Below are 1153433 nucleotides of genomic sequence, written 5' to 3'. Positions count from 1 at the left end.
TCTGCCATGGCGCGCGCTCTCTCTCTCTCGCACTCTCTCGCTCTCTCTCTCGCGCTCTCGCTTGCTTTCTCTCTCGCGATCTTTCTCTCACTCGCGTGCTCTCGCTTGCTTTCTCTCTCGCGCTCTCGCTCTCTCTTGCGCGCGCGCTCTCTCGTGGTCACTCTCGCGCTCTCTCTTGCTTTCTCTTGCTCGCTCACTCTCAAAAAAATTGATTTCTGTGATATTGTATATAATTTGCGGGCATCAGGGAGCCACTATTCATATGCAGGAGACTCCCGGAACTTCCGGGAGAGATGGGATGTCTGCATTATATAGTGACTCAAAATTTGGGGTTGTAATTATAAAATTGACAGTGTTTGCTGTAATAATGCTGTAAGATTGACTGCAACCTCTGACCTCTGCACACTCAGTTAGGAGTGAAAATCCAGATATCTTATCAGTGACATTTTGCTCTTTACACAGGACACAATGTTCTAATGATCACAATTGCAATCATCTTGGATCAATGATATACCACAAGTTCTTACTTATTATAGTCATCACAGAAACTATTGCAAATGTTACAAATTCTTGAAATGAGATGCAGCTGCATAATGGCATATTAAATCATGAAAACATTTATTCACAAACATTTGCACAGTTTGTTGTCTTCTGCACTCTGGCTGATCTTTCATTGATCCTGTTATAGTTACTATTCTATAGATTTGCTGAGTATGTCCACAGAAAAACTAAATCACGGGGTTGTATATGGGGACATGCTGTATATATACTTTGATAACAAAACTTACCTTGAACTTATTAACATGAACTAGATTTAACTCTGTGTAAAATGCCCTTCAATATATAAAAAACATTTACAGATTTTGCCAATAACAAGGTAAGTATTTGTTAAATGTCCATATTTGCTCGCAAACTTTATTTGAATTTCAGTAAAATGTAGAAATAAATAAAGTTTAACTAATTTATTTACTGGTGCATTGGTAAGAATTCAGTGTGATTGCCTGCTCAAAGATCTCACTTATATTAGATCCTGGCTATGTCTCAAAGAAGATGCCTGATATCTAATCAGATTTTAAAAGCAGACCTCAGTGCCTGTTAAAATTTTATAGCTATATCTCTTCAAGTTGAATCAGGAGGGCAACCCCATTGTAGCTGCTGAGTCCACTCTTGTGTTCACTTTCCTGTGTGTTCTGCACGTGCACACAGACGCCAAGAAAAGATGACTGCTTGTTTAATCTGGTGCCTAGAGACTTCAAATCTGAAACTTAGTGAGTCGAAATCCTAATACCAGTTTTCTGAGTAGATGTCTCACTGCAAGCTGAAGGCTTTCCAGACAAAAAAGGCAAGAAATTTTTATGGAACCCTGGAGGATTATAAGAAAGTTACCATGACTACTAAAGCTTGCTAGAGAAAGAAAAAGAATGCATTCCAATATGCATCCTGGCTGTTTTACATATGTAATGTTTAAAACCTGATCACTTACTGCATGCAGAATCACATTCTCTACACATGTTGACTTTAGGATCTTGAATGCATTATGGTGCTATTATCTATTTATATTAATGCTTAAGATGCCACTTGACCATCCAAAGGAACAGAAGAATTGGGACAGTATCTGCAACCAGTCATAATTTAGGATGTTTTCACTGATATCATTCCTGATACAGCAGCTGAGCCTATAACAAACTAGAATTTTGGCTCCATTTTGTGTTCAGACAATTTCTTGATTGTTTCCTCTCACTACCCGACAATCTGCTCATCCAACATCTGACACATGAAACATGTGATCAGAGACCTATGTATCTGCTTTCTTGGCTTTCAGTCTCAGCTACACCTGAGATGTTCTTATTCATCTGGAACTACCTATAATTCTAAAAGAACTTAAAAAAAAAAGATAAGAGGCCATTTGACAGCATGGTAGCAGCACACTAATCCCACCTTCTGTACACAACGGAATGCACAGACTTCTGCTTGCAACATTATTGTTGAGTGTACATTCGCTGCTATGACTCAATGCTCAGAACTATCCGTAGGTAACAGAATAGGTAACATATAGTAATCACCCTGTAGGGTTTGGCACTGAATGAAAATGCAATAAATCCAGGTACCGAGAATCTTCAATAAAGAGTGAAACTCAGCTTGTCAGGCAGCATCTCTGGAAAGAGAAACAGACTTTAGGCCCTTTGACAAAACCAAAACTTTAAATCTGTCGCTCTTTTCTGATACGTTGCCTGACACACTGAGTGTACCTAGCATTTTCTGATTTACAGTAGAGCTTGACGCTCCTTTGATGAAACCATTTAAAATGACCTATTAGATACTCAGTTATACTTAGGCTAATGACAGGACTTGTTCTATCTTCACTTTGCTTTTGCCTGTGACTTACAGAAGGATGTCATTAACCAGGGTGATAGAAATATGCCTTGGGTTCTGAGGAACTATTCTCCCAATCTTCCAAAAGAACTAAGACAGGTAAAAGTGGCGTGTATTTTGGCTATGATGTGGATGTACATTTCAATGTGATCGCCTTGCACAAAATGTTGGCCCTTTCAAACTGAAGCAGTATAACCTTTTTATGTTCAAATACGCCATTGTATTGTGTTTGAAGGTCTTGTCAGCAGTCAGGATATCACCAGTCCACTTCTGTATTTTCAGAAAGGGAGCAGTTCAGTCGATGTTGGCAGTCTTGTAATGCTGTAGTGGTTGATGAATAGGAAAGCAGATTAATGTGTTGACCTTCATAAATAAAGCAGCAGTCACCTGTCTGATGCACCTCTAAGTTAAAAGAAACAGACTAATATTCTGAGTGGACCAGAGGCAAAAACAACTGAGGACCTTGATCATATTAACATACACTGACACATCTATCCCAAGACACAAGGTTATTGGAAGGTTGTTTTGAAGCAAAGTGGCTTTGTTCTTTCACTAACCACCTGGTAAAACTACACTCATAGAGAAACTACCACTATCCCACATTTTACTGTATCTACAGTACATCAAGCCCTCACATGTGGCGTTAAAGATCCGAATGAAATTACATGCTTTTGACAGCAAATCAAATCACTTCAGCGGCTTTAAGGTTACAAAGATAAAAATTCAATAATTAAGGACATTTGAAATTAATAAATAAAAAAGTAGTATTGGTAATTCAATTCCTTGTACATGTTCTATTGTTCAATAAGATTATAACTGGTCTTCAGCTCAGCACCATTTTCTGGTACTGAATGCATAACCTTTGAATTCCATGATATATAAATATCTATCATTATATACTTCAATTTTCAAAGTAACTGATCCTCCATAACACTCCTGGCTACAGAACACCAAAGATTCACTATCCTCTGGTGAAAAGAAAATTCTACTCACCTCAGTACTGACCCCTTACTTTGGAACAATGTCCTTTGGTTCTAGACATCCTAGCCAGGGAAAACAGCATCCTTGATTCTCCCCATGAGAATGCTGTACGTTTCAATGAGCTCACCTCTCATTCTTCTAAACTCAGTGGTGTACAGACGCTTGTTTAATTGCTCCTTAGAGAACATACCCAGCATCTCTGCAATCAATTTGCTGAAACTTTGCAGCATTTCCTCTGTCACAATTATAGTCCTCCTCACTTAGGGAGACAGCCCTGTACTCAACAGTCCAAATGAGACTTCATCAGGGCTCCATTTAATTGGAGCAAGATATTTCTACTATTATACTTAAAACTTCTTGTAATAAAGGACAACATGCCACTTGCCTTCCTAATTGTTTGCTTTCTTTTTTAAATTAACTTTCAATGATTTGTCTCTCAGGAAACATGGGTCACTGAATATTATACCTTTCAATCTCTCACATTCAAGAAATTCTCTGCACTTTTCATTTTTTTTACCATAGATGGTGACCTCAATATTTTTATGTAATATATATCAATTGATATGTCCTTGCTGATTTAATTAACTAGTCTAGCACTGCACACAGCCATATGTGATCAATAAACTTGGAAATGTTACACAATCCTTTCATCCAAATCATCAATACCACTCCAATCAAATCCCTTCTCTGGCCCTTTAGCTCTTGTACTCACGTGGCTTCACCTATCACCTTCTAACTTGTCCTTCTTTCCCTCCTGCCATCATTTTATTCTAGCGTCTTCCACCTTGTTTTCCAGTCCTGATAAAGGGACTTCACTCGAAGCATTGACTGATTACTCATTTTTATAGATGCTGCCTAACTTGCTGAGTCCCTCCAGCATTTTGTGTGTGTTGCTCCAGGTCAGGGATTCCTAACCTGGGGCCCACGGACCCCTTGCTTAATGCCATTGGTCTATTGCATAAAAAAGGACGGGCCCCCCGCTAGATGGTAAACAGATGGGAAACCAGTAAAATTTCTAAGGCACCCTACTAGTCACAGTCCTCTCATACAAAAATGACCCATTTTTTCTGCCTTTTTTTTATCAATTAATCAGTCCATGTCAGCACATTACACCTAATACAGTACATTCTAATATTTTTAAGACCCCTTGCAGTGTCTTATCAAAGGCCTTCCGCAAGTCCAACTCACTACATCAAATTACTTACACTTACATATGTTGTTTAGTAGAAACTCAAAACAAAACTTAACAGATTGGTCAAACATGTTCTCCCTTATATTTAAGATTTAAGTACATTTATTATCAAAGAATGTATTAATTATACAACCTTGAGATTTGCTTGCTCAAGGTTATATAAAAGCTTATTTACCCTGAACAATGCTACTATTATTTTCCAAGTGTTCTTTTATCAGTTCCTTAACAATAGATACCAATAATTTCCCCAATTTTCTTCAGTAGCCTGAAAAAGAGGCAGAAACATGGAAGTGGAACAGAAAGAGTCAGAGATAAGATTTGAAAAGTTCATAAAGTAAAAGGATTTTCAAAAGTGAAAGAGTAAATATCAGTGTAAGACAAAGATGAATGGAGTGAGAGAAAGCAAAGAGAAGAGAGAAAAGGAGAACAAAGATAGAAATTTATTTTCCAAATGAGCAGTCTTCGTATTTAAGTTGGAGATAAGGGGGACTACCTCTTCTCAGAGGGTTGTGACTGATTTGGAATTCTCTATCCCCGGAGCGTCTGAAGGCTTTCAAGGCAAGGACCGATAGACAAATGAACTAACAGGAGATAAGTTGTGAGATTGCTGTGGAGGCTGAGACAGATCAGTAATGATCTTATTGAATAACAGGCCAGGCAGAAGTGGCTGGCTGGCCTTTCCTGCTCCTGTTTCTTATGTCTTTATGTTCTAAGATTTGTATGTTACTTTCCTATTCAACAAATATTGGCTCCAGGAACTTCAATGATTGGCCTTGGTCCAACTGATTTGTAAAACATTGGATGAATGTCTGGAGGGTGAAATGACAATTTAAGTGTTTCTGAATTCTTAGCCAATAGGGCCTGAATGTCCGTTAGTGAGTAATATTTGCATAGTGTCTGTAGTGTGAACATGATGGGTCTAAATGTCTGTTGGTCACTTTGAGAGCTAGGTTGATGGATTCTTTCTTAGCGTCTGCAGTTGAGTTTATTGTTTATATGTGTAGACATTAATGCCCTCTTGTTGTGTATTACGAGATAATGGAGAGTGACCATGAAACTGTCTAATTTATTTATGAGAGTCTGCTAAACATTGTGTGAATGAACACGTGTTATTTGAGTGAAAGAAACCAAGTTGAGTAAATGTAATGGCAAAACATTTGTCTGTTTCTGGGTCCCTCTGCCTTGTGAAACTTGTATTTATTGGGATGTTTTTCCCAGTTTCATTGGACTTCCAAGTGGGGCCAGATCACAACCAGTGCCTGTGACCAAGGGGTGGTGTCAAGAGTTAGAAGGAATTTGGAGCTCCCCCAACAACAGCAATAATCAATTGATAACTAAGAACCATGAGCTCTGAAATCTTTATGGAAGTCTTTGTGACTTGCTACATAGAACGTAGTTTATTTGTGCTTTATATTTTATGATAATAAATTAGATTCAAGTTACTTTGTTGTGCTTGTATGCTTAAAACCACATCTTCTGGACTCTCAGATAGTTTGGGTCTGATTAAACCAGCACTGTGTGCTGTAAGCAGGGTCCAGAAAAATGTGAAGGTGGACAAACAAGTTCTGTGCCACCATAACCAAATTTATCAGGTCCCTGTATAGATGGATAACTGAGGGGTTTGGATCACTGACAAATGCTCTAAGTAAATGGGTTCATTCTAGCTGTTGGGAGAAAGCAGTTGCTGAATTGTCTGATGTTAAGCTTCTGTGTACAGGATCACAATGATTTAAGCCTATGGCTTTTCCCTCTAAGAGAGATTCTCTGCCTCAAGTAGAGTGGATTTTTATGACTGCGTTTTGGAAGTTGAACACTAAAAAGGCTGAGCTTTCTGAAGAAACTATATGACCACAGCATAAACTGGAATCTTTGAGATCTCAGAACACTATTTTAAATGAAACTGCACGTGCATTGTGACAACCTGCTGCGTGTTTGAAATTTTAAAAGTTGCTGTGGCACATAGATTGGCTACTGTGGGTATGTACTTTACTTGTAGTAACAAATAGGCTTTTTTGTCTGTAGCAAAATTGAACCTGTATAGTACTAGAGTGCTTTGCCAATTGTGTTCGTGCAACATTACGTTGAAGGTCTTTGAATATATGACAAACTGCAGAAAGAGAAGCAGATGAGATACTGGAAAAAGGCCAAGTGCACTGATTAAGCCGGTGACCACCACACACCCTTTCCTCGAATTGATGTGCAGTAGCTAACACATGTGTATAAGGAATGACAATGTTGTCTGTTTTTTCAAAGCTATCCACCTGCTCTGGCATAGTGCTGGTCTTGCTTTGCAGCAAGTAAAATAAATGTGTTTATGATTGATATAGTCTGAAATATTGTTGCTTGTTATAAGATGTAGTGAAAATGTGTTTGGCTGAACTTGGAGGTTCCATCAAGATTGCATGTTTAGGTGCGAGAGTGCACCAAGGGGTATTCTGGTGACTGCCTACTCCTAAGTAAACCCTGATAGACAAGTGATGACCAAAAAATAAGCATACATTTTGCTCTGTGTGCCCTTTCTAGGGGAGTAGCAAATACTAGGTTCTGCCCTTCTCCTGTTCGATACACTGTGATCTGTGCTACTGTCTATTAAGTGGATCATTTTTCTCTCCATGGTTCCAATACTTCCTGTACAGCATCCAGAAACATATGGATATTAACGATTAGATTTGACTGGTAAGTGTGTCAGGGCCCCACCAAATTTGAATGGTAGGAGTGTCAGCAACAGCTAAGCTCTGGCTTCTGGGACACCACAAATCTGGAGTCAGGGACGCACTGATAAAAAGAATAAGTAAGAGTGGGATTTATGGAAACTGAGTTCATAAGTTTAATTCCTACAGGATGCTGTAGTAAAGAAAAGAATGAGAAAATATGGTAGGTACGGTGAGGCAGAGAGACTAGAAATTGGTAATAATCGGACAAGTGGAGTCATTCCCTGTACCAAATAAGGGGACACCTTATATGTATAGTATATATTTAATACTTAGACAAAGAGATCAGTGGAAGAATTATGGATGGGGAACCAAGGGGTGTATATAAACTTTGGACAGCAGGAGAATTAGGAACCATGGTAGAAGAACTGCTGGACCTGGAGACAGGTTTGGAAAAACCTATTCAGAAACTTAAAACTATTGCTTTGTGTCACAAACCTAGGATTCAGAAGCTATACTGAGGGCATGGTTAGATGCCACCCAGATTCTAATTTTGTGAGGTTAAATTTCAAGGCTTTCAGAAACACCATAACAGTGCCGCACCAGGACCTGCCACCATGCCAAATGAAGATTTTTATAAAAATGTGTATGATTCATCACATGCTGTCTTTCCTAAAAATTGGTCTAAGATTATGGAGTCACAACAAGGTAGAGGTGAGTCTGTAGAATATATACAGAAGATAGTCCACAAAATGGAACAATCTTCAGGGCTGCCAAAGGAGCCGGCTATGGGATCTACAATTAGTACTGTAGCAAATGGTCTTCAGCCCAAATTGCATTCTGTACTTCCCAAACACCGGACAGTCCACTAACGTCGCAAAATCAGACCCGGCAGAGGTTAGCATAGGAGGCCAGGATCCTCTCCTGTAAACTTCTGTAAAAGAAATTTATTGTGTAAAATGCAAGCTACTATTACCTGCGCTCCTGAGGAATTTAATGTGTTTATAGCAGGAAGCTATTGTGGACTATACTATTTCAGTAATAGTCAATCCATTTTGAGTAAGTGTTAGTTACTCACTACCCACTTGTCTAGGAGTTTAGAACATTTTTATAAGAGTATCTTGAATGCCTCCAGAGATTTTTCTAGATTCTGTTTAGACCTACAACTCGGTAAGTGGCATTGTTATCTTCACTGTAAGGCTTATTATGACTCGGTTGACCATTTTATGCAGCAGGAATTGGACCCTTATACTGGTAAGGAAATTGTTCTCTACACTTCTGAAATATACTTGGGTGATTCCAGTACTGCAGTGGCACCGCAACTCCTCCATGAGATTCAGTCGATGATACAAGATCAGGAGTACAGGGAACCACACCTTACTGTACCACAGCATTCTACAAGTATGTGAAGAGTAAGAGGATAAGACGTGAGAGAATAGGATCGATCAAGTGTGACAGTCGAAAAGTGTGTATGGAACCAGAGGAGATGGTAGAGGTACTTAATGAGTACTTTGCTTCAGCATTCACTACAGAAAAGGATCTTGGTGATTATAGGGATGACTTACAGTGGACTGAAGAGCTTGAGTATGTAGATATTAAGAAAGAGGATGTGCTGGAGCTTCTGGAAAGCATCAAGTTGGATGAGTCACTGGGACCATACAAGATGTACTCCAGGCTACTGTGGGAGGTGAGGGAGGAGATTGCAAAGCCTCTGGTGATGATCTTTGCATCATCAATGGGGACAGGAGAGATTCCAGAGGATTGGAGGGCCACGGATGTTGTTCCATTACTCAAGAAAGGGAGTAGAGATTGCCCAGAAAATTATGGGCCTGTGAGTCTTACTTCAGTGGTTGGTAAGTTGATGGAGAAGATCCTGAGAGGCAAGATTTATGAACGCTTGGAAAGGCATAATATGATGAGGAATAGTCAACATGACTTTGTGAAAGGCAGGTCATGCGCTTACGAGCCTGAATGAACTTTATGAGGATTTGACTAAACACATTGATGAAGGTAGAACAGTAGTTGTAGCGTATATGGATTTCAGCAAGGCATTTGACATGGTACCCCATGCAATGCTTATTGAGAAAGTAAGGAGGCATGGAATCCAAGGGGACATTGATTTGTGGATCCAGAAATGTCTTGCCCACAGAAGGCAAAGAGTGGTTGTGGACATGTCATATTCTTCATGCAGGTCAGTGACCAGTGGTGTGCCTCAGATATCAGTTCTGGGACCCCTACTGTTTGTGATTTTTATAAATGACCTGAATGAGGAAGTGGAGGGATGGGTTAGTAAATTTACTGATGACATAAATGTTGGGGGTGTTGTGGATAGTGTGGAGGACTGTCAGAGGTTACAGCGGGATATTGATAAAATGCAAAACTGGGCTAAGAAGTGGCAGATGGAGTTCAACCCAGATAAATATGAAATGGTTCATTTTGGTAGGTCAAATATGATGGCAGAATATAGTATTAATGGTAAGACTGTTGGTAGTTTGGAGGATCAGAGGGATCTTGGGGTCCAAGTCCATAGGATACTCAAAGCTGCTGCACAGGTTGACTCTGTGGTTAAGAAAGCGTACGGTGAATTGGCCTTCATCAATTGTGGGATTCAGTTTTGGAGCCGAGAGGTAATGTTGCAGCCCTGGTCAACCCCACCTGGAGTACTGTGCTCAGTTCTGGTCCCCTCACTACAGGAAGGATGTGGAAACTATAGAAAGGGTGCAAAGGAGATTTACAAGGTTGTTGCCTGGATTGGGGAGCATGCCTTATGAGAATAGGTTGAGTGAACTCGGCTTTTTTTCCTTGGAGCGACAGAGGATGAGAGGTGACCTGATAGAGGTGTATAAGATGATGAGAGGCATTGATCGTGTGGATAGTTAGAGGCCTTTTCCCAGGGCTGAAATGGCTAGCACGAGAGGGCACAGTTTTAAGGTGCCTGGAAGAAGGTACAGAGAAGATGTCAGGGGTAAGTTTTTGACGCAGAGAGTGGTGAGTATGTGGAATGGGCTGCCGGCAACAGTGGTGGAAGCGGATATGATAGGGTCTTTTAAGAAACTCCTGGACAGGTACGTGGAGCTCAGAAAAATAGAGGGCTATGGGTAACCTTGGGTAATTTCTAAGGTAAGGACATGTTCGGCACAGCATTGTGGGCCAAAGGGCCTGCATTGTGCTGTGGGTTTTCTATGTTTCTATGTTTCTACTTTACAGAGGTAAGGTGGCAGAGGATCTTGAACCAGTGATCAAGGGTCTGTGAGTACTACCACTACAGAATGACCTGAAAATGATGCAGTCTTTAGCAATTGGAAGGAAGTAAGGGCTTTCTTGATGAGCTCCCAACTGCAGTAGGAGCAGAAGCAACTGTTGAACCTAACAGAACCCAGTAGTGAGGGTTGTTCTTCGGTGCTGATGTGGAACCATTACTCTCCAAATACACTGCAATGATGGGCCCTCCAGCCAATTGAAATGGGTAAGATGCTCACAGCTGAGCTGCATAGAGTGATCATCAACCCAAGGCACAGTACCATCTTTCCCCGCAGCAGAAGAAGGAATGATAGATCATGTAAATCAAACATGGTACATACTGGTTTTATCACAGGCTGAAAATCAAGTTTGCAAACAATTTATGATATGTACTTTAGAAAATCCAGGGAAACTAGTGAAGTTGTAAGGATCTCAAACATCACACTCTGATGGACCATCCGTGCATTTACAGATGGATTTTATAGATTTTATAGAATTACCTTCATGCGAAGGATATAGTTATGTATTGGTTATAAGTGATGTTTTTTCAAGATGGGTTTAAAAACAAGCTCAGTAAAGTGTGTGAGTGTTTCAAACATCAACCATGCAAAAAAACTACAAAAACAGTATGATAGAGATAGTGAAAAATCTAAATCTTTGCATTAGCCGAATGAGCAAAAACAAACATTGTACTTCAATCAATGCATTGCATTGTATGAAGTTTCAAAGCGAACTAAAACAAAATGGAAAAGCGCCACCATGACTTCAAGTGGGTGGTTCGGCTGGTGACGCCACCGCTAATGCTCTGCTCTGGGAAGCACCACCCAAAGAATTACAGCTCACGGTAAACAGTCTCCCTATACCAGGGGTCCCCAACCTTTCTCGCATCGCGGACCGGTTTAATACTGACAATATTCTTGTGGACCGGCCGACTGGGTGGGGGGTGTTCAAGTAGGGTTAAACTCACCTCAACGTGTCTTTTACAGTTAGGGTTGCCAACTTTCTCACTCCCAAATAAGGGACAAAAGTAGCAGTCAAATCCCGGGACACTTTACCCCAAGAAAGACTACCATGACCATGAAGCCTTGCGCGGGCACCTGTGTGCGCATGTGTGACTTGCGCATGTGATGTACGCATGCGCATATGTGCCGATTATTTTCCCCACAAATCGGTTTTCCCTTCACTTTCCCGACCATACTGTACATACATTATTTCAACTTTATATAGGCTGTGCATTTATCATATCATTCCTGCTTTTACTATATGTTAGTGTTATTTATTTTCAGTTTTATGTGTTATTTGGTATGATTTGTCAAGTTATTTTTTGGGTCTGGGAATGCTGGAAACTTTTTCCCATATAAATTAATGGTAATTGCTTCTGTGCTTCACGCCATTTCGGCACGAAAGGTTTCATAGGAACGCTTTACCTTAGCAGGGGAAATACGGGACAAGGGCGGTCCCGTATGGGACAAACCAATTTAGCCCAATATACGGGATGTCCCGGCAAATACGGGACAGTTGGCAACCCTATGTTCAAGTTCAACAGTGCGGGACAGGGAATGAGGAAAGGTGCAGCTGACTCATATTGTTTCCTCGCAGGCCGGTAGTGCATGTTTTGCGGCCCGGTGGTTGGGGATTGCTGCCCTATACAGTGCCACCATCTGAATTTAGGAGAATTCCAGCACTCTGGGAACAATGACACCATCTAAACTTCAAGGAATTGCAGGATGAACATGACATGGACTCTACAGTGTCCCCTAGTGACTCATGTAAGAATGACTGTGACGAAACAGAAAGATTGACAGCTACGTTAAGTGAAACTGTTGTGAGTTAATGTATTGACAAGGTAATGGCAGATCAATCAACTATTGCTCAACTGCTGAAGGACAAGAAGAGCTTAGATGACACTCTGGATCTTAGTGAAGAACAACTGAAACATTTTAAACTTTAAAGGTGATATTGTGTACTGCACCTGCATTAAGGATCCCTGAAACAGCTAACAATTCACCCTGAATGTCAACAGGAAACACATGATAGCCATCTTCATTCAAGAACCTGGAGACTGACAGCATCCTGATGGTCTTTACAAAGGTTTGATTCTATACACTGATGGCTCTTCAATAATTGAGAGGGGGATTCAAATAGTGTTTCTGGAACCAAAATTTTGGCATCAGGTCACGGCAACTGGAAGAGCAATGGCATCTATCTGGGGAGCAGTACAGAAATGACAAATCTCAGTCTTTCCCATATGCTGAGCAGTACTTATTGGGTATGTGGTTACCAGGCTACCCCTGGCTGCCTGGCATGTCCCCATGGTACAAAGGGAAGTGGAGAGAGCCATGGCCCTGGTAGGGCTGCTGTTATCTTGCCCCACATGCCACACTTGGCATCACTACCTCTCAACCCTCTGGTCATGTGGAAGCAGAGGTCCATATTAGAGGCCGAGAGATTCTGGATGATTGCCTTTCTGGGATATGAGACAGCTAGATTTTGCCAGGAACTGATTAATATGACATTGGCTCTAGAGAAAATAGCAAATGAAGCTGCATATGTGTTCAATCAAATACAACAAGCATTAACTAAGTTTTCCGCAGAACTGATGGCTGTTCATTCAATAGCATTGCAGAACAGAATGGCTTTGGATTTTATTCTATCAGGAAAAGAGGGAATATGTTTGCCCTGATAGAGCACGAATGCTGAAATTACATACCCGGTGAATCAGAAAATATGACTATTTTGGCAAACCATTTCCGAGAAGCTACCAAAGAGATTGAGAAAGCAGGAGATCAGTAACAAAACTATTACATTCCAGGAGTTGGACGGTGACCATTCAGGATGCTGGAAGGATGATTCTGTATTACTGGTAAAACTATTGGCATTATAATAATGGGTGTTATTCTTTTACAATTTTTGCATGAAATAACAGGACTAAGGAGAGGATATTAAGGAAAGGTATTAAGGTGTAATATACTTGTTGAAGTGGACAGATGAAACGGGAATTTTAGATAGGGCTTGATACTGCATCAATGCTCTATATACATATATATGCATATTTCATTTACTGCATTTAGTGAAATGTAGAGTTGTCATGAATTAACTAAAAGGAAGGAATATGGAAATGTATTTTATTCATAGTAATAAAATGGAACCTGTTATTGTACCAGAGTGTTTTGCTAATAGTGTTTGTGCAACATTATGCTGATGGACCATGAGTATATGACAAACTGCAGAAAGGCAGTCAGATGCACTACTGGAAGAATGACAAGTACACGGTTAAGCAGGCAATCGACGTGCACCCTGATCTTGAACTGGCGCACAATAGCTAACACCTGTGTATAAAGGAGAGGGTAAGCCGTCTGTTTTTTAAAGCTATTACCAGTTCTTGTGCGGCATTAGTCTTCCTTGCAGCAAGTAAAATAAATGCACTTATGATTGATCCAGTCAGAGCTAATTGTGATTTAGAAACCTATGTAGCCCCCTGGTCAGCCTCAGGCTTGCTCAGCTTGCTTTTGTCTAGGGGGAGCAGCCTTCAGCCCCGCCAAACTGGGTAATCAGTTTGTGTAGATGCTGTGTGATGTACCCCACCCCGCCAAATAACAGACAGTACACCATATGCAATTAAATGATTACACTTTATAAATCTTACTGGACCTATGTAAGTTAATAGAGATACAATATAAAAGGCGCCATACTTATCAGAGTTCAACCACTTCCTGCACAACAGTTGGAGCTCAATTAGTGGGCTCTTCTTTCCACCATTCGATCCCCTCCGACCTCCTCGACCCACCACCTGGGACCAACCACGGTGGTCAACCAGACGCTCCACACGAGTCTGTCCTCGTCTCCTCTCCTCACTGAAGACCCTGGGCCTCGGACTCCCGCTTGGGGTCCATTGCATCGCCCAGCTTACAGCATTGCATCTCCTCTCTCTGTCCCCATTGCACCTTCTCCCCCAAAGCCCGCGAAAACAATAGCTTACAGACACACAAGAAAGAATAACATCTATCCCAATTGGTTAGCAAATAAATACAATTCTCTTTATCAGTAATTACAACCCAAACAAGCTGCTAGAGAGAGAACCACTGTTGCAGCAGTTAACATCACAGGGAAGCCATTTTATTTTTAGCATAACAAAGAAGCCATTTTCTTAGCCTTAGCAGTAACATAAAAGAAGAAACCACTTACACATAGAAACATAGAAAACCTACAGCACTATACAGGCCCTTCAGCCCACAAAGTTGTGCCAAACATGTCCCTACCTTAGAAACAACTAGACTTCTCCATAGTCCTCTATTTTTCTAAACTCCATGTACCTATGCAAAAGTCTCTTAAAAGACCCTATCATATCCACCTCCATCACCGTTGCCGGCAGCCCATTCCACGCACTCTCCACTCCCTGAGCAAAAAACTTACCCCTGACATCTCCTCTGTACCTGCTCCCCAGCACCTTAAACCTGTGTCCTCTTGTGGCAACCATTTCAGCCCTGGGAAAAAAGCCTCTGACTATCCACACAATCAATGCCTCTCATCATCTTCTACATCTCTATCAGGTCACCTCTCATCCTCTGTCACCCCAAGGAGAAAAGGCCGAGTTCACTCAACCTGTTTTCATAAGGCATTCTCCCTAATCCAGGCATCATCCTTGTAAATCTCCTCTGCACCCTTTCTATGGCATCCACATCCTTCCTGTAGTCAGTTGACCAGAACTGAGCACAGTACTCCAAGTGGGGTCTGACCAGGGTCCTATATAGTTGCAACATTACCTCTTGGCTTCTAAATTCAATTCCATGATTAATGAAGGCCAATACACCACATGCCTTCTTAACCACAGCATCAACCTGCGCAGCTGCGTTGAGTGTCCTATGAACTCAGACCACAAGATCCCTCTGATCCTCCACTCTGCCAGGACTCTTACCATTAATATTATATTCTGCCGTTATATTTGACCTACCAAAATGACCCACCTCACACTTATTTGTATTGAACTCTATCTGCCACTTCTCAGCCCAGTTTTGCATCCTATCAATGTCTGCTGTAACCTCTGACAACCCTTCTCACTATCCACAACACCCTCAACCTTTCTGTCATCAACAAACTTACAATCCCTCCACTTCCTCATCCAGGTCATTTATAAAAATCACGAAGAGTAAGGGTCCCAGAACAGATCCCTGAGGTACACCGTTGGTTACCGGCGTCCATGCAGAATATGACCCATCTACAACCACTCTTTGCTTTCTGTGGGCAAGCCAGTTCTGGATCCACAAAGCAATGTCCCCTTGGATCCCATGCCTCCTTACTTTCTCAATAAGCCTTACATGGGGTACCTTATCAAATTCTTGCTGAAATCTATATACACTACATCTACTGCTCTTCCTTCATTAATGTGTTTAGTCAAATCCTCAAAAAATTCAATCAGGCTCGTAAGGTACAGCCTGCCCTTGACAAAGCCATGCTGACTACTCCTAATCATATTATGACCCTCCAAATGTTCATAAATCCTGCCTCTCAGAATCTTCTCAGTCAACTTATTATTACTGAAGTAAGACTCACTGGTCTATAATTTCCTGGGCTATCTCTATTCCCTTTCTTGAATAAAGGAACAACATCCGCAACCCTCCAATCCTCCAGAACCTCTCCCATCCCCATTGATGATTCAAAGATCCTCACCAGAGGCTCAGCAATCTCCTCCCTCACCTCCCACAGTAGCCTGGGGTACACCTCTTCCGGTCCCAGTGACTTATCCAACTTGATGCTTTCCAAAATCTCCAGCACATCTTCTTTCTTAATACCTACATGCTCAAGCTTTTCAGTTTGCTGCAAGTGAGCACTACAATCACCAAGATCCTTTTCCATAGTGAATACTGATGTACAGTATTCATTAAGTACCCCTGCTACATCCTCCAGTTCCATACACACTTCTCCACTGTAACGCTTGATAGGTCCTGTTCTTTCACGCACTATCCTCGTGCTCTTCAGATACTTCTAGAATGCCTTGGGGTTTTCCTTAATCCTGCCCGCCAAGGTCTTCTCATGGCCCCTTCTGGATCTCCTAATTTCCTTCTTAAGCTCCTTCCTGTTAACCTTATAATTTTCTAGATCCCTAACATTACCTAACTCCCTGAACATTTTGTAAGCTTTTCTTTTCTTCTTGACTAGATTTATTACAGCCTTTGTACACCATGGTTCCTGTACTCTACCATAACTTCTCTGTCTCATTGGAACGTACCTATGCAGAACTCCACACAAATATCCCCTGAACATTTGCCACATTTTTTCCGTACTTTTCCTTGAGAACATCTGTTCCCAGTTTAAGCTTCCAATTTCCTGCCTGATAGCCTCATAATTCCCCTTACTCCAATTAAACACTTTTCTAACTTGTCTGTTCCTATCTCTCTTCAATTCTATTGTAAAGGAGATAGAATTATGATCACTATCTCCAAAATGCTCTCCCACTGTGAGATCTAACACCTGACCAGGTTCATTTCCCAATACTAAATCAAGTACAGTCTCTCCTCTTGTAAGCTTATCTACATATTGTGTCAAGAAACCCTCCAGAGCACACCTAACAAACTCTACCCCATCTAAACCCCTTGCTCTAGGGACATGTCAATCGATATATGGGAAATTAAAATCTCCCATCACGACAACTCTGTTATTATTACGCCTTTCCAGGCTCTGTTTCCCTATCAGCTCCTCGATATCCCTGTTACTATTGGGCGGCCTACAAAAAACACCCAGTAGAGTTATTGACCCCTTCCTGTTCCTAACCTCCACCCACAGAGACTCTGTAGACAATCCCTCCATGACGTCCACCTTTTCTGCAGCTGTGACACTATATCTGATCAACAGTGCCATGCCCCCACCTCTTTTGCCTCCCTCCCTGTCCTTTCTGAAATGTCTAAAACCCGGCACATGAAGTAACCATTCCTGTCCCTGCGCCATCCAAGTCTCTGTAATGGCGACCACTTCATAGCTCCAAGTATTGATCCACATTCTAAGCTTATCCACCTTGTTCACAATACTCCTTGCATTAAAATAGACACATCTCAAACCATCCGTCTGAGTGTGTCCCTTCTCTATCACCTGCCTATCCTCCCTCACACACTGTCTCCAAGCTTTCTCTATTTATGAGCCAACGGCCTCTTCCCCGGTCTCTTCAATTCGGTTCCCATCCCCCAACAATTCTAGTTTAAAATCTCCCCAATAGCCTTAGCAATCCTCCCCACCAGGATATTGGTCCCCCTGGGATTCAAGTGCAACCCGTCCTTTTTGTACAGATCACACCTGCCCCAAAAGAGGTCCCAGTGATCCAGAAATCTGAATCCCTGCCCCCTGCTCCAATCCCTCAGCCAAATATTTATCCTCCAGCTTATTCTATTCCTATACTCACTGTCGCGTGGCACAGGCAGTAACCCCGGATCGCTATCTTTGCAGTCCTGCTTCTCAACTTCCTTCCTAACTCCCTGTAGTTTTGTAAGACATAGTGTAAAGGAGCTAAACATTACTGGAATTCAGAAGTGCTGCATGCAGCTCTTCTGCACGATGGTCCATCATGTAAAAGTCTGATCTATGGTCCTGCAGGAGGATTGGGACCCAGATATTTGGGATGGGGATACTTGGCATCGTGATAAATCAGATGGAAGTGAAAATAATGTAATCACATCGCATCCCCGCAGACATGCAGGAGTTATGATAAACAAAACCAAGCTGCAGTGATTATCCCTACCACAACTGAGACTACAATCTGTAACTACACTACCATTCAGTTACAAGATTTAGCCCAAACATTGAGTCAGTGGTCAGGGGAAGCCTTGCCCAGCTGGCTCATCTGCCAATGGTATTTAGGAGCCTCCCAACTATTTTTTAATGTGCATGAATTGATTCATTTTGAGTCAATAATGATGGACCCATCAGTCCTCGACGATCTGCAGGCTGGTCAAGCTAACAGAACTGAATGCTCCCTGTGGGCAATGGTCATACAAGTTGAACATGCTCACTACTCTGACCCTATGGATGGGGATGCATCTCCTCATCCCTAGAAACCGCCCGGAGACTATTTCATGCCTCCACGAGATGGCAACACAATCTGCCATTTATAATAATAATGCCTTTAATGGCCATGGGGCTGTCCTCTTTTCTCTTGGAATGTGCACCTGAGTGGTGGAATGGGGACCATCATGGTGGAGAGGCATCTTGCTGGCTCTGTTGGGGCCAGCTAAGGGTCAGACTGTTGCAGAGACTGGCAGGCTATTGGCTCAACTTGAAGGGTCAGATGTAGATTGGGAATGTGTGTAGGTTAAGGCTGCTTTTAAATTGTGACACCAGTGGGGCAATCGGAGCACATGATGAATGGAACTAGGAATTCTGCAAAGCAGCAGATGCCTGTGCCAAACAGTCAGTATTATTTCTTCCCACTGATATACTTCGTATAGTGGTAGGAAATTGTGGACTATGTTTAGAAGTTAAGAACCGACAGCTTTTAAAATTACCCCTGGCTGTCATTCACCATAGGTGTGCCCCTGCTCAAATTTGGCAGTCCCCTTTCTTTACAGAAGCGATTTCAGGACCACCTCACCGTGGTGAACACTTATTCTGGTCTTTTAACAGCAATCCCTACTGCTGAAGCTAATCAAGATGGTACACTTCATGGATCAGAACATTTTGCTACTGCATACGCTGATCCCCCCTGAAATTCAATCTGATAATGATTCATATTTTTCAGGTTACAGGGTACAAGAGTGGACCATCTCTAATGGTGTACAGTGAGCTTTTCATATCCCGAATTATCCTCAGGCTAGTGGTCTCATTGAACGAATAAATGACCTATTAAAAAAGCAAATTCATTTACTTACTCCTGCCCATACCTTATCTGGATGGTTACCTGTCCTTCCTCATGCTTTGTATAATTTGAACAACTGCCCCTTGAAAGGAGCTACTTCTTTTTTGTTAACAATAGGGCAATCTACTGTATTTTTTTCCTGATTGCACAACTGAAAGTGCTGATAAAAAGCCAATTCAGTTTTGCAATGGGGGTAAAGTGTTTGTGACATACTCGTCTTCCCCTCCAGTGAAGGGTGAGATTATAGCCGACAGACAAAGAAATATATATTGGGTGATGGTACAAGGACAGATGCATCCTTTGTGTGTGCATAAGGGCTAAATTCACTAAAGGTAAATTGCAAAAATGCTGCTTTATTCTGTTTTAATGCTTGTTTTGTGTTTTGTTTGATGTCAGACTTTTGCTGAGACCTAATAAACTACTGATAAACTTGTAATTTATGAAAATAATATTATTGTTTTGGGAAAAGATGTATATTATGTGATATGTGCTAATTGGGGCCTATAAGTGTGAGAGAATGTTGTAAACCTAGAGTGACTGTCCTCATACAATTTTTTTTCTGTGAAACAAGTGCCAACTTGATTGTAATTTGACTCTTGGATCCCTGATCACAATGTAGTGTTTGTAAATCTTACTCACTCTGTTTGCATTGTTAGCAAGATGTTATTACCTCCCCCTAGGGATGAGGACACAATTTTTTTTTGTGGATGTTGAGGTTAATCATTGTATCTGTATAATTTTTCGTATTTAATAATCATGATAACATTGGTTTTATTCATCCAAAGGATATTAATGCTTCTTTCTTTTAAGCAGAAGAAAGAGTTCTATGTGTCTTTAACCTACCAGATATTCAATGTGTGAAATGTGTCATGTTAAATTTTGTAAAACATTGGATGAATGTCTGGAGAGTGAAATGACAATTTAACTCTTTCTGAACTTTTTGCATGTGGAGTCTGTATGCCTGTTAGTGAGTAATGTTTTCAGAGTGTCTATAGGGAGCAACCACTGTAGGTCTGTTAATGTCTGTTAGTGTCTAAATCTCTGTTGGTCACATTGAGAGCTAGGTTGATAGATTCTTTCTTAAGAGTCTACAGTCAAGCTTATTATTTGTGTGTGTAGACATTAATGACCTTTTGTATGTCCAAGGAATGTTGTGTGCTACAAGAAAATGGGGAGTTATCATTAAAGTGTCAAATTGATTTATGTGGGTATGCTGAACACTATGTTAACGAACGCATGTTACATGAATGAGGAAACCAAGCTGAGGAAATGTAAGAATAAAGTTTGTCAATTTCTGGGTTTCTCTGTCTTGTGAAACTGGGTGCCTTACCCAGTTTCTCTGGATTTCAAGTGTGCCAGATCACATTCAGTACCTGTGACCCAGAGATGGTTTCACAATCAAGTCGAAATTTGGAATTCCCCCGACAACACCAACAATCAAGTAGTGACTAAGAATGGCGAGTTGTGAAATCTTTGTAACTTACTACATGATATCTTGTGTTGTTTATTTGTGCTTTTGATTTTATGATAATAAATTAGGTTTGGTATACTTTGTTGTGCTTGTACACTTATTACCACATCTTCTGGACATTAGAATAGTTTGGGTTTGATGAATCTGAGTTGCTGGTTGACCTGTTCCTGCTCCTGTTTCTTACTGTATGTTCTTATGTTGTCAGATTTGTATATCACTTTCCTATTCAACAATTATTGGCTCCATTAACTTCAATAATTATCCAGGGATCAATAGATCTGTATCCAAGTCATCGTCACTATGTTAATCAAGTTAATCAAGCCCAGGCCTGCTCTCTATTTATCCAGGAAAATACTTGGTAATGCCTGACTTGCTGGTTAAGGAAACAGATGATGCAAATTAATTCAAAAAATGTTCTGTGCATTTAAAAAATAATTGGCTAATGTATTTAGCAACTGCAGCTGAAATGTATTTATTTTTTCTAAAGTGCCTGAAGAAATCAAGAGATTCTTGAACAAAGTACACTAAACACTGGTACTGTACAATTTAAAGTCTCAATTGCAATATTCAATTTTGCGTACATTTAAATCAGTTTATTCTGAATAATCAGTGATAACCACTATAATGGACAATTTCAGAACTGATCTTAAAATTGAATGAATTCTAAATGCATTCATGCCCTTATTGACCCGTGGTCATGGGATTTATCCCTACATTGCGAACTTCACATGCAAGACTTGTATTTGATCTGAATGAACTGGGACCACTAATCCAGTGTCTTTTAAAACTGGGCTTACTGATGATCTATGTTATGCCAGAGTGTTCGGCAGAATACAAGGTGCAAACTGTCTGTATTTAAAAATAGATTAGTTTTCCCTTTATAAATGCATTTCATAAAATAGAAGTATGAACTATAAAGAACTTTGAATATTTTTATCACTGTCAAGGCAAATCTGAGGACTTGAGTCATTCTCAACCCAAAGCTACAACCTTGATTGGCTTTAATCTATTTTTGGGCTTGAAATGGTTTCAACTTAATTAAAGTTCACATGATTTCAAGCAATGTCTTAACCTACATGAGCTCTAGACTGGCCTTTGTTCTCCTTATTTCAGATTCTTGATATTTGCATTTCCATGGGGTATATCAAGAAATAAGAGTAACCCTGGTGTCCTATCTCTATTGCTTCACATACAATAGATGCTTGGATATCAGGTTTAAATTAACTATGTTAAAGGGGCATAATTGAAACTTAAGCTCATTTATGTCACAACAATAAAGGAACCTGGCAGAAGTTGCATCATTTATTTAATTTCATCTTGGAACATGGATGACAGTAGAGAGGCTGAATTTACTGCCCTGCTTGTTTATCCCCGGTGGGATAAAGCGTAAAGGGCATTATGGCTCTATATCCAAAGATGTGGGAGCCTGGGCAGGTGAAGGGTTCCAGACTTTTAAACAGGGAATACAGAACTTTGCTTTAACTTGCATACAGTGATTTTAATGCCACAATACTAGACTGTGCATGACAACTGATTCATTTCCTGAAAGTCAATGCACCGATGATATAGAATAAAGAGATCTGGAAATACAGGTCCAGAATTCATTGAAAATTGTGTCACAGGTAGATATGGTTGTAAAGAAAGCTTTTGACGCATTGGCCTTCATAAATCAAAATACTGAGTACAAGAGATGGGATGTTATGTTGAAGTTGTATGAGATGGTGATGAGGCATAATTTGGAGTATTGTGCACAGTTTTGGTCATGTACCTACAGGAAAGATGTAAATAAGGTTGAAAGAGTTCAGAGAAAACTTACAAGGATGTTTCTGGGACTAGAGGACCTGAGTTATAGAGAAAAATTGAATAGGTCAGGACTCTCACTTGAAATGTAGAAGTTTGAGGGGAGATTTGATAGAGGTATACAGAATTATGAGGGCTACAGATAGCATAAATGCAAGCAGGCTCTTTCCACTGAGGTTGGGTGGAACTATTACTAGAGGTCATATGTTAAGGGTCAAAGGTGAAAACTTTAAGGGGAAAGTAAGTGGAAATTTCTTCACTCAGAGGGTCATGAAAATGTGCAACAAGCTGCCTTCACAAATGATTGCATGCGAGCTCGATTTCAACATTTATGCTAAGTTTGAATAGGTGCATGGATAGTAGGAGTATGGAGGGCTATGGTCCTGGTGCAGATCAAAGGGAGTAGGCAGTTTAAATGGTCTGGCACGGACTGGATGTGTTGAAGGGTCTGTTTCTGTGCTGTATTTATCTTTAACTCTATGACTCTAACAAGTTTAGGTTCCATTTGGATGAGGAGAATATCATAGCAACACCAATCTGCTGCTGATGGGAGTGGGGACACTGATACCCAGCTGTAGCTGTCTGTTCATAGAAGTCGTGGTTATGTAACAGAGGTGATGAGAATATTGGTGGTTTGAACATGTGGCCTTGAAGAGCAAATTAATAATTCTAGAGCATGGGTCACGCCTGGCAGCACTGCATTAGATTTGGAGCTTTAACTGATCCAGGAAAATTACTGGGAACTCTAGACTGACATCCAGATCAAAACAGGCCAAAAGCATCCAACTGCTAGGTGACACTGATCCCTTGATCTTGGCACTTCTAAGTGAAGATTAGAATGGTGCAAGCACATTCAATACTGAATAATGAATCATGAGTGATCAAAGACAATCAGGACACCCAGACATGGAACCTAGGAGATCCTGACGAGACCTACTCACTGTTTGGAACCTGCTCTACTTTGTGGCTTTTAGATGTGAAAGTCAGATCACACATCCAGGAAAGAACATTAGGGCTCTGTGAGCAATGATTCCAGGAAAAGGACTAAGGCCAGCAAGGCCTAGCATGTGACATTTTGCAACTCCAAAAACTAATTGAAAGAAAAAACACCAGTGGAGGGAAACGTGCCTACTTAGCTTTTTACTTCATTTTACTTTAGCGAGGCACACATGTACTGTATAACGGGGTGATGTACTGATGTATGACATTCACATACTTTGTACATATAACCTGGAATGAATTATGTAAACAAGGGCTGCTTAATCAAACAATGTGTTAACAATATTATTCAAATATTGAAATATTAAATAACCTGCTCAGCCGTAAACTCCAACTCAATATAGAATGCATCTCAACTCAACTATGTAACATATTGCTTTACTGTTATATATATACACACACATTATACTATATAATACAACTACTACAGCCATCCACAGCACAGTAAGTTTTAAATTGCCATATTCAGACCTAAAGATTTAATCACAGTGGAGAAATTCTTACTCTTATAGGATACTGTCTTTCCTGACAAGGAGTTCTCTCTGCTTGGCAGTTTACACTTGTAGCTGTGAAACAATCTCAGGTTCTGGAGCCTCCTCTGTGGTAGTTGTAGGAGTTGACTCTGGGACTACGGCAAGTGGTTCCAGCAGCTCTGGACACCTTTTTTCTCTAACAATTGACTCAGCCATTCTCAACTAATCACCGTGTTGTCTCCAGACAGCATCTTGGGATCAAGATGGTGCCAGCGAACAACGATTCCCCAGCCAACATCTTCCAGATAGTCAATCATTTTAGTTTTTCCATATCTTCTACTTATTCTTTTTATCTTAACTGTTGGAGCCTGTGCCTTACACTCTGTCATTTGATTGAGTGAGCTCGCACTCTGCTGACCTGAATAAACCCCAAGAGAGAAATGCAAGCATGAGCTACCACAAGGAGAAGCTTAAAGATGAGACAAGGAGCCATGGTCGACTCCATTTCTTGCCGATTAAAGCGTCAAGGAAGATTGAACCATCAAGGTAAATGCGGAGGAGAGTCAATGGTTCTTGGAGAGGCTGCTGGTCAAGTCACTGCGAGGAGCGGCCACTAGTTTGTGTCACTGCCTCGGAGAGGCCGTTGGTTCGAGTCACTTTGTGTCGCTTCCCCCGGAATGGCCGCTGATAATTTCACTGCCTTAGCCGCTGGGTCCCAATGCTCTTGAAAGGGCTGCTGGGTCTCCATGTTCTCAGAAATATTATTGAAATTCTGGGATTTATGGATTAGACTGCAGTTCATATTGGCCTCTTTACGTTCTATTTTTTTTCATGTTCTCGCCTATTCTTTCTTGTTGCCAATTTGCGGACTGGGGGTTTGGGTGATCCATTAATTTTTTTGTACAAGGGAGAGGTTGGGGGGGTTGGGGTTTGCAAGTTTTTGTTTCCTTTTCTTTTTGTGTTTGTGCGGGGGATTGATGTTTTGCTTTCAACCACTTCTAAGGTTTTCTGTATTTCCATCTCTAGCTGGATTCTAGATCCTGTCTAAGGAGAAGGCTCCAATATGGAGACCCTTGCAACCTAGTCGCAGGAGAACAAGGACCATTTGTCGTACCTCTCTGCCAATGTCTGAGGGTATGAACAAGGATTTGGATGGTAATTTGGCCTCTGTTTTCACTAAAGACTCTTTTGAACCTATGGAGGAGACTCTAGGATCTGCCAAATCAGCCCCGTTACCTAAGGAGCCTCAGTAGTCATCCTCAGAGGAAGATTCTGGGGTAATTGCAGCACCCAAGCTGATAGAAATCCGTTCCATCTCCAAGGATTTGGAATAGGTCTTCAGTAAGGGAAAGGCCTCAACTCTTCCACTGCACTGACCCTACGCCTGGCACTTAGTCACAGTCATAGTCATACTTTATTGATCCCGGGGGAAATTGGTTTTTGTTACAGTTGCACCATAATTAAATAGTAATAAAACCATAAATAATTCAATAGTAATATGTAAATTATGCCAGGAAATAAGTCCAGGACCAGCCTATTGGCTCAGGGTGTCTGACCCGTCAAGGGAGGAGTTGTAAAGTTTGATGGCCACAGGCAGAAATGACTTCCTATGATGCTCTGTGTAACACCTCGGTGGAATGAGTCTCTGGCTGAATGTACTCCTGTCCCCACCCAGTACATTATGTAGTGGATGGGAGACATTGACCAAGATGGCATGCAACTTGGACAGCATCCTCTTTTCAGACACCACCGTCAGAGAGTCCAGTTCCATCCCTACAACATCACTGGCCTTAGGAATGAGTTTATTGATTCTGTTGGTGTCTGCTACCCTCAGCCTGCTGCCCCAGCATGCAATAGCAAACATGATAACACTGGCCACCACAGACTCATAGAACATCCTCAGCATCGTCCGACAGACGTTAAAAGACCTCAGTCTCCTCAGGAAATAGAGACGGCTCTGACCCTTCTTGTAGACAGCCTTAGTGTTCTTTGACCAGTCCAGTTTATTGTCAATTCGTATCCCCAGGTATTTGTAATCCTCCACTATGTCCACACTGACCCCCTGGATGGAAACAGGAGTCACCTGTGCCTTAATTCTCCTCAGGTCTACCACCAGCTCCTTAGTCTTTTTCACATTAAGCTGCAGATAATTCTGCTCACACCATGTGACGAAGTTTCCTACCGTAGCCTTGTACTCAGCCTCATCCTCCGTGGTGTCGATTATACACACTCTCAGGCCCAGGGGGAAAAGGCGCTACAACAAAGTACATAAAGGAGGCTCTTTCCCTGGGATTCCTTCGGCTTTCCACCTCTCCAGCCAATGCTGGCTTCTTCTTCATACAGGAAAAGGACAAGAGCCTGTGGCCATATATTGATTATAGAGCACTGAATCGCATAACCGCCAAAAATCATCACCCTCTTCCAGACATGAATACTGCCTTTGAGATTCCTCAAGGGACAAGAGTATTCTCAAAACTAGACTTGTGGAGTGTGTACAGTCTGGTCTGCATAAAGGATGAGGACAAGTGGAAGAAGGCATTCAACTCACCGACAGAGCACTATGAGGACCTGGTCATGCCCTTCAGCCTCGTGAATGCACCAGCAGTTTTCCAGGCCTTTATAAATAACATGCTCCAGGAGGCTTTCCATGCATACGCCTCCGTCTACTTGGATGATATCCTGATTTTCTCAAAGTCCATAGAGGAGCATATCACTCACGTCAGAGATATTTTAAAGAGACTTCTTGATCATGGTCTTTACATCAAACGTGAGAAGCCTGAATTTCACATGACCACCATTTCATTTTTTTGCGTTTCATCATCTCTAATGGCAATCTCAGGATGGACCCTAGTAAGACTCAGGCATTCGGAGATTGGGCACAACCATCCAGTGTGAAACAAATCCAATGATTCCTGGGATGTGACAACTTTTATAGAAAATTTTCATCAGAAACTTCAGCTCAGTGGCAGCTCTGCTGACAGCACTAACCAACAGATCCTTGGATGTCAGAGTGGGCGGAGTGCTGTCTCATTGGACACCTTCAGACAATAAACTGCATCCGTATGCATTCTCTTCCAGGTGGCTATCCCTGACAGAGTTGAACAACGACATTGGAAATAGAGAGCTGCTCACAGTCAATTTAGCTCTGAGGAATGGCATCGCTGGCTTGAGGGGGCCAAGAACTCTTTTATTGTGTGGACAGACAACAGTAACCTGACTTATATTCAGGAGGCCAAGAGACTGAATTCTAAGTAGGCCAGGTGGTGTCACCCACTGCCTGTTCCGGAAAGACCGTGGGCCCACACCTCCATGGACTTTGTCACGTGTCTTCCTCCTTCCAAGGGGGAGACCATTATCATAGTGATTGTGGATTATTTTTCAAATGCCTGCAAATTCATTGGCTTGGACAGACTACCATCTGCAGGGGAGATGGCCGAAATTGTCCAGCACCAGGTCTTCAGGATCCGTGGTTCTCCAGTGGACTTTGTGTCAGATCGTGGTCTGCAATTTGCGTCATGTTTTTGGAGGGTGTTCTGTAAGCTGATTGGGGCAATAGCGAGTCATTCTTCTGGGTTTCACCCACGGTCTAATGGCCAGACAGAGAGGTAAACCAAGATTAGGAACGAGCCCTAGGGTGCATGGCCTGTAAAAGATTGGATGAGTGGTGCAACCATTTGATGGGGGCAGAGGTCACCCACAACACCTTATAGCATTCGGCGCATGGGATATCCTCTTTTGAAAGTCAACTTGGGCATTCTCTGCCACTCTTTCCTAAGCAGAAAGCTGAGTTTGGGGTCCCTGTGGCCAAGGATTTAGTCCAATGTTACAAGGTGAAATGTACTAGGGAAAGGCAGGTTTTGTTAGCTTCTACCTGGAAGGCTGAAAGTGAAGAAGACAGGGATCAGTTTTGCAGCCTGGGCAACAGGTTTGGCTGTCGACACCTTGCAGCAACCCAAGACCTTCAAGATCTATCCCACCTTCCACGTTTCCAAATTAAAATCTGTGAATACCAGCCCTTCAGCCCCACCACCATCAGATCAGTTTTGTCGCCACCCAGGTTTGTCGATGGGGAACAGGTCTTCACCATGATAAGAATTTTGGATTCACCAACTGTCCGGGCGCTTGGCAGTTCCTTGTGGACTCGGAAGGATTCAGATCTGAGGAACGGTGCTGGGTTCCTGAAAGGGACATCTTGGATCCGGCTCTCATCCTTATCAAGGACTTTCATCACAGGATTGCGAGGTCATTTTCCTGGGTTCATAGGTTGTTTCAAAATCCAATGGCAGACGGGAAGAAGCTGTTCCTAAAATATTGAGTGTGGGTCTTCAAGCTCTTATATATCCTCCCTAATGGTAGTAATGAGAAGCAGCATGCCCCAGACATTGAGTATCCTTAATGATGGGTGCTGCCTTCTTGAGACACCCACTTATGAAGGTTGGGAGGGTTGGGCTCATGATGGAGCCCACAACCTTCTAAAGCCTCTTTCGATCCCGCGCATTGGAGAGTCCTTACCAGGAAGTGATGCAACCAGTTAGAATGCTGTCCATGCTACACATGTAGAAAATGCCGAAGTGTTTGATGATATACCATTATAATGAAGTATAACCTCTAGCCAGCCTTCTTCGTGATTGCATTGACGTGTAGGACCCAGGATAGACCTCCTGAGATATCGACACGCAGGAACTTGAAGCTGTTCACCATTTCCATTGCGGACACCACGAAAGAGATGCATGCAATTTCATTTGCATCTCTTGCAATGATGCCACCTACCACATCAGTGCTTTTCAAGTTTCCTTCTTTCGCACAATCTGTGGGCTCCTCCTTCACCATACTAAAGCCAAAGGGCACCTGACAATATCCTTTTTCCTTCCTTGCAGTGCTGCTCCTCTCTTGTTCAGCATGAGGATGGGGTTCCTCTTGTCCTCCTTCCCACCCACCAACCTCCATTCCTCTTTCACCTTGCTCTACCCAAACTTTTATCATTTAATTTCCCCTGCTCTCCACTCTAACACAGATCTTCCTTCCACCTAAAGATCTGCAGAAATTATATATGCCTTCACAACTCCCACACTGGTAACAAGTTGACAGAATTCACTCTGACAGAATCACATATACATATATTGATTTCACACTTTACAATGTTTTTGTCCATCATGTGAAAGAATTTTATAATTTATAATTATAATCCAAAAGCAATTTCAACAAATTGCTTATGTATCCTCAGTGTTTATGAGACAAGTACATACGGAGGCACGATACACAAACTTGATGCCTGTCAGTGTAAAATGAACAGGAATAAGTTTTGTTAAGTTCATTCGTGGTCAGAGAGTGGTGCAGACAGTTCACAAGGCATGTGAGGTATGCTTCAGTATGATCTGAAAATAGACCCATCTGATCAGATCTTAAATCATGGAGTTTTGGATGAAACACAAAGATTCCACCGATGCTGAAAACCCAGAGTAACAAATACAAAATGCTGGAAGAACTCAGCAGATCAGGCAACATCTATGGAAAGGAATAAACAGTTGAAGTTTCGGGCTGAGACACTTCGTCAGGATTGGAAAGGGAGAAGAAGCCAAAATAAGAGAGTGAGGGAGTGGAAGGAGTTCAAAGTAGTAGATGATTGGTGAAGCCATTGGGTGAAGGAGGGGCTTACAGGTGAAAAAGATAAAGGCCTGAAGAAGAAGGAACCTAATAGGAGAGGAGATTGGACCATAGGAGAAAGGGAAGGAGGAGGGACACCTTGGGGAGGCAGTGGGCAGGTGATCAAAAGAGAAATGTTAAGAGTTTCATGATTCAACCTTCAATATTCCAACATGTTCACAACCAAAGCTCTAACTTACCACCTTTCTTTGGTTCTCAGACCTCTCTCTGAGTTAATGAAGTAAAGGCCTATGTAAAATTAAATTGTATGAGAATGATTCTATTCCGTAAAGTGCCAGCGGCCACACACTCAGTAGAATTTTGTAGATGGGGGACCAATGCAGAAAACATATACAGGCATAACACAGATTACCAGTTTAATGTGCCTTTACCAGCTTGAGACAATTTCCAGTCCATTACTTTTCACAGAGATCATCTTCATTTAACCACAAGGACTGGAATTAAACAAAAAATGCAATTACAAATGTGCTGAAGTTTTCAGATGCCCATTTGCTTCTTAGAGACCGAAGTTTTGACAATCAATTTCAATTAGTCTAGGACATAAGGACAGAAGAAGCAAAAAAAGATTAGGCCATTAGTTTCAGGCCTCTTGCACCTATCAGGTTCAATAGACTCTGATTTTTTTAACCTCATCACAATTCTCATCACTTCCATTAATGTCCAAAAACCCATTGATCTATGTCTTGAATAGGGATTCACCATCCCTGCATCTATCCTATCAATCCCTGTCTACAGAATGTAATTTGACAATGAATTTAATTTCAACTTTGAACTTTTAAACTTAGGAGACTCCAGTTCCTGTCTGCTTAATCCCTCCATATAGGATAATCCTCCTCATTCCACCAATCAATATCATTGATTGTCATTAGATTTAAACATTCAAGTATAACGTTCTGTAGGTACTGATGCCAAACCTGTACTCCCTGTACTCAATATTTCAGAATCATCTATAGTTTAGTCCTGCCAAACTCCCAGTGGCAAAAGCAAACACTACCATTCACCTGTAGAAGTGGCAGGGAATTTTAGATGTCTAGGACAACAGCTATTCTCCATCGTGGGTTTACTAAGGTTGAATTCCCCACTTATTTTAGCCCTTTGGTTTTGAAAGGGCATCACTGCACCCAACTTATATCATTTTAAACTTGACACAAGGAGATGGAGTCAATGTGCACAGACTTTTTCCCAGTGTAGGTAATTGAGAACTAAATGGCATAGGTTTAATGTAACAGGAGAGAGATTGAGTAGGGAACCTGAAGGGGCAACCTTTTCATTCAGAGGGTGAAGAGCAAAATGGAATGAGCAGACAGAGAAGGTGATTGATGCAGCTATATTAACAATATTTAAAAGGTAGTTGGTCAGGTACATGGGAAGGAAAGGTTTAGAGGGATAGAGGCCAAGATTTCAATAGACATTGTGTCCTTCAGAAGACTTCAGTTTTGCCATACACTTAACAATTGGTCCTTTAAGTCGTGCCTGTTTCCATAATTTTTCATGATTAGCACAAAATTCAAGCAATCACCTCATTACATATATTACTCTTTGGAGCTTAATGAGATTCTTCTTTCAAGATAGTGCTGGCTCATCCTTCATCTTACGTAGCAACAAATTATATATCCATGGCCATCAGCTAGCCCTACAGCAAACCTTGCCCTAGGCCTTGCTCCTGTTCAGACTATGGCTCTAGAGAGAATGGCCACCAAGTAAGCACTCACTGAGCAAGATAGAATACAGGAATAAACTGATCCCAGACGTTGAGATCAGTATTGCCGACAGGTGGATCAAATACACTGTAGTATACTATGCTAAACATGACTGGTGTAAGTATATTTGTAATTTTGTTGTCTTTAAATTGATTTTGATTTTTTAAATTAATTAAATCAGCTGAAATTGATTCTAAATATCTCAAACTCTTGCGCTGGCCTGGGTAGCCTGAGGTGCAGTTGACCCTTGTGGACTGGAGCATTTCATGGAGGCTATGGTTCCAGATTGATGAAACCTTTAAGGCCGTAGAAGGTTAATTGTGCGGCACCGGAGGATGAACAGGAGATGCCAACAACCTCAGGCACAATTCGGCCTTACCTTTGGTAATTTCTTGTTTTACAGCTTATGTCACGCTGCTTTCAGATTCAAAGTATTCATAATATTTTAATTGGTATTAATGTTTATTGTATTAGACATGTTTAAAACTGAATCATCCTTCATCTTCCCACTTGTATCTATTATCTCAAACTCAGACTCAGGTTTATTTCCACTGACACACAGTATGTTGTGAAATTTACCGACACAAGAGAATCTACAAACGCTGGAAATCTTGAGCAACCCACACAAAATACTGGAGGAACACAGATGATCAAGCAGTATCTATTGGGTGGGGGGAATAAATAGACAGCACTTTGTGTCAAGGCCCTTCCTCAGGACTAGAAAGGAAGGGAACAGAAGCCGGAATATGAAGGACGTGGGAGGGGCAGTACGAGCCAGCAGGTGAAAAGTAAGACCAGGTGAGGGAGAAGAAGGGTGGGTAGGGTAGGAGGATGACATGAGAAGCTTGGTGATGATGGGTGGAAAGAGGCGGGGAAAGAGACGGAGGTGATGGGTGGAAGGAGGTGGGGAAACAGAGGGAGGTGATGGGAAAGTTAGGTGAAGAGAAGAGTGAAAAGGCCACCAGTGCTTCTGAATCCAGCACATAATTCTCTGCAATGTCTACCAACTACTGGGTGCCACTGGGTCCAAGACATCAGAAATGTCCTCCATCTCAGAAGAGTGGGATTTCCTTTCCTCCACTATTGACACTGCCCTCACACGCATCTCCTCAATTTCCTGAATGTCCGCGTTCACCCCATCTTCCCGCCACCTTAACATTGATAGAGTTCCTCTTGTCCTTACCTGCCACCCCATGAGCTTTCACATCCAACATATCATTCTTTGCAACTTCCAACATCAACAAAAGGATCCTAACACTAAATATATCTTTACCTCCACCCATTCTTTCCACTTTCCACTGGGATCACTTTCTCCATGATTTCACTGTCCATTTGTCACTCCCCACTAACCTCCCTCCCGGCACTTATCCTTGTATACCTGCCGATTCACCTCCATTCCAGGTCCCTGGCAGTCCTTCCAGGTGAGGCAACACTTCACCTGCAAACCTGCTGGGATCACCTATTGTGTCCAGTGCTCCTGATGAGGCCTCCAATACATTGGAGAGCCCCATTGTAAACTGGGAAATCATTTCGTCAAGCACCTCCACTCCATCTGCTGAAAGCGGAACTTCCCAGTCCCATTCTGAAATATCTATCCACTGCATCCTTTTGTGCCATGATGAGGTCATCTTCAAGTTGGAGGAGCAACACATTATATTCTGTCTGGGCATCCTCCAACTTCATGGCATGAGCATCAATTTCTCCTTCTGGTAAAAAAAATTTCTTTCGCCAACCTCCACTTCCCTTTCTTCCTCTCCCCAATCTGGTCCCTTACTTCTTTTCAGCTGCCCTTCGGTCCCCTCCTCCTTCCCTTTCTCCAATGGTCAACTCTCCTCTCCTATTAGATCCTTTACTCTCCCACCCTTCATCTCTCCCACCCACATGGTTTCAACTTCTAGCTATCCTCCTTCCCTTCCCTACCTTCTTATTCAGCCATCTTCCCCTCCCTTTCCAGTCCTGAAGAAGGTTCTCGGCCCAAAACGTCAACTGTTTATTCATTTCTATAGATGCTGCCTGACCTGCTGAGTTCCTCCAGCATTTTGTGTGTTACTAAGTATATGTTCCCCCCATCCTCCCCCCTCCCCTCACATTCCACAAAAGATAAATAACTAAGTAGTGTTCATAAGTGCATGAACTTTTAAAAAACCTGATGGTAGAGTAGAAAACTCTGCTCCTAAATCAATGAGTGTGAGTCTTCAGGCTCCTGTACCTCATCCCTGATGAGAGCAACATGAAGACAGCATGTCCAAGACAGTGGAATCTGTAATGATTGAAGGCACCTTTTTGATGAATTAACTCTTGAAGCTGTTCTCAGTGGTAGGGGGTGTTGTGCCTATGACAGATCTGGCTAAGTCTGCAACCATCCACACCCTCTTGGGATCCTGTGCACTGGAGGCTCCTTCCAAATCTGTGATGAAACAGCTAGAAAGTCTAACTGTAGAATTATGCAAAAGCCCTTGGTGACAATCCAAACTGCATCTTACTCCTAATTAAACAATCCCTCTGGTGTGCCTTCTTTGTAATTGCGTTACAGGTTTCCCCCGCCATCCGAAGGTAGAGCGTTCCTATGCAACGGTTCGTAAGCCGAAATGTCGTAAAGCGAAGAAGGAATTACCATTTATTTATATGGGAAAATTTTGTGAGCGTTCGCAGACCCAAAAATAACCTACCAAATCATGCCAAATAACACATAAACCCTAAAATAACAGTAACATATAGTAAAAGCAGGAATGATATGATAAATACACAGCCTATATAAAGTAGAAATACTTTTCCAGAATCATTGCCGGCACAGATCTCCGTAGCGAAAATCTCACGCAAGCGCTGTTGGCAAAAACACAGCGCAAGCGCTCTCCAGTAATCTTTAAACTATGAAGCTGCCAAATCATACCAAATAACATGTAAAAATACACAGCCGATATAAAGTAGAAATAATGTATGTACAGAGTAGTATCACTTACCGGAATTGGTTCAGCACTGAGCACACTGATGATGGTGTGTTAGGCTGAGTCGGAGTTTGGGTGGTGCAGTGGCCCCCACCTCTGGGCCACCAACCGATACATTGCCACGAAGCACACAGGGGTCCAGCGGTAGCTGGGACGCATCCAGCACATCTTTAAGAAAAAAGCCGAAATAAACATGCTAATTAATTACGTGCTGCCCGACGCGTAATTGTTGGCCCAGATCAGTGCTGATTGCCAATTGCATTGCCTCTGATCTGGGCCAACAATTACGTGTGGGGCGGCACCTAATTAATTAGCATGTTTATTTCGGCTTTTTTTTTAAAGATGTACTGTGTGCCTCCCGGCTACTGCTGCATTCTCCACGAATCGGTACAGTATCTGTCCGGGGCCCGGGTGTTGGTGTGGTGGGACACTGGGGTGTCATCTCATTGTCGATCAGGGCAGGCAGCTCATCTCCTCCTATGACTGCCCGCCTCGATGTCGAAGGTCGAGGTTCGTCGTCTGCTGTGGCTGATGTGGAAGGCCTGCTTGACTGCTGAGCTTCGCGCATTTTTCTATCACACAGTTCTTTGTAAGGACTCAAAGAGTCTTGGAAATATCCCCTAAACCTATGTACCCTTTCAAAATTAAAGTTGTACTTTATCATTACTCATTCGGTTTTGATTGTTATCCTTTCTTCTTCCAATTGCATCAGCTCTTCATCTATCAGTTCTTGGTCATGGATGCCAAAATCTCTTCAACATCATCTTCGTCAGCTTCCACAAGCCAAACTCATTTTGTCCTTGCTTTGTTCATCACGATCGAAACGCTTAATTATGTCTAGTTTTACGCTAAGTGTAACATCCTTACGAGCTCTTTCAGGCTTTTCCAACACCATAGAACTCATCTTGCAAACGGCTGCTCACAGGCTCGTGTTTAAGCAACGCTGGCGAGAGTGCCGTTCCGAATCCGCGTGCTGCTTTTTGTCACGCGCTGATTTTTTTATCGCGCGTTGATTTTTTTCGCGCGCTGAATTTTTTAACGCGCTGTGGCGACCCACTTCCTAGCACATACGAACTGGCTCGGGAAACAGCGCATGCAGGCAGAGGGCCGGCCCCAAAAAGGGCGCCAGGCCATCTTCACCAGCAGGGGCAAAATCCCACGTACAGAAAGGGCCTGGGAATATGCATTCCCCACAGCAGTCCCGCCCCAGGGAGGGCGGGAACGGGAAGGCTTCAAAGCAGGCCGCGAGGTTTGAATAAATCTCTTTATCGCAACTCCAACTCACCGACTCCGTGTGGTTATTCTAGCGCTGTGTGTAGCACACTGCTACATTTGGTGACCCCGACGGCCCAAACGATATTTGGGCCAGAGATGACTGACGCCACATCTGTTCATGCAGTTTCATTACAACTGCCAAGCTTTTGGCCACTGAGACCTAGTCTGTGGTTGGAACAGGCAGAAGCACAATTCCACATTCGGCAGATAACCTCGGAGTCCACTCGCTACTACTACGTGCTGAGCTCCCTCGACCAGGAGACTGCTGCTCAAGTTGAGGAGCTTATACAGTCGCCCCCGGAGAACGGCAAATACATAACATTCAAAGCCCTGCTCATAAGGACTTTCGGACTCTCACGGCGCGAACAAACACGCCACTTAATGCACCTGGATGATTTGAGAGACAGGCCGCCGTCGGCACTAATGAATGAAATGCTGGCCCTGGCTGAAGGACACAAACCCTGCCTCATGTTTGAGCAGACATTCCTAGAGCAACTGCCCGAGGACATACGCCTGCTGCTGTTCGACACAAATTTCTGCAACCCCCAGGAGGTGGTGGCCCGAGCAGTGTGTTGTGGAATGCCAAGAAGGAGAGAGGGGCATCTGTCGCACAGATCACCAAGCCGCGTGCCCAACGACTGACCAGACCGGGCCCGGCAGCAGAGCCCAACAAACAATGGTGCTTCTACCACCAGCGGTGGGGCATAGAGGCCCGCCGCTGTAAACCACCCTGCAAATTCCCGGGAAACGCCAAGGCCCAGCCGCCGCCGATTGCTACGGCAGCTGGCCATCAGGACAGCCTCCTGTACATCTGGGACAAGCAGTCGGGACTCCGATTTTTGGTCGACACCGGAGTGGAGATCAGCGTTTTACCTCCAACGAGTTACGACACCCACAACAGAGAACCCGGACCCACCCTGAGGGCTGCAAATGGCAGCACAATACGAACCTACGGCACCCGCACGGTGCGGCTACAGTTCAGCTCCAGCCGGTTCACGTGGGACTTCACACTGGCTGCCGTGGCCCAACCATTCCTGGGAGCGGATTTTCTGCGAGCGCACAGCCTGCTGGTCGACCTGCAAGAGAAGCGAGTAGTCCACGCCAAGACTTTTCAAATGTTCTCCCTGGGTAAAGCAAAGTTGCCAGCCCCACACCTGGACTCCATCACGCTGTCCGACGATGAATTCACCAGGGTCCTGGCGGATTTCCCATCAGTACTGACACCGCAGTTCATGGCAGCCATGCCCAGACATGGAGTACAGCACCACATCCCGACCCAGGGACCACCCCTCCACGCCCGTGCTTGAAGGCTTCCCCCGGACAAGCGCCGACTGGCGAAGGAGGAGTTCAAGAAGATGGAGAAATTGGGGATCATACGACGATCCAACAGCCCATGGGCCTCCCCGCTGCACATGGTGCCCAAGGCAACGGGGGGCTGGAGACCATGCGGTGACTACCGCAGACTGAACGAGGCTACAATGCCAGACCGCTACCCTGTGCCACACATTCAAGACTTTGCAGCAAACCTACACGGCGCAAGGATCTTTTCCAAGGTAGACCTCGTCCGGGGATACCATCAAATCCCAGTACTTCTGGATGACATCCCCAAAACAGCACTTATCACCCCGTTCGGACTTTTCGAATTCCTCCGAATGCCGTTCGGACTAAAGAACGCTGCATAGACGTTCCAGCGGCTAATGGACGCGGTGGGACACGACCTGGACTTTGCATTCATCTATTTGGACAACATCCTCATAGCCAGCAGTGGTCGTCAAGAGCATCTGTCCCACCTCCACCAGCTCTACTCCCGCCTGAGCGAATTCAGCCTTACAATCACCCCAGCCAAATGCCAGTTCAGACTCGACACCATTGACTTGCTGGGCCACAGGATTACTAAAGACGGGGCAACCCCACTGCCCACCAAGGTAGACGCGGTCTGCAACTTCCCCCGACCCAACACAATCAAAAGCCTCCAGGAATTCATGGGTATGGTGAATTTCTACCACCGTTTCCTCCCCTCAGCAGCCCGAACCATGCGCTCCCTGTTCATTCTGATGTCGAGTAAGGGCAAGGACATTACCTGGGACGAAGAGGCCGCAGCCGCTTTTGTTAAAACCAAAGAAGCCTTGGCAAATGCCGCAATGCTAGTGCACCCCAGAACGGACGTTCCTACTGCCCTCACGGTGGACGCATCCAACACAGCATTCGGTGGAGTGCTGGAACAACTCATCGAGGGTCGCTGGCAACCCCTGGTGTTCTTCAGCAAACACCTACGACCACCTGAACTCAAATACAGTGCTTTCGACCGGGAGCTATTGGCACTATACCTGGCAATCCGACATTTCAGATACTTCTTAGAAGGTAGGCCCTTCACCGCGTTCACAGACCACAAATCGCTTACCTTTGCGTTCACGAAGGTGTCCGACCCTGGTCGTCCCGCCAGCAGCGACATCTGTCCTACATCTCCGAGTACACGACGGACATCCGGCATGTCTCGGGAAAGGACAACGTCGTGGCGGACGCACTATCCAGACCTACCATACAGGCCCTGTCCCAGGGGGTGGACTATGCAGCGCTGGCAGAGACACAGCAGGTAGACGCTGAGATCCCCAGTTACAGGACTGCAGTCTCTGGTTTGCAGCTCCAAGACCTCCCCGTAGGCCCAGGTGAGAGGACCCTACTATGTGACATAGCTACCGGCCAACTCCGCCCCGTCGTCCCAGCAGCCTGGCGCCGGCGGGTGTTCAAATCCATTCACAACTTAGCGCACCCCTCCATCAGGACAACCGTCCGGCTGGTCTCCAACAGGTTCGTGTGGCATGGACTTCGTAAACAGGTCAGTGAATGGGCCAAAACGTGCATGCAGTGTCAAACGGCCAAGGTGCAGCAGCACACCAAGGCTCCGTCGCAGCAGTTCGAACCCACCCGCTGGAGGTTCGACCACATTCATGTGGATATCGTGGGGCCCCTGCCAGTGTCACGAGGAGCGCGGTACCTCCTAACTATGATAGACCGGTTCACCAGATGGCCAGAGGCAGTCCTGCTCACCGACACCACCTCCAAATCCTGCGCCCGAGCACTGATCGCAACCTGGGTAGCCCGCTTCGGGGTACCAGCCCACATTACCTGCGACAGGGGCGCCCAGTTCACCTCCAGCCTGTGGTCGGCTATGGCCAACCTTTTAGGATCGCAGCTACACCACACAACTGCCTACCACCCACAGTCGAACGGACTAGTGGAGCGTTTCCACCGTCACCTGAAGTCGGCTGTCATGGCCCGCCTGGAAGGGCCTAACTGGGTGGACGAGCTTCCCTGGGTCCTGCTCGGAATCTGCACGGCGCCCAAGGAGGATCTGCACACCTCTTCGGCCGAGCTGGTGTACGGCGCACCCCTAGTCGTCCCAGGAGAGTTCATACCAGCCCCAAGGGGGCAGGAGGAAGAACCCACAGCAGTCCTGGACAGACTACGGGAGAGGCTCGGTAACCTGGCCCCCATACCCACTTCACAGCATGGAAGGAGCCCGACCTGCATACCCAAAGACCTGCAGAACTATAAGTTTCTTTTTGTACGACGGAGCGGACACCAGGCACTGCTACAGCGACCCTACGAGGGGCCGTTTAAGGTGATCAGGAACAACGGGTCCACGTTCGTGCTGGACATTGCGGGGAGAGAGGAGGTTTTCACGGTGGACTGACTCAAACCGGCCCATGTGGACTTGGCGCAGCCGGTCCAGGCTCAGGCGCCGCAGCGCAGGGGCAGACCTCCCAAACAGAGGCCGATCCAGACTGTGGACACTGGGGGAGGTATCACTGGTTCTGGGGGTGGGTGGGGGGGGGGTTATGTGGCAACCCACTTTCTAGCACACACGAACCAGCTCACGAAACAGCGTGCACAGGCAGAGGGCCGGCCCCAAAAAGGGCGCCAGGCCACCTTCACCAGCAGGGGGAAAATCCCACACGCAGAAATGGTCTGGGAATATGCATTTCCCCACAGCAGTCCGGGAGGGCGGGAATGGGAAGGCTTTAAAGCAGGCAGCGAAGTTTGAATAAATCTCTTTATCACAACCCCAACTCACTGACTCCGTGTGGTTATTCTAGCGCTGTGCTACACACAGCGCTACAACGCGCTGAATTTTTGTCGTAACAGTGAAAACGCCTTCTGAAAGCAAAAACAGGGTACTAATGTAGGTCTTTCGCAGCAGTGAGGTTTTGTAAAGCGAATGTTCGAAAAGTGGGGGACACCTGTATTGTGATGAGCTCAGTCAGATTAGCTTATGAGGACACGCAGTCCTCTTTCATTGTCATTAAGAAATGATACAATATTTTTCCAGAATGATATCACAGAAACACATGACAAACCGACTTAAAAACTAACAAAAACCACATAATTATAACATATAGTTACAACAGTGCAAAGCAATACTGTAATTTGATAAGAACAGACGATGGCATGGTAAACATCTCAAAGTCTCTCGAAAGTCTCACGCAGACGGTGAACCTCCAGCACCGCCAACTTGCCAATGCAGCATACTGGAAGCATCCAACCACGGTCCGACTCCGAGTCCGTCCGAGAACTCTGAGCCTCCGACCAGCTCTCCAACACTGAGCGCCATCTCTGCCGAGCGCTTCGACCCCGGCCCCGGCAACAGGCAATGGGCAAAGCCGAGGATTTGGGGCCTTCCCCTCTGGAGATCCTTGATCGCACAGTAGTAGCGGCAGCGAAGCAGGCATTTCAGAAGTTACTCCAGGTGTTCCTCCGTGCTTCTCATGGCTGTCTCCATCAAATCCGGATTGTACACAGCCCCCTAGTTAACATATATCGATATTCATTCAGAACGGCCGCGCACAATGTGTCGCACCGCCATCTTCTCCTCCCTGCTAGAGATCCATACAGATGTTTACACCCTAGAACATAAACCTGCTCACTCTTTCCAACACTGACCCCTCAATGAAGACTGGTGTGTGTTGTCTCAGCTTCTCCTTCCTGAAGCCCACAATCAGTTAGTTAGTCCTGTTGACATTGAGTGCAAGGTTGTTGTTGTGACACCCTCAACCATCCAATTCATCTCACTCCTGTACACCTCCCGATCACCAACAAAGATTCTTCCAACCACAGCTGCAAAATTTATAGATGGCATTGGAGCAGTTCCTAGCCAAACAACCATGAGTGTAGAAAGAGTGGAGCAGTGGGCTAAGGAATTTTGAGGATTCGGTTGCAGAAGGGGCTCAGTTTTGAAGGTTATTGATTAATAGTGATAGTGTTGAACTGTGAGCTGTGATCTCCTTGATAACTTCCTAATTCTAACATATGTGGATCTTATTACAAGAAGTCAGCTCAAGTCTAAAGGGAGTGCAAGGATGAACTGTGTGTTTTTCTTTTCATCTAGAGGGAGGATGCAATACTTAAGGGTGAACCAGCATGTCTCTTTTAAAATAGGAGCCTATGTTGGATTTCCAAGAATAGAGTCCACTTGGCTATACTGTAAGACCTGCACTCATCATGGGCCACACATGTGAGCACAAACATTCTTGACGTGGACACCAGGGATGTCCTGCATACCATTGGTTTGCAGTTCAAGCATACAGACTCTTTCATGTACCAGAGTGTGAGGCATTGAAAACCCAAAAGGAAAATAACAGATTAATTGGATCCAGATAATCTGTCCCATTGTCTTTGACATTTGGTCCTAATTCAAATTGAATCATGCAATGAACAAAAACCCAGTGCCACTCAATCCAATTTCCAGGTTGGCAAACCCACATAATTGTTAGCATTTTCTTATGTTATCATCAAGTAATGCAAGATATCTGCACAGATGCATTTGTTTCAAACTTCTTGAGAGGGCCTAGATGGTGATAAGCTGATATTTCCTTTTTCTTTTTTTTCTTTAGAAAATTAGTACATATTGGTGCCATGTGACAGTGAATATAGGAACAGAATGATGTGGAGGATAAATGCATGGCTGAAGGATTGGAGCAGGGGGCAAGGATTCAGATTTTTGGATCAATGGGACCACTTCTGGGGCAGGTGTGACCTGTACAAAAAGGATAGGTTGCACTTGAATCCCGAGGGGGACCAATATCCTAGTGGGGAGGTTTACTACTGGGGAGGGTTTAAATGAGATTTGCAGGAGAGTGGAAACTGAAGTGAAGAGGCAGAGGATGAGGAGGCTGGAGCATAAGTAAAGAGAGCTTGTAGGGAGTTTGGGAGGAAGGATAGGCAGATGTTAGAGCAAAGATGCACTTAGCCTGATGGTTTGAAACGTGTCTACTTTAATGCAAAGAATATCATAAACAAGGCGGATGAACTTAGATCATGGATCAATACATGGAACTGTGATGTTGTGGCCATTACAGAATTGGATGTCTCAGGAGCTGGAGTGGCTGCCGAGTGTGCCAGGCACTAGATGTTTCAAAAAGAACAGAGAGGGAGGCAAAAGAGATGGGAGCATGGAATTGCCGATTAGGGATAATGTCATGGCTGCAGAAAAGGAGGAAGTCATGGAGAGATTGTCTACTGAGTCAGTGTGGGTGGAAGTCAGAAACAAGAAATGGGCAATAACTCTACTGTGTGTTCTTATAGACCCCCCATTAGTAACAGGGATATCGAGAAGCAGATAGGGAGGCAAATTCTGAAACAGTGCAATAGTAATAGGGTTGTTGTGATGGGAGTTTTTAAACTTTCCTAGTATTGATTGGAAACTGCTTAGTGGAAGGGGTTTAGATGGGATAGAGTTTGCTGGATGTGTTCAGGAAGGTTTCCTGACACAATATGTAGGTAAGCGAACTACTTGACCTAGTACTGGGAAATGAACCTGGTCAGGTGTCAGATCTGTCAGTGGGAGAGCATTTTGGAGGTAGTGACCACTACTCTATCTCCTTCACCATAACATTGGAGAGGGATAGGAGCAGACAATTTGTGAAAATATTTAATTGGGGTGGGGGAAATATGATGCTAATAGGCAGGAACTTGGGAGCATCAATTGGGTGCAGATGTTCTTAGGGAAGTGCATGGCAGAAATGTGGCAAAACATTTGCATGGAGTTCTGCATAGGTATATTCCATTGAAGCAGGGAAAAGATGGTAGAGCTAAAGCACTATTGTGTACAAAGTACTAGAAAATCTAGTTAAGAATAAAAGCTTATGAAAGGTTTAGAATCTAGGTACTGTTAGAGCTCTAGGAAGGAGCTTAAGAATGGAATTAGGAGAGACAGAAGGGGCTATGAGAAGGCCTTGGTGAGCAGGATTAAGGCAAACCCCAAAGCATTCTACAAGTCTACAAGTCAGCGAAGAACAAGAGGATGAGCTGTGTGAGAATAGGAGCAATCAGCTGCAATAGTGGAAATGTGAGCATGGAGTCGGAGGAGGTAGCGGAGGTACTTAGTGAATACTTTGCTTCAGTATTCACCAGGGAAAAAGACCTTGGCAATTGTGGGGATGACTTACAGCGGACTGGAACACGAGCAAATAGATATTAAGAAAGAGGATGTGCTGGAGCTTTTGAAATGCATTAAGTTAGATAAGTCACTAGGACTGGATGAGATATACTCCAGGCTACTGTGGGAAGTGAGGGAGGATATTGTTGAGCCTCTCGTGATGATCTTTACATCATCAATAGGGATGGGAGAAGTAACGGAGTACTTCTCTTAATCAAGAAAGAGAGTAGAGATAACCCAGGAAATTATAGACCAGTGAGTCTGACTTCAGTGATGGACAAGTTGTTTTAGAAGATCCAGAGAGGCAGGATTAATGAGCATTTGGAGAGACATAATCTGGTTAGGGATAGTCAGCATGGCTTTGTCAAGGGAAGGTTGTGCCTTACACAGCCTGATTGAATTCTTTGAGGATGTAACAAAACACATTGATGAAGGTAGAGCAGTGGATATAGTGTATATGGATTTCAGTAAGGCATTTGATAAAGTCCCCCATGCAAGACTCCTTCAGAAAGTAAGGAGGCATGGGATCCAAAGAGACCTTGCTTTGTGGATCCAGAATTGGCTTGCCCATAGAAGGCAAAGGGTGGTCACAGATGGTTCGTATTCTGCATGAAGGTTGGTGAGCAGTGGTGTTCCACACAGATCTGTTCTGGGACCCCTCCTCTTTGTGATTTTTATTAAATGACCTGGATTTTAAAAAAAGTAGAAGGGTGGGTTAGTATGTTTGCTGAGATATCTCTATCTCATCTCCATCTCCATATCTATCTATCTATCTCTCTCTCTCTCTCTCTCTCTGGACTGTGAAGTTGGTGTCACAATAGATCAGACATTGTCTTATTGAATGGCGGAGAAGGCTTAAGAAGAGGAATAGCAAACTCCTTCTCCTAAATCAAATGTTCATATTGCTCAATTGTTTCTAATTGATTTGCAGATTTAATTTCCTTGTTTCTCTTTATTCTTAATTACCTTCTGTCATTCAGTTTTATGTTGAGTTACCATTTTATTTCATTCAAAAGGCGTTAAGAAACTTTTATTTTCCTTTGTAAGGTAAAGACGGAAAACAGTGTTTAAATGATCCACCTTGATTCCAGCTATTAACACCTGTTGTATATATAATTTAGAATATTTTGATTCCCCAGAAATGTATTGCTTCAGTCTATTTTATTATTTTTGAAGGGTAGTGTTGGATTAATAATTTTTGTAAATGTTCAGTTTTATTTCTTCCAAGGAAACTTCCTACTTTAATGAACCATAACCACAGACATTGTACTTGTCTGGCAGCTTTCGAAAATCTGCACATTATTAGCCATCAAACCCCTTCACCTCCACCTCTACACCCTCTCCTATAGCCTCTGATGTCCTTGATCATCTCCTGGTTAATGCCCCCACAGAGAGATTCATTCCACCACAAACCTCTTACCACATCCTGATGTTTATATTTGTCTAGTGCCATTTATAGTATTTGCTGTGGCCATTAAAGAGGCCGGATGACATTTTGATGATCCTTTTGAGCTAAATGGCCTCTGTTAACAACAACCAGCTGTTTAGGAGTAAGCATGGCACTGATGTCAATTCAAGCTCTACTTGAAAGGAGAGTCATTGTTTCATGTTCATTGCCTTTGGAATTTCAAACAAATACTTCTTAAAAGTACTAGGAATCATTCCGGCATCCGTCGTCAAGTTCCGATGAACACCCGGAAAATATTTATTCCAAGTATTCTCTGAGTACTTCACCTTAAGTGAGAAAAAAAGGAGCTAGGAAGCACTTTCCTATTTCAATTTTGCTTGGGATCACTTGATTTGTACAGGGACACATGACCAGGGCAGTTGCAGTCAAGGGGCATAGGATCAAAGGGAAGATCATAATTACTGTAGATGTTTCAGATGAAGGGAAAGCAACAGTTGTATCTGCTGCTAAAGCCTACTGCCAAAAGGACAAGTGATGTTTGACAACATGTGGCTCAGTGACACATATTCCAAATCTTGCACATACAGTTGCAGTCAGATTGATATATTGATGAGACTGTTACCTTGTGCACAGCCAGGTCTTCTCAAGTTATGAGAAGCAGGCAGAACTCAATGTGGTTAAGAGTTTATTGCAAAAAATTACCAACAATCCCTCCTTGTCCTCCTTATAAATGAATTTATAAGCAGCCTTCCCAAAACATCTGAATGAAGAAAAAAGATCAGCAATATCATGAAGAATCAACCTTCATCATGGACTGTTTGTGCACTCTCATCATGGAAGAGGCAACGCAGCATCCACACCAGGACCACTAGACAGTTTCTTCCCCCGAGCTGTCAGACTGATCAACACCCCCACCCATTAACCCATCCACATTCCCCACCACCACTACATACACAACTAATCCTCTCTACAGCCCCTTAGCTGTTCACAGCTGTTTCGCATTTGCAAACTGCACGTCAATCCTACACTAACACAGTCATCACCTGTTACTTTGTCATTTCCTGTCAGGTTCACATTTTTGAACTCCTGCACCTAGCGTCACTTTATGTACATACAATCAGTGTAGGTATATACAGCCACATTCAAGCAGTTACTTGTACGTTATGCTTTATCAAATTGCTTTATATTTATATTTATTGTGCTTTTATTGTCTTTTTTATTCATGTGTTGTTTTTTATGCTGCATTGGATCCAGAGTAACAATAATTTTGTTCTCTTTTACTCTCATGAATTGAACAATACCAATAAACCATCTTGAATCTTGAATCTTGGTGTTCCTCTTTTGCTGAATAGCCTGCCGATGATAGAACTTGAATAGGGTCCACTGCTTGAAAATTCAATAACATCTCAGGTTTAAGTATTATTGGATCTACTTTCACACAGGAAGAAGATTTGTCAGCACACACATACAAATCCAAGGTCTCGTGCAGAAGAGTGGATCATGGTGGTGAAAGACTAGGGGTCAGAATGCTTGAAATGAACATTGGTCAGATGTGATCTCTGTCCTTGGACTTGGATCCATTCATTAGAGGTCATAGTCAATAGCTTGGGGCATAGTGCCTGAGGGAGGAAACCGGTGTCTGGGCTTGAAGTTAATGAGTTGGAAAGGACATACTTGTGTTTGTGAGTGGTAAGTGGGTGGCAGAGTAATGACACAAATCTGGTCCTGAGATTTAAGGGCCAGACTCACTGAGGGAGAAGACTGGTAAATGGGTGGAGTACCATGGGCTAAAACCTGTATTGTAAAGGGGGCAATCAGTAAGATGGTTGTGAAAGTGGGTGGTGTGTCACTATGGTTGAGTTATTTGCTGTAAGTGTAAGATATTTAGGAGAACCCAGCTAAATTAGGTACCCACTGGTGAATCAGGACCTTTCCAAGAAGCAGCTCTTCAATACTTTATTGAGCTGAGGAGAGCCATGGACTAGAATACCACTTTCTGTTCTCTCACAAAAATACTAATTAATTTCTCCATTGGAAAATGATATCACTGTGAATGCATCTTTTGTGGAAAATATGTCATCCATAAAACTGTGATTTATAACCACGAGTACTCAGTCAACTTTCTGAAATAGTGTAATTTTATCTAGTAATCAATGCAATCCTGTTTCATTTTGGAGAAAAAAAATCATTCACGTCACACTGAGAAAGGCAGCACTGGATGACTGTGTTTCAGACCATGGGTTGGTGTAAGAGAAATGTCTAAAAAGTGGAAAATTGTAATAATTAGATTCAAAGAATCTGCATGCTGAACTCAGAATGCAGTGCCTTTCAGTCCCAAGCTATTCATGACCTGGTGAGGATGTAAGATGTATTTCTGTATTATGTGCTTATTAATCTATAAACTATGGTCTTACAGTCTCAGAATCCCTGTCAAGTGAGAAGCAGATAAAGCAGATGATCATAAATAAAAACCCAAAAGCCAAGGAAAACCTACATTAAAGTGTTCAGGATCTGCCAATTTAAAAAACACATCTTTTAAAAATTATGTGAGATTTGGATTGTAGGAGCAACTCATTTCCATTTCCAAAAAGATAAATATTCTTTGAAACTGTTGAATATATATGAGCAATAAACTCATGATACTAATATTAAATTTAGATCAAAAGTTTATCTAATCTAAATTCTTCTCAAAGTAAATTCTGTGTTAACATTTATAAGTTTATCTATTGCAAATGCAGTCTGGATAAAGGAAAGAGAGTCCCAAGGTCACCGACTGGAGTGGTTGAAACTTAAGGGATTTAACATGCCATTTTTTTGTAATATTAAAAAAAAACAGAATATTGCTATATTTTTACTTTGTGACACAAAAAATGTGAAATGAAAGAGTTCTGTTTCTTTTAGAAGCAAGATAGCTTGATATTTTTTGAGTACTTAAGATAACTAAACAGGACATTGAATAGGAGATTTAAAAAATTGATCACACCTAACCAAGTGTGTCAGGGTGTGCCATTATGATGGGGAGCAGAAATACAGCATACTCATTGTTAGCTTCATTACCTCTGTATTTAAAAAGTAAAAAATTGCATCACATATTTTTATCATGGACCTAGGATGCAGCAGCCAAGCATAACTTCATGTTACATAATTATGGAAATTTAGATGCATTAGGTTAAAATTAGAGCTCTAGAGGATATTGTTTCTCTAATATCAAAGTTGTAAACCATTGGCTATTAGCTTTAAAAAAAGCATGTGCTGCTTTGTATCTGACTTAGTCACTAATATTGAAAGGATATATGCATTGCATGGTTTCAATACAAATTCCATTCAGCTTCATATTCATACTTGAATAATTACATTGTCCTATCACCCGATCATTTCTCAGCAATTTTTGCACCAATTACGTATTGTTTTATATTACTGAAAGACTGTCTTGCTGCTTTGTCTTTCCACGTTGGCCATCTGATAACTGGTATTTCACCACACATTGACCACCAACGCATGAACCCAACTAATGAGCTTCAGCAAGCTTGTTGACTGGTGGAGTATTATAGCTTGCTCGGTCCTACCCTCTCAAACATCCTCACACATGCAGAATGCCCCATTAAAATCATGCATTGGGTATGCGACACTGAAGCCCTGAAAACAATTATTGTGAATCTGACTCAACCTCCCTCATTGACATGGATTTAAGGTAATTACTTGCAAATCTGATCTCTCCGAAGAGCATGTTTGTTTTATTATGTCTGTCAAGAACATCTGCTTACTGATTGTAGTACTTACTTCACTAATGGTCATAATTAAATAAACTTTGAACTTATTATGTTTTACACAAAGTCACCAATGTATCACCAGTTCAACCACTATATATTTATCATACCTGAAATAATGTAGCCATTGCAACATCACACATCTCTGCTTTGGTTGGATTGCCAAGGTTGACAATTAGCATCTATAGGAAATGTCTTCAAGCAAGATATATATACTGTGATAATGCACTTCGTTTTCCTTGATAATTCCTATTATGAATACATTTATAAACATGTAAATATAATGCAATGCTTGGATCTATCATGTAAGACAATATTATTTTCAGTTAAAAAATCTTTACATGATAATGAGTTGTTTTCAGTGCAAATCTTAGAAACAGAAAGGTTTGAGCCCTTACACTTGACCTTCATCTTGCAGTTAACCCTCAGTTCTAATGTAAATAATGGCATTGAAAGAGGGTTATGTTGTCTGCAAGAGCTTTTCTAACAAGCTCAAACCAAAAGCAGCTTGGCTCACAAAGGTGGTATTTTGTACTCTGGGGACCCACTCACAATTATCTTTGCAATGCCACTTTCTAACCAGCAGTTAGAACCACAGTTACTTAAGAAATATTTTTAAACATTCCCTAAATATACATTTGGTAATAAATGATGTCACCTATCACACCTTACTTACAAATGCAAACATGACAGTAGTTTAAAATAAAGTTGTTGTCAAGATTCACATCTAATGCTTGGATTAATTGTTTCCTTGTTAATACACATAGAGGTACAAACCTGGATGCTTCTGATAGTGAAAAGTTAAGTACACCCTGATCTTGCAAACGCTAATATCTAGAGACATTGAGTTTGCATAATAGAGAGACGAAATAAAATGTGCTATTACTGTGTGTAGTATGTATTCCTGGATTTTTTAATAGTATTCTCTTACCCCAGTCAACATCCTCATAGCCAATAAGGTTAAATAATTACATTTTGAACCCTTTGAACAGCTGCATAAATGCTGCTGTGCTTATTTTAAATTGGTCAGTTGGTAACAACCGAAAGGTATGTTCTCTATTGTTCAGCCTTATTACCTAACATTGTGGAGCTGTTCAAAATGTAAACAATTGCGGATCAGAGAGGTGGGTCAAGGACCTTCTTATTGAATAATAAAAGCATAGAAGGAGTCCATTTGACTTATGCTCTTTGAAAGTGGTATCCAATTAATCCTACTGCCCCCCCTCACCAAATAGCCATGCAATTTTCTCCCATTTATGTATTATTCCACTTCCCTTTTGAAATTATTGTTAAATTTTCATCCATCACCCTTAACAGAGAGAGCACTTTGGCTTGCAGCTTTAAAAATATTCACCTTGCTCACCTCTGACTCTTTGGCAAATTAATTTAAATCTCCTGATGTTTTTAAATCTGGTCCCATATCACCAGGTTCAAGAACAACTATTTCCCATCAACCATTCAGTTTTTGAGCCAACTGATCACAACATTTTAGCAACACTTAAGCAGCTTAATCACTTTGCACTAAAAAGACTTGCTTTTCCAATTGTGTTTTCTTGTATAAAATATTGTGTATAATTTATGTTTCTTTCTCGTGTATACTACTTATATGATGCTTTATGCTTATGGTGCTGCTGCACGTAAATCTTTCATTACATTTGTGCAAACATATATTTATGCATATGACAGTAAACTGAGCTTTGAAACTCAACTTTACATAGGTAAGGGTTTCAGACAAAGAAGTACATCAGCAAGGAAAAGATTAGCATGCTACCACTGATCTAGCACCAATATTCCACTCAAAATCTGGTTATTAATGAAGCTGCGAACCATTACTTCTGCTCTCAATTCTTGTTAATTCCTGAATGTTTCAGAGAACATTACAAAGCCCCTATCACTTAGCACACATGCTAGAACAGCACAGTGCTGATCCTATACATCAACATGTATCTGTCATTCTGTCTGCATGGCCAGCACCCTTCTTTGTGACTGTGCAATCTGGACCATATTCTTCAAGACTGAAAGGAGACTGAAGAGCTTCTTTACCTCACTGCTTCAGAAAAGCCTGGGCATCATTACAACTCACTTGATCACCAACAAGATTGCTGAGAGGTGTTATAAAGCTTCAAGGATTCAAAGGTTCAACTTAATGTCAGAGAAATGTATACAATATACATCCTGAAATGCTTTTTTCCTCGCAGACATCCACGAAAACAGAGAAGTGCCCCAAAGAATGAACGACAGATAATCCTAAGAACCCCAAACTCCCCCCCAGCTCCTCTCCCTCCTGCGCGTAAGCAGCAGCGAGCAGCAATCTCCCTTCCCCCCACCGGCAAAAAAATAGCAAAGCATCAGCACCATCACCGAGCACTCAAGCATGAGCAAAGCAATAGCAAAGACACAGACTTGCACTTACCCCAAAGACTTTGCGTTACACCCGACAATCGACATACCGCAGATTCTCTCTCTCCCTAACAAGGAAGAAAAAGATGTCTCTGTTTTTTTCCCCAGCGAGTGGGGAGGCATAACAAACAACACACTGGTTTATGATGTTACAAGTCCATTATGTCACTTTGTTCGAGCTCTGTGCCTGAAGATCACAAAGTCCCAGGTCTTCGGGCCCACAGCAGATATCCCAACTCCCCCGACAACACACGGGTCCCCTGCCATGACAGCGACCCTCAATCTGCCTGTTTGCAGAGCCCTGTGATCTTAGGCTACCGAATCTGAGCCGGGCTCTCAGGCTGAACCCTCGAACAACAGCCAGTCCTGAACCCCGAGAACCGAAGACAACGTGTAACTCCAGGTCCAGGTCTTCAAAAGAACCCTGAAAGGGAAAAATAAAGATATTAAAGATGGAAATAAAGCTGTTTCCAAAGATGCAAGCAAAGGCGTTGCCGTTTAGCGGCATCTTGACTTGTACACACAAAATGCTGGAGGAACTCAGCAGGTCAGGCAGCATCTATAGAGAGGAATATATATTCGACATTTCTTGCTGAGACCTTTAATCAGGAATGGAAAGGAAGAAGGAAGAAGCCAGCATAAGAAAGTGAGGGAGGGGAAGGAGTACAGGCTGGAAAGTGAAAGGTGAGACCAGGTAAGCGGGAAGGTGAGTAGTTGGGAGAGGAGAGATGTGAGAAGCTGAAAGGTGAAAGGTTGAAGAGATTAAGGGCCAAAGAAGAAGGAATCCGACTGGAGAGGAGGGTGGACCACGGGAGAAAGGGAAGGAGAACGAGCACCAGAGGACGGTAATAGGCAGGTGAGGAGAACAGAAGAGGAGAGCCAGAATGGGGATGGAAAAGGATAGAACCGGGGGGGGGGGGGGGGAGAAATTATCAGAAATTGTTGAAATCGATGTTCATGACATCAGGTTGGAGGCTACGCAGGCAGAATATCCCACACCCCACACCAGACAGTGATGCAGCCTGTCAGAATGCTCTCCATGATATATCTATAGAAGTTTTTGAGTGTATTTGTTGACATACCAAATCTCTTCAAACTCCGAATGAAGTACAGCCGTTGTCTTGTCTTCTTTATAACTGCGTCAGTATGTTGGGACCATGTTAGATCCTCAGATCTTGACACCCAAGAACTTGAAACTACTCACTCTCTCCATTTCTGATCTTTCTATGACAGGGGTCCCCAACCTTTTTTGCATTGCGGACCGGTTTAATATTGACAATATTCTTGCGGACTGGCTGACCAAGGGGGTGGGGGTAGGGTTGCCAACGGACAAGAGTAGCAGTCAATTGCGTTGTTTACCCAGAAAGACTACAATGGCCATGAAGCCTTGCGCGTGCACCAGTGCGCATGCGCGTCGTGACCTGCCGATTCCCGCCCCGCCCGCCCGCCACCCCCCCCCCAAGCAAATCCTTTTTGGCGATTCTGTTCGTGGGGTTGGGTGTTAATCACTACTGGAATATAGGCGATAAGTGGGTAATACACTCAATTTTGTTTCTAAATAGGTTTATCTAACAAATTTAATATTAAACACACAGCGCATATTTTCCTTGCATGAATACAGTGATAAGTCAACTATCAGGGGAGGACAGGGGAGCTTGAAATAAGTGTTGAACGAACTTCCAGTAGAAGTGGTAGAGGCAAGTTCAATATTATCATTTAAAGAAAAATTGGATAGGTATACGGACAGGAAAGGAATGGAAGGTTATGGGCTGTGTGCAGGTCGGCAGGACTAGGTGAGAGTAGCGTTCGGCACGGACTAGAAGGGCCGAGAAGGCCTGTTTCCATGCTGTAGTTGTTATAGGGTCACTTATAAGTCAATAGCATCATAACATTTTAAGTAACATTTGGATATTAAACACACAGCACATATTTCCTCCATATGAACATATAAAATCATTGCAACACACCAATATCGTTGAATCAGTAGGAGCCCTGGGCTTGTTTCCCTGCAACAACACGGTCCTATTGAGGGGTGATGGGAGACAGCAATACTCGAAGGGGGTTCCTTATGTTCAGTCTATTCCGCAGTTTAGTTTTCGTTGCATTCATTGCAGAAAACTCCGCTTCGCAGAAAAATGTTGGAAATGAAAGCAACGCTTTCAGTGCTTTCGTTGCTATCTCAGGATATTTAGCCTTGACTTGATCCAAAATGCCAACAGAGATGTTATGTCAAACATACTTTTCAGCCTGTCGTTATTTGCAAGCTCGAGGAGTTGATCTCCTTCCCACCCTGACACGGATGATGCGCAGGTCACGACCTCGCATGCATAATGGCTGATCAGTGGCCATGACAGGGAATGAGGAAAGGTGCAGCTGACTCACATCTCCAAATCATATCGCTTCCTTGCAGCCAGGTAGCACATGCTCTGCGACCCAGTGCCGGTCCACGGCCCGGTGGTTGGGGACCGCTGCTCTATGAGGATTTGTATGTGTTCCTTCATCTTACCCTTCCTGAAGTCCACAATCAGCTCTTTCATCTTACTGACGTTGAGTGCCAGGTTGTTGCTGCAGCACCACTCCACTAGTTAGCACATCTCACTCCTGTACACCCTCTCGTCACCACGTGAGATTCTACCAAGAATGGTTGTATTGTCAGCAGATTTATAGATGGTATTTGAGCTATGTCCAGCCACACAGTTGTGGGTATAGAGAGAGTAGAGCAGTGGGCTAAGCATACACCTCTAAGGTGCACCAGTATTGATCGTCAGTGAGGAGGAGATGTTATTGCCAATCTGCACAGATTGTGGTCTTCCAGTTAGGGAGTCAAGGATCCAATTGCAGAGGGAGGTACAGAGGCCCAGGTTCTGCAACTTCTCAATCAGGACTGTGGGAATGATGGTATTAAATGCTGAGTTATAGTCCATGGACAGCATACTGACATAGGTATTTGTGTTGTCCAGGTGGTCTAAAGCCATGTGAAGCGTATTCTGAGATTGCATTTGCCATTGACCTATTGTGGCAATAAGCAAACTGCAATGGGTCCAGGTCCTTGCTGAGGCAGGAGTTCAGTCTAGTCATGACCACCCTCACAAAGCATTTCATCATTGTAGATGTGAGTGCTACCAGGCGATGGTCATTAAGGCAGCTCACTTCATTCTTCTTCGGCACTGGTATAATTGTTGCCTTTTTGAAGCAAGTGGGAACTTCTGTCCGTAGCAGTGAGAGATTGAGAATGTCTTTGAATACTTCCGCCAGTTGGTTGGCACATGTTTTCAGAGCCTTACCAGGTACTCCATTGGGGCCTTCCACCTTGCGAGGGTTCACCCTCTTTAAAGACACTCCAACATTGGCCTCTGAGACAGAGATCACAAGGTCATCAGGTGCAGCAGGGATCTTCACAGCTGTACTTGTATTCTCCCTTTCAAATCCAGCATAGAAGGCATTGAGTTCATCTGGTAGCGAAGCATTGCTGTCATTCATGCTATTAGGCTTTGCTTTATAGGAAGAAAAATCTTGCAAACCTTGCCAGAGTTGCTGTGCATCCAATGTCGCCTTCAACCTCATTCAAAGTTATCTCTTCCCCCTTGAAATAACCCTCTTCAAATCATTCCTGGATTTCTGGTACAGGCCTGGGTCGCCAAATTTGAATGCCACTGGTCTGGCGGCCTTCAGCAGACAACATACCTCCTTGTTCATCCATGGCTTTTGGTTTGGGAATGTACAGTAAGTCTTTGTAGGCACACTCTCATCCACACAGGTTTTAATGAAGTCAGTAACAACTGCATCCAGGTTCGAAGATGAATCCTTGAATACAGTCCAGTCCACCAATTCAAAGCTGTCCTGTAGGTGTTCCTGTGCTTCTCTTGTCCACACTTTCTTGGTCCTCACTACTGGTGCTGCAGTCTTCAATCTCTACTGAGACCCAGGGATTAGAAGTACAGCCAGGTGATCAGACTTACTGAAGTGAGGGCATGGAATAGCACGGTAGGCATTCTTGATGGTGGTGTAGCAATGGTCCAGTGTGTTGTTTGTGATCTGGTATTGCGAGTTGATGGAAATGGCTTACTGATTTTTTAAGACTAGCCTGGTGGTTAAAATCTCCCAAAGTGTTGGTGAAGGCACTAGGATGTATTGTTTCGTGCATGTTGATCCCATTGTTCAGATCATTTAGTCTGATTGACATTGGCCTGAGATGGATTGTATACTGCTACCAAAATCACCCCGGAGATCTCTTGTGGAGGTAAAAAGGATGACACTTCCAGGTCTGGTGAGCAGAACTGGGACAGCACTGATATATTTGTGCACCAAGAAGAGTTGATCATGAGGCATACTCCTCCACCTATGCTTTTGAGAGACTTTACAGATCTATCCTGACGTTGTATAGTAAACCCATCAATCTGAATCGCTGCATCCAGTACAGAAGGGGTTAACCAGGATTCTGTGAAACAAAGGACACATGTGGTCCTAATATCCCTCTGATACAGCACCCCAGCTCTGAGATAATCCATTTTATTCGCAAGATAGTCGGTATTGGGTCTTTAAAACCCCATTTCCTTAAATGCACTTGTATCCCTGACCGGCAACCACGTTTCCTACATGGACCCTTCCGTCCACAATCAGTGTTGTTTCCATCAGTTTTGAGTAGCGATAGCTCATTTAAATGCATTAAGACATTTTTGTTAACTGTACTGACCTTGCAAGTGGTTATGCTTTTTAGCTGTATCAGGCTGAAATGAGAATATTTGATTGTATCCATTGAGAGTACTGCTGCTATGAGTCACCCCTAGGCACCCCGGAAGTAGAAAACATTATTCAAATTATTAACAAACAATGTGAGAGTAGTGGTCCCAATACTGACCCCTGAGGAACACCACTAGTCACAGGCATCCAACCAAAAAAGGTCCCTTTTATTCCCACTCGCTGCCTCCTGTCTATCCACTATTCCCCTATGCATGCCAGTATCTCTCCTGTAAAACTATAGGATTTTATCTTATTAAGCATCCTCATGTGTGGCACCTTATCAAATGCCTTCTGAAAATCCAAGTAAATGACATCCACTGTCTCTTCTTTGTCCAGCCTGCTTGTTACTTCCTCAAAGAACTCTAACAGATTTTGTCAGGTAAGATTTCCCTCTGCAGAAAACATGCTGACTTTGATTTATTTTATCATTAGTCTCCAAGAACCCCAAAACCTCATCCTTAATAATAGACTTCAACACTTTCCCAACCACTGAGGTTAGGCCAACTGGCATATAATTTCCTTTATTTTGCCTTCCTCCTTTTTTAAAAGAGTGGAGTGACATTTGCAATCTTCCAGTCCTCTGGGACCATATCAGAAACAAGTGATTCTTGAAAAATTATGGCCAATACATCTGTTATCTATTCAGCAACCTTTCTCATGACTCTAGGATATAGTCCATCTAGTCCATTTGACTTATGCACCTGAAGACATTTGAGTTTGCCAGGCACTTTCTCTTTTGTGATAAGAATGGCACTCACTCCTCCTCCCTGACACTCACAGATCTCTGGCATACTGTTAGTGTCTTCTACAGTGAAGACAGATGCAAAGTGTCCATTAAGTTCATCTGCCATTTTTTTGTCCCCCATTACTACCACGTCTACATCAGTTTTCAGTGGTCCTATATCAATGCTCACCTCTACTTTGCTGTTTATATAACTGAAAAAAAAAACTTTTAGTACCCTGCTTTATATTAATGGCTAGTCTGCCCTCATATTTCAACTTTTCCCTTCTTAAAGCTCATTTAGTTGCCTTTTATTGGATTTTTAGAGCTTCCCAATCATGCAACATCCCACTCACTTTTGCGTAACAGCTCTTTCCTTGGCTTTTATGCAGTTCTTAACTTCGCTTATCAGCCATGGTTCCCTACCCCTGCCATTTGAGAACTACTTCTTCTGTGGGACATATCTTTCTTGTGCATAGTGAACTAGTCCCAGAATCTTCAGCCATCTCTGCTCTGCCATCATCCCAACCAGCATCCTTCTCCAATTCACCTGGGCAAACTCCTCTCTCATGCCTAAAGGGAGGAGAGAGGATGAATATAGGGCCATGGTGGAGGACTTTTTCAAATGGTGCAAACTGAATCATCTGCAGCTCAACTTCAGTAAGACCAACAAGATGGTGATGGACTTTAGGAAGACTAAGCCTGCACTGCTCTCTGTTACTATTGATGGTGAGAACGTGCATGTGGTGAGGAGCTACATATACCTGCAGGGTACACCTGGATGAGAGACTAGAGTGCAGCACCAACACAGAGGCTGTGTACAAGAAGGGCCAGAATTGTTTCTACTTCCTAAGGATACTGAGGTCCTTTGGAATATGCAGGCCTCTCCTTCAGATGCCCCACCAGTCTGATGTCACCAGTACAACCTTCTATGCAGTGGTGTGCTGGGGTAATGACATCAACACAGGTGATGCCAACAGGCTCAATAAACTGATTAGAAAGGTTAGCTCTGTTATAGGAGACAAACTGGACACACTGGATGCTGTGGTAGAACGAAGGTCCCTGCAGAAAATCCTGGAAATTCTGGACAATGTTTCTCACCATCGGCATGCCACCTTGGCTGAACAGAGAAGCACTTGTAGTGATAGACTAAGATAACTGCGCTGCTCCAAAGAGCACTATATGAGGTTTTTCTTACCCTCAGCCTTTAGACTCGCTAATGAGTCAACCTATAGTCGGGGAAGTAATGACCCCCTCCTTTTAGTCTGTTTGAGGTAACGTATATTTTTACTCTTTCAATCTTCTCTTCTAATATTTGTATATTTGTATATCTGTGCACTTGTAATGCTACTGTGACACTGTAATTACCTTCTGGATCAATAAAATATCTAGCTATCTATCTACTGTATCTAGAAATCGTCAGTTAGTGTCCTTTATGAAAGAAAATCTGTCATCCTTGTCCTTCTGGCACATAATTGACTCCAGAATTTCAGCAAATGTAGTTGACTCATCTTTTCTCTGAATAGACCTGACAAGCCAATTGGCTCAAAAGAAGTAAGGAAAGGACGATAAATGCTGACTTTTTCCAGAGCCACCAACGTTTACCTTGGACATAAAGTATTCAAGGTATTCAAGTTCTACATCCTCTTCAATAGTCTGAGTTCCTTCCAAAAGGCTTGAATTGGACTGAATACTACTGTCGAAAAAGCAGTTCAAGAATTAACACTGATTACTTTTCCATTGTCCTGAGAATCTCATGATTCTTACACTAGTTCTAGGTAAAATGATCTATCTGTGTTACTGGAACTTTTTATACATTGGAGTACTTAGTTTACATTGCCTCTTCTCTTTCTTAAAACAATATTATTATATTTTGTATTTACATATTTTAGGTCTATTTCCTACTTCGGTGAGTTCCGTGCAGTCTACAAACTTCAAAATTCTGCCCTTTATGCACTAGCACAGGTTATTAATAAATATCCAGATAATGTTCCGAACAATAATCTGTAGCAGTCTTCTCTGTGCTCTTCATTTCAATCTGTAAAAACTTTCACAACTACACTTTACCTTCCGTCTATCATCCTATTTGTATTCCATGCAGTCCTTGTCTCAATGTTTCCATGGACTTCAGTTTTATGAATGCTTATTTTATTGTTCTATATCATACTTCTTTTGAAGGTCTATTTAAACAGTTTTATTTACACAGCCTTCATCAAACATTATTACGTTCATCAAAGAACTCCACTGAATTAGTCGAATATGATTTACCTTTAATAAATCTATGATGGTCGTCATTAATTATTTTCTCTATATAAATAAACAGGAGGCCATGCAGCTCATCTCTTGGAAACATCCCAACATTCCCATTCCCCTGTTTATTCCTCTGCAACATTTCAGTTTGAAGAACCTTCACTGGAATTGGGAAAGGAAGAAAAGTAAGCATGCTCGGCTGCAAAGAGCATAGGGAAAGGGGTTGTCTATGACAGAGCAAAACCTGTGTGACTGTAGAGTCACCTGTACATGGAGTAAACAGAAGGCAAAATAATGGAGGAGTTGTGAAATGCAGAGCCGGAAGACAGGCCCAGCAGGTCAGTCTAGGTGCATTCTCCACTCTTGGAGAGAAAAATGAGAAAGCAAAATAAAGAAAAAATATGTTAAAGCAATGTAACAGAAAGATGATTGATACAGAGATGTTAAGTTACCCTTTAGTTATAGAATTCGGTATTGAATCCAGAAGGCTGAACCCTGAGCAAGGTAAAGGTATTGTTCCTCAAGCTTGCATTGGGCCTCACTGTGACAGTACAGGAGGCTGAAGACCAATGGGATGGGGAAATAAATCCAACAGGTAGCCCAGGGTTGCACCAGTGGTCTGAACACAGGTAATCTGCAAAATGGACACCCAAACATGTGTTGTCTAATATAGAAGATACTATACTGTGAACATTGATTGTTGTGTACTAGATTTGGTTGTGTTGACATGTCTTTTCAACAACAGGGAAAATTTGTGTTATATTATTATACCTGAATAAACTAAGCTCAGTTGTAATACAACACATGGCAAATTAGCAAATGTGAAGCATAGCGTTAAAGTTATTGATACCAACCCACAGCTGTGCTATTTTCCTCACTGGATAAATTTACCAGTTTCCTCTTCCCTATGTTTTTCAGATCTCTGATATCACTGCTGTGGAGCTTGAGTGCTTGGCTTTTCAAGACTACCAAGGAAATTTAACACTGGATTGAGAAATGATGGATTGGGCCTGAAAATTGATACCTAAAGCTCCCAAAAGAAATAAGTGCTAAATTTAACACTGTGCCCTATGTCAGCTGTAAGACTACACAACAAAGTGTCAATAAATTAAACTTGTACAGTACTTCAAGTGTGTTTTTCTGTTAGAACATTGAGAGTAATACACCCCTCTGCTGTAAGTATTGCTGTCTTCAGTATTCAGTTCACTGATAACAGTTGTTATTTTGGAGAAAATAAGATGCTTTTTAGGAAATTATGATGGATCATTTACTACATGTTCCACCTCATTAGAGGCTCATATGAAATGTAAATAACGTTAGGTTTCAAGGTGGTTTTATTGATCCCTGTTCTTCATATCTTTTCTCATTATGTAATGATTTGATTACTTCTGAATCTTAATTGACCTTCTTTCCCAAATATATTCAAGGTAGTGTGGAGTGATTTTCCAAGTTTGTCATTGTGTACTTTCTAGGCTAGTATTCCAGAAGAAACCAAATGTCCATGAGCCAGTCCATATTGAGGGATCAGAGGTGGATAGGGTCTGCAACTTTAAATTCCTCAGAGTTATTATTTCAGAGGATCGGTTTGGGGTTCAGCACAGAGCCATTACGAAGAAAACACAGCAGCACCTCTAGTTTCTTCGAAGTTAGCAAAGGTTCAGCATGTTATCCAATACTCTTCATTGACTAGCTTGGCATTCAATATTATCATCCCCTCAAAATAAATCAATAAGCTTCAAGATCTAGGCCTCAATACCTCCCTGTGCAACTGGATCCTCGATTTTCTCACTTGAAACCCCAGTTAGTTCAGATGGGCAGCAAAATCTCCTCAACAATCTATATCAGCACAGGCACACCACAAGGCAGTTTTCTTAGCCCCCTTCTCTGTCTCTTTGCACTTATGACTGTGAGGCTAAGTACAGCTCCAATACCATATTTAACTTGACTGACAACACCACTGTCATTGGCCAAACCAAAGGCGGTGATGAGTGGTGCCATGACAATCTCTCACACAATGTCATAAGACCAGGGAGTAAATTATTGACCTCAGAAGCAGAAACCCAGAGGGTCATGTGCCTGTCTTTATCAAGGGATCAGAGGTGGTGAGGACCAGTAACTTCAAATTCCTCAGTGTTATTATTCCAGAGGATCTGTCTGGGGTCCGACACGTGTGCCATTATGAAGAAGGCATGGCATTGTTTTTACTTTCTTGGAAGTCTGAGAGATTCAATGTGTCATCATTGACAAACTTCTATAGATATGCAGTGGAGAGTTTATTGACTGGAAACATCATATCCTGGTATGGAAATACAATTGCCCTTGAACACATCTGGCATTAAAGACCTTGCCACCCACGTCATGCTCTCTTCTCATTGCTGCCATCAGGAAGGAGGTACAGGAGCCTCAGGACCCACACCAGCAGATTCAGGAACTGTTATTATCCATCGACCATCAGGCTCTTGAACCTGAGGGGAAAACTTCACTCGTTCCATCACTGAACTGTTTCTACAACCTATAGACTCACTTTCAAGGACTCTTCATCTCATGTTCTCAATATTTAAGGCTTATTTATTTATTATTACTTTGATTTTTTTTTCTTTGTAATTGCTGTGGATACCCGCAAGAAAATGGTGTTAGGGTTATATATGGTTAGAAGTATGAACTTTGATAATAAATTTACTTTGAATCAGAATGAGGTTTATTATCACTGACATATGTTGTGAAATTCGTAGATTTGCTGCAGCAGTGCAATGCAGTACATTAAAAATTACTAAGTTACAATAAGAAATATATTTTAAAAAATGTGAAAAGAGAGAGAGCAAAAATTACATGGTAGTGTCAATGGACATTTTAGAAACCCGGTGGCAGAGGGGAGGATGCTTTTCCTAAAATGCCAAGTGTATTCTTCAAGGCTCCTATACCTCCTCCATGATGGTAGTAATGAGAAAAGGGTACGTGCTGGATGGTGAGGATCCGTAATGATGGAAGCCACCTTCTTGAGGCATTGCCTTTTGAAGATGTCCTCAATTAACTCTGATCTTTGACTCCTTCGGCAGCTTGTCGGTTATTTTATTCTTAGAGAAACATAATTATTACAGGATAAGCATATTTTTCATTACTGTTTCTTAGTGGTGCAGATTGTGCAACTCTTACTATTCCAGTAATCCAATTTGATCCTGACGTCTGTTTGTGTGTCTCCCTGTAATTTTTCCTCAGGTGCTCCATTTTCCTCCCCCATTCCAAATGTGTGCAGGTTGGGAGGTTAAATGCCCAAGCTAAATTAGTCCTCATGTAAGAGAGAGGGAAGACTATTAATGGAGAACTGATAGGCATGTGGGAGAGACGAGGTAACTGGAGACTGAAGGGGAAATGTGATTACTGGGATTATTTTGAGTTCCAGCATAAACTTGATGTGTTCAATGGTTTGAATCTATCTCATTAGAAAATAGGATATAGTAAATATGGCCCAGACATCATCTCTTCTTTCCTCTCCCATTGGGCAGAAGATAGAAAAGCCTGTATCACCAGGCTTAAGGATAACCTCTCCCCCACTGTTACAAAACTATTATGTGGTTCCCTGGTATGACAAGATGGACTCTTGACCTCACAATCTACCTAGTGTTATTGCACCTTATTGATCACCTGTACTGCACTTGCTCAATAGCCATTACACTTTATTCTGCATTATTACTGTTCTGTTTTGTTCAATCTGTGCAATATTTGATCTGTATGAACATCTTGCAGAACAAGCTTTTCAGTGTATCAGTTCATGTGACTATAATAAACAAACTCCAATATGATCTGCTCTGTTAGTCTACATAAACTTCCATTTTTCAGTTTTGAATACCCCTCTGTTTAAGTCATACTCTGCTCATACTGTCTGCCACATTTTTTGAAACTTCAATTATTTTTATTCAAAATTGATCTGTGAAGATGTTGAAGCATAATAATTGAATTCTTTCAAAACAGCTTCAAGCAATTTACGATAATTTCCTGTAATTATTTTTACAAAAATATACAAAAGAGTGGTTAAGATTTTTATTTCTTAAAATATTTTCAGTTAAAGACCTTGATGAGCAAATCTTTATTGATATCTTTCGTGCACTGGGCATGCTTTTAAACACATCACAGCGTAGAGTGACATGACTGTTGATATGGAACTTACTTGATATTTCTCTTTGATGATGAGAGGCTTGGCATCACTTTAACATTATGGTTGCAGGAGACCCACATTAAACCAATTTCATTCTTCAACAATATATGAAGAGCAGCAATTAAGTCTTGAGCCATTGGAGAAAACTGAATCTAAAAATTCTGTGGACACAGTCATGGGAGGAACACGAGAGGGAGGTGATGGGCAGGCAAGGAGATAAAGTGAGAGAGGGAAAAAGGAATGGGAAATAGCATTACCAAAAGTTTGAGAAATTGATGTTCATGCTATCAGGTTGGAGCCTACCCAGACAAAAAAGAAGGTGTTGCTCCTCCAGCCTGAGTGTGGCCTCATCGTAACAGTAGAGAATGGGAATGGGAGATCCCACTTCTTTTGACAGACAGACCATAGGTTTTTGGTGAAGAGGTCTCCCAATCTACGTTAGGTCTCATCAATATACAGGAGGCTACACATGCAACATCAGATACAGTAGATGGCCCAGACAGATTCACAAGTGAAGTTTCGCCTCACCTGGAAGGACTGCTTGTGGCCCTGAATGGTGGTGAGGGAGGATGTGCAGGGGCAGGTGTAGCACTTGTTCCGCTTGCAAGGTCAAATGACAGGAGGGTGTCACTTAGGGAGCAATCTCCATGGAAAGCAGAAAGTTGTGGGGAGGGGAAGGAAAGACTGACAGGTTCCTGTTGGAGATCGTGGAAGTTCCAAAGGATTATGTGCAGTATGCAGAGGCTAGTAGGGTGGTATGTGAGGACAAGAGGAACCTTATCCCTGGTGGGTTGCTGGGAGGATGCAGTGAGGCAGACATGCACGAAAAGGGAAGAGATGCAGTTGAGGGCAGTGTTGATGGTGAAGGAAGGGAAGCTCCTTTCTTTAAGAAAAGTGGACATCTTCTTCATACTGGAATGAAAACCCTCATCCTGAGATCTGATGCAGCAGGGATGAAGGACTTGAGAGAAGGAGATTGCATTTTTACAAGTAACAGGGTGGGAAGAGGTATAGTTCAGATAGCTGTGAGAGTCAGTGTGTTTATAATAGACATCAGTAGATAAGCTGTCTCCAGAATTAAGGACAGAGTGATTGAGAAGGGGGAAGGAGGTTTCAGAAATTTTGACTGTACTCTTTTCTATAGATGCTGCCTGGCCTGCTGAGTTCCTCCAGCATTTTGTGTATGTTACTAAATACCTTTGAAAATGTTTTCTGATTTTCCATGGTATTTGAAAGTAGGAGAAATAGAATTCAAGGCATTTTTCATTCTACCAGTCAAATTGTTTAACTCTTACCTTTCTGCCCATGTTCTCTCTCCTTTTATTCACTTTTTCCAACCCTCTTTACCTAGGCTTGCTACCCTCCCCTACCTGGTTCCATCTGCCCTTCACCACATGCCTTGCCTCATGAATGTCTTCTCCAGTGGTTTATCTTTTCCATCTGCTCCCTTCCCCCATCTGGTACCTATTCCCATTATTCCATTTCCATCATCAACTACCAGCCTTGCGTTCAAATCTTTCCCTTCCCCAGTTGACTCCATCTGCACATCACTCATCAGCTGGTTCCACTTTTCATCTGCCAGCCTCTGCCATCCTTTCACTTCTCTCTGTTGGCTATGTTCCCCTCTAATCTTTTAGCCCCGATACAACTTGAAATATTAACCCTTCACTGCTTGACCCACTGAGTACTTCCAGCCACGTACTTGTTGCATAATATGATCGTCATTGGAAAGAATAAATAGAGAGATTATTACAATTTTAAATCAAGTTTTACTGTCGTCAGGGAAAGAGCAATAGTATTAATGAAAAGTGCTAAGAGCAGAATTTAGGCCACAAAGATGGAATTTCCAAGGTGAATAAATAGTAAACAAGTATCAAAGTAATCAGAATTAACAAATAAGCAATTTATTAAGTTAATTGATGGAGAAAGACAGCATCAGATCTTGACAGTCGTGTATGGTCTTAGTTAATAATTGGTTAATTATAAGTTATAGGAACAATTGAGAAAACTTCACGTACTTTGGGTGCAGTCTTCCAAATCTTGGTCCATTGATAACTTTAAGCCCAAGAACATTGGATTGTAAAGATAACTCATTACTTAGGAAGCTGAGAAGGAAAGAAACTAGATTACAGAAACCGAATCAGAATTGGTTTAATTTTGTTGTGTGACTAAGGTACAGGAAAAATATTTTGCATGACATCTATGCGGAGTTTTTTTTATAAATTACAATCACGCATTGAGGTATAGGTGGCACCCTTTTTCCGAACGTTCGCTTTACGACACCTCGCTGTTACAAAAGACCTACATTAGTTACCTGTTTTCGCAGAAGGTGTTTTCACTGTTACGAGAAAAGGCAGCGTGCCCCGAGCAGCCAAGCTCCGCCCCCAGAACTGCATTCTAGCAGCCATTGCTTAAACACGTGCTTTATCTCGATTTATTTTGTGCATCTGTTAGCAAGATGAGTTCTAAGGTATCGGAAAAGCCTGAAAGAGCTCATAAGGGTGCTACACTTAGCATAAAACTAGACATTATTAAGCATTTCGATCGTGGTGAACGAAGTAAGGACATTGTCCGCACGTCGCACTTGCCTGCGTCCACCATTCGCACTATTTATACGCAGAGATAAAGAATTTTGAAAGCTGCCAATTTTACTGTTGGTTCTGCTCGTAGCAAAGTGATCTCTCTTAGTTGGCATCCAATAATGGATAAAACGGAAAGTCTATTGCTTGAGTGGGTTGATGGGTGTACAAAGCCTGGTGTTCCATTAAGTTTTCTTATACTTAAGGAAAAGTCAGTCAGTCATTTTAATAAGCTGAAACAGAAAGTACTGGATGATGGTGATGAAAATGTTGCGAAAGGGGAATTTGAAAGTAGCCATGGGTGGTTTGATCGGTTTCTGAGGCGAGGGCAGCTTCATAGTTTAAGCAGTGGTCCCCAACCTCCGGGCCGCAGACCGATACATTGCCACGCAGAATGCAGTGGTGCAGCAGTAGCCAGGAGGCACCCAGCACATCTTTAAGAAAAAAGCCGAAATAAACAAGCTAATTAATTAGGTGCCACCCGGCATATAAATGTCGGCCCAGATCAGAGTCGATTGCTGATTGCATCAGGTGGTTATTCGTATAAGTGTTTAACTGACGAAACTGCAACTTATTGGAGTCTTCCCGATTCCGGTAAGTGAAACTACACTGTACATACATTATTTCTACTTTTATAGGCTGCATATTTTTGTGTTATTTGGTATCATTTGGCAGCCTCATAGCTTAAAGGTTACTGGAGAGAGTGTTTAGGCCATGAGCGCTTCCGCGAGATTTTCGCTGCGCTAGACAGCGCTGCAGAAAATTATTTCTACTTTATATAGGCTGTGTATTTATCATATCATTCCTGCTTTTACTATATGTTACTGTTATTTTAGGTTTTATGTGTTATTTGGCATGATTTCATTGTTTTTTTACATCTGGGAACGCTCAAAAATTTTTCCCATATTAATAAATGCTAATTGCTTATTCACTTTACAACATTCCGGCTTACGAACTGTTTCATAGGAATGCTCTACCAATGTAAAACAATGACAGAATACAGAATAAAATGTTATAGTTCTAAAGAAAATGCAGTGCATGCAAACAAGGTGCAGGGTCATAACAAGGTCGATTATGAATCCTTCTTATCGTACAAGAGGTCCAAGGTGCACAACACAGTACGTACAACTGATACACATAACGCAAAGTAATATTACTACAAACAAATTAACAAATAAGGAGCATATACGATAAAAGTTAAAAAGCAAACAGTATAACGCTGTTGGTGTTTCATACATAATGAGACCAAATGCTGAAATTCATACATAGTGGCAAGTGGTTCAGTAGTCGTACAACCTAAAGGAAGAAGTTCTTGTCCTAATGCTGTGGTACCTCCTGCCTGATGATAGGGTAGACATTGATGAACAGATGGGAGCAATCATGGACAATGCAAAGGGCCCTGCATACAGAGCACTCCTCATAAATATCTCTAATGGCTGAAAGATAGACCCCATGATCCTTTCAGCAGTCCTTGCAATACTTTGTAGGCAATTGCAGTCAGATGCCTTTCAATTCCCATACCAGACGGAGATGCAGCTGGTTAGACCATTTTCAATGGTGCTTCTGTAAAAATTGGTTAAAATGGACAGATGGGATCCTCACTCAGAATCATAGAAAAAAAAACCATAGAAACCCTACAGCAAATACAGGCCCTTCAGCCCACAAAGTTGTGCTGAACATGTCCTTACCTTAGAAAATACTAGGCTTACCTATAACCCTCTATTTTTCTAAGTTCCATGTACCTATCCAAAAGTCTCTTAAAAGACTTAGTGTGGAGGAGCAGACGGATCTGGGGTTACATGTCCACAGATCCCTGAAAGTTGTCTCACAGGTGGATAGGGTAGTTAAGAAAGCTTATGGGGTGTTAACTTTCATAAGTCGAGGGATAGAGTTTAAGAGTCGTGAGGTAATGATGCAGCTCTATAAAACTCTGGTTAGGCCACACTTGGAGTACTGTGTCCATTTCCGGTCACCTCACTAAAGGAAGGATGCGGAAGCATTGGAAAGGGTACAGAGGGGATTTACCAGGATGCTGCCTAGTTTAGAGAGTATGGATTACGGTCAGAGATTAAGGGAGCTAGGGCTTTACTCTTTGGAGAGAAGGAAGATGAGAGGAGACATGATAGAGGTGTACAAGATATTAAGAGGAATAGATAGAGTGGATAGCCAACGCCTCTTCACCAGGGCACCTCAATACAAGAGGACATGGCTTTAAGGTAAGGGTGGGAAGTTCAGGGGGGATATTAGAGGAAGGTTTTTTACTCAGAGAGTGGTTGGTGCGTGGAATGCACTGCCTGAGTCAGTGGTGGAGGTAGATACACTATTGAAATTTAAGAGACGACTAGACAGGTATATGGAGGAATTTAAGGTGGGGGGGGTTATATTGAATTGAATTGAATGATCTTTATTGTCATTATACATAGGTACAATGAAACTCTGTTTGGCCTCCTTTCAGGCAATTAAATAAAGCGGTAGATAAAAACAAGCAACACACATCAAAGTTGCTGGTGAACGCAGCAGGCCAAGCAGCATCTATAGGAACAGGCGCAGTCGACGTTTCAGGCCGAGACCCTTCGTCAGGACTAACTGAAGGAAGAATAGAAAAACAGTACTAAATAGATAAGTAGCAGAAAATAAGTTACAGCAGCACCAGAATATCACAGTAATGCACAAAGTGCTGTTAGTGCAAGTATTTGAGTCCGTGTGTGTCATGTGTGCATGGGAGGCGGGGTTTGAGGGACGGCACAACATTGTGGGCCGAAGGGCCTGTACTGTGCAGTACTTTTCTATGTTCTATGTAAGACCCTATCGTATCCGCCTCCACCACTGTTTCTGGCAGCCCATTCCACGCACTCACCAATGCAGGCAACATCCTTGTAAACAACACACATCAAAGTTGCTGGTGAACACAGCAGGCCAGGCAGCATCTCTAGGAAGAGGTCAGTCGACGTTTTGGGCCAAGACCCTTCATCAGAACTAACTGAAAGAAGAGCTGGTAAGAGAGTTGAAAGTGGGAGGGGGAGGGGGAGATCCAAAATGATAGGAGAAGACAGGAGGGGGAGGAATGGAGCCAAGAGCTGGACAGTTGATTGGCAAAAGGGATATGAGAGGATCATGGGACAGGAGGCCCAGGGAGAAAGAAAAGGGGGAGGGGGGAAAACTCCAGAGGATGGGCAAGGGGTATAGTGAGAGGGAAAGAGGGAGAAAAAGGAGAGAGAGAGAGAAAGAATGTGTGTATATAAATAAATAATGGATGGGGTACGAGGGGGAGGTGGGGCATTAGCGGAAGTTTGAGAAGTCAATGTTCATGCCATCAAGTTGGAGGCTACCCAGACGGAATATAAGGTGTTGTTCCTTCAACCTGAGTGTGGCTTCATCTTTACAGTAGAGGATGCTCTGTCCACCAGAGAAAGCAGGATCTCCCAATGGCCACACATTTTAATTCCACGTCTCATTCACATTCTGATATATCTATCCACTTGATATTTTCCAAAAACTCTTGCACATCTCTTTCTTAATATCTACATGCTCAAGCTTTTCAGTCTGCTGCAAGTCTGCACTACAATCACCAAGATCCTTTTCCACAGTGAATACTGAAGTACTCATTAAGTACCTCTGCTATTTCCTTCGGTTCCATACACACTTTCCCACTGTCACACTTGGTAGGTCCTATTCTTTCACATCTTATCCTCTTGGTCTTTACATACTTGTAGAATGCCTTGGGATTGTCTTTAATCCTGCCCACCAAGGCCTTCTCATGGCCCCTTCTGGCTCTCCTAATTTCCCACTTAAGCTTCTTCCGATTAGATTTATAATCTTCTAGATCTCTAACATTACCTAGCTCTTTAAACCTTTTTTCAGCTTTTCTTTTCTTTTTCTTCTTGACTAGATTTATTACAGCCTTTGTACATCTCAATCCCCTCAGCAAGTAGAGATGCTGCTGTGCTTTCTTGTCCAAAGTGGTGAAGCTGAGAGACCAGCTGAGGTTGTCCTTTATGAGCACTCCCAAAAACTCTTTAGGAGGAACCTTGTATGTGCAGGAAGGAGTGGTCAGCCTGCAGCTTTCTAAAGTCCACAATCACCTCTTTGGTCTTGTCCATGCTGAGACTCAATTTGCTGTGCTCACACCATTCTACTAGCGGTTCTACCTCCTCTCTGTATGCCATCTTATCGTCATTATTGATCAGGTCAGCCACTCTTGTGACATCAGCAAATTTAATAATTCTGTTTGAATAGGATCTAGCAATGCAGTCATACATCAGCAGCAGGCTGAGCACACTGCCCTGGGAAGAACAAGTGCTCAGTGTGAAGAAGCTAGCGATGTTTCTGCCAACGAGGACTGCCTGTGGCTTTTCTGTCAAGAAGTCCCAGATCCAGTTACAGAGAGTTGTTGAGACCCAATGAGGGCAGTTCACTCTCCTTCTTCTGAGGTGGGATAATATCAAGCACTCACTATCATTTTGTTTACCTCCTGAATGCAGTGTCCTTCTCTTTAGACTGATGCATCTTTTTAAATTTCAAAAATATGGAGCCATAAAAATATACGCAGCAAACAAATTAACCAGTACGTATCTTTTTTACATTCATTGGGCCATCAAATCAATAATCAGATAACACAGTCACCGGTTCACTGAACCCAATACATACTCTTGCCTAACTCACATCTCCCCAAACAGATCCTTTACTCCCAGTTGATGGAAGTTCAGTGAACCCCTGGTGGGCAAAGAAAACATTTCAAAGATAACATCAAAATCAGCCTGAGGAAATACAATGTTACATCTAAAAACTGGGAGAACTGTGCTACATGAGAACCACCTACGCTGCACTGCAGAGAACAAGTGGCAGCTGGGGTGAAAAAAAGAGACGCAACCAAAAGACCCAACCACAACCATGTACTCTTGGCCACAGTTCACGAGAACGTGTGTATCCCAGATTGGCCTTTGCAGCCGCTTTAATAAACAATCCTGTAGGAGTTCAAACTCAAGTGATCACCACTACTCTAATACTATACAATCTTATGTAGGGTTCTCAGTAATATTAGCTGGACTGTTACGGTTAATTGTCTATTACAAAATGGCTTCGCTGACGTTTTAAACAAAAATGGTCTCTTGCACTGTTAACTGCTGAGTAAGGAGTTCTCTGTGGCAGCATGTTTGGGTTATAATTAGTGATAAGGGAAATTGTATTTGTTTGCTAGCCAATAGAAGTCATGTTATACTATCTTCTATGTGTGTGCTGAGCTAAAGATTGCAGCCTTTTTCGGGAGGCGAGCAAAGAGGATGGACGTGCGGAGAATAGACAGTAGTTCCAGGGCGGCAGATACTGGGCCTCGGGGGTTTGGATGGTGGTCGGAGTCTTGGAAGGACATTGTGGATGGACTCGGAGGCGTGAGCTCCAACGTATTAAAATATTATGTGCACAAGACTGATAAGTTACTTATGTGTTTCTACTAACCTATCACCAATAATTACTATAAAGTGTATTTCTGTACTCGCACCTTGTATGTTGTTTGATATTTGTGTCATGGCTGATATTTGGGTGCCTCGCAGCAAAGCATTTGCACTGTTTGGCGGGGTCAGCAGCTATTCACACTAGGCAATGGGAGTCAGTTGGGTTCTCAGACGTTACACTTACAAAGTACCAATGCTACTCAAGTTGTCTCTTTAACTGAATGACTTAGAGTGAATGACCTGAATTGCAATGGTCTCATATGTTACACGAATTCATGCTCTCCCGATCTACCTTGCTGTGGACATTTCACCTTACTTATCTACCTGCACCTATCCTCTCCATAGTTTTAACATTATACTCTGAATCCTGCTTTCTTTTTACTAATTTGTCCTGCTGAAACACATCCAACATGATCCATAACAGATAAGCTTAACTGAAACTTTTAAGCATGTTTCCACACTAGTAGGCAGGCATAACCAAGAATCTTTACCTCTAGGTTTTTCAAGAACAGTTTCTGTCTACAGCAATAACAGCAAAAGCTTGGAATCTGCAAGAGTCCCTTCGGCTTTAGTTAAAATTGGGATGATTCACAGGTGTGTATCACGCTTTGAGGAGGACCTGTATGCATTATATGTATTTTTTTTAAACATTAAGCCGTCATTATCTTTGTAGTGAAGTTGCTGACCTCTTTAATGCTGGAATGAGTAGAAACGAAAAGAGAGAAATTAATCTTTGGCCACCTGGGCTAACAATATGTATAGAAATACTCCGTCAACTGTACTCGACTCATCGTGCACATTTGCTTCTATTCAAGCCAACATAGTTTTGATCTTAACTATATTTAAAGTACAAGTGTAAGACAATGTAATTACAGTGGATTCCAGTTAATTAAGCCATCTGTTAATCGGGACAGCCACTTATTTGGGAAAACTCAAAGAACAAATACTAATCAAGAAAATAGCCAGGATTCCTTTCGTTTATTTGGGACACCAGTCTGCCCAATTGGGCAGGACAGTTTTAGTCACAAGCACTTGTGTGGTCATTAGACACTTCACCATGCTTAGAGCAAAGTTTTAAAAAAGCATCAGTTGCATATGCTTGTGTTATACATTTGGGCTGATGAACGCCAATTCAAAAAGCAGTGATTTTTGCTCATTTTGATTTCTTTTTTGACTTCAGACCATTCCAAAGATGCCACAGAAAGATTTCACACTAGCTGATAAAATTACCCAACTAGATCAAATTAAAAGCTATCTGCCTTTCACCATGAGGCAGATGGCAAGGATAACTGAAGTGCCAAAATCTACAATTGCACACTTGATACCTCAGCAAAATAAACTTCGAGAGGAATGGGCATTATGGAAGGGACAACAGGAAACATCCCAAAAATGTTAGCATGAAGGTAAAGATCCAGATGTGAAAGAGGACCTTGATCAATGGTTTTCGATTGTAATTAGACAAGTAGTGCATGTCAGTGCACCAAAGTTTCTTTTTAAAAAAAACAAGTCAGAGGAGCTGGCTAAGAAACTGGTCATGAAGATTTTAAAGCAACAGATGGCTGTTGGTCTCAATGCAAATGTTGGCACCGTGTTAAATTTAAGGAAGCACATGGTGAGAAATATAGTACTGATACTGTAAGTGCAGAAACATGGAAATCTATGAAACTCTCCAATGTGCTTCAAAAATTTTGTACAATGCCAATGAAAAATTCCTTTATTTTTACCATGCCAATCCCAATGGTTCTATTGGTTGCAGACATGCAACACTATCAGGTTCAAAAAAGGCAAAGGATCACAATGGATTGATTACCTGCACTAGGTGTCTGCACTGACTTTATTCATTCACAATCAACTGAACATGGCAGCATACTTCGGCTGAATTCATTCATCAATAGATTTTAGGAACTAATAGCCCAATTTTATAGTATTGTAGTAGTACTGCTAGTATTGTTCTATTTCTTCATTTTATATGCATAATTTGTTACTCAGTTAAGTGGTAGCTTCCATTTTTTATAAGATTAAGATATAGGTGCAGAATTAGCCCATATGGCCCATCAAGTCTGCTCCACCATTTCATCATGGCTGATCCAATTTTCCCCTCAACCCCAATCTCCAGCCTTCTCCCCATATCTCATCATGCCCTGACCAATCAAGAATCTATCAACCTCTGCCTTAAATATACAGACTCGACCTCCACAGCTCCATGTGGCAACAAATTCCACAGGTCCACCACTCTCTGGCTAAAAAAATTTCTCATCATCTCCATTCTAAAAGGTGACTCTCCATTCTGAGGCTGCGTCCTCTGGTCTTAGATCATCCCACCATAAGAAACATCCTCTCCATATCCACTCTATCAGAGCCTTTCACCATTCTTCTGAATTACAATGAATACAAGCCCAGAGTCATCAAATACACTTCCTATGACAAGCCATTCAATCCTGGAATCATTTTCGTGAGCCTCCTTTGAACCCTCTCCAGTTTCACCACATCCTTTCTAAGGAAAGGGGCCCAAAACTTCCCACAATACTCCAAGTGAGGCAGACAGACAGAAAAGGCTACCTTCATTCCCATGTTTTGCTTCCTGACAATCAGCCACTGCTTTAGCCATGCTAGAATCTTGCCTGTAATACCATGGCCTCTTAACTTGTTAAGCAGCCTCATGTGTGGCACTTATCAAAGGCCTTCTGAAAATCCAAGTACGCAACATCAATTCCCCTTTGTCTTTCCAACTTGTTTTTTCTTCGAAGAATTCCAGCAGATACATCAAGCAAAATTTTCCCTTGAGGAAACCATGCTGACTATGGCCTATTCTATCATGAGCTTTCAAGTACCCAGAGACCTCATCCTTGATAATCGATTTCAACATCTTCCCAACCACTGAGTTCAGACTAGCTGGCTTATAGTTTCCTCCCTCCCTTTTTGAAGAGTGAAGAGACATCTGCCAATTTCCAGTCCTCTGCAACCATTCCAGAATCCAGTGATTCTTGAAAAATCATTACTACTGCCTCCATAGTCTCTTCAGCCACCTCTTTCAGAGCTCTGTTGTATACCCGCTGGTCAAGGTGACTTATTCAACTTCAGACTTCAGTTTCCCAAGAACCTTCTCTTTAGTAATGGTAACTTCACATACATAATGCTCCCAACACCCAGAACATCCTCCCGACTAATAGTGTCTTCCACAGTGAAAACTTGATGCAAAATACTTATTCAGTTCATCTTCTATTTCATTATCCCCCTTTACAACCTCTCCAGCATCATTTTCTAGCTTTCCAATAACCACTCTCTCCTCTTTTACACTATGCATCTGAAGAAACTTTCGGTATTGTGACAACAGACCAAATTATCAGAAGATTGATGCCGAGAAGAGGACAATGGGGGAACATTCAGAAAGGTTAATGGGGGATGAGAGAGATTAACGAAAAGGAGACACAGTTCCGAGTATTGTCAAGACCGGTTGCTTTGAACCTGAACTGTTTGAAGTTTGATGGACAGACGATACCCCAGCAGGGGGATAAAAGGGACAGGTTCGCTAAGACAACAGACACACCACGACACCACGAGGTAACGAGACCCTGGAAGCAGTGTGCCCCCACAAGTTGGTGGAGTTTTGGAGGTCTGGTTGCGGGACCAGCCATAGACGCACAGGGTGGAAAGGTACGGTCAGCGGGAACCCGGTGTGTGTGTCCGCCCTTGCCTGGGTGCCGGGTTCACCACAGAAGAACAATCATATCTGGAATGGAGGGGTCACAGTCGGTGACCTCAGAAGACATTACAAAGGGCTCGCCCGAAAGCTAACTGCAAGGAATATGGAAGGTCTGTCTGGAATCCGATTTGCATATTCATTCGCTCTCTCTCCCTCCCCAACGGCACAACAGCGATTACTGCGAACTGAACTAAATTGAACTGAACTCTGTGTCACTTGAGACTTATCATTTTACCCCTAGACTGCGAGAGAGCTTGATTGATCCTACTATCCTAGTTCTGTGTACATGTGTGTTTTATCATTGCTAACCTGTTGCGTTTATGTCCTTATGATTAGAGTACTGTGTTGCTTATTTCTTTAATAAAACTTTCTTAGTTCCAGTAATCCAGACTCCAACTAAGTGGTCCATTTCTGCTGGTTTAGCAACCCAGTTACGGGGTACGTAACAGTATCCTCTAATATCATTGACTAGCTTACTTTCATATTCCATCTCTACCTTAATGACTTTCTGAGTTGCTTTCTGCTGGTTTTTAAAAGCTTCCCAATCCTCTAACTTCCCACTAATTTTTGCTCCATAGTATGCCCCTTTTTTGGCTTTTATGTTGACTTTAACTTCTCTTGTTAGCCATGACTGTGTCACCTTTCCTTTAGAATACTTCTTCTTTGAACATAGAACATAGAATAGTACAGCACAGTACGGGCCCTTCGGCCCACAATGTTGTGCCAACCCTCAAACCCTGCCTCCCATATAAGCTCCCACCTTAGATTCCTCCATATACCTGTCTAGTAATCTCTTAAACTTCACTAGTGTATCTGCCTCCACCACTGACTCAGGCAGTGCATTCCACGCACCAACCACTCTGAGTAAAAAAACCTTCCTCTAATATCCCCCTTGAACTTCCCACCCCTTACCTTAAAGCCATGTCCTCTTGTATTGAGCAGTGGTGCCCTGGAAGAGGCGTTGGCTATCCACTCTATCGATTCCTCTTATTATCTTGCATAACTCTATCATGTCTCCTCTCATCTTCCTTCTCTCCAAAGAGTAAAGCCCCAGCTCCCTTAATCTCTGATCATAATGCATACTCTCTAAACCAGGCAGCATCCTGGTAAATCTCCTCTGTACACTTTCCAACGCTTCCACATCCTTCCTATAGTGAACGACCAGAACTGGACACAGTACTCCAAGTGTGGCCTAACCAGAGTTTTATAGAGCTGCATCATTACATCTCGACTCTTAAACTCTATCCCTCGACTTATGAAAGCTAACACCCCATTAGCTTTCTTAACTACCCTATCCACCTGTGAGGCAACTTTCAGGGATCTGTGGACATGTACCCCGAGATCCCTCTGCTCCTCCACACTACCAAGTATCCTGCCATTTACTTTGTACTCTGCCTTGGAGTTTGTCCTTCCAAAGTGTACCACCTCACATTTCTCCGGGTTGAACTCCATCTGCCACTTCTCAGCCCACTTCTGCATCCTATCAATGTCTCTCCACAATCTTTGACAATCCTCTACACTATCTACAACACCATCAACCTTTGTGTCATCTACAAACTTGCCAACCCACCCTTCTACCCCCACATCCAAGGCATTAATAAAAATCACGAAAAGTAGAGGTCCCAGAACAGATCCTTGTGGGACACCACTAGTCACAATCCTCCAATCTGAATGTACTCCCTCCACCACCACCCTCTGCCTTCTGCAGGCAAGCCAATTCTGAATCCACCTGGCCAAACTTCCCTGGATCTCATGCCTTCTAACTTTCTGAATCAGCCTACCGTGTGGAACCTTGTCAAATGCCTTACTGAAATCCATATAGATCACATCCACTGCACTACCCTCATCTATATGCCTGGTCACCTCCTCAAAGAACTCTATCAGGCTTGTTAGACATGATCTGCCCTTCACAAAGCCATGCTGACTGTCCCTGATCAGACCATGATTCTCTAAATGCTTATAGATCCTATCTCTAAGAATCTTTTCCAACAGCTTTCCCACCACAGACGTAAGGCTCACTGGTCCATAATTACCCGGACTATCCCTACTACCTTTTTTGAACAAGGGAATAACATTCGCCTCCCTCTAATCCTCCGGTACCATTCCCGTGGACAACGAGGACATAAAGATCCTAGCCAGAGGCTTAGCAATCTCTTCTCTCACCTCATGGAGCAGCCTGGGGAATATTCCGTCAGGCCCCGGGGACTTATCTGTCCTAATATATTTTAACAACTCCAACACCTCCTCTCCCTTAATATCAACATGCTCCAGAACATCAACCTCACTCATATTGTCCTCACCATCATCAAATTCCCTCTCATTGGTGAATACCAAAGAGAAGTATTCATTGAGGACCTCGCTCACTTCCACAGCCTCCAGGCACATCTTCCCACCTTTATCTCTAATCGGTCCTACCTTCACTCCTGTAATCCTTTTTTCCTTCACATAACTGAAGAATGCCTTGGGGTTTTCCTTTACTCTACTCGCCAACGCCTTCTCATGCCCCCTTCTTGCTCTTCTCAGCCCCTTCTTAAGCTCCTTTCTTGCTTCCCTATATTCCTCAATAGACCCATCTGATCCTTGCTTCCTAAACCTCATGTATGCTGCCTTCTTCCACTTGACAAGATTTTCCGCCTCACTTGTCACCCATGGTTCCTTCACCCTACCATTCTTTATCTTCCTCACCAGGACAAATTTATCCCTTACATCCCGCAAGAGATCTCTAAACATCGACCACATGTCCATAGTACATTTCCCTGCAAAAACATCATCCCAATTCACACCCGCAAGTTCTAGCCTTATAGCCTCATAATTTGTCTTTCCCCAATTAAAAATTTTCCTGTCCTCTTTGATTCTATCCTTTTCATGATAATTATAAAGGCCAGGGAGCGGTGGTCACTGTCCCCCAGATGCTCACCCACAGAGATGTGAGACCTGACCCGGTTCATTACCTAGTACTAGTTCTAGTATGGCATTCCCCCGGTCGGCCTGTCCACATACTGTGACAGGAATCCATCCTGGACACACTTAACAAACTCTGCCCCATCTAAACCCTTGGAACTAATCAGGTGCCAATCAATATTAGGGAAGTTAAAGTCACCCATGATAACAACCCTGTTATTTTTGCACCTTTCCAAAATCTGCCTCCCAATCTGCTCCTCTGTATCTCTGCTGCTACCAGGGGGTCTATAGAATACCCCCAGTAGAATAACTGCTCCCTTCCTGTTCCTGACTTCCACCCATATTGACTCAAAAGAGGATCCTGCTACATTACCCACCCTTTCTGTAGCTGTAATAGTATCCCTGACCAGTAATGCCACCCCTCCTCCCCTTTTTCCACCCTCTCTATCCTTTTTAAAGCACTGAAATCCAGGAATATTGAGAATCCATTCCTGCCCTGGTGCCAGCCAAGTCTCTGTAATGGCCACTACATCATAATTCCATGTATGTATCCAAGCTCTCAGTTCATCACCTTTGTTCCTGATGCTTCTTGCACTGAGGTACACACATTTCAGCCCCTCTACCTTACTGTCTTTACACTGTTTATTCTGCTCCTCTTTCCTCAAAGCCTCTCTGTATGTTAGATCTGGCTTTACTCCGTGCACTTCTTTCACTGCTCTATCGCTCTATGTCCCATCCCCCTCGCAAATTAGTTTAAACCCTCCCGAACCATGCCAGCAAACCTACCTGCAAGGATATTGCTCCCCCTCGAGTTCAGGTGCAACCCATCCAATCTGTACAGGTCTCACCTTCCCTAGAAGAGATCCCAATGATCCAAAAATCTAAAACCCTGCTCCCTGCACCAACTCCTCAGCCACGCATTCAACTGCCATCTCCTCCAATTCTTACCATCTCTGTCACGTAGCATTGGCAGCAATCCTGAGAATGTCACCCTTGGGCTGTATATATCCTGTGCCTTCCAAATTGCTTCCAGAAATTCCAGCCGTTACTGCTCTGCCATCATCCCTGCCAGTGTTCTCTTCCAATCAATTCTTGCCAACTCCTCTCTTGTGCCTCTGTAATTCCCTTTACTCCACTGTAATACTGATACATCTGACTTTAACTTCTTCTCTTATTATACCTTTTTAACTATTTCCATGAAACTTCAACTAATTGGGGTGAGCCACTTAATTGGGCTAAAATGTATTGGTTCCAATGTGTTTCAAATAACCAGAATTCACTGCATTATATGTTGTATAATTATTGTCTATCTGTGTTTGACTGTTTAAGTTTAAATTAAGACGTGCAAGAATGATGCAGGAAGATTTAAACCAGTAGCATATGGGAAAACTCCTGCCTAACTGCTTAAAGCATCTTATACAAAGCAGGCAGCTTTCTCAGAGGGAAATACAACAGTCACATGGTATTTCTAGTTGTGTGTGTGTGGGATGGGTTGTGGAATGCATGTAAATAGAAGGGAGGGAAATTAATGTCTGTGTGGGAGAGGTAATACAAGTCACAGGAAACCCAAGACACACCAATCCCTTGAATACCAAGTGATTCCTATGGACTTTGAACCATTGTTGGTCATTAACTTTCCATGTAAGTGAAATTTAACTAAAACTTAAATTTATAAATTGAAAGCAGATTATTTATCTAGTTATGAGATTAGTTAGCAAGTGAAAGAATATAGAGATGATGGTCTGCACTCACACTGAAAGACCATGCATAATGCTATCCCATAAATTGTGAACTGAAGCCTCAAACATTCAGTCTAGTTATGAATAATATGGGTGTCATGTTAATGTGACCTGCCTGCAAACTTGCATTCTGTGAAGATTGGAGTTTAGAAGAATGCTGAACTTGCTGAAAAATTAAAAAATTGACTATGGCTTGACCAAGTACATAAGGAAGCAGACCTTCTCACTCAGTGGGATATGGAAACTTGGTGGCAAAGTTTTGGAATAAGGAGGTTACTTAATTAGATAATAAGGAGAAATTTCTTCCCAGATATGGTTGTACATCTTTGGAATTTTCTAGCACAGAAGCTGTGGAGATTATTTTCAATATTCAGATAATGTTATAAGGAGATGTTGGGTGCAAACCCAAATACAAGACACAGACACTGAAATACTAGGAACAGGACAAGGTTTATCAAGAAAGCAAGGGGAGTCAGGATGAAACAACGCTGGACATGGACACAGGCCCTGGATGAGACAAGGACACCGGGCTAGGACTAAGACTAGGAAAGTGGAACCAGGACAAGGAACTTGGAACTAGAAGCCTGGGCTAGGACTCCAAGCCAGCGACTGGACAGGAACCTGGAACCTGGGTCTTGACTCAGGCTCAGACATCAGATCTAGGCAAGAACAAGATGTGGCTGCAGGACTGAAAGTGGAACTCCTGCACAGGATGAGGAACATGGACAGAATGGGAACACAAAGCCTCAGCTTGGACAGGATGAGGTTCTAGGACTTGGCTTGGACGAGAGACTCCCGGGCTGGGACGTGGAACTCCCAGGCCGGGACATGGCTCTTGGACTAGGCTAGGCTCGGCTCTTGGACTCAGCTGGGTTAGGCCCTGGAGTGCAGGGCAGGGATGCTTGCCAAGGGAACTGCGAGGATTCGGATGGGGACAATCCAGTACAGGACGAGGGATCTCCAGCACTAGGCTAGATGAGGAACTCCTGGGCTGGGCAAGGAAACAGAACTTGATGAAGACACAAAGCTCAGTCTTGGACAGAGCTGGAACACGGCACCTGGACTTGGTCTTGGAACACACAGCCTGGGACTTGAGCACAGGAACACAGAACACAGAGCCAGGACCCCTCCTTGGGAACAGGGCTTAGGGCCAGGTCCCTACACAGAGTCAGGACCCCTCCTTGGGAACAGGATCTAGCACCAGGACTTTTCTTTGACACAGTCACTAAACACAGGGACACAAGGAGACAGTTCCAAACTCAACAATAGATAGTTCCTTATCTTGGCATGGCAAGGCTCCGGTCTCACTCCGGCAGTTGAACTTGACAGGGATGCATGCAAGACTTCAGAAGGAATTTGAAGGGAACAGTCCAGCAGGGAATCCCGTCTGTCTGTATCTTGTTTTACGGCGGTTGGCATCCAGCTTAATGGTGCATTACCGCCACCCTCTGCTCCAGAATGTGCACTAGACATACATTCTAAATCCCTTCACCCAATCACACACACAAACCTACACTTCACCCTCCCATCTTTGACCATCCTAGTATCCTATTCCTGTTTATCCTTCATATTCTATAAAAAAACCCCTGTACCCCTTAAAAACACTAAAAATACCCAGACTTGTGCTCTCTCACCCATGCCCAGCAACCCTCTTAATGTGAATTCCTGCATCCCCAACTCCCTTAATTTATTTCTCATCATCTCTCTCTGCAACACAAAACTACATGTTCTACTGACTCCTCTTCCTGACATTCTTCACACAATCCTGTCTGGTGTTTCCCTATCATTTTCAATGTTTTGTTTAATGCACAATGCCCCAGCCTTAACCTAGTCCACACATTCCTCTCTTCTGTTTCCATTACCTACCCTAGTAACTGCAACACTCTTTTGTATTTGATATAAATGCCTCCCTTTCCCCTCCCTGTCCCACCTTTCTTGCCACATTCGGTTGACTTTTTCCCAGATTACACACTTAACCTCTGCTTTACTGATACTAATGTGCATTTCCACATTTTCTTTCTTTAACGCCCTCTTTGCCAACTCATCCACCCTCTCATTCCCCTTCACCCCTACATGTGCTGGAACCCATAGAAATTTTACCTGACCTCCCTGATTTGCAATCCTTGTAACTAACTGAAGGACTTCATAAAGTACATTTTGCCGGCTGTTTGTGTGAAAAGACCTTAAACTTGCTAGAACTGAGGATGAATCTGAACATATCAATGCTTTGACTTGTCTGGCTTTCTGCACCCATTGCAACACAACCAACACCGCCAGCATCTCCACTGTAAACACTCCTAACTTATTAGATGTTCTTCTGCTGATTCCAATTTCTTTTGCTGGTGTGACCACCCCAAACCCTGTCACTCCTGTTTCAGGTTCCTTCGCACCATCTGTATAAATGTGAGTATAATCACTATACTTTTCCATCACATGACAGTTAAATGCATTTACCAAATCTGTTTTATATCTTTCTTTCCTTTTTACCTCTAACAAATGCCAGTCTATGTCAGGCCATACAAGCTTCCATGGAGCTACAACCGGATAAACTACTGAAGGACTTATCCTCAGATCAAATACTCCACATTCTTTCGCGATATCATTCCCTACCCAACTAAAGGTATCCCTCTGAAACCTCCCATTTTCCCAGCACTCCTGCAACACTCCTTTAGTAGGGTGAGAATCATTGTGCCCCTGCAAGTTAGCCCAATAGTTTGCCATCAGTTGCATCCTTCTTAGTTCCAAAGGCATTATTCCCATTTCTACCCGTAGGGCTGACACTGGTGACATTTTGAAAGCCCCACTACACACTCTCAAGGCCTGAACCTGAATCACATCCAGTAGACCTAGCTGCTGATCCATATCCATAATCCAATACAGATCTTACTAAAGCCACATACATTCTCTTCAAAGCTGAACAACTTACTCCCCATTCCCTACCAGTCAAACATCTCATCACATTTATTACTTTTTTACATTTCTCCTCAACTTTCCTGATATGGTCTTCCCATGTTAATCGTGAATCAAATATAACTCCCAGAAATTTAAATGATGCAACCCTTTCTAATTCAACCCCATACATCCTTAACTTCTTCCCTACCTCAACCCTTTTCCTGGTAAAAAAAAAAAAAATACAGATTGAGTTTTGTCTACTGAAAATCTACATCCCCAATCATTTGCAGAGGTATTTATGTGCCAACCCAAAACGAGAATCAGGTGTCTCAATTAAAGCATCCAATGAAACAAGGGAAAACAGGAAAACCCGGAATAAGGATCGATAAACCAGATCGTGAACCGGAATACAGATTTCACGGACCGGACCATGATAGATAACTACAGATTTTGGGTCTACGGTGACTTCAAAGTTTATGAGGAATAGGCAAACAAGACACACATTTTCTAGAGATGATAGATTAAAAGGTGCACTTTGGTGCGCATAACAAAAAAGCAGTGTATTTCTTAGGATGTGCAATATGGTTGTGTTCATGTTCAAAGGAACATAGATAAACTTGTATGTAAGTAATTGAATGCTACCATGATGGTGTAGCAAACAATTAGGAGAGCAAGAGCTACATTAGCCATTATTATGAGAAACTTTAATTACAGGACTAAAGAAGTTTGATTGCATTCTTGATCAATGGCAGGGCTGGCTCAAAGGGCAAATGGCTTTCTCCTCCTCCTATCTCTTCACCTTTGTTTTCACTATCATGTCCTTAGAGCCATATATTCAAATTATCTATGGATACAAAAATAGCAGATAATGAGCATGTGACATTAAAATACATAAAGTAATGTTCACAGAATATATGAATGGAATTACCTTGGCCAATAGATTTCAACATAGCTAATTGTTTGGTTAACAACAGGAATTCTGCAGATGCTGGAAATTCGAGCAACACACATCAAAGTTGCTGGTGAACGCAGCAGGCAGCAGTCTTGGCCTGAAACGTCGACTGTACCTCTTCCTAGAGACACTGCCTGGCCTGCTGCGTTCACCAGCAACTTTAATTGTTTGGTTGTCAGTTTTATAACATACAAGGTGAGAAGTTCTTGTTTTAAAACAATAAACTACTGAGAATAGTGAAATTTCAAAGGGTCTATGAAAATAAATCAGTACACTCTAATGGCTAGACACACAATGAACCAAAATGATTAGTCTAATGTTATCCTCCATGCTAAAAGGGACAAGGTATAAAATTTCACAGCAAATATACGAAGTTAAATGACAACTTTGCATGCAAAAACATATTGAGTTTTGAAGGTTTGTAGGTTATGGCAGCCAATATGTTACATAAACTGCTGCTAACATTAGCTCAGTTTGGTAGCACTGCTAACTGTGAAAGTTTTTAGGAGCATGTTCCATTCCAGAACTGAGCAAAATAAAATCTTGGCTGACAGTTCAGAATGACCTGTGGGAGTGTATTTTTGCATACTTTAGATGAAATGTTAATATCAAGACCTAGCTTGCTCTGTTAGCTGCAAATAAATGATCCAATGGCACCATTTCAAAGAACAGCAGATGAGATATCCTTGGTGCTCATCCAATATTTTTTCCCAATGAACATCACTAAAAATCGAGTTTGTTGCTTGTTGATTTATTACTGTTTTGGGGGACCTTGCTATGGGCAAATTGGTTGCCACATTACAGCATTGACTCCATTTTAGATGGCAACAAGGTGGTGTATAGGAGTGAGGTATGTTGCCTGGTTGAGTGGTTTTGTAATAACAACCTCACAATCAATGTCAGCAAGACAAAAGTGATCGCGGGCTTCAGTATGGGGAACATGGACCAGTTTAGCACAATATAGGCCCCGCAAATCACCATATTGTGGAACCTACTCCACAATAAATCTAATTCTTCCCTCCTGCACAGTCCATAACCTGCCATTTTTCTTACATCCATGTGCTTCTCTAAGAGACTTGTAAATGTCCCCTTGTATCAGCCTCTACCACCTCTAGTCAGGAAAACACCAGCCTCTTGGTAAGACAACATGATCTAGTCCTCATTGAGAGGTCAGCAGTGGAAAGGATGAGCAGTTTTACGCTTCTGGATATCAGCTCACTAAGGATCCATCTTGGGCCCAGCACATTGGTGTAATCACAGAGAAGAACAAGGCACACCTACAACTCTGCTCCATTAGGAGTTTGAGGAGATTTGGCATGTCACCAAATTCTTTTGCAAGTTTCTCTGTATGTACAGTGGAAAGCATTCTGAGTGGGTTGCATCACTTCCTGCATGGAGGCTCCAAACCACAGGACCACAAGAGGCAGCAGGGGTGTTTAGGCTTGGATAGCTCCATCATGTTCATAATACTCTCCACTAGTAAGGTCACCTTCTAGTGGCAGTGTCTCAAGAACATGACATCCATCATTAAGGACCCTCACCATCCAGAACTTGCCCTCCTTTTCATGACCAGCACCTGGGAGGAGGTAGAGGAGCCTGAATGCCCACATTCAGAGATTCAAATACAGCTTCCTGCCCTCTGCTATCAATGTCCGAATGGTCCATTTTGTAATTTATCATCATTTTTGCCTGTGCACAGTATCTCTGCTGCAAAACAACAAATTTCATGACAGTACAGGGAAATTTTTCCAGATTTTCAGAGACAAAAAACCTGGATGTGTAGTGGACTGTGTGAAGGACAGTAATGGACTTCTACAAGATATGATCAGTTTGGTCAAATGGAAAAATTGAAAGCAGGAATGTGCAGTGTCTTATTTCAGTCAAAAGAATGAGAAGAGGCAACATAAACTAAACGGCGAATTCTAAGTGGAAAGTAAGATCTGGACATTTATATGCTCATATCATTGAAAGCTGTAGGCCAAGTTAAAATGTTGGTTAATAAAAACTATACTTCACAAAGTAGTATGATTACAAAAGAAAGGACGTTATGCTGAATCTTAACTTTTAAAGAAATTGGTTTTGCCATTTTTGGGATATTGTTTACAATTCTGGACAGCACATTTTAGGGATATCTGACTGTTTTTGTTTTATGAAAATTCTATTAGAATGACTCCAGAGAAGTTAGATATATGTATAGGATGGGAAAATAAAATGGAGTTGCTCTCCTTGGAATAGTGGCGATTAAGAAGTTATAGAAGCATTTATAGAAGTTTTGAAATCATGTAAGGTCCATGCAGAGAGAATAGAGAAGTTCCCATTATCACAAATGAGAGACCTTATGAAGATAATTAACATGAGAACTATAAGAAAAGTGAAAAGCATAATTACTCATTAAGTGATTAAGATCTAGAAAATCTGTCATGGGTAATACTGAAGGCAGATTCAATCATTGTGTCCAAATGGAAACTGGATAAGTAGATGAACAGAGAAGTAAACTGCAGGGCTATTAAGGGAGGGTGGGGGAATGGGGGTTGGTTGGACTTTTTTTTATGTACAATTGTCAGGGGTTCAGTAAACTGAATAGCTTGCTTCCATGCTACAAGCCCTTATAAGAATCACCCCTTGTAATAATGATCAGAGAGGCACAGAGAGATCTGTGTTTACTGGCAAGTACCTTTATTGCTTAAGTTAGCAATTAACTACCTTGTGTGCACACCCACTAAGTTTCCCTACTAAATGTCACTGTTTTGTATATATAGCACCGAATTTGTAATAAAGATATTTTGTAAAAAAAAACTAAGTTTCCCAACTCTCCTGAATAGAGAAAGAATTGCAAGGGTATTATCTGGGCAAAGGAGTCTACGCTGGCCAGGCAGTCATCGTAGTCCCAAATCACTCACCACGTGTTCCACGCAGAGTCGCTCACACTTGTATCTGCGATGGTTATTCTTCAAAATTACCACTGCCAGCACACACAAGGCATACACTTTTATATCCATTCCTTATCAATTCAAATATTGCATTCCAGCGTCATTAGCCACAGGCCATGCGTCTGACCTTTAACACCTTGTTATTGGCCCTGCTCCAAACCAGCATCCACTTAGTGCCCTCTTGTCAGCAAGTGACAGTTGATAATTTATGGCTCCTCATTTTCGATCAACAACCAACTCAAATCATTCCAGGCAGGCACCAACCTCAACATTCACAAACATGCATATTATATCCAACCAAAGAATATCTGACAAATAACTTCTTATTTTGAAATTATCTCTAGTCCAGCAGATTACCTGGAGCATCATCTACTTTAAAACATTGCTCAAGTCAAGCAATTCAAACTCACAAAATGGAGAACACAGTGTCTTCAAAAAAATGGCAGTCTTCATATTGCAAGAACAAAGACAATTAGACTATCTGCTTCCACTGTCCTCGTTTCATTCAAATTCACTGATTTGTACACTGTCGTTCTTTCTGGCCAACAAAATTTTCTAAAATTATGAATCTACAATTTGAAGGATGGGTGTTAGAGTTTGACAGGAATTCTTAGAAGGATCAAATAGAACATTTTCCTATGATGAATGGGTTGAAAATGAAGGAATGGTGTCTTAAGCAACACACATAAAAGTTGCTGGTGAACGCAGCAGGCCAGGCAGCATCTCTAGGAAGAGGTACAGTCAACGTTTCGGGCCGAGACCCTTCGTCAGGACTAACTGAAAGAAGAGCTAGTAAGAGATTTAAAAGTGGGAGGGGGAGGGGGAGATCCAAAATGATAGGAGAAGACAGGAGGGGGAGGGATGGAACCAAGAGCTGGACAGTTGATTGGCAAAAGGGAAATGAGGGCATCATGGGACAGGAGACATAGGGAGAAAGAAAGGTGGAGGGGGGAAGCCCAGAGGATGGGCAAGGAGTATAGTGAGAGGGACAGAAGGAGAAAAAGGAGAGACAGAGAGAGAGAAGGAATATATATATATATATATAAATAACGGATGGGGTACGAGGGGGAGGTGGGGCATTAACAGAAGTTAGAGAAGTCAATGTTCATACCATCAGGTTGGAGGCTACCCGGACGGAATATAAGGTGTTGTTCCTCCAAATTGAGTGTGGCTTCATCTTGACAGTAGAGGAGGCCGTAGATAGACATATCAGAATGGGAATGGGACGTGGAATTAAAACGTGTGGCCACTGAGAGATCCTGCTTTCTTAAAATCATGTCTTAAAATGGTGTCTTAAAATCAGCACCAGGGGAGAATGGAAAAAATGATAGAAATTTAAAATATGATCAAATTCCAGAAGGGGAAAATGCTCAGCAGATTTGGCAACTGTAAAAAAGAGGATTATTTTATGTCAAAAACCTTAATTCATCATTCATCATTCTTGTACTTCATGCTTTTTCTCACTTAATTCGTCATTCCCTCCTCCCTACCACTGACATCTATCCCAGTGTTCTTCCCAAACCCACACCCGATTTTTCTCTGCATCCTAAAATATTCTTATCTCTAAAACTCACAGACTAAAACATTAACTTTGTTTCTCATTTCACACATTTACTCTGATTTGCTGATAATTCCTTGCATTTTCTATCGGCCATTATGGTTAGATGTCCTGTTGATGCATTATGTTTAAACATTCTGTTAAGCTGTTTCAGTTCAACGAAGAAGTTCACATTCCTTTTATCATTCCCATCAATGAGAAGATTCAGACTGTCAATATCTTCACTGGTAGTTGCATTTTAAAATCAACAAATATTAATGTGCTTTTTCAAAAGTTCTTTGAGTTTTCTGCTTGTCAACTTTGTAGCATAAGATTAACTTTCTTCCTCCTGTGAAGTTGCTTGGCTACTTGCTTCTGAAGGTTTTTACAAGACATTCATCACATAAGATGCTCACAATCACAAGCTGTATGGGTTGAATAACCACAGTGGTTCTGCAAGGACTTAAGGATGTTTGAAATTGAACGTGGCATGTCTGGGTTTTTTTAATGCATCTTTTTATCAGTGAAGTATTAGAATCCTATTTTCTCTACTAAATTAACCAATATAATAATTATCCGCCAAACTACTGATTCAAATCCCACTTTCTAGCTGAAGATATATTATTGTGTACAGATACCTTGGCATGCAAAAGTAAATATTCTGCTTTCAGCCAAAAATCGTTAAATTGAGAGCAGACAAATTTAGTGCACGTAATCCCAACAGAAATAGTTTCTGTGAATTCCTTCAGAGACCAATAATTTCATAGAGTAGAAGGTGGGTGTGCCCAAATGGGCATTGCTTTACCCTCAGTATGTAATAACTGCTTAGGTTCATTAAGTTTAGACAATTGCTTGAAAAATTACCTTGTTCCCTCAGTCTGCAGAGGTCAGCTTTTCTTTTCTCCAATGGCCTTTTGCACTCCGCATTCACTCCGGAGAACATTCAAAACTTAGTACATTCAATTCAGTAAACACATTTCTACATATACCTTCAGTAAGTACTCCACCTCCTTTTTCTTTCTGTTCTTTCTCTCTGTCAATTTCCCGGCTTTACATACGTAGATTGTCAATTCCAGTTCTTGTCTAGCTCTTTTCCTTGCATCGTTGCTTGTATTCAATGACCAATTTGCCTCTGATTAAATTTCTCCTGTTCATTCTAAACATACTACACTCCAGCTGGAGCATATATGCTCACTACAAATGTACTTCCTCCTATCCACAATTCCAATTGTTAAAAATATGACATTCAAGTCTTCATGTGTTTCTGTAAGATGACATTGTTTCACCTTGAAAAGAACCCTCAAAATGAATCATGTACAAGACCGAGCTGAAAAGCAAGCAGAATTTCAGGAAGCTGCTTTCTCCTTGCTTCATTCCTTGCTTACTTCTATTAACATAATCTTCTGAAGCCTTCTGGCAGACTTCTCCCAGGCGGTGCTTGCACAGTTAATTGGTGACAATATATTTCAGATGTTCCTTTTACTTTCACTCATGTTACCCAAGTCATGGAAGCTGTCAAAGCATACAAGTAACCTCCAACCTAGAGGGAGGAGTAATGTGTTGCTTTTAACATAAGATTTCTAAGGAGGTGTGTTATCAAACAAACTAGGAACTGATTTACGTGACCACTAAAAGGTTGGGCAAAGAGATTTTATGAATTATTTTGTGTTTGTAGATGTTACTAAATATATCACAATGAAGATGCATTTAGGCTGAGGCAGGGTGCGACCAAAATATCAAGTACTGAAGGCATCAACCAACAATTCATAACCACTGTATGGCACAATAATGTGTCGAAGTTAAACCACATGGAAAATGTCCTGATGAAGGGTCTCAGACCAAAACATTGATCCTTTAGTTCCTCCATAGATACTGCCTACTGGGCTGAATTCCTGCAGCATTTAACATGTGTTGCTCAAGATTTTCAGCATCTGCAGAATCCCTTATGTCTATACAATATTCCAATTTTAAAGGCTTTTTCATCCCAGTTCTCTACATTTCTCTCTTTAAAATGAAGCAAATACCAATATTAATTTCAAATATATAGTTCTGCTTAGTTTAGTGAAGAAATAAGATGAATTTTCCAACTGCTCATTTCAAGTGAATCAAGATAGTTTATTATCATTTTTCAGTATATGGGTGTAAAGAACATTGTTTACTCCAGGTTATTACTCCAAATCTGATGCAGCATAAACACAAACTTAAAAAACACAAAATAACAAAAAATATACACAATAAATATAAAAGCACAAAAGCAGTCCTAAATTTAATTTTTAATACAGGTTAACTCAAAGTAGTTTAATGTCTGCACACTCATTGATATTACATAGATACAAAATTCAACATTCATAATCTTAAAACAGAATCCAGTAACCTTTACTAAAAACAGTAGAACCTAACACTTTTGCATTTTATTCAATATGTTACCACAACCTCTGTATATTCAGCATGTCCTATCATTAGACACAAGAGAACTTTTAGTACATTGCTTTCAAAGAAAGCGTCAATACATTCTCTATATATCTGAATCCATGTTCCTGGTCCCTGTTTTCCAAATTTTATATGAACCAACACTTAGTCTTAGGCTTCCATTTCTCCCATGTTGATTCATCACGTTTCTTGATCCAACAGATTTATCTTCTGACAAAGAACACATGCAAATCTCCATCAAACTACAGTCCAACATTCTCTCAGGAAGATCTCAACTGACTTGCTTAGTCCAAGTTTCACTGTTCCCTTCTGAATAATATTGGATTCCTTCTGTCTTGATGCCAGTGCAATATCACAAGTTTATAGACATTACTGGAACTACATGATCAATAGAGAATAAAATATAAAAGGAAAATAAAAGGTGCCACACTTATCAAAGTTCAATCTCTTCGCGCACAAACAGTTGGAGCTCAGGACCCTCCTTCTTCACCCTGCATCTCCCCTCGGACCGCCTCGACCTGCCACCTGGGACCAACAACGGTGGTCGAACAGACACTCTACACGAGTCCGTCACTGTCTCCTCTCCTCACCAAACACCCTGGACCTCGGACTCCTGCTCGGGGTCCGACCCTGTTAGCAGACTCACAGCACCTGGTCCATCCTCTGTCTCTCTCTCCCGCCTTCTGCCAAAAACTCGCACATCAGAATAACTTACAGAGACACAGAAAGAATAACATTTATCCCAATTGGTTTGGTCACCCTCTTATCTGTAACATAATCCAAACAAACTGCTAGCGGGAGGACTTGCTCAGCAGTTAACATAACAAAGAAGCCATTTCAATTACAACATAACAAAGAAGCCATTTTAATTAGACTATGCAGTAACATAAAAGAAGAAACCCCTTACACTGGTCTATGTTGTGCTCTGTACATCTCATATTCCAGTGTTCTACATCAAGAAACTTCTCAGAGCTTCTCAGACTCAGCTGCCATAGCTCTGTTCAGATGTGGTTTGTGTTCCCCTGAACTGTGATTGACTTCCCCAACTCCATCCCACATGGAGTTTGATTCCTTCAGAGATATGGTTCTGAGTTCAAGAAATTCTATCCAATCATAGATCCAGAGCCATCCATCTCTATCAGAAACCCATTAATTCATTTCACCCGTGACTCAGAGGCTGTCCTGCGTAAATGCAGAGCTCCACCTTAATCTGTATCAGGAGCCGGTAGTGAAAGCATTTCAAATAAAAATCATAATCTGTAATGGAATGACTTATAAAGACATCATTACAGATGTTTGTCTTTTAAGATGCTAGCCCTTAATGAGTTGGAACTTATTATTTTCAAATGCGCGTACAGAATTTTTGGGAATACCAGTTACAGCCTACACCTTTCAACTCCACTATACATACAATACCCCAGCAGTCTATTCCATTAACCTTCTGCCTTTGAATTGTGTTGGATGTACCACTTCCATTGGACAATGCAAGTTGCAGTGACCCAGCGAGACATTCCAGCAAGATATTTCAGCTTTTTTTCCCAAATTATGTGACCAGTTGTATTCCCACCATTGAGCTCTTCAGATTTTTTTGGCTGAACCCAATTACAGGATCGTGGAAACACACAGAAATGTTTATGACACAGAAAAGACCATCCAGCCTGTTGTGCCTATGCCAGTGAAAAAGGAATTCTGTGGTCTAACCAGACCTTCTTGTACCATGTCTGCTTTATAACACACATTCACATATTAGCTAAATGGAATGAGATACCCTTATTGCCATCTGGGTAAAAAGTCTTTCCTCATCTCCCTCTTTTCCTTTGACTCATTCTATTCATTAAACCGTTTGGTAAGGGCTTTGTCCTTCTTTCTCAATTCTTCGTAACTTTATTTTTACACTTTATTTAGGTCTCACTATGGCCTGCTCTAGTCCGAAGAAAGTAATATTAGTGTATCCAGTCTTTCTTCAATACTGCAATTTTCCATTCCTGGCAATATCGTCACTAACCTCCTCTGCATTTTCTCTTGCTCAGCCAAGCTGGAGAACAGAATGATCTGCAGTGCTCAAGATGTGGCCTAACTAGAGTATGCATTTCCAGCAAGACTTCCCTGCTCCTGTATCGTATGCTTCAGATAGTAAAGGAACACATGCCTTTTTTAAAAAGTCACCTTACTGACTTGTCTTGCTACTGGTAAGAATCTGATGTAAATACTACCTTATCACTTAATAAAATTCATTTTTTAATTTTACTTGCAACTGATCAAGATCTAAATATTCCCGTAGTATAAAGCTATCATTTTCATTGTCAACTACATGGTAATGTTTGTGTCACCTGAAAATGACTTCCTTTGTACACCATGCATTTGGTTTACAAAAAGAAAGAGACTGCTTACTAAACCCTGAGGGAACACTCCAGGAACAGTCATTTGAATACAAATGACTGCCAATCCTTACTATTGGCATTCTTCCACTAAACTAATTTTGTAGCCAACTTTCATAGCTCCTTGGATCCATTGGACTTCTGAATTTTGACCAGTTTCCTTTTGTGGAATATTATCGATGTCTTTACTAAAATCCATGAATATTATCCCCGTCTTCATCATTCCTTCCTCTTACCTCTACAAGGCTGTGAGCTGAGCCCCCTGCTCTACAGATTTTACACTTACGACCGTGTGGCTAAGCACAGCCATATTCTAATCTACTGATAACACCACTGTCATAGGGTGAATCAAGGGTAGTGACAAATCAGCATAAGGGGAGAAATTCAAAATCTGTCTGAGTGGTGTCATAACAACAACCTCTTACTCAATGGCAACAAGGCCAAGGAGTGGGTCATTAACTTCAGGAGAGGAAACCAGAGGTCCATGAGAAAGTCCTTATTGAGGAATCAGGAGAGTGAGGGTCAGCAACTTTAAATTCCTCAGTGTTGTTATTTCAGACGAACTGTCCTGGGCCCAGCAAATAAGAACAACTACGAAGAAAACACAGCAGCACCTCTACTTCCTTGAGAGTTTGTAAATATTTGGCATGACACCTAGAACTTTGACGAAGTTCTATAGATGTGTGATGGAGAGTACATTGACTGGCTGCATCTCAGCCTGGGATGGAAACACCAAAGCTCTTGAACAGAAAATTCACAGGTAAAGTCCTCCCCACCATTGAGCACATTTATATGGAGTGTTGCTGCAGGAAAGCACTGTCCATCATCAGGGACCCCAGCATCAGGTCATGCTTTCCTCTTGCAGCTACCATCAGGAAGAATGTACAAGAGCATCAGGAATCACACCACCAGGATCAGGAACAGTTATTACCCCTCAACCATCAGGCTCTTGAACCAGAGAGGATAACATCACTCATCTTCACTTGTCCCATCACTGAAACAGTCCCACAACCTATGAATTCATTTTCAAGGACTCTTTATCTCATGTTCTCCATATTTATCATTTATTTAATTATTTATTATTCTCTTGCTTTTTGTAGTTGTTCATTGTCTTTTGCACATAGGTTCTCCACCCTATTGGTGCGGTCTTTTATTGGATTTATTGAGTATGTCTGCAAGACATTCAATCTCAGAGTTGTGTATGATGACACATATGTGCCTTGATAATAAATTTACTTTGAACTTTGAAAAAATTCCATCAAGTTAGTCAGACAGAGTTTTGTCTAAACAAATCTAAGATAATCATCATGGATTAGTATGTAACATTCTAAACAAAGATTTGTAATGTCCTACTGAATAGACTTAATTAATTTTGTCATAAATAAATTAAACCAATTATTTCCAATCACTTTATTACTCACTTCTTTAAAAACAACAAATCAAGACCATAAGACATAGGAGAAGAACTAGGCCATTCAGCCCATCGAAGCTGCTCTGCCATTCCATTATGGCTGATCCTTTATTCCACTCAACCCTATACACCAACCTTCTTGCCATATCCTTAGATGCCTTGACCAACTAGGAAACTAACAACTTCTACTTTAAATATACCCATCGACTTGGCCTACTACACAGTCTGTGGCTGAGCATTCCACAGATTCACTACCCTCTGGCTAAAAAAAAATCCTTCTCTGTTATAAAAGGTCACCCCTCAATTTTGAGGCCATGCCCTCTAGCTTTGGATACCCCCACCAAAGGAAACATCCTCTCCACATCCACCCTATCTAGTCCTTTCAACATTCGATAGGTTTCATTGAGACCCACCCCATACTCCAGTGAGTACAGGCCCAAAATTGACAAACGCTCTTCATATGTTAATTCCCAGAGTCACCCTTGTGAAGCTCCTCTGGATTCTCTCCAATTGCAACATACTCTTTGAGATATGGGGCCCAAAACTTGACAATACTCCAAATGTGATCTGACTGGTGTCTTATAAAGCCTCAGCATTATCTCATTGCTTTTATTATCTATTCTCCTTAAAATAAATGCCAACATTACATTTGCCTTTTTTACCACAGGCTCAACCTGTAAATTAACCCTCTGAGAATCCTGCACGAGGACTCTCGAGTCCTTATGCATCTCTGATGTTTGAGTTTTCTCCCCATTTAGATAATAGTCTACACTATTGTTCCTTTTAACAAAATGCATTATCATACATTTCCCAAAACCGTATGCCATCTGCCACTTTTTTGCCCATTCTTCCAATTTGTCTACGTCCTGCTGCAATCGTATTGCTTCCTCAGCACTACCTGCCCCTCCACCCATCTTTCAATCATCTCCAAACATTGCCAGAAAACCATCAATTCCACAAAGCAAGTTATTGACAAACAATATGAAAAATAGCAGTCCCAATACTGACCGCCGAGGAACTAGTGAATGCAACCAACCAGAAAAGTTCTCCCTTATTCCCACTTGCTGCCTTCTGCCTGTCAGCTATTCCTCTATTAATGCCAGTATCTTTCCTGTAATACCATAGTATTTTATCTTGTTAAGCAGTCCCATGTGAGGCACCTTATCTAATGCATTCTGAAAAACAAGGAAATGACATCCACAATGCCTCTCTTTTGTCAACCCTGCTTGTTATTTCCTCAAAGAATTCTAACAGAATCGCTTTACAGAAACCATGCCGACTTTGACTTGTTTTATCATTAGTTTCCAAGTACTCCGAAACCTCATCCTTAATAACACTTTCCCAATCACTGAGGTTAGGTTAACTGGCCTCTAATTTCCTTTCTTTTGCCTTCCTCCCTTCTTAAAGAGTGGAGCGACATTTTCAATCTTCCAGTCTTCGGGGACCCAGCCAGGATCAAGTGATTCTTTAAATATCATGACCAATACATGCATTATCTCTTCAGCAACCTCTCTCAGGACCCCAGAATATCATCTATCTGCTCCAGTTGACTTATCCACCTTCTGACTTTTGAGTTTGTATAGAACATTTTCCCCTGTGATAGCAATAACACTCTCTCCAGCTCCTTGACACTCATGGAGATCTGGCACACGACCAGTGTCTTCCATGGTGAAGACTGACACAAAATACCCATTAAGTTCATCTGCCATTCTTTGCCCTATTACTACCTCACCAGCATTATTTTTCTGGTGGTCCATTATCGACTCTTGCTTCCCTTCTGCTCTTTATACAACTGAAAAAAAGCTTCTAGTATCCTGCTTTATATTATCAGCTAATCTGCCATCATCTTTTCCCTTCTTATAGCTTTTTCAGTTGCCTTTTGTTGGATTCTAAAATCTTCCCAATGATCCAACTTCCCACTCACTTTTGCTACTTTATATGCTCTTTCCTTGTCTTTTATACAGTCCTTAACTTCTCTTGTCAGCCACGGTTGCCTACCCCTGCCATTTGACAACATCTTCTATGGGACACATCTATGCTGAGGCATGTGAACTATTCCCAGAAACTTCAGTCTCCTCTGCTTTGCTGTCATCCCCGCCTCTAACCCCCACCAATCCACCTGAGCAAGCTCCTCTCTCATGCCTCTGTAATTCCCTTGTTTCCATTGCGATACTGATACGTGTGACTTACGCTTCTCCCTCTCAAAAAGCAGTCCAAATTCAAATATATTATGATCACTGCTTCCTAAGGATTGCTTTATGTTAAGCTCCCTAATAATATTTGGGTTATTACAGAACACCTGAGATGGCCTTACCCAGGTAGGTTCAAGCTAAAGTCGTCCTGGAAGGCCATCGCATAGGTATTCAACAAATTCCCTCCCTTGCAATCTGACACATACCTTATTACATGTCTCTTTCAGCTCCCTCTGCAATCTCAACCCCACATCTTGGCTATTTGGAGGCCTACATTTGATTCCCATAATGCTTTTTGTACCCTTGCAGTTTCTTAACCCCACCCACAAATGTTCAACATTCTCTGACCCTATATCACCTCTTTCTAAAGATGTAATTCGATCTCTTACCAACAGAGCCACACCACCGTCTATGCCTCCCTGCCTGTCTTTTCCATTCAAAGTATATCCTTTGATGTTAAGCTCTGAACTATGGTTTTCTTTCAGCCACAACTCAGTGGTGCCTACAACGACATACCAACCATTCTCTAATTGCGCCACAAGTTCCTGCACCTTATTCTGAATACTTCATGCATTTAAATACAGCAGCTTCAGTTCTACATTCTTCACCCTTCTGAATTTTTCCTCTGTGGTATAATTTAATTTTGCACTGTCTGCATTTGTACCCAATCACTGGCTTGTCCTTCCTTACATTTATGTTACATCCATCATCTACTTTTAAACCTGCTGGTTCATCCTCAGCTCTATCATACTGGTTCCCATCCTCCTGCCATATTAGTTTAAACAACTCCCAACAGCTTCAGCAAACCTGCCTGCATGAATATTGGTTCCCCCTTGGATTCAAGTGCAACGCGTTCCTTTTGTGGAGGTCACACAAGTTAGTTGGACTTGTGATATTAGTGATGCTCCTGTCCTCTAGGGAGGATTGAGAAATTGTACTCAAACCCTCTGCAATTTCTCCTTGGCTTCCTTTATCAGATATTTTGTTGGGTGCAGTGTTTTATTCATTTTCAAAGAAGATGAACACTTCAGTACCCTTGGCCTCAGAATAGCAACAGAAAATTTTGGTGATGCTCAGCAGGTTAAGTTACAACAGTGGACAGAGAAATAGAATTAGTATTTCAGGTCAACAATCTTTTACTTGACTTAGAATTTAGCTTTCTGCAATCATATCAGTGATCATTGAAACTATTTATTATCACCCAACTATAGAACACAGAACAGTACAGCACAGTACAGGCCCTTTGGCCCACAATGTTGTGCCAACCCTTAAACCCTGCCTCCCTTATAACCCCCCACCTTAAATTCCTCCATATACCTGTCTAGTAGTCTCTTAAATTTCACTAGTGTATCTGCCTCCACCACTGACTCAGGCAGTGCATTCCACACACCAACCACTCTCTGAGTAAAAAACCTTTCTCTGATATCCCCCTTGAACTTCCCACCCCTTACCTTAAAGCCATTTCCTCTTGTATTGAGCAGTGGTGCCCTGGAAGAGGCGTTGGCTATCCACTCTATCGATTCCTCTTATTATCTTATATACCTCTATCATGTCTCCTCTCATCTTCCTTCTCTCCAGAGAGTAAAGTCCTAGCTCCCTTAATCTCTGATCATAATGCATACTCTCTAAACCAGGCAGCATCCTGGTAAATCTCCTCTGTACCCTTTCCAATGCTTCCACATCCTTCCTATAGTGAGGCAACCAGAACCTGGACACAGTACTCCAAGTGTGGCCTAACCAGAGTTTTATAGAGCTGCATCATTACATTGCGACTCTTAAGCTCTATCCCTCAACTTATGAAAGATAACACTCCATAAGCTTTCTTAACTACCCTATCTACCTGTGAGGCAACTTTTAGGGATCTGTGGACATGTACGCCCAGATCTCTTGGTTCCTAAACACTTCCAAGTATCCTGCCATTTACTTTGTACTCTGCCTTGAACTTTGTCCTTCCAAAGTCTACTACCTCACACTTAGAAACATAGAAACATAGAAAATAGGTGCAGGAGTAGGCCATTCGGCCCTTCGAGCCTGCATCGCCATTTATTATGATCATGGCTGATCATCCAACTCAGAACCCAGCCTTCCCTCCATACCCCCTGACCCCTGTAGCCACAAGGGCCATATCTAACTTCCTTTTAAACATAGCTAATGAACTGGCCTCAACAGTTTGCTGTGGCAGAGAATTCCACAGATTCACCACTCTCTGTGTGAAGAAGTTTTTCCTAACCTCGGTCCTAAAAGGCTTCCCCTCTATCCTCAAACTGTGACCCCTCGTTCTAGACCTCCCCAACATCGGGAACAATCTTCCCGCATCTAGCCTGTCCAATCCCTTTAGGATCTTATACGTTTCAATCAGATCACTTCTCCAGGTTGAACTCCATCTGCCACTTCTCAGCCCACTTCTGCATTTTATCAATGTCTCTCTGCCATCTTCAACAATGCTCTACACTATCCACAACACCACCAATCTTTGTGTCGTCTGCAAATTTGCCAATTCACTCTCCTACTCCCCACGTCCAGGTCATTAATAAAAATCACGAAAAGTAGAGGTCCCAGAACCGATCCTTGTGGGACACCACTAGTCACAACCCTCCAATCCGAATGTACTCCCTCCACCATGACCCTCTGCTTTCTGCAGGCAAGATAATTCTGAATCCACCTGACCAAACTTCCCTGGATCCCATGCATTCTGACTTTCTGAATAAGCCTACTGTGTGGAACCTTGTCAAATGCTTTACTAAGATCCATGTAGATCACATCCACTGCTCTACCCTCATCTATATGCCTGGTCACCTCCTCAAAGAACTCTATCAGACTTGTTAGACACGATCTGCCCTTCACAAAGCCATGCTGACTGTCCCTGATCAGACATGATTCTCTAAATGCCTATAGATCCTATCTCTAAAGAATCTTTTCCAACAGCTTTCCCACCACAAATGTAAGGCTCACTGGTCTATAATTACCTGGACTCCCCCTACTATCTTTTCTGAACAAGGGGCCAACATTCGCCTCCCTCCAATCCTCTGGTACCATTCTCATGGACAACGAAGACATAAAGATCCTAGCCAGAGGCTCAGCAATCTCTTCCCTCGCCTTGTGGAGCAGCCAGGAGAATATTCCATCAGGCCCCGGGGACTTATCCATCCTAATGTATTTTAACAACTCCAACACCAGGATTATAGAATCCTCAATAACTAGCACCCACAAATTGCTCAGCGTAAAGGGGTTAGATTATTTTTAAATAGAGCTGGATGCTTACAGAATCTGATACAGCGCTCCATACAAAACACAATGCCAAAAAGGACACCAAACTTTCTTGTTTTCTATAGATTTTCCAAAATACTGCAGCCCAAGCTCCTCCAGCAGACAACACTTCCTATTGTGATAGATATTTACTTTCCAGGGTCCAAGAGGCTTATTGATAACTCAGCTTTCTAGAACATCACAATGACCTTTCAAAAGGGTCTGTCACAAGGGGTGGTTGCCAGGTTGGGTTTGATCTGGGGTTGTTATGCTGAAATTCTGTAACTTCAATCAGTGGACTACCAGGGAAGGCTTAGACCAGGTGGACCCTAGCAGAGAGAAGACCAGAGATGAGGATGGAATTGAATGAAGGATCTTTACTTGTGGATTGGTTTGCTGAGAACACAGGCTAGGACTCAAGAATCACTGCACACGGTAAGCAAACACAATACTGAGTTAAGACAAATAAAACAGAAGGAACAAAAAAAAGGCACAGATGCACTAATATCTAAAACTAGACACAAGTGCAAATAACCAACTAAAGATCGGGGAGGAGGTGTGTCGGTACTCAGAGAACTCTAGTGCCCACAGTTGATTGGACTGAAACATGACAGGAACCGCACACAACTGCCGACCCCCCCCCCCCCCAACATCTGGCACCTGTTGATCCAGGTGGTGACAGTGGAAGTCTCTGATTGGGTCCGGGTCCAGAATGTCACGGCAGGGAGCCCTCAACTGTTCCTCAGAGCCACAACCTTCCTAATCTACCAAGAATTAGAGCCAACCAGATGAGAATCCAGTAGCCAATGGATGATGTATGCTAGCTGACCATTGATGATGCAAAGAGCTGAGGGCACTCTCGGGACTGGCGCCAGAAGACTGCACAGAAGGGGCTATAGATGGGAGACACGGAAGGTAAGGTTGATATGCGTGGCTTATAGCAACCAGAGACAGTGAACGTCTGGGTTTATCCATCAGAAAACTTTGAATGGTCCATTGTAGTATGGTTCCAATTTCCAATACTCAACCTCCAGAGGAAGGTCTTTGGTGGAGAGCTAAACCTTTTGACCAGCCCTTGTGGACGTGATCTGGGCTCCAGGTATGACAGGCTGCCAGGGACCATTCATCCACACCCAGTCACCAGAACTGCCCCTTGATGATCCCCGCTGTTTGAGCAATCCCGAGAAGTTCTACGATACGTGATGCATGCTCCCACTGTAACACATCTGAACAGATAGAGTTAAGGGTGAACAGGTGACTTATTGGGCCATTCCCTGGGTCTTCACAACCCCAGACAAAATTGGCTAGGTTACTTGCATCATTGTGACTGAGTTCAAGGAAGCTTATAGACTAGACTGATTTTGTCACTTAGCACACTAAACATTGTGATCAATCCATAGCTGAAATATTTATGTACTTTCATCTTGAATGTGATTCTAGAACTGTTGCAGCCTGTGATTTGCAGTTTGGATATTTCAGCGTTCTGCAGTTTCCGAAGAGATTCCAGAAGGCAGAGGCAACATGCAGGAACCTCGTGGTGAGTCGGCTGCGAGCTAATGTTGGTCTCGATCTGGCTGATTGAAGTGACGGGGGAGACAAATGCTGGCTGCCTGCCTGCCTTTTTAAATCACGGGGGGAGATCACTCTGCTGCTGGAGAGGGGAAATGTTGCCCAGGTTTTCTGTGTTTTGGATGTTGACTTAGACTGCGGACTTTTATTCCCAGATTTTTTTGTATTCTGTATTTTTTCACTTGCTCTTTCTAGTTTTGTGTACAGGGGAGGGGGATTTGGGGTTAATGTATCTGCTTCATTTTTGCTCATTCTTTTCTGGGAGAGGAGGGATTTGGGGACTGATGATCGTGCTGCTGCTCTTTTCTCTCTTGGATTTTGTGACTATCTGGAGAAGAATTTGAGAGTTGTATACTTTGACTCAGAGTCAGCCCTTACAACATTGACTTTGGGTGTTGGAGATCTCTTTCCCCAGAAGCTTTTAGACCTTCTGTGTGAAATACTTTGTTACAGCAAAGGTATTTAAAAACACATCACATGCAAATAGTATCAACTAGTAGCAAAATAGTGTAAATGTTAGAAAGCATTGGGGATTGTTAGGAATTAAAAGGAGAATGACAGAAAGAACTAGAATTAATTCCTCAACCTTCAGTTTCTGACTTCTTCGTCTGAAACTCATTGGCATGTTCTTCTAGTTCCTGTGTTTGGAAATCCTTTGTAGTTTATAAATTTTTTGTAATTCCAAAACCTTTTTGTAATTCAGAAATCTTCAGTGAGTGTTTATTGAACTTTTTGTTGTTGGACCTCGGCCATATTCCACCGAGATACAACACTGGGCGTCACGGGAGGTCGTTCCTGCCTGCGGCCATCGAACTTGCAGCTCCTCCCATGGAGGGTCAGACACCCTGAGCCAATAGACTGGTCCTGGACTTATTTTCCATCTGGCCTAGTTTGCATTTTGTTGTTTGATTGTTTGTGGTTTTTCTATTGCTATATTTATGCTCTATTCTTGGTTGGTGCGGCTGTAACAAAACCCAATTTCCCTCGGGATCAATAAAGTATATCTATCTATCTATCTATTTATCTTAAAAGTGTGTTAGAAGCCATATGTCTAAATTTTAACATGCATCATTTAAAATAAAATAATTTTAAACTGCTTTGTTAGCTGTAAATATCTCTTTCTTGGTAGGGAGGAGGAACCATCACTCAAGCAGTGGGTATTGGCAGTTAGATTTCACCACAAAGACAAGACAAGGAAGAAAGATAGTCTTTGAAGAGTAGATAGAGTATAACCTCCCTATACAGAGGGTAGCCCTAGCTACCAATATCAGATAGGGCTTTAAAATTTTGAGTTGTGACTTTATGGAGAGTGAACGCAATAACATCACACTACACCTGTGTCTATCCAGGGATAGTGCTCTGAAGTTCTCACAATGCACAAGATGTTCCTCACACAGGAAAAGATACCTGTCATGCCTTTATTTATTAGATGGGCTTACAAAGCAAACATGGGGACACCAGCTTTTCCCTTTACTGCGCTATAAACCTTCACTCACCAAAAACTAAACAGTACAATGTGCAACTTGATTTCTAGCCACTAACTTGGAGCTTGAATGCCCAAGCCTTAATGATGAAATCATTCTACAATTACCATCTCTGTAGGGTTGTGCACATTCACTCCTTAGGACTGTGCCTTGAAGGAACCCGTCTTCTCTTCCTTGCTGCTCGTGACAATCCTCCTAATTCTTTTGAATGGCAGGTCTAAAGTGTTAATCAACTTTGTCACAATCCTCTCACACACAGCAGCTGATCTCATAACTCCCACTCTAATAAAATTTGAAAATTACAATTCTTTGCCCATTTCTTAACCTCACCACAGGATGTGTTGCCTGATTGCATGTTCCAAATTGATAATTTTTAAAGATTTTGAATGACAGTAGGTTATTTTTTAAAGTCATATTTTAACCACTACAAAATTCATTGAGTAATTCTTTCTGACAGTAAACTCAGAATTATTTTCTGTTTTCTAAACCTACTGCCAGGAGCAGTATTACTTTCCTCTTGTCACAAATCAGCATGTTGCTTTGTTCCTGTGATTTTAATGATCTAATTAACCCCAAAGGATATTTCTGCTTTTCTAGAAAAGTGGCTATCAGCTGACTCTACTTATATTTCTGAAGCTTCTGAAGCCACTCACGCTGGAATAATGCCCTTATGCACTCTCATATTGCCTCATCTTCATCACCAATTGTTATGTCTGTGGGATCCTTCAATGCCATTACAATGAAGTTGCTTTCAAGCCAAGTTCCAGCTTAACAAATGCACTCGTTATTAAGGTATCTCTAACAACTATCTACCACTGGGATCTGGGCACAAACAAGGATCATTTAGCATTACACACAAAATGCCGGTGGCCTGTACCTATTCCTATAGATGCTGCCTGGCCTGCTGCGTTCCACCAGCATTTTGTTTGTGTTGCTTGAATTTCCAGCATCTGCAGATTTCCTCCTGTTTGCACCATTTAGCATTCATCCACATGATGCACTCAAGTTCCAAATGGCTTTTCACACACTAATATTCTGCAGACCTTCTTGAAGGAGGAGAAAGTATCAAGAGATGCAGGGATCTCTGGAACAGACAATCCTTTGGTGATGGGGAAATGAAAGCTGGGGATACCTTACAGGGCAGAAATGCAGATGTCTCACAGATTTATAGGACTAAAGGACTACATCCTTTAGTCCAGGGGTTCCCTACCTGAGGTCCACAGATCCATTGATTAATGGTAGGTGTCCATGGCATAAAAAAGACTGGGATCCCCGTGTCTATTCCTATAAACCATGTGGTTTTGATTAATCATGTAGAAATCTCACAGACATACTTTGACATATTCCTGCACCTATATTAAATAACAAGGAGAAAATCACATCCTGCTCCTGGACTGTCATTTCACCAGATATTAAAATATAAATTTCAGCCAAGCCTTCAAAAATGGCAGTTGACATAGAAAGATGTGTAAATTGAGAATATCAAAGTTGAGGCATAGACATGGCTAGTCCAGTCCTGATCAATGGTCTTTGCTCAAAACATGGACTGTGAATTTCCCTTTGAAAATACAGCCCATCTTGCTGAGCTCCTCCACCATTCTGTATGTTTTGCTCAATATTTTCAGCATTTGCAAAATCCCTTGTCTCTGCACATAGAAAGCCTAGGGATGAGTTTGCTTAGGAGCTGAAATATTTTGAATGAGCTCAGGTTAATGGAGTGAATTACAGGGAGGGTTTGAATAGGACTCACGAGTTGCTGGAGGAAATCAGCAGGTCAAGCAGCATCTATGGAAATGATGAACAATGGATGTTTCCAGCTGAAACCCTTCTTCAGGACTGGAAAGAAAGAGGGAAATCACCATAATAAAAAGTGAGGAGAGAGGAAGGAGGACTACTCAGGTGATAGGTGAAGCTAGGTGTGTGAGAAAGGTGAGAGGAAAGGATTGATGGGAGGGGAGAATGGACCATGGAGAAAGGGAAGGAGAGGCACATGGGGAGGTGATAGGCTGGTGAGGAGAAGGGGCAAGAGGCCAGAATGAGAAATACAAGAAAGGGGGAGGGGAAGAAATTATGAGAAGGAGAACTCTATGTTCATACCCTCAAATTGATGTGCTCTAAATGGAATACGAGATGTATTCCTTCATCCCGAGTGTGGCCTCATCGTGCCAAAAGAGGGTGCCATGTATTGACATGTCAGAAGAGGAATGGGAGTAGGAATTAAACTGGTTGGCCACCAGGGGTGATGTCACTTTTGGCGAATGGAGTGGAGGTACTCAACAAAGTGGTCCCCCAATTTAGTTTGAGTCTCTTCAATGTAGAGAAGGCCACATCAAGCGAACCACATACAATAGCTGACCCCAATAAATTTACAGGTAAAGTGTTGCCTCACCTGGAAGGACTGTTTGGGTCCCTGAATGGAGGTAAGGTAGAAGATGAATGGGTAGGTACAGCACTTTTTTCACTTGCAGGGATATGTGCCAGGAGGGAGTTTAGTCAGGAGGGATGAATGGACAAGGGAACTTGGAGGGAGCAATACTTTTTTAATGTAGCAAGTAGGGGGAGAGGAAAGGTCATGTTTGGTGGTAGATTCTCACTGAAGATGGTGGAAGTTGTGGAGAATGATGTGTTGGATGTGGAGGCTCAAGGATTGATAAACGAGTACAAGAGGAACATATCCTTGTTAAGGCAGGGGAAAGACAGGGTGACGCACAGCTAACTTGTCTATACCCCTTCTCGCCCTGTTTCCTGTAAAAATGCTATTCCTTTTTCTCAGTCCCTTCATCTTCACTGCATCTGCTTCCAGGATGAGGCTTACCTTTCCAGGATATTAGAGATGTCCTCCTTCCTCAAAATATGAGGTTTCCCTTCTTCCACCAGTGACGCTGCCCTCCACCTGCATCTCCTCCATTTCCCAGATATCCATGATTACCCCATCTTTCCATCACCTTAACAGTGATAGTTTCTCTTGTCTTTATCCACCACCCCATGTGCCTCTACATCCAACATATTATACTCCCTATCTTACGCAATCTTCAATGGGATCCTATAACCAAGCACTTCATCTCCACCACCCCCCCAACTCTACACTATCTGCAGGGATTGCTTCCTCTGTGATTCCCTTGTCCACATGTCCTTCCCAACTAAACTCCCTCCTGGCACATATCCCTGAAGGTGACAGAAATGCTAAACCTGTCCATTCACCTCTTGGCTTATCTCCATTCAGAGCCTGAAACAGTCCTTCCAGGTGAAGAAGCAATTCACCTGCAAATCTGCTGGGACCATCTATTGTATCTGATGCTTCTAATATGGCCTGCTTTATGTTGATGAGACCCGACATAATTTGGGAGACTCCTTTATCAAGCACCTCCTCTTCATCCATCAAAAGTGGAATTCCCAATGGCCAACCATTTTAATTCCTATTCTCATTCTTCTCCCGACATGGCTGTCCACGACGACTCTTATGCCATGATGAGGCCACTCCAAGGGTGAGGAAACAACATCTCACATTCTAGGTAGCCTCCAACCTGATGGCAGGAACATCAATTTCTCCTTCTAGTAATTATTTTCCCTCTCCTTCTCTTTTGCATTCCCCACTCTAGCCTCTTACCTCTTCTCCTCACCTGCCTATTTCCTCCTCCTGGTGCCTCTCCTTCGTCCCTTTCCCTTTGGTTTACTCTCCTCTCCCATCAGATTCCTTCTTCTCCAGCCACCTGGCTACAGCTATTACCTTTCCCACCCACCTGGCTTCAACTATCACCTTCCAGTTAGTCTTCCTTCCCCTCCCCTCCTCCTTTCACTCTGGAGTCTTCCCCACTCCTCTCCCCTCCTGAAGTCTTGGACTGAAACTCAGGAGAGCATTTCTTTGTTCATGAACGGTGAGCATTACTGGCCAGGCTTGCACTGGCTGCCTAATCCCAGTTATTTCTGACCCGAGTAGTTTTCTCGGGCATATTGCAGCACAGTTAAAGGTCAATATCATTGTTGGATTTGGAATCAGGAATGGGTCAGATGGGGTAAACATCCTGAAAGTCTTCGGTTTTATTCACAATCTGGTATGTTCATGGTTACCTTTACTGATTTTGTCCTTTCATTCCGCATACTTAATTGCTTGAATTGAAGATCCGGACAGCTCTACTGGGATTCAACTTCACATTGCCGAATAAATACTAGTCAGTTTTCAAATATACGAATTCAGAAGCATGACTGCTATACTGAGTACACTCATTACTTTAATACCATTGAACAATGCCCACAGCCCACCAATGTAGACGAAGCTAACTGAGGACAGATATAGCCATATCAACTGTACACCTTTCAAAAATTAAACATATTTGGAAGAATAAATACTATGGGGTTAGTCTCAGTGCTAGGAAATCACTTTGATATTTAGTATCAGTAGAAAATAATATTATGCTCATCCACTAAAATCCATTGATGTCAATAACCAGCTAATGAGCCTCCAAGCATGACATACTAGACACTGGACAAATTTTACTTATTTTTATTTTCTTTACTTGCCATTTTAACACTAAGGAGACAAAAGAATCAGATTTAAAGCAATGAAAATGTGATATGGAAATCAACGTTGGGAGAGGTTCGTAAATTTTTTTTATGATTCTATTGTTATCAGCTCCCTCTAGTGGTGGGATGATGACAAGTAAAATTGAAACTCTGCACGGGGAAAAGTGCACATTGAGAGTTGAACCATGAGTGTTGCTTTTACTTTCTGTTTATGTACCCCAAACAGTGCTGTTACAACAGAAACTAAAGTAGAAAGTGATGGCAGAACAAATTCTAAATCCGAAATTAGTCAGAGTTGTGCCAAGTTCCAATCAAACTTGCATCTTGAAATGAATGGCTAGTAGTTAAGTGATGCAAGTTAAATTGTCTATGCGGATTATTTAACACTTTCCTGTATCCCATCATTACTTTTCTGCAGTTCATATGTCTCAGCAGATTGTCATTGTAGGTGTGGTAATAGATGGAGGTTGCCTTTTAATTTTAGAAGAAGCCTTTTCTTTGATAATTTCTACAGCAATCTAATGAAGTTATAAAACCTCGTGTAATAATTAATGGGTTTTTGTAAAACAAAAATACAACACGCTGAAAATGAACCAAAAGGTAATTAAATGGCATTATTACCGAGTGCAGTAGATTTTGTATTTTTATTTGTTATTTCATAGCTCAAAACCCAAACCTTTTGATTCATATAGACATTTTACATTTTTATCATTGGATACAACAGTGTGAAAATGCTGAACCTATGCTCAAAGAGCAAGGAGGAAACCTGTCATGGTAGACATTAAGATATAAATTTCGGTCAGGTTTGTAAACTAGAAATCAACGTAACTGCCAAAAACATACAACGGTATATCAACATTTTAATATGGAACCAGCTCTGATCTAAAGGCCAGATGCCATCTTGTTTGCTGTTTAGTTATGTCTTTGCAATCTGCTTCTGCCAATAGACTCATTGAAACGATATGAAAGTCTGGGTTTAAAATTCCGCGGTTACTGGGGCAGAAGGATGAAAAGCTGCAGAAGAGGAAAGGTACACTGTAGGGAGGGCAGGCAGCTAGAAGTGCTCAAACCCAACACATAATAACCTGAGGCTCTCAGAGATCTAGAACATTCAGAACATCCGTACCTCTTCAGGGGTGTGTCAATATTGTGTGCCGCCCGCAGCAGGGTCGACAACATCGTCATTGTCAGTGATACACTTAAGTGTACTCCAAAGATCGCTTTTTAGGCTGTTGAAGTTCTATTCCTTCAGTTTTTCAGCCTAACAGTAGAGATCTCACTACACTATGTGTCAGTTGAAGGATCCCTGGAGGTTTGCTTTGAAATAAGCATGACCTACTTGGAAATAGGTGACAATTCAAAGCCACGTGCTACACAGCACACCAGATGATAATTGTTATTGCCACATTTGTCTGAGATGATGTAGAATCTTCCCAGAATGCAGTGCAGTACAACCAGTATTTAGTTCCACTCCTTAATTAGAGTCCTCAAGCTCTCATACAAGTCCTCTGCTGCCATGGATAGATTAGCAGATAGTGAATGAGTGAGCCGCATTTAATAGAAGAATGCAGAATCAGTGTGCGAGAAAGTGGAATAATTATTTTATTTATTCATTTGCAGGATGTGGATGTTGCCAGCAAAGTCAGCATTCATTGCCCATCCCTAGTTGCCCTTGAGAAGGTGGGGATGAGCTGCCTTCTTGAACCGCTGCAGTGTCATAAGGGGGGCGTTGATGGTGAACCCAAATGCATGACTCAGACTCTGAAGTACTAGGAACAGGACTCGGTATGTCAAGAAAGCAAAAGAAGTGGGGAAGAAAGGACACTGGACATTGACACAGGCCCTGGATGAGACTAGGATGCAGGGCCTGTGCTAGGACATGGACAAGAAACACAGAACCCGGATAAGGAATTAGGAACAAGGAGCCTGGACTAGGATCATGGGACTCTGGAACTAGAGCCTGGACAAGGACCCGGAACCTGGGTTTTGGTTGGGACTAGGTACCTGGGTCTTGACTTGGAACCAGAATCTAGGTTTAGGCTGGGACAAGATGTGGCTACAGGTCATGGCATGGCTACAGGACTGGATGTGAGACTCCAGGACAGGACGAGGGAACTCCAGGACAGGGCTGGGCGAGGCACATTGACAGAACGAGACACATGGACCGGACGAGCCATGGATAGAAAATTGGTTGGTAGACAGGAAACAAAGAGTAGGGATTAACGGGTCTCTTTCAGAATGGCAGGCTGTGACTAGTGGGGTACCGCAAGGCTCGGTGCTGGGACCGCAGCTGTTTACAATCTATATTAATGATTTAGATGAACGTATTAAAAATAACATTAGCAAATTTGCAGATGACAAAGCTGGATGCCAGTGTGAAATGTGAGGAGGATATTATGAGAATGCAGGATGACTTGGACAGGCTGGGTGAGTGGGCAGATGCATGGCAGATGCAGTTTAATGTGGATAAATGTGAGGCTATCCACTTTGGTGGGAAGAACAGGAAGGCAGATTACTATCTGAATGGTGTCAAGTTAGGAAAAGGTGAAGTACAACGAGATCTAGGTGTCCTTGTTCATCAGTCACCGAAAGTAAGCATGCAGGTACAGCAGGCAGTGAAGAAAGCTAATGGCATATTGGCCTTCATAACAAGGGAAGTTGAGTATTGGAGCATAGAGGTCCTTCTGCGGTTGTACAGGGCCCTGGTGAGACCACACCTGGAGTATTGTGTGCAGTTTTGTCTCCAAATTTGAGGAAGGATATTGTTGCTATCGAGGGAGTGCAGCGTAGGTTCATGAGATTAATTCCTGGCTTGGCGGGACTGTCATATGTTGAAAGATTTGAGCGACTGGGCTTATATACACTGGAATTTAGAAAGATGAGAGGGGATCTGATTGAAACATATAAGATTATTAAGGGATTGGACATGTTAGAGGCAGGAAACATGTTTCCGATGTTGGGGGAGTCCAGAAACAGAGGCCGCAGTTTGAGAATAAAGGGTAGGCCATTTAGAACGGAGCTGAGGAAAAACTTTTCAACCAGGGAGCTGTGCATCTGTGGAATGCTCTGCCTCAGAAGGCAGTGGAGGCCAATTCTCTGGATGCTTTCAAGAAAGAGTTAGATAGAGCTCTTAAAGATAGCGGAGTCAAGGGATATGGGGAGAAGGCAGGAACAGGGTACTGATTGTGGATGATCAACCATGATCACAGTGAATGGTGGTGCTGGCTCAAAGGGCCAAATGGCCTACTGCTGCACGTATTGTCTATTGTCTATTGAGACACATGGACAGGATGAGAACATGAAGCCTTGACTTGGTCTTGGGAGACAGGAGCCTTGGACTTGGGAGACAGGAACCTGGAACACAGAGCTGGGACCCCTCCTTGGGAGCAAGATGTAGGGCAGGGACTTGTACACAGCACACAGATCCAGGACCCCCTCTTTGGGAACAGAACCAAGGGCCGGGGCTCTTTCTATACACAGAACACTGAACACAAAGAGGCAGGTCTCCACTCAGGGTAGTGGCAAATGGCCAGACCTACCCAGCGGAGGCAAGGACACAAAGAGACAATTCCAAACAGCAACAGACTGTTCCTTATCTTGACACAGCAAGGCTTCAGTCGTGCTCTAGCGGTTGAACCTGACGGCGTTACATGCAAGGACATAGGTGAGGCTTCAGAAGGAAAAGGAAAGGAGGGAAACAGTACAGCAAACAATCCCTGGTTTGCAGAGGTATTTATGTGCCAGACCGAAATGACAATCAGGTGCCTCAATTAAAGCACCCAACAGAACAAGGGAGAAAACAGGAAAACTCGGAACAAGGATCGATGGACTGGACTGTGAACCGGAATGCAGACTTCACGGACTGGACCATGACATGCAGTCCCTGAGGTATAGGTACACCCCCAACAAGAGGGAAGGAGGATCAATGGGAACAGATCAAATTTGGGCAGCCCTTTCACTTCTGCATCTGCCATGTATGTCCCTTTCTCCATATCCTGTTTCCTTCACTGGCTGTGCACTTGCTCTGTCATCATCCTCCCTCCAGTTCCTGTCATATCTCACACTTTGTCTGCAATAAAGCCTGGGTGTGAATTCGTGCACATCCTGCAGGAGGCTTATGGGTTGTGTAAGAGCTTGGCACAGTCTACCCACTGATGGCAAAGTACACCAGATATGAAGCAGGGGTGGAAATTGCTGCAAGGGCCAGAAGTAGGTTTTGAGCATGCAAGTGGTACAACACAGATGTGTAGTGAAATATGCTGCTTTCATTACAGCTGTTGTCAATTTGTCTAGCCTCCTGGCGAGTCTCTTCTTCCTACTGCTGATATCCTTGCACCAGCAGAGAACAGTCTCAAAATTAAGGATGCTGCCCACTTCTGTACAAAAGAAAACAGTCTGTCTATCAACAAAGTGCACCTCTCCCCTTTAAGAGGTGTTAGTAAGTGGTGAATGCTAAAAAGCCAACCAAAGCCATTCGAAAGGTTACAAAGTGATGCAGACTATTTCAGACAGAAGCAGAGTACACTGTCCCCATCTAAAATTTTACAGCATTCAAAGCAAAGCTCATCTTCAAGGAGTCATATTATGGAGAGGTGACTTTTTGAGAATGACTTGTAAAAGGGAAGGGATACATTGACCGAGAAATTCTTCAACACAGGAAAGGCATGCAGTACCCAAAGGGCTTTGCTCTAGTTTTGGGCTGAGAACCACTTCTCCCACAGTGATATACATTGCCCATGAGAGGCGAAAGGTTGTGCATTAAAGGCAGCACATTCGGATACAAATGTGTGCAATGGCCACTCCAACATTACAGAGGGTGCACATTGAAGTTACTTTTCACAGAGTGAGGGACTTAAAATGGCACCAGGTAGATGTGGAGGGGAATGAATGATGACAATGATTTTTGTAAAAGGTTTCACACATTTCAAAGAGGCCATTGGGGCACATAGACACAATCAAGCATTTGGAAAAGTCATTGCTCTTACTGTCGCTGGTTCCCACTAGTCGTCTTATTCCTCCACTTCCCTCTATCCTCCCCGCGACTCCCAACCTTCTCTCTACCCCTCATCCCCCCTCCATTCCTCTGATCCCTCATCCTCCCCTAACCCCGGTCTCCCTGAACATCCCAACCCCCCCTCTCCCTCCTGAGACCTCCCACTCTTTACCCTCTTCTGACCCCAGCCCCAACCCTTGCCGTGTCTTCACCATCCCCTCTGACATTCTCCTCTCTGAGGCAGAACGTTCTGTCCTCAGCAAGGGCCTCACTTTTGTCCCCCTCCGTCCACACCTCAGTGAGTTCCATGCCCACCATGACGCTGAACACTTCTTCCGTCGCCTACTTCTCCGAGCCTACTTCTTTGGCAAGGATTTCCCTCCCCCTACTGATGACCCCTTCTCCAGACTTCAACCCTCCTCCTCTTCATGGACACCCCTCCCAGGCCTTCTCCCTGCACTCGATCTTTCCATCTCCAACTGTCATTGAGACATCAACCATCTCAACTTCACCACTCCTCTCTGCTGTTCCAACCTCACTCCACTCTCTCTGCACTAATCCCAACCTCACCATCAAACCAGCAGACAAAAGTGGTGCCGTAGTAATCTAGTGGATGGACCTCTACCTCACTGAGGCCAAACGGCAGCTCTCTGACGCCTCCTCTTATTTATCCTTGGAACAGGACCCCGCCAAAAAGCATTAAACCCATTGTCTCCCGTACCATCACCGTCCTTATCAACTCCAGAGACCATCCATCCTCAGCTACAAAACTCATAATTCCCACGCCCCACACTGCTCAGTTTTACCTCCTCCCCAAGATCCACAAGCCTGACTGTCCTGGTAGACACATAGTTTCTTCCTGCTCCTGCCCCACCGAGCTTGATCTGCCGACCTGGACTCCATTTTGTCACCCACAGTTCAGTCCCTCCCCACCTACATCCAGAATACATCCCATGCCCTCCACCTCTTCAATAACTTCCAGTTCCCCGGTCCCGACCGCTTCATTTTCACTATGCAGTCATCTCACCTCTCCCGGGAGTTCTGGGAGTCTCCTGCATATTGTTAGCGGCTCCCTGATGCCCGGAAATTATATACAATATCCTGGAAATCTATTTTTTTGAGAGCGAGTGAGAGAGAGAGCAAGAGAGAGCGCGACAGCAAGCAAGAGAGCGAAAGAGAGCGTGAGAGCGCCATGGCAGAGTGTTCCAAAAAATATATAAAACGTACGTCACCCCAGACTACACCAAAGTGTACCCTTGGCTAATAGGGGTCAAAAATAATGACAGTGTTGCTCGCTGCACTGTTTGCAACAGTGACTTTTCTATTGCCCATGGTGAGTTAAGACTGTAAAAGACATGTTGAGGTGAGTTTCACAGGTGTCATTCATTCATAAGCATAGCTAACATTATTTAAACTAGCTGGCTAGCTGCTAAGGAGCTACTCTATTGCAGACATCCCACCTCTCCCAGAAGTTCCTGGAGTCTCCTGCAAATTGATGGTGCTACCTCCCTGAAATGTCTGACAATGGATCTCCAATGCTTACATACTTCCATTCCCCATCAAGAAGGCCTCAAAGCTCTCCACTACTTTCTGGACAATAGATCTCACCAGTTCCCCACCACCACCTCCCTCCTCTGGTTGGCGAAACTGATACTCACACTCAATAACTTCTCTTTTCATTCTTCCACATTCTTCAGACCAAGGGTGTAGCTATGGGCACTTGCCTGGGCCACAGCAATGCCTGCCTCTTCATTGGTTATGTGGAACAGTCTATGCTCCAAACCTATACTGGTACTGCTCCACAAATTTTCCTTCACTACATTGACGACTACATTGGTACTGCTTCCTGCACCCATGCTGAGCTCGTCAATTTCATCGACTTTACTTCTAACTTCCACCCAGCCCTCAAACTCACTTGGTCTATCTCGGACACGTCTCTCCCCTTTCTTGATCTCTCGGTCTCTATCTCTGGAGACAGACTGTCCACTGACATCTTCTATAAGCCCACTGACTCTCATAACTACCTCTTACCACCCCGCCACATGCAAAAATGCCATTCCCTATTCCCAGTTCCTTCGTCTCCGCTGCATCTGCTCCCAGGATAAGACTTTCTGTTCCAGGACATCTCAAATGTCCTCTTTCTTTAAGGATTGTGGTTTCCCTTCTGCCACCATCAATGATGCCCTCACCCGCATCTCCTCCATTTCCCACACTCACCCCATCCTCCCGTCACCACAACATGGACAGAGTTCCACTTCTCCTCACTTACCACCGCACCAGCCTCTGGAACAAGCACTTTATCCTCTGCAACTTCCGCCACCTTCAACAGGACCCCACCAATAAGCACATCTTTCCCTCTCTACCCCTCTCCGCTTTTCGCAGGGATCGTTCCCTCCACAACTCCCTGGTCCACATGTCCCTCCCCATGGATCTCCCACCTGGCACTTATCCCTGCAAGTGTAACTGCTACACCTGTCCCTACACCTCCTCTCTCACCACCACTCAGGGCCCCAAACAGTCCTTCCAGGTGAGGCAACACTTCACTTGTGAGTCTGTTGGGGTCATCTATTGCTTCCACTGCTCCCGGTGTAGTCTCCTCTACATCAGTGAGATCTGACGCAGATTGGGGGACCACTTTTTCAAGCACCTCCACTCCATCCGCCACAACAGACAGGATCTCCCGGTTGCCACCCACTTCAACTCTGCTTCACATACCCATTCGGATATGCCCATACGTGGCCTCCTCTACTGCCATGATGAGGCCAAACTCAGGTTGGAGGAGCAACACTTCATATACCGTCTGGGTAGTCCCCAGCCCCTTGGCATGAACATTGAATTCTCCAACTTCCAGTAATTCCTTCCCCCTCCCTTCCCTCATCCCAGTTTCACTCTGTCCCCTCCTCCAGCTGCTTATCACCTCCCTCATGGTTCCACTTCCTTCTACTACCTGTTGTGCTTTCCCCTATTCCTTCTTCACCTTTTCTGCCTATCCCCTCCCTGCTTCCCCTCCCCCACCCTTTGATCTTTTCCCCTTACTGGTTTTTCACCCAGCACCTACCAGCCTTCTCCTTCCCACCCTCCCCCACCTTCTTTATAGGGACCCTGCCCCCTCCCTCTTCAGTCCTGACGAAGGGTCTCGGCCCAAAACGTTGGCTGTTGCCCGACCTGCTAAGTTCCTCCAGCATGTTATGCGTGTTGCTTTGACCCCAACATCTGCAGAGTATTTTGTGTTTTGGAAAAGTCATCTGCTGGAATCTATTGCTGAAGAAGAGTTTGGAGGAGCTATCAGGATCCCGGTGGATATTTGCAATAGGAGATCCAGGATATAGGGATAAAAGCAAAAATCCTTAAATCAGTGCCCACCTGAGTGACACCTTGGATTCTACTCCAAAAGTCAAGTAAGATTGACCCTATTTTAACAAACATAGAACCAGGCCTCAACATTACTAACAAGGCCTGCTTCTGTGGCCCACGTTCATAGACCTTGGATGCTTCAATGAAAAGTATATATGACAGCAAGGCATTAACATCTCATATGCATGGAGTTTCCAGAACAAATTATGAGAACTGGGCAAACAGCATATCAAGAACCAGACTGAATTTAGAGATTGGATTTTAAATTAAATTTCTTCGCATAAAACACAAATATATTAAATTAATCCAAAAAATCCTGGCCACTTGCTATTTATTTTTGGATGCCGTTTTCCTGCCTCTCCATAAATAATTAAGAAAGCCAAAACCAACTTTAGCCTCTCCAGTGTCCAGACGATCTTTCTGATGGGTTTCATCTCAAAATCTCCAGTGTGCTCCTTATACTGATTAAACTCCCATACTGTACACCTGATATATTTCAGAAACATCTCCCATGGTTTCTTATGGTCCAGTACTTTATGAGTAATTGATGCTATTGCAATAAAAATCCATATACAGTAACTAAATCATTCTGTTAATAGAGGCTATATTGAATAGTTTGTACTATATTAGATCAAAATCCTGTAAATGGGATTTATTTTTCACTTTTAAATTTTCAAATGATCTTGCCCAGCAGCAAGACTACTTCCCATGTCATGTTTCAAATTATTTGCTACTACTGTAAAGAGCAGAATATTAAAAAAGTTCAAGAATCTAATTCTGTATGTTTAGCTACAAAAGTGATAAAGGTTTATTTAATTCAAAAAGATGTGCCTTTCAACAGCGAAGTAAATTCAAAAAATCCATATGGAAATTCTGTTGTAACAACAGATGATTTTACAGATTTTGTTTTTGATTGATTAAAGGTGTTTTAAATAGGCCATTCACAAAAAGATTGCAGCTGTAAAACTAGGCCAGTATTCATCAGTGCCATTAACTCTGCAGAGTCAGTAATATCAGAGATTAAACTATGCAAAAACAAAAATCCCTCAAGGATAACTAAAGTTAACCCCCTGTAGACTTGAAAACCTGTTAATTTTTTATATAAGTGGGAAATGAATCTATTTGATAAATTAGAGAGTGTGCAGAGAAAAATTATTGGATGGTACTAGGAAAGTAATTTTTCATTTTCATAGAGTCACAAGAAAAATTGGTATTGTTATTCTTCCAGCAGGCAAGGTTAAGAGTAGAGTTGACAGAGGAGTTCAAAGTCAAGGACTTTGATCAAGTACTTGTTTCCAGTTGTAGATAATTTCTGAGCAAAACAGGCAGATACAAGTGGTAACTGAGAACAGAACCACAGACAACTTAAATGAATTAATTCATTGCTCCAATCTGGAATCTACGTTATTAAAGGAAAGAGAAGGCAGATTTGATGCTTCAGAATTGAATTGGATAAATACTTGGAGTAGAAACATTTTTAACATCATGGGAAGGAGAGTCCTCCAAGAGGACCACAAACGTATAGGGTTTGGAGGCTTGCTTGCTTCAATGAGCTGGGGGAACTATGATGGCTGGAGTTAGGGCCTTATGCTTTGGCTCTTGGTAGGGTCATCTATGCCAAACATATCAAAGGGTAGAGGGCAGACTAAGAGTGGTCCACTGGTCCTCCTGGTTCGGGGGTTCAGCTCAGAGGTAACAACCCTGATTGGTAAAAAAAATTGTTATGGAAACAGCAATGAAGAATCCTTCTATATCTGTGTGCAACTGTATGGACAGACAGAGATGGAGGACCTTCATTGCTGTCCTAATCACCAGCAGAGTAAAGGGCAGTATGCTGGTGGAGGGTAGAATGGTACTACTCAGATAACTCTTTCAAAGAGTAGGCACAGGCCCAGTGAACCAGTCAGACCTGCACAATAACATGGCTCAAGGATTCTCCTCTTTCTGAGAATAGCAGAAAATATACACATTTCATTTTCATGTTTTTTTCTTACAAAATAAAAGTCATTCAACTCATAAAGTTTATGGCAGCTCTTAGACCATAACCTTAAATCCCCACTTAGTTTGCAGTAACTTATTCTCTATCACATTCAATGTGTTACTACTAATCATTAATATTTTATAAAGAACCTTTTAGAATATTTAACAGTTTTTTTTAGCAGTCCTCTGAGTGACTTACATACCTTGAAACAGCTTAAACACAGGTCCAAAAGATTAGTCTTTTTCATAAATAAACCCATTATTTCTGCTCTGACTGGTGGCTCTCTTAATGGTTTTTCTCGAAGTGTACCAACTTGTCTTTGGAATAATTTAGTAGGAGAGTATCAATTAACGTTTCCCAGCCCTATAACCTTTTAAGGAGAAGATTTGCCTAAAGCTTACGTTACTCAAATGCGCATCATTTTAACTTGTGCTCCCTGCACTAAAACCCTAACCCCCGGTTATGATTTTTGTCTTGAGTTGTTTTGTTATTGAGACCTTTATAACAAAAAAAATAGAAACTTTAGAAATTCCCAAACCCCACCCCCATTGTTTCCTACTGAGGTGTTATCTGAAGAATCATATTTGTTTACCATTTAAGCTCCCATGTGCAAACATGGCAGCATGTTAATGTATTTTGATGTTAACGGTCCACAGGCTTCTGGAATCAAGCCATCTAATTTATTATTATACCATGAAGTCTGACTTACTTGTTTGCCAATCAGATTCTTCTTGACTATGCAATTGGTTTCTCAAACGTCTCTTCTGAACCTCTTTTGCAAGTGGTTAAACTTTGTTCTGGATTAGGAGTCAGCTCAGTCTGAATACCTAATATAGCAAACTAATCGCCGCAGCCACGGTTAATCATGGTGCCTGTGGTTAAATTGCTCAAATATCCATTGTCTTCATGTTCAGGTGCAAATGATAATGAAGACATGTAGGTTGACTGGCACACCCTCACTGAAGACCTGAGGGAGAGCTATCAAATGAGAATTGCAAGTCAGTCCAATATTATTTAAATCCCTGAATCATAAATCTGAAGTACATCATTTTGTAAATTCATAGGGTAGCAGGAACCTTAATTTATGCCCTAGACTGTGAAATGTAGGAGATGACATCAATAATCTATCCAGCATCTACTTGTTTACTTTTACAACCTGCAAGTATATTGAATTAACAACATTTTTATTATGTGTACCTTGCCAGAAATAACAGGCCATCGACCAAGTCCACTGGTATACACTGACAGTGTGCCCTATAAAGATAGACATGTCTGCACATATAGAAAGCTGGTAAACTATTTTCAGTGTTATGTGCTCTCTCCTTAATCCTTCTACAAATAGTTTTCTTGCTTTCAGTATCATGCACAACTTGGCTCTTTGATAATCTCTATATAAACCATACTGCTTCTACTCTCGATTCAAATATATTGTGGAAGGACCGTCCATGAGCATTTCCTTCAGCAGGCCTTAGAATCGGGCATCCTGGAATGATTCCAGTCCTATCTGTGGGCTCACTTCAGATATCTTCCCTTCTCAGTAGCAGAATAATCTTAGAGCGAGCAACAGTTCTTTAAATTTTTTGATCTCAGTATGCTTCCTTACATAACACCAATGTGAATAAGTTGACCTGTTTTTTTTCTAATATGCTGTTAACTAAGAATTTGGCAATTGCATGAAGCACAAGAGGCCAACAGCATGTAATCTACTCCTGAAACACAAAGATCCTGGACAGATTTTCCTTTGTCAAATGCAGGACATCCTTTACCGGCATAGGGCAATTTTGTGTATTTATTTTATTCAAGTTTACTTTTATACATCTGAAAAATATCACACAAATCAACCTTACATGACATTATGTGAAGGATAACAAGAAAAGCACCTGTCAGATTTGAAATGGTATGTTTAAAGCAAGCATTGTACAGAATACAGAGAGGCATTGTTTTCTTTGTTCATTTCTGCAAGATCGTTTGACCACGCTTCAAAATTTTGGCTTACCAAGCACTCAACACATCTGCTGGTAAGATAATCGACAGGAAAAAAAATAACAGGTGCAACCCTTTCCGGCATGGCCATGGTGCAATTATTAATCTACCTCTTCTTCTTAAAATAAACCCCAGATGGACAGTTATAATGTGAAACTATTTCACATAAATTCATGTAACAAATTCCCATGGTCCCTTTGAATTACTGATTTCTTTGACCAAATGATACCTCGTAAGAACACAAGACAGAGAAGCAGGAGTGGGCTATTCTGCTCTACTGTTCAAAAAGATTTTGGATGGTCTTTTGCCTCAGCACCACTTTCCGGTAAAATCTATCTGAAAGCCATCAATCTCTATTGATAAAGAATGGGTTGAGAAAGATAATAAATCCGCCATGATGAAATGATGGAGCAGACTCAAAGGACTGAGTGGCCTAATTCTGCTCCTATCTTTTATGGTCTGACTTGTATAGCTTCTCCAGCCTTTGTGGGTAGAGAATTCCATCATAACAATATTTTCTGGATGGGGAAATTTTATCTCATCTGTCTTAATGGTTCCAGCATCATAGGCAAGGAAATCATCAACACATCTAACCTATCAAGTCCTTAAGAATCTTGTACATTCAAAGACATCTCCTCTCATCTGTCCAAGCTCAAAGAGTGTATGCCTCTCCTCAAATAACAATGCTGCAATCTGAGGGACCAAACTTCTGCTGCACTTCTTCTTTTGCAGATAACCCGTTCCTCGGGTAGGAAGACCAGATCTTTATACAATATTCTAGTAAGAATCTGCATTTAGTCAAGAGATCGAGGTCCTGATGAAGGATTTAAAATGTTAAAAATTGATTCTGTTCTTCTTTTCACTGATGCGAACTGACCTGTTGAGAGTTTTCTGCATTTGCTCTTTTATGCAGTATTCCAGCAATGATGTCACCAGGTCTCTGCATAATTAGAGCAAAGCATCTCTGTGCTTGTAGTCAAAACCTCATTGCAATGAAGTTCAACCTCCCTAATTGCTCAGTGAGCCTGCATGGTGATTTTCAGTGATTCATGAACAAGGACACCCAGGTCTTTGGAAAGGCAAAAGGTTTCAGTATTTAAAAAAGGCTGACTCTCTATTTGTTAATCGTTTTTCTTGAAATAAATTCTTCCACAGCTACTCCAAGAAAGAAGTCCTGTGATATTGACTCATACTTTGCAGGAACTGTTATACAATTCCAAGATGTGATATTGAGAGACTAGTGACCAGGGGGAGTGGCTGGTGGTATTCTTGTTCTTTTACACTGAAGGGATGGCAACTTTGATGTAATGTTGAAGATTTGGCAAGTTATTCACTGATTTTTCAATTGATTCTCTTGACAAAACTCACAATGTACAAACTTTGGCATTCACCCATAATTAACTGGTTCAATCACAGCTTGTGAACTACTATTAAAGTATCATCTTTGTAGTTAGTTCATTGTTACACTTCAGTGTTTTAATACAATAATGAGTCACTGTTGTCCATGATAACCAAGACACCAGACAATGTATTACTTCTTTTCAAGTAGGTTTACCACCCCTATTACAGTTGAAATAATTTAATGACCTCAGACTGAGAGATCTGCTGACATATACACATTAGTGAGAAAATGATGCAAGAAAGTGATACATCAGCTACAAAAGGATAGTTTAATTTTTTTCTTGAGGAAGTTGGGAATGAGTACAAAAAATTGCTTTACTGCCTACTCTGAAATTAACTGTTGCCTTTAAAATAAGCAATGTAATTTGTACCAGGCCACATCACAGAAGTGGTTCAGTCCTCAGGTGGAAGTAAAATTAAGGAATTAGAAGAGCTAAGGGCACACATGAAGGAAAGCTCATAGTTTGTACAAAAGGGATTGGATCTCTGATAACTATTAGAGCATAATCAGATACTTGCCAGTAAAGACACACAGCTGAAAATAATATGGTTGGAATACTTGTCAAGATCAGCACCAGTACACCCAAGAGAATAGCCCAGGTAATCTCAGAATTTGTAATGATCATTATTGGAATATTTATTGTACATCTAATGAACTTCCATGCACTAAAAGCACACTTATAAAAATTTCAGAAATATCCCTTTGTTTCAGTGGAAAAAAATGTATAGTCTCGCTCCCCATCATGTTCACTTCAATCAATCGTGGTTGATACAACATGCGAAGCAGAGGTCTATCGATTACTCCTCAGAAAATTACAATATTAATTGTAAATGAAATACAATATAAATGTTTCCTGGTAAAATGGATGAAGTGTGTTGACCTTGACAATTTCTATTTAATAGTGTTCAATAATGTACATAAACCTTTCATACGTGAAAGAGAATGCCAACCTCAATTAATCTTTAAGGCAGTGTTTATGCACTTGAGACACTGTGTCATGGTGTAGGAAACATGATGCAGGTGCACTGTATAAAAAGAGTGTTGTGAATATTCCATATATACTTTCACACCCAGGGAGCAATAAGGAAGAAATAATACACACTATAAAAAGGGAGTGAACATTTATTTTATGTATTTAGGTGTGTGGGTTGGAAAAACAGTCAACCGAATTATATGTTAACAGATACATAGCACAGCATATTAATGCAATGGCTATACATTACAGAACTGGTTTGAACCATCACTACCCCACAAGAAAGTTTTGAACTTGCTTTCACTACCAGAAAGGCTTTTTACTTTGAGGAATTGTAAACTTTTTGGTATACACAAAAGTAGGATAAACAAAATATAGTTAATTTGTACTGTGAAGTAATCATTTATTGTAACTTTAGTATTGGCATAAACATGGAAACCCTACATATTGAATCAGTTGGAAAAGGGCAACAAAGGAAAATTAGGCTGGGAAGAATGCTTAATAAGAAGGGAGCCAGTTTGATTTTTATCTCATAGGAATTGCAATTGACTATTCAGAACGTCAGGTCCGTTTTTCCATTCAACCAAATCATTTCTGATCTGTACCTTGTTGATATTGACTCCATAACCTTTAATTGCCACCATGTGTGTCTCTCCTCACAGTTATTACCTTTTCAGGTGTTTGTCTGGTCTGTACTGATGTCTGTTAATCGATTATGTCTGGTTTCAAAGCCCAAGACATACAACCTGCCCCTGATCAATTAATTTTCTTTTAATCAAAATTAAAATTGGAATAGTTGGCATTAAGCAGGAATGCTAACAATGAATGTTAGCATTTGCTGACATCTTTCCATCTATGCAAAAGGACAATCCTCCAACTGTCAAACTCTGATGAGGCCAGGTCATTCACTACTTGATCACAAAATAAGCCAATTATGAAAAGGCAGAGTAAAATCAACCTTGAACCAAAAAGCAATAAACCAGAGCCAACATTTGGACTTCAGTTATTCCATACATCTGTAATATACATCTGTGTACAAACTGTTCTCAAGTTTCTCACTTGCAAGGGCACTAAGAGATGCCATAATAGTCATACAACTAAATCGGGCCATTTAAAACAACTGGCCGATCCCAGCCAAGATGCCCCTTCCAAGCTAGTCCTATGTGTCAACATTTGGCCTATAACCTTCTAAACTTTTCTTATTTACCTGTCAAACTGTATTTTAAGTTATTATTGTACCCACTTCACCACTTCTTCTGGCAGCTGATCCAATTTCAATACTACCCTATGCGTAAAAAATAGTTGTCCTTTAAGTGCCTCTAAAAATCTCTCAACTTAAACTATGTCTTCTAAATCTTCATTCCTCAGACTGGAAAAAAAACTGAATGCACTCACTCTTTCTATACCTCTCATGATTTTATACAGCTCTTAAAAAAAAACCTCTCTGTCTATGCTCCATGAAACAATGTCCTAAACTTCCAACCTCCCTCTATAATTTATTGTTTTAATTTCTGGAAGTATCCTTGTAGATCTTTCCTGCATTCTATCCAGTCCAATAACATCTTTCCTCTAGCAAGGCAAACAAAATTGAACACCAGCCTCATGAACATTCAATACAATCACATCATGACCTACCAGGAGAGAATACTCCTTACACTAAACATTGCAAATGAGCGTCCTGTAGTATATTGACCCACCATACAACACAGCTTCAAAATGTAAAGCTCCTCAATGTGGAACTCGTTCTATTGCTCAGAAGCTACGTCTCAGTGAAGGCAAACATTGATGATGCAATTTTCCATTGCCTTTGATGAATCAGGACAGCCTTTAGCTGTCAGAGGACAAGAGTGTATTAGGGATCAGACCTCAAACGCAGCATGAACCTCACTCCACTGGGCAGAAAAGATCCATGCCTTTTTGTATACTTAAGAGACAAGGCTCATTTACAACAGGCACCTCAAAATACCAGAAAGTTATCACCAGAGCTATCTCTACAAATTCCTCCAGATCCATTTGCAATATAAGCAAACTAATGTGTCTGCTCCAGAACAAATTTCCTGCCATCAAGCTTCTAATTGCACTCAGCTGCCTGCAATGTGTAGGCAATATTCACGTTGCCAATAGCGAGATACCTGAAATAGACACTAGTCCAAGCTCCATCATGGCATGTGATTATGTCTCTTTGAAAAGAGCAACATTCTCCCAAGTGTTGTTATGAAGCGCCGGTGATATTTACTAATATGTGTTTGACACAGTTTAAGAGGTGATCCTCTAGAATTGATAGGTAATTTCCTGGTTCTGCATGTCCCACGTGTTGCAGTTTGCGTACTATGACAGTGCGGAGCATCATCTTATAATGTCATTGTAGAAACATCAGTAGTCTTTCAAATTCTTTAAAGAGTTGCATTTTGAATTTCCTTATGGAAGTTCCTGCCTCTTTCAAGATAGAGCAGGAACATTAGGAATGGCAATGAGAACCTCAAGATTATTTGTTAGGGGTACTTAAAGGACTTGAGGATACAGTGGAGTTAGTGAACTGTCTGCCAGATTGTCTAAAATAACACTGTCTCCTGCCATACCTATGGCAAAGCTTTCGGATATCACGTTCACTTCATCAACCACTGCAGAACCACAATTCTAAAAAGGAGTGACCTATAACGCTGAGGGACTGCCTAAAAATAAGGAAATGCAACTCTTTAAAGAATTTGAAAAACTACTGATGTTTCTGCAATGACATTACAAAGTGATGCTCAGCACTGTCATAGCAAGTAAGCTGCAACATGTGGGGTATGCAGAATCAGAAGGTAACGGAGCTCAGTTCTGGGGCACCATCACTTTTGAGGGGTGATTGATAAGTTTGTGGCCTAAGGTAGGAGGAGTCAATTTTAGAAAATCTAGCACATTTATTTTTCAACATAGTCCCCTCCTACATGTACACACTTAGTCCAGCGGTCGTGGAGCATACGGATACCTTCTTTGTAGAAGTGGTCCACAGCTGGGGTGATTGATAAGTTCATGGCCTAAGGTAGATGGAGATGTGTTATACAGATCTTGTTACATGCACATGCTGTTCAACACTTTGAGTGAAAATGCAGGAAGTTTGAAGTTAATAACTCATCTCCTTCCACCTTAGGCCACAAACTTATCAATCACCCCTGCTGTGGACCATTTCTGGAGGTCCCAGACATTGACTTCTACAAAGAAAGGATCTGTATGATCCACGACCGCTGGACTAAGTGTGTAAATACAGGAAAAATAAATGTGGTAGGTTTTCTAAAATTGACTCCGTCTACCTTAGGCCATGAACTTATCAATCACCCCTCGTAAATTGTGTCAGACTCATATTGGTAAAAATCCACCAGTGACTCATAACAACATAATCTGTTGGAAGTGGTACTATCTAGACTTCCATTCCATTCATCATAATTTCATCCACGTAAATTGGACTTCCTGGGTTGCTAGGCTGCACTTTGTAGCAGAAAGCTATTTAAAATAACAGCCAGCAATTTGCTAGTGTTTTAGAAGAGGGTTTATGGACATTTGCCCTTTTTCTTTCTTTTTGTGCTCTAATGGTAGAGAGGTTTGGGATGCCCATTTCTCAAAGGAACTAATCCATAGGAAGATTGGATTTTTATCTGTAAATTCTTCTTCACTCAAATGGAAAAAGAAAGATGAAGAATGCCTAACAACATTTCATAGTAAATAAGAGAAATGCAGGTTTCTGCTACTACCTTCCAAATCATAACAATAGCTAATAGCATTTATAGGATAGTATCTGAGGAGCAACATCTGTACAAACTAGTTCATCAGAGCATCAAGTGACAGGAATTGATTATTTTGTGCAAGTTGACGAAAACTCTGAAACAAAGTAGTGAAGGGCACGGAAGCTTTGAGACTCACTATCTATCTATACTGTCCTTTGGCCCTAACAGTCACATTGTTACAGATATTAATTATAACACTTCAGCAGTAAACTCAACCATCTTCCTCAGGCACAAGTTAGTGAAATGACAAAATCCCTTCCAACACCTCCTTATATAGCCTCTTGAGTGAGCAGGGCATGGATGGGACTTAATTCTCAATCCTGATTGGCTGTGTCTGAATTGGCTATTCCTGATTGGTTAGTCTGAATTGGCATTGTTTTGATTGGTCCATTTTTTAGGCTAAACCCTCTTTAGGAAAGTGTGGTCACAGATTGGAGCTGTCTCTACATTCTTAGAACCTATATTTAGATCCCACACATGCTCCACGTCTAGTGATCCCCTAGCCTTTCTCTTATAGGTATTCTCTTCCTCACCAAGGATGTTGGCCTCATCGAGCCATCGTCTTCATGAGTATGATAGGCAGTGTTAAGCGATCCCACTTCATTCTGCTCTCAAGTTTGATGATTTGGGTATAAGCCCCACCCATGCCCTGCTCACTCAAGAGGGTATACAAGGAGGTGTCTTTAGGGGAATTTGTCATTTGACTAACTCATGCCTGAGAAAGATGATTGAGCTTACCATTGAAATGTTGGAGGCAGTATCTATAAGTGTGTGACTGTTAAGGCCAAAGGATAGTATGGATAACAGTGCTTGAAGAAAGATAAATTGAAAGCTAATCTCTGGTAGCAATATTTCTGTGAATGGAAGAAATTCCTTAGGTAAATAAGATTGATTCATTACATATAAGTATTTTGAAAAGTAAGAATACATGAATAGTTTGTCTGAAGTATAGTTGAGTGTCAGTTGTTTAAGAAATAAAAAGCAACTTTGGGAATTATGCCTTCGAAAGATTCCAACATTGAATTTTCCTCACACCATTTCAGGATTGATGGGGTTTGACTGATATGATTTTCCAAAGCTTCATTATCACTGCACTAAGATACGAGAGTTAAATTACTTAGAACACAATTTGTCGTTTTTCTTGAACTTCTAGTTCTTCTCTAGCTCCTTTAAACATGCTGCAGTACAGCAATTTCCTCCAACTAATGTCCATCATACCTGGTGTTTACTGGTAATATGATGATTCGAAAGAATTTTTAATTATCACGTCATCTGTCTTAGGCAACTGAGACAGTAAGCCTCCCTGACTTACAGAAATAATTCTGGAGATTGACAAGACACAGATCGTTGATGTATCATTGGCCAGGTCAGTTCTATTATGCTATTCTTGCATATTATTTATATACTTAAAAATGTACAAAGTAACATTTAAAAGTGATCAAATAATCTTGATAATTCCGTTGTCAATTAAAACAGCCATTTTTGATAAAAAATTGTTGTATGATGATTTAAGCAAGTTTTCAATGAATTTACAGTACTAATTAAACCAATTCATAGTGGGACAAGAAATCCACTCAAGCATCCCATAATCTTTAGATTTTTATCTTAATAAAGGCATTCTATTGTTATCCCAGATACAACTTACTGTAGGCTGTGACTTCCTCCAGCCGTACAACAGTGAAATGGACGATGAAAAACTAGTTTTCAAGCTGTGGTTTCTTTGAACTTGTGGATTTCAAACTCAATTTCTAAAACATTCAGATTTTTTTCTGAGCCACCTCTTCAACTATTTTCCATTGTGTTCTTCTATGCTATCAGTACATTTATTCAACAATGACTTCTCTAAACAGAACATTAAAAAAACTATTCCTTTGAAATATAGCATTAGATTCTGCAGAATCCACATCCCATTCACTTTTTTTTTATCTGTGAACGATTACTGTATCCCATGATATTATCAACCTAACTCGAATTATTGCAATAGTTCTATTATTTCATTTACATTTTGAGAGATTCAAAACATGTGCAGCTGCTCTATGTCTGTATATGTACGACAAGAACTTAGTGCATCCTCAAAAAACATTTTGTGACATTCAACATTATATTAATGTGGTGTGATGCCATTTTTTGCATGTTATTGTGAGTCTTGGTGCCTGTCGTCTGCGTTGTTGGTTCATCTACGAGGAGGGATTTTCTCCTTTGCCAATTCTGTATTTCTAGAATCAATCCTGCTCAAATTATGTCAAAAATTGCTCAATCCCTGAAATTTGCCCTTCCAGATTTCAACTGTATGTGTCTGAATGACAAAGTATCACTACATATTTGAAGAGCAACCTGCTTTCATTAGAAGTGAAGCCGCAGAAATATCATTTATGGAGCCAGTCAGAGTGAACCTGCAGCCACACCATTCAATTCAGTATACAAACTGAAAACTAATTCTTTCTTCCACTTTGCTACAACCAAACCTGACCTCCATTGTCCATTCTTCTTGATCACACACTCACCTGCATGAATAAAATGGATAGACACTAATTTTGTGGCATTGGAATGTCATTGCTTGTCTCCCTGATATTGTTTTAAAATTGTATAAACAAATCACAAAATTTGACAGTGATTTAGCACTGTTGATCTTTTTCAAATAACGCTGCATTGTCATCACAACACCAACAGGAATGATATCATATGTCTAAATGTTGTGGAGATGGATCAAAGTTCAATAAGACACTATTAGAAATGTGGGAAAAGAATCAGAAAAATTGGTAAGTTGGTGAATTGGTTTATTATTGTCACATGTAGCAAGGTACAGTGAAGAATTTTATTTTGCTTTCCATCCATACAGACCATTTCATTAACACAGTGCATTAAGGTAGTACAAAAATATTAGCAAAATTATGTATTGCAGTTACATAAAGTGCAGTGCAGGCAGACGATATGGTGCAAGATCAAACAAGGTAACTTGTGAGCACTGATCGTACTGTCTTATCATACTACTAGAGATCGTTCAACAGCCTTCGAAATGGAAGTGTGTGTGTAAGTTACAATGCTTTTTTCAATTATATTTGAATCAGAAAATAATTGTATACAATGCCACATAGGTATTAAGTTAAAATTACCTAAATGATCTTCATTAAGTATAATCTAAAGGATATGCTGCAGAAGTTGGAAAACTGCAATAAAAACAATGTTAAAAGTACTCTGCAGGGCAGGCAGCATCTGTGGAGATAGAAACAGATAACATGTCAGAATGATGATTTCAGCAAGGCAGTTTTGATAAAAGACCATTAATGTGAAACATTAGCTCTGTTTCTCCATCTGGCCAGCTAGCCAACCTTATTAATGGATTTAAGAGCAGTCAGGGACAAAGTTCTCCAGTGTTTTCTTCTTTTGTCTTTGCCAACATGATAAGATCTCTGGAGACACAAGAAAATGCAGAGGCCGGAATGTGGAGCAAAGAAGCTGCTGGAGGAACTCAGTGGGTCAGGCAGCATCTGCAGATAGAAATGGACAGTCAGCGTATCAGACTAAGACTGCAACTAGACTGAAAGGCTACAGAGGAGGTACCCAGTGAGAAGAGCTACAAGGAGAGTGTGAGGTAACTGATGGAAAGCAATAGTTGGAACTAGGTGAAAAGGGATTGATTGGCAGATGGAGACAGGTAAATTCTCTTGTGATTTAAAGGCGGTGTTAACCTCAAGAATAAAGGGATAATTTCCAATTGCAATGAGCCATCTTAGAGAATTATGAAGATTTGTAAGCACTCATGCTGTTTTGGGGCTTTGTGTTAGTTTCTATGAAGAATAAAGAGAAAACTTAGGTTTTGTTTGAAAGAACCACAGTATTTCATTCTTCTCATTGTTTTCCCAGAAGACTGAGATGCTAGGTAGTGGATTAGTCCAATATGTGAATGCATCATTGTCAGAATTAAATGGTTTCTTGGTCGTGATGTCCTTTCACTTACCGTTATGTATAATAGATCCTGTTAACATCAATTGGAAAAAGCTCAGTAAGGAGCATTACCCACTTATTAGAGCAAATGCAGCAGACAATGTGATAAAGTGAATGCTTCTTGAATTGGCTTCTTGTAGATTTGTTAAAACTGTAGGACTGAATAGGAGAATTATCAAATGCTTTTTTTTTCAATAGGATAGACTCCATTAACTAAAGGAAAGAACTAAAAGGAGAACAAATAAATCTGCAACAAGCCGTACTTTTTGAAAGCTTTAAAAGTTTTCTTCATACTGTACTCCGTTTCTGATTTATGGCAACCACCTCCAAATCACAAATTATTTCTTCCTTACCTTGAACATGAAAACATTTAGGACATTTCAAACTCATTGGTTGAGGTAATGACTCTGCAGAAAACATCAGTATTCCCATTTGTACAATAAACACTAATTTACTGTAACTAAGCCATTATCCAAATCAAGTTCTGAAAGTTCGCAGCAGGTTGTATGCGATTTAAAATACACATTACCAGTCCAGAGCTAAAAATAAGACATAAGCTGGTCTAAGCACGGTGCTTTGTTGAAACTGTTTTATTATGGGAGTGCTCAGTGGGACACAATTTTCATAGACTGTATTTGTCTCTTGTTCTCCTTTTTAAATCCATCATTTTCCCCTCACTTTATTTCACTTTCTGTATAGTATCTTGCATGAAATGAACAATCAATTTTATTTCAAAAATGCTGAAAAAGTACTTCAAAGTGATTTGGTACATCCTGAAACAGAAAAAAGGCGCATGTCTGTTTTGTTCACTCTATGATTCCATATAATGCCTCCCCACGGTTCAGAAAAGATTCTTCAATTTAATTTGTAGAAGATATGCTTATTTGCTTTGACTGTTCACACGGCAGTGAATCCCATATAGAAGCTACTGGTTGTAAGTAAGTAGCTGAAAATGACATGGAAAGAGGCCAGTAGAGTCAAGGTGTAGAACAATCCATTAACTCCATTCTCTCCAACGTGCATAATTCCTTTTAACATTTTCTTACACTTGGGAGTAATTTGGTCATCAATTAACCTACCAGCAAATCTTTGGAAGTTGTCAAGAAACTAGAGTACCCAAGAAAAACTCATGATATGAGAGGAAGAAAAGGCCAGGTTCACACAGATAGCACTAGAGTCCAATGTCAAACTCAGGTCTTTGGAGCTGTTCATCAGCAGGTTTATCTTTTATGCCATGGTGTATCCTAAATATCTTAACTTGCCTATCATGAGATAACCTAGGAGAAGTGTCATAGCAGGCCTCTCAAGGAGCCAATCTCTGTCAATGCAGGTTCCAAGCTGTTATTGGAGACAATTTGACAAGTAAAGAATGAAGCAATACAGAAAATACTGGAGGAACTCGGGGCTCAGAGTGTAAGACGGCATCAATGGAAGGAAATGGCCAGTAAAAGTTTCATGTTAAGGCCCTTCTTCAGGACTGAAAATAAATATAAGACTGCCAGTATAAAACAATAGGAGGGGGTGGAATCAAGAGTTGGTGGGTGATAGGTGAATCCAAATGACAGGTTGAAGATAGGCAGTTAAGGGAAGGGGACATGGGATTGATGTAAGAAGCTGAGAGGTGATGGTTCGAAGAAGAAGGAATCTGATAGGAGAGGAGAGCAAACCATTGAATAAAAAGAAGGAGGTGAGTAGGAGAACTGGAGGGAAGAATGTGTGGGTGATAGGAAGATTATGAGGCCGGGGAGGAGAAAGAGAAGGAGTATAGAGGCAATGGGATAAGGGAAAGCAAAAGTGGGGGCAGACGGGTGTGGTTACCAAAAGTTAGAAAATAGATATTCATGCTGTCAGGTTAGAAAGGTGGAATATGAGATGGTGTACATCTAATCTGCATCTGGCCTCAACATGACAGGAGGGGAGGCCACGGACTGACATGTTGGTGCAGGAATGGGAAATGGAATTAAAATAGCTGCCTTCTAGAAGATCCTGTCTGTTACCGCACACTCCCAATGAAAACTTCGAAGGCTTTTTCCCAGGGCTGAAATGGCTAGCACGAGAGGGCACGGTTTTAAGGTGCTTGGAAGCAGGTACCGAGGAAATGTCAGGGATAAGTTTTTTGCACAGAGAGTGGTGAGTGCATGGAATGGGCTGCTGGCGACGGTTGTGGATATGATAGGGTCCTTTAAGAGACTCCTGGGCAAGTATGTGGAGCTTAGAAAAACAGACAGCTATGGGTAATCCGAGGTAATTTCTAAAGTAAGTACATGTTCGGTACAGCATTGTGGGCCGAAGGGCCTGTATTACGCTGTAGGTTTTTTCTACCTTTCTAAAAGGGTCCCCCAATCTATAGATTGGTGAAGTTTTCATTGAGAGTCTAACACTGATGTATCAAAATCAGAATCAGGTGTATTATCAGTGACGTGCATTGTGAATTTTTTTGTGGTGGCGGTACAGCGCAAAACATAAAAATGACTATAGTTGCAATAGAAATAAACAAATTGCAAAAGAAGAACTGTGAGGTGGTGCTTATGATGAAGTAGATCTGTTGGTGCTGTCGAAGTGGGCGGAGGCCACGTATAGTTGATTACGGTGTTGGGTGATGGGATATGAACTTGGCCCTGCTGGTATTCACTTCATTTGTAGATTCTTAAGAAATAAAAATTTGCTGTTATGATTTAGTTTGTAGAATGTGTATTCACTGACTGCATTTCATGGGATGTGTTATATTATTACCAATTTGCAACATACACACTAATTTTCTGGTGAGAGAGAATAACCTTGTATAATGATAGAAGAGGTCACCAAACACATTTGACCTTAGGACCACTGTGTTTTTCCAACTGAAAAGAGCACTTCATCCTTATTCAGTAATCTTTTGATTTCAGGTTACTTTCGACAGAAGTAGATTGCATTACTGAAGCAGCTGCTGGAATGCTAGGAGAGGGTGTTAAATGAATTACTCCATTAAAGCATTATCTCTACCAGGAAGCTCTTATTACAATACTAAGTTGTGGTGGTTATCAAATATTTAAACTATTATTGATTCTTAAAGGAAAACTAAACCCCAGTGGTGAAGCTTTTCTTTTCATTACATTACTCTTTTTCATTTTCACTTAATTAGCTGTGAATGTTGCTCAATATATTTTTTTCTTGGTCAGAATAGTCAGAATAGTTCATATTCATTAATTTGGCCACCTGCATTGCTATGACAAGTGTTTCTTGCTAAGAATTATAGGTGAGTAATGCAATTTAGAAACCACAGCTCTTGCATTAAGACTAACTCCTTCTCCAGCAGACACCCCTGATGGTAGCAGTTTAATTACTGAAATATGAACTATTACATTGGGAGCATTTGTTAAAAAGGAACTGTGAATCCAACACAGCATTATCTACCCAAATTCTTCACTGAAAAAAATGGTTATTGTAACCATAGGAATATATTAGATAGACTATATAGGTAAATAAATTTGTAGTGATAATTAAATCATTTATTAGCTTTATTAAATATTAAAGTAACAATCACTGTAGGAACAGAAGTGTAAAACTAAAGTGACCACTTAATGACTCGAAGCTGCATGAATAGCTCTCTGGGTAGCCTTGTGTAATTCTGATTCTTATTAACCCAAGGATCCAGGGTTCTATCTGTGAGCCTGTACTGAGATATGTCAGTTAACTTGACAATAAATGTGGACAGAGTGGGGTCGGGTAGTGTGGAGGTTGCTGACTGTTGGTGATGGTGGAGCAAAAACAATTTTGTTTTTTATGTCTCGACTTCACCGCATCTTGTTCCCATTCCAACCTCACTCCTTCCGAACGCTCTGCTCTCCACTCCCTCTGCACAAATCCTAACCTTACTATTAAACCCGCCGATAAGGAGGGTGCTGTTGTACTTTGGCGTACTGACTTCTACCTTGCTGAGGCACAGGGACAACTCGCAGATACCTCCTCTTATTTACCACTCGATCATGACCCCACTAAGGAGCACCAGGCCATTGTCTCCCACACCATCACCAACTAAATCCGCTCAGGGGATCTCCCATCCACTGCTACCAACCTTATAGTTCCCACACCTCGCACTTCCCATTTCTACCTCCTACCCAAGATCCTGCCTGTCCAGGTAAACCCATTGTCTCAGCTTGCTCCTGCCCCACCGAACTCATTTCTGCATACCTCGACACTGTTTTATCCCCCCTTGTTCAATCCCTTCCTACCTATGTTCGTGACACTTCTCACGCTCTTAAACTTTTCGATGATTTTAAGTTCCCTGGCCCCCACCGCTTTATTTTCACCATGGATGTCCAGTCCCTATATACTTCCATCCCCCATCAGGAAGATCTCAAAGCTCTCCGCTTCTTTTTGGATTCCAGACCTAATCAGTTCCCCTCTACCACCACTCTGCTCCGTCTAGCGGAATTAGTCCTTACTCTTAATAATTTCTCCTTTGGCTCCTCCCACTTCCTCCAAACTAAAGGTGTAGCTATGGGCACCCATATAGGTCCTAGCTATGCCTGCCTTTTTGTTGGCTTTGTGGAATAATCTATGTTCCGTACCTATTCTGGTATCTGTCCCCCACTTTTCCTTCGCTACATCAACGACTGCATTGGCGCTGCTTCCTGCACGCATGCTGAGCTCATTGACTTTATTAACTTTGCCTCCAACTTTCACCCTGCCCTCAAGTTTACCTGGTCCATTTCTGACACCTCCCTTCCCTTTCTAGATCTTTCTGTCTCTATCTCTGGAGACAGCTTATCCACTGATGTCTACTATAAGCCTACTGACTCTCTCAGCTATCTGGACTATTCCTCTTCTCACCCTGTCTCTTGCAAAAATCCCATCCCCTTCTCGCAATTCCTCCTTCTCCGCCACATCTGCTCTCAGGATGAGGCTTTTCATTCCAGGACGAGGGAGATGTCCTCCTTTTTTAAAGAAAGGGGCTTCCCTTCCTCCACCATCAACTCTGCTCTCAAACGCATCTCCCCCACTTCACGCACATCTGCTCTCATTCCATCCTCCCGCCACCCCACTAGGAATAGGGTTCCCCCGGTCCTCACCTACCACCCCACCAGCCTCCGGGTCCAACATATTATTCTCCATAACTTCCGCCACCTCCAACGGGATCCCACCACTAAGCACATCTTTCCCTCCCTACCTCTCTCTGCTTTCCACAGGGATCGCTCCCTATGCGACTCCCTTGTCCATTCGTCCCCCTCATCCCTCCCCACTGATCTCCCTCCTGGAACTTATAAGCAGAACAAGTGCTACACATGCCCTTACACTTCCTCCCTTACCACCATTCAGAGCCCCAGACAGTCCTTCCAGGTGAGGCGACACTTCACCTGTGAGTCGGGTGGGGTGATATACTGCATCCAGTGCTCCCGATGTGGCCTTCTATATATTGGCCAGACCCGATGCAGACTGGGAGACCACTTTGCTGAACACCTACGCTCTGTCCGCCAGAGAAAGCAGGATCTCCCAGTGGCCACACATTTTAATTCCACATCCCATTCCCATTCTGACATGTCTATCCATGGCCTCCTCTACTGTAAAATTGAAGCCACACTCACGTTGGAGGAAAAACACCTTATATTCCGTCTGGGTAGCCTCCAACCTGATGGCATGAACATTGACTTCTCTAACTTCCGCTAATGCCCCACCTCCCCCTCGTACCCCATCCTTTATTTATTTTTATACACACATTCTTTCTCTCACTCTCCTTTCTCTCCCTCTGTCCCTCTGACTATACTCCTTGCCCATCCTCTGGTTCACCTCCCCCTTGTCTTTCTCCCCGGACCTCCTGTCCCATGATCCTCTCGTATCCCCTTTTGCCAATCACCTGTCCAGCTCTTGGCTTCATCCCTCCCCTCCTGTCTTCCCCTATCATTTTGGATCTCCCCCTCCCCCTCCCACTTTCAAATCTCTTGCTAACTCTTCCTTCAGTTAGTCCTGACGAAGGGTCTCGGCCTGAAACGTCGACTGTACCTCTTCCTAGAGATGCTGCCTGGCCTGCTGCGTTCACCAGCAACTTTGATGTTTGTTCTTTATTACTGTCTATTGACAGCAATGTGCAAGTCTTTGGATATTAAGACACTCCAGTATATCTTTCTATGATAAAACTGTCTGCTGGCACTCCCTTTCTCCTTCCTTCCTTCCCTCCACATTTTCTAACCTGCCTTTCCTCCATCCTCCTTCCTTTTTTTCTCTCCCCTCCCCATCTGATCAAATTGTGCATCTTAAATGTTGCAACAATGACAGTACATAGTGACATTAATCATGTACTATTATCTCTTTAAATGTTGGTGTATTTTAGTTATGGAAGTTGAAATACACTTTTACACCTAATCCCATGAATTGTGCCTTTTTCCACGATTTTACATCAATATAGTATAAAAATTAAATGCATGACAAGTAAATAATATTAACAGAAGTACTATCTGTAAAAAGAATAATTTTACCATTTCACAGTCACTCATGGTCTAAGTAGACAACTGAATATTAGGATAAATCCTGTGGTTTAAACAGAGAGCTGTGCTCAACATTCCATGATTTGGAGCATTGGGCACATGATCAGTGAATGTGACCTAGGGTTAATTAGATGCCGAACATAATTGTCTATTACAGTTATTTTTTTTCCTCACTGTATGCATTCTTTTGACTCATGGGATCTTCCTGCACTTTGGAGTGTGAATGTGCAATGTGTAGCATGGCAACATGTGAAATGGAACTCAGTTATTTTATACTCATTCCTTCAGACTAAAGAAAATCAGGAGTAGGGGCATTATTATTCTCAGGAAATGGAAGAGAAAAAACTAATCCAGGTTCCTGTTTTTTGTTTGCTTCTATTTCATGTGATTGTGTTAGTGCTGCACCTCCCCCCTCCACTATCTGAACCCCTAAAGTAAACAACCCACAATTACTCACTGTCTCCCTGTCCAGCTTCAGATCTGAAAATTGATCATGTTCACAGAGCATCAAAGGGCTACCGGAATCATACACCAGAACAACTCATTAGTTCCCGGAAGATACAGTTGAGAACAGATAGTTGAAGAATGAGAAAAACCTTTGGTTACTGAAACATCTAGTCAGCAATAGAAGACCAGTTTAAATACATCGTGTACCTAAAAATAGCTTATAATTTTTGTTTCCATGTTTCCAATTAGTCATTTTCTATTAATGTTTTTACCTTGATTCAGGAGTAATTTAAGTTTTATAAATGTTTCTATTTTTATAATACACAAAAGAAAAATCCAACAAAATCAACCCATGTGTGCGCATTTCAATGAGGTGCTCAATTATTATGTTCACTGTAATTTTCTTCAGAATCTGAAACAAGTTCAGCAACAAAGAGAGATAAAGCTGTTGAAACAGTATGTCTAGCTCCAAAATGTTAGTTTATTTTAAGGTTAAATGTGAGTATCAAAAGATACTGTTATGAAAACTATTACACGCCAAAGAAAACTATTACAGATAAAGGCAAACAAGCTCATCAAGTCTTCACCTTATCATTGTAATCTAATTTAACCCATCATCTTCCCCCTTGACTCGTGAACAAGAACTCCAAGATTAATGTAAGTGAAAAATAGGATTTTTTTTCATCAGTATTAACTTTCAATCCGAAGATGTGCAAAGATGACCATCGCTTGAATATCAACATCCAATATTTTACCTCCTTTTACTTTGCTACTTTGTCAACTATTGTTGGAAATCATTCAGCTCCATTTCAAACGTTTGTAGCAAAGGCTCCAAACAGGCAACTAATTGACAATAAACTGGACTGGTCAAAGAACACCGAGGCTGTCTACAAGAAGGGTCAGAGCCATCTCTATTTCCTGAGGAGACTGAGGTCCTTTAACATCTGCTGGACGATGCTGAGGATGTTCTACGAGTCTGTGGTGGCCAGTGCTATCATGTTTGCTGTTGTGTGCTGGGACAGCAGGCTGAGGGTAGCAGACACGAACAGAATCAACAAACTCATTCGTAAGGCCAGTGGGGATGGAACTGGACTCTCTCACAGTGGTGTCTGAAAAGAGAATGTTGTCTAAGTTGCATGCCATCTTGGTCAATGTCTCCCATCCACTACATAATGTACTGGGTGGGCACAGGAACAGAGACTCATTCCACTGAGATGCAACACAGAGCGTCATAGGAAGTCATTCCTGCCTGTGGCCATCAAACTTTACAACTCCTCCCTTGGAGGGTCAGACACCCTGAGCCAATAGGCTGGTCCTGGACTTATTTCATAATTTACTGGCATAATTTACATATTACTATTTAACTATTTATGGTTCTATTACTATTTATTATTTATGGTGCAACTGTAACGAAAACCAGTTTCCCCCGGGATCAATAAAGTATGACTATGACTATGAATTCCAAAGGTTGATGACACAGTCATCCTAACATCTAACCCCTCCATTCCAAGATCATATAGATTACCTTCAGTCCCCTTAATTTATAAAGCTCAGTCTATCCACATGAAGTTAGAAGGTTATCGCTATAAGGATCTGAGTTAAAATTTCTTCAAGCCTACACTTCCTTGGAGTTAAATAACTCCTGGACACAGTGAGGATGAAATCTGCTTTGATTACAAATCTCTAGCTCATCTTCCAAATCTATTAACAATATTTACAATATTATCCTCACGTCTACTCTATTTGCTTTAATATGTTTGCTTTACAGTACAGCCTTTGCATTATTTACAAGTTCATGTTAAGCAAAATGCATGATATTTTGAATACTGAATGAGAAATTCTGATAGAAATTGATCCAAGTATTTGGAAGTTCGTTAATGAGTGTCTTGTGGTTATGAGTGGATACAGATGTATTCTGAAAATTCTGTTTCTTTTCTTGCAACAGCTCAATGAATCATCTATTTGCATGAAAGGAATTTCTAACAAACTTGTTTCTCATTTGAATCCAGAAGAAACAAGATTTGCTGTAAAAATGGTGGCATCTTGACTTTAATAAAATACAGTATGTTAAATAAGCAAACCAAACTAAAAATTCGTCAGCTCCGTCATGGGTACTGCCTTCCATAGCATCCAAGACATCTTCAAGGTGCAGTGCCTTACGAAGGCAGTGCCCATCGTTAAGGATCCCTTACCGCCCAGGACATGCTCTCTTTTCACTGTTACTGTTGGGAAGGAGGTACAGAAGCCTGACGGCACACTCTCAGTGATTCAGGAACACCTTCTTCCCCTCTGCCACCCGATTCCAAAATGGACCTTGAACCCACGAACACTACCTCACCTCATTTTTATATCTCTTTTTTTATACTAGGTATTTTGACTTAAGTATTTAATAGACATATATATACTTACCGTAACCCAGTTTTTTCCTCTAAATTTATTTATCATGTATTTCATTGTACTGCTGCAATAAAGTTAACAAATTTCACGACATATGGCAGTGATATTAGATCTAATTCTGATTCTGAAACTGTTCTATTGCTCACAAGCACTACATTGTTGCATGTGATAATAAAGGCTTTGTCACAACCACGTATTCAGCGGTGCAGTAGATACACCAATTGCACTTCTGAATTTGCACGTGTTTGCTAATTTTTTTTAAATCATGATAGTATTTAACTCCATACTTGTCGTCGTAGTGCTTGTTGAGACTTGGACAGAGCACAGCAACGCTTCGCTGCCTGTTTGCTTTCGGCCTTCCCCGAGAAAATTAGACTTTCGAGTCAACTGACTCTGAAGACTAGTAGTATTCGTTTAATGTTTAGATTTTTGTTTCGGCCGCAGTGTAGGCTTTGTTTGACGTTTGAGAGTTTTAGTTAATAGCCCTATTTGGCCTAGTGATTATTGTTTTATTTTCCCTTTAACACTGCTCACGTTAAAGTTTGTGAACCATCGACCTGCTTCAGTGTCTCTCACTCCGCACTTGGATCATATCCAAACCCGTTAACAGGCTTAGCATACTATATTAAAAAAAACAGGCTTTTCTTCTGCTGCCTTCATTACATCAGAGCTGGCCAGAAAAAAACAACAGTAGACCATAACTCCCAGTGAGAGTGTAGCCAAGGGAGGATTAGGCAAGTTGAAAAAGCTGTTCCTCAATAGCTGGGAACTCAGGAAGGGAAGGTGGCAAATGATACTGAGAGGCTAGGTAAATTGGTGTATTATTGTCACATATACTGAGGCACAGTGAAAATCTTGTCAGTATAATGATGTATTGAGTTAGTATAAGATAAAACAATAACAGAGTACAGAATAAAGTGTTAAAGTAAAAAGAAAGTGCAGTTCAGGTGGACAATAAGGAGCAGGATCACAACGAGGTAGATTGTGAGGTCAAGAGTCCATCTTAGTCTACTAGGGGAAATTTTCAATAGTCTTATAACAGCATGACAGATGCTGTCTTTGAGCCTGGTAGTATAGGGTTTTGCATCTTCTGCTCGAGGAGAGAAGAGAGAATGTCCAGTGTATTTAGGATTTTTGATGGTGCTGGCTGTTGAATGAGAAGAGTTAACAGATAACACATTAACACATGGAGGTTGGTTTCTGTCATATGCTGAGGGAAATTGGGAATCAGCAGATCAGGAAAGGGGACCAAGAATCAGCTCTTTATGTGTTACAACATAATCCTCTGGACTTCAATGGTAATAAGGGGGTTAGACATGCAAACAAGCCGCTGCTCATGGTGAACACTGACCATGTGATTAGATGAACGAGGACATCAGCAGCTAGAGTAGAAGACGAGAAAGAACATGAGAAGAAAGAAACAATGGCCAGAGGTCTGAACCTTCAGATGCTGGAACAGCAAAATGATAATTAGTAATGCCACGTCAGTTATCTCCACTTAAAACTTGCTTCTTATGTTTAAAGACTGCCTACATCCATATATAAATACAATCCATAGATAGATATATATACACTAGAACCATAGCCCTCCAAATGCCAACAATCCATGTACCCAGCCACACTCCTCTTAAAAATTGAAACTAAGCTCACACAGACCACTTGTGCTGGCAGATCATTCCACACTCTCACAGCCCTCTGAACGAAGAAGCTTCCCCTCATGTTTCCCTTAAACTTCACACCTTACTCCCTTAAGCCATAACCTCTGGTTCTAGTCCCAGCCGAATTCAGATGGAAAAAGCGTGCTTGCACTGACCCTATCTTTACCCCTCATAACTTTGTATACCTCCATCAAATCACCTCTCAGTCTTCTACATTCTACAGAATACAGTCCTAAGCTATTCAATCTTTCCTTTCCTTGCCCATATCAGAGACACTTGCGCCAGCTTGACCAACTGCAGCAGCATCACGTACGTTCTCTGATGAAGATCACCCGGCGAGACAAGGTCTCCAATACCAAGGTCTTCTCTCAAGCCGGAATGCCAGCAGTTTCAACCTTGGTGATGTCAGCCCCGCTGGGCAGGACATGTTGTCAGAATGCCTGACGGAAGACTGCCCAAGGACATCTTGTACAGCCAACTGTCCAGTGGTACCCGAAAAAGAGGAGGTCAGCGACCACGGTACAAGGATGTTCTGCACAGGGGCCTCAAGAAAGTTGACATTGCCCCACCAACATGGGAGGATCTGGCTCAAGATCGCTCACAGTGGAGGGACGCCATCAGAAAAGGTGTGGACGCTGCTGAGAACAAGCTCAACGAGGCAACAGAGGAAAGGCACAGGAAGCGCCACAATAGAGCTTGTGCCCTTGCTGCCCCTCCAGGCCTCACCTGCCAAGTACGTGGCAAGCAGTGCCCGTCAAGGATCGGCCTGTACAGCCACTCCAGGACGCACATATCAAATTCCACTAACTGACTGAAAGGAACCATCATCATCCTATGGCTTGTATAGCCAGAGAGATTACTCAGGTTCTCCAGACCAGGCAACATTCTTGTAAGTATGTTAATTGCTTCACTCTATTGCTTTTGTATTCTTAAAATTAGCAATAATTGCAACATTGATTGACTGTTCAGAAATAAAAGAAAATAAAGCATACAGTAAAGATATTCATGATAAGACTGTGTGTACTAGAATGAAACTTTAATGTTTACATTGATTTGGCATCAGACAATAAAACATACCATTGGAGCTCCAGTTATGTGAGCTCAGGTGCTCTGACAAAGGATGTAACATGAGCCAGTCATTTTTTTCTTCTACTTGAATGCAAATGTTACTGCAGTGCATTTCCAGCATTTTCTGTTGTACCAATATAATCCAGATTCAGCATAAACACATCACAGCAGTAGGGAGGAGCGTTTATTCCTTATGAAGGGCAAAACTTTTCAAGGATTTCAACCAAATTGAACAAAATCAGCTGACCATTTTTTTAAAGACAGATGTGAAAATATAGGTTTGTTCCACAACAAATAGTAGCCATAACTTTATCTCTTAATTTTGTATACATTTCTCCAAGCAATAAAATGTTATGACTTGTTTTTATGCATTGTCTAAGTCTTTTTCTAAAAATAATCATGTATAGCAATATGAAATATCTGGAACACTTGGAAAGCTGAATAGCAGGAGGCAATTACCTTCACATAATGCCATTTTGTTTTGCCATTGATTCTGTTTTGCAAGTTACACAGTCTCACAGTCATTTTTCTCTGTTTTAGAATTTTTACATTGCAACAATGAGAATGAAATATGAACATGAGAGGATATTTATCAGAAACTCATCTTCCTTTTGGGGAATCAAGTATATCCATTTGCTCTAATCCATTTATCTGGAAGGACAAATGTGCTTTGACATGAAGGGAAAGTAGCAAAATTGCAATAAACTGTGAAATATTTCAGGAATTTTCAACAGCAGTAGATTGATGACTTCTCAATGATATGTGAATATTATAGGATGGATTCGACATGGGGTAAAAGAGTAAATAGTAAAAGAACATGATTATTATAATAGGAAAATCTCTTCCAGAAACTAACTGCAGTACTTTTATTATTCATGGCTCAATAATGAACTCAAAATGACCTTTAACTTTGAAGTACCTTAATCATTTACTTTACCTTCGCTTCAGGCATTTCTTTGGCAGGTATTGTAATGGTACCACGACCCATAAACTGACTCAGACTGTGTCGTTTATCAGTTTATCAATACTTTCACTGTTAATTCTTGGCAATGCTTGTGCTTAATCTTCACCATGGGATCCGCTGGCTTGTTGGAGACATTAAATACCAAATATGTTCATTCCTGTGATTTATTCAGATTTGGACACATGAAGTATTACTTAAGGGCATATTCATTAACCTTTTGACAGAAAATTAAACTGTCTTTCCTTTCAAGGGGATGATAAAGATCCTGTGGCACTACTTAAAGTGGAGGAATGTCCTCACCGTATCCTGGCCATAATGTATCTATCAGAACCATCAGCAAAATGGGTTAACCTCAAGATTGTTCGGATAGAGGTTTATTTTTTCATGTCTATGTGCATGAAAATGATATTTTTTTTTCCTGGAACAGAACATGATTTTGATAGTTTGAATCCAACTACATCAGTCCTGAAAGTGAACTGAGCACTTTAGTTATGAATTATGTTTGGATCAACACCGTTTTCCCTTTCTCGGGTACCTACAAAATTATGTCATTCTCAATTGATGTCTGATTAGGGCAGTAGCAGAAAAAATTAAACCATGTAGCTCTAAGTGCCCTATCATTGTAGTTCTGAGTGACCCAAACTAGCCTTTAAAAATTTTGTGTGCTCTGCCATTGTAAGATGTAAAAATGTCCTTCCTGAATAAGTGCACATTTGTGCTTGGAACCCAGTTCAGACCTTTTATAGTATTCACTACCACATCACACTACTATCCCAGTCACAGTTCCAGAAGTCGCAACACATGCTAACTCACCCACTCAACATATCCTTCAAACCCCGATCTCAATCTCCATCTCCAGACCCAGACCACTAATGCCTCCTTCCCCACTTCACTCACAAACGGACAAGGCAATCAGACTCTGTAACATCTCCTCTTCTGCAACTCACCCTTCACCACTAATCATAAGCCACATCTTCACTCATTGTGAGCAGCCATACCTCATCCTGATGCTTTTTTATCCCCAGCCTTCATGCCCTGCCCGTAGCCTCTCTTTTCTTCAACCCCTGGACGTGGAGCCAACCTTAGACTTTGCTGTTTGTGTCACACTATCTGCCTCTATGCAGTATGTGAAGTATGTGAAGAAATGTCCTTGTCCTCATATCAAGCTGATTCAGTGGTGTACAAAACATTTTGCCTGAGAGCTATTGATATTTCTAAATAGCAGTCCCAAAACCTAGAAGGTGTTGCACATTCATGGATTAATGTATGGCTCTGCGTAATGGTAAATTCAAGGTCACTGACCTCCTTTGGTTATCCAGGACCCTTTCTCCAAAGTATATTTATCTAGCTCTCACCTGAAAGCCACAGGGGAACTCACCTCCACCAGATCTGCAGGCTGTGCCTTCCAGATTCCAGCTTCCTGCTTCAACCTAAAATGTCAGCCATCCCATCACCCCACTACTTATACTGTTTGGCCCATTGATTTCCTCTAGCTGTTTGTTTCTCATTCTTAATTCTCTGCTCCTTCATATTCTTACCTGTGATCACAAGCCCTCCAGCAAAGGGACATCATTTCATTCTCCACTCTGCCTGTACCCTTCCCTAAATTCTTATAAATTCTTCTATCAAATCTCCCCTCGACTTTATGCTATTTAAAAATCCCCAGACTGCCTGCTCTATCCTTGTAACTATAGTCTTGAATTACAGGAACTTTCCTTGTATAACATAGAACATAGAATAGTACAGCACAGTACAGGCCCTTCGGCCCACAATGTTGTGCCGACTGTCAAACCCTGCCTACCACACAAGCCCCCACCTTAAATTCCTCCATATACCTGTCTAGTAGTCTCTTAAACTTCGCTAGTGTATCTGCCTCCACCACTGACTCAGGCAGTGCATTCCACGAACCAACCACTGTCTGAGTAAAAAACCTTCCTCTAATATCCCCCTTGAACTTCCCACCCCTTACCTTAAAGCCATGTCCTCTTGTATTGAGCAGTGGTGCCCTGGGGAAGAGGCACTGGCTATCCACTCTATCTATTCCTCTTATTATCTTGTATACCTCTATCATGTCTCCTCTCATCCTCCTTCTCTCCAAAGAGTAAAGCCCTAGCTCCCTTAATCTCTGGTCATAATGCATACTCTCTAAACCAGGCAGCATCCTGGTAAATCTCCTCTGTACCCTTTCTAATGCTTCCACATCCTTCCTATAGTGAGGTGATCAGAACTGGACACAGTACTCCAAGTGTGGCCTAACCAGAGTTTTATAGAGCTGCATCATTACATCACGACTCTTAAACTCTGTTCCTCGACTTATGAAAGCTAACACTCCATAAGCTTTCTTAACTACCCTATCCAACTGTGAGGCAACTTTCAGAGATCTGTGGACATGTACCCCCAGATCCCTCTGCTCCTCCACGCTACCAAGTATCCTGCCATTTACTTTGTACTCTGCCTTGGAGTTTGTCCTTCCAAAGTGTACCACCTCACACTTCTCCAGGTTGAATTCCATCTGCCACTTCTCAGCCCACTTCTGCATCCTATCAATGTCTTTCTACAATCTTCGACAATCCCCTACATGATCCACAACACCACCAACCTCTGTGTTGTCTGCAAACTTGCCATCCCACCCTTCTACCCCCACACCCAGGTCATTAATAAAAATCACAAAAACTAGAGGTCCCAGAACCGATCCTTGTGGGACACCACTAGTCACAATCCTCCAATCTGAATGTACTCCCTCCACCACCACCCTCTGCCTTCTGCAGGCAAGCCAATTCTGAATCCACCTGGCCAAACTTCCCTGGATCCCATGCCTTCTGACTTTCTGAATAAGCCTACCGTGTGGAACCTTGTCAAATGCCTTACTAAAATCCATATAGATCACATCCACTGCACTACCCTCATCTATATGCCTGGTCACCTCCTCAAAGAACTCTATCAGGCTTGTTAGACACGATCTGCCCTTCACAAAGCCATGCAGACTGTCCCTGATCTGACCATGATTCTCTAAATACCCATAGATCCTATCTCTAAGAAGCTTTTCCAACATCTTTCCCACCACAGACGGAATAACCTTACTGCTCTCTAATTCCTTTCTTCTTATAATATAACTAAAACAGAATACTGCTCTCCTCCTTTTATGAACATGGAAGGGTTATTTGTCACTCTCCAGTCCTCTTACTTCCATCAAAATTCTAGGCGAGTTCCATCCAGCTCAGGTAGTTGCATGAATTTTTAGATTACTTTTGTAGTTACACTTTATAAAAGCACTTCAATAGCTATAGAGAATACTGGACCAATGAAATTGTAGATTGGGAGACTGCTTCGCCGAGCATCTACGTTCCATCTGCCAGGACAAGCAGGATCTCCCAGTGGACATCCATTGTAATTACACTTCCTATTTCTATCCCAATACATCCATCCGTGGCCTCCTCCACTGTCATGATGAGGCCACATTTAGGCTGGAGGAACAACACCTTATATTCCATTTGGGTAGCCTCCAACCTGATGACAGGAATATCAATTTCTCAAACTTTCTCAAAGTCCTCTGCTACTTCCTGGATAATAGACCTCACCAGTTCCCCACCACCACTACCCTCCTCCGGTTGGCGGAACTGGTTCTCATACTTAATAACTTCTCTTTTGCTCTTCCCACTTTCTTCAGACTAAGGGTGTAGCTGTGGGAACTTGCATGGGACCCAGCTACGCCTGCCTCTTCGTTGGTTATGTGGAACAATCTGTGCTCCAAACCTATTCTGGTACTGCTCCCAAACTTTTCCTTTGATACATTGACGACTACATTGGTGCTGCTTCCTGCACCCATGCTGAGCTCGTCAATTTCATCGGCTTTACTTCAAACTTCCGCCCAGCCCTCAAATTCACTTGGTCTATCTTTGACACTTCTCTCCCCTTTCTCGATGTCTCGGTCTCCATCTCTGGAGACAGACTGTCCTCTGACATCTTCTACAAGCCCACTGACTCTCATAACTAGCTCAACTGTACCTCTTCCCACCCCGCCACATGCAAAAATGCCATTCCCTATTCCCAGTTCCTCCGTCTCCGCCGCATCTGCCCCCAGGATGAGGCTTTCCGTTCCACGACATCTCAAATGTCCTCTTTCTTTCAGGATCGTGGTTTCCCTTCTACGGTGATCAATGATGCCCTCACCCGCATCTCCTCCATTTCCCGCACTTCGGCCCTCACCCCATCTTCCCGCCACCACAACGGGGACAGAGTTCTCCTTGTCCTCACCTACCACCCCACCAGCCTCTGGATCCAGCACATTATCCTCCGCAACTTCCACCACCTTCAACAGGACCCCACTACTAAGCACATCTTTCCCTCTCCACCCCTCTCCGCTTTCCGCAGGGATCGATCCCTCCGCGACTCACTTATCCACACGTCCATCCCCACTGATCTCCCACCCGGCACTTATCCCTGCAAGTCTAAGTGCTACACCTGTCCCTACACCTCCTCTCTTGCCACCATTCAGGGCCCCAAACAGTCCTTCCAGGTGAGGCAACACTTCACTTGCGAATCTGTTGGGGTTATCTATTGCATCCAGTGCTCCCGGTGCGGCCTCCTCTACATCGGTGAAACCCGACGCAGATTGGGGAACCGCTTCGTCGAGCACCTCCACTCCATCTGCCACAACAGACAGGATCTCCCGGTAGCCACCCACTTCAACTCTGCTTCCCATTCCCATTCAGATATGTCCATACATGGCCTCCTCTACTGCCATGATGAGGCTAAACTCAGGTTGGAGGAGCAACACATCATATACCATCTAGGTAGTCTCCAGCCCCTTGGTATGAACATAGAATTCTCCAACTTCTGGTAATTCCCTCCCCCTCCCTTCCTTTATCCTTATTTCACATCACCTTCCTCATAGTTCCGCCTCCTTCTACTACTGCACATTGTTCTCCTGCCAATCACCTCCCTGCTTCCCCTCCCCCACCCCTTTGTCTTTGAAATTACTGTTTTTTTCAGCCACCAGCATTCTTCAAACCCTCCCCAAAGTTCTTCCTTCAGTCCTGACAAAGGGTTTCCGCCCAAAATGTCGACTAATCTTTTCATCTGATGCTGACTGACTTTCTGAGTTCCTCCAGCGCATTGTGAGTGTTCCTTTGACAACAGCATCTGCAGATTATTTTGTGTTCTCAAACTTCCTGTAATGCCCCCCAAACTGCACTGCACCCCTTCTCCATTTCCCATCCCCTTTTCCCTCTCTCACCTTATCTTACCAATCATCTTCCCAGCTCTTAAGTTCATCCCTCCCCTTCTGGGTTTCACCTATCACCTGGTGCTTCTCTCTCCCTTCCCACCACCTTTTAAATCTACTCCTCAGCTTTTTATCTCCAGTCCTGCTGAAGGGTTTCAGCCCAAAACATCAACTGTACTTTTTTCCATAGATGCTGCCTGGCCTGCTGAGTTCCTCCAGTATTTTGTACTGTATGTGTTGCTCAGAGTTCCAGCATCTACCAATTTTCTCTTGTTTCTGGACCCATGAAAAATAGCAAATATAGTTAATACAAGTTCTTCTGCTGACATCATCTCCCTGGCCTTAAACTTATCTCTTAGGGCACCTGAACAGTAAAGTTAGACTCGTTAGACTAAGCTCTGCTTTCAATACTATAATTCCAAGCAAACTCATCTCCAGATTCCTAAACCTAGTACTCAAAACCTTCCTTGGTAAATGGATCCTGGATTTCCTGACCAACAGACCACAATTAATAAGCGTGGGCAGCAATAGCTCCACCACAGTTATCCTCAGCGCTGGTGCCCATAAAGCTGTGTTCTCTGTCCCCTGCTCCACTCCCTGTATGCTCACAACTGCATGGTCAGATTCTGCTCTAACTCTATCGACATGTTTGCAGACGACGCCACCATACTGAGTCATATCTCATTAATACGAGTCAGAGTGCAACTTTTCTTTCAATGTCAACAAAACTGGTCATTGACTTCAGGAACAGCATCAGTGCATGTGCTTCTGTTAACATCAGCATTGTTGAGGTCGAGAGGGTTCAGAGTTTCAAGAACCTAGGAGTGAACATTACCAATAATCTGCCTTGGGCCAAGCATGTAGATGCCACAGACAAGAAAGTTCACAAAGGCCTCTACTTCCTCAGGAGGCTAAATACATTTGGTATTGTCCACTTTGACCCTTATTTTTATCAATACACAATAGAAAGCATCTTATCTGGATGCATCATGGATTGGTATGGTAACTACCCTGTCCATGGTTGCAAGACACAGCAGTGAGATGTAGATACAGTTCAGTACATCAGGGAAACTTGCCTCTCCTCCATGGACTCTGTCTGCACTTTTTACTGCCTCAAGTAAAGCAGTCAGCGTGATCAAAGAGCCCAGCCATCCCGAATGTTCTCTCATCATCCTTCTCCCATTGGGCAGAAGTGCAAAAGCTTGAAAGCGTATACCACCAGATTCAAAGACAGAGTCCATCTTGCTATTTTAAGGATTGAATTCTTCCCTAGTATGTTAAGATGGATTTTTGACCTTACAATCTACCTTGGTGTACCCTTGCACTTTATTGTCTACCTGTACTGCACTTACTCTGAATAGTAATACTTTGTTCGACATTGTTGTTGTTTTAGCTTGTAACGCACAGTTGTTATGAATTGATCTGTGTGGGTTGTATGTCTTTCATTGTACCTCGGTACATGTGAGGAAAACATACCAATTTCCCAATTTACACTCACTGTAGATTCTAATCATAACTGAATAATGTTAAGTAGTATCTGTTCACTCCTCAGGAGGTGTCAGATTTGCATGCATGTTTAACCAACCACAGAAGTACAAGATGTCTTGAAGATCAGATGTGGCACATCTAACTGTTTGCTCCATTACTGGAGTAAGTATTGGGTCCAACGGAGCAGCAGTGACTCATTGAAAACTGGGGTCATTAGCACTTTGTATACAAACTCAGCTTTATGCCACAAAACGCTGGCATAAGAAATGTGATCCTATTCATTAAAATGGGGCCTTGACCCTAATAAAGATCATAAGTACTTTGCATCATTTTAACATTCCATTTGTGGTTTACTATATCAACATATTTTCAATCTAAAATTATTTAAGTCTATTTTAATATTTATTAAATATCCCATCAGAAACACTTTAAATTGTTGATAGTTGTTTGCAATTCAACAGCTCAAGAGAATCTATGGAAATGTTCTAAGGTAGGGAGGGGAAGGAGAGTTACTCAGGATATACCGAAGTACCCAGGACATCTTCAGGGAGCAGTGTCTCAGAAAGGCAGCATCCATTAATAAGGACCTCCAGCACCCAGGGCATGCCCTTTTCTCACGGTTACCATCAGGTAGGAGATACAGAAGCCTGAAGGCACACACTCAGCGAGTCAGGAACAGCTTCTTCCCCTCTGCCATCCAATTCCTAAATGGACATTGAACCCTTAGACGCTACCTCACTTTTTAAAAACTACAGTATTTCTGTTTTTGCACATTTTTTAAGCTATTCAATATAAGTATACTGTAATTTATTTAAAAACGCAAACTCGAGGAAATTTGCAGATGCTGGAAATTCAAGCATCACACATCAAAGTTGCTGGTGAACGCAGCAGGCCAGGCAGCATCTATAGGAAGAGGTACAGTTGACGTTTCAGGCTGAGACTCTTCATCAGGACTAACTGAAAGAAGAGATAGTAAGAGATTTGAAAGTGGAAGGGGGAGAGGGAGATCCTAAATGATAGGAGAAGGCAGGAGGGGGAGGGATAGAGCTAAGAGCTGGAAAGTTGATTTGCTAAAGGGATACGAGGCTGGAGAAGGGAGAGGATCATAGGATGGGAGGCCGAGGGAGAAAGGGGGGGGACAAAAACCCAGAGGATGGGCAAGGAGTTATAGTGAGAGGGACAGAGGGAGAAAAAAGAGGGGGGGGAGAAAATTAATAATAAATAAATAAATAAATAAATAAATAAGGGGTGTGGTACGAAGGGGAGTTGGGGCGTTAACAGAAGCTAGAGAAGTCAATGTTCATACCATCAGGTTGGAGGCTACCCAGATGGAATATAAGGTGTTGTTCCTCCAACCTGAGAGTGGCTTCATCTTGACAGTAGAGGAGGGCATGGATAGACATATCAGAATGGGAATGGGACGTGGAATTAAAATGTGTGGCCACTGGGAGATCCTGCTTTCTCTGGCGGACAGAGCATAGGTGTTCAGCGAAATGGTCTCTCAGCCTGCGTCGGGTCTCGCCAATATATAGAAGGCCGCATCAGGAGCACCGGACGCAGTATATCACCCCAGCCGACTCACAGGTGAAGTGTCGCCTCACCTGGAAGGACTGTCTGGGCCCTAAATGGTGATGAGGGAGGAAGTGTAAGGGCATGTGTAGCACTTGTTCCGCTTACAAGGATAAGTGCCGGGAGGGAGATCGGTGGGGAGGGATGGGGGGGACAAATAGATAAGGGGGTCGCGTAGGGAGCAATCCCTGCAGAAAGCAGAGAGAGGGTGGTAGGGAAAGATGTGCTTAGTGGTGGGATCCTGTTGGAGGTGGCAGATGTTATGGAGAATGACACGTTGGACCTGGAGTCTGGTGGGGTGGTAGGTGAGGACAAGGGGAGCCCTATTCCTAGTGGGGTGGTGGGAGGATGGGGTGAGAGCAAATGTGCATGAAATGGGAGAGATGTGTTTGTGAGCAGAGTTGATGGTGGAGGAAGGGAAGCCCCTTTCTTTAAAAAAAGAAGGCATCTCCTTCGTCCTGGAATGAAAAGCCTCATCCTGAGAGCAGATGCAGCAGAGACGGAGGAATTGTGAGAAGGAGATGGCATTTTTGCAAGAGACAGGGTGAGAAGAGGAATAGTCCAGGTAGCTGTGAGAGTCCGTAGGCTTATAGCAGACATCAGTAGATAAGCTGTCTCCAGAGATAGAGACAGAAAGATCAAGAAAGGGGAGGGAGGTGTCGGAAATGGACCTGGTAAACTTAAGGGCAGGGTGAAAGTTGGAGGCAAAGTTAATAAAGTCAACGAGCTCAGCATGCATGCAGGAAACAGCACCAATGCAGTCGTCGATGTAGCAAAGGAAAAGTAGGGGACAGATACCAGTATAGGCTTGGAACATAGATTGTTCCAAAAAGGCAGGCACAGCTGGGACCCATACGGGTGCCCATGGCTACACCTTTAGTTTGGAGGAAGTGGGAGGAGCCAAAGGAGAAATTATTGAGAGTACCACACCCACGCTCTGTCCTCCAGAGAAAGCAGGATCTCCCAGTGGCCACACATTTTAATTCCACAACCCATTCCCATTTTGATATGTCTATCCACGGCCTGCTCTACTATCAAGATGAAGCCACACTCAGGTTGAAGGAACAACACCTTATATTCTGTCTGGGTAGCCGCCAACCTGATGGCATGAAAATTGACTTCTCTAACTTCCATTAATGCCCCACCTCCCCCTCGTACCCCATCCCTTATTTATTTATTTATTTATTTGTTTGTTTATTTATTCCCGCCCCGCCCCCCTTTTTTCTCTCTTTTTTCTCCTTCTGTCCCTCTCACTGTAATTCCTTGTCCATTCTCTGGGTTTTCCCCCCCTCCCCCTTTCTTCCTCCCTAGGCTTCCCATCCCATGATCCTCTCCCTTCTCCAGCCTCGTATCCCTTTTGCTCAACTTTCTAGATCTTAGCTCCATCCCTCCCCCTCCTGTCTTCTCAGAGAACATAGAACATAGTACATAAAATAGTACAGCACAGTACAGGTCCTTCGGCCCACAATGTTGTGCCAACCCTTAAACCCTGCCTCCCAAATAATCACTGACCTTAAACTCCTCCATATACCTGTCTAGTAGTCTCTTAAATTTCACTAGTATATCTACTTCCACCACTGACTCAGGCAGTGCATTCCACGCACCAACCACTCTCTGAGTAAAAAAATCCTTCCTCTAATATCCCCCTTGAACTTCCCACCCCTTACCTTAAAACCATGTCCTCTTGTATTGAGCAGCAGTGCCCTAGGGAAGAGGCGCTGGCTATCCACTCTATCTATTCCTCTTAATATATTGTATACCTCTATCATGTCTCCTCTCATCTTCCTTCTCTCCAAAGAGTAAAACACTAGGTCCCTTAATCTCTGATCATAATGCATACTCTCTAAACCAGGCAGCATCCTGGTAAATCTCCTCTGTACCCTTTCCAATGCTTCCACATCCTTCCTATAGTGAGGTGACCAGAACTGGACACAGTACTCCAAGTGTGGCCTAACCAGAGTTTTATAGAGCTGCATCATTACCTTGTGACTCTTAAACTCTATCCCTCGACTTATGAAAGCTAACACCCCATAAACTTTCTTAACTACCCTATCTACCTGTGAGGCAACTTTCAGGGGTCTGTGGACATGTAACCCAGATATCTCTTTTCCTCCACACTTCCAGGTATCTTGCCATTTACTTTGTACTCTGCCATGGAGTTTGTCCTTCCAAACTGTACCACCTCACACTTCTCCAGGTTGAACTCCATCTGCCACTTCTCAGCCCAGTTCTGCATCCTATCAATGTCTCTCTGCAACCTTCGACAATCCTCTACACTTTCCACAACACCACCAACCTTTGCATCATCTGCAAACTTGCCAACTCACCCTTCTATCCCCACATCCAGGTCATTAATAAAAGTCACAAAAACTAGAGGTCCCAGAACCGATCCTTGTGGGACACCACTAGTCACAGCCCTCCAATCCAAAGGTACTCTCTCCACCATGACCCTCTGCTTTCTGCAGGCAAGCCAATTCTGAATCCACCTGGCCAAACTTCCCTGGATCCCACACCTTCTGACTTTCTGAATAAGCCTACCATGTGGAACCTTGTCAAATGCCTTACTAAAATCTATGTAGATCACATCCACTGCACTATTTTCATCTATATGCCTGGTCACCTCCTCAAAGAACTCTATCAGGCTTGTTAGACACGATCTGCCCTTCACAAAGCCATGCTGACTGTCACTGATCAGACCATGATTCTCTAAGTGCCCATAGATCCCATCTCTAAGAATCTTTTCCAACTGCTTTCCCACTACAGACATAACACTCACTGGTCTATAATTACCCGGACTATTCCTACTACCTTTTTTGACCAAGGGGACAACATTCGCCTCCCTCCAATCCTCCGGTACCATTCCTGTGGACAAAGAGGACGTAAAGATCCCAGCCTGAGGCTCAGCAATCTCTTCCCTCGCCTCGTGGAGCAGCCTGGGGAATATTCCATCAGGCCCAGGGACTTATCCATCCTAACGTATTTTAAAACCTCCAACACCTCCTCTCCGTTAGTATCAACATGTTCTAGAACATCAACCTCACTCATATTGTGTCCTCACCATCATCAAGTTTCCCCCTCATGGTGAATACCAAAGCAAAGTATTTATTGAGGACCTCGCTCACTTCCACAGCCTCCAGGCACATCTTCCCACCTTTATCTCTAATCGGTCCTACCTTCACTCCTGTCATCCTTTTGTACTTCTATCATTTCGGATCTCCCCCTCCCCTTCCCACTTTCAAATCTCTTACTAGCTCTTCTTTCAGTTAGTCCTGACGAAGGGTCTCGGCCCAAAACGTCGACTGTACCTCTTCCTAGAGATGCTGCCTGGCCTGCTGCGTTCACCAGCATTTTTGTGTGTAATTTATTTACTTACTTATGTATTTCTTCTCTTCTATATTATGTATTGCATTGAACTGCTGCTGCTAAGTTAACAAATTTCACGACACATGCCAGTGATAATAAACCTGATACTGCCTAAGACCCAGTTGCCTTTTGGAGCCAGCACCATGTTGCTGGATACAAAGTGTCTGCTTGTTCAAACCTCCATATACAGAAAACAAAAATGCAGATTGGTAGGCGGAAGTAACTATTCTGCGCAATGAGTTGTTTTCAGGACAATGCAACCACTGCTTCACACTCAGGATATGTAACCCCATTGACTCTACCAGAGTCTGGACTGCACTTCAGCCTTTTGTCATCCTCATTCATCTAATTCTATCTCCACTTCTTGACCCTTTCTTTCCCTCACTTCCATAGAATCCATACAATTAACTTAAATGACTCAATTTTCTGCATTCTTTCAGATGAGTATATTTTTTTCCTGAATTCTTAGTATCTGTTTATATTGTTGCACTAGTTCAACACACTTTATATTTTTACCTTCCATAACTCTTTAGATCTAGCCTATCAGCCCCAACCACCATTTTGAAGGACATCCATTGACTCAATGTCCATAATGTTCTTCAAGAGAAAAGAGGATAAGCCTGGTTATCTTTTACTGACGGTATTTTTGGCTTAAAATTCAAGCCTGCCGGTGTGTTCTGCTCTACCTCTGAAGTTCAGTGCATCACCAATAGATTGAAATTTGGAGGCCAAGCACAGTGCTCTTGTGTAATTCTCTGCCTTGGTGAATACAACCCATCAGGGTAGAATCAATCCTTCTTGATCAACACACATATACTGACAATCTACAACAAAAGGCAAGAGTTTCTTGTTTTTTTCATCCATCTTAACTTTGGCTGTTTTGTATCTTTTAGTTTCCATTTGACAAAACTAATGAGCTGTTTCATCAAAGGCAAAAAATGGTATCAGAGAGGTTTTTTGTCTTGTGAAAAGAAACACATATTGATGCCAAGTTCTAAGTTTTGTTTTACTCACAAGAACACCAGCCAGCATATCAATGCTATATTTGTCATTGGTTTATGTTGAAATAGATGAATTAACCATTCTCTGGAATTTATTTTTACTCTATTTCTGAGGATGATGTTATTTGCTTTCATCAGGAAGTGCCTGCACAATGCATTTGCCAATATTACTGAACTCCTTTATATTCTGCAGTAGTGATAATAACTGAAAAAATGTAAGGGGGTTATACATTTATCATTAAATTATATTCATGCAGCTATTTACAAAAGTGATATCTATGTTAATTCTGGGTTATAATAATGTTTTTCGGGTTAGACCTTTTGACATTCTCCGGACCAATTCTCCATTCCAATTCTCCATTCCAGACTTTATGAACAAAAGGTCTGTCAACAATGCAATAATTAACATTCACCTGGTCCAGTTAAGTTTTCCGCAAAGATTTAGTTAACATAAACATGGACCACCTTCATGTTCAATTTGTCATATGCAAATTTACTGCAGGACTGAACATGTTATATATGTACGTTTATATATTTTTTAAGATGGTGCTGGTGAAACTCAGCGACTTCTGGCTGGTGGCCAGTGAAACAAGGAAAGCAACTAAATACTTTGTTAATCACTCTTTTTGTGGTAAATGATCATGAAAACAGTAGTCTGTAACTTCGCTTTGGACTTGGAGACAATTCCAGATGGCAGAACCAAGACAAGACAAGAGCAAGGATGACAAGGGGTTCGATTGATTTAAGCTCTGGATCAAATCGGAAAGGTCGAATACAGGCCAATTCTAGGCAGCGAGGTCCAGACCCCAGACGAAGTGAAGCGAACAAAGCCAATGTTTGGACTACGATTTAGGCGCCAGGCCAGATTGAAAAGGTCAGAGTGTTGGGGCCCAAGGCGAGGACCAGGTCAGTTCAGCTCGCTGCTCTCTTGAGGTTTAATCAGCTCTGCACTGAACTAAAGGTATGTGGACAGACACTGTGGACTTCGGTTCAGAATGTGATTTGCTTGCATTTATTGTTTGCATGATTTGTTTTTATTTCTTTTCACATTGAGTGTTCAAAGGTTTCAAAGGTTTCAAGGGTATATTTAATGTCAGAGAAATGTATACAATATACATCCTGAAATTCTTTTTCTTCGCAACCATCCATGAAAACAGAGGAGTGACCCAAAGAATGTTAGAACCCCAAAGCCCCCCCTCAACTCCCCCCTCCCACACGTAAGCAGCAGCAAGCAACGATCCTCCCTCCCCCATCAGCAAAAAGGTAGTGTCGGTGCCCTGCACCGAGCACTCAAGCATGTAGCAAAGCAACAGCAAAGACACAGACTTGCAGTACCCCAAAGACTACTCGTTCACCCGGTAATTCTACATACCATAGGCACTCTCTCTCTCCCTAATAAGGGAAAAAGAGGTGTCTCTGTTTCATAGCAAGAGGGGGGAGACATAACAAACAACTCGCTGATTTGCGATGTTAAAAGTCTGTTACATTGCTTTTTCCAAGCTCTCTGCCCAAAGAACTTGGGTCTCTGGGCACACAGCCAGAGATCTTCCATCTTCCACGACACACTGATTTCCCGCAGAAGCACGTACCTCGAGTCCGCCTGCCTCCAGAGCCATGAAATCCCGAATCTACGAAGGCGAGCTAATCTTCTAGACCACATCCTAGGTATATCGAATAACTGCAGTCATGAGACCCCGAGAGCAGGTCCCATTCCCAGAAGGAACCGAACTCAGCATGTAACTCCAGGTCAGGGTCTTCAAAACAATCCTGAAAGGGAAAAATAGAGATATTAGAGATAGAAAAAGAGCTGTTTTTGAAGATGCAAGCAAAGGAGCAACTGCTAGGTTTATGGGCTCTTTTGGGTTTCTTTGTTTGGTGGCCATCTGTAAGGAGATCTATCTCAAGGTTGTATAATGTATACATACTTCTATAATGTACTTTGAACTTTGAACTGTATCTGAAGAAGGTCATAGGACTCTTATACTTGTAGATATTTTGATCATTGCATATGATACAAATACAGTAGGTTCATTTCTCTCTGAGACTCCACTGATGACATAGAATCCAGATACCTTTGTATTTAGACATCCGTAATAGAAAGAACTAACATGGTGATCAGGTGGACAATGGAAAACTGGCATTTTCCTGCGTGTTGGAAAATGCTACAGATATTGAATATCTGAAATGTGAACAGAAAATACAGTTCAGGTGGTTACTATTCTGAATAATGAGGTTTAGCATAGTTTCTCATTTTTGTGGAAATAAATCTCTTATCTTCCATTTACCACAATTTCTACATGATCCATTATGTCAAGGTAAAATTCTTCAGGCTAAGAACATTGTTAGAACAACTAGTGCCACAGATAGGGTAGCAATCAGAATCTTGTAGTGGAAATAAATACTTCTATATTGGAAGTCGTATTTCCTTTTCAATTGATTGTTTATGAGAACTAGGAAGCTGGTATGTTCACTGAAATCTTTTATTCAGGGCTCCAATACCTGTGTTATCTATATCTGTTTTATTTTCAGATGTAATTGGGAAGATAAAAACATATTCATTGTGTCTATTTCATTGGCTATTGAGAGGAAAATTAGAAACATAGAAACATAGAAAACCTACAGCACAATACAGGCCCTTCGGTCCACAAAGTTGTGCCCAACATGTCCCTACCTTAGAAATTACTAGGCTTACCTATAGCCCTCTATTTTTCTAAGCTCCATGCATCTATCCAAAAGTCTCTTAAAAGACCCTATCGTATCCGCCTCCACTACCGTTGCCGGCAGCCCATTCCACGCACTCACCACTCTCTGAGTAGAAAACTTACCCCTGACATCTCTGTACCTACTCCCCAGCACCTTAAACCTGCGTCCACTTGTGACAACCATTTCAGCCCTGGTAAAAAACCTCTGACTATCCAAGTGATCGATGCCTCTCATCATCTTACACACCTCTATCAGGTCCCCTCTCATCCTCCGTCGCTCCAAGGAGAAAAGGCCGAGTTCACCCAACCTATTCTCATAAGGCATGCTCCCCAATCCAGGTAACATTCTTGTAAATCTCCTCTGCACCCTTTCTATGGTTTCCACATCCTTCCTGTAGTGAGGTGACCAGAACTGAGCACAGTACTCCAAGTGGGGTCTGACCAGAGTTCTCCTTTAACATGCTATAGGAATTATGCTGTTTCACCAGCATCAAATCTCTTGGATTCACTTTAAAAACAGTGGCTAAAGACTCGTGGTATCTTTCCCACAGATTACATACACCCATGTTTAATGTCGTCTCAAGATTTGTCCACACAGTTGTCAGGCATTTAATGTCATGGGCTTGATTGTACTGACTATTGACAATAGTTTTGACTGGAATTATTGTTATTCGTCAATTGAAACTGCAACAAACAAGCCCTGTGCTTGCATCCTTGGATCATAGACCAGATCTTGGCCTCAGCTTAGCTAACTGTTAAAGGCTACTTACACTCTTCTGTATTGCAATTCACCAGGACTACTATAAAAGAATGATGCCATCAACAAGATATTTATTATTGAAAATAGTCAACATTCATCAAACGGCAGTGCCTGAAACAACAGTGGAACAAAATTTAAACCAAATAGTATACTCAGTTCTTAAAAGTACATTCATATTTGTATGTATCATATGGCTTCTTCTCCTCAAGACATATCCATGCAAACCATCAGCTATAACTTAGCTATGTATTATATACATTAGATTATTCTGTTGATTGACTGCAGTAAATTTCCAATGACCAACTATATGACATTTCAGATATCCAGTGATTCGGCATATAGCTTACCAGGTAATATTTACATTCCTTTTCATTCACCATAGCCACAGTTATGCACACCTTTCCCACTCATCTAAGCCCCAATTCCTACACTCATTTCTATTTACTGAGGGTCTAGTCTATGTACACTCTCCAGGACCCTGGTTCCCACAGTCCATTTCCATTCACCAAGGTCCTAGTTCTCAAGCTCTGATTCAAATTACCTGCTTCACTGGGAAATCTGTTGTAATACTTTGTAACATCTAAAAAAAGTCAATTTCAAAGCATCCAGTAATGCAAAAAATCTACTCACACCAAACCATCACTGAGGTATTGCATTTACACCCCTTAGGGGTGCAGCGAATATGATTTCAATAAAATAATGGCATGTTTGGCACCTTGCAGCTGAACCAAATGGGGACTACCATCTTCATCCATAATTGCCTTCTTCAGTGACTTGTGCTACCATACAATATGCTCTATTAAGTGGCAATTAAAATATCAGAATATTTTGAAAGAGCTAGCTCCCATATTGTCTATGCCTTGGACTCCCTAATGATTTGTAGACATTATGTCTTAAGATCCTTTGGTTTCCTGCCAAACTCACCTGTGGCAGCCATGTGACAAAGACCACACTATCATTAGTGTTTCTAGAGGCATTACCACCTGTGCCTCGAATCTTGACCTGGGCTAAACTCTTTCACATTTTTCAATGCTATCTCCCACACCAGACGTTGTTCTGCATCCCCTTCAAATGTCAAGTCCAGCTTGTCAAGCAGCTTTGCTTGAGTTTTCTTTTTAAGCCAGCCAGCACACTAAATGATCCCATTGTACCTGTCAGAAAGTTGCACCTTTTTCTAGTGTCCTTAACCTGCTAACACATTCACTAATCATTTATTTTCATCTTTAGTTAGATATGCCAAATTTGTAAGCCTCAAGTTTTTGAAGGCTCTGGATTAGATAACTTTTATAACTCTCTCGTGATAGCTCTTGTCCCTGGGTGTTGATGGTATAAACTCATTAGTGTCTCAGACTGTATATCTCTGACCCCATTTCTGGGAACAGTGTCATGTCTGATTCTCTTTGAATTTAGCCCTGTTTCTCTGCTCTGTGCCCTTTCCCAGAATTCCAGTGAAATTCTTTCCTCTCAGGAAATCTACACCCATTCCATGTACAGAGCAAGTGGCCAGATACTCATGTACTTTTAAAATTTGCCAACATACGTATCATATCCTGTCTACCTGTTTCACTGCTTTACGTAGAGAATCGGTTCAGTAGCACTTTCCCATTACTTTGCAATATTGTGTTCATATATTCTTTTGTGCTGTTTATTAACAGTGATAGGCCTGCCAAATGAACATTCTTTTTTGAGACAATCAAGTCCCAAATAACAGCTGTGGCTGCTGCTAAAATATACCAAACATCATAGTACGTTCTCCTTTATATTACTGCTATTGACTGTGGGGAGGAGATGGGTGCCTCTTGACTACTCCGCTCAATGTCCTGTTTCCACACAGGCCACTTTGATCTTATTCCATGGCCAATGAAAAAGATCTTGCATCTGTGGACAGGTGCATGTGGGCATAGTGGATTTATGCAGCAAATCTGAGCAAGGGGACTAAGCCTGTATAATCCAACAGAGCATCAAGACATGTAATAAATGAAACTACCTGAGGAACAATGGAGTGCCACGGGTGATTCTAGTAAAATATTAGAAAATGTATTTACAGATCTTTAGGAGCCTTCAATAAAATTTGCCTTCCTACTTGCACCAATACTATGTTAAAATTTTTCAAAAGAATTAATACTGTGTTAAACATACTAACAGTTCCTTCCCTGCAAATGCAATTTTAGTTCTGTTTGATAAATATGAACTTATATGATGTTATCATCTCCTACAGTTTGATGGAGTTTCCTGCACCCCTGAACTTGTTTACAATATAAGCTTATTTTCTATATAAGTAAAAATGCTATTTAAAAGGCATAAAACATTTGTTTTTATTTACAGTATGTCACTGAACGCAAATGGATTCTAAAGGAACGCACAAAACACAAAAAAGAATGCAGATACCTGAGCTCTTAATATTAAACAGAAAGTACCTAGCAGGTCAGGCAGCATAGGCAGCGAGGAAAATAGAGAAAAGGAAGGGGCAGACACAACAAAGGGTGATTGTCAAAGGCCTTCTGAAAATCCAAGTAAACAACATCCACTGACTCTCCTTTGTCTATCTTGGCTGTTATTTCCTCAAAAATTCCAACAGGTTTGTAAGGCAAATTAAGTCCTTAAGAAAATCAAATTGATTTTGGCCTATTTTATCATGTGCCTCCTAGTACCCTGAAACCTCATCCATAAATAATGGATCCAACATCTTCCCAACCACTGAAGTCAGCTAACTTGTTATAAAGTCCTTCCTACTGCCTTCCTCCCTTCTTAAAGAGTGAAGTGACATTTGCAATGTTTCAGTCCTCCAGAACCATTCCAGAATCTAGTGGTAACTAATGTCTCCACAATCACTGCAGGTACATTTTTTAGAATCCTGGGGTGTAGTCCAAGTGATTTATCTACTTTCAGAACTTCCATCTTCCCAAGCACCACCTTCTTAGTAATAGCGACCACATTCTCTTCTGCCCTCTGACACTCTCAAATTTCTGGCATACAGCTAGTGACTTCCATAGTGAGCACTGACACAAAATACTTTTTAAGTACCTCTGCCATTTCTTTGTCTCTCATCACTACCTCTCCAGCATCATTTTCCAGAGGTCTAATATCCACTCTCACCTCTTTTTTACTTACATATTTGAGAAAACTTTTGGTATCCTCTTTTATATTATTGGCTAGCTTCTCTTCATATGTCATCTTTTCTCTCCTCATGACTTTTTAGTTGCCTTCTGTTGGTTTTTAAAAGCTTCGCAATTCTCTATCTTACCACAACTTTTACTATATTGAATGCCCTCTCTTTTTTTTAATGCTGTGTTTGATTTCCCTTGATTGGCACAGTTGCCTCATCCTTCCTTTAGAATACTTCTTCATCTTTGGGATGTATTTATCCTGTGCCTTCTGAATTACCCGCAGAAACTCCAGCCATTGCTGTTCTGCCGTCATCTCTGCTAGTGTGCCCTTGCAATCAACTTTGGCCAGCTTCTCTCTCATGCCTCTGTAATTTCCTTTACTCAATTGTAATACTGATACATCTGACTTTACCATTACCTTCTCAAAATACAGTGTGAATTCTATCATATTATGATCACTAAGGGCTCCTTTACCTTAAGCTCACTAATCAAATTTGGTTTATTATGCAACACCCACTCTAGAATAGCTGATCCCCTAGGGGGTTCAACCTCAAGCTGCTCTGAAAAGGCATTCTACAAACTCTCTCTCTTGGGATCTAGCACCAACTCTAATTTTGCCAATCTACCTACATATTGAAATCCCACATTACTATTGTAATATTGCCGCTTTGACATGCCCTTTCTATATCCCAATGTAATTTGTATCCCATGTCTTAGCTACTATTTGGAGGCCCATATATACATCTCTCATCATCTTTTTATCCTTGCAGCTTCTTAACTCTACCAACAAGGAGTCTGCATCTTCCAATCCTCTGTCACCTCTTTCCAAGGATTTGGTTTCATTGTGTTTCCAATCGAGCCACCCCACCCCCTCTGCCTACCTGCCTGTTCTTTCTATACAAGGTGTATCCTTGGATATTAAGCTCCCAACTATGATCTTCTTTCAGCCAAAACTCAGTGATGCCCACAACGTCATACCTGCCAATCTCTAATTACATGTGATTCAATGATTGCCGTAGTATTGTGGAAAATTACTTGGAAGCAAGGCCTTATGACACCTCTTAGGAAACTTCGCTGGCAGCAAAATAGAGTTTAGTAGGTCAGTATAGGAAAGCTTCAAACCTCTGACTGCATCCCAATCACACTAAAGCTCTCTCAGATTACGTTTCATTCTCCTCCAGTCTTTGTTGTCTTGATTTCTGTCTTTTGAGTGACCTGACCTTTTCATATCGGATACAATCACAGTAGGACATGTTCATCAAAACTGCTGTTTCCACTGAAGAATACTACCTGTTTTTGCAGAAGCATGTCAAGTTATGGCAAGTGACTCAAGTTACCACTTGTAGTATTATAAAAATAAATTCCTGTGCAAACGAATAGATTAAACTAGAAGATTTGACCAGTATTTTTAAGAACAAGCATGCAAAGAAAATTAAGTGTAGATTAGAAATTGTGTCCTGAATAAAAATGATGCCTCACTGCATAAGATGAACAATCAGAATGTAACATGGGCTGGAACACATTCAATCTGAGCCGACCCTGACTTGTAGCACAAGGTCACACTGACTTCAGCCCTTCTAAAAGCTCTGCCACCAGAAGCATTTAGTAATGCATTGAAGTAGTGAAATTACTTGAAAATATTTAAAATTAAATAATTAACCATAGTTTGACACCTATGGTTAATTAATTCAAAGCATACTGTAGATAGTAAGATATAAAAGAATAAGCAAAAACTTCCCTTTTTAATGAAGATTGGCAACGTTAAGTGGAGGGACTGGATATGAAATGAATTCAGTCCCTGTTTTAGTGCATTTTTGAGATGCTATAGAACTTCTTAATGAGAACAGTACATGTAGGTTGTGGGACTGATTAAGATTATAGAGAAAATCAACAGGATTAAGAGATATTTTGCAAAGGATAAACATTTTAAAGTTGTGGTAACTGTGTGACTGGGAAAAAATCCAAGTTACCAAGGACACAGGTGATAAGAACTCCATATGGTCCAAGAAACAGATCTTTAGATAAATTTATACCTCACAAGCTTTGAAATAGCTGGATATGATAAATGAAGCAGCAACAAGATAAAACAAGGGTATATGTTATCAATGGTCAAGAGAAGGATTTTGATCTTCAGTACGTTCATGTGGCAGTGCGCAGACACAAAAGTTGAAAGCTCACTGAAAACAGTGGGTGGATGGGTGGTAGTTCACTCGGAAGCAGTCACCCATACCGAGCCACAATACAGAGCAATCTTTCTTTTAGGCCATAGTTTGTATTTAGGCATAGATTGAAAGAGGTGTCATACCAGTTCTGGATGGCAGAAAGTTCTGCTTCAGTTTTTGAATTTTAAGAATCCTAATTCAAATCAAGACACTCACCGTTTTTCAGAGAAAGATAGGTGAATATGACTCAATTGATTTTCACATCCAAACCCTTATTTTGGGCTATAAGTATCTCACAAAAATAAAAGCACTTTATTTTATGTTCACAGAGGTACTTGTCCATTCCTAGTATCTGCAGAATGCAGTAGCTACCCTACTTTGTAAACCATCTGTGCTAAATGGTAACCCCATTATAATATTAGGAGTGGAATATTACAAATGGGCTTATTGCATGTGGATACAACTTTCATATTAAACTTGGAATAAAAATATGAAATGCTGGAAATACTCAGCAGGTCAGGCAGCATCACTGATCAGAGAGGTTAACCTTTATATAAATGACTTTTCACCACAACTGAGAAAGTCAGAAATGAGTTTCAAAGCAGGAAGAAGGGTACAGAGAACAGATGTCTGTGATGGGGCAAAGACCAGCACAATTGGATTGACATAAGTGGTGGTAGTCCCTTGAGAGAGGCTGGTAAAGGCTTCTTGTTCGTAAGTGATCTGTTTTGAGAAGACTAGTGGAAACTGAGAGGAATAGGGAAAACAAATTGTCCTACAACTGTTACAAACAAATTGGATTGGTGTGTGTCTGCGAAATACTTTCTATGAACATTTTACCAAAAACATAAGATGCACAAATAAATTAGGTTGGGCAAGGTGGTCCCCTCAAGAGGAGTAGAACATATTCTGAATGGTAAGTTCCAGAAGAAAAGAGACAGTGAATTGATCAATGAAGAAAACATGTCTAAAATCTGTAGGTATAGCCTTTACATGTTTCATTTTGGGCACTGGTCTACCCAGCATCGAGGACACTTCCAAAGGGGCAGCATCCATCATTACAGGTATTCACCACCTAGGGCAAGCCCTCTTCTCATTATTACCATCAGGGAGGATCTACAGGAGCCTGAAGATACACACTCAGCATTTTAGGAGCAGCTTCTTCCGCTCTGCCATCAGATTTCTGAACAGTCCAACATCACCATTTTCGCTCTCAATTTTGCTCTACTTACTATTTTCTACATACTCAGTGGTCACTTTATTGAGTTCTTCCAGTACCTAATACAGTAGGCACTGAGTGTATGCCTGTGGTCTTCTGCTGCTGTAGCTCATCCATTTCTAGGCTCAACGTGTTGTGCATTCAGTGATGCTCTTCTGCACCCCTCTGTTGTAATGTGAGATTATTTAAGTTACAGTCGCCTTCCTGTCAACTTAAACCAGTCTGGCCATTCTCCTTTGAACTCTCTCATTAACAACTTCCACTGACTTGATTTTTTTTGTTCTTTGAACCAATCTATGTAACCTCTAGAGATGATTATATGTGAAAATCCTAGGAGAACAGCAGTTTCTGAGACGCTCAAACCATCCCATCTGGCTACAACAATCATCCCACAGTCAAAGTCACTTGCATCACATTTCTTCCCAATTCTGATGTTTGGTATGAACAACAATTGAACCTTTTCACCATGTCTGTATGCATTTACGCATTGAGTTACTGCAACATCTTACGGTATATTTAATGTATTGTACTGAACTGATACTACTAAACAACAAATTTCATGATGGTAATAAACCTGATTCTTATTCTGATTCTGTTGTTCTTGGCAGGAGAGGTTTCATGACTGGGAGATGTTGACAAATCTAAATCCCTTCACTATATACCTGGAAAGTGCTTATTTATGTCATAATAATCAGTGCGAGAGTAATGATTCTTACTTATCATGACTCAGGAGGGCATCATTAGTCCATCAAGTCAATGCCAGTTCCCAGCAGAGAAATTCTATCAGACCCAGTCCCTTCTTTTTATTTCGTTATAGCTCTACAAATTCTCTCACCAGTCCATCAACTACACCTCAACTGTTTTGCCATTTATCTACTGTAAGAGCCAATTATCAGCATGTCTTTGAGAAAACCAGAGTGGCCAACAGAAGCATGCACAACAGCTGAGATCAGGACTGAACATGGGCGATTAGATCAGTGAGTCAGCAGATCCAACTGGTGCATCACTGTCACCAGGTTACTTAATTATGGCTGTGCTTGCCCATTCTGTGAACATTGAGCCCATCCAACTTGCTGTTGCATAACAGCATTTATCCAGACATGCAAGGGTAAAAATATTGCTTGTTGATTACCCTGGCATGAAAACTTGATGTGCAATATGCTAATACTGGGCTACCTTTGATCCCTATCTAAAAATTAATTTGGACCTTCATTACCTTTCCTCATCTTTTACATTCCACTCTGTGTTGCTTGAAAATTATGTCTGCAACGAAATCTGATGGAAGGATAAAGCATCTGGAAGGTATAAATAGATACACTGCAGAATACCTACAACAGGAACACAAGTGAGCATCATTTCTTTGAGGAGATGTTGAGGAAAAAATTATGAAATATTATCAGGTGAATGTTTGGTGTTTAGATTCAATTTATTTAATTTGTAATTATATGAAGATATTCATCCATAACTTGGCAAAAGAATACTAAAATATATACTCTGGAGCATTATTTGATTTTTGCATGAATCATTTTTGTCTTATTTTTCTCATTGTTAAACTCCTTGGGACAATAAACAATGGAAGAAGTTAATTCTGAAAAACAAACCTACTGCTTCTCAAATTTGAAAAAAGCTGTTTGGTTAAGTGGGATATTTTCAGAATTATAACCAGCATCGCTGCACAGGATGTAGCTACTTACGTGCTTTCTTAAGACATTGAGCAGATCAAGTAACCTAGTGCATCTAATGCAGTGTTTTTAATGACTATCACTCTGCGTTCATACAGTCTGAGATTTGTCATTGAAAGCAGTCTTCCCCCTTCCTTCTCCAGTCCTAAAGCAGGGTCTCAGTCTGAAATGTCGACTGTTTATTCATTTACATTGACGCTGCCTGATCTGCTGAGTTCCACCAGCATTTTGTGTGTGTTGCTCTGGAAATACAGTATCTATAGAATCTCTTATGTTTATATTTAGTAGAGTGTGGTTTCATTGCAGTCACCCTAATTCTTTCAAAGCAATGAAACAGATTGCAATTGACTGGACATTGGCATCTGAGACCTCATCTCAGAATCGGAATCAGAATTGGACTTATTATCACCGGCATGTGTCGTAAAATTTATTAACTTAGCAGCAGCAGTTCGATGCAATACATGATAATATAGAATAAAAAAATAGTCACTCCTCTGAGCGACATTCAGCATGATGTTGAGAAGCTGATATAACTGCACCATCTCATTGAAAAGTGAAAAAGCAATGTAATGAACAATTAGACTACTAATGTACGCTCTCAAGTTGTTGATCAGAATTGTTCTTATTTTAATTAAATGAAGAAATAATTTTATTTGTAGCTCTTTTTCAGGGATTTGGCAGTTAATGTTATTTTTTTACTTATTTCTCTTTGCACGATTTGTTCTTTTTTCATACATTGTGTATTCGATGGTCTTGTTTGTGAGGTGTTTTTCTTTAAATGGGTTCTATTGTGTTCCATTGTTTTGTGGCTGCCTGCAGGAAGACAAAGTGCAATGTTGTATACTGTGTACATACTTTGATAATAAATGTACGTTGAACTTCGAATTTTTAAAAAAATTTAAAAAAAAGAAAATTGGACATACAGTAAGCATTATTAATATGCTATTTATTGAAGAAATTTCTTAGTGTAACCTTGCAGGGGAGAGTAGAAATCTTGTGTGTGTGGATACTAGTTAAACAAGGTGCCAGTTATCCAAATATTAAAGTTATGCCAGCTCCCAGGAAATTTTGGCTTTTAGTTTGCAAGTTAGTAGCAACCAGTAGATGACATCTACATCAGAGAATAATTGTCATGTTATCCTCTTCTTGCCATTTCACTCTTGGCCATTGATCTTCAAACAGCAACATTATTTTCACAAGGTAATTTCAATTTTACTTACTTCTGAACAGTGCACCTTGCAGACAAGAGGCATACAATTTGCCCTGGACAGCACCCACAGAACAGGAAACAGTGCTTTTGAGGGGACATGCAAAATATGTCAAGTACATAGATATTTAATTGCATTTGTTACCTCATAGGGGATTTATTAATAAGACTTAATTGCACTGTATTATATTTTGGTGTTATTTTATTATACTGGGACTTATTTCCAAAGAGACAGAATGGTGTCAATATAATATGCAGTTCATGAGATAATGAAAACTGTATTTGTATACAAGTAATCATTTGGTACCTTCTTTGCCAGTGTAACAGAGACCTAAACTTCAGTTAATGGCCCCAGGCTTTTTCTGGTTGAGTTTATGAATCATGATAGATCCATGCACAGATCCTGATGCAAGAAAACTAATGATGGCTGGCATGAAATCAGGCAGAATTTTAAATGTCTTAGCAGTTTCCTAGTCTGAAAACAAAATTAACAGAGCAAGTAGAATGCATTCCTGTCCCATCAGCTTGAATCTAATTTAGGGACATTCTATATTGCTTTAGAAGGTGTGTCTTTATTTACCAGGAGTCTCTTTGTTAATTTACTTCAGCACCCCAGGTATGGTAAGCACTTTGGTGTGGGGTGCTTGCGGGGGGGAGGGGAGGTGGTCAATGCTGAAGAAAACAGATATCAGGCAGTAAAACTCAAATTAAATTTATTATCAAAGTACATATGCCTTCATACACAACCCTAAGATTTGTTATTTTTTAGGCATACACCATTAATCCAAGAAACACAATAGAATCAGTGAACTACCGCACAGAAAAAGACAAACAGCTAATGTGCAAAAGGCAACACTGGGCAAATACAGAAGGAAAAAAAAGCAATAAATATCAAGAACGCATGATGAAGTATCTTTGAAAGTGAGTCCATATCTCCTCTGGTCCAAGAGCCTGAAGGTTGAGTGGGTCCTGAGACTCCTGTACATCCTTCCTGATGGCAGCAGCAAGAAGAGAGCCTGAGTGGTGGGAGTTCTTGATGATGGATGCTGCTTTCCTATCACAGTGCTCCATGCAGGTCTGCTCAATAGTGAGGAGGTCTTCACCGGTGAGAACTGGGCCATATTAGTATGATCTGAGTGAGAGTAGACACATTATATTGAAAAAAATGAGTTGCAGGTATTAGAAATGATGTATATAAAGGCCAGAACCTGACTGATGTGTGAGGAAATGTAAGGGAACAGATCTGTAGTTAAAAATAGGGAGAAAGTGTTGGAAAGAAGAACTTGACATATTTACTACAAGGGCAAGAAAACGCAAAGACAGTACACATAAAAAAATGAATAAAATAAATTTACATTATTGGTACCTCACATTTTCAGTGGCATGCCCTTTGCTTCATTCATCCTCCTCTCCCACCACTCTTAAACAACTTCAAAGGAACACATTTTCTCTCTTTCCCAAGTTCTGATTGAGGGTCTCTGACCTGAAACTTTAACTCTGTTGCTCTTTCCCATTTATGTTCTAACCTGCTGACTATTTCCAACATTTTCCATTTTCCTTCCAGTTATTTAGTACCTTTCATAGCTGCAGGGTGCCCCAAACACTTTCTGATCAAAGAGCGTGAAGAATCAAGAGGGAGAAATGAAAGGGGGAATCAAGGAAGAACAGAGTCCAGAAACTAGCAAGCAAAGTGAAGAGAGGTGTGCAGCAGTGAGACGATGAAAAGGTGGCAACCAGGAAGAAAGAAATCATAAAGAGTGGCATTTGAGGGGGAAGAATGGTATGCATCAAGGGAGATGAAAGGAAGAAATAAGCCCAAGGAAACTAAGCTGAGAAAATACACCTGGTAGAGGATGAAAGGAGTTCAAGAGAAATAGCACCAAAGAATAGAAGAAAATCATGAAGGTAAATGCATGTGCTGACAAAAAAAAAAGATACAGAAAGAGGACTGTAATGTTTTCTTTAGATGAGGGTTTGAGCAAAACTAAAATCTGGTCCCCAAAAGCCTGCAGGTCTTTTGCCAGCTGGAATTATCAAAGTAAATTTGGTGGATTTTAATTAAGTCATGGCAACAAAAGATATGAGGAAAAAGTGAGTGAAATAAACATGAATACAGAGATGTTCAGTCATCATCTAACTTACTAATAGTGCTGGCTTAAGTAGATGGTCATGCTGGAATGGGGGACAGTTTGCAAGCAAAGACTGATGGAGCACCACTCCCCCCAAGTTAACTTTTGTTGTTGCCCATGGTTGAATTTGCAAAAGAATAAACAAAGGCAGAGGGAAGCATCAAGGGTCATTTCCAGAACTTTATGAATGGAAAAGTCAAGAGGATTTGTTAATTCAGTTTAAAATCTTGTTTAAAGCAAGTTATGTTTAGGTCTTCATGTTACAAAAAACAACTGAGCATTTATTTGTGGCCATGAGGAATGATTGAATAGGCTGGAATTTTATATTAGAACAAAGGAAAATGAAGAATATTAACTTAAGGTTAACTGAAACATAAAAACTTATGAGTTGCCTTGATAACACAAGTAGGAAGAACATATAGTAAAACTTCAATAATGCATTAATTCACCGTTTAGAAATTCTGTGGTTCAACATCTGGCTTATCAGGTGATACTTGCTTCACTCCCGATCCACTCACTGGGGCCCTTGCTCTCAGTTACCTGGGACATACCAGGGTCCCAATTCCCAATTCCCAACCTCCTTTGTACTCACCTGGGCTCCTTTGCACTCTCCAGGTGCACTTACCTGGGTTCAGTTTTCACACTCATTGGCGGATGCAATGAACTATACCCCAGTGCCTTCTGACCACCCTGGCATAGTTGCTTCATCCTGTCTGTTTGCAGAAATTTAAATTTGCTGGCCTTTTGCCTTGACATCGCAAAGCAAGTTTTGGACATGCATCCATATCAGAATATCATGCATGTTATATTTTGGTGACTTGTAAAGATTATGGCCTTGTTTACCACATCCCATTTCAACCTCATCACCTTGCTGATACATTGCTATTCATCTGCTTGTATGAAATACAATACTTAACATCTGTAAGATATTCACTCAGTGGCCACTTCATTAGGTACTCCTGCACCTAATAAAGTAGCTACTGACTGTATGTTAACGGTCTTCTGCTGCTGTAGCCCATAAACGTCAAGGTTCAACATGTTGTGCATTGTGATGTTTTTCTGCACACCGCTGTAGTAACGCATTATCTGAGTTACTGACTTCTTCCTGTCAGCTTGAACCAATCTGGCCATTCTCCTTTGACCTCTCATCATTAACAAGACACTTTAAACCACAAAACTGCCACTAACCTCACCAGATTTTTTTTTGTTTCTCACACCATTCTCTGTAAATCCTAGCAACTATTATGCGTACAAATTTCAGAAGATCGGCAGTTTCTGTGACACTCAAACTACCCCATCAGGCACCAGCAATCATTCTACTGTCAAAGTCACATGGATCATACGTCTTCCCAATTCTGATGCCTGGTCTGAACAGCTGAACTTCTTGACCATGTCTGCATGCTTTTATGCATTGTGTTGCTGCCACATGATTAGCTGATTAGATATTTGCATTGATGAGCATGTTTGCAGTGGCCACTGAGTGTATACTATATCTGATTTTAATTACTTGTGTAAATACTGAACACATCGTCAAGATATTCCTGTATTGAATTCTATGAAGGTTTCTATCCCATAATGATAGAGGTTATGCTGTGAAAACTACTGATAAACATCAAGTTTATATTCAATCAACATGAGATAAAATCTCAAAAGTATTCACCACTGTAGCCAATCTATTTGCTCTGGATCTTGCTGAATTAGTCCAAAGTAAGTGAACGGGAAGAATAGGCATGAGCAAGGTAACAAACACAATGCAATGGGCAGGTTGGACTGTGTGCATTTTAATGCCAACAGCATTATAGGCAAGGTTGACGAACTTAGAGCATAGATCAGTACATGGACTTATGATGTTGAGACCATAACAGAAACATGATGGAAAGAGATATGCACATGGATGCTTAATGTTCCGTAGTTTCAATGATTTAGCAAACATCCAGGAGGTAAAAGCGCAGGGGATGCTGGAGACATACTACTAATTAAAGATACTCAATGAGGACATAATGAGGGGCTCATCCACTGGATCTACATGGGTAAAACTCTAAAATAAGGAAGATGCAATCACTCTGAGATTATACTACCGGCTCACAACAGCCACTGGGACACTGAGGCACAGATATGCAAGCAGATTAGGGAGAGAGGTAGGAAAACAAGGTTGCTGTAGTTGTTATAAACTAAGACCTCCTTAGTGCAAGGGGCTTAGCTGGGGAGCTAGTTAGGTGCATCCAGGAGGGATTCTAAAATCAATATGTCGAAAGGGAAGATACTGGACTTGGTGTTAAACAATGGCCCTGGCCAGGTGACTGACCTTTCAGTGAGAGAACAGTTAGGGAACAACAATCATAGCTTAAATTTTAAGATATCTATAGATAATAAGTATGGACCGAGCAGGAGAGTATTTAATTGAGTAGGGGCAAAGTACAATAATATTAGGCAGCAACTAGGGAGAGTTAAATGGAAACAGCTGTTTTTGAGAAAATCCACATCTGACATATGGAGGATGTTTAAAAACCAGCTGCATAGAGTACAGGTTGGGTATTTTCAAGTAAGAGAAGAAGGATGGGAATGGCAAGGTCATGGGACTTTGGATGTTGAGAGAGGTAGTGATTTTAGTTCAGAAGGAAAAGGAAACATATGTAAAGTTTAGGAAGCTAAAATCAAACAGAACCCTTAAAGATTATAAAGAAGCCAAAAGAAACTCAAGGTAATTAGAAAAGTTAGTAGCGGCCTTGACGAGTCCTTGGAAATTAGGATTAAAGAGAATCCCAAGGCAAGGAAGATTAAAGAGAAACCCAAGACATTCTATACATAGATCAAGAGCAAAAGAAAAACAAGGTAGAGTGTAAGACTACTTTAGGATGGCGGGGGGGGGGGTGTGCATGGCTGGAGGCAGAGGATATGAATGAGGTCCTAAATGGTAAATCAGAATTTACCAAGGAGAAGGACATGAAGGATAAGGAGATCAGTATGGAGCTTGCTAAAATTTTAGGGCATTTCAAAATAAAAAAGGAGGTAGTGTTGGGTTCCTTAAAGAACACTAAGGAGGATAAGTACCCAGGATCTGATGGGATATACCCAGGTTATGGAGAGAGGCAAGAGGATATTTCCGGTGTCTTGACCAATAACTTTGTATCCTCTCTAGCACAGGCAAAATCCTGGAGGACTGGCAAGTAGCTGATGTTTTCCCATTATTCAAGAGAAGTGGAGATAATACTGGGATCTATAGATTGGTGAGTGTCACATCAGTGGCGGGGAAGTTACTGGAGAAGATTTATGTTGAGTTGGACAACCATGGAATTGTGTGGGGCAAGTTGAGTATTACTAATTTGATTGAGTTTTTTGAGGAGGTGAAGAAGATGACTAATAAAGATAGAGCTGTGGATGTTGTCTAAATAGATTTTAGTAAGGTGTTTGACAAGGTTCATCATGGGAGGAGCGTTTAGAAGATCAAGATGCATGGGATCCATGCTAAATTGGCAATTTGGATTCAGAACAGGGTTACCTATAGAAGACTAAGTATAATGGTCAATGTGACTTATTCAGGGTGGAGGTCTGTGATTAGTAGTGTTTCATTGGGATCTATGCTGGGATCACAGCTTCTTGTAATACAATACAAGTCCACAATCACTTATCTGAAATCCTTGGGGCCAGTTGCATTTCGGAATTCAGAATTTTTCAGATTTCAGCCCCCCCCCGCCCCCCGATACTAATAAACATATATGCTCAAGTCCCTTATTTACCCTGTCATAGTACAGTGGACTTTAGGACCCAGCGGCGCACCAAACCTACGCACATCCTCCTGTATACATTAAATCATCTCTAGATTACTTATAATACCTAATACAATGTAAATGCTATGTAAGTAGTTGTTATACTGTATTGTTTAGGGAATAATGACAAGAAAAAATTTATTTCCAACAAAAACATTCAAAAAAACATAAAAATATACAGCTTCAAACAAACCGAATCAAACACATGGTAAATGACTTATTGGAATAAATGTAGAATGTCACTGTCACTATAAAACTTCAGTAACTTGTCTTTCTGTTTATTTAAATCATATACAGCGGTAGTTCCAACACTATTTTCTGAAGTAAGATGCTGCACAGACACACCACGAACAAGCTTCTGCAACAACTCCACTTTCTGCATTATTGATAATAATAGATGCTTCCTTCTCTTTTTCTCATTGTTACCTATCGGGGTATCTGCAGCTCTTTTTGACATTTTCGCAGTGAAATTAAACACAAAGTCAACAGTGAACACAAAATATCAGCGAACAGCAAATGCACGTGTAACCAATACGAGCGCTGAGCCACAACTGACGTCTGGCGGCCTTTGCTAGTGCTGCCACGTCACACCTGCGTGATGTCAGCTGTTGGTGAAAAAGACTTCGGTTTTCAGAACTTTTTGGATTTCAGAATTTCGGATAAAGGAATGTGCACCTGTACTATGCAAAAGTCTTTGGCAATTCTTTAAAAAAACTCTGTAAAGCATAGATGCTTTCAAAAATAATGAAATGAAACATTAAATATCAAAAATTATGATGAAGAGCAGTAAACAGTAAAATACTATATCAAATCAATACTTGATGTGACCACCCTTTGCCTTTAAAACTCCATCAATTCTCCTACGTACTCTGTCATGCAGTTTCATTAAACAAAAAATCAGCTGGTAGGTTGTTCTAACCATGATATGCAGACAATGCTGTCTCACTTGCTCCTGTCTGTCTAGGTAATTACATACCGCCTCAGTGATGTTGAGATTAGGACTCTGTAGAGACAATACCATCTGCTGCAGAACTCCTTGTTCTTCTTTTCACTGAAGATAGCCCTTATAATCGTATGTTTGGACTCATTGTCTTACTGCAGAATGAAGTTGGGACTAATCAGACACCTCCCTGATGGTATTGTGTGATGGATGATAATCTGCTTGCACTTAGCATTGAGAATTCCATTAATTCTGACCAAATAATCAACTCCGTTTGCAGCAATGCAGGAAACCTCCACCATGCTCACTGTTGGCTGCAGACCATGCTCACTGTTGGCTGCAGACATTCATCCATGTAGCACTCTCCAGCTCTTTTTATATTTCTTGTTTGAGCCAAAAATTTCAAATTTTGATTCGTCAGTCCAGATCACCTGCTGCCATTGTTTAGTATTTTTGTGTAGGTGAGTGTCCTGACTTTTTTTTTCTTCTTCAGAGGAATGGTTTTTTGGCAGTAACTCTTCAATGAAGACCACTTCTGACAAGACTTCGCCAGACTGTAGAGGGGTGTTCTTGGACTCCAGTGGTTTTTGCTAGTTCAGAGCTGATCACAGCGTGAACTTCCTCCAATTTGGAAGGGACATCTGTGTGATATATCCCTCAGCTGCTGCACTCAGTTTCCATGGCTAACCATTATGTTTCTGGTCCTCATCATTGCCCATTTCTTTGTGCTTCTTCAGGAAAGCTTGGACAGCACATCTTAAAACTCCTCTCTCCTGCAAATTTTCTGCTTGATAACACAGGATGACACGTTGTGTCTTGTTGCTATGCTCAGTCTTGCCATGGTGTAGGAACTGATAATTTGTAGACTAAACATCACATTTATCACACTCTTACCTTTTAGGAATGTTCGGAAATCTAAAATTGGCTCTTTTCTACTGATATACTAATGCATAAGACAAAACATAAATATTTAAAACAAAATTTATCTAAAAAATCTAAGGGGTCTAAGACTTTCCCACAGTATTGTATATATAAATGGCCAGATTGAAAATTGGATTCTTCCAGCATTTCTGTATGTTAGATGAAAACGTAGATGGGTGGGTCAGTAAGTTTGTAGACAGTACAAAGATCTGGAATATAAATAGAGTAGAGGACTGGCAAAGGATACAGTGGCATAGGTATAGGCAAGGGAGTGGTCGATGGAGTTTTACCTGGCCAAAGGTGAAGCGTTGTACCTTTGGGAGATCAAATGAAAAGAGAGTACTGTTAACAGCAGAGAGATCTTGGGGTCCAAATCCATAGCTCCACAGATTGATAGGATGGTAAGGAAGCCATATGGCATGCTTGTCTTTATTAATCAAGGAAATGAGTTCAAGACACAGGAAACTATGTTGCAGCTTTGTAGAACTCTAGTTAGGAAATATTTGTAGTATTGCATTCATTTCTACTTACCCCATTATATGAAGGATGGCAAGGCTTTGGATACAGTACAGAAGAGGTTTATCAGGATGCTGCCTGGATTAGAGAGTATGTGCTACAAGGAAAGGCTGAACAAACCTGTTTTTTCACTCTGGTGGAGGCTAAGGGGAGATCCGATAGAGGTTTATAAGATTATGAGAGGTATAGCTAGAGTAGACATAAAATAATTTTCCAGAGTTGAAATGTCTAATACAAGGGGAAACACATTTAAGGTAAGGGACGGTAAGTTCAGAAGAGAATGGTGGTTGCCTGGATAGCACTGCCTAGGGTAGAAGTGGAGGCAAATATGAAAATGTTATTTAAGAGGCATTTAGATAGGCCCAAGAATGTTCAGGAAATGGAAGGATATGGTCATTGTATAGACAGAAGATGTTAGCGTGGCTGGGCATTTAATTACCAAGTTAATTGGTTCAGCACAACACTATAGACTGAAGAGCCTGTTCCTTCCTGTGCTATGATCTATTTTCTAATTGCAAATGCCCTATTCTCCTCTATCTTCCTCTGTTTGAATTTGGTCTTTGGTTAAATCATACTCTGTGCCTTCATTTTCCATGCATCAGCAATCAGCATTTCTCATGGCAATTTTACATACACCTACATCATTGAATGAGTATTCTTCCTCCTTCCATTTTATGAAAACTTTTCATAATATAAGTAACACTTTCCTAGCCCCACTTCAGTGGATATAGTGGCATTGGAAATGCCTTGACATTACAATATTCCCTGTCATTGACATCATCCATTGAAGTCACTGCATGTCTTCCAGACTTCTAGTGTGCTGCCCATTGCTGCATACTGTCTCCTAAGTATGGTCATGCTTTGAACAAATTTAACATTGCTTCAGCACATTGTCAATGTTCTTGCTGCTGACGTTATCTCATGTTTACCTGGAGCTACACATATGACACTGAAATCCAAGGTCTGATTCACTGAGCTGCGAGCAGTTGGCAGGGAAGCCCATAATTTTGATGCTTGTGGAAGCATTTCAGTGGCATTTTTCATCTGCAGCCCGGAGCCATTTTGGGTGCTCACACTAGGATTCTTACATACTGATTTTGACAGAAACTTCCAGCGGGTCTTGATCTGAGCCAGTTCTGTGAGTTCTTTGGAAATGGAATTGTAACAGACTAATCAGTAACTGTCCTTCAGTGTTGAACTGTTGAAAAGTGGCTTTTCTATCTTCTGTCTTACTTTTGGGAAACAGAACTCATTCTGATGATACATTTGGTAAACTTTCATCATGCTGTTGGGCTCACAAAGACTTTTAATTTGATTTGCTCTTTCCGGCCAGGAAATGCACATTTTCAGTGGAGGGAGCTCACTAAAGTTAGTCATAGTCATACTTCATTGATCCCGAGGGAGATTGGGTTTCATCACGGTTGCACCAACCAAGAATAGAGTATAAATATAGCAATATAAAACCATAAATAATTAAATAATAATATGTAAATTATGCCAGATGGAAATAAGTCCAGGACCAGCCTATTGGCTCAGGGTGTCTGACCCTCCAAGGGAGGAGTTGTAAAGTTTGATGGCCACAGGCAGGAATGACTTCCTATGACACTCTGTGCTGCATCTCTGTGGAATGAGTCTCTGGCTGAATGTACTCCTGTGCCCACCCAGTACATTATGTAGTGGATGGGAGACATTGTCCAAGATGGCATGCAACTTGGACAGCATCCTCTTTTCAGACACCACCGTCAGAGAGTCCAGTTCCATCCCCACAACATCACTGGCCTTACGAATGAGTTTGTTGATTACTTTAAGGCCCTCCGTTAGTCAGGGTTGACTATTAATATTACGTCCCAGCTGTCTACATGATATGCAAGCCAAGGCAGTATGATATGGAGAGCAAGCTGATGCCCATGTAACATATTCCCACTCTCCATGCAGCTGATGAATCGAAAGGAATGGCAGAGACCGATACAGTTTGGTTTCAGCAGTATCACTGGGGTTGCCAGCCAGCATTGAATTCAATGTAGGACTGCCTTAGAGAATCCAGTTCTGGATTTTTCCTCGGGATTTACTCTCGAAGCCTTACCCATGAGTAAGCCGCAAGGCAGCTGAGGTTTGAAATCAGAGTATTCCTTCCCCTAGATGAGCTGCCAACCATGGTACATGAGCCCCAACTGTCCAAAGCAACTGGTTTTAAAATGCCAGTAACCTGTCTTTGCCCCTTCTTCTGTTATTAGAAACAGTTCTTCCAGGCTTAGTAGCTAAATCATACATGAAGGCAAGGAGCTGGACTTGGTTGTCAGAGGCTATTGGAGATGCACACCAATGGGAACGTTTAATAGGTAATGGGAGCTTTTCCCCACTGTCAATCCCTCATCCCTCTTATACATCCTTAAGGAACCACTAAAATTACCAAAGACATTGACTATGCCATCATTAGAGAACTTTAGAGAAGAGATTTTATTGAGCAACATCCACAAAATGCTGGAGGAACTCAGCAGGCCAGGCAGCACCTATGGAAAAAAGTACAGTCAACGTTTCAGGCCGAGAGATTCCTGCCGAATCCTGCCGAGTCCTACCGAGGGGTTTCAACCCGAAACGTCCACCGTGCCGAGGGGTTTCGACCCGAAACCAACGTCCACCGTGCCGAGGGGTTTCGACCCGAAACCAACGTCCACCGTGCCGAGGGGTTTCGACCCGAAACGTCCACCGTGCCGAGGGGTTTCGACCTGAAACCAACGTCCACCGTGCCGAGGGGTTTCGACCCGAAACGTCCACCGTGCCGAGGGGTTTCGACCCGAAACCAACGTCCACCGTGCCGAGGGGTTTCGACCCGAAACCAACGTCCACCGTGCCGAGGGGTTTCGACCCGAAACCAACGTCCACCGTGCCGAGGAGTTTCGACCCGAAACGTCCACCGTACCGAGGGGTTTCGACCCAAAACCAACGTCCACCGTACCGAGGGGTTTCAACCCGAAACGTCCACTGTACTTTTTTCCATAGGTGCTGCCTGACCTGCTGAGTTCCTCCAGCATTTTGTGTGTTGCTTGGATTTCCAGCAACTGCAGATTTTCTCTTGTTTGATATTTTTATTGAATTGGTTTTCTGTTAGGATAGATGTGGTGTTAGTTAGGGAACTTGGTTTTGGAGTTCCCATAGACCTGGAAAGCTTTTCTTCTTTTGTAGATGTAGATGTTTGTTTTTCCAAGATAATCATTTTTGGGTTGGTGCTAATAATATTTCAGGTTATCACCATTCCCTGTTTGCCTTAACTCCTGGGAAAGGAAGATTAAACTGAGGGATATTTTGGAACAAAATCCCTTGGGATTAATGGTGGCACCATAAAGATACTTCAGAAAATCTGGCAACAATAACTTTAAGGTTGCTTGTCTATGAAGTTTAAGGTTCCTGTCTTCTGGAAAAATTGTGTTGATGAAATGTCTTGCCAGTGAGTTTTATCATTGTGCCAGCAGCAAATGTCCATCACCTGGTCCGAGATCCTTGTGGTAGGTCATTGAGAACAAGGTTGATAAGCAAAGGCTTAAGTGTGCATACCTGCTTCACTTCACTTGGGATTTCATGAGTCAAAAATTTGGAGTTTATTTGTGCGCTATCACCTATCACCAAAATAATATAAGCCTTTTGTTAGGACTTTCCCTACCCTAACCATTCATTGTCATTCACAACCTTACAAAGTCTTTCCCTCTTTCTGTGCCTTTCCATTTGCCCCAAAATCCTTTTCTTTATGCTGATCCATATTCTGTCACATCACCCACAGGGAAACCGAGCACATATTGTCTATTCTATTCCTGATGGTTGATGGTGATGCTTTGCTTGATTATCAAAATTGTTTCAGATTACTGAATTTGCATTTTCACCATGCCCCCCCTTTAGTTTGACTACATGAAAACATAGAGAGAGCAGAATCGTGTGATTTAGCCTCTTGTGCCTGCTCTGCCCTTCATTAAGATGATCTTCAAATCAAGTTAGCCTATCTGTCAGTCTCCATACACTCTGATTAACTTAAAGGCGAATCCTTAGAAATGTATCCCTAGTTAGCACAATAAATGCATTATATAGCAGCCACTGGGTCTTTTATGTTAGCTTCATTGAAATTAAGAGTACCAAGCTTTGGATCTGAAACATGTAATATGGTCAGATCAGCATTGAATGAAATCACTGATATTTAGACACTTAAATGGCAGCGTTTCTAAGATTCCCATTCACAGGTAAGAATATGGATGTCACAGACTTAGTGTATAGCATAAATACTGTATCACTGTGTGAAACTTTTAAAGTTTGGAATTGTCTGTTATGTCATGTGCCAGTTACAAAGACAGTGGGGAGAGTTAGTCACGTAATTTTCAATTTAGTTCGATTCATTTTAACTAACTTTGTAATGTTGGCAGTAGTGTGTAAGTGTGAAAACATACATACTCTTTAAAAGTTAAACCCTTCTAATTATTTAAATTACAAGAGTTTTAGGCATGAACTAAGGAAAGTTAAATGGGCATACATTAGCTGTTTTGGGCAAATCTGTAACTGACGTATGGAGATGTTTAAAGTACAGGATAGGTATGTTCCAGTAGGAAAGACTATTCAATATCTGCTTTAAAATAAATTCTCTTTCAACGTTTTACAAACACATTGTTGGATATTGAGCTTTTCCAGCTGCCAAAACCTTCAGTGGTGTTTCAGTGTGTGTGCTCAATGCACCAGCGGAAGCTCTGCTGTCACTCAGGTCCTGATGCTGAAGTTTAGAAAGCTCCAGGCAAGTGCAGTTGGCTGTCTGTAACTAAAGTCCAGGAGAGATGATTATGGGTGGGGGCAATGGTCAGGAGGATCTGTAAATTATTTAATGGTTCAAATAATATTTACATGAGGCTGCCGACAGCAATAGCGGGCAATCAATCACTTGCTGAGCCTGAATATTTGACTGCCCCAAAATATTTTGGATTTCAGCCGAATGACCCAGCAGGAAGGGCACACTGGAAAAGGTTCACCCTCAGTTCTCCCCTGACAGATTTTATAGCTGGCAATACCCAGCTTTGCTAACTCAAATTTGTTGTTATATTTGAATGTTTACCGGTTTTTTCTTACATTCAGATTTAATATGTTTTTTAAATAAAGATATTAAAAAAAACAAATTGATTACCTTTATATATTTTTTTAAATTGACAACACAAAAACACAATTACTAAACAAAACAAAGCTCATTTTTAAAGTAAAAATACTTGCTACTTACTTTCTACTTCCCTTCCACAATAATAGAATCACTGATTCCCATTGAAATCAATAGGCTCTTCTGAGAATTGAGTTCCATGAACTCAGGGGGGAGTCTGATGGTTGCAAGTATCAAAGTTCCTCCACCAACAAATGACAGAAGAAGTCAGAAATGTTGCGTACAATAACACATCTACAGATACCCTGAAGTTTTGGGCATCTGTAGGTGCTTGTGTTTCATTCAGAAGAGCAATAAAGCATTAATAAATTTCCAAGCCATTATTCACTCCTTCTCCCTTACCAAAAAAATCATAGTGAGTTTATGAATCTGATTTACAAATGCAGTGGTATGCAAAAGTTTGGGCACCCCTGGTCAAAATTTCTGTTACTGTGAATAGCTAAGCAAGTAAAAGGTGAACTGATTTCCAAAAAGGCATAAAGTTAAAAATGACACATTTCTTTAATATTTTAAGCAAGAAAACTTTTTTATTTCCATCTTTTACAGTTTCAAAATAACAAAAAAAGGAAAAGGGCCTGAAGCAAAAGTTTGGGCACCCTGCATGGCAGTACTTAGCAACACACCCTTTGGCAAGTATCACAGCTTGTAAACACTTTTAGTAGCCAGCTAAGAGTCTTTTAATGCTTGTTTGGGAGATTTTCGCCCATTCTTCCTTGAAAAGGCTTCTAGTTCTGTGAGATTCTCGGGCTGTCTTGCATGCACTGCTCCTTTGAGGTCTATCCACAGATTCTCGATGATGTTTAGGTCGGGGGGCTGTGAGGGCCATGGCAAAACCTTTAGCTTACGCCTCTTGAGGTAGTCCATTGTGGATTTTGAGGTGTGTTTAGGATCATTATCCTGTTGTAGAAGCCATCCTCTTTTCATCTTTGGCTTTTTTACAGACGGTGTGTTGTTTGCTTCCAGAATTTTCTGGTATTTACTTGACTTCATTCTTCCCTCTACCAGTAAATATTCCCTGTGCCACTGGCTGCAACACAAGCCCAAAGCATGATCGATCCACTCCCCACCGTGCTTAACAGTTGGAGAGGTGTTCTTTTCATGAAATTCTGCACCCTTTTTTCTCCAAACATTCCTTTGCTCATTGCGGCCACAAAGTTCTATTTTAACTTCATCAGTCCACAGGACATGTTTCCAAAATGCACCAGGCTTGTTTAGATGTTCCCTTGAACCTTTTGAATAGAACTTTTTTGCCGCAATGATCAGGTATGCTTAGAGGAAAAAGAGTGCAGAATTTCATGAAAAGAACACCTCTCCAACTGCTAAACACGGGGGTGGATCGATCACGCTTTGGGCTTGTGTTGCAGCCAGTGGCACGGGGAACATTTACTGGTAGAGGGAAGATTTAATTCAATTAAATACCAGAAAATTCTGGAAGCAAACATCACACTGTCTGTAAAAAAGCCGAAGATGAAAAGAGGATGGTTTCTACAACAGGATAATGAACCGAAACACACCTCAAAATCCACAGTGGACTACCTCAAGCGGCACAAGCTGAAGGCTTCACCATGGCCCTCACAGTCCCCCGACCTAAATATCATTGAAAATCTGTGGATAGACCTCAAAAGAGCAGTGCATGCAAGACAGCCCAAGAATCTCATAGAACTAGAAGCCTTTTGCAAGGAAGAATGGGTGAAAATCCCCCGAACAAGAATTGAAAGACTTTTAGCTGGCTACAAAAAATATTTACAAGCTGTGATACTTGCCAAAGGGCGTGTTACTAAGTACTGCCATGCAGGGTGCCCAAACTTTTGCTTCAGGCCCTTTTCCTTTTTTGTTATTTTGAAAGTGTAAAGAATGGAAATAAAAACGTTTTCTTGCTTAAAATATTAAAGAAATGTGTCATTTTTAACTTTATGCCTTTTGAAAATCAGTTCATCTTTTACTCGCTTAGCTATTCACTGTAACAGAAATTTTGACCAGGGGTACCCAAACTTTTGCATGCCACTGTATATCAATAAAGAATTCTGAAACTTTGTTCAGCTCAGCTATATATATGTACCAATAGGTTTACGGCTGTTTAAACTGTCAGTTATTCTACTAAGCAAGTATAATTTACCATGTTTAAGTTACTATTTTTTAAAAATACTTTCACTGAATTTCACATCACCTTCTTCATATTTGCTTGACTGCTAAAACTATCATCACCTTAACATTGAATTTGAATAGCAGAATCTGAACAAGTAGCTGAGAAAGATTATTCTAGGGATTATGCTTCCATATAATTCTAATTTACAAATGCAAAATAATTAAGCGGTTATACCTGCTGTACCTCAGGTGAAATTATTATTCTACAGTGTTAGTAATATTGTCATTCAATATAGTTAAGTTCTATATGTAGATGTCTTTAGCATTATTTCTATTTTACCATGTACTACACATCACAAAAGAACTGGTTACATTTCTAAGAAGTAAGTGATAATTGTTCAGTCTTATGATTTGTATAGAATTCAAAATAAACTGGAACAACATGAAGTATAAACTCTGAATAAATGTTTTGTGTTGTAGTTCATCCTTATTTCTTCAGAACACTTTGTGAAAGTTGAACAATGCATAAATCTGTTCCAGCATGTGTTCTGTGCAAATGGAATCAGGAGATTGACTTGAATATTAAAGACCCTTTATGACTTTCGTTCCTGGATACATATCTGACAAAGCCGGCTAAATTGTTGCTAAATGTAGCCGTGATGTACCTGTGGTAAAGGATTCAGGGAGCCATATATCTGCTTCAACCAGAAACTTCCGAACCAGTGCTGTTATTTTAAGAGTACCAATACAGTCATATTGGTGATTGTTTAATGATTCTGTATTTTATTTAGTTTTACTATTAGCCTGAGTTGGACAAAATATAACAACACAAAGGTTTTAGAAAAAGAAGCAGGAGTGGACTACACTGACTCTAAAGTATCCTCCGTCATTTATTATGATCTTGATGGCTCCCATCCTTGTTTCCTGACTATTTCCAGAATTCAACTATTCCCTTGGCATCAAAAGACACATTAAACCCACATTGAAAATTCAGAACAATCCACTATTCAAATCTTCAGCAAATAAAGAATTCCTAAGATTTGAAACATTCTGAGTGAGGAAATTTCTCATTACCTTGGTTCTGAGAGGCTAACCCTCTGGCTAAGATTATTTCCTTGTTCTTGACTCTTTAAAATACATATAACCATATAACCATATAACCATATAACAATTACAGCACGAAACAGGCCATCTCAGCCTTTCTAGTTCAGGCCGAACTCTTACCCTCACCTAGTCCCACTGATCCGCACTCAGCCCATAACCCTCCATTTCTTTCCTGTCCATATATCTATCCAATTTAACTTTAATAACAATATCGAACCTGCCTCAACCACCTCTGCTGGAAGCTCGTTCCACACAGCTACCACTCTCTGAGTAAAGAAATTCCCCCTCATGTTACCCCTAAACTTTTGCCCTTTAACTCTCAACTCATATCCTCTTGTTTGAATCTCCCCCACTCTCAATGGGAAAAGCCTATCCACTTCAACTCTATCTATCCCCCTCATAATTTTAAAAACCTCTATCAAGTCCCCCTCAACCTTCTACGCTCCAAAGAATAAAGACCTAACTTGTTCAACCTTTCTCTGTAACTTAGGAGATGAAACCCAGGCAACATTTTAGTAAATCTCCTCTGTACTCCCTCTATTTTGTTGACATCTTTCCTATAATTCGGTGACCAGAACTGTAAATAATACTCCAAATTTGGCCTCACCAATGCCTTATACAATTTCAACATTACATCCCAACTCCTGTACTCAATGCTCTGATTAATAAAGGCCAGCATACTAAAAGCTTTCTTCACCATCCTATCCACATGAGATTCCACCTTCAGGGAACTATGCACCATTATTCCTAGATCCCTCTGTTCTACAGCATTCTTCAATGTCCTACCATTTACTAGGTATGTCCTATTTTGATTAGTCCTACCAAAATGTAGCACCTCACATTTTTCAGCATTAAACTCCATCTGCCATCTTTCAGCCCACTCTTCTAACTGGCCTAAATCTCTCTGCAAGCTTTGAAAACCTACTTCATTATCCACAATGCCATCTATCTTAGTAACACCTGCATACTTACTAATCCAATTTACCACCCCATCATCCAGATCATAAATAATATGGCAAACAACATTGGACCCAGTACAGATCCCTGAGGCACACCACTAGTCACCAGCCTCCAATCTGACAAACAGTTATCCACTATTACTCTCTGGCGTCTCTCATCCAGTCACTGCTGAATCCATTTTACTACTTCCATATTAATACATAACGATTGAACCTTCCTAACAAACCTTCCATGTGGAACCTTGTCAAAGGCCTTACCAAAGTCCATATAGACAACATCCACCACTTTTCCCTCGTCAGCTTTCCTAGTAACCTCATCAAAAAATTCAGTAGGTTTTGTCAAACATGATCTTCCACGCACAAATCCATGTTGACTGTTCCTAATCAGACCCTGTCTATCCAGAAAATTATATATACCGTCTCTAAGAATACTTTCCATCAATTTACCCACCACTGATGTCAAACTCACAGGCCAATAATTGTTAGGTTTACTCTTAGAACCCTTTTTAAACAATGAAACCACATGAGCAAAGAAATTGTTCAAAATCTCCCCCATCTCTTTTGGCTCCGCACATAGCCATCCACTCTGATTCTCTAAGGGACCAATTTTATCCCTCACTATCCTTTTGTTATTAATATAACTGTAGAAACCCTTTGGATTTATTTTCACCTTAATTGCCAAAGCAGCCTCGTATCTTCTTTTAGCTTTTCTAATTTCTTACTTAAGATTCTTTTTACATTCTTTATATTCCTCGAGCACCTCATTAACTCCAAGTTGCCTATATTTATTGTAGATCCCTCTCTTTTTCCAAACCAAGTTTCCAATATCCCTTGAAAACCATGGCTCTCTCAAACTTTTAACCTTTCCTTTCAACCTAACAGGAACATAAAGATCCTGTACCTTCAAAATTTCACTTTTAAATGACCTCCATTTCTCTGTTACATCCTTCCCATTAAAACAAATTGTCCCAATCCACTCCTTCTAAATCCTTTCGTATCTCCTCAAAGTTAGCCTTTCTCCAATCAAAAATCTCAACTCTGTGTCCAGACCTATCCTTCTCCATAAGTATATTGAAACTAATGTTATTGTGTTCACTGGACCCGAAGTCCTCCCCAACACATACCTCTGTCACTTGCCCTATCTCATTCCCGAACAGGAGATCCAACACTGCCCCTTCTCTAGTTGGTATCTCTATGTATTGTGCAAGAAAACTATCCTGCACATATTTTACAAACTCCAAACCATCTAACCCTTTTACAGAATGGGCTTCCCAGTCTACGTGTGAAAAATTAAAATCTCCCACAAGCACAACCTTGTGCTTACTACAAATATCTGCTATCTCCTAGCTTCTCCCCTGCCCATCCCTTTCAGAGTGCAATGTTTCACCATGATCTCTTACTTTTCCTCCTAACTGCAGCGAGTAAAGAAATCTACTCATTTCTCCTCCAAGGGCGAGTGAGCCCAGAAAAACAAATTAGTGAAACTACATTGTGCTACATCCACTGCATATGTTTTTTTTTCCTTATGGAAACTTGTACCATGCACTGTACTCCAGATACGGTTTCATTATAGCTCTGTACAATTGCAGAAAGATTTTCTTACTCTTGTATGCCTGTCTCCTGTATAATAAAGGACCTAACATAATGTTAATCTTCCTAATTACATCTTGTTCCTGCCTATTAATTTTCTACATACTGTAATTCAACAAACTTCAGAAAAATGCATACTAGTTTTTTTACATTAAAAAATGTTCTGAACTATAATTTGACAGGGGGATAGAAATGAGAGTGATGCGTCAGAGGATGGAGTACTTGGTGTAAAGGTAGAACCAGCGTATAGAGACTATGAAGAAGGAGGGACAACAGATAGTGCATAATTTCAATATGTTGGGTTTGTAGAGAGGAGGCTATTTTAATACAAAGAATATTAGGGATAAGGGTGATGAATTTAGAGCATCTAAACTGAACTACAGCATGACGCCCATTGGTTGTTACAAGGGCATGAATGACTGCTGGAGTGTAGAAGTTTTAAAGGGGACTGGGAAGGAGGTAAATGAGGTGAGGATAGTTTGCATTGGTAATCAGGAATAGTACCACAGATGCAGATAGGGAGGATGTCATGGAGGGATTGTCTACTATGTCAGTGTGAATGGAAGTCAGAAACAGAAAGGAAACAATCACACTATTGGGATATTCTATAGACCATTCAATATCAAGAGGACACAAAGGAGCAAATAAGAAGGCAGAAGTTGAAAAGGTGCATTTCAGCCTTCCTAGAATTGATTGGCACCTCCTCAGTGCAAAAGGTTTATATGGAACGGAATTTGTTCGGTGTGTCCAGGAAACATTCCTGACTTAATACGTAGACATGCTGACTGGAGGAGAAGTCCATACTGGATCTGGTACTCGGCAATGAACCTGGTAGGATGACAGATCTTTTGGTGGGTGAACATTTCGGAGACAATTACCACAACTCCCTGACCGTTAACATAGCCACAGGCATGGATGGGAGCAGATGATATTGGAAAGTATTTAATTGGAGAGGGCAAGTTCTATTAGGCAGGTACTTAGGAGAGTAAATGGATGAACATGTGGACAGTGTAAAATAGTCCAAAGCTTGAATATGTCGCCATTAAGAAAGGGATGTGCTAGAACTTTTGAAAAACAGTAGGATAGGTAAGTTCTCAATGCACGATGGAATATGCTCTGGTTCTCTACTGGAAGCGAGAGCTGTGTCTTTGGATTCTCACTGGTCACAGGAGTAGAACCAGAAGGCTGGAGAGTGGTAAGCTTTATTTATTTGTTCAAGAAAAGAAATACCTATAATTCTGGGAATGATAGAACAGTGAATCCTACATTAATGGTGAGAAAACTATTGAAGAGCATTCTTAGGCACGGGATTTAGGAGCATTGGGGAAGCCTATTCTTATTAAGGATAATCAGCATAGCTTTGTTTATACTGTTTAAGCCTGACTGAATTCTTTGAGGAGTGACAAAACAAACTGATAGAGGTAGAGCTGTGGGTGAGGTGCATTTAGATTTTAGTAAGGCATTTGACAAGGTTACCCTCACTTAGGAAGTCAGGATACGTGGGGTCCAGGCCTAAGGTAGCAGGAGTCAATTTTAGAAAACCGAGCAGATTTATTTTTCAACATAGTCCTCTCGTACATTTACACAGTTAGTCCAGCGGATGTGGAGCATACGGAACTTGGACCTCCAGAAAATGTACACAGCAGGGGTGATTGATAAGTTTGTGTCTTACGGTGGAGATGAGTTAATAACTTCAAACTTTCTGCATAATCACTCAAAGAGTTGAACTGCATGTACATGTAACGAGAGCTGTGTAACTCATCTCCGAATTCCAGACACCTCCAAGCTCTGAAGTTCAGCATCAACTTTAGACCGTAGTGCATAAAGCATAGTGCTTTCATAGTACTACTTCATAATGCTTTATGGAATTTTGGTGTTGCTGTTTCATCCAATTGAATTCTGGCTTTCATGCCTTTAAGCTTACCAATAAACTTTTCAAACACCTTCTCATTAGTATTAAGCAGCTGTGACAGTCTCTGTTTAGTGTTACTCTTTGGGCTGCAGTTGCCTGATGATGACACATTGTGAGCTTTGATTGTGTGTCACTCTAGTTGGATCTTTCTCAACCATTCATGATCAATAAGTGCTGGCCCTCCACCATTCAATACATAAATCTCTAACTGCTGTGTTTGGCCTCCATATATAACATTCACTTTCAGTTTGCCTTTGGGAGATTTTTTTTGCCTGCTTAGGTCTTTAGCATCACTGAGATTTTCTCTAATCGTATCTTAGAAAACAGTCTGGTATAGTCAGCCTCTGAAATTATAGACAAAGTTGATCCTGTGTCCAGTTCCATTTGCAGTTTTACACCAGACACATCTATTGTGATCCATTTGATGTGATCTGCTTCAGTAATACTGTGCAATTCTAAGCATTACAGCTCACCTTTGTTGGACTTTGCATTGTTTGATTCTGTTTCACATTCAGTCACTTTATGCATTTGCTTCATTTTATGTTTGAAACTTTTCATTCAGTTGAGCGTTTTGTCTGCCTTGCAACACTCTCTATGTGACCTTGTCTGTGATTCTTTCTGCAAATATTTTCTTTGAACCAGCAGTCATTTGCATGGAAGAATTTGCCACATCGATAATGTTTTAGGCTTCTTGCACCATTCAGGGACATTTTGTGCATTTCACATTCTAACCTCCTCTTCTGACGTTTTGCTGCAGTTTCTAATGATACCGCAATGGTCAATGCTTATTCTAAGGTTAGATCTCTTTCTACCAGTAGCTTCTTCTGAGTGCTTTGACAATGCATGCCACATACAAGCCTGTCCCTTCATTCATCAGAAGGTCCATCTGTAAAGTGACAGTACTGTACTGAAACAGTTTACAGAGTTCTACAATGTTTTCATCCTTTAACTGGTTCCTTTTGTAAAATGTAAATCTCTCAGCTGTTACCAGTGGTTTAGGGCTCAAGAAATTTTGTTAAATTGTACAATTTTGTTGAACATCTTGCTTGCTGGCTTCTCAGGGGTTATTAATTTGCATAAGAGACTGCACATTCTAGCACCCATTAAGCTAAGAAGTGTGGAGTCTTTCTTTTGCTCAACCACATCATTCTTTTTGCAATGCAGTTCAATCTTCTCTATATACTACTCCCAGCCTTCATTAGTGCTATCAAATTTGTCACCTATTGGACTGTTGCCATGTACTTTTCACTTTAAATCTGCTAGTTCAGTACTTTTCACTGTGTACTATACAGCTACTTACACATCCTTTGTTAGCGTCCGTGACGGCCTACTCCATACTGTTTAATTCTTTCAACTGGCTGTTTCATCCCGTATTGTCCCGTAACTGCCGGTGCAGTTGGTGATATTCTTTGATATTTAAGTTTGTACTCGTCACCCATTTGTTGTGTCTTTGCAACTGCATATCAATTAAGTAAAAGCACACACGTGGGAGATGGTTTTAACTAGTGCATTCACCTTGCAGCGAGACACAGAGAGAGAAAGAAAGAGAGCAGAATCAGAATTAGAATCAAGTTTATTATCACCAGCATATCTCGTGAAATTTGCTAACTTAGCAGCAGCAGTTCAATGCAATACATAATGTAGAAGAAGAAGGTGAAGAAACATACATACATACATACGTACATACATAAATAAATAAATGTCAGTATACGTATAATAAACAGATTAAAAATCATGCAAGGACAGAAATAATATATATTTAAAAAGTGAGGTAGTGTTCACGGGATCAATGTCCATTTAGGAATCGGATGACAGAGGAGAAGAAGCTGTTCCTGAATCGCAGAGTGTGTGCCTTCAGGCTTCTGTACCTCTGACCTTATGGTAACAGTGAGAAAAGGGCATGCCCTGGGTGCTGGGGGTCCTTAATAATGGACGCTGCCTTTCTGAGACACGACTCCTTGAAGACGTACTGAGTACTTTGTAGGCTACTATCCAAAATGGAGCCGACGATACATCTATAGAAGAGTTTGAGTATTTTTGTTGACATACCAAATCTCTTCAAAACCTTAATGAAGTAAAGATGCCGTTTTGCCTTCTTTGTAGCTGCATCGATATGTTGGGACCAGATTTGGTCCCCAGAGATCTTGACACCCAGGAACTTGAAACTGCTCATTCTCTCCACTTCTGATCCCTCTATGAGGATTGGTATGTGTTCCTTCATCTTACCCTTCCTGAAGTCCACAATCAGCTCTTTCATCTTACTGACATTGAGTACATGGAGTGTTGCTGCAACACCACTCCACCAGTTGGCATATCTCGTTCCTGTATGCTCTCTCATCTCCATCTGAGATTCTACCAACAATGGTTGTATCGTCAGCAAATTTATAGATGGTATTTAAGCAATGCCTAGCCATACAGTCAAGTATATAGAGAGAGTAGAACAGTGGGCTAAGCACGCACCCCTGAGGTGCACCAGTGTTCATTGTCAGTGAGGAGGAGATATTATGACCAATCCACACAGATTGTGGTCTTCTGGTTAGGAAATTGAGGATCCAATTGCAGAGGGAGGTACAGGGGCCCAGGTTTTGTAACTTCTCAATCAGAATTGTGGGAATGATGGTGTTAAATGCTGAGCTATAGTCGATGAACGACATCCTGACATAGGTGTTTGTATTGTCTAGGTGGTCTAAGGCTGTGTGAAGAGCCATTGAGATTGCATCTGCTATTGACCTATTGCTGTGATAACCAAATTGTAGTGGGTCCAGGTCCTTGCTGAGGCAGGAGTTCAGTCTAGTCATGACCAGCATCTCAAAGCATTTCATCACTGTAACCGTGAGTGCTACTGGGCAATAAAGGATGAGAGAAGATTTGATAGAATAGTATAAGCTGAAAAGAGTGAAAGATAAAATGGACAGCTAGAGACATTTTCCCAGGAAAGAAACACCTAATATGAGGGAGCATGATTTTAAGGTGATTGGAAAGAAGTACTGGGGGAAGTCAGAGATAGTATTTTTACACCGTTAGTTGTGGGTGCATGGAACACACTATCGGGGTGGTGGTCGAGGTAGATTCTTCAGGATCATTTAAAAGACTCTTAGGAAGAAATGGAGGGCTATGCAGGAACAAATGGTAAAATTGATCTTGGAGTAGGTTAAAATTTGGCACAACATTTTAACATTGTGGATCACAGTCTATGCTGCGCTGTACTGTTCTATGTTCTATATTCTCTGTCCTATGTTTTATTTTCTATAAATGTAGATGTATGTTCTATTTTTAAGAATTCTGAATCAGAGAATAGCTTTTTAGCCAAGATAAAATTTGCATGATTGTGTGTGTTTCCTAATGGGATCATGGAATTCTGAAACTTCAACTGGGTATCTCAGTGTGAAATATCATTGTTGATCTGATTCAATTCCTGTGTCAGTTGTGCACGTGATGATATTATTTATCAATTCTTTGGATTGTTGATCAGAACGTTTGCCAACATAAATCACATCATTCCAAAAAACTTGTGTCATTTGTTCTTTTTCCCAGAACAAAGATTTGTTCATGGTGCTGTTGACTCTAGTGCAAGGCTGGGACTCTGACCCAAGGAAGTCCCTTACGTCATTATTTAATTTATCTATTTTCTTGCTGCTCTCTCCCTGCAGACTGCATTGACTCATTCTCATTTTTACCACCAGTGATCCAGTCGGATCTGATTATACTCCCTAGCTCAACATCCTGAACCCTGGATCTTTAGGTATCACGCTTGATCTGCTCACCTTTCACTCTCCCAATAGGCTCCCTAAGCAACCTCCTTATCCCCTGAATCCACGGGCTAAAATTCACCACATTATCATTTGCATGCATTCTAGTAGAACTCACAACTGAAAAGCAGTTGTGTACATTGACTCACGCTTCAGGCGCATTGCAGCAGCAGGCCCAAAACCATTGGCAAGGTCAATAACGTTCCATTCCAGTCCTATTAGAGATCTAGATGAAACTCTAGGTCCCTACTTTTATCTTTTGTTTCTCCTGTCAAAGTAAATAATTACAGAACATGGGTTATGAATATCTAAGAACCTTTCATCAATCCCTATGGCACCAATAAGAAAGCAACCTGTTTACCTTTCCTTCTCTGTCAGTTAACCAATACCCTATGCAACTTAATATATTACTTCCTCTGAGCCTATATTTTAGACCATAAGACCATAAGACAAAGGAGCAGACGTAGGCCATTCGGCCCATCGAGTCTGCTCCACCATTTTATCATGAGCTGATCCATTTTATCCTATTTAGTCCCACTGCCCCACCTTCTCACCATAACCTTTGATGCCCTGGCTACTCAGATACCTATCAATCTCTGCCTTAAGTACACCCAATGACTTGGCCTCCACTGCTGCCCGTGGCAACAAATTCCATAGATTCACCACCCTCTGACTAAAAAAATTTCTTCGCATTTCTGTTCTGAAAGGGCGCCCTTCAATTCTGAAGTCATGCCCTCTCGTACTAGACTCCCCCATCATGGGAAACAACTTTGCCACATCCACTCTGTCCATGCCTTTTAACATTCGAAATGTTTCTATGAGGTCTCCCCTCATTCTTCTAAACGCCAAGGAATACAGTCCAAGAGCGGACAAATGTTCCTCATATGTTAACCCTCTCATTCCCGGAATCATTCTAGTGAATCTTCTCTGTACCCTCTCCAACGTCAGCACATCCTTTCTTAAATAAGGAGACCAAAACTGCCCACAGTACTCCAAGTGAGGTCTCACCAGCGCCTTATAGAGCCTCAACATCACAACCCTGCTCCTATACTCTATTCCTCTAGAAATGAATGCCAACATTGCATTCGCCTTCTTCACTACTGACTCAACCTGGAGGTTAACTTAAAGGGAATCCTGAGGACTCCCAAGTCCCGTTGCATCTCAGAACTTTGAATTCTTTCCCCATTTAAATAATAGTCTGCCGTTTATTTTTTCTGCCAAAGTGCATAACCATACACTTTCCAACATTGTACTTCATTTGCCACTTCTCTGCCCATTCTTCCAATCTATCCAAGTCTCTCTGCAGACTCTCCGTTTCCTCAGCACTACCGGCCCCTCCACCTATCTTCGTATCGTCAGCAAACTTAGCCACAAAGCCATCTATTCCATAATCCAAATCGTTGATGTACAATGTAAAAAGAAACTGCCCCAACACTGATCCCTGTGGAACACCACTGGTAACCGGCAGCCAACCAGAATAGGATCCCTTTATTCCCACTCTCTGTTTCCTGCCAATCAGCCAACGCTCTATCCATGTATGTAACTTTCCTGTAATTCCATGGGCTCTTATCTTGTTAAGTAGCCTCATGTGTGGCACCTTGTCAAAGGCCTTTGAAAATCCAAATATACAACATCCACTGTATCTCCCTTGTCTAGCCTACTGGTAATTTCCTCAAAAAATTGTAATAGGTTTGTCAGGCAGGATTTTCCTTTAAGGAATCCATGCTGAGTTCTGCCTATCTTGTCATATGCCTCCAGGTACTCTGTAACCTCATCCTTGACAATCGACTCCAACAACTTCCCAACCACCAACGTCAAGCTAACAGGTCTATAATTTCCTTTTTGCTTCCTTGCCCCCTTCTTAAATAGCGGAGTGACATTTACAATCTTCCAGTCTTCCGGAACCATGCCAGAATCTATCGACTTTTGAAAGATCATTGCTAATGCCTCCGCAATCTCCACAGCTACTTCCTTCAGAACACGAGGGTGCATTCCATCTGGTCCAGGAGATTTATTGACCTTTAGCCTATTCAGCTTCCTGAGTACTTTCTCTGTCGTAATTGTGACTGCGCACACTTCTCTTCCCTGCCACCCTTGAGTGTCCGGAATCCTGCTGTCTTCCTCAGTGAAGACTGATGCAAAATACTTGTTCAGTTCCTCTGCCATCTCCTCATCTCCCATTACAATTTCTCCAGTATCATTTTCTATTGGTCCTATATCTACTCTCACCTGTCTTTTACTCTTTATATACTTGAAAAAGCTTTTGGTATCCTCTTTGATATTATTTGCTAGTTTCCTTTCATAGTTAATCTTTTCTCTCTTAATGACCTTCTTGGTTTCCTTTTGTAAGGTTTTAAAAATTTCCCAATCCTCTGTCTTCCAACTAATTTTTGCTTCCTTGTATGCCCTCTCCTTTGCTTTAACTTTGGCTTTGACTTCTCTTGTCAACCACGGTTGCATCCTTTTTCCACTCAAAAATTTCTTCTTTTTTGGAATATACCTGTCTTGCACATTCCTCATGTCTCGCATAAACTCCAGCCACTGCTGCTCTGCCGTCTTTCCCGCTAGTGTCTCTTTCCAGTCAACTTTGGCCAGTTCCTCTCTCATGCCACTGTAATTTCCTTTACTCCACTGAAACACCGACACATCAGATTTCAGCTTCTCTTTTTCTAATTTCACAGTGAACTCAATCATGTTATGATCACTGTCTCCTAAGGGTTCCTTCACCTCAATCTCTCCAATCACCTCCGGTTCATTACACAATACCCAATCCAGTATAGCCAATCCCCTAGTGGGCTCAACAACAAGCTGTTCTAAAAAGCTTGCAGACATTCTACAAATTCTCTCTCTTGAGATCCAGTGCCGACCTGATTTTTCCAATCGACACGCATGTTAAAATCCCCCACAATTATCATAACACTGCCCTTCTGACAAGCCTTTTCTATTTCCAGTTGTAATTTGTAGTCCACATCCCTGCAGCTGTTTGGAGGCCTATAAATAACTGCCATCAGGGTCCTTTTACCCCTGCTATTCCTTAGCTCAACCCATAAAGATTCTGCACTTTCCGATCCTATATCAACTCTTTCTAATGATTTAATATCATTTCTTACCTATAAAGCCACACCTCCCCCTCTGCCTACCTTCCTATCCTTCCGATACACCGTGTATCCTTGGATGTTCAGCTTCCAGAGACATGCATCCTTTAGCCAGGTCTCAGTGATGGCCACAATATCATACCTGCCAATCTGTAGCTGTACGACAAGATCATCCACCTTATTCCTTATGCTGCGTGCATTTAAGTACAACACCTTAAGACTAGTATTTGATACATTTTGCTTTGATTTCACTGCAACTTTATTGCACTGCTACTCATCCCAATGGCTACACATTTGCCCCATCACCTGCCTGTCTTTCCTGACATCTTTACTGCTCACTATCTTAGATTTATTTCTGTTTTCCCCTTCCTCCGCTCTATCATTCCAGTTCCCATCCCCCTGCCAAATTAGTTTAAACCCTCCCTAACAGCTCTATTAAACTTTCCCACCAGGATATTCGTCCCCTTCGGGTTCAGGTATAACCTGTCCATTTTGAACAGGTCATATTTCCCCCAGAAGAGATCCCAATTATCCAAGAATCTGAAGCCCTGCCCCCTACACCAGTCTCTCAGCCAGGCATTCATCTGCATGATCCGACTACTCTTGCCCTCGCTAGCACGTGGCACAGGTAGCAATCCCGAGATTACTACCCTGGAGGTCCTGCTTCTCAGTTTCCTTCCTAACTCCTGGAAATCTCTCTTCAGGACCTCCTCCTTTGTCCTATCTATGTCATTGGAACCAACATGTACCAAGACAACTGGCTGCTCACCCTCCCTCTTTAGAATATTCCGGACCCGATCCGAGACGTTGGATGTGATGTGGAATCCTTTTGTTGAGCTCCAGCAATGCAGGTTCAGACCTCTGATACAGTTTGTGTGGAGTTTGCCTTTTCTCCCATGTGATCGCATGGATTTTCATACAGCTGCATAAGTTTCCTCCAACATCCCAAAGACATGGGAGATAATTGGTTACTCTGAATTTCTCATGAGAGTGTATTTGAGCCCTGACAATGGGGTGAATATGATGGGATTGCTGTAGGATCAGTTAAAATGTTGCTTAGTGGTTAGTATGGATTCTAGTCTGACAGCCTATTCTGAGCTATCTAATTCTCTCCCTATCATTTTTACCACAAAAATCCGTATTTACTCTGTAATTGTGGGATTTTATAAGTTCTTCATTATTACACCTTGACGAGTTTCCCTAATTAAATGTTAAGATAAGCATTATATAAGTCCCTCTTTTCTCAAATAGCAATGTTACATTGCTAATTTCCAACTTGCAGTTACTGCTCCAGGTTCTAGGAAGTTTAAAATTATTATCAATTCATTCACCCCTTCTGCAGCCACTTTTTAAAACCATCAGAGTATCAGATTATAGCCCCATTAAGTTCTCCAATAAATTCTCTTCACTAATATTAATCACTTAAAGTTCTTCACAGTTGCTTGGTTCTACAGTAAGCCTGCTATGTTTATTGTGTTTTCCACAGTGAAAACAGATTTAAAAAAAACTAAATTTAGCACCTTACCCTTTCTTTATTCTAAGCATGACAGTTAGATTTTCACAGCAATTTTGAGCAGAAGGTTTGATGACAGTTTTCATTAGCTATGTGCAGCAACTCCAATGGCTAGTCCAGTTAATATGCTAAATTTCAGGCATAATACAAAATTTAGCAAGGCTTATAATATTTACAACTCTGTTTAATGAATCTTTTTTTTTCGGATATCACTGGCAATTTCAGCTTTTATTGTCCTTCCCTAATCACCTTTGAGATGGTGAAGGTGAAATGCTTTCCTGAAGCATTACAGTTGTCTACTCTGGATACTCCCACAGTGCTTTTATGTTTTACTTAGATATACAACAGGGCCTTTGGGCCCAATCGCCCATGCTCCCACACCCACATTTACACGCATGTGACAAATTAACCCGCTAACCCTTCGGAATGTGGGAGGAATCCGAAACACCCAGAGGAAACCCACAAGGTCACAGGGAGAATGTAAAAATTTCTTATAGCCAGTGGCAGAATTGAACTTGGGATGCTGACACAGACATAGTGTTATGCTAACTGTTATGCTACCATGCCACCCAGAGTGAGTTCTGGGATTAGTTGTCGCAGTGAATGTCCAAATTAGGATGGTGTATAAATAGGAGGGGAACACAAAGTTATTGGTTTTCCCATGTGTTTTCCCTTTTTTGGAGACATTGTGGGTGTAGGAGCTGTCATAGTGACTTAGGCGTGTAACTTCAGTGAACTTTGGTGAAAGTACATATTGAAACCACGTTGTGTCTGTGGTTTAGGTCAATAATGTCTAGAAAGTAGACGGACAGTCAATCAAGTGGATGGTGTTAAATTTCTTAACTGTTCTTGGAACAACACTGAACCAGAAAGGTGGAGAGCATTATGTTTTGTAGACAATGGAATTGTTTTGTGTTTCAGGAAGTGAGTTATGTGTTGATTCTGATTTGCTTTTGTGGCCATTGAATTAGTGTAGTTGTTCCAACTGAGTGACAGGGAAGCCAGATGGTTGATAGTGGGATACTTGATAATGGTAATGACATTAAGTGTCAAGAATTGGTAGTCAGGTAGCCAGTTCCTTCCAGCTGGAATTGGTCATTACCTGGTACTTTCATCGCATAAACTTTATTTGCCACTTACCAACCTATGACTGAATGGTGGACTGCTTGATTTGCTGAGGGACTACAAATGGAGTTGAGCACTATGTAATCATCAACCGACATCACCAACCCCATCCTTCTGTTGGAAGGGTGGTAGCTGATGAAAGAGCTGAAATGGTTAGGCCTTGCTCACTCCCTTGAGGAACACCTCCAGTTACATTCTCAGACTGGAATGATTGACTCCGACAAACAATACAGTTTTCTCTCTGTGTGATGTGACTCCAACCATTTGAGAGCTTCTCCTTGAAGTATTGACTTCAGTTTCACCAAGGCTCCTTGATACCACACTCAATGCTGCATTCATGTCAAATACCTCACCTCTGCTGTTCAGCATTTTGGTTCACTGCTACGTACAAAGTTGTATTGAGGTCTGACATAGAGTAGGACTGGTGAAACCCAAACTGGATTTTGGTGAGCAGTTTATTGACGAATAAATGCCACTTGGGAGAGTTAGCAATGGTAAATGGTAATTGGTTATTATTGTCACAGGTACTGAGGTACAGCGAAAAGCTTTGTTTTGCATGACATCCAGACAGGTTATTCCAAATATAGGTATATCAAACGACTACAAAAAAAAACAGAATGTAGCATATACAACTACAGAGAAAGTGCAGAGTAGGTAGACAAATAAAATGCAAGAGCCATTGTGAAGCAGACGAAGAGATCAAGAGTGCATGTTATTGCACAAGAGATCTGCTCATGCGTGTTACAACAGCAGGCTAGAAATTGTCCTTGATTATGGTGGTATGTGTTGTCAAACTTTTCTATCTTCCCTCCGATAGAAGGGAGAAGGAAAAAGAATGACCAGGGTGGGAGGGGTCTTTTCATTATTTTGATTGATTTCCCAAGATGGTAGGAAGTGAGTCATTCAATGGTTTCTGAAATAGGCCAGGGAGTGTTCACAATTCTCAAATTTCTTGTGCTGTGGGTGCAGCAGTCACCACACCAAATTGTGATGCATTTGGATAGCTTGCTTTCTATAGTGCATCTGTACATATAGATGAGGGTCATCTGGGGATATGCCAACTATCCTTAGCCTTCTTGTGCAGTAAAGACACTGTTATGCTTTCTTGGCAATATCGGTAAGCATGTGAACCGAGACAAATTTTTGGTAATATTTGCACTTGGGCACTTAAAGTTCTCAATCTCAGCCCTATGGGTAGTACTCAGCCCTGCTTCCTGAAGTCAATGGCCAGTGCTTTTGTATTGCATACTTTAAGGGAAATGTTGAATTGGCATCATGTCACTTGGCTTTCACCATCCAGTGCTCTGTCTCATCATTATTTGAGGTGACTGGTACCACCTGTGATCTTGCAGACAGAGTTAAAGCAGAATCTGGACAGACCTTTGTGATTTCATAGGGAATGAAATAAGGGACTGAGGGTGCAGCCTTGTGGGGCACCATTGTTTAGCACAATCATGATGGTAATTTTTCTGCCTATCCTTAGTGACTGGGGTCTTTTGATCAGGAAGACATGGATCCAATTATAAATGGAGATTTAGGGGTTCGGAATGAACTTGTTTGGAATTATGGCATTGAAGGTGGAGATGTAGTCATGAAACAGGAGTCTGCCACAGATGTGTTTGTTACCCAGGTCTTTCATTACTTTGCTGATGATTGAGAGTACATTGTATGTCTGGGTATTCATTAGTTAGACTGGATTTGTCCTGCTATTTGTGAGCAGCACATCCCCAGCCAAATTTCCATTGGACTCGATAGATACCTATGTTGTAATGTAACGAGCATTTAAACCCCAATTCAAGTTGGAGCTCATCAAGGTCGTAACTTTGGGCAATCTTTCATATAATCCCTGAAAAATAATACATTTTACAAACCACAGTTGGTGTCTCGAATCTAAGTGGAAGGAAAATGGTTAGATGTTTGAAGGAAAAAAAATGAAAAGGGTCTGTTGAGCAACAGTAAGAGCATAATCATTGAAGTAGATTGAATGACTCATATGGGGAAGAGCAAGGGCAATGAATTGAAACATGTTACAGTTGTATGCTGGACTGTCTATTTATTTTATAAATACACTTCAAAAATGAAGAACGTGGAAACAGAAAATCCCCTAAATCCTATTCAGTAAGTGTTGTACAAGTGTTTATAAAGTACTAGCTCTGTTGACTATTTAAACAAACATGCATATTTACATACTCTGGTTCAGCTTTGTACAGGCATTGAAAATATAAAATGAACTCCACCGTTATTAAAAGTGCTCAGAGGGTTGACATCTAAAGATTCTGAATTGTCAAAGGTAAGATCCCAGGAGGACTAATTACTGAAAGATTAAAAAGCTGGCAGGAGAAAGGGAATTGCCTGGGTAGGATAGATCATACATGAGGGACAGATAATGCCTCTCATCAGCCTCCTAACAAATCCCATTGCTCCCAGCACAACTTTCAAACATAGTTCCAGGTCTAGAACCCTGTAAACTGTCATAAGCTCATTTCCTTCCACAGATACGTTCACAGTTTGTTCTCTTCACTTTACTCTGTCTGAATGCATCAGAGAGACACTATCGAAACATGATCGCCATCAATTCGGTTAAGATAACAGAGATTTACCCTGAATAGAAGTTCACACAGGAACTTAATCAACTCTAGTCCACAATCACCTGCTTGGGATTTTATCCAAGATTCCCGATTGAATTTATATTCCTTCAGCTGGACCTCACTACCCTTCAAAATGTAATGTATTCTTTTACTCTGAGCATCCAAGCCTGAAAAATATAATCCCACATTGCTCCCTCCATAAACTGCTCAGATTTATAAACCCTGATTGTCATCTGGGATTGAAAATGAGCAACAAAGTTGAACACGAGTCATCAACACGAGGTTAATGGAATGTAAACTCTTAGCGCTTATTTGTACTGATTAGTGTCCTCAGTAAAAGTTTGTGGGCCAAAGGGCCTGTACTGTGGTGAAGTGTCCTATGTTTTATGTGAAACATGTGCTGGCAAATGAGATGACTAGAGGTTTTTGAGAAGCATCACCGAGGTTATTGCCTGTCTCAAAAGCTGCATTCTTGGAATATAAGATGATCAATTATCTCTTCCTTGAAAGAGAATGGTTAGATAATTTCCCCAATGGCAACGTGATTGAGTGCATTGTGTGAGGCGAGGAAGCAATGATCACTTGAAACAATAAATTTTACATAGAAGTTCACACTGTAAAAATCACTGAAGACGTATCTTATGTCTAACTGAGAGCTTTTTCTGTGGAGATGTGTTCATGTGATTTTATTTAACAATACCTTAGATGTAGCTTCTGGCATAACAAGATACAAAGAAAGCACTATAATTTTCAGATCATGATATAGCAAACCTGATAAGTTCTGCAAATGCCATCCTTCTATACTACACAACTGTTAGATAAATTGTAGTGAAAAGATAATCATATCTCATTCTTAGCATCAGGTATTCAATTGAAGTTGGCATCAAGAAGCTAATATACCAGTAACATCTATAGGAATTATCTAGAAGCTGAAGCCACACCCATGAACGGTGATAACAGTGGTTGCCATTACATGTTCAGAGAAGATCGTAGGAGAAATTTTTCTCAGCCTGACTACCCCTAACTCTCTCTGTGTGTGCATCAGTGGGAGGGATGAAAAGGGCTTGTTTTGCTGAGTCCTGATGAAGGGTCTCAGCCCGAAATGTAAACTGTAACTCTTCCTAGAGATGCTGCCTGGCCTGCTGCGTTCACCAGCAACTTTGATGTGTGTTGCTTGAAATTCCAGCATCTGCAGATTTCCTCGTGTTTGCGTTGTTTTGCTGTTGTTGTTTTGTTGCTTGTTGTGTTCTGTGCTCTTCTGCCAAGCATTGTGAGCATGCTATGTTGGCACCTGAATGTGTGGTGACACTTACGGGCTGCCCCCAACACATCCCTACGTGTGTAGATCATTAACGCAAATGAGACATTTCACTCAATATGTCCATGTACAGTACATGTGATAAATAAATCTGAACTTCTCCATTTATATTTCTGTTTTCATCCAATAAGGAGCATATGCTGATGATTGCACAATGTTCTGTTCCATTTGCAAGTCCTCAGTTAATGAATCACCAACAGGGTTTGAAGGACTTTCAGGCTTGGTCTGAAAAATAGTAAGTGATATTTATAGCGTGTAATTGTCTGGAAACAAATCCCCTAAAAAGGGAAAACAGAACCACTTAGATTCAATCTTGAATGAGGATCAAAGAGAAAATCATAGAATCGTATAGGAAGGAGCCATAGGGTCCACACTAAATGTACCTTACACTAATCCTGTACTACTCCCATTATTTCTCCACACATTCCCATTGGATCCCACAGATCTTACCACTCATCTAACACAATACAGGCAACTGACAGCAGCAGAGAAACCTCAGAACACACACGTCTTCAGGACCGATGCAAAATTCATTCCATAGCACACTATGGATGATATCAAAACAGCCCTTTGTGGATGTTACTGGTGGGGTAAATGTTCACATCTGGATCCAGCTCCAGCGGCAGGTATGGAACGGGTATCTCCAGTTTGCTTTCCCCCCTGAAATGGCAAACTAATCTTCTGTTTTTGGATATGATTCGGGTTTTATAAAGGAATTTATGTCGGCTCACTGTTTTGCAATGGTATGGCTACAAGAGGAGTTAGCTAGCCATTCCTCTTCAAAAGTGGCACCATACCATGTCTACAGACCACCTAGGTCTTCCTCAAGCACTTTATTCAATGCATTGGCAACAGTTGAAGGCTTAGGAAAAACAGGAGTGCTCTGCTTCCACGTAAATCGTTGTTCTAAAATCAGTTCTCTCTCCAAAGATTCCTTAAAGGTCCAAGCATATCACCTCTGAAAAAATCTTGTGAAACATTCATTTTGATTTTAAACTGAAGATATTTACCCAGTTCAATTTGATCTGCTCCAGCCAGTTCCATGCCAATAGTGTTGGGATGTCTGCCGCTAACCCCCTTCCCGCCCCCCTGCCCCCAGCAACCCTTCACCACCACCAGGAGCAGGAATTAATTACAGCCTCTGTACTTCCCTGAACTGGACTCTCTGTCTCTCTCACAACAGGAATTCAGTCTCGTGGATATGACAAGAAGTGAATGTGTGATGGCTGCCAGTGCCACGTCAGAAGCGTCCTTTTGGTGATGTGGTCTGTCACAAGGTACACAGGGGCCAGAGTCTCCAGTTGCATATTGACTGACTTTCCTGCCAGATCTAACTGGAGGTAGGGTCTGTCTCCACTTTCTTGAGTAGGTAGTTAATATTCCAAATTGTTTTTCCTCTGGTTCAGTATCCTCTTTGGTGCCAATCACAGTCTGTGCGTGAGCAGTGTGCTTTGTAAATTTGCATACTCTCTGCAAGCAACTTAGTTTTCCAACATTCCTGACAAAAAGTCTACAGGAACTTTGTTGACAGTTTCCATAACAACAGACACACATCTGTGTCATATGGCAATTGTAGGGAAATATCCTTTTGAGGTTTCAAGGTTTGATGATGTATAATGGAGGTCCACTTCATGTTTTGGCACTTGTTTTGCTTTTGAGTGCTGTGTAGACTCTTCAAAAGCACCTCTTTTTGGGCCAGAATGGCATACTAACTCCTTCCTATTATTACAGAAAAGTTACAAAGCCAGTGCAATAACACAGGCTGAAATAAAAATGAAATTCTTTATTAACAACAACCATACCTTCTTCAAAAGCCTTAGATAAACTAGTGTGACTAAGCACATTGATGAAGGTAGAGCCGTAGATGTAGTATATACGGATTTTAGCGAGGTATTTGATAAGGTACCCCATGCAAGACTTATTGAGAAAGTAAGGAGGCATGGGATCCAAGGGGACATTGCTTTGTGAATCCAGAACTAGCTTTCTCACAGAAGGCGAAGAGTGGTTGTAGACAGGTCATATTCTGCATGGAGATCAGTGACCAGTGGTGTGCCTCAGGGATCTATTCTGGGACCCCTTCACTTCGTGATTTTTATAAATGACCTGGATGAGGAAGTGGAGGGTTGGGTGAGTAAATTTGCTGATGACACAAAGGTTAGGTGTGTTGTGGATAGTGTGGATGGCTGTCAGAGGTTACAGCAGGACATTGATAGGATGCAAAACTGGGCTGAGGAGTGGCAGATGCAGTTCAACCCAGACAAGTGTGGAGTGGTTCATTTTGGTAGGTCAAATATGATACCAGAATATAGTATTAATGATAAGACTCTAGGCAGTGTGGCAGATCAGTGGAATCTTGGGGTCTGAGTCCATAGGACACTCAAAGCTGCTACACAGGTTGACTCGGTGGTTAAGAAAGCATATGGTGCATTGGCCTTCATCAATCGTGGGATTGAGTTTAAGAGCCGAGAGGTAATGTTGCAGCTATATAGGACACTGGTCAGACCCCACTTGCAGAACTGTGCTCATTTCTGGTCACCTCACTACAGGAAGGATGTGGAAACCATAGAAAGGGTGCAGAGAAGATTTACAAGGATGTTGACAGGATTGGGGAGCATGAATTATGAGAATAGGTTGAGTGAACTTGGACTTCCCTCCTTGAAGTGACGGAGGATGAGAGGTGACTTGATAGAGGTGTACAAGATAATGAGAGGCATTGATCGTGTGGATAGTCAGAGACTTTTCTCCAGTGCTGAATTGACTAGAACGAGACGGCATAGAAGTAGGTACAGAGGAGATGTCAGGGGTAAGTTTTTTATGCAGAGAGTGGTGAGTGCTTGGAATGGGCTGCAGGTGACGGTGGTGGAGGCGGAAACGATAGGGTCTTTTAAGAGACTCCTGGATGGCTACATGGAGCTTAGAAAAATAGAGGGCTATGGGTAAACCCTATGTAGTTCTCAGGTAGGGACATGTTCGGCACAGCTTTGTGGGCCAAAGGGTCTGTATTGTGCTGTATGTTTTCTATGTTTCTATGTTAGTCTCAGAGGATATCATCTAAGAATGCCAATTGATTTAATGCAATGATTTCATCAGCAAGAAATTCTCCTTCCACCCAATGCTGAAAGTGAAATATGAATGGTTAGGAAGTGAAATTTGTCTTGAAATACTCTGATATTGGTTCAGTAAATTCTGAGTAAGACAATTCCGCTAATTTCTTTGGTGCAACTAGACATTAGATAGTCTAAAATTTGTAGGGCCCAGAATGGAAATGAATACATTAGCTTGTCTCATCCTCAAAAACATTTGGGACTAACCACCATCCAAAACATTCCAAATAATGATCAGACTTTCCTGTTGATCCCTCAAAGTATTGTCCAATCCTTTGTTCTGCTGTTTTTTTTAAATTATCTGTGGAGTTTAATTGTAATGAGAAAATATTTTTCACCTCACACTTCCCAAAACAATGTCCAGAACGTTTGAAATAACCAATTCTACTTTTGAATTTCAATTTTACTTCATTGCATTTGCTGAGGCCTTTATCAAAAATAATTCAGAGATGGAATTCAGCTGTGTTCAGCTGGATGCAGCTACCACTATTATTTTCTTCCTGCCTACCCTGCTGGTTAACTGCTGGTAAATCAACAGCATAGCAACCACAACTCAGCACAATGCAATGAATTTTAGTTTTGTTTCCATGCAAGGTCATTCATTACTAATGGTGCACACTCAAGTTAAAAGAAAATGAAAGTATATGTCATGGGTTGATGCATCTATTTGTCATTTCCATCACGAACAAGTCATTGATCAGCCGGATATGTAAAAATGGATGGACTAAGATTTGTTCTTTGACGTGTTTTCATATCATTTGTTCAATATCTTGTCCAGAATTTTCTAAACTTGAAACAAGACAGATTACTCACTTATTATCATTAAGACTGCAAGTACCAATTTTCACAGTATTATGTCAGATTGAAATGATAGCTGTCATAAAAACAGAGTTTGAAGAACTATCTTACCTATTGAAGATGCTTTAAGAAATCATTTTGCCTACTTTTAAAGTATCAAATGTCTATCAGATTAAAATATGCTTTCATATTTGAAGTTAATTGCATACTTCCGCCATTCTAGTATGATTATGCTGAGTTATATTCAGAATTCACTGAAGATCTTTTAGTTCCATATAGTGAGTGGCATTGAATATGAATATATGAAGAACCAAAACAAAGCAATAATAGATTATGGCTCTTACTTTTAAGGGATTTAAAGCTTTTGGAAGACTCAAATTGCTCCTTTTTTTCCCTCTTTTCTTCTCAGCTAAATAGCAAGGTATGTTTTCAATGAGTCATCCAAAGGTCATTTGAAGCAGGTTCCCTGGTAGCTTTTCAAATGTATTTGGATATGTACTTCAAAAGAAAGGAAAATACAGAGAAATGGGGAAAAAGATGGGGTCAAATTTTATACATCTTATGGAGAGTAGGGCCAAGTGGCCTTCTATGCAATATAAGAAGTTACACTGACAAGTATCTCCACTTGGACTGGCCAAAATTTATTGTTTAGATATCCATGTCAGCCCTTTCAATTGAACCCTCATGTTAATGTTTATTGGATCTACATCTCACTTGGAATATCAGCCTTCTGTTCTACATCAGCTTTTGAATGATCTACAGACACTGAGAATGCCAGATTGAGAGGTCACCATATACTCCATCGTCTCATACTCTTTTGCAAGCCCAAGCATTTATGCAGAACTTGGCAAATAGTGGCTGATGATTGTATTGCTTTCCAGTGCGAATGGCAGTTGCGAGTAGAAAAAATTCTGCAAATGAAGCAATTGAAATAACATTAGCAGCCAGATGATTAACCCTCATGATTTATTCTGCAGTAAAACCCATCAAAAATTGAATATTTCTGATAGAAACTTTCAAAAAGTGGTTAAAAATAAATTAAACATTTTTTTAAAATTATTAAAACATTCGAATACTTATAAACACTTGAATTCAAAAGAAATTTAAATAATTTTTATCTCGGGTACTCCCAACCAGTTTTCTCCATTCATTTGGTTATACTATTATCAAGACCACTTGCTATTGCATCCCACACCCACACTTTAGAAAGTCTGATCCACTGGCTGTACTTCTAGTAACACCATACAGGCAGAGAATAAAGACTGCAGCACCAATGGTGAGGACCAGGTGCTTGCTTAGGTAGGAGTTGATTCTATCCATGACCAACCTAGCAAAATACTTCATCACTGTAGCTTTGGCGAGGTTTGCAGGCCATTACTTCCGATAAGGTGAAACCTAACATCATGAATGGCTGTGATTCTTCACTCCCAGGTGAGCTCAATGTCTTCTATGCTCAGTTTGAAAGGGAGAATAAAACCACATCTTTGCAAATTCCTGCAGCATCTGTTTACCCTATCTCAGAGGCCGACATCAGAACATGATGATAGACTCCAATGGTGTAGCTGGTAGGGCACTAAAAAACAGTTCCAGCTAACTAGTGGAAGTGTCCAAGGACATTTTCATTCTCCCACTGTTGCAGTCAGAGGTTCTCACCTGCTTCAAAAGGGCAACAATCATACCAGTGCCCAAGAAGAATAGGATGAGCTGCCCCAATAGCTATCACCCAGTGGCACACACATCTACTGTGATGAAGTACTTTGGTCTTGGCCAGAATCAACTCTTGCCTAAGCAAGCACCTGGGCTCACTGCAATTTGCCTATCTTACACAATAGGTCTACAGCAGATGCAATCTCACTGGCTCTCTATTCAGCCTTGGATCACCTGAACAATAGCAATGCCTATGTCAGGCTGCTGTTTGTTTATTACAGCTCAGCTTTCAACACCATCATACCCTCAGTGCTAATCAACAAGCTCCAAACCTGGGACTCTGTACCTCCCCCTGCAAATGGATCCTTGACTTCCTCATCGGGAGACCACAGTCACTGTGGATCAGAAATATCCTCTCCTCCTCGCAGACAATCAACACCGGTGCACTTCAAGCAATTGAGCTTAGCCCAGTGCTCTACTCCCTCACTACCTATGAGCTTGTGGCTAGGCACAACTCAAACACCATCTTTAAATTTGCTGTTGACACAACTATTGTTGCCATAATTTTAGACAGTGACAAGGAGGCTCACAGGAGTGAGATAGATCAGTTGGTTGTGTAGTGTTACAACAACAACCTTTCACTTAACATTAGTAAGACCAAGGAATTGATTGTGGACTTCAGGAAAGGGAAGTTGAGGGAATACACACCAGTCATTATTGAAGGATCAGCAGTGGAAAAGGTGAGAAGTTTCACGTTCCTGTTTATCAACATCTCTAAAGATCAAGCTTGGGCCCAACATATTGATGCAGTTACACAGAAGGCATAGCACTGGCTAAATTTCATTAGGAGTTTGAGGACAAATGGTATGTCACCTAAGACTCCAGCAAATTTCTACACATGTACCATGGAGAGTGTTCTAGACAGGCCACTGCAGAAGATTAGAACAAGCTTCACAAATTTGCAAACTCAGCTCCATCATGGGCACTAGCCTCCCCAGCATTGAGGACATCTTCAAAATGCAATTCCTCAAAAAGGCTGCGTCCATCATTAAGGATCCGCATTACCTCTTTTCATTGCTACCATCAATGAGGAAGTACAGGAGTCTGATTCTGAATGAACAATGAATCCATGTATACTAGCTATTATTTTTTTTTTCTATTTTGCTCTCTTTTTGCAGTACTTAATTAATTCAATTATATATATATATATACACGCTTTGATACTGAACTGACTCCAAAGAGTCCTGTCAGTGGAGAGCTACCCAACGATCTGAGACTTCTGTACTTTCCAAGAAATCCTGGAGTTGGTGACAATTTACATAAAGAACTGCTAACACTTCTGAGTGGAACTGATAGCATTTCCCAACAAATTCCAGCCTGTTTCTATATGCTATTGAGAAAACACCACTAAACTTGTTGCTTTATAGTTATTCAAAACTTAATTTTACTGAAGATAAATACTGTCGTAATATGTCGTCATCAGATACAAGATTTGTTGCATTAATGCCTTTCAACCTTTATTGTCATGTCATATGCTCCTAATAAGGTGATTAAAGACTGAAAAACAAAACATTATCTAGATAATTAGGTACATATGGCTACAGCAGCTCCATAAATGTAAACATTGTATATAAATTATATCTAATTTGACTGGTGATTGAAATAATTGTTTTCAAAGTATATCTAATTTAGCAGACAACTAAAAATGCAGAATGAGGAATCTAATAGCTTACAGTACATTACCTTTTTTGTTGTGAAATATTACACAACTGGTTTGTCTCCAGTAACTGGTTAGAATGGTCTACAGCTGGCGAATCAAGATTATATCATTGCATCTCCAACCGGACAAATTAGAGCACTCTCTATAGGCATGAGCACACTCAGCTTGAATTCTTCTCAATCTATGGAATCTGATTAGAATTTTAACTGTCAAATATCTGATAAAACTGCCTGAAATTTTTATTAAAAACAGCATTAAATTCATGAAATTTAAGTTTAAAAGAAGAACTTCCTGTAAACTTTTTACAATCTTTAAACTGCATTCACTATAATATTATTTTCTTGAAATAATGTCTCTCTGTCTGATTCTCTTGCAGTTTATTCTGTATTATGCTCCAATACAAAATAAAATTCGGTTTGCAACAGTGCAAAATGTGTACTGCAACTGGCCCATTAGATTCACCATTTTCTGACCCGCAAGCCTCACATAAACAAGTAAATACTGCCTTATATTTTTTTTAATATTATACTTTCAGCACGAAGAGATAATTTACTATTTCAACATCACTTTTTAAAGTAAAATTCAACGCCTAACATTATTACTTGCTGAATTTCTTTCGACTATTTATTCATTCTAGATTGTACACAATGCCTAAAATGGCAAGTCCACTTCAATCACTACTGCAGACGCATCAGAATATCGTTATCATTAGAATGAGTTGATATTGATATCTAATTGAGCACAGCTGTTAGGCTGCTTTACTTGGAGTTTGAACTCAACATGTGCAGATGGAGAAAATGCTTTGTACTTTGTGTTCAATTACAGACTTTGCATTGTGCTTACTGGAAGAAGAAACACATTATTTTGTCTTGAATTTCATTTGAGGTTATGCTTACAAGTAAAATAAGCAAGAAAAGTTCCCTTTCTCAAAAATACATGTGGCTTGCTGGGCACCTCTGAAGATGAATAACATAAGAAAGTGAATGAATTGTCTGCTTTTTCTGATACTACCAGTTTCCTCCCATTTGCAGTGAAACATAACATCAGTAATAAGAGTAGGTAATATTTCATCTGATCCACAAATGTAATTAGGACGAATTTGTCCTGTTGAATAAATTGAAACACAATGGGTATAAATTGGATGTTACCCTATTTTGTAAAATCATTTGGAGACTGGACTGTAACATTTACAGAAAGACTTTGACTGATGGCTGTTACAAATCTTATGAGTTAATATACCACAATGTGGTTAAAAGTTGACATCTTTCTCTCATGTGGTATTTTGAGATCTATTTATGCTGTAAAGTCAGTTCTGTAAAGATGTGTAATAATTCAAGGAAGCAATACTTCTGCAATAGCATAGAATCCAATTTTTATGGCACACAAAAACAAAGGAGTGTGGATACTGAAAATAAAATGTCACTGATTTTAACTTTGGTTCTCCACAAATGCTGTCTCATCTAAAAACAAGATGAAAATTTTAAAAAAAGGAAAAGCGAAGTTCGAACATATGGCTCATTGATCTTACATTGTGGCAGACTCCATGTCTTCATGACCACTTCCCATCCAATCCTTTTCCTTTATGCCAAAAATCTATCAATTTCTGCCTTTAATGTGCACAATGACTGAATATCCACAACCTGCTGAGGGGGAGAATTCCAAAGATTTATAACTCTGCATTAAAAAAAAATTGTGTTTAGCTTCTGAATGAAAGAAACTTTATCCCAAAAACATGTCCTCTCATGATGCAAGACGTAGCAGCCTGTTGGTTTCTGACACTTGTCAATCTCTCACAGAACCTTAAATCAAATCAGGAAATGCAGGAAATACACAACAGAATTAGTCCTATCTAGTAAAAAGTCATCAGTCTAAAGTGTCAGATCTGTTTCTCTCCCATCAGATGCTGCCTGACCTGCTGAGTGTTGCCAGCATCTTCTATTTTTTTTTAATTTTTGATGCCCTGTATCTTCAGTACTTTTCTCCTCTCTGACTTTACAATGAGGTTTATCCAGGTGCTCTGGTTTCCTCTCACATCCCAAAGGCCTGTGAGTTTGTAGACCAAATAACTGCTGTATATTGCCCCTGGTGTGTAGGTTCAAAGTTCAAAGTAAATTTATTATCAAATTACATATATGGCACTATATGCAACCCTGAGATTCATTTTCTTGTGGGCATACTGAAAATATTCAACAACCATAACTGAATAGGTGATTGGTAAAATCCAGGAGGAGTCGATGATTTTAATGCAGGAAGAATAAAACATACACAGATTAATGTAGGATTAGAGTAAGGGGGTGGCAGATGGCCAGTGTGGACTTGATGGGCTGAAGAGCCTAATTCTTTGCTGTATGTCTCTCTGATTCTATGAGATTACATCCAATGTTCAGTGTATATAGCTCTACTTTAATCAATTTCTGTTTGTAAGGCAGCCCCTCACTCCAAGAATCTATCTAGTGAATTGATGTTGCCCCAACTTCAAAACCAATATATTCTTCTGTGGGTGGAAAAAACAAAACTGTACGCAGACTTCAAATGAAGTCTCATCAAAGTACACAAAAGAACAGGAGTAGGCCATACTCCTCTGCCATTCAGTATTGTTGCTGCTGATCTAATCCTCTCAGCTCCACATCCATATTTCCTATAAAACTTGACGCGAGCATAATTCTCATCCATATGTGTCTCAAATATATTTAATGATTTTGTTTTCTGGGATAGAAATTTCCAAAATCTCACTTTCTTTCAGAGAGAAGTTCAATCCGAACTCCTCTTTCTAGCACAAACTCTCACACACACACACATACATGCACACACATATATGCACACACTTCCCTTTCTACGTGACCCACTTCTGTCATAATCCTGACCGTTGATTCCTCATATTCTCCTAATTCCCTTTACCCCCTGTTCTCCCGGGCTCCTTGATTATGGTACCTGATTCTCATTTAAACCTGCAGCATAAATACCCCAGCTTTGCATCCACTCATCGCCAGATTGTCGTTTCAGCCAGTGTGGTAATTCACGTTCCTGGCCGCTTCGGATTGTGTACTCTAAGTTTTGTTTCAGTACTGTGGTTTGCCTGTGTTAACTCTGTCTCTTTGTGTCAAGATAAGTATTGCCTACAGCCTGCCTTTCCGTTCATCCTCCTGTTTGCTGTTCAGCTCTAGCATGCTCCGAGTCAAGATAAGTATTGCCTGCAGCCTGCCTTTCTGTTCATCCCCCATTTGCTGTTCAACACCAGCCTTGCTCATGCCCTTGTCTGCATCCCAACTCTATCTCCATGCCAGTGTCCTGCGTTTGGGCTCACTGCAACAACTTCCTTGTTTTACAATGACAGTATATCCCCTATTTTGAGATTTCCTCATGAGGAGAAAATTCTTTCAGCATTTACCCATTCAATCTCCTCAGTATCTTAAATATTTCATTAAGACTACCACTCATTCTTCTAAACTCATCCATATCAGACCAACTTCTTCACTCTTAGAGTAACTGACATCCTAAAACCTCATGGACTTTCTCTAAACTGCTCAGATGCAACACACCCCTCACCAAACCCTAAACAAAACTGCTCTAATTAACTAAAAAAATAACAAGGTAGTATCCATGGATTCATGAAATGTTCAGAAGTCTGATGGCAGAGGAGAAAAGCTGTTTCTGAATAGTTGAGTGTGGGTCTTCAGGCTCCTATACATCCTCCTTGATTTATTTTGTAATTTGGATGATGCATGTTCTGAATATTTCCTGCACCACCATCTCTTGAAGATGTCCTCACTGGTGGGGAGGGTTGAGCCCGTGATGGAGCTGGCTGAGCCTACAACTCATCAACTCTACCAGATTCTGTCATGCACGTACAGGCAATGGGCAATCTACAGTGATTAATTAACTTAGCAATATGCACATTTTAGGATCTAGGAGGAAAGCAAAGCACCCCTGGGAATCTGATGCAGTTACTAGGAAAATGTGCAAACTCCATACAGATAACATGGAAGTTAAAACTGAACCAGTTTTGCTGGAGGCATTAGGCAGCAGATCTACTGTGATACCTTTAACATTGTTTATTTTCCAATACTTTTCTTGAAATTAATATGCTTATGTTGTCTCTTATCCACTTAAATAGGATGCAGCATTCAGAATATCAGACTTGGAGAACATTAGAAAATCAAACTTAATTTAACGAAGGATTTTTGTTGTTGCAGCCATTCCTACAGTATTCCAATAAACTTAAAGCTATTTTATTCAAGTATAAAATGGTTTATTTTGAAAGTATTTCATATATTGTATATTTGGTAGAGTTATCATTTTAAAATCCAAACCAATGAAGGTGTATAATTAGTATCTACTGTGAGAAGGCTGAATTTCTTGCACAGCATCTTAAGGGAGCAATGATTTAACTGTGGCATCCACAAGCATTTCAGTTCAGAGTTAACTTGTCTCCAACACTTAATTTATTATGAAAATGGCAGGCAATCTAGAACTGTTTAATTTGATCAGGATTAACTTTTTTTTAACTCATGTGAAAGTTATACAGGAAATGTCAAATGAAACTTGTAAATAGACCAGAATGCATTTTTTATGGCTTCTTGGGAATGCTTTGAAATACACAATGACATGCTTTCTCCTGGATCATTTGACATTTATTCCCCTGTGATTCTGTTCTGAGCACACACTCAGTCTTTCAAAACTACTGTATTAGTCAAAGTGTAAGCAATAATTATGCTGTTGCTTTTTGGTTTTGTTTTTAATTAACGTTAATTTCCTCCCTTATGTTTCACCTAATTGATGCAAATATAGTTGAATGTTGTAAATGTCGTGTTGTCACCTCCATCCCATTTTACCACATATTTAATACATGTAGTACTGGATTAAACTTTATATCTAACCCTTACACAACAATTTGTTGGCTCTCTGGAGTATTTATTTTGCATTTAGTTTATCCTCCTTGGATACAAATTCAGTGGCCACTTTATTAGGTACACCTATACATCTGCTTGCTAATGTAAGTGTCTAACCAAGCTATCACGTGGTAGCAACTCAATGCATAAAATTATGCTGACGTGGTCAAGGGATACAGTTGTCTTTTAGACCAAGCATCAGACTATGGGAGAAAAGTGATCTAAGTGACTTTGACTACAGAATGAATGATGGCGCCAGATAGGGTAGTTTGAGTATCTCAGAAACTGCTGATCTCTTGGGATTTTAGAGTCAGAGTCATAGAAAACTACCAAGAATCAGGCCTCTCAGCCCAGCTAGTCTGTGCCAAACCATTTAAACTGCTTAGTCCCATTGACCTGCAGCTGGACCATAGCCCTCCATACCACTGTCTCCTATGTACCTGTACAAACTTCTTTTAAATGTTGAAATTAACAACACATTGACTACTTGTGCTGACAGCACATTCCATGTTCCCAGCTTCTGAGTGAAAAAGTTTCCCCTCATGTTCAACGTGAAACTTTTCACCTGTCACCCTTAACCCATGATTTCTTGTTGTAGTCCCACCCAACGAAGTGGAAAAGGCCTGCTTGCATTTATCTTATCTATAGCCCTAATATTTTTGTATACCTCTATCAAATCTCCCTTCAATCTTCTACGTTCTAGGAAATCTTTCCTTATAATTCAGGCCCTTGAGTCATGGCAACAAACTTTCCCTGTGCTTGTTTAACCTTGTTGACATCTTTCCTGCAGTTAGGTGACCAAAACTGCACACATTTTATACCAACATTTTAAATAACTTCAACATAACATCCCATCTCCTGTACTGAATACTTTGATCTATGAAGGCCAATGTGCCAAAAGCTTTCTTAACAACCATATCTACCTGTGCCGCCACTTTCAATGAATTAAGCTCCTATATTCCAGGTCCCTTTTGTTCTACTGCACCCTTCAGTGTCCTTCCACTCACTGTGTAAGACCTACCCTGGCTGGCACTCCCAAAATACAACATCTCACACTTAACTGCATTAGATTCCATCTGCCATTTTTCTGCCCATTTTTCCAGCTGGTCCAGATCCCGCTGCAAGCCGTGATAGCCTTCCTTGTCGTCCACTATACCCCAATCTTAGTGTCATCCACAGATTTGCTGATCCAATTAATCACATTGTCACCCAAATCTTTGATATACATGACAACCACAACAGACACAGCACCGATTTCGGCGACACTCCACTAGTCACAGGCCTCCAGTCAGAGAGCCTGTGACTACAACCACTTTGTGGCTTCTCCAGCAGAACCAATGTCTAATCCAATTTACTATCTCATCTTGAATGCCAAACGACTGAAACTTCTTGAAGAATCTCCCATGCATCACCTTGTCAAGTGCCTTGCTGAAGTCCATGCAGACAACATCCACTGTCTTGCCTGCATCAACTTTTCTGGTGACTTCCTTGAAAAACTCTATAAGATTGGTTATACGGAACCTACCATGCATGAAACTACACTGACTATCCCTGGTCAATCCCTATCTGTTCAAATACTCATATATCCAATCTCTTAGAATACCTTCCAAAAACTTTCCCACTTCTGACGTAAGGCTCATCAGCCTATAATTTCCTGGTTTATTTTTAGAGCCTTTCTTAAATAGCAGAACATCATTAGCTATCCACCAATCCTCCAGTATCTCACCTGTCACGAAGAATGACTTAAATATCTCTGCTACAGCCCCTGCTGTCTCTGCACATGCCTCCTCCAGTGTCTGAGGGAACACCTTGTCAGGCTCGAGGGATTTGTCCACTCTGATTTACCTCAAGACCCAGACACCTCGTCCTCTGTGAACTGTATAGAATCTATGTCCTCACTGCTGCTTTGTCTGACTTCTATAGTCACTATGTCTGTCTCCCACGTAAATACAGTTGCAAAAATATCCATCTAAGATCTCCTCCATCTCTTTTGGCACCATGCATAGGTGACCATTCTGATCTTCCAAAGGACCAGTTTTGTTCCTTATAATCCATTTGCTGCTAACATATCTGCCTACGGCTCCTCCTTCATTTGCTCTGCTAGAGCAACCTCATGCCTTCTTTTAGTCCTCCTGATTTATTTTTTATAAGTGTTGCCTTGCATTTCCTATACTCCATACACACACCATTTGTTCCTACCTGCCATTACCTGCTATGCAGCTCCTTTTTTTTCTTAACCAGCCAGAATTTCTCTTGAAAATCATGGTTCCCTAAACCTGTTATCCTTGCCTTTTATTCTGATGGGCCAATACAAGCTTTGTACTCTCAGAAATTACACTTCTGAAGGCCTTCCACTTTCTAAGTACAGATTTGCCAGAAAGCAATTTGTCCCAATCCACCTTTGCCAGTTTCTTTCTGATACCATCAAAATTGGCCTTTTTCCAATTTAGAATCACAACTGAGGCCAGACCTATCCTTTTCCATTATTACTTTGAACTTCATGATCTTTAGATGCACAGTCTTCTCCTACACAAACTTCTGTCACCTGCCCTGTGTTCACTCCCCACACACTCTCTCATTGGGACTTCCATGTACTGATTAAGGAAACTTTCCTGAACACATTTGACAAACTCTATCCCATCTAGTCCTTTTACAGTTTGAGAGTCCAGTCAATATGTGGAATGTTAAAGTTACCTACTATAATAAACTTATGTTTCTTGCAACAGTCTGTGATCCACCTATAAATTTGTTCCTCTAAATCCCACTGACTATAGGGTGTTAGCCCCATTAACATGATCGTACATTTCTTATTCCTCAGTTCCACTCATGAAACCTCAGTAGATGAGTTCTCCAGTCTGCTCTGACTGAGCACCATCAGGAATTTTCCCTGACTAGTTCTACCACCCCTTTAATCCCTCCCGTTCTATCATGTATAAAACAACAGGACCCCAGAATATTGAACTGACAGTCCTGCTCTTCTTGCAATCAAGTTTCACTGATGGCTACAATATCATAATCCCATGTGTTGATCCATGCCCTGAGCTCATCTGCTTTTCCTACAATACTTCTTGCATTGAAATATACTGTATTCAACCAGAACGTTAGTCCTACTATGCTCAACCTTTTGCTTCATGACTTTGTCTGAGATCTTAACACTATCTATCTCCACAAAAACTCCACTATCTGTTCTGGAATTCTGGTTCCCATCCCTCTCCAACCATAGTTTAAACACCCTCCCCTCCCCCACCATGTGCAATATTGCAAAATTTCTTGCTAGGATATTAGTCCCCCCACCTCCAGCCTAGGTACAAACCCTCTTTACCTTGCAGGTCCCTCCTTCCCTGGAAGAGAGCCCAACAATCCAAAAACATGAGGCCCTCCCTGGACACTGGCACCCAATAGGCAACAAATCATCCAGGAATCTCGTTCTCATCCACAGAACCTCCTTTCTGTTCCCCTAACTAGTGAATTCCCTATTACCACAGCTCGCCTCTTCTCCTCCATTCCCTTCTGAACTACAGAGCCTGACTCAGTGCCAGAGACCTTTATTCTGCGAGTTAACCCCCACCCCTCCAACAATATCCAAAGTGGTACAACTGTTGTTGACATTTATATCCACAAGGATACTCTGCATTGGCTGTTTAACACCCTCCTGACTGTCACCCATTTTCCCGTGTCCTGCACCTTGGGTGTCTCTTCCTTTTTATATCTCCTGTCTATCAACTGAGATGTCCTCCTTCTTCAAAGAAAGGGGCTTCCCTTCTTTCCCCATCAACACAGCCTTCTTCTCCCTTACTTTACAATACTGACGTAGGGTCTCGGCCTTAATAATCCAGAGTTCATCTGGAATTCATTAGAGTTCATACAATGCAACTCTTAATGTGGAGTGTTAGAAGCTGCAGCTGGATGTCCTTCTCACAGGTGAAGTTGTCAGGGACACTGAATGTCTTTCTGTCTGAACTCAGCAGGCCAGGATGCATCTATGGAAAAATGTGAGCAGTCGATGTTTCAGGCCAAGGCCCTCAGCAGGACTGGAAAGTAAGGAGAAACAGGACAATGTTGATGCTGGAGAAAGGGAAGCCATTTACTTTGAAGGAGGCTATCTCAGTAGTTCTGGAATGAAAAGCCACATCCCGAGAGCCCCACCATCAACGCTGCCCTCACCCACATCTCTTCTTTTTTGCACACATCTGCCCTCACCCATCCTTCCGCCGCCACACCAGGGATCGGATTCTTCTTGTCTTCACCTACCACCCCACAAGCCTCTGCATCCAGCACATAATTCTTCATACCTTCCACCATCTCCAACGTAAACCCACCACCAAGCACATCTTTCCCTCCCTCCTACTTTCCAATTTCCACAGGGATCGTTCCCTACATGACTCCCTTGTCCACTCACCCCTCCCCGCTGATCTTCCTCCTGGCACTTATCCTTGCATACGGAACAAGTGCCGCACCTGACCCTACACCTTCTCCCACAACACACATAAAAAATGCTGGTGAACGCAGCAGGCCAGGCAGCATCTATAGGAAGAGGTACAGTCGACGTTTCGGGCAGAGACCCTTCATCAGGACTAACTGAAAGAAGAGATAGAAAGAGATTTGAAAGTGGGAGGGGGAGGGGGAGATCCAAAATGATAGGAGAAGACAGGAGGGGGAGGGATGGAGCCAAGAGCTGGAAAGTTGATTGGCAAAAGGGATACGAGGCTTGAGAAGGGAGAGGATCATGGGATGGAAGGCCTAGGGTGAAAGTAAGGGGAGGGGAGCCCAGAGGATGGGCAAGGAGTTATAGTGAGAGGAACAGAGGGATAAAAAAGAGAGAAAGAGAGAAAGAAAGAAAGAAAGAAAGAAAGAAATAAGGGATGGAGTACGAAGGGGAGGTGGGGCATTAACAGAAGTTAGAGAAGTCAATGTTCATGCCTTCAGGTTGGAGGCTACACAGACGCAATATAAGGTGTTGTTCCTCCAACCTGAGTGTGGCTTCATCTTGAAAGTAGAGTCAAGATGAAGCCACACCGGGTTGGAGGAACAACACCTTATATTCTGTCTGGGTAGCCTCCAACCTGATGGCATGAACATAGACTTCTCTAACTTCCATTAATGCCCCACCTCCCCTTCGTACCCTATCCCTTATTTATTTATTTATTTATTTATTTATTTCTCTCTCTTTTTTTTTATCCCTCTGTTCCTCTCACTATAACTCCTTGCCCATCCTCTGGAATCCCCTCCCCTTTCTTTCACTGTTGGCCTCCTGTCCCACAATCCTCTCCCTTCTCCAGCCTCATATCCCTTTTGCCAATCAACTTTTCAGCTCTTAGCTCCATCCCATCCCCTCCTGTCTTCTCCTGTCATTTCAGATCTCCCCCTCCCCCTCCCACTTTCAAATCTTTTTCTATCTCTTCTTTCAGTTAGTCCTGATGAAGGGTCTCGGCCCAAAACATCAACTGTACCTCTTCCTATAGATGCTGCCTGGCCTGCTGCATTCACCAGCAGTTTTTATGTGTGTTGCTTGAATTTCCAGCATCTGCAGATTTCATCGTGTTTACCTTCTCCTGCACTACCATTCAGGGCCCCAAACATTCCTTCCAGGTGAGGTGGCTTTTCAGCTGTGAGTCTGTTGAGGTCTTCTACTGTATTTGGTGTTCCCAGTGTAGCCTCATTTATGTCAGTGAGAACTGACTTAGATTAGGAGACCATGTCATTGAGCATCTTTGCTCCATCCACAACAAAAAGCAAGATTTCCCAGTAGCCACCCATTTCCATTCTACTTCTTAATCTGATTTAGTCCATTACCTCCTCTACTGCCACAATGAGGTCATAGTCAGGTTGGAGAAACAACACCTTATATTCCATCTGGGTAGGCTCCAACCTGTTAGCATGAACATCAATTTCATAAATTTCCAGTAATTGCACCTCCCTCCTCTCCTTCATCATTCCCCATTCTTCTTTCTGTCTCACACTTCCTCTTCTTACCTGTCCATCACCTCCCCTTTGGATCTCATCTCTCCTTCCCTTTCTTCCATGCTCTTCAGTCCTCTCCTATTAGATTTCCCCTTCTGCAGCCTTTTATCCCTTTCACCAATCAATTTCCCAGCTCTTAACTTCACCCCCTTCCCTTCTCCCAGTTTCACTTCTAATCTGTCACCATTTACCTCTTCCTCCCCTCACCCACCTTCTTATTCTGACTTCTTCCCCCTTCCTTTCCAGTCCAGGTGCTGGGTCTCAGCCTGATACGTTAACTGTTTACACTTTTCCATAGATGCTGCCTGGCCTGCTGAGTTCCTCCAGAATTTTGTGTGTGTGTTGCTTTGGATTTCTAGCTTCTGCAAATTTTCTCATGTCTGAGGTCTTCCTTCATTTCCACATCCCACAAGAGGAGCTTTCAACTGTTCTGCCTGGCATCCCTGCTGCTCTAACTGTGTAATTATCAGGAAGGAAACAACGAATTGAAAAACAAAAATCTACCTGCAGGTTTTCAACTTCTCTCAATCAAGCTGCTCCTTACTGAAGCTTCAAAATCCCCACTTTAACACTGTCCACCCCAACCATGGCCACTCCACTTGCTCCTGCCTTATTTTTTATTTTTCACTTGTTACTGGATCCCTATCTCTGATTGGCCACTGTTTTCTCACACAACAGTCCTAGAGGTTACATAGAATGATATAAAAACCAAAAAACATCCAGTGTGAGAGCTACAGTTCTGTGCGTAAAAATACTTTGTTAATGAGTGAAGTCAGAAGAGAATGGCTAAGTTGGTTCAAGCTAACTCAAATAACCACATGTTACAACAGCGGTGTGAAGTAAAGCATCTCTGAATGCACAACACACAAAGCTTGATGTGGATGGGCTACAGCAGCAGACGACCATGAACGTATACTCAGGAGGTACCGAATAAAGTGGCCACTGAACCTATACTATCTGTATGAATAAGGAAGAGTCCCATACTGATTTCTGCAACAATAACAATAAGGCTTAAAATGTCTTGCATACATGTCTGTTTGTGCGTGCTTGTTTGGGGAGGCAGGATACTTGAATGGGCAGAGAGAAAGAGTAGAAGCGCTAGTAGAGTGAAAATGTTATCACTGAAGATGATGCAATTATATTTTCCATAGAATCACAGCTGCTGCTTATCAGATTTAGAATGGAGTATTCTTTTTTTTATTCAGTTTATACTGCTTGGATGCACACACTGTGGCCACTTTATTAGGTATACCTGTGCACCTGTTTGCTAATGCAAATATCTAATCAGATATTAGGATTGAGGTAGATATTAGAGAGATAGTAAAGTGATGTTGAAGACATCAGGAGTGTGGCAGAAGGGGGATAGGTTACCATGTGGAAGAAAGTTTGTCTTTGAAGAGTATCAAGGTGCTGTTTCAGATCAATGGATGACTAATGGAGTTTCAGATCAATGGAGGGAAATTAATTAGCTATCTAAGAATGCCTGCAGGTTTTGTTTATCTACTTGGCTAAAGGGATATTAGGTAAAGGGAATTTCAAACAAGGGAGGTTATTGAGATCGCAAAAGTGCCCCAGTTTAGCCAATATAGGGGAGGGAAGCAGGTCATCATTTTAGAGGGCTGGGATCTGAATGCAATAGTACTTCCGAATGCATGAATGATGGAAAAGAACTTACCTATACAATCCCAATACTCCCCATTATATCTCTGCAACTGCTATGTTTCCCAATCATGGGAAATCCTGCTTCCTGGTGTTAAGGATAGCATAAATTAGAGGGAGAAAGTATTTTATTGAGAGCCTTTCTTCTGCTCCTGAATGTCTGCTTCCTAGTTTTAATTGTATTAAAATTAAAAGGCAGTGTGGAGTGGATTTTATGGACATCTGCCATCCATACTCATGCTTAGTGTGTTGTTGCTGTACTTATAATTTTGGATATGAGTGAAGGTGCCACCATATATATATATATATATATAGTCTTAAAATCATAGATGCAAGCATTTGTGAATTGACAATGAAAAGAACGAATTCAAACTTCATATCTCACATGTCATTCCTCTGCCAAATAAACAATGCATTTGTGCAGAGAAACAGGCTTGTTAAATTTCATAGCAAAGTGTGATGTTACAATTTAAAGCGACTATAAACAACAAATGCACTGATATTTTCACTCTTTCCATTTCAAAGAATAACTTCGGGTGAATAAAATTTACATGTATATCATACATTGGATTTTTAACATATTTCCATTTGTTAATAATTTATCTTTTATGGTTATAAGTGGTCTCAGCTGATTGCACAACCCAGTCAAAATAGTAGAAAATTTGGTCATTTCTTGGATGGATAAGCTAAAATTTAGCTTATCCCTACTAAGGAGTTATGACGGGTTGGATAGAATTTAACTCAAGAAGTAACACAGATCTACAATAGCCATTTCTCTGCATGATATAAAAGGATATGAATATTGGGTGATGCATGAACTGTTCTTGGGCTTCCAGCCAGGTACAGGTATTGATTTTAACTGACATTTCAATAACAAATTCTGACAGGATTCATGGTTGGAAACCTGCATCAAAAAACACAGGAGGTGTATACATTTGGGTTACCAGGAGAAATCGGCAGCAGCAAAACATTGTATTCACCATGGCCAGAGGATTGACATTGATGGCACAAAACTACCGTGCCATGCTAATGTTTTTTTTGGGACAACCTGGTGAAGGAAAAGAATTTTAACAAAGACGAAGGTCTCACTCTAAATAAGAACTGGAATTAGTTTGTAAACAAGGTGGGAAAGCGGAAATCTGATTGGATGGGGACTGACCAATCAGGAGGGATGGATGACGGGGTTATAAATACCACAAGACTAGACATGCTGAGGCATTAGCCCTGATGAAGTTGGCAGGGTTTGTCATCAAAACGTCGGTTAAAATTGACACGGTTACCCGGCAGGAAGCCAGTGAAGAGTTTATTTGTCATATACGCGAGAGAAGCTTCAAGATCCTTTTTCATTGGGTGATGTGTTTAACAAACAGCCAAGCCAGTAACATTCATTTTGGGCTATCATCTTCAATCTCAAAACAAAACTGCTAAAAACTATGAAGTCTCCTTGTGTCAGAAACTGAATAAAAAGATTAAATATTTACATTAAGATAGGATTTGACCTTCAAAAAATTGAAAATATATGAAACAACCCAGCTAGATTTTATTTAGCTGCATTTAGCATGATACAGTATACATTCAGTGGCTACTAAATTAGGTAGAGCTGTACAGCCGCTTGTCAATGCAAATATCTAATCAGTCAATTATGTGGCAACAACTCAATGCATAAAGACATGCAGAGATGACCAAGAAGTTTAGTTGTTGTTCAGGCCAAACATCAAAGTGGGGGGAGAAATGTGACTGAAGTGATTTTGATCATGGAATGATTGTTGGTGCCAGACAGGGTGATAGATGTGAATTGATATTAATTACAAAGCTGTTCCCTTGATGGATAGTTGAACATGTCCTCAAGATGTTACACCAATCTACCAACTGGATAAGACTATCTTCAGACTAAACCTTCCAATTATAAGAATATTTGACAGCAGTATTCACAATTCTGCAACTTTAAAGTGAATTAAGTGGTTGTTATGAGTAGCATCTTTTAAGAGCAATTAATGACTCAGCTGACATCCCACAAATGTAATTATTTGTTATTGTGCTGCTGAATAATTGCAACATTCCCATTGATTCTATTATCTCCTCTGCATTTTCAATTATTTTCATCTTCTTTCATGTCTCTTAATGATCTCTTTTACATTTGACAGTACTGTAGCTGTCTGCATGAGTACAGGGACATCTGCAGTGATGTCACTGACAATCATGTGTGCAAAGTTTGAATTCCCACGCCTGCTGTCATAAAGCTTGAAGAACAATTGTATGAAGAACACAAGAAAGCAGTGCAGACAGATGAAGATAAGTAACTTTGATTCAAATTTAAGGTATACATTTCTAGATAATGTAATGATGTAGCTTAGTAGAAGTCTGCAATTGCTATGGGTAGACAGAAATATGTGTCATGTTAACATTAATTAGTACAGAGTGAATATTTTTTGAACCATACTAATTTTAAATTGGAAATTTAAATGCTAATTCATTCATAATTAATCAGTTTTTGGCTGTGAAGTATTTAACTGAAATATATTTCAATCTCTTGAACTTCCAAATTTTTTATCAAACTATTTTTTGTCTGACCATTTAATTTATCATCCCAGGTAAGTAGACAGCAGTGTACTTCATGCCCGTAAGCGTGCAGCCATCTGGGCAAACCAGTTATATACTTACTGGTGCCTCTGGTGTGCATAAGGGACATCAGGGACCATCAGACAATAAATAGATTCTGCTTGCCTGTGCAGTGGTGAATATTGCTTTGCTGACAGTGACAATGTTGTTGATCTCATGGGTTCCCAAGATGTTGTTGGAGTATTGCCCAACTTATCGTAGTTTTCACCTGCAATATCAAAAGTCAAGTCTTCTCGACTAATTGCAGATTTGCACCTAAGCATCTTAGATCCCATGCTTTCAGGGTAATTAGTCAATGCTGACCTTGCAGAAACTGTTGCTAATTTTCATTTGATAAAAGTCCTAATTTCTCAACTGACTAATCACTGTACTCTTGATATGCCTGGAGGTCCCTGTACATTTTATGAAAGGAAAGTTTGAGCATTTAACAACTAAGGTTCGTTAAGGAGAACCAATAGACACGATGCATTTGGATTTCCACACTGCATTTTTATAAGGTATAAACACAAGACATTTTGCAGATGCTGGAAATCCAAAGCAAGACAGGAAATGCTGGAGGAACTCCATAGGTTAGGCAGCGTCTATGGAGGGGATTATCAGTCGACGTTTCAGGCTGATACCCTTCATCAGATCTTATGTAAGGCTTTGGCATAAGATGTAGATGCATGGGCAGTACAGCTAACATTTGGTATAGCTAGGGTATTGGGTAACTAACAGAAAACAGAGACTCAGGTAAAACAGGTCATGTTCAGACTGACAATCAGTAATACATGGATTGTGATAGGGGTTAGTCCTGTGGTCTTAGCTATTTGCAATTTACACTCAGTGTCCACTTTATTAGTTACCTCCTGTACTTAATAAAATGACCACTGTATGACCACTGAGTGTATACCTGTGGTCTTCTGCTGTTGTGTGTTTAGAGATGCTGTTCTGCACACTACTGTTGTAAAATGTTTTATTGTGTTACTGTGGCTCTCCTGTCAGTTTGAGCCAGTCTGGCCATTCTCCTTTGACCTCTGTCATTAACAAGGCATTTTTGCCGACAGAACTGCCACCCCTGTGGATGAATTTTGTATTTCACACCATTCTCTGTCAACACTAGAGATTGATTTGCATGAAAATCCCAGGTGATCAGCAATTTCTGAGATATTCAAACCACCCCATCTGGTACCAACAATCATTCCATGGTCAAAGTCACTTAGATCACATTTTTTCCCCATTCTAATGTTTGATCTGAGTAACAAGTGAACCTCTATAGACCATGTTTGCATAGTTTTATGCATTGAGTTGCTGTCGCATGATTAGATATTTGTATTAATGAACAGGTGGTCTGATGTACCTCATGAAGTAGCTACTGAGTGTATATTAATGATTTGGTTGAAAAAACTCATCCACAGCCAGATTTGTTGATGATACAAAAGTAAGTAGCTTGCCATTTGTGGAAAGGATGAAAAGAACCCAGTTAAATGAATAGGTAAGCAATTGGCAGATGGAGTACAAGATGAGAACCTCGTATTTCTGAAGGATGATGAAGCAAATTATGATTTAAATGGAGTGAGACTACAAAATGTTTTAGTACAAAGAGATCTGAGGATTCTGGTTAAAGAAGCACAACAACATAGCATGCAGGTTTTATTGCAAAAGATTTGGATTCTAAAACTAGGAAGTTTTGCTCTTCTTTTACGGGAAAGTGAGAAATCTACATTTGGAGTCCAACATACCATGTTACTCTCCTTATTTAACAAAGGATATACTTGCAGAGTAGTTTCATTTTATTGATTCTTTAGGACAGCTTGAATAATATCCGATGTAGTGAATGTGTAGAATTCATTGCCACAGAGATTTGTGGGGGGCAAGTCTTTGTTGTACTTCAAGCAGAAGTTGATAGGTTCCTGATAGGTAAGGGGATTAAGGATTATGGGTAGAAGGTGGAACAAAGGGGTTGAAAAATAATCAGCCATGATTGAATAGCAGAACAGAGTCAATGGGCCGACTGGTCTAATTCTACTTCTATATCTTAGGGTCTTATAGCCTTAATGTGTTAGAACATAGAGCATAGAACAGTACAGTACAGGTACAGGGGCTTCGGCCCACAATGTTGTGATGAACCAAATAAATTAGTGATCAAGTGGCCAATTAAACTAATCCCTTATGCCTATACAAGGTCCATATCATTAAATTTTCCTCACATTCATGTGCTTATCTAAATGTCTGGTAAAAGTCCTTAACGTAACTGCCTCTACCATCACCCCAGATATTGCATTCCAAGCACCCACAGATCTGTGTAATAAAAAAAAACTTTCTCCATCTCCTTTGAAATTATCTCCCTCCCCTTAAATGCATGCCCTTTGGTGTCAGACACTTCAACCCTAGCAAAAAGGTATTGCCTACCTACTCCATCCATGCCACTCATAATCTTATAAACCTCCATCAGAACTCCTCTTAGCCTCTGCCATTCCACAGAAAACAACCCAAGTTTCTCCAACTTCTCATAGTACATGCCTTCTAATCCAGGCAACATCCTAGTAAACCTCTTCTGCACCCTCTCCAAAGCCTTGAATTCCTTCCTATAATGGGGCAACCAGAACTGCATGCAATACTCCAGAAGTGACCTAACTAGAGATTTATAAAGCTGCAACATAACTTCCTGATCTTTGAACTCAATGCCTTGACTAATAAAAGCAAGCAAGCCATATTCCTTCTTAACCATCCTAGTGTAGCAACTTTCAAGGAGCTGTGAACTTGGACCCCAAGATCTCTCTGCTCAGCAACACTGTTAAGGGTTGCAACACTTCACACTTGGCAGGGTTATACTCCATCTGCCATTTCCCTGCCCATATCAACAATTGTTCTATATCCTGTTGTATTCTTCACCAGTCATCAATGCTATTTATAAACACCACCAATCTTTGTATCATCTGCAAACCTACTAACCCATCCATCTCCATTTTAATTGAGGTCATTTATATATTTATTTATTTGGGACTGAGTGCAGAACAGGCTCTTCCAGCCCAGCGACACACCGATTCAACCCTACCCTAATCACTAGACAATTTACAATGACCAATTAAATACAAACCAGCACATCTTTGGACTGTGGGAGGAAAGCGCAGCGCCCGGAGGAAACCCACACGCACATGGTAAAAATAGTTAAAATTTCTTACAGAGCACATCACAATTAAACTCCAAACTCCAATGCCCCAAGCTGTAATAACATTGTGCTAACCACTATGCAACTATAGTACCCACTGTATACATCACAGATAGCAGAGGGCCCAGTACATATTGCTGTGGAACACCACTAATCTCAGACCTCTGATAGCGTAAGTCCCTTCAACCACTTCTATGGGCAAGCCAGTTCTGAATCCAAATGGCCAATTCACCATTGACCCTATACATCTTAATCTTCAGGGTGAGCCTCCAATGAGGAACCTTGTGAAACCCCTTACTAAACTCTAAGTAGACAACATCCACAGCATTACCCTAATCAATCACCCTTGTCACTTCGTCAAAAAACTCAATCACATTAGTAAGGCACAACTTGGCCCACATAATGCTATGCTGGCTCTCCCCAATTAGGCCATGCTTTTTCCAATGCTCATCAATCAATCCCTAAGAATTCTCTTCAATAACTTCCCTACCACTGACACAAGACACACTTGTCTTTAGTTTCCAGGATTATCCCTAGTTCCTTTCTTGAACAATGGAACAAATTTAACTACTTGCCAGTCCTCTGAGACTCACATATGGCTATAGAGGACACAGATATTGATCTCTTCACTTGTCTCTCTCAGTAACCTGGGGTATATCCTATTAGGTCCTGGGGACTTATCCACCTTAATGCTCTTTAAGAGACACAACACTACTTCCTCCTTTACTTCAAAATGCCCTCTAGTAATAATACTCTCAGCTCAGATCTCCCTGTCCTCCACATTCTTCTCTTTAGTAAATATTGATTTAAAGTATTCATTAAGGATCTCACCCACATCCTTCACATCCAAGCAAATGTTGACCCCTTTATCCTTGAGTGGTCCCGCCCTCTCCCTAGTCATCCCTTTGTATGTATAGAATGCCTTGGGATTCTCTTTAATCCTTCTTTTCATGCCCCCTCCTGGCTTTCCTAATTTCCTTTTGCTTACTTTTCTGGCTTCATTGTAATTCTTAAGTACTGTGTTTGATTCTAGCCTCCTAAACTTTACATACATTTCCTTTTTCTTCTTGACTAAATTCATCACCTCCCTCATCATCCAAGTTTCCCTTACCTTGCCAACCTTATCCTTCCTTCTGACTGGAACATACCTGTCCTGTACTCTGTGTAATTGGACTTTAGACACCCTCTACATGTTGGATGTGGACTTACTCAAAAGCACCTGTTCCCGATTAACTCTCCCTATTTCTTGCCTAATGCTGCCATAATTTCCCATTTTGATTTGTTGTATAAAATACACATCAGAGGGCTAAATGTATGGGTGCCAGAGAGCCATTGTGGCTATATTATTAGTTTTCATCAAGAAAGCCTCTGCTGTATAAATGGCAAATAACAGCTACTTATTTATCCCATGGTTTACAATATTTTTATAAAGCAGCATTTGCAATTGCAGGGGAGTTGCTACAATATTGTTCTGATACCTGTTTAAATAAATGGCACTATAAGATGCACTGCACAGCATGTTCCAACTCGGACAAGAGTAACCAGCAAATAGGGAGGAAACTGAGTCCCTTTGTAGGTAAGGAAGTAAATACCTCCAAGATTTATGATGCAGATTCAGGAGTAGCATCAGAAACACTACTACCACTTGAGGACTAATGGATGGTCCAGGATCAAGACCATCGAGTACCCCACCTTACTGTGCTGGTTATCAAAAGAAAGGCGACAGAAGGTCTGAAATCAATAGTCAATGAAATTTGGAACATGTCAAGAAGGAGGAGCTTAGGAGGAGACAATGCCACCTAACAGCAACTCCTTTGCTTGCATCTTCGGAAACAGCTCTATTTCCATCTTTAATATCTCTATTTTTCCCTTTCAGGGCTCTTTTGAAGACCCTGACCTGGAGTTACACATTCACTTTGATTCTTTGCAGGAATGGGACCTGCTTTCAGGGTTTCACGACTAGCTGTGGTTCGATATGCCAAGGATGCGGCCTAAGAGATTAGCTCGTCATCGGAGATCTGGGATCTCGTGGCTCTGGAGATGAGCGGACCGAAGGTCAGTATCTCTAGATGAATCCGGTGTGTTGTGGGAGATGAAAGATGGAAAGCAGCGAGCTGGCTGCTAGCTCTGTGCCCAGAGACCCAAGTTCTTTGGGCACAGAGCTCAGAAAAAAACGATGCAATGGACTCTTAACATTGTAAATCAGAGAGTTGTTTATTAGGTCTCCCCTCTCGCTGTGAAACGGAAACATCGCTTTCTCCCTTATTAGGGAGAGCGAGAACCCGTGGTATGTCGAATACTGGGTGAACGAGTAGTCTTTGGGGTACTGCAAGTCTGTGTCTTTGCTGATGCTTTGCTGCACACTTGAGTGCTCGTTGGTGGGTGCTGACGCTTTGGTTTTGATGGTGGTGGAGTGAGGATTTGCTGCTGCTTACGCATGGGAGGGAGGAGCTGAGGGGGATTTGGGGTTCTAACATTTAACTGTCATTCATTCTTTGTGGCACTCCTCTGTTTTCATGGATGATTGCAAAGAAAAAGTATTTCAGGATGTATATTGTATACATTTCTCCGACATTAAATGTACCTTTGAAACCTTTGAAAAAGAATACTAGAAAAACCTGGAGTAGAGTCTGTGGAGGGTGGAAGAAGCTACTATTCTCAGTCAGTGGGACTAGTGGAAAGAATAAACGCAACAATTAAGAAATAACTTAGCAAAATATGTGAGAAAACTGGACTGAAGTTGAAACAGGTGCTGCCTTTGGTTCTGATGACTATCTGAGCTACTGCTAATAGAATCACTGGCCCAACCCCACATGAACTCATAATAGGATGGCCCTTGTGTTTGCCATCTGATGTGCCACTGGGAGTTAAGCAGAAGGATGTACGTAATCTGAACGGGGGTATGGTGAACTATTGTATTGCCCTAACAAAAAGCATTAGAAATACCATCAACAGGTAAAGGAAGCCCAGCAACCAGCAGAAGACGCTAAGTGCCATGACATCTAGCCTGGAGATTATGTGTTCGTACAGACATTTAAAAGAAAGAACTGTTTGGAACCTCGATTTGAAGGACCATTTCAGGTATTATTATTGCTGTCAATCATATAGCCATCAAGGTTGGAGAAAAGCCATCATGGGTTCAGACCTCTCAGTGTAAGAGGGTGCCTAATGGTGTAGAAAAATAAAACCACTGTGAGTCCCAGTGATGGCGGTTGGATTAACCTTTGTCCTTTCTCTGACAGATGTACCTGCCGTGAACACTTTCTTGTGAATGACTTACAAAGATACAAACAGGACCAATGTCTCCAGCTGCTCAGTTTGTATGACTGTCCTGGCAAATGTAGAAATGGGTGTGTCCCCAGGATGGGAAAGAGTAAATGCAAGACCAATCAAGATCAAATGCAGGGAAATGCTCAGGTCCATAATACATCAGATGGGCACTATTGGATCTGTGGTGACCAGGCATACCCTTGGCTCCCAGTTGGATGATTGGGATATTGTTTCTTAGGATACGTGCATCATGCTTCATGTGTATGATTTGAAGCATGAGAAATATTGGATAGGAAAGAAGAAACAAGGTATTACAGAAGCAGATAGATTCTGGATGATAGCATTCCCCGCCTATAGAACTGGTAAGTGGCATGGGACTGATTAAACATGGCATCAGCATTGGAAAAGTTAGCAAAAAAACCTCATATGCTCCTGATCAAACCCAATAAGCAATATCTAAATTGTCAACAGAATTGATTGCAGTCTGTACAGTGACATTGCAAACTGAGTGGCTTTGGACTTTGTTTTATCCAAGAAAGGAGGTGCGTGTGCCCTGATTGGACAAGAATGTGGCGCTTACATACCAGATGAATCAAAAGGCATAACTCATTTGGAGGATCGTACCCAAGAAGCCACTGAAAAGGTTAGGAAAGTGGGAGATCAGTTTCATAATTATAACACTCCAAGAAGAGGATGGTGGCCATTTGGGATGCTGAGAGAGTGGTGGGTGACTATCCTACATTACAGAATAACCACGGGTATCATAGTTATGGCTGTTATACTTTTGCTATTTTTGTGTAGTGTAGTAAGACGAAGAAATAAATTATATTGAAAATGGGTACCTGGTGGTGCAGACTAGGAAAAGAGGATTTTGCTTGACAAAAGTTCTGAGTCTATATCACTATATGAATGTCTGAAATAACTTTGATTACTGTATTCTTACCTTAACAATTGTGTTTTTTTAAGTTTATGGTGTTGTCATGAAATGACAAAAAGGAGAGAATGTAGAAATCAATTTCTAACCCTGAAGTCTATATGAATTTATAACTTTTGAAAATGTAATGTGACAAAATGGAACCTGTGTGATTCCAGAGTGCTTTGCTGGTTTGCTGATATGATTTGATGTGAAGCTTGAAAAGATATGTGATTTCTATCAGGGAATGTTTTGCTATTATATGATTGAAAGCTGAGAAAAACAGGACACAGATGTCGGGGGAGCCTCAAATACAAATGTAGCTTATTCAAGATGGATGCAAGATAAGACAGGAATGCAATAAAGGGATGGAGTGACCTCAAAGACATGACATTGATGAATTACTAGACTCTGTAAATGTATAAAAGTGATCTGTTTTGATCTGTAAGATTGAAGCTATTTACTGATGACTTTCCGTACAGAGGTAGTCTTCCCTTGCAGGTAATAAACATGCATATAATTTGATCCACTCCAAGTTGGTTGTTTTTTTGTTTCTTCTAGTTAGAAGACCTAACAACCCTATTTTTTCACACTTTTCCTTAATCTGCCTGCTTATCTGTCCCTTAATATCCTGGTGGTTATTGGGGTGGGGGTGGGTGTTCTGTAGTACAATCCCATCAGAATGACTGAACCCTTCATATTTTTGATTTCTATTCATATAAACTCATTAGATGAGCCCTCCATCATGTCTCTCTGAGTGGAGCTGTGATATTGTCCCTGATTAGCATTGTAATCCCACCGCCCCCCCCCCACACACACACACACACACACACTTTTACCTCCCTCTCTATCATATCTGAAACGTTGAAAAACTGGAACTTTGAGCTCCCATTCCTGTCCCTATCTCAGCCTCTCTGTAATGGCCACAATATCTTATATGCTTATACTCAATGGAATTTTAAAGAATGAAAAGTGATCTTGAGTGGAATTGACAGGATTGTGCTGAGAACTTGGATCTAGAGGCATAGTTTTAAGACATCTCAGCCTTAAGATGTAGATGAGAGGGACATTCTATGCTCAATGTCCTCAACTCCATATATCCTAAGAGATTGAATTATTGAATATATTTACGGCAGTACACATTTGAACTAGAAAGGAGTCAAGGACTATGGGGAGAGAATGCAAAAATAGAGTGGAGGTCAAGAATAGTGTAGCCTTGATCTTATTGAATGGCAGAGCAGAATTAAGGGGCTCTTTGTTCTAGTTCTGCTCCTGTTCCACATGTCTTTATGTATGTGAGTTCTAGTACAGATTTTCTTTGCAACTTAATTTACTCTTTCCATTTCCTGGTCTCCAGTTCTGCTCTAAATTAGAGTAACAAGATTCAATGTTGTTTTGATTATCCTGTTCATTAAAATTTCAGCAGGAGGATATCCTGCAGTTGAGTGAATGTGGTTCTAGAGCTCTGAAGGAATGTCATATATTGATGTTTTCATTATTATATTTGATTGACTGTCCATAATCAGTTCCTTCTGCACTTCCTTAGATGTGCACACTGACCTCTCCACATCCACTCTGGAAGTTAGGTAGCAAAGAGAAATTAATCTAATTAATCTCATCGAAATATGGCTTGAAATGATAGGCTGAACTGCAAGCAATTATCTCAGCTGAAATCAAACTGTGTATGGCAAAGGTGGACCTTCATCCCTGAATTGTAAAATTTAAGAGCATAAGACCATAAGATATAGGAGCAGAAGTAGGCCATTTGGCCCATCAAATCTGCTCCACCATTCAATCATGGGCTGATCCAATTCTTCCAGTCATCCCCACTTCTCTGCCTTCACCCCATACCCTTTGATGCCCTGGCTAATCAAGAACCTATCTATCTCTGCCTTAAATACACTCAGTTACTTGGCCTCCACAGCTGCACGTGGCAACAAATTCCACAGATTTACCACCCTCTAACTAAAGTAATTTCTCCGCATCTCGGTTCTAAATGGACGTCCTTCAATCCTGAAGTTGTATCCTCTTCTCCTAGAATCCCCTACCATGAGAAATAATTTTGCCATATCTAATCTGTTCAGGCCTTTTAACGTTTGGAATGTTTCTATGAGATCCTCCTTCATTCTGCTGAACTCCAGGGAATACAATTTATAGAAGCTAATGCAACTACACATTTTACTTTGAGCCTCTTCAAATGATGTGAAATTCATGCCAAAAAATGGTCTATTCCTTTTACAATGGTTGATTGAACAACAAGCCAGTTTTGTTGGAATGGCTTTGCTGGCCACTTTATTACCAATGTAATGTTCCAAGAGATTGTGTCCACATTTACTTTATATATACTGGCTTGATCTTTTATACCTTTATCATAAACATTTTGGTCATTTAGCCACTACCTTCATATTTATTATATCCAAATGTTGTCTGAGGTGTTTTTACATTACCCTAGTCACAATATTTGAGCACTACAATGTGCCCCCATTTTATTTAGTAGAAGTAATTCATTCAAACATTTTATGATAAAACATCTTTATGCTTTCAGGAAGAACTATACAGTAGGTCCATTCATCACATTGCTTTCATACATTTACTTCAAATTTGGGAAAATTTGTGTAGGTCTGGGCCATGGGGGTGACAGAAAGGATATATAGAGGTATAGTTGCATCCAAGGTTCAGGACACAGGAAACTGGGTGACAGTCAAGAAGGGGAAATAGGTTAAGGAGCCAGTGCATAGTACCAGTGTGGCCATCCCCCTCAACAACAGGTATATCACTTTGGATACTACTGGGGGATGGGGGGTGGGGGGGAAATGATCAAACAGAGGAAAGTCACAGTGGTCAGGTCTCTGGCACTAAGTCTGCCTCTGACCCACAAGAGGCATACTGTGGTGGGAGGGGATTTGTTATTTAGAGGGATGGACAGGAGGTCCTGTAGGCAAGAATGAGATTTCTAGATGGGTATGTTGCCTCCCAGGTGCCAGAGTCCAGGCTATCTCGGATCAAGTCCTCTGCATTCTTAAGTGGGAGAGTGAACAGCCAAAGGTTGTGTTCCATGTAGGTACCAATGACATGGGCAGAATGAATGACAACATTTTGCATAGGGAGTTGGTGGAGTTAGGTGCTAAGTTAAAGGGAAGGACCTCCAGAGTTATGATCTCTGTATTGCTACCCGTGCCACATGCCAGTAAAGTCAGAACTACGAAGATTATACAATTTAATGTGTGGCTAAGGAGTTGGTGTAGGAGGGAGGGCATAAGATTTTTAGATCATTTGGCTGTCTTCCACAGAAGATGGAACCTGAACTAGAAAGGGACTAATACCCTAGTAGGAAGGTTTGTTAATGCTGCGCGGTAATGTTAAAACTAGAGTTGCATGGGGATGAGAGCCAGAGTGCTAGAAAAGTTAGTGGGGGGTTGTGGAGGCAGATGTTGGTAAAACCTCAGACAACATTAGGAATTGAACGGCTGAGCTTGGTGCAACTAGTGTCCTGAGCTACGTACATTTCAATGCAAGAAGTACCATCAGAAAAGCAGTTGATCATGCTGAAGATGAGGTAACTGGTTTACAAACAGAGGCAATGTGTAGTGAGGAGAGGCTGTTGATCAGGTAAAATTGCATTCAAGAGGATAAGTTGCAATGTAAAACGTGGACAAAATTGAAAAGGGTGAATCTAGGACTGGAGATGATCTATTTGAATGCGTACAGTATACAGAATAAGGTAGATGAACTTGCAGCACAGTTGCAGAAAGACTGGTGCGATATTGTAGGCATCATTGAATCATGGCTATGATAAGAGTATAGCTGGGAGCTTAAAATTCATTGATATGCATTGTATCAAAAGGACAGGCAGGAAGGTAGAGGGAGTGGTGTTGCTCTGTTAGTAAAAATGAAATCAAATCATTAGAAAGGAATGATGTAAGGTCGAAAGGTGTTGCATCATTGTGGATAGAGCTAAGGAGCTGCAGGGGTAAAAGGACCCTAATGGGACGAACACACTCTTCTTGGGCTTCCAGACAGTTATAGGTATAGATTATAACTGATGTTTCGATAACAAACTCGGCCATCTTTATCAGGGATGATGCATGGGCATGTCTCGTCCAGTGGTATTTAGTTCTTCATAGTACGTTCCTCCTGATTGGTTAGTCTTCATCCTATCAGGTTTCTGCTCTCCCATCTTGTTAACAATCAAATTCCAGTTCTTAATTACAGGAAGATCTTCATCTCTGTTAAAAATCTTTTCCTCTAGTTTTATTTAATTGTATAATTTATTATATTGAGCCCTTAGGGGCAAGTGAACATAATATGATCAGATTCACCCTGAAATTTGAAAAGCAGAAGCTAAAGTCATATGTATCAGTATTACAGTGGAGTAAAGAGAATTAAAGAGGCATGAGAGAGGAATTGTCCACAATTGATTGGAAAAGAACATTGGCAGGGATGACGGCAGAGCAGCAATGGGTGGAATTTCTGGAAACAACTCGGAAGGCATGGGATATATACATTCCAAAAAAGGAAGAAGTATTCTAAAGGAAAGATGACACAACCATGGCTAACAAGGGAAATCAAAGCCAACATAAAAGCCAAGGAGAGGGTATATAATAGAGCAAAAATTAGTGGGAAGTTAGAGGATTAGGAAGCTTTTAAAAACCAACAGAAGGCTAGTAAAAAAAGTCATTAAGAAGGTAAAGATGGAATGCAAAAATAAACTAACCAAGAGGATACCAGAAGTTTCTTCAGATACATAAAGTGTAAAGGAAAAACAAGAGTGGATATTGGACTGCTGGAAAACAATGCTGGAGAGGTAGTATGAAGTCAAGCAAATGGCGGATGAATTGAATAAGTATTTTGCATCAGTCTTCACTGTGGAAGACCCTGGCAGTATGGTGAAAGTTCCAGGTGTCGGGGTCATGAAGTGAGTGAAGTTACCATAACTAGAGAAAAGGTATTGATCCTGTGGATTGTCAGAGGCTTTTTCCCAGAGCCGAGATGGCCAGCACAAGAGGGCACAGTTTTTAAGGTGCTTGGAAGTAGGTACAAAAGAGATGTTAGGGGTAAATTTTTTGTGCAGAGAGTGGTGAGTGTGTGGAATGGGCTGCTGGCGACGGTGGTGGAGGCAGATATGATAAGCTCTTTTAAGAGACTCCTGGATAGGTACATGGAGCTTAGAAAAATAGAGGGCTATGGGTAACCCTAGGTAATCTCTAAGGTAAGTACATGCTTGGCACAGCATTGTGGGCCAAAGGGCCTGTATTGTGCTGTAGGTTTTCTATGTTTCTATGTTTCTAAAAGGTTCGTGTCCAAACTGAATGGTCTGCAGGTAGATCAGTCACCAGGAACAGATGGTGTACACCCCAGGGTTTTGAAAAAGGTGGCTGAAGAAATTGTGGAGACATTGGTAATGATCTTTCAAGAATCACTAGATTCTGAAATGGTTCGAGAAGACTGGAAAATAACAAATGTCACTGAAGTCTTCAAGAAGGAGAGAGGCAGAAGAAAGGAAACTGTAGGCCTGTTAGTCTGACCTCAGTGGTGGGGAAGATATTTGAGTTGATCATTAAGGATGAGGCCTCAGCGTACTTGAGGCACATGATAAAACAAGGTATAGTCAGCATGGTTTCTTCAAGGGAAAATCTTGCCTGACAAATCTTTTGGAATTCTTTGAAGAAATAATAATCAGGATAGACAAAAGAATCAGTGGATGTTGCGTACTTGGGTTTTCAGAAGGCCTTAGGCAAGGTGCCATACATGAGCCTGCTTAACAAGCTATGAGATCATGGTATTACTGTAAAGATTCTAGCATAGATAAGACAGTGGTTGATAGGCAGGAGGCATAGTCTGGGAATAAAGTGTGCCTTTTCTTGTTGTTGCTGGTGACTAATGGTGCTCCACATAGTCTGTGTTTGGACTGATTCATTTTACATTATATGTCAATGATTTGGATGATGGAATAGATGGCTTTGTTGCAATGTTTGCAGATGATAGAAACATAGGTGGAGGGACAGGCAGTTTTGAGCGAGTAGTGAGGCTAAAGAAGGACTTAGACAGATTAGGAGAATGGGCAACGAAGTGGCAAATGGAATATAGTGTTGGGAAGTGTTTGGCCATGCACTTTGGTCAAAGAAATAGAAGAGTATTTTCTAAATGGAGAGAAAACACAAAAAAATACGATGCATAAAGGGACTTGGTTGTCCTTGTGAAGGATTCCTAAAGGTTAATTTGCAAGCTGGGTCTGTGGTAAGGAAGGCAAATGCAAAGTTAGCATTCATTTCTAGAGGACTAATATATCAAAGCAAGTATTTAACAGTGAGAGTTTATAAAGCACTGCTGGAGGCCTCACTTGGAGTATTATGAGCAGTCTTGGGTCCCTTTTCTAAGAAAGTATGTGCTGAAACTGGAGAGGGTTCAAAGAATGTCCACAAAATGATTCCAGGATTGAACAGTTTATCATATGAAGACTGTTAGATGGCTCTGAGTCTGTATTCACAGGAATTCAGAAAAATGAGGGGTAACCTCATTGAAACCTATCAAATGGTGAAGGCTTTGATGGAGTGGATGTGGAAAGGATGATTCCTGTGGTAGAGAGTCTAAGACCAGAGGACACAGCCTCAGAATAGAAAGGCATACTTGTAGAACGGAGACAAGGAGGAATTTATTTAGACAGAGTGGGAAGTCTATGGAATTCTTTGCCACAGGCACCTGTCAAGGCCAAGCCTTCATGTATATTTAAGGCAAAGGTTGATAGATTCTTGACTGGTCAGGGTATGAAAGGATACAGGGAAAAGGTTGGAGACTCAGGCTGAGAGAAAAAATGGATTATCAACAATGAAATGATGGAGCAGACTCAATGGGCCAAATGGCCAAATTTGGCTCCTATATCTTGCAGTCTTATGATTAGAAAGCATTCTGGATATCATATGAATCAGGATCAGAATCAGATTTATTAACATAGACATATATAATGAAATAGTCTTATTCTCTTATGGTCTTATGAACTACCACTCCTTTAGTAGTTGGTGAAGTGATGTCAACACTGTAGCTATACTGGATAAGAAACTGGTAAAGTATCTAAAGACTTACTTTACACCGCACGCTGTCAGAGCAGTGCTGCCAGGATAATCAAGGACACAACCCACCCAGCCAACAGACTTTCCATCCCTCTTCCCTCCGGGAGAAGGTTCAGGAGCTTGAAGACTCACACGGCCAGATTTGGGAACAGTTTCTTTCCAACTGTGAAAAGACTGCTGAACGGATCCTGACCCAGATCTGGGCCGTACCCTCCAAATATCTGGACCTGCCTCTCGGTTTTTTTGCACTACATTACTTCCCATTTTTCTATTTTCTATTTATGATTTCTAATTTAACTCTTTAATATTTACTAATTTTAACTATTTTTAATATCTTTAATATTTAATATATGTAATCCAGGGAGTGTGAAGGGCAGAATCAAATATCACTGTGATGATTGTACATTCTAGTACCAATTGTTTGGTGACAATAAGGTATAAAGTATAAAATATAAAGTAATATTTTCCAATTTCCAGTCTATGTTGAAAATCTCAATGTTTTCTTTCACTGGTTGCAGCCCCTTTCTTCTGTTCACAGGCTAAAGCAAATTTCCTTCAACTGAATGGAAGTATAATTGCTTTGTTTCAACTTGACATTATACTTCTAAGTACCTCATGGATTGTTTGAATGTTTGTGTCCTCTTCAGCTGATACAAAAAAAATTACATTGGTTGCATAAATATTACTGGACACCTATGAGCAGGATTATATTGACAGTCACGGAATAATTTTGGTGCTCAGCCATGGGATTGTAGTTGTTATCGTGAAGCTATTGCAACTCGCAGTGTTCCGAAGTTTGGAGTTCAATTCTGCTGTTGTCTGTAAGGAGTTTGTGTATTCTCCCCACGACCATATTGGTTTCCTCCAGGTGCTCCATTTCCTCCCATGTTCCAAAGTCTTACCGCTTAGTAGGTTAATTGGTCATTGTAAATTGAACTGTGATTAGGCTAGTGACTAATAAGTGGGCTGCTGGATGGTGCGTCTCATTGGGCTGCAAGGGCCTGTTTCACACTGTATCTCCGAATAAATAAAAAGTTACCCTAGAGGTTAATTTTAAATGAGAAATACAATCACTTCTCAGTATTAATGGTCAAGAAGTGCTTGATCTTTCTCATCTCATTCAGCTGAACTGAGGTAAAGTTGTATGCAGGTCTTTGCTCCATCCAACTTGATGGATAAATCTAGGGGCATAGACAAAGATTATTGTTTGTCACATTCAGCTCTGCAGAGATGTGTGGTAAAGCAACATCTGTGTTTGGAATATTAGAATGAGCATTGTCCACTTACTCTGTGTCTCTTTCACCAAAATATTCCATACCTTCCTGTATTTTCAGTGCCCAGGACAAAGATTGGGGTTTATTATAAATTGGCCTGACATCTGGGTTTATTGGATATGAACTTTATATCCCTCAATGCCCATGTCTGAATACTTAAATACATTTTTATTTTTTCACTGTTGCCTGCCCACAAGTGGTTATTATGTACTTACACTGAATGTTTTCCCCATCTACTGTTGACTCTTCTAGCAATCTCTATCTAGCAAGTTTAACATAATCAGGCATGATAATCAAAAATCAAAAATCTTGCATTCTGCCCTTTATTAAACAATGCTCATTCCATCTGTCCTAATCTTGTCAGGGTCTAATGTTGTTAATTTTAAAGAGCTTCCTGAATTTATCTTCTGATTATAGCTTCTCACTTCTGATTTGCTATAAATAACCCTTTCCGTAATATTGCAGTCTACCTGTGTCAATATTCATGATTAATAATTATTACTTTAATTTTCAAGCTATTACTGCTATTTTCATTATCACTGCCATCAATATAGATTACATTCAAACTGTATCCTTTATATTGCTCATTAATGTTATGTAAACCTCCTTATTTTTTCTTCTTATTGTTGTTATCTTCACTGTATTCTTCCCAGCCTTTCACACAGAGGCTGAGTACCCTTGGATCTGACAATTAAAGTATTTTTTAGCTCACAAACCAACAGGCTTGAACTGAATGGTTCCCATAGCAACTCCAGAAGATTTCCCATAAGAGCTGTATTTTCTTTTGTCATTTGTGTTCACAAGACTCAGACAATGTTGAAGCCTCCCATTTTTGTTCCTGCCATTGGTCCATGTCTTTGGGTGGAGGGGTAGAGCTACGTCTCTTTCCCTCCACTAGCCTGCAGGTCACCCTTGGACAAGGTGTAGCACCTGCTTAGCCCTCGATCATGAAGCCATGGAAGGAGGTAGTAGACAGCAGTATGAACAGCTGGTGCATGTCACAAGTTCTGGTTATGTGACAACTAGTGCCAAGCAGACAATCTCTGAAGAGTATTGATAATGGTTGAGGTCACTAGTCTTGTAAAGACACTGCCCAGAAGAAGGCAATGGCAAACCACTTCTGTCAAAACATTTGCCAAGAGTAACGATCGCTCACTTCATATGACACAGCACATAATGAATGAATGCTCCAAACTACCTGCACTGGCCAAAGCTCCTTTGCATTTTAAATGATATTCTGCATTCCTATTTAAAGGATGGGTATTGCAACTTTAGTAATCAAGACTTAGTTTTTATATCTTGAAGTCTATGCACAAACCTATCTCTCAGTATATAATCCAGAAATGCAGTGTTACAATGCCCCAACAGGCATTTCAGAATTTCTATGTGATCACATTAATAATGTGACAATTACCTTTATAACTTCAGACTGTGGACCGTCAACTCATCGCTCTCCTATCGTATTGGTCAAAGTGGCCTTGAACGTTGTTATCACTTTGTGAAATGGGATAGTAATTGTTCAAGGATATTTCCCAATATCACTGAAATATAAAGATTAACCCCATTGTGTTCTCTTATAGACTTTATCACATGTTTGCCCTTGCCCTGTGTTTTAATAACATTATTCACTTGAGAAAGCATCTCAATCCTTTCAATGGATGATTGGAAGGCTTCTACACTTTGTTGTAGCTCTGAGATTTCCAATGAACCCGGTTAAAATCTGGTTGGCACTTTTGCACTCTGCTGCTCCCACAATTAAGAATATGATCTTTCCCATGATCATTTTCAATGGACTATATTTCACCTTCATTCTTTGGTCTACATCTCAACTCATTAGAATCAACTGCGAGTTTCCTCGACTGATACTACTGAGAGAAAGGGATCTTGTCTTTTCTGATTACTGTGACTTTTTTTGCCATACTACCTTCATTACCAGTAAGGAATATATGGTATGCTTTCTGAGGATTCAGTGGCTTTTCCCTGGAACTTTTATAAACATTATTTCACTCCTAGACAACATTATTCACATAGAAGAATCCTTAAGGACATAGCAACCTTAAAACTTCAGTTATTGTTCATGAACAATATTACAGCAACTGCACTTGCTTTAGGTTTTATTGTGGATTTTTTTTTCACTGCAGACAGTGGAGTAATTAAGGACATACCTAGGGACACTGTCAATTTAATGTTGTGCTATATGCTCTGCAGATGTATGCTGATAAGTTGGTGGAGTCTTGTTATTTGACATCAGGTATATGAGGTCAGTTTAGGAAACACCAAGATGGAGAAGTTGCGTGGCATTGGAAAATTCCCACTGAAACAGCAAGGCATGATTGTCTTGAGTTCTTTAGATCTGTTGTAGTTGCACATAAATATCATGTTGCTACCTAGTCTACTGCACTGCTTCTTGCATTAGCACTTGTGCATGACATGCAATTTTGTGGGTTGTAAATGTCTGGTGCATATCTCTTCCTCATTTTCTAGGGTTCACTGTAAACCTTTGGGAAGACTTGTCTGGACAGAAGCAAGACAGATACACTATGTACCATGTACAAAAGGCACTGCAGGTGTATTGTTTGGGTTACGCTGACAACACCCTAAAACTTATAAATGCTACCACCTACAGAGGCAAGAGCAGTATGTGCATGGGTAAGCCTACAGCTCTGGTTTCCTGACCAAATTAAAAATATCCTCATGTGGAAGAATGACACTGTCCCTTTATTGTTATTGGCTTGCGGGGTTTTACTCCTGCCATGAAGGAAAGGGGATATATACTGTATATTTCTGTGATACTGGTCAAAGTTGTAGGAGATAGAATCAGAGAGGACAGGAAAATTTTTTATTGGAGAAGGGCAAATTATGAGGTTACAAGGCTAGAACTTGCGGGTGTGAATTTGGATGATATTTTTGCAGGGAAATGTACTATGGACATGTGGTTGATGTTTAGAGATCTCTTGCAGGATGTTAGGAATAAATTTGTCCCGGTGAGGAAGATAAAGAATGGTAAGGAGAAGGAACCATGGGTGACAAGTGAGGTGGAAAATCTAGTCAGCTGGAAGAAGGCAGCATACATGAGGATTAGGAAACAGGGATCAGATGAGCCTATTGAGGAATATAGGGAAGCAAGAAAGGAGCTTAAGAAGGGGCTGAGAAGAGCAAGAAGGGGGCATGAGAAGGCCTTGGCGAGTAGGGTAAAGGAAAACCCCAAGGCATTCTTCAATTATGTGAAGAAAAAAAGGATGACAGGAGTGAAGGTAGGACCGATTAGAGATAAAGGCCGGAAGATGTGCCTAGAGGCTGTGGAAGTGAGCAAGGTCCTCAATGAAACTTCTCTTCGGTATTCACCAATGAGAGGGAACTTGATGATGGTGAGGACAACATGAGTGAGGTTGATGTTCTGGAGCATGTTGATACCAAGGGAGAGGAGGTGTTGGAGTTGTTAAAATACATTCGGACAGATAAGTCCCCAGGGCCTAACGGAATATTCCCCAGCCTGCTCCACGAGGCGAGGGAAGAGATTGCTGAGCCTCTGGCTAGGATCTTTATGTCCTCATTGTCCACAGAAATGGTACCGGAGAATTGGAGAGAGGCAAATGTTCAAAAAAGGTAGTAGGGATGGTCCGGGTAATTATAGACCAGTGAGCCTTATGTCTGTGGTGGGAAAGCTGTTGGAAAAGATTCTTAGAGATAGGATCTATGGGCATTTAGAGAATCATGGTCTGATCAGGGACAGTCAGCATGGCTTTATATAGAGTTCTTTGAGGATGTGACCAGGCACATAGATGAGGGTAGTGCCGTGGATGTGATCTATATGGATTTTAGTAAGGTATTTGACAAGGTTCCACACGGTAGGCTTATTCAGAAAGTCAGAAGGCATGGGATCCAGGGAAGTTTGGCCAGGTCGATTCAGAATTGGCTTGCCTCCAGAAGGCAGAGGGTCATGGTGGAGGGAGTACATTCAGACTGGAGGATTGTAACTAGTGGTGTCCCACAAGGACCTGTTCTGGGACCTCTACTTTTCGTGATTCTGATTAACGACCTGGATGTGGGGGTAGGAGGGTGGGTTGGCAAGTTTGCAGATGACACAAAGGTTGGTGGTGTTGTAGATAGAGTAGAAGTGTCATGGTCCGGATTGGGGTCCCTTTAAATTTACTTTGTTTATGTTACGATCCGGACTATTAATTCCCTGTTTTCCCGTGTCCCTCGACTTTGGTGATTAGAGGCAATTAACGCTCAGTTGAACCGGTAGTTTATAGTCTCCGGCTTTCAGCCGTTCGGCGCGGGAGCGTCTGCAAAGTCTGCAAAGTCACAGCGTGCCAATGTCCTCTGGCCAGGGCAAGCCTAGTCTCTGCCAAAGCAAGTGCTGGTAATTCGCCCTTCCTCACCGGAGCAACCCAGTCCAGTTACCTTGCCAAAGTGAGCCTGCAAAGTTTCCTCATCAAGGTGGGTCCGTCAGTTAACCCGCCGGAGGGAATCAAGAACCAATGTCTTCTGTTCCCGGGCCAAGTCGAGAGCTCACCACTACCCAGAGGCTCCAAGTCAAGTCTTGGCTCTGGCGGCATTCTAGCACCAAGTCAAGCCCTGGCCCTGGCGGCATTCAAGCACCAAGTCAAGTCCTGTCCCTGGCGGCATTCAAGCACCAAGTCAAGTCCTGTCCCTGGCGGAAGTCAGGCACCAAGTCAAGTCCTGGCCCTGGTGGCATTCCAGCACCAAGTCAAGTCCTGGCCCTGGCGGAAGTCAAGCACCAAGTCAAGTCCTGGCCCTGGCGGCATTCCAGCACCAAGTCAAGTCCTGGCCCTGGCGGCATTCCAGCACCAAGTCAAGTCCTGGCCCTGGCGACATTCAAGCACCAAATCAAGTCCTGGCCCTGGCAGCATTCAAGCACCAAGTCAAGTCCTGGCCCTGGCGGCATTCCAGCACCAAGTCAAGTCCTGGCCCTGGCGGAAGTCAAGCACCAAGTCAAGTCCTAGCCCTGGCGGAAGTCAAGCACCAAGTCAAGTCCTGGCCCTGGCGGCATTCCAGCACCAAGTCAAGTCCTGGCCCTGGCGACATTCAAGCACCAAGTCAAGTCCTGGCCCTGGCGGAAGTCAAGCACCAAGTCAAGTCCTGGCCCTGGCAGCATTCCAGCACCAAGTCAAGTCCTGGCCCTGGCGACATTCAAGCACCAAATCAAGTCCTGGCCCTGGCAGCATTCCAGCACCAAGTCAAGTCCTGGCCCTGGCGGAAGTCAAGCACCAAGTCAAGTCCTAGCCCTGGCGGAAGTCAAGCACCAAGTCAAGTCCTGGCCCTGGCGGCATTCCAGCACCAAGTCAAGTCCTGGCCCTGGCGACATTCAAGCACCAAGTCAAGTCCTGGCCCTGGCGGAAGTCAAGCACCAAGTCAAGTCCTGGCCCTGGCGGCATTCCAGCACCAAGTCAAGTCCTGGCCCTGGCGACATTCAAGCACCAAATCAAGTCCTGGCCCTGGCAGCATTCAAGCACCAAGTCAAGTCCTGGCCCTGGCGGCATTCCAGCACCAAGTCAAGTCCTGGCCTTGGCGGCTTCCCAGATCTGAGTCAAGTCCTGGCCCTGGCGGTCTGTGATTCCTGTCCTACCCCCTTGTCTGAATCCCTTCTCTGCCCTCTCGCCTCTAGCCCTCGTCTGCACCCACCACCTGCATTTCAGTCTAGTTCCATCACCAGAGCTAGATAGGTACTGTCTGGTGTTCATTTGCATTGGTCTTTTCTTGTCTTTTCCTCGCCTCCGTGGGGTAAGTCAGGCTGTCTTGCCGTTTCTCCGCAGGGGGTCATGTCTTGTCATGTCTTGTCCTCGCCTCTGTGGGGTAGGTCAGGCCGTCTTGCCGTTGCCCCGCGGGGGGTCATGTCTTTTCTTGTCTTGTCCTCGCCTCCGTGGGGTAAGTCAGGCCATCTTGCCATTGTCACGCGGAGTGTCATGAGTCCCGGCCCTATGTCCTGTACCCAAGGAGGGGTCCCGGGTCTCTGTTCTGTGTGTGAGTCCCAGCCCTATGTCCTGTACCTAAGGAGGGGTCCCGACTCTCAGTTCTGTGTATGTGTCCATGGTACCATGTACCTACTCTCCTGAGACCGAGGCTCTGTGTTCCCATGTTCCTCCTCTCCCTAGCCCATGTCCTGTCCTTGCCTGGTTCTGGGGTCCGAGCCCGAGGCAAGACACAGATACTGGGTCCTTGCCCAGTCTCTGGCTCGGAGTCCATACCCTAGCCTCTTCATGTCTCCTCTCGTTCTGGGAGCCGATTCCGAGCCTTGGTCCCAGCCTAGTCGTAGTCCTGAGTCCTTGTCCAGTTCGCTATTCCTGCTCCTGCCTTGCTCTCCTGGTATCAAACAATAAACTAAATCTAAGTAACCTCACAAGATGTGTCTTGCATTTGGGTCCACCCTTGCTCCAAATGCCCCCACCATTGTGACAGAATGCTCTCACCAAACATGGACCCAGCAGACACAAACTGTTTTTCCAAACTCTTGTAAGCCTGAAAGTCAAGGTGTTGTTGTTCTGTTTTCCCCGCTGGCCAAATCCCCCCCATCCACCCGGGTCATCGATAATACAGGCAAATCTGTTGGTCACCTGGAGGCTCCCATTGGAAGGGGGGTACTGTCATGGTCCGGATCGGGGTCCCTTTAAATTTACCTTGTTTATGTTACAATCCAGACCGTTGATTCCCTGTTCTCCTGTGTCCCTCGACTTTGATGATTAGAGGCAATTAACACTCGGCTGAACTGGTAGTTTATAGTCTCCAGCTTTCAGCCATTCGGCGCGGGATCGTCTGCAAAGTCTGCAAAGTCACGACGTGCCAATGTCATCTGGCCAGAGCAAGCCTAGTCTCTGCCGAAGCGAGTGCCAGTAATTCGCCTCTCCTCACCAGAGCAACCCAGTCCAGTTACCTCGCCAAAGTAAGCCTGTAAAGTTTCCTCATCAAGGTGGGTCTGTCAGTTAACCCGCCGGAGGGAATCAACAACCACTGTCTTCTGTTCCCAAGCCGAGTCGAGAGCTCGCCACTACCCAGAGGCTCCAAGTCAAGTCCTACCTCCGGCGGCATTCCAGCACCAAGTCAAGTCCTGGCCCTGGCGGCTTCCCAGTTCTGAGTCAAGTCCTGGCCCTGGCGGTCTGTGATTCCTGTCCTACCCCCTTGCCTGAATCCTTTCTCTGCCCCTCTCGCCTCTAACCCTCGTTTGCAGCCCCCGCCTGCACTTCGGTCTAGTTCCATCACCGGAGCTAGATAGGTACTGTCTGGTGTTCATTCGTGTTGGTCTTGTCTTGTCTTGTCCTGGCCTCCGTGGGGTAAGTCAGGCTGTCCTGCCGTTGCTCTGCAGGGGGTCATGTCTTGTCTTGTCTGGTCCTCGTCTCCATGGGGGTAAGTCTGACCATCTTGCCATTGCCTCACGGGGAGTTATGTCTTGTCTTGTCTTGCCCTCGCCTCCGTGGGGTAGGTCAGGCCGTCTTGTTGTTGCCCCGCGGATGGTCATGAGTCCCGGCCCTATGTCCTGTACCAAGGAGGGGTCCCGGCTCTCTGTTCTGTGTGTGAGTCCCGGCCCTATGTCCTGCACCCAAGGATGGGTCCAGACTCTCAGTTCTGTGTATGTGTCCATGGTTCCATGTACCTACTCTCCCGAGACCGAGGCTCTGTGTTCCCATGTTCCTCCTCTCCCTAGCCCATGTCATGTCCTTGCCTGGTTCTGGGGTCCAAGCCCGAGGCAAGACGCAGGTACTGGGGCCTTGCCCAGTCTCTGGCTTGGAGTCCATACCCTAGCCTCTTCATGTCTCCTCTAGTTCTGGGAGCCGTTTCCGAGTCCAAGCCCAGATCCTTGGTCCCAGCCTAGTCGTGCTCCTGAGCCCTTGTCCAGTTCGCTATTTCCTGCTCCTGCCTTGCTCTCCTGGTATCGAACAATAAAATAAATCTAAATAACCTCACAAGATGTGTCTTGCATTTGGGTCCACCCTTGCTCCCAAATACCCGCCAGTGTGACAAGAGGATTGTCAAAGATTGCAGAGAGACATTGATAGGATGCAGAAGTGGGCTGAGAAGTGGCAGATGGAGTTCAACCCGGAGAAGTGTGAGGTTATACACTTTGGAAGGACAAACTCCAAGGCAGAGTACAAAGTAAATGGCAGAATACTTGGTAGTGTGGAGGAGCAGAGGGATCTGGGGGTACATGTCCACAGATCCCTGAAAGTTGCCTCACAGGTGGATAGGGTAGTTAAGAAAGCTTATGGGGTGTTAGCTTTCATAAGTCAAGGGTTAGAATTTAAGAGTCGCGATGTTATGATGCAGCTCTATAAAACTCTGGTTAGGCCACACTTGGAGTACTGTGTCCAGTTCTGGTCGCCTCTGGAGGTGCAACACCTCATATACCGTCTAGGTAGTCTCCAGCTCCTTGGAATGAACATAGAATTCTCCAACTTCCGGTAATTCCCTCCACCTCCCTTCCCCTATCCCTATGTCACTCTGCCCCCTCCCCCAGCTGCCTACCACCTCCCTCATGGTTCCACCTCCTTCTACTACCCATTGTGTTTTCCCGTATTCTTTCTTAACCTTTCCTGCCCATCACCTCCCTGCTTCCCCTCCCCCACCCCTTTATCTTTCCCGTTACTGGTTTTTCACCTGGAACTGACCAGCCTTCTCCTTCCCACCCTCCCCCCACCTTCTTTATAGGGCCACTGCCCCTTCCCCCTACAGTCCTGACGCAGGGTTCCAGCCCGGAACGTCAACCGATCTTTTCCACGGATGCTGCCTGACCTGCTGAGTTCCTCTAGCGTATTGTGAGTGTTGCTTTGACCCCAGCATCTGCAGATTATTTTGTGCTCACTATAGGAAGGATGTGGAAGCATTGGAAAGGGTACAGAGGAGATTTACCAGGATGCTGCCTGGTTTAGAAAGTATGCATTATGATCAGAGATTAAGGGAGCTAGAGCTTTACTCTTTGGAGAAAAGGAGGATGAGAGGAGACATGATAGAGGAGTACAAGATAATAAGAGGAATAGATAGAGTGGATAGCCAGCGCCTCTTCCCCAGGGCACCACTGCTCAATACAAGAGGGCATGGCTTTAAGGTAAGGAGTGGGAAGTTCAAGGGGGATATTAGAGGAAGGTTTTTTACTCAGAGAGTGGTTGGTGCGTGGAATGCACTGCCTGAGTCAGTGGTGGAGGCAGATACACTAGTGAGGTTTAAGAGACTACTAGACAAGTATATGGAGGAAGTTAAGGTGGGGGCTTATATGGGAGGCAGGGTTTGAGGGTCGGCACAACATTGTGGGCTGAGGGGCCTGTACTGTGCTGTACTATTCTATGTTCTATGTTCTAGATGTCAGATTGTCCCAAGCATTTGTTTTTCTTATCATCCAAAGTGGTCAATCACCTGAGTTTTCAAAGTGCAGTCAAAAAAAAAACACCTTGGTAAATTTCTGTAGGATGTTTTGCAGATGGTACAAGCCACATCCATAATCACCAATAGTAAAGTGTGAGGATCAACTGGCAGAGGGTGTGCCCAGGGTGACAAATGAGAATACAATCAAATTGCCTGCGTTATCCCACGTAACAGAAAGCTTCTTAAGCACTATCAGAACTGCACTCATTGGGGCAAATGGGAAATCTTCCAATATACTGCTATCATGTAGATGGGAGTCTTCAGTTTCATTCCCTGTCACTGCATGCCAGATCTCTCACCTGGTTTGTAGCCATGGTGACTGTAAGTTATTTCAGGTAAGGATATGAATAATGCACATGCCATAGGGGATTTGGCAAAGCAAACATGAAGACGAAATGTTTACAGTCTTTCTTATTGGAGGTGGTCAATGCCTGGATTTGTATAGACTCATTGGTCTATTCCTCATCAGAATCAAAATAAGGTTTATTATCACTGACATGTGATGTGAAATTTGTAATCAACCTACAAATGGAATTTGTCCCAGTCTTGCTGTCTTAATATATTGAGTTTGTTCTTTATTACATGGCCCTCCATATCACCTCTTTCCATTTCTCCTCCTTTTTCTCCATAACCTCTCTCCCCTTCATATTCCTCCTTAAGTGCTAACAAGTCCTGAACCTACATAAACACTAGTTAGTAGATGATACAGCAGTTGACTCCAGATTTGACACTAAATCTTTATTCTTCTTTGAACCCCTTCAAACCTGTTTTGCTTCAGGATTTGAGTGATCACCTTCACTCTGAATGGGAGTGCTCGTGAATCCTTATATTGCTATTAGGTTAATACTGTCACATATACCATAATACAGTGAAAAGTATTTTTTTTATTTTATGTGCCATCCAGACAGACCATGGAACATTTAATTATATTGAGTTTATGAAGAGAAAACAGAATGCAGAATATAGTGTTGCACTCAGAGAGAAAAACATAGAACAGGTTGTCAGATACAGTGCAAAGGCCACGGCAGAATGGATGATCAAGAGATCAAACGTTCATTTCCATTCACCACTCTGCTGATGATAGTGTGGCATCTTTATGTTGTCTCCCTTTTGTCTAAAGCTTTCAATGTCTATGAGACCCCGAGTATTAAGTGGAGAGCCATTGTCCCCAAACAGCCACACTTTGGTCAGGCAAGGTGGCTGGAATGCAGTGAGCTGAGCCAATGATTATTTCATTATGGCAAATCCCCCCTCCCCCATTTGCTGGGTATTGGCAGCAGTACATTTTCACCAAGGTGGAGATGTGATATTACTTGCTGTACTAGAACATCTCCAAATGTTGCTTTGGGGCTCTCAGTGCAATAAGGGTGAGGACATTGATATTTTGGGCCACAGAAAATCCAGTCGTCCTGGAGAATCCCTGTAGTCATCTTATTTGTTACCCATTTTCCATTGATAAGGATATGATTTCTGCACTCCCTCAGTAGAAAGCCACTAAAATCTCCCATTAGTCGCATTGTCTTATAATATGGAGTGCATGGGGCACGGAAGTTCAGTGGCACCATTCCTTTGACCACCTTTGCCCCATCTGTGTGACAAATAACCCTGAAGACCTCTTTGGAAAACTGAAAACTCCACTGCTATTACTGCCCTAAAATGTAGAAGTTTTCCTTGAATAAGATGACAGGATTGACTCTCCTTGTCAGAGACACTCATTCCTCCACCCCCTCCCCCAGCTGAATATCCTGTCGTTCCTGACATATCTAGATCATCTTCTTCTCTTTCTCCTTTCCCTGATAAAGAACTGGAAGAATGACCTCCAAATCCCCTACATCTCTGCTGAAATGGGCTCCAATGATGAGAAGACTAAGGAAGTCATCTTGCAGCTGTCTAAAACCTTTGTTAGACTGTATTTGGAGTATTGTCTGCTTAGCCCATTACAGAAGGATCTGGAAGCTTTAGAAAGGGGCAGAAATGTTTTACCAGGTGCTCCTTGGATTAGAAGCCACGAGCTCTTAGAAGCTGGACTAACTCAATTTGTTTTCTCTGGGGTGCTGGAGGCGAAGGGGAGATCTAATTGAAGTTCATAAGATTCTGGAAGTCTTAGGTGGGAGAGACAGTTAAAATCATTTTAAGACCATAGGACATAGGAGCAGAATTAGGCCATTTAGCCCATTGAGTCTGCTCCACCATTTCATCATGGCTGATCCATTTTTCCTCTCAGCCCCAAACTCCTGTCTTCTCCCTGTATCCCTTCATGCCCTGGCCAATCAAGAATCTATCAACCTCTGCCTTAAATATGCTGTACCTAAAGAGCTGGATTCCTCAACTGTCTGTGGCAAAAAAATTCCATAGATTCACCACTCTCTGGCTAAAGATGATCCTCCTCATCTCCATTTAAAAGGACACCTCTCTATTCTCAGGCTGTGTACTCAGGTCGTAGACTCTCCCACCACAGGAAACATCCTCTCCACATCCACTCTGTCAAGGTCTTTCACCATTCCATAGGTTTCAATGAGGTCAACCCTTATTCTTCTGAATTCCAGGGAAAAAGTGTCAAGTACTAGAGGACATGCATTTAAGGAAAAGGTGAAAGTTTAAGGGACATATGCCAGGCATGTATTTTTACACAGGCAGTGGTAGATTCCTGCAGCACACTGCCAGGAGTAGTTGTGGAAGCAGGTGCAGTTGTGGTGTTTCACATGCTTTTGGCTAGACATGCAAATATGCAGAGAATTGACAGGTAATGATCATGTACAGGCTGGAGAAATTTAGCTTAATTTGGCATTGTGTTCAGCGCAGAAATCCTGGGTAGGAAGACCTATTCCAATGCTGGATGGTTTTATATTCTATGATTCTCCCGCTTAATTCTCAACCTTTCCTCTTTATTTCTTTATAAGTGTTGTAATGCGTGGTTATTTGAGTTACTGTCGCCTTCCTGTTACCTTGAAACAGTCGTCCATTTTCCTCTGACTTCTCTCATTAACAATGTGTTTTAACTACAGAACTGCTGGTCATTTAATGTTTCTTTCATTTTCACTCCATTATCTGTAAACTCTAGAGACAGTTGTGTGTGAATGTCCCAGGAGGTCAGCAGTTTCTAAGATACTCAAACCACCCCAACTGGCACCAACAGTCAAAGTCACTGAGAGCACATTTCTTCCCCAATCTGAGGTTTGGTCTGAACAGCAACTGAACCTCTTGGCCATGTCCGCATGCTTTTTTATGCACTGATTTGCTACCACATGATTGGCTAATTAGATATTTGTATTAACAAAGAAGTGTGCAGGTGTAACTAATAAAGATAAATTCATCCACTGAGCTTATTTCACCATGCTAGCGACTTTGTCAAGTGGAACCTGCCATCATCAGTAAGTTGTACAACATGGAATTAGACACTTAAGCCCCCATGACAGTGCCAAACATCATATCCAGCTGCTCTAATCTCACCTGCCTGCATTTTTTTTTGTTGTTTAATTTTATTTTTATTTGGATAAGGAATTCACAAATATCATGTACTTTTTTCACACATATAACCTTTTCCATTTTTTTATATGTATAAAACTACAATTATTTATACATTCTTAAGTACACATTGAGATGATATAAAAGGAAAATAAACATTTAAATAGATAATTATGTACTGTGGTAAATCTAACCTATTAGGCTAAGTAATGGAATTAGTTGTTAAGAAAAATGGTAATAATAGTTTCCATATAACCCTTCTGGACCATTTCCACTGGTCCAAAATGTTGTATATAAGCCTATGTACCAACCATTGTAGGTGTTTATATCCTAATTTGTTCATGCTTGCTCCTGCCCGCAGACATAATTATCCAATCCCTATGTACTTATTTACTTAATTTTTTCATTTTTTTATCCCTTTCCCAAATCTTTCCCTTTCTTGTGTTAATTCTCTATTTTCCAAAAGAAAACAAAAAAAAACAGACATTTAGACTCGGGGTGCTTACGTTAGCAATATTACTGTGTTGATGAGAAGAGCAGTATAAATCATTAGGAGAGTCATCTAAAGTCTGCTCGCATTTGGGTTATATATTCAATCCATTTATTCCAGATTTGATAAAATTTTTCTTTTTGAGTTCTCAGGGAGTAAGTCAACTTTTCCATTTTAAATATTTCCAAGATAATTTCGTACCAATCTTCTAATGTAGGTGGTATTGGATTTAGCCATTTTCTAGTGATTGATTTCTTACTTGCCGCTAACAGGCCCTGCAGCAACTTTATATCTTCCTTCTGTTCAAGAAACAATACATGCCCCAAATAGAGCATCTCAAAGTTCAGAGGTATCTGGGACCTAGGTACCTTAACTAATGTTCTATGAATACCTTCCCAAAATAGACTTAATTTAGGGCAATCCCAGAAAATATGAAAATGATTTGCCTCCTTGGAGCTGCACCTTCTCCAACACATCACATTTGTATCTTTATATTTTTCCTGATATGGGGTCTTGAAGTATCTTATAATGTTTTTCCAACAATGTTCTCTCCATCCAAGTCAAAGAATTAGTCGAGGACCATTGAAAGCTGCAGATTTTCCCCCAAGCCTCCTCTGAAAGTACCAACCCCGCTTCTTTCTCCCACTTCTCTTTAATATACAGTGTATTTACATTTTTAGCATGGGAGAGTGCATTATATAATCGAGAAACTGATTTACTAGGTATTGAACTGCAAGCCGAATTCAGAATCTTGAAAAATTCTAATTCTACTGTTGATAGGTCTGTATATCTACAACTCTGGTTAACATAGTTTCGTACTTGAAGGTACCTAAAAAAGTCATTATGTTCTAGGCCATGTTTGTCTTGCAGGATTTGGAAACTTTGTAATACTCTTTTATCTATAAATGAGAGGTAGGTTGTAAGACCTTTCTTTATCCATAGCTCAAATCTTTTATCTCCTCTGTTGGGAAGGAATTCGGTATCATATGCACACCATCTAAAGAGTTTTAACATGTTATTAATTCCACATGAATTAACCACCTTCTGCCATACTTTTAATGTAAGATTTATCCAACCATTTTTAAATTTTTTCAACTGGGCCATCAATCCTTTGTCAGCTATTGAGGCCTGTAGAGGAAAACTGTCAACTAATCCAAATTCTATTTCCTTCCATCTAGCCTTATATTCCCTATTACACCAATATAATAGAGGGGTTATCTGTGAGGCATAAAAATAATTTCTCAGGCAAGGAAGAACCATACGTCCTCCTTCCTTCCCTAACTGTAAGGTGTTATATCGAATTCTAGGTTTCTTTCCTTGCCAAATGAAGCGGGAAATCCATTTGTCCCATTCCCTGAATTGATTATCATCCACCTCCACCGGTAAAGTACGGAAAAGATACAATAACCGAGGAAGATTATTCATTTTTATAGTATTTATCCTTGAATTTAAACTTAAAAAGGGGATAAGATTCCATCTATGCATATCTGCTTTTATCTCTGAGATTAATGGCCCATAATTTACCTGTGACAGTGTTGAAAGATCCTTCGGCAAGGTTATTCCTAAATATTTCTATGCCCTGCTCATTTATATACTTTTCTGGATGCCTCTTAAAGGTTGTCACCTTATCTGGCAACTCATTTAAGATACCGTCTATTTTTCTTCTGGAAATTTTACCCCTCAGATCCTCTTTAAACCTTTTCCCTTTCACCATAAACCTATGCCTTCTAGTTTTAGGCACCCCTACCACTGGAAACAAATGCTGCTCATCTTTCCTATCTGTCATTCTCATAACGTTACATACTCCTGTCACATCACCTCTCAGTCTCCAGCTATCCAGGCAAATAAACCAGGCCTATCCAACATCTCCTGATAACTCAAGTCCTCCATTCCAGGCAACATCCATGTGAATCCTTTCTACACTCAGTGTAATTGTCTTTCCTACTGTATGTTGCTAAAAATATGTTTGCAGTTAGCTAATGAAATTGCAGGCAATTACGTTGCTGCTGTAAGTGTGAAACCAATGCTACTTCGTCCAATTTCAGGGTCCATCTTCTGAGTGCAATTTTGATTAAAAAGATCTCAGCCCAAAATGTTGATTGTCAGTTTTTTTCCATGGATACTGCCTATCCTAATGAGTTCTTCCAGCATTTTGTGTGTCACTTTGAATAAAACACAATGAGAAAATGAGAACATATTTGTTCTCATAAATATTTTAAATGGAAGAGGTCAAGTCTGCTCCACACATACATTACAGAGCAGAATAACAATTATTATCATAGGAAATAAATGATTTAGTTTTTCTTGGTGCTTCCATGTTTAGTGAATGATTGTTACCAAACTGCTCTTGGTTTTAAGTTTGGGCTCAAGATATGGGACATGTCAGGAACTGCAGAGGAGGCTTGATCCAAACACAGAGAAGGGAGCAATAACTCCAAAGTAACAAACCACAAGGGGCCACAAAGCAAGAGAGAACTGTACCGAACACAACAAGGCAACAAGGTAGCAGAAGTCTTGGAGCAACTGGTTGAGTTCATATGAGTGAACAGGATTGGGGATTGGGTTTAAATAGGCTGCAGGTGATGAGTTGGAAATGTGTGGCATGTAATTCCTATGAACTGAGTAGATACTGGGAGATGTCTGCATGTACAGGCCTGACAGGATGTGCTGCTCTTCACTTGTGGTCCTGTGAATGTACTGCAATAATGCAGTGTAAATTTCTGCCATGTAGGGGCTTGCTGCTGCATCACTGTATTCTGAACCTCACTATTGTAACTTGGGTTAATATGCTTAAGAACATGTTAGGTTAAATAATTGCAGTTAACAGAAAATGGTAAGTGTGGTAAAATGTTAAAATTCAGAAATAAAAATTGTATAATGTTACTACGCTTGAATTTGCGCTTAATACTTTATATCTCAATGACTAACTCTGAAGTTTAAGAATTGGTCAATCACAACTAATTCTTTATGAAATGCAAGTTTTCTATGAATTGATTAGTAAAGAACCTGAAGCAAATGTTCCTGTTGTGCACAAGTGTCTGCAGAAAACTCCATGGGGAATGACAGAACATGGAATTTATTCAGCAATTTAGGAAGAGTGCCTGACAAAATTGTAAATAAGTCATTAAGATGTTTGTGATTACTGGAATAAATTTTGCATTCAGATGTTTCCCCAGTGAGTATTCTGTTAATTCCACTTTAGCCTAATTATTTGTTTTTTTTAAATGTTGTAATTCAGAATCCCGAGTAGCTCACTCAGTAGCTGACTCATAACAATAATAAGATTGGATCAGGAGTTAAATGAATTCAGTTACTCCAGTTGTTCTGAGTGTCCTAATATCTGAATATCATTATCAGGACCTTTTTGAGTTCATGAGTATTATCCAATGATCCCTGCTGAAAGTTAGCCAAAAATATACACCTCTGTAATAGTTCTGCAGAGGAATATCATGTGTGCTATTCTCTGTCAAAAGCAACACACTTTGAGCAGTGGAAGAAGCTAAGAGATTAAAAGAAGTAATTAAGCAAAGAAAATTGTGTATTTTTAGAGTAAGTTTACTGATAATACAAATCATTTCTCAGGGTGACACATTATTGACTTTCAGAAGACCGTGGAAGCTTTCATTTGATAGTGATACTAAATGGAAAGGCTGCCCGAGTTGAAAGTGTGCAAACTGAAACCACAGAGAGAGCAAAGCAAAACATGAGAATGGACAGGACAACAGTAGGTGGACTGCATTATTTAGATTCAAAATATTGTACAGGGGTGTTGATTTTAGAATCGGCGCTCCAGTTTAAATAGGGTAGTTGCAGTCTGAAACTGGCATAAGGTCATCCAGCACCATATTCACTCTAGTGTTGGTATGAATTAGTGAGATGGGTGCCACTCAGTAAATGGCACCAAATTATAGCCAGTTTGGTGCACTTGTGTGGGACCCACATGTGAGGCTTGACAATCACTGTGGCATCTTGGAGGCGGAGGCAATCAACCTGCAAATACCTATTTTAGGCTTTAAGCAGGAAAATTTGGAATAAGGGAAACAGCTGGAGGAAGATAATTTAAAATGGGAGTAATATTCTGAATAGATGGATGAATAGCCTTGGGCACCTCATTTCAGAGCTACAGGTCATCCGCCTGCCAATTTCAGTAGCTGGCCAGAGGAGGAGAAAGATACAGAATGGCAAGCTCTCAGGCAATCTGTTGCCATCAAGTGGAGGTAGCTAGGGCAAGGTAAGTCTGCATGAAGAATGAGAAATCTGTGGATATGAAGAGAGCAGAGCTTGTGGTGGGAAGTGATTGGGGATTGGTAAGAACTTTGCCGAACAGAGGTTCAAATCTTCCAACTTTTTTTTAAGCGTCCTGCAACAACTTCACCTGATATCATGACTAGGCAAAACTGAAGAACTGCTAGGGTCCCAGGGGACAAAGATTATGGCTGATCTGATGCCAGTGCTGCCAATTTAAAACATAGTCACTGGCTAATTTTCTCCCTTAATCATGTACAGATGAACAAAGGTAAACGGTTAGAAGGAAACCCCACCAGCACTTTTCAAAAGGATCAATAACTAATTATATTTCCGTTGCTTGTTGATTCCTTATTGATGTCTCTGCAGTTTTACAAATATTTGGTGCTTTCATTGTGGGTTCAAGTTGGAGACACCCTCAGGTAATGATGTTCAGATAGAAACATAGAAAACCTACAGCACAATACAGGCCCTTCAGCCCACAATGCAGTGCTGAATATGTACTTACTTTAGAAATTACCTAGGGTTTCCCATAGCCTTCTATTTTTCTAAGCTCTATGTATCCATCCAGGAGTCACTTAAAAGACCCTATTGCATCTGTTTCCACCACCATACTGACTCTTGCAATAGCCCTGTCGAGTAGAATAAAGAGTGGCACACAGATCGAGGCAAACTGATGGGAGAAGGGATCATGGAGGGAGAAGATAATAGTGACAGAAAAAGTTCAAGAAAATCTCCATTACCAGTATCCTCTGATACTGGCTGCCACGGTGCCTTCTTCCCCAAAATAAACACAAAATACTGAAAAAAACATGTTGAAGAATTTCTATGATCTTGTCTCATGTCAGAAGTACAACATAGATGGTTTCTTTTGCAGTTGCTGAGTAAAAGTAATAGTCAAATGAATAAAGAAAGTCCTGTAAGAATATGTAAGCATGTTAGAAGTGGTGAAGCAAATCTCTTGTGTGAGCTCATCTTTCATTCAGTCTATTAATGGTGAAGTTTTTTAATCAAAGGTCCCAAAAATGATCTGCTCTGACACCCACTGAATTCCTTAATATTTACAAATGACTGAAAACACTGACTGAGAGCACATTAGCCAACGAATAACAGAAGGCGGTTTACACTTGGCTAGTAAACTAAATTCAGATCATGGCATCACACTGGGAGAGTTTTCCCTCAGATTAATAAAATGAGGTGCATTTAAAACATATGTCACTACCAGCAGGTTTCTGAGGTGTTTGGTTCTGGTCTGTGGACCAGAACAAATGACCTCACAAGTTCTGTTGGACATGGGAACATTGTTTTGCATAAGCGTCAAACACTATCTTCAGTCTTAGTACAGGAAGTTGTTACTAAGATAAATTGCGAACTTGCCTGCCTAATTGATTTGTCACTAAGCATGTTAAGGAGTTGGTGCAGTACAGTTGGTAATGATGTAACCAGACTATCTTGGAGTTTTTGGTAAGGATAGGATTAGATTCCCATTTTTTAAAGATATGTAATCTCCAGCTGACAAACAAAACAGGTAAAATGCCAATTATTACAAAAAAAAACATCTATGTCAACCAATAGCACACTGAGTTTATCCTACCCCTTTCTTTCACATTTTTCCTTCCCCTCCCACTTTCCAATTTTCACAGGCATTGCTCCCTGAGTGACTCCCTTGACAAATTGTCCCTCCCCACTCCTTACCCTCCTGACACTGATCCTTGCAAGCAGAACAAGTGTGACACCTGCCCCTAAACCTCCACCCTCACTACCATTTAGGGCCCCAAACAGTCCTTCCAAGTGAGGCAACACTTCACCTGTGAGTCAGTTGGGGTCATCTACTGTATCCAGTATTCCCGGTGTGGCCTCCTGTATATAGGAGAGACACTTCATCAAGCACTTACGCTCCATCTGTCAGAGAAACCAGGATCTCCCAGTGGCCACCCTTTCTAATTCCATTTCCCATTTCCATTCCGACATATCAATCCATGGCTCTTTTACTGTCGCAAAGAGGCCGCACTGAGGTTAGAGGAGCAACACCTTATATTCTATCTGGGTCCTTCAACTTGATGGCACGAACAGTGATTTCTCGAACTTTTGGTTCACCATTCACCATTCCACATTCCCTTTTCTCTCTCTCACCTTATTTCCTTACCTGCCCATCACTTCCCTCTGGTGCTCCTCCCCATTTTCTTTCTTCCATGGTCATCTGTCCTCTCCTATCAGATTTCCCCTTCTCCAACCCTGTACCTCTTTCACCAATCAACTTCGCATCTCTTTACTTCACTCCCCCTCCCCTTCTGGTTTTACCTATCACCTTGAGGTTCTTCCACCTTCCCTTCTCCAACCTTCTAAATCTGACTCCTCACCTTTTTTTCTCCAGTCCTGAAGAAGGGTCTCAGCCCAAAACTTTGACGGTACTCTTTTCCATAGATGCTGCCTGGCCTACTGAGTTCCTCCAGCATTGTGTGTGTGTTGCTTGGATTTCCAGCATATGCAGATTTTTTCTTGTTTCTAAGGTTATTCAATGACTTTGTGTAGTCTAACATGGTTTAGCATTCAATCTCCAGACTCTGTCAATCTACCTCAGTGAACAAACAACTTGATTTCATAGTTTTTATGACACCACGCACATTTTTTATATAGGCAATAAGGTGCTTTTTAAGCAAAGTAGTCACCTTTAAATTTTCTGAAGGGAAAGTTGCTGGTATATGTCATAATTTACTTGAGTTTTGCAAAGTAATGAATGAAAATATGGCACTTTACATGTGCTATTACATTCTGGCTGGTGATAGTGTTTCAGTTGCAACATATTAATGTTTGCAAAGTTTACAAAATGGAAACATTAAATTCAAAAGCAGCTGTAGTTCACAGAGGCAAAATTGATATAGAAAGAAAACACAATGGTACAATTCTTGCATAGGAAATCTAAACAAATAAAGTAAGAAAATGCACAGCTGATTGGTCATCAAAAGAGTTAGCTAATCCTTCATCCTGTCTGTTTTTGACTGATGCTGCAAAGCAGGAAACTGCAGTTGCAACCTGATCCACTGAGCATTTTTAGCATTCGATTTCAGATTTCCAGGAATGCCTGTACATTTCAGTTTTCTAACTTTCTCAATGCCCTCATTCATCTTCCTCTGCCTGCGTGCATTTGGACAGATCAGTGATGATTAACAAGCATTCATTTCCCTTACTCAGGTGACTCCAAATACAATTGTGTCAGCTGGACACCCTGTCACGGGTTCTATCACTGACTTTCTCTTCAAATCTTCCCCTCTCCGAAACTTATAACATGCTTGCTTTTTCACTTTTCCACTTCTGAGAAAGAGTCTTTGAGCTGAAGCCTCTTGTCTGCTTCTTTGTCCATGGTGCTGCCTATTTTGTAACGTATCTTCAGTATTTCCTCTTCACGTACTCAAATGGTCAGCGACTATCTTGGGAGAGAAAGGCAAAATTAATGGTTGTAATAGTAAAAATAGGTTGATTTGTTTAACTATTGTTAATGGTGTGGGAAGAATAAGGTTTCTGATAGGGGAACAAGGGTGTCCCACATTCTGAGCATTGGTTCATAGATATAGATATATATATGTATTTATTATCACCCCTTATGGGTGGTGTGCATGTATATTTTTCCCTCAATCTCGGATCCTCTACCAGAGGCTTTGGAGCTTGGAGCTTGAGGGTTCATTGTAGTGTCCTTGGTGTTCCTAGCAGTGTGATCTTCCCGACCAAGATCTCAGATGTTGTTCCCGGGATTTGTTGGAGCCACTCTCCTAGTCCAGATGTCACAGGTCCAAGTACTTTGATCACCACCGGGATTACTCTGGTTTTAACCTTCCACATCTATTTTATTTGCTCTTTCAAACCCAGGTATTTCTCCAGCTTCTCAGATTCTTTCTTCCTGATGTTACTGTCATTTGAGTTTGCCACATCTTTTATTATTGCTTTCTTCTGTTGCTTGTCCAGTATTACTATGTCTAGTTGGTTGGCCAGTACCTGCTTATCAGTTGGCCTTTGGAAGTTTCCATAGGATCTTAGCTCTGTCATTCTCCACTATCTTCTTGGGTGCTTCCCATTTGGATTTGGGAGTGTCCAATCCATACTCAGCATAAGTGTTCCTGTACACAATTCCTGCAACTTGGACGTGCTGTTCAGTGTATGCTGTTCCTGCTTGCAGCTTGCACCCTGCTACTACATCTGGAAGCCAGCCTAACAGGCAGGCTTGGCTCATTGTTAGGAAGGTGTATTCTTTACACTTGCTCAGGATATTAGAAGTTATAGATCAGTTAGCCTAATATCTGTGGTAGCTGATTTTTTGGTGAGATTCTAAGAGAAAAGATATACATTCATTTGGAAAGACAAGGGTTGATTAGGGATAGTCAGCTTGCCATTATGTGTAAGAGATCATGGTTTATGTACTTGAATGAGCTTTTTGAGAAGTAATATGGACTTCATTTGATCAGGTTCTGTATGGTAGGCTGCTATAGGAAGTTAGATATTATGGGATGCAGGGAAAGCTGACAATTGGATTGGCTTGATGCTAGTAAGCAGAGGGTAATAGCGGAAGATTATTTCTCGTACTGGAGTCCTGTGACTGAACTACTAAGTTCCTCCAGCATTTTGTGTGTGTTACTGGGTACAGATGTTGGAATGTTATGTTGCAATTGTATGAACAAAGCATTGGTGAAGCTGCATTTGGAATATTGTGTTCAGCATCGGTTATACATAGGATAAGTGTCACTAAACTAGAAAGAGTATAGAGGAAATTTATGAGGATGTTGTTGCCAGGACTGGAGAGACTGAGGTATGGGGAGATGTTGAGAAAGTCGGGGCTTTATTCATTGATGTATAAGAGAATTAGTGATGACTTTGTAGAAGCATACAAATTAGAATTAGAATTTATTTAAATCTTACATCCATCCCACAAATGTGAGGGATTAAAAATCTTTGCATTATGACTCCATCACAACGTACAGACATGTGAATTTAAAAGCCTAGTGGCTCATAGCAAGAAACTGTCCCATAGCCTGTTGGTCCTGGCTTTAATGCTGCAGTACCGTTTGCCAGACAGAAGCAGCTGAAATAGTTTATGGTTAGGGTGACTGGTGTCCCCAATTATCTTCCAGGCCTTTTTTCTGCATCTGCTGCTGTAAATGTCCTCAATGGAGGAACGTTCACATCCACAGGTGCACTGGGCTGTCCATACCACTCTCTGCAGTGCCCAGTGATCAAGGTTGGTGCAGTTCCCGTACCAGGCAGTGATACAGCCAGTCAGTATGCTCTCAACGGTGCCTCTATAGAAAGTCTTAAGGATCTGGTGGCCCATGATGAACTTCCTCAGTCGCCTGAGGTGGAAGAGATGCTGCTGTGCTATTTTTGCCATAAAGCCGGTGTGTACAGTGCTGGTGAGATCATCAGTGATGTGTATATGGAGGAACTGAAAACTACTCACCCTCTCAACTGCAGACCTATTGATTTTGATTGGGGCGAGCCTGTCTCCATTCCTCCTGTAATCTACAATCAGCTCTTTTGTTTTCTGGATATCGAGGGAGAGGTAAGGTCATTGCAGGGCATGGATAGGGCGAATACACATGGCCTTTTAACCAAATTTGGTAAATCAAGAACTGGAGGGAACAGTTTAAGGTGAGGGAGAGATTTAATAGGAACCACTTGGGCAACTTTTTCACTCAGAAGGTAGTCTATATATGGAATGAGCTACCAGATGAAGTAATTGAGGTAGATACATAAACAATATTTGAAGACATTAGGGCAAGTACAAGGATAGGAAAGGTTTAGAAGAATATTGGCCAAATAAGGGCAAATGGATGAGTTTAGTCAGCATGGATGCTTACTAAGTCCTGCTTCTGTGCTGTCTGATTCTACAACACTATGACACAGCCACAGGAACAACAGTTATAATCATTGCCAAGAGCATAATATTGTGGTTCAATGACCAATTGTTGAAGGATTTTTGTCTCTGATGAAGACTCTGATCGCAACTCCAAAAATGTGGTAAAAGATATCTTCAATTCTTTCTTGAAAAGGAGGCAAGTTTGAGAATATCTAAAGAAACACTGGAACTCCTTGAGGCCCAGAGGCAACTTCAGAAAGTGACACCCATGTCTGTAATCACCTATGAACATCCAGCTTTCCTGTGCCTTGCCCACTTGTGGTTAGATACCTCATGAGAGACATTTTATCACCTCTCATCCACCTCATTGAGTTCCTAGGTTGGAAGTGGATAAGGATACAGTTTGAGATTATCAGAAATTCCACATGCAGTCTATTCATATTTGAGGACAAAAATTTGGTTCATCTCTCCTCAGGTCCTGCCTTGGTGTCTCCTGCATCTTGATGTTTTTATTTTAGGCTTCCAGCATCCAAACTACAGTGCCTGCATATCCTCAGTGCTTTATGATATTAAGATTTTCTTCTGATCCACCAGCATCTTCTAAATAAACGGACTACATTGAAGACGGAAACTGATTCCGAACCATCATGAATAGCTTCATGAAATAGATGAATCATTTCAAAAAGCTGGCAATGCTGTATTTAATATGGAGAGCTATGAGTCATAAGCTTCAATGCATTGAGTAAGATCACTATGGCATTTTTCAACATATTTACGATGCAAGCTAACTTCGAAGATTTCATGTCCCATGCACGGAAGTAGTTGCTTCAGTTGATGATCCAGGCAACTGGCCATCTCTTGCTTGTGTGAGAACTGTCTGCTTCAGTAGCTCCCTGTGTGCTGAGCCTGGCTGCTAAGGTATTACACATGATGATCCATTCCATGCATCAATATCTCTGTGTCCAACTGAATAGATTTTAAGAATCCTGTTCTTTCTGATAAGAATGCACCATTGATTCCAGATTCCAGTCTTGCACAGTCATGAAACGTGAGCCACCTACTGTAGATTTCAAAAACAGACTTTATTCATAGCAAACAAGAGAAAATCTACAGATGCTGGAAATCGAGTGGAACAAATGCCACGCCTACCCCTACAACTCCTCCCTCAATACCATTCAGGGCCCCAAACAGTCCTCCCAGGTGAGGCAACACTTTACCTATGAGTCTGTTGAGGTGATCTACTGTACCTGGTGCTCTTGGTGTTGCCTCTTATATATTGGTGAGACCCAGTGTAGATTAGGAGACCGCTCCCCCGAGCACCTACGTTCCGCCTGCCAGAAAAAGTGGGATATCCGGGTGGCCACCCATTTTTTCACCCATTACTTACCACCTTGTACTTCCTCCTTCCCTCTTACTCTGACTTCTCATCTCTTTTTTCCAGTCCTGAAGACAGTTCTCGGCCTGAAATGTCGACTGTTTACTCATTTCCATCGATTCTGCCTGGCCTGATGAGTTCCTCCAGCATTTTGTATGTGTTACTTTATTCAAATAATATTCAATACAAACAAAGAACGGAATAGTGCAAAAACTTATACATTCGTGGTTGATACATTCCATGTTAAGGAAAAATAAATCAAACAAACATAACACCGTGCCAGTCACGTGGCTTCCTGGGGCTGATACACACTTTACATTGTTCTAGGGGCTTCTGCACCCAACTCTGACCCTCCACGTGAGGTTAGACTGTGCCCCTTCCCCGCAGAGACCTATCATCGGTGCATCAGTGCATCCCTCAATGTGTACTCCTGCAGACCTGAACATGCCGTTACCTTACAGACATTTTGCTGTGCTGGAAGACCAATGAGTTTCAGGCTGACCAAAGTTTGTCATTCACTGAGCTGATGAACTTCCAGCAACATCTGATGTCTGTCTCAGTGCGTGCCCCTGGGAACAGGCTGTCAATTAGAGAGTCCTCTGTTACACGGATGCTAGGGATAACACTGAGGGAGGGATCGTGTCATTGCCAGCGAAGCAAAGTGCTGTTGTCGGTGCGTTCTGGTGATGAGGCATTCACTAGATGGTTTGGATAATCTGCTTAGGGACCCGGCCCCCGTATCCAGGGTGTTCCATGCTGAAGTACTCTTCCACAAAGGACAAGTGATGCAGCATCATCTACCTGAGAGGGATATTGTGTGGTAATGGGGATAGGTCTATCTTCAGCATCACCAGGGACAGGTAAAACCTTGACAATTGGTGCCCATAGATTTTGGGTCCACACAGCACCTGACAGCCATACACAAAGGTGGTCATCAGGATGAGGGCAATATAGGATATATTTTTCACCCATTCTCTGAGGACTTGTTCGGCATAACCCATTGGACTCTCTTCATCTTGGATCCCTTTATAAACTGAAAGTGGCCCGGGTTGATTAACAAGGCAGCGGAGTGGGAAAGAGGCCATGCCTGTGCCAAGTTCAGTAGACCAGAGAGCATACTGCACCTGATAACCAAGTTCATCAGTTCATCCCAGTTATTAACAGAGTATGCTATTCTCACTGATCCATTTTTCGTTTTACCTTCCCAATCCATTCCAGCCAATTCCTGTTATACACCTCAGACTCTCCAAACCCGATCCCAGCACCTTCAGGTTGTCAGACCTGATGGTGAAGGGTCCTGCAGTCAGACAGCATGGCCTTATTTTTCCTGTGGTTTACTCTGGCCTCCAATGACAACCTAAACTGGTTGGAGATGACAATCAAATGCAAACTGACCATTGACCCAAGTGAAGATAGTACAAACATCCATGTACAGGGAGGTTTTGACTTGAATGCCAGCATCAACTCTCTTATACATCTTTCCTTCCTGATGAATTTCTATGCAGCATACATACATAACAGTAGAGAATGGGCAACCTTGCCTGACCGCAGATGATGAGAAATCTATCTGTCTCCCATTCAGAATGTGAGTCATCTATAACCACAATTATCTTTCTATCATGGCCACTTGAATTTCTGGTGCCTGGATTGCATCCATCTAATGTGGTTGACATGACCACTTCACAGTGATGACAAGAGATAAAATAATTAATCAAAACAAAGAATATTGAACTTATGTTGCAAATGATTACTTTTCATTCTAAGTTGTCATTAGTTCAGCCTGAATGTCAAAATCCGTGTTGGTACTTAAAATATTGAATTCTTTCATCAAGTAACTGGGAGGTTCCATTTTCCCATCTTCAATATCCAAACATCTGCTCAGTCAGTATTCAATCCTCTGCAGATATCAATTAAAAGAAAGTTGGGTAGTCTCTTGTGTATTGTGCTCACTTTTGGATGAATGTAAAAGAGACAACTTTGCATATGAGTAGATAGATAGATAAATAGATAGATACTTTATTGATTCCAAAGGAAATACTTTATACTTTATTGTCGCCAAACAATTGATACTAGAACATACAATCATCAGAGCGATATTTGATTCTGCGCTTCCCGCTCCCTGGATTACAAATCAATAGTAAATATTAAAAATTTAAATTATAAATCATAAATAGAAAATAGAAAAATGGAAAGTAAGGTAGTGCAAAAAAACCGAGAAGCAGGTCCGGATATTTGGAGAGTACGGCCCAGATCCGGGTCAGGATCCGTTCAGCAGTCTTATCACAGTTGGAAAGAAGCTGTTCCCAAATCTGGCCATACGAGTCTTCAAGCTCCTGAGCCTTCTCCTGGAGGGAAGAAGGACAAAAAGTGAGTTGGCTGGGTGGGTTGTGTCCTTGATTATCCTGGCAGCACTGCTCCGACAGCGTGCGGTGTAAAGTGAGTCCAAGGATGGAAGATTAGTTTGTGTGATGTGCTGCACCGTGTTCACGATCTTCTGCAGCTTCTTCCGATCTTGGACAGGACAACTTCCATACCAGGTTGTGATGCACCCTAGAAGAATGCTTTCTACAGTGCATCTATAAAAATTAGTGAGGGTTTTAGGGGACAGGCCAAATTTCTTTAGTTTTCTCAGGAAGTAAAGGCGCTGGTGGGCCTTCTTGGCAGTGGACTCTGCTTGGTTGGACCAAGTCAGGTCATTTGTAATATTGACCCCGAGGAAATTAAAGCTTTTGACCTGTTCCACTTGCGCACCACCGATGTAAATTGGGTCGTGCAGTCCACTAGTCCTTCTGAAGTCAACAACCAATTCCTTTGTCTTGCTGACGTTGAGGGATAGGTTATTGTCTTCGCACCATGCCACCAGGTTCTTAATTTCCTCTCTGTACTCAAACTCATCATTACCCGAGATATGGCATACAACTGTTGTGTCATCAGCAAACTTATATATTGAGTTCAATGGAAACTTGGCTACACAATCATGGGTGTGCAGTGAGTACAGCAGGGGGCTGAGTACACAGCCTTGTGGGGCGTCGGTTCTCAGAGTGATTGTGCAGGAGAGCTCATCCCCTATTTTTACAGCCTGGGTCACAGCAAATTAGAGTGTCGCAGCAGCATTACAAGTGCACAGATACAGTATTTGCACTGAGTTCACACATATTCACACGTGTTCACAGATAGAGCGTACTTCTTGAAGGTTCAAGCAAAAGAAGCTTCCTGCAACCCAAGGAAACTGGTCTTACTTTACGAATCATGGGGCAATTGTTTACAAGCAAGAGCACAACAGGGTATTTGAAAGAAACTACAGGTGTCCCCCGCTTTTCCAACGTTCGCTTTACGAAACCTCACTGTTACAAAAGACCTATATTAGTTCCCTGTTTTCGCTAACAGAAGGTGTTTTCACTGTTATGAAAAAAGGCAGCGTGCGGGGAAAAGCAGCGCACGCCCCGAGCAGCCACTCTTCCGTGGATTTGGAATGACAGTCTCACCGGCATTGCTTAAACACGTGTCTGTGAGCAGCCGTTAGCAAGATGAGTTCTAAGGTAGAGGAAAAGCCTAAAAGAGCTTGTGAGGGTGTTACACTTAGCGTAAAACTAGACATAATTAAGCGTTTCGATCATGGTGAACGAAGTAAGGACAAAGTGAGTCTGACTTGTGGAAGTTAACGAAGATGATGTTGAAGAGGTTTTGGCATCCCATGACCAAGAACTGATAGATGAAGAGCTGATGCAATTGGAAGAGGAAAGAATAACAATCAAAACTGAATGCAGTAACGAAAGTGAAGTTGTCCGGGAACTGAACCTGAAGCAACTTTGTGAGATTTTCGCTGCAATGATAAAGTACGACTTTAATTTTGAAAGGGTGCGTCGGTTTAGGGCATATTTGCAGGATGGTTTGAGTGCTTACAATTGCGTCGCCTCTGATCTGGGCCAACATTTACGTGACGGGTGGCACCTAATTAATTAGCATGTTTATTTCGGTTTTTTTCTTAAAGATGTGCTGGGTGCCTCCCAACTACCACTGGACCCCTGCATGCTTCGCGGATCGGTATCGGTCGGCAGCCCGGAGGGTGGAGGCCACTGCACCACCCCAACCTCTGACGACTCAGCCTAACACACCATCATCAGTGTGCTCGGCACTGTCCCAATTCCAGTAAGTGATACTACATTGTACATACATTATTTCTACTTTATATCGGCTGTGTATTTTTACATGTTATTTGGTATGATTTGGCAGCTTCATAGCTTAAAGGTTACCGGAGAGCGCTTGTGCCGTGTTTCTGCTGAGAGCGCTTGCGTGAGATTTTCGCTACAGAGAACAGTTCAGGCAATGATTGTGGAAAAGTATTTCTACTTTATATAGGCTGTGTATTTATCATATCACTCCTGCTTTTACTGTATGTTACTGTTATTTTAGGTTTTATGTGTTATTTGGCATGATTTGGTAGGTTATTTTTGGGTCTGCGAAAGCTCACAAAATTTTCCCAAATAAATAAATGGTAATTGCTTCTTCGCTTTACGACATTCTGGCTTACAAACTGTTTCATAGGAACGCTATACCTTTGGATGGCGGGGGAAACCTGTAAATGAATTTTAAATAAAAGCATCAGAGAATGATATCAAAATTTGGAGGTGATTGATAACTTGGAAGTGCAATAAGAATGACTAGATGGTTAGTAAGTGAACTGGAGGGGGCAATGGTGAAACATGGGGAGCCGTTTCTACACCGTGGTACAAAAGGGAAATACTACAGATGCTGCAAATGTGAAGTAAAGGAGGAAAATTCTGGTAATGTTCTGTACTGTATCTCTAAATAAATAAGATAAAAAAATACAAATCTATGGACAAAGCACAGCAGAGTTGAATTAATAGATAGCCCTTTCAAAAAGAAGTGAAATTCTTTCTATGCTGTTTCACTCTGTAGCTGTTAGTGACCAAAAACAAAAATTCAAGTCCATATTGCCATATCAGTGCCTGCCACAGGAAGTCATGCATCTTTCTCAGACCTCTGATAAAACCTTACAATTTGAAAATGTCCACCTTTACATCTAATGCAATCAAAGACCCCTTCCACTCCAGACATTTTTTCTCTCCCTCCCATCAGCCAGAATCAGAATCAGAATCAGGTTTATTATCACCGGCATGTGACCTGAAATTTGTTAACTTAGCAGCAGCAGTTCAATGTAATACATAATTTAGCAGAAAAAATATAATAATAGTAATAATAAAAATAAATAAAATTTTAAAAATAATAAATAAACAAGTAAATTAATTGTGTATATTGAATAGACTTTAAAAACGTGCAAAAACAGAAATACTGTATATTAAAAAAAAAGTGAGGTAGTGTCCAAAGATTCAATGTCCATTGAGGAATCAGATGGCAGAGGGGAAGAAGCTGTTCCTGAATCACTGAGTGTGTGCCTTCAGGCTTTCGTACCTCCTACCTGATGGTAACAGTGAGAAAAGGGCATGCCCTATGTGCTGGAGGTCCTTAATAATGGACGCTGCCTTTCTGAGACACCCCTCCTTAAAGATGTCCTGAGTACTTTGTAAGCTAGTACCCAAGATGGAGCTGACTAGATTTACAACCTTCTGCAGCTTCTCTCAGTCCTGTGCAGTGGCCCCTCCATACCAGACAGTGATGCAGCCTGTCAGAATGCTCTCCACAGTACAACTATAGAAGTTTTTGAGTGTATTTGTTGACATGCCAAATCTCTTCAAACTCCGAATAAAGTATAGCCACTGTCGTCCCTTCTTTATAACTACATTGACATGTTGGGACCAGGTTAGATCCTCAGCGATCTTGACACCCAGGAACTTGAAGCTGCTTAATCTTTCCACTTCTGATCCCTCTATGAGGATTGGTATGTGTTCCTTCATCTTACCCTTCCTGAAGTCCATAATCAGCTTTTTTGTCTTACTGACATTGAAAGCTAGGTTGTTGCTACGGCACCACTCCACTAGTTGTCATATCTCACTCCTGTACGCCCTCTCATCACCACCTGAGATTCTACCAACAATGGTTGTATCATCAGTAAATTTATAGATGGTACTTGAGCTGTGCCTAGCCACACAGTCATGTGTATATAGACAGTAGAGCAGTGGGCTAAACCCACACCCCTGAGGTGAACAGTGTTCAAGGACAGCTTCTGCCTTGCTGTTATAAGGCTACTGAATGGAACCATAAGATGAATTCTTGACCTCACGATTTACCTCATTGTAACCATGCACTGGTCTCCCTGCACTGCACTTTCCCTATAACTGTAACACTATGTTCTGCACTATATTTCAGCTTTTTACTTCTACTACCTTGATGTACTGCTGCTGACAAATAATCTCTGCGGATGGCTCAAAAACAGTTCCTCACTATACTGAGGTACATATGACAATAATAATCTGATTTACCATTATGCAATTCGTTTGCAGAGCATACTGCATTTCTAGACAGTCTTTTTGCTGGACCCATGCAATAGCAACTATTTCCATGCTGTTTAATCATTCAAAAACTCTCTAAACACTCTCTTGAAGGCATTATATAAGAGATCTTCCCCCCCCCCAGTCCAGAGTACCATCATATAAAGAGCCTTTTCAGATCCTCTCAAAGCTCAGCAGCATGTACATTCTAGTCTGGGAACAAAACAACATGACACCAAGTTAAGAACTAACTGCTGTTAAATAATATGAGCATTAATCAAACACTCTTTTCACTCTTTATCTTTCAACCTTTTAATGCAGCCACATTATTGCAGTAGTTGGCTATAATAACAAAGATGGATTTATCAACATATTCTCTAATCTTTCAGTTTCATTGTAGTAAATTAATTTTACAATGCAGCCAAAATCCACTTTAACTGATCATTCCTCACAACTGAAAATAAGAAATGGAAGGAGAAGAAGGCCGCATAGCCATTTATGCCTGCTCCACTACTCTGCAAAATGTGATCTGATTTGGTCAGCTCCATTTTCTTCTCTGCTCCCCCTAAATTTTGACTTTTCCGCAGATTCCAAATTTGCCTACTTCAGCCTTGAATGTATTCAATGGCTCAATAAAGACTGTAGAATTGTTCTGCCAGGATCAGAGGCAGCATATAAAAAACTTAAGGGGCAGCAACATAATGAAGTGGCAACACTGGACTACAGGCGTGAGAAGGAAGAGCATACAATGGACCAAGCTAGACATTCTCATAACCAATGAATCAGTCCAAAGCTCAAAGCTCTGAAATTCTGCACACCCTGTTATGAAAGGTAGTAGACATGCAAAAAAAGCTAACAGGAGGAGGTGACATCTGGCCAGGACAGTTCCAGTGCAGTTATAACACAGATCTACCCAACTATGTGGAAAATTGCCCAGATATCTTATCTTCTTAAAAAGCAGAACAAATCATGTCAGTGCCTATGATGAGCAGAGCAAACTACCACAACAACTGTCACCCTTTGGCACTCACATCTACTGTGATAAAGTGATTTGAGAGTTTGGTCATGGCTAGAATCAATTTCTGCCTCAGCAAGGACCTGGACACACTACAGTTTGCCTCTAACCACAATAGGTCTGCAGCGGATCAATCTCACTGGCACTCCACTCAGCCTTGGGTCATCTGAACAATAGTAATACTTACGTATGTCAGGCTGCTGTTTATTGATTACAGCTCAGCATTCAACACAATCATACGCACAGTTTTCATCAAAAACCTGAGCCTCTGTTCCTCACTCTGCAACTGGATCCTGACTTCCTCACTGGGAGACCATAGTCTGTGCTGATTGGAAATAACATCTTCTCCTTGCTGACATCCAGCACTGGCACACCTCAGTGAAGCATAGTTAGCCCACTGCTGTACTCTCCCTACAACCACAGTTATGTGGCTAAGCACTGCTCAAATGCCATCTATAAATTTGCCGACAACGCTACTATAGTTGGTATAATTTCAGATGGTGTCGAGGAGATGTAAGGAGCAAGATAGATTAGCTGGCTGAGTGATATCACAACAATAATCTTGCACTCAAAGTCATTATGACCAAGGAATTGATTGTGGGCTTTTGGAAGAGGAAGTCGAGGAAACACACACCAGACCTCCGAGAGGGATCAGCAGTGGAAAGGGTGAAAAGTTTCAAGTTCCTGGGTGTCAACATCTCTGACGATCTATCCTGAGCCCAACATACTGATGAAATTGCAAAGAAGGTATGTCAGCGGCTATAATTCATTAGGAGTTTGAGGAGAATTGGTATATCAACAAAGACACTCACAAACCACTAACTGGTTGTCACTGTCTGGTATGGAGGGACAACTGCACAGAATCAGAAACATCCGTAGCAAGTTGTAAACTCAGCCAGCTCCATCATGGACACTAGCCTCCCAGCATAGAGGACACTTCTAAAAGGCAATGCCTCCATATGATTGCATCCATCATTAAGAACCACCATCATCCAGGAAGTATCCTCTCCTCATTGTTACCGTCAACGAGGAAGTAGAGGAGCCTGAAAACACACATTTAACTTTTCAGGAACAGCTTCTTTCCCTCCATCATCAGATTTCTGAATGGACAATAAACCCATGAGCACTACATCACTATTGTTCCTCTCTTTTTGCATTATATATTTAATTTGATTTAATTTTTCATACATACATCGTGTGATTTATAGTTTTTTAAATTACGTATTGTAATGTACTTCTGATGCAAAACAACGAATTTCATAACATACTGTATGCCAGTGATGTTAAACCTGATTCTGTTGCTCTGGATGTTATGGTATCATTTGACCAAGCATGACATCATGGTACTCTAAAGCTGTAACCAAACAGAGATGACTTGAATCAAGGTCCCCTCCTTTTGTTAGTTGAACTGTCCATTACCATTCAAAACTTGGGAGGATGGGGGTGCTGGTACAATCGCACTTTGATATCATGAGACAGTTTAGCTGTTTTTCTTGTTTAGTACACAGCTTCATTAGGCTGGCACCTCAGTTTTAGATATACCCGTTAATGCTCCTGGCATGTTCTTCTGTACTTGTCATTGAGCTACGACTGAACGTCAGAATTGATAGTCATTGGAACAGCTGACAAGAATGCAGCCTATGCAACACGAGAGACATGGTTGATGTGATTGTCTTACTCTTCAATGTGATTTTTTAAGCTCTCAAGAGCATCAAGAACTTAAACCGGAGTAAAGTGTGATTAGAGATCCCTCTCGTGCATGCCATGTGCTCTCAGAAGTTATAAGGTTGAAGAAAAATAGTCCTGCAATTAATCTGAAAATTTGCATACATGCAAGTTCAGGCAGAAAACAAGTTCCCAAAACTCTATTTTTAGCATCTTCTGCATGAAGCTGGAGTCACCTTTCAGAAACTACTCCCAATTACATTGATTATACCACTTCTCAATTATTATCAGCAAAGCAGGGCAAATCTGTTACCATTTATCTCTTTTCTCAGAATACTGAAAGGTTAACGGGTCACAAGAAAGCATTACCATCAATTATTTCATTTGGTTTGTTCCATATAATCAGCAACACTACAGTAATATACAGTTTACAATATAGATTTCAAAATTTCAACAATGTACACTAAATGGATTCAGCTACATATACATGGAATGTCTATTGCACTAGCGGAGGATACTTTGCCTGTTAATTATACCAGATCTTTAGTAAAAAAATCATAAAATAATTCCATGGGGAATACCTGTGGCTATGTTGAATACTTAGCCCCTTTCATTTAAAAGATGTGCTGACCACTGTCTCAACCCTTTTTCTCTTACTCTCACAGTTCTCTGTTTGAAGAGACCAACTTCCCAAGTAAACAAACTATTAAAAGAAGGGGCCTTTACTTGAAAGGACTTGGACCAAAATGTTGACTGTTTATTCCTCTCCATAGAAGCTGTCTCACTTGAGTTCCTCCAGCATTTCGTGTGTGTTGTTCAAGATTTCCAGCATCCACAGAATCTCCTGTGTTAAAGAATTATTCTTATTTTACATCTGATCAACTCCTTCATGATTTTAAAATTCTCAGTTAATTTTTCCATAGCCTTCAGCCTTCCAGCAGAAAACCTCTTGAATGTTCTGAGTCTTTCTTCATGTGCCCGGTTGTGTATTATAAGAACATAAGAACATAATAAACAGAGGCATTATACATAACAGCAGGTAGAGTATAGAGAACATAATAACAGGTCTTCTGTTCAAGTGTCTGAAGTGTATTTTCCTCTACCACTAAGCTTCCTGTACTCCAAATGTGTTAATTATCTGTTGATCTTAACCTTCAGTACTTAAACACTTAGCATCTCTTGTCTTGCCTTGAGAAAGTTAAAGTGGACATTGTGTGATTTTTTATGTCCTTTCTTTCTTGGGCCCAACATATTCATGAAATTACAAAGAAGGCACACCAGTGGCTATATTTCATTAGGAGTTTGCAGAAATTCGGTATGTCACCAAAGACTCTAGCAAATTTCTACAGATGTACTGTGGAAAGCATTCTAGCCTTCGTCTTCTGGTATGGAGGTGCAAGTGCACAGAATTGGAAAACCTGCAGAGACTTGTAAATACAGACAACTCCATTGTGGGCTCTAGCCTCTCCATAATCAAGGGCATCTTCAAAAAGTGATGTCCTAAAAAGGCGGCATTCCACCATGAAGAACTCCCAGCATCCAGGACGTTCCTTCTGCTCATTACTACAATCAGGGAGGAGATAGAGGAACCTGAAGGTGCTCACTCGGAAGTGTTTTAGGAACAGTTTCTTATCTCTGAATGATCCATGAACCAGTTTTCTCACTATTTAGCTCTCTTTTTACACTATTTATTATTGTATTTTTATTTTTCTCAGCTCAAGCTGCTAAAACCTGAGATACGGGCTTAGCCAAGCACACTCATTTCTCAATTGCCAAGAACTTTTGGACTATTCCAGTGGTGTTTAGTATTGTGGCTTTCCAAAGATTTACATAAATATTGCTGTGTAGGCCTAATTGTTTAAAGCTATTGTGCAGTACCTTTGGGATGAAACCAGTTGTATATATTACAACTGGGACAATGTATACCCTGTTCCTGTTCCTGTTCCCTAGACGTTTAATTTCCGATATTAATTCAGCATATTTGTAGTGTTTTCCAGTTATTGATTTCTGTATGTTAAGTGTGTTTGGAAGGGCTATATCTATTAAGTAAGCTCATCGTGTATTATTATATCCGAATGGTTATTATGCATTATCCTATCTGTAATAACAGATCGGTTGTTATATAGTTTGTGGGACTCTGACTCTAAAGCTGGATCAGGCTTGTACTTATGGTAAGCTATTGTTGTTGTTGTTGTTGTTATTATTATTATTATTATTATTAAAACACAAATTTTCTCAGCTCAAGCTGGTAAAACCTGAGGTGCAGGCATAGTCAAGCACACTCACTTGTCAATTGCTGGAACCTTCGGAATATTCTAGTGACGTTTAGTATTTGGTTTTCTGAAGATTTACATAGATATTGCTGTGTAGGCCTAGATTGTTTAATGCTATTGTGTAGTGCCTTTAGGTTTTATGCCAGTTGTAGATAATACTATTGGGACAATGTATACCCAATTCATCTTCCATAGTCTTTCAATTTCCCCTTTTAATTCAGCATATTTCAGGTGTTTTTTTTACGTATATATCTCTGTATGTTTTGTGTGTTTGAAATTGCTATATATATTAAGTAAATTGTTCTTGCTTGTTTATCCTGTAATATTATATCTGGAAGATTATTATAGATTATCCCAACAGTGATAATGGATTGGTTGTGATATAATTTGCGCAATTCTGACTCAAAAACTGGATCAGGTTTGTACTTATAGTAAGGTGTGCTTTCTTTTATAAGTTTATATTTTTAAGCAAGATTTTGGTGAAGGATGTTTACCACTTGATTGTGTTTGTGCAAGTAATTAGATTGTGTTAACTGCTACAGGAACCTGTAATGTGTTGAATTGTTTCTGGTTTTCCTTGGCATTTTCTACATTTATTATCTTGAATTTGATGGTCATTTATTTTGTATTTTTGATCATTTTTTGTGTTAGCCACCTGGTCCTGTATTGCCACAAGGAGCCCTTCTATTTCTAGGAAGAGGTCTCCAACTCTGAACCAGGCATTTGGTGCTACTTTGACAACATCTAGTCTGCTCAGATCATGGGGATGTCTTTCATGGAGGGTCATACTCTTCCATTGATTAATTTTTTTCTTCAGTAGTGACCATTTCTTCATTTTACTGGGTTGTGCTCTCTTTTAAGTTTAGTGCTGTGTACTTCTTATGAGACTTGCATATGCTTGTGTGCAGTGCTTAATACTGTTTACATTGATGAAAGTATATCCTCACAGAAGTTCTATCTGACTGCTGTGTAGATGTTTAATGTCTGTTATTCCTCTTTCTCATTTTGTCCTTGGTACTGTTAATCTTACCATACATAATGTACATAATGTTTTCTGAAATTTGTCATTTAATTTCCTATTTTCCTTTGTAAATTTCCAGATTGGTTTCGGACCAAGATATTATGCCAAAAGAATACTTTAGTAGAGGTACACTGAAAATGTTAATTGCTTTCGTTATATTTTTACTGCTGAGCTCTGTTTGGCAGATTTTCTTAAACCTTGAAGTAAATTCTGTCAAATGTTTTTCCTTTATCTATTTTCCTATGATCTATTTTCTTTGCTTGTTGATAGTCCAGATACTTGTATGTTTTGTATTCATCCATTGTCGTATTGTTTCCTACTGCTCTGTTTTGTATTCTATTAGCTCTTGCACCTCTCTTTATGTTAAATGTTCTGCATTTATCCAGTCTAAAGTTCATGTTCATATCTTTGAAAATACAGTAGTTCTACTTTTTGAATTAATTGCTTTAGCTTTACTGATGAAGGAGCATATAATTTCAAATCATCCATGTACGGAAGGTATGTTAAGGTATAACTAATTTTGTTGTTTCTGATTTGATACCCAATTTTCGTCTGATTCATTAAATTAGAGAATGGGTTTAAAGCTAGACGGAACCATCATGGACATAAAGAGTTGCCTTGGAAAATGTCTTGGTTTATTTAAATAACAGTGGTTCCTCTTTTTTGGTTTTTAATAGATAAGGTGATTATAGTATGCCAGTGCTGCATCAGATGTTGAAGGAATTTCACAAGTATTGGGTATAGTTTATATATATTGAAAACTTCTATTAACCATGAGCATGGGACAGAGTCAAATGCCTTTTTATAGTCAACATAGCAACATTAAAGATTTATACTTTTCCACCGTGCTTGATATAGAATTACAAAAATTTATTATCAGCTGTTCTTTACATCCTTTCATACCCTTAGGGCATCCTTTCTATTCTTCTGAAAGTATATTGTGGCTATCTAATTGAGTGGTGATTAGTTTGGGGATACATGATATTACAATTGTATATATCATTTGTAAACAAGCAATAGGATGATATTTTGATGGATGTTTTGTGATTTTCCCCTTTAGGTAAAAGATATGTTCTACCTTCTGTCAGAAATTCAGTCACTTTTTCAGGATTTTTAAGAAAATTGCACAGATGAATGCGAGTATTTTGATACCAATAATTATAAATGTTATCACTGCTGGTACTTCTCCAGTTTTGGGTATTTTTATAACCTCTTTCAGCATATCCATTGTAACTTCAGGTATTTGCATCCCTTCAATTGTATGTGTTTGCGTTCTTTTTCCACCTTAATCCAGCTTGCTTCTTGATTGTGCATTACCATATTTGACCAGATATCAGACCAAATAATAATTATTATTATTATTTATAGTATTTTTATGTATTGCACTCTATTGTGCCATCAAACAACAAATTCCATGATGTACGTCAGTGATAGTAATTCTGATCCTCCATATGATATCCAGAATGCTTTTGAATCATGGTTTGATAACCGGAAAATATCCTGATCATTGGAACCTTTATCATCTTGCACACGGTGGCTTTAGGTTTGGAAAAAAAATGTTGCTGGCTTATTTTATTTAGGTTTTATCTATCAATGCTAAAGACTTCAAGAAATGCATCACAAAGAACTCAGCAGGTCAAGCAGTATTTAGAGAGGAAAAAGGTGCAAACCAACATTTCCGGTTGTGACTCTGGATCAGGACCAAGGGAGAATGGAAAAAATTGCCAGTACATAGTAGTATGAAAGGCTGGGAATAGCATGGGAGATAGGCTGGTAGGTGATAGGTGGAACAAGATGAGGAGAGGATGAGGATCACTTGGAGCTGAGAGCATGTGTGGCGGGGGGGGAATAATGATGGTGGATAAAAGAAAACAAGTATTAGGTGGATAGAAGAGTGTGTGTGAGAAGAGAGCATAAGAGGAATAAATTGCCTAAAATTGCAAATTTCAGTGTTGTAAGCTACCCAAGCTGAATATATGATGTTGTTTTTCCTTTTTGCCTTTTTCTCTCTGTAGGAATGGAAAAAGTTAAGGAAAGACAAGTCAGTGTGGGATTGGAAAGGAGAATTAAAATGACATGTAGCCAAAAGCTCTCGAAGATGAGTCCTGCAACAGTATGGTAGTGTTACTCATGTTGCTGTCACCAGGAATTCTTTGCCCAAGGCCTGACTCTGGTGACCTATAGCTACAAACACAATTAGAACTCAGCTGGGAAGAATTGGACCCTGCAACTTGCTGGGAAGGGAAAATCAAGAACAGGACGCATGTAGTAGGTACTAGGGCAGATCAAGATCGGCAATGGGAGCACATCAGAGAATGGAAGTGATAGATCTAGTTCTTTCAATTAGGAGGGAGGTTTGCCACTTGCAGGCAGAAGGAAGGATGGGGAAGTATTAGCCTTATTGATCCGAAATGCAGACTTTATATGACTCTCCAATTTATACTCCCAACAACCAGAAAACAGCACTGGGAGTAGTACCGCTTTAAGATTCAGTTGCACAAGAAACCTCAGCTAATATTTTTTTTTAACTTGCAGCCTAAATCTGGGAAAATACGCACTAAGGTGGGATCAAATATTTCAGGATCTTTATCTTTAAGTGTGTGTCTAAATAATAGATCATTATGAAATGTTAGACCCTACCGAATAATCTGCAGTAATTTACAAACGTACTTCTTGCAAAGATCTGACCTATGATTTTGTCCTTTATCCATCTTGTGAAAATCATTTTATTAATTTCAACAATAAGCTTAAGACAAATAAATTCCCCTGCCAGTTGTTAACAAAATGCATACTATCTGTCTTAACATTATCAGTAACAAGTTGTGTATGAAATTGTGACAGATTCATTCATATAACCCCAAAATATCAATCACAACTCTTGATAGTTAACTATAACATGACTCGATCAATTTTGATTTGATGAGCACACACAGGCACTTGACAGAGAAGGTTGCCAGTTTCTTACACTTATGAATGAAGTGTTTTTATTAGATAAATAAATGACAAGGCCACAGTTCAGGCATCAATAATAATTACACTGCATGAAAATTAGCATGCTGTAAAATTTGATTGATATTGTATTTTTAAGGTGTATTTTAAAGCTAACAGCTTAGCAACATTGGTCCATCATTTATCAGCAATGTGCATACTCACTGAAGTACATTGTAAATTATAGGCTTTCTGATGCTGTGGGTGTACATTTGGGCTGCCATGATAATTGCACTCTCCACTGCACCTGATACACTTCATATTTAGAGGCTGTCATGTCTACTTGCCAGGTTGATGCTGTCTGAGAACACTATGGTTGGGTGGTCAAATTTAACAGGATGGTGGGGTAGGCTCGGATTACTAATGGTAACTGTATTGCTCCTTCCATCTATATACCCCACTACCTAATACCAATAGTATGTTGGCAATATCTTCCAAATCATTTGCAATCAATCTCACTATATTTGGTTTAATTGTTTTGTATTTTGATATATCTTTATCAAACTTATGGTATGATTAAACAAGCCTTTTATATGCAATTTCTTGAACGGCTGACCATCCATAGTATCCTTAGTAAATTCCATGTTTATTCATGAATATGGTTAATTTAATAGGGGTAAGTCAGTTATTACTTCTGTTACCCCTTACAAACCAGAGAAAATGTACAGCTGTGCTCTGGGGTTCAGAAAAGAACAGAAAAAAGCATGCTCGAATCTCTATTACTACACAAGAATGCACATTATTTTCAGAAGATCACAACATGATTCCAGCTGGAAAAGCCACTCAGTCCATGTTACTTCATGCATCAGAAAGCAACTATCTCAGAAATGTGAAATCCAATTGCCTTTTAAGTTTCCAGAATATTTTGCCTCCTCTGTTCACATATTGTTGGCTTTATTTGCTAGAGAAATCTGCAGACATCAGTGTTAAAATAACTATTTACTGGTTCATACCTCAAATTCATCAAATTTTAATGCTGTCCACTGAAATAATGTTTGGTAGCTTACTTTCATAAATTTGTTTACACATTTAGGAGTTTACTTCAGGAGGCACAAAGTTCAAGGTCAATTTTATTATCAAAGTACATACTGCATATAGCACCATATACAACCCTGACATTTATTTTCCTGCGGGTATAATCAATAAATCTATAGAATAATAACCATAACAGAATCAATGAAAGACTGCCCAACTAGCTTGCGGAAGACAACAAACTGTGCAAGTGCAAAAGAAGAAATAATAGTAAATAAATAAACAATAGGTATCGAGAACATGAAATGAAGAGTCCTTGAAAGTGAGTCTATTGGTTGCAGGAACATTTCAGTGATGGAGCAAGTGAAGCTGAATGAAGTTATCCCCTTTAGTTCAGAGCCTGATGGTTGAGGGGTAGTAACTGTTCCTGAACCTAGCGGCGCAAGTCCTGAGCCTCTTGTACCTTCTTCCTGATGGCAGCAGTAAGAAGTGAGCATGTTGTGGGTGATGGGGGTCCCTGATGATGGATGCTGCTTTCCTGCAACAGCGATCATATAGGTGTACTCAATGGTTGGGAGGGCTTTACCCTTGATAGACTGGGCTGTATCCACCAGTTTTTGTAGGATTTTCTGTTCAAGGGCATTGGTGTTTCTGTAGCAGGCTTGATGAAACCATCAATATAGTCTTCACATTACATCTAAAGCACTTTGTCAAATTTTTACATCAAGTCAAGTCAAGTTGATTGTCATTTCGACCATAAGCTGCTGGTACAGTACACAGTAAAAATGAAACAACGTTCCTCCAGGATCCTGGTTCTACATGAAACAGCACAAAACTACACTGGACTATGTGAGACAGCACAAGGCTACGTAAAACAACATAAAAACTGCAGACCTGCACAGGACTACATAAAGTGCACAAAACAGTGCAGGGCAGTACAATAATTAATAAACAAGACAATAGGCACAGTAGAGGACAAATTACAATATAATAATAAGTTATGTAGATGTCAGTTTAGACTCTGGGTATTGAGGAGTCTGATGGCTTGGGGGAAGAAACTGTTGCACAGTCTGGTCGTGAGAGCCCGAATGCTCGGTGCCTTTTGCTGGACGGCAGGAGGGAGAAGAGTTTGTGTGAGGGGTGCGTGGGGTCCTCCAAAATACTGTTAGCTTTGCAGGTGCAGCGTGTGGTGTAAGTGTCTGTAATAGCGGGAAGAGCATGTCGTGCCAAATCTCTTCAAACTCCACAGGAAGTAGAGGTCCTGTCATACTTTTCCAGAATTACACTTATGTGCTGGGCCCAGGACAGGTCCTCCAAAATAGTGATACCTAGGGATTTAAATCTGTTAATCTTCTCCACATCTGATCCACCAATGTGACTGCAGACACTAGAATCTGGAGCAACAATGTGCTGGAGTAACTTAGCAGTTTGAGTTACATCTGTGAAAAGAGGGCATAAGGTCAAAAAATTCCTCTCCCCCCACAGATGCTGCTCAGCCTGCTGAATTCCTCCAACAGGTTGTTTGTTGTTCAGGATTAAACTTCAATTGCCTATCCACTGGTGATCTTGTGAGTCCTTTCTGCATTGTTCCACATCTCTGTGCATCTCTTGTTGGTCAGCGGACAGGGGTGGACGCTATAATTGAAAACCCAAACATTAAGCAGATACTGCAATTCTGAGATAAAGACAGGAACTTAGAAATACTCAGCACAGCAGGCAACAACTATGATGGAAAATGGAGTTGATATTTAAGGTCAGTAGCCTTTCCTGAAATCAAGAGATGGTTAGAAATCAAACATACTTTAGGTTGCAGAGAAAGTAGCAGGGTAGAGAGAGCAAAGGGAATTTTTGGAGTAGGGTGTAGTCCGAGAAAGTCTGAATGACAGAAGAGGTGGAAATGGTGCTGTTGAGAGATGTGGTGCTATCTTACTAATTGCAGCTGATTTGGCTGGAAAAGATATAAATAGTAAGAGATGAATGAGAGCAGAGCATGCTGTAATCATGGAGCAGCCCAACCAGACAGCAATGAGGTTTGATCATTACCTTCAGTACAGCTATTCAACAAACACCCAGGCTGACAGTCTGGTCTCGCCTTCAGAGAGTGCTTTCTACATGAGGTGTTAAACTGACAAGACATCCACAATCTCATGTAGAAAGGTAAGATCACAGGGAGTTCTTTTGAAGTAGACTGCAGCTATTTCTGCTGTCCTAGCTGCTACTCAGTACTTCATTGGTATTACACAAAAGAATGTATTTTCCTGATATATAGGTCTACTGTTTAGGGGAAGGTCATGTTTACAAATTTGCTGCTGCATTTGCTAGACTACACTAATCAAAATAAATCATCCGTAAGACATTTTGGGATGCCCTGATGGAAGTTTTTCTTTCAAACTGTTTTGACTGTGTAACTCAACCTCCCATTGAGCTTATTGTTTGTTACTCTGCATTACTTTGACATGTTTTGCATCAGATCTACTAGCGCCCCTATATCTCTTTCAGCTTGATCCTTAGGTATTTAAACACCAGTATTTTCAAACTGGTTCTTTCACTACTATTCCTGCTTCCAATCCCAAATTATTGATTGCAGCTTTTTTTCTTCTTCTTTATGGCCCTAAGCCCAAGTTCTTCCTTTAAATTAGAAATGAGTGAAGATCCCAATGAAATGTCTCAGCAAGAATCTATCTGTCTATCCATCTATAAAGCTATTTATTTATTTATTTATTTATTTATTTATTATGTATGTGCCTGTCTATTATTTATTTACCACTTTTTGTCTAGATATTTATTATCTATCTATTCATCTATGTATCTGTTTATTTGTTTATTTATTTATCTAGTTTATTTATTTATCTATCTATCTAGATACAATGCAGAATAGGCCCTTCCAGCCCATTGAGCCATGCTGCCCAGCATTGCCACGATTTAATCCCAGTTTAATCATGGGACAAGTTACAATGAACAATTAACCTTCCAACTGGTACATCTTTGGACTATGGGATGAAACTTGAGCACAAATTACATGTTTTTATTAAAATAAATAAAGTGAAAAGCTATCTGTTTAATAAGGTAGTCAAACTGTGTAGTGAAAATGTGACCTGAAAATAGTAGCAGTACTGGTCATTCATAATCCAATAAAATATTGGAAAAAGTTTGAGAAACTGCAAAGCAACTCTTAGACTTATAGTCCTTAAATTCCTTCCCCTCTTAATCATCTTTAAGCAGACTAAATAACACTCTCAGTCTGTATTGACTTTCTACTTACTTGGGAGCATTCGCATTCACTTTGCTCAACCTTTCCCATGGCCACAATTAAGTAGTACCTTTAACTTAGAAAAAAATATTGAGGCACTTCACAGAAGAATAATTGAATAAGAATAGATTGTAAACCAAAGGAGATATCATAAAGGAAGACTTCAATCCGTTAAAGAGATTGTTTCAATCGCTGAATTTGAAAGGTTGAAAGGGTCAGGCAAGGAATTCCAGAAACTGGAATCTACACAGCTCAAGGCGTTGTTGCAAACAATGGACTGAGGAGAAACACAATAGAATTAGAAGAATACAATGTCCTTTGAAGTCAAAGTCATGTCATTGTTGAAATTTCAGATCAAAACCCTGCATCAGGAGGGTTCAAGGTTTCAATCTGCAACATGGAAATTTCCTTTCCTCCTGCAGAGATGCTTCCAGCATATTCCCTTTCTTCTCACATACTTATAAAATGTCTTGGGAAAGGTTACAGACATAAGGAGGGTTAGATCTATTAACATTTTGTTGGTTTGGACACAAATATTCATACTGTAAATTGAATCACTGGGATTGATAATATGTATATATCAAGCACAATGGTGGTAGGAGAATGAAACTTAGTAATGGGCAGAATATAGTAGTGGATTTAACTGCTATGATTTAAAACTATTCCACAAAATGTTAAGTTTGGAATGATGTAAAGTGGTTTCATCACATGGCTGGATTTTGAATGTTAACCTGGATGAATTCTTGGGCATTATTCTGACTAGTATTGCATGAATCTGCTGCTTGATTTAAAATGAGCCTCTGGCAGAAAAAATGAGTGGGGCCATCAAATTCACACCCACAAGCACTGCTACAGATATACAGATCTTCAAGTAGTAATGGTAAAGCCCCACTGTTCACTCTAACACAGAAATCTTCACTGGCATCATTGAATTTGTATGGGGTTGAGAATAATTTATTGAGGGCACAGGCTCCTTCTTTGGTGTATCACTTTCCTCTGCTCCATACTGCACTAGTCTACATCCTTCTCCATTAAGGTTACATACAAGGAAACCCTTACTGTGAATCACATTCCCAGCAGTCCAAATCACCTTCTGTGAGTAGAGGGAAAATAATTCCAGTTGTATCAGAAGCCCTCAGGCTGTCAAATGCAAGCCCAGCTTAATGCACGCAAAACCAAAAGAAAAAAATGCTTCAAAAACTCTCCTGGATCTCCAGCAATATCTCTTGAAAGCTTCTTCAGTCTGTACATTCCAATATAAGGAAATTCTTTGAGTAGTGGCTGCTAATGAAAGCGGGAGAGCCAATTTTATTTGTTTCTAAGTTACTCTTGTAATGGAAGTGCAAATCATGTGATCTGGGGACTTAAACATAGCCCCTCCTTTTTTTGTTCTTGGAGATAAGATCATGCACAAGCAAATAGGTCACAGATTGTACACAAGCTGCAAAACTATAATTACAGGGCAGGAAGTCTGTAGGAAACCTTGAAAAGTGACTCGAATTTGCCAAATTAATTTAGAAGTGTGCAGATTTTCATCAGAATAGTCAAAATAGTGAAAAAGCACTGATGATTAAATAATTATGGGCATAATATATATAGGGGTCCATCATCAAAAGGAGAACTGGTACTGGGCTTGAAGGTTTTGTAATGAGGTCAGACCTAATAAATCAACTTCAGTACCATTGCTTCACTTACAATATTCTAGCTTCTTGAACTGAGAAGAAGAGTACAACAGCAAAGTGTAGGAAAAACTGAAAACAGCCCCAAACAATAAAGCTATTACAGAAGATTTTAATTTCCTTCACAGACATTATACCATGACATTTTATATTTAATTTACATTCAGTTGTTCCCCCTCAATAAACCATTAACATTCATTCATTTACCCTCCCCCTTTTTTTGAGACACTGTCATCAGCAGGAACATTGATAGCTTAATATTTTATTCCTTTTGTAATCTGTCCTCTTATTTTAGAACCCCTTTATGTAGGATTTTTTTTTAAATCACGTGTCATCCTTACCAACATAAAATTTAGCTAATTAAGAATTCTGTGACCTAGTGTAGTTTTCATGCTAAGTTCCCCAGTTCAGCCCCAGCGATATCCTGTGCCAAGCACAATTGGTTTTAAAATACTCATTAGTGCTGTTGAAGGGCCATTAATTCTATTTATTTATTTAGCGTCACAGTGTGGAGAAGGCCCATGTGGCCCAACAAGCCACACCACATCAAGCCACCTATTTAACCCTAGCCCTAGGACAATCTACAGTGGCCAATTAACCTACTGATTGTACGTCTCTGGAATGTGTAGGAAACTGGAGCACTCAAAGGAAACCCATATGGTCATGGGCAGAATGAACAAACTCCTTACAGACCGTGCGGGAATTGAACTCCAAACTCTGATGCCCTGAGCTGTAATAGTGTTGCGCTGCTTTCTACGCTACCGGTGTGCATATCTCCTTTCCTTGTTCTCTCCATAAATGCCGCCTCACTTAGTGAGAGTTTCCCAGTACTTTCTAGCTTTAATTCTGTTTTTCAGCATCTGCAATTCATTAATTTCCAAGATATTCTTATTTCCAAATTCATCCTAAATTCAATTTTGTGAAATTTACTTATCAACGGCTGAACTTCCAGATGTTTCAATATTGTTCTCTGGATTTCCTTTGGAAAATCACAAACTATTTCCAACTCTCTTTCTCTTCCATGTTGCTTCCCAAGTTTTTACTTATAGCTTGGTGTTATATTTCCCATTGTAAGATGCACTGATGTACAATTTTACAATGGCACTGCTGCAGATGATATGTTACCATAGCTAAAATATATATCACTCTTCTACTGGAGTTTCTCTTTAATTTTGGTGTTGGGATGTGAGTCTCTTTTGGAAGAGAAGCCTGATGACCCGTATTAGATTTATTTCAAGTGATGTTGGGAAGTATTGATCTAGTTGCATGGGTATAAATCCAAAGAACAAAACTGACTACAGTTGCCAAAAATTTGTCATAAAAATTTTCAGCCGTTCTCAGAAATGTTATGAAGATGGATAGCATGGAAAATGAGAAAATTCACATTGTTTTGTAAGGGCTATGCGTTCAAGGGTGAATAGTTAAGGTTGATTGTTTGTGCAGAGCAGCCAGAGATTTACCCTGCCTCTATTCCATGCCTTTGCTGGAAAGAGTGATTGATGCTCTCCTGTTTCCAATGCAGACTTAAACTCTATATTAGGAAACTAGAATATGAAAGTTGTGAAATGAATAAGGAGATTGAAAACAGCAATATTTGTAGTGAATTTAAAAATGCAAACACGAGGAAATCTGCAGATGCTGGAATTTCAAGCAACACACATAAAAATTGTTGGGGAACACAGCAGGCCAGGCAGCATCTATAGGAAGAGGTACAGTCGATGTTTCGGGCCGAGACCCTCTAGTCCTGACGAAGGGTCCGGCCCAAAACGTCGACTGTACCTCTTCCTATAGATGCTGCCTGACCTGCTGCACTCCCCAGCAATTTTTATATTTGTAGTGAAATGCATTTATTATATTTGGGGATTACACTTACTTAAAGTTCTTATTAGTGAATTTTCTTTGCTAACATTGCCAATATAAACTATTTGCACTGATTCCACCAGTTTACTTTGTACTGATATCCTGCACTGGCCTGTACCAGTCCTGTCACATCTGATTATATTTAACCTACTTATTTAAATCAATTTCAGTGTTTTCATGATAAAATTCATTGGATTCCAAAGTCAATGCCCTTAAGGTATAACAATATTAAGAAATCCTTTGAAGGATGTTCTGTAAGTATTGTTAACATGGATGATAGATTATCTTAGATTGGCAACCTGATCAATCCAAGATGCAGCTATAAAGAAAGCAAGACATTGGCTATATTTCATTAGGTGTTTGAGGGGATTTGGAATGTCATCTAAAACACTCGAAAATTTCTACAAATGTACAGTGGAGAGCATTCTGACTGGCTGCATCACTGTCTGGTATGGTGGGGTGGCGGGGGGAGTCGGTGGTGCTACTGCACAGGATTGTAGTAAGCTGCAGAGAGCTGTAAAATTAGTCAGATCCATCGTGGGCGTTAGCCTCTGTAGTATCTAAGACATCTTCAAGGAGCAGTGCCTCAAAACGGTGATGTCAATCATTAAGCACCCCCACCATCTAGGACAGACCCACTTCTCATGTTACCATCAGGAAGGAAGCACACAATCAGTGATTCAGGAACAGCTTCTTTCCCTCTGCCATCCAATTTCTGAATGGACATTGAAACCATGAACACTACCTCACTACATTTTCATTTCTGTTTTTGCACTACCTATTTAATTTAGCTATTTGATATACATATATTTGATATATATATCAGCTCACAGTGGCCACTCTGGTGGTGATGTCTGTTATTTGTCAAGTAGGGTGCCATGCAAAATCCTGATTTGATGGAGACGGATGTGAGAGCACGGAGGAACATCTGGAGAAACTTCTGAAATGTCTGCTTCACTGCTGCTGCTACTGTGTGGTCCAGAATCTCCGGAGGGGAAGGCCCCGAGTCCTCGGCTTTGCTTGTTGCTCGGCGGCCGGGGTGGGGTCGAAGCGCTCGGCAGAGGATGGTGCTCGGAGAGGCTGTGTCAGAGGGACTGGTCGGAGGCTCAAAGTTTTTGGATGGACTCAGAGTCGGCTGTGGTCGGGTTCTTCCAATGGTGCTGCATCAGCAAGTTTGCGGCGTTTGGATGTTCATGGCAGGGAGAGTTCCTCCCTTCTGCCGCCTGCGTGAGATGATGAGGCTATCGGGACTTTGAGGCTTTTTTTTACAGTGCCCATGGTCTGCTCTTTATCAAATTATGGTATTGCTTTGCACTGTTCTAACTATATGTTATAATTATGTGGTTTTGTTAGTTGTAGTCTTGCTTTGTCCTGTGTTTTCTTGTGATATCATTCTGGGGGAACATTGTATCATTTTTTAATGCATGCATTTCTAAATGACAATAAACGAGGACTGAGTGTCCTCATAATCTACTACACCTACTGTAATTCACAGTTTTTTCTATCATATATTGCATTGTACTGCTGCCGCAAAATTAACAAATTTCATGACAGATGCCCGTGATATTAAACCTGATTCTGATTCTGATGTCTGTACTTACCATGATGCCAGTCCAATCGGATCCCATCTGCCTGCACATGAACTATATCCCTCGGTTTCCTGCCCGCTCATGTGCTTGTCAAAGTGCCTCTTAAACATTGTTATTGTACCTACTTCCATCATGTCTGGCAGGATGTTGCAGGCACCCTATCACTCTCAGTGTAAAAAAAACACCTCATACATCCCTAAACTTTCCACCTCCCATCTTAAAGCTATGCACGCTAGCATTTAACATCTTTGACCCTGGGGGAAGTAATTCCAACTATCTAACCTATCTACGCCTCCCATAATTTTATATACTTCTATCAGATCCCCTCAGCCTTCTATGCTCCAGAAGAAACTATCCAAGTTTGCCAGACCTCTCCTTACAACTAATATTCTCCAATACAGGCTACCTTCTGATGAATCTTTTCTGTACCCTGTCCAAAACCTCCACATTTTGCCTGTAATGTGACAACCAGATCTGTATACAACACTGCAAATGTGGCTTCATGGAAGTTTTCTATTTCTACAACATTAATTCCTCTCTATTATGTTCAACATCCTGGCCAGTGAAGGCAGGTGTTCCATGAACTTTCTTTATCGTCCTATCATCTTGTACATCCACTTTCAGAGAGAAGTTGAACCCAATGGTTCCTCTCTATAGCAATGCTTGTGATGGTCCTACCAATTACTGTATACTTTCCTTTCGAACTTGACCTTCCAAAGTGAAACACTTCACATGTGTCCAGGTTAAACTCCACCTCTTATTTTCTGCACACATTTGCAGCTGGTCTATATCCTGCTGGATCTGTCCTCACTATCCACATCTCTGAAAATAGTTGTGTCATTTGCAAACATATCGATCAGTCTTGCTACATTATCATCCAAATCATTTACTGTATATATTACACAGGCAACAGAAGTCCCAAAACTGAGCCAAAGGAACATCATTGTCAATGCCACATACTTAACTGCAGTTGAATGATCACATATCTTCGTGATTTTTTTTCAATTTTCCTGTAGATCTTCAAGATTCTCTATATTGCTATCATATCATTAAAAAATCATGACCCCCCCCATCCATTTATTTTTTCAAAGAACTGAATATATACAAAGTCATCTTGAAATTCATGCCTAAAGACCAAAAAAATGCAAATGTTGGATTCAGCAGTAAAGACATAAAGAGCCGGAAATAATCAATAAATCACAGAGCAGCTACGTAGGGAGAAACAAAGCTAATGTTTCAAATGGATGACCATTCATCAGGATGAGGAAAATTTTGAAATCAAACGCGTTTAAAGTTGCAGAGAAGAGTAAAGTCTGGACGGGATGTTTGTGACAGGGCAGAGACCAAGATGGAGTTTCCCCTGGATGGTGCTCTTTTCTTATTTAATTTAAATAGAGTTGTTGGTGAGTACAAACATAGAAACTCCTTACAGACAGCAGTGGGAATGAATCTTGATTGCTAATTGCTGGCACTATGCAGCATTACATTAACTGCTATGCTGCCATGCCACCGGGTATTACAACCTATCATAACCTAGCAGCATTTTTAGAAGATGCCTTCAGACACTTAGAAAGTTTGAAAGTTTGTGAACCCTGAAGAATTTTTCGCTATTTCTGCATAAATATAACATAAAATGTGATCAGATCTTCATGTAAGTCCTGAAACTAGATAAAGAGTACCCAAATAACACAAACAGCATTTTACTTGTTCCTATTTTTATTAAGAGAAATGATCCGTTATTACATGTACGTGTTGGAAAAAGTATATGAACCTCTGGGGTAATGCCTTCCTTAAAAGCTATTTGGAGTCAGGAGTTCCAATCAATGCAATGAATTTGGGGGTGTGGGTAGTAGAGATGCCCTACCCTATAAAAAGACACTCAATGTCAGATTACTGGCAGAGCCTGCTCTTCTCAAGAAAGATCTGTTTATGTGCACCCTGCACCATGCATCCTTCAAAACAACTTTCAGAGAACCTTTAAAGAAGAATTGAGGAGATGCATGAAACTAGAAAAGGCTACAAAAGTATTTCTAAAGACCTTAGTGTTCATCATTCCACAATAAGAGAAATTTTCTACAAATGGAGGAAACTCATTACTGTTGCTACTCTCCCTAGGAGTGGGCGTCCTGCAAAGATCACACCAAGCGCACAATATGCCATGCTGAAGCAGTTGAAAAAGAACCCAAGGGTAACAGCAAAAAACCTGCAGAAATCTCTAGAACTTGCTGAAGTCTCTGTTCATGTGTCCACTATAAGAAAAACAATAACAAGAATAGTGTTCATGGAAGGACTCCATGGAGGAAACCACTGCTCTCCAATAAAAACATTGCTGCTAATCTCAAGTTTGCAAAAGGCTGCCTGGATAGTCTACAAATTTTCTGCAACAATGTTCTATGGACAGATGAGACCAAAGCTAAACTTCCTGACTGAAATGTACATTGTTATATTTGGAGGAAAAAGGGCACACCAGCACCAAAACCTAATACCAATTGTGAAGCATGGTCGAAGGAGCATCATGGTTTAGGGCTTCTCTGCTGCCTTAGGACCTGGACAGCTTGCAGTCATTGAGGGAACAATGAATTCAAAATTGTTGCCAGTGAACGCAGCAGGCCAGGCAGCATCTCTAGGAAGCGGTACAATCGACGTTTCAGGCCGAGATGCTGCCTGGCCTGCTGCGTTCACCAGCAACTTTGATGTGTGTTGCTTGAATTTCCAGCATCTGCAGAATTCCTGTTGTTTGCGAATTCAAAATTGTATTAAGACATTTCACAGGAGAATGTCAGAGTAGTAGTCCATCAGCTGAAGCTTAATAGAAGTTGGATAATGCAACAAGACCATGATCTGAAAGACAAGAGTAAATCAACAGCAGAATGGTTTAAAAAGAAGAAAATTTGTGTTTTGGAATGGCTGAGTCAAAGTCCTGACCTTAATTGTATAGAAATGTTGTGGAAGGACCTGAAGCAAGCAGTTCATATAAGGAAGCCCAGCAACATTCCAGAGTTGAGGCAGTTTTGTCAGGAGGAATTGGCTAAAATTCCTCCAAGCTGATGCGCAGCACTGATTAACAGTTACCGGAAAAACTTAGTTGAAGTTATTGCTGTACAAGGGGGTCGCACAAGTTATCGAAAGCAAAGATTCACAAACTTTTTCCAACACATACATGTAATATTGGATACTTCTTCTCAAAAAATAAATGAACAAGTATAATGTTTTTGTGTTATTTATTTAATTGAGTTCTCTTTATCTAGTTTTAGGACTTAAATGAAGATCTGATCACATTTTTGATCATACTTATGCAGAAACAGGGAAAATTCTACAGGGTTCACAAACTTTCTAGCATCACTGTAGCTATTAATTGAGCTGAGGAACTGAAACTAAAACTACTTTCATTCTGAGAGCAACTGCTCTTCTTTGAACTCTAAGCTCATGATTCTCATTTTGCAACAACTGATTTTGAGTTATTGCCGTTTATGTCTCTGATTCTCTGTTTTATATATAACATATATATGTTTCTTTGTGTCTTGGAAAATAACTGTTGAATGCTCCTTCTGATATTCACATGGTTCTGAGATCATCCATCCACGAGTGCAAATAGGATGTATCTGCCTAATTGTTGCTTTTGTAATCTGTGCATTTAGTGACCTTGCAACTGCAAAGGTTTAGGTGACCTTCAGCTGTCAACATTGGTTGAATCAGCAGTCTGATTTTAGTTCAATTCATCCAACAGGCTGGTTCTTGCAGAAGAATTTGCAATGGAAATAGAAGTAGGTGTGCTGTCTGTAACACCCAGGTCTGTCTGTTCTTTAAGTCTAGGAAAGACAGTCTCTGGCCCCACCAAATGTATGAGATTGAGATGCAGAACTTCCTGTTTGTGTAGATGTTGCATGATGTGTTACCCTGTTACAAATCAGTACAACAAAATAACAGATAGTACACCATATGCAATTAAATGATTCAGCTTTATAATTCTTAATTTGACTAAATGTTTAGTAAAGTAAAACAAACAGAAAAGGGTCCATTTTAATGAAGCAGTCTAATGTGCATATTTGGAGCTCACGGTTTCTCTTCCGCTGGTCCTCCATCAAGTTCCCCGGGCTTCATTGACTGCTAGCCCCACTCCAAATCCACTCCTTTCTGGTGTCTATGACCTCTCCTTTCCGGCATCTTCTCTCTTCATCTTCCGCCGAATAACGGACCCAGATCACCTTGTTCTCAGGCACACAACATGAAAAAAGCACTCCCTTCATTGGAAGGAGCACATTCCAAAGCCCTCGTTATCTCTAGCCATAACCCAAACACGGCTTCTACAGAAAAACCATTGCATTAGCAGTGAAACCTTTCCCAGGGTGTAACATGTCTCAACAACCATTGCCCAGTAGCATGAACAACTATCATTCTGAAGTGCTTTGAGAGTTTGTATATGGCTAGAATTGAACTGAAATGCAGGCTTGGGCCTACTCCAGCTATTCTGGGGAATGGATCTAGGGACTCAGTCTAGTTTGGAATGTTGTTGTTTATTCTATTGTTTGCATAATGTATGCGTGTGTGCTTTTTTTCCTCTTTCTCTGTGCAGTGATTATGGTTTTTCTTTTTTTTAAATTGGGTTCTTTGGGTTCCTTGCTTTGTGACTGCCTCTAAGCAAACAAGTCTCAAGGTGTGTCCTTTGATAATAAATGTACTTTAAATATTTGGAATCTTTGAATTAACTACTACCTAAGCAATGATCTCGAACTGCAGTAATTCACCTACTGCCAAAAGAGGTGGATGCATCTTAACTAGATTTCACTCTGCTTTGAAGCACCTAAACAACAGCAAAATCTGTCAATCTGTTGTTTATTAATTATAGCTTGGCATTCAAAACCATTATACCCTTAGTATGAATCACTGTATTTCTAAACTTGGGCCTCTGCATCTCCCTCTGCAACTGGATCCTTGACTGGACCCTCAATGGGAGATCACAGTCAGAACAGATCGTTGATCTCATCTCCTCCTCACTGATAATCCAACACAGGCTCACCTCAAGGATGCATGCTTAGCTCACTGCTCTACTCGCTCTGCACTTATGACTGCATCGCTGAGCATAACTTTGGTGTCATCGATAAGTTCGCAGCTGACACCACCGTGGTTGGTAGAGTCTCAGATGGTGATGACGAATCATGCAAAAGTGAGATTGCAACAACAACCTTGCACTCAATGTCTGCAAGACCAAAGGATTGATTGTGGGCTTCAGGAGAGGGAAGTCAAGAAAACACACAAGTCCTTATTGAGGAGTCAGCAGTGGAAAGGGTGAGCGGCTTCAAGATCCTGGGTGTTGACATCTCAAAGGATCTGTTCTGAGCCCAGCACATTGATGCAATCATCAATCATGAAGAAGGCATGCCAGAGATTCTATTTTATTATGAATGTGAGGAGATTTGATATGTCTCCAAACACGCTTGTAAACTTCTATAGAGGTACAGTGGGGAGCAATCCTACTAGTTGCATCATTGTCTGGTAAGGAGGCTCCAATGAATGGGATCAAAACAAGCTGCAGAGTGTTGTAGACTCAAACAAATCCATCACAGTCACAGCAACACTCACAACACGCTGGAGGAACACTGCAGGTCGGGCAGCATCCGTGGAAACGATGAGTTGACGTTTCGGGCCGGAACCCTTCATCAGGACTGAAGAGGGATGGGGCAGAGGCCCTATATAGAAGGTGGGGGAGTGTGGGAAGGAGAAGGCTGGTAGGGTCCAGGTGAAAAGCCAGTAAAGGGAAAGATAAAGGGGTGGGGGAGGGGAGGCAGGGAGGTGATAGGCAGGAAAGGTGAGGAAGGAATAGGGGAAAGCACAATGGGTAGTAGAAGGAGCAGAACCATGAGGGAGGTGATAGGCAGCTGGGGGAGGGGGCAGAGTGAAATAAGGATAGAGGAAGGGAGGGGGAGGGAATTACCGGAAGTTGGAGAATTCTATGTACTTTAAATGTCCCCACCTTCTTTATAGGGAACATAGAATTCTCCAACTTCAGGTAATTCCCTCCCCCTCTCTTCCCCTATCCCTTTGTGTTTTCCCCTATTCCTTCCTCACCTTTCCTGCCTATCACCTCCCTGCTTCCCCTCCCCCACCCCTTTATCTTTCCCCTTACTGGTTTTTCAACTGGCACCCACCAGCCTTCTCCTTCCCACCCTCCCCCCACCTTCTTTATAGGGCCTCTGCCCCTTCCCTCTTCAGTCCTGACAAAGGGTTCCAGCTCAAAACGTTGACTGATCGTTTCCACGGATGTTGCCCAACCTGCTGAGTTCCTCCAGTGTGTTGTGAGTGTTGCTTTGACGCCAGCATCTGCAGAGTATTTTGTGTTTACCATCACAGTCACAGTCCTGCCCCTCCCCACCATCCAGAACATTTTCAAAAAGTGGTGCCCGAAGTAGGTGGTATCATTAAGCGCCCTCACCTCTTCATCTCCTACTATCATGGAAGAAGTGCCTGATAACCCTTGCTCAATGATTCAAAAACAGCTTCCTCCATCACCAGATTTCTAAATGGCCCATGAACACTGCCTCATTTTTTTTGGACTATTTAATTTTATAATTCATAGTAATCTTACTGTATGTCTTTGCGTTATACTGGTAGTGCAAACAAAACAGATATAATAAACCTGATTCTGATGCTTATGACCCATCCCGGACACAGCAATGGATGTAACCCCAAGAAAAATGCCCCTGCGTCTTTACTTTCTTAGAAGGTTAAGGAGGTTCAGCATGTCATTAAATAGCTACGAACTTATACAGGTGTACTAGTGAAAGTATTCTGGCCAGCTACATCATGGCCCCGTGCAGCAAAGTGAATACACTGGGAAGTAGGAAGCTATAAGGAATAATCTACACAGCCCAATAGATCACAGGCACATCCCTCCTCAGCATCAAATTTACCTACAGGAGGTGCATATCAAAGATCCTCACCATCTGGGCTCTGCCATCACCATGGGGCAGAAGGAACAGAAGCATGAAGGTACACATCATCAGGTTCAAAAATAGCGTTGGTTATTGAACCAATCTGCACAACCTTAATCACTACCTCAGTATAGCAACACAATGACCATTTCAACTACTTTGCACTTTATTTTTTTTCATTCTTGTGTAATTTGTATAATTTACATTATTTAAACCTACTCCTCTTGGCTGGGCTCACCTGTCACACACCAACTCGTGTCCCTACCCCCACCCCCACCCACATCCCGCACTTCCCTTTTGGTTTCTGCCCTCTTGATTTAAAGTGCTGATGAAGGGTCTGGGTCCAAAACATCAGCTGTTCATTTCTCTCCATAAATACTGCCTGACCTGCTGAGTTCCTCCAGCAATTTTTATTTGATTGTTACTTCAGATTTCCAGCATCTGTAGTCTTTCTAGTGTCTATCTAAGCTCATTTGCCTCTCTTTGTCCATATCTCAAACGTTTCCTACCTCTGCACATCAATGAGTTTTAAACCATCTCTACTATTTCCTCCGGCAGTTCATTCCACACACTCACCACTTCTGTGTGAATGAGTTGCCCCTAGGGCTCCTTTTAAATCTTTCCACTCTCACCTTAAAACATTTGCCCTTCAGAATAGAACGTATCGATATATGTAGTTCATATCATATTATAAATCACACAAACGTGTTTTAGACATTCTGTAGCAATATGCAGTACTGTAGAAATGATTCCATATTAAAGAGTGGTAGTGCTAGCGAGAGGCTTCTGATGTGGGATCACTTCTGTGGTACGAATACTGGGGAATGCAGTGATTTCAAACGACAGTATTGTGGGTGGCTGATAGCTGCATTGTCCTGTAAATCCTTCGGGGGGCTAATCTTCGCTTTGTCATAACCCCAACACTGCCGCTTCCCCCCCCCCCATCCTCGATGGGCGGGACTGCTGACGCGCCGACGGCCGGGAGGAGGAGGTGGTGGTGGAGCGCCGCGCACCTGCAGCGTGAAATTGACACAGACACAAGAGAAGAGCCCAGTGCAGAGAGACAGGGAGAGGGAGCCAGCGGCGCCGACACAGCTCACAACGCTGCTGGATGAGGAGCTGACACTAGCACCAAAGAGGGCTTTTATTTTAATTTAAACTTTGCCCGAGTTTTTTTTAATGTAGGGGGAGGGGGTTTGCACTGAACAAAATGCTAGTCTCCGCTGCCATCCTTCCGATCGCGCTGCTTTTTTGCTCTGATCGGGTGAGGAAATAATTCTTGTTAATTGCTTGTGATAAATGTATTTGATTGTATAGAGCTCGCGAACCGCAGTTATCGTTAAAGCACTGCTTCATCGGATGTATTTCTTTTTCTGCATGTTAGTTTACATTGCATTCTCCTCGATTTTTTTACATTATGTTCTATGCTCATTTTCTCCCCTTTCATTTTTTTAAAAAACCTGCCCTTGGTCCGAATAGTTTTAACCAGCAATAAGTTTGAATGGGGTATTTTCTGCTTGATTATCTCAGGCAACGGCGGTGGATGCTGAACGAGGAATATCCTCCTGTAAAACTGGATTTTCCGAAGATGTATATGCAGCGATTATTTCCAGGAGTATTTCTGAAGGCCAGAGTTTCCTTAAAGGTAAGAACAGTGAGATGCTCCAACGGGATCCCCTATCTCCAGGCAAGCTGCGCCCTGCACCGTGGGGGTTGGGGGACATTCATCCCTCCTGACTTTGGTGGGGAGATTGGAGGAACCGCAATTATCCTGATCATTGGGAGCATGTAACCCCTCGCCATCATCCCGTGCGACTCATTAGCTGGAATAAAACTTTCATTGTCTACTTTTAGTTTCTGGGGAGATGGTGTAGGTTTGTGTTCGGACCGATCTAATGTGCTGGAAATAAGGTCTATCTACCCCTAGCAGTCCGGTACTGGCCGGAGATCTGCGCAACCGACGCCTGCCTTGTACGACCGCTGGTTATTTCTTCGTGGTCGTGGATGAATTTTATGGTTCTGGTATAGTTCGGTTTACATCCTCCGCCCCTTCCCCCGGACTGTGGTTGTAAGTGAGTTTGAAAGCTGTCCAATGAAATTGAATGGAAGAATTTATTGTTTAAAGAAATTTCACTTCGTCCTCAGTCTGTTTCCTTATGTGAATGTGCTATCACAGTTTGCACTCTTCAAACTTTGAAACCTGACAAGTATTTGTGCAGTGATGTGGGAGAGAGATGGCTGTTGTGAAGGGATGTGTTAAGAGCTGGGTTGGTACCATTATACCGCATGCGTCCAAATTAATTGCTTGCCCACTACCTTATATCGCTGGAATTCCTCCCGATATTTTGTTTGGTGCTGGGAGGATGTGTAATTACAACGGGGAAGCCATTGCGGATTGAAACGGTGGATAAGGGTTGAAATTTTTATTACACGTGCCTGCATTTCTGAGTAATGAAACGATAGAACGCGCTTATTACATTTTGTGACTTTAGTTTAACTTTGATCTTTTTTTGGTCATCAATTAGAGCTACGTGTAAGGAAATACGAAATTTCTGATAATGGTTTAGGAGATGGATCGGAAGTAAGCTAGCCAGGTCTCGCCTGGCTAACTCTGCCCATTGCAGTTTCGTAGTCCAACGGGGGTAGACTTGGTTCCAGGAGGAGAATTATTGAAGGAGTTATTGATGGTTTTTAATTATGGCTGCAGTGTGAATGACTCGAACAGACATTTTCTCTACGTAGATGATAGTATCCTTTCAGAAAAGGCGGATACTTTGAAAGAATACTGTTTTGATGAATCCCGGACGTACAAGTTACAGTATTCTAGAAAAAAAATCCTCTTGGAATGGTACTGTTACGTTGATAAAAAATAAACCGGCGTTTTTCTTTACTATGGATGGAGTGATAGAGGGATAGTGGGGAAAATACGTTTGAAAACACACCAGTGGAGTAACATTTTAAGCAATTTTGTATGGAATGCAGTGTAGGCTGTTAAAAGTTCTCTACCAATAGATACGTTGAAAAATTTGTCTAAAATCTAAGATGTTTCAGAAGAAGGTACAAATTTTGTGAGATGTGAATTAATGTTATTTCAAAATATTTGTATGGGGTGATACTATTAGAGTCAATTGCATGGTATCACAGTGATAAACTAATCAATTAATTCTGCAGCCCGTTTCAGTGCTAGAGATTTAGATTGTCAGACTGAAACCGAACATGCCCCTTTTGCTTTCCAATGTAGTTGACATTAAATTTTTAATGAATAATTTTTTTCAGGTAGCTGAATGCATATTTTAAATTGATATGCTATAACTTGGACTATACATTGCTGTAATATACAGCAAATAATCATACCAGATGTTCTTAAAGCTTCAGCAGTGTGAAACTACATATACTGTATTTACCTGAAGGAATAAAACAAAAATAAGTTATTTCGTTTTATATCGAACAAGAAACATATTCAAGTATCAGATGAATATGCTAGGCAATAAACTAGAATTCTATATTTTACATAGATGTTGCAATGCAGAGTTGGCCTTTGTTTAGTGATCAGTGGTTGTTGGGTGTGACTAAAGTATGTAACTTGTTTGTTGGCATCCAATATAATTGCTTAACATCTGAATTGCAATGATCTGACGGATTAGGAGTAGGTTTGCACTGCTGCTATGGCTGTTCTTGTATTATCGATTTCAACATTACCAAATAATTGAAGTTCCTTGAAAATGAACAAATCCACATTTTGACCTTAAGAATTTCAACTGAATTTCTAGAACTAGTCAATATTGTAGTTAACAATTTTGTAGCCCCTAATACTAAAGTACTCACTAATTACAGACTCATTCCTGTGACAAGTTACAGTAGCACAATTTTCTAACTAAAACTTATTTAATTATAATCTTTAGGATAAATTTAAATTTAAAAAAGCTTGCCCCCTTTGACCTTATTTCTTTGTGTTCTCTTATCTTGTTTGTGCAGTTTGAAATTCTTAACTTGGTGTGATTAAATCCAATGAGGTCTAACTTTTAACTTCTTAACTAAATAGACTTAATTTTAAACCTCTCCTTTATTCGGCTGCTATCACCTATGTTGAAGATGAACGAAGTTAAGAAAAATAACGCTTATTGAGTGGAAACCAATTTGAATTGATAATTTTAGCAGATGGTTTCATCATTGTGCGGCAGCAATGTACTGCCGCACAACAACAAACATCGTGACATATGCTGGTGGATATTAATTCTGATTCTGATCATTGATCCACTTAATCCCTAGCATGTTTTTCAGCATCGCCTGAGTGAGGTGTGCCCAGTGAAGAGTATATGACATTGCTGGTACACAGTAGCTAGCAGTATCTTGACTTTACTGGAGTATTGCATAGGTGTGAAATGTCAAGGGAAGTGAGAAGTTGCCATCAACTAATAGAGACCAGTAATTGATATATTGATAAATGGGATTTGTGGAATTGAGGTAAAAAAAGAGTCTTTGCATGAAAGAATTGGAATATTAACAAAAATAAATACTCATTGCTGTTCCTGAAACGTATTGACACCTATGTGGATGCTTTTGGATTGCTTTTCATTTTTTTTATCACTCTATTCAAAGATGAGGTCCTTTTTAATCCTTGTTTCTTCAAAGATGAGGTCCTTTTTAATCCTTGTTTCATGAACCATGCATTTGATTTGTTACTGAAATATATTGGTCACAGATGGTCTATGTATGTGCAAATACAGCTTTAATATTAGTCATGCATGCAGACTAGATAATTTAAAACAACAATTGTTTTTTGTGACTTAAATCATTGCAAGGATTTTAATTAAAGGAAACCTATGTTTAAAATGCCTCACTATTTCTGTGATGAGATCATCAATATTCAGGTTTGCTACTCTGAACTCATGAATTTCCATTTGTTATCTCTGAATGTAGCTTTGTAATACTTTATCAATAATTGAAATTATTTTGCTTAAAATGTATTATGTAAGATATCTGTTAGATTATCAAGTTTAACAACAAGTAATAAACCAAAACACCTGCATATATTTTCTAATCTCACTTAAACTGCAGGAGGGGCCAGAAATTTAGTTTGTCAGCATCAAATTGCACCCTCAGCCAGCCCAATTCCTTTGTCTAAATTTGAATTTCCACTTATTTCTCATTGGTTGAGGAAAGATCTTCAAGTTGCATTCATTTTTCTGATGTCAGAATCAGATTTAATATCACTGGGCATTTGTTGTGAAATTTGTAGCTTTGCAGCAGTAGTACATGCAATTCATTATAAAAAAAATATAAATTCCAATAAGTATATATAAAAAAGAAAGTTATAATATAGTGGTAGTTATAAAAAGAGAGGAAAAGATAGTGAGGTAGTGTTCTTCCCCTCTGATGGCGGAGGGGAAGAAGCTGTTCCTGAAACATTGAGTGTATGTCTTCAGGCTCCTGTACCTTAATGAAGGTAGCAATGAGAATAGGGCATGTCCTGGGTGATGGAGGTTCTTAATGATGGATGCCCCCTTTTTTTTTGAAGATGTCCTGGATGCTGGAGAGGCCTGTGCCCAAGCTGGATCTGGAAAAGTTTATAACTTTCTGCAGTTTTTTTCCCCCAAATCCTGTGCAGTGGCCCCTCCATACCAGATGTGATGCAACCAGTTAGAATGCTCTCCGCGGTACATGTGTAGAACTTTGTGACTGTCTTTGGTGACATGCCTGTTCTCCTCAAACTCCTAACGATATACAGCCACTGTAATTGCATGAGTGTGTTGGGCCCAGGATAGATCCTCAGAGATGATGACACCCAGGAACTTGAAACTGCTCAGCCTTTTCACCTCCAATTGCTTGATGAGGACTGGTGTATGTTCTCTCAACTTTCCCTTCCTGAAGTCCACAATCAATTCCTCATCCCTGTCTGAAATACTGCCAAAATTGTTGTGTTGCCATCAAATTTATAGATGGCATTTGAGCTGTGCCTAGCTACACCAACATGGGTAGAGAGAGAGTAGAGCAATGGGCTAAGAACACATCCGCGATGTGCACCAATGTTGATTATCAGCGAGGAGGAGATTGTGGAGACTGTACAGATTGTGGTCTCCTGATGAGTAAATGAAGGATCCAGTTGCAGATGGAGGTACAGAGGCCAAGGGTTTGGAACGTGGAGGTTTTGGATGTGTTTACTAGTGCTTCTGCACCTATCATCTTAGAAGTTTTTTCATATTAAATATTTAATTCCCTAAAGCTGTTTACCAATGGAAATAATTGGCTCAGCAGTTTAAAGACCTTGGCATATCTAGTTCCTTGTAGATGGAGAACAGGACATCCTCGCTGAAAATGTATTTTGATAATAAATCTGCTTTCAACATCATTCCAGAATCTTTACCATGTTGCCATTCTTAAATACTGCAGAGGAATGGAATGATATAAAGGCACTGTTTGTTCCTCAGGAAATGTCAAATCTACAGTTGCGCACAGTAACATGCACAAGTCTGATACTTTTGAAAGATGAAATGACAGCACATCTGATGACTTACACCATAGTTGGGTTTGCCATTTAGCTGAATCACAGAATACATAGGGACTTACTGAGTGCAGGGGCAAGATGTGCTTTGCATCGATTCCTTAGCTTTTCTGCATGGAGGACTATTCCATTAACAGTTGTCCTATTCTTTTGAATAGAGTCACTAGAATCTGGGAAAATATTTACATTTTTTCTTCAGTTTCCATATGTTTTAATTGGTACTTCAATGTGGTCATTTTGAGAATATTTACATTTTCAAATACTGTTGGCTAGATGAGATATTTTAAAATTGCTGGCCATCAATTCATTTACAAAACTTTTTTAAGGTGGAGGGGCAGTGTGAGACTAGCTTGCTATGGGTAAAGTCAGTATAAATGGGTGTGGACAATGGGTATTAACTCTAGACAGTGCAGAGTGCTCCAGCCCAATATTTCTAACGTGAACAAAATAATTACATGCAATTATTCCTATTTTGCTGGCACATGGAAGAGTTTTTAATTATGTAAATTATTTTTAGCAGAAACTTGAACTGTAACCTCATCTGCACAATTACCTGATTACACTGTAGTATGCAACAAAAAAAGAAGTGGTGAGGAAATTTCGTCAATAGTTCGCACTGTGTTTGAAAATTTTATGTTCTTTCATCTCAGTGGCAATAGTTAATCTGTTAATTAGGCAACATTTTTCTTCATTTTATCAAACAGAGCAGTTCACAACATATAGCCACTTAAGAGCGAGTTATATGATTTCTAAGGTTCTTGACGTAATTGATGCCTTGGGATTTTGCTCATACTAATTTTTCCTTTTAAGTTATGCTATGGGTACTACAGAGGTAAGAATAACAGAATCAGCGTGGTTCACATTTTAAATAAATCCATTCGTTTTGTCTCATTTAAGCCTGTGTTTGAATGTTAGTCTACACACATTCTGTTGAATTGGAGTAATAAATTCAATAGAATATGATTTGTAATTCTTGCTGGTTGCAGAATGTGATCATCAGTGGTAGGATCTCCCCAGTGGGTTTCATTGCTTTATATAGGCTAGAGTTTTACATTTAATGAAGAAGTAAGTCTCTGCAAAGTTGGGGGTTTAAATCTGCATCTCACAGCTTTAAGAAAATGTCCTATTCAGCCCCTAACAATCTATACTTAATGCTTTCATATATGGAAGGCTTAAAAACCTTCTGAGGGCTGAAGTTCCCTTTTTTGTACAGTTTTACTTGCTCTTTGTGCGCATATCAGCTAGAAGAAGAAATCTTGAGCCTGCTGAGGATGGATTTGAAAGCTAAAGCCCGAGGTGGTGGTTGTATTTCCAGCTGTCAGGCATGTACTTGCCTGAATTGAACTGTAACATCTTTTATTTGGCAATTCTGGGTGCTGTGCTGTATGTGGCAATTTTAATGACCTGATTCTTTCCACTTTTCACCCCAAAATTTGTTCTTAATAACTTGCTATTTCTCATCAATGGCCAGGTGTCAGTGAAACCTGGGAATTTCATTTTAATGTATATGTTGGTGGTACAGTACTTGTTTTCAACTTGTACCATCATTCTTGCTTGCATCTGCTTAAGGCTGTCTTTGTTACATTTAAATATATGCCTAAAGTGCCTGATCCTAGAAATTTTGAAACATAAACCCTGACCTCATTCCATTCAAAGATCTACACTTTGTTACAACATTCTTTGAGGCACCGAGAACTTTAATTGAAACATGCACATCTTGCTGTTAAGGGGAAAAAAGTGCCGAGGAGACTTGAAGTTGGGCCTGAGCTATGGTGAAAGGTTAGGCAGTTTGGAACATTACTCATTGGAGTGTAGAAGAATGAGGGGTGATATTACAAAGATGTATAAAATCATGAGCGCCATAGATGGTGTGAATGCACATTGTTTTTATCCCAGGGTTATGAAATCAAGAACTACATGACATAGGATTAGGCGGATATTGGAGAGATTTAATCGGGCCCTAAAGGACATTTTTTTCACCCAGAAGATGGTCCATGTATGGAATGAGTTTCCAGGGAGCTATGTATAGTAATAATTTTAATAAGACTTGACTGGTGCATGGACATGAACATTTTGGAGTGATGTTGTCCAAGCACAAGCAATAGTGTATCTTAGATTGAAATTTAAGTTGGGCCAAAAGGCCTGGTTCATGACCCTTGTGATCTTATCTTCATCACTACCTTATCTATCACCCCTAATGTCTCTTGTTAGTCTTGCGAAGTTATGGCCTTCACACTAGTATTCTCTGGGAATAGCTTCAGATTTGTTGCATCAAACATCAGAAATATTGAACCTGTCCACTTTCAAAAACATCCTTGAAGGACTCTAGGTAAAATTTGAGAATAAGGATGATCCCATTTTAAATTGAAATGAGGAAATACTTTGCACAGAGAGTGGTCAACCCTTGAAATTCTTGTCCCTGAGAAGAAATGGAGGATCATTCATTGAATTCATTCAAAATGGCGACAGATGGATTTCTGAGCATTATGGGAATAAAAGGATGGGATGACTGTGGTGGAAAATAATGCTGAAGTAAATGACCAGCTAGGATCTTAACGAATGGTAAAGCAGGTTTGAAGGCTGGGTGGCCTACATTTGCTCCCATTTCCATGTTTTTTTGGATCATGCTTCTTTTTCTAACTCCTGGTGAAATGTTTCAGGACCGTGCTTAATTTAAATAAAAAGGAAATAGGCCCTAATATTCAAATGGTGCCACCTATATATTTACAAATTATACATCTGTAAATATTCCTCTGACAGTTAATTATATATCTAAGTATAATGATGAACCTGCTATGTAAGATTGATTTTTACAGTTTTAATAAATTTTTATAAATATGATTTTAAATAGCTAAGCATTAGATTTTTTGACTTAATGGTAAATTTATCATTTAATGGTAAAATTGCAGTTGGAAAATATTTATTTGAGTCTTAAAAATTAGTTGCAGCATTTCAGTCTTGCTTCCTATTGGATGACAGTCATGGCATAGAACTGTCACATCTGCTGCTAATTAATGCAGCAACCTATTTGAGGAGCCAAAAAGACTTTTTTTTTGCTGGGAACTGGAAGCTTGTTCTTTTGCAGTGGGAAACATTATCAAAGTGAGCAGTGTACTGTATGTGAAAATTCACCAAGCATGGTCTGAGAGTGCTTTAGGGGCGTGTATAAATTTTAAAAAAATCCATCAGACGCTTCCATTCAATTCACATTGCAGAGTGCCTATGTTTTCTAAATGAATTTATAGGATGCACTACAGTAACTCACCAAATCCCTGTTACCGGCATCTCCCCAAACCTAAAACCTCTCCTGTGCAGCAGGCACAGGGGAACATTGCCACATGCAAATTCCTCTCCTTTAACTCCTTGGAAATGTATCAGTGTATCCTAGAACTCCCCATCAACACACTCTTTACTGCGTAACTACTGCAGTTCAAAAAAGCACTTGCCCAAACTTTTGGCTTTGCCACTTCCCGGCTGCAGTTTGTGTTGGCCCAGCCGATGACAACCAAAAACCTTGTATGGATTTTTCTTTTAACTTTTATTACTGATGTAGGCCTACAAATGTATGAACATAGCTTGATGGGAGAGATTTAGTGGTTTATCCAGCTGGCTCCAGATGGTTGTGGGCAATTTTTATGACTCGATGAAGAGTATGAAATATTTATGATTTTAAGGAAAGCATTTTATGAATGCTTAAAATATATTCATGGTTATAAAGATCTGTAGGTCAAATGATTTCAGTTTTATTTCAATGGACTGACTGGAAAGTAAAGTGATCAATCAATTTGTTTGTGAAATGAAGCCTAATGTATCTCAAATTGTTCTTTGTTATACTCCTCGCAAAGCTCGCAAGGATGATATGAATGATGGATCTGTTGACATAGAACTTTACAGCAGTGTAGAGGCCCTTCGGCCCAGAATGTTTTGCTAACCTTTTAACCTACAGTACTCTGAAATCAGTCTAACCCTCCTCTCCCACGTAGGTCTGCATTTTCCTGTGGCCCATGTGTTTATCATTGTGTAACAATGTGACACATTGTTTTGTGGTGCATTTCCATTGGGATCGTGCTAGTTTCAGCAAAACTGAACTTCGAATAGGTGGAAATACAATTGGACAAATCTCAACAGGATTCTTTAATTTTTGTTGCTCTTCCAGGGCACTTAATGCTCTGTGTATCTGAATACACTTGCTGCAGAAGTCCACCCTAAATCCAATTTAAAAGTCCATGAGCATATATTACTATCTTTATGTTTTGAGTCAGTGAAATGTATTACCTGATGGATCAAACTGTTAAAAAAATACAGATATCCAAGCATTTATTTCTTGTATAGTTAATAATGTAACATAATAACTAATGGGAATATTTAATCTTTTTATTTCTCCCCTCCTTGGGTAGGAGCCACTTGCAGAGCAAGTTCAAATTTACATGGGTCACTGCCTGATTCCCTTCTGACTTTTTTTTAAAATCTTTTCTGTGTTCTCTAACTGGCCTGAAATGTGCTCTCTGTAAGACACAAGAGGTTTTATTGAAATGAGACTAAGCCTTGTCATTGCAAATGTACTTTAGTTATAATGTTGACTTTTGAAGGTGCAGTCTTTCCCAGTGGGAAACCCAGAAGGCAGCAGAATGACCAAAAAGAAAGCCATGGTAAGCTTTAAATCATTATGCTATGGGGATGAGTGACTGGAGAGAGGATACAGGAGGATAGCTGCTGGAAGGAGTTTGACCATGCATCCAGGAGTGTTTTTAGAAAGTTGATAGGAGAATAATGTACATTTATGTGATGTATATAACCCAATAAACAGCCAAAGGCTATTTAAAGATGCTTAACAACTTAAATTTCCGGATGCACCACACAAGAATGTCTTTGTTAAATAAGTAAGTTTTTTTTTCAGTCATGCATTAGAGGACACTGTGGTGAAGAGGTGTGGAGGACAATGCTGTTTTACATCCATGAGCATATGATGGTGGATTATAATTAGAACTGTACTAGACACTTGATTTAGAGAAACACATACCTTGGAGAATTTTGAGAATTTGTAATGACTCTAGTTACATTTTTTTTGATCTTTGGAATCTTTATATGAGAGATGGTCACAAAGCTCCCTATTTCATCCTCTGTGCTGTAGCCGAATTTTTCACTTGCTGCTATTAAGTAAATTCTTGCACTACTTCAATGACGTTGGAACCTGAGCCACTGAATACCTGCTAGATGTGAATCCTGAAACTTGTATTCAAGTACGGAGTATATTCATTGCAATCTCCACTCTCCCTCTGATTTATTTAAAGAAAGAGTGAAATGTTTCCAAACAATTGTTTTGAGCTTCACCATACAATGTAATTGTTGATTTTCTTCTTTTGGTGAAGTAAGCCTTTGCCATCCCTTATATTTTTGGGTTACTTTAAGTTATGTAGGTTGTCAGATACAATAGGAAGGGTCACCAAGCTTTTTAGCTATGTTGAACATAATTTCTATATGAACCACTTTACTTAAAGTTTGGTAATGATTCAGAGATACGAAAGAGGATCTTTACTCAAATGTGTATCTAGGTTGTTAGCTTTATGATTAATTGAAGTTTCATACTAACATTTTTCACCCTCCCTGGAATTTAAAGGGAAATGTAAAAGTTCAGGTCAGTGCTGCTTTAAGTATCTAGAAATCCTAAGACATCTCCAATGTCACAAAGGTAAATGTAACAGAACAAATGAAGACATTTTTACGTCATTGTTACATAATTTCAAATTGCAAAGGATATTTGCTGACTTCTTGCGTATAAAGCCATGAGACACCAGCAAACCATGCTGGTATTATAGTATCTAATGATTTTGGCATCTAACTTGTCAACTCCACATAAGTGGTGTGAAATTGTAAAGTCACTAAGTGTGATGGGTTTATAGTGGCAACTTTGTCTTTAAGGCAGCAGATGGGAACTTTTCATATGTTTGTTCAAAGCTATGGAAGAAAGATGTTATTTTTCTCTTTGTATGGGGTGTTGAAGGTGAGCTTTTACAACCGCAGATTTGTGAAGTGCTAACAATGATACGAAGAAAATCTTAAAGAGAAGATTTATGACAAACTTGGGCTGGTATTGTAACAAAATCTTTAATTTACCAATATTGCGGGCACACTTATTCTCTCATAACTGTGGGATTGGAACTAATTCTAACTAATATGTGAAATAACTGTGAATTTGACATTCTGCGTAATTACATTGAAATGCAGTGTGTTCGATAGATTTCATTTTATCAAGCTAAATATAAATGACTGGATAACTATTATTATGTGACATTTTATGGTGCTGGAGCTCACCTTCATCCTTGTTGATCTTCTGTTTTGTGATGTTTTGGTTTATATTGCAGCTGGCCATTGTTAGAAACCAAATGCAGAGATCATGCAAACTGATAGTTTATCTGTGAATAATACAAACTATAGATAATTTCCTTTTCCAATTACTTTGGGATTTTTGCTGATGAAGAATTTGGCTTCCACAATTCAAAGGATTTCAATTCCCTTGGGAACTAACCAAAAAAAACAACAACATGTTGATTTTGGTTCTCTGGTTGTCGTTGAGTAATATTGTGAATACTGATTAACTGAAGCATAACACTTAATATTTTGCATCTTTCTTCAGTTGATCCCAAAGTAAAAGGAGGAAAAAAACTTGGAGGGCACTTGTAAAATAGTGATTGTGTAGAAGGAATCATCCAGAGGTAAATGCTTTATTGAGAATGATTCAACAGTTGAACTTGTAAACCCGCTGAAACAAGGGACTCTTCAGATGATGCTGACTAAGAGCAAACAACGGCTTACATTACTTTATAAGTGATTTACCTATAGACTAATATTCTTTGAAAAATTAATATTCTTCCTTAAATACAAAAGTTACCAAGTTATCCTGTTAATTACTTAAGTGTTTGTATATTCCAAAAGTATTTGGCTGTTCGTTGTGTTGTGGTAGTCTCTAGTCCTGAAGGGAATGTGATATCTGAATTCAATTCACTGTTTCTCTCTGAAGTGATCAGTTCTGTATCAAGTCCTGGAATAAACTTGTCATAAACTACTTCAGGAATAAATTTGGACTTTTCAGGGTGACTTGGGGTGACTGCTCATATTGCGGATGTTCTTGATCTCTGACTATTTCTCATATTCTGCTGAAAGATGTTTACATGTCAACATTTGGATATTTATTTGAATTGGTCTTTGAAAATGTCTTCCCATTTGCTCAAAAGGAGCAACTATAAATTCGCGCTGTTAACTGTTTTCATAAACATTTAGATTTTGTGTTTGTGGTTGGAGATCTGATGGTTATTTATTTACTTAACAAATCTTGTGACATCTTTATGCAATGTTGTCAGCTTGTTCTTCTTTCTGTAGTTACTTTCTGTATCTAGTTCATGAGATTCTCCATTCTATTCTAATTTCATCTTCTGCTGCAGTCACTTAGTGAACGTTGCCATTATGTTTACTAATAGGTTGTTGCTCAGAATTTGTGTAGCTGTGCTTGGTTTAAGTTCTGTTTTCACTACACACCTCAATCTTGTGTGACAATCTGGATATGGTACTAGCAATTGCATTTTGCTTGAGGAGCATTGCTGAATGTTGTTATATTTGAAGAAAATCGCCCATCTTGGCATCTTGGCACTGTGGTGGTTGTGATTGATCTGTGACTAGACTGCAAGATCTGTCCTAAAAAAAAAGTGGTAAGAGATAATCATTAAACAACAGGATTTCTGCAGATGCTGGAAATTCAAGCAACATACATCAAAGTTGCTGGTGAACGCAGCAGGCCAAGCAGCATCTATAGGAAGAGGCGCAGTCGACGTTTCAGGCCGAGACCCTTCGTCCTGACGAAGGGTCTCGGCCTGAAACGTCGACTGCGCCTCTTCCTATAGATGCTGCTTGGCCTGCTGCGTTCACCAAGAGATAATCATTCTTTATTTTCTTCGTAAAAGCTTTCCCCCCAATAGATGAGTCTGATTCACTTCTGAAGTGTGAGAGGCAAATCCTAACTTTCTTCTAGTGAGAACCCTTGATGTGACTGATAACAGTGCTCACTTTGCAGTTTGAAATGTCACACACAAACTTTAATATCCCAATATGTTGTAATGTTTGAAGGACGATGCATTTGCATAAAGTCACATGCTCTCTGATCCACCATCTGTTTTTTCTCATCTTGTGCTGCTGTCACAGTGATTTGAGCACAGTCGCCAGACTTGGTAAGAATCATGAGTTATATAGAACAGAACTGCCCCCCCCCCCAACAAATATCTGAATACTGTGCATTTTCTTGTCTTGCACAATGGCTTCAGCTTTGACCTTGACATATTGTGTGCTATTATTGTCAACCACCAATCTGTGATTGACAATTTCTCATTAAACAAAAGTACTTTTAACTGAGTTTTATAATGATGTAAGGTTAATAGCCTTCACCATTTACAACATTTTATGCCTTGCAGCTTTTTGCCTCTGTTGAATGGAACATCTTTGGTAATTGGTGCTGCACTGCAATGTAGTACAAGAGATTCCAGAGCCTTGTATGTATTTATTATGAGGTAATGCATAATTTCATCCTCCATATTTAAATGATTCCAAACATGTGACAAGTCTTGTATTGAACAAATTGGCTTTCATTAATCTTTTGGAAAGGATGTTGATGTCAGTAATGGTAACTGTTCTTATTCAGTTAAATGTTTAGCCCTCCAATTGATCTTTAGTTCTTCAGCCAATCCTTGCAGCTTGCTGGTTCTTACTGTTGGTTGTTTCAATTAACCATTTATTACAAGGTGTTTTTATTTGAACTAGCATCATAGTTAATATTTTGCCAGAATGTGTTGAGACCAAATGTGTCCTTGGTCAAAGAACTCAATCCATGACAGAACAATCCGCTGTTGTGTTAAGAGGCATTTCTTTTAATTTGTTGATCTTCACAATGACTTTAAAATCTGTTATTTTTATTTCCTGCTGTTTGAACACATGGCACAGACACTCTAAACCTTGCATTGACTGTTTCAATTAATCTTGGGTAAGTTGTATTTCTGTTTTCCTTTTGGAAAAGCTTTCCCTCTGTGAAGGGCTTGCTTTGTTTACCTTACAGCCTTGGATTTGTATGCCTTTTGCTTTGTCTATCTGCTGACATTCAAGGTACTTTGCTGTCATTTAAATAAGCAGGTAGGCAGTCAGTGGAGCCTGTTGCATCAGGAGCAAAGACTTTTTTGCTGTCTGAGTGAATGTAATGCAAAGCTTGCTTGGGAAATTGAGACTTTGCTGCTGACTGTAAGCTGCAGTCATCCTTCTTTAGTGCTGGACAGAGATGTTGGTTAATTTTCAAAGCCATGTCCATTAAGTTGTTCAAATGATGTGCAACATAACAGTCTTCTTTATACTCAACAATTTGGGCTTGATCTGCCTATTATTCAGAAATATCCAATCCATCCCACAGTGCACTGTTTAAGAATTCACCGAAGTTGCAGTGCCTTGATAAATCCTTTAATGCAACAAGAGTGATTCACCAACAGTGAATTCAGCTTTTTAATTCATTGTGCCAAACTTGTAATGCTTGTCCATTTCAAATGTCTGTGGATTGAAATAATCCTCCTACCAGTTTCTGCACTATCTTGGTAAAAACAAAATCTCTGGCTTTCTGTAAAACTGCCAGATTAGTAGGCATGAGAGTAACTCCAAGGCCTATCTCCATTAACAAAACTGTCACCTTATTACAGATTGAGTACCCCTTAACTGAAATTCCAAAATCTCAAAACATCTGCAATCTACTTTTTTTTTGAGCACTGACATGAAGTCTGAAATGGAAAATCCACAAGGTGCTGGGAAAGCTCCCAAGCAATGCGCAGGTCTCTGTGCACCACAGACAATTCTCACAAGTAACCTCACATATGTAATGAACAGAAGTTCATTCAAAATAGAAAAACATTGCCTAATTCAAAAAATAACTATCTTGATCATGTATTAAAAGAGTTGATTCGTCGACATTGGAGTGAACATATACCACTTAATGATATGATGATCATGAAACAAGTAAAGAGCTATCATGGTGAACTGAAATTTGAAGGTAACTGTGTGGAGAAACTTACATTACCTCCAACAGGATCCACCACTAAGCACATCTTTCAATTGCGCCCCCCCCCCCACTTGCTGCTTTTCGCAGGGATTGCTCCCTACGCAGCTCCCTTGTTCATTTGTCCCTCCCCCACTGGTCTGTCTCCTGGCACATATTCTTGCAAGTGGAACAAGTGCTACACCTGCCCCTATGCAATCCTCCCTCACTACCGTTCAGGGCCCCAAACAGTCCTTCCAGCTGAGGCAACTCTTCACCTGTGAGTCTGTTGGGGGTCATATATTGTGTCCAGTGATCCTGAGGTGGCCTTCTGTATACTGGTGAGACCCAATGAAGATTGGGAGACTGCTTCACTGAGCTCTGTCCACCAGAAAAAGCGGGATCTCCCAGTAGCCACCCGTTTTAATTCCACTTCCCATTCCCATTCCGATATGTCTATCTATGGATCCTCCACTGTCGTGATGAGGCCACACTTAGGTTGGGATAACAATATCTTATATTCCATTTGGGTAGCCTCCAACCTGAAGGCATGAATATCAATTTCTCAAACTTCTGGTAAAGGCCCCCAACCCCCTCCCCCCTTTCACTATTTCCCATCCCCTTTTCCCTCTCTCACCTTGTCTCGTTGCCTGCTCATTGCCTCCCTCTGGTGCTCCATTCCCTTTACTTTCTTCCATGGGCTTCTGTCTCTTTCACCAATCAACTTGCCAGCTCTTTACTTCATCCTTCCCCCTCCAGGTTTCACCTATCTCCTGGTGTTTCTGTCTTCCCTCCCCCCACCCCCAACCTTTTAAATCTACTCCTCAGCTTTTTTCTCCAGACCTGCTGAAGGCCTGAAAAACGTTGACTGTACTCTTTTCCTAGATGCTGCCTGGCCTGCTGAGTTCTTCCAGCATTTTGTGTGTATCTTGATCATGTATTAAAAGAGTTGATTCGTCGACATTGGACTGAACATATACCACTTAATGATATGATGATCATGAAACAAGTAAAGTTCTATCATGATGAACTGAAATTTGAAGGTAAAATTCAGCAGCCTGGTTGCAGAAACTTAAGAAAAGGCAAAGCAATAAATGTCTAAAGTCACAAAAAAGCAGAGAAATTCATTTGAGTTTACTAATATTGTTGATAATGAAAATTAAACATTAGAACAAGTGTACAATGCTGATTGTTTTTATATCTTGCATAAAAACTTAGCAATAGGATGCAGAGTACTGTAACCGTTTAATCAAAGCATGGCATAATAAGTGGAGAGGGAAAGCCTGCCATTGTTTGCTGTTGTTGAACAACTGATTCAGGTAGTCCCCGATGCTGCTGAGCTGCTTTTTGTTACCCTGCTCACATTATATGTTGATTATATTAATAGTATGTAATCATTTTTACTGTAAAGTACATATGTGTAATGAACACGTAATTGTGAACAAGTGTGATTAACAGACTGCTTATTGGTAGCACATAAATTCAGAAGTGGAAATAATGGCTATCACGTTATATATTTAAAAAGTCTGAAACAGGCATTTCAGATAAGGGATGGTCAACTTGTATTATGAGTAGTCAATATCTTTGCATTTTCATCATGTTAAACTGGAAAATGGGATTGCATCAAGTTGGTGGATTGGGCTGTTTTCAAGGACTCATCAAATGATCTGAATGAATGCACTACAGTTGTCACCGACATTATAAAAACAGTCATAGACAAATGTGTCCCCACAAAATCATTGAGTCTTCCCCAACCAGACGCCCGGGATGAACCATGAGCTCTGCAGTTTGCTGAGGACCAGATCAGTGGCATTCAGTTCTGCTGACCAAGTAACATGCAAGAGTCCAGGTATGATCTCCGGAAAGCTATCTCACAGGTGAAGTGGCAATTCTGGATTAAACCAATCACTAAAAGATGCTTGACCGCTGTAGTAGGGCTTGAATGGTGTCACCTCCTACAAAGTAAACCAGTGACATAGATGATCATAGGGCTTCAGTTCCAGATTAACTCAATACCTTCTATACTCACGTTGCTTATCAAAACATGAAGGAACCTTCAAGAACTCCCAGAGCCCCCGATGACCCTGTGATTTCAGTTTGTGGCTGATATGACAGCATCTTCAGGAGGGTGAACCCATAGAAAGCATCCAGCCCAGATGGAGTCCCTGGCTAAGTACTGAAGACCTGTGGGCATTAACTGGCTGGAGTGTTCGCTGAGATCTTTAACCTCTCACTTCGGCAATCTGAGGTACCCACATGCTTCAGTTATATCTGTGCCTAGAAGAATGTAATCTGCCTCAGTGTCAATCATCCAGTAGCACCTGCATCCAAAGAGTGGAATTGTTTTGAGAGGTTGGTGATGAAGTGCATAAACTCCCGTGCAAGAAGTGATTTGGATCTGTTCCATTTTGCCTGCTGGCACAGTAGGTCCACAGCAGATGCAATCTCATTGGCTTTTCAGTCAACCCTGGAACATCAGGACAGCAAAGATGCAAACATCAGGATGCTCTTTATTGACTACAGCTCAGCATTCAGTACCATCATCCCTTCAAAACTAATGATTAAGCTTCAAGATCTTGGCCTCAATACCTCCCTGTGTAATTGGAAACTTGATTTTCTCACTTGCAGACGCCAGACAGTTTGGATTGGCAACAACATCTCCTCGACAATCTCTGTCGGTGCAGATACACCTCAAGGCTGTGTGCTTAGCCCCATGCTTTACTTACTTTATACTTATGCCTGTGTGGCTAAGCACAGCTCCAATGCCATATTTAAGTTTGCTGTCATTGACGGAATCAAAGGTAGTAGAGGGGGATTTAAAATCTAGCTGAGCAGTGCCACAATAACAACCTTTCACTCAATATCAGCAAAACCAAGGAACTGATTGTTGACATCAGGAGGAAGAAACTGGAGGTTCATGAGCTAGTCCTCATGGAGAGATAGAGGTGAGGAAGGTCAGCAACTTTAAATCCCTTGGTATTAACATTTCGGGGGATTTGTCCTGAACCCAACATGTAAGTGCAATTACAAACAAAGCACGGCAGCAGCTCTGTTTGCTTAGGAGCTTGTGAAGCCTAGGCATGGCATCTAAAACTTTGACAAATTTCTATAGATGTGTGATGGAGAGTGTATTGACACTTTGCATCATGAACTCGTATGGAAACACCAAAGCCCTTGAATGGAAAATCCTGCAAAATTTTGTGGATATGCCCCAGTCCATTACAGATAAAGCTCTTTGAAGGACTCTTCATCTCATGTTATTAATATTTATCACATATTCATGTATTTATTTATTTAGTATTTTTTCCTTTTGTACCTGAACAATTTGTGTCTTTTGCACATTGGTTGTCTGTCCTGTTGGGTGGACTTTTTTTAATATTGTTATATTTCTTGGATTTACAGAGTATATTCATTGTGAAGACAGTGAATCTCAGGGTAGCATATGTGTACTGTAATAATAAATTTACTTTGAACTCTGAACTTTTTTCTAAAATATTCTACTTTCCATGTACATCTTGAAAAAACTCCCATATGAAATTGTACATTTATGTATTCTGTATCCTGTCTGGTTTGAACATTCCTTCATCTCTTGTTAACCAGCAATGCTGTTGCACAGCAAACAGACTATAGTGCAGATGTCTGATTCTCCGGTGCTAATTCCTTAAATAGCCCTGTTGTTCCATGTTACAGTGCTACTGGGCACTGCAGATTGTTATGCTGGTTTATGGGTTCTCTGTTCTGCTGGTCATTGAGTTCAGAGCTTTTGAGCTCTTGTTGGTTTTCCTTACCAAAAAGTTTATAGATTCATTGCTCCTCTTCAATAGTTATCTTCCAGTTCTCATTTGTGTTGTGAAGACATGCTAGTACCACAATAATATAACTAATAAGTATTATATTGTGATAATTCCAGAAGGCATACAGCTCTTCAGAAAGGATGTAAACACCTTTATTGCAGATTAACAATTATTGTGTACCAACATCATGTTTCATGGACTCTGTGATATTTGTACATGCCAATAAACCACAGTTTTTATTTTACCTGTTGTGAATAAAATATGGGAGCCCATTCTTATTCAATCTGGGTGTTGGGAGGTTGTCAACCATGCAAAGTAGGTTTTTACATTTTGCCTCTTTATTGTTTGAGGAAAGATAAATGTGAATTAAAACTGGGCATAATGTTCATTGAAGATCTACATGTTTATCTCCCTGATTCTGTAGACTTCTAGTTGGGAGCTCAGTGACTTGAATTAAAATTGAACTCCTTGTGATCAAATTGACTGTAAATTCTGAAATTCTTGTCATTCACTGGTAGCTGTGGTAATGGAGATGATCCGTGTTTCCAGTAACTGCTTCAAAAAGCTGATGCACAGAGGATTGCAGTAATTTGCAATCAATTTATCAAGATTATTAAGTTGTGTATATTCACAATGTAAAGATTTGTTGACTGTTTCATTGTAAAATAAAATTACAAGTGGTGACTACAAGTTACTGAAATTCCTATAATCTTGGTTCACTGCTAGACTTGTGGATGAATTTTTGAGAATCTTAAAAATTTTCTCATTTCATGATAGCAGGCTGCTCCTGTCGATGCTCAGTATTGTTTTCTCTATAAGCTAGTGTGGAATGATGAAACATAGAAACATAGAAACATAGAAAATAGGTGCAGGAGTAGGCCATTCGGCCCTTCGAGCCTGCACCACCATTTATTATGATCATGGCTGATCATCCAACTCAGAACCCCGCCCCAGCCTTCCCTCCATACCCCCTGACCCCCGTAGCCACAAGGGCCATATCTAACTCCCTCTTAAATATAGCCAATGAACTGGCCTCAACTGTTTCCTGTGGCAGAGAATTCCACAGATTCACCACTCTCTGTGTGAAGAAGTTTTTCCTAATCTCGGTCCTAAAAGGCTTCCCCTCTATCCTCAAACTGTGGCCCCTCGTTCTGGACTTCCCCAACATTGGGAACAATCTTCCTGCATCTAGCCTGTCCAATCCCTTTAGGATCTTATACGTTTCAATCAGATCCCTCCTCAATCTTCTAAATTCCAACGAGTACAAGCCCAGTTCATCCAGTCTTTCTTCATATGAAAGTCCTGCCATCCCAGGAATCAATCTGGTGAACCTTCTTTGTACTCCCTCTATGGCAAGGATGTCTTTCCTCAGATTAGGGGACCAAAACTGCACACAATACTCCAGGTGTGGTCTCACCAAGGCCTTGTACAACTGCAGTAGTACCTCCCTGCTCCTGTACTCGAATCCTCTTGCTATAAATGCCAGCATACCATTCGCCTTTTTCACCGCCTGCTGTACCTGCATGCCCACTTTCAATGACTGGTGTATAATGACACCCAGGTCTTGCTGCACCTCCCCTTTTCCTAATCGGCCACCATTCAGATAATAATCTGTTTTCCTATTTTTGCCACCAAAGTGGATAACTTCACATTTATCCACATTAAATTGCATCTGCCATGAATTTACCCACTCACCCAACCTATCCAAGTCACCCTGCATCCTCTTAGCATCCTCCTCACAGCTAACACTGCCACCCAGCTTCGTGTCATCCGCAAACTTGGAGATGCTGCATTTAATTCCCTCATCCAAGTCATTAATATATATTAATATATGAAAGACATACTTTTTGCATAAAACTTGTCAAGGAATTCATTCAGTCATAAAATAATTTTTGTTTTGGTTTTGTAATGCAGTTGTGTGTGCATTCTGCTATTTCAGGGGAGCACTTTCTAAGATTTTAACTTTAAGGAAGTTTTTGTGAATGAAGAAGATGGGTGTAGATTTGTGTGTTTGTCTTCCATAGTTTGATTCCAGCAGTTTAACAGAATCCCTCTATAAATGTACACTCAGTGGTCACTTTTGTACTTCCACAATATTTTCACAAATTTCATAATATTTGTTTTTCACTGTGAATATGAACAGTCAGTGGTGCTAATTGCATTGATAGTTGTTGAAGTTTTATGTCTCTGGTTTTCTACACGGAATTGTGAAAGGATATTTAAGTGGTAAATCCATTTTTGAATCTAAGTAATTTTTTTAAAGGTGGTTTGACAATGAGGCTGCTTATCACTTCTCAGTACATCCAGTTTCCAGGGGAATAATTCAAAGGCTGCTTCACACTGATGTTAGTACCTTGTGGATATTGCTTTGCTTGACAAATAGTAGACTGATATTTGCTTGCAGTCTTATCAAGTGATGTGAATTAAATGATGAGTTTACAGAAATCATGAAACATTCTATACTTAGCAGAATGGAACTGTTTCCCAATGTTCTCTCAGGGAAGGAAGTTTTCCCTTTTTAAATTTTCCATTTATGCAGTTTGGCAGCTTTAGGTTTGTTTTCAAAAGTGTTGTCCTGTCACCCACACAAAAACCTACATGGCATTGGATTTGACAGCAATAGCGCCTGAAAGATATCTGCCTTTGTCCTGGGTTGCTCTGCTGTCAAATCAGTGAAACTCCATATGAACATTCTATGAATTAAACTGATCTACTTAAAAGCAATAGCAGTTCATACTAACCAGAATTGGGGCTGTAACATGCTGGCCATTGAAAGCAACATCTCTAAAAATAATAAGGTTTGAAATACAGTACTACATATTAATATCAGCTGGAGATCTTTAAGCAATTGAGAATCTAAGAATAGCAGCAACACTTTGAATGTGTACAAATAATTTATAAGCATTGCCTTTTTATATTTGGCCTCTATCTGTAAGGAACAGTGGGCAAGAATGATAGAGTCTATGCCTGTAAACTCAGGGGCTTTGCCTGTATATTTGGATTATAAGACAGGACAATGGATAATTATGTTTACAAAAGCTCTGGATAGTACTTGTTTGTCTGTGTGCTTAGAGATAGCATAATATTCTGAAAAACACATGGTTTGAAATGGGAAATTTAGAATCATTTACACATGTAGTTCTGATAAATCCACTGGAGAAGAAGGTGAAGACATGCTGCTTTGAATCCTTTGATACAATGATGAACAAGGGATCCCATGTTAAATGACTTCATGAGCACAATTACGTGTTTCCAATTTGAATTCTGGTCAATTAATATCAATCCCTGTATTAAGAATGATGGCATTTTTACAATTTAGTGGTGTGGTTTCTGTGCTATACTGTATCTCACAGACTTTCCTATCTTGTCCTGCATATTCTTTGAAATGCTTTCAGTAGAACTGCTCCCTGTTAAGCCTTGAGCTTGGTTATACAGTAATGTATTTTATAGTAACGAATCACTGCAACGGTGGTGATTTTCACTTCGTGTACAACAGAAGCGGGTTTGACACTGGAGAGGTATGAAAGATAGTTGTTACGTACCCCGTAACTGGGTTGCCAAACCAGCAGAAATGGATCACTCAGTTGGAGTCTGGAGTACTAGAACTAAGAAAGTTTTATTAAAGAAACAAGCAACACATTAATCGAAAGGATAATAAATGCAACAGTTCAGCGATGATAAACGCACATGTGCACAGCATTAAGATAACAGCATCAATCAAGCTCTATCGTTGTCAAGGGGTAAATGACTAATTTCAAAATGACTCAAAGTTCAGTCCAGTTCAGTTCGCAGTAATCGTTGCCATGGCGATGGACACGGTGGGGGAAGAGAGAGATAGAATAGGAACAACTCATCATTCAGAACGGCTTCACTCACAGACCAGCAAGATGGCTCACAGACCAGCGAGATGGCTCACAAACCAGCGAGATGGCTCACAAACAGCTTTTGGGCGGGTCCTTGGTGATGTCACCTGAGGTCACCGACTGTGACCCCTCCTCCAGATGCGGTCGATCCTCTGCAGTGAACCCGGCACCCCGGCAAGGGCGGACACACACCGGGTTCCCGCTGATCGTACCTTTCCACCCTTGTCGTTGTCTGGCACTTCTCACCCACTCGTGAGAGGCGTACCGCTTCCAGGGTCTTGTTATCTCGGGTGGCGTGTGTGTCTGTCTTAGCGAACCTGTCCCTTTTTATCCCCCTGCTGGGGTATCGCCCGTCCACGACTTCAAACAGTTCAGGGTTCAAAGGGGGGAGCCGCTCCAGACAGCTCTCTCTCCCACATCCCTTCATTACACATCTCCAGACGCTGCTCCATTGTTCCTTATCTCTCCTTCCCCTGAGGGCAGGTGGCAGACCAACTGCTGATGCCACTGATGCTAGCCCAGGCCAGCAAACATCTTAATTTTATGTGTATTCTCGTAACACTTCCCCCCTTTAAGGATTTTTACCGGGAGGTAAAAATTACAAACATGACTACATTATCTGATACATACACAATATACATCTTTAACAGTTATTTAGCTAATACAGAGAATTTGAAGCTGTCAACACCTTGACAGACAGTCATCACATTTTCTGTTCCTTTTACACGTGTTATTAATAATCCCTTAGACCAGGCTCCAACTCAGCAAACTTTATAGTGGCCAAAAACACTGATGAATTGCGACCAATGTAACCTCTCATTTGGTTTTGTCCCGGACCACAATAACAAGGGTCGTCCCATTCCGACTCAATTTTCTCTCGCAAGGGCTTAGTAGGAGGGGGACGGGTATTGACTGCAGAGTTATTGCAAAACTTCCTGCAGTACCCCACCATCTCCAAAAGCCTTCTGAGGGCCCTCTTGTCTGTCGGGGTTGGGAGGTCAGCGATAGCCTGCAGTGTAGCTTGCATCGCTGCCAGCTGCCCCTGTATCACCACAATTTCCAGGTAAGTGACCCTCGTGTGGCCGAATTCATTTTTTTCAAGGTTCACTATCAAGCTGGCTTCAGACAGCCGTGTTAAATTGCCAATACACACCTCTGTGTTCATCAGCCCTTTAGTCACTGAATTACTCAAAAAATATGGGTGTTCTTTACTGGGCTGCCCTATTGTAACCACAATCACCCAATGTCCCAGTTCTTTGCATTTCCTCGGGACAATCAAACACATAGGTGCGAGTCGTTTAATTACTCCTTCTAAAGATTCGCTTTGTTCGGGGATTAAGGGAGAGACCTTATCAGTAGACCTGGCCAAAACAATAGCCTTCTCCCATCTGACCGATCCCATCCTAATCTTTTCAAAATGTTTTTTTTCTCTTATCAAGGGGCCCCTAGCTTCATTGATTTCCACGCTAACACCGACTAGGTTTGTTAGCATATCAAAAGCCGGTGACCGTCTCAGTTCGCGTCGGTCATGATCAATAACATTCTTCCCCCTGGGCAGCCGGTAAATCTCTTTCATGATTCCACCAACTGTTTCCTCCAGCACCGCAAAATGTCCACCGGGGGGTACCTCGTGGGCCATGTTAAAAACCTCATCCCCATAACTCTTTTGCACCACCCCCCATTCCTCATCTGCGGGTACTGTACTTGATTTCCCTTTCTTCCTTAGCACTTCCTCATCCGCACAATAGCCTACTAGTTCCCTTGTCAAGGCTGTGTCAGAGAGAGCTGTCTCTGCAAAACCCATCAGCCCCTCGCCTCGCTCCTGCGTCTGCACAAATTCTTTCCTGGCTACTGCTACGTCCGTCCCAGCTCCCTCACTACCTCTTATCTCACTACACCCTGTCTCATACAAGGTTGGCAGAAATGTTTCAGCCAAATTCACCATCGCGGGCGGGGCCTCCATGCTGGCAGGCTGACCCGTCAATCTCACGACTGGGAACACGATTCCTCCGGCGATGTCATTACCGAGCAAGACTTCCACGTCTTTCATCGGTAATTCGGGCCTCACCCCGATCGTGACTAGTCCAGAGACCAGGTTGCTCTGTAAATGTATCTGGTGCAAAGGGACTGACTCTGTCCCTTCCCCAACACCTTTGACCTCTACCTCCCCAGTCTGGGTCTCTGAGCTAAACTCTAATACACTCTTCAGTATTAGTGACTGACACGCTCCCGTGTCTCTCCAGATCCGCACTGGAACTGGTTTTAACCCCTCCTTCACTGACACCAGTCCGGCCGAGATAAACCTCTCGCGCCCTTCTTGGACTTTTTCAGACCTGTCCTTCCCTAGCGGTTCGCTTAACAGCTCAATACAGCCATTCAAAATTTCCGCTTTTCCTTTCCCCGTCTCCTTCCTTGGGGCAAAGCACCTGGACGCAAAGTGTCCGACTTTCCCACAATTATAACAGACGACCCCAGGAGACTTCCTACCAGACTGCTCCCGGTCTACCTTATCCTTTTCACTAGTCCCCGGCTTACTTTCTGACTTTTCCGGCGGACTCTCCCCTCCGTCCTGACTACCCTTCTGGTAGCCTTTACTCGGGGCAAACTTCATTTTATGCGTCAACGCATACTCATCCGCTAACTTAGCAGTTGCGGCTAACGTGGCTGCCTCTTTCTCATCGAGGTAGGGTCTCATACCCTCAGGGACACAACCTTTAAACTGCTCAATCAGAATCAGCTGCAGCAGTCTGTCGTAATCCCCCTCTACCCCTTTCGAGGCGCACCAACGCTCACAATATGTTTGCATCTCACGAGCAAACTCCAAATACGTGCGGTCCCACCGCTTCCTCGCATTCCGGAACCTCTGCCGGTATGCCTCCGGGACCAACTCATAAATCCTGAGGATGGCCTCTTTCACCACCTCATACCTCTGGGCATCTTCCGCGGACAGGGCTGAGTAAGCTTCTTGGGCCTTCCCTTTCAGTACACTCTGAAGTAAAACAACCCACTTATCCCTCGGCCAGTCCTGACTTATAGCCACTTTTTCGAAGTGGAGGAAGTACCGATCCACATCGGTATCGTCAAATGGGGGAACCAGCCTAACCTCCTGGGTCGCCCGGAACCCTCCACCTTGGTTCGGCACGAGCCCCTGCTCGGCCCTTATCCTTAACTTTTCCAACTCGAATTCCCTTTCCCTCTGTTTCTCCTCTCTCTCCAACTGTCTGTCCCTCTCTCTCTCTTCTCTCTCCAACTGTCTTTCTCTCTCTTGCCTTTCTACCTCTCTCTCTTTCTCTTCGTGTTCTAACTGCCGTACCCGGAACTCGTGCTCGAGTCTCAGTTTTTCAAGCTGTACCTGTACCGCGTCTCCAGCAGGTTTTTCAATAGACACCACCCCCAGCTCACCTTGGGGAAACACACCTTTAGATACATAGTGCTCTACAATAGCTCTGTGTATCTCCTCTCTCCTCATTGTCGACTTCACCTTAGAAAGATTCAACCGTTTGGCCACAGCTAACAATTCCGATTTCCTGGCATCCTCTAATGCCTCCAAGGTCGGCGCCTTTATAAATTCCTCAACCTCCATTTCTGCTGTTTGTCTTTTCTTTCTTTCGGGAATTTTAACCCAATCAATTTACTCCGTCCCAAATTTAGCGTTCAAAATCGCGGACGAGAACCCCACTTATGTTACGTACCCCGTAACTGGGTTGCCAAACCAGCAGAAATGGATCACTCAGTTGGAGTCTGGAGTACTAGAACTAAGAAAGTTTTATTAAAGAAACAAGCAACACATTAATCGAAAGGATAATAAATGCAACAGTTCAGCGATGATAAACGCACATGTGCACAGCATTAAGATAACAGCATCAATCAAGCTCTATCGTTGTCTAGGGGTAAATGACTAATTTCAAAATGACTCAAAGTTCAGTCCAGTTCAGTTCGCAGTAATCGTTGCCATGGCGATGGACACGGTGGGGGAAGAGAGAGATAGAATAGGAACAACTCATCATTCAGAACGGCTTCACTCACAGACCAGCAAGATGGCTCACAGACCAGCGAGATGGCTCACAAACCAGCGAGATGGCTCACAAACAGCTTTTGGGCGGGTCCTTGGTGATGTCACCTGAGGTCACCGACTGTGACCCCTCCTCCAGATGCGGTCGATCCTCTGCAGTGAACCCGGCACCCCGGCAAGGGCGGACACACACCGGGTTCCCGCTGATCGTACCTTTCCACCCTTGTCGTTGTCTGGCACTTCTCACCCACTCGTGAGAGGCGCACCGCTTCCAGGGTCTTGTTATCTCGGGTGGCGTGTGTGTCTGTCTTAGCGAACCTGTCCCTTTTTATCCCCCTGCTGGGGTATCGCCCGTCCATCACTTCAAACAGTTCAGGGTTCAAAGGGGGGAACCGCTCCAGACAGCTCTCTCTCCCACATCCCTTCATTACACATCTCCAGACGCTGCTCCATTGTTCCTTATCTCTCCTTCCCCTGAGGGCAGGTGGCAGACCAACTGCTGATGCCACTGATGCTAGCCCAGGCCAGCAAACATCTTAATTTTATGTGTATTCTCGTAACATAGTAAATAATGAAAGTGAAAAGAGAAATGAGCTTGGAAGCAGCGTGCAAGGATAGCTGAAGATAACAGTGTCTTGGACACTTGTATCAAAACGGCGAAATGATGCACAAACCTAAATTGGAGGGAAAAGAGGAAGAGAACGAAATTTGTTTAATTTAATAATTTTCCTTTTCCAATACAACATGTCATTTTGTTCTTGGTTCACCCATTTAACCCAGTGACTTGATTCAGGAGTTAAATTGCTATGAACATAAAAAGGACAAAGTACAAATTCCAATATTCCTGGGCTTGAAAGTTTTTGAAATGTACGTATTTTAATGTTTTGATCATAGTGTAGATCTAAATTCTTGGTTATTTTTGCCACTGTAGTGGAGTTCCAGTAGTGATTTAGTGCTGGAAAGGATTCATCTCCAGTATTTCAGTGTTTGTAAATGAGGTGTTTATTGATGGAGGTGGTTTCTTGAAACAATATAGACAGCGCAGGTCCTCCCCAGTTACTGCAGGATTCAGTTCCTGTGAACTGTTCATAATCCAAACCCTTCGCAGGTCAGAAATGTAGCCGTGACCAGAGCTCCCACCCAGAGCCAGAAGATCCATCCTGCTGATCTCCCCAAAGCTCATCCATATATATGGGCTGTGCGTTAAGCCAGGTGTTCACAACCTGCATGCCGATATCAGTTATCAGCTGGTTGGTGAAGGGGCAACATTCCCAGTGGGATATCACCAAGTTGAGACTGGTTTCACCAGTGTTCCAGTATGGACAAGTAAATTGCCTCATGTTTCTGTATGTGTGTGTGTGTGTATGTGTGTTTTTACTGCCTTTCATGCCACTGGTGTTTAGGGCCGCAGTGAAGGTCCTTCATCTCTGGGGGTGTTCAGACGTAGAAGAATTCTTCATTGCTGTTTCCGTAACAATTTTGTTTTGCCAGTCAGAGTTGTCAGCCCTGAGCTCAACTTTTGAACCGGTGGACCACTCTTGGTATGTTCTCTATCCTTTGACCTGTTTGACATGGGAGACCCTACAAAAAGCCAAAGCCTGAGTTCCTGACTCCAGCCAGCATAGCTCTTCAGGTCAGTAAGGCACACAACCCTCTAAACCATGACAAGATTGTGGTCCTCTTGGAGGATTTATCTGTTTAGATAGAGGGAAATTAAATTGTACCTCGGTGTACAGTCTGAATGTATATAATTTATTCATGAAGCCTTCATTAACAGCCATCTACAACTTGACATTGATGGTGGTGGCATTTAAATCAAAATGCTTTACCATAAATTTGTTTAAGGGTAGTGCAAGGCCAAAAAGGAAGCTTCTGCTGTAATGTAGAAATACCCACACTCAAGTGTGGTAATTGCTGCAGGCTAATCAAGAACCTAGAGGTTACATTAATTTCCATTTTGATTGGTTTTATTTATGTTGGGCAGGTTCTCTTAGCCTGTCAGTGCTGGGTCATGTGCTTGTGTGTTGTTCTTAATGAATACTTTAATTGGAAAAGACAATGTAGGAGGCAACATTCGCTGGACTTGCTCTTTGAAACACATTGCCTTGTTCATTTTCAAACTTTGTGTTTTGTGACAAATGGGTGAGAGAAATTAGCTGCTTTATCTAAGCAATTTGGCACACCACTCTGTGTGTGTGTGTGTGTGTGTGTGTGTGTGTGTGTGTGTGTGTGTGTGTGTGTGTGTGTGTTTTAGCCTTGCCTGTTAATGCATGTATTTCAACTGGCTGGGAAATAAACAGTCCAGGTTTTGATTTTGTTAGATGTTGTCGATAATGTGATATTTGCAGGTTGAGCTGAAGTGCAAACTGATCCTGGGGCAATATTTCTAAATGGGTCTATTGTGTTTGGGTTGGGGGGGGGGGTGCGGGAAACACTTCATTTAAAAGTCAATATTTTGCTAGTACATATGGCAGCAAAACATTTTAGGAATAATAAATCTGATAAGTATTTCTTCAGAGGTAGTAGAACTCTTTCACTTGTCGTGGTCCATTTGTTGCTTCAGTGAAGCTGCCGAAAGCTATGCTAGCTTTTTCATTCACATGTATTTAGATTTGGTATTGAACCATGCCTTAGTTCACCAGGTCTATGGTCATTAGGACATCATGATCATTCTAGTGAAATGATTTAAAAATAAGCTTCACAAGTCAGAAGCTTGAAATGCATTATAAACGAGTAATTGTTCACTTTGTTTCGGATCTCCACTTCCTCACCTCCTTGCATTGTAATATATTAGTTAAGAATAGAATAACCAATTAGTTTTTTCTTAATGTTTTTTAACTGCTTTATGGATGCGATGTGTAATTCCTTTCAATTGATATCCAATGTCAGATACCCCAGGCAGCACTTTCAATGGATCTGTGCAATAATTGGCCAGTTAATTTGACAGTACTGAAATATCATGAATAAAGTGCAGCTGCAAGGAAACTGGTTAAGTCTTAAACTCTTAATGATGAGTCTTATTGTAATTAAAATGAAGCATTTTGTAGCACATCTGTATATTCAAAAATCGGTTTGCTTTCATTTTATGGCTGGAAAAAAATCTCTATGCTTTTTCTGTTATTAAAGGGGTAATTCTTTTATATTTACAAATTAATTTAGAAAAAAAATACTGGTTGTGTTGACCAGTTATTCAGTGGCCAAAATCAAGCAAACTTGAGTGGGAATTGAGAGGCATACTTCGCAATTGCAGATACTGAAATTGTTTTTGTTTAGTCTTGCAAACAAATTATTGAAGAGTGTCTTAAAATAATTGCCTTACAATGAAAACTCATCACTTTCATATACTGTGTTCTGCTTGAGTAAAATTCAAAGCCTCTACTGATATTTTTGTAAATTACTTTGTAGATGGTATTCTAGCAGATTTGTGTTTAGAATGTTGGAGATTATGGAGTTCTATAGTGAAAACAAGAAGTACAGGACCAGCTGCAAACCTATTGCTAAAAAAATGGCAATTTATAATTTCAATTTAATTACTGGAATCTACTACATTGGATTGTTGGAAACAACCCGTGATTTTTCAAAACTAATTTTATGGACCTACAAGAGAATTATTCAGGGCCAAGGGAAAGAGCAGAAGGATAACATTCCTAGATTTATTCTCAGGAAGCCAGTATAAACTCATGGGTTTTATGGTTTCTGCACAGTAACTATTCTATAACTTGATTATGGCAGCTGTCACTTTTTATTTTACTGAGTGGGGTATCTACCTCATACACATTATCTTTACCTCAAACTGAAAACATGATTATGGCATTCCACAATCTACCAAGCCATTTGGTTTTGACATAATAAAGTTCTGCTGTGCCTATTTAAAAACTGTGTTCTATAAGTGGTGCCAAGTGTCTTGCTATCTCCGGAGTTGCTTTTACCACACCAAGACTGCAATGTTTTGGGCATGCTTTGGGCATTGTGAAATTGAATTGCTGTGGAAGTTGGAACAATCCTTCTACCACTGATCTGATGATGGGCCCCTATAAGTATGTCTAACATTGTGCATGTGTCGTGCACAGAGAGAACCTTATTGATACCCACACACCTTCCCAAACTCTGCCTCTCTCCTGCACAGTCTAAAGGCATACACAATTAGGTGTAAATTCACTGGATATTTAGTGGGAAATGAACTGGTTCCAGAGCATGATTCTGCAGAACGTTTATCTCAATCTATTTGGCAAGTCTGAGATGATCAGTTCAACTCAGACACCAGACATGAGAGCTTTGAAGTCTCAGACTCTATGTTATTGCAAGAGGAGAGACAGACAGGGGAATGAGACTGCTGGATCAGGATAAAGCCGTTAAGAGCAAATGAGTATAAGAAATGCAAGAGAACATTTTAAGAGAGAAATCAGGAGAGCTGAAAGTGGAGTTGAGTTTGCTTTAGGGTAAAGGTTAAGCTGAAAGATAATCCCAAGGGTCTGTAGCTATATTAAGAGCAAAAGAGTAGCAAGAGGCAAAGTTGTCCTCTGGCAGTTCAGAGTGGTCATCTGTGCAAGGAGCCGAGAAAGATGGACGAAATCTTAAATTAATTTTTGCATCTCTATTTACTTGGGAGGCAGACGCAGACTATAGAATGGAGGCACAAGGGTAGTGAGGTCTGGACTGTATCTGGATTATGGAAGAGGAGGAGCATGCTGTCTTGAGGCAAATTAGGGTCATGATGAGGTTTTCACATTGGACTTTGTGGAGGCAGACGCAGAAATTTCAGGGACCCTGGCAAAGATATTTAACGCAGAACATTATAGCATAGTAGAGGCACTTTACCCCATAATGTGCTGACCTTTTAACATACTTCACAATTAATCTGACCCTTCCCTCCTACATAGCACATAACCATCCACATTTCATTCATCCATGTATCTTAAATATCCATAAAGTTTCTGTCCCTCCCACATCCCTGGCAATCCATAAAGGCACCCACCACTTTGTGTTTTAAAAAAAACTTGCCTCTGTACTTTCCCCCAGTTACTTTAAAATGATGTCCCCCCCCCATAATAGTCATTTATACTGTACTAAATAGCTAATAAAAATTTAATATAAATTATTTTAAATGACCTTACCTATGGCTGAGGTTCTGGAGGCACAGCTCAACATAGTTAATGCTGTTCCATTTACTACATTGCTCGAAAATCTCGAAAACTAAGCAAGAAATAATAGGCCAATGAGCCTGATGTCAGTCCTGGGAAAAGTATTGGAAGGTATTTTAAGAGACAGGAGCAATAAGTATTTGGATAGACAGGTTCTGATTGGGGACAGTAAGCATGTCATGTCATGTGCAACGAACCTTAGAGTTTGTTGAGGAGACTATGAGGAAGTTTTATGAAGGAAAGGCTAGGAATGTTATAAATGTAGACTTTAGCAAGACCTTTGTCAAATTCCAATTTAGGAAACTGGTCCAGGAGATAAAGTTAGGTTAGGTCAGGTTGCTTAACATTCTGGATGAAGTAGTCAACTGGATGGAAGGAATAAAGTTGTAAACTATTTTCTAAATGGGGAGCAAATTCAGAAACTGGAGGTACAAAGGGACTTGGGAATCCTGCACAAAGGTACCCTAATGCAGGGGCTCCCAACCTTTTGTATGCCATGGACCAATACCATTAAGCAAGGGGTCCATGGGCCCCAGGTTGTGAACCTCTGCAAAGGTTAGCTTGCAGGTTGAGTACGTGGTAAGGAAGGCAAACGCAATGTTAGCCTTCATTTCAAAAAGACCAGACTGTTAGAAACAAGGGTGTAATGCTGAGGCTCTAGAAGACATTGGTCAGAATGCACTTGGTGTATTGTGAGCAGGTTTTGGCCCCCTTTCGCAGAAGGGATGTGCTGGCATTGGAGAGTGTGATGGATATTCGCTTCCCAGGCCAAGGGTCCTCATGTTTTTGCCAAGCTCGGATTTCTAAACCCAGCAGCTGCCACTTGTAAAATTAAATAGTGTAAGTTAAACTTCCAGATTAATTAATTGTTTAGCTTTTGGTTATTAACAGGAGTCAGTCTTCTGTTCTTAAAATGTAAAAAGCAAGCAGTAATCAGTTCGATGTTAAAACAAAGCACTCTATAATGCAGCTCTGTATATAGCAGGCACTGTAGAAAGTCAGTTGTTGGTCACCACATCTGGTTTATTGCGGCTCGAGAGGTGCAGTATTAGATGATGGGTTATTTAATTTGGTCTATTTTAAAACAAGCACACTAGCTAAGCTGTTTTAGTTCAAGAAAGCTTGCAGACCAGATGGATAGTATCAATAACTGATGTGTTTATAGTTGGCAGGTTTATACACTCAGAGAAGTTATTTTCACAGCATTAATTGTAGGTAGCTGGGAACTGTGTTTGTAAGAGCCTTTGAGATCTTTTGTGTAAAAAGAGTATCTGAGAAAATATATGTGTGAAGGCACCCAAACTGCAAAGAAAGGGTAAACTTAGAGAACAGGTTAAGCTTATTAGGAAAGGGGTAAGGAATATCAACAAGCATGAAGGTAAAGTGAGGTGAACAAGAATTTTATCCACCAGAGAAAGCAGGATCTCCCAGTGGCCACACATTTTAACGTCCCATTCCCATTCTGATATGTCAATCCATGGCCTCCTCTACTGTCAAGATGAAGCCACACTCAGGTTGGATGAACAACACCTTATATTCCATCTGGGTAGTCTCCTACCTGATGGCATGAACATTGACTTCTCTAACTTCCATTAATGCCCCTCCTCCCGTTCTTACTCCATTCCTTGTTTATTTTTTCCTTTTTTCTCTCTCTCTCTTTTTTTCTCTCAGTCCCTCTCACAATAATCCTTGCCTGCTCTCCATCTTCCTCTGGGCTTCCTCCCCCCCTCCCCCTTTCTTTCTCCCTAGGTCTCCAGTCCCATGATCCTCTCCCTTCTCCAGCCTTGTATCAACTTTCCAGCTCTTAGCTCCATCCCTCCCCCTCCTGTAACCTCCTATCATTTCGGATCTCCCCCTCCCCCTCCCACTTTCAAATCTCTTGCTGTCTCTTCTTTCAGTTAGTCCTGACAAAGGGAATCAGCCCAAAACATCAATTGTGCTTCTTTTGATGGATACTGCCTGGCCTGCTGCATTTTGTGTGTGTTGCTTGAACTTCCAGCATCTGCAGATTTCCTCATGCTTAAGAATCCATTCCTCTGGCTTTGATTTTTTTTTGTCTGCATTGTGGTATGCCTTAGTTTATAGAAACTGTACCTGTGTTTTGGAAACTCTTACTGTTTTAGAGATGGTTTGTAATTTGGAGCTGTTTAAGATACAAATCCTCTGTTTAAATATGTTTGAAGATTTAAATGTGTATCACTGAAAATGACTGATTTGTGTTTTAAACTACATTGTTAGCTGAAAGTATTTTCTTAGTGGGTGGAGGGACTCAATGCTTGAATAATGGGTATTTGCAACTAAACTCACTGGAGAATAAAGAGGGAAGTAAACTAGTCTTTGAATATTTGGTAACTACAGTATAACCTCCCTTTAGTGTGTGTCTTCATGGCTATTTATATCAGATAAGACCATAATATATAGGAGCAGAATTAGGCCGTTTGGCCCATCGAGTCTGCTCAGCTATTTCATCATGGCTGATCCAGTTTTCCTCTCAGCTCCAATCTCCTGCCTTCTCCCTGTATCTCTTCATTATCTGACTATCAACCTCTGCCTTAAATGTACCCAAAGATTTGGGTTCCACACCTGCCTGTGGCAAAGAATTCCACAGATTCACCACTCACTGGCTAAAGAAGTTCCTCCCTCACCTCCGTTCTAAAAGGACGCCCCTCAATTCTGAGGCTTTCTCCACTGTTCTTAGACTCTCCACATCATCTCTTTCAATAGATTTCAATGAGATCATCCCTCTTTCTTCTGAATTCTAGTGAATACAGGCCCAGAGCCATCAAATACCCTTCATATGCCAAGCCATTCAATCCTGGAATCATTTATGTGAACCTCCTTTGAACCCTCTCCAGTTTCAATATATCTTTTCTAAGACGAGGCCCAGAATTGCTCACAATCCTCCAAGTGAGGCCTCACCAGTGCTTTATAAAGTCTCAATATTACATCCATGTTTTTATATTCAAGTCCTCTTGAACTGAATGCTAACATCACATTTATCTTCCTTACCACAGAATCAACCAGCAAAGTAATCCTTAGGGAATCCTGCGCAGGGATGCCCAAGTTCCTTTACTTCTTAAATTTTTGTATTTGCTCTCCATTTAGAAAATAGTCAACTCTTTCATTTCTTCTGCCTAATTCTATGACCTTCCTGACACTGTATTCCATCTGCCATTTCTTTGCACATTCTCCTAACCTAAGTCCTCCTGTTGCCTCTCTACTTCACCAAAACTATCTGCCCCTCCACCTATCATATTGTCTGCAAATGTTGCAACAAAGCCATCAATTCCAATATCCAAATCATTGATATGTAACTTAAGAAGAAACGGTTCCAACACAGACCCCTGGGAAACACCACTAGTCACAGGGGTCTAGTTAATTGTACAACACCCAATCCAGAATAGCTGATCCCCTAGCGACTTAATGCTCAAGATCTTTGTTTGAATTTAGAACATTGTGGTCAGCAAACCAAATACCATTACGAGAGGGTCTAGAGGTGGTTCATGAGAAGAACAAAGTAGTATCTCATTAAGACTATTGAGTACTGAAAGGCCTAGATAGAATGGATGTGGCCTATAGCTGGGCAGTCTAGGACAAGAAAGGAAATAGCCTCAGAATAGAAGGATGTTCCTTTAGGACAGAGATGAGGAGGAATTGCTTTAGCAAAAGAGTCATGAATCTGTGAAATTTGTTGACACAGATGGCTATGGAGGCCAAGTCATTGGGTCTATTAAAAGTGGAAGTTGATAGGTTCTTAATTAGTAGGGATGTCAAAGGTTACAGGGTGAAGGCAGGAGGATGGAGTTGAGAGGGAAAATAAAATAACCATAATGGAATACAGGAGCAGACTCAAACGCCAGGTGGCCCACTTCAGCTCCTATGTCTTGCGGCTTTTCAGCTATAACTGGATTTCACATTTGGCTTAGTGGGCAAGGCCAGTGAGTGGTAGTCAATCGTTGACTCACTGATTGAAGGCCTGTGACTAGTGTTGTGCTGTAGGGATCAGTCCTTCATCTGTAGTTGTTGGTCATCTACCTGTGGTAAATTGGATCAGCAAATTTGTGGCTGACACCAAGATTGGGAGTGTAATGGATAGTGAGGAAGACTATCAAAACTTACAATATGATCTGGACCAGCTGGGAAAATGGAATGAAAAATTGCAGATGGAATATAATGTAGACAAGTGTAAGGCACCGCACTTTTGTAGGACAAACCAGGGTAAGACTTACACAGTGTGTGGCAGAAAAAAGGGACCTGGGAGTACAGATCCAAAAGTTTTTGGAAGTGGCTTCGCAGCTAGACAGGGTTGTAAAGAGTTTCTGGCACACTAGCCTTTATAAATCAGGGCCATTGAATACAGTAGTGGTGATGTTATGTTTAAGTTGTATAAGATGTCAGTGAGGCCTGTTAGAGTGGATTTCTTTTTGGGTAGATGATTTGTTAACACTTAAATGACTTTGGCCACCAGACTTCTATTTTAACTGTTTGACAAAGGACTGTGGATTGAGTCCACCACAATGGGCTTCCTAAAAGATGCGAATACCAGATGCTTCTGGTAGTTTGACCTGATGCTGTAGTTTCGAAGGCAGTATCACCTATACATTATAAATAGTAATTGTCTTCTATGTTAGCATGGGAAATGCCAAATAAATGTATTGTAGACTTAACTTACATTTCTAAAGGCTGTGGATACCAACCCAGACATGTTGGCGTCGGGAGTGAAGGATGGTATAATATTTTGTATGTAGCTTCAATAGGAAGCATTGTCTATGCATTGTTTATAACTTTTAAGTAGCGATTGCCTTTGTGTTTAGCATATAAATATCGAGCCCACACTGAACTAACAGACCTTTCTGCGGAATGTGTCTCCGTCCGTAAGATGCCTACTGCACCTTGTGTCGAATAAAGAAGCTGCTTTGTATCTGCCAGTGACTGTCTCTCTGGTAATTTCATCCACGCTACAACAAGGCCAAATTAGGAGTATTATGTGCTTTCTGGTCATCTTGAAAGAGTGCAGAAAAAAAGAACAGCTTACAATGATGTTGCCACGACATGAAGACCTGAGTTATAGGAAAAGATTGAACAGGTTAGGACTTAATTCAATGGAGTGCAAGAGCATATTATAGAAGTACACACAACTGAGGGTATAAATTGTGTGTATGCATGCAGGCTTTTACCCTTTGGGTTGAGTGAGACCAGAACTAGAGGTCATAGGTTTAGGCTGAAAAGTAAAGTATTTAAGAGGAATTTGAGGGGAAACAACTTCATTCAGATGGTGGTGAAGTTGTTAAATGAACGCCCAGTGGAAATGTTACACGCGGGGTCAATTTTAACTTTTAAGAGAAGTTTGGATAGGCACATGGAGGGCTGTTCTCTGGATGCAGATAGACGGGGCTTGATACAAGACCAAGGTGGCTTGGACTAGATACACTGAAGGGTCTGATTCTTTGCCTTAGTGGCTTCTTGTCAGGCTGAAGGGGCTTAGGCCAATGGTGCTTGTACTACAACAGTCTTGTCTTGAGATGTTGCATTTGGCCACTTACATTCTTTGTGGGTCTCAGCCTGTTGCAAACCTAGCTCCAATCACACGGCTGTAACTTGCGTATTTCCCTTTTTGCTAGAGGATTCAAAAGTGCTCTTCAAGAGGCCACTAAGTCAATAATAACTATTACGTGTCCTAGTTTTCAACCCACGGTTGCATAAGGATCTTCATGGAGGATTTTGACACAGAGTAGGAAATTTATTTTCTTGTGGATAAATAGTAGCAAGTAGATTGGTTGTGCCTGTGTTTAGAGATAGTCTGCTCCCCACTGATTCATGGTGTAATACAGGGCCCACACGGCAAGGGCTCCACACATGAATCCTATCCTCAGGAACAAAGGGCTTTCAGTCCCTGAATGTAGTTGTTTGAAGTCCACTGGCAGAATCATAATGGGCATATTCCACAAAACCTGCAATTACAGTACTGCTCTTGCCTTCAATGCCAAGATCCTAAAAAGTGAGTGTATTTTTTTTTAAAAAAAGATACCTTGTGCTACAAAAACACCGCAGCAGGACAAGAAAGCTAATTTCTTGCCACCATATTAAGCCTAACTCACCAGCAATCTTCAGACAGTGAATTAAAAATAAAGAGAAGGCCACTTTGCTTTCTCATTGTTGCTATTGCCAATCATTGCTCAATGTCTATTCCGAGCCATATCTTCTGAGTTGCTGCCACTCTGGACCAGTGTCACGTCAGTTGCAATAATCAGAAAGATAGATTGCTGCACCACTTAGTCTAAAACCCCCTTTGGAATGCTGTTTATGCACATTAGTGAGAGCAGTAGTTTAAGCTGGCACAGCTACACTTGGGAGTTGGGCAGTGTCCAGATTGTGATGCAGTGGAAGCTGCTATTTTGGTTGATTCCAAGATGGAATATGTGGTAATTCAGAAAACTAGTCAATTGCACTGTCTAGCCATTGGAATAATAATGTGCCTTCACTACCCTGAGTTGCTGTTGTTTTCTAGATGGTGGATTTATGACTTGTAGACTTCTGTTGTTGGGAGAATGAGACATCATCTCTATTGAAATACCTATTGGGCCTATCAAGAAAAATGCAAGACTGATGTTTATGCTCGTCTGATTATCTTGGACCAGGAGCCACCATCTCAAATTATGAGAATGGTCATTCAGAACAGAGATGAGAAGAAATTTCTTCACTTGGAGCACCACGAATCCAGGCAATTCTCTTCCCAGCATGGTATTGGAGGCTCAATAGCCCAGTATCTTTGGAACACAGAACCTGGAGCAAGCTCTTTGGCCCACCAAGATGCCAGTCTAAACTAATCCCTGTATATGTTCTGTACCCCTCCATTTAAGTGCCTCTTAAAAGTTGCAATCCTCTCTGCTTCCTGCGACAGCATAAATTTCCTTCAATCTTTCCCACCTCACCTTGAACATCTTACCCTCTTGTACTTAACATTTTCACCTGGGGGTGGATGGTTTGTTGGTGGGAAGGAAAGCTTCTCCCTTCCCTATTTATGCTGCTCGTTTCACAGAGTTGTCTCTCAGCCTCCAACACTGGAGAGAAAGCAATCCAAATTCGTCCAGCCTTCCATCATAACTAATATATTCCAATCCAAGTGACATCCTGCTGACCCCTTTCTGTACCCTGTCTAAGGTCACCACGTCTTTCCTACCTGTGGCAACTGCTTAGCACAGTCGTCAAAATATGGCTCAACTGAAGTCTTAAACATCATGTTTCCCAACTTACATACTCAACATACTTAAGAAAACAATTATGCCGTATGCCACCTGTGCCAGCTTATCCTCTAGTATTGCTACTTACAGCGAGCTATGGATTTGTAGACAGAAAGATTTTTGGATATTAAAGGAATCAATAGAGATGTAGTCAGTATAAGCAAATGGCACTAAAGTAAAAGATCAACTGTGATCTCATTGAATGATGTAGAAGGCATGATTCATGGAGCAGAAGTAGCCCATTCCTACTTCTATATTTTGTGTTTACCTACACCAGGACAGATTTGTGTTTCTACCAATTAAAATCTGATCATTCATGCATTCTGATGCCTTTGATGTAAGTGTTCAAGCACAGTCAAATGTTCAAGTCTTCTCATATGAAAAATGTTAATTGCAACACCTCCTTACTTATATTATAATATCTTTACTTGCATTATTTCCTGCAGGACTTCTGAATTGCACTATTATCACAGTGATCTGCAAAACAATTGCAGTCAATTTAGCCATTTTGTTTAGAAAACCATTTTACAAAAATGGACAACTATTACAATAATCTTTTACTTGGGAATTATCAAAGTTCTGTTCCCAAGTATAAACAGTCAATTTCATATCAATTGTTGCATCAGGTTGATGGCCTCATTTGCCTGGAGCAGATTATTGGGAAATCTTAAGTGGTCTTCCCTGTGATATTTATATCCATGGTGCACTTGGTTTATCTGCCATATGCATGTTCTTCCTAAAATACTGTCTTCTAGCCAGGTCAGTCCAAAGAAGAGCAAGAGAGAATTGAATAGATTTGAAAGGAATGAAGTATTCTGCATTATAATAAAATGCTAGAAAGGGTAGATCAGACAACATCCGTAGAAAGAGAAGCAGTTAACATTACTGTTCAAAGGCCCCTTGTCAGATGCAGGCCACAATTGGATAGTTTCATTTACCACATCAGGATTTGAACATGTTTGGCCTGGCCAATATTCATTGTCCATCACTAACTCCCCATTATGCCCAGAGTAAAGCTGAGAATTAACCACCTATAATCGAACCAGAGTTGCAAATAATCTGGACTGGCTAACAATTTTTTTTTTAACGCAGTCAGTTTTCGTAACCTTCTCCCATTTTAAACATAATTAATGACTCCAGCTTTTAATCTCTGGTTTGTTTAGTAGTCGGAGTTTCAATTTACTAACATCCAGAGTTGGAATCCACGTCTATGGATCAGTAGTCCAGGACTTTGAATGGTTGTTCACTAATGTAATTGACTTATCAATGGCAACATGCAGTCCTTTGGAGAGCAATTGGGGACAGGAAGTTCTGTTGTAGACTGGCGATACCATTGCTGAAAGAAAATGGTTTGCAGAAAATGAATAAAGCTCATCATGAATGTCTTACTGATTTTTGCCTCGCATGTCTTACAGCTGTGTCTGCAAATTAAGCTTTGATTCCCTATGATTCCAGGAATCCTGGTAGTTTGGCAATCCCATATACAGTTTAATATTGCACAACTTGGCCTTCAGTAAATTCAAAATTTGGCAACTACTTTATTGTGAGGGATAAAGAAAGTGTTATTACAAAGAAGGCACCTACTTTCTTAGAAATTTGTGCAGATTCAGCACGTCATCTAAAATTTCTATTTATGTATATAAAATATAATTTTTATTTATTCACAAACTTCTATTTATGCACAGCGGAGAGTATCCTGACTAGTTGCTTCACGGCGTGGTACCTCATGAATGGAAATACCTACAAAAAGTAGTGGATGCAGCCCAACCCATCCCTACCATTCAGCATATCCACAAGGAGCACTGCCACAAGAAAGCAGCATTGAATATCAAGGACCTTAACTATCCACGCCATGCTCTTTTTTCACTGCTGCTATCAGGAAGAAGGTACAGAAGTATTTGGTTCCACACCACTAGGTTCAGGAACAGTTATTACACTTCAACTATCAGGCTCCTGAATCAGCGTGGGTAACTTCACTCACCTCAACATTGAACTCATTCCACAACCTATGGACTCACTTTCAAGGACTCTACAACTCATGTTCTCAGTATTATTTATTACTTATTATTATTTATTGTATTTACTCTACACAGTTTGTTGTTTTTGTGTGTAGCTTTGATTCTATGGTGCTTATTTGTATCTACTCTGAATGCCTGCAAGAAAATGAATCTCAGGGTAGTATATAGTGACATAATATACTTGGATATTAAATTTCCTTTGACCTTTGAACATTGAACTTTGAATAGGCTATACACATGCAAGATTATTAACCACTGCACTTTGTTGATAGAAGTATTCAGCTGATTGGAAGGTTGGTGCAAGCAGGGGGTGAAAGTTGGTCATCTGCAATGAATGCCTTGATAACCTTTTTTTCATGAATTGTGGCTTTTGAAATGAAACTGTAACATGAAATAAGATGATCAAAATCACATCAATTCACTGAGGAGAATTAATTTGACAACTACAACGAAAGACCAACAAAAAGCATCAGGTTACCACACTCTGATCTTCCATGCTCAATTATTTTTTCTTTATGGCCTGTCACAAAAGATGATAAATAAAAATGTTTACAATGATCTGAAGAATTTTGAACATAAGGAAAATGTGATTCTTTACATGATGTGGAAAGCACAATTTTGAGAGGCAGTCAAAGTTCAAAGTAAATTTATTTTCCAAGTACATAGATGTCACCATCTGCAACCCTGAAATTTGTCTTCTTGCGGATATACACAGTAATTCTAAGAAACGCAATAGATTCAATGAAAGACCGCACCCAACAGGACAAATGACCAATGTACAAAGGACAACAAACTCTGCAAATACAAGAGAGGGGAAAAAAAGGAATAATTATGGAGAACATGAGGTAATGAGTCTTTGAAAGTGAGTGCATAGGTTGTGGAAACAGTTCAGTGATGGAGCAAGTGAAGTTATCCCCTCAGATTCAAGGGCCTGATGGTTTAGGGGTAATAACTGTTCCTGAAACTGGTGGTGTGGGTCCTCAGGCTCCTGATGGCAGCAGTGAGATGAGAGCATGACATGGGTGGTAAGGATCCTTGATGATGGATGCTGCTCTCCAGTGACGTCACTCCTTGTAGATGTGCTCAATGTTAGTGAGGGCTTTACCCATGATGGACAAAGTCATATCCACTACTTTATGCTTCCATACCAGGCCAGAATGCCTCACTACACTTCTATAGAAGTTTGTCGAAGTTTTAAATGACATGTCGAATCTTTGCAAACTTCTAAGAAAGTAGAGGCGCAACCGTGCTTTCTTCGTAATGGCACTTATTTGCTGGGCCCAAGACAGGTCCTCTGAAATGATAACAGTGAGGAATTTAAAGTTCCTGACCCTGTCCACCTCTGATTTGCCCCCCTCCCCCCCGCCACCAAAGTGGACTGGCTCATGGACCTTTGGTTTCCTAATCTTAAGGTCTGTCAGGATATTAGATACAGTAGTAATCGATGTCACAAAGAGAAGATTATGGGAGAATTAAATTGATCAATGAAGCCTACTTGTTAGTTTAAAAGGCTAGACGGGCCAAGTGCTTGAATATTGCCAGCAAAATGCTAAACCTAGATTGATGCCTTTCCATCAGGAGCAAAGAAGTGATGTCATCCCTCTGTAGCATGTGGACTTGGAAATGGTACTGAAAGCCAGTGCTCTTGAGTGTGCTTTAACCCAGTCAAATCTTCACATTAGACTCTGCCTCTCTTGCCCAGTCCTGCTCACTTTCAAAATTTAAATGAAAAGGTTAATTTCGTGTTACACTTTGTAGATATGTTCAATCCATAAACCAGAGGTGCTGCATTGTAATGAGAATGCCTGAAATGTAAAGACAGTGTTTTTGATAACAAGTAAAAATTCAACAGCACAATATTTACCACAGTGTTTTGGAAAAGGAAAGCAGTAATTTAGTGCTTTTTTTTGTATGTCAGCATTGATGTTATGATTACAAACAGTCACCATTAGTATTGTATCTCAATTGTGTTACAAGATTGTACTGTCTTTCATTGCTGGCGAGCTGTACTTAGGCAGATTGGCACCCAGACTGTTTACATTAGTAGATCAATTGAGACAAGCATGCATATGCAACAAAGATTAGATTGGAATACATGAATTCTATTGATCATTTGTCATGTGCAATCATTATTTTCTTTTGAGTGTTTGAAGGATCATATAAAAGAAAAGAATTGGTCCCCTAATCTTTTCCTCCATCCTGACATGAGTCGTATATTTTCATTTTTAATCTTTTTCATTGTGCATTGGGATATTAGTGAATTAACAGTCCAGAGATGATGGAACAGTATTTTGTGAATGCAATTCTATCTTTAATTATTGTGTTGCTTTAATTATGCATATTAGAATTTCAGAAATGTCTGGAGCCAACCTAAGTTGTAATTAAAACTTCTATTGCAGAAAGACTATGTGGTAACAACAGGGAATTACACTAACACTGTGTCTCTGGAAGTAGTCCAATTTTTAAAAATTGGCATTGAACAAATGCAGCTGATCTTGGACTAGGAAGTGACTGGCAAACCCCTGTCACTTCATGCGATTATTGCGGAAACCGATTTGAACAACAATATTCTGTGCAATTATCTAGCCAGTCTAGTTACAATTTTTCATTAGCGATCTATGTTTGACATTTAATGTTGTGTGACTGCTCGAGTTTTTGTTTAACTGCAGCAGTTATTACCAACAGCTTATTTTATTGTTGAAATATCCGGATAGATTATAAAAGATTCTTGGTGGGGAAATGCTGAGTGTATAGTTTTCCTGGTTTTTAACTTTTTGCTAGTAGATTTTGTATGGGACTGGTTTTTTTGGAGTACAATGGTGAGAATGAAAATTGTCATTGTGCCCAAACCCCTCTCTATGAATCAACAAAAAATAATTGTTCATCTGTACTTGTATACTGTACAGAATGACTGTCATGTTTGCTTCCGTGACAGTGTTTCTATTGTGTAAGGCAGCTGATGAGGCCTCTTTCCTACTTGAACCATTTATGGGATCAAGCTGTGTGTAAGTTTGCTGCTGTGATTGCAATAACACCAACTTTTTTATATATATTCGGAAAAAGTACCATTTGGGATGTTTTGATTGTAAAATTTGCTGTATGTTTACAAGATCTTTAAAGTTGACCTGTGGTTGAATTAAAGTCATGTTTTATGACTTAATCACCTGATTGAAAACTTAAAAGTGTTTAATCTTTCAATCTAAAGCTTTGATGTTGTTTCAAAGGGAAACTTGATTTTCACTAGAGGCTTAAAATATTAAATGAAGGTTGCCTTTTAAATTCTTCAAATATACCTTTTGGGTAAGTATGTGGGAACACAAAAGTAAAACTCACTAGTGTATTAATTTTAGATTTGACTCCAACAATTGAAAACTGTGCTGCAAATTGATCCTGTAGGACTCGTAAAGCTGCATGAGCAGTAATTCCTCTTGCACTTCATAACCCTATCTTAATAATGTTCATTGGCTAAAATTATTACAGATCTTTATTGTAAATGATAGTAGCTATAATCATTTGTTTTAATCTAACATTTGTGTAATAACACTTCATTTTCATCTCCAATGCTGCAATCAACCATCTTCTTGGGTTCACAATTATCAAAAGAAAAAAGGGGGCAGAAAAGGGATCAAAATCATCTCATGCATGCTAGTTTTATCTTACCCTTTCAATCCCCTTCATTTCAAAAGCTACATTTTGATTTCAGTTATGAAATCAGAAGCAATCAACTCATTTTATTCATTGGATCAGATCTAATTCTGACCCCAAATTTGCCTGTCCCTGGAACAAACTTTTGCTTCCAGTATAACAGTGGTAACTGATAGTCCCAAAGCAGCACAGATATTCCTCAAGCAGCATAGCAAAGATAAGAACTCTGAGCACAAGTGAGCAGCTCAAGTCCCAGAAATACTGGAGTTGGGAAGACCCTTCCTCTGGTTCTCTGGTTGTTGAAGCTGTAACTAAATTACATTTGTAAATATCTTTGTTATTCAAAAAGGCTATGTTCTATATACATGCTGCTCAGCTTTAACCTGGTGCAGGCTCAGTGGGTCTGACAGTTGGGGCTCCACAGGAGTGTGCGCTTCCCACTGAACATCTTATGCTTTCCAGCCCAACACCGGGCTGCCAGCATGGTAGAAGATGCCATTGCTGCCTTAAGCCAGCAGAAGTGCTAGACTTGGGAGCTTTCCATGAAAAAATGAAGAGAGATCAGCATTACAGGCTGGAAGATCCTCCAATGCATTTTCGATTGAAAAGACCACAATGTTTTCAGGAACATGGTAACCATTCTAAGTTGTCCAACTTATAATAACACTTATTGAACTACAAGTAAATGATTGATTATTTTGTACTGTAAAATTTTTGATTCTCATCATTAACTTTAGCATTACATATGATCAATTTTAATTTATATTAGTCTATATAATGTGACAAAGACAAGTGGTGCCTTCCATGTTCATACAATGTGTTATTTGTAACAATGAATTACTATTTCAAATAATTATTGCTTTGTTGACAAATGGTTGTTTCATCTCATCTTGCATACTTTCTGCTGATGTCAGTTGAGAATAAATGGATGGCAACTTCAGAATTGTGGATAGGCAGAATAATCTAAAAGTCTGTAAAGTTGGTTCCAAATTTGTTCAACATCTGCTGTTTATTGATTTTTAACTCAATGTATTAGAAAGATGTCACGTAATGTTAGAATGTAAATGAATTTTAATTTAAAGCATGACAATCTTTTTTAAAAAACTGGTTATTTTAGATTAAAAATCTTGCTTTGCAAATATGTGCACCACATTAGTGATATCTGTTATTTCCACTTCAGTTGCTTGCTTTAAGAATTTCTAGATTACCAACAGCCTATTTCATTGATATATCCCCTTCCCTCTTCCACTTAATGTTTGCAAGATGAAGGAATCGAGGGTTATAGGGAACTGCCGTGGAGGAGGAGCTGTGGCCAGCATAGATCAATCATGATCATATGTCTACTCAGTCATTGACTGAGGGGAGTGGTGTCCTACTACAGCTCCTGCTATCTTGTGGTTTTACTTCTACTCCTGGCATATAGGCAGAGACTAAGGGCTGCGGTACCAATGGTGAGGACCAAGAAGGTATGGTCAAGGGAGGCCGAGGAGCACTTACAGGACTGCTTTGAGTCAGTGGACTGGACACTATTCAGGGATTCACCTTTGCATCTGAATGAAAATGCTACAGTTGTCACCAACTTCATCAGGACCTGTGTGGATGAGTGTGTGCCTTCGAGAACATACCGGACATACCCAAACCAAGATTCATTGATGAAACAGGTTAGTAGTCAGCTGAGGGCTAGATCTGTGGTGTTTAGAACCGGTGAAACAACTATACAAGAAGCCCAGGCACGACCTAGTGGAGGTTATTTTAAGAGTGAAAAAACAATTCCAGTTGAAATTAGAGACAGATCAGATACACGTTAGCTCTGGCAGGGTTTGAAGGCTATTACTCCCTAAAAGGTGAAACCTAACATCATGAATGGCTGTGATACTTCACTCCCAGGTCAGCTCAGTATCTTTTATGCACGCTTTGAAAGGGAGAGTAAATCTACACCTGTGCGAATTCCTGCAGCATCTGGTGACCCTGTGATCTGTGACTCAGAGGTGAACATCAGAACAAAGCATCAGGCCTTGATGGTGTACCTGGTAGGGCACTGAAAATTTGTGCTAACCAACTGATGGGAGTTTTCAATGACATCTTCACTCTCTTACTGCTGCTGTTGGAGGTTGTTCTCACCTGCTTCAAAAGGGCAACAACCATGCCAGTGCCCAAGAACAGCAAGGGAAGCTGCCTTAATGACTTTTGTCAATGCCACTAATATCTACTGTGATGAAGGCCTTTGAGAGGTTGATCATGGCCAGGATCAACTCCTGCCTCTGCAAGGATCTGGACGCACTGCATCTTGCTTGTCGACACAATAGTTCTACAGTAGATGCATTTGCACTGTCTACTTGGCCTTGGATCACCTGGACAGTAGCAATACCCATCTCAAACTGCTGCTTATTGATTACAGGCCAACATTCAACACCATCATACCCTCAATTCTCATCACCAACTACAAACCCTAGGCCTCTGTACCTCCCTTTGCAACTAGATCCTTGACTTCGCCCCTGGGAGAGCACAGTCTGGGTGGATCATCTCCTCACTGACAGACAACACTGGCGCAACCTCAATGATGTGTGCTTAGCCCACTGCTCTTCTCTTTCTATAACCACAAGGCAAGGCACAGCCAAATGGCATCTAGAAATTTGCAGATGACACTACTATTGTTGGCAAAATTTCAGATCATGACGAGGAGATGTACAGGAATGAGATATATCTGCTGGTTGAGTGGAGTCACAACAACAACCTTGCACTCAATATCAGTAAGACAAGAAATTGATTGTGGACTTCAGGAAGAGGAAGCTGAGGGAACATACACCAGTCCTTATTGGGAATCTGCGGTGGAAAGGTGTGCAACTTCAAGTTCCTCAGTGTCCGTATCTCTGATCATCTATCCTTGGTGCAACAATTACAAAGACACGATAGCGGATATATTTCATTAGATGTTTTAAGAGACTTGATATATCAATAAAGATTCTTGCAAATTTTTATAGAAGTTCCTTGGAAAGCATTCTAACCAGTTGCATCAAGATCTGGTATGGAGGGGCCACTGCACAGGACCAGAAAAGGTTGCAAAAAATTATAAATTCAGCCAGCTCAATCGTGGGTACTAGCCTTCCCAGCACTGAGGATACCTTCAAATGATAATGCCTCAAAAAGGTGGCATCCATCATTAAGGATGCAGTTCACCCAGGACATGCCCTCTTCTCATTGCTACCATCAAGGAGGAGGTACAGAAGCCTGATGAGAGACACTCAACAGTTCAGGAACAGCTTATTCTCCTCCGCCACCAGATTTCTGAATGGACAATAAACCCAGGAACACTACCTCAGTATTTTTTGTTCTTTTCTTTTTGTATGTGTGTATATATATGTGTGTGTATGTATGTATGTGTGCATATATATATTTATGTATTTAGAAATATATGTGTGTATACAGTATGTATATGTGTATGTATATATGGATGTGTGTGTATATATATATATATTTCTTACATATAAAATATAATATTTCTTTTTAAAACTATATTGCTTTGTACTGCTGCCACAAAACAACTATTTCATGACATGTCAGTGATATTAAACCTAATTCTGATTCTATATGCTCTTGGCTTTCTTCTTGGTCTCTGATTCCCAGAGTATCCAAAATGTATGCACTCAGTGGCCATTTTATTGAGTACAAGAGTGGAATCCAGTATTCTGCTGCAATTGCCCATCCACTTCAGGGTTTGATGTGTGGTGGGTTCAGCAATACCCTTCTGCACACCATTGTTGTATGTGTTTAGTTGTCATCTTCCTGTCAGCTTGAATCAGTCCGGCCATTCTCATCTGACCTCATTAACAAGGCACTTTTGCTGACAGAACCGCAGTTCACTGGGTTGTTTTTGCTTTTTACACGATTCTCTGTAAACTGTAGGGACTGTTGTGTGTGAAAATCCCAGGAGATCAGCAGTTTCAGAGATACTCAAAGCACTCTATCTGGCACCAATAATCATTTCACAGTCAAAGTCATTTAAGTCACATTACTTCCCGATTTTGAAGTATGGTCTGAACAAAAACAGAATCCCTTGACCATGTCTGCATACGTTTATGCACTGAATTGCTGCCACATGATTGGCTGATTAAATATGTGCATTAATGCGCAGGTGTAGAGCTGTACCTAATAAAGTGGCCATTGAGGGTATATCTCATAGAAAGAGATGCTCAGCAACTTGGCATCTCATTGTTCTGGAGCAGACAATTGCAAAGATGCTTAGCCTTTAGAAGTTGTAGTTGGCTTATCCTAACACTCTACCTTTCAGTTCTAGCTTTTACAGTTCCAGGAAATATTTTAATGCCCTTCAGAGACTCATTTTCAATAGGTTCACTTCAAATTCTTCTACTGAGCAAAGGCTTACTGCATTCAGAAATGCCCCCTTTCCTCATTCAAGAATCAGATATGTTGTTCTGCTTGCCTTAGTCCATTCTTCAGATTTGTAGTGTGATAATTGTGGCAAGGCTTCATTGTTTTCTTACATTGCCCTTTATTGCGACAAAACTTTCTGATAGAATGCTGTATCTAAATGTTAAATTTTGCATTTAATGTACCTGCACTTTGAACTTGCATCACACACCGAAATCCTGAATATTTCTCATTGCTTTTAGAAATGGTCTGGTCTTGCCAAGATTAATAGTCTCTTTCATTCCTTAATTTAAATTGCCATCTGTCACCACTTTGCCCAGCCACTTACTTGACCCGTTCGCATCCCTTTGTGCCTTTCTTGCAGCTCATTTTTGCAGCTATCTGTGTTTTGTCAGACATAGGTGTGTTATGTTCATTGCATTCATCAAAGCAAACTGGTAAATTAATTGGTAAACTGATTTGTTACTGTCACATGTTCCAAGGTGCAATGGTATGCAATTAGTTTTGCATGCCATTAATGAAGATCCGTTCACTGCATTATAACGATGCTGAATGAGGTGTTGCAATTATGAAAAATGTGTAGTGCAGCAAGGAAATAAGTATAAGGCCATATAAAGTGGAATATAAGGTGAAGAGTTCATCTTACCATACCAGGGATCTGTTCAGAAGGGCCAGGGAGATGGCATCTGACATAGCCCTATTTTTGGAAGTAGGTGAATTGCAGTGGGTCGAAGTTGACTAGGAGGCTGAAGTTAACAAGTACCATGACGAGCCTCTTAAAGCACTTCATGATGACAGATATTAAAGCCACTAGGCTGTAATCATTTGGGCACATTGTCTTGTTTTTCTTGGGTGCTGGCATGATACCAGATGGGAAGGTCAAGTTGAAGCAGGAAGAGATTCTAAATATTGACAGATAGCCCCACCAGCTGATCTGCACAGGAGCTGAGGACAAGGCTAGGGGTGCCAGTCTGGGCCAAATGGTTTTCGTAAGTTAACGCTCTGGAATACTGATCTTGCATCTGCAACAGTGACTGTTGAATACTGTTGGGGAGCTTGGTGACATATCAATACTTGCCATTCAAAACTTGCATACAATATGTTAATCTCATCAGGCAACAATGTTATGACATGTAGCCCTGTTAATTTTGCAGCCTGTTATGACATATATTCCTGATATAGCTGATGGCTGGTCTGAGACTTGGCATTGTTGTTGCAATTGATAATAAATGGCTGTTTGGTCATTATGGATCCTTTTAACATCTAATGTATAATATCTGGGAAAGATTATTTAAATATAACTGTTTACCGTTCTATTTATTTAAGAATTTTTTTTTTAAATGCTAGAATACGTATTTACGGAGTTATATAGCATCATGGAAAGAGAAGCAGAGTTGAGTGAAGAGAAGCAGAACTGATCTGCTGAATATTTCTAGCACTTTTCATTCTTTAATATGATCAAAAATTTCTCTTTAAAAATACATGGTAAGTAATATTCAATCAGTGTTTCCCAGATGTTCTTCATGGGGTGATAAAAGGATCCATGATGGGCCCTCAGCCATTTTACATGATGCTAATGACTTGAACAAATGAACCAAAGATAACTTATCCGTATCTCTGAAACACAGCTAGTTGTGAAACGAGCTTCAAGTTGACAATTTTTCACACAATCATGCAAATCCATGCTAATACATTATCCCTGTTTCGTTATATCAGCCACTTGTAAGTTGACTTCAGTAAATCATAAACATAAGAGATTCTGCCAGTGCTGGAAATCCAGAACAACCCACACAAAATGCTGGAGGAAGTCAGCAGGAGAAGTAGCATCTTTGGAAGTGAATAAGTAATCGATATTTCAAGCTAAGTAGAGACCCTTTATCACGAGTGTCTTGCTGCACCTGTAGATGTTCTCATGTTAACGACTGTCCCTATGAGGTGTTTTGGCCCAAAATGTTGACTGTTTATTCCCTTTCATAGATGTTGGGTGACAAATGATTTCTGAACTTCCAAATATACTATGTTTATTGCTTTACTCATATCTACTCTGTTCATCTCATCCTGAAATAATGGCATTCACTTTCATAATACTCCATAGACTTAACTGATTCCAGCAACTTCCTGCTAATTGGGCTATGGTTTCTTATTTCTCTTTTCTTTTCCAGAACAATGGTGTTGCTTTCAGTAACTAGCAAGACAGTTTCAGAAGTAGTGATATAGGGTTATTTTAGAAACCTGTCATTGCTGTTATCTTTCTTTAAAACAGCTTTAAAACTTTAAAACCACTTGTCTGCTTTGTCGGGGATTATGAAATGAAGAGTCAGAGAGCACAAAGAAACAGGTTTTTCAGGCAACTGTGGCCATGCAGACCATCAGCCACTATTTTCTCTAATCTTATCATTAATCATGTTTATTTTATTCTCACCACTTTCTCATCAACTCTTCCCACCCCCAACCCTATCCCGATTTCACCATACACCTACACACTAGAGGGAATTTACAATGGTCTTTTAACCTGCTAATCTCCACAGATTTTGATTGTAGTAAGATACCCAGGCAACCACAAAGATAGCAGCTGAGGTTGTAGTTGAACCTGGGTATCTGATGTGGAAAAGCAGCGATTTGACTAGTTCTACTAGGTGCTGTCCTTGTAAATGATTACTTCCTTTTAATTAACAGTCTGTAAATTGTTCTCCAAGTTTCTAAAGTTTTTAATTAAGTAATGATGTGGGTCTTTTGGGTGGGGGTGGGATTTTTCTTTGTTACAGATCTTTTACCAATGAGTGTACTGTGCAATATTCAATTGTCATTATGCCTCAATTGTTTCTTGGGTGGTGGAGAGAAACCTATGCAGCTAATCTATGTCATTATGATGCTCTTAAATGGTATAATCTCGGAATATACCCATTCTTTCACTAGAAGGTTGTTTTAAGTAAATGGTCTGACACTTTCTGTTAATATATTGAGCTGAATGTGCTGCAGTCATATTAAACATCCTCCATCCCACTAAATCTGCCATTATTTTCAACCTTTAGTGTAAATGTGGCATTAATGCAAAATTTAAATCTGTTTAATCTGCATCCCAGTTGATGATTCGAGAGTATGCTGGCTAGACAGCACTATAAAGTCATCTTTGCATCTTTGCTAGGTACAAATATGTATTAAGGTAAGAGAATGGGATTGAATTCTTTTGCATTTAGACTCGTGTATTTATATCATTGTTGGCCCTGCACATCAAAATGGAATTTGAAAATCAAGTTTCAACATTTGAAACATCAATTATGTATAAAAGTTCAACCAACCTAATTGTAAAATTACAACATAATCAATGAACAGGTTGGCATTTTATAGAAGCCAGATTGATTTATTTTATAGTTCCATCATTACACTGGGGGTGGAGTTAGAGGGAAATAATTACAAATTGGCACCATTTGTACTTTGGAGCAGCAGTTGACAAAGTTTAAGAAATTAAAAATAAAACTGCAATTGAAGTAACAAAAAGCATGTCATTAGGTTTTGTGTTTTCACTTTGTTTTTACCTGCCCTGCCCAGTTGACTCTAGTTATGGGTACATTAACTATAAAGTATCTGGTGGCACTCCAGCCATGCCTTTGTCTTTAAGCCCAGTTGATATAACCTGCACTTGGGTTGATTTTCAACAACTTGCACTTTGGCACCCCAGTGTACAGACTTGGAAGTAGAGATTGTGTTGATGTACACCATAACAAGAGCTGCTCCCTCTCTTAGGATCAGCACATTTATTTTTGCTTCCAGCTTTAGTTTATGAATATTAAGACTACCACCAAACTTCACAGAAACTGTTAAAGGTGTAATGTAATTCTCCTTCAGTGTATTTTCATATCTTTTGGGGACAGGATGGGCTGACAAGGCAGGAGAGAGGAGCTGGATGAGAAAAGCATGTTGTGCTCTTTTTTATGGTTTATGGAGATAAAATTAAGTAAAAATTTATACTGTGGCAAAAGGAGAGATTAGAATACTGAAGAAAGCAGGAGGGACGATGCGGACAAACTGCTTATGTGAACATTGACGCAGAGGTAATCCATTTATTTACTCCACAATTAAATAAGAATAGCTGATCTTACTTGAACCAAATCTAATGCCTTTAGATTTTGGGGTACAAAGGAAATCAACCCATATTGAATATACCAAGCAATTGAATCCCCATGATTATCATCAGTAATAAATTACGCAGGCTCCCTTCCACGTGGCTGATGAAATTTCTTCTCATCTACGTCCTGGTAAAAGGTATAAATGCATAAGAGAACTCTCATTTGTCTTTATTTCTTCTTTGCATGAGACCTGGTGGAATTTACCATAGAAACCATAGAAACTACAGCACAGAAACAGGCCCTTTGGCCCTTCTTGGCTGTGCCGAACCATTTTCTGCCTAGTCTAATTTGAAAACAGAAATAATGTAAGTTAAACAACTTTGTTTCAATTTTTAATTGTTAAAGACCTAGAGGTACGTTTTGTATATTCACTTAAGGATCTAGGCGTCATTGACGTGACCAGCATTCACTTAGCTGCCAATTCAAATTCCGAAGGTATTGAAAAGTCAATCATGTGGATGCCCATCTGGAGTTTTGCATATGGCAGGCAGAATGACTGTAAAGTCAGCACATTTCGTCCCTTAAAGAGCATTGGTGAATTGGAAGAACTTTTATATGGGTAGCCTTTGTTATTTAACAACTAGTTTTATTTCTATATGCCAGGATATTTACCTGACATTTGAATTTCTATAGCTGACTTGGTGGGGCTTGAATTCTGAGTTTTGAATGGTTGGTTCAGAATCTGGGTTACTATTCTTGTATCTTGACTGTTATCCCAATATCATATCCACATATGTGTGTTTTATTCCAGACTTGGTGGTGGAGGTGCAAAAGCTTTGCATTTCAACAACTGCTTTAACCTGAATTATCGCTATATGAAGTATTATCTTTATATCTCAATGTCAAAGGCTCACATATAAGGGCTAATGGCCAATGTCAATCTTACAATCCTTAAATCACTACTCCTCTCCAATTCTGTTCTCTTCGCAACCTGATTTATATTATTCTACTATTGTCAATCTTGTCTCCTTCTGAGAAGGAAATAATTGAGCAGGTAACAGCTGATTGTATTTGAGGTGTCAAACGGTATCCAGCCAATAGATTTAATGGAAGAATAGTTGAACTACTTACATGTGGTGTAAAAGGAAATGTGTGGTAAGGGTAGAAAGTAGGTTAACGGATAGTTTAGTCTGCTTGAAAAGTGTGAAGAATAATTTGGGCACTGAGAGCACAGTTTTACTAACAAGCTAATGTTTACTAACAAGTGAAATATGCTCGGGAAGTTTCAGAGAGCAGTAAGAAGTTCTGTGTAAATGTGGCAGAAAATGGTTAAGTGAATGGTAATAAAAGCAGAAAATAGTAAAATGCTCTCTGTCATGCAGCAACAATGGAAAGATTGAAGACCTTGTTTAGAATCTGGAAAGAGAAAACCAAATTAGCTTTCAGTTGCAGAATCTACTGAGAAGGGTCTTGGATCCAAGTATGATATTGTCCAGAAGATCTTTTGGAAGTCTGCAATGAGGCATAAATCTTGTCGTTACAGCCATTTTTATTAGGTCTTCATAACAAAGAAATAACATTAACTAACTCTGCTGTAAGTGAGAAATAAAATGAAAGGAGACAAAAAGAATTTGTGGTCATCTTTATAATGAAAACTAGCTCAAAGGTAGACAGATAAGAAAATTCCTTTGATAAGAACAGCCTCTGAGACAGTTTGATTTATGGTGTGACACAAGCTGCAGACAAAGAATGTACAAAAAAATACAAGACTGGCTATACTGCAAATTACTGAACATTACCCAAAAGCAGTTGATTATTCAAACATACAGTATAAGTAATGTTACGTACCCTGTAACTGGGTTGCCAAACCAGCAGAAATGGACCACTTAGTTGGAGTCTGGTTTAACAGAAACTAACAAAGTTTTATTAAAGAAATAAGTAACAGTACTCTAATCGTAAGGATGTAAATGCAACAGGTTAGCAATGATAATACACACGTGTACACAGAACTAGGGTAATAGGAATCAATCAAGCTCTATTGGGGTAAAATGATCAGTCTTAAGTGACGCAGAGTTCAGTTCAGCTTAGTACAGTTCGCAGTAATCGCTGTTATGCTGTTGGAGAGAGGGCGAGAGAGAGAGAGAGAGAGATATGCAAATCTGATTCAGCAGACCTTTGATGTTCTCCGCAGTTGGCTTTCAGGCGGACCCTTTTTATGTCTTCTGTGGTCACCGACTGTGACCCCTCCATTCTGGATACGACCGTTCTTCCGCGGTGAACCCGGCACCCAGGCAAGGGCGGACACACACACCAGGTTCCCGCCGATCGTACCTTTTCACCCTGTCAGTCTATGGTCAGTTCCCTCGAACCAGACCTCCAACTCCTACCAACTTGTGGGGGCACACCGCTCTTCCAGGGTCTCGTTATTTTGTGATCTCGTGGTGTGTGTCATGCCTCAGTGTGTTCCTTTTATCCCCCTGCTGGGGTATCGCCTGTCCATCAAACTTCAAACAGTTCAGGTTCAAAGCAACCGGTCTGTCAATATTCTGAAATGTGTTTCTTTCTCGTTAATCTCTCTCTTCTCACTTATTAGCATTTTGAATGTTTCTCCATTAGAACCATAGAACCATAGAAACTACAGCACAGAAACAGGCCTTTTGGCCCTTCTTGGCTGTGCCGAACCATTTTCTGCCTAGTCCCACTGACCTGCACACGGACCATATCCCTCCATACACCTCCCATCCATGTATCTGTCCAACTTATTCTTAAATGTTAAAAAAGAACCCGCATTTACCACCTCATCTGGCAGCTCATTCCAAACTCCCACCACTCTGTGTGAAGAAGCCCCCCACCTAATGTTCCCTTTAAACTTTTCCCCCCTCACCCTTAACCCATGTCCTCTGGTTTTTTACTCCCCTTGCCTCAGTGGAAAAAGCCTGCTTGTATTCACTCTAACAATACCCATCATAATTTTATATACCTCTATCAAATCTCCCCTCATTCTTCTACGCTCCAGGAAATAAAGTCCTAACTTATTCAACCTTTCTCTGTAACTGAGTTTCTCAAGTCCTGGCAACATCCTTGTAAACCTTCTCTGCACTCTTTCAACCTTATTTATATCCTTCCTGTAATTTGGTGACCAAAACTGAACACAATACTCCAGATTCGGCCTCACCAATGCCTTATATAACCTCATCATAACATTCCAGCTCTTATACTCAATACATTGATTAATAAAGGCCAATGTACCAAAAGCTCTCTTTACGACCCTATCTACCTGTGACACCACTTTTAGGAAATTTTGTATCTGTATTCCTGGATCCCTCTGTTCCACTGCACTCCTCAATGCCTTACCATTAAACCCTGTATGTTCTACCTTGGTTTGTCCTTCCAGCATGCAATACCTCACACTTGTCTGTATTAAACTCCATCTGTCATTTTTCAGCCCATTTTTCCAGCTGGTCCAAGTCCCTCTGCAGGCTCTGAAAACCTTCCTCACTGTCTACTGCACCTCCAATCTTTGTATCATCAGCAAATTTGCTGATCCAATTTACCACATTATCATCCAGATCATTGATATAGATGACAAATAACAATGGACACAGCACTGATCCCTGTGGCACACCACTCGTCACAGGCCTCCACTCGGAGAAGCAATTCTCTACTACCACTCTTTGGCTTCTTCCATTGAGCCAATGTCTAATCCAATTTACCACCTCTCCATGTATACCTAGCAACTGAATTTTCCTAACTAACCTCCCATGCGGGACCTTGTCAAAGGCCTTACTGAAGTCCATGTAGACAATATCCACTGCCTTCCCTTCATCCACTTTCCTGGTAACCTCCTCGAAAAACTCCAATAGATTGGTCAAACATGACCTACCACTCTCCCTAATAAGTCCCTGTCTATCCAAATGCTTGTAGATCCTGTCTCTTAGTACTCCCTCCAATAACTTACCTACTACCGACGTTAAATTTACTGGCCTATAATTTCCCAGATTACTTTTCGATCCTTTTTTAAACAACGGAACAACGAGCCACTCTCCAATCCTCCGGCACCCCACCTGTAGACAGTGACATTTTAAATATTTCTGCCAGGGCCCCTGCAATTTCAACACTAGTCTCCTTCAAGGTCCGAGGGAACACCCTGTCAGGTCCCGGGGATTTATCCACTTTAATTTTCCTCAAGACAGCAAGGACTTCCTCCTTTTTGATCTGTACAGTTTCCATGATCTCACTACTTGTTTCCCTTAATTCCATAGACTTCATGTCAGTTTCCTTCGTAAATACAGATGCAAAAAACCTATTTAAGATCTCCCCCATTTCCTTTGGTTCCGCACATAGCCGACCACTCTGATCTTCAAGAAGACCAATTTTATCCCTTACAATCCTTTTGCTCTTAATATACCTGTAAAAGCTGTTTGGATTATCCTTCACTTTGACTGCCAAGGCAACCTCATGTCTTCTTTTAGCCCTCCTGATTTCTTTCTTAAGTATTTTCTTGCACTTCTTATACTCCTCAAGCACCTTATTTACTTGCTGCTTCCTATACATGTCATACAACTCCTTCTTCTTCTTTATCAGAGTTGCAATATCCCTTGAGAACTAAGCTTCCTTATTCCTATTCACTTTGCCTTTAATCCTGACAGGAACATACAAATTCTGCGCTCTCAAAATTTCTTCTTTGAAGGCTTCCACCTACCAATCACATCCTTGCCAGAGAACAACCTGTCCCAATCCACGCTTTTTAGATCCTTTCTCATTTCTTCAAATTTGGCCGCCTTCCAGTTAAGAATCTCAACCCTAGGACCAGATCTATCCTTGTCCATGATCAAGTTGAAACTAATGGTGGTATGATCACTGGAACCAAAGTGCTCCCCTACACAGACTTCTGTCACTTGTCCTAACTCGTTTCCTAAGAGGAGATCCAATATTGCATCCCCTGTAGTTGGTCCCTCTATATATTGATTTAGAAAACTTTCCTGAACACATTTTACAAACTCTAAACCACCTAGACCCCTAACAGTATGGGAGACCCAATCAATATATGGAAAATTAAAATCCCCTACCACCACAACTTTATGTTTCCTGCAGTTGCCTGCTATCTCTCTGCAGATTTGCTCTTCCAATTCTCGTTGACTATTGGGTGGTCTGTAATACAATCCCACTAATGTGGCCATACCTTTCCTGTTTCTCAGCTCCACCTATAAGGACTCAGTAGACAAGCCCTCTAATCTGTCTTGCCTGAGCACTGCTGTAATATTTTCCCTAACAAGCAATGCTACTCCCCCACCTTTCATTCCTCTGCCTCGATCATATCTGAAACATCGGAACCCTGGAATATTAAGCTGCCAGTCCTGCCCCTCTTGTAGCCAAGTTTCACTAATTGCTATAACGTCATAACTCCACGTGTCAATCCACGCCCTCAACTCATCCGCCTTCCCCGCAATACTCCTAGCATTGAAATATATACACCATTGTCTCACTTATCTCTCTCTCATTGGCATCAATTTTCTGATAACTTGGTTTTTCGTCACAGTAAGCATAAAGTTAAACTACATGAAAAAATGACAATGTAGACCATAATCCAACAGGGGTGGGAGTAGATTGATTGAGTCCAAAACCAACGGCTAATCACTTGATATTTGTGTTTTTTTTTAAGTGGGAGCTGAGAGGTCTGTGGTGAAGAATCATGGAAAATCTACCACCTGAAGCAGTCATTTAGTCTATCTGTCTGCACAGTTAAAACACTGCCTTCTGAGAGCCACCTGTCTCTTACGGGAGGACCAGAAGGCAGTCGAAGGGGGTGGATGTCAGGGAGGAATTGCGAGAGGTGAAGGGCCGGCAAGCCCAGCACCTCACCGCCGAATCCTCCAAGATCATCTTCCGATCAAGGGTCCAAACCGTGGAGCAGGACGAGACGTGCTAACGCTTCTTCTTCCAAAAGGTGCACAGGTGGAGCTCTGTGATCCACAACCTTAAGGAAGAGGACGGCTCAGTCACGTCCTCGCAGACCGGCATACTGAGGATCTGCAAGTCCTTCTATGCCGGTCTGTACGACGAAAAGGCCACAGAATCCACAGCCTCCCGCAACTTCCTGCCGTCTATCACGCAGGTCTTAAACGACGGCAAGCGGGAGAGTCTGGATCAGCCACTGACCCTGGACGAGCTGACAGGCTCCATCCGTTCCTTTGGGTCGGGTAAGACTCCTGGAAGCGGCGGCTTACCGGCTGAGTTGTACTCGGCTCTGTGGAACTGGATGGGCCCAGACCTGCTGGAAGTGTACAATGCTATGCTTCTGGCGGGCAGTATGTCTGAGTCCATGAGGAAGGGCATCATCACCCTCATCTATAAGCAGAAGGGAGAAAGGGAGGACATTAGAAATTGGAGACCCATCTCTCTCCTGAATGTGGATTACAAGATCCTGTCCAAGGCTATAGCCAACAGGGTCAAGTCTGCTCTAGGACAGGTGATTCACCCAGACCAAACCTGTGCTGCACCGGGCAGGAAGATCTCAGACAGCATCGCGCTGCTGAGGGACACCATCGCCTACGTGCAGGACAGGGGGGTGGACGCCTCCTGATCAGCTTGGACCAGGAGAAAGCCTTCGACAGGATATCGCACACGTACACGGCGGACGTGCTCTCCAAAATGGGATTTGGGGAGGGAATCCGGAATTGGATAAGACTGCTCTACACAGACATCCGTAGTGCAGTCCAGGTCAACGGGTGGGAAACAGACAGCTTCTCCATCAGGTCTGGAGTCAGGCAGGGCTGTCAACTCTCCCCTGTCTTGTTTGTCTGCTGCATAGAACCCTTTGCGGAAGCCATCAGGAGGGATGAGGGCACAAGAGGGGTGATGCTGCCAGGCAGTGTAGGCACCCAAGTGAAAACCTCCCTGTACATGGACGACGTCACTGTCTTCTGCTCTGATCCGAGGTCAGTTCGCAGGTTGATTGGCACCTGCAAACAGTTTGAGCTAGCGTCGGGGGCCAGGGTCAACCGCACGAAGAGCGAAGCCATGCTCTTTGGCAACTGGCCCGACCGATCCAGTGTCCCCTTCACCATCAGGTCTGACCACATGAAGGTGTTGGGGATCTGGTTCGGAGGGGCTGAGGCATACAACAAGAACTGGCAGGAGCGGACTGCCAAGGTGAAACAGAAACTGGGACTGTGGGGAGGGCGCTCCCTGTCGATAACGGGCAAGAACCTGGTTATCAGGTGTGAGGTGCTCTCAGGGCTGCTGTACTTGGCGCAGGTCTGTCCCGTCCCCTGCTCCAACAGCTCGGAACTCACCCGAGTTGTCTTCAGATTCGTCTGGGGATCCAAGATGGAGCGGGTGAGACGGACCATCATGCACAAGTCCCTGGACAATGGGGGCAAGAACGTCCCTCACCCTGATGGCCAGCTTCGTATGTGGCTGCATCAGGTTGTGTGTAGAACCCAGGTATGTGGGCACCAAGTACCACTATGTGCCCAGGTTCTACCTGTCGCCCTGGCTACGAAGGATGGGTCTGGCCCCACTCCCGCGCAACGCCCCAGTCAGGTGGTCGTTGCCGGCATACCTGTCCTACGTAGCAAAGTTCTTCCAGGAGAACGCCTTTGACCACAGGGCCATCAGGCAGTGGTCGGCACGTACTGTCCTGCAGGCACTGCAGGAGAAGGACGTGATGGACACAGTGGGGTGGTTCCCGAGCAGACCGTCCAGTTCATCTGGCAAAATGCCTCATCGCCAGATCTCACCAACAGGCACCAAGACCTCGCCTGGCTGGCGGTGAGAGGGGCCCTCCCAGTCAGAGCCCTCCTGTACGCCCGGAATGTCGTCTCTGCACCCCATTGCCCACGGGAGGACTGCAGTGAGGAGGAGTCTGTGACCCACCACTTTGCACACTGCCAGTTCGCGAAGAAGGTGTGGAGGAGGATGGATGGGCTGGCGTCACGTTTCATCCCCAGCAGCTGCGTAACAGAGGACTCTCTGATCTACGGGCTGTTCCCGGGGACGCACACGGAGACCAACATCTGGTGCTGCTGGCAGATCATCAACTCGGTCGGTGAAAGACGCTCTTTGGTTGGCCCGAAACTTGATGATCTACCAGCACATGGAGATGTCCATGGGAGAATGCCGCCGACTGGCACATTCTCGGCTGCAGAGGTACGTGCTGAGGGACGCACTGAAACTCGGTTCAGCCACTGCAAGGGCCCGGTGGGGAAGGACCACAGTATAGGTTTCTCCACCCGTGGGAGTGGGAGGGGTCAGGGCGTGGGGAGTATACCCCTCAACAATGATATGGTAAGCTGAACTACTGGAGTGCCACGTGGGTGGCTATAAATACGGATATGTACTGACTATAATGGTAACGTATGTAAAGGATGGAAATTATTGAATGGTTTAGTGTATATATTTATTTTTGAATAAAGTATATTTTGAAATAAAAAAAACACTCCAATGTTTCCATGTGATAGGTGAACATGATGATACAACTTACCGTTCAACAGCTTTGGGAAACGTGCAAGTGAACTTGAATCAAGTTGTGTAAAGGTTCCCAATGGTTCCCCTAGGACAGTATGAGATTAAAACTACAGTGCTGAATTGGGCTTAGTGGATGCTACTTTCTCCACTCCTCTACTATAGTGTATTAGTATCCCCACATTGTACCCTGCAAGGATGATGTACTGGCCCCTACCTATCCAACCTCCACCCCATCCAAAACATGAGCTCTGATACCTGCCTGTGTCTGTATTCCTCAGCTCAAGCTTGTGAAGAGGGTCAGGCGGGATGTCTTGACTAGAAATGTGTATAATGCCCGATTTGTTGTAAGTAAGTCTTTGGTGGGTAAATAGTCATAGCTATTCAATTCTAAAGCACTAGAAATCCTAGGATTGCATGCAATTTTGGATTTCTAATTATTAGAAGGATGCAGACGCCTTGGTCATATGTATAATATGGATGGAACAGAGTAGGCATGAGATGAGATGCTGGGAATGAAACTCAAGGCTAAGTGGGAGTTTACTTGAGTTAGTTAATATGGATTTCATCTGCTTGCAAAAGGAAAAGCTATTTCCTCTGGTGGTTGAAGTGGATTTTAATAAAACTCTCATTTAAAACTGAGGATAAAGTAAAACAAAATGTTCTTGGAGCATGGAATTCTCAACCACAGGGAATAGTAATTGTAATGAAGTTTAGGTAGATACTTGACTACCAGGGTGAAGATACTTGACACATTTTGGAAGTTGAAGACACTGCTCCCAAAATAGCATATGCAAAATAGAATTTTATTACTTAATCTGGCAACAGAAACCCACCAGGGACAACTGAAACCAGATGTTAAAGGTGTGCTTCAGAGATTACCGCTTAATCATTCAGGAATGTTAATATGTAATGGGAATCATTTTGTATGTTAATCTGTAATGATCTGCAGTTAGATTTTCAGTAATGTAAAAACGTTTTTTTTAAACTATCTTCCTCCCATCCTGTTTCTTCATTGATTTCTGTTGGGAATGGACCATATATCCTTAACGACTGTTTAGAGATACAACCTTGCCTTTGTATTTTGTGTTTTTTTAAATCTTAAATTCATTCTTCAGGATGTAAATGCTAATGACAAGGCCAAAACTTATTGACGATCCCTAATTTCACTTGATGATAGTGAATTAGCAACTTCAGCTGCTGCAGTCCTTCTAGTTAAGTTGCCCCTGCAGTGTAGTTGGATGGAGGTTCTCAGATGTTTATTCAGTTTGACATGAAAGGGAGATTCAGGATTTAGATCAATAGTGATTGATCTAAATCAACCTCTTAAAATGAGTCACAAGCAGTGACATTCCTTTATTTCTGTTGCCCACAACTGCCCTATTGCTAAAGGTTGTTTTGGTGTACTTGTGCATTTTGTTGGTGGTAGTCATTGCAATTACAGTATGATGTTACTGAACAAAGACTATTTAGGTCAGTGGAATGGGAGTTTTGTTCTGGGTTTTGGTGAGGTTTAATTGATATTGTTTTTTCCAGAAGGCTCCAGTTAAGTAGGGATCCTGTCCTTTCATAACAGGCTCTGAGTGCCTGAAGGTGAGACACGTGCCTTTGGATACCTAGCCATAATATTTTTATAGCTGATCCAATTAGGCTTCAGGTCATTGGTGATCACTCCTCCAACATGTTCCTGACAGGGCGACTGCGGTCTTACAATTTTGATTGCAAGGAGTTGGTGGTTAATCACTCTTGAATTGTCTGTCATATCTACAACATCAGTGTTATTAGCCTGTCCCTGACTGTTGGCCAGTCTTGGTGCATGTGCACATATCTTCTTCATTTACTGAGGACCTGTAAGTAGAATTAAACTTTGCGTAATCATCCTCACTTCTGAAATTGTGGTGGACAAAAGCTAAGTGATGAATGAGCTAGTTGTCGTTTGCCCTTCCTCACTTGTATTGCAATTTATTGGTGTAACTGTGTGCTGCATTTTATCATGCATTGCATTATTTCACACATCTACTTATTCAGTCCTACCTTCAGAGTAAGGTATGTATTTTCACTGCAAATAACATTAGTTTTCGTAATTAGAAAACTCCTTGTCTGAAGCTCTCAATCCACAGGGAAATGTAACCTAATTTCTTCAGGTTCAGGATTTCAATTATCTGGCATCTTAAACACTGACTCTTGGAAAGCCGGGTTAGTTGGGGATATCAGATATTCAAAAATGATTTCCTGCTGTTTTATGTTGGATTGATCAGCAATACATTAGAATAATTAAAGATATTCAATGTTCTACTCTTGTTCATTTTGACGACTTCTTTGTGAAAACAATAACTTACATGGAACTTCTGAGTAGTGGCATTTGTAATTGAGTCTACAATTTCTTTAGATGAAGATTGTTCTCAGTCATGCAGAACATGTGGTGGAAGAGAACTGAATTTATTAGTTGTGAATGGTCAGTCAGTTCAAATTAGTTTCACACCACACCACAATTGTCTGAAAGTTGAGATCCGTCTTTGTAGAAGTTGCAAATCATGTTTGTATTGCTGTAGGTTCCACTTTGTAATAGATAACTGTGATTGACAGGTTCAGAGGTTTCTGATAAGCCCAGCTCATTTGGATAAATGCAGTCTCACACACTGTCAGTTCGTTAAATTTCCCCATGCAGCTTCCATCCACACTATTTTAATGTTTCTTGTTCTTCTTTGGTAATCTAGTTAAGTGGTTTTCAAATAAAGTATGATGATCTGAGGTTGTGAGAACAAATGACATCGTTTTGGTTACTTGTTCAATTCCAAGTTGAAAACACAAATGTTAGCTTTCTACATTGAAGTGAAAAGCTAGCAAGGTAATTTTAATATACAGTATTCAGTGGTTGTACCTGCCGACTTAATATAGATATCATGGACAACGATTGCATGGAGCTACTGTGTAGAAGATGCTGCGATTTGATAAAGGAGGAGAGAACTTGAAAGTGTGCGATTTTTCCAAGTTATCCTACTGAATCGAATTGTTCATTCTTTGGTTGGGGATATTATCAACATCAGCTTTCATGGTGAACCCCTTATTGGTCTGAAAAGGGCAATGCAGAGTGTCTGTCTTGTACTGCAGCAGTCAGTGTGGTGAAGATTCTTCCATAATCCAGGCACAGCGGGAACAGCAATAACCCGGGGATGAAAAAGAAATGGTGATTATGTTTCTATATTAGGGCTTTGAATGGAAATATTTCTAGATATCTTGTATTGTTGTTTTTATTGCCTCAGCAGTTTGCTGGAGTTAATTATTTGAGTTGTTATACACTGCAGCCACAGTACTCTGATGAAGGACCAGACAAGGTGACTGTTTTAACTTGACTTGTTTTGTGGAGATGCAAGTAAAAGCTTCACTACCTGCCATCTGCAATTCACAAACTGGGAAGTAAGTCCCAATTTCAACATCATGTTTGTAGCCAGTTAACGTTGCTTATCAACAGTGACCTACAAGATGTTGTGTGGGAGACTGCTAACCATGTCATACTACTTGAATGTCATTGGGAGGTAATTAGACACCACCTTGCTGGAGATGATCATTGTTTTGTACTCGTATTACTGTTGCCTGCTATTTTTCAGCTGAGGCTTGTACCTTGTTCAAATCTTGCTACATCTGGATGTAGTGTTCTATCAGTGAGAAGTTTATCAATGGAATGAAACACTGCGGTCATCAGAGAATGTTCTTACTTTGGACGTGAGTTGGAGGGAAAGTTATTGATGGACTCTTACCGAGATGACCTGGAGCTCAGAAGTTAGCTTCCAACAACTTCATCCATCTTCCTCTTGATCTAGCTGTGACTGAAAATGGGAGTGAACAGTAGTATGTTTTTTTTATTATTCCTGATTCTGACTGAATTAAGTTTTCCTATGTCTTTGCAATCTCTTCAGTCAAATGTTGTTTTCGAACTATTACAGGAATGAAGAATGCCATTCACTCCAATATCTGTGTCAGCTCCTATTAAGTAAGCATCTTTCATTGACCAATAAGATTCATTACTGCCCACATTTGGACTGAGGACCTTATAAGGTTTGGACCTGAGGGATGTTGTGTTCAATACTGATGGGTAGTGCAGAGCACACCAAGTTTGCCAGCATGCAGGATAGTCAACTAAACTTTATTGATCGCCCCTGCTTGTGTAGTATGTGAACTCCTCCCATGTGGGAGCGGCTAACTGAGTGGCATAGGAGTACCAGTATTAACTACCACTCCAAGGTAGACCTGGTAAAGCCTCAATTGATCATCGGTTAGTAGGTTTGAGGTTAATGCTGTTTGATAGCTCTACTGACAATGCCTTAACCATTTCACTGGCTTGAACAGTGAATGGGTGAGCTGTGATTTGTATTTGTAGTAAGCAGGATGTGCAGGGCAAATTTTCACTGGCAGCATTCAGTTTTCATAAATAGGTAGGTATAAAGCAACGTTAGATGTGGAGCACATCTTCACTGCAGCCAGGATGTTGTTAGATCCCAATGTGTTTAAAATATTCAGTGCACACAGCTGTTTGAGATCATGACAAATAGTTTTCTTTCTTTCCATTATGTTACCAATGTGAATCACGATGGTGGGGACCTTGGAAATGCAGCGGTGGATTATCTATTGAGCACTTCTGGCTGAAGTTAATGTAACCTCTTGGGCAATCGTGCTTGGAAGGAATAGTTCATGGAGTTATCTTATTACAAGTGTCAATACAATTGTGCACCCACTCTATTTCAAGAACTTGTGTTCAGACCTTCAGCAAATTAAACTTTTCAAGTTGTGTGTTGCCAGTGATTCCATTGGCATTTCACAATGTTTCAAAACCACTGAGACTCCAATTATTCCACCTTTTCTGCCCTGATCCTTGCTGTCAGGCTGTAACTGTGGAAAATGTGACCAAAATTCATTGTCAATTTCTTAAGTTTTCTTTGTTTTTAGCCTAAGATTAATAATTTTACATTATTAATACCAGAATCCCCGCTAGCAACTCCTGTATTTCCTGTTGCTTTCACTTGGTGCGCACTTGAAGCTCTCAGATCAAGTTAATCTATTCCTTTATTTGAATTCCCTGTCCAATTTTAGACCTGTTAATGGTTTATCTTTTTTAAACAAGTATTTGTTTTATATCCTCTTTCAGTTTGTCTAATTAACACCGTTTACTAGATACGTGCTATCCTTATGTATTGTATTGCAAGGAATACCGTACCTGCAGGAAGGCTCATTTCCTTCAAGTAAAATATTTCCTGGATGCTTTATATCAAATCACTCCTTTGTCACTTGTTAGATTTTTCTCCAACTCACTTGGATGATCAGAGCTATCCTGCATTCTTTACAAAATGTCTTTCTTCCTTTTCTCTGCCAACTTCTGCTTACTCAAGCAGCTTCCTATTTTCCACTGTGTCCCATATTATAGAGCTTGGAAGTCTTAATTTAATGCTGAGATCCTCCTTCTTGCTCTGTACAAAGCTAAACCTTTGGTTTTTGAGCAGTGGAGCAATTTCAGTAATGACTCAGTTGTAAACATCTGTATTTTATGATCCAGATGCTTATACGGTATTACAAAAATCAGGGTCATGGGATGATGGGGTCTCCAATGGAGGACTGGGGGAAATGCAACGTAGTTGGTGAGTCTACCTGTAAGCAAAGAGTTAACTAAGTTCCTGCCTTATCTTAGAGGTAAAATGTTTGGCCTTATTTTGAAGATGAGCAGCATGTTCTGCCTTATATTGATTCCTCAATCCATATCTCCAACCGATTATTTGGTCATTACTACATTTTTATTTGTAGGAGATTGCTATGTGCAAGTTGGCTTACTAAATATTACTCCAGAAGGAGTACAAGATGGCGCCAAGCTATAATCTCTGAGGTTGTGGCTCAGGTTTAATTGCTATTTAAGCTGCTTATTAGATTTGTAGGATTGTTTTGAGGACAGGAGAGTTAGGGGTCAGGTTAGGATTCAGCAGCAGGCTTGTGGGAGGATTAGAAGGCTGGTTGCTCTGCATTTGAAGGCCAGTGACTGAGACCTGGGACACTGGGCTGTCAAGCTGCATGTCGGAGCAGCAAACCAGCGTGGGCGAGGCCTAGTGATAACCACCACCACTACACCCCACCCGCCCGCCCCAGCGAGTTGTCAGCAGGTTCTGGAGTTGGAGTACCATGTGGCCAGGAGGAGCCAGGTCCTATGACCCCCGGGTTCATAAATAAGATAAACCGGAGTTCAAGGCCTAGGGTTCAAGGTCCCGTCATCAGCAAATTTGAGGCTTAGTGTCTGGTAATCGTCAGGTCCTCAGGTCGATGCTGAGGATCGAGGCACGAGGGTGACGTCTGAAGTCTGGAAGTTGAGGCTCATTGGCTGAGCCCTGAATCTGTGAATCTTTGGAAGCCCATTGGGGAAGTCAAAGCCCCAGTGCCTGCAAGCCTGTGTCTGTGTTTGCTGTGGTATGGGGTTGTTTGGGGTAGAGGACTATGTATGTGTGTGGATGGGAGAGAAGAACTGGGCATGCTTTGTTGTTGCTATTTTGTTGCTGGTTGAGTTCAGTTTTTTTGTTTTGTATTCTGTGTTGTTCCTCCAAACATTGTGGGCATGCTATGTTGGCCCCGGAATGTGTGGTGACATTTGTGAGTTGCCCCTAGCGGCCTCTAGTGTTGTTGCCAATAATGAAATAACTAAAACAAATGGGCCCAGAACACAGATACTTTTGACTCAAACATAATTTATTTTACTTGTGCACAAGGAGAATAGAGCAACTCCTGTCACCACACTGTTCTGAAGACTGAACAGAAAACTGCTATTTTTATACAGAATTGGCTTATCAGTTCTGAATATTGACAATTTGGTAAATTGTATATGATTGAAATCCTTACTTGAAAGATCAATCGTTATTCACAATAGAGATGTTAAAAGTCAATAGAAACTGGAAGCTGACAACTGATGACACTTTGATGTTAGTAAAGCAATTGTCCCTTAGTTGTTAGAGATATATCATATCCTTCTGTTCTTCCTACCTTGTCTGTCTCCAGCACCTCCTAATGTATAACATGAAGCTATGCTTTCCTAGGTTTGTTACACACTGCCTACATTCTCACCTATCTGTCTGCAGTAAGCAGAATTGGCTCTGGTGGTCTCACTTCAAAGGTCTCTCTTGTCTGTGTTTGATTACACACTGCCACAGTCATCTTCACCTGGTTACGCTCTTTAGCCCTTGTCTTACTGCAACTTTCACCATAGCACACCTCCGGCGTGTTGGTCATTAATGCAAACAGCGTGTTTGACTGTAGATTTCAATGTACAGGTGACGAATAAACTTCAATCTTGAATTCAGTGAGCATTAACAATGAGCATTATAATGGGCAAAGGTGACAGTGTTTTCTCCCATATCACCAGACTGCATTAATCTTCACACATCATCATACATCTTTGCCTCTGATCTTGCAGGACTTAAGTCATTTGAAGATAAGATTTTTTTTTGCAAGTGAGAGTATTTTTAGTATTACTTTCTGTTTAATAATATGAAGAGATTTTGTCTCTGTTTATAAATGAGAAGGTAGCTCAGCTGTCGGAAGGGGTCATGGTAACACTCACATTAGGAAAGAGTAATCGTCTGGACTCACAGCTGAATGATGTGGATGGGGAAAGGGAAATGCAAAATCCTGAGATGCTATGGACATTGGATGATAGAAGTATGTAATGGTGAATTTTAAATATTAATGTCAGCAAATAATATAAAATTTTCAGACAGTCAAAATATCATTAAACCTTTAGGCAACTCATCGCTCTAAAGTATTGACTGAATCTTCAAAGAGCCACTGTGAATTATCTTTCAGAAGTTCTTCTTAAGCAGAGTTTTGATGTTTAGCCATCAATAGAACTAATCTCACCTGCATTTGTGCTGAGATCAGAGCTTTTATTGACAGTTCTGCATTCTGTATTTTACCTCTCTTTATGAATTCAGTGGACCTCTGCATATTGTTTTATATTGTGACACGTCAGTTTTCCAGTAAGTTCTATAGCAATATATTTTTTTGTTTTTGGTGGTAGCACTGTTCAAAAATTGCACCTACTGTGGTGAAAACCAGTAATTGAAAGAAACACTGAGAGCTGATATTGCTATAGTATAGCTATTTTAGTCATTTATATGAAATTTACTCTCTGCCCCGATGTCTTTCCACGTCTCCCACGCCCCATACCAGAACCACCACCCACCCTTTCCTCCCCAAGCATCCAGTTTACAGGATAGAATTTCAGTTCACGTAACATTGGGAGTTAACCCTTACATACAGTTCATATTCTATATCTTCACAGTATGGTCCGGGTCAATTTTGACCCAGCCCAAGAATCCCCTCATAACAAGTGTCTATACCAAATTTTGAACCACAGATCTATTTAGAATGTATAATTAGCCTATCTGACATTAATAAATGGGTGATTAGTCCTTAATTAATGTTTCAGAGATGTAAAATCCATTTCAATAGATACGGGTCAAATGTGATCGGGACAGCCTCAATGTACATTAATCCTTAATTAATGTTTCAGAGATTTAATATCCATTTCAATAGATACGGGTCAAACTTGACCCGGAACAGTCTCAATGTACAAAAACTTATAGCACCTGTACAAAAGTATAACATTTTAAAATATTTTCATTTTTGCATATTTTGCCTCACTTTAGGAAAAGTCTTCACATTTCGGCTTTAAAAAATGGCATTTAGGGTGTTTTTACTGCTGTCAAATGTCAAAATGGGTCAAATATGACCCAAACAATATGTAAGGGTTAAACTAGTTGATGAGGCAAATGTGTAAGAGAAACAGCTGTTATAGGTTGCAGCATATTAAAAGCTTGAAACAGTGAACAGCCAAGTATTCCCTTACAAGCAGTAGGTCCCAGGTAGCTACTTTATCAGCTATGGTCTTTGTTTCATTATATGAAATTTTTAAGTCTTCAGCCATAGTTATGGCTTATTAAAGCATTACATGGGAATTTCTTATCTTGTTTCTGCCTGTATTAGATTATATACTCACCCGCTGTTGAATTTAGTTTTTTTAATTCTCATGGTGACGTGAAAGCAAGAGGAAAAAAAAACTGGATGCCAGAAGCACTGAAAGTAGTTGGTGTGCACTAAAATGTTAATGTTTTCAGGTCAGAAAGGTTTTAAAAGGCAGGTAGAATGATATTCTAGAGAGCCAAGAGACTGTGGTACAAATAGTGGCAGTTCAGGCTGAGGGAAGGTGGCAAAGGCTTGGTAATTATAGATGATCCGTCAGAGGGAGACCGAAAAGGAAAGAAAAACAGTGCTGGAGCTACGAGATAAAAATTGAAGAAGCATGTTGTAATGGATGTGGAAAATCTGAAATCAAAAAGTGATTTTTTAATCAGATCATGTGGCATCATTGAAGAATATTTTTTAATCACAATGAAATGGTTCTGATGCAAATTGTAAAGCCAACATTACTTGAAGTTTTCAAATTCTATGGTAAAATGGTGGGTGAGCTAGTAGAACCTGGTCTGTCAAAGGAATAAAGGTTCAAATAAAATATCAACCTTCTTAAAATTTGACTGTTGCTCTCTCCACCCATTTGAGCATCTAAAGCTTACTTTTAGCACTTGCACTGAACAGTGTGTTCAACACATTTCTCACCAGAATGCAACATAATTTTGATTCTGAATCCACATAAAAGTAAGTGTGTGTGTGTGTGTGTATGTATGTGTGTGTTGTTTTGCAATAATTTGCAAAATTCTTTGTATTGGAAAAATCCTACCTGTTCCACTGGACGACTACTCATTATTCTCATTCCTGTTCCTTCTAGACCAGCTCCTCATTGGCCTACTGTAGGTAGAGAACCACCTTCCTGAACCAGTGCAGTGTTTGTGTGGTTAATAGATACACCTGGGACTTGTTACCAGACTATTTCTAACATGTGTTGTTGAATTTCACGAACTGTGAATTGGAGTGAGTGTTCGATTTTCATGCGACTTTGCCCTTGTTCCTTCCCTTTTATTCCACTGAAGCATTATATTCTTGAAGCTTTATTTTAACTTACCCCTCTTTGGATTCGTCAGTTTTATGGCTTTCTCTGTTTCCCAAGATATTAATAAGATTATTGCTAAACTTTGGTATTAGTGTATTGTTGTCACATGTACTGAGATATAGTGAAGTAATTTTGCTTTGCCTGCCATCCAGACAGATCACGCCGTTCATAATTATATCAAGGAAGTGAAATGAAAACCATGCAGAATCTAATGCTGTGCTTTCCAAGAAAGTACAAGGGCCTTGATGAGGCAGACTGGAAAGTCAAGAGTTCATCTTAGCATATGCGAGATCTGTTCAGGCTAGATAACAGCGCAAGAAAGCTCTCTTTGAGTCTGGTAGTTCTTGCCCTCAAGCTTTTACCTGACAGTAGAGGGCAAATGAGCGGGCGTTTGCATCTCAAATGTGATTACATTGTTTTCATTTTTGAAGAATTAACCAACAAAACCATTGATGGCTGGATGGTCGACAGTCTATATGAACTTCAGTTAAGAACTTCAATGTAGGCTGCTGTAGAAAGGTTGATCACATAGGGCCCAGGGAAAGCTAGCTAATTAGAAGCAGAAGGAGATGGCAGAAGTTTGATTTGTGGACTGATGACCTGTGACTAGTGTTCCCCAAAGCTTGGTGTTAGGCTATTTTCTATTGTAATCTGTATCAATGATTTGGATGAGAATGTATCAAGTATGGTTAGTAAGTTTACAGATAACACCAAAACAGATGGTGTTGTTGACAGTGAAGATGGTACTCAGGATTTACAGAGGGACCTTTATCAGCTGGGTAAGTGGGCCAGGGAATGGTAGATTGAGTTTAAATGTAGGTAAGCATGAAATATTCCATTTTGGAAAGAGAAATCCAGAAGGGACTTTGAGAGTTACTGATGGGGCCCTACGGAATGTTTTAGAGCAGAGGGATCTTTGAGTACAAGTACATTGATCCCTGAAAGTGGCCTCTTAGGTTGGCAGGATCATGAAAAGGCTTCTGGCACAGAAGACATTTTATCACTCAGAGCATTGAATATAGCAATTGGGGTTTAATGTTGCAGTTGTATGATTTGTTGGTGAAGCTACAATTGGAATATTGTGTTCACTGCTGGTTACCTTGCTATTGGAATGAAGCCATTAAGCTGAAAAGAATGTAGAGGAAATTTACTAGAGTATTCCCAGGACTAAGTTATGGAAAGACATTGGGCAGGTTAGGAGAAACGTTGCATCACATCTTAATGCATGTATGCATTTCTGAATGACAATAAAAGTGGACTGAGTGTTCTCAAAATCTAATTATTTTTACTGGAATATAGGAGAATGAAGGGTAACCTTTGAGCTGTATAATATCATAAGGGGCATAGATAGGCTGAATGTACTGTTTGTTTCTCTGGTTTAAGGAATCAAAAACAAGAGGGCATTGGTTTAATGTGAGATGGGAGAGACTTAATAGCTATCTGAAGCAATTGTCTCACCCAGAGAATGGGCAGTATTTGGAATGTGCTACTAGAGGACGTGGTTGAGGTATGTATTTAAAAATAGTTGGACAGGTACATAGGAAAAGTTTACAGCAGGGGTCCCCAACCTTTTTTGTATTGCGGACCGGTTTAATATTGACAATATTCTTGCGGACTGGCCGATCCGGGGGGGCGGGAGCGGGGTGGTAGGGTTGCCAATGGACAAGAGTAGCAGTCAAATACGTTGTGTTTACCCCAAGACCATGAAGCCTTGCGCAGGCACCAGTGCGCATGCGTGACTTGCGCATGTGTGGACGTGCCGATTTTTTTCCTACAAATCGTTTTTAGCGATTATGTTCTTGGTGGGGGGCAGTGTTAATCACGATTAGAATAGAAACATAGAAACATAGAAAATAGGTGCAGGAGTAGGCCATTTGGCCCTTCGAGCCTGCACCGCCATTTATTATGATCATGGCTGATCATCCAACTCAGAACCCCGCCCCAGCCTTCCCTCCATACCCCCTGACCCCCGTAGCCACAAGGGCCATATCTAACTCCCTCTTAAACATAGCCAATGAACTGGCCTCAACAGTTTGCTGTGGCAGAGAATTCCACAGATTCACCACTCTCTGTGTGAAGAAGTTTTTCCTAATCTCGGTCCTAAAAGGCTTCCCCTCTATCCTCAAACTGTGACCCCTCGTTCTGGACTTCCCCAACATCGGGAACAATCTTCCTGCATCTAGCCTGTCCAATCCCTTTAGGATCTTATATGTTTCAATCAGATCCCCCCTCAATCTTCTAAATTCCAACGAGTACAAGCCCAGTTCATCCAGTCTTTCTTCATATGAAAGTCCTGCCATCCCAGGAATCAATCTGGTGAACCTTCTTTGTACTCCCTCTATGGCAAAGATGTCTTTCCTCAGATTAGGGGACCAAAACTGCACACAATACTCCAGGTGTGGTCTCACCAAGGCCTTGTACAACTGCAGTAGTACCTCCCTGCTCCTGTACTCGAATCCTCTCGCTATAAATGCCAGTATACCATTCGCCTTTTTCACCGCCTGCTGTACCTGCATGCCCACTTTCAATGACTGGTGTATAATGACACCCAGGTCTCGTTGCACCTCCCCTTTTCCTAATCGGCCACCATTCAGATAATAATCTGTTTTCCTATTTTTGCCACCAAAGTGGATAACTTCACATTTATCCACATTAAATTGCATCTGCCATGAGTTTGCCCACTCACCCAACCTATCCAAGTCACCCTGCATCCTATTAGCATCCTCCTCACTGCTAACACTGCCACCCAGCTTCGTGTCATCCGCAAATTTGGAGATGCTGCATTTAATTCCCTCATCCAAGTCATTAATATATATTGTAAACAACTGGGGTCCCAGCACTGAGCCTTGCGGTACCCCACTAGTCACCGCCTGCCATTCTGAAAAGGTCCCGTTTATTCCCACTCTTTGCTTCCTGTCTGCTAACCAATTCTCCACCCACACCAATACCTTACCCCCAATACCGTGTGCTTTAAGTTTGCACACTAATCTCCTGTGTGGGACCTTGTCAAAAGCCTTTTGAAAATCCAAATATACCACATCCACTGGTTCTCCCCTATCCACTCTACTAGTTACATCCTCAAAAAATTCTATGAGATTCGTCAGACATGATTTTCCTTTCACAAATCCATGCTGACTTTGTCCGATCATTTCACCGCTTTCCAAATGTGCTGTTATCACATCCTTGATAACTGACTCCAGCAGTTTCCCCACCACCGACGTTAGGCTAACCGGTCTATAATTCCCCGGTTTCTCTCTCCCTCCTTTTTTAAAAAGTGGGGTTACATTAGCCACCCTCCAATCCTCAGGAACTAGTCCAGAATCTAACGAGTTTTGAAAAATTATCACTAATGCATCCACTATTTCTTGGGCTACTTCCTTAAGCACTCTAGGATACAGACCATCTGGCCCTGGGGATTTATCTGCCTTCAATCCCTTCAATTTACCTAACACCACTTCCCTACTAGCATGTATTTCACTCAGTTCCTCCATCTCACTGGACCCTCTGTCCCTTACTATTTCTGGAAGATTATTTATGTCCTCCTTCGTGAAGACAGAACCAAAGTAATTATTCAATTGGTCTGCCATGTCCTTGCTCCCCATAATCAATTCACCTGTTTCTGTCTGCAGGGGACCTACATTTGTCTTTACCAGTCTTTTCCTTTTTACATATCTATAAAAGCTTTTACAGTCCATTTTTATGTTCTCTGCCAGTTTTCTCTCATAATCTTTTTTCCCCTTCCTAATTAAGCCCTTTGTCCTCCTCTGCTGAACTCTGAATTTCTCCCAGTCCTCAGGTGAACCACTTTCTCTGGCTAATTTGTATGCTACTTCTTTGGAATTGATACTATCCCTAATTTCTCTTGTCAGCCAAGGGTGCACTCCCTTCCTTGATTTATTCTTTTGCCAAACTGGGATGAACAATTGTTGTAGTTCATCCATGCAACCTTTAAATGCTTGCCATTGCATATCCACCGTCAATCCTTTAAGTGTCATTTGCCAGTCTATCTTAGCTAATTCACGTCTCATACCTTCAAAGTTACCCCTCTTTAAGTTCAGAACCTTTGTTTCTGAATTAACTATGTCACTCTCCATATTAATGAAGAATTCCACCATATTATGGTCACTCTTACCCAAGGGGCCTCTCACGACAAGATCGCTAATTAACCCTTCCTCATTGCTCAAAACCCAGTCCAGAATAGCCTGCTCTCTAGTTGGTTCCTCGACATGCTGGTTCAAAAAACCATCCCGCATACATTCCAAGAAATCCTCTTCCTCAGCACCTTTACCAATTTGGTTCACCCAGTCTACATGTAGATTGAAGTCACCCATTATAACTGCTGTTCCTTTATTGCACACATTTCTAATTTCCTGTTTAATACCATCTCCGACCTCACTACTACTGTTAGGTGGCCTGTACACAACTCCCACCAGCGTCTTCTGCCCCTTAGTGTTACGCAGCTCTACCCATATCGATTCCACATCTTCCCGGCTTATGTCCTTCCTTTCTATTGCGTTAATCTCTTCTCTAACCAGCAACACCACCCCACCTCCCCTTCCCCCATGCCTATCCCTCCTGAATATTGAATATCCCTGAACGTTGAGCTCCCATCTCTGGTCACCCTGGAGCCATGTCTCTGTGATCCCAACTATATCATAATCATTAATAACAATCTGCACTTTCAATTCATCCACCTTATTACGAATGCTCCTTGCATTGACACATAAAGCCTTCAGGCGCTCTTTTACAACTCTCTTAGCCCTTGTACAATTATGTTGAAATAATTAATATAAGGAATATAGGTGATAAGTGACTAATACACTCAATTTCATTTCTAAAAGGGTTTATCTAACAAATTTAATATTAAACACACAGCGCATATTTTCCTCGCATGAATATGGTGATAAATCAATTATCGGGGAGGACAGGGGAGCTTGAAGTAAGTGTTGAATGAACTTCCAGCAGAAGTGGTAGAGGCAGGTTCGATATTATCATTTGAAGAAAAATTGGATAGGTATATGGACAGGAAAAGAATGGAGGGTTATGGGCTGAGTGCAGGTCGGTGGGACTAGGTGAGAGTAGCGTTCGGCACGGACTAGAAGGGCAGAGGTGGCCTGTTTCCATGCTGTAATTGTTATATGGTTATATAAGTCAATAGCATCATAACATTTTAAGTAACATTTGGATATTAAACACACTGCACATATTTTCCCCGTATGAATATATAAAATCATTGCAACACACCAATATCGCTGAATCAATGCGAGTCCTGGGCTGGTTTCCCTACAACAAGACGGTCCTATCGAGGGGTGATGGGAGACAGCGATACTCAAAGGGGGTTCCTTATGTCCAGTCTATTCCGCAATTTAATTTTCGTTGCATTGATTGCAGAGATATGTTGGAAAGCAACGTTTTCAGTGCTTTCGTGGCTATCTCAGGATATTTAGCCTTGACTTTGATCCAGAATGCCGGCAGAGATGTTATGTCAAACATACTTTTCAGCCCACTGTCATTTGCAAGCTCAAGGAGTTGATCTTCTTCCCGTGCTGCCATAGATGACGCGCGGGTAATGACCTCGAGTGCGTTCAAGCTCAACAGTGCGTGACAGGGAATGAGGAAAGGTGCAGCTGACTCATATCACCAAATCGTATTGTTTCCTCGCGGCCCGGTAGCACATGCTTTGCGGTCCGGTACCAGTCCGTGGCCCAGTGGTTGGGGACCGCTGGTTTAGAGGGCCCAACACAGGTAAATGGGACCAGCTGATATTGACATCTTGGTCAGTGTGATTGAGTTGGGCCGAAGGGCCTGTTTCTGTGCTGTATGACTCTATAACTGAGAGAATGACAGAGGTGGGAGGTGACATCGGGTTAGAGACTGTTGTATCTTTGTGGGTGGAGTTAAGACACTGCAAGGGTAAAAAAAAACTATTATGGGATTCATATAGGCCTTCAAAAAGTAGCCAAGAAGTGGGGTTGAGATTGCAAAGGGAGCTGGAAAAGGTATGTAATAAGGGTAATGACACAATTGTAACGGGGGACTTCAATATGCAAGGAGGTTAGGAAAATAAGGTTGGTGACAGATTGAAAGAGAGGGAATTTGTTGAATACTAGGTTGGCTTTTTAATGCAGCTTATGCTTGAGCCTACTAGGGGAAAGGTTATCATGGATTGGGTGTTGTGTAAAAAAAACTGTTCTTATTAGGGAGTTTAATTTAAAGGAACACTTAGGAGACAGTAATGATTGAATTCGTACATGATTGAATTCGTACTGCAATTTGAGAGGGAGAAGCATGTCGGATGTATCAGTATCGCAGTGGAATAGGGGGAATTACAGAAGCATGAGAGAGGATCTTACCCAGGTGGATTGGAGGAGGATACTGGCAGGGATGATGGCAGAGCAGAGATGGCTGCAGTTTCTGGGAAGAATTCACAAGGCTCAGGATAGATATGTCCCAAAGAAGAAATTGTCTCATATGGTAGGGGTAGGCAACTGTGGCTAACAAGGGATGTTAAGGACTTCATAAAACCCAAGGAAAGGGCATATATGGGAGCAAAAGTGAATCAGAAGTTGGATGATGGGGAAGCTTTTAAAATCCAACAAAAGACAACTGAAGAAGTTATAAGGCTGAAATATGAGGGCTGACTACCCAATAATAAAAAGCAAGATACTAAAAGTTTTTTCAGTTATATAAAGAGTAAAGGGGAGCTGAGAGTTGATATTGGACCACTGGAAAATGATGCTAGTGAGATAGTAATGGGGGCAAAGAAATGGCAGATGAACTAAATGGGTACTTTGCATCAGTTTTCACTGTAGAAGATACTAGCAGTGTGTCAGAGGTCGTGAGTCTGGGGGAGCAGGAGTGAGTGCTATTGCTATTACGAAGGAAAAGGTGCTAGGCAAATTGAAAGGTATTAAGATGGATAAGTCACCGGGACCAGATGGATAACATCCCAGAGTCCTGAGGGAAGTTGCTGAAGAGATAACAGATGCATTGACCATAATCTTTCAAGAATCACTTGATCCTGGCAGGGTCCCGGAGGACTGGAAGATTGCAAATGTTGCTCCACTCTTTAAGAAGGAAGAAACGCAAAAGAAAGGAAATTATAGGCCAATTAAGCTAACCACAGTGATTGGGAAAGTGTTGAAGTGTATTATTAAAGATAAGGTTTTGGGGTACTTGGAAACCAATGATAAAAGAAGTCAATGTCAGCATGGTTCCTGTAAAGAGAAATCTTTCTTGACAATCTTTTGAGGTTCTTTGAGGAAGTAACAAGTAGGGTGGACAAAGGAGAGGCAGTGGATGCCATTTACTTGGATTTTCAGAAAGTGTTTGATAAGGTGCCACACATGAGGCTGCTTAACAAGATAAAATCCAATGGCAAGACAGGAAAGATACTGGCATAGATAGAGGAATGGCTGACATTCTCTGGCACAGACTGCAGTGGAGACCAAGTCTGTGGGAATATTTAAGGTGGAAGTTGATAGTTTCGTGATTGGTCAGGGCATCAAAGAGTATGGCAAGAAGGTAGGTGTATGGGATTGAGAAGGGCCTGGAATCAGCCATAATGAATGGCAGAGTAGACTCGATCTGTTAAATGGCCTAATTCTGCTCCTATGTCTTATGGGTGGTTTTTTTTTAATGGTGGTTGCTTTTATTGAGTCATTAGAGAAGAGGCTGGTTTGCACAATGGACAGGCTGCATTCATAATTCACTGCAAAGAGTGCAATTTTAAGCACTGATGCATCTGGATAGAGTGGTACAATTGTCAAATCCAGATCTACCTGGTTGCTCGGGTTTGAGCCTCTAACTTTTCTGGAAGCTGCTCTGCATCCAGGTGAAAGGTTGTGATATAGGCAAAAGGGAACTATTCAGCCCGTACACAGGCAGACAGTTAGAAGCTTAGGCAGTTGGACAGTTACATTAAAGCCTGTGGCACAACAATATATGCTGATAATGTTACTCTTAGGCTTCAATAGCATTTTTATGGGTGGAGGGGGTTGCAGAAAGCAACTCTGCCCCATTGCTGCTTCGTCATCTTTCTTCTTTCATCAGGACTTCTATGAACAATGCATTACTTATAAAGTGCCACTATGGGCTGAATAGTTTCTTTTTGCAGATAATAGATACTGGAGTTTTTCAGGTGCTAATAACAAATAATGTAGTTTTTCAGGAGAGTGGGGTCGTAGAGAAACTGATGTAAGGTTGGTGAATCTATAATGGGGTGGAGCAAGGTTCATCTCAGAATAAATAGTCATTTCATAGTGAAATAAGAAAACGTCTTCATTTGCACCCTCTGCAGTCCTCTATTGTAGTAACTATGGATACTTGGTTGTATTAAAGGTTGAGATCAATAAATTTTTGAAGACCAAAGGACTGTGGGGATTGATATGAAAGTAGATTTTGAGGTAGGAGATCAATCATTGTCTCACTGGTTGGCAGAGTAGATCTACTCTTTGTTGAAATGTTCTTTAATGTTGGTCAGAAAACAGTGTGTGCATGGCTACCATTTTAAAAGTGGCAGATGGGCTTTGATTTAGCATCTTAACTGAAATGTGGCTCCTATGAATTTTGATGAAATGTCATCATTCCTTATGAATTTGAGTCCATCACGAGATGTGAGCCCATAACCTTTGGATCTAATCAGATGCTTTTCCACTTGTACTGTAGTTTTTCACAGTATCTGTTCTGATTTTTAACTCCAGAAACTAATCAAAAGAAAAACACAAAAGCCAGGGATAGTGGTGGAGGCAGATACACTAGTGAAGTTTAAGAGACTACTAGACAGGTATATGGAGGAATTTAAGGTGGGGGCTTATATGGGAGGCAGGGTTTGAGGGTCGGCACAACATTGTGGGCCGATGGGCCTGTACTGTACTGTAGTACTTTATGTTCTATGATACTTATGTCCTTAGTTTTTCTTTAGTGAGGCGCTCACATATGACATGGTGGCGTAATAACATATGCCATTCACATACTTCTTTTATATAACCCATAAATAATTATGTACACAACAAAGGATGCTTAATCAAATAATATATTTGCAATATTACTCAAATATTACTAAAATATTGGATACATTAGTGTCCATTGCATGTTGCAAGTGCAGCTTTCTCATAGTTTGATTAAGAACCTGGTGGCATGGTGCGAAGACAATAACCTATCCCTCAACGTCAGCAAGACGAAGGAATTGGTTGTTGACTTCAGAAGGAGTAGCGGACCGCACAACCCAATTTACATCGGTGGTGCACAAGTGGAACAGGTCAAAAGCTTTAAGTTCCTCGGGGTCAATATTACAAATGACCTGACTTGGTTCAACCAAGCAGAGTCCACTGCCAAGAAGGCCCACCAGCGCCTTTACTTCCTGAGAAAACTAAAGAAATTTGGCCTGTCCCCTAAAACCCTCACTAATTTTTATAGATGTACCGTAGAAAGCATTCTTCTAGGGTGCATCACAACCTGGTATAGAAGTTATCCTGTCCAAGACCGGAAGAAGCTGCAGAAGATTGTGAACATGGCGCAACACATCACACAAACCAATCTTCCGTCCTTGGACTCACTTTACACCGCACGCTGTCGGAGCAGTGCTGCCAGGATAATCAAGGACACGACCCACCCAGCCAGCACACTTTTCGTCCCTCTTCCCTCCGGGAGAAGGCTCAGGAGCTTGAAGACTCGTACGGCCAGATTTGGGAACAGCTTCTTTCCAACTGTGATAAGACTGCTGAGCAGATCCTGACCTGGATCTGGGTCGTACCCCCCAAATATCCGGACTTGCCTCTTGGTTTTTTTGACTACTTTCCATTTTTCTGTTTTCTAGTTATGATTTATAATTTAAATTCTTAATATTTACTAATTTTTACTATTTTTAATATTTAATATTTGTAATCCAGGGAGCGGGAAGCACAGAATCAAATATCGCTGTGATGATTGTACATTCTAGTATCAATTGTTTGGCGACAATAAAGTATAAAGAATCATGCTCGGTTGTATTAAACGTTTGTCCAGTTTCTTTTCTTGGTACTCTCAAGAGTGTGCTCATCTTTAATCATAACACTTAGGATACATCTTAGCTTTATACTGCAAGGATAGCTTCTATGGGCATTTCCAAACTTACTAATAGTAAATAAAAAGGGGTATGTTTCCTTGGGATTGTGTATGTTTCCTTGGGATCATATTAGAACTTTGGGGATGATTGCACTAAGTAGAGGAACTGAAGCATATGAGGTTAATGTAGTTTTCAGAATTTGGATTTTGAGGCCCTTGTTGGAAGCTGATTTGTTGTCAGTCACAGTAAACAGTTCAAATATGGAGGGCAGTCCTTAATATTCAGATTGTGAGATATTGCATTTCTTATTTAATGTTTCTTTTGAGAAAATAGCTTTCATAAAGCACATCAAACAGTGTAATGATGTCCTGATTTCAAGTTTACTTGTTCAGTAACCTGAAAGCAGATGAAGAAAAACTGTATTAAAATAAAGCTCTTTAATTTAAAAAAAAAGGTATAGATATTGTGTTGTTGGGTTAGATCCAAATAGCAACACAGTTTTAGATTCATTTTGCTTTCTTAATATTTATTTGAATTTAATTTATTTTTGGTATTTTCTTGGTTTATTATTGTCATGTGTACCAAGATGAGGGATAAACTTTGTTTTGCTTGTTATCTATCCATTCATTTCATTGCAACTGTGTATTGAGATAGTACAGGGAACACAATAATAGAATGTAGAATACTGTACAGTGTTGCAATCACAGAAAGAGTGCCAGCAGACAATAAGGTGCATGACCATAAAGAAGTGGATTGTGAGGTCAAGAGTCCAATAGTCTTGCAGTTGTGGGGTAGAAGCTGTCCTTTAGCCCAATGGTGTGTGCTTTAAGTATGTTTGTAACTTTGTATTTGAAGTTCACATGGTTTTTAAGTGTTACTATTCTTGCTTCCAACTATCATCTAGTGAAATAACACATCGTAGAATAACATTTTCCTGTTTTAGTTCTAACTGAACAGTAACGGGAAATAAACTTTGTATATTGAGTTGTTTCAGTGTTATAAGATTATGTCAGTAAGTAGCCCTCTTTGCACTTGCAGACATTGTAGTAGTAATAATAACAACTTATTTGTAAAGCACTTTTCATCCAGATGGTGTAGTTTGAAGTTCTTTAAAATGCATAAAGTGCAACTATAAAAATAAAAGACAAAAAGAGGTTAGTTAAAACCAAGGTTAAATAAATAGCTTCTGAGCTGGTGTTCACAAGTGTCAACTGAGTCTGCATCCCTTATAATTTTAGGTATTGAGTTCCACAGTTAGGAGTATAGTTCAAAAAGACTGACCTGCCAATTGTCTTTTGAGGGCGACTGTTTAAATTTAAGAGACCAGTGGAAGAAGCCGTAAAAGCTTGAGCAGAACTATTGAGCAGAACTATAAAATGAAAGTGATTCTGTGATGTACTGTGGTCCCAGACCACTGAGAGCCTTAAAAACAACTAATAGAATGTTAAAGTCAATTCTAGAAGTTACACAGGAAGCCAATTCAAAGTAGCTAAGACTTAGTAACATGTTAAGAAAAATTATGGAATACAGTATCGCAAATCTGACATTTTTAGTTGGATGTTCAGGGATGATGAATTTAAGCATTTTGAGATATTTAAAACCAATGGAAAAAGAGACCAATAGTCCAGAATTTCTGTTGGTACCATATTTCCTTAGGTCTATGGTGATTGTACTCAAATCCTGGTATGCTGTTTAAACCCACAATTCTGCAACTTTGAGAAAAGGCTGCGTTGACTAGTATTTGTAGTTACTGAAACATACTAGCTGTGCCATATATTAAGACTTTTGTGTTCCCAAAACAAGATTACAGAAATATTTGAAAGTTAAATACTGTACATGTTCTGCCAAGTGAAAGTTTTTGGCTGAAGATCTTGATTAGTTTATGTTAAGACCTTTTTGTGCCTGGCGAGAGTGCTAATGAATCTTTACCATGAAACACAATTTTCCTATGGCCTTGTGCAAAATTGATTATTCTTCTGGAATGGAAAAATGACTGTTCTAAGAGTTGCAAGAAACCACCATAAGGGCACAATTGTTAGGTTCTTGTGCTTTAGAAGTAGTTGATTAGTAAATCATTCTAGAGATTTCATAAAAGAAAGGCTGTAGTGAACTGATGTGTTTTTAATCTCTGCACACATTTTCCATGGTTGTCTGCCATAAGTGGTTGCAAACAAAGTGAGCATCTACAAATGGTTTGTAGAAGGCTGAAAACAATTGGAAGAATCTGCTTTAATTTGATTCATGAAAAGCAGAGATAACTTGATCAAGAAGTAGATAGCCATGGTCAGCTCAATTTGACATGGTATTGTAAACCTTCTGGTGCACATATGGTTTATTTTTTCCTCACTTTCCACACCCACTTGAAAAATGACTTGTTGAAAGTGATAATTCATTGTGGCTCAGTGGTTTCATCTCAGCACAGCTGTGCGATAATGTAGCTGCAGTCTAAACAACTATGTTGTCACATTAATGGCCATAGTGGATCAGTTAGACACACTGAGTGGACCGTTGAAGGAATGAAGTCACCTATTGGTTAGGAGTTGAGAGGAAAATCTGATGCATTTGTGAGCTATGTGCTTCAGTTAAATGTTTTTGTGTAGTGAGATTTCAGAGGAATGCACAACTCCTTTTTGTTTGAACATTGTATTAGAGGCTTCAGTTAAATTCTGGCCCTGTTAAGAATGCATGTGTTAATATTTTAGTTTGTGATGGCTTAAAACTGTAAATTCGTCACTTTTTTGATTTTTTTTTTCTCTCTTTTGAGTTGACCCTTTTCATCCAATGGACCATTGGCAATTAATGTGGTTAATTGATGGAAAAAGTAATTTGTAGATATTCTGTGCTATTGAAAACTGTTTCTGCTCTTGCAGTGTAATTCTGGTGCAAGAGCGACAGAAACCAAGAAGTTATACATTATGGGCTATTTCAAATCAGTTCTGAGCAATTCTGTGGAGCATACACTGTCAGCACTCTTTTTCATTGAATTTCCTTACCCATGAAGGGGGTGTTTTCTTCATTAGTATTAACCTAGCTTTTACCAGTAGCAGGACAATGTAATTTTCTATTATAATCAAGCTCACAGTTTTCATAGTGTTCCGTGCCTATTCTGGTATCTGTCCCCCACTTTTCCTTCGCTACATCGACGACTGCATTGGCGCTGCTTCCTGCACGCATGCAGAACTCGTTGACTTTATTAACTTTGCCTCCAACTTTCACCCTGCCCTCAAGTTTACCTGGTCCATTTCCGACACCTCCCTCCCCTTTCTAGATCTTTCTGTCTTTGTCTCTGGAGGCAGCTTATCCACTGATCTCTACGAAAAGCCTACTGACTCTCACAGCTATCTGAACTATTCCTCTTCTCACCCTGTCTCTTGCAAAAACGCCATCCCCTTCTCGCAATTCCTCCGTCTCCGCCGCATCTGCTCTCAGGATGAGGCTTTTCATTCTAGGACGAGGGAGATGTCTTCCTTTTTTAAAGAAAGGGGCTTCCCTTCCTCCACTATCAACTCTGCTCTTAAACGCATCTCCCCCATTTCACGTACATCTGCTCTCACTCCATCCTCCCACCACCCGACTAGGAATAGGGTTCCCCTGGTCCTCACCTACCACCCCACCAGCCTCCGGGTCCAACATATTATTCTCCGTAACTTCCGCCACCTCCAACGGGATCCCACCACTAAGCACATCTTTCCCTCCCCCCCCCCTGCATTCCGCAGGGATCGCTCCCTACACGACTCCCTTGTCCATTCGTCCCTCCCATCCCTCCCCACTGATCTCCCTCCTGGCACTTATCCGTGTAAGCGGAACAAGTGCTACACATGCCCTTACACTTCCTCCCTTACCACCATTCAGGGCCCCAAACAGTCCTTCCAGGTGAGGCATCACTTCACCTGTGAGTCGACTGGGGTGATATACTGCGTCCGGTGCTCTCGATGTGGCCTTTTATATATTGGCGAGACCCGATGCAGACTGGGAGACCGCTTTGCTGAACATCTACGCTCTGTCCGCCAGAGAAAGCAGGATCTCCCAGTGGCCACACATTTTAATTCCACATCCCATTCCCATTCTGACATGTCTATCCACGGCCTCCTCTACTGTAAAGATGAAGCCACACTCAGGTTGGAGGAACAACACCTTATATTCCGTCTGGGTAGCCTCCAACCTGATGGCATGAACATCGACTTCTCTAACTTCCGCTAAGGCCCCACCTCCCCCTTGTACCCCATCTGTTACTATTTTTATGCACACATTCTTTCTCTCACTCTCCTTTTTCTCCCTCTGTCCCTCTGAATATACCTCTTGCCCATCCTCTGGGTCATCCCCCCCCTCCTTGTCTTTCTTCCCGGACCTCCTGTCCCATGATCCTTTCGTATCCCCTTTTGCCTATCACCTGTCCAGCTCTCGGCTCTATCCCTCCCCCTCCTGTCTTCTCCTATCATTTTGGATCTCCCCCTCCCCCTCCAACTTTCAAATCCCTTACTCACTCTTCCTTCAGTTAGTCCTGACGAAGGGTCTCGGCCTGAAACGTCGACTGCACCTCTTCCTACAGATGCTGCTTGGCCTGCTGCGTTCACCAGCAACTTTGATGTATGTTGCTTGAATTTCCAGCATCTGCAGAATTCCTGTTGTTCACAGTTTTCAACCTGTGCTGAATGCTTTGCTTATTTTGTGATATTTAGCAACAGTGTCTAATGCATAATTTTTAGAGTATAAAAGCATGACTAAATCTTCCAGTACCTGAAGCCTGGTCTGCCATTCAGCAAGCTCATGGCTGCCTCCAATTTGTTTTAACATTTGATTTTCCTATTTCCAAAAATCAACCTATCTTTGTTCTGAAAATATCAAATGACTGAACAACCACTTTTTTAAAGGTAGTAAAACACCAGCACTAACATTCAAACCCTCAATATAAAGAGATTCCTCTTGGTGTCAGTCCTAAGTAACAACCCCTTGTCTTGATAGTCTGCCACTTTAATTTTAGTCTTTCTAGTCAAGGAAAACAGCTTCTGAACACCCACACTCAGTACCAGAAAGCTCTGGTAATGAATTCTTTATAAAACAAAGCTTTTTAGCTTATTTCTCAGTAACATTTAAACAAAGCATGTACTTCTGTCAGCTTATTTTTATCCCTAATTCACCCAAGTGAATGGTAAGTTTCTAAAGTATCATGAAGACGACCTGCATTTCGGGAAGAAAAAGGAATTCTGATGTAAATAGCTTATAGAAACATAGAAACATAGAAAATAGGTGCAGGAGTAGGCCATTCGGCCCTTCGAGCCTGCACCGCCATTTATTATGATCATGGCTGATCATCCAACTCAGAACCCAGCCTTCCCTCCATACCCCCTGACCCCTGTAGCCACAAGGGCCATATCTAACTTCCTTTTAAACATAGCTAATGAACTGGCCTCAACAGTTTGCTGTGGCAGAGAATTCCACAGATTCACCACTCTCTGTGTGAAGAAGTTTTTCCTAATCTCGGTCCTAAAAGGCTTCCCCTCTATCCTCAAACTGTGACCCCTCGTTCTAGACCTCCCCAACATCGGGAACAATCTTCCTGCATCTAGCCTGTCCAATCCCTTTAGGATCTTATACGTTTCAATCAGATCCCCCCTCAATCTTCTAAATTCCAACGAGTACAAGCCCAGTTCATCCAGTCTTTCTTCATATGAAAGACCTGCCATCCCAGGAATCAATCTGGTGAACCTTCTTTGTACTCCCTCTATGGCAAAGATGTCTTTCCTCAGATTAGGGGACCAAAACTGCACACAATACTCCAGGTGTGGTCTCACCAAGGCCTTGTACAACTGCAGTAGTACCTCCCTGCTCCTGTACTCGAATCCTCTCGCTATAAATGCCAGCATACCGTTCGCCTTTTTCACCGCCTGCTGTACCTGCATGCCCACTTTCAATGACTGGTGTATAATGACACCCAGGTCTCGTTGCACCTCCCCTTTTCCTAATCGGCCACCATTCAGATAATAATCTGTTTTCCTATTTTTGCCACCAAAGTGGATAACTTCACATTTATCCACATTAAATTGCATCTGCCATGAGTTTGCCCACTCACCCAACCTATCCAAGTCACCCTGCATCCTCTTAGCATCCTCCTCACTGCTAACACTGCCACCCAGCTTCGTGTCATCCGCAAACTTGGAGATGCTGCATTTAATTCCCTCATCCAAGTCATTAATATATATTGTAAACAACTGGGGTCCCAGCACTGAGCCTTGCGGTACCCCACTAGTCACCGCCTGCCATTCTGAAAAGGTCCCGTTTATTCCCACTCTTTGCTTCCTGTCTGCTAACCAATTCTCCACCCACACCAATACCTTACCCCCAATACCGTGTGCTTTAAGTTTGCACACTAATCTCCTATGTGGGACCTTGTCAAAAGCCTTTTGAAAATCCAAATATACCACATCCACTGGTTCTCCCCTATCCACTCTACTAGTTACATCCTCAAAAAATTCTATGAGATTCGTCAGACATGATTTTCCTTTCACAAATCCATGCTGACTTTGTCCGATCATTTCACCGCTTTCCAAATGTGCTGTTATCACATCCTTGATAACTGACTCCAGCAGTTTCCCCACCACCGACGTTAGGCTAACCGGCCTATAATTCCCCGGTTTCTCTCTCCCTCCTTTTTTAAAAAGTGGGGTTACATTAGCCACCCTCCAATCCTCAGGAACTAGTCCAGAATCTAACGAGTTTTGAAAAATTATCACTAATGCATCCACTATTTCTTGGGCCACTTCCTTAAGCACTCTGGGATGCAGACCATCTGGCCCTGGGGATTTATCTGCCTTCAATCCCTTCAATTTACCTAACACCACTTCCCTACTAACATGTATTTCGCTCAGTTCCTCCATCTCACTGGACCCTCTGTCCCTTACTATTTCTGGAAGATTATTTATGTCCTCCTTCGTGAAGACAGAACCAAAGTAATTATTCAATTGGTCTGCCATGTCCTTGCTCCCCATAATCAATTCACCTGTTTCTGTTTGCAGGGGACCTACATTTGTCTTTATCAGTCTTTTCCTTTTTACATATCTATAAAAGCTTTTACAGTCCGTTTTTATGTTCTCTGCCAGTTTTCTCTCATAATCTTTTTTCCCCTTCCTAATTAAGCCCTTTGTCCTCCTCTGCTGAACTCTGAATTTCTCCCAGTCCTCAGGTGAGCCACTTTCTCTGGCTAATTTGTATGCTACTTCTTTGGAATTGATACTATCCCTAATTTCTCTTGTCAGCCACGGGTGCACTACCTTCCTTGATTTATTCTTTTGCCAAACTGGGATGAACAATTGTTGTAGTTCATCCATGCAACCTTTAAATGCCTGCCATTGCATATCCACCGTCAATCCTTGAAGTGTCATTTGCCAGTCTATCTTAGCTAATTCATGTCTCATACCTTCAAAGTTACCCCTCTTTAAGTTCAGAACCTTTGTTTCTGAATTAACTACGTCACTCTCCATGTTAATGAAGAATTCCACCATATTATGGTCACTCTTACCCAAGGGGCCTCTCACGACAAGATCGCTAATTAACCCTTCCTCATTGCTCAAAACCCAGTCCAGAATAGCCTGCTCTCTAGTCGGTTCCTCGACATGTTGGTTCAAAAAACCATCCCACATACATTCCAAGAAATCCTCTTCCTCAGCACCTTTACCAATTTGGTTCACCCAGTCTACATGTAGATTGAAGTCACCCATTATAACTGCTGTTCCTTTATTGCACACATTTCTAATTTCCTGTTTAATACCATCTCCGACCTCACTACTACTGTTAGGTGGCCTGTACACAACTCCCACCAGCGTCTTCTGCCCCTTAGTGTTACGCAGCTCTACCCATATCGATTCCACATCTTCCCGGCTTATGTCCTTCCTTTCTATTGCGTTAATCTCTTTTTTAACCAGCAACGCCACCCCACCTCCCCTTCCTTCGTGTCTATCCCTCCTGAATATTGAATATCCCTGAACGTTGAGCTCCCATCCCTGGTCACCCTGGAGCCATGTCTCTGTGATCCCAACTATATCATAATTATGTTGGACATAATTTAAATTTCAAACTAGGTGTGATGGCAACCACCACTATAAAAGCTAATTATCAACATTAAAAAAAATCTTTCATGCAAACTGCAATTGAAAATGAGAATTCATTCTGGTTGTCTCAACCTGGTGGTTTACACTACCTTTCTTATAGGAGAAAATAAGAAGTCTTTAAAACAATATAATGGATATTGTTTTTTTTATCTGATCAGGGAAAAAGACATAAATCATGGGGGGAAAATTCATTTGCAGATATGATCATTTAAATTTTTGTATTCTATTATAGTGAAAAGCAGAACTTTAATGAAGGAAAACGATAGAAATTTTATTGCCTTGTTGTGTAATGGTGAAAGTATGCTTGGATCAAATATGTGCTGCATGCTTCATTTGCCACTTTGTGCTGACATCACAAAGAATTTAGTTAAAGCTCCCTGGATGACCTTTCAATCCCTTGTGATCAATGCAGAGCAAAGTAATGAAGCAAGTGTTATCCTACAGCAAGGAAATGGGAATAGTAACAAGACTCTCTATGGTTGTAGAGGCCAGACCAATTCACATTTCCCATAAAATAGAAGTCCCCTGAAAGCCCTCTAGAATTTGGAACTTACTCAAGTAGTGCTGTAGTAAGTATAATGTCGACACCATAATTAATAACCATTCCCTCAGTGAGACATTCTGATGTGTCTGTTGCATGAGTAATCTATTCATTGTTCAAGTGGAGATGGGAATATTAAATTCTAAAAGACTTGACTCATTCATCAATAGCTAGTCTAAACCATATGTCCTGTTATATAGCCTTTGTTGCAATTTGAGATATTTGAAGCTAAAGTAAATCTGAAGTAAAGATCGTGCTCAAGGCCTCATTTATCCTTAGCAGTTCCTTAAATCGTTAAAAAGATTTGAATACTTTTGTTCATGTTACACAGCTTTTGAAGGAAAAGCCAGAGTGAATATCTAAATTATAAACAGGATTCTGAAGATGCTGAAAACCTTGAGCAAACTGCACAAAATGCTGGAGGAACTCAGCAAGTCAGGTAGCGTCTATGGAGAGGAGATATCAGTTGGTTTTTCGGACTGAGGTCCTTCATGAGCCCGGCAAATTCGGCGTCTGCTCCCTTTCCAGCCCTAAGTAAAGGTCTTGCCTAACATATTGTGGTTTATTTCCCTGTATAGCGGCTGCCTGAGAATGTCTTGCTTGAGTATCTGAATAGCTTATGGCAATCCATGTCTGAAACATGTTTTAACCACATGTAAATAGGTACTTGTCACCATATCTAATATTATCGTTATTTCTGTTGCAATAGCTTCCAAACAATATCAACATGAAACCATAATGATTTTCTCATTTAAAATGCAGGGAATTATGAATGATGTTTTTTGTGTTTGACAACATAATTTGCTTGAAATTATTTTACAGCTCTTATCAGTCAGAGAGACTTTATCTGTCTGGATTTTTGATCCAACCACCTACTCATTATTGATTTTAAAATATTCATTGCTTTATGAATTAAATTTTAATTATTAAAACAGTACAAATTTACCAATTTGTTCTGTAAAAGTACAATAAAGATTTGTATTATAATTTAAATTAAAATCTTCGTCAGTTGTTCACAGGGCTTCTTACTCTACAATCAAAATACTGCATTCCCTTCTACCCTAGCTGAAGATTTTAGTCCCAGACTTGTCCATCTCATACAGCCAATTCAACACTTCAAACACATAGAAGGTGAAACTTAAGGTTTCTTCCAGATCTTCCCCCTAGCTTCATGACCCATCTAACCTACTTGGCTGATTTTATCTCCTTCAAAATCAAGAAGCAGATTACACTTCATCATATAATTGCTTCTAATCTGCTCTTACTTCTTGCAGAGCTTGCTTCTTCCTGCTTTAACATTTCTCCTTTGCTTTGTGATGCCTCTGATCACTTTTCCACTTTGACAGGTTCCTGGTCTCAGCCAGCTCACTTTCACCATGGATGCCTAGTTTCCTCTGCATCTCTGGCTCAGAGAAGCATGTCCTGAGAGCTATTTGCTATTTTCTTCGCTCATCCTTTTGTCTGGATAAATTTGCTCTCACTTTGAGCAATTTCGTTTTCAACTCTATTTATTCACTCTCTCGCTTGCCAAAGTAAAAATGCATTTGCACACATGGGTCCAAACTATACCCATCTCCCTAAGGGGTATAGGGAGCACTCTTAATCGGGTCTTCTCTCTCTGCTCTTCTTTTGGTATGTTGATGACTATGATGCTGGTTTCTGAACTTGTACAGAAGGCACAGGCCTCCATCTTCGCTGTTAATATCCATCCAGCTCTTATTTTCATATGGTCCATTTTTGACTTCTGATTCTTGACATTATTTCCATCTTATGAAGAGCATTAGCAATAATATCCTTTCTACAGTCTGCTGAGTCATTGTGACTTCATCTCCTCCCCCTTTCTCTGAAAGGATCTGACTCCATTCTCCTAATTTCTCCAGTTCTATTGTATTTATTCTGATGAGAATGCTTTCCACACATGTATTTCCGAGAAGTCTTTCTTCCTAGGCTATGATTTCCTCTTCCCCATAAGAGTCAAACAAAACCTGGTGATGCTGGAAGTCTGAAATTTAAGAGAATAAGATGATGTTGGGACCACTCAGTAGGTTGCATGACATCTGGGGAAGGATGAACAGTGCTAATAGTTTGGGATAGAGACTCTACAAGTTGGTGAGATAGAAAAGTTGCTTTTAAGTTGCAGAGCAGGTAGAGAAGGCATGGACAGGACAAAGCAGATGGAAGTGATGTTTATGACAAGACAATATACACTCAGTGGCATCTTTACTAAATTAGGAACCAAGGTACAAAACTGAAAAGCAGGACCTCCAAGGTAGCAATTTCTCGATTGTTGCCTGTGCCACATGCCAGAGACCGTAAGAATAGAACGAATTGGCAGATGAATGCGTGGCTGAGGAACTGGTGCAGTTTCACATCTCTGGATCATTGGGATCTCTTCTGGGGAAGGTCTGACCTGTTCAAAATGATGGGCTACACCTGAACCCAAGGGAGACCACACCTTTGTGGGCAGGTTTGCTTGAGCTATTGGGGAGGGTTTAAACTAATTTGGCAGGGGATGGAAACCAGTGATACCGCTGTTGAGGACAGGGCTGTTGGCTTACAAACAGACAATGTGTAGTGAGACTATCAGGACAGACAGCCAGATGATTGGAAAAAAATTGTAGTAAGTGGGATGAGTTGCAGTGCAAAATGGGGACTAAATCAAAAAGGGTGAAAAATACAGGACTGAAAGTGTAATATACAGCACAGTTAGAGATTGTCAGGTGCGACATTGCGGGTGTCACTGAATTGTGGCTGAAAGAAGGTTATAGTTGGAAACATAACATCCAAGGGTATAATTTGTATCGAACAGACAGGCAGGTAGATAGAGGTGGTAGTGTGGCAAAAAAAAAATAAAATCCAATCCTTAGAAAGAGGTGCAGAATCCTTGTGGGTAGAGCTAAGGAACTGCAAGGGTTCAAGGACTTGATGATATACAGTCATTCTAACAGTAGCCAGGATGTGGGCTACAAATTACAATGGAATTAGAAAAGGCATGTCAAAAGATTGATACTGGATCACAGGAGAGAGAATTTGTAGAATGCCTGTGAAATGGCTTTTTAGGCAGCTTCTGGTTGAGCCCAGCCATTCTGGATGGAGTGTTATGCAATGCACTGAATTTAATTAAGGAGCTTAAAGTAAAGGAACCCTAAGGAGGCTGTGATCATAATATGATAGAATTCACCCTGTAATTTGAGAGGGAGAGACTAAAGTCAGGTGTTTCGGTATGACATTGGAGTATTCGAAATTGCAGAGGCATGAGGGAGGAACTTGTCAACATTGATTGCACAGGGATACTAGCAAGGATAATGGCAGAGCAGATTGGCTGGAGTTTCTGTGAGCAATTCGGAAGGTGCAGGACAGCTGAATCCCAAAGAAGTAGTAGTATTCTAAAGGCAGGATTACACAACTGTGGCTTACAAGGGAAGTCATAGAGAGCATAAAAGCAAAAGAGAGGGCATATAATTGAGCAAAAATTAGTGGCAAGGTAGAGGATTGGAAAACTTTTAAAAACCAGCAGAAGGCAACTAGAAATGCCATAGGGAAGGAAAAGAGATAAGCTAGCTAATTAATATCAAAGAGGATACATTTTTTTGAGATAAGTAAAGAATAAAAGAGAGGAAAGAGTAAATATCAGACAGCTGGAAAATGATGGTGGAGAGGTAGTAATGGTCGACAAGGGTTTGGCAGATGAACTGAATATTTTGCTTCAGTCTTCACTGTGGAAGATGCTAGGAGTGTGCTGGAAATTCGAGTGTGTCAGGGGCAGAAGTGAGTACATTTGTTATGACTAGGGAGAAGGAAAACAGAAAGTTCTGAAGGTGGATAAGTGAACTAGATCAGATGGACTGCACGCCAGGGTTCTGAACGAAGTAGTTGAGGAGATTGTGAAGGCAATAGCAATGATCTTTGAAGAATGAATTGATTCTGGTATTGTTTCTGAGGACTGGAAAATTGCAAATGTCACTCCAGTCTTCAAGAAGGGAGTGAGGCAGAAGATAGGAAATTATAGGCTGGCTAGTCTGATCTCAGTAGTTGGAAAGATGTTGGAGTCGATTGTTCAGGATGTGGTCTCAGGGTACTGCATAGGGAGTTAGCTGCTAAGTTAAAGGACAGGACCTCCTGCGTTATGATCTCAGGATTGCTACCTATGTCACATGCTAGTTAGGCCAGAACTAGGAAGATCATACAGTTTAACAAGTGGATAAGGAGTTGTTGTACGGGGGGCGGGGGGCAGTCTCCAGATTTTTGGATCATTGGACTGTTCCAGGGAAGTTGAGACCTGTACAGAAGAGGCAGTTTGCAGCTGAACTGGAGGGAGACTAATATCCGAGCAGGAAGGTTTGCTAGTACTGCATGGTGTGGGGTATGGGAACCAGAGTGCCGGAATAGTTAGTGGAGTGGTTGTGGAACCAGATGTTGTTAAGACCTCAAACAAAAGCCAGGAATCAAATGCTTGAGTATGGTGCGACTAATGTTCAGTGTTGCATATATTTTTAGTGTTGGCGCGTGGCCAAGTGGTTAAGGTGTTCGTCTAGTGATCTGAAGGTTGCTAGTTTGAGCCTCGGCTGAGGCAGTGTGTTGTGTCCTTGAGCACGGCACTTAACCACACATTGCTCTACGATGACACCAGTGCCAAGCTGTATGGGTCCTAATGCCCTTCCCTTGGACAACATCGGTGACGTGGAGAGGGAAGACTTGCATGAGCAACTGCTGGTCTTCCATACAACCTTGCCCAGGCCTGCGCCCTGGAAACCTTCTAAGGCGCAAATCCATGGTCTCATGAGACTGACGGATGCCTTTATATATTTTTGATGGAAGAAGTATTGTAGGGAAGACAATTGAGCTGAGGGCATGGATCAACACATGGAATTATGATATTGTAGGCATTGGTGAGACTTAGTTACAGGAGGTGCAGGACTAGCAGTTCAATATATTGGGGTTCCGTTGTTTTAGACATGACAAAGAGTGAGAGATCAGAGGGGAAGGGAGATCAGGGAAAATGTTACGGCAGTGCTAAGTCAGGACAGACAGGAGAACTCATCTTGTGCGACTTTGAGTTGAACTGAGGAATAAAAGAAGGTATGACCATGTTAATTGGGTTATATTATAGACCCTCCAGCAGTCCGGGGGAGTTAGAGGATCAAAAGCAAACCAGAAATACTGGATTAATACCATCCATAAACCCGTAAGGAAGCTTAAGTCATAGCTTATGTGTGTCAAAGGTGACCTGAGAGTTAGGTGGGCTGGCATTTGCAGGATTCCCTGTGAATGTGGAGCCGCATATATTGGCCAGACAGGATGCCTGGTGGATTCCTGCATCAAGGAGCACGGGAGGTGCATCTATTTGGGTAACTTGGAGAAATCGGTGGTAGCAGAACACAGCATTCGCAGTGGGCGTAGGATTGACTCTAAAGGCATAAAACTACTGTGCCATGTAATGGCTTTTGGGACCACCTGGTAAAGGAAGCCATTGCAATAAAACTAGAGGAAAATAATTTAAATAAAAGTGAAGGTCTTGCTCTAAGTAAGAACTGGAATTTGATTATAAGCAAGTTGGGAGAGTGGAAACCTGATTGGATGAGGACAAACCCAATCAGAAGGGATGAACTACAGGGATATAAGTATCACTGGACTAGATTTACCCAGGCTTCATCCCTGAAGGAGATGATAAAATTTGTTATTCAAACATTGCTTATAATCAATATTGGTACCCAGCTTGAAGCCCAAGAAGAATTTATTCGTTAGAGGAGCAAATTTGTAGAGAGATCACAGACTGTTGCAAGAAACATTAGGTGTGATAATTGGTGATTTTAACTTTTCACATATTGATTGGGACTCCCATACTGTCAAAGGACTGAATCGGGTAGAGTTTGTCAAATGTTTTCAGGAAAGTTTCCTTAAATCAGTGCATAGAAGTCCTAAAAAGAAAGTGTGTAATGCTTGATTTCCTACTAAGGAATGAGACTGGTCAGGTGCAAAAGTTTGTGTTGGGGAAACGCTGCATCAAGTGATTATAATGCCATTAGTTTCAAGGTAATTGTGGAAAAGAATGGATCTGGTCCTCAGGCTGAGATTCTAAATTGGAGAAAGGCCAATTTTGATGGTAGCAGAAAGCATCTAGCAAGTATGGATTGGGACAGGCTTTTTCTGGCACGGGTGTATTTGGTAAGTGGGAGACGTTCAGAAGTGAAATTTTGAGAGTACAAAGCTTGTATGTGCCTGTCAGAATAGAAGGCAGGGATAACAGGTTTAGGGAACCTGGATTTTTGAGAGATATTGAGGCCATGGCTAGGGAAAAAAGGAGGTGCATAGCAGGTATGGGCAGGTGGAGACAAATGAAGTATTTGGGGAGTATAAGAAATGCAGGAGAATACTTGAGAAAGTAATTGGGGCAAGGTGGAGGAGCTAAAAGAAGGCATGCGGTTCCTATAGCAAACAAGGTGAAGGAGAGTCCTGAGGGCTTTTACAGATATGTTAAGCGCAAAAGGATTGCAAGGGACAAAATTGATCTGCTGGAAGATCACAATAGTACTCTGCATGGAGCCAAAAGAGATGGGGAAGATCTTAAATAGATCTTTTGCATCTGTATTTACTTGGGACATAGTCTACAGATGTGAGGCAAAGCAGCACAAAGGTCATGAACCTGATACAGATTACAGAGGAGTAGGTGTTTGTGCTCTTGAGGAAAATTTGGTTGGACACATTCCCTGGGCCTGACAAAGTATTCCCTGAGAGCCTGTGGGAGGTAAGTGCAGAAATCGCAGGGGCCCTAGCAGAAATATTTAAATCATCCTTAGTAATAGGTGAGGTGCAGGGCGATTGGAGGATAGCTAGCGTTGTTCCACTGTTTAAGAAAGGCTCTAAGATTAAACCAGGAAATTATAGGCCAGTGAACCTGACATCAGTACTGGGAAGGTTATTGGAACTATACTAAGGGACTGGATGTATGAGTATTTGTTTAGATAGGGACTGATGAGGGATAGGCAGCATGGCTTTGTGTGTGATAGGCCGTGTTTAACCAATCTTATAGAGTTTATCGAGGAAGTTACCAGGAAAGTTGAAGGCAAGGAAGTGGATGTTGTCTACATGAACTTCAGGAAAGCATTTGACAAGGTCCTGCATAGGAGGTTGGTCAAGAAAATCCAGTTGCTTGACAGGCAAGATGAGGCAGTAAATTGGATTAGACATTGGCTTTGTGGGTGAAGCCAGAGAGTGGTAGTAGATGGTTGCCTCTCTGACTGGAGGTCTGTGACTAGTGGAGTGCTGCAGGGATTGGTGCTAGGTCCCTTCTTGTTTGTCATCTATGTCAATGATCTGGATGATATTGTAGTTAATTGGACCAGCAAATTTGTGGATGAAACCAAGATTGGGGATTTAGTGGACAATGAGGAAGACTATCAGAGCTTACAGTGGGATCTGGACTAGCTGAAAAATGGGGTGAAAAATTGCAGGTGGAGTTTAATGCAGGCAAGTGTGTGGTGTTGTATTTTGGGAAGACTAGCTCGGGTAGGTCTTGCACTGTGAGAGGTAGGACACTGAGGAGTGCAGTAGAACAAAGAGATCAGGGAACACAGGTTCATAATTCCTTGCAAGTGGCATCACAGGTAGATAGCGTCATAATGAAAGCTTTCAGCATATTGGCCTTAGATTAAAATACTGAGTACAGGCATTAGGATGTTATGTTGAAGATATATAAAATGTTGTTGTGTCCTAATTTGGAGTATTGTGTGCAGTTTTGGTCACCTATCTACAAGAAAGTTCTTAATAAGATTGAAAGAGTACAGAGAAAATTTACGAGGATGTTGCTGGGACTGGAGGACCTGAGTTCAGGAAATATTGAATAGGTTGAAAATTTAATTCCGAGAATAAAAAAAGATTGAGGGGAGATTTGATAGAGGTATATAAAATTTATGAGGGGTATAGATAGGGTGAATGCAAGCAGGCATTTCACAGAGATTAGGTGCGACTAGAGGTCATGGGGTAAGGCTGAAAGGGGAAAAGTTTAAGGGGAAATTGAAATGAAGCTTCTTCACTCAGAGGGTGATGAGAGTGTGGAATGAGCTGCCAGCACAAGTGGTGAATGTGATTTTGATTTCAACGTTTAAGATACGTTTGGATAGGTACATGGATGGGAGGACTACGGAAGGCTATGGTCCAGCTGCAGGTTGATGGGTGTAGGCAGTTTAATTGGCTTGGCATAGGCTAGATTGCCAAAGGACATTTTTCTGTGCTGTAGTTTTCTAACACTCTACGACTCTAAATCTGTTGGAATTGTTTGAGGAAATAACAAGCAATGAGCTTAGTTCAGATGTGTACTTGATTGTCAAGATGGGTATGGTGGATTGCAGAGTCTATTACTCTGCTGAATCGTACTGACCCTCTATTTCATTTCCAGCATTTGATCCTTAGCCTTTTTCTTCCCGTACTGTGCAAAGGTAGGTTCCTTTTATCCTTGCCTTCCAGCCTACGAATCTCCACAATCAACTGAAAATAATTTCTCCCACATTCGCCACGATTTCACCAGCTGTGTCTACTTCTGTCCTGCCTCTCCGGGATCACCAGTTCTCCCTTTTGCATAGAGCCATGGAAAATGCAACCACTTTCCCCTCACCTCTTCTCTTCCCACTTTACAGGGATTCAAACAAGACGCATTAGCACTTACACTTTCTTCAAGTTAAAGTATTATGCTCCATACTTATGATATGGTCTCAGTTGAAGAAACAAAGGCTAGACAACTGATTTGCAGATCTAAGGGGTGACTCAATTTCCACACATCCCACCGCTTCTGTCCTCTGGCTTCCCACACCATTCCAAGAAAGCCCTATTTAAACTTGGAACAATCCCTCATCTTCAATCAGGGAACATTACAGCCTTTGAGATCTGACACCGAATACAAAAACTTCATAATTGTGTCAGAACTGATACAGGATCAGAGTCACCACTTGGTGATGTTAACTTTGTTTTCTCTCTGTACCTGTTTTGTGTCTTGTTCAGTATTTTCAAATTCCCTTTATTTCAGGTTATCAGCAGTTGCAGTACCTTCTGTCTTCCATTCCCTTAATCTCTTTTACACTATAACCTTTCGGTAGATTTAGTGAGATTACACAGCCTTTAGCTTCTCTTCTGAGCTGGCATCACTTGTACATGTCATTCAGTCTCTCTGTCTTCAGCTTATCACAGAAATTTCCTTTGTTTTCCTCACCCTCTTGTTTCTTTGCAATTCAAAACACATAATTTTTAATTTTCCAAGTTTTGATGGAAGACCATTGATCTGAAACATTGACTTTGCAGGTATTGCTTAGCAGTGGAGTATTTCCATGCATGCTGGCTTTTCTCAATCCTGTTATTTCCATAGTGTCCTATCACTACATTTTTCATTATACATTCCAACATTTTGCCTCTACTGATATTTGGTTAACAAATTAGTCATTTCTCATCTTCTTTCTCCACCACCCTCTCCTTTCATAAATAGCAGTATCACTTTTGCTACTTTCTAATCCACATTTCTTAAGTGAAATCCATTGTATACTGTACAAACTTCCAAATGCAGTTACAGATTTGGATTTACCAATAGGAAATTGCATAGGTACCAATGTTCCCTGAATGTTATACTCTGCTTCCATTATTCCCTCAGTTAGTTACCTGACATTGTACCCAGTAAGCTGAGAAAGAGACACAAACATACTGTATGTAAAGAGAGGAAGACAGCCTTGTGATGGCGGTGAAAACATTTAAAATACATTTAAAGCGTGGTCCATTGAAGGATCACATACACACACTTCTGTCTTTATACAGGAATCAACAACCTATTGTGTATTCCAACATTTCCTGCATTTTTATTATAGTTTTCCTGCATATGGTTATTTTAATTTTGCTGGAGGTAGTGATGGGTAGTGGACAATAGTGGATGTTGGGTAAAGAGTTGCAAGCTGCTGTTGGTAACGTTGGGTCTGCACTACTCTCTTCGTTCAGAGTTTGCATACAGGAACGAATGGCATGGTACGTAAATGCTGTAGCACCTGAGCTTGGCTGGCTGGCTGGCTGCCAGCCACAGCCACTTGCTTTCCCACCAGCTCCCATTTGGTTGGTTATTGCCTTTCAAATCCTTTGAAATCATTCATTCCTTCATTTGGCAGCTCAGCCTGTTTTGAGTGATATTCCACAGAAACCAATTACAGAAGTACGCATTGCCAAGATGACCCACTGTTAATACTACAGGAAGAGTCAAAAACCTGGTGAGATCATTTTGGAAAGAGTGAAAACTTATGAATTCCTATCAATCACTGTTACGTCAAACTGCATGCTGTGTATAAGTTTTCTATTGACACTGCAAAACTTTTACATTTTACTCCTACAATTCATGCTGCAGGCCTTGCTTGCATGTAGTGATTTTTGTTTCCTTTCTTGCCTCTCTATCCAATACTGGTGCTCTCTGCCACCATCCAAAAAATTACATGTGAAAGGTAAAATATTTAGCTGACAAGGTTCCTACCTGAGCTTTGATTAGAAAAATATCATTTTAACATTTCCAAAAATTCTAGTCATAAGAGGATATAAAAGGAAAGATGGAAAGCTGGAGTAAATTCTTCAAATCTTAATAGCAGTCTTACCATAATTGATATTCATATTTCATTTGTCTACTATTGAAAATCTGAATTACACAATTATAAAATCTTTTTATCTCTGAGGTCTGTCATTAGTGGTAAGTGCTAGTTTTATTTAAAATCTTTGCTTTTCTCCAAGTGCATAATGTTGGTATTCTTGTGTCTGATTTTTAATGTTACCTGCTGTATACAAAAGCCAGGTTACTTAATGCTCATATGCAGATTGATTGCAAATAGGATTACTCTCCCTTCCCCACAAGCCATATTGATGATAAATTCCCAAACTGGTCAATCAGCCAAATGAGTGCTTGGTGAGGAGGATGGAAACAAACCTAAGTATTCAACCAAAGAGAATACTAGGAAAACACTTGGAACATTGAACAAGACAAAAAAATGTGTTAAGATGAGTTTCTCAATGAATGTTGAGGTATTAAATGAAATTCAAAACCCCTGAAAAATATTGTGTAGAAAGGGAAGAGATCCATTGGCATCAACAAGCATAGATATCTGTTAAGGATTGATTTTGCGCCAAGATAAAGATCTCAGACTGGATAAACAGGCTGCAGTTATTTCACTCTTGGTTCCTAACCCATTATCATTGAAGACCTGTAATTTAAAGTTAAGCTTCCATTGAAAATGCCCCTCTCCAACTGAATGGTCGTTTGGCTAGCTGAGCGAGATGAAGTCTCAACAATACATAATGATGGCTGATGAAAATGGCGCCAAGGCCCCTCATTGAAAAACTACAGGGTGGTGTAAACTAAGTTGTGGCCAAAGCCATGCCTGTGATGTCAGCCATTTCTTGTACTGCTACAGGAAGGAAGGAGAAAACCACTGCTATGGCAAATATTGGAAAGTTATGCTTCAGGTGGCTGAATCCCACAATGATTGCTTTACAGACTGCTGTTCAAATATTGATTATTAATTTATTTTGAGAAATAAAAAAAATTTAGCTTATTGATTATGAATATAAATCACAATTGCAAGATACATACATAATATGTTGTGAACGAATTGCCACTGGTTTAATATGAAAGGTGTTAATGGTGAAAATATTTTAGCTTTTGATTTTCCTTTGAAGGCCACTTGATAGGAAGCATTGTTTTCAAATGGTGCACCTATGAATCTGATGTTAAGTTGCACAGAAGTTTACTTCTCTTGTAACCACTTGCCAGCTGTAAACTTGCCATCATGTTAAGCAGAAGAACTGATTCCTGGACTACCTCAAGCTATTTGTGGAGATAGTCTCAAATGTCTTTATTTTTAATATGAGCTCTGTATGTTCTAACATCCTTGTCTGAATGCATTGGAGTGGAAATTTCATTAACCTACCTGATCTTTCAGAGGTAAGAAGCTTTCACCAGAGCCCACAGCAATACCCCCAATTAGCAAGGAAATGGCCAGATCAGCAACGAGACTCCTCAAATTTTTTAACTGTTGGGATGATTACTCTGCATTGTGGTTGAAGTGGTAAACCTTCCCTGCACTAAACCCCTACTGTTCCTATACCAGGTATCAGTGGATGGCTTCCACTTGTCAGCGGTTTCTGCTTATTCCCCCTCTCATTTTGAAACCAGCAAGTAAATGCATGCTATTTTGCCCTGACCATTAAAATCAGATGCCTTGGGGTTGTTCCTCTTGTGTGATCCACCTGTTTGCTGTAGGAGTAAATTTCCCCTTTCCTTAAAAATTCATGTATAAAGACTTCCCTTGCTCTCTCTGTAACACATTTGCCACCTGTAGGATGTGTGGCATCTCATATCCAGAAGGAAAATCTGTTGTCCCATGCTTTCCAAGATGACAATTTTCTTGTAACAACATCTATGAGGATTGATTCTAAGAATCCACAAGCCTGTTTTGACTTTTTTTTTTGGTTTAAGAAAAAGTGGTTTTGTGGTGTTACCGCACCATTTGTCATGACGAAGGACTTCCTTTTTTACATTTTCTTTTTTCGGTGGAATCAAACTAATGATGTATTTCAACTAAAGGGAATGCTTGAAGCATATTTCTGAGTAGAGTTTTGCAATCCAATAGCATCTGGTAGGTTTGATGCTTTATAAATAGCGAAAGACAGGTAGAACACTGTGGAGCAATGCTTCCGGACCTCACTGTTCAACGTCGTGCTCATTTACTCAGCAACTTACAGAAGGCTCCTGGATTTAATTCCCCAGCAGCAAGGCAAGAGTTCAGTTTCTGCATATCTGACCTCCAGTACGCTCCCAACTTTTTCCGTGTTGCAGTGCGCAGACCTTGAAGCCTGGAACTCATCAGTATATGCTCAGCAACACACACAAAATGCTGGAGGAACTCAGCAGGCCCGGTGGCATATATAGAAATGAATCAACATTCGAGGTTTCAGACCAAGACCCTGCATCAGGTCTGGGAATAAAGACAAAAGAAGCCAGATTAAGAAGGTAAGGGAGGGGAAAGAGTACAAGCTAGAAGGTGAAGAGTGAAGCCAGGTGCGAGGGGAAGAGGGGATGAAGTTAGAAGCTGGGAGATGATGAGTGGAAAAGGTAAAGTGTTGGAGAAGAAGAAATCTGCTAAGAAAGGAGAGTAGATCATGGGACAAAGAGAAGGAGGAGGCACACCAGGGAGAAATGACAGGCAGGTGAGCAGAAGAGACAAGTTAAGAAGGGAGTTAGAGTGGGGAATTGAAGAGGGAAAGGGCAGGGGATCAGTTCTGGAAATTGGGGAGATCAATGTTCATGCTATCAGGTTGGAGGCTACCTGATGGATTATGAGGTGTTGTTTTTCCAACCTGTACTCAGTTGCTAGCTAGATGTTCTCTGTGGACCAAACAGCTGGCTGACTGCATATAAGCCCATCTGACTGTCGATGGGAATGAAGTCAACTTAAAAAAAGTTACATGAATATGTTAGGAATTTGATCTGTATTGGCTGAACGTTATAACTTTTACCATATTGAATTTTTTGGAAGTCTCATCTGAAACTGCAGAAACATTTGTAGAAATAAAATATTTGTCTTTGAATGTGCTAAAATGCCTGAGCATTGTAGTAACTCTACTTTGTAGTCTGCTTGTGAAAGTAAGTTTCATTGAAGATTATGGAAGTGAAGGTCAGAATGGGATATAACACACTCAGTGGCTGCCTTATAAGGTACCTCCTGTAATCTAAGAAAGAGGCTACTGAGTGTATGTCCGTGGTCTTCTGCTGCTGTAGCCCCTTCACTTCAAGGTTCAACATGTCGTGCATTCGGCATGCCACCGTTGTAATACATGGTAATTTGAGTTACTGTTGCCTTCCTGTCAGTCTGGCCATTCTCCTCTGATCTCTCTCATTAAAAAGACATTTTTACCCACAGAACTGCTGCTTACTGGATTTTATTTTGGGTTTTTTTTTGTACCATTCACTATAAACTCTAGAGATTGCTGTGTGTGAAAACCCCAGGAGATCAGCAGTTTCTGAGATTTGGGATCAACAATCAATCATTCCATGGTCAGAATCACTTAGATCACATTTCTACCCCATTCTGATGTTTGGTCCGAACCACAACTGAACTTCTTGACCATGTGGGCATGCTTTTATGACTAGCTGATTAGGTATTTGCATTATTGAACAGGTGTCTCTACTAAAGTGGCCACTGAGTGCATGTGTACCCTGTTAAGTTGTCTTAACATGGTAGGTATTCACAAAATTGATTTCTTTTTAGTTGATTTTTTTGAGGGACCAAGTGCCCTGATATATTAGATGTCGTTAGGGCAGAGTATTTGTAACATATCAAGTGAATACGGAAGCTACATGAAGTCCTAGTCATAAAGCAATGCAACATCTATGTAGGCCTTTCAAACCAACCAGTACATGCCAATCAGGTCTTCCCAATTTCTTGCATTCAGCTCATAGCCCTCTAAGCGCTGGCCGACAATGTTCCTATCCAAGTGCTTCTTAAATTACAAACACAAGAAAATTTGCAGATGCTAAAAATCCAAAGCAACACACACAAATGCTGGAGGAGCTCAGCAGGTCAGGCAGAATCTATGGAAAAGAGTAAACAGTCGACGGATTGGACTGAAACACTTCTTCAGGACTTGTTAAATTATGCTGTTGTCCCTGCCTCAGGCACACCTTCAGCAGCTCATTCTGTATAATCCCTACACCCTGTATAATACTGACATCCAGGTAAGACATCTTTAAAAGTGCCGAGGGCAGGGAAACTCCACCCAGTGAGAAATAAACTTTGCAATGGTGTTTATTTAGTGATGTTTCTGATATTACTGCACGCTTGCTGAGGGCATTGTGACAATGTCATCACAAAATTAGTTTACATACTGAAAGTAATCAATAGTAAATCTAACTGAACAGGGATCTGCATGCCTTTATGGGGTACAATATCATTTCTGACAAATAGATTTTTAATGTAGGGAAATGTTGAGTGATATATTCTGAGTGGATGATGTGTACTAAATGTTAACATATCTGAGAAGTCTTTTCTGTGGAGTACAAAAAAATAAAGATGTGTGAAAATGCTTTGGACCCTGACTTGCTTCTTAAAAATGGATTACATGCTGAAAAAGAGCATATGCTAACCCTTTATATGTCACTGATTGGGCCAGTCCAAATATTTATAGCTAGTTTTGGCTGCTTTACCTTTTAGATCTGTGTCATGGAAAGGAGAATGAAAAGATTTGTTTAAAATAACACTCGGATGAATCTTTGCTGATGGAGAATCTGGTGCATTTTTCATAACCTTACAGTTGCTTCTGAAGAGACTGATAGTGCTGTTCACAATTTTGATTTTTTTTAATGAGGTTAATTGGTGGAGGGAAAAACTTGCCCTACTTGCTGCAGAGTCTGTAACTAGATATTATTTCAAAACCATTTATCAAAATAAAGTGGGAGGTTATAATTCTTTTATGTAAGGGTTTGTGAAGACCAACAATGCCCAAGCTGTGAGAGTGGTGCAAGCGGAATACATAATTCCTTCAATTTATAAAGTTAATATTTGAAAAAGAATAGAATGTTATTCAGGAACGGTGGTAAGCAACACCAAATAGATAACTCCTCCGGAGTTGGCAAAGGCACAATAGATCAGATCTCAGCCTTCTATTGTGTAAAGTTCTGTGCTACTAGTGCAGAATGTCAGCAAACAATGCTCTATTTTCCTCAACTTTATTCTGGTAGGATACTTGTTACTAAGAATGTCGCTTCACTAAGAGAAAATGTTCTTCTAAAAGAAGTGCATTGTGGTAACCTGCTGCTGTAAATCAGCTGAGACTTTTTCTGTTTTTTTCTGTTCGGTTGCCAAAGTGGGATCTGACATCCGTCCCATCTCTGAATGCTGCTTTCTGGTGTGATTCAGCTCTGAGTGGGATTTATTAGAAATAGTATTGGTTGCCTTTAGACCTTTCAGATATTGTTATGATAATTAGGTATGTGCACAAACAAATTTAGCCTGCAAAATATATGGAAAGGATTGTGGAATGGTTTGGAGTACACTTAGGCTTTGTATAATTGTGTAAAATGAAGAATATTGAACAGATGGCCCAATTTGCTATTTTTTCCAATAATTTAAGTATCAGTAAAAATATTGTGTGCTACTTATGCAAGGGGAGGGGAGCAGGCAAAAGAACGAGATTGAGAGGGCTAGTAAATCTGCGATGATGAAATGGTGAATCAGACTTGATGGGCTGAATGGCTTTGTTTTACTCCTATGTCCTATGGACCTATGGAGTGCAGGTGAAAATTGAAGTCACAATGTGTTGTACAACCTGAACAAGTCATTGATATTCACTGAAGGTCTTTACATGGTTGTAGTTTATTAAAATATATGAAAGCATCTCTGTGTCTTTATTTTGCTCTTCCCCTGTCTAGGTATATATTTTATAGTCCTCAGACTGAATTCATGATTAGCTCTGCAAAGTTTAATGTGAAATATGAGGCATTTAATAATTGAGCGGTTCTCCTGTATAGCTGGGCACCGTACATACAGACACCTCCATATTCAATTATCCCATAACAGAAACTACTAGTGAATCTGCACACTGATTTTTGGAATGCCTGAATTCTCTTCATAATGGTGCTCTGAGTATCACTTACTTCACAGAGCAATATTGAAAGGCTTAAGGACAGACAATTGTTAAAGCAGTTAAAGGTTATCGGCACAGAGGGCAAGACAACATCCTGAGGCTAGCTTATCCACTTCATACAGTCGAGTTGGTATTTGCGGAATTATCTTAACTGGAAGGGTCTCATCTATTCCCACCCCCAACTTGACCCTCCTAGGTTAGAACCAGGTTAATTAGCATTGACATACTGTATGTCATGAAATTTGTTGTTTTGCGGCAGCAGCAGCATACTGCAAGACATAAAAAAAAAACTAAGTTAAGAACTAAATAGTGCAAAAGACATGAGAGGGTAGTATTCATGGACCATTCAGAAATCTGGCGGTGGATAGGAAGAAGTTGTACTTAAAACAGAATATGGGTCGTCATGTTCATGAATCTCTTCCCCAATGGTGGTAATGAGAAGAGGTCATGACCTGGATGTTGAGAGCCTTTAATGCTGGATGTCGCTTTCTTGAGTCTCTGCCTCTTGAGGATGTCCTCTGAGTTATGCCAACTTGTCAGTTATCAGTGTCACCCAAACAGGGTCAGATATTACATTTCTGGATGCCAAGCTACAGTCGACTTAAAGAAAGGAAAAGAGACAAATAAAAACATTTATCACTTCAGTGAGTGCTAAGCTCTAACTTGTGTCCATCAGTTGTTCCAAAGTCCAATGTGAACTCTGCTATGGAGCTTTTAACATTTCACAGAATTACCTTATAGAGCAGTAAATCTGATGTGGGAAAGTTTGTAATTACTTACTGAAGCAAACTTAATTGTGTCATTAGTATTCAGATTGTGTTTTCAGCAGCAAATGTAGCTGGGACTTAAAATTCTGAAGGAAACTTTGTTCTTTGAGAGCATATTGGAACCTTTATTGAATTTTTTTTCACCATGTATAAGATGCTGATGAATATAATCTCTAAATACAGTATAAACACCATATTGTTGACAGTACTGTTGGAACATACAAATGTCATTGGTCTTTCATTGACATTGAATTAGTGATTATTTCTTTATTGCACAATTGCTAGAGATAGAAAAGTCAACTCAAAATAATTAATTCCTTTTGCTTGTTGTCTATCTATATTCAATATTCTATTAAAAAGAGAAAATTCATTCTGAAACCCTGCTTCCATTACTATTAAAAATTTGGCAAAATAACATGCAGTTTATTCTTCTAGCAAAATAATTTGGGTACCCCATGTAGGCCTTTGTTTTTGCAATCCATGTAAATTATTTTAAGATTTCAATTAAATAACTGTCATTACATGGTTTCTGCATAATTAGTTAAATTTGGAAGTCAGCTTTTTACATATTTGACTGCACTATAAATAATGGGAAACCTGTTATGTAGCCGTCGATTTTCTATAACAATCTGATACAGTACAGAGACATTCAGGATGACAGCGGCTACTACTGAAATTGCAAGATTATGCTTTCATTCGGAAAATGGTGTAAGATAATTGAATGGGTCAGGAAAAGTGCAGTACATTTTTACTGAACCATCATCATTTGTTTTGTATGGGAGTTAATCTCAAACTTTACTTTTGCCAAAACCTTTTACTAGTTACCAGAATTGCATTCAATTTAATTTAATTAAATAGATTAAGAAATCAGTAAAATTTAGTGATACCTTGTATCATTACATGGTATCTTGCATGCATTGATATCTGCTTTTGAAATTTGGTTCCATTGGCCTCAGTGGGTCAGTTTCCGAAATGGAGTTTAGCCTGTATGCATTACTATTGTATGTTTAATGAATACAAACGATGAGTTTCTAGCCTGTTGTCTCCTCTGTAGTAGGGTTAATTTAATATGCTTGGAGCTTAGCTCTGTAGCTCTTGAATGAATGAAGAGAGTATGATGGCTGGATAAACTGTGAAAGCAATGCAGGCAACAGATGTTTTTATGCCACCTATACATTAATAATTCCTTTGTCCATTGATTGCTCATGTCACCAGGTTCGGACAGGGCTCAAGTGCTGAGTGAGAGGCACTGAAGCGGGTCGATATTTCACAGACTTTAATGCTAGCAGTGTTAAAGGGAAAAGAAAACAATAAATGCTAGGCGAAACAGGGCCGTTAGCTAAAACTCTCAAATGGTTAATGAAGCCGACACTGTGGCTGAAAAGAACAACGAAGAATAAAACGAATACCGCCAGTCTTCAGAGTCAGTTGACTGGACAGTCCAGTTTCCTCAGGCAAGACGGAATACAAGCAGGCAGCAAAACGTTGCTGTGTCCTGGATTCAAGTCTCGGCAAACACTATGACGGAATGAATGGAGTAAAATACTATCATAATGAAATAATAATTAGTTGACAGGTCCATATTCACGAGCGCAATTGCTGAATATGCTGCGCTGTGGAATCCATGGTTGTGACAGGGCCCCCCTCTCTAGGCGCAGCCCCTGAGGTGCCACAGACCTGTGTCTGCTGGAAATCCCAAATGAGGGACTTGTCCAAGATGTCCTTCAGTGATGCCGGTAGATGTGCAATGATGTGCACTGCCAATATCGGAGCCACAGACTTCCATGTAGAGCCAGAAGAGCTTATACAGAGGTACCTCGACCAAGTGACACCGTCAGTGGAATGAGGACCCTCCGGTTGGAGATAATCGGGTTATCTGCTTCAAGAATAAAACTAACACAGAATCTCTGAGCACATCAAAATAAACTTAACAAACTGAAACAGAAAGCACCAGGAAACCACATTACAAAGAGTGAGTCACTCGTGAAAAAACACAAGGAACTCCTAAACCGTTTATGTAATAACTTCTAATTTGAAAAAGGCACACTCGACAACTTCATGCCCAAGAAACAACTTTATCTTGAACTTCAAAACCGTTATGCATATACAGAGGCTTTCACAACCCATACAGCATGGCATGCACACTATATACAAAGCACACCGGAAGTAAAAGAACGGAAGTAAAACCCATTATCCTAATTAGTATTAACTTACTTTTAATAATGCTCACATTACAACACTTCTCCCCCTTTAAAATCCAACATCCCCAAATGTAAAAAACTAGGAAATAAAAACAGTGGTGTTATTAACTTGCGTACCCCTGAAAACTTATACTAGTATCTCAGCAACAGTTTATCAATACAAAACATCTGGAAAATGTGACAGATTCAACATTCAATCTAACACCAACAAAAACGAACTGTCCCGTCAAAGATTCAGTCTGTCAGGAGGTTTATGAGTGCGCACTACTCCCGTTGACCCAGCAGACACTGCTGGTGATGGTGTTTTGGGTGGGTCTGGTGTTGGGGGCATGAGAGGGGTCTGTGTGTCTGCTTGAGAATATCCATCCTCCTCAGGGGACCCCGACCCCTCTGCCAGCATCTCACCCTCTGGCAAAATCACTGGTGGACATGCTTCCACCGTAGTCTGTCTTACAAATGGAAACTCCATGGAACTGTCTGCCTCTGAGCCGGTATCGTGACGCAGGTGCACACGGTCCTGATGTCTGCGGAAAACAGGTCCATCAGTCAGCTTAACAACATAGGAGATGGGACCACTCTGCCTAAGAATAACCCCAGGCAGCCATTGCTGATTGTTTCTCACATAGACATTGTCATCCGGTTTTAACTGTCTCTCTCGCGCATGTTGATCATGTCCTTCCTTCTGCTTTTCCTGCTTTTTCTTCACTTTTGCCTTCATGTCCGGGTGCAGCAGGTCCAATCTTGACTTGGGCCTAAGCCCCCATCAGCATCCCTGCTGGAGTGCGGGCAGTCGTAGTCTTTGGCGTGAGGCGGTATTTAAACAGGAAACGTGAAAGCTGCATACGAAGAGAGTCCCCTGTCATCCGCTTCAGGCTTTCCTTCACTGTCTGAACAGCCCGCTCAGCCAACCATTGGAGGCTGGGTGGAAAGGGGCTGTCCGAATGTGACGAATGCCATTCTGCTGTATGAACTCACTGAACAGTTCACTGGTGAACGGCGGGCCATTATCAGTGACCAGAGTGTCAGGCAACCTGTGGACTGCAAACACTTGCCTGAATTTGTCTATGGTTGAGGGGGCTGTGATGTTACTCATGATGTGAGCTTCAATCCATTTAGAATGCGCATCTACCATTACAAGAAAAGGGCCAGCAAAGTCCAAATGTAGCCTAGACCAGGGGTGGTCTGGCCACTCCCATGGATGCAAAGCAGTTGGTGGTGGCATATTCTGATTAGTCTGACATCACGTGCATGATTTTACCTTGTTCTCCAGATCCTGATCCATTCCTGGCCACCAAACATATGATCTTGCAAGGCTTTTCATTCGAGACACTCCTGGGTAAGTCTCATGAATTTCCTCCACAATCTGTGAACGTCCGGGGGAGGCACAATGACCCTCGCCCCCCCCCCCCCAGAAAATGCAGCCATCCTGAAGACTGAGTTCTGTCTTGCGTTTGGCATAAGGCCTCAGTTCCTCTCCTTCCACCACTCTGGGCCAACCTTGTAAAAGAAAAGTCTTGACTTGGGACAGGATTGGGTCCCTTTCTGTCCACTGCCTGATCTGGGTTGCCTTTACAGGTGTCTCTGACAGCCTCTCCAATGAAAACACAGTTTCTGGAGGCACATATGTAGATACAGGTGTCTCAAGTAAAGGTAGTCGACTCATTGCATCAGATTTTGCATTATTCCCACCCGCTCTGCACACTATAGTGTACCGGTAGGCTGACAATGTAAGAGCTCAATGCTGTATCCTGGCTGAGGCTAGCGGTGGGATGCAACTAGTCTCACTGAACAGGCTCATCAGTGGTTTATGGTCCATATAAATTGTAAATACGCGTCCATAAAGGTACTGATGAAAGGGTTTGACTGCAAAAACAATGGCCAGACCTTCTTCGTCTAGCTGTGAATATCCCTTCTCAGCAGCTGTCAGGGTACATGAAGCAAAACCAACAGGCTTCTCTGAACGGTCCTCCATTACGTGAGAGAACTGCCCCGACTCCATAGGGCGAGGCATCGCATGCAAGAGTGACTTCCTTCTCTGGGTCATAGTGAACAAGCAGCTTCGCTGAGTGGAGGAGTTCTTTCACTTCCCTGAAAGCTTTCTCCTGATCTTCACCCCACGGCCACTTAGTGTCATTGTGAAGCAGCTTATACAGTGGGGTCAAAACCCTTGAGAAGTCAGGAAGAAACTTGCCATAGTAATTCACCAAGCCCAAAAATGATCTGAGTTCCGTGACGGTCTTAGGGCTTGGGGCCTCCACAGGGCAAAGCCCCTCAGCTGTGATTTTATGTCCCAGGTAAGTCACACTTGATGCCAGGAACACATATTTTCCGTGTTTCAACCGCAGCCTTGCGTCTGAGATCCTCTTCAGCACCTGTTCTTCCCCTGCAGCAAATAATCCATTGTCCTTTGGAAAATGGCAGGGCTGGACGCCACTCCAAACACCAGGTGACTGTACTTGAATAATCCCTTGTGCGTATTAATTGTGACGTACTCCTTTGAATCCTCATCGAGCAGCAGCTCTTAGTAGGCATGGCTCATGCCCAGCTTTGTGAACAGCTTACCCCCTGACAGGGTCGCAAACAGGTCATCCACCTGTGGTAATGGGTACTCCTCCAGCCTAGAGACCTGATTCACCGTCAGTTTATAATCCCCACATATCCTCACCGTTTTGTCTGCCTTCAAAACTGGAACAATGGGAGCCGCCCACCTTGAAAACTGGACGGGCTCAATCATGCCCAGCGTCCTCGACTTTGCCTTTCATAGTATAGGGCACCAACCTGGGCTTAAAAAAATGTGGTGTAGCCTCAGGGTCGACGTGGAGTTTCACTGTCACACCCTTCAGTGTTCCTAGCTGGTCCCTGAAAATGTCACTGTACCGCTGCAGAATGTCCTCCGTTGTGTGTGCATACTTAATTTCATGCTAGTTGAGCCGGATTTTGCAAAGCCAATCGCGACCCAAATGATTGGGCCCCCTGCCCTTAGCTGTCACTAGCCTGGCTTCAGCCTTCTGACCCCTGGCTGAAATGTCCACATATAACACCCCTAAATGAGGTATGGGCTGCCCCGTATAGGTCCTGAGTTTGAGCTTTGATGGTCTAATGGGAGGCAAGTTGGACCCCCGTGTCCTCCTGTAGGTCTCCTCACTAATGACCGATGCAGTAGCCCCTGAATCAATCTCAAACTTAACGTCCTTTCCCCTGACAGTGACTGTGGCATAATATGGTTCAGGTGGTTCCTCATCTGTTTCCACTACAAACATGTTGTGGGCACACGCTGCCTCTTCATCTGCTTCTTCTAGATGGTGTGTGGCTGCCTGAGCCTGTTGAGCTTTCCCCGGCCCAGGCTTAATCTTACCTTTTGAATTTCTGCACTTTTTAGCTAAATGTCCCTTTTTGCTACAAGCATGGCAGACAGTGTCTTTGAATTTGCAGTCATTTGCATAGTGCGTCCCTCCACACCGGAAACATATCACCCGCTTTGTCTGTTTACCAGTCTCCCTCCTGACTTGGTGCACTGCTGCTGACTACGACCCCCCATGTCCTTTCTGGATATCCTTGACATTATTAGCAGCCATCTCCATGCCTTGGGCAATCTCTAAGGCTTTCTTGAAAGTCAGTGGTGGGGTTTCCCCTTAACAGGCGGTGTTGTATGTCGTCATTATTAATGCCGTATATCAAACGATCACGGAGCATGTCTTCCAACACTGCTCCGAAATCACAATGCTCCGACAGCTGCCAAAGCTCGGCTACAAAATTGGCCACAGTCTGACCTGCCTTCCCAAAATGGCTGTGAAACGTATGCCGTTGGACCATCACAGAAGGTTTCGGATTGTAGTGGTTCCCACGAGCTTGACCAGTGTTTCATATGGAATGTCCCCCCGTTTCCGCGGTGCAGATAAATTCCTTATTAGCTTGTAAGTCTTTGTCCCTCACACTCAGGAGAATAGAATGCTTCTTAGCCTCCTCAGTAATTCCATTAGCACAGAAAAAGTGGCCCAACCTTTCCTCATACTCCGGCCAGTCCTCACATCCTTCCAGAAATTCACCGATACTTCCAAACGTTTGCCATCTGAAACACGAAGCTCCTATTCGGAAAACGTGCCGATATGTTCACAAAACCAGTTCACCTCGTCGCCAAAATTAAGTAGTAACCTCTACTTTGAAAAAAGCACACTCGACATCTTCATGCCCAAGAAACAACTTTATCTCGAATTTCAAAACTGTTATGCATATACAGAGGCTTTCACAACCCGTACGGCATGGCAGGTACACTATATATAGAGCCCACCGGAAGTAAAAGAATGGAAGTAAAAACCCCTCCCCCATTATCCTAATTAGTATTAACTTACTTTTAATAATGCTCACATTACAACAATTAATAACTGTTGTTAAGCAACAATTAACCAATTCAGGTGCTCTAAAAACCTTAGAGCCCGATGCTCTGAAACCCTTCACAGGCCTTAAGTAGTCACTACAGGATCCCCCTCCCTCGAGATGGCACCTGATGGCCCAGGAAGACCTGAAAATGCAAGATCCAGGAATGACTTGAGAGACCTGGGGAACTCGAGAGGCAGGGAGACTCAGGGATCCAGAGAGACTGAGAGACCTGGGGCCCCCAATAGACTAAAGACCGGGGAATCCTGAGAGAGCTGGGAACCCCAACAGACTGAGATCAAGAAACCTCAGGCGGAGCCAAGAAGGAGGCTTTGGAGTCCTTGAGATGGGGAGGACATTGAGAAACTCTAAACACATTGAATGAGCCTTGGAAACAATCGGAAAAATAAAAACCATGGGGACATTGAGAAAAGTCCTTGGGAAACCTTGAAAACATGAGACTTGAAACCTAGAGAAGGAACCTTTTTAAATCTTGCTCTGTGTTTTATCTTTCACAATTTTTTCCAGAACCAATTAGGATTGTTACGTACCCCGTAACTGGGTTGCCAAACCAGCAGAAATGGATCACTCAGTTGGAGTCTGGAGTACTAGAACTAAGAAAGTTTTATTAAAGAAACAAGCAACACAGTAATCGAAAGGATAATAAATGCAACAATTCAACAATGATAACCACACATGTGCACAGAATTAAGATAACAGCATCAATCAAGCTCTATCGTTGTCTAGGGGTAAATGACCAATTTCAAAATGACTCAAAGTTCAGTCCAGTTTGTAGTTCAGTTCGCAGTAATCGTTGTCATGGCGATGGACAAGGTGGGGAAGAGAGACATAGAATAGGAACAACTCATCATTCAGCACAGCTTCACTCACAGACCAGCGAGATGGCTCACAAACAGCATTTGGGCGGGTCCTTGGTGATGTCACCTGAGGTCACCGACTGTGACCCCTCCTCCAGATGCGGTCGATCCTCTGCAGTGAACCCGGCACCCAGGCAAGGGCGGACACACACCGGGTTCCCGCTGATCGTACCTTTCCACCCTGGTCGTTGTCTGGCACTTCTCACCCACTCGTGAGAAGCGTACCGCTTCCAGGGTCTCGTTACCTCGGGTGGCGTGTGTGTCTGTCTTAGCGAACCTGTCCCTTTTTATCCCCCTGCTGGGGTATCGCCTGTCCATCACTTCAAACAGTTCAGGGTTCAAAGGGGGGAGCCGCTCCAGACAGCTCTTCCTCCCACATCCCTTCATTACACATCTCCAGACGCTGCTCCATTGTTCCTTATCTCTCCTTCCCCTGAGGGCAGGTGGCAGACCAACTGCTGATGCCACTGATGCTAGCCCAGGCCAGCAAACATCTTAATTTTATGTGTATTCTCGTAACAGGATATACTCTCAATTTTACAGATCAATACAGCATAGACAGGTTTCTTTCATCGCTAAGCTAGCTGGTTCTGTAGATCTGTTGAATTTGCTAAGTGAAAATTCAATTTTCCCAGTCTTACCATGACTTTCATCAAGGGGTTAAAAATGCTCTTGATAGGGTTACTTTACTTGTGTATTTCCAGCCAGGAATCAGCTATTGGAGTAGGGCTCTTCCAGAATTTACACTATTGACTTGAATGATATTTGTTGTATCAATTGATAAGCTTGCTTGAAGCGCTCATTTGTTATGCAGACCCAAGTCACGGGACCACAAAGCTGGGAACCTGAGTAGTTGTGATTTGAAAAGCTTAGAATCGATACTGAAGAAACTCAATGTAGACTAGAGAAGCTCAGTATGTAGATTCGGGACCCTTAGAATGTAGAGTCAGGATATGCACTGAGAATAAAGACACCCTCTCCTCAAGCCACCAATGTCAAAACGACATTATTCAAACTTTGCTGAGTCCATTACTTGGCAAGATCACAATGGAGACAGAAACAACAGTTTATACATAGGAATTCCAACGGAACATTGTTGCCTCGATGAATCACTCTGACCAATGAATTTCATGGCCAAGGTCAACTGTTCTCTCTCTCTGCTGGATCCATCTTTGTGTGGTCGAGATTTGCTGCCCCCTCCGATTGCGGATATAGCCCAAGTGCAGAGTGAGAGGCACTGATGTGGGTCAATATTTCACAGACTTTAATGTGAACAGTGTTAAAGGGAAAATAAAATAATAAACACTAGGCCAAATAAACATTAGCAAATTTTCACCCAGAGAGTGGTGGATATATGGAATGCTCTGCCCCAGAAGGTTGTGGAGGCCAAGTCTCTGGATGCTTTCAAAAAAGAGATGGATAGAGCTCTTAAAGATAGCGGAATCAAAGGTTATGGGGATAGGGCAGGAACTGGATACTGATAGTGGATGATCAGCCATGATCACAGTGAATGGTGGTGCTGGCTCGATGGGCCAAATGGCCTACTCCTGCACCTATTGTCTATTGTCTATAAATAGGGCCATTAGCTAAAACTCTCAAATGGAAAATGAAGCCTACACTGCAGCTGAAAAGAACAATTAAGAATAAAACGAATACCGCTAGTCTTCAGGGTCAGTTGACTTGACAGTCCAATTTCTCAGGCAAGGCAGAATACAAGTTAAAACTAAAGTCTGTCCCGAGCCTTGTGGCCCATAGGCCGGTGCTTATGCTGGTTTCTGTGGCGTGAGGCGACTGAGAATACAAGACTCCCCCCTCCAAGATAGAACGCCAGGTACCATTTGCTGGTACCCATTTTTCAGCTGAGTGGACTCTCCAGTGTGTGGTTAAGTGCCTTGCTCAAAGACACAACACTCTGCCTTGGCCGAGACTCGGACGCACGACCTTCAGATCATGAGCCCAACACCCTAACCACTTGGCCACGCGCCACAAGGCAGAATACAGGCAGGCAGCAAAATGTTGCTGTGTCCTGGGTTCAAGTCTCAACAAACACTATGACGGAATGAATTGAGTTAAATACGATCACAATGAAATAATAATTATCTAACACATGCATATTTCCAAGCGCAATTACTAAATCTGCTGCGCTGTCGAATCTGTGGTTGTGACAGCTCATCATGGTTTTAACTTGCCCGCTGCACAAGTAAGCTGCAAACTAGTATCGACTATAACTAGCTTGTGGCCAGAGTCATTAGGAATTGAATCTGACCTGAGAAATGGCTCAGTGCATTATGGAAGTAAGTCGAATCTGAAGCACTGGCAACCTTGGTGGAGAAGATAAGGGGTCACGATGTCTTGTATTCTCAAGAGGCATTCTAAGTTGATAGGAGTGATAAGCTGGTTCTGGAGCAGAGCCCTGAGAATCTGGGTGCCTTGCTGCAAGACATTTAAAGACTTTGCATGAGTGTCATAATTGCAAAGCCTCTTCTGTTCCCATACTAAGCAATATGACAAAATGGACAGAGCTGGATTAAACCACCCTCTCATCCATTGCTGGGTATGAATTAGTATTCAAACCTCACAAAAACTGCAAGGATAGAAATACCCTGATGGAAATTATATACAGGTCCTGAACAGTAGCCAGGATGTTGGCCATAAATTACAACAGGAGATAGAAAAGTCATGTAAAAAGGGCAATGTTACGATAGTCCTGGGGGATTCACTGTACAGGTAGAGCAGGTTGGTGCTGGATCCTAAGCCCACATTTGATTAGGGAGCTTAAGGTAAAGGAACTCCTTCGGAGGTAGTGATCATTATACAATAGAGTTCATCCTGCAGTTTGACAGGGTGATGCTGAAGTCAGATGTATCAGTTTCACAGTGGAAGAAAGGGAATTACAGAGGCATGAGAGAGGAGCGGGCCACAGTTGATTGGAAGGGGACAGTATCAGGGAAGATGGTAGAACAGCATTGGCTGGAGTTTATGGGGGTAATTCGGAAGGTGCAGGTTAGATACAACCCAAAGATGAAGAAATATTCTAAAGGAAGGATGATACAACCGTGGATGACAAGGGATGTCAAAGATCACATAAAAGCAAAAGGGGGAACATGTAATAGATCAAAAATTAGTGGGAAGGTAGAGAATAGGGAAGCTTATAAAATCTAATAGAAGGGAATTTAAAAGAAAAACTAAAGAGAGAAAGGATGTAATATGAAATTAAGCTAGCTAGTAATACAAAAGAGGATACAAAAAGTTCTTTTTCCAGACATATAAAGAGTAAAAGAGAGAAGAGAGTGGATATCAGACCTTTGGAAAATGATGCTAGAGAGATAGTAATGGGGGACAAAGAAATGGTGGACAAACTTATTAAGTATATTGCATCAATCTTCACTGAAAGACACTGGAAGAATGTCAGAAATGAAAGGGTCTCGGGGCAGAAGCAAGTTTCATTGCTATTACTAAGGAGAAGCTGCTTGGGAAGTGAAAAACATGATGGTAGATAAGTTATCCTGGCTGTATTCCCTGGAGTTCAGGAGAATGAGGGGGGATCTCATAGAAACATTCCAAGTATTAAAAGGCCTGAACAGATTAGATATGGCAAAGTTATTTTCTGTGGTAGGGGATTCTAGGACAAGAGGGCTCAACTTCAGGATTGAAGGACATCCATTCAGGATTGAAGGACAGCGATGCAGGTGGATGCTTCCCTGGTGTCATGGATTCTTGATTACCTGACTGGCAGACCACAGTACGTGTGCTGGCAACGCTGTGTGTCCGACAGAGTGATCAGCAGCACCGGGGCTCCACAGGGGACTGTCTTGTCTCCCTTTCTCTTCACCACTTACACCTCGGACTTCAACTACTGCACAGAGTCTTGTCGTCTTCAGAAGTTTTCGGATGACTCTGCCATAGTTGGATGCATCAGCAAGGGAGATGAGGCTGAGTACAGAGCTACGGTAGGAAACTTTGTCACATGGTGTGAGCAGAATTATCTGCAGCTTAATGTGAAAAAGTCTAAGGAGCTGGTAGTAGACCTGAGGAGAGCTAAGGTACCAGTGACCCCTGTTTCCATCCAGGGGGTCAGTGTGGACATGGTGGAGGATTACAAATACCTGGGGATACGAATTGACAATAAACTGGACTGGTCAAAGAACACTGAGACTGTCTACAAGAAGGGTCAGAACTGTCTCTATTTCCTGAGGAGACTGAGGTCCTTTAACATCTGCCAGACGATGCTGAGGATGTTCTACGAGTCTGTGGTGGCCAGTGCTATCATGTTTGCTGTTGTGTGCTGGGGCAGCAGGCTGAGGGTAGCAGACACCAACAGAATGAACAATCTCATTCGTAAGGCCAGTGATGTTGTGGGGATGGAACTGGACTCTCTCACAGTGGTGTCTGAAAAGAGGATGCTGTCTAAATTGCATGCCATCTTGGTCAATGTCTCCCATCCACTACATAATGTACTGGTTGGGCACAGGAGTACATTCAGCCAGAGACTCATTCCACTGAGATGCAACACAGAGCATCATTGGAAGTCATTCCTGCCTGTGGCCGTCAAACTTTACAGCTCCTCCCTTGGAGGGTCAGACACCCTGAGCCAATAGGCTGGTCCTGGACTTATTTCATAATTTACATATTACTATTTAACTATTTATGGTTCTATTACTATTTATTATTTATGGTGCAACTGTAACAAAAACCAATTCCCCAGGGATCAATAAAGTATGACTATGACTATGACTATTTAGAACTGAGATGCAGAGAAATTACTTTAGTGAAAGGGTGGTATATCTGTGGAAGTTGTTGCCAGGAGCGGCTGTGGAGGCCAAGTCATTGGGTGTATTTAAGGCAGAGATAGATAGGTTCTTGATCAGCCAGGGCATCAAAGGGTATGGGGTGAAAGCAGGGGAGTGGGGATGACTGGAAGAATTGGATCAGCCTATGATTGAATGGCGGAGCAGACTCGAGGGGCTGAATGGTCTACTTCTGAAAGAGATCGCTGAGTAGATTATAGAGGCATTAGTAATAATCGTTCTAGAAACACTAGATTCTGGAATGCTTCCTGAGGACTAACAAATTGCAATTGTCACTTCACTCTTTAAGAAGAGAGGGAGGCAGTAGAAAGGAAATTATAGGCCAGCTAACCTGGCATCAGCATTGGGAAAGATGTTGTAGACTATTATTAAGGATGAAGTTTCAGGGTACTTGGAAGTGCGTGATAAAGTAGGCCAAAGTCAACTGGTGTCCTTAAGGGAAATCTTGCCTGACAAGTCAGTTGGAACTCTAAGAAGGTAACAGGCAGGATAGACAAGGAGAATCAATGGATGTTGTTTACTTGGATTTTCAGAAGGCCTTTGATATGCTGCCACACATGAGGTTGTTTAACACAATAAGAGCCTATGGTATTTCAGGAAGGGTACTAGCATGGTTAGAGTATTGGCTGACTGGCAGGAGGCAAAGAGTCATGAAAAGGGACCTATTCTGGTTGTCTGCCAGAGACTATTGGTGTTCCACAGGGTCAGTTCTGGGACCGCTTCTTTTCACGTTAAATGTCAATATTATGGATGACAGAATTGATAGCTTTGTCGCCAACTTTGCAGATGATACAAAGGTTGGTGGTGTGGCAGGTATTCCTGAGGAAGCAGGGTGTTTGCAGAAGGAGTTGAGCAGATTGGGGAATGGATAAAGAAGTGGCAGATGGAATATATTGTAGGGAAATGTATGGTCATGAATTTTGTTAAAAAGATTAAACACAGACCATTTTCTAAACAGGCGGAAATTTGAAAAATTAGAGGTGCAATGTCATTTGAGAGTCCTTGTGTAGGGTTCCATAAAGGTCAACTTGCAGGTTGAGTTTGTGGTAAGGAAGACAAATGCAATGTTAGTATTCATTTTAATAGGACTTGAATTTAGAGCAAGAATATGATGCTGAGTCTTTATGAGACATTGGTCAGACCACACGGAGTATTGTGAGAAATTTTGGGTCTCTTATCTAAGAAAAGATGTGTTGGCACTGGAGAAAGTTCAGAGAATGTTCACAAGAATGATTCCAGAAATGAAAGTATTAACATATCAAGAGTCAATCACAAACAAGTGAAAATCTGCAGATGCTGGAAATCCAAGCAACACACACAAAATGCAGGAGGAATTCAGCAGGTCAGGCAGCATCTATGAAAAAGAATACAGTTGATATTTTGGGTCAAGAATCTTCAGCAGGAATTCCATAGATTGTTGAAAGATTTTGGCCTAAAATGTCGACTGTACTGTTTTCCGTAGATGCTGTCTGGCCTGCTGAGTTCCACCAGCATTTTGTGTGTGTTGCTAACATATCTAGAGTGTTTGCTGGCTCTGGCTCTGTACTCACTAGAGTTTAGAAAAATGAGGGGATCTCATGGTAACCCATCGAGTATTGAAAGACTGAAATAGTGTGGATGTGGAGAAGGTGTTTCGTCTTGTGGGAGATTTAGAAACTGAGGACACAGCCTCAGAATAGAGGGGTGTCCACTTAGAACAAAGATGAGAAGGTCTTTATTCAGCCAGAAGCCTATGGAATTCATTGACACCAATGGCTATGGAGGTCAAATCATTGAATATATTTAAAGCTGGTTAGGGCATTGTAGGTTACAGAGAGAAGACAGAGGAGTGGGGTTGAGAGGAATAATAAATCAGCCATTATGGAATGTCAGAGGAGACTAAAGGGGCCAAGTGGCCTAATTCTGCTCCAATGTTTTATGGTCTAGAAGTCTAAGAGAGTAAAGCTTCCTGGCAATTCTTTTGGACAATGTGGCAGTCTTGAACAACTACCCAGCATGTATGAGTTGCTAAATGGGCATTTGTATTTGGCAGAAGAGTTAAATGTGAAAGTGAAGTGAAGCATAATACTCAAATGGCGAAATAGTACAAATGTGGCTGTACTAATGTAACCATGGCTCTTGTGCTAATGTAAAAGCATAAGTGAGGGTATACAACAAAGCAAAAATTAGCGGGAACATCGAGGATTGGGAAGCTTTGGAAAAACCTACATATGGCAACAAAAAGATTCATTAGGAGGGAAAAGATGAAATATGAAAGCAAGCTAGCAAACAATATCAAAATGGATAGTAAAAGCTTTTTCAAGTATGATAAAAATAAAAGAGAGATGAGAGTGAATATAGGACAGCTAGAAAAAGAGGCAGGAAAAGTAATAACGGGAGACAAGGAGATGGCAGATGAACTGAATGAGTATTTTGCATTGGTCTTCATTGTGGAAGACACTAGCAGTATGCCAGATGTTGAAGGGCGTTAGGGTTGAGAAGTAAGTGCAGTTACTATTACATACGAGAAGGTGCTCAGAAAGCTGAAAGACCTAGTGGTACATAAGTCATCTGGACCATGTGAACCTTTCATGAATCATTTGACTCTAGCATGATTCTGGAGGACTGGAAAATTGCAAATGGCACTCCACCCTTTAAGAAAGGAGGAAGACAGGCTTGTTAGCCTAACATCAGTAGTGGGGAAGATGTTGGAGTCAATTGTTAAGGATGAGGTTATGGAGTACTTGGTGACACAGGACAATATTTTCCTTAAGGGAAAATATTGCCTGACAAACCTGTTAGAATTCTTTGAAGAGATTACAAGTAGGATAGATAAAGGGGATGCAGTGGATGTTGTATATTTGGATTTTCAGAAGGCCTTTGACAAGGTATCACACATAAGACTGCTTACCAAGTTAAGAGCGAGCCCATGGTATTGCAGGAAAATTATTTGCTTGGTTAAAGCATTGGCTGGTTGGTAGGAGGCAATGAGTGGGAATAAAAGGATCCTTTTCTGGTTGGCTGCCAGTGACTAGTGGTGTTTTGCAGGGGTCAGTGTTGGAACCGCCTCGTTATAGCTGTATATCAATGATTTAGATGATATAGATGGCTTTGTTGCCAAGTTTGCAGATGATAAAAAGATTGGTGGAGGGGCATGTAGAGTTGAAACAGCAGAAGGATTTAGACAGATTAGGAGAATAGGCAAGAAAGTGGCAAATGAAATACAATGTTGGAAGATGCATGGTCATGCACTTTGGTAGAAGATATAAATGTGCAGACTATTTTCTAAACGGGAAGAAAATGAAAAAATCTGCCATGTAAAGGCATTTGGGAGCCCTTGTGATGAACACCTTAAAAGTTAACTTGCAGATTGAGTCAGTGATGATAAAGGCAAATGCAATATTAACATTCATTTTATGAGATCTAGAATACAAGAGCAGGAATATGATGCTGAAGCTTTATAAGGCATTGGTGAGGCTTCACCTTGAGTATTGTGAATAGTTTTGGGCTCCTCATTTGAGAAAAGATGTATGGACATTGGAGAGGGTTCAGAGGAGGTTCACAAAGATGATTCTGGGTATGAAAGGATTATTGTATGAGGAATGTTTGATATCTCTGGGTCTGTACTGGCTGGAATTTAGAAGGCTGAGAGAGAATCTCACTGAAACTTTTTGAATGTTGAAAGGCCTAGACAGAGTAGATGTGCAAAGCATGTTTCTCATGGTGGGGGAAGTCTTGGAAAAGAGGGTACAGCCTCAGGATAGAGAGATGTCCATTTAAAACAGAGATATGGAGAAATTTCTTTAGACAGAGGGTGGTGAATTTGAGGAATTTGTAACCACAGGCAGCTGTGGAGGCCAGGCCATTGGGTGTATTTAAGGCAGAGCTTGATAGGTTCTTGATTGGACATGGCATCAAAGGTTATGAGGAGTAGGCTGGGAAGCCATGATTGAATGGTGGAGCAGACTCGATGGGCCAAATGGCCAAATTCTGCTCCTATGTCTTATGGGTGTTCAAAACCTGTTGGTTTGTCAGCACATCAAGATGACCTTGGAGGAATGCTTTTGACTGGTACACCCCAGGGTGTGGGAGTACATTCAAGCTGAGAAGATCTGCAGATGCTGGAAATCCAAAGCAACACATGAAATGCTGGAGTAACTCAGCAGACCAGGTAACATCTATGGGAAAGAGTAAACAGTCAACCTTTCAGGCTGAGACCCTCCATCAGGACATCCCTCAGCTTGTAGGAGTACATACTGAGGGATGAAACTTGGTGCAGCCACTTCAAGGGCTAAGTGGGAGGGAAGGAGGGAGGACCACAGTATAGACATTATTCTCCTGATGGACAGAAAGGGGCCATGTTGGGTAAGGCAGACCTCAATTATTGTGGCAGTGTACCACTCCAGAGAGCCACACGAGTGGCAATGGTGCTATTGGTTTTAAGAAATTTAATTGAACACTACTGAATGTAGAGGCTATGAATGAAAGAATGGAAAGGCACTGCCCAGTTTATTCTTGTAAATAAGTTTTCATTATGAATTTTAGTTTGGATAAAGAATCATTATTGATGTAATTTTGAAACCTTGAAGTCATTTGCAGTGCCACAAAAGTGAGTGTGAATGAACTTATTCCAGTTTCACCCAATGAGTAAGAATGCTGATGTAATCATATTATATTTGAGGATTGCCGTTGGCACCTTGTTTCCCTGTTTGAATTCACAATTGTCAAGTGTTCTGAAGGAAATAAATGAGTCTAGCACTTCTTGTTTTCTTTTTTGTTCGGCCAAAAAAAGCTCGCGCTGCTCTCCATAAAATGTGCTCCAACTTCGTATAAATATTCATGCTTGAACTACAGAATTAAATCATTCTAATTTCAAAGTTGTCATACATTGTAGCTCTATCAATCTATTTGCTTTCAGAGACAACTACAGCTTATGCTTTCAACCTGAGAGCATTAGATTTCCGTGACAATTCGTTCAGGAGTGTTCAATGTCATTTAAATTATTATTTTCAAATAAGGTGTTTAATGAAGATGCATGCTTTCATCTATTTTCACAAAAAGTGATAATACAGTACATAAAACTGGAGTCTTGCTTGAATCTTAAATGATTATAGTGACTTAAAGATAGAAATTCAAACACAGTTGCTTGCAATAAATGTCATCTACAATAGGAGCTACATGTCATATTCTCCACTTATGAAATATTTGTTCTTTTGAATTTAATGGAGCCAAGTACGAAGTTTAGCTAGAGCTACAGTATATTCTGTATTTCAATGCCAGCACCCATAAATGCATTTCAACCCCAGACCAATGATTTAGTAAGCAAGCCCGTCCATCTTCAAAATGCAAAGAAACAAAGGAAATTTTGCTTTTGGTGATATTTGATGAGAAAGGATAGCTGCCTAGAATACCAGGAGAGATGAATATGAACACTCTGTTTTATTCAGGTCTTATCATACAATCATTTACATCCTGCTGGGGGTGGGGGAAGAAACAGATAGGGTCTTTGCTCAATGTTTGATCTGTTTTAGTTAGGTCTTATCATATATTCATATAGATCCACCTGGGGGAGTGGGAGGAAACAAATAGGGTCTTCGCTCAATCTCTGATCTTAAAGATTATCTTTGAAAGCTCAGAAGTCTTGGTATTTGAATTCATCTGCAGAACTTAGAATTCAAGCTCAAATTATCAAGAACCAGGCAGAAAAGCTCACTGTACCAGAGGGTGGTGAATTTGGAAATCATTACAACGGACAGCTGTGGAGACCAAGTCATTGGGTATATTTAAAGTTGAAGTTGATATGTTCTTGGTTAGTAAGGGCATCAAAGCTTTCAAGGAGAAAGCAGGAGAATGGGTTTGAGAGGAGTGGTGCAGATTTGATGAGATGAATGGTCTAATTCTGCTCCCATGTCTTGTGGTCTACATGAAAAACGAATAAGTCAAAAGCCTAGATCCATTTAGTCTAAAAGTAGGCAAGCCCAATACTGCAATAATAATCATTGATATTTATTTATATTAGGTAAAGATAAATGGGAGGATCTATTAAACATGAAACGGTTGGGCTGAATAGCTTTTTTGCTTTCCTGTGGATTTAAAATACTAAATCTACGTAATTCAACCCTTAGTAATTGCAAGCATAGATGCATCATCAACATGTGTGGTGACTGCTAGATGTTCAGAATCTCATCAGTTTCATTTAGTACAATGAATAAATAGCATAATGTGCTGCAGTTGGCTATAGTGCTCTCGTGGTAGTTGAAAATCTATCTTATTGCACATGCTTTAATGTTTTCACAAATTAATATCTTTATTGCTGTTCTACTGCTTGAGTGGACACTGTGTTCAAGCATTAATCATTTTTGTCACGATTGTCCATTGTACACAGTAACATTGCTTAATGAAGACATTGTAACCCTGTGGTCAAGGTACCCCAGTGAAACACATGGCCTTCAAATGCTTTTTGTCCAGGTCTCATTAGATTTACATACATTAAAGGTTTGATATTAGTCATGAATATACTTATAATTTAAAACATTATTTATTCAATTTATTATATGTGATTATGATGTTCTGACCCAATAATTAGGGGTTTTGTATGTTTAAATATCTTTGCTTTGAAGTCAAAACCCATTTGGATTTTGAGAAAAGAGCCCAACCAAAGTGTTCTAATTTGTTATCTATTCCTGTGCTTAGAACATTGAACATAGAAATCAATAACACATTACAGGCCCTTCGGCCCACAATATTGTGCCAATCATGTAACCTATTCTAGAAACTACCTAGAATTTCCCTACCACATAGCCCTCTATTTTTCTAAGCTCCATGTACCTATCTAAGAGTCTCTTAAAAGACCCTATTGTATCTGCCTCTACCACTGTCACTGGCAGTGCACTCCACGCACCCACCACTCTCTGTGTGCAAAACTTACTTCTAACATTCCCCCTGGACCTGCTTCCAAGCACCTTAAAACTATGCCCTCTCGAGTTAGCCATTTTATCCCTGGAAAAAAGCCTCTGGCTAGCCACACAATCAATGTCTCTCATCTTCTTGTACACCTCTAAAAGGTTACATCTCATCCTCCTTCACTCCAAGGAGAAAAGACCAAGTTCACTCAACCTATTCTTATACGGCACACTCTCCAATCCAGGCAACATCCTTGTAAATCTCCTCTGCACTCTCTCTGTAGTATCCACATCCTTCCTGTAATGAGGTGACTAGAACTGAACACAGTACTCCAAGGGGGTCTAATTAAGGCCTTGTATAGCTGTAATATTACCTCATGGCTCGTGAACTCAGTCCCAGAGTGGATGAAAGCCAATGCTCCATACGCCTTCTTAACAACACTGTCAATCTGTGCAGCAACTTTGAGTGTCCTGTTAACGTGGATGCCAAGATCTCTCTCACCCTCCGCACTGCCAAGAGTCTTACTATTAATATTATATTCTGAACCACTTCACACTTAACTGGGTTGAACTCCACCCGCCACTTCTCAGTCCAGTTCTGCATGCTATCAATATCCTGCTGTAACCTCTGACAACCCTCCAGACTATCTACAACAGGGGTCGCAACCTTCTTTGCACTGCGGACCAGTTTAATATTGACAATATTCTTGTGGACCAGCTGACCGGGGGGGGCGGAGGGGGAGGTTTGGAGGGGTGTTAATCACGGCTGGAATATAGGTGAAACTATAAGTCACTTATAAGTGGCTAATAATACACTGTTTCATTTCTAAAAGGGTTTATCTAATTAATTTAATATTAAACACGGCGCATTTTTCCTCCCATGAATATAGTGATAAGTCAATTATAAGTCACTTATAAATCAATAGCATCATAACATTTTAAGTAACGTTTGGATATTAAACACACAGCGCATATTTCCCTCATATGAACATATAAAATCATTGCAACGCACCAATATTGGTGAATCAGTGGGAGCCCTGAGCTTGTTTCCCTGCAACAAGATGGTCCCATATGAGATGGGAGACAGCGATACTTGAAGGGAGTCCCTTATGTCCAGTCTATTCTGCAGTTTAGTTTTTGTTGTATTCATTGCAGAAAATCCTACTTCACAGAGATATGATGTTGGAAATGGAAGCAACGTTTTCAGTGCTTTCATGGCTATCTCAGGATATTCAGCCTTGATTTTCATCCAGAATGCCGGCAGAGATGTTATGTCAAACATACTTTTCAGCCCACCGTCATTTGCAAGCTCGAGGAGTTGATCTTCTTCCTTGCCTGACATGGATGATTCCCCGGGGGTATTCACAAATGGGTCACGGACCCATTCCTTTGCACGTCTAGGGTCATTTGAGGTTGGGAAGTAACACTCGAATTCTGCTGACAGCGAAGTTAGGTGATCGCGCACCAGCTGTGAGAAAGACGGTGCAGCCTCAGTCTCTCCCAAAATCCCAGTTAATGTTGGGAATAAGTCAAATATGCCCCTGTCCACTCGCTGTCCCCAGAGTTCCAGTTTGGCTTTGAAAGCAGACACTTTATCTGCCAACTTGAAGACAGTTGTCATTCTCCCCTGAAGTGACAAACTGAGTTCATTGAGCGGGTTGAAGATGTCACACAGATAGCCACTAAGTACGATGCTCTCAGAGCAGCAGCATTTGTGGAGGTGGTGGCTCTCAGCACTTGCTTCTGTCCCGCTTGCTCATGTTTTTTCCGCTCAAAAAACTCAATGGGTTTGTCTTTAAGTGCAGGGTGCTTGGACTCAAGGTGCCGAAGCAGTTTTGAGGGCTTCATTGCCTCATTAGACAGCTTGTCTCCACATATCACACATAGGGGGCTTGGAGCGTGCGAGTCGCCGGTCGCAATAAAGTCATATTTTATGTACGACTCATTGTATTTTCTGTTGAAGGAAGCTTTCTTTTTTTTTTTGCAGTCTCTGCTTCAGCTGTCTCTGTGTTATCATCATCGTTAGGCCTCTTATGTGCTTTTCCACATCTTCCAAAGAAACTCTCAAGCGACGTTTGTTTTTTACTCATACCGACTGATGACCTCGCTCGCAGATGTTCAAGTTCAACAGCGGATGTGACAGGGAATGAGGAAGGGTGCAGCTGACTCATATTGCTTCATACTGCCAATTAATATCGTTTCCTCACTGCCTGGTAGCACATGCTTTGCAGCCCTGTGGTTGGGGACCACTGATCTACAATACCCCCAACTTTTGTGTCATGAGAAAAGTTACTAACCCAGCCTTCTACTTCCTCATCCAAATCATTTATAACAATCAAAAAGAGGCGGGGTCTCAGAACAGATCCCCGTGGAACACCATTGGTCACCAACCTCCATGCAGAATACGAACCATCCGCAGCCACCCTTTGCTTTCTGTGGCAAGACAATTCTGGATCCCATGCCTCCTTACTTTCTGAATAAGCCTTACTAAAATCCATATACATTACAACCACTGCTCTGCCTTCATCAATGTGTTTTTGTTACATCCTCAAAGAATTCAATCAGGCTCATAAGGCATGATCTGCCCTTGACAAAGCCATGCTGACTCTCCCAAATCAGATTATGTCTCTCCAAATGCTCATAAATCTTGCCTCTTCGATTCTTGTCCAACTATTTGCCCATCATTGAAATCAGACTCACTGGTCTATAATTTCCTTGGTTATTTCTATGCCCTTTCTTAAACAAGTGAACAACATTTGCAACCCTCCAATCCTCTAGTACTTCTCCCATCCCTATTGATGGTGCAAAGATCATTGCCAAACACTCAGCAATCTCTTTTCTTGCCTCCCACGGTACCTGGGGTATATTTCATCGGGACCCAGCGACTTATCTAACTTAATGTTTTTCAAAAGCTCCAACATATCCCCTTTCTTAATATCTATATGCTCAAGCATTTCAGTCCGCTGTAAGTCATCCCTACAATAGCTAAGGTCCTTTTCCTTGGTGAATACTGAAGCAAAGTATTCATTAAATATTTCTACTACCTCCTCCAACTCCATGCACCTGTTTCCACTGTTGCAGCGGTCCCCAACCACTGGGCTGCGGACCGGTACCGGGCCGCAAAGCATGTGCTACCGGGCCGCGAGGAAACAATATGATCTGGCGATATGAGTCAGCTGCACCTTTCCTCATTACCTGTCACTCACTGTTGAGTCATTACGCATGCGAGGTCATTACCCACACGTCATCCATGTCAGCGCTGGAAGGAGGTCAACTCCTCGTGCTTGCAAATGACGGCGGGCTGAAAAGTATGTTTGACATAACATCTCTGCCAGCATTCTGGATCAAAGTCATGGCTGAATATCCTGAGATAGTCACGAAAGCACTGAAAACATTGCTTCCATTTCCAATATTTTTCTGCGAAGCGGGGTTTTCTGCAATATATGCAACGGAAACTAAATTGCGGAATAGACTGGACATAAAGAACCCCCTTCAAGTATCGCTGTCTCCCATCACCCCTCGATATGACCATCTTGTTGCGGGGAAACAAGCCCAGGGCTCCCACTGATTCAGCGATATTGGTGCGTTGCAATGATTTTATATGTTCATATGGAGAAAATATGTGCTATGTGTTTAATATCTAAATGTTACTTAAAATGTTACGATGCTATTGACTTAAAAGTGACTTATATAACCATATAAAAATTACAGCATGGAAACAGGCCATCTCTGCCCTTCTAGTCCATGCCGAATGCTACTCTCACTTAGTCCCACCGACCTGCACTCAGCCCATAACCCTCCATTCCTTTCCTGTCCATATACCTATCCAATCTTTCTTTGAATGATAATATCGAACCTGCTTTTACCAGTTCTGCTGGAAGTGCATTCAACACTTACTTCAAGCTCCCCTGTCCTCCCCTGATAATCGACTTATCACTATATTCATGGGAGGAAAATATGCGCTGTGTGTTTAATATTAAATTGGTTAGATAAACCCTTTTAGAAACAAAATTGAGTGTATTAGCCACTTATCACCTATATTCCGGTCGTGATTAACACCCCCACCCTCGAACAGAATCGCCAAAAACGATTTGCAGAAAAAAATCGGCAGGTACACGCATGCGCACTGATGCCCGCACAAGGCTTCATGGTCATTGTAGTCTTTCTCTGGGTAAACACAACGTATCTGACTGCTACTCTTGCCCATTGGCAACCCTGCCACCCCACTCCCCACCCCGGGTCAGCCGGTCCGCAAGTATATTATCAATATTAAACTGGTCCGCAGTGCAAAAAAGGTTGGGGACCCCTGCACTATCGCACCTGATTGGTCCTATTCTCACATGGCTCATCCTCTTGCTCTTCATATACTTGTGGAATGTCTTGGAGTTTTCCTTAATTCTGCTCGCCAAGGCCTTCTCATGGCCCCTTCTAGCTCTCCTAATTTCATTCTTAGGCTCCTTCTTGGCAGCCTTGAAATTTTCTAGAGCTCTAATAGTATCTAGTATCTTGAACCTTTCGCAAGCTCTTCTTTTCTTCTTATCTAGATTTTCTACATCCTATATACAACCATATAACAATTACAGCACGGAAACAGGCCATCTCGGCCCGTCTAGTCCATGCCGAACTCTTACTCTCACCTAGTCCCACCGACCTGCACTCAGCCCATAACCCTCCATTCCTTTCCTGTCCATGTATCTATCCAATTTTACTTTAGATGACAACATCGAACCTGCCTCAACCACTTCTGCTGGAAGCTCGTTCCACACAGCCACCACTCTCTGAGTAAAGAAGTTCCCCCTCGTGTTACCCCTAAGCTTTTGCCCTTTAACTCTCAACTCATGTCCTTTTGTTTGAATCGCCCCCACTCTCAATAGAAAAAGCCTATCCACATCAACTCTATCTATCCCCCTCATAATTTTAAATACCTCTATCAAGTCCCCCCTCAACGTTCTACACTCCAAAGAATAAAGACCCAACTTTTTCAACCTTTCTCTGTGGCTTAGGAGATGAAACCCAGGTAACATTTTAGTAAATCTTCTCTGTACTCTCTCAATTTTGTTGACATCTTTCCTATAATTCATTAACCAGAACTGTACACAATACTCCAAATTTGGCCTTACCAATGCCTTGTATAGTTTCAACATTAAATCCCAACTCCTATACTCAGTGCTCTGATTTCTAAAGGCCAGCATACCAAAAACATTCTTCATCACCCTATCTACATGAGATTCCACCTTCAGGGAACTATGCACTATTATTCCTAGATCCCTCTGTTCTACTGCATTCTTCACTGCCCTATCATTTACCATGTACAGGTTTCCCCTGCCATCCGAAGGTAGAGCGCTCCTATGAAATGATTCGTAAGCCGGAATGTCGTAAAGCGAAGAAGCAATTATCATTATTTATATGGGAAAATTCTGTGAGCATTCGCAGACCCAAAAATAACCTACCAAATTATGCCAAATAACACATAAAACCTAAAATAACAGTAACCTACAGTAAAAGCAGGAATGATATGATAAATACACAGCTTATATAAAGTAGAAATACTTTTCCACAATCATTGCCTGAACTGTTCTCCGTAGCAAAAATCTCACGCAAGCGCCGTCGGCAAAAACACGGCGCAAGCGCTCTCCAGTAACCTTTAAACTATGAAGCTGCCAAATCATACCAAATAACACGTAAAAATACACAGCTGATATAAAGTAGAAATAATGTATGTACAGTGTAGTATCACTTACCGGAATTGGGAAAGCATGGAGCACACTGATGGTGGTGTGTTAGACTGAGTCGTCAGAGTTTGGGTGGTGCAGTGGCCCCCACCCTCCGGGCAGCAAACTGATACCAATCTGCGAAGCATGCAGCTGTAGCCGGGAGGCACCCAGCACACCTTTAAGAAAGAAGCCGAAGTAAACAAACTAATTAATTAGGTGCCGCCTGACACGTAAATGTTGGCCCAGATCAGAGGAGATTGCCGATTGTGTCGCTTCAGTTCTGGGCCGGCAGTTACGTGTCAGGCGGCACCTAATTAATTAGCATGTTTATTTCGGCTTTTTTCTTAAAGATGTGCTGTGTGTCTCCTGACTACTGCTGCATTCTCCGCAAATCGGTATCTGTCCGCGGCCTGGGTGTTGGGGTGGTGGGACACTGGGGTGTCACCTTGTCATCTGTTTCCATTAGAGCAGGCAGCTCATCTTCTCCTATGACTGCCCGCCTCGACGTCGAAGACTGAGGTTCGTCGACTGCTGTGGCTGATGTGGAAGGCTTGCTTGACTGATGAGCCTCGCGCATTTTTCTGTCATACAGTTCTTTGTAAGCACTCAAACCATCCAGCAAATATCCCCTAAACCGATATACCCTTTCAAAATTAAAGTCGTACTTTATCATTAGTCATTCGGTTTCGATTGTTATCCTTTCCTCTTCCAATTGCATCAGCTCTTCATCTATCAGTTCTTGCTCATGAGTTGCCAAAACCTCTTCAACATCATCTTCGTCAGCTTCCACAAGCCAAACTCACTTTGTCCTTACTTCGTTCACCAGGATCGAAACGCTTAATTATGTCTAGTTTTATGCTAAGTCTAACACCCTTACGAGCTCTTTCAGGCTTTTCCGATACCTTAGAACTCATCTTGCAAACGGCTGCTCACAGACACGTGTTTAAGCAATGCCGGCAAGAATGCAGTTCCGAATCCGGGGGAGAGCGGCTGCTCGGGGAGCGCGCTGCCTTTTATCGTGCACTGTTTTTTATCGTAACACTGAAAACACCTTCTGTTAGCGAAAACAGGTAACTAATGTAGGTCTTTCGTAACAGTGAGGTTTCGTAAAGCGAACATTCGAAAAGCAGGGGACACCTATTTTGGTTAGTCCTACCAAAATGTAGCACCTCACACTTACCAGCATTAAACTCCATCTGCCATCTTTCAGCCCACTCTTCTAACTGGCCTAAATCTCTCTGCAAGCTTTTAAAACCTACTTCATTATCCACAACTTCACCTATCTTAGTATCACCTGCATACTTACTCATCCAATTTACCACCCCATCATCCAGATCATTAATATATATGACAAACAACACTGGACCCAGTACCCTGAAGCACATCACTAGTCACCGGCCTCCAATCTGAGAAACAGTTATCCCCCACTACTGTCTGGCGTCTCCCATCCAGCCACTGCTGAATCCATTTTACTACTTCAATATTAATACCTAATGATTGAACCTTCCTAACTAACCTTCCGTGTGGAACCTTGTCAAAGGCCTTACCGAAGTCCATATAGACAACATCCACCGCTTTACCCTCGTCAACTTTCCTAGTAACCTCTTCAAAAATTTCAATAAGATTTGTCAAACATGACCTTCCATGCACAAATCCATGTTGACTGTTCTTAATCAGACCCTGTCTATCCTTCATGCACCATGGCTCTTTTACCTGACCATCCTTTCCCTGCCTCAATGGAACATACCTGTACAGAACACCAGGTGCTTGTTATAAACCATCACTTTGGTTTTGGCTTCAGGTTTTATTTATGAAAATATTTTTGGTGAGGAATTGTTCTGTCTTTATTCAGGCAATTGGTATTAAACTGAAGCCTTCATTTACATGAGAGTAAGGAGGACTCTTCCTTTGCTCAATTTGAATATGACAAATGGTTAAAACAAAAGTCCAAATCTGATACACCAACCAGTGTAATCCAAATAATAAAAGTTTTATACACAAATGACATTAAACAAAATGCATGAAGAAGAGAAAATATACACTGAGGCCATTGACTGACTGGCAAGTCAGGGAGTGGAGATAAAGGGGTCCTTTATCAGAATGGCTGCCAGTGACTAATGGAGTTTCCCCAGTTGTGACTACAACTTTTCACTTGGTGCATTAATTGTGTGGATGAAGCCACTGATGGCATGGTAGCCAGGTTTGCAGACAATACAGGTTGGATGGAGGGACAGGTAGTATCGCAGGGGCAGGGAGTCTGCAAAAGGACTGGATAGGTTGGGAGAGTAGACAAAGGTATGGCAGATGGAATATAGAGTAGGGAAGTGTAGAATTGTGGACTTTGGTAGGAAGAATCAAGGTGTAGACTAAATATGCTTAGAAATACACTTTCTAAATGTGGAGAAAGTTTAGAAGTCAGAGATCCCTCAAAGTTAACTTTCAGGTAGTAAAGAAAGCATGTACTGTTGACTGTTAGAAGGCAGTGGCCAGACCATATTTGGAATATTGTGAGCAATTTTGAATGCCGCATCAAAGGATGAATATGCTGGTCCTAGAGAGGGTCTAAAAGAGGTTCACAAGGATGTTTTCAGGAATGAAAGGCTGAACACTTGATACCAGGGCCTGTACTTAATTCCGTTCAGAAGGATGAAGGGGGATCTGATTGAAACTGCCAGATACTGAGAGGCCTGAATAGAGTGATTATGGAGAGAATGTTTCCAGTAGGGTCTAGGAACCGAGGGCATGTGTGTGTTGCTCAGAATAAGGGAACATCCCTTTAGAACTGAGATGTGGAGGAATTTCTTCAGCTGGATGGTAGTGAATCTATGAAATTTGTTGCCACGAAACGATGTGGAGGCCGTGTCATTGGTTGTATTTAAGACACAGATACAGTACTGTGCAAAGGTCTTAGATATATATAGTGAGGTTGCCTAATACTTTTGAACAGTGCTGTATTTGCCAACGTGGAGCAGAGAGGGCATTTGTAAATCTGGCTGTAACAAAGGATGTTGGGAATGGCAAGGGTGGAATGCCACAGGAGGGGTGTAGGACAGGTGGCAGAGGAGTGCCAGGGGTGGCAGTGGTGCAGGTGGAGACACATCCAGGCAAGGTCACTTGATTCCAAATATTTGGTGTATTAATCATTACAGAATGTCTCTCTAGTGCTTCCCGCTGATTCCCCTCTCCCTTCCCCTTTTCCTAACCATGATTCCCCTCGCCTTGCGTCCTTGCCATTCCTCAATCCACAATAGAGACCCATATCAAAATCAGGTTTATCATCACAAACATAACGACATGAATTTTTTTGTGGCAGCAGTCCAGTTAATACGTAAAATTACTACAGTACTAGGCACCCTAGCTGTATATGTGTACCTAAGGCTTTTGCACAGCACTGTGGGTTCTTGATGGTAAGGGGTAAAGAGTTACATGGAGAAAGTGGGAGAATGGGTTTGAAAAAAAATCTGCCGCGGTCTAATTCTGCTTCTGTATCTTATGGACTTGTCTTCAACAAAACCATTCCCTGGAGAAATTATGGCTGGTAGCAAGTAGGCAGAAAATTGATGTTCCACTGCAATCAACTATGATGACTTTTCAATAAGTATTTTATAATTACCACATGATTATTAGTTCTTCAGTTTGTATTCAAAGCATCATTTCCTTTCCACTGGTGAAATTGCCATCAGCATTCAAGATGAAGTCAGCTAATGCCAAAAATAATAAACAAGTGCTTAAACATGCACAGTGATTAGAAATGTTACAATATATAACAAAAATGAAGACATTTAGACAGTTTGACACACACAATACTCAAGTATAGGTATATTTATATCCCAGCTGTTGGAGAGATGGGACTGCTGATGCTGTAATCTAGTTAAAAGAAACTGCAAGAATAGGAACTCAAGGGATCATGAAGCATTTGTGAAAGCAAAGGAATGTCTGGTATTTCAGATTAAACCCCTGTATAAAGACTGGGAGTGTAGCAGGAAGGTATCCAGCATAGGAACCTAAGAAATAGGAGCAGGAGTAGGCCGTCTGGCTCGTCAAGCCTGTTCCACCATTCAATAAGATCATGGCTGACCTGGCCATGGGCTCATCTCCACCTACCTGGCTTCTCCCCATAACCCTTAATTCCCCTACGATGCAAAAATCTATCCAACCTTGTCTTAAATATGTTTACTGAGGTAGCCTCCACTGCTTCACCAGAAAGAGGTGAGTGGAAGGGGTGAGTTAAAGAGAGATACAGACTTTATTTGTCACACGTACATCGAAACATAGTGAAATGTGCCATTTGTGTTAATGATCAATGCAGTCCGAATATTGTGTTGGGGGCAGCTCGCAAGTGTTGCCATGCTTCCAGTGCCTACACACAATACCCTGAACTCACTAACTATAATTGTACATCTTTGGAATGTAGGAGAAAACCAGAGCGCTAGAGAAATCCTACGTGGTCACAGAGAAAGTGCATAAATTCCTTGTGGACAATGGCGGGAATTGAACCCTAATCGGTCATTGCTGGCACTGTCAAGCACTGTGCTAACCACTATGCTACTGTGACAAGTGGAACCAGGTGAGGTGTAGCGTGATGAGCAGATGAAACCAGCTGAGACTGGATGATGATTGGTGAAGAGATGTAAAGAGGGATGGCAGGCAGATGGAACCAAAGGAGAAAGGAAAAGTGGGCCAAGGGAATAGATAGTTGTGTAGGTGAGGAACAAATGGGGGAATGGTAACAAATTTAGGTAATGTTGGAGGGGGAGAAAAAGGTGTACAAAAGGAGAGAGAACCTAGATGGACTGATTGGTGTAGGAAAAGGGGAAAAGAATACAGGGTGTAGGTTACCTGAATTTGGAAAACTCTGTTCGTTCTGTTGGGTTATAGGGTACCCAGACAGAATGTGAAGTGACATTCGTCTTGCTTGTACTTGGCCTCTGCCAATGGAGAATGCAGAAGTCAGATCAGTGTGGAAATGGGAAAGAGAGTTGTAATAACTTGTGACCAGAAGCACAAAATGGTCATTGCAGACAGTTAGGTGCTTTGCAAAATGATCACCTTGTCTATTCTTGGTCTTGGTGATACAGAAGAGGCCACATTAAGAGCACGAGGTACCATATAAAGATGGGGGAGGTACATGTGAATATCTGCCAGACTTTTACTCTAAAAAGACCAGTTTGTGTGAGTCCATGTTTTAATATTCTATTTCACAATGCAGACTGTATTTAATATTTAAAGTACATTTAGTCTATACTGTGTAAAAGTTATTTTCTAATTTTTAGGTAGTGGGTTTTCATGGGTATTTTTGTATATCTTGCAAGTCATTTTCTTACAAATTTTGGTTAGATTATCTGTTATATGGGGCTTCATCAATTATTTATTTGGTTTAGTTAGTCCCATGCCAAAGTGAGATATGTTAAACTTTCAATGGGGCTAATATGAGCTGAAGTGTTAATGCCAGTGGTGTTGAATATTAAAGTAATGGCTTCCCCTCGCTGTAACCTGCTTACTGGTGGGAAATGCTGGCAGAATGTCTGTATATCTTCAGTGGCATTCACTCTGTCCTAAGTGGTTTGGAGATAGGCAAAGTGAATAAAGGTGATTGGCTTTTTATCTGATAAACCTATGGCTGGATGGTTCCATTTGTTGAACAACTTAGAGTTGATTCATGCCTGCTTTCCCTCTGATATATGCAGCTCTGCATTTTTTCTCCCCCCTTTTGAAAACATGCCTGTGTGCTCCTTGTGCATGTATGGCTGTGTCTGATGCATGCTTCAGTTGGAAGTTTTCCTCCCTGCCGCATACAGTATATACTTGTGCTATTTCCTGTTGGTGTGTGCATCCACTGTTCTTGCTCTAATGCATGCATCAGTGTACCTTTTCACTCTGCATTTTCCTGTGTACTTTTTGTGTCTCGAGCATGTGGCCTCTGTATATCAACCCATGTCCTTTTTCTCTCTGATGTAAGCATCAGTGCAATCTTTCCTTTGTGATGGCAGCCATGCAGGGGTGCAGTGCTAACCAGTGCGCACCAGAGCATGTCTGGCACCTCTTTAAGAAAAAAGCCAAAATAAACAAGCTAATTATTAGGTGCCGCCCAGGGTGATTTGAGAATCTCAGAAACTGCTGACCTCCTGATTTTTATGCACAACAGACTCTGGAGTTTACAAAGAATGGTGCCAAAAACAAAAAAAACATCCAGCGAGTGGATTTAACAGGATGTTTTCGCTCACAGAACAGCCACTCAGTGGATGTTTTTTTGTTTTTGGCACCATTCTTTGTAAACTCCAGAGTCTGTTGTGTGTAAAAATCCCAGGAAGTCAGCAGTTTCTGAGATACTCAAATTACCCAAGGAGGCACTTAATTAATTAGCTTGTTTATTTCGGCTTTTTTCTTAAAGAGGTGCCAGACGCGCTCCGGTGCGCTCCAGCTAGCACTGCACCCCTGCAGCCATGTGTCCTTTCTCTCTTTCTGTGTGCTGTGTGAACCCACATGCTTCTTATCACTTGGGTGTGCATGTTGTTGGCTCATTCCTTCGTTGCTGCCTTCCTTGTTGTCTTATTTCTGCTGTATGTCTTCTTTCTTTCCATGGTCTTCATCTATTTCTGTCAATACACTCACACTCCCATTTTTAATCAGAGTTTGTATGTTTGTGTTGCACCTGGATTGTGGATTACAGAGATTTTTTCCTCCCCTTACAGCAACAGCATTTTGAAGTATTTTTGTTTATTAATTTGTTCTAATTTGAGACCAATTCCATATGTACTTGTCAGTGTATCTGCAGCATATAAAAGCTATTTTAAAAATTAAATTAATTAATTAAATCATCTATTCAATCTGGGTAGTATTTTTAAAGTTATGTGTCAAAAATTAAATATTTACGCAATTTTGGGGGTCCAGTTGTTAATGTCTCCTAAATTTAGCCTATGAATAGGGCCACATTTGTGTGTAGTTTGACAATGGCCAAGACTGGCTAAATTTTTAGGTCTGACTTGCATATTCTACCCATGAAGGAAACTGTAGGCATGAACAGAATTGAACTTAGCTGTAAAGCCATCTTTCATAGGCAATCTGACAGTCTGACACTTAACAATCAAAGCCCTCGGAAATATTGATCTTTTGTACAAGCTGATGAGGTGTAACTAGGATCTGTGAAACAGTATCACAGACAAAGAGTTGGCAGCTTCAGGAAAGAACTGGTGGACTGAGGCAGAGTTTTCTTGATGCTCAATGATTTTAATGCCATGTTTAATATGTGACAGATTTTCAACTAAATGAGCTCTTTTCAAAATAAAAAGTAAGCAAAAAGCAACTCGAAGTATTTACTATATATAGTACGAGTTCGTCTTGAGCACCATTGATAATGCAGTGTTGCAAAATGTTTCATGCCTGTCTGTTTTAGTTCACAAAAAATAAAAAAAGAAAACATGTTGGAGCGATGGCGGAAGATAAAATGGAAATACAAGCCTTGACTCAGAAGCCTAGAAGCCTGCACTCTTGTGCACATTAGTAACGGTGTTTTCAGTGTTTCGCTTGTGAGAAATGGCTTATGTAGTCTGTGCTTTGCTCTCTGCCACTGTGGGACATTAAACACCAGTTCTTTCCAATAAAATGTGACAATGTTATTTAGATAAAGTGGTGCCCTTTTTATTTCTTTATTGCAGAAAAATGGGAACAATTGACGGTTAGTTGTAGTACCTGCAGAATACATTAAATGTGACAACTGCAGTTGATAAGAAACACAGGTGCAAGGCGGCAGCTTCACTGGTGTGTTGACAGAACCCTGTCAAGATTCATGACTGTTCTCATTGGCAACTCATTAGATATGGCATTCCTGCTACTTCCTGTGCTGGACTTAACTGATCATCTCCTCTGCATTAAATAACTTAAAGGGAATCTGAACCAAGCTTTTAGACCAGACTTTGCGGCAACAGTCGGAGATGTCGCCACTCTCAACGACGGCATTACAATTGTAATGTTCTGCTACAAACAAATAAGACAGAGCTTCAGAACAGATGCTTTCCATTACCTAGCAATGTTTTGCTGGGGAAGAATTTCATGTTTTCCTCCATGTTTTTTTTCTGCAGACATTAATGGTATTTTCCTGTGCTATTAAATTTGATATTTTCGAAGAAACCTAAATCCTATTTTCGCCTTGGTGGTTCATATTAATTTCCAAAACAGAAAGGATTTTCACCCCACGGTTCTTTGGAAATGTCAAGTGAATTAGTCCTCCATTTATCCAATTTCTTTTCTACCAGACTGCTGTGTTAACTGATTTGGTACTCAGCTACAATAATGCATTTCAAGAGAAGGAATGTTAGTGAATGTTAGTGTTCTGGAAAATGCACGGATCTGATGGAAATAGAAAATGGTTCTTATTAATTTAACTAGCAATTCCCATCAAAGCAGGTCAGGGTACACCAGTTACAAAATTAGCCAATAACAAATTATGACAACAGAGGAAATTTGATAAAACTGAGTTTGGCACTGCATTTATTTAATTTCCAGCTCTTTAAGCTAAATGAATTGCTCCTGAAGGAACATGTTTTTTTGAAATTTGTGCACATTCTTTTGTGAAATTAAAAAACAAATCTGTGCTACAGTAACCATTAATGTGCTGGATTATTACAAAATTCCATCTTGCATCCATATAGGGTCTGGTCATGTGTGACTCTAAAGCAATCCACATGGTTGACTTGACTATTCCTACTGTTTGGGGCAGTGATATCTCTATCCCTTGATTGACTTTCAAAATAAAAAGAACAAAGCCAGTGTAAATGCATAGCTTTTTGTACTGCTTGCAAACTAATGCATTGCTTGGTATAAATAAGGATTGTGATGCACCACCAGCATGTGGTTGCAGATCATGATTTATAAACAAAAATAGGCGCGTGGGTCGAATTTTTCAACACATTGTGCATGTTTTATGCTAGTTGTGTTAGCTCATGTGTTGATATGTAGCTATTGGGAAGTGGGCCCAGTTATTTCTGTTTCAGGTGCCCCTTCACATGGCTGCTATTGGACATACATCTGATCACATGTGCAGTATTCATTTACTTCAAAACAGATTGAAGGAAAGTCTGTTGCCTCACACTAGATTGTTGCACCAGGTTTAGGGCATCAGCTGAAGGATCCACATAGACACATCAAAGTCCTGCTTTACAATGGTCAGCGTAGATATTTGACTAGAGTTCCTTTCACTGATTGCATCTGTTCTGATGTTGAATCTGAGCTGCACATTGCTATCACTGGTCTTCTATCAGATGCCATCTCACAGTGCCAAATGATCCTTGGAGTATGGAAATTTATTATGTAGGCATCATCTAGGGACACTGAGGATCTGTGGATCTGAACTTCCCACTATTCAGGACATTTACAGTAGCAGGTGCGTAAAAAGGGCCCAAAGGATTACTGGGGATCTGAGTCACCCTAACCACAAACTGTTTTAGCCGCTACCATCCAAAAAACGGTACTGCAGCATTAAAGCCAGGACTAACAGGCTCTGGGACAGCTTCTTCCACCAGGCCATTAGACTGATTAATTCATGCTGATACAATTGTATTTTTAAGCTATATTGACCTGTTGTATATCTTACTGTATACTATTACAAATTACTATAAATTGCACATTGCTCATTTAGATGGAGATGTAACAAAGATTTTGACTCCTCATGTAAAAAATAAAGTCAATACAATTCAATTCAGATAAACCTTGAGACGATAGGTTTTCTCACCTCCATGGCAGCTTTTTCTGTTGGTGTACTGTGGTTGCCGTGGAGCGAGTACTCTTTGCATTCATTGGTGTTCCAGTGGTCAGCATGGCAATGATCAGGCAGTTGCAAACTATGCATTGAGGTCCTGCTGGGAACCAGTGCAGCTTAATTTTAAAACACCTCTGTATGGACTGTTGGTTGGCAATATATGTAGCACGTGCTAGGAGCATTTTCAAACTCCAAGCTTCCATGTAAACGGTGTTGTTGTTGAGTGCAGTGGAATCATTGTCAACTCTTGAGATAGTGTAGTTATCCATAGGGCTTCTGTGGCAAGATGTGGAAGTAGATTGCCAGGCCTTTCTTCCGTGCAGATGCTGCTGCTGCCCTGGTTGGGACCTGGCAGGATTAGAACTCAGGACCATCTGTCTTGAAGTCCAGTGCTGATGCCACAACACCACTGGACATGCCAAGTAGTGTTATATTCAGGTTTAATTACTGATTCAGAAGGTTTGGAGTTCAAATCTCACAACTATATGTCAACACAACATTTAGCTAGGCACACTAGTGCTTCAAAGGCATGAGAGCTGAGTTTCATAAAGAAGCATTGTACTAGGACCATGCCTCACTTCTCAATGAAAGCGAATGATCCCATGACACTATTTTGAAGAGTAAGAGTGCTCTCCCTGGTTATTTATTCTTTCTTTTCTGTTTCAACATTTTTATTATTTTATATATAAGAATATAGAGTACAGGAAAAATATATATATATGCCAATACATTAAACTAAATCACATATAAAGACTCCTTACCGTATATTCGTGCAAATCAATTAGATTGTAATATTAAAAAATAACATTTTTTTATATAAAAAAATCTAACCCACTACCAAGACCGAAGCTGATTAATAGAAAAAAAAGAAAAAAGATTGTTAGTCATCATCTGCGCTTTAACAGCAAATCAAAGGTTTTGAAAATAATTCAGAAAGGGTCCCCACAATATTTGAAAGTCTCGATTAGATTCAAAGATTGAACATCGAATCTTCTCTAAATTTAAACATGATGTCACATCACATAACCATTGGGCGTGAATAGGTGGGGGCCACATCTTTCCATTTAAGTAAAAGCGCCCTTCTGGTCATAGAAGACATAAAAGCCAAATAATATCCTTTCCTCCAACAATACCAAATAAAGCAGTCAAAGGATTAGCCTTGAAATTTACTTTAAAAAGTATCGAAAAGGTTTGAAATACTTCTTTCCAATATTTTCCAAGACTCGGACATGTCCAAAACATAGGAATGAGTGAAGCTTCTCCATTATTACATTTATCACAATATGGAGATATATCTAAATAAAAACGAGACAACTTATCCTTAGTCATATGGGCCCCATGGACCAGTTTAAAGTTTATTCTTTAACCAACAGTTAAAACAGATTACCTGATCAAAATCTCTGTGCTCTTTTGTGAGATCCTGTTGTGAATAAATTGATGACTGTCAAAGAAAAATTGAATGTGCTTTCACAGAAAAAAATGCTGTTTTGTCCTTGGGTTACTAAAGATTCTGCACATGACCATATTTTAAAAAATCTTTCTTGGCTGTTGTTGAGGCTTTGTCATGAAACAGTAACATGTCAGGATTTTGGGCTAACGGATGGCAAGCGCAGTTCAATTTAATCAGATGTAAAATAATAAACAAGTATAATGTATATTTAAATGAGAAGACAGGAAGTCTTGAGTGCTGAAAATGTGAGTTCTTCCATTAGGAAAGCTAAGCCTTGTGTGGTCAATGGAGTTAACAAATAATTATAGTTTAGGTGTATTTGGCCCCTTGAACCCACTCTACCTTTTAATAAGGTTATGCTTGACCTGATTGTAATATTAACTCTGCATTCCCATCTACTAGTGGTAAGCTTTTAAGTAGCTATCTATCGCTGTAACAATGAGATAAGTGAGTTAGATGCACCCATTATTCCTGACAAATTGAAAATATTAGGTTGTGTTTAAATTGATGTTAACCAGAGAATCAGTATTTATTGAGCCATTCATGAGACTTCTGAATGTATTTTGTTTTTAATTTTGCAACCTTACCTATTTTATTGCAGAATATCTAGGCAATTAGGCTTATTTGTTTGGAAAAGATAACTTTACCAAAACTTGTTCTGTCTGCTTGAACAACTTCTGAAATTGTAAATTATCAGGAATTGGGTGAGGAAAGTTGAAACATGCTAAGTTGCAGACAAGGACACAGTCAATCATATACTGAAACTTCCCAGCGGGAGGTAAACCTTTTCCTGATTAGAAAGGATTAAAAATGCTACAATTTACATAAAATTATTTGACTTATTTGAATTTGTAACCCCAATCCTGTGGTGCATATTTTTAAAAACATCTGTATTTCAGTTTTATTTTATTTTCTGACTGTTCTTCCGCAGTTATCAGTGGAATAACTTTGGTAGTTTTTGTCCTTCAGAATCTTCAAAGCCAAAAATAATTTTGCAAAATTTGTTAAAACAATTATGTGCCTTTCTCATTTAACTTATTTGAGGACTTATTTGCCAATATTCAGTACAGTGGCATATATCCTGAAAGTGACAAGTCAAAACTTAAAAACTGTTGTCACTTGTGCATGATACCAACACATCAATGATAATTTACAGCTGATGTTTGGATCTTTAGCTTCCTTGGTGACAAAGATGGGCTGCATTAAAAACTTGTGCTGAATGCAAAAGAATGTTATATGTTACAATTCATTAGTTCAAAGCATATATTTCATCAGCAGGCTAAGCAGAATTCTCATTTTCAGTAAGCTGTTTCAGAGCCATTGACCATTTTTCCAGGAAAGTTGAAAGCGTGAAATTTATCCAGTGCTTTAATGCAATAATGTCTGACAATAGTATAATAATGAAGGGTGTGAAGAATTAACCAAATCAAAATGTGATATCAAGGGGACACAAAATTAATGAGCGTTCCAGTAGCTGTCACTTTTGCTTCACAATTGAAAGAATTTTATGGATTTTGAGTAACGGTTGGCATGCCTTTTTATCTGCAATTTTGCAAGGACAGGAGATTTGGCCTCCCATTATTCAGTCCCATGTTATTTGTAGTTAATCAGGGTGAAAATATTTCTTTTCTATTAACAGAAAAATATTGCAAGCCATGTTTGGACACCATTATGAGAATATTGTGATCTCTTGTTCAAGTTAAATTTCAAGTTTAATTGTCAGTCAGCCATACACATGTATGCAGCTAAATGAAACAGCATTCCTATGGTGCCAAGGTGAAAAACGCAATGCATACAGTCACACACAGAGCAAAGCACATACGCTTGCAATAGTACATATACTCACATAAATAATATTAGCACTGGACCCTGAGTGGCATGGCCTCAAGATTGATGGTGCCTGGCTCTAGACCCTCCTTTCTGTAAGGTCAAGTATGCAGTTGCTGTTCCGAATTGTGTGCTGGGTCAACCGCAGATGAAGGCAAATCAAATTATGTCATGCTGGGTCAACCTCAGAAGAAGGCAAATCAGCTTGTATCATGCTGGGTCGGCGGCTAATGATCCAGGATGTCTTCCAGGGAGCGAACACTGGAGAGCAGTACCAATGGGAGGGCCAGCCCCAAACCCAGCATGGATTCTGGTGCATTTGCTGCACCGCTGTCCTCTCCCACACCACCTCTACTACCTTTTCCCCTGGATGGGTGTAGCAGGCAATACTACTGCAGCAAGAGCACCTGTTCTGTGCAACAAGTGAGGCCACGCAGCTCCCCCGCAACCGGACTGTCCAATCATTCTGATTTGCAGTATTTTACGTTACCAATGACCAACAGAGTCTTGCAATCACAAGAAAAACATTTAAAACACACACTTATAGCATTTGTTGGACCCAGAGGGGCTATTGTGACCCAACCGCCACCATCTTACCGGAAGTTGTCAAGGGTATCAGGATGGCAGTAGAGATGAAATGGAGTTAGTAAGTTTATTCTTTGACCAATTAATGCTCTTCATGTCATTTGTCAAAGATTGTCTAGGAGAGTACATGCTCCAATGCCACTTGCAGGTTATGTCAACTGGATCTACCATAACAATTGAAGTGCTGGAAATACTCAATAGGTCTGATAGAATCAGTGGAGAAAATTGGGTCTGACGTTTATGCTTGCTGACCTTTGAACAACACTGTGTTCTGTGTGGCCACAGATATTTAAAACTTACTCGTCCATCTTGTGCTGAAAATCAAATGAATACAGATGTCAGAAACCAGAAATAAAATCAGAACATTCTGCAAAATGTCAATAAAACAGATAGAAGGGAAACAGAGCCAGTGTTTTTGGTTTGAGCCTTCGTTCTGACTCAACCTGAACACACTCTCTGCAACTGGTCCGCTAAGAATTTCAGCACTTTTTTTTTGTTTTATTTCATCTTAGGATATTTGGTTCCTTCAGTGCTGATGAAAAAGAATTAACTAAGAAAATGTTGATTCTTTTGATTGACGTGTATGTACGTATATTTTGGGGAATAAAAGGCAATAACCTAGTTCAATAGGTTACCATACAAGAAATATTAACATTGTACATGACTGGATGTTTTAGTTAATGTAAAAGAAATAATTATTTCAGCAATGGTACTTCATACTACATGCAACGAATTACCCCTGCAGTGTATAATCATACAACTTAATAGTGTCAGATGTATTTCATTATATATCAAAAGAACTAGTGTATTTAACATACTATATAATGTAAACTTTTGAAATTTACAATCATAAGTCAGCCTATAATTTCATGATAATATGGAATGCCTTTTTAATAAGAAAACTTCCTAGAAACAATTTGTAGTTTGAAGATCCAGGTATACTGCATTTACTGGTTGCCTCTTACTTACCCTGTTAAGTGTATCTTTGTGTGCATACTGTTTTAATGCCTTTTATCGCATTTCAAAGGAAAATCCCTTTCCCTCCAGAGTAAAATGCAATCACCATCATCTCAAACACGAGGAATTCTGCAGATGCTGGAAATTCAAGCAAGACACATCAAAGTTGCTGGTGAACGCAGCAGGTCAGGCAGCATCTGTAGGAAAAGGTACAGTCGACCTGCTGCGTTCACCAGCAACTTTGATGTGGATCACCATCATCTGTTGTTTTTTAGCCAAACATTGGGAATTCAATTATGTACTTTGCACATGACTTATATCAGGGTAGAAAAAAACTTTGTTCCCTTGAATCATCAATGGCCCTTTTCTATCCTTGGCAGCTCAAGCAGCTGCCTGTAGAATCCTTTCCTTGTCTTGAAATCTTAAGAATTTTATTAAAATTGATCGTGGATATTGGTCATCTTTTGGTTTTGGTCTTAGAGCTCTATGTGCCCGCTCAATTTCAGTTGGTCGAACCTCCTCTTCCATTTATAAAACTTCCGGGATCCATCTTTGAAAAAATTCTATTGGTTTTTCTCCCTCCATACCTTCTTTAAGACCAACAATTTTAATATTATTACGTCTACTGAAATTTTCCAACATGTCCACTTTCTCCAAGAGTCGATTTCTTTCCGAGTTCCAGACAAGCAGATCATTTTCTGTTTTTTCCACTCTATCATTCATATGCCCCATTGCTCTTTCCATCTTCTGAAGTTTCTTATCCATTTTGTCCTGTCTTTCCATAACTTTATTATAGCACATCTTCGTATCTCTAAGCTCTTCTCTTACTTTTCTTAGTTCAGCCGTTAATTGCAATATAGCCTCTCTTATGTCTCTATCATCTCCTTTACTTCCAATCGCTTCCAATTCTTCCTCCTCTTCTTCATCTGTGTTCTCTGCAGAATCCAATTCTGACTCTGAATTATTTTCAATTGCAGTGGCTGTCGGTTCTTGTAGTTTGAGTTGTGTCGATTTGCGCATGCGCTCTACTTTGCGCATGCGCATTTCCGGCATCTTCTTCGGAGAAACCGCTACCACCGCCATTGCTCCCTGTTCTACCAAAGGAGATCCAACCTGAGTCCAAGGCTCCATTGTTGCAGTAGGCCCTTTTCTCTTCCCCTCTCGCGGCTGCTTCGCAACAGCAGACTTCTTTTGTTGTGGTTTAGGAGGCATATCGTAAAGTAGTCTTGCAAAGTTTATAAATAGATTTCAGAAAATATTTATTAACTTTGTTTTGTTTAAAAGGTACTTTGCTGATTTGTTGCGGAAGAACTGGATTTACACGTCTCAATCCCACGTCATCACGTGACGCCCCCCTCGTACTTTGCACATGAGAAACATTTGTACATCAGGTCTGACTTTTGAGTAATGCTCACGAAATTAGTCTGTAAATTACAAGAAACAGCTGATTTGGATACTTAGCAGAAATAACTTGTATAATAGTGTGGCCCCTGTTGTTGTGTGAATGAAGTCAATGGAGAAAAATACTGCTAGATACAAAGAGGCTACAAAGCAAGGTACAGCAGGCATCTCATGGAGATGCTTTTGGTTCCACTGGCCCAGCGTGCGGCTTGATATTTTATGTGCTAAACATCAAAGGACAGGTCTATATTTACAATGTATGGACAATGCTGTCGTTGAAACTACATGCAAACTTCACATCTCCTAATTCGCACCCACACTACAGACATGCAAATGAATTTTAATCAGCATTGTCTGGTCAGGGATTTATGGCTTTTAGGAACCCATCGTTCAGAGCTGCCCTCCAAATTAAATCCACAATATATATTCAGATGTGAAGGGTGGTAGCCAAAGTTATTTGCTAAATGCAAATGTGCTGAACCCAAAATTCACTCTAACATCCCTCACTGATATACGTAATAAAATTTCTGACCTACCAATACATACATTGCTAGAAGCTTTGATAGAGAAATAGGGCTTCATTTTCTCACACTTTCTCCAGCCCCATCTCCTCCAACAAAACAAGGTAGGTAGTCCCATACTGAGCCCCACTATCAGCTATGGTCTTGAACATTTCCTGCTGCAGCTTTTGTTTCCAACCTTCTGTCTGTGATTCTACACATAATGTAATCCTAGTCACCTGCTGTTGCCGTTGCCCCTAAAACAAGTACTTTTGCTGAAATTGTATTACTTATGAATGATATTTCATGCATTACATCTGGATTACATTAAACTACTTCCTTTAGAAACTATTGCTCCTTCGTTGTTTTATTGAAATACCACTATTCACAACTGTTTCTTTAAATCTGAGGTTTTGATCTTTTATTTTTTTCTCTCTTAGTTTCCTCTCTCATTTTCTCATCTATTATCAAAATAAGCTTTTAGGTTATTAATAACTTTATTTACGATGACATTCTGAACTTTTAAAAAAGTGTATATTTACTTTCTTTGCAGTTTCCTCCACACCATCCAATGGTCGGTCGCCTGTTTGCCAAATTATATTCATACCTCGATTCTACTCTGCTCAGCTTGCTCTTCAATGTCCTTGTTTATTAACAATTCCAGTCCGGTAGTTTCTTTTTATTGAGTTTTTCTCCTTTCCAATTGGTCCCTCCTCTGTAGGAGATGGTTCCTGAACTGTACCTTAACACAGTAATGTCAATAGGAAACCCAAGGGAAGGATGTGTACTTTAGTCTACTAGCAAAACACCCAACAGCTAGTGGTATAATTTACTTATTAGCATATAATACATTAGAAAAACATATTGATAACTGTCTTCAAAAGAAAGATTACACATGCAGCCACACCCTATCTCCTTTTGACAACGTCCTGGTTCGTTGAAATGAAAAACTTGCAACTTCCTGGCCTGATCTGCTATTGAGTAGCTCTCAGGATTCAATTATACATATTGGCCCAAAGGGCCTGTTTTCTGTGTTGTGCAACTCTTGACTCTATGACAAAGCGTAAGTATCTTCATGTAGTCATGTATGATTCTTGCTTTTGGGTCAATCAATTGAACACTTTCATTATTTTCATTAGAGGCAACATAACTTTTTTTGGACTATACCACTACAGTCCTTTTGCAGAGAATTGTATATGTTTGCTGGTTTGGTTATTTTAACATCCAGTTGAAATTATTTCACATTACTTCAAAGCATTACCTTGTACTCCAATAGGTATGTCTTTATTTTTTCTTCAATTGGTCTGTAAGTTCTCAGTTGGACACTTGTCTATGCTGGGCTATTATCTTAAAGTGCATTTTGTTGACATGCATTAGTAATTCTCCTTGTTGAGTTGCCTGAGCCATCTGTGTTGCTGTAATTGGGAAATCCTCATCACAAGTTGCGGTGTGAAAATCAAAGCGGTATCTAAAGCGGTATCTAACAATCCAAGCAACACACACAAAATACTGGAAGAACTCAGCAGGCCAGGCAGAGTCTATGGAAAAGAGTACAGTCGAACTTTTGGTCCGAGACCCTTCATCAGGACTAGAGAAAAAAGATGAGGAGTCAGAGTTAGAGGTGGGGGGAGAGGAAGAAGAAACACAAAGTGATAGGTGAAATCAGGAGGGATGAAGTAAAGAGCTGGGAAGTTGATTGGAGAAGGGGGAATCTGATAGGAGAAGACAGAAGACCGTGGAAGAAAGAAAAGGTGGAGCACCAGAGGGAGGTGATGGGCAGGGAAAGAGATAAGGTGAGAGAGGGAAAAAGAAATGGGGAATGGAATGGGGGGGCATTACCGTAAGTTTGAGAAATCGATGCAGGGCATTTGGAAGGAGTGAGGGAATTAGAGAGAGGAGTGGTGAAGTTCAGATGGTTGATATCCCATCAGCAGTTGGCAATGAAATGAACCAGAGCAGGCAGAAGACCAGAATGTGGTGTCCAGGAAGAGAAGAAGGGTCGAAGGTGGGAGAAGTGGTCATCGGTGCAGACTGGAGAGCTCTTGCCAAAGAAGTAGGCACAGAGGTGGAGGCGCAGAAGAAGAACTCAGTGTCACGGAACTCACTGACGTGTGGGCGCAGGGGGACAAAGTTGAGGACTTTACTGAGGACAGAACGTTCTGCCTCAGAGAAGGGAAAGTCAGAAAGGATGGTGAAGACCTGGCACAGATAAGAGGGGGGATTGGTAGTGTAAGTGGTGAGGAGAGGGTTGGCGGGGGGAGTTCAGTGTAGGTGGGGAGAGAGGAAGATGGAGTCTCCGAGGACCTATGTACTGGACAGACCATCAATTACATTTTGCATTGATAAACAGCATTCATTTTGACATCTCATTGCAGCAGTAAAACTGCCCACCATTGCATCCTGATGATTCCTCATTGGCAAATTATTACTTTAGGACCTTTATTATGGTTGTGATCTCTAAGAATAAGGGCTATTCAGTAGGAACTGATAGCGTAACTTTGTGTTGATGATAATTGCTTCCACTTCGTTCTTAATTGCACATGGTTGCTTTCACCTTTGTTAAGTGTATGCAGAACAAATGCTGTAAAAATTCCTGACCGTCATATATAACACATGCGCTAATGGTGCCAATACTGTTAAAGTGAAACATTTCATGCTGGATTGGAGGTTTTCAATGTGTGTAATGAACTGGTAGAGATTTGTGGAGCACTCTGCGATTACATTGATTAATTGCTTTCTTTTGTGCATCAGTCCAATTTCTTGTTCTTCAGTTGGTGTAATGATATTGCTACCTTTACTTTAGTGGAGTTGCTTCTGTACTTTTTGCAAAAGGTATCAATTATGGTTACTAACTGTAGCTCTGATGAGAACATCTTGATTTTATGCACTGTTTATAATTTTTTGGCCCAACATAGTGGGCTGAGTGTCAGGCCTATTCTGTGCTCCTGGTGGTGGATCAGTAGAAGTTCAAGTTTATTGTCATCTGATTGTACATATATACAACCAATCGAAACAGCATTCCTCTGGACCATGGTGCACCCACACAACATATATCACGCATAGCACACAAACCAAGATATTATACTATTTAACAAATTTCACGACACATGCCGGTGATAATAAACCTGATTCTGATTCTATAAATAAGTTAATAAAATATAATTGAAAATGCATGTAGTAAAGTGCAGCACAATTAAACAGTAAACATTTCACTGCTCTAGTGATGAGACCGTGGTGGTGGCAGGGTATCCATTCACCTGAGGGGAAGAGTCTGTTACCCAGTCTGGCAGTATTAGTCCTGATGCTTCTCTAACCGCTTCCTGATGGAAGTGCGTCCAAGAGATTTTGAAAGAGATGGGTTGTAAGGATCCTCAACAATGCTTTGGGAGATACTCATTCGGTGCTTAACATAAAAGGAGGATCCTGAATATACAGTATATCAGGATGTAAGGTATCTTTGTCATCATCCATGTCAAGCTGTGTACAAATATGTAAAAATCCAATGTATAAGGAAAACTTAGATCCCGCTATGCAGATAATCAAACTTGAAAATCCAAAAGACCATAGGATATAGGAGTTGAATTTGACCATTTGGCCCATCGAGATTGCTCCACCATTTCATCATGGCTGCTTCAATTTTCCTCCTGCCTTCTCTTTGTATCACTTCAGGCCCTGATCATTCAAGAATCTATCACTCTCTGCCTTAAATATACATAAAGATTTGGCCTCCACAGCTGCCTGTGGCAAAGAATTCCGCAGATTCACCACGATCTGGCTGAAGAAATTCCTCCTTATCTCTGTTCCAAAAAGACGCCCCTCTATTTGAATAAGATGGTAAAGGGTGCCATCTTCATCTTCGTCATTTCAGGATAATGCCTATGTAATTATCTTCGAAGATGTTATCATATTCTAAACAATGTAATGTGTTTTCCTGCTGAAAATGATGTTCCAATTAATTTTAAATTGCCCAAGGCCCTCTTCAATGTATGTTGACTCTGTTGGGAACAGTTCATTGCCCTGCTGTTTCATGTGACTGGCCATCAGAGGACAATGTGTAATGAAGAATCCAGGCAATCTTCTGTTTGCAATCCATGCAATGCTTCTATTTAAACTGTGAGGTGGACCGTGTTCCTTACAATATGCAGGTGACTGATGCTGTTGTCACAGGTATTATAGTCCTGGTGATGGCGGTGGCACGTGTGTATCGCGAGGCTCAGTGTCTTACCAGATTTCGAAAAATGGTGTTAATATATCTGCTTGTTTGCTGCGTGTTCGCTCGATTCGGCTATGCGAACTACACTTACAGCAAACAGTCACTTTTGGACATTAACTATCGATGCACCAACACAGTTTTGGACTATCCATTCAACTTCGACCAACTACCTCCAGAGTTAGTAAGGACACTGCGGACCTGCATTCAACTTGCTCCGACTGGAAGGGCCCGGCGCCGGCGTCGAGACCGTAAACAAAGACGGGGGAAGCGTGGAGGTTTGCGTGCTAGACTAAAGCCCAATTTATACTTCTGCATCAAATGTACACTGTAGGTACTGCATACCCTATGCCGTAGGGTGACGTGCACCTCCCCAAAAATGTAAATCATGCGTCGTGGCGTCACAGACTGCAACAACTGTGATTGGTCCGCTTGGTAGCATTGCATTTCCTCCTACGTATTTCCGGTTGCTTTTCTCCACCACATCTGTACATTGATACAAAATAAATGGTTGGAGACGATGAACCAAATTATCAAATCTACCTGCCGACATCTGAAAATATTTGAAATGCATTTCCTCGTCCATGTCTCTAGTGTTTTGGCGGTGAATTGCAGAGCGACGCAGACACAACTACGCATGCTCGCTATGGTGTAGGGCTATGCAAAAGTATAAATCAGGCCTACGGCAATGGTTGCAGCGTAGCCCATACACACAAGTATAAATTAGCCTTGAGGCTAAATCCACACAGGCCAGCGCTACCCAGCATCTTCCTCACCAATGTTCGGTCCCTGACGAACAAGCTGGACGAACTAAGAACTTGGACCCCTAGAAGGGGCACACAGAGAAGGCTTATGGATTGCGATGTCATTTTTTTATGGAGACGTGGCTAAACAGTGATGTCCCAAACAACGAGGTGGAACTGGAAGGGTGCACGGTCTTCAGGGCTGACAGAGCTGCAACGCAACAGGTAAAGTAGGGGAGGTGGTTTATGCATCTACGTGAATCAATCATGGTGAACTATCTCTACCATTGCTGACACTTATTGCTCTGCTGATCTGGAATATCTGATTATTAAGTGCAGACCTTTTTATCAACCACAAGAGTTTACATGCATCATTGCTGTCGCAGTTTATGTTCCACCGGATGCTAATGCTAAAGTAGCCACGAAAGACCTCAATGTCGCTATTAGCAAGTTGCAGACATTGCATCCAGACAGAGCCTTTATTGTCGCTGGGGACTTAAATCATTGTAACCTATGTACTGTGCTTCCAAGATTTTACCAAAATGTATCATGCACCACCAGGGGTAATAAAACCTTAGATCATGTCTACACAAATGTGGCTGATGCTTGCAAAGCAACTACCCTCCCCCACCTGGGGCAGTCCGACCATCTTTCATTGTTTCTGCTTCCCAAGCAGAGCCCGGTCATTAAACGTGTGAAACCCACAATCAAGGCTATTAAGATCTGGCTGGAGGGTGCTGACTCTGCTCTTCAGCACCAATTCTAGCACACAGACTGGAGCGTGTTTGCTGCCCATGCCAGCACAGACTGTCAAATTAACATATCAACTCTGCCCGTGAGCACAGCAACAAGTGTGTAGATAGAGTGACATCACAAAAACAAATAAAAGTTTTCCCCAATCAGAAACCATGGATGAACAGAGAAGTTTGCCTCCTGCTCAAAGCCAGAGATTCAGCCTTCAGGTCTGGAGACCAGGAGGCTTACAGCTCAGCCAGGGCCAACCTGAGGAGGGGAATCTCTCAGGCTAAGCACATATACAAATAGAGAATCGAGGAGCATTTCAACTCCTCGGACCCCTGGCGCATGTGTCATGGCATAAAGGTCATTACAGACTTCAAACTGCCTAGTACTGTGCCCCCTTCCAGCTCTGCTTCCCTCCCTGATGAGCTCAATTACTTCCATGCTCGCTTTGACTGAGAGAGCAAGGAGGTCACCCTCAAAGCGGATCTCCCACCTGGTGAACTGCCTCTCTCACTTTCCACCTCTGATGTTTGCGCCACCCTGAGCAGGGTGAATGTACGGAAGGCAGCTGGTCCAGGTGGAATACCTGGTCGTGTGCTCAGAGCCTGTGCAGGGCAGTTGGCCGGGGTCTTCACGGACATTTTTAATCTGTCCCTGGCCCAGGCAGTTGTCCTCACAAGCTTCAAGGTCGTCACCATCATGCCAGTGTTGAAGCATTCCACTGCCACGGGCCTGAATGACTTCCGTCCAGTTGCACTCACCTTCATCATTGCAAAGTGCTTTGAGAGACTGGTTCTATCACATCTGAAATCCTGTCTGACCTCTACTCTGGACCCCCATCAATTTGCCTATCGCACCAACAGGTCAACAGAGAATGCCATCTCCACGGCACTTCACTCTGCCCTGACCCACCTGGACAGCCCCAACTCTTATGTTAGAATGCTGTTCATTGACATTAGTTCGACATTCAATATTGTGAACCCCTCCAAGCTGATCGCCAAACTTCGCCAGATTGGTATCAGCTCATCCCTCTGCAATTGGACCTTGGACTTTCTGACTAACAGAACCCAATCAGTTAAGTTAAGACAACCTCTCCTCCTCCACTCTCACCCTGAACACCGGTGTGCCTCAAAGCTGTGTGCTGAGCCCTCTTCTGTGGTGAAAACTGCCCAGTGGATTATTGACACTCGATTGCCCACCATTGAGAACATCTACCATAAACGCTGCCTGGGCAGGGCGAAAAGCATTATCTGGGATGCATCTCACCCTAACCATGGACTTTTTACTCTCCTCCCATCCGGTAGGCGTTACAGAAGCCTCTGCTCCCACACCAGCAGGCACAGGAAGAGCTTCTTCCCTGAGGCTGTGACCCTGCTGAACCTCACATCACAGCGCTAAGCAGTATTGCATCCGTATTGTACTGTCTCTGTACCTTTATATTTGTGTGCTGTAGAACTTTTTATTTGCAGTTATTTTGTAAGTAACACTATTCTTTGCATTTCTGGTCAAATGCTAACTGCATTTCATTGGCTTTGTATCTGTCCTCAGCAAAATGACAACAAGGTTGAATCTAATCTAATCTAATACTCATTATAGAACAATCTGTAGCTCCAGAAATCTGCATCATTAATGACATGTCATCAGTCAGAACCATGACCTTTAAAGTCTTATTGCCTCACATTCCAGCATGGTGTTACCTTAGATGTAATAGTAAGCAAATTCAGCAATGGTTATAGTATTTTGCAAGTTTTATAAACTTATTTTCTCTTAAAAATGAGAAACCCATTTCATCTGTGTTGAGTTGTATTATAAACAGAGCTCTTACCTGTTGTCTTGTGTTTTGATTTACAGCTATCTGCTCTGTTTCTGTCCTTCTGGCATGAGTAGTGCTTGGCTTTGTTGAAGAACAATTGTGTGATCAATGAGTGCTGATAGATCTATAGCTCTGATTTATACCGCTTGTACTCAAATAATGCTGACTCTGTTTCTGGACCAAAACTTAGGGATTCATGCATTGTAGGCCACTCTACATTTGTAGCTGCCAAAGGACAGAATTCCTTAGCTTTCTTGGCTGCTGTCTGCATACGTGTTGCCATCCAAGAGTCATGTAATGTGGGACTCTTCGTACTGAACGGCCAAGACAGGATTCCATTGATCTTTAGACTGTAATCTAGACACAACTATACCTTGTGTATGTTCTTGGGCTCCCCAATGTCACAATGTCTTTCAGCATATTAATGGAATTACTTGTTGTTTTCCCTCATTTTCTACTAATGTGCCGAATTTATAACTCTTCACTATCACAAACAGCTATGTGCTGATGTACAATAACCCAACAATAAAAATTAGTGGAATGTTAAAGGATTGGCCACTAAAAAAGCCATATAGAGAGAAAAGATAAAATGAGAAGATAAGCTAGCCAATAATATAAAAGAAGACATAAAAAGTTTTTTCAGATATAAAAAACTTAAAACAGAGGCAAGAGTGGATATCGGACCACTGGAAAATGATGCTGAGAGGTAGTAATGGGGGACAAAGACATGCCGGACGAACATGATAAGTATTTTGTGTCAGTCTTCACTGTGGAAGACACTAGCAGTATGCCAGAAATTCAAAATTGTTGGGGCAGAAATGACTGCTGTTATTGGAAAGGAGAGGTTGCTTGGGAAGCTGAAAAGCCTGAAAGTAGATACTTCACCTGTACCAGATGGACTACACTGCAGGATTCTGAAAGATGTACTTTATACTTTATACTTTATTATCGCCAAACAATTCGTACTAGAATGTACAATCATCACAGCGATATTTGATTCTGCGCTTCACACTCCCTGGATTACAAATATTAAATATTAAAGATATTAAAAATAGTTAAAATTAGTAAATATTAAAAATTTAAATTATAAATCATAAATAGAAAGTAGAAAAATGGGAAGTAAGGTAGTGCAAAAAAAAACCGAGAGGCAGGTCCAGGTATTTGGAGGGTACGGCCCAGATCTTGGTCAGGATCCGTTCAGCAGTCTTATCACAGTTGGAAAGAAGCTGTTCCCAAATCTGGCCATATGAGTCTTCAAGCTCCTGAACCTTCTCCCGGAGGGGAGATGTAAGTGAAGAGATTGTGGAGGCAATAGGAATGATCTTTCAAAAATCACTAGATTCTGGAATGTTTTCGGAGGATTGGTAAATTACAAATGTCACTCCACATTTTAAGAAAGGAGGGAGGCAAAAGACAGGGTAAGTTTAGACCAATTAGTCTGACTTTAGTGGACAGGAAGATGTTGGAGTTCATGAAGCATGAGGTTTCAGGGTACTTGGAGTTACGTGATCAGGTAGACCAAAGACAATGTGGTTTCCTTGAGGGGAAACCTTTGTGACAAATCTGTTGGAATTATTTGATGAAATAACAGGCAGGATAGACAAAGGACAGTCAGTACATGTTGGATACCTGAATTTTCAGAAGGTCATTGACAAGGTGCCATACATGAGGCTGCTTACAAAATAAAAAGCCCATGGTATTATAGGAATGGTACCAGTATGGATAGAAGATTGGCTGACTGGCAGGAGGCAAACAGAGGGAATAAATGGGGCCTTTTCTGGTTGTCTGCTGGTGTTCCACAGAGGTCGGTGTTGGGATCGCATGTTTTTTCATTATATATCAATGATTTGGATGACGGAATTGATGGCTGATGACTAAGTTTGTGGACAATACCAGGATAGATGGAGTGACAGGTAGTTTGGAGGGAGCAGAGAGCCTGCAGAAGGACTTAGACAGCTTAGCAGAATGGGCAAAGAAGTGGCAGATAGAATATAGCATAGGAAAGTGTATGGTTATGCACTTTGGTAGAAGAAATAAAAGCATTAATTATATTGTATATTGGGAGAAAATACAGAAATCAGAGGTGGAATGGGACTTAGGAGTCCTCGTATAGAAACATTAACTTGTAGGTTGGGTCATTGGTAGAGAAGGCAAATGCAATGCTAGCATTCATATTAAGAGGACTATAAGGCTTTGTAAGGTGTTGTTCAGACCACACGGAGTACTGTGAGCAGTTTTTGGGCCCCTTATTTAAGAAAAGATATGCTGGCATCGGAGAGGGCACAGAGGAGGTTTCCAAGAAAGATTTCAGGAATGAAACAGTTAATGAATGAGGAGTGTTTAATGGGTCTGTACTCACTGGTGTTTAGAAGAAAGGTAGGGGGAGGAATTTCATTGAAATCTACCAAATATTTGAAAGCCAAGATAGAGTGGATCTGAAGAGGATGTTTTCAATAGTTGGGGATTCTAGGACCAGAGTGCACAGCCTCAGAATAGAGGGATGTTCATTTAGAACAGAGATGAGGAGGAATTTCTTTAGCCAGACAGTGGTGAATCTGTGGAATTGTATTCATTGCCACAGAGAGCTGTGGTCATTGGATGTATTTAAGGTGGCTGTTGATAGGTTTTTTGATCAGTCAAGTCATCAAAAGTTATGGAGAAAATGGGATTGAGAGGGTTTAATAAATCAGCCATGATGGAATGGTGGAGCAGACTCGACGGGCCAAATGGCCTAATCTGCTTCTATGTCTTTTGGTCTTGTATGTCAGAGCTGATTTTTGGGAGTAAAATCGCTCTTTCATTCTTTAGCTGGAACTTTGATTGTCTGCCCATTCATATCAGTTTTCCAGTTTAAGAATATTGTGGTGAGTATTTGGTCCATAATGACAGACAAGGAAGCTCATTTATCTCAACAGCCATTTTTATTGTGATAAATACAAAAACATACCGGACACTATCACCTGGGGAGAGAACAGCTCAGTCTCATACAGACGGGGGAGTGATTACCACACACCCTGGTTACAGTCAGGGTGACCCACAAACATACATGTGCAAAACTGTATAACCCAAACTAAGATGTAACAATAAATGAACTTGAGCATCCCACCATAATCCACAAAGCATTTTAACACAAGAATAATATATAGCTCTGGTCATTAGGAATGCTGGGGTGGGCGGTTGACCATGTCCCCGCCCCCAGGAGTGCCACAGTTTTCAGGTTTGTCATATTTTATAACTGTAAATCATTAGGAAATCACAGAAGTCCAAAATATGGGTCTAACTTCGAGTTTACTTTAAACAGAGCGCGCACGTTTCACATGGCAGCATGATGACATATGCAATTCATATACATATAACTCATAATGAATTATTTAAACAAACAAGAATGCTTAATCAACCAATATATATACAAGATTACTCAAACATTATTGAAATATTAAATACACAACAAACCTGATGAGAAGTATTTCCATCTTTATAGAGGATGACTCACCCACTCCCCTTGTCATACACTCCCAAACTGCCTATGTAACCATGTTTGGGCATGAGCTCCCGTTTCACTTCTTCCCCACCCAAACCATGCCTCTGTGCTCAAACTTTGTGTGTGTTTGTGTTTTTTTCCCCTGCATCAATGAGTTCTGGTAGTTATTTTTTCTTTAATTTTATTTTAAAATTAGTTGTAGGGGTTTTAGGAACGATAATTGCTCTTTTGAAATTGTTTTCCTGTGGGATCCTCAGTTTCACCTGTTCTGTGGCACATCAGCTCAAACCAATGTACGGGTCATTTTCTCCTGCTTTGCTGCCTTTAGCTGAAGATTTTTTGTGGAGTACAATGATAAGCACGATGCAAGAGTGATTACTCTTTCTACTTGTCTTCTCAGTGCTGATCCAGGTCAGGACGTATAAACATCTTGGTTGCCAATGATGTTTGGATGAAGATTAGTTTATGCTTAATGTGGACATGATAAAGAAATATGGATGTGACTTTACCTGTCACCATGGTGCCAAGGTCTGTGATGATCCTGAATGTGTCCACAATATCCTCAAAAGGGAGGGTAGGCAGCCAGGAGCCAAGGTATATATTGGTGCAAATGACATAGGTAGAAAAAGGGAGGGCGTCCTGAAAGCAGAATACAGGGAGTTAGGAAGGAAGCTGAGAAGCAGGACTTCAAGGGTAGTAACCTTAGGTTTGCTGCCTGTGCCACACAACAGTAAGGATAGGAAGCATGTCGTTGGGTGACAGCCAGAGGGGGGAAAGCGAAGGTGAGCAGACAGGTAGTGCAGAGCACCCTTGTAGCCATTCCCCTGAATAATAAGTATACTGTCCTGGATACTGTTGGCGGGGATGACTGACTGGGGTGAGCCACGGTGGCAGGGCCTCCAGCACTGAGTCTGACCCTGTGGTGCAGAAGGGTGGGACGGAGAAGAGGAGAGCTGTCGTCATTGGAGACTCTACAGTCAGGGGAGCAGACAGGAGATATTGTGGACGTGAGAAGGACACCTGCATGGTCTGTTGCCTCCCGGGTGCCAGGGTCCGGGATGTCTCTGACCAAGTGCACGACATCCGGGTATGAGAGGGAAGGCAATCAGAAGTCGTGATACATGTTGGCACCAGTGACATAGGCAGGAAGAGGGATGAGGTCCTGAAGTGTGAGTTTTGGGAACAAGGCAGAAGGCTGAAGAACAGGGCCTCAAGGGTGGCATTCTCAGGATTGCTGCCAGTGCTACATGACAGTGATGGTAAGAATTAGAGGAGATGGCAGTTGAATGCGTGGCTGAGGAGTTGCTGCAGGGGGCAATGTTTTAGATTTTGGGCACATTGGGATCTCTTCTGGGGAAGGTGGGACCTGTACAGATTGGATGGGTTGCACCTGAACTCGAGGGGGAGCAATATCCTTGCAGGTAGGTTTGCTTGCATGGTTCGGGAGGGTTTAAACTAATTTGCAAGGGGGATGGGACCCGGAGCAATAGAGCAGTGGAAGAACTGCATGGAGTAAAGTCAGATCTTACATATAAAGAGGCTTTGAGGAAAGGGAAGCAGAATAAAGGGTGTAAAGGTAGAAGGGCTAAAGTGCGTGTACTTCAACGCAAGAGGCATCAGGAACAAAAGTGATGAACTGAGAGCTTGCATACATACATGGAATTATGATGTAGTGGCCATTACAGAGACTTGGCTGGCACCAGGGCAGGAATGGATGCTTAATATTTCTGGATTTCAGTGCTTTAAAAGTGATAGAGAGGGGGGTAAAAGGGGAGAAGGGCAGCATTACTGGTCAGGGATACTTTTACAGCTACAGAAAGGGTGGGTAATGTAGCAGGATCCTCTTTTGAGTCAATATGGGTGGAAGACAGGAACAGGAAGGCAGCAGTTACTTTACTGGGGGTATTCTATAGGCCCCCTGGTAGCAGCAGAGATACAGAGGAGCAGATTGGGAGGCAGATTTTGGAAAGGTGCAAAAATAACAGGGTTGTTATCATGGGTGACTTTAACTTTCCTAATATTGACTAGCACCTGATTAGTTCCAAGGGTTTAGATGGGGCAGAGTTTGTTAAGTGTGTCCAGGACGGATTCCTGTCACAGTATGTTGACAGGCTGACTAGGGGGAATGCCATACTAGATCTAGTATTAGGTAATGAACTGGGTCAGGTCACAGATCTCTCAGTGGGTGAGCATCTGGGGGACAGTGATCACCGCTCCCTGGCCTTTAGCATTATCATGGAAAAGGATAGAATCAGAGTGGACAGGAAACTTTTTAATTAGCGAAGGGCAAATTATGAGGCAATAAGGCAAGAACTTGCGAGTGTGAATTGGGATGATGTTTTTGCAAGGAAATGTACTATGGATATGTGGTTGATGTTTTGGGATCGCTTGCAGGATGTTAAGGTTAAATTTGTCCCGGTGAGGAAGATAAAGAATGGTAAGGTGAAGGAACCATGGGTGACAAGTGAGGTGGAAAATCTAGTCAGGTGGAAGAAGGCAGCATACATGAGGTTTAGGAAGCAAGGATCAGATGGGTCTATTGAGGAATATAGGGTAGCAAGAAAGGAGCTTAAGAAGGGGCTGAGGAGAGCAAGAAGGGGGCATGAGAAGGCCTTGGGGAGTAGGGAAAAGGAAAACCCCAAGGCATTCTTCAGTTGTGTGAAGAACAAAAGGATGACAGGAGTGAAGGTAGGACCGATTAGAGATAAAGGTGGGAAGATGTGCCTGGAGGCTGTGGAAGTGAGCAAGGTCCTCAATGAATACTTCTCTTCGGTATTCACCAATGAGAGGGAACTTGATGATGGTGAGGACAATATGAGTGAGGTTGAAGTTCTGAAGCATGTTGATATTAAGGGAGAGGAGGTGTTGGAGTTGTTAAAATTCATTAGGACGGATAAGTCCCTGGGGCCTGACAGAATATTCGCCAGGCTGCTCCACAAGGCGAGGGAAGAGATTGTTAACACTCTGGCTAGGATCTTTATGTCATCGTTGTCCACGGGAATGGTACCGGAGGATTGGAGGGAGGCGAATGTTGTCCCCTTGTTCAAAAAAGGTAGGGTTAGTCCGCATAATTATAGACCAGTGAGTCTTCACGTCTATGGTGGGAAAGCTGTTGGAAAAGATTCTTAGAGATAGGATCTATGGGCATTTAGGGAATCATGGTCTGATCAGGGACAGTCAGCATGGCTTTGTGAAGGGCAGATCGTACCTAACAAGCCTGATAGAGTTCTTTGAGCAGGTGACCAGGCATATAGATGAGGGTAGTGCAGTGGTTGTGATCTGCATGGATTTTAGTAAGGCATTTGACAAGGTTCCACACGGTAGCTTATTCAGAAAGTCAGAAGGCATGGGATCCAGGGAAGTTTGGCCAGGTTGATTCAGAATTGGCTTGCCTGCAGAAAGCAGAAGGTAGTGGTGGAGAGAGTACATTCAGATTGGGGCGTTGTGACTAGTGGTGTCCCACAAGAATCGGTGCTGGGACCTTTACTTTTCGTGATTTTTATTAACGACCTGGATGTGGGGGTAGAAGGGTGGGTTGGCAAGTTTGCAGATGACACAAAGGTTAGTGGTGTTGTGAATAGTGTAGAGGATTGTCGAAGATTGCAGAGAGACATTGATAGGATGCAGAAGTGGGCTGAGAAGTGGCAAATGGAGTTCAACCCAGAGAAGTGTGAGGTGGTACACTTTGGAAGGACAAACTCCAAGGCAGAGTACAAAGTAAATGGCAGGATACTTGGTAGTGTGGAGGAGCAGAGGGATCTGGAGGTACATGTTCACAGATCCCTGAAAGTTGCCTCACAGGTAGATAGGCTAGTTAAGAAAGCTTATGGGGTGTTAGCTTTCATAAGTCGAGGGATAGAGTTTAAGAGTGAGGTAATGATGCAGCTCTATAAAACTCTGGTTAGGCCACACTTGGAGTACTGTGTCTAGTTCTGGTCGCCTCACTATATAGGAAGGATGTGGAAACATTGGAAAGAGTACAGAGGAGACTTACCAGGATGCTGCCTGGTTTAGAGGGTATGCATTATGATCAGAGATTAAGGGAGCTAGGGCTTTACTCTTTGGAGAGAAGGAGGATGAGAGGAGACATGATGGAGGGGTACAAGATACTAAGAGGAATAGATAGAGTGAACAGCCAGCGCCTCTTGCCCAGGGCACCACTGCTCAATACAAGAGGACATATCTTTAAGGTAATGGGTGGGATGTTCAAGGGAGATATTTGAGGAAGGTTTTTTTACTTAGAGAGTGGTTGGTGCGTGGAATGCACTGCCTGAGTCAGTGGTGTAGGCAGATACACTAGTGAAATTTAAGAGACTACTAGACAGGTATATGGAGGAATTTAAGGTAGGGGGTTATATGGGAGGCAAGGTTTAAGGATCGGCATAACATTGTGGGCTGAAAGGCCTGTACTGTGCTGTACTAGTCTATGTTCTATGTTCTAGAATGAGGTGGCAGATAAATGTGTGGTTGAACAATTGGATCAGGGGACAGGGTTTCAGTTTTCTGAATAATTGGGACCTCTGAGGCAGGTATGATGTGTAGAAAAGGGTTGGGTTGCACTTGAATCCGAGGGGGACTAATATTCTTGCGGGCAAGTTTACTAGAGCTGTTGGGAGTGGTTTAAACTAATATGCAGTGGCATTCTAACCAATATGACAGAGCTGAGGATGACCCAGCAGGTTTACAAGGAGATGATGGGTGTAACATAAATGTAAGGAAGGAGAAGCCAATGACTGGTTACAAATGCAGACAGAGCGAAGAGCTAAATTGTACCACAGAGGCAAAATTCAAAAGGGCAAAGAATGCAGGATTGAAAGCGCTGTATTTAAGTGTGCATTGCATTCGGAATAAGGTGGATGAACTTGTGGCTGAATTAGAGATTAGTTGATCTGATGTTGTGGGATTCACTGAGCTGTGGCTGAAAGGCGACCATAGTTGGGAGTTTAACATCAATGGATATACTTTATACCAAAAGGATAGACAGGAAGGCATAGGCGGCAGTGTGGCTCTGTTGGTAAGAGATCGAATTACAGTACATCTTCATAGAGAGGTGACATAAGATCAGAGAATATTGAAATCTTTGTGGGTGAAGTTAAGAAACTGCAAGGGTGAAAAACCATTATGGGAATCATATATAGGCCTCCAAATAGTAGCCAAGATATGCGGTTGAGATTGGAAAGGGAGCTGGAAAAGGCATGTAATACAGGTAATGACACAGTTGTAATAGGAGATACCAATATGCAAGGGGTTTGGGAAAATCAGGTGGGTGTTGGATCACAAGAGAGGGAATTTGTTGAATACCTGTGAGGTAGCTTTTTAGAGCAGCTTATGCTCAAGGCTGTCTTAGATTGGGTATTGTGCATTAACCCAGATCTTATAAGGGAGCTTAATGGGAAGGAACCCTTAGGACGCAGCGATCATAATATAATTCATACTGCAATTTGAGAGGGAGATGCATAAGTCACCTGTATCAGTATCACAATGGAATAAAAGGAATTACAGAGGCATGAAAGAGAAGCTTGTCCAGGTGGATTGGAGAATGATAGCAGAGCAGAGGTGGCTGAAGTTTCTGGGAATAGTACACAAGGTACAGGACAGATATGTCCCACAGAGGAAGAAGTTCTCAAATGGCAGTGGTGGGGAACCGTGGCTGACAAGCGAAGTTAAGGACTGCGTAAAAACCAAGGAAATGGCATATATGGAAGCAAAAGTGAGTGGGAAGTTGGATGATTGGGAAGCTTTTAAAATACAACAAAAGACAACTAAAAAAGCCATAAGAAGGGAAAAGATGGAATTTGAGGGCAAACTAGCTGGTAATATAATGCAGGATACTAAAAGTTCTTTTCAGATATACAAAGAATAAAATGGAGGTGAGAGATGATATTGGACCACTGGAAAATGATGCTGGTGAGGTAGTCATGGGGCACAAAGAAATGGCAGATAAACTTAATGGGTACTTTGTATTCGTCTTTACTGTGGAAGACACTAGCAGTGTGCCAGGGTCTGTGAGTGTCAAGGAGCAAGAGTGGGTGTCATTGTGATTACAGAGGAAATAGTGCTGGGCAAACTGAAAGGTCTTAAGGTGGATAAGCCACCCGGACTAGATGGACTACATCCCAGAGTCCTGAGAGAGGTTGCTGAAGACATAATGGACACATTGGTCATTATCTTTCAAGATTCACTTGATTCTGGCCTGGTCCTGGAGGACTGGAAGTTTGCAAATGTCACTCCACTCTTTAAGAAGGGAAGAAGGCAAAAGCAAGGAAAATATAGATCAGTTACTCTAACCGCAGTGGTTGGGAAAGTTTTGGAATCTATTATCAATGACAAGGTTTCGGGGTACTTGGAGACTAATGATAAAATAAGTCAAAGTCAGTATAGTTTCTGTAAAGGGAAATCTTGCCTGACAAATCTGTTAGAGTTCTTCAGGTATGTAACATCCAAGTAAACTAAGCAGAATGGGCAAAGGAGAGACAGTGGATGTCATCTACTTGGCCTTTCAGAAGGCATTTGACAAGGAGTAGGTAGTGCTGAGGAAGCAATGCAATTGCAGCAGGACTTAGACAAATTGGAAGAATAGACAAAAACGTAGCAGATAGAACACAGTGTTGGGAAATGTATGATGGTGCATTTTGGTAAAAGAAACAATAGTGCCGAATATTATCAAAATGGGGAGAAAAATCAAACATCAGAGGTGCTGACGGACTTGGGAGTCCTCATGCAAGACTCTCAGAAGGTTAATTTACAGATCAGCCTGTAGTAAAGAAGGCAAATGCAATGTTGGCATTTATTTCAAGGGGAATAGAATATAAAAATAAGGAGATAATGCTGAGATTCATAAGACAGTAGTCAGGCAGCATTGGAGTATTGTCAACAGTTTTGGGCCCCCTATCTCAGAAAGGATGTGTTGATATTGGAGAGAGTCTAGAGGAGGTTCACAAGGTTGATTCCGGGAATGAAGGGATTAACATATGAGGAGCGTTTGGCAGTTTTGGGCCTGTACTCACTGGAATTTAGAAGAATGCTTGGGGATCTCATTGAAAGCTACTGAATGTTGAAAGGACCAGATAGGGTGGATGTGGAGAGGATGTTTACCATGTAATGGTGGGGGTATCCAGAACTAGAGGGCACAGCCTCAGAATTGAGGGCGACCTTTTAGAACAGAGGTAGGGAGGAATTTTTTCAGCTAGAGTGTAGTGAATCTGTGGTATGCTCTGCCACTGTTCGTGGTGGAGACCATATCTGTGGGTATATTTAAAGCAGATGTTGATAGTTTCCTGATTGGTCTGGACATCAAAAAATATGGTTTGAAGACAGGTGTATGGGGTTAAGTGGGAACCGGGATCAGACATGACGGAATGGCACAGCAGACTCGATGGTCTGAGTGGCCTAATTCTACTGCTATGTCTTATGGTATTATGCTAAGAGGCCTGTAAAAGTGCCTCAGCTCAAGATGTCAACGACCTATTCATTTACATAGACGTTGCTGACCTACCTTCTTCCAGCATTTTGTATGTGTTGCTCTGGATTTCCAGCATCTGCAGACTTTCACCTATTTATGCTTTGCTAAGAGTACAATCCAAAAACAGAAGTCATTCAACATCCTTGAAAGGGGAATTGGAATAAACATTTTCAGTCTATGACCTTTCAATTGACCAATGTATTCCAACCAGTGCTTGCTGAGTAATTTATTATGTAACAAGTCACCTTTTATTTACATTCCAGCTGTCTCCTGCAGCAAAAAGGCAATTGACCTGGAAAGTATACAGTTAATATTAGCATTGTGCAAGGATCCCTCTTAAGACATTACCAAGATGGTAAAGTAGTAAGCAGAGAGAGCATTAATTTTTTGCAGAATTTGCATTCCTTATGATCATGATTACATGGATCCATGCAATTAATTCATTAACATTTCTTGGCTGATCTTTGACTGACATTTCTTCAAGCCTTTTCCAAATGTGATTTTAATGATGGAAGCCTAATGTGGTTTCACAAAAAATAAGATGCAAACCACCTTCTTTGTATAGGGTTGTCTACATTGGATTAAATCTCAGCATTTAGTGTTTGATGTTTGAAATCTTAAAACTGGCATTCAAATTCTATGGTTACGTATTTTCTAAGGAAAGGCTGAAGGCTTAAATGAAACAAGATATCAAAGACACACTGTGTTTTCCTGCAATAAATAGCTGAGCAAAACATAGAAATGAATACATGTGCAGATTCAGGAAAAACTTCTATTTTAATGACACTAATAGAGATTTACGCAAACTAATTAGTGCAACCTGGGATTCTTTCTCGAACTTGATCATTACCAAAGTTACATCAAATAAATGAGGCATGCAAGTTCATCTGCAGAACTGTTAACTTTGTTTTTTTCACAGAGAAGCTGTCTTAGATTTGACATATTACCCTAGTGCTGACAGACCACAAACTTGGGATGAATTCAAATAATCTTGTTTGTCACCCCCACCCACACCTACTGCCCTTAAGCTTATGCCATGACTTGAAGATTAATTTGAATGAATTATTCAGTTTTAGAAGTCTTATTTTGGTGAATGGTTTAAGAAGCCATTAAGTATTTTCTTGCTGTCCTTGCACTACGCTGGAAGAAATCAGTAACTTGAATTTGTGAGGCTTTTATACTTAATTTTGAAACGTGCTCTGGAGAAATTTCATCAGAGTGCTCGGCAATGTTTGGGCCTTGAGGCCATTTAAAGTGGAGAAGCTTGTGAAGCTAAAACAGTTTGATGTGTAATTGCAAGAGGAAATGAAAAACCTGCTGAGCATGGAAGGGTGTAGTGCCTTATCAACCTTTGTGTGCATCCAGCAAACGCTAAAATTGCCAGTGGTTCCAGTGACATCGACAAAAATGGTGCCATTTTTCCTGGGCTGCTGTGTTATGAATGAATGCTGCCGCCCTGTGATTGGAGTGAGGAGGGGGGTGCAATAGAAGGTTGCAGTTGTCAGGTTCTATACCAGTCACTTCTCATCCTGCAGAACCTGGTGTGCTTCAGGATATGCAAAATAGTCATTTCATTGAATGTAATTCAGTCTGACTACAAAAAATTGTATTTTAATGAACAGGACAAACTTTGGAATTTGGCCAAAAAATATAAATACTGAGAAAACGCAATGTTTTGACACTCCTTGTACAATGAGCTGAAGGAATGTCACTACCCAAAGATTTGTGCTTTTCAAACCAAAGCTATTGGAATTTGATTTGAATTTTTTTTATAGAGCAGTTTGTATTTTATATGGTTTACAAAAAACTTTTATTGGTACACAGCTTTACACTTGCAGTTTTCTGCCTTTAGTAGTGTTACTTGACCCTCAAGATGATCAATTAACCTGCTCACCTCTACTTTTAGAACGTGGGTTTAACGGCTGTCAGCCCACCTGAAAAAGGAAAGCAGAATGGATGGAGATGGATTTTACCGGAAATTACAGATTTGGAGACTATAAGGATACAGGTGGTGCTGTTAGGGGTGGAGCAGGGATGTGAACCCAGTGAAGGTTGATAAAATACAGGTATCCCTTTAAATCGTTCACAGTATGGGTAGGAAGCTCCATTGTGGGCAGAAAGCCAATGAGTATACTGGCCTGTATATGAGACTTGATACAAGGGAAGATGCATACATCAGTGTTTTGTATGAGCTGAAGTCTACAGAGTTTAGAGGATAGATGAATTACCCAAAGGGAAATTGAATATATTTGGATGGATAGTTAAACCTTTGATCTTCACAGGCTGGTTGATTGGGTGGAGGTAGAGATGGATAATGTCACAGAGCTGGGCATAGGTCTTTCCATTACAGAAATGAGGACAAATTTGTAGCGCAGCTCCCATGTAACTAACATCCAAAGACTGTGAGTATCCTTGTTCAGCTTTAGCTATTTGCTGGAAGAGAGGTGGAATCTGTGTAAAGGTTATGATATTTGCACTGGAGCTGTTGATCATGAAGCCAGTTCGAGATCAGAGGAATTGTGAGGAATGGAAGATGGGAATGTCAGCCCATAGTTTCAGCAGTTGAGAAAGACTGGTTTAGTTCCACTTTAATCTCTAAGCAATGAAAAGATCCTTGCTAGCATGAGACATGACTTGGACATCTATCAGGCTTGGGATGATAAGATAATCGACAATGAACATCTCCAACGAGGAGCATTGCAAACACTGCCCTTTACATTAAACAACATTAGTTTTATTGAATTCGCCACAGCAGCATATTTAGTGGCAGGGTGGTGAACAGATGGAATACTTTCCAGTTGTTGATCAATTATTAGCCCTACCTCATCGAGCACCTTAAAGCCACCTCTCCACCACTGGGCTTTGACACTGTGCTATGCATTAGATGGTTTGGAGCAATTTGACAATATTTCTTTGCCAACACTTTAAACTTTAAATCTTTGCCATTGACAACAGTTGCAACTGTGTTGGATCTCTTTAAAAACACTAGGTCCTTTCCTCGTCATGTACCATTGTTACTTGGCTAAAGTCCATGAACTCATTTCTTCGCAGTATAAGGATAATATTTTTGTTCCTTAAGGTTGGCATAGTCGAGAGGGTGTAGTGGGGATAAGCTCCCACTACCTATTAAATGCTCCCAATGGTGTGGTCTCAAATAGCCTTTGACAGCCAAGTCCAGTTCCTGGCCTTCACATGTGGTTTATGAACCATTTTTACTGGCAGGAGAGAGGGCAAAGGTAAGTTACTGTTGCCTTAAACCGGCTGCTCCAGGTAGGTGGTATTTGTCAGCCATTTTGGCAACTCATCTGTACTCATTCATGAAAATGACTTTGGGAGTAAACCCAGAGGAAAAGTCTGGAGCTGGAGGCCCTAAGACAGTCCTACATTGAGATCAATGCTGACTGGCAACTCCTGCAACACTGCTGGTACGAAACTGTATCGGTCTCTGCTGTTCCATTGGATTCATCCACTGTGTGGAGTGGGGGAGCCTGCTGTATTGGCAGCAGCTTAGTTTCTGTATTACAGTGACCTGGCTTGCGTACTGGCTTGTATATCGACAGCTAGGATGAAAATCCATGGCTGACCCTGACCAGTGAGTCCAAGAAGGTAATCCTTCTCTGGAACTTAATGTAAAGTGTTAACAGTCAGCTATCAAGATTGCTGACATTAGCATAAGTGTGTGATTATATCATATTGCCAAGGCCCAGCATAAATCTAACTTTTTAGGCCATTATATTTAATCTAAGTATATTACTTTCCCTTTGACCTAATGGAGTGGTATAAAACTGCATTTTCCCCCTAATTAATTTCCCTTTCTTTCTGTAAATAGTTACTTAAAATTCATATAAAATGAAAAGCCTTATTTTTAATCTAGTTTGTTGAAATTTAGTTTGTTAAGTCTCATTTCAGTTCTTGCTGACATGACTGCCCATCAAGATGGAGGAATTGTCTGGGATGTGGATTGATATGAGTGTTTTACTTGAAGTTAATAGGACACATTCTTGGAGTATATGCAAATAAATGTAATTTGTATTTATCGCCTCTCTACCTCTTTAGTTTTATGTTGGAAATGAAGGACTAGAGATGGCATTTCAATGCAGGATTGCAAATATAGAAAGGAATGGAGCTCATCTCACCCATTATTCTGTAACCATCCTGGCTGGCTACAGTTTTTACTTTGTGGTGCCGCATTTAGTTCTGTCTCTCCAGTGAGTGCTTTGCTTTCTCTGTGCAAGGAAGTTTCAAAGGCATCTAATGCTTTGGCCTTTTGGTGGTACTTTATTTCCAAGTACAGTAGCAGTTCCATGACCAAAACAGTTGTTGACAGAATGTGCAGCTCCAAATTAACAAGTCTTTGTGAGGCTGTTTCGATTGGCTTTCTCCCTCTGGTTTGAAATTCAGTTGCATCATTTAATTTTGTAATTTATTTTCCTTTCTAGTCAGAATGTGCTACAGATGTTCTTGTGTCCTTCAGTCCTGTAATTTCTTTATATATTTGGTAATCTGTTTATGTGCACAGCACTCTTGCCTTTCAGTGCCATAACAACCCGACCTTCAAACTGTCGAAGTAGAAGAACTCAACTTTGTCTTTCCCTCCTACTTTGATTTTGAAGTCTTAGAATCATATAGTCATTCGTTCCAACTTAGCAGCACCTGCTCTGACTAGTGGGCATCTAGAATTGCCATCTCACATCCACATTATTGGTGTTATCAGATCTGGTGATTTCAGCAACTTCCTGTGGGTAAATTGGAGAGCTAGCCTTTTTAAGGCATAAGTGAAATATCCTTTGAACTGTAATCACTGAAAAGAATACTACCCTCAGTGTCTTGGATGAAATGTTTTAATTGAAGTCATCTGGATCTAGAGGTAGAAATCTAATGCAATTATCTTTACGAAACTTGAATGTCTTATTTTTATCTTTTTACAGTAATATTTTCTGGGGCTTTTGCCTCACTTTTATTTTACTACATGCTGTTTCATTTGGTTATATTATTTTTATGAGCATCTAATGGGCTATACAATTTGTTGCCTTTGAACACTGGGTGCTGAACCATGCCTTGCCTGTCACAGCTGTTTAAGAGGGCCTGTGATGGTTGACAAATGCCAAACACCTGGGAGCAGCATGGACTGCTAGGGGCAGCAGCTGCATTGTTCAGCTTAAGTGAATGTAATGATTCTCAAAGTGTATCACTTCGTGCAATTTCAAACAATATTGTTTCCAGTCAAAATTTCCTTACTTCATTAGATGGCTGAGGTGCAGGAAAAGAGCAACATAAATGTGCTCCTCTGCCTGTGGCGCTATCAAGCACAGAAGCTATGCTGGCTGAGTTGGTACTGGCGTGTTATGGTGTGTGTATTGATGTGGTTAATCTTTTAACTATTCAGTTTGTATTTGTGTTTCTTTTTCTCACATTGAAAACAACTGCTTCAGAAGTGCTTTTCACCAGCTACAAATATCTGTGTGTACGTATGTAAAGATTGCAGAAGTTTTCCCGTATAAGATACTGAAATAAGTAGCTGTTCACTGCACTCTGTTTTGCTGTATTAAATTCAATTTGTAAATCTTGCCATAAAATAGACCATAGTAAAATATGTTTATTTCTTTTCTGTCATCAGCTGTGTTCCAGGCTTGCCATTGCTTTTCTTCAACTGACTAGTTGAGGGCAGTTAGTACTAACTCTCTGACTATCCACTTCACATCCACACACTTTCCAAAAGATCTCTCACTTGTTTGGCCTCTCTCTCTCTAGCAGTGTGCCTGAAATAAAGAATTAATGGGAATCAATCAGCTCCATTTCTCTACACAACTGCATGTTGCTATTGTAGTATATGAAGAAGCACTTTACATGATTGACTTCATGCCTAATGAAATTTCAGAATTAAGATTTGACAGTATGATGTATATCCCAGCATAATTTGAATCTGAAAAACCAAGATGATCTCGAGGCATTAAAATCTCTTGGCTTCAATTGTGTCTGATTTTCTTTGTTACTATTGCAGCACAGAAGGCCTGTGCTCCAGCTAATACTTCCAAATCAATAGTTTATGACCAAAGATTCGTCACTCCGTTGAAGAAGTGTGTGTGTGTGTGTGTAGGGTGGGGAATAAAAAAGGTCTGATTTCCCTTTTCTACTCCCAGTACAAATAATTAAATGCTATTTTTGCTATTGATTTTTCGGCAGGTTTATGGAGAAACTGTTGTGTGTTAGTCACTTGTGTGTTCCTTTCCGCTATTTCTGTGCCCTGCTTCACAGAAGTGTGGAAAACCATCTTACTTCCTGTACATGGACGAGTCGTGGAGTTTTGGAGTGTTTCCATAAGCTAATGACCTGAACAATTGGATACACTTCATATCTGGCTCGCTTATGTCTGTGGTGGGAAAGCCATTGGAAAAGATTCATAGAGATGGGATCTATGGATATTTAGAGAATCATGGTCTGATCAGGGACAGTCAGCATGGCTTTGTTAAGGGCAGATCTGCCTGATAAAGTTCTTTGAGGAGGTGACCAGGCATATAGATGAGGGTAGTGCAGTGGATGTGATCTACATGGATTTTATTAAGGCATTTGACAAGGTTCCACACGGTAGGCTTATTCAGAAAGTCAGAAGGCATGGGATCCAGGGAAGTTTGGCCAGGTGGATTCAGAATTGGCTTGCCGTAGAAAGCAGAGAGTCGTGGAGGGAGGACATTGGGATTGGAGGATTGTGACTAGTGGTGTCCCACAAGGATTGGTTCTGGGACTTAAACTTTTTGTGATTTTCATTAACGACCTGGATGTTGGGGGTAGAAGGGTGGGTTGGCAAGTTTGCAGACGACACAAAGTTTAGTGGTGTTGTGGAGAGTGTAGAGGATTGTCGAAGATTGCAGGGAGACATTGATAGGATGCAGAAGTGGGCTGAGAAGTGGCAGATGGAGTTCAACCAGGAGAAGTGTGAGGTGGTACACTTTGGAAGGACAAACTCCAAGGCAGAGTACAAAGTAAATGGCAAGATACTTGGTAGTGTGGAGGAGCAAAGGGTTTTGGGAGTACATGTCCACAGATCCCTGAAAGTTCCCTCACAGGTAGATAGGGTAGTTAAGAAAGCTTATGGGGTGTTAGCTTTCATAAGTTGAGGGATAGAATTTAAGAGTCATGAAGTAATGATGCAGCTCTGTAAAACTCTGGTTAGGCCACACTTGGAGTACTGTGTCCATTTCTGGTTGCCTCACTATAGGAAGGATGTGGAGGCATTGGAAAGGGTACAGAGGAGATTTACCAGGATGCTGCCTGGTTTCGAGGCTATGCATTATGATTAGAGATTAAGGGAGCTAGTGCTTTACTCTTTGGAGAGAAGGAGGATGAGAGGAGATATGATAGAGGTATACAAGATATTAAGAGGAATAGACAGAGTGGACAGCCAGCACCTCTTCCCCAGGGCACCACTTCTCAATACAAGAGGACATGACTTTAAGGTAAGTTCAAGGGGGGATATTTGAGGAAGGTTTTTTACTCAGGGTGATTGGTGCGTGGAATGCACTGCCTGAGTCAGTGGTGTAGGCGGATACACTAGTGAAATTTAAGAGACTACTAGACAGGTATATGGAGGAATTTAAGGTGGGGAGTTATATGGGAGGCAGGATTTAAGGGTTGGCGCAACATTGTGGGTTGGCACTACAGTCTTCTATGTACTAAATATCTAACTCCTCAGATTTATGCTATAAATGGTATGAAGGCTATAAATGGCAAATCAAGGAAGGCCTCATTTATTTTCAATACAGTGAGATCATTGACCTTATTGTTTATATTTTTTCGTATTCATGAGCTAGATGTATTAAAGTGATTTTTTAGAGTATTTTACAGAATTGTTGACATGTGTATCAACATTTTTGCACTGTCATTAATTATCAGTTTATCTACATATGGGCTAAGCCCTACGTTATTTCTTTCTGTGTCTTCACTGTTTGCAAAATTCACTTCCTAGGTTGTTTTTCCCTTCTGTTTTCTCTATTTTGCCCACTGCCCCATCTCCAGATGTTAGACTTCATGTAGACATGAAGATATTCAGCATAGACTCAACAAGTCTGTACTAACCATGAAAGCCTATTTACATTAACCCTTATTCTCAGGAACTTCCACCACCCCTCCCCCTCCACAAAATTCTACCATTCACTGGCATTCTAGAGGCACTTTACAGCAGCGGTCCCCAACCACTGGGCCGCAGAGCATTTGCTACCGGGCCGCGAGGAAACGATATGATTTGGCGATATGAGTCAGCTGCATCTTTCCTCATTCCCTGTCACGCCCACTGTTGAGCTTGAACACACGCGAGGTCATTAACAGCGCGTCATCCATGTCAGCGCGGGTGAGAAGATCAACTCCTCGAGCTTGCAAATGGCGGTGGGCTGAAAAGTGTGTTTGACATAACATCTCTGCCGCCATTCTGGATCAAAGTCAAGGCTAAATATCCTGAGATAGCCACGAAAGAACTGAAAACGTTGCTTCCATTTCCAACATATCTCTGCAATGAATGCAACGAAAACTAAATAGACAGGACATAAGGAACCTCCTTCGAGTATCGCTGTCTCCCATCACCCTCCGATAGGACCGTCTTGTTGCAGGGAAACAAGCCCAGAGCTCGCACTGATTCAGCGATACTGCTGTGTTGCAATGATTTTATATGTTCATACGGGGAAAATATGTGCTGTGTGTTTAATATCCAAACGTTACTTAAAATGTTATGATGCTATTGACTGAAAAGTGACCGATATAACCATATAACAATTACAGAACGGAAACAGGCGATCTCGGCCCTTCTAGTCCGTGCCGAAAGCTACTCTCACCTAGTCCCACCGACCTGCACTCAGCCCATAACCCTCCATTCCTTTCCTGTCCATATACCTATCCAATTTTTCTTTAAATAATATCGATCCTGCCTCTACCACTTCTACTGGAAGTTCGTTCAACACTTACTTCAAGCTCCCCGTCCTCCCCTGATAATTGACTTAGCACTATATTCATGCGAGGAAAATATGCGCTGTGTGTTTAATATTAAGTTCGTTAGATAAACCCTTTTAGAAACGAAATTGAGTGTATTAGCCCCTTATTACCAATATTCCGGTCGTGATGAACACCCCCCCCCGAACAGAATCGCCAAAAACGCTTTGCAGAGAATAATATTGGCAGGTACACGCATGCGCACTGGTGCCCGCGCAAGGCTTCATGGTCATTGTAGTCCTTTTTTGACAGCTGCTCTTGTCTGTTGGCAACCCTACCCCCCCCCCCCCGGGGTCGGCCGGTCCGCAAGAATATTGTCAATATCAAACCGGTCCGCAGCGCAAAAACAGTTGGGGACCCCTGCTTTACAGTGGCTAGTGAACTTTCCAATCTGCACATCGTTGGCAAGTAGGGGGAAGCCAGAGCACTGAGAGGAAACCCTTGCACTCACAAGGAGAACTTCCCTACAAACAGCACACAGGTCAGACTTAAACTTGGGTTTTAGCCGCAGCAAAGCAGCAATTCTTGGCTATGCCACTGCAATGCCTTTTCACTGCTGTCCTTTTTACAAATTTTGTTTTTTTCTCCACATTCTTCTATGTTTTCCTCGACTACAATTTGATACTGTCACTGTTTCTTTGTGCTTTGGTTTGACACTTTCTGTATGCAGGGAATAATGGTAGCCAGACTGTTGGCAATCTTTATCCCATGTGTTTACACTTGGTGTTTTGCCTGTAACCTTTAACCAAGTTTCTTTTCCATCCAATAGGAATAGCCTTAATCTTTTCAATAAGGTACTTGATGTAGCCAAACTTAAAAGATATGATAGCATTGTGGCTTTGTTCCCAAACTGCTAATCTAGAGACCTAAACCAATTATGCAGAGCATACCATTCAGATTCAATTACGACTGTGTCAGAATCTGCATTCTGTTTTACAAACATTGAATTAAAAAGCTGGGACTTACACAACATTATTGCAACACTGTCAAATAGTACTAAAACACGGTGCGTGGTCTGTATCCAGCATTTACGGTATCTATAGTATTAGCTCAGCTTGTTTTCTTCTTTTCTTTCTCTTGCCTCTGAGAGATGAGGACATGCCCAGTCTGACCTGGTGGCCTTGCTTTATTCCTCCACACTTCACAATTCCTGTTTACTTTTGTCTATGTTCCCAATCAACAGCGACTGCACTCACTCATTGACAAGATCTACAGTTTACCCCAGTTTTATCCCAACAGAGAAATGCCCACCACCCTTCCTGTAACTTTATAAACTGCTTCTGTTTCCTTCTGAGAAAGGGTCTCTACGCTGAAAATGTGACAGCTTCCCTTCCCACAGGTGCTGGCTGAGCTGCTGAGTGGGACTTAGAGCATGGAAACAAGCCCTTCGACCCAACTATGCTGACTCTTTTGCCCAGTGAACTAGTCCCATCTGCAACATTTGGCTCATGGCCCTCTAAAACCCTCCTTTCTATATACTTCCAAATATGCATCACTTATTATGTGAAGAAAATGCCCAATGTTCCTTTTTAAATCTTTGACCTCTATATTTCTGCCATGTTGTTATTAGAATTTGTTCCCTGGGTAAAAGACCATGTGCTTTCACTCAGTCTATGCCCCTCATGATCTTCTGTCAGATCAACCCTTAATCTCTTGCTTTCCAGTGAATAAAGTCCTGGTGTGTATGACCTGACCTCTTATCTCCAGCCCCTAAGTCTGGGCAATATCCTGGTAAATCTTTGCTGCAGCCTTTCTAGTTTAATAACATCTTTCCTGTAACAGACCAAAGTTGTACACATTACTTCAAGTGCGGCCTCACTAATGTCTTGTATAACTGCAATATAACTTTTTAACTACTATATTTAGAGCCCTGACTGATGAAGGCTAGTGTGCCACATACCTTCACTACTTCATCTACGTGAGATGCTTCTTTCAATGAACTATGTATTTGCTCTCCGCATTCGCTCTTTTCCACAACAGTCCTGAAGGCCTAACCATTGGGTATATCAGTTTTACCCTAGTTTGATCTCCTAAAATGTAATATCTAACATTTGTCGGGATTGAAAACTATTTGCCAGTCCTCAGTCCACATATCTAACTGATCAAGATCACCCTTTAGATTTTTTTTATATAGCCTACTACACTGTCTACAACACTAGCTATTTTATTATCATCTGTAAACTTAGGAGCCATACCATGCACATTTAAATGTCTAAATAATTTACATAAGTCAGAAGCACAAAGGTCCCAGTACTGACCCTTGTAGCATATCACTAGACACGGGTCTTCAGTCTGAGAAACAATCCTTAACTATCACTATTCATTCCTAGCACTGAGGCAATTATGTATTCAATCAACTCTCACCCCTCGATCCCATGTGATCTACTCTTCCAGACCTGCCTGCTATTGTCGAAGGCCTTGCTAAAGTCCATGGAGACAAGATTCACTGCTCTACCCTCATCTACCTTATGTTTCCTCCTCAAAGAGTTCCAAGAGATTTGTCAGACATGACTGCCCAAGCACTTCCCAAGCTGTGCTGGCCATCCTACATCAGACCCTGCCTCTCCAAGTATTGGTAGTTCCTGTCACTTAGAATCTTTTCCAGCAATTTACCCACCACTGATGTCAGAGTACTTACAGCATTTCTGCTTTTGTTTTAAATTTCTAGCATCAGAAGTTTTTTTAAGTAGGAAAAGCATCAAGTTTTTGGAGGATTTATTCTGCCGCCTTACTCAGTCTCCTGAGGATATAAAGCCAATCCAAAGCTGCAAGATCAAATTGTAACTCTCCTCTGAAGTGAGCTAGCAAGGCATTCTGTTGTGAGAAAACAGTTGTGATTTGAAAAGCAAGTGGCCTAATCAAGGCACCTTGAAATGGATAATGGCAGTCATAACTTGCTATTTCTTATGCTTGCAATAAATGTAATGATCTATGCAGTCTAACAAAACATTATAAGCTAGCCATGAAAAGGTTGCTTTGGCATCTGACCATGAAAAAAGTGCCCACAAAGATATAGTGGGTTCTCTGACTTTGATCTTTATTCTCTCTCACTGTGGCTCTTGGTTTGACTTCATCTGCAGGAGATCTATCATGAAATTATCAAGTGGGTTCTGCAACCAGTCACACTGAGAAAATCTGTTGTATAGAGACAGGAAGCATGCTCTAAATTACAATTTTAGCTTATTTAAAAAAAAGTTTAAGTGAAGATGGTTAAGAAAGCATATGGTGTGTTGGTGGTATAGTTGTATGGTCTATTAGCCTCCTTTAGTCAGGGGATTGAGTTCAAGAGACATGAGGTAATGTTGCAGCTCTATAATAGAATAGAATAGAACTTTATTATCTTTGCTCAAGACAACGAGATTGCAGTGCTATGCCAGTCTGCACAAAACAGATATTTATAATGCATGCAGTACAGCTTAATTAAAAAGAAAATTCCTATATTTGCATGCAACAAGTGACTTTGATTGTCCACAAACCTCAAAGGCCATTGGCAAACCGGGATGTAGCATTATTCAGCTACACAACAGCCCTTGGGAAGAAGTTGTTTTTCAGCCTAACTGTCTTGGCTGATATATTTCTGTATCTCCTATCAGATAGCAGGAGATTGAGCAGACAGTGTCCAGGATAGGATGGGTCTTTAATGATGTTATGAGCGTGTTGTAGGCATCACGTGTTGTAGATTGTCTCCAAGTCTGGAAGCTGAGTCCCAATGAAGTGCTGAGTAGCCTGAATCACCTGTTGGAGTGCATGGCTCAAAACCCTGGTTAAATCACACTTGCAATTTTGTTTTTTATTTCTGGTCACCTTATTGCTGAGAAGGATTTGGAACCTTCAGATAAGGTGCAGAGGAGATTTACCAAGATGCTGCCTGGATTAGAAAGCAAGTCTGATGAGTTGGGTTGAGTAAGCTAAGATTCTTCTCTTTCGAGAGATTTGAGAGGTGGTTTGATAGAGGTGTACAAGATGATAAAAGGCATAGATTGAATGCACAGCCAGAGTCTTTTTTCTCAGCGGAAATTGTGAATACAAGGGGGCAAAACTTTAAGGTGTTTGGAGCAGAGTACAGGGGGCATGTCAGAGGCAGATTTTTTTAATGTGTGGGAGGGAAGGGTTAGATTGATCTTGAAGTACCCTAAAAGGTTGGCAGAACATCATGGGCTGAAGGGTATATACTGTGCTGTATTGTTCTATGTGCTAAGATTGGAATGTGCACATGTAATTAAGGTAGAAGCTGAAATAAATGTATCCAATGATTAACAAAAAAAGTTTTTTTTTGTTTTCTATCATTGTTTGGAGGGAATAATAATCCACATTTATAAAACTAACATTTTGGTGCTAAGATGGTGCTTTGGTAATTGTGACTTAGCAACACATAGAATGCTGGAAGAACTTAGCAGGCTCAGAGTGCTCTTAATATGGTAATGTAATAGTTCATTGTACTACAGTAGGAAGAGTGCACAAGATTTTCATTTTAGCTCACATCACGTTGACAATTTTGGCTTAATATGTAAGAAAAAGTGTAGGAATACACCTTGCCGAGCAGTGCATTAAAACTGCCAGCGACTTACGAATTTCCATGTTTAACTGCACATGTTGTTGTCAGCCTAACTCAGTAGCAACTGTGAGCACTGACAATGTTGTTGTAATTATAATAGCAAATCTCAACATTTCTGCCAGAATAGGAACAAATGACTTCTCAGGGAAAAGAATGCACTTGTTTAAAATCTTAAGCAGCTTCAACCACGTTAAGAGAATTAAAACAATTCAATTTTAAATGGCTTTTCTAAGGTGTTTTTCTAACTATTTTTGTGTGATGTCATAGGGTCCAATCTAATCTAAGTGTCATGCTGGATAATATAGGTGCAGACCTGTTTGTTAATGGCAAGTACAGCTGCACTGTAATGAAAACAAGTACCGGATGACTACTTGTCCTAAATTCTCAGTCATGGATAGGGCACATGTGCAAAGCACAGAGGGCAGTTTATGATTATATTTCACTTTGGAGTGTGGCGACAAGGAAATTGGACCCATCTTGGTTTGTATTATTTCTGCATTTGTGAGGTTATTCATTTAACTTGTGCAGTGACCTGAAATACACATACACACAACCATGAAGTATTGAAAGCAGACCAAATATCTTGTGATTTCTGAGCTGGAATCACATTGAATGCATTTCTTTCCTTAAACATTTATATATATTTTGCTGTTTTTCACTTATCACTTGTGGGGAAATAGGGCATGAAAGATTGTTCCATTATAATTTTTTTCTTCTTCAATGGTAGAAATTTTGAATTGTAAGTGTCTGTTTAAATCCTGACTCAGGAGACTCATTTAAATCATATACAGTTAAATACTGAGTGCATGAGTAATCAGTTCACTAATGCATTTTGAGTAGAGCTCAAGGCAGTGCTTGAAGGTACTATATTATTTATATAAAATTTAATAAAACCTGGAATTTCCTGGAGAATATCACTGTGTACATGTATTGACTGGAAACTGAAAGGTGTACTGGTATATTATTTCCCTTAAGGTTAGAGCAATAACAGAGTTAGAACTGCCCAGATCGGAAGGCCAGGGATATTCTTGCACATCGAAGGTCACTTCTGTAAAGCATGGTAAATATCTTTTTTCAGTGCCCCAGTTACAAGTGTATTTTTAAAAGTACAATTTTTCTCAAAGTTGGTGGAAAGCCTAATGTTCCCTTTATGATTTCTCTGCCATTATGCCATGACATTAGTGAACATAAGTGAAAATAGTTCTATGTCAGACATCTGAATATCTACATTTCCTTCTTAGTTCAGTGTTTGTAAGTTTTTTATTTAAAGTAGAACACTAATTCAGGTTGGTTAACCTCCAGGTTGAGTCGGCTGTGAAGAAGGTGAGTACAATATTGGTATTCGTTTCTAGAGGTATAGAATATAAGAGCAGAGATGTGATGTTGAGGTTCTATAAGGCATTCGTGAAACCACACTTGGAGTATTGTGGGCAGTTTTGGGCCCCTTATTTTAGAATGGATATACTGACATTGGACAGGGTTCAGAAAAGATCCACGAGAATGATTCCAGGAATGAAAGGGTTACCATATGAGAAACGTCTGGCAGCTCTTGGGCTGCATTCACTGGAGTTCAGGAGAATGAGGAGGGATCTCATAGAAACATTCCAAATGTTAAAAGGCCTGAAGAGATTAGATATGGGAAAGTTATTAACCATGGTAGGGGATTCTAGGACAAGAGGGCACGACTTCAGGATTGAAGGACGTCCTTTTAGAACTGAGATGCAGAGAAATTATTTTAGTCGGAGGGTGGTAAATCGGTGGAATTTGTTGCCACGAGTGGCTGTGGAGGCCAAGTCATTGGGTGTATGGCAGAGATAGATAGGTTCTTGGTTAGCCAGGGCATCAAAGGGTATGGGGTGAAAGCAGGAGAGTGGGGATGACTGGAAGAATTGGATCAGCCCATGATTGAATGGTGGAGCGACTTGACAGCCCAAATGGCCTACTTCTGCACCTATATCTTATGGTCTTATGTCTTATGATACACAATCTTCTCAGGGAGTGCTGCATTGTTGGAAGTGCAAATTTTTCCACTGGGGTAATAAATTAAGGCTGCTCAACATAAAGATCTTGCTTCCTTATACAAGAAACCTATACAATGATTGGATGGCTTGCTGTTATAGTGCTGTACAAGGATAATATGGATATGCAGAAATTGGAGGCAATGTTTACTATATGGTAGCATGAATAAGAAAGACAAACCCACTGGGACTTCTGAGAATAAATATCCTGAAAATATCTCATAACTTTGTTGACAAGCATTGATAGGATTAAATTCTGAGGTAACCATCTCCATTTGATGACCATCAAGAAGTTCTTGTTTGATTGAATGAAGAGACAAGTGTGGAAGTAAAGTAAATGTTATTTTTATGCTGATGATTGTTAGTATACAGGCTGTTATACTAAGATTGGTACTGGACAATAGAATCCATATGTTTTATGTTTAGTGGATAAAGAAATTACTGGATAAATAGAGTAAAACATCTTTTTGGTTGGTGTTATTTTCAAAATAGCAAAATTAAGATTATAAATCCTGTAGGCTTTTGTGTAGCTGATGTAATTATTAGATTTATTTGTATGAGGATTTGTAAAAATAACTAACTTTGTTTTCATGCAGCATTCAGAAATATTTTTTGATTTAATACATTTTAATTTGGAATAGTTTTGAATTCTGCGTATTCACACAGGGCATCTACAAACATTTGCATATGTAGAGGAGAAGTCTTTCAGTGGTGTGGAGAATAGTTGACAAACAACGATCAAGGGGGTTGTTCTTTACAAGCTAGAAACAGGAATGGTTGGGGATGCTCAGTAAATCAGGTAGCAAATGCAGAGAAAAAAATCATTTTTAAAATTTTATTTTATTATTTTTATTTAGAGATGCAGCATGGCCCTTTCAGCCCTTCAAGCCATGCTGCCCAGCAACCCCCAAACTAACCCTAGCCAAGTCGCGGAACATTTTACAATGACCGGTTAACCTACTAACCGCCATGTCTTTGGACTGTGGGAAGAAACCGGAGCACAAAGAAAGATCTGATGCATTCCCTGGGGCTGACATACAAATGTTTTATAGAGGAGGCCAGGAGTGAAATCGGAACTCCATTGCCCCGAGCTGTAATAGGGTCACTCTAACCGCTACACTACTGTGGTGCCCCTTTGAAATTTATTATCAAAGTGCATATATATCACCATACACTACCCAGTGATTAATTTTCTTGTGGGAAATCACATAAATACAAAGAAACACAATAGAGTCAATGAAAAACTGCACACAAAGACGGACAAACAACTAGTGTGCAAAATACACCAAATTGTGCAAGTACAAAAATGGAAAGGGAACTCAATCAATCAATAAACAAACAAATATTGAGAATGTGAGTTTTAGAGTCTTTTAAAGTGAGTTCACTGGTTATGGAATCAGTTCATTTTTGGGGTGAGTGAAGTTATTCACTCTGGTTTAGAAGTATGAGGGTTGACACAAAAACGTCTGATGTCTGTCCAGACCCAATTCCCCACCCACTTCAAAAAGGGGACTTAAGCAAGATAGTAATAATGGGATTACCTGTCTACTTTAGAGAAACATTCAAAGGGGATAACAAAATATCATATCCTTCTTATGATCATTATCCTTCCTGCAATTCTGGTACAATAAAAGATTCTTAAGCAAATGCTGTGGAAAATTAAGTAATGTAAATACTATTCACTGAAAAATGGAACTCTGAATTAGTATGTTATAAGCTTAATGATGCAACTAAATCATTTGTCCATATTGCTTACTTTTAAGGAATAGTGATATGATATGTGCATATTATTACATAATTAAAAACCTTTACAAGCACTTTTTTTTGAAAAATGGATTCTGTAACAATGCTTTCTATACTATTAGCTGTTAGTCATGTGTCCTACCTTAATTGGAAAGAGGATCAAATATTTAAAATCCTTTGTCCATGTTGAACAATCTCTTAATAGTGTAATACTTTCATTCTCCTACTCTGTCCCTACCAATAGAATTTGAATTCATCTGCATTTGAGCAAAGATGGTCATATTTATGGTGGAGCTGTGATATTCCTCAAGGTTGTGGCTCAGACTTGGTTGTCTTTTAGGTTCATAGTCATGGTTTTGGGACCAGGCAGGGAGTTATGGGGCATCTTATTGCTTAGGGACAGGGATGAAGGGGAATTAGAGGCCAGGCAGTAAATGAAGTCAGGAACAGGAGCCAGTGGTTGGAGTCTATGTCGGAGCTCTCTGTGGTCCTTTGAAATTCTTTAACCAAGGGAACTAAGATGAGGATCCATCAAATATAATCCAGATGGGTATTGGCTAATATTTGAAGTACTAGGCAGTTGAGGAGCAATGGAAGAGAGCAAGAAAGTGGCACTGAGGCCAGGAATGGCTAAAGCCATCATCTTGAATAGTGGAGTGTGTTTGGAGAGCTTGCTTGCCTTCTCTATTTCTGTTACTTATGATGATAATAATATGCTGAGTTTAATTCTTTTAAAGAACCATTAACTGCTGTTTTGGAGATGGGTGGTGTAATTTCCTATTTCTAGTAGCTTCCATTGCAGAACAATGGATTGGTTAGTAGTTTCGATCAGGAGGATTCAAATAATTGGGCTGTTTAATTCTAGTGTAACACTGATATTTCAAACTGAACAATACATTAAAGTTTAAAATTGTTTAATTAATATCTGGACCAGAAGTCCTAATTGCCGTGTGTCAAAATACATTAACTGATCTTGATGCACATCTGATTATTTTTCTTCTCAAATGCGTGTGCAGAATTTCCAGCATTAACTTGGAGGTTATTAAATTATTTACAGATAGTGCAACAGACCTTGCTGCCTGGCTCCTTTTATTTTGCAAGACTTTTAGGGTTAATGGCAACCTAGCTTTGAAATCAATTTTTAAGTAGTATGATACTTTGTGGAATAAAAGCACAGAGTTCTGCAAAAAACAACAAAGAGAATTTACGATGCTGAACTTAAATTGTACCACTGAAAATGAAGCTGTATGTTATAATTTTCAGCTATATCATTGCTTATGCTGGTGACCAAAACACCAGTTTGTTAGAAGTATGGATTCCTACTAAACTGCATTTTCTTGTAAATCTGAATTATTCTTTGAAATTTTATTAAACAAGATGGAATATAATGAAATGCAGTTTGCTAGAATTTCAGAAATTTGAGTAAATGACTAAGTCCTAAGTATGCTATTTCTGGCAGCAAGGATCTGCGTTCGATTTTTCCATATTGCTGCATTCGAATCTCTTCTTACGAATGAATTGTCAAAAGTGGTTCTTCTAATCGTACATTGTCTGTGTTTAAGGAACGTAAAAAGAGCCCTGTGGATATGCTGTCACATGGCTTGAGACTGTGATCAGGTACTGTCGTATGATTTATTCTTGAGGTTATGATGAAGAACTTAAAAATATCTTTAACTTGCAGTTGAAAATTGCGGTAGGTTATAGATAAATCATAATAAAAGTTTTCATGTAGAATAACATGAACATTGAGGAAAAACACATGCATAAAAATGGTTGCTTTTTATTCTTGTAAACCATTCTAACCTACAGGATAAATAAAAGGTGTGTGATTTTAATTTAAATTCGTATTGTAAAGCCATTTTATACCCGTAAGAACCATTGCTCTCCAGCACCTAGGCTTGTAAAATTACCTTAGTTTATCTTTGCTGAGCTGTAGCGCTTCATCACTAAATCAATAGAGCAGCTGAGGAAATAGGTTCCCTATGAGGCTTGATGCTATGCCAGTTATTGTCAGGCGCCCAGGTTAAACTGCAGTCTTTTGGAGTAGGGGGGAGGGGATGGAAGGAGGATCACTGTGTACTTAATTCTTGTCATAAGGACATTGGTTTGAGTTTGTATATGGGAGAGGGGGAGGAATGTGCTACCAGTTGTCTAGCAGAAATGTCAAGGAAAGAACAAAAGCATCAGGAGCAGAGTTCAACTTTGACAGCGAGGTGGCTGATTCCAAGATATTTGATCTTATTCGTCCTTGTGTGGTATGCCAACCCATAGTTTGTGGGTGGGGAGCATGCAGGGAATGAACAGAGGAGAGATGGGGCGGCATGGTAATGGAGTGGTTAGTACAATGCTTTACAGTACCGGAGATCTGGGTTCAATTCCCACAGCTGCCTGAAAGGAGTTTGTATGTTCTCCCCGTGACCGCATGGGTTTCCTCTGGGTGCTCCAGTTTCCTCCCACATTCCAAATGCTTAGAAGTTGGTAGAGTTATTGGTCATTGTAAATTGTCCCATGACTAGGCGAGGATTAAATTGTGGGATTGCTGGTTGCCGCAGCTTGGAGGGCCGGAAGGGCCTACATTGTGCTGTGTAAATAAATAAAGATGAAGTGAATCCTGTCTGGACTCTTAATTGAGCCAGTCGTATCTGTCTTGATTTGTTTTTCTTTCTATTCTGACATCTGGGCAGCATCCTCCACACTTCGCTTTGACTCGCTGCTGATGAGAGCTATAATTTTCACTACAGTTGTTTCTTGGGGTCCAATTCTTTGCCTGAAGGAACAGCATTAAGCCCAGAGCTCAGCATGTGACCTTGCACACAGCAGAGTGGTGAAGGGCACAGCATGAAATCACTGTGCAGAGTACAAAGCTTTTTATTGGGTCTCTAGATGCCTGCCCCACCTTTATCCCCTTGTGGAATGATGGAAGTTGCTGCAGTATCTGGAAGTGAACTGGAAGGTTGAGGAGAATGGTGCCTCGAGTGGGTAATCTAACATTTTTGACAGCTCGTGTTTTGAGACATTCAGTGATCTGGCTATGCATGGGACCCAGTGCCATAGAGACATTAACATCTTTAATGATAAATAGCTAGTTAGTATGTGTATAGTATACCCAGTGTGAATATACTGTCACAACTGGAACAGGCCATTTGAAAGAAAATACTGCACTTGTTCTGCTAAGGGATTAAATGTAAAGGTAAAGCTCTTCAAATAAACATGCAGAATTGTTGGAGGGAGAGGGAAGGTGAAAGAGGGAAGTCCACACACAAGACTTCTTTTTTCATAATCATTTCCCTAAAGATATATCTAAGTCAACAATGGACTTAATGTGTGCTTAATTTTCTCCACTGCTCTTGCAGGATAATACCATCTAATCATGACCACTGTTTTCCTGCAGTGTCTATTCTGCCTAGTTGTCATGTATTAATAAAGACAGTGAGATCACACAGTACATTAACTTTCTGTTCCTGTATTTCATTCACGGCTTTTTAATTTGGATTTTGCAGGTCTTTCCCACAAACACCAGAAATGTGTCTATGTTTTAAAATCACTGTGCTGCTTCAAAATATTTTTCACTGAGTAACTGATCATGGCAGTTGGAATTTTAAGTATAACCTGGGCACTTGAGAAATCCAGTACTGTAAAAAGAAACGGAAGAGTCTAGGGCAGGCTTGTCATCCATATGCATGAGGCTTCGAGACAGAAAATCAGTGGGGTCTCTTGGGGACTGTGAGCCTTCCGATATGATCTTGTATTTCTTCATTATTGCTAATACCACACCCAGAGGAAAAGGAGAACCTGCTCCTCTAAATGCTCATAAATGGAATAAGTCATCTCGTTTTCTCTGCAATGCTTGCAAAAAAAAAGCTGAGAGAGTGTTATTGGTCAAAATGCTCATGAGGATTTTAGCAAGGTGAATTTGAGTCTTCTGAGATGAGAATTAAAGTAACAAAGTGTTTTAATTCTGTCATTGCCTTTGAGGTAGCCGAGCACTGCATTTTTGTATCTGTGTCTATATTGCAGGTAGAAGAAATAAAACCTGCAACTATATGTGGAAACTTGTAGCCAATGTCAACTTCTCGTCAGATCCATATGGAAATGTGTGAGAGGCACTGCTCATTTAACTTGTATTTATGCAGAGGAACAGGCTAGCCACTAGTTCCCCTTTCATCTCCAGCAGCTAGGAAATCAAGCTACACTGGCAGCTTAAAGCCTTGCACAGTCAATATCACCTGCAACACCCACACAGCCATTCCTCTCCGTAATGAACTGCAGGCTAAGAAACTATTAATAATACAGGTTACGGCTTTGTTGTTTCATAACACTGGTCATGTTGTGAACCAGCAACAAGACAGATGTTCCCTTTCTAAAAGAAAATCTTCCCTGTAGTACTGTAATGTACTTACTGTGTTGCTTTTGGAGTAAATCTTGTCTGTGAAATTTCTGGAAGCAATTTTTCTGCTTTCATCTCCTTTAATGCAGCAGAAACTTAACATTTCTGTGGAATATATTTTATATTTTTCATCTTAAATATGTTTTGTTTATGCAGTGTTGCACATTGTGTTGGCTGTATATTGGGTTTGCTTACTATATGAATTACACTGTAACCCAGCATTTCCTTTTCCTTGAACTCAAAATGCTTGTACTTTCCAGGAGATGTAATTAGGCTCATAATTTATTAATTCATTTTATTTGCTTATTGAGATACAGCGCGGCATAGGCTCTTCCGGTCCCTTGAGCCATTCTGCCCAGTATCCCCCGATTTAATCCTCGCCTAATCACGGGACAATTTACAATGACCAACTAACCTACCAACTGGTACTTCTTTGGACTGTAGGGGAAACCAGAGCACCCAGAGGAAACTTACACACTCACGAGGACAACATATAAACTCCTTATAGGCAGCAGCAAGAATTGAACCCGGGTCACCTATACTGTAAAGTGCAGCGCTGACCACTGTGCTACTGTGCTGCCCCATTGATTTGACTGGTAATAGATAACATTTTTTGACGCTATGGAATAAAGTATCCTCTTATATTGGTGCAGATGGAATTAATACTAAATTGTAAGGGTTTTGATGTGCTGATAACACTAGAGCCATTTGATACATTAACATTTATGCTGCTTTAAGTTCTCATATCTCCACCTTAGGAGACTTGTATGTGAACTTGCTTTGGAATAAATATACCAATTAATATTTTGCTGATCAACAGCTCAACTTCCTCAGGTGTCTAAAGCAAAATGGCATGTCCCTGTCAACCCTAAATGATTTTTATCAAGGCACCATAAAAGGCATCCTATCTGGAAGTATCATGGCTTTGTTTGGCCTCTGCTCTGCACATGACTGCAAGAAGCCACTGTGAGTTGTGGACACATCACAGGAAGCAGTATTCCCTCCATGGTTTCTGTCTATACTTATTGCTGCCTTAGTAAAGCAGTCAAAATAATCAATGTTCCCACCCAACCCAGATATTTTCTCTTCTCCCCTCTTCCATCAGACAGCAAATACAAAATCTTGAAAGCACGTTACCACCAGGCTCAAAGACAGCTTCTATCCCACTATTGTTGGACTATTGAATGGTTCCCTAGTATGATAACGCCACAATCTACCTCATTATCTCCTTGCACCGTATGGCTTACCTGCACTGCATTTCCTCTGTAGCTGTTATACTTTATGCAACATTGTGTTACTGTTTTACCTTTTTCTACTCGATGTACTGTGTAATGCACAGCATGCAAGACTAGTTTGCACTGTATCTCAGTATCTGTGACAATAATAAGCAATTCCAATTCAAAAATTATTGGTCTTCATCCATAATCTAACAATGAGCATTCTCAGTTGGAAATTGTGGATTATGGAAGTAATTTTAACCTATTCTACCCAACAGTACTATTTACCTTCAGTTCATCTCAACTTTCTAGCAAGGTCTGTGCTCTCTTATGATTACCTTCCTTTCTTTCTCACGTACTTCTTTTAATGCCCTTTTTTTGTCCTTCCTGCTCCCCCACATACTCTTAATGCACAATAGGGTAGTTTAAGAGACTCTTTGATAGGTACATGGAGCCTAGAAAAATAGAGGGCTATGGGTAACCCTAAGTAATTTCTAAAGTAAGTACATGTTTGGCACAGCATTGTGGGCCGAAGGGCCTGTATTGTGTTGTAGGTTTTCTATGTTTCTACTTCACTGTCCTTCAGAACCTTTGAGCTTCCATTTTTGTTTGAGCAGTAAGTGTGATTGACTCTGCTGTTATCATTTACATGTTTACTGGACCCATCGTTGAATCTTTACCTTACACCAGTATCTTTGCAGTCTTGCCCTTCACCCTGGTGCAGATTAATGTTACCTCATCTTTATTCCTCCTCTCCTTTTTCACTCTGTCCCTGGACATGCCTCCTTATTTCCATTTTTTAGAACCAACATTACTTTTCATGTGTACCCTTCCCCTTCCAACCCCAGTAACCTGCTTCCCCAACACTCTCTTCCTGCCATACTCATGGAGAACAATTATTCTCATCTCCTCTGTCATGTTATCATTCTTACGTTTCGTAGTAATCCACCTGATGTGGATCTTTCCACAAACCAAAAATTAGTAATTCCATTTGGTAAAGGAACTGGGCATACATTGAAATAGAGTCATCTCCTGGGTTTAGTTATAAAATGTGTTTATTTTTATTTTAAGATTTGGAGATACAGCACGGTAACAGGCCTTTGCAGTCCAACACACCCACGCTGCCCAATGACACCTATGTGATCGATTGATTTACTAAGACACACAATCTTAGGAATATGAGAGGAAACAGGAGCACCCGGAGGAAACCCATGTGGTCACAAGGAGAACATACAGACTGCGGCAGAATGAAATCCAGTTGGCTGGCACTGTAATAGCATTATGTTAAAAATAATAGAACATAGAGTGATGCTAGATGGGAACAGGCCCTTTGGCCCATAATGTTGCGCTGATCAGATAAACTAGTAATGAAGTGGCCAGTGAAGCTAATTCCATATGCCTAAACACATCGTTCCATTTCCCTCACATTCATTTGCCCCTCATGTATCTACCTCAAGCAAAACCCAAGCAGTGCATTCCAGGCACCCACCACTCTTTGTGTAGGAAAACTTGCCCCTTGCATCTCCTTTGAAATTACCCCTTCTCACCTTAAATGCGTGCCCTCTGATACTATATACTCTGTAATCATAAATAATTTAAAGTTTTGTATTTTATTTGTTTCTAAGTGTCACCAGAACTTCTGACTTTATTTTCCTGATAGCGTTTTTTTTAAACTATCAACTTGTTTTTATTTTATTGTCTCCCAGTCTCTTTATTCTACTTCTAAGAAGGTGTTAAGTTTGGGGTAGAAATTCAAACGTTTTTTTGATCAAACTACTGATTAATCAATTAATCAGGCAGTTTATAAGTTAATTGATAACGAGGAGTTAGTTTGTAGTTATCATGTCTTGAGGCACTCAACCAGATGAACTTGAGATCAGAACTAAAGCTGCTGCGCAGAATATTTTCCTTTTTAATTTGAAGTAGAGTGTTCTACTACTATGGTGTTCAAAAATTCCTGTTTAAGTATGAAGCTACTCTGATATTTCCTTGGTCACCTGTCTCCTGCAAAACAAAGCTACCAAAACTTAATTTAGAGGCATTTTAGCAAATGATTATAAGCTGACTAATGAGCTCTTTCAGCCTTAAATATGATGTCTCTTAGTTAAGTTGAGGCATGTATTTTGGATTCCAAAATTATAAATCAAGGTAGAAAATAGACATAAATGATAATTGCAACTAGCTGCAAATTAGCTGTTAGAGACATAAGCTGATTAAAAAACACAAATATAATTGAATTAGTTCCTCATTGGAATGCTATAAAAACTGACACATGCTTTCAAGTCAAAAGTCAAATTGTTTTTAGAAACTGCAGTACTTGTATTCAGGGAATGCGGACTTAACATTTCGTTTGGTTATTCCCTGAGGGTTCACTTTAACAGAAATGTTTGTGTTAATGGAAAACGATGAAATGACAGCGCTGCAAATCCAAAGGACCTTGTTCCTTTTTGATTCCATCATTTTGTATTTCCACTTGTGGTGGAGTTTTGTTTTAGGAAATACGCCCTGAGGTGAAACAGTTATGCATCAGATGATTAAGAGGCCAGGAAAAGAGAAACAATAATTACTTGGCAATAGAGACCAGGAAATAAGTTACTTTGTAAATTTTTGCACTGTTCTTGTAAATTTAATTACATCTTAAATACAGAATGTAGCTATGTTATGGAAAAAGGTAATCTCCTCGTTTTGTTCAAAGTGGATTTCAGTTTTCATGTTGAATAATGTGAAGATTTATTTATGGTTCATCTACGCATCCAATATGTTTGTTGTGGAGGCAAGAACTGTCTGCATAGCCCACCAATATATCCTTTTGAAATACATCAGATGAGCCACAGATCTTCTGAGAAATCAATTTTTTTGCTTGTTTGTTTTTGCAGCTAGAGTCCACAATAATCTACAGATTTAGTGTATCCTTCATTAAGCATCCATTTATATGTAACTATTCTATGCCTTAGCTACAAATTTACAACAGTTCCTGTGTGATGAAACATTCATTATTTAAGCTCCCCCTGCATAGGATTACAAATTTTCTATGATGTTTATTTGTAATGTTTTTCAGCTGTTTCTGATTGCTCAAGCCATCTCATTAAAATTTTACACATTTAAAGGAAGAAGTGTTCTTTCCAAATTACCAGGACTGAATGAAGAAACAATGTTTTGTCCTTGATGTTTCATATTTTGGTTTCAATATTTACAGTGCCTAATTTTGTAAAGATTTGTTTTGATCATTTGACAGTTTCTGTCAGAGCTTTTTGTGTGTGAGACTATTTTGGGGATTTCTGTATTCAATTGTAAACCCTAAAGTATTTTTAATAAAAGCAAAAATAAAAATGCAGATACTTGAAATACAAAGCAATAGCAGGAGATGCATTAGGTCAGTCAGCATCTGTGGACAGAGAAACTTGAGGTTTTTTATTTAGAGAATGAGGTTCATATTGGGAATGTTTTGTGGGGGAGGAAGCGGTGTTAGATACAATCACTGTTTAAGACAATTTGTGATGAGCACATAAAAAGTCAAGGTATAGAAGAATATAGACCTGGTGTGGACAAATGGAATTAATATAGTTAGGTAGGAAGGTTAGCATGTGTGCAGTGGTGTATGGCCTGTTTATGCCTCACAAACATTTCAGGTTTGTATTCTAAAGAAGGTGACTGATGTGAAAATTTATTTTCTCTCTCCAGAGCTACTGCCTGTGCTACTAAATATTTCTAAAATGTGTTTTTTTTTTCTTTTTGCAGACATCCCACCCTGCAAAAACTCATTTTAGGGAGATAGCACCATCAATTTGCGGGAGGCTCCCGGGAGAGGTGGGATGTCTGAAATACAGTAGCTCCTTAGCAGCCAGCCAGCTAGTTTAAATAACGTTAGCTATGCTAATGAACAAATGACACCTGTTAAACTCACCTCAACATGTCTTTTACAGTCTTACCCCACCATGGGCAATAGAAAAGTCACTGTTGCAAACAGTGCAGCGAGCAACACTGTCATTATTTTTGACCCCTATTAGGCAGGGGTTCACTTTAGTGTAGTCTGCGGTGACGTACGTTTTATATTTTCTTTTTTTGGAACACTCTCTCATGGTGCGCTCTCTCTCTCTCTCTCTTGCTCGCGCGCGCTTGCTCTCTCTCTCACTTGCTTTCTCGCTTGCGCGCTCTTGCTCGCTCTCTCTTGTGGTCGCTCTCGCGCTTTCTCTCTTGCTTGCTCCTCCTCTCTCTCTCGCTCTCGCTTGCTTTCTCTCTCGCTCACACGCTCTCGCTTGCTTGTTCTCGCGCTCTCTCTATCTCTCTCTCCCTCCCTCCCTCTCTCTCTCTCGCTTGCTTGATCTTGCTTTCTCTCGTGGTCGCTCTCGCGCTTTCTCTTTTGCTTTCTCTCTCGCGCTGTCTCGCTCGCTTTCAAAAAAATTGATTTTCATGACATTGTATATAATTTGCTGGCATCAGAGAGCCACTATTAATATGCGGGAGACTCCTGGAATTTCCGGGAGACAGTCATACTTTATTGATCCAGGGGGAAATTGGTTTTCTTTACAGTTGCACCATAAATAATAAATAGTAATAGAACCATAAATAGATAAATAGTAATATGTAAATTATGCCGGTAAATTATGAAATAAGTCCAGGACCAGCCTATCGGCTCAGGGTGTCTGGCCCTTCAAGGGAGGAGTTGTAAAGTTTAATGGCCACAGGCAGGAATGACTTCCTATGATGCTCAGTGTTGCATCTCGGTAGAATGAGTCTCTGGCTGAATGTATTCCTGTGCCCAACCAGTACATTATGTAGTGGATGGGAGATATTGACCAAGATGGCATGCACCTTAGACAGCATCCTCTTTTCAGACACCACCGTCAGAGAGTCCAGTTCCATCCCCACAACATCACTGGTGGGATGTCTGTTTTTGTAGGTCTTTGGTTTACTTACATTTTGTTTAAATTTTGCCTATACAGTAATCCTTTATTTATTTGATAAATCAATTTCAAACTATAACAGTCTCTACAGAACTGCAAAGAGTGCATGTCCCGTGAGGGTCTTGATGTTGTTGATGGTGAGGGGGGTTGTGAGTATGATGGAGCTGGCTGAAGGTACAACGCTCTGCACCCTACTGCGGTCCTGTGTTTTGAAGCTTCTATACCGGGCTGTGATGTAAGCAGTCAGAATGAACTCCTTTGTATGTCTGTAGAAATTTGCATGTCTGGTAAAATACCAAAAATCCTCAAACTCTTAATGAAGTCTAGGTAAGTTTTGTTAAGTGAATGTTAAACTTTGAAATCAGGAATTAGCCTACTCCTAAACAAACAATGATGTTGTTTGGTTTTAAAATGCATAAATGCTGTAAACTTGCAGTACTTCCACATCAGTTACCCTGAATCATGCTTGGACATGTGCTTCAGAGATGTTGAATATTTTAATAATAATATGTCTTATTGCCAAACAGCTTGGGATGTATAACATTTACAGCTGTGGCGTTTCACTTTTAGTTACTATTGAGTTTTTTTTCTTTGAGAAGTGGAAGTTATGTTTATTATAATCCATTTTCTTCTCTATTATTGTACTGTATGACTATACTTAATACTTGGCTAGTTTAATGCCTCTGGAAGGAAATGAAATGTCATTCGGCCAGGCTCAAATCTGAGTACAGCAGCTTCTGGTTGTATTCATTTGGCTCCACTGACTTCATCAGGACAATATTGGGAGCTCTGTACAACTGATAAGAACATAAGAAATAGGCAACACACGTAAAAGTTGCTGGTGAACGCAGCAGGCCAGGCAGCATCTCTAGGAAGAGGTACAGTCAACTTTTTGGGCCGAACCCTTCTCAGCCTGAAACATCGACTGTACCTCTTCCTGGAGATGCTGCCTGGCCTGCTGCATTCACCAGCAACTTTTATGTGTGTTGCTTGAAATTCCAGAATCTGCAGATTTCCTCGTGTTTGCGATAAGAAATAGGAGCGGAAGTAGGCTATCTGGCCTGTCGAGCCTGCACCGCCATTCAATAAGATCATGGCTGATCTGGCCGTGGACTCATCTCCACTTACCTGCCTTTTCTCCGTAACCCTTAATTCTCCTACCAGGCAACCTTGTCTTAAATATATTTACTGAGGTAGCCTTCACTGCTTCATTGGGCAGAGAATTCCAGAGATTCACCATTCTCTGAGAAAAGCAGTTCCTCCTCATCTCCATCCTGAATCTACTTCCCTGAATCTTGAGGCTATGTCCCCTAGTTCTAGTCTCACATACCAGTGGAAACAACTTTCCTGCCTCTATTTTATCTAACCCTCTCATAATTTTATGTTTCTATAAGATCTCCTCTCATTCTTCTGAATACCAGCAAGTACAGTCCCAGGCAATGCAATCTCTCCTCAATGTCTAACCCCCTATGGAATCAACCTTGTGAACCTCCTCTGCACTGCCTGCAAAGCCAGTATATCCTTCCTCAAGTCAGGAGACCAGAACTGCATGCAGTACTCCAGGTGCGGCCACACCAGTACCCTGTACAGTAACAGCATAACCTCCCTACTCTTAAGTTCAGTCCCTCTAGCAATGAAGGCCAACATTTCATTTGCCTTCTTGATAGCCTGCTGTACCTGCAAACCAAACTTTTGTGATTCATGCACAAACACTCCCACTTCCCTCTGCACAGCAGCATGCTGCAATTTTTTTACCATTTAAATAATAATCTGCTCTTTCATTTTTCCTTCCAAAGTGGATGACCTCGCATTTACCAACATTGTACACCGTCTGCTAGCCCTTGCCCGCTCACTTAACCTACCTATATCTCTCTGCAGACTCACCGTATCTTCTGCACATTTGCTTTTCCACTCAATTTAGTATCATCAGCAAACTTAGATACACTGCACTCGGTTCCCTCTTCCAGATTGTTAATGTATATCCTGAATATTTGTGGGCCCAGCACTGATCCGTGCAGCACACCTCTCACCACTGATTGCCAACCAGAGAACCACCCATGTATCCCACTTCTCTGCTTTCTATTGGTTAATCAATGCTCTATCCATGCTAATACATCACCCCCCCCCACTGATTCTATGCATCCTTGTCTTATGGATAAGTCTTTTATGTGGCACCTTATCAAATGCCTTCTGGAAATCCATGTAAATAACGTTCATCTGTTCCCCTCTATCGATTGTGCTTGTTATATCCTCCAGTAAGTTTGCCAAACAGGACCTGTCTTTGCTGAATCCATGCTACATCTGCTTGATTGATCGATTTCTTTCCAGATACCATGCTATTTCTTACTTAATGAGAGCCTCAAGCATTTTCCCAACTACAGATGTTAAACTAACTGGCCTATAGTTACCAGCTTTATGCCTGCATCCTTTTTTTTTGAACAGTGGTGTGACATTCAGCATCTTCCAATCCATCTGGACCTGTCCAGAGTCCAGAGAATTTTGGTAAATCATCACCAAAGCCTCTACTATAAACTTACGCTATTTCTTCCAGTATCCTGGGATGCATTCCATCAGGACCAGGGGACTTGCCTATCTTTAGTCCTACGAGTTTGCTCAGCACTACCTCTTTAGTGATAGCTATTGTATCGAGGTCCTCACCTGGGGTTGCATCCATAGCATCTCTCTTTGGCATGTTAGATGTGAGCTCCACCATGAAAACTGACACAAAATAGTCATTCAAAGCCTCAGCCATTTCCTCATTACCGAATATCAATTCCCCCTTCTCATCCTCCAAGGGACATACATCAAAGTTGCTGGTGAACGCAGCAGGCCAGGCAGCATCTCTAGGAAGAGGTACAGTCGACGTTTCAGGCCGAGACCCTTCGTCAGAACAGATTCATCCTCCAAGGGACCTACATTCACTTTAGCCACCCTTTTCTGCTTTATACAATTATAAAAACTTCGCTATCTGTTTTTATATTTTGTTCTAGTTTATTTTCATAATCTAGCTTCCTTTTATTGTTTGCTTAATGGACTTCATTGCTTTTTAAAGTTTTCCCAGTCTTCCAGCTTCCCACTATTTTTGAAGAATTTGTGTGCATCAGCTTTTAGTTTGATGCCTTATTTTATTTCCTTCGTTATGCAAGGTTGGCTGTCCCCATCCTTGCTTTTAACTGGAATATACTTTTGTTGGGCACCGTGAAAAATCTCTTTGAAAGTCTTCCACTGTTCCTCTACTGTCCCACCATATAACCTATGTTCCCAGTCTACACCACCCAAATCCTTCCTCTTAAACAGAGAACATAGAGCGTAGAATAGTACAGCACATTACAGGCCCTTCGGCCCACAATGTTGTGGCGACCCTCAAACCCTGCCTCCCATATAACCCCCCACCTTAAATTCCTCCATATACCTGTCCAGTAGTCCCTTAAACTTCACTAGTGTATCTGCCTCCACCACTGACCCAGGCAGTGCATTCCACACACCAACCACTCTCTGAGTAAAAAACCTTCCTCTAATATCCCCCTTGAACTTCCCACCCCTTACCTTAAAACCATGTCCTCTTGTATTGAGCAGTGGTGCCCTGGGGAAGAGGCGCTGGCTATCCACTCTATCTATTCCTGTTAATATCTTGTACACCTCTATCATGTCTCCTCTCCAAAGAGTAAAGCCCTAGCTGCTTTAATCTCTGATCATAATGCATACTCTCTAAACCAGGCAACATCCTGGTAAATCTCCTCTGTACCCTTTCCAATGCTTCCACATCCTTCCTATAGTGAGGTGACCAGAACTGGATACAGTACTCCAACTCTTTTAAAAATCAACTTCCCACTTTAATTTCCAAGGGTGATCTCTGGCTGATGGATTTCCCATGTCTTTCCCCTGTCCTTAGTTATGACAACATTTGCATTCCTGAGAAAACTGTCTGTACCCCATACAGTTTGCTTAGGACAACCAAGAGAACTGTGTAGTTAAACCAGGGCTTTTAACTTAACTGTTCAGATTTTGCCGCAAACCAAGTTTCTACATGACAGAAGATGCCTGCAGCAGCTGGCAAATCCAACTTGCTAGTCTTCCTAAAGGGCGTACATAAAATGGATATTGGAAACCAGTGAGGATGTGTATGATATTTTAAAACTGATGAATGGTATGGACTCAGTGTCCTCTTTATGTGCTGGAGTGGAACTCAGTGTGATCTACTGCTATAGCCCATCAAATTCAACGTTCCACATATTGTGCACTCAGAGATGCTCTTCTGCACACCACTTCTGTAACATATGGTTACATGAGTTACTGTCACCTTCCCTTCAGTTTGAACCAGTCTGGCCATTCTCCCGGACCTCTCTTATTAGCAAGAAGTTTTCATCCACAGATTGCCCTCAGTGGATGTTTTCGTGGGTTTTTTTTGCACCATTCTCTGTAAACTTTAGACAGGAGACTACTGAATGTGAAATACTTAGGAGATCATCAGTTTCTTCGATATTCTAATCACCCTGTTTGGTACCAACAACCATTCCACGGTCAAAGTCACTTAGATCACGTTTCTTACCCATTCTGACATTTGCATGTTTACAGCAGTAATAATCAAGGACAAGTTGCACTATTTCTGTCCCATGTCCCTTTCTCCTTCTGTGAGGATTCTTAAACATAATTAGATAGTGCATTTCCTAGCAACCTCACAAAGGCTCTAGATTCCTTTTCTTAGAGGGTGCTGTATTCAAAGTAAAATGCCTATTTGGAAAAGAGCCAGATTCCAGAAGTGGAGGCCAAATGAGGAAAGGGCTTTCATGAAGCTTAATGAAACAACAGCGGAAAAATTCCAAAGGGTGTGGAAGAAACAAAATGGGAAAATAGTTCAAAGTTCAAAGTACATTTGTTTATCAAAGTGTGTATGCAGTTACAACTCTTAAATTTGTCTTCCCCACAGACAGTCACGAAAGAAGAATGATGAAACCAATCTGTCCAAAACTAAACATCAAACATCAAACTCCACCACCCCAGTGCAAAAAAACGTGCAAATGGCAAGAAAAAAGATCAAAAACACAGAATATAAAATACAAAATCAAAAGGCATATTTCAGTATAGCTCAGCGCAGTGTTCATTATCTGCAGGCTGCCCCAATTCAGAAATCACCCAAAAGTAGAAACAAAAAAGAAAGATGATAACTAGAACTCATCATAAACCGGAGAGTCCAAATCTTTAACTTGCACTGGTTAAACTTTCTATACATGTGAAATACATGAGAGCAAAATATATTTGGTTGTGGTTTATTGTTGCTCTGTTACTTTGTGTATGGTTTTCTTGGACTTGAGTGAATCCAACAAGTGTAGAATAGGCGCATAGCGACATCAGCCCCCCAAAAATTCTAATTAGATGATTTTTTAAAAGTGAAAATCAACTTCCCATTTTTATTTGCAAGGTGGACCTCTGGCTGCTGAATTTCATTCAGTGTTCCTATGTCCTTAGCTATGACAACATTTACATTCTTGTGAACTGTCTGTAACCCATATAGTTTCCTAAGGACAACCGAGAGCACTGTGTAGTTAAACCAGGGCTTTTAACTTAACTGTTCAGGTTTTGCCACAAACCAAGTTTCCACATGGCAGAAGATGCGCACAGCAGCTGGCAAATCCAATTTGCTAGTCTTCCTAAAGGGCGTACATAAATTGGATATGTGTAACCAGGAAGGATGTGTATGATATTTTAAGAGGTCTAACTCATTATGTGGACCTAATCCAACTAATCTGAGAAGAAACAAAACATGAATCAATGACATTCTTGTATACAATATTAAGTGAAAAATATACTGGCACCTACAGGATTCATTTGATATATTTGGATATTGGGGTGTTTTGAGACTCTTCTACAAAATTTATGGTGAATGACTCAGAAGATTTCATTTGCCTTGTCTCTCAGGATATCACAAGGCATTTGACGGCAAAATGCCTTGCTAGAAAAGCAGACCCAGAGATGACTCTATCTCTGATGCATAATCTTCTCTGCCTTTTGCTGTCAAACATAAAACACTAAATACTCTGCAGATCTCTACTGCTTATAAAGAGGAAAAATGCATATTTCATGAATTATAAAACTATGAGGAATGGAATAAACAAAATGTGGGTAGTGGAGATAATAAATATAAAAAGTAAACCATATTAATTTAGTTTACAAAGAAAATGTTAGTTTTAATATCTTATGTGATTGCTATGTCAATTGAATATCCCTCATAGATAAAGCAGAAACATTTAGAAATGTTTCTGCCTATCCCCTCCCTGCTTCCCCTCCCCAACCCCTTGATCTTTCCCCTTACTGGTTTTTCACCTGGCACCTACCAGCCTTCTCCTTCCCACCCTCCCCCTATCTTCTTTATAGGGCCTCTGCCCTCTCTGTCTTCAGTCGTGACGAAGGGTCTCAGCCCGAAACGTTGACTGTTCGTTTCCACGGATGCTGCCCGACCTGCATGTTGTGCGTGTAACATTTAGAAAAATTGGATGCTTTTATTTTTATTCTCAACAGACTTCCTCAAAACAGGAGAAAAAAACCCAAAGAATGAATGACAGAAAAAAAACATAAGAACCCCAAAGCCTCCTATTCCTCTACCATGCACAAGCAGCGTCAACCTCCCTCTCCCCCCACTTATTCTAGCATAAAGCATTGGCATTCCCACCTCCCACCATGCAAGCAAAAGCAAAGCCCCCATCTACAGTACATTAAAAACTAACTGTGTACTCCAACATTTTGACATCCCATAGGTGCACATTTACAAGTGAGAGACAGATATCACTCCTTCCACGGCCACAGAGGAGACAACAGTCACTATTTCAATGTTAGTCTGAAGCATTATTTTTTTATTTTGAATTTGGCATTTATAAAGCATTCATAAGTGTTTGCAACTAGCAAGCATTCTTATCCTTTACAGTAGTTTTGAGAATGTTTTGGAAGTTATCTTCAATGCAGTAAGTTTTGGTTAGTACCTTGGGTGGTTTCCACTGGAGTATTTCTGAGTTCAGCATCATCTGTTACCAGATGTGAGCCAATGAAATGAACAATTTTTTTTTGTAGGATAAAGAAATTTTGACAAAATTACTTTGAGACTTTGTGTTATTGGATTAGTAACCTAGAATCTTGATGAATAATCGAGCATGTGATCAAATCTCCATTCAATTACAAACGTTTGTAGATTCCACAACTTATTTTTACAGGACCGGAGAGTGAATGGAAACACAATCCCCAATCAGGAAAATATGAGACTGCTGGAAGAACTCAGATAGTCAAAACAAAATCAGGAGAAACATTAATGTGAATTTATCAGATTGTCATGAATAAGGATATACCCAAGTGTGAATTTCAAAGATACGAGGAAGGGGATTGTCATTAACATAGGCATTAGCCAAAAGTTAACAGTGTAAAAAGCTGATGTAGTGATATAAAGTGATGTTATACAGGTGTGAATTCACATTGCCCTGCTTTGCACAGCCATGTTTTGGCTTTTATTGACAGTAGCTCTCTTTGACAGCCAACGTTCATTCAAAGATTCAAGATTTACGATTCAAAATTGTTTAATGTAATTTCCAGTGCATGAGTGTAAAGGAGAGCAAAATGATTTTTACCCCTAATTTAATTTAGCACAAAAAAACGCAAGATAAAGAACCCAATAATAAAAAATTATAGGCATCTGTTAGTCTCATGAGATCATGGATTTGCACCTTAGAAGGTTTCCAGGGCACAGGCCTGGGCAAGGTTGTATGGAAGACTGGTGCAAGTCTCCCCTCTCTACGCTACTGATGTTATCCAAGGGAAGGGCACTAGGGCTGATACAGCTTGGCACCGGTGTAGTCGCAGAGCAATGTGTGCTTAAGTGCCTTGCTCAAGGACACAACACGTTGCCTCAGCTGAGGCTCGAACTAGCAACCTTCAGATCACTAGACTGACACCTTAACCACTTGGCCACGCGCCAACACAATAATAAAAGAAGAAACACATAGTACATAGCTTATATACATACTGGATGGACTGTACATTCATAAAGTGACACTCGGCACAGGAGAGTCTGTACACAAGGTGACTTTGACAGCAAATGATAACGTAGTTATGGTCGGATGGATTAGTGGGTGGAGGTGTTTGTCAGCTTTACTGTTTGGGGAAAACAATGGGTTTTGAATCTGCTAGTTCTGCTGGTGTGGATGCTTCATAGTCCCCTCCCTGATGGGAGTGGGACAAATAGTCAATGAGCAGGTGGATGGGATCCTTCATGATGTTGCTGGCCTTTTCCTGGCACCTTTCTGTATCTATTTTATCTTAATAGCAGGTAGACTGGTGCTGGTGATGTTTTCGGCAGTTTTGACAAGCCTTCCTTTACACCGCAGTGCATTTTCTGTGCAGTGTTAGGATACTCTCTACTGCACATCTCTAGAAGGACTGAGATTGATGTGCATAGTCCATCTTCTTAAAGCTTTCTCATAAAGTAAAGGCTTTGGTGATCTTTTTGATTTTGCAGAATGTGTTCTGGGGCCATGAGAGGTTGTGTGAGAGGTGCACTCCCAGAAGTTAGAAACTGCTCAGTTTCCACTGCTACGCTGTCAATGTAAGGAGGGGAGTGTGAATGGTGCAAGTTTTCCTGAAGTTGATGACCATCCTTTGCTTTGTTCACATTGGGAAAGAGGTTGTTTGCTTGGCACCGGGCCTTGAGCTCTTCCAACTCCCCTCTGTAGGCCATCTCATTGTTGTTGGTGATGTGTCATTAGCGAACTTGACAATGTGATTACTCGGGTGTTTGGTCATGCAGTCATATGTGAGCACTGAGTATAGGCTAAAAGACCGCTGAGTTATATTGTTTGTGCATTAGTACCTCAATAATAACTTGCATCTAGCTACTCCCTGCTCTTTCTGCCATGAAAAGGACAGATAGTTCTGAGTCTTTGCTTGTGTGAATCTTAGGGAAAATATTTTGTGCGTGTGCTAGTTGTAGCATAGCAAAGGTATGAAAGTCAACTCTTTTTCCGTAATATACACCACACATTTCCAGCTGTAAGCCTTTCTTTATAATTGAATAATTTTATAAATGGGTTCCATTTAAATACTTGAAAATCTGGGCACGAAGACCTTGTGAAAATCTTGACTAATTCATAGAAAATATTTTTCACTTCCCAGAGCTTCCAGAGAGATGCATTCAATCTACTCTATAAAACTCTCTTCACTTAGAAGAAGTGTAAACGTAACAAGGATACATGGAGATCAGCAAAATCAGAATAACATGAAAATCAATTGGCAATATTTGATTGTGCTCTGAGGCTTAAAATCCAGTTAATTTCTTAAGCATTTAGTCAGAGAACAAAATATGATGTGGCCAGGACTAAATGGGTTGGAAAGTATTGAGAGAAAAAAAACAAAAAGTAAAACAAATGAAAACATGTTAAGATGCTATTACTAGAACAAGTCAATGATTTTAGACTTCGGATTTGAAATGATGTGACTGACATATCAGACAGCAACTGAATGAAAACTTTATTGATTTGACCCAACTGTCAAATCGGTGAGGATTTTTGGTGAGAAACTTGTAAGGTTTGTCTTCTAACTTCAACCAGTTGCTGCATAGTGCGAAATATTTGAACAGCCTTTGTTCATTTAGTGTTTTGTTTTAAACACAATCTCTAACATTGTTTCTCTCAGTGAGTCAGAGGATTGCCTTTGATACAAAAGGCTCCAGCTAGAATCTTCCAGTGAAAGAACTTGTAAAAAATTTTTGAGGTAAAAAATGGGTTGTAGAGTTGTACAGCATGGAAACAGACTTTTTGACCTAACCAGTTTGTGCTATCATGTTTCCGTTTACATTAGTCCTACTACGGATCCCTTTTTATTCTCTACACATTCCCAACAACCATACCCCAGATTCTACTACTCGCCAACACACTACGAGCAACTTGCAATGTCCACAAACCCCACATATTTGGGCCGTGAGAGGAAACCAGGATACCTAGAGGAAACACATTCACAGGGCAAAACAGTGCAAACTCCACAGAGGTAGCACTTGCTGTCATGATCAAATCTGGATTGCATTTATTCTGGCAGGATAATGGATTTCTGCAATTTGCTCCTAGAGCAAGTGGGTGCCAGGTGAAATGGGTTTGTAAGTTGATAGTATGTGAAAGAGGATGGGTTACAGAGAAATAAAATGGTGAATGGGACCAAAGGGATTTCTTTGAACATCTCGAAGGCTCGATGGGCTAAACAGTATTTCCTACATTGTAAGAAAACACAAGAATTAACTTTTATCCATTAGAAAGTACTTTGTAAAGTTAATGGGCTTTACCTTCATTTGATGTTCTAAACAATTTTCTTCTTGGCTGCTTATCGTACTAAAATGCCTTTTGTGTTTTGCTCCATGCTCACATCCAAAAGAAGCTGATGCAGACAAATACCAGATATTGTCATAGCCCGATAGTGACCAGTCTAGTTTTCTGTCAGTTAGCAAGGGGCATGCTGGGAGCCTCAATGTCCAACCCGTCACTCCTCTGCAGTTGGAAGTGAGGCTCTGCGTGTACTCCAACTGTAGGTCGTAGTTTCTTATTATGGGCACAGGCACCCAATTGAAGGTATTATTACTCGACTTCTTCTTCTTCATGTGCCTTGCACGTTACACGCTTGGGCGATCATGGCTCTCCACATCGAATGATCCCTCGCAGCATCAATGATATTTCGCACACTTAGATCTGTTAGTTCTTTCACAGAGTCCATATATTTTCTTCTTTGCCTTCCTCTGCCGTGTTTCCCAGGCATATGGTTTTCTAATGTAAGGCATTCTATTTCTCCCTTTCTGATGACACGGCCCAGGAATTTAAGTTTCCTCTCATTTAATGTTCTCATTAAAGATCTTTTTTGTATGCGCACGTTGGAGTACTGTCTCATTAGTTACCCTATCTCTATATGATATTTTCAGCTTTCTTCTAAGAAACCACATTTCTGTTGCTTCTAAGTTTCTTTGAAGTTCTAGTGTTATAGTCCATGTTTCAGAAGCATACAGCAAGATTGACCAGATGTATCATTTTAGTAGCCTAAGCCTTGTTGTCATAGAAATGTGTCTGTTGGTAAAAATGGGTTTCATTTTTTGGAAGTTGGTTTTTCGCAATGGCAATTCTTCTTTTTATTTCCACTTTACTTCTAGCATCTTGTGATATAAAACTACCAAGGTCATTAAAGCTAGTCTTTTGTTCAATCTCTTGGTTACCAATGTACAATTGGCAGTTGGGAGTATACTGCTGTTTTGATATTACCATACATTTCGTTTTTTTTTACAGTTGATAGTTAGACCAAAATCTACACTTGTTTGTACTACTTTGTCTAGGAGGATTTGTAGGTCTTCTGCAGCACATGCTATTAGGGTGGTATCGTCTGCATGTCTTATATTGTTGATGTTAACACCTCCAATTTTTATCCCATCTAGGTCTTCTATTTCTCTGAGAATAATTTCACTATAGATATTAAATAATTCCGGTGAGGCAATGCATCCCTGTCTAACTCCTCTTTGAATTTTAGTCCAACTGCTTATATTATCATCAATTTTTACCGCTGCCGTTTGATTCCAATATAAATTTTGAGAGTTGTTGGTCCCTTCCATCTATGTTTAGTTTAGCGAGAATTTGAAATAATTTTTCATGTTGCACTTTGTCGAATGCTTTACTGAAATCAATAAAACATAAAAAGACATGATTTTGATTTTCAATTGCCCTATCTGAAAGTATTCGTAGTATGAAAATTGCATTCCTAGTTCCTCTATCCTCAATAAACCCATATTGCCGTTTAGAAGTTTCTGGTCTTAACTTGTTTTTAATTCGACTCAGAACAATTCTCAACAAAATCTTTATTACGTGACTCATAAGACTGATTGTTCTATAATTTTCGCAGTCAATGGTTCCAGGAATTTTTGGCAGAGTTATAAATACTGATTTCAAGAGATCGTCAGGCAATACACCAGACTCATATATGCCATTAAACAGTTCAAAAAGAATACCTAAGCTCAGATCTTCTAGGGCTTGTATCATTTCCACTGAATTTTCATCAGGTCCTGTGGCTTTACCATGTTTCATGCTTTTCATTGCTTTAGTTATTTCTTTTTTGGTAACAGGTGAGCCAGAATTAGGGTGTTTAATATCTGGGGGTTCCCCTCTATTATCTTCAAAAAGCAGCTCTATATACTGAATCCACCTCTCACATACTTTGTCTGGATCTGTTAGTATGGATTCGTCTGCTGATCTTATGCATCCTGTAGAGGAGGTTTTCTTAGTTCCAGTAATTTCCTTAATTTTCTTGTGCATTTCCTTGCTGTTGTTAATATGACCTTCTACTCCATAGCATTTTTGATTCAGCCATTCTTCCTTTGCAATATTGCACAATTGTCTGGTCCGTCTGTTTAGCTCTCTGAATTGCACTTCATTATTCTTCACTAATCTTCTTTGTTCCATCAGATCTAAAATTTCTTGGGTTATCCACCCCTTGTTGGTGTGTTGGGTTTCTTGTACTGGGATGATCTCCTCTGCCAATTGCTGTATAGCTTATTTAAATCTGTTCTGAGTAGGTGTTGTTTCATTTTCGTTGAGGTGTTCTTCTACAGCTGGTTTTGAATTCTTAATAAAGTATGCTATCTTTTTTAGGTTCTCCCAACATATACTTCTTTCTCTTTTTTACACATTTCGGTTTCTTTAATTTTGTTTTGAAAGTAGCTATTACTGGATGGTGATCTGAACCATGGACTGTTCCTGGGTAGGCTTTAGAATTTGTGATATTATTTCTAAAGCGTTCATTCATGGTAATGAAATCTATCTGATTCCTTGTTCTATCTCCAGGGCTAATTCAAGTACACAATCTACGTGGATGGTTTTTATACCAAGTATTGATGATCACTTGGTTGTTTCTGACACACCAATCAGTAAACCTTTCTCCATTTTCATTTTTCTTCCCTAAACCAAAAGGTCCTATGATGTTATCAACCCTTTCCTGTCCAACTTTGGAGTTAAAATCTCCCATGACTAGTTTTATATCCTGAGATTTACATTGCTCATAAGCACTGTCGAGACCTTCGTAAAACTTGTTGATATCTTCTTCATCTGCAGCATTTGTTGGTGCATAGGCTTGGATTATGCTAATGTTAATAGGGTTACCCTTTAATTCAACTAAAAGCAGCTGGTTGGATATTGCCCAATATCCCATAAGACATTTTGATACTTGTTTGTTTAAAATAATTCCAACTCCATACATAAGCTGTTGACCTCCAGAATACATTATCAGAGAACTATTCTTAGTGAATTTGCCACTGTCGATCCATCTAATTTCTGACAGGCCTAAGATATCAACTTCCAACCTTTTCATTTCATTTAATGTGTTGTCCAACTTTCCTTTCTGGTAAAGTGTATGGATGTTCCATGTTGCTACCCTTAGCCTTTCCCTATTGCTTACAGTCTCTGGATGACGGTCTGGTGTCACCTGCAGCACATGACTACCCCAACCGAGCGAGGTGTTGTTCTGTTGATTAGAATCAACCCCATTCACGCTGTTGTCTGGTTTCCTTCTTTTGTTTCTTTCCATCATTGACTAGGCAGAAATTGCAACAGTGGTTTGCCGTTGCCTTCTGTTGCCGCAGTGCTCATCTAACTGGAGCATTTGACCTCTACTGGTATTCCCAATTGGGAATCATACACTAGATGTCGCCCAACCTTTGCTGTTGTTGTACAAAGACAATCCTCCACCGAAGCTTGGAATCCATCTCCCTGCTGCCGAAGACTTCAGTGATTTTAGGTGACACCACCACCATTGGTCTGGTTATTTTTTTGTTGCCAAACACTCGCCATAGACAGAGCTCCTTCAGTGAGACAGGGTGCGCCCGGACCTAAGTCCTACATGAAGGTGGAGTTGTCTTGGGTGGTAGAAGCTATGTAATCGCTATTAGTATTTCTTGATATTTAGTCAGGACCCAACCACCCCATACACGCCAGTATTACGAGTATTTCCAGCAAATAGCACACATTAATTTCTTTTGGCATGTTCAGTTTTTCAATAGCTGAAGCACTAACAACAACCAGAAAATTTGTGTATATTATTTCACACAAAAATAATTAGCCTGAATACGTACATTTTCTGGCCTGTTGTTAGTGCTTCGGCTATTGAAAAACTGAACATGCCAAAAGAAATTAATGTGTGGTGATTTGCTGTTGTGGCCAGTGGTTCTCTTGGGAACTGCCAGCATTCAATGCTGTCAGTTGAGTGAGTTCCAGAGCGGTGGGAACATATGCCCAAGATATGCTCACTGACAGATGAAACTGCCACTCGGCACACTTGCTGAGCTCAATGTAGATCTGCAGTGAGATGTGCTTTAGAATTTTCTAAAATGTACCTTATTGGTAACAATAGCAAGTATGTATTTGTATGTTGCCATTATCCGTACAAGTGATACCATCCAAATTACTTGTGGATTTTTATGTCATGGATTTTTCTTTACATCATTGAGAAAACATAGTTGTTTTGAACACGTGATCTAGCCACTCAGATGATGGTCAGGAGCACCTTGGCTGTATCCCCTTTGAGCCTCTGTGATAACTGCATCACTTGTATCTCTGCAGAAATGATTCATTTTTAATCTGTAGATAAAATGGACGGCATCTAATTCGGCTGCAGTGCACAGGCTATGCCTACATCATGTAAATAATACCAAGAGCACCTTGCACTTGATGGTCAGGCTCCTGTCATCAGAATTGAAGTGGGCTACGAATTCTGTCATCCACTTCATCTTAGCTAAACTGTATCATCCACTTAATTTTGGTACATACTCCATCCACAGTGCCTTGGGGTAATCAGAACTGATACCAGAGATATAGTGGATTGATTGGACCAATTGATAACAAATATGTCTCCACTTTTGCTGTCTGGATCCACCTGGCCCTGGGTCCAGATACTCATTACTCTGCAGAGTAGGAGGAAGAAGGCAGTCTTGCTAGTGGACTGGGAGAATTTGAGCTGAGTGTTTTTTCAGCCATTTTACATCTACATTCTTTGTGGTGGACACAGTAAAATACACACAAGCAAGACAGAAGAGAGGCAGCATTCTGTCCAGATTTGATTAGGAAGGTTTTTGTTTCCTATCCATTTGCTTGGATTGCACTACTGATGTCATTGTGGAGCAGTAGTATATAATTGTGGATTTCTTTCCTACTCTCATTTTGTAGAATGTATCCATCATTACATGTGTGATATTCTGTCAAAAATATTGTCACGGTCCAAGCAAGTTTTCATCCTCTGTCTCACACATAGAATTGTGTCACTGGGTAGTGTTAGGCAGTTGATATGTCAATTGCATACTAAATATAGTGTAGGTCTGATTTGGGCCTTTCATCTGCTTCATTGTAGATTTGATTTGATTTTCCAGAATATTGTAATCCTTGTTAAGCAGTGGGATTGGAGACAAATTACAGGCCTACATTTCTTCTCTCTTCTGCATGCCATTGAGAGTGATGATGGTCATTCTTCTGACGCTACTGGCTTGACCTAGCCAGGAGGCCAGTATAGATCCACAGACTACTGTGCCTCTTGGCTAGTGAACCATCACTTCCAGGGGATTTCTTTGCCACAAAGGAAAATGTAACCTTTGTTTGCTCATCCTGATTCAATGGGTAGCCCAGATTGGCCATTTACTCTTACCTGAGATATGAGGAGCCAATGTCTTTATGGCTTTCAAATCACCTAGTTCCGCATTGGGGAATTTTTAAGTGCTTAATATATTGAGCTTTGAGGGTGCTACTGAACCATCTATATCCTTAAATTTATTAATTGCATAGCTTCCTCTGTGACCTTTGGAAGAAAGAACAAGAGTACAAGTCCGTTACTCCATGGTGGGGACTATGGATCAGGTCGTGATCTTGGTGAAATACATTGACTGTAGATACTTTACCTCTTAGCTTCTCCTCAACAACAAAGCTGATTGGCATTTTGTCCAGTACTCCACACCCAGTTCAAGAATGGCAAAGATGGGCAGATAGCCAAATCCAGCTGAAGAGATGGATAGATTTTCAGCTATTAAGGTATCAAAGGACATGAAGTTAGACAAAAAACAGTGGTACAGATGAAAACGATCAGATGATATCACCGAATGGTAGCACAGTTGTGAGGATCAAATTGACTATTGGTGTTTCCATTTCTTATGTTCCAATTTTGATCCTTATAGTAAATATATGGTTAGATCTTTATTATTAATTGTTGCTGGCCATTTATATGCATCTTTTATATATTTTCCTGTTTCTTCTATTCTTTGAATTGCAGTGATTTATTGTTGATTTATGATGATGGTGTGATGCAGTTATATGGGTAGGGTTAACATTGGCTCTGCACTGTTAATTCCAGAACAGTGACACAGAGGTTAATTTGGCCCCACCAATCCAGGTTTCAATATGATCTCCAATGTAGTCAATGTGAATTTTGCACATTCTCCTGGTTACTATGTGTGATTCTCCCATGGGCTGTGGCTTCCTCACATGGATGTGCAGATGACAGTTTAATTGGCTACTATAGGATATTCCTGAATAGACAGATGAAATCAATGAGAATGACTTGCAGGCAAATGATAAGTGAAGTGGATTGCTCTTAGCGTGCGTACAGACTCAGTGGTCTGAATAGCATTCTATGTCATAAGGAAATATGACTTACTGTTTTTGCCGATGCATTTACTCTGATGACCCACAATGTTTAGAGGAGGCATTGTGATGCAGCTCTCAGTTTGAACTATGTGCAGTTTTGCATAAAATATTAGTTTTTATTTCCACATCACCATGATCTGGTTTTTGTTTTGGAACGGTTAAAGCATTTTATTATTTTTCTTACACATTAATGAAACCATATGGTACTTCTGTCATTGTGCATTGCAGTGTTAAAATGCAGATGGATAGAAGTTCGAATAAAAATCATTCTCATTCATAAAAATTGAGAGTTTTGATAAATATAGGAATATTAAATGTGTATATTTTTGGGTTGTGTTTAATATTTAAATTAATCATACAATGCTTTTTGTGCTATTTTGGCCTTTCAATAATGACCAATTTGTGCATCTGAGAAATGTGGACAAAACACTTTTGAGTATTTGAAGAACGTGGACTATTGAAAATTCAATCACTCTTTTACATTGCAAAATATTTAATTAAAATGATTGAGAAAATAAAAACTAACCACGTTAAATGAAGTATAGATTGAATTGTTCAAAAAATCTCTGAAATTTGTTAACCATATTTATGTAAAACCATGTTAAATCAAATGAGAGAGCATTCCATATATTTTTATACAACGGCATAGAAGAGTGAAAAATGGCGACAGAAGCACATGAAGACAAAATAATTCTGCTGCTTTAGTAAATGTAGCCTGACTATACTGCCTATATTAATTATCGGAAGATGCAGCTGAGGAACAATTCAATGTCTTGGAGCCTAAATATCATACATGACACAAGGGTAGGAACTGGGCTCCTGCTTGCAATCCTTGACATGGTGAATCCTAATCCCAGTGGTCCCTCAGTGGGGGGGGAAAATCCAACCCATGTCTCTAACTAATGTAATGGGCTTGATCTGTTTAAATTAGCCTGAAGCACGTTACTGCATACTCCGATCTCTGTGCTCTGATTGTGGTCTTGCAGTAGAAACACTCCCTTGAGCCCTAATTGTAGTCGTGTCTGAAGCTTTATAATAAACAAGCCAATGCCTATTGGTAGAAAGCAGAACATCAATTACGTCCTTGGTGTTTTGCTGTTATTCAGTTTTTGAAACATTAAGAATTAAGGTATTAATATAAAGAAAAATGTGTTTTAGTTTAAGCATGTAAAATTGCATACACAATGAGCACACGAGCATAAGATCACAAAGCACTTGCCATTATTTTAATTGTTTAAAATTTAAACTTGGGGAATGGCTCAAATACCTAGAAAATTGTGCTGAACTGCTTGTCTAATGTTTTTCACTGATCATTATTATTCATGAAGAGACTAAATATCATTTGAAGAAATAATGAGTAAATTCTGTCCAGCCGGACAGATCATCGCTTGATCCGCTGCACCATGTCCATCAGACTCATGAAAAACAGGAGGTTTCTTAAGAAGCGGACCAGGCCAAAACTAAAACTTGAGAGCCTGCTTGACACTATCACCCAACTGCACCTTAGACCTTGTTTGAGGAAAACCTCCAATGGAAATATCAGAAGGATATTGAAGAACACTCTGGTCTGCTTAAATCCACCATCCATGATACCTGCAAAAACATCCTTAGGTAGAAGTACAGAAAACATGAGGATTGGTTTCATGATAATGATATGGAGATCAGACAACTTACGTCCAGGAAAAGAAAAGCTTTTGAACCTGGCAGAATGACACTGGCATCAAGGTCAAAAGAGAAGCTTACTCCAGAGGCAAGGCAGATATCCAGTGCAGGGTGAGGGAGCTAAAGAATTCTTGATGGACTGAGAAAACCCTGGATATCAATGATCAATGGAAAGAGTACTTTTAAGAACTTCTTAACCGTGACACCACTGCTGAACCAGAGGTTACTAACCAAATTTCTGGAGCCCTGTGAGAGCAGGCATGGGGGAGCTTCCCGGTATGCAAGAGGTCCATGATGCCATCAGGAGCCTGAAAAGCAGGAACGTCACTGGTCCTGACGGGATCCCAACAGAGATCTTTACGGAAGGTGGACCAGCACTCTACACCACTTACGTACCTTGCTGCTGAGGATCTGGAAAAATGAACAAATGCCCTCAGAGCTCAGGGATGCTCTAATAGTAACCATATTCAGGAAGAGAGACAAGTCAGATTGTGGCAATTACGGAGAATCTCCCTCCTGTCAACAACAGGCAAAGTGTTTGTCAACTGACTCCTTCCACGAATTGAAATACTCCCTGAATCACAGAGCAGTTTCTGCCCATCTAGAGGTATTGCAGATATAATTTCCACAGCACGCCAATTATAGGAAAAATGCTGTCAACAAAGGGAACCCTTGCACTTGGCTTTCATAGACTTGACAAAGATCTTTGATACAGTGGAGTGCCAGATTCTCTGGAGTACACTATCAGTACATGGCTGTCCTGAGGAGTATAGTGCTTGCGAACCCTGAGGATACTGCATGATGGCACATCAACCACAGTACTCAGCAACAGTGGTGATGGATCAGAGCCCTTCTCTGTCAAGACAGGAATCAAGCAGGGCTGTATCATTGCACCCACTGTATTTACAATCTTTGTTGCTGACACCCTTCACTTCATTGGCCAAGACCTGCCACAGGGAATCCCAATCATGTATAGAATGAACAACAGACTTTTCAACCTCAACCAACACCCACAACACGCTGGAGGAACTCAGCAGGTCGGGCAGCATCTGTGGAAACAATGCGTCAACATTTCAGGCCGGAACCCTTCGTCAGGACTGTAGAGGGAAGGGGCAGAGACCCTATAAAGAGATGGGGGAGGGGAAACAGGGAGGTGATAGGCAGGAAAGGTGAAGAAGGAAATGTCGACATCGTTTCCACGGATGCTGCCCGACTTGCTGAGTTCCTCCAGCATGTTGTGAGTGTTGCTTTGACCCCAGCATCTGCAGAGTATGTTGTGTTAACCTCAACCATTTCAAGGCCAAGAACGAGGTGAGCACTGCCATTATTGTGCAGCTTCAGCATGTGGATGACAATGTCATCACAGCACACTCTGAAGAAGACCTCCAATGTATTCTGAATGCATTTGCCAACATATATAGAGCCCTGGGTATTTTCTTGAATAGAAAAAAGATACAGGTTCTACATTACCCACTATCCAACCAGCCATTTATCCAGCCCTCTATAAAAGTTGATGATATAGCCCTTGAAAATGTAGACTACTTTCCCTACCTTCACAACATTCTCACCTCAAGGGTAGACATCGACTCAGAAATAATCCAGTGCCTGAGTAGTGCTAGAGGAGCCTATGCAAGATTAAGAAAAAAGTCTTTGAAGACCACAACCTGCAGGTCCAAACAAAACTTTTGGTCTGTAGTGCAGAATTTCTTCCCTCATTACTGTATGGAACTGAAACACGGACCTACTGTAGACACCTGGAACCCTGGAACAAAACCACCAGTGAACCTTACAAAAGGTTTTGAGGATTAGCTGGAAGCAGAAACACCAAGAGGAGGCCAACCTGAACAGCACTTCCACCACAATAAAGCAACACCATCTCATGTCATTTGGATACCCAACTCACCTCTCCACAAACAGATCACTTACTCCCAGTTGAAGGAAGGTCAGTGAACCCCTGGTGGGTAAAGGAAACGCTTCAAAGATAACATCAAAATCAGCATGAGGAAATTCAACATTACCTCTAAAAACTGGGAAGACATTGCTCTTAATAGAGATACCTGGAGGAAATCTGTTCAAAAGGGAGCTGTGCTAATGAGAGTGACCTCCGCTGTGCCACAGAGAACAAATGGCAGCTGCAAAAGGAGAGATTCCACAACCAAAAGATCTAGACACTAACCGCAGCCGCCACTTACTCGTGTCCACACTGCACCAGAATATGTGGTTCCCAGGTTGGCCTCTACAACCACCTGAGGACCCCCCACCATACTCACTCAAGAGATCGCACTACTATTACTATGAATAAATTAAACACTTCTGTTCTATTTCCCATCTATGAATGCAAAGCACAATAAAGATGTACCTGTGAGTAATTAAAACCATGACTTTTTTTCTTTAGCAAGCCTCTGTGCTTCAGTTTTGCTTTAAGGACTGGGAAGAAGTGTGTATGGTAGTGTCTGTTTTCCACATATAAGCACCAGATATTGATGACATTTAAAACTGCCAAGAAGTTCAGTTTTCCTTTTTTCTCCTGATGTTCAGGAAAAGGCTTTGATACCACAATAAAATATGCTCACTTGTGCCATTAAAACTGTGGATATGATATGAAGCCCTACATATTCCCTTGGAGAATCTGTCTGTGCTATCTCATTAAGGCAGGAGTTATGAACTACAAATAAATTGGTCTGAAGTGGGTATGCAGAAGGAAGAGTATATTCATTGGGGTTGAGAGAGAAAATAAATCACCCGCGATCAATGGCAGAACAAACTTCATGGGCCAAATGGCCTTATTCTACTCCTATGTTTTATGGTCTTAACATACATACTGCAAAATATAATGCTGACATTGTCCAAATTTTGAAGTATTTACACTTTCATAAGAGAGGTGGATTTTTTCTAATATTTTATCCTCTAGATCTAATGTTTTCATCTGTACCAGGAAAATGAAGCATTAACTGTCTTCAGTTGGAGGGGGGAGATGGGGATGAAAGTTTTTTGGAACAAAACCTGAGTCAAACCCATAATACATGCCTGATTAAAAATTGATTTGGAAATTTATAGCAATATGATAAAGAATTACTTTCAATCAATATTGTATCCTGCAGATTCATTTTATTCACTCATTATTTTCATTTAAATATTTTGGTTCTTATCAACCAAACATATTCAGTATGCTGTGCCATGTATTTCACTAAGTTATCCTTGCATATGTAATCACTTATTGATAGTTTTAATATGGCCAGTAAAACATATTCACATTCAGAATCACTTGTAAAAGAGACTAAGAGCTTAAGACTGGGTGTAACCATTTTCTATAAAAACCTTTAGTGGGTTGAGGCCTGACCTAAGTGAGTTCACTGTTTTTAAGCGTCCTCTCAATCTCTTGGCAGGTTTATAGTCATATTCAGCAGTCATGTTATATATTTTCAAGCATTTGTTCATAGTTTTGAAACATTATTCACTGAGGTTAGCAAGCATCATTGCCAGCATTTTATAAGTATTCTTTTTAGATAGCACATATATAAGCCCAATAAAGAATGATCCAAAGTCAAATACCTGCATATGTAGAATTTCAATCGTTTGGCTTCTGACTAATTCGGTTTACCCCAGACTCCTTCAATTATATTACCATCTTTTAACCACTTCCTTGCTTTTCTGTAAGTCAGATCTATGGTTCAAATTATTACTTCCTTTAGTGATATCAGAATGGACACTTTAATATCTACTGTAAATGTGTACATTTGCTTGCGTTATTCATGCTGCATTCATGTGTGTGTTTGTAGGGGTGGGGGTTCGGGAGTAAAGGCTGAATCCCTTGTGCGAGGACCAATGAATAGAAATCCATTTAAGTAAAATTACACACTGTGCTTCCACAGATGGATCTTATCACAACATTTAGTCACAAGGTTAAAGAAGCTTTCCGCTCTTTAGTTCAGCAAAAGCACTGTAAGTTAATTTGACTGCTATATAGAATTATTTTTCAAAATGAATGTAACAGACAGCCAGCCAACCTGAGATTAGGAAGCACTTGACATTTTTTGTCTTGTTTTTTCTTAGATGACTTCACTTCATAAATCAGTGATGCAATAAGATATATTTTGGGGCAAGGCAGTCTTGCCAATTATTCATGGGTAGCAAGAGGATTTTCAAAATCCTAACTTCTTCTCTGGAAAGTGTTGTGGTATACTAAAATCTCCCCTTTATTATGGTTTGTTATTATACTTTTTTAAAAGATGATCTTCTACTTGAAGCTGAAAATCCAGATTGCAAATAGAATTCCACAACTGAGAAAGAGCTTGTCCTGTGTTGCAGAATTTTCCTTGGCAGTGTATATATAATTCGGTAAATGGATCAAATCTTATAACCTTTGCATATAAATGGGAAGGTTATAGTGCTTTAATGACCTTAGTTATAGCTATACTGGTTGCCATTGAAATTGTACCTTTATTATAATGGGACACAATGTGATGTTATTTTGAAATGCTCTTGGTTCAATATTATATACAGTATATATAAAATAAAGCTTTGGGGGAGATAACTTTGAATGCTGGGTGCCATTTTATTGTATTGTATCTTTCTCCAGAAGCTTATATTTTATAAAATACGAGCTTTGGGATGTCAGTGGATCATAGCTAGATATTGAGTGGTGCGTGAGCTTTTTACTAGAAAGCTTGTCCCAAATTCCCTGTACATTTTATTGGTGTGGTCTAATAATGGCAACATTGTTTACAACCCCGTGTATAGTGATTTGAATGAAGCAGCACTGCTGCGGCAGACACTGTTATTTCAGAGAGGGATCTCAATGGTGCCTACACAGTAATACTGCAGTATTGGCAAAACAGCAATAATTAATGCTGCCTGAAGCAGAGATGGCCATATCTTCTGTCTGTAGATGAACTGTCCAAGTCCGACTGACAAAATGACTCAAGACTATGTTAATCTCCTTGTTCCTTACATGCACACTCAAGAGATTTTATGTTTGGTAACCACAGAGCCTTGGTCCATACACTGTATTGTTAAAACAGTTTTTTTTTGTAGCATCCCAAGTATAAATCGGGCCAAGAAAAAGTGCAAGTAACAAATTAATCAGATGACAGAAGGTTGTTGAACTGGTAGAAGAAAAATGACTTCTCAGCAATGTCTGATATTTGACTATTGTTTCTATCAGCCAAAAATAACCAGAGGTTGTATTGCTTCCTACTGAATCAGCAATGTGTATCGGTGTGTTATTGCCAGAAATTACTGTTAAATAATAGTAACTGCTGAAGTTATTTAAGATGGAAAGTAAATACATTATTATCGTGTGTCATCAATTTCAGGTCTTCAAAATCTGCTCTTTTTTTTACAAACATATGGTGCTATACAAATTGCTAAGTCATGTCATCTGCAGAAATTCTCTGATGGCTCAGCAATAGTTGGATGTATAAAGGGAGGATGAGAGGATGAAAACAAGCCCCTGGTGGAGGATTTTGTCAAATAGTACAAGCTGAATCATCTGCAGCTCAACATTAGTAAGACAAAGATGGCGAATGACTTTAGAAAGACGAAGCCTGCACTGCTCCCTGTTACTACTGATGAAGGGGATATGAATGTGGTGAGGACATACATGTACCTGGTGAGGACCTACAAGTACCTGGGGGTGCACCTGGATGAGAGACTTGAGTGGAACACCAACACAGAGGCTGTGTACGAGAAGGGCCAGAGTCACCTCTAATTCCTGAGGAGACCGAGGTCCTTTGGAGTATGCAGACCTCTCCTTCATGTGTTCTACCAGTCTGTTGTTGCCAGTACAGTCTTCTATCTGGTGGTATGTTGGGGCAATGGCATCAACATGGGTGATGTCAACAGGCTTAATAAACTGATTAGAAGCTGGCTCCGTTTAAGGCGTCAGACTGGACACACTGGAGGTTGTGGTAGAAGAAAGTAACCTACAGAAAATCCTGGCAATTCTGGACAATGTTTCTCACCCTCTGCATGTCACCTTGGCTGAACAGAGGAGCACTTTTCGTAATAGACTAAGTCAACTATGCTGCTCCAATGAGTGCCACATGAGGTCATTCTTACCCTTGGCCATTAGGCTCTATAATGAGTCAACCTATAGCCAGGAAAGTGATGACCCCTTCCTGTTAGACTGTTTGTTGTAACTTATTTTTTATTTCTTTCTACTTCTCTAAAAGTATTTATATCTGTGTACTTGTAATGCTACTGTGACACTGTAATTTCCTTTGAGATCAATAAATTATTTATCTATCATTTTGAAATTTGGTATGATATTTCATGTTTCCATGTTATTTTTAATCAAAATTAACTTCCAGCAAATGTTTTAATTGCCTTTTTAACCTTTCCTTAAATAACATTGGCCAGCACGCTACAGAATGAGGCCTGGAAGTATAGGAACTAATTGTAATATAACCATATAACCATATAGCAACTACAGCACGGAAACAGGCCATCTCAGCCATTCTAGTCCATGCCAAACGCTTACTCTCACCTAGTCCCATCTACCTGCACTCAGCCCATAACCCTCCATTCCTTTCCTGTCCATATATCTGTCCAATTTTTTTTGTAAATGACAAAATCAAACCTGCCTCTACCACTTCTACTGGAAGCTCATTCCACACAGCTACCACTGTCTGAGTAAAGAAGTTCCACCTCATGTTACCCCTAAACCTTTGCCCGTTAACTCTTAACTCATGCCCTCTTGTTTGAATCTCCCCCACTTTCAATGGAAAAAGGCTATCCATGTCAACTCCATCTATCCCCCTCATAATTTTAAATACCTCTATCAAGTCCCCCCTCAACCTTCTATGCTCCAAAGAATAAAGACCTAACTTGTTCAACCTTCCTCTGTAACTTAGGTGCTGAAACCCAGGTAACATTCTAGTAAATCTCCTCTGTACTCTCTCTATTTTGTTGACATCTTTCCTATAATTCGGTGACCAGAACTGTACACAATACTCCAAATTTGGCCTCACCAATGCCTTGTACAATTTTAACATTACATCCCAACTCCTATACTCAATGCTCTAATTTATAAAGGCCAGAATACCAAAAGCTTTCTTCACCACCCTATCCACATGAGATTCCTCCTTCAGGGAACTATGCACCATTATTCCTAGATCCCTCTGTTCTACTGCATTCCTCAGTGCCCTAACATTTACCATGCATGTTCTATTTTGATTAGTCCTACCAAAATGTAGCACCTCACACTTACCAGCATTAAACTCCATCTGCCGTCTTTCAGCCCACTCTTCTAACTGGCCTAAATCTCTCTGCAAACTTTGAAAACCTACTTCATTATCCACAACGTCACCTGTCTTAGTATCATCTGCATGCTTACTAATCCAATTTACCACCCCATCATCCAGATCATTGATGTATATGACAAACAATATTGGAACCAGTACAGATCCCTGAGGCACACCACTAGTCACCGGCCTCCAGCCTGACAAACAGTTATCCACCTCTCTGGCGTCTCCCAGCCAGCCACTGTTGAATCCATTTTACTACTTCAATATTAATACCTAACGATTGAACCTTCCTAACTAACCTTCCATGTGGAACCTTGTCAAAGGCCTTATATTGGTTCACTAGTTGTATAAGTATGGACCTATTTTCATAAACCTAAAGGTATCAGCCTTTTGCTGTTAAATATTTTGGCAACGCACAATTCAAGATTTGAGCATATTTATTATAAAAGAAGGAATAAATTATACAACCTCGAGATTTGTTTGCTCACAGGTAGCTACTGTAATGGTTTCTCGTTTCTCACAAACAACAAGGAGATGCAGAAAATCCTTCAAGAAGCTTTAAACTTTAATTTGCAAATCAAAGCTGAGACAATCAGTAAGCTAGTCGCTGACTGTCTGCCGATGCTTGTACATCTCATCTTTTATAGCAATTCTCCTATCTTAGCTACATTATCATATCCAATTGGCCTGTGATTACATATCATCAATATATCCGCTCTTGACTTTCCACTATTGTTTTACTCCCCAACTTAATTATGTTCTAGTTTACATTTTTGGACCATATGTCTTCTCATCCCTAGCCACAGTTATTTCTTAATTAGTCTTGCATTGACATACTGCCACATATTTCATCATCTTACCTGCCACCGTTATCTCTCTACTTGGTTTCATTCTAGTTCTCTCATGAATTAATAGTGAACAGGTCAAAAGTCATGGCTACATAGTGAATACCTTCTAATGAGCTAACAGTAGTTACATAGTAAATATTGTAGAAAATACAATGTGTGCATTTGAATGAATACTGTTGAGTAAATACTGTAGTACATTTGAGTAAATACTGTAATACTATAGAAAATACAATGTGTGCATTTGCATTTTCCAATACTACAAAGCAAGAAACCTGAAAGAACCCAATTAAAGAAGAAAAAAATAACAGACCAAACCTCAATGCACAAGAGAAGAAAAGTACAAATCATGTAAACAATTGAAGCGAGCAACAACGTTCCTGGCATTCCTGTCATCATTAACGGCATGGAAGTTATCTCTGATTTTCTCTGTTGCAGTTCCACTGATAAATAAACATCTCCCTCCATCTTTCTTCCCTGAAGCTCTTAAAATTTATTTTTGCATTTGAATCTGCTTCTAATCGTGCCTTTTCATCATTGTAGATACATTACTCCTTGATCTCTGTTCCAAGTTAGACATTTAATATTCCTTTTCAAATTTTGATTTAAATGCTTATCTAAAAATTGTGGCCTAGATAAGAGATTGGCAGATCTGCTTTAACTCCTCTTTAGTTTCCTAAATCAGATCAACAATTTTAAGATGTTAGTCTTTTTGGATCCACTCAAGGAAATTCTACTTGACTTCTGGCCGGGATTGATTGGAAGTCACTGCCTTTTGGCTTTTACCTGAATGTTGGGAATCGCTATTCATGATTGGCACTGCTTCCATTTGCTAGCAAATGCATTGTTTATTTACTGAACTTTGTTCCAGATTGGAATGGTTTTGAAATCAGAATTATCAAATTGAGTGAAGTTACTATTGTATTTATTCATTTTCCCCTTATTGAAATGAATTTAGATAGTTTTGTATTGTTGACTGATGGGCACTAAGAAGGAGGCCCAAGTGATACAGGATAAAAAACAAGATTATCATTATCTTTGTTGGCTTAAAATGCACCCAAATTCTGTTGGAAGAAGTAGTGATGAAATGGGACTTGCTGTTTAGCAGTGATAGTTGAAAAGTGGAACCAGCACTTTAATATATATTCTGATCGTCCATGTGGAGAATAGCTTAGGATAATTCTGCTTGGCTATCACTAAACAGTGCAGGAGTGCAGAGTACTTAAAAGAAATAGTGCAGTCTTTTCTTTTAGCTTCCAATTGCACGTAAAAACCCACAAAAGGAAGGTTAGATCACAAACAAGAGAAAATCTGCAGATGCTGGAAATCCAAGCGATACCCACAAAATACTGGAGGAACTCAGCAGGTCAGGCAGCATCCATGGAAAACAGTACAGTTGACATTTTGGGCCAAGACCCTTCATCAATCCTTTATCAGCCCTGATGAATTGTTGATAGGAATGTTAGAAACCATTGACAAAAAGAGTCTTGCATTTTTTCAAAATTAACATATACGTTTTTTGTCAACATTTCTGTAGAATTCTGATTTTTTAAAACAGCGCTTCTCATTTGTTGAACGTTTATTTACTTTTATCAATAGCTCATGGTTGCCAATCCTTCCCTTTCCCTCCTCCTTACTCGGATATGACACCACACGTTCCATTTTGACTGCTGACGTTATAATCCTTCAAATGTTGGCTGGCTTTTCTTTCCTTGGCGATGTTGGAGCAAAGCCTCCTTCTGTCTTTGCTCGAACCCCACAGGCATTCACTTCCAATCACAGTTACTGAGTTCATTATCTTTTCACCATTCTCCCAAAGGACCTTTAAGACCAATTGTATTGCGAGTACTGCTAGATAAACTAAGGTTAGCTAAATAATGGGCTTTCTTGTATCTATACCTCAGCAGATCATCTAATAAATATCTCTCTTTTTTGGGATGCCTTCAGATCTTGAGTTTAAAACCAGTAAGTAAAGAATCAGTACATCTGGTTTGCCCCTTTTTTGGTATATCTAAGCAGGAAAGCATTAATTATACAAATCCAGTAATCACATGAGTTTATTGTAGTGTCAATGAATATAATCTTGAAAGAAAATAAAGTTAAGGTTCCCCTAACAATTATTAGTGAAAATTTCACTCAGTCAATATGATAGAGACAGATGAGAAGGCTTTCTCTTGAGATGAAGTTGTATCTGCATATTTGCTTACACCTCCATAGCTATAAGAAACACTTAGACTGGCAAGGAAAATTGTGTTTTCAGAGGGAAGGTCAGAAAATCTTGATTTATTCGGAGATTTTTATGCCCTGATGGAGGTGTGACCCTAAGCCTTTCTGCATTACTTATGTTAAGCGAATACACAATTGGGAATTATTGAAAAAGTTTTAAGTCATCTATTTTTCTGAACTAATATTATATGCAGTTCTGTTTTTGTCACTATTTCTGCGAAAAAGGGGGTGGGTTGATGGAAAGATGGTGGGTGGGAGTGCTAATCTTCAAGTTTTGCTGCAAGCATCTGTCTAAAATGCATTTCAATATGTGTATATGTTGACGAGGTAAATCTTGTATCATTGCTGCACCAGATTTATTTTACTTTGACAGTTTAATAATCCACATTACTGTACATAATTGATGTTGAGTGGCTTCTTACCTGGAAGCAGCGTTTGCATCAATACGTTTGTGTGTTTTATCACAATAAATTCTGCCACTTTTTCTGTCATCCACTGGTATAGAAGGCTTATTTAGTGTTGGTCAAAAAGCAATTTAATATAGTGAGAGGTGCAAAGCAAAGTAGTTGGAGTTATAGGTGCATGTTGAATGTTAAAATACAGAATATTGCCAAATTGTCAATTACCAAGAATCGTCCAAGCAGGGTGAATACTTATATTTGTCACCACCTTAATTGACTGAACTCTTAACGAACAATTCAAGTGGGGAAAGGCGCACTGACTAAATTAGCAAAGGAAAATCTGTAATTTATATGGTATATTCTGAATTCCAAATGCAGCCCAGATTCATTTTAATTAAATATAAAGCAGTTGAAGGGGCTGTTTTGGAGGAATTCACAAGCTGCATTTTCTTGATAACACACTGCAGATTGTTATGGAAACTGTGACCACCTGGTGTCTTCTGCACCAGAGCTACCAATAATAAATGCTGTGAATAGAGTTTTAAATTCAAGTTGCATGCGAGTCTCTCATTTCTAGATTTACCACACTGGGAAATGAGAGTGAGTGGGGTGGAATTCAGGGCTTTGCTGACCTCCTTCTAGTACAGTAGTCAGTATTCTCAGTCTTGCTAAAAACTGGCATGGTTTATAGAAATGGTTCGCTGCATAACCTTGTACCTTTGTTCATGGCTGTAGTCATTGAGGGTGCAGATACATACAGGACAACAAAATCAATACCTGAGGTTGCTTTTCATTTCAGAGTAATTACCACTGCAGGAAGAGGTGCTTAGCCACTACCACTCACAGAAGTGCCCGGCTTTGACCCTCTTTATTACGTCCTTCCACTGGTAGGACTAAGAAAGAAAACATGGTTTAAAAATTTGTAGGCACTATTTCTTAGCTTTCAATAAGTCAAAACTCACAGAAAATCTACAACACAAATTGTACTTCCTACTGTATCAAAATGCTAATTTAAGCATAGAATATCCAAAGTGTAAACACCATGTAAAATACTTCATCAAGTCTCCTCCACAGCCATTGGAGAAGTGCTTACATTACTTGAACACCCATTTTATTGTGAATTGCATGCCACCCTCCCCCACCTCTGACCTCCCACCCTGACTCCCCCCAACATTGTACAAACAAATGACAGGCACTGATAATAGATTTATTGAGTATTTAAATCAGCCCATAAGACACAGGAGCAGAATTAGGCCGATCAGCCCATTGAGTTTGCCGCACCAAGCCATTGTGGCTGATTTATTAACCCTCTCAACCCCATTCTTCTGTCTTTTCCATGTAACCTTTGAAGCCCTGATTAATCAAGAACCTATCAACCTTGGCCTTAAATATACCCATTGACTTGGCCTGCACAGCTGCCTGTGGCAATGAATTTCACAGATTCATTACTCTCTGGCTAAAGAAGATTTTTCTTGTCTCTGTTCTAAATGAATGTCCCTCAATTCTGAGGTTGTGTCATCTGGTCTTAGACTCCCCCACTACAGAAAACATCCTCTCCATATTCACTTTATCCAGACCTTTCTAAGGATTTGATTTCCCTTTTTTCCAATAAAGCCACACCATCCGTTCTGCCTACCTGCCAGTTCTTTTGCGATAACGTGTATCCTTGGATGTTAAGTTCCCAACTATGATCTTCTTTCAGCCATGACTCAGAGATGCCCACAGCACCATACCTACCAATCTCTAACTGCACCACAAAATCATCTACTTTATTCTGCATTCAAACACTTTCAGTCCTGTATTTTGGTCCCCTGTAACACTTTAACTCAATACACTAACTTCAATTTTGCCTCATTACACACTGCATCCAGTTGTACACCAACTGCCCCAACCTCAGCCCTATCACTCCGGTTCCCATTCTCTTGCCAAATTAGTTTAAACTCTTCCCCACAGCTCTAGCAACCCTGCCTGCTAGGATAGTGGTCACGCTTGTGTTCAGGTGTAACCTGCCCTTTATGTACAGGTCATACATTCTCCAGAAGAGATCCCAATGATCCAGAAATCTGAAACCTGGCATTCATCTGCCAAATCATCCTACTCTTACCCTCAAGAGAATGTGGCACAAACAGCAATATAGAGATTACTACCTTGAATGTCCTGTTTTCTACCTAACTCCCTCTCAATTTTCTCTCCTCAGGACCCCCTCTCTTTTCCTACTTATGTTGTTGGTACCAATTTCTTCCATGATCACCCTCCCCCTTAGAATGCCATGGACTGATATGAGACATCCCTAACCCTGGTACCAGGGTAGCAACATACCATCCAAGTATCCTTTTCACAGCCACAGAATCTGCATTCTCCTCCTCTAAATATGGAATCCCCTATCACTACTGCACTGCTCTTCACCCCCTTTCCTTTCCGAGCCACAGAGCCAGACTCAGTGCCAGGGATCCGGTTGCTGTAGCCACCCTGTCGTAGATTCCTCCCCCACCCCCGGCCCCCAACAGTCTCCAAAGCAGTATACATATTATTGAGGGGAACGACCACAGGGATACTCTGCACTGGCTGCCTATTCCCTTTCTCCTTCCCTCTGACAGTCTCCCAGGGACCTGCCTCCTGCAACTTAGGGGGGCTCCCTCCCTGTAGCTCCTATCACCTTCTTATTCTTCTGTATGAGCCGAAAGTCATCCAGCTGCAGTTCCTGTTCCTTTAGGTGCTGCAGGTCAATGCACTTCGTGCAGATGTAGTTACCAGGGAGATTGTATTTGTCCTGAGCTTCCTACATCTCAAACAAGGAACATACCACCACCTCCAGGTTTGTTCTCAGTGCATAAGCTATATACTAACAGGAAAAAAAACTACTAGAAACTTTCTTACTTACTTACTTAGAACTTCTTCTGCCCGTGCTTGCCCAAACCAGTTGAGCCAAAGACAGAACACTCTAGCAATACTGCACCCACACAATGGCCACATCTTCTTTGTTTTTACTGGCCCTGCGCTGATTTCATCAAGCTGAAATTCCTGAACTCTTCTTAAACTTTGTGCTCCATCATCAATAAACGACCGCTCATGCTGATTTCAGCTCGCAGAAAGATGTTGAAACTTCATGCTAAGCTGTTCATAAAGGTCAATATTATTAGCTTTCTTAGTCCGAAGACACAATATAGATGAGAGTTTGTATCCTAAAAGTGCCTCATCATTTTGTTTTTGAATGAAAGACTTATGGCCTTCTGAACAATGATCAACAAAATGGAAAAGTATGCAAAGAGTTCAAGTGCTTCATGTGCAATATGAGTGCTTGTATTATAACTGTGGTTTGAGGAGGCTCCAAATTGCCTGAGGCGCTTCCAGTTTGCACTATCATGCACTATGCAAATAAAATGTTCTGTATTGCCCCGTAGTGTAGAAAGGTGACAGCTGATCTAGCGCAGCACGATGCACAGAAAGGTCACGTTATCAACAGATTACTGTCAGAGAGGTTCATTATCATAGTTCTCCATTACTGAAGAGCTGCTCATAAGGCTGGGTCAAGAAGAGCACGTAAGGAACTGAAATGAAAACACAAAATGCTGGAGGCAGTCAGAAGGTCAGGCCACATTTGTGGGACAAGAAAGTGAGTTAGTGACTCCTTGTCAGAACTGAAAATTGAACAAGAGAAGCATAGTCACTTTGCCTTACTATGTCTGTGCTGAACATGATGCTGAACTTCTTCTGCCTGTACGTGATCCACACCCTCCATTCTCTGCATGTTAATGTCCATGTCTAAAGCCTCTTAGATGCCACTGTTGTATCTGCTTCCATTCCTATCCTTGCCTCACACCTGCCCTTTAACCTTTTCTACTCTTACCTGAAAAGCCCTTGTAGGTACGCAGGCAATGTAGGTAAGGAGTGAAGTCTCTGATAGGACAAAACACATGGATAGGTTGTAGACAAGACTGCCTGGTCAATGAATGAATGGAAGCAGTTTAAAGTTGATAACATGGCTGGAAGAGAACGGGAATTGCCAACTGCAGAGCGGAAGAACCTGCCCAGTGGGTCAGGCTGGCTGCATCCTTCACTTCCAAGACAGGAAAAAAAAGCAAGCTGAATTAACAGCACAGATTATTTCTGAAACAAATGCAAAGTCAAGGTCCCTGAAGTTGTACAATTCAGCCTGGAGTAAAGATGGCTGCAACATGCTCGAGTGGAGGATGAGGTGCTGTTCCTCAAGCTGGGACAGGACAGGAAGCCACAGAATGAGCAGCCAGAATGAGAATGTGATAGAGAATCAATTTTGGGGGTGGGGGGGGGGGTTTAGAGAGGTGAAGATCAGAAGGGATAATGGAAACACGGCAGAGAGAGGTTTAAGAAGGGAGAGGTGTGATCTCGGGAACATGCAGGTTGAGTAAGATCCAGAGGGATTTTGGAATACAGTAGTGTTAGAGTTTGTGATACTGGTCTGAAAGGAAGTGGAAAACTACCTGTCAGGGTATTGAATGCAGCAAGGAGCAGCATGGAAGTGTAGACCACAAGTTGGAATCCATGTTTGGTCAATTCCTTATGAAAAACAACTAGGGAAAAGGTCATCATGGAAAGGGAACAAAGCAAGATGGAAATCCTATGATAGAACAGGGTAGAACATCAGGTTATTGATTTTCATATAAGGAACTGAGCTGTGTTCCCTAGCATGATGCAAAATGGAAACAAGGGCTCTTTTAACAACTAGACACTGAAGAATTCATGCAATGAAAGTACAGTAGGTTGGGTGCTGGAAATCAAAAACACAAACTGAAAGTACAAAATACATATCTTGCATTGTATTGATGCCCTGTTACCAGAAACTTGATATTTGATGATAGTTTTAAATAAGCAAGAAAAATGGGAAAGAATATTTGTGAAATTGTGACTGTTGGAAGATTCATGATGAAAAATGTTGTTGTAATGCAAGAGCAATGGACCGTAGAGCAAGTTGAGAAACAAAAGGCAACTCCAGAGGAGGCACAGAATTGGCAGAATTGCTGCCTGATCAGTGGTGACTCTGGTGTAATTTATCTAAAACCCAAAGTGGTTTTTCTGCCTGGTGCTTGCTATGAGCTCTGCTCACAACATGTAGAAAGGAAAGGACAGAGGAAAGAGTGGATAAAATGGATGACTAGAAGCTCAGAGCCATGCTTGTAAAGCGAGTGAAGATGTTTTGCGAAGCAGTCATCCATCGTAATCCTCCATACCAGTGCAGCAGTGACGAGGAAGTAAACATTACAAAATACAAGTACAAAGTAAATTTAACATCCAAGTATATATGCCTATGTCACCATATACAACCCAGAGATTTGCTTTCTTGTGGGCATAGTCAGTAAATATAAGAATTATAATAGAATCAGTGAAAGACCACACCCAACAGGATGGACAATGATCAAAAGACAACAATGCAAATACAAAAGAAAAAAAATAATAATAATGATAAATAAATACATAAATAAATAAAGAACTAAGTATATAGGATATGAAATGAAGATTCCTTGAAAGTAAGTCCGCAGGTTGTGGGAACAGTTCAGTGATGGGGTGAGTGAAGTTGAGCGTTGTTATCCACTCTGGTTCAAGAGCCTGATGGTTGAGGGTTAATAACTGTTCCTGAATCAGGTGTGTGGCTCCTGAGGCTCCTGTACCTTCTTCCCGATGACAGCAGGGAGAAGAGAGCATGACCTGGGTGGTAGGGGTCCCTGATAGTGGATACTGCTTTCCTGCGACAGTGCTCCATGTAGATGTGCTCAATGGTAGGGAGGAATTTACTTATGATGGACTGGACCATATCCACTACTTTTTGCAGGATTTTCCATTCAGGGGCGTTAGGTGTTTCCATACCAGGCCATGATGTAACCAGTCAATATACTCTTCACCACACAACTATAGAAGTTTGTAAAAGTTTTAGATGCCATGTTGAATCTTCACAAACTTCTAAGAAAGTAGAGCTGTTGCCGTGCTTTCTTTGTAATGGCACTTACATGCTGGACCCAGGACAGATCCTCTGAAATAGTAACACCGAGGAATTTAAAGTTGCTGACCCTCTCGACCTCTGATCTCCTGATCTCCGGTTTCCTCCTTCTGAAGTCAATAATCACCTCCTTGGTCTTGCTGACATAGAGTGAGAGGTTGTTGTTGTGGCACCACTCATCCAGGTTTTTGATCTCCCTTCAGTTTAAATTTAAGCTATCTGGTGAAAGACAATTCCAATGAAAGATTAACTGAGCTTTTTGACTCTCTCTTGACTCACTGTATGGAGTTTCTCCTTATTCCACAAAGTAGTTCCAGCATTTTGTATTATTTACAGTATCTGAAGTATTTTGCATTTACTAGATTTTGAAAAAAATACGATAAAATCACTTCTGCCTGATGCATTTGTTTGGGAGTTTGGTAGCTGGTGCATTGATGGTAGGCTGAGGGGCCAATTACTACGCTCTGTGTGCAGGGTTTGGCTTTCTGAAGTGTGACAGTGGAAGAGCTGGATATGGAACATGGAAAGGGTGAGATTTTGAAATAAAATTAATGATTTTATTTTCCATTTGGAATGAGAAAAGGGAATAAGATTTGCAAAATTTATTGGCAAATGGAGTGGAGAAGGAAACCCAAAGTCGGCTGGAACAAAAAAAAATATTATGTTACACAAATGTTTGTCCAACTTGATGGGTAAGTGAGAATTTTGGAAGCGTTCATGCATTTAGTTTCTGTGTCTACCTATTTACAAGAGATTGGCCTTCACGACGTGTCTCTAAATTGGACTATAGTACACTAGCTTTGCATTTTCTTTGGAGAGCAAGGGGTGTTTAAATTTCGCAGGAAGTTGACTTTGACCACTCAGTGCTGCAGGCACAGAGCACTCTCTTTAATCCATAGATTGTTACTCTTGAATTCCTAGATGTAAGAACATGCTGAATGATTTCCGGTTAAGACAAAAATACTATGATCAAAAAAAGTGAATGGAAATATAGGAATGTTTGTACCTTTTGTCCTTTGTACATGTTCTTCAGCGAGAGCTCATATGATCAATAATATTAGCATAATCTGCCCTCTAAAAGGGAGGGACAGATTCAGCTTTAGTGAATAGCAGCTCCTTGCTACATGTTGTCACAGTGATGGTTGTGTTGTTGGACACGACTAGAGGGTTTTCCTTTCATGACTGCTATTGAAATTCATTTGACATGGCATGGCTCATTGTCTGGATGGAGGGACCATTGACAGCTGCATCAGAGTTTGACAAGTCATCAGAGATTTCAGTGCTTCCTAGCGCTGTGTGACAAGATGACCCATTTGTCCTGTAGGAAAAGAATCGTTCAGTTTATACTGATTGTGGAAGACAGACCCAACCACTTACCTTCACCTCCCAAGATTTGCTATTGCTATTAGCATGTGAAAAAATAAAATCCACTTTTAGAACTATTAGTGCCTGAAGGTCTAAGCCACCCTGTGGTAAATAAATGTTTAGTTCATAGTCCACTGTAATTTGACTTACCTGGGCAGAAAGCACTGCTGAGTTTCACTTGAATAGAATCGAGATAGGAATGAAATTATACACTGACCATAAAACATATTCAGAAAAGGGTACTAATCCTGTTTATATGAATAACTGAGATGAGTTGATTGTTTGAATGTAGTTATGTATTTGTATCTGTTAGTGACTGCTTCAAAGTGAAATTCATAACTTATATGTCAATATATCAGAAATACTGAACAATAAAGCTACTATTTCTTAAATGAAGAAAAAGGTTTTCCATTGAATGAAGATTTAAATACTAGAGAATATATAACTTTTAAATTTTGATTAGTAGCTATACCTGATCATGCAGTTTCCTCTCTTTAGGTGGTTTGTCACATGAGGCTGTGCAATTTTTTTTTTTTGTGGCTTTTCTGAGGTTGCCAGCTATACATGTCCTGTATTCCTATGTGCACACAGCCCTTTGATATCCGGTCAATTGCTCTGTGTATTGTTCGAAAATTTCTGCGGACACTGCAGGGCTCTCCACATGAGTGAAGTGAAGGACACCACATGACACCATCTTCCTTTTCTTCTCGTCTTGTGGCTCATTCATAAAGGCAAAAACCAGCCATGTTTTCCTATTTTAATGGGGGGGGGGAATGATTCTGCTCTTCTGTGCTTCTTTAAGGATTACATTATGTTACATGCAGTGTTGACTCACAGTGGAACAATTCCACTCTGATCTGTTCAACTACTTTCCCGTTATGCTGGTTTGCAATAATAGATTAGCATTTGCCTGGGTGTCCAGAGCTTCAATGACTTTGAGTGCAGTGTCCAGTTAAGCCTAAGTGGAGAATCAGCTATAATGAAGCTGTAAGTTTTCTGTCACAAAATAAGACACCAATAAATTAAACTTTCCGTTGTCTGTTGCTATCTCTCCACTTGAACATAGAGTGGAGTTCAATGACATGAAGAAACCTACCAGCCTGAATTTCCAATATGTTGGTCTCGACCCATTTCCTTGACTATAGATGAAGTTGAAAATGAATTGGAAGCTGTGATCAAACTGATAAAGTTTCTGAATTAGGCTTCTCAGTATTTACTAGATGATGCTCAAGATCTAATCATTGAAAGTCAGTATCCCTCAGAATCATCATGTAAATGTAATTGCAAAGAAAGCACAACAGTTCCTGTACTTCCTTAGGAGTCTGTGGAGATTTGGCACGTCATAAAAACCTTGACAAACTTCTTTAGATGTGTGGTGGAAAGTGTATTGACTGGCTGCATTACGGTATGGTATGGGAACACCAATGCCTTTGATTAGAAAATTCTACATATAGTAGTGGATTCAGCCCAGTTCATCACGAGTAAATCCCTCCCAACCATTGAACACATCTACATGAAACATTGCCATAGAAAAACAGTATTTGTCATCAAAGATTCTCTCCACCCAGGCCATGTATTCTTCTTGCTGCTGCCAAGAGGTAGAAGTGCCTCAGGACTCACACCACCAGGTTCAAACAGCACAAACAAAATGCTGGTGAACGCAGCAGGCCAGGCAGCATCTATAGGAAGAAGTACAGTTGACGTTTCAGGCCGAGACCCTTCATCAAGAAAGAAGAGATAGTAAGGGATTTGAAAGTGGGATGGGGAGGAAGAGATCCGAAATGATAGGAGAAGACAGGAGGGGGAGGGATGAAGCTAAGAGCTAGAAAGTTGATTGGCAAAAGGGATACAAGGCTGGAGAAGGGAGAGGATCATGGGACTGGAGGCTTAGGGAGAAAGAAAGGGGGAGGGGAGCACCAGAGGAAGGTGGAGAGTGGGCAAGGAGTTATTGTGAGAGGAACAGAGAGAGGGGGAAAAAAGGGGAAAATAATAAATAAATAAATAAATAAATAAGGGATCGGGTAAGAAGGGGAGGGGGGGCATTAACGGAAGTTAGAGAAGTCAATGTTCATGCCATCAGGTTGGAGGCTACCCAGACAGAATATAAGGTGTTGTTCCTGGTATGAGAGGGAAAGCAACCAGAGGTCGTGATACATGTTGGGATCAACGACATAGGCAGGAAGAGGGATGAGGTCCTGAAGTGTGAGTTTCGGGAACTAGGCAGAAGGCTGAAGAACAGGACCTCAAGGGTGGCGTTCTCAGGATTGCTGCCAGTGCTACGTGACAGTGATGGTAAGAATTGGAGGAGATGGGAGTTGAATGCGTGGCTGAGGAATTGGTGCAGGGAGCAGGGTTTTAGATTTTTGGATCATTGGGATCTTTTCTGGGGAAGGTGAGACCTGTACAGACTGGATGAGTTGCACCTGAACTCGAGGGGGAGCAATATCCTTGCAGGTAGGTTCGCTGGCATGGTTCGTGAGGGTTTAAACTAATTTGCAAGGGGGATGGGACCCAGAGCGATAGAGCAGTGAAAGAAGTGCATGGAGTAAAGCCAGATCTAACATATAGAGAGGCTTTGAGGAAAGAGTAGCAGAATAAACGGTGTAAAGACAGTAAGGTAGAAGGGCTGAAATGTGTGTACCTCAATGCAAAAAGCATCAGGAACAAAGGTGATGAACTGAGAGCTTGGATACATACATGGAATTATGATGTAGTGGCCATTACAGAGACTTGGCTGGCACCAGGGCAGGAATGGATTCTCAATATTCCTGGATTTCAGTGCTTTAAAAGTGATAGAGAGGGCGGAAATAGGGGAGGAGAGGTGGCATTACTGGTCAGGGATACTATTACAGCTACAGAAAGGGTGGGTAATGTAGCAGGATCCTCTTTTGAGTCAGTATGGGTGCATGTCAGGAACAAGAAGGGAGCAGTTACTCTATTGGGGGTATTCTATAGGTCCCCTGGTAGCAGCAGAGATACAGAGGAGCAGATTGGGAGGCAGCTTTTGGAAAGGTGCAAAAATAACAGGGTTGTTATCATGGGTGACTTTAACTTCCCTAATATTGATTGGCACCTGATTAGTTCCAAGGGTTTAGATGGGGCAGAGTTTGTTAAGTGTGTCCAGGACGGATTCCTGTCACAGTATCTGGACAGGCCGACTAGGAGGAATTCCATACTAGATCAAGTACTAGGTAATGAACTGGGTCGGGTCACAGATGTCTCAGTGGGTGAGCATCTGGGGGACAGTGACCACCGCTCCCAGGCCTTTAGCATTGTCATGGAAAAGGATAGAATCAGAGAGGACAGGAAAATTTTTAATTGGGGAAGGGCAAATTATGAGGCTATAAGGCTAGAACTTGCGGGTGTCAACTGGGATGGTGTTTTTGCAGGGAAATGTACTATTGATATGTGGTCGATGTTTAGGGATCTCTTGCAGGATGTTAGGGATAAATTTGTCCCGGTGAGGAAGATAGAGAATGGTAGGGTGAAGGAACCATGGGTGACAAGTGAGGTGGAAAATCTAGTCAGGTGGAAGAAGGCAGCATACATGAGGTTTAGGAAGCAGGGATAGATGGGTCTATTGAGGAATATAGGGAAGCTAAAAAGGAGCTTAAGAAGGGGCTGAGAAGAGCGAGAAGGGGGCATGAGAAGGCCTTGGCGAGTAGGGTAAGGGAAATCCTTGAGGCATTCTTCAATTATGTGAAGAAAAAAAGAATGACAGGAGTGAAGATAGGACCGATTAGAGATAAAGGTGGGAAGATGTGCCTGGAGGCTGTGGAAGTGAGCGAAGTCCTCAATGAATACTTCTCTTTGGTATTCACCAATGAGAGGGAACTTGATGATGGTGAGGACAATATGAGTGAGGTTGAAGTTCTGGAGCATGTTGATATTAAGGGAGAGGAGGTGTTGGAGTTGTTAAAATACATTAGGACGGCTAAGTCCCCGGTGCCTGACGGAATATTCCCCAGGCTGCTCCACGAGGTGAAGGAAGAGATTGCTGAGCCTCTGGCTGGGATCTTTATGTCCTCGTTGTCCACGGGAATGGTACCGGAGGATAGGAGGGAGGTGAATGTTATCCCCTTGTTCAAAAAAGGTAATAGGGATAGTCCGGGTAATTATAGACCAGTGAGCCTTACATCTGTGGTGGGAAAGCTGTTGGAAAAGATTCTTAGAGATAGGATCTCTGGGCATTTAGAGAATCATGGTCTGATCAGGGACTGTCAGCATGGCTTTGTGAAGGGCAGATCGTGTCTAACAAGCCTGACAGAGTTCTTTGAGGAGGTGACCAGGCATTTAGATGAGGGTAGTGCAGTGGAAGTGATCTACATGCAATTTAGTAAGGCATTTGACAAGGTTCCACACGGTAGGCTGCTTCAGAAAGGCAGAAGGCATGGGCTCCAGGGAGGTTTGGCCAGGTGGACTCAGAATTTGCTTGCCTGCAGAAGGCAGAGGGTTGTGATAGAGGAAGTACATTCAGGTTGGAGGATTGTGACTAGTGGTGTCCCACAAGGATCTGTTCTGGGACCTCTACTTTTGGTGATTTTTATTAACGACCTGGATGTGGGGGTAGAAGGGTGGGTTGGCAAGTTTGCAGACAACACAAAGGTTGGTGGTGTTGTAGATAGTGTAGAGAATTGTCAAAGATTGCAGAGAGACATTGATAGGATGCAGAAGTGGGCTGAGAAGTGGCAGATGGAGTTCAACCCGGAGAAGTGTGAGGTTATACACTTTGGAAGGACAAACTCCAAGGCAGAGTACAAAGTAAATGGCAGGATACTTGGTAGTGTGGAGGAGCAGAGGGATCTCGGGGTACATGTCCACAGATCCCTGAAAGTTGCCTCACAGGTGGATAGGGTAGTTAAGAAAGCTTATGGGGTGTTAGCTTTCATAAGTTGAGGGATAGAGTTTAAGAGTGGCGATGTAATGATGCAGCTCTATAAAACTCTGGTTAGGCCACACTTGGAGTACTGTGTCCAGTTCTGGTCGCCTCACTATAGGGAGGATGTGGAAGCATTGGAAAGGGTACAGAGGAGATTTACCTGGATACTGCCTGGTTTAGAGAGTATGCATTATGATCAGAGATTAAGGGAGCTAGTGCTTTACTCTTTGGAGAGAAGGAGGATGAGAGGAGACATGATAGAGGTGTACACGATAATAAGAGGAATAGATAGAGTGGATAGCCAGCGCCTCTTCCCCAGGGCATCACTGCTCAATACAAGAGGACATGGTTTTAAGGTAAGGGGTGGGAAGTTCAAGGGGGATATTAGAGGAAGGTTTTTTACTCAGAGAGTGGTTGGTGCATGGAATGCACTGCCTGAGTCAGTGGTGGAGGCAGATACACTAGTGAAATTTAAGAGACTACTTGACAGGTATATGGAGGAATTTAAGGTGGGGACTTTATATGGGAGGCAGGGTTTGAGGGTCGGCACAACATTGTGGGCCTGAATGGCCTGTACTGTGCTGTACTATTCTATGTTCTATGTTCTATGTTCCTCCAACCTGAGTGTGGCTTCATCTTGACAGTAGAGGAAGCCATGGATAGACATATCAGAATGGGAACGGAACATGGAATTAAAATGTGTGGCCACTGGGAGATCCTGCTTTCTCTGGCGGACAGAGCGTAGATGTTCAGTGAAACAGTCTCCCAGTCTACGTTGGGTCTCACCAATATATAGAAGGTCGCACCGGGAGCACCAGACGCAGTATATCACCCCAGCCAACCCACAGGTGAAGTGTTGCCTCACCTGGAATAGCTGTCTGGGGCCCTGATTGGCGGTGAGGGAGAAATTGTAAGGGCAGGTGTAGTATTTGTTCTGCTTACAAGGATAAGTGCCGGGAGGGAGATCGGTGGGAAGGGATGGGGGGGTGAATGGACAGGGGAGTAGCATAGGGAGCAATCCCTGTGGAAAGCAGAAAGAGGTGGGGTAGGGAAAGATGTGCTTGGTGGTGGGATCCGATGGAGGTGGCGGAAGTTACAGAGAATTGTATGTTGGACCCAGAGGCTGGTGGGGTAGTAGGTGAGGACAAGGGGAAACCTGTCCCTAGTGGGGTGACAGGAGGATAGGGTGAGAGGAGATGTGTGTGAAATGGGAGAGATGCGTTTGAGAGCTGAGTTGATGATAGAGGAAGGGAAGCCCCTTTCTTTAAAAAAGGAAGACATCTCCTTTGTCCTGGAATGAATAGCCTCATCCTGAGGGCAGATGCGGTGGAGACGGAGGAATTGTGAGAAGGGGATGACATTTTTGCAAGAGATAGGGTGAGAAGAGGAATAGTCCAGGTAGCTGTGAGAGTCCATAGGCTTATTGTGGACATCAGTAGATAAGCTGTCTCCAGAGATAGAGACAGGAAGATCAAGAAAGGGGAGGGAGGTATCAGAAATGGACCAGGTAAATTTGAGGGCACGGTGAAAGTAGGAGGCAAAGTTAATGAAGTTAACGAGCTCAGCATGCGTGCAGGAAGCAGTGCCAATGCAGTCGTCGATGTAGCGAAGGAAAAGTGGGGGACCGATACCAGAATAGGCTTGGAACATGGACTGTTCCACGAAGCCAACAAAAAGGCAGGCATAGCTGGGACCCATACGGGTGCTTTTGGTTACACCTTTAGTTTGGAGGAAGTGGGAGGAGCCAAAGGAGAAATTATTAAGAGTAAGGACTAATTCCACTAGATGGAGGAGAGTGGTGGTAGAGGGGAACTGGTTAGGTCTGGAATCCAAAAAGAAGCAGAGAGCTTTGAGACCTTGCTGGTGGGGGATGGAAGTATATAGGGACCGGACATCCATGGTGAAAATAAGGCGGTGGGGGCCAGGGAACTTAAATCATTGAAAAAATTCAGAGCGTGAGAAGTGTCACGAACATAGGTGGGAAGGGATTGAACAAGGGGGGATAAAACTGTGTCGAGGTATGCAGAAATGAGTTCGGTGGGGCAGGAGCAAGCTGAGACAATAGGTCTACCAGGACAGGCAGGTTTGTGGATCTTGGGTAGGAGGTAGAAACGGGAAGTGTGGGATGTGGGAACTATGAGGTTGGTGGCCTATGAGGATGGGAGATCCCCAGAGCTGATAAAGTTGGTGATGGTGTGGGAGGCAATGGCCTGGTGCTCCTTAATGGGGTCATGATCGAGGGGTAAATAAGAGGAGGTATTAGTGAGTTGTTGCTGTGCCTTGGCAAGATAGAGGTCAGTACACCAGACTACAACAGCACCCCCTATCAGCGGGTTTTATAGTAAGGTTAGGATTGGTTCGGAGGGAGTGGAGAGCAGAGCGTTCGGAAGGAGTGAGGTCGGAACTGGAACAAGGTGTGGTGAAGTCGAGTCTGTTGATGTCCCGTCGGCAGTTGGTAATAAAGAGTTCCAGAGCAGGCAGAAGACCAGAGCGGGGTGTCCATGAAGAGGAGGAGGGTTGAAGACGGGAGAAGAGATCATTGGTGGAGGTGGGAGAATCCTTGCGGAAGAAGTAGGCTTAAAGATGGAGCCACGGAAAAAGAGTTCAGCGTCATGGCAGCCGAAGAAGTAGGCTCGAAGACGGAGCCTGGCCGAAGAAGTGGGCTCAAGATCAGTTATTAACCCTCAACCATCAGGCTTTTGAACAAAAGAGGATAACTACACTCATTCTATTTCTGGTGTTCCCACAACCAATGATCTGACTTTAAGGACAGTTTATCTTATTATTTCATACTCTCCTTATGTATTACTATTTATTTATAGTTACATTTGCACAGTTTGTTGTACTCTATCCTCTACTTGATCTTTAAGTGATTCTATTTACAGTTACTGTTCCACAGATTTGCTGAGAATGCTTGCAAAAAAGAATCTCAGGGTTGTATGTGGGGACATATATATACCCTGATAATAAATTTTATTTTGAACTTTGAATAAGAGTTTAGGTTCTGTGATGAGATAAAAGCCAATTTTTTTTAAAAATACAGATGATACCTCGAAAAGCAAAAGTAATCATTATTGGCCAAGATTGTGCCAGAGTAGGGTATTTCTTGGAGTCCCCCATTCATAATAGTTTCTCCATAAACTTGAAAAATTGTTTGACCTTTGAGCACTCGAGCTGTGAGCTGATGATAGCATTCTCACGGTAATGGGGTATCTTTGGAGAATGAATGTCTATCTCCTTACCAACTGAGATTTAGGGATTCAGAAATAAACAGAGCAGTGAAGAAGAAGGATGAAGTAAGATTAGGTAGTCTAAGAAAAAATGGTAATGTAAAATTAATAAGAGAAAAAAGAGAAAGAAGTTAAATTGAAATTCCCATCAGAAGGAATGACAGTACTCCTGTTTGTTTGTGATCTGGAGATGATGACTGGCATTGCAGGAGCACAAATCTCCTCAATTAGAAGGTACTTGTGCAGTTAATTATCAGCTATAGGTTGCTTCTGCAAGTTCAGTGAGCAATTAATATATAAATGGGAAATATTGCAAAACCCACTAGGAGGCTGAGAGTGGAATGATTTCTAAAGCAAACAGAGTGTTAAAGGTGTTCAGCAAGATACAGCTTTTTAGTAACTGTGGGCCTTCATGTTTTGATTATGTATAATGCCTCTGCATCTTTTCAATAACTGCTTTCAATTTTACAAAAAAAAGCACATCTTTCAGCAGCATCATTTCAATTGGTATAACAGCAGACATGTCCCTTGATGCCAGCATTTCTCCTGTTTTGAAAGGGCTATGGTCCAAAGAAATGTGACCAGATCATTTTCCATCTTTCCTATCTTTTCACCCTGTATCCCACCCCAGCCCCATTTCCTCCATATTTAAAAACACAAACAACAGGAATTCTGCAGATGCTGGAAATTCAAGCAACACACATCAAAGTTGCTGGTGAACCCAGCAGGCCAGGCAGCATCTTTAGGAAGAGGTACAGTCAGGACGAAGGGTCTCGGCCTGAAACGTCGACTGTACCTCTTCCTAGAGATGCTGCCTGGCCTGCTGCGTTCACCAGCAACTTTGATGTATGTTCCTTCATATCTACTGGTTTCTGTTATTTTAAAAACATTGCTGAAGTTTCCTCAGTTACTTGGATGTGAAGATGCTAAATACTTTTCTCCCCCAATAATTTAGTCTTGTATTTCCTTGGTTTCTTATACAAAATTACATGTCTAGGCAGTCGCAAAATATTTAAAAAAGTGCATTGGCTGTCTAGACGACTGCTTTATGTTTCTGTTCACTGAGCAGATGATGGAGTAGAAAACTGGTAAATTCTCTTTATACATAAGGTAAACATCCCACACACCAAGTGTGACAAAGTAAGTTTGCAAAAATGGTGACGTTGTGCATCATAATTCTATGATGATTTTAGTAGGAAATGCGATTTTATGGTTGTGCTGCTGTAGCTTTTTTGTGCAGTGCGTCAGTATGTAATGGTTCCTTGAGCTTCACAGTAGAGTGTAAAAGGGAAAAATAGCAATAAATAGTTGTTATTGCTGTTATTGAGGCTTCTTCATGGGATTATTTGTTGCATTTTCATTCAGTGCGGCTACTTTCTACTTCATAGGGTTTATAAAAGTACAACACAATGCTGACAGAAATATTTAATCTATTGTGGACTTGGGGGTGTGGGGGAATTAATCAATTTATATCTTGCCCTAATCATCTGGTATTTGGTATTTTATTCCAGGAAGCAAAAAAGATTTGGCCAATGGCTAAAATATAATACAGTTTTAAGCTACTGACTGATTTATTTCCTAATAAATATTTTTAACAATGATCCTCTCCAACAATCTCATAATGTTGTAGAAATTATGACATTGCAAGAAGTATTAATCCCTATTCATTTCTACTTCAGGCAGGCTGGGGAAGAATAAATACTAGATTATGACCTTGATTGAGTTCTTGGACAAATATATAAAATGTTACAGTCTTCGGAGGTTTAGAGGTAATTTTATGGAACTATGTTTATGCTTTCATTTGTTGAGTGACTTCAGGTATTAAGTATATCATTGCTGAGGTTGAATCTCAGTTATTAGTTTTTCAGAAAAAAAATATTGCATGCCTTTGTTGTTTTCCTGACGACATTTTTAGTCTTGACTGTCCTCTCTCGTTCTATAAATTCTGTGTGTTGCAGACCTCTGCTCCTGTCCCACCTCTCACCTATTCCTGGTCACCCATTAGTCTACTTGTTCTATATTCTGTTGATTGCTGGTTGATCAAGGTTTTATTTTTAATGTTCTTATCATTGATATTGTTTATGATTTCCCTATGATTCTGATCATTTTCAGTATAGAAACCCTCTGAAATAATTGTTTTTCTCCTTTTTGTGATTCTTGCACAGCCCCATTATGCCAACCATTACTTGAATTGCCCAGGTTTCAAGTACTGGAATTTCCTCCCAAATACTTTTTTCCCCCAGCTTTTCAAACATAATTTTGACGGGCTTCAGGATTTCTACAATGGCATCATAAAACCATAAGATATATAGGAGCAGAATTAGGCTATTTGGTCCATCGAGTCTGTTCCACCATTTTATCACAGCTGATCCATTTTCTCTCTCAGCCCCAATCTTCTGCCTTCTCCCTGTATCCATTCACACCCCAACTAATCAAGAAGCTTTCAGCCTCAGCTTTAAATATACCCAATGCCACAGCTGCCTATGGCAATGAATTCCACAGATTTACCACTTCCTGGCTGAAGAAAATTCCTCCTCGTCTCCATTCGAAGGGGTGCCCCTCTAATCTGAGGTTTGGTCCTCTGGTCCTAGACTCCCCCACCCTAAGAAATGTCCACTCCATATCCACTCTATCGAGGCTCTTCAACGGTCCTTAGGTTTCAATGAGGTCACCCCTCATACTTCTGAATTCCAGTGAGAACAGGCCCAGAGCCATCAAACACTCGTTATATGACAAGCCTTTCAGTCCCTGAAATATTCTCATGAATTTCCTTTGAACCCTCTCCAATGTCAACACAGCCTTTCTTTGATAAGAGGCCCAAAACTGTTCACCGTACTCCAAGTGAGGAGTATGGTCTGTTGTTCTCTTGATATTTTATAGCTTTCCTGTGAAATGCCTTACAACTTAACTGTTATGTTAAAGGTACCCAGTAAGTAAAATAAAACGAAATTCAGCCTAGCCTAACATCAAGGAGACATGAGAGACTGCAGATGCTGGAAAAAATCCAGATAAAGGGTCTTGAGCCAAAGCATTGGCCATTTCCCTCTGCTGCCTTACCTGCTGAGTTCCACCACCTCTTTGTGTGTTTATCAAGCTTGCTCCCTTGGCAGGCAGACCATGTATATTTAGACCCATATTGAATTCTGCACTTGCCAATTCATGTTGATGAGAGAATTATTTCAATCTTAGCTCCTTGGCCTGTTAAATGAATTGCTGGATCTACTACATGTGAGTGATGAAAGCATCAGGAAATTCATTTTATGTATTCCCCCCAGCCTTAGTCCAGTCTGCAGCTGCTCCTTCCTCTGTTTGAAGAGCTTCAACTTTATTTCAGACATCCCACCCTGCAAAAACTCATTTGCGGGAGACTTCCCGGAGAGGTGGGATGTCTGCAATAGAGTAGCTCCTTAGCAGCTAGCCAGCTAGTTTAAATAACATTAGCTATGCTAATGAGCGAATGACACCTGTTAAACTCACCTCAACATGACTTTTACATTTTAACCCACCATGGGCAATAGAAAAGTCACTGTTGCAAACAGTGCAGCGAGCAACACTGTCGTTATTTTGACCCCTATTAGGTAGGGGTACACTTTAGTGTAGTCTGGGGTGACGTACGTTTTATATTTTTTTTGGAACACTCTGCAATGGCGCGCTCTCGCTCTCTCTCTGGCTCGCTCGCTCTCTCCCTTTCTCGCTTGCCTTCGCTCTCTCTCTCTCGCAAGCGCGCTCTCTCCCATGGTTGCTCTCGCGCTCTCTCTTGCTTTCCTGTCGACCACTCTCAAAAAAATTGATTTCCGTGATATTGTATATAATTTGCGGGCATCAGGGAGCCACTATTAATATGTGGGAGACTCCCAGAAGTTCCGGGAGAGGTGGGATGTCTGTTACTTAAGAAGTTTTAACTTTCTTAATTAGCCAGATCTATCCCTTTACATTGTTTTGATTTTCTTTGATAAAATTTCTGTGGGAAATATGCCAATTTCAGAGACTTGCCCAAGTGAAGATGGGTTGTGATACTGGGTGCTGGTGAACTGACTAACATAACTGCCTTCATACTTACTTGGAAACACTTAAATATTGTTGGAATTTCTTGTACTGGAATTGGCCATCATACTGATTCCTTTTCATGGCGAGGAGCTTGTCTCTGGACTGACAGACAACGACAGTCATACAAGCTAAGTGGGTTATTCCTGGTTATATTGTGATGGATATTCTCTGTCCGTGGCTTGAGGGGCCTTTCTGCCAGGCTCAGCTTTCTAACACAGCAGCTGACTCTTCCAAGTGTCAAAGAGTTGTTTTTGAGTAAATTAAACTTCCAAACAATATTCTTTGCACACTTGTCTTAAACAAGTGAACAATAGTGTATTGTTGGCTCATTATTTAATTGAGATCAACCAATGGGGTCCCCTTCAGCTCAATTAAACGATGCATTCACCTGGCCTGACGAATGTAACTGACAAATATCACATGCATGTGAAGACACCAAGTAGCAAAAATCAGTTAAAAATGTTAATTAGAGAGCAGCCAGGTTTGTTTGGAATAGTCAAGGAACAACAAAAAAGTCAAGGTGATTAGAATCCATTCCTCGACCTTCAATTTCTGTGACAAGTGACTCGTTTGTCTGCAGCTCATTGGTATGTCTTTTTAGCATATAGGAATTGCACCTATGTTTTGGAAATCCTTTGTGTTTGCAATTCAGAAGTCTTTTATAATTGAAATCCTCTGTGCATTTTGAATCTGATTAAAGAATTTTATCTAAATTTAAATTTGTCTAAAAATGAATGAATTGTGTTTAAACTACTTTGTTAGTTGGAACTATCTCCTCCTTGCTGGGGGGAGGACCTACCACTCAAATAATGGGTAATGGCAACTAGACGCACTTTGGAGGATTAACAGGGAAGTGGACTAATCTTTGAGGAGCAGATGGCTACAGTATAACCTCCCTTTAGTGAGGGTACCTGTAGCTATCCATATCAGATAGGGCTTAAGATCATTGTCTGAACTTCATGGACCGCAAACCCAATACTATCTCAATATATGGTTCATATATGATTATGCGGTACATTTTGACTGACTCACTTTGTGGAATCAGGACGTGAGAGGCCAATTCACCCTTACTAACAATGACTAAGTAAGGAGGCTTCTTTCATTGCCCATGTCTTGTGTTTGGAAAATTAGTGCCCACTTCTTAGCTCCACCTGTCTCCTTATGTTGAGTGGATTGTTGAATTTTGCTGTTTTCTCATTGCACGTTACTTAGCGAAGCATATTTTCTCGAGGTGCCCTACCCTTTGACAGAACTGACAGACTGTCTCTTGATGCTTGCAATTGGACCACTAGGCATGACTTTCATCACAGCGATGGCAAGTCTATGGAGGCTTACGTGGTCTACGGTAGGTTGCAGGTTGGTATCCACAGCAAACATAGAAACATAGAAAATAGGTGCAGGAGTAGGCTATTCGGCCCTTTGAGCCTGCACCGCCATTCAGTATGATCATGGCTGATCATCCAACTCAGAACCCTGTACCTGCCTTCTCTCCATTCCCCCCAATCCCTTTAGCCACAAGGGCCATATCTAACTCCCTCTTAAATATAGCCAGTGAACTGGCCTCAACTGTTTCCTGTGGCAGAGAATTCCACAGATTCACCACTCTCTGTGTGAAGAAGTTTTTCCTCATCTCAGTCCTAAAAGGCTTTCCCTTTATCCTCAAAGAGTCACCCCTCGTTCTGGACTTCCCCAACATCGGGAACAATCTTCCTGCATCTAGCCTGTCCAATCCTTTTAGAATTTTATACATTTCAATAAGATCCGCCCTCAATCTTCTAAATTCCAGTGAGTATAAGCCTAGTCGATCCAGTCTTTCATCATATGAAAGTCCTGCGATCCCAGGAATCAATCTGGTGAACCTTCTTTGTACTCCATTCTATGGCAAGAATGTCTTTCCTCAGATTAGGGGACCAAAACTGCACATAGTGCTCCAGGTGTGGTCTCACCAAGGCCTTGTACAACTGCAGTAGTACCTCCCTGTTCCTGTACTCGAATCCTCTTGCTAAGAATGCCAGCATACCATTCGCCTTTTTCACCGCCTGCTGTACCTGCATGCCCACTTTCAATGACTGGTGTAGAATGACACCCTGGTCTCGTTGCACCTCCCCTTTTCCTAATCGACCACCATTCAGATAATAATGTTTTCCTGTTTTTGCCACCAAAGTGGATACTCTCACATTTACCCACATTAAATTGCATCTGCCATGAATCTGCCCACTCACCTAACCTATCCAAGTCACCCTGCATCCTCTTAGCATCCTCCTCACAGCTAACACTGCCGCCCAGCTTCGTGTCATCCGCAAACTTTGAGATGCTGCATTTAATTCCCTCGTCTAAGTCATTAATATATATTGTAAACAACTGGGGTCCTAACACTGAGCCTTGTGGTACCCCACTAGTCACTGCCTGCCATTCTGAAGAGGTCCCATTTATTCCCACTCTTTTCTTCCTGTCTGCCAACCAATTCTCTATCCACATCAATACCGTGTGCTTTAAGTTTGCACACTAATCTCCTGTGTGAGACCTTGTCAAAAGCCTTTTGAAAATCCAAATATACCACATCCACTGGTTCTCCCCTATCCACTCTGCTAGTTACATCTTCAAAAAATTTTTTGAGGTTCGTCAGACATGATTTCCCTTTCACAATCCTTGCTGACTTTGTCCAATGATTTCACCGCTTTCCAAATGTGCTGTTATCACACCTTTGATAACTGACTCTAGCACTTTCCCCACCACCGATGTCAGGCTAACCGGTATATAATTCCCTGGTTTCTCTCTCCTTCCTTTTTTAAAAAACGGGGTTACATTAGCCACTCTCCAATCCTCAGGAACTAATCCAGAATCTAAAGAGTTTTGAAAAATTATCACTAATGCATCCACTATTTCTTGGGCTACTTCCTTAAGCACTCTGGGATGCAGACCATCTGGCCCTGGGGATTTATCTGCCTTTAATCCCTTCAATTTACCTAACATCACTTCCCTACTAACATGTATTTCCCTCAGTTCCTCCATCTCACTCGACCCTCGGTCCCCTACTATTTCCGGAAGATTATTTATGTCCTTCTTAGTGAAGACAGAACCAAAGTAGTTATTCAATTGGTCTGCCATGTCCTTGCTCCCCATAATCAATTCACCTGTTTCTGATTGTAAGGGACCTACATTTGTCTTAACCAATCTTTTTCTTTTCACATATCTATGAAAACTTTTACAGTCAGTTTTTATGTTCCCTGCCAGTTTTCTCTCATAATCTTTTTTACCTTTCCTAATTAAGCCCTTTGTCCTCCTCTGCTGAACTCTGAATTTCTCCCAGTCCTCAGGTGTGCCGCTTTTTCTGGCTAATTTGTATGTTTTGTCTTTGGAATTGATACTATCCCTAATTTCCCTTGTCAGCCACGGGTGCAATACCTTCCCTGGTTTATTCTTTTGCCAAACTGGGATGAGCAATTGTTGTAGTTCATCCATGTGATCTTTAAATGCTTGCCATTGCATATCCACCGTCAACCCTGTAGGTCTATCTTAGCTAATTCACATCTCATACCTTCAAAGTTACCCCTCTTTATGTTCAGAACCTTTGTTTCTGAATTAACTATGTCACTCTCCATCTTAATGAAGAATTCCACCATATTATGGTCACTCTTACCCAAGGGGCCTCTCACAACAAGATTGCTAATTAACCCTTCCTCATTGCTCAATACCCAGTCTAGAATAACCTGCTCTCTAGTTGGTTCCTCAACATGTTGGTTCAGAAAACCATCCCGCATACATTCCAAGAAATCCTCTTCCTCAGCACCCTTACCAATTTGGTTCACCCAATCTACATGTAGATTGAAGTCACCCATTATAACTGCTGTTCCTTTATTGCACGCATTTCTAATTTCCTGTTTAATGCCATCCCCAATCTCACTACTACTGTTAGGTGGCCTGTACACAACTCCCTCCGGAGTTTTCTGCCCCTTAGTGTTATGCAGCTCTACCCATATCGATTCCACATCCTCCCGGATAAAGTCCTTCCTGACGTTTTTGGGAGGGACTTTTGCCCCAAGACTGCCTGAATCAGTGGAGATGGGGCTGTCTGAATCTGTGTAAGGTCTCTCATAGACCATTCGACCGTCAGACATAGGAACAGAATTAGGCCATTCAGCTCATCGAGTTTTCTCTGCCATTCCATCATGGCTGATCCCAGATCCCACACAACCCCATACACCTGCCTTCCCACCATATCCTTTGATCTCCCGAACCATCAAGAAACATTCAACTTCCACCTTAAATATACGCACAGACTCTTGACTGCCTCCTGGTGGGAAACAGTGGGGCATGTTTTGTCCCAAGACAAATTGAGTCTTTCAGACAGGAGGCTGTCATGTGTCCATCTTGGACTCCATCAGCTAGTGCTTGGATAAACATAGCTTCCTCGAATTTGCTTGGGAGAATATCTATGTACTTGCGTCCCTGCACAGCTAGGGTCAGTCTTGTGATGAAATCATCCATGTTCTCGTCAGGATCTGTTACAGCTGTGAGAACATGAAGCGTACCATAAAGATATTGCCCTACATTCCCCAAACATTGTCCAGAGCCTCAAGCATGTCTGTCAGGTCAGATTCATTCTGTAGGTGCAGTGCATAGACAGATTTCTACCCAAGTTCTCACAAGTGCATGTGGAGCAGCTTGTGTTTCATTGCTTCTTCCAGCTTTGGTGCCAGTGTTAAAATTGTTGAGAGTTCAGTGGAGTTCTGGAAGTTTCTCTTCCATTGTGGCCAGGTTCCAGTGGTTGATTTTTCCATAGATGCGGCCCAAAATGGACTGGGTGCTTGGAGTAGAGTGGCCATTCTTGTTATGAATGCGTGTAGTGAGAATGCCAACAAAATAGCATGATTACATATTTTTACTGGGTCATAGTACTGGACAGCTTACATTTTCAGAGCTACAAACCAAGGCCACTGAGATTAAAAACATGAGTACTTGAAAGTCCGCACCAAAGGATAGAGCCCTCTGCATGTAGGATGCCCAATCAATTCACCACGCAATGAATTGGCCACATGCAAGCTTACTTGCCACATTCTCGTGATCGGTCTGATACGATTCAATGGGATTCTCTAATGCTGCCGCTGCTGGGCTGAATGTGGGTCTGGCGGATTCAGAGTCCTGAAAACAAGTAGCCAATGCAGGTTTCAGGATGAACTAATCTACTCAAAAAAAATCATCTGAAATGAACAATCCAGGAGCAACGGAAACACCCCTGCAGTTGTAGCAAACCCTGAGCTCAACTAAAGTTGTAAATATTGCCTAATATTTAGAATCCTAGTCCTACAGCATAGAAACAGACCCTTCAGGACAACTGGCCCATGCTGATCAAGATGCCCCATCCAAGCTAGTCCCGTTTGCCAGCATTTGGAAAATCTTTCCAATCCAAGTACCTATCCAACTCTCTTTTAAGGTTGTTATTGTACCTGTCTCAAACAGTTCCTCTGGCAGCTAATTCTACATAAACACCACTCTTTTTATAATAAAATACATTTTAAAAAATGCCCCTTAAGTTTTCTTAAATCTTTCCCCTCTTAAGTTAAAACTATACCATCTGGATCTTGATAGCCCAAATCTGGGGAAAAAAGACAGAATGCATTTGCCCATTCAATGTCACTTTTGATTTTCTACATCCCTGCATCATAGATCCTGCACTCTAAGGAATAAAGTCCTAGATTGTCCAACTTCTCACTATAATTTAGTCTATCAAGTCCTAGTAGCATCTTTGTAAGTCTTTCCTGCACTCTCTCTAGGTTAATAACATATTTCCTCAAACAGAGTGACCAAAGACTGAATGCATTCACCCATTCTGTGTCGGTTGTGATTTTCTACAGCCCTGTATCTTAGTATCCTGCACTCTAAGGAATAAACTCCCAAACTCTCCAACTTCTCCCTATAATTCAGACCTTCAAGTCCTCGCAGCATCATTGTAAGTCTTTTCCGCACTCCCTCTAGCTTAATAATATATTTCCTCAAACAGGGTGACCAAAACTGAACACAATCCTCCAAATGTGGCCTCGCCAACATCTATACAACCCCATCAGAATCAAAATCAGGCTTATTATCACCAGCATATGCTGGGAAATGTGTTAACTTAGCAGCAGCAGTACAAACAATACATGATAATGTCAAAAAAAAATAAAATAAGTAAGTAAATCATTTACAGTAAGTGTAACATGTATATTAAATAGATTAAAACAGTGCAAAAACAGAAATCATATATATCAAAAATAACTGAGGTAGTGTTCATGGGTTCAATGTCCATTTAATAATCAGATTATTAAATACTCAGCAATTCAGGAACAGCTTCTTCCCCTCTGCGGAAGTATGTGCCTTCAGGCTTCTGTACCTCCTTCCTGATGGTAACAATGACATCGCCTTTCTGAGGCACCGCTCCTGACGATGCCTTGGATGCTACGGAGACTAATACCCAAGGTGGAGTTGACTAATTTTACAGTTTTCTGTAGCATCTTTTGGTGCTGTGCAGACGCCTCACCCCCATCTGCATACCAGACAGTGACACAACCTGTCAGCATGGTCTCCAGGGTACATCGATAGAATTTTAAGTGTCAAAACAACTCTCTCCAAGCTCCTAATATAGCCATTGCCTTGCTTTCTTTATTGCTGCAGCAATATGTTGCAACCAGGTTAGTTCCTCAGGGATCTTGACACCCAGGAATTTGAAATCATAACCACTCAACTTTTATAGTGAATTCCCTGATTTATGATGGCCAGCATGTCAGAAACCTCTTCATCTCCCTGTCATCACCCATGCAGCAAATACATGAGTATGTGTTTAGTTCACATTAAGCCTTTGAGGAAGTGCCCAATGTTTACCTGATGCCATTGAGCTGTAAATCACAGAAACAGACCTATAGCTGCAATATGTTAAATTATTGTGAAGGGGAAGTAAAGCTTGATTAAATCAGATATCTATCAGCGAGTCCATCTGGCAGCAATTGTAAATCTTTATCGTCATTTCTCACCATCTTCAAATACCTGTTACATAATAACTTCTCCTTGCATTTCAGCATGAAGCAACCAAGGCTGATTCTGAAGAACTTTGGTTAGTTTAATGAGATTTGCACAATTTAGAGAATCGTACTTTTTAAACACTATAACATTGTAGCCTTGGGTGATTTCAATTGGACTAATGTAAGGCTGCATTCTGGCCCATACTGAAAGGATCAGGTTCATGTATGATGCATTCATTTTGAACCCCACTACTTTTCAAAGACACATCTGGTATCAGAGGCATGAGTGGGCTGAAACAAGTTGGAATACAATTGGAGACAAAGGAGACTGCACATACTGGGATCTAGAGCAACAAACAATCTGCTGGAGGAACTCAGTGGGTTGTTGCTGCCTGACCTTCTGAATTCCTCCAACGGATTGTTTGTTGGAATGGAACTGGAAATTTTTAATGAACATCGCAAGCATAAAAGTTTTCAGATGCCACAAGAAGAACTTGCCTTTCTAGGTACATTCATTTCTGATAGTGAGTTCCCTTGCCACCTTCCTGGCCTGCAATTTTCTATTCAATATTCAAAAGCTCTGGTTTATCTATAACTGTAGCTGATTTCCCATTATACTTGCTCTGGGTTAGTCACTATATTGTCTTAGCCCCAAAAAGAAATCTGTGCTGGCATATGGCTGGTGATGCCCAGAATCCCAGTTGCTAAGTGTGCAATAAATTGTAATGACTTCACAAATACATGCAGTTTTCTGAGTGAAGCTTTAAATTTAATACATGGAATTGCATGGTAACAAGAATGCATGAATGTTTTTTCATTGTTCTCTGCGCTTTGGCTGACGAGCTATTAGGTTAAAATATTTCTTCCATATTACTTAATAAGACAGAAGTTGCTTTATTACAATCCTTTAGCTAGTTTTGCTGCAGTAAGATTTAATTTGTGATGGATTTCTTGCCTCAGCAAGAGCCCAAGTTACCTATGATTTACAAGGAGCACATACAGAATATTTGATACTTATTGCACTAGCAGCTGTCTATATCTAGTTTAATTTACAGAATGGGATGTCACGCTGCTGTATCAACTTTGGCAGATTTAGTGTCTATTTTATCAAGCAAACAATGTGTGCTTTGAATGTCCAAGGCCCTGCAGAAATGAAGAGAAATACAATCAGAAAAGGTGATTTTTTTTGTTTTCTAAAAAAAAGTGCACTGACATCTTTGTTCTTCACCCTAAAATGGGAAGTGAAATAAAGCAGAAAAGGAAAGGGCAATATTCTGTGCTGTGATCACAGTAAAGCTATTCTCTTGAACCATTATGAGAGCTTTAGTTTGAAGTCATACAATAAGCGTGAATGAAAATGGCCACCATAGCCGCCCTGATTCAGAACTCTCTCTCCCAATAACTTCCAGCTGTTCTTTTTTAACAGATTCTGGGTATTTGCTTTGCTCCTTAACCCATTTCATTTTTATGCCTTTGATTTTCTTCTTGGCACTTGTCCTAATTTGCTGCTTACTTTTTCAAATCTGCACTCTTTCTGTCACCAGTTAAATCTGATTATTGTTTCAGATTAACCTCTGGTGTGTTGCGCTGTTGGTGGTGCAATTTTTTTGGATGAAATATTGTACTGAGGCCTACCTCCTCTTGTGGTTCCATGTTGAAGAGCAGTATGCTATTCCTGTTTTCCAATCATCATTTCCAAAAGCTGGATATCTGATTGCTATTACATTGCTGTTTGCTGGCGATTGCTGTGTGTTATGTTGCCTAGATTGCAGTAGCTACATGTTAAAAGTACTTCACTGATCCTGAAGTGCTTTAGCTGTTTAGAAAAAGATGTGAAAACCATTATGTAAATGAAGGTTTGTTAATTATTGCATTGAATAACAGTCAATGTCCTTTCTCAGTCACCTGAACAGGTAGAGATACCCAGTTTTTTCCCCTTATTACAGTCCTCAAAGTTTTGAAGATCAGTTAAATGTTTTCTTTTTGTAATAGATTCCAGAAAAAAATAAAAGAAAACAAATTCAAGATATTGACGACCTCTGCTTCTGCTGGTTTGAGCCTTTCAGCTAGGAATTGCCTGTGGATAAAGAGCATTTCAGTTAAACTTCTACTACATAGAGACTGTCTCATGAATTTCTTCCTCTCACCTCTGTGGGTCTTCTCCATTCTGGATTCCTATCTGAAACTAATAATGGGCTGAACGTTGGGGACTTACAATAATTTACTTATTACATTGAATAACAGTCCATGTCCTTTCTCAGTCACCTGAACAGCTAGAGATACCTAATGAAAGTCTGGGGATCTCCAGCCATTCAGGTGACTGAGAATGGACATCTACTGTTATTCAGTGTAATAAAAAAGCACTTAATTAAATTTAATACCTGCAGTAAATAAACTTCAGAGACCTGAGGCATGGTTCTGGGGTGGGCATGGGATAGGCTCTAACCAGGGACAGAGCCATTTGATCCTCTTTCTCTTCTGTCTTAAATGACTAGTCCAGAGTATTAATGCCTTCAAAACCAGGAGCTTTTATTTTATTTGACACTCTATGTGTGGTGGTTTATCAGATTTTTTTTTGGAAAACCAGATGACCCACAACATTGCATTCCACCCCCTCGCTCCCATCCACTCTGTTAAGTACATCTTTAAACTCTTATTGCATTCACCAAACCTATCTCCCTTTCATCTGAACATACTAACCCAACCTAATCATATTATTAATTGCTTTGTTACTTGTGCTTTATTAATAGATATCAATATTTTCTTGTAACAGATGTCAAGCTAACTGATCTGTTTTGTACCTTGTTCTGTCTTGCCTTCCTTTCTTGAATGACAGCACTGCGGTGAATACCTTCCACTTCCTGTGATTGCTGCAGAATTTGAAGAGTATTAGACAGCTGCCATATCTGTATCCACTGAATCTTTGGCAAAGACTGTGGCATCTGTGTCTTTGCTCCTGAGCGTGGTGACTTTAAAATATCCTGGTCAGCCTCCTGTGTTCTAAACCTCATCATCCATACCGCTGGTATCCTTACATCAAATCTTATTTACTAATTATCCATATGTTCACTAAACCATGTCACAGTAATAACTTGATTTTGAAATTAATTGTGTTTCCAAATCACTCTGGGAGGAAGGGATTGCAGAGCGGGAGATCCAAAATGTTCCTCTACATCTCTGATTACTGTCAGAACATGTAACGTTTTCTTTTATGTTTTGCTCTTTACTGCTGCCACAACACAACAAATTCCATGACATATGTCGGTGATGATAAATCTGACTCTGATTCTTTCTGATTTGGCAGAAAGAAGCAGTGCATAACTGCATTGCTCATTATCAACTGGTAGAATATCATGTACAGATGTAGTTCTGGTTATCACTACTGAGAAACTGATTGGAACTCTTGATTTAGCTGGACACGGTGGGACTGCGCTCTTTGTTTAGAGATTTTGTCAATTGTTCTGGAACATTCAGTCAGCTTGTGGCTAGATCACAAATTTTGATGTTTCTGACATTTTGCTTTTTATTATGGCCAAAAGACGTTTGGACTACATTAGCAGCATTTATTCCACAAAATCAATTGTATTCAAATTTTATTTAAAAGCGCTACCTCTGTCTTACTACAAATAACGTGCAGTATTTTTTGTTCTAGGATAACAGTGATTGCATGAACTTGATTTTCCATTACAGGACTTAATGGCAGAATATAATTAACACTGCATGCGGAACTACACTGTGCTTGATTTACCACTGCCATCTTTAAAAGTAGAGGAAAAATTGAATCTATGCAATTCCCTTCTCCATCACTTTCAATATACTGTAATTGCTGGAGCGACTTAATCATTGTAATTACAACCTTCAGAAATTAGCTAAACTGCACACAAACCACTAGAGGGCACTACAGCTAATGAGGGCAAAGGGTTAAAGAAACTGTATTATTTCATTCACTCCCCAATTACTCAACAGCTGCGAGAAATCCCTCAGTACCTGCACCGTTACTTCGGTATCAACTTCTGCGAATGAAAGGATCTGTTTTCAACAAATGCCTCCAAGAACTAGCATTGGGACTGAACAAACCCAAAAATAACATTTTTTTCTTTGGTTTTATAATCCCTTGGGCTAGAAGTCTAGCCCCATTATAGGGACTCTCACTACGTATGAGGAAGATGTATTGCTGGCCTGAAAGGAATTCATTTATCAAGGTCAGATATGGTGGGAAGTGTCTTACTGATTTACAGACTGTTGTTATTAGACAGATACTTGAAATACAATTCAGTATTAAAGCTGACAGAATTAATGGCCATCAGTATTCTGAAACCTGCAGTGTATAGTGTGTTTAGCCATTGGGTCACTTCCAGTTTATTGAAGGTACTTGCGCTTTGAAGTTATGCTGAACAGATGGTGGCTGATCAGAGATTAGCACTGGGTCAAAGGTTACTTGGCAGCGAAGTATACCATGGTGAACCCTGTCTATAATGGTCACCACTGGGACTACGCTTTATTCACTGCCTGTACAAGTGACTGTTAAAACTCATGCTAGATGTTAGTCGCGTTTCTGTACACCTCATGTATAATTCAAAACCAGGGAACACTCAGAAGTGTCTGCACTTTAAGTGCTAGTACTTGGGCTGTTGTTAATCATACTGGAGATTTAAGTATTTCCCCCTCGCTTCATGGTGTCCCAGAAGTAAACACAACAGGATGGACATCCAACATGATTTTCAACTAAATGCTGTGACAAGATTCTCTACCTTTGACTGCCAAAACATGGAGGAACCTTCATGAATTCCTACAGCCCCCAATGACTCTGTGATTTCAGTCTCTGAGGCAGATGTGAGAGCATCCTTTCATGAACCCATGGATAGCATCTGGCCCAGATGGGGTACCTGACTGTACTAAAGACCTGTGCTGATCAACTGGCCACAGTGTTCACAGATACCTTTCACAGAAACCTTTAACCTCTCTCTTTGGCAGCCTGAGGTACCTACCTGCTTCAAACAGGCTTCGATTATACCTAAGATAAACCTAGTAATCTCCCTCAGTGACTATCGTACCATAGTACTTATATCCACAGTGATGAAGTTTTCTGGGAAATTGTTGATGAAATATATCAACTCCTGCCAGAGAAACGACTTGTCTACCTGTGCAAAGGGTTCACAGCAGATGCCATCTTGTTGGATCTTCACTCAACTCTGGAACGTCTGTATAGCAAAGATGCATACATCAGGATGCTCTTTATCAACTACAACTCAGTACTCAATACCATTATTCCCTCAAAACTAATTAATAAGCTCCAAGACCTTGGTGTCAATACCTCCTTGTGCAGTTGGTTCCTCAATTCCCTCACTTGCAGATCCCAGTCGTTTCCGATGTGACTGTGTGCTTAGTCCCTGCTCTACTGGCTTTACACTTCTGACTGTATGGCTAAGCACAGCTCCAATGCTGTATTTAAGTTTGCTGACGACACCACAGTCACTGGCTGAATCAAAGGTGGCGATGAATCTGCATATAGGAAGAAGATTGAAAATCTGGCTGAGTGGTGCGACAACAACCTCTCATTCAATGTCAGCAAGACCAAAGAGCTGATTATTGACTTCAGGAGGAGGAAACTGGAGGTCCATGAAGCAGTCCTCAAGGGGGATCAGAGGTGAAGAGTGTCAGCAACCTTAAGTTCTTCAGTGTTATCAACTCAGAGAATCTGTCGTGGGCCTGGCATGTTAATGCAATCATAAAGAAAGCACGGCAGTGCCTCTATTTCTTTAGAAGTTTGTGAAGATCTTGCATGACATCTAAATCATTGATAAACTTCTATAGATGTGTTACAGAGAGTTATTGACTGGTTGCAGCATGGCCTGGTTTGGAAACACCAATGCCCTTGAATGGAATATCCTACAAAAAATGATGAATACAGCTCAGTCCATCATGTGTAAGGCCCTGCCCACCATTGAGCACATCTGCATGGAGTGCTGATGCAGGAAAGCAGTATCCACATCAAGGTCCCCACCACCCAGGCCATGCTCTTTTCTCATTACTGCCATCAGAAAGAAGGTACAGGAGCCTCAGGACTAACACCACCAGACTTAGGAACAGTTATTACCCCTCAACCATCAGGCTCTTGAACCAGAGGGGGTAACTTCACTGAATTTCTCTCGCCTCATCACTGAAATGTTCTCACAACCTATGAACTCACTTTCGAGGACTCTTCATCTGATGTTCTCAATATTTATTGCTTATGTATTTACTATTATAATCATATTTTTCTCTTTCATATTGCCACAGTTTCTTATCTTTTGCACATGGTTGTTTGTCCACCCTATCGGGTGCCCGGTCTTTCATTAATTACATTGTGTTTCTTGAATTTAATGTGTATGCCCTCAAGAAAATGAATGTCAGGGTTGTATATGGTGACGTACTTGTATATATACTTTGATAATATATTTACTTTGAGCTTAATCCATTTTGCTAAGAAAAGCATTATTTTATGCTCTTTGCCCAGAAAAAAAATATTTTTATAATTCTTGTGCATTCTTAAGCAACATTAAGCTTAAATTTACCTTAGTGATTTCAACCAGTACAGTGTTAGATTTGAAGGCAGCACTGGTTTTCCCACAATTACTTTAATTGTAGGAAGATTGTTTGTATTTGTAGCAGTGCCAAGTGTGAGACGTCTTGTCAAGTGACAGAATCGTTCATTTGACATGAACAGTTTACATCAGCAGGTTTATCATTGTACTGAAACAATTCAAATTGATCAAGTGAAGAGTGAGCTTATGGGACTTCACCTTTCCTTCTGTCTCTGATTGGGAAACCCTGATGCCTTGGGTCCAAGCTTTGAGAAGAAGAGTTGGGCTGGATCTCTTTGCACCAGCTTGACACCCAGGAACATATATATTTATAATCTCTCTCTCTGTCTTTCTCACCATTTAAGCAGCTGCCCAGCAACCCCCAATGTATTGCTTCGCTAATCATGGGACAATATTTATAATGACCAATTAACCTACTACCTGGTAAATCCTTCGGATTGTGAGAAGAAACTGGAGAATCTGGAGAAAATGTGTGTATTCCATGGGCAGGTCATACAGACTCCTTACAAATGTTGTCGGAATTGAACTTTGAACTATGACCCCCCAAGCTGTAATAGCATCGCGCTGACCGCAACACTACTGTGGCTTCTCACTGGACTTTGACAGTTATCAAAGCTGTTTAAGGTTTTAAATGTTTCACATTCAGAAACATACAAATTGAAGTAAATTAAAATAAAAGTAGTGACTTAAAATTATTTAAAATGTTAATAAGAAAATAAGACACTCTTCAAGTGATTATAAATAAAAATGAAAATAATTAAATAAGTTATCTTCCCCTTGCCTCCTAATCTGCAAGCCTAGAATGCCCATTGAGTTTGATATGGTGTCAAATCCTGTGAAGGGTCTGATCTGCTGTAGGATCTGGAATTTTTTTCCCCTATAGTATGCTAGAAACCTCAGTGAGACCAAGCCTTCAGTGATAGGGTGAATTGATGTATTTGAGCCCCGGAAGCTGTCATTGTGTCCCCTTGCATGCACTTATGTGGACAGACCTACTACCACCCTATTGTGATAGCTAGGGGGGTGATTTATAGCCTTGTAGCTCCAGAGATCCAGATTCAATCCTAATCTCTCCATGCCACCTGTGTGGAGTTTCCACATTCTCCCTGTGAACATGTGGGATTCCCTGGGGTGTAAAGATCCATCCCATCTTCTAAAGGTGTATGCATTGGTAGTTACATCTGTAACTGTAATTTGTTACCACTGCATGGTGAATGATAGAACCCATGGGGAATTGTTGGGAATGTGGGGTGAATAGATTATAGGGAAAATTGGTGGAGACTTGGATTGTTCTGTGAGCTGCTATAGACCTGATGTGCTTAAGCTGGCCTTCTATGTTCTGAAGAAATATGGAAATGGTGATTTCCAGCTGAATAACTGAATGTCCAGGGTTCACTTCAACGCTGACTGCCACAGACAGCAAGGTTCACCCCAGTCTTTGGTTGTGCATGTGATACAGATCTAATGAAAGGTACACTTTGAACCACCATGCCCATGCCAACCAAGGTGCCAATTTGAGCTAGTTCCATTTGCCTGCATTTGACCCTTATTTCTCTCTAAATCTTTCATACTTTGACCCTCCTGTCCAAATGTTTCTTAAAAGCTGCAGTTGAATATGTCTTTACCACTCCCCTAGCAGCCCATTCCATATACCTACCACCCTCTATGCAGAAAAATCTGCCCCATGGGTCTCTTTAAATATCCCCTTGTTACCCTAAACCCATGCTCTTAGGTTTTAGGCTCCTATATCACTGAGAAAAAGACAGTGACCATCCTCCTTTGCCATGCCCCTCATAGTTTTATAAATATTTGAGATCCCACCTTGACCTCCTTTGCTCTAGGAAAACACACCCAGCCTGTTCACTCTCTCTTTATAACTCAAGCCTCAGTTCTGGCCTCATCCTTGTGAATTTACCAACATCTTGTACCAGTTCTTGTATTCTATCCCCTATCCAATGAAGGCACATGTACAGGATTCCTTCTTCACCACTTTGTTGATCTGTGTTACCACAGTCAGTGAACTATATTTCTCTGTTCTACAACACTGCCCAGACTGCACTGTGCATTTCCTACCCTGGCTAAATTTCCAAAATGAATTGCTTCGCACTTGTCTGAGTTGTATTCCATATTCCATCCGTTATTCCCAACCCCATTTCTGCAAATGATCTGTGCCCTGTTGTAACCTTAGACAACCTACTTCACTGTCCATCACATCACATGATGTCAACTGCAGGCTTACTGATCATGCTACCTTCACCAAATTGACAAACAACAGGGGATCCAGTACTGATCTCTGCAGCACATTACTCGTCACAGGCCTCCAATCTGAAAAACAACCCACCCTCGCTACCTTCTAACTCCATCCATCAAGCGATCTTCGTAACCAAATGTCTATTTCACACTGGATCCCACACGATCTAACCTTCCGGATTGGACTACCATATAGGGCCTTGTCAGAAGCCTTGCTAAATCCATGTAAACATCTATTCCCTCCTCCAGTCTTATCAATCATTTTAGTTATCTCTTCAAAAAAAAACTCAATAAAATTCATGAGACACAATCTTCCAGGCACAAGGCCACGCTGACTGTCTCTAATCTGTCCTTACATTTCCAAATACAGATAGATCCTGTCTCTCAGTATATTCTTCAGTAACTTTCCCACTCAACTTTTCCCAAAGTCCTGTCCAATGCCATCAAAATTAGCCTTGTTCCAGTTCATGACTTCAATTTTAGACCACTTCAGTCTTTTTCTACAACTCTATCAAAACGAGTAGTATTATGGCAACAAGTCCTAAAGTGCATCCACTCTGATACTTCAGTCATTTTTCCCACCTCCTTTTCCAGTAGGTGATAATGTATTGTCCTTCTCTAGTAGGGCTGTCTACAGATTGCTTGAGAAAGCATTTCTGGATGCACTTGACAAATTTATGTAGCAATCAATGACTGTCACTTTAAAGCTATTACTATAAGGATCTTCTTACGTAATTGCTCTCTCGGCTGTGGAGATGTGTGCAAGTTCTGGAGTGCTGAATGCAGATTTGCCTTCTTTTGAGGTTCCTGTGTCTTATGTGGATTTGTCTGGACACAGTGCAAATTAATTTTTGGATATGTGGGCCTCGAAGAGAACTCACAGTGATTGAAATTTTTAAAAAAAAGCAAAGGAAACATGAGGAACCATGATAAAAAAAAACATTTAATAGTTTGGGATAATATTCCTAAAGCTATTTTGAGATCCAGGTAACTTTGTCATCATATTATCAGTATTTTGTGTGTGTAGTTAATGGAAGATTGCTCGTACACAGGAAGTGTAATTTCCCCAGACTTGTTTGAAACTAATAGCAAAGCTGAGGAAAGAATTTTGTTCATTGTGGATTAACTTTAGAATGGTTGACATGGTCAACTGTGCCTTAAGAGGGTCTTAAAAATCAATGCAATTTGATGTTCAACTTGTAAGGAAAATTATTGCCTGTAAAATATGCCTTTGCTTTAAGTGTGTTTGGCTCTGTCTCCTAGAGAAAACACCAGAGATGGCTTATGGCAAATAGAGAGCATGTATCTGTGGTACCGTGGTAGTGTAGTGATTAGCATTACGCTATTACAGTTGGGGGTGTCCACGCTCAGAGTTCAGTTCCGGCACCCTCTGTAAGGAGTCCTCGCCGTGGAATGAGTGTGTTTCCTCCAGGTGCCCTGTTTTCCTCCCACAGTCCTAACCCAGCAATTAGCGGGTTAATTTGTCATTGTAAATTGTCCAATGATTAGGCTAGGGCTAAGCTGGTGGGTTGTTGGTAATGGGGCTCAAAGGGCCAGAAGAGCCTATTCTGCTCTGTATCTCTCTGAAATAAATTAAACATAAGTAGATGAAGCAATCAACACATTTGTGGTATAATAGTAATGTCTCCTTTCAGAATTAGAACCCAGGCTAACAAACACTTGCTAAGTATACACTGCAGTAAGCAATATTTTCATTCCCCTTATCAATTATATCTGGAACTGCTGGACAGTATAAAGAATGAATTAGTATCTCAGGAATATTTTCTGTATGCAGGATACCCCTCCCCTTGAAGCGAAGAATCTGTTAATGGCCTTTTGCAGGGTAGGATTTTTATTCCAATTACAATCATAGCAACTAAGCTCCAGAGCTTATATTTGAACACAATATTGAAAGATAGTAGAGCTTAAAGGTCATGACAAAAAGGTTAATGAAACAGCAAGTCTGGCTCCTGTATCTAATATGACATGAAGTTGCCAGAACATTTCCAGTAACATATACAGTGAGATTGATAGTGGAGTGGAAGTAATTTCAGCTAAAAATATAGAACTGAAATGGTGCTCAAAGTTGACGTTTCAGGGGTTTAACCCTCTGCTGAACAAGAGAATGAACCTATACTGAAGTAGAGATTTTCTAGTAAGAGGGCAGTCTTTCCAAGAGAAACCATGGCTTCAATGTTTGGACCAGCTTCCTTGGGCATACAGTATATAGTGCTAGTTCTACACAGGTCCATGGTCACTTTTGACTTGCATCATATCCTTGTGAATAGGTTGCTGGAGGGTAAGTGAGAAATTCACCCTGCTGCCCAGGGCTTTGAATCTTGCATAAGGCAAATATCAGCAAAGCAACAGCAGCTACATTGTAAACATTACCAAATAATTAACTCCATTCTTGTCTTATGATGTTGTAACTAGCAGGTTTTCTGTGTATGGTCCCAAGTGCACTAAGACAGGGGTTCCAAACCTTCTTTGCACCGTGGACCGGTTTAATATTGACAATATTCTTGCGGACCGGCTGACCGGGGGTGGTGGGGTGTTCAAGTCGAGTTAAACTCACCTCAACATGTCTTTTACAGTTAGGGTTGCCAACTTTCTCACTCCCAAATAAGGGACAAAAGCAGCAGTCAAATCCCAGGACACTTTACCCCAGGAAAGACTACCATGATCATGAAGCCTTGCGCGGGCACCTGTGTGCGCATACGTGACGTGCACGTGCGCGTACGTGCTGATTTCTTTCCCCACAAATCGGTTTTGACTTCATCTTCCCAACTATACTGTACATACATTATTTCTACTTTTATATAGGCTGTGCATTTATCATATCATTCCTGCTTTTACTATATGTTACTGTTATTTATTTTAGGTTTTATGTGTTATTTGGTATGATTTGTTAGGTTATTTTTTGGGTCTGGGAACGCTCAAAATTTTTTCCCATGTAAATTAATGGTAATTACTTCTTCACTTCACGCCATTTCGGTACGAAAGGTTTCATAGGAACGCTCTACGTTAGCGGGGGAAATATGGGACAAACCAATTTAGCCCAATATACAGGGTGTCCCGGCAAATACGGGACAGTTGGCAACCCTATGTTCAAGTCAAACAGTGCGTGACTGGGAATGAGGAAAGGTGCAGGTGACTCATATTGTTTCCTCACGGCCCGGTAGCACATGCTTTGCGGCCTGGTACCGGTCTGCAGCCCGGTGGTTGGGGGCCGCTGCACTAAGAAACTACCCTCCACTGAGCTCTCTGGTTGCAATATGCATATATGAAACAGATGTGAAAGGGAATGAGAAAGAACACGTTTATGAACAATGCCTCCGTCTCTGCCGAATCTGCTCTCAGAATGAGGCTTTTCATTCCAGAACGAAGGAGGTGTCCTTTTTCAAAGAAAGGAGCTTCCCTTCCTCCACCATCAATGCTGTCCTCAATTGCATCTCTTCTGTTTCACGCATGTTTGCTCTCACCCCATCCTCGCTACCAGGGGTAGGTTCCTCTTGTCCTCAGCTTCACCCCACCAGCCTCCGCATCCAGCACATAACTCAACGTAACTTCCGCCATCTCCAAAAGGATCCCACCAGCAAGCACATTTTTCCCTCCACCCACCTTCTGCTTTCTGCAGGGATTGCTCCCTGCATGACTCCCTTGTCCATTTTTGGTGTTCCCCCAGCCCCCATCCACTGTTCTCCATCCTGGCACTTACCTTACAAGCAGAACAAGTGCAACACCTGCCCCTACACCTCCTCCTTCACAACTATTCAGGACCCCAAACAATCCTTCCAGGTGAGGCAACACTTCACCTGTGAGCCTGTTGGGGTCATATACCGTGTCTGGTGCTCCCAGTGTGGCCTCCTGTATATCGGTGAGATCTGACGTAGATCGGGAGACCGCTTTGCTGAGCACCTATGCTCCATCGCCCAGAAGGAGCGGTATCTCCCAGTGGCCACCATTTTATTTCCACTTCCCATTCCCATTCCGATATGTCCATCCATGGACACCTCTACTGTCACGGTGAGGCCACATTCAGATCGGAGGAATGACACCTTATATCCCAACTGAGTGGCCTCCAACATGATGGCATGAACATTGATTTCACGAACTTCCAGTAATACCCGTTCCCCCCCCCACCATTCCACATCCCCTATTCCCTCTCTCACCTTATCTCCTTTCCTGCCTGTCACCTCCCTCTGTTGCTCCTCCCCCTTTTCTTTCTTCCATGGCCTTCTGTCCTCTTCTATTAGATTCCTGCTTCTCCAGCCCTGTATCTCTTTCCCCAATCAATTTCCTTGCTCGTTGCTTCACACCTCCCCCTCCTGGTTTTACTATCATCTGTTGTTTCTACCTCCCTTCCCCCCCCCCACCTTTTAAATTATTATCTTTTTTTTTCTCCTGTCCCACTGAAAGGTCTCTGGCTGAAATGTTGACTGTACTTTTTTCCATAGATGCTGCCTGGCCTGCTGAGTTCCTCTAGCATTTTGTTTGTCTTACTTGGATTTCTATCATCTGCAGATTTTCTTTTGTTTATGAGCAACATTTTTAAAATGCTATCAAATATTCTGTATCTGTAGCCTGTGTCCCTAGATTGTTGTACAGTTAGACTACTGTAGCTTGAACGGTTCTTAACAAATTTACTGTCACCAAAGATGACTTAGCTGTCAGACAACAAAAGCCCCAAAGTGATGCATTTGTATCATTAGCATCTCTCTGGAATCTATTGAAGGTTGCTAGGTCATTGCTTAGCAACCAGTAAGTACTCCAAGTAAAGATGCAAGGTGACATTTTGCTAGCCATCTCACGTAAAGAAAAATGGAGGTTGTTTGGAACAAATAGAGCTATGAGTTGGCTTCCAAAATGTGCATTTGTGTGTGTGTATACCTTGAACTAGACATCGCAATTGATGTGCATAGAAATCCAAATGTTTCTTGGAAATGTATCTCTAACCTGTGTCTCTATGGTTTCAGTAACTTCTATGAATAAAATAAAACGATTGCAGTTGAGAGTGAACTGGAACTAATTGTAATAAGAGTTATAAGTAACACACACAAAATGCTGGAGTAACTCAGCAGGTCAGGACTGATGAAGGGTCTTGGTCTGAAATGTTGACTCATTTTTTCCCTCTCCATAGATGCTACTTGACTTGCTGAGTTCCTCGCATCAGTGTGTGCTATTCATAATTGTGTTTATAATAAGTATTATGATTACTTGTAACTTAGTTTTGTGCCATTTGTGTGAATGGAGCAATGAAATTATCCAGTAAAATCACACATTTATTTGAGTTTCTTAAAACACTGTTAAATCAGGCAGTATTAATCCTTTGATGCAGAAATGGAAAGAGCTTTTTGTGCCTAGTCTGAATTGAAATTCTACTCTTAAATCCCACCTCTCACTTCAGCAGTGTTGGTACCCACCTGCTTCAAGCAGGCTTCAATTATATTGGTGCCCAAGAAGAGCGTGATGACCTGCCTCAATGATCATCACTTATATCCACAGTAAAGAAGTTTTTTGAGAGGATGGCGATGAAACGTATCAGCTCCTGCCTGAGAGAAGATTTAGATCTGCTCCATTTTGCCTATCAGAGCAACAGGTCTACAGCAGATGCCATCTCACTGGCTCTTCACTCAATCCTGTAATATCTGGACAGCAACGCTGCATACATCAGGGTGCTCTTTATTGACTACAGCTCAGCATTCAATCCCATGATCCCTCCAAAATGAATCAATAAGCTCCAAGCCCTCAGGCGCAATACCTCCTCGTGCAATTGGTTTCCTGGATTTCCTCACTGGCAGAACCCAATCAGTTGGGATCGGCAACATCATCTCCATGATCTCTACCAGCACAGGTGCACCACAGGCACAGGGTTGTATGCTTAGCCACCAGCCCTACTCACTTTACACTTATGACTGTGTGGCTAAGCACAGCTCCAATGCCATATTCAAGTTTGCTGTTGATACCACTGCTCTGGGCCGAATCAAAGGTGGTGATGAATCAGCATATAGGAAGGAGATTGAGAACTTGGCTGAGGGGTGTTAGAACAGCAACCTCTCACCCAATGGCAGCAAGACCAAGGAACTGATTGTAGACTTCAGGAGAGGGAAGCCAGAGGTCCATGAGCCAGTTCTCTTCAGAGGTGGAGTGGGTCAACAACTTTAAATTTCTGGATGTTCCTATTTTAGAAGCTCTCTGGATGCAGCACACAAGAGCAGCTGCGAAGAAAAGCATGACAGTGCCTCTGTGAGGATTTGGCATAACATCTAAAACTTTGACAAACTTCTTTAGATGTGTAATGGTGAATATTGACTGGCTGCAGCATGTCCTGGTATAGAAACACCAATGCCTTTGAATCCTATAAAAGATAGTGTATTCAATCCATTACGTCACTGGTAAAGCCCTCCCAACCACTGAGCACATATGCATTAAATGCTGTCATAGGAAAGCGGCATCCATCACCAGAGATCCTCATCACCCAGGCCATGCTCTTTACTTGTTGCTGCCATCTGAAGGTACAAGAGCCTCAGGATTCGCTTCGGCAGGTTCAAGAACAGTCACTACCTCTCAACCATCAGGCTCGTGAACAAAAGGGGATAACGACATTCACTTGCCCACCCATTGAGATGTTCCCACAATCAATGATCTCATTCTAATTTGTTATTTCATATTCTTGTTATTTTATTGCTATTTATTTATATTCACATTTGCACAGTTTGTTGTCTTCTGCACTCTACTTGATCTTTCATTGATCCTGCTTTAGTTACTGTTCTGTAGATTTGCTGAGTATGCCTGCAGGAAAATGAATCTCAGGCTTCCATGTATTTAATCCAATAATAAAATGTACTTTGAACTTTGCGGCTGGAAAAAATGTGTAAAATTAGGGGCCAAATTGAGATGCATCACTTTCAGGCTCCAGAGGTGGCGGGGGTGGGGGGGAATGTGCCGAGGTATCCAGACCAATGGTGCACAAAATCAGGGCACAGTATGTACAAAATGCAGTGGATTCCAATCGCAAACGAGAGAAAATCTGCAGATACTGGAAATCCGAGCAACACGCACAAAATGCTGGATGAACTCAGCAGGCCAGGCATCATCTGTGGAAAAGAGTATAGTTGACGTTTCAGTCCGAGACCCTTTGGCAGTCCCGCTGAAGCAACTCGGCCCAAGATGTCGACTGTACTCTTTTCCATAGATCCTGCATGGCCTGCTGAATTCCTCCAGCATTTTGTGTGGATTCCAGTTATATTTGGGACAGCATGCCACCTAATTGGGACAGGAGGCTGAACAGTTTCTAACTAGCATTGGTTGTGGGTACCTGAATGAACTTTAGACACCGCACTGTGCTTAGAGCGAACCGTTTTTAAATAGCCTCAGTTGCATATATTTGTGCTCAAAAAGCAATGGTTTTTGTTACTGATAGTTATTGAGAAATAAGCAGAAGGACAATTTAGAACTGTTTTGCTCACTACTTCAAACATTTAGGCTTGGAGATGCTAGAAATGGCTAGGAATGAAAATGAAAAAATTTCACTATTTCAACAAGTTAGGAACTATGAAGAATTTGAAGGTATTGACAATCATCTTGAATGTTACAGTGAAAGTGAAGAGTTGTAAGATGCAATCGTTGAGCGGATTGTATGGTCAGTCCATTAACTGTACTAGCTGTCTGTGCTAATGTTCATTTACAGTCCATCAAAAGAACATGGCAGTGTACACGGTATGAATTCCTCTATCAATAACTATTAGGAACTAATAGACAGTTTTACAGTACTGTAGTAACATTGATAGTGGTCTAATTTGTTCTGTTTTTCATCCATATACATAATTTGTTACTCAGTTAAACAGTAATTTATCTTTTTTATACCTATTTAACTATTTCCATGAAACAGTGGCTCATTGGGGCAGCTGCTTAATTGGGCAAAATGTGCGGGTCCTGATGTATCCCAATAACTGGAATCCATTATACTGAAAATTTTGAGGTCTTTAAAACAGCCCCTGCCCTTCCACTAGCCAAACAGGTTCCTGATCTTGATAAACATTTCTCTGTTAAGTTACAGAGCTATAATAGAGTGTGAGTTTTAAAAACTTTTTTGGCATTAATATCATGGAGTAAAATGCATTACAATGTTGCACCTATTCTGTACAGACTATTAAAGTACATTGAATCATAATATTTAAATAAGGTTTAGAAATTTACTTTCTATTGTATAGCTTGGACATACAGTGCAGTGATGTATCGAGATAGTAGCCCTCATCAAAAATTAATTTCCATTCTGTCAGTTGACTAGAGGGATATTCAACAGCAACAGTGGTGGAGAAATTCCTTTCCCTTGGTGTCAATTCATTCTGTGTTTTTAGCCCCGAATGTTTTCTTATTAATGTGACTGGTAATAATATAGGTTATAATTAATATCAGAATGGTTTGGAAAATGGAAGCAGAATGTGAGTAATTTTGGATATATTTATACATGTAGGGGGCAAATTGCCTTCAGATAGACATTTTTCTGCATCAATGCAAAGATCCAATTAAAATAATTGGATGTTAATTAAAGAAAGCAAAGAACTGTCATAACTTGATTGTGCAGCATCTTACTTATCTGTTTTGGCTTGGGATTAGTCGGCCCACAAATTTGTTGACCTGGTTGGAGATGGAGATACAACCCATGGCATTGCCTTTGCACCCTGCATTTGGTTTATAGGATGGAATGCCTGGTGTTGTGTAAAAAAAAAATCGACATTTTTTTTCTTGTGTGCAACTTGAAGTAAGTGGTTTTGAACGATGTTTAATGAGGCTCACAAAGTAGAGCCTGGAAAGGTTATAATAAAAATAGAAAATATTGGAAACTCAGCAGATCATGAAGCATTTGTTGAAAGAGAATTACCCATCTTGAGACTGAGATCCGTTATTAGGGACATCAGTTGGACTGGGAGGAAGCTTGTATTTCATTAAGGGCTATAGACCACATGCAAGTAAATGTGAAGTTTAAATTGGCATCATGGTCAGCCCAGATAATGTGGTCCGGTGCTCTACTGTTCTCTACTCTTGAATTTGAATACTTTAAATTATTTTCTGAAAATTTTGATTGTTTCATGATATAAACAGATGACCAAGGAAATATAAGTAGGGTCTTACTGAATATGGCTCTCTAAATGAAGATACTGCATTTAAAATGTCAAGGTGCAAGCCCTAACTAAAGAACTGTATCATCAAGGTTGGATTTTACTGTGGTGAATGAAATGCATCAAGCAGATGTTAGAACATACCAGTCCCTGCCTGTTTAAGAAATTAATACTATCAGTTTGTTAATGAATATTGCCTATTTTATAGTACTAGTCTTCTCTAGTTAGCAGGCATACTGTCATTCTCAGTCATAATACAAGGTTCAAAAGTTCAAAGCAAATTTATCATCAAAGTACATGTACAGAACATAGAAGAGTGCAGTGCAGGAACAGGCCATTCGGCCCATAATGTTGCACCGAACCACCTAAAAAGCAAATCAAAAACACCCAAACACTTATCCCTCCTACCAACACCACGTCCATACCCCTCCATCTTCCTTACATCCATTTGCCTATCAAAATGACTCTTAAAAACCTCTAATGTATTTGCCTCAACCACCATACCAGGCAGCACATTCCAGGCATCCATGACTCACTGAGTAAAAAAACTTACCCCTCACATCCCCTTTGAACCCACTCCCACCCCCCTCACCTTCAATACATGGCCTCTGGCATTAGACATTTCAACCCTGGGGAAACAGGTACCCTTTGTCCACTTGATCTCTGCCTTTCATAACCTTGTAAACTTCTCTCAGATCTCCCCGCAGCCTCTGAGAATTCAGAGAACCAACCCAAGTTTATCCAGCCTCGGTGAACCTCTTCTACACTCTCTCCAAAGCGTCAACATCCTTTCTATAGTGGGGCGACCGGAACTGTGTGCAATACTCCAGGTGTGGCCTAACCAGAATTTTATAAAGTTGTAACATAACCTCCTGACTTTTGAACTCGATGCATGACTAATAAACCATATACAACTCTGAGATGAATGTTCTTGCAGGCATACTCAAGAAATTCATAATAGAATTGATGAAAGAATGCAGCAACTACATTTCTGTTCCATCTCAAAGGTTGCAGAATAAAAATCCAGACCGTTACTTCCAACAACACAACACTGTAATGATGTGCTCATACATATAAAAAATTAAACCAAGGCTTCTCTAGCCCTCAGAGGTGAAATTCAGTGCTACCCTTGTATTTTTAAAAGCATAGAGGAGTTATTCCTCAGTATCTCAGCTAATATAGGTTGTACAATCAGCAAAACAAAAATACTCTAAATCAGATTATCTAGGCAGTGTCACATTTGTGCTCAAGGGAGCTTCATCATGTACCTTCATTGCAATACTGACTACACTTGGGCATTTCACTTGTTGTGAGGTTCCTTCAGGCATCTGCATCTCATGTCAATTTCATTATTGGCCACTGTGTTTACATTACAAAGTGACTACAGATCAAATTAATCTATTCTTTATGAATTGCTTTGAAAGTGAAGAAGCTCACCAGCATCTTGTTGAGAGTCTTGCACACAACCAAGGGGCAGAATAGCAAATATTTGCACTGTTGGTCTCACAGTCCACTCTGTTTAGTTTAAGCAGCTAACTTGTATAAAACAATGGTATTTTTCTTCTTTAATTTGCATTGCTTTGTTAATTTATTTATATTAGTCTACTTAGAGGGCACAGATTACAACTTGTAACATTAAGAATATGGAAGAGGGAATGGGACAAATGTAGTAAATGATGCCATTAACTCATTGCTTTGACTAAGAAAACAGTGTGCCTGGAGATTGGTAAAGATATCTGTTTATTATTTCTGATCGAATTTCTTTTATTGGAAGGACAATAGCTTTCAAATACCAAATGTGTTCCAATGAAATCCTGGTGAAGATTGAGCATGTAAAAGCATTTTCCACTCTGATGTAAGATAATCAAGTTTCAATCTCTTCTGCAATATTAAATGTCAGCTGTCATATTTGTTCAAATACACTGCATGCTCCTGCGCTGAACTGAATTGCCAGTCCAGTTATGTAGTGATCTGGGCTTGAGACAAATCAGAAATTGACTCATGTCCATGGTTTTCAAAGCTAATGGTGTCAGTTGCTTTATTTCTTGTATGCACAAAGAAGTTAAAAAGAAAATGGCTGATGTTCCATCTAAGTCCAATCATATCTGAAGGATTAATCTTGCTCATATTTCTGACAACATATTAATGTTTATTTACAAAATTAAATCACAGCTTCAGAAAAGCAAGAGACAACCTGAGACAAGATGCAGAGTACCTCATCCTTTCTAATTAATATTCTTCTGTGTATGTGCTGTCTCTTTTTGCCTAGGGCAGACACAAATCAGTCTGCACAGAAGATGGAAGACAAAAATCAGACTTTCCAAGATGCACGTTTTTCTGTGCTGACCACAGTTACTGTCATAAGTCAGCTTAAAGTCATTTTCTCAGCAAGACTTTTAGGTCTTTCCAAATAATCAAACTGAGCCCATTTTAAGTAGTGAGCTGCAATATTAAGATTGTTGACTGTGGTTTGCTGCATCTTGCCAACTGCACCACCTGGTGACCTCTGTATGAGTTGGTTGGGATTGCAAAACAAGTGATAGTGATTTGGCAGCATACTTGTTCTTTGCCTGGCATACTTTATGGCTTTGATACCATCCAGGCGGATTTCACCACAGTGCTTGCTTCCTCGGAATGCAGTACGTGTTGATTCAGGGTGAGGCTTGGGTTGTGTGGTGGCAAGGAAGCAAGCAGATCCATTGTAGTCTCCGGAGTCTTCAGTCCATATTCTCATCCATTAACTACTCATCTTCCTTCAGAAAGCTATCAGTTCATTGTGAATAAATTATACTTACTGAAACTGCTCTGTTTATTAACCATTTGTTTTTCTAACATCATCATATTTATGTGCCATGTCATATGAAGTGTATGATCATAGTCACTATCCACAATTGTTCTTGGCAATTTTTTCTAATGAAGTGGCTTGCTATTGCCTTTTTCTGGCCAGTGTCTTTACAATATGGGTGACCTCAGCTATCAACAATGATCTAAAGAGATTGCCTGGTGTCAGTGGTTGCAAAACCAGGACTTGTGATAGACACCAGCTACTCATCGGACCATCAACCATCTGCTCCCATGGCTTTGCGTGACTCTGATTGGGAGGCTAAGCAGGTGGTACAGCTTGCCCAAGGATGAACTGCAGGCTAGTGGAGAGAAGGAGTACCTTAACCCTCCTTTGGTGGAGATGTATATCCACTCTGCCCCCTGTTTTTCTGACAGCTTGTGCATTTTGTACTTCTGGTTGGAATATGCTCAAAATAATGTATCCTGTATGTGTGGTACAATGGGTATACTCAATATACATTTGCTCTAATATTTATTCATTTGCTCTAATATTCTGTTACACGGACCAGTGAATCATAACTTCTGAAGCACTGTACAACTGGCATAAATAATACTCACAAGAGAAAATCTGCAGATGCTGGAAATCCAAGCAACACACACAAAATGCTGGACAAACTCAGCAGACCAGGCAGCATCTATGGAAAAAAAGTACAGTCGACGTTTCAGGCCAAAACCCTTCAGCAGGACTACTGTATATGCACTATCCATAAATAATACTTCATGACTAGCACATGTTACCATAAGCAGATTTCTACCCTGTATCATTGCCAGGGCGGTAAAAGTTTAAGTGGTGCCAATGTCTCGTTCTTTTTAAAGATATTTCCTACACAAGCCATTTTAAACAATAGAAATAATTTATTTTCCTATTTATCTCCCACCAAGGCTTGGCATTAAATGTTCCCTTGAAGCATTTTTGAGAAAGGTGAGCAAAATGGCACAAGATAACTGGGGAGTATAGGCTTCATATTGGTCAGTAAAATGTCAATCTCGTTTGTTCACACTTCTGATCTAATATCCCCCAGATCTATCCTTCTGCCTCACTCATCTTTCTGATTACTGCTAAATGCTAAATCAATATTTTTTGAGTACAATGAATGCTCACTTCCAGACCTTTGTTTCCTTCCAGCTTCTGCAAGTGGCAATCTTAAAAGAATTGTCTGATACATTTTGCTGTTACATTACCATCTATATACACATTATAATCCATCTACCACATGTCAACTGCCAGCATGCCCATGTATCTAAAGATAGTCTCCATTCCATGTGCTGCCCGCTGGTATACAGTATCTGAATGCTTAGAATCTGGAATGCACCGCTGGGGTTCAAGCTTTCACAATCGGGCCAGAGTTTGGAGACAGATTCCACTGCGATGTTTGATAAGGAAATCAATAGTATTTGCAAGAAGACTATACATGGCTGCAGAGAAAGGATGAGCTGTAATCCTTTTGCAAAGAGCCTGCATCAACTAGAGGTTTCTAAAAAAAAAATCATGAAACATTGGTAGCATTTTTAGGCAAATTTTAATTGGCTCATTTTACAGTCTGGAATCTTAATATTTTAATAATTACATAGCTATGTGTTTTTTCCACAATTATCACATGAATATTTTAAAGAATGCATATATTTCATCAACCCTTTTTATCTTCTTAAAATATAGGATGTGTCGAAAGTTACTCAAGCAGTCTTCAGAGCCGTTTGCATTTGTTTTACGTAAATAAACCGCACATCAGCTGGTCAGTGTGTCTTTAGAAGGTTAAAGGGCTCTATTTCTCTGGAAGCTCTTGAGGTGACAATTAAGATGGTTCACAACAGTCATGCAATAGATGCGGTTACTTGCAGTCTCAAAAAGACTGGGAGAGTGAAGTGTAAAAGGGATGGCTTGGGAGAGAGGAGGAGGGACAGATGGTCAGGCATATGCACTCCTCACAGCTAATCAATATATGATGAGGATGCACGTGTGTTTGCTTCTGCTTTTCTCTTTTTCCTATTGATCCTTCTGTTGGTCATCTTCTCTGGCATGTTGTTTTTAACTCTCTTCCCTCCCCACTCCCCTCTTTTTTGATTCTTTCTGTTGGATACTCTGATTTTAAATACTTCTATCTGATCCCTTTGCAATCACTCGTGTCCCAAGAAGGACCCTAGCTTCTTCAAATTATCCATGTAACTGAATTGCCTCATCCCTAGAATGCTAGTAAGTCCTGTGATGCAATTGATGTAACATGGCATAATTCATATTTGCATCAGTGAATGGGTTTAATTTTATAGTAGGTTCCTGGAGAATATACATTGAGGTGCCTCAAGAGACATGATAGCTCATGCATAAGAAAATGCTGAGTTAATACAGGCACCAAGAGTGGGAAATAACTGGTCCCACTAAACTCCTCCTCGTGGAGCCTATTTGCATAAAATTCCAAGTAAGCAATTAAAATGCAGAATTTCATGTGAATTATACATGTAAATGAGACTTGTGGGTAATATGCTGTGCTGCTTGTATAGCCATATCTTGTTCCTCTCATTGTGCCATTGCTTGACTGTAGGGAGTTTGCTTCGAGAAATAATTAATGCATTTACAATGGCTGATGTCAGTGTGGAGCTTGTGACTCTTTTCCTGGGCAGCACTGGTATTATTTCATGTGTTTGTTCATAAGTTTTTAATTACTTCTGATTGAACAAACATCTAAAACCAATAAAATTAAAATGAGCCATATATACTTGCCACTGGACTGACAGGCATGTTTTGGCCTAAAATGTGAAGTAATGACCACCAAGAGTCAAAGGTATCACCCTCATCTTCAAATACAGAGATGGTCAAAAATCCCTCAGCATCTGGTATGTATTAATGTTAGCGGAACCCGTGGCTATGTAGGCTGAAATGAGCAATGTGAAAGTACATTGTTCTCTGAATGTGTGTGATTCTGGCATGAGTTCCTGGCAGCCTTTACACAGACTGATAAACCTAGCTGTAATTTGAGTATGAAGAGTTGGCAATACTTTGCAACCCAATATCCTTGTAGGGAATTGACAACCTCAGACAATAATTAAGCAGGTTTTCCCTGTCTAGTTGTATTATCTATGTCAATGGAATAACAGCTTTCAATTTTTCCACTATTTCGAGGTTTCAGCATTGATTTGTAATCAAAGAAAAGTTGTTTGACAAGTTAGCAGGAAGTTGTCTTTGAGGAACAACAAAAATGCTGGGCTTGCACATCTTTATGCAACACTGTTTGTGCTGAATATGTATTGAATGGTTTTAATGCCTCATTTCCATTGTGGCTATAAATTGTAACTTAAGCTGCATAATGCAAACTGGTGAATGCTGAGTTGTAGAATGGCTCCTCTTCCTTGATGTCAATTTAAAGGGGCACATTCTTCATGCACATATCTCTCTTTCACTCTAAAACCAAAATGTTTGACAAAAAATAATGTCGTGTAAGTGTTGTGCTTTAACTCTATCATTATGTTTTGTGTTAAGTCAAAAGTAGTTTGCCAGGTAATTTTTCATGAACGTCTTTTAAAAATGACAGAATATTAATGATTGCTGGTGTAACCCTCTCATTGGGCTCGTATACAAACTTGGCTGGATAGCTAACTTGGTTAACAGCCATGTGACTCAGCAGTGAGAAGGCCACCTTTCATAAACAATATATGTCTGCGGTTGGTACGCTTAGGTGTTCAACCAAACAGGAACGTCGTGACGTTCTGATTAAAGAAACCCCAATTTGAGCGAGTGCTGTATAAATACTGTCTATACACAATTATTGGTCACAAGAAATAACAGATGGTACATTACTTAAAATTATAAAGCATATTCACCAACTTCAGCTTTAACATACAGTTAATAGGAAAGAAAAGAAAATACAAGGGCCCATTATGGTTCAATGAGTTTAATGTGCACGTAACATTGGAGCTCATATTGAAGTAGCTAGGGGTGTATCTCTTACTTGTGCACTGGACCCATGGTCAGTGTAAAAACACCCACCACGTTTTCGAACCCTCCCCCCTTGAAGACTAAACAGACTCCCTCTCTCTCAGGAGTATTGGCCCTTCCTCCTTGGTGCCATTCATCTGCACAAAGCACCTTTTGCAACGGGGACTCTCCTTCCAAGGGCATTCTGCAGCATCTTTTTTTCTGTCCCGCTCCACAGCTCTCGCTAAAAGACCCCAAGCCAGACTACTGTCCTTCAGAAAACTCTTCCCCACAGCTCTCTAGAACCTTCTCTCACATTCCAATCCTGATTGACTAACGCACGTTTCTAAGCTGCACAACGTAGGTCTTTATCTTACACAAAGCTAAAACACACTTTCCAGCATGGCACACTGTTTAACAGAAAACTGCCAATATAAACGACTTCAGAGCATAGCAGTGGAAATCCTAATCAGGGCATTACACCAATATTTATGATACCCTGTAGTTTACCTTTAAACATCGGCAGATTGGCACGGTACCGTAATGGTTAGCACAATGCTTTACAGTACCAGAGACCCAGGTTCATTTCCCACCATTGTCTGTAAGGAGTTTGTATGTTATTCCCGTGACCATGTGAGTTTCCTCTGGGTGCTCTGGTTTCCTCCCACAGTCCAAGAACATACTGGTAGGTAGGTTAATTGGTCATTGTAAATTGTCCTGTGATTAGGTTAGGGTTAAATCGGGGGCGGCCGGGTGGCTGGGCTTGAAGGTCCGGAAGGGCTGTTCTGCCTATATCCCAATAAATAAATAAACAAACAAACAAACAACTAATCTAGTGTATCAACTGAGTACTGATATTACAGTGTAGTTGATGACAGCAATGTCAATTTTGATTTTGCTGCTATGAGATAAATAAAACACTAATGGCTCTGGTGCCTTGGCGATTCTTTCAGAGTTTCCAGGGGAAAGCTCCAGAGAGCAGTATACATCTTGGTTGCCATAGACCTGCTGGGCCAAAGGGCTTGTTTGCATGCTGTTTGACTCTGACTCTATAAGAATCCATTACAATAAAGGTTGCTACTAAAGGCTGTGTTTATTCTGGACAATTGGCTCCCTGGATACAACGTTAGGTTTTAAATAAAACTACACATTTACAGTAAATAGTGACAAGGTGTTTTGTGGGTTTTGTTGTTTTTTTCTGGTCAGTGTCTTATACCATTGCACCCCATTGCAGAATTGCTTGAAGAAGCAAAAGTTTACAGTGCATAAGGCTCAAAACACTGTAAGGCTATGGAAGTTAAACAAGGGCATTGTGGGAATCTGTGGAAGAAATTTCAGGGGCCCTGACAAGGATAGTTGCATCATCATTTGCCAAGGGTGGGGTACCAGAAGACTGGAGGGTAGCTAATATTCTGTCTTTGTTTAAGAAGGGCTGCAAGTTAATAAAGAATACTCTGAGGAACAGAATCTACCAACATTTAGAAAAGCAAAGACTGAGTGCATAGGAAATCATGTGTCAAGAATTTAACTTTTTTGAAGAGATGACTGAGAGGATTGATGGTATATATTTCCTGCATGGACTTCTACAAGGCCTCTGACAATGCCCTGTGTAGTAGGCTGGTTTGGACGGTTAGATCCCAGGTTGAGCTAGGCACTTGTGTTAAGTCCACTGTTGTTTGTCATCTATATTAATGATTTGAATGGGAATGCAAGTGGCATGGTAACCGAGTTTGTGGATAACACCAAAACTGGTGGTATCCTGGACAGCGAAGAAAGTTATCAAAAACCACAATATGATTTTGAACAACTATGAAAGTAGGAAGAGGAAAGGTAGATGGAATTTAATTCAAATATGTGCAAATTGTTGCATTTTTTGAAGTTAAACCATGGTGGATGACACCAAAATTAGTAGTGTGGACAGTGAAGGCGGCTATCTAAGATACTGTAACTACAGGACATCGAAAAATCTCAGAAATGGACGAGGGAATAATGGATGGAATTTAATTCATACAAGTTCACAGGAATGCATATAGAGAAGTTAAATCACAGTGTATGGATGGATCCTGGAGAGTATTATAGAATATAGTGGTACAAGTTCATAATTCCCTGGATGCAGAGACACAGGTAGACAGGGTAGTAAAGAAGGACTTTGGCACAATTGCATTCATCCATCAGGCTATTGAATACAAGAGTTGAGATGACATGTTACGGTTATAAGAGCTTGATGAGACTGTTGTTGAAGTATTAAGCACAGTTCTGGTTGCCCAGCTATAGGAAAGATGCCATTAAGCTGAAACTTTTGTGAAAAGATACACAAAGATGTTGCTGGGTCTGGACAGCTTGGGTTGCAAGGAGAGACTGAATAGACCAAGACTATTTTCCCTGGAGCATACAAGGTTGAAGATGATCATGAGTGGCAAAGATAAGGTGAATGATCTCAGCCTGTTTCCCAGGGTAGGACTTTCTAAAACTAGAAAACATGGGTTTAAGGTGAGGGGAAATGTTTTAAAGGTTTTCCACACAGAGGGTGGTGGTTATATGAAATGAGATGCCAAAGGAAAGTGCAGAAGTAGGTACAATTATAATGTTAATACACAGTTAGACAGGTAATGGATGGAATAGATTTGGATGGACATAGGCCAAACCCAGGCAAATGTGATTTGCTTTGCAGGTACCTTAATTGGCATGTTGAGATGGGCTGAAAGACCTGCTTTCATGCTATGTGACTCTGACTTAACTGGATAAATATTGACTTAATTTCACAACAGGCGGCTTAGAACAAAAGTTGGTTGTGCATGCTGCTTTTCCAACCATGGCAGAACTGAGGATGATTATGGATGGGCTGCTATTGTATGTGATAGCTTTTAATTTGATCTGGTTGCTTTCCAATGAAACTGTGAATTCACATCAGCAGTTCACTATGTGAATTAATGTTATCAAGACTGCCATGTCCCGTGGTATTCCATGGAAAAAAAGACAAGTTCTGCAAGGAATGTGTAAGCTAAAACCTGGCCCAGAAGAGTTGTTAGCATAATATGTTGAACTACAAGGTGTTGTGGTAGGTATGCAGCCCTACGGTTTTTCTGTAACAATAATTTAATAGCTATTTTTTTCTTGAGCTTGTGAACAAATAAATAATCATGCTCCTCCTAACTGTTGTTATGAACAGCTATAATAAGCTGTTTGCAAATGCATTTCTGTGAAAGTATCGTGTATTGTGCCATGTCTTCTGAGTTGCTTATCCACCAAACTTATTGTGCATAGTTAAAATGCCAAAACAAATTATCGTCTAGTTAAGTATAAAAGGAGCATATCATGAATATGAAATTAATGCCCTAAATGCTGTACAGTGCAATTATTTGTCATGAGAAATTGCAGGGGATTATGTTAAAGAAAGAGTTCAGTCAGACAGAAAAACTCTGTTTATCTTTAATGCAGAAAGAACATCTTGGTTGATTTTGACAATTGTAATTTATGTGGATAAATGCCCTTTTCATTTTGTCAGCTACACCTCAGTATGTGGGGTCAATACAATATGTTCTATGTTTAAAGTTGTCTACATGGTTCATTTATGGCTTACAAGTACTGGAGATTACATATATAGTCTATGCAAAATCACTTTTAATAATGCCAAGGATTAAAATTCAAATAGTTTGAAAAGGAATTCCAAGCAACACAATGGAGTTATGAATAAGTTAAGTTTCCTTTGGTCATTCCTTGAGTTTTCTGTAAATAGTTGCAAGTATGTTAAAAACTTTGACCTAAAATTAGATCGTGTTGCCAATTCATTTAGTGCAGTATGTAGTTTAGAATTTTTGGTATTGGTAGTTAGTATATTATGGTCACATGTACTGAGATACAGTACATGGCATCCAGAGAGATTATGCCTTACATAATTACATCCAGGTAGTAAAAAGAAAACAAAAGTGCAGAATATAGTCTTGCAATTATTAGTTTTTCTGGTGGCCTAGTCGAATCAGGAGTGAGAGAGCAGGCCAGTCACAGATCCGTGAGTGAGATTTAAAAAGGTGCATTCACACCTTTCAGCATTTTGCAGTGGCCCAATCAAATAGTGATTCATTAGCAAGGGCAAATAAAAATAAGGTAGGTACAAGCGGAATGGCCATTGTGTGAATGGACCAGTGTTAGACCAGTGTACCTATCTGGTAAGTTTCTTCTTCATTATTCTTTGTCTGTCAGTATAAAGCTAGTGTGAGTGTGGCTTCAGGGGTTGTATTGTGTTCTTTGTGTGAGATGTGGGAATTCAGTAAGGCCTTCAACCTCCCAGATACCCTCATCTGCACCAGATGCACCGAGCTGTATCTCAGTGATCTTTGGTTCATATGGGAAACTGAGGAGGTGATAGATAGGGGGTATAGAAACATAGAAAATAGGTGCAGCAGTAGGGCATTTGGCCCTTCAAGCCTGCACCGCCATTCAGTATGATCACGGCTGATCATCCAACTCAGAACCCTGTACCTGCCTTCCCCCCATACCCCCTGATCCCTTTAGCCGCAAGGGCCATATCTAACTCCCTCTTAAATATAACCAATTAACTGGCCTCAACTGTTTCCTGTAAAGAGAGTAATCAGCCCTAAGTTGCAGAAGACAGGTACCCGTGTCTGTAGGGAGAGGAAATAGGCAGCCAGTGCAGAGTAACCCTGTGGCCTATCCCCTCGATAATAAGTATACCGCTTTGGATATTGTTGTGAACGACCTACCAGAGGGATCCTGCAGCAACTGTGTCTCTGGCACTGAGTCTGGCTTTGTGGTTCAGAAGGGAAGTGGGGAGAAGAGGACTGCAGTAGTGATAGGGGATTCCATAGTTAGACATGAGATTCTGTGGATGCATTTGAGACACCCAGGTGGCATGTTGCCTCCCAGGTGGCGAGTTCACAGACATCTTGGATTGTGTCTATGGCATTCTAAAGGGGGTGGGAGCGATCAGAAGTCTTGGTACGTATTTGTAACGATGACACAGGTAGGAAACAGAAGGAGATCCTGAAGAGAAAATTTAGGGAGCTGGGTAGAAAGCTGAATAGCACAACCTCCAAGGTAGCAATCTCTGGCTTGCCATATGCAGTAAGGATAAGAATAGGATGATTTGGCAGATGAATGCATAGCCGTGGAATTGGTGCAGGGGGCTGGGAGTCAGATTTCTGGATCATTGGGATCTCTTCTGGGGAAGGTATGACCTGTACAAAAGGGACTGGTTACACCTGAACCCAAGGGGACCAATATCTTTATGGGCAAGTTTGCTCGAGGGGTTAAACTAAATTGGCAGGGGAATGGGGAACAGTCATAGGGCTGAGGCTTGGGGAATTGGTATGCGAGTGGAGGCAGTATGTAGCGAGAATCAGAGGAAGAATAGACAGATGATAGGGTTAAATTGCAGTCAGTGGGATGATTTGCAGTGTAACGGATCAAAATTGAAAAGCGTGATTAATTGATACAGGTCTGAAGGTGTTATATTCAAATGCACCCAGTATGCAGAATAAGGTAGATTATCTTGTAGAGCAGATAGAGATTGGCAGGTATGACATTGTGGGCATCACTGAGTTGTGGCTGAAAGAAGATTAAAGTTTGGAGTTTAACATCCAAGGATACACATTGTATCAAAAGGATAGGCGGGTTGGGGGTGACACTGCTCCGTTGTTAAAAAATGAAATCATATCCTTACAAAGAGCTGACATATGATCAAAAGATGTACAATTGTTGTAGGTAGAATTAAGGAGCTACAGGTATAAAAAGACAGTGATAGGAGTTATATACAGGCCTCTGAACAGTAGCCAGGATGTAGGCTATAATGGAAGATAGAAAATGCATGTCAAAAGGGCAATATCACAATAGTCATTGAGGATTTCAATATGCAGGTAGATTTGGAAAATCAGGTTGATGCTGATTTTGGATCCCAAGAGAAAGTATTTGTAGAATGCCTGTGAGGTGGCTTTTTAGCGGAGCATGTCATTGAGCCCACTAAGGGATCAGTTATTCTGGATTGGGTGTTATTTAATGAACCAGATTTGATTAGGAAGCTTAGGAGGCAGTGGTCATAATATGATTGGATTCACCCTGCAATTTTCGAGGGCGAAGCTAAAGTCAAATGCATCTATATAGCAGTGGAGTAAAGAGAATTACTGAGGCATGGGAGGAGGGCTGTTAAAAGTTGATTGGAAAGAGATACTAGCAGGGATGACAGCAGAACAGCAGTGGGTGGAGTATCTGGGAACAATTTAGAAGGTGCAGGATAGATACATCCAAAGGCAGAATAGCACAACTGTGGCTGACAAGGGAAGTCAAAGGCAACATAAAGCAATAGAGCGGACATATAATAAAGCAAAAATTACTGGGAAGTTAGATGATTAGGAAGCTTTTAAAAAAACAACAGAAGGCAACTAAAAAGCCATAAGGAGGGAAAAGATGAAATATGAAGGTGAGCTAGCCAACAATATCAAAGAAGGTACCAAAATTTTTTTTTCAGATATAGCTATATAAAGAATAAAAGAGAAGAGAAAGTAGATAAAAGACTGCTGGAAAATGATGGACAAGGAAACGTCGGATGAACTGAATAAGTATTTTGCATCAGTCTTCACTGTGGAAGATGTTAGCAGTATGCTGGAAGTTCGAGACTGTCAAGGGACAGGTGTGAGTGCAGTTGCTATTACCAGGGAAAAGTTGTTTGGGGAGCTGAAAGGTCTGAAGGTAGGTAGGTCACCTAGACCAAGTCGAGTATACCCAAGGTTCTGAAAGAGGTAACTGAAGAGATTGTGGAGGCATTAGTTATGATTTGTCAAGAATCACTGGATTCTGGCAAGGTTCCTGAGGACTGAAACATTGTAAGTGTCACTCCATTCTTCAAGAAGGGAGGGACACTCAAGGAAGGAAATTATAGGCCAGTTAGCCAAGCTCAGTGGTTGGGAAGATGTTGAAATCAATTGTTAAGGATGAGCTTTCACGGTACTTGGAGGTGCATGGTAAAAAAGGCCAAAGTCAGCATCGTTTCTTTAAAGAAAAATCTTGCCTCACAAATCTGTTGGAATTCTTTGAGGAAATAACAAGCAGGATAGACAAAGGAGAATCAGTAGATGTTGTGTACTTGGATTTTCAGAAGGGCTTTCCCAAGGTGCCGCACATGAGGCTACTTAGCAAGATGAGAGCCCATGGTATTACAGACAAGGTAATTACTTGGATAGAGCATTGGCTGATTGGCAGGAACAAAGAGTGGGAATGAAAGAAGCCTTTTTTGATTGGCTGCTGGTGACTAGTGGTGTTCCACAAGGGTCAGTGTTGGGATCGCTTCATTTTACGTTTTATGTCAGTGATTTGGATGATGGAATTGATGGCTTTGTGGACAGGTTTGTGAATGATATGAAGATAGGTGGAGGGGCAGGTAGTGTTGAGGAAGCAGTGAGGCTGCAGAAGAATTTAAGCAGATTAGGAGAATAGGCGAAGAAGTGGCTGATGGACTACAGTTTCGGAAAGTGTATGGTCATGAACTTTGGTTGAAGGACTAAAAACATGGACTATTTTCTAAACGGGGAGAAAATTCAAAATTTCAAGGGACTAGGGAGACTTGTGCAGGATTCCCTAGAAGTTCAATTGCAGGTTGAGTCGGTGGTAAGGAATGCAAATGCAATGTTAGCAGTCATTTCGAGAGGACTTGAATATAATAGCAATGACTGGTCAGACCACAATTTATGCATTGTGAGCAGTTTTGGGCCCATTATCTAAGAAAAGATGTGCTGGCTTTACAGACAGTCCAGAGGAGGTTCACAAGAGAGCTTCTGAGAATGAAAGGGTTAACATATGAGGAGTGTTTGATGGCTCTGTGCCTGTACTCACGGGAGTTTAGAAGAATGTTGGGGGGGGTGGGGGGATCTCATTGAAACTCATCGAATATTGAAAGGTCTGGATAGTGTGGATGTAGAGAGGATGTTTCCTACAGTGGGGGAGTCCAAAACCAGCAGGCACAGAAGGTGGTGAATATGTGGAATTCATTGTCACAAGCAGCTGTGGAGACCAGGTCATTGGGAGCATTTCAGGTGGAAGTTGATAGTTTACGGGGAGAAGGCAGGTGAATGGAGTTGATTGGGAAATGGATCAGCCAAGATGAAATAGAGGAGCAGACCCAATGGACCAAAAGGACTAATTCTGCTCCATGTCTTTTGGTCTTATGGCCTAATTACCGAGTGTGTGTAGACAAATAAAATGCAAGTATCATGTTGCAATTTGGGAGTTCAGTAGCTCATCTTGTAGCATATGAGAAGTTCATTCAAGTGTCTGCTAACTGTGAAATAGAAGCTATTGGGTCCAGTGTTTCATGATCTCAAGCTTTTATATCTTCTGCCTGAAGGGAATGGGTGCAGGAAAGAATAACTGAGGTAGGAAGGTCTTTGATTCGGTAAAAGCTGCATTTCTAAAGCAGTGGGAAGTATAGACAGTTAATGGAGGAGAGATTGGTTTGCCCTATGGACTGGACTGTTTTCACAACTCTTTGCAATTACTAGCAGTCTTGGCATCTTGGTTACATTTGCTTAGTCAGCTCTCAATTGGGGTTTGGTCAGGTGGGCAATTGAAGACCTTGAGAACATCAGCAACAGGGCAGAGGAGGTGGGATGGGAGCAAATATAGAGGAAACTACTTTAATTAAAGTATAACAACATTGGAAGTCTTGGGTTACTGGCATCACACCAGATAAGTTCAGGTCCGTTGATGTCAGATGTGTCTCAGCCATGCATTTAAAGTTTGCTTTGGTGCGAGAGGTAACTGGCTGCCTGGTTCCTCTGCAGAAGAATCTTGTATTCTTATTCTTCATATGCCTTGTGCGTTACATGTTTGGGTGATTATGGCTTTCCACATCGAATGATCCCATGCAGCGTCAATGATATCTCTCAAACTTAGATCTATTAGTTCTTTCACAGTGTCCATATATTTTCTTCTTTGTCTTCCTCTTCCATGTTTCCCAGGCATACGGCCTTGTAACGTAAGGCATTCTGTTTCTCCCTCTGATGACATAGCCCAGGAATTTAAGTTTCCTCTCATTTAATGTTCTCATTAAAGATCATTTTGTATGGGCAAGTTGGAGTACTGTCTCATTAGTTACCCTATCTCTATATGATATTTTCAGCATTCTTCTAAGAAATCACATTTCTGTTGCTTCTAAGTTTCTTTGGAGTTCTGGTGTTATAGTCCATGTTTCGGAAGCATACAGCAAGATTGACCAGATGTAACATTTTAGTAGCCTAAGCCTTGTTGTTATAGAAATGTGTCTGTTGGTAAAAACGGTTTTCATTTTTTGGAAGTTGGTTTTGGCAATGGCAATTTTTTTTTGTATAAGCATTGTAAAAAGCATGCACTGTTAGTTGCTTGGTATTACTGCACAGGACTATGAGCCTCTGTGCAACTGTGGCATGTGGAAGAGCTGGAGCAATTTTCCAGGAGTAATTTCATTTGCATTATCCACTTATGGATGAGGTCAACAACCTCTGAATCCTGACAAAAAGTTTTCCTGCTCAACCAAGTGATCCACAGCTCCAATGAATTTCTTTGTTGTTTTGTCTGTATGTGGTATAATCTTCCTTCGATAGACCATGACCAAAACTAACACTTCACCTGATAAACCTTAACCAGAGCTGCACCATCTTAACCATTCTCTTCAGGCACTGGACAGTTTCAAGCCTAACTCCCTTCAATGTGCCTTCACTGAAAAGTGACTGCTGAGGAGCACATTTTGAGAAAAGTAGGTAAATTGCCTATTTTATAATTCAGACAACTGTCTGTGTGTTTTGGGGGAGTATGAGTCAATTTCTATCCTGATTTTAATTTGGTTCAAGTGTTATTTTGATTTTAACCCACCCAGTCCTATTGGCCCAAGTGCCTTCCTACAGATGATAGAACTTTAATACATTTTTATTGGAAAATTCAAACAAAAAGCACAATTGCTCTGAAATTACTTGGCTGGCCAGCCTTCAAACCTTGAAGCTAAACTTTCTATCAGTTTCATTGTTGCTGAATTGTATCACTATGTCCAGAACTCTGAGGAATTGCTCTGGCAGTAGACAAAATGTGATTTAAAAAAAAATAAATCCTAGGATAATGTGGAAAAAATAGTCTGCACTCAGCACAATACCACAGTTGGGAGAGAAAAGAAGGAAACTCACTTATGGAGCATTTACTGAGAGAACTCAGCTAACCTACATGTTCCTTAACAGATTCTGGAAGTCCATTACAAATTGAACTGAAAATGCAGTCTTTCTTCAAAGGGAAGATGTACACAAGCAAAGTCAGTGGTAGATTTGTATAAAATATTGAACAGACCACAGTTAGCATTTTGTGATTTTGGTTGATGTGTGTTTGCAATGTTAATAAATTCCCAAAACATGCAGCTTAAATCAAAAATAGATGATTTTGGCATAGAATCACTGATTTTCAGGCGGGCATTAGTTTTCAATGATTCCATTTTATTTCTCTGTTCTATTGTGAATGCTTGCAACAAACTAAACCTCAAGGTCGTGTATGATGACATGCTGTATATGTACTTGATAATAAATTGAATTTCATTTTGAATACACTTGGTCATAACATAGTAACTCGAGGTTGGTGGGCAGTTTTCGTCTGGTATACTGAATGCTGATGGGATTGTTTGAGAGGGAGGTCTGCGGTTCAGTAGTCAGCGGCATAGGTCATTAATTTAAAATGATAACAGGGCCTGTGCCCTTGTCCATCCTTGCTGACCAAGATACTCATCTAAGCTATTCCCACTGCCTGCATTTAACCCATAGCTTGATACTTGTTCTATCCATGTACCTCTCCAAGTGTCTTTTAAATGTTGTTGTTGTTTCTACCTTAACCGCTACTTCTGTATATTACTAATCACTACTACCATGTACCCAACATCTTCTGTGAGATGCTATTGTCCCTCAGCCTCTTTTTATGTCTTTTCCCTCCCCTTAAACCTTATGCCGCTAGTTTTTGATTCCCCTTACCTTGGGAAAACAGCAATGTGTGTTCACCCTCTCCATGTTCCTAACAATTTTATACAATTTCATCCTCGTATCCAGCAGTTCAAAGAATAAAGTCCTAGCCTGCCCAATATCTCTCAATAACTCAGGCCCTCAAGTCCCTGCAATATTTGCATAAATCTTTTTGGAACTCTTTACGTACAGTTTGTATTTCTCCGAAGACACAATATTCAAAGGCACCTTGTTTCATATACTTTCCATTAAAAAAATGATTTGTACAAAATTCTGAAGTGTCATCATTTAACTGGCCTGTTGCAGGATTTGATGTGAAGTACGCTGGTTCACACCGGGTCTGCAAGTGACCTGGTGGCTTCTAACTATCCAATGAGAATCTAACAGAGCTAATGCTTTAACCTTGGGTGTGAAATAATTCTATGCAAGTATTAATTGATGGATGTTTAATATGCTTGTGAAATTCTTTTGTTTGCCGTTTGTGTCAGTTATGATATGATTTGCTAATATACATACTTAAGGCTGTAAGACCTGAAAGTTAATTCAGACTGTAGAAATCAAGACCAACAGTTCAAAAATATTTTACTGCAAAGTAGAAGGCACTGTAATGTCAAAAATATATTTGTTATTTATTGTTACACAGAGCAGAATAGGCTCTTCTGGCCCTTCGAGCTACACTGCCCAGCGATACACCGATTTTAACCCTGGCCTAATCACAGGACAATTTACAATAACCAATTAACCCACCAACTGGTAGGTCTTTAGACTATGGGAGAAAACACAGCAGCCGGAGGAAACCAGCATGGTCATGGGGAGAAGGTACAAGCTGCTTACAAGCAGTTGGGGAAATTGAACTCTGGTCACTGGTACTGTAAAGTATTGTGCTAACCACTATTCTACTGTGCTATTTACTGTATACCAGTGATTGTTCTACCGTCATTAATAGCCAAGATTGGAGATGGATAAGCAATATCTGCATGTAGCAGGATAAGAAAAATATTTGTATGAAGGAAACATGGGCTGCTTTAATGTATTTTGTGGAAAAAGACTGTATTTTAAACAAAATTGGACTAAACTGACCATAAGTTAATTTAACACTCTTGCCAGCTGCAATTGTGAGAAGTACAGAAACCGATGGATCTGATAAATGAATTTGGATAAACTCTTGCAGCTCCTGCACCTCCACCACCTACTTCTTGTAGATGCGGAAAGAAAAGGTTGAACAAAGAAAAGAATATAAATTCAGTACTTTCAACTGAATCAGAATCCCTCAAGAGGCAAAAGAAGCAAAGATTTGCAGAAAATATATTGCCCAGAAGTTGAATTGCATCAATTTTTGATGCACTAGAACATTGTCCAAATGTGTGTGTGTGGTAATTTGTGGTGTATAGGATGTAATCTACCCAGGTCCTGATGCAACCACACAAATTTCAGAGGAGTTGCCTATACTTTTCTGTGCAGCTCTCAGTAAAGGGTGACAACTCCTAAAGTCAGACAATGAAAATGCACCTTGCCTGCAGAGGCTATATGAAACTGTACTTATATTTTATTGTGGTTGCAGTAGGCTTTTTGAATTGATCTGCAGTGAAGACCTTGCGTTGAATCACCATAAAATTGCTTGGGAACCAGTTATGTCCAACTATCTTCAGTTCTATTTTTGCTGAGTAAGAGGAGAGGTCTTCTGTTTCTCACTCACCAGAATACTATAGAGAGCAGGAGAAGCAGCAATTTGCAGAAGAGCAGGAAAGGAGATTGATAGGAGAAGGGAATCTGTTCAGAGACTGTTGCTACAAAGGATATGCAAAATAAGATGGACTAAGAGGGGACAGACGAGGTATAAGGTGCTAGGGTCTGATTCAAACCTGGTGTGAGGGCCTGCTGGAGGATGGGTAGGTGCACCTGCACTAACCTAGAGGACTTGGATTAGAAGTACAATGTGGATGCGCAGAGATTTGTATTACAATGTCAAGCCTGCTGGGAGGAATGCATGAAATATAAAGGATTGTAGATGGTGCCATCTTCGTGCTTTTCCAGTAGGATATGTGAAACGCAGGGGCATTGATCTCCACGTTGGAGGTAATGTGCACCTCACAGAGGCTTAGCTACATTGCCATCCTAGTGGCCTGATTGTGGTTATTACTATGTTGGAGGCATAGACAGAAGCTACTTAAATGTTGACCGAGCTGGAATTCTTCTTCTGCCACAAGGAGAACACGGACATTGATATGCTACCTCAGTGTCTGATGCAAGTTGAGAGCAGACTGTTATCCTCTGGCTACAGGAATGCTGCCCATGCCCAGCTTGTAGATCTTGAGGCTAATAAGATTGAAATGTTGGTAGAGTGGTTTTGGCGTCATTGTGTGCTCAGTCCCTGATGGATGGTTTAATCTGCAGGTCCAGGAAGCTGACGTCTCCTCATTATAAGGTTATCAATTCATCACACACAAAGACCTTTCACCCATGCCTCATCATCAACCACTGCAAACTCCATCTTTGATTGACTATGGACAACATTCAAAGAATACTTCATCCAGGAAAAGAGCTTCTTGTAGGTCATCGGAAATGTATTTGTAATTTGGAATGACGAGGTGAGGTTACACAGCAACCACAGAGTTGACACTGTGAACTTGGGTGAGGTTGTCATGCTCACCTGATCAGGTAGACAAATTTAACAATTTTTCGATTGCAATATTTGTTTTTTTTAACCTCATTATAAATTAATTGGTAGCACTGTCAAGTCGCCTGAGCTATCCCGGCTGATTAATGTGTTCTGATTGAGAGTACATATATCCTTCAGTGCACAAAGGTAAGTCATACCATTCATTGTGCAGCACGGATGCATTGCAAGGTTGATAGCCTCGTGCATTTCATGACAGCTTGCTCAAAACTTTCTTGATGGACATTGATGTTTTTCCAATAAAAATGATTGTCTCACTGCAGTAGAGCACATGTTGGTGAAACAAGTTGACTTGTGGCATAGTTGCGAAGTAATTTTGGGAATGATTGAGTATGATTGCCAATTGGAAGCTGAGATTCTTCTCCCCATGCTTGATTTTCACTTACAGTGTGTATAATGGCAATCTTTGAAGGAAGGCTTCTCTAGGCAGCCAGGCAATATGAGCAAGGTCACAGGATGAAATAACATTTTTGCTTTATTTTGCCCAATCTCAAGGAAGCCCTTTATGTGTGGGATTGAAATCAGCAAAAGGTAGATAATAGTATATTAATTAAAATTGCTTGCATGGGCAGAAAGCGTCATTTTACACTGATCAGATCTAGTGTGAGCTGAGTGAGTTCTCTCTGCTGTTAACCTTCACGTGTTCATCGGGACATTAGATTTAAAGGATCTTTACCTGGAGCTCCATGGGGGTTTCCTATCACTGAAATGAGTGTGCACTATATGAACCCTTAGTGCGACTCCTAGATAATTTGATCAATATATTGCAGTGTGTATTGTTACATACATTTGCATTCATTACAATGATAAGTATTCCTCCTCAGTGTTGATCGGTAGTCTGATGCATCCAAACTCTGCACCGCTGCTTATTTCACCCACCCTAAAATGGAGCTCTTTCAAGAAAAGTGCAATATAAGTGGAGCTAAGAGTTCTTTGCATGAGGTGTATTCAGCAAAGAATACAGCATATCGCATAAGTAATCAGAATAGGGATGCATCTATTGTGATCGACCCTCAAAGCAGCATGCGATGGATATTGTGTGACATCTCGGCTTTCTCAGGTGACTACAGACTGTGTTGGTTATGGTTAGAATATGGTGAAGGTAACTTTTCTTTTGCATTGGGATGCATGATTTTGTTAACTGCTTGGTAGAAACATTTATAGAGTTGCAGAGTCATACAGCGCAGAACCAGGCCCGTTGGCCCATCTTATCCATACTGGAAAAAATTGGCCATTTTTTTGTTGCACTCAATTGGCAAATGAGGCTATTGATGTAAAGCTGGAATATCTCGTGGAATCCTTTGTTATCCTTCTGTTCCACTTCCCACCATTTCCCTGCAGGTTCCAAGTATCTATAATGGCTATTATCTGTGGTTTGCAGCATATCTGAAGGAATTCTTCATATTAGATGGGATTATTACTGTGGCCTGCCTGTGGAAGGATGCAAATAATGAAGTCTTAATGAAGTCTTGTTTTGAGAAATTCTACAAAACTCTTCTGGTGCTTGCATGGCTGTCTCCGGATCTCTCAGCATGTATAGTTAGAATGTGAGGAAGTGTCAGAAGCCATGGAAGCAGAGAACACTTCTTTTTTCCCAGGATTTATCCTTCAGGCAATGTTGGACAGTGTTTTGCACTCTCACAATAAAATCGTCATGGAAACTGGCAGGAACTGTGGTGTTCACCATCGAAAAATCCTCATGGGCCATGATTAGCTGGATACTGAAAGAATGGGCAACTTTTCTATCTGTAAATAGATCTGGTTGTTAATTTAAACCTTGTAGCCAATGGCTGCCCATAATCATGGAAAGCCTGAAGTGTTGGCAAACCTAGTGCCCAGGATGCCACAATTTCCACTGATTAATTTTTTTTATCAGTGCATCATCCAGCACAGTGAGCATAATTTTTTTTAAAATGTGGCTTGGATATACAGGTACCTGGAATGATATTCATGCCAGGAAGTTGAGAGTTAATGTCACATGGACTTCCTGGGGAGAGAGCAACTCAAAGATAAGAACATGGCCAAGGTATATCCCACAGGTTTACAGACTTTAAAAACTGGATCTTGCAACATTTGTCTCCACACTGGTGCAAGTAGAACATCTGTGTGTAGAAGTGCATAGGTAAACACCACACTGCCTCCCGGCCCACTGTCTCTGCGGCTGCACTGGCGTGTCCTGTAAAACAGCAAAAACAAGTAGGTCTAGCTGAGATCATTGTTCTGCTTCTGAGATTGTCATTGTGTGGGGATTTTATGGGCTAAAGTGTGCTCTGTAGAACAAGTGGTGTTACTCAGTGATTGCCTGATGCTGAGAAAATGCCAGATGTACCAATGTGTGCCACCTCGTGGGGGAAAGTCCTGTCCTTATTCCCAACTAGCATGAATTTATCTGCAAATGGCCACTAATTTGTAGTATGCAGCACAAGCCCTGTCTCTGGACATCTATACTGTGAGATCTACATGTGCTGTGAGACAGAACATAGAACGGTACAACACAGGAACAGGCCCTTCGGCTCACAATGTTGTGCTAAACAAAATATATTAATAATAAAATATTCGACTAAACTCATCCCTTATGCCTACACAATGTCCATATCCTTCCATTTCCCTCACATTCATGTGTCTATCTGAATGCCTCTTAAATGTCCCTAATATATTTGCCTCAACCACCACCCCAGGCAGCACATTCCAGGCACCCAATTCTCTGTGTAAAAAAAAACACTTACCGCTCATATCTCCTTTGAAATTACCTCCTCACTCTTTAAATATATTCCCTCTGGTGTTAGACATTTTGACCTTGGAAAAATGATACTGCCTGTCTACTCTGCCTATGCCCCTCATAACCCTATAAACCCCAATCAGATCTGCCCTCAGCCTTCACCCCAAATCTGTTCAACTTCTCATTATAGCACATGTGCTCTCAGCCAAGCAGCATCCTGGTGAACCTTTTTTGTGCTCTTCCAAAGCCTTTCACCTTTCTTTTAATGGGGTGACCTTAACTGTATGCAATACTCCAGTTGTGGCCGAACTAGAGTTTTATGAAGCTGCAACATAACCGCCTGACTTTTTAACTTCTTAACTCAGCGCTTGACTAATAAAGGCAAATAGTCCATATGCTTTCGTAACTGTCTTACCAACCTGTGTAGCCGTTTTCAGGGAGTATGAACTTTGACCCAAAATCCCTCTGCTCATCAACACTGTTAAGGGTTTTGCCCTTAAGAGCGTACTGGCTCTTTACATTCGATCTACCAAGGTGCAACACTTCACGTGTGGCTGGGTATACACCATCTGCCATTTCTATATCCATATTTTTAGCTGATGTATATCCCCCTGCCTGTACACTATGCTATCCACAACACCAACAATGTTCATATCATCTGCCAACTTACTAACCCATCCATCTATATTTTGTTACGTACCCCGTAACTGGGTTGCCAAACCAGCAGAAATGGACCATTCAGTTGGAGTCTGGATTACTGGAACTAAGAAAGTTTTATTAAATAAATAAACAACACCGTACTCTAATAGTAAGGATTTAAATGCAACAGGTTAGCAATGAATAAACACACATGTACACAGAACTAGGATAATAGGGTCAATCAGCTCTATCGCAGTCTAGGAGTAAAATGTACAATCACAAGTGACAGAGTTCAGTTTAGTTCAGTTTGCAGTAACCGCCTTCGTGCCGTTGGAGAGAGAGAGAGAACGAATGAATATGCAAATCGGATTCCAAACAGACCTTCGATATTCCTCGCAGTTAGCTTTCGGGCGAGCCCTTTGTAATGTCTTCTGAGGTCACCGACTGTGACCCCTCCGTTTCAGATATGATCGTTCTTCAGCGGTGAACCCGGCACCCAGGCAAGGGCGGACACACACCAGGTTCCCGCCGACCGTATCTGTCCACCCTGTGCGTCTATGGCTCGTCCCGCAACCAGACATCCAAAACTCCCACCGACTTGTGGGGGCGCACCGCTTCCAGGGTCTCGTTACCTCGTGATGTCGTGTGTGGTGTCTTAGCGAACCTGCCCCTTTTTATCCCCCTGCTGGGGTATCGCCTGTCCATCACACTTCAAACAGTTCAGGGTTCAAAAGGAACCGGTCTTGACCATACTCAGACCGGTGTCTCCTTCCGTTAAACTCTCTCGTCTCTTCATTAACATTTCCAAATGCTGCTCCATTGTCTTACTTATCACTCTCTCCTGAAGACAGGTGGCAGATCAACTGTTGATCCCACTGGTGCTAGCACAGGACAGTTAACATCTTAGTCTATGTGTACTTTTGTAACCCTCTTTCGTCACAATTTTCATACAGGTCATTTATATACATCACAAATAGCAGAGTCCTAGTACAAATCCCTGTGGAACAACATTAATCATAACCCCCCAGCTAGAATAAATCCCTTCAACCACTGCCCTTTGTCTTCTATGGGCAATCCGGTTATGAATCCAAACAGCCAATTCACTATTGATCCCATGCATCTTAATCTTCCAGATGAGCCTCCCATGAGCGACCTTGTCAAATTGCCTTACTAAATTCCAAGCAGATAACATTCACAACTCTAGATTCAGCAATGATCTGCACCACCTCATCAAAAACCTCAATCAAGTCACTAAGACATGTCTTCCCAGCACAAAGCCATCCTGGCTCTACCTAGTTAGGCCGTGATTTTCCAAAATTCATAAATTCTATCCCTAAGAATTCCCTCCACTAACTTCCCGATGACTAATGTGAGGCTCATCGGTTTACCCAACACCAGGTCCAGTACAGCCCCTCTGCTTGTTGAACTCTGTACATAGTGAAATCATCGAGGTGAGTGCAGAGGGCCAGTGGGTTTTCAATAGCATCTCCCAGCCTCTTGCACGCTGCTTCCAGAGGAAGGTATCTGCATGTGACCATCTTTCTCTTTCCTTCTCACTCGGTACTCCAGAAGGAAGGCCCCTGCGTTTGAATGATCTTTTTCTCTCCCCTTCGATGCTTTTGGAGGATTGGTTCAGAGTTTGGATACTGGGCAAGGTTTGGTCAACACAGTTTGTAAATTGAACTCTGTGGTTCATGCTGTGGTGTGCTTCTGGTTTCTGGTCGCTCCACTATGTTGCTGTTTTAGGTGATTTTGAACTGGGGCGGCCTGGTGATGGTGAGTGCTGATTTGGGCTGATTATGCCGGGGCTCTTTTGACTGTGTTTTTTTGTTGCTGTTTTGTGTGATTTGTTTTTTTTGTGTGCAGTTGGGGTGGGAGTTTGATGTTTTCTTTGAATGGGCTCTATGATTTTTATTTCTTTCATGGCTGTCTGTGGGGAAGACATATCTCAGGATTGTGTACTGCATACATACTTTGATAATCAATGTACTTTGAATCTTTTGAGTCTTTGAAACCCTCTTGGATACCACTAACACATTTTGCCCCATCTAAGTCTCTTATGCTCAGAAGGTCCCAGTTTATGTTAGGGATTGTATTAGGGATAACAACAACCCTATTGCTTTAACACTTTTCTTTTAAGTGATTGCACCCTTCCTGTTTTTGAGTTCTACCCATATAGACTTAGCGGACAAACCCTCTATCTATTTATTTATTGTGATACAGCTTGGAATAGGCCCTTCCAGCCCTTCGAGCTGCGCTGCCCAGCAATCCCCCGATTTAACCCACAGGACACTTTACAATGACCAATTAACCTACTAACCAGAATGGCTTTGGACTGTGAGACGAAACCGGGGCACCTGGAGAAAACCTACTCACACAGTCCATGTGAAGGACGTATAAAAGACTTACAGATGATGCTGGAATTGAACTCTGAACTTCAACGCCCCGAGTTGTAATAGCACCGTGCTAACTGCTACACCACCATGGTGCCATTATGTCCCCTCTAAGTGTAGCTGTGATATTGTTCCTGATTAGTAGTGCAACACCCCCTCTACCACTTGTAACTTCTTTGCTATCTTCTTTAAAACATCAAAACTGTGGGACATTAAGCACACATTCCTGTCTCTCTCAACCAAGTCTGTCTGTAATGGCCACAACATCATAGTTCCATGTACTGATCCATGCTCTTAAGTTCATCACCTTTACCCATAATGCCCCTAGCATTAAAATGCACACACTTCAAATTATCCATTCTATTGTATCTATTACTGTGCTCCTGTCAAGTTTTACTGGCCCTGACATCTACCCTCCTCTCCGTCCCTCCACTTTCTGACCTGGTGCTTTGGTTCCCATCCCCCTGCTGAACTAGGTTAAACTCTCCCATGTAGCACAAGCGAACCTTCTGGCCAGGATATTGGTTCCCCTCCAATTTAGATGCAATCCATCCCTCTTGTACATGTCACTTCTGAAGAAGTTCCGATGATCCAAGAACTTGAAACCCTGCCCTCTGTGTCAATTCTGTAGCCATTCATCGATTTGTATGTGGCATCGGGAGTAATCCAGAGATGACAAACTTGGAGTTCCTGCAATTTAGCCTCTTTCCTAACTCCCTATATTCTCTCTGGAGGACTTCCTCCCCCTTTCTACCTCTGTCACTGGTACCAATATGCATCACGACCCATGGCTGCTCACCCTCTCTCTTGAGAATTTTCTGCAGCTGCTCTGAGGCATTGAGGAGGCAAAGCACCATTCTGGTGTCTCTGTTGTGACTACAGAATCTCCTTTCCATCCTCTTAACTACTGAGTCTTCTATCAGTCTCCCTCTGCCTGACTTTATACTTCTCTGCTAAGCCTCCTGCCCTGCTACAATGTCGTTCTCTCAGTTGCTACTACAAAGAATGCGTCATTCCAGATGAAATTTGTTCTTTTCTGCTGTCTCCCGCTCTGCTATGATGTCGCTCTCTTACTTGCTGCTTCAAAGAATGATATACAGTAAAATGCATTATGTGTGTCGATGACCAGCAAGCACGCTGTGAGGCTTGTGCTGGAGGCAGCCTGCAAGTGTTGCCATGTTTTCAGCGCCAATGTATCATGCCCGCAATTTACTAAACCTAGCCAGTATGATCTAAAAGAAACTTACCTAAAAGCAGAATGTTGCAGATGCAGAAAATCTGGACAAAAATCTGTTGAAAGTTGCCATTGAATTCAAGCATTAACACTCTCTCTCCCTCACCCTCCACTGACCAGCTGAACATTCCCATTGAATTCTGCATCTATAAAATAAACGGTCCCTAAGTTGCCACTAAATCTCCATGTTGTCAGTTACTATATGAATTATCTCCAGAGGAATGTTTAGCCAATTATTTCCTTTGTTCTAACTTTCATTGTGATGGTAGGTTGTGATGCAGGGAACGTAAACTTGCTTGATTATCTGGTATCTTCAACAAATAGCTTTCCTCTTGTCAACACGTCTATTAAATTGCCAAGAGGGTGGAGAGGCAGGGGTTGTTTTATAATTTGAGCCCAGGCCTTGCTATTTCCCTTTACTTCTCGCTTGCTGATGCCCCAGTGCTTCACGGCACCATGTACTTAAGCGTGTTCGTGACAATTGTGAGGAAGGTGAATTGTATGATGGCAACAGAACAATTTTGCTGGAGAGAGGTAAATGCATGTAAGCCAAGTTTGGGCAACAATTTGACAGCTGCTGGGAGAGAAAGCAGGCTGGGTTACGTAAATTGGAGCAGGTTTGAGTCGGAGCATTTTATAAAGCTCAGAACCATGTAATCAAGACAGAAGAGAAATAGCGTGGAGCACAATATCAAATTGTGGCATTTGGTCGAGCTGGAACTAATGACTCGGACTGAAAAACAATGTGCTTTTTGTGGGGTATGGTGGCAGTGAATAAAGGATTCCTTTCTAAACCACACACTCTGAACTTGCACTGACCTATTTTTCAAAAACAGTGTTAAGATTCTGTAATTTTTTTAAAATTTTGTTATTTTTAGTTAATTTAATGCAGCAATGTTTTAAATTAACTAAAAATGCTGAACTTGTATTCAGATTTTTGTACCTCTTCTGGGACTATGAAGCAACCAGATTTAATCAACATTTTGTTAATGTTGGCACTGAGAACAAGACAGCGTCGGCATTAATAAGATTATGTTCTGACCACCACTGATCAATGAATTGAGCAATAAATTTCAGAAATGCTGAGGCCCCAACATTGGGTTGCTGTGCTTGTTTTGACCCTGAAGTGTTCTCAATTAGTTCTTTTGTCTTCATGTTTCCAAGTTCATTAAGTAAAGTTATTGTCCTGGCCAATGCATCGTTCTGGTGTCTGGCTGGTGTTTTTTTTTAAACACATTTCACCTGACAGAAACTGGTGAATGGGCAGTTTAACATGAAATGTTATCGAACATCTGCATCCAGCTGACTTCAACGTTCACATTTTTTTGTGTGACATTGGAAGCACCCATTGTCCTAAAATGTGAAGTTTCAACATGAAAACTGTGGCTGTTGTCACTTTTCCACTGGTAGAAATCAGCAGGACAAATACCCCTCCTGTGAACTCTATGTTCTAAATACTAATGCCTTCAAATTTAATTATAAATTTCCACATTTCTGCTACACCCATTCCCAGGCAGAAAATAAACCTGCTTGCCCTCAACTGTTCATTGTCTTCGGGAAGGATGCAAACACTTAGCAATATGTGATCAATTGAAGCTATACTCCTCATGCTGAAAATTATTTTGGTTTGGAGTCCATACTTGAGAGTCAGAAAGTGGACATTATAGACTGAGCCAGCTCCATCATTGGCACAAACCTTCCCACCAGTGAGGAAATCTTCAAAAGTCGTACAATGGAAGATAATTATGATATTTCAAAGTGGATCATCACAGTTCCAGGACACCACTGCAGGAATACCTTGGGGGGGAGGGGGGAGGCATTTCCAAAGCCTAAACAGCCTCAACGTCTTTATCCATTTATGAATTTCACCATAACACCAGAAGCGGGAATGTTTGTCATAGTGTTCAATTTCATTCTCATTTCCTCAATAACTGAAGCAGTGCATGCCTGCATGCAGCAAGGCCCAGAGGACAATTGGCCAGCAAGTGGCAAGCAGCATTCATACCACAAAAGTGCCAGCAATGGCAGTGTCCAACAACCGAGAGCCTTTTCATGATATTCAATGATACAGCTATCATTGATTTCACCCACCAAGTCACAGATGCCCTTGACTTTAATGTGTACTGTTCACAAAGTACACTGCAACTCATCTTCTGGACTAATCCAACAGCACTCCATACGTCAGCAGTCACAAAGAACAAAGGCAGGAGGTGCATCGATGCATGACGAGCTGCACATTTCTCTAAGCCATTCAATGCCCTGATGAGGAAGTATACTGATGGTCTTTTGTCATTACTGTGGCTAAATCCTGAAAGTCCATATTCATCAGCAATAGAAATACCTTCACCACATGGATTGAAGCAGCCTTTTACCAACCTCTCAAGGACAGCTAGAGATGAGTAATATATTATATCTTTTGCAGCAAGACTCATGTTCTGAAAACAAATAAATAGCAAGTGGGAATAGATGCATCTAAAGAAATGAAGTTTTATATCCATTCTTACAATAATAAGATATCCCTTTTGCTAGTCTGTTTTCTTAAAATTTAACTTCAGCAATTTATATTTTTTTAAGAAATACTTTCAGCTATTATGCTCCCTAATCATTCCTGATGTCAGCCAGGTGGTCAGGTGTTGTTCCTCCATTTTGTAGAGCACAATATAATTATCCTTCTCTGAAATGACCTGGTGTGATATGCTGATGATGTGGTATCTGTCTCTCTTGTTAAAGTATTCATTGTGATTTATCAATTTTGCAAAGTAGACCAGTGAGACTAATGTCTTCCCATTGTGTACCTATATTTATGATCATAAGAACATACAAATTAGTAGCTGGAGGCTACCATCTGGCTCAATAAGGTCAAGGCTAATCGGGCAATGCATTCCCCGGTAATGTTCACCTTTTGATTATCACAAATTTATCTGTGTCTGCCTTTAATATATTTCAAAGCTCTAATGGAAGGAATTTACCTCTTTTTTTTTTATTTGACTTGAATGAGCAATCTCTTATTTTTAGGCAGTGTCAGCTGGTTGCAGATTTTCCCATAAGAGGAAACATCATCCCCATATTCATCCTGTCAAAATTGAACAAGGGCTGTTGACTGAACCACTATCAGTTTTCCAAGAATCTAATAATAAATGTTAGCAGAATACCTTACTGAAAATAAGCCTTTACTTGAAATTGAAAGTTTACTGCAAATTTAAAGATTAAGACTATGATGCCCTCTCTCTCACCTCTTTTATACAGCGAACTGAGCCTACACCGGTAGTCTGGTGACGTCTGGGCATTCACCAACACTTGCTTTTATCATCTGTAATTGTAATTTCTCCTTTGATCTTGTACCAAGTTTCCCACCCTTTCCTGGCCTGAGCAAATCAGAATTCACTCCAAAATGCCAACTCTGTCATTGTCTCCTTGGTACTTTCATTGGTTTTGATTCATTTTTAACATGGTAAACACAATGTGAATAAAAGATGGCAAAACACTAGAAGCATCTCTACAAAGTTGCAGTGGAATTGTGCATAAAGTAGGAAATCATTAATTCCAATGGAGTCATATTTCAGGTGGAAAAATATAATTCTGAAACTTCCATCACTTGCCACCCTTCCCTCCTTCTTTTGATCAATGTTTTAATTTGAAAGCCTGAGTTAACTATATTATTGTTATTCAGTAAGGAATCCAACCTTTGTGATACTTTTTTTTAAATGAAGCAATTCTGATAATTCCATGTTAAAGAATTGCTCAAATGGATTTTGGCTAAATGCTGTTTTGACAGCTTAATATTTCCAAAGATTTTGGTTATCTATCTGGGCATTCCTTGGCCCTATATGTCATAGATTTTGCAAATCATTTTTTTTATAATAGAGAATGAGAAATCAATCGTTATAGCCCCCTTCTCACAGCTTGGATGTTTATGGTTCTCTTGTGGCATGTCGAATATTGGTAACTTTCTGTGTAGGTGGTCTGTAAATTACCTTTAAAGCCACTTGACCGTGTCAATGTAGGTGTAGTTCGTTGTACTCCTCCTGCAGGTATGGCTACTGTCTAGGTCAGGAACCTGTTATATTTGTTGGACTGTGCTGGTCTAGATGTCGTATAACCTCGGTTCATCAATAGCTTGAACTAAGTACTAGGATTTTGTTTCAGATCCTGAGTTATGCTTTGCTTGGCACTTTATCCACTCTTGTTATTGTGATGTTGGCTTCCTTTTATGATATGTGTGTGAGTCAGTTGTTGTCTTGCGTTATAGCTTGGCCTTATAGAGAGCATGGTTTGTCTGCAGGGTTACCTTGGACTTTTCTGCCATTCAGCAGTTTGACTGATGGTCTTAAGTCAGTCTTAAGAGGTGTAATACAGAATGACATTGAGGCAAGGCTTGGTTCAACCTTTGTGCCTCTGGAGTGATGAAAGGACCTCATTGATTGTTTGGACTTGTTTGTTCATGAAAGAATGTCTTCTGTTGTGGCTTGGGAATGAGATCTTAATAGTGAAATTGCAACATTATGCAAACTCTCAAAATTTTCAAAAGATAAAATAGATTCCATCCATCATTCAAATTGCTCAGTAATCCTTTATTCTGTAGCTAGGATTTAAACCACTGTGGCTCAAACCCTTCATCCTTCTGATGAATGGGGATTTAGAATAATAATCTACAATCGAGATACAATGTTTTTTTAGTTTTGAATAAATCATTTCCACTGTATCCCAGTACACCATCATCTTCTCTTTCTCTTACATTTCTAATCTTTCTGCATACAGTGTTCACCAAATGATCTGTTCTTTGTAGATGTCAATACGGTATATACGTAGTTGATTTACATCACAGGGTTCATTTCTCTGTAACCTCTGCAGAGTAATAATCCTTGCATCTTTTTGTTATAGTCTTTCAGACCCAGCCAGTAGAACACTATCCTTGAGTGGGATGTCATCTCTGATTGGACAACATATCTTTTTGGGAGTTGTATTTGCTTCCTCTTTTTACATCATCTCAAATCACATTGAGAAAACTAGCATAATTTGTTGCCTTTATTGGTCTCTGAACTTATTCAGTTTTGTTGGTGTCGCATTTACTGAGTAAATGTGTAGGTTTGGGTCTGCCATCTTTTTTTACCATGAGGACTGTCAAGGTAAACTATCAACAAGTATTTCTTTTTCTGATTGGTATTTCAGAGAAAAATTATAACTTTAAACCCTCAAGAGCAATCATTGTAATCTTGATTGTGCTAACTGAATTTTAAAATATAAATTTGCTCCAGAAGTCAATGATCACATAATACTTGTAAAGATAGGAATGAAACCTTTTGCATCCATATATGATTGCTACAGGAAGACAGCTACATCAGCATGTCTCATTTTTTACAACACGTGTGTCTTATTATTTATTTATTGACATACAGCACGGAGTAGGCTGCTACGGCTCTTTGAACCACGCTGCCCAGCAATCCCCAATTTAATCCTACCCTAATCACAGGCCTATTTACAATGACTAATTGTCCTACCAACCGGTTCGTCTCTCGAATGTGGGAGGAAGCCCACGCTGTCACGGGGAGAATATACAAACTCCTTACAGGCAGTGGCAGGAAGCTGCAAGTGCTGTGGGTTTGCCATCTTGTGCTGGGTCTGCTCCCATGAACATTGCTATAAAATGATGGATTCTTTCCCTGTTATAGTATAACAGGCTTATCTCAATTCACACCCCAATAAATATATAGTTTTTCATGGAATGTAACCATGAGTATTTGGTATCTTTTCACATTTACGTCAAGTTTATCATATTTTCTGACATGTGAGAAATAAAATCCGTATCGGATAAACCCTAAAAATCTGCTCAGTTTTTTGTATCCTTTGGTGATTTCGTCTCAGTAATAGCTGAGAATTTTTCTGAGCTGAGACTTCTCCTGGGCTTGGGTTAAGTATATCCAGTTTGAGCTAGTCAGAGGAACTTCCACCTTCCCCCTTTATGCTGCATTCATTAGCGAGCCCGGCCTTTCTTATTCTTTCTATTGATCCTTGGACTTCGTTAGCCACTTTAAAGCCCCTTCCAGCTAGCCTCCTTCCCCTCCCCGCCTGACCTTCTTATTCTGGCATCTTCCCCTTTCCTTCTCAGTACTGAAGAAGGGTCTCGGCCTGAAACGTCGACTATTTATTCATTTCCATAATGCTGCTTGACCTACTGAGTTCCTCCAGCATTTCGTATGTGTGCTCTGAATTGCTTTTATTTTGCACACACTTGGTCCTTGTCTTTAGCTTTGAAACTTTCATCTGCAGATCTGCTGATTTGATTTCTGTTTAAGGTATTTGCTTAATGTTCTGAAGATCTTGTCAGAACTTTCGTTCTGTGACTCACTTATTTGGTCCTTTTCATCTTGTCCAGATCAGTCCCAGTTATTTATACTGAGGATCCCTAAGGATCTAACCTGGTCCCAACATATCAATGCAAGACAGCGGCTATAATTTATCAGGAGTTTGAAGAGATTTGGCATGTCAACAAATACACTTAAAAACTTCTATAGTTGTACCGTGGAGAGCATTCTGACAGGCTGTATCACTGTCTGGTGTGGAGGGGCTACAGCACAGGACCAAAAGAAGCTGCAGAAGGTTGTAAATCTAGTCAGCTCCATCTTGGACACTAGCCTACAGAGTACCCAGGACATCTTTAGGGAGCGGTGTCTCAGAAAGGCAGCATCCATTATTAAGGAACTCCAGCACCCAGGGCATGCCCTTTTCTTACTGTTACCATCAGGTAGGAGATACAGGAGCCTGAAGGCACACATTCAACGATTCAGGAACAGCTTCTTCCCCTCTGCCATCTGATTCCTAAATGGACATTGAATCTTTGGACACTACCTCACTTTTTTTAATATACAGTATTTCTGTTTTTGCACATTTAAAAAAATCTATTGAGTAGACATAATTGATTTACTTGTTTATTTATTATGTTTTATTTTATTTTTTTCTCTCTCTCTCTCTCTCTGCTAGATTGTGTATTGCATAGAACTGCTGCTGCTAAGTTAACAAATTTCATGTCACGTACTGCTGCTAATAAACCTGATTCTCATTCTGATTCTGTACATTTGTGCTGTGGGTTGAAATGTTTGCTTCCAGCCTGTTCTACAGTATATCTTTAGAAGACATAGCAAATTTTGAAAATGGGCATGGATTATGGAAGTCCTGATGAAGGGTCTCAGCCCAAAACGTCAATTGTTTACTCTTTTCTGTTGATGCTACCTGGCCTGCTGATGTTCCTTCAGCATATTGTATGTGTTGCATAGATTACAGAAACCAAGTACAGTGACATTACCATTCTGCTATTCCTTTTCTGATGGAAGGCTAACCCTGCTGTTCTGAGTATAGCCTGGCTTGTCAAATATTTCATTATGTATTTGATTTGTGTCAGATTTCTAAAATCAACTGTATGCTGCTTTTGTTTTGCACTAATGATTATAAATGTAACAGGATGCAAATACAAGATGAATGTTCCTGTTTCCTTTTACAACTGTTGGAATATTCATACTCTTTCATCTGCTAACTCTAAGAGCAAGGCTAGTTGCGACATGAGGGCAGTCTGCAGAGGTTTAGTGTAGTTTCAAACTCGCTTTGTACAATGATTTCTTGTTTGGTTCTGGGAAATACTGAGGCTATCCTGAAAAACCTTTATGCATAGAGTATCACAGATAAAAACTGCTGGTGAACGCAGCAGGCCAGGCAGCATCTATAGAAGGAGGTACAGTCGACATTTCAGGCCGAGACCCTTCGTCAGGACCGTGATGCATAGAGTATCATTCATTTTGGTGAAGGACTACTGAAGCAAGCTTTATCTCTCATCTGTGATGTCAATATTCCATATAGTCTTTGCCTCAGTAATTCACAGAAATATTAGCTATCCTGAGATTACATAAGAACATAAGAAATAGGAGCAGGAGTATGCTATCCGGCCCATCGAGCCTGCCCCACCATTCAATAAGATCATGGCTAATCTGTCCGTAAACTCAGCTCCATCTACCTGCCTTTTCCTTATAACCCTTAATTCCCTTACTATGTAAAAACCTATCTAACTGTTTCTTAAATATATTTAGTGAAGAAGCCTCAACTGCTTCCCCTGGGCAGAGAATCCCACAGATTCACCACTCTCTAAGAAAAACAGTTTCTCCTCATCTCCACCCTAAATCTCCCCTGAATCTTGAGGCAACGTCCCCTAGTTCTGGTCTCACCTACCAATGGAAACAACTTTCCTACTTCTATCTTATCTATCCCTTTCAAAATTTTGTATGTTTCTATAAGATCCCCTTTCATTCATCTGAACTCCAAAGAGTATAGTCCCAAGCAACTCAATCTCTCCTCATAGGTAAACCCCTTCATCCCTGGAATAAACCTGGTGAACCTCCTCTGCACTGCCTCCAAAGCCAGTATATCCTTCCTCAAGTATGGAGACCAGAACTGCACACAGTAGTCCAGGTGCGGTGTATAGTTGCAGCATGACCACCCGGCTCTTGAATTCAATCCCTCTAGCAATGAAGGCCAACATTCCGTTTGCCTTCTTTATAACCTGTTGTACTTGCAAGCCTCTCCACTTCACACACCTGTTTTTTAATTACCTTTAAACCCCCATCTCACCCGTTTAATTATCACCTTTACCTCCCCATTCACACCCTCATAGCCTTTCCAGCTCTTTGGCTCATCCCATCCTTCCCAAAAGTGCTCTTGGCTTCTGAACTTGTTGCCTGGCTTATGCTTTGCAGTGGCAGTCCTTCCTACTTCGTATGAGTTCCTGGTGTGCTGTGAAAGCAGATGCAGTGTATCTGTGTGTAGCTCAAATCAAGGGTCCAGTTGGACTAGAGCAGTAATGGTGTCAAACTTAAGCTTAACTCAAGCCACAAATCATAAAGCTGGAAACTGAGAAGCTTGTCCATAACAGAATCTCCCTGTCCCCATGAATTATCTTAGGTGCTTACAGGGCAATGTTTTGATGCATCTTTCTATTATCTTTTTGCTATCAACATGACTTGTTATAGTCTCTCAGTCTATCACATAGAAACGTTCTGATTCTTTCTGTTGCCTGGCAGATAGAAAACTGTGCTGGGTGAAGGGAACTTCAGATATGCACAGACACCAATGTCTTCCATTCAGCTATATGCTGACAGCTAGCATTATTTGTCACTTCTACAATGGATAACAAGGTTTCAGAGATTTGCTGTTTCCAGTAAGGCATGAAAAATCTAATTTTACTTCTCCATGTTGGAAAGTAAAGAAAGAAAGATAAGGCCTGAGCTATTTCTGATCCACTTGCTCTCTTTTTCCTCGAGACCTGGCCTCACCCTGAGAAATTGTAAATAAGTACAGGCTTTTTTGAGCCAGCTTCCAGATCAGGTAAAGTCCTTTAAAACTGAGGTACTGTTGTGGGGAAGCAGATTCATGGTGTTGATAAATGTGATAGAAGACACTGACTGCGAGTAAGCACAGTAACTATTTGTTTACAAGACAGACGATGAAGCACTCAACCGAACATCAAAGTTAAACAAGTACTTAGCTAAACCCCCTAAGATACAAGACTGTGGCGTTCAGTAACCTTTGGAGCTAAACTCGGTTACAGATATTTCTACAAATGGAGCACCCAAAGTGGCAGGACAAAACAGACACTAAACATACACACATAGGCAAATATTTTTCTAAAGTGCGTGCACAAGCCTTCTGCTTGTCGTTTATCCCTCACTATTTATCGTTTCCATGGTACCTTCATCTACATGGTCCAAGGCGACCTGAGATGAAAGGGAACCGCATGGTTGCTGTATGCTAGATTTAATCCCTGCTGGCGCAGTGACATCATCAGCTAAATGGAGGCTAGTAGGAGCAGCTGAAATGCTCCTTAAACCAGAGGCCAGTCCCCACCTCCCACGAGGGAGCGGCATTCGATGAGTAGGTAAGTTCAGAAGCTTTTGCAGGTACTTCTGGTAAAATTTTGCTATGGATCAACTTTGTTGATTGGTGAGTGCAGAAGGATCAGCCTTTGTGGCCAGATGTATTCTTTTGATGACTGTGTGCTGAAACAAGATGTCCTTTAAGATCAAGCAATATAAACTATATATCTCTGACTCTCAGAGTGAAGTTTACTCTTAATCTTGTGTTGGGTCTTCCATTAGAATCCACAGAGGGAAATACTGAACTGATATTCAAAAGTACTTAATTTTAACCTCCCACTGAAATGCTAGCATTGTGCCTCAGTTGCATACTAATAGAACAATGCCTGTCTTTTCTTCGGCTATGTGGAACAGACCATATTCCAAGGCTACACTGGGAACGTTCCCCAGCTATTTCTGTGCTACACCAGCAATGCATTGGTGCTGCTTCCTGCACTTTGGCTAAGTTCGTCAACTTGACCTCCAACTCCCACCCTGCCATCAAGTTTACTCAGTTCATCTCAGACACCTCTCTCCTTGTTCTCGATCTATCTGTCTCCATCCCTGGAGTCAGACTGTCTACTGATGACCAACTGACTGTCATGGAAAGCTTAACCATAAGTCTTCCCACCCTTTCACTTCTAAAAGTGTTATTTCCACTTTCTTAGCTGCTCCATCTCCATTGCACCTGTTATCAGGATGAGGCTTTCCATTCTAGAATATTTGAGATTTCCTTCTCCTTTAAAGAGTGGGGTTTCCCTTGCTCTACCTTCAATGCTGCCCTCACCTGCATCTCCTCCATTTCACAGCCCATCTTCCAGAACCATGACAGTGTTCTGCTTGTCCTTAACTGCCACCCTATCAGCCTCCACATTGAGCATATTATTCGCTGCAACAAACCTGAACTGCTTTAGGAACTCAGGCAGCAAACATGGAAATGAACAGGCACAGGCTGAGACCCTTCTCGGCACTGGAAAGCAAGGGGGAAGATGCCAGAATAAAAAGGTGAGGGTGGGGAAGGAGGATGGCTAGAAGATGATAAGTGAAGCCAGGTTGGTGGGAAAGGTAAGGGGCTGGAGAAGAAGGAATGTGATTGGAGAGTAGAGTGGACCATAGGAGAAGGGGAAGGAGGAGGGACACCAAGGGAAGTGAGAAGCAGGTGAGATGAGGTAAGATGCCAGAGTGGGGAATAGAAGAAGAGGGAAGGAGGTGGGATTTTTTTTATTGGAAGGAGTAATTGATATTCATCAGGTTGGAGACTACCTAGGTGGAATATAAGGTGTGCACCTCCACCCTGAGGGTGGCCTCAATGTAACACAAGAGGAGGTCGTGGACCGATGTGTCAGAATGGGAATTAAAATGTTTGGCCACGGGAAGTTCCATTTTTGACAGATATAGTGGAAGTCCTCAAATTCTGACATGTCTCACCAATGGACAGGAGGCTGCACCAGCAGCACCGGATACAATATATGCCTCACCTGGAAGGACTGTTTGGGGCGCTGAATTGAGATGGGGAGGAGGTGTATGGGCAGGTGTAGAAGGGATAAGTCCGTGGAGGGAGATTAGTGGGGAGGAACAAATGGTCAAGGGAATCATGGAGGGAGTGATTCCTGTAGAAAGTGGAGAGTGGGAGGAAAGTAAAAATTTGTTTGGTGATAGGATCCCTTTGGAGAAGGTGGAAGATACAGAGAGTGATGTGTTGGAGGTGGAGGCTCATGGGGTGGTAGGTAAGAACAAGAGCAACTCTATCATTGTTAAGATTGGGTGAGTGTGGGTGTAAAGGAAATGAAGGAGATGTAGGTGAGGGCAGCATCAATGGTGGAAAAGGGAAACCCTGTTCTCTGAACAAGGGGGAGATCTCCAATGTCCTGGAAAGGAATGCCGCATCCTAGGAACAGACATGGTGAGGAAGAAGCAAGTGAGAAAAGGGAGTAGCATTTTTACAGATGATAGGGTGGGAAGAGGTATAGTCATATAGCTGAGGGAATCGGTAGAATTATAAAATATGTTGGTTGACAGTTTGCCTTCAAAGATGGACATAGATATCCATCTAGGGGATGGAGGTGTTGGAAATAGACAAGTGAATTTAAGGGCAGGGTGGATGTAAGAGGTGAACTTGATGAAATTGATGAACTCAGCATGAATGCAGGAAGCAGTACCAATGCAGTCATCAGTGTAGCAGACGAAGAGTTAGGGAGCATTACCGGGGAAGCCTTGGAACATGGTCTGTCCCCTGCCCCAAGTATACTTGACCACTGCTACACAGTAGTCAAGGATGCCTACTATTCCGTCCCACGAGCTCACTTCGGAAAATCGGACCATCAGGCCGTACTCCTCCTCCTGGCTTACAACAGAAACTGAAGAGGGACGGAGGAAACGAATGAGGTCCTCCATGACTGCTTTGAATCGGTGGACTGGTTAGTATTCAAGGACTCGGCAGCTAACCTTGATGAGTATGCCTCAGCTGTCACGGACTTTATTTGGAAATGCACGGAGGACTGTGTGTCTCGCAAGACGATCCAGGTATTCCCTAACCGGAAACGCTGGATGAATTATGAGGTCAAGTCCCTTTTAAAGGCTAGAGCTGCGACTTTTAGGTCCAGGGATACCAGTCGCTACATGGAATCCAGGTGTGAACTCCGGAAAGCCATTAAGGGCGCCAAGAGGCAATATTGAGCCAAGTTGGAAGCCCAGGCTAACCAGAGGGATGCCAGTAGACTATGGCAGAGTCTAAATGAGATCACTGGGCGCAAAGAAAGGGCTGGGAATATCAATAGCTGCGGTGCTTCTCTTCCTGATGACTTAACGTATTCTACGCATGATTCGAACAGAAGAGGAGCGTGCCGCTCCCTCCGGATGAACTGGACCTGGTGGCATTGAGATTCATCGTCACCAAGGAGGATGTTAGAAGGGCCTTCCTGAAGATAAATCCAAGGAAGGTGACGGGCCCAGATGGCGTCCCAGGACGGGTTCTCCGGGCCTGTGCAAGCGAGCTAGCTGGAGTGTTTGTTGATACCTTCAACTGCTCCTTGCTTAAGTCTAAGATCCCCTCGTGTTTTAAGAAGGCAACGATAATCCCAGTGCCAAAGAAGAGCAAGGTGGCATGCCTGAATGACTATCGACCTGTGGCTCTGACATCAATTTCTATGAAGTGCTTCGAGAGATTGGCTATGGCACAAATCAACCACAGCCTACCAGTCAATCTCGACACTTTGCAGTTCACCCACTGGAGCAACAGGTCAATGGCAGATACCATCTCTCTGGCCCTACATTCCTCCTTAGAACACCTGGAGAATAAAGACGCATATGTAAGGCTCCTTTTCATTGACTACAGCTCTGCCTTTAATACCATCATTCCAAATAAACTGATTCCTAAGCTCCGGAACCTGGACCTTAGCACTCAGGTCTGCAGCTGGATCTTCAACTTCCTCACAGACAGGACCCAGGCTGTAAAAATAGGGAACAAGCTCTCCTCTACAATCACGCTGAGCACCGGTGCCCCACAAGGCTGTGTACTCAGCCCCCTGCTGTACTCACTGTATACCCATGATTGTGTAGCAATGTTTCCATCAAACTCAATATATAAGTTTGCTGATGACACAACAATTGTAGGCCGTATCTTGGGTAATGATGAGTTTGAGTACAGAGAGGAAATTAAGAACCTGGTGGCATGGTGCGAAGACAATAACCTATCCCTCAACGTCAGCAAGACGAAGGAATTAGTTGTTGACTTCAGAAGGAGTAGCGGACCGCACGACCCAATTTACATCGGTGGTGCGCAAGTGGAACAGGTCAAAAGCTTTAAGTTCTTCGGGGTCAATATCACAAATGACCTGACTTGGTCCAACCAAGCAGAGTCCACTGCCAAGAAGGCCCACCAGCGCCTTTACTTCCTGAGAAAACTAAAGAAATTTGGCCTGTCCCCTAAAACCCTCACTAATTTTTATAGATGCACCGTAGAAAGCATTCTTCTAGGGTGCATCACAACCTGGTATGGAAGTTGTCCTGTCCAAGACCAGAAGAAGCTGCAGAAGATCTTGAACATGGCACAACACATCACACAAACCAATCTTCTGTCCTTGGACTCACTTTAGACCGCACACTGTTGGAGCAGTGCTGCCAGGATAATCAAGGACACGACCCACCCAGCCAACACACTTTTCGTCCCTCTTCCCTCCAGGAGAAGGTTTGGGAGCTTGAAGACTCGTACGGCCAGATTTAGGAACAGCTTCTTTCCAACTGTGATAAGACTGCTGAACAGATCCTGACCCGGATCTGGGCGGTACACTCCAAATATCCGGACCTGCCTCTCGGTTTTTTTGCACTACCTTACTTTCCAGTTTTCTATTTTCTATTTATGATTTATTATTTAAATCTTTATATTTTCTAATTTTTACTATTTTTAATATTTTTAATATTTAATATTTGTAATCCTGTGAGCAGGAAGCGCAGAATCAAATATTGCTGTGATGATTGTATGTTCTAGTATCAATTGTTTGGTGACAATAAAGTATAAAGAATACGAATGAAAAGGCAGATGTAACTAGGGCCCATGCTGTTGTGTGCTGGGGCAGCAGGCTGAGGGTAGCAGACACCAACAGAATCAACAAACTCATTCGTAAGGCCAGTGATGTTGTGGGGATGGAACTGGACTCTCTGACGGTGGTGTCTGAAAAGAGGATGCTGTCTAAGTTGCATGCCATCTTGGTCAATGTCTCCCATCCACTACATAATGTACTGGGTGGGCACAGGAGTACATTCAGCCAGAGACTCATTCCACCGAGATGCAGCACAGAGCGTCATAGGAAGTCATTCCTGCCTGTGGCCATCAAACTTTACAACTCCTCCCTTGGAGGGTCAGACACCCTGAGCCAATAGGCTGGACCTGGACTTATTTCATAATTTACTGGCGTAATTTACATATTACTATTTAACTATTTATGGTTCTATTACTATTTATGATTTATGGAGCAACTGTAACGAAAACCAATTTCCCCCGGGATCAATAAAGTATGACTATGACTATTATGCCCAAGCCTACCCCTTGAGTTTGGAGAAAGTGGGAGGAGCTGAAGGAGAAATCATTGAAGGTGAGGGTGGAAAGGGCCTGAACCAAGGGGGATAAAATAGAGCCAAGGAATGAGAACATGAGTTCAGTGGGGTAAGAGCAGGCAGAGACAAATGGTTTACCAGGATGGTTCACTGCATCATTCTCTATAACTCTTGCTATCTTCAGCAGGATCCTACCATTGAACAAACCTTTTCCTTGCCCCCCTCTATCCACGTTCCACATGGATTGCTCTCTACATGACCCTCTTTTCATTTGTCCTCCCCACGGATCTGCCTCGTGGTACTTTCTCTGAAAGTAGAACAAGTGCTGCAGCTATCTCTACATTTTCTCCCTCACAACCATACAGAGCCCCAAATTGTCCTTCCAGGTGAGGTAACACTGTTGTATCTGGTGCTTCTGCTGTGGCCTCCTCTATGTTGGTGAGACCTGATGTAGACTGGGGGACCACTTCATCAAACACCTACCACAAAAGGTGGGCTTTTCTGGTGACCACCCATTTTAATTCTACTTCACATTCTGGCATACGGTTCGATGGTCTCCTTTACTGCCATGAGGAGGCCACTCTTAGGTTGGGGCAGCAACACCTCATAGTCTTCCTGGGTAGTGTCCAACCTGATGACATGAACATCGATTTCTCCAACTTCCAGTAGTTTCTCTCCGTCTCCATCTTCTCTCGTTTTCAATTTCCCATTCTAGCTCATCTCTTACCTTTCTATTAACCTCAAATGCCCATCACCTCTCTCTACTGCCCCTCTTTTTTTTTTCCTTTTTCCCATTGTCTACTCTCCTCTCCTATTTGACTTCTTCTTCAGCCCTTTACCTCTTACACTCATTACCTCCCTGCTTGTCACTTCAGCCCTATTCCCCATCCACACACCTTCCTCCTCACCTAGTTTCCCCTATCGTCTCCCAGCTTATACTCCTTCCCTCCACCCCAGCTTCTTATTTTGCTTTCTTCCCCCTTTCTTTCCAGTCCTGACAAAGGGTCCCAGTTGACTATTTATTCCTCTCCATAGATGGTGCCTAACCTGCTGAGTTGCTGCAGCACTCTGAGTTGCTCTGGATTTCTAGCATCTGCAGAATCTCTTGTATTGATAATAGTTGTGTACCTTATGATAAAATGACTTGAAAATGAAAACTGCATTGCATATACTATTCCTTCCAGAAAAGTGACATTATTTCAGTCTCCATTACCAATCATTTTGAGCTAACTTCACTTTTCTAAAAGCTTTCTAGCTATTTGAATGCTTTGAGAAGTCTATTTGTACTCAGCTGAAAGTGAAGTTAAACTCTCCTCAGCCAAAAGACTGAGCAATGATCTTCTGAGCTGAAGTCTAGCACCAAAGAATCCTACTTCAATGCATTTTAAAGGAACCCACAGCCTGTATATTTAAAAGATTTATTGCATACAGATGGTTTTCAACAGCAAGCAACCCTTTGATTCCTAATATGTATCCATGATTATGTAGCCAAGTTTCCATCAAACTCAATATATAAGTTTGCTGATGACACCACATTTGTAGGCCGTATCTCGGGTAATGATGAGTTTGAGTACAGAGAGGAAATTAAGAACCTGGTGGCATGGTGCGAAGATAATAACCTATCCCTCAATGTCAGCAAGATGAAGGAATTGGTTGTTGACTTCAGAAGAAGTAGCAGACCGCACGACCCCATTTACATCGGTGGTGTGCAAGTGGAACAGGTCAAAAGTTTTAAGTTCCTCGGGATCAATATCACATATGACCTGACTTGGTCCAACCAAGCAGAATCCACTGCCAGGAAGGCCCACCCGCGCCTTTATTTCCTGAGGAAGCTAAGGAAATTTGGCCCCAAAAACCCTCACTAATTTTTATAGATGCATCGTAGAAAGCATTCTTCTGGGGTGCTTCACAACCTGAGACTGGAAGAAGCTGCAGAAGATCATGAACACAGCCCAGCACATCACACAAACCAATTTTCCATCCTTGGACTCACTTTACACAGCACACTGTCGGAGCAGTGCTGCCAGGATAATCAAAGACACGACCCACCCAGCCAACACACTTTTCATCCCTTTTCCCTCTAGGAGAAGGCTCAGGAGCTTGAAGACTCGTACGGCCAGATTTGGGAACAGCTTCATTCCAACTGTGATAAGACTGCTGAATGGATCCCGACCTGGATCTGGGCCATACCCTCCAAATATCCGGACTTGCTTCTCGGTTTCTTTTTGCACTAACTTACTTTCCCTTTTCTAGTTTCTATTTATGATTTATAACTTAAATTTTTAATACTTTCTATCGATTTGTACTCCAGGGAGCACGAAGAGCAGAATCAAATATCGCTGTGATGATTGTACGCTCCAGTATCAATTGTTTGGCGACAATAAAGTATAATTTAATTTTCAAGTGGTTCTATAAATGGCCTCCCAGAATTATTGTGCAAAGTTGGTGGGAGGTGGTTCATCATCATAAATTAAGGTCTTGGACAGTGAAAACAAATCTCAGGGTTGTATGTGGTGACATGGATGTACTTTGACAATAAATTTACTTTGAACTTTGAAGGATCAATGCAGTTTGGTGACATATCGGCATGCAATAATCAGACTAACCAATAACCTTAAAAGGGACTGTTAAAAACATCTAGAAAAATAGTCTGGTGTATCTACTTAGGGAAATTTTTGTATGAAGAGGAGAAACATCCTTGATCCACAAAATACTGACCAGTCACCCATTGACCTCTGTACAGCTGTCCATTTCCACCAACACCAGACATTGAATTGATAAATAAAAATTGGCGGATATATAGAAATATGGAAAAGAAAGTGGATGAGCACCTTTTTGCTAGCTATGAAAATGTATATTGAGCATTAGAGGGTTTATATAGCCTAGAATACATTTCCCTTTAGAATGTCCCATTGGCTTCCCAACTGATGAAAATCCCTGAATGTGCATTTACTGTTGCTATAGATACAAATGTAGTAGACAGTCTGCAAAAGGAAGATGACGTAAAGAGCAAAGATCAATTAATCTGAGTTCGAGATATTGTTTAGGGACAGCTCACAGTTAGTCATCCTGGATTGCTTTGAGCTATTCTATGGGATCTTTTTGCATCTCTCTACACCATAAGCACGTCAATTTAAAGTTGTTCCAAATGATTGCAGTGAGTTGTCAGACTGGATTATGTACTCAAGATGTGGATTGTTCTTGAACCTTCCAACTCAGGTGGGTGTGCTACTGTTGAGTCAACCTGACATTTGCAGTAGTGCTGAATATCCCACAGGGTGTATCAAATGTCCTACACAAGGTGAATAGTGCAACCGAAGGAAGCTTAATGTTAGCTTCATATTGATTTTGGCAACCAAGCTTTTCAGTCTTCCAGCCACGTGGTAATTGCAAGGGACAAACTCTGCAAACAATTCTTATTACAGAAAATATGTTCTCCAAAGCATAAATAATGGGCAATGGTAAGCAAAGGAATCAGCTGTGTGTTTGGGGCTATCTTCTCTCTGTCAAAACATGCCTGTGTGACTATGACCTACGTCCTTCAGAATTTTGCAAATGAAATCAAAATTATAGTTACCAATACTGGTAGGTAACATATGAAAATCTCTGAAGGACATTTCCTTTTGCTGCAAGACATTAATGGTCTAAGTCACCAAACCTGAACCCACTTGTCTTTTATAGAGCAGACTGGGATTATCAGGTAGGTTGTTGTGAGTTTCTCCCCTCCTCCCAATCGCAGCCACTGCTCGTTAACAGGTTTTCATGAATGACCATTGAACTCTCCAATGTCTTGGAGTCTGATCTTTTGTCGGTAACATTAGACACTTAGAAACTAGTTTCAGTGCATTGCACAAAGTCACTGAATATATTTCCATTGATTTTAGTGGATTGAATTATTGGCAATGTAGCATATTTAGCTTACTGACTGGGAATGAATTTCTAGGCACAATCATTGAATACATCTTTTCCATAAATATAATTCAAAGTAATTCCTGCAAGCTAGGATAAATGAACAGCTCAATTGAAGAAGTGTAGTGTTCTCTGCCATCGTATTTCCAGGGTTACAAGAAATACTGTGAATTTGTTCTTTTTTTTTACCAATACTACAGAAGTAATAGAATCTGTTGGAAGCAAGCTGAACTGCCTTGTGCTTTCAGTGTTTTTTCTTTGTGCCTTCTTTCCTTGTGCACCACCAGTGAACAGGGTGTTTCTTCATATATAGTGTGAAGTTTTCTGAGAATGCAGTGTTGGAGCTTATTGATATTCAGCCTGCGTTTCTGTCTGTGTAACTAGCTTGTAGCTATTGTACTCTGCTGAATTGTTCAGTGTGGATTAATTTTGTTGACTGCATTTAGTGAGGAGGTTGGTGGAAAGGATGAAGTTTGTCAGACACTTGCTTTGGCCATGTTGGTGAATTAAGGGCAATAATAGTGAAATGTTTTTATTGATAGTATTCGCCAGAAGGTTCCGCATCTCCCTTTTGAAGGATGTGAAGTTGGGAAGGATTGCTAAGGGAGCATCTTGTAAATGCACTGCCCTGATACAACAGCAGCTTCTGTCTTAAGCTAAAACAGAGTTATTTCCGATCAGGAATGATGCTTAGAATGTTGTTGCTCTACCAACTGTTTACAGAATCAAATGCTTTCTGAATGGAATTACAGATAGGATATGTGGGTGTTCCACAGTGTGCACTGAATGGGTAAGAGGCCATTGGGTCTTTCCACAATATCTTGAACAGCAGTGAGGATTCATTTGTGTCTTCACCAGGACTGGAACATAGGAATGAAATAATGTTGCTTATTACATTTTTCAATCCTGGTTCTATTTTATTTCCGGATTTTGCTTGGACAAACTGTTGTGGCCAATCAGTGTGCTCCATGAAGGAATGAGCCTTATTAAAATAGGAGCTACGTGCGCAATGCTACAATTGTTCTTTTGGCCTCCAGATGTTTGCACTACTTCATCCAGAAGCTGTAGCAATTGATCTGCACCCTTACTTTGTACATGTTAATTAATATTTTTTATTCTGTATTTTAAAATGTAAATACTTCAACATAAATAATCACATTTTAAGCCATGCATGAATAAAATCTCTAACCTAATCTATCACAGGTGCCAAAGAAAATCAAAGGACCAATGATTATCTCCTGCATTTCTGTTTAGTGGTTTCTCCTATAGATGGTGGATTGAATTGCAATAGATTAAATATATTTAAATAATTTAAAAATAAATGATTGCTTTCCTCACACTTGAAGTGTTTCATTAGTACAAAAATGAAGTTACTCTTTTAAAAGAAATAGGCAAAAAATTAATGTAAGGACTGTTCAAATGTATGTTAACAGCATATTTTTTTAAGACGTGTTACTAAAATTGTAAAAATTTCTTCACAGCTCGTGGAACTAAAAAACAGCTATCTGCTGAAATAATATTCAGTACTCACAAAGAAAAATTACAAGTACAGGTTTTTTTTTGAAAGGTGTATGCATTAAGAGCCAAATGCCTAGAAATTTAATCACGTAATGCTGCCTTTTATAAGTGACTTGCATGGCAAAATGGATGTTCTCCAGAGTGTGATGGTATTAAAAGAAAAGCAAAGGCTCAAAGGGCCAAGTGGTATACTCATCCTCCTACTTACTACATGCAATGAGATTAGCGGGTTTTCTTGTTGAATTACTTCTCTCCAGAAATTTGACCAGTTGCTCTCCTTGGTGATTTGTACTTACAAATCTTATTCATTGTTGAGCACATGCAGAATGATATCATTACTAGTGCAGTGCTTGCCAGTCTGTTGCCGGAAGTGATTAGATATCGTTGTACCAAAGTGGTCCTGTCATTCCTCATTCAGAAACCCAGCCAATGTTTTGTAGCAGTGTTTGCTCTGCAGTTGTCTAAATAAAAAGAAGGCTCCTGGGTATTTCCCAGCTTGGTGCCTAGAAAGATGACTTGAGTAAGCACCCTTTGTTACTCAATTACTAGCTCTCTTAAGACTATCCACCACTCTTCTTGCGCCATGACAGATCTTCTGATAATGTAACAATGCTCTAACCATGTGCTCACTGATCAATGACCCGCCAATTGATCAGCAATTTATTAGAAGCCAATATGTAACATGACCCTGTACCCCGTAGCCCTCCACCCTTCCCTCACTCCTTCCTTTGTCCTTTCCATGCTCCACATTTATTACAAGACCACTTAATTAACCTTTGCTCCCAACCATTCTCACACAGCAGTTGATTAACACAGACCTGCAGACACCAAAGAAATATGCAGAGATAAATGTCTGAATTGGGAGAATTATTATTATTCTCTAAATATACATTCTTTAGATAAATTTGTTCAGCCATGTGCTTTTTAATATTGTAATATGTATTTTAAGATCTTGCAGTTATGTATTAAATGTTTAGATCAATCGTGCAATTGAGAGTCCTGGAGCCTTGTGATTAGCTAGCTTTCTGAATCTGTTAGCAATGAAATCTCTGGATGTTTGGCCACAGCTGATAATAAAGCCATTCGTGCACCAAGTCCCCATGGTAACTGCTGATCCCTCTTCAGGGAGCTGCTTGAGCTTGGTGTTGTTTTTGGTTGCTTCAGACACTTCTGTTACCATAAATGGAAAATGAGAGAAGATAAATTTTATTACTTGCTCATATCTGCATTAATTTTGGTATATTTACGAAGAAATTGCACCTGCCCTGGTCCATAAGATAATTTTGCTCTGATTTGCATTAGATTTTGTAAACTATGCTCTGTTTCTTGTGTCTTCGACCAGGGCAGATCCTTGCAAAATTAAATCTACCCTTTCAACACTTAAATGGAATGTTATTTTTTTAAGTTGATTTATTGTCAGAATCAGAATCAAGTTTATTATCACTGGCATGTGACATGAAATTTGTTAACTTAGCAGCAGCAATTCAATGCAATACATAATCTAGCAGAGAAGAAAAAAAATAATAAGAATAAATAAAATAAAAATAATAATAATAAACAAGTAAATCAATCATGTATATTAAAAACATGCAAAAGCAGAAATACAGTACTGTATATTTAAAAAAAAAACTGAGGTAGTGTCCAAAGATCCAATGTTCATTTAGGAATCCGATGGCAGAGGGGAAGAAGCTGTTCCTGAATCACTGAGTGAGTGCCTTCAGGCTTCTGTATCTCTTACCTGATGTAACAATGAGAAAAGTGCTTGCCCTGGGTGCGGAAGTCCTTAATAATGGATGCTACCGTTCTGAGACTACGTTCCTTGAAGATGTCCTGGGTACTTGATAGGCTAGTACCCAAGATGGAGCTGACTAGATTTACAACCCTCTGCAGCTTCTTTTGGTCTTGTGCAGTAGCCCCCCCCCTCCGACCCCCCATACCAGACAGTGATGTAGCCTGTCAGAATGCTCTCCATGGTACATCTAGGGAAGTTTTTGAGTGTTTCTGTTGACATACCAAATCTCTTCAATCTCCAAATGAAGTCTAGTCACTGTCTTGCCTTCTTTATAACAGCATTGATATGTTGGGACCAGGTAGGTCTTCAGAGAACTTGACACCAAGAACTTGAAACTGCTCACTCTCTCCACTTCTGATCCCTCTAGAGGATTGGCATGTGTTCCTTCATCTTACCCTTCCTGAAGTCCACAATCAGCTCTTTCGTCTTACCAATGTTGAGTGCAAGGTTGTTGCTGTGATACCACTCTACTAGTTGACACATGTCACTCATGTACGTCCTTTTGTCTCCATCTGAGATTCTACCAACAATGGTCGTATCATCAGAAAATATGTAGATGGTATCTGAGCTATGCCTAGCCACACAGTCATGTGTATATGGAGAGTAGAGCAGTTGGCTAAGCACACACCCCTGAGGTGCACCAGTGTTGATTATGAGTGAGGAGGATATGTTATCACCAATTCACACAGATTGTGGTCTTCTGGTTAGGAAGTCAAGGATCCAATTGCAGAGGAAAATGCAGAGGCCCAAGTTCTGCAACTTCTCAGTCAGGATTGTGGGAATGATGGTATTAAATGCTGAGCTATAGTCAATGAGCAGCCTCCTGACGTAGGTGTTTGTGCTGTCCAGGTGGTCTAAAGCTATGCAGAGAGCCATTGAGATTGCATCTGGCATTGCCCTATTGTGGTGATAGGCAAATTGTAATGGGTCCAGGTCCTTGATGAGGCAGGAGTTCAGCCTAATCATGACTAACCTCTCAAAGCATTTCATCACCTTCGATGTGAGTGCTACCGGGTGATAGTCATTATGCAGCTCACATTATTCTTCTCAGGCACTGGTATAACTGTTGCCTTTTTGAAGCAAGTGAGAACTTCTGCCCGTAGCAGTGAGAGGTTGAAAATGTCCTTGAATACTCCCGCTAGTTGGTTGGCACAGGTTTTCAGAGCCTTACTCCATTGGGACCTTCCGCCTTTTCAGAGTTCACTCTCTTTAAAGACAGCCTAACATAATGGAGATCACAGGGTCATCAAGTGCAGCAGGGATCTTCACAACTGCAGTTGTGTTCTCCCTTTCAAAGTGTGCATTGAAGGCATTGAGCTCATCCGGTAGTGAAGCATCGCTGCCGTTCATGCTATTGAGTTTCGCTTTGTTTTTTTTAAAATCTTGTTTAGAAATTGATCCTGCCTTTATTACTATCCCTGCTTGTGTATTCAAGAGCAAAATCACTTCCATTGCTTCCTTTAAAAAAAACTAATTCTTCACGCTGCTTTTTTTTCTGCCAGTCTTCTTTATTCTGTGTCCCCTTTTTCTTATCCCTTTAGTAAATGATCTAGTTTCCCTTCATCTATGTCAATGTCCTTCATAATTTAAAATACCACCATCAGATTTCCTTACAACCCTTTCTATCCCATGAACAGTTGGTGTAATATAGTAAATTGTGAAAAATAAAACTAAATTGTTGTTCTGCCTGGAAGCAATGTTTGAAGTCCTGTATGATGAGGGAAAAGGAAAAGACAGGGCATTTGTTGGATCTCCTATTGTTGAACAGAACATTATCATGAAGGGGAGCTGCTGGCAACAATCAAGGAGTGTACCAGACTGTCTTAGAGAGAATAGACTCTTTGTAATACAGAAATAAGTGAAACATTTTTTGATGCTGTAGTCATGTTGGGTGAATGGAAATTATGGAGCATAAATGCTTTGAATGTGGAGGTTGGTGAGGGTACTACTGTGGCTCTAAAGGAATGAGAATAGAAATGCAGGAAATGGAATGCCTATAGTCATGGGTCCTATCAACTACAATGCCCATTCCATTTGAGGAGTAATAAGTAAATAGATGGAATATAAATTCAGAAATTCTTACTGAAGGATGTACAAAGAAAAGGATTATTTACTTATAGCTGAGGAGCCAATGCAAAACATCTCATGGTAAAAGGAGCCTCTTGTATCTTGGGCTGCAATGTGTTATGTGTGTTCTCTGAACCTTCCTTTCCTGAAGTCCACAATCAATTCCTTGGTCTTAGTGACATTGAATGCAAGGTTGTTGTTATGGCATCACTCAACCAGCTGATCTAGCTCGCTCTTTTATGCCTCTTCGTCAACATCTGAAATTCGGACAATAATTGTTGTGTCATCGGCAACTTTGTAGATGGTATTTGAGTTGCAACTAGCCACACAATCAAGGGCAGTAGAGAGAGTAGAGCAGTGTGCTAAGCATGCATCCTTGAGGTGCACCAGTGTTCATTGTCAGTGAGATGGGGACGTTACTTCTAATCCACACTGACTGTTTTCTCCCAATGAAGAAGTCAAGGATTCAGTTGCAGAGGGAGGTACAGAGGCCCACATTTGGAGCTTATTGATTGGTACTGAGGGTATGATTGTGTTGAACACTGAGTTTTAATCAATAAACAGCAGCATGACATAGGTATTGCTATTATCCAGGTGATCTAACACCAAGTGGAAAGCCAGAATCAGAGTCATTTTTATTATCACCGGCATGTGCCATGCAATTTATTAACTTGGCAGCAACAGTTCAATGCAATACATGATAATACAGAAACATCAAATAAGTAAATACATACATAATTTACAGTGTGTGTGTGTGTGTGTGTGTGTGTGTGTATGTGTGTGTGTGTGTGTGTGTGTGTGTGTATATATAAATAAAATAGATTAAAATACTGCAAAAAAAACAGAAATAATAAACAGGTGTCCTCCGCTTTTCGAAAGATCGCTTTACGAAACCTCACTGTTACGAAAGACCTACGTTAGTACCCTGCTTTCGTTTTCAGAAGGTGTTTTCACTGTTACGAAGAAAGGCAACGCGCGATAAAAGGCAGCGCGCGCCCCGAGCAGCCGCTCTGCCCCAGATTCGGAACCGCATTGCTTAAACACGTTGCATTGAGCAGCCGTTAGCAAGATGAGTTCTAAGGTGTCCGAAAAGCCTGAAAGAGTAAGGGTGTTACACTTAGCGTAAAACTAGACATAATTAAGCGTTTCGATCATGGTGAATGAAGCGAGAACAAAGGGAATTTGGCTTGTGGAAGTTGACGAAGATGATGTTGAAGAGGTTTTGGCATCCCATGACCAAGAACTGATAGATGAAGAGCTGATGCAATTGGAAGAGGAAAGGATAACAATCGAAACCGAATGCAGAAAGTGAAGCAACTGCGTGAGATTTACGCTGTAATGATAAAGTATGACTTTAATTTTGAAAGGGTACGTAGGTGTAGGGGATGTTTTCAGGATGGTTTGAGTGCTTACAAACAACTGTATGATAGAAAAATGTGCGAGGCTCAGCAGTCGAGCAAGCCTTCCACATCAGCCACAGCAGACGACGAACCTTGACCTTCAGCATCGAGGCGGGCAGTCGTAGGAGAAGATGAGCTGCCTGCCCTCATCGATGATGAGATGACACTCCCGTGTCCCACCACCCCAACACCTGGGCCCTGGACAGATTCCGTACCGATTCACGAAGAACGCAGCAGTAGCTGGGAGTCACACAGCACATCTTTAAGAAAAAGGCTGAAATAAACATGCTAATTAATTAGGTGCCACCTAGCATGTAATTGTCGGCCCAGATCAGAGGTGATGCAACCGGCAATTGTCTCTGATCTGCGCCGACATTTACGTGCTGGGCAGCACCTAATTAATTAGCATGTTTATTTCAGCTTTTTTCTTAACGATGTGCTGTGTGCCTCCCGGCTACGCTGCGTTCTTCGCAGCAATGTATTGGGTGGGCGGCCCAGAGGGTGGGGGCCACTGAACCACCCAGCCTGCAATGACTCATTCTAACATACCATCGTCAGTGTGCTCGGCGCTGTTTTCCCAATTCCGGTAAGTGATACTACACTGTATATACATTATTTCTATTTTATATAGGCTGTGTACTTTTATGTGTTATTTGGTAGATTTGGCAGCTTCATAGCTTAAAGGTTACTGGAGAGCCCGTTTATGCCAACAGCGCTTGCGTGAGATTTTCGCTACGGAGATTTGTGCAAGCAATCGTTGTAGAAAAGTATTTCTACTTGATATAGGCTGTGTATTTATTATATCATTCCTGCTTTTACTATATGTTACTGTTATTTTAGGTTTTATGTGTTATTTGTCATGATTTGGTAGGTTATTTTTGGATCTGCGAATGCTCACAAAATTTTCCCGTATAAATAAATGGTAATTGCTTCTTCGCTTTATGACATTTCGGCTTACAAACCGTTTCATAGGAATGCTCTACCTTCGGATGGCGGGGGAAACCTGTACCTTAAAAAAAGGTGAGGTATTGTTCATGGGTTCACTGTCCTTAGGAAACAGATGGCAGAGGGGAAGAAGCTGTTCCTGAATTACTGAAATGTGTGCCTTCAGGCCTCCTTCCTGATGCTAACAATGAGAAGAGGGCATGCCCTAGGTGATGGCGGGGGGGGGGGTCCTTAATAATGTATGTCACTTTACTGAGGCACAGCTCCTTGAAGATATCTTTGGTACTATGGAGACTAGTACCCAAGATAGAGCTGACTAATTTTACAGTTTACTTCAGCTTCTTTTGGACCTGTACAGTAGCACTTCCCCTACCCCCATACTAGACAGTCATGCAGCCTTACAGAATGCTCTCATGGTGCATCTATAGAAGTTGTTGAGTGTTTTAGTTGCAAACCAAATTTCTTCAAACTCCTAATGAAATTTAGCCGCTGCCTTGCCTTCTTTATAGCTGCATCAATAAGTTGGGACTCAGTTAGATCCTCAGAACACTCCAGGAACTTGAAATTGCTGACTCTCTGATCCTTCTATGAGGATTGGTTTGTGTTCCCTCGACTTACCCTTCCTGAAGTCCACAATTAGCTCTTTCTTCTTACTGACATTGACGCCAGGTTGTTGCTGTGACACCACTCCACTGGCTGGTATACCTTGCATCTGTATGCCCTCTCATCTCCATCTGAGATCCTACCAACAAAGGTTGTATCATCAGCAAATTTATAGATGTTATTTGAGCTATACCTAGCTGCACAGTCATGGGTGTAGAGCAGTGTGCTTAGCACACATCCCTGAGGTGCGCCAATATTGATTGTCAGCAAGGAGGAGATATTATCACCAATCCACATATATTATGTTCTTCCAGTTAAGAAGTCGAGGATCCAATTGCAGAGGGAGGTACAGAGGCCCAGGTTCTGTAGCTTATCAATCAGGATTGTGGGGATGATGGTGTTAAATGCTGAGCTATATTCAGTGAACAGCATCTTCACGTTGGTGTTTGTATTGTCCAGTTGATCTAAGGCTGTGTGGAGAGCCATTGAGATTGCGTCCGCTGTAGTCCTGTTGTGTCGATGGGCAAATTGCAGTGAGTTCAGCTTCTTGCTGAGGCAGAATTCATTCTAGCCATAACCAACCTCTCAAAGCATTTCATCACCGTAAATGTGAGTGCTAATGGACGATAGTCATGAAGACAGCTCACACTACGCTTGTTAGACACTGGTATAATTGTTGTCTTTTTGAAACATGTAGAAAATTCTGACTGTAGCAGTGAGAGATTGAAGATGTCATTGAATATTCCTGCCATTTGGTTGGCACAAGTTTTTAGAGCCTTACCAGGTACTCCATCAGGGCCTTCCATCTTACGAGGGTTCACCCTCCTGAAGGGTAGCCTAACCTCGAGCTCTGAGACAGAGATCACAGGGTCGCCGGGTTCAGCAGTGACCTTCACAGATGTAGTTATATTCTTCCTTTCAAAGCAAGCATAGAGGGCATTAAGCTCATCTGGTAGTGAAGCATTGCTGCCATTCATGCTACTGGGTTTCACTACGTAGGAAGCAATGTCTTGCAAACCCTGTCAGCGATGAAGTGCATTCGATGTCTCCTCCAACCTCACTCAGAATTCTCCCTTTGCTCTTGAACTAGCCCTCCGCAAGTCATATCTGGTTTGCTTGTACAGACCTGGGTCACTAGACTTAAATGCCACAGATCTAGCCCTCAGCAGACAATGTACCTCCTGGTTCATCCACGGCTTTTGACCAGTGTGATTGAATCCACTGGAGACCAAGTGTAGCAATACATATGAGACATTGATATATTGCATACAGTTTCATTTCCATACCAACATTTTATTGTTGAATTCAAGTCCATTCGGGTATAAGCAACTTCTTTTGTGAAGAAGGTAAAATTAAGAAGGATGAAGATAAATATAGATATTTGATTTTTATAATGTATGTTTATACATCTACTATAACTTGAAATAATGTTCTCTTGCAAAGAGCCTTTTAACTTATCACAAAATTAACATTAGCTGAAGGTTCTTGATACGAGCATTATACCTATCAGCAGAAAATAAGATCATTTTTAAAAATAAATACAATTCTATTAAATATATGACTTGCACCTTACAGTATGAAATGTTGTGCTATAGATTTTCACATTCACTTTCTGCATAGTATTTCGCTTGTGTACTTATTTTCAATAAAATGAAAATTGTCCAAGTTCCATTTATCCACTCTGCTCACTGCATAGGGAACCAAGCCAAAAATGTAGCCAGTATTTTCAACTAAATCCATGTGAAGGTGCCCAGTGGCTCTCAGATACATTATGTACCAAGACTTTAAGTAAAATCAACGTTGGGTAATAAAACTGTCAGCTGAGAGCTATAACACTTTAAACAATGGGGATTACTCATCTGAATAGCACTGAGTAATCCTGTCAATTTTAACTGATAGAACACTGCACATAATTTCTTGAATGAGTCAGTATCTACTGCCTGCATGGAATTTGAGAAATGCCTACTCTTTCTTCAGGTTATCGTGTTCCTAAGAAATCCATGTTATCCAAAAGAGAAAGTGTTCCTTCTATTTTCCCAGAAGCTACACTAATCCAAACTCTCTGAAATATAAAGATGTCAATCAGTTTTTGATAGGTTGTCATAGCCATAGAGGCCCTTCAGCCCATCCAGTCCATGCCAAACTATTATTCTGCCTAGTCCCATTGACGTGCAGTTGGACCAGAGCCCTCCATTCACCTCCTGCCTATATATCAACTAAACCTTCCCTCAAATGTTGAAATTGAACCCGCATCCACCACTTCTGCACTCTCACCATTCTTGGAGTGAAGAAGTTCCACCTTATGTTCCCCTTAAATGAAGGGCAGCATGGTAGAATAGTGGTTAGCACAAACACTTTACAGTACCAGCGACCCAGGTTCAATTCCTGCTCCTGCCTGTCGGGAGTTGCACATTCTTCCCGCGACCGCGTAGGGTTCCTCCCGGTGCTCCGGTTTCCTCCCACGTTCCAAAGATGTACTGGTCAGTAGTTTAATTGGTCATTGTTAATTGTCCCATGATTAGGCTAGGATTAAATTGGGGGATTGCTGGGTGGAGTGGCTTGAAGGGCAGGAAGGGCCAATTCTCAGTAAATATATACAAACGTTTGTAAATAGATTTCACATTTTACCCTTAATCTATGATCTCTAATTCTGGTATCGTGCAACTTCAATGGAAAAATACTGCTTGCGTTTACCCGAGCAACACCACTCATAATTTTATAAACCTGTATCAAATCTCCTCACACTCTCATATATGCCAGTGAATAAAGCTCAAAGTACAATGTAAAGTTGTTATCAAAGCACATATGTGTCACCATATACAAACCTATTCATCCCTTCCCTATAACTCAGGTCTTCATGATCCAGCAACAGCTTTCTAAATTTTCAGTCTTATTGTTATCTTTCCTATAGGTAGGTGGCCAGAAGTGCATAGATATTCCAAATTAGGTCTCACAAACATCTCCTACAACTTCAACATAACGTACCATCTTCTGTACTCAGTAATTTGATCTATGAAGGGCATTGTGCTAAAAGCTTCCTTTACAATCCTATCTAACTGTAGCCCCACTTTCAAGGACTTATGGATTTATATTTCTATATCCCTCTGTTCTACCACACTCCTCAGTGCCCTACCATTCAATATGTAGATCCGTGGTTTGTCCTCCCAAACACCTCACATTTGTTTGCATTAAATTCCATTTACCATTTTTCAGCCCATTTTTCCAGCTGTTTCAGATCCTGCTGCAAGCTTTGATAGTTTTCCTCACTGTCCACTCCACCGCCAGTCTTGGTGTCATCCACAAATTTGCAGATCCAGTTGACCTCATTATCATCCAGATTGCTGATGTAAATGACAAACAACAACGGACCCAGCATGATCCCTGTTGCACACCAAATGTGTAATAATACTGATTAAAATAAGCAACACACACAAAATGCTGGAGGAACTCAGCAAGCCAGGCACCATATATAGAAAAGAATATGGTTGACGTTTTGGGCCGAGAACCTTCATCAGGACTGCTGAAGGATCTTGGCCTGAAATGTTGATTATGCTCTTTTCCATAGATGCTGCCTGGTCTGCTGAGTTCCTACAGCATTCTGTGTGTGTTGCTTGGATTTCCAGCATCTGCAGATTTTCTCTAGTTTGTGACTGGCTAAAATAAACCAATTTCAGCTTATTCATAATTTTTCATTTTTAAGTTTCTGAGTTATAGGACCTTTGGGAGATGAACTATCGTATATGGCCTGCAATTCAATGAAAATAACATATTTTTTGTTTGCTTGGCATCACATTTTATAGTTTCAGAGTGGAACAATTTTGTCATCTCATTTTTATTGAGTATCTCCTGGAGGATGAATTCTCCAGGAGGTGGTGGGGATGAGTTTGTTTTTCATCTGAAGTAGATGTCATTTTTAAAAAAGTTGATTAAATAACAATTTGATACAGAGACTGTCAACAGAGCCATACTTTTTTTTATATTTTCACTTTGCCTTCTGCTTGAGCTTCAATGGGTATCAAAAGGTGATTACTTCAGGAAACTGCACATTGGGGTAAAACCTGCTGCACTCATCAGCATTGTTCAAGCCATCCTTTTGTGCCTGGGAATGAAAGATACAGAGGCCAGTTTTACTCTAAACTCTCACAGTTTCAATAGTACTATAATAAAATACATCAGAAGTGATGCTAAAAATTCAGCAAGGAAAGAGCCTGTGCATCCTGTTAGTTTTCTAATGACGTTGTTAACAAAAATTTATAAAATAATAATAACATTATCCGAGCATATCTTGGTTTATTATCATCACATGTACAGAGATACAATGAATGACTTATTTTTCATTTTAAAAATCTTTTAAAATTATTATTAAAGATCAACAAAAATATATTAAGGAAATCAAGTCAATATGTCAATATGTACAATGAAGAATTACATTAGCAAATAACTGATTAACAAAGCTAATAATTGATTAACAAAGCTAAGCAATATATCAATATTAATAAGAAAAAATAAAGTGTTAAGAATATTTTTTTGAAAAGAGAAGAACCCCTACTAACTAAGAGGAAAAAAGAAACCCAACTAACTGAAAAATAACCCGGAAAAAAAAAACCATTGGGAGCACAACCCCAGAGCTATACGTCATACAAGCTTCCATAAAAGAAAAATATCAATCCGCCAACTCAAATCCATTTAAACAAAAATCGGAAGGAAACCATATTAATTAACTCAAATCAGATGATAGTAGTGGGTCAGATGATAGTGAATGAATAACTTTTGTTTGCATACCACCCAGACAGATCATCCTGTACATTAAGTACATCAAGATCGTTAAAAGAAAATGAGAATGCAGTGTGCTGCTTAAAAAAAACGCAAAGTTGCTCTTAAGACTATTTGTCTATGCCTGCTTGTACATATTTGGCTGGTTGTAAGAAGCTTATTAACTTTAATTTTAGGGACTACTTGTGTTCATCAGATGAATGGCTTTTATTTTGGTACTAACTGGCACACAATTCCTGATCTGACTGAGGCTGCAGAATGGTCATTATTGGAAGATGTAAATACTTCACTGGCTTGGAACATGATACTCTTTTGGCATTAGGCACATAAACCATTCTTTGCAAGTATTGAATTGAATTGAATTGAACTGACTTTATTTCTTACATCCTTCGCATACATGAGGAGTAAAAATCTTTATGGTACATCTTGGTTGGAATGTGCAAAGTGCAAATTATAGTAATTTGTAATAAATATTGCGTACAGTAATATATGCAACAGAACAGTCAGCATAGCTTCGAAAATACAGTTGTGTCAGCATGAGTTACACAGTCTGATGGCCTGGTGGAAGACGCCTGATGGTCCTGGCTTTTATGCTGCGGTACCATTTCTCGGATGGTAGCAGGTGGAACGGTTTGTGATTGGGGTGACTCAGGTCCCCAATGATCCTTTGGGCTCTTTTTATGCAATTGTTGCAGTAAATGTCCTGAACAGGGGGAAGTTCACATCCACAGATGCACTGGGGTCTCTGCACCACTCTCTGCAGAGTCCTGTGAATGAGAGAAGTACAGTTCCCCTACCAGGCAGAGATACAGGCAGTCAGGATGCTCTCAATTGTGCCGCTGTAGAAGTAGGATTTGGGGACCCATCCCAAACTTCTTCAACTGTCTGAAGTGAAAGGGGCACTGTTGTGCTTTTTTCACCACACAGCTGGTGTATACAGACCAAGTGAGGTCCACGGTGATGTGTATACAGAGGAACTTGAAGTTGTTTACCCTCTCAACCCCAGATCCATTGATGTCAATAGGGATGAGCCTGTCTCTAATCCTCCTGTAGTCCACAACCAGCTCCTTTGTTTTTGTGACATTGAGGGAGAGGTTGTTTTCTTGCCACCACTGTGTCAGGGTGGTGACTTCTTCTCTGTAGGCTGCCTCATTATTATTTGAGATTAGGCCAATCAGTGTAGTAACATCTGCATATTTCATTAGCAGATTGGAGTAGTGGGTGGCAGCACAGTCATGGGTGTACAGAGAGTAAAGGAGAGGGCTTAGGACACAGCCCTGAGGGTCAGAGGGGCAGAGGTGAAGGATCCCACTCTTACCACTTGAAAGGAAGTCCAGAATCCAGCTGCATAAGTGAGGGTGAACCCGAGGTCTCTGAGCTTCTTGTTGAGCCTGGAGGGAATTATGGTGTTGAATGCTGAACTGTAGTCCAAGAACAGCATTCTCACGTAAGCGTCCCTCCTCCAGGTGTGTAGAGTTGTGGCTATTGCGTCATCTGTCGATCGGTTGTGCTGGTAGGCAAACTGTAGGGGTCCAGTTTGGGTGGTAACATGCTGTGAATGTGGTGCTTGACCAGCCTCTCAAAGTATTTACTTGTTATTGAGGTGAGCGCAGCAGAATGCCAGTCGTTCAGACATGTCACCTTGGTCTTTTTAAAACAATGGTGGATGTTTTGAAAGAGGAGGGCACTCTACACTGGGAGAGGGAGAGGTTAAGAATGTCTGTAAACACACCTGCCAGTTGTGCCACACACACTCTTGAGTACCCGCCCTGGGATGCCATCCGGTCCCGCAGGCTTGCAACTGTCCACTTGTTGGAAACATCTGCATACTTCAGTCTCAGGGATGACCAAGGTGCAGGTCACACAGTGGCGGCTCTCCCCGGGAGCTCAGTGTTGGCAACATCAAACCAAACGTGAAAAAGATTTAGCTCATCTTGGAGAGATACAGCTAAGTTGGCAGTCCCACTACATTTAGCTTTGAAACCTGCGAAGGTGTGCAGGCCTTGCCTTAAGCTGTGTGTGTTGTTGGTGGAGAGTTGTGTCTGGATCTTCAGTAGATTCTGGCATTGTACCAGATGACTGTGAGATTGCAAATATTACTCCGCTATTTAAGAAGGGTGGGAGGCAACCGAAAGGAAACTGTGGAACTGTTAGCCTGACATCAGTGGTTGGGAAGTTGTTGGGATCGATTGTTAGGGATGAGATTACAGAGAACCTGGAGGCACATGACAAGATGGGCCAAAGCTAGCATGGTTTCCTGAAAGGAAAATTCTGCCTGACAAACCTACTGCAATTCTTTGAGGAAATTACAAGCAGGCTAGACAAAGGAGATGCAGTAGACATGGTGTACTTGCATTTTCAGAAGGACTCTGACAAGGGCCGCACATGAGGCTGCTTAGCAAGATAAGAGCTCATGGAATTACAGGTAAATTACTAGCATGGGTGGGGCATTGGCTGGTCAGCAGAAAACTGAGAGTGGAATAAAGGGATCCTATTCTAGCAGGCTGCTGCTTACCAGTGGAGTTCCACAGGGGTTGGTGTTGGGACTGCAGCTTTTTACGATGTATGTCAATGATTTGGACTATAGTATTAATAGATTTGTGGTTAAATTTGCCAATGAAACAAAGATAGGTGGAGGAACCATTAGTGTTGAGGAAACAGAGAGCCTGCAGAGACTTAGATAGTTTAGGGGAATGAGCAAAGAAGTGGCAAATGAAATACAATGTTGGAAAGTGTATGGTCATGCACTTTAACAATGGACAATAGGTGCAGGAGTAGGCTATTCAGCCCTTTGAGCCAGCACCACCATTCATTGTGATCATGGCTGATCATCCACAATCAGTACCCTTTTCCTGCCTTCTCCCCATATCCCTTCACTCTGCTATCTTTAAGAGCTCTATCTAACTCTTCCTTGAAAGAATCTAGAGAATTGGCCTTCACTGCCTTCTGAGGCAGAGCATTCCACAGAACCACAACAATCTGTGTGAAAAAGAATTTTCCTCAACTCCGTTCTAAATTGTCTACCCCTTATTCTTAAACTGTGGCCTCTGGTTCTGGACTCGCCCAACATCGGGAACATGTTTCCTGCCTCTAGCATGTCTAATCCCTTAATCATCTTATATGCTTCAATCAGATCCCCGCTCATCCTTCTAAATTCCAGTGTATAAAAACCCCAGTCGTTCCAATCTTTCAACGTATGACAGTCCCACCATCCCGGGAATTAACCTCGTGAACCTACGCTGCACTCCCTCAATAGCTAGAATGTCCTTCCTCAAATTTGGAGACCAAAACTGTACACAGTACTCCAGATGTGGTCTCACCAGGGCCCTGTACAGCTGCAGAAGGACCTCTTTGCTCCTATACTCAATTCCCCTTGTTATGAAGGCCAGCATGCCATTAGCTTTCTTCACTGCCTGCTGTACTTGCATGCTTGCTTTCAGTGACTGATGTACAAGAGCACCTAGATCTCGTTGTACTTCCCCTTTTCCTAACTTGACTCCATTTAGATAATAATCTGCCTTCCTGTTCTTACCACCAAAGTGGATAACCTCACATTTATCCACATTAAACTGCATCTGCCCACTCACCCAGCCTGTCCAAGTCACCCTGCATTCTCATAACATCCTCCTCACATTTCAGACTGCCACCCAGCTTTGTGTCATCGGCAAATTTGCTAATGTTACTTTTAATCCCTTCATCTAAATCATTAATGTATATTGTAAATAGCTGTGGTCCCAGAACCGAGCCTTGCAGTACCCCACTAGTCACTGCCTGCCATTCTGAAAAGGACCCATTAATCCCTACTCTTCGTTTCCTGTCTGCCAACCAATTTTCAATCCATGTCAGTACCCTACCCCCAATACCATTTGCTCTAATTTTGCACACTAACCTCCTATATGGGACCTTATCAAAGGCTTTCTGAAAGTCCAGGTACACTACATCCACTGGCTCTCCCTTGTCCATTTTCAGTTACATTCTCAAAAAATTCCAGAAGATTAGTCAAGCATGATTTCCCCTTCATAAATCCATGCTGACTTGGACCTATCCTGCTACTGCTATCCAAATATGCTGCTATTTCATGTTTTATAATTGATTCCAGCATCTTCCCCACCACTGATGTCAGACTAACTGGTCTATAATTGCCTGTTTTCTCTCTCCCTCCTTTCTTAAAAAGTGGGATAACATTAGCTACCCTCCAATCCGCAGGAACTGATCCTGAATCTATAGAACATTGGAAAATGATTACCAATGCGTCCACGATTTCTAGAGCCACCTCCTTAAGTACCCTAGGATGCAGACCATCAGGTCCTGGGGATTTATCAGCCTTCAGTCCCATCAGTTTACCCAATACCATTTTCTGCCTGATGTGAATTTCCTTCAGTTCCTCTGTTACCCTAGGTCCTCTGGCCACTATTACATCTGGGAGATTGTTTGTGTCTTCCCTAGTGAAGACAGATCCAAAGTACCTGTTCAACTCGTCTGCCATTTCCTTGTTCCCCATAATAATTTCACCCGTTTCGGTCTTCAAGGGCCCAACTTTGGTCTTAACTAATTTTTTGCTCTTTACATACCTAGAGAAGCTTTTACTATCCTCCTTTATATTCTTGGCTAGCTTACCTTCATACCTCATCTTTCCCCCCCCTATTGCTATTTCAGTTATCTTCTGTGGCTCCTTAAATGTTTCCCAGTCCTCTGGCTTCCCACTCATCCTTGCTATGTTATACTTCCTCTCTTTTATTTTTATACTGTCCTTGACTTCCCTTGTCATCCACGGTCGCTCCTTACTCCCCTTAGAATCTTTCTTCCTCTTTGGGATGAACTGATCCTGCACCTTCTGTATTATTCCCAGAAATACCTGCCATTGTTGTTCCACTGCCATCCCTGCTAGGGTATCTTTCCAGTCAACTTTGGCCAGCTCCTCCCTCATGGGTTCATGCTCCCCTTTGTTCAGCTGTAATACTGACACTTCCGATCTTCCCTTCTCCCTCTCAAATTGTGGATTAAAACTTATCGTATTATGGTCACTACCTCCGAATGGCTCCTTTACCTCGAGTTCCCTTATCAAATCTGGCTCATTACACGACACTAAATCCAGAATTGCCTTCTCCCTGGTAGGCTCTAATACAAGCTGCTCTAAGAATCCATCTCTGAGGCATTCCACAAACTCCCTTTCTTGGGGTCCAGTACCACCCTGATTTTCCCAGTCTACCTGCATGTTGAAAGCCCCCATGACAACCATAGAATTACCTTTGCAACATGCCAATTTTAACTCTTGATTTAACTTACACTGTATATCCAGGCTACTGTTTGGGGGCCTGTAGATAACTCCCATCAGGGTCTTTTTGCCCTTGCGGTTTCTCAGTTCTATCCGTACTGACTCTACATCTCCTGATTCTATGTCACCCCTCGCAAGTGACTGAATTTCATTCCTCAGCAACAGAGCCACCCCACCCCCTCTGCCCACCTGTCTGTCCTTTCGACAGGATGTATAGCCCTTAATATTCATTTCCCAGCCCTGGTCCTCTTGCAGCCATGTCTCTGTTATTCCCACAACATCAAACTTGCCAATTTCCAACTGAGCCTCAAGTTAATCCACTTTATTTCTTATACTCCGTGCATTCATATATAATACTTTTAATCCTTTTAAAGTAATACTTTTACTCCCCTCACCTTTCACATCGATTCCTATTGCACTTGGCCATATGCTCCGATCCCTTCCTGAGCTTTCTGCCCCTTTAATTCTGTTGTCTTTCTTAACTTTTCTTATTCTCTCTTTCCCTTTAACTACATTCTTATATTTCCAGTTCATCCCCTCACCCCTACCCCACTACTTAGTTTAAACACACCCGTGTAGCAGTGGCAAACCTGCTTGCCAGAACACTGGTCCCCCCGTCCGTTAAGGTGCAACCCGTCCCTTCTGTACAATTCATCCTTACCCCAAAACAGATCTCAGTGGTCCAAGAATCTAAATCCCTGCTCCCCGCACCAGCTCCTCAGCCACACATTCAGATCCCCTATCTCCCTGTTCCCGTCCTCTCCAGCACAAGGAACTGGAATCAAACCCGAGATAACCACCCTGGAGGTCCCGCTTTTCAGCCTTCTTCCGAGTTCTCTGAAGTCACGCTGCAAAATGTCTCTCATCTTCTTCCCGACGTCATTTGTGCCGACATGCACCACCACCTCCGGTTGATCACCTTCTCCCTTGAGGATGCCCTGCAATCGGTCCGTGATATCCTGGATCCTGGCACCAGGGAGGCAACACACCATCCTTAAATCCCGCCTGTTGCTGCAGAAATCCCTTTGATGGAAGAAATAAATGGGCAGACTATTATTTAGATGCGGAGAGAATTCAAAATGCAGAGATACAAAGGGACTTCGGAGTCCTTGTGCAAGATACCCTAAAGGTTAACCTGCAGGCTGAGTCGGTTGTGAAGAAGGCGAACGCAATGTTGGCATTCATTTCTAGAGGTATAGAATATAAGGGCAGGGATGTGATGTTGAGGCCCTATAAGACACTTGTGAGACCACCCTTGGAGTAATGTGTGCAGTTTTGGGCTCCTTATTTTAGAAAGGATATACTGACATTGGAGAAGGTTCAGAGAAGATTCACGAGAATGATTCCAGGAATGAAAGGGTTACTGTATGAGGAACATCTGGCAGCTCTTGGGCTGTATTCCCTGGAGTTCAGGAGAATGAGGGGGAATCTCATAGAAACATCCCAAATGTTAGAAGGCCTGAACAGATTAGATATGGCAAAGTTACTTCCCATGTTAGGGGGTTTTAGGACAAGAGGGCACGACTTCAGGACTGAAGGACGTCCTTTCAGAACTGAGAAAAATTACTTTAGTTAGGGGGTGTAAATCTGTGGAATTTGTTGCCACGGGCAACTGTGGAGGCCAAGTCATTGGGTGTATTTAAGGCAGAGATAGATAGGTTCTTGATTAGCCAGGGTATCAAATGGTATGGGGTGAAAGCAGGGGAGCGTGGTTGACTGGAAGAATTGGATCAGCCCATGATTGAGTGGTGGAGCAGACTCGCTGGGCTGAATAGCCTGCTTCTGCCCCTATTGTCTCTGTATTGTCCTTTTGCTGCCTTGATGACTTTGCAAAGATCGTAGCTGCATTTCTTGAGCTCCTGCTTGTGATCCAAGAATGATTACAGTGATGTCAGTGAAGGTTGTTCTACTTTTCTGTCTTCAAGAACATGTAACTCAAGAAATGAAATAACTTTGCGACCAGTAGCCATGGACCTAAAGGATGTACAATTTCATTCTGCAATTGTACAATCCAAAGAAAATAGATCCAACAGAGATATTATTTGTTCCACTAGGTTCCACCTCACTCAGTCTGTCACACTTTAGTAAATATGTATTTGCCAGCACATGGATTATTGGTTCAGCAGAGGTCTATTATAGAATTTCATTGATTCAATTCCACTATGTGAGATACTTGCAGGAAGTTTAACAGATAAATTGAGCTGATTGTGCCTTTCCTTTTTCTATTTTGTAGAGAATTCAGATTATTTTAATGTCATTAGAATTCGGTTACTTGCTTTACTGAATATTCATCAGAAGTGAGCATATCAAATTGCCTGATGGTGTGTTGTAATTGTGACTACTTAGTGAAGGATCTGCACAGGCTATCAAGTAACATACAGATCTTTTTCTTCGTTGGGTTTACTGAGTAACTCCAAAGCAGTCAGTGACAAGTTGCTGAGCTTTGCCACAATCTCTAGTGTGGAAACATGGATGGCTTATTGTAAATTCACTTATATCCCTGTATTTCAATTCACTTTTCAAGTATTGTCATAAAGATATTTTGAAATAAATTTTCTCTTCATGCCAAACTTATTCTATATTCATAAATTCAGTGTTCTGACAACAGAATCCTAGATGCAATTACTATGGACTAGAGCGAGGTTGAGGATGAGGAACAGACGCATTTAGCACTAAAATAATCACCCAGCTGACCGTTATGATCCATCTGTTTTCAAATAGAATTTCCTGATCATAGTTAGTTGAAAAATTTGCCATTAATTAATTTTTTTTTAGAAATGTTGTGTTTTAGTAAAGGCAACTGTTTTCACAGCAGTTCTTACTGGAATCAATTTGATAGGTCTAAGCTAATTTGTCTTGTCATGATATTGGGAATCAGCTGATAAGAGTATGTGATGGATAAAATTGTTCAGGGACCAAGCACATTCTGGTTTTCCAACATAATGTTAGAATATCAGATCACAGTTCCTTTCAAGGAAACTGGCTGATTTGGAAGAAAAACATCTGAGATTCATAATAAATATGCATCTGTATTATCATGGTTAATTTAACAAGTACTTTTCCAAATGAAAATAAACAAAGAACCTTTAGTAATTGTAATGGTATCCTTCAGGTATCATCAGAAAAGGTGTTGCTTTTGCATAGAATCAGATGAAACAGTCCTGGTAGTGCTGGTGTAGACAGCATTTCATTGAAAATGGTAACACAGATTGACAGGATCATGAAGAAGGCATATAGCATGCTTGCCTCTATCTTTCAGATTATTAAGTACAGGAGCTAGGACACTGTGTTCCAGTTTTACAAGACATTGGAACACTACATATAGTTCTGCTCACCCTACTATTGAAATGATGTCTTTACACTGGAAATAGTCCAAAAAAGCAGTGTGCTGAGGACGTAGTCTATAGGGCCTGCGTCCACAACACGCTGCTTTATGGCAGCGAGACCTAGAGCCTCAACTCCAGACAAGAGCGGCACCTCAACGCCTTCCACCTTCGCAGCCTAAGTTGCATCCTGGACATCAAGTGGACTGACCGAGTCACCAACAATGAGGTCCTGGCTCGCACCCAGATACCCAGCCTCTTCGCCCTGTTCCAACAACGCCGTCTCTGCTGGCTGGGCCACGTACACTGCATGTCAGACGGGAGGATTCCGAAAGACCTGCTGTATGGGGATCTGGCCTCTGGCAAGAGAGCACAAAGGCAGCCCCATTTTCATTTCAGAGATATCTGCAAGAGAGACATGAAGTCACTGAACATGAACGTCGAGAGGTGGGAGGACATTGCAAGCGATCACTCTCGCTGGAGGCTAGAACTACGCAGAAGTCTAAAAAGAGGAGAAGAGAAGCTGAGGCTTGCTGCTGAAGAAAAGCGTACTCGCCAAAAAAACAGCACCAAGATAACACTGGAAGACAGCGCCTTCAAATGCAGTTGCTGCAGCTGAGACTGTCACTCCCGTGTGGGTCTCTACAGCCACAACAGATGCTGCTCTAACACAGACTGATGCGAGACTTTCCAGGTGCAGATCCATAGTCTTGCGAGACTAATGGATGCCACCACCATGGTCCAAAAAAGATTATGAATATGTTACCAGGACTGGAAGGTTTGAGAAATAAGCAGAGTTGGATAGGCTAGGTGTGTAAGAGGCTAAGGGTAACCTTTTAGAATTTTATAACTGAGGGACATAAATGAAGTTAATAGCCACAGTCTGTTTCCCTGGTAGAATTGGGCTAAGGGGCCTATTTTCATGCCACATAGCTTTATGACTCTCCAGAACATTCTTTTTTAAACAGTAAATCAGAAATGTCCAGGTGCTGGTAATCTGAAATACAAATACAAATTGCTGGAGGTAATCAGCAGCCTATGTGTCACCTGTGGAGAGAGAAATAGATCGAATGTTTCAGGTTGATGACCCTTCCTTAGAATTGGGCAGGAGAGAAAACAGCTGAGATTTACATTGCAGAGAGATGGATTTGGAGAGAATAGAATAAATCTCTGTGGTAAGGTGAAGATCACAGTTGCCCATAAAAACAATTCTAAATGACAAGGTGCTGGAACTGTGCGAAGTCAACAACACAACTGCTGGAAGTTTGAAACATAAGAACTCTGAAACCAGACAGTATCTGAAGAGAGGGGGAAATAAAGATGGGTGAATTTGTATCAGAAATGCCTGTATCTGATATGAACAGAAAAAGATAGTTTAGTTGTGAAATTCAGTATTGGGTCTCAAGGGCTGAATTGTACTTGTATGGAAGAAAATGTGCTATTTTCTCATGCATTGGGTTTTGTTGGTGTGGTGTAGAAATCAATGATGGCACCCAGAGTGAGATAGCCAATTAAAGTTGTCCTTGTGGATTCAATAGAAGTATTCTGCCAAGCAGAGACCCTGCCTGTGTTTGGTTTCTCTGCAGAAGATGACATCTGAATACAAAATATTAGATTGGAAGGAATGCAAGTGATTTGCTGTTTTACCTGGACAGAGTTTGGGTCCTAGGAAGTTTGGAAATGGTGGGGTAAAAGGAAGACGTTGAATCTCCTGCTGTTACATGGGAAGTGCTATGGTCTGAAGGTTAGGCCTATCCCACATAAACTCAGGAGAAGCAATACCTACTTTTTATCTCCTCCCTTCCAGGGGCGCGGACACATCTTCTGGATGAAGCAACTTATCTCTTGCACCTCTCCCAACTTAATAGAGTGGATTTGGTTAACTGGGGCTCATAAGGACCAGTGCATTTTGGGCCAAATAAGCAGTTGCCCTAATTAGCTGGTTTCATGGAAATAGTTAAAATATTTATATAAAAAAAGATTTAAGAAAGATTACTGTTGAACTGAGTAACAACTTTTATATTTAAATAAAATACAGAACAAATTAGAACACCAACAATACTACTACAGTATTAAAAAAACTGTCTTAGTTCTTAGTAGTTGTCGGCACAGGAACTCATACAGTGTATGCTGCTGTGTTCTTTTTATTGACTGTAAATGAACAAAATCAGTGCAGACACTTAGTGTAGATAATGGATTGTCTTCATACAATGCTTTCAACATTAGCATCTTCCAAAACTTCATTTTCATTGTAACATTCAAGAAGATTGTTAAATTCCTTCAAATTCTTTGTAGTTCCTAACTTGTTGAAGTAGTGAATAGTTTCATTTTCACTCCTGGCCGTTTCTGTCATTTCCAAGCCTGAATGCTTGAAACTGCAGTGACCAAAACGGTTCTTGACTGCCTGTCTTATTTCTCACCAACTACCAGTGACAAAAATCACTGCTTTTTGAATACACGCAACTGATGCTACTCAAAAACTGTTCACTCAAAGCATGGTGTAGTGTCTAAAGCCACACTAATGCATGCAACTGATGTTAATTAGAACCTGTTTGGGAGCAGCCTTCTGTCCCAATTAAGTGGCATGGTGTCCCAAATAAATGAAGGGAATCCAGCTATTTTCTACATTAGTTTTTGTTCTTTAAGAGTTGTCCCAAATATTTACTCAGAAAACTGGCAAAGCGTATATGGAAGGAAGGGAAACAAGCAGTAGTGTCATGGAGCATATAGATATTAAAGAGGATGAGGTACTTGCTCCCTTACAGCGAATAAAGGTAGATAAATCCCCCGGGCCTGACATGATATTTCCTCGGACCTTGAGAGAGACTAGTGTAGAAATTGCAGGGGCCCTAGCAGAAATATTTAAAATGTCCTTAACCACTGGTGCGATGCCAGAGGACTGGAGGGTAGCTCATGTTGTTCTGTTGTTTAAAAATGGCTCCAAAGGTAAAAGTAAACAAGGCTAGTGAGCCTGACATCAGTAGTAGGTAAATTATTGGAAGGTGTTCTGAGAGATCAGATATTCAAGTATTTGGACAGCCAAGGGCTGATTAAGAATAGTCAGCATGGCTTTGTGTATGGTAGATCGTGTTTAATGAATCTTGCAGAGTTTTTTGAGGAGGTTACCAAGAAAGTAGATGAAGGAAAGGCTGTTGATGTTGTTTACATGGACTTTAGTAAGGCCTTTGACAAGGTCCCACATGGGAGGTTAGTTCAGAAGGTTCAGACACTAGATATCCTTGGAGAGGTTGTAAACTGGATTCGAAATTGGCTGTGTGGAAGAAGACAGAGAGTGGTAGTGGATGATTGCTTCTCAGACCGGAGGCCTGTGACTAGTGGTGTGCCTCAGGGCTGGGACCTTTGTTGTTTATATCAATGATCTAGATGATAATGTCGTAAATTGGATCAGCAAGTTTGCTGATGACACTAAAATTGGAGGCGTTGTGGACAGTGAGGAAGGCTTTCAAAGCTTACAGAGGTATTTGGACAAACTAGAAAAATGGGACAGAAAATGGCAGATGGTATTTAATGCAGACAAGTGTGAGGTGTTGCATTTTGGAAGGACAAATCAAGGTACACACACAGTAAATAGCGGGGCACTGAGGAGTGCCGAGGAACAAAGGGGTCTGTGAGTTCAGATACATAATTCCCTGAAAGTGGCATCACAGGTAGATAGAGTTGTAAAGAAGGCTTTTGGCATCCTGGCATTCATAAATCAAAGCATTGAGTACAGGAGTTGGGATGTTAAGGTGAGTTTGTATAAGACATAGGTGATGCCAAATTTGGAGTATTGTTTGCAGTTCTGGTCACCTAGCTATAGGAAGGATATCAGTAAGATTGAAAGAGTGCAGAGAAGATTTACTAGGATGTTGCTGGATCTTCGGGAGTTGAGTTACAGGGAAAGATTGAACAGGTTAGGACTTTATTCCTTGGAGCGTAGAAGAATGAAGAGAGATTTGATAGCTTTCTATTTAGATTAGGAGAGATAAATATGAGAGGACATGGTTTTAGGGTGAAAGGGGAAAGATTTAGGGGGAACATTAGGGGGAACTTCTTCACTCTGAGAGTGGTGGGAGTGTGGAACGAGCTGCCATCTGACATGGTAAATGCGGGCTTACTCTTAAGTTTTAAGAATAAATTGGATAGATACATGGATGGGAGAGGTCTGGAGGGTTATGGACTGGGTGCAGCTCAATGTGACTAGCAGAATGAGTTTTGGCACAGACTAGAAGGGCTGAATGGCCTGTTTTCTGTGCTGTAGTGTTCTCTGGTTCTATAGTTCTATGTGGCTGCCCTGATTTTTGAAAGCCCAATTCACCGAATCCACTGTATATTAAATTCAGTTTTCCTGCTGTAGTCTCTTGTACACCGGACAATAAACAACTGCAGAGTGACCACTCGGCAGAGACTTTCAAGTTAGTTATATAACTGAAATATTAAATCAGAGAATGGAACATTGTGTCTAAAACTGCAGTAGTTTGCATTGCTTTTATTTCAGCTGGTTGAATCTGCATTCCTTATTTGCTCTGATATGGTTATTTGTGATATGCTTGCAATTTACAGATGGCAATAGTTGACTTATTCTAATTGTTCTAAAAATGATGACAGTTCATTTTTTATGCATTGTTATTAAAAATGCTTTCTAAACAGGATTCATCACAGTGCTTGGGAATGATGTTGACTGAAGAGCAGTAAAAATTGTTCCAATGATGTGGGTTGATATCACATGGAAGGTTGGTTTCTGTGTGGCGTGGGGTCTCAGAAGGAAGCTGAAAGGATCTGCTTGGATGTTGTTGAAAATATCTTAGCTTTTGTTGTTGAAAATACCACAGCTTTGTCTTTAACACAATGCCACCGTAGCTTTGTAGTCAGTGCCACTTGGGGGTGGGGGAGGGGTTCTGGAGTTCAGAGTTCACTTCCAGCACCAGTCTGTTAGAAGTCTTTTACGTGGGTACGTGGAAAACATGGGGTTTCCCAGGTGCTTCAGTTTCCTTCCACAGTCCATAGAAGTATTGTGCTGGCTAATTAGCCATTGTAAATTGTCCGGTGATTCAGTTAGGGCTAAATGAAGAGCCTACTCCAGGCTGTGTCACTAAACAGAAATAAATTAAATAAACACTTGTATGCTGGGCCCTGGTAAATTGCGGATCTTGAAACCATCTCTTCCTGATAGCTGCTTAATAGATAAAATTTATTCAAGACTAGATGAGACAGAACTGTTTTGCAAGTTGTAGGATCCCATTATCGTTGACTACTATTGCCGTGTCTTCCTGATGCTTTCATACTTCCCAAGCTCAACCCTTTCCCCTGCAGCCATTGGAGGTGCATCCCCCTCCATCACCACTATCCAGAGTCCTAAACAGTCATTCCCAGTGAGGCAAAAATTCACATTCAGTTTGCTGAAGTTTCATGCAATTTTTATTTTTAGGCAACTATTACCAGCTGCAAATTGCAATTTGAATCTTTATAGATATAGCTGAAATATACCTCATCTATTTTATTTTGAGCTCTTAATAAGGCTTCCTCTGCATTCTCAAACCAAACATTGCTTGGGTGGCCTTTTTGTTGAGCCCCTGTGCTCTGTGCACAATGACCATTTTATTGCATATCATTTCTATTCTCCTTTCCAAGACTAACCCTGTCTTGCCTTGACCTTCTCCACTTGGGCAGGCCAAATGCAAACCAGAGGAACAATATCTCATATTCTTCCTGAGCAGCTTACAATTCAGTGATATAAACCTTGATTTTTTTTCCAAGTTCAGGAAATCCACACCCACTGTGTTTCCTTCCAACTCCAACCAGTCCGCTTAGGTTCTCTCTTCTTTTGTTCACCTTTTTCATTCCCCACCCCCACCTTACATAAATTGATTAAATTCTACCACCAAATTTCCATCTGCTACTTATACATCTATCTATCCCCTGGCTTAGTTCTCCCTGGACTAATTCTGCCATCTGGTTCCACACATTACCCTTCAAGGTCTGTTTTTCCCTTCCATGACTCATCTCCCCACATGACCTCATCTGGCCAATTTTTGTACTCTGTTTCCACCCATCATTCTCTGCCTTCAAAACGCTCCATCTTCTAACACACACAAAATGCTGAAAGAACTCAGCAGGTCACGCTGAGACTCTACATTACCACTGTAAAGGAAGGGGTCAGAAGCCAGAATAAGAAGATGGAGGGAAGCAGGGTGGGGGGGGGGAGGCTGGAGGTGAGAACAGGTGAGGGAGGGGTGATGATGTGAGAAGCTGAGAAATAATGGGTGTAAGAGGTAAATAAGAATGAATCTGATGGTGGAGGACAATGGATTAAAGAGCAGGAGGTGAGGAGCTCTCAGGTAGAATCTCAGGTGGTGACGAGAGAGCATGTAGGAGTGAGATATGCCAACTAGTGGAGTGGTGCTGCAGCAACAACCTGGCACTCAACGTCAGAAAGACAAAAGAGCTGATTGTGGACTTCAGGAAGGGTAAGACAAAGGTATACATACCAATCCTCATAGAGGGATCAGAAGTAGAGAGAGTAAACAGTTTCAAGTTCCTGGGTGTCAGGATCTCTGAGGATCTAACCTGGTCCCAACATATCAATGCAGTTATAAAGGCAAGGCAGTGGCTATTCTTTATTAGGAGTTTGAAGAGATTTGGCATGTCAACAAATACACTCATAAACTTCTATAGTTGTACCGTGGAGAGTATTCTGACAGGCTGCATCACTGTCTGGTATGGAGGGGCTACTGCACAGGACCGAAAGAAGATGCAGGAAGTTGTAAATGTAGTCAGCTCCGTCTTGGGTAATGGCCTACAAAGTACCCAGGACATCTTTAGGGAGCGGTGTCTCAGAAAGGCAGCTTCCATTATTAAGGACCTCCAGCACCCAGGGCATGCCCTTTTCTCACTGTTACCATCAGGTAGGAGATACAGAAGCCTGAAGACACACATTCAGTGATTCAGAAAAAGCTTTTTCTTAAATGGACGTTGAATCTTTGGACACTACCTCACTTTTTTAAATATATAGTATTTCTGTTTTTGCATGTTTTTTAAATCTATTCAATATATGTATACCATAATTAATTTACTTATTATTATTATTTGTTTTATTTATCATTATGATTTTTTTTTCTCTGCTAGATTATGTATTGCATTGAACTGCTGCTGCTAAGTTAACAAATTTCACGTCACATGCCGGTGATAATGAACTAAATTCTAATTCTGATACTCCAGGCTGCTCGGGGATTCAGATCTGAAGACTCAATTTTGGTTCAGAATGTTGTTTGCTTCAATTGTATGCATGATTTGCGTTTTTCTTTTCTTTTGCACATTGAGTGTTGGTCTTTTTTTTCTTTAATTGGGTTCTTTCGGGTTTCTTGCTTTGTGGCTACCTGCGAGCAAGCAAATCTCAAGGTTGTATAACTTATACATTCTTTGATAATAAAAATACTTGAATTTTGAATCTTGAATCAGTAAGTGCATCATGTCGGAAATTCTCATACTTTCTGAAATGAACAAACTCATCAGATGTTGCTCCTAATTGTCTTTGGGGGAAGAGGAAATTAAGTTGGAACAACAGGTTGCTGTGAGTTTTTATTCCATCCAGATCGTGTACATGTTGTAGCCAGACACCAAAATCAAAATCACATTTATTATCACTGATGTGTTGTTTTGCTGCAGCACTTTAGGGTAACAGCATAAAAGTACAAAAATAATGCAAAAGAAATTCATCAGAGTATGCCCTTTTAAGGTGAGTGGATTCAAGTATAGGGGAGATGTCAGAGATAGTTTCTTTTACCCAGAGAATAGAAAGTGCCTGACATGCACACCACTGAGAGCGCTGGTAGAGGCTAATGTACTGGGGATATTTAAGGGACTTTTAGATTGTTACAAAGATGAAAGAATAATGGAGGGTTATGGGCTATGTAGGAGAGAAAGATTAGTTTAATCATGGAGTAGACAAGAAGGCACAGCATTGTGGGCCAGAATATTGTGTTTTTTTTAAAAAGGAGCAACTCAGTAATGCTCATGAATTCGCAAGCCATTCAGAAATCTGATGGTGAAGGGGAAGAAGCGGTTCCTGAATTGTTTTCTGTGGATCTTCAGCCTCCTGTACCTCCACCCCAATGGTAGTAACAAGGAGAGGACATGTGCTGGACGATTAGAGTCCTTGATGATGGATGCTACCTTTATCACCTGTTGAAGATGTCCATGATGGTGGGAAGTGTTATTACCTTTATGGAGCTCGCTGAATCTACGAACTTCTAGAGCCTCTTGCAATCCATGTATTGGAGCCTCCCAAACAGGCTGCGATGCAACCAGTTAGAATGCTCTCCACCATTACCTCTATAGAAATTTTTAGAGTCTTTGAAATACCGAATATACTTATGAAGTTTGATATTGTGTTTATGTATAATGTTCACTTTCTGACTCAAAACCAAAATATTGTTTCATTTAGTTTGATACAAAACTCTGCTAAACAGAAAACATTTTCCTTTTAAAAGTACTTTTCCTCAAGAGTTTAGTCCTGATGGGAACGATGGGCAGTTTCTTCCTGGACCGCACCCATTAGATGTAATTTTTGGTATTCCTTTTGCCAAAACAAGAGAAACTGTGCAATATAATTTGAAGGACTGGAAATGTCAGAATAAGATGGAAATGATGAGACAAAGTGAGATTACCTGGACTGCAGGAAATGGAACTGAAACTGAACATTAGTGCCATAGGAAAATAAATGTTTAGGACATTACTCAAAAATTCTGCTAATCATGTTAAACGACTTTACCAAGTTATTTCTATCACATATGAAGAGCAGTAGTATTTAATATTTAACTTGTGTCGTAAGTGCACTTTATTATTTGTTAATTTATTTGTGGTAATATTACCTTACGTGTTTTGTGTGAGTTATATGTATTGGCTTGTGCAACTTGGGGCAAATGTTCTTCGTTTGGTGGTAGACGTGAATATGGTTAAATAATAATAATCTTGAACTTGAATTCTCACCCTACTACTTTGCGCTAAAGAGCTGGGGCTTTTCTCTTTGGAACAAAGGAGGATGAGAGGTAACTTGATAAAGATGTATCACGTGATAAGGGTAGACAACAAGTGCCTTATACCCAGGGCGGAAATGGTCAGTATCAGAGGACATACTTTTCAGGTGATTGGAGAAAAGTATTAGGTGATGTCAATTGGAGGCAGTTTTTTTTTACACACAGAGAAATATGAGTGTGTGGAACACACTGTCAGAGGTGGGAGGCAGACACATTGGGAACATGTAAGATGCTCTTAAATAAGCGCATGAATGAATGAAAAATGGAGGCTATGGGGGAGGGAAGCATTAGATTGATCTTTGGAATATCTTAAAAGATCAGCACAACATGGCGGGCTGAAGAGCCTGTGTGCGCTTTACTGTTCTATGTTCTAACCGATTCCAAGAATCATATATTAGCAATATGGCTATCAATTGAATGCCATCTTTGACCATTTACCAAGGTTTAAGCAAAGAACTTATGGGTAGTTTGGATCGTGGGGTAGGGGGCCAGGGGTGGTGTAAGGAAGGACCACAGCCAACTGAGGGAAAATGAGACCTTTAATTTGAAAATTTTTAGCACAAAATTTATCCAGATTTCTCTTTAAGAACAAGTTTTGCAACACCCTTGACTGCTTACACAGAAGCAACAAAAATTTGCTCTTGCTTGTGGACCTGAAATGTAGAAGAAATTACTTCTGGTTCAGGCTTAGATGTAAGTAATTTTGTTGTTTAAAGAGATAACTTCTTTGTGTTCTTGATGTTCCAAAGTCAATTACTCTTTTGTTTTCTCTTCTGCACTCACTATCCTTTCTACATAAAGGATATAATTTGGTGGAAATACAGAGCAATGCTCCATAGAGACAAACTGATACTGTATAAATAGCATGAAGAACCTATGGAATTCAAAGTGTGGTTATTAAGATATCATTATGACTCATGCTATCATCTTTGAGTCTCTGTGATGGTTGCAGGACAGTGATTTGACAGTACGGATAACTGGAAAATCTCAGTAGTAGCACTGAGCCAGTAATTGAATGCTGAGATTGTCAAAACACGGAACTTATGAATATTAACTTCAGTATAGACAACAAGACAAAAGTTTTGAAGCTGCGAATGTGCAGCAACTTTAAAAACAAAGTGGCAGAAAGGAACTGAATTTAGAATGGGTATTGTTTCCACTTCAGAGATGAAAACAGGATACACTGTCAAAGTCCATTATGTTGTCACCAGAAGTGCAGTGAACAACATTGAATTATTAAGCTGTAATGAATGAGTAGGAGCTCTATTAGTAGAAACAAAATCTCTTTCCTCCTTGGAGACACTGGCGAAAGTGGTACAGGAAGAAGAATGCAGAACACTGATTGTTACTTACATTGCTTGGAAAATATTCTCAATCAAATTGAGTTTGTGTTGCACAATTTTGTTGTGATCATTTTGTGAAAATGGTCTTGTTGCTCAGTTCAATATTCATTAACATGCATGAATATTCATCTAAACTGGATATCCACTCTGATCAAAGACCTATTTGGAACCTTCACTTACAGTTTACTGACTACTGCTGCTGCTAGGTGGAGAATCCATCTTGAAGCATTCCCAAATGATGCAGACTTAAAATGTACACATGGTAATAGCCCATTAATCTCACAACTCCAACCAATCCTCCATTGTGTCTGCAAGCCTCCTCATTGAATCTTGCATTCTTATTAGGATTGTTTTAAAATTAAAATGTAAATTTACATATTATTCATTGGGATTCTAAGCTTGTTGCTAGATTTCTCCCTTTTGGGCAGTCTAAATGCGTTCACCTAATTCCGTTTAATTTCTGCAAATCCCCTCTTATGCTCAGCATCTCTCTTATGGATTGTTTCTCTTTTGCAGTTGTCTGCTAATTGACATGAGCTCCATTCGAACTGATGCTTTAAATACAGATTTCGCTCTTTAAAGGGCTTCACAGAATAGTGGGAGAACTAAATTAAACCAGTAAACATTTAAAATATATGTTAGTGCTTACATTCTAATGAAAATTTAGGAAGTCATATTTACAAATCATGAAAAATTACTGACACAATAAATATATAAACAGACAAGAAGGCTGAAGAAAACCACCAATGGTTATTCAGAAAATAATGTAACAAGCATTTACATTCAAAATAGGGAGGTAGGAAGTCCTGAGGGAGCGTTTTGGCCCGAAAAGTCAGCTGTTTATTCAGTTCCACAGATGCTGCCTGACCTGATGAACTCCTCGAGGATTTTGTGTGTGTTGCTTTGGATTTCCAACATCTGCAGATTTTCTCGTGTTTGAAGAGGTTTTCTGGTTGTTTTTAACATCCATTGGGGGGGAAAAGAAATTTGGGCAATGTGGAAAAAACAGGTATGTTTTGGGCCTCAGGTTCATAACATCTAAAGCGAATGTGACCGTTGAAAAAATATATATAAATCAATTCAGTCCCAGAAGTTGGATTGCATTCCACTTTTTTTGTGGTGTTACACATATTTCACATTGGCTTGGAATTGGTGTCCTGAAGAAGACATAGATTAAGTGGACAGCCGGGAGCCTTTTTCTCCGAGGCGGAAATGCCTAATATAAGGGGGTCATAATTTTAAGGTGATTGGAGGAAAGTATATTGGGAAAGTCAGAAGTAATTTTTTTTAAGAGAGAGTGATAAGATCATAAGACATAGCAGCACAATTAGACCGTTCAGACTATTGAGTCGGCTTCACCATTCCATCATGGCTGATCCTGGATCCCATTCAACCCCATACACCTGCCTTCTCCCCATAAACTTTGAAGCCCTGACCAATCAGGAAACTATCAATTTTCACTGTCTGTGGCAGAGCATTCCACAGAGTCACTACTCTGTCACTAAAAAAATCCTGTCTGAGATATGGGGCCCAAAACTGTTGACAGTACTCCAAGTGCAGCCTGACTAGTGTCTTATAAAGGGGTCAGCATTATCCCCTTGCTTTTATGTTCTATTCCCTTTGAAATGCATACTAACTTTGCATTTTCCTTTTTTACCATTGCCTCAACATGTAAATTAACCTTCTGGGAGTCTTGAATGAAGACTCCTAAGTCCCTTTGTATCTCTGATGTTTGCATTTTGTCCGCATTTGGATAATAGTCTGCACTTTTGTTTCTTTACCCAGAATGCATTATTATTCATTTCCCAATGCTGTATACCATCTGCCACTTCTTTGCCCATTCTTCCAATTGGCAATCGCATTGCTTCCTCAGCACTGCTTACCCCTCCACCTGTCTTTGCATCATCTGCAAACTTTGCCACAAAACCATCAATTCCATTATCTAAATCACTGACAAAAAATGTGAAAAGTAGCCGTCCCAATAATGACCCCTCAGGAACACCACTAGAAAAGGCCACCTTTATTTCCACTCGCTGCCTCCTGCTGTCAGCCATTCCTCTATCCATGCCAGTATTTTTCCTGTAATGCCATAGGGTTTTATTTTGTTAAACAGCTTCATGTGTGGCATCTTATCAAATGCCTTCTGAAAATCCAAGTAAATGACATCTACTGTCTCTCCTTTGTCCACCCTGCTTGTTACTTCCTTAAAGAACTCTAGCAGATATGTCAGATTAGTGATGTGTGTGTGGAACACACTACCAGTTTGATGATGCTAGAGGGAGAGACATTAGGAGCACTTAAGAAACTCTTAGATAGGCAAATTGATGATAGAAAGATGGGGGGCTATGTAGGAAGGAAGGATTAGATTGATCTTAGGTTACGTTAAAAGGTCAGCACAGTATCATGGGCTGAATGGACTGTAATGGGCTGCAGTGTTCCATGTTCTAAATCCTATGAAAGTGGGCAAAATAATACATGGTACTGGGCTGCTTTAAAAACAGAAACAGGCTCTAAAATGGGATGGGCTTTTCCCCACAGGACTTCGTTCAACTGAGCACAACTCCAGCTTTCAAATCCCTTACTCACTCTTCCTTCAGTTAGTCCTGACGAAGGGTCTCGGCCTGAAACGTCGACTGCGCCTCTTCCTATAGATGCTGCCTGGCCTGCTGCGTTCACCAGCAACTTTGATGTATGTTGCTTGAATTTCCAGCATCTGCAGAATTCCTGTTGTTTACAATTTCAGAGGGTTCAGTAAAGGGTGTCAGCCCTTCAGGGGGTATTCTTCAGAGCAGTCAGCTGCCAACAACTCAGACAGTAACTGCTACGGGGGAGAATAAGGCTGCAAGGAAGAGGGTACAGGTTCATAGTTTTACAGAATGTCATTTTGAAGACCTGATGCAAAATATCAAGGCCAGGAGAGGTATTTTGCATGTCAGGTGGGTTTGGAGAGACAGTGTGTGATGTTGGAAGAGATCTATCAGGGCTGTTGTCGGATGATCATAACAAAATGTGGCAGGGATAGAGTTATCTAGTACTTAGAATATCGCAATAATGCAAGAAATTTCATGACCTTACCAGATATGTCAAGATGAGCTCAGAATCAGATTTAATGTCACTGGCATATGTTGTGAAATTTGTTGTCTTTGTGGAAGCAGTACAATGCAATACATAATAGTAGAGAAAAAAACTTCTGAATTACAGTAAGTGTACATAAATAGTTAAATAAGTAGTGCAAAAATAGAAATAAAAAGTGGTAATGTAGTGTTCATTGGTTCAATATCCATTCAGAAATCAAATGGCAAAGGGGAAGAACCTGTTCCTGAATTATTCAGTGTGTGCCTTCATGGTTCTGTACCTTTTTCCTGGTGGTAGCAATGAGAAGAAAGCTTGACCTGAGTGATGGCGGTCCTTAATGATAGGAGCTGCCTTTTTGAAGCATCGCTCATTGAAGATGTCCTGGATACTACAGAGGCTAGTGCCCATGATGGAGATAAATAAGTTTACAGCTTGCTTTGATTCTGAACAGTGTTGCCCCCATACCAGGCAGTAATGCAGCCAGTTAGAATGCTCTCCATGCTACATCTGTAGAAATTTGTGAGTGTTTTTGGTGACATACAAATCTCCTCCACAACCAGAAGTCATGATAAATATTGGTACCAATGATATAGGTAGGAAAAGGGAGGAGGTCCTGAAATCAGACAACAGGGTGTTAGGAAGGAAGTTGAGAAGCAGGACTTCCAAAGTAGCAATCTCGGGATTACTGCCTCTGTCACGCGACAGTGAGTATAGGAGTAGAGTGAGGTGGAGGATAAATGTGTGGCTGAGGGATTGGAGCAGGGGGCAGGGATTTAGATTTCTGGATCATTGGGACCTCTTTTGGGACAGGCGTGACTCGTACAAAACGGATGGGTTGCACTTGAATCCGAGAGAGACTCATTTCCTGGCAGAGAGGTTTGCTCAGGCTATTGGGGAGAATTTAAACTAGAATTGCTGGAGGGTGGGAACTGAACAGAAGAGACAGAGGAAGGGGCTGTTTGCTCAAAGATAGAGAAAGCTTGGAGACAGTGTGAGAGGGAGGAAGGGCAAGTGATAGAGAAGGGATGTGCTCTGACCGATGGTTTGAGATGTATCTATTTTAATGCAAGAAAATCAGAAACAAAGCAGATGAGCTTAGGGCATGGATCAGTACTTGGAGCTATGATGTTGTGGCCATTAAAAAGACTTGGATGGCTCGGGGCAGGAATGGTTACTTAGAGTGGCAGGCTTTAGATGTTTTAGAAAGGACAGGGAGGGAGGCAAAAGAGGTGGGGGCATGGCACTGCTGATCACAGGTAGTGTCACAACTACAGAAAAGTAGGAAGTCATGGAGGGATTGTCTACTGAGTTTCTGTGGGTGGAAGTTAGATACAGGAAGTGGTCAATAACTCTACTGGGTGGTTTTACAGACCACCCAAGACAACAAGGATCAGATAAGGAGACGGATTCTGGAAAGGTGTAATTATAACAGGGTTGTCATGGTAGGAGATATTAATTTCCCAAATATTGATTGGCATCTCCCTGGAGCGAGAGGTTTAGATGGGGTGAAGTTTGTTAGGTGTATTCAGGAAGGTTTCCTGACACAATATGTAGATAAGCCTAGAAGAGGAGAGGCTGTACTTGATCTGGTATTGGGAAATGAACCTGGTCAGGTGTCAGGTCTCTCAGTGGGAGAGCATTTTGGAGATAGTGATCACAATTCTATCTCCTTTACCATAGCATTGAAGAAGGATAGGAACAGACAAGTTTGGAAAGTGCTTAACAGGAGTAAAGGAAAATATGAAGCTATCAGGCACAAACTTGGAAGCACAAATTGGGAACAGGTTTCCGCAGGGAAAGGTACGGCAGAAATGTGGCAAATGTTCAGGGGATATTTGTGTGGCGTTCTGCATAGGTACATTCCAATGAGACAGGGAAAGGATGGTAGGGTACAGAAACCATGGTGTACAAAGACTGTTGAAAATCTAGTCAAGAAGATAAGAAAAGCTTACAAAAGGTTCAAAAAATTAGGTAATGATAGAGATCTAGAAAATTATAAGGCTAACAGGAAGAAGCTTAAAAAGGAAATTAGGAGAGCCAGAAGGGGCCAGAGGCTTTGGCGAGCAGGATTAAGGAAACCCCAAGGCAATCTATAAGTATGTGAAGAGCAAGAGGATAAGACGTGAGAGAATAGGACCAATTAGGTGTGACAGTGGAAAAGTGTGTATGGAACTGGAGGAGACAGCAGAGATACTTAATGAATACTTTGCTTCAGTATTCACTGCAGAAAAGGATCTTGGCAATTGCAGGGATGACTTACAGCAGATTGAAAAGCTTGAGCATATAGACATTTAGAAAGAGGATGTGCTGGAGCTTTTGGAAAGCATCTGGTTGGATAAGTCTCTGCGACCAGACGAGATATACCCCAGGCTACTGTGGGAGGCGAGGGAGGAGATTGCTGCACCTCCGGCAATGATCTTTGATTCATCAATGACAATGGGAGAGGTTCTGGAGCAATGGAGGGTTGCAGATATTGTTTCCTTATTCAAGAAAGGGAGTAGAGATAGCTCAGGAAATTATAGACCAGTGAGTCTTACTTCAGTGCTTGGTAAGTTGATGGAGAAGATCCTGAGAGGCAGGATTTATGAACTTTTTGAGAAGCATAATATGATTAGGAATAGTGAGCATGGCTTTGTCAAAGGCAGGTTGTGCCTTATGAGCCTGATTGAATTTTTTGAGAATGTGATTAAACACATACATGAAGGTAGAGCAGTGGATGTAGTGTGTATGGAGTTCAGCAAGGCATTTGTACCCCATGCAAGGAGACATTGCTTTGTGGATCCAGAACTGGCTTGCTCATAAAAAGCAACAAGTGGTTTTAGATTGGTCATATTCTGCATGGAGGTTGATGACCAGAAGTGTGCCTCGGATCTGTTCTGGGACCCCTCCTTTTCGTGATTTTTATAAATAACCTAGATGAGGAAGTGGAGGGATGGGTTAGTAAATTTGCTGATGACACATAGATTGGGGATGTTATAGATAGTGTGGAGGGCTGTCAAGAGGTTTCAGTGGGACATGGATAGGATGCAAAACTGGGCTGAGAAATGGCAGATGGGGTTCAGCCCAGATAAGTGTGAGGTTGTTTATTTTGATAGGTCAAGTATGATGGCAGAACATAGTACTAATGGTAAGACTCTTGGCAGGATCAGAAGGACTTTGGGGTCTGAGTCCATAGGACATCAAAAGATGCTGCGCAGGCTGACTCTGTAGTTAAGAAAGCATGCAGTGCATTGGCCTTCATCAACCGTGGTATTGACTTTAGGAGCCAAGAGGTAATGTTACTGCTATATAGGACCCTGGTCAGACCCCACTTGGAGTACTGTGCGCATTTCTTGTCACCTCACTACAGGAAGGATGTGGAAACCATAGAAAGGGTGCAGAGGAGATTTATAAGGATTTTGCCTGGATTGGGGAGCATGCCTTATGAGAATAGGTTGAGTGAGCTTGGCCTTGTCTCCTTGGGCATTGGAGGATGAGAGGTGACCTGATAGAGGTGTATATGATGATGAGAGGCATTGATCGTGTGGATAGTCGGAGGCTGTTTCCCAGGGCTGAAATGGCTAACATGAGAGGGCACAGTTTTAAAGTGCTTGGAAGTAGGTACAAAGGTGTCAGGGGTAAGTTTTTTTACGCAGAGAGTGGTGAGTGCATGGAATGGGCTGCCGGCAACGGTGGTGGAGACAGATCTGATAGGGTCTTTTAAGAGACTCCTGGATCGGTATATGGAGCTTAGAAAAATAGAGGGCTATGGGTAACTCTAGGTAATTTATAAAGTAAATACATGTCTGGCACAGCATTGTGGGCTGAAGGGTCTGTATTGTGCTGTAGGTTTTCTGTGTTTCTATGATATGCTGGAACTTGAAACTGCTCACTCTTTCCACTTTTAATCCCTTTATGAGGACTGGTGTGTGTTACCCTTCCACAATGATAGTCTAGACTCTGACATTGAACTTGGCACAGGTGCTCATTTGCACACTCCATTGCATAAGCATGCCATGAATCCTAAAATCTTACTGTATCCATGCCTCTTAACATGATCCCTTCATTGTAATTCTACCCCCTACATCAGCAATGTAACAGTCAAGTTCCAGAGATAATGCAGTGTCATTCATCACATGGATTTGGACAAAGCTAGTGAGAAATGGGTGAGGCAGGGCAATTGCAGGTCCAAATCCCAGAAGTGAGACCTTCCTGTAATCCATGGGGAGATGGGGCTGTCTTGCCTCAAATCACCTGAAGAGCAACTATGAATGTATTGACATCGGATGCTCTGAGGTATTATGGAGAATATATCCTCTATTATTTGATGTACATTAATATCTTTCATTACTGATTGCCCTAAAGGAGATTTCACTGTAACTTCTATCTCTGTGGGGTATCATAATAGACCATTTGTATTCCACTCCCTAAAAAGAAGATAACATGGATTAAGAGAGGGTGGAATCGGGATGGTACAGAGGAATTATGAAGAATACAGACTTTGCTTCATATATTGTCTCTAAACTCTACCTCTGAGACAGACACTGGAAGGGAAGAATGGGTTAAGTTACAGGGACATGGGAAGAATACAAGTGGTCTTTAGGTGTAGGGAATCTGTGTGGGAGCTTGTTGAAAGAGGCATCCTTATTGCCACAGTGGACAGGGGCCCATGGTTGGGAATTTCATGACAAGGTTGACTGGGGAAATGCAATCAGGTGATGTGTGTGCTGTTAAGCTTGTTTCACTGTAGGAGGGAAGGATGAGATTGTAGGACTCCATTTCATGCTCTAGCAGGATGTTGTATAGGGCCATGACCCCTAGATCAAGAGAGCATGCACAACTTCTCAATGAAGAAAAATGTCAATTCTGTTACGAAGCATTTATTATTCAGGTGTGATTGTGAGCTGCTGAGGAAGTAAAGGCAGAGGCCACACATGTTCTTTTTAATGCACATGGTTTCTGTGTTAGGTCTGGTGTCTATCACGTTTGGGGACAGCTTGAAGTTCCAAGAACATCAGGTGTTCTGTGTGAGGAGTAAGATGCCACCTATGAGCAGCTTGTTGCTGTTGAAGTAGACAACCGTGTAGCTCCCACATTTTGACAGGAGCAAAGGAGTACTATCAGTGGGTGATTATCTGTTCTCCATGAATGAAAAGAGAAGCAGAGTGACTGCCTCGCATGGGCAGGAGGATGTCATGCATAGAGAGAAAACTCTAAATGGGAAGAGGTATGGCATGTAGGAACATAAGACCATAAGATCAAAAGACATGGGAGCAAAATTAGGCCATTTGGCCCATTCACTCTGCTCCACCATTCAATCATGACTCATTCTTTTTCCCCTCCCCAGCTCCACTCCCCGTCCTTCTCCCCATAACCTTTGATGCTGTGTCCAATCAAGTTCTGCCTTAAATACACCAAACAACCTGGCCTCCACAGCTGCCTGTGGGAATAAATTCCACAAATTCACCACCCTCTGGCAAAAGAAATTTCTCTGCATCTCTATGTTAAATGGACACTTCTCTATCCTGATGCTTGTCCTAGACTTCCCCTCCATGGGAAACATCCTTTCCACATCTACTATGTCTAGACCTTTCAACATTTGAAAGGTTTCGGTGAAGACCTCCGCATTCTTTTAAATTCCAATGCGTACATCAGAGCTATCAAACTTTTGTCAAATGATAGCTGTTTCATTCTTGGAATCATCCATATGAACCTCCTCTAAACAGCTCTCTCTTGTGTGGAATTAGAGATGTGTATTACCTCCACTTATCCAGCTCTTCACCTAGGAAGACTGAAAAGCAGGAACTAGATGGCTGTGACTCAGGATCTGTTAGCTGCTTTGCCATTGGAGGTGAATTGGTCCAAGTCCTTTAAAGAGTTGATATTGTATGGGTCAGGATGTTGAGGTCACTGGTCACAAGGTAATCAAATCACCTTTCACTGTGGCCTCTGCAGCAGTGTACTGCCTGCCATTTCCAACATCATCTTCAAATGGGTGGAAGCAGCAATCGAAAATCTGCTTATCTTGGGCTGAAGTCTCTCATGGGTTATAAAAATTACCTGTATTGACTGAAAGGAAAAGTATGCAGTCAGACTGCAGCCATGGAGGAGTCACTGTGATAAATCAGCAGAACATCAAAGCTCACAGTTGTGAAATGGGGAAAGTAGCAGAGATTACAGTGCAGACCCAAATATTAAGAGTTTTCATTTTTACATTTATTTTTGATGTTGTAAATCACTTTGAACATCAAGCACTTTTCAAATTCTTCTTCAGTTAAGGCAAATCATACCCTTCATTCAGCAGAAATAAGCAACACTGGTATGGCAGCTCCTTCAGTCCCTGCAGTATCTGGCACAGAAACGTTGCTAATAAACCACTGCCAATGGTGTCATCACTAAGACATGCAATGAATGCATATGTTGGCAGAACTAATCCCATTACTTTTGGGCTTTGGAGTGTATTGAAGAAGACTGCAGTGAGTTTTGAAGCTCTCCCATTTCTGGTGTCCCAATGTCAATGAAGTTTCACTTTAAATAAGGCTAAAAGCAAAAATATAGTGTGGTGTTCACCTTACTGTACTGAATCCATTCCTTGACTTAGACCTTATAAACTCTAATTGTGCATAATTTAAATTTAATTTTAAATTCTTGCAAATACTGTTTATATGATGTAATGTACCTGCAATGCAGCTGCTAGTAAGATTTTCATTGGACTTGTGCATACATGCACTTGTATGCATGACAATAAGATCGCCTTTGGCTTTTGGTAAGGTTGAAAGTGGGTGCCATTTGAATGGTGTCATCACGCCATGCATGTCTCGTGCTGGGTTAACATTAGACATGTGAAGAGTGCAGCAGAGTGCCCTGTTCACTTTTCCTTTGGTGTGAACTCACCAGGAAGTAACTGCTCCTGAGATCTATTCTGGAGTAAGACTATTTTTGCATAGTTGGGGACCCTTCATTGTTGTAGCCTTCCTCCAACTTCACTGCCATTGTGATGTGTCATTATCTTCTGCCAGCTCTACCATTACGGGCCTGGTTGGATTGCTGTTTGTCTGAAATTTCCCCTTGACCTTACCATTAACTAAGCACAAGATGGCTAAATTTCAAATTTCATCACTCTTGGGATCTCAGGAACTCACAAGCCTACACCAGACAAGGTGATAATCTTCAAAGAAAAAAGTAAAACCCTATTAAAAATATGTGAAGTAATGAGAGGTTTTGGCTTTACATATTACAGGGAAAATCTGAAGTAAAAACCAGAATGCTGCACAGATTCAGTAGAAGAAAGCCCGGTGGAAAGATGCCTGAATACAAAACAGTGTATCAAACTCCTAATGAGCAGCAATTGATTTAATACGAGAACCTTAAGATTATCAAGGAATGGAACTGAGCAGTTACAAAACATTATTTAAGATAATTTGGGAATATATAAGAAGGCAATGGATTAATTGAAGAGAGAAAGAAGAGAGAACATCTAGATTTTGATACAAAACATATTGTACTGTATGCAGAACAAATCTGCCTTTTCTGAAATTCTGGAGTTGTTTTTGGCCTAGTGGCAACTTTCTTTGTCAGTAAAGAACATGACATTGAAGATAACTGAGCACCATCATACCTCATTTCATGCAGGTGTATGCATCTGCTTGATTCCACATTACTTCAGGGATTTCAGTCAGAACATTTCTTTTCCATTTTCTGTTGTCATCCTTTTCGCCACTGCTCTAGCCTCAACACTTCCAAACAGTGCCACCAGCTACGTCCTCCACATGTCCCCACCTCTTCTGCCAGCAATTCTGCTTGAAGTACATAAAAGTCAAATTTTGTTCTGGAGCATATACTATTTATTGATCCAAGGCCAATGTTAGCATTTTGTTCCTTCATGCATTCAGGGTAGGCCTTGTATAAACACATCGAATTAAAGAATTGTATATTTCTGAAGACCTCTTTTGTTCTTTAACTCTTTCCTCCTTCTCTATTTCCTACAACACATTCAGTGAACGATAAAGGTTTCTCTCCTCTCATTTTGCGAGTACTTGAAGTGCTTCAATAGATAATTATTTTCAAAGCTCTTTTTTAAACATAAGTTTGTATTCTCTCAAGAAAATTCTCCTGTACTTTTCTTTCTTTATTCAATAGATTATTAAATGGCCTAGAAGCCTAACAACCTCAAAACTCTCCTCTCTTAGGAACATTTTTTGAAGCCTACCATTATCTATTGCTTTCTCAGTTCAGGTCCAATTCATTTTGCCCATTTTTCCATTTCACTCAGTCTGATTTTTATTTACCCTTGCAGCTTTGCAACAAAAGCCGGCAGATTTCAGAATCAGAATCAGGTTTAATCGCACAGGCATATGTCATGAAATTTGTCATGATATGGCAGCAGTACATTACATTGCAATACATAATCATTATGTGTTGTGTCTTATGATGTTGGCAGTTATGGTCTTGTTCACGACTGTTCTTGGCCAGTTTTTCTACAGAAGTGGTTTGCCATTGCCTTCCTCTGGGCAGTGTCATTACAGGATGGGAGTCCCCAGCTATTATCAAAACTCTTCAGAGATTGCCTGGCATCAGAGGTCACATAACCAGGACTTGTGATATGCCCCAGCTGCTCCCATGACCATCCACCACCTGCTCCCATGGCTTCTCGTGACCCTGATTGTGGGTGGCTGAGCAGGTGCTCCACCTTGCCCAAGGATGATCTGCAGGCTAGCAGAGAGAAGGACAGTCTTACACCTCCTTTGGTAAAGACGTATCTCCACCTTGCCACCTAACATATTAAGAACTGTAAATTACACTAAGAAGTGCATTTTTTTAAAAGTAAAATTAAATAGTAGTGCAAAAAGGGGAAAAAAGGTAGAGAGGTAATGTTCATGGTTTCAATGTCTATTCAGAAATCTGACAGCAGAGGGAAAGAAGCTATTCCTGAATCATCGAGTGTGTGCCTTCAGCCTCCTGTACCTCCTCCCTGATGGTAGCAGTGAGAAGAGGGCATGTCTTGGGTGATGGGGTCCCTGAATGATGGATGCCACCTTGATGTGAATGCAATTATTGGATCAAAGACACGAAAGAAAGTACGTTCAATATAGTTGAATATTGAGAGAAGGATTAAAATCTATGTTGCATAGCCATCTGAACCTTCAGTTCCAATAACTATATTTAACAAAAAAAAGCAATTACGTAACTCTTAGTATCACTTGTTCCATAAATCATATTGAATTTGCCATATCAAGGATTCTTCCCCCTGATCAGGAGGGTAGTTCTTCCAAAATTTCTGTTTCTTTCTACATTTGTATAGGGTGACCTTGAATTTAACAGTTAACAAATACTAGCTGCACCCACTGAGATCAAGAGAGCCTTCTTCTGAAAAATATGTTGGTTGAGATCTTTTGACAGGCTAATGTAGGATGAGCATAATAGGAAAAAAAAACAATTTAAATTCAGTCCAGTCTTTTCATTTAATAATGTATCCAAAGTAAGATTGCAAATCACGAGTTTTGCAGTAGCTGCTCTCCTTTGCATTGGTTACAATGCTGCAACTCATTTCCATGTCTCCACAATATACCTCAAACACCAAGGGAAACCAGTGCTCAAAGAGGGCAGCAATGGCCATGAACAAAAGGGTTGGTGCTAAATTATTGACAACTGTACAAAGCTGTTACGCAGAGTCATTTTTCCGTGCACATCCAAAAGCCAGGTGATCTGTTGCTGAGGTTCTGCTCAAAGTTTGATATTGATTGACAGTTTTGCACAAGGGTAATGTAGTGAAAGGGAAGAGGGAGGGTGAGAGAAACACTTAAAGAGGACGCAAGACTAATGAGATGCAAGCTGTCAGTTAGCAGTACATCATACAAGATATGGATCCAGTCTAAAAGTCAATGGAATTATAGGAGAAAAGAAAACAAAGGATTGAGCAGACAAATATATGATCTGTCACAATTAGCTGCTAAGACTAAACATTTCTATGTATTTTACTGAAAATATTCCTCTGCCCAAATAGTCTTCTGTTGGTGTTTGATAGAAAGGAAAAAGCAGATATTCTGTGTTTAAGTGTCACTACTCAGAATTAATGTTCTATCTAAAGAGAACACAACAGAAATGAGAAAATAAATATGTATTTGCTTGGTGCTTTTGAGCTGTTTCCCTTCTCATCTTCAGCCTGAGGTTCAGTTCTAAAACGTGCACTTACCTCAGGTTGTATTAAAGGTCAGTCATAAGCAGAAATGTGGAAGGAGAGTAGAGAAATTTTTAAAAAAACATATTTATAGCTGGTATTCGGCCTCTTAACAAAGACTATTCTTAAATTTAAAGAACTTTGGTTTTCAATACCATCAGAAACTGAAAGCAATGTACTGCATAAATTACCGTAAAGATGAGTGTTTTTAGCATGTTCATGATATTGGAGGTGTGGCTTCTGAGACAAAGTTGTATTTTTTAGCAGGGTCCAAATCAACTACCTGGCTTTGGTTGTTTGAACAACTTTGTGATGTTCTTGAGCTCTTCACAGCCAATGAAGTACTTTTGAAGTGTGGAAGAAATGAATTTAAGAAAATAGCAAACAAAACATTTTATGCATCAAGTTTTTCAGAAAACAGCAAATTGTTTGTTGGCCTAATGACTAAATCATTTCTCTCTGGTTTTGTTTTGGATATCTATATTGGATTTTGTATACATTATGTACTGTCTAGATTCTGTTAACTAATGCCTCTAACTTCCAGAGGATTAGAACATTATTGACAAGGCTTGTGTTTCCAGTTCCAAACTGATCTTCAGCTGAGTGGATTGATAGGACATTTCTAAGTGCATTTTAGAGTCAAAAACAATTTTGTGTGTCCACAAAAGATTAAAGCTAGCCTGTGAAGTAATGTAGGACCCATTGTCTAAATGACATCAGTGAAACAGATGAACTTTGGCAGTGCAATTGTTTCATGGTCACTGTTACTGATACTAACTTGTTATTTCAGACCTATTTATGTTCATTTGCTGTAGTGATGGGACTTTGACCTGTCTTTGCATCAACAGAGGAACGTTTATTTTTTCTGCAAGTTTCTAACAGTGCTTCATTCTATCAAGTGGCTGTCTCTGTAATATGATCATAAGACTATGAATTGAATTGACTTTATTTCTTGCATCTTTCACATACATGAGGAGCAATAATCTTTATGTTACATCTCCATCTAAATGTGCAATGTGCAATCATAGTAATATATCAATCATAGTCTGTGCATAGCTTGAGACATAAGGGCAGAAATAGGCCATTTGGTCCATCCAGTCTGTTTCATCATTCTATCGTGGCTGATTTCTTAAATTTCTCAACCCCATTCTCTTGCTTTCTCCCAAAAAATGTAACTGTATTGTCTGGGATTATAAATAGGCTTCAAAGAATTCCTGTCTGCTCAGAATCCTGTGCCAGTGGAAGTATGCACATGAAAGCTAAGTTCTGTAGACTGCAGAGTCACTGTCTTCTACACAGGTATCATCGTGGGGAGAAATGTTAGAAAATCTTAATAGCTGACAAAGATCAGAAAATAACTAAAACAGGTGGAATTACATCTACCTAATGTGTTCATTTACATGCAATACCCTGAAGGATTTTGTTAAGTAACAGTGCATATTTTAGTGCAGTATTAGTCCAGAAGTTGCTTTAAAAATTTTCCATCGTAAATACTTGGTCAGCTTCACCTCACATTTGGTGCAATATCTTTAAAATGCAGTATAATGCTAGGAGGGATGTTTAAAATGTCTGTAATAAATTAAATAACTTTTAGATTTTTAAATAATAAGAGTTATAACATCAAAGACAGTAAGAGAATTGTGAAGTGCTACCAAGCAGCTTGAGCTGCCTGTAACTCCAACCGGAGGCAACAGCAAAGACGAAGATAACAAGGATGGTTTATCTCGCAGAGAGATGAGCTCGGTCTTTGATGCTCTGTTTCACATTGTGTATTAGGCTACAATGCTCTCTTGCTGCCGAACAAGGAAGGCCAGATGCAACAGAAGACTAAAACAGCATGAAGTTAAAATCTGACTGTGCACCTCGCATGTTAACTGAATATTATGCACAAGGGAAAACAGGCTTTGAGATTTGTAAGCACCCTGCTGTTGATATACAAGTGTAGCTTGGTCAGTAAAGCTTCTGCACTCTTGGCAGCTCAAAGAGAATGGTTTGTACAGCCAGAAGTCAATTAACCAAAATTATGCATTATTATTTTCCCTATTTTATTTAAAACATAACAGTTTGTTCAAAGAATAGGGTCCCCTTGTTGCCTCTCAAGCAATGAAGAATGTCTTAACAGCCAGTCTAAAATGTTAAACCGGATTGAATACTGTCTCTGATGATGTTAGATTGGTTCCCTTTGATTGATGGGCAATCATTTCAGTTGTTCTGCATTCATCTTCCTCTTCTGATATTTTGTTTTCTGGCTTTTCCCTCTCTACGCCAAGCTTTAAATTGGTCCAACAAACAATCTAGTCCCATTCCACTCCCATTATGCTGCTTTTCCCAATAGTTCCCAACATTTCTGGGTATCTTTCTACAAAAGCTTAAAAGTTGAAGCTTGAAATTCTATGGTTCATGGAGAGGATGAAAAATGTGAAAAATACATATAGCAAAAGGAAATTTTAAAAAGTCAAAAGAATGTTAAGTATGTATTCAGAGCTTCTGAATTGACTGTGATAGAAATGGAGGCATGTGAAAGAGAAGGAGAGTTCTGGGCTAATGATACCAAGTGATTACCCTTGTGGCTCCTTAAGTGATCTCTGTCTCCCAGGTGGAGGATGCCAACCTGGGATGCAGCTCCTCATTACTATTAAAATGATTCTGTCAGAGCGTGGCCATACCAGCTTTAGTTTTGAATCTCTAGCAGTTTTCTAGCTTGCATAAAGAATGTCCAAACTTAATTAGGTTTTGGAAGCAACCACACAAAGTGACCAAGTGTATACCGTTAAGAATGGAGGGAAGAATAAAGTTCAAACAAATCCCTACATGTCTGTTGTGTGGTTCACTTCAGCTTCTTTCAGAAAAGGTGTTATATTTCACAGTGATGATCTTTCTTCTGGCTTCCGGTACTGTGAAAATGCAAAGGAGAGGATGGTTTCAAAGAATGTTCAATTCATCCAGCTACTATACTGTATATATTTCAAAGGAGAATTTTTAGACACAGGCACAGACAGTGAAAAAAATCAATTACTTCTGTAACTGCCTTTAGCTCTCATGTTGTAGAGAAATAATGTCAATTTAAATGTTAGTCAAATTTAAGGTTCATTGCCATATGTTCTATATCAAAATAAATGCATATCACCGGATGTCAGTCACTAATTATTTTTCTGTTAAAGTGAACCATATCCTCGTCTTTTTTATGTTTTAATTGTTTAGACAATACATCCTGACAGCCTTATTTGACTGTATAATAACCTTGCAGCACTTATCACAGACCTTCAGGAACTTGTGCATGATAACTTCCAGCTGCCTTCCTGATATTCATAGACACCTGACAGACCTTGTGCTCTTTCCCATTTGACACATTGATCCACATGCAATTTAATTGTTTAAAATGAGGATACTTCCAAATACATAAATGCCAGAGTTGCTCTGATGTCTTTTGTGGCGATAATTTCAGTAGGTTGCACATGGATAGTCTATACATTACTGCATATGAAAAATAGTGGCCAAATAGAGGGATGCATCATTTTCTGAGATATAACCATGAACATAAAGGATGATCTTCCACATTTTATTGACAAAGCCCACTACACAAACTTAGGGTGGGATGAGAAGGGGGGTTGGGGGTTGTGGGGTTGTAAGGGGAAATTTGTGGCCATATTTTGTTTCAATGGGTTGTGCTCTGCAGTGTAAACCAGCAAATGAAGCTGACACCATGAGACTAGTTAGAAGCAACACTGCTGAATACTGCAGCCCTTGTGTCTCAGTAATGTCCTAATATGGATATTGTAGTGGTGTAATTGTGAAAATACCACACTAATAACCCAAAAGCATAGACTAACAGTCCAGAAACTTGAGTTCAAATCCTACTTTAGTAGTGATAGGAGTAAATTCAGATTACTAATCATGACTGAAATAATCATAATGGAATCATGCAATGAGGAATAAACAACGAAAGTTGGAATTGACCAGATAGATGCCAGAAAAAGAAATATTATTTGCATTAGCTTATTGGCTTAAAGATAAATATCCTGACGAAGGGTCTCGGCCTGAAACGTCGACTGCACCTCTTCCTAGAGATGCTGCCTGGCCTGCTGCGTTCACCAGCAACTTTTATGTGTGTTGCTTGAATTTCCAGCACCTGCAGAATTCCTGTTGTTTGAGATAATATCTCATATTGTTTCAGTGTTTTCTTTAAAAAAAAAGGTCTTGGCATTATCTGACTTGAAAAATAGAACTCTACCAAGGTTTGGCATTCCTAGCCTGATTTTGTGTGTTGGACCACCAGGAAAATGTTTACATTGCCATTCTGAGATTAGTTGATACTGACAAAGAAAGTTAAGCTAGCTTTATGCCAGAAGGAATAAGAGTATTCCATAAACTGCAGCTGAAGGAAGGTTTAACATCAGAGGATATACTTTGCACCAAAAGGACAGGCAGGAAGACCTAGGTGGTGATGTGGCTCTATTGGTAAGAGATGGAATTACATCTTTAGAAAGAGGTGACATAGGGTCAGAGAATGTTGAATCTTTGTGGGTGGAGTTCAGAAACTGCAAGGGTTAAAAAAACCATTATGAGAATCATATCTAGGCCTCCAAATAGTAGCCAAGATGTGGGGTTAAGATAGCAAAGGGAGCTGGAAAAGGCATGCAATAAGGGTAATATCACAGTTGCAATGGGGAACTTCAATATGCAAGGGGATTGGGAAAATTAGCTCGGTGACAGATGAAAAGAGAGGGAACTTGTTGAATGCCTGCACCATGTTTTTTTAGAGCAGCTTGTGCTCAAGCCTGCTTGGGGAAAAGCTGTCCGAGATCGGGTGTTGTGTAATAACCTAGATCTTATTAAGGAGCTTAACATAAAGGAACCCTAAGGAAGCAGTGATAGTGATAGATTGAATTCATACTGCAATTTGAGAGGGAGATGCATAAGTCAGATGTATCAGTATCACGATGGAATAAAGGGAATTACAGAGGCATGAGAGAGGAGCTTGCCCGGGTAGATTGGAGGGGCGATGCTGGCGGGGATGTCAGCAGAACAGAGATAGCTGAATGTTCTGGGAATCGTTCACAAGACGCAGGATAGATATGTCCCAGGAGAAGTTGTTCTCAAATGGCAGGGGTATGCAACTGTAGCTGACAAAGGAAGTTAAGGATTGCATAAAAGCCAAGGAAAGGGCATATAATGGAGCAAAAGTGAGTGGGAAGTAAGATGATTGGGAAGTTTTTAAAATCCAAAAAAGGCAACTAAAAAAACTATAAGTCGTGAGGAGATGAAATATGAGGGCAAACCAGATAATAATATAAAACAGGATACTTAAAGTTTTTTCAATTAAATAAAGAATAAAAGGGAACTTATATTGGACCACTGAAAAATGATGCTGATAAGTTAGTTATGGGGGACAAAGAAATGGCAGATGAACTTAATAAGTACTTTGCTTTAGTCTTTACTAGAAGGCACTAGCAGTGTGCCAGGTGTTCTTGAGTGTCAGTGAGCAGGAGTGAGTGCCATTGCCATTACAAAGGAAAAAGTGCTGTCAAACTCAAAGGTCTTAAGGTGGATAAGTCACCTGGACCAGATGGACTGCATCCCAGGGTCCTGAAAGAGGTTGCTGAAGAGTTAACAGAGGGATTGGTCATGATCTTCCAAGAATCACTTGACTCTGGCATTATCCTGGAGGACTGGAAAATTGCAAATGTCACTTCACTCTTTAAGAAGGGAGGAAGACAAAATAGAGGAAATTATAGGCCAGTTAACCTCACCTCAGTGGTTGCGAAAGTGTTGGAGTCCATTATTTAAAGCGATTTTTCAGGGTACTTGGAGACTAATGATATAATAAGTCAAAGTCAGCATGGTTTCAGTAAAGGGAAATATTACTTGACAAATCAGTTGGAATTCTTTGAAGAAGTAATAAGCAGGATGGACAAAGGAGAGGTAGTGGATGTCATTTACTTAGACTTACAGAAGGCATTTGATAAGGTGCCTCACATGAGGCTGTTTAACAAGATAAAAATCTTACGACATTACAGGAAATATACTGGCATGGATAGAAGAATAGCTGACAGGCAGAAGGCAGTGAGTGGGAATAAAGGGGGTGTCTTTTTGGTTGGCTGCCAGTGACTAATGGTATTCCTCAGGCGTCCGTATTGGAACCGTTACTTTTCACATTGTTTGTCAGTGACTTAGATAATAGACTTGATAGCTTTTGTGGAAAAGTTTGTAGATGAAGATAGGTGGAGGAGTAGGTAGTGCTGAGGAAGCAATGCCATTGCAGCAGGGCTTCGGCAAATTGGAAGAATGGACAAAAAAAGTGGCAGATGTTGGGAATACAGTGTTGGGAAATGTATGCTAACGCATTTCGGGAAAAGGAACAATAGTGCGGACTATTATCTAAATAGGGAGAAAATTCAAACACCAGAAATGCAGATGGATTTAGGAGTCCTTGTGCAAGACTTCCAGAAGGTTAATTCACAGGTTGAGTCTGTGATAAAAATGGCAAATACAATGTTGGCATTTATTTCAAGGGGTGTAGAATATAAAAACAAGGAGATAATACTGAAGCTTTATAAGACACTAGTCAGGCTGCACTTGTATTGTCAAAAGTTTTGGGACCCTTCTTTCTGAAAGGATGTATTGTCATTGGTGAGAGTCCAGAGGAGGTTCAGAAGGATGATTCCAGAAATGAAGGGGTTAACACGTGATGAGAATTTGTCAACATTGGGCATGTACTCACTGGAATTTAGAAGAATGTGGGGGGATCTCATTGAAAGCTACCGAATGTGGAAAGGGCTACATAGGGTGGATATGGAGAGGATATTTCCTCTGGTGGGGGTATCAAAAACTACAAGGCACATCCTCAAAATTGAGGGGTGACATTTTAGTACAGAAATAAGGAGGATTTCTTTTAGCCAAGAGTAGTGAATCTGTGGAATGCTCTACCACAGACTGCAGTTAAGGCCAATCCAAGGATATATTTAAAGTGGAAGTTGATAGATTCCTGACTGGTCAGGGCATCAAAGGATATGGTGAGAGGGCAAGTATATGGGGTTAAATGGGAGCTGGGATCAGCCATGATGAAATGGCGGAGTGTACTCGATGGGCTGAATAGCCTAATTCTGCTCCTATGTCTTATGGTCAAATTCCACTTTTTGCATTGATTTACTTATGTTTATTTCAGTTTAATTTGTAAGAGGGAATTCACCAGAGTATCCACAGTATTAGTGGGAAGACCTGAGAATGTAAGGTAAAGGAAAAATAGGTAGTGGAGGAAAAAAAACAAATCATGGCCATCTTCAAGGTGGTAGAAAGGAAGATGGTGGATGAGTATGTAAATATGCATTTCTCAATCTGACAAAATATGTTATTAATGAATTAACTTTTTCAAAAAGATTTTGTTGATAGCTTTAAAAACTGCTGGTTGAGTACTTGAATATATAGTTTCATGTTTTCTGTACTAACAGGAGCACAGTATCAAAACCCATGGAAAAAAGTACAGTGTTGTGTAGGAGGGAAAGCTTGAAAATAATGTATTTTTGCCACAAAATCCACAGCTTTAATAATACAAGTCTACTTGTGTGGATAAGGGTAAGACTTTTAAATTTCCATCTCCAGTGTGGAACTGACATGAAATTTAGAATGAATGTGAGTCTTGTCAAAATCAGATTGTTTGAAAGCATTGTGACTGACAAAATGGCATTTGAACACAACATAGTTCACATTCCACTCCTGATCTTACTCCCACTCTAGTTTCTGCCACCCAACCCAACCAAGATTCAGTAGCTGCTTTACACAAAAACAAAAACAGCGATGAAGACTCTGCAAATCTAAAACAAATGCACCCAAAAATGGTGGTCTCATAGGTCAGGTATCAACTGTAGAGACTAGGAAACACCAGTTCTGTTTCCCTCCCTACAGAATCCAACTGGCCTCCAGAGAACACATCTCTTCGTGTTCACCATAGTGATGTTTTACCTGAGTTGAAGAGAAAGATTTGCAGGAGCTGTTTAAATGTATTCAGCATTTTTGACACTTGCTAACAGTTTGCATGTTCACTGTACTGCAGAAATGGTGGCATTTCATTGCACCATGCCAAGAAGAAATGATGAAGCTTTGAAAGCTTCCTCAAAATAATGAATTAATTAATTTATGTTACCTGCTACAACATTATTGGTGCCTGACTATTTATTAAAGAATCTCAGGTTCAGAATTCAATTTGTTTCGGTCTGAAAGTATTCACCACAGTCCAAATATTTTTCTTAGAGTAAAACAGCAACATTCTCATTTCCAACCCCCTTTGATATTGTGCTCATTTGGCAGGCAGGATTAAATATCTGAAATTCTGCAAGAGATAGTTTAATTATGCAACATCTTGAACTCAAATTCCGTGAAACCTGACTCTGCATGGTGCGGAAAGAATTAGTGATGAAAGGCTTTAGTCGAAATCAAACTGAATCGAAGTAAAATAGGAGAGTACATCAAGGCTTCATGCTAAATTCCTAAGGAAATTCAGGCAGAAACCTCATGAATTATTTACACCAGTTGGGCAACATGAGGCTGACCGGCCTTAGTTTGTTGCATCTTTTCGGATTGTGAAGAGAATAAAAGTAAGTCTAGAAGTATGCCTTGATTTCTCTTCAAAATGTGTTCTTAAAGCTGCAGGCCATCTGTTAAATGTTATCAGAAATTCTCATCAAATACTGCTATCTTTATAACATTGTACACTGATGCTGTTCTAAATGGTTCCTCAACACTTCCTACAATTGCCTGCAATCCATATTTTTGTCTCTCAAATTGACTATGAAAGGATGTAGCCTGCTGTGAATCTTACACATGAAGTCTTGATACCTGATCTTACAGCCCACGTAGATCAGCAAAACCAGAGTCTGCCAACTGAGTGAAATCAAGTTCCCTTCATTCTAATGTCCTGGTGACTTTATAAAATTCTCATGCAGGGTCCTGATCCAAAACATCGACCACTCCCTTTCCGCTATTCTGCTGCTTGACCTGCTGTGTTTCACAACCATTTTGGTTCTGTTTGCTTCTGATTTTGGCATTTGCAGCCTCTATTGTGCCTTTCTTTACAACGTGTGGGCATAAGTTGCTGCTGCTATTGTTCAGATGTGAGGGTGATGAAAGGTATTTGTGTGTTTTGTCAAGATAGCGGACCTTGCCGTTAAAATGTGATTAGTCTTTGACACACAGGCAATCCAGTTTATTGGTTTTATGCAGGTCTCTAGGTTATAATGGAAAATCTGTTATCCCAATGCAGTGATCTTAGAATGAAACATCAAAGCACCTTCTTTCATACTTCCTTCAAAGATTTTGAGCAGTTTCTATATTGATCTAGTTTAAATTTTTGCCACTAATTACATTTCTTGCAGATATCAGGCTTCTAATGGCCTTTCAATAGCTCACCCTGGAACCTTGAATATTCCTTCATGTCTCCCTCAATGTTGGATACCCATTTTAGGAACACAGTAAATGACAGGTATTGCTCATTAAGTGATACAGAAATGAGATTGAGAAATGAGATGAAATTTGGCCTGTCCCCTAAAACCCTCACTGATTTTTATAGATACACCGTAGAAAGCATTCTTCTAGGGTGCATCACAACCTGGTATGGAAGTTGTCCGGTCCAAGACCGGAAGAAGCTGCAGAAGATCATGAACACGGCACAGCACATCACACAAACCAACCTTCCGTCCTTGGATTCACTTTACACCGCACGCTGTCGGAGCAGTGCTGCCAGGATAATCAAGGACATGGCCCAGCCAGCCAACACACTTTTCATCCCTCTTCCCTCCGGGAGAAGGCTCAGGAGCTTGAAGACTTGCATGACCAGATTTGGGAACAGCTTCTTTCCAACTGTGATAAGACTGCTGAACGGATCCTGACCCGGATCTGGGCTGTACCCTCCAAATATCTGGACCTGCCTCTCAGATTTTTTGCACTACCTTACTTTCCAGTTTTCTATTTTCTGTTTACGATTTATAATTAAAATTGTTAATATTTACTATCGATTTGTAATCCAGGGAGCGGGAAGCACAGAATTAAATATCGCTGTGATGATTGTACGTTCTAGTATCAATTGTTTGGCGACAATAAAGTATAAAGTATTTTCTGATGGTGTATTTGTCATTATGCTTCTCGTTCCTCAATGGTCAATGGTTCAATTTAATATCAGAGAATGTATACAGTATACAACCTGAAATTCTTACTCTTTGTAAACATCCACAGAACAGAAGAAAAACCTAAAGAATGAATGACAGAAAATACAGTGGAACCCCACTGCCCCCATCACGCATAAGCAGCAGCAAATACATCAACCCTCCCCCTCCACCCACCCACCTCAACAAGAGCATCAGCATCCCCACCACCCGCTATGCAAGGAATAGCAAAGCCCCCAAAGAGACTCATGATCTAGAGTCCATCAAAAGAAACACTGTCCTTCCCAACTCTTCGACATCCTGTGAGTAAAAGTCGCCTCCTGGCGCCATCTTGTCAATAATTGCTCAGCCAGTGACAGTGGTAGTTCTTGCAGGAGTTGTGAGTTCAACATGAAAGCTGGGGTGAGCATTCCATTGTAATGTCAGATGTTAGTCTAAACTGAGACTCTGCCAATTTTTTCTGTGGATGCATAAGATCTCGTGATGTAATTTTGAGGAACATCATGGGTTAACGTGACCCTCCTAGTTTATGTTTATCCCTCAGCTGACCGTATAAAAGTGAATCAGCATGATTGCATTTCTAATTATTGGAGCACATTGTGCACAAATTTAAAGTCATGATGTCTTGCACCACAAAAATCACCTTCCTGCTGACAGTTTTTCCCATCTGCTCCAATACTATATGATTGGTTTAGGACTGTATCATTCTCTGTCTTGCACATTTAACTGTATTCCTAAATGCCCTTTAAATGTAGTAATTGTGTCTGACTCCACCATCTCCTCTGGCAGCAGATTTCAAATATCAACTACTCCGTGAATTTAAAAGAAAATTTTTCCCTCAGAAGACCTTTCAGACTCCTTACTCTCACCTTAACTGTCATCCTCTTTCTTTGTTCCACCACCATGTTTTCTGTATTACAGCAGTAATATTTTCAATGTCCTCCTTTGCCTGTTACATACTCTGAGACACCCATGGCTTTGAAAGTTTGCATTACAGTCCTGTCCTGGTGTTGCTTTCTTTCAGGACATTTTGGAAATACCTCCCAACTTGAATTGTTGGGAAAAATATCTTTGTTTTCTTCCATTGTTTGAAGATTTTCTGTCCATGGGTTGCTACTTTAAATATTGTAGATCTGCTGTCTGTTTCTTTCATTTTCTCTTTCACTTTAATTCTGTATTTTTTTCTCTTTGAGTTCTCTTTTTGCACTCTTGCACTAAACTCTCCCCTCTCTCCCTCTCTTTTAACATTATCTATCTTCTCCTCCCCACTCTCACTTTCTCCCCTTTCTCAACCTCCGTCTCACATGCTCTACCTCATGCACTCTGACTCTCTCTCCCCCTTAAATTCTCTTTTTTTCCGTAGAAGTGATGACCCCCCCGCCCCCGTCAGACTGTTTGTGGCAACTTATTTTTTACTCATTCTACTTCTCTTCTAAAATTTATATCTGTACATTTGTAATGCTACTGTGACACTGTAATTTCCTTCGGCATCAACAAAGTATCATCTATCTCTCCTCATCCTCCTCCTCCCCATCCCCCTCCTCCCCCTCCCCCTCGCCGCCCTCCTCCTATCTCCCTCCCTCTCCTCCTCCCCTCTTCTCCCCCATCTTATCTGCATCTCTCTTTCCTATCTCTCAGTTCCTCACCCCACCACCTTTGTTCTGTGCTCTCTCCATCCACATCCCCAACACCACCTCGCTTTCGTTCTTCCATTAGTCTTATCCGTTAAGGATCAGCACTGCCAAGTACACAGTATAATTTCTTATTGAAACCCTGTATTTAACTACTGCAGGATCTAAAATACAGGACAACAATTGGAAATTTACTTCTACAGTTAATTAACTGCATTTATAAATAACTGTGACTTTTTTTTGGTATATTCTTTAGCTTTCATTTTAGTGGTGTTCAGGGTCTTTGTGAAAGTGGGTGTGATGTCTAAAACTGTCTGAGCAAAGGGAACATTATGATTGATTATTTTTGTGATATTAACTTTTTTGATTATTGAGTTAGAGAAAAGTGAGTAATGTGATTTTGATGCTTTCAACTGTGTTGGTGTTTGTGGCTGATTGGGAGCTTTTCTATCTGCCTTCTGATCGGAATAGTTTAATCAATGACTCAGATAAAATGAGTGCACTAGAGCATTTTATGGCATGTGCAGTCTGCCTCAGCACTGTGCCTTATCTAAAAAAATTCAAAGCAATTCTTGCTGGCTTTGTCAGTGTGAATTTTCGTTTCTCGCAGTAGTTTCACTAATGGTCTTTGAGAAATTGCCTAATTAGTGCCACATTGTGGATAGCTGTGGGCTCTCATCCATTGGGGACTGGCTTGGGACTGGACAAAGCTCATTACAGATCTATAGATATGATAAAAAAAAGGACACTTTTGTATCTGCTGCCCGAGTTGACAGGACCTGTGGTATTCAAAGTCACTCTACCAGCAGTGATACAACTAAACAGTCATTTTTTTTGAATTGCCATGTAAGTGGTTTGCTCTCTTACATTCCTGATTTCAACTGCCATTGAATGCTGGAGGTCTAAAAAAAATTCATGCTCGATGTTTTTGCAATTTTTCTACAGTAGATTTGTAGCATAAAAGAGTGCTCATTGTGGAACCAATTAGATGCAATTGAATGGAAAAGCCATTGCTTTAAAACCTTTTTTTTAGCAATTTGATGCATATTTTTGACTCTTTATAGTAAATGCATAAATCTAGGTACTTGAATTGCAGCTGTTGTGATGAGTCAACCAAGCTTGATTCATTATGAAGATTGTGACTGAACTTTCCAATATAGGCTGCTGTAAAGGGCTGGGTTGATCAGACCCAAAAGACCCAAACAATTAGCATGTCCAGGAAATATGGTACTAAGTGGACAAGCACAACAAAGTACCTTAAGCCTAATTTATTATCATAAAGCAGAAAGCACAAATAAACCACACTAAATACTACATAGTAAGTTACAAAAATTTCCAAAAGGATTTCAGGGCTCGCACTCCACTTGATTGTGGCTGTTGGAGGAAAACTTGGTTGTTGCTGTTGTCAGGGGAACTCCGAATACTGGCTCATTAAATCACCTTGGGTCCAACTGATCCCTCAGTCTAGGTGGAGTTCCAAGAACCAAGTGAAAGGTACTTCAATAAATAGGGGTCAATCCACAAGCATAGTGAAACACACAGAGACAGGCAAACTACTTGATCTTGTGTTCTCATGTCACTATCTTAGCATGGTTTCTTCCATTACAACAACTGATGCGTTCATTGACATACATCCTGATGGCTGCTGTGCCTGAGGCCAGGAAGAATCCAGTCTCTATTAGCAAATATTTAATGAATCTACAGTGTTTAACTTGTACAGACACATTGCATGGCTGCAAACTCGCTAGGAATTGTTCAGACTTTCATCTAATATTTTTAAAAAGTTAATACAACACAACGCAGCTGCCTATGACTGTAGAATAAATTAAGAGCAATTAACATTATCCCTCCAATATTCTGCAAAATCCCAGTTTTGCAAATCACTGTTTGATTGATGATGCCTTGGTGAGGAATGGATGAATGTACTGGGCATTGTGTTCTTGGAAATTAATCTCCATGATATAAGCATGTGAACTTTGACTTCTCATGCCTGGCCAACTTGGGTAGTTCATGAAACATTTAGTACCAGCTTAGCCTTTTGGGAACATGAAGCATTGTTGATTTGTGTAGCCAATGCATTTTTCTTCCTCTCCAATATGAAACTGTCTCTTCCTCCAGTTTATTTGTCCAGCAGTGTGAACCTTCTGCAAAACAATTTAGCAATGATACAGGAGCAGAGGCTTGTTTCTAAATTCTGGAATACTGCAGCATTGTCTGACTGTGTTTAATCAGGTAAACTTTCATTGACGGTATTTGAAGTTACCCCCAAACAGTCAAACTACGGAACCCCAAGAATGTTTGGATTGGTTATATATATAAGGAAGTACTCTTTTACCTTCATGCATCCCCACCCCCACTCAACCACACTCTTCTAGTCAAAGAAGATCTTTTATGATACAGAACATAACTCCCTTCAACCCTAGAGTATTTTCAGTGACCTTTACTTGTACAAGGGCTGTTAAAATCAAGGCATATAAAAGTTCTGAATAAAATGAATCTGACATTAACTCTGTGTTGATTCAGTCTCTCAAGATGAAAGGATTGAGACGAAATAGTCATCGTTTTATATGCGAAAATCATGATTGCCTATGAGATGCACTAGTGTCAATATATTCTCTGAGTGTTTTTAATATTTTTCATGATTATATGGCAGATGCTGACCTTTTTAAACAATGCAGGTTACATCAGCAGTAGACATTTCAGTTTTCTCTCTTCCTTATTTTTTTTCCCTGGTCCAATTCTCTACAATTTACACTTTCCATGAAATGTCAAATCAGACTTTTTTCCCCTTTTAATTCTAAAATTTTATTGAAAAGAGAAGTGCTTGTGTTTTGAAATATGTATGAGAAACTGGTCCTCGGGAAGTACTTTCTTGTTCTGGAAATGAATCCTTTTTACTTAATGGCCAATTCTTTTTGCTGTTTAAAACACTGCTTTAAATTAGCTTTGATAGTACATTGCAGATCATTAGTTTGATTTAATATGCCCTAGAGATTGAGAAGTTTAAATAGACAATGATCCACCATTGTTTTGGAACAATATATCATTGTAGATATCCCACTGAGTAAAGTAGAACTGGCAAATGATTTCTTTAAAAAACCTGGTTAATCCACTGTGTAGTATGGGACAGTATGTTAATTCTGTGCACATTCTGAGTTACAGTGTTTACTGCTGTGTTAGATGTGCAAATAGTGCAACTTGAATATGATCCTGTTGATGAGTAGAAGTAGTGCAATCACTCGAGTTGAGTATGATGTTCTCCTAAGGCGCTGTCTATGGATGGGTACTCAGGTGGTTGTAGAGGGCTGACCAGGATCCACATATACTGGTGCAGTATGGGCAAGAGTAAGGACTGACTGTGTTGGTGGCTGGATCTTTGAGGTGTTTAGTCTCTACTTTTCCAGCTGTTGCTTGTTCTCGGCAGCACTGCAGAGGCCCACCTCACTGTGGTGTAGCTCCCCCTTAAACAGACTTACTCCAGTTGTATCTATTGAGTGCAATGTCTTCCCAGTTTTTAAATGTAATGTTGAATTTCTTCAGGCTGATTTTGATGCTATCTTTGAAGCATTTTCTTTGCCCACCAGGGGTTCACTGACCTTCCTTCAACTGGGAGTAAGGGTCTGTTTGTGGAGAGGCAAGTTGGGCATCTGGATGACATGACCTATGCATTAGAGATGGTGTTGCTTTATTGCAGTGGAAATGCTGTTCATGTTGGCCTCCTCCAGTATACTGGTTGTTAGTGCATCTGTCCTTCCAGATGATCCTCAAAATCTTTTGTTAGGATCTTTGATGATAACTCTTCCAGGGGCTATTGTAGGTGGTCCATGATTCAGTTCCATACAGTAATGTAGGGAGGATGACTGCTTTACAGAACAAGAGATTTGTTTAGGCCTGTAGAGCTCGGTCTTAAAAGACTCTTCCTTGACCGTGCATTGGCTCCACTAGCACTACTCAGGTGGTGGTTGACCCAAGTTGATGTCTGCTTTTGAGGAAAGAATGCTGCCAAATTTGGGAAACTCTCTATATTTTCAAAGGTGATATCGTCACCTTCTGTGGAAGGTTGCATAATCAGCTGTTGGGCCTTGTGATTTTTTTTTCTATTCAAGTCAAGACCCAGAGCCCTCTTCTGCTTTAGTAAAGGCATTCAAGATACATTGCAGCTCTTCTTCAGAGTGGGCTGTGATGGCATTGTCATCAGCATTCTAACACTCCATGAGGGTGTGGTGCTGACCTTGTTCTAGGCTGTGAACAGATTGTGGTTGAAAAGCCTTCTGTCCATTCTATACATGCCTGGGATTCCCTGTGGCAGGTCTTGCTCAATGAGGGGAAAGATGGCAGATAGGTTGGATGCAAAGATACAGACCTGTTTGATTTCTTCTTGACAGTGAAGAGTTGATGGGTCACTGTTGATGAGCCCATTGAAAGTCATTTTATATGTTTTGGTGTACAATGTGAATTGCAATTTCTAATCACCTCCAACTTCTCACATTTTCCATAAACGAAGAAACATATTTTCTTAGTATTTTGAAACTTACATTTATTACTCCCATGCCCTTTGTTGATCTTATTGCAACATAATGTGGGTAAACAAGTTTATGCTTTGACAATGGAATAATTTATCTCTCTTTAATAAGAACTGTTCATATAAAGAAAGGGTTCATCTATCCCACCTCTTTGTAATGAACACACAGCATAATTGATAGTTGCATTGTTGGAAGTGCAGTCTTTATGATGAGATATTGAAAGAATATTTGTGTTTTCTTTGAAGTGATTGTGAAAGATCTTGTGATGCTATCTGGCAAAGGAGAATTCCTACCAATATTCATTCACCTCAAATTAATTCACTCAACTGACTGCCTGGGTATGTCATGACTGCTGTTTGTTTGATCTTGTGACTGTAATTCCAAGTAGCTCATTAGTTTTAAAGTCCTGTAGCTGCTTTATAAATGCTTGTTATTTTTGAACAATCATCTGCAGCTATTCATCTCAAAGTATTACTTTGTCTATTGCTTATATCTTTCCTATTCAATTCTCTTTTACTCATTACACACGCAAAATGCTGGAGGAACTCAGCAGGCCAGGCAGCATCTATGGAAAAGAGTACAGTTGATATCTCGGACTGAGACCCTTCAGCAGGACTGGAGAATAAAATGTGAGGAGTCGGAGTTAGAAGTTGGGGAAGGGAAGGGAAAAACACAAGGTGATAAGTGAAACTGAGAGGGGGGGTGAATAAAGAGTTGGGAGGTTGATTGGTGAAAGAGATTCAGGGCTGGAGAAGGGGGGAAATCTAACAGTGGAGGACAGGAGGCTATGGAAGAAAGAAAAAGGGGAGGAGCATCAGAGGGAGGCAATGGGCAGACAAGGAGATAATGTGAGAGAGGGGAAAGGGAGTTTGGAAGTGGTGAAGGAGGTGGCGAACGGGAGCATTACCAGAAGTTCGAGAAATCAATGTTCATGCCATCAGGTTGGAGGCTACCCAGATGGAATATAAGGTATTGCTCCTCCAACCTGAGTGTGGCCTCATCATGACTGTAGAGGAGACTGTAGATTGACATGTTGGAATGAGAAGTGGAATTAAAATGGGTGGCCACTGGGAGATCTCGCTTATTCTGGTGGACGAAGCGTAGGTGCTCAGCGAGGTGGTCTCCCATTCTTGTGTCTCACTGATATACAAGAGGCTACACCAGGAGCACCGGCTGCAGGATAGAATCCCAATGGACCCACAGGTGAAGAGTTGTCTCACCTGGAAGGACTATTTGGGGCCCTGAATGGTAGTGAGGGAGGAGGTATAGGGAAGGGGAAAGATGTACTTGGTGGTGGGATCTCGTTGGAGGTGGTGGAGGTTGTGGAGAATTATGTGCTGGATGCGGAGGCTTGTGGGGTGGTAGATGAGGATAAAAGGAACCCTATCCGTAGTGAGGTGGCGGGAGGATGGGGTGAGGGCAGATGTGTGCAAAATGGAAGAGATGTGGTTGAGGACAGTGTTGTTATTGGAGGAAGGGAAACACTTTTCTTTGAAAAAGGAGGACGTCTCCTTCGTTCTGGAATGCAAAACCTCATCCTGGGAGCAGATGTGGTGGCGACAGAGAGATTGAGAGAAGGGGATGGCATTTTCACAAGTAACAGTGTGAGAAGAGGTATAGTCCAGGTAGCTGTGAGTGTCCGTGGGTTTATAATAGACATCAGTGGATAAGCTGTCTCCAGAGGCAGAGACAGAGAGATTGAGAAAGGAAGGAAGGTGTCAGTAATGGACCAGGTAAATTTGAGGGCAGGTTGGAATTTGTTAATTTTACTTGTTAATTTATTTTGCTTTAGTTGCTAAAGGTGATAAAATGATATATGTCTTAATAACCCTGTGTGTGAGGGGGGAGCATTCATTTAGTTATTAGACTCCTATTACATTAAAAAGGCTTTTAAAACTTGGGCTAACAATGCAAGACTTAAATATGAGCAACGACAAAAACATTTTTTGTGAACACTTCGTTCCATTAATTCGAATCCTGAATGATTACCATCATTTTTCCATTTTTCTCTCCTTCTGTTTGGATCCCCGCAATTAGATCAGTGGTAGTAAGTAATATTGATCCAGCAGCCTTTCAGTGGAAACAACACTGGTTTTGCTTTGATGCTAAGTCTGATGTGATATTTCACATTTCGCTTGTTGTTATCTTTCAGGTAAGAAGATCATAGTTACGCTAAACTGATGAGTTATGAGTAGGATGCAGACGTTCTTGAACTGTAATGTGTGTGCACATTACAGCTGAACATAAGATAATCTGCAAAAGTGGATTCTTCAGAAAGCAAATTCTGTTTTTAGTAGGAACACTGCCGTTGTTAGTCAAGATGATTTCGCAGTGAATTGATTTATTCCTGTGAATAATAGTACTGTATTATTGACAAGAGAAAATCTGCAGATGCTGGAAACCCAAAGAACATACACAAAATGCTGGAGGAACTCAGCAGGACTGATGAAGGGTCTCGGCCCAAAATGTCGACTGTATGCTCTTTTCTGTAGATGCTGCATGGCCTGCTGAGTTCCTCCAACATTTTGTAACTGCATTATTAAAGTTAAATTGGATTTAAATGCCAAGCTGGGTAATTGCAAAAATAGTAGCTGTCTGGCCACGACTTGGAATAAGAGGTGAAATGGAAGCTATTGTTGGCAGAATTGTACTTAATCACAGATGTCTTGAAGATACTCAGGTATTCTGTTACTTCCATCGTGAGCAGTTGTTGCACTCATTTATTTACAAACTACAAAGAATCCTAATTTATTAGAAGATGAAAAGATTTACATCAATGCCATTTGATACAGAGAGGATCTATGGTGTAGTCTCTTTTCCATTTGTTAAAGATTGCAATGTTAATGCCAGTTCCCTCTCTCACTGAAATTTCAATTTGTCTGTGTGCAGGGCATTTATAGAACATGAATGCAATGGGAAAGGAATAATTAATGTATTAGGCTGTGGCTTTGAAATGAAATTGACTTACTTAGTGAACTGCACACATTCTTGATGGAATACTTCCTCCAATCTCAAGGACAGTCTGTCTTGATCTCAAGAGATAATGGACATTTCCTTGAAAAGTGCATTTCTTTTTCTGATGACCTTCTCAATGGCAGGATGTATGAATGTCTAGAAATTCAGTCCATATAAGGATATTGTGTTATGGAAGATAATTCATATTTCTACAAACTGGCTGCTTTTATAATTTTGAGGATAGAATATACAAGGGTCCTTCTGCTCCATAGCAATCATCAATGTCCTGAAGTTCACAACATACCTCCTGCTCTCGTTTGAATATTCAAAATGCATCACCTCACACACTTAGAGTATCTTAAGTTGAAAAATATTTACCATTCTACCATCTATCACCTTAAAATGTCAAAATCACTTTGCAATTCATTCCAACCTGTTTTATTATCAACTAGTTGAAAGATTGACCTTCAAAGCTTCAAAAAAGTTGAGAGGTTCATTTTATTGTCAAGGTATGCATGTACAATACAACTCTGATATTTGTCTTCTCCAGATAGCCATGAAATACAGAAAAACCGTGGAGATGATGAAAGAAAAGACACCAACTCACCCCCTCCTGGCAGGAAAAAGAAAAGAAACAAAACTTGCAGACCCTAAAATCACCCCACTGAATAAAACAGCAATAGTAACAATCCCCAATTGCAGAAAAAAACTGTGACAATTACAGTCCCTGACCCTCTCACCTGCAGAAAAATAAAGACAATAACAATCCCTGAGCCCCTCACTCACAGAAAAGAACAGCTTCAGCTATCACACTTGGCTTCTTATTGTTGAGCCTATTCTGAATCCACCTCACCAGCTCCCTCTGAATCCAATGTGGTCTAAACTTCCGGATCATCCTGCTTTGTGTGGGACTTTCTCAAAGGCCTTACTGTAGTGCAAAAAAACATCATAACTGCCTTACGTACATCTATTCCCTAAGTTGCCTCTGAAAAATTCTGAAAGATTTTTCAGACATAAATCCCATGCACAAAACCATTTTTACTGATCAGGCCTTGACTATTCAAGCGGAGGTAGATCTTGTTCCTCAGAATTTCCTCCAGTAACTTTCCTACAACTGAAATTACACTTACCAGCCTATAGTTCCCTGCCATCTACCCTCCTTGAATCTTACTGTCTATCTCCCAAGTCAGTTCAAAACTGTGTGTTATTCAAGTCTTAACGTGAAAATAGAAAAGTTATGGGATGAGAATACTAAGGGATCATTAATGCACAACACCAGCTGTGAAATTAAAGTGGTGGGAGCATATAGACCATCCCTGGGTAAAGATTGCCCAATTTTTTATGGACGTCCCCAGGTACAAATAATCTCCTCTATTAGATTCAAAAGTCTGACAAACAAATATTTCATTCCTAAAGAACGCATAATTAGTTTCCTCTCTCAACCTCTCCCACCCCATTTTTAGTAATTGTTCTTTTTCGGCAGTCTTAAGTTATTTTAATACCATTTATTACAGTATTCTGGAAGTGTGGTTAGTGAATCAACTAATTTTGTATAATGTTTGACTAAGGGACAAAATTGTCTTAAGGACACCTGCAAAAAGAACCCATTTATTATCTGGGAACAATTGGTAATTGAGAAAGGAAGTGAAATTAGCCAGACTGTTGACAATTTCTAGAGGATCTTCTGCATTGTTGTATTCTAATTATGATGAGTTATTTTGTGACCATTAGTGCATACCCCCTTTCGCCCTTTCTGTCCTTGAAATCTTCTTTCTTTGACCACTGCTTCCAGGATCTCTAAAATCCTTGGTGCTCTTTGATGCTTTTCTTTAGGAATGAAATAATATTTGTTTGTCCGACACTTGAATGTAATAGTATAATGGGAGACATCCTTTAAATGTCACACTACACAATTAAGATTCACTTTCTTGAAATAGGACTGAAACACTCTGTACAAGTGGAGAACAGATGTCATTGAGAATATACGGAAGACCATAGATTAATTTACAAGACTTTAATTGACTTTAAAAATATAAAGCATTTGGAAGTTTATTACTAATGTGTAATAAATATGAAATAAAAATGTGCTGAAAATACTCAGCTGGTCAAAAGAGAAACAGCTAATTTCAGGTTGAATACTCTTTAATGACAAGCTTTGATTTTCATTCTGTAAAAATGTACTTTTATTCACCATTTTTAGTTTATTTCTGGATATTTTGAGAATATTTCTGATTTTGGAGCATGCATTATTGCACATAATTTATTTTGTTGCTGTTAGGCAGTTGTATGTCAAAGATGGAGGTCACTGTTTCTGTCCTTTCAATAACTTATAGAATGTCTTTGATTATGTATACTTTCAAGCAATTTCTGTTTCTTATCTGTAGGTGTATGTAATGCATGCAAGATAATATTATAAATCTTGAACACGAGGAATTCTGCAGATGCTGGAAACTCAAGCAACACAACTCAAAGTTGCTGGTGAACACAGCAGGCCAGGCAGCAGCTCTAGGAAGAGGTACAGTCGACGTTTCGGGCCAAGACCCTTCGTCAGGACTAACTGAAAGAAGAGCTAGTAGGAGATTTGAAAGTGGGAGGGGGAGGGGGAGATCCTAAATGATAGGAAGTTGATTGTAGGATAGGAAAATGATTGTAAGTCAATGGCATGAACATTGACTTCTCAAACTTCCGCTAATGCCCCATCTCCCCCTCGTACCCCATCTGTTACTTATTTATATACACACATTCTTTCTCTCTCTCTCCTTTTTCTCCCTCTGTCCCTCTGACTATACCCCTTGCCCATCCTTGGGGTTTTTCCCCCTTCCCCCTTTTCTTTCTCCCTGGGCCTCCTGTCCCATGATCCTCTCATATCCCTTTTGCCTATCACCTGTCCAGCTCTTGGCTCCATCCCTCCCCCTCCTGTCTTCTGCTATCATTTTGGATCTCCCCCTCCCCCTCCCACTTTCAACTCTCTTACTAGCCTTTCTTTCAGTTAGTCCTGACGAAGGGTCTCGGCCCAAAACATCGACTGTACCTCCTCCTAGAGATGCTGCCTGGCCTGCTGCGTTCACCAGCAACTTTAAGTTGTGTTGCTTATAAATTATGAGACATCTTTCTTCCAGAGTTTCAGAGAAGTACAGTCTATGACCAGATTGTAATATGACATCAGCAAAATCTGTTTCTTTGTTCCTGATCTACACCTGGAGTTTTCTAGACCGCATATGTCATGCCCCTGAACTTTCCTGCCTCTGAAGGCTCCTGTAGTCTATAAGTGAGGCAGTAAGCAGAAGCAGCACCTTAGAGGAAAAAAATTATGTCTTCTGTGGGTCAGATCAAGGTCTGCCTCAAAAGCTCCCGAAAGGGGCTTTCCCAATTTAAACAGCAATCAGGATTTTAATGTTTCAGAACGTCTTTGACATTCAAAAAAATTATAAATTATTAAAACATTGTAAGTGGTTTCTCCCACCCCACCTCCACCCCACAGTTGCTGTTCAACCTGTTAAATTACTCCAGCAGATTGTTCTTACTCTGGATTCCAGCATCTGTAGTCTCTTATGTCTCTCTTAAAAACTATTAAAATGAATTAAATAATAAATAGTCACTTTAATTATTTAGAAGTATTTCTAAGCCATGCATTCAAAAAAAGGAAAAGAAAGGAATTTACATTTCCTTGCCCTTTTCCCCACTTTCCTACAGTCTCCAAAAAAGTCTGGACTGAGCCTAATTTACCGCAAGTTTGAAGAATAGATTACACAGTGTAAATGTTTGGGAGTGTCACCAAGTAAAAGCTTAATCACAAGACTCGGAATAAGACATACCTGCTGGAGTTCAGGCAGGAACTTTGATTCCATATTCTTGTGGGAGTTCCAAAACTTCATGGCACATATACTCAGCATTCATATGGAAAATCCATCAAATGTCTTTAAAGGAAATCTATTTGCAAAACCCTCTCACTTGTACAGGTGAAATTTCAATTACCTCACCTTTCTAGTGCAGAACTGAGAAATCCACAATGGATATGAGGTGAGGTTCTATTTAGAGCAACTTAATGAGAAAGGAGGATTTTTTTTATTTTTCAATGCTAAAGAAAGGATGATTAATATACCCCATCCCATCCACCCCTACAAAATAATACGGGAACAATTTGTTTTGGCTGTTTGCACAATTAGATCAATCTGAGAAAGGTATGTTTACTCTGCCAAGCCGGGAAGTGTCTGTATACTAATAACAGATTTGTATAGTGCAAATGCAACTTTCTACCCTGAGAGGATTACAGAAGAAACGGAACTGAAAAAGAATAAGTGAGCATTTGCAATAACTTGAGATACAAAGCAAATAAAGACAGTGGATAGTATGGGAGAGGTGGACTTACATGTTGTGTCTTCACATGTTGGAGTACATTACAACTAAATAAATGTTTTTGTATGGTAACTACTGCTATAGGAAACAAAGTAACTGGATGCACACAGCGACTGTGTGCATAGCAAGTGAGCAATATAATCATTAAGTCACCTTGTGGCATTGGTTATGTGGTAAATATCAGACAGCTACAACACTGCTCTTCAGAATGTCGCAAGTGGGATTGGAGATAGAGCCCAGTATGGAACACACAAGTTCTATCTGTGAAGCAAGCCAGCTGGTATCTCAACAACCTGCAATGAGGTCAAGTCTTCAGAGTGGGACAAATCTAGATGTTTCTGACACAGGCACCACTGCTGAAGCAGGGCTACAGCTGAATACTACCAGAGACTCAGAGGACAGCTCAGAAACAGGCCCTTTGCTTCACTGAGTTCAGGCCAGCCATCAACTGCCAAACTACAATAAGTGCCTGGTGGTCTGTCGAGGCTTTTTGAAGGACAATTGGGCTTAATTTCTTCCTGTGATTTCAGGAAGAATTTGGGCTGCTCTTCTGAAAATCTATGGCAGTTCAGTACTCCTGTGTTTGCACATACAGTACCATGTGCAAAAGTCTTAGGCACATATATATAGTTAGGATGCCGAAGACATTTACACAGTACTGAATTTGCCAATGTGGAGCATAGAGTGAGTCTTTAAATCTGGCAGGAGCAAAGGATGTTGGAAATGGTGAGAGTGGAGTGTCGTAGGAGGGGTGTGGGACAGATGGCAGAGAAACAATGCCAGGGGTGGGAGAGGTTGGCATGGATACAGACACACCCAGCCCTGAGACAGCAGAAAAATGTAATTTGTTTCCAATCAATTGGTTTATTGAAAAGTACCGAATGTCTTTGTAGAACTTCCCACTCCCTCCACTCTCCCTTCCTCTTTTCCCAACCATGATTCCCACTCCCTGCCCCTTTCCCGCTCTCAGAATCAGGTTTATCATCACTCACATATGTCATGAAATTTGTCATGAAACAGTACACACAGAGCTCTCTCTGCTAGCTTCAAGAGTCAGGATCTGGGTATAATCATGTAAATGAGCTACTACATACTGTGAATTATTACTGCAGCTTCAGCTTGACTGTAGCAGAAATACTGTTGATTCAGTGCTCAGAACATATGAACATTATTTCATTTGGCTAATAACTCCATTTTCATGTATTCCTCTCTGCGGCAGAGATTTAGTTTTTGTGGGGGGGTGGGATCAATCAGCCTGTTAAGTGGCCAGATGCCTTTACTGTAAGCTGGCCCACACCCTGTCAGCAAGACCTAGGAGTGCTCAAAGTGACTCCCTTCTGCTCTTGACTTAAATTCCTTTTTTATGTCCTTGTTCTTCAATCTCTCATAAATCGGATCAACTTAACACTTGGCTGGTTCAGATCATGAGCTGCTTTAATCCACAGCAGGCAAAATGTGTAGAACTGGATTCATTTGTAATTTCTGTTCATGAACTATTTCAAAAAAATACCGATGAAGAATGTGTGTGCGCTGATTCATCATTGTGGCATGTTTTACTCTATGTGAAAGCACACTACATAGAGTTTGTCACTTGCAGTTCGCTGCACTTTGACAACATGCAAAGAGCATTGCTGGCAATTAAAGAGCTAAATGTTAAATCAACCATATTTTCATATCTAAAGATGACAAACTCACAACTTGGCGTCCATAAGACATAGGAGCAGAAATAGGCCATTCAGCCCATTGAGTCTGCTCTACCATTCAATCAGGGCTGATACCAGAACCCACTTAATCCCATGCATCTGCCTTCTCCTTTGATGCCCTGACCAATCAGGAAACGATCATCTTCTGCCTTAAATATATGCACGAACTTGGCCTTCACTGTGGCAGAGCATTCCATAGATTCACTACTTTCTGGCAAAAAAAGGTCTTCCTTACCTCTTTTCTAAAAGGTTCCCCCTCAATCTTGAGGCTCTGCTCTCTAGTTCTGGATACCTCCATCATAGGAAACATCCTCTCCACATTCACCCTATCTGGTCCTTTCAACATTCAGTAGGTTTCAATGAGATCCCCCCGCATTCTACTAAATTCCTGTGAGTATGGGCCCAGTGAGTACTTTTAGAGACCTCCACTGGACTATAAAGTGTCAACACATCCTTCCTGAGAAATGGGGCACAAAACTGTTGATATGCTCCAAGTGAAGCTTGACTAGTGTCTTATAAAGCCTCAGCAATATCCCCTTGCTTTTATAATCTATTCCCCTTGAAATAAATGCCAACAATAAATACCTTCTTTACAGACTCAACCTGTAAACCTTCTAGGAGACTTGCACAAGGACTCCTAAGTCCCTCTGCACCTCTGATGTTTGAACCTTCACCCCACTAGATAAGAGTCTGCACTATTGTTTCCTTTACCAAAATGTATTATTATACATTTCCCAACACTGTCTTCCATCGGCCAGTTTTTTTTCCCATTCTTCCAGTTTGTCTAAGTCCTGCTGCAATTCCATTGCTTCCTCGGCACTACCTAACCCTTCAACTATCTTTGTATCATGCGCAAACTTTGCCACAAAGCCATCAATTCCTTTATCTAAACCATTGACAAACAATGTGGGGATGGTGCCAGAGGAGTGGCGTATTGCTCATGTTGTTCCATTGTTTAAAAAGGGTTCTAAGAGTAAACCTAGCAATTATCAGCCTGTGAGTTTGACGTCAGTGGTGGGTAAATTGATGGGAAGTATTTTTGGTATATATAATGATGGGAAGATGGTATATATAATTATCTGGATAGACAGGGTCTGATTAGGAACAGTCAACATGGATTTGTGCGTGGAAGGTCATGTTTGACAAACCTTATTGAATTTTTTGAAGAGGTTGCTAGGAATGTTGATGAGGGTAAAGCGTTGGATGTTGTCTATATGGACTTCAGTAAGGCCTTTGACAAGGTCCCACATGGAAGGTTGGTTAGGAAGGTTCAATTGTTAGGTATTAATATCGAAGTAGTAAAATGGTTTCAGCAGTGGCTGGATGGGAGACGCCAGAGAGTAGTGGTGGAAAACTGTTTGTCAGATTGGAGGTCAGTGACTAGTGGTGTGTCTCAGGGATCTGTACTGGGTCCAATGTTATTTGTCATATACTTTAATAATCTGGATGATGGGGTGGTAAATTGGATGAGTAGGTATGCAAATGATACCAAGATAGGTGGCATTGTGAATAATGAAGTAGGTTTTCAAAGCTTGCAGAGAGATTTAGGACAGTTAGAAGAGTGGGCTGAAAGATGGCAGATGGAGCTTAATGCTGATAAATGTGAGGTGCTACACTTTGGTAGGACTAATCAAAATAGGACATACATGGTAAATGGTAGGGCATTGAATAATGCAGTCGAACAGAGGGATCTAGGAATAATGGTGCATAGTTCCCTGAAGGTGGAATCTCATGTGGATAGGGTGGTGAAGAAAGCTTTTGGTATACTGGCCTTTATAAATCAGAGCATTGAGTATAGGAGTTGGGATGTAATGTTGAAATTGTACAAGGCATTGGTGAGGCCAAATTTGGAGTATTGTGTACAGTTTTGGTCACCGAAATTATAGGAAAGATGTCAACAAAATTGAGAGAGTACAGAGGAGGTTTACCAGAATGTTACCTGGATTTCATCACCTAAGTTACAGAGAAAGTTTGAACAAGTTGGGTCTCTATTCTTTGGAACATAGAGGGTTGAGGGGGGACTTGATAGAGGTATTTAAGATTGAGAGGGATAGATAGAGTTGATGTGGATAGGCTTTTTCCATTGACAGTAGGGGAAATTCAAACGAGTGGACATGAGTTGAGAGTTAAAGGGCAAAAGTTTAGGGGTAACATGAGGGGGAACTTTGCTCAGAGAGTGGTGGCTGTGTGGAACGAGCTTCCAGCAGAAGTGGTTCGATGTTGTTGTTTAAAGTTAAACTAGACAGCTATATGGACAGGAAAGGAATGGATGGTTATGGGCTGAGTGCAGGTCAGTGAGACCAGGTGAGAGTAAGAGTTCGGCACGGACTAGAAGGACTGAAATGGCCTGTTTCCGTGCTGTAATTGTTATATGATTATATGGTTAAAAGTAGCGGTCCCAATACTGACCCCTGAGGAATGTCACTAGTCACTGGCAGCCAACCAGAGATGGCCCCTTTTATTCCCACTTGCTTCCTCCTGTCTTTCAGCCATTCCTCTATCCATGCCAGTATCTGCCCTGTACTGCCCTTGCCTTTCTTCTAACTGGCCTCAGATTGTTCCAACAGATGTCTTTGTATTGTCCACAGAATTCAGTGAACCAGTAATATCTCCCAAACTTAGTGTCAGCAATTGGCCTGTGATGCTGGTAATCCAGGCATTGTTGACCCGGAATGCTGAATGGAATGAGAGGAAGTGAGCTCTCTGGCAAGAAGCAGGGAACAATTAAATGTTCCCAAGTTAGTGTTCACAACCACTTCTAAGCTGGGCTGTGACCCCGAACCACTGCTAGAGCCTGAGCTAGGCATGTTTGTCTGAGTCATCACCCTCAAGCTGAGCTATGCTATGTGTCCCAGCCATCATCTGTAGTCTCACCTAGGCCTAGCACTACTTTAAGCCACCTTTTGGGATTCTCCTGGCTGAGCTATCTGTCCGAGCCACTGTTCAAAGGCTGATCCTGGCATCTGTGTCTGAGCCTCTGCTCCCAGTTTCTCCCAGGCTTGGCTGTTCAACTGTCATCTCCTAGATCCTGCTAGGCTAGGTTGCTTGGGTGAGCTGTCTCCCAGAGCTCCTGAGCTCTACGTCCATGCCACTGCCCACTGGAACAGGATAGCTTGGTCTTAGGAGTGACCCAGTGAAGCAAAAGAGATAGAGAGCCATGGGGCCGGGACTTGCTGGCTGACAAGGATGTTACTTTAGGACAGGCCTTCCATGAGTCTGCCTGAGGACCTGCTTCCTATCAGGAGATCACATCCAGGAGTTGGCTGGAAAAGGAGACATACTCCAGATAGCATGCTGTTGGCAACATTAGGCAGCTTACCAGTTAATGGAAGATCTGTCCCCATTTTTTAAATATCTTCTTGTTAAAAAACAGACATTGTTCACAGACTTGTTGTTGAGTTTTGTTTGTAGTGGTCCCAGCATATGTTTAATGGGTGTCTTGGGCCTTCACTGTCCCCACTAGGCATGTAGTTCTCCTGAGGTGCTGTTTCCTGTTGAATTCCCACGTTCATATTTGTTTCCAGAATCACATGTTGGATCTGGTTTATCATCTTCTCTGAAAGAAGGGGAAATGTTCCTGAGCTGTGATAGTTGTAGTTTGACTCCAATCTGTACTTGGAAGCATAATCCTTTTTGATGTTAATTGAGTATCTTAATATTTGAATTGATGGTTATAGCAGTGTTGTTACAAAGCAATGAATTGAATTATTTTATTTCTTACATCCTTCAAATACATGAAGAGTAAAAATCTTTACATTACGTCTACATCTGAATGTGCAGTGTGTAAATTGTAGTAATTTGTAATAAATATTATGTTCAGTAAGATATGCAACAGAACGGTCAATATAGCTTAGAAATACAATTGTATCAGCATGAATTAATCAATCTGATGGCCTGGTGGAAGAAGCTGTCCCAGAGCCTGTTGGTCCTGGCTTTAATGTTGCAGTAGCATTTCCAGGATGGTAGCAGCTGGAACAGTTTGTGGTTGGTGTGTCTCGGGACCCCAAAGGAGTTGGGGCCCTCTCGCTGTAAATGTCCTGACTAGTGGGAAGTTCAGATCTGCAGATGCGCTGGGCTGTACACACCACTCTCTGCAGAGTCCTGCGATTGAGGGAGGTACAATTCCCATACCAGGCAGTGATGCAGCCAGTCAGGATGCTCTCAATTGTACGCTTGTAGAAAGTCCTTAGGATTTGGGGATTCATGCCGAATTTCTTCAACCGTCTGAGGTGAAAGAGGCACCTTTGTACTTTTTACACCACACAGCCGGTGTGTACAGGCCAAGTGAGGTTCTTGGTGATGTGTATACCAAGGAACTTAAAGCTGTTCACCCTCTTAACCCCAGATCCATTAATGTCAATAGGGGCTAGCCTGTCTCCATTCCTCCTGTAGTCCACAACCAGCCCCTTTGTTTCTGTGACAGTGAGGGAGAGGCTGTTTTCTTGACACCACTATGTCAGCCTGAGGACTTCTTCTCTGTCAGCTGCCTTGTTATTATTTTGATAAGGCCAATCAATGTACTATCATCTGCAAATTTAATTAGCAGATTGGAGTTGTGGGTGGTAAACATAGTCATGGGTATCCAGGAAGTAAAGGAAGGTGTTTAGGACACAGCCCTGAGGGTCAGAGGGGCAGAGGTGAGGGAGCCCACTCTTACCAGGTATTGTAAGTAGCAGTTACTAGAAGGTCCCCAAATTTTACACGGTAATTCATTCTCTAGTTAATAATATACAGGTGTCCCCCGCTTTTCAAATGTTCGCTTTACGAAACCTCACTGTTACGAAAGACCTACATTAGTACCCTGTTTTCACTTTCAGAAGGTGTTTTCACTGTTACATAAAAAATTCAGTGCGCGATAAAAAGCAGCGCGCCCCGAGCAGCTGCTCTGCCCCGGATTCGGAATGGCATTGCTTTAACATGAGCCTGTGAGCAGTTGTTTGCAAGATGAGTTCTATGGTGTCGGAAAAGCCTGAAAGAGCTCGTAAGGATGTTACACTTAGCGTAAAACTAGACATAATTAAGCGTTTCGATCGTGGTGAACGAAGCAAGGAGAAAGTGAGTTTGGCTTGTGGAAGCTGACTAAGATGATGTTGAAGAGGTTTTGGCATCCCATGACCAAGAACTGATAGATGAAGAGCTGATGCAATTGGAAGAGGAAAGGATAACAATCGAAACCGAATGAGTAATGATAAAGTACGACTTTAATTTTGAAAGGGTACGTAGGTTTAGGGGATATTTGCAAGATGGGTTGAGTCCTCACAAAGAACTGTGTGATAGAAAAATGCGCGAGGCTCAGCAGTCAAGCAAGCCTTCCACATCAGCCACAGCAGACGACGAACCTCGACCTTCGACATCGAGGCGGGCAGTCATAGGAGAAGATGAGCTGCCTGCTCTAATGGAAACAGACGACGAGATGACACCCCAGTGTCCCACCACCCCAACACCCAGGCCGCGGACAGATACTGACCGATTCGCGGAGAATGCAGCAGTAGCTGGGAGGCACACAGCACATCTTTAAGAAAAAAGCCGAAATAAACATGCTAATTAATTAGGTGCCGCCCCACACGTAATTGTCGGCCCAGATCAGAGGCGATGCAATGGGCAATCGGCACTGATCTGGGCCGACAATTACGTGTTGGGCGGCACGTAATTAATTAGCATGTTTATTTTGGCTTTTTTCTTATGGATGTGCTGTGTGCCTCCCGGCTACCGCTGCACCCCTGCGTGCTTTGCGGCAATGTATCGGTTGGTGGCCCGAAGGGTGGGGGCCACTGCACCACCCAACCTGCGACAACTCTGCCTAACACACCATCATCAGTGTGCTCTGAGCTGTCCCGATTCCGGTAAGTGATTCTACACTGTACATACATTATTTCTACTTTGTATTGGCTGTGTATTTTTACGTGTTATTTGGTACGATTTGGCAGCTTCATAGCTTAAAGCTTACTGGAGAGCGCTTGCACAGTGTTTTTGCCAACAGCGCTTGCGTGAGATTTTCACTATGGAGAACAGTTCAGTAATGATTGTGGAAAAGCATTTCTACTTTATATAGGCTGTGTATTTATCATATCATTCCCGCTTTTACTATACGTTACTGTTATTTTAGGTTTTATGTGTTATTTGGCATGATTTGGTAGGTTATTTTTGGGTCTGCGAACGCTCACAAAATTTTCTCATATAAATAAATGGTAATTGCTTCTTCGCTTTACGACATTTCGGCTTACGAACCGTTTCATAGGAACGCTGTAACTTCGGATGGCGGGGGAAACCTATACTTTATTTATTGAGATACACTGCGGAATAGGCTCTTCTGGCACTTCAAGCTGTACCGCCCCCGTTTTATCCTAGCCTAATCACAGGACAATTTTCAATGACCAATTAACATACCAACCTAGTTTATGACCTACAATTAACCTAGTTATGACCTACATGTTCTGTGATTCTTTTATGAAATTTGTCTAATTTACATATCTATTCCAGATCCTCCATTGAGATGTCAGTGGTGTTCTATGTATCTCTTTTGAGTACACTTCTTCATTTTCAGGAAATTCCTTGTTTGTTTGACAAGAGAATTTCTCTGTCACAACTGCCAAGAACAACTTGTATACATGCTCCAATCTTACTTTTAATGGCCAGAGATCACTATTTAACCCTGTTTAAACAATGTAATAGTCATTAGAGATGAGCATAAAAATAATTTCCTTTGAAAGCTTGCAATCTTCCACATCTACTCCTTTAAATTCCAACTTCTTACCTAGTCCCATTTTAAACTTTGAATTTCAAAGGCATTACTTAAAGGCTTAACTAGAACTCTTTGTATAGAACTACAAAAAAAAATTCTGCATTCCTGGATGTTATCAGAGATTGTGTAATACCTTCATCAATAACCTTCTCAAACGATAATAATAATAATAAGTACTTTATTGATCCTGAGTGGGAAATTATCTTGTTACAGCAGCAACATTTAAAAACACTTAGCAGTAATAATAAATAATAATATTACATACAATAATATTAACTAATGAAGTACATAAAAACAATAATATATACAATAATAATTTACCAATGTGCAATAATGTGGAATACTGTGCAACAAAAATGTACAAAATAATAAAACAGAGACTATTGTACTATGCAAACAACAGGAATTCTGCAGATGCTGGAAATTCAAGCAACACACATCAAAGTTGCTGGTGAACGCAGCAGGCCAGGCAGCATCTATTGTACTATGATGTATTTCTCCTGTCGCACAGAGATGATCTGTGCACCTGGTAGGAAAGATTTCTGTAACAATCCTTGTGTAGTGTGTCAATTGGGAACTTCCTCTTTTTAAGCATATGCCAACAAATTCCTTTATTATTTTACCTATGGCAGCTTAAAGCCATTAGATCTTATCCCTTTGTTCGTTTGTTACTAGTGTGGTAATAATCAGTGGGTGGTTTCTTCAGGGAAGAATGCATCAAATTTTTTATTGTGATGCTAATGATTGTGTTGATGTGAAATTCCACACATTCACAAAAAATGCCATATAAACAAAACAATTAGGCAAAAGTATTATAATGATCGTACCTCAGAAGCTGGTGGGTAAACTGTCAATGAAACTTCCCATTGATCCAACAATCTCTTTGACCCCCTGTCATCAGGCAGAAGGTACCATAGCATTAGGACAAGAATTGTTAGGATGGGAAACAGTTTCTTCCCCCAGGCTATAAGACTACTGAACTCCCTAAACCACCCAGGTTTCGCAATGTATGAAGTGCCAGTAGTGTTAAATGACTTACTTTTTAACATGTGTTGTAAAAGTTCTAAAAATTTATTTATGGCAATTTTCCTTCCTGTGCTATGAGTTATAAGTACTGTGTGGTGCACCTTAATCTGGAAGAGCATTGTTTCGTTTGTCAGCATACATATATATGGTGGAAATGACAATAAATTTTAACTTGATATCCTTAGAAACTCTGCACAGAAAGAGAATGATGTAGATCCAAGAAGAGCTGTGGAACTAAAATCAAACAATGAGTGGAGATACTGTACAATTGAGAGAATGTTCTGAGTGGAGGAAATATGCTCTAGCACCAAAGATGCCCAGATAATTGAAACAGCCCCTAGTAGCTTATTATGATGGGATTCAATATCCAAAAGTTACCCCTTGTTATTTTTGCCTGCTTGAGATTCTAGTCCATCAGTTCGAGATGATTTGTTCACATGGTCCCTATCTACTTAGCAAGTAATTCTCCCTTGCCAGCGTCTAATTTCTGTTGAGAGATCGTACTCCATGTTCACTGCAAACATTTAGAAAGTAACCCTCTGTGCTAGGTTTTTCAAGATCTTAGATTAATTCAAATGTTCAGCCACTGTGGGATGCTTATAATTGCAGGTGACTTGTGTTGATGTGGTATGAAAATTAGAATGCAGTTATGTGGTTTTAAATATGTAAATATGTGCATCCTCTCCATTTCTTGCATTCGGTTGCACAAGCTTAAATACTTTGATAGCAATTTATTTGCAATTTCACTTTTACCTTTAACCTGCAGAGTTCTCATATCTTCGAACAGCCTGTAAATTGCATTACTATATTTTAATGTAGTTAAAATAACGACTGTCACTGTAACACTGGATTTGAAGGTCCCATAAACAGCACAACCTTCAATTGTGTGGCTTGCAGAAAAGATCCATCAAGTTCCTGTGTGTAGTGCCACACTGTGTTAGTTTCTGTGCATGTTATTGTTTTGATTTATTATACGTTCTCATGGCATGGCAGCTGTGAATTTGGCCACCAGCCCTTGAAGGGACATTTTGCAACATAATCAGCACTCTTCCAGCTGTTTACTAAATAGATGTTGCCATGATAAATGTGAAGCAGGAGAGTGTTCTCAAGGATAAGACAGAGCAGGACAAGCTGGTGAAGAACAGTATCCAAGGAAAGCATGAACTTTATGCAAGAGGGATACAGAGAGCCTCAGTTGCAGACACAAAGCCTTCTAATCATCATCAGAGACTTCAATCACGCTTATTTGAAGAAATATTTGTCCAGCTATTATCAACATATTACCTGTAGCACCAGGGGTCCCAATACACTGGACCACTGCTATACTACAGATAGGAATGTTTACCGTTCCTTGTTTAGACCTCAATTTGGGAAATCTGATCACTTGGCTGTTCTTCTCCTACCTGCATACAGGCAGAAGCTGAAGAGCAAGGCTCCAGAGATAAGAACAACAAAGAGGTGGTTGCTGGAGACAGAGGAGCAGCCACAGGATTGTTTTGAGTCAGTGGGCTGGGCTGTGTACAAGAACTCATCTGTGGATCTGAATGAAAACAGGCATAGAAGAGTGTGTCCCCACAATATCATTCAGAGTCTGCTCCAACCAGAAACTCTCGATGAGCCATGATATTCACAATCTACTGAGGGCCAGGCCAATGGCATTCATGTCTGGCGACCAAGTAAAATACAAAAGGTCCAGGTACAATCTCCAGAAAACCATTTCATGTGTGAAGTGCCAATTCTGGACCAAACTTGAATCACTTAAGGACGTTCGACAGCTCTTGCAGGGCTTGAATGTTATTACCTCCTACAAAGCGAAACCAAGTGACATAAGGTGACAACAAAGGCTTGGCCCCCTGATGAGCTCAGCTGCTTCAAACAAGCTTCAGTTATACCGGTGCATAAGAAGAATGTGGTAACCTGCCTCGATAACTATCGTTCATGAGCACTTCCATCCACAGTGATGAAGTGCTTTGAGAGGCTGGTGCTGAAACATATCAACTCCTGCTTGAGAAGTGAATTGGATTTGCTCCAATTTGCCTACCGTCACAACAGGTCAACAGCAGATGCCAATTCAATGGCCCTTCAATCAACCCTGGAACACCTGGACAGTGAAGATGCATACATTAGCATGCTCTTCATTGACTACAAGCCGGCATCCAATACTATCATCTCTTCAAAAATAATCAATAAGCTTGAAGTTCTTGGCCTCAATCCCTCTTCACGCACTGGAACCTCGATTTCCTAACTTACAGACCCCAGTGTGTTCAGATTGGCAACAACATCTGCTCCACAATCTCCATTAGCACAAGTGTACCACAGGGCTGTGTGCATAGCCTTCTATTCTACTCACTTTATACTTATGACTGTGAGGCTAAGCGCAGGTCCAATGCCATATTCGTATTTGCTGAAGACACCTCCTCGGTTGGGTCAAAGGTGGTGATGAATCAGCATATCGGAGGGAAAATGAAAATCTGCCTGTGTGGTGCCAGAACAACAACCTCTCACCCAATGTCAGCAAGACTAAAGGTTTGATTATTGACTTCAAGAGGATGAAAGTGGAGGCCCATGAGCCAGTTCTCATTAGGGGATTAATTTAGTATATTTCTGATGTGTTTCACTTATTGAGCTTTATATGTTTTGTGTATTTGGATTGACTGTATCTATTAAGTAAGTTGTTCTTGCTTGTTTATCCTGTAATATTATATCTAGACATTTATTGTATTATGGATTGTCTCATCTGTAATAATGGGTTAGTCGTAATATAATTTGTAGGACTGTCTCTGAAACTGGATCAGGCTTGTGTTTATAGTATGGTGTGATGCCTTTTATGAATTTATATTTTAAAGCAAGATTTTGTTGAGTAATGTTTACCACTTGATTGTGCCTGGGTAAGTAATCAGATTGAGTTAAGCTGCTATAGGATCACACTACAATGCAGTGTTTCCCAATCTTCTTTTAGCCCAATGCCCCCCTAAAGCACTTTCATACTTGCTGACGCTCTTGCTAATGCACTTTCATACTTGCTGACGCTCTTGCTAACGCACTTTCATACTTGCTGACGCTCTTGTTAAAGCACTTTCATACTTGCCATTGCCACTCTTAGGCACAGTATACTTTCCAGCACCCCAATAGTGTAAAAACATATCTAACATATGCTAACATGAGAAAAATGATACTGCTTTAAATTTTTATTTGTCTTTACACCTAGCTTGCATAGTACCTGTGCACTGTACAGGAGCTTTGATATTAAAGTGATCCTTGAGTTGGATGGTTTTTAGCAAGAGTTGAAATATCTAGTGACAAATTGTGACAGCAAAAGCCTTAAGTCCCCATGCGTAACAATGTCCAAGAAGTTTCTGTTCTCGTAAGTATGTGGTTCGCTGCACTGAAGCCTCTATCAACAAGGTAGAAGGATGGAAATGCAATGAAGAGCAGATTGGCTCCACTCTAAAGATCAGAAAACGTTGTATGACAGTGAAGCCACATACCACAAAAGCTGGGATTTTTGAAGAGCATTTTTGCTTCTTTATCATTCTGAATTTTGATGATTTCTTCTTGCAAGCCCTCTTCCTGGTCTTTCACCTTGCAAAGAATGAGAATCAGGTTTATTATCACTGGCATGTGTCATGAAATTTGTTAACTTAGCAGCAGCAGTTCAATGCAATACATAATATAGAAGAAGAAAAAAAAGTAATTAAAAGTAAATAAATGAATAAATAAATAAATTGCAGTATACATATATTGAATAGATTAAAAATTGTGCAAAAGCAGAAATGTATATTAAAAAAGTGAGGCGCTGTTCACAGGTTCAATGTCTATTTAAGAATCGGATGGCAGAGGGGAAGAAGCTGTCCCTGAATAGCTGAGTGTGAGCCTTCAGGCTTCTGTACCTCCTTCCTGATGGTAACAGTGAGAAAAGGGCATGCTCTGGGTGCTGGAAGTCCTAAATAATGGATGCTGCCTTTCTGAGACACCATTCCTTGAAGATGTCCTGGGTACTTTGTAGGGTAGTACTCAAGATGGAGCTGACTAAATTTACAACCCTCTTCAGCTTCTTTTGGCCCTGTGCAGTAGCCCCACCCTTCCACCCCTATACCAGACAGTGATGCAGCCTGTCAGAATGCTCTCCATGGTACATCTATAGATGTTTTTGAGTGTATTTGTTGACATGCCAAATCTCTTCAAATTCCTAATAAAGTATAGTTGCTGTCTTGCCTTCTTTATAACTGCATCGACATGTTGGGACCAGGATAGCTCCTCAGAGATATTGACACTCAGGAACTTGAAACTGCTCACTTCTCTATGAGGATTGGTATGTGTTCCTTTATCTTACCCTTCCTGAAGTCCACACTCAGCTCTTTCGTCTCACTGACGTTGAGTGCAAGGTTGTTGCTGTGACACCACTCTACTAGTTGGCATATCTCGCTCCTGTACATCCTCTTGTCTCCATGTGAGATTCTACCAACAATGGTTGTATCATCAGCAAATTTATAGATGGTATTTGAGGTATACCCAGCCACACAGTCATGTATATATAGAGAGTAGAGCAGTGGGCTAAGCACACACCCCTGAGGTGCACATATGTTGATCGCCAGCAAAGAGGAGATATGATCACCAATCCACACAGATTGTAGTCTTCCGGTTAGGAAGTCGAAGTTCCAATTGCAGAGGGAGGTACAGAGGCCCAGGTTCTGTAACATCTCAATCAGGATTGTGGGAATGATGGTGTTAAATGCTGAGCTATAGTGAATGACCAGCATCCTGACGTATTGTCCTGCTGGTCTAAAGCCATATTGCAGCAGTGGAACAAGGTCCTTGCTGAGGCAGGAGTTCAGTCTAGCCATGACTAACGCCTCAAAGCATTTTGTCACTGTAGATGAGAATGCTACTGGGGGATAGTCATTAAGGCTGCTCACATTATTCATTATTCCTCTTAGGCACTGGTATAATTGTTGTCTTTTTGAAGCAAGTGGGAGCTTCCACCTGCAGCAAAGAAACGGGTTATTTATCCAGTCCAGAATTACCAGTTCATTCAAATTCTTGAATTGATTCTGAAAATCCGTCCTCAGTGATTACAGGCATCAGCAGTACTCTTGAAAATCACTGTCTATGAAAGAGAATGCCATACTTTTCATGTAGGTAAACTGTGAGAACATTCTTCTCCCAATATTTTACTTATATATTTCCACTGCACTGCATTCTTTGCCTGGATTAAATTGAAATTTTCACCTTGCATTTTCATACTTAGAATGCTCATTTTGTCATACAGATCAGCTAGTGTGCCACATCTCCATGTAGATGCTCCACTTGCTTCAAAAAGGCAACAATTATACCAGTGCCAAAGAAGAATAATGTAGCCTGCCTTAATGACTATCGCCCGGTAGCACTCACATTGATAGTGATGAAATGCTTTGAGAGGTTGGTTATGACTAGACTGAACTCCTGCCTCAGCAAGGACCTGGACCCATTGTAAGTTGCCTATCGCCACAATGGGTCAACAGCAGATGCAATCTTAATGGCTCTCCACACGGCTTTAGACCACCTAGACAACACAAACACCTAAGTCAGGATGCTGTTCATCGACTGTAGCTCAGCATTTAATACCATCATTCCCACAATCCTGATTAAGAAGTTGCTGAACTTGGGCCCCTGTACCTCCTTCTGCAATTGGATCCTCGACTTCCTAACCAGAAGACCACAGTCTGTGCGGATTGGTGATAACTTATCCTTCTCACTGACGATCAACATTGGTGCTGCTCGGGTGTGTGCTTAGCCCACTGCTCTGCTCTCTGTATACATATGACTGTGTGGCTAGGCATAGCTCAAATACCATCTATAAATTTACTGATGATACAACCATTGTTGATAGAATCTCAGGTGGTGACGAGAGGGCGTACAGGAGTGAGATATGCTAACTAGTGGAGAGGTGCTGCAGCAACAACCTGGCACTCAACATCAGTAGGGTGAAAGAGCTGATTGTGGACTTCAGGAAGGGTAAGACGAAGGAACACATACCAATCCTCATAGAGGGATCGGAAGTGAAGAGAGTGAGCAGCTTCAAATTCCTGGGTGTCAAGATCTGTGAGGATCTAACCTGGTCCCAACATATTGATGTAGTTATAAAGAAGGGAAGACAGCAGCTATACCTTATTAGGAGCTTGAAGAGATTTGGCATGTCAACAGCTACACTCAAAAACTTTTATATTTGTTCCATGGAGAGCATTCTGACAGGCTGTCTGGTATGGTGGGGCGGGGCTACTGCACAGGACTGAAAGAAGCTGCAGAAGGTTGTAAATCTAGTCAGCTCCATCTTAGGCACTAACCTACAAAGTACCCAGGACACCTTTAGGGAGCTGTGTCTCAGAAAGGCAGTGTCCATTATTAAGGAACTCCAGCACCCAGGGCATGCCCTTTTCTCACTGTTACCATCAGGTAGGAGATACAGAGGCCTGAAGACACACACTCAGTGATTCAGGAATAGCTTCTTCCCCTCTGCCATCCGATTCCTAAATGGACATTGAAGCTTTGGACACTTGTTTAATATACAGTATTTCTGTTTTTGCACAATTAAAACAATCTATTCAATATACGTAATGATTTACTTGTTTATTTATTATTATGTTTTATTTTATTTATTATTATTTTTTTCTCTCTCTGCTAGATTATGTATTGCATTGAACTGCTGCTGCTAAGTTAACAAATTTCACGTCACATGCCGGTGATAATAAACCTGATTCTGATTCTGAGAAGTTCAGTCTTGTTTCCCAAGCTCTTATCGACTTTGAGCAAAAAATTCAACCACAGTGTCAAAAAGATCAAAAAAATGTTTTAAGCAGCTGCCTTTTGACAGTGTGAAGAAACAAGTGTTCAAAACTCTTTATGGCGAAATTTTTTATTTAATGCATATACTTTAATCTTGTTGATAGCAGATATTACAAGAGTCATGCTTGAAAAATGCTGTTAACTGTGGTTTTTGGCAATGAGATGTTGATAATAAATTACACAATGGATTTCAAACAGACTTGGAATTTCTTTTTTCTTAAATGCCACTAAACCAGCATGGTGACCTGTCATGTATCGTGCTTCATCCGTTGCACAAGAAATCATGTTCCTAATCGGAATATATTTATCCTCAATATACATTTTGAGTTCATCATAGATTGATTCTTACTGATATTTGTTTTTAATATTTTACAAAAGAGAATCTCTTCATAAACTTTTCCAGTTTTGATAAGTCATAAAATGCTATTAGCAATGCCTCGTTATCTCACATAGTTAGCTCATCCAGTTGTATTCCAGTTCTGTTTTTTGTAGCTCTGTGCATAGTTGGTACTCAATGTCTTCAATCATTTCACCAATGTGACGAGCTACAGAGCTCTTATTCAGAGGAATTGATTTTAAAATATCGGTGTCCATTTTGAGAACAGTAGTGAACACTTCTGATTCAGCAGGCATTATTAATCCTCACCAACTGTATGAGATTTTCCACACTTTGCTGTCATTTTGGAAATGTTATACAAGCAATGAGACGACTATCAAGGTCTTTTTTAGCTTTCTTGTCAAATAATGTTTTTCAAATGCTTCTTTCATCTTATGAAACTGAGTAATACCATAAGTAGCCTTTTCAGGGTGTCTTTTCCTAAAGTGCTCTTGCAATCTTGATGGTTTCATGACTTCATTAGACAGTACAGTATTACAAATAAGGTACATGGTACATCGCTGATCTGACAGGAACGGAATAAAACTATACTCCAGGTATGTAACATTGTATTAATGCACTTTCTGTGGTTTCTTTTTCTTACTAGGATTAGAATTCAAGGCTTCACTGCCTTCAGACTCATAGAGATTGTGCCCTATGTATTTATCCATCATGAATGGGGCTAAATTAAAATTAAAAATTAACATAAACTGGGAATGTCTATCGGATGTTGAGGATGGCAACGCATTGACACAGTGGTCAGGTCTTGTGCCTCAAGTTAGGGTGCCAGTTACTGCCCCACCCCCCCAAGAATCTTGAATGCCCCCTAATGACTTCTGTTTCCCCATACCGGGCCTGCTGGGAATCACTGTTGTAATGTGTTATATCGTTTCTGGTTTCCCTTAGCATTTTCTGTATTTGTCATCTTGAATTTGTTGGTCTTTTATTAAGTGTTTTTGATCATTTTTTGTGTTAACCACCTGGTGGTCTCCGACTCCGAGTCAGGCATTTGATGCTTCATTATCAACATCTATTCTACTCAGATCATGGAAATGTCTTCCATGAGGTCATGCTTTTCCACTGGTTAACTTTTCCTTCTGTGGTGGTAATTTCTTCATTTTTTTGGGTTGTACATTTACTTAAGTTTAGTAGTGTGTACTTCTTATCTGAGCTGCATTATAACCATATAACCACATAACAATTACAGCATGGAAACAGGCCATCTCGGCCATTCTAGTCCGTGCCGAACTTTTACTCTCACCTAGTCCCACCGACCTGCACTCAACCCATAACCCTCCATTCCTTTCCTGTCCATATATCTATCCAATTTAAATTTAAATGACAACATCGAACCTGCCTCAACCACTTCTGCTGGAAGCTCGTTCCACACAGCTACCACTCTCTGAGTAAAGAAGTTCCCCCTCATGTTACCCCTAAACTTTTACCCTTTAACTCTCAACTCATGTCCTCTTGTTTGAATCTCCCCCACTCTCAATGGAAAAAGCCTATCCACATCAACTCTATCTATCCCCCTCATAATTTTAAATACCTCTCTCAAGTCCCCGCTCAACCTTCTACGCTCCAAAGAATAAAGACCTAACTTGTTCAACCTTTCTCTGTAACTTAGGAGATGAAACCCAGGCAACATATTAGTAAATCTCCTCTGTACTCTCTTAATTTTATTGACATCTTTCCTATAATTCGGTGACCAGAATTGTACACAATACTCCAAATTTGGCCTCACCCATGCCTTATACAATTTCAACATTACGTCCCAATTCCTATACTCAATGCTCTGATTTATAAAGGCCAGCATACCAAAAGCTTTCTTCACCACCCTATCCACATGAGATTCCACCTACAGGGCACTATACACCATTATTCCCAGATCCCTCTGTTTTACTGCATTCTTCAATGCCCTACCATTTACCATGTATGTCCTATTTTGATTAGTCCTACCAAAATGTAGCACCTCACATTTTTCAGCATTAAACTCCATCTGCCATCTTTCAGCCCACTCTTCTAACTGGTCTAAATCTCTCTGCAAGCTTTGACAACCTACTTCATTATCCACAACGCCACCTCTCAGTATCATCTGCATACTCACTCATCCAATTTACCACCCCATCATCCAGATCATTGATATATATGACAAACAACATTGGACCCTGAGGCACACCACTAGTCACCGGCCTCCAATCTGACGAACAGTTATCCCCCACTACTCTCTGGAGTCTCCCATCCAGCCACTGCTGAATCCATTTTACTACTTCCATATTAATGCCTAATGATTGAACCTTCCATGTGGAACCTTGTCAGAGGCCTTACTGACGTCCATATAGACAACATCCACCGCTTTGCCCTTGTCAACTTTCCTAGTAACCTCATCAAAAAATTCAATAAGATCTGTCAGACATGACTTTCCACGCACAAATCCATGTTGACTGTTCTTAATCAGACCCTGTCTATCCAGATAATTATTTATACCATCCCTAAGAATACTTTCCATCAATTTACCCACCACATTGCTAGGTTTACTCTTAGAACCCTTTTTAAACAATGGAACAACATGAGCAATACGCCAATCCTCCGGCACCATCCCCGTTTCTAATGACATTTGAAATATTTCTGTCAGAGCCCCTGCTATTTCCACACTAACTTCCCTCAAGGTCCTAGGGAATATCTTGTCCGGACCCGGAGACTTATCCACTTTTATACTCCTTAAAAGCGCCAGTACTTCCTCTTCTTTAATCGTCATACTTTCCATAACTACCCTTCTTGTTTCCTTTATCTTACACAATTCAATATCCTTCTCCTTAGTGAATACCGAAGAAAAGAAATTGTTCAAAGTCTCCCCCATCTCTTTTGACTCTGCACATACCCGTCCACTCTGATTCTCTAAGGGGCCAATTTTATCCCTCACTATCCTTTTACTATTAATATAACTAGAAACCATTTGGATTTATTTTCACCTTACTTGCCAAAGCAGCCTCGTCTCTTCTTTTCACTTTTCTAATTCCTTTCTTAAGATTCTTCTTACATTCTTTATATGCCCCCGAGCACCTCATTTACTCCAAGCTGCCTATATTTATTGTAGATCCCTCTCTTTTTCCGAACCAAGTTTCCAATATCCTTGAAAACCATGGCTCTCTCAAACTTTTAACCTTTCCTTTCAACCTAACAGTAACATAAAGATCCTGTACCCTCAAAATTTCACCTTTAAAAGACTTCCATTTCTCTATTACATCCTTCCCATAAAACAAATTGTCCCAATCCACTCCTTCTAAATCCTTTTGCATCTCCTCAAAGTTAGCCTTTCTTCAATCAAAAATTTCAACCCTGGGTCCAGTCCTATCCTTCTCCATAATTATATTGTAACTAATGGTATTGTGATCACTGGACCAGAAGTACTCTCCAACACATACCTCCGTCACCTGACCTATCTCATTCCCTAATAGAAGATCCAACACTGCCCCTTCTCTAGTTGGTACCTCTATGTATTGCTGCAAAACACTATCTTGCACACATTTGACAAACTCCAAACCATCCAGCCCTTTTACTGAATGGGCTTCCCAGTCAATGTGTGGAAAATTAAAATCCCCCACAATCATTATGCTTGTATGGAGTGCTGAATCCTGTTTTCTTTGATGAAAATATATCCTTAGAAATTTTCTGTGACTGTTTAAATTTTTTATGTCTGTTATTCCTCTCTCCTGTCCTAAGAAGTGTTAATCTAAGTTTGTTGGCGTGTACATAGTTTTTTTTTAAATTTGTCATTTTAGTTATTTTTTTTTAAAATTTCTAGATCAACTTTGGACCAAGATATCATGCCAAAATAATATGTTAATATGGGTCATCATAATAATTGCCCATATTGTTGTTACTAGTAATAATAATTATTATTATTATTTCTTTTTTTCTTTTTGTATTTGCACAGTTTTTTGTCTTGCACATGTTGATTGTCCATCCTGTTGAGTGTGGTGTTTCATTTATTCTATTGTGTTTCTTGTATTGTGAAACCCTGCAAGAAAATCAATCTCGGGATTGTGTATGGTCGCATATATGTACTTTGATAGTAAATCAGCTTTGAAATTTGGGGGAGGTCTCTATCTGAGAATACTGCATATAAGTAGATGCTAAGCTTTGGAGAACCCTGAAGTGCAGGCAAATCCGAAGTTCCTTACCTGCACCTTTTAGACTCAAGGGAAGTAGATGTAGCCACCTTTCTTTGATAGTGGAGATTGAGTGACATCCTTAATGCAGCTAATTTTGAGAACTAGCAGGGATTATCAGCAGTCGAATAAAATGGTAGGTGGGTTAGGAAGCTGAGGCAAACTGTGGCCTCGCCTCCATGGACAAACCAGTCAAGATTCATGTGTGAGGCTACATGTGAGCTTGTGAGAGATCATAGACCTTATCCGAATCAGAATCATTATTACTGACTTAAGTAATGTGAAATTCGCTTTGTGGCAGCAGTACTGGCTAAGATGTAAAATTGCTAAAAATTGCAAACTAAATATTGAAAAATAAGAGGGGATAATGAGGCAGTGTTCATATATATGTGGACTGTTCAGAAATGTAATGGCAGCAGCAAAGTAGTTTCTGAATTGTTGAATGTGGATCTTTGCATTCCAGTATCTCCTTCCTGAGGATAGAAATGACAAAAGGGCATATCCCAAATGGCAAGGATCCTTAATGATTGAGGCCCTCTTCCTGACGTACCACCTCTTAAAGGTGTTGTCAAAGGTGGGGAGAGTTGTGCCCCGAATGGAGCTGGCAGAGTCTACGACCCTCTACCTTCTGTGCATTGGAGGCCCCATCCAAGGATGAGATGCAACCAGTCAGAATGTTTTCCACAGAACATCTATATAAATTTTCATGAGTATTTAGTGACATACCAGATCTTCTCAAACCCCTAACAAAGTAGAGCTGCTGGCATGCCTTTTTCATGATTGCATCAGTGTGTTGGGCACAGGATAGATCCTCTGAGATGCTGATGCCCAGGAATTTGAAGCTGCTCACCTTTTCCATTGCTGATCCCTCAATAAGGACTAACATGTGACCACCTCACTTCCAATTCCTGAAATCCACATCAATTCCGTGGTCTTGCTGATGTTGAGTGCAGGGTTGTAGTTGTGATACAACTCAACCAGCTGAACAATCTCACTCCTGTACCCCTCTTCTATATCATCTGAAATTCTGCCAACAATAGGTGTGTCATCTACGAAAGCATAGTTGGCATCTGCGCTGCACCCACAGTCTGAATGTAGAGAGGCTAGAACAGTGAGCTGAGCAGGCATCCTTGAGGTGCACCTGTGCTGATTGTCAGTGAGGAGGAAATGTTTTTACCAATCCTCATTGACTGTTGTCTCCCGTTGAGGAAGTCAAGGCTCAAGGCTAGTGCAGGGTAAGTAGATTCAGGGTTATCCTTTAAGTAGCATTGCTTAATGAGAAATTAGTTAGTTTAGTAAAAACTGTTTATACAAGCCAGTGGTGTGGAATATCCTGTGGATGATATTTTAGGTGTTGTTTGACAGTTGACATTACCTGGATGAGTTCTGTGCCAGATAAGAGAGTGCTGGGAGGAATGAAAATCCTGCCAAAATGTTGTGGGACATTTCCAGACTGATGCTGAGAAACCTAGAAATGTTTGCAATATTGATCTACTCTGGTATATTGCCTATTTTCCTCTGAATTGCACTACTCTATTCCTAAAGTGTGAGAAGGAGCGTTAGATAAATATGCTCACCTTTAATAATGCTTTTAACCTTTCGTTGCAATTACTTGCTCACTGGATTTTTTTTTCTTGTGCGGTGTTTCTTCATTCCTATTTTAATTTGACCTTTCCATTCATTCTGGAGATCAGTTGTTTCCTTCATATTTATTTTTCAAACTTTGCAAAACGAACATTTAATTTCAGTAATGTTTTTTAATCCTGAAAAGTTCTTCACTAAATGTGACTGAGATTCTCCCTTTATTGTTGGGTCTTTTTATGATCAACTATGATTCGTCTTGGTGTTAGCTGGTACTTAGATGCTCAGCACCACAAGTAACTGCTCACAACCAAAATGCTGAGGTGATACATGAAGGACATTCTTCTTAGATGGAAAAAAAACAAGAAAACGCGGATGTATATCCGATATCATTTTTGCCAATGTTTCTATATTATGGAAACTATTACTCAGTCTCAGTCTGTTTTTATTGTTCATAGAACGTGGATATCACTGCATCTACTGGAAGCTCATTCCCTAGTTGCCCCTAAACAGAAAAGATAGCCAAGAGGCAAGCTGATTAGTGGCTCTGAGTCATCAATACTCCAGACTGGATAAGAGTGACAGATTTTCTTCCCTTAAGGAATTTAATAAATTGGAAGTTTATGTTGCAACAATCCAATAGTTTTATCATGGGCTGTTACTGAAGCTTGTCTTTAAGTCCAAGCTTAGGGTCCCTCTGAAGTATGATTTGGAGTACCCTATAAACAGCGATTTCTGCTAAATTCAGTTGCTTCAAATTGCAATCATAGTTATAAAGTAAGTTCAAAAGTACATTTATTATCACAGTATGTATGCTGTATACAACCTTGAGATTAGTCTTCTTAAAGGCAGACATATAAGAAGGAACCCATTTTAGAAAAGAATTTCAAATACCCAATATACGGAAGAAAAAATAAATTGTGCAAATAACATTTAGAACTGAAATCCTTGAAGCCAGTTAGTTACAGGCCATAGCTTCAGTTCAGCGCAGAGACAAATAAACTTCATGGAGCAGCGAGCTGTACACAAGATTACTCAAATCTTGTACTCAAGAAGCCTGCGAGGATTCGGAGCAAGAAGGCTGCGAGTGAACGGCTGATTTTCGGAGCCAAGGCACTTTTTACCACTCGGGGTAAAAGGCAAGACTGCGCAGGCGCGTGATCTCAGCCAGTAGAGCGCAAAAGGTTTAAAAAGAAGACCGCCATGTCCAGCGGGCAGCGGAGTGCGAGGCAGCAGAGTGATAGCACTTTGGCTCAACGGGCTTAGGTGGTAATGGGATGAGGTGAGGTAGGTTTATCTGTGTTAATTGCAGAAAGAAAGTAGTATTAGATTATGAGGACACGCTGTCCTCGTTTACTGACATTTAGAAATTTTCATTGTCATTTAATATGTGTGTGAGGCCAGTTTTCTGTGCTCGGTGTCAGATGTGGGAAGTCCTGGATTCTCCCAGCCTCCTGGACGGCCATAGCTGCACCGGGTGTGTCGTGCTGCAACTCCTAAGGGACCGCGTTAGGGAACTGGACATGCAGCTGGATGACCTTCACCTGGTCAAGGAGAGCGAGGAGGTGATAGAAAGGAGTTATAGGCAGGTGATTACACCGGGGCCACGGGAGACATAGACAAATGGGTTACAGTCAGGAGGGGGAAGGGGAAGATTCAGGTACTAGAAGGTACCCCTGTGGCTATACCCCTTGACAATAAGTACTCTTGTTTGAGTACTGTTGTGGGGGGGGGGGAACAGCCTACCTGGGGGAAGCGACAGTGGCTGTGCCTCTGGCTCAGAGTCTGGCCCTGTGGCTCTGAAGGGTAAGGAAAGGAAGAGGATGGCAGTAGTGATAGGGGACTCTATAGTTCGGGGGTCGGACAGGCGATTCTGTGGACTCAGGAAAGAAACTTGCATAGTAGTCTGCCTTCCAGGTGCCAGGGTCTGGGATGTTTCAGATCGCATCCAAGGTATCCTGCAGTGGGAGGGAGAACAGCCAGAGGCTGTTTTACATATTGGTACCAATGACATAGGTAGGAAGAGGAAAGAGGTCCTGGAAAAAGAGAACAGGGAGTTAGGAAGGAAGTTGAGAAGCAGGACCACAAAGATAGTAATCTCGAGATTACTGCCAGTGCCATGCAACAGTGAGAATAGGAATAGAATGAGGTGGAGGATAAATGCGTGTCTGAGGGATTGGAGCAGCGGGCACGGATTCAGATTTCTGGATCATTGGGACCTCTTTTGGGGCAGGTGTGACCTGTACAAAAAGGACAGGTTGCACTTGAGTCCCAAGGAGACCAATATCCTGGAGGGGAGGTTTGCTAAGGCTACTGGGGAGAGTTTAAACTAGAATTGCTGGGAAGGTGGGAACCGAACTGAAGAGACTGGGGAAGAGGAGGTTGACTCACAAATAGAGAAAGATTGTAGAAAGTGCGAGAGGGAGGTTAGGCAGGTGATAGAGAAGGAACGCATTCAGACTGAAGGCTTGAGATGCGTCTATTTTAACACAAGGATTGTAGTGAACAAAGCGGATGAGCTTAGAGTATGGATCAGTGGTTGGAGATATGATGTTATGGCCATTACAGAGACTTGGATGGCTCAGGGACAGGAATGGTTACTTCACGTTCCAGGTTTTAGATGCTTCAGAAAGGACAGGGAGGGAGGCAAAAGAGGTGGGGGTGTGGCACTGTTGATCAGAGATAATGTCACAGCTGCAGTAAAGGTGGACACCATGGAGGGATTGTCTATGGAGTCTCTGTAGGAGGAGGTTAGGAACAGGAAGGGGTCAATAACTTTACTGGGTGTTTTTTTATAGGCCGCCCAATAGTAACAGGGATATCGAGGAGCAGATAGGGAAACAGATCCTGGAAAGGTGTAATAATAACAGGGTTGTCATGATGGGAGATGTTAATTTCCCAATTATCGATTGGCATCTCCCTAGAGCAAGGGGTTTACATAGGGTAGAGTTTGTTAGGTGTGTTCAGGAAGGTTTCTTGACACAATATGTAGATAAGCCTACAAGAAGGGAGGCTGTACTTGATTCGGTATTGGGAAATGAACCTGGTCAGGTGTCAGATCTCTCAGTGGGAGAGCATTTTGGAGATAGTGATCATAATTCTATCTCCTTTACAATAGCATTGGAGAGAGATAGGAACAGACAAGTTAGAAAAGCATTTAATTGGAGTAAGGGAAATTATGAGGCTATCAGGCGGAAATTGGAGGCTTAAATTGGAAACAGATGTTCTCAGGGAAAAGTACGGAAGAAATGTGGCAAATATTGAAAGGATAGTTGTCTGGAGTTCTGCATAGGCACGTTCCAATGAGACAGGGAAGGTAGGGTACAAGAACCGCGGTGTACAAAGGCTGTAATAAATCTAGTCAAGAAGAAAAGAAAAGCTTACAAAAGATTCAGAGAGCTAGGTAATGTTAGAGATCTACAAGATTATAAGGCTAATAGGAAGGGGCTTAAGAAGGCAATTAGGAGAGCCAGAAGGGGCCATGAGAAGGCCTTGGCAGACAGGATTAAGGAAAACCCCAAGGCATTCCACAAGTATGTGAACAGCAAGAGAATAAGACATGAAAGAATAGGACCTATCAGGTGTTATAGTGGGAAAGTGTGTATGGAACCGGAAGAAATAGCAGAGGTACTTAATGAATACTTTACTTCAGTATTCACTATGGAAAAGGATCTTGGTGATTGTAGTGAAGACTTGTAGCAGACTGAAAAGCTTGAGCATGTAGATATTAAGAAAGAGGATGTGCTGGACCTTTTGGAAATCATCAAGTTGGATAAGTCACCAGGACTGGATGAGATGTACCCCAGGCTATCATGGGAGGTGAGGGAGGAGATTGCTGAGCCTCTGACGATGATCTTTGCATCATCAATGGGTATGGTTCCAGAGGATTGGAGGGTTGCAGATGTTGTTCCTTTATTCAAGAAAGGGAGTAGAGATAGCCCTGGAAATTATAGACCAGTGAGTCTTACCTCAGTAGTTGGTAAGTTGATTGAGAAGATCCTGAGAGACAGGATTTATGAACATTTGGAGAGGTATAATATGATTAGGAATAGTCAGCATGGCTTTGTCAAGGGTAGGTTGTGCCTTACGAGCCTGATTGAATTTTTTGAGGATGTGACACAACATATTGATGAAGGAAGAGCAGTAGATGTAGTGTATATGGATTTCAGCAAGGCATCTGATAAGGTACCCCATGCAAAGCTTATTGAGAAAGTAAGGAGGCATGGGATCCAAGGGGACATTGCATTGCGGATCCAGAACTGGCTTGCCCACAGAAGCCAAAGAGTGGTTGTAGACGGGTCATATACTGCATGCAGGTTTGTACCAGTGGAATGCCTCAGGGATCTGTTCTGGGACCCTTACTCTTTGTGGTTTTTATAAATGACCTGGATGAGGAAGTGGAGGAATGGATTAGTAAGTTTTCTGATGACACAAAGGTTGGAGGTGTTGTGGATAGTGTGCAGGGCTGTCAGAGATTACAGCGGAACATTGCTAGGATGCAAAACTGGGCTGAGAAGTGGCAGATGGAGCTCAAACCAGTGAAGTGTGAAGCGGTTCATTCTGGTAGGTCAAATATGATGGCAGAATATAGTATTAATGTTAAGACTCTTGGCAGTGTAGAGGATCAGAAGGATCTTGGGGTCCGAGTCCATAGGATGCTCAAAGCAGCTGCACAGGTTGACTCTGTGGTTAAGAAGGCGTATGGTGTATTGGCCTTCATCAATTATGGAATTGAATTTATCAGCCGAGAGGTAATGTTGCAGCTATATAGGAACCTGGTCAGACCCCACTTGGAGTACTGTGCTCAGTTCTAGTGGCCTCACTACAGGAAGCCATAGAAAGGGTGCAGAGGAGATTTATAAGGATGTTGCCTGGTTTGGGGAGCATGCCTTATGAGAATAGGTTGAGTGAACTCAGCCTTTTCTCCTTGGAGCAATGCAGGATGAGAGGTGACGTGATAGAGGTGTATAAGATGATGAGAGGCATTGATCGTGTGGATAGTCAGAGGCTTTTTCCCAGGGCTGAAATGGTTGCCACAAGAGGACACAGGTTTAAGGTGCTGGGCAGCAGGTACAGAGGAGATGTCAGGGGTATGTTTTTTACGCAGAGAGTGGTGAGTGCGTGGAATGGGCTGCTGGCAACGGTGGTGGAGGCAGATAAGTCTTTTAAGAGACTTTCGGATAGGTGCATGGAGCTTTGAAAAATAGAGGGCTATAGGTAAGCCTAGTAATTTCTAAGGTAGGGACATGTTCGGCACAACTTTGTGGGCCGAAGGGCCTGTATTGTGCTGTATGTTTTGGATATTTCTATTACTGAAATATTGAATACATAACACTCCTCCCCGCTTAGCTACAAACTCCAACTCAATATAGGATGCATCTCAACTATATAGACATATAGACAGTTTACTATGTAATATATCTACTGTACAGACATTCACAGCATATTCACTGTTTCAATTGTTCCATTCAGGCCTAAAGATTTAATCGTTGTGGAGGCTTTCTTACTCTTGCAGGGTTATGTCTTTCCTACAAATGGGATTACTTTGCTTGGCAGGTGAGACTTGTGACTGTGAACAAATCTCAGGTTCTAGGTCTTCCTATCATGAATGTCATTTCCACAGGTGTGATCTTTTCTCCAGTAGCAGTTCTTAATTGGATATCTGCCGGCTTCAGTTTTGCGTCTTTGAAGTACCGTTCCAAGTCATTTTTTTCAGAATGACTGAAACATCTGATCCAGTGACCAAATTCACTTTAGTTAATTTGCTGTTTACTTCTGGTGTAAGCCATCTTGCTTCTCTGTTGTGAGTTTTCACATTGTAAATTTCAAGGCTACACAGTCCTGTCACTCTCATCTTTTTTGGATTTTTCATCAACAGCATGCAGATTCGTGCTCTTTCTGAATTTGCAACTTGAGTTTTATTCCTTTTCTCTTCCCTGTGCAATCCATTTATTTTTGTCGGCCTGACATGAACTTTGTATGTGATTGTTGCATTTTCTCAAGTTTTTCCTTTACACCTGGATTTGTCTGTAGTATTTGAGCTCTGCCACAACAGCAACATAATTTGATTGGCCAAGCCGGTTTCTGCATAGACATTGCAATTTTGTTTATGCTCACTTTTGTTCTTGACTGCAACTCAATTGCGTCTCTGTCTGCTGTTTCCATTGATACAACATTTCAACTACTCTTTGAAATGTAAGTTGTGCTTTAGTTAGGAGTCATTTTTGAATGATTTCTTGTAAGATTCCACAAACAAACAATCTCATAGTGCATCATTGGCACAATGCTCAGGGAAGCTCTTCAATTTAGCCACATATGCTGAAATATGCACCCCTTCCTTTTGATTCTGCTTTTGAAACCTAAGCATTTTGCAATCAATAATGGTTTTGGTTCTATGTCTTCCTGCATTACTTTCACAATACAGCAAAGCTCAATTTGGCTAGTTTGGTTGGAGCAGTTAAACTTCGAAGCAAACTGTATACCTTCAAACCCAATGCACTCAGCAAAATTGGTATTTGTTTCTCATTGGCTATTCAATTTGCTTCAAAATATTGTTCAATTAGCTCAGTATACATGAGCCAGTTACCTGTTGTGTAATCTACTGCACCTATCTTACTAATGTAGCCAGCCGTTTCTGCTCTTTTTTTATGATTATTACCAAGCAATAGTCATGGCTTACAAACCTGTGAATTCTTCTGTGTTCTGCCTTTTTAAAATTCGGTCATGTCTTCCCTTACAAAGAACATGAGTTGGTTCTTTTTTTTTAAACTTGACATCATGTTGCACTTCAACAGGTCGGTAGCTATCTCAGGCTATACTTTAAAATACCTCATTGCCACTGTTGGGTTTTGTAGCTTCAAAACATTAAACTAATTCAAGGGGAAACAGGAGAGCCAACTTTTCTCTTCACATGTATCACATTATAGCATGATGATGTATGCAGTTCACGTATTTATACATATAATTTGTAATGAATTATTTAAACAAACAAGAATGTTTAATCAATGAATATATATACAAGATTACTCAAATATTACTGAAATATTAAATACACAACAGATCCCTGCTGTCAGACTCAGGCACTGCTGCTTCAATGTGCTTTAGGGCCCGAGACTGGCTGCCTCGATTCAACCCATACCTAGCTATTGCAATTGAGCCTAGCACCAAAATTGGTCAAACCTCTGCTTGTTCCTTGACCTCTGGCCTGGGCCCTGCCACCTCGACTTGACCAATCATCCCAGCCCCGGGTCATCACTACGGATGTTCCCCAGGGCGGTATTTGAGGTCCAACCATGCTAAGCGGCTTCAGCAGTAACCTTCCTTCTACCATCTTATCAAACGTAAGAATGTTTGATTACTTTGCAATAACTGATTCCTTTTGCAAATGAAGCGGGACAGCATGGTAACATAGCGGCTAGAGTAACGTTTTACAGTGGTGGCGATTTGGGTTCAATTCTTGCCTCTGCTGGTAAGGAGTTTGTAATTCTCCCCATGACTGTGTGGGCTTCCTCCAGGTACTCCAGTCCCTCACACATTCTGAAGGAAATATGGAGTAGCAAGGGTTACTGAGATGTGAGCGTGCTATGTTGGGAGTACGGCGACATTTGCGGGCTGCCTCCAGCATATATTTGGACAGTGTTGGGGATTGGCGCAAGTAACATATTTCATTGGATGTTTTGATGTACATGTGATAAATCAAGCTAATCTTTATCATCTTTGGCTTTATGCTTACGTGCAGCAAGAGTGATACAACAGTTGGGCATATGCAGCTAAGTGTAGTATTTATGTCACATTGGAAAAATGTCCATCTCCAAAGGGACAAGGACTGATTATTGTCTCTTGACATTCAATGGACTTTTCTGTGTTGAATCACCAAATTTTAACACTCTGTGATTCATCTTTGACCAGACACTCAGCTGGAATAGCCAAAAAGATGTCATAGCTGTAAGGACAGATCAAAGACTGGGTATCCTATGAGTGACCTTTTGGCACCATGTAGTCTTTCTGTCATCTACAAAGCACAGATCAAAAATAAGATGGAATACTCTGAATTTACTTGGATGAATCCAATGCTAATAACTCTTGAGTTCAAAACCATGTCGAACATAGCAGCCTGTTTGATTGGAATCACATTTGCCATCCTACACATACTTTAGCTCAGGGATCAAGTGCAGTGGCAGCAATGTGTGCGAACATGCTGTGCCTTTGCTCAATAGGGATAGTCTGCTCGCACCATCTGAATGTATGACTTCCCCCACCAAGGAGAGCAAGGAGCTTCAAGTGCACGGGTGAACCATCATATGCGTGTGCTGTTCAAGCCATATGTCATCCTGACTTGGAAATAAATTGCTGCTCTTTTGGATTGAAATCCTTAAACTCTACCACCAGCAGCACCATAGGAATACCTTCACAAGTAGGATTTGTAGTTCTTGACCACTCCTTGAGGACAGTTAAAGATGGGTAATAAATGTAGGCCTTTTAGGCACGGTCACATTACAAGAAATGTCTTCGGCAAAGTTTGTTTCATATTACTGCTTTAACTGGGTACAAAAGTGCCACTGTATTTCTTAAAACAGTGTCAAGTGGCCTTATCTTTATTTCATTTCAATAAGATTCTCTGTCAAATATATTTACTAGATTCCTTCACACAAGGCTGTTCTCTAATTTACATCTATATTAATCCTAAATAGAGTCTCCTCAGGGTATCACACTTGGGTTAATAAAGTGGACAGATGACATTTACACAGGATTAATGTAACGCTCCCCCCTGAGCAATGGTAGTGTAACAATATTTATAATGTCTGTATTGTGCTTTGTTTGTGAATTGTTTCTTTTTGAATGACTGGAAGTCTTGTAATCTTTTATCTGATGATCACATTGTTCATGTGGGTCTTGTCTAATCAAAAGATCTAACCTTTTTAACTTCTTCAGTGTTCATTTGTAGGCATCTAGCTGGAGGCTGGACAATTTTCTATTCCTGCCTTTTGATTATTGCATTTCTAAACATGGCTTGTTCTTCCCATGAGTCCTGCTTTTGGAACTGTGCCCAAACCATCTTTCTTTCCTATTTGTCTGAGCCAGACACATGCTTACTCATTGTCTAGATTACTAAAATGGTAAATTGAGATTGTTGTCTGGTTATATGATTACCTAAGTGTCTCTAATGAGGTGGCATCTTTGAGTGATTTGTGGGAATATCATAATTCACATAAATATTACCCTTTTAGTGGAGTGCAGAAATCAGAGACAGAGTAATAGTTTCAATTCATTGGAATATGCACATTAAACCAGTGAAGAAGAAATTTTGGACATATCAGGAAATTCTTCATGCAGGGAATGGAATAAACTTGCTGGTAAAGGTTTTTACAACTTTACAACAAGATCCTTGATGGCTTAGTGGGTCAGTGCAACAATTGAGTGACCTGAACCAGGCTGACTAGGAAGGTTGCAGGTCCAGTCCCTAGTTAGTTGCCTTACTGAGCTGAAGCAATGATATAAGCATTACAGGAACACTTATCCTTGGAGCTCCTGTTCAGCTGAGGTAAATTGGCGAAGATTGCTGTTCTTTAGTGAAACACCTCTGGGACAAAAACAGGATCAGGTTTGGTTGTGATAATCAAGTCTTTTATGACAATATTATGTAATTCACTTCTGAAGAATAGCATTCAGATGAAAATCAGAGGCTACAATTGCTCAAGGGTGAATAATCATTGACAAGTGAAAATAAGGTCTTGCATCTTAAAAGATGTGCATGCAGTGCTGAGAAAAGTAGGACTAAGCCAAGCCATTTACTAGCTCTGAAACAAAAGCAAATTGTGTCTATATAATTTTAAATAAACGTAATGTGTGTGTGTGTGTGTGTGTATGTATGAGGGAGACAGAAAAAGGAATTCAATCTCCTTGATTGTTGCTGCAGATACTTCTTACTGAAGTATTTTCCGTCATTCCAGAGCCTACATTTTGACAATACATTGTGTAACTTTGTGAAATTGATTGATCTCTTGAGAAGGATATTGGCAAAGAATCGGTCATCCATCTTTGAATTTTTCATTGGTTCCAAGTGGTGTAATCTATATACTATAAATTAATAAACCTGTTTACTGTAGAAGGCTTGAATCAAGGTTCTATTAATAGGTATATTGTAAGAATGGGTCTGAATATTTATCCTGCAGTGTGTTTGGCTTGAGCAAGCAAATGATCAGGAGTATCACAAACGTAAGTACCTGCAGGTGCTGGAAATCCAAAGCAACACCAACACACGCACACAAACACACACAAACAAACACACACACACACACACACACACACACACACTCTCACACTCACACTCACACACACTCACACTCACACTCACACTCACACTCACTCACACACACCTCACTCACACACACAATACCGGAGGAACTCAGCAGGCCTCATCAGGCCAAGCAGCATCTATGGAAAAGAGTAAACAGTCGACATTTCAGACTGAGACCTGAAGAAGGGTCTCGACTCGAAACGTTGACAGTTTACTCTTTTCCATGGCTGCTGCCTGGCCTGATGAGCTCCTCCAGCATTTTGTGTGTGTTGCAAATGATCAGGAGACCTGTCGAGTGCTTTTCTTTAATACTCAGTTGGTTGAGAAGCATCTGGTGTGTGAGAAATTGTGTAAATGTTCCAGGTTGTTGGTGTAAACTAGAAAGGATGATTCTAGTTAACTATTCACTCAACACAATTCTGAGAAAAGAAAGTAGTTCCAATGCGGTCCTCAATGTATGGGAATAAAATAAGACTGAAACTAGATTTTTCACATCAATGCCTCGAAAAGACAGTGATCAGTTCGATTGATGTGAATTTGCACAGTGACAGGAAGTGGGTGATGCTGAAGAAAACATTGTTCAATGTGAGAACAAGATCAGCCAAGCAAAGGAAGTTGCTGGTGGAATGGAGACATTGGGCCTGGGTTCGGGTCAGTGCAGTGCACACACGATAAGAGCAGCAAACTCCTGATGTCCTGGTCTTGGATGGAGGGGTAGAGAGATGAACGTTCTGGATAAAAATAAGCCAGGGAATCAGGAAACTGGAAACTGTCAAGGTGGCTGATGGGTGTCACTGATGTAATTGCAAAGAGACGATAACAAAGTCAAGTTCAGAGTAATTTCAAACACAGGGGAAAGGGTCAACAATGTTCTGTGTGAAGATTCCCAATCAAAGAAAATGCAGATGTGGATAAAGTTAAGTTAAATATAATGTGGGGTTGGAAACCATTGTGATAAGATTGAGGGAGCATGAAGGCTGATAGTTTGACAACAAAAAAAGGAAATTCAGAGGGGATGGTGATAATGAGGGCAATAGTGAAAAAGACTAAGGAGCTGGTGGTAGACCTGAGGAGAGCTAAGGCACCGGTGACCCCTGTTTCCATCCAGGGGGTCAGTGTGGACATGGTGGAGGATTACAAATACCTAGGGATACGAGTTGACAATAAACTGGACTGGTCAAAGAACACTGAGGCTGTCTACAAGAAGGGTCAGAACCGTTTCTATTTCTTGAGGAGACTGAGGTCCTTTAACATCTGCCGGACAATGCTGAGGATGTTCTACGAGTCTGTGGTGGCTAGTGCTATCATGTTTGCTGTTGTGTGCTGGGGCAGCAGGCTGAGGGTAGCAGACACCAACAGAATCAACAAACTCATTTGTAAGGTCAGTGATGTTGTGGGGATGGAACTGGACTCTATCACGGTGGTGTCTGAAAAGAGGATGCTGTCCAAGTTGCATGCCATCTTGGTCAATGTCTCCCATCCACTACATAATGTACTGGGTGGGCACAGGAGTACATTCAGCCAGAGACTCATTCCACCGAAATGCTACACAGAGCGTCATAGGAAGTCATTCCTGCCTGTGGCCATCAAACTTTACAACTCCTCCCTTGGAGGGTCAGACACCCTGAGCCAATAGGCTGGTCCTGGACTTATTTCCTGGCATAATTTACATATTACTATTTAATTATTTATGGTTTTATTACTATTTAATTATTTATGGTGCAACTGTAACAAAAACCAATTCCCCCCGGGATCAATAAAATATGACTATGACTATGGCTAGTTGGATGAGCAAATAGATGAGGTGAAAAGGAAGGAGGTCAGGAGGAGTACAACAACTCAAGAATTGCTGAAGTTAACTTTATCTCATGTTTTCCTCCATGGTATAACAGAACAAAGGAGATATCTTGTGCACTAAATATAAGTAAAAGGATATTTTCTGCAAAAACAACAGTAATCTTTTCAAATCATTTAGAATTCTTCCTGTGTAGGTTTTTTGAACTACTTGGTAACTCAAGGAGCAAAGTAACTGTTGACTACTTGCAGGAATAGTCTGTATTACTGCTTGAAAGATGTACAGTAGAAGTGGTGTCTTCTGCTCCTGGTTGAAAATCACCATAAATTTGCATTTCCCAGGATTTGAATTGAATTGACTTTGTTACTTACTTCCTTCACATACCCGAGGAGTAAAAATCTTTACGTTATGTCTCCGTCTAAATGTGCAATGTGCAATTTATGGTAATTTGTAATAAATAGTATGTACAACACGAAGTCAATATAACATAGACATACAATTGTATCAATGTGAATTAATCAGTCTGATGGCCTGGTGGTAGAAGCTGTCCCAGAGCCTGTTCGTCCTGACTTTTATGCTGCGGATGTGAAATGAAGTAAAATAATTTTGTGTAGGGAACTTCATCATAAAGTTAATGAATTATTTTTCCGTTGAAATGGATTTGATCATAAGACCTTAAAATAGTACAAGAAAACAAAATCCTAGAAATGAGTGACTTTCACCGCAGATGAACAAAGTGTGATGCAAAAATTAGATGAGATAATTTATTAAACCTTTTTCTGCCGACTTCACAGCAACACTGGACCCAAATAAGGAACTCTAAGCTTGTTTTAGGATCTCAAGAGGATGATATTCTGAGGAGTAGATAGTATTTTGTTTGGCTTAGTGCTATTCCTATGTAGACAGGGTTGCAAAAGACAGTGAATTCTGCTCTGAAATCCAAAGCCCTGACACCAACAATCCGACTGCACCCTCCTCCAGTTTCAAGAACCCTAAATGTAGAAAGTGGAAGTGTGACAGACTGATCCAAGAATGCACTACAATTATTCCAAAGTAATTTAATATGATTAACAGTGATCCGTGGACTTTTGGATGAACACCACATCCAGGGCTGCTCTTGTTATCTCTTCGTTTCCTAGCCTGAAGGTTCCTGGGTAGTTAATGCCGGCTGGTGCAACGCCTTTAGCAAATGCTTCATTCATTGCATAAGGAGCACCCCAAAGGCAGGAGGAACAAGAGGGACAGACATCTGCTGCATGAGTTTCTCCAGTATGTGCTACATGCAAAAATAAAATGAGTGTTTTTCTTTAATAGTTGATGGATTTCATTTAGTCTCAATTATACTTAAGCTATAATTATAGTTAATTATATTATCAAGCTTTGAACTTCACATAAGACTTCAACAGTTTTTGAGAATACTTAGTGGGAAAAGTATGAAATTTGGTGGAATCAAATGAGTAAAATTCATGCTGCCAGGAACTGATGGTGTAGTGCAGACATTGTATTTTCAACCCCATTGAAGATTTATCGTGAGGGGGGTGCAGAGATGAGTACATTTTCTGGGGACTGATGAACTTGCTGTTTCAGATGTTTTTTTTTAACAAAATGTATAGGTTCCAGTGTTTGCAAGTTTTATTGAATCCCTCATATGAGATACTGCTCACAAAATGTATGTGAACCCTGCAAATTTTCTAAACTCATAAACACTTTGCAAATGGAAGCTGTTGGTGTTGTAGCTGTTTCTTTGTCAGGTCAGTATAGAAATGCTGAAGCTGTAAGTATCAGAATCAATTTTAGGCCATTCTTGAGGTGCACTTATGGATTTATACTGTGGACTCATCATTGCTGCCACATATGAAATGAGAAATTTTGGAGCATGAGAGTGCTAAATGGATTGGGCAATTATCTGTGTCTAACAGTGTCATGCCAGGCTTTTGAATCATTGTAGGCTTAACAGTCTTTTAAGCTACATGAGTTTTTCTCGGAATGTGTGTCATTCTGATTTTTAATCACTTTTTTGAAAAAATGAAATTAGACTGTACAGCTATCTAGCTCTGGCATAAGGGATCTGTTTAATCAAAAATAAAGGAAACATTTTCCAATTTTCAAATTGTTTCCAGTTTTCAAACTGTTTTTGTGACTTTAATGAAACATCATCTCCCTCGCCACCCAATCTAATACTAGAAGTGCATACTAGTCTTTTGGGAGACCTTGTGGTTCAGCAATTTAGCATGACAACAGGATCTGCTCATTACTTCACAGTCCTTTGCAGAAGTAGTTTCTCAGAAGCTTTCCGCAGTTTTAAAATTTTCTAAAATTTTATTAAAATACAACGTGGCCTTCGAGCCATGCCACTTAGCAATACGGCAATTTAGTCCTAGTCTAATCATGGGACAATTTACAATGACCAATTAACCTACCAACTGGTAAATCTTTGGACTGTGGGAGGAAAACGGAGCACCCGGAGGAAACCCACGCAGTTAAGGACAGAACATACAAACTCCTTAGTCTAAGGGAATGTCCCTTCAAGTTCTGAAATTGTGACAAAGTAGAATAATTCCACATAATAATAAACAAATGTGAGCGCCTCAGTAGGTCAGCTAGCATCTGTAAAGAATGAAAAGTCAGGAGAGAAAGTAGGTGTGTTTTAAGTTGCAGAGATGGGTGGATTGAAGAAAACTGCGAAAATGCCTGTGATAGGGTGAAGACCATTGCCATCTAAGTAACAGTAACTATAATGTTGGCATCTAAAGATCAATTCCAGAAGGAAACAGAATCAATTTGATAAAGAAAGGGACAGCTACATCAGTGTGTGGTGACTTGATATAATTAAATTCAGTATTAAGTTCCAAGCACTGCAGTGTGACCAGCTGGATGATCAGTTAAAGCTCTAAAGTTATGTTGGGCATTGTTGGAGCAATGTTAGCAGCCAGAGATAGAGATCAGAAAGATTGAGCATTAAGGTGAACGGCAAGTGGAAGCTCAAGGCTGCCAGTGTAGTCAAAATGGACAAGTTATACAATACTGTTTGCTGAAATCAAAGAATAGCTCATCATCTCCTGGTTTATTATGTTCTTGCCATCAGTTCTTCCATCTTATGTAATCAAAGTCATAATTAAAATAGTTGTTACCTGGATAACTTTGGCCCATGTTCAAACAAATAATCTGTTTTCTCCACTCGCATCACCACCCACTCTGCACTCCTTCTCACAAACTAAAGCATGTTTGGTTTCTCACTTCCCTGTTCTGATAAACAGTCCTTGACCAGAGGTATTACTTCTCTTTCATTCTCTTTCTCAATTCAAAACTCTAAATTCAAAGTACATTTATTGTCAAAGAATTTGTATGCCACCATATACAACCCTGAGATTAATTTCTCATGGGCATACACAGTAAATCCAAGGAACACAACAGAGTGAATGAATGTCTGCACCCAACAGGGACAGATGACCAAAGTACAAAAGGTAGCAAACTGCAAATACAATATAAAAAAAGTAAATAAATAAGCAATAGATATTGAAAACATGAAACTGAAGAGTCCTTGAAAGTGAGTCCATAGGTTGTGGGAACAGTTCAGTGATGGGATGAGTGAAGTTGAATGAAGTTATCCCCTTTGCTGCAAGAGCCTGATGTTTAAGGGGTAATAACTGTTACTGAACTTGTCTACCACATTTTCTGTTTTGATTTTGGATTTCCAGCATTGACAGTTTGTACTTTGCTCAAAATGATTCCAGAGTTGGGATAAATACGTGTCTTAATGCTTATAATCTTCATAGACATAAATATAAACCTATTCCCTGATGTCAAGCAATTTGAGATTTTTTAAATTTATATTGCAAATATTGGCATTGGATTTCACATCACTCAGTATGCTAATACCTTCCAAGAGTACTGCTGAAGTAAAATGTACTGTGATTATTTTTGGGATAACTTCCTGGCTTAGTATCCTATTATCTGCATGCCATAATCTTTGGGATTTTTATCGCCTTCAGGTGTTGGATTTAGATTGTCAAATCAAGGTTGCAATTATTTTCTTGATGTATTGATTGAAAGACTTCTCTTTGTTGTGTTCTATTTGTACAAGTTGAGCAGCATCGCCAAAGTTAAAGCGAGGGGTTTTTTTTTGCTGCAATTTGGATGGTACTAAGTAGTAAACCCATGCAGTTAGAATTCACTTTTGGTGATGTGATAGCAAAGTGACATGCTGATAATGTTTTGGTAGCTTTGTACTCAGAGCACAAATGACAAAAATCATGTGCAATGAAAGTGGCAAATCTGTTTTTAGACATCATAGGCCAAATCTTCCACTCACGACTCACCAGTTGCCTGCCTGACTCCTACTGTTTCTATCTATGCAGCCCTGGGAAGACTTCCCTTGGAAGGCCAGCTCCCAGCTGATGACTTGATGCCCTTCGGGACTCTAAGCATATGGCCTTCTCCAGAATGATTTTGGCAACAGGTGAAGCCCCAAAGCTCCAAATATTCAAAAACACACAATCTGTTTAAAAAAAGTATAGTATATTTTCTCTTTTACATTAAAGTGGTAAAACATGCCAGCATGCTCATGCACATGCTGTTAAACAGTCTAAATTAATTTTAAACTAACTGAATTAAACTAAATAAAAATGTCTGCTAATTTTATATAAATTAGCCGTTTATTCCTGATCATTTCAATGGGTTACACTGCACAAACTCTGAGTTAAACTGGCAGAGGTTCAGTGGACAGTTTCCTTTGTCTTAATCTGTGCTTTTGAATAGATCTATCTCAGTGCATATGAATGGGGTTTCTTGTGATGCCTGCAGAGTACCCTACACTTAACTGGATTGGATGGGGAAGGGCTAGTTTGCTGATCTTCCAAACCCTGATATCCATGAGCAGAGCCTCAGACAGGATATTTATTTTATTACTGAAATGTAATTGCTTGCATTTGATAGTCAGCAAAGCTGGAGGTGGGTCTTTACCAGCTGCAAAAGCTCTCATTGATTTTAATAGTTTTTTATGTACTCTGGTCATTCAAATACATTATCAAACACTATTAAAATTGGCATACATAATATTACTAACTTACTGCCTGTTATGCCGCTGGCATTTAGGAAAGCAATGAAGATCCACCGTCTCTCTCCGTCCTTGGTCACTCGAATGTAGAAGGATTCATTATTGCTGTTTCAATAACAGTTTTGTTTTCCCAATCAGGGTTGTTAGCCCTAAAGGGAACCCCCGAACCTGGAGGAACAGTAGACTACTCTTAAGCTATGTCCACACAACACTGGATAACTTTGAAAATGCCGGTTTCGAGTAAAAATGACAGGCGTACACACTAAGCGTTTTTCAAAATATCTCTGTCCATACTAACACGGATATTTGGGCGAATCTCCTCTACTGGGCATGCACAGGACACACAGAAAACAAGCGAAGAGGAAACGGTATACTTAGTGCGTGTTTGTCCAGTTACAGAGTAGAAAAACTTAAAAGGAATTGCTCTTGGCTCTCGCGCAGGAGGACTTACAACTAAAAAAAACAAATACTGGAGCGTATGGAGGCACCCAACAGGGAGTTCACGGACAGTATGACCCGGCTGACGACGAACATTGAAAAACTGACTAACTCGGTTGCATTAATTAAGCACCTTGTTAAATGTACTGTATAAAACATGTCTGCATCAGTGTTATCTTGTATTTCCATACAATGTTACATTAGGCTGTTACACATCTATTGTCAGAGAAGTACTTGCATAAATAGGTAAACCACCTTCATACAAGCAAGGACAGAAAACAGGGCAAAGTGAGTATACTTATTTATTCAGTAAGCTGTGGGTCAAAGTATTTGGTGAGTACATTTCTAACTCTTCTGGCTTCAATCTTGTTGCCGTCTGTTCTGAAATTGTTAGGTTATGGGGGGAGGTTGCGGTAAAGAAAACAACGAAACGCCGCGCTGCGGCCATCTGTTCCAGCACGTCATGGTAGCGTTTTTAAATAGTCAAAAAAGCTTACTTTACAATTTAACTCTCACGCCGTTCACACCGACTGCGCGTTATAACAGCCGTGCGGCAGTGCTTGCGCAGTACCAAGCAGAAGCAGAAAAAGCATTGTTGTTGTGGTGTTGTCATGACAGCGTTTTTAAACCTCTCCGTTTACCCCGAACACACTACAACGGATATTAGGCGTTTTCAGATTTACTCACTCTGGAGACCGTTTCTGAAAATCTCTGTTTTTGGGGGATGAAAACGCTGTTTTAATGTGGACAGAGGGTCAAAACGAAGAGAAAAAGTTTCATTTTCAAACTTAACCGGCGTAGTGTGGACGTAGCCTTAGTCTGGTCTCTACCCTTTGACCTGTTTGGCATGGGTAACCCTACCAAGAGTCAAAGAATAAATCCCTGACTCCAGCCTGCATAATGGCGGGAGGAGAGAGAAGCAATGTGCCGCACGTGCACAGCCCTCTGGTGAAAAATGATATTGTATCTGTCAAATAGAGGCCGTGGACAATTTTGATTTGATGGAGACGGACGTGAAAGCACGGAGGAACATCTGGAAAAATTTCTGAAACGCTCGTTCGCTGCTGTCGTTACTGCGCGGTCGGGAATCTTTCGGGGGGAAGGCCTCAAGATCCCAGCTTTGCCTGCTGTTGGCAACCAAGATGGAGATCGAATCGTTTGGATAGAGCTGGTGCTCAGTACTCGGTGTCGGAGAGCTGATCAGAGCTCGAAGTTTTCAGATGACTCAGAGTGGGACCGTGGTCGGGTATGGCAGGGAGAGTTTTTCTTCCTTCTCCCTTCTGCATGAGATGTGGGACATTTGAGAGACTTTGAACTTTTATTGTACTCATGGACTTCTTCATCAAGTTATGGGATTGTTGCACTGTTGTAACTATGAAGCTGACAGCGATGCAGGTGGATGCTCCCCTGGTGTCATGGATTCTTGATTACCTGACTGGCAGACCACAGTACGTGTGCTTGCAACACTGTGTGTCCGACAGAGTGATCAGCAGCACTGGGGCTCCACAGGGGACTGTCTTGTCTCCCTTCCTCTTCACCATTTACACCTCGAACTTCAACTACTGCACAGAGTCCTGTCATCTTCAGAAGTTTTCTGATGACTCTGCCATAGTTGGATGCATCAGCAAGGGAGATGAGGTTGAGTACAGGGCTACGGTAGGAAACTTTGTCACATGGTGTGAGCAGAATTATCTGCAGCTTAATGTGAAAAAGACTAAGGAGCTGGTGGTAGACCTGAGGAGAGCTAAGGTACCGGTGACCCCTGTTTTCATCCAGGGGGTCAGTGTGGACATGGTGGAGGATTACAAATACCTGGGGATACGAATTGACAATAAACTGGACTGGTCAAAGAACACTGAGGCTGTCTACAAGAAGGGTCAGAGCCGTCTCTATTTCCTGAGGAGACTGAGGTCCTTTGACATCTGCCGGTCGATGCTGAGGATGTTCTATGAGTCTGTGGTGGCCAGTGCTATCATGTTTGCTGTTGTATGCTGGGGCAGCAGGCTGAGGGTAGCAGACACCAACAGAATCAACAAACTTATTCGTAAGGCCAGTGATGTTGTGGGGATGGAACTGGACTCTCTCACGTTGGTGTATGAAAAGAGGATGCTGTCTAAGTTGCATGCCATCTGGTTCAATGTCTCCCATCCACTGCATAATGTACTGGGTGGGCACAGGAGTACATTCAGCCAGAGACTCATTCCTCCAAGATGCAGCACAGAGCGTCATAGGAAGTCATTCCAGCCTGTGGCCATCAAACTTTACAACTCCTCCCTTGGAGGGTCAGACACTCTGTGCCGATAGGCTGGTCCTGGACTTATTTCATAATTTACTGGCATAATTTACATATTACTATTTAACTATTTATGGTTCTATAACTATTTATTATTTATGGTGCAACTGTAACGAAAACCAATTTGCCCCTGGGATCAATAAAGTATGACTATGACTATATGTTATAATTATGTGGTTTTGTTAGTTTTTTTTCAGTCTTGGTCTGTCCTGTGTTTTGTGATATCACACCGGAGGAAATATTGTATCATTTCTTAATGCATGTATTACTAAATGACAATAAAAGAGGACTGCGTGTCTTCATAATCTAAAGAACACCTCTCTGGTCATTGAGGCATGCAAAACTCCAAAGCACGATGAGGTTGTGATCTTCTTGGAGGAATGCATAATATAAAAACGTTATTTGAATTCAAAATGCTAACTAAAATTAAAACAGTGATAAACTCATAATAACAAAGAAAAAAATCCTGTCTTGAACTCTGTGCTAGATGTGCTTGGTACAGGATTTGCGTGCAGATTACGCTGAGGAATCTCGCAAGGCTATGCTCTGCTGCTGCTGCTGTTTATTGCATTTCCACTGACTGTTTTCAACAGCTGAATGTCTTGCAGGCAGAAGTCAGCACAATCTGTCTCATTGTTTTTATAAATGACTTGGATAAGTGGATAGTGGGCCACATTTAAATCTGCTGATTGTGCATGTATGGGCAGAATTATAAGAATGCATATCAAACATAAAATTCCAAATGGAGATTGGTGGATTAAGGAAATGAGCAAAACCATTGCAAAACAATTTCAATGCAAGCAAGTATGAGGTTATTTTGGTCATAAAGAATTAGAATGGTGGAGATTTTGAATTGTGTCAAGCTAGAGATGGTAAATGTTTAAAGAGACTGGGGTTACTGTGTACTCCAAGAGAATCTGATGGATGGGTGGAGAAAAGGTTCAAAAATTCTTCATATGTAGGCATATAGAATTTGGGTTGTAGAGCAGTTATGAAAGGCCAGACCGGAAAATGGTGAACTGTTTTAGAGTACATTTTTTAGAAAGGATATTTTAATCCTGAATGGAGTGTAGTGTACTGACAGATGCCTGGATTTCAGAAAATAAATTACTAAAGAGATTGTGCAAATTGTGGTAATTTCTCTGTGATGACTTGATTAAAATGTTTATTAGATTAGATTAGATTCAACTTTATTGTCATTGTGCTGAGTACAGATACAAAGCCAATGAAACGCAGTTAGTACCTAACCAGAAATGCAAAGAATAGTGTTATTTACAAAATGACTGCGAATAAAAAGTGCTACAGCACACAACTATAAAAGTACTGAGACAGTACAATATGGATGCAGTACTGCTTAGCGCTGTGATGTGAGGTTCAGCAGGGTCACAGCCTCAGGGAAGAAGCTGTTCCTGTGCCTGCTGGTGCTGGAGCAGAGACTCCTGTAGTGCCTACTGGATGGGAGGAGAGTAAAAAGTCCATGGTTAGGGTGAGATGCACCCCTGATAATGTTTTTTGCCCTGCCCAGGCAGCGTTTATGGTAGATGTTCTCAATGGTATATGTTATGCTTTAATATATTAAAGCAGGGGTCCCCAATCTTTTTTGCAACGCGGACCAGTTTATTATTGACAATATTCTTGCGGACCGGCCGACCCGGGGAGGGGGAAGGTAGGGTTGCCAACGGACAAGGGTAGCAGTCAAATACATTGTGTTTGCCTCCAGAAAGACTACCATGACCATGAAGCCTTGTGCGGGCACCAGTGCGCATGCGTGACTTGTGCTTGCGTGTACGTGCCGATTTTTTTCTACGAATCGTTTTAGGCAATTCTGTTCAGGGGGCGGGGTTAATTGCAACCAGAATATAGGTGATAAGTGGATAATACACTCAATTTCGTTTCTGAAAGGGTTGATCTAACGAATTTAATATTAAACACACAGCGCATATTTGCCTCGCATGAATATAGTGATAAGTCAATTATCAGGGGAGGACAGGGAGCTTGAAGTAAGTGTTGAATGAACTTCCAGTAGAAGTGGTAGAGCCAGGTTCGATATATTCATTTAAAGAAAAATTGGATAGGTATATGGAAAGGAAAGGAAAGGAATGGAGGGTTATGGGCTGAGTGCAGGTCGGTGGGACTAGGTGAGAGTGGTGTTCGCACGGACTAGAAGGCAGAGATGGCCTGTTTCCGTGCTGTAATTGTTATATAGTTATATGGTTATATAAATCACTTATAAGTCAATAGCATCATAGCATTTTAAGTAACGTTTGGATATTAAACACACAGCACATATTTTCCCCATATGAACATATAAAATCATTGAAACACACCAATATCGCTGAATTAGTGGGAGCCCTGGGCTTGTTTTCCTGCAACAAGACTGTCTCATCGAGGGGTGATGGGAGACAGCGATACTCGAAGGGGGTTTCCTTATGTCCAGTCTATTCCGCCATTTAGTTTTTGTTGCATTCATTGCAGAGATATGTTGGAAATGGAAGCAACGTTTTCGCTGCTTTCGTGGCTCTCTCAGGATATTCAGCCTTGACTTTGATCCAGAATGCCGGCAGAGATGTTATGTCAAACATACTTTTCAGCCCACTGTCATTTGTAAGCTCGAGGAGCTGATCTTCTTCCCGCGCTGACATGGATGACGCATGGGTAACAACCTCGCGTGCATTCAAGTTCCAACAGTGGGCACGACAGGAAATGAGGAAAGGTGCAGCTGACTCCTATCACCAAATCATATCGTTTTCTCGCGGTCTGGTAGCACATGCTTTGCGGCCCGGTGGTTGGGGACCACTGTATTAAAGGAATAGGGAAGTAGGAACTTTAATCTATTGGTTAGGGAACATAGATTTAAATCTTAGCACTAGTTGTCTCAGATAGAAAACACTTTATACAAAAAGTAATAAGAGATGTGGGATTCATTTCTCAAAAGGGCAGTTGCTGTCAAGTAATTGTTAAAATATTAATTTTCAGTCTGGGTTTTGGTTAAGCAAGATGTGAAGTGATATGGGACCAAATGGGTATACTGTAAGTAACAACTAAAATCACATTGAATGCAGGTCATTTTTAAGGGATCAAGTGACCTGTTTCTATGTACTTAATGAATATTTCAAATCTCCTTGCAGGAAAATCCAGCCTACTGTCAGGGCAGATTAAAAGTTCTGACACTTTAATTCATTCGAATGAAGCTGAAAATTCCAGAAATTTTCCCATAACTCGACCTTTGTGGAAGTGCAATTCTCACTCCCCATATCCCCTCAACCTGTTTCATCAAAATGGGTCATGGTCAGCAGCATTATCCAGTCTGGAAGAGAATTTATTTGCCCTTCCTTTTCTTCCTCAGTCCTTGAGTTTATAATCTCCAAAACCAGACGTTCTCTCAGTGCTATCACTTTCAAGAAACATCACTCTCTCTCCAGTTAATCGAAGGTGTCACACTTGTTGCCTTCCCTGACAGATGTGAGGAGAGGAAAGCAAGCAGTAACAGACTGTTTCATTTGTTTTAGAAAATGGATTTTGTTTCTTTCCTGTGATTACATGTTAAGATGATTTGATTATAAAGTGTGTGACAAAGTTATTGTTAATAGCTTTTAAAAAAGTTATCACATACTGTATTTAGGCACCACCGACACGGTTTACAATGTTATATGCTGAGAAATAGGATGAGGTATCGTTTGGTGAAATAATTTTGTCTTTGAAATTGGCTGTGGAAATACTTTGACTTCCATCCTTGAAGCAGTAAGGTGGCAGAGTGATCATTCCTTCCTTCAGAAGTGAACAGCAAATAAATTATACGTATATTGAGAGCAACGTAGATAGAAATTATGGGTTCCATAATGAGTGGGTGATCTGTTGAATGAACTTACCCATTGAATGAGAGCAATAAGTGAAGTTTAAGAAAAGATACATGAATGGGAAGAACTAAGCTGCAGTATTGGACTGTACTTTTTGTCACGTACCATGTTTACTCAACACAAGAAGACAGATATCGTGCCAGAATATGATTGGTATTTCCACTTGCATCACAGACTGCTACATGTTCTGTATATGCTGTGAGCCTGAGCATAGAAATCATTAGGTACATAGCAGTGACAATGCATGTTTGACATTGTATTTGTGTACAGTACTTTGAACCCTTATGGGCATAATGGAAGTGTAGGTTTTAATAAGAAAATGGAAACTGGCTTGAATCTAACTTAAAGGGGCAGTCCCTACCCAAATTGTCAAATCTTACTGATTATATAGGAATTTGAGATAATATCCTGTATTTTAGTTGGTAGCCATATCATTTTAATGGTTCCTCAGGGTGCTCAATTCTGACTTCCACTATATCTAACCAAATATGTCTTAACTTGAATTAAAAGTTCCCTTGCGAACCAACACTTTAAGAATGTGAATTAAAACTTTGAAGAACAGAAGGAATACAATGGCACAGTACAGAAATAGGCCATGCTTTTACACCTGTGCTTTTTTACCTATCTAGTATCGACCATATTTTGCTGAAGAAAAAATTCTTTCCATTCAGATGCCCTTTCAAATGTCTTGTTTCATCATAGGAGAAAGATTTTGGCTATCTACCCTAAACTTGTCTTTCATATGCATATATATTTCTGTCAGGTCAGCACCCCCCGCCCCCCAAACTCCTTCATTGCAGGGAAAGCAAGTCTTTTTTTTTTATCAATTGTCTGATGCCCGCTGATCAGTTTAATTCCTCCAGCACATTGTTTACCAGATTCCAGCATTTTCAGGCTTTTGCGTCTCCTTCTAGTGTGCAACCAAAAATGGACATAGTAGTCCCAAGTGCAGTCTATTGAGTGTTTCGTAAAATTTCAAGAATTAGCCATATGTCACAGAGAAACATAGAAACATAGAAAATAGGTGCAGGAGTAGGCCATTCGGCCCTTCGAGCCTGCATCGCCATTTATTATGATCATGGCTGATCATTCAACTCAGAACCCTGCCCCAGCCTTCCCTCCATACCCACTGATCCCCGTAGCCACAAGGGCCATATCTAACTCCCTCTTAAATATAGCCAATGAACTGGCCTCAACTGTTTCCTGTGGCAGAGAATTCCACAGATTCACCACTCTCTGTGTGAAGAAGTTTTTCCTAATCTCGGTCCTAAAAGGCTTCCCCTTTATCCTCAAACTGTGACCCCTCGTTCTGGACTTCCCCAACATTGGGAACAATCTTCCTGCATCTAGTCTGTCCAATCCCTTTAGGATTTTATATGTTTCAATCAGATCCCCCCTCAATCTTCTAAATTCCAACGAGTACAAGCCCAGTTCATCCAGTCTTTCTTCATATGAATGTCCTGCCATCCCAGGAATCAATCTGGTGAACCTTCTTTGTACTCCCTCTATGGCAAGGATGTCTTTCCTCAGATTAGGGGACCAAAACTGCACACAATACTCCAGGTGTGGTCTCACCAAGGCCTTGTACAACTGCAGTAGTACCTCCCTGCTCCTGTACTCGAATCCTCTCGCTATAAATGCCAGCATACCATTCGCCTTTTTCACCGCCTGCTGTACCTGCATGCCCACTTTCAATGACTGGTGTATAATGACACCCAGGTCTCGTTGCACCTCCCCTTTTCCTAATCAGCCACCATTCAGATAATAATCTGTTTTCCTATTTTTGCCACCAAAGTGGATAACTTCACATTTATCCACATTAAATTGCATCTGCCATGAATTTGCCCACTCACCCAACCTATCCAAGTCACTCTGCATCCTCTTAGCATCCTCCTCACAGCTAACACTGCCACCCAGCTTCGTGTCATCCGCAAACTTGGAGATGCTGCATTTATTTCCCTCATCTAAGTCATTAATATATATTGTAAACAACTGGGGTCCCAGCACTGAGCCTTGCGGTACCCCACTAGTCACTGCCTGCCAGTCTGAAAAGGTCCCGTTTATTCCCACTCTTTGCTTCCTGTCTGCTAACCAATTCTCTATCCACATCAATACCTTACCCCCAATACTGTGTGCTTTAAGTTTGCACACTAATCTCCTGTGTGGGACCTTGTCAAATGCCTTTTGAAAATCCAAATATAGCACATCCACTGGCTCTCCCCTATCCACTCTACTAGTTACATCCTCAAAAAATTCTATGAGATTCGTCAGACATGATTTTCCTTTCACAAATCCATGCTGACTTGGTCCGATGATTTCACCGCTTTCCAAATGTGCTGTGATCACATCTTTGATAACTGACTCCAGCAGTTTCCCCACCACCGACGTTAGGCTAACCGGTCTATAATTCCCCGGTTTCTCTCTCCCTCCTTTTTTAAAAAGTGGGGTTACATTAGCCACCCTCCAATCCTCAGGAACTAGTCCAGAATCTAATGAGTTTTGAAAATTATCACTAATGCATCCACTATTTCTTGGGCTACTTCCTTAAGCACTCTGGGATGCAGACCATCTGGCCCTGGGGATTTATCTGCCTTCAATCCCTTCAATTTACCTAACACCACTTCCCTACTAACATGTATTTCGCTCAGTTCCTCCATCTCACTGGACCCTCTGTCCCCTACTATTTCTGGAAGATTATTTATGTCCTCCTTAGTGAAGACAGAACCAAAGTAATTATTCGATTGGTTTGCCATGTCCTTGCTCCCCATAATCAGTTCACCTGTTTCTGTCTGTAGGGGACCTACATTTGTCTTTACCAGTCTTTTCCTTTTTACATACCTATAAAAGCTTTTACAGTCAGTTTTTATGCCTTGTGTCTTCTCCATAGTTCCATAAGACAAAGCTGATCTGATCTTAGGTTCAACTTCGTTTTCTTCCCCACACCTCCTTGGCTCTCAGGAGCAGATAATTTCAAAAGTTCACTGTCATCTTAGCAAAACAATTCTTTCTTGTTATTGTAAGTGGTAACTCTGCATTTTAAAAATATGCCTCCTAGTTCTAGATTCTGACAAGGGGACACATCCTCTTAGCACATGCCCTATGAAGCTACCTCAGAATTTAATGTGTCTCAATACTACCATCTTCCTCATGATAGGATTTAAGCAGGGAAGAAAAGATGTGGGAACTCGGGGGGCGGGGGTGGTGGGTGGACTGTTAAGGAAAGGAACAAAAGATACGGCTTGAGATTGACTGGGAGATGAAATGACAAAAGGCTCATTGTGCAAAGTGATTGGGAGCGGCAGACAAACAAGGAGGCAATTGCAAAATCATTACCAGCACCTGCAATCTGGAAAAATTGGAGGATTGCTACTGAAATAGGGAAATGGGGTCATTGCAAGTGAACTTAATCATGCCTGATTTTGATGCCCTCTGTAAAAAGCATGCACACTCCTAGAATAATAATCCAAAAGAAAGGTCTATGAGACTAGAAAAGAGGTGAGATAAGAAAACAAATTTAAATGGGATTATTTAAGCATGGAATATTTCTTCAGTCTTTGCACTTACAAGGTGCGCAGAATAAATTGTCAGCTTGTGTTTATTTCACTGCAGTAAGGCTACAATCATGCTGACAGGATTAAGAGGTTTTAAAGGCTTTGAATGCATGGTTCAATTTTCTTTTAACATCATTTGGAATAAAGTTAAATTACATTGTATTGCAAAACTGCTTAGAGAAGAGCTGAGACCTTTGTTCAGGATTATTGAATGAACGTAACAAAATTGTCAGACTTTACCAGCTTTTGATTCATTTTTCTAAACCTGTAAAGTAAAGCTGGTATTAATACGTTTGAAGAGTAATTCTTGTACTGCAGGCATTAGTGTGTTTTTCCCCCTCTGTTTTGCAACAGCCACAATTAAGTTTCCCAAACGCTACATACCCTGTGGGGGAAATCATAGTTCTAAAGTAATATGTAAAGTAATTTACCCAATGCAGATCCAATTATTTATGTCTTGCTGCTGACTTCCTCCAAGATTTGTTTTCCTGAGAGTTTAGCAATTTATTTTTGATGGAATCTGCACAATAGCAAACTATAAGCCATTAACAGATTAACAAAGGGGTTAAGGGAATATGCTTTCTGTTACAAAGCAGTCAGGATATATAAGTACAGTGGATTTTTGGTTAATTGGGACATATCAGGACCAGTACATTATGGCCCAATTAAGTGACAGCCTCAATGAGCTGAAATTTCATGGAAATAATTAAAACATTTAAAAAAATGACCAAGTATCATGTAACTGAGCAACAAATTATATATTTTAATGAAATACTGAACAAATCAGAACACTTCTATAGCATTATAAAATTGTGTATTCGTTCTTAATAGTTATCCATAGAGAAATTAATTCTGTGTATGCCACTCTATTCTTTTGATTGACTGTAAATGAACAAAATCAGCATAGGTACTCAGTGTGGATAACAGACTGCCTTCATACAATGCTGTTGATGATTGCATCCTCCAAATCTTCATTTTCATTGTAACACTCGAGATGATTGTCAATACCTTCAAATTCTTCATAGTTTCTAACTTGTTGATATAGTTTGATTTTCACTCCCCGCTGTTTCTGGCATCTCCAAGCCTGAATACTTGAAACCGCACTGCACAAAACAGTTCTAAGTTGTCTTACTAATTATCTCTTGCCAACTATTAGTGACAAAAATCACTGATTTTTGAATACAAACACATGCAACTAATGCTATTTAAAAAGTGCTCCAGGCATGGTGTAGTGTCTAATGGTCAGACAAGTTCACATCACATGACTGATGATAGCTTGAAACTGCTCAGCAACAATCTCCTGTCCCAATTAAGTAGCATAGTGTCCCAAATAAATGAAACATAATAGCAGTTCAAATCACAGGACAGACTGGAATAGAATGAGTTTATTTTAATTATCCTCCAGTATATTTCAGTTCATAAATGTATCTTCTTTGATCTTGCCTGACATTAATCAATTCTCCAGGAAACTTCAGCTGACTCGGTCATAATCTTCAAAGTTTGCTGAAGAAGTAAATGAATAATATAGACAGTTACAAACATGAGATCAGGATCCCAGTGGTAGACTGAAAAAACGTGCCTGAAAGTCCCAGTTGAATTACATAGAAACAGGATTCATGGACATTGTGCAAGCCTGTTTCTGTAGGAATGGTGCACAGAGGAGATGGGTCACTTTGAAGTGAATGGAAAATCCCAAACATATGATTCAGATGTGTGTTGCCTGAAGTTGGAATCCACCATACATGCTCTTGGTCCACCATGCATTAAAGGTTATAGGAGAAACTTGACCTAAGATCTTCAGGTATCACGAATTATCTAGGTTCATGATTTTTGATCACGTTCTGACCATTGAAGCCATATTTCATTGGCATAGCCCACACTAAATATTGTGCTATGTGATTTAATTTCTAAGCAAATGCCAATGCTGTGATCTGTTACAGAGCTGCTGTTGGAGAAATCAGAGTAGTAATCCTCCTTTCTGAGTTTTTTTAGAATCTTTTTTGCCATCTCACTTGCAGTTCGAAAGCAGTACCAGGCTGCAAGATATCACTTCCCAGCAGAATAAAGCTAAGTAAAAGATTAGTATAATCTGACCGAATTAATGAAACTGATGTATCGAGGGAAATTAAGTTCAGTATGTACGCCCAGACCATGTATTCTGAATTCAGCTCAGTGCCCAGCATGTACATCAACTCTAAACCTAAACTTCTGGGAGAAACATGGATCTGAGCATTAACACAAAAGGCAACTGATTAGTAAATTCAATCACATTACTGTGAAATGCATAATATTTTCATTCCTTTGGTTAAAACATACAGATAGATGATTAGTGGGAGAAAGAGCACAGATGGTGTAATACGATTTCAAAAAAAAAATTTGTGTATTAGTGAAACCCAATCACTTGATTTGCTGATAAACTTTGGGGATTTCCATTATAAAAGTGAACATAATCATTTATTTAGTTGTGCAGAAATTGTGAAATATGGCATCATTAATTCATAATTATTAAGGAGGAAGTACATTTGTCCATTTATAAAGTACTAAATCTAAATTAGGTAAATAAGCTTGTGGACAGGATGAATTTTTAAGAGTGACCCCAATTTTTCTCAGCTTGCAAACAGTTAAAACATTGTCTCAAATATCTCAGACTGTATTTCAAATGGAATTGAATCTGTCACACCTGTAAAATATATTACTTAATTCAGTTGTTTGCAGTAAGGCTTGTCTTGTAGGTGTGATAATGATTGCAATAGATTTTGCCATGATGTTTTCTTTAGGCGATCCTGCTTAAGTGGTTATGGGATGAGAGTTTTCTATCATCTAACAACTGTCAGGGAGCTTTTAGTGATTAATAAGTAGTTGACAGAGTATCCTGCTGACAGGGTTTTGTTCAAAGTAAGTATTTGAGAAAATGGTCAGAATGTGAATAAGAATTTCCTACTGCAATAATTCTTTATTTTGATATTTTGTTAAACAAAACAATTGGAAAATTAACTTAAAATAATGTTGACCACATGTGATCTGTTGAAAATGTATATGGTTTGAAAGTGGGAGTAAGAGTTAAACACCAGACAAGTGAATTTGCAATCCACATCACTTCATTTTGCAACATCCTCAATCATTAGGCACCCACAGGAATTGATTTGAATCTGGTCGAAGTCTATACAGAAGGTAAAAGGGTTCCAAGGAGTCTAGTCTAATGCCACCAGAGTACATGAGCTGTATTGTATTGATTTTTAAAATGCAACAGTCTTACTCAGACCAAACTGCTTTTTATGTGTGTCAAGCAACACACAAGATAAATACGAAGCTGTGGACATGGGTGAATAGTAACAGCAGGAAAAGACATGGGTAGCTACTTCAAACTGGCTTCGTTGGCACATTATCTGTCAGTTGAGTGTGGTCTTCTGAGGTTTTCTTTTCTATCATAGTGGGGTTATAAAAGGGCCCCTTTTGACTAGAACTGTGGATATCACAGAGAGAGGAAGAACATTTCAACCATTCTTCTGCTCCCCCATCCCTTCAACAAAGTAAGCCTTGCTGCTCTATTGATATTCTTCTATAATTGTCAATATTTTTTAAATGTTGATTTGATAATTTTACCGCACTTTCATAAATATTAAATCACAGGACAGGCTGAACCTGTGATAACTGATGACTAAAGCAATGTAAATGAGTGTCCATCTATATGATAAGATTTGGATAAAATGAAACAGCTCAGCGAAGGCAAAGCGGAAAGTAACTATGAACCTGCTGTACGTGGGTGTGTTGGCTAATTATTGTTCCCACCCACTGGAATTAGGTAAAAAAAACATTTGTGAGCTTTTGTCCCATTTAACTTCAATGATTCATGTTTCACATTTTCGATAAAAGATGCTTAAAACTTGGGTTTCAATTTATAATGCATTATCACAGTTTAACAGTTCTTTCCTAATTTTATACTAATACAGGTCTGTGTTATTAATTTTCAAGCACTTTATAAACATTTTGGTTCACAACAAAATAATTGTTTGGTCGCATTGAATTTCATATGCTACAGTTGACTGAGAATTACATTGAATGAGACAATTATGACTTATGACATTAATTCTTAATAAGATGAAGAGACTAACACACTATGAGGTTTCTAAACATTTCTTAACTGGTGGTATGAGTCCTAATCCAGAAGCATTGCAATGGAATTAATTTGCAGGTATTTTCAGTAAGTTGACTTTTAGCATGATGTTAACGGCAACAGTTTTTTTTTGTTACAGGTTGTGGTAGCCTCAATAACATTGTAACTCTACAATGAAGAACCTGTCTCCTTTCTGGTGAAAGTATAAATTACAACTGTAGAACATATCATGAATGATGCCATTAATTTTATTAACAGATTGATTTTCTTACTTCAGTAAAGGTCTATTGATAACACTTATATTTGTATTTTAACCCCATGTTCTGAAACATTCAAGTTTTTCACTTAATTTTAACCACTGAACGACACCCAATAAGCTTTGTTAAAGTTGGTTCCTTGTGGTACTCATCCAGTCCATGCCACGCTTGAGCCCACTATTTTAATAGACGTTATTTGGGCAGTAGTGAGGGAGTGGCTAAGAGTATGAGATGCTGTTTGAACATATGAATTTTGCACTTTAATTATGTCTTATTAGTAAAGGCTCTGAACTTGTTGTACCAGAGATAGTTGCTGATGTTGGCCAGGTGAGGGCGGATTCCTGCTGAGATTGAGTAAAGGTGCTGAACTGGTTGTACCACAGATGCCTGCTAATGCTAGCCAAGTGAGGGCAGATTCCCGCTAAGACTGAGTAAAAGATTCTGCAGTGCGATGGGATGTGAACCCAGAGTTTAAAATGGTACACTTTGCATCTAACACCCTCAGTGTGGGATGAAAGATCAATGGGTACGGGTAGAGAAAGACAGTGAAAGGTCACATGGAACAGTGATAGAATTCCATTCCTCATTTACATCTCTAGGCCATTTGATCAGATGAATGAAGCCATTGCCGACGTTAACAACTGACCTTCCTTTACTTAGTTACATGTGGCACTATATTTACAATATTTTGCTTTAAAGACTTGGTTCTGTTTAATTTACTATTATTTATTTGTCTCTTTATCCCATGCCCTGCTAGTTAAATTATGCAAACATGATTTCAATCCCTTGTACCCTAACAATTTGAATAGTGTTACAGATCTCACTCAATACAATATAAGTGGTTTATTGATTTTCAGAATCAGAGTCAAGTTTAATAACACTGGCATATGACATGAAATTTGTTATTTTTCAAGAACAGTACATTGTAATACATAATAATAACAAATATAAATTATAATTTTATATATATATAAACCCTACAAGCCCCTTCATCTCCATGTACATATCCAAATGTATGACAGTGGAAAAGTGTATAAGGAACCAGAGGAGATAGCAGAGGTACTTAGTGAGTACTTTGCTTCAGTATTCACTACATAAAGGATCTTGGCGATTGTAGGGATGACTTACAGTGGACCGAAAAGCTTGAGCATGTAGATATTAAGAAAGAGGATATGTTGGAGCTTTTGGAAAGCATCAAGTTGAATAAGCCACCGGGACCAGACGAGATGTACCCCAGGCTACTGTGGGAGGCAAGGGAGGAGATTGCTAAGCCTCTGGCAATGATCTTTGCATCATCAATGGGGATGGGAGAGGTTCCGGAGGATTGGAGGGTTGCGGATTTTGTTCCATTATTCAAGAAAGGGAGTAGAGATAGTCCAGGAAACTATAGACCAGTGAGTCTTACTTCAGTGGTTGGTAAGTTGATGGAGGAGATCCTGAGAGGCAGGATCTGTGAACATTTGAAGAGGCATAATGTGATTCAGAATAGTCCGCATGGCTTTGTGAAAGGCAGATTGTGCCTTATGAGCCTGATTGAATATTTTGAGGATGTGACTAAACACATTGATGAAGGTAGAGTCGTAGATGTAGTGTATATGGATTTCAGCAAGACATTTGGTAAAGTACCCCATGCAAGGCTTATTAAGAAAGTAAGGAGGCATGGAATCCAAGGGGACATTGCTTTGTGGATCCAGAACTGGCTTGCCCAAAGAGGGCAAAGAGTGGTTGTAGACGGGTCATATTCTGCATGGAGGTCGGTGACCAGTGGTGTGCCTCAGGAATCTGTTCTGGGACCCCTACTCTTCATGATTTTTATAAATGACCTGGATGAGGAAGTAGAAGAATGGGTTAGTAAATTTGCTGATGACACAAAGGTTGGAGGTGTTGTGGATAGTGTGGACGGTTGTCAGAGGTTACAGTGGGACATTGATAGGATGCAAAACTGGGCCGAGAAGTGGCAGATGAAGTTCAACCCAGATAAGTGTGAGGTGGTTCATTTTGGTAGGTCAAATATGATGGCAGAATATAGTATTAATGGTAAGACTTGACAGTGTGGAGGGTCAGAAGGATCTTGGGGCCTGAGTCCATAGACCTGCGCAGGTTGACTCTGTGGTTAAGAGAGCATACGGTGCATTAGCCTTCATCAATCATGGGATCGAGTTTAGGAACCGAAATGTAATGTTGCAGCTATATAGGACCCTAGTCAGACACCACTTGGAGTACTGTGCTCAGTTCTGGTCGCCTCTCTATAGGAAGGATGTGGAAACCATAGTAAGGGTGCAAAGGAGATTTACAAGGATGTTTCCTGGATTGGGGAGCATGCCTTATGAAAATAGGTTGAGTGAACTCCGCCTGTTTTCCTTGAGCGATGGAGGATGAGAGGTGACCTGATAGAGGTGTATAAGATGATGAGAGGCATTGATTGTGTGGATAGTCAGACGCTTTTTCCCAGGGCTGAAATGGCTAGCACGAGAGGACACAGTTTTAAGGTGCTTGGAAGTAGGTACAGAAGAGATGTCAGGGGTAAGTCTTTTACACAGAGAGTGGTGAGTGCGTGGAATGGGCTGCCGGCGACGGTGGTGGAGGCAGATACGATAGGGTCCTTTAAGAGACTTTTGGATAGGTACATGGAGCTCAGAAAAACAGAGGGCTATGGGTAACTCTAGGTAATTTCTAAGGTAAGGACACATTTGGCATAGCTTCGTGGGCCAAAGGGCCTGTATTGTGCTGTAGGTTTTCTCTGTTTCTATGTTTCTAAATGCTACAATTGTACTTACGTCAATCACTTCCTCGATCAGCTCATTCCAGGCATTCGCCACCCTCTGTGTAAAGAGGATACCTTTCAGATTTCTCTTTAATTCCCTCCTCACATCATGGACTCTCCAACCCCTGGGCAAAGACTATGCCCATCCAGCTTATCCATACTACTGATGATTTTATAAACTTCTGCGAGGTCTCCCTTCATTCTCCTATGTTTCAAGGAAGAAAGATCCCACATGGCCAACCTCTCCCTACAACTCATGCTCCATGCCCTCTAGTCCAGGCAGTAAATATCGTAAGTATCTTCTGCACCCTCTCCAACTTGACAATATCTTTCCTATAACAGAGTGACTAAAACTGTTCATAATACACCATATGTCTCCTCATCAGTGACATAATGACTGTAACATAATGTCCCTAATCCTAAAATCAATGCTCTGTCTGATGAAGGCCAGCATGCTAAATACTTTTCGCATTGCCCGTCTACTTATATGGCCGCTTTCAGCAAACTCTGCACCAGTCGTCAGGACTTTGCCACTCGTCGTGTAAGTCATCTCCTGGTTTGACTGTCCAAGATTAATCACCTTACTCTTACCTCAGTTGAAAGCCATTCAAATAAACTTTATTCAAGCTTCCAGCTGGGTACAGGTATTGATTAAAACTGATGTTTCAATGACAATCTCTGCCATCTTCTTCAGGGCTGATGCCTGGGCAAGTCTAGTCTGGTGATATTTATACCTGTGTATTCTGTCTCTCCTGATTGGGTAGTCCTCTTCCAATTAGGTTTCCGCTGTCCTACCTTTTCTTACAATTGAATTCTAGTTCTTACTTAGAGTGAGCCCTTCGTTTTTGTTAAAATTTTTCTAGTTTTTTTTTCAATGGCTTCCTTTACCAGGCAGTCCCAAAAGCTGGTAAAGGTATTTCTTCAGGATCCTGGCAATCCTTCCAGAAACCGTGTCACTATATGAAATCTATTAGCTATTCCTCAGCCCATCTTCTTAACTAATCAGCTTCCCACCAATGTCTGTAAGGAGTTTGGACGTTCTCCCTGTGACCATGTGAGTTTCCTCCAGGTGCCCCGGTTTCCTCCCACAGTCCAAGGACGTACCGGTTGGTCGGTTGATTAGTTATTGTAAATTGACCTGTGATTAGGTCAGGATTAAATTGGGAGAATGCTGGGCAGCACAGCTTGAAGGGCCAGAATGATGTACTCTGGGCTGTATCTCAATAAAATAAAGTTCTCTTTGCAGTTTATTGTAAATTGCTTCACTATCAATAAGATTTCCTAATTTAGTTTCATCTTCAAGCTTGCTAATTGTGGCATGTACATTAATAGCCAAATCATTGACATAAATAATGAATAACAGAGTTCCAAGCCTTACCCCTGGGGCATCCCATGACTCACAGGCCCTCAGTCAGAGAATTGACCTTCAACACTTAGACATAGGAGCAGAATTTGGCCATTTGGCTCATTGAGTGGAGTCAGCTCCGCCATTCTATCTTGACTGATTTATTATCTCTCTCAACCCCATTCTCCTGCATTCTTTCCGTAACTTTTGACCCTTTTACTTGTCAAAAGCCTATCAACTGCCATTTTAAATATACCCAATGAATTGCCCTCCACATCTGTCTGTAACATTCTATTCCACAGATGCACCTCCCTCTGGCTAAAGAAATTCTTCCTCATCTAAATTGGCATCCTTGTAATCTGAATCTGTGCTCTCTGGTCATAAACTCCCCAACTGTAGGATACGTCCTCTTCATGTCCACTCTGTCTCTGCCTTTAAATATTCAATAGGTTTCCATGAGATCCTCCTTCATTCTTCTAACCCCCAGTGAGTACAGGCTCGGAGCCATCATTCGCTCCTCATACATTAACCCTTTCATTCCTGGTATCATCTTGTGAACCTCCTCTCAACCTCTTCAATACTAAACCCTTCTTAGATAATGGTACAGAATTGCTTACAATACTCCAAGTGTGGTCTGACCACTGACTTTTTAAAGCCACAGCATTACATCCTTGCTTTTATATACTCGTCATCTCAAAACGAATGCTAACATTGCACTTGCCTTCCTTACCACCGATTCAACCTGCAAGTTAACCTTTAGGGAATCCTGCATGAGCACTCACAAGTTCCTTTGCATATCTGATTTCTGAATTTGCTCTCTGTTTAGAAATAGTGTATACCTTATTCTTTCTACCAAAATGCATGACTATACAATTCCCTACACTGCATCTTCCTGTGCTTCAACCATCACCCTATCATTCAGCTAATTCTAAATCCATTTAGCAAGTTCTCCCTGAATTCCATGTGATATAATCTTCCAGATCAGCCTGTCATATGAGACCTTGTCAAAGACTTGACTGAAGTCGAATACAACATCCACTCCCTACCTTCATCTATCCCCTTACTTCTCTGTTTGGAAAGCTCCAAAAGATTCATCAGATGTGATCTCCCATGCACAAAACCATGCTGACTTTTCCTGATCAGGCCTTGAATATCTAACTGATAGCCAATCTTGTTCCTCTGAATTTCCTCAAATAGCATCTCTCCAAGTGAGGTCAGGCTCATTGGCTTGGAGTTCCCTGGCTTTCATCCTACTCATCTTGAGCAGTGGACATTAGCCATCCTCCAGTCTTGTGGAACTTTGCTAGTGACTAACAATGAAGCAAATATCTCTACAAGGGTCTTCATGATTTTTTTCCCTGAATCCCTTAAGCTGTGGGGTCTACTTGGTCAGGCCCTGAGGATTTGCCCATATTAATGTGCTTCAAGGTTGCAATACCTCCTTCCTTGTAAATGCTTATGATCCAAGATCTCACTACTTATAACCCCCGTTTCTCTGGGGTTCATGATATTCTCCTTAGAGGTGAAATAGCCATTAATGATCTTGGCCTTCTCCCTTAGTTTCATACATAGGTAGGCTTGATTGTTTTTAACAGATCCAAGTATCACTCTTTACCTGTTAATATAACTGAAGAGCCTCTGGGAATTACCTTTAACATTGCCCATTGAATCCATCTCATATCCTCTTTTTGTCCTCCTGATTTCCCTCATAAGCTTAAGTTTGTTCTGTTCATCAAGGGATTCCTTTGTACCCAGTTTCCTGAATGCAATGTTTGCTTGTTTCTTTTTCCTGACCAGAGGCTCAATATCAGTCAAGGTTTCCTGATCTTCCTATGATGTCCTTAATACATTTTTATATTTTTAATTATTTAAAGTAATGTGAGCATGTTTAATATGTTTAAAAGCTGTTCAAAGGCCTCTGAGAGAAGCAAGTTATCAAAAGGATATCGAGGCATCCTGGGGGGTGTTGGGCCTCAGGATCTGCCACTGGAGGCCCAGTCTTTGATTGCACTTTGTTCTGTCTCAGCGAGAGACATGTCAGCCAGACCTCAAGTGTGATTAGACTCATGGACCCAAAACAAAAGCAAATTGAGCATATTTTACTGCAGTATTTGTAGCAGTGAATTGTAATAGAAAGGCAAACACTGCTGAATGAATTCAAAAGAAAATGTAAGCTTTGATGTTCTAATTGCCAGTGAGGTGAAAGTTTCCTCTATAATTTGTTGGTGATGTCAGTACATTTAAAAAAAATTAGTATATTAAAACTAAAAAGTGTTTTCCAGCAATGTGCATTTTTCAATTATTATATAAGGGTTCTTATATTTTATTTTATGTTCATTGGATGAGACACTGGTAAGCATGTTCAATATTTATTGCTCCTCCCTAATTTCCAGTGAAATAACTGTGAACTATTACATTGCTTTTGTGAAAATGCACTTGATTAGTAAGTTCCAGGATTTAAACTCAGTCGTCATGAAGGGATGGCGATATTCAGGTCAGGATAGTGTGCAGCTTGGAAGGAAGTCTGGAGTGGGTAAGTGTTCCTGCAGCCTACTGCTCTAAGTAATAAAAACGTTTTGAGTCAGGATGATGCTATGCAGATAACTTTGGAGATAATTAATTGCCTTTAATTTTTTAAAGGTTCTGTTGTTGCAATACCTTAGTGATAGAGAGGTTGAATGTTTGGAATGATTGAAAGCAGGCAAGTAGATGACTTTATTTGGATATGTTGAGTTTCTTGTGGCCAAATAATTTGGTATCTGAGGAGCATTCCATCGGCATAATATGGGCAGTAGTCATCCACGATGAAGGGAATGTTTGGAACAAATATAACTGCAGCTCAGCCATCTTTATCCTGATCTGTCAAACAGAGACTTTGAGGATGCTTTTAGGAACACTGAGAAACATAATCATAGTCTTTGACAGAGAACAGCAACCACTTCCTTGGAGCCTGTCAGTGGGGTAATGGTGCATACGTCAAACCAATTGAAATATACCTCCATTCATATTTGAAATTAAGTGTTGTGGATGGTCAAGTTGCCCAGTATTTGGGGCAGTTGGGAGGACAGTTTGTTCTCCATACAGAAAGTGCAGGGAAATGAACTGCAGTCCACTCTCTTGATTTGCAATCTCTTATACATTTAGTCCTATACAGCTGCATGATCTAAGCTGATCCCCCCTCCTCATTCCCACCAACCCAACCAACTGCACAGGTCTTGCAGCACACACAAAATGTTGGAGGAACTCAGGAGGCCAGGCAGCACCTACGGAAAAGAGAAAGCAGATAAAAGGAAGGGGGATGGGCACCAGAGGGAGATGATGGACAGCTAAGGAGATAAGGAGAAAGAGGGAAACAGGAATGGGGAATGGTGAAGGAGAGGGTGGGGGGCAATTCCTAGAAGTTAGAGAAATCGATTTTCATGCCGTTCGTTTGGAGGTTACCCAGACAGAATATAAGGTGTTGCGCCTAAGTGTGGCCTCATCACAGCTTTAGAGGAGGCCTTGGAATGACATTTCGGAATGCGAGTGGGAAGTAGAATTAAAATTCATCTTCTTCCACAGCTCTTGCCTTTATTCCTGTTTCCAAATTGGAACACTATGGCAGGGTATAACCCATGGTATGTGTTCATGCTTCTTTTGCATAGCTGGATCACAAGGATTTTTTTTTTACAGAAAATAAAACATAAATCATTTGCTGATAGCTACTGTACTTAAATAGATCTTTTGTGACACAATTCAGGAATGAGATCTCATTAGGCAACCTTGACCTGTTTATGAAATTGGTGACATTCAGTTGGACTTATCTTAAACATGCTCATATTATATGTTTCTCCTTCTACTTTGCCTGAGGTAAGACTGGGATCTGTCTGTTCCGATGTTGTTTTTAAGCAGAACATTAATTTTGTTTAATTTGATGAAATATTTAATATTTTTCAATGCAAGGACTAATCAATCAATTAGTTGAGATATTAATAGGATCTAGAGTCTTTAAGTATCCACATCATTATTATTTTGTGTGTTCCTGATAAACCTTTGATCAAACAGTGCTAATATTCAACCAGCTTTGAACCAGCAATTAAAAGTTTAAAGAAAAAAAATAAAGGCGGTCTTTCTTCCGCCATAGTGCTCGTTGTATAGCCATTAAAATCCAAGTTTTAATTTCATGCTTATTTAATGTTCGTTATCGACATAGTTGTGAATTACTTTTCTAGCTACTATGATTGTTTAATCTTGAATTATCATTTGCCCATTTTAAATTTGTTAAAACTTTATTAATTTAATAGTTTAACTTTTTCTATTGTTGAAATTTAACTTTTTTTTAAAAAGATATGTAGTAATGTTTATGGTAACAGAAATTATTTCCCAATCCTCCTTGTGTGCCATAAGAGCAGACTCAGAAGTAAGAAATATAAAGCCTAGCAGTAGTTAATTGTCATTTGGAGATGCTAATTCAAAGCGTTTCTAAGTCTGGCATTATGAGATGGGGAAAGGAGTTGACCCTGTTAAGTGTATCCATCGTATTAAGTGAAGGAAATAAAATAAATATCCAAGTTAAGTAGATGGAGTCGTGTTTCACTTCTATTACCTGATGGGGCAGTGGTGGCCTCCAGTAGATTAGTAGACATGATGCATTTTTCATGTTGAAGAGATAAATGATATGTTTCAGTGTGCTTTGTCATTGTTGGAACATTACTGATCTGGGCAATTGACCATCTTAAAGAAGAAAATTGACATCGTAAGATGTATTTATTTAGCCATGCTAACTTCAATTAGTTCCACGAGGAAAGAATCTGAAGAACTATTGGAACAGGTTACCACCAACGAGTCACTCATGCTTGTGTTTACCTGGTCTGGTTGTGGAACACCAAACTTGCCAAAACACTCTGGCACTATGACTTGAACAGCGTCAAGTACTTTGTAACTCAGTGAGGAATCCCAGTCCTCAGTAGCTTGCCAATCCCTGCTGGCGGTTTTGGCACTGTTAAGTTTGGCATTCAGAAGCACTTGTAACTAACTTGTAAATAAAATTGTTGTATATAATCAACTATAACTTACCTCCCCATTTGTTACTCCTAATCAGTAGCCTTCCAGTCACTGCTGGTATTAATGGGATTTCAGATCTTGGGCCAGGTTAGAGATTGAACAGGAACCCACAGGAGATTTTCAGGTGTACTGCTGGTGATTCCCACTGAAACTTTGTTCTGAGATGGGCTCCAGCGACAGATAGAATCAGAATCAGGTTTAATATCACTGACATAGATTGTGAAATTTTAATATAGCATGACCATAATAATATACATTGCAATAAGAAATGTGTGCGTGCACGCACACACACACACACACACACACACACACACACACACACACACACACAGTGTTAATCAATTGATTAATTAATTAGTTAGTGCAAAAAGAGAGCAAAAATAGTGAGGTACTGGTAGATTATATGTTGGTAAATCCAGGACTTTCACAGTTGACATTATGACTCAAGCAATTTTTTTTATCAAGGGCATTTGAATTCATAGCAGAGCATTTAAATAATTTTTTAAAATTTTTCCTCCAAATTTTATTTATAATGGAAGAAATTTGTAAGAACAACCTTAAGTATGTGCCTTCTTTGCATTTACCAAAGTTAACCAATGTTACATAATTTTAAGAGTATGTGTTTTTACATAGTTTTATAGATACTTTAACTAGAACATTATGATGTAAGAGCAGCTATTACTTGTAAAAGATTGCTCTTTAGCAGCACCATGTGAGTAGTGCAAAATATGAATATCACTAGAAGTGCATCCAGATCTGAAATCCATACTGTAAATTGAACATTGCATTCAAATGAAAACCAACTATATTGATTATATGATAGACAGCTTGCCAAATATTGGTGAAATGAATGTGCATATCAATTGACCATATCAAATTATTATCCTCTATTCATCTCCCTGCATTTGTTGGAAATCTCATTTGACATTGTGTTAAAATTACTTTGAAGTATTTAACACTCCAGAGGAACTTTTAATGCAAGGTCATTGAAGATCAGGTTTTTAGCTGTGTACAGATTTCCTCTTGTCTGTGATTTCTCAGTGTTATTAACCTGTGCTGCTTATAAACAAATGTATTTGCCAGCACTTCATTTTGGTGCATCTGTATCTGATGTGATCAGATATTTTTCTATAACTCATTGTATTGGTTATCTATAAATCCAGTTATACTCTGACAGTAGTTTAAAATATATTAGTAGAATAATAATAAAGGGATTATTATTACTTCTGTTAATATACTTATGGAAAAGGTCGCTCTTAAACTAAAAAAAGAATTGGTAAAAATGATAAAAGATCCATGAACTTAGAAGAGCATTATATCTGTGTTCACAGAATTAAGGAGGTGATGGTAATCCAAGCAATTTAGGATTTGAGAGACTTTTCTTTTTACTTACCTATGTGGCTCACATCGTTGTAACAATCCCACTTTGTGCTAATTGACAGATGGCTCTAAGGAGCCTTCACCAGCAGAGGCTACAGTATTGATTGCAGCAGCGAGATGATTGTCAGATGTGTCACAATTTTATGAGCCAGCGGCCATTTGGGTTATTTTCAGTGATGAGCTAGCGTTTTTAAAAGTGCTATCTGAACTGGGAAAAGAATTCAAATTGGATTCCTCAGTTTGAAATTTATCGAAAGCAAGTAGAAACTACAGAAGTGTCAAAAAATGTTCCACATGAACAGAAAGGTAAAAGATGTTTACTGTTTCTGTTGCATTGTTGGAAAATGTCCATTTTTTCCCTGTAAAAACAATTATGTTTATAACCTACCTTAGTATTCTTCTGCTGTTCTATGGAGAAGTCTACAAATGATATTAAATCTGTTGCCGCTGTGAACATTAACTGAGCAGTCAATTTTCATTTTGTTTGGCTATTTAAATCTTTGTTTAACTCCTTGTTATTGGCTATTCTCTAGTTATCTCCTTTACAAAAAAAAACCTTTTATTTGGAGTTCAGTTGTTTCAGCAAGTTGCTCTCCTTCCAGCTGTTCTAATTACATTCTAGCAAATATGGTTCACTATACTGTATAATTGGCATGTAAATTGCACATACTCCTCCAATTACATGCCATAAGTGCAAAATTCATGTAGAAAAAGATTAGAAATTTTGCCGAGAATTCATAACCACCATCCTCAGAACAACATTGAGGCTACTTTGTTGCTTCCCTCCTTCTATTTGTCCTCTAAGGAAATGATTGGAACCAACTTGAGCTTGCATCTTTTCCTGCTTTCTTGATATCCTTCCATGTTCATCTTATCCATCTCTAGCTCATTCATTCTTCTTTCCGTTACTTTCTTGCCTCATCCTCTTTCTTCCTCCTTGTCTACTCTTTCCCTGCCTCTCTTTCATATCTCAAGTACTGGCTCTGACTTGGTAACCAATACCCTACTTCCAACTTCCCATTGTGCTCCAAAGATACTGATTGCACTGTAACTTTCATACTCCATGCTTATTTTTTTCAGGAATCCCTTGTTTTAATCTGTTTAGATAGGCAGCTCCCCAATATTACAATTGCAAAATACCTTTTACTGAAGTTATAGTTAATGAAGTATGTGTCCATACAAAGGCAACCCATTCCTCCTCATCCATCACGGGCTTGTTGCTTCCACCTAGTCTATCTGCATGATAAACTACATGACTCCATCTTCAGAAAGGTTAATACTGTTAGAGCAGTTTTTTTGGGGGCTTAGCACATATATCAACTGACTTCAGCCACTACTCTTCACATTTTAATACGAATTGTGGATTAAATCAAAAATTCATCTCTGAACAATCGGTTCCTAATCACCGTGAACCAAGTTAATTGGAAGATACCACAATCTTGATGATTTAAATTTGTTATTTGGGTGTCTGTGGCATGGGTGCAAAGAGGGGTGTATGTAGTTTATGTGTACAGGAAGCATTGTGGAAGAATTGTGGAAATGCAATTGTCCTTTGATCCTCAGCACAAAAAATGTCATGTAATATTGGGATGAGCAAACCTTCTTGCTTCAACTGTGTGTCTCCCTCTCCCCCTCCCCCTCCCCCTCCCCCTCCCCCTCCCCTCCCCCTCCCTCTTCCTCTCCCGAAATTTGTTGTTTTGCCATGCAATACTTAATATGAAATAGACGCACGCAAATTTTCATATCTACCAACCGTGGCTCTCCAGTGACTTTGTTCTTGCAACAACAAATGCTATGTCAAAGATGCTTGCCACCCTGACCATTCCCTTTTCTCTCTTTGGCTTGCTGTGAGAAGATGCAAGAGCTTGAAAGTCTGGATGACCAGACTTAAGCAGATCTTTATCAAAACTGCTATTAGATTGCAAAAATAATCTCCACTTGTTTCTACAAAAGGTAATCAAAATCCCACAAAAGGTAGGGGATTCGGCCCTGTACCTCATGAGTAAATCCCTCTCAATCATTGAGCACATCTACATGAAATGCTGCCATAGAAAAGAAGCATCCATCATCAAAGATCCTCACCACCCAGGCCATGCTCTTTTCTCGCTGCTGCCATCAGCTAGAAGGTACAGGTACAGGACTCGCACCACCAGGTTCAAGAACAGTTGCTACCCTTCAACCATCAGGCTCTTGGACAATAAGGGATAACTACACTCATTTGATTCTGTTATATTGCTACTTCATGCTCATTTTATATCTATATACTACTAAAACTCTCATGCTCTGTCTGTCTGTTTGTGACCTCCAATTAGTACAAACGGTGCATTACAGTGGCACTTTTTTTGGCTAAATCGAATTAAAATGCGCTAACTTACAGAATGCAGGCAAAGTTCAGGGTTATATATTCATATAAAATTGCTCATTCACCAAAAATCAACAGGCTGGCTATCACCCGTGACTCGATCGGCCAGCATGTAAATCGGGGCGCGACAGCCCGACGCATGCACACGGCCAGCCTCAGCAACGACACCTACCGGAGCAAAAGGGCAGGGCAGCTCTATTTTGCAGGGTCACATTCTGCTAATCACCATCAGCATGTGCAGGATTGGGACAGATCTAACTGCCACCCATCAATAAGAGATAATTAAATCTTATTGTAATGACATACTTCAAGACACCCATAAAACCCTTTGCTGCAGTCAAAGGACAGTGGTGACTATATCACGTCCATTTAGGAGAGGGCCAACCACATCATCAAGAATAATCAGCATCCTTTGGTGTTACTGCTTCGTATCTTCTATCCAGCATTAGGTTAAAATGGTCAGCCTAATTATGCCGCGTGGAAAGGGAAGGGGGACATTATGGTCAAGAGATGACGCCAAACGTCATTGGGAAGTGGCAAGGAGAGGGAGAGAACAACAATTGGATGAGGCCAGGGCGGCACGACTCCAGGATCAAAGAGTCAGGACAAAAAAGATGAGAGAAGAAAGACAGAGGAGGAGAGGCATGCACGTCTCCAGGATCAGAGACAAACAACAAACAGCAGAAGAGATGAAGAGACGGGGGAGGAAAGGGCTGCACGTCTCCAGAATGACGTACAAGGGCACAAGGGCAGCAGAGCAACACTCACAACATGCTGGAGGAACTCAGCAGGTCAGGCAGCATCTGGGGAAATGATCAGTCAACGTTTCAGGCCGGAACCCTTTGTCAGGACTGAAGAGGGAGGAGACAGAGGCCCTATAAAGGAGGTGGAGGAGAGTGGGAAGGAGAAGGCTGGTAGGTGCCAAGTTTAAAACCAGTAAGGGGAAAGATAAAGGGGTGGGGGAGGGGAAGCAGGGAGAGGATAGGCAGGAAAGGTGAAGAAGGATTAGGGGAAAACACAATGGTTAGTAGAAGGAGGCGGAACCATGAGGGAGGTGATAGGCAGCTGGGGGAGGGGGCAGAGTGAAACAGCGATGGGCGAAGGGAGGGGGAGGGAATTACCGGAAGTTGGTGAATTCAATGTTCATGCCCAGGGGCTGGAGACTACCCAGATGGTGTATGAGATATTGCTCCTCCAACCTGAGTTTAGCCTCATCATGACAGTAGATGGATGGACATATCTGAATGGGAATGTGAAGCGAAGTTGAAGTGGGTGGCAACGGGGAGATCCTGTCTGTTGTGGCAGACGGAGCGGAGGTGCTCAATGAAGTGGTCCCCCAATCTGCGTCCGGTTTCACCGATGTAAGGGAGGCCACATTGGGAGCACCAGACACAATAGATGACCCCAACAGACTCACAAGTGAAGTGTTGCCTCACTTGGAAGGACTGTTTGGGGCCCTGAATGGTGGCAAGAGAGAAGGTGTAGGGACAGGTGTAGCACTTACGCTTACTGGGATAAGTGCCGGGTGGGAGATCCGTGGGGAGGGATGTGTGGACCAGGGAGTCGCAGAGGGAACGATCCCTGCGGAAAGCGGAGAGGGGTGGAGAGGGAAAGATGTGTTTAGTGGTGGAGTCCTGTTGAAGCTGGAGGAAGTTGCGGAGGATAATGTGCTGGATCCAGAGGCTGGTGGGGTGGTAGGTGAGGACAAGGCTAACTCTGTCCATGTTGTGGTGACGGGAGGATGGGCTGAGGGCCGAAGTGCGGGAAATGGAGGAGATGCAGGTGAGGGGAAACCATGATCCTAAAAGAAAGAGGACATTTGAGATGTCCTGGATGGCAGATAAGCTAGAAATGATGCCATTAAATGTGTCCTTCATTAAACGAGGAGGAGCTGTATTTCCTTTGCTACCTGTCGTTCTTCTTTAATAAACTGAGGTTTTCTACTTCAGTTTCCAAAGCAAAGCGATACCAATAGCAGTCAGGAAAATTTAATGTTCATTCTGGTCACATCAGACTGCACTATCCTTCTCTCAAAGGGTGCACTCACGGGTCACCCCGTTGTCCGGTTGCTATTTATTTATATCTGGATTTGCACAGTTTATTTACAGTTAACAGTTCCTGATGTTTACAGCTTACAGTTACTGTTCTATAGATTTGGGAAGTATGCCCACAGAAAATGAATCTCTGAGTTGTATATGATGATATGTATGTTCTCTGGTTATTTTTTTTTTACTTCGAGCTTTTACATCCCTTCCCCAGTCCTGTTGTCACATTCTCAGACTCTTAAATCTATTACTTAATTCTCATTGTCATTTTAGTATTTCAGAATGCACTATATTCTTTGCTTCTGTTGTCTTGTGCTCATCGCTGTTTTAATTGTTGTCATTATCATGTATACTGTTTACTCTGTGAGCTTCACTGGAGCATGGAATTTCATTGCACTCTGGCGTAAATGACAATAAACCAATCAGATCTGTTCAATGTACCTTCATTAACTTTCTTCTAAAGTTGTCCCTCTGACAGTCTGTACTTTTTAGTTTCTATCCTTTCATGTTCACTGACAGTTTAAGTAATGAGTTGCAATGGTCTCCCTTTCTATACATTTACCCTTCGATATCCTGTAAGCTTGGCTTTGCTCCCCCAATGCCTGTTGTCCATCAGTAACACTATTGAAAACAGCTTCGTTTGCAGTATCTACACGAACATCTTCTCAGATTCAATTCACCACCAACTGTGAACCTTGGAACTCCTTCTCAATGATAAAATCCTCTGTAAGCATAAATTACACATGTTGGAAATCTGAACATAAACATAAACATAATTCTGGTAATGTTCGGGTTGGCCTGCATCAATGGATAGAAATAATTAACCTTTCAGGTCACTAACCTCTCATCGGAACATCAGAGGAAAGGTAATTAAATCTACTTGTCACTCCTGACCAACTGAATTACTCCTTGTTCTCAGTTTCATCTTACGAAATTTTCAGATTGTTTGTCGAATCTCCAGATCCCTGCCATAAGTTGTGTCGCACAAATGGCCTAACTGAAGCTAAACCAGGCTGTTCATAATGATGCAAACATGAGAAAATCTGTTGATGCTGGAAATTCAAGTAACACACACAAAATGCTGGTGGAACGCAACAGGCCAGACAGCATCTATAGGAAGGGGTGCAATCGACGTTTCGGGCCGAGACCCTTCGTCAGGACCAGCTGAAAGAAGAGATAGTAAGAGATTTGAAAGTGGGAGGGGGAGGGGGAGATCCGAAATGATAGGAGAAGACAGGAGGGGGAGGGATGGAGCCAAGAGCTGGACAGTTGATTGGCAAAAGGGATACAGAGTAGGAGAAGGGGGAGATCATGGGATGGGAGGCCTAGGGAGAAAGAAAGGGGGAGGGGAGCCCTGAGGAAGATGGAGAGCAGGCAAGGAGTGATTGTGAGAGGGACAGAGAGAAAAAAAAGATCCTCTCCCTTCTCCAACTCTGTATTCCTTTTGCCAATCAACTTTCCAGCTCTTAGCTTTTTCACCTCCGCCTCCTATCTTCTCATATCATTTCGGATCTCCCCCTCCCACTTGAAAATCTTTTACTATCTCTTCTTTCAGTTAGTCCTGACGAAAGGTCTTGGCCCAAAACATCGACTGTACTTCTTCCTATAAATGCTGCCTGGCCTGCTGCGTTCCACCAGCATTTTGTGTGTGTTTCTGTTCATAATGATGTTGCCATGTCTGATCCTGATACAGGTTTCCCCCGCCATCCAAAGGTAGAGCGTTCCTATGAAACGGTTCGTAAGCCAAAATGTCGTAAAGCGAAGAAGCAATTACCATTTATTTATATGGGAAAATTTTGTGAGCGTTCGCAGACCCAAAAATTACTTACCAAATCATGCCAAATAACACATTAAACCTAAAACAACAGTAACATATAGTAAAAGTAGGAATGATATGATAAATACACAGCCTATATAAAGTAGAAATACTTTTCCACAATCATTACTGCACTGTTCTCCGTAGCGAAAATCTCAGGCAAGCGCCGTCAGCAGAAAATCTCACGCAAGCGCTGTTGGCAAAAACACGGCGCAAGCGCACTCCAGTAACCTTTAAGCTATGAAGCTGCCAAATCATACCAAATAACATGTAAAAATACACAGCCGATAGAAAGTAGAAATAATGTATGTACAGTGTAGTATCACTTACCGGAATTGGGAAGACAGCTTGCCGAGCACACGGATGATGGTGTGTTACGCTGAGTCGTCGCAGGCTGGGGTGGTGTAGTGGCCCCCATCCTCCAGGCCGCGAAGTGATACATTGCCGCGAAGCATGCAGGGGTGCAGCGGTAGCCGGGAGGCACACAGCACATCTTTAAGAAAAAAGCCGAAACAAACATGCTAATTAATTAGGTGCCACCCGGCAGGTAATTGTTGGCCCAGATCAGTGCCGATTTCCAATTGCGTCGTCTCTGATCTGGGCCGGCAATTACATGTGGGGCGGCACCTAATTAATTAGCATGTTTATTTTGGCTTTTTTCTTAAAGATGTGCTGTGTGCCTCCCGGCTACCGCTGCATTCTCCACGAATTGGTATCTGTCCGTGGCCTGGGTGTTGGGGTGGTGGGACACTGGAGTGTCATCTCGTTGTTATCTGTTTCCATTAGAGCAGGTGGCTTATCTTCTATCTCTGCCTGCCTCGATGTTGATGGTTGAGGTTCGTCATCTGCTGTGGCTGATGTGGAAGGCTTGCTTGACTGCTGAGCCTCGCGCATTTTTCTATCACACAGTTCTTTGTAAGGACTCAAACCATCTTGCAAATATCCCCTAAATCTACGTACCCTTTCAAAATTAAAGTCGTACTTTATCATTGCAGTGAAAATCTCACGCAGTTGCTTCATGTTCAGTTTGCTATTGCATTCGGTTTCGATTGCTATCCTTTTTTCTTCCAATTGCATCAGCTCTTCATCTATCAGATCTTGGTCAAGGGATACTAAGACCTCTTCAACATCATGTTCGTCAGCTTCCACAAGCCAAACTCACTTTGTCCTTGCTTAGTTCACTACGATCAAAACGCTTAATTATGTCTAGTTTTACGCTAAGTGTAACACACTTAACGAGCTCTTTTAGGCTTTTCTGATACCTTAGAACTCATCTTGCAAATGGCTGCTCACAGGCACGTGTTTAAGCAATGCCGGTGAGAATGCCGTTCTGAATCTGGGGAGAGCGGCTGCTCGGGGCACGCACTGCCTTTTATCGCGTGCTGCCTTTCTTCGTAACAGTGAAAACACCTTCTGAAAGTGAAAACAGGGTACTAATGTAGGTCTTTCGTAACAGTGAGGTTTCGTAAAGCGAACGTTCAATAAGTGGGGAACACCTGTATAGCAAAGCAACCAGACATCCTGGCGCACCCTGAGCTTTTGTGCTGCCGAAGCCCCCATCATTCTCTATGCTGTCCTGTAGTTTTGGTCTCTTAAACAGTCACTATTTTAATCACAACAGCTCTGCTGTTATGCTCTAAGTGTCAAGGCACAACCATTCCTGAATCTATGTTTTGCCTTTTACTTTCCCCTTAATGCTGTGTTTTAAAACCTATCTCTGACCAAGCTTTTGTCTGTAATTGTCCCTCTCTATTTTAAGTCTTGTTCATTAAAGCTGCTGAAAAGCACCATGGCATATTTTGGAATGTGGCAAACCCTATTGTCTCACAATATACTGGACCACTTTTTAACTTCAGTTATTGTCCACGTTCAAGTCAAATTGTAAAGGTCCTGTTAAGATACGTATGGAATGATCAGTTTGAATGGCATGCAAGCAAAAACTTTTTTGCTGTATCTTGGTACTTGTGAAATAATAAAACAATACCAAAAAGCAGTATGTCCACTTGAATGGAAATGAGGAACAAAATAGTATTCATTTTTTGGGCTGGGTGCTGCAAGAAGAAATTTTGGGTTTACATACTTTTATCTCTATGTTTCGACGTAAATTAAAGTCAAATTTCTGGAGCTCTTCCCACAGTGCCTTGTATGTCTGGAAACTAGAAGCTGGATTTGTCAGTGAAGGATTTGTATGTTTAAGAAAATATACCCTCCAGAGAAGTTCAGCACCAGATAAAGACATATGGAACCTGTAAACTATTGTTTCAATTGATGCCAGTTTCAGTTTCTAATGCAGTCCAGGGCTTTGTGTTGCTTTCTAAAACTATTAATTGTCTTAGTCAATAATTTTTCTGACATGCTACCAACAGAGAAAATATGGCAGGCAAGGAATTTGGATGCATTTGGAATTGCAGAGAGAAAGCAAAGGAATCATAAATGAAAAAGATTTACTGATCCGCACATGCACTTGAGAAGGAAGTTGGGGTAAAGTAGAAAACAAAAGGATCGAAGTGCAAATATAAATTGATATTCTGCTTTTTTAATGCCTAGTATATTTCAGAGCAGCAAAGAGCATGTCTAGCAAATGGCTTATTATCGGGTAAGTCAGGTGAGAGCTTCTTGTGTGTACAATCCTACAGAATAAGTTAACATGAGAGGAGAAAACAAAGCTCGAGTTCTTTTACAAGTTACCAATAAATAGCTATCGATTTTCCAAGAGCCAATCTGAAATTGGTTGCTATCACTCCAATAAGCAGAAGTAAAATATAAAAGCAATCTTTAGCCTTTGTTTCATTTAGTTACATTTGGGTATGGAGTGGAAAAAAGAGAAGAGGATTGTGGAAAATTTGTCAGGAATGAGAAAAAGGGAGATAAGTGGCAAAATACCTTCCCTTCAGTTGCCTATTAAAAGTTCAAGAGGAGATTGTGGCAACCCTGAAGAAGAGGAATAAGAGTGATGGGAGGTGGGGTGAGCAAGCACAATAGTATGTCCGAGAGGAAAATATGCTAGGCTACGTATTTAACTTACACAGTTTCAGAAATAAAAAAAACTGCAGGCAATTTCTGGAATAGACCGTCAATATCCAAAGCCAGTTTAAAGCATGATTGGCAAAAGGATTTCACAGCAGAGAAAGGATGAAGTGAAGGGAAAAACTGATGGAGACAGAATAGGGAATAGAAAGAATGTGCAAGGCTCATCTTCTCAGTATCATTTTTATTTGCAGCTTGTCTTTTTAGCATGTTGATGCTTGCCATTATTTGCTTATTAATGCGTAGTTTTTCATAAAATTCTACTGTAATTTTCCCTGTAAATGCCTTCAAGAAAAGGAATTTCAAGGCCGTAAATGGTAACATAAATGCACTTTGAACTTTGAACTTCATGACATTTGCATTGCAGCCATCAGTCTGGAGGAAAACTAACAACTCACAATAAGTGCAGCCAATGCTACAATTACAGGGTTAGATGAAGTTGCTTAATGCACTTAAATTTCTAAAGAGAAGCTGAGTGTAGTTTTGAGCTTCTTTTGTTTGTAAAATTGCTACAACACACAAAAGGAAAAATCAGAAATACCAGGCGTATTGAAAGTTATGAGCATTCATGGACAGGATTTATTTTATTCTGAGCAGCCACTTGAGCACAATTCATCTGTCTGGCTCCAGTGATCGCCATTAAGCAGCATGGACCTGTGTGCAGAATGCATGTTTAGTACCCATTCTCACTGCACTTTTTTCCAGTTGAGAGATCTTATCATGAATCTTGAATTAGAAAAGGCTGCAGCTTGGAAAAATAACAAAACTGCAACTTCCTTATTAGTGCAGCTCTCTCATGACGTGTGGCTGAATTCTCAGCGCAGAACCTTTGATATTCCTGGCCAATTATGTACAAAATACATCTTGAGGATGCTCAAGAAATGATTCTGGGTGTCCAAGGGGACAACTTTGTGCATGAAAGATAGATGCACTCTTAGAAAACTCTGTAAAGCCTGCTAAGGATTACATACACATTGAATTTTAGAAAACTCCAGAGAAATTTGAGTACCATAGCTTGAAAATCAGACTAAAAGTTTACCAATTGTGCAATTACGTGCAGGAGAGGCAAGGTTAATTAGGAGCTATACTGATTTTAGGCTGGAAGCTTAATTCTTAATAATGTAAGTTGAGCATCACACTTCAAATCTAACCACCAATCTCTCTGTAAAAGGTGGACTTGTTGAGACCAGTCTTCATGATGATGTAAAAAATATTATTGTCAGACATTACTCAGAACAACGAGTTAAATTGTACCACAGAGGCAAAATTCAAAAGGGCGAAGAATGCAGGACTGAAGGTGCTGTACTTAAGTTCATGGAGCATTTGGAATAAGTTGGATGAACTCATGGCACAATTAGAGACTGGTCAGTATGACATTGTGGGCATCTCTGAGTTGTGACTGAAAGAAGTCCATAGTTGGGAGCTTAACATCAAAGGATATACTTTGTATCAAAAGGGCAGGCAGGAAGGCATAGGTGGAGGTGTGGCTCTGTTAGTTAGAGATGGAATTACATCTTTAGAAAGAGGTGACATAGGGTCAGAGAATGTTGAATCTTTGTGGGCAGAGTTGAGAAACTGCAGGGTAAAAAAAAACATAGTGGGAATCATATAGGCCTCTAAATAGTAGCTAAGATATGGGGTTGAGATTGCAAAGGAACATGGATAAAGCATGTAAAAAGGTTAATGACACAATTGTAATGGAGAACTTCAATATGCAGGGCGACTGGGAATATCAGGTTGGTGTCAGATCACAAGAGAGGGACGTTGACTTGGATTTTCAGAAGGCATTTGATATGGTGCCACATATGAGGTGGCTCAACAAGATAAAAATCCTTTGGTGTTACAGGAAAGATAGTTCAGAAATTTACATGGCATGGATAAAGGAATGGCTAACAGGCTGGAGGCAATGGGTGGGAATAAAAGGGGCCTTTTCTGGTTGGCTGCTCATGACTAGTGATGTTCCTCAGGGGTCAGTATTGAGAGCGCTACTTTTCACATTGTTTGTCAGTGATTTGGATAATGGAATTGATGGCTTTGTAGCAAAGTTTGCAGATGATACAAAGATAGGTGGAGGGGTAGGTAGTGCTGAGGAAGCAACGTGATTGCAGCAGGACTTAAGACAAATTGAAAGAATGGGTAAAAAATTTACAGGTAGAATACAATGTTTGGAAATGTATAAATAATGCATTTTGGTAAAACGAACAATAATGCAAGCTATTATCTAAATGGGGAGAAGGTTCAAGCATCAAAGGTGTATTTGGACTTTGGAGTTCTCGTGAAGGTTAATTTACAGGTTGAGTCTGTGGTAAAGAAGGCAAATGCAATGTTGGCATTTATTTCAAGGGGAATAGAATATAAAGCAAAGAGATAATGCTGAGGCTTTATAAAACACTAGTCAGGTCGCACTTGGAGTATTGTCGACAGTTTTGGGCCACATATCTCAGAAAGGATGTCGTCATTGGAGAGAGCCCAGAGGAGGTTGACAAGGATGATTCCAGGAATGAAGGATATAACATCTGTGGAGCATTTAGCAGCTTTAGTCCTGTACCCAGTGGAATTTAGAAGAATGTAGGAGATCTCATTGAATTCTATCGATAGGGTGGATGAGGAGCGGATGTTTCCTATGGTGGGGGTATCCAGAACTAGAGGGCACAGCCTCAAAATTGAGGGACGAGCATTTAGAACAGAGGTACAGAGGACTTTTTCTTTTAGCTAGAGAGTAGTGAATTTGAGGACTGCTGTATCACAGATGTGGTGGAGGCCAAGTCTGTGGGTATATTTAAGGAGGAAGTTGATAGTTCCCTGATTGGTCAGGGCATCAAACGATGTGGTGAGAAGGCAGGTGTATGGAGTTGAGAGAGGGATCTGGGATCAGCCATAATGGACTGCCGGAGCAGACTTGATGGGCTGAATGGCCTAATGGCCCAATTGGCCTAATTCTGCTCCTGTGTCTTATGGTCTTATCAAGTGCCATCCCTCTGAAGACAAATCTCAGCCCCTTTCTTAATGGAGCAAATTGTCTGCTCCATAAAAACTCAAGTGCATTACTAGGTTCTTCAGATAACTATGTACAGGTCGACCTTCACTAATCCGGCATCATTGGGACCTAAGGAGTGCCGGATTATTGAAAATGTCGAATTACAGAAGGATCACATTATGCATAACCAGTGCTGGATTATCAAAGGAACCAGATTACAGGTAGGTCTGACTGACAGGAAATGATAAATTAGTTGGGGGGTGGGGTGGTGTGGCGGGGTGAGTTAGTGGGTGGAGGTATCCAAGCCACACTGATTCATTCTGGAAATTTGACCTTTTGTAACCCAATATAATTTGGTCTCCAAATTTGAGGAAGGACAATGTTGCTATTGAGGGAGTGCAGTGTAGGTTCACAAGGTTAATTCCCGGGCCGGCAGAACTGTCATATGTCGAAAGATTGGAGCAACTGGGCTTGTATACTCTGGAATTTAGAAGGTTGAGCGGGGATCTTATTGAAACATATAAAATTATTAAGGGGTTGGACACGCTGCAGGCAGGAAGCATGTTCCCGCTGATGGGTGAGTCCAGAACCAGAGGCCACAGTTTAAGAATTAGGGGTAGGCCATTTAGAACAGAGTTGAGGAAAAACTTTTTCACCCAGAGAGTGGTGGATATATGGAATGCTGTGCCCCAGAAGGCTGTGGAGGCCAAGTCTCTGGATGCTTTCAAAAAAGAGATGGATAGAGCTCTTAAAGATAGTGGAATCAAAGGTTATGGGGATAAGGCAGGAACTGGATACTGATAGTGGATGATCAGCCATGATCACAGTGAATGGTGGTGCTGGCTCGAAGGGCTGAATGGCCTACTCCTGCACCTATTGTCTATTGTCTATAGTCGGATTAGTGAAGGTCGACTGTATGTTATAATTTTAATGACAAATTAAGACATACATAAAATTATCCAATTAGATACGATAGACTAGCATTGCAGCAAGGCTCATAGACCTGTTTTGATCATTAGTCCCCAAGTATAACATCAGTTCTGCCTGAATTCTGAAGTTACCTATGCCTAACTAGCCAGAGACTGGGATTGGACTGAAGAGGAGGGTTAGCTAACAACTGAAAAAAATTGAGACTTTGGGTTGAGTATTAATTAAGTGACTGTGGGGAGCTGGATATTAGATTCTCAGATAGCCTTGGCATCTCAGGAAGATCAGAGGGTGGTTGATAGGGTCACAAAGGCCTTGGTGTTTGTGTTTAGCTCAATGACCGTGGAAAGGGATTAAACATTGGATGCAGGATCAATAGGATAAGTTTACTGCGGGCTAGAAAGGAGGAGGCTGTATAATCAACACTCATTGAGGGACACCTTCCCAAGGTCTCAGTGCACGCTATTCTACCTAAATGTGGTTGTAATCAAGCATTCAGTGGTGATCCTATCTGAGGCAACTCAGTGTAAGTTTCCCTGCAGGGCCGTAAGATGAGCATTAAAGAAGGAATTGTGTTACCCAGTGCTTATTTGGGGTAGAAATTATATTGGGTTACAAAAGGTCAAATTTCCAGAATGAATCAGTGTGGCTTGGATACCTCCACCCACTAACTCATCCCGCCACACCACCCCCCCAACTAATTTATCGTTTCCTGTCAGTCAGTTTATGTAGACACTCCTCTCCATTTTATTGACATACAGTCAATCTGTGTATATGTATTTATATTTATTGTGTTTTTTAAAATTATTGTGCTCTTTATCTTACTTTTCTGCTGTATCAAATTCAGAATAACTATTATTTCATTCTCCTTTACACTTGTGTACTAGAAATGACATAATAATCTTGAATCCTGTATATGGTCATTCTGTTATTTCACTCTTGAGGAAAATTAAATTGATCAATGAATCCAAGATATAGAGTTGAAGTTCTAGAAAAAGTCTTCATTCATTTCTCTCTACGGTGATTCTGCAGCATGGTGAGTGCACCCCATTGTAGTTTATAGAACAAAGCAAAGTAAATAGGTATGCATCTCATTACATTCTGAATACACTGATACCAAATGGTATACTGGAAGAAAATCTAAGTCCCCACCTCAGGCTTGATTTAGCGATTCCCATTAAAATTGTTGACTTGCAAAGGCAAAGAGTCAGATCTGGTTCTAGCAAACTTCCAGGCCCAATCCTGCATTAAAACTACAGAGAAGCCTCTGTTGTCGGGCTGATTTTTTAATAAGTGCTGATGTTGATTATGTAAAGCTGGTTGTATTAAGGCCATCTCCCCTCAGAGTGTTATGTCATATGATTTACTGCTCTGAATTTACACACCTGTGCTGAGTGACTTTCACTGGATTGATTGTAGCCTCTCCTGCTTTTTGAGCCTTTGATGCTTGTGTGACCTCGAAACAAAGTCAGAGATTCCTTCTGACATTTGATTCTATAATGTGCTCATGCTATTGTTTTGAGTTGGTCAAAATTATTCTTCATCCTTTTAGATTATTCCCATACTCATAGATATCTTGCATGTAAATGTTGATATTAAAGAAAAAATTTTGACCAACAGAGAAAAATAGGAATAACATGTTATGTGTTCCAATAGTAGTTCTGATATCAAATATTAAACCTTTATGTAATCAGAAATGAAACCACTCAACTGCTAATCTACTGATAAACTTATTGTGCAGCTCTTGTTTGTGAAATATACCAAAGTTGCAATGTTACAACATCTTTTTAGAATGAGTATAAGATTACTAATAATGTCTCTTGAGGTTTGATTGAGTTCCAAACTTGTAACTTGGCATAATCTCTGATGCTCAGTTGAAGTGATTTTGTAGTTTTTCGATTACTTTGTGAAATAGAGCATTGATTGTCTTGGCAAGTAAGTTTGCCAATGTCATGCAAATATTTGGTCCTACTTCCTCTAAAATTATTTTTTTTCCATTTCCATACAAGTTCGTGTTAAACATCACCCTCCACTTGCACTCCAAACCATCTCCATTCTTTCAGTGTGTGAATTGAAAGACTTCCATTTTCTGTTGTAATTATTGAATTTGCTATTATAACTGGACTGGAACTGGAACTAGACTGCCTGTATTGATTACCTTCCACTTCAGCAGATCCTCGTCTTGTCTTTTAACTTGCATCAAATTACAAGTTGTAAAGCATCAACAGCTAAGATAAAGTGACTCTGGTTTATTGAAGGTTTCTTCACAGACTGTTTTGGCTTTTGGAACTTTCTGAGCACATTGTTGCAATCCAGAGATAAGTTAGGCAAATGATACAACCATTAAATAGGAAATAGAAGTCATTATTGTTTTCCAACAAAGTTCTGTGTTATTCTTGCAATAATGCCAAAAGTCAGCCCCAAATCATTGGGAAACCAAGGTTCGCCATGTGCAAGAACAAGCAGATTATGAAACCAGGTTGGTTAAGGTGTGGTTATCGTTGGAGACTAGACCAAACTAACTATGTGATCTGAGAGATAGTAAAGGGATAAAATAAGGAACATATAGGTTAATAAGAAACACCAGGAATGGTGGTGTTAGAAAACAAGTTAGAAGTGGAATGAACCAAAAGTATTGAAAATAGCGTTTTAAGGAGAAGCCACATTTTTGAGTGGAGGTGAGGGGATGGTGATGATGGTTAATTTACAATCTCAGATTTTAGATTTTAAAAGCTCCTCTTGCAAAAGTTTAACATGTACTTGAAGCATGTATGAAATTTCCTTTAGTTGCTACCTTGGGAGGAGAGTAACAGGAAGTCTGATGATGTTGTTAGTAGTCCTGTCATCAATATTTTGGAGGGAAGATTTGAGAAACTGAGTATATCCAATGTGGTTTAAGTCTGCATTGTGCCCCGATACATAATGTCAACACTGCAATTAGCCAGTGTCGAAAGAAAATGTTGCTAATTGTTTTTAAACAGTAGACCAAGATACTTGCTGTTGTATTGCTTGGGCTCCCAATAAGGACCCTGTAAAATTATTTACATGAAAGAAACAAAGGATTTTTAAAAAATCATTTATCTTTTTCATTAACTTTCCCAGAGGGCTTCCAATTTAAATAAGTAAGACAAAAATAAAATGTTAAGCCATAGGCAAATTTTATGTGTGAATAATTAAAATCGCTAAAATTCCTGTATTTTAGACCATATATGTTGTGCTGTGGCTTTCTTTTACTTGACTAAAATTGCACATTCAAGAAAGATTGCTGCTCTCAGCAGTTCCAGATTGGTCAGGTCCTCCAGGAATTCTATTTCTACTGCATCATCACCTTGTGCTTCTAATTTTTCTCTTCCTCTTGATATCATGTATCCATATGCATACAAGGTCAGATGCCTTTGTTCTAAATAAATAAACGATTACAATAAAGGCTGGTGATTTCAGAATGTTGTAATGCTGTTACAAAAATAAGAAGGAAGTGAAACTTGTCATGTTTTACTAATCTAATTAAAAAGAAATGATAGTTAAATGTAAACGCCAAGATACAGGATATAAAAGAATTTAGTTTGATTTTGGAAAAAGGAAGTATTCTCTTTGCTCTTCTCTCCTCTCTCCTTCACAGCTAAAGGCATTAACTACTTTCCGAGGTATGGCTCCATAGTTACCAGTCACCCACTGATCCTATCAAAATAACTATTATTCGTGTGTGAATGTCAGCAAGTTGTTTGACTCCAGGAGCCTGATCTTGCTATTCACATCCAACGTAGGTTGCTGGATTGTGATCAGAAGCAGTCCCTCAGTGCCGCAGTCATGCGTTAGACTAGATTATGTGCTTGACTCCTAAACAAGGTCTGGAAAGTAAAAGCTTCTGACTGCGACAACAGTGCTACTAAATGTATTAAGCAGATCAAGCAAGAAAGCCAATCCACAATCTCCTGTCTGGGTGTTGCAGCATACCCTGCAGGATACACTTTTAATGATTGTGAGTGAGAGGGGAATGGATCAGCCAATTGGCCTAACTTTGCTCCTATATCTTATGGTCTCTAAGTAGTGGCCTTGACAATTGGTTGCAGTTTGAACTTGAGAAAAATAGGCTAACTCTAATCCTGTAGCTAGGAGGAGAACAGGAGTTGAATTGAATTGACTTTATTTCTTACATACTTCATATATAAGAAGAGTAAACATCTTTACATTATGTCTCTGTCTAAATGTGCAATCATAGTGATTTATAATCATTTACAATAAACAGAACAGTCAGTGTAACATGGAAATGCACTTAAAACAGTGTGAGTCAATCAGCCTGATGGCCCGGTGGAAGAAGCTGTCCCAGAGCCTGCTGGTCCTGGCTTTTATGCTGCGGTACCACTTCCTGGATAGTAGCAGCTGGAATAGATCGTGGCTGGGGTGACTGAGTCCCCAATGATCCTTTGGGCCCTTTTTTCAGACCTGTCTTTGTAAGTGTCCTGAATCATGGGAAGTTCACAACTACAGATGCGCTGGACTATCCGCACCACTCTCTGCAGAATCCTGTGATTAAGTTCCTTCTGATTTCTTTCATTCTACTGCAGTCCCTTCCTCCAACCTCACATAAAACATTCGGGTACATGGTGAATCCATTGATTTATTGCTTCTCTTCATTCTATGGCCCCCCTTCCACACCCCCACCCCTGCATCATCTCACAAAACCCTTTGGATGTGTGGTGTGACCTGTGTAAAGTAGATTGATCTAGGCAGGTGATATTCCACCTTCTGCTAGATGAATGGATATCTGCAAAGTAAAAAATCTCAATCCTCATCTCATATTGTGACCGCCTAAGGAGATAATAGAATATTATTTTCAGGTTAGTTATCCAGTGATCTCAACTATTGCTAAGGAGTTCCAAATTTATTTCAATTAAAAGAGCATTGTGGAGTAAATTACCTTAAAAGTACTGGGTGGTTGTAAGAACCTATTCAATTATGTGAAGAAAAAAAGGATGACAGGAGTGAAGGTAGGACCGATTGGAGATAAAGGTGGGAAGATGTGCCTGGAGGCTGTGGAAGTGAGCAAGGTCCTCAATGAATACTTCTCTTCGGTATTCGCCAATGAGAGGGAACTTGATGATAGTGAAGACAATATGAGTGAGGTTGATGTTCTGGAGCATGTTGATATTAAGAGAGAGAAGGTGTTGGAGTTGTTAAAATACATTAGGATGGATAAGTCCCCGGGGCCTGACGGAATATTCCCCGGGCTGCTCCACAAGGCAAGGGAAGAGATTGCTGAGCCTCTGGCTAGGATCTTTATGTCCTCGTTGTCCATAGGAATGGTACTGGAGGATTGGAGGGAGGCGAATGTTGTCTCCTTGTTCAAAAAAGATAGTAGGGATAGTCCGGGTAATTATAGACCAGTGAGCCTTACGCGTGTGGTGGGAAAGCTGTTGGAAAAGATTCTTAGGGATAGGATCTCTGGGCAGTTAGAGAATCATGGTCTGATCAGGGACAGTCAGCATGGCTTTGTGAAGGGCAGATCGTGTCTAACAAGCCTGATAGAGTTCTTTGAGGAGGTGATCAGGCATATAGATGAGGGTCGTGCAGTGGATGTGATCTATATGGATTTTAGTAAAGCATTTGACAAGGTTCTACACAGTAGTCTTATTCAGAAAGTCAGAAGGCATGGGATCCAGGGAAGTCTGGCCAGGTGGATTCAGAATTGGCTTGCCTGCAGAAGGCAGAGGGTGGTGGTGGAGGGAGTACATTCAGATTGGAGGATTGTGACTAGTGGTGTCCCACAAGGATCTGTTCTGGGACCTCTACTTTTCGTGATTTTTATTAACGACCTGGATGTGGGGGTAGAAGGGTGGGTTGGCAAGTTTTCAGACGACAGAAAGGTTGGTGGTGTTGTCGGTAGTGTAGAGGATTGTCAAAGATTGCAGAGAGACATTGATAGGATGCAGAAGTGGGCTGAGAAGTGGCAGATGGAGTTCAACCCGGAGAAATGTGAGGTGGTACACTTTGGAAGGACAAACTCCAAGGCAGAGTACAAAGTAAATGGCAGGATACTTGGTAGTGTGGAGGAGCAGAGGGATCTCGAGGTACATGTCCACAGATCCCTGAAAGTTGCCTCACAGGTGGATAGGGTAGTTAAGAAAGCTAATGGGGTGTTAGCTTTCATAAGTCGAGGGACAGAGTTCAAGAGTCGCGATGTAATGATGAAGCTCTATAAAACTCTGGTTAGGCCACACTTGGAGTATTGTGTCCAGTTCTGGTCGCCTCACTATAGGAAGGATGTGGAAGCATTGGAAAGGGTACAGAGGAGATTTACCAGGATGCTGCCTGGTTTGGAGAGTATGCATTATGATCAGAGATTAAGGGAGCTAGGGCTTTACTCTTTGGAGAGAAGGAGGATGAGAGGAGACATGATAGAGGTGTACAAGATAATAAGAGGAATAGATAGAGTGGATAGCCAGCGCCTCTTCCCCAGGGCACCACTGCTCAATACAAGAGGACATGGCTTTAAGATAAGGGGTGGGAAGTTCAAGGGGGATATGAGAGGAAGGTTTTTTACTCAGAGAGTGGTTGGTTCGTGGAATGCACTGCCTGAGTCAGTGGTGGAGGCAGATACACTTGTGAAGTTTAAGAGACTACTAGACAGGTATATGGAGGAATTTAAGGTGGGGGCTTATATGGGAGGCAGGGTTTGAGGGTCGGCACAACATTGTGGGCCGAAGGGCCTGTACTGTGCTGTTGTGTTCTATGTTCTATTAATTCATTAATATTTTTGAGTGAAGGATATTTGCTGCATGTGGTCTGGGTTATGCCCAGAACAAGGCCAGTAAGGGATGGATTATAAATGACAACTCTGCCCACCACCAATAAATTAATAAAAATAATATGCAGATAGACTCAAAGTAGAATTATTAATCTTTCAAATACAAGAGACCTAAAATTTGCTTCAAATATCAAAGCTCTAGTGGATATTGTTGAAATGGAAAGCAATACAACACACTTAATTTTTTTGTTTTTTTATATGCTTTGCCCTTAACTGTTGGCTCCTTTGCATCTGTTTCTTTAAACTGGCTGTTTTTTTCACTATCAGAAAATCAGACATAATTGGCAGTAATTTATACTCAAATGTCACAGCTTTAAATCAATATTTTTTTCTGCCTTCCTGTTTCTGCACCTGATTTGGCACGAAATTTACACACGGTAACTTACTCTCATTTTTCTTCTTATGTGCTGTTAATTTTATAATGATTTGCTCTGATTTGAGGAAGAGCACTGTTGCCTCATCTTGTTCATTAAATTTTCATGTGCCTGGTTGCCTTAGCTCTCACCTTTTGCAGACTGTAGGAATACATATATATAATTCTGATTAAATTAGCATGGGTGATGGCTACAGTATTTTCCTTCTACAACAAAACAATAACGTGTTAGAATTTAACAAATATCTACTAAGTATGTGCCATACTTTTCCCTAATTATCTGTGAGCCATTGGTTCAAAATTGTACTGAGAAATGTATGTTAAAACAGGCTGTGCTCGATAAATGTGCTGATTTCTTCCACAGCCAAGTGAAAATGCTCACCTTGTATGCAGAATCTCTGAACATAATTTTGAGAGTGTACAAAGTGCACTTTAGCTGTATAAACTTACGCCTTGTCAGTTCTGATTTGGAACTATTGCTTCAAGTAATACAGTTGAAATGGAGCACATAAACTGGCAGTGATGGCCCAAATGCAACCAGAAATTTTCATAACTGGTGGAAAACAGAGCTTAGGAAGGTAAAGAGTGGATCATGGTAGGTAGCAATGTCAGAGTCACTCATGCACGCTGACCCATTTGTACACTGGGAATGAAGTAATCCGATCTCAAACTTGCAGTTGCCTGGTCCATCCTTGAGAACACTATGAGGAAAACAGTAAATGCCTGAAACACATGAAATCAGGCAGCATATGTGGGTGGTGTTACTGTGAACAAAGAGACACAGACACTGAAACCAGTGATATAGAAGTCTTTATTCATCACAACAGACGCTCTTGATAGAGGCTCTCAAACCCTGAGGTCCATCACATCTCAATACCTTTAAAATCAAAGTTAACAGCAGGTAATTCAATACAATTTCAATAATTACAATGGCATTGTTTACTTGAGTTGACAAATGGTTCCTTTAAGATACTAGTTGAAACACATTGTAATTGATGAGACTCCTCTGTAGGTCGAAACAGTTGTGCTAGAAACTAATTAACACAAATATTTTAAAACCTTTTGATGACAGAGAGCCAGACACCCAAAATTAATGTTGTCAGGGCTGTCTCTGAGTACTCAAGTATGATAAGTACACAAAAACTATTGATTGCCTATACCTGTGATCCCATTTGATATACTAAGTAACAACGTCATTCTGGTCTGCCAACATGCACTCAAGTCACAGTAGTGCAAATAATTTAGCCCATGTTGCCTGGTTTGATGCAGGCTGATTAACACAACCCCAAGGAGTGGGAGGGGTCGGGTGACGGGGAGTATACCCCTCAACAATGATATGGTAAGGTGAACAACTGGTGTGCCACGTGGGTGGCCATAAGTACGGATATAAACTGACTATAATGGAAATGTATGTAAAGGATGGAAAGTTATTGAATGGTTTATTGTATATGTTTATTTTTGAATTTTTGAATAAAGTATATTTTGAAATTTTAAAAAATGCTTGTCTCTTGCATATGCAATCTCTTACTCTGTGGAGCAGCCTGTGCTTTTAAATTCAATTTACTACTTGAAATTTACAAAAAACTGAAGGCTAATTGCAAACTTACTGAATTTTTTACATTTACAATAAGAAATTAATCCTGGTTCTTGTTTGAATTAATATCTGCTATTCACATAACTCCGGAATACTTCCTAACATACACCCCTTCTCTCTCTCCCCCCCTCCCCCCTCTCCCTCCCTCTCTCCCCCCTCTCCACCCTCTCCCCCTCCCTCTCCCCCCTCTCCCCTCTCTCACCCCCTCTCTCTCCCCCTCCCCCTCGCTTCCCCTCTCTTCCTCCTCTCTCCCCCCTTTTCCCCCTCTCTCCTCCCTCTCCCTCCACCCTCCCCCTCTCCCTCTCTCTCCCTCTCTCTCTCCTTCTCTCTCCCTCTCTCCCCCCCTCTTCCCCCCTCTCTCCTACTCTTTCTCCCCTCTCTCTTCCCTTCTCCCCTCTCTCCCCTCTCTCTCCCCTCTCTCTCCCTCTCCCCCTCTCTCCCCTCCCCTCTCTCCCCTCCCTCTCCCCCTCTCTCCCCCAGCTCTCTGCCCCCTTGCTTTCTCTCCCTCTCAGCTCTCTATCTCCCTCTCTCTCTTCTCTCACTCCTTTCTCTCTCTCCCCTCTTTCTCCCTCCCCTCTCCCTCTCCCCCTCTCCCTCTCCCCCTCTCCCCTCTCCCTCTCCTTCTCCCCTTTCCCTCTCCTCTCTTTCCCTCTCCCCCTCTCCCTCTCCCCCCTCTGCCCCTCTCCCTCCTCTCTCCCCTCTCTCTCCCCATCTCTCCCCCTCGCTCTCTCCCCTCACTCTCTCTTCTCTCTATCTCCCTCTCTCTCTCTCTGTTCTCTCACTCCTTTCTCTCTCTCCCCCTCCCTCTCCCCCTCTCCCTCTCTCCTTCTCTCTTCTGCATTTGTGCATTGCATCCATTCTCTTTCATGCAGATCTGCTTTCATCTGGTGTGGTCAGATGTGACACAGCAGGCTGGTGTTTATCACTTAGGTTTTCTGTAATGACACTATTAATGGGTGGACTTGATCCCTTGTTCTGTCCGTGAGGGTGGCGAGGAAGTGAGTCATATGGTTTAACCTGAGTCTAGTGTTTCCACTGGTTGCCTTGCCAGGTGTGTCCACAATCACGTGTCATTTTTGCAGAGTACACTCTGTGGTTCTATCCTCCTGTCTTTTCAGGCTGCTCCCATTCCATGACTTGCTCACCCAACTGTCGGATGTCTAGTCTCTCTCTGGCTCTGTCTAATCAACAATATGTTGCTGCTGTTTTGCTCAATCCCTCAGAGTGTTACCCTGGTTACGGAGGTCCTTGACATCTCCATGTAATCTTACTAAATTGGCTCTAGTAGTTTCTTTCTGTACACTTCCAATATCTGTCATCTAATTTTCTTCAGTTGCTTTCTTTGCCCTGTGACCTGCACATTCATTCCCTGCCTGCTCCTTACACTCCCCTTTCTTGTGCTTCTTTACTTTAATTGCTGCTACCTCTGTAGACAGCTGAACTACTTCGAACAGCTCTTCACTGTGTTTGTCCCTACCCTTGGGACCTCCTGATATGTTTCATGATCATTATCCCATATCCTACCCCTGCTTGGGGCTGCTGTCTCTCTGTGAGCCATACTGTCTGCTCTGGAGATCACACATCTTCCCTGTCTCTGTCCTGTCCATGTTATATCTCCTTTTCCTGAATTTGTGAGAGCAACCCCTGCCTTACTTAGTCTCTCTATCCCCAGGACACACTGTTGTCCTCTCATTGTTTGGGCACACCTAGAAATCTACAGGAAGCTGCACTCTCTCAATCTCAGCTACCTATGTTTCACTTCTCTCTGCCCTCATTGTTCCAGCCCCTGCACTGATAATGTAAATCATCTCCCCAATCGTGAGTAAGGGAAGAACAGTTATCAATACAGACAACCCTGTGTCCACCAACATTTCACATTGCCAGCTCCATAATAAGCCCTTAAAGTACATCCGTGGGTGATCAGTGCTCAAAATGGAGGCTGGCGCCATCTGTTTGTATGACCAGGGTGTTGTCCTCACTGTCTCTATAATCTGGTTGGCAGTCAAATCAGACAGAGAGGGTGCTGCAGTGGCTTCGGCCTATTTTGATGAGCGACTTTCACACCTTCCTCCTTTTTTTAGGACACTGCCTCCAAATATAGCCTGAGCGTTCTCAGCTGTAACGAATCATTTCCTTCACCTTTCTACATCTGTTCTGGAACTCCCTTGTTAGGTGCCCTGGTTGCTGGCACACAAAGCAAGTTGTCTACATCTTAACAGCAGCTATATCCACTACAGTCACCTTGTGCCTTCTCTGTCTCCCTGGCCCACGATACTATTCCAGAGATGGTCAATCCCACCGTTATCCCCAAATCTAAAATTTCCTGGTGGGCTGAGCTCAGACCTTCCTTCAGCATTTTCAGGAAGATGGGATCATCCCTTCCTGGATTATCCATCCCTGAATACTCCTCATAAACTCGATATTTTGTTCTGCATAATCCATGGCAGGCTCATCAGCTCTCTGAACTACTGGTATTATCATTATCATTCCCCAGTTACTCTCACCTCCCTCCCAGTCACCGCCTCATTTTCCCGCTTGAAGCAGCGATATCGCTCTTCATTCCCTGGCATTCCCACTGGTTCCCCACACTGCATCATGCGCTCCTGAAGTCATACTGTCCCCATATTCTGAAGGCATTTCACTTTTACTGAAACAACAGGAATTCTGCAGATGCTGGAAATTCAAGCAACATACATCAAAGTTGCTGGTGAACGCAGCAGGCCAAGCAGCATCTATAGGAAGAGGCGCAGTCGACGTTTCAGGCCGAGACCCTTCGTCAGGACTAACTGAAGGAAGAGTGAGTAAGGGATTTGAAAGCTGGAGGGGGAGGGGGAGATGCAAAATGATAGGAGAAGACAGGAGGGGGAGGGATAGAGCCGAGAGCTGGACAGGTGATAGGCAAAAGGGGATACGAGAGGATCATGGGACAGGAGGCCTAGGGAGAAAGACGGGGGGGGGTGACCCAGAGGATGGGCAAGAGGTATATTCAGAGGGACAGAGGGAGAAAAAGGAGAGTGAGAGAAAGAATGTGTGCATAAAAAGGAGTAACAGCTGGGGTACGAGGGGGAGGTGGGGCCTAGCGGAAGTTAGAGAAGTCAATGTTCATGCCATCAGGTTGGAGGCTACCCAGACGGAATATAAGGTGTTGTTCCTCCAACCTGAGTGTGGCTTCATCTTTACAGTAGAGGAGGCCGTGGATAGACATGTCAGAATGGGAATGGGATGTGGAATTAAAATGTGTGGCCACTGGGAGATCCTGCTTTCTCTGGCGGACAGAGCGTAGATGTTCAGCAAAGCGGTCTCCCAGTCTGCGTCGGGTCTCACCAATATATAAATGCCACATCGGGAGCACCGGACGCAGTATATCACCCCAGTCGACTCACAGGTGAAGTGATACCTCACCTGGAAGGACTGTTTGGGGCCCTGAATGGTGGTAAGGGAGGAAGTGTAAGGGCATGTGTAGCACTTGTTCCGCTTACACGGATAAGTGCCAGGAGGGAGATCAGTGGGGAGGGATGGGGGGGACGAATGGACAAGGGAGTTGTGTAGGGAGCGATCCCTGCGGAATGCAGAGAGAGGGGGGGAGGGAAAGATGTGCTTAGTGGTGGGATCCCGTTGGAGGTGGCGGAAGTTACGGAGAATAATATGTTGGACCCGGAGGCTGGTGGGGTGGTAGGTGAGGACCAGGGGAACCCTATTCCTAGTGGGGTGGTGGGAGGATGGAGTGAGAGCAGATGTACGTGAAATGGAGGAGATGCGTTTAAGAGCAGAGTTGATAGTGGAGGAAGGGAAGCCCCTTTCTTTAAAAAATGAAGACATCTCCCTCGTCCTAGAATGAAAAGCCTCATCCTGAGAGCAGATGCGGCGGAGACGGAGGAATTGCGAGAAGGGGATGGCATTTTTGCAAGAGACAGGGTGAGAAGAGGAATAGTCCAGATAGCTTTCTTTCTCTCACTCTCCTTTTTCTCCCTCTGTCCCTCTGAATATACCTCTTGCCCATCCTCTGGGTCACCCCCCCCCCGTCTTTCTCCCTAGGCCTCCTGTCCCATGATCCTCTCGTATCCCCTTTTGCCTATCACCTGTCCAGCTCTCGGCTCTATCCCTCCCCCTCCTGTCTTCTCCTATCATTTTGCATCTCCCCCTCCCCCTCCAGTTTTCAAATCCCTTACTCACTCTTCCTTCAGTTAGTCCTGACGAAGGGTCTCGGCCTGAAACGTCGACTGCGCCTCTTCCTATAGATGCTGCTTGGCCTGCTGCGTTCACCAGCAACTTTGATGTATGTCACTTTTACTGACATGTGTATATCTTTCGGGGTCATCTTGTGAAGCTCAATCATTTCTTTGCCCTTGCGCCGAAATTGTGAATTCCCACGAGTGACTTTATGTGAGGGGGCTCAGGCAAAATGCTTTGGAGAATCCCTGGCAAAATTCCTGGAGGAGAAAGGCTTGCGAATGGTTGCAATCAGGGGCAAAGGGATCAGGATTCTCGACCTGACATTGTCTGATCTCAACAGGTGGCCTCCCAGCAGATATATCTGGGTATAACCTCTCCTTCAAACATCCCCACACTAATTCCCACACTACACAAAATGTAAAAGAGGGATAAAAATTAAACAGTACCTACTTAAAACCACAGTGTATGTATTCTGCAACCTTCCACTAATGTGCTGCTGTACTGATGATGCCTGTTGTATTCCTTTCCATATAAATGTTTGTTACCCCAAAGTTTCAGACTTATTGTAAAACACACAAACACATTCACAAGCAAGTATGCTACTAGAAAGTTCTGAACAAGCATATATGCACCTTTCTGACATCCTGAATGCTTAGTAACCACCTTTCACGACTGGCGGCCCTGTTTCACCAAGTTACACAAAACTCTCTGCTAGCTGGTCCCTTACACAAACACACATGCATGCACACACACCACACTTTGATATCTACCAGTTCTACCCTTTGCTGTCTTATTTGATACTTAATGACCCTGCGATCATTGACTTGAAACAGATCTAAGTTTGGGTGCTATTTTTAAAAAAAACCCTGAACCCCTGACGCTGCTTTAGTCACTGGTTCATGAACACTTTCCAGACGAGACCCCAAATGTTGTGACTGTGAAGTAAGTTACTGGAGAACCACTGAAGGTGATGATATAGAAGTCTTTATGCATCACAGCAAGCAGGTATCATTCCGGGGACAATCTCAGTAGAGACTCACAAACCCAAAGATACATCACATTTTAATACCCTTAAGATCAAAGGCAACAGCAGGAGTTTAATACAATTTCAATAGTTGCAATGACATTGTTTACTTCAGTTCTTTGGGTTGACAATAGTTCCTTTGAGACACATAGTGGAAGTACATTGTAATTGTTAAGACAATTCTGGAGATCCGAATAACTTTGGGAGAAACTAATTAGTGCAGATATTCTAAAACCTTTTTCATAACCGAGAGCCAAGTACCCAAAGTTAATGTTGTCAGGGTTGTCTCTGAGTACACCAGTATAAGTACACAAAAATTATTGATTGCCTATACCTGTGATCATGTTTGATATGCTAAGTGACAACATCTATCTGGTCTGCAAGCTTGCACTCAGTCACAATAGTGCAAATAAATTAGCCAGGTTGCCTGGTTTGTGGCAGGCCAATTAACTCAACCCCATTGTCTTAACACTTGGCTCTTCCATATGCAATCTTTTAGTCTATGGAGCAGTCTGCTTTTAACTTCAATTTACTGTTTGCAATTTACAATAAGATCTGAAGGTTAATTGCAAGCTTCCTGGACTTACTTACATTTACAATAAGAACTGAAGGCTGGTTTTTGTTTGCATTAATATCTGCTGTATTCACATATCTCCAGAATACTTCCCAAGAATGGAGAGAGAAAACAAAGTATTTACAGCTTTTTCTGTTTTAATTTTAGAAATCCACAATCTTCAGTGTTATGATTTCCTTTACAATTTCATAATTGGCTTTATAAAGGCAATTCCCTGGAACAGTATCCTGGTGGTGTATGTGGGCATGTGGCCAAGTGGATAAGGCATTCAACTAGCGGCCTGAAGGTCGTGAGTTCGAGCCCCAGCTGAGGCAGCGTGTTGTCTCCTTGAGCAAGGCACTTAACCACACAGTGCTTTGCGACAACACTGGTGCCAAACTGTATCGGCCCTTGCCCTTCCCTTGGACAACATCGGTGTCGTGGAGAGGGGAGACTTGCAGCATGGGCAACTGCCGGTCTTCCCTTGCCCTAGCCTGCAGCCTGGAGAGTGAAGACTTTCCAGGCGCAGATCCATGGTCTCGCAAAACTAATGGATGCCTTTAAATCTAAATCCTGAGTGAATATATTTAACATGTTTGCACAGGTCTTCATCCTTCCATTTCCAGTTAATTTCCCACAGTTTTGATTTTCAGATCATGTCTACACTCTAGTTTCACAACAGGAGTATTAAATATTTGTTACACAGCATTTAATTTCATTGCTGTGCATTGCCATATCATATGCAAATAATTTTCCCATCTTACACAATCAATACGTGGCAATGCTGTGCAGAGTGTGATTGAATTTCAAGGCCATTGTCATATTGATACCCTCATGTGGAGAGATGAGTAGTTCCAGATGCACAAATCGTTCATTGTGTTAACACAAGTTCAAGTTTCAAGATTCAAAGTTGTGGGATTCTTCATTAGATTACTGGACTTTTTCTGGCACATTCTGGCACATTAATAAAGTTTTTCCAAATCCTTGACTTTGTATGCAACTCCATGGTGTACCAATAAGTAATTAAACTTAGAATCTTTTGAATTGTCTGATCTAATGATCAATGACTCTGTTATTGAGAATGAATAATTATGTGGGCACCCAGGTTAGCCCAGTATTTTGATAAATTCTAAATTAACTCCCAAGATTAAAAACACAAATTTTGTCAATACGCCTTCTCTGTCGCATCATTCAAATTGACTTATTTCTTTGCTGACCATTTGAGGGATGCCTTTGATACTATATTTATGTCCTATTGATCATTGTGATGTGAGCTGAACATAGTAAGGTCAGTGGTGTGCTGAGTTAAGTTTAAAGCTGCCTAATGGGATTTATGCACCTTGAAAGGATGCATAATATAGCATGTGCTCGGTACACCAACAGTAACTAATTACAAGAAGGCACATAAAATTCTGTTTTATATGCATTAACTTGGATTGTCGTTTAAGTTTCTAAAGGTCACCCTAATATCTACAGAGATATTTCCAATCTTTTCATTATTACTTGTATTTATGCGAGAAACTGTTTTTTTTATTGTGTAATCGTAAACAATAGCCAGATCAGAAATGCTGATCAAGTCAACTAGTTCTCAAAGAGAACTCTGATAGGCCAATCAGATGGTTCACTGCTGCTCAGCGATAGAACATTAAAAAAATCATGTGTACAATTAAGAAATATTAAAGAATAGTAGAAATACTGGAGTCATGATGATCATGATGAAGTCTGCTGGAGAGGGACATTTTATACACATGCTGTCCTCCATAATTAGAAAAGGTTGAAGGATAAGGTCGCAGGGTGACAAAATGTGGCAGGAGCACTTGGAACTAAAAACTAATCCCTACCGGGAGAAAGCAGCACCTGTTTTTTCGGCACTGTTCTCCAGCAGTTTAAGGACTGAGTCCAGCTGGAACATAACTCACAAGTGCTCTTGAAAGTCCGGTATTAACCCTACCTACCAACAACCAAGCATTGCCATCCTGGTCCCCTTCATGATAGCTTATGAAGAAGCATGTGACTTCCCTCCCAGAGATGATTAGTGTTTGTGCACTCGACTCTTGAAGGCTTAGACCCTATTGTTGCAGATGTTTCCAACCACAGCATCTGGAAGGCTGTTCTTAATTCTGATAGCACAGAAGCTTCTATCCAGTGTGTAGGTTTTCACATCAGGCATAGAAACAGCATGAGCATGCATAGATAAACTTGATCGTGTGATGCGCCGTCTCTCATAAAATGAAGGCAGCATGGTGCGAAGATCAGCAGGGCTGTGGCTGGTGTGCATTTTGTATAGCACAGTGGCTGCAGCAACCTGTCGTCTGTGGTGTAAGCTACTGATGGCTAGCTTCTCATGAATGATGTGGCTTCATCTACACCTATAATCCTGAGAGTCTTTCTTTGAATGGAATCAAGCTGGCTGAGAATACTCTGAGGCATTCATCCATGATAAGCAGGCATACTCCATGATACTTTGTACCTGGGCTTTGTAAACCATGGCTCTGCCCTCTTTGTCTAGTTTGGATGCTACTTTCCGCAGTGCTCCAAGCCTTTGTCCAGCCTTGTTTGAAATAGTGGAAAGGTGTTTATCCCACACCAACTTGCTGTCAATATTAACTCCAAGGATTACTACCTCCTTCTTTAAATTCAGCTTGCAGTTCCCAAAATACAGATTGGAGTTAGATGGATTCCTCTTCCTAGACATCACCATTGCCTTGCACTTAGTAGGTTCAAAGGTGACATTCCAGTCGTCTGCCCAGGCTTTCATCCTGTCAAGATCCCTGTTCAGGCCTGCTGCCACTGTATTGCTCTCTCCTGCTCTAATTGGTGCAAATCGTGTGGAGTCGTCAGTGTACAGGTATAGCTCGTTACTGCATGCATATACCAAGTTGTTAATGAAGATGGAAAACAGAAGTGGCCCAAATATTGAACACTGTGGTACAGATGCATTGATGGTTGAAGAATCAGAGGCCTGACCAGAGATAACAACTTTGATAGTCCGTCAGTTAATAGCTCACTAAACTTGCTGAGCATGAGACTGGGTACGTACTTGGTTTCAGTGTCCTTCATTTCTCTTGTCTTAACCTCAGTCCAAATCTACAGTTTATGTCTCAGCAGAGGTTCTGTCTGGCTCGCTTCTCACCGCTGCAAGGTCAAGTAGATTTGACATTCATCCTATTGCCCTGACACCGAACTTGTGCACCAAACTAAAACTAGTGCTCAAATTTTGATTTGATCTGTTGAGAGCATGTAAAATTTCAAGAGATAAGTGGACTTCAAGTGGAACACTCTGAGTTCAAGGGTCTCTTCTGTTGTCTGCTCTTAGGTTTAGCGGTGACATATAGTGCAAACATGTCACTGAATGCTGGACATGCTTGATATCTGATTGTTGTAATTATTATTAATTGAAGAAACAAGGGCAAAGTGGACATTGATAGTTTGAACTATGATGACAGAAGCCTGATGTATGAGGCAATAAATAACCTGAATAATGGAAGTTGTCTGAATAAAACAGTTACGTTCTTCCTTCAAGTCTGCTGTGACCTGTAGCCTGGATTTTTCCACTGCCAGTGATCTGTTTTGGTAGCAAGTATGTGTGAATGACTTACCCGTCAGAAATGTTCTCTGTGTTCGTTCCAATACTGCTTTATGGTAGATTTGGCCAGTGCTTTGAAAGTGTTAATCTCAAACAGATGGAAGTTTAGGCATATATTTGTGAGAATGTTAATCCTACACCTCAATCCTGTACTACTTGACAAATTTGTTTCCTGAAGATTGTGGCACATCAAATTGTTTCAGTTGAAGTCCACACCATCTTTTCAAGAATGCTTAGGAATGGATAAAAAATTCTCATCTGGGCAGAAAAATTCAATTCCAACAAAAAGAAAATTTCCTCAAGGTTGCCTGCAGACACTGATCATTTCCCTATAAAACCTGCCCTTACATAAATCAGGTCTGCTGCTGTGTACTTAACAAAGAATCTAGCTCTGATCTTATCAGCAAATTTCCATGATCAACAACACACCAAAATGCTGTGAGAGTTAAGCTAATCAACTCTCAAAGAACTGATGTTCAAAAAAGTTTCTTTTCCAATCATAAAAATACCGTAATGGATAGATTTTATAAGCTATAATTTTTAAAGAAAAAAGAAACCTCAAAAAGCTAGGAAATTTAAATTAGGAAGTTAAATCAAGTGACATAGGTGACAGCAGGGCTTCACTTCCAGATGAGCTCAATGCCTTCTGTGCTCACTTTGACTAACAAAATATGGAGGAGCCACCACAAACTCCCACAGCCCCGATGATCCTATGATTTCAGTCTCTGAGGCCAATGTGTGAGCTGCCATCAGGACTGTGAATCTGCAAAAACCATCTGGCCTAAATGGGGTACCCGGCTGGGTTCTAAGGACCTGCTCTGATCATCTGTCTGGAATGTTCACCTAGATCTTTAACCTCTTGCGTTGGCTGTCTGAGGTACCTACTTGCTCCAAGAAGGTTTCAGTTATACAGGTGTCTAAGAGGAGTGCGGTAGCCTGCCTGAATGACTATCATCCAGTAGAAACATAGAAACATAAAAACATAGAAAACCTACAGCACAATACAGGCCCTTCAGCCCACAAAGCTGTGCCGAACATGCCCCTACCTTAGAACTACCTAGGCTTTACCCATAGCCCTCTATTTTTCTAAGCTCCATGTCGCCATCCAGGAGTCTCTTAAAAGACCCTATTGTTTCCACCTCCACGACCACCACCAGTAGCCCATTCCATGCACTCACCACTCTGCATAAAAAAACTTATCCCTGACATCTCCTCTGTACCTACTTCCAAGCACCTTAAAACTGTGCCCTCTCGTGCTAGCCATTTCAGCCCTGGGGAAAAGCCTCTGACTATCCACACAATCAATGCCTCTCATTGTCTTGTACACCTCTATCAGGTCACCTCTTATCCTCCGTCGCTCCAAGAAGAAAAGGCCAAGTTCACTCAACCTATTCTCATAAGGCATGCTCCCCAATTCAGGCAACATCCTTGTAAATCTCCTCTGCACCCTTTCTATGGTTTCCACGTCCTTCCTGTAGTGAGGCAAATAGAATTGAGCACAGTACTCCAAGTGAGGTTTCAGTTATTACCCCTCAACTATCAGGCTTTTGAACCAGAGGAGATAACTTCATGCAACTTCAATTGCCCCATCATTGAAACGTTCCCACAACCTATGGATAAACTTTCAAGAACTCTTCATCTCATGTTCTCCATATTTATTCTAATTTATTTATTATTATTATTATTATTATTATTATTATTTCTATCATACTTGCACAGTTTGCTGTCTTTTGCACACTGGTTGAATGCTCGTTGGTGTGGTCTTTCATTGATTCTGTCATGGTTATTATACTATTATGGATTTATTGATTATGCCTGCAAGAAAATGAATCTCAGGATTTTTTATAGTGACATATATGTACTTAGATAATATATTGACATTGAACTTCAAAATTTTGAAAATATTTCCATTTAATCAAATCAAAAGATATATAAATTACCCCAACCTTGGCTACCCTTCTGATAGCCATTTTGTCCATTTAGACGAATGGATTCAATGAATGGGACAAGTCTATCTTTGATATAAAAATCTGATATAAGGTTCAGTGGTTCATTTTATTGTCAAGGTATGCATGTAATATACAACTCTGGTAATCATCTTCCCCAGATAGCCATGAAATAAGAAAAATTGTGGGAGTGGTTGAAAGAAAAGATATCAACCCCCCCCCCACACAAGAAGATAAAGAAAGAAAATTCACAAACCCCAAACACTCACCCCCTCCCTCGCAGAAAAAAACTAACAGATTTCCTCCCTATAAAAAAGAATAGTGATAATAGCGTCAAACCTCCAATCCCTCTCTCATGCACAAAAACTAACAGATCATCCAGACAGAAAAACACCAACAAGAACATCTGACCCCAAATCCCCAAAAAGAACTGCAAAACTTCGAGCTTCATATCTGATTTAGGGCACAACAGACTTGACATTTGTGCAGATGTTTGGACTTTCTATGTTTTGCACATGCTTGCATCAGAGCGCCAAACATTTGTACATTTTGGAGCTAAAACCTAACAGTTTTATTTGACACTGACAGCTTTTTAGATAAAATCTTTGACTGTTGTACAAATGGTACAGCAATAGCTACAGTATATACCATCATTTAAAAAAACCAGTAGGTATTGAAATTCTCAGCAGTCTTTGCACCAATAGTTCTACACTGCATGCAAATAAAAAAAATTCTTAAGCACTGTGTCAAGATGCGGCTTGAATTTTTGTGATGGTGGGGAGTGGCAAAAATTCATCTCCCACTTATATGTATGGCAATTTTTTTAAGCCAGAGAATGATTTTATGCAAGACTGTCAAGGAATACTGAGTCACAGCAGATTAATGAGCTTAAGGTTCAACACACTTATAATTGAAATGAAACCATCTCCGAGGGCTGAATGGCCAACACCTATTGCATTCCCTGATGTTAGTGATACTTTGAATTAAAACTCAATTAATAATTTGTATAGACTTTTTCAACCCCTGGATACTTACTGGCATCTAAGAATATTTAATGAAGACCTCTTTGCGGTGTATTTGGAATCAAGGAATGGATTTTGGCAGCATGCCAGGTTCATTTCACTCCTTGGTATAAGACTCAGCCCATCTTCTGAAACTCCTAAGTACGTATCTACAGACGGATACGTTACTAGATGTTCATGGTGGCCTTTCATCCCCAGAGAAAAATAGCACATCAGGTTCCATGTAAGATAAGTAACAAATGTGAATTCCATTGTACACAAGAACATGAGAAATGGGAGCAGGAGTACACTATCTGGCTGGTTAAGTTTGTTCTGCCATCTAACAAGATCATGGCTGATCTGGCCACGGACTCAGCTCCACTTCCCTACCTTTCCCCCATAACCCTTAATTCCCCTGCAGTGCAAACATCTGTCTAACTGTACCTTAAGTATGTATATTTAATGAGGTTGCCTCAATTGTGTTCTGGGCAGAGAATTCCACAGACTCTTTGAGAAAAGCAGTTGCTCCTCATCTCCCTCCCAAATCTATTCCCATTAATCTTGATGCTATGTCTCCTGGTTATCATCTCACTTACCAGTGGAAAAACTTTCTTGCCTCTATTTAATCTACCCCTTTCATATTATTTTAAATGTTTCTATAAGATTCCCTCCTCAGTCTTCTGAATTCCAGCATATGTAATCCCAAACACGAGGAAATCTGCAGATGCTGGAATTTCAAGCAACACACATAAAAATTGCTGTGTTCACCAGCAATTTTTATATGTAATCCCAAGTGACTCAATCTCTCCTCACAGGCAAAACCCCTCATCTCTGGAATCAACCAGCTGAACTCCCCTGTACCACTTCCAAAGCCAGTATATCTTTCATCAGGATGAGAAAATCTACAGAATCTGGATATCCCAGCAACACCGTATGCTTTATGTTGGAATGCTGTAGGAACTCAGCAGGCCAGGCAGCATCTATGGAAAAGAGTAAAACAGTTGACATTTCAGGCCGAGATCCTTCATTAGGACTGAAATAAAAGGTAAGAATTTAGACCAAGAAGGTGAGGGGAGGGGAGGAAGATGTGTAAGGTGATAGGTGAAACTGGGGGAGGGGTGAAGCAAAGAGCTGGGAAGCGGATAGGTGAAAGAGGTAAAGGATTGGCGAAGGGGGAATCTGATAGGAGAGAGTAGAAGACAATGGAAGAAATAGAAAGGGGTGAAGGACCCCAGAGAGGTCATGGGCAGGTACAGAGATGAGGTGAGAGAGGGGAAAGGGGATAAGGAATGGTGAAGGGCGGATGGTGTAGGGCAGTACTGGAAGTTCAAGAAATCAATGTTCATGCCATCAGGTTGGAGACTACCCAGCCAGAATGGTGCTCCTCCAAGCTGAGTGTGGCCTCATCACAGCAGTAGAGGAGGCCATGGACTGGCATGTCGAATGGGAACGGAAAGTAGAATTGAAGTGAGTGGTTACTCGGAGATCCCACTTTTACTGGAGCACGGAGCGTAGCTGCTCAGCGAAGCAATCTATCAGCTGGTCCTAGTGTGGCCTCCTGTATATCAGTGAGGCATAGATTGGGAGGCCGCTTCGCTGAGCACCTACGTTCCTGACTCAGACACTAAGCTAACTAGTTATAATTACCCGCCTTTTTGCTTACAGTTTTTTTTTTAAACAGGGTGAGATATTTGCTGTTTTCCAATCCATTGGGACCTGCCCAGTCTCAACAGAATTTCGGTAAATTATCAAAAGAAAGATCTTCTATAAATTTCACTATTTCTTTCAGTAGTTTTTTCATCACTGCCTCTTTTGTGACCACAATTGTATCAAGGTCCTACCTCTCATCACATCCATAGCATCTCTCTTTGGCGTGTCAGATGTGTCCTGCACCAGGAAGACCTACACAACATAGTTTTTCCAATATAGGCCATTCCTCTTTCTCATTTTCCAAGGGATCTCAAAGTTCAATGTAAATTTATTATCAAAGTACATATATGTCACCATATAGAACCTTGAGATTCATTTTTTGTGGGCATTCCCAGTAAATACAAGAAACACTATCAATTCAATGAAAGACCACACCCAATAATGTTCAAAAGATATCAAACTGTGCAAATACAAAAAGAAAAAATGATAAATAGCAATAAATATCAAGAACATGAGGCGAAGAGTCCTTGAAAGTGAATCCAGAGGTTGTAGGAACAGTTCAGTATTGGGTTGAATGAAGTTGAGTAAAGCTATTACCATCTGGTTCAATATCCTGATGGTTGAGGGGTATTAAATGTTACTGAACCTGGTGGTGTGGGTCCTGAGGCTCCTTTGGTCAAAAGGGGACACTGGCTCATATACTGTCCGTGTGTTAAACAGCTATAACCCAAGGACAGTATAGGTGGCGCCATGATAAAGTGCTTCTGGCTCTTTCTGACACACTAGAGCAGGAGAGATGCAAGAAGAGGACAGCTGGCACAGATTTGAGGAAGGCCATCACCTTCATCAAAGAGGGAGCTAGGCCTTTCATAACCAAACAACCAAAGCCCAATCTGCTGCTAACAGCCAGGTCCTGGGAGATGAGGGCCGATGTGGGAAGGAGGTTGCAGTTCCTGGATGTGGTGCACACATCTCTACACCCGGACATTGTACTGTGGTCAACAGAAGACAAGAAAATAATTCTGGTTGAGTTGACTGTGACGTAGGAGTAGGGATGGGAAGAGGCCCACGAGAGAAAGGCCTTGAACTACCAGCCCTTAGTGCAGGAGTATAGAGACAAGGGATGGCAGGCATGGTTGTTCCCTGTGGAGATTGGCTGCAGAGGTTTCCCAGCCAAATCAGCGCGGCAGTTGTTGTCAGATCTGGGCCTGGACGAAAGGAGCAAAAAACAAGAAGCTCGTAGGATGGGGAAAGAGGCAGAACGAGCCTCTTGTTGGATTTGGAGTAGGCGAGAGGAGGGAAGCTGGAAGCCAGGAGCAGATGGGCAGTGATTTGGCCACCACTGCTGGCCCACCAACTGGAGATTGTCGTGGTTAAGGGTCGAAACACTCAGTGAAGGTTGGGAACCACCTGATGACATCTGCTCCTGGATGAAGGCTACGGTTACCTTATAAGGTAACTGGAGAATGCACCCTGACAGGTGTATCTAACAGGATTAACATCAGAATCAAGTTTATTGTCAGTCTTATGATATGACGGAATATTCCCCAGGCTGCTCCACAAGGCGAGGGAAGAGATTGCTGAGCCTCTGGCTAGGATCTTTATGTCCTCGTTGTCCACAGGAATGGTACTGGAGGATTGGAGGGAGACGAATGTTGTCTCCTTGTTCAAAAAAGGTAGTAGGGATAGTCCGGGTAATTATAGACCAGTGAGCCTTACATCTGTGGTGGGAAAGCTGTTGGAAAAGATTCTTAGAGATAGGATCTCTGGGCATTTAGAGAATCATTGTCTAATCAGGGACAGTCAGCATGGCTTTGTGAAGGGCAGATCGTGTCTAACAAGCCTGATAGAGTTCTTTGAGGAGGTGACCAGGCATATAGATGAGGGTAGTGCAGTGGATGTGATCTATATGGATTTTAGTAAGGCATTTGACAAGGTTCCACACAGAAGGCTTATTCAGAAAGTCAGAAGGCATGGCATCCAGGGAAGTTTGGCCAGGTGGATTCAGAATTGGCTTGCCTGCAGAAGGCAGAGGGTGGTGGTGGAGGGAATACATTCAGATTGGAGGATTGTGACTAGTGGTGTCCCACAAAGATCTGTTCTGGGACCTCTACTTTTCGTGATTTTTAGTAAGGGTGGGTTGGCAAGTTTGCAGATGACACAAAGGTTTGTGGTGTTGTAGATAGTGTAGAGGATTGTCGAAGATTGCAGAGAGACATTGATAGGATGTAGGAGTGGGCTGAGAAATGGCAGATGGAGTTCAACCTGGAGAAGTGTGAGGTGGTACACTTTGGAAGGATGAACTCCAAGGCAGAGTACAAAGTAAATGGCAGGATACTTGGAAGTGTGGAGGAGCAGAGGGATCTTGGGGTACATGTCCACAGATCCCTGAAAGTTGCCTCACAGGTGGATAGGGTAGTTAAGAATGCTTATGGGGTGTTAGCTTTCATAAGTTGAGGGATAGAGTTTAAGAGTCACGATGTAATGATGCAGCTCTATAAAACTCTGGTTAGGCCACACTTGGCGTACTGTGTCCAGTTCTGGTCACTTTACTATAGGAAGGATGTGGAAGCATTAGAAAGGGTACAGAGGAGATTTACCAGGATGCTGCCTGGTTTAGAGAGTATGGATTATGATCAGAGATTAAGGGAGCTCGGTCTTTGGAGAGAAGGAGGATGAGAGGAGACATGATAGAGGTGTACAAGATAATAAGAGGAATAGATAGAGTGGATAGCCAGCGCCTCTTCCCCAGGGCACCACTGCTCAATACAAGAGGACATGGCTTTAAGGTAAGGGGTGGGAAGTTCAAGGGGGATATTAGAGGAAGGTTTTCTACTCAGAGAGTGGTTGGTGTGTGGAATGCACTGCCTGAGTCAGTGGTGGAGGCAGATACACTAGTGAAGTTTAAGAGACTACTTGACAGGTATATGGAGGAATTTAAGGTGGGGGCTTATATGGAAGGCAGGGTTTGAGGGTCGGCACAACATTGTGGGCCGAAGGGCCTGTACTGTGCTGTACTATTCTATGTTCTATGTTTCCGCCTCCACCACCACCGCCAGCAGTCCGTTCCACGCACTCACCACTCTCTGCGTAAAAAAACTTACCCCTGACATCTCCTCTGTATTTACTTCCAATCACCTTAAAACTATGTTCTCTCGTGCTAGCCATTTCAGCCCTGGGAAAAAGCCTCTGTCTATCCACACAATCAATGTCACTCATTATCTTGTACACCTCTATCAGGTCACCTCTCATCCTCCATCACTCCAAGGAGAAAAGGCCGAGTTCAGTCAACCTATTCTCATAAGGCATGCTCCCCAGGCAACATCCTTGTAAATCTCCTCTGCACCCTTCCTATGGTTTCCACATCCTTCCTGTCGTGAGGCAACCAGAACTGAGCACAGCACCACTTGGAGTCTGACCAGTGTCCTATATAGCTGCAACATTACCTCTCGGCTCTTAAACTCAATCCCACAATTGATGAAGGCCAATGCACCGTATGCCTTCTTAACCACAGAGTCAGCCTGCACAGCAGCTTTGTGTGTCCTAATTCTAGATTTCTTTTGTTTCTGATATCTAGTATACTTTATTTATGTTCATCTTTTGTTTATTTAAGTTTTTCCACCTTATTATTGGATCTTGTTGTTGGACAGATGATTTTGTCATGTTTTTACCTCCCTTTCCATATTATTTTGCAAAAAAAGATGGGTATTTGCAGGTTGATTATTTTCCACTGAGTAATGCAGACAGCTGCCGCTTAATACTTGCAGGCATTGGCTTTGAGTATAATCTTTCTCATATGTATTCTTTGGTGTCCTCATTATAATTAGTGATGGCCAATATTTAGACATATTTGTGTCTTTTCATTTTCCTCATTCTTCTGCCAATTTTGTCCCTTTCCAGTCCCCTAATTAATGTTCATTTCTTGCTGTTCAGAATTTAATGCTGTTTCTGGTATCTTGTCCACTTTTTAAAAGCTAAAATATTTACGTAATACTGTTTTTTTTTAGTTTATCATTTTTCCTAATAACCATGCAGAAGCACACATAAAAATTTTAAATTAAGCATCATTGCTCTTACTACTGTCTCAAGAATGTGTGTATGTTTTTGTGGTCAAGGTCAGTTCTGTGGTAAAGAACATTCAAGCAATGTGCAGCCAATCAGTTGCAATGCCATTGTCTTCTCCGTCATGTCTTCCTTCGATCATCAAGATCACAGTGTTGGGGCAGAAGAAAGGAAATTAGCTTCAAATAAATCAGAATGTCCGTGTTTCTGGCAAGATTGCTCTAGTCAAAAGGATACAGAAACACTGAATTGGAAACTTTGTAGCAGAAGATTGGTTACTTATGTAATATCGAGCTGTACTCATGCAGAGAAATATAAAATGAGAACAAAATACCAATCAACAAAAAAAAATTCATGTGTGTAAATTGACACCAGTGCTACTACATACTTGACAAGGGTGCATTTAGTATGGCCACCGCATAGCTCTTGGCTTGCCACCTTATTCTGGGCCACATTCAGATTGCATTAAAATGATGTTCAGGCGATTATCTGAATATTCAAATTAGGAAGGGCTTGTTTTTCAAGTGAATGAATAATGAACAAATTTCTCCTGCCCAGAGTCTAGTTTCCTGCAGTAGTGAAAGCTTTCTAAAATAAAGCAGAATAAAAACGACTTATGTATTTTGTACTTTAAAAATGTAACTTGAAATTTGGAAATTTGTGTGGGGAAATGTTTTTCACATTTCTTGATGGATGCAATCAAATAGTCAACACTTAACCATTGTAAACATACAATAAAGCTTTGAAGCTGTGTTTTTATAGATGTGTTTTCTTAACTATGCATTAAAGAATTTTGGATAATTGTCAAATGTGATTTGCAGTAGTAATTTGTGTTTTTAGATAGTGAAATGGTTAATCAATCAATAATTTAGCTGTCGATAGCAACGTTACAAGAAGTTGTTTTTCAAAATTGATTTATATAAAGCACCAAGGCTGCAGAGGAAATTAGAAAATGGACATCTCCAGCTACATGGTCGGCCTTTACAACATAAAAATGTTATTTCTCCAAGCACAAGCTCTTCCTCTTTTAAGTCAAGGGTACTGCAGTGCACTCAGGAAGGTAATTGGAAATCTGTACACAGAAATTCAAGGTCGTTAGGTTGATTTTGAAAAGAAGCAGTCAGCCAAAATAGCAAGACTCATTTTCTTTTAGTGGGGAGATTAAATTAACAAAACTCTGGTGTTTGTTTTAAAAACCTTTGCTTCATAATTCTTATTTCGTTGTTAAGTATCTACATCAGCAATGCTGATGTTTAACATTCTATGTATTAGTGTTCAGTACAACCTGGATCAGTGGGAGGAGAATGTATTTTGTAAGATGAATCTAATATTAAACATAAAGTTTTGGAGCACTTAATTGAGCCTGTTATCTTCTCAATTCAGTTTTACAACATTTAAGTATTCTGAATAATTAGTGAATATGCATATTAGAATTTGAGTATTCAGTGCTAGAAGGAATAAAATGATAAAGCATTTCAAAGGAGATTCAAAAAATATATACTGTACTCAACCAATTTTAGTTAAAGAATCCTGGTTATAGCAAGAATTCTGTCCTTCCCTGAAAGTTGGGAAGGATGTCCCCTAGTCAGAATGAAGGAACACTGTAATTCCATTAAATTAGACGTTTCAGACAACATGCTAGGCTTAACCCCCATTGTTATCCCATGATATGTCCGGCTCCATCAGCAGACCCATTGACAATGTGATATACTGTAAGTCAGTGGCACAGGAAATGCTTAACATAACAAAGTCACAATGTAGCAGTCCAAGTCTGAACAAAGAAATCTACTGATAATGATTGACTGCTTCGTTCAGTATTACATATTGAACGCTTACTGGAAACCTCATCAATGATAGCAATGGCATGGGGGTACTCTTGCAGGACATTTCAATGTGTATCACTCAGTAGTTTAGTAATATTGTCACTGTTTGAGTACTTAGTAGCTGTCAGACAAGTTGTAACACAGGATGATAGATCCAAGACAAAGGATGAAGCCTGCCCAACGTCATCTTCTGAATCTGTCTGTTGTTTATATACCTCTCTTTATACCTCTGTAATGTCTTGTGATGTCTCATTATCACACTGAGGAGAATTTCCACCATATTCTGGATCACTATCATCAAACTAAACAGGATAGACTCTGAACTTTTACTGGAACTCAGCTAGTTTCTTTGAAGTATCTTTGGCCATCAGAATTGAATTGATTATGCTTGAGGGGCGATCCAAGAGAACATGTATCACAATCCCAAGTAGCAGACACAGCAAGTAGTACATGATGTCACAACAACAATATTGCCCTCAATGTCAGTAAGTCCAAGGAATTGATTGTGGACTTCCTGAAGGAGAAGTTGATGGAATACACACCAGTCCTCATCAAGGGGTCAGAAATGGAACAAATGAGGAGTTTCAAGTTCCTGGGTGTCAGCATCTTTAATATCTTGTCTTGGGCCCAACATATTGACGCAGTTATGGAAAAGGCATGACAGTGGCTATATTTCATTAGTTTGTGGAGATTTGGTCTGTCACTAAAGACTCCAGCAAATTTCTACAGTGAACATTGGAGAGCATTCTAACTAGTTGCATCACCGTCTGATATGGAAGGGCCACGCACAGCATTGGTAGAAACTGCAGAAAGGTTGCAGCCTCCGTCAGCTCCACCATGAGCACTAGATTCCCCAGCATCGAGGACATCCTCAAGAAGTGATGCCTCAAAGAGGCAGCATCCATCATTGAGGATCCTCTTCACCCAAGACATGCTCTCTTCATATTACTACCATCAAAGAAGAGGTATAGGAGCCTGAAGACACACACTCAATGTTTTAGGAACAGTTTCTTTTCCTCACCATCAGATTTCTGAATTGACAATATTTTTCCTCTTTTTTTGCACTACTCATTTAGTTTTATATATTTCTTATAGTAATGATAGTATTTTTATGCATTGCATTGTACTTCTACCACAAAACAATAAATTTCACAACATATGTTAGTGATATTAAACCTGATTCTGATTCTGATTCTGATTTTGAAGCTAAGCAATTCGACATTCAAGAGATCGAATTAATCTTGGCTCTTCTGTCACAAGAGTTCATGAAATAGCGATCTTCAATTGAACATCTAACTAAAGCTTCATTCTCATTCATGATACCGCATAGAGCAAGTGTAAAAGAGAAGGCTGGTTGTGCTTTTAATCTTTATTGTCAAAGTGTCACTTGTATGATTCACGTTGATCGCAGCATGAGGTCCACCATCATAGTAATCGTATTAGTAAATTTGATTCACTTCTATTTTCAGAAAAGGCTATTTATCTATCCAGTGCACACTGTTATGAATCTTAGCATGATACAAGCTGCAACACTTAAGTTGGGCAATTCAATACTGCTAGATTGATATGTGGGGACCTTTGCTTCAGATCTTCGAGGATACACCATCTTCCGACTTCCTGAAGAGCCATTAGGGTGGACAGTAATTGCTCTCCTCAATAACAGCATCTACATCCTGTGGCTAATGTAGCAAAGAGTCCTTGTTGTAACCCCATTGAAAAAGGAAGCAATTCAAATGAAACAGCAGATAATTACAGTGGCCAGAAATCTCTCAATATGCTTCACACTTACCATATTACTTTGAAGTGCATTGATTATTGTTGGATAGATAAAGTGCTAAAAACAACCAATTAATATTCTGGCTTGCTGAGATAGGGAACATAGAATAAACAAACCTGGGGTTTAAAGTGATGGAACTGGCATCATTTCTCACTGCTTTTGTCAATCTTTGTTTTGTCCTGTCAGTTGCTTTATTGTTACTGATTTGAGAAATGGTAGAAAATAGTGACCATGCCCAGAGTTTATTGCCAATGCAGGAGTGGAGTAACTTGTACCGCTTATTAGCCAGTTGCATCAGAGGGAACTGCTAGCTAGCTGCAGTGTGCTAGTCTGTTCATGCCTCTGCATGGCCATGTGGAAATTGAGAATGAGCTGGAGAATTTTGTATCTGCTCTTGCTGGGACAGGCCGCAAGTGCAAGACCAGAATGTAATAACCTTCAACTTTACACCAGCCAAGTCCAGGATGTGCTGTGCAATTCAATTGATTGGAAGCAAATGTGAATGTGATTTTATATTTTTAAAATTTTAATGTTTTAATTAATTTCTATCTTATAAGTGTATTTTATAACTTTTCTTATTATTTAAAGGTACTTTAAGGATCTCTTTTAGGCAGTTTTCTCTATATTTAAATGTCACTTGAGACCATGAGTCAGGGAGTGAACACTGGGAGTGTCATGTAGAGTAAGTGGAGGTTCTGGAGTAGTGCTGGCAGTGAACAAAATCCATCCCGTTATACTTCTTTTGAATAGAGTGAGATAAGCAACAATGACTATGTGGCTGAAAGCAGGTCTGTTGCAAATGGTCTGTAGAATTGTCATTCCCTTATATTGCTCGGAGTTCTGAAGGAAAAAAAGCAATTGAAATTACAAGGTATGCTGGTGAAATTATAATAATGAAAAATAGGTGAGTGATCAGACGATAATATATATAAGCTCAGAGACATTACACATGCGTGGAATGCTTGAAAATCAGGGAAAGAAGCGGTTCAACACTAAAGTTTTCAGGGTCTGAAGGACTGCAAAGGAGAGAGGAATTTAAGTAGAATGAGAAATCTAAGGATAGAAATGAATTGTAATTGGGATGAATTGGGAGGGAGGAGTAGAACTTAAAAAAATACGTAAATAAGATTGACACTAGGAAAAGTAGTAACATCATACCCACTGTCTCTACCCCAGTCCTGACATTACACATTTTCAGGGGACTTTTTTGACCAAAATCTGCAGAAAATTATTGGAATATTAATGGAATGATATTTAGTTATCATTATTTTTTAGTTATAATTAATTTATGTTGATTCAATAATGATTCAAATTAAGGGAAAGAGGGATGATCATGTACAAGGTCAGCCAAGATCTGAATAGTTCAGGTGTTGCATTGTGTGCTCATCAACACCTTATTCAAATACACCATTTACCATTTAGTCACTATCTGATAATGAAACCTTGTCATGATGTATAATCTTCTGAAAGTAACATAATTGGAGGCAGTAAATAGGTTAATTTAAATGGTACTTTATTGCTTTAGAATTGACTTATTGAGGTTTAGAGATAAAATTTTGTTTCTAGTAGTGATCTCTGGTTTATGGGTACTGGAGAGAAAACCATGCTTCATTGCTTGTACAAATGAATAAAACCTGAAAACCTGGAGATTTGATCAATCTAAATTCAGCTGACCATTGCGCATTTGAATGTAAGGTGTATTTATTTTACAACACACTCTCTGAGGATAATTTGACTTAGTATATCGGCTTTCCAGGATGTATAATGCACCAGTTGGTAGGATAAATTGTTGGCATATGTGTATGTGATACTGGTGATAAAATGAGAATGGAGAAAATAAGAAAAATAAGATAGAATGATTAAGTCTTAGCAAGCTATTGGTTTTAGAAATCTGAAGTTTATTGGTGGAAGTGAAGGCAGATGTCAATATGTAATATTTAGATGTTTGAGATCTCAGGAATGAATGAGTCAGAGTTGATGTAATTAGTTTTGATTTCAGCACAGTGTGAATATAGGATGAGAAAGTAGGTGGAGGATTATTTATGCATTTAGAGCCAAGAGAAATGTTCAGTGCCACATTGACCACAGTGATATCAATCAACAGAGACAGGCAGAAAGGTTACGGCAAAGAGAGGAAGGTTGCAGAAAAGAGAAAGACTGTCCATCAAATGACAAATTTCTCTTTGTATCCTGTCAGGATTACAAGAGAGCATTACTGAACTTAATAAATGTTCAGATTTTATAGGGGAATAATGAAGGGAAAATAATTGTATGGCATGGAGTCAGAAGCCAAGCATCTTGGATGCAACTGTGGTGATGAACAAACTGTGGAACTTCTGTTTTTGTCCAGAGCAGATAGATATTGAGACCAGGTGAATTGTTGGATTAAAATTCAGGGTGAGGCTATCAAAGGTGAGACGCAGTACTTGCAGGTCAGACTGATTTAGAACAGAAATCTCTGGGGAATTGAATGAAGCCAGGTTTTTTCATTCTGTAATGAAAGACACACAGGAGACAACGGCATGGGTCAGCCAGTCGGTAGGTTATTGAAGATTCTCAACTTCTCAGGATGTGCAATTTTAAGGGAGGAGCATCAGCAAAAGATTTGATCGGAATGGTTAATGAGTGGACCAGGTCATTGATGTGAAGAAGAACGAGAGTTAGATTTAACAGAGCCTCTGAGAGCTCCTGAGTTAACAAGGAAGAAAAGACCCATCAAGTATAACACAAGCAACACACACAAAATGCTGGTGGAACGGAGCAGGCCAGACAGTATCCAAGGGAGGAAGCACGGTTGACATTTCGGGCTGAGACCCTTCGTCAGGACGACGCAGTCCTAAGTCCTGAAGAAGGGTCTCGGCACGAAACATCAACTGTGCTTCTTCCTATGAATACTGTCTGGCCTGCTACATTCCACCAACATTTTGTGTGTGTTGCTTGGATTTCCAGTATCTGTAGATTTCCTCGTGTTGAAGTATAACACAACTAGTGATTTAAAAAGAAAGTACACTGTCGTGAATTGGAGCTTAACTCAGAGTCCATATATAGTTGTAGCATTCATAAAATGTATGCTACCACATCTTATTGTTAAGGTTTGGAGTTGTCCTAGGTTTAGACAGGACAGTCATCAAAATGAAGTAGATTGCTCTGAGGATTTTGCCTATGTAGATGTACAGTTGAAAAAGAGACACACATAGAATGCTTCATTGACCATCATGATCCATTTACTTGGCAATTAATCCCAAAACAGAATATAATGAAAGCAAATATCAGCATTTGTAAGTTCAGAAAAGACTAATATGAGGGAAGTAATGCTTAGAAGAGGGTCTACCTATACATATGGAAAGAATGCACACATTTTCAAATAGAAAAAGTGAATAGGAGGCGAAGTTGAAAGATAGCTCAGGACAAGAAATATCAGCATCAAAGAGCAGAGGAATAGTCAAATCTGTTAGAAAGAAGATTTGGTTACAGATTGAAATAAAGATTGAAACTTTTAATGTGATAATACAAATATTTCAATACTATATGAGCAATATTGCTAAAATGTTGCCCATGGCTATTAAAAGTGATCAAAGTGAGATCTTCAAATGTCTGTTTTGTCAAACTAAATGCATAATTTTAAGATTCAGCTCATTTCCATGCCAGCACAGTGGTGTCTGCATTCTTCATATATAAATGATCACTGTTTCATTAATTCACTTATGCCACAGAAAAGAATAGTCTTCCTATGTAACAACAGTGACTCGTGGTCAATTTATTGTATCGCTTCAGTGTCATGTCTTATCTTTTTCTATTATTTCCAGTAGCCATTTCTATTTGATTAGTAGAAAGTGGATAAAATTTAGCTGCACTAGAGATGGGACTATATTTGTGATTCTCATTTTAGAGTACTGTAATGAACCATATACAGGGTTAATCCAAAAATATCTATTAGAGATGAAAGCTCCTATAAATTCGTTGTCATGTTACATTGAGAACACCTGATTAGAGGTGAATTTATAACAATCCCTCCTGAGAATATTTCACAAGTCATGTTTAATTATTTTTGGGATGGTAAGGCATCCTTTGTCCATTTCATTCGTCTTTGCTAATGGAACTGTTTGAGCAATAAATGGAAGCACCTTTTCTTAACTGACTTGGGAGGCTTCTTTCATGCTTCTCACATACTTGAGTGAAAATGTGAAGATAAAATGTACTGAGGTCTGAGAAACATATTCAGCATTCTTTGCACTAGGAGCATAGATGAAGGCTATTTCCGTGAATTGATGGCCTGTTATGAATGTATTTAAAAAAAATAAGGGACGCTTCTAGTAGGTTCTCAGGGGAAAGAGATAAGATACAACCGTCTTCCTGAAAGGTCAAATGCATTTCAGTAAAGGATATTAGATCATTTCCTTGATAGCTATTTTAAAATTGACAATTTATCGCTTGAAATTAACCATCTCTAACATGTGTTTGATTGCCTTTCTTGCTGGCTGCCTATCACGTCACATCACCTTATCTGTTTTTTTTCCTTTTCTAGTGGAATTTGATGACTGTGCTGGGAATCAAGAGATTCAGTATGAAAGTAGTAACCCTGATTTCAAAGTGGAGAAAGATGGCACCTTGAATGCAGCTCGATCAATGCAGGTCCCTACAAAGCAAGTAAAGTTCATTGTGACTGCACGCAACATTAGGACTCAAGAGAAGTGGGAAGCAGTGATCAAACTACTTGTGAAAGCAGGGGGAGGCTCAATTCACAATGTAAAAAAGGTAATCATTTTATCCATTTGGAAGACTTTTCAAAAAACCTGATAAAATATTTGAAAATGAGAGAATGTAAAGTGATTTTGATAGAGTGTGCTGAATAACATCTTAAGTAATATCTGAGACTCTTAAAACGAAATTTGCTGCCAGCTGGGATTCTGCTGCTGGTGTATACTAATTGTATCCCCCAATTACATTGAAGCCTGTATTGAATGATCAGATTTTGAACCAGTGTGGTGAAGGTGCCTGCTTGCTGGTGTTACATGGGGATCAGCAGGAGCTTGGCCCATTGTGATGAAGAATGGCAATATGTTCATTCAAGATGGAGTGTGGCTTGGCGATAAAGGGAACTTGTATAATTAAAGTTCCCATTGAAGTACTAGCCCTGCTCTTTCTACAGTCAGAGGTTGAGGGCTAATAAAATGATATGACTAAATTGTTTCATTTGCAACATTGTTTGCCAGTTAGACGGCAATCATGTTGTGCTTGTGAAGAGGGAATGAAGGTTAAGGTGGTGACAATTAAATTAGTCTGTTTATCTCGGATTCTGTTAGCTGCATTCCACCCAGTGGAATGGAGCATGTTCTAATGCCCTTTTGGCTTATGCTTTGCAGGCACAGGAAAGACTTTAAAGAGTCAAAATGTGAATTGTTTACCATTGATTATTGAGCCTCTGACAGCTCTTATTATCATAGTGTTTGCTAGGCCTGGTCAGTTAAGTTTCTGGTGGTTGGTGAATACTTCTCCAATTGTAGGTTGTTACCAGGCACTTTGATGACGCATACATATTATCCCAAGTCTCAGCGCTGGTTTCCAAATTTAATAATTGATTCAAAATAATATCCATTAATGAATTTACCTTTCCCTCTGTGCTCTAAAAGGGAATGCTAAGCAAAAAATTCTTGAAAGTTTAACTCTTTGGATTCCATTGTTGTAATTCAACTAAATATTGTGTACATTTTGAAATTATTTTATTAAGTCAAGGACTTTCAGAAATTATGCCATATATGGGCTGGGCTAAGTATGTTGGATCATTTTGGAATATTGACCCTAGGTTGACTTCCAATATCCAGTCAATATCAATGGTTCAATGTTTTAATTTAATATCAGAGAACGTATACAGTATACAATCCAAAATCCTTACACTTTGCAGACATCCGGGAAACAATGAAACAATCCAAAGACTGAATGACAGAAAAAAGTTAGAACCCCAAAGCACCCCTCTCCCTCCCATACACAAGTAGCAGCAAAAGCATTAATACTCCCTCCCTTCCCCCCACCCCCCACCACCCCTTTGTGCAAGCAATAGGAAAGCCACCAGAGACCATGATCTGGAGTCCATCACAAATTGCTGTCCATCCCCAACACCTCAACATCTCAGACAGGCTCTCTCTCTCACTAGCTGGAGAGAGCGAGGGATATCACTCCTGCCACAGGGATATTTAGGCTCTAGCTACCAGTGTATAGCAGCTTGGGATGGTTTTGATACTAGGTTTCCAGTTTCTGTCCATTGGCATCACCCTATTTCTCCAGCTATCTTTTGTTCCATTTACTTACTGCTTGTGTATGTGTGGGCAGGGCTCTAACCTTTTCTGTCATTCACTCTTTGGGGATTTTTTTTTCTATTTCCTGGATGTCTGCACAGAGTAAGGATTTCAGATTGTATACTGTGTACATTCTCTGATATTAGATTGAACCACTGAAACACCGATATTTTGTTCCAGTTATTTACAGATCCCACACAGTTAATTGAAGCTGAGCTATAGCATGAGTTTTCATTGCACCACATGCATTCTTCATTTGAAAACATGAAGCGATTGAGAACTAGGTAGGTTGTGTGTCTTCCAAAGGTATATTCTATTTGTTGTGACTGTGATCGAAGTCACTGGAGAGATACTGAAGTTGGTTTTATATAAGTCTTCATTCATCACAACAAGCAGGCATCATTCTGGAGAGACTCTCGTTAGAGGCTTGCATACCCAAAGGGACATCACATTTTGATACCCTTAAGATCAAAGGCTGATTCAATACAATTTCAATAGTTACAATGTTATTTTTTCTTTCAATATTTTGGGTTGTCAATACTTCTTTGAATTACATATCTACAGTGACAGACTCCGCTTACTGTTTAAACATCTTTGTCACAAATTAAAACACACAAATAGTCCAAAAGCTTCTGGGGACAGAAATCCGAGACACCCAAAATTAATATTGTCAGGGCTATCTCTGAGTACACAAATATCATAATTACACAAAATTATCGATAGTCTGTGTTTGATATGTTAAATGACAACATCTGTCTGTTCTGTCAGTTTGAACTCAGTCACAATGGTGCAAATATCTTAGCCCATGTTGCCTGGTTTGATGCAGGCCAATTAACACAATCCCATCATTTCAACATTTGGCTCTTGCATATGCAATTTCTTAGTCTGTGGAGCTTTTGATTTCAATTGGCTGTTTGCAGTTTACAAAAAAAACTGAAGGTTAATCGCAAGCTTCCTGAATTATTAACATTTATGCTAAGAACTGAAGCCTGGTTCTTGTCTGAATTAACATCTGCAATATTCACGTAAATCTGTCCCAGGAAGGCCAAACTTTAAAGAGTTTCTGATTAAGTGGGCAGGGAAAATGCCCTTCACTTCAGATCCCTTCCCAATTACTAACCTATGTGTGTCTACATCTACACTACCTAACATTCCTAATTGGTGATCTACGGCACTAAGGAGACGGCACTAAAGTGTTCCAGAAATCTGATCACATACTTTATACTTTATTGTTGCCAAACAATTGATACTAGAACGTAAATCATCACAGCAATATTTGATTCTGCACTTCGCGCTCCCTGGAGTACAAATCGATAGTAAATATTTAAAAAATTTAAATTATAAATCATAAATAGAAAATAGAAAAGGGAAAGTAAGGTAGTGCAAAAAAACCGAGAGCCAGGTCCGGATATTTGGAGGGTATGGCCCAGATCCGGGTCAGGATCATTGCCGTCACCCCTTTAATCTGAAATAGTTAAAACTATCAGTAGAGGCTGTCAGTAGTTACTCTGTGGGCAGGTCACAGTAAGGTAACTTTGATTCAGGTTCACAGGCAACAGTTCACATTCCATGCCATGAAAGAAGATTATCAAAATGATTTAAAAAAACTTTCTTTTAGAACCATATACAGGAGCGTTTAGGATGATTATTATTCAAATAGCAACAAGGACGTCTTCCTGGATTGTCCTTTCAATCGCTGGCCCTACCACTGAAAGGGGCCACCTTATTTCATTCCATTCCCCATTCAGCTGGGTTGGCAGCCTTCCACTGCTGTGTGTGATTTCCTCTCTTTCTAGGTCTGCCTCGCCATCAAGGTTATGGAAACTGATGTCTCTGCCTTTGCATCTATTTTCCCCAATACCTTTTCTGATCTATACAACTAATCATCTTCCTCCAAGAACCGGCCTTCATTACAAAGTATAGTTACTGTAATGCCCCGTTCATATTTTTACGATTATGCTGTATGTATTTCATTTAGCAGTTCTGTAAGAGCAGCCTGTTCTGTTTTCAGCTTGTTTGGGTTATTGTTGAAGATAAGAGATGAGGAGAAATATGTGCCATCCAATTAGGATGGTCAAATTAAGGGGAGGTTTCCCTGGTGAGAAACACTAAAGTTGGGCTTGGGCCTTTTGTTTGAGAGGAGATGAAGAGGGAAGACGCAGGAGAGAAGTGGTCATAGGATTTGGCCCAGAGCAGGACCGTGTATCATGGAAACCTGGGGTTTCATTACCATTGTACTTTAAACTTTATTCAGAGATTGATGACATCCTTTCTCTACGCGCCCCCCCCCACCCCCTCCTTCTGCATTTGTGTATCCGTTCTCTTTCATCTGTGTGTCTACTCCCATTACATGTGGTCAGAGTTGACATGGGAGGCTGGTGTTCATCACTTAGATCTCTGTAATGACACTGTTATTGGGTGGACTTGAGCCCTTCTTCTGACTGTGTCAGTGATAAGAAAACAAGTCATACAGTTTAACCTGAGTCCAGTGTTTCCACTGGCTGTCTCACCAGGTCTGTACACAAACACAGATGTCATTTGTCAGAAGCACCAGCTGTGGTCCTATTCAGCTGGGAGTGACCCCTGTCATTTCAGTCAGCTCCCTCACCATGAAGCACACATAAAAATTGCTGGTGAATGCAGCAGGCCCGGCAGCATCTATAGGAAGAGGTACAGTCGACGTTTCGGGCTGAGACCCTTCGTCAGGACTAACTGAAAGAAGAGATAGTAAGAGATTTGAAAGTGGGAGCGGGTGGGGAAATCCGAAATGATAGGAGAAGACAGGAGGGGGAGGGATGGAGCCAAGAGCTGGACAGTTGATTGGCAAAAAGGATATGAGAGGATCATAGGATGGGAGCCCTAGGGAGAAAGAAAGGGGGAGGGGGGAAGCCCAGAGGATGGGCAAGGTGTATGGTGAGAGGGACAGAGGGAGAAAAAGGAGAAAACCGGTATATATGCACCCTTCTGTCATCCCGAATGATCAGTATCCACCTTTCACACCTGGTGGCCCTGTTTTGCCAAGCTACGCAATGCAAAAGTGGCTTATAGTTCGTCCCTTACACAAACACTCATGCATACATGAACCACACTTAAATATCTACCAGCTCTCTGCCATATTCTTTGATACCTCATTGACCTGAGGAGATCTGAGTATGGGTACCACCTTGGACATCTTAAGTCACTTGCCACCAGTGGGTCAGACATGTTTACCAGATGAGCCCCCAAATGTTGTGACTATGATCAATGTCACTGGAGAGACACTGAAGCTGGTGATACAAAAGACTTTATTACTTATCACAAGCAAGCACCATTCAGGAGACATTCTCAGTAGAGGCTGCCAAACCCTAAGGTACATCACATTTTTATACCCCTAAAATGAATAGTACAAGAGCTAGAACAATACAATTTCAATAGCTACAATGAATTGTTTTCCTTCAATTTTTTGGGTTGGCAATGCATTCTTTGAATTATATAGCTATAGTGACAGATTCCTCTGAATATTTAAACAGCTTTGATGCGAAGTAATTCTGACAAGAAGTCTAAAAGCTTCTGGGAGCAGAAATCCCAGACACCCAAAATTAATATTTTCAGGGCTGTTTCTGAGTATACAAATATCATAAGTACACAAAACCTATTGATTGTCTATACCTGTAACCATGTGACCATCCATCTGGTTTGCCAGCTTGAATTCAGTCACAATAGTGCAAATAATTTAGCCTAGGTTGCCTGGTTTGATGCAAGCCAATTAACACAACCCCATTTATTTAAAAGTTTGGCTCTTGCATTTGCAATCTCTCAGTCTGTGGAGCAGTCTGTGCTTTTACCTTCAATTTACAGCCTGCAACGTAGAAAAAAACTGATGGCTAATTGCAAGTTTCCTGAACTTACTAACATTTACACTAAGAAGTGAAGCCTGGTTCTTGTTTGAATTAATATCTGCTGTATTCACATAACTCCAGAATACTCCCTTACACAGCTTATCAATATTTATCTATTTGTTATGAATTTTGTTTGTGAAATTATTATTCCAATTAAAATGTCATCTAGTTCCATGGAAATTGCAAGAATCTAACTCCAGAAGCAGAAGGATCTCTTCATTCTAGTCAAACTGGAGCCATTCATCCATGTTGAAGACACTTGGATGATTGCAGAATTTTCACAAGGTCTGTGCTGACAGAAGCATATGTCAACTTTTGATGGAATTGCCAGAAGGATTTGGTTATTAAAAACGTATCTGCCTTCAGGGCAACTATCTCTGAGAAGGAACTCAGGGCTAGACTATGATGTCTTAGCATTCTTAATCTCTCCCCTACATGCACTATAAGAACCAATAGATGGACGTGCATGTTGATTGGCTGTTTACTTAACCATATAACCATATAACAATTACAGCATGGAAACAGGCCATGTCGGCCCTTCTAGTCCGTGCCGAACTCCTACTCTCACCTAGTCCCACCGACCTGCACTCGGTCCATAACCCTCCATTCTCTTCCTGTCCATATATCTATCCAATTTAACTTTAAACGATAACATCAAACCTGCCTCAACCACTTCTGCTGGAAGCTTGTTCCACACAGCCATAACTCGCTGAGTAAAGAAGTTTCCCCTCATGTTACCCCTAAATTTTTGCCCTTTAACTCTCAACTCATGTCCTCTTGTTTGAATCTCCCCCGCTCCCAATGGAAAAAGCCTATCCACGTCAACTCTATCAACCCCCTCATAATTTTAAACACCTCTATCAAGTCCCCTCGCAATCTACTATACTCCAAAGAATAAAGACCTAACTTGTTCAACCTTTCTCTGTAACTTAGGAGATGAAACCCAGGCAACATTTTAGTAAACCTCCTCTGTACTCTCTCAATTTTATTGACATTTTTCCTATAATTCGGTGACCAGAACTGTACACAATACTCCAAGTTTGGCCTTACCAAAGCCTTATACAATTTCAACATTACATCCCAACTCCTATACTCAATGCTCTGATTTATAAAGCCCAGCATACCAAAAGCTTTCTTCACCCACCCTATCCACATGAGATTCCACCTTCAGGGAACTGTGCACCATTATTCCTAGATCCCTCTGTTCTGCCGCATTCTTCAATGCCCTACCATTTACCATGTATGTCCTATTTTGATTAGTCCTACCAAAGTGTAGCACCTCACATTTTTCAACATTAAACTCCATCTGCCATCTTTCAGCCCACTCTTCTAACTGGCCTAAGCCTCTCTGCAAGTTTTGAAAACCTACTTCATTATCCACAACGCCACCTATCTTAGTATCATCCGCATACTTACTAATCCAATCTACCACCCCATCATCCAGACCATTAATATATATGACAAACAACACTGGACCCAGTACAGATCCCTGAGGCACACCGCTACACACCGTTCTCCAATCTGACACACGGTTGTCCACCACTACTCTCTGGCGTCTCCCATCCAGCCACTGCTGAATCCATTTTACTACTTCGATATTAATGCTTGACGATTGAACCTTCCTAACCAACATTCCGATTGGAACCTTGTCAAAGGCCTTACTGAATTCCACATAGACGACATCCACTGCTTTACCCTCGTCAACTTTCCTAGTAACCTCATCAAAAAACACAATAAGATTTGTCAAACATGACCTTCCACGCACAAATCTATGTTGACTGTTCCTAATCAGATCCTGTCTATCCAGATAATTATATATACCATCTCTAAGAATACTTTCCATCAATTTACCCACCACTGATGTCAAACTCACAAGCCTATAATTGCTAGGTTTACTCTTAGAACCCTTCTTAAACAATGGAACCACATGAGCAATACGCCAATCCTCCGGCACCATCCCTGTTTCTAATGACATTTCAAATATTTCTGTCAGAGCCCCTGTTATTTCCACACTAACTTCCCTGAAGGTCCTAGGGAATACCTTGTCTGGACCCGGAGACTTATCCACTTTTATATTCCTTAAAAGCGCCAGTACTTCCTCTTCTTTAATCATCATACTTTTCATAACTACCCTACTTGTTTCCTTTACCTTACCCAATTCAATATCCTTTTCCTTAGTGAATACAGAAGAAAAGAAATTGTTTAAAATCTCCCCCATCTCATTTGGCTCCGCACATAGCTCTGATTCTCTAAGGGGCCAATTTTATCCCTCACTATCCCTTTGCTATTTATAATATAACCATTTATATTACTTCTGTTAAAGAAACTGCTTCAAAACAAAAGCACAGTGTCTTGCATTGGAAAAGTTGAAATTCATATTTTAGTCAAATAAAAGGCTAAAAATTGTTTACAATGATCCGAACTACCTTTGCGGTTATTCATTTTCTGTTCCTCTTCATTGTTTATTTATTGAATAGTTTTACAATGTCAAAAGGCTCTACTCTTAAAAGGGCAAGTATAGGAATAGTCTTGAAAATTGAAGAACAAGATATGCTGGAAATCTGAAATATAAAAAAAACAGAAAATATTGATAGGATACAGCAGGTCAAGCAGCACCTGTTGAAAGACTTGATTGAATAGTTCAGGTCAGAGACCTTTAATCAGGACTGGAAAAGTTAGGAAACGTGTTCGAGGAAAGGGTTACGTTGATCTGAGAGTAGTTTAAAAGACAGTGCAATATCGTGGATGGAAGGGCCTGTAATGTGCTGTTATATTCCAGGAAGTTCAGAAGACTTCTATGTTCCTTTCATTTTGTAGAGAAAGTAATAGGGGAATGAATAGAAAAAAGAAATTATCTCTAATAGAGTGATCTAGAGTTGCCATGGTGACAAGCTACTGATGGATTCATCTAGTTGATAGATTATTACTCAATATTATTTACAGCACTGGAGGTTGTCCAGACTGTTACATCAATGGTGCCACTCAGAACAAACACGTAAGTCCCAACATCCCAGCCCATTGTTTCTCTTTTGCATGTGCAGCAAATAGTTTCTCCTGCCACCCACTACACCAGGGTAGCTAAATAACCTACCCACGAAATAAATAAGAGAAATTAAATTGAGGGAAACAAAGGAATGTAAAAACTATGAAATGTAGAGCTTCAGGAAATGCTCTGTAAATCAAGCCATATCAGGGGAGAGAGAAAAACTGACTCAGTGTTACAGATGGATGACCCAGTGTAGAATTGACCAGTTTTGATATAAATGGAGACAGGCAGCATCTAGAAAGGAATGAACCATTGAGATATCAGATCACGTCCAGTCATCAGGACCAGCCCAGATGAAGAATCTTGATTCAAAAACTGTTCCATTTCCCTCTCCAGATGATGCCTATCCTACTAACTTCCTCTTTCGTTTTGTGTATTGCACCAGGCTCCAGCATCTGCAGTCTCTCATGTCTTCAAAGTGTGTTACCTTATGTTAAACTTGATACCGAGTCTTAAAAAATACAGATAGATATCTTAAAAAGATAGAAAGTGAGGTACTGTTCCTTAAGATTATCTTGGCCTTTGTAATAACATTGAAGGAGGCCACAGATGTTGATTTTTCTTTATGCACTTGCCATTCTAGTTGATCTGGAGACATGTTTTCTGTTTTTCCAATGTAGTTAGGTAAAAATAGAGTAGATTAATGCAGTACAATTAAACAGAGCTTCATTAAAGGCTGACAGCACTACTGATGTATAATTTATGATTATTAACCAATGAGCAGTAGTGCTGAATAAAGTAATTACTGGACGTGACTGTGGCACTTCTGGATACGAAACCAAATTCTGTTATCACATTTTCCAAAGGATCACAATTGGGTGGGAATAGGCTGGAGAATAAGATCCTGACAATGACTTGTAAATAAGTTGTGGTCTTCCTTGTTCAGTTTACTGGGTCACATAATTAATCTGGTGTTCTGACCACAATATGAGTAAATAATATATTTACAAAATATACAGAATCTATGAATTTTGGAAAAGGCTGTGCTTTTTACTGCAGATTTATTGTCAAAATCCAATGTCATGATTACGGACATGTAAATGTTCCAATAGTCAAGCTGATTTTATGGGATAATCTCACATACATGTGCTGGTTAAATCGGACAGGAGCTAATAAATTGAATTAAGCTATTGGACTGGAATATTTTGATTGGTTTACGTATGTGAATTTTCATTGAGTTAAGCTGATGATCAGGGCCACTTTAACAATTGTTTCCTGAAAGTCAAAGCTGAAGAGTTTTCTATTTTATTTTATGAACAGAGTCGGAAGAAAAATGTCCTTCCTGAATCTTCACAACAGCTGGATAATACACTGTTTCCATGGCGCCAACCACAGATCTCCAATGGGCTAAGACGACAAAAGAGGGACTGGGTCATTCCTCCAATAAACGTGCCAGAAAATTCTCGAGGTCCTTTTCCTGTCCAGCTGGTTCGAGTAAGTAACGTCAAAGTATTAGTGTTTCCATTATGCACCTTGCAAAAATACACGTTCCTTTGTCATTGGAAAGTGGCAATTTCTAAGCATAATGCTGTCAAGTCAAATTTTAGAAAAATAATTGCAACCAAATGGAATTAAGGATTCCTTCTCATTTTGTATTTTGTCTGATGTGCCCTACCTGCATAAATTAGAAGTGTCATCTGTGCAGCCTGATAATATTTTCTGGCAAATAATTCACGAGTCTTTCTAGTTACCTGAAATATAAATCCAGTTAATCCATTCAGCATTATTTCGTCTTCGCTGCATCTAAGCAGCCAATATTAATTATAAGCTTCAAAAAGGGAAATCAATATTAAATACTTGAGCTTGCTTATGGTTTTTTGCTGTTTAGATAGATACCTACGTTAGTTTAATCCGAGAAGGATCACTGGCCAACAGTTATGATCTATTTGTACCTTCCAAATGGAAAAGAATAGACAGAATTGACAGGCTTTTCCACAGAATTAATTTGGATTCTTTAATTCAAGTTAATGAAGTGAAGTTGCAGGAAATGAAAAAAAAAAGTTTGATGTTTTCATTTTGCTTTCAGTCAAAATGACCTTCTTTAAGAGATTCAATATCTGATAGAGCAGCGGTCCCCAACCACCGGGCCATGGACTGGTAGCGGGCCGCGAGGAACAGATATGATTTGGTGATATGAGTCAGCTGCACCTTTCCTCATTCCCTGTCACGTGCACTGTTGAGCCATTGCGCACGCGAGGTCATTACTTGCGCATCATCCATGTTAGCGCTTGAAGGAGATAACGCCTTGAGCTTGCAGATGACGGTGGGCTGAAAAGTATGTTTGACATAACATCTCTGCCGACATTCTGGATCAAAGTCAAGGCTGAATATCCTGAGATAGCCACGAAAGCACTGAAAAAGTTGCTTCCATTTCCAACATATCTCTGTAATGAATGCAACGAAAACTAAATTGCAGAATAGACTGGACATAAGGAAGCCCCTTTGAGTATCACCGTCTCCCATCACCCCTCGATAGGACCGTCTTGTTGCAGGGAAGCAAGCCCAGGGCTCCCACTGATTCAGCGATATTGGTGTGTTGCAATGATTTTATATGTTCATAGGGGGAAAATATGTGTTGTGTGTTTGATATCCAAACGTTACTTAAAATGTTATGATACTATTGACTTATAAGTGACTTATATAACCATATAACAATTACAGCACGGAAACAGGCCATCTCTGCCCTTCTAGTCCGTGCCGAATGCTACTCTCACTTAGTCCCACTGACCTGCACTCGGCCCACAACCCTCCATTCCTTTTCTGTCCATATACCTATCCAATTTTTCTTTAAATGATAATATCGAACCTGCCTCTACCACTTCTACTGGAAGTTCGTTCAACGCTTACTTCAAGCTCCCCTATCCTCCCCTGATAATTGACTTATCACTACATTCATGCGAGGAAAATATGCACTGTGTGTTAATATTAAATTTGTTAGATAAACCCTTTTAGAAATGAAGTCGAGTGTATTAGCCACTTATCACCTATATTCCGGTCGTGATTAACCCCGCCCCCCCGAACAGAATCGCCAAAAACGATTTGTAGAAAAAAATCGGCACGCATACACATACGCACACAGGTGCCCGCGCAAGGCTTCATGGTCATTGTAGTCATTCTCGGGGTAAACACAACGTATTTGACTGCTACTCTTGTCCGTTGGCAACTCTACCCGCCCCGGATCGGCCGATCCGCAGTGCAAAAAAGGTTGGGGACCCCTGTTATAGACAGCACTTTCAGCTTAATACAGCAAGATCTCATTTTCCAAGTTATCCTGGAATGGAGCCATGTTAAGGCTTGGTTTGTGCTCACGAGAGGCAGAGTTGTCTTGGTTCCCTACCTGTTCAGAAGCATGTAACATATATTATCAGCTTTACCTAGTCTGAATACTCACCAGAATAATTAAGTTCAGCCGAACACACAATAGCACAGGGTGGAAGGGATTAAAAATAAGAGACCTCATGCGCACAATATTTGAGACATATTTTGGTTTTGCTTCTTTCTGGGTACTGGAACTACTTCACCAGTCCTACTAAATGTAGGCAGTTTTTTTTAAATTATTGAGAGAAATTATTGTATCACAAGTTTATGCCCTCAATGCTGGGAAAGAGGCCAGTTGAAAGTGGTAATACTGGGCAATTTACTTGTCTTTGAGCCCAATCTCATTGGTTGCGGACAACAATTCCAAAGGGTCTCACTGACGTTTGGCTACTCAAATTGACATACAGTAAGTCCTGGGCTTGTATGCCTTCTGAATGTGTCAATCTTGATGGAATTCATAATGCTGGGGAAATCAGCAGTCAGATGGGATGCCAGATCTGGAATTCCACTGAGTTCAGCATACATTCTAGGCCAAATTTTTTATTTGTAATTATTTTGGAATTAGGGCATGCAGGAGCCAAGGCATTTCTGCTCCACTCTGCCCACGCCATTCTATGTACTCTAACTTTATTAATTAACCCGCAGAGTAGTTAATTCTTTTTGTTCTAATTTATAGATTTCTACATAGTTTGAGCTTTGCTGCCCACAGTATTTGGTTCACTTGACATCCCATGTGGGACATTACACTTGGGAATTGTGTACCTGTTGCTTAACTTAAACCATCACTTGACAATACTCAGCCATCTTGTTTGGAGCTGCCTTTAATGTCCCTGCATTTTGTTGCACTTTTACCTATTGCTTGAAAGCCAGTTCTCTTGTTGTCATTACTACTTCTACAGCTGCTATGTGCTGCAGAGCATCTGAGACCAGCTTTGACATTTATTTATGCATACAAAGTAGTTTTTGTCGTACATAATGAACACGTGGAAAATTGTTTTTCATGTAAGCTGCAACATGCACTGTACCCTTTCAGTCTTCTGAATTTTCTAGAGTTGTGTACTGCAAAAATATCCAGATATAGGTCGTGAACTGCCCACAACAAATTGACTGTTTATCTTTAACCTTGCACTGGATCACGTATTTTCTTTGTAAAATTTGGCAGCAGTTTTATTGAAGTGCAGATGCAGCATTTAACAATATTATTCAGGTGGTTATGGTTTGAAATCTATAGAAAAAGAAAAAAGTCAATGATTTCCAGAAATAGAACTACAAGTGCATAGCAGATCGATTGACTCTTCAAAGAGATGACGGGTTAACCTTTTGGGTGTGATTTTATTCCCTCTGAGCTGGCAATCACTTCAGAGGAGGACCTTTCAGTGGACAGAAGAGTAGGGGTGTTTGACCTGCTGAACATTTAGCAGTACTTGTCTCCTCTTTGGATTGTGGAAGGATAAATAAAATATCAGTAAAATAAAGGAATGATGAAGATAAGTAGTGAAAAAATGAACAGGTGAGGAAAAGGCAGAAAGAAAAGAAACAGAAAACACAAGAAACTTGAGCAGTGATGAAGATGAAAAATTTGACAAAATGCTTAAAATATATAGTGTTATTTTTGGTTAATATTTTATTTGTGCAAACAAGTTTTCACCCTGGCTTCTCTAGCCCCATTTCCTGTCATATGCTGGGGTCATTTTCAGTGCCACCTGCTTGATTACACCCAAAAGACCATCATTTTGGTAACCCTAGCCCGTGGCGATAATTTGACTCTTTCAGCATCACTTCTAACTTTGAATCTAGAATAATGTATACAATCACAGGCACAGTATCCTTTTACTGTTTAGGTGCACCAATCAGAGAGAGAGGAAAAAAATAAGCTATTTTTCTTCACTGCCCAATTTTTTCATCCCCTTCAAACCAAAATCTGAAGAGCTTCCCCTGCAACAAAGAAGGCAGTAAATATATTTTTCACGTATTTGTCTTTGGGCATTCACTGGAAAATTTCTATGGAAGATGGAAATTGAAAATTTGTTGGGATTATTGTGTAGTACATCCTGATTACCTAAAGTTGCTGATATCAATCAGAAGATTAAATAGACGGAGTAATTTCTTTATTGACTTGTGAAAGTACTTTATTCAGCCTCGTTCACAACAGTATAAGTGAAGCGTGGTCTCATGGGAAACTCTTTGCTCAGTGAACTGTATAGCATTTTCTCATTTAATTCCACTACTCTCGAGAATCCTGCAATAAACCTCTGTCATCTGTTCCCTAGCTGAGGAGTTCAAAAGGGAATTTGATTGACTCCTGATTGAGTAAGGTTTGTAGGGTTATAGATTATGTTATGACAAATGTAACCCTCAGGCTCGCCCGCTCACGTTCATCTAAGGGAATCAGCTTTCGGCCCCGCTAAACTGGGTATTCACGTTTGTGTGGGTGCTGTGTAATGCAGACCCAATCACCCAATTACAAACCCACAACGCAAAATATCAGACAGTACACCATATGCAATTAAATGATAGATTTTATAAATCTTAATCTGAATATAGGGTTAGTATGAAAATAAACAAAACAAAAAAAGGGCCCAAATTAAAGTCACAGTATCAGTTGGAGCTCACTCAGTAGGCATTCCTCCACCATCGATCTCTGCCAAACGTCGCCGACTCTCAGACCCTCGGAACCCAGTATACGTCGTCCAGTGGTGTACCAGCGCTCTCCACACGTGTCCTTCCTCTTCTTCTCTCCTCAACGAAAACCCGCGAAAACCCCGGCTCCCAGACACACAAGAAAGAATAACATTTCTACCATTGGATAGCCACTGAATTCCAAACTCCCATTATCTCTAGTCATAACCCAAACATTGCTGTTTACAGAGAAACCATTACCTCAGCAGTTAACATTACAGAGAAACCATTACTTTAGCCTCAGCAGTTAACATTACAGAGAAGCGATTACACAAAGATTTTTGAAATGTTCTGAAACTGTGGCTGTATAAAATAGCACACTACATATACTCATTCAGTGTTGTCCAAAATGCATTTCCTAAAGTCTTGGCAATCCAGTACTGCCATGTAAAATAACTTCTCATGGTACGAAGTGACTTTGCTTTATGTAATGGTATCAGAGTCAAATGGGTATTCTAACCCAATGAATTCTTTGGAAGGTCATCTTCCTAAAGGGCAATTGATGGGAATGCATCGAGCAAATGTTACCAGTGACGTCAGCTAAAAGACTATAAAACATCATGCAGATCCCAAGAGAAGTTTGGCGTTATTTAATCAATCATGGGTTTTTTAGATATGTTTTTCATATAATGTTTGATAATGGGATAATTATCATGGCTGCAAAATCCCAGCTGTTATTAGTAAACAGTGCAGGAGATCAAAATAAGTAAATATTGATGTGATAAAACTGATGTTTGTTTTACAAGTCATCACTGTCTTCAGGTGATAACATGAGTAATTGTCACTATCAGTAATATTATTGTACTCTGCAGAAGTCTATTATTGGAAAAATGGTTTTAGTTTGCTTTTATATTGCCTGTTTCAGGCTATGAAATTAATTAAAATACATGATTTGATGCTCAGACTACACTGAATTCCAAAATCAATAAAGTGAATCCCCAAACTGCTAACATACTTGAGTTCTGACAGCAAATAGCCACATAATTAATCTCCTGTAGAAATTAAATTCTGTATAGATTATTTACATTTCTTGCATCAAATATCAAACTGGCTTGGTAAAAATGGGAGCCATTAGGGTTGTTGCAAAGGGAGAGTAAGTGATTTTCACACTTACCCTTATCAGAGCAGCACCACTGACTAAGCTCAAGGGAAGAGCTGAATATGAGGAGCATGTCTAAAATTAATTGATGTAATGGATCATGTTAATCCAAGATCAGGAAGAGTTGTAATACACGAGGTAAGATAATTCTAGTTGAACTATTTAAGATACATTTAGATGCACCTTTTAATTTTTGTTCAAGGTTTATACTGTCCCCAAACTGATTTCTTCATCTAAAGCAATAAATTAACTTCAGTATAAAACATTTAGCATTTGTAGCTTTGAGGATTGACTTCTTTGCTGTTGGAACTAGTGGAATTTATTATAAGACATAATTATTTTTATGGATGTTCATGAGTTGTACTTCTAATCTGGTATTTATCTCTGAATATATGAGTACAACAGTTATGAGGCTTCATTGTAAGTGCATTTTTAAGATGAGCTGGTAAAATAACCTTTTGAGTTGTTACATACTTGCGTTATATTGGAAACCAAAGGTCTAGCCTCATATCCTATGCCTTAATTCAATTCTCATTATACAACCAGTTGCAAGTAATTTTACCTTGGAATTTCAAGTTCATACAGTAAGCAAACTGCCTTATCCAATTGGAAAGACTGACTTCATACAGCAGTGGGTTTTCTGATGTGTTGTGAGAAGCCTTTGATACTATTGTGATCTTTCTCAGAAATTTTCAAAAATATTTTCTGAAATGAGGATTGAGCTTTCTACTGCTACTCTAGATTTTGAGATCAGCAGCAAAGCAAGAGAGCTCAGAGTGATGTTGAAGCAGGTTAGCCCAGGGACTTGGTAATTCTTGTAGTCCACCTGTCTTTGGAAGTCAATCTCTATCCTTGGAGATCATAGAATTATTCTCCTTGTTTTTTGTCTTGCTACCTTTAAGAATCTATGCACATGTGCTCCAAGTTCTTTTTGTTCTGATAAATCTCTTAGCATCATCCAAATTACCATGTTACATCTCTCCAAATACATTTCTCTCATTTCCCTGAACTAAATTCCATTGCCATTTTTTTACCCAAGTGAACAGACCCGCTACAATTGAAATTTTCTCTCCTTACTGTCAACTATATGATCAACTTCAGTATAATGTGCAGGATTTTTTGTTGTATTTTTAGATTCAAAATCATTAATGCAAGTAACCCATTTTAAATTGCAGAGCTTGGTGGAGACAATGGACAGAATGTCATTGTAACAATTAGTTTAAAAGCTGGCTGTTTGAACAAGATGACACAGAAATAACTTGGTACATAACAAATTGAATTAAAAATATCCAACCATATCTGATGGTGGGGAAGAAAAGGTGAGAGGTTAGGTGTACTTGAAAGTGTTAACTTCAGTACTAATTGCTTAGGGTTGTAAATTGCCCAATTGGAACCTGGGCTGCAGTTCCTCAAACTTATGCTGGGCATCATTGGACCGATATTAGGTGCCAAAGACAGAGAGGTCAGGGTACAATAGGATAAAAAATTAAAATGACAGGCAATGAGCAACACAGGGTCACTTTGGAGACTGAAAGAAGGTGTTCTGTAAGGCAGGTTTTGTGCAATGTGCAGGATACCTTATAGAATACTTTCCCTCAGTCTCCAAAGTGACCTTGTGGTGCTCATTGCTTGTCAGTGTTTCCCAACGTGGTGAGTACTGAATGCGAAGTGCTGAACTGAAGTTTTCCTCTTGTTACGTACCCCGTAACTGGGTTGCCAAACCAGCAGAAATGGATCACTCAGTTGGAGTCTGGAGTACTAGAACTAAGAAAGTTTTATTAAAGAAACAAGCAACACAGTAAACGAAAGGATAATAAATGCAACAGTTCAGCGATGATAAACACACATGTGCACAGAATTAAGATAACAGCATCAATCAAGCTCTATCGTTGTCTAGGGGTAAATGACCAAATTTCAAAATGACTCAAAGTTCAGTCCAGTTCAGTTCGCAGTAATCGTTGCCATGGCGATGGACAACGTGGGGGAAGAGAGAGAACAGGAACAACTGATCATTCAGAACACTGCTTCACTCACAGACCGGCGAGATTGCTCACAAGCAACTTTTGGGCGGGTCCTTGGTGATGTCACCTGAGGTCACCGACTGTGACCCCTCCTCCAGATGCGGTCGATCCTCTGCAGTGAACCCGGCACCCAGGCAAGGGCGGACACACACCGGGTTCCCGCTGATCGTACCTTTCCACCCTGGTCGTTGTCTGGTACTTCTCACCCACTCGTGAGAGGCGCACCGCTTCCAGGGTCTCGTTACCTCGGGTGGCGTGTGTGTCGCCTGAGCGAACCTGTCCCTTTTTATCCCCCTGCTGGGGCATCGCCTGTCCATCACTTCAAACAGTTCAAGGTTCAAAGGGGGGAGCCGCTCCAGACAGCTCTCTCTCCCACGTCCCTTCATTACACATCTCCAGACGCTGCTCCATTGTTCCTTATCTCTCCTTCCCCTGAGGGCAGGTGGCAGACCAACTGCTGATGCCACTGATGCTAGCCCAGGCCAGCAAACATCTTAATTTTATGTGTATTCTCGTCACACTCTCTATTCCCATTGTCTTCAAATTGACTTCGATATCACAGTATTAAAGTAGTGCCATGTGATAAAGGACATTTAGTGTCGACTCTGAAATTCAGCTTTTTGCCCATGTTTAGACTAATGTTGTTATGAGGTGTGGAGGTGTTCTTGGTGGAACTGAAACTGAATATCAGTGAGCGGGTTATCAGTGTCGAAGTGTCATTTGATGGAACTCTTGACAAAACCTTGCAACACTTTGCTGATAATTGGGATAGACTGATGGACTGATAATGGATTTGTTTCCATTTAGTGCACAGGATATATCTGGGCAATTGTCAGTTCAATGTTGGTGTTGTAGCTATACCAGAAAAGCCTGACAAGAAGTGATACACACAGGTAGCCAAGCTGTTGACTCGCTGCTGCAGCAACTTGTGTTTAGTTCTGACATCGAGTGCTGCACGTGTGGAGTTTGTACACTCTGCCTGTGACCGTATGTATTACCACTGGCTACCCCTCACATGTGGAGTTTCAACACTCTGCCTGTGACCGTATGCATTACCACTGGCTACCCCTCACATGTGGAGTTTGTACACTCTGCCTGTGACCGTATGCATTACCACTGGCTACCCCTCACATGTGGAGTTTCAACACTCTGCCTGTGACCGTATGCATTACCACTGGCTACCCCTCACGTGTGGAGTTTGTACACTCTGCCTGTGACCGTATGCATTACCACTGGCTACCCCTCACGTGTGGAATTTGTACACTCTGCCTGTGACCGTATGCATTACCACTGGCTACCCCTCACATGTGGAGTTTCAACACTCTGCCTGTGACCGTATGCATTACCACTGGCTACCCCTCACGTGTGGAGTTTGTACACTCTGCCTGTGACCGTATGCATTACCACTGGCTACCCCTCACGTGTGGAGTTTGTACACTCTGCCTGTGACCGTATGCATTACCACTGGCTACCCCTCACATGTGGAGTTTCAACACTCTGCCTGTGACCGTATGCATTACCACTGGCTACCCCTCACGTGTGGAGTTTGTACACTCTGCCTGTGACCGTATGCATTACCACTGGCTACCCCTCACGTGTGGAGTTTGTACACTCTGCCTGTGACCGTATGTATTACCACTGGCTACCCCTCACGTGTGGAGTTTGTACACTCTGCCTTTGACCGTATGTATTACCACTGGCTACTTCTCACGTGTGGAGTTTGTACACTCTGCCTGTGACCGAATGCATTACCACTGGCTACTCCTCACGTGTGGAGTTTGTACACTCTGCCTGTGACCGAATGCATTACCACTGGCTACCCCTCACATGTGGAGTTTGTACACTCTGCCTTTGACCGTATGTATTACCACTGGCTACCCCTCATGTGTGGAGTTTGTACACTCTGCCTGTGACCGTATGTATTACCACTGGCTACTCCTCACGTGTGGAGTTTGTACACTCTGCCTGTGACCGTATGCATTACCACTGGCTACTCCTCACATGTGGAGTTTGTACACTCTGCCTGTGACCGTATGCATTACCACTGGCTACTCCTGGTTTCCTCCCACATCCCAAAGATGTGCACATTAATAGGTTGATTGACCACGGTAAAATACCCTTAGTGTATAGGTGAGTTGAAAATCTGGGATTTGGGGAGAATAAAGTTCGATTAATGGAGGATTAATGTAGGTGGGAGCTTGATTATTGATGCAGGTTCCCAGAAGGCTAAAGGCCCTCTTCTGTAGCTCTTTAATTCTAGAAAAAAAAATGACTCAGGCAAAAGGGGTTGAGGAGAGTCATTGTATCCTCCACTCATCCAAACCCAGTGCAGACTGTGTCATATCTCCAATCCTCTCAATCAATTTCTGTGCAGTAATGTACCTAATGTCAAAGAAGCTTCCTATAGGAGGCAATTAATATACAGGATGAATGGGAATCTGTTGAACTTTAGTAGCCTCCACTACAGAACCTTAGAATAAAGACACCAGTTATTATTTGGCACATTGGATGCCAAGCTCCAAGCCTAGTAGAGTCCTACCTCATCGTGCCACAGAGCTGGTTTGCAACTGGCCTCAGGGACTGTGTGTGTTAAGTTTTCACAGTCTCCCTGTGAATGCATGAGTTTCCATATTCCATAAACATACAGGTTGGTAGGTTAGTTGGCTGCTGTACGTTATCCCTGAAGTTTAGGTCGGTGGTAGAATCTGGGGTGCACTTCATGAGAATAAGGTGAGATGAAGCAGTAGATCTATCACAGGAATAGTGCAAATGGTTGTTGATTGTTGTTGAAGACTCAGTGAGCCAAAGGACCTATTTCCATGCTGTATCTCTCTATGAACCTTCAGTTTGTTCACTGAAGTGTACACGAGGAAGGGTTTTAAATGAAACATCTGCAATACAAGGATCATCTTCTAGCCTGTCCCAGCTGCTGTCCCAGCTGAAAATATAGACTAATTTTCATATAAGATATAGGAGCATAATTATGCCATTTGGTCCATGGATTCTGTTCTACCATTTCATCAGGGCTGATCCATTTTTCCTCTCAGCCCCAATCTACAGTCTCCGCCCCACCCGTGTCTCTTCGTGCCCTAACAAATCAAGAATCTATCAACTTCTGCCTTAAGTATACGTAAAGACTTGGCCTCCACAGCTGCCTGTGGTAACAAATTCCACAGATTCACCATTCTCTGGCTAAAGAGATTCCTCCTCTTCTCCATTCTAAAATATCTTAGGAGCTCCAACCCAGTGAAGGCACACGCCAGTGATGAAGTTCACCACCAGCTCCAGTGTGTCAGCACACTTTGGGCTTCTGAATAAAAGTGTCCTTGAATGTCAAGATCTCAAATGAAGAACAAAACACAAGCTTTACTAAGTAGCAATGACCCCTTCCCTTCTGCACACTTTATTTAGGATCTGGCTGTCGACAGTAAGGTCAACATTCATTGCCCATACCTAATTACTGTCTTGAAGGAGGTGATGAGCCACTGCCTGAAATGGTTACAGTTTTTCTGGTTCTCCTTCTGGGCTGCTGGTTATAGTGTTAAACCAATTGGTGAAGGATTGCTTATACTTTTCCAAATCCAATGGCGGTGTTCCGCTGCACCTGTTGCCCTTGCTCTTCTTGGTCATAGAAGTCACAGGCTGGGATGTGTTTTTGGGAGTAGCCTGTGTAGTGCATTGTGTGGATAGTGGACTTGATAGTCAATGTGCACCGATGGTGCAGGGAATGAGTGTTAAGGGTGCTGGATAGCTTACCAGGTCAGTGGGAGGGGAGGGGGGTTACTTTGTCATTGGATATTTTTTGAGTGTTGCTGGAATAGTTTTCATCTAGGCATCCATTGTGCTCTGTATGGTAGTTATCAATGGTGGAAAGGCCTAGTGATGTCATACGGTGAGTAACCCTGTTTCTAACCTGTGTTTAGCATCAGTATTTATGTGGCTAATTAAGTGTTTGTTCAGTGATGACCTCCAGGATATTGATGGCAATACAACTGATTACCTTTGGCTGCACTGTCTCTTGTTGGAGATTGTCATTTCCTACCATTTGTGCAGTGTGAATGTTTGTTATCAGCTCCTGACTAAATGTTGTCTGGGACTTGATGTGTGGATCCATGCATGGAGTGCTTAATTTCCTGAGGTAAATTGGTTTATTATTGGTGTATCTACTTAGATACAGTGAAAACACTGTATTCACTCAACTTAGATACAGTGTAGGAATGGTATACAAAATAATCCATTACAACAGTGCACTGAGATAGTACAAAGTTTAAACAAAGGTGCAGTAATAGAGTTACCGAGAAAGTGCAGTGCAGCCAGGTAGACAGTAAGGTGCAAGATCATAGTGAGGTTGATTGTGAGGTCAAGTATCAATCTTATCTTATAAGAGAGCCATTTAATCGTCCTAAAACCTTGTAATAATCGAGAGTTGACTGAAAGGACAGTTATTATCTAGATTGGACCTTTGTAAACAAGATACCTGAGCAACTTTCACATTGTCAGCTTCATGATAGTGTTGCAACCGTACCAGAACAACTTGGCAGGAAGCACAACTAGTTCTTTCATGCAACAAACACAAAATGCTGGAGTAACTCAGCAGGGCAGGCAGCATCTATGGAGAGGAATACACAATCAACATTTCAGGCTGAGACCCTTCATTCCTTCTTCAGCCATTTACCTTTTCCACCTGTCATCTCCCATCTTCTCACTTCATTATCCCTCCCTAACACACCTACCTTCCACCTCACCTGCCAGCTTGTACTCCTTCTCCTTCACCACCACCCCCACCCTCCTATTTGGGCTTCTTCCTTCATTTCCAGACCTGATGGAGGGTTTCAACCTAAAACATCAATTGTTTATTCCTCTCCATAGATGCTGCCCGATGTGCTGAATTCCTCCAGCATTTTGTGTGTTTTGCTTTGGGTTTCTAACATCTGCAGAATATTTTGTTTATTTCTTTAGTGCAGCTCCTCAGCGTTGTATTAGAATGTTGTCTGATTCCCATAACCTTTGATGACCAGTCCTCTCGCCAAATTTCTTGATGACATTTGGAGTAAACCACATTGGCTGAAGACTGACTTCTGCGATTGTGGTGATGTCAAGAGGAAGGTGAGAAGTATCATCTGTTCCACACGTCTGGATGATTATAGTTGTGAATGCTTCAACCTTATCATTAGCACTTGCATGCTAAAGGTTAAGGTTCAAAGGTTCATTTCATTGTCAAAGTATGCATGTATATTACAACTCTGATATTTGCCTACTTCAGATAGCCATTACATAGAGAAGGATGAAAGAAAAGACACGAACTCCCTCCCACCAACCGGCATGAAAAAGAAAATAAACAAAACTTGCAGACCCCAAAATCCCTCACTCCCTCACCCGCAGCAAAAAAACAGCCACAATAACAATCCTTGACCGCTTCCCTCACAGAAAACAATAGTGACAGTGGCACCAAACCCCCAATCCACCCACACACAAAAAAAATTAACAGATCCACCCACCCACCAGTTGTCCTCAAGAAAGAAAACACCAAAAAAACTGAAGGAAACTAATATAAAGTACAGTCTAATAATGACACAAATCTTAGAACATAGGAAACGTCTTTTAATCTGCATACAAGCAGAGCAGCTGCACAAACTCAGTCTTTCTGTAAAGAGAGACTGCTGACCTGGGTCTGAACACCATAGACCCAGGTTAAACGTGCCAATCCAGCTGCTGACCACCTCTGTTGGGAGCCAATGCTAACCCCTTCGCATTCACCTCTCCGCTTCAAAATGGAGTGGTTCATGACCCCGTGCCCTGTCTCTGGTCTTCGGCACGAGTCAGCTTGTGTTCTTGGACCATTCCACCACGCCCCCCCCCCCCCCCCAGTTTGTGATCTTCATGAGGTAGCTCTCTGGGTACAGCACAGCACTGGATCCTTCGACTGAGATTCAAACCGTTTGTCCCAGGCTCCAACAGTTTCTGTAACACAAACAAGACAAAAAGACCAAGCAAAAGGCTTAGAAAAAGTGAAATAATTGGAAAGATTAGCTATCTGAAAGATGTTGCCTGAGGAATCATTGTTCTCTCAGGCTATCTTGTTCTGGCAAACAATATCTTGGACTTATCATTGCTCACAATAGAGATGTTCTTGAGGCCTCTTCCCCCACTGTTAACTGTTTAATTGTCACCACCATTTATGGCTGGATGTGGAACAGATGGAAAAGCTTGGATCTCATATACTGGTTATACAATCATATAGCTCTGAGTTATTTGTGTTGTTTTGTCTTATATTTTAATGTACATCTAGTCTTGTGTTGCAACTTTACAAAGTTATCATCTCATTTTTTTTTAGTTCTGCCCAGTGCAGCCCCTGGTGTAGTCTTGTATACTCCTCTGGGAAGCAGGGTTTAATACAGATTGATAGAGATGATAGAGTGTAGTATGTCTCTCATTGTGAGAATGAGGTTTGTGGTGATATATTGTCCATTTTGCTGTATAGTTAATTGTTGATGCCCAGTTTTTAGCTGCCTGATCAGTTTTGACTGAACCTATTTTCCTCAATTTATTACAATGGCTTTACAACATGGTGAGTGTGCCCTCGGAACGAAGCTAGAACAAGCAGTGCCATCATGTATCTGCCACTTGTTGAGGACAAGGTTGAATGGGTTTATCCCTCATGTTGGTTCAGTCACTGCACTCTGTGGACCAGGTTTATGACCTACGTCCTTCAGGATTCGGCCAGCTTCGTCAGTAGTGGCACTAACAAGCCCGCTTTGATAGTGAACATTCAAATCTATGATCCACATAAATATGCATCCTTACTCCTTGGTAGCATTGTTCATTTGAAGAGTGAAGGAGATGGATCTTTTCCCATGATTAAGCTGATACCATGAATTCCAAGTCAGTGATGGGAAACCCAAGGACTATTGCCTCCTCTCTGTATACCACAGTGTCGCCATCTGGAATCCACTGTCATGAAAGAGGTGGAAGCGTATACTGTTCTGTGTTCTGTCTCTGGTTGGTATGTTCAGCTGATGGGAGGAGGTAGAGCCAGGAGTTGTGATGGAGGTTTCTGCTAAGTGATCAGTAACATATGGTTTCATGAGGTTGCTCCAAACCCTGCCTCACTACTGCCTGTTGCCACCTCCTCTCTGCCACTACTCCCTCCTCTCCGGATGTTTCCTCCTTTATCCCACCATGCATTCCCCCTCTTTACCCATCTTTTTATTTCTCCCTTCCCCATCTAGAGACCTACAGTACTGTGCAAAAGACTTAGTCACATATATATATGTAGCTAGGGTGCCTGAGACGTTTGCACAGTACTGTATTTATCAACGTGGAGCGGAGAGAGAGTTTGTAAATCTGGCGGAAGCAAAGGATGTTAGGAATGGTAAGGGTGGAGCGCTACAGGAGTGGTGGGACAGGTGACAGAGAAGGAGTGTCATGGCAGGGGATAGTATGGCTGCAGACCCCAATGCTGAGATGCCAGACAAGGTCACTTGATTTCAAACATTTTTTGTGTGGCAGCAGTACAGTATAATACATAAAATTACTATAGTACTGTGTAAAAGTCTTAGGCAAACTTGCTGTATATGTTTGCCCAAGACTTTTGCACAGTACTGTACCTATGATTCTCTTGCCCTCTTGTCTGAAGACGGCTTCTGAGTTATGCTCAGAATCAATCACTATAATATTCAGATGTGAGAAAATTTAATTAACTATTATCTATAGTTGCCACAACTGGAGAGCCCAATCACTCATACCAGCAATAAGAGAAAGACAACTCAGTTTACTGGGACACATCATGCGGAAAGATGAACTAGAAAAACTCATACTCTCTGGAAAGATCAAGGGGTGCAAACCTAGAGGAAGACCTCGGATTATGTACATGAAAAGCCTAGCCAGGTGGCTGCACATCGAGGAAATGGAAGTCATCCAAAGAACGAGGGATAGATCTATATGGAAAACCATGGTCACCAACGTCCACATCGGATATGGTACCTAGACAGCAGGCATTTTCTATAATTTAGTTTATATTTTATCCTTGTTTAATCTCATTTGAAATTCTTAGTTAGATTTCTGCTATCTGAATCTATGCTTTCTTGCTTTAAACTGGAATCAGCAATATTTAAAATGCCTTCTGCCTATTGGCTCTCTAATTCTTTTGTTTTTGAGCCAGTCATGAGAGATAATTGAAGGTTGACTTGTCACATAATCAAAACTCTTTCATGTCTCTCCTGGAACAGAGAAGAACAAGGTTTAATTTGAGATAGCCTGCCAACCGGCCAGTGAGTGGTAACCAATTATCCATCTGTTGCAGGTTTTGCTACTGTATTTACAAAATTGGAAGCTGTCTAATATGATTAACCATGATATCCCTTTATAATAAAATCATCAATCAGATCACTCCTTAATATCTTCATCCCTGGTGATTTTTTTTTTATATTTGGGTCAAAAATCTATCACATCATGTGAATATTGCATTATGCTGAATAATGCTGGGAGGAATTAAATACCATCATCTCTGGAGAAATTGTATTAAGAAAACTGATGGGGCTGACGGCTGATAAGTTCACTGGCCCAGATGCCCTGCATACAAGGATCCTAAAAGAATTGATGACTAAAATAATGGATGGAATTACTGTAATCTTCTAGTTATAAACTTCCATAGGTTCTGGTGAGGGGCCAAATGATGGGAAAATTGCCAAAGTGGCAGTCTTACTCGAAAAGGGGAGGAGGGCAAAAGTGGACTGATCAGCTTAACACACATGTTGGAAAAATGTTAGAAACAGTAATTAAGGAAATAATAGCAACACATTTGGAAAATTATAATCTCATCAAGCAGAGTGAGCATTGCTTCATGAGAAGGAAATTATCTGTGTCAAAAATCATTCGAGTTTCTTGAGAAAATCTCAACTAAAGTCGATGGAACAAATATCTTGACCTTGGATTTCCAGAAGGGATTTAACAAGGTGCCTCAGAAAAAAGATTAGGTGCCCTTCCCCTTTCCTTTTCTACCATGAATCCACTCTCCTCTCCTATCAGAGTCCTTCTTCTCTAGTCCTTTACCTTTTCTACCTATCACCTCCCAGCTTCTTACTTCATCCTCCGCCCCCACCCACCTGTTTCACCTATCATCCTTCTAGCTTGTACTCCTTCCGATTCCCTCCTCTTCTTATTCTGGCTTCTTTTCCCTTCCTTTCCAATCATGATGAAGAGTCTCGGCCCAAAATATTGAACGTTTATTCATTTCCAGAGATGTTGCTTGACGTTCCAAGTTCCTCCAGAATGTTGTGTGGGTTGTTCTGGATTCCCAGCATCAGAGAAACTCTTGTGTTTGAGGTTTACAGAGAGATATTGATAGGTTATGTGAGTGAGTAAAATGTTGAAACAAAGAATATACTGTGGGGAAATGGGAACTTGTTCATTTTAGAGAAGGTGAACTAAAGAACAAGGAATTATTTAAACACAGAGAATAGCAACCTTACAAGCTGATTTATGGCTCCGTATGAATGCTTGTCATAATGTTAACCTTTATTTCAAAGTGTTTGATTGGAAAAGTAGCAAATTTTTACTACCACCTTATAATACCGAGAGCACCTCTTGACCTCTGAACAATTCTGTTAATTTCATTAGAGGCACTTCAGAGAAAGTTCACTAGAATGATCCAAGATAAGAAAGGATTGTCCCCAAAGAAAAGATTAAATAGTTTAGAACTCTAGTCATTAGTGGTCAGAAGAATTTTCAAGAATAGCGTCTAATTTCTAATACTTAGGAGTTAGACAACCCAAATGCTGAGCAGATATCTCCTCTCATGAAAGATTCCTGAACCTGTGAAAGGTCTCAAAATAAGAGGAGAGCCATTTAAGACTGAGATGAGGAAGAAATTCTTGCCTAAATATGTTGAGTCGTTGATTCTTTGCTGCAGAGAGTTGAGGGAGCAGAGATCCTGTGTATATTTATGGCTAGGATTCATTACTATTCAGCAAAGGATGCAGGATTTATGGAAAATGAGCACAAATGTGGACAATCAGACTTGAGGGGCTAAATTTCCATATCTATTCCTGATTTGTATGGTTGGATAATAGCAGTGTGCATTTTATTGTGTAGCACAATCATCATCATCATCATGTGTCATGTTGTATGATGTGGGCATGCAGGGTCTTTATGACCATGATTGTTCTTGACAAATTTTTCTACAGAAGAAGTTTTCATTGCCTTCTTCTGGACGGTGAATTTATTAGATGTAGTCTTCAATAATCAGGATTTGTGATATGCACCAGCTGCTCATTCAACCATCCACCACCTGCTCCCATGGCTTCATGTGAACCTGATTCGGGGGGGGACGGTGTTGCTAAACAGGTGCTACACCTTGCCCAAGGGTGACCTGGGGGTTAGTGGAGGGTAGGACTGCCTTACACTTGCTTTGGTTGAGACTTATCTCCACCTCGCCTCCCATGTAACTCAATAGATTAGCAAAATCAGTCACAAAATTGGATGTGCATTTCTCTACTTTTGGTAATGTTAATGTAATTACTTGTGTGTAGAGCTCATAGATGGTCTCATGGATGTCACTGGGCTCAGAACCCACATTTGACATGACTACATGTACAGTATATGAAGTATATAACCATATAATGTATATAGAAATCGGGACAACATTTCTCCATACCAGGATGTAAAGCACAGTAGTACACATAACACATAACTTATGAAGCTGAGGATAAAATCTACAGATGAATCACACATAAATAACAAACTAAAGTGTATTAATATTAAATATGGTAAGGTAAGGAACAGTTTAACCAGTGGCACTTTGAATACGATGTGGCAAGGAGTTCAGATGACCTGGGGGAAGAAACTGTTTCTCACCCTGATCATTCTTGCTTTTATTCATCACAGTCTCCTGCCTGATGGTTGGATGGATGGGATCCTCAATAATACAATTAATTAATGTTGAAGGAAGTGCATTGATTGGAACAGAATAATAGAAAGTAAGAAAGTTAAAATACTAGTCCTCAACAGCATAAAGATGCTGTATAAAATTGAAGACACCAATAGAATGAGATGTAAATTCCATTTGCAGGTAGGGTCTTGTACTTTCTTTGCAGGCATCAGTTGGGGGGTGGTCACCATTTTACTAGTTGCACCAGGTATTGACATTTTAAAACTGTAAAACACCCAACCGTGTACCTGAGATGTGAGGTGCACATTGCACAGTCAATCCCACCACTTCATGTTTGTATGTGCGCGCGCGCGCGTGTGTGTGTGTGTGTGTGAGAAAATACCTTCCAAACCATTACAAAATCAATGGGGCAGCCATTCTGTTGCAAGTTTCTTGGCATAAGAGAAATTCCCAGCTACTCATTCTCTCTCCCACACTGAATTCCTTAATGCCAAAAATGTCTCTTGATTTTCTATAGTTTGCTTTTTTAGCTGATTGGATATGCTGCGTCACTTTCAATGGCCTGTGTATTTCTGACTTCACATCCATTTAAAATGCTACCAATTGCAATGTAAACAAATGTAACTTTTGCTTACAACACTGTACTGTTTGATCTGGAGATCCTAATAAGTGCAGCAGGCCAGCATGAAAGATAACATTGTGGAGATGTACAGCTGTGTAGCTACATTTCAGAAGCAGAGCTCAGCAATCATATGTCAGCACATCAGATTTTAGCGTAAATGATAGAGGATGAATTCTACTCTTGCAAATCATGAATGGAAAGGCGTTGCCTCCTCTTCTGTCCATAACTGCACAAGAATGCAAACTGAATACGCTGAGTCTCAGTCACTGTATAGACAGTGCTCATTGTAATTCTTCACAACATTTGTGAAATTTGAATTATGTTATTCAGCAGCATATGTCTCCCATCTAGTCCAATTTCAGAAAATTGACAACATCACATTATTCTTGCATTAAGAATATAGAGTTAGGACTGGACTGGCATACTAACTAACTGGATTATGATGCATGCCAGTCATGACATTATCATGCAAACTGATAAGTATTCTACTGGGTGATTTGCAATTCTGTGGGAAAATCTTTAATACACTGGCAACGAAAATGCCAATTAAACCTAAACAAAACCCTTCCAAATCAGTTTGTCTTTTATACTCTAGTATTTTTAATTTGTGTAGTTTTCACATGGCGAATGAATGTTCTTTTATTTTTAGAGCCTTTGATTCTTCAATGCTCACTAGAAAGCTGTCATGTTGCCTTCATTTTGGCAAACCTGCTGCACATTGGGCAAATGCCAATTTTTCAAATGCTACTCCATACAGCAGGAAGTACAGGACGAAGATGAGAAGTTAGTTGTTGTCATTATCAATGCTTGCATACTGAAAGTGAAGAAAACAACATGTCGTAATCTTGGTAAACCAGAAACAAATAAACCAAAATTAACAGGCTGATCTGCGATGGCCAGAGTTTAGACATGGCAAAATGAAGTCTTGGAACTGAAGCATTCTTTAAAAAATACAGATACACACAAAGGCCAGAAGATGGTGCTATAGTGGGAAATGGTTATTATTAGTACACAGTAGAAGATTTCAGGTAAGTACTTCTGTCTGGGAGATGTGCTCTCAGGAAGCTCTGCAATTGTTGCTTAATTTATTTATGTTTGAAAAAGTTTTAGCTGGGACTGTGGTACACTCAATTTCCTAATTGATATTATCCAGATCAGTTACAGCCCTAGAAATATTGTCATGTCATAGAAAAGTGCAGCACAGAAGCTGGCCCTTCAACCCATCTAGTCCGTGCTGAACCATTTAAACTACCTATTCCCATCAAGTTGCAGCAGGATATGTCCTCCATGCCCCTAAAATCCAAACTTCTCTTAAACATTGAAATCGAACTTGCATACATCACTTGCACTGGCAGCTCATTTCACACTTTTACAACCCTCTGAGTGAAGAAGTTTCTGTTCATGTTCCCATTAAGCTTTTCACCTATCACCCTTAAACCATGACCTCTAGTTGCAGTCCCATGCAACCTCAGTGGGAGAAAATCTGCTTGCATTTACCCTGTCTATATCCCTCATAATTTTGTGTACCTCTTTCAAATCTCCCCTCAGTCTACTACATTGCAAGGAATAAAGTCCTAAGCTATTCAATCCTTCCTTATAACTCAGCTCCTCCAGTCCCAACAACATCCTTGTAAATTTTCTCTGTATTATTTCAACCTTACTTACATCTTTCTTGTAGATAGGTGCCTAAAACTGCACATAATACTCCAAATTAGGCCTCAGCATCATACAACTTCGATGTAACCTCCCATCTCCTGTGCTCAGTATTTTGATTATTGAAGGACAATGTGCCAAGCACTGTGGATAAATAAACAGTGAAACAGAACAAATATTGACAACATGACAGTGGTTTAATCTGATCATTATTTTGTATTTTTTTGCTATAAAGCCAGAGAACTGTTGCATTAACTGTCCTTTGAGTTTACATGCTTCTCTTTTTGACCCATCTTCAGTCTTTCTTTTCCTCAACTTCTAGCTCTAATTTCTGGCAACATGCTGTAGTACCAACTAAATCAGCCACAGCCCATTGACATCTGACCTGTAAAGACTCTGTAATTTCCAACATTTCTTTCCCTCTTTTCCTGCTCTTTCATCCTAATTGCATTCCTCATTGAGGGTAATAACCAAACTGTTTATTAGTTCCTTTTCTGTTGATACTACCAACTTCTTGTCACAAGCACAATAGTCTTCCTCTTTTTAAATCACTTTGCCACCAGCTTCAATCATGGGCTTGGTGAGCTGAGGAGCTTGTTTCTGTGCTGCGAATCTGTAACTCTGTGACTTTATATCTTCATTGGTTTTCAGGACATCTTCACCTTACTGAGAGGACTCATTGCTTTCCAATCTTCTGGGCCACTCATCAGTGAATTTCCAAATAACAACTCCCTTTCCTGTTCAAATACAGCAGATGCAACACCTGCATTTTTAAAAAAAACCTTTTTATGTCCCCAAAACAATAGGAAATATTAAATAATGTAAGTAATTAAGTGATTATATTGTCTTCTCCAAAGAGTCATGAAAAAGCTAAGAAAACGTGACCACTTTGCAGTCCAAACAACAGGAATTCTGCAGATGCTGGAAATTCAAGCAACACACATAAAAGTTGCTGGTGAACGCAGCAGGCCAGGCAGAATCTCTAAGAAGAGGTCTCGGCCTGAAACGTCGACTGCACCTCTTCCTAGAGATGCTGCCTGGCCTGCTGCGTTCACCAGCAACTTTTATGTGTGTTGCCACTTTGCAGTCCATTCAGTCCACAAGGATGGTCTCTATTTTTTCACCCACTCTTTCCTGCACACTTGCAAAGAAACTTGGGGAACATCCCTTCATCGGTACATCAGCTTTCGACACTTAACTAGCAACTGCAGAAAATCAGTCCATGGTTTCCATTAATACTTCCTGCAGATCTCATTCATTTTGCCTTTTGTATGTCTTAATGTCAACTTTGTTTGACTTTTAATCTATCTTACTTCAAGCCTATTGGCAATCCCAATTATTCCCTACTCACTCTCCTCCTGGTTCCACTCCTGCATATTACAATATGCCATACCTCCATCTATTTTGCAGTTTTTTGGATTTTCATCAGAAAACATTAACTTTTTCTGTACAAACAAATGTTGCTATCATTTGGACTTTTAGTATGTCAGAACAGTGCTGTTGTCTGCATGAAAATCAGTCCAAGTACAATCCTTGCTTGTATTAGGTTCATTCCTAATTGATCAGGATATATTGTTGCAAATAGTAGATCAAAATGTATTTATTTATCTGCTATTTCTGAAAATATTCAGAATGGCTCCAGATAGGAGTTCAGAGCTTATGTCTTGGTTTACTGTGATCCGAAAGATGCTGAAGTTTCTTTTTAATACAAAGAATTATTGTTCTTTTGTGTCCACATCAGCAAGAGCAGGAAGCCATGTTCCAGATATCAGTGTGAGTGACTCATACAGAAAAGATTCCGTGAATGATTGACAGAAAGCAGCAGTATACATTTTTTTTTATATATATCAAGGGTCTAAAGATGTAGATTCCATCTTTAAATCTTTGATATAAAAACAGAAATCACTTTGTTTCAGCCTTGCTTCCGAAATCTCACTGGCCTGGCTTCTGCAGTTATCTTCATGCTGCCAGTAACCTATTCATTTTGAATGAGTTCAGAGTGTTCCAAATAATATGAATTGGAAAATCTAAGCTGTGGTTGGTATAATAGGAAATAGACGCAGAGTCATCCAGTTTGTTTTTATTAGTTCTGATCTTTTTGTCACTAAGATATGAATGCATTCACCCATGGGGATGCTCTAGAGGGAAATGTCTTTGCTCATGCTATTTTGGCAATTTAAAGCTTTCTACTACCTCTCCACATCAGAAGTGAGAAGAGACAAGGCAAGGATACTGTATATAAAGTTCAAAAGAATGAAACAAAAATGAAGCAAGTAATGCAAATCTGAAATAGAATCAGCAAGCTCTGGGGAAATCCTCACTAGGTGTTGCCTGTCCACCTCTTCATAACAAGTGGTGAATCTATGGACTTCTCTGCCACTGTGGGCGGTGGAAGCTGGATCATTAGAATTCTTTAAGGGGAGGTTGATAAATACTTGATAGTTCAAGGGATAGATGTGTATGGGGAAAAGCACAGAAAAGGACTTGAGGGTGCCTTTGGATCATGAGAAATGATGAGGCAGACTTTAATGGTCTAATGGCCAACTCTTGCTCCTATTTTCTTTTGTTCTTCTGTGCCTAGGTGAAGATAGTTAAACAGCCAATCAAAGTCAGGTTTACTCTCACTGAATTTTGTTGTTTTATGGCCGCTGTATAGCATGAAACAAACTGTAAAATTACCATAAGATATAAATAAATAAATAGTGCAAAGGGTAAATAATGGGATAGTGTTCATGGGTTCACGGATCATTCCAATATTTGACGGCAGATGGAAAGAATCTGTTCCTAAATCATTGAGTGTGAGTCTTCAGGCTCCTGTATCTTCTCCCTGATGGTGATAACAAGAAGAGGGTATTTAATGATGAATGAATTAGATCCATTTAATCTTGCTTCTAATTACTTTTAAAAATAAATTAAAATCAAATTAAACAATGAAGCATGCAGCTGAATGTCAAAAGCATTCAGAGACTTGTCCGTGATAGCTTTGCCAGGAGACAAAACTCTGCTGCCTTCTGTCAAATCATGTGTGGGACATTCTGGGGGGTGGGAAGAGATGTGAATCCGCAGTCACAGCCGTGAGGACTTCAATAAGACACATCATTTGTAAACATTTACAAAGCCTATCAATGCTCAAAATCAGCAGATGCTGGACTGCAGAATTGGGTTGTGAGTGCATTTCCCCTTTAAGAAAACAGAAGCATAGAAGGCAAGCTGGTCTACAGGTATAATTGAAACACAGAGCTGTAGACCATGCCCCCCTCCCCATTCCTGACTGGTGAGCGTTGTCTCTGAGACCTCAGAGCAAGATTCCAGTACCAGAAGGAGATCAGATTCTGCTGAATACTTTGCTGCATAGAAACATTGCTGACCCCCAGCATTTCAGACACAACGCTGCAGCCCAATGGCTTCAACATTCTCCGCAAAGACAGAACAAGTGTGTCTTTTAAAGGTAGAGGGGGAGGAGGAGGCTTTATGATTAACTCATCGTGGTACACAGATGTGGCAGCTCTGTTTCAATCCTTCTTACCTGACCTGGAACATCAAGTGGTCAAGTCTGCCAAGGGGGTTTCTGCTATCACCCTGATCGTGATGTACATTCTACCTTAGGCCTCCATAAAGCAGGCACTGGAGGAGCTGAACACCGGAATCAGCAGTCATGAACGAGCATTGTGGGGGATTTCAACCGGGCCAGCTTGATGAAGTGTCTGAACAACTACCAGAGGAACTGTGTAACCAGAGGAACCAACACACTTAACCACTGTTATCCCACCATGAAGCATGCTTACTGTGCCATTCCACGTCCCACTTTGGAAAGTCCAACCACCTGACTGTATTTCTGCTCTCAGCATGCAGGTAGAGACTAAAGACCACAACACCAGTGTTGAGGACCAAGAAGGATTGGTCAAGGGGGCGGAGAAGCATTTGCAGAACTGCTTTGACTTGGTGGACTGGACAATATTTAGGGATTCGTCTTTGAATCTGAATGAATACACCACAGTTGTCATTTACTTCATCCTGAACTCTGTAGATGAGTGTGTGCATTTGACAACATATCGGACATACCCAAACCTGAAGCCACGGATGAATTTGTAGTCTGCTGAGGGATAGATCTGTGGCATTCAAGATTGCTGATCCCGAACTATACAAGAAGTGCAGGTACAAACTATGGAATGCCATATTAAGAGCAAAATAACAATTTCAATTGAAGTTAGACATAGAATCAGATGCACGTTAGCTCTGGCAGGGTTTTCCTACTAGGTCAAACCTAACGCCATGAATGGAATGGCTGTGACGCTTCACTCCCAGATGCACTCAACACGTTTTATGCAGGCTTTGAAAGGGAAAATAAAACTACACCTGTGTTAACCCCTGCAGCAGCTGATGACCCTGTGATCTCTGTTTCGGAGGCCACTGTCTGAACATCTTTCAAGAGGGTTAACCCTTGCAAGGTGTCAGTCCCTGATGGTGCCCCTGGTGGGGCAAAGAAAACCTGTGCTAACTAACTGGTTGGACCATTCAAGGACATCTTCAAGCTCTCACTGCTACAGTAGGAGGTTCCCACTTGCTTTAACCAATTTCCCCCGGGATCAATAAAGTATGACTATGACTATGATTTTAAAAGGGTGAGAAGAGCAGGGTGAGCTGCCTCAATGTCTATCACCCAGTTGCACTCACATCTACTGTGACGAAGCCGAAACAAGGCTACAGTCAACCCCTGGATAAGCATGCACCTGGGCCTAATGCAATTAGAAAGAAGGTATGACAGTGGTTTTATTTCATTTGGCGTTTGAGGAGTCTTTCTACTGTATGTCTCCAAGGACTCTTGCAGGTTTATTCAGATGTGCCATACTAACTGGTTGCATCACCATCTGGTATGGAGGGACCAAACATAGGATTGGAAGAAGCTGAACAAAGTTATAAACTCAGTCAGTTCCATTCTGGGCACTAGCCTCCCTAGCATTGAGGACATTTTCAAAAGGTGATGCCTCAGAAAGGCAGCATCCATTATCAAGGAAGCTCATCACCCAGGACATATCCTTTTCTCATTGCTACCATCGGGGAGGGGGTACACGAGCCTGAAGACACACACTCAAAGTTTCAGGAGCAGCTTCTTCTCGTCTGCCATCAGACTTCTACTTTCATGACATCTTTCAGAACATACGCTGGTGATATTAAACCTGATTCTGGACTATGAAATCTGGAAACTACCTCACTAATTTTGCTCTTTTTTCCCACTACATATTTAATTGATTTTTAATATCTATTTATTATTATAATTTATAGTTTTTATTATTACATACTACAATGTATTGCTGCCGCAAAACAACAAATTTTGTGATGTGCCATTGATATTAAAGTTGATTCTGATTCTGAATGAACAATAGGTTCTTGGAGCATAAGATTATAAATCCATGATTGATTCCGAAGCTAGAGGGCACTAAAACAAGATAAGAGGGGAGAGATTTATAAAGAGAGCCATGAGGTAACTTCTTTCCACAGAGTGCAGTAACTACCTGAATTGAATTGCTAGTGGAAGAGTTCAAGGCAGGTACAAATGCAACATTTAAGAGGTATTTCAATTGAAAGGTTATGGTTTGGAGGGTTATGGACCAAAAGCGGGTAGCTGCAGGTGTAGCAAGGAGAATGCTGTGGTTAGTGTGGTCCAGTTGGGCTGCAGGGCCACCTTCTGTGCTATATTACCCTGTGACTCGATGGAAGTTTGAACAGGCACATGAGTGGCTTTCCTGGAGAAAGTAAGAGCAGGAGTTATGTTAGACCTGTGGGCAGAGCTAGTTAGACACAGTGTAAATTAAAAATTTGCAGACACCGGAAGTGTGAAATAAAACCAAGATCAAGATTTTTCAGAATTCAGCTTTATTTATCACATGTACATCAAAACACACAGTGAAACGCATTGTTTCCATTAACAGTCAACGCATTTGAGAGTGTGTGCTGGGGGCAGCCTTTAAGTGTTGTCACTCATTCCGATGTCAACATAGCATGCCCAGAATACTCGACAAGAACATAACAAGCAATAAAACAACGGTTCCTCCCTCCCAACCACACATGTACATGGTCCTTTAACCCCAGGACTTGCCTCCAGCCTCCAATGGACTCAGATTTGGGCCTGTAGACGATGGGATTCTTCTTCACAGAGATTCACAGACTCAGCTCTAGCCAATTGGCCTTGATGTTTTGACTTCCAGTTTGGCCTTGGGCCGCAATCCTTGGCATTGATCAAAGGACACTAGCCCCTGAACTCTGAACTTGCTAATGACGGGACCCCAAACCCTCGGCCTCGGACTCTTGGCTCAATCGTTCATGAGCGCAGGTGGTCATCAGAACTCATTCCTCCCGCCTGAGCAGAACTCCGATTCTGGAACCCGCTGACAACTTGCTGGCCTGAGGAAGGGCCAAGTGTGGATGAGGGCCCCTCCCCTACAGGTCAAAGACCATTTTGACAAAACTAATTAAATTGCAATTCATGTGCTGGATGTCTTTTAGATTACTGCTGCAGGAAAATGTAATGAACTTGAGAGGTTGTAATGTAACAAACACGAGAAAATCTGCAGATGTTGGAAATCCGAACAACACACACAAAATGCTGGAGGAACTCAGCAGGCCAGGCAGCATCTATGGAAAAAAGTAAACAGCTGATCTTTCAGGCCTAGACCCTTCGTCAGTACTTCATCAGTCCTGTTGAAGGCTCTCTGCCCAAAACGTATACTGTTTACTCTTTTCCATAGGTGCTGCGTGGTCTCCTGAGTTCTTCCTGCATTTGGTGTGGGGCTACTTTAAGTTGTAATATTACTGGGACCTAAAAATGAGAAAAGATTGGATAAGGGACGACTTGCTGGTGATTTGATTGATATGTGTAAAATTTATCAAGCACCTGGATAAACAGGAAGAGTCAACTCCTTTAATGTAGAGGATATTAGCCAGATAACACAGACCTCAAGTTATTGCCAGCAGAAAAGCAGGACGGCACTGTAACATAGTGGTTAGCACAATGATTTACAGTACAGTCAGACAGGGTTCAATTCCCCCCACTGTCCGTAAGCAGTTTATACGTTCTTCCCATGACCAGGTGCTCCAGTTTCCTCCCGCAGTGCAAAGACCTACCGGTTGGAAGGTTAATTGGTCATTGTAAATTGTTCCATGATTAGGCTAGAGTTAAATTGGGGTTACTGGGTGGCGTGGTTCAAAGGGCTGGAAGGGCCTATTCTGCGCTGTATCTCAATAAATAAATAAATCAGAATATAGAGTGTTACTTTTTCACTCAGTGGATAGAGGGGCCATCAAGAAAGTCAGAAGTTGCCTAAATCAGTGTTAGAGACGGAAACCTTTTTCACAGTTAGATGTTACTTGGGTGTATCCATGAAAAGTCATGGTCTTGATAATGCCAAGTTCTAGAGGTGGGGAAACATTGGGTTGCTCTTTTATGCCAGCTTCGGCTTCCTAGGCTAAGTGACACCCTTTGGTATTGTGAATTTGCTGTGACTCTCGTATTTTGCCATCTGAGGATTGGTTTACATCTGGGCATGCTGCCTCTTTTAGGTGTCAGAGGGCAAGTGAGATTTGCCTTTTGCATGCAGTTCACTTAATTCACAATGGGTGAGACTCAGCAAGTGCCGGGCCAGTATTCCAGGATCATTACCTCTGTCCGACCTGGAAGATGTTCCTGATGAATAGCTTCTCAGCCTGTGAAGAGCTGCAGAAAATCAAGAGGATGCAGTTGCAGGGAAGGATAAAAGAGACACGAATGGACCAATTAACGGATAAAAGAGAAGATGAAAGAAGTCAACAAAGAGTTCTAGTAGAGAAACATGAGAAGAGATGAAAATGGTCACAGTAGATTTGGAGGTGGAAGAGACTCAGAATCTGGGAACGTGAAGATCCTGGCCATGAATGTGCCAGAGGAAATGTGCCAAGTTATGCAATCATTGTTCCACTCCATCATGCTGGTAAATTAGACTCATCAACATTTTAGAGCTTTGATGCTTTATTGCTGTTCCTCATTTAACTTTCCAGCAAAGTAAGTATACAGATGGAAGCAAAACCCCCCATGTTCTGTGCTGATGAATTACTGAAGCACCGCACCCCCCTGTGCTTTGCACACATGATGCATCTGCTCCAGTGAGTCTCTGAAGATATGTAGATTTGAGAATGGCTGCACTTTCCTTTCAAGTTAGCTTTTAGTTTGAATTTATAAAACCAAATTTGAGCTTTTCGTTTCATTTGAATTTATCTAGCACTGACCATGCTTAATTAATCTTGCATATATAGTCACTTTAAAATAATACTATTGTCCAATCTAATAAACTGTACCAACAATGCAGAGAACATTCTTTAGAGATTTAAAAGGAAATATATTTTTCATTATTCCTTAGAAGTTTTTGGAATTTTTAAGAGGTGATATAATATTTAAAGCTCTGTGCACTCTGCTTGTTGTATGCATGTCTATCATAATTTGGCAAATTCCTTTCATGAGTGTGTGGGGAGCTCCTTGGAACTGTTGAAAGAATAAGACAGAGCACAATTATCTAAGCGTTTCCCTTGTTTTACTTAGAATACTGTTTCAACACAACATAAGTTTTTGTTTAACAAAAGCTTGCATTTGTACATCTGCATCTGCTGCTCAGACTTTAAGTTGCTCTGTCATGCAGCATTGAAAAAGATCTTTTGATCCAACTGTTTCATGGGGCGCCACAGTGGCGTAGCAGTTAGTGTGATGCTATTACTGCTCAGGGCGTCGGAGTTAGGAGTTCAATTCCAGTGTCCTCTGTAAGGAGCTTGTCTGTTCTCCCTGTGGAATACATGGGTTTTCTCTGGGTTCTCCAGTTTCCTCGCACAGTCCAAAGATGTACCAGTTAGTAGGTGAATTGACATGATAAATTGTCCCATAATTAGGTTTGCGTTAAATCAGGGGTTGCAGGGAAGTGCGGCTCGAAGGGCCAAAGTGCCTGTTCCGGGCTGTTGCCCTAAAAATAAATAAATAAAAGTTATTGGTAGGGTGGTTGCTTAAGGCCATTGACCTAAAAAGATAACTCTGTTTCCCATACCATAGATACTGCCTGACTTGCAAGGTATTTTCAACATTCCCTACTTCTGATTAATGTTTCCAATAACTGAAGCATTTTGCTTGCAGATGACATTTGTGCGTTTTCATTTATTCTCTGCTTGAATGTTCAGAGGGTGCACGTTTCACCCTTTTCACAACTGTGCAGGGCTCCTGTAGTCCAGTGTCTGATCAATCCCCGTGCAGAAAAGGGCAGTTTAGAAAGTGATACTCTCCAGGTGGTTCAAATTTAAACGAACAGGTTGGACATGCTTCTGCTGTGATTTATTTCCTTGCATTGAAAATGTCTTTTTAATATGTATTATATCAATTGTGTCTTCACTGCCATCAACCGCCTAAGTGGATGCTAAGTATGAGACAATACTGAAAACAGATTGATTCATGTTCAACCAGAAAAGCTATGCATAGGTTAGTCATTCCAAACTCCTGGTTCAGGACTTCATTGCACTGTCCTGACTTTTAATTTTAAATCCCTCTGCTTCTTACTGAAACTAGGAATTGATCTTTTACAGGTGCTTTATCCAAACTAAATCCTCTATGACAGGTGGTAATTCAGTCATCATATACATGATGACCTAATAATGCTATCTCTTTTGATAGTATTAATTGTAGAATCACCTTAAAAACCACAACGAAGTAGCAGTATGCAATTTCAAATTAAGATCATGTACATCTGGCCTCGTTACAGCTTTAATTACAGAGAGGGATAAAACAGCAAAGATGATGGCGCATCAGTATACTCCAAGTGCACTCCTAAGTCTCACAGTATCTTAGCTCGTACGTATAATCATTCATCTTCATAAGGTTCATTTCCACAAATGATGGCATCATCACCACAAGGACAAGGTCCATAGCCATCTCCTTGGACAAGAGGGATTGACAATAAATGTAGTTCCACCAGTGTCAATCAGATCCCAAGAAGAAAAAAAATGAAATGCCTTTCTCTGGCTTAAGTATGCTGGCCTCCATTCAAGGCTATTCTGTTGCTATGTTTGCACCTAAGCAGTGAATGGTGATGCATTTCTGTCAAGAGTCCTGCTGCTTCATTTGAAGAGTCACCAGTAAGCTTGGAGGTGAAACATGTTCAAGGTGTAGTTGCATGTTTCAGGTCTGCTGTAGCTGTTCTCCGGGGCTACATACATTCCCATAGTCTGCAGAAACTGCTTCTATGTGATCAGATGCTTAACTTTCTGCCTCTCTGTGACTCAGAGGATCAGCAATGAAACATCGCTATAAAAGCTGGATACTGTAAAATCATGAGTAATTTCCCATCTTTGAATGTAAACTATCTATTAAATAACATTCACAATGAATTTTAACTTCATTTGAAATGCTCCTTAACACATATGAATCACAGTGCACTAATTAGTAGGTTAAGTAAGCCATTCTGATGAGTTATTTCTTTGAAAGTCATTAGAAGCTGAACAAATGGTTTGTGTTTCTGTTTTCCTTCCCAGATCACTGGAGATATTCTGGTTGAGTTAATGCTCATAAAGAGTTAAACCATTACTTGGTATTATTGTGCGGGAGTAATCAAAATAGAGGGGCACTCAGAACACCGTTGGCCGATCAGTATAAATGGTAATACCTGGTTGCGATAAGCAACCATTCGTCTCTCTCAATGGAAGTTAGCACTCAGATGCTTTGCTTGAATGTGCTGGCTGAGCTCAGAGGTGTGCTCAGGAAAAAGTGGTTTCAAAAGCTGAGGAAACAGTGCTGTTGCAGATAATGCCAATAGCCAGAGTATAGAAATTAAGAACAATGATAAGTACAGGAATTTCATGTCCATTTATTCCTCTCTAGGGAAAATAAAGATGAGAAAATGAACATACTTTCCACAGGAAATGTAAATGTTAAATTTTGTTAATATTCACACTTTTTTTCTGCTGTCCTGCCCCAAAGCTGATGACTTGTTCTTTAGTATGGGTCTATCACTTTCACATTTGTTGTATTGTGAACTAAAGTTATGAATATCATCAGGCTATTTAATCATATATAAGCACAGGAGAGCCTTGTACTGTGCTGTACAGTACACACACAGCAGGATTTATTAATTTTCAGGGCCTGAGCTATGATCACTGCAATCCACAGCCGGTAATTTCCCTCAGGGAGTTATGCTTTTGAGCCTTCTGTGTGACCTGGCATTTTTGCAGTATCCTGAAAGATTCAGTGAACTGGACTCTCAAGCATACAGGTACGGCCATTGCTGGAGCAGACTTGGGGCTGGATTGAAGTGGGGGGGGCCTGGCCCGAGACCAAGAAACAAACCAATGTTTGGCCGAGTTAAGCACTGGGCCAGACTGAAAAGATAATGTGTCAGGGTTGAGGGTGAAGGATGAACCAGTGTTTGGCTCACTATGCCGGGGGGGGGGGGGGGCGGTTTATTCACTTCGGTACTGAACAAACACTGCAGCTCTGCAACCATCAGCACGCGCCTCAGGCTTGAACTGGCTCCACAACTGTGGCACGCAGCCATAGGGCTCCTGAACAGCTGCAACGCTGAACTGACTCCATGGCTGTGGACTGACCTTTGGGGACGCTCTGCTTCATTGTCTGTGTCTTGTTTGTTTATTTCTTTAATGTTTGCATGATTTGTTCTTTTTTTCACACATTGAGTGCTTGACACTCTTTGTTGTGTGAGTTTTTTTAATAGGTTCCATTGTGTTTTTCTTTGTTTTGTGGCTACCTGCAAGAAAATGAATCTCAAGGTTTTATATCCTAGGTGTACTTTGATAATAAATTTACTTTGAACTTGAACTTCGAACTTTAGTTTATCTTGTCTTGACTGAAGCTCAGCTAAAGGCTAATCCATGATTGTTTGGCTGGTTCCAGATATGGCATTAATATATTTTTGGCTACTGCACATTACTTTAAACCTTAAAGTTGCTTTATTATTCCACTGCTTTTCCTCAAAATATTTTATGACTTTGGATTATAGGCACGAAAGGGTCAAACTTATAAGTGCAATGATTAAATGTGCAATTCATAAATTGTATACTACTGAATGTTCCTCTTCTAAATGATCACATCTGTTTTGATTGCTTGCACTATTGTTGTCATCAAAAAGGGCACTGTGTTCAAACAAAACTCCCAAGCCGTAAGCACATAGTCAAAGCTGACAGTTCAGTTCTGGAAAAAAAAGTGTTCAATGAGTTGCAATATTTATAGCAGTATAGCATTATTCAGAAATACCTTCTAAATTCCCTGAATAACCACTAGCACAAGCAATTATTTCACGATTCATTCTTCATGTGTTTCTGGTGCTTGAACTGGTATGAAATCACTGTGATTGCTGCCTGCACACTTTCATTAATATGTTTTGAAAATAATGTGTGATCAATGCTTTGGAATGTGACAAGGTAACTAACTAAATTTAGTGTTATTTACTTTGCTGTTCAAATTTTGCTGTGGAATGTAAAACTTTTTTAAGATGCGCCATATTTATTGAGTTTACAGTTTATATTTTTATAGTTAGTTAACAGTATAGAGCCTTTATAAGACGCTAGTCAGGCCACACTTAGAATATTATCAACAGTTTTGGGCCCCGTATCTCAGAAAGGATGGGTCGTCATTGGAGAGAATCTAGAGGAGGTTCACGAGGATGATTCCAGGAATGAAGCTGTTAACATATGAGGAGTGTTTGGCAGCTTTAGGCCTGTACTCACTGGAACTTAGAAGAATGTGAGGGGAGGGAGTGGATCTCATTGTAACCTACCAAATGTTGAAAGGTCTAGATAGGGTGGATGTGGAGAGGATGTTTCCTATGATAAGGGTATCCAGAACTAGAGGGAACAGCCTCAAAATTGAGGGGCGACCCTTTAGAGTAGTAGTAAGGAAGAATTTTTTTAGCCAGAGAGTAGTGAATCTGTGGAATGCTCTGCCATGGACTGTGGTGGAGGCCAAGTCCGTGGGTATATTTAAGGCGGAAGTTGATCGCTTCCTGATCGGTCAGGACATCGAAGGATATAGTGAGAAGGCAGGTTTATGGGGTTGAGTGAGATCTGGGATCAGCGATGATGGAATGGCAGAGCAGACTTGATGGGCTAAATGGCCTCATTCTGCTCCTATATCTTATGGTCATAACAGTAGAAACAAATCCACTTGAATAAAAAGAGCCCAATACTGGAAATTCATAGTAGGTCAGGCAAATCCCAAGGAGAACACTTGGCAGGGTGCCCCTGTGAGAGCTAAGCTTTTCTTTCCATTTCACATCCCAACTTATATCTTATATATTCCTCAGCAATTTTCAGCACCAACCTTTACCTTTTGTCTCTTCCCAATTGTGTGGTGTCTTTTCATGATGAGATGGTAGAAGTAGAAACTGTAAAGCGTACGTAACTATTAAGCATAATGTGTTACCACAGTCTCCAGCAGAGCGAGACCAAGCAGACCAATAACCTGGTTGAGTTTTGTTAGTGCTGAGGGGGTGGAGGGGGTGACATGGTGAGGAAGGGTCCTGAGATAAAAGGTACAAACACCTAGAGGAAATAAAGTTATTAAGTCCAGTAGTCAGAAAGAACATCAAGGAAATTAAAAGCTAAATCACATCTACGGTGGTTTCCAACTATTTGGGACACGTTGGGATCAGTACGTTTTGGCCTATTTAAGTGGCTGCCTCAATTTGCTGAAGTTTCATGAAAATGGTTTTAAAAAAACCATTATTTAACTGAGTTAAAAATTATGTATTTAAATAAAATACAGAACAAATTAGGATGCTACCAATATTACTACAGTACCATAAAACTGTATATTAGTTACTAATATTTATTAATGGAGAAATCAATTCAGTGTACAGTGTTATGTTCTTTGTATTGACTGTAAATGAACAAAATCAGTGTAGACACCTAGTGCAGATAGTGGATTGCCTATGTTGTCTTTGTTCATGAAGTAGTGTCAAAAACCACTGCTTTTTAGTTTAGTGTTGGCTGACGCAAATGAATAACAAAACATAAGCAAATGCATCTGATGGTATTTAAAAACTGTTCACTCTAAGCACAATGTAGTGTCTAACAGCAACAGAAGTTCACACAACTGACGCTAATTAGAAACTTCTGCACACTCCAAATCTTCATTTTCATCGTAACATTCAAGATGATTGTCAATACCTTCAAATTCTTTGCAGTTCCTAACTTGCTGAAGTAGTGTAATGGTTTCATTTTTACTCCCAGCCATTTCTTGCATCTCCAAGGCTGAATGCCTGAAACCAGAGTGAACAAAAGAGCTCTGAATTGTCTTTTATATATTGGCGAGACCCGACGCAGACAGGGAGACCGCTTTGCTGAACATCTACGCTCTGTCCGCCAGAGAAAGCAGGATCTCCCAGTGGCCACACATTTTAATTCCACATCCCATTCCCATTCTGATATGTCTATCCACGGCCTCCTCTACTGTAAAGATGAAGCCACACTCAGGTTGGAGGAACAATACCTTTTATTCCGTCTGGGTAGCCTCCAACCTGATGGCATGAACATCGACTTCTCTAACTTCCGCTAATGCCCCACCTCCCCCTCGTACCCCATCTGTTACTTATTTTTATACACACATTCTTTCTCTCACTCTCCTTTTTCTCCTTCTGTCCCTCTGAATATTCCCCTTGCCCATCCTCTGGGTCCCCCCCCCCGTGTCTTTCTTCCCGGACCTCCTGTCCCATGATCCTCTCGTATCCCTTTTGCCTATCACCTGTCCAGCTCTTGGCTCCATCCTTCCCCCTCCTGTCTTCTCCTATCATTTTGGATCTCCCCCTCCCCCTCCAACTTTCAAATCCCTTACTCACTCTTCCTTCAGTTAGTCCTGACGAAGGGTCTCGGCCTGAAATGTCGACTGCACCTCTTCCTAGAGATGCTGCCTGGCCTGCTGCGTTCACCAGCAACTTTTATGTGTGTTGTCTGAATTGTCTTTCCATTTACTTCTTGCCAACTATCAGTGACAAAAATAATTGTTCTTTGAACACAAATACTTGCCACTGCTGCTTATTAAAAAACTGTTCCCTGTAAGCACAGTATAGTGTCTAACGTCACACAAGTGCATGCGAGTGATGGTAACAATTTCCTGTCCCAATTAAGCTGCATAGATCCCAAATAAATGAAGGACATCCTGGCTATTTTCTTGATTAGTTTTTGTTGTTTAAGAGTTGTCCCAAATAAGTGGTTTTCCCTGTTAACCGATGACTCGTTAACCGGAATCCATTGCATTTTAATGCAAGTAGTATTACTAGTTAAGTAGGTGAACTCAAATTTTTAATTAGCAAAAGGATATACAACATTTTTGCCATCACTGAGATTGAAGAATGGATAGGACTAGTAACTCAATATTCCAGGTTATAAAATATTCAGACAAGAGAGAAGTTAAAGTAAATAGGAAGGAGGCAATACACTATTAGTCAAAGATTGCATTAATTCAATAATGAGGATGTTGACAGAAGTGGAGTAGTACATTTCTGAAAAGAGACTGGAGAAGCTTGGTCCTTACTCCCTGGAGTGGAGGAGATTTGTAGAGGATATGATTAAGCCACATGAGATTAATAAAGTGGACTGCAAGAAACTTCTGTCCCTGTCAGAGCTAGGTGAAACTTAGAAGTTATAGCTTAGTGTCAGAACCATGGATTCAGCAGCGCAGCAGATACAGCAATTGTGCTCGTGAATATGCATGTGTCAGCTAATTATTATTTTATTGTGATGGTACTTAACTCCATACTTTTCATCGTAGCGCTTGTTCAAACTTAAGCTAATCACAGCAATGTTTCACTGCCTTCTTGCATTCGGCCTTGCCTGAGAAATTAGTTGAGTCAACTAACTCTGAAGACTAGGGGTATTCATTCGATATTTAGTTATTCCTTTCAGCCGCAGTGTTGCCTTTATTTTCCCTTTCAGAGTTTCAGTTAATGGCTCTGTTTGGTCGAGCATTTACTGTTTTCTTTTCTGTCTAACATTGTTCGCATTAAAGTCTGTGAACTATTGACCCGCTTCAGTGTCTCCCACTCTGCATTTGCGCCATATCTGAATGTAGTGACGGTTTAGAGTAAGGGGAAGAAATTTAGAGGGCAGCTGTGGGGGTCATTCTTTACCCGGGGACTGGTAAGTAGCTAGAATGGTGCATAACTCTCACTGCCCAATAGAGGAGTTAAATCTGGCTTGCTAACAGCATTTGGGAAGTGTTTAGATAAACACTTATAGGCACAGAGGGAAATGGTTCAAGTATTAGGTGTGTGGAGTTAATGCAGAAGGATGTCACTGGTTGGTGTGGACAAGATGGGCTGAATGGCCTGTTTCCGTATTGTATGATTCTTTGATTTAGTTGTTGACCTAAACATTATGTTATTCTACTTTCCTCCACAGCAAGCTGTTATCCATACTTTAGTCTTTCATCTTTGAAGTTCTCTATTTAGAATTTCAGAACCATGAAGAGATGGTTCACTGGCATCGAAAAAGCTGAAGATGCAAGCAAAATGATGAAGCATTAAACAGTGACGCGTAGGAAGTAAGATCACTAACACCAAATTCTGATTCATAAACGCTTCAAAGTAAATGATGTTTTTGCCTCAGGCGGAAGACAGAAGTGCACACAAAGTATAAATGTTCAGATTTCTCCTTTGTCTAAACGCTGAACAGAATAAAGAAAATAAGCTCCAACAAAAAGTAAGGTAAAGGGAAATAGTTAAGCCTAGGGCAAGGCTACATGGACAACCTGCTGGCTCTGAGACCTGATACTGAGAGTAACCTTCCAGGCCATATGTTGCTTTAGGTGTAGGATGAAGTTACTTTGGACATAAGGTCTTATTCTAAAGAGCGCAATGTACTTTTATTCAAGTTGAATGGATTGATTGAGGCTACAATGCTTCAAATGAACCCATGAGAGTAGTTTCAGAAACTAACCCTAATGTGTTAGCATGCTAACAGAAGAAAACAGATGTGGTGCATTGACAAGCCATTTCATAAAGTAGCTAATCTTGTGTAAATATATCAAAATTGCAGAGGAATGCCCAATGAAAAAATGCTTTGAATTGATTCTCTTCCAGCACTGAACATTCACATAAGGGTTAGCAAATCCTGGAAGCAAGTTTTCAGTGAGCTAAGTGAGCAAAAGTGACCAAATTTAGTATTCCTCTTATTCTGGCTGTACAAAGAAAGGACTCTGTTGACAAGTTCCAAACTTAGAAGATCTCTGCTGGAGATTTTTGAATTTCATGCATTCCTATGATGAGGCAATGATGTACACCTAAGTACAAATTCTTGATTTTCTTGGGATTGAATTTTCTCGTAGAATTGTAAGGAATGGCTGAATATAAGATACGGCGGGCTTGCGTTAGAGAGTTTTTGAAGTTTGCAAATCACAACTATTTATGATTCCTAGGAGTGACTTGGAATGCAAACCTGTTCACACAGGTGTGTCAGTGAACACCACTGCTGCTTCAGAGTTCCAGAAATCCTGACTTGTCCTGATCTCTGATGCTGTCTTTTTGGAGCATGTATGTCCTCTCTGTGAGGTACGGATCCTATTTCCCTCATATCCTGAAGACATGATTGTAGGTTAATTGGATACTTTGACTTGCCCCTAATGCAGAGGAAGATTGGAACTGGACATGTGGGAGAAATAGTTGGAGAATTTGACTGAGAGGAAAGCCCCAAGTGCTGGCATGGATTTGAGGGAGCAAATGATATTCAGTCATGTCACTAGAAAATATAACAAATGCAGCATGTCTGTCTTTACCAACAAAGTATGCAAGTTACATCAGGACTATTTTAGTGGCCAGTTGTTCTTCCTTGAAGCTAGTGATCTTTGCTAGGATATCTTCCCAGTGATGAACCAGGACTTCTCATAGCTTGTCTAAATAAATACTCTTCCTAACTGAGTCCTGACGCTGAACTGTAGTGCTCTATTCATGTATATGTGAGTGGCACAGTAGCATAGCACTTAGCATAACACTTTACAGTGCCAGCGATTGGAAGATCACGGTTCAGTTCCTGCTGCTGCCTGTAAGGAGTTTGTACATTCTCCCCATTACCACGTACTTTTCCTCTGGTTGCTCCAGTTTCTTTGCACAGTCCAGAAGACTTCATGGGTTAGGGTCAGTAAGTTGTGGGCATGCTGTATGGCAATACTTGCACACAGCATATCACTGACTGTATTGATCGTTGACACAAACAACATATTTCACTGTGTTTCGACGTACATGTAACAAATAAAGCTTTTCTAATCTATATCCAAGTAAAGGCAGAGGATCACATACAATCACTAACAGTTACTCACTGTAATCTCTGGAGACCTCCAATGCTTGTTCCTTAGCTCATCTGTCTTTGAAACACTATGCTTCCTCTAAGTGACATTATTTGATAGAGCATTGTTCCAGTGAACAGTGATGCTTAACTCTACTGTCGTTACCTCCCTCAGCCCCTCCGCTGTCACATTACTGATACACCATGCAGTGATGAAGAACAGAAATATCCTCCAACTAAATGAGGAGCCATAAAGTCTGATTTTTGTACATTCTCCCTGTTACTTTTCCTCTGGTTGCTCCAGTTTCTTTGCACAGTCCAAAAGACTTTATGGGTTGGGGTCAGTGAGTTGTGGGCGTGCTGTATGGCGACACTTGCAGGCTGCTCACAGTATATCACTGACTGTATTGATCATTGACGCAAACAACATATTTCACTGTGTTTTGATGTACATGTAACAAATAAAGCTTCTCTAATCTATATCTGAATGAGGAGCCATAAAGTCTGATTTTTGCAATCTTGTCATCAGAAAATGTGGCGCTATTCATCATTGTTGTAGAATAGATCGGACAGCATTGTTGGCCACCCATGTATATGCAGTTAGACATTGCTTCTCAAGTGACTGCAGTGTTTTAGATCTTCCCAATAATCTAAGTACTGAATTAGAACCAATAACGATCTTGGGAAGTACATGTCCAAAAATTTCCTCAGTAAAGATGTCTGAAAATGTCAGGTGCATTTCAGAATGAAAGCATTTAGACAGCCTTATTGATTTTGGTATTGGTTTATTATTGTCACATGTACTGATAAACAGTCAAAAGTTTGTCTTGCATACTCTTCAGACAGTTCAAGTTATTACACTGACCATTGAGGTAGACCAAGGTAAAACAATAACAGTGCAGAATAAATTGTAACAGCTACAGGGGAAATGTAGTGCAGGTAAACAATAAATTGTGCCGGTGGATGGTGTAGCACCGGACTGCAAAGCGACTGGTCCTAAGTTCAAGTCCACCTGGCCCCTTGCACACTTTCCATCCGTGATGGGTTGCAACTCCATCTTGTGAAAAACAGTCAAATGCTACGGAAATGGCAAAAATGACTCCTGATGCCCCACAAAGTGTGAAACAATGAATAATAAATGAAAAACAAATAATAATAAATTGCAAGATCACAATGAGGTAGATTGTGAGGTCGAGAGTCCACCTTACCTAACCTAGGGAACCATTCCATCATCTTATTGCAGTGCAGTAGGAGCTGTTCTTGAGACTGGTGGTACATGTTTTCAGGCTTTTGTATCTTCAGAAACATTGGTCATGTTGGCCAGCAACCAATCTGACCAATGGTGATATCCTGCCGATAGGTTACGAAGTTACTTCTTCCTTCAAATACTTTTCTACTGCTACACTGTGTGTGATTGGAAACTGTAATTTACATTTTAATGATGCATTTTTGGGCCGACTGAGCGATCTGGCACTCTTGTTGTTTCTGGGGGAATTTGGCAAGGTTCAGAGTGGAGTATATGGCCTAAAGATGGAGTGTGAAACCATGACCAGCTCCATTGCTTCTTGCTGATTAAAATGTTGAGCAAAATTGAATTCAATAATAACAAGTGGGTGTTCCGTGCCGTCTGCCTGTGTTTTGCCTGTCTACCTTCTTCCTCTTGCTTGCTCCTGCCAGAAGAAGATGCAGGAGTCTTGAGTTCCATGTTCAAGGTTTGACTCATTTTTGGCGGATTCTGTGGTTCATGCTAGACGTGTTTCTGAATTCTGATTACTTTTTGTTTTGCTATTTTGTCTGGTTTTATCAGTGCGCTTTGGTGTGGTCTAGCTCTGCAGTCTGCAGTCAATGAACGACACCAGTTCTAGCTTGAACAAAACTGAACATTCCTAGACTATTTTGAGGACTCTGCAGTATGGTATTTAATATTCTGTGTGTCATTCACATGCTTATTGCTATTTGCATGTTTTATTCTTTTTTTTTGCATGTGTGTTTGATGTTTACTTTGAACGGGAAGACGAATCTCTGGATTGTATACTGCATACGTACTTTAAATGTACTTTAAATTGTTGCATCTTCTGCCCAATAGAAGAGAAGAGAAGAGAGAATTTCTAGAGTGACGAGGTCTTTGATTATGTTGGCTACTTTACTGAGGTAGCAAGAAGCAGGGCCCATGGAGAGGAAGCTGTTTTCTGTGAAGTGCTGAGCTGTATCCACAGCCCTGTGCAGTTCCTTGTAGTCATGTACAGAGCAGTTATGCATCTGGATAGGATGCTTCAGACGGTGCATCGATAAAAATGGCAATGGTTAACCAGAATGTGCCAAATTTCTTTAGCCTGCTAGGACTTTGAGGTGCTGCTGGCTATGGCATCTACGTGGTTGGATCAGGATGAGTGTTTGGTGATGTTCACTCCTAGGAACTTGAAGCAGTGTTTCTCTCTCCCCTCCCCCGCCTTCCAAATCTACTCCTCAGCGTTTTTTCTCCAGTCCTGCCGAAGGGTTTCGGCCCAAAATGTACTTTTTTCCTTGGATGCTGCCTGTCCTGCTGAGTTCCTCCAGCATTTTGTCTGTTGCGTGGATTTCCAGCAACTGCAGATTTTCTCTTGCTTCTGTTTCTGGGAAGAGGTCTCCAACTCTGAGCCAGGTGTTTGACACTTCATTGTCGACATCTAGTCTGCTTAGATCATGGGGATGTTTTCCATGGAGGGTCATGCTCTTCCTTTGGTTAACTTTTTCTTCAATAGTGATAATGCCTTCATTTTTCTGGGTTGTGGTCTCATTTAGGTTTAGTGGTGTATACTTATTGGAATTGCCTATACTTGCATAGAGTACTGATTCCTGTCTTCAGTGATGAAAGTATATCCTGAGAAGTTTTATCTGACTGTTGTATAGATTTTTAATGTCGGTTATTCCTCTTTCCCATTCTGTCCTAGGTAGTGTTAACCTAGGTGCTTTCAAATGAACAAAATGTTTTCTGAAATTTGTCATTCCAGTTCTTATTTTTCTTTGTAAATTTTCTAGATCCATTTCATGCCAAGATATTATGCCAAAAGAATACATTAATATAGTTATAGTGAAAGTATTTATTGGGTCTTTGTATTATTTTTGCTGCTGAGCTCTGTTTGGCAGATTTTCTTAAGCCTTGAAGTAAATTCTGTCAAAAGTTTTCCTTTATCACATTACGATCTATTTTCTCTACTTGTTGATATCCCAGATGCTTATATGTTTCATAATGCATCCATCAGTTGTATTGTATCCTGCTGCTCTGTTTTGTATTCCGTTAGTTTTATTCACTTTTCCTTATGTTTAATGTTCTGCATTTATCCAGTTCAAAATTCTTGTTTATATCGTTCAAAAATACAGTGGTTCTACTATTTGAATTAATTAACTGATGGAGCATATAATTTCAAATCATATACGTTATATTATTATTATTATTTTATTTTTTCTTTTCTTTCTTTTCATATTTTCACAGCTTGTTTATTTTATGTTTTTTGTCACACATTGGTTGTTCTGTCCTGTTCAGTGTGGTCTTTCATTGGTTCTATTGTGTTTCTTGTATTTATTGTGATTATCGGCAAAAACATTAATCTCAGGATTGTATCTAATTGTCACAATGGCGGGGGCATAGGGAGCAAGGGTGGACCCAAATGCAAGACACATCTTGTGAGGTTACTTAGATTGAGTTTATTGTTCGATACCAGGAGAGCAAGGCAGGAGCAGGAATAGCGAACTGGACAAGGATTCAGGACTACGACTAGGCTGGGACTCGGGGTCTGGGCTTGGACTCGGACTCAGCTCCCAGAACTAGAGGAGACATGAAGAGGCTAGGGTATGGACTCTGAGCCCGAGACTGGGCAAGGACCCAGTACCTGGGTCTTGCCTCGGGCACGGACCCCAGAACCAGGCATGAACATGACATGGGCTAGGGAGAGGAGGAACATGGAAAACAGAGCCTCGGTCTCGGAGGAGCAGGTACATGGAACCATAGACGCATACACAAAATACAGAGTCGGGACCCCTCCTTGGGTGCAGGACATAGGGCCGGGACTCATACACAGAACAGAGAGCCGGTACCCCTCCTTGGGTACAGGACATAGGGCCGGGACTTATGACCCTCCGCGGGGCAACGGCAAGACGGCCTGACTTACCCCACGGAGGCGAGGACAAGATAAGACAAGACCAACATGAATGAAGACCAGACAGTACCTATCTAGCTCCGGTGATGGAACTAGACCGAAGTGCAGGCGGGGGCTGCAGACGAGGGCTAGAGGCGAGAGGGGCAGAGAAGGGATTCAGACAAGGGGGTAGGACAGGAATCACAGTCCGCCAGGGCCAGGACTAGACTCAGAACTGGGAAGCCGCCAGGGCCAGGACTTGACTTAGTAATTGAACGCCACCAGGGACAGGACTTGACATGGTACTTGGACGCCGCCAGAGCCAAGACGTGGACGTGGTACTTGGACGCCGCCAGGGCCAGAACTTGAACGTGGTACTTGGACACCACCGAAGCCAGGACGTGGACGTGGTACTTGGATGCCGCCAGGGCCAGAACTTGAACGTGGTACTTGGACGCCGCCAGGGCCAGAACTTGAACTTGGTACTTGGACGCCGCCGGAGCCAGGACGTGGACGTGGTACTTGGACGCCGCCGGAGCCAGGACGTGGACGTGGTACTTGGACGCCGCCGGAGCCAGGACAAGGACATGGTACTTGGACGCCGCCGGAGCCAGGACGTGGACGTGGTACTTGGACGCCGCCGGAGCCAGGATGTGGTGCTTGGAACCTCCGGGTAATGCCGAGCTCTCGACTCGGCCCGGGAACAGTAGACAGCGGCTCTTGGTTCTCTCCGGTGGGTTAATGACGGACCCACCTTGATGAGGAAACTTTGCAGGCTCACTTCGGCGAGGTAGCTGGACAGGGTTGCTCCGGTGAGGAGAGGCGAATTACCGACACTCGCTTCGGATGGAGACAAGGCTTGCTCCGGCCAGATGATATTGGCACGCTGTGACTTTGCAGACAGTCCCGCACCGAACGGCTGAAAGCCGGAGACTATAAACTACTGGTTCAGCCAAGTGTTAATTGCCTCTAATCACCAAAGTCGAGGGACACAGGAAAACAGGGAATCAACGGTTCGGATTGTAACATAAACAAGGTAAATTTAAAGGGACCCCGATCTGGACCATGACACTAATGACATATATGTACTTTGATAATAAAGTTACTTGTAAATGTATTATCAAAATGCACATATGTCACCATATACAACACTGAGATTCATTTTCTTGTGAGTATATTCAATGAATCCATAATAGAATAAATGAAAGACTGCTTCAACTTGGACATTCAACCAGGGTGCGGAAGACAACAAACTGTGCAAATACAAAATTAAAGGAATAATAAATAAATAAATAAACAAGCAAGCAAGCAAGCAAGCAAGCAAGCAAGCAATGAACATTGAGAATATGAGGTGAAGAGAGCTTGAAAGTGAGTCCAGAGGTGTGGGAACATTTCAGTGGTGGGGCAAATGAAGTGATCCCCTTTGGTTCAAGAGCTTGATGACTGAGGGGTAATTAGCTGTTCCTGAACCTGGTGAGGTAAGTCCTGAGTCTCCTGTACCTTTTTCCTGATGGCAGCAGTGAGAAAAGTGCATGTCCTGTGTGGTGGGGGTGTCTGATGCTGGATGCTGCTTTCCTGTGACGACGCTTCATTAGATGTGTTCAGTGGTGGGGAAGACTTTACTTATAGTGGACTGGGCCTATCACTGGGCAGTCCATGCTTCATGCCTCCCTCTCTCATCTCATTTTCCCTCTGCATTCTAGGTGTTGATGCCTTCACTTCCACTGATACATGATGCTTGACTGACTGAAGTTCTCATGTATTTTGCTTTTTTGCTTGATTCTCGCATCTGCAATCTCTTATGTTTCATTTTCACACATCTGACCTGATGACATCACAATTCTGAGAGACAGCTGTTTTATGTCTGTGTCTGCTGGTGAGAAGGATTATTCAAGGCAGGGATATAACTTTATAATTAAATAATTCTATGACTGAGAGACTCACCTTTAAGGGTGCTTTAATTATAATTATCGTTTTTTTGTAAATCCTATTATATTTCTGCTTTTACTCTGTAAATGCCTGCAAGAAAATGAATCTCAAGGTAGTACAGGTGGCCCCCGTTTTCTGAACGTTCTCTTTACGACACCTCGCTGTTACGAAAGACCTACATTAGTTGCCTGCTTTCGCTAACAGAAGGTGATTTCATTGTTACGAAAAAAGGCTGCGTGTGAAAAAAGGCAGCACGCACCCGAACAGCCAATCTCCTCCCCCGGAACTGCATTCTAGCCAACATTGCTTAAACACGTGCTTTATCTCAATTTATTTTGTGCATCCGTTAGCAAGATGAGTTCTAAGGTATCGGAACAGCCTAAAAGAGCTCGTAAGGGTGTTACACTTAGCGTAAAACTAGACATAATTAAGTGTTTCGATCGTGGTGAACGAAGTAAGGACATTGTCCGCACATTGAACTTACCTGCATCCACCATTCGCACTATTTATATGCAGAGAGAAAGAATTTCGAAAGCTGCCGATGTTGCTGTTGGTTCTGCTCGTAGCAAAGTGGTCTCTCTTAGTCTCCATCCAATAATGGATAAAATGGAAAGTCTGTTGCTTGAGTGGATTGATGGGTGTACAAAGTGTGGTGTTCCGTTAAGTTTTCTTATACTTAAGGAGAAATCAGTCAGTCTTTTTAATAAGCTGAAACAGAAAGTACTGGATGATGGTGATGAAAGTGTTGCGAAAGTGGAATTTAAAGGTAGCCATGGGTGGTTTGATTGGTTTCTGAGGTGAGGGCAGCTTCATAGTTTAAGCAGTGGTCTCCAACCTCCGGGCCACGGACCAGTACATTGCCGCGAAGAATGCACCGGTGCAGCGGTAGTCGGAACGCATCCAGCACATCTTTAAGAAAAAAGCTGAAATAAACAAGCTAATTAATTAGGTGCTGCCCGGCACGTAAATGTTGGCCCAGATCAGAGGCGATTGCCAATTGCGTCAGGTGGTTATTCGTATAAGCAAGTGTTTAACTGTGACAAAACTGCAATTTGTTGGAGTCTTCCCAATTCTGGTAAGTGAAACTACACTGTACATACATTATTTCTACTTTATATCGGCTGTGTATTTTTACGTGTTATTTGGTATGATTTGGCAGTTTCATAGCTTAAAGGTTACTGGAGAGAGTGTTTCTGCCGAGAGCGCTTCCGCTGAGAGTGCTTCTGTGAGATTTTCGCTGCACTAGACAGTGCTGTAGAAAAGTATTTCTACTTTATATAGGCTGTGTATTAATCATATCATTCCTGCTTTTACTATATGTTACTGTTATTATAGGTTTTATGTGAAACTTGGCATGATTTTGTAGGTTATTTTTTGGGTCTGGGAACACTCAAAAATTTTTCCCATATTAATAAATGGTAATTGCTTATTCACTTTACGACATTCCGGCTTACGAACCGTTTCATAGGAACACTCTACCTTCAGACAGCAGGGGAAACCTGTATATGGTAACATATACTTACTTTGAGAATAACTTTACTCAGAGCTTTGAACTTTACAAATCCTGAATGTGATACTTAGATCACTGAATGATGAGTGGCCTGATTTCATTGCATTTGGATATAATTGTTTATACAACTGATTGGTTGCATTGGCCTCTCAGATGGCAGATGACCTGTTGGTACAGTGTCTTGTTCACATAAATGAGTGTTACAACCAGGGATTTTGATCAACTTAACTGAGAATTGCCCCCTTTGTTTTTATAGTAGATCCAAAAAAGGGAAAATTTTAAAGCATGAAAAACTAAACATTTAAAAACTGAAGTGTCAGTGGTTCAAAATTATTCACCCCCTTTGCTCAGTACTAAATTGAACCATGCCTCGCAGCTGTTACAGCTAGTGGTCTTCCTAGATAAGTCTCTATTAGCTTTTCACAATGTGATGGAGCAAAATTTGTCCACTCCTCCTTTCAAAATTGCTCAAGCTGTGCCAGGTTAGTTGGGGAACAGCATTGGACAGCAGTTTTGAGGTCTTACCAGAGATGTTCAGCTGGGTTAAGGTCAGGACTTTGACTGGGTCACCACAAGGACATCAATTTTCTTCATTTGAAGCCACTCCATGGTTGCTCTGGCAGTGTGGTTTGCAATGTTGTTCTGCTGAACGATTAACTTCCTCTTCAGTTTAAGCTTTCTGGCAGAGATTAGCAGGATTTTATCTATCTGTATTTAGCAGCATTCATCTTCCCATCAGTCCTGACCAGATTTCCAGTCCCTGCTGCTGAAAAGCATCCCCATAGCACAATGCTACCTCCACCATACTTTACAGTAGGGATGGTGTTACCTGGCTAATGCACAGTGTTAGATTTACGCCATATATACCGATTTGTGTTGAGGCCAAAAAGTTCCACTTTATTCTCATCCGACCAAAAGACCTTCTTTGACAGCTTTATCTTCTAAGTGACCCTTTGTAAAGTCTTTATGGACAAGAGTATGTTTTTTTTATTTAGCCAGGGCTTCTGCCTTGCTATTCTTCTATAAATACCATTCTTGTGCAAGGCCTTAGAGATTGTGTAGCTTTGAGTGACCATTGGTGTCACAATAGCCTCTCTTACAAGTGCCATTCTTCTCTGGCAACTAAGTTTAGAGGGGTGGCCTGACCTAGGCAGTGTGGCTGTGGTTTCATATTTTTTTCCACTTTTTTAGGATGGACTGCGCTGAGCACCGAGGTATGTTCAGTGCCTTTGGGATGGTCTTGTACTGTTCCCCAGATTTGTCTTTCTCTACTCTTATTTACCTGACTTATCTTGAATGCACTCTTGCCTTCATTTTGGTTTGGTGTGTTGAAAATCTACCATACAGTGGACCTTACAGAGAGAGGGAATCTTTAGTCTTATAAAAAAGGATCTGGTGCTTTATTCTTATAAATTCATTGAAAACAGGTGAAATTCATTCATTGAAATTCATTCTACATCAATAAATTGGGTGAGTTTGTAAGGTAGCAAAGTTTGCTTCGGGGATGAAAACATTTTCAGCTTCACAATTTTGGTTTTTAATTCTTAGTAAGTTGTTGACAGGTTTTGGGAATTTGCATTTGGTTTGACATGATGAACAAAATTCTGTAGATTAGCTCAAAAAATCCTACTTCAACATATTTCAAATTTGGAAAATGAGATTGTAAAATGTAAAAACAGTTGTGGGGGCTGAACTCTTTTTCAAGACACTACACATATAAGCACACTAGTTAAAGACAGAGGATTTCCTCCCTTTTAGAATGTTAATAAATCAGATTGGTCTTAATGATAATATGGCAATCAGCATCTCTGATTTATTTAATCAGCTGAATTTAAATTACCGTTGAATGGTAGACAGCATTCCAAAATCATCTAAAAAAGGTTTTATTGAATGTTATTACTTTTCAGTTTAAAATCTCTGAAAATAAACTCATGCATCATATATTTTTATTATTTTCTGATTAACCTGCTCAAATTTTTTTCTGATTTGTGAATTTGTTCTAACATCTCTCTATTCCTCCGACACAATTAGGTACTAATTTTCCAGCTTCAGTAGTATGTTCTCATTTTTCTCACCAAAGTATGCTATCATATGATTGTATGTCAAAATTTATTTTCCAAATATATCACTGTTTTGCTAATTGTTAACGCTTTGCTGTTTGTTGCTATTCTCATCAATATTAACCAGTCCTGTGACTTGTTCCTCCCTTTCAAATTTAGTGCCGCCTGAATTCAGAGATTTGATTCCATCGTCAATTACTAATACAGATTTTGGACAAAAGTGGTCCAAGTACTGATCTTTCCACAATCACCTTTGTCCTTTTCTCTTTCTGATTTACTAAGTGGTTATCTTCTGTCCTACCTGCAGACAGCTATCTTTTTTGCTACACGTCTTCTAACTGTCTTTGCTGTGGACTTATTTTTGAAGACCTTTCAAAGGCCTTCATCAAGCTGGGTAAATTACTTCTATTGGGTTACCTTGGTATGCTCATTCTATTTAAAGAATTAAGTGTTGCTGATTATTTTTAAGGATTACACTATTAGAATATCGAATTGGCCATCAATGATCACTGTATTCTTGGATTCTGGTTACTTCTCTCATTAATATGCTTTCACAAATCTTCCTATTACAGATGCTTAACTGATTGATTTATGTTTCCTTGACAAATATATTTTTAGCAACAAGTATTTCTTTGGTAACGTCCCTGTGGTCATAGTGTCATTGCATTACACAGCACCAGAAGCAGGTCTTCTGGTGTCTCAAGCATCCATTTATGCAAATAGAGACATTTTGTCTGAACATCTTTTTAGCTAACCTAGATTTCACAGAAACTGCTTGACTTGCTGTTTTCCAGCATTCTCTAATTAATTCAGATATCCTGCAACTGCAGTTTGTTTTTTAATTTTCTGATACCAGCTTGCACTTAATCTAATTATGTTCTCTCCAAGTACCTATTAAGTCCCACACCCACCAAAAAAAAAAGAAATCAACTGTTCATCTACACACTAGGTGCAATTTATAGTTTTAACTAGGGAGAGGGTGGGACCACTCGAGGATAAAGGGGGAGCATTTATTTGGATGCAAAGAATGTGGGTGAGGTACTTAATGAGTACTATACGTCTGTATTTACCAAGGAATAGGATCTGGAGAATCTGCTCTGCGTGTATAAATACATTAGGGTGTTTAGAGGTCAATGAAGGGAAGTGTTGGGCCTCATAATGAGTATTAAGGTGGATAAGTCCCCAGGCCCTGATGGGATTTACCCCAGGTTATTGAAGGAGGCAAGAGATGAGTTTACTCGGGCCTTGACCAATGTCTTTGTGTCTTCCTAGCCAAGGTCCCGGAGGACTAGCAAGTAGCTAATGTTATACCTCTACTTAAGAAGGGAACAAGAGAAAATTCTGGGAACCATAGAACTGGTGAGTCTCAAGTCAATGCAATATAGATTAGTTGCAGATATGGGCAGAGAACTGACAGGTGGAGCTTACCCCAGATAAATGTGAGGTGATGTACCATGGTGGGGCAGAAGCAAGGAGACAGTACTCTAAGGGAAAAATCCTTAACAGTGTTGCTGAGCAGAGAGATCTTGGGATCCAAGTTCACAGCTCCTTGAAAGTCGCTACACAGGTCAGTGAGGTGATTAAGAAGGGTTATGGAATGCTTGCTTTTATTAGTCGAGGCACTGAGTTCAACAGTCAAGAGGTTATGTTGTAACTTTTTAAAACTCTGGTTAGGCCACATCTGGAGTATTGCATACAGTTCTCTTTGCCCCACTATAGAAAGTATGTTAAGGCTTTGGAAAGGGTGCAGAAGAGGTTTGCCAGGATGCTGCCTGGTTTCGAGGGCATGTGCTATCATGAGAGGCTGGACAAACTGGGTGGAGGCTGAGGGGAGATCTGGAGAGGTTTACAAGATTATGAGAGACATAGATTGAGTGGACAGGGAGTATCTGTTTCCCAGAGTTGAAATACCTAAAACCAGTGGGCGTTGTTGAAGGTGAGAGGGGGTAGATTCGAGTGGTAAGGTTTTTTAATCAGAGAGTCATGGATGCGCTGCCTGGTGTGGTGGTAAAGGCAAATGCATTTGAGGCTTTTAAGAGATGTTTAGATAGGCAGATGGATGTAAGGAAGGTGGAGGGATATGCAGGTAGGAGGGGTTAGTGTTTGAGTGTTTTTGATTTGCTTTCTAGCTGATTCAGAACAACATTGTGGGCTGAATGGCCTGTTCCTAAGCTGTACTCTTCTATGTTCTGATCAATTCCAACCCACAAACTTTTGTGAAGTGGGAAGAAGTCAGTGCATCCAGGGGAAACCAGACAGTCACAGGGAGAATTTGCAAGCACCATACAGAAGCACCAGCAGTCAGGACTGCTGGTGAGGGCAGTAATTCGACTAGCTATGCCACTGTGGCATTTTTGTAATCTTTGTTTTATGTTTTCTGGACCGAGTATAAAAGTAAATAGTTCAATTAGTGCATATATCTTGATTTTACTCATCCTTGCAGCACATAAATGCTGCATTCCAGCATTCTGTCCTACTCTTGAAATAATATTGTGAAGAAACTACACAACTCTTTACCAACAAATAATATTGAAGCCCTTTCCACCTTTTAATTGCTTGAATCTGTGATTAATTAATAATGACTTAACAGAACATGAGGCAAACCTAGACTTGAGACAGTGATGCTACAGAATACTGGATCTGAAACCCTTTGCTTTGCTCACTTAAAGTCAGAGCTTAAGGTCATCAGGCAAATTAACAGTCAAGCATTAGGATTGATGTCCAGCTTTCAGAACACCACCCTGCAATATGAACGATGAGGCCCCCGTTGGTTGGAGTCGACTATGGATGTTGCATCCTGGCTGTCTAGATATGCAAGCCAGAGCAGCACGATATGGAGAGCAAGCTGTTGCCCATGTAGCGAGCTCCCCGTCTCCACGCATCTGATGAACCCAAAGGAATTGCAGAGATGAATACAGTTTGGTACCAGCAGCGTCACAGGAGTTGCCAGACAGCTTTGAACTCTATGTAGGAATGCCTTAGGGCCCCCAGCTCCAGACTTTTCCCTTGGGGTTTACTCCTGAAGTCTTCCCCATGAGAGGGTATAGCCGCTAGACGTTAGAGGTTTGAGATCAGAGTTTTCTTTCAACTAGATGAGTGACCAACCACAGCTGATGAGCCCCATCTGCCCAAAGCAACTGGTTTTAAGGTGCCAATAACCTGCCTTTGCCCCTTCTCCTGTCAGTGTAAATGGTTCCACTGGGCTGAGTAGCTAAGCAACACATGAAGACCAGGAGCTGGACTATCAGAGGCTATTTGAAATGCACACCATGGGAGCATTTAACAGGTAGTGGGAGTTTGTCCCTATTACCAACCCCCGCTGTAACAACCTTAAGAAACCAATTATCAATGAATGTCTGTTAAGATACCTGGGTTTTAGACAATAGCAGTGATTTATGAGAAGAGAAGGAGTAAAAAGGATACTTTCTCCCCCTTTCCCTTTGTTTTTTCCATTCTCCATTGCAGCTTCCCTCTTCTGTTCTCCTAACCTATCCATCAATCTCCCTCTGGTGTGTCTTCTCCTTCCCTTTCTCCCATGGTTTACTGTCCTCTCCTATCAGACTCTTTCTTCTTCAACCTCTTTATCTCTTCCACCTACCACCTCCTAGCTTCTTAGCTCATCTCCCTTCCACACCCTCCCACCTTCCCCCATCTGGTTTCACCTATCACTCATCAGCTTGTAGTCCTTCCTATTCCCTTATTCTGGATTGTCCTCCCTTTCTTTCTAGCCCTGATATAGGGTCTCGGCCTGAAATATTGACTGATTCATCTCCATAGATGCTATCAGACCAGTTGGAAAACAGCTTTCGGTTTGTAAAAGGTTTGCGGGTTTCAGAATCTCAATGAACAGTACTTGAGGCAATTGTGTAATGCAGGAGAAGAAAGGCAGGAACAAATATAGGATTCTCTTAAAAACCTTTAAAAGCATGTAATCAAACTAAGGATGATTCATAATGTTGAGCCAGGCTGCATATAATTGTGGATTCATCTGAAGCAAGTAGATTCATTGTGAGAATTTCTAAGATGTTGCTTCTAAATTGAAACCAGCCAGATGATTCACACTACCTTGTTTCTCTACAATTTCAATTTACTTGTGTGATTTTGTTTATAGCATGCTTGTAGAGAACAGGAGATAGTTATCTTCAATTGAATCAGCAATTCCTTCGTTGATTTTACTGAACAATGGCTACCCTTGTCCAACACTCACCTAGTATTTCATTATCACAACCTCATTCATACTCTTCCTTTGTTACTTTCATCAGGCACTGCTTTGAGATGTAGTGCTAGTCTAAGACTGAAGAAAGCACTAACCTAATTATGTTGTGAAACACCATTCTGAATTAATCATTCAACACTCTATTTTAAAGCAGCATTTCTGGGAAATAATATCACTTCAATTGTTTAATAAAATAGCTTAAATCTGAAGTCCCTACATTGACATGGGAGAATGTGTGGCCAACTGTTAGTACCAAAGGTCCTTTGCAAAGGAGAAGATAGCACCTCTGGTATCCTTAGGATGCCCATAGTCAATGAATTTAATGACAGTTAACAAGGTCCCACAATAGCAGAACACATGATTAACTATTTGTTTGGTTGGGATTCCTCATCACAGACCATGGACTCTTCCTTCCATCTTCAGAATTCCTAAGCCAACTGATCCCACTTTCCAAGATCCTGCCCTCTCATGATTTACTCAATGTTGATACAATGTTGACCATCTTAATTTTTCCAATACCCGTGCACATTCTAACAGATATCTTATTAAACTTTCTGCACTCCTCACTCTAAGGACCAATTCTGATTGTGTTCAAAATTCCACTAACAAGGCCATACTGTTGTGGTTTGGAGAACTGATTTCTGTCTCATAGATGCCAAACATCAGGTCTCAGTAACCTGATCATATCTCCCATTGGGCCATGACGTATAGGAAACTGAGAAGGTGATAGATAGGAGCTACACAGAGGCAGTCACTCCTAAGATGCAGGAGGCAGGTACCTGGGTGACTGAGGAGAGGGAAAGGAAATGGGCAGCCAGTGCAGAGTACCCCTATGGCTGTTCCCCTTAATAATAAATTCACTGTTTGGGATACTGTTGGGGGAGACAGCCTACCAGGGGAAGCTGCAGTGACTGAATCTCTGGCATTGAGTCTGGTAATGTGGCTCAGAAGGAAAGTGGGGAAGAAGAGAACTGCAGTAGTGATAAGGGATTCCATAGTTAGAGAAGCAGACACTAGAAGTTGTGGAGACTGCAGAGACACCTGAATTGTACATTGCTTCTCAGGCATCAGGGTCAGGGACGTCTTGAATCAGATCCAGAGCATCCTAAAGGGGAAGAGCAAGTAGCCAGAAGTCTTGGTACATATTAGCACCAATGACATAGATAGGAAAAGTAGGGGAGATAGTCTTGAAAAGAGAATTTAGCAAGCTGATAGAAAGCTGAAAAGCAGGACCTCCAGGGTAGTAGTCTCTGGATAGCTGCCTGTGCCACGTGCCAGTGAGTGTAAGCGTAGGATGGTTTGGCAGATGATTGCCTGGCTGAGGAACTGATACAGGGACAGGGTTTCAGATTTCTCAATCATTAGGTTCTTTTCTGGAGGAGGTATGACCTGTACAAAAGGGAGGGGTTACAACTGAACCTGAGGGTCACCAATGCCCTTGTGGGAGTGTTTAAAATAATTTGGCATTGGGGTGGGAAACTGAGTGACAGGGCAAAGAATGGGGTAGTTGGTATAGAAGCAGAGGCTGTGTCTAGTGAAACTGTCAAAAGGACAGAGCAAAATTGCAGTCAGTGGACCAAAATCAAAAAGGAAGGTAAATACAGGACTGAAGGTGTTATATTTGAATTCATGCAGTGTACGAAAAAAGGCAGGTGATTTTGTAGCACAGTTAGAGATTTGCAGGTATGATGTTGTGATTTGCATTACTGTGTCGTGGCTGAAAGAATATTATAGTTAGGAGCTTAATATCCAATGATGCACACTGTATCAAAAAGACAGGTAGGCAGGCAGAGGGGTGGTGTGGCTCTATAGGTAAAGATGAAATCAAATCCTGAGAAAGAGGTGACATAGGATTGGAAGATATAGAATCATTGTGGGTAGAGTTGAGGAACTGCAAGGGTAGAAAAACGCTGATGGGAGTTTTATACAGGGCTCTGAATAGTAACCAGGATTTGGGCTACAAATTACAAAGGGATGTGGAAAAGATATGTCAAAAGGGCAATATTACCATAGCCTTGGGAGATTTCAATATGCAGGTAGATTGGGAAAATCACGTTGGTGCTAATTCTGGATCCCAACAGAGAGAATTTGTAGAATGCCTATGAGATGTCTTTTTTGAGCAGCCTGTGGTTGCGCACATTAGGGTATCAGCTATTCCGGATTGGGTGTTTTATAATGAACTGATTAGGGAGCTTACAGTAAAGGAGCCCTTAGGAGGCAGTGATCATAATATGATAGAATTCACCCTACAGTATGAGAGGGAACAGCTGGCCAAAGTTGATTGGAAGGGGACAATAGCAGGGATGATGGCAGAATCGCAATGTTTGGTATTTCTGGGGGAAATTCGGTAGCGGCAGAAAGATATAGCCCAAAGATGAAGGAAGTATCTGTAAGGGAGGATGAGACAACAGTGGCTGACAAGAAAAGTCAAAGTCAACATAAAAGCAAAAGAGTAGGCATATAATAGAGCAAAAAGTAGTGGGAAGTTAAAGGATTGCGAAGCTTTTAAAAACCTACAGAAAGCAACTAAAAAAGCCATAAGGAGGGACATGATAAAATATGAAGGTAAGCTAGCCAACAACGTCAAAGAGGATACCAAAAGTTTTCTTCCAGATACTGTATATAAAGAGTAAAAGAGTAGATATCAGATCAATGGAAAATGATGCAGGAGAGATAGTAATTGTGGACAAGGAAATAGCAGATGAACTGAATATGTATCTTGCATCAGTCTTCACTGCGGAAGTCACAAGCAGTATGCTGGAAATTGACGAGTGTCATGGGACAGATGTGAGTTCAGTTGTTATCACTAGGGAGAAGGTGCTTGGGAAGCCTAAAGATCTGAAGGTAGATAAGTCACCTGGACCAGATGGACTTCACCCCAGGATTCTAAAAGAGGTAGCTGAAGAGATTGTTGAGGCATTAGTAGTGATCTTTCAAGAATCACTGGATTGTGGAATGATTCCAGAGGCCTGGAAAATTGAAAATGTCACTCCACTCTTTAAGAAAAAAGGAAACAGAAAAGGGGAAATTATAGGCCAATTAGCCTGACTTCAGTGATTGGGAAGATGTTAGATTAGATTGTTAAGGATGACAAATCATGCCTGACAAATCTGTTGGAATTCTTTGAGGAAATAACAAGCAGCATAGACAAAGGAGAATCAGTGGATGTTGTATATTTGGACTTTGAGAAGGCCTTTGACAAGATGCCACACAAGAGATAGCTTAGCAAGATAAGTGTCCATGGTATTACAGGAAAAGTACCAGCATGGATAAACCATTGGCAGAATTACAGGAGGCAAAGAGTGGGAATAAAGGGAACCTTCTCTGATTGCCTGCCGGTGACTGGTGGTGTTCTTCAGAGGTCAGTTTTGGGACCACTTCTTTTTATGTTGTATGTCAATGATTTGGATGATGGATTTGATGGCTTCAAGTTTTCTGATGATATAAACATAGGTGGAGGGACAAGTAGAGTTAAGGAAGCAGCGGAGACTTAGTCAGATTAGGAGAATAGGCAAAGAAGTGGCCAATAGAATACAGTGTCAGTAAGTGTATGGTCATGCGCTTTGATGTGGATCTTACCTGGCAGCCACAGCACTTGTCCTTTTACTGATTAGCTTCTCATGGTCCAGAGACCCAAGATGTCTGTCTAGGTGAAACCGCAATTCACAGACACTTCATTCAGTTTAGTTTATTGAATTCAGTGATCATCTCCATTCAGTCATCAAGGTAGAATGGAGATGCAATAAAACAGTCATCTTTTGCTTATATTCATTATCCAACTCTCATTCTGGCACCTCTTTTCTTGATCTCCTACATTGCTCCAAGGTACCTGACATAAGTTTGAGGAACAGCATTACATCTCCCATCTGGATGCGTTACTGCCCTTGGGACTTCATATCAAATTTAGATATTTGAGAGTATTGCCCCCTTTTTATCTTTCCCTCCACAGGAGTGGTCTGAATCTTATTTTTCATCTGTCTCTAAATGCAATTTTTAAAAATAATTGGTAATTAGGTGTGCATCCTATCACAGACATGTTTTTCTGCCTTGTTGTTCTACCATGCATTTAACATTGGTTGGTTGTGTTGCTTGATGGAAAACTTCTCATAACAGAAAAATGCCTTCTCTGAAATATTTTTACTGACTTTTACAAGCAGATAAGGTGCTGCATTAAAGTTTGATCAAAATGTGGAACCTGTTACAATGCAGCACTTGCTTGGTGCTGGATTGAAGTGTCAGCCAAGATAGTGCTTGAGATTTGGAGAAGACTTAAACATCTCAAACTTGCGATTTAAATCCTTTCTTCTTGGTGAAAAGAGATAATTATTTAAGTTGTAAAATCTATGAGACTAAGCTTGAATGAGCTTGTAAGTGATATTTATTAGTAAATCACGTTTTTGAGGCACGGAAGAGATAAACAAAAACTAATTTAGATAAATGCACTACAAATTCTACAAATAGCAACTGCTCCTTGCGCTGAAACTTTCATAAACATCAAAGCTAAAGCTGCAAATTCAAAAAAATGAAAGTAGCATACCTGCTGTTTGAAACTTGAGATTGAAACGCCTGCTTTCTGGTTTTTCCCCTTTGGAAATGACTCTCCTAATAGTTTGTCTCTACTGTGTCATCTGATCTGCCTCTCTTTCACTCTCAGTTCACCAACACTGGCCGTGATGATGAAGGTGTTGCATAGTTCATTTTTAGATCACATGTGATCCTTGGGCACAGAGTTAGCCACACTGTGAGATTGGGAAGTCTGCCTGTCTTGCTTCTGTCCTGAGCAAATTTAATTAGTGCTGACCCACTGTAGACTGCAAATCATGACGTCTTTCAAGTGGTTTCACAAAGGACTCAGTCTTGCCTCTATTTCAGAAGCAACATTTTATTTGAGAAGCACTGATCTTTCATTCTGATGATTTTATATCCTGCGGAGTAGTTGAAGTTCTCCTTGTTGTGTAACTACCGTTGCTATAAAGGCATTGCCACCACCAAATGTAATAGTGCAGAGTTTGTAGGTTGGAAAGTTGAACAGCATTCATACAAGAGTAGACACACCAATGTAATCCACCATGATGGCAGTGAGATCAGAAGAGCACTCAGGCTACAGAAAACATTTATCAAAGATCTTGCGTGGATTAAAAAGTATTATCTAGAAGGAGAAAATGGGAAAACTTGGATTGTTTTGTTTAGACTATCAGAGGATGAGCTGTGACCTGATAGAAATACCAACACAGTGGTTAGTGTAACACACAGTACCAGAGATCTGGGTTCAATTCCTTTCACTGTCTGAGGAGGTTGAACATTCTCCCAGTGACCAGGTTTCCTCCAAGTGTTCTGGTTTCTGTCCAGATTCCAAAGACATGTGGATTAGTAAAAGTTAGTGTGTTATGGGCATAACCTGTTGACTCCAGAAGCACGGTGACACTTTCAGGCTGCCTGCCCCAGTACATCCTTCAACTGTGTTGGTCATTGAAGCAAATGATGGATTACATTATTTGTTTTGATTTACGTGTGACAAATAAAGCTAGATGATGGGAAGCATAGGCAGGGTAGATAGTCAGAGAACTTTTTCTTGGCTGGAAATGTCAAATACCAGAGGGCATAGCTTAAAGGAGATGTCAGAGACAAGTTTTTTTACACAAAGAGTTGGAGGTGGTGGAAACAGATACAATAACAGTGTGTAAAAGGTATTCAGATAGACTCAGGCACAGGCAGGAAATTGAGGGATATGCTGTATTCAGGCAGATGGCATTAACTTAACTTGGCTTTGTGATCAGCATGGGCATGGTAGGCCATAGGGCCTACTGTTCTATGTTGAGTGTTAATACACACAGTGTTAATACATACTATATGAGTCTTATGCTTGCATATTTGTGTGATGACTTAAACATTCCCCTAGAAACTTTGTCTTTTGCTTCAGCAGTTTCCTCTCAAAGTTAGAGCACACCAAGCCCAACCTTGTGTGATCACATTGATACATTAACAGCTCTGCCAGAGTAAAACCTGCTGAAAGGTGTAGTTTAGCATAGTATTTAAAGAAAAAGCTAGTTAAGAAAAGATCTCTAAGATCATAAGACATAGCAGAATTAAGTCATTCAGCTTGTCGAATCTGCTCCACCATTTCATCATGGCTGATTTATTAATCACTCTCAAACCTAGTTTCTTGCCTTCTGCCTGTAACCTGTGATGCCCTTACTAATTAAGAGCCAATGAACCTCTACTTTAAATATACCCATTGACTTGGCTTCCACAGCAATCTGTGGCAATGAATTCCGCAGAATCACCACCTTCTGGCTAAAGAAATTCCTCCTCATCGCTGTTCTAAAGAGAGGTCCCTCTATTCTGAGGCTGTGCCCCCTAATCCAAGACTGCCCCACTATAGGAAACAACTTCCCTACATCCTCTCTATCTAGACCTTCCAGCATTTGATAGGTTTCAATATGTCCCTATTCTAAACTCCAGTGACTACAGATCCAGAGCCACAAAATGCTCCTCATACATTAACCCTTTAATTCCTGGAACCATTCTCACAAACCTCCCCTGGACCCTCTCTGATGCCAGCAGGTCCTTTTTATTTTGTTTTCAAATGTTTTTATTGTGAAGCAACATCAGCTTAACCACAACCGACAATGTCCTAAAGTACAATGCTTCTTTTTCCTTTTCTTTCTTATAACAACATAATGAAATTCAAACGGATGTATGTATAGTGAACAAGCAAAAAGCAAAGGAAACCCTACCACCCTGTCTGCTTTCCCTTTCCCAGCCCTACCCTCCCCTCACCCCTCTCGTATGTGCTGTTTAGGTCCTACTGCCCCCCACACTTGGTTCAGCTGTCGGTCCCTTCTAAATACAACAGTAATGGTTGCCAGGTTTTTTCAAATTCCTTGAGTCTGTCCTTGATAACGTATCTTATCCTCTCTAGATGCAGAGTATCCATTAATGCAGCCAGCCAGCCAGTCAGTCAGTATGAGTTTCTTTCCATTAAGTATGCCATAGGTCAGGAGTTGTTGCTGGGTAGCCTGGAATTTATTTGACCTTGCAGAAGTTCCAAAAATAATTAAAATAGGGTCTGGTATTATCTGAACCCTTAGTACCTTTGATAGGACCTCAAATATTTGCTTCCAATACTCTTGTATCCTGGGACATAAAGCATAACTATGTAACAAATTTGCCTCCGAGGACTTGCATTTCTCACACATTGGGGACACCTCTGGGAATATTTTGCGAATACTTACTTTTGAGTAACGTAGTCTATGTAGGATTTTAAATTGTATTAAACAATGCCTGGCATTGATGGAACAGGAGTTAACATACTCCAAAGCCTCATTCCATACAACCTCCTCCATCTCTGTACCCAACTCCTTTCTCCACTCTTTTTTAATATTATCCATCGTTGTATGACACTTCTTTTGTATGGCATCGTACAGATAGGCGATGATGTGTTCTGTCCCTAAACATGATCTTAAATGATTATCTAATTTATCAGATTCCGCCGTCTCAAAACCAGAAAGATGTGATCTTATATAGTGTCTTAGCTGGAGATACCTGAAAAAATGACTCTTTTGCAATCTAAATTTGTCCTGGTGCTGCTGAAATGACACAAAAATCCCTTGTGTGGATAAGTCTCCAACGCTGCGTATCCCAAATCCTCGCCATGCATCAAAGGCCCCATCTAGACATCAGGGGGTAAAAGAGGGGTTCGCTGATATAGGTACAAGAAAAGATAATGTTCTGAGTTTCAAATGCTTCCCCATTTGTCTCCACATCTGTATGGTGCTATGGATAGTGGGATTGCCTCTATAACAGGCTTTATTTAACCGAATAGGGGACATAATGATTGCCCCAATGTAATATGGTAGGCAATCTTCACGTTCCATCTCTAACCATCCGGAAAGTACAACTGTATCATCTATCCAGTATTCAGCAGGTCCTCCTAAGGCTACGTCCACACTAGACCGGATAATTTTGAAAACACCAGTTTCACGTAAAATTGACAGACGTCCACACTAGGCATTTTTGAAAATACCTCTGTCAACATTAAAACGGATATTTGGGCGAATATCCTCCTACTGGGCATACGCAGGACACACAGAAAACAAGTGAAGAGGAAACGATATACTTGGTGTGCGTTTGTCCAGTTACAGACTAGAAAAACTTAAAAGGAAATTGCCAAATGAAAGACTTGGTGCGCGTTTGTCCAGAAACATTTCCTACAGCCGTAGTCTCTTCACCGAAGAAAGGAACGACAGCTACAACTAAATGCAATAAGGCTTGTTACTGGGTAAAAGCGAAATTCGCTGTTACCTCATTTGTTTGCCTTTACTTTTGCCACGTCTTTCTGTATTATTTTGCTGTATTTAACGTGTGCAATAAAACGAGTTACTGGGCAAAAGTGACAATTGCATCTAATGAATGTTTGCACAAGCAATACATTAATAAAGTACCTTGTTAAATGTATAAAACATGTCTGCATCAGTGTTATCTTGTATTTCCATACAATGTTACATTAGGCTGTTACACATCTATTGTCAGGTATTGTTGTGGTGTTGGAGGTTGCATTCAAGAAAACAATGAAATGCCGCACTGCCACCACCATTTGTTCCGGCACGTCATGACAGCGGTTTTAAAAATAGCCGGTTACCCCGTACATACTACAGCGAATATTAGGCGTCTTCAGATTTATTCACTCTGGACAGTGTTTCTGAAAAGCTCCGTTTTCGTATTCGGGTTCAATGTGGACGGAGGGTCAAAACGAAGAGAAAAAGCTTCGGTTATGGATTTATCTGGTCTAGTGTGGACGTAGCCTAAGATAATGAGCCCATTATTGCTCACAAAGCTCCAAGTGCGGTCTAACCAAAGCCTTATAAAGGCTCAGCATTACGCCTTGCTTTTGTATTCTAGTTCTCTGAAAATGATTTCTGACATTGTATTTGCCTTCCTACTACCAATTCAACCTGCAAATTAACCTTTAGGGAATCCTGCATGAGCACTCCCAAGTCTCTTTGCACCTCTGATTTCTTAATTTTCTTCCCATTTAGAAAATAGTCCATGCCTTTATTCCTTTTACCAAAGTGCATGACCATACACTTCCCAACACCATCTCCTACTGTTTTGTCCATTCCTCTCATCTGTTGACGTACTTCTGCAAACTTCCTACCTCAACAACACTATTTGCCCTTCACCTTTCTTTGTATCATGTGCAAACTTGGCCATAATTCCGTCAATTCCATAATCCAATTTATTGACATATTATGTGAAAAGAAACGGTCCTAGCACTGACGCCTGAGAAATACCACTGGTTACTGGCAGCCAGCTGAAAAAGGCCCCCCCTTGATTCCACTTTTTGCCTCCTTCATCATGAAGCTAGAGTATCCCTGGTCTATTTTGTCCTACAAGGCCTTAGCACAGTAGGCTTATTCAGAAAGTCAGAAGGCATGGGATCCAGGGAAGTTTGGCCAGGTGGATTCAGAATTGGCTTGCCTGCAGAAAACAGAAGGTTGTGGTGGAGGGAGTAAATTTGGATTGGAGGGTTGTAATTAGTGGTGTCCCACAAGGATCGGTTCTGGGACCTCTACTTTTCATGATTTTTATTAACGACCTGGATGTCGGGGTACAAGGGTGGGTTGGCAAGTTTGCAACGACACAAAGGTTGCTGGTGTTGTAGATAGTGGAGGATTGTCAAAGATTGCAGAGAGACGTTGATAGGATGCAGAAGTGGGCTGAGAAATGGCAGATGGAGTTCAACCCGGAGAAGTGTGAGGTGGTACACTTTGGAAGGACAAACTCCAAGGCAGAGTACAAAGTAAATAGCAGGATACTTGGTAGTGTGGAGGAGCAGAGGGATCTGGGGATACATGTCCACAGATCCCTGAAAGTTGCTCACGGGTAGATAGGGTAGTTAAGAAAGCTTATGGGGTGTTAGCTTTCATAAGTCGAGGGATAGAGTTTAAGAGTCGCGATGTAATGATGCAGCTCTATAAAACTCTGGTTAGGCCACACTTGGAGTACTGTGTCCAGTTCTGGTCGCCTCACTACAGGAAGGATGTGGAAGCATTGGAAAGGGTACAGAGGAGATTTACCAGGATGCTGCCTGGTTTAGAGAGTATGCATTATGATCAGAGATTAAGGGAGCTAGGGCTTTACTCTTTGGCGAGAAGGAGGATGAGGGGAGACATGATAGAGGTGTACAAGATAATAAGAGGAGTAGATAGAGTGGATAGCCAGCGCCTCTTACCCAGGGCACCACTGCTCAATACAAGAGGACGTGGCTTTAAGGTAAGGGGTGGGAAATTCAAGGGAAATATTAGAGGAAGGTTTTTTACTCAGAGAGTGGTTGGTGCGTGGAATGCACTGCCTGAGTCAGTGGTGGAGGCAGATACACTAGTGAAGTTTAAGAGACTACTAGACAGGTATATGGAGGAATTTAAGGTGGGGGCTTATATGGGAGGCAGGGTTTGAGGGTCGGCACAACATTGTGGGCCGAAGGGCCTGTGCTGTGCTGTACTATTCTATGTTCTGTATGCATGCAGATATCTTTACTGACCCAGGATGTTGTGCACAAATCAAAAGGTTGTTGATACTAATACATCACGAGGCTGTCAAGTAAATATGGTGCGGTCCATTGTCAGACAAAGAAGGCCTGCCGTGGCTTCACTTCATATGGAGATTCAGGGGATTTACTGGAGTATGTCATTAGGGACACCTGCAAATTTCCACAGATCTACAATGGAGAGCATTCTGACATGTTGTATCACCACCTAGTACTCAAATTCTAATGTGCAGTATTGAAGAAGCTGCAGGGGCTTGTATCTCAGTGAGCACAAACATGGGTGCAGCCCTCGCCACCATTGAAGTCATCTTCAGAAGCAGTGCCTCGAGATGACAGCATCCATCATTAAGGACCCTCACCACCTGGGGCATGCATCTTTTTGTTGGGTAGAACGTACTGGAGCCTGAAGACTTACACTCTATTTGAGCAACAGGTTCTTCCCCTTCATTATGAATGGTCCGTCAACTCTGCCTCATTACTTGTCTTCTGCATCATTTATTTATTATAATAATGCTTTTGTCTTACACTGTACTGCTACCACACAACATCAACTTTCACCACCTCTCATCTCTGTCCCAGGATACTGATGGACTTTTACCGCTGTACCATTGAGAGCATACTCACCAACTGCATCTCAGTGTGGTATGGCAATTGTCCCGTATCGGACCGCAAAGCACTCCAGCATGTGGTGAAAACTGCCCAGCGGATTATCGGCACCCAACTGCCCACCATTGAGAACATCTACCATAAATGCTGCCTGGGCAGGGAGAAAAGCATTGTCAGGGATGCATCTCACCCTAACCATGGATTTTTTACTCTCCTCCCATCTGGTAGGTGCTACAGGAGCCTTCGCTCCTGCACCAGCAGGCACAGGAAGAGCTTCTTCCCTGAGGCTGTAACACTGCTGAACCTCTCATCACAGCACTAAGCAGTATTGCATCCGTATTGTACTGTCTCAGTACTTTTATATTTGTGTGCTGTAGCACTTTTTTTATTCGCAGTTATTTTGTAAATAACACTATTCTTTGCATTTCTGGTCAGATGCTAAATGCATTTCATTGGCTTTGTATCTGTACTTGGCACAATGACAATAAAGTTGAATCTAATCTAATATGTCAGTTATGATCAACACAATCCTGATTCTACAATTCTGCCAGGATTTCACACCAAGGAAAGGTTCCATTTCTGCTTTTTGATGGTAGATTCTACAGTCCTGACTTATCTGATCATACACATTAATGAGCAAAATGAACTGGTAATCTTCTCTTCAACAAAAATTGATGTGGACATGTTGGAATAATATTATTCTATGGCCTTAGTAGTGCTTGGGTGGTATTTTTCTGCATTACTGTTGAGCTGTTCAAGTGGAAGTAAATTCCTCCAACTCTCTGCCAATATTTAGCGAATATACAAACACATAGCAATGCAGTTGTACTGTGATTTCCAGTATATTCAACATACGTAATGTCTACATATCCTTCCCTGAGAACCCTTGAAATAAGTAATCTATGTTCTGATTTCAGTTGGTAAACCCTCCAATGGTGAAATTGTGGTAAAAGATTTTTTTAGACACTTCTCCAGGCAAACCCATGCTCTAGATGTTTATCCATAAAACCACTTCAGTTCATAGCTTGAAGAGATAACTGAGCAACCTCATGGGGTGTGAACCAGGAAAACCTCATCTGTAAGTTATGGAACAGAAATCGATCTTTTACAACCTATATGTAACGGTTCACAGGGCAGAGAGTGAGATCCAGCTGTAAAAAAACACTACCTTTGAATTTTTCCTGTCTCTGCCATTTTGAAAATGAGTGTTGTCGTTTCAGAAGCCAATATAACATTTTGATTTCTTGTGTCCTCTTTTTGATCTGAGCCATCGAACCTACACAAGATGAACTTACTGTATGTTTTGGCGATTCAATGTTGAGGCCTTATTTTCTGCTTTAACCACTTGTCTTTGCAGCCACAGGAGTTTTGATAGGCTTTATAATCCTGCTTATAAAGGTGCAGCACAGATTATTTTTAACTTCTGTGATTACCACCACCAATTATAAAGTATCCTGAGGTGAAAACTGCTGGAGACCAGAGAAATTTTAATTACCACAATTCTTGCAGGGAATGGGAGTGTCAAGTAAAGGTGATTCTTTCTAACAGTGGGGAATTCATTGTATATTGTACTTGTATCATATAAAATAGATGTAATGGTGTCACAAAATTTTCTGACCATATTGTCATTGCTGATTAACTGGACTCTAAAAATTCACATGCTTTCCTCAGTCACACTTTACTTACGTGTGCACAAGGAGAACAAAATAGCCCCTGTCACCACACTGTTTTGAAACTCAAACAATAAACGTTGCCAGTTCTATACAGAATAGTCTAGTTGAATCCAGATACTGACCAATTGGCAATCTTGTGTCTGTTCAAATTCTTAATTTGCATTATCAGTCACCAATCGTCACACTACAATAATACAAGTAGTAATAGTCAATAGAATCTCCACATTAAAGGCCAATAATACTTCAGAAATAGTAAAGTAATTGACCAATACTACGTGTCACCCTAGAAGCCTTCATCTGAATATTTATTTTGACTTGATATGCCAAATGTCTCCCGTCTCCTGCTGTGGAAGGAGAAGTTACACTCTTCAAAGAGCTCCCTTCAAAGGCTGTCTTTTCTGGACTGACTGCACACTATCTGTAAATCATCTTTGCCTGGACATTATCTTAGCGTTTACCTTTCTTCAACTTCCACAACTTGACTTCCTCTGATAACCAGGCACTAATGCACCAATGCACTAAGGCACTCTGCCAGGACCTGTGCTCACTGAACTTCAGCGACACTTTATACAAAGCACAACACCCTCATCAAATCATGTACAGTTCTCCCAGGAACTAATACATGGCACCCATGTGCTAAATTCGAAGAACGTACTGTTCTCCAGAGGCTTTGTCCGTTGAGTGGACAGCATTCTTAGTGTTCATTTCAGGGAATGCAAAGTGCTCCGGGTCTAGGTTCGTATAACACAAAATACTGCTGCTCTGGAACTTAGGCAGAAAAGTGCTGTCAAGGAACAAGGGCAAGTTGTTCCACTGCAGCATAATAATTTATTTAATGATGGTGATGGTAATGCCTTTGAATTCCATGAGGAGATACCAACATCCTCGGTAGTTATTGTCTCCTACTTGTGTGCTACTGATATCATTTTCCACTTTTTGCCTAGGTTTAATTCTGATTAGTGTATGAGATGTCACAACAACTGTTACCATCTCCTGGGAGTACAATAACAGTAAACATCAAGCATATTGGAGGCAGATGAGTCGCTCAGAACTAATCAAACCATTCAGAAGCCAACAAATGTGGCAAGGAATACTTCACGTGGCAAACAACAACTGGAGATAGCACAGCACAACAGTACAAATCTTGCTACACATGGGCATACTAACTGTGTTGTACTCTAAGGAACAGCAGATGGAATTGAAAATTGCAATCATCTTTAACCTTAGATTCAGATTATTGTCATTATACCAGGTTGCCATGAAATTCCTTGCTCACATTAAACTCACAGAGTAAGCATTAAACTGGACATGACAATAATAAATCCTATTAAATAGAGTGACAGCAATAGATACAACTAACTATAAATACAACAACAGTGAAGAAAAAGTCATTGGTTAAAGCAATTAAAGGGTCTGACACTGGTATGAGATTCTCCTGCAGCTTTGTACCAGAACTGAGGTGATTAACCTCCATTAGCCAAAACGATTTTATTTTATGCTGGGTGGGTCTGACACAAAACTCTTGATCGAATTTTAACAGTATTATCAGTCAGTAGGTTGTTGGTGACAAAGTGCTGCCAGAAAACATTGCCAATAGCAGTTCCATTGCCTGGTTAATGCTTCAAAGTAAGCTGACAAAGCAGTTATTGAATAAATTGGGTTTGTCTTACGATATGAATGAAGACTTAACTGGGTAATTTTTACCCTTCGTCAGATGCACACTATATGCTGTGCTGGGAATATATGACAAGAGGAGAGGCTAGTACTGAAGGTCGGGTTTACAGCATTATAACAGGGAACTTGTCAGAACCAACCTTCTCTGCATTGGCTATATCTAGCCACTTGTCAGATTGACTGAAAGCCACCTTCTGAGGTAGAATGAACTGGAATGAAGGCACAGTTGAATCATCCATTTGGCGCTTCCTAGACTCTCCCACTATTAGAAACATCTTCCCCGTGCCCACTCTATTTAGGCCTTTAGATTTGAAAAAGACCCCCCCCCCCCCCACCATTCTTCTAAACTCCAGCGAGTACAGGCCCAGAGCCATCAAATGCTGTTTAATGCTAACTGCTTCATTCCCAGAACCTCCTCTGGACCGTCTCCAATGCCAGAAGAATCTTTCTTAGATAAGGGGCTCAAACACAGATCAAGGAATACACGAATAGGTATTTGGAAATACATATTCAAAAAGCTTTGAAGACGGGAAGGCAAGTTGGTAACTTAGTTAAGAGAACCTATGGGATCCTGAGTTTTGTGAATTGAAATACTCAATTAAAATAATGCCAAAACTTTTAAAATTTCAATTGACAAATTGTGTCACCATGGGAAAATGCCCAAGTCTGGAAGCAGATATCAAGGTGGTTTACTAAGATCAGAATAAAATGGAACAATTCAACTTTGTGAAGTGATTGGTGAAGCCAAAATTTTAAGACAGAAGTTTAATGTTTGCCAATGCAAAGTTATCATGAATGCACTGAAGGTCAGACAGGAATACAGTACATCTCATATACTGCTCTGTCACTGAATTCATCATGCTAAGCTGAGGCTGGCATACATGTTGCCTCCGATTCATTTGAATACAGGATTTCTGATCCGAATGGAAATGCAAATGAAGCTAAGTGGTTTTATTTATTCTAGCACATAAATCAGGCTATAGTTTATCAGTCAAATGCAGCTTAAATACAAACGTATACAATGTGTATATACAGTATGTGTATCTATCTATCTACAGTTTATTAATTTGTAACCTTTCTATCATTTAAATTTACTTCAACTGCTTTTAAATGTAATTGATTATGCATGGGATTTAAAAATAGCTAAAAAGGCCTTTGACAGAATGAGCTGTCAGAAGGTTGTCAGAGTAATTCTGGGTCAGACCTCAGGCTCAAACTCGTGAGCCTGCTTACCACCCACATTCATTGTACCTCCTGTGATAGCCACTGTACCCAGCTCTGGAACTTCGCTTGACCTGCATGGTTGCATAAGATTACCCTGGGTGCAGGAATCATGTAGGAGTGAAGTTGAGGCAAGGGACACGTCAAGGTATGCAAAATGTAGCTCAGTAAGGAGTTGGAGGGGAACTAAGGTGAATGTTTTCACATGTAGGGTTCAATATGGAATTAACTTTTTGAATGAGTAGCAATACTCTTCTGTAAAAAAAAAATGGCTATTCAATCTACAATGTTCATTTTAGCTCTTTGAAAGGGCTAGACAGTAATTAGTGTGCCCATCTTTTCCTTATAGTCAACTAAGTGTTTCACCTATTTAATAATTTCCTTGATGAAACCAATAAAGAAATTTATTTCAGACCCATCAGCATATTACCAGCTCCTTGCATAACATATCAAGTTCAAAGTACATTTATCGAAGTACATACCAGGTTTCTCCCACCATCCGAAGGTAGAGCATTCCTATGAAACGGTTTGTAAGCCAGAATGTCATAAAGTGAAGAAGCAATTACCATTTATTTATGTGGGAAAAGTTTGTGAGCGTTCGCAGACCCAAAAATAACCTACCAAATCATGCCAAATAACACATAAAACCTAAAATAACAGTAACATATAGTAAAAGCAGGAATGATATGATAAATACACAGCCTATATAAAGCAGAAATACTTCTCTACAATCATTGCCGCACTGTTCTCCGTAGCGAAAATCTCACGCAAGCGCTCTCGGAAAAACACTCTCTCCAGTAACCATTAAGCTATGAAGCTGCCAAATCATACCAAATAACACATAAAAATATACAGCCTATAAAAAGTAGAAATAATGTATGTACAGTGTATTATCACTTACTGAAATCGGGAAAACAGCGCCGAGCATACTGATGATGGTGTGTTAGGATGAGTCGTCGGAGGTTGGGGTGGTGCAGTGGTCCCCAACCCCCGGGCAGCGGACTGATACCGATTCGCGAAGAATGCAGTGCTACAGCGGCAGGCAGGAAGCACCTAGCACATCTTTAAGAAAAAAGCCGAAATAAACAAGCTAATTAATTAGGTGCCGCCTGGCACGTAAATGTCGGCCCAGAACAGAGGCGATGCAATCAAAAATCATCTCTGATCTGGGCTGACATTTACGTGCTGGGCAGCACCTAATTAATTAGCTTGTTTATTTCGGCTTTTTTCTTAAAGATGTTTTGGGTGTGTCCTGGCTACTGCTACATTCTCCGCGGCAATGTATCGGTCCATGGCCCGGAGGTTGGAGTAGTGGGACACTGGGGTGTCATCTTATCGTCGTCTGTTTCCATCAGGGCAGGCAGATCATCTTCTTCTATGTCTGCCTGCCTTGATGTCGAAGGTCAAGTTACATCGTCTGCTGTGGCTGATGTGGAAGGCTTGAAAAATGACAGTATGCTTGACTGCTTAGCCTTGTGCATTTTTCTTCATACAGTTCTTTGTAAGCACTCAAACCATCTTGCAAGTATACCCTAAACCTATGTACCCTTTCAAAATTAAAGTCGTACTTTTCTGCAATCGTTGCAGCGAAAATCTCACGCAGTTGCTTCATGTTCAGTTCCTGGACGACTTTACTTTCGGTCTGTTCGCTACTGTATTTGGTTTTGATTGTTATCCTTTCCTCTTCCAATTGCATCAGCTCTTCATCTATCATTTCTTGGTCATGGGATGCTAAAAACCTCCTCAACATCATCTTTGTCAGCTTCCACAAGCCAAACTCACTTTGTCCTTACTTCATTCACCACGATCGAAACGCTTAATTATGCCTAGTTTAATACTAAGTGTAACACCCTTACGAGCTCTTTTAGGCTTTTCCGATACCTTAGAACTCATCTTGCTAACGGCTGCTCACAGGCACGTGTTTAAGCAATGCCGGCTAGAATGCAGTTCCGGGGAGGAGCTTGGCTGCTTGGGATGCGCGCTGCCTTTTCTCGTAACAGTGAAAACACCTGTTAGCGAAAACAGGTAAATAATGTAGGTGTTTCATAACAGCGAGGTTTCGTAAAGCGAACGTTCGAAAAGCGGGGGACACCTGTATCACCTCAGGTTTTGCTAGTTTCCTGAAGTTTGTGATTACTGAGTAAACTATCAGAAGTAACTGATATATTCTATCAAAACACTTAAGAGACTTTTACAACTCTCAGTTTTTCGTTGACTTTCACCAAGGTGAACAATTCCAGTCTCTTCAGTCTGCCCATTTAACTGAAGTTTTTCATCTTTAGCACAATTCAATTAAATCTCCTCAGTATTTTCTCTGTGACCCAGACGTCCTTTATAATGAATAATGTCTAGAAATGAATGCAGTGCTATATCTGGAGCCACAACAATGCTTTTGAAAGGCAGAACATTAAAGGCAGAGCATCTACACTTGATACCTATGTCATTAAAGCTGAGGATCACTGCCACCCTCAAAGACTGTACTATGTTCACTTCTCTTGAACTTTCTTTAAATTGTAATATTTGTTCCATATTCTCTCTCAAAATTATTTTACACTTATGTGTATCGAATATTAACTCCTAACAAGTTTGGCTGCTTCATCATTGTGAATACTCAACTGGAGTCGTTTTCCCTCCTCCTCTATATTTATTGCAAGATTTACAAGCTTGTTGTCATATACAAATGCTGTAATTATCCCTTTTTATGCACATGTCCAGGCGGTTAAGTCCAAATGCTTACCTCCCCCCCCGCCGCCCCCCCCCGCAAATGAATATCATTCCACACTTGCCACTGGAGTGAAAATTGGCTGTTCACCACAACTCTCTCTGATTTCTGTCCCATAGCCAAGCAGCCTTTTAATGTAGTGGCATTAATTTTCCTAATGAGTCTATTATGTGCTATTTTATCAAAGAAATGTCTTTTGAAAGTACATATTCTCATCAACCACATGACCCTAATCAACCCTCTCCATTACTTCTTCAAAGATCTCGATTATGCTAGTCAGACATGATTTGTCTTTCACGTATCTACATTGACTTTCAATCATTGGCCTATATTTTCTAAATACCAATTCATTTTGTCCCAGGTTATTAACTCTCAAAGATTCACCATTATTTACTTTAGGTTAACTGGCCTATAATTATTGGAGTTATCCCTTGCCTGAAAAATCATTTCCACTCCACTGGGGAAGTATGAGCACAGCAATTACCACAAGAGGTGTTGAAACCCATGAATTACAACTTCTCCCTCTATAAGTCACACTGCTCCAATGCAGGCAGCATAATGGTGCCCACTTATTTAAGTGGGAGATAATTGGACAAGCAGGATATCTCTGATTTGCATTGGTGGGTTTCCATTTGACCTTCTCGTAACAAACAGTTAAGTGTTCCTACAGAAAATATTATAAATATTTGTCAATTCTTTCAGCACTCTAGAGGAGAGGAGCAGGGCTGAGGTTTTGGTTCAGCGATCTACTATCAGAAGGGATTCTTCCATAAATTTCCCTTGAGTTGCTGAGCGTTTCCAGAAATCTCTTTCTGATTGCAGCTGCATGAGTTTTATTTCAAATTATGAGGGTAATCAATCGGAACGAACTCCTGTTCTTTAAGGCAATACCTGCATACCATTGATAGTTCCATGGTTAATCTTGTGCTGTCTTGTATCCCATCAAAAATGTGACCCAATAAATGGATATGTCGGGTACTTGAAGCATTTGTCTCAGGCTGATTTCGACCAATGCAGTTTGGTGACTATCTGAGGCAATGCAAGTAGCGCAAACATTTTTGTCAGGTCTACATTGTTTCATGGATGGTGGTGAAGTCAATTAATGTGATGTAGTGAGCAGAGCCTCAAAACTTTAGCATGCTTTGATAATTCTCACTAGCTGTCTGGAAAACAAGGATTTCTGGGTGAGAGCTGTTGGAGCTGATGTGACATTGAGAGTGGTAACAGGTGGTTGGATAGTGAATTTCAAGTTTAGATTCAACGTTTGCATGGCTGATGAAAGAATGACTGTGTAATGTTAACCAAATTTCATGCTGTTTAGCTTTCAGGGGATGTGCTTGGTATGGAAATGAGAATTACTTCAGGTTTTTAAAGGCCGGACAAAAAAAATCCTATCCTCCACCTCTCATCTGCCCACCCTTTATTCTCATATTATACTTGCCTCACAATTTCCCTCCACAACTCCCAACCTCATCCCTTGGTTCCCTCACAATCTATAGTGTTTCTTTCACTCCCTTTGATCTCCTATTTCCTTCACTTTTTAATCATCTGCCCCCTCTCCCAGCTGCCATCCTTTTACCCTCCCTCAAACTCCTATCCCCCTACTCTGATATATTGATCATTTGTACAGATGTAACAAACTATTAAATTGGCTAGTAAAGGAAACCTGCTCCATCCAAGGGCACGTGTGTTCACAATCTTTCATGCTGCCAGGTTTGCATGGGGATGTTTGGATGGAAATGTGTTTTTGTAACCCCCAGAAATCATACTTACAAGAATAATGTTCATTTACATAGCAACATTTCCTAGAATCAGGATGTTTCAGTGAAATGTCATCACTGGAGTAATTCAGATAAATGCAGACAACAGATTTGTTGGACTGAGTCTAATGGACAGCATTGAGATTATCCATTTACAATTTTAGTAGCATTATTGGGATAGATACAAATCAGGACTTAGCTGAGACAACAGATGGGGTCCTCGCTAATATTGTATCAAAAGATTCTGCCATTCAGCACTGCAGCACCCCAGCAAAACTGCACCAAATTTTTAGTCAGGAATCTGACGCCAATTCCCAGCAGTGGCTGGAATGTACAATTTTCTGATTGTCTCAATGGTAACTTCATTGAACTGCGACTTGTGTTCCCTAGGTTTAGTTAAGAAGCGTTGTCTCCTTCAGAGGGAGTGATGTTAATCTTTTGTGGTTTGAATGGATGTTCTGCTCTTGGGAAAATTATTGATGATGACTGTCTTTTCAAACCATTGAGCTTCCAAGATGAAAAGCAATTACCATCTAATTGTCTTCTCTAAAGTAAACCTGCTGTCAGATAAAAGCTAGATACTTAATAGCACACAAAATAGTGAATTTTAAAAACAGAATAAAATATATTTGTTTTTTCCAGTTTCCTGAAGCTCCCTGAAATTCAACGAAGTTGGTAGCTTCAGGCAAAAGGATTTTTAAGCTCATTAAAATTATGGTAACTACTCCAACAGAACATATGATTTTGATGTAATAATGATAATAGTTCCAGGTGTAGAGTCAAAATTAGTTTGCTATCACTGCAGTGTATATTTTTAAAATTTAGTATATTAACATAAAGAAGGTTTGCAACCTTACTTTTTTTTCTCTCGTTAGTCAGCATTGTCTAAGTTTAGGAATTAATTTTAACTCTGTAGTTCCTTGACCTACTCAAGGATCTGCATGTGGATGCAGTTGATGCTCCAGTTTCCTGTGAATTTTTTTTTAAGTACAGTCTCAAACTAATCTAAATAGTAATGAGGTGCCTTATATATTATATTTCCGGTAAGATTGTGGTACGTGCAAATGCAGTGGCCTTTCAGGGGCCAAACCAAAGGTGCTTTTCTCTTTGCAATTCTTTTTACGACCCAAAGACAATTCTACTTCAAGAACATTGGATACTGCAGGGCTCCTCCATCAGTGAGCTGCTCGTTGATCAGAGTAGCTGAACTGGTGTCAGCAGCATAGCTGGCTGAGGTGTCGACCGAGATGGTGAATGGGTCAGCCGAGGTGTCAAAAGGAGCTAGTCGGGATATCGGAGGAGCCCATTGGGATATTGGAGGAGCCGGTTTGGGTACAGAGGAGCTAACGTGGCTGCAGACTGTGTTGTTGCCTGCTATTCTGAAGCATGCGAGTTGGTGTAGTATAACCATGGGAGATTGTCTAGGACATTTCACTTGCGATCGCAAGACTCTGATGGTCAGTGATAACGTAAGTTGCCGCAAGCCTGATACCATTGTCTGGTGGAGGGACAGTCGACATGGGAGTTGTGTAACCTCAGCTTTAGCGAGAACTAGGCCTCAAGCCTCAGGTGTATCTGCTGCTGTGGACCAGGTGAGAGACGCAGAAATGCCACAGCATGGTTGAACTCGTCTAGAGCCTGGCCTCTCCATTCAGTACTGCCCTCCTGTGGTTGAGTGGTGGAATGGCAGGCTGGATTGCATGTGTCTCTACACTGGGAGACTGTACCATCAATTGCTGGACATTGTTGCTCGAGTATATATGCTTCTTCCCTCGATGTTTTGAATTTATGTTAGTTGCTATTTTTGAATGTTTGCTTGCTATTTTGAATATTTTGCACTTTGGCCCCAGAGGAATGCTGTCTTGTTCAGCTGTATCTATATCTATGGTTTGAATGATATTTAAACTTGATTTGATGTATAATCATTCACCAATTGTCAATGACTGATAAGTAACAAACAGTACAGTTGAGAGTGGATGGTAGGGGTGGGAACTGCTACTTTCTTTTTGGTAATATGGCCGACAAGATGTGTTGTCTTTGGTAGAAATGTGATTAATTTTCGATCCATAAACAGACATCCCACCCTGCAAAAACTCATTTCAGGGAGGTAGCACCATCAATTTGCGGGAGACTCCCGGGAGAGGTGGGATGTCTGCAATAGAGTAGCTCCTTAGCAGCCAGCCAGCTAGTTTAAATAACGTTGGCTATGCTAATGAACGAATGACACCTGTTAAACTCACCTCAACATGTCTTTTACAGTCTTAACCCACCATGGGCAATAGAAAAGTCATTGTTGCAAACAGTGCAGTGAGCAACACTGTCATTATTTTTGACCCCTATTAGGCAGGGGTACACTTGAGTGTAGTCTGGGGTGACGTACGTTTTATATTTTTTTTGGAACACTCAGCCATGGCGCTCTCTCTCTCTCTCTCTCTCTCTCTCTCTCTCTCTCTGTCGCTCGCGCGCTTGCTTGCCTTCGCTCTTGCTCGCGTGCTCTCGCTTTCTCTCTCACTGTCTCTCGTGCGCGCGCTCTCTCTCGTGGTCGCTCTCACGCTCTCTCTTGTTTTCTCTCGCTCGCTCTCAAAAAAATTGATTTCCGTGATATTGTATATAATTTGCGGGCATCAGGGAGCCACTATTAAAATGCAGGAGACTCCCGGAAGTTCCGGGAGAGGTGGGATATCTGCATAAAGGAAAAGTAAGCAGGAAGGAAAGTGAAAATTCTGTCTCATTTATTAAAATTGTCAAATATTTTTCCTTAAATAAAAATGTTATTCCCATGGCAAAAAATAATTCTGTATTTTCAGAAACAGGCAATCTCCAGATAGTGAATGTGTTCTGTTTTTACAGATGTCATTTAAATTGATTTTGTCCATAAAACAGAACATGCACAAAAATCTCTCAATACAGTAACTATATGTCCACAGTATTGTAATAAATGGAATCAAAAGTATATAAGACTGATAGGGACCTCTTCCAACAAGTAAGGTCTTTGCCATGTTATTTAGCTGACCTCAGTGATCTCACTTGGACTGAAGAAAAACTTTGACCTTGTACTTGTAACACAGGTGAGGGAAGGACCTGCAGGGGAAAAAAGGAAGTAGAAGGATTTAAATTAGGAAGCGTTTCTGTGGGGAAGGAGCAATTTTTAAAAGCTATTTAACTGATCATCATTCCATTCAGTTTATCATAAACACAGGATAGCTGTTAATAATTAAGAACGGAACTTGGCATTATAGTATTTTGGTAGAAACTCTAAACAACCATAATATATACACCTTCATAAATCTTATTCTGATTGGCTATCAACACAAAGTGAGTAAACTTTCAAGGGTTATGAAATCTATTAAAGTATTCCGCAGTAACAGTAATATTTGAAACTTTTAGGTTATTGTGCAGATCATTCTTTCTGTGTTATGTTAAATAACTAATATTCATTTCAATTGAACTTTAATGCTCTCTTTTGTAACTTCTGAGTGCATACTGATTCTTCACTGAAGTGGAACTTCAGACCAGACTCCTAGGGTTTCTCAGTCAAAATTATATTCTCTGTATAATTTAATGCAAAAATGTTGAACCATTTTACATTTTTGCAGGGGTATAGAGGTACCAAAGTGGTTTGACAATAATCATTAAAGTTCTGACATCAAAGATTCCTATCATCTGGACGATGGACATGGGGCACGGGACCCAGGAGCCTGAAGTCCCTCACCACCATGTTCAAAAACAGTTATATACTTCCCTTCAACCATTCAGTCCTTGAAACAACTTCCACAACCCTAATCAGTACCTCAGTTTAGTGACACTTTGATCACTTTTCCATTTTACATTTTAATAGACTTTGTGTATTTTTTGTCCTAATTATGTTCATTCATTTATAATTTTTGTATGATATGTTTCTTGTGAATGTTGTTTCTGTAGTGCAAAACGCTTGTGATGCTGCTGCATCATTGCACCTGTCTGTGTGTTTGTGCTCAACCTTGAACTTCAATATTTATGGACTGTGTTTAAAATCTGGCCTTTTCTTTTAATTCTTTAAAAGGGCTTGGCTGTAACAGACAAGACCGGAATTTATCAGAATCAAGTTTAATATCACCTGCATATGTCATGAAATTTGTTGTCTTTGCAGCAGCAGTACAATGAAATACATAATAATATACATATAAAATAGTTAAATTAAATAAATAATGCAAAAATAGAAATACAAAAATAGGGGGGTAGTTCATGGTTTCAATATCCAATCAGAAATCGGATGGCAGAGGGGAAGAAGCTATTACTGATTCATTGAATGTGTGCCTTCAGGCTTCTGTACCTCCTTCCTGATGCTGGCAATGAGAACAGGGCATGATCTAAGTGCTGGGAGTCCATAATCATGGATGCCACCTTTTTGAGGCATCGCTCCTTGAAGATGTCCTGGATACCGGGATGGAACTAACAAAATTTACGAATCTCTGCAACGTACTTCAATCCAGTGCAATGGTCCCCCACAAACCAGGCAGTGATGCAGCCAGTTAGAATGTTCTCCATGGTACATCTGTACCATGGTACCTGGTTACCTTTTGTGAAGTGATGGACTTCTGGTTCTGATTCATTACAAGTCAATTGAATACACTTCTTAGCAGTAAATTTCAGGACTTTGATCCAGTGGTGAATGAATGGTGATACAAATTCAACACTGGACTATATGCAGATTGCATATGGTGATAATCCCATCCACCTGCTGCCTTTTTGCCCTGATCAGAAGAGGAAGCTCATCAGTATGGAAAGCACTGTTGAACCAAGTTGCTCCATTACAAAGTGTGGACAGAATATCCTGCAACCACATAACAAACGTGGTGGAGGGGAGCTAGTGCTGAGAGTGGTGGATGGCAAATGGATTTTCTTGAGCATGCATGGTATCAAGTTCCTTTCAAGTCATACTCTTGACTTGTTCCTTGCAGCTATTGTAAAGACTTAGGGAAATCACACCCAATAAGATATCCACTCTCTGTGCCGCTGTAGGAACAGTATTTCCAGGCAATTTTGACTCCCAAGATGTTCATAAAATTAGGACTAAGGTTAGCTTTATTTGTCACATGAATAGTGGCATGCAAAAGTTTGGGCACCCCGGTCAAAATTTCTGTTACTGTGAATAGCTAAGTGAGTAAAAGATGACCTGATTTCCAAAAGGCATAAAGTTAAAGATGACACATTTCTTTAATACTTTAAGCAAGATTACTTTTTCATTTCCATCTTTTACAGTTTCAAAATAACAAAAAAGGAAAAGGGCCCGAAGCAAAAGTTTGGGCACCCTGCATGTTCAGTACTTAGTATCACCCCCTTTGGCAAGTATCACAGCTTGTAAACACTTTCTGTAGCCGGCTAAGAGTCTTTCAATTCTTGTTTGGTGAATTTTCACCCATTCTTCCCTGCAAAAGGCTTCTAGTTCTGTGAGGTTCTTGGGCTGTCTTGCATGCACTGCTCTTTTGAGGTCTATCCACAGATTTTCGATGATGTTTAGGTCGGGGGACTGTGAGGGCCATGGCAAAACCTTCAGCTTGTGCCTCTTGAGGTAGTCCATTGTGGATTTTGAGGTGTGCTTAGGATCATTATCCTGTTGTAGAAGCCATCCTCTTTTCATCTTCAGCTTTTTTACAGACGGTGTGTTGTTTGCTTCCAGAATTTGCTGGTATTTAATTGAATTCATTCTTCCCTCTACCAGTGAAATGTTCCCCATACCACTGGCTGCAACACAAGCCCAAAGCATGATTGATCCACCCCCGTGCTTAATAGTTGGAGAATGTTCTTTTCATGAAATCCTGCACCCTTTTTTCTCCAAACATACCTTCGCTCATTGCGGCCAAAAAGTTTGATTTTAACTTCATCAGTCCACAGGACTTGTTTGCAAAATGCATCAGGCTTGTTTAGATGTCCCTTTGCAAACTTCTGACGCTGAATTTTTTGGTGAGGATGCAGGAAAGGTTTTCTTCTGATGACTCTTCCATGACGGTCATATTTGTGCAGGTGTCACTGCACCATAGAACAGTGCACCACCACTCCAAAGTCTGCTAAATCTTCCTGAAGGTCTTTTTCAGTCAAACGGGGGTTTTGAATTGCCTTTCTAGCAATCCTAGACACCAGACACTAGAATACTACAGCACAGGACAGGCCCTTCGGCCCTCGATGTTGTGCTGCCCATTTATTCCTAAAAAAAGAAGTACTAAACCCACACTACCCCATAGTCCTCTATTTTTTTTTCATCCATGTGCCTGTCCAAGAGGCTCTTAAATACCCCTGATGTTTTAGCCTCCACCACCATCCCTGGCAAGCCATTCCAGGCACCCACAGCCCTCTGTGTAAAAAAAACTTACCACTGAAGTCTCCCGTGAACTTCCCTCCCTTAACTTTGTACATATGCTCTCTGGTGTTTGCTATTCGTGCCCTGGGAAACAGGTACTGGCTATCCACCCTACCTATGCCTCTCATAATCTTGTAGACCTCTATCAAGTCCCCTCTCATTCTTCTATGCTCCAAAGAGAAAAGTCCCAGCTCTGCTAACCTTGCCTCATAAGATTTGTTTTCCAATCCAGGCAACATCCTGGTAAATCTCCTCTGTACCCTCTCCATAGCTTCCACATCCTTCCTATAATGAGGTGGCCAAAACTGAACACAATACTCTACGTGTGGTCTCACCAGAGATCTGTAGAGTTGCAACATGACCTCCCTACTCTTGAACTCAATCCCCCTATTAATGAAGCCTAGCATCCCAAAGGCCTTCTTAACTATCCTATCAACCTGTGCAGTGACCTTGAGAGATGTATGGATTTGAACCCCAAGGTCCCTCTGTTCATCTCGTCATAGTCATACTTTATTGATCCTGGGGGAAATTGGTTTTCGTTACAGTTGCACCATAAATAATAAATAGTAATAGAACCATAAATAGTTAAATAGTAGTATGTAAATTATGCCAGTAAATTATGAAATAAGTCCAGGACCTCTTTTCAGACACCACCGTGAGAGAGTCCAGTTCCATCCCTACAACATCACTGGCCTTACGAATGAGTTTGTTGATTCTGTTGGTGTCTGCTACCCTCAGCCTGCTGCCCCAGCACACAACAGCAAACATGATAGCACTGGCCACCACAGACTCATAGAACATCCTCAGCATCGTCCAACAGATGTTAATGGACCTCAGTCTCCTCAGGAAATAGAGACGGCTCTGACCCTTCTTGTAGACAGCCTCAGTGTTCTTAGACCAGTCCAGTTTATTGTCAATTCGTATCCCCAGGTATTTGTAATCCTCCACCATGTCCACCCTGACCCCCTGGATGGAAACAGGGGTCACCGGTACCTTAGCTCTCCTCAGGTCTACCACCAGCTCCTTAGTCTTTTTCACATTAAGCTGCAGATAATTCTGCTCATACCATGTGACAAAGTTTCCTACCGTAGACCTGTACTCAGCCTCATCTCCCTTGCTGATGCATCCCACTATGGCAGAGTCATCAGAAAACTTCTGAAGATGACAAGACTCTGTGCAGTAGTTGAAGTCCGAGGTGTAAATGGTGAAGAGAAAGGGAGACAAGACAGTCCCCTGTGGAGCCCCAGTGCTGCTGATCACTCTGTTGGACACACAGTGTTGCAAGCACAGGTACTGTGGTCTGCCAGTCAGGTAATCAAGAATCCATGATTCCAGGGAAGCATCCACCTGCATCGCTGTCAGCTTCTCAGCAGAGCAGGGCGGATGGTGTTGAACGCACTGGAGAAGTCAAAAAACATGACCCTCACAGTGCTCGCTGGCTTGTCCAGGTGGGTGTAGACACGGTTCAGCAGGTAGATGATGGCATCCTCAACTCCTAGTCAGGGCTGGTAGGCGAACTGGAGGGGATCTAAGTGTGGCCTGACCATAGGCCGGAGCAGCTCCAGAACAAGTCTCTCCAGGGTCTTCATGATGTGGGAGGTCAATGCCACCAGTCTGTAGTCATTGAGGCCGCTGGGACGCGGCGTCTTTGGTACAGGGACGAGGCAGGACGTCTTCCACAGTACAAGAACCCTCCGGAGCCTCAGGCTCAGGTTGAATACATGGCGAAGTACTCCACATAACTGAGGAGCACAGGCTTTGAGCACCCTGGTACTGACACCATCCGGTCCTGCAGCCTTGCTTGGGTTGAGACGTTTCAGCTGTCTTCTCACCTGTTCAGCGTGAAGCCCACCGTGGTGGTTTCATGTGGGGGAGGGGTATAGTCATGAGACCAGGGTGGGGGACTGTGAGGAGGGGTCAGAGGGGAGAGTAGAATATGTGTTGATTGGGGGCTGACAACAGATGGCTCATGTGGGGGATGGGCAGGGGTCACAATGTCAAATCTGTTAAAGAACAGGTTAAGTTCGTTGGCCCTGTCCCCACCGCCTTCAGCTCCTCTGTTGCTAGTTTGCCGAAACCCAGTGATGGTTCTCATCCCCCTCCAAACCTCTCTCATGTTGTTCTGCTGGAGTTTCCACTCAAGCTTCCTCCTGTACCTGTCTTTAGCCTCCCTGATCCTGGCTTTCATGTCCCTCTGTATTGCCCTCAGCTCCTCCCTATTTCTTTCTCTAAACGCCCTCTTTTTAGTGTTCAGGAGGTCCTTAATGTCCTTTGTCACCCATGGCTTGTTATTTGAGTAACATAGGACAGTTCTTGTCAGAACGTTGCAGTCCACACAGAAGTTAATGTAATCAGTGATGCATTCTGTGAGCCCATCAATATCCTCTCGAGGGAAATTGGTTTTCGTTACATTTGCACCATAAATAATTAAATAGTAATAAAACCATAAATAATTAAATAATAAAATGGAAATTATGCCAGGAAGTAAGTCCAGGACCAGCCTATTGGCTCAGGGTGTTTGAACCTCCAAGGGAGGAGTTGTAAAGTTTGACGGCCACAGGGAGGAATGATGACTTCCTACGACGCTCAGTGTTGCATCTCGGTGGAATGAGTCTCTGGCTGAATGTACTCCTGTGCTCAACCAGACCATTATGTAGTGGATTGGAGACATTGTCCAAGATGGCATGCAACTTGGACAGCATCCTCTTCTCAGACACCACCACTAGAGAGTCCAGTTCCATCCCCACAACATCACTGGCCTTACGAATGAGTTTGTTGATTCTGTTGGTGTCTGCCACCCTCAGCCTGCTGCCCCAGCACACAACAGCAAACATGATCACACTGGCCACCACAGATTCGTAGAACATCCTCAGCATTGTCCGACAGATGTTAAAGGACCTCAGTCTCCTCAGGAAATAGAGACGGCTCTGACCCTTCTTGTAGACAGCCTCAGTGTTCTTTGACCAGTCCAGTTTATTGTCAATTCGTATCCCCAGGTATTTGTAATCCTCCACCATGTCCACACTGACCCCCTGGATGGAAACAGGTCACTGGTGCCTTAGCCCTCCTCAGGTCTACCACCAGCTCTTTAGACTCTTAAGTAACTGACAATTAACCCTGTACTCAGCCTTCTGGTTTGTCCTTGCAAAATGCATCACCTCACAGTTATCCATCTGCCACTTTTCTGCCCAACTCTGCATCCTGTCTATATCCTCTTGTAACCTTCGACAACCTACAGCTTCGTTCACAACTCCTCCAATCTTCGTGTCATCTGCAAACTTACTCACCCATTCTTCCGCCTCTTCATCCAGGTCATTTATAAAAATCACAAAGAGCAGGGGTCCCAAGACAGATCGTTGTGGCACTCCACTAGTCACTGAACTTCAGGCAGAATACTTTCCTTCCACTACTACCCTCTGCTTTCTTCCTGTAAGCCAATTTTTTTATCCAGCAGCCAAGGTTCCACTGATCCCATGCCTCATGACTTTCTGGATGAGTCTCTCATGGGGGACCTTGTCAAATGCCTTGCTAAAATCCATGTAGACCACATCTACCGCCCTAGCCTCATCAATTGCTTTTGTTACCTCTTCAAAGAAACTCAATTAGTCTCGTGAGGCACAGCCTTTCCTTCACAAAGCCATGTTGACTATCCTTGAGTAGACTGTACTTCTCCAAATGCTTGTAGATCTTATCCTTAAGAATCAGTTCCAATAGTTTGCAGACCACCGACGTAAGACTCACTGAGCAGTTCTCTCAGAAAGTTTTCTTGGTCTTCCAGACCTTAACTTGACCTCCACCGTTCCTGTTAACTGCCATTTCTTAATTATATTATGAACTGAGGAAACGGCTACCTGAAAACGCTTTGTTATCTTCTTATAGCACTCTCCTGCTTTGTGGGCATCATTTTAATTTTCAGAGTGCTAGGCAGCTGCTTAGAGATGCCCATGGCTGCTGATCGTTGGGACAAGGTTTGAGGAGTCAGGGTATTTAGAAAGCTTTGAAATTTGCATCACCTGGCCTTTGCTAACGATGACTGTGAACAAGCCATAGCCCTAACAAGCTAATTAAGGTCTGAGACCTTGGTCAAAGTTATCTGAGAGCTCAAATCTCTTGGGGTGCCCAAACTTTCGCATGGTGCTCCTTTCCTTTTCTTTCACTCTAAAATTGTACAAAACAAAGATAATACACTAATCTTGCTTAAAATGTTGAAAAGAATGTTTCATCTTTAACATTATGACTTTTGGTGATCAGTTCATCTTTTACCCACTTAACTATTCACAGTAACAGAAATTTTGACTAAAGGTGCCCAAACTTTTGCAAGTCGCTGGACACCGAAACACTGAAACATACACGAAATGTGTAGTTTTGCATCAATGATCAACACTGTCCAAATATGTGCTGGGGGCAGCTGGCAAGTGTCACCATGCTTTTGACACCTAAAGAACACAGCCCAGAATTTACTAACCCAAACCCGTATGTTTTTGGAGTATGGGAGGAAACTGGAACAACAACAGGATACCCAGAAGGTTATGGGGAGAATGTTAAAACTCCTTACAGGGAGCAGCAAGAATTGAGCCCCGAATGCTGGTGCTGTAGAACTTTCATTGAACAGGGGAGCCACTCGCACAAACCGTTGTCCTGAGGATGATAAGCCATGGTCCGTCGCAGTTTGCCCCCAGATCACGGGCAACCGCACACCAAAGCTTGGATGTAAACTGCATCCCTCGGTGTGAAGAGATATCTGATGGGACGCCAAACCAAGCAATCCACGAGCCAACGAATGCTCGTGCCACTGCTGTGGCTGAAATGGATGACAACAGCACTGGCACGTCCACCATGTGGTCCTATCAGTGACGGTGAGGAGGTGAGTAAACCTGCGTAATGGGGGCAACGGCGCAACCAAATCCACATTCCCGTGGTCGAAACACCGCTCAGGGACCATGAAAGGAGTTGAAGGAGCCTTGGCGTGTTGCTGCACTTTCGCGTGTTGACACACCAAGCAAGCACTAGCCCAGTCTCTGACGTCCTTCTTAAGCCCGTGCTGCACAAACTTTTCTGACACCAGTTTCTGCAGTGCCCACCAGTCTGGGTGAGAAAGCCCATGGACTGCATTGAAAACATGCCACCGCCAGCTTGCTGGCACAACCGGACTGGGTCACCCCGTTGACACATCACACAGTAGCGAAATGCCACTGTCACCATAAGCACCATCCACCAATTTCAACCCTGTGTCTGCCGAATGCAGCGCCTGCACGCTCGGGTCTAAAAACGTGTCTGCTGCCATCTGAGTGTCGTCCAAGCCCAGATGGACAGCACCAGTGAAGGACCGGGAAAGGCAGTCAGCTATGAGGTTATGCTTCCCCGTTTCATGCTGGATGTTCGTGGTGAACTCTGAAATAAAAGAAAGGTGGCGCTGCTGTGGAGCAGACCAAGGTTCAGAGACCTTAGCCATGGCGAATGCTAGGGGGCCTATGATCTGCAAAAGCTGTAAATGGATGGGCCTCTTGGAGAAAATGAAAATGCCGCACTGCCAAGTACGGACCGAGAAGCTCACAGTCGAACGTGCTGTACTTGTGCTAGCGGGGCAAAGCTGACAGCTAAAAAATGTGAAAGGCTGCCAAGTGCTATTGACCAACTGCTCATGTACAGTGCCGACCGTGCAGGAGGGTATGCACCAGCAGCATTGCATTAAATAATGCCTGCTTTTTAATATAGGCATCCATTTGTCTCGTGAGACTATGGATTTGCGCCTTGGAAGGTTTGCAGGGTGCAGGCCTGGGCAAGGTTGTATGGAAGACCGGCAGTTGCCCATGCTGCAAGTCTCCCCTCTCCACACCACTGATGTTGTCCAAGGGAGGGGCATTAGGGCCGATACAGCTCGGCACCAGTGTTGTCGCAGAGCAATGTGTGCTTAAGTGCCTTGCTCAGGGACACAACATGCTGCCTCAGCTGAGGCTCGAACTAGCGACCTTCAGATCACTAGACTGACGCCTTAACCACTTGGCCACGCGCCAATACAATGCCTGCTTAGTGACTGAGAATAGCTTGGACCTTTCCGCCATCCTATCCATGACATGCTTGGCCACTTTGCCCTCAAGGGCCTTATAGAGGGGGTGCATGAGCTGAGCCGGTTTGGAGACAAAATGGGGATAAAAGTTCACCATGCCCAAAAGCTTCTGCAGGACCTTAATGGTGACTGGCTGAGGGAAGCATTTAATAGCCTCAACTTTAGCCAGCAGGGGATCTGCCCCTGCTGCATTTATGCAGTGTCCGAGGAAATTGAAGATGGATAGTCCAAACTGGCACTTTGCTGGGTTGATGATAAGACCATGCTGACTAAGGCATTCCTCCCTAGAAGAGCTGGCTGCCAAAATGTTATCTAGGAAATAAACAGGAATGGCAAATCTCTGAGAACACTCTCCATGAGGCGCTGAAATGTCTGGGCCACGTTCTTCAGCTCAAATGGCATTCGAGGGAACTCAAAGAAACCAAACAGTGTAATAACAGCAGTATTAGGAATGTCACTAGGGACTAGGGTGGACAGGGACCTGGTGATAACTGGGAATGAGGCCCACCTTTGAGAAAATAATTTTCCCAGCCAGGCGGACAGTGAAAACCTGCATGTGTGAGATTGGGCATTGGTCAGGGGTCATGGCGTCATTGAGGTACAATAATCGCAACATGGACGCCACCTGCCCCCCAGTTTTCGCAGAATGTGGAGACCAATATAGGAGTGCCGACAAAAATTGTTGCGAGTGTAATTTAACAGTCCAGATGAATTCTACCTAATGAAATTAAAGAGTCCCTACAAGTTTTGTAATAATCACAGTTCCTTAGTAAAATTCGTCCAACTGCACTTTATCATTAAGACTAATGTTAAACCACCTCAGTTTCTTTATACACAGCAGGCTCTAATACAAAGGGGAAAATAGTTCAAAGTTTTTTTTACATTAACATTTGCAGAGCATATTGTTTTGACTTGGCCTTGGAGTCTAGTCTGAAATTCCACTTTGGTGAGGAATTACAACACTCATAAGATGCCACAAAGGGTATTAAAGTTCATGTTCAAAATCCATTATCAGCCCCAATTTACTCTAGCCAAGTATTCCAAAATAATTTCACTGACAAATCAAGATTTTCAAGATGCTTCAAGCAATGATCTGCAACATACATCAAAGTTGCTGGTGAACGCAGCAGGCCAAGCAGCATCTATAGGAAGAGGTGCAGTCGACGTTTCAGGCCGAGACCCTTTGTCAGGACTAACTGAAGGAAGAGTGAGTAAGGGATTTGAAAGCTGGAGGGGGAGGGGGAGATGCAAAATGATAGGAGAAGACAGGAGGGGGAGGGATAGAGTCGAGAACTGGACAGGTGATAGGCAAAAGGGTATATGAGAGGATCATGGGACAGGAGGTCCGGGAAGAAAGACAAGGGGCGGGGGTGACCCAGAGGATGGGCAAGAGGTATATTCAGAGGGACAGAGGGAGAAAAAGGAGAGTGAGAGAAAGAATGTGTGCATAAAAATGAGTAACAGATGGGGTACGAGGGGGAGGTGGGGCCTTAGCGGAAGTTAGAGAAGTCAATGTTCATGCCATCAGGTTGGAGGCTACCCAGACGGAATATAAGGTGTTGTTCCTCCAACCTGAGTGTGGCTTCATCTTTACAGTAGAGGAGGCCGTGGATAGACATGTCAGAATGGGAATGGGATGTGGAATTAAAATGTGTGGCCACTGGGAGATCCTGCTTTCTCTGGCGGACAGAGCATAGATGTTCAGCAAAGCGGTCTCCCAGTCTGCGTCGGGTCTCACCAATATATAAAAGGCCACATCGGGAGCACCGGACGCAGTATATCACCCCAGTCGACTCACAGGTGAAGTGATGCCTCACCTGGAAGGACTGTTTGGGCCCTGAATGGTGGTAATGATCTGCATTGTTTAATCTGCAGTTTTTGGGATTGAAAGTATTGAAGCGCAATAATAGATTTACTTCCATTTTGTGAAACCTTTCTAGGAAGTTGATATTAAAGACATTGATGTTTTTATACACATAAAAGGAATCTGTTGATCAACCTCTTATCATCTTCTTTCACTATGTCTCCTGCACTATACTTTAGAAAAAAAACTGCTCAAGGAGTTCCATAACAAAGCAGTCAAGTTTTTGAAAATGAAATGGTGACCAAATAACTCTAACGTATCCATTCCCCTTTCAAACTGCTTTCAGATAGAACTTGCTCAATTATTTTATGCAGGATTAATCCTAGTCAGTACTCTGATGAAAATGCTAATCAAATAACAAAGCTCTTGAGTAAACATCTCTCCAAACCAGTAGCAGAATTAAAACTATTTCCATTGTTCTGAAAAACATCGCAGTTCTCTGCGTGATTCACCTCCCTTGGTGTGTTCTGGGTCAAGTATAATCTTGGGAACATAGTGATTAAGTGATTTGTTCAAATTCCATTACAGAAGGTGGTTTTGTCATGGTATGAGTTAATCGGATACTGTGCCTTTTGAACTAATTAATCTAATTCATTTAGAGAGGTGATCCTACATCCCTGCTGAAAAGATTTTTGAGCGTTACTCGATTTCAGTCCGGGTTTTACAAAAAAACGAAGAGCTGGAATCTCCTAAAATAGCTTTCTGTACCAGGAATTTGTGTATGATAACTCCTGAACAATGTCATTTCTCAGTGTTCCTTTATAAATTCAGTCAAGTGATCAATGCCATTTGGGAGGCTTTGTTTAAATCCCTGTATTCATAATGATTATCTTTCAATGTGCCAGCAGCTGTATGAAGCTGTTGATCTCTAGCTAGCTCAACATAATGTGCACTGAGATAGAAAATTCCCACTAGATGGTGCTAACAGGAGGAATGGAAGACATTAGTATGTACAAAGTGGATTTTAACTGTGGTCACTTTGATTTCAGGTGGTTCTCCAATACAGTCTGGATTACATCCTTCAAGAGCAGAGGATGAGGATATCAATATCAAATATCTCTTAGTGATGGAGATATCCAGTGTCTGCGAGCTATTCATTTAAAAAAATAAAGTTTGGGTTAGAATAAGTCAACTATTGAACTTCATTGTGGAAGGCACTCTAAGGTGAAATTGCTAATATCCCTCTTTGAAGACCTGGTTATTCAGAATGTTCTCTGAAAACTTTTTTTAATTGTAATAATTTGTTAAAAGAATTTCCAGTATGATCTATTGACTATAATCAGTCGTGAATCTGAAAAGTAACACACAATCTGCATGGGGAATTCTGTGTGTGAAAATGATTGTTAGAGGAGGGGGAAGAAGGACAAAGATGGGGTGAATGGGGGGCTGGGGGAAGGATGAGAAGTGGATCAGATGGAGAAGGGAAGGTAAAGGTAAAGAGGGAAGGGTAAAAGAAAATAGAGGTGGGTGGGTTTACTTAAAATTGGAAAATTCAATATTCATACCAATAAGTTGTAGACCACCCAGGCCAGAATATAAGGTGCTGCTCCTGCAGTTTGGGTTCGGCATCATCTTGACAGTAATCCCAAAATGTATCTTGGCAAACCCCATTCTTCATTTGCAAGCAACAATCAGTCTACTGGAGGAACAGTATCTGTGGTGGGGATGGGGGAAGAATGGTTAAGCTTTGGGTTGAAACCTTGCATTGGCACTCAGAAGGCCAGCAATTCCTTTCATGCTCAGTTCCTCCAGCAGATATTATTATCTGTAATAAAAAAAATTATATCTTTGCACTGGACTGCTACCACATAAAACAAAATTCACAACATGTAAGTCAGTGATAATAAATCTGATCCTGAGATTGTTTCTCGTTCCAGATTTCAGGTTCTTGCAGTCTCTTGTGTCTGCACTCTTCTACATTTAATACTTTATACTTTATTGTCGCCAAACAATTGGTACTAGAACGTACAATCATCACAGCGATATTTGATTCTGCGCTTCACGCTCCCTGGATTACAAATATTAAATATTAAAAATGGTTAAAATTAGTAAATATAAAAAAAAATTAAATTATAAATCATAAATAGAAAATAGAAAAATGGGAAGTAAGGTAGTGCAAAAAAACTGAGAGACTGGTCCGGATATTTGGAGGGTACGGCCCAGATCCGGGTCAGGATCCGTTCAGCAGTCCTATCACAGTTGGAAAGAAGCTGTTCCCAAATCAGGCCATATGAGTCTTCAAGCTCCTGAGCCTTCTTCTGGAGGGAAGAGGGACGAAAAGTGTGTTGGCTGGATGGGTCGTGTCCTTGATTATCCTGGCAGCACTGCTCCGACAGTGTGCGGTGTAAAGTGAGTCCACAGACAGAAGATTGGTTTGTGTGATGTGCTGCACCGTGTTCACGATCTTCTGCAGCTTCTTTCGGTCTTGGACAGGACAACTTCCATACCAGGTTGTGATGCACCCTAGAAGAATGCTTTCGATGGTGCATCTATAAAAATTAGTGAGGGTTTTAGGGGACAGGCCAAATTTGTTTAGTTTTCTCAGGAAGTAAAGGCACTGGTGGGCCTTCTTGGTAGTGAACTCTGTTTGGTTGGATCAAGTCAGGTCATTTGTGATATTGACCCCGAGGAACTTAAAAGCTTTTGACCTGTTCCACTTGCGCACCACCGATATAAATTGGGTCGTGCGGTCTGCTACTCCTTCTGAAGTCAACAACCAATTCTTTCGTCCGCTGACGTTGAGGGATAGGTTATTGTCTTCGCACCATGCCACCAGGTTCTTAATTTCCTCTCTGTACTCAAACTCATCATTACCCGAGATACAGCCTACAATTGTTGTGTCATCAGCAAACTTACATATTGAGTTTGATGGAAACTTGGCTGCACGATCTTGGGTGTACAGTGAGTACAGCAGGGGGCTGAGTACACAGCCTTGTGGGGCACCGCTGCTCAGAGTGATTGTAGAGGAGAGCTTGTCCCCTATTTTTAGATTCTACGTTCTCTGAATTAGAGTGAATATTTTGAAATTCTGTCAGTTAAATACAGAATAGTATTATTATTATTATTATTCAGCCATAAAGCAATTTGGGAAAGTTTCCTGTATTAAGAAAATTAATGGTGTTAAGTTATGATGTTAGACAAGTAGGAAGAATAGTATTTGTTTGAGTTAAAACTTCATTCCAGTTGAAAAGTCATTCCATCAATGCAAATCCAATAGATTGTGTTAGACCTGTCACAGTGTGGCCTCATACTAGTCCAAGGATGCACGTATTTTGTGCCATGTCCAGGGGGTGTGAAATCACCCAGAGAAGCTTTATAACCATTGGATTTGGCTGAGTTTGGCTGAAAGTGGCAAATGAGCATTGGAGTAGATGAGGATGGGGATGAGGGTTTTACTGTCATTTGAGCGAAGGTGGAGAAGGACTGAAGGGAGTTCTGGATGTGTATGTTGTCACTGATAGGCACTTCCGAGGATTAAAGAGGGTGCCAATAACCTGACACCTAGCATTTAAGTTTTACCACTTGACAGTAGGCTTAGGTCAATAAAATTTCAGTAATTATTTCTGAAGTGCCATTGGAATTTTTATGTTATTACCCTTGAAGTCTTACGAATTGCTGAACAATATTTTCATGATACTAATATTTAGCTGTGTGGCCTGTTTAAGTTGTTGTAACGTGAGCAAAGTTGCCGAAGAGCCACTGAAGCTAATGAATATAGCAGTGTTTTAATTCAACAAAATGAGACACTCTTGGAGAAAGAGGCCACTTCAACCCAATTTGATGTGCTAAAGACCAGAGGTAATAGCAGGACAATTCTGTAGTAATGATGTATCTACAATGCTTCCTTTGAATTACATGTTATTTCCACACTTTCTCCTTCTCCTGACACTGCAGACACCAAAATTAATGTTGATTAGCATTGTTTGATTTTTAATCAGCTGGTGTCCACAACTCCAGGAAACTATTCTTCAGGGCTGCATTCTAAACTTAATCTACAATAATACATGTTCAGGTCTGAAGATTGGTTACTGAAGTTAATATTTGCTATATACCCTAACTGCAGACTATGTAGAACAAAGTCTACCACCACAGTTTTGCCTAACAGCAAATAATTTTGTTAAAATACAAAACACGGCCATGTTGAATACAATTTTTCAGTGGTCCTGGCGTGGACATCATGAATGTTAATGCAATTCCAGCCTGTCTTGTTAAAGTACAAAGTCAATACCCTAGGGTTTATAGTACTCTGACGCATTAGATAGAATTTTTCTCTTTTTGGGAAAATATGCTCAAAGAAACTGTTGTTAATTATGAATCCTGAATGTTTTTGAGCTGTTTAACAGCTGAGGGCTCTGAGCATTTTATGTGGTTATACTGGGAGTGAAATGTTTACATTCCATATTCATCCACTTCCTACAACCTAAAATTTAGGCCTAGGGTTACTAATTAAAACTGGATTCAAGTTACTGTAATCATATCCAAGACAAGCAAAAGTAAAATTGAAGTTCAAACAAAAATGCCCTGAGAAATTAACCTAAGTTCCAGTCACTTCTTACCTGACAACAAACACCTGGACTGCCAGCTGGTTTGGTACACAGTGTAGGTGTGAGAGGTCACAATTAAAACTCCCTGGGGCTGCTACATTCTGGGCACTGCTGTGCATTACCTTTTTGATGTTGTTCTTTGCCCTAATTAGTACAAGTTAAAGTGATGCAATCTGGGCACTGCTGTGGAGCACTGCATGTCAGTTTTAGACCAATTAGGAATAATATTTCCAATTATTAAATAAAATGTGACAGTCGTAAGAGGATAGCAAGAAATTCTGTTTTTGGAATTTGAACACTTTCTAGATGGAAGTAAGGACTACATGGTAGTAAACAGTTTGAGGTTATTTGAAACTATTAATTGTATCATGTTTTTAAGCATCTTCTCCAGCGAGTGCTCATCTAAAAGGCATTTGGTTATTTGTGAGGCAGAATTACTAAATGTGCATATTAATGCTTTAAGCTTCTGTTTCAAACAGAGCCTTATATGATGACAAAGCAAACAAGTCACATGTCTGCCCTGTCCAGTTTTAATTACAGTATATCCAAGGAGTTGATGCATGAAGAATGTCTATTGGCAAATTGCACTGTGCCCCACCCAGCCAACATTCATTTTAAAAGAGAGATATTTTTATCTTTATTCTTTCTTGTTTTTTATATAGTGAGGTACAAGTAACATAATTACGTGTAATGAATAGAAATTACATTCTGGTAAAGAATCATTTTATTTGGAGTCTTTCTCACAAGTTTTATGTTGAATCATTCTTTGGAATGTTTGGCTCCAGAAATAAACCCAAAGAATGTTTTGTACTTCACTTCCTATAGTCTTCACCAGAGCAAACTGAAACAGAAAATAATGATCAATGTTTTCTTTGTCCAGAAAAGATCTGTAATCTCAAATAGATATTAATTAATCTGGGTAGACTCCAACCTGATGACATGAACATCAATTTCTTCTATTTTCAGTAATCTCTTTCCCTTCCCTCCTTTTCTCTTTTAATATTCCCCATTTGGCTACCGTCTCATCCCTTCTCTTCTCCTTATCTGCCCATCACCACCTTTTGGTTCTCCTCTTTCTTCCCTCTCTTCCACGGTTTAATGTTCTCTTCTATCAGATTTTCTCTTATCATCCTTTTATCTCTTCCACCTATCCCTTCTCAGCTCTAACTTCATCCCCCCTCCTCCACCCACCCACCTTTCCCCTCATCTGGTTTCACCTATCATCTGCCAGCTTGTACTCCTTCCACTTTCATTCATCTTCTTATTCTGGTTTTTGCCCTCTTTCTTCCAGTCCAGACAAAAGTTTTCAGCTCAAGATGTCCGATTATCATTTCCCCCTCCATAGATGCTGTCTGACTTGCTGAGTTCTTCCAGCATTTTGTGTCTGTTGCTCAATTAATATACAATGTATAGATATTTTTGATTTGTCTTCAGTTTCAACAGAATATCTTGTGGTTTTCCAACCTCTACTGTGATTCCTATTTCTGTTCGTTTGGCTTGCAAGGTGAGCCATGAGCAGACTGCAGTTATTCTTTGAAACGTTGACCCTTCTCATTATTGTCATTTTGAACTTGTTGAATCTGCTTCTTCAGAGCCAGAAACCAAGTTTGGTTGAGTAAAGTTCAAGAAAATGATTTTGATCTTCTCTTCATTATGTGTGCTGAAGATGAATACCGTGCAGAACTGTTGTGCAAGAAAGCGGCCAGAGAATTTCCATGCTGAGTTATTGAGTCATGCAGCAATGGAAACAGGCCTTTTAGTCCATGAAGTCCACAATGATCTTCAAGCATCTAATTACATTAATCCTAGTTTTAACCTGCTTGTGTTCCCCCCTCTTACTACCACTCATCTACTGTACATACTGGGGACAATTTGCATTGGCTTACCAAACTGCACATCTTTAGGACTTAGAATGAAAACAGAGCACCTGGAGGAAACCCACTCAGTCACAGATATAAGATAAAAACTCTACCCGGCAGCTCTAGAGGTCAGGATTGAATGGGTTAATAAAGCTATGAGTGGCAGCCAGCCCTTCCAGCCAAGCCTCCCTGCTGCCACTATTTTGAATGATTTCTTCACTCTTTTGTTTGAAGCAGAATGATGTATGATTGTTTCAATGTGCTTGCTATCATGCTATTTAATAAAGTTTGCAATTGAATTGAACCTGTGATCCATTGTCAGAAACAAAGCTTTCAGGTAAATCGTGACAGTCCATTCATTATGAAATGGTTTCAGTTTCTGTCCTTTACATTGAAATTCTGCCTTTCAATGCCATCTGTAAGTTTGCCGATGGCTCAACTGTCATTGGCTGAATCTCAGGTGGTGACGAGCAGGCATAGAGAAGTGCGTTCGGCTGATGAGGGAGGAGGTACAGGAGCCTGAAGATGCACACTCAGCAATTTAGGAACAGCTTTTTTCCTCTCTGCCATCAGATTTCTGAATCGTCCATGAATGCATGCACATTTTGACCTCTTTTTGCACTATTTAATTATTTTTTATTGTAATGTAGTAATTTTTTTAATGTTATGTACTGCATTGCTGCTGCAAAATAACAAATTTCTTGATATATGTCAGTGAAAACAAGCCTGATTCTGATTCTGCCTGCTCATAAACCCTTTACAACAATCGGTCCTTCTGTGTCTTGGCTAGGAATTTTGATGCAGGAAAATCTTCATGAATTATATTGAAAGCCTATACCACATTTTCAAATCCAGCATAGGCCTGTCCTGTGGAGACTCTAAGTTTGTGCAAGAAATTTTAAAAAAATGTTCTTCTCTTGCCCAATATCCAACTTATTACTGCCTCTGCAACGTACCTGCAGGCAGCACATGCCAGCTTCTACTCGGGCACAGTACTGTAATGAATAAGGAGAGAACAATTAATTAGTTTTTCTTTATTTATCATCTGCACTTCATTGTTCTTTGCTCCACATTCTTTAAATTTCCTTCTTCAACAAGTGATGCAATTATCTGAACAATATCACACAATATTAAGATGCACCTTCCCTAGGTGTGATCTTAGCTCTTATTATATTTCCGAGCTTTGGTACATTGTTTGATGGTCTCTACTTTTCCATTTACCTGTTATAAGCTGTGGCGTCAAACTCCAAACTAAAGTATATTACCAAAACATGCATTTGCCATATTTCAGCTTCCAATGTGCTTGTGTAATCGCCTAAGGTTATTATTATAATCATCATCTTCTGAGCTTGTGGCAATCAAAAGTCAAGATCCGTTCCTTGCACCTCGGCTTGGGAAATGTTAGGTGAGGGCATGATTCTATAGGATAATTCTGTGAATAAGTAAATCCCTGTGTATGTGTTGGCTGTTGGTTCAATGTTGACACACAGTCGTACGTTGACAGGATACTGTCTGGTTTTGTCAATAACTTTAATAGTGCAAACACTTCAAAATAGTCACAGGGTAGGTTTTATCAAATACAAGTTGTTTTATTGAGACTGTATATTCCAGAATCACTGTTTGCCTTTGTTACACCACTATTAATGTGTTCTATTTACTCATGTGATTATCACAAGCATTCCATTTGTTTTACCTATCAATTTCTTTCCCAGTTGATGATTTCAAGTACATGGAAATGGCTGAGGCTTGTAATAGCCATCTTTCCAGCTAATCAGATGCAGTTGTGGATATTGTGAGTAGCTATACCAGTATAACTACCTTTAAAATATCATGATATCATTGAAATAGCATGACATTGAAGCTTCAGTGCAGAAAACATTCACATAATCTATCTCTAGTCAGCTTCACCAGTCCTTCCCACATTAAAGTTAGCTTTTTTTTCATAATTTGCTACAATGATACACTTGCTAGACATTGTATTGGACTCTGCACTCTTAATGTCACCAATACTGGTTTGCAGTATATCCATGATTTCCATCAACATTTCTCACTAAACTTACTAACTGTCTTGATTCATTTCTGAATGGTCTGCGGCAGGATTATTGATCAGCACTTTGTCTGTTGGCTGCTGCTATTGCTGGTTGTATTGACATAATAGACTGTTGATTGAAAGAATTTCCAAACTGGGATGCCCTCCATTCTGGGGTTGTTTCAAATTGCCGCTGAAACGACTTTCAATCCTGACTTAGCCTTGGTCCTTCAGATTGTTGAAATTTGAACTTTTGGATACTGACATGTGACATTTCTAAACTGACAAGACTGATGAGTGATCTATGCTTTGACATACAGTGTCCTATCTGCAGATTGCAGATATGTCAAACAGACATAGTGGATGACATACTCTACCATTCTTGAGTGCCATTTTCATCAGCACAGCAACCTTATTTGCAGGTTCGAATGTTAGATTCTGCATTCTCAACAGTGTTGGCTAATTTCTTTCACTAACCGGTTCTTACACAAACCTTGCAGCAAAGGCATTATCTTAAAGGTATTAAAATTACAATTCAAGGAATAGAATATTAGAAGTAGAAGTGGGGAAGGCCATTTGTCCCTTATGCATACTCTACCTTCAATAAAGTTACAACGGATACGTTGTCCCTGGCTGAGGAAGTAGATAACTTTTCATTTAAATCTTGAATGGCTGACCACTTACTTTGATCCTTTGACTTAGTTCTTGATATCACAACCAAGCAAAAATCATCCTACCCCATGAAGTCTCTCAAAAATGTGTATGATGCAATAGGATTGCTGCTCATTCTTCTACATACAGTATTATCTAATTAGCTTGAGATTCAAGATTCATTTATTATCAAAGAATGTATAAATTATACAACCTCGAGATTTACTTGCTCACAGGTAGACACAAAGCAAGCAAACCGGAAGAACCCAATTAAAGAAAAAAAAAATTAAAAATAAAGGGCCGACACCTGATGCACAAGAAAAAAAATCATGCAAACAATTGAAGTGATTCACGACAGTGTTCTAAACCAAAAATTAGTTCTTTAACATTTCCTCATAGGTTAATCTGCTTTCCCTCTATAGGGAGACAATACCATCTTCAATATTCCATTCAATGTTGCACCAATCGCCTATGTAATTATAGTAAGCTGTATTTATTCTTGTGATGAAATCCTCTACAGTGTCATGCCATTTATCTTCCTGCAGCTGGATATAATTTTTTTTTATCTGTGTGCAAGGACACCTTGGTTCCTCTTAAATTTTTAAAGCTACTCTGTACCTCTATCTCTTGCACTGATGTGGATGACCCTACATTATATTCCACTTGCCATGTTCTCACCCCTACATTTAGGCTATATTTGTCCTGAATCCCCTCTGCATTCTTCTCACAACTTACTTTACTACTCAATTTTTCATTGTTAATAACTTGTTATATTTAGTCCTTTTATCTGATCCAATGATATAGATTAGAATGATAGCAGTTGGAATTCCAGTACTGATCCCTGAGGCACCTCACCAATGATAAAAGACTTAGTTACTGCCTGCTAGGCTGCTGGCGTTTAGAGCAGCAATGAATGTCCCCCATCTCTGCCTGTCCTTGGCTATCTTCCCTATTGTGCCCCATGTGCGGTCCTCATTTCAGCCTCTCTGGTATTGCAGTAAATTGTCTTTGGTCTCCCATGTTTCCACATCCCTTCAGGGGCCCAGTCAAGTGCTGACTTTATGATGCAGTTGGCCTCTCTTCTCAACATGTGTCCAATCTATCTCCAACATTTCCTCGTGGTGATTATAGCCATGTCCTCTTGGTGACACTGAAGAAGTATAATGTGGTCAGAGATCTTTCCTGGCCAGTGTAAGCCCAGGTTCATATTTTTATTCTTATACTGTATGTATTTCATTTTGGCAGTTCTTTAAGAGCAGTCTGTTCCGTTTTCATGCTTACTTGGGTTACTGTTGAAGATAAGAGATGAAGAGAAATGTGTGCCATCCAGTTAGGATGGTCGAATTGAAGGGGAGGTTTCTCGTGAAGGATACTAAGGTTGGGCTTGGGGTTTTTGTTCAAAAGGAGATGAAGAGAGAAGACACTGGGGAGAACTGGTTGTACCATACGATCTGTTGGGAGACCTGTTTGTTCGAGATGGATTGTGAGCGGCGTTTAGAAGGTGGTGTGTGCTTTCTCGTTGACCGAGGGCCCAGCATGTGAGTGACAGAGAAGTTCAAGATAAGCTTCAACTTGTGCACATTTGACTGTTTGCCCTTTTCTTTTGGTTATTCTTTACTAACCCTTAGTTAAGATTCATAAATGTAATTCCTTTAATCGTATGCAGTGATCTGTCTGTTATTTCATGGCATTAATTTGTAACAGGGTAGCGAATGACACAGCATCCAGACAAACCGGGGTTTGGGGTGGGATCAAGCACGCCCCAATCTCAGGAGTTTGGCGAGGCCAGAGATTGTCTCCCGAGGCTTACTCAGCCGAGGAAACCGGGTAGTTTCACCAGAAAATACAGATGATCGTCCAGAGGCTGAAGGTGTAGAATAACAACAATTTGGCAAGGGCATTCTCTGTCATGTGCCAGTATTCTGACCTGTACAAGAGTGTGGACAGAACACAGTTCTGGTATAGCTTCAGCTTGGTGTGGCTACTGTAGTTTGTTGATCTCCAATTGCTCATTGATTTGATGATATTTCTAGCTTTGCTGAGCCTGCAGTGGATGTTGTCCTTGGCCCCACCATTCTGCTGAATGATGCTACCCATGTAGGTGAATCTGCTGATACTGGGTAAGTCGACGCCATATGCCTTGATGGGAGGAGGGGACTCTTCATTGAGAGTCATGGTCTCAGTGTTTTTCTGGCTGACTTTGAGTCCAACATCACCATGGGTACACAGGCGCTGAGTTTTCTCTTGCATGTGCTGGTGTGTATGTGATAGAAATGTGAGTTCATCTGTAAAGTCAAGGTCTTCTAAAGCAGAGAATACAGCCCACCTAATGTCTGTCTGCTTAACTTTTGTTGTTTGCTCATAACTCAGTCGATCACCAGGTTAAATAATATCCTCAACATCACACAGCTTTCTTGACTCCTGTCTTGACTTCAAAGCTCAAATTGCTGTCCCCAACTGTGCAACTACAATTACTGTATCATTGAAACTCTGTATATGAAGCTGGACAATTTTGGAAGGGATTCCATATGATCTGAGAATTCACCAGAGGCTCTCCCTGTGTATGTTATCAACAGCCTTTTCAAAGTCCACGGAATCCACATACAGTTGTCTCTGTGACTCTATGCCCTGTTCTATGATGATACGTAGCGTGAAGATCTAGTCAACACAGACTCTGTTTCTCCTGAAGCCAGCTTGCTTTTCCCTGAAGCACACATCGACAGTATTTGTAATATGTTGGACAATGACTTTGGTGAAAATCTTGCTGGACACTTGATATAAGTGTGATATCAAGCCAGTTGTTGCAATCACTTAGTGCCCATTTCTTGGGGATCCTAACAATAATTCCCCTTGTCCAGTTCTTGGGCACTTGTCCCCATTCCCAGATTATAGTAAACAGTGGTTGCAGGATGACTGTGCAACTTAAGGTTCAGCTTTGGACAGTTTGGCTTTCAAATTGTCATATCCTCGAGCATTGCTGATCTTTAATGATTTAACCACAGCAACAATATCTTTTTTTTCTTGGGTAGATCTGTGTTGATGTTGAGGTCTTCTGCTGTCTCTTGTATGTCAGGTGCTTCATTTGATGGTGGTCTATTCAGCAATTCTCTGTAATACTCCATCCATTGTGCTTCTTGTTCTTTGGTGATAGACTCCCAGTGTAAAAATTACCCATCTATTCCTGTTTTTTGTACTAGTAATCAATTCCTAATCTACTGCAGCATGTTACCTTGATCCTTAGTGTTCTCATTTTATTTAATAACCTTTTCTGTACCTTATTAAGTTCTGAACAAAATCTAAGTATCCAACATCCACCTTATCTATTCTGCTCATTACAATCTCAAAAAATCTCAATCACATTTTCCTCTCATAATTCAATGTTGTCTGCCCGATCCTTTTATTGTTTTCTAGATGCAATGTTACCTCATTACAATAATGCTTTTCACCATTTTCCCTATAACTGATACCAAGTTATCTGCAATTCCCTCCATTTTTAAGTACTTCTGCTACCATTCATTGTGTATGAATCATTTCAGAATCTGAAAGTTTGGAAGATGATAACTTCTTATTCCCATTGCTCCCCTTTCAAAATCTTGCAATGTACCTCAGCGGTTCCAGGAATTTATTAGTTTTTAGCATCAATACTTTCTCCAAATACATTTTTAAGAAATTTTAATTTATTTCAGCTACTTATTCACTTAGACTTGCTATTCTCCACTCCATTAGGTTCTTTAATGAAGCAATGCCCTCGCTAATTGTTTCATTCTGCTTTTGACTTCTTGTCCCATACTTAGTGGACATCTATTTCTAACAGCTTCAGATTAAATTAGTCTACCAGTTTTAGCACAAAATCTTTAAACAAGGCATCTATGGCTGAGATAAACAAGGTACTGCAGATGCTGGAATCTGGAGCAAAAATTAATTACTTGAATGGACTCAGAAGATCATGCATTAGTGGAGGCTAAAAGGGAAGTGTTGACATTTTGAGCTGAGACTCTGCATCAGGAAGTGCAGTCGAGGGGTGGTTCAGATGATGAGGGGAATGATTGGCATATGGGGCAAGGTGGGTGAGGGGTGGAAGAGGTGAACAAAAGAAGAGAGAACTTGGTGAAAGTGAGAACTAAACATAGTGGATTATCTAGAATTGGAAAATTCAATGTGCATATCTTTGCATTGTAAGCTTTCCAAGCAGAATATGTGGCATCATTCTTCCAGTTACTTTGACCATACCCTGAGGTTATCCTGACCAAACCTTCAAGGGTAGTAATCTCAGGATTGTGGCCTGTGCCACACGGCAGTGAGGATAGGAATAGGTAGGTGGATAGGTAGGTGAATTAGAGCAGAGGGCAGGGATTCAGTTTTCTGTATCATTGGGACCTCTTCTGGGGCCTGGTGACCTGTGCAAAAGAGATGGTTGCACTTGGTAAGAGATGGAATTACATTTTTAAAAAGAGCTGACATAGGGTTAGAAAATGTTGAATTTGTGTGGGTGGAGCTAAGAAACTGCAAGGGTGAAAAAAAACATTATGTGAATCATATATAGGCCTCCAAATAGTAGCCAAGATGTGGGATGGAGATTGCAAAAGGAGCTGGAAAGGGCATGTAGTAAGGGTAATGACACAATTGTAGTGGGGAACTGCAATATGCAAGGGAATTGGGAAAATCAGGTTGGGGTCAGATTGCAAGAGAGGGAATTTGTTGAATGCTTTTTAGATGGATTTTTAGAGCAGCTTGTGCGTGATACTACTAGGGGAAAGGCTATCTTAGATTGAGTGTTGTGTTATAACCCAGATCTTATTAGTCAACTTAACGTAAAGGAACCCTTAGGAGTCAGTGATCATAATATGATTGAATTCATACTCCAATTTGAGAGGGAGAAGCATAAGTCATAGGTATCAGTATCTCGATGTAATAAAGGGAATTACAGAGACATGAGAGAGACATGAGACCCGCGGGGATGATGGCAGAACAGAGGTAGCTGAGGTTTCTGTGAATAGTTCACAAGGCACAGGATAGATAGGTCCCACAGAAAAACTGGGGCTTCCAAGGGAAGTTAACGACTGCATAAAAGCCTAAGAAAGAGCATATAAGGTAGCAAAGGTGAGTGGGAAGTTGGGTGATTGAGAAGTTTTCAAATCCAACAAAAGGCAACGAAAAAGGCTGTGAGAAGGAAAAAGATGAAATATGAGGGTGAACTCGCCAATAATATAAAGCAAGATACTAAAAGTTTTTTTTCAATTGTATAAAGAATTAAAGAGAGGTGAGAGTTGATATTGGACCACTGGAAAATCATGCTGAAGATGTCGTACTGGGGAACAGAGAAATGGCAAGTGAACTTAATAATTACTTTGCATCATTCTTCAATGTGGAAGACACTAGCAGTATGCCAGCAGTCCATGAGTGTCAGGGAGCAGGAGTGAGTGCCATTGCTATTACAAAGGAAAAAGTGCTAGACAAACTGAAAGGTCTTAAGGCAAATAGGTAATCTGGACTAGATGGACTATATCCCAGAGTCCTGAAAGAGGTAACTGAAGAGATAACAGATGCATTGGTCATGATCTTTCAAGAATCACTTGATTCATTCATGGTTCCGGAGGACTGGAAAATTGCAAATGTCAGCCTACTCTTTAAGAAGGGAGGAAGACAAAAGAGAGGAAATTATAGACCAGTTACAGTAACGTCAGTGGTTGAGAAAATGTTGGAGTCCATTATTAAGCGAGGTTTTGAGGTACTTGGAGACTAATGATAAAATAAGTCAAAGTCAGCATGGTTTCTGTAAAGGAAAATCTTGCCTGACAAATCAGTTAGAATTCTTCAAGAAAGTAACAATCAGGGTGGACAAAGGGGAGGCAGTGCATGTAATTTATTTAGATTTTCAGAAGACATTTGGTAAGGTGCTACACACGAGACTGCTTAACAAGATATAATCCTATGGTGTTACAGGAAGTATAGTGACATGGATAGAGGAATGGCTGACAGGCAAGAGACAGCCAGTGAGAATTTAGGGGAGCCTTTTCTGGTTGGCTGCTGGTGACTAGTGGTGTTTCTCAGGGGTCAGTATTAGGACTGCTGCTTTTCACATTGTTTGTCAATGATTTAGATAGTGGAATTGATGGCTTTGTGGCAAAGTCTGCGGCTGATACGGAGGTAGGTGGAGTGGTTAGTCATGCTGAGGAAGCAACGCGATTGCAGCAGAACTTGGAAGAATGGATAAAAAAGTGGCAGATGGAATACAGTGTTGGGAAATGTACGGTAATGCATTTTGGTCAAGGGAACAATAATGCAGACTCTTATCTAAATGGGGAGAAAATTCAAACATCAGAGGTGCAGACAGACTTAGGAGTCCTCGTGCCAGACCTCCGGAAGGTTAAATCACTGGTTAGGTAAGTGGGAAAAAAGGCAAATGCAATGTTGGCATTTATTCCAAGGGGAATAGAATATAAAAACAAGGAGATAACGTGGAAGGTTTATAAGACACTCGTCAGGCTGCACTTGGAGCATTGTCAACAGCTTTGAGCCCCTTATCTCAGAAAAGATGTATTCTCATTGGAGGGTATCCAGAGGAAGTTCACAAGGATGATTCCAGGAATGAAGGGGTTAACATATGAGGAGTGTTTGGCAGCTTTGGGCCTGTACTCACTGGAGTTTAGAAGAATGAGTGGGGATCTCACTGAAACCTACCGATTGTTGAAAGGACTCGATAAGTTGGATGTGGAGAGGATGTTTCCTCTGGTGGGGGTATCCAGAACTAGAGGACACAGCATTAAAATTGAGGGGAGACCCTTTTGAACAGAAGTAAGGAGGAATTTTTTTTCATCAAAGATTGGCGAATCTGTGGAATACTCTACCACAGACTGCAGTGGAGGCTGAGTTCATGGGTATATTCAAAGCGGAAGTTGATAGTTTCCTGATTGGTTGGGACATCAAGGGATATGATGGCAGTGCAGGGGTATGGTGTTGAATGGGATCCAGGATCAGCCATAAATGGCGGTCTCCATGGGCTGAATGGCCTAATTCTGCTCCCAGGTCTTATGGAGGTGGAGAAAACTGAGGACAGACAAGTTAATGTGTGAATGGAATAAGAAGGAGAATTAAAATGTCATGCAATAGGAAGCTCAAGATGGCTGCTGTGAAGATAGCTTAGGTGCTGTTCAAAACTGTTGCCTGATCTACGCTTGTTTTTGCTGATGTAAAAGATAGAAGATAAAAATAAGGGGTGCGTATCTTTGTTCTGTCTGGTGAAGGGATGCAGGGAAGTGGTAAAGGCAGCCATGTTGGAAACAGGGGAAATGTGACATAGGAAAAACCATGTTTCCAGAAGATGGAGGGTATTTCAGAAATCCTAGAGTAGAAAGTCTCATCTTGAGACAGATGCGGCAGAGAAGGAGAAATTGAGAAAAATGTATGATGTACTTATAGAAGAGAGGATGGGAAAGGGTGTAGTTAAGATTGCTGCAGTAGTCAATGGATTTATGGCCGATATCACTGGCTAATTTGTCTCATGAGATGGAGACGGAAATCCAGGAAAGTATGGTGAAAGCAAGGTGGGAAAATAATAATATCAATGAATTCCACATAAGTGCAGAAATTAGCACCAGTCAGTCACCAGTGTATTGGAGAATGAGCTTGGGAGGGGTGCTGGAAAAGGTGCCAACAAAAAGACTGATGTTTCAAGGGCCCACATGAGAGCCCATAGCTTTGAGTGAGTGGTTAACCAATTTCCCCCGGGATCAGTAAAGTATGACTATGACAATGACTTTGAGTGGTGCACAAAGATTTGTCATCTTGCATTTGCTTTTACTCCAGTCTCTGAAACAAGTATTTTTTTTTTAACATTCACATAGCACATGATTTTGGGCTTGCATGGCAGCCCCCTTCTCCACAAATTATAATATTAATCATCTAAGGAACATATACACCCTCTCATCGTTATATGTGAGGGATACATTCCTTGAAGTTGATGCGTAATGTGTAATCGCATAATATGAATAATTTTTTAAATGGGGAAAATAGGGATGCATTCCAGAAGTCTTCCTAAATATGTTTTATCTGTAACTTATTCACACTTTTATACCAATACGACACAAAAGCAGTAATACAAGACAACATTTGTATTATATTTAATAAATTTAAGGTAATATTCAATGTAATAAATCATAGGAAGTTAACATTCTCTGGTGTACAGTACTCACCAATAGCGGTAGATGTGTTCGCTCCAGGAGATGAGTAGTTGTTGTGCTGTCGGGCAACTTTACACAGATAAGGTGGGTGGTTGTGGTCATCAGGATAATACCAAGCACAGCAAGGGGTGAAGGAAGACTCACAGAACTCTTGGAACTGCCAGCAGCAGAAGATTACAGTGATTTGCATCAAGTGGTGAGGGTTGTTTGCTTGGCAGCATTTTGTTTTACAGCATAAATTTGCTTGTAGGGAAGAAGGGTTGACCGCAGGGAACGACTGAAATGCTGACTCTGTTCTAAACTTGGGTCCATGTCCATCGCCATTTGTGCCAAGTGTTCTGACTTCCACCATTCCCTCACCGTTGGTAAACTCCCAGGATTTTCAAAATCGTCTGTTGTTTGCAGCATCTGAGAGATAGTTCGCCGTAAAAAAAAATACGTACGCTTTGAATGTGGATCACACGGGTCGAGTGGTTGAATCAGCGATGTTGTGTTAGGCGGCGGGAAATGCACTGTTATGTTGGGATGAGTGCTGTCCAAATGTTTAGGATACGCTGGCGCATTGTCAAGCAACAAAAGAACTTTAAAGGCAAGATTCTGTTCCCAGCAGTTGCGTCCCAGAGCTGCGTTACCTTCAGCTGATGCCGCGCTGTTTATAATTTCCAACTTTTTTTCAAGTGTTAAAGCGGTTCTCTGCTGCTCGGCTGATGGCCCAGGACATGACATCGGACGCTTAGGAGGCATAGTTAAATATTTCTAGCACAAAATCACTGCACTGTAGGTAAAACCAACAAAAGTTTAAGATCATGCATCCACACCTTGCCAAAACCAATGCAAGAGTGCCGGGAGAGAGATTGTGAGGTGCGCATACCTGACTTGTATTGGCGGGAAAGTGGTGCTTCTTGTCCCAAGAGTGAGACTGTGAAGTGTGCACAAATGACTTGTATTGGCGGGAAGGCCGTGCTCCTCGTATAACTGTGAATTTTGGATGCATATAATGAGACGTTGGTAGAAATAGGTTCCTTACAGAAAGCTAAGAGAGATGGAGGTTTAGCATTACCTAACTTTAGATTTTATTATTGGGCTATTAATATTCGACATATGAAATTTTGGTTACTGGACCGGGATATACTATCTATTCCTAAATGGGTAGCATTGGAATTACAATCTGTTCAGGGTTATACACTTGGTTCTATTTTAGGTTCATCTCTTCCTTTTGATTCGAAACGCCTTAAGCAGGTCTCTAACCCGATCGTTAAATATGCTTTGCGTATTTGGTTTCAATTCAGAAAATTTTTTGATCTTAATCAATTCGGGTTAGCGATTCCTATTTTAGGTAACATATTTTTTCCTCCCTCTTTTACGGATCGCGCTTTTCAAACTTGGAAGACTAAGGGTATTTTACGGTTTTTGGATTTATTTTTAGATGGTTCCCTTATGTCTTTTGAACAATTATCTAATAAATATAACCTATCAAGAATACATTTTTTTAGATATTTACAAGTTAGAAATTTTCTAAGTACTATACTTCCTTCCTTTCCAATGCTTCCTCCTATATATATTTTAGATTCGATAATTAACCTTAATCCATGTCAGAAAGGTGCATCGGCTATGATTTATAATATTATTATGAAACTCAGGAAAGCTCCATTTGATAAGATTAGGGTAGATTGGGAACAGGAATTGGGGCTTACCATTTCTGTGGATGATTGGGGGCAGATTTTACAATTAGTTAATACTTCTTCTATTTGTGCTAAACATTCCCTAATTCAATTTAAAGTGGTGCATAGAGCACATATGTCCAAAGATAAGTTAGCGTGTTTTTACTTGCATATTAATCCTTTCTGTGATAGATGTTCGGGGCAGATAGCCTCTTTAACTCATATGTTTTGGTCTTGCCCTACTTTGGAAACTTTTTGGAGAGATATTTTCAATATTATTTCTAAGGTATTAAATATAGATATCTCTCCTCACCCTATTACTGCTATCTTTGGACTACCTAAAATTTCTAGTAATCTTTCCCCTTCAGCCCGTAGAATGATTGCATTTCTTACTTTAATGGCGAAAAGATGTATTTTACAACATTGGAAAGAGCTTAATGCTCCAACTACCTTTTTTTGGTTTTCTCAGACGATTTTATGTTTGAATCTGGAGAAAATTAGAAGTAACCTTCATGATTCTTCATTTAAATTTGAACAGATTTGGGGACCTTTTATTCGATATTTTCATTTAATGTAATATTTACCCTTCTTGTTTTTTTTTCACTGTTTTAATGGAGGTCGGGATTGAGGACGTGATTTTAAGTTTAACTCTGTTTGGTTTCAAGTTAGCCCATTGCTTTGCTTTGCTTTTAGTTAGTTGCACGGTGGGTTTTTTTTTGGGGTTTTTTTTTTTTCTTTTTTTCCATTGATATATATAAAATCTAGTATACTATTATGTTATTTTGGTTTCTTATGCTTAAATTACATTGTTTGTAGTATTTTCTTTTTGGTATTGTTATCTTTTGGAATTTTATTATACTTTAACATTGTATTAATGTTTATATGGCTTACCTTTTTTGTATACTTACTCAATAAAAAGATTTAAAAAAAAAGAAATAGGTTCCTTGCATAACTGTGAACCCACATAGTCTGAAGACGCATACAACGAGGATAGGGTGTAATAGATAAGTTGAATGGTTTTGGGCATGGTCATTCCTGATCCTAATAATGTGGCAACCATGTGATCTGATGTTATTCAACAGGGATGTTGCTGAATTTGGTCCAGTACTGATGCAACTAATGCAATGTTGCTTTTGTTTGTCACCATGCAAAAAAAAACACATTTTTGATGCTATGGGGACACCCTGAAACTAACCAGATGTGAATTTTCAATTTTCTTTAATAATCCCAAATAAGATGATTTAGAGGAAGGCATTGTGAATAACATCAGCAAGTTTGCTGATGATACTAAACTGGGTGGCAGTGTGACATGTGATGAGGATGTTAGGAGAATTCAAGGTGACTTGGATAGGCTGAGTGCGTGGGCAGAAACTTGGCAGATGGCGTTTAATGTGAATAAGTGTGAGGTTATTCACTTTGGGAGCAAGAACAGGAAGGCAGATTATTATCTGAATGGTGTGGAGTTACGTAACGGAGAAATACAAAGAGATCTAGGAGTACTTGTTCATCAGTCTCTGAAGGTGAATGAGCAAGTGCAGCAGGCAGTGAAGAAGGCTAATGGAATGTTGGCCTTTATTACAAAGGGAATTGAGTACAAGAGCAAGGAAATCCTTCTGCATTTGTACAGGGCCCTGGTGAGACCACACCTGGAGTATTGTGTGCAGTTTTGGTGTCCAGGATTAAGGAAGGACATCCTGGCTGTGGAGGAGGTGCAGCATAGGTTCACTAGGTTAATTCCTGGGATGTCCGGACTGTCTTACACAGAGAGGTTAGAGAGACTGGGCTTGTACACGCTGGAATTAAGGAGATTGAGGGGGGATCTGATTGAGACATATAAGATTATTAAGGGATTGGACAAGATAGAGGCAGGAAATATGTTCCAGATGCTGGGAGAGTCCAGTACCAGAGGGCATGGTTTAAGAATAAGGGGTAGGTCATTTAGGACAGAGTTGAGAAGGAACTTCTTCTCCCAGAGAGTTGTGGAGGTGTGGAACGCGCTGCCTCAGAAGGTAGTGGAGGCCAATTCTCTGGATGCTTTCAAGAAGGAGCTAGATAGGTATCTTATGGATAGTGGAATCAAGGGTTATGGGGACAAGGCAGGTACCAGGTATTGATAGTAGATGATCAGCCATGATCTCAGAATGGCGGTGCAGGCTCAAAGGGCCGAATGGTCTACTTCTGCACCTATTGCCTATTAAGATCTACCAGAAATTATGTTCTTGTTGGCAATTTGCAGCATTTTCACTAATGCATTATAACATTGAATAAGTATATTATATTAAAGGGAAGTGAATTATTTGCAAAGCAGAACATGTTGAGACATTCAGCTCCGGGTTCAGAATACAAATAACCCTGTGTTACAGTAGGGGTGTGTTGCTTTCTTGGAAAGTGCTTAATATCATAATTTTCCACAATGTGAAACTTCATTATCTGCATTTGCCAGGAGATGGGTGTTTAAGAAATATTGATTTATTTACATTTCATTCATATTCTATGGGAGTGACTTTCCCATCTAAAAATTTTGAGTAAATTATTTGTGAAATCTGTAAGGGCAATTTTCTGTGACTTAAATAGCAGTAACATTGGAGGGGGGGTTAATTGCAACAAAGTAGGCACACAATCTGACTCTTCTGTCCGGCAGAATCACACTAATCCACACCAATTCAGATACACATTTACAAATATGCACTTACATTGTCAATTATTTTGGCTGATGTAGGTGTGAAATATCCAGATCAATGATTCAGACAATGAATTCTGAGGGTTGAATCTAATCTTTGAAACAGAGCCTCACTGCATTTTTTTAAGACTGTTGTTCATAAAAGTTTGATATACAGCTACTAGTAAAAATCACCAAAAATGGACTGAGTAAAAAAATCCCTTGATGTAAACGTAAGCAGTTAGACTCCATGGACACTGGGACAAAAGCTCATAATACTTGAGAATGTAACCACATTGTCATTGGGGAATGAAATTTAAAATGGGCAGGTTGAGTTTGCACAAAAAATTAAACACAATCCCAACTTGACTGAAATCTGCTGACTGCCAAGTTCAGTATCGGTAGGACACTTATTTAAAAGCTAATCCCCTCTCATGAGCTAATTTAAAAATTAACTACTTTACCAAGGCTGAGAATTTCTCATTAAACTTGCTTTGAAGCGTAATTCTGGTTGGCCAGATTTCTCTGGAAACATGGGAAGCTGAAAAGAGGACTGATCTAAGAATAAGTGCTTCCATCTGCCCAAGCTCCCCTGTTTCCCATCAGAAAACGCCTCCACTCCTAGTCAAGGATTAGTCCATTGGACCTAGAAGTAGTTATACACTCACAACCTGACGAAAGCCAAGCATGTAATTAGGGTGACTGGTTTCGGTATGGTACTTGTCAAAGGAAAACTTTGCATTCTGTGAGGTCAAACTCTTAGTCTGTAGGAAAGGCAGAAATGCTAGTCTTCTGGCAGAGACACTGCACACCCTCAGATTTCCCCCACCCCCAGCTATACAGTGTTCTCTTCAAATTTTCCAATGTAGAAACAGGTTGTTTATCTTAAGTAAGAGGTTACCATCTTCTGGTAAGATGGCGGTGAGCTCAGATACAGCAGCTTCTATGGGGACAACCAAAGGTTTTATTATATCTTTTTTAAGCATAATTGTTACATTCACAAGTCCCTGCTGGACAATGAGGTCTCAAACTACCACAGGTCTACCCCATCAACTAGTTACTCGTTGGCAGGGAAATTGAAGGAACTGGACTTGGTGCAGATCAAGCTGCTGCCTGTGTCAGAGAGGCATGAAGGCAGTGTGCAGTCTAACAGTGAGTAACTGTCTTAGTCAGTTTTCTGGTGATCGCAAGGCCCTGTGGGACATTAGTAACGTGGAATGCTGCAAGTCTGGTCACTGATTTATTAGCGAATGGTGGGGGAGCTGTGTGGTCTCAGTCATAGTGAGGACTAGGCCCCAAACCTCTGTGTCATCCACCTCGGAGAGAGGCCTCGGAGCGATTGCACTCCACTGGAGGTGGTGCAGTGCAGCATTCGTGCTGGAGTCATGGCTGCCCTCTGATGTTTGCTCAGCAGAGAAAAAACTCTATTGTGTTTGACTGCAGACTGCTGCAACATTCATGGACTCAAGGACTGAACAATACTTATGTGTGAGATTGTGTTTTATTGCTGCTATATGTGCCTTGTGAATAACTAGTGGTAGTGTGTTTTGCACCTCAACCCTGGAGTAAGTGTTTTGTTTGGCTGTTTACATGGGTATTCTTGTCTGGTTAAATGACAATTAAACTTGAACTTGAAATGATCTTGCATGGTCTACATGCTTCTTTCAGGAAGCATTTCCAACCCTCTTTAATCTAACCATATCAGTTAATATTATCTTCAATTCCTTTCTTGTGTTTATCTAGCTTCCATTTAAATGTATCAATGTTGTTTACCTCATTATCACACTTTGATCTTAATTTTCAATATTTTCACCACTGTTTTACACACTTGTTTTACACACAAATGTATTTTGAAGTCTCTGTTGGATTGGATTCCTTAGTATTGATAGATATCAGAACTTGATTCTTACTGCAAATGCAAACATGAGCTGAGAAATTGAACTCCATGCCTTGATGGTGCAAAAATATTGCTGTATTTGCATCCCACATTAAATTCAATACTTCCTGTAAAAGTACATAATTAATCAAAAACATGCTTGAAATAGTAATGTGCCTTGGCGTTTAATGTGAGCAAGCATAGTCTTTCCATGATTGTTCTTGGCAAATTTTTCTGCAGAAGTAATTTACCATTGTCTTCTGGGCAGTGTCTTTACAATACAGGTGACCCCAGCCATTATCAACACTATACAGAGACTGTCTACCTGACATCAGTGGTCACATAACCAGAATTTGTGATATGCACCAGCTGTTCATATGACCATTCACCAAATGCCCCCATGGCTTCATGTGACACTGATGCAAGGGCCATGCAGGTGCCACACCTTGCCCAAGGGTGACCTGCAGGCTAGTGGAGGGAAGGAGCACCTTACAACTCCTTTGATAAAGCATATCTCCGCCCCACCACACATATAAAGCTATAGCTGGTATGAAGACTATTCAATTAGATGTTGAATTATGCAGGATGGCACAGGCTCTGAAAAGAAAGCTAGAGAGTGATGAATAGGAGGAGGAGACTAACGATGATAAGTAGAAAGCCTCATTGCATTTGATGCCCACAGTATTATTTCAATGACTGGAACCATGAGGCATGAAGATAATGTCACAGGTATTGGTGGGATGCAACCTGGGAAGAAGCAGAAAGGGATTTGATGTAGGGACCTTCAGAGTGTTACAGAAAAGCTGGTCCATAGAACTTAATAAAGTTGAGGACAATAATTGGCATGATTTCATGGCATGGGTGATGCAAATGCAACAAAACATTGAGGTGTGTCTGGCTGAGTGCAAGAGATGACAGAAGGATGGACCTATGTTTTAACGTAAATGCAAGAAAATCTGCAGATGCTGGAAATCCAAAGCAACACACACAGAATGCTAGTGGAACTCAGCAGGTCAGTCAGCATCTCTGGAAAAGTGTAAACAGTCGATGTTTTGGGCTGAGAGCCTTCATCAGGCCATGATTTTTGTGAGAGATGTTTTAAGATTGAGGTCGCAGGAGCTGTTCTTTGCAAGCAAAGCAAGCAGGCCTGTCAGGACTTTCTGCCCATGTTCAGGACATTTCATTTGACCTGCAGAGGAATTTGCAGCATGAGGGGAAAGACCTGTTGTTGTGGACCACCTAGGTACAAACAATGTAGGAAGAACAAAAGGAAGAAGTTCTGCTGCGGGAATTTGCGCAGCTAGAGATTAAATTAAAACATAGAACTGAAAAGGTAATAACTTCAGCATGTGTAGATTGACACGAGGTTAATAAGATCTTTGAGGTAAGATTAGTGTGGGAGAAGAAGTTTTGAATTCATGGGACATATACACGACACTTTCTGAAATACCTTCTGAAAATCCAGGTCAACAGCCTCCACTGACTCTCCTTTGTCTATCCTGCCTGTTATTTCCTCAAAGAATTTCAAGATTTCCCCTTAAGGAAACCATGCTGCCTTTGGCCTATTTTATCATGTGCCGGCACGTTCCCTGAAATCTCATCCTTAATAATGGACTTCAACATGTTCCCAACCAGTAATAACAGGCTAACTGGCCTATAATTTCTTGTCTTTTACTTCCCTCCCTTCACAAATTGTGGACTGACATTTGCAATTTTCCAGTCCTCTGGAGCCATTCCAGAATTTAGTGATTCTTGAAAGCTCATTACTAATGCCTTCACATTCTCTTCATCTGCCTCTTCCAGGACCCTGGGGTGTTATCTGTCTGATCAGGAGACTTATCTACCTTTAGACCTTTCAGCTTCCCAAGCACCTTCTGCTTAGTAATAGCAACTATACTCATGTCTTCCCCCGACGCTCTTCCATTTCTGGCGTACGCTGGTGTCCTTCACAGTGAAGACAAGTGCAAATACTCATTAAATTTGTCTGCCAATTCTTTGTCTCCCTCTCTCTCTGTCCCCCACCCTCTTACTACCTCTCCAGGGTCATTTTCCAATGGACTGATATCCACTTTCTTCTCTCTTTATTCAGTGTATTTGTAAAAACTTTTGGAATTCTCTTTTAATATTATTTTCTAGCTTACATTCATATTTCATCTTTTCTCTTCTTACTGGTTGTTTAGTTGCCTTGGTAAGGAGGTGAGTTCAACAGTTCGAAATGTATGAGAAAAGCAAAAATGGAATGGGAGTGCTTAAGAGGTTACTGAACTAACCAGAATAAAGAACAAGAAAGAAAGTCCAGAAAGGATTAACAATTTAACTTCAGGTAAGAAATAAGCAGGTTCAAATACTAGCATGGAAAGATATTTTATTGACTGGCAGAGGGAGAACCGAAGTACTTCTATAGATATATAAAGAGCTAAAGGATTGCAAGGGACAAAATTGGTCCTCTGGAAGATCAGAATAGTAATCTATGTGTGGAGCCGAAGGAGACGGGGGGAGAACTTAAATGGATATTAAGTTATAATGGGTGACTTCAATCTACATGTAGATTGGGTGAACCAAATTGGTAAGGGTGCTGAGGAAGAGGATTTCTTGGAATGTATGCAGGATGGTTTTTTGAACCAACATGGCGAGGAACCAACTAGAGAGCAGGCTATTCTAGACTGGGTATTGAGCAATGAGGAAGGGTTAATTAGCAATCTTGTCGTGAGAGGCCCCTTGGGTAAGAGTGACCATAATATGGTGGAATTCTTCATTAAGATGGAGAGTGACATAGTTAATTCAGAAACAAAGGTTCTGAACTTAAAGAAGGGTAACTTTGAAGGTATGAGACGTGAATTAGCTAAGATAGACTGGCAAATGACACTAAAAGGGTTGACGGTGGATATGCAATGGCAAGCATTTAAAGATCGCATCGATGAACTGCAACAATTGTTCATCCCAGTTTGGCAAAAGAATAAATCAAGGAAGGTAGTGCACCCATGGCTGACAAGGGAAATTAGGGATAGTATCAATTCCAAAGAAGAAGCATACAAATTAGCCAGAAAAAGTGGCTCACCTGAGGACTGGGAGAAATTCAGAGTTCAGCAGAGGAGGACAAAGGGCTTAATTAGGAAAGGGAAAAAAGATTATGAGAGAAAACTGGCAGGGAACATAAAAATTGACTGTGAAAGCTTTTATAGATATGTGAAAAGAAAAAGATTGGTTAAGACAAATGTAGGTCCCCTACAGACAGAAACAGGTGAATTGATTATGGGGAGCAAGGACATGGCAGACCAATTGAATAATTACTTTGGTTCTGTCTTCACTAAGGAGGACATAAATAATCTTCCGGAAATAGTAGGGGACAGAGGGTCCAGTGAGATGGAGGAACTGAGGGAAATACATGTTAGTATGGAAGTGGTGTTAGGTAAATTGAAGGGATTAAAGGCAGATAAATCCCCAGGGCCAGATGGTCTGCATCCCGGAGTGCTTAAGGAAGTAGCCCAAGAAATAGTGGATGCATTATTGATAATTTTTCAAAACTCTTTAGATTCTGGACTAGTTCCTGAGGATTGGAGGATGGCTAATGTAACCCCACTTTTTAAAAAAGGAGGGAGAGAGAAACCAGGGAATTATAGACTGGTTAGCCTAACATCGGTGGTGGGGAAACTGCTGTAGTCAGTTATCAAAGATGTGATAACAGCACACTTGGAAAGCGGTGAAATCATTGGACAAAGTCAGCATGGATTTGTGAAAGGAAAATATGTCTGACGAATCTCATAGAATTTTTTGAGGATGTAACTAGTAGAGTGGATAGGGGAGAACCAGTGGATGTGGTATATTTGGATTTTCAAAAGGCTTTTGACAAGGTCCCACACAGGAGATTAGTGTGCAAACTTAAAGCACACAATATTGGGGGTAAGGTATTGATGTGGATAGAGAATTGGTTGGCAGACAGGAAGCAAAGAGTGGGAATAAACGGGACCTTTTCAGAATGGCAGGCAGTGACTAGTGGGGTACCACAAGGCTCAGTGCTGGGACCCCAGTTGTTTACAATATATATTAATGACTTGGATGAGGGAATTAAATGCAGCATCTCCACGTTTGCGGATGACACGAAGCTGGGCGGCAGTGTTAGCTGTGAGGAGGATGCTAAGAGGATGCAGGGTGACTTGGATAGGTTAGGTGAGTGGACAAATTCATGACAGATGCAATTTAATGTGGATAAATGTGAAGTTATCCACTTTGGTGGCAAAAGCAGGAAAACAGATTATTATCTGAATAGTGGACAATTATGAAAAGGGGAGGTGCAACGAGACCTGGGTGTCATTATACACCAGTCATTGAAAGTGGGCATGCAGGTACAGCAAGCGGTGAAAAAGGCGAATGGTATGCTGGCATTCATAGCAAGAGGATTCGAGTACAGGAGCAGGGAGGTACTACTACAGTTGTACAAGGCCTTGGTGAGACCACACCTGGAGTATTGTGTGCAGTTTTGGTCCCCTAATCTGAGGAAAGACATCCTTGCCATAGAGGGAGCACAAAGAAGGTTCACCAGATTGATTCCTGGGATGGCAGGACTTTCATATGATGAAAGACTGGATGAACTAGGCTTATACTCGTTGGAATTTAGAAGATTGTGGGGGGATCTGATTGAAACGTATAAAATCCTAAAGGGATTGGACAGGCTAGATGCAGGAAGATTGTTCCCGATGTCGGGGAAGTCCAGAATGAGGGGTCACAGTTTGAGGATAAAGGGGAAGCCTTTTAGGACCGAGATTAGGAAAAAGTTCTTCACACAGAGAGTGTGAATCTGTGGAATTCTCTGCCACAGGAAACAGTTGAGGCCAATTCATTGGCTATATTTAAGAGGGAGTTAGATATGGCCCTTGTGGCTAAAGGGATCAGGGGGTATGGAGGGAAGGCTGGTACAGGGTTCTGAGTTGGATGATTATACTGAATGGCGATGCAGTCTCGAAGGGCCGAATGGCCTACTCCTGCACCTATTTTCTATGTTTCTATGATTTTTTTGCCTCGGTATTTAAGATTCAAGATTCAAGTCTTAACTTCCAGTTAAGATGGTGCTAGCGAACGTGTGAGACAGCTTCTTGTAGTCAAAAAGGTCAGAAATCTGACTAAAAACAGCACTAAGAATACCTTTTCTGTGGTATATTGTGTTAAATTATTGCCGGAAACAGTGAAGGGGTAAGCGATGACTAGGAGAGTCCAGAGGATGAACCGGGATGATGTGTGGCAGATGGAGTTCTGATGCCCATACTGCTGGCATGGAAGTGAGTTTGGATCACTCTGGGCACCAAAAGGAGAAGTTGGGGCCCAGGTGGAGAAACTCCAATACTCATTCAACTGACCTGGGTGTGAGGTTATATTGCTCTGGGCACCGAGTTGATCTGAAGAGCTTGAGAGCAGCTTTGGGCTGTGCAATGGAATCTGGGCCTGGAGCAAGTCACTGGGTGGTGAGGTCTAGGCCCGGAGCCTTTTGGTGCAGCCAAGTCCTACTGTGAAGTACGCAGTTTCGACAATTTAAACACCGGCCCAGATCGGAGATAAGAACCAGTTTTGCTCAGTCTCTGCGATCTTCATTCCTCTCTCCAGGTCACTCCAGGTCAGAGGATCTTCACTCCTCTATGTCATTGGGTCAATTTTAATGCTGGCCCAGATAGTTTGAAATGACAAATTGTTGGTCACAATGAGAACTGATTTCACTCACCTTCTGCAATGGTCGTCTCCATGGCACTGATGCAATGAAGACTGCCACGGCTGCTGTGCTTCATGCCTGCTAATATGATGAGCTGATAAGCAAAGTTTTGGCCCTACCCCAGGGTTTAGGTCTGAGGAATCAATTTTTGTTTGGAATGTTGTTGTTGTTCACTTCAATTGTTTGTATGATTTTTTTGATTATTCTCTTCCTCTTGCGCATCAAGTGTTGGTTGTTTATTTTTATTTTTATTCTTTTTTTAAAAATTGGGTCCTTTTGGATTTCTCGCTTTGTGGCTACCTGTGAACAAGCAAATCTCAAGGCTGTAAAATATATACATTCTTTGATAAAACAATGAATCTTGAATCTTGAATGCTGTGAGAGACCAATGCAGAAATTGCAGGGGACTTAGCAGAGATATTTAAAACATTCTTAATCACTGATGAAGCGCTGGAGGATTGGACAGTAGCTAAAGTCATTCTATTGTTTTAGAAAAACTCTGAGATTAAGCCAGGAATTTATAGACCAGTGAGCCTGATGTCATTAGTGAGAAAGTTATTGGAAGGTATTCTAAGGGACTGGATATATATAAGTATTTGGATAGACAGGAACTTATTAGGGATAGTCAACATGGCTTTGTGCATAGTACGTTGCGTCTAACCAATCTTATAGAGTTTTTTGAGGAAGTTGACAGGAAGGTTGTTGAAGGCAAGGCAGTGGATGTTGCTACAAGGACTTTACAAGACTATTGACTAGGTCTTGATTGGGAGGTTGGTCAAGGAGTTTCAGTCACTTGGCATTCAAGTAAACTGGATTAGACATTGGCTTAGCGGGAGAAGCCAGAGAGTGGGAATGGGTGGTTGCTTCTCCGCGTGGAGACCTGTGCTGCATGGATCTGTCCTGGGTGCATTGTTGTTTGTCATCTATTTTAGTGACCTGGATGATAGTGTGGTAAGCTGGATCAGCAAATTTGCAGATGACACCAAGATTGGGGGTTTAGTGGACAGTGAGGAAGACTATCAAAGCTTGCAGTGTGATCTGGACTAGCTAGAAAATTGGATGAAAAATGACAGATAGAATTTAATGCAGACAACTATGAGATCTTGCGCTTTGGGAGGACCAACAAGGGTAGGTCTTACACAGGGAATAATAGGTCTCTGTGGAGTGCAGTTGAACAGAGGGATATGGGAATACCAATTTATAATTTTGAAAGTGGTGCTACAGGTAGATAGGGTGTAAAGAAAGATTTCAGAACATTGACGTTCGTAAATCACTGTATTGAGTACAGAAATTGAGATGATATGTTGAAATTGTCTAAAAGCTTGGTCAGGCTTAGTTTGGAGGTTTATGTGTAGTTTTGATCACCTACACCAAGGAAAGATACAAATAAAATTGAAAGAGTTTCGAGAAAATTTACTAGGATGTTGCTGGGTCTTGAGGACCTGAGTTATAGGGAAAGATTGAATAGGTTAGAACTTTATTCCTTAGAACATAGAAGATTGAGGTGAGATTTGATAGAGGTATACAGAATTATGAGGGGTATAGATAGGATAAATGCTTCGTCTACTGGGGTTGGATGAGATTGCAACTAGAGGTCATGGGTTAAGGGTGAAAGGTGGAATGTTTAAGGAGAACATGAGGGGGAGCTTCTTCTCTCAGAGGGCAGTGGGAGTGTGAAATGAGCTGCCAGTGCAAGTGGTGGACGCAAATTTGATTTCAACATTTAAGAGAAATTTGGCTGAGTGCATGGATGGAAATGGTATCGAGGACTATGGTCTGGGTTCAGGTCAATGAAACTAGGCAGATCAATGGTTCAGCATGGACTAGATGAGCTGAAGGGCCTGTTTCTGTGCTCTGTTCAATAAAATAACTGTCTGTAAGGCAAAGAGTGTGAATAAAGGGGGCCTACTCTGGTTGGCTGCCAGTGACTAGTAGTGTTCAGCAGTGGTCAGTGTTGGGTCTGCTGTTTTTCACTTTATATATTGATGATCTGGGTGATGGAATTGGCGGCCTGCAGGCCATGTTTGCACATGGCACAAAGATAGGAAGAGGGAAGGCAGCATTGAGGAAGCAGGGAGTCTGCAGAAGAACTCAGACAGATTAAGAGAAAGGGCAAAAAAATGGTAGATGCAATTCAATGTACTGAAGATAGATACCTTATTGATCCCAAAGGAAATTACAGTGTCACTGTAGCATTACAAGTGCACAGATATAAATATTGGAAGAGAAGCAGAAAGAATAAAAAAAAAATTACCACAAACAGTCTAACAGGAAGGTGGGGGGGGAGGCGTCATCACTTCCCCAGCTATAGATTGACTTGTTATAGAGCCTAATGGCCAAGGGCAAGAATGAACTCGTATAGCGCTTTTTGGAGCAATACAGTTGTCTTCGTCTATTACTAAAAGTACTCTTCTGTTCAGCCAAGGTGGCATACAGAAGATGAGAAATATTGTCCAGAATTGCTAAGATTTTCCACAGGGTCCTTTGTTCTACCGCAGCCTCCGGTGTGTTCAGTTTGACTCCTATAACAGAGTCAGCCTTTCTAATCAGTTTATTGGGCCAGCTAGCATCACCCATGTTGATGCCATTGCCCAGCACGCCACCACATAGAAGATTGTACTGGCAACAACAATATGGTCAGGTACTTTCACCAAAGAAATAAAGGCATAAACTATTTTCTAAATGGGGAGTGAATTCAGAAATACGAGGTGCAAAGGGACTTGGGAGTATGAGTAAAGGTTAACCTGCAGGCTGAGTCTGTGTTAAGGAAGGCAAATGCAATTTTAGTGTTCATCTGGAGAGAAGTAGTTTATAAAAGCAAGGATGTAATGCGGAGGCATTATAAGGCATTAGTCAGACCACTTTTGGAGTATTTTATGTATCCCTGGAAATTAGGGGATCAATGTACGAGAAGTGTTTGATGGCTCTGGGCCTGTGCTCACTAGCGATTAGAAGAATGAGAGGTGATCACATGGAAACCTACTGAATATTAAAAGGCCTAGATGGAGTGGAAGTGGATAGGATGTTCCCTATAGTGGGAAAAAGGCAGCTTCAGAATAGAAGGACATCCCTCTAGAATATAGGAAGTTTTCCTTTAGCCAGAAGGTGGTGAATCTGTAGAATTAATTGTCGCAGTCAGCTGTGGAGGCCAGGTTATTGGGTATATTTAAAGTGGAGGTTGGTTGGGTCTTGATTTGTAAGGGCATCAAAAGTTATGGGAGAAGGCAGGAGAATGGGGTTGAGAGGAAAATCTAAATCAGCCATGATCAAACAGTGGTGCAGACTTGATGGGCCAAAGGACCTAATTCTGCTCCTATGTCTCACGATCTTATAATACTTACACAGTTGCTCTGATTACTAGCTTGTGCTCTTACTAAGTCATTTGATGGGAAATTGTGACAGAAAATTCAGGATTTATTGTGAAGAAATTGCTGGTTATTTAGGTTATAAATTGGTACTGATTATTAAATGGTTTGAAATTTGCTTATATACTTGAAACAATGCATCAGATAGCACAACATCTCCTTCCCACTCTTCTCTTGTCACTCTGGCACTCTCTCCACCCTTGGCCCAACTCAAACTGGCACACTTCTCCAATTCTCTGACTCTCCTTGCTCCTCAACTCAGCATTTTGTAGGACAATTCCCATTTCTTCACTCCAATTATTTACAAGAAAATGGAATGCCAATATTCAATCAGGAGAGCACAGATAACACATAATCACTATTTAAAACTTCTGTAAAGCTACAGCACAGTATTTAATTTAATTTTGCTGGAAATCTCCAAGAGCCATAAAAGTAAAATTCTAAGTTACTTCATCTGAAAAAAATTTAGTCTAATCTTTAACAGTTCAATTGCTGGACAGTGTCACAGACTCTGTGACAGGTAGACAGGAACAGCTGAATGAATGGTTTCCTGCTGGACACAAATGTGTAGAAAAATAAGGTACGTATATGAAGGGAGTGCACCATACTGTAAGAAAGCCACAAGAACGTTAATAGTTAAGGAACAAAATAGAGGAAAAGCTGCTTAGAGAAGAAAAAATACTTGCACAATGGCTTTGCACTATAAAAATAGCACCACGATCAACAGATTTGAAGTGTATTTACACATCATATATTTGCAGAAGGTCCTCGGTATTTCTGTCCTGCAAACACTTCCAGGTACATTTGTTTCACAGATTTCATAAATCTGTTGGAGCAGTTGTTAATGATTTATTAAGTTGGATGTCTCTCTTCTATTGGTGGATTCTTATCTCGCTGCATCTAGTCAGTCTCTTCAACATTGTGTTGTTCATCAATTCCTCCATTGTTTGCATAGTGTGATTGTGGTCCCTGCTCTCTTTTTTATGTATCTTTTCCTTGAAAACATTTTGAGAAGCACAACTCAGCCTTCCCATATACAGTGAAGGTATCTAATGAGTTTCTTAACCCCTCCACGCCTTTTTTTGTCTAATATCAGAAGAAGGTGACATTGACAATTCAGAGAGCTAGAATTATTAATTTTAGTCCTCCTGTGCCACATAGAAAATTAAATTCAGTTGATTAAATAAATCTGGAAGGAAACCATGGCTTCCGTTCTTGCGATTGTGAAACTGCTATACTGAATTCAGCTTTCTGGTTCATTTGCGTCTTTTAAAGAAGGAAGTTTGTCCTGCTCGCTTGGTTAGTGGCGCAGGCTAGGTTTTATCCTGCTGCAGTTTACAATAATGACAGGTAACTTGATTGAAACGTGCAAGGGGTCTTGACAAGGTGGATGTCAAGAACATGTTCCTTCTTGTGGAAAAAATAGAATCTTAGGGCGCACCATTGGAAAAATAAGTTTTTTGTTCATTTCTGCAGAGGATGACATGTTCTTTTTTGGTCTTGAGTTTTAATTTAATATGAAATTGGTACAATATAAGGTGCTAACAGATGGGAATAAAGCAACTTGTGTTTTCACAGATGTGATCCTTTGGGGTCACCAAACTATAAGCCAAGAATCACAACATCCTAACACTAGAAGAAGGAATATTGTCACTAAACCCAATGGGATCCTTAACGTACATCAATTTATGCTGTTCAAAAATCTACTGGATGTTTACACTGAATCAATATGTTCTGTTTGTCAGGGTGTCATGAGTGTGATAGTGGTGCTGGTGGGTCACTCTAAGATCAACAATTGTTATCATCTGTAGCAAACTGAAATTTAGGGCAGACAAAATGAGGCCAATATTTCTGATGCTAACATGTCAACTTACTTCCTTTCATTTTTTAATACATTTTTCAGTTATTAATACTCATTATCCAACATGGGCAGTGAATAATCTGTATTCAAGAACATGAAGCCCAAAGCACTGCACTTCCTGACCATATATCCAGGCTCTCTGCCTGACATCCACTCAAAATTGACAGAAATGCCATTAGGAGGAGGGAAGTGGGCTTCACTGGTCACCCACAGAAACTGTTCTTGGCAAAAAATTGGATTTTCTTGTCAGCATTTTGTATAATTTATGTATTCTTTTTATCTCGTGAGCACTGCTTATATGATGTTATATGGCAGTGAAGCTGCCACAAATAAGCTTTTGCATACATATGCTTGTGCATATGACAATAAACTTAGCTTTGACTTTTGACTTTGGTAATGTCTGCTTTGGGGGGCAGGATTAACCTTGGGCATTGGTCTTAACCTATAAGGCAATTTAAAAAGAAGAAAATACCCAGATTGTTGTTACAGTGTGATTTTAATGATCGACCGGGAACCAAGCGGGCTGCAGTTGGATCTTAAGATAAATGGTGCGCAGGCCTGTCCGTCATCATCAGGAAGCAAGATTACCTTTTAAATTAGATTTTCACACCTATGAGGCTGACAATCATTGGTGCGCAGAAACAGACATATGGTGTGAGATATTATCTTATTCCCTTACGCCGTTATGTCCAGTTAGCTCATTCAATTATCCACTAGGTATGTCTGTGCTATTCTTTTGTCATCTGGTACCAGCGAGAGTTAAGGTATATTTGTAATGCAGTACTAGCTAAATTACTCTAAGTGGTTTTCTTGCACAAGCCGCACAGGGGAATGAGTTTTCTTAGGGGTGTTTTACTTTCTATCCACTTGTGGAAGTCTTAGAACATCCATGTCATTACTCATCACTTGGTACATTTCTGCTGTCTCGCATTTTCTCCCTAACATTATTGTCATTAGTAGAACACAACAGTGCAGGTTTGGGAGTCTGAAACACAGACAGAAAGTACTGAAATCACCCAGCCTCTATCCTTGAAGTATCGAAAATGATTGGTTAAGTTGCATCCTTATCTGCCATAATTTCAAGCGAGCACATTTACACCCAGTGGCCACTTTATTAGGCACACCTGTACACAGGTTCGTTAATACAAATATCTAGTCAATCATGTGGAGGCAACTCAGTGTATAAGAGCAATCAGACATGGTCAAGAGGTTCAGTTGTTGTTCAGAACAAATACTAGAATGTCACCAAAGACACTCGCAAATTTCTAAAGCTGTACCATGGAGAGCATTCTAACTGGCAAATACGCCATCTGGAATGGATTATGTATTTGAATTAGAAAAAGCTGCAGAAAGTTTTAAACTGAACCAGCTCCATCATGGGTATCTGTCTCCACAGCATCAAGGACACCTTCAAAAGGCGATGCCTCAGTACAAGTGGCATCCATCGCTAAAGACCCTCTTCACCCAGGATATGACCCCCTTCTCATTACTACCATCAAGGAGGAGGTGCAGGAGCATAAAGACACACATTCGATGTTTCATGAACAGCTTCTTCCTATCCACCATGAAATCCCTGAATGGACAACGAACCCATAAGCACCATTTCATTATTCTTTCCTCTCGTTTTTGCACTTCTTATTTATTTATTTAATTAACAAACAAACAAACAAACAAACAAACACACACACACACACAAACTCAGCCAACTCCATAATGAGTACCAGCCGAAAGCAGAAAGCATCCAGGACACCTTCAAAAGACGACTGTATATACTTAATGTAATGTATAATTCTTATTATTATGTATTGCAATGCACTGCTGCCACAAAACAGCAAATTTCACGACATATTTCAGTGATATTAAACCTGATTCTGACTCTGATGCTGATGGGGAACAAATGTGATCTTAAGTGATTTTGACCCTGGAATTATTGCTGATGCCAGATGGTGTGATTTGAGTGTCTCAGGTACTACTGACCTCCTGGGATTTCCATGGAGAACAGTCCTTGGAGTTTACAGAGAATGGTGTGAGAAACAAAAAACATCCAATGATATGTCAGTGCACGAAAAATCCTTGTTAATGACAGAGGTCAGAAGAGAATGGCCAGATTGGTTCAAACTATCAGGAAGGCAATAATTGTGGTCTGCAGAAGGCCACGTTCTCTGAATGCACAACATATCAAACTTTGAATTGGATAGACTCCAGTAGCAGAGGACTACGAAGGCACACATTGTGGCCTCTTTACTAGGTACAGGAGATACCTAATAAAGCGGCCACTGAGTAGATACACATGTATTTTTCTTGCTAGCTGTACTCATCAAGTGCTATTTCTAGAGAGAAAGCATTAATGTTTTGGGTTGACAATCATTCATCGATACTGATCTGTTCTGAATAAATTCTGTTGCATGGTAATTGAGATAAAATGCCCTTCCACAAATGCTATCTGAAATTCTGGGTGTTTTATAGAATGTATTTTTGTTCATATTTTCACCCTGCACAGAGCTTTGCTTTGTTGCATTTTTCTGTGATTGATTTAAGCAGTTATCAGGTGTAAGAAAGACCTGGGTCTGATTTTTATTCTGCTTTGAGTTTGATCATTTTAATGAAGTATTCACAGCCATTGAGCTGAGCAGTGAACAAAAAAAGGTTTATTTTCATGGAAAAATAAACAAGATTACTCAGATTCATTTTTTTTTTAAATAGAGGAAACAGAAGTGAGGACTGAAAGCGCCTTGCAAAAGTGGGTGGTCATTGGTTTGGTTGACAGCAGACTTGCTCAGTCATTTTCACAGTGACTGGAAATATTGTTATCACCATACACAGTCTTTAACATGTTTAAAACTCCAAAACAAATTGGGTAGTTCACTGGAAGATGATCAAGTCCTATGTATGGTACTGTAGGGAGTCAATTCCTTCAGGAGAGAGAGTAGAAAGATGAGAATTTAAAAAGGAGTGTTAATGGTTTATTGGAAATGATCTTCAGCAGCTGGGAAATTAAAATCCATAGCAACATTTCAGAGAATGAACAAGAAGTCACAAGACCATTGGTATGTGACAATACGACTTTAATGCTACAATACCAAAGTTTTTTCCTCACAGACATTAAAATAAGCTCATCTTGAAAGCTTATATTAAATGGACCCTTGGTGGCACTTCATGTGCACAATGAGTCTTAAAACGAATCCATTAGCTCTTTCATGAGAACACTTAAAACATATAATTGTAGTGAATTTTGTTAACTTGTGAAAGTCTGAAAATGAGTCTTTTGCAAGGATTGAATGTCTTAAACAGGAAGGTATGTCTTTTATTTCAATGTATCAAGGAATCTGATTTACTATGTAGAAAACTCTTCCAATTATCTGATAAAGACTAATAAACAACTGCAGACGGAATAAGGGTGCAAGTAAGAAATAAAAACCTGCACCAATTTTTTTCTGGATACTTATGTTCAAGCTTTTTTCACATTTTGCCTCATTGAGCCCTCACTACACCCTCCACCCCACTGCAGATTCTCTGGGTAATGATTCTTACTGCCAGGCATATGGGTTGCCACTCCTAACTCGCTGCCTCAACGACTATCACCCAGGGGCACTTGCATCTATGGTGATGAAGTGCTTTGAGAGGTTAGTCATGGGTAGAATCAACTCTTGCCTAAGCAAGGAACTGGACCCACTGCAGTTTGCCTGTCATTACAGTAGTGGATGCAATCTCACTGGCTGTCCACTTGGCCTTGGATCATCTGGACAATAGTCAGGCTACAGGTAAGGTTTATTGTAATTATAGGCATCCATTAGTCTTGTGAGACCATGGATTTATGCCTTGGAAGGTTTCCAGGGTGCAGGCCTGGTTAAGGTTGTATGGAAGACCAGCAGTTGCACATGCTACAATTCTCCCCTCTCCACGCCACTGATGTTGTCCAAGGGAAGGGCACTAGGGCTGATTCAGCTTGGCACCGGTGTCATCGCAGAGCAATGTGTGGTTAAGTGCCTTGCTCAAGGACACAACACGCTGCCTCAGCTGAGGCTTGAACTAGCGACCTTCAGATCACTAGACCGACGCCTTAACCACTTGGCCACGCGCCAATACATTGTAATTATACCCTCAGTTCTAATCACCAAGCTCTAAAACCTGGGTCTCTGTATCTCCCTCAACAGGAGACCACAGTCGGTACGGATTGCAAATAACATCTCCTTCTCGCTGACAATCATCACTGGTACACCTCAAGGATGTGTGCTTAGCCCTCTGCTCTACTCTCTCTACACCCATGATTGAGTAGGTAGGCGCAGCTCAAACAACATCTATAAATTTCCCAACGATACAACTGTTGTTGGCAGAATTTCAAATGGTGATGAGGAGGCATACAGGGTTGACGTAGGTCAGCTGAGTGAGTGGTGTTGCAGCAACAACCTGTATTCAATGTTAGTAAGATCAAGGAATTGATTGTGGACTTCAGGAAGGGGAAGTTGAGGGAACAAACACCAGTCCTCATCAGAAATGGAAAGGATGAGCTGTTTCAGTTCTTGGGTGTCAACATCTCTGAGGATCTATCCTGGACCCAACATATTGATGCAATTACAAATAAGGTATGACAGTTGGTATATTTCATTAGGAGTTTGAGGAGAATTGGTATGTCATTAAAGACACTTTAAAATACTGTGGAGAGCATTCTAACTGGTTGCATCCTGCACAGGATTGGAAAAGATGCAGGGGGTTGTAAACTCAGCCAGTTCCATCAACTCCCCGGCATCCAGAACAGCTTCAAAAGGTGATGCCTCAAAAAGGTGGCATCCGTCATTTAGGAACCCCTTCACCCAGGACATGTGCTGTTCGCATTGCCACCATCAAAGAGGAGGAATAGCAGCCTGAGGGCATGCATTCATTGTTTCAGCAACAGCTTCTTTCCCTCTGCCGTAACATTTCTGAATGTCAGCTGTTTACTTTTGTCCACAGATGCTGCCTGGCCTGCTGAGTTCCTCCAACATTTTGTGTGTATTACTTTGATTTCCAGCTCCTGTAGATTTTCTATTGTTTGTAACACTACCTCAGTATATTTTTCCTTCGCTTTTTGCACTACTTATATAATTAATTTTTTTTGCATATACTTCTTGTAATTTATAGTTTTTTATTATTATGTATTGCAATGGATTGTTGCTGCAAAACAACAAATTTCATGACATATGTGCATGATATTAAATCTGATTCCTATTCTCAGTCTGAAAATGACCCTTTACTTTGGCTTGCTGTGCAGAGTGGGTGATGAAGTGCCACTCCCACCCCTTTTCCCTCTTGACAAAGTGCATTTTTAATATAACTGGACAACCATGGGGCCACGCAGCATTTTGTACACCATCTCCTTGTCAAAGTGAGGTGAATGTCAAACCATATGGTCTGCTGTACTGGAGGAGTCACCAAGCTCTCAGACTGGGGCATTATATATCAATTTGTTTTGATTGGGTTCTTGGCTAGTTTCAGACATGAAATCAAAAGTGTGATTGTGTCTTTTTACTTTGATGTGAAAATTAATCTTATTTGTGGAATTGTTTACATTCTTGAATTTTAAAACAATTGACATTGATGGAAAGACTTGATCTTGTACAGAATCAGCTTGGTGATTGTATTACGCTGCCAGAAAGCGCAGACACGGACAGGACTCCTGGGATTAATTTTAATGGGTCCTTTAAAAATGATTTGCATTTTATTGGAAACCACATAAAATCATTAGAGCTTAGCAACAGCTGCATAGAAAATGTTTGTTTCAATGGGAAATAAAGTGCTATAATGGCAGAAAGCCGGAAGTGTAAATGACATTGCCAACATACTTTGGATGTCTTTTAGCACAAGCACAACACTGCAGATCCCTCCTGGCAGTGTGACACTGAATATTTTATTATATTTGTCTGATATTTAAAACATTGAACAAAAATCAGAAGAATCAAGTTCTACCTTGAAATCACAATGCACACAGCTAAATTTAGCTAGAATGTAGTAATATTCCTGAAGTACTTTCCATGCTCTGGCAACACACACAAAATGCTGGTGGAATGCAGCAGGCCAGACAGCATCCGTAGGAAGAAGCACAGTCGACATTTTGGGCTCCACTTTCTGTCAGGGTTTACTCCCGTTGCCTCAAGGCTGCCCACAAGGCAGATGGGTTATTGACCTACAGCTAAGGATCTTATTACACCTTATTACATAGGTAAATATTGAGATGACAAATTTATATAACATCATTTTAGGAACCTGTCAATGAATTATGTTTGAAGATATTGCTGTAAGTAGGAATCATGTCGGACAGTATTTAAAGAGCAATTTCCTGGCACAAACAAAATGATTATTTTCAGTAGGTAGAAGTACAGTCGACATTTCGGGTCGAGACCCTTCAGCAGGACTAACGGAAAAAAGAGATAGTGATAGATTTGAAAGTGGGAGGGGGAGGGGGAGACTCGAAATGATAGGAGAAGACAGGAGGGGGAGGGATGAAGCCAAGAGCTGGGAAGTTGATTGGCAAAAGGCATACAAGGCTGGAGGAGGGGGAGTATCATAGGACGGAAGGCCTTGGAAGAAAGAAAGGGGTAGGGGAGCACCAGAGGAAGGTGGAGAACAGGCAAGGAGTCATTGTGAGGGGTGGGGGGGGGGAGAGAGAGAGAGAGAGAGAGAGAGAGAGAGAGAGAGAGAGAGAGAGAGAGAGATAAATAAATAAATAAATAGGGATGGGTTAAGAAGGGGAGGACGGGCATTAACGGAAGTTAGAGAAATCAATGTTCATGCCATCAGTTTGGAGGCTACCTACCCAGACGGAATATTAGGTGTTGTTCCTCCAACCTGAGTGTGGCTTCATCTCGACAGTAGAGGAGACCATGGATTGACATATCGGAATGGGAATGGGACATGGAATTAAAATGTGTGGCCACTGGGAGATCTGCTTCCTCTGTCGAGATGAAGCCACACTCAGGTTGGAGGAACAACACCTTATATTCCGTCTGGGTAGCCTCCAACCTGATGGCATGAACTTTGATTTCTCTAACTTCCATTAATGCCCCTTCCTCCCCTTCTTACCCCCTCCCTAATTAATTAATTAATTAGTTTATTTATTTATTTTCTTTCTCTTTCCCTCTCACAATAACTCCTTGCCTGTTCTCCATCTTCCTCTGGTGCTCCCCTTTCTTTCTTCCAAGGCCTTCCGTCCTATAATACTCCCCCTCCTCCAGCCTTGTATGCCTTTTGCCAATCAACTTCCCAGCTCTTGGCTTCATCCTTCCCCGTCCTGTCTTCTCCTATCATTTCGAGTCTCCCCCTCCCCTTCCCACTTTCAAATCTATCACTATCTCTTTTTTCCGTTAGTCCTACTGAAGGGTCTCGATCCAAAACGTCGACTGTACTTCTTCCTATAGATGCTGCCTAGCCGCCGCATTCCACCAACTTTTTGTGTGTGTTGCTTGAATTTCCAGCACCTGCAGATTTTCTCGTGTTTGCGTGATTATTTTTAGTAATTTTTTTTTGAGAGATGAACATTGGCCAGCATTGCAGATAGCTCCCATACTCATTTTCAAAATATTTCCAAAGTTTTTATGTCCCGCTAGGTGAGTATTTTGATCCTCATTCACTGTCCTGTCTGAAGGATGACTCTTCTAACTGTGTCACACCCCCTCAGTGTCGCAATGAAGTGCCAGTGAAATTCTTCTGGTGAAATCTCACAAGCTGAACTTAAAACCCTTTTCTTCTGATTCAGGGTGAGGCTGCTTCCCATTTTGCCAAAGTGCACACATTTTAGGGATAAGGAATAGAGGAATTTGTTTATTTGAAATGAAATGACAATTGCTATAAATATCAGAATTGTATTAGTTAAAATAAATGTATCACTATTATCAAATGGATCAAGGTGCTGAAAGGTTAATTGGGAAATTCATTGCTGACATCACATAGGTGTGGTGTTTTACTTCACGATGGTCTTCTCAAGCTGATCAACACTTTCATCAGCACAGCTCAAATCCTGGACTGTGAATTTATGTTTGATTTTATGCTCCCACTGTGACACTGTACAGTGAAAACAAGGCAGTTGTAGGAGTGATCAGAATATCATTTCGGAAGCAACATGGATTAATATCTCCCACAATGTTGCAACTGGAGCATTGCAAAGGATATAGCATCTCTTGATGTGGAATTTGCATTTGATACATGCTGTGAATTACTCTGTTGAAATTCTGGAGTGATGCAAAACCATTAGGAAATGGTTGCTATGGTATCTCATTGCATCAAGGAAAGTAAAAGCGTGTGACTGACTTTACGGACGCACATGTTTAACTATTAAAAGTATTGTTAACAATGCTTGCATCGCTGATAGACCATTTATGCAAAGATTAAAATAATGTTGCAAGAGTCGCTCCTTGAAAAAGGCCATTACTCTGGCATCTCCCACAAGATGGTGTAGCCTGCCAGATGCACTTTTAAATGTCAAGCTCATTGCAACAATTCAGTCAAGCAGGTGCGCTAATGTGTTGGGAGTCTTGATAATTTAATCAGAAGACAAGTATGCATGACCACCCACAGTAGTTTTCTGAAAGTGACTCTCAGTGATTTTTCAAAAGAGTGCAGTCATTGAGAAAACCATTTTAAAGTCTAAAATTGAGTTTATTGTCATATGTGCAACTACATGTGTGCACGGAGCATGTTGTCCTGCTACTTACTGAAGAATATATACGTAGGAACTAGCACATGGGTATCTGATAGCAAACGAAGAGAGACTGAACTACACCAACAGCTGTGCATTCCTGTCTCATCATTACGTACTAAACCACTGTGAGTTCTTCTGCAGGACGATTATCAAACCTCATTCAGCAAAAAGTAACACAAGGAAATTTTAGGGCCAAATTCTTGGTTAAACTGGTGGTTTTAAGAAGCAGCTTGAAGGGGCAGAGGGGTATGGAGATAATTTTTTATTGTCTTTCCTTCTGGGAAGAATTGATCTTCATTTGCTTAATGCCACATAAAACAATATTGGACAATTTAATTTTAAATCCATATGTATGAAAATGCGAGAATTTCTTGGAACAGACTTTATGAAAGCACTTACAGAACAGAATGACCTTATAACAGACTTTATAGACCATCTTAAACTCATTAATGCCCATTTTACTCAACCTAGTGGGCAGTTTATACTGCTGCTTTATATTGTTGCTGGAGATGAAAGCTAAAGTGGTATTACTCTATTTGGATATTAATTTTGACGAAATAATAGTTAACCTTTAGCTCTCTTTTCATTTATCCATATTTTAAGTTCTGTTCATGATGGAGATTTTAATCATGCTAAATGCAAGAACTTAAGGAGTGAAATGTTTTGGGCAGCATGTTGGCATAGCGGTTAGCGGAATGCTGTTATAGTGTCAGCCACCTGGATTCTATTCCTATCGCTGTCTCTAAGGAGTTTACGCACGTTCCCCATGACTGCGTGGGATTCCTCCAGGTGCTCTGGTTACCTCCCACATTCAAAAAATGTACGGGTTAGTAGATTAAGTCGTCATATGACCTGGACTCATTGGGCCAGAAGTTCCTATTACCGTGCTGTATCTCTAAATAAAAACAGAATAATAAACTATAACCTGTTTGAAAGTATCTATCAATCTGTACACACAGTTTGGAAAACAAAAGTGAAGAGCAAATGCTTATATGCTTTGGTCAATTTTCTATTATTTACTTCAAAGTTCAAAATAAATTCAATTCAGTTTATTTCAGATTTCACCCAGTCTGTCAGAATTTTCCATATTATGTAATTCCATGAAATACTGTATATTAGGAAGTGTATTGGAAGTTTGCCATTCACCCAAATGAATCCACTTACTAGAGTCTTTTATAGTCTTTTCATTACACCACATAAAGATTTTTTTTTACTAAATCCTCACACCTCTCAATGGGTTTTGATTTCAGATTCGGTCAGATAAAGACAGGGAGATCCAGATCCGATACAGCATCACTGGACCTGGAGCAGATCAGCCACCTATGGAAGTCTTTGGTATTGATCAGGTTGCTGGTAAGATGCACGTCAAAAGACCCCTGGATCGTGAGGACATTGCATCGTTTCATGTAAGAGACTGCACTCTTCCTTTGGCTTTTTTTGTATTCATTGACTAAAAGCTGAAAAAGTTGACACATTCCATTGGAACTGGTAATTCGTCTAGGAAACATGATAATTTTGGAGTACTGTCAAGAATTTTTGGTGTAATTAAAGAGTGTTGCAGTTAAAGTTGGTTCCAAAAAGGTTCCCCTCAAAAAATATCACAAAACATATCCAAGGTTTAGTGTGAGAGAATATAGTGATAAAATATGCCCAGAAACCAGTGGCAGTTATATAATTCCCAAATCAATTCAGTGCAACTTTCAATAGTTTGAAGTATAGCAATCAGAGAACTTTGTCAGCTCTGAAAGTAACATACAACATGGTGGCCAGTCAGGGCACAGACTTTAGAGGTGCTTCAGGTGAGAAGGAGACACTTCCAATATTATTTCAAGAGCACATGTAAGTCCTAATATGAGTCCTAATATGGGAGGAAGGCGTTGTGCACTGGGGGATTGGGAAGAAATAGGTGTGGGAGACGAAGCCCACTCTAAGAAGTATATGGAAGATAGTTTCAAAGGATGCCTCCCTGATTGATATTCCTCCACAAAGGAGCAATGTTTAATAAAATTTTATGTCCTCACAGAGTACGTCAGAGTGATCTACACACCACTGTTCAGAGTAGCAATCCTCGCAGAAAATATATTTTAGGTTCTTGAAGCAACATGCCATTCACCAAGGAATATGGGATATGGGAGCAAGCTATTGAATTGGGTATCAAGGGCTTTGTTCTCGTGTTACAGTCAGTGGAGGTGGACCCGCAAAGTAAGATGTAAGGGTTTTAAAGCATCACCCGAGGTCCCCATATGAGCAATGTTTCTTTGTACATGCATCGGGAAAATTCAAAGGAAAACTGCTAGTGCTGGAAGTCTGAAACACTCAGCAGGTCAGGAAGCATACGTGGAGAGAGAAACAGAGTTAATGCTTCAGTGTGACAACCTTCCGGAGTGAGGAGACAATCACTAGGCTTCTATTTAAAATGGTCATGTGGGTTGCATCTGGAAAAAAATAGTCTCTACAGGAAATTCATATGGTATGTGTTAACAGTGCTTCCCTCAGCTGGGAGAGGAGGATGTGAATGCTGAGCAGACACACCCCTACAAGCCACCTGTGGCTCCTGCTATGCTTTGGCCCTGACTTGTGACCTTGAAGGTCAGGTCTTCTGGTTCTTCCTCTTACAGTGGCTGGTACCTTTGATTTGCTAAATTGTGCTTTACTAAGCACACAGTGAAGTATCTGTGTTTGCCAGGCAGTTACTCCAGATAACACTCCTGGCCCAATGCAGGCAAGGAAATCTCACCTTGAGGAGATCTGTGGCCTCTCCCAAAACCATTTTAGTACTCATGTATTTCTCAATGTATCTGTGCTCAGGCACATTGGTTAGTGTGGGAAGAGGTGTATCAAGCAACAGAGGGAGTTGGAGATCTTTGTCCTCTACTATCCTTTCTATGGGACTAATGGCAATTCCAGACTAATCTTGAATAACAAAGGGATGCTGGAGAACTGTGGTAGGGTTTGATTGCCACCACCCTGTAGAAAGTAAAACAAAGCAACGTAAATGGCAACGAGTTTTCACTCCCAAATGATCTTAACACCTTTTATGCTCACTTTAAATGACAGAACACGGAGGCACCTTCACACATTCCCACAGCCCCTGACGACCCCGTGATCTCAGTCTCTGATGCTGATGTGAGGGCATCCTTCAGGAGGGTGAACTCGTGGAAAGCATCTGGCCCAAGTTGTGTACCTAGCTGAGTAATGAAGACCTGTGCTATTCAGCTGGCTGGAGTATTTACAGATATCTTCACCTTTTCACTTCAGTCGTCCTAGGTACCCAACTACTTCAAGCAGGCCTCAATCATACTGATGCCCAAGACGAAAGTAGTAACCTGCCACAACGACTATTATCAGTAGCACTTACATTTACTGCCGGTGATAATAAACCTGATTCTGAAACTGATGAAGCGCTTTGAGAGATTGGTAATGAAGCATATCAGCTCCTACCTGAGGAGTGACTTGGATGCATTCCAGTTTGCCAACTGTTACAACCCAGTCCACAGCAGATGTCATTTCATTCGCTGCTCACTCAACTCTGGAGCACCCGGATAATGATGATACATACGTTGGAATACAAAGATAGGTGGAGGGGCCGGTAGTGCTGAGGAAACGGAGAGTCTGCAGAGAGACTTGGATAGATTGGAAGAATGGGCAGAGAAGTGGCAAATGAAGTACAATGTTGAAAAGTGTATGGTTATGCACTTTGGCAGAAAAAATAAACGGGCAGACTATTATTTAAATGGGGAAAGAATTCAAAGTTCGGAGATGCAACGGGACTTGGGAGTCCTCGTACAGGATACCCTTAAAGTTAACCTCCAGGTTGAGTCAGTAGTGAAGAAGGCGAATGCAATGTTGGCATTCATTTCTAGAGGAATAGAGTATAAGAGCAGGGATGTGATGTTGAGGCTCTATAAGGCGCTGGTGAGACCTCACTTGGGTGTTGATAGCTTCTGTGCTGCTCTTGGACAGCCAGAGCAGGGGATCAAAGGTCTTTGTGCAACTCCTGGTCTCCTGGACCTGAGGTATTTTGGATGTTGTGCTGCTTCAGTGTCCCAGAACGGAGGGGTTGCAGCCTGAATTTCTTTTCGTGCTTTATTTGTCCATAAGCTCCCCTTCTCTTTGCCTTGGTCTGGTAGCCTCCATTTTAGTGCTTCTTATGCCTACGCCTTCAGCTTCCCATATTTCCTTCATCCTCCAGCAGGGAGAGGTTGCTGGCATCAGTTACATAGCTCCTTTCTTCCCATTTGTTTTACTCTCCATAGCCCGTTGTCTTTTGGGTTATGTCTTCTGTGACCTCTTTTTCTTCACCACCAGCCATTCTCCTTCTTGTCCCTCTCACACTCCCTCTTCAATTGGCTCCCCCTCTTGAGGAGGAGACTGGGAGCTTGTGGCTGGGGCCTAAGGCGATTGTCCTTACCTCAGTCCTGGTCTCAGTCTCAATCTCAACTGGGCCTCTGTACTGGCCGGGGTGTGTTCATGCTCCTCTGGGAATTGACTGTACTAGCTCCCCCTCGTATTGCCTGTGCATAGGTACAGGCATGTTTTGGGCCTGCCTTTACATGCAGGTTGCAACTTCTATTTTCCCTGTAGTCCTTGGTCATCATGCTTACGGTTCTTGCAAATGAGTGCAGTGCATTTGGACTGCCATGTGTCCAGGATTGTTGCAGGTCTGACACCGTCTGGGATGTCCTGTACGTACCATGCATGCACAGTTTTCTCCGATGGCAAACACTGAAGGAGGGTGGATGATGGCACCATCAACACCCAGCCTTAGCTTGACCTTCTACTGGTGTTTGCCAGTCAAGATTCCAAACAGTCCCTGATATCCACGCAGACTTCTGCTCCCTCAAATAATGGGCCAAGAAGGTGAGTACATCCACAACAGGGCCACAAGTTTTAAACATATGCACCACTAACACACGGCCCTTCTGGCAGGGGAGGGTGAAAAGTTGTTTTGCCTTCAGCATTGACAGAAGAGCCTCATTCCCCTTCTCCCTCAAGTCCTGTAGCATCATCTGCCATCCTGCTGGTACTTGGAGATAATGTCAAAGTACTTGCTTCCTGGAAACTCCTCGAGGCAGTAGATGTCATTTGCCTCAAGCATACAGGACTCCAGTAGGACCTTCTTGACAAAGAAACCTCTGGTGAAGGGGTTCCTTTTGCTGAGATCCTTCACTGCCATCCTGAACGTATTTTGAATCCCCTGTCCTTTTCCCAAGGATCTTGGTACTATAGCCATCCTAATGGTCCTGGATGGTTATAGCAGGTTAATTACTAGAAAGTGGTTTTAGACTGATTTTCCTGTCGATATTAGAATCCATATTCTACATCAGCAGCCAAGCTCTCATCAGGCAGCCACTGGAACACAAAGAGTCATCGTTGTCTTCCTCTGTCAACATCAATGTTTGAGTTCACCCATGAATCGATTTGGTACATTGGCTGCCTGTGATGCCACCTGTGCCACACCTCACTGAAATAATAGATGTAATCACTTTTCTAAGAATGCAGTACCTCTGTTACCTCTTACATTGGTAGATGCAGCAAAGATTTTCTGTCATCTTTTTGGAAGAACCAGTGGAGAGGAGACTAAGAGAGAGAATAAGCATTTTTCATTGATGAACGAGCCAGTCCAGGCTCAACTTTATGGAGAGAGATCCTGTCTGTGAGTATCACACATCTTATTCATATTGGCTCAGGTAACCCAATCCTTTAATAGATTGTTTATCAGAGAGATTGGGGTAAAATGCACCACTGGAAGCAGGCTCTTCACTAATATAGGTTACAATCAATATTAAATGGCCAACCATCACCATCATGATGCTTTGTGTTGTTCAGTCTTGCTGGTGGTGTCACTCTCGAGGCATCTGCTACACAAGTACCAAGCAGCCTACTGTTTGTTGAAAATCGACCCTGTAGTGCTCAGCTGTCAGGCAATCTTCCTCTTATGTAGCGAGGAAAATGAAATGTAGCAGCCTCTTTCTATTGAGACTGCTTCATGTTGGCTGTTATGTGGACCCTTATCCTCTAATTCATAAACACAAAATACTCTGCTGATGCAGATGCAGATGTTGTCCGCCACAACAGATAGGATCTCCCGGTTGCCACCCACTTCAACTCTGCTTCACATTCCCATTCGGATATGTCCATACATGGCCTCCTCTACTGCCATGAGGAGGCTAAACTCAGGTTGGAGGAGCAACACCTCATATACTGACTAGGTAGTCTCGAGCCACTTGGTATGAACATAGAATTCTCCAACTGCCGGTAATTCCCTCCCCTTCCCTTCCCCTATCCCTATTTCACTCTGCTCCATCCCCCAGCTGCCTATCACCTCCCTCATGGTTCCACCTCCTTCTACTACCCATTGTGTTTTCCCCTAATCCTTCTTCACCTTTCCTGCCTATCACCTCCCTGCTTCCCCTCCCCCACCCCTTTATCTTTCCCCTTACTGGTTTTTCACCTGGAACCTACCAGCCTTCTCCTTCCCACCCTCCCCCCACCTTCTTTATAGGGCCTTTGCCCCCTCCCTCTTCAATCCTTACGAAGGGTTCCCACCCGAAACGTTGACTGATCGTTTCCACAGATGCTGCCCGACCTGCTGAGTTCCTCCAGCGTGATATGAGTGTTGCTCCTCTAATTCATGTTGGTACGAGCAGAAACAAGTGGATTGCAACCAGTGGCGCCTTTAGGTGCACACTATGTGCTGGGAAAGGAGTGACAGGATAATCGGGAACACAAACAGAAGTGCCTGGTCTGATCATGAGTGAGACCAACTTTGAGTAAGGTTGAAATTTGGGTCATAGGTGCCATGCAATTCACTTTCCAGCCTTTTAGTTTGAAACTAGTGCAATCTTTGGACTAATGCTTAAAGGAAAGCAGTTAGATTTTTGAAAATGGTCACATTGTTAGTTTTCTGTACAAGTGTTGCACGTGGCTATTCATTTAGGCTACCTTGTGAATATAGCTGAATCTTACTGAATGTACTGAGATATGATGGAATACATGACCAGAATTAGTGATTTCTGTGAAGGGTCTAGTTGTAGAAGGAAAGTGAAATGAATGGATATGGAAAAAGTACAACCAGGTCTCAGCCGGCTGGTGGCGTAGTGGCATCAGCACCGGACTTTGGAGTGAAGGCTCCAAAGTTTGAATCCAGCCAGCTCCCTTGCACGCTTTCCATCCGTGCTGGGTTGAGTGTCGAGCTAGCAGCTCGGACTTGTAAAAATAAGAAAGCCTGCTAAAAAAACGCTGTCATGACGGCATCCCGATGACTCCACTCAGACTTAAGGGCTATCTCTACAACCAGGTCTCTTTGAACGAGTGAGTGTGGAGTATGAGCACCAGTGGTCAAATGATCCATTTTCATGCTGCAATTATTACACATTCTAGGAATGTTTGCCGTTCGGCTCTGATATAATGCAATGTGTATGTATGAAAGAATAATGATTGTGTACAATGCTTCAAATGGTTTCTCCTAAGGAATGAAGTGGGTCCCAACTGATATTCGAGCCATTGACCTGGCCTTGATATTGACAAATACCTTCTGCACTTTCAGCGAGCTAGAAAAGCTTGGTTAGCCATATGGATATATCCTCGGATGTGCATACATGCAGAGATACATCCTCGGATGGGCTGGGGCACATCATCCGTGATATAACCTGGGGTCATCAGATGTTTTGAGTCTTTCAACATCAGACACTCTTGCCCAGGTTCAGGGTTGATCAGGCCTTAGCTTGTGTCCCGGCAGCCTGCCCCACAGTTCACACCTCTTGATCCACAGCCATCTGGAGGCTCACTCAGCAGCTTTAGTGATGGCTGTTTTCCTTGCAGCCCCCGTGATGCCAAGGGGAGGTAGGTTCTGCACATCAAGCAACCAGCAAAACCTCTACACTCCACCGCTATAGACTCACATTGTGCTTTCCAACTCTGTCTCTGGCATTTCCCTGCCAGCCCATATTTGGCTTTCTTATGCTCAAATGCTTCTCAATCCAGTCCTCCTAAGGAACTGTCAGTTCCACCATGACCACCTGCTTCCAGGTTTCATCGTGTAGGAATCTCCACCTAGCATGTTCTTATGCTTCAGTTCCATCACAAGTCCTAATGAACAAAGCTAAGTGTCTATGAGTTGACTCAGTAGCAAATCCTAATTTAGATCTAAAAGGAGCAATGGTGCCCGTATGCTTTTACTCTGCATTTGCGAACGATTCTTCAAATTCTTGGCCATGACCCTAATTTGGCTTTTAATGTTCAGGCACATTGCTGGATCTCATTTGCCCTGCCAGATTTTCTGACAATTAATCAAGTATTTTATGGACTGACTTGAAGGGCAAACCTTTCATGTGTGTGTAATCTACTTAAATTAAAAGGCATACACAAATCAATACAGCATATGTCTGGCAGAAAGAATCAACAAAACCTTATTTTTGCCACTCACACAAATAACATCAATGGTGCAATATCTAGAAAATTATATTAACTGTAAGTTTAATATCTTAACATATTTATTTTTATTGGAAGAAAGTTACTGATTTTGTGCAGCTTCTTGAGTGTCAGGGAGAGCACTGTAATAAAATTGAATATAATTTCATGGAGGAGAGGAATGATACAGGCACGTCAATATGGAAAAATAGACTGTGAAACTGGATGAGATAAATATAGTGAGCCATCTGAGATACACAGAATTACAGCTAACAGTTAGTGATAGAAATAGTAATAAAAATACACACCAAGTAGAAGAATGAGAGGAAATATTACTTCAACATTTTTCAAAATTAGGTGCATTGCCAGGTATGTTCAAAGTATGTCCTTGTCTGATGGTAGAAGCAAGAGGAAGTAACTGAGACTCTGATCACAGGTTTTTCAACCCTTCCTGGCTACAGCCACGCTGCTGGTGGAGTTTCAACATTGCATTGTAATCTCATAAAGGATATTAAAAAAGGGTCCTTACTAATTTCAGGACAATTATCCGAATCTTGGATGTGGGCAAATTGACAGCCACACTTATGAAGGATATATATTGTTATTTCAAAAGGCAAGGCATTATTAAGGGTGATCAGCAGGAACTTTAAAGAAGAACTAACAAGAAGGGTTGAGGAGGAAAGTGTAATGGATTTTGATAATGTCCCATTTTGGCCAGTACGGTGGCAGAGTAGATTCAAAATTAGCAAAGTAGCAATTTGTGACTGAAGAGCTATTTTTGATGGTGTGTTGCATACCCTTGGTCTAGGTTGCTTGATTTTTTGATCATGTAGTAATGATTAAGAGGCTTGCATGGTTAATGCTGAGGAAGAAAGCTACAAACTAAAGGAAGGTCTGGACTTCTCTAATGTCCAGTAATTTCTCCCCCTCTCACTAATCTCTTTTTTCCATTTCCCATTCTGGGTCCCTTCTTTTCCTCACCTGGCTATCACCTCCCTCTGGTGTCCCTCCTCCTCCTCTTTTTCTGATTGTCCTCTCTTCTTTCCTATCAGATTCCTTCTTCTTCAGCCCTTTACCTTTTCTACCCATCACTTCTCAGCTTCTTGCTTCATCCCCCTTCCCCTACCCTCCTACATTCCCCATCACCTGGCTTCACCTATCATCTTCTAGCTTGTACTCCTTCTTCCCTCTTCCTTTCCAGTTCTGATGTGTGATGGTGATGTGTTCCCTGTTCACAAAGCCCTAAACTTAAAAGAAGGTTTTATCCCAATCCAATACTGTATAGATATCTACGTGTACTGTCACTGTAGGGAGATTATACTGCATCTACCTACTGTACAAGGAGTAGCTTACTTCCCTGTCTCAAGTCAAGTCAAGTCACTTTTTATTGTCATTTCGACCATAACTGCTGGTACAGTACACAGTAAAAACGAGACAAAGTTTTTCAGGACCATGGTGCTACATGAACAATACAAAAACTACACTGAAATATGTAAAAAACAACACAAAACTACACCAGACTACAGACCAAGCCTCTGCTGTAAGGTTTAACTGCTTAAGTGTTGGGTTCCCCCTTCCTATCAAGGAGGAAACACATCCAGCTAATGAAGTACATTAAACTGTTATTTTATTTTTAATTATACATATTAAAATTCAGACAAATATTTCTTAACAAACATTGAACACTCACAGAGGATTTCTAACTTATAAAGGATTTCTGAATTACAAAAGATTGATAAGCCTCAAAGGATTTCCAAACAGAGGTATAATTCTTATGAACTAGTACAACATACTAATGATTTGCAGACAAAAGAGTCATCCATCACAGATATCCAAGGTTGAAGAATTAATTCTAGTTCATCTTTCTGTTGTCATTCCTTACAATCCCCAAAACTGTGATGGCATTTATACTATTTTCTAGTAGATGACATCATCTGCATGTGATGTTTTCCAGTTACCTTTGCTGGGACAAAGTAACTCAGATGGTTTTAAAAGCTTCTAATGACGGAAATCCCAGACATCCACAGTTAATGCTGTGGGTGCTGACTCACTGAGTACACAAACATCCCAACTTGTTACCATGTTTGATGTGACATAACCCCATTGTCTTGCATTTGGCTAATGGAGGCAAATCTCCAAGTTATTTTACTTTGCAAAGCTGTGACATTGCAAAGTTTGAATTTATTGCTGTTTGCAATTTAAATTAAGAACTAATGACTCGTTTTGTTTACAAAAATAAGCTGAACAAAGAATATTTGTTAAATGTTTAACTTTATCACCAACAATTAGATGAGCTGTGCAAGAATGTGAAGTTTAGTGATAAGCATTTCGGTCCCTGGAAAGTGAATATCCATCACAGATGAAGGATTTCGGCCCAAAACGTCAACACTTTATTCCTTTCCATAAATGCTACCTGGCCTGCTGAATTCCTCCAGCATTTTATGTGTGTTTCTGAAAGTATAAGATACACAGTCAGATAGGCAAAAAAGAGAAATGAAACTCAAGCTGGAAAACTGTAATGTCACATCTTTTAGGCGGTGGACATGAAGGTTGGAAGTAAGACAAGAGAATACATAATAACTGGTAGATACTGAAAGCACGAAGGAACAAGGATTTTGTTACGTACGTACTGTATGTTTTGAGATTACTGAAGATAATATGGGGTGGTAGAAGACATTAAAGATAATTTATTAGTTGAAACATAGAAAATATGAACATAGAAGCATAAAAGCATAGAAGGACATCCTACCACAAACGAACTCCCTGACAAAAATGAGTATGTTATCAAAACGTCAGTTATAATTGATACTTGTACCTGCTGGCAGCCCGAGAAGAGTATATTCATCATATATGCTGGGAAAGCACTAGATCCTTTCTCCCTGGCCATCCTACCACTTTATGTAGCACTAGATGTTTAGAATATTGCATGGAGTTTTGGACACAGTGTAGATAGGAAACATTATTGTTTAGTGGGCCTAAAGCATATTCGCACAACTGAAGAATTTTACCAATAAGAAATAAAGGATGGGCTGGGTCCATTTCTTTTGGGAAAAGGAAGGTGGATGGAAATTTAATTGAGGTGCATGAAATTAGCTGTGTACATACATCTATTGATGTTCCAGTGATGTTTCTGGAATCATCGGGTGTATCGGGTCTTTCAACATCATACACCCTCCTCCAGGTGACCCAGCCGGGGCTGATCAGACCCCAGCTTGTGTCCAGATAGCTAGCTACTTATGACTCCATGGCTCCCCTCTTTTGAACCACAGCCATCTTGAGGCCTTCTCTGCCACATCAGTGGTACTGCGGATGCCTCTCCTCTTACTCTCTCCCTCGGTGTCCAAATTGCTGAAGGCTCTAACTAAGGAACGGGCTGCGAATCCCCTACAACCAGCCTCCACTGGGAGACACCTCGCTCTCCATCCAGCCTGCTGACAGTTGCTGACCAGTCCTGCGTACTTGGAGAGCTTCCTTTCAAAGGCCTTTTCCAAGTGATCTTCCCATGGGACTGTCAGCACCAGCAGCACCATTTGCTTAGTAGACTCAGACACTAGGGCAATGTCTGGTCGCAGGGTGGTGGCTATGATATGTTTGGGGAACTTCAGCTGCCGTTCAAGGTCCACCAACAGCTGCCAGTCCCTTGCAGAGGTCAGGATGCCTGCAGATGTTCTTTCGGCGGGTATTGGCTGCTCCCCAGCTCTAACAAAGACAATAGCCTGCTTGGAGGGTCCGGACCACTGCACCCACTCAACTCCTGCGCTGATGGCTTTAGTGATGGTCTTCAGGACCTGATCATGGTTCCACCTGTACCGTCCCTCACCAAGTGCCCTTGCGCAGCCACTGAGGATGTGCTCCAGGGTTCCTCGCTTGGAGCACAGTGGGCACACAGATGACTCTGCCTTGCCCCATGTGTGCAGGTTTGATGGGCTTGGAAGCACATCGTACACTGCCTGGATGAGAAATTGGATGCAGTGTGGTTCGGCTTTCCAAAGATCAGCCCAGGCCACTTTCTTCTCAACTGCATTCTCCCATCTTGTCCGAGCTCCCTGTTGCTTCATTCCCACCGACTTGCAGGTTCTCATCTCCTCCACTACTGCTCTCACCTCCTCCTGAACTAGACGACACCTTTCCTTCCCTCTGGTGTCCAGTTGGGGAGTTGGAAAGGATCCTAGCCAAGCTCGGCCTTGTGTGACCACTCCCACCAGCCTCCTGTGACGTAGCCTTGCCTCTGCTTCCTGAACAGCTTCCTCTGCTCTCCACTTCCTGCCAGTCCTCACTTGGATCCCTGCTCTAGCCACCTTCGGATCACTTGAGTCTCTATACTGTATCACTTCTCTGGCTCTTGTTACCTTGAATTCTTCCTCCAAGGATTTGAAGGGCAGTCGCAGTTTGTTGTGGTGTCCATAGAGTGCGATGCTGCTCAGGCTCTTTGGCAGCCCCAACCATCTCCTGAGGTGGTTGCTAACCCTCTTCTCTAAGGTTTCGACTATCGAGATCAGAGCTGCATAGATGAGGAGGGGCCACAGGATTCTGGGAAGAATGCTATGCTGATACACCCAGGCTTTAAACTTCCAAGGTAGGCCAGACTTGTCCACAGATTTCAGCCAGCCATCCAACTTGGTGCAGGTCGCCTGGATGGAAGTCGTGTCCCTTAAAGAGCTGTCAAAAACCTTGCCTAAGCTCTTTACTGGCTTTTCTGTGATGGTTGGGATGGCTGTGCCTGCGATGCTGAACCGGAACTTGTTCTCCACCTTCCCTTTCCTCAGCACCATCGATCTTTATTTGGCTGGTTTGAAACGCATCCAGGCCCACTCCACCAGCTTTTCGAGCCCCTGCAGAACCCACCGGCAGCCTGGGACTGATCCTGTAGTGACTGTGAGGTCATCCATGAATGCCCTGATAGGTGGTTGCCGTTGAGCGGAATTCATTCTGGGCCCTCTGCACTCTGGTTCAGCATACTTAGTGAGCATGTTCATGGCTAGGGAGAACAGTGTCACTGAGATAGTGCACCCTGTGATGCTGCCGATCTCCACCTTGTGCCAGGTTGATGTAATTGCTTCTGAAGAGACCCTCATCCTGAAGTTGCTGTAATAATCAGCGATAAGGTCTCCGATGCTGCTGGGGACGTGATATTTGGTCAGTGTGAGCTGCACCAGCTTGTGCGGAATGGAGCCATATGCATTTGCCTGGTTGAGCCATGACACTGACCGGTTGCCCTTGTTCTCTCTGGCCTCCCTGATGAGCTGTGTCACCACACCGATGTGCTCCAGACAACCCAGCATCCCTGAAATGCCACCCTTCTGGACTGATGTATCAATATAGGTGTTCTTTGCTAAGTAGGTGCACAGCCGGTTAGTAACGGCACTGAAGAAGATCTTCGCCTCGACACACAGCAGGGAGATGATGCAAAACTGGTCTATCTGGCTGGCATTTTCCTCCTTCAGGTTCCACACTCCTTCAGCCACTCTCCACTGTTCTGGGATCTTCTCTCTTCTCCAGAAGATTCTCTGGATCTTCCACAGATGCAGCAGGAGTTTGGGGCAGTTCTTGTACACTTTGTATGAGGTGTTGCTTGGTCCTGGAGCCGATCTTGCCCTTGCTTTGCGGACGACCTCTCTGACTTCCTTTAGCTGCAGCTCTGATATGTCGAACTGCACATCTGGTTCAGGTGGGTCTATTAGGATGTTGCACTCTCCCAACTCCTGCCCTCTTTCAGGATCATTATATATCTCCTTCAGATGTTGGTGTATGTCTTCCTGCGAACAGGCCAGTTTCCCACTGCGCTTCTTCCCCAGCAGCTCCTTGGTGAACTTGAAGGGGTTGGTGATAAAGGCAGCATGTTTTCGGGCCCTTTCACGGCACCACCTCCGATGCCACTCTGCCCGGCGGAGGACCCTGATCTTCTTTCATAGTATGGACATCAGCTCTCCCCTTCTCCTGCCTCCTTGTATTGGGACTTCAGCACTTTCATCTCCTGCCTGATGTTGTGGATCCTCAATGCTCTTTGGTTCTTCGAGTAAGGTGTTTTGGAGCCTTCCTTCTCCTCTTCTCCGAACTGTTCAGCTGTGATGCTGACAATGATTGTTGTCATGGCTTGTAGCTTCCTATCGACCCCTCCCTTTGCCGTTGCCTCCAGAATTTGGTTGACATCTTTATCAAACTGCTTCCACAGTGAAGTCATGTTAGCTGCAGGCCATTCGATCTGCCTCCTGTTAGACGATGTTAGAGGGATTAGTGGTTCTGGGCACTATGGGGTGACTCCGGGCCTGGCACCTCCTTCGTCTCACCCTTGATGTTGTGAGTAGGAAGACCCTATTTCCCTTTTAAAGATCAATAACTGGAAGGAATAAATTTAAATTAACAGAAGGACCAGAAGGGAGATGAGAAAAAATTATTGAACTCTAGAGTGAGAAGGACCTAGAAGTTATCATCTGAATGGGTGATAGAGGGAAGAAAGCTCATCAGTAAAATCATGAATTAAAATGAAAAGCATTAGTGGAGAAAGGGAACTTCCATTCCTCAATGCACCCTGACATTCCTCATTGAAACCAATGAGTCTTAGATCCTGCACCAATTCTAACTTGACACAGTATCTGAGAACATTTTTCCACAGAGTTCTGAATCTGTCTGTAATTTTAGAATTGAATGTTCATCTATGAATGTGTTGTCAGTCCCAGGTATGTTTGAAACTGAACCATTGGTACTCACCAACAAAAGTTGGAGGCATAATTCTCTGAAATCAATAAAGTCAATTTGATTGGCTCGTTCAAGATTTTAAGTGAAGTTAAACTTTGAATACATTTCTCTACCCAGTCAATATTAAAAGCTGATGGCCTTCAGATGTCATAATGCCCACTTGAAACTAATGTGGACGACTGTTTTATAAAGATCTATGCCAAAAGATTGGTAGGAGGCCTGTTGTGCTTTTGTGCCCCAGGCAACCATGGCTGGCAAGGAAAGGCAAAGACAGCATAAAAGTAAATGAGAAGGCATATAATATAGCAAAAATTAGTGGAAAGATAGATGATTTGGGAGCTTTTTAAAAACCAACAGAAGGCAATTAAAAAGCCATAACGATAGAAAAGATGAAATATGAAGGTAAGCAAGCCCATAATATAAAATCAAATATATAAAGAGTAAGAAAGAGGCAAGAGTGGATATCGGACCACTGAAAAATGACACTGGTGAGGTAGTAATGGGGTTCAAATTTAGCAACACACATCAAAGTTGCTGGTGAACGCAGCAGGCCAAGCAGCATCTATAGGAAGAGGTGCAGTCGACGTTTCAGGCCGAGACCCTTCGTCAGGACTAACTGAAGGAAGAGTGAGTAAGGGATTTGAAAGTTGGAGGGGGAGGGGGAGATCCAAAATGATAGGAGAAGACAGGAGGGGGAGGGATAGAGCCAAGAGCTGGACAGGTGATTGGCAAAAGGGATATGAGAGGATCATGGAACAGGAGGTCCGGGAAGAAAGACGGGGGGGGGGGTGTGACCCAGAGGATGGGCAAGAGGTATATTCAGAGGGACAGAGGGAGAAAAAGGAGAGTGAGAGAAAGAATGTGTGCATAAAAATGAGTAACAGATGGGGTACGAGGGGGAGGTGGGGCATTAGCAGGTTAGAGAAGTCGATGTTCATGCCATCAGGTTGGAGGCTACCCAGACGGAATATAAGGTGTTGTTCCTCCAACCTGAGTGTGGCTTCATCTTTACAGTAGAGGAGGCCGTGGATAGACATGTCAGAATGGGAATGGAATGTGGAATTAAAATGTGTGGCCACTGGGAGATCCTGCTTTCTCTGGCAGACAGAGCGTAGATGTTCAGCAAAGCGGTCTCCCAGTCTGCGTCGGGTCTCGCCAATATATAAAAGGCCACATCGGGAGCACCGGACGCAGTATATCACCCCAGTCGACTCACAGGTGAAATGATGCCTCACCTGGAAGGACTGTTTGGGGCCCTGAATGGTGGTAAGGGAGGAAGTGTAAGGGCATGTGTAGCACTTGTTCCACTTACACGGATAAGTGCCAGGAGGGAGATCAGTGGGGAGGGATGGGGGGGACGAATGGACAAGGGAGTTGTGTAGGGAGCGATCCCTGCGGAATGCAGGGGGGGGGAGGGAAAGATGTGCTTAGTGGTGGCATCCCGTTGGAGGTGGCGGAATTTACGGAGAATAATATGTTGGACCCGGAGGCTGGTGGGGTGGTAGGTGAGGACCAGGGGAACCCTATTCCTAGTGGGGTGGTGGGAGGATGGAGTGAGAGCAGATGTACGTGAAATGGGGGAGATGCGTTTAAGAGCAGAGTTGATAGTGGAGGAAGGGAAGCCCCTTTCTTTAAAAAAGGAAGACATCTCCCTCGTCCTAGAATGAAAAGCCTCATCCTGAGAGCAGATGCAGTGGAGACGGAGGAGTTGCGAGAAGGGGATGGCGTTTTTGCAAGAGACAGGGTGAGAAGAGGAATAGTCCAGATAGCTGTGAGAGTCAGTAGGCTTATAGTAGACATCAGTGGATAAGCTGTCTCCAGAGACAGAGACAGAAAGATCTAGAAAGGGGAGGGAGGTGTCGGAAATGGACCAGGTAAACTTGAGGGCAGGGTGAAAGTTGGAGGCAAAGTTAATAAAGTCAACGAGTTCTGCATGCGTGCAGGAAGCAGCGCCAATGCAGTCGTCGATGTAACGAAGGAAAAGTGGGGGACAGATACCAGAATAGGCACGGAACATAGATTGTTCCACAAATCCAACAAAAAGGCAGGCATAGCTAGGACCCATACGGGTGCCCATAGCTCCGCCTCCGTCTCCGCCGCATCTGCTCTCAGGATGAGGCTTTTTATTCTAGGACGAGGGAGATGTCTTCCTTTTTTAAAGAAAGGGGCTTCCCTTCCTCCACTATCAACTCTGCTCTTAAACGCATCTCCCTCATTTCACGTACATCTGCTCTCACTCCATCCTCCCGCCTCCCCACTAGGAATAGGGTTCCCCTGGTTCTCACCTACCACCCCACCAGCCTCCGGGTCCAACATATTATTCTCCGTAACTTCCGCCACCTCCAACGGGATCCCACCACTAAGCACATCTTTCCCTCCCCCGCTCTCTCTGCATTCCGCAGGGATCGCTCCCTACACAACTCCCTTGTCCATTCGTCCCCCCCATCCCTCCCCACTGATCTCCCTCCTGGCACTTATCCGTGTAAGCGGAACAAGTGCTACACATGCCCTTACACTTCCTCCCTTACCACCATTCAGGGCCCCAAACAGTCCTTCCAGGTGAGGCATCACTTCACCTGTGAGTCGACTGGGGTGATATACTGCGTCCGGTGCTCCCGATGTGGCCTTTTATATATTGGTGAGACCCGACGCAGACTGAGAGACCGCTTTGCTGAACATCTACGCTCTGTCCGCCAGAGAAAGCAGGATCTCCCAGTGGCCACACGTTTTAATTCCACATCCCATTCCCATTCTGACATGTCTATCCACGGCCTCCTCTGCTGTAAAGATGAAGCCACACTCAGGTTGGAGGAGCAACACCTTATATTCCGTCTGGGTAGCCTCCAACCTGATGGCATGAACATCAACTTCTCTAACTTCCGCTAAGGCCCCACCTCCCCCTCGTACCCCATCTGTTACTCATTTTTATGCACACATTCTTTCTCTCACTCTCCTTTTTCTCCCTCTGTCCCTCTGAATATACCTCTTGCCCATCCTCTGGGTCACACCCCCCCCCCTTGTCTTTCTTCCCGGACCTCCTGTCCCATGATCCTCTCGTATCCCCTTTTGCCTATCACGTGTCCAGCTCTCGGCTCTATCCCGCCTCCTCCTGTCTTCTCCTATCATTTTGGATCTCCCCCTCCCCCTCCAACTTTCAAATCCCTTACTCACTCTTCCTTCAGTTAGTCCTGACGAAGGGTCTCGGCCTGAAACGTCGACTGCACCGCTTCCTATAGATGCTGCTTGGCCTGCTGCGTTCACCAGCAACTTTGATGTATGTTGCTTGAATTTCCAGCATCTGCAGAATTCCTGATGTTTGCGTTCAAATTTAGCAAGTATTTTGCAATGATCTTCACCTTGGAAGACACTAGAAGAATGCAAGAAATCCGAGTGTCAAGGAGCAGAAGAGAATACTAAGGAGAAGGTGCTTGGGAAACTGAAAGGCCTGAAGGTAGATAGTCACATGCACTGGACAGACTACACTCCAAGGTTCTGAAAGGGGTAGCTGAAGAGATTGATAGATAATAAATTGATTTTTGTGGGGTCACTGTTGGGACTGCTTCTTTTCATTTCATATGTCAATGATTTGGATGATGAAATTGATGGCTTTGTGCCCAAGTTTGCAGATGATATCAAGATAGGTGGAAGGACAAGTAATGTAAAGGAAGCAGTGAGTCTGCAGAAGGACTTAGACATTTTGGAAGAATGGGCAAAGAACGTGCAGGAAAATGTATGGTCATGCACATTGGTAGAAGGAATAAACTGGGAAAAAAATTTAAAAAGCAGCTATGCAAAGCGACTTGGGAGCCCATTTGCAGGATTCCCTAAAGGTTAACTTGTAGATTGAGTCAGTGGTAAGAAAGGCAAATGCAACATTAGCATTCATTTCAAGAGGTTTATAATATCAGAGCAAGGACGTAGCTGTATCATGGAGTATCGTGAGCAGTTTTGGGCTGATGATCTAAGAAAAGATGTACTGGCATTGAAGAGGGTCCGGGGGAGGTTCACAAGAATGATTCTGGGAATGAAAGAGTTAACGTCCGAGGAGCATATGATGACACTGGGCCTGTGAATTGCCTTTGGAAAATTTCACTTATGAGAACAGAAGTACATCCCACTTTCAGGACCTGACCAGTGAGTAACTGCAGCTGGCCGGTTTGTTGGAGGCACCTCATCTGATTACTTCAACTGATACCACCCTTCTGTCAAATTATCCTGATGAACATGCTCAAAACAATCATCTATTTGAACACAATTAAGCATTTTACCTTTAAGTTTACAAAGCTCAACTGTAAATAGAAATGAAGCCCAATCAACAGAGAAAATCTGATTATATTCCATGATCAAAGGCCATGATCACCTACGTCATGACGCGGAACGTAACAAACAACCGATTCCATGACTGAGTAAAGACCTGTTGCAAATTGTAAACACTGAGATGATGTGACATCCCATTACACATTTTGGCTTTTGATTTCAAACGTAAAGTGGTGTAGTGACAAGCTAAGCTACAAGAAAGCTTCTGAAAAATAATAAAATTGGATTTTTGCATTCATATACAGAAAGACATTTCTTCAAAATATCCTTTTCAATTAACATTAAAGTTTAAGACCTACAATATTTTAAAAGCTTTTAAAAGACAAAAAATGGAGCTACAATGAATATAATTACATAAATAAAACACATTTTCTGACAGAATAGTATGAATGAGGTTTTAATTTTAGTCTGGACATCTTGGGGGCTAGGCAGTATATGTGCTAATCGAGCTTTGATGCCCCTTTGACAGCATTTTGCACATCAGAGACAGACCCAATAGTGCCTTTGTTGCAATCACTTCAGTCATCATGTCCTTGAAACTTACTGGCACCTTAAGGAAGTGTTTTATTAAGTTAAATGACAAGCTTCAGGAGGAAAGCCTGTTCTCCATCTGAAATAGATGTCAGAGGCAAAGGAGCACATCTGACCCTAACAGTGAGTTGATTATCATCCATATTCCATGCATAAAACAATTTAAAGAAATTCTTAAAATGAATTCTGCAAGCGCTGGGAGCCTCAGAGCTGACTGCAGGTTGCTCACATTGCCTGCAAAGCTTAGAGCTTGCTGGAGCCAACCGGAGCTTTTTATTCAATTGACGGATGGTACAGTGATGATGCTGTTTGATGCACTTCACTCCTAGAGCCGTGATTAATGCAATGGCTGACCAACCAGCAGTGAGATAGGTTGTGAGAAGCGAGTGGAGATTGGACATCTAGGGGGAAGAAGCAAACATACTGTACGTACTTTATTATTATAATTATTAGGCCATTGCTTGGGATCAAGGGGAATTTGCTTTCACTTCAGTTTTTTTGAGTACTGAGGTGGCAAGTGAGGCCAGCATGAAGACCACATACTTGCATAGATGGGGTAGTTAATGGCTGATGAGAATAGTAAATCAGTTGTTTGTAAAGTAGTTATTTTCTTCTGCTGCTTACATACTCGAGTACCATTCCAAATGCCCTTCTGGTATTTGATCATGGGCTAGAGATTTCTAAAAGTCGGTGAGAACGTTGAGGCCTTGAGCACATCCTTGAAGCATTAGTTTTGTCTCCCTATCTCCTCCCAATTCAGAGCTAGGAACAGTGCATTAGCTTTGGCATGCTAGCAATGTGACCTAAACTCTGAGGCTGAATGGCTGGAAGTAGGGTCTCAGTACTGGGCATGTTGGCATTGATATGCTTATCTCAGGAACTTGAAGATTTTAAGAGACAGCATTGTAGGTATTTTTGCAGTACCTTGAGTTGTCCATTGCTCAGGTACTTACTGAATGACTGAAATCACCATTGCCCATAGACCATGAGTTTTTTGTCTCCCTTCACTGAAGAGTGTGGGGCAGCAGAGCAGGTTGGTAGAGCTCAAGCTGCATTATGCAAATATTGCTTTTGCCTGATCAGATGACATGGGAGGATGGGCCTTTTACTCAACCACTTGAAGAGTGGAACAAAGACATGCATTCTATCTGCAACTCTCTGACAAATGTATTCACTGCTTGAAGTTTTTGAAAGTTGCCATGGTTGCTGTGGGAAGACTTTGGATGACTTGGACCAGATGTTCTGTTTCAGTGTTAGATTAGAGTGTAAAATTGTTAATTTTCTTGTAGGATAAATTCTTCTGTGCTTGCTTGTATTTTTATATAATCACCCAAAATAAATGTAATTGTTCAGCCAATGTTCCAATAAGTGTAGTATAGCTGATTTTGCATTTTTCTAGAAGCTTCTTAGTTTCCTACAGCAGTATCATATTACTGAATTGGTCTTGTCCTCTTTCTAGTTTGAGTTAGATTTTAGTACAAGATAACCAAAACTTCTTTGTTCTTTGTCGTCTTTCTTTTTGTTTCATTCTTAATTTTTATTACACTTAATATACAGATGTAACCACCAAGTTTTATGCCTCATTTTTGACTTCTGAAGGACCTTTGGATCTCAAAATGAACAGGATCCAATTGATTTTATGACCTTCAATTGTGGACTGTTCACTCCATTGAGTTAAAGATCATTTTAATTTTCAACAGCCTGTCCACTGGACAAATGAATGTGAGTTACACCACACAATTAGTTTGATGAGTCATGTTGTGAATGTCCTGCTATGAATCATCATGATGAGAGCAAGAAAAACCAGGAACTCTGAGATCCTGCAAGAGCAGTGCAACTTCATTGAAGGTAGTGGAATGCAAAATGCAATCTCCACCCTTAGAAAGATTTGTGAACACGACATAGAAATCCAGAAAGACCCATGTTTCATCAATTATACCAAAGCTTTTGATAAAGTGAGATATGGGGGGCTTATGAAAATCCTTCTGCACTTGGACATTGTTGGGAAATATATCAAAATCATCAGAAATTCATATTGGGATCAAAGAACAGAATTGAGAGTTGGAAATGAAACAAATGATTTTGTCCAGAGTAAGAGGGGATCAGACAGGGTTGTGTTCTCTCACCCAATCCATTCAATCTTTCTAGTGAGAAGATTCTAATAGAAATTAGCAGTATTCCAGGCATGATACAATTTGAACTGACAATACGCAGACAACAGAGTACTGATAGCTACTTCTAAAGAGAAGCTCCAGGAAAGACTAGATAAATTCATCAAAGAAAGTGTGAAGGGAGGATTGACCATTAAGTGCAAGACCAAATGTATAATTGTCACAGAGGAGAAAGAAATACAGAGATGCAAACAGAAAGTGGGCAATGAAACAATTAAACAAACATGGAAGATCGATTACTTAGGGAGTGTTATAACATCCGATGGTAGTGCTGATGTTGAAATTAGAAGGAGGATTGGGATTGCCAAATGCACATTTGAGTGTTTGAACAAGATACTAAAGAATAACACAGTTTTTCTGAGTACAATTCTGAATGTTGTAGTGCTAAGTTCATTCCACAGTAACGAATGGAAGCAAATGTTGGACAATATCAAAGCAAAATGAGTGAAAACATGAAGCTGCAGAGATGTGGACTTGGAGATGAATGATGGAAATATCATGAAGGACAGAGTAACAAATGAGGAAGTGTTGCAAAAAAAACAGAATAAGAAGAGAGCTGAAGTCATCAATCAGGAAATGGCAGCTGGAATTTCTGGAACACTTAGTGAGGACAGAGAAACTCAAGTAACTTGCAGTGATGGGAAGAATTGATAGAAGAAAATGTCGCGGTCAACAGCGCGTGATATTCATGAGTTACATCAAGAGGTGGATAGGCAAAGGTTTTAAAGAGCTTATTAGAACTTCTCATATTAAAAACAGATGGAAGACTATGATCACCCACTTCATATGACATTACACATAGTAAGGATGGTCAAGTTCAAAGTAAAATTTATTACCAGAGTACATACATGTCACCTCATACAACCTTGAGATTCTTTTTCCTGTGGGCATACTCAGCAAATCTATAGAACAGTAACTGTAAACAGGATCAATGAGAGAGCAAGAGCACAGAAGACAACAAACTGCACAAATGCAAATATAAATGAATAGCAATAAATAATAAGAGCATGAAATAACTAGATAAAGAGTCCATAAAGTGAGATCATTGGTTGTGGAAACATCTCAATAGATGAGCGTAGTTATACTCTTTTGTTAAAGAACCTGATGGTTGAGGGGTAGTAACTGTTCTTGAACCTGATGGAGCGAGCCCTGAGGCACCTGTACCTTCTACTGGATGGCAGCAGCAAGAAAAGAGCATGGCCTGGGTGGTGAGGATCTTTGATGATGGCTGCTGCTTTTCTACGGCAAAGTTTTATGTACAGTAGATGATGATAATGGTGTCTATTGGATCTAAGAGATCACAGCAGATCACTCTGTACGTCAGATAGTTCATTGGTGCCTCGAAGAGATCTGCGTTAGTGAAGAAGATATTTAATTTACTGTGCTTTTAAGAGAAAACAGTTGGTACCTTAGGTACTGGGACATTCCAAGAGTATATGTATTGATTGTCTGCACTTTATGTACCTGGAGTTCCTTCTGAGCAGTATGCAGGTTTATTTTCATTTATTTTTAAAATGTATTTATTGAGATTCAGCATGGAATACGCCCTCTAGACCCTTCGAGACATGCAGTCCAGCAATCCCCTGACTTAACCCTAGCCTAATCACAGGACAATTCACACCAGTAGGTCTTTGACTGTGGGAGGAAATCAGAGCACCCGGAGGAAACCCATGCAGTCACGGGGAGAATGTACAAATTCTTTCAACATGGCTGGAATCGAACCCAGGTCGCCTGCACTGTATAGCATTTTCCTGACCAATAGGATAATGTGCCAATAGGATAAAGTACAGTCTTGTCAATGCACAAAGAGGAATATTGGTTATCAAGGATCAGTTGCTTAGTACTGAATTATCACATTTCCTTCATTAATTTAAATGAAAATGAAATCAGATGGCTTCTGCTATCAGTACTTGGCTTCATTTCCTTCAATATATTGTACACAGTGTTGAAGGAATAATATGCACCCCAAATGTCCAGACTTTAAGCTTTCAGAGAAAATGCTATGCTGCAAATGTAGAGATTTTATAAAATCTCTATCTACATTGAATGCTTCTTGTCAGTAGCGCAGTCATTGTGAAATTTAACAAAATGCCAAAGGATACAAAACGGCAGGTGTGTTTAAACTTATCCTACCTGACTAACAGTGGAAAATGTGTTTGGACTGTGAAAACATTAATATCTAGAAATGTGCGCACAAGTGGAAAAACTTAATGAAGTTAGGTACTTCTGCTAGGAGATGATACAGAAAAAGAATCATTTTAAGAATTTATTTGCATAAATTTACATATTTGTTGCAGTTTGTTTGTATTTGGAAGAACACCTTAGCTTCTCAAGTACCAATTGATAGGTGGGAGTAATTGAAGAGAAAAGACTGAGAGAATGTGGTGCTCAGAGAACGATGCACCAACAAAACGAGGGTCATTTATTTTTCAGCTAAACCTGCAGTATGATTAATACATTTTACACACTGTTGGGATTGCTAAAATTATTAGGTAATTTATTGCTTTGAATATACAATAATGGGAGGCAGTAATATCTTTATAATGCAAACGGTGTATAAAGGCACTGAACTTACATTGAGCAGTAAGCCTCCCACACAAACCACTCTCCTACCTATTAGATCCACACTGCAAATGTCCAATGGAAACAAAGGTTTGGCAGAGCATTGGGCTGTTTAATGTAATCAGGAAACTTCACACACAAGTGCTTTACTGGTTGGTTTAGCCACTCTCCTGGGATTATCGGCTGTCAAATTTGTCCATGTTTGAATGCTTGTGAATGTCTCCTACAATCATACATATTGAAAAAACATTCAACTTTAGTTGTACTGTTAAAGAATGAAAAAAGTATTTTTTATGATCAGAAAACAAGATAACTTCTAGAAGCAGTAAATTCATGCTCATTCAATTAACTAAAAATATTCAGAACTACTTTACTAGGCATTCCTTCACAATTGTTCCTTTCTGTTGAAACACATGAAGTTGCTAAATCTGAACAAGGTGTAGCCTGGCTTAGTTCAGGAGGCGGATTTCCCTCCGCAGATGCTGAAAGTCTGTGAGAAGTTGAAGTTGCACCTCAGAATGCATATGGAATGACAATAATGAAGACCTATTATGGATTTTAGAGTTTTGCTTTCACACGTGCTTGAGCTCAAGCTCTGATCATTGTCAGTAATCTGGAGAAATACCAGCACTTCTCAGGAAAATTCAGAACCTATGAGCTCTATCTTTGAGGGCCAGTGCAATGCATGAGATGTATTCATGAAGCAAAGATCTTATGATTAAATAAGTAGCAATTTAAAAATACAATTATTGTGGGTCTCCTGTATGTTTTGAAGGATGCTATGATTCGTATCACATTATTTAAGAGCATTTCTGAATATCATTCTGTCTGAAGATTTAATTGTTTTTATATACTGATTATCTTGTAAAAAATATTGTATTTAGATTATGATACTGCTTTTTTCTTGAAAATAAATTTATTAACTTGCTTCTCAGTTTGAAAGTACCCTTTTCATAGCTATTCAAGAACAAAGTAAGAGGCAGGGAATGCTGAATGAATTAAAATAATTGTCGATATTGCTGAATTGTATTCTGCATATAATGACATTTAAAAATATTGACCATAGTGTTATAGAGAGCAACAATAAGCCTCATTTTTAGCACACCATCTCTAAGATAAGCGCAAACATATATATTTTTCAGAGCAATAGTTACCTTTGTTCAATAATTTGCATTTGGGGATGATTAGCTTGACTGTCCAACTTAAAAATAAGCTATTTTTCGTGACAGTGTTTGTGTGATGACAGATAACCCGCTGGATTCCTGGGCATCTCTGAATGCTTGCTTTATGGCTCCAGTAAGGTTTTTACCAGTGTAGTAGTAGGACTTGCACCAATATAGCACCGGCGACCCAGGTTCAGTTCCACCATTGTCTGTCAGGAGGATGTATGTCCTCCCCAAGACTGTGTGGGTTTCCTCTCATATTCCAATGATGCATGGGTTAGTAGGTTCACATAGGTGTAATTGTGCAGTGGGGATCACTGGGCCAGAGGGCTTAATACTCTTAGGGATATTTTTAGGGCTATGTATTGATGAATAGCGTTATTGTGGATTAACTAAAAAGTATCAGTTGGAAGTTAAATTGTACACATAAATTCCTGAAATTGGTTCCCTATTTATTAATCCATAATTATGCTATCCATATTTTCATACGCCAGAATGATCCCTAAAAATTACCCTGCTATATCTTTAAATAAAAATAAAACAACATTCTCTCCTCTTTGTCTGCATATTTCAAGTAGGACATCCAAAACATCAATAAATACTGATATGTCACTTTTATAACTTAAGATTGTAAGACTTCTGTTAACAAAAGCTTTACTTTTTGTGGGGATGGTTTGGTGAGAGCTAATCACGCATAAACAGTCTTGTATTCAAAAGAAGTTTAGAAAGCTCAGCAAGAATTTCATAAAGTTTGAAGCAATATTTCTTTATACTATTTATAGTTTATAGCAGTTTGTCTGTGGTCACTTCATCTTGCTTCAGTTTCATTGCATCATCGAGCAGGTTTCAGGAAAGTCTGGGCAAATTCACCTTGTGTGCCTTGTCCTTGCTCTATTTTCTTTCTCCCTTCCCCTTTGGCAGGGAAATGCGGCTAAAGCTGCACTGACACGTGCAGACAAAGGTCCAAAATCTACAGGCAACAGCACTTTCAGGGTTTGTGAAGCTTAGTGGATGATGAACCATTCAGGTTAAAGAACTTTCATATTAATAGTGCAGGAAGAAAATTTTAATTAATATTTTAAAAATTAGGCTAATTGCAAAACAAATATTGAACACACACACACATACAAATAGAGAATGAAATATTATCCATAAGTAATTAAAGAAAAATTCTTGCAAGATACTTTGCATTTTGAGGTATGTACGGAAGTGATTGTATGTCAGCTATGTAATTGACTGGCAGTCACCATAACTCTGCATACCATTCAAAACAGTCTTTGAATTCATTAAATAAGTATAGAATTTTAAGAAATTGTACAATATTAAGGCCTTAAGCTTATGCTAGTTATTACCCTTTATTCCTCTAGAAAAGGCAATAAATAATGTAGTCTATAAAGAAGTGCTGAAAAGTGACAGGATTTCCTCCTTAAACTACACTAGTATGAAATCTCAAAGTTACCTTTAATTTCACTGACTTTGTCATTGTACCAATGCAATGCATTGACAATCATTTCCACCACACTTTAACTGGTTTAGACAGCAAAGTACAAGCAGAATTGTAAAAAATCCATAATCCAAGTGACAGTACCTTAGAGTTGCTATTTCATCGCCATGCATCTTGGAGGGTGTGACTTTTGTCCAGCCAAAGTTTTTCAAATAGTACCAACATTGTGCAATGAGCACAAAACAATGTTCTTTCAGTATGCAACCTTAGTGTACAGCATCTTAATAGAGCACAATAATTGTGTCTCGGTTGAATACATTCCTATTTTAATGATCTGTCATGCTGATGATCTTTTTGCAGTTTTGCACCTTTTACATATACACTCAGTGGCCATTTTAATAGGTCCACCTATACATGTCGATAATTCAAATATCAGCCCATCATGTGGCAGCAACTCAATGCATAAACGTGTGTAGATACACTCAAGAGGTTCAGTTGTTGTTCAGACCAAACATCAGAATAGGGAGGAAATATGACCTAAGTGACTTTGACAGTGGAATAATTGTTGTCGGATGGGGTGGTTTGAGTGTCTCAGAAACTGCTAATGTCTTGGGATTTTCACCACAACAGTCTTTGAAGTTTACATAAATGGTGCAAAAAACATTTTAAAAATCCAGTGAGCAGAGTTCTGTGGGCAAAAATGCCTTGTTAATGAGAGAGGAGAGGATAATGGCCAGACTGGTTCAAGTTGGTAGTAAGGCGACAGTAATTCAAATAACCACGTGTTACAACAGTGGTGTGGAGAAGAGCATTTCTGAGTACACAACATGTCAAACCTTGAAATCGATGGGCTACAACAGCAGACCATGAGCATACACCCAGCAACAACCTCCTTGGGTGTCGGGGGTACATAATAAAGTGACCATTGGGCATAGAATCAGAAGTAGTCCGTTTTCCATTTGTGGAGGAATCTACTGAGACCCTCATGATTCTTGTGGCAAGCAATTTCCAAGAAGATCACTGTTGAACAAAGATAGTTTCTGCATGTCTAATACTGTGCAAAAGTCTTAGGCACATGTAACAAAATTCTATAAAACAAAGATGGTTTCAAAAATAATAAAATTGTAAATTTCTAAATACCAAAAAAAACTATAGAGAGCAGTAAATAACAGTTAAAAAAATCTAAACCAAATCAATATTTAGTGTTTTTAACCTTTGCCCTTAAAACTTCATCAATTCTTTTAGGTGCACTGTCGTGCAGTTTTATAAGAAAATTGGCTGGTAGGTTGTTCCAAGAATTGTGAACAACTTGCCACAGTTCTTCTGCAAACTTTGGCTATCTTGCTTGCTTTTGTCTTCCCAGACAGTCTCAATGATATTGAGAACAGGGCTCAGTGGAGGCCATATCATATTTTGCCGAATTCTTTGTTCTTCATTTCACTGAAGATAGTTCTTTATGACCTTGGCCGTGTGCTTGGGGCCATTGTCCTACTGCAGAATGAAGTTGGGACTGTTCAGGTGCCTCCCTGGTGGTATTGCATGATGGGTGAGAATCTGCTTGCACTTCTCAGCTTTAAGGATTCTATTAATTTTGACCAGATCGCCAATTTCATCTGCAAAATGCAGCACCAAACCTGCAGGGTACCTCCACTGTGCTTCACTGCTGGCTGTAGACACTAATTTGTGTAGTGCTCTCCAGCTCTTTTATGGACAAGCTGCATCCTGTTTGAGCCAAATATTTCAAATTTTGACTTATCAGACCAGAGCACTTGTTGTTCAGTACCCTGGTCCTTGGGTTTTTGTGCGGAGGTAACTTTGTTTTCATTTCAGAGGAATCAGAGAAGTTCCTCATTTCTGAGGAAAAGCAGCAATTCTTTCACAAGTTGACTTCTGACAAGACTTCTCCAGACTATAGCAAAGTGTGATTGAGTTCCAGTGGTTTCTGTGAGCTCAGAGCCAATAACAGTGCTGGACTTCTTCTGATTTAGAAAGGACAGCAGTTTGATGTATTTCTCATCTGTTGCAATCAGTTTCTAGTCCTCAATTTTTCCCATTTCTTTCTGCTTCTTCAGAAAAGCTTGGAACTCAACTTGAAACTCCTATCCATCACAACATTTCTGCTAGGGAGAGAACTTGCTGATGCAGGATGACCACCTCGTGTCTTGTTGCTATACTCACTCTTGCCATGGTGTAAGAATTGATGATTTGAAGGTTAAAACTGTCACACCAGCCACACCATCATCTTCTAGTTTGGTTGTCCTTTGCCCAGTTTGATTCTTTCTCCATCCGTTTCTCTCTCAGTTAATCAGTTCAGTTCAGTCAACTCATTATGTCATTGATCATTAGCAACTGTTTGTTATCTTTGTTTAATCATGCACTGGGCTTTTTTCCCTACAAGATAATTAAGTTTTTATTTGAAGAGTGGTCTATAACTTAATATGTTACTTTCTTTATCAAATTACAAAAGTTCTCTGTAACATCTAATTTTTTTGAAAATGAATGTTTAGAAATCCAAACTTTGCTCCTTTTTACTAACACACAAATGTAGAAAACAAAACATAAACATCTAAGACAAAATTTATTTTAAAAAATATGTAGGGTGCCCAAGACTTTTGCATAGTACTGTCTATGCATTAGAATAGGCTGCAATACAGACAAATGACCATGCTAAATTTGGACCGAAGGAGGAGTAAATCAGCATTGTGGCGCCATTTGATTGATCCACTAAGATGAATTCCTGGCTCTTCATGAGCGGTTGAATGTGTGCATGTAGGTAAGGGATGCTTCTATTAATATTGAGTCATCTTCTGCACACCAGGTGGCACTGTTCCAATTACAACAAATATTTTCAGTGCCAGTAGAACAGTACGCAAAAGTTTTAGGGCCATGAAGTTACCACAAACATGCATGCTCCTCTAAGAACTTAAGTGATCATGACCTTCATGGGTAAGGCATTGAACAAATTGAAATTATATTTGAGTTCCTAGTTGGACACAAATCTCAATGAGGAGAAAATAAGCAGCTTAAGTGTTTGCCCTACTTAAGGGGAGTCAGGGTTAGAAAACCTTTGAAGTTCTGTGAAGAAATAAGACTGTCCTTTTGTTTTAGATTAACAAGGTTGAAAATCTAATTGTCTGTTATTTTGCATATTACACCACTGTTAAAGTAATTTAGAGGCCGTTTATGCCAGGAAAAACATACCAGATAGAGCAATAATCACACCCCATGAAGAACAAGCTCCACCATCTATGGATATGCACTGAGTTACTGACTATAACTTTGAGATTTGTTTGATAAAATATGCACGTAGAAAATGTTGGTTTCTGTCAGTTTCACTGAATAATGCAGATAAATTCCAGAAAATCTGTCATCAGTGCTATGGTTTGAGTTAGTTGTATATTGTTATTTTCCAAGAATTAAAAAAAATTCTTCATTTCTTCCTATCATTATACTATGCACTTAGTACACTAAATTGATTAATCCAGTTCATTAAACTGGACTGCTCAATTACTTTAACATCAGTTCTAATATTCCTGAGAGAATCTATGGTTCCATATCCATCTAGTAATAAGGGGGACTTCTACGGTGCCATTTCCTGGTTAAAGAGTCTAGAAAAAGTGTTGCTGATTTTTAGAATATTGTGGGGAGGATCAAATGGAATAGATTCTGAGTAAAATATTTATTTAGGCCTGAAAGCATAAAAATCTTGCTTACACTAAGTTCATGATATGGAGGAGAAAGAGACAAGTGCATATGAAAAACTTGGAATTGATTCATAATCATCTGCATGTTGCTATGAAGGCGAATGTGATTTTACTGGATAGTCTTCCTCAGATAGTCTTTCTCAGTTCCATTTATCTATATATCTCATTCGGACCAGGTTATCAAGAAGTAGTGTAAATCCATAACAGTTCTCACACTGAAAAAGGCTATTGTGATTCTTCTTGCGTATTGTCAAATGTGGTTTCAGGACATTCCCTGTGAGGCTTATAATAGATAATAACATCCATCACTGATTCATGATGTTTGGTACCTCTTGTGTGAAATGGTCTTTTGGGATTTGTTCAGCTATACAAGTTACATAAATAGTTTTGACCATATCTTGGTTTCTATGTTTACAGCTGAGAGCACATGCAGTTGACATGAATGGAAACAAGGTGGAAAACCCAATTGACCTTTACATCAATGTTATTGATATGAATGATAACAGACCAGAGTTTGTGAACCATGTATATAATGGGAGCGTGGCTGAAGGATCAAAGCCAGGTAAAAGGAGAAATACTTTAACTAAGCTATGATCCACTGCTCTTTGAATAATTTGTCATCATTGTCTGAAAGGCTTTAAATATTAACTATCCAGGTGACAGCCTTTTTTAATCTACCCTATGTTTGCTCTTGATTTTTACCACTTTCACTTATTTACTTGACTTTGGGAAGAAATATAACTTACTCCAAATGATCAAAATTAACTTTCTACTTAAAATACTAGATGTTTAAGATTAATTTCAATAAAAATAGAAATAGCTATATCCCTCACTGTGTGAAACAAGCAGTTTTAAACTGTGAAAATATGTAAGAAACTGTAAAACAGTTCATATATTCCATGGAAAAATGAAACAACTTATTTATGGATTTTAGCACCTTTAAATAAATCCAAAGACTTTATTTGTCTTGATTTACTGTATATGTAAATTCCTGTGTTGGTTTATTTATTTTTATAGGATTGCTTTTTTATTTATTTTGTTTCCTTTTTATTTTTTAAAAATTGTGATCTTTATGCTTATTGTGTTTTTTTTATGCTGCGTTGGATCCGGAGCAACAATCATTTTGTTCTCCTTTGTACTCATGTATTGAAGAATGACAATAAACAATCTTGAATCTTATTTAGAGTCTATAAGCCATCTGATTGCTCTGCATTTCAATGCTCCGTCCTTGTTCTAATTTCTTTCTATGCCTTTCCCCCACTTCACCTACTCTTAGCAATGTCCTTTTTAAGCCTCATTATCTAGCTTTCCTTTGAATGTATATCAGCTATTCCAAACTTACCCTTTCTATTCCATTCTGAATAAAGGATTGTTTGAAATTAGCTAGTTTTATATTTATGTTCCTGGTTCCAGTACCATCAAAAAGAGAAAACATACCAACAGTTCCCCCTTTGAGGCCTTTCATTACTTGGCTACTTACTTATTCCCTAGTTGTGCACTCCATTAGAAATGTAAAAATAAAAGAAAACAGAAAAACTGGAAAAATGTTGGTCAGTGATTCTTCAGACCCAGAATGTTAACTGTACAGATTCTGCCTGACCCTCTGAGTCTATCAGTATTTTCTGTTTCTAAAACAGATTTTCTTCATCTGATTTTTCTTGTTGATTTCCTCATTTAGGAGCTTGCTTACTGAAAACATTATTACAAGTAAAACACCGAATATTATACTACTTATATTATACTTTATGTAAGTTTTTTGATATTCAGTCCACATTCAGTTGGTAAACTTTCTATAGAGAATCGACTTCTATACATTTTCAATTGAAGATCTAATCTAGATTTTTTTTCTGTGCCACTTTATGATATTAAGGTTGTGTTATAGATTATCCTAATGCGATTTGTGAAGGTTGCAAAAGAATTTCAATTGCTGGCGTTATTGGATTTTCTTTGTTTATTTTTCATGCATTCCAGTTTTCATGCATCATCTTGTAATTCCTATGGTGCAACCTCTTCAGCGATTCTTTTAAAGGGATGTTGAAACAAACCAACATGGTGTGGTTGTTGACTCATGTTGCAGTGATGGAAGCTTTATAGGAGAATGTGCCCAGGGTTTCAGAGGTACCAGGATGGGCTGGACAAGGATTTTGCCAGTAGAAGGCATGTCTTCTGTGCAAGTGATGCTTGAAGTTTGTCCTGACAAGAAATCAGGAAGCGGGTCTTGGTAAAAGCATGCTTACAAATGGGTATGAGCAGTAGATTTCCTTTCCCACTTTGCCTGCTGCTGTGCACAGAAAGAAAATTAGATGAAGTCTCCCATTCTTGAGTATGAAGTTTGAGTGAACACCCAAATGCACTAATGAGTTGCTGTGAAGGTCAGAAATAGCATTCTGGTATGATCCTTAGGCTAGGAAGCTGAGAATAATCATAACTTTAACCTACATGGGTAGCCAAGTCTGTGTGAAGGTATATTTAGACTTGTAATAGGTCACAGAAATCATTGGGGACAAAAAATTTAATTTGGACTTTAGACCATTAACAGTACCATATCAACAGAGCTGTTTTCAGCGTGAAAATGATCATCTTTCAGAAAAGACAAATTTTGCACATTGCATCATAATTGGTGTTATTTTGGACTGTTTTATATTGAAAGAAGGTGTCAGGGAGAATGAAAGGTACTAATGCATACAGGAATTTTTGCCTGTTCTCCTCTGGTTAACCCTCTGTTCACAACACTGATTTTGTTTGGGGTTATATGTAATGAATTTCTGATCTGTGAGCTCTGGATCTTGGACTTGCTAAAAATTCCATTCTGAATGAAACAACTCAATGTATGTTTCCAGTGCAGAGAAAGGGATGTCAGCTTGCAATCTGATTCACTTTTATGGTGTGATTAAAGTATTGTTGCCTGCTTGTAGTTTTAATTTCTTCAAAAAGGTTGAGTGAATGATCCATATAAGAATACCTGCGGCCCACCTAGGTGGTGGAATAAAGTTAATTCTGTAAGATTAATTGTAGCCCTGATCCAAATCCTAAACAGGTCTTATCGAGAGGCATAAATCATGGGATCACATTAGGCAAATCAATGTCTAGTTTTGCCAAGAGCATTCTTTTTTTCTTCCTTTTTATTTTATTTGTAGAACAGTTTCTGCAGTTACAGCAAAAGATAAATTAGCTAATATAAGCAAATGTGCTTTTAATTGCCTGAAATGTACCTTTGTAAGCTGATGGAAGGGTGTTAAATTTGTAGTGTTAAATCTTGTTTAAATTAAAGATACATGAATGTTGAGCAGTAATTCTGTTTATTTTAACAACACAAATTTTGTCTATCTTCTCTTGCAGTGTGATTGTATTTTGAGCCCTTTAAGATAGTGTGCAGTTTCCAAAGAGGCATTGAAGTCACTTCTTGTTTAAGAATTACAGAATATAGAAGTTTACCAACAGAATAAATTTTCACATTGTGAATCAAGTTTTCCATAGCAATTAATTCTCAAGCACTCGACACCATTAATTTGATCTAATTTACAGATGAGACGTCAAAATAGTGTGTAGAAACACAAGCTCATGTAAAATTCAATGCTGTCTAATGAGCTGCCTGGCCGCAGTATTTTCTTTTATCTTGCAATTGATTTATTTCAGTATTTGTTTTACCATATAGTTTTTTTCCTGAGACACGCAAACATTTCCCAGAGTTTTAAAATAAGCACCAAGATGAGGGTTCTTCAGTTGCCTGTTCAAGTAGTGGTTAATTTCCTCTTGGAGCCATTACCAAAATTACTTTTTAAATATTCATACACAATTTATACGCAAATGAAACAACTCCCTTTGGCCTTTACTGTTACAAAACTGGGGAGTGGATGAGCAAATACTTTAATTTTGTTCAGATTAATTGGAGTCCACTACTGCTATAAATATAGTTCACACTTTTAAACAATATAAAAGCCAATTTTTACTCAAAAGCAACTTTGATTATATGATTCTGCTTAAATGATTCTCCTCTGGCTTTTACCTCCAATGCTCCATTTTCTCTGTGCCTCCTTCACTGGTTTGTTTTTATTGACTGACTGGCCGTAAGTAGTCTCCTCCCTTTTCCATTCCTGTTTTTTAATCTCCCTTGACTGACCTCTTCATGACAGTAAATCAAACAAGTTTGAATGCCTGTGACAAATATGTCAATAGCAATATGTCAATCTTCATGCAGCCAGATAAACTTTTAATTAATTTGTGCTCTGTTTTAGAAAGCAGAGTCATGGAATCAGTATGAGCTTGGACCCAACTAAGGAATAGGACATGGAATTAATAAACATCCAGAGTGACTGGGCTTATAGAGAAACCAACCAGATAGCTTCTTGTAAAACCCTATCAACATTTAGTCTCTTTTGGCTGGGGATTACTTGAAAAGCAGTAATCTTAGATTGAACCTTATGAATTTAATAGCCTAGAACTGTTCTCATTTTCAGAAGAATGCTGCTAGACCAGGCCATCCCAAACTTCTTTATGCCATGGACCCTTATCATTATCTGAGGGGTTCATGGACCCCAAATTGGGAATGAATCCCTGTCCTAGACAGACGTACTGCTGATGATGTCTCTCAAAATTATTGAATGTCTCACTTGATGCAATGATAAATCATTATGTGAATAATGTGCAATGTTGAAACATCTTGCTTTAATCTTATAAACTAAAAACATTTGCTGGTCAAATCAATTTTATTATTTCAAATTTATGAACACATTTTAGCTGTTAATGTCTTCATTCCTTTGTACAAACGTACAACTGGGCTTTCATTTTATCTTCATTAGAACCTCAGAACTCAGACTATAGATTTTTGTGTCTTTATTGTGTCTGTCAATGGAACAAAAACTTTATAATCAGCATGTTATTATCGAATGTGAATTTTTAAAGAGAACTTGTTGTTTTGAGCAATCAGCTAGATTTAGGATGGACACATAAAGGTAAGCTCCCACACTAAATGCTGTTGTAAGTAAAAATTGATTTGAGGACGCTCTTCAATACAAGTTGTTGATTAAATGTTGAGTGAATCACCAGTGTTATGTACTGTGCCTCTATTAATAGCTGTATCCTGGGCAGTGATGACAGTTTAAGAGTTAGTTGATGCATATCCCAATTAGCCCTAGAATGTTGTAACTTATTTTTTGTGTATTAAAAAAACACTTTTTTCAATGGAGTCAATTTTTGTAAAGGTATACTATAGAGTAACACACAAAGCACCGAAAGAACTCAGCAGGTCAGGCAGCTTCTATGGAGTGAAATGGACAGTTGGCATTTTGGACCAATTCCTTCCAACTGGACTAAAAGAAAGAGGGTTTATAGCACGTACAAAAGCTGGGGGGAAGGGGTGGAGCAAGAGCTGACAGGTGATCAGTAGATCGAGGTGAGGGGACAATGGTAGGCAGACGAAGGGGGGGATAATCTCAGAAGCTGAAGGGTGCTAGAAGGAAATGGCAAAGGGCTGAAGGTTGGAATCTGACAGGAGTGGATGGATGGCCATGGAATAAAGTGAAGGAGGTGGGAGGGGGAACCAGTAAGAGGAGTATGTGGAGGAGAAGAGAGAGAGAAGGAAAGGCATAGGCTGATGGGTCCTGTTGGATCTCAGGAGGAGAGAGAAAAGTAGGGAAAAAGGAACAGATGGACAGTGGTTAGCAGATGTTTGAAAACTCGATGTTCTTGCTGCCGGGTTGAAGAGCGGCCAGGCAGAATATAAGGATTTGATCCTCTGTTTTTCATTTGGCTGTGACCTGGCAAAGGAGGAGGCCCTGGACAATGTGTGATTGAGAGGTGCAATTGAAATGGCTGGCCATCGGGAGATCCGGGGTGGCATGGCGAATGGAGTGATGATGCTCAGCTAAGGAGACCACCAAGCTGCATCCAGTCTCACCGCTATAGAGGAATCCACAATGGGAAGGCTAAATGCAAAAATAAGACTGATAGATTCACATGCAAATGACTGCCTCACCTGGAAGGGCTGTTTAGAGCAGCTTTAACACTTTGTACAGTTATGGAGGCAAATGCCTGGGGAAACAGGAGGATCACGGGGGAGGGATGAGTAGACAAAGTGTTGCAGAGAAATTTATCCCCGTGGAGAACAGAGGGGGGAGAGGAGGAAAAACTGTGTCTGATGATAGGATCCTTTTTCAGATGGTGTAAGTTGTGAAGAATGCTGTGTTGGATGTATAGGCTGGTGGGTGGTAGATGAAGACTTAGGGGACATCTATCCCATTTCTGCTTGGATGGGGGATGAGCTGAGGGCAGAAGTGTGGGAAATAAAGAAAATACAGATGCGGGCTCTCTCAATACCCTCTGCCTATCACCCACAAACTCCTACCAATTCCCTTCCAGCATCATTCATTTTGTTCCGTGCTCCATCATCCTCTCCAGTCAGATTTCATCATGTCCAGCCTTTTATCACTTACACCTGTCATCTCCCTGCCTCTTCCATAATTCCTGCACTCATCTATGTATCACCCATCCCAGCTGGATCCACCTATCACCTGACAGCTCTTGCTTTACCCTTTCTCCCCAGCATTTTATACTGGCTATCTCCCCTCTGTATTTCAATCAAGATGATGGGTCTCGACTGTCCATTTCTTTCCAAAAATGTTGCCTGCCTCGTTAGGTTCCTCAGGTGCATTGAGCATTGTTTTGGATTCCAGCATTTATAGCCTCTTGTGTCTCCATAATGATATACTTAAGTTTTCAATTTTGATAATCCCAGAATGAGTTAAAAATAGCATGAAGCCACAAAGAATATGTTTAAAGAATATTTGCGAAATAAGTTTTTTCTTCTGTTAACGAAGTATTCTTCCAAAATTACATCCACCTCAAAATTCAATCATGCAGAATTACTTCTTTCTGTAGAGTGTGGTAATTGAATATTGTTTGAACCTGTAATAAATCATATTTGAGTCATGCCCTTTGGGAAATAGTAAGGATTTCTGGCTGTGACACTGGTGTGACTGTTATGAATTGATCATAGTCCATGTGGTCTTGGGGCCACCTATTGGTGAGCACTACTGGGGCAACATGGTGTTAAAACTGCAATGCCAATAGGAGATTGAAAGATACAGGAAATATATTAATCTTTGTCATTGTTAATGTATTCAAACCTGAAGTAAAAACAATATTCATGATTCAGCAGTTAACATGTGAAGCTCTCCGCAGAAAGCCATTTTTATTTTTTTATGAACTCATCAGCATTAATAATAATATTACTCAACATTATGCCACAGGTAATCATATCTCCTTCAGGTGAATCTTGATTTTCATACCCTGTATTTCTATCAGATTCATTACAACATACCTCTGGGTACTTGTTAAGTACAATTGATGCAGTGTCTTCATGCTCCTGATTCTCCCCAATTTAGTTTTATCTTTGATGACTTGTCACCTACTTTGGCTGAAGCCAGCAAGGTTTTGATCAATTTATACATCTTAGCATCCATAGACAATTTCCCTCCTTTAATATCACTTGGAGCAAGGACATATCCTTCATATTCAATCCATGATTTGACTGGACTGTTAAAGAATCTTTGGTACAAGTGGGGTCATCTTGACCTGACTATGCCACCTCAAAACTGAAGCTAAAATCAGTGAAGTTGAATTCTGCTTCAGTTCTGACAGAAGAACTGCCAAGTCTCACCAAATAATTCCTGACAAATCCACATTAGTAGTTTATTTTTATTTTATTTTAGCGATACAGGGCAAAGTTGACCCTCCTGGTTGCTGCCCCAGCAACCCTCGACAAAGCTGATTAACCCTAACCTAATCATGGGCCAATTTACTACGACCAATTAACCTACCCAGTAAGTCTTTGGACTGTGGGAGGAAACCCCGTGTATTCCATGGGGAAGACGTACAGAGACTCCTTACAGAATGGCACTGAAATTGAACTCCCAACTCCAGAACACACCGAGTTGTAATAGTGTCGCTCTAACCGCTACCTAAAGGTGCATTAATAAGATTTTTTTCAGTGTACATCACCAGTTCTTTCCCTGCAAATTTTGAGGCAAAGTTCACTACTCAGGACATAGGCAGGGGACTAACAAAATCAACGGGAAGAGAATGAATGATGTCCCAAAGCAAAATATTTTCAATGTAATATTATTTTTTGTCTGGACGTGGTTTAACATTACTGAGAAAAATTGATTTGTAGGTTTTGGACACATATTAGCTGGTAATTTAACAATATTTTTTTATAATTCATCATTTACTGTTTTCTATTTTTCTAAATGTGCAAAACTTTTTGCTGTTTATGCAATGTCCTCTTGAGAAAATAATAACATGGACTAATGCATGGATGCAGCTTGGTACTTAAAATTCATATGAAATTAAAAGGTTTAAATTTTTGGCCTCACTAATTTGAGTGGAAAGCCAATTACGAACTTGAATTAGTTTCATAATTGAATAGTGATTTAAAGGCTATGAAATTAACACTTCAGGGCCTACAGTACTGATTCATATGAAATAACAAGGTTAAAGTTGTTCATAGAAGTAATTTTGCAGACCTATTTGAACACTTGATATCTCCTTTTAATGCGGCCACTTTGTGTTTTTGTGAGCAATGACAAGAGTTTGTGAATCAAATAACTTGCCATTATTTTATTGGAAGAAATGAATACCACAATTATTTGTTGCAGTTATATTCTGCTGTAGTCTATAATTCCATTGACTTTCATTATTTTCTTCAATGATATGGTTTTCAGAAGCTAAACTATCAGGCATCAATCCTAAAAATATAATAAGAAAAATCTTAGGTTGGGGCTTTGTGGTTTCAAATGTGTAAAGCTGGACTTTGCACATCTATGCTCATGTCATTCTCCAGATGCACAGTAGACACCATGCTGACAAGCTACGTCATTGCTCATCTCGGAAATGGCACTGCAGCGGAGATGAAGGCTCTATAATGGGTAGTCAAAACTGCCCAATGCGATACTGGCACCAGCCTATCTGCCACCAAGGACAAATATACAGAAATCTGCTGGAAAAGGGCCAATAACATAAGACCATAATACACAATAGGAGCAGAATTAGGCCACTCCGCCCATCAAGTTTTCTCTCCCATTCTACCATGGTTGACTTATTATCCCTCTGAATGCCATTCTCCTGCCTTCTGTCCATAGCATTTGACACCCTGACTAGCCAGGAACCTATCAATCTCCGCTTTAAATATACTCAGTGACTTGGCCTCCTCACCCATGAATTCACCACCGTCTGGCTAAATAAGTTCCTAAGCAGCACGCACAAAATGCTGGAGGAACTCAGAGGATTGACCTGAAACATCAACTGTTTATTTACTTCTATTGATGCTGTCTGATCTGCTGAGGTCCTCCAGCTTTTTGTGTGTTTTGTCTTGGATTTCCAGAATCTGCAGAATTTTTCATGTTTAGAATGAAATTCTTTCTCATCCTTGTTTTAAGTGGACGCCCCTCTATTCTGAGGCTGTGCTCTTTGGTGCTCGACTCACCTACTCTAGAAAGCATTATCTCTACATTCAGTCTCTCTAGGTCTTTCAATATTCAATAGGTTTCAATGAGATCCCCTTTCATTCTTCTAAACTCCAGCAAGTACAGACCCAGAGCCATTAAACGCGCCTCACGTGTTAACCCTTTCATTCCTGGAATCATTATCGTGAAAGTCCTCTGGACTATCTCTAATGCCAGCACATCTTTTCTTAGATAAGGGCCTCAAAACTGCTCACAATACTCCAGGTATGGTTTGACCAATGCCTTACAAAGCCCCAGCATAGCATCCTTGTTCTTATATTCTAGTCCTCTGAAATGATTGCTAATATTGCATTTGCCTTCATTACCACAGACTCAACCTGCAAATTAACCTTTAGGGAATCTCGAACAAGGACTCTCAAGGCTCTTTGTGCCTTTATTTTTTTGAATTGTCTTTCCATTTATAAAATAATCCGTGCCTTTATTCCTTCTACCAAATTGCATGACCATCCACTTCCCTACGCTATATTCCATCTGCTACTTCTTTGCCCATTCTCCCAATCTGTCCAAGTCTTTCTACAGATTTCCTGCTTCCTCAACATTACCTGCCCCTACACCTAATTTTGTATTATCTCCAAACTTGGCCACAAGCCATCAATTCCATCAGCCAAATCATTGGCATATAACGTGAAAAGAAGTTGTCTCAATACTGACCACTGCAGAATACCACTGGTCACTGGCAGCCATCAAGAATAGGCCCCCTTTGTTCTGACTCTTTTCCTCTTACCAATCAGCCAATGCTCTATGCATGCTAGTATCTTTCCTGTAATGCCATGGGCTCTCTCTTATTAAAAAGCCTTATTTGTGGCACTTTGCCGTGGGCCTTCTGAAAATCCAAGTAAACAACATCCAGGAACTCCCGTTTGTCTATCTTCCTTGAAGTATTCCAACAGATCTGTCAGACAAGATTTCCCCTTAAGGATACTAAACCACATCTCAGTGATGCCCGCAATGTCATTTGTGCCAATCTCGAACTGTGCTACAAGATCATCTATCTTATTCTGTATACTGTGTGCATTCAAGTATAACACCTTCAGTCTTGTATTTATCATCTTTTCTGATTTTGTTCCCATGTTACATTTCAGCTCATCCCTCAGACTGCAATTTTGCCCTAGCATCTGCCTATCTTTCTTCGCAGTCTCACTACACTCTGCATTGACTTATATACCAACTGCCCCATCCTCAGCCCTATAACTCCAGTTCCCATCTCCCTGCCAACTTAGTTTAAACTGTCCTCAAAAGCTCTAGCAAACCTGCCCATAGAGATATTGGTCCCCCTTGAGTACAAGTGTGACTTGTCCTTTTTGTATGGGTATATCTTCCCCAGAAGAAATCCCAATGATCCAGGAGGATCAGTGAAGAATCCCACTCATCCTGCTCATGGACTGTTGGTCCCACTCCCATCACTGAGGAAGCTGCATAGCATCCATGCCAAGACCACCAGATTCAAAAAGAGTTACTTTTCTCAATCAGTAAGGCTGATTGACACCTCCATCACTCCTGTTAGTCTCCTTATGTGCAACCTAGCATCACTTTACAGACATACAATCAGTGTATGGAAGTTATCTTATGTATTTATATTTATTGTGTTCATTTTCCCTTTTGTGTTTTGTGATGCATCAGATCTGGAGTAACAGTTATTTCATTTTCTTTTACACCTGTGTGCAGGAAATGACACGAAACAATCTTGAGTCTTGAATTAGCTCCTTTATCCAAATGAGAATATGTATGTTCTAACATTCTCTATGTAACAGAAAGGAAAAATTAATTCCTCTGATATCTTTCAAGGGCTGCATTGAAAGTATGCCCATCTCTACAAACTCTATTATAATGATTATATGAACATTAGCTAATGAAGGCTGAAAGGTGGAGGGGCACCAGTAGAGTGCCCTAGCGACCCAGGTACAAGGTCAATTTTAAGGGACTCACTTGGCCCTTTAAATGTAGATCGATCCCACCTTCTCAGTCAATAATATGTATTACTTCCACTCGAGGCTGTACATATTGATGTTGTTTAGTACAAATTAACCATTAGCCACAAATGCCTAACATCTAAAGAGTGAAGCTTGCATTTGAAAAGAGTGTAATGGCTCTAAATGGTGTGGCTCAGCTTTGAATCCTAATGCCCTCCCCAAGTAAATAATAGCACTCTTTGTGAAAGCAATTTTTGCACCTCTGGAAAAAAAAGAGATGTTGCTTCATCAGATTATCCTGTCATGAGCTAAAACAAGGATAAGCAGTTTCAAGAGTTCTAATATTACTGTAAAAACAAGCATCATTGTACAAACGTTTGTAAATAGAATATACTCCACCCAGTTTACGGTTAGAGTGCCCTTCTTTATTTCGGAGGTAATTTGGAACATTGGAGAGATGTCCTTTATTCCATTCTATTTGAGATGGAGAAATTATTGCCTACATATATGGTATCAATTGTCTAGAGATTCCTTACAGTGTAAAAAGAAGTTTTATTCTCTAAATTAATTTGTGCTTTGTTATGTATTCTTTATGTGGAACTGAAAACACGAGTTTTTATTTACTGATTTCATAGCAAATTGAGTTGAAAGTTCAATTCTATTTCTCCCCAGATAAACCTGAACAACCTCTGCCATAACTTGTATTTCTCCCCAGATAAACCTGAACAACCTCTGCCATAACTTGCCATTTTATGCTTATCAGATGAAAGTTGAATTATTGTAACATTACTTGTGTGCTGTTTATTGTTAGGGTCGTATGTAATGACAATAACTGCCAATGATGCAGATGACCCAACCACAGCAAATGGTATGGTGAGATATCGGATCTTGTCTCAGTCACCAGTGAGCCCTTCACCAAATATGTTCACTATCAACAGTGAGAATGGAGATATTGTTACCGTAGCTGCTGGACTTGATCGAGAGGTGAGCTTTTAAAATCAGATTTTTGATTTGTTAATTTAGAATATTTGAATTCAATGGTGTGATTATTCTTTTGTGATTAAAGGGACTGATTAGAGTGAATGAAAATTCATTACCATTTAGTACTGTTACATACACTATGAAGAGACGCTAATTTTAACCCTCTGTCTCTGAAACACATTCTATTGTCTTTAATATACGCGTGTATAGATGGTTGGTGGTTGGCACCTGTCTGTCTTGATGGACAAAGGGTGATGATGATGATGATCTCAAGCCTGAGGGAAAGGTATGGAGATCCTGAGATGCCCATTCATCAAGATCCCCCTCTCGGGCTCACCAGTGTTCCAAAGCAAAGCTCATCATGCAATATGTTTGGCAGCAGCTTGACTACAGGAGCTGCCGGAAGGATGTTCAATGACGTCCAGCCACCTCAGGGGCTCCCATAGCTTTTGCCTCTCCCGAGGCTGACCACAAGGCAGTGGGGTTATTTACCCATAGTTGGAGATCTGGTTCACGAGCACCTGGGTGTGTACACACCAGTGGGCCTGCATTCTATGTGTGCAGGGGTCAGACCTCCTCCCTGTCCTCTGTAGTTCAGCCTGAGTACAAAAGGAGTTCAGTTTCCATGTGTCGCCAGCGAGGAGGCTTGAGGCTTGCTGTTGGAGAGGGTATGTACTGGCAGGGAGAGACTTACACAGTCAGCTTTCCTTTTCACAAGACTGCGAGCCAGCGGTGGAAGCTGGAAGTGAGAGTGACAAGCACTACCCACTACACCACCACACTAGATGCATCACAATAACCATTTTGACATTGTGTGTGCTGTATAGATATACTGTATGTATGTAAGAAGCAGTTGGGATTGTTATATTTTTTCCTAATAGGTGTCCAATGACACTGAAGTTCATTTTCCATTATTACACTCCCAATTGCTAAGCATGCCTGATGCCTAATGGAAATTTTAAGGTTTCTTTCTGTATTGATAAGTATGTTTCTATTAGGGTGGACTGGTTCAGCTAACTCCCTCCAACCAGCCGAGCAACATTTCAGTAGATGGCTAGAATCCAATCATGATGTTAATAGTAGAGGTGGCAGCATCTTTTATTCCCTTAGTACAATTGTCACTGACCAGCATAAGGTCTGATAATGAGCAAAAGGCTGTAGACGCTGGAATCTGGAGCAACACACAAAACGCTGGAGGAACTTAACATGCCTAGTAGCATTTCTTGAGGGAAATGGAATGCAGGTGGATCCAGGTGAAGAATAGTGCCAGAAGCTGGATGATAGGTGGAAGTATCAATTTAGTCCTCTGCCATTTCAACCTATCAGCTCCCATCTCCTGCTTCTATTCCCAGCCTCCCCTTCTCCATCAGCTCATCACCCACACCTCTTCACCTGGATCCTCCTATTGCTTGTCAGCGTTTGCTCCATCCCTTCCTTCCTTCTTTTGATACTGGCTATATTCCATCTTTTTGCACTACTTACTTAATGTAATTTTTATCTGTAGCTTTTATTGCAATTTATAGTTTTTTTTTATATTGTGTATTGCACTGAACTGCTGCTGCAAAACAACAAATTCCACAATATATGCAAGTAATATTAAACCTGATTCTGATTCTGATCTTTTAGTCCAGATAAAGGACCCCAACCCAAAGTATCAACTGTCTATTTCCGACCACAGATGCTGCCTGACCAGTTGAGTACCTCCACATTTTGTGAGAATGTCTGATATCCTGGAGTAGAGACCGTAGGATCTCAATAAGCTCCAAACTAGTCAAGTTTCTAGCCAAAGAGATGAATGAGTAGTGGGCTATCATAATCAGTATTAGTATCGCTCCTTTGCACAAGTGCCTTGGCTGCACCTTTAAATGTTATAGAGACCATATTCTGAGATTTGAAGAGGTGTTTGATATATATCCCAATTAGCTCAGATTTCAGCATCCTTTCATGATTGTTCATATGGGAGGTGTAAGCGATGTTATTTTATCCTTTTCCCTTTGATTCAATTAGACAAGTTTCTCAGCCTGTCAATGCAAAATAGTGATAACGTTCATGGGAGATGATCTTATCTGGGCATTACATTTGACTGTGGTTGTTTACTTGGAAACTGAGCCACATTTCCCTAAAGTTTCTCCAACCACAGCTAAAACTCTAGTGTCCACCACCTGGATGGACAATGGATAGCTAGCAGATGAAAACATAACTGTTGCTAAGGTTCCTTCTAAGGCACACGCTTTTTTCTGAGGTTGAAATAAATCTTTGTTTCATTAATGGTGTTGGCTCATGATACAGGAACTCACTACCTAAGTGCACGATCATCTCACAGTTTGAATGGTTCTAGGAGTTGGCTTCCATCACCTTCTTGAAGGTGATTACGGATGGCAAATAAATGCTTGCCGTACAGCTGCTGACTACATCCTATGCATTAATGAAAAGGTAAATAGAAATGGCTAAATTCCTGCAGCCTTTGCATGCTAAGATGTTGCCTGCACAAATGTTGTCCTTAGTAATCCTGTGAAAAAGATTTTATATCTCAAATTTGCATTTCCAACTGATAGACTGGAACTCCAGGATTCTCTTGCCAGCACTTGTTATTACTGAGATAACTGTGAACGGCACAATGGAGTGTACATTGTTAACACTAAGTGGGTGGAAATCAACATAAGTGGATTCGCCCCACACTGACAGATTACTTTACAAAATTACTGGTCTGTGTCCCCAAGAATTTTACAAGAAATACTTAAGTTACTGCTCTGTGCTTATGAGCTGACATTCTAATCTTATTCCTCTCATTAGAGAGTTTCCATTCTGAGTATGTGTCACATTGACTTCCTTTTTTGAAATTAGGTTGAACTATGAAATTGGACAGTATCCAAGACAAATCCTTTGGGACAAATCCTTCCTTATGAAGTAAAATCATATTGCATGAGATCACTTCAGGAATTCTGTTTTATGCTGTCAATATTTCAGCATGGATTACCGTGTAAATGTAGCGTTTTGTGGGATGGATGTAAAAGGCTGCTGACGTGGGTCAATGCATTTCCTGGGTAACTTTTGGAAGGTTCACATTGTGAATGTGTGTTTCATCCTGCCTCTGCTGAGACCTGCTTCTTGTAGGGGGAGCACAGCTGAAATGTAATAGAAAGATGCATTTCAAGTCAATGGATGCAAAATTGGGGCAGCATGCCCAACGGTGTCATAAGGATCAGAAAATGTACTCTGATTAATAGAGTTGAAAGAGTGCACTTCATAAATTTATGAGCCATGCACTCCTTGTCAACAGACCAGAATGGCTACCACTGCCAACACATTGTAGAATTTAATGACTCCTTTTAAAATGCTGCATTTCTTCTAAAGGAACTGAGTCAGTCAATCTAGGTTGAATGACTTTGAGCTGGGCTTTGAACCAACAACTCTCTGACTCAGCATCAGCAATGGTAATGTGAGCCAAGGCCGGCATTTCCTAGTGTCTGGGACAAACACAGTCTATTATGTACCAAAAAGTGATCCACCTGCATTTTGTTGTATGAATAAACAGAGAAATTAGATCAATTTTATGGCTTGGATTACTGAGTTGCTTTCAATGATGATCAGTTTCTTTCAGATAATTTCTAAGTAATAGATTTGGTCTGTGCCCATAAAACTATTACTTATGTCATGCAGCCAGCTCTCTCTGTAGGAGTATCTGTGCACTGGTGTTCCAATGACTGGTGGTTCATTCTATCTTGATCAGATAAACATTACTTCAGTGCGTCCAATCTTAAAGTTCAGAACATTGATGAGCTAAGTGAACAATTTAGAGTGACTGTGCATTTAGAAAATAAAATATCGACCCTCTTGTCAACAAATTTAGTTATGCTGTTTCATTTTTTTGTAAGTGTAAGGCAGACCCCAACAATATCATGAGTCCCAAATACAGTCATACTCTTACAAACAGAGTTCAGACAGGGACGTTCACAAATTCGGATTGCCAGCTTATGCCTGAGCTTGATGACATCTTCCAAAACTGCAGCACCAACTGTTCTAAGAAGAATAATGTGAGCTGCCTTAATGACTATCACCCAGTAGCACTCACATCGACAGTGATGAAATGCTTTGAGAGGTTGGTTATGACTAGACTGAACTCCTGCCTCAGCAAGGACCTGGACCCATTGCAACTTGCCTATCACCACAATAGGTCAACGGTGGATGCAATCTCAATGGCTCTCCAATGGACAACACAAACACCTACGTCAGGATGCAGTTCATCGACTATAGCTCAGCACTTAATACCATCATTCCCACAATCCTGATTGAGAAGTTGCTGAACCTGGGCCTCTGTACCTCCCTCTGCAATTGGATCCTTGATTTCCTAACTGGAAGACCACAATCTGTGTGGATTGGTGATAACATATCCTCCTCGCTGACAATCAACACTGGCACACTTCAGGGGTGTGTGCTTAGCCCACTGCTCTACTCTCTACATACACATGACTGTGAGGATAGGCATAGTTCAAACACCATCTATAAACTTGCTGATGATACAACCATTGTTGGTAGAATCTCAGGTGGTGACGAGAGGGTGAGATATGCCAACTAGTGGAGTGGTGCCACAGCAACAACTTGGCACTCAATGTCAGTAAGATGAAAGAGATGATTGTGGACTTCAGGAAGGGTAAGACGAAGGAGCACATACCAATTCTCATAGAAGGATCAGAAGTGGAGAGAGTAAGCAGCTTCAAGTTACTGGGTGTCAAGACCTCTGAGGAACTAACCTGGTCCCAAAGTACCAATGTAGTTATAAAGAAGGTTGGACAGTGGCTATATTTTATTACGAGTTTGAAGAGATTTGGCATGTCAACAAATACACTCAAAAACTTCTTTAGTTGTACCGTGGAGAGCATTCTGACAGGCTGCATCACTGTCTGGTATGGAGGGGCTACTGCACAGGACTGAAAGAAGCTGCAGAGGGTTGTAAATCTAATCAGCTCCATCTTGGGTACTAGCTTACAAAGTACCCAGGACATCTTCAGGGACCAGTGTCTCAGAAAGGCAGCGTCCATTATTAAGGACCTCCAGCACCCAGGACATGCCCTTTTCTCACTGTTACCATCAGGTAGGAGGTACAGAAGCCTGAAGGCACACACTCAACGATTCAGGATCAGCTTCTTCCCCTCTGCCATCTGATTCCTAAATGGACATTGAATCTTTGGACACTACCTCACTTTATTTAAATATGCAATATTTCTGTTTTTGCACAGTTTTTATATTCAATTTACGTAATTGATTTACTTGTTTATTTTTTTATTTTGTTTACTATTATTATATATTTTTTCCTCTTCTATATTATGTATTGCATTGAACTGCTGCTAAGTTAACAAATTTCACGTCACATGCTGGTGATAATAAACCTGATTCTGATTCTGATTCTGATTCTTTCATTAAAACAGGTGAGAAGCATCTACTGTGCTTATTACCTTCCACCTTACAGTGTTAAATGAACTCATGTCGGAAACAAATAAAAGCAGAAACGATTTCAAATGTTGGTGTTGTGTTCTGTGTGAGTCTGTCAATCCCCCTCTCTTCCTTACTGTATTCACCTCCAACCACTAACCACCCTTGTCGGCCTCTGCTTCAGGCCCAATTAATCAGTCTGCTCCATCAGTACAGCACTAAGGTAGCAAATACCAGCAATTTAGCAGCTAATCCTTATATCCACAACTTACTGAGCACAACAGATGCTGCTGCATCAGAGACACAAGAGGTTTTTTAGATGCTGGAAATCTTGAGCAATACACACAAAATGTGGGAGGAACTCAGCAAGTCAGGCAGCATCCATGGAGCAAAATAAACAGTCGAGATTTTGGACAGAGGCCTTTCATCGGGACTGATTTTGCTGTATTTCAAGGTGTATTTTGCATCAGGTTTTCCCTTAAGTTGCAACCTTTCTTATTATATGACAGGGCAGAGACTAGATTTCTAGGCCTTCCTATGGGGATAATGTTACGTGCTTTGAAATAGGGTAATTTTCCTCACTGCCATGTGTGGATTTGTCACTTCTTCTAATAAGTATCAAAATTATAGGAATTTGAAGGAAGATACTGGAGGGAAGCAGGTGTGATCAGTTACCAATTTGGTATTTTCACTTTAAATGTGTTTTAGATTTCCATAGTTTCTTAGCCCTTTCCTAGAGTCTTGCCAAATGGCTTCCAATGTCCAAAATACCACTTGACATCTGTCATACATAGGAATAAATTTTATCATCTGGCATTTGTTCATGGCGCTTTTTATTCAAAATTTTAATGCATATTTAACCATTGCTTAAAACAGAAAGTTCTTGCCTTATCTCTTGTTATCTTTCCTGCATTTTTCTCACAGAAAAACTGAGAACACAGTGAGGATGAGATGAATCTGGCAAGATACACATATTTAGCATATTAACATTCTGCCCAGATTTATGCCCTTGCTTAATATTCAGGACCAAATGGTACCTATAGATGAAAACTCATCTTAATTAATCTGGACAATTTAAGTACATGAAGACAAATGCCCCAAACAAAAACCTTCATAGTTTTCAAGAAAGCAGTTCAGTTGAAATGAGAGATGTCCTTTAAAAGACTAAAAAAAGATTTGATATTATTAACTGTTCATTATGAAGAGAACTTTTATAATCAGCTCTCATATATGTCTAATTATGTTATTCATGTCAGTTGAAATTTCCAGCTGCAGTTAACATGAGTGGTGTGCCATAACAGGATGTCCTGAGAAACTCGCTGCAATGCGTACCACATTAAAATGTCAGTTTTTTCCTTATCGTATCTGAATGCTGATCCAGTTGCTACATTTATATGAGTCATGCTACAATGGCAGAAGAAAAAGCTATGTGGCTGGTGAATTTGTGAGTGGTGCTCTTTGATGGGAGCACATTATTTTGAGATCCATGAGAGCCTGACTTACACCAACATAAATGGATTTCTGAATTAATTTCTAGGCTGAAACTATTACATTGGCTATTGAAGCACTTTTATACTTGATAGCTGCCACTATTTCTTCAAAATAATGAACCAGCTCTTCATTTTCAACCCAAATTTAATGAATGTAAGACAAGAGGTGGGGTAAATCACAAGGCTCCTTGAGCTGCTGTTCATCAAAGTCATGGTCAATCTTACACCTTAATGCTTATTTCCAGCGCTCTCTCCATTTCCCTTCATTCCCATATGCTCAGCAGTCTCTTGATCTCTGTTTTGTTTGAATATAGTCATTGTTTCTATAGCCCCTATATTTTCGAAAGGTTAGTGAATTCCAAATGTTTCTGAGAATTTTTTCTGCATCTCTGTCCCAAATGGCATACCATTATGATTAAATCTGTGCTGCCGTTATCCTAAACTCCTCAAGCTGGGAAAGTATTCTCTCAGCATCCTGCATGTCAAGTGCCTGAAGAATTTTCCAAATTTTGATGAACTGTCATCTTATCCTTTTGAATTGAAAAGAATGCAATCCTAGTTTACCCAATTCCTTATCCCACCATCCATGGAATCAGTCAATTAAATCTTTGCTATGCTGCCTCCAAGGCAAGTACATCTTTTCTTGGGTAAGGAAATCGAAGCTGTAATAATACTCCAGGTGCAATCTTACCAAAGCACTGTAGAGCTGTAGTGAGGCTCCCTTGTATCTGTAATCAAACTCTTCTAAAGACTGGCCCATCATTTGTTATCCTGTTCACTTGCTGTAGCTATCTGTTGGCCGTCAGTGAATTGTGTACAAATACACACATTGTCCTTTGGATATCCACACCACTTGATTCCTCATCATTTATTAAATGATGATGATTAATATGTGCATTACGGGGAAGGTGCTTATCTTTTTTACACATTATATTCCATCTGCAGTATTCTAGTCCACTCACTTAGCCCCACTACAGGAAGGATGTGGAAGCTGAAGGGCTTTACCAGGATGCTGCCTGGATGAGAGGAAATGAGCCATAAAGCAAGATTGGACAAACTTAGAGTGACAAATGTTGAGGGGAAAACTAATAGAAGGTTTGTTTTCAAATTTGAGAAGCATAGATAGCATAGACAGTCAGGGTAGGACTGCCAAAGACAAGAAGTTGTGTTATTAAGGTTGGGGTGGGGCAAGTTTAAAGTTGATATGAAGCACAGGTTTTTTTTACACAGAGTGGTAAGTGCCTGAACAGGTTACTAGGGACAGTATTGAAAACAGGCAGTTTGGTGAAGCTTAAGAGGCTTTTAGACAGACACATGAATATAAAGGGAATTGAAGGATATGGATGATGGACGGGAAAAGGAAATTTGGTATAAATTGGCATCAAGATCAGCACAGCATCATAGGCTAAATGGTGTACTGTTCTACTGTATGTTCATCCATGTTCACTTGAAGAACCTTTACTTCCTCCTCACACTCACAATTCCATCTGGTCTGCTATTATCAGAAACTTGGAAATGTGACATTTTGTACTGGCAGCCAAGTCACTGATATAAATTGTGCACCGACCCCTGCTGTACCCAACTTGTCACAGCCTGCGAATCTGAGAAAGATCCATTTATTCCCACTCTTTCTGTTCAATAACCAATTCTTAGCTTATGCCACTTCCATGTATTCTAACTTTATTAATTAACCTCCTGTGCATAATCTTATTGAAAGCTTTCCAGAAATCCAAATACAACATCTCCACTGGTTCTGCCTTACACTTCTACTGAAAGCTCCACTGAAATCCATAGAAACAGTCGCAGAATCTACCTCAGAAGATCTACTTTCTCTAAAGCCACCTCTTTCAAAAATGCTGGGAAGTAAGTCATCAGCAAACAGCATAGATGATAAAATAACATCATTCTCTCTGACATTGAAACTGTTAGTTTTAGATTCATACCATGAGAGGAAGGAGTGGAGGCTGCCCACAAGCAGAAAAGTCTGATGTACTCAGATCTGTCAGCTGAGCGTAAGGAAGCTGGCTGGAGGACTATCAGCTACCCTGTGGAGTAGGATGCCAAGTCTTAATTGGCGCGTTGATGACAACGTTACTCCATGATATGGCAGTGACTTAAGCAGGAATCAGGAGGGCCACCTGAGAGTTGGCTGAAGAGGCAGAGAAGGGGAGCATTTGACTGTGGCTGAGGAAAAAGGACAGAAATTGGGGGACTGACCAACTCTATTGGAAGCTGCAGGGCATGGCAGGGAGATGCCCCTGCCACTGCTCTACCACCAGGAGAGGTACCAGGGCTAAGGAGGCGAAACATCAATGAGTGGTGGTCCCCGCCTAAGGGCACTGTTGGAGGTGTGACAGGCAGCAATGCCAAGCAGGAAACAACATCTTACTGTAAATCTCATGTCACTTTACCCTCTTAAACTTTGGTGGTATCTATTGACCCATGCTGTCAGCTTGCGACTTATATCTTTTCCAAATTGCAGAAATGTGCTGTACACAGAAATGTCTATGCACTTAGGAATTTATTTACCAAGGTTGTAAGATGAACTCTCATTTCTTTTCTTCCTATTTAAATTGGATGTGTGTATGGGTATGTTCAATGTATTATAATGTCACCACATTTTCCTGTTCTGGTAGCTGTGTATCAAATTAAATGCAGGGCCAAATGCATAACTACAGATTCATGACAACAAAATTCAATGCAGTTTCTTTAACTTCACAGTTGGAATAAGGATGAGCATTTGGGTCAAGTTTGTCAGGTAATTTTATGAAATCAAGGTTATCTGAATATCACCAGCAGACTCCCAGGTGAACTCATCAAAATGCCTATCTAGGACGATGGGTGAAAATGGTCATAATTGCAGGTGACCGCGACGGATTAGGTCAGGACTTGGTCCAATTTTCAACTTAATAAAAATATATAGCACACACAAAGAATGACTACCTAAAGTTCCAGTGCTCCCTGAAAGTTGGCTGAAGGGCTACGGTGAGTACAGACTGCAGTGAGGATGGAGAAGGTATCAAAAGAGCACTGTCCTGGAATGAGGGAGAGGGATCAGGTACCACAGCGGCCATAATGTTTTGGGAGAGTGCAGGTCAAAAGACAGGAGGTTTGGAAGAGTGAGTGGTTCTGGGTTTATCATTTACGTAGGAGGCCAAACTGTAGGGTTTCAGCTTCTCTGATTTGGCCACAGCAGTCTGATTATGGTATTTCAACTTTGCTTAAGTACCCCGGGATAGAGTATGATGTGTTTATGGGCATTTCTGATATAGAAATGATGCTTGGGATTTAAGGGTGATTCACAAAGAAAATGCTCAGTTGAAGTTTCTGAGAGATGTCAAAGGACTTGGAAATGTTTCTTACTATGCTTCATTTGAGGAAAAATCAATTAGCTGGCAAAGCTGAAATCAATTGACATTATGCATTGAGTTCCAGGTACACATCTGCCTGATAACTCTTCTTTAATATATTCCAAACCTCAATATGCCATTCATTGTTCAACAATTAATATATATAAAAATGCTGTAATCCGATTTCAGTTCAGTAATCGCATTGCCATTTGTGGAATCGCCATTTCACTGAATCATAGTAAGATTGTGATTAAGGAGGCCATTTAGTCTCTTGCTTTGTACCATTCAGAAGGAAGCTACCAGATCTAAGGTTTATAACCATGCGCCTCACAGTAATTCAATTACACAGACCTGTTTTAATGTGATGAATGTTCTAGTTGTTCTGTCCTTTAAGGCGGCATGTCCTTAAACCTCATATCATCCTTGGGTAAAAAATTTTTCCTATTCTCCCCTCTAATCTTTGTGCCAGTTACTTTAAATCCAAACTATGTTTATTTTTACTCTAAAGGAATAGGTTTCCTTTACATAGCTACACCTCTTAGAACTTTATGCAACTTATTTAAGTCTTCCTTTGATTCTTTTTCAAATAACACTGCCTTACCTAATTTTCTTCAGTTACTTGGCTAGATCTTCAGAAAACACCTGTACATCCTCTCCAATACAGTCACATTTTCAAAATAGTTATTCCATTTGCTTACTTAACAGCATTTAAAAGAAATATACTTTATCTGGAGTGTTGTGTGATGTGATTTCTTTATCTTTCCTGAAACCTTTTCTTTGTACAGCAAAATCTCAGACTTGACATAATATTGCACCTGGACTGAGTTAACATTATGCAGTGGGATGCTAAAATGTCTATATTTAATCTGCTTGAATGTAACCAGCAAGACTAAATAAAAGGAAGGAGACACAAGAGACTGCAGATGCTGGAATATGGAGCAACAAGCGTTGTAATGGAGGAACTCAGTGGGTCGAGCAGCACCTGTGGGCAGGGAGGGGTGGGTGGGGAATGGATTGTCAACCTTTCTGGTTGAATTCCCACATCAGGGCTTCAAATATTCAGTCTGTCAAATACACGTCAGCTCCCAGCAGCACAATCCCATCAGTCCAAACTCCTTTCGGCTTACGCTCCTATAAGCTAGTGAATGATTCTCTTCAACATGACTGTCCACTTCCGCTTTTTGTGATTCTCTTGGCACTCCAACTGTATCCTGGTTCAGTAATTGAAGTCTCTGTCCTTATCTTTCAGAAAGTCCCACGATACACAATTACTGTCCAAGCCACTGACATGGATGGAAATCTCAACTATGGGCTTTCTAACACAGCCACTGCACTCATTATTGTCACTGACATGAATGATAATCCTCCAGAATTTACTGCTGCCACAGTGAGTATTAAGTACCTATCCGTATAAGTGCCTGCTGTTCAGTTTTTGTCTTCAACTTTTAAATATGTGTCATTACCATTGCCTTTTTTGTTTGAAATTTAGGAATCGTATGACGAAGGATTTTCTTTGAATAAAGCAGTGTAGTGGAGTGTGTTGCTATATTTCAAATTGAGTAACAAATATAAATTGGAAGTGCATTCCTTAATTATAAGAGTTAGATGATTCAGTTTACAATCCAAGATAGTATCCTTAATAGATTCTATTTGAATTTTTTAATGGGTGGTAGCCCAGTAAGTATGAATGTTCACATGATTAGAGCTTTTAATCTTAAGGGTTTGATGTAGACTTGAAGCATGGTGTTTCCTCAGTGGGGAGAATGCATAAAGGAGAGACCATCTGGATCATTCATCGACCTGCCAGTAACTGGATACAGTGATTAAATGACAAGTTTTGGAGCAAGCTGCTTCCTCAAAAGGTTCACCAAACAATGCAAGGGAATGTTCTTATATTCGGGAAGCAATAATAATGATGTTGCTAAAGTTAAAGATTGTAAAAACAATTTCAGTTATAATTGAACATGCAAGATTTTAAAATAAGCTAGCACAAAATTCTAAGTGAACTGATCATGTCCAGTATCGTGGGAACGCCGAGAAAGTAAGTTTGCTGTTGGAAATCATAGCTCGGGAATTCATTAAAATATCGAACTGTTTGTTTTATAGGGTATCCCCCAGGAACCGTTAGATTTTCAATTACCTCTTCATTATTTATTCTGTGCAAAGATAGACATTATGATTGTCCATTTTAAAATGAGATTAAACATTGCACTTCACTTCATCTTGAACATTTATCTAGAAAATAATTTAAGTTTGCCTCTGTCCATAATATTGATTATTGAAATACCTCTGGAATCAGTGATTTGGTTTTGTTCTTTTGCTCTGAGGAAGAGAGGCAAGAAATGGGCTACAAGTTGTATGTAAGGAAAACTAAAAGGTTTGATTACACAGAAAATTATGCCCTTACTGACAAGGTATTAAATATAACAAGATATAGGTGCTGAGAAATTTCACAAGGCAGAAGCACTCCACTAGAAACCAGAGTGGTTTTTGAAAAGGAAAATTATCTGAGAATGATTGAAGATAGAAAGAAAATTTCAAGGGGATCTTTCCTAATTTGAAAGTACAACTCTGATAGTTGACTTGATAAAGAAGATTAATTCTAGTCAAGCCATACTGCATCTTTTCTTTCTTTCACACCCCTTTCTTCTTCCATCTGAAAATGATCTGCCTGATATGGTAATTGGACTCTATATAAAAAGATGGTCCTGACTATCTCAAATGCTTTTAACATTTACTATGATAAATTTCAAGCTTTGCAGTGACCACTAGTTATGGACTATCAAACAATGTGCTGATCACTCATTTTTAAATCTAATAGAACCTATAGAGCTTGGCATGTAAAGGGAATAAACACACAGATGAAACGTGCTCCTTTGCAAAAAAAGAATATAACTAAAAATGCTTCCTTAGTAAACTTGCTCTACTCAGTTTAAAAAATAAGTAAATTAGAATGAAAAGACTTTTTGGGCAATTTGGTCCTTTAAAAGGATGCAGACTGCTCCCAAGTTTGAAGTCAAAAAAGTCATGAATTTGGGATACGTATCTTTAAGGAATTTTTAGCATGGTTTGCTGCTCATTTGCAGTGTTAAAATTCCATTCGTAGGTTTCACAAAAACTGCTGCTTACTGGCCTTTGCAGCTATCCTGCCAATTGTTTGTTTACCTATTGCAAAAGAATCAGGGGTTTTCAGCTGATCCCGCAGGCTGCAATCAGAATGAGGCAAAGTTAGGAGTGGGAGAGAGAATAACAGAAAATAGTGGGGGAAAGAGTAGAAAATGTTACCTTTCCCATAAGAGAACAACCACTTTCCCACTCTTGCTTGAAGATGGTTAGTAAGAACATCTCCTCTTGAATATGGTAGCTCCAAGTCACCACAATCAGTGTCAATTTTGGGCCCAGAACTTAAGGATCTTTGAGCTGGAGTTCAGAAATGAAAGCAGTGTTAAGGAGAATTGTGACTGGAACAGTCCAGTTTCTCAATGGGTGAGAAATGGGCACAGATATTTCAAAACAGTCATAGAATATCCATGAATCCAATCTCTAGGTGTCCATCTTGGGTGTTGGTTGTAATGCTCTAAGATGCAGCAGTTGTGTGTTAAACAGAGTAGTTATTAGACTCCAAAAGTAAAATCAGTAATGTTCCAGACATGTAGCACACTTTATACTTTTACAAAATTTGAAAGGTGTTTGTGTGTTGTTTCCACCAGCTGTTTTGTCATTTCCACCTGGAGGTCTCATTGGAACCTGTCAGAGAAGTCCATGTCAATCCCCATAGATTATAATAATGTTTCTGGTGTAATTTAGTTAAGTTTTATTAACTTTAGATTTTAACACATTGAAAAATACTTAACCCAAAAGAAAAGAATCCACTTCCTAACTTCCTGTAACAATTTTGAGAGTGATTTATTGCAGCTATATAGGACCCTGGTCAGACCCCACTTGGAGTACTGTGCTCAGTCTGGTCACCTCACTACAGGAAGGATGTGGAGCCATAGAAAGGGTGCAGAGGAGATTTACAAGGATGTTCCCTGGATTGGGGAGCATGCCTTTTGAGAATAGGTTGAGTGAGCTCAGCCTTTTCTCCTTGAAGTGACGGAGGATGAGGGGTGACTTGTTAGAGGAGTATAAGATGATGAGAGGCATTGATGGTGTGGATAGTCAGAGGCTTCTTCCCAGGGCTGAAATGGTTGCCACAAGGGGACACAGGTCTAAGCTGCTGGGGAGATGTCAGGGGTAAGTTTATTACTCAGAGAGTGGTGAGTGCGTGGAATGGGCTGCTGGTGACAGTGGTGAAAGCAGATAAGATAGGGTCTTTTAAGAGACTTTTGGATAGGTACATGGAGCTTAGAAAAATAGAGGACTATAGGTAAGCCTAGTAATTTCTAAGGTAGGGACATGTTCATCACAACTTTGTGGGCTGAAGGACCTGTATTGTGCTGTAGGGTTTCTATATTTCTATGATTTCAACTATACAGTACATCACCATTCAGTATTGACCCTTGGAGGACAATGATACAATCAAATAGACTACATGAAATATCACTTTGTCACTTTCTCATTGCTCATAAATAATTCATTTTGATTTCTGCATCTTGCTTGTAGATATCAGAAAAATTAGATTTTTTCTGTACAGAAAATTCATTACTTTGAAGATTAATAGTATAGAACTGTAGTAATCTTTATTTGATCCAAAGTTTGCAAAATAACCACCGACTCTAGCTGGAGAACTAAAATAATGTTATGCAGTTAAACACAGCGGTTTGGAGAGAATTTGAATAAGGTTGTTAAAATCTTTTAAAGATGTGAACCTTGTTCTTCAGCTGTAATATGATTAAGTGAAAGTAAAGGTTAAGATGTCCTGAAAGTATCATGCTGTATTTTTATGAGCTGCCTAATTGTAACAATATCCTACCTTGAAACTAAATGATTTCAATAACCATACATTGATAAATTCTGATTTAACTATATGAAATTAAGCCAGCGATCATTAGAGAAATAGGAATTGAAGCTTCAGGCACCAATTTTAGAAGCTTCTGAATTCCTAGAAATTGCCTTGTGTTGCGGAGGTTCCATATGCAAATTGTACCACTGAATAATGCACAATAATGAGAGGCAACTTGGATCTGTTCCAATTTGCCCTCCGGCACAACAGGTCCACAGCAGGTGCCATTTCATTGGCTCTTCACTCAACTCTGGAACATCTGGACAGCAAAGATGCATACACTAGAATGCTCTTTATTGACTACAGCTTGGCATTCAACATTATATCCCCACAAAAATAACCATTGAACTTCAAGACCTTAGTTGCAATACCTCCTTGTGCAATTGGATCTTTGATTTCCTCACTTGCAAACCATAGTCAGTTTGGATTGGCCACAGCATCTCCATCAGTGCAGGTGCATCACAAGTCAATGTGCTGAGCCCCCTGCTCTGCTAGCTTTATATTTATGACTGTGAGGCAAGGCACAGCTCCAATGTCATATTTAAGTTTGCTGTCGACACCACTGTCATTAGTCGAACCAAAGTTGGTGACAAATCAGCATATGGGAGGTAGATTGAAAATCTCGTTGAGTTGTGCCACAAAGGCAACCTCTCACCCATTGTCAGCAAGACCAAGGCACTGATTTTGGACTTCAGGAGGAGGAAACTAGGGGAGAAACTAGAAACTAGAGCCAATCCTCATCGAGGGATCAGAGGTGGAGAGGGTCAGCAACTTTAAATTCGTCAGTGTTATTATTTCAGTGGATCTGCCCTGGGTCCAGAACGTAAGTGCATTTATGAAGAAAGCATGGCAGTGCCTCTGCTTCCTTAGAAGTTTGCAAAGATTTGGCATGACATCTAAAACTTTGAGAAAATTCTACCGATGTTAGGCGGAGTGTATATTGACTTGTTGCCTCATGGCCTGGTACAGAAACACCAATGCCTTTGAATTGAAAATCCTACAAAGTAGTGAATATGGCCCAGTCCATCATGGGAAAGCCCTTTCCTCCATTGAGCGCATCTACACAGAGCACTGTTGCTAGAAAGCAGCAGCCATCATCAAGGACCCCCAACCACTTGGACCTACACCACCAGGGCTAGCTGGCCTAGGTTCTGTAGAATGTAGTCACTGTAAGCATGAGGTCATACAACACATAAACAGACCTTTAACCCCACCCCGTCTTAGTGTAAATTGAACAACTGAAGAATCACCCAGAAACCAGATCCATTTCATTCATGAAAAAAATATTATTTATAACCAGTGGGGTGCACAAAGGAAAATTAATAATATTAGCAGTTGATTGTATACATTGTATGTATATACAACATAGTATAAACATAAGGAGAAAGTTGTACCAACTCATAGACATCCGAGAGCCTGCTCTTGTGTTTATCCCTGATGTTACCAAACAGCCTGTTTACTGTTTCTGAGCTAGGACAATGACGCTATATCCGGTAGGACTTTGTGTATCCCTTTCAGACTACCTCAGTTCTGGTAAGGGGGGCATACTTGGTCCGTCTGTCTGTCAGACCGCAGAAATGGGATGTGGGCATGTCCCAAAATACCTAGTCAGTTCTCCATTTTCAAACCAAAAATATGACTATCTTCCCTTTCATATTAGACCTACTTTTGTGCTTCTGCTTGACTACTTATGTTCTGCTGTTTTTGCCTTGCACTTCTAATAATGTTTGCATCAACTGTCAAGTAGCTACCTATTCTAATCCCATTTACCAGCCTGGCCTCCAGCCCTCCCACCTTGTGACTCAAGTACTCATCTATCTACTTAAATGTTGTAAGAGTACCTGTTTCAGCCCTTCAGACTGCATTCCAAATTTCAGCCACCCTCTGTTTGAAGGAGTTATTTCTCAGATTTCCTTTAAACCTCTTATTCCTAGCTTTAATCATTTCCCCTCTAGTTTTAGATACTTTTTCAATCAGAAAGAGTTGCCTCCATCAACCCTATCCATGCCCCCTCATTATTTTATCAGCACCTCAGGGGTGTGTGCTTAGCCCACTGCTCTCCTCTCTGTATACACATGACTTTGTGGCTAGGCATAGCTCAAGTACCATCTAGAAATTTGCTGATGATACAACCATTGTTGGTAGAATCTCAGGTGGTGTTGAGAGGGCGTACAGGAGTGAGATATGCCAACTAGTGCCTGGTGACACAGCAACAACCTTGCACTCAACATTAGTAAGACAAAAGAGCTGATTGTGGACTTCAGGAAGGGTAAGATGAAGGAACACATACCAATCCTCACAGAGGGATCGGAAGTGGAAAGAGTAAGCAGCTTCAAGTTCTTGGGTATCAAGACCTCTGAGGATCTAACCTGGTCCCAACATATCAATATAGTTATAAAGAAGGCAAGACAGTGGCTATACTTTATTAGGAGTTTGAAGAGATTTGGCATGTCAACAAATACACTCAAAAACTTTTATAGTTGTACCGTGGACAGCATTCTGACAGGCTGCATCGCTGTCTGGTATGGAGGGGCTACTGCACAGGACGGAAAGAAGCTGCAAAAGGTTGTAAATCATTCAGGAGATACAGAAGCCTGAAGGCACACACCCAGCGATTCAGAAACAGCTTCATCCCCTCTGCCATCCGATTCCTAAATGGACATTGAAGCTTTGGACACTACCTCACTTTTTTTTAAAATACAGTATTTCTGTTTTTGCACATTAAAAAACAAATCTATTCAATATATGTAATTGATTTACTTGTTTATTTATTATTATGTTTTATTTTATTTATTATTTTTTTCTCTCTCTGCTAGATTATTTATTGCATTGAACTGCTGCTGCTAAATTAACAAATTTCACGTCACGTGCCGGTGATAATAAATCTGATTCTGATTCTAACTCTGATTCTGATTCTAATTCTGATTCTGATTCTGACCTCCCTCAGTTGCCTGTGCTCCAAGGAAAACAAACCCATTCTATCTGTTTTCTCATCATACCTAAAACAGAGCAGCTTTTCCTATGTTTTGAAGATTAGCTTTACTCCTGCAGGAAGTTTGTTGGAAATGAGTTGCAGCAGTTTTGGAAGATAGGTTGAAAAGCATGTTGGTACAATGACAAAGCGATGTTTGAAATCAGTCTTCAGTAAAAATGGTTCTGTTGAAGACTCATTGGTTAATAATAGATTAGATTGTTAGATTAGATTTGATTATGAGGACACTCAGTCCTCATTTATTGTCATTTAGAAATGCATGCATTAAAAAATGATACAATGTTCCTCCAGTATGATATCACAGAAACACAAGACAGGCCAAGACTAAAACTGACAAAAACGACATAATTATAACATATAGTTATAACAGTGCAAAGCAATACCGTAATTTGATAAAGAGCAGACCATGGGCACGGTAAAAAAATGTCTCAAAGTCCCGATAGCCCATCATCTCACGCAGACGGTTGAAGGGAGAAACTCTCCCTGCCATGAGCTTCCAGCGCCGCAAACCTTGCCGATGCAGCATCCTGGAAGCACCGACCACAGTCCGACTCTGAGTCCGTCCGAAAACTTCGAGCCTCCGATCAGCCCTACGACACTGAGCACCGAGCACCATCTCTGCCAAGCGCTTCGATGCTGGCCCCAGCCGCCAAGCAACAAGAAAAGCCGAGGATTCGGGGCCTTCCCCTCCAGAGATTTCGGATCACACAGTAGCTGTGGCAGCGAAACAGGCACTTTAGAAGTTTCACCAGATGTTCCTCCATGCTCTCACGTCTGCCTCCATCAAATCAGTATTGTGCACGGCATTCTACTTGACAGATAACAGCTATTCATCACCGTAGAGGCTGCGCGCGCTGTATCGCGCTGCCATCTTTTCCTCCCATTCTATCAATATCATCGTGGAGCATGCGTGATTCAAAGTACATTTATTGTCAAAGAACGAAAAATTATACAACCTTGGGATTTGTTTGCGTATAGGTAGCCACAAATCAAGAAACCCGAAATTAAAGAAAAGAAATAAAAGACCAACACCTGATGCGCAACAGAAAGAAAAAAAAAAACACAGATCATGCAAACAATTGAAGTGAACAACAATGTTCTGAACCAAATTGAGTCCTCAGATCCAAACCCCAGAGCAACCTGGAGTCATGCTTCTGAGTTCACCATATTAGCAGTTAAAAAGCACAGCAGCCAGGCAGTCGTCATAGCCTCAGCGCCATGGAGAGAGGAGTGACAATTGCAGAGGGCGAACAAAATTGGCTCCCGACTTGGATCCCGACTGTATTTTCAGTCTATCTACGTTTAAAGTGAACAAACAATGGAACAGCGAAAGGCTCTAGTGCCCTGGAGGGAGGAGTGAATATTGCGGAGAGCGAGTGAAATCAGCTCTTGCCTCTGATCTGGGCTGGCGTTTAAATTCTCTAAACAGCGGATCATACCTCGCACTAGGATCCGGCTACTGCGAAGGTCTCAGAGCCTAGAACACGTGCCAGTGACTCACTCTGGACCCAGGTTTCTCTGCTCAGCCCAAAGCCCCTCTCAAGCTCTTCTAAGCAGCTCAGTGCCCTGAGCGATCCAACTCACCCCCAGGCCAGTTGTATGGGCATCGACTGTCCTCTACCCTAACTTCTTCTCTCGGCATCCAGAGTGATACAACCTTGCACCCGGGCCAGTTGTATGAGCATCAGAACACCAGTGTCCCACCTTCTCCTCTCTGAATGACTCACTTCATCTGCATCAATTCTGCAACACACCATCTCAGTTCATCCTCCGAACTTGCCTCCTCACCACTCGCCTCTTCACTATTTGTGGCAATAATTTAACACAATTTACCTCAGGAAAGGTGATTTTAATGAAGTTTTTAGTCAGATTTCTAAACGTTTTAACTACCAGAGAGCTGTAACAGGCATTCAATAGCGCCATCTTAACAGGAAGTTCGCACATAAAATGCATCAAATGAAGTTGTCTTTTTGAAGGCAGCCAGAAAATCATCTTGAGAAGAGTGTGCCACAGTACCTCCAACCAGTGGAGTCAAAGGCATTGGTGAAATCAAAAAAAACCATTTGAAGTAATTCTGTATTCTGCATTTTTCTTGGAATTGTCATATGCTGAGGGCCTTAACTACAAAGTGTACTATAGTTAAGTTTGTTCATGGTACAAAGATACACCATAAAGAACATTGTGAAAAGGACATAAAGAAGGGAAGACATTTGGTAAATGAATATAATGTGAGAAATAAGAAGTTACTGATTCCTGAAGAATAGAAAAGAAGAATATTATTTAAATGGAAGCAGACTTATATGTTACTATGCAGGGAGATCAGAGTCTCATTTTACAGGAAGCACAAGAAATCAGTGAGTAGATACAGGAAGTAATTGTGGAAGCAAAAGTCATGTTAGTCTTCATTTCAAAGGGATAGAGTACAAAAGTGAGGTGAGGTCAAGTTACAGCTGTTCATGACTTCAGTGAGACTGCATCTGGATTTCTGCAGGAAGTTTTGTCTCCTTATTTAAGTTTTGCATTTACTGAGAAGGCTGACTAGATTACCTCATGAGAAAAAATTGAACAAGTTGGATCATTACTTGTTGGAAATTAGAAGAATGAGATGTAATCTTACCAAAACAGAGAAGTTTCTGAGGGTGCTTGGCAACAGAGATTCTAAGAAGATGTTCCAGTCATGGGAAATTAGTGTCAGAAGAAGGGGTCACTTATTTAAGGTGCAGTTGAGAAGAAATTTATCCTATCAGAGATTATGCCTCACTGAACTTCTTTACTCCAGGGAGATGTGGAAATGAAGTCATTGGAAATGAAGCCATTCAAGGATGGACAGGAAGTATTTTTGAGCATAGTGAAGAATTATAAGGAATGTGTGAAAAAGTGGTGCTAAGGCCATGATCGTATGTCATTGAATGGCAGAGCAAGTACAAGAAAACATCTGACCCTAACAGATTATATTTCTTATGTGTTTATGAGATGGGGAAGATAATGCAAAGAAGTAATTAAATACCTTTGTGGGATTTCTGAGTCTGTACCAAATGTACGAAACTACAAATAGAACGTCGTTAGATGGAAAGTATTTTAGTCATGGTAGAGAGTTTTCCTTCAATCGAGTGATATGGCAGTGGGATAACTTGCATATCTGGTAAGCTTGCAGGTCAAACGTATAGTTGACTCACCTGAGCCGGAGTGGTGCAGATTTAGGTAACTCTCAAAGAGGGAGTGGAAGTTTAAACATGGAGAAGTCTTTTTCAAATTGGAAAGAGCTGTAGTTTTCTCTATGCCTCAACAGAAACAGAGATAAAAGCTAGAGAGATTTTTTCATGAGGATCCCTTCATTTCTTTACTGACACTTGATCCACTGGCACTCAAATATTATTCTGGCCACGATTTTTCCCCATATTGAGGCATATAACAGAAAGATTTGGAGACACTAATAAAGCAATCCTTCACAGGCAAGCCCTTCCTATTGTTGAGCACATTCACTTAGAGCACTGCCACAAGAAAGCAGGATCCATCAGCAAGGATCCCCATCATCCAGGCCATGCTTTCTTCTTGCTAATACCATCAGGTAGGAGGTACAGGAGCCCTAGGTCCCACATCAGCTTCCAGAACAGTTATTGCATTACATCAAGGTACTGAACCAGCATGGATCATTTCAATCACCACAACTCTGAACTGATTCCACAAACTGCACACACACTTTCAACGACTCTACAACTCATGTTTCAGTCTTCTTTTTTGTTTGTTTTTGCACATTGGTTGTCAATCTTTATTTACGTATAGTTTCTCATGAATTCAATAGTTTCCTGTAAATGCCTACAAGAAATGAATCACAGGCTAGTGTATGGTAACGTATACCTACTTTGATAATAAACTTACTTTAACTTTGGCTTTGACTACTTTTCTATAATGCTATATTTAAAGTGAGGATCATTGATTACATCTGATGTGGGGATTGTCTGGATGAGGTCAATATGGTGGTAGTGGCACTTCAGATTTTATTTGTCCAAAACTTCCACCACTATGTTGCGCCCACCACCCCCAGAATCTCTGATTTTGCTATCATATTAGCAAATGGACGCCAAGATCACAAATTCCACTATTCATGTTCAAGTTCTCATTCTGTCTCCCATTGTAAATGTCTGTGACTTTGCTAAAACTAACGTTAAATTAACAGCAAACAACAGGAATTCTGCAGATGCTGGAAATTCAAGCAACACACATCAAAGTTGCTGATGAACGCAGCAGGCCAGGCAGCATCTCTAGGAAGAGGTACATTCGACGTTTCAGGCTGAGACCCTTCATCAGGGTGCGTTCACCAGCAACTTTGATGTGTGTTGGTTAAATTAACAGCTCTAGGGGAAGCTAGGTTTCCTTTGCTACAATTAAATAATTGTGGCATTTGAAGTCTTCCTTATCCTGGGAATTACCACTTCCTAAACATCTGTTTAATCACTTATTTCTTTTTGAATTCTCATGTGCCATTGAAGTTTTATCATCCGTGAAAGCAGATGGAAAATATTAAATCAATATCTGCTATTTTGATTTAATTAATTTTAGTCTCAACTGTATCTTGAAGAACTAATCACTTATACCTATTATTTCATAATGTATTATCAGATACCTAAAAGATACAATAATTATTTAAATTTAATAACAATTGAAGGAAATACATGAACTGTTAAATATACTTAAAAACCATTTTCACACAGTTGCTACTAAGGAGTGGAAAAGCAAAATAATTTGGTTATCAATGAGCAAAGTATGGTTTTCCGATTATGCACTGTTGAGTCTTGTAAGTGACTTTGTTAGCAGCATTGCTGTTTTAATTTGTTAAAATACATAGTTGATTGGTACTCCTTTTGGAAAGTTGGACACCCAAATGTAATTGCACTGTTTCCATATTGCAGATGAAACCATTTACCCTTGCATCTTCATCAAAATAACCAAAAATTGTTTTTTAATGGTTAATATAAAGTATAATAATCAATTGTGTGACTATTATTCATTCATTCATCAAATTTCTATTGTAATAATTGAAGGTAGACTATGTTTCAGTCTTCAGAATATTCTAATCTACTTAATATCTAAGGCAATATGTCTTCCTTTGTGCCTTCCTTTCTTTATTTCCAGTACTACGGAGAAGTCCAAGAGAACAAAATAGAAGTCATCGTTGCTAACTTGACTGTCATTGATCGAGACCAGCCACACACTACAAATTGGAATGCTGTATACCGCATAGTCAGTGGCGACCCTGCTGGTCATTTTGTTATTAAGACCGATCCAGCCACCAGTGATGGCATGGTTATTGTAGTAAAGGTAAGTTGTAACCTTTAATTCTGTGGTTGTGGTTGTATTTATTCAAAGTATTCACAACCACTTTTGAAATAATCAGTGATATATATTTTGAACACTTAAGAAAATGTTCAGTTACAAATGCATCTCTTGTGGATGTGAGCTCATGAGTGGTTCTGTTTGCAAGTTTTGACAGTTAGTTTAAGTTTAACACAAGACTAGTTGTCCAGTATGTCCTCAGATTATGAGGAAATGCAGGAGTTAAGCCATCCAACATCTGGCATGTAATTTTCCGGCATGTATATGGCATCTGCTTTAGACCGAACACTGCAGCTGAGGAGTAAAGCTACAGTTCCTGAACCCGTTAAGCAATGTTTCACGTAAAAGCATGAGTTTGTATGCTTGAAAGTGAAACATTTAATGTAATTTGTTCATTAAGAGCTTTGGAGCACTAACCTTATTTAAAGTATAGAAACTTGAGCTCTCAATTTTTGCTCAACGGACTTTGTGCTGTTCAAATGTATTGGAAAACCCCTATCAAGAAGCAACACATCAATGTTGTATATCTCATTAGTAGCCAATTCTTCATTTCAAAATATTAAATAAATGTCATTGTAAGCTGTTGCATGAAGTATACTTTATAATTCTTTCATCTTGTTGGTCTGCTTTATCTGTAAATTTCCTGATTATGCATACTTAGGCTACTAGATTTTCTCTTGGCATCTTCATTTAATACATATGTTTTCTAAACTGTTAAGTAATTCCACGATGTTTTGTACCTTATATCTATTAATCTTTTAAACCAAGTATCTGTAAGTGATCCACAGATTATTGCTGCCATTTTGTTAGTATCTCAGTTCCTTTTAGTTGTGATTTTTTTTTATTATTATTGCACAACGATTTTGGAAGGAGAGCTACCCTGGTATCCCAGTGCTCTTAGTAGGGTGCTCTTGGTCCTCCAAACCAAACACTCATGGGTAAGCATAACCCTGCTGTAAGGAAGACATCTACTGGAGCTGTGTGCTCCATTGCTGAGATACTGGGATGAATCCCTGCCCTGCAGTGGCGCTGCTCCAGGAATAAGTCACCAGTGGCACCATGTGAAGCGGTTGGTGCTGTGCAGGCTGTAGTGAGTAGTGCATCAGCTCAGCTACGAATGTGAGGCTCGGGACTTCACCTTGGATGACATGGTGAATGTGGGCCATTGTTGGCACTGTTAGTGGCTTATCATTTGCAAACATACCAACTAGTTCCACCGGTCTCTCCACCGCTGAGATTTTGTATTTACGATAATGAAATCTCTACGCTTGGGAGAAACATCACAGGCAAACCAAGAGAAGGGAACAACAGCTTCAACAAGAGCTAATGAGAGACACTGTGGAATCTGTAGCAGTGCCCAATAGTTGCTGTACTCACTGTACTGGCCACGGTGCAGCCCTGCACACCATATCTCAGCCTTGAGAAGCAACACCGCTTGTCCCAGCAGAGTCTACACAAGCCCTCACAAACAGCCTCTCCACACCAAGCCATGAGGTAAACCATTGGTGGATTTGCCTCAATTCATGGCACAGCAGCAAGCAGTAATCAGGACAGCAGGAATTTGTACCAGCCCTATCAGTAATGCATCACTCTTCATAAAATGCTCTAATGATTCCCTTCATTAGTGCACTCATCCTGCGAACACATTCTGAGTGCCAAGAACAGTTTTAAACATGGTCATTTTAAACCAACTGTATTTAATTAATTTAAATACAGAGATGTTGAAATGCTAATAATCAGGCTTGAATAAGAAGAGGGAGAGATTTAAAAAAGATGGTTTACACACACACACACACACACACACAATTTGTGTGCCTTAGGAAGGTGGGATCCATCATTAAGGGTCCCCGTCAGCCAGGACATGCCCTCTCCACACTGTTGCCATCAGGAAGAATTGATTCAGGAGCAGCATCTGCCCCTCTGCCATCTGATTCCAAAATGGACATTGAATCCATGAACACTATCTCACTATTTTTTTATTTCTGTTATTTTGCACTGTTTATTTTAACTACTTAATAAACATATATATATGTTATGTGTATATATATTATGTATATATATACACTTAATGTCACAGTTTTTTCCTCTATATTTGTATCGTGTTTCTTTGAACTGCTACTGTAAGGTTAACAAATTTCAGACATATGCCAGTGATATTAAATCTGATTCTGATGCTGTATTTGCTCTATCAAAGGAAGATTACGTTTCTTTATTCAAATTTTGCATCAGCTTCTGTATGTAAAGTAAATGACTTTGTACGACAACTTTATTTCATTAATTTATCTGAAGCTCACATTTTACCTCCCATTAGAACTACTTCAAAATGAGTCATAAATGAATTTTGGTTTAAATGAACCTGCTATAATATGTGTCAAAATAAGCTTTGCAATTACTAGTTATGTTATTTTATGTTAATCTGAAACATCTATTATTTCCACATGAACTAAAAAGCAAAATGTGCATAGCTACTTATCATGGGTTCTGTCAGAGTAAAATTAGATCATTGGATATAATGGCTGAGTTGCTATTAGCTACTAAAATAATAAGCTGCAACACTAAGTTTCTTTGTGTTCACCTGATTTTTAACCTCAAACATAGAAGAAATGGATAATTTTATTGAATGAGATTGAATACAAAATTGTACAAATTGAGGGCAGATCAGCTAGATCAGAAACATGGTGGCAATTGATTTTCTTTCACCTGTGTTTTGAGTCACTATTGACGACACTCACAAAAGTCTGCAGATAATCAAGTTATTCATTGGTGCCATTTGCAGAATTTCATCACCAATTAGAAGGGTAGACAATGACAGCTGCAGGAAGGATTTATTTTTCTTTTCTGGGACAAAACTGTGTACTTTTTCATAACAAACATTCTTTCGATATGCTGCATTATTATATAGCGTGTGCCATAATCAGTATTCTGTCTTCATTATTACGATTACCTCTATTCCCCTCCTCAAACACAGGTAACTCCAAATCCTAAAACAAGAATTGACTGTGATAGGACTTGAATTCTGAACTTTGTGTTGCGAATGACAAGAATTGCAAATATTGATATTAAAACAATGGCTATAGTTTTACAATTGAGGCTTAATCATTCCAACTCTAAAATCAAGAAAAATTACATTGCTCATCAGATAGGCACTGCGCCATTCACTGGGGTACTCTCTTCAGTTATCTGATGAGGTAACCATAGCCTTTGGCCAGGAGCAGGTGTCATCAGGTAGTGCCCAACCTTCATAGTGTGTTTCGACTCTTAACCACTACACTCTCCAGTTGGTTGGTCAGCAGTGGTGGCCAAGTCACTGTCTGCCTGCTCCTGACTTCCAGCTCAATTCCTCTCACCGGCTTCACATCCAGCAAGAGGCTCTTTCTGCTTCCTCCGCCATCCTGCGAGCTGCTTGGTTCTTGTTCTTTTTATCAGGGCCCAGAGCAGACAGCAACCTCCCTGCTGACCTTGCCAGGAACCCTCTACAGCCGATCTCTAGGGGGAATAGCCACGTCTGCCATCCTTTGTCCCTGCACTCCTGGACTAAAGACTGGTATTTCAGGGCCTTTGTCTCGTGAGCCTCCTTGCATCCTTTCTCTCAAAGTACCATGAGCTCCACCAGGATGATTTTCTTGTCTTTGGTGGACTACAGTATGATGTCTCATCGAAGTGTGGTTTGCACAACCTCCAGGAACTGCAGCTTTCTCCCCGCATCAATCCTTATCTCCTATGATTTGGCAGTTTTAGGCCTCTTTGATTTTACTGGCTTGGCTCTCTCCTTGATGAAAATGGCTGTCCTGATAGCCTCTCTGCCAGCTGGTCTCCTTTTACACCTCTCCCACTCCAGTGTGTCAGCAAGGTATGCAGGACTTTGTCTTGATGCCACCTATACTGTCCTTGTGTTAAAGCCGTTTTGCATCCTGACATTGAACCCCACGGACCACAAAGCTTGCATTTAGGCACTGTTAATTTGCTCAATCTTCTTGCTGCATGGAATTTGTTTTTGTTTATTACCCGGAGTAGAAATGATGCTGAGAATTAGATACATATTTGAACCCACTGAACTTTGTGTTTTTCAGCCAGTGGATTATGAAATAAACAGAGCCTTTGTCCTGACTGTGGTGGTAATGAATCAAGCTCCACTGGCAGCTGGAATACAGTCCTCACTCCAGAGTACGGCAACGGTTGCAATCTCTGTCACGGATGTTAACGAGGCACCCTTTTTCATTCCCAATCCCAAACTAGTCAGGCAGGAGGAGGAGATGCCCGTGGGCACACTGCTCACAACATTTGCAGCGCAGGATCCTGATCGTTTTATGCAGCAGGTGATACGGTAAGAAAACCAACCATAAAAATTAATTTCATTTTTCATTCCATCACTGTCCTAAAAAAAGACATTTTCGCTTTTGGCAATATTGTGAAGTAAATGATAATAAATTTGCCTTTCATAGAAATAATAATTAGGAGGGGTGTACCACTGAATCACTATCTCAAATTATATGTATTGCTAAAATTTTAGCAGTGAGATATTCAACCTCCGTCAGACAGCAACGTTATTGTGCATTGCTTCTGAAATTCACTTTTATTAACTTTTTACTAAAAAGCAAATTTCAGAGCAAGTGACTGTTGGTGAAACAATATGGCCATCTCAAAAGCATTTTGGCAAATTAAAATATTTCACCAGATGTTTGGCAAGTCATTTTATCAGGCACAAGGAGAGCATAGAGAATTATTTGCGGCTTCCAGTTGCCTCAAATCAAAAGACCATAGGAGCAAAATTAGGCCATTTGGCCAGTCGAGTTTGCTCCACCATTTCATCCTGGCTGATCCATTTCCTTATCAGCTCCATTTTCCTGCCTTCTCCCCATAACCTTTCACACCCTCACTAATCAAGAACCTATCAACCTCTGCATAAAGTACACCCAAAGACCAGGCTCTAAGTACACCCACAGTTGCCTGTGGCAATGAATTCCTCAGATTTAACACCATCTGCCCTAAAGGAATTCCCCTTCATCTCCATTCTAAATGGGCATACATCTGTTCTGATGCTGGGGCCTCTGGTCTTAGACTGCCCCGGAATAGGATACATCTTCTCTACGTGCACTCTATCAAAGCTGTTCAACATTCTATAACTTTAAATGAGTTTCCTCCTCATTCTTCTAAATTCCAGCAAGTATAAGGTCAGAGATATCAATCGCTCGTCATATGATAAACTTTTTGTTCCTGGAATCATTCTCCTGAAACTCCTTTGAACCCTCTCCAATATCAGCACATTCTTTGTTAAATATGGGGCCAAAAACTGCTCATAGTCCAAGTGAGGCATCACCAGTGCCTTATAAAGATTCAGTGTTACATCCTTGCTTTTGTATTCTAGTCCTCTGGAAATGAATGCAAACCCTAAATTTGCCTTCCTCACCCGACTCCATCTGCAAATTGACCTTCAACTAATCCTGCCCAATGACTCCAAAATCCCTTTGCACCTCTGAATTTTGAATTTCTCGCTGTTTAGAGAATGGTCTGTGCTTTTATTTCTTCTACCAAAGTGAATGACAGTACACTTCCTGACAATGTCTTCCATTTGCCATTTCTTTGCCCTTTTTCCTAATCTGTCCAAATCCTCCTGCAGCCTCCCTGCATCCTCAACAATACTTGCCCCTCCACCTATCTTTGTATCATCTGTAAACTTTGCCACAAAGCCATCAATTCTGTCATCTAAATCATTGACATACAACATCAGTAGAAGTGGTCCCAACACCAATCCCTGTGGAACACCACTAGACACTGGCAGCCAATCAGAAAGTGCTCCATTTATTCCTACTCTATGCCTCCTGCCGATCAGCCAATGTTTTATCTATGCTTGTATCTTTCCTGTAATATCATGGGCTCTTATCTTGTTGAACAGCCTCATGTGCAGTACCTTGTTAAAGGCCTTTTGAAAATTCAAGTACACAACATCCATCAATTCTCCTTTGTCTATCCTGCTTGTTATTTCTTCAACGAATTCCAACGGATTTGTCAAGCAAGAATTTCCCTTAAGGAAAGTATGCTGACTTTGGCCTTTATTACCATGTGCCTCCAAGTACCCCGAAAGTAGATTTTAAACAACTGAATCCAACATCTTCCTAACCACTGAGGTCAGGCTAGCTGACCTGTAATTTCCTTTCTTTTGCCTTCCTCCCTTCTTGAAGTGTGGAATGACATTAGCAATTTTCCAGTACTCCAGAACCATTCCATAATCGAGTGATTCTTGAAAGATCATTACTAATGGCTGCACAGTCTCATCAGCTACCTCCTTCAGAAGCCTGGGGTGTAGTCCATCTGGTCCAGGTGACTTACCTACCTTCAGACCTTTCAGTTTCCCAAGCACCTTCTTTCAGCAACTACACTCACTTCCGCCCTCGTGACGCTCCTGAACTTTCCACATACTGCTCCTCTCTTCCACAGTGAAGACTGATGCAAAATACTTCTTCAATTCATCTGTCATTTCCTTGTCCTCCATTACTACCTGTCCAGCTTAATTTCCCAGTGGTCCAATATCTACTCTTGACCCTCTTTTACTCTTTATATATGTGAAAAAAACTTACAGTATCCTTCTTGATATTGTTGGCTAGTTTACTTTCATATTTCGACCACGCACCCATTATGGCCTTAAAGCCCTTCAAGAAAGATGGGAACAGGAGAACCAAAAAATGGTATTCTCCATAGTGTGTACAGCATTGTAAATGCAGAAAATTGAAATGTCAATGCTTATGCAGATTCCAATAAAAAAGACTCCTTTCAGTCTGCAAGAGTTACCTTAAACTTCTGTAGTCACCAAGTCTACAACACAGAAACACATCATTCAGACCACCCCACCCCATATGTGCTGATACTATAGTAAATTCAACACTAACTCTATTTACCTGTCGCTTCCTATGCCCTATTCTTTACATTTCCTTTTGTAATTAAGTCATTTTAACATTGCTCTCCTCATGAGTGCCTGGGGCTGTGGAGGCGTGGGGCAATGTGGCAGAAGTATTGATTATTAATTTCCATTGATTCTCCAGTCAAGAGGGCCTACATTAGCTCTGGCTACAATTTAAAACATTTTCAACCCATCTAAATTTTGAACCTTGTAACGCATTCCTGTTTCCAGATTACTAAATAGTGGTTTAAGATTATTCCCAATAGCAACTGTGAGTGACAGCACTGTTTTAATCTATTGTGTACGGTTTCATGCCACAATACATTTGCACTCTATTCGTGCCAACCCAATGCTAAGTAATTTTAAATTATTTTTAGATACAATTTAATATTGGTTTGGGTCCTAATCATGGGGAATATCATTTGTTAATTAGCTTAAGGCACCTGAAACTCCTGTGACAGTGTAACATATAATATGCAGTGTTCCTCACTCAAAGGTGTATCTAAATCATTTGTAAAAACAGAAAGCTGAGTAGCAATTGAAGAAAAAACAATAATAAGGATGAGAAATGAAAAGGGAGATATTGAGGTATAATTTAAGTAGTTAGACTTCGGGAGTGTTTTTTTGGGCATGAAGATAGAAGGGTTTGGGAAATAAGTTCCAGAGGCTTATAGTATAAGTACCGATAGACGATGTGTATGTTGTTGAGAATATAAGTATTTATTACTCATTTCATAATGCCCTTGAATTGTGGAGACATTAAGAGTTAACCACATTGATAACCGAGTTAACTGCATTAATAATCACATATTAGCCATCTCGGATAAGGGTGAGAGATCTCAATAGACAATAGGTGCAGGAGTAGGCCATTCGGCCCTTCGAGCCAGCACCGCCATTCACTGTGATCATGGCTGATCATCCACAATCAGTATCCAGTTCCTGCCTTATCCCCATAACCTTTGATTCCGCTATCTTTAAGAGCTCTATCCATCTCTTTTTTGAAAGCATCCAGAGACCTGGCCTCCACAGCCTTCTGGGGCAGAGCATTCCATATATCCACCACTCCCTGGGTGAAAAAGTTTTTCCTCAACTCCGTTCTAAATGGCCTACCCCTTATTCTTAAACTGTGGCCTCTGGTTCTGGACTCACCCATCAGCGGGAACATGCTTCTTGCCTCCAGCGTGTCCAATCCCTTAATAATCATATGTTTCAATAAGATCCCCTCTCAGCCTTCTAAATTCCAGAGTATACAAGCCCAGTCGCTCCAATCTTTCGACATATGACAGTCCTGCCATCCCGGGAATTAACCTTGTGAATCTACGCTGCACTCCCTCAATAGCAAGAATGTCCTTCCTCAAATTTGGAGACCAAAACTGCACACAGTACTCCAGATGTGGTCTCACCAGGGCCCTGTACAGCTGCAGAAGGACCTCTTTGCTCTCATACTCAATTCCCCTTGTTATGAAGGCCAGCATGCCATTAGCTTTCTTCACAGCCTGCTGTACTTGCATGCTTGCTTTCAGTGACTGATGCACAAGAACACTTAGATCTCGTTGTGCTTCCCCTTTTCCTAATTTTACTCCATTTAGATAATAATCTGCCTTCCAGTTCTTACCACCAAAGTGGATAACCTCACATTTATCCACATTAAACTGTATCTGCCCACTCACCCAGCCTGTCCAAGTCACCCTGCATTCTCATAACATCCTCCTCACACTTCACACTGCCACCCAGCTTTGTGTCATCGGCAAATTTGCTAATGTTACTTTTAATTCCCTCATCTAAATCATTAATATATATTGTAAACAGCTGCGGTCCCAGCACTGAACCCTGCGGTACCCACTGGTCTCTGTCTGCCATTCCGAAAGTGACCCATTAATCGCTACTCTTTGTTTTCTGTCAGCCAGCCAATTTTCAGTCCATGTCAGTACTCTGCCCCCAATACCATGTGCCCTAATTTTGCCCACTAATCTCCTATGTGGGACTTTATCAAAGGCTTTCTGAAAGTCCAGGTACACTACATCCACTGGTCCATTTTCATAGTTACATCCTCAAAAAATTCCAGAAGGTTAGTCAAGCACGATTTTCCCTTCATAAATCCATCCTGACTCGGACCGATCCTGTTACTGCTATCCAGATGTGTCGTAATTTCATCTTTTATAATTGACTCCAGCATCTTTCCCACCATCAACGTCAGGCTAACCAGTCTATAATTCACTGTCTCTCTCTCCCTTCTTGAAGAGAGGGACAACATTAGTCACCCTCCAATCCACAGGAACTGATCCTGAATCTATAGGACATTGGAAAATGATTACCAATACGTCCACGATTTCTAAAGCCACCTCCTTAAGTAGCCTGGGATGCAGACCATCAGGTCCCGGGGACTTACCAGCCTTCAGACCCAACAGTCTATCCAACACCATTTCCTGCCTAATATAAATTTCCTTCAGTTCATCCATTACCCTAGGTCCTTTGGCCACTATTGTATCTGGGAGATTGTTTGTGTCTTCCCTAGTGAAGACAGATCCAAAGTACCTTTTCAACTTGTCTGCCATTTCCTTGTTCCCCAGAATAAATTCACCCATTTCTGCCTTCAAGGGCCCAATTTTGGTCTTAACTATTTTTTTCCTTTTCACATACCTAAAGAAGCTTTTAGTATCCTCCTTTATATTCTTGGCTAGTTTACCTTAGTACCTCATTTTTTCTCCATGTATTGCCTTTTTAGTTACCTTCTGTTGCTCTTTAAAAGTTTTCCAATCCTCCGGCTTCCCACTCGTCATTGCTATATTATATTTCTTCTCTTTAATTTTATACTGTCCATTACTTCCCTTGTCAGCCACGGCCTCCCCTTACTCCCCTTAGGATCTTTTTTCCTCTTTGGAACGAACTGATCCTGCACCTTCCGCATTATTCCCGGAAACACTTGCCATTGCTGTTCCACTGTCATCTCTGCTAGGGTATTGTTCCATTGAACTTTGGTCGGCTCCTTCCTCATAGCCTTCTCCTTCTTTGAAGGACTAGATGTTTCATTTTACCACGTGTTTAACTGCTAAGATCAGCTTTTAAAAATAACATAATTATTAATATTCAAATTTACCAGTTGGCACGGTAAGAGTAAGAACTCCAGTATCTGGATCATTAGTTCAGACTTCTGGCTGGTCATCCAGTAGCATAACCATCGTGCAATAACTAAGTACGATACATTGATTATGTATAGGATTGAATCAACAGTGAACGTCTTGGATCTTAATTGAAGTTGCTCCTTCAAACCAGCTTGGTTCATGTCAAATTTCAATAATATTTGCTCCTTTAAGCTTCCCAGATTCTCACTAAGTTGGTTGTTTTTTAAAGCACGCAGTACTTCGCTGATTGAATATGCAATTTGCTCTTGAAGCTCATGATTGCTGGAATAAAAGCACAGAAAATGTCAATTTTACAGCTGAAATCACTCCCTGAACTTTGTAATAGCAATTTTTGCAGCTAATATACTGAATGAAAAAATCTGTAGCATGCGGTTGAATTGGTTCAACATGCTTTGAAAACTTATTCATTTCAAATGTGAAATTTGGCAGGTATACAGCCTTGACATGTATAAAAATGAATTCAATGTTTAGAAAATGCCGGCTGTTGTAATGTTGGACCAATTGCTTAAAGTATCCAAGACTGAGTGCATTTTTGGAACATCCATCATTAAAAAAGATATTTGGTATGTTTAGTTTGTGACATTGAGGCTTTGTACCAGAAACCTGTTGAACTTACTACATATAATGTTTAAGATTTATTTATTATTTCTTACTTTTGGTTTAAGATCTGCAGTTAAACAAGAGTGGCTCCTTTTTACACAATCTCAAACTTTATATTAAAAAAAACACCAAAAAGGGGTTATATATCTGAAAATATGCAGCAAGTTTGTATCTACTAGGAGAAATGAACAGATTAACATTTGGAATTGAGATCCCAATAGATATGCTACATATGTACATTAACAAACAAGAGAAAATCTGTAGACGCTGAAAATCCAGAGCAGCACACATAAAATGCTTAGGGAGCCCAGCAGGCCAGGCAGCATCTAGGAAAAGAGTACTGTTGACATTTCGGGCCGAAACTCTTCAGCAGCATTTATAGAACATAGAGCATAGAACATAGAATAGTACAGCACAGTACAGGCCCTTCGGCCCACAATGTTGTGCCGACCCTCAAACCCTGCCTCCCATATAAGCCCCCACCTTAGATTCCTCCATATACCTGTCTAGTAGTCTCTTAAATTTCACTAGTGTATCTGCCTCCACCACTGACTCAGGCAGTGCATTCCACGCACCAACCACTCTCTGAGTAAAAAATCTTCCTCTAATATCCCCCTTGAACTTCCCACCCCTTACCTTAAAACCATGTCCTCTTGTATTGAGCAGTGGTGCCCTGGGGAAGAGGCACTGGCTATCCACTCTATCTATTCCTCTTATTATCTTGTACACCTCTATCATGTCTCCTCTCATCTTCTCTCTCTCCAAAGAGTAAAGCCCTAGCTCCCTTAATCTCTGATCATAATCCATACTCTCTAAACCAGGCAGCATCCTGGTAAATCTCCTCTGTACCCTTTCCAATGCTTCCACATCCTTCCTATAGTGAGGTGACCAGAACTGGACACAGTACTCCAAGTGTGGCCTAACCAGAGTTTTATAGAGCTGAATCATTACATCGCGACTCTTAAACTCTATCCCTCGACTTATGAAAGCTAACACCCCATAAGCTTTCTTAACTACTCTATCCACTTCTGAGGCAACTTTCAGGGATCTGTGGTCATGTACCCCCTGATCCCTCTGCTCCTCCAAACTACCAAGTATCCTGCCATTTACTTTGTACTCTGCCTTGGAGTTGGTCCTTCCAAAGTGTACCACCTCACACTTCTCTGGGTTGAACTCCATCTGCCACTTCTCAGCCCACTTCTGCAGCCTATCAATGTCTCTCTGCAATCTTTGACAATCCTCTACACTATCTACAACACCACCAACCTTTGTGTCGTCTGCAAACTTGCCAACCCACCCTTCTACTCCCACATCCAGGTCGTTAATAAAAATCACGAAAAGTAGAGGTCCCAGAACAGATCCTTGTGGGACACCACTAGTCACAATCCTCCAATCTGAATGTACTCCCTCCACCACCACCCTCTGCCTTCTGCAGGCAAGCCAATTCAGAATCCACCTGGCCAAACTTCCCTGGATCCCATGCCTTCTAACTTTCTGAATAAGCCTACCGTGTGGAACCTTGTCAAATGCCTTACTAAAATCCATATAGATCACATCCACTGCACTACCCTCATCTATATGCCTGGTCACCTCCTCAAAGAACTCTATTAGGCTTGTTAGACACGATCTGCCCTTCACAAAGCCATGCCCTTCCCGAAACATCAACTGTACTCTTTTACTAGATGCTCCTTTGCCTGCTGAGTTCCTCCAGCATTTTATATATTCATGAAGTTGTATTTTAGTCCAGGATTTAAATTCTGCAACATGTTTGTTTTCAAATAGTTTTAAATTGATCTACTATGATACTAGCACGCTTGCGCAAAATGAGCCCCCCCCCCAAAAAATTGCAAAGAAACTTAAATGTACATGCAGATTTTCAAATCTGATAGTATTTATTCTGAGGAGATTAGGTGATGGCAAAGTGGATGCTTAGAACTGATTTATTACAGTAATTAGTTTTTTTATTTATAACCTATGCCTGTTTTTTTCCATTTGTGTGTTACATTCTATTTGGATGAAATGCATTCATCCTTAAACAGATATGCTGGAAAGCATGATTAGAGTAACCAATAAATTAATTCAACTTGAAAGCAGTAAGACTTTCATTAAAACATAAATGTTTACAACATTGGTTCATGACCATGGATGAGCCCATCTGTCTGTTTGAGTATTCCTTCTCTGCACAATGTATTATCTTTCATCTATATTTATTTTCTTTTATTGCTTTTAATGTTTAATGATCCCAAATGTGTTTCTTCCAATGGCTGTATTGATTACCATATAAACTCCTCTCATTTCCAGTCTCAGTTGCAAACTCCTGTAATTTCTCAGACATCTATTTCTTTATTGCTCTGGTTATTGCCCTTTTATGTTCAATTGTTAAGAGATACAACTCGAGCACAAGTCAGCTAGTGCCTGGCAAAGAGATTCTTCCAGTGAAATAGCCACTTGAGGGATAATTTTGAATTGCAGATGAGAAGCCACAGGGGTGAATGGGGCCACAGACCTAGAAGCTATGCTGAAAGATTTGATTCATTTTTATTTAATAGCTGAGCATCGATAACAACACACCTAGTCACCCATAACAGTCAACTCAAAGGCTCTGAACGTACTGAATGTTGAAAAACCTCGAGCTGCTTGATCTAGCTGAAAATAAGTTGCAGGGCTTGAGGAAAGTTGGGGAGAAATAAATAGATTAAGGACCTCAATGTCCATCTTCCTACATCCACTAGGACCCACAAAGATGAATTTTTACATGTAACCTATCAGATATGCTGAGTATCTGACACATCCTGCTGATTCCATGCTTCCATGTTTGGACTGCAATCAGTTATTGGGGATAGAGTGTTTGTCCAGTGACCGACCTGACGTTTCAGCATTTGATTGAAATACTCAAAGAGGAGAATTATCATCAGTAATTCCATTGATTCTACTAATGTTACTAGGGCAAGAACAATCAGAATAATGGCACAAATGTTCTTCATAAATTAAATGTCATGTAAAAGTGAATATTAGGGTGAAAAAATGTCAAGAAATGAATTTGCATATAGGGATATTGAGGGAACGCTGCAAAGGTTGTTCATTTGAGTGTCCGTGGCTCAATATAGACTGCAAATTTTTCAGGACAGGAGTAGGATCAGGAGAAACCAACCATTACACAACTGGAGGTCTCAGCACACCTGAGCCTAGATTTTGCTGTTTATTTGTATGGCTTACATTTTCAGCTTCATTTTCTGTCTTTCATAGGCCAAATTTCAAGCCTCAATCCCATTTCACTCATTTTGATCCAATGTCAATCATGTTGTGATACGGATTTTATAACACACTGAATATCTTCTATTTGATACCTGGCTGTTCTGCAAGTTAGTGTAGTATGGCTTTTCAATTCCCCCGCCTTCATAAAATATTATTTTTCTTCAGCTTATTTAAATTCACCACCAGTGTCATTCATTATGCAGGTTCAGCTGCAGGCCAGTCAATTTTTCCAAATCGATCTCACTAACATCTGGTGATCAGTTTAAGACATTGCCTCAGATGAGTCAAGCAACTGCCTAACACAGTCCTGGCCTTTGAATCATATCTAATAGCGGACGTGCCAAATATGTTTCTTCCACTGGCAATTTTGTTCAGGATTGTGGCTAGACTACCATAATCTACTCCCATGGGCAAGGCAAATGGGGTAGATGTGAGACTTTTTAGTGTTGGCTCTAGACTTCATGGAATTCACATCAAAAATGAGCAAGGACGGACCTATTGAAATCTCTCATCTGGTTGATTGTTCTTTGTTGAACAGCACTTGATGAAGCACTGAAGGTAGCAAGAGCAGAGAATGTACTCAGGGTGGAAATCCCCAGTCTCCATCAGCAAGAGTGGGTAGTCTGGAAATTTTCGAATGTTTTATGTAGAAGAATCATATTTACAACTAAATGAAGGCAGATAATGATAAAAAGTGTATTGTTTATAGCAGGCTTTTCGCATGTGACTTTTGTTGCTAATACTGTAAAACTGTTTCATTTGTGCTCAGATAAATGGGCCTCTGGCTTACCTATCTGCTGGTTAAAATCTGTATTAATAGTTACTGCTTTTTTTTTAGATATTCTGAATTGTCAGATCCTGCAAACTGGCTGAACATTAATACCACAACTGGTCAGATCACAACCTCAGCCGTCCTGGATAGAGAATCCATCTATGTAAAAAATAATATTTATGAAGCAACATTCCTGGCAGCTGACAATGGTAGGTCCTGGCTTCCTACTGTGTTATAATGCAATGTGTAGCTTGGTGGTATCTTGTCCTTCTGTCTTTTCAGTCAAGTGACTTTAATTCTCTTCTATCTCAAAGCATAGTAGTGTTGGGATGTAATATGTTAACTATAATGTGCTTGCCGGATTTCACTCAGGTCAGTTATTTCCTAGAAAGTCACGAATGAGTGAAATTGAATGGCCATTTATTTCATTACTCATTTTTTTTTTCTTAACTGATCATTGAAATTGTATCCCAGCCTGCTATTCTTCTGCCAGTGGCATTCTAGAAAAACACTGGAAGTTTCACTGAGTTCAGGACAATGCCGCTTTAAATTAAGGGTGGATAGACCTGATGTTCAAGTTTGGAATCTAACTCAGGTGGGAAGGTCGAAATTACATAAAGCAAACTGGAGAGGACTTATTCACCAAGCAGTTTTTTTTTGGTTATTTTCTAGTCCCTTTACACCAGGACTGTAGCAAAGTGAAGTTAAGTTACACAGTTGTAGTATAATTGCAATATTAATGCAAGATGTGCCAATCAGATCAGAGGTAAAAATATTTTCATGAGAACATGATAAATAGATTCTTAAACGAAACTTAAAGTTGTCCGTATTGCTTTGCATTTATTTATGATGCTTGACTTGTTTGCAGTCACCACGCATCCATCCATGCTCAGAGACCAACTTCCAAATAAAATTTACTCTAGCAGTGGAGATCAGGCTAGAATACTTGTGGCAAAGTCTGATGAATCAACATCTCCATTTACAAAAATTAATGGGTGTTTGTCTTCATTCAGGCAATCCTGCAGCGAGTGGAACTGGCACCATTCAGATTTATCTTATTGATGTTAATGATAACGCACCAGAGCTGATTCCCAAAGAAACCCAAATTTGTGAAAAGCCAAATCCAAATGCAATTAACATCACAGCAGGGGATGCTGACAGAGACCCAAATACGGACCCATTTGTGTTTGAACTGACTAATAGACCTCCAGGTGTCAAGCGGAACTGGACAATCACACGATTAAATGGTAAGCTGTAGGCCTGGAGATTGCTGATTAATTCTGGTACTGAATAGCACACTCCAGATCAAAGTAAAGGTAAATGCAATAGAATTAAAAGTCATGGTCAAAGGAGAAGTTAAAATAAGCGTTGTGTTTTTACAATATTATTGTAACAAGTTTCCTTTATTCATGCAATCTGTTGCTCTCATGCTTCTCATCAAAGTTCCCTGGGAGTGATGTATTTTAGTAGTTTTTCTTACTTCGTGTGTGAAAGTGTGGCCTTATGCCTCAATACAAAGGGCAGCACAGTGGCAGCACTGGCTGAGCAGCTGTCTTGTCACTCTAGTAACTCAGGTTCAATCCTGACCTCTGCTGTTTGAACAGGCAGAATTCCCCCATTTGGTCCAGTTTCACCTCACCTCCCAAAGGTTTGTATATGTATGTGGGTGGCAAAATCTAGAAGAAGTTGATGGGAATGTGGGAAGAGTAAAAGGGGAGGAACATAGAATGCTTGCTTGACGGCAGTTGTGGACTCAGTGGTCTGAAGGGTCTGCTCTGTGAGTCTATGACTCTTCCATAGACTGACTTCCTGCCAAGGGTCACTCTCATAGATTGAAAATCTATGGAGGTAAAGTAATGATAGCATAGGGATTAAATTCTAAAAAACATAAAGAACTATCCTAACATTCCAGAGATGAACTTCAAACCACTACCATAGCCGACAGGGAATTTACAATGAAACTCTATCATGATTTTATTTATTGCCAAGCCTAAACCCAAGAATTTCCTATCCAGCAGCATTGTAGAAGGGTCTGCGACTGTAGCAACTCATGATCGTGACTCACCTCAACTTTCTTAAGGGGATCTGGGGATGTGTGCCATCTTTCCAGTGCCACTTGAATGTCATAAATCAGTACAACTGTGCACCAATGTAGCCCACTGTATGCTTAGGAGTGTGAGGAGCTTTGCTCAAAAACGGTTTATATCCAGAGCCACAGGCAGGAGGAAGCTTGAGAATTTGGGATACCAGTCATGTAAGTGAGTCAAGTCTGGCAAGTTATCTCAGAGACATTTCATTTACAGAAACTCAGATGATGAGCTGTAGATAGTGTTCAGTCATGAGCTGCTTCCAATTTCTTAGGACAATGCAGTAACATGATCTTTTTTTGAATGCTTGGATCCAGAAATTCTCCAATAAATAGATACTTGAACAATACTGTAAGTTCCACAAAGGTAAAATTAAACTCTTCCTACTGAAATCTTTAATGCCTTTTTCAGATACTAGATTCTTTGGATACTTGTAATTAGAATTTCAGTACAAATTATATCACGATATTTTCTGTAGCATACAGTTATCCTACTGTAAAAAGAAAATTACATTTAATCAGTGAAGAATATATTCATTTTATTTTTCAGAGGAAATTATTCTGTGTGGTTTCTCTTGTAGAAATTCTTCTGATGTCATTTTTCAATGTATATTGTTTGCATAATTAGCAACAGGAAAATTATTTAATTCCTTAAAAATTCCATCATGATGTACATCGTAATCCAGTGCTGGATGGAAGTGCTTATTTTTGGAAGCCTCTTTCCCAGCATAGAACCTAGCTTGAGGGAGCACAGATCAAAGATGTGGATAGAGGTATTGATTTAATTTTGTGATAATCTTTCAACTTTCAGTACTTACTCTTGGCTGCAAATATTTGTGCAATTGTATCACAACTTGCTGGTCTGCTTACTAGGATTCTGATGTCTGTACTTTAAGCATAGGGTCTTAAAGCATCCACAGTTCCTAAGAGTTGTCTGAAATGGTTTTACTCAAAACAACATGAGCTACAGTGAGATTTCATTGAGGTTAATAAAATACACGAGTCCTAGTAGGACAAACACACTTCTCTTTGTAGAAAGGTCAGTGAGAATGGGATATATATTTTAGGTTATGAGTAAGATCTGAGAAAAATTGAGGAGCATTTTTTTTTAGCAGAGTGATAAGCACCTGGAGGTTACTACCTTGGCGTAGGATTTGTTATCATTTTATCAATATCTGGATGAGCATTCAAAGTCCCATAACTTACTCAGTTTATGCATAAGGTGCAAGCACATGGAATTCACGCATGTCTGCTCTCATGCCCATCCTCTGGCCACCCTACCAGGTATAGGGTTCCTCTTGTCCTCATCTACCACCCAATCAACCTCCGTGTCAAGCACATAATTCTCCAGAACTTAGACAACCTCCAACGGGATCCCACCACCGAGCACATCTTTCCCACTCTCCCACCCCACTTTCTGCTTTCTGCAGGGATCACTCTCTACGTGACCCCTTGTCCATTTGTTGCTCCCAAATAATGTCTGTCCTAGCACTTATCCTTACAAGCGGACCAAGTGCTACACCTGCCTCTACACCCCCTTCCTGATGACCATTCAGGCCCCAAACAGTACTTCCAGGTGAGACATCACTACACCTGTGAGTCTGTTGGGGTCATATCCTGTGTCTGGTGCTCGCAGTGTGGCCTCCTGTACATTGGTCAGATGCAACGTAAATTAGGAGACCACTTTGCTGAGCACCTATGCTCCATCCGCCAGAAGAAGTGGAATCTCCCAGTGGCCACACATTTGCATTCCACTTTCAATTTCCATTCTGATATGTCAATCCACGGCATCCTCCACTGTTGCAATGAGGCCATACTCAGGTTGGAGGAACAACACCTTAGATTCCATTTGGGTAGCCTCCAACCTGATGGCATGAACATCGATTTCTCAAGCTTCTGGGTAATGCTTTTTTGGATTGGAGTAAAGAACTGCAGGTACTAGAAATTCAAAACAGGATCTGAAAATACTGTAAAGTACAGAGCAGGCTAGACAGCAATGATAGAGGAATAGAGAAGACGTTTCAGGTTACTGATCTTTCTTCAGAACTCTCCTTCACCCTTTTCTGCACCTTAAAACACAACTGCTTTCACATTTCTGGTTCTGAAGGAGAGCCATTGGTTTGAAATATAAGCGCAAGAGAAAAACCACCAAACCACTTCTTTTCCATGATTCCTAGACTCTGTGTGTGTGTGTGTGTGTGTGTGTGTGTGTGTGTCTTTTTCTCTCTCCACAGATGCTGCCTGAACTGCTAAGTCTTTGTTTAGTTTACTGAACATTGACAGCTAGGCTACCTCCATCATGAGATAAATTGCTTCTGTGATCATGTTCTATTGGCCTAATTCACACACCTATAATATACATGGATGGCTTAGAGAGCAAACATAATTCAAAAAATGTTGAGCTAAGTATGAACTTAACACTAATGTTAATTTTTCCTGAGGAGAAAGTGAAGTCATTCATGTGTTTATAAGATTGTTTTAAATCCCTCTGTGCATAGTGAATAACAGAAATCTTGCTTCATGCTGATTCCTTCTATTCTTTGATCTTAATCTCAAGGCAATGTCAATCATTGTGCCTTCATTTGTTTTTTTTTTGTTTTTGGTGCTTACAAACTGCAAAATTAACCAGTCATTCTGGGTTAAGTTGCTTTTCTCTTGAAAGACTATTTTTCCCAACTAAGTAGTACAAATAATACGAGTTAGTGGAGGAGAATACATATGTTACCTTCAAATGTAATGACTCTTACATGTTACATTGAATGCAATCAGTGTCTTCAACCTGAAACTGTTTCTGAAAAATTAAACTCTCAGAAATTACCCTGAAAGATTACTGAAGTGTGAAAGAGGCTGATAGAAGTGCAGAGGAAGGAAAAGTCTCCTGATGTACACAACTTGGCTACAAGGCCAATTTTGTGTCAAGAACATTATTCTGGGAAATTAGTTAAATAAAACCAATGGAAACAGGAAGATTTGATAGCTTGCCTTTTATAGAAGGGAAATAGAATTGAGGAACAGATTACTCAGCAAGGACAATGGAACAAATATTTCAGTACAGGTTTCCCCCACCATCCGAAGGTAGAGCGTTCCTATGAAACCGTTCGTAATCCGAAATGTCGTAAAGCGAAGAAGCAATTACCATTTATTTATATGGGAAAATTTTGTGAGCGTTCGCAGACCCAAAAATAACCTACCAAATCATGCCAAATAACACATAAAACCTAAAATAACGGTAAGATATAGTAAAAGCAGGAATGATATGATAAATACACAGCCAATATAAAGTAGAAATACTTCTCTACAACGATTGCCTGCACAGATCTCCGTAGCGAAAATCTCACACAAGCGCTCTCGGGAGAAAATCTCACACAAGCGCTGTTGGCATAAACGCGCTCTCCAGTAACCTTTAAACTATGAAGCTGCCAAATCTACCAAATAACACGTAAAAATACACAACCTAGATAAAGTAGAAATAATGTATGTACAGTGTAGTATCACTTACTTGAATTGGGAAAACAACACTGAGCACACTGACGGTGGTATGTTAGACTGAGTCATTGCAGGCTGGGTGGTGCAGTGGCCCCCACTCTCCGGGCCGCCGACCTGATATATTGCCATGAAAAATGCAACGGTAGCCAGGAGGCACACAGCACATCGTTAAGAAAAAAACTGAAATAAACGTGCTAATTACTTAGGTGCTGCCCGGCACGTAAATGTCGGCGCAGATCAGAGGCGAATGCCGATTGCATCGCCTCTGATCTGGGCTGACAATTACGTGCTAGGTGGCACCTAATTAATTAGCATGTTTATTTCGGCTTTTTTCTTAAAGATGTGCTGTGTGCCTCCCGGCTACAGCTGCGTTCTTCGCGAATCGGTACGGTATCTGTCCGGGGCCCGGGTGTTGGGGTGGTAGGACACGGGGGTGTCATCTCATCGTCGATCAGGGCAGGCAGCTCAATTTCTCCTATGACTGCCCGCCTCGATGTCGAAGGTCGAGGTTCGTCATCTGCTGTGGCTGATGTGGAAGGCTTGCTTGACTGCTGAGCCTCGCACATTTTTCTATCATACAGTTGTTTGTAAGCACTCAAACCATCCTGCAAATATCCCCTAAAGCAACGTACCCTTTCAAAATTAAAGTCGTACTTTATCATTGCAGCGAAAATCTCACGCAGTTGCTTCACTTTCTGCATTTGGTTTCGATTGTTGTCCTTTCCTCTTCCAATTGCATCAGTTCTTCATCTATCAGTTCTTGGTCATGGGATGCCAAAACCTCTTCAACATCATCTTCGTCAGCTTCCACAAGCCAAACTCACTTTGTCCTTGCTTCGTTCACCACGATCGAAATGCTTAATTATGTCTAGTTTTACGCTAAGTGTAACACCCTTACTCTTTCAGGTTTTTCTGACACCTTAGAACTCATCTTGCTAACGGCTGCTCAATGCAACGTGTTCAGCAATGCCGTTCCGAATCCGGAGCAAAGCGGCTGCTCGGGGCGTGCGCTGCCTTTTATTGCGCGCTGATTTTTTATTGCGCGCTGCCTTTCTTCGTAACAGTCAAAACACCTTCTGAAAGTGAAAACAGGGTACTAATGTAGGTCTTTTGTAACAGTGAGGTTTCATAAAGCAAACGTTCAAAAAGCAGGGGACACCTGTAATTGTTAAAAGAGACTGGATGAGTTCTTGATCAAAAAAACAGCACAATCCCAGAGGTTCTGTAATCCACGTGGGGAATGTTTCCTCAAGTAGACGCAGATTTTGTCAGTATTAGCATGCAATAGTTTCAACAGGTTTACAGCAGATTCAATTTTATTGGCTCCTCTCTCAACCGTGGAATATTTGGGTAGTGAAGAAGCATACAGTACATCAGGATGCTCTTCATTGACTACAGTTCTGTATTCAGTTCTATCATCGCCTCAAAACTAATCAATAAGCTTCAAAACCTAGACCTCAATACCTCCTTGTGCAACTAGATCCTCGATTTCCGCACTTGCAGATCCCAGTCAGTTCAGATTGGCAAAATAATTCTATTTCATTGCAAGCATCAAGGAGGAGGTGTAGGAGCCTGAAGACACACGCTTAATGATTCAGGAACAGCTTCTTCCTCTCTGCCATCAGATTTCTGATTTGAGCATTGAACGCTTGAATAATACTGTACTGCCACATTTCTACAAATTTCACGACACATCTGGTAATATTAAAACTGATTCTGATTCAGATTCCACAATCACCATCAACTTCACCATGCTGTGTGCTTAGCCACATGTTGTACCTGCTTCATATTTATGACAGAGGCTAAGCACAGCTCCAATGACATAATTAATTTGCCGATGACACCACTGTCATTGGCTGAATCAAAGTTGGTAATGAATCAGGAAATACAGTGCCTTAAAAAGGTAATGTGCACCCACAAGTATTTTGCACAAAAAGTATATTTATTTAAGAGTGGCAAGGAAGAAGCCCTGGCTAAAAAACAGCATATCCTTGCCTGTAAAGACTTTGCAAAGTGTCATTTAGAAGATACTCTAAAGATGTGGAACAAGGTTTTGTTGTCAGATGGAACTATTTGGCCTCAACATTAAGCAGCACAAGCAGTGTAAATCTAATACTGCACATCAGTCAGGTAACACCATCCTTGCTCTATGTTGGAGGTAGTATGCTGCAGGGATGCTTTCAGCAGCAGGGACTGTAAATCTGGTCAGGATTGGTAGGAAGATAAATGCTGCTAAATACAAAGAGATGCTGGATAAAAACTGCTAGCCCCTGCAAGAAAACTTAATTTGGGGAGGAAGTTTGTCTTTCAGCAGGACAATGACCCAGTGCACACTGCCAGAGCAACCATGGAGCAGCTTCATATGAAGAGAATTGATATCCTTGAGTGGCCCAGTCAGTGTCCTGACCTTAACCAGATTGAACATCTGTGGCAAGACCTCAAGATTGCTGTCCACTGCTGGTCCCTAATTAACCTGATACAGCTTGAGCAATTTTGCAAGAAGGACTGGGCAAATCTTGCTCTATCACATTGTGCAAAGCAAATAGAGACTTTTCCAAAAAGACTACTGGCTGTAATAGCTGCAAGAGGTGGTTTAACTAAGTAGTGAGTAAAGGGGGATGAATACTTTTGAACTGGCATTTCAGTTTTTGTACTTATAGATTTTTATGATTTACAATTTTCCTGGTTTTTAGGTTTTACTGTGAAAAATGAGCATATAATTCCTAAATAAAAAATTCTCAGTTAAATTGGTCAAAATCCCTGTTAGTAATACTCATTTATGTGAACAAAAGATTGCGGGCTGAGTACCTTTACAAGGCTCTGCAGGACGGAGATCAAAAATTGGTTGAATGGTGCCACAACAATAACCTCTTACTTAATGTCAGCAAAATGAAGGAGCTGATTATTGACTCTAAAAGGAGGAAATCAAAGGTCCTTAAGCCAATTCTCATCAGGTAGTCAGAGGTGGAGAGGGTCAGTAACTTTAAATTCATCATCATTATTATTTCAGAGGATCTGTCCTGGGTCCAGCATGTATGTGCCATTACTTAGAAGTCACAGCAGCGCCTCTACTTTTTTAGAAGTTTGCTAAGTTTCAGCATGTCATCTAATACTTCGACAAACTTCTGTGGAAGTGTGATGGAGAGTATATTGACTGGTTGATTCATGACCACGTATGAAAACACCAATGCCCTTTAATGGAAAATGTGCAAGAAGTAATGGGTACAGCCCTGCACATAATGGCAAAACCCTCCCCACCTGTACATCTGCAAGGAGTGCTGTCTCAAGAAAGCAGCATCCATCATCAAGGACTCCCACCATCCAGGCCATGCTCCCTTCTGACTGCTGACATCAGTAAGAAGATACTGGAGCCTCAGGACCACCAAGTTCAGGAATAGTTATTACCCCTCAACCATCAGGCTCGTGAACCAGTGGAGATAACTTTACTCACCCAACACTGAACTGTTTCCATGACCAATGGACTCAGTTTCAAGAACTTTTCATTTCAGGTTCTCAAAAATTTATTGCTTATGTATTTATTATTAAAATTTTGTTTTTTTTCCTCTTTGTATTTGCATAGTTTGTTGCCTTTTGCATGAGTTGTTTGTCCATTTCGTTGTTTGCATTTCTTCATTGATTCTATTGTGTTTCTTTGTAATTACTGCAAATGCCTGGAAGAAAAGGAATCTCAGGGTATATGGTGAAATATATGTACTTTGATAATAAATTTACTTTGAACATTAAGCATGATTAATACAACTACAACTTTTGTAAACACGAGGAAATCTGCAGATGCTGGAATTTCAAGCAACACACTCTTACTAGCTCTTCTTTCAGTTAGTCCTGATGAAGGGTCTCGTCCCGAAACGTCGACTGTACCTCTTCCTATAGATGCTGCCTGGCCTACTGCGTTCACCAGCAACTTTTATGTGTGTTGCTACAACTTTTGTAGCTGGCTTTGATAAATTAATTTAAATTAACAAATGGATCTGGAATTTCTGCTGGTGTGACTTAGACCCAAATGAAGAAAAATACTGGTACCTTTCAGTACTTACTTTAAGTTTACATGTTTCTGAACAACCATTCTTTTTGTGTTTCCTTTTGAAAGATTTGATGGGGTTGTGCCTGCAGATGGGCTGCAAAGTAGTGTTGGCAATTGGTATTTGTTCTGTTTCCTACTTGCTGACAGTATTGAACAGTCCTGGGTAAGTGGTATCCAGGATAAATGCAGTGCCAAAATCCAAACGCATTATTTTGATGCTATAGCTAATCCCCAATCTTCGATCATCTACTGTTTGCTGAACAAGCATATTTTCTTCATGTCTCAAGATGTGTTGCTTCCTGACCTTTGCATGGCATGTTGAATAAGTTTTGAATGTGCTAAATTTAAACAGAACTTTCCATTGTGGATTATATTTACTGAGTTCCAGCAAGCCACTATTCATCTCAATAAACTGCTGGGTGTTAGAGAAAATAGACTTTCATCAAGTTTATGAAGGTGAACTTGGGTCAGAGGAGAAAAAAAATCTGCAGTAAACTACTTTTCATCCAATTTCCACAAGAGTATACAGTTTTCTGATTGCCATCCATCACATGGATTATAAACTCAGATTTGCTGAGCCACCAGCATTCTCCTCATGAACTTTTATTTAACTGATGACTATTATGGTTTCTGAATTTAAAAGTAAAATAAGGATGTATTTTATTTCATCGAAGTGTTGCTGTCATAATCTTAGCTCCAAAATGTACGGTGTCTTGAAAAAGTATTCAGCCCCCCACAACTATTTTCACTTTTTACTGTCCCATTTTCTAACATTTAAAATATATTGAAGTAGGATTTTTTTTTGAGATAAACTGTAAAACATTGTGCATCATGTCAAATCAAAAGAAAAATTTCAAAACCTGTCAACAATTTACTAGAAATTAAAAACCAAAATTGTAAGGCTGAAAAAGTATTCATCCCTGTTGTAATTACTATGCTAACTTTCCTCAGGAGCAATACTGTATATTACCTTACCAACTCACCCAATTCCTTGATGTAGGAAATTGGAGGATCACCCATTTTCAATGAATGAATAAGAATAAGTACCTCCTCTCTCGGTAAGGTCCAACAATATGGTAAATTTTCAACTAATGAAACCAAAGTAAAGACGAGTACATTGAAGGCAAATCAGGGAAATGATAATAGAAAAGCACAAATCTGGGGAAGGGTACAAGGTCACCTGAAAGGCATTCAATATATCTCAAAACTCAGTGCAGTCCATTGTGGAAAGTGGAAAAAATATGAATGCACAGCCAGAGCAACACTCACAACAAGCTGGAGGGACTCAGCAGGTCAGGCAGCATCCGTGGAAATGATCAGTCAACGTTTTGGGCCGGAACCCTTCGTCAGGACTGAAGAGGGAAGGGGCAGAGGCCCTATAAAGAAGGGGGGGGGGGGAGGGTGGGAAGGAGAAGGCTGGAAGGTTCCAGGTGAAAAACCAGTAAGGGGAAAGATAAAGGGGTGGGGGAGGGAAAGCAAAGAGGGGATAGGCAGGAAAGGTGAAGAAGGAAAAGGGGAAAGCACAATGGGTAGTAGAAGGAGGCAGAATCATAAGGGAGGTAGTAGTCAGCTGGGGGAGGGGGCAGAGTGCTCCTCCGCAACTTCCGCCACCTTCAACAGGACCCCACCACTAAGCACATCTTTCCCTCTCCACCCCTCTCCACTTTCTGCAGGGATCGTTCCCTCCGCAACTCCCTGGTCCACACGTCCCTCCCCACGGTTCTCCTACCCAGCACTTATCCTTGTAAGCGTAAGTGATACATCTTTCCCTACACCTCCTCTCTTGCCACCATTCAGGGCCCCAAACAGTCCTTCCAGTTGAGGCAACACTTCACTTGTGAGTCTGTTGGGGTCATCTATTGCATCCGGTGCTCCCGGTGCGGCCTCCTCTACATCAGTGAAACCCGACGCAGATTGGGGGACCGCTTCGTTGAGCACCTCCGCTCCGTCCACCAAAACAGACAGGATCTCCCAGTAGCCACCCACTTCAACTCTGCTTCCCATTCCCATTCAGACATGTCCATACATGGCCTCCTCTACTGCCATGATGAGGCTAAACTCAGGTTGGAGGAGCAACATCTCATATACCGTCTAGGTAGTCTCCAGCCTCTTGGTATGAACATTGAATTCTCCAACTTCCAGTAATTCCCTCCCCCTTCCTTCCCCTATCCCAGTTTCACTCTGCCCCCTCCCCCAGCTGCCTACTACATCCCTTATGTTTCCGCCTCCTTGTACTACCCATTGTGCTTTCCCCTATTCCTTCTTCACCTTTCCTGTCTATCCCCTCCCTGCTTCCCCTCCCCCACCCCTTTATCTTTCCCCTTACTGGTTTTTCACCTGGAACCTACCAGCCTTCTCCTTCCCACCCTCCCCCCACTTTCTTTATAGAGCCTCTGCCCCTTCCCTCTTCAGTCCTGACGAAGGGTTCCGGCCCAAAATGTTGACTGATCATTTCCACGGATTCTGCCCGACCTGCTGAGTTCCTCCAGCGTGTTGTGAGTGTTGCTTTGACCCCAGCACCTGCAGAGTATTTTGTATTCACAATGCACAGCTAGACTGCCTAGGTCAGGCTGCTACTCCAAATTTAGTCGCCGGAGAAGAATGACACTTGTACTGTGACACCAACATTCACTCCGAGTGAGCTGCAGAAATCAGTGGCTCCAACTAGAGATGAAGTTCATGGCTCCACAATCTCTATGACCTTGCACAAAAAAGGTATTTAAGGAAGAGTGCAAAGAGGAAGCCCTGGCTAAAATAAAAAACTATACTACCCAATAAAGAATTTACAAAGTGTCATTTAGAAGATACTGTAAAGATGTGGAAAAAGGGCTTGTGGTTCCATGAGACTAAAATGGAAATTTTGGCCACAATACTAAATGGTACATGTGACGTAAGTCTAATACTGAGCATCAGCTTAGTAACACTAGTCCTACTGTAAAGTATGATGAAGGTAGCATCATGCCATGGGGTGCCTTTCAGAAGCAGGGTCTGGAAATCTGGTCAGGATTGATGTGAAGATGAATGCTGCTAAAAAGAGAGATATTGAATAAAAACCTGATAGCCTCTGCCAGAAAGCTTAAGCTGGAGAGGAAGTTCATCATTCAGCAGGACAATGACCAAGAGCAACCATGGAGTTGCGTCAAATGAAGAAAAGTGATGTCCTTGAGTGGCCCAGTCAGAGTCCTGACCTTGACCCAATCGAACGTCTCTGGCAAGAACTCAAGATTGCTGTCGACTCCCCAATTAACCTGGCACAGGTTGAGCTATTTTGCAAGGAGGAATGGACAAAGCTTGCTCCATCACTGTGCAAAGTTAATAGACACTTAGCCAAGAAAAAAACTACTGGCTGTAATAGCTGCGAGAGGTGGTTCAACTAAGCAGTGAGCAAAGGGGGATGAATAATATTGAACTTCTGACACTTTGGTTTTTAAATTTTTAGTTTTTCATGCCTTACAATTTTCTCTGTGTTTTGGGCACCACTCTGAAAAAAGGAGCATGTGATTCATAAATAAAAATTCTCCGTTAAATTGATCAAAATCCCTGGTTGTCTTATGGGTAAAAAGGATTGATGGCTGAATATTTTTGAAGCACTGTGCATATTAATATTTATTTGTATTATTTGAACCAATATTGTAAACAGGAATTAAAAAAAAAGATTGCAGCATCTTTGGATGAAATAGATTCAGTCATTGTAGGACGTTTGGATGAGAGCCTGCAGGCTCAGTACCTCCCTATATTAATGTAAAATAGCAATGTTAGAAAGACTATTAAAAACCTAAGTCAGAATTCCTAAAAAAAAACATTTGGCAAACAGGAACCTTTCTCAGCAAAGGGGAAGGCTTTAGGCGAATGGGTTATAGTCCATAAGACATAGGAGCAGAATTGACCCATCTGACCCATCGAGTCTGCTCCGCCATTCAATCATGACTGATCCTTTTTTTCTGTCTTCTCCTCAACCCCAGTTCCCGGCCTTCTCCCCATAACCTTTGATGCCATGTCCAATCAAGAACCTATCAATCTCTGCCGTAAGTACACCCAACAACTTGGCCTTCAAGCTGCATGTGGCAACAAATTCCACAAATTCACCACCCTCTGTCTAAAGAAATTTCTCCACACCTCTGTTTTGAAAGGGCGCCCCTCTATCCTGAGGCTGTGCCCTCTTGTCCTAGACTCTCCCACCATGGAAAACATCCTTTCTATATCTACTCTGTCTAGGCCTTTCAACATTCGAAAGGTTTCAATGAGATCCCCCCTCATCCTTCTGAATTCCAGCGAGTACAGACCCAGAGCCATCAAACATTCCTCGTGTGATAATACTTTCATTCCTGGAATCATCCTTGTGAACCTCCCCTCGACCCTCTCCATGCCAGCACATCTTTTCTAAGATGTGGGGCCCAAAACTCTTCACAGTACTCAAGGTGAGGCCTCACCAGTGCCCTGTAAAGCCTTAGCATCACCTCCTTGCTCTTGTATTCTAGACCTCTTGAAATGAATGTTAACATGGCATTTGCCTTCCTCACCACTGACTCAACCTGTAAGTTAACCTTCAGAATGTTCTGCACAAGAACTCCCAAGTGCCTCTGCATCCCAGATTCCTGGATTTTCTCCCCATTTAGAAAATAGTCTGCACATTTATTTCTACTATCAAAGTGCAAGACCATACATTTTCCAACATTGTATTCCATTTGCCACTTCCTTGCCCACTCTCCTAATCTGTCTTAAGTCTCTCTGCATCCTACCCGTTTCCTCAACACTACCTGCTCCTCCACCAATCTTAGGGATTAGATATGAACAGTATAAATGTGACATAGCGGAGGTTTGTAGGAAGTGGTTGGAGGAAGTACTGCATGTGAGCATTTGAAAATTTCATTTTTGAAGTTAAAAATGCAGAGTTAAATTATCTGAAGCTGCTGTAGTTGAGAGTCCATTACAGAACCTGATACAGATTTTTTTTCATGGAAGGTGGAAAGCTGTTAGAAAGGCGTGAATGTGCAAATAGTTTGCTGCAGAATTGGAAAGAAAAGATCTATTTCTGGAGATCGCTTGGCTGTGGTTTGATACAAACTGTAAATATTAAGTAAAGAAAGTATAATTAACCTGAACAAAGATATGTTGGAAGATGGTTTGTTAGACATTGAATGTTGGTCTACAAGGATAGATGCAAGTGTCTTTATGTGGATCTGATAATGGTAGGTTTGAAATGAAGGGAGTCGGTGCCTGGGATTTCTCTCGAATGTCAGTTAGCAGGTAAGTTATGAGATTAACTTCAATGCAACCGATTGATGAGTATACAGCAGGGACAGGCATTTGTGAAAAAGATAGTGTATCCTTTGGGGGAAAAAAGGGAGACAAGCAAGGTGAACTTGTCTGGAATAATTTTTGTGATTAAGAGGAAGGAAGGGTGCAGCAGCAGCAATGGAAGCTGAATAAAAGAACAACCTGCTGGAGAAACTCATTGAGTCAAAGCAGCAAATGTGGAGACAAAGGGATAGCCTACATTCAAGATTGAGTCAATACTATCTATCAGGGCTGCTTTTCATTTGTGTTCCATGGCAATTGGATAGATGCCCTGGAATCACAGCAGCCTTAAAAATGATGGCATGAACATCGATTTCTCTAACTTCCAGTAATTTCTCCCCCTCCCTTTTTTCTCTTTTTCTTTTCCACATTTTGGCTCCCCTCATTTTCTCACATGCCTATCATCTCCCTCTGGTGTCTGGTGCCCTTCTTTCTTCCTTTCCTCCCATGATTCACACTTCTTGCTTGTCAGATTCTTTCTTCTTCAGCTCTTTACCCTTTCCACCTATCACCTCTCAGATTCTCACTTCATATCCCCTCCCCCACCCACCCACCTTCCCATGCACATGACTTCACTTGTCACCTGTCAACTTGGAATCCTTCCTCTACACCCATTTCTTAATCTAGCTTCTTTCTTCCTTTCCAGTTCTAATAAAAAGTTTTGGCCTGAAACATCAAGTCTGTATTCCTCTCCATAATTGCTACCTGAACCACTGAGTTCCTCCAGCATTTTGTGTGTGTTACTTAAGAATAACAAGCACAGGTTCTTGCATTTGGTGGTGGTGGTAGGGGATAAGGGTGAGGGGTTCAGAGATGTTAGATGGATTCACTATTTTCATGAAGTCCAATAAGTCTGCTTAATCTTTAAACTGAGACAGCTGGTAGGTAGAGCATTTGTGAGTAAAGATGGAAAATGAAATAATGATGATTTCTTCTGTATCAACTGAATATACCACAGGAAGAGAGGGTAAATATTGTAATGGGACAACTGGGGCAACAAATAATGTGAATTTTATAGAAGAGCTGAGATTGATGGAACAGTGTGTATTCTCACACAAGAGGAAGGTGATGCACAGTGTAATATATTACAATTAGCTCCGTAACACTGTAGTGAAGAGTAGAGGAGTCAGCAAACAAGGAATATGGATAAACAGGAGAAAATCTACAGATGCTGGAAATCGGAGAAACACACACAAAATGCTGGAGGAACTCAGCAGGCCAGGCAGTATCTATGGAAAAAAGTACAGTCGATGTTTCAGGCCAAAACCCTTCGGCAGTACTGATGGGTAGCTGGTGGCTTTGCCTGTAAGACTGTGTTGATGAGTGTTCTGATAAGCGTTTCAGAGAATTGGAAAGATATGATTGCCCCAGGCAGGTTGCAAAGGAGATACATCAGTAATTTGCCTGGACTTCTGCTTGCAAGGATAAGTGCCAGGAGGGAGATCGGTGGGGAGGGACGAATGGACAAGGGAGTCGCATAGCGAGCAATCCCTGCGGAAATCAGAAAGTGGGGATGAATGAAAGATGTGCTTGGTGGTGGGATACCATTGGAGATGGTGGAAGTTCCAGAGAATTATGTGCTGGACGCAGAGGCAGATAGGATGGTAGGTGAGGACAAGACAAACCCTATCCCTGGTAGGGAGGCTGGAGGATGGAGTAAGAGTAGATGTGCGTGAGATGGAAGAGATGTAGTGGAGGGCCGCTTTGATGGTGGAGGAAGGAACGCCCCTTTCTTTGAAAAAGGAGGACACCTTTTTTAAACTTATCCTTGCAAGTGGAACAAGTGCTACACTGCCCCTACACTTCCTCCCTCACTACCATTCGTGGCCCCAAACAGTCCTTCCAATTGAGACAACGCTTCATCTGTGAGTCTGTTAGGGTCATATACTGTATCCAGTGTTCCCGGTATGGCTTCCTGTATACCGGAAATACCCAATGTAGATTGGGAGACTGCTTTGCCAAGCACCTACGCTCCATCCACCAGAAGAAGCGGGATCTCCCACTGGCCACCAGTTTTAATTCCACTCCCATTCCCATTCCAATATGTCAATCCATGGTCTCCTCTACTGTCGCCATGAGGCCCCACCCAGGTTAGACAAACAGCACCTTATATTCTGTCTAGATAGCCTCCAACCTGATGGCATGAACATCAATTTCTCGAACTTCCAGTAATGCCCTGCCCCCACCATTCCCCATCCCCTTTTCCATCTCTCAACTTATCTCCTTACCTGCCCATCGCTTCCCTCTGGTGCTGCTCCCCCATTTTCTTTCTTCCATGGCCTTCTGTCCTCTCCTATCAGACTTCCCCTTCTCTAGCCCTGTATCTCTTGCACCTATCAACTCCCCAGCTCTACCCTCCTCCTCCCAGTTTCACCTTTCACCTTGTATTTCTCTCTCCCCTCCCGTACCTTCTAAATCTACTCCTCATCTTTTTTTTTTCTCCAGTCCTGCTGAAGGCTCTTGGCCCAAAACGTCGACTGTGTTTTTTTTTATAGATGCTGCCTGGCCTGCTGAGTTCCTCCAACATTCTGTGTGTGTTGCTTGGTTTTCCAGCATCTGCAGATTTTCTCTTGTTTGAGAAAATCTGGAGTGCACCGCCTAAGGGGACATCAGTGATAGAGCTTCTCACAACATATAAGATGTATCAAGGTGAGCACTTGAATTGTGAAAGAATAGGATGCTACAGGACAGGTGCCTGCAAATGGACTAAGGATACATGGATACTTAATTGTCAGCAGGACAGGATGAACAAAGGGCTCTGCTTTGTGCTGCATTGCTCATTGTGTCCCTGTAGGCTCATTCAAGCAACATGTACTTGCAAAGAATTGCATTCCTGGTAACCAAGCAATGGTATTGTTGTTATTTTCAAACATTAAAAATACTTTTTCCCAATTTGAAACATATGTTTTTGAATTACTGACATTTCTTTGAATAATGAATGTAATTTGTGTATATATAAATTACTACTGCATGCATTATTAGTTTACTTTTCTGGGTAGAAAATCAGTTTGATGGATTCAAGTTCATTGAAACATTAAGATTTCTCGATTTCAAGAATGAACTTTCTAGCTATGTTTTTCAGCACAGAATATACTGGAATATGATATCCATACTGGTTGAAGATTACAAAATTTTAGTTTATAGTTTATATCATCATTTTCTACTTGGAATTTATGTCTGCACATGAAAACACAGTAACAATTGGTTTCTGATGTTCCTGCACCATTACACTTTGTGAAATGACAATTGCCCATAGTATTTGTTGGTAACCCTATAAAAATAATAGAAGTAATTGTGCCTGGAGAATATGGTATATGATTGAAAGGCTGGTGTACCAGAAGTAGAATCAGGTTTATTATCCCTAACATATGTTATGCAATTTGTTGTTTTGCAGCAGCAGTAAAGTACAATACATAATAATAAATGCTGTAAGTTACAATAAGAAATATAAAAAATAAACAAGTAGTGCAAAAAGCGAGCAAAAGTGAGGTAGTGCTCATGGGTTTATGGTCTGTTCAGAAATCTGATGGCGGAGGTGAAAAGCCTGTTCCTAAAATGTTGAGCGCATGTCTTCAAGCTCCTGTACCTCCACTCTGATGGTAGCAATGAGAAGAGGATACAGTATGTCCTGGATGGTGAGGGTCCTTCAAGATGGATACCATTTTTTTGAGGCATTGCCTTTCGAAGGTGTCCTCAGTGGTGGGGAGGCTAGTACCCATGATGGAGCTCTGCAGCTATTTCCAGTCCTGGTACCTCCATACCAGACAGTGATACAAGCAGTCAAAATGCTCTCCACAGTCCATTTGTAGAAATTTGCTGGACTCTATCGTGACACTCCGAATCTCCTCAAATTCATAATGCAATGCCTCCTAAGGTTTTGATGTGCCTTCTTCATAATTGCATCAATATGTTGAGCCCAGGATAGATCTTCAGCGATGTCGACATCTAAGAATTTGAACTGTAAACCAGCATAAAACAGCAACATTTAGTCAAACTGACTTTATTGATTGGTTTCCATCTTATGATGAATTCAGTCATGTGCAATGTAAATGCATTATTGCATAAGCAGTTTTAATACTGAGATTATATCTATCTTAAAGTATTTAACCTATAGATTGACAGTACAAGCAAGTGTACATTGATAGAATAATAATTCTTTATCATAGCAGTTTAATTAAAGAATGCACTGGGGTTCTGGTATTGGCTTATTCTGTAAGTACTTGTTGCACAATTGAGAGCTTTATTTGTTTTTTCTCATCAATGAAGGATGTTTTTCCATGTAGATATTTTATGCTAATTTTAGATGTTTCATGCTTATGATTTACAATCACTGTGAGATTATTCCTGCTTTTTTTCAGTTGTGAAAGAGCTCATTGATTTGTTTACGATGTATAAAATTCCTATTAATTTTCTCTCTTTGTATTCATCAGGGGACTCTGCACAGCTCAGTTTGAGGATTGGATTCCTGATCGCTGGTGTCTATGATGTTCCAATCATAGTCACAGATTCTGGCAACCCTCCATTATCAAGCACCACTGCTATTAAAGTGAAAGTGTGTCCTTGTGATGAGCATGGAGACTGTACAGCCATTGGGGCTATTGCAGCAGCTGGATTGGGTACCGGAGCCATTATAGCAATCCTCCTATGCATCATCATTTTGTTAAGTAAGTAATGAAGGTAGAATTAAACAATGATTAAAGTCTCTGTGTGCCATACTAACAATATAATACTTGTTCCTTCAGTTCTCGTCTTGCTATTTGTGATATGGATGAAACGCAGGGATAAGGAACGACAAACGAAACAACTTCTAATTGATCCAGAGGACGATGTCAGGGACAACATTCTGAAATACGACGAGGAGGGTGGTGGAGAAGAGGATCAGGTAAGACTGTATTTGAACATAATTCTGCTATACAATATATTAACTACATATCTGAAGTTCATTCTGGGCAGACTTACGTGTTAGAAGATTTGATGTGCATCTTAAAGAGAAAATGTTGCAGTTCACAAAAACTCAGTGTAGCTCTTATAGAACATTGACTTAAAATCTGTACTGCAGAGGTAGGGAAGTCAAAAGGACTAATGTACCTTTGTTGCAGTGTATCAACTTCTGTGATACAAGTGCAATTTTGTTTTCTCCAGTTCATTGATTTTGTTTAAAGATCCACAGAAATAAAAAATTTACTGAAGTAAGTGATTGTGCAGTGTTCAGCACTTCCCCTACATTTGACCTTGGCAATAACATTAGTGAAGCAGAATAGATGATAAACTGATTTTATCATCTAATAAGAGCAATGAAGCACCACATCTGCAAAAGGATTCTGCATCAGCATGATACATTAGAAATTATTTCAGCATAACAAGGTTGAGCTTTGTGTTCATTGCCCCAGATGTTGTGGGGGAAAATCATGTAAGTCCCAGCAAGTTTTGAATCTCTATCTTTGCTTTTTGAAAATGCATAAATCCTGAAATTCCTAACAGCATGAGCCAGTATTTTTCCAGCTACTTTCTGCCATTCACTTCCTCATTGTCCAGTCACAGAGTGGACTTTCAAACTTAGGATAGAGATAGGATCTATGGGCATTTAGAGAATCATGGTCTGATCAGGGACTGTCAGCATGGCTTTGTGAAGGGCAAATCATGTCTAACAAGCCTCATAGAGTTCTTTGAGGAGGTGACCAGGCATATAGGTGAGGGTAGTGCAGTGGATGTGATATATATGGATTTTAGTAACGCATTTGACAAGGTTCCACAAGGTAGGCTTATTCAGAAAGTCAGAAGGCATGGGATCCAGGGAAGTTTGGCCAGGTGGATTCTGAATTGGCTTGCCTGCAGAAGGCAGAGGGTCGTGGTGGAGGGAGTACATTCAGATTGGAGGGTTGTGACTAGTGGTCTCCCACAAGGATCGGTTCTGGGACCTCTACTTTTCGTGATTTTTATTAACGACCTGGATATGGGAATAGAAGGGTGGGTTGGCAAGTGTGCAGATGACACAAAAGTTGGTGGTGTTGTAGATAGTGTAGAGGATTGTTGAAGATTGCAGAGAGACATTGATAGGTTGCAAAAGTGGGCTGAAAAGTAGCAGATGGAGTTCAACCCAGAGAAGTGTGAGGTGGTACACTTAATGGCAGGATACTTGGTAGTGTGGAGGAGCAGAGGGATCTGGGGGTACATGTCCATAGATCCCTGAAAATTGCCTCATAGGTAGATAGGGTAGTTAAGAAAGCTTATGGGGTGATAGCTTTCGTAAGCCGAGGGATAGAGTTTAAGAGTCGCGAGGTAATGATGCAGCTCTATAAAACTCTGGTTAGGCCACACTTGAAGTACTGTGTCCAGTTCTGGTTGCCTCACTATAGGAAGGATGTGGAAGCATTGGAAAGGGTACAGAGGAGATTTACCAGGATGCTGCCTGGTTTAGAGAGTATGCATTATGATCAGAGATTAAGGGAGCTAGGGCTTTACTCTTTGGAGAGAAAGAGGATGAGAGGAGACATGATAGAGGTGTACAAGATATTAAGAGGAATAGATATAGTGGATAGCCAGCACTTCTTCCCCAGGGCACCACTGCTCAATACAAGAGGACATAGCTTTAAGATAAGGGGTGGGAAGTTCAAGGGGGATATTAGAGGAAGGTTTTTTACTCAGGGAGTGGTTGGTGCGTGGAATGCACTGCCTGGGTCAGTGGTGGAGGCAGATACACAAGTGAAATTTAAGGGACTACTAGACAGGTATATGGAGGAATTTAAGGTGGGGGGTTATATGGGAGGCAGGGTTTGAGGGTCGGCACAACATTGTGGGCCGAAGGGCCTGTACTGTGCTGTACTTTTCTATGTTCTATGTTCTATAGAGAATCAATTTGCAGCAGGTCTGATCTAATGCAGGATCATTAACTAAACGGAGGCAAATGTCTCCGTGGGAGCAAGGTAAGTTTTAATTCATTTTCAATTTTAACGCTGTCTTACTTAATAGTTTTCAATTGTTTTGAGTACATTTGTTTTTTTTTTATTTTTAATTAACTTTTAAAACTTTTTTCTAAATAAAAATCCAAGAATCAACCTGCAAGCAAAACTGTTAATTTTGTGGTTGCACTAATCATATTGTATGAATTATTAGCTGGAGCAATTTCAGCTTCTGTCTTCTGTTAATTCTAAAGTAAGTGTTGCATGTAACAGAGTTCTGGATCGATTGATTACATGTTCCCAAGTTATGTTTATAATCTCTGCTGTTGAATTGTGTCAGTGCATTCTGTTTACAAGAAATTAAGAATGGAATGTACAATACATGTGTACCAAGTTTAAGCTCAAGTTCAAGGTTTATTATCATTCAACCATACATGAATACCCATGAATATAGCCAAACAAAGCAGCATTACTCTGGAGCCAAGGTGCAAAGTTTAATACCAATAGTCATTCATAGCAAAGGCATATATAGCATATATAAGACAGGAGTAAAATACAGTCACACAAAAAATATATAGTCCAAGTCCCTGAGTCTATGAATATTGCAGCAGTCTGCAGTCAAACAAAATATAGCTTGTCATCTTCCGAGTGAACACTGGGAGGGTACAACTGACGCCAGCATAGGCACTGTGCTACACCACCTCCAGCCTCTGGTGGAGTGCCTGACTCTGACACTTCCCTCTGGGCAGCTGCAAGCAGGTGACCCTGTAGCTCAAGTCTTAATCCTTGCTATGGGGTGGCATGGTAGCATAGTAGTTAGCACAACGCTTTACAGTACCAGTGACACGGGTTCAATTCCCACTGCTGTCTGTAAGGAATTTGTACGTTCTCCCCATGACCTCATGGGTTTCCTCCGGATGCTGTGGTTTTCTCCCATAGTCCAAAGACATACCGATTGGTAGGCTAATTGGTCATTGTAAATTGTACTGTCATTAGGTGAGGTTAAATTCGTGGAATTGTTGAGCAGCATTGCTCAAAGGGACAAAAGGGCCTATTCTGTGCTTTATCTGAATTTATAGATATATAAATAATATTAAAAATAAAGAGGTCCTGCAGTTCTACCACCGTTCACCAATAAACCATTGAATTGGACCTGCAGCATTCCACAGCACCAATGTTCAACAGGGTCTTGTGATCACAACAAGAGTGACTATAATTTCTAAAATGTACAGTGTAATTTCTATCCGAGTGAAACTTCACAGTCATTTGGTAATTAATACAAAATGTATTCAAAATTCTATAGATTTTTAAAATCTATTACTCTCTGGAACTGGCTTCCTGGTCAGATTATTGTGATAAAGAGGACTGAACATTGGGTTCATTTTCCACAGTGTGCCACTTTCAGGCATCTCTTAAAAAAAATGGGAGTACATTCTAAAACTTAGTTAAGCTTTCTGTTACAGATTATTGTGAAGGTGACAATACTAATCAAGAAAGGTATTGTTCTGAAGGAAGAGAATTGAGCAGTCAGCATATAGATTTCATTGGTTAGGACTGAGAAGCACAAAGAAATCTGTCAAAATTTTGACATGATTCAAAAGGTCGCGCGGTAATGAATGTAAGAAAGACAAAGCAAACCTCTGAAGAATTTACAGAAGTGTGCACAATCGGTAGGATGGTGATGGGGATTGTTATTACTCTAAAGTTCATAGAGACACACAGGAGCAGCCTCTTGGGCCACTCACCATCAACTCAGATTCTTCCAATCATCTGTACACTCAAGGTATTTTACAGTGGCCAATTAAGCTGCCAACTTGTGCATCTTAGCAATATGTGTGGAAAATGGCAGAGATGTGGCATTTCAGCTGTAAGCTTAGATCGGAAAAGTTGCCCTGGTTCTTGTTGGAGCAGAGAAAATTGAGAAGAGATTTGACAGAAGTGTACAAGATTATGACTGGTAAGTAGAGTGAAACTCTTTACAATAACATCAAAAACACATATTTATAATTTTGGGCAATATATACAAAGGGAGATGTGAGAAAGAGAGTCATTGGGATCTAGACTTCACTGCCAGTTATGGTAGTTGAACAAAAACAATCAGTCTTCTAAAAGGAAATGTTTTAGCACTTGAGGAGGATTGATTTGCAAACTAATGAGGATAGACTAGGGGAATGGAACCAATGGAGTTTCTCTGTTATTGGTTAGAAATGACTCAATGACTCAATTGTCCTACTGGGTTGTAACTATTCTGTAAATGAAGAGAAGATTAAAAAGTTCAATAGATTATTGTACATGTCCATTCGAAATTTTACTAAAAATTGGAGCAAACATTATCCTTTTCATCAACCCACCCCATCTTGACATGATGTAGACACAGCTTGATCTATTTTCAGTCACAAAATTTGTTAAGCCATAGATTTATGCTTCTTCTATTTATTGTTCATAATTACGAGTGTGATGGAGCAAGCTCTAAGTTCTTGTTACTGTACAATTATATTGTAGACTCCAAGGTTTTGGGATGAAATACACTCTTGAGTTTTGATACCTGAATGGAAACTTCCTGAGTTAATTTTTTAAAGATAGCACAAATACATATTGGTTTCCTTCCATTAATACTAATGTGCTGAGAGAGAGAGTGAAGAAACCAGCACTGTTAGAAGTTAGTTTAATTAATCCCTGCTCTACATTATTAATAATAACTATTTTTTCCTGAATGTTTTATTCTGTGTATTTATTTTAGTTTTTTCATATTGGTTGGGGTTGTAAGCGTGTAATATGCTGCACTAAGCACAAGAATCAGAAGTCTGTTGAAATATTAAGGAATGATGACTTATTTTGGTTTCTTCCCAATATGTCAAAAGCTTAGGCTTCAAAGGATTTTTTTACACCATCACTTGTGCCTTGTAGGACCATCAAGGAAATCAGTGAAACATCAGCATTGACTAATTGGTAAAGCTAGAGCATGCTTGTATTATTTTTGGGCTTTTTTAATGAACCAGCTGATGTGATTTCCTGTCAGAGATAATGAAGGCTTGATGCAAGGTCATAGGAATATCTGGGGAATCAGCTCATTATATACAAACCAGAACTTAGACAACACACAGGCATGGTCTGATAAGTGACATGTAATACTTGCAGCTCCCGAGTGCAAAGCAGTTCCCAACTCAAACAATAACGAGTCTAACCACCTACCTTTGATATTCATTAGACAAACCTGCTATCAACATCCTGGGTAGCACACTTAATCAGAAGCTCAACTGGACTAGGCACAATAGCAGCCATGTTGTCACATTATATCAGGAAGTAAACAACTTCATGAAAAGTTAATTTCACTTAATTGACAACCAATTACAAAAAGAAATAAAAAACTCAAAAGAAAACATGTTTGGCAAAATAACTGCTAATTTAGAAGAAAATAGTGTACAACAACAGTGAAGCTTTACGCAACAGCAAACTATTTAACAACAATATTACAGGTGTTGCAATACTCGTATTGGTTGACATTGTGCTCCAGTTCTAGTGCAGTGCATTTACTATTGCTGTGTTTAGCTCTTGCCAGGATTATTGCACTTCAAATCTCATCATTGCCTGGGTCCAATCATGGGCCAAAGAGCTGAATTCTAGAGGTGAGATGGAAGTGACTGCCCTTAACATCGGTGTAGCTTGTGAATAACTGTTGCATCAAAGTATCTTGGAGAAAATGAAGTCAATGGATAGTAAGAGGATAAAACTGCAATTGTTGAAATAACATCTAACACTGTAGAAGATGGCTGTGATTGCTTGTGGTCAACCATCCCAACCCCAGAGCATCATTGCAGGGATTTGACAGGGTAGAATCCTCAGTCTAATCACCTTCAGCTGCTTTGTAAAGACAAAAGTGAGCCTGTTTGCTGATGATTGAGTAATACTAAATTCCTTTTAGAAGTCCTCAGAAAAAGAAGTAGCTCATTTCCGCATCTAACAAGACCTGGACTATTAACAGGCATGGGCTGATGAGTGGCAGTCAACATTTCCGACACAGAATTATCAGGTACCATCACCTCCTTTGAGGCACAATTTAACCACCAACCCTTGACATTCATTAGTGTCAGCTGGTGCCCCAGCAATGGCATCCTGAGATTCAGCATTGACCAGGGACTCATATGGATTAGGCATGTAAACCCTGTAGCTTCAAATGTAGGTCAGCAGCCATGTTTCCTGTGGTGAGTGACTCTACTCCTGACACTAAACCCTTTATACAAGTCTGAAGTGTGACGAAATAGTTTCTATCCCCTTGCATTAGTGCAGTACCAATTGCACTCAGGAAGTTCGACACCATGTAAGGTAAAGCCAACCGACTGGTACTTCATGCATCACCCTGAAATTCTCACTACTATTGGCACAGGGTAGCAACAGTGTGTGCCATACACAAAATGCATTGCAGTAACTCTCATTGGCTACTCAAATAGCACCATCCAAGCTCTTACCCTTTCCAATGAAGAAAGATGTGGAGGGGTTCTCACCTGGGAACTCCACCACCCACAGGCTGTTCTTCAACTCATTTTATATCCTCACTTGGAAGGAAGTGAGGATACACAGACAGGAAGGTGAGAGCAAATCAAATAACCACATGTTACAACAGTAACCTTAAAGTGGATGGGTTATAGCAGCAGAAGACCATTCCAGATTCCGCTCCTGTAACTAATAAAGTGTCACAAATCCTTCATCATTATTTGGCCTAAATTTTTGAACTCTCTACCCAGTGGTATAGTGTTCACCAAAGTGACTACACTAGCTTACTATCCCATTCTCAAGGGTGTGATAGACAGGAAATGCTGTCTTTACCAATGACCCCATATCATGCAAAATGACAAAAACAATACTAAACGAGTGTTACTCTGAAGTGTTAGTTATGTTCTTTTGCTTTCCAACTTGAGTACAAAATTAGTAACAATGTAGTACAACAATTTGCAGGGGAAAAGTACTGAATCTCTCCTGCCAAAGGTACTAATGCTGTCACGGTTTAATTTGAAAGGTTTTGGCACTATTTCCTTCAAAAACAAATATATCTACTTTGCCAGAGCAATTTGTACATAGCAGATAGTTATTGCTGAGAGAAGGGAAAGTGTGAAATCAGACATTTCCAACTTGCATGTTGTGTGCCTGTGTTCCTGGTGCATTTGGGTACTATTATGTGAAAGTATCACAAAAATGTAATTCAACTCAAGTCAGGGGAAGCAGAGAGTGTATCCAGTGCATTCAGTGGCCACTTAATTAGCTACATCCGTACACCTCATTAATGCAAATATCTACTCAGCCAATCATATAGCAGCAACTCAATGCATCAAAACAATGCAGACATGGTCAAAAGGTTCATGTGTCGTTCAGATCAAACATCTGATTAGGGAAGATACTGTATGTGATCTAAGTGGCTTTGACTGTTGATGGATTATTGGTGCCAGACAGGGTGGTTTGAGTATCTCTGAAATTTTCACACGCTACATCTCTAGAATTTACAGAGAATTATGTGAAAGCAAAAAAAAAAAATCCAGTGAGTGGCAGTAATGTGTGGCCCTGTAAATGAGAGAGGTCAGGGGAGAATGGTCAGACTTCCTCAAGCTGACAGGAAAGTGACAGTAAATCAAATAACCACACATTACAACAGTAACCTTAGAGTGGATGGGTTACAGGGCAGGATACCATTCCAGATTCCACTCCTGCAAACTAATAAAGTGGCCACTGAGTGTATTTCAGTTTGACCAGTAGGACAGAGCAAGTTGGTGGAATTATGCACTGTGACTGCTTTTCTTTTCCTTTATTAACTGGATGAGTGAGTGTGTAATAATCTATAATGCTTTCTGGAAAGAGAAGATTACTGATCTCTGTAGATTAAAGTTTAAAACTTCAAACAAAAATTGAATTGGATAAAATAGTTCAAGTTAAATAAAAGGTTGATGGTATTTAAAGTAGAAACGCCAGCTGGTCCAGGTGGAATACCTTGAGATATTGATAATGATAATAAATGTTGTTAGTGTAGATAATCTGATAACAATTTTCTAAACACCCTTTTATGTTGGAGGTTTCTAGAGAAATTATGGGTTGTAATGATGTATTTCTGCTCAATAAAGAGAAGCAGTAATGCAGCAGTCTGAGGCTAATAAAACTTCTTATCAGAGGCGGTAAATTTAAGGACATCTCATCGATCTTTGCTCAGGTTGGCAGAGAGAAGAGGTTTAGATTTAGATTTACTGTTTTTGGGTTTTGGTGCAAAGCTATGCAACTCCTCCTCGCTGACAATCAACACTGCAGCTCCTCAAAGATGCATGCTTAACCATTACTCTACTCTCTCTACAGCCATGACTGTGTGACTAGGCACTGCTCAAATGGCATCTATAAATTTGCCGATATCACAACTATTGTTGGCTGAATTTCAGATAGTGACAAGGAGGTGTATGGGACTAAGATATATCAGCTAGTTGAGTGGTGCTGCAAAAACAACCTTGCATCCAATGTCAGTAAGACTAAAGAATTGATTGTGGACTTCAGGAAAAGGAAGTCGAGGGAACACACACCAGTCCTCATCGAGCAAACAGCAGTGGAAAGGGTGAGCAGTTTCAAGTTCCTGGGTGTCATCATCTCTGAAGATCTATCCTGGGTCCAACATATTGATGCAGTTAGAAAGAAGGCACAGCCTTGTATTTCCTTAGTAGATTGGGGAGGCATGGTATGTCACTGAAGGGCTTCACAAATTTCTAGAGCTAATGGAGAGCATTCTGACTGGTTGCTTCACCATCTGGAATGGAGGGGCCTCTGCACAGGAATGGAGAAAATACTATAGAATGTTGCAAACTCAGCTAGCTGCATCATGGGCACTAGATCCCCCAGCATCAAGGAGGAGGTACAGGAGCCTGAAGTCACACCCGCTTCATTTCAGCTTCTTCTCCTCTGCCATCAGATTTCAGACAATGAAACCATGTACAAGACCTCACAAATTTTTTGCTTTCTTTATTTCTTATTCTAATTTATAGTTTTTTAATATTATGTATTGCAATGTACTGAAGGCACCAAACAACTAATTTCACAACATATGACAGAGATATCAAGTCAAGTCAAATCAAGTCAAATTTATTGTCATTTAACTATATAGTTGTATATATAGTGTATATAACCATATAACATATATAGAAATGAGACAACATTTCTTCAAACCAGGGTGTAACGCACAGTAGTACAAATAACACACGATTATTTATGAAGGTAAGGATAAAACCTACAGAAGAATCACACATAAATAACAAACTGAAGTGCATTAATATTAAATATTGTAAGTTACCGGACAGATTAACCAGTGACATTTTGAATATGATGGCCAGGGAGTTTCGAAGCCTAATCGCCTGGGGGGTGGGGGATGAATCTGATTCTGATTCTGATTCCTAACCGTACTCATTAGTCTTAATGGGGTAGTTTTTTCACCCTGTGATGATAATTACTAAAAATAGAGCCGTTGCTGTGCATTGAAAGATGTCATACTAAAATTAAAATGGCAAACAACCTTTGAAAAATTGGATAACTTTTTCTCGAATTCAGCACGTCTTTTATTACGGATGCAGATAATGCAAAAAGAACTTTTGCAGAAAGATTATTGAAAGATGTAAATTTTTTTTCCAGGGTAAGATCTGTCATTAGTTGCCTCATTTATTGCCTTGACAAAAATCTAGACAACCGTGGTTTTCTGAAAAAAATGCCAATGTGAGCCCTTAGAATTGAAATTGCCTAGCAGGAAAAACATTCTGTAGAAAGTAAATAGTACTATCTTGTGAGCATTTTTAATTATATTTGCTTGAGGAACAATATAGACTGATGCAAATGAAGAGAGTAAGGTTCGTTTCTTCTTAATCATAAGACGACAGGGAACAGTGAATTGATTGACTGAGATTGATGAATCTATTGTTCAACTATCAATTTTTTTGATTATCTTGTATTATGACTTGTATTTTTTGAGCAAAAGTTCATTCAATAAACATGTACCCCCAGATCCCTCTGCTCCTCCACACTACCAAGTATCCTGCCATTTACTTTGTACTCTGCCTTGGAGTTTGTCCTTCCAAAGTATACCACCTCACACTTCTCTGGATTGAACTCCATCTGCCACTTCTCAGCCCACTTCTGCATCCTATCAATGTCTCTCTGAATCTTCGACAATCGTCTACACTATCTACAACACCATCAACCTTTGTATCATCTGCAAACTTGCCAAGCCACCCTTCTACCCCCACATCCAGGTCGTTAATAAAAATCACGAAGAGTAGAGGTCCCAGAACAGATCCTTGTGGGACACCACTAGTCACAACCCTCCAATCTGAATGTACTCCCTCCACCACCACCCTCTGCCTTCTGCAGGCAAGCCAATTCTGAATCCACCTGGCCAAACTTCCCTGGATTCCATGCCTTCTGACTTTCTGAATTGTGAACAGTTCTAACAGGTAGGGCAAAGAATAGAACAAGGAAGGTGATATAAAGATCAATTAGAATGCAAAATAGAATATTGGGAGTAGAATTTTGGATATGATGATGCTTGAACATGGAAATCGGACTGGCAGACCATTGGAAATGATCTGATTGGTGTGTCTGTGTCTCAGGGATAGGAGTGTGTAGTGTCAGAAGTTATAATTCAAATCAAATCCAAGAATTGTGGACCTTGATTCGGGTATTATCTGTGCGGCAGGAAATTAAAGCCTTCCATCGGGAGCAAATAAAATGAATTTGGTCATCACAATATTTGATAGGACGGAAATTAACATTGTTGTAGCAACTCGACATCAGAAAGGCAATAGGGCATTTAAAAAATGGCAGTGACTTAGAAGAGCAGGGTGTCATTGTATGAAAATAGCAGTCAGTGACTGTCTTCCAAAGACATCTGTAGATATGGAAGAGAAAATTGCCTAGAATAGCTGAGTGGATTGGCTTTCCAAGTGACAATATGGGATTGAAATTACGGTCAATAATACGGATACACATGTTACAGCTGGATCAGCAAGAGTTAGAACAGTTTTGATGGCCTGAACAATGGGAAGGAGAGGAGAAGGATATTGCAAATTCCATGATTTAAATTAAAATTAGTGATGTCATCTCTCCCACTTGTTTTTGTAAAACAGCTGCTAAATACTGTTGTTAAATGACCCGCTCATCAAATGAAGCTAAATTTTCTCTCTCCAATTAACACCCTGTGTTTTTGAATCAAAGGCGCAATTAGGGCATTTTCATAGCTCTAAGCTCAAACCTAGATGTTGTGAATTTCCCTACGAAGAAGAGCCAATTAGTAAAACTTGGACTGCATGCCTTCCTCTTCGTCGCACTTCTCCGTGGAGTGAGATCAGCAATTAGGTGTGGAATTCAATCATATTTAATTAATAACTCCAAGTACTTTTTTCCCTTCCATCAATATACTTATCTAATTTATTCCTCTGGCCCATCGTAGTTAATTAATTTCCAGTTAATAGCCTGCATCTGTAAGTGAGAAATGAGTTACAGTCAAAATGCTTTTATTAATGTTGCTAGAATACAATCAGTGGCCACTTTATTAGGTACACATGTACACCTGCTTGTTATTGCAATTATCTTATCAGCCAATCATGTGTAAACAACTCAGTGTATAAAAGGATGCAAACATTGTCAAGATGTTGTTCAGACCAAACATCAGAATGGGGAAGAAATATGATCTAAGTGACGTAGACTGCGGAATGATTGTTGGTGCAAAACTGAGTTGTTTGAGTAGCTCAGAAACTGCTAATCTCCTGGGACTTCCATACACAACAATCTGTAGAGTTCAGGTAGATAGATAGATAGATGTACTTTATTGATCCCAAGGGAAATTGGGATTCGTTACAGCCGCACCAACCAAGAATAGAGCATAAATATAGCAATACAAAAGCCACAAACAATCAAACAACAAATGCAAACTCTGCCAGATGGAAAATAAGTCCAGGACCAGTCTATTGGCTCAGGGTGTCTGACCCTCCACAGGAGGAGCTGCACATTCGATGGCCACAGGCAGCAACGACCTCCCGTGCCGCCCAGTGTTGTATCTCGGTGGAATATGGCCGAAGTCCAACAGTAAGAAGTTCAATATCCAGTCTACAAACACGTTCCTCGATTGTAATATGACCTGGATTGCACCATCTGTTGTTAACCAGAACAGTAAGCACCCAACTCCTTTACGCTTACCGCTCTCAGTGCACTTCCGGTCAGCCCAAACGGTCTGGAAGCCGTCCATGGAAAAGTTTTGATCGGGTATGTCCTCGTGCAGCCCCGTTTCAGTGAAATACATCACACTGCACTCCCGAAATGTTCTCTGATGCCTGGCTAGCACCGTGAACTCGTCCATTTTATTACCCACCGAACTCCTCTTCTCCATAAGTCTCTGTGGTCTCGACCCGGTCCTCTTTCCTTGCCTTTGTGATCCCCCTCTGCATCCTCTGTGTGTTTTCCTCCAGGTTTCAGCAGGGGTGTCCGCCGCTCTGTTCGCTAAACCGGCCGGCATAAGCGCAAGCAGCTGGTCCCTGGAATAAACAATGCGACCATGCTTCTGCCCCGCTAATGAGACGTGTTGGAATGTAACTATTTCCAGCGCTAAAAACCCAAATAAAACTCTCTCTACCAGCATGTTAGAGAGGGTGCAGCTTCGATGTGTTACCGTGAAAAGAAATACAAAATATAACGTAAGTTAAAAAGTAAGAAGAAAAAAGTAAGAATACTGATCGGAATGGCTGTAACAGGCTGCATGCACGACTGGCGCGTGCGCACTAACACAGAGAATGGTGCGAGAAAACATTTACAAATCCAGCAGTTCTGTGGGTGAAAATGCCTTGTTAATGAGAGAGGTCTGAGGAGAATGGCCAGACTGGTTCAAGCTGACAGGAAGGTGATAGTAACTCAAATAACCATGCGATACAACAGTAATGTGCAGAAGAACATCTCTGAATGCACAGCACATTGAACTTTGAAGAGTATGGGCTACAGTAGCAGAAGATGATGAACATACACTCAGTGGCTATTTTATTAGATACAGGAGGTACCTAAAAAAGTTTCCACTGAGTGTCTGTAGTGTCAAGTGTCACCTTTAATGCATACCCTCTGCTATTAGATATTTTGTCTCTGGGAGAAAAGTACTGGCTCTCTTCTCTGTCTATGCCTCTTTTAATCTTATAAACGTCTATCAGATCTCCCCTCAGCCTCTGCCACTCCAGGTAAACAATTCAAGTTTGTCCAACCTCACCTTACAGCACATGCCCTTTAAGCCAGACAGTATCCTGGTAAAACTCTTCAGCACCCTCTCCAACGTATCAACATTATTCCTATAATGGAACGACCAGACCTGAATGCAGTATTCTAGATGTGGGCTACTTAAAAGTTTGAGGACAATTATAGCAGATTAGAACAAAGTGCAGAGGAAAAGTGCATGGCTGACGTATATGGAAGACTTTACAGCAAGGTAATAGAACATAAAACCACTACGGCACAGTACAGACCCTTTGGCCCACAATGAATAGCCAACCTCCATTTTTCATTCATCCACATGTCTAAGAGTTTCTTGTGCCCCTACTGTACTTGTTTCTGTTCAAAACCCCTAGCACGTCATTTCACACACTCAGCATTCAATGTAAATGCCAGTTTACTTCTGATATCCCTCCTTATTCTTTCCTCGAATCACATTAAAGTTACGTCCCCTGGTATTAGCCACTTCCTCCCTGGGAAAGTCTCCGCCTTTCCACTCCATTTATGCCTCTGATCATCCTGAAAACCTCTGTTAACTCACCGCTTATTCTCCTTCACTTAAGTAGAAAAGCCCTTAGCTTGCGCAAGCGTATCTTCAAGATGTTATATAATCCAGCCTGCATGCTGGTAAATCACCTCTGCACCTTTTTTGAAGCTTCTATATCCTTCCTATAATGAGGCAACTAGAACTGAACACAATATTCAATGTGTGTTCTAACCTGAGTTTTATAGCTGTAACATTACCTTTCAGTTCTTGAACTCAATCCCACCTGCCCCTGCCACACCTATTGAAGGCCAACATACCATTCACCTTCTTAAACACCTTAACAACTTGTGCGGCAACTTTGAGGGATCGATGGACTTCTATCCAAAGATCCCTCTGTTCCTCCACACTGCTATGAATCATGCCATTAACCATGAATTCTACTTTCAAAAGTGAATTATTCTGCACTTCTCCAGCAATCCGAGACTTTTGTGTTTTTCCTTACAGAGAAGTACAACATGCTGCTGAGGAGTGCTATGTCTGAAAAAATGCTCATGAAGCTTCCAAATAACTGTCAACGAATGAATGGTCTCTAAAAAGTTACCTTGTAGGAATCTTGAAAATCAGACTTCTGCAACTAGATACATTTTCACCTCAGGTTGTAGCAGATCTGATCTGGTTTTGGGTCCGAGTCTGCCTGGGACCTGATGAGAGTAAAGCTTTTCCTTTGGTTCTTTGTAGTCTTACCTTTCTATACCTGGTCCTTCACCTCCCCTTTCGTCCTGACTAGTAGAATTTTCTCCTGACTGTGAGGGACAACAGATGTGAGGAGGGAACAGGTTTTGTAATGTTATTTTGTAGTTTGTCCACTCATTTTTGTAGATCATGTGACTGTAAGTGTTCAATTCATCACTCATTTGGAAGTATAATCTGAGAATAATTTCCACCTCATCCCACGTCTCTTCCATTTTCAAACAAAAGAATGTCTGCAGATGCTGGAAATCCAAGCAACACACACAAAAGGCTGGACGAATTCAGCAGGCCAGGCAGCATCTATGGAAAAGTCTGTTTTCCATAGATGCTGCCTGGCCTGCTGAGTTCCTCTCGCATTTTGTGTGTGTTGCTTCTCCTCTATTTTACCCATTTCTCTAACGTGAAATACTGCATCGTGTCACTTTGCCTGATTGCCCCTTCTTCAATGGCTAAGATATTGAAGCATGTCTTGTCAAGTTTATCATATCAAACTCATTATCCACTTTATCCCTTGTGTCCTTTAAATAGGTTCAGCAAATTGTGCTTGAACAACAATGACTTTGCATTGTTTGACTGCAGCCTCGCAAGTTTTTTGTGTGGAAAGGATTCACAGCAACAACCTTGAGAGGCTTGTGATCACTATACTACTACTACTATGTCGACTCAGGCCTAGGGGGCCGGTGTCGGGCACAATGACGGACTCTCCACTTCTCCCTCTCCCTCATCAGTGTGTTCAGTTCATCTACATTAGCCGCGCCGCTGTCTTCTAGGAGCGTGTTGACCATAGTCTTGGGAGGGCACCCAGGGTTCACCCTCCCGTGTTTGGGCTCCCATATGATGACTAGGCTGGCAGGTAGCTCGGGCTGGCGTAGACAGTGCCCCGCTAGTTGCAGTCTTCTCGCCTCGATTTTAGTGGAGAGCATCGGTAGGTTGTTATAGAGTTCAACGTTCGTCATGTGCTGTAGCCAACTCACATCAAGAGCCATCCAGAGCATTCGTGTATAGCAGCCATCTAGAGACTTTTGTATCGTCTTAGTGAGTGTTCACATCTCGCATCCGTACGTGAGAATGGACTCTATGACTGCTATGAAAATCCTCTTTTTAAGCCCTCTGGTCAGATTCAACTTCCAGATTTCCTTCACGTTGTTCATGGCTCTCCACGCCAGCGCCTTCCGTATCTTCATGTCCTTCTCCAAACTCATCATTCTTGACCCGAGACACTTGTAGTCAAAGACTTTCTTAATGGTATCACTCTCTACGGTCTTGAGAGTACCTTCATTGCAGTTAAATGCCATGTACTCGGTCTTTTTAGTGTTTAGGTGAAGTCCAACTTTATTGCATTCTGTTTCCACTTTTGTCAGTAGCTGCTGTGCTTCCTCCATCTGGTCAGAGAGCAGGACTATGTCACCTGCAAATTCAAGATCTGTGAGTGTAACTGGTGTTACATATCTCATGGATATCTTGTGACCATGATGTAATGGTTTTTTTGTTGGAGGTCACCTGATGTAATTTTCCCACTGATGTGAGGTCACATGATGACCTGTTCTCAACAGGTATATAAAAGGGAGACCCCAGTGACGCAGTTTAGTTTTCCAGCTAGAATGTTAGCCAGAGACTCTGCTCCATTGCTTTTTTTTTTATGACGCAGTTCCATTTTTAAAACGGAGTGTTACGTTCTATTGTAAGGTACAATAGTGCTGGACTGGCAGTTTACCCATTTCTGCCAGATTTGTTGATGTACCTTTTCAGTAGTATTGGTGAGTGAAGACTTTATGGAAGTACAGGACCTGAAGGATTAAGAGAAGTTGGTATCGTTCGGCAGATTTAATAAAGGATCAATCTTATTGAGACTTTGTTGAAGAAGTAGTGGCCTGCATTGAAAATAACTCCTGCCAAAGGAGCAAGGTAGTTCATGCAGGATTTGCTCGCCAGAAGAAAGGTCAGTTGATTTTGACTCATTTATTTCCTTCGTTGTGAATCCTTTGGACAGAACCAGCAGGAAAGTCGCGTCTATGAAGAAATCCTTCTCCAGAGAAGTCTCTCCTAATTGACTGTATAAATCTCTTGGATTTTCGAATTTACCATTTTAAGAACTGTGTTTGACTTTACCGCTTTAAGAACTGTTTTCTCATTTATTGCTTTAAGAACCAGTACTGAGTGGCAGTTTGTGGAATGGCCGCATAGCAGTTAATTTCCGGTTAAGGTTTCGTTTGTTTTTTTTTATTGTTTATCAGTGTTTAATAAATGTTTGGTAGTTTTTATAAAACCTGACTCAGTTGATATTCATTGTTGCTGGTTACGTAACACTGGTCTGACCCTTTTGGTTCGCTCTGGTTTTATGGTAAAACCAAGCTTGTCATGATCTTTGGTAGCTTGACGCAGAGCGTAATCAAGGACGATTATAAAGATGTAGGGTGCCACAGTGTCTCCTTACAGCACACCAGCTGGAGCTCGAACACTGCTGTTTCTCCGTCTGGTATGGTGTTGGTAAAGCTGGACTCTATTGCTCTCAGTAGATGGTCTGGCACTCCGTAAGCCTTCAGAATCTTCAGCATTTTACCTCAGTGAATGGAGTCAAAAGCTTTGTGAAAATCGATATAAGTAAGCACGGCTGGTAGGTGTCACAATGGTGGGGCACTGGGAACAAGGGTGGACCCAAATGCAAGACACATCTTGTGAGGTTAAGTAAATTGAGTTTATTGTTCGATACCAGGAGAGCAAAGCAGCAGCAGGAATAGCAAACTGGACAAGGATTCAGGACTACGACTAGGCTGGGACAAGGGTCTGGGCTAGGGCTCAGAATCGGATCCCAGAACTAGAGGTGACATGAAGAGGCTACGGTATGGACTCCGAGCCAGAGACTGGGCAAGGACCCAGTACCTGGGTCATGCCTCGGGCTCGGACCCCAGAACCAGGCATGGACATGACATGGGCTAGAGAGAGGAGGAACATGGAAAAACAGAGCCTCGGTCTCGGGAGAGCAGGTACATGGAACCATGGACACATACACAGAACACAGTGTCGGGACCCCTCCTTGGGTACAGGACATAGGGCCAGGACTCACACACAGAACAGAGAGCCAGGACCCCTCCTGGGGTACAGGACATTGGGCCGGGACTCATACACAGAACAGAGAGCCGGAACCCCTCCTTGGGTACAAGACATTGGGCCGGGACTCATGACCCCCTGCGGGGCAACGGCAAGACGGCCTGACTTACCCCACGGAGGCGAGGACAAGACAAGACAAAACATGACCCCCCGCAGGGCAATGGCAAGATGGCCTGACTTACCCCACGGAGGCGAGGACAAGACAAGACAAGACATGACCCCCCGTGGGGCAATGGCAAGACGGCCAGACTTGCTTCACGGAGGCAAGGACAAGACAAGACCAACACGAAAGAACACCAGACAGTACCTATCTAGCTCCGGCCATAGAACTAGACCAAAGTGCAGGTGAGGGCTGCAGACGAGGGCTAGAGGCGAGAGGGGCAGAGAAGGGATTCAGACAGGGGGGTAGGACAGGAATCACAGACCGCCAGGACCAGGACTTGACTCAGAAATTGGATGCCGCCAGGGCCAGGACTCGACTCAGGACTTGGATGCCACCAGAGCCGGGACTCGACTTGGATGCTGCTAGGGTCAGGACTTGACGGTACTTGGATGCCCCCGGAGCCAGCACTTGACTTGGAGCCTCCGGGTAGTGGCGAACTCTTGACTCGGCCTGGGAACAGTAGACAGCGGTTCTTGATTCCCTCCGGCGGGTTACCTGATGGACCTACCTCGGTGAGGAAACTTTGCAGGCTCGCTTTGGCGAGGTAACTTGACAGGGGTGCTCCGGTGAGGAAAGGCGAATTACCGGCACTCGCTCCAGGCGGAGACTAGGCTTGCTCCGGCCAGATGACATTGGCACGCTGTATCTTTGGTGACTTTGCAGATGCTCTCGCGCCGAACAGCTGAAAACCGGAGACTATAAACTACCGGTTCAACCGAAAGTTAATTGCCTCCAATCACCAAGGACGAGGGACACGGGAAAACAGGAAACCAAAGGGAAACAGGGAGTCAACGGTCCGGATCGTAACATAAACAAGGTATATTTAAAGGGACCCCAATCCGGACCATGACAGTAGGTTGTTCTTCTTGACTTCCTCAATGATCCTACGGAGAGCAAGTATTTGCATTACTGTTGTGCGCTTCTGCTGAAAACCATTCTGATTGAATCTTAGCGTCAGTGGCGGTGCGAATCCTATTCAAGATCATCTGATTGTATAACTTTGCTAAGATGCAGGTCAAGCTGATACTGTGGTAGTTATCTGTGTTTGTGAGGGATCCAGACTTGGGGACTGGAATAATGTTTGAGAGTGACCACTGTTCTGGTTTCACACATCAAAGTTGCTGGTGAACGCAGCAGGCCAGGCAGCATCTCTAGGAAGAGGTGCAGTCGACGTTTCGGGCCGAGACCCTTCGTCAGGACTAACTGAAGGAAGAGTGAGTAAGGGATTTGAAAGTTGGAGGGGGAGGGGGAGATCCAAAATGATAGGAGAAGACAGGAGGGGGAGGGATAGAGGTCATCGAGTTTCCATCGAATTCTGCAGTAAGGATTCTGTCACTGACTGAGACTACACCTCGGTGCCTCCTTCGCCTTGCGTTTCAACATCAGCCCTACTCCACCTTGTGCTGACATCGTCGTCGGCTCTCTCCATGCAGACGAGGTGATGAGGTGCATCCCCTCTACCTCTGTGAACCTTATCTCTTCGTCAGGATGTACATGACAGTGTTCTTGGATCCCCAGGATGGAGATCTCGTATCTGCTTGCCTGTGATGCCAGCTCTGTGCATCAAGGCAAGAGGCAGATGGTGTTTGCGTTGAAGGTTGAGATGATTGTTTTTACCTTACAACGCAAAAGAGGCGCAGTTCGCTCAGCCCCCTTGTCGGACTCAACCCTCCCTGTAGGGTTTGAGGTTGCGTCTTCATACTGCCTGTCTCGGCCAGGGTCTGGGCATTCCGCAGAGTTCCTGAGCACTTCCGGCTCTGGAAGTATAGGGTTTGTTGGGTTGTGTGTCATCATAATGCCTTACAAGGCGCGAAACGAAAGACTGTGTGGCGCACCACTCTTCACACAGACAGTAGGTGGCCGTTGACTCACAAAGAGTTCATCCGCTCTTTGACAGGTTTTGTTTTTAGTCCTGCTGGGTGCCTACACACCCTCCTCCCTGGTTAACCGAAGTGCACCAGGGGTGTGCCGGTTCAGTCGCTGACAACCCGACCCGAGACAGGTAGTACTGGGCTACGTGGTACCAGTAGCAAGGCAAGGCCCTGACCTGACCTGATCACTATGCTCATATATAATTCATTTGTATTCTGGTAGATCTCCAGACCAAGGATCATAGCATGCAGCTCCTCCTCAATTTGTGTGTAGTACATTTCTGCCTCTATTAGTGCTTTTATTGTATATGCCATTTACTGATGATCTACAAGTTTATTGCTTCTCTTCTGAGGCCTCTTCTTCCAGTGCCAGTTTCATTGAAATAATGCATCACAGACACTGCTATAACTTTCTCCTTATTTCAATTGATTCCAAGTGTAGAAACAATTCCATTCCACATCCCTATTGGTTAGCTGTCAGCATACTCACACATCTCACCAAAAAGGATATAGGACCTATTTAGATAGTAGATGTAACCAGGACATCGTTATATTCCTGCAAAATTCATCAGGATTGACATCCATTTTGCAGTTTTGACTCTTGTTGAGTTTAACTTCAGATTATCTCTGATGATTACATGATTCATGAATAAGAATTCTTTCATTTTGGTTACACCCTGTTCACCAACTCATCAGGGCTCTGAGCTTCAATCATGGTATAACTGCCTCTTCCACTATTGTCCATCTTCCAATGGTCATTACCTCACCGACACATTAAGTGCAGCATGTACATTCTTCGTCAAAATTTCTCCAGTGCTGTTATGATTCAAAATGCCATTCTTGTTCAATGGGATTCACCACATGGTGTGATGAAGCTGGTTAATTATGGGTCTCTTCGTCGAGTTTTACAGCTTTAACCCATCTTCTTTTTAACCATCACTTTGAAAGGTTTTATTTTACTCAGAGCTAAGGAAATAACAACTACAGAATGTACAGAATAACTTCTCCTCTTCAGAACTCGATTAAGCTCTCTTAGATCCAGAAGATTTCCTTCAAGATTCCACAGTACATGTGGGCCTTAGTTCATGGTAGGAGGCAGGTCTGTGGTGTTAGAGTCTTAGCCTTAGGATAGCTAATGTCATGTCTTTATTTGCAAAGAAAGCAGGGATAAGCTAGGGAACAATAGGCCTTATACTAGAGGTGGGAAGATTATTGAAAATGATGCCGAGGGACAGGATATAATTGCATTCAGAAAGGCAAGAATTGATTCAGGTGAACACAGCTGGCCGGGAAGCATCTATAGGAAGAGGTACAGTCGACGTTTCGGGCCGAGACCCTTCATGACGAAGGGTCTCAGCCCGAAACGTCAACTGTACCTCTTCCTATATATGCTGCCTGGCCTGCTGCATTCACCAGCATTTTTTGTGTGTGTTGCTTGAATTTCCAGCATCTGCAGATTTCCTCATGTTTGCAAAGAATTGATTCAGGGTAGTTTACATGCATTGCCTGTGGGAAATCATCTCTCATAAATTTGAATGAGATTTTTAAAACAGTAACCAGGAGGATTGATGTTGTTTACATGGACCAGCAAGCTCTTTGTCAAGGTCCTGACTGGTATGCTGGTCTGGAAGGATAGATCACAGGGGATCTAAAATGAACAAGCAAATTGGATATAAAATTGGCTTGAGGGTAGGAGGCAGAGGGTGGAATAAAGGTTTGATTTTCAGAAAGGGGGCCTATGGTGTGAAGCAGAGATTGGTGCTGGGAGCTTTGTCATATATGTTAATGATTTGGATGAGAATGGATGTGGGATCGTTCATAAGAATGCAGATGGCACCAAAATTGGTGGTATAGTGGACAGTGAAGAAGGTTTTCTAATATTACAATGACTGTAGATAACCGGGAATGTTGGTGGTGATGATTGAAATTTAACCCAGACAAGTGCAAATTAATATATTTTGGGAATACATCACTTTGGTTATCACCTAAAACACTCAAAAACTTCTATAGATGTACCATGGAGAGCATTCTGACAGGCTGCATCACTGTGGGGGGGGGGGTCGCAGGGTGGCTACTGCAGAGAATTGAAAGAAGCTACTGAAAGTTGTAAAACTAGTCAGCTCCATCTCCATCTTGGGTACTAGTCTTCATAGTATCCAAGATACCTTCAGGGAGCGGTGCCTCAGAGAAGCAACGTCCATTAATAAGGATGCTCCATCATGCAGGGCATGCCCTCTTCTCAGGAAGGAGATACAAAGTGCACACTCGGTGACTCAGGAACAGCTTCTTCCCCTCTGCCATACAATTCTTAAATGGACATTGAACCCATGAACACTACCTCACTTTTTTATATATATACTACTGTTTTTGCACTATTTTTAATCTATTTAAGATACATACTGTAATTGATTTACTTAATCAATTAGTAAATCAGTTAGTCCATGGTTGGCAAATTATTCTGACTGGCACATTTTTTTAAGGATGTCATTGAGCTAGAGAGAATGCAGAGAAGATTCACAGTATATTGGATAGATAGCCCGAGTCTGTTTGCTATGGCAGGATGTTTAAAACTAGAGAAGATAGGGTTAAGATGAGAGTGAAATGGTTTAAAGGGGATTTGAGGGGAGTAAATCTTTCACACAAAATGTATTTGGGATCTGAATGGAGCTGTCAGAAGAGGTAACAACATTCAAGGATCATCTGGAAGGATATGTGAGTGAACAAGGTGAAGAGGGAAATGGAATTAATGCAGGAAAGTACGATCAGTGTAACTGAGCATAATGGTTGACATAGTCATGGTGGGCTGAAGAGCCCATTTCTTTGCTGTATGACTGAGTGATGCTCAGCCTCTATTCATCCCTCACCATGCCTTCCTCTTGGTCCAATGCATCCCCAATCCCCAGCATCATAGTTTCATTAAGCAGCACTTTTGGTACTGTGTATTATGTCCTAGAGCACAGCAGGTAGGTTTAACTGAGAAATTGTATGATTAAATAAAAAGACTAAGTGTAATGAAAGAGTGACAATGAAAGAGACGGGGTGTATAAGAATGAGAGAGATTTCTTTTTGTTGAGCCTAATATTCAGGATTCAGGAATGTTTATTGCCATTCTTTAGTACACAAGTATAAAGGAGAATGATTGTTACTCCAGATCTGATGCATCCCTGTTGTTAGTTTTCATTGTGAATCATTGCAGCTGATTGTTACTCCAGATCCATTACTTGCATCGTCAACAGTAAGTATTGCATCAATCTGTACTTAGAGAGATACCACTAAGAATCGTACTACGCAGTCTATATTATTTAAGCCACATAGAGATGTTACAGCAGTGTATGTTACAGGAAGTATGGATTAAGTAGGGTTAATAGTTTGCTGCAAGGTATTAGTTGGATCAATATGTGGAGAGGAATTTCAGTTGTGTAAGTGGAACAGGTGTCAGAGGATGGAATCAAGTATTAGTGCTTTGATTAACCATCACAAGAGATTGTTATTTGAGTTTATTGGTGTCAGCAGGTTGGTAGTAAGTATTTCCCAGTAGGATTAGCAGATCAGTTGATGGGAGGACAGATGCTTCTGGGAGATGAGGTTTGCAAGGTGACACTCATATCAGAGGTAGATTGGTGAATGGCGCAGAGGAAAGTAACTTTCCACAGATCGATTCAAAGGCATACAGCACAATTTTATTATATTGTATACAATATTTGCTCTAGTATATAAGAAATGTATTGCAAATTGAATATTGTTTGGTTTAGGCAGGATCTGGTGCTGTCCTGAAAAATATAAATGAAATTAACTTTGGAGGGTTTAACTTATCGAAATACATAAGTCTGTGATGTTTATTTTTTAATGATCTGTATTTGTGTATGATATGTTAGTGACAAAACATACATGTACACATCACATGTACTGCATGTTTTCCACTTGCTGTTAGACTAGAATTAAATGCACAACTTTATTTTGGAGCTGCTGGTTATTATTGCAGGCTGAACTTCTTGGAATTCTCAGTCAAACAATAAATAATAATGACCAAGAGATGGAATGGTTCGGATCATGTTTTAAAGTTGGACATTTTGTACAAGGTAGTTTAATTTATGAATGGAACCACCACCACCTGAAACGCACCAGAAAATTACCCAAAAGGCCATTGCTTTCAGTGCAGTAGAGGTAGCTACAGTCACAAAGTGACCTGCAAGTGCTCATTGAGGGGCTTTTGGTTTAGCTAGAGATCCTAGCTGGTATCAGGGCTGTTACATTACAGCTACCTGCTGCTGAAGTGAGTGGTCTATCCTCTTCATACTACTAAAAGACAGGTAAGTCATATCAAAGAAATTAACACAAATATGGAGAAATGCACCTCACAATTTATTCGTGCTAGATTAAAATCATTAACCACTGGCTTCTTATCTCTCCCAGCTGGTGCTTCTTACTGATAATCACAGCTTAGTGGGAATGATAGAATAGCTGTTTACCGTGGTCCTACAAGAGGCCACTTTATTTGTGCATGAAATACACTGCACAAAGATTATGGTCCAATTCTTTTATTTGGAAGTTAGCAATGTGGAGTGAATTCTATCACTTGTCTTTCTAGTTCAGAGTTTTGCAAGACTAACCTATTAAGTAGAAATTTGGCTTGGATACCAATGTAATTTGCATAGCATTTTGCCTAAATTAATTGTTAGTATTTTAAGTGAACTGCAAATCAGGCATGATGGCATTCTTGGCTGAATTCCTGATGTGACCTACTGAGGCAAAAAGCACTGCACTATTTGGATTAATTCATAGAAAACATAGAAACATAGAAAACCTACAGCACAATACAGGCCCTTCTGACCACAAAGTTGTACCGAACATATCCCTATTTTAGAAATTACTCGGCTTACCTATAGCCCTCTATTTCTCTAAGCTCCAAGTACCTATCCAAAAGTCTCTTAAAAGACCCTATCGTATCCGCCTCCACCACCGTTGCCAGCACTCACCACTCTCTGCATAAAAAACTTACCCCTGACATCTCCTCTGTACCTGCTCCCCAGCACCTTAAACCTGTGTCCTCTTGTGGCAACCATTTCAGCCCAGGGAAAAAGCCTCTGACTATCCACACGATCAATGCCTCTCATCACCTTATACACCTCTATCAGGTCACCTCTCATCCTCTGCCTTTCCAAGGAGAAAAGGCCGAGTTCACTCAGCCTATTCTCATGAGGCATGCTTATTACATCGCATGTTGCAGTGCACAAAGTAGCTTCTTGGATTCTCTTGCTGTGTTTGAAAGGGTGATTCAGTTAGTCCTGTAAATCAGAATCAGGTTTATTATCACTGATATATCTCATGAAATTTGCTATTTGTGACAGCAAAGACATAAAATTACTATAACGTACAATAAGAAATAAATATACAACACATAAGAAGAACAGCAAGATAGTATTCATGGACTTTCAGAAATCTGATAGCAGAGGGGAAGAAGCTGTTCCTAAAAAGGTTGTGTGTGGGTTGTCAGGTTCCTGTACCTCCTCCCTGATGGAGGTAATGAGAAGAGACATGTCCAGGTTGAGCATCATTAATGATGTATGCTGCCTTCTTGGGGCACTAATTTGTGAAGATGTCTTCAATCCTGGGGCGGTTAGTGCCAATGATAGTGCTGACTCAGTCTACAATCCCTCTTTTGATCATACCATTGGAGCCTCCATACCAGGCAACTAGTCAGAATGCTTTACACTGTGCACCTGTAGAAATTTGCTGAAGTCTTTGGTGACCTTAAGATTGGGGGTTAAGAGAGCTCTCAGGTCAGCAAGATCTATGCTTTCCTGCACCAGCAGGAAGGCTTGGAATCAAAGTCTTCAGGTATATTGAAGGCAGTGGCTGATAGATACTTGATTGGGCAGGGCATGAAGGGTCATGGGGAGAAGTCAGATGATTGGGGCTAAGAGGGAGAATGGATCAGCCATGCTGAAATGGCGGAGCAGACTCGATAGGCCAAATGGCCTAATTCTGCTCCTATATCTTATGGTCTTAAACTGCAAAATAACAAGCCACAAGAGGCCAGAAAATAAGAGAGAACAGATACATACATGACAAAGCAACAAGGTAACTGAAGACTAGAAGTCTAGTTGAAGCTGACTGGTTCGATGGGTGAACAAACAGTGTGGATGGGAGCTGGGTTTAAATGGGCCGCAGTTGGAAATGAGTGGCAGGTGACTCCTATTGGCTGGGTGGAGACTAGGAAGTGCCTGCCTGTGCAGACCTGAAAGGATAAAGCCCTCTATGGCCAGCACCCAATGACCCAGGGCGATCAGGATGGGTCCGGTGGAACTCTTCAATGAGTGAAGGATTCAAGATGAAACAGGACCTCTTCTCCAGGCTGTACCCTTCCCAATCAACTATCTACTGCACATCCTGTCCACGAAGATATGAACATCAACCAGCAAACCATGTACACTAGACCACCTTCCACTATCCTTTGTTCCGAGGTGCAGGCTCGGGTGGATTGAGTGGTCCATGGACAATGGGCTTGAGGCAGGAACTATGGAAGGTAGGTGTAGTCCTGAAGGACAGTGGCGGCTATGGCTGGTAAGTGAGGTTGATGTGATGGGAAATCTTAAAGGGACCTAAAAAATGGAGTGAGATCTTGCAGAGGCAGATATAGGGTGGATAGCCAGACATGGTTCCCAGACTAATGGTGCCATCGGTGGTTGGCATGGTGGCAGTTGGTGCAGGCAGCAGCTAGGATGTATCTCCATGTCATGTCCTCTTCCAAGTATTCTAGCATCAGTGAACCAGGGCCCTGATGGACGGGATTTTCACCGTTGGCTCCTCCATGGTAAACAATCGGTGTTGGTAGCCATGAAACAGTTCAGACAGTGGCAGAGGAGGTGTACAGATTGCAGGTCGGTTCATTCCAGAGCAGATATTTCTTCCACGTGGAACGGTTATAGGCAGAGAAGAGCTTCATCACTTGCTGATTGGCACTTTCCGACTGCCCATTCATCAGCGTGTGATAGCCAGAGGACAAACTCATCAAGCTGTGGAGGAGGGAGCAGAAGACTACCAGAATTGAGAGACAAAATGTGGGCCCTGATCTGACACAATTTCCTGAGGGAATCTGGGAAGCAAACTATATGTGGACGAACCAGGTCTGCTGTCTCAGTAGCTCGCGAAAGTTTGGGGAGAGCAATGAACTGGGCCACCCTGGAGAACCGGTCCACCACCATCATGAAATTGCCCCATCAGAAAGAGAGAAACCTGTGATGAAATCCATGGTGATATGGAACCACAGTCGTCGAGGGACTGGCAGGAGAACCCAGAGGGATGCTGGTTGGAGGCATTGGACTGGGCGCATTTAGGGCAGACAGCGACAAACAGATGTTCATTTGTGATCATGGTGGTCACCAGAACTGGTGTCACAGAAAATCCAGGGAGCTTACTAGACAGAAGGCTTCTTGTCTCTACCTTCTGGTGCTGTTTCTCAGAACACAGTGGTCATTTGATACGTGGGTGATCGGCGACCCCACAGTAAACGTAAAAGATGCTTCTCCACCAATGCTCTAACTCTTGGGGGATTAAGGGAGTTCTCCCTACCCACATTGGTTCTGGAGGTGATGATGAGGGTCCTGCAACCTGAAATGGTTCTGGGAACAGATCAGTGGTTTTGGTTGATGATCTGGAGGGTGGCTCCATAAGATGCTTGTCAATTCACAGATCCAGGGTGATAAGGCTCTCGAGGTCAGTGGACAACTCCTGAGTAGACAGCTCATCTTACATCATTCCAAGAGGCCGTGATGGTGATGGGCCTTCAGGCTCCTGCACTCCAGCTGCACTCTGCCACGAAGGTCCCGAATTGCATGATCTATCTAGCACTGACTATGAGGCTTGACGTCGGCAAAGCATCCAGTCCGCTGTCCTCCATCCACTTCCCAGATGGTTAAAAACCCAGTGCAGCTCAGCAGTAACATCTTCATATTTATTTCAATCGATGGCTTTATTGTCCCAGTTAGTGGCAGCCCAGGTCAGAACTCGCCCAGTCAAGAGAGAAATGACAAAAGCAATTTTGGCTCAGTCCATAAAGGCAGAGGTGGCTGGAGCTCGAAGTGTAAGGTGCACTGAAGCAGGGAGTTGCAGCATTGGGTTGTGGATCTATTGAAGCAATTGGCCACCAAAATCTGGGTTTCCAAGATAGGAGGTTGACTGGTGTGGGGTTGTGGTATTGAGACAGAGAGCTGGTTGAGAGTGGTGAGCAGATGGTCAATGGTTTCCTGCTGTTTTGGGATTGTGGAGTCCTGTTAACAGACGACTTCCTTTAGTTGACTTTTGAATGTGGACCAGTTTCTGATATCAATCCAATTAGACTAACTAAGGATTTGAAAAAGGCATTAGGAGTTATTGTGGGCATACAATTTTAAGACATAGGGTAGTCTTAGAATGTTGTGAAGATTGCAAGCAATGTCAGAAAAGCTTTGGCATTTAATATTGTGAGAGGAAGGAGATTAGCAAAATTTATATTGAATGATGGTGGCTTTGAGCAGTAACCATTGGAGTGCCTCTAGATGCACCCATGGACTAAGTTACAAATAATTAATTCGGGTATAAAGTTGTGGACGCTAAACGTTTAAAAAGGTTTTGTGGTGGAGTAAGAGCAGATAGCTTATTGGTGTGGATTAAAGTTGATGGAAAAAAGTTTCCAGATATGGTTAATTTAGGTTATGAGTTATACGATTTGAATCTATGTGCCACTGCATCCATGCCAGAGATTTGGCCATGATGCAGCTGTGTGTGGGGTCTGGTAGATGTAGTGGAGAACATGATTATGGCAATTGTGTCATAGGCATTAGACTAAAATGTAGCAACTCTGGAGGAGAACATAACTGTGCTTATGCAGGGTGTCCTGTATATAGGAAGCTGTGGAATTGCAGTGTGTTTGGATAGAAATTAACATATCATATGCAGAGGCACTATAGAAATTACAGAAGACAGTGTCATTAGGACCTATTAATATCCAGAATACAGATAGAGTGAAGTCAGTATGTAAAGTGCATGATTGTTTAACAAATGTTTTGTTGATAAACTAAAGATTGTCACTGTCATGGCAGATGTACACCACAAACTAAAAGTAGGACAGAAAAATATCTATAGATGAACGACTTAACTCAAAATTATTAATGATGCATACAAGGAGCAAGTAATGTTTAGATTTCAAAGCAGGATTGTTAATGGTTTGTCTAATCATACAATGGCATGTTAGGAGTCAGTTAGCAAATGGTCAGCAAACTAAGAAAGTTATTGGAGATATACCAATTATACCTGATGTTATATGTGTACAGGAAACCTAGTTAAGATACAAAGCTATGTTGATGTAAGACACGATTGGAAAGTGGGTAATGGAGGAGGATTGGCTACCTTTGTCAAACATGGGACAGCACATAGAGTTGTGGAAATTGGAGTTGTTTATGAGTCAATAGTGGTTGACATTTGGGAAAAGTTTAATAAAGTACAGATAATAGTTTCTTATAACCTTTGTGAAAGGTTAACACCTGATATACTGTCAAGGCAGATGATAGGGTAAAACTGTAGATGCAGTATAAAAAGGGGGACAAAATCAAAAACGATGATGAATACAGGACTGAAGATGTTATGTTTGAATGCACACAGTATACAGAATAAGGTTGTTGATCTTGTAGCACAATTAGAGATTGGCAGGTATGATGTTGTGGGCATCACTAAGTCATGGCTGAAAGTAGATTATATTTGGGAGCATAACATCCAAGGATATGCATTGTATCAAAAGGACAGGCAAGAATAAAAAGGCACTGATGCATGTTAAAAGGGCAATTTATGATATGTAGGGAGATTAGGATAATCAGGTTGGTGCCGAATTCGTAGTATACTCACGAGATAGCTTTTTAGAGCAGTTTGCGACTGAGCCCACTTAGGAATCAGCTATTCTGGATTGGGTGTTGTGTAATGAACAGTTTGATTAGGGAGCTCAAGGAAAAGGAATCCTTAAGAGACAGTGATCATAATATGATAGAATTCACCATGCAATTTGAGAAAGAGAATCTAAATTCAGATGTACCAGTATTACAGTGGAGTAAAGGAAATTACAGAGGCATGGGAAAAGAGCAGGCCAAAGTTGATTAGAAGGGGACACTAGCAGGATGACGGAAGAACAGCAATGGCTGGAGTTTCTGAAAGCAACCAGAAGCCACAAGATAGATACTTACCGAAGAAGTAGTAGTATTCTAAAGATGGGACGACACAACTGTGGCTGACATGGGAGATGAAAGCCAACATAGAAGCAAAAGAGAGAACATATAATTGAGCAAAATGAGTGGGAAAGTAGAGGATTGGGATACTTTTAAATATCAAGAGGTATTTTCAGAACTATAAAGAGTAAAAGAGAAGCAGAAGTAAATATTGGACCTCTGGAAAATGACACTGGAGTGGTAGTTATGGTGAACAACGAAATGGCAGATGAACTGAATAGGTAGGGAGACAGAACAAAGGAAATTATAGGCCAACAACAGGAATTCTGCAGATGCTGGAAATTCAAGCAACATACATCAAAGTTGCTGGTGAACGCAGCAGGCCAAGCAGCATCTGTATGAAGAGGTGCAGTCGACGTTTCAGGCCGAGACCCTTCGTCAGGACTAACTGAAGAAAGAGTGAGTAAGGGATTTGAAAACTGGAGGGGGAGGGGGAGATGCAAAATGATAGGAGAAGACAGGAGGGGGAGGGATAGAGCCGAGAGCTGGACAGGTGATAGGCAAAAGGGGATACGAGAGGATCATGGGACAGGAGGTCCGTGAAGAAAGACGGGGGCGGGGTGACCCAGAGGATGGGCAAGAGGTATATTCAGAGGGACAGAGGGAGAAAAAAGAGAGTGAGAGAAAGAATGTGTGCATAAAAATGAGTAACAGATGGGGTAAGATGAAGCCACACTCAGGTTGGAGGAACAACACCTTATATTCCGTATGGGTAGCCTCCAACCTGATGGCATGAACATCGACTTCTCTAACTTCCGCTAAGGCCCCACCTCCCCCTCGTACCCCATCTGTTACTCATTTTTATGCACACATTCTTTCTCTCACTCTCCTTTTTCTCCCTCTGTCCCTCTGAATATACCCCTTGCCCATCCTCTCGGTCACCCCCCCCCCCCCGTCTTTCTTCCCGGACCTCCTGTCCCATGATCCTCTCGTATCTCCTTTTGCCTATCACCTGTCCAGCTCTCAGCTCTATCCCTCCCCCTCCTGTCTTCTCCTATCATTTTGGATCTCCCCCTCCCCCTCCAACTTTCAAATCCCTTACTCACTCTTCCTTCAGTTAGTCCTGACGAAGGGTCTCGGCCTGAAACGTCGACTGCACCTCTTCCTACAGATGCTGCTTGGCCTGCTGCATTCACCAGCAACTTTGAAATTATAGGCCAGTTAGGTTGACCTCAGTGGTTGGGAAGATGTTGGAGTCAATTGAGGTTTCAGGGTAATTGGAGGTACATGATAAAATAGGCCAAAGTCAGCATGGTTTCATTAAGGGAAACTCTTGCCTGACAAATCTGTTTGAATTCTTTGAGGAAATAACAAGCAGGATAGACAAAGGAGAATCAGTAGATGTTGTGTACTTGGGTTTTCAAAAGGCCTTTGTTAAGGTGCACACATACGAGGCTGCTTATCAAGATAAGAGTCCATGGTATTACAGTGAACGGTTACTGGGAGAAGTCAGAAGGATGGGTTTGAAAGTGAAGTAGGACAGCCATGATGCACTGGCGGAACAGCTGATGAGCTGAACGGCCTAATTCTGCTCCAATGTTTTCTGAAATGTGAAATATTGGAAATCGTGGGTGGAAATGGGGAAAAATAAAGTCATATGGTGTGGGGATTTTAATGCCCATAGTACTATGTGTGTGGTTGGAATGACACAAATGTGAATGGGAGGTTGATGGAAGACCTGATGGAAGAAAAGTGCTTAGTGTACTTGAATGGTAGGAGTACAAGGATAAATATTTCACTGCACTTTTTCTGCTATAGACCTCATGCTGATATCTGAGGATATAGCAGGTATGTGTAAGTGTGTAACTGGGAAGTGTATAATGATACAACAGTGAGGAGTGATCATCTCCCCATTATCTGTACAATGGGAATAGTTATGTATCAGAGGAAAGGTGCTCATATCTCAAGACACATTTTTAAAAAGGCAAATTGGGATGTATTTGATGATTTATGTGAAAGTTGTGTTGGCACGTGGCCAGGTGTTTAAGGCGTCGTTCTAGTGATCTGAAAGTCGCTAGTTCGAGCCTCAGCTGTGGCAGCGTGTTGTGTCCTTGAGCAAGGCACTTAACCACACATTGCTCTGCGACGACACTGGTGCCAAGCTGTATCGGCCCTAGTGCCCTTCCCTTGGACAACATCGGTGGCATGGAGAGGGGAGATTTGCAGCATGGGCAACTGCCAGTTTTCCATACAACCTTGCCCAGGCCTGCGCCCTGGAAACCTTCCAAGGCGCAAATCCATGGTCTCATGAGACTAACGGATGCCTATTATTGTTACTATTATGTGAAAGTACATTTCCTGATCATTTAGTTTTGGAGAATAACAAGTTGAGTAATCATACCTTACGTTCTGCGCTCAACTTAATAGCTAAGAAATCAGTTCTCAGATCATTGGGAGATAATAATAAGAAAGGTGTTCCCTTGTGTATGGATGAATGTAAAAGAGCTGTGAAGGAGTGGAATAACGCTTTTAGGAAGGTTAAGCCATGCTACTCCTATTCATGTAGTTCAAGCTACATTTAGAAAAGTAGTGAGAAGGGCAAAGGAAATGTATTGGAGAATGTACTGTGATAGCATTGGGAAAGAGATCCAAGTAAGGGAAGTTTGGGTATGCCACAGAAAATGGGGAAAGTTAAAGAATTTGATGCATTGCAGGATTTGTATGGTGGGGAGAAAGTTGTAGCTATTGACTCTGAAAAAGCAGAGTTATTAGCAAAAACTACATAAGAGAGGCCTTATAGGGAAACAGTTTTGCAAGCAATCCTCAAATTGCTGAGAAAAAAGGATGTTCCAGTCCCTGCTTGGATGTTAAATTTATAGTGTCTGAACTTAAAAGGGTTATTAATAATGCTGGGCTGACATCACCTGGGAAAGATGTAGCAACTGCACAGTAACTGAAATGCTCCCACGCACATAGCCTTTGTTGCCGTGCCGCTGAAATTTTCTTTAATATATGACAAAAGAATTGCCTCAAAACTATCACAGCAATACAGTGGTTTCAAATTTGTCATTTCTGAGAAAGCTAACACTGGTGTAATAACAACATTCACTGATGTTTTGAACTCTGTGCTTAGAAACAAAGAATTTGAAGTACTGCCAACTCTTGCTGACATTGTTGCAACATTTCAAGCTTCTAGTGCTGTCTATGAATTCATCAGTCTTATGAATTCAATTAAATGTAAATTCAGAAACTGTCCCAAAGTGAAACACTTGGATGTTCTAATGAAAATTATGAAGTATTTTTCATCTAGATGCAAAATTAGTCCAATGTTTATGAAAAATTAATTTGTAATAAAGACGGACAGGATAAAGTTTACAATAAGTAAAAAAATTTCTTTGTTGTATTGTTTTTTATTATACCCTTCAGTTAATAAATAAAATCCTAAATATGTGATTTTTCAGTTCTCATTCTCAATATTCGTAGTATACATATTATCAAAAAAACATGTAAAGTACCACGCAGTTTTCAGGTCATGTAAAAAATTTCCTACTCAGAGCAATGTGAAAAAAATTCACAGCTCCATGCAGCTGTGAAAAAAACATAGAAGGAACTTTAGTCAGTTTGAATCCAAAAAGCCAAAAAAATGCATCTGCAGTCCATTGTATCTCGGTGAAACTAAATTTATATTAGCCATTTTGATGACATTTGATGCTGGTTTTAATGTATTTCCAATAATGATGATGCTGCAAGATTAGTTCCATTTTATTCTTTGCAGTATTACTGGGGCTTGAAGATATTTGCATTGCTATGAGTTTTATTGCATTGTGTTAAAAGTGGTCAAGATGAACTTGAGCACCAAGTAAATTCCACACCCAGGGATTTGTTAGCATCTGGTTTTGATTATTAGCTTAATATTCCAGAAGTGAATTATTATCTGAGTGTGAAATTATAATTCTTTGGGTCTCATTAGGCACTTTCAATACAAAATCCATGTTCATCTTATTTGCAGGCCTAGTATGCCTCCAATCCTTAGGTGCTACTGGATCTTATAATTCTTCTTAACAAATCTCAGCAGGCAAGTTGAGACGAGGTAATTCCACCTATAAAAATTCTGTCATATCATATTTCTACAGCCAGTTTTCTTTCCCTCTTCCTAAATAAAGCTATTAAATATGTGCAACCCAGAGGGGAAAGGCATGCTCATCCTTCAGTTCCACTTTGCTCATCTCAAAAGTTCCTTGAAGGTTTTTCTAAAGAGGATGCGAAAATGTATAATTCACACAGATATATGTCAAAGGGCTTGGTGCTGAGAATTCCTTGAGCAGCCCCCGACATAGTATGGAAGTTGACAACCACTATCAAAAACCTGGCTTGATTACTTCCTGAGCTATTTAAGTACTTTAAGGGTGATATTAGCCCTGGGCAACTGTAGAATATGGGCTGAGAAACATTCTGAACTCAAAAAAAAATAGACAAATTAGATAGGGATTCAAACAAGCTGCCAGGCTGCTTGTGTGCTACTGTTCACGGCATTATTGCCTTAGTGGATTGTATACCTTTTCCTTCATGAAGGACAGATTTAGTGAAAAATGTTATACTTTTGATTAAACAATACCCTTGCTGCTTTTGGACTTGTTGCTGAGCAGTAGTAATATTTGTTATTCACTAATGAGAACACCCTGGCAGTTTGAACTTGAAAAGAGAGCCAACCTGGGAATTTGGTCAGTGAGAAAATTCAGTGCCATGCATGAGATAGACCCTGCTTTGTGTACATCTGCAAGTTTAGAAGCTGTATAGATAACATATTTTAGCTGGTGGTTACCCCACAACCCAAACATCTGCTAGCACCAAAGGATTAATGACTGTCAAGGAGAAAAGAGAGGCTGTACATGTGAGAAGAGCATGGTATATTTATAGGGATTCTTTCTTTAAAGGAACAGGTAGGCATTTCTACAGCTATAATTGAAATTCTCAGAGAGTGCTGAACTGGGTGATGTAGTTGATGTAGTGTATGCAGGCATTCAAAAGCCTGGTTAGATCACACTTGGAATATGGTACTCACTTCTGGTTGCCTCATTATAAGAAGGATGTGGAAGTTTTACAGAGGATGCAGAGGAGATTTATCAGGATGCTGCTTGGATTAAACGGCATGTCCCTGAGGCTAGGTTGCCAGAGCAAAGAAGGATGACAGGTGACCTGATAGAGGTATACAAGATGATATGAGTGTAGATTGAGTGTATGGCCAGACACTTTCCAGGGTGGAAAAGGCAGATATGAGGGGGCATAGTTTTAAGATAATTGAGCAAAGTATAGGGGGGCTGTCAGAGGTAATTTTTTTTATACAGTGGTAAGTGGATGGAATGCTCTGCCAGGGGTTATGGTAGAGGCAGATAAGTTAACAACATTTAAGGAACTCTTAGATAGGCACATGGATGAGAGAAAAATGGAGGACTCAGTAAGAGGGAAGGGTTAGATTGATCTTAGATTAGGTTAAAAGGTTGACAACAACATGGGCCAAAAACCTGCACTGTGATGTATTGTTCTATGTTCTATTTGCTAATCAGTAACTGTAATTCATCAAGAAGATTATAGTCCATGGACTGTTAAGCATAATGGCTGCATTGATAAACATTCAGCTTTTTCAGAGAAACCAATAGAACAATTGCGGTGAATGGTTATTAATCATACTGATTGATATTAGGTGGAAGTGTCCCATGGAATTCAGGGCTGAGACCACACTCTTCCTGACATTTCAATGCTTAGGGCACTTCTCAAAAATTGCAGAATGGCACAAAGGTTGGAAGTGTACAGCGAGGAGGCCTTGAAAACAGCTGGAAATGGGTGTACATGTGACTGGTAAATTTAAAGCAAAAAAAAATACAATATTTAGATATTTTGTTAAGAAGAAAGAAGCCATCTAATATTTAGGGAGCAATTGTGAAGGGATTGCAGGTACTGGAGAGTATTTGAAATATCATGTTTGTGGTCTTCTGCTGTTGTAGCCCATCTATGTGTTGTGCATTCTGAGATGTGCTTCTGTACACCGTTGTAATGTGTGGTTATTTGAGGTGCTGGAGCATTCCTGTCGGCTTGAACCTGTCTGGCCATTCTTCTCTGACTTCTTCCATTAGCAGGGTGTTTTCATCCGCAGAACTGCAGCTCATTAGATGTTATTTTGATTTTTGCACCATTCTTTGTAAACTCTATAGACTGTTATGCATGAAAATCCCAGATGTGCAGCATTTTCTGAGATGCTAAAGCCATCTCATCCAACATCAACAATCATTCCACGGTGAAAGTCACTTCAATCACATTTCTTCCACATTTTGATGTTTGGTCTGAATAACAACTGAACCTCTTGCTTTTATGCATTGAGTTGCCGTGACATGAATGACTGATTAGATATTTGCAGTAATAAGCAGTTGTACAGGTGTACCTAATAAAGTAGCCACCAAGTGTATGTGTGCGCATACTTGGAGGTGGCAAGTATTTGGGAAAGGTTGTGAAAGCTGTACAGAAGCTACATAAAATGAGGAAGTTGCCCTGAGCCTTTATGGATTACTTGTTTAGCCATAGTTAAATCTGGATTTTATAATGCTATAGGGAGGCATTCTATTTCCAAAGTCCATGCTTCTAAATCATTCCATGCTCATTAATATTAGCATGTCTCTAAATTTTTAGACATCACTAATGGAATATCATATTTGGAAGTGGAGAAATTTTGTGAATTTGTGCACATTTTTGCGAATTTATGAATGATGTCATAGATAAAGATCATTAGTTCACAGCACTTGATGGTCTATCCTGCCTATTCATTAAAATGGGCGGCTACCAGGAAATTCCAAGTGGAGACCACCCATTTCAATTCTACTTCCCAATCCATTCTAATATGTTGGTCCTTGGCCTCCTCTACTGCTAGAACAAGGCCAGCCTCAGGCAGGAGAGCAACACCTCATATTCTGTCTGGGCAGTGACCAACCTGATGGCACGAACATTGATTTTTCCAACTTCCTATAATTCCTTCCCCCTACTCTTTCTCTCTTTTTCAATTTTCCATTCTGGCTCCCCTCTGTCCCCTTCCCTTCTCCTCACCTGCACATCATCTTCCGCTCATGTGCATCCTCCTTCATTTTTTCCCACGCCCCACTGTTCTCTCCTATCGGATTCCTCCTTCTTCAGCCCTTTACCTTCCCCACCTATCACCTCTCAGCTTCTCACTTCATCCTCCGCCTCCCCCATCCATTCACCTTCCCTCTCACCTCACTTCATGTAATCATCAGCTTGTACTCCTTCCACTCCCACCATTTTCTTATTCTGGCTTCTTCCCCATCCATCCCAGTATTGATCAAGGGTCTCAACCTGAAACACCATAGATGCTGCCTGACCTGCTAAGTTCCTCCAGCATTTTATATGTTAACGATGTGACTTCTATATTTGTCTAAATAATTAGCTGTAACTGACAATTTTGAATAAGCCTCTGAAACTAAATAACAAATGAACCTGACAGCAAAAGTATCACGCCACAGTACATTATTTCTGATTGTTTCCACATCCCTGACATCCCTTCATAGTTTCACATGAACTTAATTGCTTACTTCTGAAATATAGTTTGTTATTGATAAATTGTGAGTCTTTTGTTTAATAAATATTTAAAATTGCTGGGAGCAGTAGTTTGAATGAATGTTTCATTTCGATTGTGATCTGAGAGAGACGTGGTCTAAAACCTAGGTTTCTGTTCTGCAGGATTATGACTTGAGTCAGCTTCAACAACCAGATGCTCTAGATTCTGTTTTGGCAAAAACTCCAGGGATCAGAAGAGTTGATGAACGGCCTATTGGTGCTGAGCCACAGTATCCGCTGCGCCCAACAATTCCACATCCTGGAGATATTGGAGACTTTATTAATGAGGTAATAAGTGGGAAATACCAGACTGATATCTATTGTTGTGAAACTGATAAGGTAATATACTTGGCACTTTGGTGGTGCATTTCCAGACCATTGGATTTTTTTCTTACTAATACGTCAGTACATTTTTAATTCATTTCTTTCAGTATTATGAATTATCCAGTGAGTGAGCCAAGTAAGTTTAAAGGGAGATCAGAAGAATGTGGAAATCAGGGCCCGGCTCAACTGGAATGGAATGTGCGAAGCATCACGTAATTAGCTAGCCATCCATTGTGATTTCCAAATAGTTGGATTGTGGATTATTGGAGTTAAATAAAATGCAAATTACAGCAAATGCTGGAAATATTCAACAGGTCAGATCTTTTCCTTCTCCACAAGTGCTGCCTGGCCTACTGAATATCCCCAACAGGTTTTGTTTCTAGTTTAGTTGTTCTTTTGAATACCAGGTGTTCCCCGTTTTTCGAATGTTCGCCTTACGAAACCTCACTGTTACGAAAGACCTACATTAGTACCCTATTTTCGCTTTCAGAAGGTGTTTTCACTGTTACGAAAAAAAAATTCAGCGCCTGATAAAAATTCAGCGCGCGAAAAAATCAATGCGCGATAAAAGCCCGCGCGCGCCCCGAGCAGCCGCTCTCTCTCGGATTCAGAACTGCTTTTCTTTAACACGTGCCTGTGAGCAGCCGTTTGCCAGATGAGTTCTATGGTATCAGAAAAGCCTGAAGGAGCTCGTAAGGGTGTTACACTTACGGTAAAACTTGACATAATTAAGCGTTTTGATCGTGGTGAACGAAGTAAGGACAAAGTGAGTTTGGCTTGTGGAAGTTGACGAAGATGATGTTGAAGAGGTTTTGGCATCCCATGACCAAGAACTGACAGATGAAGAGCTGATGCAATTGGAAGAAAAAAGGATAACAATGGAAACCGAATGAGTAATGATAAAGTACGACTTTAATTTTGAAAGGGTACGTTGGTTTGGGGGATATTTGCAAGATGGTTTGAGTCCTTATTAAAGAACTGTGTGATAGAAAAATACGCGAGGCTCATCAGTCAAGCAAGCCTTCCACATCAGCCACAGCAGACGACGAACCTCGACCTTCGACATCGAGGCGGGCAGTAATAGGAGAGGATGAGCTGCCTGCTCTAATGGAAACAGGCGACGAGATGACACCCCAGTGTCCCACCACCTCAACCCCCAGGTCACGGACAGATACCGATTCGCAGAGAATGCCAAAGTAACCGAGAGGCACACTGCACATCTTTAAGAAAAAAGCTGAAATAAACATGTTAATTAATTAGGTGCTGCCGACACGTAATTGTCGGCCCAGATCAGAGACGACGCAATCGGAAATCGGCACTGATCTGGGTCGACAATTACGGGCGTCACCTAATTAATTAGCATATTTGTTTCGGCTTTTTTCTTAAAGACGTGCTGTGTACCTCCCGGCTACTGCTGGACCCCTGCGTTCTTTGCAGCAATGTATTGCTCAGCGGCCTGGAGGGTGGGGACCACTGCACCACCCAAACTCCGATGACTCAGTCTAACGCACCATCATCAGTGTGCTCGGCGCTGTCCCGATTCCGGTAAGTGATACTACAGTGTACATACATTATTTCTACTTTATATCGGCTGTGTATTTTTACGTGTTATTTGGTATGATTTGGCAGCTTTATAGCTTAAAGGTTACTGGAGAGCGCTTGCACCGTGTTTTTGCCAACAGCGCTTGCATGAGATTTTCGCTACGGAGAACAGTTCAGTAATGATTGTGGAAAAGTATTTCTACTTTATATAGGCTGTGTATTTATCATATCATTTCTGCTTTTACTATATGTTACTGTTATTTTAGGTTTTATGTGTTATTTGTCATGATCTGGTAGGTTATTTTTGGGTCTGCGAACGCTCACAAAATTTTCCCATATAAATAAATGGTAATTGCTTCTTCGCTTTACGATATTTCAGCTTACGAACCGTTTCATAGGAATGCTCTACCTTCGGATGGAGGGGGAAACCTGTATTCAGTTGTGTATCTTGCCGTTATTACTAATGACATTGCTGAAAAGATGATAACTACAAATTACCATAAACATACAAATTTGCAAAGTAACAAAGAATTAGACATTAATATTGCGCCAATTTGTTTCAGATGTGAGGTGGATTAGTAATTAATAATTTGTCTGTTACTGAAAATTTTAAACGCAACATCAGGCAAATAGTCCAAAACTTGAGTTCTAAGGCTGTACTCTTATCTTTTGAGTCAGGCCACTACTGTAAGGCCAGCATTTATTTCCCATCCCTAATGGCCCTGAGGTGATAGTGGTGAGTCACCTTTCTGAAGTACTGCAGTCCAAGTATAGCTAATGTGGTACAAGTGAGTGGCTTGCTAGGCCATTTCAGTCAATCATACAGGTGTGCTTGGAATGGCATATCAAGAGGACCATGTTTGGATGGCACATTTCTTCTCCCAAAGGGCACTAGTAAGATGCTTATTATGGTAGTTCTTGCCATTATTATTAATCATGGTTCATAATCAGATTATTAATTAAACTGAGTTTCTGTAACTGCCATGGTGGAATTTGAACTCTATTCCCTGAGATTGTTCGTCTAACCTCTGGGTTTCTTGTCCAGTAATTTAACTATTGTACACTGGGGTTCTTATCTTCATTTTCAAATTATTCTTCTATAACTTGTTTTAATTTGGGAATTCCTCAGCAAACGATATTGGACGCCAGCCACATTATCCAACCCTGCTGCTAGAAACTAAGGGAAGAAATTTGAATTTGGAAACCTGATGATTACAGAAAAGACTCATTCCTGGGCTATTTGAAATGACCAATGCAAGAGTTCGGGAGGCTGAAATGGCAGCTACTTCATATTGTTACAAGAAATCCAAATTCCTTTGTACATCCTTGAACAGTATCCCCAAATTCTTTGTGCCTGTGGTGTCACTTGCATCCTAAATAATTTTGTAGAGGAAAAGTTGTGATCAGATTTTTGTAGATTTGACCTTAAAGCCAACCACTTTGCAATGATGGTATTTTTAAAATTTAGCTCCTGTCTTCAATATTATCAGAGAATGCTTTAACGATGCTTTAATGCTTTGTCCTTACAGGGTCTCAGAGCGGCGGACAATGACCCAACAGCACCACCCTATGATTCCCTGCTGGTATTTGATTATGAAGGAAGTGGTTCAACTGCAGGATCAGTCAGCTCCCTGAACTCATCCAGCTCTGGTGACCATGATTATGATTATCTTAATGACTGGGGGCCACGATTCAAGAAGTTAGCAGATATGTATGGTGGTGGAGAAGATGACTAACAGTACTCTGTGCACCAGAATTTGAAGGAACTGTACAAAAGAGGCAGCTTTTTCATTAATATTCCTTGCTGGCCATAACATTTTAGTGGTGTGTTAGGTTTTTTTTATTTTAGAACATGAGCTGTTAGCATGAATGCTTGTTGTCTTTGCTGCATATTTTCGGTCAGTCAGCAGGAATATCGCTCAACATTTGCTTTACAACTAAAGAGGAAAGGAGCTCTTTATTAACTTGAATTTCTTAGTACAGAAGCACTGTTTTTAAAGTGCCTTTTTGGTACATTTTATCGGATTCCCTCAATCTCAGGAGTGATTAAAATTCAATCATCTATTGATCCCTGGTCCAATACTGGCTACATAGAGAAAATGAAAGAATCAATTTATTTCCACTCTGGTCAAAGGACCGATTTTCCCTTTTGCCTTTTAAACTATCGGTGTAAAATACATTTAAAAAAACTGTACAGAAACACGTTTATTAACAACCATGTTTAAAACTGAGCAGGTGGGTGGCTAATCGCATTGTATATGTTGTATAGAGCTTAACATTGAAAGTCTATTTGTCAAGCAGTGTAAAGATAAGGAAAAGAAAGGTCATTCAGAAGGACTGGTTAGTCTTCATTAGTATTAAGGTTGTTTTCTTTTAACATCTTGAAGTAGAATGACGTCAAATTAACGTAAATTAATTTTCTTTAACATTGATATCCATTTGATTTCTCACTGTACTGTGTACATAATGTTGCAGAGCTTGAAGCAAACATCACCCAATTAATGTTATATGTATAATTGGAGCTTTTTAAAAATTTTTTTGCATGTTGTTTTATGTTGAAGCTCGCATGGCTGTGGTTGTTTCAAAGAATGATTTCTTCTCGTGTTGTGTGTTCAACATTTCAACACAAATCATTGCACAGTTAGAGGAAACTTTTTTTGTAATGGTCAACAGCACAAATATTTTGTATCGTTGTTTGTACCATTTTGTACCAAAAAAAAAAGGGAAGGTAGTCAAAGTTTTGAATGCGTGTTTCTAGTGCCACTGCAGTTATGGTTAAACTGAGTAACAGCTTTGCAAATTTATTGTGTACCAGAGCAGAACTGGTGCATTTGCTCCTGGCCCCTCAGTGTTATAAATAAAGTTCCCCTTTTAAAATACTGGCTTGTTCTCAGTTGATTTCAGTGTTGGCTATTTTAGGGGAAAGTTAATACTGTATTAATAATCTAAAAGTTTGTACTACTTTCAATGGTACAACACTGTGAAAGCTGGATTGAGTGTGTTTATCAAAACTCATGTGTCCTCAATAAATGCAAAGTAAATTTATTATCAAAGTACATATATGTCACCATATACAACCCTGAGATTCATTTTCTTGTGTGCAAGCTCAATAAATCCCATAACTATAATAGAATCAATGAAAGACTGCACCAACAGGGCAGACAATCAGCGTGCAAAAGACAGCAGCCAAGTACAAAAAGAAAAAAAAACAATGAATAATAATAATCAATAAATATGCACAACATGAGATGAAGAGTCCTTGAAAGTGAGTTCATAGCTGAGGGAACAGTTCAGTGATGGGACGTGAAGTTGAGTGAAGTTATCCCCTCTGGTTCAAGAGCTTTATGGTTGAGGGGTAATAACTGTTACAGAACCTGGTGGTGTGAGTCCTGGGGCTCCTGTACCTTCACACTGATGGCTGCAGTGAGAAGAGAGTATGAACTAGGTGGTGGAGACCCTTGATAATTGATGCTGCTTTCCTGCAACAGCGCCCCATGGAAGGAAAGCCTTTATCTATGGTGGGCTGTATCCAGTATCTTTTGTAGGATTTTCCATTCAAGAGCACTGGCATTTCCATACCAGGCTACGATGTAGCCAGTCAATATACTCTCCACCACATATCTATGGAAGTTTGTCAAAGTTTTAGATGCCTTGCAGAATCTTTGCAGACTTCTATGGAAGTAAAGGCACTGCCATGCTTTCTTCATAACTGCACTTACGTGCTGGGCCCAAGACTGGTCCTCTGAAATGATATCACCGAGGAATGCCTTCATACTATTTTACTTTCATTCTTTTTCAAGGTCAGCACATTGGGCAACGTAGATGGTCATATACAAATAGCTCCATGATATGGTTTTATAGAGCCATCATTAATATACATTATAATCTGTAAAATTATTTCATTGTTAATACTAGCAGTCCACAAACTTAATGAAGAAAATGACAGAAATGAAGTTAGTATTAAAGGATAACTCTAATTAAGAAAACATATGTTTGGTTTACTTATTCAATTTCTTTATTTAAAGGTCTAACAGAAAACTAAACTTTCTCTTGAAGTTCTTGGTTATTTGTTACCATTGTCACATGCACTGAGGTGCAATGAAGAACTTGTCCTGCTTGATCAATTCATTACAACAGTTCATTAATGTAGTACAAGGTAAAATAAGAACAGAATGCAGAATAAAGTGTTACAGTATAGAGAATGTGCAGAGCTGGTAGGGAGGTGCAAGGTAGATTGTGAGGTCAAGAGTTCATCTTCATGTACTAAGGAACCCTTCAATTGTCATAACAGTGATTTAGAAGCTGTCCTTGAGCCTTATGTATGTGCTTTTCTGTCTTCTGCCTAATGGCAGAGTGGTGGGGGTGGGTGAAATGAGAAGAAGAAAGTTGGTCCAGGATGGGTGGGGTCTTTGATATTGCTGGCTGCTTTACCGAGGCAGCAAGAAGTGTGCACAGAGGCCATGAGGGAGATTTGTCTTTGTGATGTGCTGAGCTGTGTCCACAGTCTGCAGTTTCTTGCACTCATGGTCAGAGCATTTGCAGTACCAAGCTGTGCTGCATCAGATAGTGGCTTTTTATTGGTGAGGGTCAAAAGAAATGTGGCAGCTACATTTATCTATTTACTTAATCACATTTAAAATAATATAGTCAAAATGACACTGCATAGCAAGTTAATTATTTTAATGACTTGTATTTAAATTCTAATTTTAGTTTTTAAGTAATACCAGAGCAAACTTAGATCAACTAAATTAGTGGGTAATTTCAGGGGATGCATAACTGTGGTTCATGTAGCTGAGGTGTGTTTTAAAAATATGTTCTTGCTTTACCAGAATGTAAATATCATCTGAATAGTAATAGAAGTTTTTTTAAAAAAAACACTAATTAGGCTGAGAAGACAGTAACAGAAGCCAGTCAAAATAAATCCAGAAGCCCTAAGTGAATACTAATTTAATTTGCTTTTAATCAAACAAACTGTTTGATTGTAGGAAGAATTGCTGTATATTCTTAGTTCATATCAAACTGATTTAAAGGGTAATCTTGGTTTTGAAGCTCAGTAGGATTTATTCTACTATTAATATTATGAAGGAGTAGCCCTTACTGAGGATCCCTGCAAAAGTGTGATGAACTGTCAGATATAATTTATATTCAGTAGTGATTGGATGGCTCAGGAGGATCAAACCATATCAGAAATTCTGGAAAAGATTGTCAATTCCTAGCTCTGCTGCATCTAAAGACATTTATGGGGAAAAATATACTTTCGCTGAAAGAATGTCTCTGAGAAATCTATATTTATATAGTTCTCTTTCTACAAAGTATCTTAAAGGGTTTTACGAATATTGAATTTCTTTGGAGTGCTCTGACTGATTTTGTGTAAGTACAGTGGATATTACATATATAGCAAGGCCACGCAAATATCAGTAAGATAAATGAGGAAGGAATCTTTTTGTTGCATTGGTTGATCGAGACTTATGTTGATAGCACATCTTAGCAGATCTGGAACGATATGCCAAAAGCTTCGCAGTCAATCAGTTTCCTTTGAATGTCGTCACTTTGTTATTATTTTCCCAATACAACACACCACTCTCACAAACTGCAATGAGATGAATTGCCAGTCACAACCTTTGGTGTTGTTTGAGGCACAAATGTTGGCACTTTAAAATAATTGTTCTAGGTTTATATTTACATTCATTTGAATAATCAAGGCAGCCGCAGATGGACAGAGTGCCTGAAATGCAAAACTGCAATAATGCAGTAATAACTCAGCACTGCAGGGCAAGTGACAGCTTGTACAGCTCACGTCTTGAGAGGAATTTGAACTAATGCTCAGGAACCATTTTGTAAAGTTGTTGTGTTCAGTTTGGCTACATTTCCAAAACCCAACCAGTCCTACCTCAGTATTGTGAAGCTAAACAAACCATTTTTACTTTGTTTTCTTTTATCTATTTTCAGAAAGAAAGAAGCTTCTAAAATGAAGACATATGCAGTATTTGAGATATTCATTAAATTATATCCATTCACGAAAAAAATGAATATTTAGTGAAGCATTCTGCACAATAAATTCAAAGATATATAATAAAGTGAAGCTCTAATCAATTATGACGCATATAGGCAAAGCATGAAGCAGAAAATTTGTCTTTTTCCATTTTCTTAATTTATTTCAGTAAACTAAACACACCTAATTTTGTAAAAATGGAAGCAGATAGCAAGCAACTGAGATTAAATGTACATGAATTTTAATTTAATTTCATGCGATACATTTTTATGCATAAACAAGGGCCATTTCTGGTGCTCAAAACTAATTTAATAAGTTAAATGAGGAATGGTGTACTTTCTGATTTGGATTAAAGCATACGCTGCACCAGAAAACAAGAGAATATAGGAATGCAAAATGATGTTCAAATTTAGATTACTCTAAGTCTTAATAATTTATTTGATTAATATAAATAATACTATGCTTTAATGCCGGCCAATGGATAATATATGCTTGACAAATATTATCAATTATTAATGTAGCTTGTTATTTTATTGAGAAGGAATAGATTTTTTTTGTTCGTGATGGATGAGGTGTGGAAGGTTACAATGGACCTTTATTGCAAACTCAGATTAATCAGTTTTAACACTGATACAGCACAATCTTACAAGGCTTGATTTTAAAAAAATCATGGCTGAGTTTCCCCTTCTCTACGGCAAATATGGATTGGGGATCAGTAGAGCGGGGCATTTGATTTTCCACACGCACATCACTGGGGACCATCGGTGATAAAATGTCTAAAACGTTCCAGAGGCATTTCATAGAAGAGGAAATCCAGCAACAATTCTGTCATCATGGTATCAGCTTTAACAAGAGAAGGATTTACACTGAGACGTGACTGCTGCAACACATTGAAACAATAACTATTGGATCATTAATTTAAAATAATTATGTGATATGATATTTAGAGGACATAATTTGCCAGAAACTTAGGATGTGATATGACTGCACGCTTAAATATTTATATCTTGTTTCTTTGCCATTACTTTTAATTAAACTGTAATTGGCCTGTTAGTCAGGGGCCTTGTTTTACTTGTGCATTTAATTCATCCCAAAGTTAAGTTTTACCAATGCAAGTGTGAGTACTCTTTCAATCATGCAACAAATGTTAAAATATGGCAATTCATTTTGATATTGAATGAGAGTACAAGAAAGGATTCTCATTGCTACACCACTTGAACTTTTCAGGAAGAACCAAAGGTGCAAATTCTAAATGTTGTTTTTCCTCGTATGCTTCCCCTTGGTCTTATTTTTCTGATTATAGCCTTTACAATTGCCCTTTATACATTCTTTGACAAGGATTCCATCTACTTTAATTCACTGTCATTTGCAGTACTTCCTATATTTATCTACTAATCTGCAAATGTCATTCTTTCAGTAGCTACCATGTTGTCATGGTAGCTGGATGACCATTCACTTGTATGGAAGAGTGAGGAGATGATGGATTGGAGTTACAAGGAGGTAGTCACTCCTAAGTTGCAAGAGGTGGGTAGCTGGGTGATTGTCAGCAGAAGGAATGGAATGGTGAATAGGCAGTTAGTGCAGAGCACCTCTGTGGCCATTCTCCTCAATAATAAGTATGCTACTTTGGATATTATTGTGGGAGATGACCTCCCAGGGGAATGCCACGGAGACCAGGTCAGTGGTACAGAAGGGAAAGAGGGAGAAGACGGGAGCAGTGGAGACTCTATAGTCAGAGCAACAAACAGAAGGTTCTGTGGGTGTCAACATGACACCCAGATGGTATGTTGCCTCCCAAGTACCAGGGACAGAGATGTCTTAGATTTCATCCACAGCATTTTGGAGGGTGAGGTGCATCAGCCAGAAGTCTTGGTGCATATTGGTAGCAATGACATAGGAAGGAAAAGCAAAGAGATCCTGAAGAGAGAACTTAGAGAGCTAGCTGAGAAGCAGGACCTCCAGGGTAGTAATTTCTAGATTACTACCTGTGCCATGCGCCAGTGAGGGTAGAAACAGGATAATTTAGCAGATTAATATGTGGCTGAGAAGCTGGTGCAGGAGGCAGGACTTCAGGTTCTTGGATCATTGGGATCTCTTCTGGGGGAGGTATGACCTGTACAAAAGGGATGAGTTGCACCTGAATCTGAGGGAACCAATATTCTTGCAGGTGGTTTATTAAATTCATTGGGGAGGGTTTAAACTAATTTGGCAGGGGGATGTGAACTGGAGTGAAGGGACTCAGGATTGGACGGATGGTAGAAAAGCAAAGGTAGCATGGAGTCAGACTACCAGGGAGGGCAGGCAGATGACAGGCCAAAATTGCAGCCAGCAGAGTGAGTATCAGTGCATTAGGGATGCAGAATCAAAAAGGGTAGAAGTACTGTGTGCTATGTGTTATATCTCAATGCACAGAGTGTAAGAAATAAGGTGAATGACCTTGTTGCACTTTTACAGATTTTCGGGTATGATGTGGGTACCACTGAATAATAGCTGAAGGATGGTACTAGTTGGGAGCTGAATATGCAAAGTTACACATTGTAATGAATTGAATTGAATTAACTTTATTACTTGCATCCTTCATATACATGAGAAGTAAAAATCTTTACATTACGTCTGTCTAAATGTGCAGTGTGCAATCTATAGTTGTTTATAATGAAGCTGTCCCGGAGCCTGCTGGTCCTGGCTTTTATGCTGCAGTACCATTTCCTAGATGGTAGCAGCTGGAACAGTTTGTGGTTGGGGTGACTCGGGACCCCAATGATCCTTCAAGTCCTTTTTACACACCTGTCTTTGTAAATGTCCTGAATAGTGGGAAGTTCAGATCCACAAATGCACTGGGCTGTCCGCACCACTCTCTGCAGAGTCCTGTGTTTGAGGGAAGTACAGTTCCTACACCAGGCAGTGATGTAACCAGTCAGGATGTTCTCAATTGTGCCCCTATAGAAAGTTCTTAGGATATGGGGGCTCATACCAAACTTCTTCAACCATTTAAGGTGAAAGAGGCACTGTTGTGTCTTTTCCACCACCCAGCCAGTATGTATGCTGAGGAACTTAAAGCTGTTCACACTCTCAGCTCCAGATCCATTGATATCAATAAACCTCTCTCCATTCCTCCTGGAGTCCACAACCAGCTCCTTAGTTTTTGTGACATTGAGGGAGAGGTTGTTTTCTTGATACCACTGTGTCAAGGTAATGACTTCTTCTCTGTTGGCTGCCTCATTATTATTTGAGATTAGGCCAATCAGTGTAGTATTGTCAGCAAATTTAATTAACAGATTGGAGCTGTGGGTTTCAACACAGTCATGGGTATACAGACAGTAAAGGAGGGAGATTAGTACACAGCCCTGCGGGGCTCCTGTGTTGAGAGTCAGAGGGGTGGATATGAGGGAGTCCAATCTTACCACTTGCCAGCGATCTGGCAGGAAGTCCAGGATCCAGCTACACAAGGCAGGGTGAAGGCCGAGGTCTCTGAGCTTCTTATCGAGTCTGGAGGAAATTATGGTGTTAAGTGCTGAATCATAGTCCAAGAAAAGCATTCTCACATAAACAATCTTCTTCTCCAGATGTGTAAGGACAGTGTGTAGAGCTGTGGCTATTGTGTCATCTGTCGATCAGTTGTGTCACTAGGCGAATTGTAGGGTGTCCAGTGTGGGTGGCAGCAAGCTGCAAATGTAGCCCTCGACCAGCCTGTCAAAGCATTTGATTATTATTGAAGTGAGTGCGATGTGATGTCAGGCGTTCAGACACGTTACCTTGGTCTTTTCGGTACAGGAACAGTGGTGGATATTTTGAAACTGGAGGGCACTCTACACTGGGAGAGGGAGTCATTAAAAATGACTGTAAGCACACCTGCCAGTTGTGGCACTCACACTCTGGATATCCGCCCTGGGATGCTGGCTGGTCCCGCAGCCTTGCGACTATCAACTCATTGGAAACACCTGCATACTTCAGCATCAGAGATGACCAAGCTGCAGGTCTCTTCGGAGGCTCAGTGTTGGGCATAAAAAAGATTTAGAAGGGAAAGGAAGGCAAGCAGAGCAGCTGGTGTGGATGTACTGGTAAAGAATGGCATCAGTCATTAGAAAGATGTGACATAGGATTGGAAGATGTTGAATCCTTGTAGGTTGAGTTAAGAAATGGCAAGGGTAAACTGATCATGATGGCAGTTAAACACAGGCCCTCCTACAGTAGCTGGGATGTGGACCACAAATTACAACGGGAAATAGAAAAGGCGTATCAAAAGAGCAATGTTATGATAGTCATGGGACATTTTAACATGCAAACAGATTGGGAAAATCAGGTTGGTAATGGATCTGAAGAGAGTGAATTTGTTGAATGCCTAAGAGATGGATTTTTAGAGCAGTTTGTCATTGAGCCTACTAGGGGATCAGCTATACTAGATTGGGTGTTATGTAATGAACCAGTGGCGATTAGGAAGCTTAAGATAAAGGAGCCCATAGGAGCGAGTGATCATGGCCTCCTCTACTGTCAAAATGAAGCCACGCTCAGGTTGGAGGAAAAACACCTTGTGTTCCGTCTGGGTAGCCTCCAACCTGATAACATGAACACTGACTTCTCTAACTTCCGTTAATGCCCCTCCTCCCATTCTTACTCCATCCCTTATGTATTTATTTATTTATTTATTATTTAAATTTTTTTTTTCCCTTTTTTTCCTCTTTCTCTCTTTTCTCTCTCTCTCTCTGTCCCTCTCACAATAACTCCTTGCCTGCTCTCCATCTTCCTCTAGTGCTCCCCTCCCCCTTTCTTTCTCCCTAGGCCTCCCATCCCATGATGCTCTCCCTTCCCCAGCCTTGTATCCCTTTTGCCAATCAACTTTCCAGCTCTTAGCTTTATCTCTCCTCCTCCTGTCTTCTCCTATCATTTTGGATCTCCCCCTCCCCCTCCCACTTTCAAATCTCTTACTATCTCTTCTTTCAGTTAGTCCTGACGAAGGGTCTCGGCCCGAAACATCGACTGTGCTTCTTCCTATAGATGCTGTCTGGCCTGCTGTGTTCCAGCAGCATTTTGTGTGTGTTGCTTAAATTTCCAGCATCTGCAGATTTCCTCGTGTTTACAATATGATTGAGTTCAACTTGAAATTTGAAAGGGAGAAAGTAAAGTCTGACATAACAGTTTTTCAGTGGAGTAAAGGAAATTACAGTGGTATGAGAGAGAAGTTGGCTAAAGTGAATTGGAAGGAGTTACTGCCAAGGATGGCAGCAGAGCAGTAAAGACGTGAGATTCTGGGAAAAAAATGAAGAAGTTGAGGAATAGATGTATTCCAAAACCAAAGAAATACTCAAATGGCAAAATAGTACAACTGTGGCTGACAAGGGAAATCAAAGCTAATGTAAAAGCAAAAGAGAAGGCATACAACAAAGCAAAAATTACTGGAATAGCGAGGATTGGGAAGCTTTTAAAAACCTACAGAAAGCAACTAAAAGAATCATTAGGAGGGAAAAGATGAAATATGAAAGCAAGCTTCAAGCAATATCAAGGAGGATAGAAAAAGCTTTTTCAAGTACATAAAAAATAAAAGAGAGAAGAGAGCGGATATAGGACCACTAGAAAATGAGACTGGGGAATTAATAACTAGGGACAAGGAGATGAACAAAATGAGTGTGTTGCATCAGTCTTCACTGTGGAAAACACTAGCAGTGTGCCAGATGTTGAAGGATGTCAGGAAAGAGAAGTGAGTGGAGTTACTATTACAAGGGAGAAGGTGCTCAAAATCTGAAAGACCTAAAGGTGCATAAGTCACCCAAACCAGATGATCTGGACCCTAGGGTTCTGAAAGAGGTAGCGTTAGAGACGGTGGAGGCATTTGTAATAATCCTTCAAAAGGCATTGCATTCTGACATGATTCCGAAGGACTGGAAAATTGCAAATGTCACTCCAATCTTGAAGGAAGGAGTGAGGCAGCAGAAAGGAAATTATAGACCAGTCAGCCTGACCTCAGTGGTTGGGAAGATGTTGGGGCCAATTGTTAATGATGAGGTTATGGAGCACAGGAGCACAGCAGTGACATAGGATAAGATAGGACAAAATCAGCATGGTTTCCTTAAGGGAAGATCTTACCTGACGAACCTGTTGGAATTCTTTGAGGAGATTACAAGTAGGATAGATAAAGAAGATGCAGTGGATGTTGTACATTTGGATTTTCTGAATGCCTTTGATAAGAAGCCACGTGTGAGACTGCTCACCAAGTTAAGAGTCCATGGTATTACAGGAAAGTTACTGGCACGGTTTGAGCATTGACTGATTGATAGGAGGCCGCAAGTGGAGAATAAAAGGAATCTTTTCTGGTTGGCTACCACTGACTAGTGGTGTTCAGCAGGGTTCGGTGATGGGTCTGCTTCTTTTTATGCTGCGTATCAATGATTTAGATGATGGAATAGGTGGCTTTGTTGCCAAGTTTGCAGATGATATGAAGATTGATGGAAGGACAGATAGTGTTGATGAAACAGGGAGGCTTCAGAAGGACTTAGACAGATTAGGAGAATGGGAAAGAAAGTGGCAAATGAAATACAATGTTGAAAAATTCACAGTCATAAACTTTGGTAGTAGAAATAAATGTGCAGTCTATTTTCTAAACAGGGAGAAAATCCAAAAATCTGAGATGCAAAGGGACTTGGGAGACCTTGTGCAGAACACCCTAAAGGTTAACTTACAGATTGAGTTGGTGGTGAGGAAGGCAAGTGCAATGCTAGCATTCATCTTAAGAGGTCTAGAATATAAGAGCAGGCATCTGATGCTGAGGCTTTATAAGGCACTGGTGAGGCCTCACCTTGAGTATTGTGAACAGTTCTGGGCTCCACATCTAAGAAAAGATGTGCTGGCATTGGAGAGGGTACAGAAGAGGTTCACAATGATGATCCCGGAAATGAAAGGGTTATTATACGAGAAATGTTTGGTGGCTCTGGACCTGTACTGGCTGGAATTTAGAAGGATGAGGGGTGTTCTCGTCGAAATCTTTCGAATGTTGAAAGGCCTGGACAGAGTAGTTGTGGAAAGAATGTTTCCCATGGTGGAGGAGTCCAGGACAAGAGGGCACTGCCTCAGGATATAGTGGTGTCCATTTAAAACAGAGATGCAGAGAAATTTCTCGAGTCAGTAGGTGGAGAATTTGCGGAATTTGTTACCACAGGCAGTTGTGGAGCCAGGTCGTTGGCTGTGTTTAAGGGGGAGATTTATAGGCTTTCGATTGGCCATGGCATAAAAGGTTGCAGGAAGATGGCTGGGGAGTGGGGCTGAGGAGAGGGAAAAAGGATCAGCCGTAATTGAATGGTGGAGCAGGCTTGATGGGCCAAATGGCCTAATTCTGCTCCTATGTCTTATGGTCTTTTGGTCATGTTCAATCAGACTCTAGAAATCAGCTTACACTTTCAACAAAATTTTAGTTGACAAGTGTTTCAAGGTGAAAATGTAGCAACAAGTCTGACAGGAAAGTTTCATTTCATGCTCTTCTGCAAGAAACCCACTGAGGCTGGGTGAGACTACAGCTAGGGGTCATGAGTTAAAGGTGAAAGGCGAAATGTTTAAGGAGAAAATGGGGGGAAGCTTCTTCACTCAGAGATTGGTGAGACTGTGGAACGAGCTGCCCGCAGAAGTGAGGGATGCCGGTTTGACTTCAGCATTTAAGAGAAATTTAGTTAGGAACTAAGTGGGCAGCACAGTAGTGTAGTGGTTAACACGGCACATTACAGTAAAGACGAACCGGTCGCAATTCCCGCTGCTTCCTGTAAAAAGTTTATACATTCTCCATGTGAGCACGTGAGTCTTTCTCTGCATGCTTCAATTTCCCTCCGCACTCCAAAGACGTACTAGTTAGTGGGTTAATTGGCCTTTGTAAATTGACCTGTGTTTAGGCTAGGATTAAATTGGTAGATTGCTGGGCAGCACGGCTCAAAGGACCAGAAAGGTCGATTTTGCACTGTAATCAAATCTGTAAATAAATACCTATATGGGAGGGTTATGGTCTGATTGCAGCTTGTTGGGACTAGGCAGCAGGATAATAGATTGGCATGGACTAGGTGGGTCATAGGGCCTGTTTCTATGCGGTAGTACTCCATGACTCTATATCTTTCCCTTGTGCATTCATCTTGTTGCTGTGCATTAGCTCTCCCATTCAGAGTTGGTCATTATTTCTGTGTGGCAGAATTCACATCAGTTTTGACTGCAGTTGGCACCCTGACCAAAAGTTTACTAAATGAGATTCTTTCAAGCTGCCGTCAGGTAAAGAAAGAACTTGCATTTATTCAGCAGTTTTTCATGATTTATAAATACTCTGAGGTACCCAATAAACAAGGGTATTTGGAAAAGCAGTTTGTATATGCTATTTATTACTGTCACAAGGTGAAGTCTGCCCCAGTCAATACTTGGGTCATATTAAATCATTTTCATTTGACATCATTGGACTCTTACAGTATTTTACTTGCAAGCTCATCGAAATATTTTAGTAATTACTGTTTCCAATATATTTGTAAATTTTTATGTACTTGGCAGCAAAATCAAGATTCAAAGCAAGCATTGGTACCACACTGCTTGCATTGTATGGCAGCTGAGTTGTGAGTAAAAGGTTTAATATTGGCATTTACCATTGTATGCTGTGGTTACAGAATTCTCCGCTGGGCCTATTGTGCGTGTCACTCATTCATTTCATGTGCTCTGTTGTGTCTGTGTTGCATTGTGAATTACTTATTTGCTGGAAAACAAAACTGGATTATTGTTAAATCACAGAAACCAATAACAAAATAATCCAAATCATTATATTGTTCAAATTTCTTGCTCTGTAGACCTCCTTGTGACTTATGCAGGAATATCACCTGTAGGGACATGATGAAATAACACTTAGAAAACTCCAAGTTTATTTGTTTCAATAATAAAGGTGCATAAAAATAATAGCAATGTAGTCTGAGGTAGAAAACCAATAGGAAGGCTGTTAATGCACAGTGTTAGCTACAGCAAGGAAGTGTGAAGGATTACACAATTTGCCAAAGTTACAATTATCTGAATGGCATTTGTGTTTATGGCAAGGAAGACTACGAAACTGACATGCGACCAGTACAGAAATGCAGCCCCCTTGAGCCTTCTTGTCGTAGAATTGTAGTCATTGAAAAGTACTGCATAGAAACAGGCCCATCAGCCCATCTAGTCCATGCTGAACTATTCATCCACCCAGTCCCTTCAACCTGCACCCAGTCTATAGCCCTCCATACGCCCACTGAACAGATACCTATTCAAACTTTTCTTAAACTTTGAAATTGAGCTTGCATGCACCCCCTGCACTGACAGATCACTGTACACTCTCACAACCGTCTGAGTGAAGATGTTCCCCCTCATTTTTCCCTTAAACATTTTACCTTTCACCCTCACATTGTGGAATGATTGTAAGATTTAAATAAATTCAAATAACCCAAGACCTCTAGTTATAATCTCACCCACCTGACCTCAGTGGAAAAAGCTTTCTTGCATTTACTCATCTATACCCCTCATAATTTTGTATACCTCTATCAAATCTCCCCTCAACTTTCTATGTTCCAGAGAATAAAGTCCTAACATATTCAGACTTTCCTTATAAGTCAGGTCTTCCAGTCCTGGTAGCATCCTTGTAAATTTTCTCTGTACTATTTCAACCTTATTTACATCTTTCCTGTAGGTAGGTGACCAAAACTGCACACAATACTCAAAATTAGGCCTCAGCAACATCTTATGCAACATCAACATAACATCCCATCTCCTGTACTCAGTACTTCGATTTATGAAGGCTTTCTTTACGACCATATCTACCTGTGTTGCCACTTTCAATTAATTATGGACCTATAATCCCAGATCCTTTTCTTCTGCTGCACTCCTCAGTGCTGTACCTGTTCACTGTGTGAAACCTACCCGGGTTGGTCCAACTGAAGTGCAACTCATCACACTTATTTGCATTAAATTCCATCTGCCATTTTTCAACCCATTTTTGCAGCTGGCCCAAATCCCACTGCAAACTCTGATAGTCTTCCTCGCTGTCCACTACACACCAATCTTGGCGTTATGTGCAAATTTGCCGATCCAGTTATCTACATTACAACGGCAAAGTAATCCAAAATTGAAACAAAACAATTGCCGCTAGCCTACGACCTCCACTGGGTTATTATACTTGCATGATGCACCCTCAGCACCAGTGAGATTATTGTTCAAAAGAGTCGAATCCTTTGTTTGGATCCTTTATTAGCAATTAGCAAGCATATAATTAAGCATTATTGAATGTTATCTCTGCAATATTAAGTCAGCAAAGATATGACCTCCACCAGTCCCAAGCTACAAACTGCCACAAAATAAGCAAGAAGATGTAACTTATTCCCTTTGCTTTCAACATGCTCCCACAAATATTACTAGTTACTTTAATAAACATAATAAATGTGCAACACGGAATGCAAAGCAAAAGCAGAACAGACACCTGGCTCCTACATTCCAGCCCCCTAACTATTATACTATAATAAATACAAAATGCTATAAAGATGCAGAAGACATGAAATCTCAACATTTACACACGTCCTCATTTGGTAAGCAGTCTGTCATGCTCTTCTCCTGCCAAAGCAGGTTGCCTTTCTTGACTCACGTTCAGGAAAATCTATGTTGAATCACTGCTGCCAAAGCTCATCCAAGCTGAAGTCCCATTACCTCTCAGCTCTGGCCAAGCATAGTCTCTTCCAACAGCATGCTCTCCTTTCAACGGCCCATTAACAATCCAACTCCACATTGTTCTGATTGCATAGGGTACATCATCAACGCTTGCAACATCTCCAATGCCTTAGGCACATTCACCCCTATCAGCAGTTCAATTACCAATTCAATGTTCGACAAATAAACATTCTACAGACGAGTCCATTTCTGAAGATCTCTCCAATGCGGAATGTTCCCTTTGTGGACAAGCAAACGTTCCTGTGCACAGGTGTTAGGGAATTAACAACAGTTTTCACTACCTAAGCCAGCCACCTCCAATCCTGAAATGATATAGCTACACGTGACCTTCTTTTGACCCATTGAGTAAAAGAGAATGCATGTTCTTTTTCCTGTCGGGTTGAGCTTGTTCATGAAGCTCTCTGTGCAGACACTGTTGTACTTCCTTGATATAGGAAAGCATAAGTAACAATGTTACTCTTCTTAGACTTCACTGAAACTGGAACTATAGGAAGTTTACAATCACGATTACCTGCCCCCATAAGATACCAGGGCGGTACTCACTGCTTCAATCATGGCTAGTTTCGAATTTGCAAACTTTTTATCAATTCCAGGCTCAGTTCCAGCTTCACTTTCCACAGTAGTGGCAAAGCTACTTCCTTTAGCTTGAGAACGAATTTGTGAAACAGTTTTGTTCGCACCTTTATGTACTGCCAGTGATGCAGCCTTGCATATTTTCCCAAACACTGGGTGTGTAACAATCTTTATTTGTCTTTCAATAGAGTGAACTATGTCAGAGAAATTAACCTTATGGTTGTGCCTTTCTTGCAGTTTCTACATGCCAATCTCCATTCTTTTCTAAATTCATCGGGAAGTTTTTTTACAACAACCTTTGTATTAGCAGGCATGTTCAACTCGTGTATGCCCTGCACGTCCATGGCATTGCAACAGCTTCTAGACTGTAGTCTTGAAGAGCTTTCACATCTTCCAATTTAATATGCCGACAAGAAAGAGCCTTTTCCAAGGAGGCCGAAACAGCTATCTGCTTATCACCAAAATGTTCCTGTAGTAAAGCATTGGCCTTCAGTTTTCCTTCCTATTGGTTGGCTCACTTGCAACTTTTGACAAACTCTCTAGGTAACCTCCAGTGTACTGCTCAAGAAAGTAGAGACGGTCACCAAAATCGTCACTCTTACCTTCAATGCTGTTCTTGAAAGCCCTCATAATTAAATGATACCTCAATTGATCACCATCAAAGATATGAATCTATCTTTTGGGCAGAAATGCAATGCTTGTTATTTTCTTTGTGTCCTTATGGCTTCTGGCATGACATTTACACCTTCTATCACCTGAAACGCGAGTGTCATCCCACCGTAAATTAATGGTCTCAGAAACAGCTTATGCTATTGGATACGGTATAGGTTCAGAGCACCTCCTTGGTGCAAGATGAGAGTGAACTACCCCTTGGAGTTCAAACTCATGGCTCATAGACATTTGTTCTTCAAACGTATCCACCTTGACGTTGAGTATGTTGCATTTTCTCTGTTCCCTGTCCTGATAGGAAGTCTCACCATAGAACTGCTCTGCATGCACTTTGGAAACGTTGTTTTCAGCTTTATATGTGTTTTTTCTGTCTTCATAAGTATTTTCATTTACCCCAACATCACATGATTGCTTAATTTCTCTCTTCAAAATCACTTTTTCCAGCTGAACTCATTTTGTCTTCCAAGTGCGCAAACCAGACAAAACAACAGCAGTTGCAATTCAGCTTTTCCACAATGGAAGCAATACTTCAATTCTTCTGCCTTTTCAACAATCAGGCAAACACCGCTATACTGTCTTCCAGTCCAGTCCAGTTGGACACGGCAACATTTGACCATTCAAAACTGTGTTTCAAATCCAAAACACACAGCACGAATCGAGCTGCAGTTCCTCTAATTTCTCAGACACATCCGAATGCTGGCATTCATTTGGTACAACTGTCAAAATCTTTGCTGACAAAATGTAGTGGCAAAGCAAATCCAAAATAAAATCAAAACAATTTCTGCAGGCCTGTGACTGCCATGGGATTGTTATACTTGCACGATACACCCTCAGTTCCAATGAAATAATTGTTTCAAACAGTCAAATCCTTTATTTGGATTCTTTATCAGCAATTAGAAAACATACAATTAAGCATTATTGAACTTTATCTCAGTGATATTAAGTGGTCAGCAAAGATATGACCTCTGCCAATCCCAAGTTACAAACTGTCACAAAATAGACAAGATACATAACTTATTCTCCCTACAAATGTGACTAGTGACCATGATAAACATAATAAGCACACAACACAGAATACAAAGAAAATAGAGAACAGATACATGGCTCCTACACACATTGTCATCCAGGTCATTGATATAGATGACAAACAGCAATAGACATGGCACCGGATCTAATGGCACTCCATTTGTCACAGTTCTGCAGTCAGAGAGGCAATCACCTTTTACCATCCTCTGGCTTCTATCACAAAGATAATATTTAATCCAATTTGCTACCTCATTTTAAATGCCAAGTGACTGAATCTTCCTGACCAGCCTCTCATAAGATGTAGGACCATCTGGGCTATCGAGTCTGCTCCTCCATTTCCTCATGGCTGATCCAAGTTTCCTCTCAGCCCCAATCTACTGCCATCTCCCCATATCCCTTCATGCCCTGACCAATCAAGAATCTATCAACCTCTGCCTTATATATACATAAAGACTTGGCACCACAGATGCCTGTGGCAAAGAATTCCACAGATTCACCACTCTCTGGCCAAAGAAATTCCTTTTCATCTCCATTCTAAAATGACTCCCCTCTATTCTAAGGCTATGTCCTTTGGTCTTAGAATCTCCCACCACAGGAAAAATCCTCTTCACATCCATTCTTTCAAGGCCTTTCACCATTTGATAGGTTTCAATGAGGTCACCCCTCATTCTCCTGAATTCTAGTGAATACAGGCCCAGAGCCATCAAATGCTCTGCATATGACAAGCCATTCAGTCTTGGAATCATTTTCGTGAACTTCCTTTGAACCTCTCCAGTTTCAGCACGCCCTTTCTAAGATAAGGGGCCCAAAACTGCACACAATATTCAAAGTAAGGCTTCATCAGTGCTTCATAAAGTCTTAACATTACATCCTTGATATTATAGTCTAGTACTCTTGAAATGATTGTTAACATTGCATTTGCCTTCCTCACCATAGACTCAACCTGAAAATTAACCTTTGGATCCCAAGAGAGAAAACTTGTCAAATGCCAATGAGATGGCTTCTTAGAGAAGAGACATGCTGTGGTGATAGGGGCTTCATTATCTATGGGAATAGACAGGCGATTCTGTGGGCAACAAGATTCCCAGATGGTATGTTGCCTCTCAAGAGCCAAGGTCTGGGATATCTCCGATCAAATCCTCATCATTCTTAAGTGGGAGGCTGGACAGCCAGAAGTTACGGTCCAGGTAGGAAAAAATGACATGGGTAGGATGAGAGATGAGATTCTGCATGGGAGTTCAGGGAGTTAGGTGCTAAGCTAAAGGGCAGGATCTCCAGTGTTGTCAGAATCAGAATCAGGTTTATTATTATCGGCATGTGACGTGGAATTTGTTAACCTAGCAGCAGCAGTTCAATGCAATACATCATATAGAAGTGAAAACAAAATAATGATAAATAAGACAGAATGAATAAATAAATAAATAATTCGATTATAGTATAGGTATATCGAATAGATTTAAAAACCATGCCAAAAACAGAAATACTGTATACTAAAACAAGTGAGGTAGTGTTCATGGGTTCAATGTCCATTTAGGAATTGGATGGCAGAGGGGAAGAAGCTGTTCCTAAATCACTGAGTGTGTGCCTTCAGGCTTCTGTACCTCCTACCTGATGGTAACAGTGAGAAAAGGGCATGCCCTGGGTGCTGGAAATCCTTAATAATGGACTCTGTCTTTCTGAGACACCACTCCTTGAAGATGTCCTGCATACTCTGTAGGCTAGTACCCAAGATGGAGCCGACTAAATTTACAACCCATTGCAGCTTCTTTCAGTCCTGTGCAGTAGCCCCCCAACACCACCCCCCTATACTAGAAAGTGATGCAGCCTGTCAGAATGCTCTCCACGGTACATCTATAGAAGGTTTTGAGTGTATTTGTTGACATTCCAATTTCTTCAAACTCCTTATGAAGTATAGTCGCTGTCTTGCCTTCTTTATAACTGCATCAATATGTTGGGACTAGGTTAGGTCCTCAGAGGTTCAGTAGATTTCATTCAATAGGTTTCAATGAGATCCCTCCTTGTTCTTCTAAACTCCAGTGAGCACATGCCCAGAGCTATCAGATGCTCCTTATATGATTGACATTTGAAACTCAGAATCATTTTCTTGAACCTCCTTTGAACCTCTCCAATGTCAGCACATCCTTTCTAAGATAAGGAGACCAAAACTGCTCGCAATTCTCCAAGTGAGGTCTTAGCATTTCATCCTTGCTTTTATATTTCCTCAGCACTACCTACCCCCTATCTATCTTGGTATCATCTGCAAACTTGGCTACAAAGCCACAAATTCCTTCATCCAAATCATTGACACACAATGTAAAAAGAAACAGTCCCAACATCAACCCCTGTGGAATGTCACTAGTCACCAATCAAAAAGGGTCCCTTTATTCCAATTTTTTGCTCCAGCCAGTCAACAAATTCTCTATCCATGCTAGTTTATTTCCTGTAATACAATGGGCTCTTATATTTGTTAAGCAGCCTCATGTGTGGCTCCTCATCAAATGTCTTTTGAAAATCCAAGTATACAACTATCATTGATTCTCTTTTGTCTATCCTGCTAGTCATTTCCTCAAAGAATTCCAGTAAGTTTTTCAGACATGAGCTCTCCTTAACAACACCATGCTGACTTCGGCACATTTTATCATGTGCCTCCAAGTACCTCAAAATCTCATCCTTCACAATTGACTCTTGTTACCTTCTGAACCATCGAGGTTAGGCTAACAGGCCTATAATTTCTTTTTTCTACCTCCTTCCCTTCTTGATGAATGGAGTAACCTATTCAATTATCCAATCCTCTGGAACCACGTCAGAATCTTGTGTTTTTTTGAAAGATCATTGTTAATGCCTCCCCAATCTCTTTCGCTATCTCTTTCAGAACCCTAATGTGTAGTTCATCTGGTCCAGGTGACTTATCTACCTTCAGACCTTTTAGCACCTTCTTTGTAATAATAGCAACTGCATTCACTTCTGCTTCCTGACTCTCTCAAAATTCCAGCATATTACTAATGTCTTCTTCAGTGAAGACTGATGCAAAATACCTTGCTTGCCATTTCCATGTTCCCCAATCCTACCTCTCCAGTGCTATTTTCCAGTTGTCCAATATCTATTCTCACCTCGCTTTTGCTCTCTATATATCTGAAAATACTTTTGGATTTCTTTATCAATATTATTGGCCAACTTACATTCATATTTCATCTCTTCACTCCTAATGGCTTATTTTAGTTTCCTTCTATTGATTTTTAAAAGCTTCCCAATCCTCTAACTTCCCACTAATATTTTTGCCCTATTACATGCCCACTCTTTTGCTTTTTTGCTGCCTTTGACTTCCCTTGTTAGCCACTGTTGTGTCATCGTGCCTTTAGAAAACTTCTTCTCTTTGGGATGCATCTATCCTGCGGCTTCCAAATTGCTCTCAGAAGCTCCTGCCATTGCTGCTCTGTTATCCTTCCTGCTAGTGTCCCTTCCAATCAACTTTGGCCAGTTCCTCTATCATGCCTCTGTAATTCCCTTTACTCTACTATAATACTGACTTTAGTTTCTCCCTCTCAAATTTCAGGATGAATTCTACCATATTATATACAAGAGAAAATCTGCAGATGCTGAAAATCCGAGCAAAACATACAAAATTCTGGAGGCAGCACCTATGGGAAAAGGTACAGTCGATGCTGAATTCCTCCAGTATTTTGTGTGTGTTGCTCTATCGTATTAAAATCACTGCCTCCTAAGGATTCCTTCACCTTTAGCTCCGAAATCAAACCCAGTTCATTGCACAAAACCCATTCAGAATAATTGATTTCCTACCAGTGGCTGCTCTAAGAAGCCAGCTCATTGGCATTTGACAAATTCTCTCTCTTGGGATCGAAAATCAGCACCAAACTGATTTTCCCAATCTGCCTGCACATTAAAATTCCCTCTGGCGAAATTAACATTTCCCTTTTGACATGCATTTTTTATCTCTCATTGTAATTTGTTGCCCACATCCTGGCTAATGTTTGGGGGGTCTCTATATAACTCCTATCAGGGTATTTTTACCCTCACAGTTCCTTAATTGGGAGCTCTACTGGGGCAGGTGGGACTTGTACAAAAAGGGCAGGTTGCATTTGAATCTGAGGGGGACCAATATTCTTGTGGGTAGATTTACTAGAGCTGTTGGGAGTGGTTTAAACTAATATGACAGGGAGATGGGAACCAGTATGATAGAGCTGAAGATGAGTCAGCAGGTTTACAAGAACATGATGGGTGTAACATGAATAAAAGGAAAGACAAGCTATTAACTGGGTACAAATGCAGACAAAGCAAAGAGTTACATTGCGCTACAGAGGCAAAATTCAAAGGGACAAAAAATGCAGGACTGAAGGTCATATAAGGTAGCAAAAGTGAGTGGGAAGTTGGATGATTGGGAAGCTTTTAAAATCGAACAAAAGGCAACTAAAAAAAGCTATTAGAAGGGAAAAGATGAAATATGAGGGCACACCTGCTAATAATATATAGCAAGATATCAGATTTTCTTTCAGTTATACGAAGAATAAAAGGGAGGTGGGAGTTGATATTGGACCACTGGAAAATGATGCTAGTGAGGTAGTAATGTGGGACAAAGAAATGGCAGATGAACTTAATGAGTACTTTGCATCTGTCTTCACCATGGAAGACACTATCAGTGTGCCAGAGGTCCATGAATATCAGGAAGCAGAAGTGAGTGTCATTGCTATTACAAAGGAAGAAACACTAGGCAAACTCAAATAGCTTGATTGGTCAGGGCATCAAATGATATGGCAAAAAGGCAGGTGTATAGAGTTGGGTGGGATCCAGGATCAGCTATGCTGGAATAGCGGAGCAGACTCGATGGGTTGAATGACTTAATTCTGCTCCTATGTCTGATGGTCTTATGGTCTTAACTCTACTGTACTCTCTTCCATAGATGCTGCTGGCCTGCTGAGTTCCTCCAGCATTTTGTGTGTGTAACTTGGAATTACATCATTTGCATATTTTCTCTTGTTTGTGCTGAAATTGATGGCTCTGTTGCCGCAGTTGCAGATGATACAAAGGTAGGTTGAGGGGCAGGTAGTGCAGTGACAGCAGGAAGTTTCTAGAAGAACTTGGACAGATTACAAAAGTGAGGAAGGAAGTAGCAGATGGAATGCAGTGTAGGAAAGTGTAAGATTGTGCACATTGGTAGAAGGAATAAAGGTACAGACTATTTTCTAAGTAGGCAGAAAATTCAGAAATCCGAAGTGCAAAGATTTTCCTCTGTCATTGGTTCTTTCTATATACTCTTCCAATTTCAGTTCCTACATTGTTGTTCTGATGAGGCTGTCAAGCATTCTGAAGCTACTCTGGGATTCCAGTAGTCAGTATTGACAACCGCAAAATGCGAACCACATTCTCCGGAATTTTGTTAGGAACTCCTGGTCTCTAAATAGATTTGCCAAAAGTTCTTATACATTGTTTGTGAATGGAAAAACCCCCAGAAAATTCTTGAACAGCTCATTGCATTGATGTTATCATGCACCTTGCAGATAAATTGTCTTTCTTTATCCATAATTTTATTGCAAGAACTACCAGATCTACCAGGGAGGAGAAGATGACAGTGTGACGCAACGCGTGCAGCCTCTCCGATGAAATGATATCGTATTTGTTAAATAGGGGCCGTGCACAATTCTGATTTGACAGAGACAGATGTGAGAAGCACGGAGGAACATCTGGAGAAACTTCTGAAATGTCTGGTTTGCTGCCGCTGCTACTGTGCGATCGAGAGTCTCCGCAAGGAAGGCCCCAAATCCTCGGCTTTTCCTGTCACTGGTGGCCGGGGCTGGGGTCGAAGCGCTCAGCAGAGATGGTGCTCGGTGCTTGGTGTCGGAGGGCTGGTCGGAGGCTTGAAGTTTTCGGACGACTCAGAGTCGGACTGTGGTCAGGTGCTTCCAGGATGCTGCACCGGCAAGTTTGTGGCGCTGGTAGCTCATGGCAGGAAGAGAATTTTCTTCCTTCTCCCGTCTGCGTGAGATGATGGGACATTCGAGAGAACTTGAACTTTTTTTTACCATGCCCATGGCCTGTTCTTCATCAAGTTACAGTATTGCTTACACTGTTGTAACTATATGTAATAATTATGTGTTTTTTGTCAGTTTTTCAGTCTTGGTCTGTCCTGTGTTTTTGTGATATCACACCGGAGGAACGTTGTATCATTTCTTAATGCATGAATTACTAAATGACAATAAAAGAGGACTGCGTGTCCTCATAATCTAATCTAATCTAACTCCTTACTGTAATAATATCTTTTAACTTGGTTGCTGTACCTTCACAGCCAGGATGGCTGAACATCTGTCCTGTATTTTAATGTTTTTTTTTAACCTGGAAGAATTACTTACTTCTAATATTTTAGTGTCAGACAATTCAGTTGAGTGCTGTATTGCTCATTACAAAAATGAATTTTCTTATTTCCATATTTAACTTAAAATTATAAAACAGAAATATTATGACATGCCTGATGATAAAAATGTAGCAACCTTTTAAATTTGGCATTGTATGGCAGAGATAATTTTCTAATCATAAAAGATGCATTGACTTGTAAATAGACATTGTGAAAGACATTTTACAGGTGGAATTCAAGAAGTTATTAATTGAGAGCATGGTGATTAAATATTGCAGCAAATGCACATTTAAATAAGGATGTTGGCATTTACAGTAAAATAGGATTTGATTTTTATAAATTTACTCCTTTAACTGAAGCTTTAAAGGGTTTTACTACAGCTCTTTAAGGGACACAACATCCATTCAGGCAACCTGCACCAAGTTGGATGGCTGGCTGAAATCTGTGGACAAGTCTGGCCTACCTGGGAAGTTTAAAGCCTGGGTGTATCAGCATGGCATTCTTCCCAGAATCCTGTAGCCCCTCCTCGTCTATGCAGTTCCAATCTCGACAGTCGAAACCTTAGAGAGGAGGGTTAGCAACCACCTCAGGAGATGGCTGGGGCCGCCAAAGAGCCTGAGAAGCATCGCACTCTATGGACACCACAACAAACTGGAACTGCCCTTCAAATCCTTGGAGGAAGAATTCAAGGTAACAAGAGCCAGAGAAGTGCTAAAGTATAGGGACTCAAGTGACAAGAAGATGGCTAGAGCAGGGATCCAAGTAAATACTGGCAGGAAGTGGAGGGCCGAGGAAGCTGTTCAGGAGGCAGAGGCAAGGCTGCGTCACAGGAGGCTGGTGGGAGTGGTCACACGAGGCCGAGCTGGGCTAGGATCCTTTCCAACTCCCCAAATGGACACCAGAGGTGTCGTCTAGTTCAGGAGGAGGTGAGAGCAGTAGTGGAGGAGATGAGAGCCTGCAAGGCAGCGGGAATGAAGCAACAGGGAGCTTGGACAAGATGGGAGAATGCGGTAGAGAGGAAAGTGACCTGGGCTGATCTTTGGAAAGTCGAACCACACCACGTCCAATTTCTCATCCAGGCAGTGTACGATGTGCTTCCAAGCCCATCAAACCTGCACACATGGGGCAAGGCAGAATCACCTGCGTGCCCACTGTGCTCCAAGCGAGGAACCTTGGAGCACATCCTCAGCGGCTGTGCAAGGGCACTTGGTGAGAGACGGTACAGGTGGAGGCATGATCAGGTCCTGAAGACCATCGCTGAAGCCATCAGCGCAGGAGTTGAGTGGGTGAAGCGGTCCCGACCCTCCAAGCAGACCATTGCCTTTGTCAGAGCTGGGGAGCAGCCAATACCCACCAAAAGAACATCTGCAGGCATTCTGACCTCTGCAAGGGACTGGCAGCTGTTGGTGGACCTCAAAGGGCAGCTGAAGTTCCCCAACCATATCACAGCCACCACCCTGCGACCAGACATTGTCCTAGTGTCTGAGTCTACTAAGCAAGTGGTGCTGCTGGAGCTGACAGTCCCATGGGAAGATAGCTTGGAAGAGGCCTTTGAAAGGAAGCTCTCCAAGTACGCAGGACTGGTCAGCAACTGTCAGCAGGCTGGATGGAGAGCGAGGTGTCTCCCAGTGGAGGTTGGTTGTAGGGGATTCATAGCCCATTCTTTAGTTAGAGCCTTCAGCATTTTGGGCATCGAGGGAGAGAGGAAGAGGAGAGCCATCCGCAGTACCACCGATGCGGCAGAGAGGGCCTCAAGATGGCTGTGGCTCAAAAGAGGGGAGCCACTGAGTCATAAGTAGCTAGCCATCTGGACACAAGCTGGGGTCTGATCAGCCCCGGCTGGGTCACCTGGAGGAGGGTGTATGATGTTGAAAGACCCGAAACACCCGATGATTCTAGGAACATCACTGAAGAAGTGTCCAGAAGCATCAATAAATGTATGTACACAGCTTCAGTATTTAATGATGAACTCTAAAAATGTTTTTGATTCCAGGCTTAGGTTTCTTTGCAGACCATGAAAAACAAAGGTGTGCATTTTATTTAAGTTTTTGTGCATCATAGCTCCTGATGAATACCTTGCAGTCTATAGTTCTATTAAGTTGTCTCACAGTAATGGAATCATACTAAAAGCTTGAAATGTTTGTTCGGCTTTTTGAAAAAGCTATCAAACTTATTTCTAAACCTCTGTTTTTCTCCATAACTCTCCGGTGCTTTTTTTTTCAAGGTGATGATCTCACCATCCTTTCTGATAGTCTGTTCCAAATTTTAATCATCTGCTGCGTTTCTTCTCTGCAGCTCTTTTGGCTCATCACTCTAAATCTACTGCCTCTAATTCAAAGGAAGTTAGTTTGTCCCAATGGCTCAGACCAAATGCTCAATAATCAGTGGTGCACCTGTGAGTCTTGAGCTTAATTATGAGCTGCATGTGAGTCTGTGTCGAGCTTCATTAAAAAGGGTGAAAATTTAAGGCTGGTCCCATTGCTCCAAGTGTGTTACCATTTTAACGATGTAATCTAGAACATTCTATTCCATTGGACTTAGTAAATCAGTGTCTACCCTGGAACTGCTAACACTAACAGGAATCTTGTCTCTGACAAGTAACAACTTTACTATCAGATGAGTAGAGGCTGTGGTAACAGTGCCAGTAATTATCTGAATGGCACAGCCCTTTAAAAGAGCACTGTGATGTCATCTGATTTCCTTTGGATCAGGGGTTTACAACCAGGAGGCCATGGACACCTCAGTTAATGGTAGGGATCCATAGCATCAAAAACATTGGATGAATAAACATCCCAGGTTAGTTTGCATCGGGATGGCTGATAAGGGAGTGGCTATTCTTTTAGTAGTACTGAATGTAGACCAGGCGATGCAAAACTCTGACTGTACTCCTAAACTGCCCCATCAGTTTTGTTTCCCTGTGATCAGACTCCCATGGTTCTCAGTCTGCTATCACTAGACCAGGAGCAGCTGGGTCAGAGATGGCAGTGACACTCCTCTCCCCTAGATCCAGTATTCATCCCTCCCATCAGGAATGGAACTACCTCTTTCTGCAGCTCAGGTGGGATTCTTCCCTGTTCTGCTGAGCCCAGGCACTCGTTTGCATATGAACATAGACTGGAGTAAAAATTCCCTGGAATGCTAGGAACTGTACCTGAAACACTACCACCCTGTTTATATCACCTACACTTAATTGAAAATCAAAAACACAATGGTAGCTTCCAGAAATCCAAAATAAAAACAAAATAAAAAAGTTGGAAATGCTCAGCTAGTGAGGCAGTCTCTGTGGAGGGAGAAAGTTAATGTTTCAGGTTGGTGACATTTCATTGGAATAATCCTGGTTCTAATGAATGTTATTGGTCAATAACGTTAACTCAATAACTCAAGTCATGTTAACGTTAGACCAATGTCAACCACTATGTTACAGTGCCATGTTCTGAAAAGAAGAGGATCAAGGCTTTCTGGAGCCAACACAGATAAAGCTGGAGGAACTCGGTGGGTTAGGTAGCATCAATGGAGGGAAATGAACAGTCGATGTTTCAAGTCATGTCAAGTTTATTTTCATTTAACTATATACATGTATTCCATCAAATGAGACAATGTTTCTCTGAACCAGGGTGTAAAGTACAGTAGTATAAATAACTCACATATGTGTAACACATAATGAGGATAAAATCTACAGATGAATTGTGCATAAATATACAAAATTAAGTGCATAAATTACATATCATAAGGCACTGAACAGATTAACTAGTGACACTTCGAATGTAATGTGGCAGTAAGTTCAGAAGCCTAATGGCTTGAGGGAATAAACTGGTACCCATCCTGACCGTTCTTGTTTTTATGCATTGGAGTCTCCTGCCTGATGGTAGAAAGTCAAAGGGAATAGTGAATGGATGGGTCGGTTCATTGATAATACTAAGGGCCCTGTGTATGCAGCACTCCTGATAATGTTCCCGGTGGATGGTAGGGAGACCACCATGATTCTCTCAGCTGTTTTCACTGTCCTCTGTAGGGTCTTCCAGTCTAATGCTCGGCTGATCCCATACCAGATGGAGAGCAGTTTGTCAGGAGGCTCTCAATGGTGCTCCTATAAAATCCATTAAGGAGGGGGGGAGGGAGCCTCGCTTGCTTCAATCTCCTTAGGATGTAGAGATGCTGTTGTGCCTTCTTCAGGATCTTTCGTTGTGACTGGAAAGAAAGAAGGGAGAAAGCCAGTATATAAAGAGGTAAGACAGCAAAAGATGGAGGCTGATAGGGCATGGGGTCGGGGAGACAAGGGAGGTGTGATAGGCAGGTAGTCTGCGTGAACTGTTTGATTTGTTCAGTCATATTTTCCCTCTTCTTTTCTTCCTACTGTTTATCACAACAATAACTGCTCTGATACTGAGTGAAATTACAAGCTATTGTTTACCAATGGATCAAAAGCATCTGAGCTAAACGAGTGAGTATGTGCCAATAGCAATATTACTTCCTATCTCCGTAACCTGGAGACTGACACTCAAATATTCAACACATCAGCTTTCTTGAACGAAAGTGGATCTCCGGCAAAATGTATCAAATGGATCCAATATAAACGGTGCAAAGCAGGATTGTTAATGTGCATTCCAGCAATAATCATTATGAATGTGCCACAGTAAGTCTTGCTGTACAGCAGAAAATCCTCAGAACAGCATAGCCCCAATGGCCCAGACTGCCTTCTGTGACCACGCAGAGTGCATGAAATATTAATTAAGCAGAAGAGAAAAAAAACCTAGAAAGTATAGGATCTTCTGTTTGTGTGCCTAAATTTAAGTATTAATTTCTAATGTCAGGAGTCATTCTGGTCTCTGATCCTAGGTGATTTTGGTCCGTAGTTGGTCATGGTCATAGACTGATCCATGACCCACGGATGTGTTATGACAGGGAATACTGAATTGATGAGGGAAATTCAGGGGTATGGTTACAGACTTCTCTCTCCTAGTCTGCAATCAGTACTGCAAAAAAGAAACAACATAGTCACTCCCGCAACCTCCTCCTTCAAGTGTGTAGGGATCTTGAGAAATGTGAACTCTGGTGAGCCACTGTTAGCCGCGAGTAATCGATTCACTCTAGGTCTTCCTACCTCTCTTATCAGACTCATAATGATCCTTGACAGAGAGAAACTCCTGTGCAGATCCTCAAGATGTGGGGTAATTTGCCATGGAACTGAAGTGGTGACAACAATTGTAATTTTTTTTGAATTACAAAATGAAATCTCTACAAAGTAGATGGGGTATTTTCCAATGGATGGTGATAGGAAGAAGTACAAAATCCACGAGTGCAAAATTTGCTTTGGTGGTGTGTTAATTCGGGGCATCCCTGATATTGCATCGCTCCAAAATGGCGTTTAATGCAGTATGCATTGTTTGCACAAGTTACATAATGTTGCATTGTGAGGGTGAAAGCACATATGCAACCAGTATTCGGTGGAAGTTTACAGAGCAGGCAGATTGGGATAATAATCAACATACAGCACTGATCTGATGCCAGAACATCCATTGTAATGCTCAACAAATAAACCACAAAGCATTCAACCCCCTATCAGCTGCAGAATATTTTCTGACATACTGCTAAAGTTACAGAGCATGGTGAGCCTTCGGTTATTGCTCCTTTTCACACATGTTTTTTATGAGGCCAAGTTGCTAGCTCAATGCTCAACTCAGCACAACTGGAAAGTGTGTAAGGAACCGGCTGGGATTCGAACTCAGGACCATTTGCTTCAAAGTCCAGTGCTGATGCCACTACACCACCGACTGGCATGGTGTGATTTGTACAGGTGCAATTCGACCTGACATCACTTTAGTTTCTTTCCTGTATAGGTGTATTCACGTGGAGTACAAAACGATTAAGGAATGATAAGGAGGACCATGTAGAATGGTCCACAGGTAGAGATCACTATTATCTGAGGACTTCAGGGAACTAAAGTCCTACCTGAGAGTGGAGAACCTGTTCAGGGATGTATGCACTTCAATAAGAATGCTCTTAGTGAAATTTCCCACTTGCTGTAATTACAAGTGCAACCCCAATGTAAGGTATAATTCAGTGGAGATGATAAACTTTATTGGCTCTGGGCCTGTACTCACTGTAGTTTAGCAGAATGAGACAGGATCACATTGAATCCTATTGAATATTGAAATTCGACAGGTTTTTCATTAGTAATGACATCAAAGATTCCTATTGTGGGAGCGTCTAGGACCAGAGAGTAGTGTCAGGATACAAGGATGTCCCTCTAGAACAGAGATGGGAAGAAATTTCTTTAGCTAGAGGTTGATAAATCTGTGTAATTCATTGCCATAATTGGCTGTGGAGTCCAAGTTAATGGGTATTTTTAAAGTGGAGGTTTTTGGGTTCTTGATTAGTAAAGGTGTCAAAAGTTGCAGGGAGAAGGCAGGAGAATAAGATTGAAAGGGATAATAAGTCAACCATGATGGAACAGCAGAGCAGCCTCAATGGTCTAATTCTGCTCCTATGTCTCCTTTTTTTTTGTCTTTCTTTCCATAGGGAGATGAATATCTTTTACTACATCTTATCCAAAATCATATATGAAGTAAGCACATGATTTAAGAGAGGTTGCAAGCTTTTTCAAAGTACAGGATAAAACAACAGAGTGAATATCATTCCTGAGCACCAAACGATAATCTTGATGTATATTTCAACCAACTGGGTCTTCAATTTCAATGACTAAAAACACTGGATGGTGCCCAGAATCTCAGTAGAAAACTGCTCTGCCATCTAAATTTGACTACCACAACTAAAGGCTGAACATCGAGAGACCATGTCAGCTAGTGGTGGAATGGCTTGAGGCTGATGCAAACTCACATGCAGGCAAGGCACATACAAAGCACCGGAAGTTTGCTTCAAGGAAATCTTTCCATTTGTCGTGCTATTGAGAAGGAGCCCTGCAGTACTGGGCAAACTGAGTTTTGAGATTTCTGGTGGGTCTTCCATTGATTCACATCATGGCTATCAGGAATCTTTTGTAGCTTGCAGGCTCTCAACTGAGAAGATAACATTTACTAAATGCTGCAATCATATGAATTAGAAGGCTACACAAAGTTGGTGTGCTGCTATTTATGGAACCAGCAGCATGAATCAGAATCAGAATCTAGTTTATTATCACTGGCATGTAACATGAAATTTGTTAACTTAGCAGCAGCAGTTCACTGCAATACATAATCTAGCAGAGAGAGAGAAAAAAAATAAATTAAATAAAACATAATAAATAAACAAGTAAATCAATTACATACTGTATATTGAATAGATTTTTAAAAATGTGAAAAAATAGAAATACTGTATATTAAAAAAAAGTGAGGTAGTGTCCAAAGCTTCAATATCCATTTAGGAATCCGATGGCAGAAGGGAAGAAGCTGTTCCTGAATCGTTGACTGTGTGCCTTCAGGCTTCTGTCTCTCCTGCTTGATGGTAACAGTGAGAAAAGGGCATGCCCTGGGTGCTGGAGGTCCTTAATAATGGACGCTGCCTTTCTAGGACACCGCTCCCTAAAGATGTCCTGGGTACTTTGTAGGCCAGTGCCCAAGATGGAGCTGACTACATTTACAACCTTCCGCAGCTTCTTTCGGTCCTGTACAGTAGCTCCTCCATCCAGACAGCGATGCAGCCCGTCAGAATGCTCTCCACAGTACAACTATAGAAGTTTATGAGTGTATTTGTTGAGATGCCAACAAATTGTGCATTGTGATCCCCACATCTATTTTCTAGAGTAATCTATTTTGATTTCAATAATGTTGTCCTTCCAGACCAGGGATTCCCAACCTGGGGTCTGGGTTGCTTCATTGACCCTTGCTTCATAGTATTGGTCTATGGCCTAAAAACATCAGGAACCCCTGTGCTAGACTGATATCTGAACTGAGTTACCTGCGTTTATGGCTATCAATAGCTCAATTGGTTGACTTAAATTTAAAATAAAATACAAGAGCAAATAGCAATTTAATTCCTTTTTAGGCCAAGGTTGATTAATGTTTTATTTTGTGGGGGAATGAGCTTAACTGGACTTCAATGTAATCAATCTGGTTTTGTCGTGCTGGTGGAGCAGACTAAGAGTTTATCATCTAGATTTCCCACTAGTAACTCAGTAGCAATTAAAATCCCAGCCATAATCACAGTGAGTAAGAAAACCTCGCCTCCACACATATTCTCCTCTGCTGACAGGATGTAGAAAATGTCATGAGGCACCCTTGCCTTCTTGCGTCTGCTAAGATTTTGTTGTTTAATACAAAAACTTTGCAGTTCATCAAATAATGCCTGACACCACTTCATATTTTTCACTCAGGATGATTACAAGGCTGTTTGAATTCACTGGAAAACTGTCAGGAGCACTGATCTTTGGTGTGCACACTTCAAAGTAGCAGTTTTAATGGCTTATCTGAAAAGAATGCATTTCAATAGACTGAACTTTGAGAGCAGCTGAGAGGAATAGGTCAGCCATTATAATACAGTGTAGATGGTTTCAGTTCAGAGCACTTTCAAAGACACGGGCAATGGCAGTGCTGTGATCTTTGGTTGATTCACTCTTCATACTGAGCAACAGAGACAACCAGTTTATGAGCCACTGCTGCCCCTTACCTCTGCAATGCTGCCAGATTGTAAAAGAGCACATTTTCTTCAGCCTGTCACAATTCTAACACAAAAAAGATGCAAACTAAAATATGAAAAGCCCAACATGATATCAATTATTTTTTTTCAGAACACCGTCAAACATGTTCCAAATGCTGCAGCTATGCAGTGTACACAGTAGTTTCACAACATATTTTCAACAGATTTTCTTAACAGTCAATGCATGTGAGAGAATATTTTGAGATTATTTTGATTATTTTGAGAATTTATTTGCACACCTTCATCCTCCCCAGTTAATAATCACCAATGCAGGCAGAGTAATTTTACTAATAGTGAGGAACTACATACATCCGTCTTTACACATTTTCCAATGACAACAACATTTGGCCTTGCAAAGCAACCATATTGGCTGTTATCATTCCACTGGGAGAAACTAAAGCAACTCAAGTGAGATTCTGACAAATTGAAGACCTCCAGTAAACTTCATTTTATGGTATTCCAGCTTAGGACTAGTGGTCATATATCAAGTAGATATTGTTTAATGACTGAGGTTTATCTTTCAAAGTACTAAACCCATTTGATAAAAAATGTCCCAAGTTTCCTAAACGGAGTCTATTAAGGTAAATCACATAGTCTCCTTAGGATACAGTTTGCATACTTTCATGTTCACATTCAAGTTTAATTATCATTCAACCATATATAAATACACCCAAATGCAACAGCATCCTCTGGGGCCAAGGTCCAGAGCACTATACCAACAGTCATACACAACACAAGGTACATATAACACATATATGATAGCAAGTAAACATACCATCACACAAAAAAATATATATATAGCCCAAGTCCCTGAGTGACATGCCCCGTAAATTGATGGGGCATGGGTGTTATCGGCAAAAACAAGCAATTTGCAGCAGTCCACAGATGAACAATGTACACATGCACACAATCCAACTTGTCATTCCACTGATTGAACAGTGGAGGGCAGCACTGACAGAAAGGGGCATTCTCCCAACACAGCATGGGCTCTCTGCTGCACTGCTTCGGGTGTCTTTTCTCCTGGACTGCTGCAACAGACAAACCCATGGATTGAGGCCTAGTCCTCGTTAGAACTGAGGCCATGCTGCTCCTCTGCCATCTGCTTCACCAATAAACAAAGGAAATGGATTTACAGCATTTTACATTGTCAGTATCTAACAGGGACTTGTGATTGCAGAGAAATGTCCAAGACAATCGCTCGCTGTTGGACTGCACACCACCTTAGCACATTGTCTCTGATGCCTTTCTGTAGCAAGCTCCTCCACTAACGAGCAGCTTGCTGTTGGTGTTAACCTGCAGTATCTGAAGTTCTTAATATCCAGTATTGTCCTGTGATCATAAAAAAGATGATTATAAAAGACAAAAATACCTTTGGTTGGCCCCAGAGAGCTGCTGCTTCCAAACATGCCACCATCTTACCAGAAGTCTTCCAGAATCTCAGTCAGAAATCTTCCTCAGACTAAGCCTTGATGAAGACATACATATTTTCTCAAGCATTTGTTACTCCACAACAACTGTCAAGTGGTTATTTATGGAGTGGAGAGTTGGTTAAAGAAGTCAAAGGAAATAGAGTAATGCAGGATGGTGCCCACACAGCCAGCCCAAATTTCCTGCGTTCAGCCCACATCCCTCGAAGCTTCTCCCCTCTATGTACCAATCCAAATGTTTTTTAAATGATAATATTGTACCTGCCTTAATCACTTCTTCTCCTAGCTTGTTCCACATAATGTCCTCACCAGCCTCTGTGTGAAAAGGTTGCCCCAGATCCCTTTTAAATCTTTCCTCTCTCAGCTTCAACCTATGCCCTGTAGGTCTGGAAAAGACTTACTGTCCACCTTATCTATGCCTCATAATTTTGAATATTTCTATAAGTTCCCTCCTCTTTCTTCTGCACTATATTTCAAGGAATAAAATCCTAGCCTGGCCAAGCTCTTCCAAAAACTCAGACCCCCTAATCCTGTCAACATACTTATACATCTTTGCTGCATTCTGTCCAGTTTGACCACATCTTTCCTATGGCAGGGTGACTAAAACTGTACACAGAACTCCAAGTGTCCCAGTTCCTATTCTCAATCCCCTGAATGATGAAGTCTAACATGCTAAGCCCCATTTTTCACTGTCCTACTTGTCATGTTGTTTTAAGCACTTGTTCTCCTAAGAGCCTCTGTTCTATTACATTACATCACATCACACACTACCATTCATAATATAAGGTCTATGCTGACTTGACTTTCCAAAATGCATCACCTCCATCTGTAATGAAGTCCATTTACCATTCCTTGGCCCATTTTCTTATCTGATTTTCATACAGAAGCATCTGGCTGAGATTGGGTGTCTGGGCAAATAATAAAGATCTGTGCTGATCAACTGGCTGGAGTGTTTGCCAATATCTTTAACCTCTCGCTTTGGCAGTCTGAGATACCCATGTCAGGTGGGTTCCTAGTGTATTAGTGCCTCAGAAGAACGTGGTGACCTGACTGAATGGCGATCACCCAGCAGTGCTTACATCTACTGTGATGAAGTGCCTTGAGGAGGTGATGATGAAACATATCAATTCCTGCCTAAAAAGTGAGATGGATCCACTCTAACCTGCCTGCTGTCACAACAGGTCAAAGCAGATGCCATTTCATTGGCTCTTCACTCAACCCTGGAACATCTGGATAGTGAAAATGCATTCATTAGGATGCTCTTCATTGCCTACATTCAGTACCATCATCCCCTCAAAACTAATCAATAAGCTTCAAGACATTGGCATCAATACCTCCTTGTGCAACTGGATCCCCAATTTCCTCACTTGCAGGACGCAGTGAGTTCGGATTGGCAGCAACATCTCCGCCATCAGTGCAGGTGCACCATACGACTGTGTGCTCAACCCCCTGCTCCACTCACTTTTTAATTATGACCGTGCGGCTAAGCACAGCTCCAATGCCATAATTAAATTTGCTGACAACACCTCTGTTGTAGGCCAAATCAAAGGAGGTCACAAGCCAGCGTACGTATAGGAGGGAGACTGAAAATCTGGGCTGGGTGGTGGCATGGCTACAACCTCTTACTCAATGTCAGCAAGACCAGAGAGCTGATTATTGACGTTAGAAGGAGGAAACCAAAGGTCCACGAGCCAGTCTTCAATAGTGGATCAAAGATGGAGAGTGGCAGCAACTTAAAATTCCTCCAGTGTTATCATTTCAGAGGATTTGTCCTGGATTCAGTGTGTAAGTACTGTACAATTACAAAGAAAATATTTTTGCTTTCTTAGAAGTTTTTAAAGACTCAGCATGACATTTAAGACCCTTACAAACTTCTATAGATGTGTGGTGAAGAGTATATTGACTGGTTGCATCACAGCCTAGTATGGAAGCACTAATGCCCTTGAATGGAAAATCATACAAAGCGTAATGGATACAGTGCAGTGCATCACGGGTAAAACCCTCCCCACCAATGAGCACATCTACACAGAGTGCTGTCACAAGAAAGCAGCATCCATCATCCGGGCCGCCAGCATCCAGATCATGCTCTCGTCTCACTGCTGCCATAAGGAAGAAGGTACAGGAGCCTCTAAACCCACACTACCAGGTTTAGGAATAGTTAATACCGGTTAACCATTAGGCTGTTGAACCAGAGGGGATAACTTCACTCACCCCATCACTGATCTATTCCTACAACCTATGGATGGACTTTCAAGAACACGTCATCTGATGTTCTCAATATTTATTGCTTATTTATTTATTATCATTATTATTATTTCCTCTTTTCCTTTTTATATTTGCACAGTTTGTTGTCTTTTACAAACTGATTGTTTGCCTGCCTAGGGTCGTTCATTGATTCTATTCTGTTTATTCTGTTTGCTGTGAATGCCTGCAGGAAAACGAATCTCAGGATTGCATTTGGTGTACTTCAGTAATAAATTTACTTTGAACTTTAATCAAGATCCCCTTGTATCTATGATAACCTCCTTCACTATCACAATGCCTTCTAATTTTTGTGTAATCTGCAAATTTATAGAGCAAACCTTGTGCATTCACATCCAAATCATTTATATAAAGAACAAATAACCAAAAACTGACCCCTGCAGCACACCACTAGACATTAGCCTCCATTTCAATAAACAAACTTTCAGTCACCACTGAACAAATTTTAGATCCATCTAACTGGCTCTCCCTGGATTCCATGGTACCTAACCTTCTTGACCAGCCTATCTTGCTGAAGGCCCTATTAAAGTCCAAATAGACATCATCCACTGCCCTACTCTCAACTACCTTTCTGATTACTTCATAAGAAATCTAAAAGGTTGGCTGAGCATGACTTTCCATGTACAAAACTATGCTGACTACTCAGTCAGACTTTATAAGACCATCAGACCATAAGACATAGGAGCAGAATTAGGCCATTCAGTTATGGGTGATCCCTTTTTTGTCTCCTCAGCCCCTATCCCTAGCCTTCTCCCTTCAACCTTTGATGCTATGTCCAATCAGAAACATATCAATCTCTTCCTTAAATATACCCAAAGACTTGGCCTCCACAGCTGCCCGTGAGAATATATTCCACAAATTCACCACCCCCAGCTCAAGAAATTTCTCCATATCTCTGTGCCCTCTTGTGCTAGACACCTTGACCATGGGAAATATCCTTTCCACATCTTCTCTGTCAAGGCCTTTCAATGTTCAAATGATTTCAATGAGATCCCCCTCATCCTTCTAAATTCCAGCGAGTACAGGCACAGAGCCATCAAACATTTCTCATATGAAAACCTTTACATTCCAATAACCAACCTTGTGAATCTTCTCTGAATCTGTCCAATGGCAGCACATTTTTTCTTAGATAAGGAGCCCAAAGCTGCTCACAATATTCAAAGTGAGGTTTTACCAGTGACTTGGAAAGCCTTAGAATCACATCCCTGCTCTTATGTTTTAGACCTCTTGAAATGAATGATAACATTACATGTGCCTTCTTCACCACTGACTCAACCTGCGAGTTAACATTTACAGTGTTCTACAGAAGGACTCCCAAGTCCCTTTGCATCTCAGATTTTTTGATTAGAAAATAGTTCTGGAAACAGTCTGCATGTTTATTTCCTCTAAGTGTATGAGCTTGCATTTTCCAACATTTTATTTCATTTGCCACTTTCTTGCCTATTCTCCTAATCTGTCTAAGTCCCACTGCAATCTTCCTGTTTCCTCAACACTATCTGCCCCTTCACCAATCTTCATATTGTCTGCAAACTTGGCAACCAAGCCATCAATTCCATCATCTATATCATTGATATACAGCATAAAAAGAAACGGTCCCAACTCTGACCCTTGTGGAACGTCAGTAGTCACTGGCAGTCAACCAGAAAAGAAACCTTTTATTCCCACTCGCTGCCTCCTACAAATCAGTCAATGTTCTAACCATGCTAAAGCTTTCCTGGAATACCATAGGCTCTCAACTTGGTAAGCAGCCTCATATGTGGCACCTTGTCAAAGGCCTTCTGAAAATCCAAATATACAACATCCACTACATCCTCTTTATCTATCCTACTTGTAATTCCCTTAAAGAATTCGAATAGGTTCATCAGGCAATATCTTCCCTTAAGGAAACAATGCAGACTTTGTCCTATCTTGTTCTGTGCCACCAAGTACTTCATAACGTCATCTGTAAGTCTTGTATCCACTCTCATCTCTTTTTCTGTCCTCCTTGATATTATTTGCTAGTTTGCTTACATATTTCATCTTTTCCCTCCTGCTGTTTCTTTTATTTGCTTCCTGTAGGTTTTTAAAAGCTTGCCAATCCTCTATCTTCTCGCTAATTTTTGCTTTGTTGTATGCCTTCTCTTTTGCTTTTACATTAGCTTGGACTTCCCTTGTCATCCACAGTTGTACTATTTTGCCATGTGAGTATTTCTTTGTTTTTGGAATACATCTAGCCTGCACCATCTTCATTTTTTCCAGAAACTCAAGCCACTGCTACTCTGCTGTCATCCCTGCCGCATCTCCTTCCAATTTACTTTGGCCAACTCCTCTCTCATACAACTGTAATTTCCTTTACCTCACTGAAATACCTGTTATGTCAGACTTTACTTTTTCCCTATCAAATTTCAAGTTGAACTCAATCATATTGTGATCACTGTCTCCTACAGATTATTTTACCTTAAGCTCCTTAATCACTTCCAGCTCATTACATAACACCCAATCTGGTATAGCTGATTCCTAGGAGGTTCAACAAACTCTTCTAAAAAGCCATCTTGCAGGCATTCAGCAAATTGACTCTTCTGGGGATCCATTTCCCACCTGAATTTCCCAAGCTACCTGCATGTTAAAATCTCACATGACTGTCATAACATTGCCCTTTTGACACGCCTTTTCTATTTCCCATTGTAATCTGTAGTCTACATCCCAACTACTGTTTGGAAGCCTGTATATAATTGCCATCAAGGTCCTCTTACCCCTGCAGTTTCTTAACTCAGCGCACAAGGGTTCAACATCTTCTGATCCTATGTCACATCCTTCTAATGATTTGATGCCATTCTTTACCAGTAGAGCCATGCCAGCCCCTCTGCTTAACTTCCTATCCCTTCTAACTCTTTTTTACACAGTTACTTTCCTACAACTGATATCAGGCTGACCATACTGTAGTTTCTTCGGTTGCCCTTGCTGCCCTTTTTGAAGAATGAAACAACATTGTCCACATTTCAGTCGATCGGAACTTCACCTGTGGCTAATCGTAAAGCAAGTATCTTAGAAACTGTGTCTTCAGTTTCCTCTCTGTCCTCTCACAAAGTCTGAGGGTTCACTCATTTAGGCTCTGGGGATTTCTCACTATAATGGGTTGCAAACCTCTTCTATATGGTATTATGCATATTTTCCAAAACATCTTCACATGATTCCCATATCTTTTGAACTGCCATGTATTTCTCCTTAGTAAACATCAAGGTAAAATATTTATTTAAAATCCCACCCATTTCTTGAAGCACAAGGCATGGGCAGCCCTGCAGGTTTCCATGAAGGGGAGTTACTCTCTCTCTAGCCAATTTTTCTGATTGATAATGCCATGGAATCTCTAGGGATTTTCCTTAAGCTTACCACCCACATCCATTTCATAACTCCCCCCCCCGCCCTCCTGATTTCCCAGTTAACCATATTCTTAATCTTTTTATAGTCATCAACTGATTCACTCATCCCTGTGCTCCTAATTCTGATATATGTTTCTTTCTTTTTCTTGACCACAGCCTCAATATCTCTCATTAGCACACATTCCCTAACAGGCCAAGTTTACTTTTACCCCTAACAGGACCATGCTGCAGCTGGACACTTGATGTCACATTCTTAAAAACCTCCCACTTGCCATTCATTCCTTTTCCTACAGACAGGCTCACCCATTCTAACTTTGCTAAATCTTTTCTAATTCCCCCAAAGTTAGCCCTGCTCTGGTTTAGGAGCCTAACCTGCAGACCTTACCTATCCTTACCTACCTCCATCTTACAACTATTAGATTTATGGTCACCCCTACCGAAGTGCTCATTGACTGTCACTCAGTTACTTGCCCTACCTCAAACCCTAAGAAGAGATCCAGAATTGCACCTTCCCTGGAAGAGCTCTCGATTTATCTTTCCTGGGCACCGTTCACAAATTCCACCTTGTCCAGCCCTTAACATTGTGGGTGACCCAGTCAATATTTCACTGAATGATCCCCCAAGAGTGTTATCTCTAAGTACTGGTGTTATGTCCTCCCTTATAATAAAGGCTACAGCCCCTCCTCGCTTAGCTCTACCTCGATGATGCCTGTAGCATCAGTATCCTGGAATACTGGGCTGCTTGTCCTACCCTTTTGACAGCCATGTTTCTGTATGGCTATAATGACCCAGTTCCCAGATCCAAACCACACTTGGCATTTGTCTGTTTTATCTGCTGAACATAGAGCATTGAAATAAATGCAGTTAAGCCAATCTTCCGTCCTTGGACTCACTTTACACCGCATGCTGTCGGAGCGGTGCTGTCAGGATAATCAAGGACACGACCCACCCAGCCAACACACTTTTCGTCCCTCTTCCTTCTGGGAGAAGGCTCAGGAGCTTGAAGACTCGTACGGCCAGATTTGGGAACAGCTTCTTTCCAACTGTGATAAGACTGCTGAACGGATCCTGACCTGGATCTGGGCCGTACCCGCCAAATATCCGGACCTGCCTTGGTTTTTTTTGCACTACCTTACTTTCCATTTTTCTATTTTCTATTTACGACTTATAATTTAAACTTTTAATATTTACTATCGATCTCCCAATCCAGGGAGCGGGAAGCGCAGAATCAAATATCGCTGTGATGATTGTACATTCTAGTATCAATTGTTTGGCGACAATAAAGTATAAAGCATTAAAGTATAAAATATAAAGTATAAAGTATTTAACTGAATATTCCTTTCCTGTTTTTACTGTGTCTCTGGCTATTCTGATTATTCAACTTGATCTCACTAGCTATGTCTTTATCCTATACCTTGCTCCTGCACAGAGTCCCATGCCACTGCTAACCTAGTTAAACCCTCCTACGTAAATATTTGCAGATAATACAGAGTTCTGTGTGGGTGTTATGAATTCAGATATGAAAATTATACTTAACTGCAGGTTTGTATGTGATGAATGGATGCTTTTGCATACAACAAATTCCTTTCAATAAGATAGTGCAGTGGTGGGAGAAGAATACAGTTTATGTTAAGTATGAACCATGCAGGTTTGATGTCTCAAGGATTTGAGAGGGAGAAAGGTCAAAGTGTCAGAGTGTCTAAATCATTGAAGGTTCACAAAGTTGCTACAAAGTCATGATCAGCAAATAAAATGTGTGCATTCATTGTTAGGATTATGAGATTCCATAAATAACAAGTTTGCTATACTTAGGTGAACCAAATGAAATACTGAGTTTATTTTCAATCTCGTCATTTGGTGGGTGTATAGAAAAATGGTGTGATTTGACAGCTAGTGTAAAAACCTTTGCAAACTACCGAAGGACAAAAATCTGGTGACTTCTTGCTCTAGAAAAGCACTGACTGTGAAAAGATATCATTGAGCTATCTGAAATAATCATAGGTTTAATATGATTGACCATCATCATCATCAGGTGCCATGCCCACTTTCGGCTTTGACTGCCGTGGCCCACACACTCCTGTTTCGGGTCAAGTGGATCAATTCGTTGGTATTCATTTCCAGTTCTCTGGCTGCTGTCTCCAACATCATTTGTCTTTGTCTTCCTCTTGCTTTCTTCCCTTCAATGTTTCCCATAATTACCGTGCATTCTAACTCCTCTTTCCTAATCACATGTCCAATGAAGTTACGTTGCCTTTTCATGATTTCATACATTATTTCTTTTTTTGTGTTGGCTCTGTTCATGACATCCTCATTAGATATTCATTTCGTCCATGATATTCTTTGCATCCTCCTCAAAAACCACATCTCTGCTGCTACAATTTGTTTCCTCATGTTATTAGATATTGTCCAACATTCTGAGCCATATAACATAATTGGATAAACGTAACATTTCAGTACTCTGAGGATTGTTGTCATGCCTAGTTTAGTATTGGTCAGTATACTCTTCATTCTTGTAAAGGTGTCTTTTGCCATCCCTATTCTTCTTTTGATGCCCAATTCACACCTGCCATCTGATGTCACCCAGCTTCCTAAGTAGCAAAAGTTCTGTACTTGTTTTATGTCTTCTCCATTTATCCAGATAGGATTCTCCTTCTTTTTGGATATCACCATACATTCTGTCTTTTTGCAATTGATACATAGACCCATTTTTGCACTTTCTTAATAAGATTGATAGGCTGTTTACATTGCATAGGTCCAGGTGATAGGAAATGGGCATTAAACTGGATTGTGGTCTAGAAATTGCATGTGTCTAACAATGTGTGTAAGGGGTATCAGACAGATGATCCATGACAGTTTCATGCACAGCCTCCCAAAATTGAATATTCATTTCTCTAAAGGATGCCGGGAATTACCTGCAGGCCAAACAAAAGCATAAAAAAAAGTATTTTCTTGTGATCTTTCACATTTCAGAGAGTAGAAATCACTGAAAGAGTGATTTGGAATTAGGATTGTGGATAGGGTGAGGCAAAGAGAGCAGATGATCAGGTTTGGGTGGAAGCACCTGGGGTTATCAAGAGAAGTTTAGTTCTGAGACCTATTGAGGAATGGTTCAGAGAGACAATCAAAGGGTGGAGAGATGATTAATGGCTCAGAGAGGTTGGAGTGATCAGTTACTAGATCATCATGAAACAATAAAATAGAATTGAGCTCTCTGGTGAAGAGCTGTTTGAGTGAGGCCCATCTATTTGCAAGCCTCATCTGCATGTTTGAAATTTGTGCCAATGTGATGAGGGTTCAGATATCCTGAATGGTTTCTTTGGCTATCTCAGAGGGAACTTAAGTCAATCGTGTGCTGTGGGACTGTAGTCACAAAAGGCCATATCATTATGGTCACCATAACAGAAACTAGCCTTTTGTTTCATGAATTTACTAAATTGAATATAAATACCTGAGATGATATGAAGAAGTTCCTTCAGGTTGTCATAGCCATTGGGCCAGCGGGCGGGGAAGGGGGGAGTGGTGGGTAGTGGGAATAAGCTCCCACTACCTATTAAATGTTGTCAATGCTGTGTATCTCAAATAGCCACTGACAACCAAGTCCAGCTCCTGACCTTCACGTGTAGCTTAGCTATGAAGCCCAATGAAACTCTTTCTATTGACAGGAGGAGGGGCAAAGATTGGTTGCCGGCACCTTAAAACCAGACATTCTGGGCCGATGGGACTCATCAGCCGTGGTTGACAGCTCATCTGGGATGAGAAGAAAGACTCTGATCGCAAACTTGTGCTGCCTTGTTGCTTTACCCGCTCCTGGGAAAGGCTTCAGGATTAAACCCTGAGGAAATATTCAGAGCTGGAGTCCCTAAGGCAGTCCTATATTGAGTGTAATGCTGGTTGGCAACTCCTGTGATGCCACTGGCACCAAACTGTTTTGGTCTCTGTCGTTCCTTTTGATTCATGATTTGTGTGGAGAGGAGGGAGCATGCAAAATGGGCAACAGCTTGCTCTCTATAGCATACCTCCCTGACTTACTGTCCAGTCACGTACACGTACTGGCAGTATACCGACTAGACAGCTAGGACGTAACATCCATGGTTGATCCCAACCAGTGGAGGGCCTACTGTAAAGAGAAGTATGCTCATATCTCTGGATCATGAGACCAAACCTTGGGTTACTGATCAAATGAATTATCTACTGCAACAAATGTACATCATTAAAGTAGAAAGCTCAGCACTATAACCACCTTTTTCCATATCTCAGTTCAGCAGATGCTGTAAAGTTTCATAATGGAGCCAGAAGAAATATCCAAGCCTGATCATCTTCTTCATTAGAAATCCAAAAGCAAGATGCGTCCAACACTTGTTTAGATAGTAGTTGAATTGATGCCTTGTGGTGTAAGCAATTCTTTTTATTCATTTTCACCTTCACATGTGGCAGTTTGTCAATCCCTATAGTATCAGAGTGCACTCTGAGCATATTCAGAGATTCACCATTATGAAAAGAAATCCACATAAATTTCAAGGAAGCTACCAAGTAACAGGAACGCAGTTCCGCATGGGTAAATCTCTGTCTGGAAAAATCAGTCTCTAGTTTAATTAATTCTTCCTGCTACATTCAGAAAGCTTGCAATGATTTGTAAATTAGCCTCCAGAGGAAGGCTAAGCAAGCTGTTCCCTACCTGTCTGGAATGTGTGTGTGTGCATGTGCGTGTGTGCACTCACTTGGGGGCTGTTGGTGGAGTGTAGGGGGCATTGAGGTTCTGCGAAGAAGAAATGCAAACACTTTTAGATTAATTAAGTCTGGCTTTAATTATACCCTATGAAATTGAGTAATACCATCAGGAAAAGAATTGGTAGTGATCAAAGAAAAAATGGTCAGACTGAAAGGAAAAGAGATGCCTTAACATTTTATCAATTCACTCCAATACATTTTACAAAGTATAAAGTTCCCTTCTGATGGGAGCATCAGAACAGCAGAGATATTCACCTTAAAATTGAACATACAGTAGATACCTGAAACATAAAGTGGTCATACTGTAACTAAGAAAAGAAATGTGATACGTGCAATCCTGGCTAGTTGTGGCTACTGCACAATATGGAGAGAACAGGTGAAATGTTATTTATCCACATTGGAATGGGTACTACTCCACTCTCATACAAGCATCTATGTCCGGATTCTTTTGGTCATTAGTGTCATTTATTTTGTTTTTTAATAAAGAGAATTTTCTTTAACCAGAGGGTGGTGAATTTGTGGTATTTGTAACCACAGGCAGCTGTGGAAGTCATGTTGTTTGGTATATGTAGGGCGTAGCTTGATATGGTCTTTATTGGATATGGCATCAAAGATTACGGGGACTGGGGCTGAGGAGAGGATAAAAGGACCAGCCATGATTGAATGGCAGAGCAGACTCGATGGGCCAAAATGGCCTAATTCTGCTCCTATGTCTTATGGTGTTTTGGAGTAGGTGTAAACTCCACACAGACAACATTAGATCACTGGAGCTGTGCAGCAGTATCTTTACTAGCTGGGCATTTGTGTTGCTCAACAAGAACAGCATCCCAAAATAACTTTTCACCTGGGCCGTAACAGGAAGGAGTAACAAATTATATGTGAATGACATAACTGTGGACATCGTATTGCTCTGAACAGACTCAAGATTCAAGACAGCTTGCACTAAAAGCATCAGGAAGATGAAATAAAGTTTTGGAGGGGAATAAAATATACCCAGTGGTTACGTTATTTGGTACACCTGTATACCTGCTTGTTAATACAAAATATCTAATCTCCCAATCATGTGGCAGCAGCTCAAATCATAAAAGGATGCAGACATGGTCAAGAGGTTCAGTTGTTCAGATCATGCATCAGGATGGGAAAGAAATATGATCTGAGTGACTTTGACTATGGAAGAAGACCATAAGACATAGGAGCAAAATTAGGCTATTCACACCATTGATTCTGCTCTGTCATTCCATCATGACTGATCCCAGATCCCACTCAACCCCATACACCTGCCTTCTCACCATATCCTTTGATGCCCTCACTGATCAAGAAACTATCAACATCCACCTTAAATATACCCCCAAACTTGGCCTCAATCACAATCTGTGGCAGAGCATTTCACAGATGTTTTACTGGTGCCAGATTGGGTGGTTTGAGTATCTCAGAAACTGCTAATCTGAGATTTTCCTGCACAACAGTCTCTCGAGTTTACAGAGAATGGTGTGAGAAACAAAAAAGGAGCCAGTGAGCAGCAGTTTTTTTTCAAGCAAATTCCTTGTTAATGAGAAAGGTCAGAGTAAAATGGCCAGACTGGTCCAAGCTGACAGGAAGGTGACAGGAACTCAATTACAACAGTGGTGTGCAGAAGCGCATCTCTGAATGTACAATATATTGAACCTTGAAGTGGATGGGTTACTGTTGCAGAAGACCATGAACATGCAGTCAAGTGGCCACTTTATTAGCTATAGTAGGTACCCAATAAAGTTGCCATTGAGTGTAGGTAGTGGCAATTTAAATATAGGCTGTGCTTTAGAATCCTTTGCACTGGTGACACAAAAAGAAAATTGGAGAGGGTATGAGACAGGCAGTCAATTCACAACCACTTGTGACGAGAATACACATAAATTAAGATGTTTGCTGGCCTGGGCTAGCACCAGTGGCATCAGCAGTTTGGTCTGCCACCTGTCCTCAGGAGATGGAGAGATAAGGAATACAATGAAGCAGCATTTGAGATGTTAATGAAGGAGCCATCAGTCTGGGTATTGTCAAGATCGGCTCCCCCTTTGAACCCTGAACTGTTTGAAGTGATGGACAGGCAATACCCCAGCAGGGAGATAAAGAGGGACAGGTTCGCTAAGGCAAGACACACACAACACCCGAGGTAACGAGAGCCTGGAAGTGGTGCGCCTCTCACAAGTTGGTGGGAAGCTTTTGGATGGCTGATCGCGAGATCAAGCCATAGACGCACAGGGTGGAAAGGCACGATCGGTGGGAACCTGGTGTGTGTCCACCCTTGCCTGGGTGCCAGGTTCAGAGCAGGGAAACGATCGTATCTGGAAACGGAGGGGTCACGGTCGGTGACCTCAGATGACATCACAAAGGACTCGCCCGACAGCTGACTGCGAAGGTCTGTGTGTGGAAGCTGTGTTGAATATTCATTAATTTTGTTCTCTCTCCTCCCCCCCCCCCCACTGTCCATCGCCATGGCAACGATTACTGCGAACTGAACTAAATTGAACTGGACTTTGTGTCACTTTGAAACTGGTCATTTACCCCTAGACAACGATAGAGCTTGATTAATCTTGTTATCTTAATTCTGTGTACATGTGTGTTTATCATTGCTGAACTGTTGCATTTATTATCCTTTTTTGATTAGAGTACTGTGTTGCTTGTTTCTTTAATAAAACTTTCTTAGTTCTAGTAATCCAGACTCCAACTGAGTGATCCATTTCTGCTGGTTTGGCAACCCAGTTACGGGGTACGTAACACACTGTAAAAAATGAAGATTCACCCTCCACCTCTTAGCTCCCAGAATATCAGTCAATTTGAAATAAATATGCATGTAAATTTAACTCAATCAAGTTAAGGTATTATAGGTTCTTAGGAAAATTGTTTCAATGTTTCTACCTCTCACAGAGCAAGAAGTTGTAAGTTAAGCATAACATTATTTGAGTGAAAAACTGCAAAGCACATAATAAGGCTGCAAGCCCATTTGTGCTGTCAATTGGAGGTCAGAACCGACCCAAAGTGTGCTTAAAACTAATCGAATTGCCAATATAAAGAAAGCGATGTGAGTGCTGAATCAGTTCTGGCTGAGGTTAATCATTCTGAAAGCCATTTAGAGGCAGTGCAATCTAAGCAGTCACCAGATTAAAGGTTCCATCTGTTTTTTTGACTTACTATCCATTCATTTACTCTTCTTTTCCGTATTCTTAAACAAAGCAAGAAGATTCGTATGCATCAGCACTGTTTTCGGAGTAATTATACACAACACTATCCCATGGAGAGCTGGCATGGCACTTGGAGGAACCGTATTCAATTTATCCCAGATTGATCTTGATCCTGACCAAAGAATGTGGATTGAAATTTAGTGGAAATCTGTCCCAATATGTTTCTGTACTTTTTCATCAGTGGGGCATAATCAGAATTAAGAAATAGTTGATAATCTGCAGCCTATTGTCAGACATATTCTAAATTATTGTGCAAACATAGAGCAAAACAGATAAGATAGTCTCTTGTGAAAACTTCCGATTGAAATGTTGAAATCTATTGCCCTTTTAGATATTCAAAATATAGATTTGATTTCCTTTTACTGTCATTAGTTTTTTTTTCAAAAGTATTGGTGTCCATTAATTATGCTTATAAAAGTTTGGAATTATCAGGTTTAAGATAAATAGCTTCAAATTGTGACTGTGGTCCAGGAAAACTGTTAATGCAGCAGCATCATAGTCTGTTCTGGACTATCAGACATTATCTTACTAATACACTATTTTGGTTGATTTTAGTACTCATTTTTATTTGAATATTACACATTCAAACTGGTAAGTTTAAAAAGGGTTTCAGGAAACAGAAACCCATTAGATTCTGCTGATACTGGAAATTTTGAGTTCTGCAAGCATCTATGGAGGGAAATAAGCAGCCAACCAAAAGAACGACTGCTTCCTTCCTTCAATAGATACTGCTTGACTTTGTAAGTTAGTGTCAGGAAGTGTATGGTCATGCACTTCGGGAGAAGAAGTAAAATCATAGACTATTTTCTAAAAGGAGATGAGATTCAAAAATCTAAGTAGGAAAGGGACTTGGGAGTCCTTGTAAAGTATACCCTGAAAGATGATTTTCAGGATGAGTCAGTGGTGAGGAAGGCAAATGCAATGTTAGCATTCATTTTGAGGTCTGTAAAGGTATGAATGTGATGATGAGGCTTTATAAGGCATTGGTGAACATCATGTAAGCGGTTTTGGGATTCCTATCTAATCAAGGATATGTTGACATTGGAGAGGGTTCCAAGGAGGTTCATGAAAATGATTCTGGGATTGAAAGGCCAATCATATGAGGAGTGATTGATGGCTCAGGGCCTGTACTCACTGGAATTCAGAGAAAATGAAGGGAGTCTCATTGAAACCATATATTGAAAGACTTGATAGAGTGGATGTGAAGAGGATGTTTCCAATGCTGGAGGAGTCTAAGACCAGAGGACACAGCCTCAGAATGGAGGGATATTCCCTTAGAACAAAGATGAAGAAGAATTTCTTCATCCAAAGTGCAGTGAATCTTTGGAACCTATTACCACAGATAGCTGTGGAAGCCAAATTATTGGGTATATTTAAAGCAGAGGTTGATACATTCTAGATTAGTAAGGGCATGAATGGATACAGGGAGAAGGCAGGAGACTGGGGCTGAGATGGAAAATGGATCAGCCATGATCAAATGGCAGAGAAGACTCAATGGGCCAAATGGTCTAATTCTGCTCTTATATATTATGGACTTATGGTTTAAGTTCCTCCAGTACTTTTTCTGTGCTATAGGAAACAGAGCAGGGTAAGGTTCAATTAAGCAACACACAATCTGCTGGGGAGACTCAGCAGGTTGGCAATTTTTGCTCCAGATTCTAGTATCTGCAGATTCAGTTCAGCACAACCAAAAAAACCAGGTAGGCTTAAAAGGGGCATGAACTAGGGACAGGCAGGGCTGGGGCCTCATCAGGTGGACAGGGTGTGTGGAAGCCTTTGCACTGGCAAGTGAAGAGGGAATGAGGGAATCATGGCCCTGTTGTAAAAGTGAAGTATCTACCCCCATTTCATCAAGCCTGTTACTGTTTCACTTACTCTTTAATTGAACAAACTAGTCATCAAATTTACTCTGGGATCCCAAGCAGGATGTCTTCAGAAAAGCTTCAATATGGTATGATCAAACGTGACACAGCGAGTGCATTAGAAGCAGAAATTAAAACTGATGGATGGAAGTTACATTTTCACCAAAATCCATAATAGATTAATGTTGATGTATGCCATCATTGAAATGAGTAACTGATCTTTTTATGCTACATGCTCCAAGCTTGTGAAGTAGAACTAAAGAAATTAGATTTGGTTTTGGGTAAATCTAAAACATTAGATTTCATAGAATTATGTGACATTAAGTCCACTGAGGATGTTTCACAATCAAAGTGAATAATGTAAAAAACAGATGTAGTGGGTCAAGAAATTTTTTTTATGTTTCATCAAATCAACCTTTCTGTTGATTTTAATGAAATTTTAACCATTCATATAAAATATTCTTGTTCTGATGTGCAGTTATAACAATGGGAGCAGACCATTGTTATGCTGTAATTCAAGATTCATTTATTTTCAGAGAATGTATAAATTATACAATCTTGTGATTTGCTTGCTCAATGGTGGCTACAAATCAAGAAACCCAAAAGAACCCAATTATAAGACCAAAAGAAAGATAAAATAAAAATGAATTCATGTTGTTTTCTGGTTTTAGTGCAATGCAAAAACCCATAGTCACTTTATATATTTTTTCCTTTAGGTAGGAATGAGAACATATCTACACGGTTATTGAATATTTGATACGTTTTCACTGCTGTTTTACCATGCCTCTCCCAATGCGACAAAGGCAGTAATTTAATGATGTCATTACAACTATTCTCAGGATTTTTATTACATTTAGTACATATATTTTACTTGTATTCATCAGTTTTTCCCACAGAGTATTTAATAAAGGAGGAAGCATTCTTGCAGATTTGATGGTCACACGGGGCGTTGGTGATTTCTATGTTCCATCAAGACAAAAGCACACTGGTGTATGACAAACCTGAATGTGAATGGCATAGGCAAAGCTGGTCGGTTGTTGCTGTGCTGAGCATAATAATGTTAAGCAAAATAGAATTCTGGCAACGTGGACAGGAATTCCATCTATCAGTGCTAAATTAATGACTGCAAGCAAAATTTTGTTCTTTCTTTATATTGATACTTTTAATAAATATAGATTATTAATGGGATAATTAACCTATTATTGGAATTGCACTACTTACTTTGTAGAAATCTAAAGATGGCCAATTATCATGATTATAATTACTGCTCATCAATTTTATGCTGGAACAGGTACCCCTGAGTTGATCAAACTACTTGGCAACTGCTCATGTTTTAATTAGCATGGAATGTTTGTTATAACCAGAATAATGTACAAATGAAGCATTGAAAGCTATATAATCTTCAGCCTATTCAGTTAATCTATTACAATTGCTGCGTAATTGTAAGTGTTTCTATGAGCGCTCTGTCTGTTTGCTTCCGTGTGCTACTGCTTCCCCGTTTGCATCTTTTATAGATATCCAAGAGCGAGTTATGCAGTTATAAACTAATCGTAACGTTCAGGTACAATATAAATAATGAGACTACAGCTTGTGTAATTTATAACAATCTTTTAAACAATGAGACTGGATTATGTTCTAAAATTGCTTGCTAGTATCCAGCTATATTATTAGAAGTTTTAATTGTATCTAGAGAGGATTTAATGCACTTCTCTCAAACTTCGAAAGTGTATATCATATCTTAAGCAACTTATACTTTTGGAATATCATTTAGTTCCAAATATATAAAAAATGCAAATACATTTGCAAGAGGGAAATAAAACAACACAATTAATCTGCTTAACAATTCTGACTCATTTTTATTTTCCTACACAATACCATTTACAATGGGACTAAGGACCATATAATTTATAGCTATTATTTGAATGTTAAGACAGGATTGTTTCTCTCAAATTACTTGTTATTATGTAGCTTTGTAATTAAAAGTTTTGATTGAATCTGGAATAGTTTGATACACAGCATCGTACTTAGAAAACATCCACCACATCTGAGACTGTTACACATCTGTTGTGTCTATCAATTCTGAAAGTATCAAACATGGATTGACTGAATAAGTGAAATAAAGAAATACCATTAGTCTGTTTAGCAAGAATAAATCCTTTTCATTTTATTACACAGTAGAAAAGCTACTGATTAATAATATTGAATTGTTTTACTGTCTTGCAAACATAACCTCCAACCTGATGGCATGAACATTGATTTCTCAAACTTCTGGTAATGCCCCCCACCCTCCCTTCACCATTTCCCATCTCCTTTTCCCTCTCTCACCTTACCTCCTTGTCTGCCTATCATCTCCCTTTGCTGTTCCTCTCCCCTTTTTCTTTCTTCCATGGGCTTCTGTCTCTTTCACCAATCAACTTCCCAGCTCTTTACTTCATCCTTCCCTCTTCCAGGTTTCACCTATTACCTTATGTTTCTCTCTCCCCACCCCCAACTTTTAAATCCACTCCTCAGCTTTTTTTCTCTAGTCCTGCCGAAGGGTTTCAATCTGAAACATCGACTACTTTTTTTCCATAGATGTTCCCTGGCCTGCTGAGTTCTTCTAGCATTTTGTGTGTGTTGCAAACACAATAACAACTTTATTGTATATTACTTCAAGAAGAATTTACTCTAAACAAAGATCTCTCCTTTGTTTAGAGCAGGGGTTCCCAACCTTTTTTATGCCATGGATCCCACCGTTAACCGAGGGGTCCATGGACCCCAGACTGGAAACCCCTGGTTTAGTGGTATACAGAATTTTTGTTACTGCTGATGAATCATTTCTCATCTTTTTTACATTTAGTGTGACTGATTCTGAATAAGTTAAAGTATAAAGTTTGTGAAAATATTTAGCTTTTTGATTCTTGATTTCCATTGTAGGTTTCTGTCATGGTTTTTTTTTGCCGTGATATTTGGTTTCCAGCTCAAAGGTACAAGCACATAATATAAAGGAATATATTTCCCTTGGCATTGCTCGTTCAACATTTCATGAATATTTTGATTCATTTCATGAAATTATTTTATTTTACTTTATTGAGTTTCCTGAAGACTTTTCCTTTCCTGCCTTCAGTAAATATTTATGGCTCATATTGATTTGATCTTTTGATTATTATACTGTATGTTACATGGTGCATCAGAAGGAAACATAATTAAAAAATCAATATGATAACATGTCCATTGAATCCTACTTCTGAAATATTGTTTCATTAAATCAAAGGAACGAAGTTAAAAAAAAGATCTATCACTCACTTCATAAGACCATAAGACATAGGAGCAGAATTAGGCCAATCTCTGAGGACCAATCCTGGGCCCAATATATCGATGCAGATACAAACAAGGTACGGCAGCAGCTATACTTCATTAGGAGTTTGAGGAGATTTGGTATGTCACCAAAGACACTTGCAAATTTCTACAGATATACAATAGAACGTTTTCTAACCGGTTGCATCACCCTCTGAAATGGGGGGGGGGGGTGCGGGGCAACTACTGCAGGGAATCAAACTAAGCTGCAGAGAGTTGTGAACTTAGTCAGCTACATCATGGGCACTAGCCTCCATAGTATCCAGGATATTTTCAAGAAGTAATGCTTCAAAAAGTTGGTGTCCATTATTAAGGATCCCCACCACCCAGGTTTTGCCTTGTTTTCATTGCTACCATCAGGAAAAAGGTCCAGAAGCCTGAAGGCACACACTTTACTCATGGCTGAATCATTATGAATCAATGTACTGTAGAGAACCAAACTCAATCTTTTATTCATAATCCACAGTAACTAATAGGGTTGAAATTACACCAAAGTATGTTTTGGAATTATCCTTTAACTTTTCAGAATTCAGTTTTATGGAACTTTATTACATGAAGATCGTCAATGTCTTCTACATTTTCATCTGTTAGTGTTACTTTGAACATCTGTCATTGTTATATGCAAAGGGAGAAGTTTTTTAACTGCAGTATGGAAACCTTTTTGTATATAATTTTATTAATTTGGCAGCTAACAGTATTTAACCCACTGCAGGAAATCTCTGGGTATCACCATTGGATCTCTCTTGATGTTTTGACAGTCCAAGTTTTCTACATCTCCCAATATGAAATTGCAACGGTTTTATGTAAATATATTTTGAGTGAAATCAGAGTGATTTTTCTACAGCGTAGTCTGGATGTGTTTCATAGTTGTACCAAGCTTCATTCCAGCTTCATTGAAGTCTCATTGAAACCTAAGATCCTCAACATGGGATGTTCATGCCATTAATGGGAATTTAACTTGCTTCATACATACCAACACTGGACTTCTCATCACACTCCATCTGCAACATCAGCCTCCATGTGTCTGGTTTTTGCAATTTCCTTTCTAGTTGCCTCTGCCTTGCAAATTCCTCCCACCTTTTCAAATGTGCTATAACTAATCTTCACTTTGATCTGATCCCTCAATCGATTCCTTAACCTTTTCTGCAAGTTCTTTGTTTGCTGTGATTTTTCCTTCTTTTTGCAGAAAATCTTCATATTGATGACAACACTATTGGAATATATGTTGTTGTATTTTGTATCATCCTTTCTATTTCACACTCCAAACTACAATTAAATAGAATGAAGATAGCCATTCATACAATCCATCAGCTTCACGCCAAGGCAAACAGTGCAGTACCCGCTCAGGGCACCATCAGGGAGTGGTTCCATACCTCTGTAGGAGTCCATCAGGACTGCCTCCTCTGCCCTACTCTCTTCAATGTCTTCCTGGAACGAATCATGAGTGTTGCCCTTGAAGATCACGTGGGCACAGTCAGCATCGGAGGGAGGAACATCACAAACCTAAGATTTGCTGATGACAGTGATGGACTTGCAGGAAAAGAGGATGAACTGGCCAACCTGGTCAGCCATCTTGACAGAGCCTCCACAAAGTTTGGAATGGAAGTAAGTGCTGAGAAAACCAAGCTTATGGCAAATGCCAATGGTGCCATCACAATAGACATCTCAGTCCATGGTCAGAAACTTGAGACAGTGCAGCAGTTTAAATACCTGGGGGCAATCATCAGTGATGAAGGATCAAGACCAGAAGTTCTGGCAAGAACCGCACAATTACTGCACTATCCAAACTCAAAACAATATGGAGGAACAGCAACATCACCATGAAGTACAAGATCAGACTCCTGCGAGCATTGGTATTCTCCATCTTCCTGTACACACGTGAGACATGGGCTCTCATAGCGGAGCTACAGAGGAAGATACAGGCATAGGAAATGAGATGCTATCGCAACATCTTGGGCATCTCATACTTGGACCACATCATAAACGAGCAGGTCTGCAAGACCATCCAGCACCACATTGGCCCCCATGAAGACCTTCTCACAACGGTGAAGAAAAGAAAGCTGACATGGCACGGCCAAGTAACAAGATCCAGTGGCCTTGCAAAAGACCGTACTGCAAGGAATTGTGGAGAGGAAAAGAAGGAGAGGTAGACAGAGGAAAAGATGGACGGACAACATTAAAGAATGGACAAGGAAAACATTTGTGGTGACCCAGGCTATGGCACACAACTGCAACAGATGCAACAGACTGGTGCAAAGCTTGTCATGACAGCACTCCGACGACTCCACCAGGAATTAAGGGCGCAAGGCAAGGCAAGATAGCCATTTATCATAATACTACTATAATTCTTATCTTATTAACAATGCAATTTGACTGAAAATTGTTGAAATAGTCTGTTTTGTGTTTGCAATGGAGAATCATGGTTTACCAGCATGTAGGTATTTTGATAGAGGCTAAACACATATTTGTGAAATTTAGTTTGTATTGAAATAGTAATTATTTTCACGTTATTAAATAGTTATTTCATTATCATTTCCCGTTGTTTCATAAATCTGCTTCAATATTGACTCTACAACACTGGATCATTCAATACATGTTTTGGGCAGGTTTAATTATTGTAGAGGCATAGCTTTAGGCATCAGATTCATAGAATATTCATTCAGATGTTGTTTCATTAGTACAGGAAACATATTGAAGTTCTCTGCGGCATCAATAGATATCCTAGCCACCTTTCTTATTGCTGAGTGTGAATTGTGGATTCTGATGTAATGACTATGGCTGGAGACTTAAAAGTTCCTTATTCAACCTGACAAGCAGGCATTCTGGAAGAATGAATTTTGGATTACTCTCACTGCACTCAAGTATATCAAAATGTTATACTTTTTAAGCACAGAGAGATCAGCAGGTGATTAAAGACAGTTTCAACTACAACATCTTGGGTGCTCCATAGAATTATATTTATGACATATTATATCATACCTCAATTCCATTCTATCTGCCTTGGTTCTGTCTTTCCCCATCTACAACCGTGACATTTCTCATGCTCTTGATCTACTCAGTAACTTTCATTTCCCTGGCTCTAAGCACCTCATTTTCACCAAGGATGTCTAGTCCCTATACACTTGCCATGCCCATCAAATAGGCTTTATAGGTTTCTGCTTCTTTCTCAATAAAAGAACCAAGCAGTTCCCCTCCACCACCACCCTCCTCCTTCTGGGAGAATTGGTCCTCATCCTCAAAAATTTCTCCTTCAGCTCATCTGACTTTCTCCAGATTTGAAGGATAACCATGGGCATCCACATTGTCCCCAGTTATGCCTGCCTTTTCGTTAGCTATATAGAACAGTCCATGTTCCAAACCTTCACCAGTAATCCTCCCCAATTCTTCCTCTGCTACATTGCTGCTGCTTCATGCACCCATGCTGAGCTCGGCAATTTAGTCAACTTTGTCTCCAACTTCCACCCTACCCTTAAATTCACTTGGTCTATTTCTGACCCCTCCCTCCTCTTTCTCAATCTCTCGGTCTCCATCTCTGGGGACAAACAGTCAACTGCCATTTTTAAAAACCTACCAATTCCCTTAGTTATTTTGACTCTTCCCACCTTGTCTCTTGTAAAAATGCAATTCCCTTTTTTCAGTTCCTTCATCTCCACTGCATCTGTTCCCAGGATGTGGCTTTCCTTTTCAGGTTATAAGAGATATCCTCCTTCTTCAAAGAACAGGCTTTCCCTTCCTCCATCATTGATGCTGTCCTCACCTTACATATCCTTCATTTCCCAAACATCCACGCTCACCCTATCTTCCCACCACTTTAGCAGTGATAGAGCCTCTTATTCCTTACCTCATGATCTCCGCATCCAACACATAGTTCATTGCAACTTCCACCTTCTCCAAAGGGATCCTACCACCAAACATATCTTTACCTCCCTCCCTTCTCCACTTCCTGCAGAAATTGTTCCCTCCTTTTTCCTCTTGTCCATTCATCCCTCCCCACTAATCACCCTCCTGGCAATTAACTCTGCAAGTGGCCAAGTGCTAAACCAAGTGCCCATTCCCCTCCTCCCTTAGCTCCGTTACAGGTCCGAAACAGTTCTTCCAGGTGAGGCAAGACTTCAGCTGTGAATCAACAGGGGTCATCTATTGTATTTGGTGTTCCCAATGCAGCCTCCTCTACAATAATGAAACACATCATATAATGGGAACTACTTCATCAGACACTTCGGCTCCATTTGCCAAAAGCAGAACTTCATGGTGGTCGACCCTTTTAATTCCTATCCCCTTTCCTGTTCTAACATGTCATTCCATGGCTTCCTCTTGTGCCATGATGAGGGCACACTCAGGTTGGAATACCAACATCTTATATTCTATCTGCGTAGCCTCCAACCTGATGGCATGAATATTGATTTCTCCTTCCAGTAAAAAAATTTCTCTCTCCCTCCCTTCTTTTTCTGTTCCCTGCTCTGGTGCCTTACCTCTTCTCACCTGCCAATTACCTCTCCCTGGGTCCTCTCCTCATTCCCCTTCTCCTATGGTCCCCTTTCCACTCCTATCAGATTCCTTCCTCTTCAGCCCTTTGCCTTTCCTACAACCTGGCTTCTCCTGTCACCGTCTAGCTACCCTTCCTCCCCTTCCCCCACATTTTTTATTCTGTCGGTCTTCCCCCTTCCCTTCCTGTCCTGAAGAAATGTCTTGACCTGAAATAATGACTGTTTATTCATTTCCGTAGATGCTCTCTGACTTACTGAGTTCCTCTAGCATTTTGTGTGTTGCTTAGGATTATATCTGTACAATAGGAGCAGTGTTCAAATGAAGTGAACATTTCTGCATATTGAAACACATGTTGAGAACTCAGACACCCCAAACAATATTGAGAGATAGCTGTCTCTGCAGATGACGGAGTGTATTCATGCAGCCATCCTTGTTCCAGATTGGTTCTCATTTTTTTTTTAACTGGCCGCTCACCCATCTCATATCTCCTGAAAGATACCTCAACAAACCCTAACCCAAGAAAACCCAAGAGAAAATGTGATATTTTCTTTTGCATCTTGAATATGAAGGCATAGTGGTTAAAGAAATGAACAAATGGCTCAAATGACATGAGATCAAATCTCACATGGTTTAATTGTGAAACTGAATGTAATATGTATGCTGTAATATGTCGTCTGACACCTGCAAGACTAAGCAGATCTTCCGAAAAACTTGATTGATACACTACTAGTCACCCAAGTGACTGGAAGCTGAGAGCACTCCTTTGCAAATTTTGCCCATTCCAAGAACAAATTTCCTTTTGCACACTTTCAGATCCTTCATATTTATATTAAAATAGTCTGTTTCCAAATTAAATTTGCTTAGTCTATAAATAATTGTTAAGATTTCTGTGTCGTTCCCACTATTTAATTTCACACAAAGACCTACTTATTTAAGATTTATGCACAAGATCTTAAGTACATTTTTTTAACCAGGCAAAAACCTACAGTGCATTCCTAGTACTTTATATCTCTATGGCAACTAGAATTACAATGCTGTGGTAGAATATTGTAAATTAAGCGGCAACTTCAGATCCATGTCTTCTATGTTTGATAAAGAGCCCACATTGGATAATTTCCTTCAAACAGCAATGCCTGGATTGTTATTATTATAGTATTTTGTTTTATCACCAATAGACACATAACCTGGAATAGCTGGGTGGTCATATATTTCTCTATTAACTGGAAATTGCTCAGTGTTTCTTTGAAATCAGAGTGGGGGTATGTAAGGAGAAAACAAATAATAATTTCTTAGTAAAGTCGACAATTGTTATTTCCTCCATTGAGAAAATATTTCCTCGGATAACATAATATATTAACATGGTATATTAATATGTAAGCATATAAGTAGATTGCTTTGGTATGTCAAGTTATGATATTATCATGTGTGGTGTAAATGCATGTTAGTTATTTTTAGTCTGAAATATAGCACACACGTTGCTCAGAAATTCCTGGTGCCTCTTCGAGATTATTATCATTAGAACTTACCAGCACTAGAAGAACTACCTTAAAATTTATTGAAAGCAGTTTTCAGAAGCAACATTATAATCAGAGGTATATAAGAGGCTCATCAGAGGTATATAATTTCAGGCTAAGAAGACGGAGTTGGGGCTTATCGGTTTTCCAGTACAGCACTGGCACTTTGAAAAATAAAACAGATAGGTAAATTGTTATATTTATTTGATTTTATTTAGGGAAACAGTATGGAACTGGCTCTAGCGGCTCTTTAAGGTGCACTGCCCCGGCAAACCTGCTCGGTATGTCTTTGGTCTATGGGAGGAAACTAGAGTACCCGGCAAAAACCCACACATTCCACAGGGAGGATGTACAGGCACTCCTTCCAGAGCACTCCAGAATTGAACTCCAAACTCTGATACCCCGAGCTGTATTAGCATCGCACTAACATGTACAAAAAAGTACAGTGGAAAATTCTGTTTTGCATGCCATCTATATAGATCATTTCATCACACCAGTGAATTGACATAGTACAGGGGAGAACAATAATAGAATGCAGAACAAGGTGTTAAATAAAGGTCAAGGAATTATAATTGTAATCATGATTTCTTTTGTTGCACTGTATGCCAGTGACATTCACTATGTCAGATACGACAAGATTATTCCAGATGGTATTGCTATCAGAGGAACTGAGGTCTATAATCGTAATAGGCTTTAAAGACTGCTTCTGTTAACTGAATATCATCAGTTATGGGAAGTAGTTGGCACCCACTGATGAATCGATCATTTCCCTCCTCATCCAGCTCCCAGATGATTCCACCTTGTTGGACTGTGTTCCTTTCTCCCAATAATACTTATATCGCATTGGAAAATGTGATCCTTTCTCAGGTCTTTTTCTGAAGGAGGACGTTTTAAGGTTCCCTCAGTATGCATTTTTTTTTTAGCTTATCCAAATTGTTTTTAGACATCTTAAACTGGACAAATAAAAAACTGATTTTAAAAATTAAAATTAAAATTGGAATTGTTGACAATAAACTCTCATCTACTGTGATCATATGAAAATATATTATTAAATCTGTGGAGAATATTTTGTTTTCAAACTACTTCTGAGATATATATTACAAACCATTTTATGATACATGTTTGATTCAATGCCCATGTCCAGACAGTTATCTCTTTGAGAATCTGATGTCTGTCAGGCTGGAACTACTTTCATAAAGTATTGTTTCCATGAACAACAGTACTCAGAGCCTTAACGCTTTGCTATTGAAGTCAGCTGCAAACTTAGGAGTCAGCCATTTACCATACTTATATTTAACCTCAATCCGGCTGGTGGCATAGTGGTAACAGCGCTGGACTTCAGAGCAAAGGCTCCCAAGTTCAAATCCAGCCGGCTCCCTTGCACGCTTTCCATCTGTGCTGGGCTAAGCAGTGAGCTAGCAACTCGGCCTAGTAAAAATAAGAAAGCCTGCTAAAAATTGCCATCGTGACGGCATCCCAATGACTCCACTTGGAGTTAAGGTCTTTCTTCTTCTTCTTCATATTTAACCCACAGGTCTTCTGTGAGTTCTACAACAGCAAGTGTCTAGAACACTTCATAGGGACAAAAGTATTGCAGGGATCTAACACTTCTGTGAGGAGAGGTTGTATCTGCTCAACCCTATAACAAATCAGATTGTGCAATTCAGATTCTGTAGCAGGAAATGCACATTAGAATTGTTGATTCAATGTTACATCATGAACAATAAAAATTTAAATAATAACATGGAAAGAAAGATTGAGTAAAGCAATAGGTAGAAGAAGTGGAAACAAGTTGTTCTTTTGTTTTTATATATCTGACAATAACTAAAAACTAAAAGAATAAGAAGGTGCAGGTAAAAGGAAATTTTGAAAGCCCGTTAAAGAGTAATAATAGATTCATTGTTATTTTAACCATATACAACGTTAATGAATAGAAACGGAGATATTTTGTAGCATATTTAGAGAATGTTTCACTGTACATTCTGTACTCACTAAGACTGTTGAATCTAATATTATTGTAATTAAAACGATGTCATGTGTACTTATTATACAATAGAATTAGGAACAGGAATATGTCACTTGCAGCTCAGCCCTGTTCCAGCATTTAATGAAACCATGACTAACCTAACTGCAGATTCAATTCTGCATTTAGTGACCTTCCAGTCACTTGCTTATCTAGTATCTATCTACCTCAGCTTCAACAATATTCAAATACTTTGATTCCACCATCCTTTGAAGTAGAGTTCCAAAGACCCTTAGAGGAAAAAAATGTCTTGCCTAAAATGAATGACATTTTATTTTTAAATAGAGACCATCATTTAAATTCACACACATCCTCTTGCTATCAGAACTATGAAGACTTCTTAAGTCACCTCAGTCTGAGAAAGTCACCTCATTTTCTGATTTGGCATATTGCAGCCTTCAGGAGTTAACAATAAATTCAACTATTTTTATAATCAGTTTTTACAGCCTTATATCACACATTTCTAACATTTTGTTGTTCCTTCTCTCCTCCTTTGGGTTTCAAATGTTATGATGAGGTTACAATGGTATGAAGGAATAGACATTTCACATTTCACTCCTTGTTATGAATCAGGTGTGAGAATTGCTCCCTAACCATGGTGAGATGGCCTACTGTTGAGAGCTCCTTTCTTCCTCTGCCTCCTTTGAACAGCTTGTCTTGCTCTACATGCTCCCTGCTCATTTCCCATTAGGAATCCACTCTTCTTTCTATATACCCCAGAATTTCAATAATTCTTAAAACTGTTATACTGTATATTTACTAGTGGACATTGAATTTGCTGATACAGATAGAGATCTTTTTCAATCTGAAGGAAAACAAGCAATGACAATTGTTGAGACAGTGTGCACATTCATGCAAGACAGAAGACATGTCAAAAAAAAGATCCCCAAGCTTCCCTCATGTATTCCATTATTTTTCAGCATTATCAAAACGGATATATTTTTTAAATTTTCTGATTAACCTTCCTACTGTCTTCTGATTAAAACATATAACAATAGAATAAACAGGAATATAAATGGTAAGTTTTGCATTAAGGTATTTTCTTAACTGTAGGTATAAATATAAAAATATCATTTGTTAATAATGGGAAAACTGGTTTAAAATGTTCATATTATCCAATCATTTGAAAAGTCTTAAAAATATTTATGTTTGTAATATTTTTAGTTCTTAGTTAGGAAGTAAAAGACTTTAGCCCAGGGACTGTAGTATCCTTAAAGGTGTATAGATGTAGTCGGGCATCAGCTGTTTTCATAATTAGTCTGTGACCATAGGGAGAAATTTCCTCAGTCGTAAGGTGGCAAATTCTCTAACATATTAGTCTTTGGGGGCCATATTCTTGATCATGTTTAAGACCAAAGTAGATAGACTGCCACACATGAAAGATATTGTGGGGTATAGGAGAGATTATCCACTATAATTATATTGAGTGGCACGGTGGGCACAAAGGGCTGAATGGCCAACTCTTGCTACCACTTTTGAACGTTTCTATGTTTCATCCCATGGCACCTAATGTGGAAATTGTATTGGACTGTAAGGGAACGACTATTTGGTCAAATTTTCTGAATGATACAAACCAACCCAGAAATCATAGTTGTGATGTTAGACTCATGAAAAACGTCTATTTTAAAATAACTGATACTGAGAAGAATGTGTTATATAATTGAACTTCCAGGCATTTATTTTACAACTTATTTTGCATGCCACACTGTTTCTAAATGTATTTGAGCTATTGATTGAATTTATTTTTGTTTCTGATTCTCTTTGTTCTTTGAGGCTACAGTGCTTTGCCTTCTCCTTTACCTCGTATTCCACTCTAATCTCAGGAAATGCAAAGTTTATTTTTTCCCAGTGAATATGAGAAGGATACAGGTCGACTTTCATTAACCCGGCACCATTGAGACCTGAGGAGTGCTGGATTAATGAAAACGCTGAATTACAGAAGGATCACATTAAGCATAATCAGTGCCGGATTATCGAAGGAACCGAATTACAGGTAGTTGGATTAGTGAAGGTCAACTGTATTTAAAGGCCCACATTGCACAGTCTACCCTTGAAAGCAATGATTTTCTATATCTTTGACAGAAGTGGGAGATAATGACTAAGTCATTGGCACACAAATGGGAAATGGTGGTCCATCTATTCTATGGCCCAGACTTTAAAGGAGTTGTGGTGTTTACGAATAACTTGGAAATAAATATGGCATATGTTTATGTTGCAATGGGAAGCATCTCTCTAGACTCAGACATCTGCCTTAAACCAAAAGGCAGGAGCAGAAATGTACCAATTCCAATGTAGATAGTTTGTTAACCATGACAGAAATGCTGTCAGTATGCACAGACTTCCTGACGTATTAGGATTGTGCCCATGAAAGCAAGGAAGGAATACAGTGGATCAGAGAAGCTGAAGGATCGACAAACATGTCAATTAGTTGTCAACCGAGTCATCAATTTCACAACGATTTTCTTGATTAACTCTATAAAAGGCTTTGTTCATCAAAAGCCTCTTGGAAAACTTTGGGGCAAAGCTAGAAGTGAATTTAAGTTTGAAACTGTTCTAATGTGGAGATGGCCACTTATGAATTGTAACTTGCCTGTCTCTAGGACTACATGCACAAGGGGGCTGCTTCATCTGCAGTGGATGGGTTTGATTACCATCAGAAGCCACAGGAAGATACAGACTAGTGTCACAGACATGGACCCTGATGTAGGGTCTGCATGCCCTCACAGGCAGGCCGCGGAACGGGTTTGGCAATCGTGTTTGTGAGTATGCATGTCCCAGCCAATTAGTGATTCATTGTGGTAGTATTTAACTCCCTTCTTCTTGTTTCATTTTTATCAAGACTTAATTGAAAGCACAGCAACATCAACACCCCCTGCATACCATTATCCGGCTTCCAGGAAAGAAAACTACCATTTATACTGACACTGTTAAGGAGTGGTATTTATTTAGCATTAATCTACTATTGCCAAGCCATTGATTTGGCATTAGCTTTAGTTTGAAAGTTTTAGTTAACGAGCCTGTTGGCGTAATGCTTATTGATTTTCTATTATTTCTGCACAGTTCCTATCAAAGGTCAATGAACTGTTGATCTACTTCTGTGTGTCTCTCTCTCAGCACTGGGTTATAACTGTACTGCCTGGTAGCAAGTCTTGATCAAAGAAAATAGACCCAGCAGAGATAGAACAGCTGTCCTTGGTCCTGACATTCATTGGGCAGATAGGAGATAAGTCAGAGTCAGGTGAAGCTGTGTTGGCAGAGGTGACCGTAGCAGTACAACATGTCTGAACACAACGCCAATCCTGAGTTGATACTTTCTCATTTCTGTACTGCTGCCCTGGCAACTTGTGGAATAGAGAAAAAGGTGAGAAATGCCCAACAGTCAAATCCAGGCCCACGTGGTGGAACTCCCAACCACTTGCTTATTCCTGCTATGGGGCACCTCAGAATGTTGGAATGGGGTCACTCCTCCCATTTGGTTGGCCATCCAGGAATTCAATGCCTTCTGGAAGTTATCAAGACACAAGTTTGATGGGTATCTATGTCCCTGATGTCCATGACTGGCTCTGCCTGTCCCACTTGTGCCCAGAATAAAATATTACCTCAGCACTCTGCTGGTCTGCTCTGCCTGATGCCCATGCCTCACTACCCCTGATCCTACCTCTCAGTGCATTTCATCAGTAGTGTGCCCCTGTTTGATGGAAAGACTACCATTCCGGTAATTGTGGACCAATTCTCTTAGGGTGCCAACTTCATTACTCTCCTTAAGCTCCTGTCGGCTTGTGAGCCTGTAACCTCCTGGTCAGCTCATGTTTAGGCTGCATGGTTTCCCTCAAGCTGTAGTGTCCGATCAAGGGCTACAGTTCACATCCCGTCTTTGGAAGGCCTTCTGTACTCTTATGGGAGCCACAGCCATCCTTTCATCTGGTTTCAACCCCCAACCCAATGGCAAGACTGAGAGACTGAATCTGGAGCAGGAGACAATCCTACACTATCTTTCTCTCTTTCAATGCCATGTCCTTGAGCTCCCAATTGGTTTGGTCAGAGATTGCCCACAATGACTTCCAGTCATCCTCCACTGGCATGTCTACCATTAAATTTCAGAGGAATTCCAGCCACTCTCTTCCCTGACCATGAGATTGACTCGGGGGTTCCTGCTGCTGAACAGTTACAACTGCACGTGGAGATGGTCGAAGGATTCCCTGCTCTGTGCTCATAAACAACATGCCCGGCAAGCTGCTTGGCAACGCTGACAGGTGAGGCATCTCAAATCAGGGGAGAAAGTGTAGTTGGCATCTAGGGATCTTCCCTTGACAGCTGAAAGCTGCAAGTTTGCCCCATGCCATGTGGGGCCATTTGTAGTGGAGAAGACTATCAACAAGGTCTCATATAGATTGCGCCTACCATCATCAATGAAGATTCACCCCGTGTTCCATGTTTCCCAGCTCAAGCCAGTGACTACTTCCCCCTTGCTCTAGTCACCCCTACCCCTCATTCCCACTTGGTGGATGGGTCCCTGATCTATTCTGTACAGTGGCTCCTGCCATCTCACTGGGTGTGGGGCAGGCTCCAGTATCTCATGGTTTAGGAGGGGTATGGCCCTGAGGAATGTTCTTGGATTTCAGCCCATGACATCCTGGACAAATCTCTCAACTGGGACTACTAGCAGGCAAAGGTCTCTGGTGCCTTGGGTGGCGCACCCAGGGAGGGGGACCCCTTAACAATCAAGGACTTTGCTTTGGGGGCTGTGGAATAGGTTTGGTAATCACACTTGTGAGTTTGCATGTTCCAGCCAATTAGTGTTTTATGGTGGTGGTATTTTACTCCATTCTTCTCATTCTACTCTTGTGTAGACTTGACCAGAAGAAGAGCAACATCAACGTTCCCTCCTTCACGTTGTCTTGGCTTCAGGAAAGAAGACTACTGTTTCAACTGACACCGCTAAAGAGTAGTATTTATTTAGTATTAAGCTACTACATCTGAGCCACTGTATCGGTGTTAGCTTTAATTTGGAAGTTTTAATTAACGGCCCTGTTGTCTCACATTTACTGCTTTTCCTTTATTTCTGCACAGTTCCTACTAAAAGTCAGTGTGCAGTTGAGTTGCTTCAGCGTGTCTCTTTCTCAGCATTTGGGCCTTAACTGCACATCTCCGTCAGTTATTGCTGTTGTGGATTGTGTAGAAGGTGGGATATAAACAGGATGCAGAGCTCCGCTCAGAAGTTGCAGATGGAATTCAATCTGGAAAAGTGTGAAGTAACACACCTTGGATGGTTGAACTTGAAGGCAGAGTACAGTGTGGAGCAACAGAAGGATCTGTGGCACCACACTTGGAGTACTGTGTTCAGTTCTGGTCGCCTCATTACAGGAAGGATGTGGAAACATTGGGAAAGATGCAGAGGAGATTTACCAGAACTCTGCCTGGATTAGAGAGCATGTCTTATGAGGAAGCATTAATGAGTAGTTAAGGGGGATGAGAGATCATTTGATAGAGATATGTAAGGTAATATCAGGTATAGATAATGAGGACAGCCAGCACATTTTCCCAAGGCAGCAATAGCTAATTCCAGAGGATGTCCTTTTGAGGTGAGTGGAGGAAACTTTAGGTAGGATGCAATGGGTAGGTTTGTATCAGAGAGTAGGCATCTGGAAAGCACTGTTGGGGATGTGGTGGAGGTTGATAATACATTAGGGACATTTAAGAGATCCTTCTGTTTAACTGAGAAATCCTGAAGGCAGAATTGAGTTTGGTTCACAGCCTTCACTTCTGTTGAACTCAATGGTCAATAAAACTAGGGCAAAAAATGAACTGCAGAATATTTCATATGCTGCCAGCTTGACTTACTTGATCCCTATATGTTAAAGTTCTGCTCAGTTTTTGCCTGGCTATTTTTCTTTTTTATTTGTTATTATCTACAAGGACTCTACCAACTTGCTATCATCATTTGTAATCACTACGCTAAGTAGCTTTGGCAGAAAATGAGAGACAAATTTCATTTACATAGGATGAAAAATTCTGACCTCATCTGGCATTAGTGCAACTCTTCTTTATCTAGAGATGTGAAAGGATCAATGGCTAGAGATCAGAGGTAGGGACAGAAAAATCAAAGGTAAAGGATACAATGTGGAAGCAAGAGATCAAGACGGGAGATGGGAAAGAGGCCTGAGACAAGCAACAGCAAAATAATCCTGGATCAGAGCTTTGGGAGTAGTAAATGAATGAGATGGAGAGCAAGAGGGATTGAAGGTTGAGACCTGTAAATGGGAAAGCAACAAGATTAATTTAACCTTTTTTTAATTAGTTGAGCTTATGATGAAACTCCAATTATACAAAGATTAAATGTTGATAAAATGGAAGATTCTCAATCTTGGTTCATTTAATAATTCATATTTTAATCATTTTTGGGGTGACTTGTAGATTCACCCTTCTGAATATTTAAAAGGTGCATCCTGAGTGAGATTGAATAACCAAATGGGCCAGATACAATTTGCAAATTATTCAGTATACTTATTGGACTGAATAATGCTGAATAGATGGTTAATGTTAAAACTTAGAAGATAGTGCCTCTATAAATGACAGGGATTTTCTCCTTGTTGTATTGAGTCATGTACAATCATGCTACTGATTTCATAGATTTGTAGCACACGAAGAGGCCAGTCAGCCCATAAAAACTATTCTTAAAGAAGGTGGTGTTATAAACACATTGCCTGGACTTTCTAACATTACCATTACACTTACCACTGTCCTGAAAAAAAGTTATTCATTAAGGCCTATCTGAAACCAAGACATGGACTTTCTGTTTATCACTGTTGGTTGGTGTTGGGCTTCTCTTTTTGGGGAGGCAGCAATTAGTGTTGCCTTCGAGCCACCTGATGTATCCACCTTGAAGAATTGTCACAGAAAGCATAGACCATAAACTATAATCAAAATATTAACCATTTTACAGAGAGCTGTAATGAAGAAAATGTGTACAGAAAATGAAAATGAATGATGAAATACAGGTAGGCCCAGGATAACCAGGAAGAAATGAACCAACTCCTTCATCTGGTTGGTCATTTGGCTGCTAACCCTGTACTTATCTTGAGTAAATTCCCCAGCGAAAACGACCTGACTGAAGAGGGTTTAAGCCTGTGCAGTGTATTCCAGTTTTAGATCTCACAGAAATGCCCTGGCATCTGGTTAAGCCACATCTAAGGCTAGTTGGCTGTCAAAGCTATCATTGTGTCTTTGGCATTCAAATAGACATCTAATACTGTTAAAGATTAGGTATCTATTTAAAAACGTTTTATACAAATATAAAGGATCAAGCACAAGAAAACACATGGAATTACAAATACCTATAATTTCTCACTTTTCTTAAGAAAATTAATAAATTACCTGAAACCTGTGGATTGTGGGTATATGGAATGAACTATCAGATGAGGTGATAAAGGTGGGTACTATTACATCAAATAGGCTTTTGCATAGTTACATTGACTGTAAAGTTTGATTGATATGGGCCAAGCACAGGCATATGGGACTAGTTGATAGTTATGGACAAGATGGATAGAATGACCTGTTTCCATGTCATATAGCTCTATGACTCGAGAAACCCTCTCCTCTTATCATTCAGAAGAATGAAGAATAAAATAAACCTTAATACATGAGGAAGGTATGATGTGGCTTTCTCACCGGTGTTTTCTTGGAAAGGAGTTGTCATTCCCTTCTACAGAACCCTGACATTATGCAGGACCTTGTTGATTATGTCCAGAAGAGTTACATCTAAGTTTCTTCATAAATGTGTACAAGGTAGGAATGGAACAATTGGGTAGCTCAGTGATGTGTGAAGACTGTGCTATGTCATTCAAAGTGCAGTCCATAGTAAGCGGGCTCTGCAGACTGTTCCCAATGGCATATACTGAGACATAATCAAGTACTGCTGGAAGATCATTCATTCAGTGAAAAATGCCAGAGAATTGATCTTCTGCAACAACGAGATGTCTGCAAACGAATGTTGCTGCCTGGCACATTCCCAGCCAGTGGAGTGTGTGCTCAGGGACCCATTGATGCTCGGTGCTGCCAATGCAAGCACTTTGTGAGAATGGACTGAAATCTAAGATCCTGCTGCTGCAGAGGGATGGGGTTCTGCATAATAGTCCTTCAGACATTTGAAGTGCATGTTGTTCAAAGAGGTCACATCAGTGGCGCGGTGAGTTCTTTGTCTAATATCTTATCTTGATGACTCTATGTACAGACTATGCATGTACAGATGGGATAACATTATAATTGTAAAGAAAGACAAATTTCCTGTGTATATTTTAATAACTTTTAACTTTAAAAAATTAAAAAATGATAAACTAATTATCTGCAAGCAACACACATCAAAGTTGCTGGTGAACACAGCAGGCCAGGCAGCATCTCTAGGAAGAGGTACAGTCGACGTTTCGGGCCAAGACCCTTCGTTGTTTGCGAAACTAATTATCTTATTGTTTTACTATAGATTATTTGTATTATCTTAATAGAATTATAATTCCCACTGAGTAAGTTAGCACTTTGGTACTCGAGAGGTTGTACAACAATAATTATGACTTCATGATCTGGTAAAGCCTCAGGTTATACCCAATGCAATAACTATAATGTCTTGAGTGTATTTTGCAGAAAGGATGGTTTGTGAGACGAGAAATTCTTTTCAAATCCCTGCTTTCTGAAGGTCATGCTGAAGAATGTCATAAAGTAACTCACCAGGTAAAAGGGCAGTGAACTGGTGACAAGATAATTGGGAAACTGACACAGGGTGGAGGGGAGATGAGAGTAGATAGCAACTTCAGGATATTAGTGTGTGCATTCTTGTAAATTACAAAGTTATGTTTGTTTCACTATACACAACATCATTTTAGATACAACCACAAAATTTGGACTGTTCGTGTCTTGATCTAGTCTGTTTACATCAACTGTTAAATACCTGGCCATTATTTCAATTTTTCCAAAAATATCCTGAAAGTACAGCAACATCATCGGATCATTGCTTGTAAATAGTAAAGCTGATTGTTGAAAAGTTGTTCAGGCAATGCGCAATTGAACCAGGTTTATCACTGGCATATTGCATGTCATGAAATGTGTTGTTATGTGGCAGCAGTGCAAAACATACTAAAAGTTGGAAGTTCCAGAAATTAAATAAATAAAGAGGAATAGGGAGGTAATGTTCAGGATCAGAATCATGTTTGATATAGTGAAATTTGTTAACTTTGCAGCAGCAGTACAATGCAATACATGATAATAGAGGGAAAAAAAGAAAACTGTGAATTACAGTAAAGGATGCCTCATTTTTGAGTCACTGCCTCTTGAAAAAGTCCATAAGACCATAGGACCATAAGGCATAGGAGCAGTGTTAGGCCATTCGGCCCATTGAGTCTGCTCTATCAATCATGGCTGATCTGCTATCCTCTCCTCAGCCCTAGTATCCAGCTTTCTCCCTGTAACCTTTGATGCCATGTCCAATCAATCTCCTCCTTAAATACACTGAGCGACCTGGCCTCCACAGCTGCCTGTGATAACAAATACCACAAATTCACCACCTTCTGGCTCAAGAAATTTCTCCATATCTCTGTTTTAAATGGACACCCCTCTATCCTGAGGCTGTGTGCCCTCTCATTCCACCATGGGAAACATCTCTTCCACATCTACTCTGCCCAGGCCTTGCAACATTTGAATGATTTCATTGAGGTACCCCCCCCCCCGCCCCGGCATCTTTCTAGATTCCAGTGAGTACAGATCAAAAGTCATCAAATGTTCCTCGTATGATAACCCTTTCATTCCTGGAATCATCCTTGTGAACCTCCTCTGAATCCTCTCCAATGCCAACACATTGTTTCTTAGATGTAGAGCCCAGAACTGTTCACAATACTCAAGGGAAGGCTTCACAAGTGCCTTATAAAGCCTCAGCATCACATCCCTGCTCTAGACCTTTTGAAATTATAATCAGAATCCTTTATTATCGCTAAGTATGTGGACACATACAGGGAATTTGATGCCGGTTTCCCTGAGCTCTCTCTGTACAGAATCAAAAAGCAAACAAAACAATAGTGCAAATAATCGTGAACTATATACAATGAGGTATACCTGTGTATGTACAGGTGGACTTGGTTTATAATAGACTAAAATTCAAGTGTTCATAAGACTAATGGCATACGGAAACTGTTCTTGTACCTATTTGTCCTGGCATACAGTGATCTAAAGTGCCTACCAGAAGTTGGAACAGGTGATGTCCAGGGTGTGATGGGTCTACAATGATGCTGCTTGCTCGCTTCCTGACTCTAGATGCATATAAGACCTGGATCGAGGACAGCTTCACACCTATAATCCTTTCTGCAGCCCCGACGGTTCTTTGGAGTCTATTCTTGTCTTGTCTGGTAGCTGATCCAAACCAGACAGTGATGGAAGAACAGAGAACGGACTGGATTATTCCTGAATAGAATTGAATCAGCAGCTCCTGAGGCAGGTTGTATTTTCTGCGTTGATGTAGGAAATACAACCTCTGCTGAGCCTTTTTGATAGGAGTGTCTGCGTTGGACATCAGGTCCTGGGAGATCTCCACAGCAGACACAATACTGTTGAGTATGGTGAGTTGGGGGAGTATTGGGGGGCTCCTCCTGAAGTCCACTGTCATCTCCACAGTCTTGAGCATATTTAGCTCCAGATTGTTCTGACCATACCAGAGGTCCAGCCGTTCCACCACCCGTCTGTACGCAGACTCATCACCATCTCGGATAAGGCCAATGACAGCTGTGTCATCTGCAAACTTCAGGAGTTTAACAGATGGATGCTGTGAGGTGCAGTCATTGGTGTAAAGGGAGAAGAGCAGTGGGGAGAGCGCACATTCCTGGGGGGCACCGGTACTGATTGTCCAGGTGCTAGAAATGATACTCCCCAGCCTCATTTGCCGTACACTGTCAGTCAGGAAGCTTGTGATCCACTGAAAAATGGCAGGGGAGGCAGTGAGCTGGATGAGTTTGGAGTGGAGGATTTCTGGAACGATGGTGTTGAACGCCGACCTGAAGTCAACAAACAGGACCCTCGTAGAAGTTCCTGGGTTGTCGAGGTGTTGTAGTATGTAATGCAGTCCCATGTTGACTGCATCGTCCACTGACCTATTTGCCCAATAAGCAAACTGCAGGGGTCCAGCAGGGGGCCTGTGATGTCCTTCAGGTGAGCCAACACTAGTCCCTCAAAGGACTTCATGACCACAGATGTCAAGGCAACAGGCCTGTAGTCATTTAGTCCCTTGATAGTGGGTTTCTTAGGGACTGGAATGATAATGGAGCGCTTGAAGCAATGAGGGACTTCACACAAGCTCCAGTGATCTATTGAAGATCCGTGTGTAGATGGGGGCCAGCTGATCAGCACAGGTCTTCAGGCAGGAGGGCGACACGCCGTCTGGGCCTTGCGTTTTCCTGGTCTTCTGCCTCCGGAACAGCTGACTCACCTCCCTCTCACAGATCCTGAGTGCAGGTACAAGAGGGTTGAAGTGAAGGCGGGTAGGGGGATGAATGCTAACATGGCATTTGCCTTCCTTACCACTGACCTTGATGATGGGGAAGGCTGTGCCCGTGATGGGGCTGGTTGAGTCAACAATCCTCTGCAGCTTCTTTCAATCCTGCTTATTGGAATCACCACACCAGGTGGTATGCAAGCACATTATTGTACCTTGTGAAAATCTGCTGATCCATAAAAAGCTATGAGCAATATTATCTTTAAAACTGGGCCTTTTACATTGGATTTTTTTCCCTGCAATTCATTATTGTGCTTTTCCAAAAAAAAAAGGAATATTCAATGAATACTGAATATGGATGCTAAAACCTATAATCAATATTTAATTTTATGCCTTTTGTGAAAATCTGTGAAAGGGTTTAAGAATTGTAAAAATGTCAAAGTCTGTTATCAATGATTGATAGGCATTATGTGTAAAATACTTATAAACTGATCACAATGTAAATAACTGTCATCCTTGTCAAAGATTTGCAAGACATCCCCAAAGAAGGTTGGGCTCCCTATCTATCAGATGCCCAAGGAAACAAAGAAATTGCAGCAAAATAAAAGAAGCATTCTATCAAATGACACTTTCCCAATGCACAAAAACATGCTTTAGCTCAGAAACTCCTTTGAGAATATATATGCTTGGAGAAAAGAATCATTGAACAGCTGAAACCAAACCTCCAAGTCTGTAAAATAAAACTTATCCCAGGAGAAGTTCTGTCAGCACTGAGTTGAAAATTGGCACATTGAAATTCAGTTTGTTGATGGAAGTTGCCATTTCTCCCAGTGTTATATTGCTAATTAAATATCAGCATGGAAATCTCCTTTCAAGCTTTGACTGTAAATTGGTACAATCATCTCTACCTCTGTTAAAAGAATTGGTGCAATTGCTGGCCCAGCTGTAAGTCGGTGCCAGAGGTGACTGTGCTTTGAGAGCTAGGCTAACAATCAACATTTCCCTGCAGGCACTGGGAACTGCTCCCATGACTTCATGCTTTCCTCTGCTGTCATTTCTGAGATCTCCTGTTAGCAAAGAGAGATGAAATTTCATCATTCAATACATCCTTCAGTTGCTGACATTGATTATTGTAGATATGACAAGACATTTATTTTTAACGTTAAAGGTTTCCAAAGCAATCATTGTGAATGTTTCTGTTAGATATGTACAGAGTTTTTTGGTCATAATAAGTGGAAACATCTCTTGTATTCCCAGTAAAATTCTCCTGACAGATGCCTGGGAATAATCTTAAGAAATGCAGAATTGTCTGACGTTTGGAAGAAAATTCTGATGGGACTACCAACTTGCCAAAGGTGCTCCAGAATTCTGCATTAATTTTGTGTGGAAACTCAGAGAACAGAACTGGCCCCAATTCCACTTCTAAATAGATGTGCCCTCTAAAGGAAAACCAAGTCATTGTTTGTAACCCATACAAATAAAGATAAAGGTGCTCACAAATATTTAGATCTTCAAATAGAAGATTCTTTTGAGGGCATATGTAACTCATATTCACATATAATCCCTAGTTGTCACAACTTAAAATTAGATATTGGACGGTGTGTTCAGGTGCTTGAACTTAGAAAGTGCAGACCTTTTACCACTGAGATTTGAAACATTTTACACAAGATGTACACAACAGATCCATCAATCTATTTTCATGCTCCATAAGTCACAGTTTCGTTAGTGAAGGAGAAAAACAATTCTGGTGCTGGGACAAATTGAGGACAAAGAAAATGGCTATTTCATTTTTTGAAAAAATACAATACAAACATAAGGCATTTTTTTTTACCTATTTTCTCTGTAAATGTATCCATCTGTTTTCAACTTGAACATTTTTTGACATGTTCATTTGTAGTTTGTTACTGTTTAATGAATAATAATTTTCCTTCTCTGAAAACAAAATGGCATACATCATTACTTTGAATGGGGCACTGACCCAGAATAAAATTGGCATCTGTCAGTTTGAATATTTACTGGTCTCTTTTTTAAAAAAAATTGCTATTGTCTTCTCAGTAATCCTTCTGACTGCATAAAAACATTTCCAGAACTATAGTTTAATAAACTTGAATACATACCCACAATAGTTACAGTACTACTTTGGAAAACTGTGCCTTGCTGATATCATAGTACTTCAGACTAGTTTTAATGCTGACAGTTCATTAGAACTGAAATGATTTATATAGTCAACAGTGCTGTTACTAATACTACCATGAAATGCAAAGTGCCCTTTCATTTAAAGTAAAGATATACTGTTATCTTATAAGCAATAAATCACCGGTATCTTCAGGAAACCATTTATTTACTTACAAAGGAAAGACAAGTCAGCACAACCTCGTTTATGAATTTGTACTGAGCAGCAACATCTTTACCCTCCAGAGGATTGAACACACACATAGTAAATTGCCACTTTTATTAAAAAGCTCCACTACTTACCTGCAAATATTTTCCTTTTCTCCGCCATTTGTAATTCTTCAGATTGTAATAGTGCTGTTGTCATCACAATAAAATATAATTTGCAATGTTCCAAAATGGAAAAAGAAGAGTTAATTTCTACTCATAAAACCAATACTTCTTAGCTGTACCTTGACAATAGATCCTGTAAACGAATGCAGGCTCATTTATACAGGACATCAAATATCTCAAAGCATTTTGTCGACGATTAATTAATTTTGAAATGTAGGAACTGCGATTATAAGAGCAAGTATGACAATCATTTCTCTGAAATAACTTAAACAAAAAGTGATGTGAACCTACCTTTAGCAGGATTGAATGAGGGGCATACTGTGCCTTGAAAAAGTATTCAACCCCCTCAACTGTTTTCAAATTTTACTGTTTCATTTTCTAGTCATAAGATACTGGGTACTGAAGTAGGAGTTTTGAGCTAATTTGCAGAACATTATGCATATCAAATCAAAAGAAAAATTCCAAAACCTGTTGAACAATTAAATCAAAATGACAAAATCAAAATTGTGAGTCTAAAAAAGTATTCATCTCCTTTGAAATTACTATGCTGACTTACCTCAGGAGTAATATTATCAATGGCTGCAACTGGAGATGAAGTTCATGGCTCCACAATCTCTACAGCCTTGCACAAAAAGGGTATCTATGGAAGAGTGGCAAGGTAGAATCTCTGGCTGAAAAAAAAGCATATCTTTGTCTGTAAAGATTTTGCAAAACATCACTTAGAAGATACTGTAAAGATGTAGGAGAAGGTCTTGTGCATGAATGAGACTAAAATGGAACATTCTGGCCTCAACACTAAGTGGTATGTGTGGTGTATATCTAATACTGAGCAACAGCCAAGTGACACCATCTCTACTGTACGGTGGAGGTAGCACCATGCTATGGGGATGCTTTTCAGCAGCAGGGACATGAAATCAGGTAAGGATTGATGAATGCTGCAAAATACAGATAGATGCTGGATAAAAACCTGCTTTCCTCTCCCAGAAAACTTAAACTGAGGAGGAAGTTTGTCTTTCAGCAGGACAACGACCGAATGCACACTGCCAGAGCAACCATAGAGTGGCTTCATATAAAGAAAATTGATGTCCTTGAGTAGTCCAATCAGAGTCCTGAACTTAACCCAATCAAACCATGAGGAAAGACCTCAAGATGGCTGTCCACCACTGCTCCCTAACAAACCTGGTAAAGCTTGAGCAATTTAGCAAGGAGGAATGGGAAAATCTTGCTCCATCACATGGTGCAAAGCTAATAGAGACTTTTCCAAAAAGATTACTGGCTGTAATAGCTGCGGGGTGGGGGTGGGGGGTTCAAATAAGTACTGAGCAAAGGAGGATCAATATTTTTGAACTGCCGACATTTCAATTTTTTAATTTTTAATTTTTCATACTTTAAAATTTCCCTGTTTTTTGGGCTCTACTGTGAAAAAAGATCATGT

General features: G+C 41.0%; 1 protein-coding gene and 1 long non-coding RNA gene across 2 annotated transcripts; one reads left to right on the top strand and one right to left on the bottom strand.

The window, feature by feature from the left end:
- The first annotated feature begins 297337 nt into the window (after positions 1 to 297337).
- LOC134342830 (cadherin-4-like) lies at positions 297338 to 1078868 on the top strand. Its single transcript, XM_063041443.1, has 16 exons — positions 297338 to 297537; positions 297804 to 297918; positions 794509 to 794738; positions 804461 to 804634; positions 936379 to 936534; positions 966546 to 966690; positions 978371 to 978543; positions 990060 to 990197; positions 1001881 to 1002066; positions 1006152 to 1006405; positions 1016813 to 1016955; positions 1017760 to 1017993; positions 1036089 to 1036322; positions 1036401 to 1036540; positions 1074126 to 1074290; positions 1077398 to 1078868. Exons 1-16 carry the CDS (start codon positions 297484 to 297486, stop codon positions 1077602 to 1077604), a joined length of 2748 nt encoding a protein of 915 aa, XP_062897513.1. The 5' UTR covers positions 297338 to 297483; the 3' UTR covers positions 1077605 to 1078868.
- Positions 880551 to 896745, bottom strand: LOC134342831 (uncharacterized). Its single transcript, XR_010017120.1, has 3 exons — positions 896631 to 896745; positions 893580 to 893728; positions 880551 to 880887 (listed from the first exon to the last, which is right to left on the bottom strand). It is a non-coding gene; the product is annotated as an uncharacterized LOC134342831 (long non-coding RNA).
- Positions 1078869 to 1153433: the final 74565 nt, after the last annotated feature.

This window comes from Mobula hypostoma, chromosome 2 (genome assembly GCF_963921235.1).
Source record: "Mobula hypostoma chromosome 2, sMobHyp1.1, whole genome shotgun sequence".
Taxonomy (NCBI): Eukaryota; Metazoa; Chordata; class Chondrichthyes; order Myliobatiformes; family Myliobatidae; genus Mobula; species Mobula hypostoma.
This window is presented reverse-complemented; position numbering and strand designations above follow the sequence as displayed.

What these genes read in the sequence shown, in the direction of transcription:
- LOC134342830 (XM_063041443.1), top strand. Translation starts at nt 297,484, where the DNA reads ATGCTAGTCTCCGCTGCCATCCTTCCGATCGCGCTGCTTTTTTGCTCT. An exon ending in TTCCTGTCCAGCTGGTTCGA is followed by an intron (nt 804,635 to 936,378) that starts GTAAGTAACGTC and finishes TTTTGATTTCAG; the next exon opens with ATTCGGTCAGATAAAGACAG. An exon ending in CAGAATTTACTGCTGCCACA is followed by an intron (nt 990,198 to 1,001,880) that starts GTGAGTATTAAG and finishes CTTTATTTCCAG; the next exon opens with TACTACGGAGAAGTCCAAGA.